The sequence below is a fragment of the Desmodus rotundus genome, chromosome 9, assembly GCF_022682495.2.
Source record: "Desmodus rotundus isolate HL8 chromosome 9, HLdesRot8A.1, whole genome shotgun sequence".
NCBI lineage: Eukaryota > Metazoa > Chordata > Mammalia > Chiroptera > Phyllostomidae > Desmodus > Desmodus rotundus.
The window spans coordinates 23,592,888-24,746,320 of record NC_071395.1 but is presented as its reverse complement, the minus strand read 5'-3'; the positions used below and the strand labels follow the sequence as shown (position 1 = coordinate 24,746,320).

At 35.0% G+C, this 1,153,433-nt stretch overlaps 1 protein-coding gene and 3 pseudogenes across 2 annotated transcripts; 3 read left to right on the top strand and 1 right to left on the bottom strand.

Annotated features, from left to right (window-relative positions):
* The first annotated feature begins 274,217 nt into the window (after positions 1-274,217).
* On the top strand, positions 274,218-290,700 carry LOC112312325 (geranylgeranyl transferase type-1 subunit beta pseudogene; annotated as a pseudogene).
* Positions 290,701-413,388: 122,688 nt separating this feature from the next.
* LOC112312549 (nascent polypeptide-associated complex subunit alpha pseudogene) lies at positions 413,389-414,013 on the top strand (annotated as a pseudogene).
* A 19,854-nt stretch (positions 414,014-433,867) lies between these two features.
* On the bottom strand, positions 433,868-980,406 carry FSTL5 (follistatin like 5). 2 transcript variants are annotated; one of them, XM_045202427.2, is made up of 16 exons: positions 980,032-980,406; positions 927,758-927,899; positions 870,848-870,881; positions 795,385-795,633; positions 693,117-693,319; positions 679,260-679,380; positions 614,946-615,112; positions 565,833-565,953; positions 535,148-535,309; positions 532,012-532,146; positions 512,752-512,778; positions 503,785-503,903; positions 485,498-485,647; positions 476,439-476,546; positions 471,601-471,725; positions 433,868-436,398 (listed from the first exon to the last, which is right to left on the bottom strand). In XM_045202427.2, the coding sequence occupies exons 2-16, from the start codon at positions 927,881-927,883 to the stop codon at positions 435,696-435,698; spliced, it is 2,550 nt and encodes an 849-aa protein (XP_045058362.2). In that variant the 5' UTR covers positions 927,884-927,899; positions 980,032-980,406; the 3' UTR covers positions 433,868-435,695. The 2 variants fall into 2 exon arrangements, with proteins under 2 accessions (XP_045058362.2, XP_045058363.2); XM_045202428.2 differs by having other exon boundaries at positions 870,848-870,878.
* On the top strand, positions 902,633-902,714 carry LOC112312708 (U4 spliceosomal RNA; annotated as a pseudogene).
* Positions 980,407-1,153,433: the final 173,027 nt, after the last annotated feature.

The window sequence follows — 1,153,433 nt, the reverse complement described above, 5'->3', positions numbered from 1 at the left end:
ATCCACATCCTTTTAATCTTCGTTATTAGAGCCACGTGACTACCATGTCTAGGATAAACCAAATCTCAAGTCAGGGTACCAATCTAATGCTTGTTTTTTAATAGGTACCTTTTATTTGCTCACTAGATTTAGTTTCAGCTGAACTTTGCTATTTTTCCTGTTACTGTTAGTTTTCATTATATTCTCTACCCGAGACTCATTGATAAGTGCTTTCTTGCCTGAAAGTCCCACTTTTTCTCTGAAGAAGTATAGATATTCACCAGATCCAAACACTGAATACTTGTCTGGATTTTTGTGTCACTAATTTTTTTACTATATTCCATTGAATAAATTTCTCACTATCTTTTACTAAACTCAATAATTTCCTATTATTGTATTTTTTTCCATATTCGGTGTTATTTTCAAATACCATACATCCTTCCATTGTGTACAAGTAGATTTGATAGTTGTTTTGATATATTTAGTTTTCTAGTACTGGCTTTACTTACCCTTTTCAAACTAACCAACAAATTCAAGAGGAAGAAGGACTTGCAGGCTGGCTTTACAAGGCCAGCATAATCCTATTCCAAAATCAGATAAAGGAACTACAAAGAAAGAAAATTATAGGCCAATATGCATGATGAACCTAGATGCAAAAAACCTGAACAAAATATTAGCAAACCAGATACAGTGGTACATTAAAAAGATCATACACCATGATCAAGTAGGATTTATTCTGGGGATGCAAAGTTGGTACAATATTTGAAAATCAATAAACATGATATACCACATAAACAAAATGAAAGATAAAAACCACATGATCATATCAACAGATGCAGAAAAAGCATTTGATAAAATTTAGCACCCACTTATGATTAAAAGCTCTTAGCAAAGTGGGAATAGAGGGGACGTATCTCAGCATAATAAAGGTCATTTGTGACAAACCCACAGCTAATATCATACTCAACAGGCAAAAAGTGTTTTTCTTAAGATTAGGAATGAGACAGGGATGTCTGCTTTCACCTCTTATTCAACATAGCACTGGAAATCCTAGCCACAGCAATCAGACAAGAAGAATATAAAAGGCATTCAAATTGAAAAGGAAGGAATAAAACTGTCATTATTTGAAGATGACATATATCATATACTGAGAACCCTGAAGAATGTACTAAAAAACTACTAGAACTGGTAAATGAATTCAGTAAAGTGAATTCAGTGAAGTGAAAAAATGAATACAAAATACCTATCCAGAAATCAGTTGTATTTTTATACATCAATAAGGAACTAAAAATAATCCCATTTAGAATTGCATCAAAAAGTAAAATATCTTGGAATAATTAATGAAAGTTGTAATATACCTGTACTCATAAAATTTTAAGACACTGAAGAAAGAAATTGAAAAAGGTACAAATAAGTGGAAGCATATACCATGTTCATGGATAGGAAGAATTAACATAATTAAAATGTCCATATTACCCAAAGCAATCTATAAATTCAACATAATTCCTATGAAGATAACAATGGAGTATTTCACAGAACTAGAACAAATATTGCAAAAATTTGTATGGATCCACAAAAGACCCTGAATAACCATAGGAATCTTGAGAAAAAAGAACAAAGTTGGACGAATCATGCTACCTGATATCAAACTATACTACAAAGCCATAGTATTCAAAACACCATGGCACTGGCATAAAAATAGACACGCAGATCAATGGAACAGAGATAAACCCACACCTTCATGATAAATTAATATTTGACAAAGGATGCAAGAACATACAATGAGGTAAAGATTGTCTAGTCAATAAATGCAGTTGGGAAAATTGAACAGATATGTGCAAAAAATGAAAGTAGACCATATTCTTACACTGTACACAAGAATACACTCAAAATGGTTTAAACACTTAAATATAAGACTCAAAACCATAAAAATCATAGAAGAAGATACAGGCAGTAATATCTCAGACATTTCTAGTAGCAACATGTTTTCTGATATATCTCCTTGAGAAAAGGAAACAAAGTTTAAGTAAGTGGAAATACATCAAACTAAAATGCTTTTGCACAGCAAGGGAAACCATAAACAAAATGAAAAGAAAACCCACTGAATAGGAGAATATATTCACCAATGATACATCTGATAAGAAGTTAACATCCACAATTTATAAAAATTTCAAATATCTCAAAACCAAAAAAAAAGAAACACTCTAATTAAAAAATGGGCAAAGGACATGAATAGACACTTTTCCAAAGAGGACATGGCTGATAGAGATATGAAAAGATTCTCAACATCACTAATCATCAGAGAAATGCAAATTAAAACCACAATGAGATATCATCATCTCACACCTGGCAGAATGGCTATCATCAATAAATCAACAAACAACAAGTGTTGGCAAGGATGTGGGAAAAGAGAACCCTCTTGCATTGTTGGTGGGAATGCAGATAAGTGCAGCCACTATGGAAAACAGTATGGAGTTTCCTTGAAAAATTTAAAAGGGAACTGCTTATGACCCAGCAATTCTACTTATGGGATTATATCCAAAGAACCTGAAACAATGATTCAAAAGAATATTTACAACCCTGTGTTCATTGCAACATCATTTACAGTAGCCAAGATTTAGAAGCAGCCCAAGTGCATTTCAGTAGATGAACTGATATAAAAAAAGAGCTGTGGTAAATACACAAAATGGAATACTACTCAGCAATAAAAAAGGAGACAGAAATTTATGTTTTGCAACAACATGGTTAGACCTGGAGAGTATTATACTAAGTGAAATAAGTGATTCAGGAAAAGACAAATACCATATAATTTTACTTATGTGTGAATTCTAATGAACCAAATAAACTAACAAACAAATAGATACAGAGAACAATAGACTGACAGCTATCAGAGAGGAGGAAGGTTGGGTGAAATAGGTGAAGGAATTAACCAAAAACCAGAAACGAAAAACTCCTAGACACACCCAACAGCATGGTGATTAGCAGAGGGAAAGGGAGGTGGGGGGGAGGTAGAAGAGGGTAAAGGGGGGATAAACGGTGATGGAAGGAGACTTAACTTTCAGTGGCAAACACAATACAATATACAGATGATGTATTATAGAATTGTACACTTGAATCCTATATAGTTTTATTAAGCAATATCATCCCTATAATAAATTCAATAAAAATTAAAAAAATAGAAAGACCTCAGGGTGAAAAAAATACAATGTTGGGTGTGCTCAGTAATTTTAATATGGTGGTCCGAATACCCTCTCAATAGATATTAATAATTTAGTATGCAGAAAAAAATAACTGAATGAAGAGTTTTAATTTCTGTATTTATCTTGAAAGCAAGCATGAAGTTGTGGACCTTTTATCAGATTTATTATTGCTTACAGCAATAAATGCATCTGTTCCTCGTATCTCATTCTCCCCCTTGCGGTGACGTGATGAGAGCAGATGGGCGCTGTGCATAGCGAGAGTCCGTGCTCGGGAAGAAGTCTGCGATTATGGATTTCAGAGCTTACAAGAGAATCACTGCACAACTCCTCCCCTCCTGAGAGAGGGAGAGATGTCCTTCTCTTGCCATCACAAAGGACTCCTTCCCTGGGAGAATAGGGGAAGGTCCTTAAATGCTTACAGTTCTTTTGGAGGTAAACAAATACATTGCTTGGGAAAATAAGCCTGTAATTTTCTCTGCTGGTCTCCAACTTGGAAGGCATGCTTGCCATTCAAACATCCTTTAACCCGGGTTGTAAGGAAGTTGTTCTCAGAGAACCCTGATCATTAGGAAACATAAACATATTGTCCCTAAAGTTTTTTTGTTTCTCATGGTATAATTTATGTCCAAATTTCCAGTTATATACCACTCTATCAAACATTCTGATTACTCTTTCCAACAGGGGATAAGACCAATCAAGTTCATCTTATATAGCACTTAGCAAAGCTATTAGCAACAGAGCTGCTGTGTGAGACCTCCCAGCAGTGTTGATCTCAGCCATATGCCCCAGGGGGTCTCAGATTCAGCCAGCTAAACAAATTCCATTAACTTTCAGAGTCTACCTTACCTTAGAAAGCCAGGTGGCTTGACCTGTCCACTTGGCTCGAGGCATTCATCCAAATACAGCAGGATATTTAATTTGTACAGACTTCACCTTGGCCTACAAAGAGAAAGTCTGGGGCAATTATATCATTCATAACAAACCTGGCAATGAGTTGAGGCTGAACTGAATGCCTTCAAGGGCAGAAGTGCTGTAATATATCACTTCAGCTAAAGTTAAGGACGGATTTCATATTACCCATTCTAATGAAATAAATCCCACTACAGGTAAAAATGCCCACAGAGTGTGCATCTGAGAAATTCCTTAAATACTTCAATGTTTCTGTTAAATACTCCTTGGTGCAAACTGCAGCTAGATCCATGGACTAGAGCATCTATGGCACATATTGTGTGGTTTCAACTTAACTAAACACTTCTGAGACAGACCCTCTGCAGGGAAGGCCCTCAAACAGCCAGTCTCTTGGATGTTGCTTAAGCCTTTGGAGTGTCAGATAAAGGTTTTTCTAACAGGGATGAGGACCAGTTTATCATGTAAAGGCAAGGTAACTACTAGCAAAAAAGAGCTTCATTCTTCCGTACACCAAGCTCCTTTGACAACCAAGGCATCTGTATCTATATATCCATTACTTATATATCTATATCTATAATTTTTTAAATTGCCTTCCACCCTGTCAGGCATAGCATTCACCCAAAAGTGAATATTCAGGCTGGAGCATCTGTGTGTCTCTGCGTGTCAAACATTTACTCTCACAAAGAGCTCAGTAGCAATTATGATGTATTTCAGGACCTTGAGATGGAGAGATTTTTGAATTATCTGGGTGGGTTCAATCTAGTCTCTAAAGTACTTACAAGAAAGAGACAAAAGGATCAGAGGCAAGGAAGGGAAGATGTTAGAATGAAACCAGAGGGTGGAGTGATGCTCTTTGCAGGTGGAAGGAGGGGCCATGAACCAAGAAACCAAGCAGCTTCTGGAGGCTGAAAAAAGCAAAGAAACCAATTTTCCCTTTAAGCCTCCAGAAGAAATGCAAGACTGTTGACACTTGGACTTTAGATTTCTGGCCTCTAACACGGTGAAAGAACATATGTGTGTTGTTTTAAAACACCAAGATTTGATAATCTCTTCCATCAGCAATAGGAGACCAATACAGTTAGGAAGAAGTTACTGATTTGCTAAGAAACAAACTACACTCTTTTTGATCTATTTGAAACCATGCTCATGTTTGATTTTGCCATATGTTTATCATTAAGTTTCTCATAAACAATCTTTTATTTTTATAGAATTTTAAGTACAACGTTTACTATTGGCTCCAAGAGGCCATTCCAAAACAAATCAAAGAGCAGATGATATTATGCTCACATACAAAAAATTAGGGTGGAGTCTATGGCATTGGATCTATTACAAGAGAAATTGTATGTTAATGATCAAATTGATCATTTCACCATGGCTAAAATGCTACACTTGTATTATAGGTCAGAATTAGATCTTTTATTTATGTATTTTATTCTGAATGGAATGGAGGTGATAAAATACTTCTAAATTCCCTCTAATTCAACAAACATAGGAGGAATATTCTCTTCAATCATGCCCTTGTTCTGAAGGGAGTTTAGAAAAGAAACCACCTACTAAAAAGTGTTTTTCTCAGCTATTTAAGTAAATATTAAAGGCTTTTTTGTCCTAGGTTGGATAGCTCTGATTAGAAGGGTTAAATGGCTAGTTTCCATGGTATGTTTAGCAGTTCCCGCAGCCAGAATTTGGAGTGATGTACAAAGTAAGCACCATTGGTTAGCTGATTTGGGTATGTGGTGAAGAACTTCGGCAGTGCGTGGGGCTGGAAAAGGGTCACATCTAAACGAGACACATCAGCACATCAGTCTCTGGACTGCTTTCTTTTCAGCTACAAGTTGGGCATTTTTATTAAGCCATCACTTTCCTTAATGATTAGCACTTTATCAGAGTCTTTTAAATCTCTCAGGCAAACAGAACCTTGGCAGATCTACCCTACGTGTCCATGGAATGCCTGTTGTCATGTCTAATCATTAGTGAACAGGGCTTTAGTCCCCAAAGTTGCAACTCGGAGGAAGCTTGCAGATGTGTTTGTTCAGCTAAAGTAACATTAAAAATAAGGTAATAATTTAGGATGGGAACACACTCTCAACTTAGCACATTTGATACTACCCCTTACCCTGGGCTATCTCTTTTTTGTCAATGAAATATAACTCTTCTCCCAATTACACTGTTTGTTAAAGCACCTCGAGAGCAAGAGAGTTGCCATTTACTTTTGTATCTTTTTCTTCACAACTTCTACCTTCCCTTTTGCTTTAAATACTGTTCAGTAGACATTAGTTAAATGATTGGCATCAATATGATTTCTACTATGTCTTTATCTTTAAGATGTCTTGGCTACAGGAAAAAACTTAGATACAACTGACGTGAAGAAAAATATCCTGTCACCCAGTGGTCCCACTTCTGGGAATACACCCAAGAATCCTGAAACACCAATGAGAAAGGATGTACGAACTCCTATTTTCATAGTAGTGATGTTTACAATAGCCAAGTTATGGAAACAGCCACATCAGTAGATGAGCAGATAAAAAAGCGGTGGTATATTTACACAGTGGCACACTACGTGACCATAAAAAGAAGGAAATCTTACCGTTTGTGACAGCTTGGATGGAACTGAAGAATATTTTGCTAAGTGAAATAAGCCAGTCAGAGAAAGACAAATTCCATATGATCTCACTTATATGTGGAATCTAATGAACAAAATAAACTGATGAGCTAAATAGAAGCAGAAGCATGGATATATGGAAAAACCTACAGCTGTCAGAGGGGAGAGGGGAGGGAGGGTCTAGATGACAGAAGGTGAAGGGATTAGCCGAAGAATACATAGGTGTGAGCCATGGACACAGTGCGGTGGTGACAAAACGGGGGGAAATGAGGACATCAATAGTTTCAATAATAAAAATAAAGAAGAAAAACTTCTACTAGAATGGTGGAGTGTAGTTTCACAGTCATTTCTCTCTTTTTAATTTTTTTGGAAATAACATCATATGTTTCCCAAGCAGAAAAAACTTCTAAATATTAATAGTCTATTTAAAAGTGTCATAGCTTTTTTTTAATGCTCTTAACCATGTAAGGAATTTCCTATGCTGCAAAAGATGGTTGTGTGATGTAAATTCAATTTAGTATGTTAAAAGTTTATTACTCAGTTTTATAAGCTTAAAAAAAGTTATTAAGAATTTAAAAGTTAAAATTATAAAAGTATAAAAATTATGAAAACATTGCAGAACACATTAGCAACTACCTTAAGCACACATACATAGACAAAAAATAAATAAAATAAAAATTAAAAAATCACAATTTTGGCATGACTTTAATATTGAGATGTCTTCTCGACCTATACACACACAACAATTTTATAAATTATCATATTTCTGATCTTGGTTATAATACTATTTCCAAAATTTATTTTATTATTTTTGTTTTTTATGATTCTAGCATTTTTTAATTTTTCATTTATCTATTTTTATAAATCTGTTGGCTTGTATATAAAGAAAGTAACAATGGGCCTTTAATACCGAACCTCAGAGGTAGGCAGGCCTCCCATCCATGAGAGGATTACTGCACAGGAACTTTGACATCCTGCATTACTTTTGTGACACCAAGAACATCTGCAAATGTCTTTGCTGGGATAAAAGAACTAGGATACATGTTATAACATGAACTGTTTTATGTCTTAAGTATAAAGTATTCATAGTAAAACTATGAGAATCTTTTTATAATTTAATATCCTCTTGTATCATTATACTATTTATAAAAATTATTAAGGCTTTCTTATTGTAAAAAACTAATACTAAATCCTGCACTTGAGTTCCTATCTTGATGCTCCCACTGGCTTTTATACATGTTTGTTACATATCTTAGCACATTTCTATCCATGTAATATGAAAAATAGAGACATTTATTGAAGAAGATACAAGATGCAGGAAACATTGTACATAGGACAATGACGCCTCAGTCCCCTTCAAAGTAGGCACCTAGGGACTTCACATAGTTCTCACAGTCGCCATCAGCTGCCCCCTCTTATTTTTCTGAATCTCATCGATGGTCTGAAATATCTCCCCTTTCAAAGGTGATTTTAGTTTTGGGAAGGCCAGAAGTCACAGGGCACCAAATCTGGGCTGTAACAGGGTTGAGTTACCTGGCTGATTTGAGGTTTGACCAAAAAATTCTGCATGAGACATGATGCATGAGCAGGCACATTGTTGTGATGAATTTGCCAGTCACCAGTTGCCCATAGATGTGGCCTTCTGAATCATCCAAACAGTTTCTGTGGAGGAATGTTCAAGCTTAATGCAAAATCCAATGCAGATTTGTTGTTTTACTCGCTCAGTCATTTTGAATGTGACAGCCACACAGTACACATGCTTGCTCAACGGTGTCTATCACCCCCACTGACTAGTACAGTGAAGTTGTCATTATTCACACATGTGCATTCCAGTCCACTCTCCTTGGCTTCCAGGTTACATGGATGTCATGTGAACCATTCTCGTTATATTAACAGTGGCTGGACTTTTCGAGACAGACCTTTGTATTTCTTCTTTGTCATGAGCTCCTGGAGATCTGAGATCATTCATTACTTATCTTTGGAGCATCAGCTTCCAACAATACAAGGTCGTAAGAATACATGAAAGCAGGGGTTAAATGGCACTTTATTGTTTAACTGAAATGGGTGCTCTTCGTGTCATAACAAGTCTGTGAAGTTTAGATTGTGTAAAATGAACTCTCCTATCATGGGTATTGCAGTCCCTTTTTAAAGTTCTGACTGGTAACAGACTTCCATGAGTCATAGAAGAGAAACCGCTTACTCTCAATTACTGATATTTTCTTCCATTTAGAACATCTATCCTCTCTGCTGCCTCACTCTCCACTCACTTTTCCCCTACAGAAGTGAAATGATTGTTGTGTTATTCTAAGTCTGGTACAGATGATCAGTTACTCTATTCTGTGAAGCCACCTGCCTGCAGAGACTGGTCCTCTGATTTGCTCCCAGCCAAAAGAGGCTTAGAGGTCAAGGCTCTGTCTAATTGGGAGGTACCTGGAGGTTCTCAGCATGACCACGTCTGGGCAGATTATCTGTCTAATTCTACAGTTCACGGCTAGAAGTCCATAATTGCCTCCTACCCAGACGATATCACAAGTGCTATTTTGATCTCACTTTTGTTATGTTCTTTAGAGCCTTAGGTTGTATAGGGCAAGTTTTTCAGCAGGGAGGCCCTGCAGTTTGGAGAAGTTTGAATCAGAGGTGAAGTGTTGGTAACTCGTATATCAATCAAGGGACTTTGACTTAGGAGAAGAATTGCATGAATCAAAGTGACTTGGCATGACTTCAAGCATTGGTGACGCTGCATTATGAAAGGCAATGAGGATCTGCTGTCATTGGAGCGGCAATGGTTTTGTTTTGCTTGGAATGTTTATAGTGGCCTATATTGTACCACAAGACTTCTCGTGGTCACAAGGTTGGCTTTTATCTGCTGTAGCCTTAAACTTGAATCCTTAAGCAAGTGGAACTCATATAATTTTAGTGTTGGCAGTTCCCTATACCTTATGGTTCCTTTTATATGTGTTCATTTTTATAAAGAGAAAACTGCATTAGGATAGAATTAATTGGAAAAAAATTTCAAGCATAGGCTCCAGGACTTATGATACAGGCTATTGTAGGTTGATCTTAAATTGAACAAGCATATGATGGACTATTTTTTAAGTGAGGATAAGTTCAGAGTAGAAAGTTTTTGATATGCATTGGCAACATAATCTGTTTTCCTCTATTAATAGCTGTACCTGCAGAATGGGACACCAGGGCACCCGACTTCTGCCTGAGAAGCAGAACAATGGGGAGCATCTAGATTCACATTGCTTAGATGTCCTGCACATATTGCATTCTGCATTCAGGGGCAAGAGTGGACCCTGTGTGAGATGACCTTGGATTTCTGTGGCCTGTTCATGGGCTCAACATTCACCCCATACTACATGACCTATAATTAATTAAGTTTTGCATTGATTACACAATCTATGACCATGTCTTTGGAGTCCCAAATTATACTATTCTGAAGAGCACGTGGCTGGAATGTTGGTCCTCCTTCTGACTCTTGGGCATATGCTTCACAAGCATCATAGAAGATTCAGTTCAAGAAATCCCTGAGGACAATTCTTAAGCTAAAACAAACATGGAGATTACACACCACTTGAGTTCCAGAAACACAAGGTTCAAATGGAAAAAGAATTTAAGAATTTTGAATATACTAAAAAGAAAATGAAATACACCTCAGTTAAGGTCTTATGACTGAAGCTGACTGCGTAATAAACTTCTGAACTTTAAAAGAAAGCAGCAATGATTCTAATGTACTCTCTAAATGCTCGCCTTCCCCCACATATGCACACACACACCTCATAAAGATGGATTCTGGCTAAGGAGCTTTGACTAACTGCATGATGGCAAAGCTAAAATCACTAAGCAGCGGATCCTGCTCATACAACCTGGTAACGTACGTGCTCTAGGCTCTGGAGATCAGCTTGCTTTCTAAATTCAATGTATGTAGTGTCAGTTCCGGGTAACCCTGTGTCCTTTATCAGTACATGTTCTTTAGTAGTGAGTATATTAGAGTCTTACTGTTGGCATAATGCTGCTCTTGAAGCTCTAACTGAACCACATTTGTATCAGTTAGAGGCAGCTTTGGCAGCAGTTGCATGAAAAGAACAGAGCATTGATACTTAATCCTTGATAATCTTTCCAGAAGACAAATACTCTATTAACAAATTAGAGAGGTTACATTTTGGGCTGTATTTTTTAACTTGAAATCAACATGAAAAAAGAATTCATCTTTGCACTTAAATTTGTTTGGCCTTTAATTCTCAAGAGAATTTAATTTGTGGCTGTAATTTCTCCATGAGATTTTGATAATAGAAAGTAGTTAATTCAAATGTAAGGTAACATTTTCAGAGCATTATATTAGAATATCTTTGTGAAGTCATTTTTATCTTATTGAAGGGCTTTTGATAGGCTGTACTGGAAACTAGGGCTAGAAGAACATTAGAATAGAAAGTAAAAGAGGGAATAAAGTTTCAGACTTGGATACAGAGCAGCGTTGAAGCGAATTTAGTGCGCCATTTTAACTCACTTCAGGACCTTACGTTTTCCATGAGCATTTATAAAGGAGCAGTCCTTTTTTGGGGGGTCCTTCTTTCTCTGTCCCAATAGAATGAATCATCCTTTTTGGGGATTTAATGATTGAGCACAGTGGATTAAAAAAAACAACTGAGGCTTTTTGAGGGGCTACATTGTTTTCATTTTTCATGATTACTTCCAGGTCAGGGGAAATCCATTCATCAGACTCTTGGACTCTGTTTTTTAATAGATGATTTTTATGATCTACTAAAATTCCAAAAACTCACAGGAATTATGACCATTCATTGTTCCTGTGTCACTTTTTAAAAATTAATTTTGGAGAGTAAAATATAAAGAACATAAAGAATAAAAGAGTTATACCATGAAGGAAGTTAGAAAATCATTTTAAAGAATATTAGTTATGACTTTGACTAAAAGAGACATTTCGGACATAAAGTCATTGAAGATTCCAAAATTTGCATTTATTACAAAAAATCATGAAAAAACCCAACGAATTGTTTAGCTTAGATAATTGTCTAAAATAATGGTCAACTATTTTTTTGACATCTTTACTTTCAAAGACATGTACTTTCTCAAGAAGAAGGAATTTGTTGATATTTTAACAGAGTAACTTGGATCCCGATGTACAATGGCTTGATGGTAAACTAGCTGAATGAAGTCAAAGATAGCATCGATATTACCACTGACATGTTCAGGCTTTACGACATCAGCCAAGGAATTAATGTGGACCTGCTGACTGAGGTGTTTGTTTAAAAACTCTCAGAGTGTGTTACTTTAAGGCCCATCTCATCACATAACTATGTGCTGATTTTCCCATTGTCTGACTTTTTGAATTGGTTGCTTTTATCCAAACAACTCTCCTCCTTAGATTTCAGCTACAATATTGTTGTTCAAACCATTACATCACTTAATAATAGAACAAAAATTTGAGAGAATAGAAGAAATAAAAAATACTGAAAGAGTATGAGGTTAGAATTCAATATGAATATTGAGAAGCTATGACAAAATATTTCAATATATTTTTATCATTCTCAAGTGGATGATTATCAGTGTGATACAGGTTATTCAATTCCGTAAATATAAAATTTGGTAGTAACTATTCTGTTTACTTTTCTTACTGAAAAGATCATATGTTTCATATTTATTTTTAAAGGGCAAAAATGTAGTTTAAATGTGCATCGAACTCAGAAACTAAATCCAATATATAAATTTCATTATGTGGAATACAAGTTATCAGTTTTCAATTTGTCAAGACTTCAGTGATTTTTCGAGTTTGATTTTTGTAGTTGATCTCTTGGCTTAAAAGGAGAAAAACTCTAAATGGATATGGATTGATGTTCTCTTCAGATTTGCTTTTCTCTGAGCAAAAATTGGTTGATTCTTCCTAAGTGTACAATTATAAGGTTCATAGATGTTTGTATCATTAAAAATAAATGGCAACAAGAGAAGCTTTGGTTTTATATGCTGCCTGTTTATTTGAGTTTTATGTTGTAAGGAATGTTAGTAAAAAATAATAAAAAACAGAAATTATATTTATTTCCTATTCCACTTGCAAATATGAGAAAACATTTTAATATCTGCATAGATATCTTTGCCTGTGATGACCATGGCAGTTTGAACTTATGGAAAGTAAATAGCCATACATTTCATGTAAATTGAATAATCTATTAAAAATAACTGCCTGGCATTTACACATTTATATCAAAAGATTCCAAAATAGTAACAAATGAAACAAAATGGATTCAAAAGGGACTATTTAAAAAGCAACAACATTTTTGATGCTATTCAATAAAAGAAAATTTAGAGTCACTGAATTAGATGTAAGTTGGCAACATTTCTCGTACTGATTCATTAGCAACATAAGTCTTCATAGCGTTGTTGCTCATGTTGGAAGTATGTAATGAGTGAAAATAAGAAAGCATATGTGTAAAATCTGTCAGTGTTCAAAGCAAATTCACAAGCAAAAATGATAAAAAGAATATGACCATCTTGACTTACATGCTAATTAGGATGACTTGTTATCAGTTAGCAAGTAAAGTTAGAGGTAAAGTATATTAAATCATTGAACAGAGTGGAAAATTTCAGGGGAAAGTTTAGCGAGCTACACACCTCAAAATGCTCAAATTAAATCTACTTGAAAATGCTGCAGTAAAGGCTCAGTTTTACATTTAGCAGTGTCTTTAATAAATTAATGTTGCATAATACTTTCATTGTATTTCTCAAGTGATAGATTTTTTTGAATTTTAAATTCAGGAATTTGAAGAGAGATTGTTTCATCCAACTACTCATGTTATAGATGAGAGGAGCCATGAGGTTATTCAAATATCCTGCGGTAGCAAAAGCCAGTCCTAGAGAAGGAGCACTAGAACCCAGTTTTCTTGAATTTTATTCTGGTCAGCAGGCCCAGAATTAACCATCTGGAAGTGTCACGGGAACCCAAACAATGGCCAAGAGAATGTCCGGAGTAAAAACGGAGAAACTGGTTATGTATTGTAAGACTCAGAACTCAAAGTCAAGGACTAGACATTCTTCTGGTTGAAATAGGAAAACCCATGTGAACTTGCCCAGCTGGGAAAACTTCCAGATACGAGGCAGGAGACAGAGACACTATCAAAGCCAGCTAAATGAGCTTAAAGGCCACGAGAAAGCATTCTCTGGTGTTCCAAATCTGATGCTAATAGAAAATTCCACCCCCTAATCTATTATATATGTATGTATTTTGTTTCACCAAAGATTATGACTCTAATGCCACAAAATCCCACTTTTCATTGAAAGTTAGTAGATTTTCTTGAAAGAATGTTTCTCCATTTGCTATATGTTCTTTCCCAGAGGCTTTAAAACCCCAGAACTGTAAATAATTGATTTTTAGGAAATTAGGAAATTCTTTTCCTAATTTTCTCTAGTTAAATGGCAGCTTGTTAGGAAAGACGGCTTATCACATTAATGTTTTTAATAGCTATCTTAATATTTTTATATATTAGTGTTATCACAGGTATATTTTCTTCTCAACTTTTCCTTTGTTGCTTAATTTTTCTTTATTAGTTTCAACTCTTCTAGTAATTTTCTCTTTAACCTTAAGTACTATATACTCATAAAGTAATGAAATATTCAGGGCATTTGTACATCTACTTCTCCCTGTACAGTGTTTCTGTGGAAATCAGATTTAATAGCAGTATGGAGTTGTTCAAACCTAGCCTTGGATATTATTAGATAATTCTATCTCATCTATCGTTTTGTTTTCTTTCCTGATCAACCCATCTCCTTTGGTCATTGTTGATGTATTTTTCTATGTATCATCAATTAGTTATTTATGTCGTTATCCTATGGGAGTAAAGGAGACACTGAAACCTGGCTTTAGGCCACCATATCTTTCATCATAAATCTTTCCTTTTGCTTCTGTGTTGCCACAGTCTCCTGGCTTTCTTCTAGCTTCCCATGTGTGTGGCTTTAGTCTCCTTCACTTTTTCTTCTCTAATGAATTTTAAGTGTTGTAATTCCTTCATTCCAGTGGACTTAATCTTTCAATTCCCCATTCTCCAAATTTGGTATCATAAGCCACGACTACCAGACCAATACGTGTGACTGTCTACTTGAAACCTACATTTGCTAAAGCGGAACTGATGGGCTGCCACAAATACCTTGTCCTAAACTGGGCATGCATCCACACATTTTTCCTGGTCAATAACATGTCACAGAGTAACAACCAAACATAAGCCCCACCTCTCTTTTTGAAAATTTCCTCCTGAATATTTTACCAGCTCCTACTGTGTTAAAGAAATAATTCAAGAGTTATTATCTTTATAATTAGAAGGGGAAAGAACATGGACGGCCAAATTACTCTCCTTTGCTTCCAAACACATTTAGAGAAAATTGCCAGCTTAACATCATTTTCTAAATTCATTTGTTCTAGTATGGCTTTTGAGAAATTTATAACACATCTATCGACTCTGCTACTCTGCAAGGCACGTCTCCAAGCTTGGCTGCCTTTTTTAAACCTGAAATACATGTGTCCATTGCTTTAGCCTTTGGCTTCGTAAATTTTTATCAATTGTTTAAGTTTCAAATTCCATGGCAATATCAAATGTGGCAAACTTATAACTTCAAGAGAAAAGAAATGGTTTTTAAAAGTTTATTATATTTGGTGCAATTCTAATAAAATCATATAATCTCTAATGCTGCTGTTAAGGAGAAATTTAATTGGGTATTTCATCTGTGTACTTTCAAGTTATCCTCTTAAGTTATGTTTAAGTGTGTCTTCTTTTTGGCAACATATTATAGGGTCTTGCTTGTTTATCCACTTTATTTTTTCAATTAAATTGGAGTTTTAAAAATAGTAATATTTAATATAAATATGGTAGGTTAAGATTTAGACCCCAAATTTGTTATTTATTTTTCTGTTGTATATATATATATTTATTATTCCATTGTAACTACTTAATTTTTTTTCCTGGTTGCTCTAGAGATTTCAATATACACACATAAACTTTCACAGCCCATTAAGGGTTAATTTTAAACTATCGCGAAAATAGAATCTTTGAAAACATATAGGTCTTTTTTCTCCCCCTCGACTTTCACGTTATGGTTATAATTATAAACACACATGCACTGAAAACTCCACAAGAAGCTCTTATAACTCTTAACTTTAAACCTTCATATGTATTCCAAAGAACATAAGTGGTAAAATGACTTTTATCTTTACCTAGCTCTTTTCTATTTCTGTTGCTCTCTCCTCATTCTTGAAGTTCCAACCTTACTTCTGGTGTTATTTACCTTTTTCTTGATGGACTGCTATTACCAATGGAATAGGTTTTCCAGAAATGAATTTCCTTCAGCAGAGAATATCTCTACTTCCATTTTACGTCTAAAGGGTAAAATTCTAGATTGGCGGTTCTCTTATTTAAGCACTTTGAAGACGTTGTTCCACTGTCTTCTAGCCACGATCATATCTGATAGGGAATTTGTAACTTTTTGTCATTTTCTAGTTGTTTTCAAGAGTTATCCTTTTCCTTTCGTTTTCAGCAGTTTGATTGTGATGTGTCTAAATGTGGCTTTCTTTGAGTTTATACTGTTTGGTGTCCTGAGCTTCTGGAACCTGTAAATGTATGTCTTTTACCATATTTATGAAGGTTTCAGCCTTTATTTCATTTGTGCATGTTTGCCACACATGTACATATTTATACATACATGTATATATGTGTATGTGTGTATGTATCTATACATATATGTGTATACATATGTCTCTCTCTCGATAGATAGATAGATAGATAGGTAGATAGATATAATTTTCCCTTAATCCTTTGCCATTGTATTCTGGGAGTCTAATTATACATATGTTAGACTTTTTGGTAGTTTTCCATGAGGTAGAGTTCCATTTGTTATCAATCTTTGTTTTCTCTATTGTACAAATTGCAACAATTCTGCTGGTCAACTTAAAATCAACCAGCTCTTCTATCATGTACATTCTACTACTGAGCCTATTCAGTGAGGTAACCTTCCCCCATGTACTGCATTATTCATATCCATATTTCCCATTTGACTTTTTTCTTCTAGTTCCTTTTTCACGGTGAGAATTCTTATTGATTTTCTTTCTTTTTTCTTAATTTTATGTTTGCTTCCCTTTACTGCCCAAAGCCTTTACTACATTGGCTTTGGTCTTGTTCATAGGTCAGTCTGGGACGTGGGCTGATGTTTGCATCAGTCCTATGCTGTGCAGCTAATGCATGTGTGGTTTTACACGCAGTATTACGACATCTCTTTCAGCTCTCTTCCCTCTGAATTTATCCTGTACCCTCGCTCTGCAGAAGGTCCTTTCTCTGGTTCCTCTGTACTGAAAGATGGCATTACCATTGGCGTCTTGTTTTGTCCACGCTGCTGCACTCACTGCCCTGCAGCTGGGTCCCGTCCTCGAGGTAAAGTCGTGGAGAGAAAACACGAGCAACCATGACAATGGAAAATGTATTTCTGTGGGAGCTTTGACACCACCCCCACGATCCAGTCTGCTTTTGTTCCCTCTAAAGTTTGTAGACAGTTGCTTTTTAAAGAAATTTTGTACAGAGATTTTAGATGTCATCAGTGGAAAAGATGAATTTGAGGGGCTTTACCATAAGAATATACCATACCAGAACTGGAATCACTTTTCACATCTTTCTTAAGTATAAAATATTAGAAATGCTTTATTTTTAATTAATGTAGGCTGTTTAGTCCCATGCCCTCAATTTATGAACAAGGGACTGCAAATGTGAGTTAAACTTAGTTATTAGTGTCATTGATATGATGTAGACATGAACATAATTTGTATTCTCAAATAAAGTGTTATATGAGAAACACTTATGAAAGTTGATGTTCAGATAAGTAATTAAAATTATTAACACTGTGAAGTACTGTATTTTTGTTTCTTCTAATCGACACGTTAAGCACTTACTAAGAATCAATCATTGTCCCAGTTTTAATTTCAAATAAAACATTGAAAGTTAAGAGATACTTAGTGAAAAGATATACTAATAGACTTTCCAAATGTAATAGAGTTATAATGTTGAGATAAAAATTAAATTTTCAGCAATCAACTAGTACTATTTTTACCATATATGCTAAAACATTAGAATATATTATATGCAAAAATGCATTCAAATTTACTCTTATTTATTACAGTTCGTTGAAACTACACAACCTCAGACACTTAGTTTGTGTGTCTTTTTGTATGATTAATGACAAAAGGGACTATTTTGGGATATTGTCAGTGCAGATATATAGTGACACTGATAAGAGTTGAACAAATCCCATGATGCCAAAAACTCTGGGAAAAAATGTCAGATTCTACCACTTTGGATACAAGACTTGGTCATGAACTTTTATCTCACTTATCATGTGAGACACTATGATCTCTGGGAGCCTCAAAATCAGGAAAATTTCAAGAAATTTTCCCTTTTTATTTTCTAACACATCCTCTAATTTTATTATACCACTTGGTTGATAGTGAGCCCAATTACCAACAATTACTTAAGCAAAATTCTTTGAAAGCAAAAACCTCTGGAAGGGACTCATGTGATGTTCCACATACTCCTGATACTACTGTAGTGTCTACGGCTAAATGGTTTTGGTACCCTCAAGTAAAATGGGTAAGACAGATGTGTGATATTAAAGCTCTCTGGGTGAGGGAGGATCCAAAAGACTGTCTCCTCTCTTTCCCCCTTCGTATATTTTTGTGAATAAAACTCATTTCTCACCCTGGTGTGGCTGTTTTATTTCTGAGTGGAAGGAACACTAAGTCTTTTTCAGGAACTTCAGAATTATAATTGGTGCTGTAGGACAAGTATAAGCAGTTATGAAGCATGTCTGTGCTCCTTTTAACAGAAAACCACATTATACATTTCATGGTTTAGAGGAATGGAATGTGGACTGTTTTATTTGGTAATTAGCCACAATGCACAAGTTTTCCTTAAACACTTTCCAAGGCTATTAATTTCTATGATAAACTATTCTGTTTGGTAACAACCTTCACACTGGCAGTTCACCTGTCCAATAGTTGTGGGGCATTCTCTAATGGAATTTTTATCTGGGCTGATGTTCCTTACTTAGTGTACAAAGCTGAAGTTCCTAAACTAAACTAAGGTATTTCCAACAGCTTAAATTAAGACCCTGGAATAAATAGCAACACAGGAGAGAGGGTGTTAACTTATCTGTACCAACTTAAACAATGAAAGATTTGGGGTGGAAGGAATCTATTGAGACACTGAGTTTGTGAAACTGTATTTAATCTATTTTCCTGTTTAATTAAAATTTACAGTGGACATAAAATTTTGTTCAGGATAACTTTGCCGCATCTCTATAGTTCCAGTGTTGCAGTTCACAATATGGATGTCTTATTCACCCCTGATCCTTTCCTTTTTTAATTTTTTTCTCTGAACTGTGAAAATTGCCTCATCATTCTTACTGTTTTAAAATCCACAAAGATATGTCTTTATTTGGATCCACCTCTATTTACAATCTTAGGTACTTAGTGATTGCTTACCATCATAGAAATCTTTCTTACATCTGAAAATTTTATTAAATAATTTTCTGCCAATGTCCCCACATTTTTAGCATTCTATTTCTTCTTTAAAAAGTAACTTTTACTATTTAAACCTTAGTCTTTCCAGTTGTTCTCTATCTTACAAGTATTCTACCATTTTTCATCTTTTTTATTCTATTGACTCACCTTTATTGTCCAATCTTTCTATGGAATTTTTATTTTTGCTGTTATATTTTTATTTTCAATGCTCTATTTTTATAAATTGTCTTTCCTTAGAGTAGAACCTTATTCATTTTCCATAGATGCAATGCCATCTCAGCCCTTAAAGGTTATATTAATGATAGTACCTTTGAAGATTCCTTTCTCTAACTTTATATATTTTCTAAGCGTGATTATTTACTGTTTGCTTCTTTTGTTTTCTGTTTTGTTATTAGATTTTATTTTCATCAACTGCTTGAGATTCTTTAGCTATTTCAACATGTTTAAGAATTATGTGTGGAAAAGCTGTTGGGGATCTCCACGTGTGTTAATGTGCTTTTCAACTGCAAGTTTGACTGAAGGATGATCTGGCAAGTCTATTATATTTAGAGGACAAAAGTGGAAGTATCTTTAGGTGTTTTATCTGAGGCAGTTTATTTCTCCCAGGGAAGATGTCTTCCATCTGCCAAAAGGATACTAATTAACTAGGCATGTTTGTTCTGGGAGTTCTTGGAGTTTAGTGAGGGGAGAGGGCTGCGTGCTCCTTGTTCACTAACGAGAGTTAACATTTGTTGAGCACTTATTCTGCGCCAGGTCCTAATTTTAATGCTCTGCTTTATTTTCACATTTATTTCTCACACAATACTATGAATTAGGTACAAAAATTATAGATACGTCACAAATGATAACTCATATCCAGATAGCTTGCATAACTCATCTAAAGTCACAAAAGTAGAAAGTGAGAAAATTGTGTTCATTTTTCTATAGAGTGGTTGAACTTTATATTTTTCTCCTTTTGTCCTCTGACTAAAGGATTTGATTTGCAGTGCGTATGTTCGAAAGACTTGAGATTTTTGTTTGTTCCCTTGTTTGTTTACTTACCATGTATTTTAACCTGTTCTGAAAGGAACATTATTGCCAGGTAGTTGTTCAGCTCAATTTTTTTCATTCCGTTATATGTGATTATAGGTAAATGGATGAATATATGACATGTTTTGCTTTGGTCTGTGTATAAACACTAGGCCTCCGAAGCCATGAGAAATGTTTCAGATGTTCATATTATGCGATGATCACCGTGCATTAATGAAAAAGAGCTACGTAATCATCATCCCTTCTACCTGCAGCACAAGTATTTCTCTGCCTCTTCATAAAATTATTCCGAATTTTCTCAGAAAGAAATTGCAGTCATTCTTGAAGAGCAAGATTGTCAAGGCAATTTTATTTTCTATTCATGAACAAAAAAATAAGACAAAGTAGAATTGACCTGTGGATACCAAACTTTAAAAGATGTAATTTTTATCTTTTCTTAACCAAAGCTCAATGCAGGGTAGGGAAAAGGCCATTTTATACACCTCACAGAAAGGATTAAATAAACGAAATAAGGTAAGAAAGTGTTGACATTCTACATATTATTGTAAACATTGAGAATCAAAACTTTTGTGAAACCCTGAAGCTGATAACTTAAATGCAGAAGATGCTCGTAATATACCAGTAGGTTCGAGCATATAAGTACGTGGTAAAAGAGGAAAACAAAGAGGCATCTTTGTTAAAATAACTAATCTTGAATAATGTTATAATTCATAATATAATGATGGCTCCAAATTATGTCTTTTTTCCCTCTTTTGACCTTTAGGATTTATTGTACTTAGTATTATAAATAGTGATCTCTTTAATTCTTACTTTCTTTTTTTCTTTGCAATAGCTCCAAATTTTTGACATATATTTTCAGCCCATGTGCTAGAATTCATTATGGCTATCATCCTTGAATGTAAGTACATTTTTAATGCCAGATATTCATTACTCCATTGGGTAAACCTTCCTTTGAACTGCTTTGTTTAATTCTCTGTCCCATTTTTTTTCTAATTGTTTCTCAAATCCTAAGACCAAATTGTGTTAAATCATTTGTATGAAGTCCATTCATTTTATTTTCTACCAAATAATTTTTAGACTTTAAAGAGAGATTTCTAAATTCATTAACTATTTAGTTTTATTTTATGCTGTCAAATTCTTAATTACACTTTTCTAGATTTGTCATCCACTGGTTTTCTAAGATGTGTTAGTGAAGAGTGTAAAATTTTGAATTTAAAAATGTTCTGTAAAATGACAGTGATGTCTCACTAAGATAATTACTTTATCAGAAATGGATTTATTTTTATTATTTTTGTTTATTGTCTCAATTTGGATTTGCATCAGAAATTGCTATGTAATGTAAAAGAAGACAATTTAATGTTCAGGAAATGCATAATAATTAAATGGATAAATATATTTTTGGACATTTACTTTAGTGGTTATTAGGGAGAGGCTATTGTGCATAGATATTGAGAGAGAGCACATGAAAATATTAAGCACATACAAGAGAGAGCAAGAACAAGATCAATTAATACTATTATCTGTAATATAACAAATATTTATTTCTCACAGGTGCTCACAACCCTCTTTCAATCCATGAATAAGACCTAGAAATTTTACTCCAGAAATAAAATGTAAATCTACCTATTTTTCTCTGTTACTGCCACCTCTACAGTACAACCCCCAGATATTTTACCTAGAATTCTGCAACTATTAGCTTCTTCATTTGTTTCCTGTCTTTCACTTAAAGTAGGTCACATTACTGTCACGGTAAAATCCTTTCCATGCTTTCCATGAAAGTTAGGGAAAATGTCCAGACAGTTACACAACCTGAAAGCTGTGGGGATGGCAGTCAGCCTGTGCCTAGATTCTTTATTGTGCAACATTTTCCTTTCGAACTGTCTTCGTTACCCTGACATTCTTTCTGTTCCTCTGTCACTGCCAGCTTTTCTTCTCCACCACAAAACCTGAATTGCCCAGACCGTTGAATGGCTAGCCCTTTCTCATTCTTTGCCTCAGCTTGAATGTGAACTCTTCTGAGGCGGCATGTCTCTTAAGTTGCCCTTTTTTATCACACCTTCAGTTATTTCAATCAAATCTTACAATCTTTTTCATAGTAATCATTGTTCTCTGAGGTAACATTGACCTATTACTTGTTTATTTTCATCTTTCAGAACTAGAACGTAAGCTTCATTAAAGTCCTGACTACATAGTATTCTCACTTATTTTAAAGGGCACCTTACCTATTAAACAAATTAATATGTTAGCCTACTTATGATGGAATTACCCAAACTTGACAATGTCCTTGAAATAAGAATTTTAGAAGAAAAAAAGTACGATTTTCTTCTCTGTGTCCTATAAAAATAATACAGAGATATTCTGTGACTTTACAGTTTGTCACCTTTTGGAGCTAATATACTTTTAAGAGAGTTTAGCTAGTACGCTGCAGCTGAGGTCTGAGAGTGGCCGAGTCAGTAGCGTGGACTGAGAAGACGGTAAGACCACTACCACCCATGAGAGCAAGGTGTGTGTGAGAGAGCCGGTTGTGTGTAGTGACAGCATGCAGGGAGTAAGGTAGAAGGAATATGAAGATGATGGGAAAAACTCCTAGGAGTATTATTCACAATAATACACCCAGCAGGCTAGTTCTAAAAGAAAAATGGTTACATTAATTACTATAAAAAGTAAACATTTCTTTACCAAGTCAAATTCTGACACTTAGAAAATACCAGAATGAGAATATATATGCCATGCATTGTTTAAATGGCTCATCATGTTGACAAGGCCTTGATACGCTTCAGTGTGTGGATTTATGGTGTGGTGAATCATCCTCCAAGTTACCCCCAAGTGTGGTTATAACTACACAATGAGAATTCAAAATTGTAACAGCAAAGGAAATAGATAGAAGCAGGTCACTATTATAACTGTAAATATTTTAAAAATCTTTTTGAAATTATTATCATAAATGAAGAGTTTCTTTAGCTGTATCTCTATATCTCTATATGTAAATGTTACTGACTGACCAGACGGGAGGCGGGAGGGAGATAACTGGAGAAAGAAGGGGAAGGGGCAAGTCAAGGAACGTGTGTAAAGGACCCATGGACGAAGCCGAAGGGGGGGAGGATTGAAAGTGGAAGGTGGGGGATGGGTGAGGTGGGGAGACAAGTAGGGGGAAAATGGGGACAATTATAATTGAACAAAAAAATAAAAAAAATATATAAAAATAATAAAAAAATTTAAAGAAACATATGACCTGACAAAAATTATGTTTGCAACAGGCTGTTTTTATTTTGTTGTTTTGTTTAAGAGGCAGAACAAAAACTGTGGTGATACAAATTGCCATTAAGTTGTGTTTTCTTTTTTGGATACATATAAAATTTTATTTTAGGAGTAATTTTCTTTTAGAGGTGGATCTGGAACAGAACACATTTGAGTGAGCCCTTGATTATGCCCATATGAGGAAAGTTTCTATCCATTGAGAAAAGCTGCATTAAGTAAAGTAATCCACGAACAGATGTTTAAGACTAAGATGACTATTCTGTTTTATAATATAAACTATGCCTTTGCAAATTATGAGGCTCATTAAAGACATTTGTTTTGTACATCTGGACTTGGACCAGTGTAGTATCTATTCCTGTAAATTGTGCTAGCTGTTAGCAAGTAATGGCTTACATAAGATGCAGAGCTTGAATATAAAGGATGGAGGAGCTGTTTTTAGAAATGTTTATATTTTATTGTGATTATTGTCAGATAAGAGTGAACTGTACATCAGTGAAGGTCTACCTACAAAATGCAGACTGAGTCAGGTGTTTCAAATCAAGAGAATTTAATTCAAGAAATTGGTTATACAAGCCCTGGCTGGTGTGGATCAGTGGATTGAGTACTGGCCTGCAAACCAAAGGGTTGCTGGCTCTATTCCCAGTCAGGACACATGTGTGGGTTGTGGGCCAGGTCCCTAGAAGGGGGCGTGTGAGAGGCAACCACACATTGATGTTTCTCTCCCTCTCTTTCTCTCTCCCTTCCCCTTTCTCTAAAAAATAAATAAGTAAAATCTAACAAAAAGAAATTGCTTACACAGGGTGTTAGAAAGGCTGAGGGTTATAGCAATAGGTATTGATTGCAACTCAGAGATTAGTAGTAGAAGATACCACCATCTTAGGGCAGGGATTGACCTTGAACCAAAGCAGTTCAACCTTGCAATGGCCAGTGCTGCAGGAGGGTCAAGCCAATGATTTTGAAATTGCATGGAGCCACTGTTAGACCCACTACTGGAGGTAGAGAGAAATGATGAGAATTGCACTTGGTTTCTCTTCATTGTTCTCATTTTCCTTTCTTCCCTCCTTCCTTCCCTCAAATCTATCCTAGTTAACTCCCATTGAACAAATCTATCAGGAAGCCAAGGAGGTTTTGAAATGTAGCTTGTAAAAGGAAGACAAAAAAATGGATCTGGAAGTAAACAAGCTAATGATAATCACTGAAAGCTTCTTCTATGCTTTCACAAAAGCATCTTTAAGTGTTTCAGCCAGGTCTTAGATGTTTTCAGTATGATCAAAGAAAGCGTCCTTACCTAGGAGGAGCTTAGTGAAGACTCACAGGCCCTTACTGAGGTTGTGTGATGATGTTGGGGGTGATGTCCATTGAAGAATGACTCCACTTAAATGTAAGTACTGAGAATTGGCTTAAAAAGGAGTTTAAAGTGGAAGAATATTGGGCAACAGTATCTGAGAACTCATGAAAATAAGAAAAAAAAAACTATAGAGACCTTTAGAGGAGCTGATTTATGCTAGTAATATGGATTTGGACCTAAATGTAGTGTTTTTGACTTAAATTATTTTATTTGTTGGTGTCGCACTACGTTAGTTAGTTGAAATATCTGACCAATGTTTTTAAAAAGCACTAAATACAAACATGGAATTCCCAAGGTAGAAAGTATCTTCTAAATTCATGTTTGATGCTTGAAATGTAACTATAATCTGTTCCATGAGTACTAGAAAAAATGAAGAAGAATAGAACACTTAGGAGTGTATCAGCAAAGTCAAAAGCCCAGAGCACACATAGATGGCTTATAAATCATGTTGCTATTTAAGAGATGCATAAAAAAATCTCAGAGGCTTAATATTGGGTAAAATTCAATATATTTTGATTGAAAATACATATATATTCCTGAATGAAGGAATTTTTAAAACACACTGGTTTCGAAAGACATTACATATCCATTGAGCTATGGCGTATATCAGGTTTAACATTTTATGGTTTGTCATTAAGAGTCCTTCACAATTGGTTTTTAAAACTATATTTTCAAAATGATTTTTCCTTTGTATTGGCATTAACTGTACCACCAAGTGGAATTTATATGCTCACTGGCTTCTAAGCTCGTTGCATTTGTCATGTTTACTCCTTTACTCATCTCAGTTTATCCACTCTGAAGACGCACCCCCTTTTTACTGGCTGCTCCAGTTCTATTAACATTTTAAGATCATGCATATATTTTCATACCTAACATATCTATTTAGGGTCTTCTATGTTTGAATCACTAGACTGTGTCCTGTAGGTAAACTAATAGACAATATACTGTCTTTGTCTTGAATGATGTTGTACAGAAAGGGAGGTAGGCGTGAAGCATGCAGTTACAATGATGTAGGTTGTGGTCGAGTTGTACTCTGTCAACTTAGCTAAATTGGAACTATGTTTGCTAGAAACCACTTTCTGAATTACAGGTGGCAAGGGAAAAAATCTGTGCAGGATTTGAAGTGGCAGCTATTATACTGTGAAGAGTGGTGAAGGGGGCCTACTGCCACTATATCTCACATATCTTGTCACTGATCTGCTGGATCACTTTGTTGGCATGGGGCTGCACCCAGTCTCCTAGGTCTTCAGCTCTTTCTAGAAGTCCTCCTTCACATATTCCAATTCTGGCCCAGGTATGCTGTGTGCAGCACTATTGCAAGGTGAGAGCTTCTTTCTCAGGTCACATACTTGATCAAGGTTGGTGGCTTACACTCACTGATTCTGGGCTGTCTCATGGGTTCTAGTGTATCCTTGCTATCTTCCTTCATGCCCAGTGGTTTACAAATTTCTCACCTTCCAGTTACTTCAGGGTGATCATTAGTTTCAGAAGTAAGAGCCTTCTATACAATTTGCCACGTGCTCCCTTAATTGTGGAAAAATTAATCACAACAATATATCCCTACCCTTGTATCACTCATATATCAAGGGTTTTTGTACCCTTGATTAATCACTTGTCCTGCAAATTGTTCTAAGAAACACCACCTCAGGAAGGGTTGTTTGAATAGTTCTCTAATATGGTTAGCTCTAATGGCATTAATGTCACCATGGACAGTGGTAAAGGGGCTGGTAGTCCATGCCAAGCTGTCACAAAACATTCACTTAAATTGTCATACTTAAACTCTTATAATCAAATGCCTATAGAAGACAACATTTAGGCTAGCAAAGTAATTGTCAACAGTAATAGTTTGGTGAAAATAAAGAGTACAATGTAATTCATTGGTTGTTTCTAATTGTTCTGCAGTACTTTGTTGGGGGGGGTGGAAATGCAATTAGTTCAGGGCTTTAAATTCACAACCAGAGGTCTGGGAAAATGCCAGAAAATTTTGTGATGACTCTACAGTCGATAATGAACCTTTATCCTCTGTAGGCACAAAGATAAGATTGTAAAAACCAAACCTACAGTCTAATCTTGTGGGTAGTTGAATTGCAATGCAATCTGAATTCAGGATCTCACAAGCACTCTTATGTTAAAATTAAGGCACAGATTTGATAGGAGTAGGACCCTGAAGAGTGGGGTGTAAGCATATGTATAAATTCTTAGAAAGCTAGGAATCTTGATTGCTAATTCCACTGAGACTCTTTTGCATGCAAAAGCAGCTATCCTCCCCTGGGGACGTGGTCTCCCCTTGCTTGAACAATTGATTCCCATGAAGGGAGTTGCTGATATTCCTAAGGACTATACTGACCACTGCTCATTGCTTCTGGAACTAAATTAGATTTAACTCTGAAGTCCTCATGTGGCCAGTTAGAGATTTTATCCTGTGATGAGAGTTAAAAGAACATAAGATTTTTTTTCCAATTTATATCAGTGTTTCCTTAAGGTGAGTGGGGATAGAATAAAGTAATTTTGGATCATGTTATATTTGTTGGCAGATATTCTGGATTCATTATACTAGCTCTAGCAGTTAGGAGAGACTCTAAGAGTTTTTTTTTTTAGGTTGTTTAACTGAAACATAGATCCAAAGGCGACCTAAAGTGAATAAATTGGAGATGACAGGCTTCCTTGGTATAATGTAAAAGAAGGTACTCAAAGGCATAGAGAAGCTGAAATGCTACAGTAGATTTATCACGTGAAAACTGCTCATTCAATCCCTAACAAGTCCAATGAGCATATCCAGAGGCCATTGCGATTACCAAGGCTCTGAGAATATACTGGGAAGGATTGTTGAACAGCTTCATGGTGGTTATGCTCCACGGGGCCACCAATGGCACTGGGTTATGTTTCCCGTCCACTGTGCTCCTGTAACTCATTGGGAAAACAGCATTTTAGAGTGTCAGTGACCAAGCTGTGCTAATTAATTGTCAGGAGCAAGACGGGCATGGTTATCCCGATAGGTGCAAAGTAGTAGCAGTGATCTAAATAGTCCAACAAGTAGAGATGATTGAATGATTTGGGCTAGCTGATCATTGAAGAAGGTTCTTGCTATACTGTAAAATATTTGTACTCTGAAATTCTAGCTTTTATCTAAAGATACCTGCCACCTTTTACTAGGGTGACTGGTCATTTGGTCAAGGGTCATAATCCAAGTTTGGGGAGATAACTAGACACTGACTCTCAACTGTCACTGAATCCTAGACACACACAATGCCATGTGGTCCCCCAGTGAGTGGCTTATGGAGGACAGAACCTAAATCTTGTCTCAGGTTCATCTCACTGGCCCAATGTGTTATGAAACATTACCATGCAGCCTGAACTTTCTGTCATAAGCTGGCTGCTGTTTAATTTACCTGCCATAAAGTTGGACATGACCGCAGTACTCCATCTTCAAATGCATGTCGTATACATGAAAACAGGCTCAAACGGGTTCTAGCAATATAAGCACTGTATGTGAAAGAATAAGCAACTCAAATATTCGTGGATCTTATTGCTATTGCATTGCCTCCTCTTTCTCAGTTCACATCTGTATCTATCTCAGGAATTCCCTATGACCGATTGACTCAGGAAGAAATAAAAGGTGGACATAGTTTGCATATGGTTTTGGACATATTCTGGCACCATCTAAAGTGTATGACTGCAATACCAAAGCTCCACACGGGAGCGATTCTGAAGAACAAAGGCAAAGGAAAATCTCAATGGGAAGAATTTTGAGTTGTGCAATTAAATTGTTCATTTTCCCTAGATAGGAGAGACTGATAAATATATAGATCTGCATTCACTGAGGAGCAGTGGGAAATTGTTTGACTGGATGGTGGGTAACTGGGCAGGATAAAATTGGGAAATCTGAGGCAAGGATTTTTGTTGAATTAAAGTATGAATAGACTTCTTGAATCCACATAGAATGAGCATGTAAACATATATGTGTCCAACACAAACATTAACCAAGGAATAGTCCCAACAGAAGAGGGTCTTAGTAATTAGGTACTAAAAATCATTCTGTCCAGCAAACATCATTCAAGCTTCTCCCAACTGTCCTGTCCTCACAAAAGAAGCCCATGAACAAAGTGGCTGTGACAGCAGAGACTGAGTTAGGCGTGGGTTCACTAAGCAATACCTACTACCCCCGAGTGTCTGACTTGCCAACAGCTAGTTGGTACTTGCACAGTCAGGAGTCACACCGAGCCTCGCATATGACAACACTCTCCAAGGGAGCCACCTAGCTACCTGTGGCAGGTTGTCTACATCGAGTACTCCCGTGTTAGAACAGTCAGTTTTCATTTACTCGGTGTATGGATTTACTTGTCCTGCCTGCAATGTTTCTGCCTGTTATTCATGTAGTTACAGGATGACTTATTTAACATTATGACATTCTACACCACGGTGATTTTGATCAAGGGACTCATTTTATACACATGAAGTTTAACAATAAATGCATGCTCATGGAATTGACTGATCTTATCTTATTTGGTCTCACCCTGAAATAGCTGTCCCAGTTGAATAGCAAAGGGCCTTTTGGAAATTTATGTATAGTGCAAGCTGATGGCACTATTCTCCAAGGGTGGGATAATGTAATCCAGCAAATGTAAATGTTTTAAATCAATAGCCAGTGTATGGTGCTCCTCATCCCATAACTAGTGGTCACAGGTCTAGGACTCTACAGGATGAAATGGGAACCGATTCTCTCATCGCTAATGATTAAACAGCAACCACTTTATTTCTCATTTTCACAACTTAGGCCTCTTCAGATATTCAGGTCTCAGGTTCATTGTGAAAAATGACTTCAGCAGGGGACATGGCAGTGGTTTCATTAAGCTGGAAGTTGAGAGAGATTGCCATTTGGGCTCTTTGGACCCTTCATTCCAATAAACCAACAGGCAGAGAAGTGAGTTACTTATTTTGATGAGGTGATAAACCTCACTTTCAAATAGAAATGGGTATTGCTACCACACAATGGGAGCAAAGATTCATATGTCTGGAATGAAGGGTAACACATGAGATACCTCTTAGGACTCTCACGTCCTGTAATGAAAGTCAACAGAGAACTGTTACAACCCAGGGCAGCAGGTCTACTGTAACCAGCACCCATCAGGGTACAGTGTTGGACACCCCACAATGCAAGGAATCACGAACAGGAATAGTGCTCGCTTCGGGTAAAGAGAGTATGGAATGGAGAGTAGAAGAATCAGATATAAATACCAGCAATGAAATTTCAAGTGAGAAATGTAATATCAATAGTTATAATAGCTCCTTTCTAATTTTTATATGAATACAACAGTGAACATACTATTTCCTTCCTTTATTCCATTGCCTTATCACTTTAAATAAAAGTTTAATAAAAATTAATGTTTCGTATCAGAAATTAAGGATATCAAAGTGTTTGTGACTCAGAAGTGGACTCAAGCCCTGACCGGTGTGGCTCAGTTGGTTGGGCATTGTCCTGCAAAGGGTCACCAGTTGGGATCCCATCAAGGTACATGCCTAGGTTGCGGGTTTGATCCTTGGTTGGGGTGCATACGAGAAGCAACCAATCAATGTTTATCTCTCACATCAATGTTTCTTACCTTCTCTCTCTCCCTCTAAAAATAAGTAAGTGAAATTAAAAAGAAGTGGACTCAAATTTCAACAACAAATAAATGATATATAGCATTTGCAGCCTCCTTTGGGGAGTTAGCATGTTTTCAGTTGTACAAGGAATAACTGCATTATGTTACGTGGAAGTGATTTTAAATCACACGTTTTGGGAAGTTAAGAATAGTTGAAAGAGGATATCTGGTCTAGATATCTAGTTGATAAGAGGTGGGCTATGTATATTTCATGCTATGTTTGCTTAGATAATTTGGAAATACATTTTCCAGGATTCTTCCCTTCATGGTTCTGGGAATAATTACAACAATAAAAGCAGGCTTAAGAGAACTTATCAAAAGATGATGAAGCACCGCAAAGCATCATAAAAGTAGTAAATCACTATTACCGTTGGGCCTGAACGTTCCTGGATATAAAATTCTTATTCATTAAAAATGTATTTCAACAGAAAGTTCTCTGTTGTCTTCATTTTCTGTTAATGTTAAATGTTAAAAAATATTCTACTAGTATGTTTCATTTCTTTGCATTAATTTAGTTTATTCAATGAATACTTATTAATTATGTAAGAATCCACTCCTTCCTTATTCCAGATATAATATGCATAAGTAAATATAACAGATTTTTTTCCACCTAAGATCTTATATTCTCTTATACTTCAGCAGAATAATACATAAGTATATTTAATTTTAGGACATGCCAAATTCTGTAAAAACAAGAAAGATATTCATAAGCAGGAGAATGCCTGAGTGCTGAGGCTCAGGATGATATAGCCTATTAGTAAATAGAGTTATCCAGGTAGGCCACAGAGATAAAGCTCCATTTAAGGTTAGCTCTGGAGAAAATGAGGCAGTCGACTAACCAATTGTTCGGGGAAAGAAAAGTACAGTCAGAGGAGACAGCTACAAGCAAGACCCTTAGGTTCAACTGTACCTTCAGTACTTGACAAATCACAAAGAATACAGTGTTACTGGAGCAGAAAAGAGAGAGACATAAGATGACAATAAAGATTTGAGGATGTGAGGAATGGGTTATGTGGAGTCAAGAGAGAGGTTTTTTTAATGAAAGAAATTATAAGATGGCTATATGCTCATAAAGATGTTTCAGTAAAGAGGAAAATGAAATGATGCAAGGGAGAGGACGTAGTTTTTGGAATTGTGTCCTTGATCAGGTGAGAGCAGATGGGACCTAACACATACGAGTGTCCACTGCCTGATAAAGGGCCGCAAGTAGTTCCTCCATGGCAACAGGTGGCACAGCAGAGTAAATGGGCAGATTCAAGTAAGTCGTTAAAACGTTGTGGTGTCATTCAGTGTAAATTCTATTCTGATCATTTCTTTCTCTGTAATAGGAAACATGATTATCCAATTAGAATGAGGATGGGAGAGGAGATCTGGAGGTGTGTGGAATGGGAAAGCATGGGTCACCTAGGTGAACAGAGTACCTACAGTTAGATTTCATCATAAGTATTGTTTGTCAGAAAGGTACAATGAGTTGATTAAGAAACAAGAAAAGTTAAGGTTCTGCAGATGTGGGTTTTTAATGAGGGATATGGATTCTACCTTGTATAAGGGATATCAGGATCTGCAAATGGTGATTTGGGGGCAGTGCTTTCAAACTTTAACATGCAGATGAATTCCCTGCAGAGATTTGAAAAATAAAGATTAAAGATTCATGCATTTAGGGTTCATGTATTCATCACTTGGCTCACTTATAATATACTCGTTCATATAGTAATGTTAATCTATTTGAAGTTTCCCCACAGTTTCCCCTAAAGGATTTGATACGAGCACATAACTCATGCTATTATAATTATTAAAAAAGTACAAAAAATATAGCCACCTCCCCATCATTTTTACTAGTCTCCCCTGGCTAGAGCTTTGATTAGACTGCTCATAAGTTTTAATTGTTTTTCAAATGATGATGTAATAGTTATGAATTAAAAAAAAATAATTTATAAGGTTTATATGATTTTTTAGTCTAAAAATGTAAATGGATTGAATATATTCTCAAAGAAAACTTCCCCAAAGCAAACCAACATAAAAATTAATAAAAAATTGTCCACAGACACTTACGTATATTTAACCGTTGGAGAAAAAAAAAGGAAATCTGTATTGGAACATTAGTAACAATGTAAGCAAAGCTATATTGTTCTGAAAAAAAAAGTCCATGGTCACTTTTAAGCTCCTATTAGTACAGGAAAATACACTAGGCGGTTTTCTTCAGCTCAGCATTGCCAGGTTTGGCAATAGGATGGTGTGATCTTTTAAAGAGAGTCAACAAGACTCCAGAAGGAACATTTGGTGAAGAATCTGCCAACTCCCTTTATTACCTTCGGAACCACCTCTAAGTTATAGGTGCTTCCAGTTTTGTTCTGCAGATAATGTGAGCTCCATCTGTGGTTGATGAATATTTTTTAGTGTGCTATTACAAATTATGGCTTTAAGCATTCTTACAATTTCTTCCTGATAATTTAACTACATAAAACATTGTGCTACTTGATTCTGGGTATATTTTCATTGCGGGAACTATAGTGGGAGAAATTGGTATGTTATTTTGTGTTGTAATTTGTTGGTTGATTTGTATCCAAAACAAGGTTGTTTTAAATTATGCTGAAACAGGTGATTATTAATTCTTAAGTATAAATTCCCCATAGAGTTTATACTAAATATTCTCTAAGGAAGTCAAAAGTATATGTCAATAAATTTTAACTCATATAAAACCTGAATAAAAATATATAGTTATTCAATATGGCTTGAAATAAGGAAAATTTGACTATATCATAAAATGAGTAACTTGGAAAATGTTCAATTTTTAATTAATTATAATTAATATAGGTAGAATTATTTTCATAAGTTAAGAAAATTAAAACAAAATTTGTAGTTCAATGTTGTGTTACTTTCTAGATACACTCCTCACATAGTTTGAGAACACGGACTATTATACCATGTATCTGTTATATCTAGAAGGCACAGAGGCCTGGCAACTCATTACAGCAGATCATGATCATTATTAAGGCAAACAATTACATCCTACATAGTAAATGTGGAAAGAAAGGTCAAATTAGATTATTAAAAACACAAGTAAAGTGGAGAAAACGTTAATTAGCGTGAGATCCAAGTACAAAACAGTATATGTCATCAAAAATCTAGGGCTTTTTTGTTTAGATTTTAAAAGCTACTTCAAAATTATAGCTGACATATAGTTTTATATTAATTTCAAGTATACAACATAGTTATTAAGCTTTTGTGTTCTTGAGGTGATCAGCACGATAAGTCTAGTACTCATCCGACATCATACATAGTTATTAGAAAATCACTGATTATAGTCCCTATCCTGCCCTTTATATCCCCATAGCTTATTTTATAACTGGAAGTTTGAACTTATTAATCACCTTCACATAGGAGATTAAGTACCCTCTGTACCCCCATCTCCCTCCCCTCTGGAAACCATCACTTTTTCTCTGTATCTGTAAGTTTGTTTTTCTGTTTTGTTTGTTCATTTGTTTTGTTTTGATTTTTAGATTCTGTACATGTGAAATCACATACCATAGTTTACCATGTATAATGCGCACCCACGTTTTTGGTCTGAAGTTTCAGAAAAAAATCTTTTGTTTTAATTTTTAAATTCAATTATTTATTTATTTATATTTAGGAACAAAACCGATTATCATGTTCCAGCATATTATTTTGCATACAGATATCATTATTGCTTCCTAGAGTTACACTTTTAACACATAAGCATAAATAAAAGAATTAAAAACATTTCTATAGATATGGAATTGCTACTATAAAGCACATCCTTATTTTCCTCTCAAAAATTTGGGTAAAAAAGTGTGCATTATACATGGCAAAATACAGCAGTATTTGTCTTTTTCTCTCTAACTTATTTAACTGAGCCTAGTATCCACTAGATCCACCTATTTTGTTGCAAATGGAAACATTTCATTCCTTTTTATGGCCAAGGAATATTTCACTATGTGTATAGACCACATCTTCTTTATCCATTTATCTACTAATGAACAGTGAGGTTGCTTCTATATCTTATCTACTGTAAATAATGCTGCACTGATAAGGGTACATCTATCTTTTAAATTAGTGTTTTCCGTTTCTTCAGATGAGTGCCCAGAAGTGAAATCAGGGGTCATACGTACATTTATTTTTAATTTTTTAGGAATCTCTACACTGTTTTCCATAGTGGCTGCTCCATCTTACAATTTCTGCACCATTGTCCAGGGTTCCCTTCTGTTCTCATCCTCACTGACACCTATTTTTTTGATGTCTTTTTGATAACAGCCACTCTAACAGGTGTGAGCTGATACTTTATTGTAGTTTTTATTTGCACTTCCATGATCCTTGGTGATGGTGAGCATCTGTTCATGTGCCTGTTGGCTACGTGAATGTCTTCTCTGCAGAAATGTCTATCAAGGTCCCCCGCCCATTTTTTAATTGGAGTGTTGAGTTGTATTCTAAAGATCCCACCAAAATACTATTAGAATTAATACATGAATTTAGTAAAATTGCAGGACACAAAATTAATATTCAGTAATCTGTTTTATTTCTTTACACGAATAAAAAATTATCAAAAATACAAACGATGTAAACAATTCCATTTCCATTTCCATTGAAAAGAATAAAATTCTCAGGTATCAATTTAATCAAGGAAGTAAAAGACCTACACTCTAAAAACTATAGAATGTTGATGAAAGACATTGAAGAAGACACAAATTAATGGATTGATAGAATTGATATCATTAAAATGTTCATCCTACTTTGGGTGGTATTTAAGTAATATTTTAACTGATATTAATATAACCATCAGGATTTTCTATTGGTTAATGTTAGCCTTGAGTACTTTCAGTTTTCTATTATTCTTTAATAATTGATAATGACTGTTATTACTATAGCCACGATGGTTTTATATTGATATTATTCTCTTGTGTGCTTGGGTTTTTTGTATTCCATCTCCTTACGGTTTAATTAAAAGCATATAGCTGGATTTTTACTTTTACTTTTCGCTATATTACCAGGAAAATATTGTCTTGTCCTCAAGGCTCTTTCCTAATAATCACTTCTTATCCTTATCAGTCAGGATTTACTTAAGAACCCAGGGAAACAAAAGTCTGGAGAATATGGCAGAGGATCAGCTTCGCTGGTATGGGTAGAGAGTGGAAGCTAAGAAAATTCTATAAATTTTTTTTTGTGATGCATATTTTAAAACCAAGATAAATAAACAATCTCCTAAGAAGGACTGCATACTAAGTAGAAATTCTAAAATAGCCTCAAAACTATAAAATAAATTGCATAGTTAAGACTTTTCTTAACATTCAAGGAACAGAAAATCCCAAACTGATAAAAATTCTTCCAGAGGATGCAAAAGAAAAAATATTTACCAATTTCTTTTATAAACTATTAAACTATAGTACCAAAACTCCACAAAGACACACAAAATTATAGGGTGATCTCAATTATGGTCACAGATGCAACATTGAAAAAGTCAAATTAAATATACAAATATACCCAAAGTCATGACAAAGTTGGGTTTAATCTCAAGAATGCAAGACTATTTTAACATAACAGACACATTAATGTACCGAAAAGGGACCTCTAACAAAAAAATCCCCCAAAACCCCACAAAAATACAGTATTGTGATTTATATTTTTAAGGAGAAATGTCATTAAAAACCTAATAAAGTTTACTATAAGTATGGGGGAAAAGTGACTGCTACTTAGCATCATCCATAAAGTTAATTGCAGTTAGATTAAAATATAAATGTGAAACTTTAAAATTTTGGAATTTCTAAGAAAATATAGGAAAATATTCTTAAGATCTCAGAGTATTGGGTATTTAAAAAAAGACACAAAACAAGCAGAATCAAATGCAAGGTGTATAAAGTGGACTGCATTTAAAAAATCCTCAAAAGACAATAAAAAGTGAAAACATAGACAGCAGACTTGTAGGAGCTTTTTGCTGTGTATATAAATAATAGAGTTGTTATGTAGATGATGTAAGGAAATTGTACAAATAAATAAGAAAAGACAAATAACCTAAGTTGGAAAAGTAAGCAAAAGATAGGAAAAAAAATAAAAAAAGATAAATTACTGTTTTGTAAAAAATAATTTACGGAAGAGGAAATACAGACGTATACTTATTAGTAATCCTAGAAAATCACAGTATTAACCCAATGACCATTTCACAGATTGGCCAATATCTAAAAGTATAAAAAAAGTTTCCTGGGTTGAGAATGGAAAACACTTACTTCTTCTGGATATTGCATTCCAGCAAAGCTTAATGGAATTGAACTTATATCTTCTGACCCAGCAGCTCAATTCTCACACAAATATAGGTAAAGACATGGACTGGAATGCTAATTGAGGCATTGTTTTCAATGTAAAATACAATCTGAATATCTTTCAACAAGATAATGGAAAAATAAGCCACAGTATTTTATTGCAATGGGAATTCATTCACAGGTGGCAAGAAACATGAATTAATTAGTGCTATATCTATCAAGATGATTATTGTCACAAATATAATGCTGCTAGGTGCACCGTGGCAGGTCGACCGTGTTCAGTTGCTGAAAAGGACACACAGGGCCCCAGATGACAATGGCTACAAATCTGCAGTTTATTGCTGGAAAAGATACAATGTCACAACAACATCAAATTAAGGGTTTATTCCATAACCCAAAGCCGTCTCATAGCATAATGTGTTGAGATGCCAGGCTCTAGCTCCTATTTCACTCCCTCAATAAGAAGAAAATATATACATATATTTTGATATATTTCCATATATTTCCCTTGGATCAGAAATCATCAAGTTGTGCACAAAATACCTCAGAACTAAAAAATGCAAAATAGAATCTTGGTCAGGGTTTCTTGCATTCTACTAGTTAGACAAGTATGTATTTGCTATGCAATGAGCTTAATGGTAAAACCTTCGGCCTCGCCATTATCAATCTTACTGTTATCGGTAAACAATGCTGACAAGCTGGCACAAAGCAACCTGAAGCTCCTTGTACCAGTGATTACAAAAAACCCCACTATCAATCAGTACGTTCCATGATTTTATACCAAGGTTAGTGACATACATGCAAGAACTGTAGCACGATAGTTCAGGTCAATTCCAGGATGGCAAAAATGAACTATCAGAGCACACTGGGACGGAGAATGTTAAAGAGATATGTCCAGTAGTCTACTATTACTTACACAGAGTTTGAAATCCTGCTAAACAACTCACAGAAATGAGAGCATCCTGTAAGGTGCATTTCCTAAGTCATTTTTACATATGTTGTTAAAGTATAAGATCTAAAGCTTAACATATGTCATTCGAGTATAAAGCAATACATGAATATCGTAATAACTAAGTATGGCATGATAATAATTTTGCATAGAGGGAAGAACATTTGAGCAGAGAGTAGTATAAACAGAGCTGAAGCTGTATTAATATTCTATTTGTTAAGCTGTGTAATGTGATGAGCACATGTCTGTTCACTATATTGGCCTCAGTAACTTTTGCCTCAAATACATCAAAACATTTCAAAACAACCTCAGAACAGCAAAGTAACAGAAAGAAAGAACTGGCGGTAAACAGTGAATCTGTTTAATTATAGGATCAAGGATAAACAACTGGGGAAATTATCATGTAACTTTAGAAAATAACTTGGATATTTATAGGGATGTCATTAGAGTGGCAGTGATTGACAGAAGGAAACACACACAGATGATAAATGAGGAATTTTAACGTGAGTTTAGGGTCTAAGACATTAGGAGCTCCCATGTATACCAATGATCAGGCGTGACCGGGTTTACAGAACCACTGCATTCCACAGAGGTGTGGCTGCCAGGGCCTTCGTATTTCCCAATAAAATACACCCAGAGGTGATGGTGCCAATGCTGGGGTCAGAGATGGGCCCTTCTTGAAGTTTATCCCTAACCCTGACTGTTCTGTGATACACCTAGCAATTCAGGCTGACAGAAAAACATTCTAACATGTCCTAAATTCAATTACAGCAGGCCGGAGGATGGGAAGGAGAGACAAGGAGTTAATCAGTGAGCGGATAGTGGGCAGAAACCAAGAAAAGACTGCTCACATTCCGGAATGTGTTGAAACTCTGAATCAACTTCCAGGGGCCTATCTCAGCTCTCTCCTAGGGAGAATGCATGATCACTAGATGCAGGGACACCCTGCTAACGCATCACTTTCCAGAGAGCTGCCCACGCCAGATCCAAAAGGGGAAAGTAGTTCTTCCTTACGGACTGTGCACCCATCCCAGAACTGTCTCCATTCTCCTTCGGCCCCCCCATTATCTACAGTCAGTGTAAATTCTTGCAAGGCCACTTACATCCTTCTTCCCCAAACTCACTGTATAAAAGAGTCCCCTCAGCCCAGGAGGGCAGACATGTTTCCTTCTTCATCTAGCCCTGCTGCTGACGGTTTAGATCCCAAGTCCCAGGACCTGGTCTTTTTCTGGCCAGCATGTGGCTAAATATACCCTTTTCAAAAAGCTTCCAGCCATGAAGGAGTACGTTTAACAGGGCTCTCTGTGGCTGGCTGGCTGGCTTGAAGCAATCTGCTGTAAACAATAGTGCATTTGTATCACTCTGCATGCACTTCTTCCTCTGGATACACACACATCAATACCTTTATCAGTCTTCTAGCTGGTGTTATCCAGGCCTTTCGCTGAATGTTCTACTTTGTATCCATACAATAAATATCAAGTGCACTCTGAAATCCGCCTGGCAATCATCCTGTATTTCTCTAGCTCCTTTACTTTCACTCTGTCTTAGAAGAGTGCTTTGCATACCTCTTCATCTCTCCTGAAACTCCCTATACATCCTCCCTGTTTCACACTCTCAGCTTGTGAATTAGAGTTCATTTTGCTCAGCATATTAAAGAAATTCAAATGTAATTCTACATAATCACAATGTGCCCTCACACCTGATGCATTCACTCATCTTTCACATCTGACACTGATCACTTGTTTGTACTCCTCTATGATCTGAACTTCAAGTGGTATGTGTAAGCCCATCTTCTCCCAACTACTCGGTGATAGGACCACATTACTCTTTTTTGTCTTCTGCATTGTCAAATTCTCCCTCTCTGATGTGTCATTCTCATCAGAAAATAAAAATAAATTGTATTATTTCTTCCATCCCATAAACCCCATTGTCCCCGTTTCTCTCACTAAATAAACTTCTATATTTGCCTTATAGAAAACATATGGAAATTATTTCCCGTAGTTGCCATCCCTCGCGTGTTCCCTTCCCTGTATCTAGAAAACCTTGTGCCATGAGTTCCATTTCCCCGCAGCTGAACAAACGCCGCCCAGTGAATGTTACAACTGATTCCTTGTAGCATGAGGTGCGATGGTTGCTACTTTCTTTTTCCCCTTGAACTCTAGATACCATACTAAACTAGGTTTCCTACTTCTCCACTGGTAACTTCTCCTAATCATTCTCCTTTGCTAATTCTCCTTCCCCCTGAACTGTTCCCGTTGATGTAGTCCTGGGCTCCCTCTTTGTGCGTGCATTTTAGATTACAACTCTTTCTCACACATACTCAGTTTTATACCCTTTCTTATTTTTTGTCACAGGGTTTTCAGTCTGACATGCTGAATGCTGTTTGCTTAATTGTTATTACTATTTCTTTCTGCTGTATTCTAAGCTCCACGAGGAGAGTAATTTTTCTCTCTTCTATTTACACCTGGAATGAGGTTAGTCCTCAATAAAAATCTGTTGCATAAAATGAGTGCTTAATGTGTCTTTCCACCAGACACTGCTGTTTCAATTTTTCTCAGGGTAGTGGCCATTAAGTAGAGGTTAGGGGGTTGGGACAAGCACAGAAGACTGTTGATAAAATACAAGACTCCTAAATTTTCAAGTCTATATATGGATTAAACAATTGGCTAAAATGATGCTTAAATAAATTAAAATTACCTCCCCACCACACACAAATAATTGAGGGAATGGTATTGCTAAAAAGGCCTGGTGGTGAATCACCTTTGATTTTTAACCCGCGATCTTATCTCTTGGCTCTCAAACTTGTACCAAAAAAGTGTGTTGTAAAGGCTTTGTATATCCAAGGGGGAAAATCTCTCCCAATACCCAGGTAAGACAAGGCCATGAAGGTAAAGGGACAAGGGGTCTACTTCCCAAAGGCAGGAACAAGGTAAAGAGAGAATTTTCTAAATGACGCGAGTAGCTGCTAGAGGGGCTAGACAAGTGCTCTTCCAGTGGAATAGAGGACACCCTTGCTGTTCCTCCAGAGGAAATGATATATCACATCTTAAATGTTAGTAATCTTGTTCCATTGCTGCAGAGTAGATGAGTTGAAAGCACATTACTTTTAAAACAATTATAATCATCAGATCATATGGAATCACTGAATAAGAGAGTAGAAACAAACCAAAATATACTGTTAATCACAACAAACATGAATGAATTAGAATTTCTAATTAAAAGATTATCAGATTTAATCATTTTTATTACTGTTAAAGTCCTTTTTTGTTTACCAAAGACTTATGTACAATCTAGACAGAATATATTGATGTTAAAGAGATAGGAAAAGACAAAACATACAAATGCTAGCCAAAATAACAAAGATAGTTATGTTAATAGTCATATTATATATAAACAAAATTTTACTGTGTAGTGGTAAGATTATTTTATCTGGAACTGAAAGACATTCATGCTGCCTCTGCTCCCACCCCAAAAAGTCTGAAATTTTGGAAATGGAATTTTAGACACAGGAAAGAATTAATGGTGTAAGGTCAGATGATTCAGTGAAATAATATTATGTCAAATATGGTTAAAAACAATGATCTCTTGGACCAAAGAATTATATCAAAAGAGTACAAGCATTATTTTACTTTGCTAGCCACAGTTCAGTCAGTGAAACAGAAACTATATAGACATTCAAGGCAGAAAGGAATTAATATAGAGAATTAGAACCCACAAAAGCAAGGCTGGAGGAGGGAGAGAAAACACCACCAGTTTTCATATTAGCTGCTGCATAGAAGAGTAAGGTGATTTGTGAGGATGAATCCAAACAAGAATTCCCAATATGATATTTTTATCTGAAATCGGCGTAATCGAGGACCTGACATTTTCCCACTGACTGATGGTCACTGTATATATGCTACGTAACAGTTGAGGTGTAATTGTTGTTGTTTATTTGCAGGAAAACTTGTTAATTCACTCAGCACACAAACACATTGATATGTGTTAGATGGAACGCACATTAGCTGTTGGAGCCACTGAAAACTTAACGTGGGCCCTGCTGTTAAGGAGCTCGTGTTCTCGCTGGAGACAATAGGCAATAAAGAAGTAAAAAGTATACTGTGATGTATGGTAATGAATTATATGGAAGAGAGTAAAGCAAGGGAAAGTGACGAAAATGGAAAAAAATAATAAAATTTCTTATATGGCATAGTAACACAAGTCTGGATAGTTATAATGTTTACTAACAAAACAAAACAAAAAAACTGAAGGAAGGGAGGGTATAAACGCTGTAGGTATCCGAGGCAAGAAGGTTCCAGAAACATGGAGAGGCAGCCACAGAGGCAGAAGTTTCGGGAGCTAACGTGGTTAAAGACCACGGAGGAGGCCTGCCTGCTGGAGCACAGCGACCAGGGCCGAGGGAAGTAGCACATGACCTCAGAGCAGGAGCAGGAGCCAGATCTTACAAGATTTCATAGGGCAAAGGACTTTAAATTTTACTCCAAGGGAGATTAAAATGGTGAGGAGTGCGGTGGTTTGGCTGAGATCATTCTCTCTGGGACTTTTGCTGAAAAGGGCTGCGGGAGGACAGGTGAAAGAAGGGCGAGCACTTGGGAGGTGATGGCAATGATTGGGGCGGGAGGAAAACATGGGGTTTGGACCAGCTCATTACTGCTGGAGGCTGTGTGGAGAGGACAGGTTTTTAGTATTTTGTTAGTGCAGAGAAAAGATTTAATGGTGGTTTAGATGTGAAGTACAAAAAGAAAGAAAAGATTCTAAAATAAATTCAAGATTTATTTTGCCTGATTAATTAGAGTGATAGTCTTCATTTACTAAGACGGGGAAAACTATGAGACAAGTAAGTTTAATGGTGGAAATCAAGAATGAAGTTTAATGCATTTGAGTGGAGATGTCAGATAACTGGCTTCATATACAAATCTAGGAAGTATGTGGTTAATATCTCAGCTAAAAGTATTTGTTAATCATTCTCAAAGACATGGTATTTAAAGCCTGTTGGATTGAGTAAAGGTGATAGATTAAGCAAAATGTGAACAAAAGAAATTGCCCTTTGAGTTCAGTGAAATGGATATAAGGGAAGATACCTTGTTGGGTAATAAGAGTAAAAATTACTGAGTCAGAAAAAACTGAAAGAAGACATGCAGATAGTGAGCACTTCTGTTTGGAAAGTGGCGCAGCAGGTAGAAATGGTTATGGTGTGGAAAGATGTATTTTTATGAAAAAATTATAAAATGAGCAATGAGCAAAGAGAGAGGAATATAACAGCGAGACAGAAAATGATTCCTGGAATTATGTCCCTGAGCAAAGAAAAGTAGATGGGATTTAGTGAACAAGTGGCTCCATCCCTCCTTGTTAACAAGAGGAAGGACAGACTAACGAGAACAGTGGTGGGTGATGTGGAGACGGGAGGCTGAGCACCTCAGAATTCCTTTTCTCGGATCGCCTTGGTGAAGCAAGAAAGATAAGGGTGGGATGGCAGTGGTGGCCATGTGGCATTTGGAGCAAAGAGAAGATAGTGTAAAATTCTTCTTAGAGGAAGTGGGAGAGTCGCTGGGCTGAGGAACTGCGGGAGGATTGCTGGGCCACAGGAGAGGCCCACCTGAGGCTCGTGGTCATGGTTTTAAATGAGTCCACTCAACAAGGGTGAGTGTTTTAATTCCAGCACAGTGTTGACGGACTATTCCCAGACTGGGGATTCACTGGGCAGTTTTATGGGCAAAATAGATTATGTGGGCTGCTGAGTATGAGTCAAGGGAGTGATCATAATGATAAGCTGTGGATTCTAATCTGCACGTGGAGAAAAGTGAGGGGAGGATTGCGCTGAGGACGGTAAGTAGGTGTCAAGATCAATGTATTGTCGGTGTCGGTGGGCACCCACAGCAGTAAATTCAAGGCACTAGGAGACATGATTGAGCTATGTCTGAACGGATTTCCCCAGGGAAATCCAGGGACAGTAAACAAGGTCTATTTTAAGAAAATAATCAAAAAATGGGGGGATAAAATATTTACAGTATAAAAACAATTTCTGGCTATACGTTAGCATTTAAAATCCACAATCTGGGTTTTGCAACAAAAAGCATGGGAATACACATTTTTAAAAATTGTTTTGTACTTTAAATAAGATGTATTTAAAGCACTCAAGACATATAAATAGTTTCAAACTACTCATTCTATTTTAGGTACATACCAATTTTCATAGCCTAAGATTTAAAATAGAAAGTTTTTATTTCCATTTTAAAGGAAAAAAGTTGGCTTCTGGGAAGATGGGGTGTTAGTTGTGAAAACATGAGAATAAGTACAATAAAAGTATAAAAAGAGACCAGTAATTCCAAAGAAAATTGAACAATTTAAACTCAAACTCTGTAGCAGCAGGAATAGGACTTACGGAGCAAATCTCTACCTTAAATGAGAACCACAGCTGAGAGTCTGATATATTTTTGGAAGCTCATCTTTGCTTCTTTTGTGCTGTTCTTTTTCTTCTTATCAGAGGATGAGCTAAAGATGAACACCTTACAGAGGTTAGGTTAGAACCTGATAAACATTCAGAACAAAATTTCCAAATTACATAAAATTTGACAAACGTAGGAGTTTATTCCCAAAGAACTATTTAAAACTCAGCTTTAGTCAGGACAATACAGCAATAGCAGTGGCCAATTACATATCACAAAAGACAAGCATTTGACAGATTTCAGCTACCTTTTCCAACAAAGGCTGTTGTCAAGATTTTTCATAGTAAATGCTTTTAATGAAGCCCCTGTGGGCAAGTTGTCAAGATGTACACATATCATTTTGCACGTTCATCTTTTAAAAATGAGATGAACACTGCTGAGAACACCTTGGACCCCACACCTCCACAGAACATGAGTCCTATACTGCTTCTAACGACCATATCCATAAGACCTAAATAATGTTACAATTCCCTGCTGAATGTCTTGTGTTGCCCCACGAGGAACACAGTTACACTGATGTATCAAAACTATTTAGTGACAATGCCTATTATTCCATTCTTGATTGTCTACCTTCTGAGGTTTTGACACATTTGTTTTTATTATATAAGGATTTGGAAAGTACCACAAAAAAACTTTTTAGATCTCTCAGCTAGATCAAAAGTAGTTTATCTGAGAGTTTAACCAGCTCATCAATTCATTTAAATCCTGTGATGAATTCTAAGATTGAAGAAAATATATTTTGTGTGAAGCAGATGTTTAAAAGAACATGAATACAATGATTATGTTTTTGTTTTTTAAAAATAAATTAAGCAACATATTATACATATATGCATTGACTCATTTGTGTAAGAAGTAATGGCATAGAATCTTTAAGTTTATTCTAAGAGTATGAGGCAAAAAGGACAGAAAAACTTTATTCATTTCTGCTCTTTCTCCATATTTTTGAGGTATTAATATATTTTTCCATATTGAAATAATGGCTCTATGAAATATTTGAATATATAAATATTTATGTGTTGTTCATTTATAATAGAGAAAAGGATACCGGAGAGTTGTTTTTTGTTTATGTATGGATTAATATGCCCCCAAAGTAATAGATTTAATTTAGTTTTTTTTAAATAACAAGATGGCAACTCTGAGGTTTGGTTGACATGACTACGATCAGGGATAGTATTAGTTGAGGGAGGCTGGAATAACAAGCAGGACCCAAATGAATAAAGACTCAAACCAGCACATTTCCTTTTGGTTCGTGTGTTGGGGGTAGAATACGGAGAGGTTTTTCTCTATGTTAGGGTTCAGGAACCCGAGCTGATGGAGGCTCCAACTCCTTCAACATGTGCCTCTGAAGGTTTTCTTGAGGGTAGACTCTTCGTCACTTCTCGGGAAGTGGCTAGAGCTGGTGACAGACAGACCCATGGAGGTTTCCCAGGGCCAGGCATAGAGGGAGCTCTCATCATTGCCACTTACATGGAGTCCGGCTCTGTACTTATACAGAGGAGAAAACTCACTTTCATTATTAGCCTGTACTCTCTGCTTAAACATCTTCCTTTAAGGCCTTAGCAATATGTAGTCCATATAAATGCTACAGACACATTCAATGGGAATAATGCAATCCACATGGAGTAATCCGATTGAATAATTTTAAAACCACTACAAGTATTGCATAGGTGTGAGGTGCTAATTCTTAAGTATCCATTAACCCCCACTGGGGCGTTTCGGAAAAGCTTACGCAGCTATATAATATCTGTCCTATTGCGTCTTCTGTCATTTGCCTAGTTCGGTGTGATCTCTTTGATTGTTGTATCCCGAGTGATATTTCCTGGCATAATCAGCTTTTCTTATATCAATTAAACAGGCAATTTTCTTGGCAGAGCCGATATGCACATTGCAAAAAATTGATATTTCTAATATGTACAGTTTAAATTCCACTCTTTAACAGTCATCGTATTTTTTATGCATATGTCTATGATTTTAAAAATAGGTGAAATGGTAGAGGTGTAACTTTTTTTTAAATCACACTATTCTAATCATTCAGTAACAAATTTTTATTAAACTTTTACTATGTCCCATGCACATTTGTAGGCCCTGAAGCTGCGAAGCACACCTAGTTTATAGAAATCACAGCATACTGTGGAGACATGCTTGTCAGACCTACTGCAGAGTAGTATAGAGACAAAGTGTCCAATGTGTCTCTGCATAGCTTTTTATTTTGGATTACGGATGTGGGAGTATTTTAATAATCTCTTTTGACACAGTTGCAAAACTAAATAGTTTTGACACAAATAATATTTTAAAAACTCTATTGCCATTTAAAAACATATCATTTTCTGGTGATAACAGAAGTCATTCTAATTCAATTCATATGATTTCAAAACTACTGAATTAAAACTTGGGAGTAGTGTGATGGAACCAAACAGACATCTAAACAAACGTCTTCCTCATAGGAGCTAATGCTAAGAAGAATAAAAAAGATAAACAAACAGGCCAGGAAAACACTGAAACAGACAAAGAAGATGTTAAGCCTCTGGTCCTAATCTTGTTGAAATTAGTTCTCATTGAAAGAGAGAGATTTTTAAATTTTTACAAGTCTCTCTAATTCTGCTGCATGCAGATTTCAGATCTCTTTCCTCTGCCCTGCATGTAAATAGTGCAAAAATCAAAGGCAGGTAAGAGAAATCCTGAAAAAAAAATCCTACAACGAACCCATATTCTTGCCTTTCCCTAGTCTCTGAAACAGACCAAGAAATACATTGAACAAACACCCTTGAGGAAAAGAGCAGATATTTCTTTATCACTTTTTTATCCAATCCAAGGCAAGAAATAATTTCAAGATCTTACTCATTTGGTAGTTTTGAGCTAAAAATATAGTTGAATAGATGTATCTAGAGGTACCTGTTTTTATCAATACTGAAAACAAAAGAGACAATAAAAATAATCCTTTTAGAAAGCAAGACAAATGCAATCCCAGGTAAAGTCTGGTCTTCCAGGTGAATGGCATGCATTTCTACCAAAGAGAAACACCTACAAACTGTAGTAACCAAAAACAGATCGTTGGTTGCCATAGGCTAGTGAGCAGAGGGAGGGGACGACATATAAAGGAGAACTAGGAAATTTTTAGTGTGAATGAAATGTTCTGAATTTTTATTATTATGTTCACAAAACTATTAACATTTGTATAAATCCATAAAATTGAATGCAAAGTAGCCTAATATTATGGTATGTACATTGTACCTCTGTAAAGTTGGCTAAAATTAAAATGACCAAGAATGGAAATAGTATGCATGAAATAATTGGCCAAAGAAGTATGATAGTCCAGATATTTGGGAGGGCCTCCTAAAAACAAAAGGTGAGGAGGAAGGGGTTGTAATCTGAGACTTGAATGAAATTAACAGAGGGCTAAGACTGCAACATATGAGTTTGAGGGGCACACGGTTGAGTCCACAGCACTGAGAATATAATGGGCACTGATATGTCTGAGAATTGGAATAACTCCAAATTAGAAGGATGGTGGGAATGAGTGACACCATTAAAGATACTTTGAAGCATGTAAAGAATGCAGGGGAAGTAGTCCCTAACCTGGCTCTGACAAAAACCGACTGAATCTTTGAGGACAGTAGATGCTATCAAACACGAGCCACCAGAGCAGCAGCTACGTTTAGTTGCTCTCATTGTCAGAACAGTTAATAAAGCCTCAGCACACGGCAGACTGGCCATTGTTTTTATGATTTTTTTCTTCCCTATGTCTATCAATATAGAGGATCAGGAAGAATTCATATCCATGTGGAATGTACAACAATATTCATTTATAGATTTTCCACAAGGCTAGCTTCACTATCCTGCCTTCTGGAACAGCACAGTCCAAAAAGAGCTGGACCATCTGGGCATCTCTAGGAACATTACACTGATGCATTATGTTGATGACATCATGCTGTTTGGACAGGACAGCAATATGTGGTTACTATGCCAAAGGTTTGGTAGGGCCTGTGCTCCAGACCTTGGAAGACAAACTCTCTGAAGTTTCAGGAATCTCGCACTCAGTAAAATTATAGGGCCCGCTGGTCAGGGATGTGCAAGAATATTTTCTCTAAATAAAAGACACATTGCTGTATCTTGCATATTTTTACCACAGAGAAGGAAGCACCTGGTAGGCTTCTTTTGCTTCTGGAAGCGACACATTCCACCATAGAGATACCGTGCAGGCCCATATATTGGAAGACATGCTTCTGCTAGACTCGAGTGAGGCCCAGAGCAATGCAGTGCTCGCAGCAGGCTCGGGCTGCCATGCTAGGGCTGTAGAAAGCATGGGCTGCAGGAGCTGCCAGATGTGGTGTTACTGCAGGTCTCAGCAATGGGCAAAGATGCAGTTTAGAGTTTATGGCACTTTCCAGTGGGCGAATCACAACACAGATCATTAGGGCACTGGGTGGGACAGGGTCATACCACTGGAAGTGAAGAGTCATATGCCTCTGCAGAAAACGTCTCCCAGCATGCTACTGGGGCCTGGTAGAAACAGAACACTTGATCATAGGGTAGCACATGGCTGTGTCTCCAGAACAGGCTATTGGAGCTGAATACAATAAACGAGTAAATGAGGTTAGAGTACTAGGTAATAAAGGCAGAGAGGCAGACAAGGACAGATCATATGGGACATTTTAAGGTAGGCTAAAGAGCTTCAGATGCAATGGTAAGGCAGGGGGCCAACAGGGGCTGACATATAATTCTAAAGGAACAGTGGCTGCCGTGGGAAGAATGGACCATGGGGGAGTGAGGTGGAAGTGAGTAGTAGATCACTTGGAGGTGATGAAGAATTTGAGTGGTAACAATAGAGATGGTAAAAGTTGTCTTCTGAATTTGTTTTAGATATAGAGGCAATAAGCATGATAGATGGATGGGAGGTAGAGAATGATTTGTGACAGTGTGCCTCAAACGCTAACATTTATATGAATCATCTGGGGGATCCTGTTCAAACCCAGATTCTGAATGTGTAAGTTTGAAATAGGGCATTTCAAACAAGTTCCAAGGTGATGGTTGTGCAGGATGGCACTTTGCATACAAGTATCTAAAGATTGAAATGAGGGTAAATCTGGATGTTTTGAGCTGAGTAACTAGCTGGATGATGGAATAATTACCAGCTGGATGCTGGTAATGGGGACCGTACTACCACTGGAAATGGGGCAGGGGATCGAGCATTTTGTCTGACCAAGATAATTGTAAGGTTGTCACTAAATATCCATGCTGAGATGATGGATAAGCCACTGACTGTGTAATCTGGAACTCAGTAGAAAGAGCAGGGCCAGATTTCATATTTAGGGTTATCAGTTTGAAAGGGTAATTATATGAGATAAAATGCAGAGAATGGTTAGACGGACGGCTCAGGTTGGGCCAAGTCTTGAGCTCTGAGTCATTCTTACACTAACATGTAAGACACAAACCAAGCTCACACATTTTTAGGTTAAGAAACTGTCAAAAGTATGTTTGTGTCATTTTAAAAGCTTTTCATTAAAGAAAGAAAGCACAATATTGCAGCCATTTCAAAAAACATAAAGAAATGTTGGAGGGTTATTTTAGCTTCTTTTTAAAACAAAGATAGGAAAGGAAACAAAAATAGACAAGTAATTTCATTTACAAATTAAGTGAACAATAGCATTACCATGTTTTTTAAATAACTTCTTTCCTAGAACTCCTATTCCCCAAAATATGAGTATTGAAAACTTTCTCAAACAAAGCATTGGAAGCCTGTGCAGTTAATATAAACCTCAATGTAAAAGTTTGTATGTAAGATAACTACAGAAGGCTTTGTTGCCAAACTAATTTGGAGGAAATATTATTTTTATCTCTCATATTGAATGAGTGGAAAATACTTTACAGGCACTCTGCCACTTACAATTGACCACAGTCAATTTTGCGGTTAATTGTTTGTCTCAACCTCATTAGACAGTGGGCAGACTCTCATAGTTGTCCTCCACTGTAAGTGCTCTATCTGTGCATAGCCTTTCTAGACAGATAAAGGGAGTGACTTATAAAACACAGTGTGAGCAATGCATTTTTATATCGAAGTGAAAAACATCACCACTTTTAAATGAAGGCTGATTTTATCTGATCCTAAGGAAATATTTATATTTCTGATTTCATATTTTTATTGATAAGATGATAATCTTGCTTGGTTTCTCTAAAATCTGAAAGCATTTGACAAAATCTTAAATTCCGTTCTAATGAAAATGGATGGATCCTTGCTTAACCTGAAAGCTAGATAGATATAGTTAGTTAGGTAGAAGCAGTGGGAGGGAAATGGAGGGGAGAGGAAGCATAGAAATATGTAGAAGAGGGAGTGAACATAAACTTTAGCTGTGAAACTGTTACTGAACAGCAAGTGGGGTCCCTATGCCCCCTGCCACCTCTAGGCAAACTTCCGGAGGCAAAGGTTTGGTGATAAAGAAAAGAAGTCTTTCTCAAAATTTGCACAGTTTTGGAATAACAGCTTTCCACATGCATTAGTCACTTAAGCCTATGGATTAAGGCTAAACTCTTTCACACCAGAGTTCCCCTATCATTTCACCTGTTAGTTTTTAATTACCTTATTTCTATAGGGTTAGTTTACAAACTAAAATGACTTAAGATACAAAAGCTACATAACTTTGGAAGAATGGCAGGCTTCTGCCTCAGAGCTCATCCCTTTTAGAACACCGAAAGAATAACCCTGCCACCCTCTGCCAGGCCAGCCCGATCCCAGGCTGCACCGAGTTTCTGCGCCGATCCAAAATCCATCCAAAATACTGGCTGTTGGGAAATGCAGGCAGCTGCCGCGTGATCATCCAGGCATTCTGGAGGAAGAAGAACCTGAGAGCCAATCTCTGCCCCCTTTTAATTTTAAATCTTCTGGCCCATAATTCCAGGTGCTCTCGAGGCAATCAGCTTCTCGGCCAGCCCTGTCCTAGACTGTTTACCATTGCCTCTGGTGACCTCCTCCTACAGCCCCTCCCTACTCCTACTCAGTGATCTGATCAGATCTCTGTAGCAAAACTCTGGAAACATCCTCATTAAAGCTCAAATGAAGCAAACATGGCCACCATTGGTGCATTCATGTAACACTTTGGACATATTAACAGAGGCAGTTTGTCAAAATTAATGCATGTGTGTGTATGCCCTGGATAAATATGTAGTATGAACATATATAGTCTCATATTCTTTTACTAAATATTTAATTTATTTATTTTTAGAGAGTGAAAGGAAGGGAGAAAGACAGGGAAAGAAACATCAATGCGAGAGAGAAACATAGATTGGTTGCCTCTCCTATGCACCCCAACTGAGAACTGAACCCACAACCCAGGCACGAGCCCTGACTGGGAATTGGACCGGGACCTTTTGCTTTGTAGCACTATGTCCAACCGACTGAGCTACACTAGTCAGGGCTAGTCTCTTATATTCATAAATGATGCAAAAACAGGTCCCTTTCAGGTGAGATGTTCAGATCAAATATGTATCTGCAAAACTCAAGAAAATCAGCTGAAAAGTCATCAGGAACAATGTGAGAATTGAGCATCCTGAGTGTGTGTGTATATACATATTTATACTTTCTGAATAATTTAGTGAATGCATATATATATAAATACCCATTAGAAAAATATTACCGGGAAAAATCATATACCAAATAGAAAAAAACTCCAAACTTTTGAATATTGAACTCAATAAATATTTAAAATATCTAAGAACATTTAAAAACTCTGAATGCCAACAAAAAGATTTTACTCAAATGAAAAAATGAACAATAGGTCTGAATAGGTATCTCACTAAAAGGATATACAGATGGCTAATAAGCATATAAAAATGCTCAATATCATTTATGATTAAAAAATTGCAAATTAAAGTAACCTTGAAATACCACTACGCATTCATTGTAACAGCTTCGGTTCAAAGTCCTGACAATATCGAATACAGACAAAGCTGTGGAGCAATAAGAACTGTCATCCAGTTTTGGCGGGAATGCACAATGACGCAGCCACTTCGGAAGGTACTGACAGCTTATGACAAGCTGATCACAGTGTTACACATGTTCCAGTGATTGCACTCTTAGGTATTTACACCAATGCGTTGAAGACTTAGGTCCAAACAAAATTCTGCACACAGATGTTTATAGCAGGTTTATGCATAATTACCAGACACTGAAAGCAATCAAGATGCCCCTGAGTAGGTGAAGGCACAAACTTGGGTGCGTCGGTACATTGGGATGTCATGCGGCAATACAAAGAAATGAGTTACCTAGTCACAGAATAACATGTAGGAACCTTAAGTGGACAGTGCTAAGTGTGAGAAGGCAGTTCGGAAAGGCTTCTAGGTACTGTGTATTATGTTATGTGACATTCTGAAAAAGATGAAGCTGTAATAGAGACAGTAAAAAGATCAGTGGTTTTGGGAGCACACAGAAGGGAGTGCAGTGAGTAGGTGAAGTGCAGGGAAGTTTTAAGGTGATGAAGCTATGCTGGAAGATACTGTAATGACCTGTAAAGATATATGATATTATGCATTTGTCAAACCCCATGACACTGTACAACGCAAAGAGCAAACCCTAGTGTAAACTATGAACTTTAGTTAATAATAGTGTATCGGTATTGGTTTATTATTTGAAAAAACGTACAATGCAAGATGTTAAACGCAGGTGAAAATGTGGGAAAGGGGTTAGAGGTGATCTCAGTACCAACTGATTTATTTTTCTGTAAACCTAAAACTGTTATAAAGCCTTATTTATTTTAAAGTGGAGGAAGTAATTTTCAAAGACTTGAAAAATAATTTTTATATAGGCTTAGTTTATTTTCCAAATATTGCAAAGGATGTAGTAAAAATATTTTTCCATTATTACATTATATCTGTGAGAAATGGAATTTTGTTATTATGCTTTAAACAGAACAAACTAGATAGAGATATATTTGACTCAACATCAAAATAAAATTTATCTTCCTGAACAATTCTTCTGAATATTGAGCAGATAATAAAGAAACACAAAACTGTATTAAATAATAGATGTGAGCATTTGTTTTATAATGTATAAGACAATAAAATGTAAATGTTCATTTGTATCTTTCATTTAATCTCATTTCAAAATGTATTTTAGTTTATTCTTTATATATTGGGGATGTAAAGTGGAAGTATTATATATAAATCAAGTTTTGATAATTTAGCGAAAAATTTTTTTCCTTGAAACTATTTATTGTTTTGTCTGTATAAGTCCAGATATGCATTCTATTTGTGGCTCCTATTAGTATTCTGTGAACACATTGTTATAAATGTGTTCCTAGGTCCAGATATTTTGATATTAATTGACTCTAGCCCAAATTTTGACAGGAACTTCTTGGAAGATACGTATTCAGTGTTAAATAGAAACAATGAAGTTAAGGTGTGTTTTCTCTTACTTTCCTTTGTAAGTCCTGGAGTCTTAGTCTTGTTTTTCATTAGTGTCTACCTCTGTTTAAAATATGCTTAAGGTGGCTAGTTTAAAGAAATAGTGCGAATCTTAAACCTTTGTTTTATTAAAAAAAATATCCCTGAAGTCATTCATCATAGAGTGTATTTCTCAAAGTTGCACGAATGAGAAGCAAATTGCAAACTGCCTAGCGCCACTGTGAACGTGTTCCTCCCGATCCTGATGATCCAGGTTCTCCTTCTTTCCCAGTGTTAGATGTCAGGACGGCCCTTTTCTCAGAGATGCACTGAGGGATTCCAATGCAGACTTTTAATATGCCTCATTGTAAATGTTTTCACTCAATCGTCTCAGAGAAAACCTCCCAAGTAGATTAAAAAATGTTCAACAACTTCTAAAAAGTTGTTTTTTGTTGTATTTTTTCCATTACCACTTATCTTCCTTATACCTCCTTCCCCTTCACAATCACCACACTGTTGTCCATGTCCATGAGTCCTTTCTTCTTTTTGCTTTATCCCTCCACCCTCTAACCTACCCCCCATAGCTGTCAGCCTGCTCTCCATCTACAAGTCTGTTTCTATTTTGCTTGTTCATTCAGTTTGTTCATTAGATTTCACATGTGAATGAAATCATACAGTATTTGTCTTTCTTTGACTGCCTTATTTCACTTAGCATAATGTTCTCCAGGTTCATGCATACTGTCACAAAGAATAAAATTTTCTTCTTTGTTATGGCTGAGTAGTATTCCATTATGTAAATGTCTCATAGTTGTTTTACCCCTCATCTACTGATGGATTCTTGGGCTGATTCCATATCTTGGCGATTGTAAATGACGCTGCAATGAACATAGAGGTGCATATGTTCTTTCAAATTAGTGTTTTAGATTTCTTTGGATATATTCCAAGAAGTGGAATCACTGGTTCAAAAGGCAGATCCATTTTTACTTTTTTCAGGTATCTCTATCCTGCTTTCCACAGTGGCTGCACCAGTCTGCATTCCCACCAACAGTGCACTAGGGGTCCCTTTTCTCCACATCCTCACCAGCACTTGTTTGTTGACTTATTGATGATAGCCATTCTGACCTGTGTAAGGTGATATCTCATTGTAGTTTTCATTTTCATTTCTCTGGTGATTAGAGACAGATACCCATAGAAAAATCAAACTAGACCACCTTCTTACACCACACACAAGAATAAATTCAAAATGGATTAAAGACTTAAATATTAGACTGTAAACCATAACATTCCTAGAAGAAAACATAAGCAGTAAAATCTCGACATTGTTCATAGCAATATTTTATCTGATATATCTTCTCAGGCAAGGGAGATAAAGAGCAAGCAAATGGGACTACATCAAACTAAAAAGTCTTTGCACAGCAAAGGAAACCATCACAAAATAAAAGACAACCCACAGAATGGGAGAACATACTTGCTGATATATCTGATAAGGGGTTAATATCCAAAATTTATAAAGAATTTATAAAACTCAAAACCAAAAAAACAAACAATACAATTAAAATATGGGTAAAGGACCTGGATGGGTACTTTTCCAAGGAGAACATGCAGATGGCCAGGAGACATGTGGAAAGATGCTCAATGTCACTAATCATCAGAGAAATGCAAGTTAAATCCACAATAAAATATCAACTTTTTATATTAGATGTGTAGCGGGGAGAAAAAATGGATCACTAGAAAGAAACCTAATAGATAATAAGCTTTGAGTTTATATTCTAGACTCAAAATCATTGTAATTATGTTTGTTTATTTAAAAAATTCACATACTTCAGCAGAAGACTTACATTGTCCAAGAATAATAACTATAAGAGGTCTTTTTGAAGGTTCTTTTCACTCCATCTTACCCATAGATATCACATGTGTATAAATCCTGGTGGGGTAGGGAAAGGCCCAGCTGGCAGCTCCCATCAAAACTCAAATCCACATCTGTCGTGATATTGCCAAAAAGAATTTTTCACTCATTTATATGATGAAACGTCTCTTACTAACCACCCCTTCCCAGAGATGTGAAGATATTTACAAAAAGCATCTGGACTCTCTGCTAAAGGAGGCATTTCTTACAAGATCATTTTCATTAGATTTTAGTTTAATATGCTATTATTATGAAATAAATCACTAAAATAAAATATTAGTGTCAGATATCTTAATTAAAAAAAAATTTGAACTTGTTTTTTGAGAATTTTTCTTAATTATTCCAGCTGCCTCAGACTTTCCAAGACACCAAAAAGGAGCAAATTAGTATCTTTTTTCTAGTTCAGCAAATTCCTTTTTTAAAAAAAAATCTTATTTCTTTTCCTCAAGACAAAGCATTCCATGAATCTTCAGGTCTCCAAAAGTTGCTGTAAAATAATTTCAGTAATAAAATATAAAATCAAGTTATATCAATATTTTACAAGTTAAAGTACTTGTAAAACTAAGTTTCTGTAAATCTGTTTTTTACTTGCTATACTGCACAGGGATTGTGGTGTTTTTGTTTAAATGTATCAGACTGCCCACATAGTAAATGATTGCGTTAACATTGATCTAGGAGCTCTAATTTAGGCATTTTCTAAGTTCTTACAGTTTGCTATTCAATATTTACCAGTTATGTATGGCACATTATCTATTTTAATTGAGATGTATGGTATAAAATTGTGAGGCACTATGTTAAATTATGCAAAATACCAAGAATCACAATAATTCTCTTATTAAAGATGTATGTTAAAGCTCTGAGGTTTAGAGCATGAGAAAATAGTTATGCTCAGAACTATCCAAAATGAGTCCATGTGCAATTTTACACAAAAGTGTGCTTGTGTGCAAACTCACACTCTTCTCATTGCTAGACGTGCATTCTGCATTATCATACTATACTTTCAACACTGTTCTAGTGCAATTATGTCATGAGATAGCTTACAAAATTTACACGGTAATAAAACTGGTGCTAAACTTTAACATGAACTGTTGATCCAGTCAACGTATTTTCCCCCAAAATATTACCAGCAAATAGGTTTGGCCATAGTTTTTGAGAGGAAGGGAGGTAGGAAATGGGTCAGAGTCAGCCAGATGGGGTAGTTTACTGCAGGCATCTTAAAGAGTTTGGACCTAATTTTAACGCTAGGGTAGTAATTTGGCTAGTTTTAGGCAGAAGAGTGTCTTTTAATTTGTTTTTTTTAAGAGATAGTTATAATTTTTTAATTTAATGACCAGCGTAGTCATATTCAGTTGGAGTAGAACCAGATTCTTTAAGATCTGTATCACTCATTCACCTGATGCTTGTGCAATGCCCAACACCTACAACGCCCCCAGCTGGGCCCAGTGTGCACACACTTTCTAACCTTGCATAGGCCACACCACTTGTGGGCATCATTAGTGCTTCTCACTACATCTCATTTTTCCTTTTCAGTACAAGACATATTGAATTGTGGCTAAATGGGGTCACAGGACTAGTCCTGGACAAAGCAATGTAAGTCACTTCTGGGTCAGGTCATGTCATGCTTCCCTTCCAATGCTATGGTGATCTTGCAGGCACCCTGGAGCCCATACCTCCTTTAAGGAGGGTTCTTGAGTGACTACAGTGAGAGGGACTGACCTGCCAGCCACACTGGACCCACGGCACAGGAAAGAAACTGTTCTTAGCCACTGCAGTTATTGGGAGGTTGTTTGTTTTTGCAGAATAAGCTAACCTGTCGTGCTGGTGATATTACTGTTTCAAAAAGAGAGAAACCTGCAAAGACCCCCACCACTTCTGTTTTCTAAATCAGATTATACAGAGAAGCAAAATTCGCTTCTAAATTCAAGCGCTGCAGGGGATGAATAAAACTTTGAAGTGTGGAGGGTGCCGACAGGAAAGGCAGATTCAAACAACTCTGATGGAGCAAGGAATGAAAACAGAACAACGTTTCAACAATAGTGCAATCTAACCATGGCTGAAATTCAGCTGAAGAGTTTAAAGGCTATGAAGAAAAGGTCACCTTCTAACAACAGGTTCAGTCATTTACAAACTAGTGAGTTCCCCAATGCAAGAGGCATTCAAGTAAAGGCTGAATGATCACATACCCATCCTCAGAAATCCAATACCACTCTGTTACTCTCTGGCTTCCACTGAACTTAAGTAGAATCAGGTCATCATTTTCCCAATACCGTTAAGCTCCCTGAAGGTGGTTCACTTTTATGTCTCCACATGCAATCTGCACCCTTGGGCTCTTTTCACAAAGCCCATTTTCTATCAGTTGCTTGATAGACATCTGTTGAATGAATTAAAGGAATGTTGTAGAAAGAGCTCCGGAGGCAAAGATTTGTCTAATAACCTCTAGGGCCGCCCCCAAGTAAAGCTAAGCACACCACTACAGACATCTGGGGCTCAGGGACCCTCTATGTGAATCCATCACCGAGTCCCTTTTGCCCCCTTTGGTGTGATGACATCAAGTGGAAATGGTATGCATTTGAGAAGCAAGCAGTTGCCGAGCAGGAAGCACAACTGAGTCTGAGCTTTGTTCTCTCTCTCTGCAGTCACAGTGGCAGCAGAAGCTGGAAGCTGTGCTCAGCAGTCCTGGTGGTCTTTGTGTCTGGGAGGCCTGACACCTGCTGGGACAGGTTCCAATAGTGGTTCATTCACATTTGCGTGGAGGAAGCCGGGAAGTAAGCAAAGGGTGGGCACACAAATGTATTAGACCTTTGTAAAGATATATGGGAGCCACCCTCTGCCTCCCTCAGCTTTGCATCTAAGTGGGAAATCACAGAGACTTGGTGTGATACCAGAAATTCAGCTCCAAGTCCACGAACCCAAATCCCCTAAACTGACTATTGCCTTTTTCTCTGTTATTATACAGGCAAAGAGCTGTATGCCTATGAACTGACCCAAGTCCAGAATTAGATGGAGAATTCTGACTCTCATTTTAATGACTTGTCAGATCACTTTCTCCAGACCTACAGGTTTTCCTTTCTCTCTCCCACTGCCCTTCCTTCCTCCCTCCCTCTCTCCCTACTTAGTGTCTATGTATCTGTGTAACTATTTATCTATTAATTTTTACTATAAGTCCAGGAGGGCTTTTTTAGATTGCCCATCTATTTTACTGCCGAGGGCACCATAATCAATTAACTTTCCCCTCTCCGCCCCAAGGAATCTGCAGTTCAAACCATTTGATTACAGTGTTGACCCTACTGTTCATTACAGCGGCCGTGGCCATTCTGCTTCTGCTGCTTACATGCTACAGTTACTAATGGTCTCAAGCACAGTATCAGTCAGGACTGATACCAAAACCAGAAACTACTCTAGGTGTTTCTAGCAGAAGGAGATTTAATACAAACAGGGAGATCCTCAGAAAGTCACATGAGACTATGTCTGGACTGTTGGCCTCAACTTTATACTGTGATGTCCTAAAGGAAAGGTCAGTAATTACTGCAGCCATTGCTGCCATTTCTGTGGCCTCCCATTTGCTGAACTGCCTCTGACTCCCATGAGGCTAGCAATCAGATAACAAAATGCAAAGTTTGCCCACTGAACGTTCTCATATACAGTGATCTCTGCCTGTATCCTGCCTTTCAAGTCTTATGCTTTTGCATCTAATTGATGCAATCTGCTTCTTATCTAGAATGTTGCAAAAGGTTATGAAGATGTAATTTTTGCTTAAAAATTTTGTATAGATAGATTGGTGAAATACCTCTCCTAAAAATTGCTTTGCTTCTAATTACTACTACTTTACTTACCTGTGATTTTTATTATAATATTATTAGCAGAAGGATGTTATGAGGAAAACTGGCCCCAAATTAAAATAACAATAGCAACTTCTTTTGAGGACTGGTGATATGCTTAGTACGGTTTTTAGCATACTACATGTATTGACTATTATTTTTCACAATAATCCTAAAGGGTACTGTAATGATTTGATTTTACAGATGAGAAAATTGAGACCTGATTTGTTAAATAAAACACCAAATATCACAGCAGTAAGTGGTAGAACTGGGTAGACTCAGGTAGTGTGTGTTTCCAAAGAATGTGCCTGAACTACTTATAATATACCGTCTCTTCTTTAATATTTGCTGCCTCGCTGGACTCTGGTTATTCTTGTGGTTATCTCTCTCCAGCTGTAGGAAGAAAATAGAACTTTTGAAAGGTTTTGATTCTCTTCTCATTGCTCTTCACTTCCTTCTCAAGGCTGACCCGAGCCTGCTTCCCTGTGTTCTGGTCACTCAATGAACGTATTTACATTTCTAAGTAAACTCGATACTCCATTTTCCTTCATAAAAAAGAATAATTCCCTAATGGACAGAAGGATTCCTATCATGCGTTTAAACAAGTCAAGTAATCTACTAGATCTGTCTATATATTTATTATTGGTATTGGTGCTGAAAAATTATATTTTTACAAGAGGAGATATGCTAAAATTTATTGATTTGCAGTAACTTTTGAGGTTATTAAAACTAATTTTGGATATCAGGATATATTTCCAAATTCTTTCCTTTGCTTTCCATTATTAAGACTACTATTTTTTATCAGCAGAGTTATTCTGGGCTTATATATAAATAGAATGAAGGACTGACTGAAATGAAGAAAGAAGAGTAAAAATAATTAACTGTGAACATTAAAAGAGGGCAGATGCTATGTAACCTACTTAAAAAAGATACTTGCTAAGTTAGAAGTTAATTAACATCCCTGTGAAAATACCTGGAAGAATCATTGTGACCCTGCCATGTGTATAAATTTGTCAATAGAGAGGAAGCGATCAATTAGCTGGAATGTCTATATGGACATTTTTTTTTAAGATTTGATTCATTTATTTTTAGAGAGAGAGGAAGGCAGGGAGAAAGGGAAACATCAATGTATGGTTGCTTCTCACATGCTCCCAACTGCAGACCTGGCCCCACAACCCAGGCATGTGCCCTGACTGGGAATCAAACTGGCGACACTTTGGTTTGCAGGCCGGTGCTCAATCCACTGAGCCCCACCAACCAGGGCCCAATACAGACGTTCTGATTTCCTGTGCTTGCACAGCCAGGTTGACCAAATAGCTGGGGGTGAATGCCAAACACTGAGGTACTATCTATAGCAATTTGTATAAGGAGATTTGGAAGCATTTGCAATCTCCCTTCATCGGATTATCACAGTGACTTCTCTAAACTTCAAATGCTTCATCTTTGAAATTAGATCCTAGAATTCTTAGAAACATTGTTCTGATTTTTCTACTAGTTTATATTAACATCCTATATAGTTGAAAGGATAGATCATCCTCATCCATATTTGATAGATGATTCAGTAATGTATTATGGCATAATTAATATTTCTCAAAAATAATGGAATTATTGGGGAATCAATTTAACTCACAACCACAGATGACATCTATGACTGGAAACTTTATTAGCATGTGTTCCAGTGTGAGTGGCTTCGAGATCAATATATTTTTGTATAAAATGCAGCATTCAACATTTTCTCATCTCTAAAGCTGACCCTTACTAAATCCACAAGTCAGTTTTATTTTTTACTTTTTTTTACTTAACAAGATATAATCAATTCAGATTGAACCTGTCTGATATACTTAGTGAAAATAAATTTGTTTTTATACTCAGATTTAGAGTTTAAAAATTGCTTTTGCTATATTTTGAACTTGAGAGGACATGCAGAAATAGACTGGAAAATTATTCTTATGCAATTATGACTTTCTGCAATCCTAAAAGAACTTGGTCCATGTCAGGGAATATTACCTCTATATATGGTTTCTATCTGGATGTTCTTCCAAAGAAAGATTACATTAATGTTTAGTATCTTTCTGTTGAGAAACATCAGTGCCACCTGTAACCTTTTTCCACTTTTAATATACATAGAATCTAGAAAAGAAAGGTATTTTATAAGACTACTCAATGATGTCTTTCTACCAGCTAAGAACTATTAAAGTAGTTCTTAAATCTGTTGATAGAAATGAGTGAATCTATTTGTAATGCTTTCTAAAAGGGCTCATAAAGCAAATATTTAGTAATCATAATAAATATTAAAAGTTATGAACAATTGGCAAACTGTCTAGATACGACTGAATACATCATTAGCATGCCCTATGATATATAATATTGAATAAAAATCTCTTAATCATTAGTTGTTTTGTTAATATTTTAACTGGCGCACTAATCTAAAACAAGGCAAAAATTTCAGTGCTCCTGGTTTATAGTTATAATATATAATAAAAATTTTCTTCCTCAACACTCTTGGCTATTATAGGATAATGATACTTAGACTCTCTCTATGCCACAAATATGCCCTTTCTCTACTCTGTGACCACTGACTTGAGCTTAAATTAAATCCCTTTAAGCTGCCAATCTTGTTGAGCTCCATTTTCACTGAACACTATTAAATCAATTATTAATATTCTATTTCTATTGACTGATTGCCAGCTTGCACTTTCTAGAGAGGTAATGGATCTGAAACTAATATTCATATCTCCCTATTTATAATTTCAAACTGCAATGATTATAGCATACTTATGTCCTATTTCTTATTTCAGATAATCAAAGGAATTTCATTTTTTAAATTAAATTTTTTGAGGGGACATTGACTAATAAGATCATATTTCAAATGTAATTTTCTATGATACATGATCTTTATATTACACTGTGTGCTCACTTCTCATAGCAAATTGTCTGGGTCACCACCTATTTGGCCCCCTTTACCCTTTACTTTCCCCGCCCCCTTCCCTCTTGTAACCACCACACTGTTGTCTGTATCTATGAGTTTCAGTTTTAAATCCCACATATGAGTGAAGTCATATAGTTCTTAGCTTGGTCTGACTGACTTATTTTGCTCAGCATGATGTTCTCAAAGTCCATCCATGTTGTTGCAAAGGGTAGCACTTCGTCTTCTCGTGCGGCTGAGGAGTATTCTGTCCATTGTGCACGTGGACTAGGCCTGCTGCAGGCAGCTCTCTAGAGAGGGACACTTTGGTCGCCTCCACGTCTTTGCCACCTTGAATAATGCTGCGATCAGCATAGGTGTGCGTATATCTTAACGGATAAATGTTCTCGAGTTTCTCAGGTAGATACCCAGGAGACGGATTGTTAGATCATAGGGTAACTGTCTTCTTAATTTTTTGAGGAACCTCCATACTGTTTTCCCCAGTGGCTGTACCAGTTTGCATTCCCACCCGCGGTGAATGAAGGTTCCTTTCTTTCCAATCCTAACACTTGTCCTTACACGTCTTGTTGATAATAGCCACTCTAACAGGTGTGAGGTGGTGGTATCTTACTAGTTTTGATTTACATTTCCCTACTAGCTAGTGAAAAACATCTTTTCATATATCTGTTGGCTATTTGTATGTATTCTTGGGAGAAGTGTCTGTTCAGGTCCTCTGGCCATTTTTTAATTGGGTTGTTTGTTTTATTTGGTGTTGAGTTGTATGAGTTCTTTATATATTTTGGGTATCAACCTTTTGTCAGAGCTGTTGTTTGCAGATATCTCCCATTCAATTGGCTGCCTTTTTGGGAATTAGCAGGGTTCCCTGTGGCATGGGGAAAAGGAACAGGGTAAGACTAGGCAGTGGGTTTTTTTCTCTTAGCACCAGGCAGCCCTGCAGCCTGAGTGGGAACAGACAGAGGTATGGTCCTGCTCTGGCTCCACCTGAGCAGTCTGGGAGGGGCGGGAGGAAGAAGATTTCCACCAAAGGATTACGTGGGATCGCTGTCCTGCTCCAGACACGTGACTGTGCTTCTCAGAATCAAAGGCGTTTTCCCCACATCCTCAATCCTCTCAGTGTTACTGAGGATGAACGTGTGAATAACCACAGAGCTCAGGACAAGATGAGCATCCTCCACTTGTGTCTGGGCTTCCCGTTGTCCCAGAGCTACTGGGTTTTCTCCTGGATGAAGATTTGTTCCTTCATTGTCCCCACGGACTACATTTTCCTTGTGCTGGTCATGGGGTACCAGGCAGGAAGTAGCTTCCAAGTTGGCGCCTCTATCTCAGCATCACCTGCAGGAAATCTTGGTTGTGTGCTTTTGTGTTGTAGTTCAAGGCTGCTAGAGCTCCATGGGACATTGTCATTGGTTTCTTTTGAAAGACACGATCATGGGCAACATGAATACCACCAGCTTCATGTGCTTGCCCACCAGGTCATAGGCCAGTGACTCCCTGACTTTCTTGATGGGGTTCCACTAGAGCCTTATAATATAAATATGATATAAATTTAAAGAGTGTAGGCACTGAGATTAGACATCTTAGGTTTAAATATAAAGCCTGAATCTCAGTTTCCTCCTTTACAAAATAGAGATGGTGATAATAGTACTTTTCCATAGAGTTGTATCATAGAGTCAGCAGTCAAAAATATTAATGTTTAAATGAAGTGTATTGATTATGGTACAACTTCTAATAAAGTTTATAAAACCCAAGGAATTGATTATATATGAACAAATTCTATGTAACCAGTGAAAGTTCTTTTGAATGTTATATTTATTCTGCCCTTACTATACTTACTGTTATTTTCAAAATTTTCTATTGTGAGCAATTTTTTTTACTGTAGTATTATTTTAGAAATATATTTATAAATGATTGTGCCATTACTTATAAATATAATGAAATGATCAAGTTAATCTACATTATATGACTTCTAGCTCTTGATTGAATATTTCAACTGCTTTTACTAAATGATACTGATTCACATATAATGCAACTGAAAACGTTCTAATGTTATTTTACATAATTTTGTTGGTCATTTTTTTCTCTCAAATACACTTTAACCATTTCTTTAGTACAGGTTTTTATTTCAGTGTTTCATGTTCCTAAGTGGTAAACATTTCTCCTCTGTTTCTCCCACCTTCAGTGATGTTGGATTCTTAACCTTTATGTCCAATATTAGCTTGACCTTTAAGATACCCCGATGTGTTGAATAATTATGAAAGAGACCCCTTCGTTGGAAGTGCTCTTCTACCACTCCAAGAATAAATGCCTTCAGCCTTATTTCCCACGTGCGGGACCAAGGGTAAGTGGGAAGTCTGTGTTTCACTTCTTACAAATGCAAAACGCACACTTCATTTTCTTCTGTGATTCCAAGTCCACCTTGGCGTTTTTGCTTTTGCCGCAGGAATTCTGACATGCCAGATGGCTCAAAAAACAAGCGTTGTCAGATCTATTTGTCATATCGCCTCACTTTCTCATAGCCACAGATTTAAAACCAAGTGTCTTTTTGGTTTTAGAATTCATATAATCAAAATTGCTTAGGCTGTGTCAGTTCCCCTTGTCCTGTGTTTGTTCATTTATTTTCCCCTATTTTGGTCATATTCCTTCAATTTATCCTACTCAAGATCTAAAGAACAATAAAAAGTTAGAAATATAATTGGTGACAAGATTACTTCATGACTCTTTGAGGGTCAACAAGTTTTCCAAAGTACTTTATTTCTGTTACACACATTTGCACAGGGATTGTGCGACCAAAAAAGCATTTTGAAAGCTGAGAGTTTTGTTTGCTTGGAGGGTACAACGCCTCCGCATTTTTTTGTGTGTAAAATGAATGTTCGTTACTAACTTTGGTTTTGGAATATTGTACACAACACAACGACAAAGTGAAAACCAGGCGGAGTTGCAGGCGTCCTGCAGAGACAGAACATGTCCAATGTTTAATACTTCATCCTGCATCGTAATGACTTTGCCAGGGCTCCCTTTACACAACTTTTTCATTACCGTTTAAAAAATCAGTAGTCAGAACTATTTTTCAAATGTAAGTGGGTGTCCTGTGTTTTATTTGGTAAATTTTGCCACCCTAGACATGACCCTTTTTATTATGACTATTTATTAAACATGTTTTTAACTATAATTTATTTTAAAAGGTATCTTTTCCAATTACTAATTTATTTAGTGAAAGGTAGAAACATTGTGGAAAATATTTTCTTAGGCAGTATAGTAGAAATAATAGGCAAGGAAGGGGCATTTCTGCTTTTATATTTGGTTGGGTGATTAATCTATTAATTAGCCTCCTCACTGCCCTTGATATATTCCTAATATGGAGCTCCCTGTTATTGTGTGGTCTTTAAAATTAAGCTATTGGCTTTAGTACCTCCCTTTATGTTCTAGAGAATAATTGTCATCCACTTCTCTCAGTCTCTGTGTTGTACATAACCCTTTCCAGTAAGATATCACCTGTATGCTACTTTTTGGGTCAATCTTCCTGTTTCCATTCACATTTTCTGGCTCTAGCACTAAGGGAATGCTGTGGACTGAATTGTGTTCTCCCAAAATTATATGATGAAGACCTAACCCCTACTGTAATGGTGTTTGGAGCTGCAACCTTTGGGATGTAATTAGGTTTAGATGAGCTCATGTGGGTGAGGCCTTCATGAGACCAATTCCTTTTAAAAACAGACACTGGACAGCTCGCTTCCTCTCTCTCCACCGGCCCATATTAAGAAAAGGCCATGTTGCTATTTGCAACCCAAGGAGAGAGTCCTCACCAGACACTGATCTTGATCTTGAACTTCTCGTCTCCAGAACTGTGAGAAATAAATACCTGTTGCTAAAGACACCCAGTCTGCAGTATCTTGTTATGACAGCCTGAGCGGACTAATACAAAAAGGTGGTTTTGTTGAAATGCCTTTGTTTCCTTACCTCTGAGACTGGTGCCGCCTCATACAGCTGGCAGGGTCCAAACCATTGGGACGCAGACTGCTTCGGCGTTCTCAGTTTCCAAAGTGTGACAACAGAATTCAGTCTAAAATGTCAGGATCCATGAAAAACTACTAAAGCGCCGTGTGCTATGTTGTTTATTATTTATTTTAAGTCAGGTTTTTAAAAACTCTATTTAATTCAGTGGCCATTCTGTGTGTGTCTACTTGCAGTCCTGGGAGATGCAGTTTCTTTTTTCATTGAGAAAACTGAATTATGGCAAGATTCCCTTGATTCTTGCGAGGGTTCATTTGTTATAGAACCAAAATTCAGAGATCGAATCCCTGTCCTGTCGATATCATTCCAAAGCGAACAGCGGACTAGTAAAAGCATCGCAATACACTGTTTATTGGGTGAGCTGCAATAATTTTGACATATGAAGTTTTTTAAGCTACATGAAACCTGAATTGTGGAAGTCACTAGGATAGCAATCTTGAAATTAATATGAATGTGGTTATAGGATGAATAATAACTCTACTTCAGTCAGAAAACACTATTAAGCTAACCCAATTTTCCATTTATTGCTCGTAATTGGTGTAGTGAAGTGGTTTAACATTTCTGAGCCTCATTGTGAAGAACTTTATAAATTCATAAACACAGCCTGTTGCACATGTGCAGACATACTTTCCACAAATTAATAATCACTAATCACATGCTTAATTAACCAAAACGCCAGCACGTCCTTTTTCAGATTCCTCAGCCTCTCACCATCTATTATCAAGATGTCCAAAAAGTAGGTAGAAGATTGTTCAGCTTAACTAATTATTATTGATTACACTTTGGTAGTTTGGGGGTTTTGAGCAATTTGTCCATTTCATGTAAGGTGTCAAATTTATGTATTTGAAATTGTTTGTAATGGTCTCTTATGGTTGTTTTAATATCTACAGAATATTGGTTTTATTACCTTCTCTTATACTTTCAGTCATTCTGCTAGAGCTTTACTTGTGTTGATATTTTCACAAATAGCAATTTTATTCATTAATATTTTGTATTGTTTTATATTTTCTGTTTAGCTTCATTGACTTGTGCTCTTACTTTTACTACTTTCTTTTTTCTGCTTGTTTTGGATTTATTTTGCTCTCTTTCCCCACCTCCTACCATTCCACCCAATTGAGTAAGGCATAAGTTTAGATCATTGATTTGAGACTTAATTTTTTTATAATTTGAATATTTAATTCTAAATGTTCTGCTAGTTACTTCTTTAACAGTATTCTACAAATTTTTATATGTTTTGTTGTCCTTTTTCATTCACTTATAAATATTTCCTAGTCTCCAGTTTGATTTCTTCTTTAACTTGTGGAGTAGTTAGAAGCGTGCTGTTTGCTTTCCAACATGAGATGTGTTACAAGGTGTATTTCTGTTACTGCTTTCTGGTCTACCTTTTTTGTATCATACTTTCACGCTTTCAGTCTGTTTAAATTGATTGATAGTTTATGGCCTGCAATGTCAAGTACCTTGGTAAATATTTAATATGCACTTGAAAACAATGTGTATTTTGTTTTTATCTGTTACATACTATGTTTTTGTTAGTCTCTGTAAGTATTAATTAGTTCAAACTGATCAATTGTGTTGTTCTGCTCTTTTATATCTTTATTGAGTTTCATTGTATTTATTCTATCTCACACTGTATGAATGTCAAAATATCTTAACATAATTGTTGAATTTTAAAATTTCTTTTTTCAGTCCCATCACTTTTGTTTCATTATAGTGATGTTCTGTTAGTGCTTTGTCATTTTTATGAATAGGCCCCTGTACTATTTCACAGAGCGCTCTTCTCCTCTTCAACCCTGGGAACCTTCTTCATTCTGACTGTTAACTAGTTCAAGTGGGACTAGGTCTAATATTGAGATTTCCCCCCATTATCCATTTTAAATACAAGGTTTGGAAAAAGTAGGTTTCCAGCTGTTCATATGGAAAAATAATACAGTAATGAAGAAATAATAATACAAGAATAAATTCTCTGTTTTGTGTAGTCACTACTGTAAACCTACTTTTTTCTCACCCTCTATGTTGTTTTCATTACTATGAACAAGATCTATAACACTTTCAAAGAAAGTTTTTAGCATTTATTATTCAGTTCACTACAGTTTTCATGTTAATGCATAATAAAATATTTAAACAACTGATTTCAATTAATACCTTTATAAATGAATACATCTCTTTGAATTTTATGAAAAATAATTCATTTTCTAAATCTGATTTTAAGATCATACATTTTCCCATACTTCAATGCTAAAAATAAATACCTGCTTATTGTGATTATAAATAAAAAATCCTAAAATTCTTTTTTTAAGATTTTATTTATTTATTTTTAGAGAGAGGAAAAGAGGGAGAAGGAAAGGGCAAACCATCAATGTGCGGTTGCCTCTAGAGTGCCCCCTACTGGGGACCTGGCCTGCAACCCAGACCTGTGCCCTGTCTGAGAATCTGAATGGTGACCGTTTGGTTCACAGGCCAGCACTCAATCCACTGAGTCACACAAACTAGGGCAAAAAAATCCCAAAATTCTTATGAAGGTCTTCCTTATTGATAGTTTAACACATTTTATTTTATATTTACTTTGTAAAATGTTCAATACTTTAACTGAGATTTATCTATTTTTTGAAGAAATTAATGTTTCATAATTGCTCTGTGGACTATAGAAATCATTGTATGGGAATTGTTTGGGAAACAAAATATAAGTTTTAAGAACTCAGGTAAATCTATAAGATACAGATTTAAAAGTCTGTTTTATTCACTGGAAAATACCACATTTATTAAAATTGTTTGGAATAGTAAAACATAACTCAGAAATCTGTTTGATACTTATATCATCATTTTCTTATAATTGGTAACTTACTATTTGAAAACATAAAAATCATGTTGCTGTGCAAGCAAGCTATCATGTTATAATATATTTAAGTAAGTTATATGTGCAATTTTTATTATATGTTTTATATTTATGTAAAAGTTTACTACTCATAAAGTGTAAAAAGGTGTCATATTTTTGTCACTGAGTTTCAGTGGTCGTAATTTTCACACCAACTTAATGACCAGAGTAATTAAGTAAAGCTAATTAAATCCTAGGAATATTATGGACTATGTTATTTGGTTAGATGTTCAAGAAAAATATTCTACGTTCCATGAGTTATTTTTAGTTTTATAAAAGAGAAATATTTTAAGGCAATATATTTGTCCTTTTTTCATATTAAGAATAAACTTCAAAATAATTAAATTTTAAATGTTAATGGTTGTGATTAGATTTGTGTCTACTCATAATTGGTTGTATCACATTATTTCTATTCTGTTTTTTAAATATATGCTTGCATTTGCTGAACTAAACAATCCAGATCTTAAATTGATTAATTGTGTAGGTATGTATTAGGGTACATACAGTTATCTACATTATATTTATAATATCATGAATTATAGTTAAGTTAATGTAAGCTAAATATTCAATCAATAATTATTTTCTGATCATCTGATTTCCTCTTCTCAAATATATCGACTCCAAACTTTTGAAACTTTCAATGGTGATTTCTTATTAGGTCTTATTTTGAACACCTTATCTATTTCTTTAAGAAGTACTTTCAATGTATATTTTTGAATCTATATTCTTTCTCTAAAAATTACCCTGAGGTTCTCTCTCAGGGCTTTTTCTACCTTCTGTTAGATATCTTTGAGTCCCAGTATTTTCTGCCCTTACTGTTGCATCTTTCACGTAGGTGCCTAGAATGACTGTCAAGATCTAGCCTTATAGAAAATAGTATGGAGATCTCTCAAAAACAATAAAAATAGAACTACCATATGATTCAGAAATTCCACTTTTGAGTATATGTCCAAAGGAAATAAAAATAGAAACTGAAAGAGATAAATACACTTCCACGATCATCGTATCATTATTCACAACAGCCATGACATGGAAGCAACTGGTGAGTAGATGAAGGTGTGACACACACACCGTACGCAAACACACACTGGAACACTATTCAGCCACAAGAAAGAAGGGAGACCTGCCATTCTCGATAACAGTGGTGGAATTTGGGGGCACTACTCTAAAGGAAGAAGTCAGAAAGACAAATACAAATACAGTATGCTGTCATGCATATGTAGAATTTTAAAAAGCTGAACTCACAGACACAGGATTTGAATGATGTTTACCAGGGGCTGGGGAGGGGAGAGGGATAGGGAGGTGCTGGTCAGAGGGTGCACCGTTCCCGGTTATATGATAAAAAGTTCTGAGGATTGAATGCACCGCATTGTGATTATAGTTAATTACAATGTATTATGTCCTTGAACTTTGCTGAGGGAGTAAATCAAGTTTTCTCACCACAAAGGAAAAGGCAGTTATGGGATGTGAGGGAGGTGTTAGCAGACACTGTGGTGGTAATCATTTTACTGTACACAAGCGGTTCACATCAACACATTGCACACTGAAGCTCACACAATGTTCTGCCAGTCATGTATCCATAACCATGGAAAAATAAAGAAGAAAATATCTAGTCTTATACTTTTCCACATGTCACCAAAGATTGCTATAGCTCTCTGTACAGCTCAGTCAGATATGTGTCTTACAGTATACTTATAACTGTATGACTAATTATATGCAATTTTAGTTTTCATTTAGTTTATTTTACGTTCCTGTTAATACAATTTTTAAAATAAATGTAGTATTTCAGGATTCCCTAAACAAACCCAATTATTAGAGAAATCTATTTCTTGGGCTTTACTGAGTGTTCTACCTAAACCCCACAAAATGACATTGCCAATTTAATTTAAAAAAACATTAATACAAGCATTCTCTGCTTTAAATTACCATCTAAAATTGGTTTCATTGTATCCTACATTTGAGAAACTGCATTTTTATTTTCATTTAATTGCAAATATTTTAAAATTTCTCTTGAGATTTCTTTCATCTGTGTGTTTTTATGCATTGTTTAACCTACAAATATTTGGGAATTTTTCATCTATTATTCTGTTACTGTTTTCTAGTTTAAGTCCATTGGTATCTGAGGACATACTTTGTAAAATTTCCATTCTTTCCATTTTTAAGGTATATTCTATGGTCCAGAATATGGTCTTTCTTGGTGCACGTTACATGCGATCTTGGGAAAAATGTGTACTCTGCTATTGTTGAAGTATTCTATATATATATCAATTAGATTAAAGTGATTGAAAGGGCAATTCTGGTCAACATTGCAACATTATACTTAGTGGTTTTCTGCCTGTTCGATCTGTCAATTACCGAAAAGGGGTTTTTAAGCTTCTAAGTGTGATGATGGATTTGTCTATGTTTCTTTGTAGTCCTATTGGTTTTGGTCTCACATATTGTATGTTCTGTTGGTAAAGGATTTCATGGTTCTTTTGGATATTTGTCTCCTTTTTTGGTTATGTATTACCCCTCTTCTATGTGATAATTTCCTTTGTTGAGAGGTCCGCCTTGTCTGAAATGATTAACGTGACTCTAGCTTCCTTTTGATTGATGGTAGCACGACACGTCTGTCTTTATCACTTTCCCTTTAACCCACCTGTGTCTTTATATCCAAAAGCTGTTTCTGGTAGAGAACATGTAGTTAGGGTTTTTTATAAATCTACTCTCTCAATTCCACCTTATATATAAAAATATAATACTGCTGTACTTGATTTAATATTTATAATCTTTATTACAATTTTTATTCAATGCAACATATTACATCAAGCATGATATAATAAATTGTGAAGTTTCCATACATGTAGAAAAGTCTAAATGGTTACTTGTGATGAAATTCTAAATGCTTAGAAAGTTCTTAAGTAGACATTTTTGTTTGAATATACACAAACAGAGTTCTTTAGTAATACTTTTTTTCTTCCACTTCCTTTTTTTTAGTTTTTGCTCAATCCCTCCAGCCCCAGCTCCCTCCCATGCAAGCTGTCAGCCTGCTCTCTACCTTTGAGTCTGTTTCTATTTTGTTTGTTAGTTCTGTTTGCTCATTAGACTCCATGTATGGTTGAAATCATATGGTACTTGTCTTTCTCTGAGTGGCTTTTTCCACCTAGCACAATGTTCTCCGGGTCTGTCCCCACTGTTGCAAAAGATCATTTTTTATGGCAGAGTAGTAATCCATTGTGTAACTGTACCATAGCTGTTTTATCCATTCATATACAGATGGACCCTTGGGCTGCCAAGATTTGGAAGCAGTAATATCTTTTTTAAGAATATTTTATTTATTTATTCTTAGAGAGAGGGGAAAGGAGTGAGAAAGAAAGGGAGTGAAACATTGGTATATGAGAGAAACATCATTGGTTGCCTGTGGTGGGGTGGGGCTCCACCTGCAGAGTCCCCCCGTCTGCCATGGATGAGAATAAGTCTACCAAGAAATGATCTCCTTGGGGAGGAAAGGTGGCTGATCTCTCAAAGGAGAAGGGCCAGGAGCCTGTTCCTGATGGGCTTTTATTGGGTTAATTTGCATAGGAATACAGATAAAGCTCATCAATCATTGTCAGGCAGTAATGATCAAACAATAGATAACATTCAAAGAACTATGAGAGCTTATTCTGAGTTAGCTAAAGGGCCATAAAACTTTGGGGAACAAACTCATATCATGCTTGGACCCTTATCATTTATATTGAGGTTATTAGCAAAGCAGGTTTCACAGGATTTTATGCATTCTTTCTCAGGCCTGATGGCCCCAGGGAACTGCCCATTCCTGCCCAGGGCCGCACCACCCTCAGGCACTGTTTCAGGCCTAAGGCATGGTTTCAGGCTTAAGTCAGGCAGGTGAAGTAAGGCAGCCAAGACATTAGGAGACTTTCTGCAGACAGAATGGGGATTCAGGCTATGTCAAAGCGAGGGTCCATCATCCCCTTTCTCTGTAGCCCCCCAAATCCTTCCCTGAGGTCCCCTTCCCAACTCTGCCTGTCTTAGGTCATCCCTCCCTTAGGAATCTTACCCATCACTGGCTAACCAGTCATCTGTCCCGGACCAAGTAAGGTAAAGTAAAAGGGGGCTGAGGTGGTGACTGTTGGTCGGGGAGATAAGCTTTGTCTCCTTAGTGGCTTATGGTCCCAAGGTCTCTCACTCAGCCTTAGCCATGGAGGGTTAAAGCTTCTGAAACCAGGCAGGGCGGTTCCCAACAGTTGCCTCTTGTATGCCCCCCACTGGCACCTGGCCCTCAACCTAAGCATGTGCCGTGACTGAGAATCGACCCGATGACCTTCTGCTTTGTGGGACCATGCCCAACCAACAGAGCCACAGCAGCCAGGGCAGTAATATGATTTTTAAAAATTCATTTCAAATACTCATGCAGTAAATTCATATGTAGAAGAAATCCGTGAAACAAGTTTTCTTATAAATTTTATCTTCTTTAAGATAAAATTATTTTCTTTTTTTATGTTTCATTAATTGCATTTATTTGTAAATAAGGTTTTTTCCTTCTGATAATAATAATAGCAATAATAATAATTGATATACTAGGTATATATGACCTAGAAAATATGACTTAGAAAAATTAATAAACTTGGCCAAAGTTTATATGCACTAAATGTTATAATTAGGCTATATTAAGGTCTTTATGAGTCCAATATACTGAAGTTCAGGCATTGTTATTCTTTCCATTTGTAGATATAATGAAACTGGAAAGTTTTATTATCCTGTGTCGATACTTTTCTTATATACAAATGAATTAACTCAATGAGAGTTTGTCTTCTTTTTATTACTGAGCAAAAATTAAATTTACGTTATATATACTGTATATTTATAAGCACTCAGAATATATTTTCAGCAGTAGAAAAAGCAAATTAAATAATCAGGTGCTAAATAGCATTGATTTTTTCTAAAATAGTAGACTACAAAGTTCTTACATCAGACTTGTCTCCCTCCCCTCCCCTCCCCTCCCCTGCCCTCCCCTGCCCTCCCCTCCCCTCCCCTTTCCTTTTTTCCTTTTTTATTAAGAATTTGCTAAATTGTAGTAAAAAATACTGGGACTTTTCAGTCAGGTAATATTCCAATTTTATATTCTGTATATGCTACTGTACAAACAGATAATTTGGATATGTTACATATTTCCTCCATCCTTCATCCTCCCCTTCCCCCCAATTTTTGTCATAGGGCTGCTATCTACTTCACACTATTGTCCTGAGGACTAAATGAGGCAATGCAGTAAGGCAGGAACTCTGAATGCTTAGCCTCTCTTTCTTTCCCAAGATAGAGAAATTCAAAGCACCAAGATTGGATATAACTTTTTCTTCTTTCTCTTGTGTCCTTTTTAGAGAAAATAATTTGATTTGGGATACCAAGTACTCTGTAATTCATCCTGCAGGGGTTTCTTTTAAAAGCTGTGGTAAAAATAGGTAACATGAATTTATTTTACTATAATGATTTAACGACATTTATTTTTTGTGAAGAAGCATTCCCTCATCATCACTAGGTTTAGCTCATGGTGTGACACACACACCGTGAGAAGGTCGTTCTATAGGTAAGATTTCCGCTTGTTTCCATGTAAATGAGACACACATACACACATCGTGTGTGCATGTACCTGTGTACATGAGCTTTATTTTCAAAACTACTCATCAAATGAATATGTTCACCATTTTGTTGTGCCACATTTAGAAAGTTAGGGCATATAAGGGCAATCCTGGTTCAAATAATATTGTATAATTGGATACAATTCAATTTTGTAGACATGGCCAAAGAGAATAAGTATTCTTGTAATAACATTCAAGCAGGATCGAATAAGCTTTGCATCCATAGGCTGAGTGACTTTGAGAACAAACAAAAAGTGAAATGGCTATGAATTATGTTGCCAGAAATGTTCCATTACCCTCATGGAATAGAATTTATAATGAATGCAAAACCTATTATTCTGCATGCTGTTCTTTATCATTTATATGTATGAAACATAGTGAACAGTAGCTTTATCTTAGAAATACTGGGTCACTAAAATTATTTCCTAAACATTGTGTGGGCAGACATTTGTAGTTTTGATTTAACAAGGTGTGAAACTTGGTAGCTATTATCTGACAATTAGAATTTATTTTCTACTTAATTTTCTATTATTGTTTGTTCTATTTATCATATATCATTTTAGAAATCTGACTCTAACTACCATTATAATCTTTAAGTGCATTTGAAACAATAATTTACTCTTTACATGTATTTCTATTCTCCAAAGAAATACCTTTCTCTCTTACTCTCTACCTCTGTTTACTTCTCTCTACCACTCTCTAATCTCAATCTCTTTCTTCAAGATGAGCATCTATTTATAAAATATTGTTTCTTGAATATCAGATAATACAAAACCAACTTTAGTGATTTTCACATGCTTCTAATGGAAACTGACTTCAAAACAGTAATCAACATGATTTTGTATTTTTATTCAGGACACTTGAATAAGGTTAAGATGTTTGAATTCAGCCAAAATAAATTACCAAATTGAGGTTTATTTTCTATATTTTTAATTTAATATTTGTTTTTTACATTTTCATATTCCACCAGTATGTTCTGGTGTAAATTCAGATTTACAGTAAAATGTTCTAGTTTACAAAATAATAATATAATACTTTATCATTCATTTCTCAGAGTAGATATTTTATCGGCTTTTTTAGACATTATTCTTGAGGTTCTTATTTAATGTCTATTTGATGTCAGTCATCTTAACATACTACTATATATAATATATTTCCATATATAGAGAGATGTATATATATGTGTATATATTTTTATACGTATTTCTACTATATATATATATATAGTGGGGATTTAATGAGAGTTCCACCATAGTATCAGATGGTGGTCTCTAACATTGTTTTTGTGTATCTCAGCCAGTTGTTAAAGAGACTAGAACAAAAATACTATCAACTATCATGGAAACATTTAATTAAGAACTATTTCACACAAGTTATTTGGTTCTTTAAAGCAACTGTCAAGATGATAATGAATGATTTTATAGAACTCTTGCGATGCTAATGAATGCTTAGATTACAGTTAGTCTTCACCATAAAAAAACACCATTTATTTTTGATACTACATAAACTTAAATTTTATTAATGAAACTTCTGTAGTTGTTCAGCACTCTGTATTGTGGGACATTGATAAACAAATTAAAGAGGCAAAACAAAATTCCCAAATTGCCCTTGGATATTAGGAAAATGTGTATAACCACATTTTACAGAGAAATATTGACAGATATGTTCAATCAAGGGTAAATATATGTATTTTTATCACTTAATCAAGTTTTGTTAATTTTGTTTTTTTACAGCTTAAACAAATTAACTGGTGAATGGCCTTTGGTAATACCTAGCTATTTTTCATCTCCTCACTTTACAACTCAAAGGAGGTAAATAACATTCAAGCACAAAGAACTAGAGCAAACTAGGATTAAAAATCCTGTCTTAAACTCAGAGGAAGTTTCACACTCAGTGGAGGAAATATCAGTAAGGAGTTCAACATTCGCAGAGTGATGACCACTGCACAGCCACGCTGAATGGCTAGATAATGTCCACATGCAAAACAATAAGATACTCAAATACACCATCGGCACAGTATACAGCTTTGGGGGCGGGGAGGGCAAAGTGAGTGCATTTAACTCTTCTGTAGGTAGTGAGGGTCACTGAGGTTAAAGAATTGTAACAATAATGGACGAAACTGCTGGCGAGTGGAAGCAAATGGACAAAACCAAGGGGTGCTGGAAGCAAGGGAGGGAGATGGGGATGATGGCTGGGATAGGGGAGAGTAGTGGGGAGTAAACACAGACAACTGCAATTGAACAACAATAAAATAATTTTAAAAAATTGTAACAACGCTATGGATACTTGTCATTGGAAATAGGCTTGTTCTCTCTAAATGTAGGGTTTGCCGTTAGCCTATAATTCGATCTGCTAACAATGCCAGGTCATTCTGAGGTGAGGTTTATTAAAACTGGGGACAGTGAAACAAAGGAAAGGCATAGCACAGAAGATGCAAGATCCCGTAACGGATGTGAGCCAGGTGGGCTGCAGGAACTCCAGAAAGGAAGTTACAGAGGCACAGGGAGAGCCCTTAGAGACAGGTTCAGGGGTTAGCCTGGGACAAGTTGCCACTGCCCACTGATCCCCTGGGTATAAGTCTCCTGGGGACCCTCAGGGTTCAGGAAAAAGAACGAAAAAGTACAAGAAAAGAAGGGGACATGGATATGCTCCGAGGAAAGCATGCAGTGGGTCTATTGTCTTGAGGGTTCTTATTTGTTTTCTAATTCGGGAGTTTTAGGAGGTTTCAGGGGAGGGTCTTAACAGAATATTCGATAGCTTTCTAGGTATGTTCTTTAATATGCTGATGCACCAAAAATGAGCACATTGGGAAGTTTGGGATCATTCTCTGGTCAGCTCACTGCAGTATCTCGGGTCTGTCTGGCTCTAATTGGGTTGTTGTTATTTATCACCCTGATTCCATCCCTTCTGGGGTTTGGCTGGCACTAATGGCACTTACTGGGTCCCTGTTATTTCTCTCCTTGACTAAGGTGATTTAAGCCACTCACTCCCTGGTTGGGTAGGAGAGGTATAAACCATCTGCTCCAAATTGTCCTTGGTTAGGGGAAATAAGATCTTACCATTTATTATCAGGTTGTTAATTGCTCAGCCTTGTTTAATTATCTTGTCTCAGTTTCCTTTATTCCACTTACCAAAAAATGTTCCTAGCTTCTCACCAGCCTGCCTCCATTACGACGAACGGCTACTGAGTAGATTCACAATACTGTTGAGACACAGACAGGTCCTATTTTGAGCATACCCGGTCTAAGTGGTTGAAAGCTATACAGCTCATCCATCAATTATAAAAAAGATGTTACATGTAAAACATGTCATGTGTAAATATGGGTAGTAATTTTAGACCCTGAGTCTTACTGCAGTCAAGCCACCCCCTCAGATAACTTTTCTGAGAAACGCAGAAGCTAAAAGGCTGTATGAGAAATGTACACAGTCTGAATGTCGAAAGGAGCAGACCTGTAAGATTTAGGAAAATATTCGCAAAAGGCAAATGAATCCTCCATCAACAAAACAATAGACGTTTTCTCACAGCTTTCCTCTCTCTTCCTTAAGTGGAAAAATATGGCCTGGGACTAGGGAATTGTCTTTGATAGAAAAAACTCAGAAACATACCTAGGATTTGCATGGGTTTCTGGACAAGAAGAAAGTATTAGACCAGGAGGCAGTGTTGCGGTAAGTTTTAGCTTTTGCCTCTCAAGCTGACCTCAGAGATAGACACATTCATGCCTTCCAGGATCTTTTCAGTTGCTTTCTCTTGCTATAGAAACCTGAGCAATTATAGATGGAATCATAGTAGTCACTGGTTTTTCTTTTCTGAGAAGGTTGTTGAATGGACAGTTTTATTACCTGGAAGTTGTCGCTGGCCCTTTGTAAGCTTGCTTTGTAGCTAGACACACTTGGTATCACAGGAATGTTATGAGTATCGATCCTGGTAGTTTTAAATCTAGACTAGGGTATGGCCGAGATTCACAGTGTCTGAGCCAACTGGGAAGAGCAGAGCAGACTTCCGTGTGTTAAGGACAACTTCCCGATTATTGACCTTTTCTTCGGTGAATAGATATTGTGAAGCCAAAGGGGTGTGTGTGTACATGTGTGTGTTCTGGAACAGGGATACAGAGTAAGAGACTCCCAAAAGGAAAGGAGAGGAAAATGATATGGAAATGAACTATTTCGCTAAAATAGCAATGTCTCATCAAATATCATTGATATACATAGGATTAATGTATAAGATGAGTATAAGTGAAACATTGTATCTGTTTAATTCAACTACTCGAAATGTTTTTGAGTGTTTATATTTACAATATTGATATTAGATGTATAAGTCTGTGCTATATTTATTAGTATAAAAGTAGTAATAATTTCTTACCAAATTTTATAAAATTTAAAAAAAGATGACCCTAGGAGAAAAATCCATGCCATTTGAAAATGTTTCACGTAAAAATGCAAAAATATGAATTAATTCATAGATATTTTATTTTTCTGTGTTTTGTTTTATAATTTCATTCTAAAATACAAAGTCAGGTACTTTAGAAAATGGTAGAGTATGGGATTTAAGCTTGAATATGCAGATATGCAGAAAACATATGGATTAGTGTTTGGAGGGGCATGCAAAAAGTGCTAGATGTGAGTAAAAGTTTGGCAGATGGAGCTGTAATAAGTCACTAGAGACTGGAAACCAGGAACTACAGCAGAAGCTATTGGTACAGTTTTGTGAATTTTTCCAGAAGCCCTTAGCGGTTCAGAAGTAAAGGGAGACAGCAGATGGTAAAGTTTTAAGTTGGTTCAGAGTCAGTAAGGCAGGAAAGACAGAGACAAAATGAAAAAAAAAAAAAGGACACTGTTCTTGTGGCAAAGCTGAAAACAAGATTTTCTCCAACAACATCCCTCCCAAGAAGAAACATTTACTGCATAAATCTACTTCTGCCATCATAACTGGCAAACCCAAATATAATACCATGTTCAATGAACAAAATTTGGCTGAAGATAATGTCTCTAAAGCTGTGTTGCTAAATTTTGTGAATGTGGGCCCAGTCCTCTGATACTCTTGTGGATTTTTGTAAATTTCTTTTTAAAAAGCAAACATGGGAGATTTACTCTTGAACTAATTCAACTTTCACTGCCTTGAAGATACCATATCCATTCCAGAAAAAGCACCTCAGACTATAGGTGTTGAGGCAATTTTATTTCACTTCCCCAGGGATGTAGGGGAGGTACCTGGGGCTGAGACCAAGGTTAATTCTAACTGCAGAGGACTGGTGTTGGGTTTCAGTGTCTTTGGGCTTTAGTTCCAAACAACACATTTACACTGGGGTTTCTCTTCAGATCATATAAATCTTTCACCTTTTACAAAAAGAACACGTTTAGACGTGTGCTTTAATTGTTTTGGGTACTAAATAAAACATGAAATTATTTTTTAGTTTAATAAAATAAATGTTTTTATTGTACTCTAAGTTACAAATTTTTTAAAAAAGATTCTATCTATCTATTTTTAGAGAGAGGAGAAGGGAAGGAGAAAGAGAAGGAGAGATACACCAATGTGTGGTTGCATCTCATGTGCCCCCTACTGGCGACCTTGTCCAAAACCCAGGCATGTGCCCTGACTGGGAATTGAACCTGCAACCCTTTGATTTGCAGGCCCGTGCTCAATCTGCTGAGCTGCACCAGCCAGGGCTGCAAAAATTCTTTAATTACTTCCTAGAAGATTGAGAAAATTAAAGCCTATATTCTAATTTAAATATAAAATATATTAATGAAATATATTTTATTATATAAAACTTTCAGAGTGCAGCCAGTCTTGAAAGAGAATAGAATGAAAAAACTGTCAAATATCATAAACACATTCAATTATATGTGTTTTATATATATATGTATAATATATTATGTTTTCTACTCTGAGAGGTTTTTCTGGAAACAGTTATGAATCTAAATGTACCCTTTGTTGGGGATACTGATGGTTTGCTCATGAGCTTTCCAGCACATCACGTGAACAATTTAACTGAGAGTTCGTGTAGGGTTCCGTGCAGCCCTGTTGGAGGACTTATCTGACTAGTGCTTCTCTACATTAGCTCTTCTGGGTGCTCCAGGAGTGTCAGTTTTCAGGGGCTGATTTTTATAATTTCTCAACTTGGCCGTTCTGTACCAGGAAGTAGGTCATAAATTCTAACTCCAAAACCATGTGTGGTGTAGCTCAGTGTTACCAATTACCTGGAGAGAGATATATATTTTTAATCTAGAGACTAGCTGGAAACACTTTTAGTCTTTCTTTGCTTACAGGTAGGCCCTTTGACCTAGATCATCCTTTTCCTACCCCCTCCCCCCCCTTAATGGAGCCTTTACGAGAGGGTCTATATTCAAGGTGCATCACCCATGGTTTTTTTTCTCCCCAAGAAGATTTTATTGAACACACACACATAAAATTCTTCCTTGGATTTGCAAGTTCAACCCAGCATGTGAAGAGACAGAAGTGCCACCAGATGCCACATGTCCAGAGATCCTGGGGTGGGCTGCCCCATCCCCAGCAGTGTTCAGGGGCCTGCCCAGGAAGGTAGGACTGGGGTTTGTTTGGAAACACCAGAGTGTACTGGAGGTCCCCATGGACTGGATGTGACAAACCTCCCCCGCCCCCTCCCAAGCAGCCAGAGTACTCTCTTGGGCCATGACTGACTCACGAAGGGACCGTGTGTCCTACCCTGTCAGAGCAGACCTCAGGGCCAGGCCTCTACCCAGGGCGTGGCCTCCAGCCCCTCAGTCATATTCAGGTCTCATATTCTTCACCCTCAAGGTGGGAAATTGCAGACACCTGGGTTACAGGAGCAATCCTTTCTCCTCTCCCACAATAGCCAATGCTTCTCATCAGCCATATGCTGACCGAAATGGTTTCGGTTCCTCTATATTTCTGGCACCGAGGGTTTAACATAGTTTTATTTTATTTGAAGCTGTGAATTTAAAGAAATGTTAAAATGGACATTTCTAGATATTTGCAGTGGAAATGATTTCTGGTGGTCTATTAACAAGTTGCTAGAACCATATGTTTTTATTAGGTAATATTAAATATTGAACCTTTTTTCTAGTTTTTTCCTACATTAATCTATTCAAGTTTGTTATTTGCTGAGATAATTATGGTAATATACACTTTATAGGAAATATTCTAATTATTTTTTAATTTTTTTATTTTTGATTTAATCTTTATTGTATTTTTCCCATTTAGTCACCTTACACCTCCTTCCCCCCAGTGATCACCACACTGTGGTCCCTGTCCATGAGTCCTTTTTCCTTTTTGCTCAGTCCCTCCACCCCTAGCCTCTCTGCCATCCACTAGCTGTCTCAGCTGCTCTCCATCTACGAGTCTATCTCTGATTTTGCTCGTTAGTTCCATTTGTTCATTAGATTCCACATATGAGAGAAATCATATGGTATTTCTCTTTCTGTGAGTGGCTTATTTCACTTAACATAATGTTCTCCAGGTCCATCTACACTGTTGCAAAGATTTCTAAGTTTCTTGTTATAGAATTGTAACACATTATTAAATATTGAAAGATATTAAGTTTTATTGAGTGCCTACCACATTCTAGGCACTATTCCACGCACCACGGATATAGTGATAGACCATATACTCATTTTCTTTGCCCTCATTCAGTTAGCATTCTGATGGGGAATTTATAATATGATCAAATTAAAAATAAATATATAGTGGACTATAAACCTCTTTAGGCTGCAATGGGTTTTTTTTGCGCATAGAAGGTACAAATATAATATTGGTTTAAAAAAAGACAAAACAATTTTACAAACAATATATTGAAGTGGAAAGAGAAGAGTTAGGGCAAGGGCTACGTCCGTGAAATCAGGGACCAAACGCTACTTTTTAACCTGCCATCTTTGCTATGGCATTATTGTTGTTTACAACAATGATGATATAATGTCGTTCTTGTGATTGCTGCCTTGTGCTGTCAGATGGGTCCCACAATTTGAGGAAATTCAAGAGAAGAAGGGGACAACTGTGAAGAAATTACCTCTTCCTTTCTGTCTCTTTCTTTTAAAGGCAAATATTCTTTCTAGAAGCCTCCCATTAAGCATTTGGTCTGACCTATTGTCCAGAACTCTCATCTAATCAGTTCTGAATCAAAGGAGCCATAAATTCTAAGCATCAGGCAAAAGGACAGAATTACCAAAAATGGTGTAAAGCATGGTAAGGCAAACTCTGTATATAAAAAGCCAGGGAGTAGTATTTCAGGCATTGAAAGTCTAATAGCCTCCGTTGCTAATCGCCTCAGCTCTGCTGGTGGCGTGAAAAAGCAGCCGCAGACATATGTAAATAAATGAACATGGCTGTAGTCCAAGGAAAGTTTACTTAGAAAAAACCCCAAACAACAAAACAGGCAGTGCGCCAGACTTGGCCCATAGGCTTTGCAGTTTTGAACTGATTGTGATTCATTCACTGAGGCAGGGCAAATTGTTGCTCCAAACAAGGAAAGGAAAAACACAAGGAGAAGACAGAAGGTATCTTTTCTGCCAAGGAAGAACACCGTGTTGAGGTAGAATGACCACAAGTACTACATTTATTTTGTTTTATTTTTTAGTTTTGGTTTCTTTATGACAAAGGCATTAAAAACTATTCATTTAAATTTCTCATTGTAATGAAACATTTTTGTATGAAATTTTCTTCTTTTCTGAGCTAACCAAAATCATTTACATTTTCTAGTATTTATTTATTTATTTAGTGAAAGTTAATTAAGAATTAACCCTTCATTTCCAAATGGTAAAATTCTTTGTTCTGCATCTAACTACTTTTAAATGGAATGTGTCATGATCAGATAATGTCTTGAAAATGTTAGTTCTGAGAATGTTTCAAAGATTTCATTGCAAACGAGTACATGCAATATTTAAATTTTTTGTAAATTATGCACAAAAGCACAGGTACACATTCCCATGTATGTGCAGGTATACATAAAAATTATGCATATGCAAATACATTCTATTAAATTCTAAATTTTCCTATTAAAATAGAACGTGTTCAAATTGAACTTCAGCTATATGGTATTTATGTAAAACATTCTAAAGTAAAGTGACAAAAAGGTTTCATGTAAGGAGCATGTGTATATTTATTTTAGGTATTGCTTGTTTTACTGGCACTCAATCCCATATATTTTACCCTCCCCTGCTATCGCAGTGACTGGAAAGGTTAAAACACATTTTCTTATCTCTTTTGTAGCTACGAGTAGCTACTACTGCAAGTGTGACAGAACTGCACAGAATTTGGAAGTAAGGCAGGTGTTATCCTTCTGCACTCTTGCATTATATAATTTGTACAATAGTATGAAATGCCATTATATAATATAGCTCTTTATCCTGATTAGTTCTCTATTACTTTCTCTTCACTTGCATTTTCCTGGTCTCTCTCTTCCCCTCTGTATCTGCCGTACTTCAAAGCAGAAGACCACTGTTGGTATTTCTAGGGACCTTGGTGATTAAATATTATCGAAAGGGCTAGGTGAGGAAAATTCAAGGGGTTACCATACACTATTGTTTCCGAGGTGATCTGGCCCTAGTGGCGATCTGGAATCTAGGAAACTGCTTCTACTGCCAATGTCACCGCTGCTACTTCATGCTCTTGTATTCAGACTCTGGAATTAGTGCCCAGTAACCAAAATACTCACAGCTATTACAATATGTTTTCCTGACATCACAGCTGCAGGGAGATGGCACTTATCTCACTTCTAATTCTGTGCCAGTGCACCTCAATCTGTGACTCCCTTTCCTTTACTATGAAAACAAGGCACCGCCTATTTTATCACCAATACTCTGCATGCCTCCCTCCCAATAAGGTGCATCCTTATGAACACAATTGTTTTCTGGTGCTCATCTCCAGATAGGACCTTCGGAGTGTTTTAAATTTGCCTTTTTGTTCTTACATCTACTTTTTCTTACTCTCTTTTTCTCCTGTTCTTTTCTCATTGAATACATGCAAGTCTGTGTGTTTTGCTGAGATACTGAAGTACTTTGAGCTTCAGAATCAGTGGTTAGCACTGTTATTAGGCACTCTTAAAAAGCCTATCACTAATCAATCAGATGAAAGAATCGATTCTACTTTAAGAACCTCACTTGGTTCTTAGTGACCCATTCTTCAGGAGTGTATCATTGTCCATCTGGATTTCATAGTAGTTTGATAGATTGATAGCATTAATTGGCCATCACTGTTTTCTTTCCTCTGCATACAAATTAAATAGTTGGCCATCAATATAAAGGCAAGTAAATTAAAAATTGTTTAGCATACTGACTCTAGATAAGTACCAAGAAAGAGAAATAAGAATAATGTAAATAAATGTATAAATTAGGAATAAAGGAAAGAAGGAGTTCAAAGGAAAACAATTATCAATCTAACAAGGCACTCAAAAATTGGGTCTTGAGTTCTTTTAATAAATGTTGAGTAAGTATTTCCAGTGACTTGGAGGTTAGTGCGCGATTCTGTGCTGAGATGGATTAGATATTGAATAATTTGCTTGGTAGGGGATTATCAAGGAAATTATTCATAACATTGTTTTAAAAATTCTAAAATAATATAAGAATATAAAATAATATTTAATTTCTTCCCCTTCTTCCTTGTTTGCTTTTTTGTCTTCTTTATTTTCCAATCCTATTTTCATTATTATTATTTAATTATTGCATTGTTAGGGCAAACTAACAATACTAATTGGTATTAATGTTAGTGTTATCCAATAGTTTAACATTTACTAAATATTAAAGGTGTTTTTGAAAATAATTTATCAAATATCAGAGAACACACAGTAGAAGTGTAACCATGAAATACAAGCTTCAATGAGCGTATAATCCTAATAGAAATTATTAGCAGAACACACAAAATGTCCTACATAAGTAAAGAATATTTAATCAGTCATAAAATTAAAAATGAAATAATAGTATGCAACTTCATTGTGAAGCTTGGGTATAAATTTGTCTTTTGTGTCATAACCAGATCCGAAGCACATTTTTAGTAATCTTCCAGCTGCTCATAAAGTCCTGTTGTACTACTCTCGATGAGTCCTGATGAAGAAGTAGTTACAATATAATTACAGATACTGTCCCATTGACCCCTTAATCTTCAAATAATTTCATTGTTTTGCTTGATACTTTTGAGATCTCCAGATTCATTACGGATAGATGGATGTTTCACAATAAAATTAATTATACCATTTTTATTGCCATCACACTAATGTTTAACTTAAGAAAGTCTTTATATTGGAAGAAAAATTATTGTTTCATTTCTACTTTTGTTGATTATCTTTAATTCTTCCTTTTGAAAATTCTGGAAATATAAGACAATTCACATTTTTCCAATACACAATTTTAATGTGTATGTCTCAAGTGGTAAATTTTTATGTTTTATATACTTTGAAAACACAGATGTAGTAGAATTTTATACTGAAGTGTGTGTATTGTACCAACTTCAACACATACTGGAACATGGGATTTTAAAAATATGATATTATAATCATTACATTTACTCATATGACCATCATTACCGGTTATTTTTTAAAATGTTGATAATCAACAGGGTGAAGGAGATCATGAGTAAGGTATACAGAAAAAGGAAAAAGTAGTCATGATTTAAATTAGAAAATGTATTGTTAAATAGGACACAATTCATCTTCACTAAAATAGACGTTGATAATATCTATCCGTTCTACCTACCTATCATCTGTCATCTACCTAAGCCTGTATCATCTCTTTATCTGTTTATTTATAATTGTAGCATCAGTTTTTTTCTCAGTATTTTTCTGAGGATGAAACGTGGGAGACTGTAAAATTTTTATTTCTACAACTTGGTGTTGTTTGAACAAAGATTGCCACTTAACTGTGTGAAGTCAACAACCATATAATACAATACTATTAAGCACTATGAAGTTTCAAGTTTACATTTTGTGCAATTTGTCCTCATTTTTTATATAAATTTCAGAAATTCAAAGCATATTTTCAACACACCAGTGGAATTTAGAATAGTTTCCTCTGGGGCATTTTGTCAAGTATCTCTGGGGATACTCTTGGAAAATATTTATTTAATGTTTTTTTTTTTTTTTAATTTTGAGAAACATGAACCTGAGAAGCTTTTTTGTTCTCTGTTTAATCTCATTTTAAATATCCCTCCAGCAACTAAAAGTATTAGTGATTTAATAGCTGATCTTTTTATATCGTTTTGTACTTATTTTTGAGCAACCCATGTTATTTACATTCCTGCTTACAAAAACGGTTTTAGGAAGTCCATAGGTATAATTGGATGAGCACTGTGTGGCTGTCTCTAATTAGGATTTTCAGTAAGTTGAGCAGGAACTGCCTCTACTCTGATATGCATGTGTAATTTCCGCTAAAGTGAGCAAGCATAACTAAGGACAATGTTCTCCCCTTTGAGCACTTCGAATTCTATGTGCTCCAGATGCTATGGAGAGTCCTGTGACTATTCCCTTATTCAAACTGTTGATTTGTTATGGCAATATAATTCCTTATGAAATCACTTTTGTTTGTGTAAATGAAGTTTTAGACCCTCCAAAGTAATATAAGTTCTGGTTATGGAGGCGTTAACTTTACAGCGATGGAAGAAATATTTGCTAAGTGAAATGAAAATATTTGTCAAGGCCATCAAGCTTCTAGTTTGATGATTCTGGACAGGATGCTGATACTAGCTGGAAGAAAGATATGAACATCCCTGCAGATTAAAATGCAAATTTTATTGCAGAAAACAGCAATACACAGAAAGGCCATTGAGCTTTTCAGCTTTCTGACAGCAGCTTGCAGAATCAGTGCACTGAATCACTCAATATCTTTAAGTGTCTATCCTATTCTGGAACTCTCATAAACATCTGCTCACTCTGTACCCATGCCAAGTTCCAGTTTGAACAATGTACAGGCTTCAAGATTAAATAACTATTAGATAAGCACTTTCTCTGGAATAGATTTTGATTGAATCTGCTCTTAATTTTTAAAAAATGAGGCTGTGGTAAAGTAAAATAAATATATAACAAAATAGAGAGATCCGGGCCCTAGATGTATAATTCTTATTCTTATAAGCACTGCAATTTTATTTGAGGTTTACTGAATTTGAATACTCTACTGCTTACGAAATATGAAATGCTTTAATTCTACATTGAAAAGAGGAGCCTGAGGGGTTTATTCAACAAACTCTAAGCAAGTGAATCTCAGACACCGGGGCCATGACTAGGTGGAGTGGGTTCAGAGAAAACAATGAAATAGTCTGTTTTTCAGACACTTCCAGTTCAGCAGGGACATCACCTCATAAACAACTAAGTTCAGGAAAATGTGATAATATCTTGTTTAAATAGTGCATTCTAACTCAAGATTGATTTTGTCGTAATCCTTCTTTTCTCTTCTTTTTTAAATTGAATTTAGTGAGATGACATTGGTTCACAAAACCATACAGGTTTCAAGTGTACAACTCAACAAAACATCATCTGCACACTGTGTCGTGTGCTTGTTGGCCCAAGCAAAGTCTCTTTCTGTCCCCATTTTGACCCCCTTTGACCACCTCCTCTTAGTCCCCACCTCCACCCCTCCTTTCCCTCTTACCATCACCATACTGTTGTCTGGGTCTCTGTGTCGTGTATATATTATACATATGCATGTCTGGGGAAAAGTCCTACCATTATTAATATAAGGAGAACAGTGTCTGGAAAAAGTCCAGCCATTGTTAATATAAAGAGAGCAGTTTGCATGACATCTATGTGACCTGGCGGCCAAGGAGAGTGGACTCAGATGCACATGGGAATAATGATGACTTCACTGTTCCAGTCAGTGGGGGTGGTAGACACCACCTGAGTGAGCATGTGTACTGTGTGGCTGTAGCATTTCAAAATGACAGTGAGTAGAGCGACAAATCTACATCCTATTTTTCTTAAGTTTGAATATTCCTCCGAAAAAACTATTTGGATGATTCAGAAGGCCACGGCTATTTGCAGTCACCAGCTCTCACAGCTGGGGATTGGCATCATCATTACAACAAACAGTACATGCACTCACGCCTCACATCTCATGCAGTGTGTTGGTGAAACATCAAATCGCCCAGGTAACTCAGCTCCTGTAAGGCCCTGATTTAGTGTCCTGCGATTTCTAATTTTTCCCCAGACTAAAATCACCTTTGAAATGGGAGAGATTTCAGACCGTCGATGAGATTCAGGAAACTATGCCGGGACAGCAGTTGGTGACTGGGAGAACTGTGTGAGGTCCCAAGGTGCCTACTTTGAAGGGGACTGGAGCGTCACTGTCCTATATACAATGTTTCTTGTATCTTTTGGCTTCTTCAATAAATGTCTCTGTTTTTCATATTGCCTGGCTGTATACTTTCTGGGTAGACCTCATATATGTTTTTTTCTAACTTCATTTGCCTTCTTTCATCCAGTCTGCTGACACCCCCTCCCTTCCACCACCGTCAGTGTGTTCCAGGTATCCAGGCCTCTGTTTCTATTTTGTTGTAGTCTTCCCGTATAGATAAGCCATTCTTCCCTGAGGTGAAGAAAATTTGATTAAGTAGTGCTTGGTAATACACTTAAGAAAAAGTGGCATTTAGTAGATAATCACAATGTCTAATACTGTCATCATCTTATAATAACCAGTTGTTTTTCAGACGAGTGCCGCTAAGAATGCCAAATGGGATCTTGCTCATGTTGAAAACATGGTGACGCATGTGGGGCTCCTCTTCCTAGACTTACTGGGACCTACTTTATTAGAGGATACTCTCTGGTCACTTCAAGCTTTATTTAGGTTTACTCAAATATATGTTGATGTATAATCTATTAAAAACCATTATTTCAAGAGTTAATTTCTTCCCATATTTTATTTCCTCAAATGAAATTCTTAGCAGATGACTTCACTTTAAAATATTTAAAATACCTTAGTGTTGCCTTCTGCACTTTGAGTAAAGCCAAAGTTTTGCTTTTGCCTAAAATGTGCACAGTACAATCCAGGCTAAGTCATATGTAGATACTTAATATGTATCATATTTTATTTTATTTTTTAAAGGTTTTATTTATTTATTTTTAAAGAGTGGGGAAGGGAAGGAGAAAGAGAGGGAGAAAAACATCAATGTGTGGTTGCATCTCACACGCCCCCAACTGGGGACCTGGCCTGCAACCCAGGCATGTGCCCTGACTGGGAATTGAACCAGCAACCCTCTGATTTGCAGGCCCACGTTCAATCCACTGAGCTACACCAGCCAGGGCTGTATCACATTTTATATTCAATTTTATCAACCAATATAATTCTAGGTTACTATAAAGCATCCACATATTAATTTAATGTGGCTGGACAAAAATTAATCATATATATATGTATGTAGAAAATCCTTGCATGCATTTTGAATTCAAGTTAAAATAATGAGGGAAGTTTTTATTATTTACATTTTAAGTTTATTCATGTCTCTGTATTTTTTCATCACTTTGTATAACACAGTTAATTTTATTTGCTTTATCTTTAATTCCATTTCTGTGTGCTTTATAAAGTTTCTTTTCTATTATCTCTAACTTTCATATAAGATATTGACACAGTATAAATGAAAATTTTTCATGGATATTTCTGGTGTTTTCTCACAGTTATTTATTGCTAATATTTTCTTATTATTTTATTACCAATTCTGAAATACATGAAACATGTCAGATTTTATAAATGTGTTTCTTGTTTACATGTAGCATAAATCATTCCATGTGATTAATAGCCCAAAGGGAGGCTAGAAAATAAATGCACATTAATGTAATTATTGTTTAACACCTAAGAATATATATCTTCCCCCTAGTGGCGGAAGGATGTACTGCTATGAAAGATGAGAAGGCTGAGTATTGACCTGAGGGCAAAAAATGAAATGAAAGAGTCATTGCAAACCAATGTGATTTAACATTTTCATTCTATGAGGGAGTTCAAGTATTAAAAATTAACAAATGCCATCCTTGGCCATTAAAGACAATAGTAAAAGAAAGTATAAATGGATGTGTTAGGTGGCTTCAGTGGAGTTCTGCTCTCTTAATGGTCTTTTGTAAGTAAAACTTTTGAATAAGGGGAGTGAGTCTGTCAGCAAACGGCTGTGCCTGTCAATGAGAGCTATGCTCCCTGCCATCAGCCAGAAGAGATGGGAGAGAAAAGGTCTCAAAAACATAGTCTTTCTTTCTACAAATCATTCTATGAATAAAACTTTCTAAACATCAAGGATGTTTTAAAATGAGGTTTTTTTTCTTTAACCAATTTTGGGAGTCACATATGTTTGATATTTTAAAATGGTACTGTGTGGAAGAAGTACGGACTCTCAACTGATGGCCTCTTCTTGCGAAGCTACAATTTATATATCTGTTCAAACCTGTTCCTTGGAGGACCCCTCCCCCCCACATACACACACATGCACTTGAATTCAGGTAGTCATAGCTTCATTTAATATTTTCTCTCCCCAATTTTTTGTTGGTGATCTTTCATTCCACCTTAACACTGTTTTATCTAACAGATCTGCTTGAAGAGAAGGCTGAGGCCAACCACACCATTACTCAGGAATTCACGGTTCCCAGGCCACCAGAATAAGTCTGGTCACTTTCCAGCATCTGTAATTTTCATTATGCAATTGTTGAAAGTCATTGACAGGGTCTGATGAACGCATGGCTGATATTTTTTAAATGATAATTCTTCCATTTTTATCTTCGGGATCAAAAAGCTGTTTATTTCCTCTGGCAAAACTTCTGTTTCAAAATTCTGTGGTTCTAATATTCTATTTGAAACTCCATGTTGTTTTATTTAGGACATGAAATAAATTCCATTTTTTAAAGTGAACTTGGTGGGCAGATGTCCCATCATAATATTTGATCATAACTTGGCATAGATTTGATAAATTTTGAAGCTGCAATATTTATCTAAAAATAATCTATATTTGGTCCTGGCTGGTGTAGCTCAGTAGATTAAGAGTGGGCCTGCAAACCAAAGGGTCACTGGTTCGATTCCCAGTCAGGGCATATGCCTGGGTTGTGGGCCAGGTCTCCAGTAGGGGTCACATGAGAGGCAACCACACAGTGGTGTTTTTCTCCCTCTCTTTCTCTCTCCCTTCCCTTCTGTCTATAAAAACAAATGAAATCTTAAAAAAGAATGACTAAGTAATCCTGATTTAATTATAAAAATAAAAATAAAAATAATCTATATTTGAATTGAGAAAACAGAGTGAATGAGTATGAAAGACACATATTTATATATATTTTTGAAGGACATGGAAAGCAGTATTTGCAAAAGACAATGCAGGAAAGTCAAGTGTAATAAATAATGATACTACATACTGTATTTATATATAATATAGTTGCATGTGAGAGTTGACATTTATTGAATATTTACTGTATCAGACACTGGAGTAAGCTCTTCATGTCATTCTATGTTCACAAAATCTTAAAAATTTATCATAAGTCTTATGAATTCAGATTTTGAAGAGATTTCTCTGTGTTAAAAGGCTTAAAATTACTTGTGGAAGGTGAGGAATTTAATCTGAGCCCTTGAGTGTCCGGTTACTAGTATGAGAAATTTTGTCATTCTAAAGTATAGAAGGAGACACTATACTAAAGAACTCAGTTTTGGGAAGAAGATGTGGTGACAGCTTTGTGAAGGCGTCATTTGGAAATGACTAAGAAGACCAGTTTGGCCATGGGGAAGCTGGACTCGGTGGCTGGGAACAGCTATAATTTCAGAGTGAAGCTTCAGAGGAGTTTGTGCGTGCAGCTAAGATTGCTCATCTTAGGTATTGCTTAATATACGTCAGATATTGTGTGAAAAGCTGTACATGGAAGAACTAATAACACATTTCATACTTATCAGCCATATGAAATGGGTACTTTTATCTCCATTTAAACATTGGTAAAACTGAAGGACAGAGTTTTACTTGCCTAAGGTCAAAGAAAGAGTCGGTTGCAAAGTGAGTCTTCCCAAGTAGGGAATGCGAAGTCATGGTATGTGATCAAATTCAGCGAGAAAGGGAGAAATTAAAGATTAAAGATGACAAGAGTTTCTGAGACTAGTAGTGTCAGAAAATATTACCACTGTCAAAATAGGATGTTGGAAACGGAATCCAACAGGGAAGACTTAACTGAAATGACATGCTTTCTTCTGCATTTTCATGACATGAAGGAACTAGCATACATTTCTCAAGGGCACTATTATAAAAATTGAATCAGGACCTACTCTTTTTTCTTTTTAATTTGACTTGACTTTCTAAGAAGATGGGATCCCTATAAAAAGGTTTAAAATCTTCAGAGAGATAGTACTAGACAACGTATTATTGGAAAATAATCTCTAGTATACATGTAAGTGTCAGGCTTTGGTACACAGCCAATTTATTTATATATTCTGAAGTTATAAAGTGAAAACATGGTCTCAGGAGAGGAAGAGAGGGAAAAGCCTCATAGTATATTTACTCTAAAAACAATAGTGCCGGCAACAGGTCATTTACATATAATTTTTTAGTCACTGAAAAAATTGTATGCTACAGTGGTATTGAAAGATATGTACCATCTCCTGGGGAGTAAGGCCAAGCTGATCTTCTGTGGAGAGAGAAACCGTAAGTTCAAGTCTGGTCCTACGACTTACTAATATGACACCAGGCATGTCTGTCTTATTGTCTCAATATTTTAATTTGGAGCATGTGGATAATGTAAGGGTTGCTAAGATTATTATTTTAAAAGATAGTATGTGTGAATGTGCTTTGAAAATTATGTAAGTGTGGCGGGTTTGTATCACAAGCCTGTGGGTGACTGTGTGAAGTGGCAGACAGGCACTGTTAGCAGGGAGAACGCCACGTTCCAGTCCCCTTGGTTACATGAAGAAAACTGATTTCATGATCACACAGGGTCAGACTGCCTGAGCTCTGAGTTACACATTATAGAGTGTAGGTGGCATTTTGAATTAACAGCCAGATTTAATTTTTGTTTTGCGGAAGTACCTGTATCATCCCATGTTTTACTTTTTTACAAAAAAGGTATTAGGAACAATTTATTTTCTACATTTCCTTAGCTATCAGAGAAAAACAAAACCAAAAACATTAGTGTGTGTGAGATTCTATATGTGCCTACAAAATTTTTAAATCAATCAAATAAATAATCAATTACTTCTGCAATCTCATTCTTTCAATCTGGCCACCCATTTCTTTAATTTTAATTTTTTGATACTTTTATTTTATTGCAGTATACTTACAATGGATTAGACTTTGAAATAGTTATTTGGTTATTTGAATAATTTCTGTCTGGTTTAAAATGCTTCATTCTCAATTTAATATTCCTGACCAGTCACAGCTCTCCAATTTGGAATCTCTGTAATTCAGAATTAATTAGAAAAAGAAAATATTGTAATGGTTGAATTTCAGCCTTTTCCAGGCAGGAATGCCACTGGAAAAACGTTTTTGACAACTGCATAATCAAACAACATCCGTTGGGTTGGCAAAGACCAAGACTGACAATTACATCTGGTTATTGCTCACACGGTCCCTGTGCATCCTGCCATTTTATTTGCCTCATTTCAGCGAATAAGATGTACACGCACTATCACCTGAAGGCTGAACATATTGAGTTGGACATTGTATCCTCATTGGAATTCCCCAGAAGAATGAAAATGAGAATATAGTAGAATAAAATAAAGGATTGTCATATATGGAGAAAAATCTGTCATTTCTTAATTAATATGAGGAACAAAGTGTATTTATATGACCTTAAGTTTTGTTTTCCCACCACTTTGGAGGTTGGCATATGACTATAAACTTAATTGTTTTGAATATATCTAGTTATTATTCATGAAACCTTCAAGATTTGAGCCTGGTCGGAAGAGGAAGCAGATGGAGAGGGCACCGTCACACACCCTTCCTTCTATGAGCATTGTCATTGCATTGTCATTCAAAGCGTAAGTCCGAAGACTTGAAATAGCATCCCAAAAAGGATGCACCGTCCATGATAATTGAGCTGCACACAACTGTCATAAAACGTAGATGAAATTTTAATAAAGAGCCTCAAGATATTCTAATGAGTGATTTTCATTAAATTAAAAAGATCTGTGGAATAAATCCAGTTTAAAGAAAACAGATGTTTTATTTTATATTTATTCAGACTTGGATCGACACCTATGTATTTTTACATGTAAGTCTAGAAATAAATATGTACAACAGTTTGTTTCTAAGAATTAAAAAAAAAGCTGACAATTGGAATAACTAATAAATACAACTACTCCTTATAGGAAATTCTTTGTGATGTTATGAATCTTAGTTATGACATATTGTCACTAATTTAGAAGCCTAGAACTAGTTTGGATGAATAACATTAAATATAGCTGACTATTGGGGGAGAACTTTATGATTGTGCTAGTTACATGTATTTTTAGAGTCTCAAATCATCCTTTGAACACATGTACAGCAATGGAAAATATCAACTTGAGACTAGTGGTGAATGTGGATTGTATATATTAAAATAAAATGTGGTCTCATAAAATAATGACTGTTGTATCTCACTTCTCCACTAATTGTATTCAGCTTTCATAAACTGTGGTTTCACGTATAATTGGTCATTCAAAGAGTCCAAAATGCTCTTTGAGATCATATTCTAAAAATTTCCTTTTGGTTTTCATATTATTTTGACAATAAACATTCTTTTGTAAAAAATGTCTATATCTAATTCACCTAATTGGGAAACCGATTTCTGGGAATAAAGTGTTTATTGTTCCTGTTTTAAATCAATCAGAACATGACAATGATGTACATTTGATTTAAATCTCTCTTAGAAATTTGTGTAATGATTTTTTAATGACTACCCTAAAAGCATTTTCAATATTCTATATTATTTAGGCTAATATTGTTTCAAATTAACAACTATTTTACATGATCTATATTGTGTGATGCTGCATATATAATAGTAGAAAGTAAATCATATACATTTAGATTAAATATTTAACCAAGTGGAGACATAATTAAAATGACCATTTTAGGACATGAATGGATTTCTCCTTGTAGACTGAGCTTTATTTTTTCATGTTTGTTCCTGTGATTATTACTCTTCAAGTGTTTAATAATAAAACAATATTATTTACTAGAGAAATTCTAAATGTAAATCTATATTACATAGTAAACACCATGGAAGTAGTTGGATAAAGTTACAAGGGATTTAGAATTACATCATGAATGATCTTGATGCTAAACAGATTCAGTAAAAATCAGGTATTAAAGGATTGAGAACTAAAAGCAGAGGTAGGGAATACATACCTTTCCCTAAATTTTTTCATATGAAAAAGAAGACTGAAGTATATTAGTAGTCTAAAGCTTTTAGACACAGAAAGAATAATAATGTGTAATTAAGGTTTGGTGACAGAAGGTTAAGAGTTGATACATGATGATTCTAATTTTATCATTAAATTGGAAAAAAAAATAATCAGTGGTTGGGTCATAGAATTGAATTCAGTGATAAAGACATAGAAACAACACAGGGTAGAATTAGAATTCCACACAGGAAAAGTGAAAAAAGAAAAATCTTTCTGTCATTATTAAAAGACTTAAGATCCTGCCCTGGCTGGTGTGGCTCAGTGGATCAAACACCAGCCTGTGAACCAAAACATCACTGGTTCGATTCCCAGTCAGGGCACATGCCTGGGTTGAGGGCCAGGTCCCCAGTAGGGGGCGTTTGAGAGGCAAACACACATTGATGTTTCTCTCCCTAGCTTTCTCCCCTCTCTTCCCCTTTCTCTAAAAATAAATAAATAAAATCTTTAAAAGAAAGAATCCGCCCCCCCCCAAAAAAAAAGTATGAAAGACTTTAGATCCTGCTTTCTCTATTTTACTTCCATCCTCAGTTTCTGTCTTGAAACTTCTGCTTGTCCCCATGCGAGGTGAAACTCTCCAGTCCCGGTGATGGGTATGCACAGTACCATTAGCCTCCTCACTGTTACAACAGCAGTGCCTATGTTCCCAGCCAACATTAAAAAAGTCAAAGGAGGCCTAAATATTTTGCTGTTTATATCTGAGTCAAGTACTTGCAAGTACTAACCTTTATTTCCGGGTAGAAAGTTGAAAGAGGTTTAGTGTCTAACTTCAGATCAAAGTTACTGGCCACGCAGGCCCAGGCCTCGGGGGCTCCGGGGGCTCCAGGGGCTCCTTGTGGAATATGCCACTGCTGCTGCTGCTTCTGTAATACATCTTTGGATATGAGAATGAGTCATGCTTTTGTAGGTTTTCTTGTTTCATTTTTGTTATTCAATCATTATATTGATAAAGGAATGTAAGTGAAGGTATTTATTTATTTATTTTAATTAATTATTTAATTATTTTTATTCAGTTACAATTGTCTGCATTTTCTCCCCATCCCTCCACCCCACCCCAGCCAGTCCCACCCCCCTCCCCTGCCTCCACCCTCCCCCTTGGTTTTGTCCTTGTGTCCTTTATAGTAGTTCCTGTAATCCCCTCTCCTCACTGTCCCCTCCCCACTCCCCTCTGGCTATTGTTAGATTGTTCTTAACTTCAATGTCTCTGGCTATATTTTGTTTGCTTTTTTCTTTTGTTGACATAATCAACAAAAGAAATAAAGGTATTTAAAAATCCTGTATAGTGGTTTTTAAAGACGTTTTGGTAGTAATGAGAGAATTGAATTGTTGGTTTAATGCACTCAAAATCTATTATTTACAATTCCTTATGATGAACACAGAAAAATACAGGGAGAAGCTCTCCGAATATTGACTTATTAAAGGGAAGAAGTATGACATTACAACTGAGGTGAAAGTGTGAGAATAAGTGTGTTTTACATCTGTGCTGATAGGTGGGGCTAGAAATGACACAGTGACACATAAACAAGACAGTGAAGTAATTTAGAAGTAGTGAATGGAAGGTGCATATTACTTCACGAAAGGCCAGAATAAAAAACCTACTGTGTGACTTCATGACAGAAAGCACAGTGTGCCTTTTGCCACATTGAATATGGGCAAACTTCTTAAAAACCCACTCTTCCTTTAGTACATCATCTCATAGAAGAAAGAAAGGCATCTACCTCTCCCTACCCCTGAACATGAAATGAGAAGTCCTACTAAAAATGGCATGGCTACTTTTCCATGCCAAGAGGTGATATTGTCACCACAGATGCTTAGCTTCTCCCTCAGTGACAGAGCATATCGGTGATTTCAAATGGGGCTGGCATCTCCAAGAAAGCAATTAGGTTCTTTGGAGTGATGGTGGTAAAGACACCAAAGTAATTAGGACGGATTAAAGCAAGGAAAGATAAATATCTTGCCCAAAGGGAGGTCAAGGCTACATACCACAATTACTTTGGCAGGAAATTAAGCAGTGCATATGGTCTTGGGCAGCAACGCCTTGTCCCTGCTGTATATTTCATTTAAAGTGATTATTAAAAGCCTTTAATTGAAGATGTCATATATAGTCATATCAAAAATATATTTGATGAAAATATTTGCTGGTTGTCTTTCAAAACAGTTAAGTAATGTGTAGGAATGCTTCAAAATGATTATGTTTGAAAGGAACTTTTAAATTTTAGAACAGAATCTGGGAGATCATTTATAAGTTTGAAATCTATTCTGTAATTTTGTACAGGCATTACCTAACTGTACTGTAGAAATTCTTTTTTTTTTTCAGATATACATGCCTATTTCTACATTATTGCTAGTCTGATATCATGATCTAGTGGGCTAGCATCTTAACTATGATTTGCTGGTGAAATACAGATGCATAGACAAGAATATGTAAAATTACTAAGTTTAGGCATGGAACCAATAAATGCACCTAGAAGAGTGCCTTAGTCATAGTTTATTTTTTTAGTGGTCTTAACACCCAAAATTAAAGATAAGAGTGTTTCAATGGTTCTAAGATTAGAAAAGTGAACAGTTACATACGATCTATTATCAAAGGCACAGATTGATAAACCAGCTTCCTTCAACAGGGATTCCATTTCACGGAGAGCTCTAGGTTGACAGGAATAATTCCTTTCTGTCAGAGAACACCAGGCTCTTCTCTGATAGCAAAACTCCTCCTTCCCCAGCATAAACATGGGTAAGTCTTCTAGATGGATCCTAAGATCCTAGAGGGTATGCACTCCAGGGATTCAGAAGGAAATCTTGAAACTATTTAGGGAAAATGGACAAATAATAAAGCAACAATTTTACTGAGACTAACTCTTCTCATGTCCCCTTTTTATACACACCGTTTAGATGTTTTGGCCCTTTGGGATCTGAAGAAAATAGAGCAAGACTGAGAGACACATCTATTTTTCTATGGGATTCCAATAATTTTCGTGTCCAAAGCTGATTCTGTGAAACTGCACTAAATTTACATGATTTGTAAAATTTCCCTAAGGCCTCCAGGCTCTGCCCAGTTCCATCTCCTGCCAACACCGTGGCTACACGCACAGCTATACATGCTATTGTCAAGATTTCTGAGGCTGTTTTTTAAAAGGCTTTCTTAATTTTTTTCTTTGGTGATTCACTATTCATAGACTTGGAAGTAATTTAGCTGTTGTACACTAAATATTTCTATACATATATATATATATTCCCTCTTTCACAACATTGAATTAAAGCCAAGTGACTAATATAACAACATCTAGATTTACTCTACTTATGTATTATGGCTTAGATTTAGTAAATTTATCATCTCTTATAAAGCACAGAAAATTAGTGGAGAGGTAAAATTAATCAGTGTCTAAGTTATTTCATAAAAAATTCACATCTAGATTTATGTTGAGAAAATTATCTTTCTCAGTCCTTTTTTGTTTAGCTCTCTATGTGGTAAACTGACAATTTTTGTTTGAGTATCTGTTTAATAGAACTGCTTTGCTGATTCTGTTGCCGGAGTCAACATGCATAAAATGAAACAGAGTTGACAAAAAGAACAGCAAGTCCAAAGCATAGATTACATACTCAGAAAACCAGCATGTAGGAAAGATAAAGCAAAGGAGACAGAAATGGTTATCTATGTATGTCAAGTGCCTGGTACTGCATAATGAATTCCTATGAATTGTTGGAGAATATGTTAAAGGTGTTACAGATTTTCAGTTTGCATAAAAGAGAAAACCTTGGTGCTATCTTCTAGGGAACAGAAGCATAGTCTTGTTTTCCCATGTGTTTTTTTACCCTCTCAAAGAGAAGTTTTCATCATTTGCATATTCTGATATACCTCTAGTGATATATATTTTTTGGTTGCTGAAACACTATCAATGAAAAGATGTCACAAAGCTGACAGACAAATATTGTTCTTCCTGCCTTTTCTTAGCCACTGACTTTGTAGGTGGTTTGAACATTTCCTGGTATCTCTTACCTCCTGCTTTTGAAGTAGACATTCAATATCATGTAGCAGAGGTCTCATATTGCAGAAGAAAAATTACATAGAAAGTCTGGATGTATTGTTCTAAATACCTTTTCTCTCTCTGACTTATATGACTTACAAGCTAATGATTTTGTGTTAACTCACAAAACCAGAGAGTCAAGTTGGTTATTTAATTGTCCATATATTACATAGACTAAGTTGGACCACCTCCTGTTGAAGTCCCTGCTTATAACTCCACACACTTTTATTGTGCTCTTTCCCCATCTTAAAAAACCCACAGAACTCCACTTATCTCTTCTCTACACACTTATCTCTCTGTTTTCTCTTTCCATTAGTTTCTGCTTTTCCCTTACTAAATTCATAAGGGATTAACCAGAAAATAACTGACAGTTTTCCTGAGTCATCTAATGAAAACCCCTTACTTACCCTGCCATTTGGCCCTTAGGCACACTGCATAAATCTTCAATTCACATATTTTTAATATCCATATATGATATGCATGATGCTACAAAAGTGATATGAAAAATTTCTGTGAATGAAATATAACATAGACAGGGACACGGTCTGTTTTGTCCTCTATTAGTCAATTATTAAAAACAAAAACAAAATCCATCACAATGTTCAATTCTATAAGCATGCATGCATGGTAAAAAGCTGGCCTCTAATGGGATGTTGACCATTGTCACATGCTAAGTGAGATAATCACATAAATAATTGCCTAAAATACTGACAAGATATTGAAACATTTTTTTGAAGTGAGACTAAATTTTGTCTTTGCCAGGTTAATTTTCATTCATTTTTTCTTGCTTTCACTATTCCAAATTACTACAAATGATAGTCTGTGGGAAACATGCAAAATCCATGCAGAAAATGTATCTGTTCACCTACGTTCACTCCTGTCTGAGAGCATAACACACATACTCCAGATTGGAAGCATTTGGGCAGATTGAGTAGGATAATATTCCAAGAAAAGGCTCTAAGACAAGAATGTGCTCTATACATTCAAAAAATGAAAGGACAGTGTAACTGGACCATAGAAGCAAGAGAAAGAACTATTGGGTGAAATCATCTTTCAAGTCTTGTGAAGAAGGCAGATGATTTAGAGCTATTTTAGCTAGAAGAAAGTTCAGAGTGTACTTCTAGTGCCAATGGAAGACGCATTGAAGAGTTTTATGCAATTGTATGAAGAATAGTATGTAGGGGTAAAATGTGGTCATGAAGAGAACAAATAGGAGGTGAATTAAGGAATCTAAGAAGAAATTATGCTGGTTAGCACAGTGCTAAAGAGCTAGTACACAGTACAGATGTTAGACATTAAGATAGATTTTGAAGATAGGGAAGACTAAGAGTTACTGATATACTGGAGTGAGGGGCAGGTAGTACTTAAAGACAATTTCTCAACTTTTAACCTAACTGATTGAAGGTGACGATCCTTATTGAGCAGGGGAAGACTAAGTAACAATGAGATGAGAGTGTCAAGAACAGGGATTAAGACAATTTTGACATGTTAAATTTGAGATCACTAGAAGAAGTATATATAAACAAGTTCAGTGAGAAGTCTGAGGTTCAGAGAACTCAGATATAAAATTAGGGATCACCAACATAATAGCTCATGTTCACAAGTCAATTAAAATGGAGAAATGGATAGTGTAGAAAAGAGTAGACTAGCTTTTTGAAAAAAAAAGAGAGGGGAGAGAGTCCAGAATATAAGTGAAGAAACTAAGTGTACGGCAAATGCAGGGATATTTCCTCCCTGGTGGCAAACGGGAGGCAGAGAATACATGTGAATGTGCTTTTCTTTCTGGTAAGATGAAGTTCAGATTGTTTTCTCAGTGAAGCATGAGCCAAGGCCATTAGCTGAGAATGAAGAAAGAATAGTGAAAAAAGAAAGGTAGAAGGGAAATAGGAAGTGAGCAATAAAGATTTGGGGTAGTAGGAAATTAAAGAAAATGTAAAAATATAGTCAGATTTTTGAGTAATACAAAATGACTATTTGGAATGTGTAGTCTTAAATTTCAGGTGAGAAGAGTCAGTCTGATGTGTGCAGATACTGAGGAGGCAGAACACTGAGTTTAATTCGGTATCAGGTAAAACAGATGGTGGAGGGGAAAGGGAGTTAAAAGTCTTCGCAAGGGTTGGGTTATAATTGTAGAGCACTGAATCCACATTGAGTAGGAGAGGAAATGAAGACATGGATTGAAGAAAGCATCTCATAGAAAAAAGTCAACTGGTTTCAATAAGGCCAAAATGCTGATAGAAAAGAAACTGAATTAGAATGACAGGAACATATTCAGAGAGTAGTTTCGAGGTTGTTTTCCTATCTCTGAGTCCTAATTTAAGTGATTTAACAGAACGCAATTTTAAAAATGTCCATTTGAGAACTATAGAAATAGCCGTGTTGTCAGATGACGACAGTTTCTGTTATAAAGCGGAAGATGGACGTACAGGAATAGTTTGAAAATTTGCTGATTATAGATCTGCCAGTCACCATAAATCATAGGATGATATTAAGGTTGTATAAGTAGAAGCCATTATGTCAGATTAATAAATATGTATAATGGAAGTGTACCTGGAGGCTTGGGTTACTAATGATGTATAAGGCCTAAGGTTCATAAAGTTAATCATGGTAGCCTCTCACAGGGAAGGCAGGAAGCCAGTTCAACATGGATGGTATAGGTAATAATCATTTTAGTCCTGGGGGAGTGGTCACCAAGGTGAAGAGTGTGTCTGAGGGCTTGCTTGAGAGATGGCTTCTTTTTGATAGCTGGTTCTTCTGAGGGCCTTTTTATTCAACAGCCTTGCTCTACGTCTCACGGCCTCTCTGCCAGTAGAAGCTGGGGAACTTCCCTCTTCTCTAAAGTAGCAGAATATATTCGTGGTTGGACAGGTAGGGGCTTGCATGCAGCTTTATCTCTATACAGCAATGATGTGAAGAGAGAGGTACATATAAATGTGATTTAACATAGTTTCATATTTGTTTGTCCACCACTTAACAGTGGATCCCAGATCTTTTTCATCATGCAAAAGAATTAAGATGTACCATGTATACATACTCAAACACATAATATTAAGTATGTATATTTATTTATAAATCATAAATATGCACTTGATGCTACTACATGTATTTTAATTATGTATAAAACTAGATATTAAAAGCATTCAGAATATATAATCAGAAGTTCTAATAGTTTCCTTCCCACAAAGAACATGCCTATGTGGGCAACATATTATTACCCAAACTTGGGAAACACGGCTACCTCATTTTGGAGGTCACTCAGAATATACATGGTTTAAGAAACATAATATCAAAATTATGTTAAGATTAATTTAGAATGGGTCAGATATTCTAGTATATACAAAAATATATAAAGTAAGGACATGTTTCATTTTTGTGAAAAATCATAGGTAAGTCCTTTGATGCTCAAAGCAGATAAGAATGAACCTATACAATAAAATAGATAATTTTCTAGGTATTAAACTGATTTTCAACCCTGTGAAGCCTGATTATTGGATTTACTGTTTATTATGAGATATTTTTGTTTGTTTGGAGTGTACTGCTTCCAGGGTTATGCAATTGAAGTGTGTTTTCTAGTGCTCTAAATTTTGTGTATAAACAGAAATCTAATGTCATACGGCATGTGATTTGATTTTTCTGTCTTCAGCTTCACTCGCCTTCCTCATCCCCATTGCCAGTACTTGATTTGACCCAATCATCCCATATTTGGTTTGCTTCAATGGACTTCTTTTCTATCTCTTCACACTCTCTTTCAGCCTTGACCCCATCTGTGACCTATCACCACATTTCTTCTAAATTTAATTATTGTACTTCAAAACTGCTGTGATTGCTAAGGTGCTGCTGATACTTATCACATTGGATTCTAATCCCTCAAAAAACATTTATCATCCTCAAAAGTTAAAAAAAAAGTCACCTGGGTTTCTATTATTGAATTTATCTTCCTTTATATACAAACATAAAACCTTTATTACAAAAGTTTCAATTTCCTATTTTACCCTACAGGGTCCATTTTTATTTCTTATTCTGAGTTTTGTTTGATCTTTTCCATTCAAGCTTCTCTTTTTGTGATTCAGTCATGTATACTGGGAAAAATATATATGTCCCCAAATTCCTCTTTAAGAGCACAATATTGTTTTTAAGAAATTAGCTCCAGTGAAGTTAGAAACATGATTATACGCAAAGACACAAAGAGGTCTCTAAAATTGCACTCATAGGAAAATGTATCTTATAAAAAGAAAACAGTTTCGTTTGCACTGGGACATGTAAATTTAAAGGTAAGACATGGGCTCGTGCTGAGATGTTCTGCATAGTAAAGAGGAGAGAAATTTGAAAGTCTCAAAATCTGGGAGAGAGAAAAAATGTTTCTAGCAAGGTTGCCACTGCATAGGAATACTTGAGAAGAAATCTCAGAAAAATTTATATTAATTTATATTTTAGAAATATGTTATAAGAATTTTCTCCTCTCTACCGACACTTTAATAAGATTGACATTACCCAATTAATTTTTTTGAGTTATGCTTTTGAGGAGAGTGTAAACTGCTGCTATTCATTCTTGGGGTGATATGAAAAAAATAAAAACAGCATGCACAGCTTTAGGAATAGAAGCTGAGAGGTTTGCAATAATCTTAGCCACAAATGTCTCGTAAAGTACATCTTAGGTACCACCAGTTTATATATTCCCTCTTAACATTTTCACCTGATAATTAGTATATCTGCAACACAAAATGGAGACCAACCCAGCCTGTACTATTGGGAAACATTGTCAAGGAAACCTAACATACACTAATTACAATTCTCCAACTCAGCTTGAGCTGGCTTAATTGACCCTAAAAAATAAGACCTTCTAGCCTAAGAAGGAAATCCTCAACCTCCCGGCCAATCACACTGTTTCCCCATTGCCTCTTCTGAGACTCCGTAAAATTGCTCTTGCCTCAGATCTCTTGGGAATAGTGCTCCAGTGCTTGTGACTCACTGTAGTCTCCCAACCCATGGATTATCTTCCCTTAGTAAGGACATCCAACTGGTTACTAAATTGTTTTAGTTTTATTATTTGACATACCCTGCAAGGCTTTCCTCTCAATTTAACTTTCCTATATAAATTATTTTAGCAAATATTACAGCACTAAATATGCTGTTATCTATAATATTAGAATTATTTTATACATCTTGTTTTCTCTGTTATGCTGTAAGAAATTTAAAAGCAAGAATACATAATTGAATTCTTTACCTTTAGAGGCAGCATTTTGACACAATCAACTTTTTATAATGCTAGTATCTTAAGTTTAATATATGCAAATGAATGTATATACATGTTTTTAAATTAATATTGCATCATTTACAATATGTAGCTTCTTTAAATATTAAATAGTAAAAATATTTAAACAATTTTTAGCAGTTATTACTTACTTTTTATGAATTAATTTTTCTCTTTAAGTGAAAGTGGTAACCCAGTGTTTTGTGTACATGCAGAAAATATTGCCAGAAAACTAGAATCTTACATTATTTATCTTCATTTTTTATTTTAAGCTTGTATTTTGTAAGCTATCAGCAGATTCAAGAATCCCCAGGCATGGCTCCTGAGGATAAGTTGGTGTGGACAGATGGATAAATGCTAACATAATTATTGGGATATCTGGGGAGGGCTCCTAGTTGGGGTAGTTCCCCCCATCACCCCAGAGAGTCTCCTCTATCAGGCAGGAAATGTCGTTGTAACTAAGCAAAGAAAGACCATTTCCAAATACTAGCTGCCAGTAGTATTGCTGTCGGTAAAGGTTAATCCTTATTAACCTTTGGGGTATTGTTTAAATTGCTTGGCTTTATTTATTGCTCCTTTCCCTCCATCTTTTTTCTAAGTTAATGTGGGAGTAAACCAAATTATTAGTTAACTAGTTAAATTGTTAAAATAAGAAACAGAACATGTTGTAAACATAAATGACATGAATCATACCTGATTAAGAAAAAACTCTTTTTCACGACATGACATTTTTTAAAAATTTATACCAACAAACAAAATTGTTAACACAAAGTAATATTGAGATTGGAGTTATAAAGGGCATCTATCTTCAAACAGTGAAATATATTATGAAATTTTTTGCCATCTTTGATAATGCATTTTGAGCATTTTGTGTATTTTTAATTTTATATTTTTATTTCACAATGGAATATGTAGAGACTGTACTTGAAAAATCAGTGAATTTTTAAAGTGAGGATAAAAATTGGGTACATTGGAAAATCTAGTTATTTCCAGGACATTATGATTACATTAAGAACAGGAATTCTAAATCTGTTATTACTAATATTAGTGATGTTTATTTTCTAGTACCTAATTGTATGAAAGTAAAAAGTAAAATTAAATAATATATTGAATAACTGAACAAATACCATTGTATAACATAAATTGTCATAGCACCCCATATATATTGTTGACTAGAATGTGTGGTACCAGAGAAAGCTCATTAAATATGTATGAAAATCTGCAATCACCCTTAGCAGTGGTGTTAAGGTATAATACACTAAAGTGGAGTCCTTGAGAATAAAATTACAATGCCAAGAAAAATATATATTGATAATAACAAACCATATAAATTCTAATCAACTTACCCAAAATTTGTTGAATTCTCTCAAGCAGTTACTTGGTTCCGATGTTTTACAGATAATCTTCAAACCCACTTTCTACCTAATTTAACTAAGAATTGGTTTTGTTTAACTCACTTTACCCCAAAATAGTTTTCACACTTGGATCCCATTTGTTGCCACAAATATATGGCTTTGATAATAAGAATCTCGTAGATTCTTGTTATACAGGGGTATTATTTCAAACAGATATGTCCCAAAATTATCACAAAGTAACAGAAGGTATATGTAAAACACAAGCCACTGTCATTGTTTCCTTCTTGTTTTTAAACTCATTTAATAATGATAAAGAGGATTATAGAGGTAGCAGCCAGGTTCAAAAAACGTCAAAGGAACCCGAAATGTCTACTTCTGCATCTGTAACTGCTGAGTGGACTGCTACAAACCGTCCTGACTTTACTCTCTTTTCCCAAGTTGCTACTTAATTATAGTCTCTAGGATTGATTTTAGAATGGATTAATGTTCTCCTTTCTATTGAATTTATTGAGGTCACATTGGTTAATAAAATAATTTAGGTTTCAGGTGTACAATTCTACACTATATTACAGGCATATGGTATTGTGTGTTCACCATCTCATGCCCTTTTATTCCCCCTTTACCCTCTTCTACCTCCCTCATACTCTTCATATATATATATTTATACATTTTGTTCAGAAAAAATCTTTTAAATGAGACATTAAGGATTTTATATTTAAACTATGTTATTTGATTTAGAAGAGAAATTTGGGTTAGAAGAGAAGCCGATCATGTTCCTAGAGACTGGTAAGATATCATGCGTCTAATAGTTGCCCATTAAATAAATAATGAATAATGTACAGAGGCAGGGGCTGATAATCACATTCACCATTACATACTTAATAACCATAGAAATATCTATATTACTTTCAAGTGTGCTTCCATGTTTAAAAAGGAGACATAATCGTTATAAAGCTCTTGAATTAGTGACCAATAACTTCATGATGACATTTTAATGATCTTTTAAAAGTTATCTGTTCTGTCACACTTCTTTATAAATTGTATATATATATGTAAAGCAATATGTGTGTGTGTGAAGGTGTGCTTGTGTTTATGTCTATCTATCATCTATCTATTATCTATCTATCTATTAAATCATCAGTGACTGTTACAGAAAAGGAGAGAAACTGAATTCGATACTTTTATCACTAGCATAATTGTTACATGGTTATAGAAGACAATAAAAAGGTTTTTTAGTCTTTTAGGAAAGATAAACTTAAATATTTTGAAATGCTTTTTACTAAACTTGAAATAAAATAAACTAAAACAATAAGAAATTTCTCTACATATCAATAAAAAATATGTCCTCACTGCAACTGATATAAACACTGCTGCTTTTGGTTGTGCTGTTTCTATAAACAGGCTGGAAGCAACCTCTAGATACCCAAGATTGATCTGGATGGATTAACCTTGACAGGGGCTAGAAGCAGGGCCACAGATCATCACTCCGTACAAGACTTTGCGATGGAAAGGCTGCCTGAGGCAGCATATTAAAAAGGCTGCAGTGTTACTTAACACTTTGAAATGTTAACTGTTCCATAGACTTTGCCACAACTGCTTGCTTCCCCCTAATCAAAGCTTTTACTATCAGATGATGCCTCCGTTTTCAGCACCACAGACTTTGTGGTCATTCACTGCTACAGGATACCCTACAAGCATTAACATTTGGAAATATTCATGTTGGCTGTATTTTAAGTTTACCGTCAGAAATTACTTCAGCTCGGGTCAGTTTTATTCTCATTGCTTTGTGACCTCGTTAAATATAGTCTCTCACCTTTCCCTCAATAAACCAGTTTATTGTGTCCTCGTTAGTTCAATTCCATGTGTCCAAACTCAACAAAAGCTGCTGCCCACTACCCTTTAACTTTGTTTGTGTTTTTTTTTTTTAAATATGCAAAGTATGTTCCATGAAAATTCTAACCTACAACCACTGTTGCTGGGCTTGGGGCCATGGCTTCATTCTTCTGAGTAATGTAAGTCTTTCCAAGCAGGTAGAGCTTTCCTACTTCAGCATTACCGTGAAGAATATCGCAGTCTTCTCTGATACTTATACACAAATCATATTAATCAATTCAATAATTTTTTGCTAAAATTTACTAAGTGCCTAGTGTGGGTGTAGGCATTAAGGGAGACTATACATAAAATAATGCCCAAATCTAAATTTGCAATCCTGACTTCACAAGGTTTAACCCTATGTTGTATTTTCTTGATATTTCTCATGTGTCCTGTTAACATTTTGAATTATTTATATATATGTTTTAGAAGAGTATATCTTCTTTCTCTACAAATATTTTTCATTCTGTGATGTTTCAAAATTTCAAATCGAATATAGATTACGCTTCACCCTTTTCAGTCAATGGGAAAATTCTGTTCTATCATAACAAAGCCTTTGAAACCCACACTCTCGTCCAGCATGCCAGTAAGCAAATTCAGGTCCTCACTGTCCCCGATTTCTAGATATTACAGTAGATGTGCCCTAAAGACTTTCCCTTCATTTTTTTGGTATAACCCATTCTAAAAATCTACCTAGATTGGAATTCTTAGAGTTCAAAATCGTCACTGCCCAGTGCCTGGACCAGCTTGTTGCAAAAAGAAGGTGTTTCATAAACAGCTTCCATATGATTAAATATACTTTAGTTTCCAATTGGACCACAGGATCAATTTTGCACCAACTTTATGAGTGACAGGCACATCACTGTGTGTGCTGACACAACTACCTGCTTATCCCCACTGTCTACAGTGTCCCTGCCCTAAGCTATCTGCATTGGCTTTGATTGGCTTTTTTGGTATTTTTATTTTGCCCTTCTGAGACTAATACATATATGTTAGATCATTTAATATTATTCTACAGGTCAAGGAAGCCTTGTTCATTTTTCTTAATTCTCCTTTCTCTCTCTACTTCTACTTGAATAATTTCTATTCCTGTGTTCTAATTTTCATTAATGTTTTCTTAGGCAATGTTAATCTGCTATTAAGTATATTCAGTGAATTTATGTTATCATACATATATATATATATATATATATATATATATATAATGTCCAAGTTTTGAAAGTTCTATTTGCTTTTTTTAATGTCTTCCATGTCATTCCCCACCATCTTCATGGCTCACTTTACATTTTTGTAAGTATTATAACTGTTTTTAAAGTCCTTATTCAGTAATTCCACTATCTCTGACTTTTATTTCCAAAATCACTATGTGGCTGTATCTCACCGAACCTCACCCCTGGCCTTGCTCTCCCGCGGGCAAGCTGGGAAAGAGAGTTCTGCCCTGCTTCTCTGAGTGGTTGAATGCCAGTTACTGGCATATTTTTCTTTTTTGATATACTTTCATTGATTGTCTATTTTTTCTGATTATGTTACGTGTTTGTGTTTCACACTGAAGTTTTTTAAATTGTGTTTCTTCTAAGAATTTAAAAGTATGATTTATCCAGTTAATAGGTAAATTGCTTCTCAATGAGCTTAATTCTCTGGGGATTTGTATATAAGCTTCCGTGGAGTAAACCAATAATAACTTTATTCTAGGCCTACTCTAGTACTGGTACTAAAGTGTGACACATTTAGTGCGTCGTCTGAATGCTCTGTGTACATAGAATGAGGTTTCTCAGCATCAGCTGGTTAGAACTCTCCGCACGTCCCAGCCCTCTGTGAGTTTGCAAATGTGCTCACCAGTAGTGTGACTTCCCCCTGCAGTTGTTTTTTGCTTGGCCTTTTGGAATTTCATCTGACGTATGCACTGATTAGTATTCCATTGAAACATAATTACCTCCCCTTTTGATTTCTGCCCTTCATTCCTCACTTCAGTGTTCATAATATGTCTCTATTTATCCTTGTCCTCCTTAAGTCTCATTTAATTGAGACTTTAGATCTAAACTCTGCAGCTAGAGTTTGCTTTTTAGAATATAGAAACAATTCTTTTTACTTAAGATTCTTTGAGTCCCTATTGCCTTCAAGGAAGGCTCCACAATGTTTAGCATACTTCATGATTAGTCTATGGTTGCCTCTCCAACCTCATCTATTCTACAACTAATGATTTGCAAAAAAACCCCACAAAAAACAAAAAAAACTTGTATTTTCTAACTTGCGATCTTTGGAAACCTATAAGAAATCTGAGACTCAAAAAATGAGTTTTTGGGAAAATGGAATGGGTAGATATGTATCGTCAATAAACTTTTTGTATCCCGGTCATACTTCTTTAGTGTTCTTAGGATTATTCCAATTATATCTTCCTCACACAGTGAGTCATATAGACAAGGCTAGTTTTTCAAAAATTGCATTTTTTGAAAGTGGGGTTAGATGTCTCTTTATCTTTACAGCTCCATAGTAACGATGAAATGCAGCCGAGGTTGCGCGTCACTGTGCTGAAAAGCAGGGGGTTGTATCCTTCTATACTTTGTGTCTAATGTAACGCCTCAACTTTTTATTTATAAGAAGTATAGCTTTTCTGCATGTATACAATTTATATAGCTGATATTTGCTTAAGTTATATTTGCCTACAAATGTACTTGTTTAAACTCATTTTCATTTTAAAATGGAGTCAGGTTTGAGGTGGAACAATCAAAAATATCTATTCATTTGTGATGCTCTGGTTGATGGCAATGGATTTACTCCCCCCCCACAATATATTTGTACACAAATGTGCATTTACATGTTCTTTTTCCTCAAATTATTTGATACTGTATAAGGCAGTGTTGAAAACATTTCATGTATATTCTTATTAAAAATCACTTAGACGGAAATATTTTGCAAATATAAGACATTATGAAAAAATTGTGAGAACTCTGTACTATGTTTGTGTTTTGTTAAATGTGTTAAATGTGTTAAATTGGCATACATAATTAACATAACATTATCTGTTGCTAGACAGCAATCCAAAAATTATAGAATAAATAAACAACTTCATCTTTAAAAGAAAAATACTAAAATTACTATTCAAATTAAGTCAGATGTGAACCTCACTGTATTATCAAAATCAAGTTTTATTTCAGTAAAGTGGTCAGTGAGAAGATGTACTATTCTATCCCATATTTAAAATTTTTGAAATTTGTTTTAGCAGATTTGGAAATCCTTCAACCAAAGATTTATCCACAAAGAAAACATAGCTTGAGAACCAGTCATCCAACCTCAAAGTATTAGGCAAGCTGTGCTATGTCTGCTTTGATGACAATGCATTTTCAGAAACTGAAAAGATTTAAGAATAATATATTTTAGAAATAAGCATGTGTTATACGCTGTGCTTGAATGACCTTATTTCAGAAGCTGCCCTTGCTTTATTTTCAAATTTGAAAATCCTGCTTGTATAATTACCTAAGCACAAATATATAAAGTGCTTTGAGTGAGGTTTTTCTTATCTTTCAGTGTTGGTTATGTTAAGGAGACCTCTCTCTAAAGAAGACAAGCAGAAAATAAATAAGCATATGAAGAGATGTTCAACATCATGTCATTAGAGAATTGTACAATAAACAAAGACAAATACTGCAGCGCATCTGTTAGAATGGCTAAAATTCAAAACGCTGACAATACCAAATGCTGATGAGAGTGTGGAGCTACAGGAACTCTAATTCATTGCTGGAAGAAATGGAAAGTGGTGCAGCCACTGTGGAAAACAGTTTGGCAGTTTCTTTTAAACTACACATATCCTGTGTGTGACCCAGCAATCATTCTCTTCAACGTTTACGCCATAGACTGAAAACGTATGTTCATTTAAAAGCCTGCACAATGTTTACAGCAGCTTTATTCAAATGTCCTTTGGCAGGTGAATGGATATACATTCACCTGGCTGTGGTGCATCCAGACAATGGAATATTATCTATCACTGAGCTGTCAAATCACAACACGTGAAGGATCCTGAAATGCATATTCCTGAGTGAAAGAAGCCAATTTGAAAAGGCAGTGGTCTCCATGATTCCAACTATATGACATTCTGGAAAAGGCAAAACTAGTAATATAATAAAAAACTTCAATAGCTGGCCTGGAGTTCAGGGGAAGGTAGAGAAGAATGAAGAGGTGGAATATGGTTTTTTTAGGGCAGTGAAATTATTCTGTAAAATACAGTATAAATTGAAAAAAGGATACATTTGTGATACATTTGAGATGTTTAGTTGTTTGGTGATGTGTTAAGGAGAAATTCATAATTACTACAATTTTTAAATTTGTATGAGTTTGGAGTAGCAAGGCTGAAGAAAATAAATATAAGTAAAGCATTTGGAGATGGGATAATGACTTCAATATTGAAAAGGTTTAAGTTGACAGTGACATATCCACCTGGAGATAGCAACTAAATTATAAGATTTTAGGAAAGAGAACATACGAGAAAAATAAATTTTGATGGTCATTATTAGATTTCTGTATTTTGAAGTTTCTTGTTTCAGGTAGCTTTTCTGTGTAACAAATCATTCTAAAACTTAATGGTTTAAAGCAATAGAAGTAGTTATTTTAGCTCATATATTTGCAGGTTGGCAAAATATCTGAGTTATTCTTCTGGACTGGATCATTCTTAGTCATTCTCAGCTTAGTCTACTCACGAATCCTGTGTGGTGGCTGTGGCTGGTCCATTTTTGAATGGCATTCATAAATGATCCCTGAGAATGCTTGGAGTACCCTTCATGGGTACCCTCGAAGTACCCTTGGAGTAGTCTCGGTCTTCAGCAGGCTAGCCTGGGTTTGTTCACATGTTTTCAGAACTTTAAGAGAGGGGGTAGAAATATACAAAACCCTTTGAAATCAAGGCTACAAAGAAGCATACCACCACTTTCTCTGCATTTTATTTGTCAGAGGAAGCCAACCCCAAATCAAAAGGAAGTAGAGACTCTACTTGTTGGTTGTTGGGACTACTACAAACAGGAAAGGAAAGAATATGGGATCATATTGGATAAATTCTCATAGGAAAATGCAAGTTCAATGATTTCTAATAAGGATCTAAAAATAAAACAAGACATGGAGTTTTTGACAGTATGAAAAAGAGTGAAACAATGAAGGAAACTGATGAAAAACAGAAGAGGTCAGATGCATTGTGGGAAGAATATAAGAGAATTGTTTAAGAAATTGCAAATCAAAAAAATTAAGGTAATCTTGAAAATTCTTATTTCAATGTTTAGTTTGTTACCATTACTTACAAGGTGGGGCAAAAGTAGGTTTACAGTTGTTCATATAAAATAAAACAATACTTAATAAGAACGAATATAGAATAAACTCCGTTTCACATACTCACAACTGTAAACCTGTGTTTGCCTCACCGGGTAGTATTACATCCTGGCACACACTCAGTTATAACCTGAACAGTTAAGTCTCTCTTTAGCTACTCTGTTATCCTCAGGGTACCTCTGTTCAGTCCAAATTTTCTAGAAATCATTATTATGTAAAATACCTCATAAAATTTATTTTTTCTTGATACCTTTTAAGAAAAATCATATCTCATCAGATACATAAAAATAAACTCCACTCTAATCAGTTCTGGGATATATAGCATATATTGCTACCTTAATTCCTGATTCTCTCATCCTATATTCCAGCTACTCCAAAATGTCTCATTTATTCCAAAGCTCTTTGTCTTTGCAAATGTCCTTTCCTCTGCCTAGACTTCCCCAAATGTAACATCATTGTATGTTGGCTACCCTACATATATAATCATACATAGTGATGATAAACGCATACTCTCAATGAGGCAATAATATCTTCCACTGATATTCTAAAAACCCTTTGAGGCACTCACTGAATAATATGTATTGTTCTTTTGTGAGACTACTTTTGCTTTCTATGATATTATTGTACCAGCCCTGTTTTTATCCCCAAAGCTTGCATTCCTTTCAAAAAAGTTACATTAATGTTCACTCTTTTTTGATCACTATAGACAACTCAATTATGAGCTTTTTTTAATGCTTTAAGAAAAACAAAACTATGAGTTAAGTTTGCTTCATGAAAATAGGTCTGATACCATTGGAGGTGACAAATTTTCTGTCTTTTCTGTCCTACCGCATCGTTATTATATGTGCTTTGGGACTCTATGCTTTAAAAAATCCCCACACACTTTTGTTATCCTCAAACTTCCAGTCATTGTCACTGCTATCAACTTAATTTTCTTCCTGAGGAATTAAAGTTGAGGAAAAATAAGCACATGAACAGAACAGAACAGACGGAAGATCGCTATGGTGGGTAATCATGGAGACTTGGCCTGAGAACAGGTATCGGGGTGAGAAGCCGTAGAGGAACAACACCAGCTCTTCAGGGATCCTCAGAAGTATTGGTAATGGTGGTGGAGTATTTTCAGCAGGGCCCAGGGTGAGAGCAGGAGCCATTTCATTTGGCTACGTGGACAAGGTGACTACAAAAGCCTGGAGGGCCAGGAACCCAAAGGACTATATTGGTTTGCATATTAAAATCATTTTACATGTATTTGAACATATGTGGAATGCTAGTCATCTGAACAACTGTTTTTCTTATTATTTTAATGAAAAAAGTCTCAGAAATAGTGATTCTGACTAGAGCTGGAAGACAAAACTGAAAAGAGGAAGAATGACCATTTGCAGTAACAATTCAGGTTATAGAAGCTGCTGCAAATGAACATTTCACAACCAGATTCAGAAAAATGAGGGTGGTATCAGATAAGATAAGAGACCATGTTGAAATTCATGAACAAGGAATGTATAAAAAGCAGGAAAACTCCAACCAGGCTGTTTTCCCCCACCTTGTTTTCTAAGTATTATACATCGTATCTGACTTGAAATTTGCTTAACTAACTTCCAGAGTAATATGAAGATTTCCTTAGTCATTCAATCTGACATTGACATTGGGGAAATGACTTGTTCTGTAACACTGTAAGACATCATTTAGGGGACGTGTGTGTGAGATGTACAGGCCGGATAAAACCTCTGCACTGCAAATTCAGAAAACGACAGCAAGATTTATCTCCAAACGATTTATTTATAGTCTAAGTACTTTAAAAGAGAAAGAAGATATTGTGTGAAACTTTGATACCTAGTCAGATAAATTACAAAGTCAGTTTTGAACTGTCAGTGGAGATGGCATGGGAACATGTCCTGAGGAGAGATGAGAAGCTTCAAATTATTTATTTAGTAGGGAAACCAACTTGCTTGATCTGACGCCTGGCAGTTTCTTTCTATTCCTTTGTCTTGTTTCTTTGATGCAGTTCGGGGAGCAAATACTATTGTATCCTGTGCATTTGGTAAGCACATTTTCCCTCATTATCACACCATTCTTCGTTCAAAAGATGTTTGATACACGTGACAACTTTTGAACCTTAAGGATAAATATAAAGAAATATTCAAATAATCCTTTGATTTCACATGAAATGCACATCAATATTTTAGAAGACAAACTGATCAGCATTTGCCATACACCACTGAAAATTTATTTTTTCATAAGGGAAAATAATTAGCCTTGGAAACTTGACAACCTGTGATTGAAAGACTCAACAATTATGGGAGCTTTAGTTGATGTGGACCACCCCAATTAAAACAGCTCCCTCTGATCAAATGCCTGCATGGCCTTCAAGACTGCCAGAATTCTGCCTCTCTCTGCATTCGTTTGCATTTTTCCATGGAACCTATTTTTAATTTTATTTTTAACTTACTAATGGGATTATCAAAACCATCTTCATATTTCAGCCACTGCTGCTTCAGTTGACTTAACATTTACCTCTCCAGCTAGGCACAAGTAGTAGTGTTATCAATTTAATGCGAATGAGGAAATAGAGATGAAACATGAGGCCTATTTCTCCATAATTAAACCTACATTTTTTCTAAATTAAAAATCAAGGTGAAGAACAGGATTAAAATCTCCTAAATTTATTTTAGGATTACTAATTTTATAAAAGGATTCCTAAAAGTTTAAAAATTAAATAAAAACATTCTCTTGCTCTTAATAAATGGAAAAAAATTTCCTATTTTGATCATAAATAACAGAGTTATAAGTAAACAAATAAGTAGTAAACAATATCTAAGAGAAAATGTTACTAAAAGTTGCAATGTTAAAAATGCAAAAATAATCTCTATCAAAATTTTAGAATCAATATTCTGAATTGATTTAATATTTTAACACAAGAATGAATGTAGCCAAGGACATTGAAAAGTTCTCATCATGTTAGAAATTAAGTCATTCACAGTTGCATGTCACAGACAACAAAACAAAGTTATTTTGTGATTTTTTAAAATATATTTACTGATTATGCTATTACAGTTGTCCCATTTCCCCCCTCACTCCACTCCTTCATGCCCACCCCCTGCCTCCCACATTCCCCCCCCATAGTTCATGTCCATGGGTCATGCATATAAGTTCTTTGGCTTCTTCATTTCCTATACTATTCTTACCCTCCCCCTGTCTATTTTCTACCTACCATTTATGCTACTTATTCTCTGTACCTTTCCCCCTCTCTCACCCTCCCAACCCCTGTTGATAACCCTTCATGCAATCTCCATTTCTGTGGTTCTGTTCCTGTTCTAGTTGTTTGCTTAGTTTGCTTTTGTTTTTGTTTTAGGTGTGGTTGTTAATAACTGTGAGTTTGCTGTCATTTTTACTGTTCCTATTTTTTATCTTCTTTTTCTTAGATAAATCCCTTCAACATTTCATATAATAAAGGCTTGGTGATGATGAACTCCTTTAACTTGACCTTATCTGGGAAGCACTTTATCTGCCCTTCCATTCTAAATGATAGCTTTGCTGGATACAGTAATCTTGGATGTAGGTCCTTGCCTTTCATGACTTTGAATACTTCTTGCCAGTCCCTTCTTGCCTGTAAGGTCTCTCTTGAGAAATCAGCTGACAGTCTTATGGGAACTCCTTTGTAGATTTGTTTAATCTTGGCTAATGTAATTATGATGTGCCTTGGTGTGTTCCTCCTTGGGTCCAGCTTCTTTGGGACTCTCTGAGCTTCCTGGACTTCCTGGAAGTCTATTTCCTTTGCCAGATGAGGGAAGTTCTCCTTCATTATTTGTTCAAATAAGTTTTCAATTTTTTGTTCTTCCTCTTCTCCTTCTGGCACCCCTATAATTCGGATGTTGGAACATTTAAAGATGTCCTGGAGGTTCCTAAGCCTCTCCTCATTTTTCTGAATTCTTGTTTCTTCATTCTTTTCTGGTTGGATGTTTCTTTCTTCTTTCTGGTCCACACCGTTGATTTGAGTCCCGGTTTCCTTCGCATCACTATTGGTTCCCTGTACATTTTCCTTTGTTTCTCTTAGCATAGCCTTCATTTTTTCATCTAATTTGTGACCAAATTCAACCAATTCTGTGAGCTTCCTGATTACCAGTGTTTTGAATTGTGCATCTGATAGGTTGGCTATCTGTTCGCTGCTTAGCTGTATTATTTCTGGAGCTTTGAAGTGTTCTGTCATTTGGGCCATTTTTTTTTTTTGTCTTGGGGAACCTGCTAAGTAAAGGGGTGGAGCCTTACGTGTTCACCAGGGCGGGGTAACGCTGGTAGCTGCACTGTGATGCTGTACATGGGGGAGGGGCCAAGAGGGAGCATTGGTGCTTGCTCCACTCTCTGCTGGTTTTCAGTCACTCCCTCTGCTACCCACAATCAAACTGGGCTCCTCTAGCTTTGATTCCCAAGTGGGTGGGCTTGTGCACACTCTAGGCCCCTGTGGGTCTCTCCAACGACCTCTCCTGTGAGGCTGAGAGTTTCTCCCCCTGCCGCCTCAACCCCCACGGGTGTTTTCAATCAGAGGTTTGGGGCTTTATTTCCCCGCGCTGGAGCCCTGGGTTGAGTGGTCTGCTTTGCTCCCCTGCCGTTCCTTCCGGTTTATCTATGCGTGAATGTGGGGCTGCAGGGTCTGCCCCCCACCACCTTGTGGGGTCTGCTAGCTGCAGCATGGCCTGCCCTGCTCCACAATCCGCCACCTTGCTGGGTCCTCCAGCTGCTGCCTTGCTGCGAGTCTTCTCCACCCCAGCTGCCCATCTCCGCCCCTCCTACTGGTCTGGATGAATGTTTCTTCTTTATCTCCTTGGTTGTCTGACTTCCGTGAGGTTTGGTTTTCTGTCAGTTCTGGTTGTTTTTTGTTTTTAAATTGTTGTTGTCCTTTTGATTGTGTGAGGAGGCGCAGTGTGTCTACTTATGCCTCCATCTTGGCTGGAAGCTGTTTTGTGAATTTTTCTGGGCTCCCTATTTTTTTCGCAGATCTATTTTTCTATTCTTTAAGCAATACCACACTGACTTAATTACTATAGCTTTTATTAAGTATTAAATTTAGGTAGTATCAGTCTCTAGATAGTATCAGTGACTGTTTACTTCTTGAGTATTATTTTGTACATTCTGGGTCTTTTACCTTTCCAAATAATCTTTTGAATTGATTTACCAACATCTAAAAAAATAATAACCAGATGGAATAAACAGGAAAGAAATGTAAAATTCAGTAGGAAACTTCGGTATTTCCAGTGCCTATCAGTCATACTCACCCCCTACAGGGATGAAGACATCTTCACTAATAAATCTCTCCTTAGCTTTATCTTGTTGGTTTCTGAAACTCTGAATAGAACCAGCTGTCCTCCCTCCCTCTCTCTCTCTCTCTAAAATATTTCTCATTGGCTCTCGAAGAATTGTTCTCTATGAGTATTTTGTAAACCATTAGTCAGTTAATTACTTGATTGACTTATACATTAATTGAATTATTAATGGATTATGCAGAACCATTTTGTAATAATTATAAGCAAAGTAATTTTGCTGAGAGATTGTATTACAACTTGTGTTAATATTTTCCACATATTTTGGAAAATATGTTGAAAATTGAAAAAATCAATTTCCATAAATTGATTTTTCAGATCAATTTCTTTAGTTTGTTTACATGTTCATTAAGACAGGTATTAAATCTTTCTCTTATATTTAATCTTATCCTTCAATAAAGAATCATCCATTTCATTGAATGGGTAGTTCTATGAATTTGCTCTTTGAAAATTAAGGTTTTCTTTTCTTTTTTTTTTGAAAATTAAAGTTTTCATTATTTACTTTGACTAAAATATTCAACTCCTTTTAGTTTAACCAGTTAAAAATTTTAGTTGTTAAAATATTGATGTTATATTCTTTCTTCACTTTTAAATAATTATTACTTTTGTTATGTTTAATTTAATTTTTAATTTTGCTATGTGTTTTAAGGCATTATTTTTAGGATTTGAAACTTCTTTTTCACTACTCACACTTTCAACTAGTTTGTTTTCTTCATTTTCTGTAGAATGGTTATATTATTCATTTTATCTTTATTATTCTAATATATACATTTATATATGCATTATAAACAATTTGCAATATACTTGTAATTAATCTGTAACAATATTTCTTTAGATTGGTTTGATTTAAGTTTCTGAATGATTGTATCTTTTTGTTTTTCTTTATCTTTTGTTAATTTTCAATGGTACTTAATATTTAATAATTACTTGAATTTTATTCAGATTTGTTTTTGTAACATTATATAATTATGGTCAAGTTTTCTGAGGTTTCTAAAGATTGTAAAAGAAAATATAGTATTTGTTTACAAAATGCCAATATTATCTAAAGTTCTAAAATATAAGCAAGTATAGTCAGTGTATTTAGGTTTCTAAGATTCTCTTCATGAAAAAAAATGACTTCTATACTTTAAAATTTAATTATATCACCTTCTCTGACAGATGATGGTGCAATGAAATCTTTGTATAATTTTGTGGAAAATATTCAGATTTAGGCAATTTATAAAGACCTAAGATTTAAGAATGAATAAAAGAACACTTTAATCTCATCATGTATTTTGAAATTCTTTATGTCTATTGATTAACTATGTACTTGATTTTGGGGGAAAAGATAATGTCTTTAACTCTGAAATTATAATTGTGTAGGCTTGTAGTTGATACAGCATATCCGTTTTTAGTGTTTATATTATAATGCAAACAGCATAAGAACAGTGAGTTTAGGAACAAATGTTGTTAAATTAGACAAAGAAATACACAGGAAATGTTTAACGATAATTTAATAGATGTTTTAGGAAGAGAGGAGGCCACATTCTAATACTTGATTGATTGTTATCCCATCTGTATGATGAAACTACTGTAGCCCCGATGTTTAACAATATTCATACAAATGGAGGAGCTAATGAAATCGATTTTTCTGTCAATAGCTTTATATTTTTAGACTGTTAGGATGGGGAGCTGTTACAGCCACAGACACACGCTCTTTTGTCTGCTGTGAATAGTAAACTGGTGTCTATCATAGTTGAACAAGCACTAGGTAGAGTATAAAGTTAGAAGTATGGAATCAGATTTTTGTCTCAAGATGAAAGCTAGTAATTTTACAATTAAAACTTTTCATTAGATATTTAATAAGTAGAAATAATTTTTAAGAAATATGTACGCAGAAGTTATTCTGTATGCAGAAGAGATCTCTCCGACAGACAGGCTGGCAGACCTGTCTTTTGAAACAGAGCTTCTATCCTAATCCACACACCTGTGGAGTATAAATACTTCTGTTTGTAAGCAAACAGAAGTATTTGCTCACAAATAAGCAAATTTGATGAAAACACAGCAGTATGGTAAAAAAAAATGGCAAAAATATGCTAAAAAATTGATGTATAAAAATTAAGTATGCTTTTGAATGGTACCAAAATAGTTTTCACTGCTTGTCTTAAGTACAAGGTTTTGACAGGTACCAAGCCTTGGGTACAAAATTCTAAATAAATATCCCAACTCAGTGATGAAGCCCTAGATATTATATAAAGGTCATTATATCATATTTAAAATATTTTGTATACATTAAATTTTATGGAATATTTGTTATATTTTCATTGCTAATCTAGAATATTTTTCCACCAAATTATTTTCACACCATGAATGCAGATAGCTCTTGCGCTAGTCAGCCTCAGTTGTATCAATGATAAAATATGTAACATTTAACTATTATTTAAGCTGACTCTGTAAATAAGTATATCCCTTAACTTTTTGCATTGTTTTCCTGTAACACCTTTATCTTTCTGAAAATGTGGTCATGGACGATGACGTACAGCCAAGGGCAATAGTTTTATTCCACTTTACGGCTGCAGCTTAGGTGTCAGAAGGTGAATATGAGAATCCTAAAAAATTGCTCATCCAAAAAGAAAGGTCATATTTATGACCTAAGGTAAATCCTCAATCAATTGGAAATGCCAGGAAATATATTCCTTACATATAGGCTTTTCATTTTGTTGTTTTGAAACCTAGATAGCAGTACAAGTCTATGGTAAATGACCTAAGAGCATATCATGAGGTTATGTGTACCTTAAAATCAACTTCTGATCTTGGTAACGAACACAGGATTAATAATATTTGGTATTTTCTGAATCAGTTTATTATTCAATGTTATTTATTTTTATTGTGAGTATTGATATAAGTAATCATTTTCAAGCTTTCAAATAATTGAAATACTGAACTACTTAGTTTTATTAGCTCATTAAATTCCCCTTGGATGTGTAATATATCAGAATAGCACTGAGTCATTTTCTCCAAAAATTATGAAATTGACTAACACATTATTTTGCAGATCAAAGTGGAGTTTCATTTTGGTATAATAAACAATTACCGAACCCCTAACAGTGACAGTGTATTGTAAGGTATTGGGAGCATTACACGTTTGAAAAATATGCTGGCCTTACCATAATCTCATCTTAACTGATCAACAAAATATCTAGAATTGCTATCCAATATGTTATACATGAATTTAAAAAACCCACATCTTTGGCTCTTTATGACTTAAATGTATCATAATATATAACTTGCATCATCACTGCCACCCAGCTCTTTATTTTCCTTTTATTTAAGATCAAGTTCATGTTCTTGAAAGGGAAAAAGGAGCAGGTGACATTATATATGTATATATATATGTTATATATATACATATGTATCATACATATCTATTAACCCAAACTAGTTTCATAAAGATAGTGCTTATGTTAAAAAAAGTAAACAACATTGTATGTTGTTTTTAAAATTCAGAGCATTTAAATACCCCACTCTGAACCACTGGAAGAAAACAAGCTATAATTGTCTAGCAAATGTTTCCTAGATAACTTTGTGATGCAGTATAAATTGTAGGAGGTAGGGGAGACTTAAACCCTTGACAGGTTCTTGGTATTAAGGTACAAAAAGCAGACAAAATATAGTCCCCATGGCTTCAAAACCTCCTGCTCTCTGAAATGCCAGAAGCACTATTTAGTTCGTCCCTTTTTGCCTTATTGCACACTGTCCCCAGATGATGTTGTATGTGACATAAATTACACAGACAGTTTATTGAATCCACTTTTAGTCCTTCTTCTATAACACACAAGGCATCACTTTCAAGGTGTCACTTCAGAGGAGTAAAGAGAGACTAGAGCAATATTTTATGTCTGACTGGGTAAAATATGTCTTGGAAAACTGCAGGTGTCTTATTACTAGAATAGCTCAGCAAGATACGCAGTCTATTGGATGCAGTTTCAACTGTGATTATTGAGTCAGTTTCTTGTATTTGCATAAAATCATATGGTATAGATGCTCATGAAATATTGGGGGTTCCGCATAAATTTCTTCCATTCAGTTTATCGTTACTTTCTCTATCTCAAAGGCATGGCACATGCAAATCTCTGAATTTCCACTGCATCATGGAGCCAGAAGAGAGACAAATAATGGCTAAATTGTAACAATTTACACATCTTGTGTATTCTATGATCATAAGTCAGGCTGTATATACTCTACATTTATAGAATGATAGTTTTAAAGTTACCGTTAGAAGGAATGAGACTGAGACTCACATATTCATCCAGTCACAGCAAGTAACATTTCAAAAGAGAGATTGTAGGAAGTGTGAAAAAATGACTCTTTAACTTCTTATAAAAGTACCAATAGTCACTAACAGTGCCCCTGGTGTTTAAGACAGACAAATGAAAGAAAACAGTGTGTACAAAATTATACTGCATTTTGAGAAAATGTATTTCCTTGTAGCTCAGGTAGGGTTTCCTTTCAGAAGAAAAAACTGAGGTAAATGTAAATCATATTAAATGGGGAAGAATAAAGTCAGTACAATGGCAGTGTAAGACATCTCTCTATTTGTCTACCCTCACTGACAACCAATAGGCAATCATCCATGAACGACAGGGCCTGTGCGAGGTTGTGTGGTCCAGCACTGGATACCAAGGAACCAGGAGGATACCCCTGAAGCTGGTAATAGGCAAACGGACTTCAGTACAGGCTGCAAAACCAGCAGGGGCCATCGGACCTACCCTGGCCCTTCTCGACCATCGTGAAGGAAAACCTGGAGGTTGCTGACTTGGACAGAAACCCGTTTACAAGAGAAACTTTGTAGAAGTCCAATTTTCCCAAAGGGAGATTCTAGCTCTCCATTGGACCAAAAATAATAATGTAAGTTTGGATGCACTGGAGATGTTAAAGGGAGATTTGCCAGTGGGCACCTTCTCCCAGGTGACATTGTGTGGTGACCTCTCATGCTGGGGAAGGGAAAGCAGTGAGTAGGTGAGTGGGTGCTCTCCGGCAGGACCCAGAGTACTGAGGTGGGAGCTCCATGATGGGAGGAGGGAGGAGATGGGTAAAGAAGAGGAAATAATATCAAAGGGTAATAAAGGGATGCATTTTCTCCTGACTTCATTCAAGACCCCCACAGGAAGGCTGCCCAGGAGTCTCTGGGAAAATCTAACACAAGGATTCTCCTACCAGGTCTGTGGACACCTCAATTTCCCAAGTGCTAAACCTCCCTCCGCACTGCACAGGTTTGTTTGTGAAACACACTGGAAAATGTGGTACGCAAACTCCTATGTGGTGAGTAGTCTTCTTAGGGCCTGTATTTCTAACCCACCACAGCACCACTTACACTCCTATTGGTGTTGTGCCTGTGTGGGACTCTCTTTATCCATTCAGGCATTCCAAGTAGGAGATAAAAAAACAGGGATCAGGGATACATTCTAGTGTCTAATCTCTGTTGCTCTCCTCTTTCAGTGGCCTGCCTGTCACCTTGCTAAAGGACATATATGTGTGTGTATGTATATGTGTGTGTGCGTGTATAAAATACACTTAACTGGCAGCCCTCCTTTTGATCTATGGTTGCACTTCCTAGATCTCTGGTTGATCTATGGCAAGAATTTGACTCCTCCGTCAAGAGTCCATTTCAAACATTAGCAACTAAGTAACCAGTCAGGGGCCCGGCGTCCTGTAGAAGGATCACATGTAGGGTTGTGGTTTCGGGCAACACAACCAGAATTATTTATTTTTCTCATGCACAACATTTTGCTTTCTGTAAAAATACCACTTTATATGTTTCTTGGAATTTATCTCATATGATTTAAGGTTACCTTATTTTGTTATTTTCTCCCCACTGCTTCAGGCCATTTTGGCCTTTCAGAAAGGTTCTGCTCAGGGGCCAAGAATGTAACAGGCCTCCTAATAATGTGAATTGAACGAAAGAATAAACCACCCATTCTTCTAATAGGCAATTGAAGTCTAGGTATTTTATCATAAGATTACATCTTATAAATCAAGTCTACTACTTCTTCTAAATATCCTTTGTTCAAAACGTTTCTAAAGATGCCACTTCAGATACACTGTCTATCAATTAACTTTGGGTTTACTGATGTCTCGAATTTGTATAGTAACAGGCATCACATGTTTCTTTTTTATTCATCATTATTTTTAGCATAGCGATTTGATAGATTGGATTTTGTAAAGTTCCTATGAATTATTATGGGTTATTTTGAAACCACATTGTATCTCATTGGAAAATACTCTCTGTGCATTCTCTGGTTTTTAAGTTAGTCATTAACATTATAATCTTAACATTTGTACTTGATAAATTGGGTTACTTTTTTTGTAATGGCCCAAATAGTAATTGCAGTCTTCAATACTACTGATTGTGGGAATTGACTCACTTACATACTAAATATTAAATTGTTAAAGAAATCCGAATGCTGTTTTGAATGAAGTAGACGTGATAAGGAGAAAAATAATCACTACATGGAGTAGCATTTGAGCAACTCTTTGACAAGTGGTATGCATAGCTTACCTAAAGTTGTGAGGGAATGTCAGAAAACAAATTCATAATGGCTTAAGTGGGGCGGGGGGGCTCTGCCCACAGGTCCCCACTCATCCTCCACAGATGAGAATAAGTCTACCAAGATGTGATCTGTTTGGGGAGGAAAGGTAGCCTCTCTCAAAGGAGAAGAGCTAAGAGCCTTTTCCTCAATGGGCCTTTATTGGGTTCAATTTGCACAGGAATACAGGTAAAGCTCATCAATCATTGTCCGGCAGTAAGGATTAAACAATAGATAACATACAAAGAACTACAAGGGCTTATTCTGAGTCAGGGTCAGTTAGCTAAAGGGCTATAAAACTCTGGGAAACAAACTCATTTCATGCTTGGACCCTTATCAGAAAATTGAGGGCATTCTTAGCAAAGCAAGTTTCACAGGGGCTTATGTATTCTTTCTTAGGCCTGATTACCCCGGGGACTGCACCACCCTCTGTCATTGTTTCAGGCTTAAGTCAGGCAGGGGAAGTAAGACAGCCTAGAGACTAGAAGACTTCTTGCAGACAGAATGAGGACTCAGGCTATGTCAAAGCCGAGGGGTAAGGGTCCATCACCCCCTTTTTCTATAACCCCCCAAGGCCTTACCTGAGGGTCTCTTCCTGACCATGCCTGTCTTAAGTCATCCCTCCCTTGAGGAATCTTACCCATCATTGGCTAACTGGTCAGGTTCGGGGCCAAGCAGGGTAAAGCAAAGTGGGCAGAGGCGGCGCCCCTGCCAGGGAGATAAGCTTTGTCTCCTTAGTGGCTTAGGGTCCCGAGGTCTCTCACTCAGCCTTAGCCAAGGGGGTTTACAGCTTCTGAAACCAGGCCTGGCGTTCCCAACACTTAAGTGTTTGATACAATAAGATATTCAGAAGACATCCTGTAGAAAAGATAAGATACTCATATATAAAATGAAATGATTGTTTTAAAGGACTATTGAACATTATAAGCTTTGAAGAAATATATTCAAAGTTTCTTTTTTATGGGAAATGCATGCATGGGAAAAAAGGAGACAAATGGACTTGTGGATAAACTTGGGGCCAACTTTAGAATGGCTAAGTGTGGTAAGAGCAGAAACTGTAGCGCCCAAGACTGGGGGTAAACACTTAGCTAAATAGAAAAAGATGTTCAAAGGGCATGACAATCTGTAGTAAAAGTCAAGGAAATGATAATATAGCTCTAGAAATCACCACAAAGTTATCACAGTCTGAATTGTTCCAGGGAGCAGTACCATTTTCTTAATTCTTAATTCCATTTTTATAAAATCATTAGAACCCGAGATATGAGTGGTCTTTTCTGGCAGCAACATTTTACATGTGATTATAGTTGGCTTTTGGAGAGAATGCAAGCTGTGTGACCCGGAGAAAGATAGACTCAGAAGCCAGCACCTAACCTCTCTGGGCTTTGCCAATGTATATCCATTCATTTGCCTTTTTACTCTGAATCCTTTGCTGTAATAAACATTGGCTGTGAGTTTAACCAGAAGTATATCCAAAATAGTCCTTTTAGAGATTCACTCAAGTCGAGGATGTTTGTGTGAGGTCTGAAACAGAATTCAACATATCGAAAAGAATGTGATGCTAGATTTCATCAAATGTAATTATTTAAACCTAAGTTGAATTCTCCATGAAAAATTGATATAGAAATAAAATTAAAAGAATGTTCAGGCTTATCTTTGTGAAAGCTTTCAAATCTTATAACCCTACAAATGTGAAGAACCAGATAAAAGTTACTATTTAGATAAGAAAATACTAATCTTACTGTAATGAGAAGCACAAGCAAGGAGAGGCATGACACATGTTGGTTTAGTCAAAATTAAAAATTGAATATCTCTATGCATGATGATTTCAAAATACCAAATATAAAGAAATTGAGCAGTGACATGGATAATTAAAAACATCTGCGAATGAAAAGGAGGAAGAAATACAGAACCACTTCCAATACCCAAATCTGCATTTGTTAGAGCTCAACCAGAGAAGAAGAAGGAGTAGGCAATGTGTTTTAAGATTCACTGCTTAGATACCATGGCTTATGGGACTATGGAGCTGTCTAAAATCTACAGCGCAGGCCAGCAGGATGGGCAGGCTGGACTCTTGGGCGTGAGCTGAAGCTCCGTACACAGCTCCGTTTTTATTTCTTCAGGAAGACCTTGGCTCTGCCTTTAAAGTTTTTCAACTGATTGAATGAGACCCCTTCATCATTCAGGTTGATGTCCCTTTCATAAATTAACAGATCATGTGTTTTAATCACATCTGCAAAATACCTTCAGAGCAATTAATAAACTAGGGTTTGATTGCCTTACTGGGGACTGTAGCTTAGTCCAGTTGACACATCAAAAGACCATCACTCATATTCCTTAAAAAGGTACAGGTTTCCCTCACTTTACTGTGCTCACCTTATTGTGCTCCACAAATAGTGTGTTTTAATCAGCCCCGAGGCAAAACCCTCTACCAACAAAAACATAAATGACTCACTGAAGGCTCAAGATAATGGTTAGCATTTTAGCAACAATATTTCCTTTTAATTAAGATATGTACAATGTGTTTGTAGGCAGTATGCTACTGAACACTTAATGGGGTAGAGTAGTGTGTAAACATAACTTTTTTAGACACTGGGAAACCAAAAGTTTCCTGTGATGAACTTTTGATACTTGGTTTATTGTGGTGTCTATATGTTCACCTTAGGGTTCTATTTAACAGTCCTTGATTTAAATATGATTTAAATATGAATGGACATATTTGACTTATATTTATTCACTTCTAGATACTTATTTTGGATATAAGATTACATTTACAAACTTAGATTGGCTTTAAACTGATGTTTAAAACTTTAAAGAAATATTTCAAGTGATATTGCCATAAAAATGCCTTCTGTAACCTGCCCAGCAGTGATGTTATGTATAAAAACGAATCTTCTCTTGGGAAAAGTAAGGGAGAGAGACAAACAACCACCACAAGATTAAATAAATATTGCAGCCCAAACCACCTTTATAATAACATCAATTGACATTTTTACTCTCTGAACAATGAGAGGGTATTTTTTATGTTTTAGTCTTGCAACATGCTGCTTCACCAAGTCGATCCAGGTCTTTATGACTGAAGTATCAGAAGGAACAAATGGAGTAAATGTTGACCTCAGTTTGAAAGGCATCTATTTTACCCAATTCTATGATTTAGAAAATAAGGAAAATCATTATTTTTTTCTAATAGACAATTTGAGGCTTCGAGAGAGAATATTGATATTTTGTTGTCCACAATGAATTAAGAATGTGGTACTTCAGATGGGTATTAAGTCAATTGCAGAAAATAAGAGCAAATGGACACTCTTTGGAAAAGTTCAAAGTTTTTGCAGTTTGTATCTCCTAAAATCATTAAGATGACTTATTTTACTTTTAACTATAGGATTTTTAAAAACAAGCAAATACCTAGATGTCCTAAACAAATTAAAAGGTGAAATATTCAGCTCAAAATAGAGTTATGCATAAAGCAATACACATGTATATACATATGTGTTTATATTATATATATGCACAACACAGGAATGTGCACATGCATGTATATGTTTATTACATATGTACCTTATGTAAGTATATATACACAGAAATGCATTATGAAGGAAAATTATATTCAATGTGAGGGTGGGACTTAAATTTCTAGAAAGACATTTTTATATTTCAAACTGAAAAACATTTTGGAATTTCATTGGCTTACCAGAAAAAACATTAGAGAACTAATTACTCAATCTGATAGAGGTGAAAAATTAAATACCTGCATTATGAAGAACAATAAAGAGTAAACATGGTAGAGAATCATAGAACTGTAAAGAAGAGTTTTAAACAAACCATCAAAATATGTGGGACTAAGGATAATTCACTTCTTAAAAAAGGACATTTGATTTACCTACAGTATATTAATATCACAAGATATAACAATTTTATTACAGAGAAATAATGATATAAGGATTTTAAAAGGCCAAAAATATGTCCCCAAAATGCAGATCCTAAACTTGAATACAAATAAATGCTATTCCAGCTTTATATCCACTTTATATAAAATTTATGTAAATACATAGAAGAAAACAATTCATATTATTTTGAAAAGTGTACTTTGATTGTACACCTCCAATGGAACATATTCTAAGGACAACAAAAATTACAAAACAAGCTTGAATTCTGCCTAGCAATCTTGTTGTTCGGATGGTATTCATTTTGCAGTTCTGAAACTATTTCATCTGCATAGTGTAAGAAGATCAAGTGAACAAATACATTGGTAATGCTGAAAGCCATAGTTTTTACTGAGAGAGAAAGAGGAGGAAGAAAACTGAGGAGTTACACCTGAAGCTGAAGCGTCCAGGGGCGATCAGCTTGTGGCCCCCAGGCCGCATGCAGCCCAGGATGGCTGTGAACGTGGCCCAACACAAAATCATAAACTAACTTAGAACATTATGAGATTTTTTTGTGATTATGTGTTGCAATGTATTTAATGTGTCACTCAAGGGTTAAGAGAAGGAAATAAACACATGTATAGCCACTGAAGACATGACATGAAATAAACAGGATTTAAAACTGCCAAATAACATAAGTGGCTTGGTCCTAGTTTAATATGCAATATTATTCACCGAATGGCAAAAGATGAGGCTGTGTATGAAAGCTATGACAATATAAAGGAAAGCAGCAGTGTGCAGATGAGGTGTGGTGGAATTGTGCACCTGAAACCTGTATGGTTTTGTTAACCGGTTTTGCCCCAATAAATTCAATAAAAAGGGGGGAAAAGGAAGACCATATTAGCAGAAAACATTAGTTTCCAGGGTCACAAGTAACCTCTCCTGCTACCTAGACTGGGAGGCAGAAGGGGAGGATGGCGAGGGGAGATAGAGATGTCTCAAGGACTGGAGAAAGGCCACCATGCGTTCTCTCGCTGCACCTGTGGTTCAGGAGCAGTCAGTTCTGCTGGGAGGCAGGGAGACAACTATCCCACCCCACAGCCTTCTGACCCTTGTCAGATGGGGTAGGCCCATCCAGGAAACAGGCGGGGCAGTCCATCAGGCGGTAAGTTCAGAACCTCAGAAAAGCAAGGACTGTGGGTGGGGCCTAGAAGCAGAAAGCGATGTGCTAAGGCTAGATGTGCTCCTCCCATCTCTTCTCTTCCCTGACTCAGGCCGGGAGGGAGATGGTACCAGGCCTCACATTTCCCATCTCAGCTCCTGGGGTCTGAAAGTCTCTGCCTTGAAGGTTGCTAGTTCCATGTGATCTCCACCAGTGATGGCATAAGGACTGGACAGGAAAACTCCAGAAAGGGGTTCGTAACACATATACAGGAATTTTCTTTCAAGGCCTACCTTGAAGAAGAAATTGTTTTAGGGTATGGCAAAAAAATCTGCTGTGTGTGTATGTGTGTGTGTTTAATCTGTAGGTCTCAGGTGCACAGAACTGGTTTAATCTTTATCTAATTTATGACATTATTTTATCATTGGTCAATGCATGGTGCCCTCACATGCATTTCAGTATGTATGTATTTGTTTGTCTTTAAGAATATATCTATACACTGCTCACTCAATATGAAAAATAAAATGACAATAACTCATTTCCTCCTATGCGATACTACCCTACTCAATTCTCCTACCTTCCACAAACCAATATAGCCATTCTCTTAATCTTGTCTTTATCATTATTTTGTTAATTTAGTTTGGCCACACTTCAAGATATTTCTATGAAGTATATAATCTCAGATAGTTTGACTATGAAAATAGTATCATACTCTCACAATCTTTTGGGAATTTTACAGCAAATGTTATATTAACAGGATTCATCTATATCATCTCGACTAGCTGTAGACTGTTTACTCTGAGTACTGAATAGTATTTCATTGTTTGAATATCCCATACTTGAATTGTCTGTTGTTCTGTTGATGGGCTATTCTGAACAATGTGGCTGTTAACATACTTGAATATTATTCTAGAATACATTTGTACTGGTTTTCTTTTATACGTGATGATAAGTGAAATTCATGGGTAGTAAAGTGGTGGTAAATGCTAAAATTTATAAGACAATGTCAAGCTACTTTTTAAAGTGTCTGTACAAAATGGCTTCATACAATATCTGCAAAGTTCCAACAATTTATGAGATTGTGATGGATACATTCTTTCAAGCACATGGGATTCTCTTACTCCTTGGGTTTTCCTATTTTAGAAAGTATAAAATTGAATCTCATTCTGGTTTCAGTTTACATTTATCTGATCATAAATAAGATTGAATACCATTCATATTTTTACTAATCATATATATTTTCTCTTCTATAAAATACTTTCTCATGAATTTTTTATTTTTTATTTTAGGTTATCATTTTCATATTGATTTGTAGTACTTCTTTATATATCTTTATTGGAAATATCTTCCTCTGTTTGGTAACGTGTGTTTTCAATTTCAACAAAGTAGTATTTTAATTTACAGACTTTTGCAATTTAATGTAATCTCATTTGTCAATCTTTTGCTATATAAATAAATTTTATTTTATTTAAGAAATATTCCCTGTCTCAGGCTCAGAAATAGAACCAATTGAATTTTATGTCAAATTAAAAAAAATACTAGTTTAGGTATTTAACTTCTAATGTAAACTTTAACTTTAATTTAACTTTTAACTTATATAGGTTTGACATTTTCATTGGGATCCAATGAAGTCCAGTGTGAAAGGAATCCAATTTAATTTATTTCATATCAATAATTATTTACTTGCCCTACTTATTTTTTAATTTCCCATTTTTCTCACTTATCCTCTAAGCTAATTCATTATATCCCAGACACATATAATCTCTCACATCAGTATTTCTCTCTTTCCCTTCCTTTCTCTCAAAAACAATGAAAAAAATGTCCTCAGGTGAGGATTCAAAAAGTTTTAAAAAATAATTGTAAAAATTGTCTATTTGGCTCTCTGTTTTATTCTTTAAAAATAATTCTTGAATCCTGTTTATTAACATATTCTAATTGCATACAATATTAATTACTGTAGTTTCATAAGGCTTCATATCCTATAATGCAAACCTTGCCACCTTAATATTCTTATGTTTCTTGGTTATAATTATTCTACAGTACTTTCATAGAAATGTTTGAAATATTTTATTGTGTTATAGAAACTCTATTAACATTTTAATTTGAGTTGCATTGAATCAACAAACAGAAATATTTGTGAAAAATCTATTTCTTTGCAGTAAGTATTTTCCTATCCATAAATGTAAAACTTTTCCTCATTATGTAAGGAAGAAATAGACTGTTTAGTGTTCTATGTTTTATCCCAGGTCCTGAGTCCGACAGTAAGAACAATGTTTAATGATGTTCTTGGGAAAGCAGGAAACCCTTGGTCCAAGAAACCCAGAAAAGAGCGCTCTTGGTAAACACCTTAGACACTCACTCATTAGGTCCTAGGCCAGCCACTGAAAAAAGCTTGAGATTCAGTGTTCTGTGTAGAAAGGAGAGTCTCAGTCACTTATGTTGCACGTACAACAGTAGAATGTGTTCTCAGCTGCTACAAAACAAAATATACCCAATTTATTTCCAAAAAAATGCAAATATGTTTAATTTTGATAGTATATTATTTTCTTTGAGTACTGCACATGCATAACACAAAAGTAGGAGTTCTATAATTATTTTCAGTTATTTTTGTAAATTTTACCTGATATGAATAATTAGTACATATATAAATGTTGAACATAGAGTAGGCAATCGGAGAGTACGTTAAGTGTTTGAAAATGAAAACTCAGGAGTAATTACAATGTGACTAAACCTGGCCTTAATTGTAAAATTGTTTGATTGAAAGTAGCTCTTGCTTTATGATCTATGTGCCTGAGATACAGGTACACACATAAAATACTTTGATAGTTACATATGGTATTCAAAAACAATTATAATATTGTAATGGAGTCAGTCACAGAATTTTTGCTTCATGGGAGAGCACATATAAACACAAAATATTCTCTTTATATGTTGATAGTCTTGGCCTGAATCATTGTTTTTCAGTCCTTGACATTTTCTCACAAAATTCTCTAGTCTTAGAAAATTCTTGTCATCAGATGTTAGCATTATGTTTCGTGAAAAATAAAAGGCACTTTTTATTCAAAACTTTTCTCCTGTACCTCTTACAGAAAAAATCAAAAAGGAAAAACAGTACAAAACAATCTGGGATAATTAACAAATCAGACTCAAGGATCAATTTAATTCAATTACTCTTTTTAAGTGTGTGGAACAGTGTTTCCTGCTCCATCTTTTTCAAGGAGATAACAGAAAATATGATTGAACATGACAATTCCACTTTTGTGGCAATTACTAAGCAAGAAAGTGTTTTAATTCTTATGAGAAATTTGAGTCTGAGTCTCTAATACTGGTTTCTTTTCTGAAATTATTTTTTGTATGATATCTAAAATGAAATTGAAGAATTTACAGATTTATTCCTACTGCCCATGTTTGTGACCAGAAATGCTGTGTAAAATGGTTTATTAATGCAATAAATAAAAAAAAAATTCCATCAGTACACAAAATTATTGGTATTATGAGAAAAAGAGCAAACCAAACCAACAATGCAAACCTGTCTTCTGTAATGAATTAAGAAAAAAAAAAACACCTGTATTTCTCTTAACTTTATTCATGTTAGTTTTTTAAAAGTGAAAGAGATTAAATTAATCTAAAAAGACATGAAAGTAACATAATCATATAATAAAGGCACAGTGATATATGGATTCTATTTCATCAAGATTCTTTATGGAGTCAAGCTTATAAATAATATTGGAAACAAATCATACAATGAGGCACAAAGAAGGAAGTAAAAAAATTGTCTCATTCATGTTAGGTTTAGAAGGGTTCATTGGCTCAAAAGTAAAATGGGGATAAAATATCTATTTACTGACTATATAGATTCTTATGGTTACTAAATTAGGTTACATTCATGGAAGTGTTTTAGTGGGTTTGAATAAAATAGATATGTAGTATTAAAATATGGTATAATTGGTAAAGTCTATAGAAGTGCAGAATTGCTAATTTTTTTGTTCAAACAAAAAAATGAATGAATTAAGATAAAAAAGCATTTTAATACATTTAAAATCTGTCTCATATTTTATTAGACTTTAAAAATTTTACTTAACTCTTATTTATGATATATTTTGCTCTTTTACTTTGAAATGTTCTTCCAGTTTTAGCAATGAATATTAGAGTATTATTTGCTGTACAGTTGAGAAAGCTTATTTTTCCCTAATGTACATCTTTCTAGAAATACATAAAAAATACTGATTCTTAGGTTCCATAAAACTGTCATCACTAAACTTGCACATAAGATTAATCACACTGTTTGAAGACCTCAGTGTATTCTAGCAAGTTTCATAAAATATTATCATTAATCTAACAATGAGATCTAGAAATATTACTAGAATAAGTGTTTCTTATATAAGCAATAAAGTCATAATATTTTCATATTAAGAGATAAAAAAGGAAGAAGGATGACAATACGTGACTTTATTACTTTTCATTTTACTGAAGTATAACATATACACTGAAATTCATAGATCATTACTGTACAATACAGCCCATTTTGAAAGAGAAATCACATCTATGTAATGAGCATTAAGATAGTGAAAGAGACCTTGCCAGCCTTCCAAACCCTCTCTCCTGCATCAACCCAGACCCCCACCATGTAAAGGTAAACACTGCTCTGGTATGTAAAATATGCGTTACTTTTGCCTACCAGAAGCAAGATATGTACAAAGAAACCATACAGCCAAGGACACTTTAATGTCTCGCTTGTTTTACTTAACACAGTGCGTGAGCTTCACCCATGATGTTGTGTACCGTTTTCATTTCTAATTTCTCAGTGCTATATAATATCACATTGCCTTAATTTACCACAATGTAATTATCCATTCAGCCCTTGATGGGTATTTGAATCAATTTAATTTTTCTTATTATGAATATTGCTTCAATTAAATTATTGGGTGTGTGGTTTGAAGAATGTATACATACATTTCTATGAGGTTTATACTGCCAGTTTTCTAGAGTTTAGTGATCAAATTGCTTGCTTATAAGATGTTTGTAAAATATTATCCAACTGAGGCTGCTTTCAGTTAGATTCTCTTTTTAGCCTTTTAAATCACACAGAGAACATGAAAGAATTCTCAAAACCTAAATATGGGTTAGTGTGTGATTATGAATTATAAGGGGGAGAGGCTGCTGTTCTGTTTTTTCCTCTCTATCCAGTGCCAAGTTTAAAGCAAGCAGGTTCTTTGAAGTTGCACTCCAGGTAGAGAGATACTTTTCCTATTTCCCTTACAATGAAGCTGTAGGCCCATGGGAATCTAGAACTATAAAATTTTAACAGATTTCTATTGGTTTCCCTGCATTCCCTGAATTTCATAAAAACATGAAGGTATATTTTCCAAGTTTCAATATAAAGTGTTTATGCCAAAGTTAACTTTGATATTGGCATACCTCTTCAGAAGAATGGTTTGGAGTATACATATTAGTTTACATATGTAGATTTAATATAGATATTATATATTTGATAAGTACATGAGGTTTGTCCAGAAGGTATCCAGCTATGTATTATGAAAAATAGAAACATTTATTGAAGAAGATATAAGATACAAGAAACATTGTACACAGGACAATGACACCTCAGTCCCCTTCAAAGTAGGTACCTTGAGACTCACACAGTTTTCCCAGTTGCCATCAGCTGCCCCATCAAATTCTCTTGAATCTCATCTATGGTCTGAAATCTCTTCCCTTTCAAAGGTGATTTTAGTTTTGGGAAAAACCAGAAGTCACAGGGCACCAAATCTGGGCTGTAGTGGGGCCGTTTCACCAGGGTAATTTGATGTTTTGCCAAAAAAAACTCTGCAGGAGATGTGATACATGAGAGGGCACATTGTCGTGATGAAGCTGCCAGTCACCAGTTTCCCATATCTGTGGCCTTCTGAATCATCCAAACAGTTTCTGTGGAGGAATGTTCAAGCTTAATGCAAAATTTAATGGAGATTCGTGACTCTACTCACTCAGTCATTTTGAATGTGACAGCCACACAGTACACATGCTCACTCAATAACATCTACCACCCTCACTGTCTAGTACAGTGAAGCCATCATTGTTCACACATGTGCATTCCAGTCCACTCTCCTTGGCTGCCAGGTTACATCAATGTCTCCCAAACCATTCTCCTTATATTAACAAAGGCTGGACTTTTTCCAGACAGACCTGATATGTGTTGTATATGTGTTATCTATATTCTTACCTATAACGTGTATTGTGTATAATGTACATATGTATTATATATGTGTATATTTGCCATCTTAGTGATCCATCACAATATCTGTTTTCTTTTTCATTTTATATCAAACACTTTATGTGTTAGGTACTTAGTCAGGAGGCTCCCTTTGAGCATCTGATCTGCCATCCTCCCTGATGTGGAAATCAAGGATGTGTATAGGGCTGGCTTATCATAAAATGACAACAGCCACTTCTTCAGAGGGGCATCCTCTAGAACTTGCACATAGTGTCCTTCCTTTCTCCACCTCTCTATCTCGTAATGCTATTTTATTGTCTTCACTCACCACTCTTTAGTTAGTTAGTTAGTTAGGAAAATGCTGGGTTTTTCCATTAGAAGAGGAGCCTAATTATGGAAGGAACTGTGTATTGTATTCTTTTCTCTATCACCAGGCACTATTTTATTAGTTTATTGTATGGCTCATAAAAGTAATTTTTTGAAAAGGTGGGTAAATGAATTGGATCAATATTCAAGTTTAGAAATTTTAAAAATATAGTCCATATTTTTAGGAAAAGCTAGTTTATCACTAAATATATTTACTTTGTGCTGAGGCTACCATGATTCTAGGTGTTCCTGTCTTATTTTATATACAAAGAATGTGAAATATAGACAATTCATTAAAAACTTGAGTAGATAATTAAAAACAGAAAACAATTTTAAAAAATGAGTTTCCTTAAATATCTAATCAACCACTAACATGCCTGCTAAAATGATATGCCTAATATAATGATAAGGTGACATAATATTCCATTTTATGCTCAAGAAGGAAATGAGGGCAGTGGAATGCAATCATATCAGAAAGTACTGTAATTTCTCCTTAAATTACTTTAAAGCATAATAAGAACAACCTCGTACACTACAAAAATCCTGTGAAAGGGCTCAATTTAAACCTTTATTAAGTTTGATCATTTGCCACTGGATCAAAAATGGCTAGCAATAACCCAGGAGGGATAAAACATTATGATATTTTACAAACATTTTATTAGCAAGCAACTTGATCACCAAAGTTAAACCTACTTTTAAAAGGAAATTGATAGACCGGGTTAGCCATGCTACATCATTTTATTCATTTACATAAATTCTCCACAGCTTGACAAATAAATGTCTTATGCCATAAGATATAGTGTATTATTATTTTATTTTATATTTTGCTTACTTACAGCATTAACACAGCCCTCAGCAAAACAAAGAGGAAGGTGGTACAATCAGCCAATTTTCACCTTCCATTTGAATGACCTTATTATTTCTTGCTCACTATGTAAACAAACAGGCATAGGTATTTTCCAGAAAAAAACAGTATTTACAAAAATAGGTGACTAGCCTGCTTGCTCAGATCTGACTATCCCTGCTATAGAGTCTACATATAGTTTATAAGAATTAAAACTAGAATTTGATCTCATTGTTTTTACTTTTGCAAGCATTACTAGCGTGACCCTCCTTGTACACGAATCTTTGCTTTTATGTAATTATCAGTTGAAGGAGTGTATCTAGAATTAAGATAGCTGGATCAAAATGCACACACCTTTGAGAAGTATAAAATTCTGGCCTCTTTAAGATAGAAACAATTTCTACCCCATACAATGTGGGGAAATATGCATTTCCCTATAGCATTGCCATCTCTGTGTCTTGCTTGTTTTTTATAGTTGCTGCCACAGTGATATCATACTATTCTTCCTTTTTGTGAGGAAAAAAACAGCTGTTCCAAGTCTGAGCTGACACACAATCTGTTCTTGAGATTACCTGAACCCTCTGGAGTGACCAGTGCCCCAACTGGAACCTGCTGACCTACCCAGATCTCCTTGGATCCCGTACACCCTGGCAAGCTCCTGCCTCTTTCTGTTGCGCTCCTGTCCAGGCTACTGCATTACATTCATTTGTCTCCTTAAGCTTCCCTTGGCTGTGACATTTTCACAGACTCTCCTTCTTTTGGATGGTTTCTCACAAACCTGGTTAGGTAGATTGTAGGAAGCTCCTTTACTGGAATGTGGGTGATTCGTTTCTCATGATAAAACTGGGAACGTGTATTTTTGGGAGGAAGATCCCAGAGACAAAAGGCCGTTTTTATCCCATCAGGTCAGAGATACACTACCACCAAGGTTTGTAAGTGCTGATGCTGATCTTGATTACTTGGTTGAAGTAGAGTTTGTTAGGTTTTCCTTCTTTTAAGTTACCTTTTTCTTTCTTTCCATATGAGTGGCTTGGGAAAGAAATCACTATATGCAGGCCAATCTGGGGATTTTTGCTCCTTCTCCTTTGGGATGGAATATCTATATACATTTATTTTGGAATTCATCTATACAGGGTATTTGTCTGTTTTCTCCTTATTCATTAATTTATTTACTCATTTATAGTTATCAGTATAGATTCTATACTGATATTTTAGTATATCAGTATAGATATTTTTTCTACTGAAGTGTGTTTGATGGAGTTCACTAACAGTTTTTAATATTAACAGTTTTATTTTTTTAGGAAATCAAATTAAAATGCACTACTTTTTAACTTGGGCATTTGATTAATAGTGTATTAGTTCTGTGGTAATATATATTTGCATGTAGGTACCTGAACTATTCCTACATTGAAGTAATTAATGGTTAATGTTTTTAAAGAATGTAAGTAAATAGATGAAAAAATACTTAGTCTTCACAAAACAATTACTATCTTTGTGACCTTGTCCATAGGCAAATAACTTAGTTCTTCATAACATTTAAATAAAACAGGTAAATGTATTAGACATTATTATAAGTATCTTTTGAAAAATTAAAATTCTAAATGTTCTCTACTATTACCCTTGACTATGCATATATGTGTGTAATTACAAGACATGCATATTAAAGTGTATGTTGGTTTGTTTCTTTAAAAGCGAGAAGTTTATGTGTGCCAGAGTGGAAAGCACTGGCACCACGTTACAGTGTGTTATTTGGGTAGATGTTTTCTTCTCATAGAAAAACAGGAAATTTAATTTTTGTTTTATTTGAGCCAGATGGCAGAGATTTTGCCTCACTCAATTTAATTAATCTCTTCAAAAGGTCATTTACCTTTTATCTTGTTTTTACACTACTTAGGAATAGGTAATGGTTTTAGAAGTGATCAAAAAATCACCCAGCAATGTGTCTCCTATGTCTGAAGCCAAGCTAATATTCCTAGTATCAGGGCACTCATTCGACTTTACAGATGGACTGCGTGGCCCCTGTGCACACCCACCAGTAAAATCTTCTAAGTGTTTGTGAAATAGTTGTAGGTAGGGCCTCTTCCCATGCACTACACTCCCCACAGGGGATTTCTCAGTCCCCATTCCAATATTGGTAGTTACTAGAATAAATGAACTGACCCATTCAGTCATCTCATTATCTGCTGATTTTGCTTCTAACACTGGCCCGAACTTCCTGACGTGAATTAGCAGCCACAGACCACATACTCTAGAAAGAACATCAAGAGGTATTTTACATTTTTCATTTTCTGATAAGCTTATGATGAAAGTTCTTTTTCTTTCTTTTTTAAAATGTGCAATCCTCAATTCTGCAGGTTTCAAGTATACTTTTGTAATGGGATAAACGTACAAAAACCATTGGTGTCCTTTGATAAAAGGCACGGGGTTAAATTTCTCTTATTTGAACTGTAATACACTTGTGACATTCAAAACCATTTGCAGGCAATGCCACTGCCAGGGTTTATAAAGATTCTGTTGAAAATGTGATGTGTGTGTATACATCAATGACTTTGTTTGCAAAACTACTCGGAATGCTTGCAAAATCGGTTGTAGTTTCTTTGCTTTTGTATAGGTGTAACTAACCACCTGCATAGGTCAATATGGACTGTCTGTCTTTCCATCCAGGTATAATTACACACACTGGGCATGTAAAACTGGGGTATTTCTTTGGCCTTCACCTAGGTTGCATATGAGTGTTGATATTTATTTTGAACATTAAATAATGATACCTGTTTGTTTTAATTAATGAATTTTCTTATATTTATAACACAGATGAGATGATACTTGGATATTTAGTAAAATCTCTATCTTGTTACCTTTTGTAGCAAACTCTATCTCTCTTCCTGACTGACTCCTCCTAAATCCCTCTAGCAGTTCACATGGAAAATCTTGGAAATATTTTTCAATCCTTTGTTTCTCTTACCTTAAAAGAAACAAATTTAGTTTTCAACCGTATTAGCTCCAGTTAAAAGCATATGAAGAACAAAAACCAATTTATTTCCATGCGCTACTATTACCTGTTACATGATGTCACAACCTCCAGCTTGGACTGCAGTATTTTGTTAACTGGTCTTTCTACTTTCCCATGTAAATTCTAGCCTCAGCAGAGGAGTCAAGTGACCCAGATTAGCTATGGGTTATGTAATCTCACTTCTCTATGGAAAACACTTAAATGGTTTCTTTGTCATCCAGATGGAAACCGTAGTCTTCACACTGATTTCTAAGGCCTTTGATAATGTGTCCCCCATCCATTCTTCCATGTGTGTTCACTCACCAACAGTCACACTGACTCTCTTGATGTTTTTTGAATTCATTAGGCAGATTTATAGATACTTCAGGGAATTTCTCTTAGTTTTCTCCCTGTCTAGGACACTCCTGATGAAACAACTGAATCTTTCATTTTTTTTTAAAGTCAAAATGTCCTATACTCAAAAGCCCTTTTGGACTACACCATTTAAAATTATACTCTATATTCTTCTCATCTCCTCCTCTCCCACACCTATCTTGATGGCATCTGTCTCCTTCTAATTTAATATTTACCTTAAAATTTTATTTTCTATTTTTTAAATCTTCCCATAAACAGTAAGATGTAAGCCCTATTAGGACATAAATTCTATCATGTTTTCTTCACTGCTATAACTTACGCTCTTAGGTGCAATGCCTCTGTCATATCTTTACAAAACTAGGTTTTTAGCTGTTGCTGTAATAAAAAGCAAGTGTCACATGAAAATCAATGTGTAACTGGAAATCAAGATGTCAGTGTCTAATTGGATTCCAAAGTTTGCCAAACAGATATGAAATTGTTAGGGTATAAATACTTATTAAGTTGTGTGAGCATAAAAACATAAAACATGGTACTATTAAATATTTATTTTGGCTTTGGAGCTCCACAAAAAATATTACCATGATACTCTCTGCCTTATATGGGTTCTGAGAATACTAAACCAGGATCAATTCTTTTCCCAGATGCTACCAGCGAACTGATTCTTGCTTGCGCTGGCCAGCCATTTGCTTGGAAGGATTTCTAATTGCCTGAGGCTGATAGAAATCCCACAATTCTGCTTCTAGCATGTTGTTTTATGTCTCTGGTGAACCTTGTATTCCAGTTGTCAATGCATCAGAAAGACCAGGGAGCTGGAACTTCATCAAGTCAGAGAAAAGGTTGTAAGGAGACATTTGTTCTCTGCTAATAATTGTTTATATAATAAATATCAAGGCTTTCAGAGAGTTATGCATGTCCAAATTAGTTTAAATGAGTGTGCAGAATTTGATTGAAATCTAGTCATCTTTCTAAAACCACATAAAATATTACTTCCATAAGTATTAAGCTTTCTCTATCACACATCATGGAACAGGGTTTTTTCTACACCCAGCAGTTATAGGAATGGAAGCTTTATAAACTTGGTAGCTGGGAACAGAATTCCATTCAGAAGTGAATGTACTCTATAGGAATATGTTGTGAGCTTAGATTGTTGTCATTAGTCTAGCTCATAAATTAATGTTTTTGCATGTGAAAATATAGACATAAAATGGTTTTTTTGATAAAATGAAGAAGAAAGAGAAAAGGAGAATTGATGAGTATATGAAAGGGAGAAAAGGACAAAAATCATACTTATGTTTTATAAAAAACATAGATAAAGTGGTCTGTGGATGTTCATGAGTGGAAAATCTAAAATGGATCTTAAGAATCATAATGTCGAGATATATGTATAGAGGTGATCTACAACTTTTCCACATGTTCACAAATATTGACTCAACCCTACCTTATTCCCAAGTGTTCCAAAATTTGGGGGTCTATCTACTTCCCTTTCTTTCTCTGTGTTTAATATGGATATCGAAGAAGTTAAAGCTTTTTTTTTGTCCATCACATGCTGAAACATGAGCTTAGATATAAAAGGGACAATAAAATTATTGGCAGTTTTGAATTCAAAGAAATCTTAACTAGTTGAATTTCTCTAGATTTAAAGTAGTTAGAAGGGTATGCATAATATGAGGATTATGGAATTTTTATAGTTTCTACTTATAAATATTTCACTGATATTTGGCCAGACTTATTTTTCTTAATAAGCTCAAATTTCCAAGAAAAATTCACTTGTGTTGTTTTGCTCAAACTTTTAACCTTAGTGACTGTCATTCTGCCTGATGTATTACAGGAGTTAAATTAAATTAAATTAAATGAATACCAAATATTGTCAATCATTTTTTTGAGTCATTAAGCTCTCTGCTGTCATCTATGCCAGAATACAATATTATCTCTAGACTTGTTATGGTACAACAAATGAGGACAATGTACACCAATTCCTCATATTTAAAACATAGCAAAAGCTCCTGGTAGTCATGGAGTGCAATTTATTAATCGCTACATCTCGAACATTTAATGCAATTCCTGAAGTCAGTGGGTTCTTTATCAACATTAGTTTATTGAAATGAACTGAAGGAAAGAAAAGTATGTGATCGTTGCCACCCACTTGCCTCTGACTTCTGTCCTGTTTCTCGTAGCTTATATGAGATAATCACTGTTCTCTAGTTATAGTGGTCCTATATTCTTAAATCCTTAAGAGAGCATTCTCAAGATTTTAAATGGAGTTTCAATTTCTTCTGCAATTATTAAAATTAATTTATTGTGATAATATATTTATTACAATAGTAATTTAAATTATACCGTTAACAAAAAATCATCTTTGGACATGAGGAATTCTTATTATTAATGGTTAGTTGATTTTTTTCTAAGTCAATTTTGATTATTAAATGGAGGAAGATATTTTGTGTACCATTTAAGTAATTTATAGCCTTAAGTATTAAGCACTACTATAAATAGCATAAATCTAAACTGCAAGCTCTTAACTGTTAACAATATTTCTCTCCACATCTGCCCATTAACACTTCAAACCCTCAAATGAATTATTCCCTGAGAAAAGTAAATTTTCAACAAAAATAGTTCAAAAGTCACTCTACAATGTGAATAAAATGATAAACTATTCCAATAAATTTCGATACCCAATAAGAAAAACAACAACAATTTTTAAAACAACTCAGTTTTAAAATTGCAAAATATTTTAAAATAAACGGATAAAGTAGTTAAAATCAGATTAGATTTTGTTTTAGGTTACATATACACTTTTTAATTTCAAAACTGACGATGTTTATGAACAATCTAAATTGAATTAGGGAACTTTTAAAAATAAAGGACCCTATACTACATATTTTTGTCATTGCAGGTTATATATGGTCTCAGTTGTTCCCACTGAAGTCTGCCATTGAGCAGGGAAGAGGAGAGGAGAAAGGGAGAAAAGGTACAGGGAGTAAGAAGCATAAATGGTAGGTACAAGATAGACAGATGGAGGTTAAGAATAGTATGGGAAATGGAGAAGCCAAAGAACTCATATGTATGACCCATGAACATGAACTAAGGTGGGGGAATGATGGTGGGAGGGGGGTGAAGGGCAGAGGGAACTGAAGGGGAGAAAAAATGGGACAACTGTAATAGCATAATCAATAAAATATGTTTAAAAAGTAAATGCAAAATAGAGTGCAAACCATTATAGACAGTGATAGGTGAGTGGGTGTGACCCCGTTTCAATAAAACTATTTACAGAAACAAATGTTGGATAGAATTTTCTCCACAAGCTATAGTTTACCAACCCCTGGGCTAGGTGGACACACACAAAAAAGGTTGAGTTAACCTATTTAACCTGATCCTGCTGTATGACTTTGGTAGCAAGAAAAATACATATGAAATCAAAATAACAATTTAATGTAGTTATGCGGAGAGCTACTGTATTTCTGTTGACCTTTCACACTATTAGAGTGAATTGAATACGTCGGGAAGCTGTGCTTATCAAAGATTTTTAGCGTTAACTCAGCACTACTAAAGGTCTTTGATGGGGTATTTTACCATCACAATCATTCTTTGTTCTTGATTTGTATAATATTTGCCCTCAGTCTTACAGAGGTTAGATTTTCAAACACTGTGCAATAAGGATTATTGTCTTAAGGAAAGATTTTAAAAATCCTTTTGAATGAAATTTCAGTGAAGAAAATCCATTCCATCAGATAAGCTAGTTAGACATACAAGAAAAAAAGTGGAAGTGGAAATGAACAATTATTTAAGACCTTACTCAGACTGTATTATTCTAGTTCAGAAAAATAATTTCTGAATTTCTTAGAAAATTGACTAATGTTAAAATATTCTTTATGATGAATATTATGAAGCTCTATTATTTTTATTGGAGGAAATGCAATCTGAGAGCAATAAATATTTAGTTTTGGCAAAATCAACTCTATCTTCAACTGCAGGAAAGATAGAGATGGCCCATTAAGTGTGCACCCATTTTCGGTGAAACGTGGCTATTCTAATTTATTTAGTAGAAATTAATTAGAGGAGAATAGCTTAATGTTGATTTTGCTATTAATGCATTTGTATAAATATTATATTAATACATGCGTATTAAAATTTTAGAGACAAAAATATGAATGCATTTGCCATGAGATGGATCAAACAAATGGTGTTAATTCCATTTCTCATTTATTCTACCTTACCCTTTAATAACACACTAAATTGCTAATGATTAGGAAAACAAAACAAAAGCAAATACTTCTAATTTCTCACTCCTTAACATTCATCAAAGAGACACATGACAAAGGTTCTATGAGCGGACATCATGACCTGAATGACGGCTGTGTATGGGGAAACAGGGTGCTGTGGATGCAAGGTTGGCTTCAGGGTGCTTGGTCGGGTAACTGAATGTCTCACATGAGATAGACAACAATTTGAACACTTTACCTAAAATGTCATATGGTGTGCTCGAGTGTGACATTGTTATGTCACAGAATTGCATGCTTATTTTTTAAGCATGCAATTATAAGATTTTGTAATAAAAGCTTTTGTGATAAAAGAGGGACTTTATTTGGGCCAGACCCGGTATATTTTCTGTGAAGCTATAAATGAAAATAGAACAATCCTTGACCTTCATTTCTGAAAACATTTTGGTAATTAAATACAGGACAGAGAATCACCTCAAACAACTCTCTTAAAAAGCAGATGAAAGAAAGAATATCTCTAGTAAAATTGTCCAGAGTTCAGAATGAATTTCAAAGGTGTAAGTCAATGGGGGAGAGAAAAATAATAACTTAGATTCAAAGATGAAAAGTAATTGTGAAACATCAGTACAGTAATTACTTTTTAAAAATCCTACAAACTCCTATTAAGTATGTAGCACTTTATAACAACATTTTCCAATATGCCTTTTTATTCTGTCTCATATTGTGATCATTACCACAGATACATGGATACCAATGATGAGCCATTTTCTGAAAAAATCACTGGGATGGAAGCAGTAAACGACATGCCTATTCGTATGTGGTTTCCAGCACAGGAAGCTTATATTTAAAGACCTAAATTTCAACCTTAAATGGAACATATAGAGGTCTACGAGCAGAAAAAAAGATGATGATGTGAGAGAAAGAAACCTAAAAAAAGGAAGGGTTAGTGCTACGGAGGAAGAAATGTATTAAGGATTAAATGGAATTTGAAATGTATGTTGAAAAATAAGAACTTGATATTTCAAGCAAGTCAAATTACTTGGGGGAAAAAGAGAAAACCTTTCTAAGAATAGATATCTTCATGAGTAAAGACATTCAGCCATAGACATAATAAAGTGTTTAATGAGAGTCAAATCCTTTAATTAACCTGAAAACCTCTTCTTATGGCAGCTTCTATTCCCACTATATACATTTCTTTATTCATTCACTCATTCATTCATTTATTCATTCATTTTTAATACTGATATACAAAAGATATTTTAGGATGCTTATGTTTTAATAAACATACTTATTTAACAAAAAAGCTATAATTAATAGAAAAGTTATAATGTATCGGTGTATGAAACCAATTTTTAAATTTTATACTCATTTTTATATAGTAATAGTGGCACTGCATGTCTCTGAGTTTTAATTCTCAGCACCATAAGCACATCCAGTTGGTTTTCCTCAACACTAGTACAGGGTGGCAGCTTGGAAAATTATTTCTGAGCCCTGTGCATTGAAGGCTAACACGCTCACAAGTGGCCAAAGAAAAGCCACTGCAGTTTCAGGGGTGTTGGGTCAGAACTCGGATATTATTCTCTCTTATTCCACAGTTAAATTCTCAGAAGTGGTCTCAGATAAAAATACTATATTTTTCTTGCTTTAGCCCATGATGATATATATGGAAGTATTGTGTCTTTAGAAGATTTGTTTGTAACAGATACTTTTTAAGTCACATATGAGAGGGAAATTAATGTTTATTTGTGAATAGGCATTAAATAACTTGAAATGAGCCTAATTTATTGTTACTGTTCTATAGTTTGGTAGGTGCTTTTAATATGTTATCGCAAAGTACTGCATAAGCCTGCTAGGAGATGATGAACTGGCCCTGATCTGTCATCACATTCTTCCCTCCTTATGACCCCTACACAGGTTATTTAAATTATGTGTGTGACAAATGTACTCCTAGTTGATAAATCACATTGATTATTTAACAATAACAATTAGCTAAGATAAACATACAAAGAAATTGAGAAAAATTCCACTCTGGTTATTTTCATCAGAGACCTTTAAAATTTTTCTTTAAATTTTGTGAATCTACTTTAGTTTAACTTATAATTTCTTGTCTTCTGAAGCCAGATACAAAACATCACATAGTCCATGGATTCCTTTCCTGTGATGTACTCAGAATAGGCAAATTCACAGAGACAGAAAGACTAGTGGTTACCAAGGTGTGAGGGGTGCTTTCTGGGTGATGAAGGAGGTTGAAACCAGAGAGCAGTTGTGGCTGCACACTGCTGTGAATGAACTAAATGTCCCTGACGTGCACTGGTTTGATCGTGTGCTATGTCATTTTTGTCTCGATTAAAAGCTAAAAATATATATGGAAGGTTTTTTACTATGTAGTTTTAAAATTACCAATTTTTCAATTACAGCTAGGCAGGGGAGTCCAACCTTTTGGCAACTCTGGGACACATGGGAAGAAGAAGTGTTGTCTTGGGCCACATAGTATATACATTGTAACATGTGATCACAAAAAACCTCATAATGTTTTAAGTAAATGTATGGTTTTGTGTTGGGCCGCATTCATAGCCCTGCTGAGCCATATGCAGCCATGAGCCACAGTTGGACACCCCTGCGGGTTACTTCTCTTCGCTTTCAACTCCTGTTTTTCATTCTGACATTCATATTGTTAAAAAACTTAGCATTTATTCTCAGGTAGAACACATTAATTTTTAGATGACTTTTGACACCACTTTGGTTACCCACTTGTGTTTTTACCAAACCATTTGTCATAATACGCAATTCTCCTATTCCTTTCCTAAACGGAGTATTCTTGCTTACTTTTTGACTCGCCTATTCACTATCATCTGAAGAAGTCCTGTCATACAATTTTCAGAATTGTAACTATTTCTTTGACTTTGTTGGCTTCTTCAAATTATGCTGTAAAAATACTCATCTTTTCCTGTCATTCATGTCTTACTATATCTCTCTGAATTAATCTTGGGATTCCTCTTTTCCATATTTATATTATTTTAAAGTCAAACTTCTGTATTTTATGTAAATATGATACATTTGACAGAAGCTTTTATTCAACAGTTCAAAAAAGATTGAGTGCATAATGAGAGATGTACATAATATAGCAGGTTGTTTTAGAAAGATGTCTAAATTCATCAGACAATGTTAAGATTTCATTGAGTACCTATTTAGTACTTAATTTGTGTAAATCATGACACTGGACTAATTAACAAAGTATTTACAGAGCTAAAACTGAAAGGATACAAAACAAATACGGAAAAACCTAAGTGCCTTTTAGAACAGTTTGACGTCTGAATGTGTACAATGATAAATGTGAAATTTTTTTTCAAAGCAAGCCAATGTATCTCCTCATTTAAAATAGGAAGTACTCTATAAGATATTATTTATTTTTTCCTATATATTTTTTCTTTTTCTTTTATTTTTAAAAATTATTTTATTGTTGTTCAATTACAGTTGTCTGCTCTTACCCCCTACCATTCCCCCCAACCCAGCCATCCCCACCTCCCTCCCTTGCTTACCCCCGACCCTTGGTTTTGTCCATGTGTCCTTTATAGCAGTTCCTGAAAACCCTCCCCTCTTCCTCCCTTTATTCCCTCCCACCTCCCCTCTGGTTACTGTCAGATTGTTCTCAATATCAATGTCTACAAGATATTATTTACATGTTAGATATATAGTTTAGGGTGGCAGGTTGGAGACCAGTTAACCAACCAATTACTTGAGGTAACCCAGGGTTAAGTGATCGGAAACGCATTGCTTGAGGATCCACAGCGCCCTTACCTCTGTAACAGGAATCTCAGGTGTGTAATAAGTTTACCTTGTGTGAGCCAAGACCGTAAAGGTTTTATGTTTTGGTTTTTATTTTTGCCTTTTACAGGAATGTAAAAAATAAAATATAATATAGCTATTTCAAGTTCCATGTTAGTTTTTCCTTCAAGGAGATGAAAAACTCATTTTACTTTGAGAAATACCATTTATTTTTGGAAAAGAGCATATACTCAAGATATATTTATGCAAAAAGACATTAAGGATATTGTCTAAAAATATATATCTGTATGTACCTGTATACATATATATGTATGACTAAATAAACATGGCAAAAAAACCTAAGTATTCTTACCCACTCATATAAAAGGTTGTTATAGGTAGGTATCTTCTAGAAAATGCTTTCTTAATCATCTATTCATATAACTATATATATTTTTGGCAAATTAGGTATGATTTCTCTGGGTTTTGTTTTTTTCAGTTGTCCATTTGTTATTTTCCTCCAATTTATGCAGAGTTAGGGTATAGAGTTCTTTAGGATGTACGTGCAAGCATTTAAAACGATCTTATATTGTAATAGAGGTGGAAAGGAACTGACTGAGATTGCTGAAGAGTCAATCTAGACTACTTTATCCTAACATTGATGTTTGTTACATAATTCAGGAATTACTCGTTTCAAATTATTACATTTTCTTGTATTTTTATGCAGGCTAAATGGTAAGCTTAGCCATTAATTGAGGATGAATGGTTCTTGACTGAAATGAATGTTTTTCATTTGTTACACTAGAGGTCAATCCTAGGCATTTGTTGCAAATTGACATGCTATATACATTTACATCTTTTGTTTACTGACTACCTTTCTTTATCACCCGGTCAGGGACTTGGATGCTCCATTTACTATTGTATTCTGGATCTGAAACAGTATCTGCTACTGTATAAATATTTAAAATATATTATTAAATGAAGAACAAATGAAAATTCAATTGCACATTACTCTAAAACTATGTTTTCAGTCAGTGTTTTAATTTTTTTGTAGCAGAAACAAAGATTGATGGTTTTACATTTTTTATCTTAATATGGAATTATTAGAACTAGAAAGAGAGTGTGCAGTTTACTAAGTGGAAACACAGTCTGTTGAGTTTTGTGTGTGTTGAAGTTGGGAGACAGTAGGTGTGTCGTAGCAGAAATAATCAGAAAAACTGTTGCCGATATGGCTGAGCACTGGAGAACATGGAGAGCTAATATAAACATTATATTTAAGTTTAAAAGGACCTTCTGTTTTGGAATATTGAAACTGTAAGTGGGGATCTGACCATAAGAAATATGAAGTCAGGCTCATTTTTCAGTCTCCTTCTTGGATTTGTCACCCCCAAGGACCGAAATGTAACTGTAGATTTTAGATGCAGATATAGGCATAGATAGTGATAAAAAATGTCATTTAATTCTCTTGAAAAATATATAAAACTTTTAATAATATATAAAACAAATAAAATGCAAATACTGTATGAATGAAGCGAGACCAGGATAAACATAATAGCTACAGAATACATTCATTTTGAGGGTCCCTAACAGTTTACTGAAGTCTAACTTCATAGTTTGCACATGTTACCCCCACATTGTGTCACGGTCCCAAAAGTCTGTTCATATCATTATTTTTAAATGTAATACTTTGAAACCTTAACTTGGAAGGATTGGTTAATTGCAGTGAAATGGATAGACCTCAGGGGCACAGGGTAGATTCCCAGACTCCTTTGCTAGGTCTGCAGTTCCCAAACCAGCCTAGCAGGAATGACCTGGACCAAGGAGTTCAATATGCAACAGCAGTGAACAAGTTTTGTACAAGTCCTGTGCTTATGAGAAGTTGATGTGGACATTCCAGAAGGAAACCAGAACTGAAATCCAACAATATGATGTAGCGTGCGATGTAATTTAAGGGAAAGCATTTAATATGGATTCTGGAAAGTGGTGAGTGTTCCTTGGCTGGAGTGAAGCTGAGCCCGGTCCTGGAAAGCACGTGCGATGTGGCCTGCTAGCAGGGATGAGTAGAGGCTCACTACGCTGAGCTAATGCCTTTGAAACCCATCGTCTAGAAATTGAAATGATCCTAAGGAGTCAAAGAGTTGAATTTTCCTCTTGAAGTGGAGTGAGAAATTGAAACTAGGCAGAATTTGAATTTAGGTCTCATTTGAAATAAAACCATTGTAGATAAAATTATCTGGTAGCTTAAAAAAGGAAGATTGTAATTTTAATGAAATGTCAGTGTAGTTAATAGGGAGTAATAAGCTACATTCAAAATTATAGACAATATAATAAATCATAAAAATGCAATTAATAAATGTATCAATGGCATTGGATTTTACTTTTTCTACAACTAATGAACAACTTCTGGAAATCAATTTTATAAGACAATTTACTGAAGATTTTATATGGTTTCTGGTTGTATGCCATGAGATACTGATTATTTCTTAAATAATAGTCCCTGGTGGTGATGTTCTTTTACTGCGATGGAATGCATTATTCACTGACCTGTTCATTCTTCATTTTAGCAAAATGAAGGAACTTTTTATTGAAGGAAAACCTCGTGTGGATACCTTTAGTTGGATACTAGTCATCTTTCTTCTTTTGTCAGATCAAAGCACATTTTCTCCTCCTTCTTTGTCTATAGATGATAGTGTTACTGTAATACATTAAGTTGCACATGCAAAAACGTGCTAAATTGTGCTGCTGTATTTCTAATTAACAAGGGCTTTAATTCACAGAGTATTTATTCCAATAAAATATAACAGTTATAAATACTGATTCTGGAGACTGACATATCAAATACAATAAACATCTTTTGAAAAGAATAAAAAGACAATTTTTTTATTAACAATAACACGTAGGGAGAGCTAAGCCCTCAGTACAAATTAAGCACACTACAATCAATTATTTCAGCATCATTTACATGACTAACCCACAGTTCAGCTCTCAAGAACAAACAAGCATCATATAATTGCTAAACAAATCTACACATTTTTACAAGAAGCATGGCCTTATGTGTCTTCTTAGAGCTGTTCATATTCATTTACATATTAATTAAGATCATAGGAAATAATGTATACACTAGATACACATGCACACATAATTTTTGGTGTTTAAAATGTAACTTTTAAGAGCGAGCCAGAGTGGCTCTTTTATTTTGGTCACAAGAAGAATTGATATATAGTTACGCAAAAGATTCACACACTGTATTTCATGTGGTTAGTTTTGTTATTAGTTTATAAATCTACATATTTTAAGTAGTCTACAGGATTGTCAACTGCAGTTTTTAATCTACTACCTCTCAATTCCAAGTGGGCACTTTGATGCACAACTCTGAATTCTGACATTTATGTGGTATTACGTGCACTGGAGGCTCTGGTGAGAAAGTAAGGAAAAAGAACAATACTACGCAAGAGGGATTGTGGGAAAAGCGGCTGCACAGGGGAACCCAGCCTGCTAGCACCACCACGAAGGTCAACAATTGGACAGTTATCCATAATCTAAACCAGATTTGGGAGACTTTTAACGTCCACTTAGGAAGTTTTAGTAACACAGTGGAGCAAAAAAATGAGAATAATTATGCAGGAAAAAAAGGAAGAAAATTTCATTTTGCCTGCATTAACACATCCCCTGAGTTGGCAACTCAATATGCTAAATAGAATTTTGAAAGGTTAATAATTCATATTGTTCTATTTTATTTGTGCAATTGGTTGGTTTATATATAACAAGCTGGACCTACTTTTAGTAAACCATTTAAGAAGCTTTTAGAAATATATATGTTGATATAATCCAGATATAGATTATTCCAAATATTTTCCAAATATTTTCTTATGCCCCTTCTAGCCAATGGTTACCTCAGTCTCAGACCTTTGCATCCATTTATCCAGGTTTTTTTCCTATAGATTGATATTAGTTTTGCCTTTTTAAGAATTTTATATAAATGCACACATTAACTTTACCAATTAGTGATTTTATTTTTTTTCAATTAAATTCAATACAACAGCAGTGATTTGTGGTACAAACACAGAACATGATGTTTAAGTGTTAACAATGTTGCCTATGGAAGCTGCCTCCGTATTCACCAGAAGGACATTGCCCTCCCCTCCCCTCCCCTCTTCATCTTTGCTATGTTAAAATCAGTGGACAAGACATGCCTTGGTTGTTGGCCAGGTCCCTAGTAGGGGGTGCATGAGAGGCAACCACACATTGATGTTGCTCTCCCTCTCTCCCTTCGTTCCCCCCTGTCTAAAAGTAAATGAATGAAATCTTTTTTAAAAAGCTTGTGATTGCAACTTATTTGTCTGCCTGTTTGATTTAAAAAAAATCTTTTAAATGCCTCCCAACAGTTTTATAAGCCAAGGCTGTCTTTCTTAAGGACCTGGAGCCATCCCTTTGAAATGTAATCCTCAGGGAAGACAGTCCTACTATTTTCCAGGCTCTGTGGGTGCATAGGAGCATATCTTGGACTTTGGTGGATGCTTTACTTAAAGTTGTACAACAACCTTCTATTATGAAGATATGAGAAAGTTTATTCTTCCTTTTACTAAGGCAAGTTAACAAACCCAGATGGTCTAGATTAGATGAAATATTTTATCACTGGAAATTTGTTCCAGAGTTCTACTTTGTGTGCGTTTTAGTGACCTCTGATAAATATAAAAGAGCTGGCAGATGTTCCCATATGTTTACTGGATAGTCATTAATACATTAGATTAATTTGATCGCATTTAAAGTACTTATTTTGTTTTAATATATTGCTATAATAAATTAATTTTGCTCTGAAACTAATTATTTAAATTTATCTTTTATAATGCACAGTAAAATTTTTCTTTTACTTTTTCTGTTATTATATATATTCTCTAAAATTCTATATGTAAGTGAAATAGACATTTTCTTTTGGTATTTCTCTATACAAATTAATGAATAATGAAAGGAAATCAGAATAAAAAGGGACATTTCACAGGTATTTCATATGTTTTATAAGACCTTGTTAAAATTCGGTGTGTTAAAATCACACTACATGCCTTTGTTTAAATATCTAAAGGCTGGTATATCTATTCTAAGATTTCCATTCAACTCAGGTCTCCACATTTTTCTACATGGTTTTTTCTCCATTTTTAAATGTTCACATGAAACTACTTTGATTTCAAAACACCCCCAGTATTGTCTGATATCTGAGTAATAGCTTCACTTTTTGAATAGACACATCTTCCTTTTTAGTTTTGATGCTTTGATGTCTCCTAGATTGTTAACCCCACTAACTTTGACTCTTTCCTCTCTTTTATCTTTGTCCTTCACTAATAACTCCATCTGCTGTTCAGTGAACTTGTCATAACCATATCTTTCTTTAGTACCTCTCTCCTTACAAAATCATTTTTATCCCATGATCTACTATAGTCATTTTCTCAAGTCTAATAGGTATAAGCATTAAAAAAAACCCTTTTATGATACTTTTCAGGTTTCAAATCCTTTTACATAAACATGATAAGAAGGACATTATGCCTTTTTATTAAAACAAATTCTCAGTTCTTATTTAGATATAAAAATTTGAATTACCACACTGACACTACCTTTCAGTTTCTTAGTCAAGCTAACATCGACGTCTTTGTACTTATGCTAATCCTTGAAACATACTCTTACCCTCTCTTGTTCAACATGGTCTATGAATTATAAGTAGTATTAGCAAGAGAACAATTGTTGAGGAATAATAAGTAATAAGTCTTTGAGGCAGTGTGTGTATTGCTAAACAGCAATTTATATACGAGTCTGTCCATATCTGATGATGCTTATATACTTACTTATACAATGTTAACTTTATGGCAAACTTAAATATTCCGGGTGTGCGGGGTGTAACATTGAACAAATCGTGGTTCAGATTGCACCATTCATTACGTGATTCTGTGCAGCATGGTGACTAACACTACATCAGGCTGATATGAAAATCAGAAACCTAAGTGCTGGTTGTGGTCATACATTTTGTTTAGACTCTCTCATTCTTGAAGTAGAACTATTTGTATAATGCACACATACAAATGTATGTATTGAAATACATTTAAAAAATTTAAAAAATCCCCAAAATGTTCCAAACATCATAAAAACATTATTACTAAGGATGGCATCACCTACTTATTATCAATATTTTATTTTTTTGACCTTGAGTTATTTTATGCATTATTTTCTCTTTAGCCTTTAACAGTGAGACAAGTTCTCTGCTTCTGTGATATTGCGCCATCTAGGGAAACTCTATTTAATGTGGAACTAAGCCACTTTCACGCACACTGTTTATCACCGTGCGATGAGAAGCATACCATTTTCATCATCAAGTAGTCAGGATGCCATCAAACAGTTCTTCCAGGTATATTTGTTGAACTAGCAACAAAATACTTCTAAAAGCCATTTAATTTATTATAAAGTGCTCAACCTTTTTAATTCTTAATCAAGGGCTATCTACCAAATTGCGTATATAGAAAAGTAAATAACCAAAGAATAAATGGTATATTTTATGTTGATCATGAAGTATATATCTGAACTCAGCCCTCTCATCTAAGTCATTTCTGCACAGTAGTTTATGTTTGCTAAAATATTTCATTAAGGGCAATTTTTAGGGAAAATTATAGGTAAATCAATAACTTTAAAATAGATTTAAAAAAATAAATAATGTCCTTTAGCTAATCTGTCATAGGTCAGAGAATGTAAATTATGTATTTCCTAGAAGAAAGAAGAAAGGTTCTGCTTTTACTTTTTCATGAGCTTTGGACTTTTTGACTTTGCCCTGCATGAAAATCTTTAATAACATATATATAACACTGTTGTTCTAAGTAACTATTGCTACATAATACAGCAGTCCACATTGTAGGAGCTTAAACCAATAGCAGTCATTTATTTAGCTCATGTATCTGCAAGGTAGGCAGGGCTTGCAAAGAAAGGTTCATCTTTGCTTTATGCAGCAACAGGGCAGGACCTGGAGAATATATTACCGAAAAAGTTCATTCATGTGGCTCACTGACTAAAGCTGGCAGCGGGTAGGAGCACAGCTAGAATTGTGAGCCAGAACCACCATCCATGACCTCTTTGAACGGCTAGAGATTTTTCCAAGTATTGTGACAGCTGGTTTTCAAGGATGAGTGCCCTAGGATCATGTGGCAGCTGGACCACTTTTGATGGCATATCCTGAGAAGTTGCTTGAAGAGTAGTTACATTTCCACCCAGATAAAAGAGCAGGAAACATAGATCTCATCTCTCAATGGAAAGAGTATTAATATCAAATTGTAACCAGAGCAAGGGGGATAAAAAATTTAATACAAATCATAAAATATACAACCTCCTATAGTTGTGTAATCTGTGGGAAAATTTGGTTTTGTCTTATGTTCTAATTTAGGCCTGGTCTCCAAATATATGTGTATATTTAGTTTTACTGAGTTGCATATTTAAATATTTTATATTTCTATACATATAGTATCTTATATAAATAAATATTTTTTGTTTCTTAGTTTTATATTTAGTTTACTGAGACTTAATATGAATTGGAAACCAGATGATGTGAGATCAAATCCAGGCCCATAAAGATAATGGAGATTATCCAGTATATTTTTCACTTTTGCTGCCCCTCCCCAACTGTCTTCCCAAGGACTCATAAATAATTTTTCATCCACACTCTCCTTTACTTTCTTTACTAAAGACATTTCCTCTCAACAGGAAATTGGCCTCACGAGTCATTCCCTTTTTTGCCCCTCTTGCATCTTCAGCCTCTCTCTTCTTCCACCTTCTTCTTAACTTAGAAACATGGTCAAATTTCCCAGATACAATATTGCAATCAAATTCAACAATCTTTTTATCCCACTTCTTTTCCTAACAATTCTATATTTTATGTACTTATTCACTCACATCTTATTCACTCACATTCACTCACAATGGCAGAGAATAGACTGCCATCTCTGTTTTAATTTTCTCTTCCATTTACTTTCCATCCCAGTCCACTGCATTCTGACATTGCCTTTTCACCCTATGGAAAGAGTTCCAGCTAGTATCAGCAAGGATCCTGTTGCCAAAGCTAATTGATTTTAGTTCTTACCTACCGAAGCTTTTAGTTCCATTTAGAACTACAGAGTTCATTGCTTACATCTTTAAATTCTCTCTTCCATTACCTTCCTTAATATCACACTTTCATGTTTCTTCTCAATTTCTCATCTATTCTTTTGTAGCTATTTCTGTATGTACCTCTTTCTTCCTATAGTCTTTAAGTTTGTGATTGCCTCAAGATTATATGTTCATCCATTTTTGATTTATTATTTTAAAATATTAAGCTATTAAAACATTGTAGGGCTATGCTAGGCACTGGAATTAGAATGGTAAACATGGCATTAAATTACCTCCTGTCAGATTGCCAACAGGAATATATAAACCAGGCACCTAAATAATCTCCTGAAGGTCTAGAGCAGTGGTAAGCACTGTTCTGGAGGAAGGAAGTCATTTTATGTAGACATATGCAGGGACATCTGTCATTTTCCACTTTACCTACTCTTATTAACATTATAACGGTGCCCACTTTCTCCTGCAGACTCGTATCAAATTTTCTTTTACATCTTCCTTTACATTGAGATTATATATTGAGATTAAAATATTTATTGGAAATATTTCTCTGACTCTCTCACAGGAAAAGCAAGCTCAACATGTTCAACATTAAGTAGCATCTGTGGTTAATCCGTTGTCCTACATTCCCCATCTGTGGCAGTGTTTGGCCTTGCAGCCATCGCGTACAGTTTAAATCCTCTCTCTCCCTCTCCACTCTGGGTCACAGTGGCCTTTTGCTTGTACATCTTTTTTTGTTTGTTTGTTTTTCTTTTGCGGTAACCATAAAGTTTTAATGTCTTTCAAGTTATATTAAGTGTACTTGCAGAAATACTTCAGGTCACAGAGCTTTTGGGCTCTCTCCAGTCTTGTCACATAATCTGGTCAGTTTATAAAAGATTCATGTTGTTCTGCTAGATTGAGGATTTGTTCATACCCATCCCAAATTTGATTGTCTTGGTCTTTTTTTATTGTTGTTCAAGTACACTTGTTTCCATGTTCCCTCCACTACTCCTCCCCCACTCCAGCCATTCCCACCTCCCACCCTCAATCCTACCTTTCTTTGGCTTTGTCCATGTGTCTTTTATACATGGTCCTTGATGACCCTTCCCCCTTTTTTCTCTGTTATCCCTTCCCACCTCCCCTCTGGTTACTGTCAATTTGTTCTTAATTTCAATGTCTCTAATTATATTTTAATTGCTTGTTTTGTTGATTAGGTTCCTGTTAAAGGTGAGATCATATGGTATTTGTCTTTTACCACCTGGTTTACTTCACTTAGCATAATGCTCTCCAGTTCCATCCATGCTGTCACAAAGGATAGGAGCTCCTTCTTTCTTTCTGCTTCTTTGTATTCCATTGTGTAAATGTACCATAATTTTTGACCCACTCATCTACTGATGGGCACTTAAGTTCCTTCCAACACTTGGCTATTGTAAATTGTGCTGCTTGAACATTAGGGTGCACAGGTTCTTTTGAATGGATGTTTCAGGATTCTTATGGTATAATCCCAGCAGTGGAATTGCTGGGTCAAAAGGCAGGTCCATTTTTAGTTTTCTGAGGAAATTCCATACTGTTTTCCACAGTGGCTATACCAGTCTGCATTCCCACCAACAGTGCACTAGGGTTCCCTTTTCTCTACAACCTCGCCAGCACTCACTGTTTGTTGATTTGTTTGTGTTGGCCACTCTGACTGGTGTGAGATGGTGCCTCATTGTGGTTTTAATTTCCATCTCTCTGATGGCTAGTGATGCTGAGCATCTTTTCATGTGTCTCAGGGCCCTCTGTATGTCCTCCTTGGAGAAGTGTCTGTTCAGGTCCTTTGCCCATTTTTTAATTGGGCTGTTTGTCTTCTTCAAGTGGAGTCATGTGATTTCTTTATATATTTTGGAGATCAAACCCTTGCCCAAGGTACCATTTGCAAATATAGTTTCCCATACACTTATTTCCCTTTTCATTTCGCTGATGTTTTCTTTAGCCATGCAGAAGCTTTTTATTTCGGTGAAGTCCCATTTGTTTATTCTTTCCCTTATGTCCTTTGCTCTTAATTGAGTTGTGCTTCTAATTCCAACTCTCATCTGTCTTCCCTTTCACTGCCATATTTCAGGCATTTACCACTTTATTATCTTATACTATCTTAAAAACTTTTTGCTGATGGTAGTTTTTTATTGAATTCATCAGGATGCCATTGGTAAAAAAAAAAAAAAAGAAAATCTCATAGGCACAGACAACAGTATGGTGATTATGAGAGTGAAAGGGGAGTAGGGGAGGTGGGAGAGGGTAGAGGGGGGATAGATGGAGCTAGAAGGAGATTTGGCTTAGGCGGTGAACACATAATGCAGTATACAGGTAATCTATTACAGAATTGTACACCTGAAACTTATGTAATCTTATTAAAGAATGTCATCTCTGATGGTAGATTGACCCAGTGAAGTCCATCTCCCAATATCCTCTAGGTAATTTTTTTAAAAGAAGTTCAGTTTAAGTCAGTATTTCCTTTAAAATCTTTAATAGCTTTCCATCATAAGAAGATCAAAGCATTAACTCAAAACCCAGAAAATCCACAGTGTAGATGTAGCCACTCGTCCATCCATTTTCTTGAATCTTTATATTTCAACACACAATTTTATTCAACCATTGGATGTCTTTGCTTATGTATCCTTATCTTTTTAGGAAATATCCTTTCCCTTTGTCTCTTCAACTAGATTATACACAATGTTTCATTTTAATGTTTAAACAAAGCCTTTCTAACATTCTCCTCAATTCACACATACACAGTTCAAAATTTATCCTAAAAAATGCACCTCTAATTCTTCTCAAAAGATTAAAAAATCAATGGACTGAATCTGTGAAGGACTACCTCAAAACTTCTGAATTTTTCATCTTTTTCCATTGACTATATGTCTATCTGAATATGAATAACACTATTCTTTGATTATTTGAGCTTTGTAGAATATCCTGAAATAAGCTAATATAAATTTTCTAACTTTGCATATCATTTAATATATTATTTTTGTTTTGTAGGCTCTTTGTATATACATTTTAGGTTGAGTATTTCAATGTATCCTGTGGAGTTTATAAGGATTTTGACTGAAATGGAATTGCATTTATAGAAAATTTTGGGAAGAATTGGGATGTTAATATTTATTTACGCTTCCGGTCTGACAGAGATAATTTTCATCTGGTGAATTATGGAACCATTCATTTGGAGTTGCTAGAGAAAAAAATTTTCTCTAATTTTCTGTTAGTTCAGTTATATAGATTATGCTTCTAACTATTTTTCATGTCTCTATCTGCTTGTCTATTTTAAATGATGCAGGCCTTTATAATCATTTTTAGCAGCCCTATGCTGAATAATAACTTGTTCTTATTTTATCACATGTTAATCTGACTTCACAATGCTAACAAAAATTTAAAATTAAAAACTGATGTTATCACTCCCTCCCTTCCTAATTTCCACAGTCTGCTATATCTGTCAAAATGAAAATCAAACTCTAAACTATTACACACAAGTTGCTTTATGACCTGGTTCCTGTCCAATTATGTCTCATTAAGAAACTTACTAAGTTACTTCTTACAAATGTTCTTATATTCTAGGACCTGGTTTACCTTTCTACTTTACCACAAGCTTAGTCATCTGCCAAGAATGCTCTTCCTCCACCCCTCACTCCAATTCATTACCTGACTAACCCACATCAACTCTTAACTCTATAAGGCTCAGGAATACCTTAACTGCCTTAAACTATGAAAGTGTTCCCCCTCAATTCTGCTTATCCCTATTATATTAAGTGCTATTGCTTTGCATTGGGTGTCAATGGTTAACTTGTCTGTCCTCCCCTTTAGACTGTGGAAACTCTGAAAAGACTGGCCATCCCCCTCATCAGAATTTCAGAGCTTATCAGTGTCTGAGACATAGCTGTTTGATAATGTTGATGAAATACATGAATACAAATTATTAAAATAAATGAGTAGTCAAAGGAACACGCAAGCATTGGGGTTATCGCAATTCTGGAACGTTTACAAAATGTGGTCCACATGTAGTAATCATTCCACCAGTAGTCCTTAAGCAAGCCGTGATGACACATCCTCATACATCAGAAGCAGAGAGGTGGAGATTGGACCAATCTCTCCCAGCTTGATTTTTATAAGGAATTAGATGATATTGAAACTTCAGGCAAGATCTTTTGCATAGAATTTCAGTAAAGAAGACACAACTACGCATTTAAGTGTTATATATTAGTATGCTTTGCATTCAGCCATAATCAATTTGTTTACTCTTCAATCTATAAAATATTTTTAAAATATATTTTATAATATTTAAGTATCCTGGTCAGTTTTGTTCATTTGAAAGTCAAGAAGATAGAAAAGAGCACGTATTTCACAATGAAACATTTAGATAAGCTACAACTGCCCGTGGGCTGGATTTATTCTCTAAATATTAAATATAATCTTATTTAAAATGGTAGTCTCCTAAGAATTTGAAAAAAATGTCTTGTTTATTTTAATTGTGCTGTCACTAACTACTTCTTTTCTTAGATCAACTTGATTTCCCATATCTAAAAGCAGTGGCAAATTATATTTCTCCCATCAGAAGTTTAAGCAAAACAATCCCCTTAAAAAATAGAGAGTTGAATCCAAACGACTAAAATCCTGCCCTCTTTGCCTTCTATTCACTTTGATGCCTAATGAGAAGAGCGCAGTGCACTTTGATGTCTATCAGGCTGGAAATGGACCCTGTGGATGGCTCAGTGCTTTCAAGGGAATGGGTAATTTACGTCTGCGAGCCGGTTGTAATGGTGAGGGTGAATACGTGTGACAATGTTAAAAGGAAAGCATCGTACAAGGCATGAGATATTAAATTACACAGAAAGAGGGTAGAAAATGTAAGTGGGACATAGACAGAAAGTACACGATAATGTTGATGCCTTACTACTTATTAGATCTGGGTGGTGTGATTTTGACTTTTTTCTCATCGCTTTTAAGATGTGTTAAATGTTCTCTAATAAGTACCCTTTTTAAATTATAAAATAACATTGAAAAATAAAATCTCTTGGAAGACCACATATAATCTTAAATTATAATTAAAATAAATATTTCTGGAGCTGAAAAATCCCAGAAGCAGTAATGATATTACTGAAAGCTTACTTTGGATTTGAAGTATATCTATGAGTTATCCGTTGGAAAGTGTTTCTTATAGAAGAAGAACCACAGACCTTTCGACATTTAATTAGTGAGTTATGAGAGTAGCTCATAAATGTCTTGGAATTGCTTGCTATTTGTCTGTACATTTATGTATAAAATTATTTTCTTGTTCGTGGGTGATCATAAGTGTAATGTTGTCCTTCAAGTGGTGTGACATAAATGAAATTAAAATAAAAACTATCTATAGATACCTGATAAAATGGGGAAAATATTGGATAAGTATGTACTTTAAATTAGTTATATTTGAAAACAATTCAAGGGAAAAGTCAACTCTTTTAAATCCTAATTACCTAATTATTCTTAATTATACCAATGCTTGGAGTCAGTATTTAGATTATTTTCAAGGTAACCATGTCATTTCACCATATCTTTTAAGAACATTTTTATAATTTACATTAGTGTTTTGCTTGCTCTCCATCCTCAGCATCCATATGTCCTTCCTACCGGCACTCTGATTTATATTTTTGTGACTAAAACCATTCCATTGTGTATTGTGTGTGTGTATGTGTGTGTGTGTGTGTGTGTGTATAGTATAGCCCAGTGCCTGCCATTCCTCTGTGGAAGCTTATGGGTTTTCTGGAGGCTTTCGGCATTAGCTGTTCACTGACCATGCCAGAACAGCCATGGAGAAGGAACATAATCTAAATCTACCAGCTGGGCAACCCTCCTCAGACTTGGAATCTGGGGTAAATGTATGTACGGTTCGACCTTAGAAGTAGTTAGTGATCATCATTCCCAGCAGTAGTGGGCTCCTGCTGCTATTGAAGCTGTTTCAAGAGTTCAGCTTGAGTTGCATGCCAGACCTTCCACTGTTCTTCTCCAATGCCAGTCTTCTTTCCCTCCCACTCGTATTAGCTCCTACTCCTCTTACAGTAAATGTTGTATCTGCTAAGTAACATTCAGATTTGTTTTGCTAATTTTTACCCCAAAATATTAACTCATAAAAATTGCTACTGAGAATGGCTTGAAGGCGTGACTGCTCAAGGGAAAACAGTAGCTGGGATTACTTAGTTGGGAAGGGGAGGGAGGCATTCATATTTCAGGGTGGGCCCTACAGAAAGCTGTTGGGAAATAACTAAATTAGTTAATATCCAAGGTCACGTGGAAACATTTCACGTGGAAACAGGACTAGTCTTTTATCAAAGCAGGTAAAAATTAGAATGACATACTATAACTATGATCATATTAAGTGGCTATGTCTGAGTATCTGTCATAATTTATCACAAGAGAGTGACAATTCAAATAATTTCTCAGCTCAAACAATTTTGATCTGTATAGTATCAAGCTTGGGACATATATGATTGAACCAAAGTAGTTGTTCCACTTCACCAAAAACTAAATAATTGGTAGCAAGCCAGATTCCTATAAGATCTGTAATGAATGACAAAGAATATAGTCAGATTTGGGCAACTGGAGCTAAGAACCCGTGTAGACTGTGACCTGTTGTGGGTGTTAAGCTGCAAGGGTGCTGAGAAACCAGTCTCAGTGAGAAGATGAGAAGATAAGAGCAAAAGCAAATCTAAGTCCATGGTCAACAGAGGTTGCAGGGTCAGGGCCGGGAAAGGTGACTCTGCTTTACGTGCTATGTCTACTGTAGGCCAATGGCATCTCTATCACAAACTCTTTTATCTGAACATTACATTTGTATGATGCTTCTGATGCACAAATTGGAGTCCCCAAATAATCTATGATGGTCCTGATTACATCTTATTTATGTAGGTTCATCTTTGAGTAGTGAAAACAAAATTAAAATTTGATTCTACAGATTGTAAATTTCCACTGAAGTCATAATGTGTCTGTTTACTCTGTGAATATTAAGGCATTGTTTGGGAAGACTAATTTCCCAATCAGTTGGATAGTATTACTCACAGGAATCTGGGAGTTTCTCAAAACTTAATGCCCCAAAGTGCTATTCAGTGTCTTTCTCTGCCTTTAGATGCTGTTTCTCTGTGAATTGGACACCTTCGAGTCTCCTTCCCATGAAAATTTAATAATAATAATAATTTTTTCCTCACATTTACAAGTTACATAACTAAAATAAAGGTCTAAAATATCCTGAGGAAGTACATACAAAATAAAACTCTTAAATTTGTCTCATCGTGTTTCTGGAGAACTAGTTTGGTAATGAAGTATCAGGGTACTTGACAGAGAAAGCCTGATTTCAGTTCTGTGTGATGTTTCAAATGGGCATTTCATGAGACCCGGCACTTAATAGAACCTGTGGCTGGATACGGTCGTCTTAATGATTATAGTGCATTGGTCATGTCCCCCACGACACAGCACTTGGTCCTGCCAACGGCTGTTAGCTCCCCTACGTAGATGACCTGCAGTTCTCAAAGCCGGCTGCAAATTAGCACCACCTGGGGGAGAATTTCAAAATACAGCTCTCTGGGTACCATTTTCAGAGGTTCTGATTTCTTTGTTCTGGTCTGGGCCCCAAGAATTTATTTTTACTTATTGATGTTAACATGATTTCAACCCTACAGAAACCACAAGAACAACTGTGGAGTGTTTATCAGTTTGGATATATCTGATGCTTCCTCCTGAATAAACCCAGATCAGTCATTTTATTTTGGCAGAAATATCACAGACATGATCCTAGTTAACTTATTGTTTTCTAATTACATTTTATCAGTTGCTATACTAGTTTTATGTGTCCAGTTACTGGTCATGTAAATGTTTTAAACCACACTATGGTGGTGGCTTCCAGTTTTCTCTACTGTAAAATTACCCATTCCCCTTTGTAAGTAATTAATTATTTTATAGGAGATACGTTGAGATTATGGAATTGGCCCGTTCTCATTATACTCGTTTTATCATGCATTATTCTTATCAGTATCAATTGTGTTCAATGGGATATAATCTGTTATGCTCAACTGTCTCATATTTGGCCAGTGGAGGGCCCATCTGACTGTCTTTCAGATATGTTACAGAGGTCATTCGCGGCCTGAAAGGCCAGAAACACTCTCTGGCCCTTTACAAAAAGTGTTGGCTAACCCTGCTATTCATCAATTGGCATTTTTTCAGGTGTTTGAGATGCAACACAGACAACTTCATGTTAGGTCTATCAGGACTCCAAATCCTTCTCGTGTTTGTGCCCAGCTCCTGGCCGAATAGGTTAGAATCAGCAGCTGTAGCATTCTGGTAGATTGACAATGTTTGCGCATGTCAACCTAAAAAAAAAAGTCAAGGATAGTAGATGTGCGTTCAGAATAGTATGCTACCTCAGAGGGCTTGACTGAATATCAAATAGTTATACATGTAAGTCCATGTTCACCTAAATGAATAGCTGATGTACAAAGGTACATAATATTAGCCATTATTTTTATCCAAAGCTTTACCAAGTTTTCATTGTTCACGCTAACTTACAAACCTTTTATTCTGGTTTCTTGCCGATTCTCTAAGATCTTAATGCACCAATTAGTTTATTTTGCATGCAATCAAAGCACCCTAATAAAAAACAATTCCTTAGACATTTGTGCATATACTTGGACTTTAAAATTGAAGCATTCTAAGTAGCTACGACGTTCAGTCAGCTAAGGTTACAGTGTCACAGCATGAAGTTTAAAGTCTTTGTGCTTGTCTCACTGACCAGTGGAACATAGTAATGTCCATGTTGGGTATTTTCTCCAGTATAATTATCTGTCATGGACATTTATATATTTTCAGTGAAGTACAATGAAAGAGATGGCATGAAATATAGTAGAATTAAAAACAGTAAAGGCACTATTATTTGTAGCAATTGGTAACAAATAAAAAAGGTGTTTGTGTGGAGGACAAGAAAGACACTTTCACACTTTTTTCCTGTATATCATACTGGATAGAAGTCCTAAAACTGAATCATGTAGGCTGGAGAGGCACGGTAGTGTAAATTGAGAAGCTTCCATCTTCACCGTTTCTAGTACACACCATAAATTCTCTATAAGCACATACTTCTTCCACATCGCTAAGATCACTCGCTTTTATCTTTGGGCTGTCATTTTTAAAACCTGAAGTGAAAAACCATTTCTTACATTTTAGTCTTCATAAACTTAGAGCTTGGGCATGAGACATTTCAGCCTTGAAGTTCCAAGTGGTCTGAGAGTCAACACATAGTAAACTATACAAGTAAAAGTGCTGTTTTATGAGTTTAAAGGCATTTACTTGCCTTTGATATAAATTGTGTATTTTTGCTTCTTTGGGGCACACATTGTAAAATAAAATATATAGAATTTTTGAAGTAGACACGTAAGGAAAATTATAAATATCTAGATTTTGAAATCATGAAATTATAAAAGTTTAGTCCATACCACTAACTTTTCTATACATACAGAATAATTGTATCATCTGGATTAAAATACTAGTGTTGGAATGTTGTCTAAAAGGTCATAAAATAAATGTTTTGAAAATGTTTGTTATTATTGGAAATATGAAGTTTCCAAGAAAAAAATAATTTTAAAACAATAATATATAATGCCACTGAGTATTTTAAAATATACTATTACTTCCACCTAAAAGTAACTATTGTAAAATTAATAACATTAAGGTAGTTGTATTATATGAAATATTTGCAAATAAAGCCAATCATGAGTATAAACATTTTGGTAATTTATAGCATCATAATGAAAAATGAATATCTGGAAATATAGAACACCAAATACATCTATATTTTTGGCCTAAAATGTAATTAAATGGCTTTTTTTGACTATGAGGAGTTAAAATATTATACAACGTGAGATGGTGTTCATCGTTGTAAAATACTGTTGCAGATATTTTATTAACTTCATTCCTAAGAATAAGTTCCTAAGATTCCAACCTCAGCTTTGCCATGACTTACTTAAGGGTTAAATTATACAATTTCACCAAATCTTAGTCTTCCTATTGGTAAAAACGTTCTATGTCTGAGGCTCAGTTTTGGTTTATGTTGATAGAATAAAAAAAATGTATTGCAAAGTGGAGTAACACTGTATATATGGGAACTGCTTTTTGATACATGTTATGAAAAGTAGAGAAATCTACAAAATACTGACAAGAATCTTGGGCTAGATCTTCTTATGTAAGCAAAAATCTCACTATCATTAAAGGTATGAGAGCATAGGAATATAAAATTGATTATAACACACCAAGCAATTCTTAGATTATATAGTCCCTTTCTTCCTAAGTGATCAAAGCATTTCAAAACCTTTATACTATTTAATACAAATTGAAATTCAGTGAGTGTAAAAAGTCTATGAAGTGTTTAAAAATCCACAGTGAGTGAATTAGTAAGTAGCAAAATGGCTCTAGAACATCAATCTTTTACTCCTGAATTTCAGATCAGTCTACATTTTAATAAAATATCTTGCCTCTTGGCATTATGAAAGGTCCTCGGATAAACATCTTTAAGGGTCCTGCCTGTTCCTCTTTCATTATTTTAACAAGTTTCCTGACCATTTCAACTACAGGAACAAATATCATGGTTATTGAAAACATGTATTAGTTAAATGGCTATGCATACATAATACTGTTTACTGAATTGCTATATTATTTATTTTAATTTTCTTTTGAAAACTGCAGCAGCAAAACATCAGTGCAAGGTTGTGACCATGTTTATACCGGTAAATAACAATGACATGTAGAACATATTTTTCTGACTGGGTATTTTTTCACTTTTGGTTAAAATATCACATTTTACATAAAAGCTATATTAACTTTTACATAAATGTTGACTGACAGTTAATATTACAAAGCAAAAATTTCTGTAACCCATAAGTAGATGATTTATTTATTTGTAATTTATTTTATTTTTAATTGAAATTATTGGGAGACATTGATTAATACAATTGTATAGGTTTCAAGTGTACAGTTCTATATACATCATCTGTGTATTGTATTGTGTGCTCACCACCCAAAGTCAAGTCTTATCTGTCACCATTCATCTCCCCTTTACCCTCTTATACCTCCCCCACCCCTCTTTCCCTCTGGTGATCACCATGCTGTTATCTGTGTCTATTGGTTGTTTTTTCTTATTATGGAATTTATTGGGGTAACACTGGTTAACAAAATTATACAGGTTTCGGGTGCCCGGTTCCACAACACATCATCAGCACACTGTGTTATGTGTTCACCACCCCTTTTAGAGAGGAGGTCACCATTTATTCCCCCCCATACCCTCCTAGACCTCCCCCAGCAATCGCCACACTGTTGTCTGTGTCTGTATGAGGTTTGTTTTTTTTCTTAATCCCTTCACCTTTTCACCCAGTCTTCTATTCCTCCTCCCCTGACAGCTGTCTGTCTGTTTTCTGTGTCTGTAAGTCTGTTTCTATTTTGTTTGTTAGTTTATTTTGTTGGTAAGATTCCTCATAGGAGTAAAATCTTATGGTATTTGTCTTTCTCTGCCTGGCTTATTTCACTTAGCATAATACTCTTCAGGTCTATCCATGTTGTTGCCAAAGGTAAGATTTTCTGCTTTTTGATGGCCAAGTAGTATATAAAAAGATCTGTTAGACAATGCTGTTGTCTTTTGGGCCAGAGGACCATGTCATTAATAACTTAGTGAAAGTGCTTTTCAGTAATGATTGGCATATTGAGGTGGTACTGTCAAAAGATTCCTATGTTTGTTCAGTAGTAAATATTTTTGATAGCAGATTCTATCTTTATGCTTATCTTTCTAAGATATAAAATAAAATATGGTTCAGTATTATAACTAGAATTTTACCCCAAAACAAGGCTTTCTAGAAGTACTTTCCATCAAACATATATAAGTTGATAATTTTCTGTCATAAGAGTATGTGTCAATAATATTAAGATTTTAACATATCAGTATTTAGCTGACATATACTTCTAATTTCCCATTTATTTGTCAATCTCTGAGTATAACTATGCCTCTCAATTTATTTTTGAGAGCTTCTCTACTACAAATTCTAACATTTCAGCAGAACACAAAATAATTTTCTTCATAAGCAAAAAAAGAAAAAATTGGGAAAATTAAATTATCACTTAACACATCGATGTTTCCTGCTTTCAGTTCTCTGACCTCACCCCTGCCTGTGTGGTACAACTCTGGTCATTCCAAAGAAGTGAAAATGATACATTGTTAAAGCCATATGGTACTTGTAAAAAGCCATTTTTTTCCATAGGGAAAATATATATTTATAATAATAAAAATTAAACAAAATAAACAGGTTTTAGAGGATTTTCCTTGGCAGGAGCATGCTAAATATTTGCAGTAGAGTATATACAGAAATGCTGTATAAACTTCCTTGTAAATTCTGTCTAAATAGGTTAATCATTTATGGTCATTCAAAACCCACTAAACAAGCAGCATGATTCATAAGGAGCTTTTTTTCTGTAATGTTTCATTACCTCGAATTTGCAATAAATATAATAGATGAAACAATGTATTAAAGTCTACTGATACTGAACTTGAAAGCTTTGGTTAGGTTCAAAGCTTGAATGAAGTAGTAGAAGTAGTTCTGGAATTGGCATAGCATTATTTACTTGTGAACTGGTTGGGGACAAATGGGTCAAAGTCCTTGGAACCTGATGCTGCCTGTGGCCTTTGTTTCAGCTGTCCCACTGCTCCAGGGCTCTTTGCTGCCATCTCTGTTCACTTTTGCCACAGACATTGTGATGTCATTCCAGTTTCAACTTAATTATTGAAAGATTTTCCTGACCATCTAAGCAAAAGAGCTACCATATCATAAACACTATACTGATACATTTTTTTGTTCAGACAATGTGTTGTTTCATTTTTCTTAAGCTCGTTCAATAGAAAAATTCCTAAGTGTAAAGTTAAATGTTCTCTTTCGTGTACACCACCACTTGTCCACAGCAGGATGCTCAAAGTTGAAAGAATGTTTGGGAAAAAAATAAATAAAAGTTGAAAAAAGGAATTCATAGAAAAGTTTTGCCTGTCATATTGTGAATCTAAAAATATAATTATCACTGTTAATGAGCATATTGAAGAAGAAACACCAATTAGGGAAAACATAAAGTGATACAAGCTGTGTAAAAGGGCACTCTTTTCTACACCTCCCAAAATCAAAGATGTAAATATCTTTGTCTTGCTGTGCCACTATGGAAAACTCTTCTAAAAAGAAAAACACAATTTTGCTAATTTTACTAACATTCATATTTTTAACCTAAATCATTGAAAATACTATAGCCATTGATGACGATACATTCATTGAACCTTTTTTTTAGTTCTTCTTTGGTCACACGTCTGACATTTGGTCTACAGCAAAGAAAGAAATGATGTCTGCCTTTATGGCACTTATACTCCAGCAGGGGGAAAAAATCCCCAGAAAGTAAACATTATTAATAATAAATTGAGTGTATTATAAATCACTGTTATTAAAAAAAAACAGAGCTGAGTAAGTGAGTCTGAAATCCCAGGGAGAATGGAGATCTCAGTGGCTTCAGGAGGAGGAAAAGGGATTGACCCAAATGGTTATTTGAGTATAACCATTTAGGCAGAGGCAACAGCCAGTATAAAGGTCCTGGGGCAGAGTATGCCTGACATATCCCGGTCAAGGTGCATTCATAAGATTCTTAAAGAAATCTGAGGCTCAATCTACCATCGGGGCATATTTTATTGATCTAATTTACATGTGATAGAACTTACAAAGAGATATACAAGAACAGAGAGGATCGGGGGGTAGGGCCCCTCCCGTCATCTTCACCTTGCCAGGAAAATAAAATTGGGGTGGGTGCATTGTTGGAATTTGATACATTAAGAATTTGGAATTTTGGCTTTATTTCATTTTGAACATTAATTTCTTCTAAGAGCAACATAGTATAATTCCCTTTGAGGAACAGTGTTGCTTGTGAAGTAAGTAAGAACCAAACTCTTGAATCATTGCCTGGATTTACACTCCGGATCCACTATCTACTCATCAGGTAACTTTGGGTAAAATGCTCAGTCATTCTGCAAAACTGAGACTTCAGTGGATCCCAACTCAAAACATTTCTGTTAGAATTAAATGAAGTGTTATTTATAAATTACTTTGAACATGGTCTCACACATGTTCAATATTACACATATACTTATTTCTAGCACATATGAACGTTAAATTCTGAGTGGATTTAACACTTATCTTTATTTTGTCCCTGGAATTTGATGATGAAAAGTCTTTTTTTCAATCAGGACCATTTTTAGTTCCTCAGTCAATCGTATATTAGAATATTTGAGGGTAAAAGATTGAAAATGTGCAAGATGCATTAATACATATAGATTAACAGTAATTTAATAACCCTTTCTACTTACCTGTTACAGAGAACATCCTGCTTAGTATAAAACAATTAAAAGTTATTTAATCATTGAAGTAATTCACAGCTCCAAATATAAAATCTTTATTTCTCTGAAACAAGAATTACATAGTTACAGCTTTTAGATTGTTCATCATTTTTCTCCAGCGACAATATGCCTGCTCACCTCTCAAATCCAAATGAATACATATATTTTCTTTAAACAGCACAAATTTTTTATCTTCTGTTTCTAAAGAGTACTTTTATTTCTCACACACAACACAAAAAGTATTTTAATGACCTTATTTAATATATTTACCATTTTGGAAACCTACTTGTGGTATTTTATCTTTATTACATGCATAAAAATTTCTTTGCCAGACCTTTAAGTGGAATATATGCTTTTATAATGAAAGGATCTTGATACATAAAGCAGGCAGTACTAAAAGCAGACTTCTCTGAAGAGTGAGTTTTGGGGTATTTGTAATCAGTTTAATCTGAAAAAATGAACACTTTCAGCTACAAATCTTAAATATGTCTTTTCCATATTAAATTAATTTAGAATCATTCTTGCCAATAAAAGCTAAATGTTAGTTGCTCATATGAACATTTTTTGAACAAGGACTAAAAAAACATAATAGTTACAAACTGTCCAATTTTTGAAAGTACTTATTTACTTATTTATAATTTATATTTTTGTTTGAAAAGCACAAATATTTGAGTTTCTGTGCTTAGAAAAATAGTCAACAATCAAAGAAGAATATATTCTGTTTCTGAAATCTCTATGAGACTCATTTGGAGAAAAGTGAATTATTTTGGTAAAGATTTATGATCTACTCTTTTTATTGATGATTATCTGAAATGTTCTGTTTTTATTATTATCATAACAACAAGATTTGGTACATTGTCTCTTGATCTCTAACAAAATTCAGCTCTAAGGGGTTTCAAACTGATATTCTGACATTTATAATGAGTTTTCTCTATTCCCAGACTTATATGGTAATGCATTACATGTATTTTATGTATTTGAGCTTAATAATGTAAGATGATCTATAAGTTGAAGAATCATTTAAATGTTAAAATTGAGTTGAAGACAATGGTCTTGTTCTATTAAAATATTAATCAGGGTGGGGGCAAAATTACAAGCATGATTAAAATAGAAGTTTTTTTTGATGAAACTAGAACTAGAATGTAAAAGCAAACCATCCACAGGAAGAACAAACAAAAAAGAATGGGATAAGAAAGTGAGACACTCTATGAACTCAAAATCTAATCCTAGGTTTTCAGAGATGCCTGCAAATATGGGCCCTGAAGCTGCAGGCTGCTGGTTGCTGAAACCTGATTGTGTGAGTGCTTGTGTATAACCCAGAACAGGTCTGACAGACACTACATAGTATATGCAACCGTAGCTTTCCCTCAGTGCACTGGAGACCCCTCAGCGACTGAGTCAGTCAGCACGTCAGTCACCAGGAATGAAACTCCTTCACTTCTTGTCTTTACATCTCTCCCAAGGTTCAGCTCTGATGTGCTCATAACTCTTATCCTGGACTCCACAACCTCCTCACATCTGACTGAATATTCATTGTATATTCTAAATAAACAGGATGTGATCCCCTCATTTCTGCGATTTATCATGCATTCATACAAATACATACAAGTACATTTTACAAACTTTGAGTCCTTATCTTTCTCTACATTTATATTGATTGGATGAGGGTGCATAATTTGTGGAATGTTCAAATATAATAATATTAGATTTGTAGTTGGCTGTAGTATATATTTATGTACAAGTATCTATAGTCTACAAGAAATTTCAATTTAGGAGGCAGACTGCAAATGAGGGCCTCATTTAAAAATATAGAATAGATAAAACTAATTAAAGTGTTATTAAATTATCTGAGCCTTTTGTTATGTCAGGAATCATAGATAAGTGCTTCCTTATTCTCCAGATGATTTCCTTGATATTATGCTTTTTGTTATTATTTTTCTTCATTTATTCTCTGCTTTTAAATATCATGACATTTGCTAAAATATCTATGGTATTAAAAGTGGCTTTCCTGAAACCTGCAGATATTTGACACAGCAGACCATAAAAATTTATTAAAAAGAAAGGAAAAACAAAACCAAAAAGTATGAATGTTGAACAAGAAAAAATTTTTATAGTGATATTAGTTTATTGTTGCCTCATATTAAAATATGTTTTATTTTCAAATTGAAAGAAATGTATAACATCAGTACACAATTAACAAAATCCACATCAGGGTAAAAAACATCAGGGTTGTCTAGGAGATGAGTAGCTATGCTTAAACAATTACAACCTTAAATATTTACAGAATACCATCTTTAATGAATCAATATGCCCTATTTCAAGGGCATACACACTATGCCAAAGTCACTTTAAAAATTTTTTTTTCATTATTTCCAAAGAATCAGCTTTTTATTACATTGATTTTCTCTGGTATTCTCCTGCTAGAAATTTAATTGATATTTTTCTCTAATTTTCATTATTTTTATTCTTCCCCATACTTTAGGCTTGCATTGCTCTCTTTCTCTAGTTTTCTATAATGAGTCTTTAAATTCTATATTTCAGCTATTCTCTAGGATGTGCATTTAATGCCATAAATTCTTTCCTAAGTACTGCCTTCTCCCCTGCATTCTTCAAATTTTAAGCTCTATTTTTATACTTTTAGTTCAAACTGTTGTTATAATTTCTCTTAAGAATTCTTTGACCTATGTGTTATTTATAAGTATGATGTCTAGTCTCAACAATAAGAAATCAAAAGTCCTGATTAAAAAATGGGCCAAAGACCTTTAACAGACATCTCACCAAACAATATCAACTGATGGCAAATTAGCATAAAAAGATGCTTCGTATAACATGTCATCAGGGAAACACAAAACAATGAGAACTTTTCAGGTGTCTTTCTGGTTTTGATTTCTGATTTAATTTATTATAGTCTGAGAATATACTTCGTATGACTTCTATTCTTTTAAAATTTATTCCCATTACTTTATGGCCCTGAATGTGGACAATCCTTGTGAGTATTGCTTGTGAGCTTGAGAAGATGTATTTTTGTATTGGACTGAGTATCATATAACTGTCAATTAATGAAGTTGATTAATAATTCATTTAGATTTGTGGTGGCCTCACTGATTTTTGCCTGTTTCATCTATTGATTATTGAGAAGAGGATGTTGAATTCCCCGTAACAGTGGTTTTATTAGTTTTTCCTTTCACCATTATAAGAGTTCTGTCTCATTGATTTACTTTATGCTATTTGGTGCACACACACTTAGAATTGTTAAGTATTCTTGGAGAATTGACTTTTTTATCATTATGTAAAGCCTTCTTTATCCCTGATAACATCCCTTGATGGAAAGTCTTACTTATCTGGAATTAACATAGCTTTATCAACTTTCGTTTTTTGTGTAGGCATCAGTTTTCAACTCCTTTGGGGAAATGTCAAGGTGCACAATTGCTAGGAAGATATTTGTAAGAGTAAGTTTACTTTTAAGAAGTTGCTTGCCAAGAAGGTTGGGCCATTTTGCATTTCCATGAGCAATGAATGAGAGTCCATGTGGATCCACATTCTCACCAGCATTAGTACTACCAGTGTTCTAGATTTTGGCTCTTTAATAGGCATGTGGTGGTGTCTCATTGTTTTAATGTGTGTTTGCCTGATGACATATGATATGGAGGGAGCATCTTTTTATGGTTATTTGCCATCAGTAGATCTTCTTTGGTGAGATTTTTGTTGAGGTTTCTGGCACATTTTTTAAATCACATATTTTGATTTCTTACAGTTGAGTTGTAAGAATTCTTTTTATATTTTGTATAAGAGTCCTTTATCAAATGTTCCTTTTGCAAATATTTTCTCCCACTTTGTGGATTTCACATTCTCATGACATTGTCTTTTGCAGAGCAGAAGTTTGTAATTTTAATAAAGGTCAGCTTATCAATTCAGTCTTTCATTGATTGTATCTTTGGTATTGTATCTGAAAAGGGAGGGATCACCATCCCCAAGGTCATCTATGTTCTCCTATGTTATCATTTAGGAGTTCCATACTTTTGAATTTTATACTCAGGTCTATAATTCATTTTCAGTTATTTTTTTGTGACATGTAAGGTCAGTTTCTAGAGTCATACTTTTGCATGAGGACATCCCGTTGTGCATCCCGTTGTGTGACATCAACACAATCTGTGAAGAGACTGTCTTTGCTCCATTCTATTGCTTTGGCTCCTTTGTCAAAGATCAAAACATGGGGGTATGTTTTTTTGACTCTCTATTCTGTTCCATTGATCTATTTTTCTAGTCTTTTGCTAATACCAATTTGTCCTCATTTCTGTTACTTCATAATAAATCTTGAAGCCAGGTAACATCAGTCCTCCATTCTATTCTTTTCCTTCAGCATTAAACCATCACTTCATTTTAAGTTATAAATTTGATATTACCTGCTCCTGTTTAAACTCAATGATTTCCCATTGTTCTTTTAAATAAACTCCAAGTCTTTCTATTGGTTATAAGTTATATGTTGATGTGTTATTCTTGAAATGCTTTTGTTTATCTTGTACCAAACTCATTCACACGCTCCAAATGAGTAAAGTGGCCCCTCTATTGCAGCTTCAAAGAAGATCACCCTCACTTCAAGTTCAGGGCCTTTGCACATATTGTTTTGTCAACTTGAACACTTCCTCCCTTCCACTGACAACTAAATTCCTAGTAATTTCTCAGTCACATGTCAACTTTGAAACAGATCTCACCAGATAAACTTTTCCGTGTGAGGCAAAAGTAGGCTTAGCGTTGTTCATATGGAAAAAGTACAATAATTAATAAATAATTATAAGAATAAACTCAGTGTCTCATACTTATAACAGTAAACCTACTTTTGCTCCACCCTGTATTTCCCTGAATCATATTCTTGCATTGCATCCAGGATACTCCCCCTTTCACTACTTACACTTGCACTTTTATAGCTATGTTTATTTAAAAAATAACATATGCAACCTCCACCAAACCATAATGTTTTGAGGGAGAGTCTATGCATTTTTCCATTATTGTAAAAAAGTCCTGACATTTCAGCCATGTAGGTTATTAAATGCAGAACTTTGCCTGATTTTTTGACCTTGTTTCCCCCCCCACCCCCTGGAGCATTTTTTTTCTTTTAATTACTTTATTGTTGTTCAATTACAGTTGTCGGCATTTACCCCCCACTCCTCCCCTACCCCAGCCATCCCCACCTCCCTCCATTGCTTCCACCCTTCCCCTTGGTTTTGTCCATGTGTCCTTTATAGTAGTTCCTTAAAGTCTTTTTCTTTTATAAAACAAATCTCTAAAACTTTTTTTCTAATGTGCCAATTTGGATTAAAAAACATTTTACTTTGAAAATATTTTTGTAGGCAGAGGCCAATATTTCAAGTTCTTAGAGTGATTTTATTCACTATTTAAGTTTTTGTAACATTTTGGCAATGGCATCTGTCCTGTATTATATAAATTTTACTTACTCAAAGGGATTTGTTCCATTATACTCCAGCTGACACTATGCTCTCATGCAATGTGGTTCATGGATCTTTTTCCGTGTCTTATTTCCTGGCGTTTGAAACCTACCACAAAGAGCATTTGTATTTCTGCTTACAGATGACTTTGCTTTCTACCCTCCACCCTCTAATTTTTGTTTGTTTGTTTGTTTTTGGTAGACATTCATTTATTTCATGTGTCTAAGTTTTGAATGCATTAGGGACAAAGACTAATATTATTTCCCAAATATATTGTAATTGATATGTCAATGTATTATGGTTGTGATCCTTTTCAAAGAGGCTACATAAAGATTAACTTTAGAATGAAAAACAGTACATTTTGAATGGGCCCATTTTTGTGATTTAGAGTCAGAATAATTTTGAGAAATTCAAACATTTATCCAGGTAGGATAAAGGTAAGCCATTTTTCTTTGCAGATGAACAATTTAATACAAAATTGTTCTTGACTCATTCAAATATATTGACTGATGTATTTGAGCAGTGCTGTGGGGGGGAGCATGTTTGTATTGATTAGTCTTCCTGGCAGAATCTGAATTCTTTTAAATGAAGATCTGTGTCTCTGAATGCTGTGTCTAGGTTCCATTGTCTTTTATAGTGCTTTGAATTGATATTTTATCTTTGACAGATCCAGCTAGATTTATTCTAGTCAGAAGCTCAGTCTGTTTCTATTTACTCTTGGCAGAGCAGCTCTAATGTATTATTGTTTTGTTTTTTTTTTTGTCATTACTCATGGGGCCCTTTATAAAAATCTTCTTTGCATCCAAATTCCACTATTTTCCTTTGCCACTTGAAAACCTTTGAAAAAGTACATTCTAAAATACAGAGTGAATAATGAATTTTCTATATCCCCAAAGATGATTCTGAGTAACATATGGTAGATTTGTATAACCAACCACTTTCCCCAAAAGTTTCCTAACTTTAGTATGATTTTTTTCTTTGTAATCAAGAGTAACTCATCAAATGTCCAAGAACATAGTCATTGATTTGCTTTACTAACTGGCAAAATACATAATTATAGGGCACTTCAAAATAAAATTATAAAGTGATTTTCTTTTTGAAAATGAAAACAAAAATTCTACACCATCAATGATAGTAATATAAACCTCTATAGATGACTAGCTGAAATCGTAGTAAGCTTTTTCAAAGATTCTACTTGCTTTTTAGTCAAAGACATAGAAGTCTGAACTGAATGTAAGTGGGATACTAATTTTATCTCCCCTCTTAGATGTCTTTAAGTTACTGATAAGCTATCAGAAATAATAACAGAATCATCAAAAAACAGTGATATGGAGAGTTACTGATCTGAGTGCTTTTCCTAGAATTATCAGCCACATCTTATGAGAAGTTCAGAATGTATCAATAGATGTGAGCTCTAGGGGATTTTGGAGTTGATTATAGGCCATAAAATACCACAAATATCCACCATCCAGGTATTATTCATGTGGATATAATATGCCTGTTTGTGTTAATGCAGATATATTCTGAGTGAAGAGGATTAAAGGGCTTTTTTCCTTATATTTGAACATATTATTAGAAAATTGGTTTTGGAAAAGAGATTACAAGGAAAACCTTTTATCACAATCTTTATAGTTCTCATTAAATCATAAGCAGCATAGACGGACGTTGTTGTGTCTCCACACTACTCTTCATTTCCCAGCACATCTTTCTGCTAAGGCAAACTTGGTAAGCACTGAATCGACTATAGCTTGGCTTTGGTTTTTTATTCAGAATGCAGTAGATGAATTATAAAAATAATTCTTCATCTTCTATGAATTACATTATTTTACAAATTTAATTATAAAATATATTTTTAATCATGACATTAGAAAGGAATTGGAGATTAATTTTTCCATTTATAAGTCAAATAAACAAATTCATATGTATCTTCCAAAGATTTGGTTATATGACACACCTAAACCATATATGATACATGATTTTTACATGTATTATATCCTACATATTCTATTTATGTGCTAACCATGTATTTATCATGCACTTACTACATGTGAGGCATAACAATTATAGTCTGAAATATTTTCAAATTCATTACTTCTGATCTATTTTTGGCAAGAATTACAAGTGCTCTAAACGGGATGACATGCTTCTTTCTTAGACTGAAAGAATGGATTTTTGGTTGAATTCTGAGCTATTCATACGCTTAATAGATATTTATTATCAGGTGATGGGTATTTGCATACTATTTTTGTACAAATTTAGAGTAGGGTTTTCTGATCCCAACATTATTGACATGTAGGGGCAGGCAATTCTTAACTGTGGGGTTAGCCTGTGGTTCGTAGAATGTTTAGCAATATCTCCGGCCTCTACCCGCTAGATACCAGTAGCGCTTTCATTTCCCCATTGCAGCACTCAGAAATGTCCAGACAGTGCCGGATATCCAGAGAGAAAATTGCATCCAGTTGAATACTATGGACAGGGATGATTCCTCATTGATTCTCATTACTATGACAGAATAAGGAGTTAAGGAGAAACAGTTTTAATTTATTTCATTTATTTTTTCAAATTGTAATAGAATTGATTTCTAACAATAAGCTAGTCTTAGATTTTCTTACTATCAGGCATCAGTTAGACAGTTTTTTATGTATCTTTTTTCTGTTTGATCTATAAAAAAAGGTTGAAAGAACCTAACTATGATATGCTTCTTCAGAATTATTCAATGGACCTGTGGATATCCAAAAGGAAGCTAATATTTCATAACCCTTCTGTCTTTGGCATGGTTTTAAATGTAAATATTTTATCCACTTTAATTTAGCAATCCCACAGAATAGCCTACCCCGGTTCCATTTTTAGTATGTTTCAGTGGTGTGTAAACTTATAGCCTTGTTCTGTTATGGAATGGATTGTTATTTTTACTTCCGCCCTTCCTTCCCTCATTTCGGCAGCAGCTGTGTCTTTCCAGTTGTACGTTTGCATACTAGGAATCCTACAGGTGACAGTAACATCTTTAATGTTGGTTGCTTAACGAGACTTGTGTAATGAAGGCGAGGGTCTTCATAGTCATAAATTTCAAGTGACTTTCAGGTGCTTTAGACAGGAAAAATATTGAATAATAGATTGCTTTTTAGATGCGAAGCTCCAGCCGTATGGCTGGTCCAGGAGTGTGTCTGCAAGGCTATTGTCCCGTTCCACAGCATTAAGTCCAGGCCTGTGACAAGCTGAGGAAGATTCCCTGTCTGCTCAGTTATATTATAGTGTACATTATAGTCTCACTCCATTCTGTGAAATTCTGAAATTGATGACATGTATCTCATCTGGATGAAATACCAAAACAGTTCCTGTGACTTATCCATTATCTTCTCTCTCTCTTTCACCTTTTTCCTCTTCCCTCCCACTCCCACACACTTACTGGCGAAGACCTTTGTCTTTACAACTTCCCATTTCCCCTTTCTAAAATGGAAAGACTTATTACCTCAGGAGTTACGGCTGCTAATAACTTATCACTAACATAATCTCCTTTGAATTGCCTCTGGCCAAAGAATTCTGCTTCACACAAGTTTGGCTCTCTTCTATAGAGCAGCCTGCAGCTGAAAACTTTTTAGTTTGGGGAGAAAAAAGACATGGTCTGTTCACTCAGTTCATGACAACTATGAAGGTAGGATTTCTAGGAAAAATACAAGACTCAGTTACCTTTGAATTTCACATAAGAATGAATAACTAATGTATGCCTCATGTCATACTTGTGGCACACTTACACCAAAGGATACTAAACTGTATACTTACAGTAAAAATTTAGTCTATGTTTATCAGAAATTTAAATTGAACTCGGCATCCTGTATTTTTATTTGCTAAACTTGGCAGCCCTATCTGCAAGGCCGGGCCAGAGATCTCTGCCCAATCTTACCCTTTTCCGTCTCAGACAGCTGTTGTTTCAGTGAACTCATCTCTGTCAACTGCCGTCGTTCCAATAGCCTGTTTCTCAGGGAACCTTATCTGGGTCAGTTGGTGCAAACGGTGGTCCAAAAAGGCAGATGCTGAAATGAAATTTTTAGAACAAAAGCATCTGCTAGTCAGCTGGCAAAGAGAACTCCATCACTGGTGGCAGATGAAATACTGAGAGTCCCTGGTGTGTAGTTGTGGTGCAATCATTAATATTTCTAAGATAATAAACCAGGATGGGATTCTATTGGGGGGGCAGGGACTGGAGAATGAAACATCTCAGATCTCAGCCAAATGAAAACTTTAGGATACATGGTAACTGTAAGTACTGTGGAATGGGATAGTTAGAGCTGAGGCCATTCCAACATTGGAGACAAGGGACAATGAAAGTCCTAGAGTGATTAATCACTAATTTAAGACAACAGAGAACATAAATATACTAATAAAATTATCCTCTTATATCTACATGGCAGAAAAAGTTAAATTTAGGCCTAGGACTTGATTAGAAGGATCGCAGAAATAATGGAATATTTAAATTTTCAATCCAGAGTGCCATGCCAATTTAACTAATGACCGGCATATGGCATCGTGTTTCTAACTGGTAAGAACACGTGGTTCTAGGAACCAAGGCATGTGAGTAGGAATAACTTCACTTACCTGCACTTAGTGATCCCATTTGGTAACTGCTGTTTTCCGTTCCTAGAACTCCAGGACTTGCACATCTAGAGGTTCTATTCCTAGAGACAAAGAACACTGCTTATAATCACAGACAGCAAGAACACCATTACGTTTTAAGTGCTGTGTGTTATTTGGTCACTTTAGGCTTCTCAGTGATACCAAGAGATGAGAAGACATGGAAAGGAATCAGCGTTTGGGCAGGAGTAATTTTCTCTGGTCATCTCGAAGAGGGAGGGCATCTGTTAAACAGTAGCAGCAAGAAAGAGTGCGTTTGTATCCAGGTGATCCAGGGAGGGTTTCCGGTTGTTTCGCAGTCTGATCTGAATAATCAACAGACAGGCGGACAGCTTAATACGAGCATGACGGTAAGAGGCTCCGAGTGTTCAGGGATGAGTGTCTGAGTCACCCCTGAAGCAGATGAACTGTGGTAACTATGTGTTCATTTGAGGAATTCAATGTCCGAAGGCTTTGAGGGTGGGTGAGGGATATGCCTATAAAGGAGAAAGGAGAAAGCTTGCAGGGAAAGCCTTAATACTATGATGCAGGTCTGACACATGTGAAAGAAGAGAGGGGAAATAGGAAGATTGTGTAGGAAGGGCTTCTCCCAGCAGCAGAGCTCTGGAAGGGCACAGGCTGATGGGGCACTCCAGAGCAATGAGGACCTTGTAGTGGAGACTCCTCTCAGCTCAAGTAGTCCAGCTAGGTTCAATCATTTGAGGAAGAAGTACAAAGTGCATGGCCTCCGTGGGATGCTGAAATGGCACCGAATGTGTGGCAGTTAAAAGTTGACAGGAAGCTACCTCACTCGTGGGTGCTCTTAAAGAGAAGACTGAGTAAAGCATCTATGGCAGACATTATTAATGTTCATCACTGCCACCTGGACAAGTAGAGCAGGGAATCTGGATGGGTATTACAATGGGAAAAGAATGAGTTTCAGCTGCATAGTGAGATTAGATGCATTGGCAGACTGCAGTTCATGCCACCGGGCGTTTTATAAATTTCCTCAGGCTAAGAGACCATCCAGCATCTTTGAGCCCTTCACAGATGGATGAATTTATTTACGTGAATCAGTGCCTCCAAGTGACAACCTTAGTGGTTGCTTCATTCCAAGTTTCCCGTTCCAGGAGTTAAGTATTCATTCCCCAGATTTACCAAGTCATAGCTGAGTCCATAGCTGAGCCCTTCTTCAGGAATCCTCTTTGTCCAGAGACATGCAAATCTATGTCTCCTGGTCTGTTTCCTGAAGAATCCAAACAATTAAACATGAAGATAGTAAGAATGGTAGTAGATGTGTAAATGTATTCACACACGACATGCACACAGTGATACATAATACGAAGATAACCATAACTAGGGGAGTTTGAACTTCCAGAAGTTCTGACATTAACCTCACACACATTCACGTTTCTGATCAGAATTGCTGCTGAAGAAGGTCCCTGTCTTTCATTACTCATGGAACGGTCTATTGCTGGTTGTAATCCTTTGAAATCATATTGTATTTTTCAAGAGCTCTGACTAGGTCTACCATGGCAAAAAGTAATTTTTTATGCATTTGTCCAACCAGTTGTCATTTGAATTGTATGTGTGAGTGTATCATTTTTCCTTATTTATTTATGGAGCTATTTCTAAATTCTCTTCTTTTTACCATATTGTTTTCTTTTATTACCCTTGCAGTAGTTTTTTAAAAGCTTCATTAGAGGGTAATTGACATGTTAAATCACACATATTTAAAGTGTGTAATTGATAAGTTGTGACATATGCATATACTTGGAATAATCATGACAATCAAGATGATAGAAACATCACCAACCCTAAAAAATTTCCTCATGCTTTCTTAAATTTTTAAAAAGATTTTATTTATTTAATTTTAGAGAGAAGAGAAAGGAGGTAGAAAAAGAGGGAGAGCAATATCAAACATCAGTGTGCTAGAGAAACATACATCGGCTGCTATTCACAAGCCCCCAGCCGGGACCTCCTCCGCAATCCCGGCACGTGCCCTGACTGAGAATCAAACCAGTGACCTTTTGGTTCACAGAATAAGCCCAAACCACTGAGCCACACTGGTCAGGCCCTCATGCTCCTTTTTAATCTCTCCCAGCCTCCCCTCCACCCAGATGCCAGTCAAGCATGGATGCGTTTTCTGCAACTATAGGTTAATTTGCTCCTTATTTTCCTTAAGTATTTTTAGTAAATAATTTTATTTAAATATAGTTATGTAGCATATCACATCTTAGGTCTGCCGTCTATCACTCAGCATATTTTGAGATTTATTCAGTTGGTAGCGTGTACCAAATGTTTACACCTTTGAGTTGATGAATAGTATTTCAGTGTATGGACAGAGTAATCTGGGAAAATTCTTTCTTACAGTGGTGAGCCCTGTCATCTTGCAAACTCCCATAGCCTTTATTTTAAGACAAGGGTTTTATTTAAGAATTATTATAATGACAACCAGGCAGCAAATTTGCTCAATTAAACTGAACTCCTTAAAAGAATTTTGCCACCCTGTGAGTCCAGATTAAATCCAAAGACAAAAACTTAGGGGCCCTGGCCAGGAAGCAGTGTGGCTTTGATTGCAGAGCCAAGAGATTCCGAGACTGAAATAGATGCCATCAATAAAGATGACCTTGCTCTCTAGGGCTGTGGGTGCACCAAAAACACGGGCAATTCATTTTATGAGCCTTGAGCAGCTTCTGCAATTCACCTTGTCTGATGAAACTGCTGTCTCCTTGCACACCTACTAATCCTTCACTTCCTTTCTGGCTCTACCTCTACCTATTTAAGGAGAAAAGTAATTGGGTAGGGCTGAGGTCTTTTCCCAAAAACCCATATCCATTTGTGAAATAAATCAGTAAGGGGTGAGACTTAATTTTTTATGGATCTCTTTTATCAATTGTATACAGGCACCCAAGTACCATCTACTCGCCTCTTTGGTGGTAGGATCAGCTGACTTTAGCTTATTAAATTATGATAAGGTTTGAAACTGTGTGGGTGAGGCCATTTGGGCCAACTCATTATCATATGATTGTGCTTTCATTCACTGTATAATTGATATTGATGTTTTATATACCTATACTGTGGATGAAGTCACTCTCCCTATCGAGAAGAACTGCATATAGGGAAGTTCTATACCTTTGAGATCCCACAATCTGAATTACCCCTTTTAGTTAAAAATCTCTATGGCTGGTGATTTTTGTCAATTGTAGCCCATGGTAGAGGGGGGAAGCCCCGCTCCAGAGGCACCCTTTGAGGTAGACTCATCCCAACATGGTTACTAAGTACACCTTTGGAAAAGCAGTTTGCTACTGGGCTTTTTCCACACTGAAGTTCTCACCTCTAGAGGCCTCATGACTCTCTGACCTGATGTTTCCTTCGGCAGCTGGCTGGAGCGGTCAGTTCAAATCCAAAGATTAACAATGTAGGAAGGGCCCAAGAAGCCTTACTTTTCAAGTGGAGATTGTATATTCAGGATATGACTACAGGGAAATTTCAGTTTTACATGAAATTGTGGCAACTTTCCCTTCATAGAAAATTTTATTTCTCATTCTATCTGTGGAAACAAAACCACTGGCTCATCAGGGTCTGAAATTCACAGAGTTCCCTTTAGTGCCAGGGCATGATTCACAGATGGTTTGACTAAGTGCATTATCAGTGATGTCCACCAGTGACTCTGGCTGTTCAACAGCTGTGCAGAAACTAAACAGGATGTGATCGCTCTGCCAAGGGGGCAAAGCTTGTTGCCATTCTCATAGAGGCTAACATTCCTCTTAATAAACCTATTATATTTTTAATGTGTCTTGGGCTTTTGCCCATCGTTGAGCTGTTAGGCGTGCCCATTGGGAAACTACCAACTGACAGATAAAAGTAACCCTCAATGGGACACTCATGTAGACATCCATGTGAAGACAATTTCCTGATGAGATGAAATGCAGTCTCCCTATTATTTGAGCCTCCTTTTCCTACAATCGCACTGATTCACTCTCCAGGCACTGTTGCTGACTGGATCCTTTATCATATCCGGCATGGCAAGACATTGATTATCACGTACTAGAAGCAAAGTCAAGCATTCTGTCTCTGCTAGACTGAGACTCGACGAAAGTTGACACATTTGTCCCATGGGTCAGATGGCTGCATTGTAAGAGGCAGGGCCTTTCCTTGTTCCTTGCTCTTGCCAACATCGACCTTTCACTTCTTCTTTGGGGCTGATTATGGGGACTCAATGTTGTTGACATTCTTGCAGGTTAAATACTGATGTTCGACTGATTTCAGGATCACAGTTGTGATATCCATAATTAATCTGCATCGTGCTTTTAGATTTCTATACTGTTTTCAGTCTGACAATGGTGTTGTCCCTCAACAAAAGACACTCATTGATGGCCTTGTAGACAGGGTGAAACATCCATGTCACCCGCAGGCATGTATTAAACACTAAAATTGACCCTAAAATATTTCCGACTCTACCTTCCTCGTCTTATAATATGCATACCTAACAAGGGCATTTCGGTCCATGAGCGTGGCTGTCTCCGGACAGGGATCATCTCTGCTTGGTCAGTTTCTGCATCATGATTAGAATGAAAGAGTTTGAGGGTTATAAACAGCTGTTTTGAAAATTTAAAATTGCATCATGACATAATGCTTTTTTTCTTTTCTTAATAATAAGTCTTAGTGACAGTTTGGCCAAAGGTAGACCTAAGGGATTCACATTTAATTATGCTTCAGCTATCTAGATTTTCTTGTTGGATTAACATGGTCACAGATCATGAGGATAATCACCATTTGATTTAGTACATTGCTCACCAAAATCACCTTCAATTGCCTATGTTGGCTAGAGCGTGAGCAGAATCAGCCTCTGCTAGTTTTATAAAAATGATCTTACCCTTCTTGCGTCTGATTCCTTCAAACCAGAAAGTTGATGTGAGCAGGGAAGTTACCACTAGTGCAATGATGCACACCCAATTTATGGTAATTTTAGAAGCAAGATAACATTCTCATCTAGAAGGTATACAGGAAAAGGAAATTACTGGTCATTGTCTTTCAGAATCACTCCTGAAAGCTTCTTCATGAAGGAAAACATCTGGTGTGTTTCACCCAAGCAATTCCAAGCAGCTTATATTTGACCGACTTGGATTTTTTTATCCCTCCCTGGAGAATATTGATCAGGAATTGATCTCCATTCTTCTTACTCTTACTGTGAAAGCTATCAGAAACATTGGAGAATGTCCCTGAATACAGCATCAGCTATACAAAACACCTGTTAATGCCTCCAGATATCCTGCCTGTGCCATCCCCACACAGGCCACTCGGTCATTTCGTCGGATGGAAGAATGCCACTCCGCTGGGTTCATGGACAAACAGAACGGTTGGACTGACTGCTCCCAGATCGTCACTTAAAATAAAAAACTAGACTAAATTTCTAACAGTGAATTGGGAAGTATAAGTTTTAAAAGCAGTCCAAGAGGCCAGATGACAGCACCAGCACCCCGGGCCCCCTCACTGAAATAAGGCCCACTTGAAACAGGGTAATGATTTTAAACAAACCCTTCTCTCCAGGGGCAGCCTGTGCACCTTCAGGATTATACATTTTGTGTCAAAGCCAAGTATTAACTTACCTCCCTCCTGAAAATACAGAGATGTGCACCTAGGTGGTGGTAATAAGTCACCATTAAGGATGTAGGAAAACTACCCGTAAATGATGTACGCTGATCAGTCCTGTGGACAACTCTCCAAACCTAGGCTTGACTAATCTAATCGGGCAAGCTTCTTGGAGAGATAGCTGACTCCTCATTTAAGCATGCAGTTATCTCTACAATGATAAACATCCAGCTAGAACAGGCACTGTGAAATTCCTCCCCAACTTTAGCTAAAGTGACCAGTGACACTGGCCCTAGAAGGCATTTGGGTCAGTCTCAGCTTATTGGCAAGGATTGCTGTGGTTGTTTGGATTGTTCTAGATGTTCTCCTTGAGGGCCAAGGCCGCGCCTGCACAATTACTACTACATATTCATGTTCCTGGATCAATACCTTGGCCCTAATAGGAAGGTCAATACTGAAACTTAAGGAGAAATCCACTTGGTTTTGCAGGATAGTCCTTGAAACTTTACGAGATTCGTTTAGCTGATTGGTTTTGTGGTCCTGCGGGACATGATTGCAGGATGGCCTCATCCTTCCTTTACAGTCCTGTTGATAGTAGCCTTAACTACAAGTTAAGGCAGAGAGATTAAACAGATTTGGATCAGGCTGTTTGTCAGATTGATCAGATTGTCCGTGGAGTACACACATGGGGAAATTCTCCAGAAGCCAAGGCAATATAGACAAAAACGGTGGTATTCCTGGTAGGAAATTCTCCATGGCTGTCTCCCATTTCTGCATGTTTGCTGAGCACGGGCACCGACCTCTTTGTTCTGAATCATTTTTTATGGGTGCATGTATAAGTTAGAGCTCTGTAAGGTAGAGTAAGTTCTCTTACTAGAGCGAAGGACATGCTTGCTTTCATCTTTGGAAGGTAAAAGTAGTGCCTTCCTCTAGAAGAAAGGGTAAGTGTGCTTACTGTTCAATAGAATAAAGATAATGTCTTCCTCTACAGTGTATGTGCTTATTGTCTGTTGTAAAATATTTGGACTCCATAAGTTCACGGTTCCTGCCCCAAACACATCCACACTGCTGATGTCACCTGAGTCCCTTTAGCTTACCCTGTGGGGTTTGGAGTTTGGGGGCCCAGTAGAAGGTAATGCTGACACTGGCTACTGCTATTGCTATGAGCAATAAACTCCTTTATCTCTGACCTACAATTTTCATGTCTTTTGCCAAGATGCATAAAACTGTACTAGTGAGCTAACTTACTAGCTTCCAAAATGGGTAAAATGTTAGACACTTCATAGTTTATTACACTGGTTCTTGTCATTCCCTTAAATTTTGTTACTATTGACATTCACGAATAAATTGGAGAAAAGATGCCTAAATCTTACTGCCTAGGTTATAAACCATATAAAGAGAGGTTAATAAAGGATGAAGGAGCCTTTGCTTACTCCCCAAACAATGAGTAGGGAAATTGGGCAGGGTTATTACTAAATACCGCTTAGATCTTTGAACTAGGATACAGAAGCTTACTTACTAGGCTAAGATCTAGGATGAAGGACAGTATATATAAACTGTAATATTTATAGGAGGAATCCTGTGAAAGAAGGTTTTTGTGACACAATCATATAATTAAGTTTTACATGCAACGTGGTATTAGAATAGCATAGCTAATGAAGTTGATTAAATTGCCTATGTCTATTCTGACAGCCTGGAGTAAGGCACAGTCACTTGTGTTGTAGGAGAGCACCATTAAAGTTCTAATATCTCTATTTCTCATACCTTTAAAGATTTATTTGGTTTAGCCAAAGAATACTGGACGGAGCACTAGTAGAATGCAGGGAAACCAAAGACCATAATGGCATTAGCAACAGATGCCTATCCGACCAAACAAATTAGAGTCCAGTAGCCCAGCACAGACAGGGAATAATCATAACCAGCAGTACAGTAGCCCCTTATGAGAGAATGTCTTCAGTCATAGGACTTGGATCATAAATCTTACAATATGAACATGCAGTGGTTGCTTCTTTCCTCTGGTTATTTTCTACGGATATCCGATTTAGATGTGTCAGTCTTGGGATGCCTGTCCCCTTGCCCCATTCCAACTTGTGCAAAACCTATCCAAACAATATATTCCATCCAACGGAACCATGTATTTGCTGATTCACTCTTGAAAATGTATGAACCCATATTAATTCCATTTTTTATTTAACATAAAGGCATGGCATAAGTAATTTTCAGCTCTTTAATTTATATACATTCAGGGTAGAGATATCTTAAATTCAGAGATTTATTTGTCACTTTTATTTTGTCAAAGTAGGCTTAGAAATCTATTTGTTTCAAATGAATTCTTAGTCCTAGCTAGGTATTTGAAAGTCACAGTCGGAAATTTTAGTACTTAAGTTCACATTTTGTAATGCAAATGAAATGCTCGAGAGCTGTATTTTAATGAATTTGATATTATAAGCACGCATAGGAAGGAAAAAATGTCTCTCATTTATACTTATCCGTAAAGATTCTTATTGTTTTGGAATAACAACGACAGTAAGACTATGGCTGACTTGGACACGAGAAGGAATTTTGAATTGCTGTCAGTGAAGAGCTCAAGAAGGCCAGGATGCCATCGTGAGGGAGTGGCCAGGACCACGTTGTTTAGGAAAGTCAAATACGCAAGATCCACAGCATTTTCACATTAACGGGATATTCCCATCGTCCTGATGCACAAAATGGATATAATAGTGCTCTAATATACAATACTGAGTTTACAATTATTTTGAAAAATATTAGGCACTGTGTCTGACACACAATAACCATTCAATAAATGTTAACTGTATTTATTTGTTAATGGGCATTATTATAATCAATGGTGTTTTGGGAATGTTTTGTGTTAGCTAAAGTTCTAGAAAGCAAAAATGAAATAAAATTAAGACTAAATAAATTACAAGAAATTAAATTTTATTTTATTGTGCTTAATTTGTGCTGTCAAATTGTAACAGGGTGCACCCAAGAGAAGGGCCCCAAATAGGGATTTATAATGGGGTCCAGAACTCAAGGTGTCCAGGAAATATTAGAAAAATATATAAAGGATCTTCTCACCCCCACAAGCCTGAGCCGGGGGAAGGGACACATGGAGCAGGGCCATTCAGAGCTGTTTTGTACAGCAACAGCTGTGCAGCTAACCTCTGGCATGGCCATTTAACATAACTATAACCTTTAACTGGTTTCATAGGTATGTTAAATAGCTGTGGCCATGCTTTGAGCCAGGGAGATAGGAGTGACTTCCACCCAAGATGTAATTGGGAAGCAACTTCCCCTGGTTACAGCCCCTGCATGAGAGCTTGGAGAAGATTGGCTCCATGACATGGGGCCACACCTGTACAGACTTACTATGGCAGCCCAGTAAGGCTGGAAGAATAGGGAATGCTGGCAGGTGTAACTGATGGTAGGAGGAGTCAGAAATGGGGCTGCAGAGGAAGACTGGTGCTGGGATTTAAGCCCGGGCGCGGCAGCCATACCTGAGAGAGGACCATGAGACTTTGGCAGAGAAGGGGGAGAGAACCGTGCTGCTTTGGCAGAGTGGGGACCCCGCGGCAGTGACACAGGTGATGGTTCTGGGAGCCTGAATACGGACTTCTCCTTCTTTTCCTGAGATACGGTACCCCAGACTGGGCAGAGGGAGAAGGAAGGACTGTGTGCATCTGTGGGTATTCTAAAGGATTTTAGTATCTTAATGAAGACATTAAATCATTACTCTAAGTCTGTATAACTTTTAAATAAATAGTTCATTTCCTTTTCACCGGTCTCTGGCATTGAGATGTCTTTCCTCTGGCGGCAGGCAAGGTGAACCTACTAGGTGGGGAGGGGACCCCCAGAGAGAAAGGGGAAGTCCTTTCCATAATAGTATATTGTCCACCCCCCCAGGTCTATTCTGTATCAAAATGATATATTTACAATGCAGTATAGCTATAATAATAATAATAACTAAATAAAAGCTATCACTCTGGCAAGGGCTATGGTTTGTTAATTTGACCCCTTTGGGCATCTTGTTCTAGAGTAGTTGGGGTCTGCTTTCCTTGCTGGCCTGTCAAGTTTTAGGCAATGCAGCAGTTTCACCCCCTCCCCCACCATGAACCCAAGGCTCTTGCTGTGAGTTGGGTTCCCCAGAAGCAGTCCTTGAGGCAAGGATTCAAGTGCAAGTAATTTATTCAAACTTGTAAGGAGGTCAGGAAGGGTGAGTAAGTCAAACCTAGTACTATAAGGCCTAGATCTACAGAGGTTAATTTTGACCTGACACATCAGAGAAACTTTGGAGTATAAATTAGTTCTCAGTAAGGTCACTGAGGCTTTTATCCTTTCGGACTCAATGGTCTTTGCATAAAGGCCTCCTCCAGGAGGTGACATGAATTCTCAGGCCCTCCAGGCTATCCCTTTGTCTGAGCAGAGAAGACTGAATTAGTCCAAGTGCACTGCTCAGTAAAAAATGCTCCTAAATGCTGGCTGATAGAAGGAAAAGAAAGCTAAGCCAGGAGGTACACTCAAGTGGTAATAAATTAGAGAATGTTCAATTATCTATCCCATTGCAAACTCACATATAACTTAGTGGGTTAAAACAACGTTGGAACATCTCTTCATTTTTTCTGGTCAGTTATTCAGCCAGTCTAGCTGGTTGATTACTCTTCCATGGGACACGGAAATACAGCACATGGTGGTACACAGCAGACGGGATGGTCTGGAGGGCTCATTAACAAGCTTCAATCACATATCTGCAGCCTGTCCTAAGATGTTTGGATGACTGGGCTCAGAACAGTGGGCCAGCACACCTCCATGTAGTGTGAAGGGATGAGTGAGGAGAATCATCACTGTTCTCTCTGTCCCCCATTCAGCAGCCATGTTTTAACCTTCATTCTTACTAATGAAACATGGTTTTATTCAAGTAGTGAGCAGTAATGTGCTTTGGAAAGTTGGCCCTTCCTCAGACCCTGTAGAAAATCTAGATTCTTTGCTGATGATGTAAATCCCATTCTCCTTGCTAGTATTATTTTAGCTCTGGGAATTTTGGCCAAAAATATACATTTAAGGAAAAAATTAATCCTCTTCTGTTTCTGTAAACAGCTGTTGTGAGGCTGGAATACCAGAAGCTATGCCTGTCAGTTTGCAACCCTTGCATAAGGTTATGAACAAAAGCCTATATGCTGAAGAAGGTAAAGCAACCACATAAAATGCTCCTTCTCTTTTACTGACATTATTTACTTATGAAATTAATGAACTATAGAATTGTTTATTCTATAAAATAATAAATTTGGATACATTTTTCTTTGGAATAGTACCATTTCCCAATATTAAACAGTGCTTAATATTTTGCTACTTGTACCTAAACCATCTTAAATGATATGTTTATCCTGTTTCATTATAAAATCAATTTAGTAGATTGGAACAAGTGATGTTAAAGAATAAGATAGGATAGGAATAGAAATGGGATAGAATAGGGTAGGGTAAGGTAGGGTAAGGTAGGGTAAGGTAGGGTAGGGTAGAATAGAATAGAATAGAATAGAATAGAATAGAATAGAATACAATGGAAGAATAAAATGGACAATTGGAGTGCATTAGGTGTAGTAAGGATCAGACCTATTTAAAGATGTAACATAATTTCTATTAATACATATACACATAGTGTATTATGTCTAAATGACAATTGCATTTCTTCAAATCTTTTAAATATGTGATCTTTCATAATCTAATGTCCTCATGCTTAAATAAAGAACAAAAATTTGAGCATCTGACAGTGGATAATAACAATATAGTAAGAACTTCCTGTAAAACAAGGGTTTGAAATTTGGGGATACATAAATATAAACCAAACTTCTGAAAATTATTTGAATGGGGTGGATAGCCAAACTATGAAAAAGCAATCATACTTTGTATTTAAATATCTATACAGTTTTTACTTTAGTGAACAGGCTTTAAGGATTTGCAAAGTTATAATGAGAAAGCAGTCACAATAGAGATTCTTCAAATTGAGTGTACCAGAGCTATAATCAGACTGTTCTTAACTCAGTTATGGAAAACCTCTGCAATTGATTGAAAAGAGACATTTCAAGAACGCTGGAAGAGATAACTGATTTAAGTGGGGGCAGGGGTGTGAATTGCATACCTAATGCAAGAAAACCACTTCAGAGTGCTCTCCAGTTAGCAAGAGATTGCAAAACAATACTGGGATTCAAGCCCTCACACTTATAGGCGATGCCCACATCTGGAGCCTGAGGAAGGTCTGAGACCAGGATTTGCGTCTCAGCGCCCAACGTTACACGACAGAGAGGATATTTAAACCTAAAACACAGTGCCAGTAAAGCTACCCAGTGTGAAACACATTCTCAAGAGTGGCATCTAGTATATTTTAGGTTTCATATTAGCATTACCTCACTAAAGTTCTATTTTTACATATTCAGATAAATTTACTGATTTTGTGAAAATATCCATTAAAATAATTATGAAGATACTGTATAATCTATAACTTTCTTACATTGTAATATATCAATAATGCTTGGATAATATATTAATTAGCATAGGTAATTTTCCTTGGGAATATTTACTGTGTAATTGTGGAAAGGTAAAAAAGATTAATTCTACATAAAAACAAAAATAAGACAAAGTTTTAAGGAAATTGTTAGAAATCTCAATGAAAGACATAAAGAAACTCAAAATTTTGTATGATAAATGTTAGTATCATCAAATTTAAAATATAATTGACAATTAGAGAAATTTTGTGATATTATAATGAAAATTAAAATGTATAATATATAAGCTTACACAAATAAATAAAAATTTTAAAAATACCTAATGAAAATAGTTTGAAGATATAAAGAAAAATGAAAAAAATTAATATATTTAGCAATAAATTGAATGATAGTTACATAAAACTAAGAATTATTTTCTCCATCAGTTGTAAATATTAACAATACTGATTTTGTAAATACTGGGGAAAATGTATGAAAATATATACTTTCTTACATTGCAGGAATGTGTAAAAATTAGTGCAAGGTTATTAAAGGGCAACAAATCAGCATGTATTAATATTTTAAATGTGAATATATATTAGACACAGAGTTCTACCCCTAAAATTTCAAATTTTGAAGTGAAGTTTATTCAAATAACTTCTAAATATTTAACTCAAAGAGAAATTAAATATGTATTTTACAAGCATTATTTACTCAAATATCAAACTACTTCTACAAAATATATATGACCCAGTTTAAGAAGAACTACATTATTAATTAAGAAGTATTATGACTGCCCATTTAATTAAAACACTTTTCATATATTTTATGGTACTCACACTTGATTGGGACCTTTGTCATTCTAATTTTTTGCTTTAAATAGAATATTATACAAGCACCCACACACCTCTTTGAGCAGGGCTTTTGAAGGTTTGAAGTGTTCCTTTACTTAAATCCAACACGTTAGAGTGCAGGAAACACGCACCCAGCTTCGTCCCTGACCTGCCTCTTCATACATCCTAGTGACAATCTCTAAGAGGAATGTCATGGATAGCAGCCACCCCCCAATAAATAAACAGCATTCTGTGTTAAGGTAGGAAATATGTGTAGTCATATAATACATATTTTTCCTTGTTATAATGGACCTGCAGTATAATTATAAAAATTATGATCATATTTGTATCTGTATAATTCCTCCGTCTTTGTGTTACTTAATCAGATGACATGGCAAATATCTTGGGGATAAGACAGTGGATACTTTCTTCCTGTGAACATAAACACACCTTCACTATAGATAAGCGTGGACCTCTTGTACAAATGTAGGTTCAAACTAGAAAATTTTCCAAACGAATTATTTACTTCATGCCTTGATATTTTAAAAAAGATGTAAATTTAATTAGTTTATACAAAAACTTCTACTATGTTTTTAATAATGTGACTTTATCCAAAGATAAGCCAATTTCAATGATAAGCAAGAGCTCTTTCCAGGCAATGTGTTAAATATTTAATGCAATAAAAATTTAAATATTTATTTATAGTTCCTTGAAACACTTATTTATTTGATTATGCTTTTATAAACCTACTCAGTATGTTTTTTACTAAAGAAATATCCTCTCTATAAAATACACTCTGTAGTATAATTTATAAATTCAGAGAATTAATGTGTTTTTATTTGATTATAGAAAAATGGCATTTTAGCTGTTTTGCTATTTTAATGTGCTTCTATGATTCAAAGTCAGGTATTTTATATTTTAGTACTTAGAATGTGAATCTTTAAAGGGATTATTTATTAAATATTTGTGACATATATTGAGTTTGTTTCTTCCTGGTTAAGAATACAAAAACATATGTCTTTTAAATTGTTTTGTTATTTCTATAGTTATTCATTTAAATGAGTCCCTTTGTAATATTATATTACTGTATACTATATTTAAATAATTTAATTTTTATTTAGAGCTCCTTTCAGTAAACTTCAAAATATATATGAGATTGGTTGTTCATCAGTTAACATGGTATTTATTCATTTGAAGTGTAAGGTTTGATGGTTTGCAATATTGAATCAAGTTTGCAGAAGTTGATATTGAATTATGGCGCTGACTTTGACCATAATACTGCAGCCCAAACAGGAAATTTTATCTGGAGGTCACTTGGTATTATGACCTTAGTGGGTGACTGCAGCTTATGCTGATTTTGTTCCCAAAATGAGTAGGCCTTTTTATATTAAGACTGATCTTATCTAAGCAATCACTGATAAAGCAAAGATAAAAAAAATAAAGCAGGCATTTCAAATATTTTTTGGACGTAAGGAATCAGAAAAATGAGTGCTACTTTAAACTAAGTTCAGCATGTGCTGTGTAGCACTGGTTAGGTCCCCTCTTTAAATTTTGAACTCACTTACATATGCAACTCTGGATTAGCTGTTTCACTTTCCATTTTCCATTCAGGGTCAAAACAGTGGTAAGGGTGGAAGAGAGAGAGAGGTGTGAACTCATGTAATGTGTGTGGGCATAGGAGTCACCACCTGCCAGTCTCAGATTGGCTCTATCTTCACTATTAAACACGAAAGATGAATCACTTCTCATGAGATAGATTTGCTAGACCTAAGGATTTCTATAGTAAGTGGCAACAGAAACAGTCACTGTGACTCAGTTCAAATTCATTTCCCAAAATAGTTTAGACTCCATGTAACAAAATCCAATCCAAGTTCAGTTTCCTAATCGAGGTGCCGGAAACACAGGGTTTAAGGTTAATGGATACTAATATGTTTTGAATATGCTGGAAGGACACACAATAAACTTTAAATAAGTTATGTTGAATAGAAGTACCACAGTTGCAGATCTCTAAATTTTGCATGCAAGCAAAACACTGTTTTAGTAGCTCGCTCCAAGAGACAAGATATCTACATAGTTGCATATACCCCACATTCTCAAAGTCATATTTCCCACCCGTGGCAAATAAATCATCCAAAATTAACCGTTTGAGGAAATATATTTCACAAATGAATTTAAGTTAACAGGTTTTAGATTGTTCTCAGCTGGTGTTGCTTTTGGTAGAAATAAGGCTCTTTTACAGGATCACGAGGGTAGCATTCCAAGAGCCCATGCACAGGAGATTGTGGTGTGGCAGGACGCTTTATTAGTGTGGAGGGCTGCCCCTGTATTTCCATTTTCTTATCTGTGTCCATCCTACCATGGAAAAAAAATCCTAGCAAGGCTGAGACAAAAGCCAAGATCCAGAGTTTCTGCTTCCTGTTAAATTAAACTCAGTCCTTTTGGAGTCCACACAGTCTGCCGCAGACCCTGGTAGCTAATAGACCTGCATATCTGCATGCTCCCTGGAGACAGCATAGGAAAGAATGGGGTGAGTGTGGACCATGAGAAAGACAGAGAGCAAGCTTCTTTGCTCCCCTGAAATTACATTAATTCGGGTTTGGATGAACCAGGTGCTTTTTTAAAATGACTAATTAAATTCCCAAGTTTTCATGGACTTTTGGTAGGTTTACACCCTCTTTAGACTGACAGGCCTCTATGGTCCAGCATCTTTCCCTGCTTCCCCCACCAACAGTCCTATACTGGAGTGGGGGAAGGAAGAGTGTTAATCACCTTGGCACAGCAATGCTGTGGTCCCCTGGGGTGTGAAGCTGTAGCTTTCTGGCCAAGCAAGCAGGCCCATGCTCCCAGTTTATTAAACTCGATGTTTAATTCTCTTTGCTTCCCTTATTAATAATGAACTAACTGCCAATGGTAACAGTACTGATTGTGATTCTGGTGAAGAAGAAAACCAGGATTTTTCTTGTCTGCTTCTCATTGTACAGATATTGTTGTGTCTTTAATATGGTTCTACATCAAAATTAGGAACGTGTCCTAGGATCATCATACTGTGTAATGTCAGAGCTCTGGCAACTGAGGGTGGGATGACTGTAAAATTGATAGATGGAGATGCATAAGTATGGTAACCTTTTGTGTTCTATTAGCTTTGTGTACTCCTGCAGTTTTGTGATTTGTGAAAAGTATCTGGTCATTAAGCTATCAAAATATATTTCTCATATACACTTGGTCTTTTTTGACAATTTCTGGCTCACAGCTCCCCAAACCCTTAGAATTTCCTAAGTGTTGGAAGTAATATTGTTATGTTAATTAGGTGATTTCTGAAAAGCACCTAAGGATGGGGGGCTGATCTGATTGCCCATGAAGCCAACCATGTGATTAGAGGGTTGGAATTTTTAGTCTTACCATCTAACCTCCAGGGAGTGAAGAGGAGCTGGGAGCTGAATCAATTGCCAATGACCAATTTTTAAATTAAACATGTTTATGTAATGAAGCATCCATAAAAACACAAAAGAATGAGGTTTGGGGAACTTCCACATTGGAACATGTGGAAACTTGGGGAGAGTGACACTCTTGAAGACATGAAAGCTTCACCCAGCTTCTCACAAACTATTCCCTGCACATTTCTTCCATCTCTCTATTCCTGAGTTATATTCTTTTATAACTGATCAGCAATCTGGTAAGTAACATGTTTTTCTGAGTTCTGTGAGGCATCCTAGCAAATTAATCAAATCCAAGGAGAGGTTGTAGGAACCTCTGATTTAGAGCTGGTCAGAAGTACAGTTAACACCTTGAACTTGTGATGGGCATTCCCAGTTGGAAGGGAGAGAAACTCCAAATTGAAGCTGATGGGTCAGAAGCACCGGTAACAGCCTGAGCTTGTGACAACCATCTGAGGGTCAGGGCTGACTTATAGGACTGAACCCTCAACCTATGGACTGATAGTGTCAGAACTGAGTTGAATGTGGGACTCCCAGCTGGTGTCCAAGGATTGCTTGGTGTGTTGTATGGGAAGAATCCCTGCACCCCTACATACACATACTGCAATTGGGTTAGGGAGCCTAATTTAACCTTATAAAAGTGAGGTTCATGAGAGCTTTGAAACTGTATTTATGCAATATATGAAGCCATGATGGGGTTTATATTCATCCATTGAGAGATAGCCAGGGCTGTACCTGCTGGAAAAAATTCTAATCCCATCTTGACATATGGCTGAGACTGAACAAAATAATAATAATAATAATAATAATAATAATAAATGACAGGAAAACCATAGTATTTATGTCAGGCTCCTTCTGTGTATCTAAAGATAAGCTTATTTTTAAATTTTTACATAGCCTTAAAATTCCCATTGTAATGGATTGTTTTATTATCTAAGCTCTTTCTGATGTTCATAGAATTTTTGCAAGTAGAGGAAAGAAAATTGTATGAATTTCAAATTCTTGGCATAACTTGATTTGTAAAAAGTCTCTGCATATATAATTAGTCTTCTATAACATAATATTATAACATTTCTCCAACGTGTATGGAATATACCTTCTTAATCTATGATGGCTAGGCCATACATTCTTCTCCCTAGGGAAGAAGGGTTGTAAGATTTAAAAGACAGAAAGGAAGATAGAAAAGAAATTGTGAAGTGTGAGTGGCCATTTTCTAGACTCTTGATGTTTCTCCTACCCTTTTTCACTGTCTTGGAGAGAAAAAGACCTATTAGGAACTATGGGAAGGAATCCAGTGGGGCAGATGACATTGAAACTAATGGAATAAATTCCTAACTATGTTAAGGGGAGGTCTGGTTTCTTCGAAAAGGTATCCATATAGTCACTTTCAGGGTGAACAAGGTGAGGAAAATGTACCATCAACAAGTAGACCCTAGACAGGTGTGACAGTTACAGAGTTACTAATTTGTCCCTGGCATTCGCATGGTGTATGCAGGACCCTCTGTGAGGGGACTAAGATGCCTGGAGCACACAGATGCACCAGCCTAAGTCTGGGTAGGAAAGAAAAGAATTCAGGGGCTGATTTCCATCTATCAGCTAAAAGAAAAAAAAAGAAAAAAAAAACAGATGGCATTGTCACACCACAGCTGGTAAAAATTTTAGAGAGCAAAGCGATCCAAATGCTTCACAGCAGATTTTGGTTGCCCTTTGAAGACAGACAGGGTACTTTCCAGCAGGAAAACTTTTCAGTTCCGAGTCCACCTTGGAGAAGACAGGAAGTATTTTCTAAAGACTTAACACAATCTTAGAAGATTAAATCATTCCACCATCTTGTTCCATGCTTTAAAATAATAATGGCATATCTACTATATGGAATATTCTGTGTTAGATCCTTGAAGAGTATAAATATATCAGATTCTCACCTCATATTCACGTCTGTGAGAAAGCAATCATAACTGAATACAGATCATGTTTTTTCTGGCAAAGTGACCAAAGCTACACTAGCTTGAGTCTTCATCGCTCAGCATAATAGTCAGATGTTATTTGCAGAGTCCATGGAGGCAGAAACCTCACATCTCTTGCCTGCCTCTCATACCTTTATATCCCTTTTCTCTTAACAGAGCCCTGCAAATAGTAAATATTCAATAAATCCTTGCTGGGTTAGTGAGCTCCAGTCTTAATGATTCACTGTCTTCCTTTCAGATATCAATGTGAATAAATTAGTCCATTTTCCTTGCTATAACTGAAAACACTGATAATGGCTTCTCTCACAATTTGGAAATAATGATTTACAACCACATTTCTATGTAACACCTTTTTCAATGAGCACTATTTCTTTCTCTTGTGGCATGTACTGATATATTACCAACATTGGTCACTTACAGCCATAAATTCACAAGAGTGTTGAGTTTTTCATTTCATGGCTACACCTATGTTACATCTTCTGGAACCCAGGCAATGGGTCACCATCTCCAGAAATTTGTGCAAATCTCAGGCTGTGGATAAGTATGGCAACACTAATAAATTAAAAACATCCTTGAAACAGCAATTTTTCATATCTGGAAGGAAGGGTGAATAAAAACAAGCTTCAAGGATAAGAGAGTGTTCAAACTAGACCTAAAGGAATGACACTCATGTTCATGCAGAAGAGATGTTGGAGTATGTATGAAAATGACATAATATATCCAAATCTATTTATAAGGTGTTAGAAAGATGTAGTCAGATATTTGCTCAAAAAAATCACTCTAACCTTAAATTACATGTGAAGATTTTGGCTCATTTTCTGTCATACTTGGAAAAAACTTTTTAAAGGATAGAAGAAAACATACCATGTTTTTATATTATTCATTTTTTCATTCATTTTTATATTATTCATTTTTATATTTTTTCATTTTTTTATTAGTCACATATATGCAAAGTTTAGGGAAACCTTTCTAGTAGCTCAGACTATAATTAATATTTTTTATTCAGTCTATTTTATCATTAAGAGTTAGTATAGACAAGAATATTATCTTATCATTTTTTATTATTTTAGTAGAATATAAACATTTATAAATATTAAATTCTAAACAAAATATAAAATCACATAAATGTTATTAAAATATTAGCAGTAATCTCATTTAAAAAACTATACTGTACTATATTCTATTATGCTGTAGAGTTGTTTATTTTGAGGCATAGTTCAAGTATTTATCTTTTGGTTGTAAGTTTAGCTTTAAATACAATCTAAGTTTTTTCCTCAGTTTTTCATCCTGCCTTTACTATACCATTTTGTTATGAAAGGGAATGCTTGGACTATAAGTAAGAAGTACTTTCAACTTAAGAAACATATTTGTTCTAATTTTATTGAGAAATAATTTACATACAGCCCTGTATGCATTGGAAGAACTATTTATATGTTAACTTGCATTTCACTAACGCAGACTTTAGGTTTGCCTGTAAAGCAGAAGCAAAATATAATTCACTCTAATGTGATTATCAAGGTGATGGAAATTTTCCACTTCCTAAGACAACTTTACTATAACTAACAGTATAGTAGAAACAGTAGAATTCAAATGATAGCATAACCTCGCTCATTTATAATGATCTCTACTTTTATTTATCCTTTCTAATTTACTTTTTTTTTTCTTGAAAGAGGTCACTTTTAGTAGACAATGAAAAAACAGCAGGGAGTAAGTTTTTGATACTATCATTACATAGAAGGATTTTCTCATTATAGAAATTCTCTAACTATTATCGGTGTTAAAATATCTTTCATTATATGTGTCTTTGAAAATTATATTAATAATTTGTAGAGGCTTTAAAGATTCATTTGGGACTGGATACGAAGGAGTGGATAATTAGTTGGTGACCCAAAGGAGGCTTTTGTCTTGATGAAAATGAAGCAATATAGTCCATGGAAGTGTATCAAAATTAGAACCCATTATATAATATTTTAGAAATTGTTTTAAAAGGAAGGAATGTACTGTTAAACCGTAGCAGGTAACATATGTATTTCCTTCAAAGTAGAAGAAGTTGTCATCTGTAGTAATATGGCATTATGCTAAATATTGAGGTTAAATTTAAACTACCCCAGTGTGATGGCTTGAGAAAACTAAAATCATGATTATCTGAATGGAGAGAGGACATAACAAAGTTTTAAAAGACACAAATAGAACTCAGTGTACACATCTTTTACATTCTATTATTTATACTCACCTAAATGAATTACTGTAAAGTCTGTAAAAAACAACTGCAATTTCATTCCTTCACACTTTTCACTCTTGCAACAAATCTGCCTTATTTAGTTTACAAATGAAATAGTTTAAATTTATAATGTATTCAAACCGTACTATGGGCTTTTCAGTCACTTCATGTCACTCTTCTGGTCAAAACCCAGCAATCGTTCCCATTCCACCTCCAGGAAAGACAGAGTTCTTTCAATGACCTGTCTCCCATGATTTGCCAACTCCTTTCCACAACTATATGCACTATTTTTCTGCTCTTCTCCTTCATGCATTATCACAAAAGTTTATTTTTTTATGTATCAAATGGCATGGTTTTAAGAATATATAAGACAAAAGTTAATAGAACAAAAGAGGAAAAAAATCCCCAATCATGACTGGGCATTTTAGCACCTTTCTCAGTATCTAATAAAAGAAGACAGCCCCCTACCCCACAAATCAGTAACTATATAAAAACATGAACAAATTTAATCAGTTTGACTTAATTGACATGTATAAAATATTACAACCAAAAGCTGCAATATACATATTCTTTTTTGGTATACAGGAGATGTTTAACAAAAGAAATCAGATGTTGTAATATAAAACAAATCACAATACATTGAAAACAATAACTACAAAGAATTATATTCCTTTATTATAGTGGAATTAATACAGGAATAAGTACCAGAGAATTAAGTAGAAAATTCTAAAATAATTGCAAATTAAACAACACACTTAAAATAATCAAATGGGTCAAAAAGAAATACAATAAAATTTCAGTAATATTTTGCATTAAAAATAACAAAAAGTATGCAGTCTTAAATTTTGGAATATAGCTGCAGCAGGGTTTATTATTCTAAGTGCATATATTAGAAAAGAAGAAATGCTAAAAATCAATAATGAAAAGTTAGATAGACCTCAAGAAACTAGGAAAAGACAATCAAAAATGAGGAAAATAAGTGAAAGAAGACAGTATTGGTAAGAACAAAAATCAAATAAATATAAAAGACAAGTTTAAAAGAAAAACAAAAAGCCAAGCTTTTTTTAACATTAAAAAAGTAAGTATACTTTTAGAAGAATCAAAGAAGAAAAAAGCAAAGTAAAACAAAAGTTACTAAATAAGAGAAATATGCTATCAGAACAAAATTTGCAGATAGTAATAGATAAAAATATGTATGCTAATATAGTAAGATCATTTATTAATATAAATTAGAAAATTCTTTGAAGAACACAACTTTCCAAAACTGACAGAAGGGAAATAGAAAATCTGTCTGAATCATTCTGTATTTATTTTAAAAACAATACCTTTGTTTAAAACTTCTTATTTAAAAAAACTAGCTACAGAAGGCTTCGTTCATAAAGTTTTCCAAAAATTTAAGGAGCGAAGAATATTCATTGTAAATGGATGGAAGAAACATTTTCCAGTGTTTTTTTGTAATGCCAGATTAAGTCTAAAAGCCAAACTTGTCAAAGATATTTTAAGAAAAAGCATTAGGTAATGCTTCTCATGAGCCTAATGAAAATCCACTAAATAAAATATTAACAAATCAAAGGCAACAATGAGTTAAGAAATCCATTATGACTTGAATATATTCCAGGAATGCAAAGTTGTTTAATATCTGAAAATCAATCAATGTTGTTTAATATATTTACAAAAGAAATACATTATACTCTCATCTAATAAATGCAGGAAAATTGATAAAATCAATACTAATGCATTAAAAACACAAATAAAAGCTTTTATCAAACCATGAATAAAAAGAAAACATATTCCATCAAACAGAAGTAGAAGCTTTCCTCATTTGATAAAACATACTTGCCAATAGGAAGGAAGGAAGGAAAGCAGATAGAGGAAGGAACAAAGAGAGGGAAAGAGGATGGAAGGAAGGAGAGAAGAAAGGGGAAGAGGTGGGGAGAGGGGGAGGGAGGGAGAAAGAAATAAAGAAAAAAGGATAGCAACTGTTCAACTTCAAACTTAATGGTGAAGTATTAAATGCTTTCTCTCTGAATTTAGAAAAAAGAACCTTCACTTTTTTCAAGTTTCATTGTTATTCTTTGAAAGTATAAGGATTGGAAATGTTGGAGAAAGTAAATTATTTGTCAATGGCATGATTGTATAATTAGATAATTAAACTAATTTATAGAGTATTAGGATTCAGTTGGATTTAGTAAGGACACTGAATATATATATATATTTTTTTCAATATATAATTTATATTCAATACATAAAAGTTAATTGTATTACAATATGTGAGTAATGGATATTTAAAAGTAGATATTTCAAACCACGCTTTTTACTCAGGAACAAAAGCTTAGGGGTACATATAAGAAAAGACATTCTTCTTCCAGATGTCCCCGTGGTTTAATTCCATGCCTCCTTATACTCATCTACTTAACAGTCCCACACTGACTAAACTACTTAAAATTGAAACCTGTACACTCTAGAACTCTTGCTCTTCTAGTTCTTTTCTTCTCTTAGCTTATTATTTACAGCTCTTTTCTGTATAACTGTTTATTTTATCTCTGCTTATTACTCTTTCCAAAGACTGTAAGCTTCACACAGGATGGTTCTTGATCTGTTTTGATCTCTAGTATATGCAAAGCTCAACAGTGCTTCCTACATAGTAGGCACTCATCAGGTATTTGTCAAACAAGTGAATAAAGTCAATATAATTTCATACCTACAGAAAATAAAGAGTCTAGTGATATAAGATGTTGGTGAGGCTATGGAGCATTAGGAGTGCTCATCCACTGCTGGAAGCACAACCAATTATGAAAACATACCGCATGCCTGATAACAAAATAACTTTACCAATAGCCTTATACCCTTGGAAAACACTTGCATATGTATAACAGGAGATATATAAAATAGTTTTTACTCAAGCATTGTTGTTAATACCAAACGTGGACCCAAACAAAATGTTAATCAATAACAGAATAGATAAATATGCTCTGTGATATCCACACAATTGGATATAATTTTTTAATATTGTTTTATACTTCTGTCTAATGGAATATGGTTTGACTAAGAACATGTAGTGGACAGTGCTATGCACTCTTCGTTCCTTGCCTACCAATCAAATGAAGGTTTATTCATTAAAATAGCACAGGACTTCAGGCGATGACAGCCTACACGTAGAGAGCACCTCGGTTTCTGAATGAGTGCATCACAGATGTGGGCATTGCTGCGTGTAGTGGTCAGCCTGTGTTGAATTATGTAGGAAGGAACTGAGTAGGGTGAAAGCAGGAAGCCGTGCATGAGGCTTGGGGTTCATGATTGTTTTCCACTTTTTGGCTTCAAGGCTGATGAATACTTTAACATTTAATAGTTATTCTGTAAGATGTGCTTATTTCTTTTCTGTACCTATTCACATGTATTTCATAATTTTCAATAAAAATTTAAATGACTGCATTTAACCTATCTATACATGTATATGTAAATATATACTTATATATATATATATCACATCAACTTTTCTTAGCTTTACACAACGTAGAATGTCTTCAGCTGTTTAGCAAAACTGAAAATATAACAAAAATTATGCAAATCTATTTATAAAATATTTTATACAGGATAGGCTATTTGAGTTAAATCCCAAAGCTGATATGTACAAGTCAACATATTTGTATCTTCCTAACAGTAGCACCTTTATCTGCAATTTGCTCACTTGGCTGTAAAAATGCTAGTATGATGAATCAGTGCAGATTGCACAAGGCTTTTTTATTTTGTAAAAAGACAAAATATTAAAGAAACAAGTATATTGAAATACTTAGTATAAACAGATTCATTTTTAATAGTCTGCCCCTAGAGTATTTCTGAAAATTACTATAAAATATTAAAAGCTCTTAAAATATTTAAAGGAAACCACAATTTTTGAGAATTAAAACTGTGATTTCTAACCTTTTGCTTTACAGAAGTCAGTATGTTTTTGTTGTTGTTGCTTTTGCTGCTTATTCTTTTGCAATTTTCTTTTTACTGGAAAATTTGATGTGCCATTTTTTTCCCTTTGGCTTCACTTGATATAAAAACAGCATTTATATGCTTTCTAATTTTGTTCTTTTCCTGATACCTAAGGAAAACATAGTGTATTTGTCACCAAAATATCACAAATATATGTAGAAATATTTATTTTTGCTAAAATCACATGCCAGTACTAGTTCTGCACTGTTTTATCTCCAAAGAGTTTATCTTCAGCTTCAGATTTATAATGTATTTTATATTATTATCAAAAGAAAAATATTCAATTAAAATTTCCTCCTTGGTCTCTGGAAGAGGCCCAGAGAGATGGCCGAGATCTGCGGAATCCACAGAGTGGCATCTATCAGAACGAGAAGCGAAGGTAGGGACCTGGTTGTTCATGTGGTGGAAGTGGACAGTGAGGGAACCGGATATGAGAAACAGCAGGAAGCCTCTAACTCTCCCATCCCAATACTTCAGGCACTCTCTTATTCACCAAGTGCACCTGGAAGCTCATAGACAAGTTGTCTGGAATGCTGTCTACTGGGGTCAGCCTCTTTGACTTCCTTCTTCTCTCCCTCCCTTTTTCCCCCTCCCTCCCTCTTTCTCTCCTTCTCACTCCCCTATTTTTCTTTCCATTTCCCCCATATTTTTTAGCGTGTATAATAAAATAATTTTATTATTATCATCTCTATTTAAATTATTTTAACGTAAATAACTCATTTGCTATACCTCCATTTAATAAATTACTGGGGGCTTTACAAACTTTTTAACTCTATCCTCAGTCATTATCTTCATGCATTAAAATTTATATTATGTTTTTTTAATTATTGTGTGTGTTTCTTTTTACTTGAGCGCTCTATTCAAACTAGAAATTAAAGAAAAGTAAAAAATGTAAGAACCACCACATAAATTATGGTCATTTTCTGCTCTTTAAAACAGTGTGTAAGTATTAAATGTTATTCTAATGCCACTTTCCTCATTCTGACCAGATTTCTTCCCTTTATATCAAAACCAAGGATCTCATTGATGAGAAACACTTTAGCGACAGTCACATATAATTAACACAATAGAAAATTGACCTCAAAATTCAATGAAGTAGGCCCCTGTACTCCAAAGATAAGTTCCTGATTATTGACATAGTTCCCTCTTTCCTTTGGAGGACCAGCCTGTCTGGGTTTGAAGTCGGGGTTGGTACAGGAAAATTGACCTTGGACTCACTGGCATGATAGTGAACCTTCAGGGATGTCATGGCATTGCTCTCATACACAAGCACACCGTGGGACCTGGGGCAAGCACAGTCCTCAGAGAGTTTAAAATAAGTGTTAGAAGAGCAAAAACCCTCACAAAAACGAGACTAAAGTTACTGAATCTTTCTTTCCTTATGGATATGTGGGACCTCTGTGGACAGGGGAGACTATGTCTGTGTTTAGGAGCCAACTCTGTTATTTATTTTGTGTAACCATTCTTACAGGTTTTCATAAGTTTGCCAATGTATTTTTATCTTCTTAAGGTATACATTGGGGCATCTTTCTCTCCCTCTTGCCAATCCTTCTGTAATAACCACATATTCATTTTTAAGGGAATTAATACTTCCCTTCAAAATGTATGTATGTCATTTGTTTCACAGCTTCATTCTCTTTTTTTGCTATGCAAAGTATGTATTAATTCAATAGCATATTATTTCTCTGTATATCCCATTTGTTTTGCTAATTTGTTGTGCCTAGCTCTAATATAGTCAAATGTATTTCTCTTAGTTCTATTGTTTTCGATTATTAAATTGTTTGATCTACCTAATTTATAAACTTGCAATACTTTGTATCCTTTATTTTTGACACCTTAAATTTTATAAATGTGTTCTCTTTACAGTTTTTTTACAAACTACATTTAATAAGAAGCCTACCAAGTCTTGATTCTTTTCTATAGTTAATTTTTATTGATTTCTGCATACCCTTATGGATAATGAAGTATAGTTTATTGATCAGTTCTGTCATATAACTAGGAAGTTTAGGTGGGCATATTTATTTTCAAAGCATTAAGTAGAGTTTTATTCCTAAATAATAATAATAATAATAATAATAATATGTTGTTGTTGTTGTTTTAAAATCTCTCCACTCTGCCATCTTTTGATTATTCTGTGTTTTCTTTATGGATCATGGGGCTTTTATTCTGGCAGTATGGTGATGTGCTATTGGACCTTCTCTTATACTCTTTCCCTTATTCATCCTGCATTGATGGGAAGACAATCCTGAAGACAAAAAAAAAATCTAATCTAGAAAAAATAAAACCTCTATTCATTAAGGTAAAATAATCTTAATAGCTTTCTATTCCAATATTCTTCATGTCTCCTTTAAAAGAAAGAAAATTTACTATTCATTGATTATGCTGGTCATTTCATTCTTACTTCCTATGAAAGATCCTACATCATTTTATTCAGATTAATCTAAAAATTCTAATAGGATCAAGGGTCAACCTTATGTTCATAAGTACTTCACCCCTTTTGACTTGCTTAACAGCTGGTAATTATTTTTTGATGTTTTAAATAAGGTGGGGTTTTCCATGATAAACTTTCTCTAACTGCAAACAGCGCTGACAAAGGTGGGTCCCCCCTTATGTCAATTTCCTTCTAATATAACTTAAAAAAAAACTTATGTGTCTTGCTTATTTTCTGGGGAAAATCATGTCTGTACACATACACACACAAACACACAAAACCTATAGGTATCACATCCCTTGTAAAAACATCCCCCTCCAGTTCTCTGATTCTGTCACTCTTCTGTTAAATTTTTTCTCTTCTTAATTCCTTCCTGTCATTTGTAATTTTAATTTAGTTTCTGCTCATTATCATATTATACTGCATAATGGTCTATTTTCTCTATAGAGACTTTGCCTCTAGAGTCTTCTTTATAACAATTGTTAACATCCCCTGAAAAACTGAAAAGGTTAAAAAAAACTTTCCTCATATAATCACTTTTCACTGTATATAGGGTTGTTCTTTCTCTTTACACTAAATCTTACTCTCTAGACATTTGTCACTATCATGTTTTCAGATATGGAAAAAATAGTTTAATCTTTACCAAAACAAAAATTATCTTTGTTCATTTATTTAAAAATTCTGAATAGTCAATTTCATGTTTTTAATGTATCTATTTATATTTCACATAGAAATATATAAATCAAGATTTATCATATTATGTATATATGTATGCTTATAAACATATACATATAAAGTGTACAAGGGATAAATATTGAACAATATCTACCCGTGCACCTTCTCTTAGAAACCCAGATCCCCTCTTCAAACTTTTCCTGATTTTTTCATGTAATTTTCAGAGATATTCTCTACATAATCAAGTTGGTTGCAGCATTTTTTCCAAAGCAGATGTTAACATCCTTGATACTATAATAGATATAATAATGATCCCCCAAGTGGTCCACACCCAAATCCTTCAGTTCTCTCCATGTGATTTATTAAATGGCGCAAGAGACATAGCAGGTGGGATTAAAGTTCCAGGCTTTCATATAGGGATATTGTCTGGAATTACGTTGGTAGGATCAGCACAATCACCTGGGAACTTAAAAGTGGAAGACAGAAAAGTCAGCGAATGCTTTGACAGAGAAGGGAAGAATATGAGATTAAAGATAAGCAAAGCAAGGACTCTCTGTGGTTGGAAGCTTTAACAATGGAGAAAAGTATGAAGAACCAAGAAATGCAGGGGAATTCAGAATAGCCTGCAGCTAATAGCCTACAAAGAAATAGGAATATCAGTCATACAGTCTCAACCAACAACTGTAATTCAGCCAGCAAGCTGATTGAGCAGAGAAACATATTTTACCCTTCAGTCTCCAAACACAGACCTGCAACTCCTTGATTTTGGTCTTGAGAGAATCCAAGCAAAGGCACAGCCAAGGTGCCAGATTCTGATTTTAAAAAAAGGATATAATCAATTCTTATTTTTTCAAGCCATTAAGTTTGTGGTAATTAGGTATGTTAGAGATAGAAGACTAATGCAGTTACTCTTTCCCAGCATGATAGATCTACTTAACTTTTCCATAGCTGTCCCTATAGAGCTGCCCCAACATTTAAGTGACTTTATAGAATTACAAAGTATATAAACATACCATAATTTATTTAAACAGGCCTCTGTTACTTAGAATGCAGGTTTCCCCCCAATATTTAGCTATGATAAACACAACTAAGTCAATATGCAATATATTATTTTACAAATATGTAAATATAAAGTGATAGTTTTGATATACATTTTCAATGAACTCTCATTGGATTTTCATCAACTAATACTCTTAAGTAACACAGAGCTGGTCTTCTCTCTCTCTAAACTTATGCCCATAAATAGATCATCATGGTTGTTGTCCATCTGATTAACTAAAATAGTTTTATTTTTATTTCTTTAATTAACATTGTAGTAGAAGATATTTCATAAGTATGCCCTGTTCGGTGAATAGATTTTACAATCTTTAGTCCATTTCTTATATATCGTTAAATATTCTTTACTCTGCACATATTTTATAGACTCCTTCATCTCTTGGGTTCTTTTAATAAATTGTGTCTCTGTGCTTCATAGATAAGATATCCAACACTTTCTGATTTTCTCTCCTCTTTCTCTCTTCTGGGTTCTCTAGTAAGTCCATACTATTTGCACATCCAACTCCATTTGTATTCTTTCTCTAGACTCTACCTTTCTTCTTCCTCTATTTCCCCCAGTCCTACTTCTACCTTTCTGTTTCAAAAAGATCCACAAATGTAGTAGATTTTTATCAATGTTTTTTCAGAAGATAACAATTATATTGTGACTTGTGTTATTCATGAGTATGTATGTACCTTGCAAAAAACCAGAATGTATTGACTAAAGCTTCAGTTCGCTGCACTCTGACGTTCCCCCGTTCCCATCCAGCGCCCCTACAATATGTCTGAGCGTGGCAGGTTACGCGACAGGTTTACATGATCAGATCCACTTCTGGCAGATACAGGACACCTCTGATGGCCAATTTTGGCTAGAGGGCAACTCCTTAAAAGTTTTGCTGAATTTTCTGGTATGGCACTATACATACTTTACCAAACCTCCTTCCCTTTCTCCTTCACACAGGGTTTGCCTTACATTGTGGTCAGATAGCTTAGCTGGCTCTCTGTGGGATATCCCAAGTTATTTACCCTCAATAAAATTTTGCATGTTTAATTACATCACGGCAATTATAACCTTGTTGTCTTTCAGGTCCAGATTCACCTTTAGTCTCCTCATCTGACAGCTGGCATAACATTAATCTTGCAATGGAGGACACTAAATAGATATTGCAGAAATGGGAGGGTGTGCTTCCTAGTACCTGTGTGCTCACTTGATAGGCTCCTATGTGCTTTTTGGTCAGGGATCAGTTTTCTGCAGCACTGAGCTTTTCAAATCCAGTTCCTTAGTGCCCAGTGGCCAGAAGCAGCCAGCATCCAATAAGAATTCCTGACATATCCCTCCTGGGCAGTTTTGTAAACAGAATACCTATGATGAGCCACCTCTCCTCATAAGAAGCTTTCCCTAGTACATGAGAGGAGGGATTCCTAGCAGATAGCAGAAGGCAGGTTTCCAGTAAGCAGTTTAGTGCAGTAACATGGCAACTTCTCCATGGATGAGAAAACCATGACTCTGGTGTCCCCAGCAAAGTAATGACCTCAGCCTTGGGAGAGGAGAGTGCCTTTCTTGGGGGCTGTATCTTGGCCCTGGGTAGTGGCTGTCGCTTATATTTACTACTATTTTCATGTGTTTTAGATTTCTATATACTGCTTACTAGCTAATCCCACTTACTCCATTCCCCTGTTACAGTTAAAAAATTTGTTACATTAAACTTTCCCTGTTAAAATTTCTATGCGATTTATGTCTCCTGATAGAACCCCTAATGACACAATATCTGCTTCTCAGAGGATCCAGGCTGATACACAACTCAAAATTTAAAAAAATTAGGTTTTCTCCTCATCATTCCACATGATAAAGAGAGCATACCTTTCTCTCCACAACCTCTTTTTCTACCTCAAATATCTTGAACCTGCTGGCCCCTGTGCCTGGAAGGAGCTTGTCAAGTCATATTCCCCAGCAAAGTTGGTTCATTGCTCACGAGGATCTTGATGATATTTAAAATGATGCTAAATGTCAGATGATCTAAATGTCAATTGAGACTCTAAATCAAAATAAGTGACATTTTATGGGGTTTGTTATATATATGCAAAAGTAAAATGTATGAAAATAGCATGAAGAATAGATGAACTAAAAGTAAATGGTTTAATGTTCTTGTAATCCATGAGGAGTGGTCTAATATTATTTAAATATGAATTGTGAAAGATATAAATTATAAATCCTATGATAAAATTATTCATCCAATAGTGACATAAAAGGTGACATAAATTAGTAATAATCTAAGAGCATAAAAATAATAAAGATGAAATAAACATTAAACAGCTGCCAAAATGTTAGATAGATTTAAATTAACTATATTAATAGTTACATTAATGTACAAGGTGTAGATAACACAACTTAAAGCTGTCTTTAACTAAAAACTTAAATCCAATTATGAGATTGGATTTAAAAAGCTAGATCCACCCATATGCTGTCCCCAGTGAATCACCTATGAGTATAGAGATACATAGAGGTTCAAAAAAAGGAATGAAAAGAGATGAACCATCTAGTTATTAATAAAATTCAGACAAATTATCTAAAGATCAGAAATTATCTAAGATCAGAAAAAGTAGGCTTCAGAACATCATAGGTCAAAAGAAACTTCATATAAAGAATAAATTCATCAATATGTAATCCTATGTGTGCGTACATCTAATAATAGAACTACAGTATTTATGAAACAAAAATAGATGCAAATGAAATGAGTATTAGAGAAATACATAATTGTAGTTGTAAACCTCAGCATGTCTTTCTCAGTAATTGACAGAACTCTCAGAAAATCAATAAGAATATAAAAGATCTAAGCAATGCTGTCAATCAGCTTGACGTAACTGACACCTATAGAGCCTTCCATCCAATGAGCAACAGGAAACAATTTTGTTTAAGTGCACAAGAAACATTTACTAAAATAAAACATATCCTGAGGCATCAAACGAATGTCAATATATCATAAAAATTGAAATCACACCAAGTATTTTTGCAATTAGATTAGAAATTAACTAAATATCAATATTAGAAAGACCTGGAAAATCCCTGAATGTAGGAAAATAAATAGTATGCACTTAAATATATTCATTTTTCAAAGACAAAATCATTGACAACACCAAATGCTTATGAGGATGTGGAGCAACAAGACTCGCCATCCCTGATGGGAATACAAAATATCACAACTACTTTGGAAAATAGTTTGGCTGTTCTTACAAAATTACACATACTCTTCATATATGATCCAGTAAATGTGCTGTTTGATATTTCCCCAAAGGAATTGAGAACTATGTGCACACAAAATCTTGCATATGGATATTTACAGCAGTTTTATTCAAAATTGCACTAAAAAGACATGAGCTATCAGTAATGAAGAGTCATGGAAGAATCTTAATACATACGACTAAGTGAAGGAAGTCAATCTGAAAGAGCGACATATTGTGTGGTTCCAACTATGTGATGTTCGGAAAAATGTAAAACCATGGAGACAGTAGAAAGACCGGTGGTTGTTAGGGGTGGGTGGACAAGATGAAAAAGCAGAGTGCAGAAGGTTTCCAGATTACTAAAAGTACTATGTATAATATTGTATTCATGGATACCTGTCACTATATGTTTGGCCAAACCCAAAAATGAACAAGGCCCGGAGTGAAGTGTCACGTGAACTGTAGACTTTCGGTGGCCACAGGGTGTCAGTGTGGGTCCCTCAGTTGTGGAAACGCAACCGTGGTGGCAGGGGAGGTTAGTAATGGGGAGACTATGCATATGAGAATAAACAGTGCATGGGAAATCTCTGTAATTTCCTCTAGCTTTTTCCTGTGAATCCAAAAATGCTATAAAAATGTAAAGTTTTTTTAAAAATGTGGGTAATGTATTTAACCAGAAGGATGGAGATGTTTAATACTTACCTATGTCCAAATCAATTGGGCTCATGAACTATGTCTTTGGTTATCTATCATGTGCTAGAAATAATATCCATCTATGACAGTGCTCTTGACTGGTTTTGTGAAAGAAGAATAAAAGTGACTGATAGAATGTAGAAGAAAATTTTGAAAATTTATAGAATGTCTACTAAATGTAAATTCTAGCATTTCAAAAAAGCTTGTGTCATATCACATGTGTATATCCCTCATTTACAAATTAATTTTATTCATGTTTCCTCATGATTCAGTTAAACTTGTATACATAAAGTTATCAGGATAATAGTCTCAAAGTACCTAAAATACCTATTTAAGAAAGAAAGATATAACATACTTTTGTATTTTTATGTATACGGTGATTTTTTTTTTTGTCTATTGTGAGGCTTTTTACTGTACTAACGAGTGGCTGAAATTCTCAGGAGGTACTTCATTGACTGTCTTTAATCAAAGTAGAATTAAAAGGGGTGGGTGACAATTTAAATGTGATGGCAGTGTAACAGGAAAAATATCATCTGGTTACCAGAAAAAATAATAAAACCATTAAAAATATAACCATTAAAAACGAATTGCATTTTGTTTCTATCAGGTTTTTTAAATGAAGATAAACATGCCCTGGCTGGTATAGCTTAGTTGGATGGGCATCATCCCACAAACCGACAGGTAACCAGTTCAGTTCCAGGTCAGGGCCCATATGTGGGTTGCAGGTTCGCTCCCCAGTTGGGGTGTGTGCAGGAGACGACCAAGCTGTGTTTCTCCCCCTCTCTTTCTCCCTCCCTTCCCCTCTTTGAAGAATCAATAAAAGAAAAATATTAAATGAAGATAAACTAAATGTAATAAATGTAATACTTTTTTATTCATTTTCCATTTCCAAAATTATACCCAGAAACAGAGAAAATTTACTTACAGTTTGAATTGTAATGAAAGCTGAACTTGTAGCTTGGTGAAACTAATGACGAACATCAGAGCTTTGAAGTGCTTCTTACGATTGTGACAAGATAATAAGTAATCTTCTAATTAGAGTCATAATTTGGTCAATTATACAATACTATTCATGTGTTACTATGTTTTGCAGTTATCCTGTTTTCTATGATCAAAGTGTACCATTTGATTAAATAGATTTATGCAAAATAATGATTGTTTAATTAAAAGGAGAGAAATATTACTAAATTAGGTAAAGATACATGTCTTTGTGCAATATCACTCCTCTTTGGCAATCATTATATATTCTTCTCTTCTGAATATGAATGAGCAGTCCCACGAATCGGAATTTCGCATCTTATGTTCACCTAAGAGAATGCATTTCTTACTCCCTTTCATGTGGTAAAAGGTTTGACTGTGTTTAGGTACAGAGTCTGTATTTTGGTGTACTGCTAAAAGATCTTCAGCAAGATTTCCTGTTAATTTATGTCTTTTCTTCAACAATTACCTTTTTATTTTTTATGCCAGTGAAAAAAGTACATTGTGAATACATAAGAAATGCAAAGTAACATGCAAAAGAGTGATCTCCCTCTGAGTTGAACTTCTGCTATCCTCATCATGATTTCATTCTTACTATTCAGTGACAGACACAATAGCCCATACTTATTTGTTTATTACAATGTGGTCTATAAATTCTATGCAAATATAAGAGCTGGATATTTTTCTGACCAGAGATGCAAGACAGTATAGTAGAGAGAAAAGCTTTTATCCTTCCACTGGGCGTTCCACAAATGGTTCTCAAAAGAAAAAAGAAAGATGAGATGATTATATTTACTTTTCCCTTTCCCCCATAACTGCATCTGCAGGCTTTTCCCATCAATGTATGTGAAGGAAAAGAAACAAAATAGAAACTGAAACACATGTGAAAATGATCTTACAGTAATTTTTGCATTTAAAATACATAAAACAGATCTTTAGAATCATATTGAGTAAAGAAAAAATCTACCACTTAAGACTTTGATTCTGCTCTCAAAGAAATGTAATTATAAAACAGAATTAAAGAATCAATGGTCACAGATATGTTATTAACAAATAATTAAGTTTTAGCAAAAGTATTAGATTGTTACTAGAAAATTAATTACTATGGTCTTGGCAAAACTTTGCATTATGAAATATAAAGAAAAATAAGTCACTATGAGTTCATTAAATGTACTTCACTTACAGTATCTATCACCTTAGCAGCAGGCTGTTGTGCACTTCCAAAATAAATGTTGATAAATGAAAACAGAAAATAAAGTCAGAGAAGTGTGGTAATTTCTCTCTCTGTCCTATCAAGATGTTGCTTATAAATAGTACATAAGATGGGGCCAGGGGGGAGCAACTCGGAAAAAGGTGGGACAACTGTGACTAAACAACAGCAATGATAAAAAAAAGATGCCTCATCAACCTAAACTTTTATTATGAAACATGAGTCCATTAGTTTCAATTTCTAAACACTTTTTAAGATTCTTGTAAACTCTATATATGCAGAGGCTGTTTTATATACCTTAAGCATGGATCTGTTTTTTGGAATCTTTCAAATGTGTCCATTTGCAAAGTGCTCAACAATACAATATTAATTAAACTTCTTATTGAAATTTCCTAATATACAATAAAGATGTAAGCCAGAAAAAAATAACCATGACTTGTTTAAGAAACCATACCAGGTTACTAGGTAATGCTGTGTTACACTTTAAGTGACCCCCAAATGGAATACTTGGCTATTCTTCTTCTCAGTTTCCTCAACTGTAATTGTTGCGAGAGGTGATATTTTGCATCACTGTCTTTCTTTAGGATAAATCTTCTATTTCTTTAAACATTCCAGTAAGAGAAATACAAATTTCAGTAAATCTGTTCAAATCAGGTGAAAGACAGTTTTCTTTACATAGTGTGTCAAATTTAAAAGGAAATATCAATGTGATTCTCTTGAAAAATATGATTTTTTCCAATGTTTTGAGAGCTGTGCTACCAGCAGATAACAGTCATTGTGCATAAATAGCTGTAATTTACATGTGGGACTTGATCTGACTTTAATGTCAAATATATAGAACATATGCTTCTGATTAGTCACTGTCATCATAATTCAGAGTGTCTTTATTGTAGCATTGATATTTTGTCTCATTATGGAGCCATGTAATTGGTGAAAGCTCTATTTACAACATCATAGGAAGCTGAACATTCATCATTTTTCCATAGTATAAATGTGTATTAGCAATTCATTCATCTAAATACCAGAACTCTCTTTATAGTATATCTTCTTAAATGATAAACTTTAATTTGGGAGTGAAATATTTATTAAATCCTTAGTATGAACCAAAACCAAGGCTAAGTAATTTTCTAACAGTCTTCACAAATAAATAATCAACTTATTTCATTGCGTATCTTTTACAAATGAGTCAACCTAGAATGTGAGGCCAAATTGAATTGAGCAAATTTATTATCACACATTAAATAGAAGATTCAAATGCAGTTCTAATAGTGCTTTTTCTATCACAGATTAATCACCACAGTGAATAATAAAAAGGATGTCATAAACACTTATAAATTAGAAATCAAAGTATTAATATATTTCTTGAGTAGGCATTACTAAAATATAACAATTTACAGAAATGAGTTAATTTTTTTCAAATAACATTTCATCCGAAGTATGTATTTGATTTATATCAGTGAAAACCCATTGGTTTGACATAACAAAAGTAGAAATGCAATCTCATTGCCGAGGCCTCAAGTTAAACTGAGTTTATTAGTCATCAGTCACAGATGCATTGGGGGACAGTTATAATCTTGTTTTCTTACCTCCTTCTTACCATGTTGCATATGTATTAATTTTTATTAAATTGTCTTGCTATTATTTTCTTTTACAATATATGAAGCTCTGTTTTTCATGGGATCATGCCAGTTTATAAGATTTTTAACATATAGTTTGTAAATTAAATTTGGGGGGTAGGCATTGATTAATAACATGATATGAGTTTCGGATGTACGATTCTAAAATACATCTTGTGTACATTGCATTGTATGTTTACCACCCAAAATCAGATCTCTTTTGGTCACCGTATGTTTGACCCCCTTCCCCTGTTGTCTGTGTCTGACTTTTATTTGTTTGTTCGTCTTGTCTGTTTATTTGTTCCTTTCAGTGTTATAGACCACATGAGTGAAGTCTTATGGTTCTTAAATTTTTCCATCTGACTTATTTCACTTAGTGTGATATTCTCAAGATCCATCCATGTTGTCTCAAAGGACAGTAGTTCATCTTTTCTTATGGACGAGTAGTATTCCATTGTATGTATGCACCGCGTCTTCGTTATCTAATCATTTATCAATAGACACCTGGGTTGTTTCTCTGTCTTGGCCACTGTGAATGTAGAGGTGCCTATATGTTTACAAGTCAATGTTTTCAGATTTTTAGGGTAGATGACTGAAGAAGGATGGCTGGGTCATGTGATCACTCCCTTCTAAGGCAGTAAGTTTGATACCTCAGCTTTATTTTTGCCTCCATTTTCTTGGTATTAAAAAAAATTATTTAAAACTTTTTCCACATTCCCTTTTTACTTGTTACAAATGCAGACACTGCAAAGCAAGAACTTTTTATTAGGTAAAATCTGAGTGGCCTTAACTTTTAGTGCATATATTCAAACTATGTTAATGGAATTAACATTGCCACATTACTAACATTTATTTTTTCAATTTTATGCTTACTATTTACGACATTTAATTTTTTACTAATTTTTCTTTCCAGATTTCTATCAGATAAAATGTGTTCTCCTGATTTGAAATTTATAGTGTCTACTTTTTTCCTTTGGTTCATAGTTTTTAATTTAATTGCCATGCCTATGTTTATTTATGACTAATGATTAATTTCATCAGCAGCTATTTTTTGTTCCTAACATCAGAAATACTTCTGAACAACATCATGTTCCTTTAGCTCCTAAACCCCTCGCTCCACCAACTCAGTGCATTACACTTCCACATACACTTTAATTCATTACATTGAAAATGAGAGAAGAGAAGTTTAATTGTACTTTCTTAATAAACCCTACAATAGGAGAGTAAAGGAGTGCAAATGATTTCAAATCACTGAAAGAATGTCTGTTACGATACAAATACTTTTAAATTGAGTTCCAAACCAACATGCTCTTCAGAAAAACAATGTATTCAACAAAATTGCTGCTGATACAAAGTAATGGACATTGTATAATAGGTAAAGATTAAAATAAAAAAAAGGCATTAAGTTTTAAAAAAATACAAGAAAATTCATGTTTATTCAAAAAAGTCTATCTAGCAGTGTACACTGGGTCATTTTATGCATTTAAAACATCCAGACAAAATGATGACATAATTAGGTGGCAGATAAAAAAGGCATCAATGGATAAAAAACACTTTTTCCAAAATTAAATTAAAATGTAACTAACAGTAAAATTGAAAACCAATTATTTTAATGGAAAACCATCCTTATCACAAGGATGAGATTGTTATGACATAAAATTTAAAATAGCATCTATACTTTTGGGTAAATATTCTACTAACTCTGCTTGATCTGACCCTGACTTTGGAGATGTTACTGAGATGCGCTCCCGATAGGCTTACAGACTTTTTCACCAGCCCCTTCTCCACAGCTGACCAGTGTGCACACACACACAAACACACACACACACTTCGCTTGGAAGAGAGTCAGTTGCTTTCCTGCATCTAGTTTCTGTTGCATTTTTTCAGTTCTCGTTCTGTGCTAACAAAATTATGTGCTGGAGAACACATTATCACCACTATTTTCCATTTTTCATTTTGAAATACTCATCATTGCTTCTTAACTTCCTACTTTACTTGTAAATTCATCCAAAATGCTATCAACTTAAGTAGCTCAGTGGATTGAGTGACAGCCTGTGAACCAAAATGCCATCACCTTCAAAGGTCTTTCCTCATACTCTCCCACTATTCAAATTTTTAATGTTCTTTTGAATTTCTCTAGGAAGGTGCACTCTTCTTAAAGCAATTACATTAACTTGTTTCAAATTATAATCTATACTTATTATTTATTTAAGTTATTTGAGGCCAAAATATCTTTATAACATATACTATTTAGTAAATAATTTAGATTACTATCATGACAATTTCTTCAAAGTCAGTCCTCAAAAGAACCATATAAACTATATATCAATATTTTGTTCATGTCCCAGCTAAAACTATTGAATGCTAAATCAGTTTACAAATTACCAAACGTGCCACAACTAATTAAGTACAGTTTTGCAATTTAATCCAGTTCAGCTATATCCAGATCCACAATTCTTAAATATTCTGTTTTTTTGCTGAGGACTTAAAATATACTAACTTTATCAACCAATTGATCTTTATTTAATTGATCATATTCATTTAATGTCTACTTTTCTGATATTATAAGATTATCAGTGGGCAAAACAGACAAAATATCTTCCCTTTTGTGAAGCTAACAGTACATTCTCCTAAATATAGAATAATACCTATAGTTAATTATAATAAAAATTAATAACAATATTTATTGTGCTCTGTCATGAATTTACAACCTAACTCTTAAAAATAACTCAAAAAGTGGCTGATATTGTTATTCTTATTTTAAATATAAAAATAAAGTTCTCTTTGAATTCTGTGAAGATAGTTTTCCTTTTTTTGACCCAATTTTTATGGTATTTTTTCCATTACCATTCAGTCCCCTTATATTCCATACCCCCCAGCAATCACCACACCGCTGTCCATGAATCGTTTTTCCTTTTTGCTCAGTCCCTCCACCCCCTAACCGCCCCCATAGCTGTCATCATGTTCTTTAACTATGAGTCTGTTCCCATTTTCACCGTTAGTTCAGTTTCTTCATTAGATTCCACATATGAGTGAAATCATATGGTATTTGTCTTTCTCTAGCATATTTCGCTTAGTATGATATTCTCCAGGTCCATCCATCCTTTCACAAAGGGTAAAATTTTCTTCTTTTTTTAAATTGCCATGTTCCTAAATTTAGAATTCTAAGTCTAGCATAAACTTTATCACTGAACTCTATAATATGCAACACTTTCACAACTATATAAAACATACATAAGTGGGTAGAGCATAATATCATGGAACCACACATACAGGAAAAAAATCACTCTCTAGAAGAACAAGTGAAAAGATTAAGGCTGTATAGTTGTGTAAGACTGTTAGTCATAGAAGAATGGTTATGTAAAATTCTGGTAATCACAACAGTGATAGGTTTATGACTTCATTGTTGACTAGTCAGTAATTGGTCTCTGAATAGGTGTGATGGACATGAAGTATGAAGATAAGGAATTTTACAATCTCATAAACTTTCAAGAAGAGAAGAAGAGAGTATGAAGGAAGCGAAAGCAAATATAAAAACTTAGGTAAATGAGCAGCATCGAAGCAGTCAAAAAAGCCAAAATCACTCAGTAAGATTAGAGGGGAGTGGAATGGTAAAGATACATTCAAGAACATATCTCTGTCCATACAACACTGGGTATTGTGCAGAGAAAATTTACCCTGTTTTAAAAAATAAGTCTTGCCATTGTGGTTTTGGACAGTGTTTATTTTTCAAGTAACAAAATACTAGATGTTTATCAACCAAGAGTAAATAAAGAAGATATAGTATGAATAACTAGAGATAGTTGAAATTTTTTTTTAGTTTTTATTACTTATTTTTTTAACTTCATTAAATTTGCAATCCAATTGCCTAGTAGTTCTTATGATGTAAACATAATAATGCATAAATGAGAAACAATTTAGCTGATTTCTCTTGGGGAATCAAAGTGTTTGACGGGCACAAGTAGACAATTATCCATTTTTAAACAAAGGTGTGTGGAGTAGTTGACTGAAAATGAGTCTGGCTCCTCTGAAGTAGGAAAATAGCATCATTTGATTGGCTTAACAGAGCTCTATTATTATATTGCTGCTTGCAGTTGCATAGACAAACATCTATAAAATTCTTTCAAATTGCAAGGAGCGAGGCAGTCACATCGGAGTCTTGCTCTGGTTGTGTACATACGTAGCAAGTATCTGGAGCAGCTCTCCCAGTGAAAGTTATTAAGTAAGAGCTGCAAGGAACATCTGATAAATGTATTAATTAAATTAGAAATACTGTTCAAATACCATTATACATCAGGCAGTGTTCTAAGATCTGCAGTTATTGCAAAGAATAAAATGCCTACTTATATAACATTCTATTTTCTAAAGAACAAAACTACCTGTTTCAGCTAATATCAGTCACATGTAGAAATTGTAAAAAACTTAGGTTTTTAAATTATTTTCATTATTTCATTTGACTCAGATGAAAGGAAAAAAGTTATCAAAAAATGTAACCTATATGAAGATACCATTCTGAACTTCAATGAGCACAAAGGTCCAGCACCACTTTCAGCAAAATTATCTAGTGTCACAGGTAGCCTCAGGGTTATCCCTCAAAAAGTCACTTGCACCCAATGCAACACCTATTCTAGACAATAATTTTTTTGTCAAGGTAATCATTGTGGCTTCATGATATAATGGCCAGACACATTGTCCTATTTCATGTACTAGAATTAAGTCTGGAGTTTCGAAGATACTGTTGTTGTTTGCCCTTTTAGGTCTGCATGGCTCTAAGTTACCCAAGAATTAATTTCTTAGGGACCAGGATTCTTAGTTCCAGCAAATAATAAAAAATATAAACAATCATAAACAACATCAACAACAATAAAAATGTTTAAAATGTTACAGGAAAATCGATACTGAAAGTATTACATCACATAATGTTTTATAAATTTATATGTGACAATATTGCAAATAAACTAGACTGCATAATGGCTAATGATAGAGAATTGTTGGACTGTCCATAGGCTATTTTGTGAGTCTATGTCTTTAAATTGATCTTCCTGCTTCCAAAGAGTGAAAAAACAGACACAGTCACTGTGTTATAGGCTAAAATTACCAAAAACTAACTTATATTTTGTTTTTTGAAGGTGGTAGGTAAAGATAATGGAATTTTACATTTGCATGTGATAGCATACTTGTCAGGGAAGGAAGATAACATTTTCTTTAGCATTTTAGGTACATTGAAATATATTATGTACTCCATTACATTTTTAGTGATAAGTGCAAGCAAATATCACTTTGTCCTTCATCCTGCAGTCCTGCATATCAATGATTGTTTCATGGGCTAATGAATAATTAGCCCCTATTTATTATGTAATTTCAGCCTCTGAGGAGCTACTTCATGCTTTTCAGTTATGCTTTCTCCTACTGAAAGGAAAATGTAACCCCTTCCCAGATTCTTTTACGAGAAATGCCACTTTAGTGGGAGGAGGGGTAGGCCAAGGATAGATGAGTTACGGAAATTGAAGTTATTTTTCAATGCAAACACTGGCATACTTGAATAATTATTGAGTTATGTTATAATAGGTATGCATTCGGTGAAGCTGAGAGAGTTTGCATGTGCCTACATTCCATATTATATGAGTACTATGATGAGGGAGACTGCTGTTAAGAAGGCAGCAGAAGTGGGTGTCAATGGGCCCTCATTTCACTAAGAACACTTTTGTGGGCTGAGTTCTCCAGAAGCAGATGCTGAGGTGGAGTTTGGCATGCATGGTATTATTCATCAGCCATCGCTATCTTGTGCAAAGAAAGGGAAGGAAGTAGATTTGGGAAAACGCAGAAGTCTACCTGCAATATAGGCCTGAAAACAATCTCAGACAACCTTACAGAAAGTAGAGGTGTATATATGGCTCATCACAGATGAACAGCCTTTTCACCTGAACTGTCATTGGACGTGGCCTGCCCTGGGAGGACAAGCTGAGGCAATTCTGAAGAAGCAGACAGTGGCAGTCATGCTGAGAGCTAGGGCCCCAGGCCCTCCCTTGCAGGCAGATTTCGGTAACACATCTCTGCTCCCATTGAAGTCCATCCCATGATGACTGCTCATCATCTTTCTCTACTGCATTCAGCTTCTACCTTTGTCAGCATCAGTGGCTTTGCTGGTGCTGTGACCTAGATCCCATCCCCTGAAGCATTCCGAGACCCTGATCACCATGTCCTTCTTAAGCTGAGGTCAATGAAGGTGTTCATTTACAGTCACAAAGGGGAAAGTGTGTACCAATCAGCACCAGAGTGGATCATCTAGAGCACAGGTGGCAAACACAAGGCCCGCAGGCCGAATCCAGCCCCCCACCTTGTTTTGGCACCTTGTTTCTACCCAGTGGTAACGCCGAGCTCTTGCTTAACCGTTAAGGAGTAGTTACATTTATACAGTCCTAAAATTGCATTCGGCCCTTTGAAGGCAACCACAAGGCTGATGTGGCCCCTGGTGAGAATGAATTTGATACCCCTGGTCTAGAGGGTAGCTACACATGTCCTCCCTGCCCCCATTGTGTACCTGAGCCCTAGCTTCCCTGAGATGATCAGAGTCAATTGTCCCTGCGGAGATGCTGACTCCTGCTTTCGTCTACTAGTCCCCAGATGCAAGTCACCTCTGAAGTGCCTGTGTGGCAGCCAAAACTTATTGTTCAGTGGGACTGATGTTATGACCCCTAGTGAAAAAATGTTCCCTTTGGGCAAAAAAAGCTGTAACTTTGCAGAGCATGAGTTTGTGAGAGCAAAAAGCCAAAATTCCCGAGTGAGTTTTGAGAGTGATGGTAAGTGGGGGTCAGTTCAGCTTTCATCTTTAATTACCAAACTTATGTATTTTTCCTTTTGGAGATACAACAACATACAGAGGTTTTTAATTCAGGATGTATACTGCATCCTGGGAGATGTACAGCCTGGTATACTGTTGGTGGTGGTTGGAGACATCAACTACGCCATTAGCAGATTGTTCAAACGCTCTATCAGCTAGTGACTTCAGGGTGTTGCAGTAGGTGATAAAACAATAGATTCCAAGGTCATGGAATAAATCCAACACTTTCTTTGCTATAAAATGGTTCGTTCCCTGATCTAATGTGATTGATGTGGCCTAAACCCTCCATATATCTCAGACAGCAGCACACACTGAGGCCCTGTAGACAGGAAAGTCATACCCAGATTATTTGTCTAAACAAATCTATGGGTTAATCAAAAAGACTTCAATATGAAAGTTTGTAAAAAAATTATTTGCAATAGGCAACCATTGAAAATTATCAATATTTTCACGACAGGTGGGTGGATAACATATTGTTTTGTATATCCATATAGTGCAATGCTCTACAGCAGTAAAAGAGAGAAACTATTGCTACAAGTGGCAACTTGAATGCATTTCAGTATTATTATGTTGAGTGAAAGAAGTCAGATGAAGAGTACATTCACCAAATTCCATTTGTATAATTTTAAAGAAAATGCAAGCAGATCTCTAGTGGCAGATTGCAGATCAAAGGTTGCCTGGGGAAGTGGAAGGAAGTGTGAAGGGGTGACAGGAATGGATTACATAGGAACAGAACACTTTTGATGATGATGGGTTAGTTCGTTGCTTTGAGTGTAGTAATGATTTCATGGGCATATATTTATGGCAAATCATCACACTGTACACTTTACATATGTGTAATGTATGTCAATTAATCTTCAAAACTGTTTGAAAACAAAAGTACAAGAAACTCATCTACCCTCTACATGGTTATTTCCAGAATTAAGCAGAAAAGTAACTATAAAGTACTTTGCATCATGTAGGTGCCAAAAATATTGTCTTATATTACTTCTAATAAATAAAAGCAAATTAATAGCATTAACAATAAAAATAAAAATGCATTAATAATAATTCATAGGTCAAAAAATGAATGATGATGTATTTCAAACAACTGCAAACTGAATGATATTGAAAATATTAATAGAAATTTAAGAAGGTGGGTTGCAGCAAAAGTGGTAATTTGAGAAATCTGCAGCCATACGTGTTTAAAATAGAAGGAGCAAAAAATAAAAAGGTGGTGGCTTTGTTCAAAGAAATTATAAAAAGACTGGAATAAACCCAAAGAAAATGTAAGAAATCAGCTGGTGCTGGATCAGAAAAGAGAAGCAGGAGTGAATAATATTAGAATCAAATTAACACACATAAAAAGTTTCAATATTGGTGAGAACAACAAAATTGATCTTAACTTCTATCGATTATGGAACAGGTATTTTGGGTTAATGTAATAACTGAAGAAAACTAGATTGGCTTAATGTGAAAAGGGAAGAGCTTAACTCAACAGAAAAAGTCAGAAATCAAAATCAACGAGTGCTGGCAAGGATGCGAAGTAAAGGGAACCCTAGTGCACTGTTGGTGGGAATGCAAACTGGTGCAGCCACTATGGAAAACAGTATGGAATTTCCTCAAAAATCTAAAGGTGGAACTGCCCTTTGATCCAGCAATCCCACTGCTGGGAATATGCCCTAAGAATTCCCAAATACCAGCTCAGAAGAACTTATGCTCCCCTATGTTCATAGCAACGCTATTTACAATAACTGAGGGCTGGAAACAGCCTAAGTATCCATCAAAAAAATTGTGGCACATTTATACAATGGAATACTACACAGCATAAAGAGAGAAGGAACTCCTACCTTTTGTGACAACATAGATAGAGTTGGAGAATATTATGCTAACTGAAATAAGCGAATTGGTGAAAGACAAATACCATATGATCTCACTTATATGAGGAATCTAAAGAACAAAATAAGCTAAAAAGCAAAATAGAACCAGAGGCATGGGAACATGGAAAAGACTGACAGTGGCCAGAGGGGAGTTTGGAGGGGCAATAATGGTGGAAAGAAGGGGAAACAACTAGTCAAAGAACATGTATGAATGCCCATGGACATGGACAACAGCGTAGGGAAAAAAAGAAAAAGAAACAAGAACCAAGAACTCTTCCATCCAGGAAAATTTTCCCTCACATGGAAAAGAACCAGGAAGAACCTGTTCTAAATCTGTCCTTTAAAATGAGTCATGGGGGGAAAATGCAGACAACTGTACTTTAACAGCAATATAAAAAAAAAAAGACTCAAATATCCCATTGCATGATTGCTGCTCATTTTAATGCTTTTGTGGTAATTGCACACTTTACTAAAACTTGTTTAAAATGATATATATAGAACTGAAATGAAAACAAATGCTTATTTTTATTTTTTGCAAAGAAGTATGTGTGTAAGTTTTAACTGTATCAAAAAGCTTTTATTCTTACAGAAATTAAACTACACTATGGCTCAACTAACTCTTTCTGAGTTTTGGCTAACATGCCCTACACAGGCTTCAAATGCGTTAAGTACCCAATCTGATCCTGTAAATTAAGAGAAATATTTTAACTTACTAATAAAATAATAGTATCAAAAAGAGCCATGTGTTTTTAAATCAATAAGTATTTCTTTTTTTTAAATGAAATGATAGAAACTGAAAACCCTTGAGAACAAGAAAATTTAAAAATTAAGATAATTTATAAATTCTGGAAGAAATAACTTCACTTTGATAAGTAATTTTTTTCTTTTTTTTCAATTTTTATATTATTTTATTGTTGTTCAATTACACTTGTTTACATTTTCTCCCCACCTCTCTACCCCACCCCAACCAAACCCACCTCCCTCCCCTGCTTCCACCCTCCCCCTTGGTTTTGTACATGTGTCCATTATAGTAGATTCTGAAAACCCTTCTCCCCACTATCCTTTCCCCCCTCCCCTCTGGCTATTGTTACATTGTTCTTAACTTCAATGTCTCTGGTTATATTTTGTTTGCTTTTTTTCTTTTGTTGATTATGTTCCAGTTAAAGGTGAGATCATATGGTATTTGTCCCTCACCACCTGGCTTATTTCACTGAGCATAATGCTCTCCAGTTCCATCCATGCTGTTGCAAAGGGTATGAACTCCTTCTTTCTCTCTGCTGCATAGAATTCCATTGTGTAAATGTACCATAGTTTTTGGATCCACTCATTTGCTGATGGGCACTTAGGTTTCTTTTTAGGATAAAAAATACTCATTCAACTATACACATACACCTAAATATGATATCAAATTTAGCAATAATTTATTTACAATGTTTTTAATGAATGAATAAAAATACTACATTGAAAAAGAATTTTAAATAATTCTTTTGAAATTCATATTGCTTCTAAAAATACATTCAAATACTTTTTAAAATTTTGTTTCACAGCCTAAAAGAAAATTTATTTGATAAATTACTTTTAATGTATTAGTGACATTGATAATTCTATTTGATTTGTTTTTTCTTATTTTTCTCTGATTCATAGTGTCTAAATGTCACTAATAATTAATATAATGATTACTAGAAACACCTGGCATATTTTTTACGATGACCAACATCCATGCTGCTGATTACCATAATGGATATTTCTTCTAATGCACAGTGATTAAAAAATATATTTCCAATAAATAACATTTAAATATTTCACTAATTGAAAAACTTTATTGAGTCACTCATATAAATATTAGAATTGTCTTTTTCTCTACAGCTTTTCTTTTCTTAGATTTCAGATGCATGTAGTCAATCTTCATTATCATGCAATGTGGTTTCATCTACTCATAATGAAAATTTGCTTCACTGCAGTTCATTACACAGCTGATTTTCAACATTTTCTCTATCCCATTGATTCCTCATGAAACCATGTCATTGCCCAATGGAGTAGAATAAATTATTTCATTTAGATTTCTTTCTATCACCATATTAATAATGTGTTGTGCAGCTGGTAAGCTTTATTATTTTCTAATATCATGTGGCTTACAACTTTTTATTATTATTCATCTTGTTCGACAAAAAAATGAGACAATACAATGATAATGCTATTATAATTGTAAGAGTTTTAAGTCATAGTTGAGAGAATAACATTGCTTCAATATTTCTAATAAATATGAGAAATAATATATACAATAATATTGTACTAGCATGTTCATTTTTAAAGTGCTCAGTTTTAATGGATTTATTCTAATATTAGTAAAGAATCAATATTGGCAGAGTAGCGCTTAGTACCTTCATGCATGTGGAGTTTTAAAACTAAATTTTAAGTACTTAAATGATGATTTTTGCCTCTTTGACTCAAGCTATTCAAAGTTTTACTGTGTAACAAGATATAAACATGGAAAGTAAAAAATATATATATATATACTTCTCACAAAAAGGAATATATAATAGTGTGAATGGCTACAGCTATGGATATATATATAGGAATATATATGTATATATATTGAAATATATACATTATATATATACACGCACACACACACAATTGTGCTATATTGGTTATTTAAATACCATACACCACTTTGCCATAAATAATATTATATTTGCAAGATGGGAGGTGATTCTTAATACATTTTTTCTAGAGAAATAAAATTATTTTCTCAAATTTAATAGTAGATGTATCTGTGGAAATCACAGGGCATGTTAAAACCTGGTAGTACGACACAAAGCTTTTACATTGATATGTAAAGTAGATTTAGGCTCCAGTTACAGATAATTTTTACATTCATCTTTATCAAGTGGGTCACCTGAAGATCTGTTAGAAATAAACATTTTTATTATTCATGACTGTTCCTTACTTTGCAAGATGTTGAGCATCCTTGAATTTATTCACTTATGTGCAAATAGTTTCATGTGGTTATTTTTCTATCAAATTCCGTTTGTGATCAACACTATATCTGTTAAAGCTGGTGTCCTGTAAGATAAATATGGTACCTTGAATGATTTTTAATATAATCCATCTTAACTTCAGTAACTCTCACACTATTTTACTAATAATTATACAGTAGTGATAAGGAAGAGTTCAAGTTCTTTCCGTATATTCATATTGCGCATATTCTGCCTTGCTCACACTAATATTTCACAAACCTCATCCTCATTGGAATTACCTTAATAGTTTGCTCAGAAAATAAATTTGCTCTATTCTTTGTACCCAGTTCTGCAGACATACAGACATGCATCTTTTTTGATACCTTCTTTGTATGTATGTTTTCACCAGAATTCTATTTAGTAATCACTTATTTTTAAATATGTGTATGTATATATGGATGTGTGTGTGTGAGAGAGAGAGAGAGAGAAAAATCTATTAAAATAGACCAAAAAGTACAAAGACACCAAGCACACACACACATAAAATAAGGCTTTTTATCTTTCTCCCAGATAATGTCTACTGAATTTTTAACAATGTTATTAATGTATATTTAACATTTAATAAACATATTTGCAGGGCACAGTTTGGTAGGCTTTGATGCGGATGAACCTACAAAACCACAACTATAACAAAGGCAATGAAATAATCTGTTAGTTCCCAAAATACCCTCATGCCCATTTGTAATCTTTACCTCCAGCCCCTATCACAATGCATTTTCTTAAAATTTACATGAATGAAATATTTCAGTATGTACACTTTTATATTTGCTTTGTTTTATGGTGAAGTTTTGTTATTTGATATTTAAATGTTTAAATGTTTTTTTATTTTTTCTTGTTTGTGGTATTATGGTTGTTCTACATTTTCCCCCTTGGCCCACCTCCACCGCTCCCCTCCTCCTTCTGGCCGTCACAACACTGTTGCTTGTGTTTATGGGCCATGCGTGCATGTTCTTTGACTAATCCCTTTACCTTCTTTCTTCCAGTCCCTCATCCCTCTCCCCTCCAATATCTGTCATACCGTTCCATGTATCTTTGCCACTATTTCTAATTTGTTAGTTTATTTTGTTCATTAGATTCCACATATAAGTGAGATCATATGGCATCTGTCTTTCTTTGACTGGCTTATTTCACTTAGCATAATAATCTCCAGGTTTATCCATGCTGTTGCAAAATGTAAGATTTCCTTCTTTTTTACTGCTATGTACTATTCCATTGTGTAAATGTACCACAGCTTTTTTATTCACTTAACTAGTGATGGGCAGTTGGGCTGTTTCCAGATTTTGGCTATTGTAAATAACACCACTATGAACATAGGGGTGCATATGTTCTTTCAAATTGGTGTTTTGTCATTCTTAGTATATATTGCCAGCCGTGGGATCTCTGGGTCAAAAGGCAGTTCCATTTTTAAGTTTTTGAGGAAATTCCATACTGTTTTCCACAGTGGCTGTACCACTTGCATTCCCTCCAGCAGTGCCCTAGGGTTCCCAATGTTTAACTTTTTATATTTGTGAGTTTGTAGTTTTCATCAAATTTAGAAATTTCATTACCATATTTCAACAACTATTTTCCATACTACACTTTTAGTCTTCTTGACCGACTCCTATTACACGAAACCTAATCCACTTGCAGTTGTCCCACAGTTCACTAGTACTCTGTTCATTTTTGTTGATTGATTCTATTGCTGTATCTTAAGTTCACTATTATCTTTCACTGTTGTATCTAATCTGATATCAATTTTAACTATTATAATTTTTATCTGATGCCTTGCAGTTTTCATCTCTAACACTTCAACCTGGGTGGGTCGGTAAAAAAATATCATCCATACCTATAATATGTATATTTTAGGTTTGTTCTAGGTTCTTGGACATCTGCAATACAGTTAAATAACTTTTAATGCCTTTGTCTGCTCATTAGATGATTGTCTCATTTCCAGGTTTGTTTCAGTCCTTTATCTCCTAAATTATGGGCTTTATTTTCTTGGGTTTTTTTTTTGTTTGAATGCCTGCTAATTTATGATTGAAAGCTAGCCATTTTGAATTTTATTTGTGTTCCTATAAATATCTCTGGGCTTTAATCTAGTATTTTGTTAAATTATATAGAAAAACTTTGATCTTTCTCATATTTTGAAGATTATTAGTTCAGACAAGATCAGTGTTTTGAGCTAATTTCCCTCACAGTTGTGGTAAAATAGTTCTGTATACAGTCTCATGTATCCCACAGTTTGTGAGCTGTGCCACACAACTATTTTTTGAGCTCTGGGTATTATTTACTTTAGTCTCTTCAGATGGATTTTCATTTCCCCCAGTCTCAGCCAGTTTCTGTATACTGGCTTATCCTTGTCTGTGCTCATACCAGTTTCCCCAGCAAAGCTGAATCTAACGGATCTCCTTTGTTGTCTCTTGTGCTGCTCTTTCTTCTCTCGTAACTGACCGCGTTGGCCTCCTCAGACACCCATTTTCTTCTTTCCAACCCAGGTTTCAACATCTCTGCACCAGGGCTTTGAAATGTTCTTCAGTCAGTGAACTCAGGCAAATGTAGGGCTCACCTTCTTTGCTTCCTGTCTTTCAGAGATCATTGTTCTTTTACTCCAATTGATTTTTTAAAAAATTAACGTGTCTTGAAGATCTTTCTATATCATCAGAGGCATATCACTATAATTCGTTTAAATAACTCCATTGAAGTGTATCATGTTATTTTTCTTATTGAAAAATACTTCATTGGATTTCCCTAATATATGGCGTGCTAAAGTTTTGCAATGACACACAGTGCATAAACTATTTATTTTATTTTATATTGTGGATATACCCAAATTGCCACGCTTAGCATTTCTACCAATTTATAATGTGTATAACTGTGAGGAATGTCTATTTTCAGGTAACTGACTGTCTGCTACTTAAATGGTAGTTTAACACTCAAACACATGTATTTGAATCTTGCTTATACCAATTACTGACTTGGCAAATGGTTTAATTGCACTGAATGTTAGTGTTGTTTTTCATTAATCTGTACAAAAGGAGTATTATATTCATAGGTTGAAAGAAAACGTATGATGAGCTTATTTTAAACAATCCTTGTAACATAGCAAAGCATGGTTAAATGAGAGTTTGTATACTGTTATTATTATTACTATTATTACTATCATTATTATAGTATCAGATTGGTGCCAGCCAATTTGGCTTTCAGAAGATTGACACAGATGTGTAATATTGGTATCTGCTGGCTGTCATCCTCTGATGCCTTTTTTAAAAAAATAAACCTACTTTTCTCTCTTAGTAGTAAGTCCAAGAGCAGGTTAAATTAAATATGATATCCTCAGGAGTTTGCAAAGTCTCATCTTGGGCCAGAGTCATGGAAAAGAGCTACATTATGGCCAACTAATGTGGAAAATGTGAACTGGTAGGGCCCATTCTTTTGGTGGTGAAACGTACAGTGAAGTAGATTGCACAGGAACTGTGAACAATACGTAGAGACAAATGCAGGTGAAAAAAAATGTGCTGTTTGACTAAGCACTTACACCAGGACACACACAAAATGGATAATGAGAAAGAATAAAATAACCTTTTTTGCCCTTTCTGGACCCTGAGGGAGCACTAGAGCACTTGCATTCTGTTTTTTCCATGTGTTTATGTTGAAGTCTTGAAATTTAACACGGCTCAAACCCTCAAAGCTGGTTATAATATTACATATTCCACACACAAATACAAATCTTGATTGGAAAAGATTTTCACTCAGAAATATCCATGGAGGGCATGACATTTTCCTCCTACTGAGATGATATGGCAGGTGCTAAGGAGCCTTTATTAGCCTTGTCTAGTTATCCTCAAGAAAAATACAAATAGTTTTGTGACGAATAGGGAACCAAGTTACAAGTATCAGAGTGGAATACATAAATGAATTTGGTAGATTAATTTCTAACAAATTACCAGCAATTCTTAAGAAACAAATTGAGATAAATTCAGATAATTTGGCTTTGGATCTCTCTCTTGAAACAAATGATGTCTTCTTATTTTGACTAATGCTCAGAAAAGGTTCAAGTTGCTCCAGGGAAAGTAAGAATAAGATTATCTATTGCAGTTAATAACATACAGAAGAGTATTAAGATACAATATAACAGAACAGATCAATTAATATTTCTCAATTTATCACATACAGCTTATTTCACATTTGATTTAGCTTAAAAGCCTAGAATAAAAAACATGACCAAAATAATGTAAAAATTAGGAATTTGTAATTAATTTTATAAATTTAGATGTAATAACACTCAGCATTGTTCATTTTCTTATTGATCACTAACCCTCAATTAAAAATCAAATCAAAATTTGAGAGTATGCTGTTGTCTGCATTATTACATATATTTTAGAAATATATTTAAGTATGTAGCAAAATAAGTTGTTCATGTTGGGGCTTCTTTACCTGAACAAATATCTCTCAAAACATAAACATTTAAGGAAGAATTTATGTCTGGAAGGAAACTAAGAGATTCTAAACTGCAAATTATTTTGATTTCAGGACAATTTTCCTTTTCTGTTAATTATTTAAGATACATATGTTTCCAATATCTACAAACGTTTGGTGTTATTTTGAACTGGGTAAAAAAATATCTAAGCAGCTCTTTTCACTCAAAATGATTAAATAAGTACAAATCCTTAAGAATTTTTAATTCTTCCTACAGATAAACTGTAGAAATATGTATGGCTGTTTAACAGCGTTTTAGGAATCCAAGGAAAATAAGTCAGTTTCAAAACAGAATGGGTCCCCTTTTTATTTTATTTTATTTTTATTTTTATTTTTTAATTTTTATTGTTATTCACTTACAGTTGTCTGCATTTTCTCCCCACCCCTCCACCCCACCCCAGCCAATCCCACCTCCCTCCCCCACCTCCACCCTCCCCTTTGATTTTGTCCATGTGTCCTTTATAGTAGTTCCTGTAATCCCCTCTTCCCACTATCCCCTCCCCACTCCCCTCTGGTTATTGTTACATTGTTCTTAATTTCAATGTCTCTGGTTATATTTTGTTTGCTTTTTTCTTTTGTTGATTATGTTCCAGTTAAAGGTGAAATCATATGGTATTTGTCCCTCACTGCCTGGCTTATTTCACTGAGCATAATGCTCTCCAGTTCCATCCATGCTGTTGCAAAGGGTATGAGCTCCTTCTTTCTCTCTGCTGCGTAGAATTCTGTTGTGTAAATGTACCATAGTTTTTTTAGTTTTCAGACATTCCACGCAGCAACATCCTCACAGATACATCCCCTAAAGCAAGGGACATAAAGGAAAGAATAAACAAATGGGACCTCATCAAAATAAAAAGCTTCTGCATGGCTAAAGAAAACAGCACAAAATTACAAAGAGAACCAACAGTATGGGAAAACATATTTGCCCATGATACCTCAGACAAGGGTCTGATCTCCAAAATATATAAAGAACTCACATGACTCCACTCCAGGAAGACAAACAACCCAATTAAAAAATGGGCAAAGGACTTGAACAGACACTTTCAAAGGAAGACATACAGAGGGCCCAGAGACATGTGAAAAGATGCTCAGCATCACTAGCCATCAGAGAGATGCAAATTAAAACCACAATGAGGTACCATCTCACACCAGTCAGAGTGGCCAACATAAACAAATCAATAAACAAATGTTGGAGTGGATGCGGAGAAAAGGGGACCCTAGTACATTGTTGATGGGAATGCAGACTGGTGAGGCCACTGTGGAAAACAGTATGTAATTTCCTCAGAAAACTAAAAATGGAACTGCCCTTTGACCCAGCAATTCCACTGCCGGGATTATACCCTAAGAACCCTGAAACACCAATCCAAAAGAACCTGTGCACCCCAATGTTCATAACAGCACAATTTACAATAGCCAAGTACTGAAAGCAACCTAAGTGCCCACTAGCAAATGAGTGGGTCCCCTTTTTTTTAAAACATTGATGAGAATATCTGGTCTTGTCACAAGAAAAGAGATATTAAAGTTTCTTGGAATTAATGACCATATATTTCACAAATATGTTTAAATTAATGAAGCACAGCTTGCTGTCTGATTTCCTTGTGAAAGAACTTGGTGGAATTTTCTACTTGAACTTTTAACAAGAGTGCAGCCCCTGGTCAAGACGAAGACCACAGTGGGTGGCAGTGAGCAGGTCACAGCCATGCAGCCCAGCTTCTGTGACACCCATAGGTGCTACTGTTCCTTCCTGCTTTGCTTCATGTTTTATTTAGCAAACACAAAAAGATATTTCAATCACTGGGCCAGAGTAGCAAACTGGCTGTTTTTGTCCTTACTTTTGCTTCAAATCTCATTTTATTATTCTTATCTCTAAGTGATGAAGGATAATGTATTCACTTTCTTTTCTTTTGTCAATAACATTAAGATGAAATCAGGGGAAATAATGATTTTTTTTTCTGTCCTGAGAGTCTAAGTTTCATCAAGTATAAGGAAGTTAAAAAAATAGAAAAGAGAAAAGAAAATATTTTCTCATTTACTCCTTCCATTTCTATTCTGAGAGAGTCCTTTAAAAATGTTTTATATATACCAAACATAAAAATTACAATAAATTGATTCATATACATTAACTACTATACATATACTTTCTACTTAATATTATGAAAGTTGATTTTATTCTGTGGTATTACTGAAAATATCAAGCAAAATATGTTTTGTTTTCTTTGGACATGTGCCAAAATTAAATCCTTCCATTATAATAAACTTAGTGAATTCCTGCCAACCTCCAAAGAAACCAATAATGAGTACTCTTGTAGTCCTTGTTGTTAACACTGAAGGCAATGATTTAGAGAACACATACAGTGTTGCAATAATTTATTGTTTTGAAAAGACAATTGCAAAAACTTTGTACTGAGATAAAAAGAACTGGCAAGGGAATTGCATTCCTCAATAGACAGAGTAAGAAATTGTAATGATTTTGTATAGATGGTAGTGTCTCTCCACCTTACAATGGACATCTACTAGTCCCAGTCAAAAGAAAAACAGCATAGGGCAATAAAGATTATTTCCCCCTCAGAGTGTTGGAAACTTAACTTTATCTTTTACATTTAACTTTACAATTTTTTAAAACTCTTAAAACAGTCAATACTTTTGAAGAAAAATATGTTGCAAGTTACTTTCAACAAAACTGAAAGGATATTGCCATATTTTACTGTCTTAAATTTAGTTTTTGTCATAATTAAAAATATAAGTTAGATAAAATACTTTACGGGCTGTGTGACAATGTTTAAAAATATCCCTTAAGTTAATGTATATATTTGTATACATGCACAGGTACCTAAATCACAAGGGTAAATATCTTGAAAATCTTATTATGATCATTTATTTTTTTATTAAATTTACAGTTTCTTCTTTTTAAGATTTAATTAATTTGTTTCTAGAGAAGGAGGAAAGGAGGAAGAAAGAGAGTGAGAGAAATATCAAAGTGTGGCTGCCTCTTGTGTGCCTCCCACTGGGGACCTGGACCGCAAGCCAGGCATGTTCCCTGACTGGGAATCGAACCAGCCACCCTTTGGTTCACAGGCTGGCACCTAATTCACTGAGCCACACCATCCAGGGCTGATCATTTTTCTTTATGTGAAGAACAGATTGAATCTGTGGAGGATGTTGTTATTTTAGGCGTTGTCATTGTAGTAGTAGGGGTGTCCAAACTTTGGGCATCTCTGGACAACACTGGAAGGAGAAGAGTTTTCTTGGTCCACACATTAAATATATCATGACCCATAACCACAAAAAAGCTGTAAGGTTTTAAGTAAATTTATGATTTTGTTTTGGCCCGCATTCATAACCATCCTGGCTTGCATGTGGCCAGTGGGCTTTGGGTTGGTCACCCCTGTTAGAAAGACACATACCTCACAATAAGACAGTAAGTAATGGGTTGGAGAGGGACTTCTGGGAATCAAATCTGAACACCTGTTGTGATGATATGATAGTAGTCATATTGCATTCTTTGTATTTCTTAGTTTCTTTAACAGTAATTATGGCTTTAAAGTGCCCCTTTATAGCTGACTACTGTGTGGAGTAATATCTAGTACATACTAAGCCCTCAGTAAATGTTACAAGTTTATATTGCCAATATAGTGTATATTTGGGGCATCAGATAATATTATCCCAGTGCTATGTTACTGCGGATAATGTATAATTAGGTGCCCTGGTGTAAAGATCAATATGGAGTAGATCACAAGTATAATAGGAATTGAGATGATATGGAAATAAAACCTTGCCTTTATTTCCAGTTTTTACTTTTTTTTCTTTTTAGTTTTAAACAGGAGCTAAGTTACAGACTATTTTATTAATAAGATTAATGAGTCAGTTTTATCTACCAGACAGTATTTTTGAGGTTTTGTATGTCTGTTTTTTTGTTTCTAGATTTCCCCAAATTACTTTTTTGAGATAAATAGTTAAATCTAAAGTAAGCACATGTAGTCTAATGTAGTAAAAAAAGGTATGGCTAGAAATGCTGGTTAATCTTACCTTGTACTCTAAAACCCCACAACCATAGTAGAAATCTTGCAACTGGTAGAAAGAGAGAGGGTGTATTTGTAACGGTAGAAATTGTTGAGAAGGAAAGAATCAAAGTAACACCAGTACAAACTTTCGGAAACATATTTCTTCTAAATTAAAATAGTGTTTGCACTGCCTAATTGATTTCTTGACTGCAGAGTTAACCCTATTCTCATTATGCATAAGGCGAGCAGGGAGATTAGACAAGCAGTTTTTCCATTTCATTCATGTGACTTCTGGAATTAGTCCAAGGTTCACAAGTGAATAAAAATAAACTTTTAAATTAATACTGTAATTCTTTATTAGGCTTGTTAATAATTACTGGCCCTTTCAATTTTTGACAAGAGGTATAATTTTTATTGGTCTTGTTGGCTAATAGACCTTTGCCTATAGTAATGTTCTTGTCACACTCTCTTGCATGCTTCCTGGAAAACAACAATTAAAGTTAATAGAGTATTTATCATTATTTCAAAGCTGTAACCTTTTTTTTTTTCAATATGCAACTGCTAAGATCTGAATGCAACATTTGCATTTAAATTAATCCTGGAAGGGATTAAATGGCAGTTTGTAAAGCACAGTGAAATAAGTGTAGAAATATACCTGAATTAATAAAGAAGCTATTATTTATTTAGTCCTTTAGTTATCCCAAGCATTATGCTAATATTGCCTTAGCTTTACTCTTTACAACAAAGCAAATATTTAGTTGAATTAAAAAAATTAAGGAACAGAGTTCAGATAAGTTATGCATACATGGAATAATAGGAAATTGATATTTGTGACTTTTGTTTTTAACAGAGGCAATTTTATATGGTTTAACTAGTAAGTGACTGTGCCACCTGTAACTTTCTGCCTTCTTGGCACTTTTCACTATGTCTCTGCCTCAGCCTGTCCTGACAATGCTTCCAGTGAAGATAGAAAAATACGTAACATGTTATGGTTTAGATTTACTAAGAAAGCTTCCTATCAAAAATATAAAGGGGGTTCTTGTAATTATAATTATTTATTTCTAAGCATAGATACGCTTTAAGAGAAGTTAAATGCAGCTCTTTCACGGTTGAGCTTTAGGCTGCCTGCTCCATCTCCTGCGTAAGTGTGATCAGTTGGACACAGGAGACACGATGCTGTCAGTCTGCGCTCCCTCCTTTCCTCAGGTTACCTCCAATTTTCCATTTTCCGTCTTCCTTTTCTTTCCACGAGGAGTACGACTCTCCCTTTGAGATTGATTCCACTTCATTTTTCCTCTGACTTCCTCTCTCCAGTGGCTTTACTTTAGTCTAGGTATAATGTCATGATGCTTCATTTCAATAGCTGCTTCTCTGATCTAGTTTTCACTCTATACCATTTTAATATATTTTTTTCAGTTTTGAAATACAATAAGCTTCTTTTAAATTTTTTTTTACTGTTGTTCAAGTACAGTTGTCTCCATTTTCTCCCCACCAGTCCCCCCCACCCCACCCCTCTCCGGCTGCCACACTCATTGGCTTTGTCCATGTGTCCTTTATACATGTACACCGTGTTAATATTATCTTCCTTTTTTTCTTTTCAAAGATACAAATACAATGAACTCATTTCCTCATTACAATTGTTTAATAACTCTGCAGGGCTTTCAAAATATAGGTCAAACATCTTTGGTGTTTAATTTAAAATAATCTCTATAAATTATGGTATTCCTGATTCACATTTTGATTTATTACTCCCTATTTTCCTTGATCACTTATGGACAATGCAGGGTACTCACTCTTCTTTCAATGAACTCGGTTTATGCCTGTATAGTTTATTTACTTTATTTCTTTTCCTTGCAATAACCTCAATCACTTTGACTTCATTTTTCACTTGAATACATTCTCTTTTCATTTGCACTCAACTATTTTGCTCAAGGAAACTTTTATCTCATATCTTATGTAGGTGTGCCTCATCAGTCTTCATTATCAAATACATCATGTATTGCTGTGACTAAAAATACCTATGCTTTTACTGAAATATATGAAACATTTGAGCTTTTTTATTTTTAAACATTTTATTTTGAAATAACTATAGATCCAGAGAGCTCCCGTGCACATTACCCAGTTTCTTTTAATAATAAACTCTTGCAAAACTATAGCAAAGAATAACAAGTAGGATATTGACTTTGATCTTGTTCATATTTTTGCAGTTTTGCATGTGCTTTTTGAATATGTCCACAGGTGTGTATTTAGTTCTATGCAATTTTATCACTTTTGTAGGTTTGTGTATCCACCATCACAGAAAATGTAGAGAACAATTTCATCACTGCACAGATCCCTCAGGTTGCCTTTTTGTAAGTGAGCCCACTTCCTTCACACTCCTTGTTCCATCCCTAAAAATTGAAAACTACCAATTGGTTCTAATATTTTTTATTTCAAAAATTTTATATAATGATTGAATACATAAACAAAATGTGATATGGACATGCCATGGAATATTACTCAGCCTTAAATGGGAATGAAATTCAGACACAGACAACAACATGTATGAATCTTAAAGATGTTATGCTACGTGAAACAATTCAGTCACACAAAGACAAATGTTATATAATTACATCTATATGGTGTACGTAAATTAGTCAGATTCATAAAGGCAGGAAGTAGAATGGTGGTTGCCAGGGGCTGAGGAGAGGTGGCAGTGGGAAGTTAATGTTTAATGGATGCACCATTTCAGTTAGGGATGATGAAAAAATTCTAGAGATAAAGGGTGATTAGATTGTACAATGTAAATGCACTTAAAGCCATAGAACTGTATACTTAATAAAGATTAAAAGTGTGGTCCCATAAATTATTGTTGAGCTTAGAAATCCTAATGCCTGGTAAGGTCCTAACCCTTGTCATGTTGTAACACAACCCATTAACCAAATACAATGTGTAATGGGTCGTGTTACAACATTGTGGTGTTACCCCAGCCTAGGAATTCAGTACAGTATCATGCTGTACAGGTTTGTAGCCCAGGAGTTTTAGGGAACAGAATATGTCACCCTAAAATATCTTTCTTTGGGATAAGGAGTAGTTTGGACGGGTTGATTTTAAGAAACAGCCAACATGGGGAAGATTTGGAAGCAAGTAGAAGTTTGGGAAGAGACATTTACATTTGTAAGGGAAATCTCCACTTGTAAGGGTGTTTCCATGGCTGTACCTGGATGACCCATCTCTTTCACAGAGAAGATTTGTTTACTTTCCAGAATAAAGATAAGTCCTCTTTTCTTCATTTGAGGTGAGAATGGGTAGGTCACCAACAGCCATCTAGGTTGTTTTAAGTTCACTCTATGATTGCACAGTGACAAAGTCATCTAACGATGCATTTCTCAGAAAGCATATCCACCATTAAGCAGTGCGTGACTGCAGTGAAATTTGGGGCTGTACAGTAGTTGCACATTTAGCTTTTTAAGCAACTGGCAAACTGGTTTCCACAGTAATTGTACTGCTTCACTTTCCCAGCAGCATTACATGAGTGACAGATTTTCCTGGCATCTTCTCCAGCATTTAGTGTCATCATGATTTTTAATTTTACCCATTTTGATCAGTATGTAGTGATACTGGATGTGGTTTTAATTTGAATTTTCCTAATGGCCAATGAAGTTGGATATATTTTCATGTGCTTAGATAAAATCAGTATATCCTCTTTGGTGAAATATCTGTTCATGGTTCATACCAATTTTCTAATTGAATTTTTTTTAAATAACCTTAAGTTCTGTGTCCTCTATACTTTCAAAACACAAGTTTTTATTGTATATGTAATATACAAATAGTTTGTCTTAATATGTACTTCATCTTTTTATTTTGTTTTCTACTCAATAGGCTTTCATGCACCTTTATATTATATTAGATACTTACTTGATTATAAAAGACTCTTGGGAAAGCAAGTCATACAAAATTGATATTTAAAATGAGTTTTGAAGTGTTTTCTTTGAAGTTGCAAAAATTTGACAAAGGTTGAAATCACTATAAATAGAAGGTTAAGATCAATATTGAAATAAAAACAAATGTGAGACAAGCTTTGTTAACTGTACTTTAAATTTAGCCAGAATTGAACACATATATGTAAACATTGATGGCAGATGGACACAAAAATGGAAAAAATGATTTTCATGGTATGGAATTCAATTATCCTATGGCAACCAGTGGAAATCTGAGATGGAGAATTGATTATATGATTATATTTGTTCTTTGTTATGAATTGGATAATTGAGATTGTATCTTCCAGGCAACCAGGGGCTTGTCTGGTACAACATAAAAAAATCAGTTAATATTTGGTGATGTACAGATGTTATGGAAGAAGTACAGAATGTGCCATAAAGAATTCAGAGATTAGTATGTTACAGTAATCAATACATACTGTGGCGTTCTCTTATCAGCAAAAAGTTTCCTGTACTCGTATTTCTAACTACAATTAAACAAGCTTTAAAAAGTCTTTATTCTTAGTAGAATTTAAGACTGAAGGAAGACTAAATAATTTTTTTAGCTGGAGTTTTGAACATTGGCCATGGTAACATTTTCACTTGTATTCGTTGTGATATTTGTCTTGGATTCGCATGCTGTCCTTCATCTTTTGTTGGAAGCATTTTCCTTGAATTTTGAGGCAAGTTCCATATTCTTTATTCCATTCAATTTTACTAGTTTATGTCTTTAATGGAGACATCATAGAATTTAGTAAATATTTACAACAGAAAAAATACTTCTTTGACATACACAAAGTCTTCTGAAGGACAGTGAAAATTTCTACTTTAAAGAACGTGAAAATAGGGTAATTAGAGAAAAATCTAATAAAACTTTTACCAATTATATTCAATGAAAAATCTTGATTGTGATGCATGCCAAATAAACTCAAGTGTGATTTATTCTGACTAATTTAAAAACAAGTGTTATGAATAAGCCCTATACTGAATGATCTGAAATATATATATATATATATATCACTCTGTCCCCATTTTCCAAATAAGTGGGTGTTTTCTTTTCTCTAAATGTGAATATATTACTTTACGATTCTCTTTTTAAAGTAGTTTTATTACATGATATGTATACTATATACGTATTAACATTAACACCTAATTTTGTACATTTTTTCTGAAATCAACCTGATATTCTTTTATACCTAAGTTCTTCATTTTTAACAATGCTATATATAGTGTGTATGACATTTATGTTAAAATATAGCATATATCTAAATAACTAATTGACATATTGTCTAGCCCAAGCCCTTTCTGTGGCCAGTGCCCTGTGAGCTTCTTACCCCTCTGTTGTGTGCGAACGTTTTGTGAAGTCATCAATGGCAGAAACTACAGAAATCCTATAATTCTTCTCGCCAGATGTCAAGGTCTCAGCAAATCTGGGTCCACTCACCTCTACCACAGTCAACAGCCTCTCCCCAGCCAACTGATGAACTGCCAGGTCAGTCACTCTAGACACATCAAACAAAAGCAGATTTTGCTGCCAAAGATGGAAGAAGAAAGACGTCTGCCTGGCCACGCATCCTCATCATGAGCCTAAACCACAAAGGCTGATCATTGCACCAGAACATAACGCATTGACTGACGTCATAGGATAATCACCCAAAATAAATATTCAGTCCTCCCACTGCTTATTTCCCTAATACAGTCTAACTGGATGTAAACTCAGCTTCATCAGTCAATTGTTACATCTTTTAATCGTCTATTTTTTGAGCATTGTACAACTAGTTACCAGAGTAAATTAAAACATTATACAGTAAGACTGCGTATATGCTTACTTTCAGTGTCAAGACTGTGCTTTTGCTTTCTCATTTGAATTAGCTAGAATCTACTAGACTATATTACTATTCTGTGTGATTTAATACCATTTCAAACAAACACCAATTACCAAACTAAATTATGTTTGCTTTGAATTTGGTTTTCAAGCAACAGAATATCAATGTGTAGATCACAAAATCATTATTATATTTTGATTTCATATGCTTATATCTTTATGATAATTAATTTTAATACATGTATTATTTATTTCAAAGCAGAGTTGTTGTAAAACAAAATTAAGATAAATATCTTTTAGGAACAGAAACTAACCAACTGTATATGAAGCATTTGGGTCTGTAAATGAAATATAATTCCAGAAATCCCCATAACATCTCCACAATAAAAATAAACAAATTCATACCCAAAATATATTTACTTTAACTCTTGACAAGGGAGTAATTAAAATAAATGGAAGTGGGAGTAAATATTTGCTTCTTCTATGTAAATAAACCTTTTTGCTTTTGTTTCCCCAGACAAAGCTGGGGCATATTTCACTATCACATGTTACTACAAATAGTTGTAAACCAACCAAATATAGTATCAAGATTTTGGAAATCAAATATAAATTTAACAAATAATAGAAATGACTACAATATTGATAAGAACAAAGTTATTGTAAGTTAAGTTTAATGTATATTTTATCAGATAATTATCCATTGCTTCATTACAAATTACCCTGAAACTTTGTGGCTTAAGACAACGTACATTTATTGCCTCACAGATTCTGTGGGCCAGTAAACTGAGCACAGTTTAGTTGCGGGGCTCTGACTTGGTGTCTCTCATGAGGTGCTAAAGTCATCTTAAGGTTTGACTGGGGAGGTTCCACCTCCAACACAATCACAGTGCTGTAAGCTGATTTCTGGTCTTTACCTGCAGTTAGCAGGAGGTATCAGTTCCTTGCTTTGTGGGTCTTCTCCCAACATTGCTGCTTGATTCACTCAAAACCAGAACTGAAAGAGAAAGAGAGAGAGGCGACAAGCAAGATAAAAGTCACAGTCATTTTGTACTCTAATCAAAGGTGACATTTAGTCACTTTCACCATATTCTGCATTTTAGAAAGTAGACACAAGGTCCAGTTCACACTCGCGAGGTAAACATTGCACAAGAGTCTTAATACCAGAAGGCAGAGGCTCTCAAGAATCCTTTGAGTGATTACCTACCACATTCACTTATGTATTTATGTATGCATAATTATCTATCTTTAAAAAAAATCGAACAATCTCTCCCTAAAGTAAAGCTGCATGTATAACTTCTCAGGATGCATATGCTTCATTTTGTTATCAAAAATGGTGTGGACAAAATGATGGGGGAATGTGTCAACAGTAAAACAGACTGTGGAATCACTGTGATTAAATCAGCAAACTGCTCAAAAAGGAAGAGATGATAAATTAAGAATCTGATCAATTCAATATATAAGAGGATAATCAAAATATATTTTGATGTGAAATATATTATTTAATTAATGGTTCTGGCATATATTTGTATCCATCTGAGTTTCATAAAATATAGACACATTTCACAGTCTTTCAACAATAGAATTAATATTAACAATTAATAGATGTGCTTTAAAAAATATGAATAAAAATACATATATGTTCTAGAAATAGAGAGTATATACCTAATCAAGTTTTTAAACTCAGGAACTCTAAAAGAGAAAGCATTATGAATAATTACCAAAGATGCCTTATGTAAATATATATAAATCAATAAAATATTATTTGATATATATTATTAAAACAAATTTATGATGGGGAAAAGATCTTTTATAACAGGCAATCATGGCAACATGCATTTCAATATGAAAATGACAAAAATTATGGTATTTACAAAGCAGGTTAGTTAATAGACATTAAAAGTTATGGCTAATGCATTAATACATATATGTAGTATGTAGAGATTTCATCTTATGCTGTTGTGTGAGAATAAAAAACAATTAAGATGCCCCAAAGTATGTATAATGTTATTTTTAATAAAAATCATAACAATAATTTATTTCATATACAGTTATGCCTGTATACCTATTTACAACTGTATATATCTCCACAGAGTTGTCTGAACATAAAAATAAAATTCCCAAAATATCCACTATGTTGTTAGAATAAGTAGGAAGTTCAGATACTGCGTTTAATGAAGATGGAGAAGGGCCAGGAGTGGAAGGAAAGTGGGAGTGTGGAATAAGAAAAATAAATTATGAAAATAAAAATAACTTGAAAAGTAAGATACAATTACATTATATGTTTATACAAAAATCATGTATGTATATGTCTCTATGAAAAACTAATTTCAGCTTAAGTAATTGAAAAAGATAAAAAGAAACTTGACATTAAGAGGTACATACAACATACACACTAAAATCGCTCTGTTTTACCTTGACAAAAACCAAGGTTTGCGTGGCATATACGTGGCACTCAAGCCACCAAAATCACCCCTCCACAGCTTGTTGTGGGTATTTCTCCTTCAGCACAGTTCTCTTGCCTGCTGAACCCAGACGGAGCCCAGAATTCTTCTCCCTGTTAAATTTCCTTCAGGTAACCGGAACCTCTCAACAGGTTTCGTCCCTCTCAGTTTTCTAGGTTAAGGCAGCTCTGCCTCAATGTCCTCAGTGTTCTGAAGCAAGCTGAGATGAGTGTCAAGAGATAAATCGGGACAAATTTAATTTCATGTCTTTATTATTTGTATTATTTTTTATTCAAGGTTAATTTAAAAGTGGTGTGGCCACCCTGGCTGATGTGGCTCAGTGGATTGAGTGCAGGCCGCAAATCAAAGGGTTGCCGGTTCAATTCCCAGTCAGGGCACATGCCTGGGTTGCAGGCCAGGTCCTTGGATGGGGGCAAGTGAGAGGCAGCCACATACTAATGTTTGTTTCCCCCTCTTTCTCCCTCCCTTCCCCTCTCTGTAAAAATAAAGAAAAAATCCTTTAAAAAATGGCATGCCTAACCTTGGAAGAGAAATTCCTCTTCCCTATGCTTTGTTATTCATGAATTATTTCAGGTCTTTATTATTATACTCTGCCTTAAAGACATAAAAGTTAATTATACTGCATGAAATATATGCTTACTTATGGCCATTAGCCAAGAACACATTGTGAATACTCAGTGGGATTCTCATATTAAGTAGATATCCATAGCACTTTCTCTCCCCTTATCATTTTATTTATGTGATTTGGCCCATCATCTTTTCCCTCCTAATATGCCTATTTATCTTGTTGCCATTCCACAACATTCAGTATGTGTTTATTACAGCAGTTGATTAAAAGTACACAAACCCCCATTAACCCCATTGAGCCCTATAGAATCAGCGTTCTACATCATTAGAGTTTAGGTCACAATCTCAAATCTTTATGACTCAAGGTAAACTCCAAGCTGGGAGAAACTGATGTAAGCCAGATAGTAAAAATTGAAGCAGCAATATAATAATGAACTTTAAAGCATTAATGAGTGAACATAATCATAGAGACTTTTAAGGACCAAAATGTCAATAAAATAAAATGAAGAGCAATTACGGTTAAAGGCAAGGATATCCAATGGACCTAGAATAATATATGAACCAGTAAACTTCTCTTTAAAAAGATTGAGATTTTTTTTAAGGCCCAGTAATAACCTCATGGCAAAAAAAAAAACAAAACAATCTTATTTAGTAACTTTTAAGTCTGAGGGCTTCTTGTGTTGTTTAAATTTCAATTTATTGTATTTTTGAGTATTCAATCCAGAATTAAGCTTGCAATTAATAATACAGATCTAAAATAAGGCAATATAGTATAAATCAACTGTTTTTAGGAACTTTAGTTTACTTAGATTACTTTAAAATCTATATCATAATTCATCAAAATGTAGTAGCTCAATCTATAGGAGTGCATATGGGTCATGCATGTAATCATTCATATTATTATGATTTAACACATGTTCCTGAGCACAAAAAATGTGTCCTCATCTATATATTTATCCTATGCAGCATCACTGATAAGAGTGGAAATCTAAGTTGAATCCAGACAATAAATATCATTTATATACAGAAACTTAAGAGATAAAAAGTAATCTTTATTATTTATTCATTTATACATATTTTAAGATTTTATTTATTTTTAGAGAGGGGAAGGTAGGGAGGAAGAGAGGGAGAGAAACATCAATGTGTGGTTGCCTCTCACACACCCCCTACTAGGGACCTGGCCTGAAACCCAGGCATGTGCCCTGACTGGGAATTGAACCAGCGACCCTTTAGTTAGCAGGCAGGCACTCAGTCCACTGAGCCACACCAGCCAGGGCAGGCAAAGGTATCTTTAATGGTTTAAATATCAGACTATAATTTGGTTGTCATAAATATATACCCCTTCTTTTTGAATGTGACAGAACTGAACAGGCTTTCTGAGAAGAGTACCATATGCATTTCAAGTGATCTTCACTTCTTTAGAGCAGCAAGTGTCACCATTTTCATCTCGTGGTGCACATAAATTAATGACTAAAATTCTGTGGCACACCAAAAACGTATTTTTGCTGATATGACTAAAAAATAGGCATAATTTTGATTTGTTTATACTGTTTATACTGTTTATACTGGACAGCTGTTGTTTTGTTGTCTGTTGTTATTTTTTTTCGTGCCAACCTAAGGGAAAAGAGGTCAGTGCCCCAGACTAAATAGATAATGTATGTTTTAAAAATTCTTGTGGCACACTGGTTGAAAATTGCTGCTTTAGAGGCATATTAAACTTAAGAATTAAAAACTAGATTTGAAGTAAAATACTATCCATGTATCATTTTGTCACTCTTACATTTCCTTTATGTGATTATTTTATTTATAGAGAATTAACTCTTGTCATATTCAGATTTCCAAATTATAGTGAGGAAAGTACAATAAGTTTTATAAAATATACATTTTTGTCTTTGAGATCAGATCTTGAAGGTTCAAAGAGAGGTTTACGTTTGTGTTAGAATTGATATATTCTGTATTGAAACCCAGTGAATGAGGGAATTCTCTTTTTTTTTTTTTTTGCAGTTTTTAAAAGGCAGATTTATTTGGTAAATTTCACTTAGTGCAATACACCTAAAAGGAAATCACAATACAATGAAAGATTTAAGTCAAGGCCTCAGAATTTCATATAAACACCAAAGCCAAAATCTTAAATGAGGGAATTCTTAACAATTGCACATTGGCAATCTTGCCCAGTGAAAGCAATTAAATTGTGAAAATATATAGTGAGAATATATACTTTTAAAGGAATCACACTGAATAATGCTAAAACTATATGATTTTCAATGAGAATACTTATTGGGAAGGAAAGATTTATAGCCACCAAATAATTAAAATAATCATAATAAAAATATTCTATAGAGGTTAGAAGTTATAGGTAAAGGCAAATTAAGAATATGATAGTAATATTAATTTTTATTCATCAATTATAGTTTTAACCTGTTTATAACTTCCAGAAATCTTCCTATTTTAGGGAAAGGAAATATTTTAAATCATATCCACCATTTTTTTATTTCATAGCTGTTTGGAAATGATGTAAGTTCTTCACTATAGGAGAACCTCAGTTCTTCATGTCAACCCGGCTCCACACCTCCTCACATACTTGTAATTACTCTCCCTAGGAAACCGTAATGTGCTACAAAAAGCATATAATTAGAACAATAATTATAACTGTATATGTTGCTAATGAAAATCTCTGGCTTTCTCATTTAGATTTGAGTTGGTGATTAATCACTGTCTGCCTTTATTGTCTTGACTGAACACATCAATTGCTCCCAGTAAGGGCCATATAATCCCATAGTCCTTAATAATTTATTTTTGCTATAACCAGAAAACTAACTTGGTATAATTTTACATTTTAACTAAATAATACAGTATCTGAATCAAAATAATCAGCATATGTGCTTTCAACTGACTGAACACCATAGAATAATTTCCAAATTAAATACTTTCAATTTCTAAATTGAAAGAAAAATATAAAACCACAGATCTAGAACCTCAATTAAAGTTAAGTCAGATAAAGACAAATGAAAACACAACTAGACATATCAAAATTCAATTTCTCACTACGAAAAATGAGAGAAAAGTCAAAAGATGAGATGGCAAGAGGAAAAAAACATTTTGTATTTTAAAGTGGTGGGGTTTTTTTCTAAAAGTTCTCATCTGCTTACTTGTAGTACCATTTTTTAAATTCATGGGACACATCATTTATACTAATTCTAATTATACAATATACAGTAATTACCAAACTGGTGCATCTTTATAAGTCTTTGCCTAATATTTCCAATGATTGGATTGTATTTAGGTCTGTTTATTTTGACTTGCATCTTTTCCCATTCTAAGTCATGTTATCTTTTTATATATCTGGTAATATTTTCATTTATTGATTATTGCTGTCAAATTATTGAGAGATTATAGTATGTTTTTGAGTTTCTGGATTATGTTGGTTTACTTTACGGTGTGAGATATTTCAGCATGTAGTTATTTTGACCCTGTTAGTGTTTAGTTTAAATTTGTTAGCATGGGTCTAGAGTAGGCCTGATTCTCTAGCTAGTTAGCTCTTCTTCTAAGAGCTGATCCTAATGTTGTCTCAGTCAAGCTTAATGTCTTCTATTCAACCCAGATAATCAGAAATTTAACTGTATAACCTGATAAATTTTAATTCAACACATAGCTCAGTATATGGACAAGTGCTCAAGGGACATGTATCCAGATCTGCGGCTTTCTCTTCTTAAATGAGTTTAATTTCAAAGAATCTTACTCGATGTTTTTTTCTAGGACTGAATGTTCATAATGCATAATTCCTTTTAATTGCACTGATATATAAAGGTCAGTAGGGATGAATCTCTGACACCTCTAAGTGGATTTGTTAAATCGCGCCTGTAGTTGAGTTTCCAGTTTTCCACGACACGAAACCTGTTTTTCCATGTCAGTGATGTGGCATGCGTTTTGCAATGTGGGTTCCAATAGTCAGATGCTGTGGTAATTTTCAAAATGGTCTCCGAAAAATTAGTTTCTTATCCCTAGGGTGTGTTATTTAATATGTAAAAGACATGGAAGGTGTGATTAAGTTAAAAATCTTGAGAACGTCTTAGGGCACCTGTCTGTGCCCTAAATGCCATCAAAAGTGTCCTTTTAAAAGCGAGGCAGACAGAGAAAAGGCAATGTGAACGTGTAGGCAGAGACTGCAGCGCGGTAGCCCCAATTCAAGGAATGCCGGCATCCACCAGAAGTTGCAAGAAGCGAAAACCCAGTACTCCCTACAACCTCTGGGGGGAGCACAGTCCTGCTGCAGTTTTGATGTTGGCCTAAAGATACTGATTTCAGACTTAGGACTTTCATAACCATGAGAAAAATAGATTTCTGTTCTTTTAAGTGACTAAACTTGTAGTAATTTGCTAGAGCAGCCACCTTACACTACTACATATTCTCTCATTTTGCACTCTATTTGGGAATTGGCATCCCAAAGAAACGTTTTACTGGTCTTACAACGGTGGGACCTGAAGTGTTCAACAAGAGTCAAAGTGCCAGCGGCAGTGTGCAAAGAACACTTGTAACACTGTTGGTATCTCCCTAGAATTCGTTCCTAGGAAGATTTTGGCTTTCTTTTTTATTCAACATACACTACATTTTCCTACCTCTATTCTGTTCTTGTGTGTGTGTGTGTGTGTGTTTTCTGTATCATTTCTATTAACTCTGTGAACTCCCTAAATTATTACTGTTGCTTCATTAGACAGTTAATTTCCCTTGCCTGCAATAATGTCATATACACACATATACACACATTTTTATTTTTTACTTGCACACGAATGATGGGACATATCTTTCAAATAAGGCAGATCTATCACCCTGTAAGCATGCTAATGTAAGATATTAAAAGAGGAAATTGGTTGCAGGGCATAGAATTTTTTGGACTATTTTTGCTAAACTTTTCTGATATTCTAAAGCTATTCCAAATCAGAAAATGTATTCAAAATAAAACTATCTTTAGATATATTAAAAATAAATACAGTGATCACAGGAGTGTGGACTCAATTTTTTCTCTTTAGTACATCTTAGAAAAAGTGACAAAAGCCTTAGTGATAAAATAGGAAGAATAAATACCAAAGGCAGAAAGGCACAGATGATACATAGTTATTTCATTTGAAATAAGAGGGAATGATTATATATGAATGCTTTCCTGATATCTTCCTTGGCAGGAGTTGGTACAGCAAGTGGAAATGAACTAATGGTTTTATTTTTTTGTGTTATTTGGTCTAATTATCATATTTTCAAGTAAGTTGTGAGTAGTACCAGTAGGTATACTGAGGGTTCTCACAGCTAGTTTTCTTTCTGATATATTTCTATTTGTAAGTATACAAATTTAATAAAATATGACAATTGCCTGAAACTTTAATCTCTAGAATGTAAAACAGAATATTAGGGTACCTACCACTGTCCAAAAGCTATCAGGAAAAATGAAGTGATTGATATGTGTGAAAATTGCAGTTTATAAAATTGAATCTGGGTATTTTTGGCAAAATATCTATTTGAAGGACTTTAAAGTCCTCTAAAATGGCTAAAACCTGTAAATAAAACATTTTGGAAAATAATTTTTGATGAAACAAATATGAATTAAAATATGCTATATTTTGTAACCCAGAATATTAATATATGTGTTAAAACTAGGTAAATAGGTGAAAAGACATGGAGAAAAATGCATCTTCATGAATTAGTTGCATTAATGTAAGTGCCAAAAGCTTTTTGAAAATTAATTTTGCAATTCACAGTAAAGAACTTACAAATCTTTTATCAGTCAGGGAGCAGCAATGAAACAGGATCCATTCCAGCTATTTAAAATGATAGCTTTAATACAGGAAAATGTTGATGGGGCAAAAAGCCTAACAAGTGAAAGCAAAACGATGACACGCAGAGACCATAATTTCAGGAAGCATTATCACCCTAAAGATAAAAAAAAAAGAGAGAGAGAGAAAGAGATAGGTTTCCAAAACTCAGGAGATTGAATAAGGGGTTTGCTGTAGGTATAATTCAGGTGTTTGAAAAATGGGTCACAGAAATAGGCTGGTACCTGGGACTGCCGTGCAGTGCTGTGAAATGCTCTTGCTCAGACGTCTCAGGAAGGGGCATTTCTGAAGAGTCTCAGTGAGCTGTTTCAAGGTCTCCCCCCAAAATCTAGGTCAACCTGCTGGTGCTGGGGGCAACTTCCAATGCCAGGTAATGCTGGCAAGGGTATAAAAAAGGGAAAGTTGTCATACTCCTTTCCTTCTAACTTTCAATTTTCCTGTCGTGGCTTTTGTTGGAAAAATGCAATAGGAATCATGTTGACGAAGATGTGTGAATAATGTAGTTTGTTATCTTCCAGCTCTTACATCACAAGTATAAAGGATGGATTTAGCACTGACAGACCATAATTGTGAATAGATTCATATCTAAATATGTATTACAAAGATTTATAAATACAGATGCCAAATGCACTTTTATTTATTATGACAATTTTAATGGAAACAATACAAAGGCTCATCCTACATAACATTCATATATAAATATAACAGGAAACATAACAATAGCTTAAAAACAAACCTCCAAACATTCAAGGTTTCTTTGTTTTATAGTTTTCTCTACTATTTCTTCTGTGTCTTAATCATCCTTTCTATAGAACTTCCAGAGTTGATCTCTTTGATGGGAGCCAGAAACTTGTGCTGAGTCTCTTGGAACAAGAAATTTCAAATAACATAAGAAAATACATTGCTTAGCTTATAGAATAGGTGACGTGTGGAAATGTCAGATGTGCCCGGCGACAAAGCATTTGAGAGATACACTAAGAATGCAAGCTGATTCAGCATTCAAAAGTTATTTATTTCTATTTTTAGCACTTAGTTATGAGACAAATAAATATGAAATGCAAAATTTATTTTGCATGTTTATCTGGCTGTGGAAGAGCTAAGTGATTTTGGTTTGTGAAGCACTTTCTCCAAAGCAAAGGTGACGTTGTACGAGTAGGATGCCATGAAGAGCAAAGGGAAAAACCAGCTGGCATGACCTCTGGGTGCTCTTGTATCCGGAAGGAGAAATGAAGTCAAATAGTATATTCATGATGTATAAAAATGTGACAGCATTTTTAAAAGTGCTATGTTGTTGCAGTTGTAACTGAGATAAAGAACTACTGACAAACTAAATTATATTCAAGTTTGTAATACCCTTGATTACATCAACAACTCTTGGGAATTCATTATCATTAAAAAATAATATAACAAACTATTATGATCAAATTGAAAGAAACACTATTGAATAGCTAATCACATAGGCATTCTTTTCTAAAACTGTAACACATTTCAGAATATAATGAAAGTTTCAAGGAAATGCTATTCGGTGAGCATACAGAGTGATGTTTCAAGGCCTTAAAATGTTCTCAGTTCGAGAGTATGAATAACTACTGTACATTTCACTAAGAACTGCTTTTTGATTTTACTAATTAGCAAGTATTTTGACAGATACTACGTTACCAAATGTCTTGGGACACCCTTTGCTTTATGCTTTAGATATTCTGTCCAGCATGGTGAATTTAAATAGTACCTTTAAAACTTGCATATTTTGTATTCTCTTTAAAGTACATCTCATAAATTCAAAACTGTAGATGTGTTGTAATATCTAATTTCAAGTTTTCTGTCAGTTTTGTTTTTCTACTAGTCATGAGAAAACATGTCACATACAGGTAATATGCCTCTTTCTAAGTTTTGTAAAAAGCGTTACGAAGCTCCTACTATTTAAGCTGGAAAATGTAAGAAGTACATGGACTCTTTCAAATCATTAGGGGAACATGTAGTGCAGTAGAGCAGTGATTCACTAAATTTCAGGCACTGGTGGCTTTAATGCAGTTAGTACAATGTAATTTACACTCTGGGACTAGTTCATATACCTGGAAGGATCTAAACCATTGCCTACTTAATTGACATGATTTTTAAAGAGAGATAGAGCACCCTAATATTTACATGAAAAGAAAATTGGGATTAAATTACCTCTTTAAGGTCAGAGAAAAAAGTAATTACTGAAGTAAGACTTGAAATTTTGTTTTCATTCTCAGTGTTCTATTTAGAAAAAAAATCATTATTGTGATGTGAACCAACTGAGTATAATTCTGGACTGTGTATAGGTTGTAATTTCAAAAGACACAAGTTAATATAGTACGAAACCCTGAAGTTATATAGTGCATTTGTCATTTATATAAAGGGCTAATTATAAATTCAGCAAGTTATGCAAATTTCACAGTCAAATCACCCTTGAATGATCTTCTTGGAAGGTGCCAGTCAAGAAACATATATACTTCTAAGAAATCTAATATGATTAGTTTTGTTATTAGAAAATATTCTTCTCTTGTTGAATATAAGGTGGAAAAACTAGGTTTAATTTTAGGTTCTGTGAAAAACATACATTAACACTAGAATTATGCTTACTGTTGTATGTTCTAACTTTGGGGGTCAAAGGAAACTACAAGAAAGGTTATTGCAAAGCAACTGTTCGATGGGAACATGGCAAGTTTCACCTTTTTCAGAGTGGTCCCAACCTCTGTCATTAAAGCAAAGGAGAAACCAGTTGAGGTTTTACGTTTTCTGAACGCCTGCGAGTGGGCTACAGTGACGTATAGAGTAGCTAGGAGTCAAAGACACACGTGGGATCCACACTCACTCATCAGCTATGTACACAGGCTTGACCATGAACTTCCAAATCAGGTTAAGGAAAAGGCATCCTTAACTAAGAGAGGCATCCCTTAGGAGACCCGGTGTAGGCATCCCTGCCCCCCTACGGGTCTTTCGGCCAATAACAAGCAAGCAGGCAAGGCACTGAGCGCTGTGGCAGGGACAGCAAACCAGAGCCAAGGCACAGGTTCACTGGGGGTATTGACAGAAAATCCGCTGTAGTCAGGGAGAGAGGCAGCAAAACCAGTCAGACCAGGATCCAGTACTGGTAAGAAACCCGAAGTCAGTCACCACTAAGGGGAGCCGCAAGACAGTCATTCCAAAGAAGAGCTCCGTAGACAAGGGGCAACTTTAAAGCCCCCGGGTTCTGGAGGATGAACAGGATCATTGACAAAGCCCCACTTTCACGTCGAGTTTCTCAAACTTTTCACTTTTTTAATACCTATCTCAACTTCAAGGTTCCGTATTATTGATTAGTGTTCATAATGTCTGGGAATCTTAGGAATGGAGGACAGCTGGAAGATGGTTGTAGTTTAATAATTTCCCCTACGACCCAAACCTTCAATCCCAGCTCAGTATTACCTACCCAGTCATAAAGAACTGACTTATTAAATGCTTCTAAGATTGAGAATAAATCCTTCTGCATTTTGGTGAGTTCATAGTCCAGCAAACACCCTTGAACACAGTAGCCATTCAATATATAGCCATTTAACAATACCTATTAAAAAGTTAATGCTCCAAAGATAAGTATTTTCCAGCCTTCCTCTTAGAAGTACTAGAATGCCAGGGGAGAGGTGATGCCTTATATATTACTTGGGATTTTTTAGTGTTATATTGTAACAATAAAGTAAAAATATGTAAATGGAATATTAGAAACATTATGGACATGGACAACAGGGTGGGAATTGACCGTGGGAGTGGGGGTGGGGTGGGCAGAGGAGGGCAAAAGGGGAAAATTGGGACAACTGTAATAGAATAACAATGAAAACCCATTCAAACATTACATTTTCAATTTCAGTTCGATGTTATACATAATAAAATTTGCTAGCTCATTAGAATTTGCAACATAACTTTACATATATTAACTCATGTAAGTGAACACAAATTCTGTATGTGTATTATACATATTATTAGAATTGGTTTATATTTAAAAAACTGGAATTTAACATATATATTTAATTCTTAACATCAGTCCAGAACCTCTGGTATGACTCTGAATGAACTTATCTTTATATTAGACCATATTGCTATTTCAGTTAGATATATGGCGAGTTCCTCATTTTTGTATTTACAATTTATAAAAAAGATGAGACAACTCTTAAAATATAGGCATGGTAAAATGTAACAATTTCCGACACTTTGAAAAGAATATGTCCTTATTAAGATTAAGGCAGCTATAAGAATCATGCCAATCATTTATCTTATACCCATAAATTTGTTAAAGTTGTACTTATACAGTGTTATAAAACATTTTTCCAAAAACCTTTGACAATGACAAGTAGTAAATAGCATGAAATAAAACATCAGAAATGAACCAAAATGGCTTTCCAACTACAATGTGTTTTATAAGTACTACATTAACTAAAACATTGATTTTTCTTTCAAAATATTCCTCTGCCACAGTTTTGAGAAATATCTTTTACACACCCTTCTTTTAGCGAAGGCCTCCCAGTAACAGCACACATTTAACAGTAATAATCCTTGCTTCTCTTGCACTGAATTAACCTTCTTATACCCTGTTTATCCTTAAAATTATTCTATTTCCAGGATTTCTAATTAGACATTCTAGCTCTGACCAGAGCTTCTGATATCGTATTCTTCCTACCTCCCCAAGTGACCTCACACTTTAACTAAAATCATTTCTGCTTCAATTATCCTGGCATATCAGAATCCAAAACCACCTCTTCTTTTCTGCTACTTTCTGAAAATAACCGACTCTCCTAGCTCATTGTAAAATCACTTAGAAAGTCATTCTTCACATTCTGTCTTCTATTCATCAACTACTTTCCAATTCCCAACTCATTGCATTCTAGTTTCTGCTTTCGTACATTAGTGAAATTAATTTTCTTAGGGCACTCATTTATTTCTTAATTATCTCTGTCTTGTCCATGTCTCAAGGCATTATGAAAAAAGACAAATGGAATGTCATTCATGAAATTGGATCTAAATAGTGGAGTATATAAAAGATGGACAACCTTTTATTAGAAAAAACAGTTCATTTAAAATGGGTGTTCAAATGACAAACAATGTTTTTAATTTCTATGGACTGAGCATTGTTTTTTCCATTGTTTACAATGAGAAAAAAGGAGTGGCAATAAAGTTTCTATTATTGTTTGAGAGGAACCAGGATATCATAGCAAAAGAACAAAGAATAATTAAATGTGTGAAATTTAATTAAGAGTTTAAATAATATATGGATATATACAAATCCAATGATGCTATTTACTATAAAGCAAAAAATTTTAATATTTGAAGACAGACTTTTTAAAAACTTGCATTCTTCTTAATAGTGATAAACTCTACTAATGTATAATTTATTGAGGTATTAGCTTAGTGTAGAATTCTGTTATTTTCTATTATAATTTTATTTGTTTTATAAGATACATGTCATTTTAGCTGAAAACATTTTGCTGATAATTGAATGATATAAAAATGGAGGTATTATTTTGTAAAAAGGATTATGTTTAATTGATAAATATACAAGAATTTTTGAGAAACACAAAAACAATAGATGAAAAGGTCAATGAAGGTTTAGCCTTATTCTTTACAGTTGAAAGAGACAGTTTGAAACCACTATTACAGCTACAAGTGTTATAGATCTGATTGGCAAAAAGTGATACAAAAACATACAATGGAGATTTTAATGCACAGTCCCAAATTTTTAAATAACTTAATTGTGATTGAATGTCTCTTGTCCCAATTTCATAGGCTATCATTTAGAATGCAGAGGGAATTAAGGGATGGACAATTCCACAATATCGTTTCTGTCTATGAAACCTCTAAATTACGAAGCACTGAGTCCCACATATCAGGCAAACTGCAGTAATCTGTAACTGAGGTTAGAGCTATGAAGTCAAAGGAAACATTTATGAAAAGACAAGGAAGTGGTTTTATTGAGTGAAAATCACTTTTGGTATTTTTAGCGAGCTCATAAATTAATTAGCAAAAACTGAGGCATGCAAAGCACAATTCTTACCCAACATCCACTTCCCTCTCTTATCTTTTTGAGACAGCAATGTGCTGGGCTAAATGATTTACCCAGGCTCCTTGCAGCTAAGGCTGGCTCTTCTGTTTTAACCAATGAGGTACAGGTGGAACGATGCTGAGTAATTTTGGGAAAACATGGGTAATGCATCTTGTGGTTAAGACAATACTGATTGTTCGAAATCAAAGGCAAGGGAGTAGAAAACAATATTTTACTGACAATCATATTTTACAAAAGGTTATGGATGTATCTGGAGCTGTTCTTTTTTCCTGCCTTTTCTTGGATTTAGAATATATAGATTTAGGAGACTACAGTACATTCACAAGACAACACAATGAAGAAAAAAGCTAATGTAAGAGTGACAGAGTGAAAGACAGAAATAAAATAGTTCACTAAGAAGATTTTTGACAGCAACCAATTCCAGCCTCCAGGTACCTATATTGTAATGTGAGATATAAAACAACTTTTCTGTTTAGCCCACTAAAATTTTAGTTTCCATTGCTTACTGCTAACTATATTATTGTATATAATAAGAGTGATATGGTAGGCACTACATGGGAATGTTTACATAGTCAAAGAATATCAGTTTGGCTCCAGCTCTCCACTTTCTACTCATCCCTAGAACCTCTGCACTAGTTGCACTGAATTGTCTTGCTCTTGTCATTTAATATCTTCTTTACCATTTAAGATCTAAGATAAATGTCATATTCAATAAAAATTTGTTTTTGGTATTTTCTCCAAAGACACAACTATCATTTATAGTGTTATCGTTAATTATATTATAGCCTAATTTGTTTTTTATCTGTAAGTTCCTACAAGACAATATACTGTATTTGCATATAACTTTGTTACAGGTTCATAATAGTTAATGATAAGAACATGTGAAATGAATAAGGCACTTCCATACTCCTTATCCAGGGAGAACTCAAGGTTAATTTTTTCTTAACTACAAATATGTTTGATTTAACAAAAGAGTAAGAAAAACATCTATAAAAACTGAGATCAAAAGGACAAAAAAACAAAAGTAAGACAACTGCTCGAGGAACTTTAAATACTCTGTAAATTTTTGTTCGCCAAACAGTTACATAGCAACGGGTACTTTTCTCAGAGCTTTACAGATATTGATTCATTTAATACTTATAATAACCTTGTGATGTCTGCACTAATATTGCCACCGATTTTCAGGAGGCAGGAGGAGGAATGGGGGTGGTAGATAATTTCAGATGCAGCACTTTGTCAGTATGGGTCCACCTACCACAAATAGTGAGTCACTACCTGAGTTTTCTAGCCCTTTGATTAGTTGACTGAAACATGGACCAATCAATTGTCTAATAAAGTCGAGGTATCAAACACTAGTTGTTTTAATGTAGACACATGCATGCAATGACTTGGAGACATAGGAATGTTTAGAAATGGGGTTATCATGTGATTCTCTCATATACCTTTAATTGTATCCCCAAAGATAACCTGAACCAAGCTATTGAGAAAGTAGACGAGGAAAGCACAAGCACCATTAAAAAGCATTGAAATACCTACCTGCCAAAGGTTGGCATGAGGTAGGTGATACTGCCATTGAAAGCTGATCCTTGGTTTTATGGGAAACGATGTGCTCTCAGACTGGAAGAAGCTGGATACTACCTTATAATTTCCGCAGATAAATTACAGCTCAGGTTTAAACAACAGGGATTTGTGACTGTGGTTAAGTGATATTGAATTACCAATAACTACAATAACTGAACACCACACTCAGGGACCACTTAAATTACATAGCAGGAACCAGAGGTCTTTCAAACGGATATAATTTTGATTGCTGTGAAAACTAATGGCCCCTTCTCCAATTCCCAAATATGTGAAAGCTCACATTTCCAACATCTCTCAAAGGAAAATTATAAGATCTCAAGAAAAGATATTTCAATCACACTAAAAATTCGCACGTACTAAAATCTTACTCCTAACCTTCCACTGAAGGACTAAAGACTCTTTACTAGGGCCTCAGGGTTCTAGGGAAAGAACCAATTTAGAACTTTTTGGACATCGATCTAAATCTAAAGCAACACTGCATCCCTAAATGAATGACAAACCTAAAATATTTTTTTATTTATCTAATTTATTGGGGTGGCATTGTTTATTAAAATCAATAATAAGGTTTCAAGAATATGATTCTATCATGCCTGTATATTGTTGCATTGTGGGTTCACCATCCAAAGTCAAACCTCCTTCCATCACCTTATATTTGATCCCCTTTACCCTTTACTATGTCCCCAGAACCCTTTGCCCCCTCTGGAAACCAGCATACTGTTGCTGTTTCTGTGTGTTTTTGTTTGTAAGTTCATTTATTGCTTTCAGGTTTATATCCCACATATGAGTAAAATCATATGTTTCTTCACACACACACAATTGTGGTCTGCAAAGGCCAGTAAGCGAAATACATGTGTGTGTGCACATACACTGCTCTAAAAGAGTGTTTTCAGAACACTAAATGTAAAATGGAATACAAAACATTGTATTTTAAAAACTACTCTTAAGGTTATATTTCAAAAAACTAAGGAAAAATGTTCAAGGTTTATAAAATAAAATGTATTTTTGAGGAAGTGTTTTAGGAAGAAAATAGCATAAAGATACATATAAAAACTTAAGGGTACAACACAGAATTGTTTAAAAGAATGAATATAAAACTCTTAGGATTACAGACAGGAAATGAATTTTGTTTAAATTGACGAAGTATGTATGTTTTATGTTAAATATTAAAAACACACTTATACTCCTACTGGGAAGAAAGTAACAAAAAATGGAGGAAGTAAGTAATTAAAAACACTTTGACTAACAGAAATCACATGTATTAAGTAAAAAATTTAAAATAAATTTAAGTCCAGCATCCTCATTGTCGAAGTCTACACAAGTAATAAGCCAAAAAGAAATTTTTTCAGTAGAAGAAAAGTGTCATTCAGGAGTATGCCTAAACACTGTCAAACATAGAATAACTTTAATATAAACTGTAGATATGAAATAAACTAAAATATTCATTATTCTATTGTTCAGTCATAAGTGTACCATATGCACACAAATTCCAATACTTTCATAGAGTTTTTTTTGTATTCATTGTTCTCTCAAATATTAATACAGTGGGTAAAATAAATATATTTTGTATTTTATAAAATTAAAACTACAATTTCAAAACCAAAGCACGAAAAACATTGCAAGATGCTGTAAATGTTTTCAACCATAAGATACAGTTAAAGGTGAGATTATATGGTATTTGTCCCTCACCGCCTGGCTTATTTCACTTAGCATAATGCTCTCCAGTTCCATCCATGCTGTTGCAAAGGGTATAAGCTCCTTCTTTCTCTCTGCTGCGTAGAATTCCATTGTGTAAATATACCATGGTTTTTGGATCCACTTGTTTGCTGATGGGCACTTAGGTTGCTTCCAGTACTTGGCTATTGTAAATTGTGCTGCTATGAACATTGGGGTGCACAGGTTCTTTTGGATTGGTGTTTCAGGGTTCTTAGGGTATAATCCCAACAGTGGAATTGCTGGGTCAAGAGCAGTTCCATTTTTAGTTTTCTGAGGAAATTCCATACTGTTTTCCACAGTGGCCTCACCAGTCTGCATTCCCACCAACAGTGCACTAGGGTTCCCTTTTCTCCACATCCTCTCCAACATTTGTTTGTTGATTTGTTTATGTTGGCCACTCTGACTGGTGTGAGATGATACCTCATTGTGGTTTTAATTTGCATCTCTCTGATGGCTAATGATGCTGAGCATCTTTTCATATGTCTCTGGGCCCTCTGTATGTCTTCCTTGCAGAAGTGTCTGTTCAAGTCCTTTGCCCATTTTTTAATTGGGTTGTTTGTCTTCCTGGAGTACAGTCATGTGAGTTCTTTTTATATTTTGGAGATCAGGCCCTTGTCTGAGGTATCATTAGCAAATATGTTTTCCCATACTGTTGGTTCTCTTTGTAGTTTGGTGCTGTTTTCTTTAGCCATGCAGAAGCTTTTTATTTTGATGAGGTCCCATTTGTTAATTCTTTCCTTATGTCCCTTGCTTTAGGGGACATGTCTGTGAGGATGTTGCTGCGTGGAATGTCTGAGATTTTCCTGCCAATGTTTTCCTCTAGGACTTTTATGGTGTTACGACTTATATTTAAGTCTTTTATCCATCTTGAGTTTATTTTTGTGTATGGCGTAAGTTGGTGATCGAGTTTCATTTTTTTGCACGTAGCTGTCCAGAGCTCCCAACACCATCTGTTGAAGAGGCTGTTTTTGCTCCATTTTATGCACTTGCCTCCTTTGTCAAATATTAATTGACCATAAAGACTTGAGTTTATTTCTGGGCTCTCTGTTCTGTTCCATTGGTCTACGTGCCTGTTTTTATGCCACTACCAGGCTGTTTTGATGACAGTGGCCTTGTAATACAGTTTGATATCAGGTATTGTGATCCCTCCTGCTTTGTTCTTCTTTCTCAAAATTGCTGCAGCTATTTGGGGTCGTTTATGGTTCCATATAAATTTCTGAAATGTTTGTTCTATATCTGTGAAATATGTCATGGGTACTCTAATAGGGATTGCATTGAATCTATAAATTGCTTTGGGTAGTATGGCCAATTTGATGATGTTAATTCTTCCAATCCATGAGCATGGTACATGATTCCATTTGTTTGTGTCTTCCTTAATTTCTTTCTTCAGTGTTGTGTAGTTTTCTGAGTACAGGTCTTTTACCTCCTTGGTTAGGTTGATTCCTAGGTACTTTATTTTTCTTGTTGCTATATCAAATGGGATTTTTTTTCCTGATTTCTGTTTCTGCAGTTTCGTTGTTGGTATACAGGAATGCCTTTGATTTCTGAGTATTGACTTTGTATCCAGCTGTTTTGCCAAATTCATTTATTAGGTTGAATAATTTTTTGGTGGAGTCTATAGGATTTTCCATGTACACTATCATGTCATCTGCAAACAGTGACAGTTTCATTTCCTCCTTTCCAATTTGGATGCCTTTTATTGCTTTTTCTTGTCTGATTGCTGTGGCTAGGACTTCCAATACTATGTTGAATAGGCGTGGTGAGAGAGGGCATCCTTGTCTTGTTCCTGATCTTAGTGGAACAGCTCTAAGGTTTTGTACATTGAGTATGATGTTGGCTGTAGTTCTGTCATATATGGCCTTTATTATGTTGAGGAATGCTCCCTTTATTCCCACTTTGCTGAGTGTTTTTATCAGAAATGGGTGCTGTATCTTATCAAATGCTTTTTCCCCATCTATTGATATGATCATGTGATTCTTGTCTTTGCTGTTGTTTATGTGATGTATTATGTTTATTGATTTGCAAATATTGTACCATCCTTGCATCCCTGGGATGAATCCCACTTGGTCATGGTGTATGATCTTTTTAATGTATTTCTGGATGTGGTTTGCCAATATTTTGTTGAGAATTTTAGTGTCTATGTTCATCAGTGATATTGGCCTGAAGTTTTCTTTCTTTGTTGTGTCTTTATCTGGTTTTGTATTTAGGATGATGCTGGCTGCACAAAAAGAGTTTGGGAGTATTCCATCAGTTTGGATTTTTTTGAATAGTCTGTGAAGAATAGGGGTTAGCTCTTCCTTAAATGCTTTGTAGAATTCTCCTGTGAAACCATCTGGTCCAGGGCTTTTGTGTGTTGGGAGTTTTTTGAGAGATCACTAGTGTATTCATACTAGCAATTAGATTGAGACCTAATTACTTTGACTTGACTCTATGATTAGGCATATAATTATATAATTGGTTTTGATTTTTATTAATATAATTATTATTATTTAAGAATAGTATATAACTTTATATGCTAGAGCCTACTATAATAAAAACTCTATAAAGGCAAGTTTGGGGTCTTGTTATTCTCTTAATTTATAATATTTTCTAAAATAATTCTTCATAGAAATTTCCAAACCAATATACTTAATTAGAATCTGATTAAAGTATTCTTTCATTACTCTTCTGTTCCCTGTGATAATATCCTATAATTTCATTCATGTTCATGTTCAAGTATGTTATTAAAAATTTCTTTACCATAGAATAAGTATTTCCATTTGAAAATTGGTATCTGCCTCAATGCTTTGTTAAGAACTAGAACATCTGGAATAAGCCCTTCACATCAATACTCATTTATTAAATTCTCTTTATAATTGCACATATATGTTGCACTTGATGTTTATGGTTTGCAGAGGGTATAAGAGGGATAAACAGTGATGGAAAAATAAAATAAAGATAAATTAAAAAATACTATATGTTAAAGTCTTAATCCCCAGTACATTAAAATGTGACCTTACTGTAGATAAGCTCTATAAATAGGTAATTGAGTTAAAACAGGCTTACTAGGTTAGGCTCTAATGCAATACAACCAAAGTCCTTAAAAAGAAAAGACATTTGAATGCAGAAAAGCACACAGGAAGACCACCATCTGAGGAGGAAGGCAATGATTGGGGGGATGCTTTTACAAACCAAAAAATGTCCAATATCGCTAGTGACATATAACAAGCATGAAAAGAGACATATTGGGTTGGCAAAAAGTTTAGGATTTTTTGTGTAAGGTGGCTCTAGTAGAGTTTAGTTGTCTTTAACTTCATTCAAAACACTTTTGTTAAACTGTATTGTGACAGCTGTCATCAGCGTGCATTTAAAAAACATCTCACCAAAATTGGTGAATTTTTGTGTAGCCATTTTAATATTGAAGATGGAAGAAAATATGCAACATTTTCAGCATAATATGCTTTATTATTTCAAAAAAGGTAAAAACACATCCAAAATGCAAAAAAAAAAAAAGATTTGTGCAATATATGGAGGAGGTGCTGTGACTGATTGAATGTGTCAAAAGTGGTTTGTAAAGTTTCATACCGGACATTTCTCTGTGGGCCATGTTCCACAGTTGGGTAGACCAGTTGAAGTTGATAGCACTCAAATCAAGACATTAATTAAGAACAATCAACACTATACCACATGGAGAGAACCAACATGCTCAAAATATCTAAATCAATAAAATTATTGCTGAAAATGAAAAAAATTTTACAGAAAAAATGAAACAACTTTTTGGCCAACCCAATAGAACAGACTAACTCACAGCTCTTGGAAAGAATCAGTGCTTCCTACCTTGATCTCTGACTTCTAGCTTCCAGAACAGGAAGAAAATAAATTCCTGTTGTTGGAGACGCCAGTTTGTTATGGCATCTCTATCAAACTAGTACATTAGTCTTCAGAGGATAAAGTTCTCACTTATTCATCTTTCCATTCCCCCTTTTTCCTCCTGGAATCATTACAAATTGATTTCTTCCTTCTTTCAACTATTTGTCTAACATTTAGCTAGTCTTTGATGCTTGAAATATGGGTAGATTCTATAGAGACTCATAAAATTTTCTCTAAGAACATAAAAGAAAAGAATTTCCAGAATTACAAATCAACAGAACAGCATTAAGCAAAAGAGAAATGTAGAAAAGACATATGAAGATATAACAATAAGTGCTACGTAGTTATATTAAAGAATGTCTAAGTCCTATGGAATAAAGGTGTGCTATGACAGAGAAACATGAATCGTGAGGTTGGAGCCAGGATAACTTCACATACTTGACTTATTCATGTTGAAACCAGGAAATGAACAGCTACCAGGAAGACCTAAGTGCTGGAACATTCAAGTTACCACCAGAGTAGAGAGACTTAATTGCACATGCGAATTGACCAGGATAGAACAAATGCTCTTTATAAAATATAAAATTATTGAAATCATTAGAGTCCATTCTATGGGCAAAAAGGTTATATTAAATATCAATAACCAAAAAAGATACCCAAATAAAATAAAATACTCTTAAATATCTCCTAACATAATGACTTATGACCTTTCTAACCAATGACAAGTGAATTTAGAAAATACTTTGAACTGAATGATAAGGAAAACACAACTTATTAAGATTTTGCAATATGCATAAATAAATGTTTAAGGGAAAATCATATCTTTAAATGTTATAATAGAAAAAAGAAATAAAAATTATCTGATTTCACTTGAAGAAATTGGAAAATCATAGAAAATTAAATGAAAAATAAGTAATAAGAAATAATAAGACAATTAGAAAAAATCAATGGAACAATAAATTGTTTTTAAAACATCAAAAATTTATATTTAACTGTATTGTAAAAACAAATACAATGTAAATTACTGACATTAAAAATAGAAAAGGTATTACTACTGAAACAACACACAGTAAAATGATGAAAAGACATGATATAAGCAAATTTATACAAGTGACTAAGGCTTGATGTAGACAAATCCCTTGATAAAAAAAAACTATCCAGACTGATATAAGAAGTAGAAATCTGACAATCCCCACATATTGATTAAAAAATTGAAGTTATGTAAATAAAGTGTTTGAATTAAATTATAAAGGGAGACTTATGTAGGTGACTATGAAATGATGAAGTGACCTTCATGATGAGGAAAAAAGAAGATATAGGAAGAATATTTTATGCCATAGGAGCAATATGTGTAAAGGTACCTATAGAAAAAGATCTTCATTGACCTTGAGGACCTGAAAGAACACCAGTGATTTTGGAGTGTGGGAAAGTACAGTGAAGTAGGAGATGGTTTGTAAATGTCGATAGGGGTATTTTGAGAATCATAGATTAAAAATACATGTAACAAGTTATTCTGTCTTTAATAAATCATTTAAGACAGGTTATAAATTGAATATATAAATGTAATATTAAATTCCTTCAGGTATTTATTCAAAAGTCATCTTATTAAAGGTCATCCATGTTGCTATCTTATCTGATATTTCATTCCCTCACCCTCTACAACTCAAAACTTTCTATTTACCCATCTTTGCTGAATGTTTCTTTTCTTTACCTATTTATCTTTATATTTTCCTTATTTGTCTTCCCTACTGGAGTGTAAACTTCGTGAAGGCAGTTTTTAGAACTGTTTTATTTACCACTGAATGCTCAGTGTTTAGAGAATTTGCTGGTACACAATAAGTTTTCAATATTTGTTTAATGAATGAGTGATTAACTACTGAAACAGCAGTAGTGCATGGCCATTAAATTTAAATGCAAAATTTGTGACTGTCAATCCAAAAATGTATACATGATTTCTTATTAACAAAAAAAAAAAAGAATGTAGACCATTCAAGATATACAACTTCAAGAAAATACATTTGTATACAGGATCTCATGCATGAAAATATATCATAAAGAGCAGAGTGTCTTCAACAATTTTAATCAAAAAGAAAATGACTTTAAATGTCTTTTCCCAAGGACTATGAATGAGATAAAGAACTTCATTTCAAGTGCACAGTGACCATCATCAGCCCTTCAATGCCGATGCCAGTAGCCCCCATTATTCAGAGCTAATACGCATGGAGGCCGTATTTCTGCAGTGTCGACCCATAGGTCACTTTGAACACTGTATGAGGCACACCAGTAGCTCAGACAAGAAAATGTCAAACCCAGGACACAAAGAAAAAAAAATGTGTATCAATTGAAAATGAAAACAGCTGTACCCCTTCATATCTCCTAACGTAATGACATATGACCTTTCTAACCAATGATGTGTAGAACGAAGAAAAGGTCGTTAGGTTTATTATTTGTCTAATTGAGGCATATAATTTTCACATTAGACAATTGTGTATTAAAAACTTCTACACAAAAAGGGAGTAGAATATAAAGTGCATGCTAAAATGTTTAAGGTTAATACATACGAATGCTTATCACACTAACAAAGTTGACCGGTGTGAAATGTTGGAGTCAGTTGGATTCCAGCTTAAACATTTGTGTTAACAACTTTCTAACTTTGTAAGCTTTACTAATTTACCAAATCTCTAGTTCTTTTTCCCTGTGTATTCAAAATATATCACAATTCCAATGAATCTTTATGAAGAGTGATATTATGTATATAAAATGCCATCACAGTGCTGGTTTTTTACAATCACATGCTAATCATTTCTTCTCTATTTTGCATGGTAAATAGCTAGGAAACATTTTCAGTATGTTATATTACTCAGTATGATTGCAGCCATAATATATAATGCTTAAATATGAATCTCAGGTCAATGCATCACCTGAAAATACTGAGGATAATTTTGTAAATAAGGTTGACAGGTTTTTTTTATTCATATGATTTTCTGCTGAAGCACTTAGTAGCTACTGTGATGCAAAATTATTCCCAACAGAGATAATGTTAAAAAAGCTGTCCTCTCAATATCCCTTGTCCATATTGCTTGTGAAGAAGGAAGAATACTCTGTATTTCTGAAAGAAATTCTGCTCTTAACAAAAATAATCATGTTATAACATGTGTTTGCTGCAAAGGCGTGTGCAATTTTTCAGACAAAAAGAGGAGCTAACTGGGTCTGTCCCAAAAGTGGAATCTGCTCTATGTGAGATGATGATTAGCTGGTTATTCAGAAATAAACAAAGGACAACAAAACAGAACCAAATACAACAGTTGCATTTAGATAACACATTGTCTACCAAAATTTTGATGTGCAATTTAAGTTAATAAACAGCTACCTATATTGTAAAATACAAGTATTTTAACAAGAATACTGAAATAAATTAGAACTTGCTTAAAGTATCAATAAAAAGGAAGGACTCTTGTGAGTGGGGAAGACTTTTTCCCCCATACAATAACCCAAAACTATATAATATGCAATGAGGCTTCACTCTGCAAATATGCTTCTAAACAATGAAGATACATTTTATATGGAGTATTATTTGTAGTGAGAATTGTGGTATTTTAACACATATTTTTCCATATTACGTAAATGATATTATAGTTAGTTATCTAATATAGCTCTTTTCTTCCTGGGAGACTTTTGCCAAAATGCTATTTCTAATAAGTAAGTGTAACATTTCCAAGAGTGTAGGAATAAAGTAAATAAAACATAGATGCTAATATAGTTTCAAAAATCATTTTTTTCATTTATTCATTCATTAAATACATATTTTGGCACTTATTTGCAAGGTAGATAGATATTTAATGCTGGAAGAGATTCATAACTATATATTCACTTTGATTTTAAGTGGGGGAAAAATCTTCAATAACTATTACCCTATTTTACTTGGAGATAATACACTTGACTTCAACATAAGTAGTTTCAAAAAGTAAATGAAATCTCAAGTGCTGTGACAAGGGGACTGAAAATGTTCTTTCAATTATTTTAACATTTAAAACATTAATTTCCATGATTTTTCTATCATTGTAGCATGAAACACAGGTCGGTTTCACACTCGGGTGATTCTTGAGATTGCAGTTTTCGTTTAGTGAATCTCAGTCATTAGATCTTATTTATTAGATTCTCTTATGAACACAATGTCTTGGTTTTTGTGTGTGTGTGTTTGGCAGCTTACTTCAGCAGGACTACTCATCATGACAAAAGCATAAATGTCAGCTCTGCAGCTTGTTGCTATGGTTAGCTTCAAGAATGTCAGGAAAAGTGACAAGGCATAAAGTGATCCTGAGTGATGACATTCCTGTTGATAATAGATTGTCTCCCATTTAGCTGCAGCAGCTTTGATCTCTGAAACCTCTCATTTTTAAAGGGGAAAAAAAAAGTTGAGAACACTGCTGGTCTGTGATGAGAAATTTCAATCTTTCAACCAAACGCTGTCAGAATTATCTTCAGTTGATTTAAATGTCATGCTCACTCTATTTGTTGGATCATTTTTGCAATATAAGTAAAACCAAAGATTAACTATCATCTATAGAATCAGGAACCATAGCCATTATTTATTCCTGAATATAATCTGTGGTTTGCAAATTGTAAGTATTCCTGAGTAGTAAGACATTTTAAACCAACATATGCAGAAATGGAAGAGAATCATTTTCTGAATATGTCACAGATTATTTATCCATCAGAGTCCTGGCTTTCTTGTGTGTGATGAGAACAACTCGGCACTCTCTATTTGCAAATAAACATCTCTTCATTGATTTTAATGATGAAGTGTAAAAGGAGGTGAGGATTGACATGTAAATCTTCTAGAAATCTCTCAGTTTTATTGACATAATTTAATTTGGTGCAAAGTTTCAATAAAAAAACCTTAATATTAACTAGCTCTTTTGAAATCTAATATTAGAGTCAGTCTTTTAAAACTGTTTTTAATGGACCTAGCAATTAAAAATTTACTGAAGCTTCAAGTAAAATATGTTTGATAGCTGGGTTTTACTTTATTTCACAGATTTTGACAATCTAATTCATTATCTTTAAGAAAAGTTCAGAATCTGTATGACTTAGAAATACAAAAGTCTAAGAAATATTTATAGTAAATAGAATATAATTTTTAAGAGGATCAATATATCAATACTTATATCAACAGGAAAAATGAGATTTATAATCTAAAATTATTTGGGAGTATATAGAGATACCTGTACTATTGAATAAGACAGTTTGCACTCCCAGGAAATTTACTGTAAATAATCAATAAATCAACAAATTTTACTCTGATTTTCACAAAACCTCTTAGTATGACACTCAGAAATGAGGTGAAACTCAGGAATTAGGTGACTATATTCCATAAATTACTTATCTTTCTTTTTTTAAAATTTTTATTGTTATTCAATTACAGTTGTATGCCTTTTCTCCCCTTCCCTCCACCCCACCCCAGCTGAACCCACCTCCCTCCCCCACCCCCACCATCCCCCCCGATTTTGTCCATGTGTCCTTTATAATAGTTCCTGCAATCCCCTCTTCCCACTGTCCCCATCCCACTCCCCCCTGGCCACTGCTAGACAGTTCCCCCCCCCCCTCAATGTCTCTGGTTGTATTTTGTTTGCTTTTTTTCTTTTGTTGATTATGTTCCAGTTAAAGGTGAGATCATATGGTATTTGTCCCTCACCACCTGGCTTATTTCACTTAGCATAATGCTCTCCAGTTTCATCCATGCTATTGCAAAGGGTATAAGCTCCTTCTTTCTCTCTGCTGCGTAGAATTCCATTGTGTAAATATACCATGGTTTTTGGATCCACTCGTTTGCTGATGGGCACTTAGGTTGCTTCCAGTACTTGGCTATTGTAAATTGTGCTGCTATGAACATTGGGGTGCACAGGTTCTTTTGGATTGGTGTTTCAGGGTTCTTAGGGTATAATCCCAGCAGTGGAATTGCTGGGTCAAAGGGCAGTTCCATTTTTAGTTTTCTGAGGAAATTCCATACTGTTTTCCACAGTGGCCTCACCAGTCTGCATTCCCACCAACAGTGCACTAGGGTTCCCATTTCTCTGCATCCTCTCCAACATTTGTTTGTGGATTTTTTTATGCTGGCCACTCTGACTGGTGTGAGATGGTACCTCATTGTGGTTTTAATTTGCATCTCTCTGATGGCTAGTGATGCTGAGCATCTTTTCATATGTCTCTGGGCCCTCTGTATGTCTTCCTTGCAGAAGTGTCTGTTCAAGTCCTTTCCCCTTTTTTTTAATTGGGTGTTTGTCTTCCTGGAGTACAGTCATGTGAGTTCTTTTTATATTTTGGAGATCAGGCCCTTGTCTGAGGTATCATTGGCAAATATGTTTTCCCATACTGTTGGTTCTCTTTGTAATTTGGTGCTATTTTCTTTAGCCTTGCAGAAGCTTTTTATTTTGATGAGGTCCCATTTGTTTATTCTTTCCTTTATGTCCCTTGCTTTAGGGGACATGTCTGTGAGGATGTTGCTGCGTGGAATGTCTGAGATTTTCCTGCCAATGTTTTCCTCTAGGACTTTTATGGTGTTACGACTTATATTTAAGTCTTTTATCCATCTTGAGTTTATTTTTGTGTATGGCGTAAGTTGATGATTGAGTTTCATTTTTTTACACGTAGCTGTCCAGATCTCCCAACACCATCTGTTGAAGAGGCTGTTTTTGCTCCATTTTATGCACCTGCCTCCTTTGTCAAATATTAATTGACCATAAAGACTTGAGTTTATTTCTGGGCTCTCTGTTCTGTTCCATTGGTCTACGTGCCTGTTTTTATGCCACTACCAGGCTGTTTTGATGACAGTGGCCTTGTAATACAGTTTGATATCAGGTATTGTGATCCCTCCTGCTTTGTTCTTCTTCCTCAAAATTGCTGCAGCTATTCGGGGTCGTTTATGGTTCCATATAAATTTCTGAAATGTTCGTTCTATATCTGTGAAATATGTCATGGGTACTCTAATAGGGATTGCATTGAATCTATAAATTGCTTTGGGTAGTATGGCCATTTTAATGATGTTAATTCTTCCAATCCATGAGCATGGTACATGCTTCCATTTGTTTGTGTCTTCCTTAATTTCTTTCTTCAGTGTTGTGTAGTTTTCCGAGTACTTATCTTTCTTTACTTCGTGCTTACACTCAACCTCAGGGAAATACCCACCATACAATGATAACCTCATTCTTTCTCTCAGAACAGGAAACAGCCTGTCGTTAGGCGTCGTTCCCAAACCAATGTGATGTACAGACTCTCCCCATAAGATCTAAATGGTGTAGTTGAGTACCATACTGCAGGCTGGGGGGAGAGGCAAAAATAAAATATTGGTTGGTATAGAAGTAATAAAATATGCCTCGCTGCTGATTCTCACACCGGCGTTGGCCATGAGGCTGTACTTGGCATTTATTAGGTTTTCGTCTACCACTCTGCATACTGCAGCACATAAGCCGCTCAGGTTCCTTTGCCTGCTGAGGTGATCCAAACATTGATTTTGAAGGATATGAGTTTCAGGCCTAACCTCGTTCCTATAAACAAACACCTTGGGGTGCAGGTGGAAGGGGCAGGAGGGCAGAGATGACAAGAGTTGAGATTTTTTTTTTTCTTTTTTGCCTTTGTGTGTGTGCATGTAAGAATTGGTACACAGGAAACCTCTCTGAAGTCTGGCAAATAAGTCAGCTTTGTGTTGCTATATAACAGATCATACGCAGGGGAAGGGGTTCTCTCCGTATCAGTGAGATACATGCAGAGAAGCCTGGTGTGGACCAACAGCGCCTCAGCTCTCAGCCGGCGCACTGGCCCCAGCTGCGTTAACAGCGCAGCAGGCCCCACAGGCAGCTGGGCATGCCATCAGCCCACAGGAAAAGTAGCTGGGCCAGTTTGCTGGCCTTCAGAGGCCTGGGACGGTGAATTTTATCAAAGAAAAACAGAGTCAAAGCAGAAGACAAAGGGAAGAGTGACGGTTCTGTGTTAGTTGACAGCTGTGTTGTGATGAGAAAACCAAACTTCTGTGGATCTGAAGGAATAAACAGGACAGAGGCTTTGAAAGGCTCCTCTGGATAGAGACACATAACTTCTCTTAGTTACAGAAATTGTGACACTACATTTATATCTGGTCTCTAAAAAACTGGGTCCCTTATGCAATGTGTCAACTCTGACACAGTGTTCTGTGAAGAGATAAAGTTATGTACTGCACTGATTCACAAGTGCAATATTCCACCCAAATAGATTTATTCACACCTTTCTCTGTCGACGTTACATGAGAGTTATAGAACACCACATTAGTTAATTTCTATATCAGTCCTGAAGGTAGATAATAGCATATATTTTTAAGAACTGTTTCTATATGTATGTAACCCACTCCCTTTTATCATGGAATAGGCAGAGTGCAGGCGAATTAGAAAACCCCAGGTTTTATGGGTCTCTGAGTTTCAACAGTGTTAAAAAAAACCAAACTGTCCTATGTTTGATGTATTTCCCTTTGGGGCTTGCATAATAAACATAGGTGTATGCAGGGAAGAATTTTATATCAAGTTTTAATGAAAGGTTAATCACTTCAGCAGCAATAAGTCACTTACTAGGAAAGTCATTCTAATTCATAACTGTAAGTTTTGATATGTGTTTCCATTTATTAAGAGGTAAGAACAGAAAAAAATGAAAATAACCGAACTTAAACTGGCTAGCTGTAAACTGCTTGGTGTTTCCTGATGCTAATAGATTTCTGTCAAAATAGTCACTGACTTAGATGACCTTGTTTGAAATTGACTAGTACTGAAATTCAATTAACTGTTACATTAGGGCAGCAATGAGCACACTTTTTTACTGGTTAGCAACATCCAAAGGAGACAGAGTCCAAGGGTACAAGTTGACAATTATGCCACAGAGATAGCAGAAGAAGAGTAAAGTTATATGCAAGCAACTGGAAACTTTGTGTAATAAATTATTTCTAATACAATAATATAGACAAAAAAAACCCCTTGATTCTTTAAGGAGAACCTCAGAGAAGCAAATTGCTAAAGAAAGTTGTTAATAGTTGTTTTATTTTAACAAATATATAAGGCCACTCATGATAGCTTGGAAAGTGGCCACAATTATTCCTGGTTCCTGATGCTCCTCCTTTCCTAGTGACTTTGCAGGTCTTCCTTTAAGAGGCAAGACATTTTACTTCTTGAATTGGATCTGGTATGGTGACTTGCTTTGGTCAAGAAAGAGGCAAAGGGATGTTGTATCACTTCCCCTGCTTTGGACTTGAGGCCTTGCATGTCTGTGCTCACTTTCTGGGACTCCTATAGCTCCACATGATTAGGACCAGGATAAGCTCCTAGAATATGGGAAGCCAAATGGAGCAGAGTCAGTTGGCTGATTCATCTAAGCCAGGCCCAAGACCTGTGAAAGAGCTCATATAAAGTCAGAGCCAAACCTGGTCAGACCTTCCAGCTAACCTCTCAGGTGATGTTAGTAGATACATAACCAAGGCCATCATAGACCTGCCAGGTCTATCCTGAGCAGGGACTCATGAGCTAAATGTTTATTGTTTTCAATCAGTAGTGGGTTTTGCAATGGTGTGTTACATAGCTACAGGTAAATGATGCACTACTGAGCATATTGTGTTGGAAAATATGATCAAAATTTTATGTACTGGTATGTTTTCAATAAAGGAGAAAAGCCATAGCATGCTTATCACAATTTTAATTTTTCATGTAATTAAATTATCAAAATACATAGCCTAGTGTAGCCTATAATTCATATTTCCTAACTCCTAATTCCTCAAAGTGATGTTACTTAATAGGGAAGTTTGTGAATATAAATCCACTGTATTTCAACAAAATAATATGTTCGATTTCTTTATGCAGCACTAATATTGCCCCTGTTCTTTACTGATCACTATCCTTGATGGATAGCTAAGTGATGCCCACATTTCAAATTCAAACAATGTTTCTAATTTGAGATACAAAGCTAATGTTAATTCCTGCAAATTTTACACTCAATTGTTCGCTTTTTAAAGTGATCTTTGTGTTTTGGACCTGAGAGAGGGGGACAAAACTAATTAAAAAGTTTCAAGAAAGTTAGCCTGAAACTGTGTTCTTTACCTGTGGAACAAAAGCTTTATTGTTGTGAAGGATGGTCGGCAAACACTGTGGTCCTCAGGGCACTGGAGAAAAACTATTGCAGCTGGCTAGGGAACTACAGTGCAAAACTGTGTACTTCCAGGAGTGAGGCAGGAATGTGCCAGAAATACCACCTGGGAGGGGCTGAGACTCTCAGGGGACTGCGGACCTAGAGGCTAGAAACACAATGGCTGCTTGCAACAGCCTTACTCAGAAAAAAAGAAAAGAAAATGCCTCTTCTACCGCCCTCCACAAAAAAAAAAAAAAAAAAGGAAAAAAGAAAAGAAAAGTGTAGCAAAGAAGAGTAGAATATGGAAGGGAGAGACACAGGAGAAATGAAGACAGAGTTTTTCTCTGAACTGAAAACCGAGAGCTGAGAGTGCCACTGACAAAAACGTAAGGAGAAATGTGGTAGGAAGTAGGGAACGTGTGTAATAGAAGTAACTCTGAGGAGACTCATGAAAAGTATAGCTTGTGTAATAAGTAAAAGCTGACCCCTCCACTCACACACATCTGATCTGTATCTACAGATACGGGTAGAAAAATGAGAATATTTTCACCCTGGGGAAAACATGTTTGGGGAATTAGAATATCTTATGTATTTAGAGAGTAAGTTTTTTTTCATGACCCTGACTCTTCTGTTTGAACGGCATTGGTAACTTTAGCTTATTGTGGGTATGAAGCATGTGAAGATGCTCTCCTGTACTTTCAAGGACTGAAGTCTGAGCTACCGCAATGAAGAGAAAGCATCAATATACACAGCACTTAATGGTGACCTCAGTTGTAAGCAATTCCTATTGAGTGCAACATGATTTGATTTAAGGGCAAGATCTGGCCAAGTTCATCTCTCCGCTTGGCAACTCCAACAATTCTCTATCATGGAGTAAATTGTCCCTTTATACTCTCATGCCTGCAGGCTTCCGTGGTTTCTCAGATTTGGACAATGGATATAAGTAATCAAAACAAAAACTTTGCAGTGGACAAGAAAATGCATTATTCAACAAAGATTTAAAAAGATGTAAAAGGTGTTTTAGAAATGCCAACATAATATATTAATTATTGTTGAATACTCATAAAACAGTTTTTTATTTAAAATGTTTTGCTTTTGTATAATCTTAGCTTCTGAAGGGTTGTAATAGCACATTTTATTAAGCACCTATGTGAAAACTATTTATTTTTCATGTTATAGTGTTTAATTTTATGATATTTAAAAAAATATATATTTTGAAATAAAGATAGTTGGCTATCATTTAATTTTATTTGACACTATGCCATATATAATTGATAGTGTGCGTTATAATGTTACATACATTTGGAATATAATGATCATCTACCTTTATATGTGAAACACGAATCTTCATTAATTTAGTAAAATAATGGCATTTTCTGTGACTATCAATAACAATATTTCAAAACTAAAATTCAAATTATCTTATCAAAATTTTTATGACAATCTATTTTCCAGAATGCTTAATGACAAAAAAATAAATTACTAAAGAAATTAATACAAAAAATCCCTCTGAAATGTATAGGATTTTTTCTGTCTGTGATGAAGCATATACAACATAAGAAAAAACTATCTTCCTGTTTCATTTTCCTTTCAACTGAAACAGAAAATTCTTAAAGGAAAAGAGATTCAGTTAATAAACCCATTATTTACATTTTATATGAAACCGGCTGTCCCTATTTTGTTAGGTAAACTAGTTAACAACTTTTATATTATGCTCAGAACTGGTCATAGACTGTATGCTACCTATTCCCTAAATAGTAGAGATTCCACATTCTAGCAAAGGAGACAAATCCCACACCCAACCCACAGCACCTTACAGACTGAAAGGTGGTGGAACCCAGAGTGACCAGGTGGGGGCACTGGAACAGCAGGCATCAAACTGCCGTTGTCTCCAGCAAACCACGACTTAGCCTCACTCTAGTTATATCCTCTGTTGTCCTGTCTCAGGTAACACGATCAAGAGCTCTGTTTGCTCTGAGCCACAGACCTTTGGTCCCTCACCTGGCAGTTGGGATGAAGAGGAAATGAGTACTGTTGTAGAGACAGGAAAGAACATAATAGTGAGTTCTGAATAAAACTTACAGAGAATTGACAAAGAATAGGAACTAGAGACTGAATGAGACTATTTTAATGGACCTTTCTGCCCCAGCATCTGAGATGAGAAATCTGGACGAGGGAATGAGGCACTAGCATTTCACCTCGCTGTGCTGTAGATGTTGAAGATTGATGGCCTTTTGTGCCTCTCGTACAGCAGACCGGATACATGAAGAGAGTATACAGCCTGCCATAGAGCACTAACTTTATATCTGATTTATAAACTGCACAGGGCTCTCCATCAAAATAACAGGAAAGGTTTCAATGTTGCTCAGAATGGCATTCTGACTTTTGTCTTAGGAATGAAATGTGATTTAAAGTATATCACCTTCTTGACGAGGAAATCAAACCCGTCCCCACTGACTATTTTATGACTTATTTCAAATAAGCCCCTCAATTTTGTTTGTGGCACTTATGACTTATTCAATTTTGACAGACATATTTTGATACTGACAGTAGCATCGCCGAATAGTGGCTCTGTTCTAAAAGGGGAGGGACTAACCTTTGTCTTTGAAGCTTTAACAGCCGATCAAAGGGATAAGGCTGCACCTGCTGAAATGTCCACCAGTGTATGGAGGAGGTAGCTTGTTTAGTTCACACTTAAATACCTAGTGAATATAAAAAAACACGTAAGACTGTCAGTGTAACTAACGTTAGGTAAAGAAACTGACATAATTAAAAAGGAACCTCTCGTTTTCATGAATTTGACACGAAGCTATACTTTGTACAGTGTTTTGAAGACATGCTCCTTATGACCCTCCAGTCATATATGTCAATAAGAAAAAACAGGCATTTTTTAATTTAAAAATTAGGTAAAAGTCTTGAATTTGCATATCACAAAGGAGGATATCCACATAGCTAATTAGCATACAAGAAATGTACAACTCACCAGGAAAATACAAATTGAAACCACAGGCATTATATACTCAATTATATTTATATATAAAGATTTTATATATGTGTATATAATTATATACTCACCATAATGGCTAAAATTTAAAATATTGGTAACTCAAAATAGTCACCATTGCAGATTAAAATGTAAATCAGTATGACAGTTGTGCAAAGCTATTTGGTAATATCCACTAAATATAAATATATGCTCAACCTATGACAAATTCTACTCTTACACCACACATGGCAAGAGAAACAAATGCCTGTGCACCAGAAGTATGTACATAAGAACATTCACAACTTGATTCACAGTAACAAAATATCTGTCAACAAGGAAATAGACTAATGGCTTAGGGTCATGTAATATAATACTACAAAATAATAAAAAATAAAACACTAATACACACAGCAACATGGATGAATGTTATACATATTATATTGCAATAAAGTCAAAAGAATGTATTCTATTCATTTAAAGTTCCAGCACAAGGAACAGAGATAGAAATCAGATTATTGATTATAATAATAATAGGGTTGTGTTGCTTAGAAAGTGGTACAAGGGAAATTTGGCACAATAGAAACGCTGTATATTTTTATCTGAGTTATGTTTATATAAATGTACATATTTATAAAAAGTCATCAATCTGTATTTTATATATTAAGGAACCTTTAGTTCTGAATGAATGATATAGACATCATTCTCAATAAGATAATACAAAAACATCAAATTCATGAATGAGAGTAGAAATAAAAATATATATTTAAAAAACTGAAGTTAATTAAAATAGAAACAATACATAAATGATATTAAAATTATTTTCTTAAAAAACTCAGTAAAGAATTGGGGAAATTGATCAAGAATAAGAAGATACCATTGCTTCCTGGCTGGTGTGGCTCAGTCACAGGTTTGCCTCAGTCAAAGGTCACAGGTTTCATTCCTGGTAAGTGCACATGTCTGGGTTGAGGACCAGGCCCCCACAACCAATTGATGTTTCTCTCCCTTTCTTTCTCCCTCCCTTTCCCTGTCTCTAAAAATAAATAAATAAAATCTAAAAACAAAAGATACAAATATTTAATATCAGTAATGACAAAGGAAGCATCACAATATGTCCTAAAAGCATCAAAGACAAAATGATGATATTATGAAAAACATTATTAGAAAATATGAATGAAATTTGTTATTTCTAGTATACAAAGCTACTAAAAACAGACATACAAAAATATAGATAGTCCTATAACTTTTAAATAAAATAAATGTTAATTAAATCTTATCTTCTTTTCAGAAAGAAGATTCCAGGCTCCCTTTGTTCATTGGTCAGTTCTACCAAAGTTTTAAGGGAAAACTAATGTCAATCTTATGATAACTATTTCAAAAAATAGAAGAGAGTGATTTCTCCCAATGTACTTTAGCAGTCCTCATATTTTTTGCTACCAAACCCTGACAAGGATATTACAGGAAAAGATAATCTGGGGGCAAATTCTTCATAAATGTAGATGTAATAACCTTAAGCAGAATATGAAGAGAGTAATTAGTTTTAAATAGAAGGGATATATTTATATCATGTCATAAACAAATTAAGTGCATCCATGGACTACTCAGTTCTTATAATATTTGAAAATGTATTTATATAATCTATCACATTAACAAAACAAACAAAAGGCATAAACTTTTCAATATTTGCAGAGAGCCATTTAATAAAGAGATGGGAACTTCCTTAATCTTCCTTAATCTTAATAAAGGGTTTCTATTTTTAAAAATCCTTCAACAAACATCATACTTGAAGGTGAATTTTTGCAAGCTTTCTCTCAGTGATCATGAAATAGATGAAGATGCTCAGCATTTTATTGAGTGTATTAGACATTCCTTTAAAGAAAGAGAATGAAATTATACAAAGATTAGAAAGGAAGAAAATAACTACATTTTCAGATATCATAACTATGTAAATATAATTCAGAATATCTATCAATAAATTAGTATAATCAGTAATTAAGTTTTTCAGGTATGCATTCATTATATTTTTGCATACATTCACTTATTAAATGAAACTTTAAAGGATAACATTAAAAATATACTTAGGGATAAATCTAACAAAATATGTTTAAGAAATCTTTATATATTGAAAACTACAACATATTTCAGGGATTTTTAATATCTAAATAAATAGGGAGAGATACCATGCTTATATATTGGAAATTCAATGTTGTAAAGATATCAATACTTCTATAAGTGATCTACAGGTGCAGTGTAATCACAGTCAAAACCCTCATAGTTTTTATTTATTCTTGATTGTGTTTTACAAGATGCATCTCAAGCATAAATGGACAGAGAACCAAGTATAACTAACCTATTTTGTAGAAAAAATGTAGGTTTATTAAGGCCTATAACAGCTAGATTTATTACACAGTGCTTTCTCATTGTAAGGTAGTGTCCTACCTTGCAAGGCAACTAGTAGAACAAAATGTAAAAACTGTCCTATTCACATAGGAACAATGGATTTGTGATAAAGATGGCAGCGGATATATAGATAACAGCCTTTAAAAATCAATGTTGCCATATTAATTGCATAACAATATTTTAAAAAGTTAAACTTGACCACTACCCTATATTATATATAAATATATTCTAGATTAGCATAGATCTAAGAATGAAAACAAAACCCAGAAGATATGATCTTGAAATAAAACATGTTTTTCTACTGGAAAAGATTACAAAAAGACATTTATAGAAAAGAGTAAACATGGGATTAAATTAAAATTAGGAGCTTAGGTTTTTCAGGAGATGTAGTTATGAAAGTGAAAAATCAGACTACAAGCTACAAACTGAAGTAAATATTTGCAACATATATAACAGATCAGACAGACAAACTAAACCAATGTCCAGATTCTTGATAGAAACTGCAAACCTTCGGTAAAAATACGGTCATGTTATTAGAAACTTGGACAAAATTTTTAAATAGGGATTCTGTAAAGATAATATCTAACTGCAAGAAAAATATAAAAAATTGACCAACTTTATTGGCAATCAGGCCATTAAACTTAAAGTTATAATGAAATGCTACTTTATGCCCAATACAGGTAGCTAGTCCCAACCAGACAGTTGGGCTTAACTGTAGTTACTGTAAAGAAAGCTGCCTTGTCACATGATTTGAAGCATTCACTCCTCTTGGGCTGGTAGAATGAGGAGTATCCCAACCAATAAGGCAGAGACTCATTTCAGAGTGACACAGAATTTTGCAGATACTGTGTCTGATGATCAAAGGGGGACAGAGGACTAAATGCCGGTGGAAGTTTTTGCTTAATGATTAAAAAACATATTGTAAGACATTTGGTAGCATAACTTTCTGTTAACTACCATGGCATCCAGGACTATTCATATTTTTTTGGTTTGAAATTGACCTCAGATTTTTATTAATTCTTTCACCTTGGCAAAGTACCTAATCTGTCTTAATTTATTTTTCATTGAAATTAGAAATATATAATTTCTTTTTTATGTGATTATTCTGAGGATTAGAAAAAAAGGTGAATTAATTAAAATTTGCCTGTGAAAAAGATAACCTTTTTCATAGATTTATGTATTCATTTGTTCAATGACCATAATGTAAGTTTAAAAAGTAAAACAGAGAGAAAAAAATCTATGTATTCCATTAGTGTATTATACAAATTTATTGTTATGTGCTAATGAATATGTTAATGTTTTAGTTCACCTTCAGAAAAAACTTGATTAGTTTTACACAGCACTTGGTACTGCTAATAGTTTCACATGAATACTATCCTTTATCTTCCCCACCCCAAACCTGTCTTCCCTTGTATTTAACCTAAATCAGCAGTGTGGCAAATTCCAGTCACCTACACTAGAAATTCAGACACACCTTCAAGTACTTCAATACCTATATATGGAATTAGTTTCTATAAACTTCTGAAACATAGATTTCTTGAACTATTTCTTAATGTCTATATTTGCCATTCTTTCAGATCTATCCTGTATTCTCTGTAATTGCTGCCTACTTGATGATTTACCAATTTTCTCTTCTTTTCCAGTTCCATCCTATTTTTATGAATAATTGGACGGTCTTCTATAAAAGCTAGTGTCTACACTTTACTCGAGATCCCTTTTCCTGTCTTCTCTAAAAGGCACAATTCTACCAGTTTTATGGTCATTCCCATGTAGAATTCTATTTTTTCTCTCTACTATATAATTTTGATTAGCTATAAGTATACTAGAATTTCTTCATCTAAATATATACATACATACATAAGCATACAGATTTATATCAAATGATATAAATAGCTATGCACGTGATATGTGCATGTGACTTATATGTAAATATAAAATATATGTAAACACACATATATAGATATAACTATATCAAGTCTGTCTTTTTGTCTATCTATCTGTCTACCTATCCATTTTGTCTGTATCAGTCATCACCATAGGTAGTTATATCGTTGTATAAAGAATGCCAAAATCTCAAATAGTGACTTCAATCAACAAAGACTGGTTTTTGCAAACCATGCATGTCTGCCACAATTTGAAAAGATTCCTTTAGGGTGAGGAAGCAGCCTCCATCTTGAACGCTGGCATTTTGCTGTGCCAGAGCAACAAAAATCTCTTGAAGTCTCTCAAACCAGCAATTAAATGTTGTGGCCCAGAACATATGTTAATACACATACTACATGCTTGGGCATTGCTCAAAGTTAAGGATACTAAGGAGTATAGCCGTGTACCCAGAAAACAGAGTTGAAATATCTGATGAGTGCATAAAATCCAATGACAATCAACCTTTTATCACTAAATATTCAGTTGTCCCCACTGGCAAAATATAGCCACCCAATCCCTGAAGGAAATAAGCCAAAAGCTCAGTTCAATAACATCATCACATCAGATTCAAAATTAGGACCTCTGAGGGATGCACAATTATCTCTTCACAAAACCTAGAAGTTTCCCTCAGATTTCATCTAGAAATCTGTGAATTAAAAGTGTGAGTTTCCTTCCTCTTCATATACAGTAGTCCTCCCTAATCTATGGTTTTGCTTTCTGCAGTTTGAGTTACACACAGTCAACTGTAGTTAGAAAATTAAATGGAAAATTTTAGAAATAAAGAATTCATGTTTTAACTGAGTGCTGTTTTGAGTAGTACAAAGAAGTCTCCCACTGGTCTGCCCCATGCCACTTGGGACGAGAATCATCCTGCATATCCATGCTGAATATGTTACCCATCCCTGAGTCACTTCGTAGCTGCCCCAACTCTTACATTGACTATTGTGTATCGCAGTGCTTATGTTCAAGTCACCCTTATTTTACTTAATAATGGCCCTGAAGTGCAAGAGGAGTGATGCTAAAAACTCAGATAAGCTAAATAGAAATACTAAAGTGCTTCTTTTAAGTGAAAAGGTGACTTATCCCATTAATAAGAAAGGGGAAAAAATACGCTGAAGCTGCTAATATCCTGGGTAAGAATGAGCCTTGTATTCATGAAATTGCGAAGAATGAAAAAAAAAAGTGCTAGTTTTGCTATTGCACCTAAAACTGCAAGTTAAGGCCATAGTACAGGGGTGTCAAACTCATCTTCACCAGGGCCCACATCAGCCTCGTGGTTGCCTTCAAAGGGCTGAAATAATTTTAGGACTGTATAAATGTAACTACTCCTTAACCGTTAAGGAGTTGAAATTACATTTTGTCCTTTGAAGGCAACTGTGAGTCTGATGTGGCCCCTGGTGAAAATGAGTTTGACACCCCTGCCATAGTGCATAGTAAGTGTCTAGTTAAGATGTAAGAGACATTGGAATTGCTAGTGGAAGACGGGGACAGAAAATGCGTTCCAGCTGATGGCAATCGGCCTTAGGGAAAACTTCTGCAAAGGGATCCCTGAAACCAGTGACTCAAGCCACTTACTGCAAGTAAGGGATCATCACACGGAGTCAAGAATGGGTTTAGACTAAAACTATATAAAAAAATCTGGAGATCATTGTTATAACTGCTCTATTTTATTATTAGTTATGGTTGGCAATCTCTTACTATGTATAAATAGTAAGTACTATGAATAAATAGTATAAATTAAACTTAATTAGTAAAGAGTTAAATGAGTTTCAAACCTGAGTTTTGGGGTCCAAGTCTTTGCTCCTGGTCACACAATATGACACTGGCTCTTGCCCTTTTCCTTTTAACTTTCTCAATGAGAGTCACTTTAAAAATCAATAATTGACACTTCTTCATACTTGTGTACCTTAAAATATTTAGTATATGCCAATAACCTATCACTTTTATATCAAAAATACCTAGTTTGCAGAACAAAGTTTTGACATCATACAGCATCTCAAACTCACTCCATTTTATTAATTTCTCACTATAGCACGGTGCCTCACAATCAACAACGTGGCTTACAAGTGCTATGACGTCCTTAGCTGTGCCACCTTCTTTGATACAAGCTTTACACAATTTCTCAAATATCTAGCAGTAGCATTGCCACTTATTTTTTAGCAGCACCTCATATTGTTGTGTTATTGTGAAATCACAGAATTCAATATATAAGTTCTTTTTTGTCTCACATTTCAGTTGTTACTAATAATTTTCTACTCCATTCTCATTTATTTACAAATTTAATTTATTATTTTGCAAGGTATTCATATTGTTATAGTATTTATATTGTTCTCTAGCAGTAAACATTGAAATTCTACCTTCTAAAAAATGCATGGCACCTTGATTCTGTCACTCACAAAATTGCTAGTCATTCCTCAGATGTGAGTTACCTGCCGATTTGCCAAAATTTTGCCATATCACTGAGGTAACTGACAAAAATGTTAAATAAGACAGGAATTATGCAGTACAGTGATCCAAAAATGGAGATCTGCATTGTGCACAGTGGCAATATTACAAATAAAATTTATTGAATGCTTTCTATATGGGAGAAAGTTTTTAAAATTTTTTTTAAAAAATGATTCTTCCAATAAGCCTATGGGATAAGTAATATAAATATACTCTATCATTTTAAAAAGAGAAAACAGAGGCCAAGGGGAATTCAAAAATTGTTAGTTACTGATAAAGTTTAGTCTGGACATGAGATGGGGCTTGGAACATTTTTGCTATTCTGTAAATAATAATGATTTGAAAACCTATCATAAGGTATAAAATTTAGAAGATATAAAGCATTATGATTTTGAATAGAATATAATTAAACTCCAGTAGTTTGACACCAATTTTTATTAGATTATCTTCTTTTTCAAGAGATTTTGCTTACTTCTATTAATCAATGTGAAAATTGTACTTTAATGAAAGCTCTGAGAAAATTAAAACTATTGTACATTAATAAAATGGAAACTCAAAAACCATAAAGAAGCAATAGAGCAATTTTCATTATAGTAATACTAAAGTGAGAAACTGATAAAGATTTAATAGATACAATAAATAGTAATATGACTGCAAATGACTGATGATTATAGAAAATTAATTTATGAATACAAACATTGGAAATTTAATTATACAAACTATAAAGTATGCAGACACTTAATGAGGATTATAAATAGAGTTTTGCATGGGGGATTAAACAGAAATTCAGACTAAGCTCAGAAAAATTGGGATAAGCCCATACTTACTTTAAAAAAAAAAAGGGGGAAGGATAGTCAAGGGACATGTATAAAGGACCCATAGACAAAGACAATGGGGAGGGGAGAGGGTTGAATGTGGGAGGAGGGGGTGGGTAGGGTGGGGGAGAGTAATGGGGGGAAATGGGGACAACTGTAATTGAACAATTAAAAAAATTAAAAATAACATATGCAAATGTTTACATATATTTACAATGTTAAAATATTTTATTTAGCCATTCCACCTCCAGAAATTTAGTTAAATAAGATAATATAAGTTAGGGTTGAAGATGTGTGATTACAAATATTTATTAGATTATAACCCTAACAAATTTACAACAATTAAATATTTTAAAGTATGAAAATGAACTTATGAAATTGTATTAGTTTTCAAATAGAATTATACTTTCATCAAACATCTTTTTAAGAATATATAATAACCTTGGGATACATTTAAATTGTTAAGAATAAAAGGATGAAGCAAAATACATAGCTTGATGAAGATACAGATGGGCTCACATAGAAATGTTTACTATGTGCGTATACACAGGTGAGTGTACACACATATCATCTGGCTCCATCAGCTGAGACAGCATAAAAGCAACAATACCTCAGCAGCAAGAGCACACTTAACATCCAGATCTTGGTTTCTAATACTATCTCCGATGAAAGGAATCAAGTTCCCTTGAAGAAATAGGACTGGACAGGAAATTTACAACACAAGTCTGGAGCAACACAGAGCACTAGAAAGTGAGGAACTGCTAAAAGCAATTTCAGAATAATGGGAGCATATCAAAGGGACATAGGAGCCAACTGAAAGAGCTACCAGTATGCAAGTATGGAACCGTATGAGCAAAATAATAATAATAGTATGTCAGATTATAGTCCAAAGTATCAAATAAACAAGCATGCACTTATATTTATTGATATCAGTAAGTGATTAAATAAATAAATACATGGAGGAAAAGAAACAATTCCCTGATGCAGAAGAATGTTTTAAAAATGTATGTAGCTACTCCAACCTCAAGAATGTACAGTATAGCTTCCACTTCTCTTTTTAAATTTATTTTTCAATTAGAGTTGACATACAATATTAGTGTTAGGTGTACAACATAGTGATTAGATATTTATGTACCTTATGAAGTGAAAACCCCAATAAGTCTAGTACCTATCTGACACCATACATGGCCATTACAATATTATTTACTATAATAAACATTACAATATAATAATTATTACAATGTAATAATTTACTATAATGCTTCCTCTGGGAACTTTATATCCCCATAATAGCTCCCACTTTAAATGCTCCCTCAGAGTGTGGCTTGTCTTTTCATTCTTTTAACAGGCTCTTATAGAGTAGACGATTTTACTTTTAATAAACCCTGATTTACAAATTATTTTTTTCATGGACTGTGCTGTTAGTGCTGTGTTTGAAAACCCATTATGAAAATCAAAATTACATAAATTTTCTCCTTTGTCTTATTCTAGAAATTTTATAGTTTTTGTATTTTGCATTTGGAATTATGATCTATTTTAATTTTTATGCCAACTACAAATATTTTTCTATGTTATTTATCATTTTGATGTTCATGAGATCATTATTAATGTCTTTTCTGTTATTTCTATTGCTAATGTATATCTTTTCACTCATTTTCCTGGTTGGTCTGTCTAAAGGTTAATTGATTGTATTGAATTTTTCTATAAATGTAAATTAAATAATGTTGATTTATGGTGCTGTTCAGGTCATGTATATCATTAGTGATTATCTGCCTATTTAATCTGTTAATTATAGGGAAATATGGAAATATCCAACTATGACATTGGATTTGCCTATTTCTCCTATCAATTTTGCTTCCTATATTTTGATGCTATGTTGTCAGGTACATAAATGTTTAGGATTTTGATGTCTTTTTGGAAAACTGACCTCTTACTCACTATCTAATGCTCCCATATATCTTATTCTGTCTTCTAAAATATTCTTTGTCTGAAATTAGTATACTCCAGCTTCATTTTGTTAGATGATGCATGTTTTCCCCTCACTTTACATTTAACCTAAGTCTATGTTTAGTGTGAGTTTCTTGTAGAAACTATATAACTGAACCTTGTTATCCTATTGAATCTAACTTTTATTTGGTGTATTTAGACCATTTATTTCAAAACAATCGTTGGTATAGTTAGACTAGTTTCCACCATGTTTGTGTTTTCTGTGGGCTGTCTTCTCTTCTCCCTTCTCTGGTTTAGTGGATATTTTGTGATTTCATTTTATGTTCTCTCTCAGAACATCAATTGTACTTCTTTGAAACTCTCTTGGTGTGGTCCCAGAGTTTCCAATAAACATTTTTAACTAATCTAAATCCACCTTCAGAGCTTAACCACGTGGTTTTGGGAAGCGGAAAGGGGGCTCTCTTGACCACGAGGCTTAGGAAGTAGGAAAGCAAGATGTAGCAGCCATGTGAAATTCTCTTAACAATTTGAAAGGACGGAGTAGGATTCCCCTGCTTACCAAGAGGATGTGGTTTTGGATTATGAACGGGAGCCTAGCGAAGCTACAGACTTCTGTTTTCTTTACCTAAATTACGGTACCCCTGACTGGCCTGGTTTGGCAACGGGAGGCAGGAATGTGCTGACCATTGCATTTTTTGCGCTCCCTGGACTGCATATGTGGGATTCCTTAGGTGTGGTGAACAAAGAGGATATAATAGAGTGGATTTACTCCCTGCAGGTCCTTCCCACAGAAGTCAGTGAGATCAAATCTAAATAGCTGTGGTTTCTGAGGGTCTTCATATCTGGGTATTCCATTCAATCCATCAAAGATTCCCGGAACAGTTTATCCTTATGACAGTGGCCACATAGCCATGACCTACACTGGCCTTTCATGCTTAGTTATTCTTGGAGATGACCTAAGTCAAATAAATAAAGAAGCTTGCTTAGCAGGCTTGAGAGCCCTTCAGCTGGCAGATGGAAGTTTTTGTGCAGTACCCAAAGGTGGTGAAATTGACCTGAGATTCATATACTGTGCTTCCTGTGTTTGCTGTATGCTGAACAACTAGTCCGACATGGATATGAAAAAGGCCATCAACTATATTAGAAGAAGTATGTCCTATGACAGTGGGTTGGCACAGGTACCTGGACTTGAATCTCATGGAGGATCCACTTTTGTGGCATTGCATCACTGTGTCTCATGGGTAAACTAGAAAAAGTTTTTTTCAGAAAAAAGAATTGAACAGGATAAAGAGATTGTGTATAGTGAGGCAACAAAATGGTTATCACAGAAGACCAAATAAACCTGTAGACACCTGTTATTCTTTTTGGGTGGGAGCAACTCTAAAGCTTCTGAAAATATGCTAATACACTAACTTTGAGAAAAACAGAAATTGCATCTTATTAACTCAAGATTGCCTTGTAGGGGGATTTTGCCAAGTGGCCAGAGTCACCCAGATTCTTCGCATGCATACTTTGGGATTTGTGGCCCATCATGGATGGAGGGACGTGGAATTTGTAAAGTCCATCCTGCCCTGAATGGGAACACTTGGACTTAAGCCAAGTACTCGAAACGTTGCTCAGAGAATGTACGTATCTCCACATGACTGACTTTAGATGGGGGTGGGGGTGGGATTTGTAGCATAACTGTAGCTCAAGGTTAAAAGCCATGTATAACCAAGTGTGCTCTTTTTTTAAGAGAGAGATTCTTACAATCAATTCTTGTGCTGGCCTCACTTTGGGTATGGTCTTGAGCCGGTATTTATAGTGGGTTTCAAGAAAATCTTTGAATTTTAAACTACAGTGGACACTCTTGTGGTTCTTAAATGCTTATACTATATTTTTAAGAAGTTCTCTTGAGGAAAATTAATTATATGTATGAAGATCAGCTTTTTTAAAACTCTTCCTTGCAAATTGTATTATAAAATGGGCACAAATCTTCAAAAGTTTACAGTTCATATAACATTGATAATCTTTGGCTGAATACTTAGTGATCATTTCAAAAGATTGAGTGCTAATGGTAGAAAATTGCTTTAATGAATTAAATATCTGGGATTATTCTTTGAAAACCAATGATCCTGCAATTTTGAAAAAGAATGACTTATTTTGTCTTACTCTTAAGTGTGTGCCAATTAAACTTGTATGGTCTACATAAGTAATGTTAACTTCACAGCAAGGATGAACAGGCTTAACTAATACAATTATTTTGTAAAGGGAGATTGTTTTAAGACTATTATGTAACTGAGGGAAAATAATTTAACTGTATGTGATAGTGAATGGAAAAGTCTTGTGTTGTGCAAGTCATTTATTTAGATGTTGCTGGGCTGAATGACAGTTACATTTGACTTTGATCTCAAATTATTAGTTGCTTTTCTTTTTGTTATGGGGAGAAAACAGTATTATCTGGAAGGAAAGATGTTTGATGGTTTTGTTTATTTTTCTGAGATGTGATATTATAAATTATACTTGTATTTTTATAACTGATTTTTTTAGCCACTTAGATTATTTTTTTTTAGTTTGTTGCCCCATTTTAGCTGCTCTGATTTCAAACTAATGATTTTCTAATTTTTTTCAAATTAAATAAGTAAAGATTTAATTAGAAAGCAGGACTACTAAAGTAAATTTAATGGTTTAGCTCCATATAAGGTCATTTATATTTTCATACTTTCAGGTAAGTAGGAGGCAGTAAAGACTGGGGTTTTACTTATGTTCTTTTGTTTTCTTCATTCTATGAGCTTGCTAATTATAAACAAGGTAGTATAAAAATCATCCTGTTAGTGATCAGTTTATCAGCAAATCACATCAATCACTATTGCTTGATGATGTTCAAAGATATGAAACTAGTACTGAAATGGAGAAGGAAAATGCTTCACTAAAGCAGCTGGATTTTAACTTAAGGTCTTGGTGATAATAAATGCAGAATTATTTGATCTCCAAGTATCAGCATGAAAACTAAATTACTAACAGCACTGTTTAGTTAGAGTAATATTTAACATTTTATTTTCATTTCTTATCTAAATTGGAGGAAAAATAACCTTAAATAATGGTCCTTCCCAAACAAAGGGATAGCTACTTTACAGTAAGAGAAAGGATTAGTTTTAAACTTCAGTTTGCCATTTTAAAAAATCTTTATTGTATTGTTTTCCATTTGCATTTAGTCCCCTTATACTCCCTTCCCCCAGCAATCACTGCACTGTTGTCCATGTCTATGAGTCCTTTTACCTTTTTGCTCAGTCCCTCCACCATCTGACCTACCCCCCCCCCCCCCCGTCCCACTAGCTGTCATAGCTTCTTCTGGCATCCCTAGGAGGCAAATGTTGAACCTCTTGAGGTTGTCCCAGAGGCTGTTTATAATTCTCATTTGTTGGGATGCTTTCTTCTTCTTCTTGTTCTTCATGGTTGATTTTTGCTTCCTTATGTTCCAAATCATTGATTTGATTCTCAGCTTCACTCATTCTACTGTTGTTTCCCTGTAAATTGTTCTTTATTTCAATTAGTTTATCCTTTGTTTCTGACCATGGGTTTGTTTGTTTGTTTTGTTTTGTTTTGTTTATGCTGCTTCGGTCCTCACTAAGTTCCTTGAGCATCCTTATAAATAGTGTTTTGAACTCTGCATCTGTTAGAATCCTTATCTCCCTTTCATTTAGCTCTTTTTCTGGAGTTTTTACCTGTTTTTTCATATGGGCCATGTTTCTTGGTCTCCTTGTTTTGCAGCCTCTCTATGCTTGTTTCTATGTATCAGGTAGAGCTGCTTTGATTCCATGTCTTGGTAGTGTGGCCTAATGTAATATAGTATGTGGCCTGTAGGGTCCAGTGGCACAGCCTCCCTTATCACCCATGCTGAGTACATGAGGTATGCCCTTTGTGTGGGCTGAGTATATTTTCCTGTTGTAGTTGGGCCTTGGTTGCTGTTGGCAGATCAATGGGAGGGATTTACCCAGGTCAGTCAGCTGCAAAGACTGGCTGTGACCACAGACTATCAACCTTCACCCTCCATGGAGGATCGACTATGTAGGGGCAGGGTGGTGGTCCTCCAACTTGGCCTGTAGCTGTCCACTGGGTGCACAGGCTTTGGGGTTTCCCAGATGGTGCAGGCCAAGGTCAGCCCCCACCTATGTTTGGCCCCAGAGCACCCTGACTGAGTTATAAAGCAATCTGAGATGGCTACTGCTTGTGCTGGGCTTGGAGATTCCCAGGTGAAGCCAAGCTATGACTCTAATCTGGCTGCTCACTGAAGCCAGTTGTGGCTTGTTTGATAGGATTTAGGAGCCAAGATGAGCCATTCTTATAGAAAAGCAGCTTGTGCGGGTCCATAAATTAGGTGGGACAGAGTCTCAGGGGATCTCCAGGGCAGGACACACAGTGTTAGCCAGGTTGATGGAGTCTCAGATATGGCAACAGTCTACTGGCTCTCTGGGGGGAGGGCTCAGCAAGGGGACAAAGGCCTCTACTCGCCTTGGTGCAGGACACTTCAGTTTCTCCCTGTATTCCACTGGTGCCCTTCAGGCTGCCACCCCAGTGCTGGAGCAGAGGGAGTAAGTCTGAGTAGGTGAGTCTATGTGTGGGTTCTTTAAGAGGAACTGCTTGGGGCTAGAGCAGCCTCCTCCAGATACTCAATCTCTGCTGGTTTTTACAGCCAGAAGTTATGGAGACTTCTCTTCCTAGAACTGGAATCCTGGGCTGGGGGTCCTGGTGTGGTCTGCAACCGTTTGTTCCCCAGATAGCCCTCCTGGATTTTTATCCATGTGGGTGTGATGCCAGCCTGTTCCATGTCTACAGCCCTTCTACCAGTCTGGATGGATGTGGTTTCTTCAATTTTGTAGTTGTCAGTCCTCCATTCAACTCATTTTCTGATGTTCCTGAGTGATGGCTGTTCTATATTTTAGTTGTAATTTTGATGTGATTATGTGAAGAGGTGGGCTATATCTGCCTACACCATCATCTTGACCAGAAGGCCCCTGCCAGTCATTTTTTAAAATAGAAATAAAGTCAAAGGAGTGGAAAATTTAAAAAAAGTGCTGATCAAGATAAAAGAAATAAAATAAATTTTCTGATGATGGGGAAAATAATAAGTTTAACAACAGATGTCACCCTTTTATGAATTGCTTCTGCTTAAACTCAGGCAAGTTAAGACATCCGCATCTCAAGCTGTATCATCTTTTAGCCATCGGGAGTTAAAACACCATGTATGTGATGGCTTTAGGACTACATGCAAAGCTCAAACTGTTTTCCTGAATCACCAGTAGTGTTTGGAATGTTAGAAAGTTAGTAGTAGTAACTGTATTCATAAATGAGAGAGAATTCCATGGTAAAAGTATTTTGTAAAACTATTAAGAAATATAAATAAATAAACAAACAAACAAATCAATCAATCAATCCATCCATCTTCAAATAGCACTGTGTGGCATGGGCAGCGCAAGTCCCTGTCACAAGAGTGTTTGTGGTGCCGTGCTTCCATGTCATGTGACGCCACCACCATTTGTTTCACTCTCTGTGTGTCAACACCCACGGGATTGATACTAGTGTTGCTTTGTAAAAAAAGAGTTATTTTTGATCAAATACGAATAAGAAAAACAAACTAATACATTTTATCTTTATTTACTCCTTTTCATTGGCTTGTACTATTTATCCTAATTTCTGACCCACATCATTTTTCTCCTGCCTGAAGAATTCCAATTTAATTTTATTTGTGGGGCAGGTCTGCTGGGTTAGCATATTTAATGCTAACAGTTTTTTAATCATACTATTTGAATAGTTTTTTACTTGTTTGTGAGTATTTTTTAACATTAAAAAATAGCTTTCTTCTATTCTGAATACCAGTTCTTTGTTGAATTTGCCAAACATAAACACATCCTTTCACACTGGCCCTTGCACTTTAATTTAGTTTTTTTATACCTTTGGTCATGCATGTGTTTGTTCACTTTTAAGGAAGATTAATTTGTCCCTTTTTCTCTTCTCTTTCCCTTTTTGTTTGACAGACAAGTAAGTACCTCTAATACATGAAAAGAAATCATACAAATCAATAATAAGAGTATTAATACATCACAAGGATGACTGGGCAAGAATACCAAGAAAATTTATAAACTATAGAAATGGTTTTCTGAGAGTTTTTGTTTTATTTATTTTTGTCATATAAAATATGCAACGTTGAGGATGGAAACAGGATGCACTTTTTTAATAGCCATGAACATTTCACTGAGTGACAATATTCTTTGAGATACCCCTGCCTCACCCATTTCCCCAAATGGCTTACTCACCGAAGTATTTTCTCCTGCTTCTCAGAGATGAAACAAGAGGCTAGTTCTCCGCCCCCAATTGCTGCAGTAACATTTAACAAGAGATTTATCCTCTTGACAAATTTTTAAGTGTTTGATACAGTATCAGTAATTATAGACACAAGGTGTGCATCAGGTATCTAAAACTTACCTGCAAAAACTGGAACTTCATACCTGTTGAACAGCCACTCCTCATTTCTCCCTCTCCCCCGTCCCAGGTGAGCATCATTCCACTCTATGTCTGTGAGTTTGTCTATCATAGAAACCCCCTAAAAATGAAATCAGACTGTATGTCATCTGTGTCTGGCTTATTTCATTTAGCAATGTCTTTCAACTTCATTCATTTTTGTCAGGTATGGCAGTATTTTTTTAAAGAAATGAGTAATATTCCCTAGTATGTATTTACTACATTTCTTTGTCCACTTATCTATAGTGATTGACACTCGGGTTGTTTCTTGGATATTGTGAATAATGCTTCAATGAAGATATTAGTGCAGAAATCTCTTTGAAATCCTGATTTCAATTCCTCTGCATACCCAAAAGAGGGATTGGGGAATCACAGGTAGTTCTATTTTTGATTTTTTGAGGAACCTCCATATTGTTTTTTTTAAAATTGTAGTTCAAGTACAGTTGTCTCCATTTTCCCGCCACCACTTTCCCCCGACCCCCCCAACCCTCACCTCCCACCCTCAATCCTTCTCCCCTCTGACTTTGTCCATGGGTCCTTTATACATGCTATTTTACATAGCAGTTGCACTATTGTATATTTCCATTATTAGTGTACAAGGCTTCCAACTTCTCTATTTCCTTACCAACATGCATTAGCTCTTTTTTTTTAATAGTAACCATCCTAACCTATGTGAAGTGATAATTCCTTACAGTTTTGATTTGAATTTTCCTAATGATTAGTGATGTCAGGCATCTTTTCATATACTTGTCAGGCAATTGTATGTCACTTTTTCGTATTTGTGCTTCTAACTACTTTTTAAAGAAATTTATCTGAGATGAATTAATGGAGTCCTTCATATACTTTTTCTAATATTTTTTGTTTTGCCTGAAATAATTAAGTTTTAAATACTTCTAGCATTTACTTTGCATGTGGGATAAAGAGTAATGTTGAGTGTAAAATGTAAAACACTTAATAAAGTGCCAACACAGAAAAAACCCACAATGAATGTGTTGTTAATATTAGGATGCAAGGTCATTCTTACAATAATAGGCATGAAGAAAGAGAGTGGGGCAGGGAAAATGAAAAGATGTGGGGATAGGTTAAAGGCTGGCTATCCATGTAACTAAAGGTATGGAAAGGGCAAATGGAGACAAAAGTGGTGAAGTAATACAATTTTTGTTGATTCTAGAGTTCACATTTGTTTTCACATCTTAACATCTCTGGCAGTTTTCCTCTGTCTTAATAGTACACAAAATATAGTGTGACTTAGAGTCAAGAGCATCTTTTGTTTGATGAAGCACTTTAACAAGATTTTCCAAGAGCTGGAAAGAACACAGATATTTACATTAATAAGGCCCACTGACTGCTGAATAGCAACAATGATTAAAGACACATTAGTAGACAGATTATGATAAAATGGCAGAGACCTAAAAATGAAGAGAGAATTTTCAGATTCCAGGGACCAAAATCAAGTGAATCAAAAAGGAAAGAGAATTAGACTAACCTTATCATGTTCATCAACAAAATTGGAATTAGGAAAGAGTAAAACCCCATTTTTGAAACAAAATTAAGATAATTTTGGACAGACAGAAGACTCTGTGAGAACACAGGGAGATGAAGGCCATATGTAAACCAAGGAGAGAGGCCTCAGGAGAAACCAACTCTGCTGGCTTCTTGGTCTCAGATTCAGTCCAGACTGTGAGAAATGAATGACAGTAGTTTAAGCCACGCAGCCTGGTCTTTGGTATGGCAGCCCCAGCAGACTAGCACAGTTTTGATACACAGAAATGGGAGTCCTAAGGAGGGAGAAGGGTCCATGGCCAAGGATGCCCCTCTAGGCAAGATTGCAGAACTGGCATTTGTCCCAACACCTTCTCTGCAAGAATACAGTTACCCTCTGTGGCAGCAGACTCCAAGTATGTAGATAGGGACAAGCCCAGGATGCCCCAGGAAAAGCCAAGTGGGCACCAGGTCCCTCTGAGCTGCCTTCCACTGAGTATCAGCTCAGATCTCTGAGGGAGTCTGATATGTTGGCACAGCCAATGTCAAGCCACAGGAGGGGGCAGGAGTGTTCTTCCTACGGTGTTGTGGCAAGCACCCTCAATGATCTTCAGCCAGATTACTTGGCAAAACACATTTCCACAATTAGGTGAGTGGTGTTGTCGACCTTGAATCTGCTTTCACCAGTAATCAGCAGGAGATTCCTCCCTTAGGCAGATGGGCCACCGGGTAGCCCAGGTCCTCACTTCTCTGGTGGGAGGAGAGCACAAGCCTTCCAGGGAGGGCTGCACGCTTAAGTTCAGGCAAGGGGTTGTTTGATGCCTTTGCAGGAAGCTGGGATGTGGGTCCTACTGGCAGTCAAATCTTCAGCTTGAAGGGCCAGACTCCCTGTGTAGACACCTACAGCTCAGATGAGCACCCAGGAGACAGCTGCATGCACGTCTTGCCCAGCCTGGCTTTGCTGGGCCTTTCCATCAGGAACCCTGGTATTACTGTCCAACTGTAGACTTCAGAATGTTGTATTGAGTAATGTGTTCATGCTTTTCCTGTTCTTGGTACAGTGACAGATCCCTAGCTGCACTCAGGCTTCTGATAAGTGACAAGTAGCTAATGTTCCCATATGAATTGCATGTAATTTTAGCCCAAAGCGGACGCACTAGGTTTTCTGCTGCCTTGTGTGAGTTTTTCAAGTGTGGAGGCACATTTTAAAGGGTGGATGAAAGTGTGTGGTCTTGCCATGGAAATACAGGCATGTCCAGTCCAGCTCCATCTGGTCTTACATGCCCTGGGATCTCAGCTGCCCAGCCTTCTTTGCTGGGGGACCACCCCTTCCCCACCCCCACCCTAATCCTTCCTCCACCAGGATCTCTTTATTATTACTCATAAATAAATCCCAATTAACAGATAGTTATAAGTATTTTTTTAAAGTTTTATCTTTTTAAGTTCATTTAATTTTGTTATTTCTTTTTTCATATATGTACAAATATTTTATTATTTTTACTTCATTACCTGAACTTTTTCTATTCTCCAGATTCCTTAATGAGAAACCATTGTTTTAATTATAACTTTATTTACCTTGTAACCAAGGAAATATCTAAATCATCATCTACAACCTAAATAATGAGATCTTTTCCAAATAAATGAAATTATTAAATAAAAATAGGTATGACATCAAAGAATAATTATCAGTCTCTAAAACTTTTGAATGATCTAAGCATTTCATGACAATTTTTCAATTAATTTCCATCAAAAATATTCATTCTGAAATTGTTTTCTCTCAAGAAAACAACAGTCAGAATAAAATGTTTTACTAATCACTGCAGATGTTTCTGTTTTATTAAACTGCCCGTATTTGTAAATTATTAACACTATTTTTTGAGCCCGCTGAAGAGGTACAGTATACAGACCACATCATGCAGTATGCTGATTTTGTGGGTTAACTTTATTTCAAGCAGTAGCTTAAGAGAAAATCTTTCTGAGCATGAAGCAGCCAGCTTAAAAATGAGTGTTTGGATTAAATCCATGTCTGAATCAGATTTACAGACTTTTCTGTTCCTGCTTCTTTGGACATAGATTCAGTGAATCTAGAAACCCATATATTATAGCTTCAAATTGTATTTGTAATGGCAAAGAAAAATATAATATACCAGAAAGAAAAGAAAGTTCCTGTCTAAAATATGTATGTGTTGCTATATTAAGGATATTATATTAAGGATAATCCCAGTGATTAAAATAAAATGGAAATAAATTAGTTAAGGCTCAGGCAACTAATGTATAGCATTCCCAATAGAAAGAAAGATTAAAATAATGTACTATGCATTGCCTGAAAAAGCTAAACCAGACTATAAAGAACTATGATAATGGACTATAATTCCTGTACTTAGACATAAATATTTTGTAATATTCTTCTGCATACACATTTTTTGAACTACCAATGGAAAAGCAAAGAATTATGCACTAATATAAATAGCACAAACATGTCTGAAGAATGGTACTAGAAGTGATTATGTAAATCACCAATTATATAACAAGATCATAATCACCGATGATTTTTTAGGTTGAAGGCGAAACAAAAAATAAAGTTAGTTTTGGCAATTACGTAAGATCCTAATGTGCTTTTGGAATATTTGCTGTAGGAAACAAATTATAAAAGCTGATTTTTTTTGGCCATTTACAGGTATACTAAGTAGCGAATATGTTTACATGGGTGAGTAAATGATATTATTTTAACTTTATTGTCAGTATAAATTATTTTTCTTTACTTCTGAATAACTTTCAACCAATTTTAAAAGTAACTGTTTTGTTTTTAGGTATCAGAGACTTTTTTAATTTCTGATTTAAAGAAATGGTTCTAATTTTAGCCTTGAGAATGGTGTTTGCTGTAGGATATTGCTCACTGCTCTTTAGTAGGTGAAGCACATAGAGGAATCTTTATGACTCAGAGAGGAAATTATGAGGGCTGATTTTTTAACTTATTAAGATAGTTTCTTATCCTTTAATCTGTTAATATATTATATTGCACTGATAAATAGTCTAATTTATGCCTGTATTTAGAACTTTTCTGCATCTATGGTCACAGGTAAGGTTGATTTTAATCCCCTCTGTTGTTTCTGTCTCTTACTTGGCTTACTTTCTGAGGTTTTACATTTTACATGCAAATTGATGATTGAGTCGGTGGTTCCTGTGAGGCTGAGTGGAGGGTTTTTCATTCTGCTAAGCACTCTGAAGAAGTCCCACTAGAATCATTTTAAATCAGTGTCTCTGGTTTGGTTTTGATGGCCTTTGCCAATAGATAACCTCAAACCCCACATCATTGTAAGTACAGGCCTCTTTTACAGATTCTTACGTTAAAACAATAACTTCATCTGGAATGTAGGTAAAGCACACATGTTTTTATGTGTCTTCCTTTGCTAGAAATGTAGATTTGTTTTTTGCTCTGAGTATTTTTTCAATGAGGCCGTGTTTCTTTAAAAGTCTTGGCCTTCTATGGGAGGGAAGTTCTCGTTCCCTCAATTCGCAGGAGTCCCAGAGCTTTGCCTTCTGTGACCCATGGGATTCCTAAGTCCCAAAGTTCTGTAATAGGCAAATGCTTTGAGCATAAATGTGGATTTGCTGCTTGGTCACCGACATGTTCCCCTGCTATCGATTTCATTTGCACAGTTGGGAATTTTCACTTATACCTTCTGTGGTTCGCCTGCTATCAGTGTTCGCACAGATGCCTTATCTGTTCTTCTTGAGATTCTGGCACTCCCTTTTCTCAAGTGCACAGTGATTTGGGGAAATTGCCACAAGTTTCTTTATGGAAAGATCAGAGGCCTATTTTCTATAAATATTTATGGTGATAATACAAAGTCTTTCCTCAAGATAATTTTGCCTTCACTTCAATCATTGAATTTGGGTCCTGTGAACTATATTTCCTGTGGAAACTGGGTAAAGAAACTGGGTAGCGGGCATACTGACCTTCTCACTGACTCTCAATTTTATGTTGATTCCATTGACCAAGTAACCTTCTAGTTGGCTGCCTACTCACAATGTCTCCAAGAACTGTCTGAACTATGACATTAAAGGTCAACATGTTATCCTGAGAACACACTGCAGGACCCCTGCCTTGCTGCACATTAAGAATTAAACCATCTTGTGTATAAAAGTAACAAGTGTCATGACCTGACCCCTGCCATTCTGGAATTCTATCGCCATGTTGAAATAAGGAAGCACTGTTCCGTGGGAACATCTTCCATTATTACCTTTAGCTAGAACAAGGCAGCCAGTACCAAACCTTACACATTTGATGAATTTGTTAATGTTCATGGTAGATTGAATAGATACAATAGTATTTAACAACTGTGTTTGCATAAGAAACTGGGGAGCACAAGAGTAGAACATTTTCCTAAAGTATAGAATAGTCTGAACAATACAATTAATCAAGAAGTGATCCACAGTTTTCAAAATGGGGTAATAATTATGACTATAGCCTGTCTGCTATAAGTCTAATTTTTCTGTATGCAACCCTTGTGGACACATAACTGCTTCTTAGGAAGAGAGAAGTGTATAATTAACAGCTGCAACAGACAAAAAATGGATAAATTGCAAACAAAAATATATTAAATTTTGTAGCTGAAGCAGAAATGATTTGGGTCCCCGGAACATGAAGAAATGTAAAATGTATAAAATATGCTGTGTGAGCAAAAGAAAAAAAATCACATTCTTCTTAAATAAATTATTATCTTTTTGTTTTAACAATTGGTTAGGAAAAAAACACAACAGTTTATTTGCATAGCTGTATTTATTTATGGTTTCATATTGCTGATGCCTAAGTGTTAGTGTTTGCTACTGGCAAACTGGGTACTTACCAGGGTTTGTAACCAAGTTAGAGTAGGTAAGCAGAACTTGTTTCTGAACTCACGCATAGCCAGCAACACTGCCACAACATGCCCTCATGAGAGTGATGAAGACAATGAGAGAAATTCAAAACTGATCATTGTAACAGTATTGTGTGCAATCTGCGTTGGATGCTATATCTACAAATATTACTGACTAGGATGGTCATTGATGAAGTATGAAATTTAATGAACTCAGCTTTCTAATGAAAAGAAAGGCTACTAGAGTCAAATTTAATGGTTTATGAGGACAGGAAGCTGAATAAAATATCATCCACTGGCATCTTCAGATATGTAGTCTCTTTTAGAGGAAAAAGCAATACATAAGATGCTCTTTTTTCTTAAAAAAACATTGATGATATGAGACATAACTTTGCACTTACAAGTAGGGCAAAGACTTGGTGCCTCAAACACTCTTGTGGCTGTGGCGGCCGTTTATATGATTGAGACCGACCGTTTTAATAACCCACTAATTTTGTCAGTCTATACAGAATGTCCAGCATTTTGATTTGCCAATTCAATGTATCAATATCTGCATTCTTTCTTGTTGTTCATTTCCTGAAAGTACTTAACAATGAATGAGAACTGGGCCATCACATATTCTCAGCCATTTCACCTTAGGATAACATTTGGATTACTGCCATTCATTTTCTAGAATTCTAATTGCTTTACCTGCATTTTGGGGACATTGAAGCTTATCTTTTAAAGCTGCTAAAACCAATATGCATAAAAATAACAGTGACATCAAACAGTTGATGATGTATCTACCAAATAACTCCTACTCAACATGGTATACTACCTAGGTGAAGGCACATAGAGCTCATATTTCCTCCTTGTGTTCTTTCTTCCCTTGCATGAATGCAAGTAGTTATGTATTGATTCACTAAGTCCATATTAATTGATTATTATTTCTCAGTCACTGTTCAAGTGTATGGGTACTGAAGGTTCTGGTCCTTGTGAGCTCACACTGCAGGATAAACCTGCGCTCTAGTGATTGGTATGCAGTAGAAGGTTATAGAAGTAAAGCAATAATTTAGTGATTTGTGAATACTTTTATAGAAGTACAAGTTTTGATATATTTTACACTATAAAATGTATGGCAATCAGGCAATAAAAATAAATGAATATAAACAAGCATAAAATAAAAAGATGAATTTGGCTATTATGTGAATAAATCGGTCATTTATCAGAAATAGAATTTTTGATATTCCATCTTTATTTGAAAATGTACGTGCACTTGAAAATTGATATTTTGAACTACTGTAATTAAGTGACCATTTATATGCATTAATTTAGTTACAGAAATCACATTGTCCAATAAATTGGTTCTTTGACTAATCTTAGGAAATTACAAAATGCTTTTAAATTGAGTGTTCTGTCCTCATAAGAGAAAAATGTAGTGTAGTTTCTCCTTCTTGTTCTCCTTTTCTTGCTCCTCCTCCCTCTCTCTTTCTCTTCCTCTCCCAACCTCTTCTTCACCCTCTTGTTCCTACTGCTTCTTTTGCATTACATCAGTTTCACTTGTTAATGCTCCTCTCTTAACTTCTGCCCTTTTCCCTTTCTCCTTTTTATTCATGTTTTTTTCTCTTCCTCTTCTCTCATCTCATTATCTCTTTTTTCTTTTGCTTTGTTTCTTTCTCTTTTCTTCACCTCTAATCATTTATTTAAAAACACTCATTTCTGAATCAATATCAAAAGAAAATCCATTTCCTTCATTAGTATATTTAACTCTGATCTTAGGACAAAGACTGAAGACAGCTTTTAAGACCCCCAAAGGGTCTTATAGATATCCTTAGTTCATATCTTTCATTTTACCAACACTGACCTATGGCAGGAAGAAATCATGTTACAAACAGTAAGTACACTGAATGAAAAAAAGTACAAATACCCTAAGATCAATGGCCTGGTGTTTTATCGTGGTACTGTAATTACTTACATAATTTAACTCTAAACTGTCTAAAAATGAGTTTAATTAGCTATCGTGAACAAAATGATGGATTACAGCATATGAGCTAAAAATTACACACTGTATTTTGCAAATACAGACCTATAGCAGAAACAATCTGCTAACCAGGTTAGACAATGACATAGCCACTCGAACTCCACATTACAATTTTAGATCACCAAAGCCTAAAGGGTAAGAGATAGTTTTGTCAACTATTAAATATCACTGGGATATGTTCATATGGTTAAAAATATAACTCCTTTTTCTCTTCCATCATGCAGCTTCTGCATACTGATCATTTTTATTTTTAAAATTTCACATTGACTTTTATTTTAATGCACTACTTATTCTTTTATCTGTATTTGCAATAATCTTTTTATGGTAGCAGTGAAAATCTTAACCTGATGCATTTGACATCTGCCAAATGGAGAATGATCGGTACTGCTGCTGGTGAATGCCTGAAATCTCTACAAGCCAGTTAGTGGGTTTTCTCTGTATATATTTTCTAATTCCCTTATTTTCAAGCATCAAATATTTTAAATAAATGTATTTTAAACTAATGGTATCCATATCATTTCTATAAATAGTTTATATATTATTATACAAATTTCAATCACTAAGACGAATATATGTATGATTAACTAAAACTTATGCTTTCTACATAGCCTTTCTTCATGGATATTGGTGAACACTGATATCTGAGATTCCAAACAACATTACAAAACCACCTAATTTTCTTAATGCTGTTATTTCTTTGAAGGATTTAAATAGGCCTGGTCAACTGTGGTATTCCCTTGATTTTACATGAGCTTAAGTGGTCAAGTTTAGTAGCATCTGCCATGTTATAAATGTTTTTCACATAAACCATAGTGAATTAAGGTTTTTAATAGTAACATTTACCCAAAGAGAGATGACTGACAATGACAGTGCCACCAAAAAGAAAGTAAATATATAATTTCCTATTTGTTTACATAGTTAATATCTACTCTGATCATTACTAGGACAGTTTATATGTCATGTTACCTGACAAAAGAGCCTCTATTTTTTCCTTTGTGTTTTTTTAAATTTTATTTTTCTCTTTGGGTCCACTTCTACAACAAATATTTTTCATGTCATACAGACCTCATTTACAAACATCACCTCTTTAAGTCAGCTACCGAACTTCCTTGAAACAGCTTTGCTTCGATGCTGCCGACATCACTACTGCTAGAGCTGGCTGAGCCTCTATTTGAGATGGGGACTCAGGTCAGAAACCTATCATTCCTTCCACCACGACCCCCAGATTAATTTACCCTAGATGTGGAATTTTGTTACTTGTGAACAATTTAGGGACTGTTACTATTCATTTAACCCTTTTGGACTAAATAAATCCCTTTAGAATGTTTGCCCAGTTAAAGAGAAAGAAAAGAAAACCTCCGAAAAGGATATATTAGTGTTCCTGTTAATATACTCAAGGAATTGGTTAGTGATTAATTTTTAAAAAATAAAATAAATAATAAAATCGAACAGATATGACATGATGCATGCCTGGAATTGTGGTGGTGGACCATAGTGTTATTTACCTTCCTTAGTGCGATGAGAGGTCTAGAAGCATATTTTATACTTATTAAGAATCTAAACATTATTATGTCAATATAAGTTTCATAAATTTATTATAAATTTATTGTTTTATTTAATCACTGGTGGATGCCCTTCTTTATTGAGCTCATTGGCTTTATGCACCTCATTCTAGTTTCCTGCACATACTTCCTTCTATTTTGTTATTTCGTGCTCTGGCCATTCTGCTGTTTCTACTGCTATGAAGTGATCTGCTCTAAATAGACACATATTTTTTACACTCAAACACTCCATGCTAAGTATGTTGCTCTTAAAGCTGATACTATAAATCATTTTCTTAATCTATGCAGACTATTCTCCTCCTCTAACCACTTTTCTGCTACTTCTGGGAGCAATAGCAAAACCTATCTTGGCTTACTGGATAGCTTCAGGATTCTATTGTTAGGAAACAATATTGATAAAAGAAATTATTTCTGCCACAGGAGGGAGAATATAATAGAGGAAAAAAGAAAAGTAACATATTTCTGCTATTTTCCAGTTAGTAGATGCCTCTTTTTTCCTCTCTGATTATTCAGAGATCAATCCATGGATGATATTCACCCATTGCTTTGATTCTTACTCAATTTCAGCTAATATAGGTATTATTCAAATTAATCTTGTTTAGTCACATTTACTTGTGGCAGTGTTAAATATTCATTTATTTTTCATATGTAATAGATTCCCTTTGACCTTCCTCCCACCCAATCTCCTGTATTTTGCTTTATGTGGCACCCCTGACCAATCCATTCTTTATACTCCTTCAAAATGATCTTCCAAGATTATCTTCCAAAGCTTTTAAAGAGGTCAAAGGTATAAAAGTCTGGGGCATTCTTAATAAATGCTGTTCTTGCCTAGTGTTAAAATGTAACACAGTATTTTGCAGACCATCTATAAGAAAGTTGAACTTAACAGGACCCAAAAAGTGTAGCCAACTGCAAAATCAACATACATTGACCAAATAGTGCGTATCAGCCATGGCTAAGCCTGAGGAGGCTGAGATTTGAATATGAATCCCCTGTCTCTTTTACTTGCTGCAAGTAAATAAAACTACCTCAAGACAACCATGTCTTGTTTTTGAATAGAGCACCGGAAGTGGTGAAACCCTTGAGTTTGTACAAAGCGAGGCACCAATACTTCATTAATAAATCAAGAAGGCATGCTGCTTTCCCTGAGAAACAACCAAATTACCAAACTGAATAATAAAATGATGGGATGTAACTTGTGATAGGGTGATTAGACATAATCTCTGATCAGGAAGCATCGAAGCAAAGTCCCAAGGAATATGTAGGACTAGATATTTAAAGGAGAATAACCCCCAGGCAAAACTAGTCATGTGAAAGAGGTCATAGATGCCTTGGTGAGAAGCAGAGAAATCTTAGGAAGACATCTTGCCATGAGATGTAAAAAATCTAACGACAAACAAATAGAAGTTTTAAAATATCAGTTTGACGATACCCCTTTAAATGATTGATAGAGTACTTTCACACCTTGGCCTTTCTGTTTTTGTGCAAAGCAGATTTCTGTTAGGAGTGAAACGTGGCCTCTGTTTACCTAAACTTACCTGAGAAGAGCTGACGTTGTGTGGGTTAAAAAATTACTGAAAGTAAAATGTTGTTACAGATAAATCTGACATCTCAACGTCTTAAGTGCATTAGTTCGTTAACACTGGGAGGTACAGCTGAACACTGTCTTCCATAAAGATTTTTGTGGGGGCGTTCTGCTCAGCAGAGTGACTCAGGAACCCAGGCTCTGATGGAGTCTCTGCCTTCAACACTTGATTTCTCAGGTAACCTTAGATAAAAATTAAAAAAATTTAAAAACATAAGTTAAAAAATGCCGTCCAATGGAGGCAAGCAGAAAAGAAAGGACTAAATGAGACTTGTGTGTGTGTGTGTGTGTGTGTGTGTGTGTGTGTGTGTGACGGACTTGGGCTAGAAGTAGATTTTGCCACCTTTTCCCATATTCCAGTGATGGAAAATTCAGACAAACAACCACAACTAATGGCAAGAATGTTGTAAAATGTAGTCAACTCTATGCTTAAAAGGAAATGCTGGCTTTGGAAACTAGCCAGCCAGTCTCTGACTTAGTTAACAACACTGGTTCATTTCAGTGAAACTGGAATATTTTGGGAGGCTAATACTCTTTTAGGATATAGTGTCTAATAACCAAAAATAAATTCTGCGCACCTATCTAAATCTATAAATTTAGATTTAATAGGTGTTATCAAATGCTATTCAAAATCAATTTACTATGTTGTGGGGTCTATGGCTGTCCCCTACCTGTGACAAGGGCTGGCCAGGGGGCCCATAGCCAGAAGGAATGTGTATTGTTTTGGGAATGGATTGTCACTCCCTACTTATCTTTTTTGGGAGCAGCTTCTTGTCCGGTGACTGCTTCTTGACCTTTTCTTTTTGCACTTACACAGTGAGGTAATGTAGTTTAGAGTCACATGTAGGACAGGTGTCTCCGATGTCTGGGACCCCTTATAATGACCCTCAGACAGGAGGAGGTCCGGTCTGTCTCTCACCCACCCGCCACGGCCAGTGCACTCCCCTTTAATGCGGCTAATAAATGACGTGTCCACATCAGCTGCTAGTCCACCACGTCTTTTTTTTTTCAGACTATCATGAACACTTAAGCAGCTCCCTAGTGTGGAGCCCCTGCATTGCACATGCCATGTTATAAAATATTTATTCTAAATATTGTCCATCCATACCTTTTTAACATTTTTAATCATTTGATATACTCTATCTCCTATTAGTAGCAACAAACTTCTAAACTTACAAATGTGCAGGGATTTATTTGTCGGAATAAGATAGACTATGCTCCAGTAACACCTCAATTACTTAAAATCTCAGTTGCTTGACACGACAAAATGTACTTCATGCTATGTATCCAGTGAGAGTCATCGGAAAGGGTCTGCTTCATCCAGTCACTCAGGGAACCTTTGGATCCAATGGGCTTCTTCTGTCATTGTGGAGAAGAGTAAGTATACTTACACAGAACGCATATCGCTTCTACTTATAGTCCATTTTCAGAGCAAGCTGTATCTCCCCTTCTAACTTCAAATTGTGCTGTAAATATGGAAACAAATTAATTTTAAATGAGCAACACGTGTCTTAGGATGTATATTTTCAAAATCTTATTGGAAGGAAATATTAGCAAAATTTTATGGGCCTTATAATTTTATATTTATAGGAAACTTTAAAGAAAATCAGAGAGTTGAATTTGTGTCTGTAAGACCAAAACTTAGTCGTGCCTAGTAGAAATTTTACGTGACTCTCTTACATCTATTATCTTTGTATCTTGAGTGGTCTCATCAAAAGTCACACCAGTGGCCCCAGCAGGGCTGTGGACAATGAATGGGGAGTTCTGTGTATGTGGTGAATGAAGGAGAGAGTTTGTAGCCCTTTTTCCAGTCACTGGCCCAACATCTGTGGAAGTCCCACGATCAACACTCCAGAGGGGTGATTCCAGAGCCAGAGGAGTTGTTACTGAGCTGGAAGCAGAGACTGATAGGAAAAAAAAAGAAAAAAAGAAAAAAAGAGCTTATTAGCTCATGGGTACCTGTGCTCTAGTTAAGGGTTTAATTATTTTAATTTAGTAATTAAGTAAGGTAATTTTTTCTAAATTTAATGAAAATTATAAAATCACACGCTTAAAGAATCTTAACAAATCTCAAGCACTATATATAAAAAGGAAAATATGTAAGCATATCATAATGGAATTATAAAACAATTTGGAAAAAATACTGACTCTGGGAAAGAGAAAATATACAAAACAATAAAGAACTGCAGCTTATTCATAAGAAAGGCAAATATGTAAGGCAGATAAAGTGGAATGGCATCTTTAAAGTGTGGCAATAAATTTCTGCCATCTTAGAAATTTCTACCCATTGGAAACATTGTTCCAAAGGTAAGTGGATATAAAGATTTTCAGAAAAATAGAATCTGAAGGAATTAATGGCTAAGAGCCCTGTATAAAACAAATATTGAAAGAAAATCTTCAGGTGAAAAGTAAATGTTAGCAGTATGTACTTAGATTTACACAAAGAAGAACTATGAAAGTGGAAACTATAAGCTAAATATAAATGTTTTTTAGAAAAATAATAATTGACTACTTAAAGCAAAATCATTTTTCTGGGGTTTAAAACTAATGCCAAGGAAAAAGATACGATAAAAGTTACACAAGTTTTCCAAAGAGTCCCACCTACTCAGTAGATTTAGCAATTATGAGCTCCCATGGACCCAAGTCATAATAATTTCACTTATCACTAATATTAGCTCTTAAATATTAAATTACTTGATTACCCAGTCTATACTTTCTGAAATAGATAATTTAAACTTAAGTTGTGCCTATTTAAAATAAAATTAAGTTAAAAGGAGAAAAGGTATTCAATTCTGTAGAACTTTGGCATATGCAGGAGAATATGGGTGTAAGAAGATCATAGTATAAGCCCTCATTGGAATCCCTTTACCCCCAAACTAGCATGAAAGACTGTAGAGAAAAGATAAGGGCTAGAAAGAACTCCCAGAGCTGTGGAGTCCAGCTTCCTCTATAAGAATAGACGTGGGAAGTGATAGTTTATATAGAGACTGCCGTGGATTAGTCCTAGAGGCATACTGTCATTACATTGTGTGACAATGAAAACATGAAGCCTACATAGCATTTCTTTACATGGTGCTGAATTTATGGTGTGTCCCAGTTGTGAATGTCTATGTTTGTGTGCTCACGATGTTGACTCACTTGTGTTAACATATGCATGGAGCACAGTAATAGGGATAGAAAGGTGGATACAGAATAATACATCACATGTAATTTTTCTTCTCCGTCTGTGTTTGTTTCATTTGAACAGACATTATTGTTCACATTCCTCTACAGGTTACAAAGTTTAAATCAGAAAATAGAACACTAGGAAACATTGTCAAAGATCCCGAGGTAAAGGGAAGATATAACTAGTCTTATTCAGACCATGTATTACAGGTGGTGTATTTCATCGCTCTTCACTGTGTCCTAAATAGCTCTGCCCTGATTTTCAATTATGTGTGAGACAGTCTTAAGAGTGATATTTCATTATATTTATTTATAGAAACTGAATGTGTAATTAACATGTCCTGAGGAAGTGAAGCAAGTGTCAGTTTGAGCCCATTAAGTGTCACCTAATCAAACTTCATGAATTAATGTTCCCAGGGAGCGGTGTTTCCTGGAGGTATTTTGGCTCAGGTGGGAAGTGGAGATGCAGATTAACTGAAAATCAATTTATAGAATAGATAATAGGCTTTTAGGTAGTATCACATTGGCAGGTGAGCTTAAATGCTTTGAACAATAAAAGGAAAGAAATGATACACACACAGCATTCTTGGTCATCATTCATTATTTAACAGTCCCTAATTTCACAGTTATTCGTAGGCCTATAATTATTTGAACTTAATATAAACAAATATATTATTTTGTTTTAAAAACTGTGCTACTAATTGTTAGGGTTATGAAGATTTATTTTGTAGTGTTTATCCAATTTGATACTATTTATCATTTGTAGTTTGACCCTGTACATTCAGGACTTCTATGTGCTCCTGGGAATATTCTCCCTTTAATGAGACATTTATAGTGCGGGGGTATTAACATGAAACATTTCATTGAAAAGGTCATTAAACATCAAAATTCATAAGCAAGCCTATTTAAATGATGAGCTATAACGGCATTTTCATGAGTACTAAAAAAACCCTTAAAGATGTATTAGTACTGGAAGTTAAATAGCAAATATATAAGTTTAAAATTATTTTTTTAGTTTATTTAGTGAAAAAGGAATGTTAAGAGCTGCACAAGAGACTGAAGGTCATTTCGTTTTATAGTTTTTACACCTCATTTCACATTAGAATATGCTGTGTCCCTAGAAGTTTCTTATTCAGTATCCTTTTGGAGGCCAGAAATCTGCATTTCAAACTAATAAGTTCTGTAGAAAATTCTGGCATAGTAAGTCTGTAATTGCTGTTCAAGAATGTCTTTGATTTTACATACAAGAAGTGATATCCCATCCCCCCACCCCCCAAAAAACACCAGGTTAAAAATTTATTTTTAATTTTGTCCAGTTTCTTAGATTTCTTAGGTCAAAGAGAATGGTGAATATCAGTTACTTCAACATACACGGCAGAACGCATTGCAATATTTTTTAGTGTGCTGTATCTTTTTAAAAAATATATTTGTGTTCGATCTTTTAAAAAGATTTAGTGCTGTTTTTAAAGCTCAAAACATGCCTTATTAATGTATGAAAGCACATTGAGAATCAATATTGTGTTATTTAAGCTTTGCACTTCATCCTTGCCTTTTACGGACCTCCTCCCTCACACGTCCTGTTGCCGATGGTTCGTCCCAACCTCCCCTTGCTGATTTCTCAAGTGAAATAATGTCCCAGGAATACAGTTCTCTATATCTGCCCTCCTATCTTCCTTAGAGGTGTAATTCCAAATGTTGTCATCATATCTTGTACTTCTGTGTGCATTATAAATCACTTTTTACATTTTATTTTTGCTAGTTCTCTCCTAAGAGTATTATGAAAAGGAAAAAAAAATACATATAGTCCTTTATCCTTACCCACATATTTACTTTTCTGGCATTCTTCTTTCCTTCCAGTAGATTCACATTTCTGTTTGGTGTTATCCTTCAACTTGAAAAATACCCTTTAGTATTTCTGGTTATTCAGTTCTTTGGGCAAACAAATTTCTCAGTTTTCCAAAAAGGTTTTTATTTTACCCTTGTTTTCAGTAATATTTTCAGTGTATAGGCCCTGGGTGGACAGAACCTTTGTTTTTCTTACTTTCTTTCAGCCTTTAAAAATATCATTCCATGTCTTCAGGCCTCAGTTATTTCTGCTGAAGGTAGGTGGACATTTATATTCCTTCCGATATGTACTATTTTGTTTAAATGTTTTCAGATTATCTTTAATTTTTTATTATATATTTGGATCTGCAACCTGATTTACTCTACCACTTTTGGGTAATAATTCTCATTGTTTTTTCAAAAAGGCTCTACTCTGTTCTCACATGCTCCTCTTCCTGGAGATAGTGTTGCATGAATGTTAGATTTTATGTGACCACGGCTGGCTATTCCGTGCATGTTTATCCCAATCATATCTTTCTGTTATTCATACAGTGTATTTTCTGTTGATCAAAAATCAAGTACATTGACTTTTCCCTTATCCTCAACCTGCTGTAGCACAGGAAAATTTTTCACCTCAGTTTTTATAAGTATCATTTATTTTATAGAATTTTCATTTTCATTTATGAATTAGAGTTTTCATTTATTTTATAGATTCCACTTCTTTGCTGACATATATGTGAATTTATTACCACCTTATTTTGTTCACTCTTGCTTAATTCTTTGAAAATAATTATAGAATGTGTTTTACTACTTTAAATTAAATGGTGCCTACTTTAAGCTTGTGGTCTGCTAAATCTAACATCGAGGACGTCACTGGTTTGATTTTACCGACTGCTTGCTTTACTGAGTACTGGTCATGTAATCTAGTGTCTTCTCATATTTAATTTTAAATTATTATTTTGTACTAAAAATGCATTTTTGGTGATTTATTATACAGACACTAGGTTCTGTTAGCTTCCTCTGAAGTATGTTTATTTTCTTCTGTAGAAAGTTTAATTCCTGGCTATCACCCTGCCCTACTTAAGTAGGCTTTGTTAACACTTTACTAGGAAGGATCTTTAGAAGGTCCAAGGTGTTTCAAAGCTCCTCTCACTTGGTAAGATTCAATATCAGTCTTTACCTCTCCTGTGGAACTTGTCGGGGCTTAATTTTCACAGTGTTAGGGAAGATATAGTGTAGTCCTTCCTTACGTCATCGTAATTACTCACAAGCTGTGGTCTTCTGCTGCCTCTGCCAGCACACAACATGTACAGAGGTGGGAATAAGAGCTATCCACTTCCTCTGGGCTGGGCTCCCCATGTCTCGAAGCACCCTTTGACCTCTCGTCCCAGTTCCATAGTCACTGCTGCAGGGTCAGTTGTTTAGCGTCTTCCTTTACGTGCGTGAGACCTCTGGTGGCTGCCCATTGCATCTAAGAAATTAAGAGATTGGTGTGTTTCATTTTCCATCTTCTTCACTGTCGTGAATTAGATTTGATGCCAGTAATATATATGATGTGGTATGATAGTGCTCTCTGGAGGATACCGAGCCATCATTTGGGTGGCAAGAGATATTTTCAGCACCTGAGAAAACAAGTAAAAAGAGCACTCCCTAGGAGGATGGCTTCTGATGCCCATAGAAGGTGGCAGTTGAGTCATTTTTCAGAGCATTGGGGTTCAGCAATGACTTGGTTGTACTTGCTCCACAATAGAGTATGTGTGTCTTTGCACAATCCATCACTGATGTCTACCACAGGTTGTAAACATATTACAAAATAAAATGTCCATGCATACTTAACATCCTGTTATTTTCTGTATATCGTGTTTTCTACATATTTATGAACTGTATTTCTTTGCAAAATTGCTGATATTGCAAACTATTCATAAAGTTATAGTTCCCAAAGTTTAGTGGAAATGTTCATTTTTATAAGATGACTAAGCTGCTTAGTTTTATTTTTATACTTCTCCATACTTTATGACACAAAATAAAATATCTTAGGATAGCACAGTTATGAATCATTTAGTGTCCTAGTATATATGAACATAATTGTCATCTGAGACAATAGAAAGTACATGAAAGGATGTCTTGAACTCAATGGGCGTAATTCAAACCCTGCAAATATTTCTGTTCTGTGGAATAATGAGCAAAAGAAAATAGATTGTGTAATTCAATAATCATCTCCATAAAAAAAAAGAACCCTAAATTGAGACCTGTGTGGTTATTTAGTAGAGCAGTAACTCTGATTATTAGTGTGGGGAATGTTTAATATAATGTGCAAGTCGTCCTGATGTATTCTGCTGTGATAGGATACATTTTACTTTGATATTTTCCTGAGTTCATCTACAAGAGAAAGGTAATTAAAAATGAAGATGCAATGCTTATTCTCATCACAAATCATACTTTACTTTATGCATACTTTAGATACATATTTAAAGGTATCCATCATAAATTTTTATGTTGTACATGAAGAAAAGCGGGTAATATTCCAAGTAGGTAATAACTTTACAAATTGTATGGAAATGAATGGCATGAATGTGCTGGGGCTGCTTTATTTGAGAAATACACTGTGGTAAAATTTTTCACTGAGGAAGTACTTTACTCAAATGCTTGTAAGTTCAGAAATTTTCCTTGCTTAGAAACTTTTTTCTTGTTCCTTTTTTGGTTATGTTATGAATATAGAAATGAAGTGAGGAACCAAACCAGCATTCATAGGGTACTAATACTTTGCAGTGTGTTTTTTGAAGTCCAGGATAATTACTTGGAGCACCGAGGGTCTATAACACATTCAAAACTTTTCTCTCCTCCTACTTTTTCTTTGCCACAATCTCTATGCATTGATAGGAATAACTGGGGGGCAAATAATTCACCCAGGAATAATTGAGTTGTTTTGTTTGGAGTGTTTAACATTGCTGAGGGGAGATAACATGGATAGTACAATCATGTAAATATTTTTAAGCTGTCTATCATTTTCTGCAAGAGAGATTTTTCACTTGTAAGTTCAAAGTGTATATCAGCTGGTGTGGCTGAAACTTGGGTGGACTTTCCTTTACCATCCTCACTCCACCTGATGGAGTTTAATAGTGTTCTCCCAGCATTCCTTCTACCTAGTAGGGTGTAGAAAACGTTGTTTCAAAATTGCTAAAGAAAAAGCGCCATTACACTTACTATTTAAATGATGTCTCAGTTCCATAATTTGTAGTAAGGGGATAATAGTGGCTATTTCCTAAGGTTACAGTGAACATTAAGGTAAAAATGAATTTTAAGTGACATCCACAATCTTTTTAAAATAACAAGCTCTAAATAAGGGTTAGTTCTCTTCTCCACATATTTACTGACAGACCACCCACAGCATAATGGCATGGATTGCCAAGTGAAACAGCCTCACTTACTAAAAAACTATGAGATAGACACTAAGAAGTATGAGCTTCATGTCACATGGTTCCAGCAACACATCGTAGTTATTTTTATCTTACTTGTGCAGCTGGAGACTCGGGAGAACGAAAGGCATACATGCATTTGATTATTTTGTTCATGAATTTAATCCCTATTTATGGAAAATCTGTTGTATAGTTAGGCACTGCGTGACATTCTGGAACAAAGCAGTGTGCAAGAGAGGCACGCTTCCCATTCATAGACAATATGAAACAAATGGATTAAACACAGGATCGAAAATGTGCATTTACCAAACACAGATGTTATTATACCTCGTAATTCTCACAGTTTTATGTGATCACATAGAAAAAAATTGAAATAACTCAAGTTCTCTTTCCTTTTCTTTATTAGTACTGTGATATCATTGTTTACTTCAAATCCACTGGTTAAATGCAGGGAAATGGCACACCACAGGGATTGGAAACAAAATTGAGTTTTAAGTGTGCTGAAAGCTCATTCAGATCATGATGAATTTACTCTTTAAAAAGTGTGAATACTCTAAAAAGTAGAATCTGTGTGATCCAAGGACTCACTGTGTAGCTGAGAATTTTCCAAATTCACTTTCTTGAATGTATATGTAAAATACAATGTGTATCAAGGTGTGTGTGCATGTGTATCAATAACACATTTATTTTATCACTGACTTTATTCACAATTCTAGGCTTATGTTGATAACATAATGTTCAGATGGTTTTATTTTTTATCATAAAGTCTCTATAGAATATGTGGACTATATATAGAAAATAAAACCCAGATGTTTAGTCTACATCTTTACTTAGAGGCTGTAGCAAGAACAGATATAAATTATATAACCCTAAAGCACTATCAATGAGAATGAAGGTCTCCCTAGTTTGAGATTATGGTGTGGTGCAATGGCCACAGGGGTAAAACAGAACTGAAGAAAGTACTGGAAGCATGCATAGGGCGGACAGCACCTAGCAGGAAGCTGGAAACGTGCAAACATTTCCCATAAATATAAGAACACAAGAGATACACTGCAGGAAACAAAGGAATTATTACTAATTAATGAAATATCTTGTAGATTTCCACTTTCCTGTACAGACTGACTGGGGAAGGTTTGGGTGCAATTTCAGGGAAACCATGTTGTGATCCTAGCAATTATGTTGGGGATGTCAGACGCCTTTGGAGAGAACAGGAAGTAGAGACTATAAGAATGTCTTTCTTCCAATCCTGTGTGGCTGCAGGGGTTCGGACAAAATTGCACTGGTGTATTCGGGGGGAAATATTCCACACCGAGATAGCCCATACAACATCCTTTCCCATGAAAGAGCTGCTAGAATTCAGATGCATCAGTACTCTTTTCTCCCCTTTACTTTTTTGCAACTGACCTCATACGTTTTTTTTTCTAATTTAAAATAATTATAGATTTACTTAAAATGGTAAACATAAGAGAGGTTTCATATACCCTTTCTTTAAAGGCACATCAGAATCTGTGTAGCGTTGGTCTAGGATAGGACCACTTGGCAAAGTGGGGAATGCATTTTCCCCACTTTGATGTGGTTAAGGCAAGGGAAAATGCATTCTCACTTTACTGTTCCCTGGCTTGAGTCAGTCGTGATAAAGAAAAGATTTCTGAACACCTATAATTTTCAAAAGTGTTATACTTAGCAAGAATCATTCATATTCTTAAGGTGGACCCTAACTAAAGAGACTTTACAGATTCAGCATGGTGGGGACTCTGTCTAAAAGACTCAGAAAATGGATGGTGGTGGTATGGATCCAACTTATCCCAAAACTCTGACCCCAATAACCATGCTCAAATTCCCCAGCTGGGCTCCAAACTGGACTACAAAGGGTCTGGCTCTCCTTCCAACCTCACCCCTCTCACTCTATCAATGAAAAAGTAGGAAAAGGTTAGTGGAAATAGCTGAGTAACAGCCCAGTGAATCTTACAACTTCAGTGTATCTAGGCTAAGGATGTGGCAAAATGAGTTGTAGACTGTGATGTGAATGCAGACATAAAAGAGGATGGTGAGAAAGGGGCACGTGATGCTTGGCATTCAAAGAGGCAACAGCTGCCCTTTGGAACCACCAATCTAAGCGAGGCATTGGTTAAGAGACAGATTTTCCCTTTACTGCCATTTAATTGGCTTATAAGAATATTTTAACAAAACTAATTTTACGTACCTGTGTTCAAACATAAAAAGGTGTGCTATTGGAAATCAATGAGATATTTGTGCACATGCATTTAACTTTGGAGGCCAAAGTAACTTGACTTTATTTTACCTTCACCCTCCCATTTCATATCAAGTGTCTTAGTCCATTCAGGCTGCTAAAACAGAAACACCATGGACTGGGTGACTTACAGACAACAGAAATTTGTTTCTTACAGTTCTGGAGGCAGGGAAGTCCAAGATCAAGGCACTGGAGAATTCGGTGCCTGGGGAGAGGCAGCTTCCTGATTTATAGATGGGCATGTTTCTGATGTGACTTCCCATGCTGAAAGTGGCAGGAGCTCTCTAATCTCTTTGATAAGGACACCAACTGCACCCATGAGGGCTCCACCTTCTGGACTTAATTATCTCCCAAAGGCTCTACCTCCAAGTACCATTTCAATGAGAGTTAGGATTCAACATATGAATTTCGGGAGCAGGGGGCACAGTCATTCTGTCAGTAGCACCAAGCAATCTATCCATTACTTCTGTGACTATACGCATTTAAAAATTAAATATGGCCATAATTATTGAACCAATACTGCTATATCTGACATATTGTTGTTTAGTATTTTTCAACCTTTCCATTCATCACTACTCTCCCACAGAGCCTTTTCAACTTTTTTTTTTCTGATTGTCTATCTTCCACCATGGCATTTTAATGCCATGCATATACTGTATACCAGTGTATGTACTCTGGTCCTTTAGAAGACCACAAACCATTGCAATATCTAAGATATGTTTTGCCCTAAAGAACCAACTCTCATCCCTTCAAAGGTGATAAGGCTCTTTTTGAGAATGCATGCTTTAAATAAATTCTTTGATAAGGTAAAAATTTCATTATTCTCTATAATACTAAAAATATAAAAACAAATATATCTCTGCCAATTAATTTTAAGTGTATTATGTAAACCTCATTACTTTCACCAATTTAAAATACCATCTTAATTTTCTGGGGTCGGGCAGGAGGATAAGGAGGAGGGCAGGTTGTGGGGGAGGTGACTGAATTCCAGATCACCTTTGGGTAAAACACAATTTTATAGGTTTATTCTTAGAAAATATTATCAAAATGAGCTTATATATAATTGACAATGACCATAATAAAAGCAGTTAAATTGCCTGAAGAAATATTGAGAGGAATAATTAATCCCTTAAAAAGCAGCTTTGTGCATTCATTATTATCCTCATTCACATCTGTTTCATTATATATGTCTTTTTATACAACGTGGAGAAAAAACATAATTTTCTACTCACCCTGGAGAGTCCCCCAGTATGTCAATAATTTTCTTCTTAGTTCTTAATGAGAGGCTTTAAATTTCAATAAAGAATGTTCTTCCATTTGGGAACTCATGAAGAGTTTGCAGCAATTCATTCCCAAACAATATTGTCTGGTCTTGTGATGCCAAAAGTTTCACTAAGTAATTTCACTCAAATAATTCAATAAGAAAATACCTTGGTAAACAGTGTTCTTAATCTTTATAGCATCAATTAATTAACACCAGTACACCAGCCATTTTTAAACACTAGCTACAGTAATATGTTGTTGAATTCACAATGTTACTTTTAATAATTTCATTATATCAGTGCTTCAGTCAGAACAAATTAAAATAATGAGCCTATTAATGTCATTGTAAATTATATTGTGATGTAACTTATAATGTGTGATCTTTTCAACATACAATTTAACTTTTTAAAATTGTAGTACTTTGCCACAAAGTCTGGTCTACAGTTTTAAGGTGAAATAGATTATTTAGCAACTAATTTTAAATATTTAGGTAAAAACAATTTCTGAATTTAGTGAAATAATTCAATCAAAAGCAATTTTTTAACTGTTTAAATTTCTAGATGATTGCCTCTGTTCTGTATTTCTTTTGTGTGTGTAAAACATGCTAAAGTAACATAAGGGAATAACCATGATTTAATATTAGTCAGGCATTTTTAAAAATAATGAACATATTCTATAATAAATCAAACCCTAGGCCTTTGAAGATATATTTAATTATTAAATGTAAATACAAGAAAATTTAAGTACCTAGTCATTGAACATACTGCAAAGAACCGGAACTTTGGAATTAAGTTGCTAAGTTTGGATCTGAGCTGTAACATCTATTGTCTGAGTGAACCTGGGCTATAACAATTAGTAATATTTTTGTATCTCACTTTCCTTCTCTGTGAAAGAAGAATATTAATAGCATCTAGGTAGAAATAAATCAGACACAAAAAGTTTTTATTGTATTATTCCATTCATATGAATTTTTAGAGAAGGCCAAACTAACCCACGATAGAAATCAGAAGAGATAACTCTCGTTGAGGGGGATTTAATAGGAGAAAACAATACAAGGTTTTGTGCTGAAGGGATGATCAGATAAGGATATGAATTCTATGGATGTGTGCATTTGTCTAAAGGCTTCAACCTTTGCCCTTAATATCTCCTAATTTCATTGTATGTAAATAATACCTCGATATTTTTTTAAAAAAAATGATGATGATGGTAAAAATGTTAAACACAAATTCAATCAAGTATAGAGTGAATGTATCATAAAATCAAATGATTGATGACTGGCCTGGAGATCAGGGCTTGGTGGTAGCCCTACTTTGCCTGTTTTATGACACTGGCAATTACTAGATTGGAGTGCGTCCTTCCTTCTGTCTCTGCACATATTTTTGCATGCCCTCCTGTGCAGATCCATCAAGGTTGAACAGGACATTACCTCTGCTTTCAAGGAGCTGAAAGTGAAGCAAATGTTGACATTTCTTAGTTTGGCTTCCTTGTTTTGTAGAAGGAGCGTTTGGTGCTCATAAGTGCTCTTCAAGCTTAAGCTGAGTGGGGTAATTCATTGTTCATAAACGTAAAAACATAGTGCTGGTCTGCCTCTAGGGACATCTGGATAGAGACACTAAAAGGGTGGTATTTGGGCTCATGTTTTCCTCTCTTCATCTATCAAATCTACTTTTTTTCATATATTGTTTCTTTCTGATTCCTTCATGAGGCAGAAAAATGTGTGGCAATTTGCTTACTGACACAGGTATTCATCTTAAAGAAATAAAGACCTGTTCTTCCCAGGTACCTCAGCTGGTTAGAGCGTCATCCCAATAGCTAAGACAAACCCTTGCTGCCTAGCCCCTGGACCAGAGGTAGAATTTTCTTCACATAAATACTATGGAATAGATTTCCAACACCGAGAAAACAGATGATAGGAACATTGGTCACACCAACACAAGTGCAACACACTCTCTTCCACACTGAGGTGGCATAGCTTGGGGAGCAGAAACTATGAAGACTAGAGGCTGGGTACAGCAGCAAGTTCTGCAATTTATTTGCTGTGTGATTTTATGAATTTCCTTAAAACTCTCAGTGCTTCAGTTTCATTATTTTAAAAAGTATGATGCAATATCCCCTTAAACATGCCAGTTTTAAAGATATTACCAAGCTACATATAGACCAAACAGCAGTGTGCTGTAATAGTTCCAGATGTATGATACATATTTGCTTTGCTTGTTATAGGAGAAAGTTGATTTCACTGAAAATTACAGTGTTCAAATGTAGCATCTGATAAATGTCAAGTTATATTTTAGTTAAAATTTGCTAAATGTGAGTCATTATCAGGGTTTTAAAATATTGAGGTATCAAAGGAGTCTTTTTCATTCCACTACGGAATATGATTATATATCTAGAGCACTTTGGAAACCTGGAGACTTCCGAAAAGACCATTCTCTTTGGTCTCTTTATGGGGTTGCATATAAATCGTTGGTCACTGTGATGCTTGTTTTATGTTTTAAAAGGAATGGTGAAAGCATATGTATCCCAACTGACTTCTTGGGTTACATCTTGATAAAAAGTAAGAACACTTTCCCACCACACTTTGTGCCACAGGTAATTTCCTTTGAATCCTAAGAGAGTCCAGCAATTTTACACTTTTCACTGGAAGAAACCACTTCTGATGTTAAAACAAAACAAAAATTAAACACCCCCCCCCAAAAAAAGTCAACACTTTGTTTTTTCAAAGTTACATCCATCCAGAGTTGCTTTGGTCAAACACGGCACAGCTGTAAAATGTAAATGAAACACGAGAGTCAAATATTTCCTAATTGCCTGTTTCAATACCGTCTGTTCTTTTGCTGAATTTGTAATGTGCCACTAAATACATAAAAATAAGTTAGCTATGTTATATTACTTGAGAAAGATGTCATGTTTAATAAAGACCACAGAAATTTGTTTATATTGGCTTCCAGAAATATATTAACAGGATAAAAACGTTTATCTGTGAATGAATTTTAAATGCATCTCATTCCTCTCCGTAGTCTGCTTTATTTTGGTTTGGTAACATGTAAAGTATTGAAATAAGGAGCTTTGCTTTGATGCACTGGTAAATATATGACATTACTTACAAGAGAAAAAATAATTGCCACCACTGTTGAACAATGTGCTTTCTTGCCTTTCTGAGGCTCTTACAACATTCCACTTCTGGCTACCAGTGGGAGAAAAGTTCTTAAAGGTTAGGCAATGACTATCTTTGGACCACTTAAAGATGAAAAGTAAGCCTAAACCGTGTGCTTGTCTCAATACCGACTGAAGAGTTGATGCTTGAATTCACTCATTGAATTCATGCATCTTTGTGTGTGTATACAAACCTAATGATTAAAAGAATATTTTTCAGCCTCAGAAAAAGTTATGTTGTTCTTTCCTCAAAATAATGAGAAGTCAGTTTTGTTCCAACAAGCATAAGAGACATAGTTTTGTTTTGTTTGCTTTTTTTTTTTTATTGGATAAGAAGTTAATTAGGGAAACCAGAAAACTAATAAAACCTATTGAGTGCTAGCCAGACACCAGCTGCTTATCGAATATCAAGTAAGTATAGTGCCAGAAGTGTTAGTGGATGGGCTTAAATCAACGGGCTTTGGAGTCAAACATAATTCAGATCAGAGCTACTTTGTATGGCAGGTGACCTTAGGCAAGTTTCTTACTTTTCTATAAGAACCTTTTTCTCAAGTGTAAAATATAAATAATCCTGTCATCTGCATGCAGTGATTTCTGTAAGAATTAAGCATCATACAAAAGCCTTAAGCATCTAAAGTGTATGCAGTAATGTGCTCTCTACCATTCCTTTATTATTACTGGATTTGATCATCACGGCAATCCTGACATATGTATATTTTTATTTTATCCGAATTAAGAAAGGTGAGGCCTAGAAAATTAAAATGACTTGGTCAAAGTTATGCAGCTGGTTAAAATAACTTCAACTTGCATCTTTAAAGCTGACTGGTTTTTGGACTGCACTCTTGCCTGCTTCCCACTCTCTGGTGCCCCTTAGGCAGCAGTCGCTCTGCCCAGGCCACTGTGGGTGGGGTTCACTGTGCCGAAAATGGACAGTCTGTACACCTGGAAAACCTTAAGTCATAATTTTCATTCACATCATGATATTATCATTTAACAGCTATGTTCTCTCTCTGCCAGGCATAGTATAAGAATAAAAAGAGTTACCCTCCCTTAATTTTCAGAACATCTGCAAACATAGATATATTTCTTCTTGTTTTACGATGAGAAATGTGGTCACAGGGAAAGGGATTTATGATCAGACAACCAAGGTGAAGATCCACTGCTTGAAACCATGTCTACCCTACATATTCTAAAGTTCATGATGTCCATATAAAGCAACACTGTTACCCATGTGGGTCCAGCAAACAAGGTTAAATTTAGTTTTACAAGAATTGCTCTTGTCAGCATGAACTACCACATTCACCTCTACTCTTAGAGAAATTTTACTGGGTCTTACAACATATACAAGTATGATTTTCAGCTTTTATGGCTCCCATGGAAAAACTTAATAGGAGGGAATTTTAAACAGCAAATGATCTCCCTCTTCCAGGTGTCTCTAGAAGGCCCCAGAGTGCTAAACTGCTGCGTTTTCTGGTAGTGGTGAAGGTAGCTAGTTCTGAAGCAGCAGGACTCGAACCCTTCAGAAGGGTTATATCCATACAAACCAAAATGTAGAATTATATTTTGGGATGCGATTACACATAAAGAATGGGGCAATGATTTGGGTCACATATGCGGCCCTATGAATTCTAGATTTGCTTAGTCAGACCTCACAATTATATATGCCGATTTTTTTGCACTAAATCAATATAAAATTGAATAGTCCACTCATATATATCCTCAATCCATATCCATCAGAACTCTGCTTTACTAGTTGAATCTTTTGCAATACATCAACCCCTTTCTTACCAAGTTGAAATTTCGTGGTTAGAGCAAGCAAACTATAATGTTCGTTATCAAGAGTCTAAACAGTTTTTTAATTGTGTGGGGGACGGAGTGTGGGATTCCCTGGTTGATTGCATTCTTGCTCAAAATTAATTAAAAGATCAAGTTCATGAATCAATTCATATACAAGAAAACAGTTTTGGTGCTTCAGCATAGGTGCAAGCTGTGCATATTACTATTTTATTCCTGTTGATTATTTTTATTTTGGTGTGTGATAAAAGAAAAATGTGTGTATCCTGCAGGGGCAAGGCTTTATGTATTTTTTATTAATTCATTACACTTATTGGGGTGACATTGGTTCATAGGACCATACAGGAGTCTGCACCGCATGCACACCACCCAAAGTCAGATCATTTTCTGCCACCATGGGTTTGGCCCCATTTACCCTTTGGTACCCTTCACCCACTTCCGTTTGGCAACCATCACACTGCTGTCTGTGTCTCTGAGTTTTTGTTCCTCTAAATGTATAAAATGTATTGCTGGCTCATATGTTACTTTCAGTTTTATATCCCAATTATGGATGCAATCCTATGGTTCTTGACTTTTTCCATCTGACTGATTTCACTGAGCACGTTTTTCACTCTTAGCTGGCTTTCCTGAGCCGTTCTTCCTCCACCGCAGTGGTCAGCAAGGAGTGTCTGCCATGGGCCAGACCCTAAAGGTTTTCAGCCTTGTTGACTTTGATCTCTTTTGCAGCCCAAGTCGGACTTGTTGGCTGTTTCTTTTGGTATGCAGAGCATTTTTAGCTTGATATAGTCCCATTCATTTATTTTTGCCTTGTCTTGGGGTAAAATTCATAAAATGTTCTCTATGACCAAGGACCCTAAGTTTAGTGCTTATGTTTTCTTCTATGTAATTTATTGTTTTCAATTTTATATTTAGTTTTGATCAATTTTGAATTAATTTTTGTGCATGGGGACAAACAGGAGTCTAGTTTCATTCTTCTGCACACGGCTTTCCACTTTTCCCGGTGCCCTTTATTGAAGAGGCTGTCTTTTCCCCAGTGGGTGTTTTTGCCTCCTTTGGCAAAAAATATTTGCCCATTTACATGTGGTTTTATTTCTGGGTTCTCAGTTTTGTTCCACTGCTCTCTGTGTCTGTTTTTCTGCCTATACCATGGCTGTTTAGTAAGACTTTAAATAAGGGTTTTGACATGCTTAATATTATTATATGAAAAGAGTCACAGTGAGCACAGAAGAGACCTCTGGGACCAGGGTCAGCACTTTGGTGTTCACTTTTTACCATCAATTTTTAACATAAATATTTAACATCAGTTAAATGTTTGAATATCATATCGATTTCTCTATTAGCACACGTTTTTGTTAGCCACTCTGCAAACACAGAAGCGCACTGTATTTAAATGCATCACCCAAAGACTATTCTGTGTATATGCCAGCTCCTCTCTCTTTTCTTCCTGTTGGGAATTTGTAGGATATTTCTAGGGCATGTTTAATAAGCCATGAGGAATCTGACTTGTCTGTTAGAATCACTTAGATAAAACTTTGAGACTGGTGAACGGCAATAGACTTTCTAAGAAATGAACAAGAAAAATACAAAATTTATATGCACAGTTGGCCCTTGAACATCATAAGGGTTATGGTGCCAACCCCCTGCACGGCCGAATATATGTGTATAAATTGTGACTTCCCCAAAACCTAAGTTATCCCTTGGTATGCAGGTGTGATTTGTTCAAAACCCCTATGGATCCCCCAATCCATGGGTGCTCAAGTACCTAATACAAATATAGTTAGAGCAAAGCACCTCCTTGGCCTTCTTCATTCATAGATTCCCACTATAGATCAAAACCAGTACAGGTACTTTATTGAAAAAACTCCACACTAAGTGGACCCATGCATTTTAAACACATGTTGTTAAAGGATTAATTGAATACACTTTTCTTCCGGACGAAGGCATCTTAGGTCTGAAGTGGTAGTTGGTTCATGTTTTAGGAGCCATTGGATAAGCTTTTTTATCTCAACCAAAGTAAGGACAAAACTATCTCCAGCCTCTAAACACATATGTGAAATTAATAAGCAATACTTGTATCAAAGTAAGCTGGACTTGATAGACCAAATAGCTAAAGCGGTCCCACTGTGACATGATATCCTGTTTCTAGAGAGAAATTAGTGGTCATATTCCCAAACCTTATCCTTTCATTGGATATCAAAAAAAATGAGATCAAAAATATGGAAAATCTTTTCTTCTACCTACTAGTCCTTTTCTTTTGAGAATCCAATGGATGAGAGTGGGGGATATCTAATTTTTTTTATTTTAGTTATCCAAGTCCAACTAAACATTTCAAGTTTGCAATTATATGAAAACCAGGCTTCTCCAAACTGGGAGTGTTGAGCACTATATCTTCAGTAGTATGCTCTTATTTGCTTGCTCTAATCGTCACAGCTATGATCCTCAGGGACTTGTCAGTGGCTTTCTCTACGGGGGAAACACATGGAAGCCAATGGGCCTGGAAGGATATGTCAGGTAGCTGTATGGGACTAAGGAATGTGCCTAGAATGATCTTAAATGTGAGGTGGTTTCCATGGGAACTAATTCTGTGGGACAGAGGAAAACCAGAGAACTGATACTAAAACAAAAAATAGAGGTATGTTTTATAAGGATGGACATGTTGGATATAGTAGCAGAAGAGATTTTAGAAGTAGCCACATAGGAGATTGGCGAGAGTACTAACAGGGAGAGGACTAGCTCTTAAAGATCAAAGCTGTTAATTCTTATTTCAAATATCTGCTTTGCAAGGCTTCCTGGACTGGATGGTGTCTGCTGTTCTACTGCCTTGGTGTAAACATGCCAAACTGGCAGTTGGGATTGATTATCATGACCTTTGCTGATGGCTTCAAGAGAGTAATCACTGCAAAGTCACTGGTAGAAGAGTCCACCAAAGAAAGCCAATCAATACTTAGATTTTCCACCCTGACAAAACTAGAAGCCTAGCAGTTTGGGAAGCTGGGGAGTTTAGGAACTGTTCACTGCTGGCTCTCTGTTTTTATAACGGCTTTGATTTTAGAAGGCAGGTGGATGGCCTCCACTTCTCGGATGAAGGGCAGCAGGAGCAACACAGTTTGGACACTGGTTTCATTCCAGATGGTTCCACAGATACTCTCTGTCATTGCTAGGAATTACATATGGCAACAGAATGTTGTCTGTTGGGATGAGAGAACAATCAATGAGCAGTAAAATCCCAACTGATTAATCATGAATACTGGATGGAAGGGTAAACTATCTTTCTCACTTTTTCTATTCTTGATGAAATTAATTATATCATCTGATTAAAAGGACTTAGATTATTCCTTAATATCAAGGGTTGCCTGGGAAAGACAAACAGGTTTTCTACTAGATTAATGACCATGATGTTCTTTTTTTATTACTTGGTAGTGAATCAGCTTGTCCTATTACCAGGTAATAGAATAGTTGGAGGTTTTCAGCATCCTTCAAGGTTTTCCAGTGATATCAGTACAACTACTGAGTAACTGGTACCCGAGCTCAGATTGCTATTTTATTATATTGGGGGATGGTGAAAAACACTCTGCATAAAAATACAGAACATATTTTGGGAGAATTCATGTGCTAGAGGACAGTTATTGGCTGTGTCTGGCCCAAATATTCCTCACTGAAGAATGACAAGAGAGCAGGGGAACATTCTTTTTCTTCCTGTGGGTAATTTCCTTACAATTCCATTTGCCAAGTTTGATCCTTGATAGATTTTGTCTGAATCTTTCCAGTGTAATATGCCCTCCCTCACTATTTTGGCAAGTACTTTGAAATTAGCAAAGATTATATATATATATATATATATATATATATATATATATATATATGGTTTTTCCCTCTAGAACACTGAGTAAATTGTATTACATGTAAAACACACCTTGTGGCTTGAATCTATAACCACCTATTCATGTGGACCTTATAAATTCTCACAAAGTGAATTTTTAAGCTCTAAACTAACTCATATTTAAACAATTTCAAGACTATTTCCTGACCATAATAGTATATGTATATATCACTTCATGCAATTAATGGAGCATTACTTAATGAAAATTACTCAAGTTTCCAGCCAAAAATTGCCTATATCACTAGCAATTCCATCATGATTTCTGTAGCAACTACCCAAATCCTGGAAGTTCTGGGCTCAGTTAGCAGAGCCAGGCAGAGACACTAAAATGATCTTAAGTATCTACATTTTCATCATCCAAAAAGTTCAAATTCTTTAGCAAATTAATGTTCTTAAAGTTGTGGGAGAAAATAACCAGTTTTCTGTTTTCTGAGGGAGATACTTTAGATTTCTGAATTTATTGAAATGCACAGATTTAATCAATAGGTTGATATTACACTCAAATCCCAAAATCTAAAATGAATTCTCAAAGGAAAAAAAAACTGATACATGTGAGGGGGAACGTCTTAAACTCTACACTAAATAATTTCTAAAGCAGTATACAGAGAATATACCACTAAAATGGAATTATATTCTTTATCTGTTTCTATGAAAGATTACCAAAAGTTATCTAATTCAAAATTCCTGTCAACATTATTCAGTTTTTCTTTTTCTCTGTAATTTATTTGACACATCTCTTTTCAAATTTTTCATCACCTAAATCCCAATTCTACAGCCTCTCACAAGAGTTGTTCTTCCTCTTTTCTGCTTCCTCCTTGCTTTCTTAAACCGTTTGTTAAATTGAGTAACCTAGCCTCTTTTCCATTAAGAATATTTTTTTAATTCAGAATACTAATCAGTGATGAGAAACAAATAGACAGAAACAGTGATTTTAGAGGTCAGAAATGAGGTACAACTCTCAATTTTCACATGAATTTTTCCAATTTTCATATATTTGTCATTGATAACTTTTGATATTAACTATGGAAGTTGAGGGAATAAAAGCCTACAAAGTTAGGGATCATATGGAAAACTGGCACAGCATTTTCCTATTTTTACTATGCATTACATGAACATTTGTGCCTGGTCTTAAAGAGATATTTATTCTCCTTCCATTAATGGAAGTCTGTTTTATGGTTTTTATTATCCACACTGCAATTTCTCATAAAGTTTTACCTTGAAAAGCAAGAGGCATCTTTCTCTTTACATATATTCCTTTAAGTTCAAAATGCAAGATGTTACAGTAAATGTTCACATTTTTAAGACCATTTTTTTGGTCATTAAAATAAAATAAAGTAGGTTTAAGATATTTGGTGGGTGGAGGTGTAAGAGGGCATAAGGGAGATAAATGGTGATGAAAAGTGCAATTAAAAATATTTGATGAGAAAACGTTTCCACACAATTTGTTGAGGCTATGGGTATAGCTTCCTGGAAATGGGATTCTGTCTACTACTTGCTCTTACCTTGGGTTTAATGGCATATTTTGGTTCAAGAAAAGAACAAATGTGGTGTCCACTGGTGTCCATAAAAGATATTGGGTTTTAAAATGTGTATTTAGGTAACTTCAATGCAAAGTGAATTGGTTGGAACCACTAAAATACTTGAAAAAAATTTGGGATCCAGTCTTAACACCATACTGGGCTTGTTTGAATACCTTCTGGATGGTGTTACAATCATTTCGTGGGGAAGCTCACAGGAAATTTAGAAATCGTAGTGTTTGTTATCACTCACTCCATTCCTCAGAAACAAGACTTGAGTGCACACGTGGATTTCACATCTGCTTAAAAGAAGTTTTAAATAGTTTCAGTGTAGTTACCAACACAAACACTTTAGTATTTTCTGAAACCTCAAAAAACATCTTTTCCTTTTATTACTTTACATCATAGTCCAGCTATTATAATTGTCAATTTGCTCTATGTTTACTTTTTCTTACCATTCATATTATTTATGTACTGTCTTTATCTTCCAGAAGCAATTTATGACAGGTAAAAGTAGAAGTCTTATTATGCATTTTTCTTAACTTCTTCCCTATGTTTTCTTTGTCAGTATTCATTGAAACCAGTGTGGAATGACCTTTTTGGTCCTGGCATACTGCCACCTTCATCCATACCACACTCCTTGGGTAGTGGGATGTCCAGCTCTGCGGTCCAAAACCTCTGATCACATCATCGGAAGGAGAGGTTGCCACCATCATACCAGTTCCTAAAGAGTTTTGTGATATTTCATGTCCAAAAATGTCAGTAAAGTCTAAACATGCAAAACTTATTTACATTTTGGATTTAAGATGAAAGACTATTGGTAAAATATAAAAATTAAGTTTTAAGAATACAAATGATAAGAAAACCTTCTGGCACTTTCATGTGAATCAGAGTCAATAAAGTTTGACTTTGATATTCTACAGAAGCACTGATTTTTGGGAAATGCCAAATTTCCCCTTGTCTGAAGCTAGGCATTTATTAAGGAAAGTATTTTATCACAGACGTACAAAGATGGAATTTCTGCATATACAATTACAGTTTGCCTTTTGATTAGCTCTTTGGGTGCAAATAAGTTTCCATTTATAGAGAAAAGGCTTAAATACTATTATTCTTAGAATTCTCCTTATTTTAATTACAGAAACCATGATTCTTTCCTCCAAAATTGAATTTGCTTTAGAATTTTGTAGCTCAATTCTTTATTATAGATTACTTCAATTTCCCTGGAGTGGAAGTGATACTAATCAAAGAACAGACAGAGAGATAAATTTATAGTTATAATTAACTAAATACTTAAATCTACATATTGGAGATTATAGAAAAAGACATAATTATAAAACTTTTAGTTATTTCAAATAGTTTGAATTAAAACTAATTGAATCTGTATGCACATTTTCTTAATAATCTTTCCTGAAGTCAAATAGTTATTTAAATATCCTTACTGAGGCTTACCTCTAATTGACTTGATAGTAAATGACACACAGATGCTATCTCACAGGGTTCATTTCATTTCAAGCTCTCAACTTCTGCTCAGTCCCACCTCATCCCCTCCCAAATAATAGCTTGCTCTATGCCTAATAGAAACACCTGAGTTTTTAACATATCTTGATCTCATCCCTGCATAGCAGCAAACACAAATGCACTATTTGTAAATTTAACTTAAAGCCAGATCTGGTCTCTGGTTATCACCCCTTAATACATTCGAGGTGTTAGTCATGTGAATATGCCCTTCATTTCTAAGGTGTTCAAGTTCTTACAAAGTGTTTATTTATATATTTTAAATATTTTCAAGTTGCTAATTTTTATAATTTAAATTTCTTTGAAATGAAGTTTAATTAGAACCTACATGTGCTCCTCATTTTTATCCTCCTTCATTTGGCTTCCGGTCTTGTACTACTGTCACTTAAAGGCATCTGTAGGTTCTTGGAAACCACAACAGGACATATAATCAAACTGACTTTACCAAAGGATAACTGATATAAACAAGACTTTCTACAACATACTCCTGGTCACAAAAACATCACTAAACTTCTAAATAAAGACCCAAACACTTTTAACATTAAACATTGAAATAAATGTGAGCTGTACATTTAAGAAAGATTAATCAAAATAAGTAAGAGTATGAGTTTCCAACCTGCTTGTTCCAGTTCAGGATCTCAGGAGGCCAGAGCCTATCGTGGAAGCCCAGGGCACAGGGAGGAAAGTTAGTTGAGGATGGATTCTGCCACAGTGAGACTGTAAATCAAAAAGTCTGAGAAATGAGGTAACAGTGCTCTTCACTATCGGTAAGTCCCCACATCATAGCCCAACTGTGGGCTGGGGAGCAAGTTTTAGCACAAGAGTGGATGATGAAATTCTCTCAACAGGACAGGGAATGGACTCAGTAAATGAAAATGTTCAATTGAAGAAGCCTCTGTTGGAACAGTTCCTCTGGTGAGGCAACTTAGTGATGAACCCACAGAGTTTCTCAGAGACTCACTGTGGAATTGAGCCCCAATCACTCAGTTCTACCCTGCTCATTTTTGTAAACTGTTTGTCCTTTCTCATTTTCCTTATTTGGACTCTCTGGGATCACCTTGTCCTAAACACTCTGGACCCAAGTCTCCATCTTGAAGTCTACTTTTTGGTGATTCCAAAACCTGCACTAGAAGAAAATAGTCTATAAGACAGGATGCCCCCCAATGAAGGATGGCCAGAGAATTACTCACAGAGAGCAGAGACAGTGCTGGCTGAGGGGCTTACCAAGGAAATTACTCTTTTCTTTGGGGATGGGAATTGCTGCCTTTTCTGACTACCAGGAATTTTAGAGTGTACAGATGACTGATGTATGTCTTCCCTTGGGTAGACAATGCTGGCTGTCTAGTAAGACTCTACTCCCCTTCACCTATAGAAGCTCAGTATATGGGTGTCCAACTAAATCACATTCTCTAGCCTCTTTTTTCATTAGGCGTTCTCCAAAGATGAAGTTATCTCTGATGGAAAGCAGAAGTGATGGGTGCAATGTCTAAGCCTGGCTCATGAAAATTTCCACAGATTCCACTAAGCTCTTTCCACCTTTTGGCTTGCTGACGTGGCTAATCTCAGACTGCCCTTGCAGGCCCGCATATTAAAGACAGCAGGACACCTGAGTTTGTGACAGCATAGACCCTCTGCCATGTTTTCAATGAAGCGTGCTGCTGGTGAAGGCAAAATATAAACTTAGCCCTTATGTACTTTGGGACATTTTATTACAGCAAATTAAGTCTTCATAACTATTACAGCATGTTTTTCTTCTTCCAAGTGGAAAATTTTTAATAGGTTTATTATATTTTTGCTCCATCATTGTATACTCATTAGGGAAGGGCAAACATGTTTATTTTTAAGTATTCCAGTAAAAAAGTAGCTGCCTCCTTACCTGATAAAGAGTGCTTACTGAACATCTCTAAGAGATCCTAGAAAATGAACCGGATACAGTGCAAAGGGGACATGAGAATTTCACCCTTGGAATGGGTGGTGAAATAACTCTGCTTTGGGGGAAAAAGGACATATAGGAATGCTATGCTGACCAGATGATTGATTTCTACCTACATGCTAGTATCTGATCTTATTTTATTTCTGTTTATAAAATTCTCTGACTTATAGTTGGTAATGTGGACACTAAAACAGAGACTACCTTTTCTGGCCATTAGAGATGGCATCATGACTAGCCTGAGAGCAGTGGAATTGAGGTGGTGGGTATATGCATGCCCTGTGCTTCTTCTTCCCCACTTCCAGAACCTGAGGCCCAGAGCTAGAAGCCCACCAACACATTCAAGATGACAGAGCAAGCTCACCCACCTGGGTCTTTGTACTAAAACTTAACCAAAATATTGTTGTCCAACATTTGGAAAGATGGGAAGAAAGAATATAATTTGTCACTTTTTAATTAAACGAAAAAATATATACAAAATTCTATTTAAATGATATTGCCTGAAATCCATTAATACAAACACATATAACTGCAAAAAAAAAAAAAAAAAAGACTTAAGAACAGAATGGTGGTTGCCAAGGGCAGGAGTGGAGTGGAGGCGGGGATGGGAATTGTGGGTAAAGGGGACCTGCCTTCCAGCTGTAAAATGAGTAAGTCCTGGGGATGTAATGTACAACATGGTGACTATAGTTAACACAGCTGTATTGTATATTTGAAAGTTGCTAAGAAAGTAGACTCTAAACTTTCTTACCATGCAACTACACAAAAATTATAACCATATGAAATGATGGGTGAGTTAACTTCATTATGCTAATTATTTTTAAAATATATACATGTATAAAGTTATTACATGTACACTTAAACTTACATAATATTTAAGTATGTCTATTGTACTCAGTAAAGCTGGGGAAGGAAAAAGGATCACGCACACACACATATATGGTCAAGGATCTTCTGATGTTTTTGGCATACATGAGAGTTTATCCCTACCAAACACCCACCAGCCACTAACTGATGTGTCTCAGAGGGCTGGGCATCATTCTGCAAAACAAAAGGTAGCCAGTTCTATTCCAAGTCAGGGCACATGCCTGGGTTGCAGGCCAGGTCCCTGGTTGGGGCGCGCAATGCTTCTGTCCCTTTATTTCTCCCTCCCTTCCCTTCTCTCTAAAAATAAATTTAAAAATCTTAAAAATAAACAATACACATAATGTGAAAGTTAAGTTCCTTTTTTATTGTAACACATTCCCCTTTCTCCTTCCAAGATTTAATCTTTCTGCCAAGGTTGTTTTGTATTCTCAACATACATTAAAAATCCTAATCAATCAGAGTTGGCAAACGAAAGCAGTTTATATATATTTTTGAACAGGTTTAAACTTAACTTTGAAATTGGAATACAGATAAATTTTGTTTTACAATTTGTATGCTATATTTCTTTAAACTATGTTTTTAACTTACTATCTTGTATGTGATTAATATTTAATATAAACTTATTTCCTGTTTTCGTATGCAGTCTAATGATAAAAATACATCTACTTAATTCCATAAAATCTTCTAAAATATCTCAGAAAGTGATTTACCTCTTTTTTCATCTGTTGATCAAAACAATGGTGTGGTATATTTAAAAATTAATGAAATTTAAAAATATTTACTACATACACATAACAACACTAAATTTTTTACTGAGAGAAATGTACATAAGTGAATAATTTTAAGCCAGTAGCACTATATAATAGATCAGCCAGAGTATACTTTTAGAACATTTCCAAATGGATAAAGATAAAAACACGTATATGCTAAATAAAGAATAAGAACGCTGTTTAAAAAATAACTTATTCAGTCTCAGAAAATTCTTTGAAGAACTTACAAAAAGAAGGTTTGTAAGCCCAGTTATTTAGTTGAAAGAAAAATTGACTAAAAATTCTGCATGAAAACAAGAATTAGTTTTTCACACTTTAACTACAGAGCTTATTAAATATTTTTTCTCTCAAATACTTGTGTTTATAATGGAGATAAATCATTAGAATAAAGAAGTTAATAGTCATCATTGATGTAATGACTACAAAGACAGCTTGAACACTTGGTAATTATAATGTTTTATAAAAATAACATATTTCTCCCAACATAATAATTCTTTATAAGCAGCATATGCTTGGAATATCAGTGTCAAATACATCTTCATGTGTCAGAGTAAAACATGCATATATATATTAATGTAAAATTTCTCTTTTAATATTAAATATAATACAGAAGTAAGTACAGTAAGAAAACATATCAAAAGCAAAGAAGTGGGTTAAAGGATACATATAGACTATGGATTAAATGAGTATAGTAAGAAGTGAAACATTAGGCATGCCACATGCAGCTTTATTAAAGATGAGCATAAAATGTATTAATATAAAAGAAATAATAGCTAAATATCATGACTCCTTAGGTAGTCAAATTTTAGTAAATAAATAAAGAATATTCATTTTAATTGGAAATTTTACTTCAACATTTTGTTCATAGTGGTATACAGGTAAGAGTTTTGTGGGATTGTCACAGAGAAAAATTTGAAGTTATTGGGAGTTTTGATTTATATGTATTAATCAAAAAATTTTCCAGATGAGGTGATCCAGCATGAACATATAGAGAAAGCAGATCTCTGGGGAGCAATAATGGACATAAAAAATATTACACAGTTTTCTGTGATGGATAATTATTTTAAAACTTGGTTTGTATCATAGTAACTACTAAAACTTTCTATAAGAGGACATATATATAATTGGTATATATAATTATGTATGATACATTATGTATATTATATAAATCATATGGTGTATGTGTATATAGACATACATGTATGTATATGTATTCGATACATATATCACATGCGTATGATCACTAGATTACTACAGGTCTAGAGTATAAAGTAACTTTAAAAGAACGTACCCTGAATGGTCATAAAATTTTTTAAAACATAGTAAATGTATACATGTTTCACTTCATAATGAAATATAGGAAATATTCATTTAAAAGCAAATGTAAAATTTGTTTGGATATATTGTTTAGACTTGCCATTCATTTCTTTAGTAAGCTGTAGTTTGTTCTAATTTCATTTATTTATTTTTTGTTTGTTTTCTATTGGTTTATTTTATTTTTTAATTTTTTACTGTTGTTCAATTACAGTTGTCCCCATTTTCTTGCATTACTCTCCCCTGCCCCACCCACCCCCACCTCCTACATTCAATCCCCCCTCACTGTGTCCTTGTTCTTGGGTCCTTTATACATGTTCCTTGACTTGACCCTTCCCCATCTTTCCCCGTTATTCCTCTCTCCCCTCTCCTCTCTGGTCACTGTCAGTTTGTTCTTTATTTCCATGCCACTGGTTCTGTTTTGCTTGTTTGTTTGTTTTCTTGATTTAATGTTAATACACTGGCCTCTCCAAGTTATTTTGACCTATTTCCCCTGAGTGGAATCTTCCCTGTCTCCATTCACCTACTTCAGACATCTTTAAAATATATTGACATAAAAATCCAATTGATCTGAACAAATGCGAAGCCATAACTGATCTTATTTTATAGAAAACATAAGAAAGATCTGGCATAAATAGAAATTAATATTATATATTTTAGTTTGTATTTGGATTTTTTAAAATCATAATAATCAAAGTGTTTCCAAGATGTTATAACATGCAATGATGAATTTTCATTACTTTTGCAGAGTGAATAGAATAAGAGATATAAGGGCCTTTAATGTACACCAAATGAAGATTTATTGCACGATAAACAACAGATGTGTGTGTGTGTGTTATGATCTAATAGCCTTAGACATCTGAATGCACAGCCATAGTAGCTGCATGATAAAGGCAGGCAGTCTGAAGTCTTCAATTAAGGAAGAAAGCCATATCCTTCAGGTCATTTCTGGGAGAATTGAAATCTGCATTGCAATTAGAGTTTCTACTGGGAGAAATAGCTCAATCTAATCCCATTTATAAATAAGAAAGGGAACAATGACAGCAATTTATCATCAGTCAGTGCCAAGAAAATAGACTGGAGAAGGTGACCAGAGTGACTGATGACAGCCTGGTCTGTGGCTGGATGCCTAACCCAGACCTAAGTATGGGAGGCTCTGGAGACACCGGTCTGCTTACGCATAAAGAAAACAAAGCATTCTGGGGACACTTTTTATTGACTTAAAGTGGCTATGGTGCCTTTACCTTTAAAAAACATTCTATCTTCTTTTGAACTAGCTGAGACATGAATAGATACCACAGGTACTGTGAACATTATTATTTGTTTCATATAAGAAAGTGATATATTTAGGCTTATTAACTAGTTTTAATGATCACATTTCTTCTCCACTATTGGCTTATTATTTATGCAACTTTAATAACATTAAACTGTTACCTTAAGATATACAATATATAAGTAATTAATCACAATCTACCTTAAAATTATGTTATATGTCTTCACATATAGTGTACGAACCTTACAAAAGCAAACTCCCAGGGTCTGCCTCCCATCCTTTTTCGTGTTACTGATACACATTCGTGGTTACAGACATTGCAAATACCAATACAGTAATACTATTTTTGGTTTAACAGTCAATTATCTTTTAGGAAGATGAAAAACTAAAAAAATACATTTATCTCTATTTTGAGTTTTGCCATTTTCAGTGTTTCCCATTATTTTTGTAGATGAAGTTTCTCACTATCACTTTATCACATTGATATGATATAAGTTCATGATATTCCTTCTGCTTGAAGAAATTCCATTAATTTTCTACAGTTCAGTGTAGGGCTCCTGGTAATGAATTCTCCCTGTTTTACCTTATCTGAAAAAGTATGTTTTTCTTCTCTAGTTTTGAAAGAAAAGGAAAATGAAGATGAGCATTTTAATAAAGAATCTAGCTTAATAGATTTTTTTCTTTCTGTACTAAATTCTTCAGTCTACTGTCTTCTCACTTACATAGTTTGTCATAAGAAGGCACCATAATTCTTATCTCTGTGCCTCCATATGTAATGTCTTTTCCTCTGGCCACCTTCAAGATAGTTTCAAACCATTTTTTTTTTTTTTTTTGGTGTTGAATATGATGTGCCTAGGAGCTTTTAATTTTTTCCTTGCTTTTTGAAAATTGTCTGCTTGCCGCTCTCTGAGATTCTTGGAAATATGTTTAGCTATGTCTCATGTTTTTTAGAAGAATTTCAGCCATCATTTCTTCAAATATTTTTCTGCCTTATTATTTTTCTGTCTTCTGAAATTTCAGTTGCATGTATGTAACAGCATTTGATATTAATTAGTAACCATATGCACTATTGATTTCTTCTCTGCTTTATTTTTTGTTTTAGTTTGGGTAATGTCTGTTGGCATTTTTTCAATGCCATTTATTTCTCAAACTTTAACAAACTTCTTCAAGTTCACTGCTTAAGATTATGATAAGAATGTTGAATGACTTCCAAGAAAAGAAATTTAAAACAAAAACTGTGGACTATCTAATTCTTGATGAAAGATATATGAACCCAAAAGAAATAGAACATATCCCAAACAGGATGTAAGACTAAATTATATCCACACATATAGCAAAAATATGTTGGATGCCAAAGACTAAGAAGAACCTAAAAAGATCAAAGAAAAGAGAAATGACATTCCAATAAAAAGAGAAAAATAATATAAAATTATTAAAAGTAGCAGTGGTCATCTTGCTTTTTATTTTCCATCTGTAATACAGATTCTAGAACTTGAGAAAGAACATTTTTTGACTTGGAAGTATTAACAAAAAGAAACTTACATAAATGAGAAATATGAACACATCCAAAGAAACTCAGTTTTTTCTTTCAAATCAAATTTGCTTTAGCAAGATTGTGTAGTATATTTTTAAAAACAAAAGAAAAACATGTTGCTGTTGTAAATGGGTCTAATGTCATATGAGAAAACCAGAGAAATTGAATGTCAATTTTTACATTTGAATATGCTTATGTGTCACGTGATCCATTTAAGGTATGCAACTCTTTTTTATCATTTTAACATCATTTTTATTGTTGACACTATTACAGATGTTCCCATTTCTCTTACCTTTGCCCACACCCACCCAGCCCCTGGCCCACATTCCCTCTGGCCATCACCACACTGATGTCTGTATCTATGTGTATGCATCTATATTCTTTGGCTAATCCCTTCCCCTTCTTTCATCCAGCCCACCCTCCACTCTCCTCTCTGACAGCTGTCATTCCATTCCATGTGTCCATGCCTCTGTTTCTATTCTGTTCATCAGTTTGTTTTATTCATTAGATTCCACATATAAGTGAAATTATATTGTAGTTTTTATTTTTACTATTTAAGTTTGGAAATGACATCAAATTTTTCTTTAATCAATGTGTTTTCTTTGGTTGTACAGATTGATGTTGGTATCACTATAATTGGATGTGTTATACATAAAAGCACATAGATAAGAGGTAGTGAAAACCATAGGCTTTGCATTCTCTATCACCTCATCCTAAGCAGCAAAATCTTACTGTTGTGATGTGCAAAAAAAGGGAGTATTAAATTATATTTAAGAATACATTTTAAAAACTTATGTTTGGGGGTCAGAAAACCTGTGTTTGAAGGGCTGTGTTGCTGGACAAAAAGTTGGTATATTTCACCCAAACAAATCCTCTGGATGTATCCCTATCAAAGAAGGCAGTGGGATGGTGGAGAGTATAGGAGGTGGGGTTCAATAGCTCTTCCAGGACATATGCAAAACTCTCCATCCGGTAAACTTGTTCCTACCTGAGTAGTAGGCATGTGCTGCAGCAAATGAAAGGATGATTCAAGAAAAGAGAACACTGGGATCCAGGAAAGTGGAGCCACACTAGGAAAGCATCACCGAATGCCAGCTAATTGGCTGAGAAAGTCAGTAATATATTGGAGCAGAAGAATAAAGGGGACAGGAAGGGTATTTTCAAGCTATAAAGAAAACTCAATGGAACTTTATTAGTTGGAAAGTTTGGGAAAATGATAACTAATAAGTAGATATGTATTTCATGAAAAAGGAATGAGAATTAATAATTTAAAAAACTATGTAACAAGGATTTATTTCTAAAATATATTACTTGGATCCACAGTGAAAAGTTTTACATAAATTAATGTAAACTCTGTTTATATTTTTTTACCTTTTGACTAAAACTAAAAGTATTATTATGCTATGTTTAAAGTGCGTGTTGTAAATGACCAACCTCGAATTCATAACATTAAATGATAGAGTGCAGATGTTAAGAGTTGGCGGCAGGGGAACAAAACCGAAGAAAAGAAAATGTTCATAATGCCTTTATCTTTCAAAATAGGGAGTCAAGTGATAGTTGATAGAGTAAAATATAAGTGTAACAAAATATTTAAAATTTTAAAGCAAATCAATAGAGAAATTAAAATGGGAATAAAAATACAAGGGGAAGTAAAAGGAGGTTTACATTTGTAAGTTTACAAAACACAGAGTTTATTCTTGTATTATTACTGATTAATTATTGTACAATTTTCCATGTGAAGGACTGTAAACCTACTTTCTCCTACCCTCTATGATAGGAAAAAGGTTCGGAGGAGGAAATGTGCAAGATGAAGTAAGTGGGCCAAATTCTCCTCTAATATAAAAGTAAAGTAATAGCTAATATCTAAAATGGATAAATCAAGCACATATGAGAAAGCATATTAATTTAATACATAGTCATAACCAGCCAAAGACAGATCTAAGTGTCGAACACCACAGTAGCAGGAGATGGCTACGTTTTGTAAAGCCATTCTGTTTTTCATTTAAAAATATGAATATATATATATTTCCAAGAACAATAAAGCAGATAATATACCTAAGAATCAAAATTAAATTCTATAACATAGGAAAATATATTTGTCACACCAACAAATAATTTTATTATATTTTAAAAATTACAGTAGAATTTTTTCTTTTTTTAGATTTAACAAAAAATTTACACTTTGAGATGAACAAGAGGCTGAGAATGATAAGTACATTCCCACACAACACTAATGTAAACATAAGTCAAAGACTCACTTTTATGGAAAATTAGCATTAAATGTCAAATATTTTAAATTATCTCTTTTTAGAAACCTATGCCAAGTAAATAATATGAAATACAATGTCAAATTAAATTATAAAACAAATAATAGCAATTGAATTTGTATTATACATCGCACCTTCAATTTTAAAATTGGTGCCTCGATGTCAAAATTAGAAATATATAAATGAATCATGCAGTAGAGGAATTCAGACTACATATTTGGAAAGTGAAATATAATAGCAAATCAGTTTTAAATAAGAGGAAATCCAAGTGAATGGAAAATTTGTCAAATATCAGTATCATCCACTCTTTCCTCTTATAAAGTTTGTAATAAAATAAATAAAATTGTATAATTCTTAAATCATTTAATTTCATGGTGTAAAGCAAGTTATTTGCAGTAGGATGATTTGTTTCCAGGATATACTCAAGACATTAAATAGTTACTAAACTACTCTTTTAAGTATTTAGCTGACTATAATCTCACAAGGAAAGAGAATGATTCTATTTTTCTCTGCTGAGGTCTCATGATCTACCAAAGTATCTTCCTTAGCAGGTAAGTGTTCATAAAACACTTATAAAATCAATGAATTAATTAATAACTTAGAACCATGTCTTATTTTTCCTTTTAATTTGGGAAGAAAAACAAGTAGATGGTCATTCCATGTACACTATATCGCAGCTACCAAATCACTAGGAATATCTATTGTATCTACAGTTTTCTTCCTGTGGCTACATTTCTTTAGCTGTTAACATGAGAGATTGAGGCAGCCATGCAAATGTTAGACTCCGGGACTGTACTGAAATCTGGGGTATATAGTTGACATTTCTATAAACCACAGGCTAGTTGGGAATCTGAGCAATTTACATGTATATCTACAAATTGCAAATAATTGACAGATATGTCTCGGGCTTCTTTTAGTTGAAAGGTGACAGATATTTTCTTAATCTTCATAAAGTGGTCTCATAAGGTAATGCCTTTATTTTCTTTGTCATTTAAACTCTAAGCAAACCAAAGGTATTCATTTATTTATTTATTTATTTATTTATGGCACATTCATCTAAGATATTAGCAACCTTATGAAACTCTCCATTTACACTGAAGTTAGAAAATTATAGTAGACTTAGTGGAAATTGGAGCAGGAAAAACACAATCTGTTTAACTGGGGAAGGCTTTGACTATGAGATGTGATGATAAAAAAAAAAAAAAACCCAAGACGTTTAATGCACCTATGTTAATTGGTTTTATCTGTATATTGCATATTTACTAAAATCTCCATCTACAGTAAGTTAGAATATTAAAATAAATATAGTTGGTATATTTTGTATATGTTGAATATTTAGTTTCATCATGGTGAACATATATTTGAAAAGTTATAATGTCAGCCTTTGCCCTTTTTAAAAGGCTCTTTTCATATTTGGTTTTTAAATTTATTTTCTTTTTCCAAGAGAGTTAATAAAAAGCAAGAGAAAATTCAGAGCCAGATATAGCACAGCAGCTGAGGAAAAGCAAACAGATTGCACATAAACATGATTGTGGGTTCATTAGAGCCTGAGTACACATTCATACCTACTTGCCATTTCGAGGTGAGAAAACTTTTAGTTATTGTCAACGCCATAGTGCATAGTGCTGCAGTAGCTCACTGGACCCGCAAGTGCTTGAAATGTTATTAACATGACATCCAAGGCATCCTTAGGGGTAAAAGGGAACAACTACAGCCGAAGTCAAAGAGAAAATAAAGCTATCCATATGGCTCCATGAAACCACTGCCCCCAAAATAAATTCCCCCCAAATAAAATTACCTTCATTACAGGAGTTTGTCATTATTCTGACTGGTCTGAAAATAATTCTCCTGTGTTTGGAAATAGTTAAAGAAAATACTGCTTCTTATATGAATCAATATTCAGCCCATACCCATAGGCCTTTTGTATTATCACTCGTGCCAGCTCATGAACAGGAGGAATAAATATGTTTAACTGAACTGGTGAAAACGAGAATTAATAAATATTAACTCAAAAGTCTATACATTTGTGGGAACAGTGGAGAGAAATGACCATTTAATATATTATGTCCATATATTTTTGTTTGCTAAAAGTAAAATATTCTGTTAGCTCAGTAACTAAATTGGGTACAGAATGCATACAGAAATTAATAGAAGATGTTGTATTGAATGAAAACATGAATCCATGGCCTTTACAAATAATGGTTTGAATGCCCCCTAAGGAAATTTATGTCTTGGGTATATTTTTTTGGAAATTATGTTTTCTAATTTTCCACTGTTAAGAATGAAAAAAATCACAAAAATGGATACAAGCATATTATTTTAATTTTTTTCTTTTTATAAGAGGTTTCATACTTGTTTCTAAACATCTGTGTAATAAAAATACTTGACAACTTCATATTTTTTAAAGAATATATAAAATACCATGTAATATTGTTGGATGAAATTAGGCTCTGTCTACAAGTTTAATAAAGCTGGTTTCACTTCACCCATATCTGAAACAATTCCATCCTTACTTATTTATTTCAATACCCTTTGATGGTTTTATTTGTTCTTGAAAAAGCATGTAAAAGAGATTCACCATAATTCTCATTTACTCATATTCTAAAATTGGCTCCTAAAAGACATAGTAAGTTCCTTAAAAGAAATATAATTCAATTTTCTTCATATTTTGACACCTTTAAAATAGATATTGGTATTTTAGAAACAAAAATTTAGATGATCTAAGTTCTAAGAGATTTTTTGTTGACTTGTAGGCAGCCCTGAAGATGAAATGTTTCAAAATCTGTTGCTTTCATGTTTAGTAGACATAATGACTTTACTGTTTTGATTTCCAAAAATATTTAGAGACATATATAAACTAATATTTTATCAAAATTATGCAGACACTTTTTAATGTGGAGAAAAAACATCATTTTTTGCAGCTAAATCCATTAAATCAAAATAATTATGATTTTTCTTAAAACACAGTTAAATGCATTTTCTTCATAATTTTACTCAAAAGTTATTTGGTATCGCTTATTTGCCTTGTTAACATTTAAATGAAGTTTCAGTAACTAATTTTGGTTACTGACAATTTTGATGAATATTATGCTTAGTCTATAATTTCAAAAAAGTTTATTATTTCTGTGCCACATTCACAGATATAAATTTTATCAGAAACATTTATTCTTCAGCTAACTATTAAGCAAGCACTAATTTTAGAGTATGCACTTTTGTACTTTTAGTTACCTTCAGTTTATTTTCAGATCATTCTTTCTCTCATTGTGGGTTTTTATTTTTAATAATCAATTTATATGGCTTTCTGATTTAGAAATTCTTATGTAACAGTCACTTTTCTTTTATAACAAATTTTACTGAAAGCAGCTTTAGAAAATGTCTCCTTTGTTTCTTTATAATGTTAGTTATTACTAGGGATGGGAAATACTGTTTGTAGTCAATATTCCACACAAGGTTAACCAGCATATCTTTATCTTATATATACATATATGATATATATGTTATATATGAAATATGTGTATATATGTATGTATTAGTAATACATTTCTTAAATACATTTTTGATAAATTTGTGTATTGTGTTATTATTCATGTTTTAAATATGATTAGAGAGGTCACAATAGTCTCAGGGAACAAAGGCATCCTTGTTCCAGAGGAAAACATTAGGTGAAAAGTCCACACAGACAATGCCATGATGGGGGCAATATGGTAGACCCTTAGAGTTCCAAGTTACGTATGACATTTTGTTATCAGGCCTCTAGAGACAGAATTCAGTCATCTAGAGACTATACACAGGGAAAACGGTTCTCTGACTCCAGGTGACTGTTATCTTTGTGTCACTGTACTTAAAAGTTGCTGCAGTTTTCTGCTTCTAGAATGAACCCAAACCAACTAACCAACTACCTAATGAACCAAACCACACCCCAGCTGCCATTTATTAGATAAAGGATTGTCTATAAAATCTAGCTACTCCACACATCCTTCTTTTGACTTATTCTTGAGTTTAAATGTTGGTTTTCTCTTTGTTTTGATAGTATATCATTTTTATGACTCAGCATATCATTTTTCTTACTCACATAAAAATACAATAGATAATCTAAAAATGATACCCCAGTAACAATAAACATATCTAACACACTGATCTTGGCATACGATGTCATTCTAAGCAAAAGTTCCCACAGATCATTAGAGAAATGGATGATTCTAAGATTGCAGCAGAAAATACACAATATGTGCTGGAAGCATCTTATGGTGTCTGAATACAAGGAAGTCCTCAGAAACAAAAAAACCCATTGAAGGGAGTGTGTCAGGGGCAAAAGAGCCAAGTGAAGGAACCCTCAATAATCAAAGATATAAAAATGTGATGAAAAAATAAATTAATAACATTGGATTATAATTTTAAAATCAATATCCATTTAATATAAATGGACCATTTAAAAATAATGAATGTGATGAAAGACAAATCTCTCATGCAGAAAAATTCAAAATAATTCATGTAGACACATTATCCTCAAGGAGGGGAAGCATCTACTTCTTAAGTGCAAGCTGTACACAGTGATTCCCTCTCAAAGAGAACAATATGGAAAAGGCAACAGTGGGGTGAAAATAGCTTTATAGTGGAGAAACTAAAAACACTGTCTCAGGTAGGTGACCAAGGTCAACATTAGCTATTATAAGCTCTGTTGATAATATGTTTGCCTGTTAGGTCATGGAGAAGATGGCACTTACCTCTGATCTTCCTCACATGATCTCAATATAGTTATGAGAAAAAAAAATCATCAGGCAAACTCCGATAGAGGTATCTCCTACCAAACATCTGATCAATACTTCTCAAAACAATAAATGTCAGAAAAAAAACAAAGCATGAGAAAGTGTCATATAAAATAGGAACCCTAAATATAATGCATCCTGGTTGGGTTCTTGAAACTGGAAAAGAACTTTACATAAGAATTATGGATATATAAACTATGGAATACATAGTTTATTCCATAATAATGTTTCAAAATCTGTTGCTTTCATGTTTAGTAGACATAATGACTTTACTGTTTTGATTTCCAAAAATATTTAGAGACATATATAAACTAATATTTTATCAAAATTATGCAGACACTTTTTAATGTGGAGAAAAAACATAGTTTTTTGCAGCTAAATCCATTAAATCAAAATAATTATGATTTTTCTTAAAACAATTTAAATGCATTATGGAATAAACTATGTATTTTAGTTGATAATATACCAGTATGTTGGTTAACTGATTATAATAAATGCAACATATTAATGTCAGGTGGTGATGTGAGGGGTAATTTTGTATAGATTATATGAAAACTCTATATTCTTCTCAAATATTCTGTAAATCTAAAACTGTTCCAATAACTAAAATTAATTAAAAATACTATTACTTAGTAGTGTTCAATATTGTCCCATGCTACATATTGTAAATTGTGTAATCACAACTTTAGATTCAAGTATTCCAGACACAACTTATGGCCTAGTGCTCCATTTACAATCATAGGTCCTTAACTAGTTATTAACAAGAAAGAGAACAAAGGAAGTTAGACAAACTATCTATAGCAACACACTTCGCTGAATGAGATCAGCAGGAGTCATTCTGTAGGTTGTGTCATGCAATAAGAATTTTAACAGTGAAACAATAAGTTTCTCAAGATGTCTATTCTAATTTGTGAAGAGTTTTTTTACACAGTACTTGTCTACAAGCCATTTAGTTTGCAGAGTGTATTTCCTGAAAGTATTACAGAGGATAACTTACTCAAGTAGTACTTAAAAATTTCTCTTGTTTGAAACTTCCACTCTGTAAGAAGGTATAGTAGGCTGTGACAGGCAACTGCTTTTATAAAAATAGAAAAAAAGGCAAATTGCTGAAGTGAACTATTTTGCATATAATATTTTTTTACTATCAGGTTTTATTTTGTAGAGCAGTTTTTTTGAGGTTTACAGAGCAATTGGACCTAGAGAATGTTCTGTGTACTCTCCCACCTGCCCACAGTTTCCCTTGTTATTTTAATACTTTGGATTGGTGTGGTATACCTGTAAAATGAATGAATAAATATCGGTATATTGTTAGTAATTATTATGTATAGTTTTCACTGGGATTCATTTCTTGGTGTTTAGTTCTATGGGTTTTGCCTAATGCATAATGTCGTATATCTACCATTAAACTACTATATAGAATAATTTTACTAACCTAATGAATCCCTGTAGTTCACCTATTCATCCTTTACCTCTCCCCACTAGCAATCATTGATCTCTTTATTGTTGCTATAGTTACGCCTTTTGCATTATATTAAATAGTTGTAATCATACCATATGTAGCCTTTTTAGATTGGGTTCTTTCATTTAGCAATATGCTGTTTTGTCTCTCCATGTGTTTTCATGGTTTGATAGCTCATTTCTCTTTATTGATGAATAATATTCCATTATGTAGATGCACATAATTTGTTTACCCATTCACCTGTTGAGGGACATCTTCATAGCTTCCAAGTTTTGGAAATTATGAATAAAACTACTATAAATATTTGTGTGCATTTTCAACTTATTTGGGTAAATACCAAGGAGCATGATCACTGTATTGTATAGGGGTTGTTTGCCAATTTGTCTTCCAAAGTGGCAAAGCATTTTGCATACTTATTGGAAATGAATGAGAATTCCCGTTGCTCCACATCTTCACTAGCATTTGATGTTGCTAGTGTTTTGGATTTTAGCCATTTTAAAGATATGTACCGGTATCTCACTGTTATTTAGTCTGCAATTCCCTAATGATATGTGATGATAAGAACAGCTGCATATGATTTTTTGACACTTGTATATGTTCTTTGCTGAGGGAAATATTTATATCTTTGCCAACATTTTAATGGTGTTGCTTGTTTTCATATTTTTGAATTTTACGAGTTGTTTTGGTATATATTTTGGATATAATGCCTTTATTATATAGGCCTTAAATAATCTTATATTTTGCAACTAATTTTCCCAGTTTGTTATTTATCTTATTCTCTTAACACTATCTTTCACAGAGCATACCTTTTTAATTTTTAATTTTTAATGAGGTTCAACTAATCATTTTATACCCAGCAAAGGAATCCCCCCTTAATATTTTATCTCCCCTGCCCCCTCAGTAATCTAGGCTAACTCCCTGGGGAGTTTGACTGGTCACTTCTGCTGCTTGGGCATCGGTGGAGGATGCCACTGTCTCCTGGGGTGTTTTGAAGCTGTTGCATCCTAGTTTATCACCCTTAGCCAGTTTAGTTCCCTTTTCTTTTGTTAATACCTAACTAGCTACCTACGCTAACAGCTGATTTCTGGACTCTATTCTGTTCCATGGCTCTGTCTATTCTTTCATCAATACCACCCTGTCTTGATTTTTACAGCTTTATAGTCAGCCTTGAAGTTGCGTAGTATCAGTTCTTTGATTTTGTTCTTCTTCTTAAAAATTGTTCTGGATATTCTGGGTCTTTTGCATTGTCTAAAAAATTTAGAATCCATTTGTATAGGTACATAGACTTGCTGGAATGTTGGAATTATATTGAATTTATAGATAAATTTGAGAAAAACTGCTATGTTAACACTATTGGGTCTTTCTATCCAAGAACATGAATATCTCTCCATTTATATATATCTTGATTTCTTTTATTAGAGTTTTATAATTTTCCTTATATACATCTTATATATATTTTCTTAGATTTATACCCATATATTTCATTTGTATGGTGCTAATATAAAAAGGTTGTATTTTTATTTTCAAATTCCAGTTGCTTATAGCTAATATATAAGAAAGCAGTTGACTATTTGCCTTGTGTTTTACAATCTCGCTATAAGTGATTCTTAGGTTCATAAGTTTTTTGTGGTTTTATTATGATTTTCTACATACCCAATCTTGTGGTCTGCAAAGACAGTTGTATTTCTTCCTTTTCAACATCTATGCCTGTTATTATTCTTCTTGTCATATTGCATTAGCTAGGACTTCCAGTGTGCTGTTGAATTAGAGTGGGAAAGAGGACATTGTAGTTGCAGATCTTGGGGGAAAGCATCTGGTTTCTTACCATTAAGATTTTTTTAAAGCATCAGAAGACTGTGGAGATAATGAGTACTAAAATGGCCTAAAATTAGATTAGCCAAAGTACCAATGAAGGATGAACTCTTCATAACTAATTTGATCATTTTCTCTCCTTGGAAATTTTCCAAATCTCTGTATGGTATGATGATCAGATTTGCCCAGTAAGATGGTCTCTTCGGGGGGCAGTGTGGGGAAAGAGTGAAATCTTCAACATTACCAGGGACTAACTAAACAGTTTGCAAACTAGCCAATCCTCCAAACAGGCTGAACTTACTGCTGCACATACTAGAATTCTAGGGTGGCACATGAGGCTAGAGGTATGGGCCAGAAAAGCAAAGTGAAATCACCCACAGTGTCATAGCATTCAGTATAAATGTATTTCACTGATCCAGAAGGCAGGAGACTCAGGAAGGGCTGGCTACACAGGCACAATGAGCCTCCCCCTGAAGACATAGATCAGACTGAGAAAATGTGTAGGTAGAGGTTAAAAAGCTAACCTCGAAACCTGTGAGGGAAGAATGATCTGTTATTTCCGGATCAGAAAACTGCTGTGCTCTTAATCAAAAGCCTGGGAAGAACCTACCCTTAGACTTCAGCTGGGTAAGCTCCTATAGGAACAGCCTTTTGCAGATAACAAATAAACTCTAAATTAAATACTAAAAACTACTATTTGAAGATCCTGGAGAGTGAACAAAAGTAGACAGGCTCTGGTTGGCACTTGGACAAAGCCAATGTCTCGGTGAGTTTCCAGTTTTAATGACTTTTAGCCTGAGGCAGGCTGCTGGCAGTGCTACGTGAATGGATAAATCTCCAAAAGAAAACATGCCACCTTTATAGCGTGAAGAGTACAGAGTTTGGGAAAACTACGGAAGAAGGGGGCAGAATAGTCAGAGAAAAAATCTCAGGAAGGGGAGAGCAAAAACAGAGCCCCCAAACCTGTGTATCAACGCTGTCTAAATATCTGCATTACCCTTGAGCCACAAATATGTGGGCAGAAAAATAAACAGCAAAGGATTAAATAACAATTTAGGTTTGAGTTTGACAAGACAGTTTACTGTTTGAGTTCAATCAAATTAACTGGCTGCTAAAACATACTAATAAGATCAATAAATGTTTGATGGTGTGATAATGCTGGCAGCCTTTCTGTTAACATTTTTGCCTTCAACTAGGATGTTACATTTTAAGTATTACATGATAAATTATTGTGAAAAATACTTAAAATTATCCTGAAATCAAAGCTCACACAAGAATAATTTAAAGCATTTTACAACATGCCACTGTGTATTAAGCTATGAAATGTATCTTCAATTTCCTCTAATATTACCACGATTGATGTACTTATTTATATGCATAGGAGTTTTATCAGTATGGCATTTTTTCTTTAGGTCCTTTGGACACACCAGAAGCAATTTTGCATGCTGTTTCTTTTGGGACTGCCAAAGTTTGTCTGGAAAACACAGGGAGGACACTAAAATGCAATCTGATGTATTGAGATGCACACGTAATGTGAACGTTCACACACCGTCGCACTCACTATTTGAAGTACGGAATGCAGCTTGTGCCATTCACACCCATTGGTTTTCATGATTTCTGTTTCACACAATTCTTGACCACTCCCAGATTACCTATTGGCTTTCCATCGATCTGTCTATTGATCAATTAATATATCTGTTTATTTTTGCATCTCTTACAGTAGCAAAAATAGCATTACAAGTATAGTCAGACAGGAGAGAACTTCCATTTTAAGTATCATTGAAGTGAAATAGCACATTTACAGTTTATACAGCTCGTATTAGAGCAATTTTCTCCAATAGCATTTCTGGATCCATATTTTTTTTTCCTCCTACATGGCCCGCATGTCTTCAGAGTCTGGTGGGGTGATTATGCATGGTTTGCACGGTGAATTTCTTTGGGCCAGTCTCACAATGCTGGATGAGCCAGCGCAGCAGAGGGCAAGCCCTAACATGGAGCCGGCCCGCCACACATTGAAAGTCTCAGAATTATATCCTATTAAACCAAAGTAAGATTCCCCAACTCAACGTTCTTTCAGTGAGACCCCCAAAGTGGCCATGCCTAGTCCAATATCAGCCAGTATGAGATTATAGATGGAGGATGGTCAGATAAATCATTAAGAAGCACCACGCTTTAGCAGTTGGATTAAAAATATTACTTTACAAGCTTTGCAAAAACATATGCTTGTATGAACAAATATTCAGGACCATTCTTGGGTCTTAAAAAAAAGAAAAGCCCATGCAAATGAAATACCCAAAGTTTGAATTTTACCAGCTTCATTGAAAATTAATCATTACAAACCTATCACACAGCAAGGTCAGAATTTTGGTCATTACTGTTTGAAATCCTTAATGAAGACACCAACAGAATAAAATCTTAGAGTAGTAGGCAGCAACTTAGCAAAAGGGTGAAAACATATGTTGTTCTCATCGACCGTGGAAACAGAACAAATTAGAATTCCTAAAATTGTACCTGTGTGGAAAATATCATTCCATGAATAGTAAAGCTGTACAGTTGGGTAGTTTTGAGTCTATTTTATTTCTAATGTTTTCAAGAGGAAACAGATACTTTGGAAACAACATTGTTCTAAGAAAAATTTATTCATTCACTTAATTAATTAAAACTATCCTTTTATTTTATAACTTTTTTTTACATTGGCTAAGGGAAAGGGACAGAATGACTTTGCCTAGTATTTGAATGTTTCTATTAAACAATTCTAACTTCCATTCTGCTAACTTTTAAATTTTGTGTGCTTCAGCCCAATTTATTTACTTACTTTTTATATATGTACCGTATATTTTCTCTTCACCCATGCTTTTAATTCTTTCTGGATTATATTCTTCCCTTTTTTGAATCATCCTGACTGTCAACAATGAACTCTTTAAGTACTCTCTCCTTGCTCAAGATTCATATAACACAATGTATCTTTTTCATTTTAATAAGGAATTTATGCTTTTCACAAAAATTAATTCATCTCTCCTACCAACTGCAAACTCATAAAAATAAAAGAGCATCTATTTTCACTTTTATATTCCCCATTTTACCTTACCAGTGTCATGCCAAAATATCTAGATAAAATTATTTGTTCAACAAAACCCCCAAATTATACTGTGTTTATTCATCAAAATAACATAATTAAACCTAAGTTGGATCCACTGTGCATTATCTCTGGGCCACCTCTTTTCTACAATTGGGGGCATCATCTCTCTCTGCTATTTCTCTTAATAGATATCTCTAGTTTAAATACTTGAAAACAATTTTGCTGTAAGTAGAAACTATACAATGAGCAACATTGTGTGCACCGTGTGAAGACATTTATTTTCCCTGATTTTTAGATTTAGCCTCCATGCACTGATGAAGTTTGCTGTATTTTTGACTCAGCACAAAATAAAAACGAAAAACCTTATCTATAGTAGTTACTTTGTAGAGTAGAAATGGAATGCCCCCTTGTCTCATAAATCATCAAGTACCACAAGGAATGTGAGAGATACACAATATCCATCTTTAAAAGGACAAGATGAAGGATAGTTACAAGCAGGCTAGAGAGAAGTCCTTCAGCTCAGAATTGTAGAGATGTCTGGCAGACAGTCATCTAAAGAGTCAACACACCTGGAAAAAATATCCATTCCTTGCTTAGAGAAATGGGACCACAGTTCAAGGTCTGATAGGGGCTTTCGTAGACAGGCTTACCAAGAAGGAGGAGCAGGAAAAGTTAGGGTGAATGAGATGAGAAGCCCCATAGATGCACTGTGTTTGTGCAAAGCTGAGTGCTGGCTAGTGAGTATGATGAGAGGATGAATTGTAAGTGGTCCTGAGTCTGCGGGTACTTAAGTGCAGGGAGTAATAAAGTCACACAAATTCACTAGTGTGTCTGTGTCATCAATACCTTCACTGATAGCTAACAAACATTTCTCTTATTGTTGGAAACTCCATACAATCAACTTTTCTGTCATGAAATTATGTAGCTAAAAAAGTAAACACCCTGTTGTAAATGCTCCATATCAAGCAATTTTTGTCTTGTTTGTTTGGTTTTCAGCTGTTAGTGGCAAGGCCACTTCATTTCATTATGTTTTTAAGATGCCCTTTTGACCTTTTAACACTGTTGTTCCTCTACTTCTTCTAAACATTTGGTGAAAATTAAATAAAATAATGATTAGAAATGCTTAGTACTCTTAACTCTAAAAATATTTACCATTGCTGCTGTTTATGATTGCTATTACTATTATATCAACGTGTCTACTTAGTGAGTCTAGTCAGTAAACATGATTCCCTAAATTAGAAAGTCACGTGTGTTTAAGGTAAAACACAGATTTGTATGTGGCAGGGCTTAGGAAAACTGCATGCCATAGAGTATGACTGAATCATAAGAAAATGCTCTCCGGGTGAATTGAAAAATAGTATAAACCACTTAGTGTATTTACACAACCAAATTAAAATGTTTAACTCATTATAATTGATTTCAATCTGTTTTAGGTTGCTAGATTAAGTTTTATTCACCTCTGACCCCTTTTCAAAACAAAATGTAATCATTTAGGTAATTCATTCTTTTGTTTATGTGTATTTCCATTAATAGGGGTAATTTAGAGCTGAGGAGTTTTAAGTGAGTGTTTTAAAACTGAAACAGAGTCATAGATACAAAGAGCAGACTGATGGCTGTGGGGGGGGGAAGGGTTGGAGGACTGGATGAGCAAAATGAAGGACGAGAAGAATAAGCTGGTAATTACAAAATAGTCAGGGGGCTGTAAAGTACAGCATAGGGAATATAGTCAATACTATTGGAATAACTGTGTATGGTACCAAGTAAGTCCTGGAAATGGTAGGGGGATCGCTTTGTAAAGTATATAATTGTCTAAGCAGCATGAAAAAAATACATTAAGCTTTATTATGTAGGCAAAAAAAAGTGATTTAATGCTCAGTAGGGAGTATTTAGGTTTTGTTGGCTCAAACATTTAATTCTAGTCATGTTCAGAAACTTCAGAGATGTTCTCATTTGGAAAAATATCACCGAATATGTGATAACATCAGATGCATGTGTTACATGAAGTAATGTCATAATGAAGCATTTGTGAGCTGGTAAGTAGCACTTTCAGGATGTGAAGCCCAAGGCAACGATTCCTTTACATCCTGCTAGGAGCAAACTGATTTTGATACATTGGAATGGTGGAATTAAATTATTGCCTTTCCATTGACAATAGCCTCCTCTTTGCCTCAGAGTTAATACCACTGCAATGCCAATTACACATGCAAAGGAACAAACATTAGGAAGAAAAGCAAAACTCAGTAATGCTTGATGTATTTGAAATGCAGTCACTGCAATGAGAGGATATATTAACAGATATGCAGTTGATGACTAACAGATTAAATCGACAGGTTCTGACATAGCAAGGAAAACAAGGCATAGTAAAGGAGCATTTGTCAAGTCAAAACATTAGGATAAAATGTAGAATCTGTAGGTCTGTGTAGTGGTGTGTGTGCGTGTGTGTGAGTGTGTTAATGCTTCCTGACCTGTAGCTGTGGAAATTGCAATCAATACACAAGGATGACATAAGGAACCCATAACTTAACGTTTGCCTTCGAATAATGTGATTTGGAAAAACTGACATAAAGTGAATGGGGTTAGTTCTGTTGTACGTAACTGAAAACAAACAATAATATACAAATTATTGACTATAATGTTTTTCGAATAGCCTTATCATGATAAGTCTGTTTGACATGATCACTTTAGTAGGTATAATTAAATCAACTAATTTTGTCTGCACGGGCTGTATATTTCCTCTGCCACACTAAGTTTATATTTGCAAATCATGTTGAAATTTTAGTCATATTCATACAGAGGGCCCAGAGACATATGAAAAGATGCTCAGCATCACTAGCCATCAGAGAGATGCAAATTAAAACCACAATGAGGTACCACCTCACACCAGTCAGAGTGGCCAACATAAACAAATCCACAAACAAATGTTGGAGAGGATGCGGAGAAAGGGGAACCCTAGTGCACTGTTGGTGGGAATGCAGACTGGTGAGGCCACTGTGGAAAACAATATGGAATTTCCTCAGAAAACTAAAAATGGAACTGCCCTTTGACCCAGCAATTCTGCTGCTGGGATTATACCCTAAGAACCCTGAAACACCAATCCAAAAGAACCTGTGCACCCCAATGTTCATAGCAGCACAATTTACAATAGCCAAGTACTGGAAGCAACCGAAGTGCCCATCAGCAAACGAGTGGATCCAAAAACTATGGTATATTTATACAATGGAATTCTATGCAGCAGAGAGAAAGAAGGAGCTTATACCCTTTGCAACAGCATGGATGGAACTGGAGAGCATTATGCTAAGTGAAATAAGCCAGACGGTGAGGGACAAATACCATATGATCTCACCTTTAACTGGAACATAATCAATAGAAGAAAAAAGCAAACAAAATATAACCAGAGACATTGAAGTTAAGAACAATCTAACAATAGCTGGGGGGGGGCAGTGGGAAGAGGGGATTACAAGAACTACTATAAAGGATACACAGACAAAATCAAGGGGAAGGGTGGAAGAGGGGGAGGGAGGTGGGTTCAGCTGGGATGGCGTGGAGGGATGGGGAGAAAAGGCATACAACTGTAATTGAATAACAATAAAAATTTTAAAAAAAATTTTAGTCATATTTATAAAAATTTTTATTTCCTAGGGTTCTATGGAGCACAGTCTGATAACTACAAGCATAATAAATTCCAATATATTAACTGATTGGAAAAAATAAAATGGATTTTGAATAGCTTTATTCTAATTGAAGTCTGTTTGACATAATTTTTAGTAGGTAAAATTGTCAAATCTATTTTGTCTACACGGCCTGCGTTTATCTTCTGCCTCACTGCATTTACTCAGCACGCCTCTCTCCTGTGTTCTGTGCTGGGACAGACTTTTTTTTTTATGACATTCATCAAAGCGGCTCCTCCTTGCTTGCTTTTGGCACTAACAGCAAGTACTAGAAGAAATTAGGTGGAGTGAAGTTAGTTGTGGAATGTTTCCCCCTGAATCCATCCCTGCAAGGTAGCTGCAGTCTAGCTAATGTCTTTTTGTTTTTGTTTTTTTGTTTTTGGTGGGAGGATGGTTAAAATTTATTTTAAGTGAATGCTACAACTAATCTATCCAAGTTCTGATAACTTCAGGGGTGTATTCCCTTACTGCAGGCCTAGTCTCCCTAGTCTCCTATTCATTATTAGTTTCTCTTATTTCCCACCTTCACCACTTAACTTTGCAACAGCATGGATAGAACTGGAGAATATTATGCTAAGTGAAATAAGCAAGGCCTACAAATAAATAAGTGGGGCTTAAATGCATACTAATGGGGATTAGAGTCAGCCTGAGAGTCACAGAAAGCTAGTTGGAAGAGAACATAAAACTGAGATTGGGAAGATGAAAAAATAACAAGTATGTGAAGATGGAAAACATCCTATGTAATGAAAATGAATGTGTGGCATTAGGAGAGAGAAAGTATAGTTTTCCAGGAGACTCAGAGTTCTATAAAATACTCAAAACTATGAGCTCAGACAATGAACTTTTTCTATCCTAATGGTTTCTAATTTCTTCGTTAATCTTTATTTAACTGACCTTAGTTTTTACTGAGATATGAGAGTTTTTAAGATGTTGATTGTCTTCACAGAATTGTGACTTCCCAAAGATATACCTAAACTGGTAAATCACTTGTTCTCACAACTGCTATGGTAATAAAAAAAATTCAGATATCAAGAATTTTCCTGTGCTTTAAAAGTTGTCTCTTAGGCACTTGAGCATTTTTGCAAATTAATCTTTTATAGTGGTCTCCAAGGACTCTTACTCACTGTGGTATTTTGTCTTTCACAAGTGAGAAGCTTCAAGTGCCTACAATAATTTTATTTGAGCCCTTACTATCCTTTCGAAGCAAATGCAAAAACCTAAAGAGCCATGATATTCATCACTCAGCAAGATTTTTATGTACATAACATTGAAAGAAAGCTACAAATTTGATTTGAGATTACTTTACGGAATCCTTGAAGAGCTGAATTACTACTCGGCACCTTGCCTGACATAGGATATTTTCATCTTGATTACTTGACCATGCCTTGTCTGACTGCAAGGAATTTCATTTCAAGCTCTGTCCACGTGCATAATCTCAAAACTTTTCTTGAGGGAATCTGAAAAAACCCTTTTTTTACTTGTTATTGGTAAATAAGGAAAATAATAGTTAATGAAAGCGGTATTTTCATGATCAGAAGGGGCCTTATCTTAAATGTTATACTAGAAATTACATTGTTCTGTGCTAATGTGTACCATTGTATTTGAATGAAAAGAGTAACTGTTCATAGCAATTTACTACAGAAGTTCATGTCGTGAAAATGACCACACTCAAGTGTTACTATTGTGTTTTATATATTTTTACCATCACGTTATACTAAGCTAACAAACCAAGAACCATTGAGTCCAACTCTCCCATCTTTCACCTACCATACCTAAAAGTATTCTTTCTTTTTCCTAGATCTTAAGGTTATCAGCATTTCTGCCCTGTCAGAAAATGATATTTGTTACCACCTTAAGCCTATGATTCCATTAATTATATAGCAGATAATAGGCCAGTTTCATAGAAAGATTTTGGAGGTATTAATTTCAAATGAGTAGTAAAATCCTATGGTGTATTTATCATATCTAATTAATGAGAATTCTGACATAGTTTAATTATACATTTGGTATATCCAATTATGTCCTTTCATGAAAGGGCTATATTCTTAAACCTGTACATATAATTGCATGGTTATTGAAAGTAAGGAACATAATAAAGGTACACTGGAAAATGTTTAAATATTGTTGCTATTTTGAGCTATTTTCAAAATAAAGTCAATTTATATTCATCATTCTTATCTAAGTATTATTTTTTCCCTGAAAATTTATTAGCTTAAGAAACATCAATAATCATTTTAGTAAGATAATTTGGTTTAATTCTAATGGTCAGTTGGAAAGCAATATGTAAAAAGTTTTATTCTGGTTTCACAAATTTTTTTAGTCCATTTACTTGTGGGTAATTGTTTTGTTTTTTTTTTTTTAAATTGTGCAGCCTACTTTAAGTATATCTACCTCTATACTAAAATATCCTGGAGACACTGTGCCTTCTAAATGAAGTCAGTTCACTGGGATGAGGTCTTAGGTTGGGAAGCCTGTGTGAATGGTGAAGTGGTTGAGGAGAGAATATAGTTAGTCTTGGGAAATAGATGTTGAAGAAATTCTGGTGAAATATTGTGATATTACAACTTACTTTCGAGTGGTTCAGTAATAACAAAAAATACCTACTCTATGTTTACAGTGATATGAAGCAAATATATCAATATATATTATAAATAAATGTGGGTGAAACTAGTTAAATGTTATAGTGTGTTTATTCCAATATCCCTCAATTGTTCTATATTTTTGAAAATTTTGTATAAAACTTTGGCAAATAATTAAGGTATAATATGAATCAAAAGTTGAATATTTCATCTAATTTACCACTGGAGATTCCTTAAATCATATTCTTACTCTTCATTAGTTTAACATAACCTTGTGCACCATCTCTTATGCGCATAGAAGCTGGAGAATGCTGAGTTCGGTTAAGAGAAGACACAAAAAGATGCTATAAATGTAAGATCTGGGTATTCAAATCAGTCCCTTTATAAAGAAGTGGCTATTAAAATTTTACTAGGAATAGAAAATTCTATATCTTTGTCTTTAACATACAGAATTTATAGCATTAAAATGTTTTCTCATGTAATTAAAAAACTAAAGGAAGTAGTGGGTTCTTTATTAAAGGTCATAGTTGTGGAGAGCATTAGGTTGAAATATCAACTTTTGGGTACAAATAATATACAAGTAATATAGCTCTATTTTATTCATCTTATATATTATATCATAAATTATTATTTTAAAATAAAATACCCAGTAATTTTTTAACTTAAGAGAATGAATATTGCTGAGGAAAAAAGCACAAGACAATAGTTATTTATACTTACATTGCATTATACATAAGCTATCACATCTTATATGCACATTCTGAAAGAAAAGGTTGTTGGCTTAGGTTGTGACTTCTCTCAGTGAAAATAGGATTTAGCTAAGAACAGAATGCATCAGCAGTTTAAGAAGAAAATACTAGAGGAGTTCATCTACTGTCTGTAAAACAGTTGATTCTGTCACATAATATATGAACTGGTTTATTCTGATGTTACAGTGGAGGGTTCTTAATCAACCTATTTGTGTGGAATGACTTTTTTCTTACCTGAAATTGATTTAATGTTCAAATTTCTGATCCATACATAGAGTTTCTAAAGTACAACTCAAATTCTAAAATAAACTTCAATTATTTTTATTTATAGGTTAACTTAAGAAACAAAACATGTTGTTTTCATTGTGTATCAAGGTTCAGATACTTGTTAGCTCATGTTTTCTTTAACACAAAATCTCACTACTGCTGGCTACTATTTAATCACCCACTTGAGTGTTAATGTTATTTATCAATTTATATTTAGAAAAATTGTACTTTCCTTAAACTTTCCAATAATATGGAATTAATATATATTTTCTTTGTGTGACACACACATATATATTTATTACATACTGATAATATTCTTATTATATAAAACACTACAAAATAATAAGGAAAGGTAATTTTTTACCCTTTCACTCACTCCAATTCACTAACAGTAAAATAATAAAAACAGTTAGTAGTTTGGAGTTTACCCTTCCAAATATTTCATATATGTGTGTGTATTTATTTATATGATGTAATATTCAGTGTATTATACTTTATTATATTATATAATATATTCTATTAAACAATGTTATTCAATAATAGGGTTTTTAAAAGATTTTATTCATTTAGAGAGAGCAGAAGGGAGGGAGAAAGAGAGGGAGAGGAACATCAATGTGAGAGAGAAACACAGGTCAGTTGCCTCTCGCACACACCCAAACCAGGGACCAGACCTGCAACACAGGCATGTGCCCTGATCGGGAATCGAACCAGTGACCTTTTGCTTTGTGAGATGACACCCAACCAAATGAGCCACGCTGGCTAGAGCTCAATAAAAGGTTTTTACTTAGAAATATTTCTCGTGACTCATTCTATGTCCATGGATGAAAATCTAGCTCATTCTTTTTAAAAGCTTCATAGTATTACATGCATGGAGAAGGAGACGGTTTCTCTTTGGTATTTATTATAGTATCATGGATGAAATGGTTACCTTGTAACTGAGCACAATTTTAGAGTCTGTGTTCCGTGTGCTGTTAACAGACTTGGTGACAAGTACTTCTACTGTAACTTATAAAGTTGAATGAGAAACGATCAGTGAAAATGTGACATAAAAATACTGTTTTCATGCCAAGTGAAACCTCAGAGATGTTGTCATGATGTACAATCGAAGCTTCTACAATAGTTCAAATTTTATTTCTAAATACAGGGGAATTTAAGCGTTGCGTGTCCCTCATGAAGCAGATAGGGCAAACGGCAAAAATCAGTGTGCTGTAGGTATCAATATCATAGAGCTCTCAGTGGAAATTTGGTTTCAGCACATCATTCATAACACTGAATTAATTATCTAATTAAAATTTAATTGTTTTTATGCTATATTGGTATTTAATCTGTAAGTACATTTTGATTTTATAGCTGCCTGGAAACAACAGCATGAGTTTATAAATGATTGCATTTATTATTTTAGTAAAATCTTCGTATGAAACTAGTGGATTTACAATAATGTGATTATTCTCTTTAAAAGAATCCTTATCTTATACAACTTCAAGAGATATTAACATAGAAAACATCCTCAACAATAATTCCATTGTATATAATTGCCGTTTCCAAGAATATATGCAGGGTCAGGCACAAATCATGCCCCTTTTTCATTACAAAATCTTTTATTACAAAATGATAAACATATAATTCTGTAACATAACAATATCATACTCTACTTATCAATAGAATAAAAAATAATATAATCCTTGGAAATAAAGTTAGCAAAAGAAGTGAAAATAGTGTCTATTGAAAACTATCAAATATTCTTCACTGAAAATTTTAAAATTCTAATATTTTTAAGTGGTTTTTCAAATATCACTTTGGAAAGCTATCACCTGTTCATGATTTAAAATGCTAAATACTATTATGGCAAAATTCCCTAAATCAACCTACAGATTCAATGTAATCTTTATTAAATAATAACAATGTAATAATAACAAAAATGAAGTTCAGGATGAAATCATCTGGAAGAATCGGGTGCCTGTTCCTTACCCTGTTTAATAGGTGAATTTTAGGATCTCCTATTTGTCGATATCCAAAAATTACCACAGTTTTACACAAGATCTTGAACCAGAACTTCAGTTCTCAAATTTGAACTGGAGGAATAGAAAGGAAGTTCACTTTTCTATTTCCTCACCCTGATTTTACTAGCGTAACCTTGATTCCATAACAAAAGAGATAAAATATTCAAAATCACTGTAAAACTATTCACCTACATGCAGCAAATTTAGTTTGCCTCTGTGATGAAAACGATTTAAAATCACTGCTTGAAAAGTCCCTTTATTTTTCCGTTTTAACGTGTTGCTCAAGATTTAATGATCCATGGTAAAAGCTACAAGGTTTTTCAAATCAGTGGGTTCTAAAGACAGATTTCCATAGCTATGGAAGATTTATAGACCACATCTATCATTTTTGAAATCTTAACAAATAAAAAAGAGAAAAAGGGATAATGTATTTTATTTCTTTTTAACAAAGATGTTCATGTATCTTTCTTCCAATTGGAAAAATTAGGTATGAATGTATCATATGCTGAAATTTAAAGATTATGAGACTAATTTTTATCTTTCTTATTTTGTAAGAAGATGAGAGATTCAATAGTAATAACACCTGGAGCTTCTACTGATTCAAAGGTTTAAAGGAAAATTAAATCTCTTTCTTTAACTAGACCTAATAATCTCTGATAAAAGCAAGGTCTGTAAACAGAGTTTTGAGGAAGGGATCCCAGAAGTAATTTATGTCAGCATCAAACACAAATTATGCCTATTGACTTTGTATTCTGAAAACTCAACCTAAGATAGGAAGAGCTAGTATAATTAAACTCGTGTAAAAACCAGATTCAGATTAAAAAGATCACTTTTAACATTGGAGAACATGTAAGTCTTATATCTGAGAGTGGTTACTTTCAAAAAATAGGTTTAGGTGAATTTTATTTTTATCACAGTACCACATACTTTCTTTTATTAATACATAAAACAGTAAATACATAACAATAATTGTTACATATTGAATTATAGATGCAAGAGTATCAAATCAGTCTTGAGATGCTGCGTGATGTACATATGGTGGTTTGTTCTTCACACTTTGATATTCTCTACGAGCTCTTAATAAGTTGATCTTACAACTGGAAGTTTGGGTGCTAATTTTCAGATGTTGTCTTTCAAAGCAGAATTTCACTTGCTTCTCTTAGCAGTCACACTCACTTTTTTAAAAAGATTTTATTTATTCATCTTTAGAGAGAGGAGGAAGGGAAGGGAAAAAAGAGGGATAGAAACATCAACATGTGTTTGCTTCTTGTGCGCCCCCTATTGAGGACCCAGACTGCAACCCAGGAATGTGCCCTGACTGGGAATCAAAATGGTGACCCTTCGGTTTGCAGTCACTCTTAAACCAGGACCGCACCACCCGTTTCCATCTGATCTGGCTTAACATGAGGGTTCCAGATCTGACACCCTGCCTTATCCATTGGCCAAATACTCTCACTGTTAATATACTGATATTAACATTTTTTTCTTCATGGTGTCTTTTTTTTTGGATTTATGTTTCTATTTTGTATTTATGCCTGCTTTCTTCATTGTCATGACTTCTTTCTTCTCAGATTGCACTTTTCACCTAAGTCTGTCTCTCTTTCTCCTTAGATATTTCCTTTATTAACTGTTAGCTCTGGAATACAATGAAAATTATGTTTCAGCCAGTATTCCTTTGTAATGTAATTAATCATTTAGAGCATTTATGTTTAAAACATTATTTTGTCACTATTTCTAAGAGAGAAAATACAATAAACCTCATACACTTGCTTTAAATGAGTGGGGGACAGGAAAAAAACAATAAATGAAATTGCAATTCTGCCTATGAACCCAGTATATTGTAAAACTGAAGAGAAATATTGGAAATTCTAAAATGACAATCAGTACATCATCACTTCCTTGCTTACTAACAATAAAATTAACTGGTCAACTTTCTTCTCAAAGCTGTAGTTTCAGAACTCAGAAATTGAGGAAATAATAACACAGGAGATGATTTCATCTCTATTTTTAGTTGTATTATACATAGTAACTGTTTAATATATGGCAGCTATTATTTATCATTGTCTTCATTACTTGGTAGATAATGAAGAGACAAGAAAAGGGAAAGGACGGGGAAAATATAAGAGTAGTTAGAAAGGTAATAAGAAACAAAAACACAGTTATATATCAATTAAGCTACAAAGAGAACAGGAAATTGAGAAAAATAGGGAGATAAAAAAGAAAGATAAACAGGCATAGAGATCCTTGAAATAAGATATGTAAAAAGGTCTTTAGGTTCAGAAACTGTGGGGCAGAAAAAAAATAAGAACCAAGAATTATGGAGACACAAATTAAGAGAAAAATAAGGAAGCAGAGAGAAATTCCATATGTACTAGGTTGAATTACATTTGTAAAGATTTGTAATTAAGTCACTGAGTTCTAAAAAATCAAATATCACTGATTATAAAATTTCTTTAATATAGATTATTTCTAAAGTATTTCCAGTAATTGTGAATATTACTATAGCTTTTCTGCAACTCATTTTTACACTTATAACATTACATGAAACAATATTTAATATTTTAAATATCTGTTTATCAAAGGAAACAAAATATTTTAAAATGGTTAAATGGCATTTAACTACTTAATTTTTCCAGTCTTATTCATTTATTTATACTGCCTGTTCGACAATTGTCTGAAGTTATACTAAAGCCTGTGTGTTCAATCCTAATATCAGCAGTGAAAAAAAAACCAAACAGAATTCCTGTGTAGTTTGACTCATTAGCAAAAACGTATAATAAGGATCAAAATACAGAATTCAGTGTCCAGGAAGACAGAAACTCATGTTTTATTAGTGTTTCTATTCATAAAATCTATAAAAATGTTTGGCATTATTAATTTAAAAATGTAAGAATGAATCACTGAATAGAAGATAATGGGAGTGGGAAGGAAACTGACATTTAAGGGAATGTCTACCAGGATATATTAAGCATTCTTCCTTTGTATTGTGTTTGACTCATAACTATCTTTGGTGAAAGGAAGTGCCATGCCTATTTTCAGATTAAACTCAAGTTCAGAGGTTCTTACTCACCCAAGGTCATATTGATATTCAGTAGTATCACAGGCTTTTCATTTGCCTGATTTCAAATCCATTACCTTTCCACTGCACTGTGCTACATCCCCACTCTAAAAATGTAATTTTCAGAATTAAATGATTAAATACTTTATCTTTACAAAAGCTGCCCTTATTAATACATCTTGAGCAGCTCTCTAGTATGAAGGATTATTCTCTGGGCTGTGATTTACCTCTTCTTATTTAAGTGAAATTGAATGTGGTACATATGGTATTGCACAAGCAGGCCTAAAAACAAATTTCTAGTCTTATTTATGACATCAACTAGCAATATAAGTCAGTGAAATGTATTGTAGTTAACTCTTTACCAACCAAGATTTGGATTAAAATATCCCTTATGCTGTAATTCACTGAGAAAAATTAAAGCCTTCATCAACAATTCATCTTGTATATCCAAATATATATTGTAGCATGATGTAAATTAAGCAATTTTCCCATAATTCATGTATCTTCTTTTCCATTTCCAGTGTATTTTACATGGTATGTTCACCACTCAAAATGCTTTTCCAGATGAAATACCACCTCTAAACCCTTGTTTTAATTGGCATCTGTGCCTGGAGTCAGTGGATGAAATTTGTTCTAGTCACATTCTAAAATCATTAAAAGTTGCAATTATATCTTCTTTTTTATATGCACTGTAGTGCTTATGAAGTATTAACATACAAAGAAATGAGTTGGTAACCAGAGGTTAGTAGCAAGCTGTAACCCACATTAATTCCAAATAAATAATACAATAATGAATAAAATATAATAAAAAAGAATAGAGACTGTTTTGAGGACTCACAACTGTAAACCTACTTTTGCCCACCCCTGTATTTAATCATAAAAGCCAAAATTTCTCATTGTATAAAATTATTTTAAAAATTATAAAAAGGAAAATAGAGTAATTTAATCTTAAAACCTAGATACACATCCTATTATTATTTTTGTTTCTTCCTAGACTTTATTCTAAACCTGTCTTTTAGTCAATTATACATTATATAGTTTATTTTGTATGTTGATATTTTTATACAACATTAAAATATACATATGTTCAGTCTACAGATAATGTATTGTAGAATTGTACACCAGAAACCTGTATAATTTTGTTAACCAGTGTTACCCCAATAAATTCAATATAAATAAATTAATTAATTAAAAGTACATATGTTCAAAGTTATTAACTATAATAATCAGGAATTTTAGTCTACGGTTGTACCATAGTATTCTCAAGCATTCCAAGAATAAATGATATTTAAGTGTCTCCAATTTAAATATACATGTCAAGAGTATTTTAAATATAAACTCTGGTTGAAATAAAAGTAGAGATGCTTAATACAATGGCAACCATTCCAGGGGCGTCCAGCCTTTTGGCATCTCTAGGCCACACTGGAAGTAGAAGAGTTGTCTTGGGCCACACATTAAATATATTGTGACATGTATTCACAAAAAAAATCTCATGATGTTTTATGTAAATTTACGATTTTGTGTTGGGCCACATTCACAGCCATCTCGGGCTGCACGCGGGCCACGGGTCACAGGTGAGACACCCTTGCTGCAACTGTCACCTGAGAGCTCTTCTTATTCTTTAATTCCAAAGGAGAGAAAACAATTATTAAAGGTATCACTGGAAAGGAGGCATAGTCCATTGATATATATAGAGAGAAAAGTGTTAGTTATTCCCTAGCAGTGCAAAAGGGAAATGGAATGCCGTGTTTTGAAAATGGGGAGGACCACAAATTTTAGGTCCAGTGAGGGATAAATGCACTGAGAAATGGACGTAGGGGCACTTCCAGTTGAGAAACTGAGAAGGGGTATTCTGAGTCAACTTCTGGAAGATTAATCACTTTTATATATATAAACTAGCTCATAAAGGAAATACTCTGGGCCTCAATTAAAATAATATTTTCAAGGCAACGTGATTTATCAGTATATTTACTTTCATTTAAAGATCACATTTTTAAACCATATTTTCTTTAATTGAAAGATAATTTGGGATATTCCAATAAATAACACATGTTTATAATTTTCACTTTTTAAGTATATTTGCAATTAAAAATTAAACGACTGTAGTTTGTAGTATCTATCTGGAATAATTAGGACTTGCCTCCAAAGACTTCCTGTAGCTTGTGTAAAAACAGCAGCTTTCCAAACAACACCCATTCCTTATCAAGAATCTCTGGTCAATCTATTCTTTTCTTGTTACAGAAGGAAAGGCATACACTACAGTGACCTCAGAGGAAGATAAGCACCATTGCAGTTCATATACCTGACTTCTCATCTTGCCTACAGATAAATCTCTGCCAGGTGAAGTAGCAAGGAAATAGGAGAGGAAGGAGAAGCCAGGAGAGACCCATTTTTCTTATCAATTCCATTAACAAACTACAAAGATTCGGAATCTGAAGTCAGTAGACAGTAAATCACTTCTTAGCAAACTTCATGCTCACAGAAGCCCTATGAAAGATTAACATACAAGAATTCCTTTTACTGCACAAACACAGACTGGAGATAAGGGCAAGATTTCTTCTAACCCCTTGCTGAAAAATTAATGAGCATCCAGATGATAAGCCCAGTTTTTTCCCCCAAGCCAAGGCAGGAAGTTATTTTCTTTCACACTAGGAGTACACAGTCAAACTGCTACCAAATATTTAAACTAAAGCTAAAGGATTGCAATTCTGCAACTGTTCCAGTAAGTGTGTTTTCCCCCTAAGAATGGAGATATGTTATTCATACCAAGCTTCGAATGGACTGTTAAATAATAGACTTCAGTTCTAAGGGTTGTCATTTTTGGTTTATTTGAAGTTTGATGGTTGTTCCAAGAAGATCAGTGATGCTTAACATTGGAAGGTTAACAGGCCTAGATTTCTTAAGAAAGTAAGTACAATTACTGAAGTCACATGAAATTTAAATAATTTTAAGAAAATTAAAAAATAATCTTATATGGTTGTTTTCATAGCAATTTTCCAAGAAAGTAAGATAATTCCTTATTTTAAAATGCTTCAGAGAAAGGAAATGTAAAACATATTTCCAGACTTAAAACTCTAATCTGTGTAAGTATTACTCAGAAACCACATGACATCCTAACTATAAATTAAACTTTCATTATATTGTAATCTTGTTTACTCTTTATGTTATATGCACTCCTTATTGTTTATCTCATCTTTGACACATTCCTGGTATAGCTATTGTAAGTTCTACATTTGTACATGATTATGGAGATACTTATATGTAAGCATTATAAAATCACAAAATGTTTTAAAAGAAATTATGTTCTAATTAGTCTAATTATTTGAAATCTAAGTCTTGATTCTTTCAAGAAAATGTTATTCCTTTGAACGAGCTGATTCTGCCCCTTGTAGCAGAGGTAGGCATGCCTTCCAGAATGGGCCTTTCTGTACCTTTGGTCACAGTAATTGTTTCAGGGGTAGAAATGAGATTAAGCCACAACAGAAAATAATTCTTTTTCCTTCACTACTTTTATTTTTTAATGAATTATTTTTTTATTTAAATTTTTCATCACTATTCGTCCCCTTTCCCCCGACTCCCTGCAATCACCACACTGTTGTCCATACCCATGAGTTCTTTCTTTCTCTCTCTCTCTCTTTTTCTTTTTTGCTCAATCCCTCCACCTCTCAGTAACCCCCGGATTAACCTCCTAAGCCAAAGCTTGCACCATTTTCTTGCACTTTTGATGCCTGGAGAGAAAGACATGACATATATAAATATTAGTAACTGATTACATATTTTTGCATTTATAAGTTTAGCTATAAGTTTCGTATATGGGAGGAATACAAAATGCAGTGATGACACCATACTTGAAGATTCCTTACATCCTGTATTTCCAGCCCTTCAGCCAATATTATAACACAAAATGCCCTGTATTAAATTATTTTTGGTTAAAATTTCTAAAGCAGATTCTTCTACTGTCTCTTACATTATGCCCTGACAGATGAGTGCTTCTGAGAATCATTATTGATTACATGTATACTGGAATCCTAATTGAATACCACAGGAGAAACTGAACTGCAAAGGCGTAATAGTCACATGATTGGGAAAACATGCCTTGTTGGATTGTGAGGTAGTGGCTTTGCAGTAATACATTCCAAATATCCAAGTAACCCGAGCATATGGACAGCAGGCTTGCCATAGCCTTTTGTGTAATGTTGCCTCAATTGTCCTAAAGCATTTGCACTTGGAAATGAGATGCGGCGTGTGCAAACAGATTGGGGGGAAGAGCTAAGGAGGGTAGGCAGCCATTATGAGTTACTGTCAATTATGTTTGAAGTTATATAAAAGGAATGCGATCGTGCTTCTTATAAAAAATGCAGATATTTTGACTCTGCAATGTCAAAAAAGGAAAGGAATAGGGAAGATTTTTTAAAATAAATCAGTTATTTGTAACTAACTGATCTGTTATTTGTATTTTATCACTATAATGTTCATGTATGAGTAATAATAATTACTCACTCATTTGATATTATCGATGGGCTTATCTCACTTAGACTATGCTAACCACATGTGCCTTATGCCCTGGTGTTTTCTTCTCACATTTAAAAAACTTCAATATATTAGACAAATGCATTGTGTGGTTACATAAGGCCCTGAAAAATAAAGTTTTCTGAGTTCAGGACGAGACCAGATCTCATACACTAAGTTAATTTTGTGTCTCAAAAGATAGTGTCGTGTGAAATGATAAATTGCTCTCATCATTTCATTCAATTGTGAAACTATTTTATCTTGAAAATTAATATAATATAGCACCCTCATAATTTTTTAAAAACTAAATAAAACATATAATTATCTTTAAAGAAAGTAAAACTGTCTGAAAGTTAATATCCTTCCTGAGACTGAGGACACTTTGAATGTATTTTTTAATGGAAAATTTCCAAAAATAATGGATCGGTATAGTGGTGTGGAATGAAAACTAGATGCTTTGAAATGTAAGTCTTTAAATCTAAATTCTACTTTATTTAAACTTGTAGTTAAAATTCAGAAACCATATTTATTCTTCAATCTATCATTTATTACCATGATGACTAGGTCACCCACATATTTTACTCTTCTGGAATTCACATCTAAATGTCAAATAAGAAAATGTATTATTAATATAATTATCTGTAACTTGGACTCTGTAGCAATCTAAAAAATAGTTTCAGGCTACAATAATAATAATAAACAAGTGGGACTACACCAAATAAAAAGCTTCTGCACAGCTAAGGAAACCATTAACCAAGTTAAAAAGCTAACTTCCCGAATGGGGAAGATATTTGCAAATCATATATCCAATAAGCAGCTAATATCCAAAATATATAAAGAACACTTAGAACTCAATAACAAACAAACCCAAAATTGATTGAAACAATGATTAATAATGAATTTGGAATAGATGTTTTACCAAACAAGACATAAAGATGAACAACATGAAAAGATCACTAATCATCAGGGAAATGCAAAATAAAACAAAGTGAAATGCCATCTCACACCTGTCAAATGTCTATTATCAAAAATACGAGAAAAAACAAGTGTTGGTGAGAATGTGAAGAAAAGGGAACCCCTGCACATTGCTGGTGGGAATGTAAATTGTTATAATCGCATGGAGAGCAGTACACACCTATCCACAATGGGACAATATTCAGCGGTAAAAATGAATGACATGTTGCTATTTGTGACAACATAGATGGAACTTGAGGGCATTTTGCTATGTGAAATAATTCAGACAGAAAGGCAAATACTGTATGATCTTACTTATATGTGGAGTCTAAAAAAAAAATACAAGAAAAGAAGAAAGCATAGTCCATGGATACAGAGAACAAATAGGGGGCTACCTCAGGTGAGGGGTGAGAGGGTGAAATGAGTGAAGGGGGTCAAAAGGTACAAATTTCCAGTTATAAAATGGATTAAATCATGGGATGTGATATAAAGCTTTGTGACTTTTGTTAATAACACCGCCTTGTGTATTTGAAAGTAATTAGGAGACTGGATCTTAAAAGTTCTCATGACAAGAAAAATATTTTTGTATCTATGGATGTTAACTGGATTTATATTGGTGATCATTTTGCAATATATACAAATTTTGATTCATTACTTTATACACCTGAAACTTAGATAATGTTGTATCAGTTATACTACAATGATAAAAATAACCAGTACAGTTGCCTCTCCTTGTCTGTGGTTTTGGTTACTGAGGTTCTAGTTACCCACAATCAGCTATGGTCTGAAAGAGTTAAATGGAAAACTCCAGAAATAAACAACTCAATATGTTTAAGTGCACACCATTCTGAAATGCACGAGCAACTTTCTGAGTAGCTTGATGAAATCTCATGCATCTTGCCTACATCCAACCTGGGATGTGAATCACCTCTTTGTCCAGGGTATGCATGTAGTATACACTCCCCGCCTGTTAGTCACCTAGTAGCTTTCTAGGTTCTCAGATTGACTGCCGTGGTATTGCAGTGCATGTGTTCAAGTAACCACATTTCACTTAATAATGGCCCACAGTGCAAGAGTAGTGATGCTGGCAGTTCAGATATGCCAGAGAGAAGCCATGAAGTGCTTCCTTTAAATAAAAAGGTAAAAGGTCTTGACTTAATAAACAAAAAAAAATTGTATGTTGTGGTTGCTAAGATCTATGGCACATGTGGCAAATACAAGGCCCCTGGGCCTAATCCAGTCCTCCACCTTGCTTTATCCGGCCCAACACCTTGTTTTTACCCGGCAGCAGTGCCGAGCTCCTTGCCCCTAGTTAAGGAGTAGTTTTGTTTATACAGTCCTAAAATTATATTTGGCCCTTTGAAGGCAACTGCAAGGCTGATGTGGCCCCCCAGTGAAAATGAGTTTGACACCCCTGATCTATGGTAAGAATGAATCTTCTATTCGTGAAATTGTGAAGAGGAAAAAAAATGCAACTTTATCTGTTGCACCTCAAACTGCCAAAGTTATAGCCACAGTGCATGCTAAGTGCTGAGTTAAGATGGAAAAGACAGTAACTTCTGGGGTGGCAGACAGGAACAGAAAACGTGTTTCAGCTGAGGACAATGTGTTGTGCCGGGAAGCACTGAGCCTGTGTGGAGACTCCAGCAAGGATCTCCTGAAACGAGTGACATCAGACCACTTACAGCAGGTGAGGGGTGTCTACACAGATTCAAGAATGGGTTTGGGCTGAAAATCATAAAGGTTACTGGAGAGAAGAGGCCGTATTCACACACGTTTTATTGCATATGTTGGTATAATTATTTTATTATTATTAGTTATTGCTACTAATCTCCTACTATGCTTAATTTTCATAAATTTTATCAGAGATTTGTATTTATAGGAAAAAACCTAATATATATGACGTCCAGTACTATCTGCAATTTCACGCCACCACTGTGGGCCCTGGAAAGGACTCTCCACGAATAAAGGAGACACGTAAAAGCCGTATGCTGTGCTGTTTGCATACCTCACAATAAGCATTCATTTGTGGTACAATGTGTCAAGTGCAACATAATAAACAGTTTTAGAAAAATGCAGACAATATTTTTTTTAATAGTTTCAGCTGAAAGGGGGCCAGGAATGGTTGGTATATTTGAGACTTGGAATAAATAACCAACAATCTGGTTTTTGTACCATCTCTAATTGACTGCATGAACTCGATTATTCTTTTAAGTAGTCTGGCCTCAAATCTTCTTTAAAATGGGTGAACTAGACTGAAAAATATGCTGAGCCCCTTTCCACTCTAAATCCTGTATTTCTACAAGCCTAAGTCTTAGCAAAGCCTTGGCGTTGCTTTCTCAAGCAAAAATCAGGGTATGTGATCTCATGATGAAATTCTGAATTCTTTCCATCTGTGAGAGGCAGCTTAGGAGATGTCAAATGATGCCAAAATGATGTATGTGACAAAGTGGTAGCACAGTGACTGGAGCATAATAGGCACTTAGGAAGTATTTGCTTCCCTTATTTTTATACTCTATCTATACGCATAAGGCTAGAATGGTTTCCTAATGGTAAATTTTGATGGAGAGGGTTTGTGGCAGGGTAATGCTGGAGGAGAGGATGGTAAGGGAACTAGATGCAAACTTATATCTATATTGCAACTGAAGATGCTCTCCGATCTTCACTGCTGACATCTGTCCTGGTCTATTTGTTGCCTATGCTTGTTATTTATTTTTTAATCTTATAAATGTATTTGCTGCTCATGTACAGCCTTGCACTGAGGACAGCACAGGACTGCTTCACAGGCAGGCATTCTACACGATACTTATTTGATCTGGCTTACAGGGAAGACTTGTTGACAACCACAAGTCACCTGAGCAAAATATACTCATGAAACTTCTGGTGCTCAACAAAGTCACTTTCTGTTTAGGTGTATATCATAATAATCTCTGGGTTTTTCTCATACTCTAAGAGCCCCTCTTATCCTCTCTGGTGAGTGTATATGACACATTGAAGTCATCCACCTTCTGTCCTCTGATAATTATCGCTATTACAATGGGGTAAGAACATGATGAGACCTATGAGGATAATGGTGTCACCTACCAATGGCTGAAAATATAACATGCTGCTAGATATCTTGATTATTCCCAAAGACCTGTTGGTCTTATGTAAGTCTTCCCAATTTCCTAATAGCTCACCTTTATATTGGGGTGGGGGTGGGTAGGGCAGGGGAAAGTGGCAGTGGGAAAATGGAGACAACTGTACTTGAACAATTAAAAAAAGGAAAAAAAAACAACTATTATCAAAAAGACAAAGACGTATTTCAGAAGATGTGTAGAAAACGGAACCCTCCTATAACTCTGGTGACAATGTGAACCAGTGCAGCCACTATATAAACCAGTATAAAAATTTCTCATAAAAATTAAAAAATAGAACTACACTATGATATGCCTATTCCAGTTCTGCATACTTATTTTTTAAATGGAAACACTAATTCAAAAAGATGGGCGCACCCCTATATTTATTGCACTATTATTTACAATAACCGAGACATGGAAACCATCTAAGTGTCCACTGATGCGTGAATGGATAAAGAAGATGTGGCGTGTCCACCCAAGACGCACCGCGCAACCACAAAGTGGAAATCCTGCCATTTGCAATAACGTGGATGGGTCTAGAGGGCGTTGTGCCAAGTGAAATAAGTCAGATAGAGAAAACAAGCACTGTATAATTTCATTTACATGTATAATCTAAAACAAGTGAAGAACCAGAGCCAAAATGCACAGACACAAAGAACAGATTGGTGGTTATCGGAGGGCAGGGGCATGGAGGACTGGCAGAGTGAGTGAAGGGGGTCAGGGGTCAGGCGATGGATGCTAACTAGACGTCCTGCTGTCATTGCTTTGTAGTATATACAAAGGTTAAATTACTATGCCATGCACTTAAAACTAATATGTTATGTATCAATTTTACCTCAATTAAAAAAGAGTAAGTGAATATTAAAATGTTGAAATAAATAAAAAAAAGTATCATAAAAGTAGGTACTATGTATAGTAGGTCCTTGAATTATATTGTTTTAGTTTCATGTTATTTGTAACCAAGTAAATAATATAAAATCTAGTTTATATCAGTTTGCCTTTGGTAAAATTGGTTTCATTATATATTGTTTTGCTTGAAGTTGAAGGACGTGCTGTAATTTCTTACTTTGGTGAATTGTTAATGAGGCGGACCTGAAAGTGGAATAAAGTGACCATTTTTAAGCTTCTCACCATTTTCTAATGGGTTGAACTGGGGCCTGCCGTCTTCAAGGTGCCGGAGGTAGACATGTATAGCAAGTAATTGTTGAACGTGTCCGAATGTTAGGCCCATGTTACAGGTACTGATAGAAACAAACGAACCTACATAAAATTATGTAGGTGAGAAGACACTTAATTTTTTTTTTAAAGATTTCCTCAGGGTCAAAGTTAATCTAGTATTTAAGGAAGTTTGGCTGAGAAAACATGACACATGATATTAATAGATATGTCTATACATCAAAGGGAAGTTTTCAATAACATGTGTGATAAGAATATACATTTTTAAATGAGTAGACAGGAGATTGTAAGAGTATAGAATGATAGAGCAAGCTTCTATAGTAGTCAGAAAGAGTTTGTTTCAGAATGCAAAAGCCAAACAGCCAGTTATCATTAAAAAGTTTCATTTGTTGTCAAAATTAACCAGATAAATCACTTACCAAACACCATAAATTTTCACTCTCTGAATATTTGTGGAGTGCATGAATAAAAGATATGCATAATAAAAATATTATGGTTACTATTTTGGCCTGGAAAGCACTTGGACCACAAATATAAGGAAATTAAATGCTTTAAAGGGGATATACCATAGATGAAAAACTACTGAAAGTTTTTCAGCAGATAAACCAAAAATTCTATGACAGAGAAAATACATTGGTCATATTCCTGAACTTAGTAAATCATGAGAAATTAAAATTTACTAACAGAAAAAAAAATCTAAATTATTATCTTCAAAATTCCTAACCTCGAGGGATTTCCTTTCTGTGAAAGGAACCGGGATGAATTCTAAAATAAATAGCATTCTAATTTGAGTGTGTCTAATATTTGCACAGAGTTGATTATTGTAAAGAGATTTTAATCAAATAGTTATAAAAAGAAGTGATCAGATAATTCCTGAAGTGAATTCCAAATTGTGGACCTTTGTGTATTATAGAATTCATTATAAGTAGCTCGTTTGTTTTTCTTTTCTTACCTTTTCTTTCCTGCCATTTCTTTAATTTCATAAATTAAGAAACGGAAGGAAAAACACTTTGTGTGTGTAAGATTCTTTCCTGTTAAGCAGTTACCCTCAGTGCAGACAGTCACTCGTTCCCAGGATGATCTGAAAGCATGAGGCTCTCAAGTTTACATCCTACGCAGATGGCCACAAATGCTTAGGTTTCCCATCTTGTTCTGTTCTTCTCTGGGTCAGCAGGCATCCCAAAGAATTGTACTGTGAACTACATATTTAATTTTTAACACTATTAGCCTCATTAAAATTAAAATAAAATGATATTTTTAAGGAGACTATTTTTTAGAATAGTTTTCCATATAAAGAAAATTTGATGTAATAGGGCAGAGACAAAGAAGTCACATGAGATCCCATTAAGGATTTATGCTTCACCTCCCTAACGGTATTGTAGCAACATAATGTATTTGAAATTTTTCTACAAAGAAGATTTGTTACTTTCCTCCATTTATTTTTTTTTCCATTATTTATTTATATGAGTATGGATTCATGGTCATTTGTTATATCTTGAGTTATAATCCAACACCAATTTAATTTTGTTGCTCAAATTGTCCTAGTTTTGGCCAGTGGGAGTTCTTTCAATTGGCTCAATAGGTATTTGTTTGGAATACCTTCCAAAATGAATTGTTACAAAAAATAAATATAATGAGGTATACAAGGTTATTAGCAAAAACACTAAGTATATAAATAGCTGCTCAGTAAATAATATTTACTCTTTTCTATGTTTATATTTCTCTCTATACACTTTAATTATTCCCTTACTTACATACCAAATAAATTTTCCCCTGGTCAGTTCTTAACCATATTTCTAGACTGATTTTATACCTTCATGTCTGTATAGCCACACCTATAACCTTTTGTTCAGATAAATAATCACAAAAATGAACTCTGTTTACATACCTATCCTATTTTTTTAAGTCAATATCTATCCACCCCAACCAAAACACTAATATCTTGAACTGCGAATAAAATAATTATGGTATTTCACAATATAGTTCCTTTCTAAATTCTTCTTATTCTACAACTTATATGATATATTCAAATTTAAAAAGAATATTTACCATTTCCAGAGTGGTCTTATATCATATTACTTGAATTTCTTCTTTGATGCTGGTTTATTCCAGCTAAAATACTCTATTTCAATCTGATTACTTACTCTCATTTCAGAAGAAGGTTCGCTAATTAAATTTTATGTTGTAATCTTTGTTCATTAAACCATGACTAAAAATGACATTCTGCCAAATTCTGGTCTATGTAATTTAGATAAAGATTTTAAAAATCTAATCTCATTATTAATCTGGAAAGTACAATATATATACACCATTGAATTGAGTACCATTTCATTTCTATACAACTGAAAAACAAAATAGTAAACACCAAAAATGCTTGGAATAATATCAGGGGTTAAAGGAAAGAGTAATAGATGGTGACCACAAAGTATAAATTGATGGAAACACTCTTGAAAACAATTTGAGGTTATCAAGTAAAGTTGCATATGTGCAGTTTTATTCTTAGAAATATTTTTGTGTAACTTTTCCAGCAGATATGTACAAGAATGCACATACCAACATTATTTCTAAAAACAAATCACTAGAAACAAATCAAATGCCTATTAACATTTGAATGGATAAATAAGATTTTTATAGTCATATAAAGAAATGCTATTCAACAGTGAAAATTAATGAACTGCCTTCAGTTTTATCAACATTTGTGAACCTTAAAAAGATATTTAATTAAAAATATCAAGTCACAGAAGAGTACACTGCATAATTACATTGAAATAAAATCATCTGTGCAAAATTTTAAATTAAGTAAAGCTACATATGTATGCTGTTACTCTGTGAAACATAAAAGAATAAATAACAAAAACGTGTGTAGTGATTTTCTTGGGCAGGAGGGAGATGGAGGATCCCTTTAGAATGACACCAATTAAGAATTTGATTAAAATAGTAATATTCTATTTAAAATTGGTAGTGGCAATTGGTACTCATTTCATTATTGTCTTGAAATATTATAGGGCTTTACATTTCTTTTATGTATATTTACAAAAAAAAAGATTGTTGTTGAGGGAGAAAGATAGAAAAATAATGAGCAATAACATCAGAGCCAAATGGGCTAGATTCAAGTTCTTCTTTTGTCACTTGTAATGGTAACTTTGGGCAAATAACTAGACTCTTCTGGGCATTCCTTATATGCAAAATGGGTAAATGACAACAGCTCTCTCAGAGTTGTTGTGAAAAATAAATGAATTTATATACATAAGCCATTTTAGAACAGTGGCTAAGAGCTAGTATACACTAAATAAATGTCAGTTTTCATTTTTAATTCTGGAGGAACAACTATCTCACCTATGTTCTTTTTTTTTTTTTTTTTTTGAGGTGCGTTCATAATAGCATTGTTTTTTTTTTTTATTGTTATTCAATTACAGTTGTATGTCTTTTCTCCCCATCCCTCCACCCCACCCCAGGTGAACCCACCTCCCTCCCCCCTCTCCACCCTCCCCCTTGGTTTTGTCCATGTGTCCTTTATAGTAGTTCCTGTAATCCCCTCTACCCACTGTCCCCGCCCCCACCCCCCACCCCCGCCCTGGCTATTGTTAGATTGTTCTTAACTTCAATGTCTCTGGTTATATTTTGTTTGCTTTTTTCTTCTATTGCTTATGTTCCAGTTAAAGGTGAGATCATATGGTACTTGTCCCTCACTTCCTGGCTTATTTCACTTAGCATAATGCTCTCCAGTTGTAATCACTGTAATCAAAACAGCCTGGTACTGGCATAAAAACAGGCACGTAGACCAATGGAACAGAACAGAGAGCCCGGAAATAAACTCAAGTCTTTACAGTCAATTAATATTTGACAAAGGAGGCAGGTGCATAAAATGGAGCAAAAACAGCCTCTTCAACAGATGGTGCTGGGAGATCTGGACAGCTACGTGCAAAAAAAATGAAACTCGATCACCAACTTATGCCATACACGAAAATAAACTCAAGATGGATAAAAGACTTAAATATAAGCCGTAACACCATAAAAGTCCTCACCTATGTTCTTTGTATTATTTCTGTACACAATCAGTAACTTGAACATATGTAAACACTAAAATTAATACATATTTGTTTATTTTTATAGCATTATTCAATACAAGAACAAATCTCTCTCTCCACACACACACAGGGGCATGCACACCATGAATTCTCTGGCTGCGCCTACCTTTGAGAACTCTTCAAAAGAAGATACAACCTCCTGTTGGTTCTCCAAACACAACTTCTCTGCCATTTTACGCACTGTTGCATCTATGTAGAATTCTCTTCACTCAGCTCTTTACATCTTTGGCTCACCCTAATAGATTAATTTTGGACAAAGTGACCATTCCTAAGGTAGGTCAAAATTTCACTCTGTGTGAATTTAATTATATTCTTTCAGAGTATTTTTGACAGTGAGTCAAAAGGATTCCATGTTTATTGTGCCCTTGATCCCAACATGCAGTTACCTGAATGTCATGGAGTCAGGAATGCAACCTTTTTCACGGCATCCCCAACACATCTAGTACAGAGTATGTGCTCAGTATGTGTTCATTAAACAACTGAACGTATGCCAGGACAAGGAAAGAAATTAATAATCCTGCTCTTAATATTCCCAGGTAATTAACCGCTTTATAATTTAATTACATAAATTGCCTGATTATGTTTTCTTCATTTATCTAACTTCCTGTGGGTCTTGACTTGTTTTTTTTTTTTGAGGATAAAGAATTTTTCTTTGACAAATATTTTGCCGAATACAGCTGGGAGTATGTTAGCAGGAGGTAGACTAGACCTAGAAGTCCATATTGGTCTGCTTTATAAAGCACTGAAGTTAATTGTATTTCAGCCGAAATGTATAATCACTTTTCTCCTTAGTTTATGAGGGATCTTTTGCAAAAATAATTATTACAGTATAGCTTGAGGAGTGGCACCCTATCCCATTTATAAAATTGTTTATATGAAGTAGTTACCCTATGTGAATCATACTAAAACTTTTGCAAAAGTCATATTCAAGATATCTGTGAAGAGAACTCTAGCAGAATAAACCTTTTGAGGAACAGTTATTAAATGCAAAATTTATACTTCTAAACTACTCTTATATGACACTCTCACATAGAAGAAAGGTGTGAATATTTATACTTATTTTTAAATGTAGAGGTCTAAAGCCACTTGAAGAGGTCAGATTTGTCTTGGTGGCATGAAATTAGAGTAGGGAGTGAGAAGTACTTATAAGTTTACGCAGATTTTTGTATTACTTAAAGACTGTGCTTTCTATATTCCCTTCTTCCTTCCCCTCATTCTCAAATAAACTACGCCTCCATTTTCACCCATCAGGGCTGTTCTTAAACAATTTGGATTGCAAGAGTATGAAGCATCTTCAGTTATTTATATCTTACACAAAATGAAAACATCGTTTAATTAGGAGGTTAAATGTAAACACATATGCTATATAAATGAAAACTAAATTAAAATTGGCGCAGCAAAAAGTAAATAAATAAGACATCTACTTTCCAATTAAAGAATCCAATAAATATAAAACTGTTCATTGATCATTTCAGTCTGTTGCTTGTGTTATTATTTTTAAACACACTTTATAGATTCTATATAAATATCTACAGCCAAGTAGTGTTTAAAGAACAAAAACGATGGGATGAATCAAATTCCTCAGTTGGACAATCAATATAAGAAATCTTCCCCACACCGTGAGTCTGTATTTAGCCAGCTATTTCAAGTGGTCTTCTTCAAGAGACTTTGACAGCAGGTCACTCAGCGGGGAGCCAATAGTAGGTCACTCAGCGGGGAGCCACAGCGGGTCGCTGACAAATCATTCCAGCTGATCTAGAGATGAGAGCTAGTGAAGTGAATCATAGAGTTTAAACTGATCTAAACTTGGTATAAACAGTTTGGAAGACTACACTTTTTAATGGCTCCATAAGAATTAGAATTATCTTGAATTATCTAAGAAATATGTTGATGTCATGGATTTCTAATTTTCACTGATTTTTTAAAACAAATCATTACTTTTAATATAAAGAAAGCAGTTGGTATGCATAACATCCATGTGGGGTGCTTATTTTTGATTCATATCGTATTTATAAGCAATAGCATATGAATTTTCCACTTTTAATTAAGGAGCAGGCAGTTACAGCAAATTTATTTAAGGGTTATATTGTACCGCCAAATAAATTGAGAATATTAATAACTCATGACATGTTTTAATAAAAAATTCACTGATTTTAAGAATTTGAAGAGACATTTTAAAAATAACTACTAGATCTAAGAAATAAATTTTATTATTTATAAAACAATAAAACTTGTGAATTTAGCAGTTCTGCTACATCAGTCTTATTTACTGAGCCAGCCACCTGGAGAATGAAAAACAAATGGTTTCACTTCTTGCCTTACTTAAAACGTGTTTTACTATGGAAAACTGTAACAAGCTGGTCTCTGATGTTTTTAAACATTGCAAATAATATTGACAAATTGCTGGAAATTAAAAACAATTATTGGAAATGCTAGTCTGAGTTTTCATTTAATGAGGGGCAAAACCCAGTAGTGGATAATTTTTAAAAGTCACAGACAACCTTAGAATGAGAGCAGCTACAACACTGATAAAGGTTGACCTTTTGACCAAGGACTTTTGTTTGACCTCATCGTGCCTCCAATTTCTCTGGAAAGAAACGAAGGGAGGGAGGGAGGGAGGACGGGAGGGAGGAAGGAATGAAGGAGTGGAGGAAGGGGAAGAAAGAAAGAAACATAATAGGGTGTATCTTAAAGTGTTATTTATATAATATTACACAATGCACTTAAAACTGACATTGCTATGGAATATATGTATACGTATATATAAAATGTATAGCTGTATGTGCATATATATGTATATATACTGAATATATTTTCAGATTTTGAACTTTTATAATTTTGATCTCACTTGGGAGAACTTTATTTTATTAACAAAGTTAATATAATAAACTATATACAAGTGGGGTAAAAGCAGATTAACAGTTGTGAGTATCCAAAACACAGTTTATTCTTATATTATTATCCATTAATTATTGTATTATTTTCCATTAGAACAACTATAAACCTATTTTGGTCCACACTGTATTATTGTCATGAGTAAGTCTATCAGATTTTCTAAGATTATCTCCATTTGAAATACTATTTTCCATCATTTCCACTATTGTCACCCTCATATTTATTTCTGTGATATGTATGAATCTTGATTATCACAGACACCAGTGCTATGAGGGAAAGAAAATTAAAATTCAATTTTTAAAGATAATGTGTGTATAAAATCACTGCGAGCATACTCTAGAAATATATGTCTTTTCTACTACATTTCATAAATGGTAACATTTCATTTTCACAAAATACAAAAGCAGCCAAAACGAAGTGTTTTTAAGAGCTTTTATATAAAACAAAGGGAGCTGTGTCAGCCAATCACAATTCTAGTGTCTAAAACAGGATTACCGGGATGAATAAAGTCTGACGTAGTGTTCCATTGAGTGTTTAAGGATGTCTTTGGTAACATGAAGAGGAGTTAAGTGTGAGTAGGGAGAGAAATCTCTCAGACAGTATTGCTGAGTGTTTTCTTAAGTGGATTCCCAGACCCCCTCAGGGCCTATCTGAAACACTCCTTTTCTGCACATATGATAAGTCAAATCCCGTACCCCTCGTCCTAGGAGAAACAAACCTAAACGGAGAATTAAAACCAATAGGAAAGGTATCTGTGCTTAATCTGAAATACTAGACAACAAAAAGAACACTTGAATGCTTTCCTGGGACTTCTATCTCTACATGTTTGGCAGGTTATTATATATAAATATAAATACAATACAATCAAAGATTATGAACATTTAGTTAAGTTAGTTGCTGTCATGTTAGTCTAAAAAATATGTGGGAAGGGAAATATTTATTCCCTAATTCAGTAAAAGTAATTACAATGTATTTTAATAAAAGTGTTCCAATGTGCATTAGACATTGTTTTAAAGGTACAAACTAGAAAATATTTCAGCTCCTCCTTCAATTTTTATTTCTCATTGAAAATTTTATCTTTCCATTTCTGCTTGATAGTTGTCTGTGGTTTGAAAGAAATTTTCCTACTTCTAGTTAGGGTCATACCTGAGCACTATATAAAGAAACACACATTCAAACAGATTTGGGAAAATATCTTCCTTTCAGGCTTATCAATTTAAGAAAAAAAGGGAAAATCTAATTAAATAAATTAATACATATTAAACAAGGCTGGGAAATTAAATAGCAAGTTTATTTAATATATTATATGTGATAAAGTATATGAGAACTGCTACCCCCTAATTTGATGGCATTTAAGTTTAAAAAATGTTTTATGAAAAATTATATATAAATTAATTTAAACATTTCAAACATTAACATAAAATTGGAAACAAGAAAATTAAAAATAAATTCTGGTTACAAACAACTAGAAAACTTCTCTATAAACACCTATGTACGTACCTTTTTCATTTTTTTATGAATAGAGATGGCATTTAAGGAAAACATAAGTTTTAAATGGTCGGGCTAAAATTTGGTCATTAGAATCAGTAAGTTTCCAAAAGTAATTTGTTGTGTTGTGCGTTTGTTTTTCAAAATAACATTTACAATGAAATTACATTATTTTAAAGAACTGAATATAAAATCAGAGAAATATTCAAATCTTGGTAAATGAAGAAATCTAATGTAAATAAATATATTTTAACCCCTCTTCGTGTTCATTTAGGAGCCTGGAAAGAGACATAAACACGAAAGGCGCTTTTCTTCTGTCTCACTGGGCCCATAAAGTGAAAGGGTTAGTCATCCCTCCTGGATTTCTGTGAGGGCCTAACTTAAAAAAGCATTTATAGTCCATTAATGTTTGATAGAGGACAACCTCAAAATAGGAATTTTTTAAGTATTTAGCTTAAAACTCTTTCCTTTATGAATGAGATGGAATCTTGTAAAGAACAGTGAGCTGCAGAGTAAAACAGCAAGGTAAGATGTCAGGAATGGCAATAGAGAGTTTACGGTAGCTTGGAACAGTGTTCTCTGTCTTTCTATTATTAATTATGTCTGCACATAATTTTGCCATTTTCCTTCTCAGTGCTGCCCATCGGTAGAGAAGGCAGAGTATTTATTATCATCTTATTGAGCATGTGACTTGCTGGGACAATAAAATGTTAACAGATGTGGCAGAAACAAATAGAGGTTTTAAAATGGACTTTTGTTGTTCAGCTTAGTCATTTGGGTTTCTACACCTGCCGTGAAAAGAACCTGCCTTGGGTAATTGTTGGTCCCCAGAAAGATGAAGGCAAATGAAGATGCCCAAGAGTCCTGTTAAGCCCAGCTTAGACCAGGTAAATAAATCTAGTTGAGATCAACCAAACTGCAGTGAAGAACCAAAAGCCAGAAAAGTAACTGTTTGTTGTCGAAAGCCGTTCAACTTTGGGGATCCTTCGAAACACAATGTTATCACAATAGCTAAGTGATAGTTTGTAAAGCTTTGGTGAATCACTCAGGCTCTGGAGCCAAACTGCCTGTATTTTAATTTAACTACACTGTTTTTAATTGAATGACGTTGGTTAAATTGCTGACATTTTACTGTAGGATTCTCTCTTAAGAAAGGAAAGTGTAAATACATACATTGAGTATTGTATGAAAATTACATGAGTTCAGACACAATATGTTTGGAACAATATCTGGAAAATAGTAAGTTCTCATTATATATAAATGTTACAGTTATTAATAACATCCAAAATTTTATATACCTTCACCTAAAATGGTGATCTTTAGGTAAAAATAAATTAACCTTCAGTGTCTATATGCACATAAAATAACTAAAAATTTATAGATTATAAATGTCATTCTGAATCTCACATGTTAACTGCTAAGTGATTGAATTTACCTGCAATGACTCAACATTTTAATGCTTTTCTGACATCATAGAGAAAATTAAAGTGGGTGACCACAATATTTGGATATAATCAAATTTTGAAAATTCTGAATGCAAAGACATTCAACTCTGTACTTCCTGTTGCAGCTATAATAAATTACACTAAACACAGTGACTTAAACAGTACAAATTTGTTATCTTACAGTCAGAAGGTCAGAAACCCAAACTGGGTCTCACTAGACTGAAGTTAAGATGTGCTCAGGATAGGATGACTTTCAGAAACTCCAGGGCAGGACCCAATTCCTTGTTATTCCATTTTTTTTATTGTTGTTCAAGTACAGTTTTCTGCCTTTTCCCCTCCCCCCTCCCCCACTCCTCCCCACCACCCTAACCTTCCCTGCCTCCCTCCCCCATTTCCACCACTCCCCTTGTTGTTGTCCATATGTCCTTTATAATTGTTCCTGTAAACCCTTCACCCTTTTTTAGAGATGGCCCATATTCCTTGGCTCTGGCCCATTTTTCCTTCTTCAAAGCTAGCACTGCTACCATCTCTCTTGTGCTTTCTCTCCATTCCCTATCTCTTTAAGGATGCTTGTGATTATATTGGGCTAGCTCAGATAATGCAGAATAGCTTTATGTTAAGGTCAGTTGATTAGCAAACATAATTCCATCTGTACTTTACTTCCTCTTATATTCATGAGTTCTGGAGACTGGATGTAGATATCTTTAGAAGAGGCACTCTTCTGCTTAATACGAATAGTCAATTTAATTTCTAAGGATAAAATAGAATTTCCAATTCTACTTATTACAGTGAAAAATAAGAATACATTGCTACAATATGTTCACTTTGTCACAATATAATTTTTCTTTGTGTTGCTCTGCATTTCAGTCTTCATTGGGTGACTTTGAATATCTTCTTAGGTGTTGTCATTTGCAAGCAAGTGCATGTTCCTTTGAAAGAGATTCTCTTAATGTAAAAATGTGTACATCTTATTTCCACCAGTAAAATCTTCCAAGAAAGAATATTGTATATTTTATATACAAGTGTGCAATTTTTAAATCTTATTTAGAAAAGTTCCTCATAAGAGATGTGTCTTTAAATTAGTTGACTTGGGATAAAAAAATCAGTTCATATCTATTGGTTTTTATGGCTATAATATTATACAAGTTTTTTTAATCCATTATTTTTTATCCTCTTACTTTAATACTAGCCATGTTTATTAACACATATATATAATAAAATATTCTTTTTGTGAAATGAAGTAAAATTCCATTGGGTAATTTTCATCCAATTATGGCTGAAATAATTAATCCATATGAAATTCAGTTGAAAGATGAAATCTATCAAGACCTTACATTTTGTTTTTGTTTTTAATATCAAATTTGTATTTTCATGTTGCTTTTGTTTTATACATTGAATTCTAGATATAACTATTTTTAGAGCAAGAAATGAAATACTTAATAATTTGTTTTAGGACATAGCTAAAAATGAAAGTATGATACAATTATTTTTATATAAATGTGACCAGCAGTGCATTATACAAAGAATTAAGGAAAAAAATCTTAATTTAAGACATAAATCTTATTTCTTTCAATCTCTTTAACTTCTTTCTGGGATATGGGGAAGAAGAAGTTATTGGAAGTTGGAGGGATCCATTACTATTACAATCACTATTAGGCTTTGAGTCCTAAGCATCACTTGACAGTAGAATTTTAGTACCCAAAATCCTCCTTTTCCACCCTTTTTTTAGTTATTTTGTAGTATGTCACACCACCTATTAGATTTAATATGGTATCTACAGTTTTACTTATTTCTTAAATGCTGAGAACACATTGACTAAAAATTATTTATTGCTGTGACCATTCTGAACAATTCAAGGATAAATTCTGCTGCCAGAGGGACTTCGCTAAAGAAAATTAACAGTGTCCACCACGTAACCTTCCAATATGAGAGACAAAGATATATTGCTGTGGATTCTGGAGAACAACACAAAACACCAGTTACTCTGAGCTTTTTAAAGCCTGTAGGCCTACAAATCGCAACATCTACATGATTTAAAAAGAATGCTAAAGTCACTAAGAGGAATAATGGAGCACTTTTGAAGTCAATAGGGTTTTAATGCCTAGGCTGGCAAAATTGGAACTGTTATTGAAACCTATTCTAACCATGAGGTCATTGCACTTTTTTAAAGACAGAGAATAAAGTTTAAGGAAAATAACTACCAGACAAAATTCAACTGTAAAACCATTTGTTTTTGGGTTTCAAAGTGATAGACCCATTTTAAAAATATCATAGTCCCTCAAACTGTTTTAAGAAAACAAAATGTTATAATGCTGTAGGTCACTTTGAACACAGCATCTTCATCTTATTTGTGCATTTGTTTCCCTTTGATTTTAAGATCCTCTAAGGGAGAGTTTTCTTCCTCTGTTCTCAGCTGGTTCTGATCTATGCTATTTTCAAGCGTTCTTAAGTCTACAGGGCTTACATTTACAGCTTTAATTTTCAGTGTCATGTTCTTTCCAAATGCCAATAAAATCTAACTTTAAAAAACACAAAAGCAGGAAACAGTTGAGTGTTACTTTAATTGGCCTGCCCAAAATAAAAATAAACAAGTTACCAGTAATTGTTCATTTTTTTGACCATGAAAATAAGAAAAAGAAATATCTGTAATGGCAAAATATTCATTCTACCTCCTCATTAAATTCAAACTGTATTTAATTCCAAATGTATCTGAAGGAAATTTAAACTTTAAAAACAATGGCCTCATACTAATCACATTTATTCTAATGAGAAGTGCCTAGATAAAACAGAATTTAAAATATAGTATATATGAAAAGGAATATTTACAGCACAAACTAATTTTCTCTTAGTCCCTTGGGCAACCTGAAGTTAATTTTGGCCAAAATAACTCTATTTTATCTATTATTTTGAGAATCAGAGAATACAATTGCTTGCCGCTGCATTTTTTCATCTAAAAAGCTTTGTCAGATGATATGATTTGAAAAATAACGAGTAATAATAACATTAAATGAAAAGTCCCAGAGCATGAAAATATTACTGTAAATTTTAAATGTGCATGTTCACAGCATTACCCAAATATATAGTTAGAAGAAGGATGTATTTTGACAAAATAAAATTAATATCTTTGCTTGGAAAGTATTCTGCAAAACCGTATGTCCTGTGCCATTCCATTGAATTTGGGGGAAATATATAATGAATGACAGTTTGAAGTTTTGCATTATTTATGTCATAATATCCACAAACTCTTTCTACCACTCATTTATTTTAGTTCAAGTTCAGACGTTCTAATTCCATCTTCGATTAAACAAAACACATGCATGCATAATGCAATGAGGAGTCTAAACAGAACTGTACTCACACCATCTGAAAATATGCCACCAGTTTTCCAAGTCAATGCTTTAAATTTTTAAAAAGATAAACCAGACTGATTGACACATTTTAATGTAAAAGCATATCTCGAAGGATTTTTGTTTACGCTTTTCCTAAACATTCACTTCCATTTATCAAAGAAGTATGGTGATTCTCCTAAAACACTCTTTCCTAAGGATGTAATTTGTATATTCATCAGTACTTGCTCAAATTTTCTTAATTACCGGTTTCCTCCTCAAGATGCAGCTGTATGCAATGGCATCAATTCTTTCATGACCTAAACACATCCTTCCAAACTTTCTGACTACTGCTGCCCTGCCCACCAAATGGTTTGTTAGAAAAATAGAAATCTCTCTCTGGAGGAAATGGAAACTACATTATCAAATTATGCACTGATGTGAAAATGGCTACAAAACTATTTATTCTTCAGTTTGATTAAATTGATTTAAGCATGGTGGTGCACTCTGATTAAGTAACAGAATTTGAGTAGAAGTGTTGGGAACTATTTCTAGGCTTGACCCATGAAACTTACTATTCACAATTCTCCATGCCTTTTTCCTTTCTTTGGACATCATGGTCCAATGTGCATGAAGCCCAAGGGTCAAAAACCACGAAGACTCAAATAAAAGGAACTCTGACTTGTCTATCACAATAGAAAGAATGATACAAGCCATTCAGAAAACACTATATTTGGAATTTACCTGAATGAAAAATGAACTTCACTCACATTTGAGTCTTTGTATATTTATTATTAGAACAGCTAGCACTACATGAGCTTATACTAAAACTGGTAACTGGAAATGTCTCACTGCCTTTAGACACATCTCAAGTACGTGACTTTGGCTTAGTGATTGGACAACGGTGATAAGAAAATAGATGTTGCAAATTATAAAGCTGAAGATCTGTGTTATAGAATGGTAAAATATTCAGTAAAACTGTTGCCCACAAAACTGTGGGAAATTTTGAAAACAGACTATGTGCCTGACTTCAGGAAAAACGTAGTTAAAAAATATACTGTGTATTAGCTATGATTGGGATTTGTAGTAAGACATTCTAAGGTAAGGGCTCCAGCAAGAATGGACTGGTTCTCAAACATATATGTGATTAGAGAAAACGTAGAAGTAAAGAAAGTTATGGATGTGGTGAGAGGGGAACCCGTTTGTGTTTTGGTAGGAATGCAGACTGGTGCAGCCCCTGTGGAAAGTAGGAAGGAGATTCCTCAAAAAATTAAAAATGGATCTGCCTTTTGACCCAGTGATCCCACTTCTGAGTGTGTATCTGAAGGAACCCAAAACACTAATTCAAAAGAACATAAGCACCCCTGTGTTCACTGCAGCATTATTTACAATCGCCATGAAATGGAGGCAGCCCCAAATCCATCAACAGACGAGTGGATAAACAACCATGGGACATTTACACAGTGGAATTCTACTCAGCCTTAAAAGAGAAGAAAAATTTCCCCTTTGTAATAGTGTGGATGGACTTGGAGAACAATATGCTAAGTGAAATAAGCCGTTCAGATAAATACCAATACCATGTGATTTCACTCATGTGTGCAATCTAATGAACAAGCTGATCTACCAAACAAAACAGAGACAGACTCATAGATGGAGAGCGAGGGCAGCTATGGGGAGGAGGTTAGGGGATGGAGGGACGGAGCAAAGAGGAAAAGGACTCACGGACATGAGCAACAATGTGGTGATTGCTGGGGGAAGGGAGGGTATAAGGGGACTAATTGGTAATGGGAAAAATACAGTGAAGATTAAATTTTTAAAAAGGAATAAAAGGTGTATAATGTGAAAAAATAAAAATAAAGTTATGGATTTGGAAAAGGCTTAGCAATGAAGGTTTAATAAGATTCTTTAGTTGGATAAGCATCTTAGTCCTGAGATAAATATATTTCAAACTAATACTGGCCCAATTGCATCTTTTCTTTCAGTTTACCTCAAACTAGCCAAAATTAAATGGGAAGAGAAGCATAAAATTAATAAAGCAAATACATAAAGAAAACCTTAGATTCATGCACCAAGAGAACTTTGTATGAATTTACCGTCACATTTGAAACACCTGCAAGCGTATAGTTCAGAAACATATTATATCTTGAGGGAATTGTTTTGGCAAAGAAACAACAAATCCAGAATAAAAAAATACCTTTGACTTTTTTACTTCAAATTGATTTTTGATGTTCAGTGTTGCACAAGTAAGAATGTTACCGGAGGAAATAGGTCCTTCTGCATTGTCACAGGAAAAGAATTTCAGGGACACACGTAGGAGGAGTTTCAAGCAATAGTGGCCAGGTTTAATGAAGTGAAAATTGACAGTACACACTGGGAGAGACAGAAAGCAGGCAGTGAAGAGGCAGTGGCTTCCCTGAGATCTTTGTTAAACTTCTTTATGTTTCCTTGGGTTTAGAAAAGAACGGGCTTTCTTTCAAACTATCCAACCTCTTTCCTGCCTTTTTCTGGGCTTGTGTTTTTGCCCTCCCTCTACCCAATCTCTTTCCTGGATTTTCCAGGCCCTATGCCCTTCCTGTTCCATGGCCATCATTTTGACTCCTACTGTACATGTGCTTGATAAAAGCAATTCCTTTACACCATTTTCTACCTTAGTCAGTGGACCCCACCCACTTCCCTAGGTGACTTCCCTGCCTACTTGGATATTTTGATCCATTTGGCAGAACAAGGTTGGTTATTCCCCCGGTGACTATAAAGCTGTCTTTTTCCCTATTTATTCAGGCTTAATCAGATGTCTGGTTCCATTTATACTCATCTCTTTTGTTAATATCTAACTAACTTCCTTCTCTAATAAGAAGAACCCTGTAAATCTCTATGGTACTAAATAGTACCAAATAGGTAATTTTTTTTCTAAAATGCACTCACTTCAGCTTTAGCTTTGGAGCATAACAAATAAGGAGGAATCCATCAGAAAGAAGAGATCCAGTAATCATGAGGAACAATGTTCAGACAGGAAAAATAGAAGAGTTTCATTAAGGCGATTCTTCAATAGTCAAACAGAAGTTCTTACAATGCCTGGACTGTAGGGCTTTATTTTTGCTCCAGAAAAATGATTTCAGTATGTTTCTCCTTCTCTGCTTTTCCAGATGAGAATTCAGCTACAGTACTCCAGCCCCTGTTCCTCAGTTATATAAACTGAGACATGTGAACGGCAGATAAGATCACTTTTGGTTTATAAGTGGTCATACAATTAGGAACTTACCAAGACCAAATAGATAGCCTAGAGATCTTAAACTTTGAGTTGTTGGAAATAATTGGATGTTTTTGTTTATCTTCTTTGGAAAGAAATTCATTTTGTTTTCTATTTCAAAGCAGGGTATTTGGGAATCTGATATTTTGTGACCCGACGGGTTTTCTGGTGGCAGACAGGACACGTATTTACTAAATCCATTTCCTCTTCTTGGAGAACCAGTTACGGAATATTTGCTAGAATCCTTTGCATTTGGATGTAATTGAATTATAATGAATATAAGCAAAACTGATGTGAATTACTTATTTGACTGGCCTCTAAAATCATCCTATGTGCATTCTCCATAATTTTTCTCTTCTGTCAGTTTAATTCGGGGAAGCATAGCAGCTTTGTGCTGAACAAAGTTTCGTTGAAGAAAACCTTGCTGATGTTTCATTGAACAAAATCTTACTGATGTGATGGGCCTAAAAAATGGAACTGCCTTGCTTTTTTGAATTACCATTTTGAGAAACACCCATTTTCATCTTTATGTAAGAAATGAATAATAGAAAATAAAATACATAATGAAAATAAACAAGTAATAAATAATAAAATATAGTTCTATGTTCTTAACTATGTCTTCTTTGTTCTTATAATGTTTATTTACAATCTAACAACTTTACCTTAGGTAGTTCCCATAGGTCATTGCCAGATATGTGAAACATTAAGATATAACGTGAAATTTGTAGTTACGTCAAAATTGCCTTTTATGGTATAATTATAGGTTTAATCTACTTTGTTATTCCAGAGATCATCTCAAATAAATCTACTTAATTAAACAAATGGTGCTGGGTTGCTATTTATGTGTAATACCAAGCTCGTATTAGAGATAACGCAGTGAATAAGGCAGATCTCTTGTCTTGAAGATTAGAGCCCAGTGAAATTTAGATAAACAAAAAATAGTAATAGAATGTAGACAATGCTATGGAGAAGTGAGGACAAAGGGCATATGAATAAGTGCTAGGTGGTATAAGAACCTCAGAGATAAATGACTAAACCTACGCACCAAGCATGAGTAGGAGATATCCAAACAAGGTTAATGGAGAGTAGGAAAGAGCCAGTGGGTGTGCAAACCTGTGGGTATAACAGAAAGTCAGATCACGCCATATTAAAGAGTTATGATATTTTCTAAAGACAGAAAGGCATGATTTATAGGTTAAAATCAGAAGAGGAACAATATTGAATTAGTGCTTTAGAAAAATCACTTTAACTTTTTTTTGGTCTGAATTCAGGATGCAAGAGAACGATACAAATTCTGTGTTGGAGAACATGTGTCTAAACTAAGGTAAGGATAGTAGATAAAAAACAAAGGAACAATATTTCAGATGTGTAAGGAAGAACTGTTAATGAGACAAGGTTGTTAAGTGCATAACTGAAGGATAAATGTGCTCAAGGTGAAAAGTTGTTAATTAATATCTAGTTTCTAGCATGATATTACTCATTGAATTGGAGAAAACAGGAAGTGGAATTGGTTTGGGGGTAAAGATAAGTTTTTGATATATTATGGGGAAGTGTGCATTACCACCATTAAACACTAACTGGAATTATTTTAAAGTTGCTCTGGAACTTAGGAATTGGTTTTGACTAAAAATAACTATACACCAAAACTGAGTCCACCAAGGGCATAGAGAAAATAACATAAAATCTTGCATAGTATGTTATCCAGTAATATAATATTTGTGACATCCTCAAAACTAACATTATAAACGGCATGACTAAAATTGTTTGCTTTTAAATTTAATACTTTAATTCTCATTCTTCTGAGCTTAACTCTGTGAAAATGCCAACGGGGAACAAAATTTTTAAATGAAGTGGTGATATAAAACTTTGTACTTTTGTCTGTTTGCAGCTGCAGACCACTCAAGACATCAAACACTTTCAAAAAGCATGATTTACTACTATAGGTCCTGAGATTTGCTTGCCTTGCAGTCCACCCTATTTTCTCTCAACCTGGCATTCCGAGGTCCCTTAAACATCAGTTCTTGATGATCTACTAAAAATGTGATGCAGATTTGTCTATTTTTAAATATGATGGTCTCCAGGGCAAATCCATGGAAGTGCAGGCTTTCTATCCTGTCAAAGAATTACTACAATAAACAAAGTAACTGATTAGATACACTCAGTAAACGTGGCAGTGGCACAACGTGCATATTTTCCAAATGTTCATAATAAATGACATGAAGGAAAAAGAGGAAATTATGAAGCTTCCATTGCTGCAAATGCTAGCAAGTCTACTTTGATTTGAAATCTGATAATAAAACAATGTAGAAATAGTTAAATAGTTAAATATACTATATTTGAAATATGTGTCATAAAAGAAATGGCCCATACACAACACATGTATTCATTTTTCAAAAGCTTGATGAATTACTCAATTATATCATGAAAAACTCTGCTTAATGTAATTGTGATGCCATTTAATAGTGTCAATGCAATGAATGCCAGATAATGTAACAGTGGTGGCTCATTCATACTTTCAGGCAGAACTGTGCTGATTCCTCCACTGTCCGATTAAGGAAAAGGTTTCACTGTTAGGATTTATTTATTTTATGTGGCTATAAAGTATTTTACCACTTATTTACTGCTTTGTTTGGCATTATAGATTTATTATTATCAAAATATCCTTTTGCAAGTACTGTATTTTTATGTTTGGGGATCCTCCTTTATGTAACTTAATGTTTGTAATTAAGGACTTGTCTCAGTTACATCATTCATAAGAATTTCTATAACCTACCCTTAATGAATGGCAAGATATATCTATATAGAAGATAGAGATACATTGCCTCCAAAGAATTTCAGAAGGTCAGTCTGTGTTTTCTAGACACCAGTAGAACCTTTGACAGAGAAGTGGGCACGCGGCAGTACATGATTGTCCTGATACCTTACCTGTACTGCGGATGGGAAGACACCGTAAGTATAGAACACGGAGGAACAGAATGGTTTCCTATAGGCAAAGGTGTCAGCCAAAGGTGCATCCTATCTCCCTATTTGTTTGACTTGCAGAACACATTATATGAAAGATTAGGTATACTCAGAAGAAGGAGTGAAGATTGGTGGAAGGCATAGCAATAACTTAAGATATGCAGGTGACCTAATCCTACTGGCAGAAAGTAGCAAAGATTTGAAACGACTTCTGATGAAAGTGAAAAACAAAGTGCCAAAGCAAGATTCTATTTCAACATCAAGAGACAAGAATAGATTTCTGGTCAAGATAGTGGCATAACTAAAGATGGCTTGCCTCCTCGCACAACCATGGCAAAAATTACAACTAAAATATAGAACAACTATCACCCAGGATCATCAGAAAATCAAGCTGTATGAAAGTCTGATAACCGAGGAATTAAAGAAGTCACATTCATCCAGAATGGTCAGAGGGGCAGAGACATGGAGAAACAGAAATTCGGAGATGTGGAACAGGCTCCCCCACACCCACATGTGGTAGATAAAAATCTGGAGGGATATCTTAGGAGTGAGGGATCCCAGCCCCACACCAGGTCCCCCAGCCCAGAGTTCCAGTGCAAGGAAGGTAAGTCTCTATGACTTCTGGCTGTAAAACCAGTGGGGGTTGGGGCAGAGGAATAAAATGCAGCATTCTCAGGCATCTCCTTTTAAGGGCCCAAAATGCACTTAAGAATTATGCAGACACACTCCCTTCTGGGCTCCACACTTGGGCAGCAACTTGAAGGGTAACAGTGGCATACAGGGAGAAACGGAAGTAAGTGTCAGTCATCAGGATGAGTGTGGAGGAGAGCTTCTTCTTGGACAAAACCTCAGAGACCAGGCACTGTTCATAGTCATTTTTCTGAGCCCTCCCCCACACAGAGCCACAGAGTGGAGACACTATATCTGAGATTCCAGCAACCTGGTTCACATGGGTTGCCTTGCCCAGGTGATTACTAAAGGCTCTGTCCCATGCAACTTACAGGTGGCCCTTTCTACAATAAGCCCCTCCTCACTCCCCCCTAGCTATTGTTAGATTGTTCTTAACTTCAATGTCTCTGGTTATATTTTGTTTGCTTTTTTCTTTTGTTGATTATGTTCCAGTTAAAGGTGAGATCATATGGTATTTGTCCCTCACCGTCCAGCTTATTTCACTTAGCATAATGCTCTCCAGTTCCATCCATGCTATTGCAAAGGGTATAAACTCCTTCCTTCTCTCTGCTGCATAGAATTCCATTGTGTAAATATACCATAGTTTTTTGATCCACTCATTTGTTGATGGGCACTTAGGTTGCTTCCAGGACTTCCAGGATATTATAAATTGTGCTGCTATGAACATTGGGGTGCACAGGTTCTTTTGGATTGGTGTTTCAGGGTTCTTAGGGTATAATCCCAGCAGCAGAATTGCTGGGTCAAAGGGTACTTCCATTTTTAGTTTTCTGAGGAAATTCCATATTGTTTTCCACAGTGGCTGCACCAGTCTGCATTCCCACCATCAATGTACTAGGGTTCCCTCTTCTCCGCATCCTCTCCAATGCTTGTTTGTTGATTTGTTTATGTTGGCCATTCTGACTTGTGTGAGGTGGTACCTCATTATGGTTTTAATTTGCATCTCTCTGATGACTAGTGATGCTGAGCATCTTTTTATATGTCTCTGGGTCTTCTGTATGTCTTCCTTGGAGAAGTGTCTGTTCAAGTCCTTTGCCCATTTTTTTACCCAATTACTATGTAGTGATGAGAAAGCTGGACACTTAAGATAGGAAAAATTGACTGGACAGGAAGAAAGTTGATGCATTTGAAACCTGGCGCTGGAGGACAGATCTACAGATACCCTGGACCATCAGAAAGACCAAGAAGTGGGTCCTAGAAAATTATGCCTGAAACATCACTGGAGACAAAAATGAAAAAACTGAAGCTGCCCCACTTTGGACACATTATGATAAGGCAGAGTTGTTTGGACAAGCACAATGCTGGGAAAAACAGAAAGCACTAGAAAAAAGGACCAAATATGAGATGGATTAACTCCATGAAAGAAGCCATAAGCATGAGACTACAGGAGCTGGAAGGGGGGCTGTTGAGTACAGGCTGCTCATTCACAGGGCCGGCAGTGGTCAGAGCTCACTCACTGGCACTTAACACGCACAGAGTTACCCATAAGTTATGATCTTTTACTGACAATTCCAATTTTTCAAAATGACAGAATGTGAACTTACAATGTGTTTGTATAATTGCAGGATTCTATTAGAAAATTCATGAGATAACTTATACTTTTAGAAACCAGTATGAAGTATAAAAATTCTGAATATTCAAAGATTTCTTAAATCATAATCAAAAATAAAATTTAGAAAACTGTATGGCATACTCTGTACTTTGTTTTTATATCTGGCTTCCCTTTAGGTATATCAACTGAAACATTCCTTTGAGAACTGCAATCACCAATATAGTTTAATCATTATTTTTTGCTACCAAATCTTTTAAAAATTTTCTCCATCTTTGAATTATCCAACTTGAATTATACTAAAAACTTTTTAAATAACTCCATTAATATTAGAACAATTTGTTATTTAAACTATAATGTGATAGTTTCTGTAGGTCTTCTCTCTCCATCTTGAATCTATATAACAGAAGAAAAATAATCGATGTGGAATCATAGAACATAGGTGCAAGTGCTAACATGTTGGGTGATTTAGTTGTGAGCTTTCTTCTTTGTTCATCCTTGCTTGTCAAATGACAGTGACAGTTACTGAGTTGGGGAAATCGTCATCACAGAGGTTCTTTCCAATTCTAAAGTCTCTCTCTCTCTCTCTCTCTCTCTCTCTCTCTCTCTCTTTTTTTTTTGCAATGGATCTTGCTATGCATTTTTAAAAATCTGGTAATTTATGGATACACATATTTTTATAAGTATGGTTGTTATTCTTTATTTTTATAGTTTTATCTCTCATGAGATGACTTGCATCAATATCACTTTAGATAAGAATAAATATTCTCCCCTACTGGGTAAGGTATGTAATCATTTTACTTCTCTGTAAATTTACCTGTTTGGGAAGCTGTGTGAGAGAGGGAATCTCTAACCAAATGAGACATGTTTTCAAGAAAGTTTCCCAGTAGCATAAATAGATATGGAGACACAGAACCCTGAAAAACACACTTATGTTGAGTAAGTTGAGGGTCTATATCATTATAATTTGTACCAATAATCCAGAAAACTGAGATCAAATATGATTAAATCTCTGAAGATATTTTAGAGGAGATAATTTTTGAGCTGCAACTTGTCAATAGATCAATTTCTGACATGCAGGGTCCTTTGGGGCAGCATTTTAGCGAGAGGATATAACAGTGTTTGATCATCAGCTGGTCTCCCACTGCCAAAAGTATTGTGACAAATATCATTAGGGCAAAGTTTGTAATGACTTTTATATGTTTTTGATAATCTCAAAACATTTAAATGTGAGAATATTTATTAAGTTCTGACAAGTTACACCAAAATGAGCAAAGTTGTTAATTTTCTATGTAGGCAAATAGAATGAATTTACCCAGGAAAGATAATTCTGAAAAGGGAAGTATGAATTGTTAGAAGTGTAAGAAACCAGAGCAATCACATGATTTAAAACTCTATTCTTTGGTGAGGAAATCTTCAAGCCCATGACAGAATTTCAGTCTTACATTCTTACTCTTCTCACCGTGAATATTTCTTCCAGTAAAGCGCAACTGGTTTGAGGTCTCCATGCAGTTTTCTGCAACTTTCATGCTGCTTTATGATTCCATATCTCTAACAAAGTAACCCTTCAGAAGTAACAGAGGCAAAGGCTCTCTAGCTAAAATCACAAAATTTTACTAGCAATGTGTTCAGCATCATACCCACAAATGCCACCCAATGCATTAAAAGTCTTAGCGTGACTGTCTTCTCTTACTTCCTCTTAATTACTCTTCTCACCCATAATGGCAGACCTTTATCAAAAGTAGGGGAAGATTTCTTTTGTTGACCATTATAATAAACACCGGGAACCTTATTTCACTATTTTTTTCCAGGAACCATTCCAGAAACATAATGTCTCCTTGTCCTCCCCAGAGAAGACTTGTTTGCCTTCCAGCGTAAAGAGAAGGCCTGCTTTTCTCACTTGAGGAGGGAACATGTAGGTCACCAGCAGCCCTAGGTCACATCAGCATTTCCTAATTTCTGAGCTTGTCCCTGTAATGCACCCGCTATATGCGCAGGTGCCATCTGCCCCTCACTGTGTCTCTGGACAGGGATCGGGTCTTAGGAAACCAATACAGGACATTGCTTTGGATGCCGCTTTTAGTATGAGTTATAACTGGTCTTTGTCTTTGGGTTAGGGTTCTCATGTTTTCTCAGTACAGTTGACCCTTGAATAACACAGATTTGAACTGTGTGGGTCCCTTCATGCAGATTTTTTAAAAATAAATATATTGGAAAAATTTTTGGAAGTTTCTTTACTACCACAAAGCAGATGTATGGGTTACCATAGGCTACCATGAGGCAATCACATTGCTACTTCTTCATTATCAATGCATGAGTTTTTACACCTGCAAATAAATATGAATTTCTTTCTCACAATTATCTTTTCATTTTTGATGCCTGGTGTAGTAATACTTATAACATCTAAGGTGTTTTGTGTCATGAAAGACAATATTGATGTAGGTGCTGATAGATGCTTCATCTTGTGAAGAGATGATTAAACTTATGATATCGATAAATACAGTATGATGCTGTCAATGTGTGTTCTTCCTTAGGATTTTCTTAAAACTCTTTTCTGTGGCTTACTTTATTGTGAGCATACAATGTATAATCTATATAACATATAGAATATGTGTAAATCAAATGTTTATGTTATTGATAAGGCTTCTGGTCAACAGTAGGCTATTAGTTAAGATGTTGATGAGTCAAAAGTTATACGTGGATTTTTGACTGCACAGTAGGAAAGGGTCAGCATCCCTAACTCCCACGGTGTTCAAGGGTCCATTGAATATGTATATCATATTATTGTATTATCACATGCTAACTGAGTAAGGTAAAATCTCAGACCCTTCACGTTTGTTTTGTTTTTTTTTTAATTTAATACCTACCTTGAAGGCTCTTTCCAGATCCTTCCAGATGTGATCTTTAGGCCCTCTAGGATTTTCATTCTTTACCCTCTATTTTTGCTGTTATGGTTATGGTTGGTGTACTCACATTGAACTTATTTCCTGAAGGTAAGCTGCTGGAAGGCATTATTTTAGGGTTGGCAAATGCCTCTTTCCTTTTGTCCTTGCACACATTTTCTGGCCCTTAGGAAACATTCAGTAAATACTGAGTTTCATTAGTACAGATTGAACTGTACTTCAACATGTGTATGAAAAGTCTGAAATTTTCTCCTGCTTTATTTTTGCCTCATTTTCACTTTTCTTTGCTTTTTAGGCATTCCAATGTCATATTTCTTTATAACCAGCACTATTCCCCAAATATATTAAAAATTGCAAAAGCAAGGGGTTTTGTATTTAGTAACATTTGTTTCAGAATAATCATGTCTGTTGCATCTGCTCTTGTTTTAAATCAGAGTTAATGATTTCTCATCCCAATCAATATTTCCTGATGTAGCTATAATATGGAGCTATTTTATCATTTTTTATTATCCAAACAGGTTATATATCTTTAAATTTTTTTGTATTTTGTGCATTGTTTACCTAGTTTTTAAAGGTGTGATGTGAATAAAAACCCCTTATATACAAACATGTTGCTATGAAAGGGATTGCGTGAAGTGCCCGGAAGGATTAATACAATATTCATTGACTTTAAATGTTTTAGTAGTAACATTTGACCAGTACAGTTTGCTTTATATAAAAGATTATATCATCAAGCACATCAGTTGTTCAGAAAGCACACTAGGCTGAAAAGCCACTGGAAAAAATATACATGTATTTAAAAGTATTATATTCCTTTTCAAGATACTTTTTCTTCTGTTTAATTTTTAAAGAAAACATTTATGTTTGACCTGCTATTTAGATAGACTGTTCAATCAAAAATTCAAACTACTATATGTATATTGAAAACAAATCTGTAATAAATCTTTAATCTTTCTTCCATCTACAAAATTCTATTCAAAATTCTATCGCTTTTTCATGCAAAAAGAATATCAGTAAAATGAATATCATATTTTCAATAATATAGTTTTCTATAAGTAATATTTCAGTTTGCTTTTTTATGTTAGTTCAACACATGGTAATCAAAAGGCACAAGCATTTGTGTTTATTTGTATGCAACTATTGAAGATGTGTATTTGAGTCATAGTATATTAGAGTGTGTATGTGAATGTGATATATGAGGTCTGTCTGGGAAAAGTCCAGCTGTTGTTAATATAACAAGAGCGGTTTGCATGATATCTATGTAGCCTCGTAGCCAAGGAGAGTGGACTGGAATGCACATGTGTGCACAATGATGACTTCACAATACTAGTCAGTGAGGGCAGTAGACACCGTTGAGTGAGCATGTGTACTGTGTGGCCATCACATTCAAAATGACTGAGCGAATAGAGCAACAGATCTGCATCAATTTTGCATTAAGCTTGAGCATTCCTCTGCAGAAACTATTTGGATGATTCAGAAGGCTGCAGTTATGAGCAACTGACCACTGGCAGCTTCATCACAACATGCCCTCTCATGTATCATGTCTCATGAAGAGGTTTTTAGCCAAACATCAAATCACCCAGGTGAGTCAGCCTCCCTACAACCCAGATTTGGCACCTGTGATTTCTGGCTTTTCCCCCAAACTAAAATCACATTCTAAAGGGAAGAAATTTCAACTGTCAGTGAGATTCAGGAAAATACGATGGGGCAGCTGATGGCAATTGGGAGGAAAGTGTGATGTCCCAAGGTGCCTACGTTGAGCATACTTTGAACATTTTACATAGGAATGAGACAACATTGTCCTGTGTACAGTGTTTCTTGTAGCTTGTATCTTCAGTAAGCGTCTCTGTTTTTCATATTGCATGGCTGCATACCTCGTGGACAGACCTCAAGTGTGCATATGTGTGTTTTACCTGTAACTGGCAAGGACTAAATTTTATCTGGAGTTTGTTGTTGTCATTTGGTGTATATACGAGATATATATTTCAGTTTAAGAAGTTACCAAAAACACTTCCCATACTTTTAAAAATATTGGTTTTTTTCTAGTTCAAGAGAAATGTTATATTTACTAATGAACTTTTGATCATGATGTTAACCCTTTATTTGTTCGGTTGTACCCCACGACTAGTAAAAACATGCCTCTTTCCTTAGTTCCTTGGGCTGCCGTGGTGTTGTGTTCATGTCCCCTGCATCTGCAATCACAAGCGCTGTGTTACTGATTAATTTTACCCTATCTTACACGTTCTCTACTTCATTGCCAGAGAGAGAAATAGTATACTCTTAAAGATCAAATTAAAAATTTATCATTAAGCCAGGGGCTTTCATTTATTTAAAATAACAACCAGAGGTGACTTATTACATTTGGTTAAGAACATAGTTATATACAATTTAGTATGATTTAAATTACTATAATTATAATAATAAATATTAAAATGTTTTTGATATGAAAGGTTATTACCTTATCTATCTATTGTCCTCTATGCTACTCTTCTTTGTTTTACTTGGATGATACTACACAGATCAAAATCTCCTCCAAATTAGTTTTCCCTGGACTGCTCTGGGCTTGTATTCTGTTGCCATATCCCATTAGGGTGAGTGTCCCTGTACTCAGCATACATCCCCTTTGCCCTGTGGGAATATATGCTGAGTATAGTGTCACCCAACCAGATGGGCTTCCAGACCCATAACCTAACCCAAGATTTTCTCTCTGCTGATCTTTCCTGTCTCTATCACGGGCTCTTCTCTTGATAGTATTCAAACATTTTCTAGGTTGGGAACCTTTAACTGCATCTCACCCCCTTTCTTAATTGAAACTTGTGTTTTACAAAGGGCAGTCTTTGTTCTGCCTTCCTTCTGAGTGGGCTTTTGCATTCAGTCACATTGTAAGACCTGGAGAGGCTGCTAGGGTTCTCTCAGTCTTCTGGTCCATGAATACAGTGTAAGGGAAAACTACTGTTTCTCCTCTTCTTCCAGTAATTTCCTTCTGAGACAGAATGTGCCAATTTTCTCACACATTAAGCAATTCTCTGACACCAGCTGTGTCTCATACAATTTGACTCAATTCTGACTATCTATCTGGAAATAGCTTCAGAGTCCATGGGTAAAAGGCTCAGCCTCACAGTTCTGACATTACTTCAGATGCCAATCAGAAGTCCAGGTCGTTGCCTGTGCTTCTGACTCACGAGCTGTAAATGGGAAGCCCCATGGCTCCCTACTGTGGTTCGTGAATTTGCTAGAGCGGCTCAATGAACTCAGGAAAACAGTTTACTTGCTAGGCGATAGTTTATCATATAAGGATGTAACTCAGGAACAGCCCAGTGGAAGAGACACACAGAGCAAGGTATGTAGGAAGGGATGCGGAGCTTCCTCTCTGGTTGCACTACCTCCCTAGAACCTCCGCGTGTTCACCAACCTGGAAGTTCTCCTAACCCCATCAGTTCAGGTTTTTTATGGAGGGCTCATTATTACATAAACATGAGTGATTAAATGATTGCCTATTGGTGATTTGACATCACCAGCCCCTCTTCCTTGCTAGGGGTTGCAGTTCAGGAGTGGGGCTAAAACTTCTAACCCCGTAATCACATGGTTGGTTCCCCTGACAATCAGCCCTCATCCTCAGAAACTTTCCAAATGTTACCACCTCAGATATAAACTCAAGTGTGGTTGAAAGGGGCCTGTTATGAGTAAACAAAAGACGCCTTTGTCAAAATTTCAAGGGTTTAACACACTCTGTGTCAGGAACAAAGACCAAGTACATACTTCTTTTTATAAATCACAATATCATATCTGGTATATTTATAGGCTTATTTATGTCTTCTTTGACTTCAGCAATGTTGGATAGTTTTCAGTATTAATCTTGTATATCTCTTGTCAATCTCATTCCTAAGTATTTTAAATTTTGAAGCTACTGTAAGTGGTATTGGTTTTTAATTTTTATTTTTGATTGCTGTCAATTTATAGAAATACGTGAATTTTCTTAATCTTGTGTCCTGCAATCTTGCTAAGTACACTTATTACATTAGTAGCCTTTTTTTTGTAGATTCTGTAGAATTTTCTACATAGTATTCATTTTGATCGCAAATTAAGAACATTTTATTTCTTCCCTTCCAATTGGATAACTGTCATTGCTCTGTCATTTCTCCTGCACTGGTAAGAACATCCCGTGCACTGTTAAATAATAATGCCGACCACACACCCTGCCTTGTCCCTGTTCTTGAGACAGTAATCAGCCTTTCATATGTAAGTAGAACAATAGCTGCAGATTTTTCATGGACACCTTTTGTCAGTTGAGAAAATTCCCTTATATTGTCAAAATGTTTTCCTTCAGCTATTGACATAACCATATAGTTTATCTTTTCAAGTTTTTTTAAAAATAAAATGAATTACATTCAATGTTATTTAATTTAATGTAATGTGGTGCAATTAATATTTAATTGCATTAAATATTAAACTACCTGTATTTTGGGGATAAGCCTCATTTGCAGATTGATCTGTATTTCTGTTTCTGGTGTATGCTTGTCTAATTTTGAAATCAATGTGATGTTTACCTCAAAGAATGAATTTTGGATTATTCATTTCTTTTCAGCTTTCTGTAAAAATGTAAGTAAAATTGTGCTTCATTTTTTCCTGAAATATTTGCTACAGTTTATCAGTGAATCCATCAGACTGTGGAGTTTTCTTTGCAGGAAGGGTTTAACTATAATTTCACTTTCCTTAATCGATGTTAAAGTATTGTCTCTTCTGTAAGCTTGGATAGTTGGTGTTTCAAGAAATATGTCTATTTAAGTTTTGAATTTATTTGCATAAAGTTGTCAAGCTTGAGGTTAACTGATTGTTGTTTCTTCAACAGGCTGTTTTTTGGTTTCATTGACTTCTATTCTTTTTGTTGTCAAGTTATTTCTCTCTGACATTAACTATTTTATTTTACTTTTTACTTTACTGCTTGCTCTCTGTTTTCTGGTTTTCTGGTTTAGAAACTTGTCATTTGGTTTATATATAAGATATAAACCAAATGACAACAAGTCATCTGACTGGAGGAGACTTTTTCTTCTTTTCCAATGTAGACAATTTGTCTACAATCATCCATCTAAATGCAACTTTATCTGCATACTATAAATTCAATATGTCATTTTCATTTTCATTCAATGTAAAATCCTTTTTTATTCTGTTGTTGATTACTTTGTTGGCCCATTTATTATTTAGAAATGTGCCATTTAGTTTACCAATGTACCAATTGGTACCAAATGTACCAATTTGAAGATTTCCTAGAAATTATTCTGTTGATTGCTAATTTAAATATAATGTCAGAGAACACACTCTGAATAACTTTAATTCTTTAAATACATGAAGTTGATTTTTTATGGTTAGGAATATGTTTCCAGGTGATGAAGCCATGAAATCCTTTCAGTGTTTCAAGTGCAGTTGAAAATAGTGTGTATTTTGCAGTTGTTTAGTGGAGCCGTCTGTAAATATCAAGTAAGTCAACTTTACTGATAGTGTTGTTTCAACACTATCATATCCTGTTAATTTCTCCCAGTTATTGAGAGACAAAGTGTGTAAATCTCTGACATTTTGGTGGAATTTGCCAGTGAAGCCACCTGTCTTAGACTTTTCTTTGTGGGAATGTTTTTGATTACTAAAGTAATGTTCTTACTTGTATCTTTATTTAGATTTTTCATGTCTTCTTGTACATGACAAATCACTTCTCTTTTTTCTTTCTTTGCTTTTTTTTTTTTTTTTTTTTTTTTTACCATTTGACTATGATGTATCTAGACATGTTCTTTTTTTTTACAATATTCCTACTGCTTTTATGGAGAAAAAAACTTTGTGTGTCCTTACTTTGCCATTTTGGTGACATAAATTCCCTGCTTTAAATTTTAAAAGGGACATTTCTACCTAACCTAGTAGTCAGCAATGATGTAAGTGACTGAATATGTGTTTTCTGGAGGCCAGTATGATGAAGTCATTTTTTAAATCTCTGTTGGTAATTAGACTGATGTTATTGTTCCCATGTGCAGGTCTTTGCATCTGTCTCACAATGGGTCCAGAACGTAAGCAAGGCGCATGGTGTCACTGACGAGCCCACTCATGCCTCAGCGGTATGTATGACCATCACTGTGAAACTGTGTCAGACCAAAGGCAAGCACCCCGATCGCCTCAATAGACTTTGTTGCAACCCAATTAGCAAGATCTCCGTGAGAGCTCCTCTCTTTAGTGTTCTGCCAAATGCTGTCCGTACTTTAAGTCAAATTCTCCTTCGTACACAGATTACTTACTAAGACATTTGGGTACGAACTAGTATCTAAATAGTCTGACCATATATATTTTTATCTATATTAATAATTAAGTTGTATGAATAATTTTCTTTCTTCAAGGACAATTCACATTTATTTGCTGATGACTGATTAAACATACTTCAAACACAACAGAAGTTAGAAACCGTTTCTTACCAACAGCTAAAGGTGGTCTGTGAGGAGTGACAAGAGCACCACCTCAAGCTGTGGCCCTGGCTCTGGGCAGGCAGCTGGCGGGGGGGCCTGGTCCTTCTGGCCTTGATGGGGGCCCCCGAGGACCTAGCTCGTGTACTCATGCTTGATGTGTTTCCACAGCTTCCCTGGTTGCTGTGTTTGTGGATCCTGTTCCTGCCTTGATCGAAGGTAAGCTGCAAGAACTGGGTGTCCACGGTGATGGTGAGGGTGAAGGTGGAGGTTCTGTGGACAGAAGGGCCTGGGACCTCCCAGTGAGTGTCAGAGACTCCATGTTTCCCCACTCAATAGTTTTCTAATCTCTAATCATGTCACATGTTATATCTCCCAAAAAGAGATGTGTCTTAGAGAGAAGAAATGGAGCAAATTTTTTTAGTAGCATGCAAATTCACAGAAAGTTAATGAGCATCCATTAAATATTTATTGATTAAGGATACATAAACTATATTAAATTATGATCTATCAAGCATGGTATTCTAGAAGGATTACTAAATGTGGTTATAAATAATTTTCTCACTTAAAAATAAAAATTACCTTTGGAAAGTTTCTCAAATATTTTTCTCATCTATGAAATGTAATATAACACTTACTTTATGAGGTCGTTGTGCTAATTAAATGCAGTAATTTATATAAAGTGTAAGGCTCAATGAATATCATTTCTATCCCTGCTTGTTTTAGGGACACTAAATAAGTACTTTACAATAAATATGGCCTAATGTATTTAAGAAAACCTCTTGATTAATTTGCTCATAAATGTTGGCTTATAACCCACATGTTCATTTGAAATATACTTGATAGTAGACCAGGTCATCCTGTTTTCTTTTGTTTTCCAATATGATGCTAGAGTATAACCAGCAATGATAAATGTTAATAAATATTATTTTTCTAATACGAACCTTGGAGACATGTGGAAACAATGTTGCGACTAACCATAAGATTTATACACATGCTGTTTTTTCTTATCATAACATCAGTTCCCACATTCAAACTTGCATAAGCAGGGATAATCGGAGGCGCAGATCAGTGCGTTGTTGCTTCGATAGGAATGTTATGTAAGCATGCTTCCTTGAATTTGACAAAGTCTTCAGAAATGACTAATGTCTTAGAAGTGTCGCTCAATGGGTTTCAGGTATTGACTTGTCTGCTGGCTTGGCTTACTGCCGGAAGTCGGTAGTCGGCTGATTGCCACACGACAGGCGTTGTCAGGTCCAAGTCACCTTGTGCGTTTGCTTAGAATCTTAACACTGACCTATTCATTTTCTGCTGTATAAGTTTTTTTTTTTTTAAGTTTACCTCTTTCTTGTTTGCCTCACACACTTTCACCTATTTTAGAGAACTCTTTGAATAAAAATCATTTTTATTGATTTGAGAGAGAGAGAGACATCAACTTGTCGCCCCACTTATTTCTGCATTCATGGTTTCTTTCCTGTGGCTCCCTGACTAGAGATTGAACCCACAACCGAGGTGCATCAGAACCACACTCTAACCACCCTGGCTACCTGGCCAGGGCCTGAATTAAAATTATTTTAATAGCTATTAATTATTTAATAGCTAATTATTTTAATGTATTGAGCATAAGTTACATACCAGAACATGATGATTATTTAATATTTATAACATCACTTTGAGGTGGATACTACTACATTCTAAAATTCATAAATGAGAAAACTAAATCTCAAAGAGGTTAAATATCTACTAACCCTGGTTGTTAAGCTATTGTCTCATTGCATCAGATCTACCTTGCTAATCTCTGCTTTATGACGCTGAGTTTGAAAATCTGCAGATTACATTCTCATTACGACTGGCTTCTTGTTACATTCTGACAGGAGGGGACAGGAGGAGACTGCAAGGTGAACAGAAGGAAGGAGCGCCTCTCTTTTCCTGTCTGCTTGCTATTCTTGTCACCATCACCTCAACAACGGCACTTCCCCCACAGTCGCAGCAGTTGCTTCCCGCCTCCAATTCCCTTTTCTGGTCCAGAACAAACATCACTGAAACCCTTCTTGGTCCCAGCAGCCACATGCTCACACCCTCTCCTTAGAGGTCTGAGTTCCTGTTCCGCAGGACCACTCTTTTGATGGTCTGAGTTATGAGAATGCCAGCCTTTCCCTTATGTTCCCAGGTGTAAGGGTGATAGCGTCTTCTTGCAGTTATTTTTCTGGCTCACCTGAGAGGGGATTTTTTTTGTATACTCATTTTATTTAAAAATTTATTTTTACCAATTCGGCTTATCCTGCACCTGTATAACCAACTCTCTGTTCAATTACCTCATTTCAAACATCTAGTTTAGTTTCTGTTTTTCCTGCCAAGTCCCTGATTAATAAACTTTCTTGGCTCATTTCTTTGCAATGTTGGGTCTCTTAATTTAGGTCCCTCGGGGGATGAAAAGGATACTGTACATGTTATAATATTTTTGAGTAATTATGGGTATAAATAAACAAGTGCATCTGCTTCTCACATCCCAGGTGAGAATAATAACACTCAGTAAGGCCGTCCTCAGCTCAGGACGAGTCCCAGAGCTGACAGCGCCGAAACCACGCCTGCCGTACCCGGGAGGCAGCAGTCTTTAGTCTCCCAAGTTCTGAACCAACACTATGTGTGCCATCACCTGCCAGTGTTTTTCAACTTTCCACCAATAAAAAGGGAAATTGTGCCAATATCTACATTTTCCTCATGAAACAACACCCGTTTCCACTCTCCTGTTTTTGAAAATCTGAACTCATATCCAAGATTTAAAAGAAAATTAGATGAAGCAGAGTGTGTTTCCGTGTGTGTGTTTCCATGTGCATGTGTGTGTGTGTGTGTGTGTGTGTTTGGGTAGAAATGATGATCCCAAATGCCTAGTGATCTTTTACTTTTAACCAGTTCAACTGAACTACCTGAAGTAAACACGATGCACAGAGTTGGCTTCACCATTTCCTAGTTTTGGATTTTGAGTCAATCACCCAAACTGCATGCACTACAGTTTTCTAATCTCTAAAATGGGCATTTAAAAAGTATCTAATTCAGGGATTATGAGTTCAGTGAGTTAATAAATACAGAATGCTTAGAATAGCTTCATCATGTGGCAATTGTTAAAGGAAAGTCAGCTAGTTTTACTGCTGTTATCCCCACCGTATCCTAGACTGTCATAGCCTGGAGAAATATGTACTGGAAAAAAGAATGTATTCTAAAACATACATGTAGGAAATTTCCACAAACTAGAAATAGTTTGCTCAAAACTGTGAAAAGTACAAACTTCTCAGACAATTTCTCCCTGATACTTGGTCTATTAATCGTGTAGAAATAGCCTGTGCATTACCAGTTCACACCTCTGAAGAAGCCAGCTGCTTGGGTAAAAGGAAGTGAGGAAACACCTTCTCCCCCTCGCTACCCCTCATTGCTCCCTTACCATATGCTCGTGGAAGAAATGCGAAGGCAGATGCCAGTGGCATGTACATTTTTTATACTCCTGGTGTAAACAATTGGAGATAAAGTAAGGTTGCTGTGTTGTTGGTTTTATTTAGGAAAAAGCAATCAATCCTGTAAAGAATAATTCTGTAGTTCTTTGGTTGGAAAGTGAGCAGTGGCCCCCAACCTTTATACATGTATATACAAGTTTTGTACATTGAAACTGCTTTTTACTTTTTAAAGTATTTTATATACTCCTTTCAAATTTATCCTGGTTATCCTTCTCTTTTATTGGCAACTGAGTTGAATTCCAGAAGCTAAAGGCTTCAGTATAGTGGTTGAACCAAGGCCAGACTGGGTCTCCCAATCCTTGGCTTCGCATCTTTCCGCTGTTTAGATTAAAGGAGAAGGTTTCCTTAGGTATCCAAGAGTAGTGTTTCTATGAAATCTTTCATTAGCCAACATAGCATAAATCAAAGATGTTATTTCACTTTTCTTTTTTGTAACAGTGAAAATCCTCTTGGGGTATCCTTTAGTTAGTGAGAACAGGTACTAATGTAGGTTTTTCATAAAAGTGAAATTGTGTACAGCAAACTTTCAAAAAGTTGGAGATACCTGTGTAAGTTTGTCCTTTCCTGGAGTAAGGGTCCACAGATTTTATTAGATTCACATGTGGATATATGGTAAAAAAAAAAAAAGAAAATTGGTAATAAACAGAATTTTCAAGTGTTATAAGAAGCCGAGTTTAGGACAGCGCAATGCATGGGGTACATTGCCGGTCCATGTGGTGAGCACACTCAGTCCCCTTCCACTGTCTTCACTTACCTGTAGGTGGGAAGGATCCAGGTAATTCAGGCTGAAAAAGGCCTTTTATTTCTCATCTTCTGTGCTGATCTTGCCCCAATCAGACTTCTCTGGGGATCAAAGGACTAAAAATTTAGTTCAGAACAAATGTTCTTGCACATTTACAGTGTAGTGGCTAGACAGAGATTTGACCAAACACAGCACAAAAACTCAATTTTGCCAATCGGGTTCTAATTATAGGATAGTACTTTTTAAAATTGAAACATATTTTCTACTAAAAAAATATGGCAAATAATTATCTGAATGTGCTACATTTTCCTTGGAGTATGACATGCAAAGAAACAAAAATCACGCAGCACTAGGTCCATTCAGACGTGTTCCTGGAGAGTCGGACTCCATTTCTCTCTGTTTCAGAAGAGAGCTCCCTGGAATGGGCAGTGTAGACTCACCAGGGCCGGAGAGAAATAAGGAAGAAACATCCCATGTTGAGTTCTCTGATTCCTTGTTTATTCTACAAAAAGTATAAACGTAAAGAGGGCGGAATCTCCGTACATAAACAGTCTCACAATGTGATGCGCTCGTAACTGGGATATTAATACTTGCGCTTTTTATCTAGTGCGAAATGTAAATACCCCTGGAGTCAATATGCCTTTCTTTTTTCGTACTGAAGATCAGATAGTGAGGCCCTAGAAATCTCTTTTTTATCTCCTCTTTATTCTTCGTTTCCTCTCATTCACTTGCCCCCTCTTCCCATCCTCTCTACTCACTCCATTATCAAAAGTTTTCTCTGTGATTTAAAGCAATTTTGTTTCATGAAATTTAAAAATATTTTAATTGACAAAAATTGCATTCTCTCCCAAGACATAAAAATTTTATTGGCTTACTTAATCCTGAAGAACAGCAACCAACACCCCCAAAGAACAAATAAAAACCCCATTGGGAGGAGGATACTTCATTTCCTAAATAATACTCATGCTCTCATTTGTTACTGATTCGTAGTTTGCCTCAGTCCATCCTGCTGAATCTTAATCTCTAGCAATATTACTGTGAAAATGTGTGCTCCAATAAAAGCTTGTATACATTAAAACCAAGGAGACAGGAAACTCCATGAATGAGGTTTACAAAAAAAAGAAGAAGAAGAAGAAGAAGAAATTGTCCTGCCTCATTCTGTTGCACTTTCTCGTATTTTTTAAACAAAACTCAATTTATCAATTCGAGAGAGGGGGTAGAACATAAAAGTAAAGGATGTTGCCATATAAGTTGGAAAAATGTTCTCTGTAACAGCTTCTGGGGCTGATCTGCATAGCGAGCTCTCGGTTTTTTATTCAGTGTGAAAGCTAATAAATCTATTCGTGAGAACTCCTAAAAGGCAATCATTTTCAGAAAGAGCAAATTCTGGCAAAAGCTATTGTTTTAGCTAATCCAAGTGACAAGTGCTTTAATATGACAACATTTGTAGTTCCAGGGGCACAGAACAGTTTGGAATCATAAAAGCAGCAACACATTCTGTGTGGCAAAACGCACTGTGCTTCAATCTGTCCTATGCAACTTGCTGTTCACGGTTGTGCAAAGTGTATTAAGAACAGGGAGGATGATAAACTAGAAACCCACACAATCTAGCCATTTTGCAAGACAGTCTTTATTTTCTTTCTTTTTTTTCCTTTTCATCCATTTCAGTAACACAAACTCTCCCTCAGTTAGAAACTCTCTCAAGAGCTTTCTCAGGCTGTGTTTCTACTTTTCCTTAGAGGGCATGCATTAGATTTTCCCAAAACAGTCACTTTTTATATTATTGATAGCATCAAATAAAATATAATTATTTTTAAATTATTGAATTAAACATTTTTTGCTTATGTGTAGAAAGTAATGTTTCCAGATGCCTAGGAAGGTGAAATTCAGAAATTTGGCTTTCATTTAATTTACCTCTGCAGTCGCTGTTTTCTGTTTGTCTCTGGATACAGAACATTGAACATTGTGGGAAACGAAAAGTTGATAGTCTGCCCCGAAGTTTACAATCTGAGAATAAAAACTTGAGACAGAGTCAAAATAAGAAAGCTGTAGAAAGGGAAGCAAACATTGTTAGAGGTAAGGCCATCAGAAGGAAAAACAATATACTGTGAACATGGAAGTAGAGACAAAAACTGTGTTTATTTAAGAACTGCCAATCTCTCAAACTGCAAGCTGCAAGATAAGCTTATGTTTTTTTTCTCATGGATTTATAGAGATAGCTTTCATTTGGACTCTCTGATTCCTTCCTCAATCCATACTACTTAGAATTGCCAGGAAAACACACCCCATTTTTGAAGGCATTCCTTCACACACTGTAATCTGACTTTTCTTTTTCTTTTGCCACATTTAATCTAAACTCGTCAACCAGTCTTTTATGTGTCTCAAACATATAAATGCACTGTCCCGAATGGGTCCACCTATCCTAGTTAATAATTAGGCCAGATTGCCTGTGACCCATTTTCTTGACCTGAAGTGCTCAGCTTTCTTTGTTCTACCTGTTCATACACTAGTACCATTGAGGTCCAGGTCAACACTCACCTCTTCCGCCACCCAGATACTACAGTCTTTTACAGATCTCAGTTGCTAAGTCATGCAAAGGTTTGCTTGTAGATTATCAGCATCTGCTTCTATTGTACCTTCAATTAGAAAATGTGCTACCTAAGGGAATCTGTGGTATGTCACATACCACACCTCTTAAAATGCCTTGTCTTTGTTTTAATCTCAAAAAGAACTCTGAGTAATTCAATGATAAATGAACACACAACATTTTATGGACAAGCTCTTCCATTAATAAATAAATACATTAATAATAATATTAATTATTGTAAATATAAGTGATGAATTCGTAAAAGTAAGTGTGATTGTATCTACTTAAAACCTTCAGTTTATTTTATTCCCAAAGAGGTGTTTGGAATATAACATTTGTGTTTAAGATAGATTTCCACTATGACGTTTTTCCTAAATTTCCTCCAATTGGTTCCATTCTAATTAATGTGAATATTGTGATGGGTCCCTCTCTTCTGATTTTCTGTTGAAAATAATATAAGTGAGAATACAATGTATTCTCTTAAATACAAGCATAGAAACATACACAAATGCTAAATTTGGCAAAATATTTTAATGATAACGGGCTTTATGATGTAATTAGAACACCATTTTATCAAATTTCTCAAAACTTTTTTTCTCTGTAAATGATTATAATATGCAGGTAAATAATTGTATTTATTTTTTATGAACTTAAGTTTTTCAGGTAATATTTAACTTAATTTTGGCTTAAATTCAGTAATATTAATTGGGAAATAATATAATATAGATTAATGAGAATTTGCCTGAAGTATTTATACTACCAGAGATAGTATCGTTTCAGAAATTAATGCTATTGTACAATACTGAAGGGAATGGTCACAATATTTTGGTATGTCTAGAGCAGATGTTGTAAAATGGTGTTATCTCTCTGCTTTCAACATCCTTCTTTTTTTTCCAGTTTGCAATCTACTTTTCTGTTTTTGTATTCAAAGTGATGAAGTGATGATAAGGAATATCTCATCAATATTATGTTCTTACATATATAACTACTCATAAGCATTGTTACGTTAGTGTTTTTCTTATAGTGAAGCTACGTAAATGATAAATATTATTTCTCTCTAGTTCATAAAAATGTAAATAGGTTAGACTCATCCCCATTTAAAATGTATTTCTACAGCGATTCTCACTTTTCACTTAGTATAAAATTCAAACAATGGGGTGGGGATTGACTGTGGGAGAGGGGCGGGGCAGAGGACAGCAATGGGGAAAAAGTGGGACAACTGTAACTAAACAACAATAATAAAAAAAAAACCGCAAACTCATCAGCTATCTTTTGCCCTCTTGGGCGCCCTGCACTGGACCTAACTCTCCTTTTCTCACCAGTCTTACCACCTGTACTCTTCTCTCTGACTGGGATTCTTTCCATTTTCCTCCTCATTGCTAAATTCAGCTTTCAAGAGTTACTTTCTCTTCTGTAACAGGTGTGGTTCACGTTCTCATTCGTTCTCCTTCTGCCACCATCTTGGTTCTGGGTTCCCCTCTCAAAATGCAGGGTGAAGCCACTCAAGTCATCCCTGCTGCAGAGTGTGAGTTGCCCCAGCCCAAGGTTGAGACAGGGTCTGGGAGAGAATCTGACAGTGATGGATCAGAGCTCAAGGAATAGAACAAGGCAGCCACACAGGCTGAGCTGGAAGAGGTAGGTGAGATCCATGAAGACCAGTCAGTAAAGCAAAACAGAGCCGGGTGAAAAGAAGTTACGGAAGGCTGCACCCAAACTGAGTTTTCTTCAGGTTACAGGTGTCAGTGGGGTCACTGCTGGGAAATCTAAGAATATTTTCTGTCATCACAAAACCAATGTCTAAAAGGGCCCAGCTTCAGATACCTACATTGTTTTCGGGGAAGCCAAGATAGAGGATTTATCTCAGCAAGCACAGCTGGAAGCTGCTAAGAAATTTAAAGTTGAAGCTATCTTCAAAAATTTGAGAAAACACACAGATTCCAACTGTGCAAGAGGAGAGTGAAGAGAAAGAAGTTAATGAAACAGGTGTGAAAGCTAAGAATAAAAAACTGGTCATGTCACAAGCTAATGTGTCAAGAATAAAAAGACACTGGAAGCCCTGAAAAACAACAGTATTGATATTATAAATGCTATTACAGAATTAACAATGTAACTATCTAAAAACAAGGATTTTTTTCTTTGTGTGTGTGTGTGTATCTTTGAAAAGAGTAAATGCAGCTTGGTTTGAAATATATACTGTTTCTATCATTAATAAAGTTATGGCTTCTTGTGGAATGAAAAAAACATTGCTTTGTACTTGAAGATGATATGATTTATTCCTTTGCACAATCTAGTTTCCATAGCCTTCTGTGGCAGTCCTGAGGTCCCTTAGTGCTCCGTCACTGCCCTTCACGAGCTATAAAGTTGGGTTATACCCAGAGCATGGCCTTAGTCACTTGTATGAATTAGATACCAGAGGCAGTGTTTGGGCACTGATGGGTGTTCAAGAAAACGTTGCCATGATTGCTGAATTTAAGCCAAGTTGAACTTCGGAGAAAGGACCAAGTTAAACCGTTTCAGAAGCTCTCATTTTCAGAAATAGGGTTTAAGAGCTGCCCTTTAAAGTATGTGTAGTAGAGATTTATGGGCATATAGATGCTTGTGGTTTCCCAGGACTGACAGCCTCGAAAATGGTGCTGGAGGGAGTCACAGTGAGGGTCCCCAGGAGCCAAAATGTAGACTGACCTCATATTCGTCTTGTCCCACTGCTAGGTACATGGAGTTCTGCCTGGTACCATAGGTGGCAAGTGCAAAGTCTACAGAATATTTAGGATTTTTATTCCTAACTTGGTAGTTATAACATCAGTATTAATGATTAATAATATAAAGTATACCTTATCTTTCTGAAGCTTAAAGGTTATGAATTTAGGCTTTGGAAAAAATTTCTCTAATCAAATTACCTAATAGGAATGGAAAATTCAATTTAATACAAAATATTTTCATAACCTTATTTGTGTCTCGAGGGAAATAACTAGAAGAGGATTTATTAATCTTCCCTCTTCCCTACTTTATACTTTGCCTCTCCACTCACCTAACAGTTTCATTACTATGAAGGAGTTTCTGTCTATACCCAGATATTCCACCCCATATCGCAACTAACTTGCCAAAACCAAAATTATTTTGTGTAACCTGTAACAAATAACTCCTAGTTGGAAAGTGGAGCTACTTTCAATAACACATGTATGAATTGCAATCAGTACACATTATTTTGCAAATACTATTTCATATTTCAATTGCTAATTTTACTCTCTAGATTTTACTTTTTTTCTTAAGTGTATTAATACCTTTTATACAAATACTTATACCAGGAAAATTACTTTTATTTTAAATATAAATAAAGAGATTTGAGATCTTAAAATTACATTTTCTATGCTTATAGATTATGTCTATAAGTGAAACCATTGGGCTTTGAGACTCACCTCTGCACTAAAACTGTTCCGAAGATCACCAGTACTGTCCATATGGACAAATTCTGCTGTCAGTTCTCAACGAAATATTTTATATCTCATATTAGCCAATCTGGACATACATAATACCATTGATAGCCATTTTTCATGTAGTTTGCAGAATGCTATATTACATTATTTTTCAACTGACTTTTTATCTGTTTTTTTTTTCTATTTCTCTCAAGACCACTTAGTATTAATTCTTGGTCCTCTTCTCTGTTTGTAAGTATTTTCTTGATGATTTCATTGGCTTCATGGTTTTAAAAGTGACAAAAGCTGACAGCTTACAAATTTATATCTCTAACTTGTATATCCAATAAACATCTCAAACTTTAAAAATTCCAAAATTTAACTCCTATTATTTCTTCCAAGCCTATTTTGCCAAAGCCTTCCAATTTCTATTGATGATAACTTCATCCTTTCAATTGCACAGAAAAATCCTAAAGTCATTTTTACAGTTACCTACCATATCCATCAGAAAACAATTTTATCATCCAAACTTCAGCCATTTCTTTCAATCTCTCCACCTCAGCCTCTTAACCCTGGTCCAAGCTCTTGTCGTGTCAAGTTCGGATCATTGCCATCACCGCCAGGCCTCGGGTTCTGACTGTGCTCTCTACAGTCTGTTCCTAAGATGGATGCTGTAATCATTCTGTAAAATGTGAGATAATCCTTGCCTCTTCTCTGGCCAAGAAGTGATTCCCCATTTCACTCAGAGTAAAAGCCAATAGCTTACCATGACCTAGAGCAGCGGTCCCCAACTCTTTGGTACCAGGGACCACTTTTGTGGAATCCTACGGTGGAGAGTGGAGCTCAGTCAAGCTTCACCCCACGGCCGGTTCCTAACAGGTCATGACTCACAGCCTGCTGGTTGGGGACCCCTGACCTAGAGTGCCTTACAAGAGCTGACCCTGCCAAGAATTGGATTGTATCCTCCCACAATCACTACCTCCCCCCCGCAAATTCATATATTGAATCCCTACCCCTCAATGTGGTGATATTTGGGAGTAGTGCCTTTATGAGATAATTAGTTTTAGACGAAGTCATGAGGATGAGGCCCTTGTGATGGGGTTAGTGCCATTATAAGAAGCGATATCAGAAAGTTTGCTTGTTCTCTCTGTGCCATGTGAGGATACAGAGAGAAGAGAACCACTTGTGAGCCAGAAAAAGAGCCCTCACCAGAACTCAACACTGCTGGCGCCCGGATATTGGACTTTCAGCCTCCACCACCAGGAGCAAACAACTCTCTGTTGTTTAAGCCATCCAGTCTATAGGCTTTTGTTACGGTGACCCAAACTAATACAGATATCTATTAGCTCTCTAAATTATTCTTCTTTCATCTCCTTTATGCCAATCAGTGCCTCATTTTTCTTTCTAAAACTACCAGGTATGACCCTACATTAGAATCTAGTTCTACCTATACCATCTGCCCTAAAATTATCTTTTGGAAAGCATTCACTTGTCAAAAGATTTCGTGTCTTTCAAGTCATTGTTACTATCACACTTTCTCAGCAAAATCAATCCTGCCTGCCCTATTTTATACTGCAATTACCCAGAACATGTACACCTGCCCTTAAGATTCTCCAATCTCCTTACTCTGCTCTATGTTTTTTTTTTTAAATAGAATGTGCAATCTTCTAACCATAAGGTATCATTTACTGATTTGTTATTTTTATGAAATGTCATTCTGTGCTTACTAATACATAAGCTCCACAAGGAAAACATTTGTTTCTTTACTTTTTTCCCTAATGAATCCCAAATATGTATGAGAATATATCTTTTTCCTTAAGGATTAAACTTTAATGTGTTGTATGTTATCTAAGGTATTTTTCTCAAAACTCAGAAGCAGATTATGAGCTGATTTCATAATCTATTTTCCTCCTGAAATATTTGTAATAAATATTTTATCTACTTTGAATCCTCACTGTTAACATTAAAACTTTTGTATGCAATTAGCTTCTATTTTAACCTTTTTGTTGTTAATGAATAAAACATAATCTTCTTAGTTTATTTGTATTTGGTACTAAACCTAATGTTTCCTAATGTATCTTGCTTACAACAAAATAGTTCTTGTAAATAAGTAGAGTTGTAAATAACTAGAGTTCTCATCATAAAGCCTTTTGTAATATATCACAATCCAAAGCATTTGGCATGTATCTGTGATTGAGCTAAAAAATGCCCCCATGCTTGTTTTTATATGATAGTGATTATATTTCACAAATCCTATAGGTACAAATCCAACTGCGTGAGTTTCAAACATTACAATTCTCTTCGACCCTCTTCCAATTTAAAAGTTCATTTCATTTCACAATACTTGTATTAAAACTTTTTCTCAAAGTCTTTGTTTAAACCATTCCCATGAAGTTGGTTCTTCTGTGGACTTAAGTCCCTGCCTGAGAATGAATTGGATACTTATTGGGGAACATTAGCACCTGTAGTTCTTGTAGAATGCTCAAATAGCACCTAGGTGGTTCAAAAAAGTTATATACCTGATACCTACTATACATAGATAGCTTGACTTAGGTACCAGGAAGGAAGACAACAGGATCCTGGGAGATTGCCTGACCTAGCTCCTTGCTTTCAGGCCGCCACATGTTGAAGCTGTTTGAGGCAAATCATTTCCTAATTATTCTTCTGGATATTCCATGTTCATTTTTTCCTTCTCTTTAAAATTATACAAAGCAGTTGTTACAGTGCAATCCACCTGATGCAGTCTAACACTTCCTGGCTTGAATGGTTGCCTTGGGCAATTTTGTAGTAATTTGTTAAGTATCCACTTAGCAAAAGTTAATGTATTTCATTAATTTTTTAAATTGAAATAAGATTGTTCTACTGGTTTGAATTTAGATATCAAAGATACACTAAGATAAGATAGGTAGCAAACAAGTAGAAACAAATCCTTTATTAAGAGGGCCCTGGCTGCGTGGCTCAGTAGGGTGGAGCATTGTCCCGCACACCAAAAGGCTGCAGGTTTGATTCCTGGTCAGGGCACATATAGGAGGCAACCAGTTGATGTTTCTCTTTTACATCAATGTCTCCTTCTCTCTCTTCCTCTCTTGCTAAAACCAATAAAAACCATATCCTTGGGTAAGGATTAAAAAGAAATTTTTTAAAAAAAAATCAGAAGAAAGCCTTTGGAGCCTTGCTACCTTGGACAATTCTCTTCCTTGTTAAATATTTAAAATATTATCTACATTTACCACCTTATTGGGTTATTGTATGGATTAAACAAACCAATGCGTCTGACAGTGTCACCCAATCTACAGGGTACTAGTCAATTACAAGGCCTTTAATCATTTTCCCTTCTGTGTCCCTGGCAGAATTTTGTTTGCATAGCTGTTATTATAGCATTCAGGAAATTGTTTCTCAGGACTGAATGTCTCTCTTCTGTTTCCCAAAACTAAGGTTGTCAGCTACTAGAAAGCAGAGGCCTTAATTTATTATGTCCCCTGAATGTAAACAAATACAGTGTTACAGATGTAATAGTCAATAAATAATTGTGGAATAAATGACTAAATAAAATATGTAGATTTCCTTGCTGATTGTTTGCAATATTAATATGTTACCATGTCAAGTTGGAAACAGAAAACAAAGGCATAATGAAAATAACTCAAGCTCTATATTTCTAGATTCTAATGGTATAAAATACCCATGATGTAAATCTGTACCAAAAAATATTGCCAACATAAGTTTTAAAGAGAATAACCATGATTTAAAACTATTGGAAAGGGGTAACATATTCCCCCAAAAGTCTACACTATTATTTGTGATTATGTCTACTTATATACCAGAGTACAGTATATTTTACTGTAAAGAGTGATGAACATCAAATATTAGGTCAGTCATATTCTAGCTATTTGATGTTGTAGGATTTTTTTAAATCCTTACCTGAGGACATGGTTATTGATTTTAGAGAGAGGAAAAGGGAGGGAGAGAGGGAAATCTTGATGTTACGGAGAAACATTGATCTGTTGCCTCTCATACCGGCCCTGACCTGGGACTGAACCTGCAGCCTGGGCATGCTCCCTCGCTGGAATCGAACTCATGACCTTTTGTGGTACAGAATGACTCTCCAACCAACTGAGCCACACTAGTCAGGGCTAATGCTGCAGGATTTTTGTGATTCATGGAGGATGTGGATATCTTACTACTTAATTTTAAAGTGTTATGAAGTGTTGTCCTGTTTTGTAACCATCTCAATCCATTGTTTCAAAGCTTTAGCCAAGTCTTCTCCAAACATTGCTTCAGTCGGTGGTAATTTAGGAAATGAGAGGCAAAGAATTCCATAAAACTAAAAAAACAGAGTCTGTTTTAGCTGAAAGAAATATAAGACGAAGTACTGTTTAATCATGAGTCCTCCCCCCAAAATTTGACTATGTTAGCCATGTTTACCTATAATTTTCTAAATTGTGATGAATCACTCTGTACTCCAATTGAAAAACATTTTCAGACAAAGGAGTCAAAACTGCCTTACCCTCAGGTTTTATATAGAGATCCGCTGGGAGATGGCTCTTGGCAAGGCCCTGAAGATCTCTTAACATGGGGAAGAGGGCATGCATGTGTTTCCATTCCTACAGGTCCTGTCTGGCTACCAGCCAAAAGAGTAAAACCTTATTGTGAGCCAAACAGACACCAAGCTCCACTACCTGGAAGCGAGAACCAATCAACTGACAGACCAGATGGCCCAGCTGACCCTGAACAATCAGAAGGAACACGGACACCCACAGCGTGGCAAACGGGTTTGGGTCCGTCAGTGGAGGATGGGGCTTGCCCCAGTGGCAGGGGCGGAGGCTCAAGGGCCCTCCTGCAAAGGGCAACAACCACTCAGCACCCTATAATGTTCCCTTTAAGGGTGTCCCCACCACATGGGGGTACATCAAGGCTCTTAATGCAAAGGTCTTACCAAACGAAAAGTGTTCCAGACCCTCCATGATAATCTACAATGGCTGAACCCTAAAAACTGGTTCAATGGACTGAATTTACGAGTTTGGGTCATGGCAGCCCTTGGGTGCTGTTGTATCCCGAACGCGAGCAGAAAATCAAATGGAGACGTGTGGAGTGCACTTAGATGGTACTTTACTTTTACCTGCGCAGGGGCGAACTCCCAGGGTGCCTGTTAAGGCTGCAAAGGGGAGTGGCGCAGAACGCTTACAGGCTAGCTCTTTTATACGCCAGCGAACCAAGCAAGCAAGCTACAGAAGCGGGAGTTGTGGTTATCTCTGCATAGCTCTGGGGTCAGGAGGAACTTTGCTCTGGGGTCAGGAGGAACTATCTGTCTGTCTCCTGTTGATAAGAACTATCTGTCTGTCTCCTGTTGATAAGCTTATTTCCGATGATGATTTGTTTATCTTCCTTATCCATTCTAGTGACCTTCAAGAGGTTTTCTGCTTAGCAATGCTTATAATTGTCTAGCCCTCTTTCCTAGCTCTCAACAGGTACCTCCTTGTCTTAATCCTTATTTGTGCTTAACATGTATATGGAGGTTGTTTGCTCAAGACTGCATTCGGGAACAGCAAATAGAAGGTTTCACAGGCTTCACAACTACAATTGCATTCACAAACAAAAAAGGGGAGATTGATGCTGGGAACCACCCTGCCTGGTTTCAGAGGCTGTAACGCCCTGTGGCTAAGGCTGAGTAAAAGACCGTGGACCATAAGCCATTTAGGAGACAAAGCTTATCTCCCTGCCAGGGGCAAAGCCTCCACTCCCTTTCACTTTACCCTACCTGGCCCCGGGCGGATGACCGGTTAGCCAATGACAGGTAAGATTCCTCAAAGGAGGGATGACCTAAGACAGGCATGGTCTTGAAGAGGCCCTCAGCGAAGGATTTGGGGGGTTATAGAAAAAGGGGGTGATAGACCCTCGGCCCTGGGCTTTGACATAGTCTGAGTCCTCATTCTGTCTGCAAGAAGTCTCCTAATCTCTTGGCTAACTTACTTCCACTTCCTGACATGAGCCTGAAACAATGCCAGAGGTGGGTGCGGCCCTGTGTTGGAAAGGGCAGGTTCCCTGGGGAGATCAGGCCTAAAAAAGAATGCAAATAATCCTGGGAAACCTGCTTTGCTAATACCCTCAATTTAAATTATAAAGGTCCAAGGCCCAAATGAACTTGTTTCCCCAAAGTTTGATGGCCCTTTAGCCATCTGACTCTAAATAAGCCCTCACAGTACTTTGAATGTTATCTGTTGTTTTATCTTTACTGCCTGACAATGATTGTTGGGCTTAATCTGACAATGTGGGTCTTTGGAGCCGCCGTTTGCTTACTGATTATAATAATGCTCTGTGTACTTTGATGCATTTGCAAATTATTTTCCCAGGGTCATGTGAGAGACCAGCAAGTAGGGAGCTCTGTGGGATCCATATCGGTCCTAACTAAAAACAAGGGGGGAAATATAGGAGATCCTTCTGCGTGGTGTGGGCCCAGCTCCCACTCAGAAAGGCCAGTGGGGAGCGAGGTCCAGCACACAGGACCATACCCACAGATAGGTTCTCCCGGGGGGAATCAGGCCCTCATTGTACCTAGGCCACTCTGAGACTTACTGTTTGCTAAAAGTCCCTCACCCTGAATTGAGGCAGCAAACGTTTACTGCATATCTTTAAAGTAACTTCCTAAAATCTCTGCTAAACCTTCCAAAGACGAGTGTAACCAGTTCAACCACTTTTCCCTTTACACTTGCAAATATCCCTCCTCTTTTATGTAATTAGCAACACCCTCTCCTTTGTTTTCTGTAGCCACTTAAGCGAACCTGTGCATAGTAAGTGAAGATCGCCCTCAATGTAATGGGCCCAGAAAAACAATAAAAGCCTGTCAAGACAAGGGTCTGCGCTCTCCTCTAGAGAGAGTGGCTGTGCTGTCCCTTTCCTCCACAGGACTCGGTAGTCCCTGCGAATTTGTCCATTGCAGCCACAACACATGGATCCCGCCAAGGGCCAGGATCTGCATCAGTTTAAAATATTTGAATACACTCTTATGTTCTTACCATACCTGAGAGAAGTATTTTAAGTCAATATTACTTTAATGTTAATAAAATAAAAACTTGTACGAACAGAAGTCTTGGGGATATGACTATCCAGATGCTGACAAAATTATGGTACATAACAGAGGAATTCCATCCTGAGTTCCTGCTTTCCTCAGGCCATTTCTAATTCCATATGTGACCGTCATGGGGGCCCTGACAGGAAACAGATATCTTTGGTACATTTTGAGGAAAGTTTGCACCATTGGCAAAGGCATGGGAAGGGTTTAGAAACAGCAGGACGTGCAGTACTTCAAATCTTGTGCCATGAGGGAGCCCGTCCAAGAGCCTGAAGTGGAGAGGTGGAGGACCACTGACCGGAACCTGAGAGGACGCCGGATGGGGAAGGCTTTCTGCCTCAAGCTGTGTTCTTCCACACTGTGATGCATCATCCTGTCACCAACTCTTTTGGGTCAGGGGCCCAAACCAAGGTCCTGCCCAGTGCCGTTCACACCAATAGAACCAGCCCGAGTTTGGTAAAGTGGAGCAGAAACTTTCTTCTTTGATCAAGGACTAGAGAAAGGTGAACTCATGCTCAAAAGAAATCTTCTCCCCTTCCTTAGGGTTTGGGGGGGGGTTAAAGCAATTAGTTGGGTGAGCAGGAGTGAGGGGGGACTTCTCTGAAAAAGAGCAGCAACTTTGGGGGAGAGTTAAGGTATAAGCAGTCTTCCCAGCTCCATTGCACATGGCACTAACTGTGCCTGGTAATGTACATTTCTCACCACTGGGCACACGTCTAGTATTTTAATGAAGATGAATTCACCGGAGTTCACTGGGACGCACTGGGGAGGGGTTCTGAGCACCATCTCGAGTGACGGGGAGCAGGGTGGCTCGGTGGTTGAGCTGTGCGCAGGTGCTGTGGTTAACACCAGCAGTCCATCTAAGATCCTGTGAGCAAGCATAACTTGGAACATAGTGTAGATATTAGGAAACAGCAGGGTCTCCTAGATGGTGGCCCAGTGACAATCCCATGGTGATGCAGTGGATAGGAAGCTAGAGCAAAGATCCTTACTACTCTTGTCCTCTGTATGGTTTTCTGGTTCCTTACAGTGAAGACAGAGGACTAGGGTCCCACTGTTTCAGTCCCTGTGGGTCATCCTCCCTGGGCACAGGCATCTGAGAGGGTAAGGGGTGATAGGGGCTGAGAGAAGGTGCCCACCCACATTTTCTTGGAAACTTTGTATCCCTCCTCTGCTCCTCTTTTTTAAAAAAATCACATTATTGCACATTCTTTCTGTATCAACAATCAGCTTTGCTGAGCATGAATCTTCTTGTTTAAATGCATCTTCAATATCACCTAGAACTATACTGAAACCTCTGTTCATGGAGTTATGGTATTTAATACTCTTCAGTAATGGGACTAGTTTTGTTACCAATCTTTCCAGGGCAGGGACCCAAACCAAGGCCCTTCTGCCCAGTGCTGTTGACACCAAGTGCTGTAGGACGAGACTGAGTTGAGCAAAGCAGACACAGAAACCTCACTCCTCAATCAAGGAATGGCAAAGGGTGAGCTCCCACTCCAACAGCACCTTCTCCCCACTGGGAAGGAGCCTTCTGTATTTCCAGGCTGTGCAGTGGAGTGATTAAATTCTTTTAGGGTAGTTAACCTTATGTGGCACTCAGCCCTTCTGCACACAGTCCTTTTTGCACACCCTGTCCCATTGCCAATCACTGTTTGGCACTGGGCACCTTAGTCTTTGTGGTTGTCAGGAATATTCCCAGTTCTTGTGAGCAAGCAGAGCCCATGGCATGGTTTAGGTATGGAGAAACATTGGGCCCTTTGGAGGATGGCCCCGTGACAGTTTCAATCAACATCAAGAGTAACGATTATGGGAGTCATTGTGTCTAAAATCTATGGACATTGCAGAGTAACTTTACATAATTTTTCCAGAAGCTCCAAGCTCTGTATGTGTTTTAAATATCAGAGTGATTCGGAAGGTTGGTTTATTAACCTCTTCAGACACATCCTTTTTATGTGACTTGACATGTTTCCCCCAAATTACATCCAGTTTAAGGGGATGGTTTCAACAAAATCCAAATAAATTCGCACATTGGTATCTCACTGTAAGACAAATTTAGAAGTAATTATTTTTTAAACATTTTTTCTCTCTTTTTGAGCAGCCCATCTCAGTATATCATGTGCCTTCTCAAAATAAGAAATCATTTTTCTACTTGTACATTATATCATTGATACATTTTATCAGAGTACAGGTGGTAAGTGTCATAATCTGGCATGATAGAATGATAGATTTTGCTTCTTCATGCTACATTAATATCACTAAAGTAGAATTCACCTTTTGCTAGGATAACACAGTAAAGGTGTACCGATCTTTCCCCAAGTAAATGCAAACTTTTGTAATAGAGTGGGGCCAAGCTAGCATGTGCAAGGTCAGTAACAGGGAGCCGTTCTCCTCCTGCTTGCTGAGTTTTCTCTGCTCCCATGATTAAAGGCACGGACCCTGGAGCGAGGTATCCTGGATTCATATTCTAGTTCTACCTCCTATCAGCTGTGTGGCTTTGGTAAAGTTACTTACTATCTCTGTGTTTCATTTTTCTTAATCGGTAAAGTCAGTTTTAATCATCTGTACTTCACAGAGTTGTCCTGAACATTAAAACAGTTAAAAAATATTTAAAGCACCTAATAGAGTACCCAGAAATATAAAGAACGGTATAAGTGTTCGCTATTATTTTTCATAGGTAAATCCTTTGAATATATCATTTCTCTCACTAGAAGTCCTATTTTTTTCTGAGGTCTTGAGAGTTAGTACTATTTCAAACATGCCCCTACTTTCAGCTTTAATGAGATCAGAGGTTCCCACTCAGCAAGTCTTCATGAACCAGAGAGACGGGCAGGTAACCTGCACACCAACAGGTTTTAGCGTTGGCTAAAATTCCCACACTTCAGCACTGGGCTGTAATTCCCACCACCCGGGTATTGTAACATTTCTATGAGACTCAGAACAGAGCTCATACTAACCATTTTAACTTTTCCTTCATCTTTGACTTTCACTCTGAGAACCTGGAAAACAAACAGCTTTGCTCTGTCTGCACCAATGGAAACCAGCCCAGGGCAGCAACCCGGAAAGCAAAGAAATCTGCTCTGCACCTGTGTGAAGAGCACAGCCCTGCGTAATAGCCAGACGCCGGCAGCTGATGTTCGGAGAGCTGTAATCTTCATCAGTGTGTGCTCCCTCAGGGCACCAAGCTCCCTCCTGCATTTCTCTCCACCTTGTTTTCAGTAACCTTCTTCCGAATCTGTTTTGCTTCCTCTCCTGATTTTTTATCTTGAGGCAAGGCAAAAACCCCTTCCCTGGTGACAACGTGATGAAATTATCTGCAGTGGCTCATTTGTACCATTATGTGTAAAAATTAAGTATAGAGTGGAAAGCCATATGCCTGTTTAATGTTTTTAATGACTAAGATAAGGCATTTGCACTTCGAAGACATTCAGTGAGTCCAAGTTGCACTGAGGACCGTGTGCTAAGCTATCTGATAAAAGGGCGTCTGTAACTGTGTCTGACATTCCCAGGCTAGCTCTGTGAAAGTTCATGCCTCCTCTGACTATGTGTTAACTTAAATGAGCATCAGTGTGTCTGTGGAGATGTGTGTCTCTCGACGTATATCCTCTGCTCCAGAGAGATCTGTACACTGTGACTGAGAGGAAGATGATGAAAATGGAAGGGAAATAGAATCACTTGGGAAGGAATAAATAACAAAGCACAGAAAATAGAAAGGGAAATTGGCCACAGCCTAGCTTTGGATGCCACCAAGAATAGCAGTGGGCACAGGGCAAGGAGTCAAAGAGTTGAGAGAGAACAGTTTTGTCCTCCTGGCTCCCCACCGCTCCCCTACGACCCAATAGAAAGTAAACTCCTTCAGGAAGAGTCTTTGCCTGCCTTCATTGTGTATAACCAGCACCTAGAACACAGCTTAACAATGACTGGTACTTAATAAATATTTCATGAGTAGATGCACGAAAGAATAAAAGGTAACACAGGGAAAGCAGAATTTGAAGATTAGTAGCTGAATGTAGCTAGGGACACAGAGAACTCTTCTGCTAAAGAAGTCAGGTTGCCAAATAGGCAATGACCATTTCTTCCGAAGGTAAATATTTACCAGTTTTGGGGAAAGAAGCTGTGTTAGTATGCAAAACACAGTAACATCACACTCATATAACACCTTATTAGCAAGTGCCCAAGCTAGCAGTGCTGCGAAATAGAAGTGCAAACGATCGATTGGCAAAGTTTAAAAGTTTCCAAACCACCACCACAAAATATTTGTTTCACTGGGTTCTCTCTGTTCCTCACAGGATTGGAAACTTCTTATGGACAGCAGTATTATCTCTTTCACCTTTGTTTCCTGGTAGCAGGTAGTATCTGATTCAGAGTCAGCACGCCTTTATTAATTTAATTGAACTAAATCCCAAGAAACTTTCCCAGGAAAGCAGACATCCTGCCATATCAAATAAAGCCTGTCTTAATCTCTGCAAGCAGAGAATGCCAGTGTTGTAAATTTGCAAAATGTTCTGTAAAACGGGTAAGGTTAAGTAATTGTTCTTCTAGTGTGAAAGAACCATAGCGTTGACAGTAATTTGATTTTCTATATGGTGTCCTTTCTACAATCCCATCACCTGGACTAAGCACCACAAATTTGTCTTGTCAGATGCTTTGTTGCCACCCACTGTCAGCTCCTCGGAAGACGGTGACTTGGTGAGAGGAAGTGCATTTACACTTCCATGATTCAATCAATTGGTTTAGAAAAGCACCACTTTTAACAGAGCACAGTTTCCACCGGAGGAGAGAGAGTCTTGTTTTCTAGTCCCTTGGGCTTCAATCTGATTTGTGTTGAAATGTATTATCCAAACGAACCAACTGATATCTGAGTAAATGGTACACCAGGGAGTACAGAAAGACATATTTTCAATAAAATGGTAACAGTGGGACGTGTGATAATGTATAGAAACATGGGACCTTAAAGTGATGTAATTCTTTCATTTCAAAGATAAGTGAGCAATGCCAAAGAGATTGTGGCCTAATCAGGATTATACACTGTTGGGGAGTTTTAACGCAGCCCCCGTCTGCCACGGATGAAGAATAAGTCTACCAAGACATGATCTGCTTGGGGAGGAGAGGTGGCCGATCTCTCAAAGGAGAAGAGCTCAGAGCCTTTCCCTCCATGGGCTTTTATTAGATTCATTCACACAGGAATACAGATAAAGCTCATCAATCATTGTTAGCCAGTAAGGGTTAAACAATACATGATTTACAGAGAACTTTGAGGGCTTATTCTGAGTTACAGCCAATTAGTTAGAAGGCCATAAAACTTTAGGCGCCAGACTCACCTCAGGTCTGGACTCTTATCTTTTAAACTGAGGGTACAAATTAAGTACGTTTCACAGGAATGTATGTATTTTTCTTAGGCCTGATTCCCCAGGGAGTCCGCCCCTCCCAGCACAGGACTGCACTGCCCTCTGTTATTGCTTCAGGCTTAAGTCAGGCAAGGGAAGTAAGGCAGCCAAGAGATTAGGAGACTTCTGCAGACAGAATGAGGACTCAGGCTATTTCAAAGCCGAGGGGCGAGGGTCCATCACCCCATTTTTCCACAGCCACCTGAGTCCTTCCCTGCGAGTTTATTCCTGGTGACCAGAGTCTGTCTTAGGTTGATCCTCCCTTGAGGATTCTTACCCATCATTGGCTAACTGGCCAAGCTCAGGGCCAAGCAGGGTGAAGTGGGCAGAGGTGGCACACCTGCCAGGGAGATAAGCTCTGTCTCCTTCGTGGCTTATGGTCCCAACTCTGACTCAGCCTTAACCATGGGGGGTTACAGCCTCTGAAACCAGGCAGGGTGGTTCCCAACAATACACATAAATATTGCTGAGAATAAGACTGTAAATTGGAAGCTGTATATTTTATATGCTACCTTAAAAGGAATATTTCCACTAAGTTAATGGTTTCCAACTAGAATTTAAAGACTAGTTATGTCCAACATGGTATAGACACTAGCCATGTATACTTGAAACTGAAATTAAAATTTTAAGTAATCCAATCTAATTAAATTAAATTTGAAGTAGTATTCCTCAGTCATACTAGCCACATTTCAAGTGCCTGACAATCGCAGAGGCCAGGGGCCGCCATGTACTGGGCAGTGAAGACACAGGACTTCCCTATCAGAGCGGGGCACTCTCTAGGACATCGGCGCTCTAAAGTCTGCCTGCTGGTGGCTGCGTAACTGTATCAAATCCAGTATTTCTGCAAGTTTCTCCCACCTAACAGCTTTGACCTCCAGACTGAATTTCATTAAAAAATATACAGTTTTGGAAAATCTGTAAACATTACAGCACTTCTTGCTTTTGTTTCTGTTCCTCCCGGAGCAAGTGACCCTCAGAGGGCTACTTGTTCCTAGGATTGCATCACAAAACAAGAATCTGCAGGACTGCATTATAAACCAAGGTTTTCATAACTGGCAAATATATCATGTAGTCACCACATTCATAAAAATTGATGCTAATATAAATGTAGTAATCTTTCAATATAAATGCCAATCTTAAAACACTATTGTGAAATAATTATAGATTCTCAAGAAGTTGCAAAGGTGTACCCATATACAGTGAAGTCCTATGTATTCTTCATCCAGTCTCTACCAAATTTAACATCTCATACGCTATACTATACTATACTATCAAAACCAGGAAATTACCTTGATTCAATGTGGAGTTTATGCAGACCTGAACAGTTACACAGGTACTTGTGTGTATGTGTACGTCTATGCAATTTTGTGCATGTGTAGCGTCTTATAACCACCACCAGTCAGGATACTATTCTATGCCATCACAAGACTTCCTGTGGTACAGCCACATCCATCCCACCCCGCCCCTACCATGGCAGTCAGCAGTCATCCCCAACCCTATGATTATGTTATTTAACAAATGTCTTGCAAATGAAATCATGCAATATGTGTTCTTTTGTGATTGGCTTTTTTCAAGCAGCTTAATTTTCTTGAAGGTCACCCATATTGTTGTATTTATCAGCAGTGTGATTCTTTTTTGTATTGCTGAGGATTATTCCATGATATGGTGCTTCCACAGTTTGTTAAATCATTTACCCATTAAAAAAAATCATTAAAGAAGTTTCCTGGTGCGAGCAATTGTAAATTAAACTGTTATAAATGTTCATGCACAAGTTTCTGCAAGTAAAAAGCTTATAGTTCAGTTCTCTGGGAATAAATATTCAAGAGTGCAATTCCTGGGTAATTTGTTAAGATGATTTTTAGTTTAGCTTCCATTCAAATACCATCTAGGGGTCGTGTGTTCTTATTCTGAAAACTTCCTTTAAAATTTCTTTTAAGTATTCTTTTGGCTTTATTCACCTGAAAGTATTTTATTTTGCTCAATGTCTGGAAATATAGTTTTGCTGGCTATAAAATTCTTATTTTCTTTCAGCATTTTGAATATGTCATCCTGTTGGCTTCTGGCTTTCATTATTTGTTATGATGCATCCACTGTAAATCTTACCAGTGTTTTTATAAGTGGCATATTTTCCTCTTGTTTTAAAGATTTTTTTCATTACATTTTAAAAGTATTTTAATGGCACCCTTATATGTGGATATTTTCATATATGTACTATTTGGAATTCATTGATATTCTTAGATTTGTAGGTTGACGTTTTGAAAATTTGGGAATTTTCTTTTGTGTTGGTCTTTCTACTGCATAATCATATGAATCTGCATTAGAATTTTACTAATTTCAACTTCTGTTAATTTAAATCTATTCTTGAAAATCCAATAGTGAATTTTCTTTTTAGTTACAATATTTTTGACTCCAGAAATTAATTTTTTTTAATTTCTACTTTTATTGATATTCTCTTTTTGAAAGAACATTGTCATTAAACTGTCATTATACTTTGCTTTTTAAAAGCATAATTTTCCTTAGTTTTCGAACGTCTTTATAATTCCCCCTTTGACATTTTGCCTGTTCAGTGCAACTGTTGGGCCCAGTGAAGAGCAGTTCCTGTTGCTCAGGTTTTTTCTTTACATGCACATTTTTTTTTTTTGTTTTTAAAAATAAGATATTTGAGATAACATTGTAGCAAGTTCATATACCCACAACAGAGCTTCTTGTTGTTTGCTTGTTTATCTATTTAGTGATTTAACTGGATTCTTGAGGTGAAATATATTCTACCCATATTATTTGACAAGACTACAAAGAGGGCGTGGCCTTTACTATTTTCCCAGTCACCCTGGGATGAGACTGGTTGCCACAGGGCTCTCTTGATTATTTCTTTGCCTAATCACCCTGTGAATCTGTCTCTGTTTGCATCGCACCAAGATGTTAGCCTGGACGACTGGAAGCTGAATTCAACATCGGTTTAAGGAAGCCCTGGGGGACACTTGCTTTACAGTCTGCTCAAATTAAATACAGTTTCTTTTGTAGGGGTAGCTTTTGATGCTTATCATTGTGGTGTGTTCTGACCCAAGGAGGTCTCTTTTCGGCTATCTTTTTCTTCAATTCTCTCTGATAAACTCGTTGGCCTACAATAAGTGGAGCTACCAACTTTCCCATAATTGCAAATCTTTATTAAAAAGTGCTCTTCAACCTCAATTTCTTCATACTCCATTTCAATAAAATCAGTTTTTTTAGGGTGATTTTGTAGTTACTTGTTTTTATGGCCTGCTTCTCCTCCTCTACATAACACACTACTGCTCTGGAGCTGGGCAGTAGGGATGTTGCCGAACAGCAAGTGGGGTCCTGCTGCCCACTGCCACCCTCCGGGCAAGATTGTGGAGACGAAGCTTTCATGACAAAGGAAAGGCATCTTTATTCAAGAGCTACACAATTTTGGAATAATAATTTTCCATATGAGTTAGTCACTTAAGCCTATCAATTAGGCTAAAGTTTTTAGCTCCTGATTTTCCCTATTATTCCTGCTGTTAGTTTTTAATTATCTTATTTCTATAGGACTAGTTTACATACCAAAACAACGTAAGATACAAAAGTTACACAATTTTAGAAGGATGGCAAGCTTCTGCCTCAGAGCCCATCCCTTCTAGAACAGCCAAAGAATAAACCTGCTGCTCTCTGCCAGGCCAGCTTGACATAGACTGCACCTGGAGTTCCTTCTTCCATCCAAAGTACCACCCTTTGAGAAACACAGGCAGCTGCAGCATAATCATCCCGGCATTCTCGAGGAGGAAAGCCAGAGAGCCAGTCTCTGCCCCCTTTTTATTTCAAATCTTCTTGCCCATAATTCCATAGGCTCTGGAGACATTCAGCTTCTCAACCAACCCCATCTGGCCTGTTTACCATTGCCTCGGGCAACCCCCTCCTGTAATCCCTCCCTTCTCCTCCCCAGTGATCTGATCAGACATCTCAGTATCAAGGACAGGGACCCACTTTTCTCTGGGTGACTCTAGGCTGGTATAATCCTTTGTCTTCTTGAATTTCTTTCCTTCACAGAAACTCCAACTTGCAAGAAAGCTGGGCAAAGTTAAACACAGTCTCAATTAATGAATGATGTTATATTTGAGACCTTTCATGTCTGTCTCTTTTTATGATCATATTTATTTATTTGTCATTTCAAGTATGGTTTCTTAACATGCCCAGTTTCGTAATATATACCATCAATGTACTTGTTTTATATTAAAGACCATAAACTTACCTTGTTACAGTAGCTTCCCAGTTGATAACTTGTCCTCTACTGTCCTTTTTCTTTGGTCAAATCATCATTCCATTAAAAAATAGTGTACTTTAAAAGATTTTTATTGCCATTTCCCTTTTTATAATTTGTTTTTTTTTCATATTTATTTCTTTATTAGAAAGAAAGCAAGGGAGGAGGAAAGAGAGGGAGAGAAGCACTGGTGTGAAAGAGAACCATCACCCCAACTGGAGATGAACGTGTAATTTAGGGATGAGCCTTGACCCGGATTGAACTGGTGACCTTCTCTCTTTGCAGGATCATATCCAACCAGGTTACACCAATCATGGCTGCCATTTCTCTTTTTAAAAGTTATTGCCGAGTCCCTATTATCTAGATTATGTCCAAACTCTTTAAATTGGTTTCATTCGTCACCTCCCTCCCTCCACAATCTGATCAGAACCGACTTTCCTTGCCTTACCTATATTACTTTCTTTACAGAAATAGTTACTTGTCTCTGTCAGTTTTGCTCAAGGACTGTCCATAATCTTATTCCCGTTCTTGCTCTCACACCTTTTCTCATCTCGTGCCCTCCACTGCTACCATAAAACTATCACTACATAATTTTAAAACAAGTTAGATAATTTTAAAGTTTAGATCATTTTAAAAAATTATCACTATTTTATAGAAAAAATAAATCACTTTTTTTGCTATTATTTCACTCTTTTCTCCTATGTATTAAAAATGTACTCTTTGATGTTAAACTGTTTTGATAGAGCAGTTACCTGATTGTTTTATTATAGTTCTTCAGTTTTTTACACACTATTGATGTGCATAATGGAAGGCTGACCTGTATCTTAGCTTTTACTCTGTCTTTTCCCCGTCCTCAATAAAAGAAATATCTACCTAAGAGAATATTGCATCATCACATCTGCTTTTCTCAAAGAATCACAAATGTCAATATTCTTTTACAAGTTTCAATGTTTAACAGTGATTCAACCTTCGTTTGGTTAGTGGTATAAGGATATGGAAAGAAAATCATTTTTCTTTGGGTTTACTTTTGATATTCCATTCTGATACTCTCATTCCTTTAATACACAAGAAGAGATTCTAAAATGGACACCTGAAAAAAGATAAATTTCTTGCTTTAAATATTGAATATGAAAGGATTTAGCAATTTAGAATTATTAACTAAAAGACAAAGTAAATTGTCTTTTTAAAATTTTTATTGGATTTATTGAGGTGACACTGGTTAATAAAATTATATAGGTTTCAGGTGTACAAAGCTATTCTCAAATGCATATTGTGTTCAACACCCCAAGTCAAATTTCCTTCTATCACCTCTTATTCCCGCTTTACCCTCTTCTACCTCCCCCAAACCTCTTTCCTTCTGTTAATCACCATACTGTTGTCTGTGTCTACGAACTCTTTTTTTCCCTTTGTTTAATCCCTTCACCTTTTTCACCCACTTCCCCAATCCCCCTTCCCTTTGACAGCTGTCAGTCTGTTCTCTGTCTCCATGAGTCAGTCTTTATTTTGTTTGTTAGCTTATTTTGTCCATCACATACCACATAGAAGTGAAATCATATGGTACTTATCTTTCTCTGACTGGTTTATTGCACATAGCATAGTATTTTCCAATTCCATCCATGCTGTTGCAAAAGGTAAGACTTCCTTTATTTATTTTTTTTATGGCCCAAAGGTATCCCATTGTGTTGTATAATGGAATAAATTGTCTTTTCTTAATTGATCTCACTTCACTTGCCCTCTATCCCATTCTATCACTTGCAGAACGCCAGACTATGTTTGAAGCAATGGGAGAAAAAAAAACAAAACACTGGTATGCACATTAAAACATTGGCTGAACTCTCAAAGATTAAAATGTAAGAGGTTTATTCTCCTTTTATCAAGCAATGTCTATAGACAGAGCATCCACATGGTGTAAGCTACCAAAGGAGGATGTATAGGACAGACTTACATTAAATCATTAAGTCACAGACGCTTTATATGGTTCGGGGTCACATGGGAGGAAAGTGCTAGAAAGGAAAGCAGATAAGGAAAACATAAGCTGATTTTTAGTATTTATTAAACCTACCTCCCATAATGTTTCCTTAAGCTAAGAAGAAATCTACTGTATCACATAATTCAGGATGCTATATACACATAAGATATTACACACTATAAAATTTCAGGTTTCTAAGCAGTTTTTCACAATTTAAACTTGAGTAAAATTTGTATTTAAAAAAGACCTTATTGGATTACCTTCAGTAAATGGAGGTCATTTCAACAGCCCGTTAGCATTTTAGTAGCAACAACGTAAAAATAAGTAAAAAGATTCTCAAAACATGTAAGCTATTACTTTAAGTCTAGATAAATATCTGCTTACTTCCATAAACCAACTCTCTGGTTTTAATGCACTTCTACTGGCCTTATCTTTACCCTCAAAAAGAATAATATTTTTATTCTATGCAATGTCTCAAATAAGAGGATTAGTTTAGTTTTGAACTGTAGCACAGAGTGAGTGAGAGGGTTATTTAAGGATTACGTAGGAGTTGAACAGAAGTTATTAAAGAATGAAGGTTTTGATGGGTTATATTTAAATAGCAAAGACAATGGTGAAGTACATCTTATTCACCACTGTGGAGCTATCCACTAATTCCAATTTCTAAACTAATTCTCCTAACACACTAATACTCATCAGTTTTCTAGCCAGTTTTTTTCTCGCTGGTATTACTTTCCCTATATGTGGCTTACTCTAAGCAGACACAAATACGGTTTCTTTCTTCCTTTCTTTCTTTCTTTCTTTTTTTTTAGAAATGAGAGTTCCTGCTGATGTAACACTGAACTACGTGGAAAAAAATATTCTGCTAACAATACACATTTGTAAGCAGTTAACATCCCAGACAAACTTGCGTTAAAAACATAATGCACTCTAGTGATTGAAAGCAAAATGAGTTGAGAATGCATTGCAAACCTTTTACCATACTTATTTTTCCTCCCTCCCTCCCCATTTTCCATAGCATACTGCAGATTATACGGTAAGTGTCAAACAGAGTTTGTCACCTTTACACAACCTAAGGTCAACCCGTGCCTTCAAATGGTATTTTGTTTAACAAATGACTAAAGGCAGATTCAGTGCAGGAGATGTTAAACATGTCTCTTTTAATGCCAACAGATTTAGAGTTATAAACAGTGTTCAGTATGCAGCTTTTAGCCTTCCTTTTCCTCTTGTGACATTCCCTTCAAGGCACAAAAGATTATAAACAGTGAATGGGACAAAATATTTTGAATTAAGAGTTTTAAGTTTCCACAATACCTTTTATTTCTGGTTTAAGCATACTAATAAAGGAGAGAAAAAATGGATAAACCACCCTTAAAATAAAATGGTGCTGAAAGTCACCTGAAATTCCCTGAAGTTATTTTTAAGTGTTTAAATTCTTATCTTGTTCTTTAAAACATAATTCTAGATTTGAACCTTGTGATGAATATAGTTTCTCATTAAATATTGTGTTAAAATTTCTAGTGAACTAATATTACTAATTGTGCATTTCTTTGCCAAAAAAATAAATCTACTTTATTTGGGCCAACCAAGTAACTTATGTTTGACTAGGATAAAAATTGAAAAATTAAGCTGTAAATTTAAACAATGAATTAAGTGCAATGTACTGGAAAACTCTTTATTCAATAATTATCTAATAGGGCTCCTAGGCATTTCCAACCCAAATAACTGTATTTCCTTTCTCAACTTCAGTGATCTCACAGTTTAACTTATTGAGTCGTCCATCTAGTATAAAGAGAGAGTCCTTGGAAGGTGTCATCAGGTATTGCCCAAACAAGCCACTGTCCTGGATTTGCCTGTTCTTCCTGTTCCAAGGCCACTCTTCTGCCTTGAGTGGTTCCTTCAGGCTCTTTATCATCTTCACCTTCCCAGAGGAGAGCTCCGCAAAGAGCACATCCGTTTGCGTGCCTGAGCTCCCATAGATGTTGTATTGGTGGGCTTCGGTAAAGGACGGCTGGAACGCCAGATCCGATATGTGCAGATTTGTGTGAATATCAAAGGCCTCCTGTATTTCTCCTCTGATAGTAATGTACTGGACCCTTACAAGACCTTTGATGTCATTAATGCTGACAAGATAGTGCCCGTCTGGAGAGACGTATGGAGCACCCGTCACGTCGCTGTTGAACCCAATGACTGAGTCAGTTACACTGTCCACCACGAGCTGGGGTGGAACTGCTCCGGTGCTGTCAGGCTTGCAGCCAACGAAGTAATATCCTCCCAAGTGAGTATACGCCAGCGACTGAGGAACGCACTTATAGTCTTGCAAGTTAATTGTCTTGATGTATGACATGGTCTCAAGATCAATTTTGTGCAGCGCAGCTTCATCTTTATGAAGAATGAATCCGAACCTGAAAAGATAAAAACTGAAGTTAGACAGGAAAATGTAGAGTGGTTACTAAAAAAAAAAAATATACCGCGGCCAAGAGGAAAGGGCCGTCGCAGGTCCAGGTGCTCACTGCCAGGCTGGGCTGCGACTATTGTCACGGCCGTGCTAGAATTCAACTTTCAATTGTGCGGCCCTCCTCCTTCTCCTCCTTCCTCTAGGTCATTCTGTCACGTCAGTCAAACAATACTAATTCATGCTGCGGGCAGCAAAGTAATTAAAAGTAATACACCTGGTTAACCGGAGCAACACATTTTACCTTTACCAAAGAGGGCAAAAGAGTAAACATTGTTTTGTATGTCTCTCAACCTTCGGGTCATGAACAACCTTGGGGAAGTGCTTCGAAAGCCGACGACGATTGAAAAGGCTTGAATATAAATCTATTTTACTCACTTCGTTTTCTTCTTTTGATCACCAAATAAATATGACACACAACTACTTAAATGATTCTCATATCGTTCTCATTTGAATCTGCTTCATAGCACTGCCTTAATAGATGCAGATTTATTATTTTTGATATAGACTATTCTTCTTCTATACATCAGGATGGCCTGATTTCTCTATGATTTTATTACACATTTTAAATACTAGTTACATTTTTCACCCATCCCATGCTTATATTGTTATTGTTTTTAATGATATACCTAATTGTATTGATTATCTTATATTGAACAATGATGGACTTGGGAGATTTTTGGCATTTTCCTATTAAATTCAATTAAAAAATAAATATTTTAAAATTTGTTTTGATTATCTCTTTAATTACTTGAGTCTTTTTAAAGCATTTCTCCTGAATACTAGCTGTACGTTATCATCAGAAGTCCCTGAGACAAGGATAAATATATTTTGAAACTCTGACCTATAACATTGGTGGCTTTCTATCAAAAATAAGTAGGATAAATAAGATAAAATAAGATAGAAACTACTATACAAAGTTATATCTAAACTAAATATTGGTCAATAGAAACATTAAGGACTTTTATTTTTGCTAGTAACATCGATTAAAGCACCTCCAATGTCTCCATAAAAATAAAGACTAGAGAAATACTGTTACATTTTTTATCAATGAAAAAAAATGACATCATTGTGTTAAGTCAAAACAAAATAAGCCTCTTAACACAGTAAATGATATTGTCATCTGTGCAATTCACTTTCGGTATGGTAATTCTTGTACAAAGTTTTCTTTATGTAAAAATGACCACTTCCACATGTAATACAGAAATAAGCTGTGTTCGGGATAATAACTACTTAAAATTTTAAATATAAGCACATGTAAAGCTCAAAAATATAAATACATTTCTATCTTTAATATCATAGAAAAAATAAGATGAGTTTTTTCAAAAACGGGTCTTGTAATTATTATGAAAGCAGGAAGTTTATAAGCACAAATATACTACTAAAATAGACATGAAATTATAACTGCTTCTATGTATTACCTTGCATATAGTTAGAAAACCATATTATAATTTTAACTATATGAACTTTAATGAAGAGACTATTTGATGCTACTAGAGAGTACAGATTTCTCCATACACAAGAAAAACTACAATATATAGCTACTCTTTTAAAAAGATCTTTTGTATATGTATTGAGCAATTACTAAATAAAAAGCACCAGGAATATATTGGAGACAAACTTCCATCCTGCTTGCAATGAGTCTAGAAATTTTGAGTAATAAATATGGAAAACTGTTAGTAACCAATGCTTAATTATAGCATTATGTTATACTATTGCTTAATTTAATAATTCTTACTTTTTCCATATTTACTTAAAATGGAATAGGATAATTGTTTTGAAAATAATATTTCTAGTGTATTTTAAAATGCCATTTACCATTTCTGGCTTATATCCTGGAAATTCCTATTTTCCAGTGTCCTTAATTACTCTCTGTGTATTTTCAGTAAACACAGATCATACCACAACTATTCAGGAAAAATATTGTCCTAATTACAATGATCTGATGAATCATATTAACAATCACTTCTAAATGTGCCAATTAAAGTATTAATGCACACTAAAGTTTGTAAATATGACCTAAAACTTAAAGAGTTAAAAATAAAACTGAAACTGACTCCCATTATGTTTGTGTCAGCATCAGAAAATATCATAAAATCCTAAATATTTCTATCCACTTTTATACTTATCTTAATAAATAACTAACTCTGACTATTGAAAAATGGTTTTCCACTAATGGACAATCATTAAGAATATGCAAGGATGTAGATGTTTGATTGTTCCTATCATTTATGAAATTATGAATCGTGATTGAAGATACTGTCTTTCTTCTGTTTTACACTGTAAATGTGCTCAGGGGCAAAAGCAGTAATATGCACATTTAATAAAAGCAATAAGCCAATTAAGTTTTGGCATTTCACTTCTCCTCTTAACCTTGAGTCTTCTAGTCCCTATGGGCAATGTTTTTTGAAAGCTAATGAGGCAGAACTAATCTTGAACTATTTTAACTCTGATACTAAAGAATGCACTCAAGTTGTGATACAATCCAGCTTCTTTGGGAAGTAATTAAAATTTTAAAAATGGTCCGGTTAAAAATGCAAAAGCTCTGATTACGGTGATAAAATTACATCTATTTTGGCCTCCGCACTGCATGCTCCTTTAAGACTAGAGATCTAGCTACATGAGCTGATGCATAAGAGTGCCTTCGATTTTTCACTCCTGATTTATTGGGTAGGACGTGGTGTCTCTAATTCAAAATTTCCCTCTAGTACAGATTGATATTCAGAAATCTCCCACTGTTCATTAGGCTATGATTAATATTTACAAGGCTCTCAACTTTCATGCCTGCTTAGTATAATAAAATCCTGCGCAGTACTAAATTTAACATAGTTTGTCTAATATTTATCAGAATGTGTATAAAAAGTTACAGACTGTGAAAATTGTGAGTTAAAAGTTGCTCTTGAAATCGCTTATTTTACTAGGGGGAAAAAAACCACAACCAAAAGTGTGCCCGTTGCTCAGCATGGCGTTGTGTGGATTTGCTCTTAGAGTTGGTAGGGAGAGTTAGAACATTTTTTCCTCAAATTATTTTCTTTGTCTGAATGTTTAGTCAAAACAGTTTATTATTCTTAAGTTTATAAAGAGGCTCAACTTTAATTACACTTTTCATGCTTTAAGGTGAAACCCTGAAATGGTTCATACACGGAGAACTTGCTGTTTGCAATGAATTAAGGGTTTTCAATCTGGGCTGATGTAGTTTCGTGATCCTCGTTTTCAGTATAATGTCTTGACCTCCATGAGTTTCAACCTTCTCATCAACAGAGACAGGCTAAAAATACTAACTTGCTTTGAGAATGAGAATAAATATGGGTTTATTATCAGCCAAACAGTAGATTTGCAATAAATAGAACCTGTCACTGCTTTACACCTTAATGGGCATCCTTTTCCCATTATCAATCAAATAAAATATTCCCTATGGCACAATAGATCATTATATCCCATGGATGGGAAAAACAAAACCAAATTATCAATGTTTCTGTTTAGCCAGCATTCCCACAATGTTAAAATAAACATATAGTGTTACTCAAATGTGGCTACATATTTCCATTCCTGAATGTAACAGAGATCACATTAACAATAGACTTTACTTGGTAGCAATTTTGCTCTCACTTGTTCCAATAGGGTCATTGCCCAGTCCTCCTCTTACCCAATTATCTCCTCTCTCTCAGTGTTCGGAGAGCAGGCAGTCCAGCCCACTCTGTCTTCCTTAGAGGCGTTGCTTTAGTTCCTGCTAGGGAATGGAGGAGTAGGCTATGGTGTACTGGGTGAACTTAGTTCTGCACAGATAATGGAATTTGCACAGATAACAGGCACCTGTCTTACTCAAGAATTCTTTTTAACCCTCACCTGAGGATTTATTTATTGATTTTAGAGAGAGAGAGAGGAAGAGGAGACACACAGAGAGAGCAACATCGATCAGTTGCCTCCCATATGCACCATGACCGGGAATCAAACCCACGACCTAGGTGAGTGCCCTAACTGAGGACGGACCCTTTGCCTTTTTGGTGTACACTTACACTCCAACCAACTAAGCCACCCGGCCAAAGCGTACTCATGAATTTTGACTACAAGTGACAGAGAATTTTGTGTCTGGATTTAGGACCTGTGTGTCCAAGGACAAGGAGAGTTGCAGTTGGAGTGTATGCCTTGGTAATTCAAGAGCCTTGCTGAGGAAGTTCCTGGCATAAGGAATAAAGAGAAGCCTGGCTGAAACACCATGAAGCCTAATAAAGAGTAATTGCCCAAAGACCTCCACATCCCATAAGTCCAGGCTACATTTTTTGCATTTGAATAATAATTCATTTCCGCTAGTCTCTTACTCCAACAGTCCCCAAATGGGTCTGGTCACACAGAGTCTCACAAAGCAGTTTTTCAGCCACTGTCACCCCACAATATCTGTCATATTTTTCCACTGCTGTTTTGCTTTCAAATCTATCACCTATGATGCTAATGAAGGAATCTCATAATTGTAATTAATGACCTTTTGATACCCCAAATGTCAGAGTGAAAGAACCCTGTAAGATTTGCAAAATAACAATTATTTTATCTCCTGAGTCTTAATGTAATACTGCCTGTCCCCAGAATCCTCGCAGGTTTCTACCTGAAGAGGTTTCCTCACGGCTGACTTTCGCTATTTAGCCACTAAAGATCGGTCTCCATACTAGAAGCTGGGAAGGGAGCCTCGGCTCCCTCTCCATTCCTACCTTATCTCTTAACCCAAACCCTATTATCTGCACTTTCCCAGATTTTAAAACAGATCTTTTCATGTATATCAATGGAGGCAAAGGAGCAGTACTGAGTGGAGGCTGGGTGTTATGTGAGTACTGAATTTGTCAGAGACTCTATCCCGGTATAAAAACAACATTGCTACAATCCACACCTAAAACAAAAACATTTCCCCAAAGTTGTCTGATGTTGCACTTAGAGAAATCAATATGACTGAATATTGATAGATAGAATATCTTTGACGTAAAACTCCAGGAAAAGCAAGGAATTTGAACAGCCCAAAGAATTAATTGTATTGAGATTTTACTTATGAAAATCTATATTCAAAAGCTAGGATCCAGTGGTTAGGGTTTCACAAATATTAGTGGGCAGGATTACTTTTTCTGACTGCATTATAAGTATCGTGTTTATCCCGCTGGAAGGTAAGAAATGTCACACAGATAACAAACTAAAATTATAAGCGCCCCACATCATTAATATATAAACTCACACATGCCGTGGGCTCCTGCGGTGGTATCTTGCGCGGCGTTACAGCTGACAGAGTGCTCACAGACACAAACCATAAATCTGACACGAGCCATCATTCACTAGTTTATGAATTCCCTTATATTCCGTTGTTTTCTATTATCCCACACTGACCCTTGTAAGAAAAGACTGAATGCTGTTCCTGCTCAAGTACCAGTGGATTTAGTTTTATCTGAACTTCACATAAACAGCTCAGTAACACATACCTCTTCATAAAGAGTGGTCACATTCGCAGGTGGGAGAGGGGGAAAGCACAGAGAAATAGAATTGGCACGTTCAGTAAAGATGTGTAACTATAGCAAGGACCCTTTCTGAATGGTTTGAAAGCTTAGATGTGCTTGAGAAATGACATACTTTGGCATTTTCTGTTTTCAAATGTAGGTTGCAAAAGATGCAATGAATAATAGGATGCCCTCTTCGCTGAATTTATATTATAAAAATGTTGTATTAAACATTTTACCTACATTATTTTGTCCCTACTTTCATTTTTTAAATTTTTTCTAAAAAAGAAAAAGAAAAAAAAAAGTAGGACATGTTCCCGAGTACTAAATTCCCTACTTTCTTCTTTTCCAGGTGTCCTATTTCTCTGACCAGTAGGGATGTTATTTCTTCTACAGAAAATTAAGACATAGAGGCATCATTTAGTTACAGTATATTCAGATGTCTAATTGTTTGACAAATTAGTGCCCAAAGGTCTATCACTTCTAATGGATAACTGGACATATAGAAAAAGCAGATTTATCAAGAAATAAAACATGATGATACAGCCACTTGATAGCATATACAACAGAATGAAATAAAGCACCAATTTAAGAGTAAAGTTTATTCAATAAAGTTATGTGAAAAGAGCATAATATTGTATGAAAAGCATGATTAAACCATTAAAAAAATATGCAAAGCCCATGCATGAGTGAAGGAAAATATACCTAAAGATTAACTTTAGTCAAATTTTGAGACCGGATTAAGCTCATTTTGTTTGGTTGTAAGTTTGCAGTCTTTGTTCAATGAGCATAGACCATAGTCTTCTTTCCTAATAAGAAATACACACATACGTTTTAATAGAAATAACATATGTAAGAACTCTAATTAGAAAGCTAAAGTAGCTCTCATGATAATTGCTGATTATGATTTTAATATTGAATATGCGCTTTCTAAGTTTTTAGATAAATGTAGAGACTGTGCTTGGTGCTTTAATAAAAAGACTAATCCGTGTGAAGGCTCATCTTCAGAGAAATATAAATATACTGAATAAAATTCTTAACATATCAGACTATATTTGGATAGCAAATAAAATGAAAAGCACAATAAATGCAAAGAATACTTGTACTGGATCAACCGAAAAGGTGATGGAAAAATAAATTCATAGTACAAGCAAGAAAGATGCAGTACCAGAATATTTCAGGACCACTGAGAAGTGTTATGATCTGTAATGCCAATAAAGAATTAGAGGGGATACAACAATATTGTATCAAAGACCACTCTTGAAAAAGTGAAAACACAACTCACAGTATGAGAGAAAATATTTGTGAGTTACATATCTGATAGTGGCTAGTATCCAGAACAAATTAAGTACTCTTACAATGCAGGAACAGAAAGATAAACAACTCCATTAGAAAATAAACATAGGACTTGAATAGAAATTTCACCGATAAAGATAAACAAATAACCTCCAAGCTCTAAAAAGATGTTCCACATCACTAGTCATTAGGAAGTGAAATCAAACCACAATGAAATTCCACGTGACACCCATTAGGGTGGTTATCATTCAAAGATGAGTACTAATAAATGTTGGTGAGGGTGTGCAAAAATTGGGACTCTTACACATTTCTGATAAGAATGTAAAATAGTTCAACACTGAGGAAAAGAGTGTCCATTTCTCAAAAAGTGAACACGGGATTATTATAGAATCTAGCAATTCTGTTTCTAAGTATATATGTGCTCCTCCAAAACTGTAAACAGGTAAGCAAACAAATGCTGTACAGGAATATTCAAAGTAGGAATATTCTCAATATCCAAAATGTGGAAAAACCCCAGTGTACATCAGTGAACATATGGGTAAACAAATGTGGTATATTCATGTAATGTGATATTTAGTCAAAAAACGAATGCAGTGTCAATGTGTCAACGCACGCTACAATATGGATGTAGCAGAAAAATGTTAAGCTCAGTTAAAGAAGCCAGATACAAAATGTTATATATTGTGTAATTCAATTTAGATGAAATTAATTCATTTATATGCATTATTAAAAGGTAAATCCCTGGAAACAGAAAGCGTATTTCTGTGGGCTTCCAGGGGCTGAGACAAGGGAGACTGGGACACAATGCTTAGCAGGTCTGAGTGCCCCTTGGAGGCAGTGACAACATTTTGGAATACTCTGAAACTAGACAACACAGTGAAGGGTGTACCTTCTACACAGACCAATGCCATACATTCTGAATGTACTGATGCCTCTTTAAAATGTTTAATTTTGTGTCATGTGAATTTCAGCTCAATAAAATATGTTAAAAATAAATATTATAACTATAATTGATAATACTTTATTGCATATTTGGAAGTTGCTAAGTAGATCTTAAAAGAAAAAATGGGTAGCTGTGTATGATAACAGGGACTAACTAGAGTTATTGTGGTGATCATTTGTAATACATATGAATGTTGAATCATATTGTATACTTGAGACTAACATAGTGGTATGTACACCTCAATAAAAGATCTAAGTAGAAATATTGACTAAAGTAAAACTAATTAACAGCAAGAAAAGGTAAAACTTGCTGACAAAGTTCTCAAAACAGAACTGATGATTTCAAAGTCTGTCTCTGAATAGTGGTAGTATTACCACATCCTCAGTCCATCCTTAATTTTGGTTAATGATTAAAACAAATAATGTCTCATAGAAGACAATAAGTCATTAGATGGGGAAACAAAAAACCAGAAATATTATCTATGTAACTTAGGTTATTCACCTGAAAGAAGAAAAAAAAAAGCACATTGTTAATGTGCAGTTAGAGACTCCCTGAGTCTACCTTAACCTTAAGAGGGATGCGTCTGGAATCCTGGATGTAATTTCAGTGTTTATTTCAAAAAGGTCATTTATTATTCATGGGGCCAACAATCAGGTGTTTTAAATCTTTTTATTCCATATTTATAGATGGAGACAACTTAGATAATTGTCTAAGATGTCAGTTGCCTTAGTTAAAGTCATCCAGAAAGGGAGAAAAAGTGTTGCAGGCTTGGAGGTAACAAAAGCAAGAAAGAATTCAGAAAACGAATAAAGGAGAATAACAACACATCAACGATTAGATAAGATTATTATCTGAAAATTCATTGTTATCTGCATCTGTAAAAAAGTAACAGACTGACTTTCTTTCTTTAAATATTGCTATGAATCCTAATGGCAAGCAAGAGTATCCCAATGCAGCTCCTTAATGACTGTATGGTGAAAAGGTAGGTTTGGGGTCAGGGAATGTCTACTAAGTACTAGTTTGTGACACTTGAATAAGTTACTTTATCTGAGCCTTTGTTCTTTTCTTTTTTATGTAGTCTAATAATGCACAAACGTGAAGATTAGAGAAATAAGTGTGCAAGGTCTGATATATTGTAGGTGCTTAGTAAATTACAGCTATTATCATTAATGATAATTACAAGATGTCAAGAAAACATATTAAAATTACAAATAATGCAAATATCAGTCACCAGTTTATTTTTTTTTTAATTTAGATCATCTCCGTGAAAAAGAAAGATGAACACATTTAAGAGCTTCAATTTTTCAAAACCTCTCAGCAGGTTTTCTTGTCTGCTCATTTTGTTCTGAAGCTCACATAGCCATTTTGACTTTGAAATAATTTCTCATCTTTTACCTACTCAGAAAGATACATGTGGCTTTATGGGGGCTAAATATTCAGCATTTCAGGGCACCAGCCACTAATTTGTTTTGATGTTATTCTTTAATTTATGCCTACAATGAGTGGGTGAGTGATGGATGTCTACCTAGATCACTTCTTTTTTCAGAGAATTTAGCACCCAGATATTTGGAAATGCTGAATGCTGAAATATTTCTGCTTAGCTCATTCAAGCATATGAGCCCATGTTTGCTTTAAAATGAATTCCACATCTTTATTATTGAAGAGTTTTTTTATGCCAATCTGTCAACATTAAAATATAGAATAAAAATGATTTTCTCTGAACTCCAAGGATCTAGTGCAATACATAATTGTATTATTATTCTTCCAAGAGAAACATTTTAAAGGTTCATCTGATAGTAAGGTCATTAAATGCTGCTCTTTTCTTCTGACGACTGTGAAGGATTAAGTGTATTGTCCAGTTGCCATGGCTAATTAAAACAAACAACCGTTTAGAGAGCCGACAGAGCCGGTGACTTTTTGCTTAATGCTCTAAATTGCTTTGTCCATTAGCAATTGAAGTTGTCATAATGTATTTCTCACATGCTCTTTCTGTTTTTGTTTGTTTCTCCTGAAGATATTACTCCCACCTTATTTGGTCATTTTATTTTAAATAGAATTGTAATCATTACCTGTTCTCTTACCATGTGATAGTTTTAGTTACATATAAAGTGTACGTTCACTTGCACTTCTTTTCTGCATTAAATTCTGTGAGTTAAAAAAATGTCCTGCATGAAATCATACTCAACAGTGGTGCCTTTTCTATTTTGTATAAATTGCCCATATTCCTGATCTAGTTTCAAAAATAATTAAACTTATTTTAACATTCAGCATATTATGCTAAAATCCATGCATAGACAGTCTCTCTTTTTATGTTATTTATTTAACAAACATAAATAACACGATTTTACATTTCAACAGTAACCTCATTCTGAAGCAGCGTATCTAGTAAATATGAAATTGGTTTATTTGTTTGTTATAACTCTAGTAAATTTTGCTCAAAAACCAACAACTCTTAATGGTCATGCCAATTGAGTAGACTTCTCTATATTGTAATCAAGACCATCTATAAAATAATTTATGTGCCTTATCTCATACTAGTTTTCATTAATGCTACTCTAAATTCTAAGTAAATTTATATAGTTACTAATTTCTCTGATGTGTTTCATCCTTTCTCAACTTTTTGATCCCTCTTCTCCAGGTGTCTTCCTGTTCAGAAAGTGGCCTAGGTACCAGATACACACCGTCGACTGGGGAACAGTCGCTGCTCTGGAGTTTACAGTCCAGGGTCAGTGCCGCGGGCCCGGCATGAAACCGTCTAGCTTCACATCCCACCACGTACTGACTATGTAGCTGGTCTCCCCATCCATAAAATGGGAATAGCAATGCATCTGCTCGTAAGGTGTTTGTAAGGTTTTTGTGAGGACCGAATTCATTCATGTAACACAAACATGTTTGTTAAAAAGTATTTTTAAAGTGTCACTGATGAATTCACATTACCTTAATACAATTTATTGAGTTTATTTCTCATGAGGCATGAAATTCCCTTAGAAAGTGGACTGGTAGAGATTACGAAAATCTTCCTAGAGGAAATAAAGAAAACGTCGGGACGTGGTGGTCAGGTGAAGCCGCGGGAAAACACGTTTCAAACGTAGGGAACAAAATCAGCAGCGGAGTCTGCAATGGTGAGTACAGCTGCCTTGAATACACAAGTGCAGTATGTAAAGCAGAGATGTGTATTTCATTCTGTCCCCAAGCTCCTTGAGAAGCAAGCCTTGGGCTCGCAGATCTGCAGGACTGTGTCTGTCACAGAGCTTTACACATAAGGGACACTCATCCTCTCCTGCATCAGTTCTGCGATGGCTTCCTCAGCTTCTCTCAAACCCTCTGCTCAATCACATTTCAATCTACTTCATGTAGCGCTGCCAGGATAACCTACCAACACACACGATCCCTCAAAAGAGGAGGAGACTGAAGTGAACGTGTTGCCAATGGCATCAAAGACACATTCTTGTTCCGGTATTAGTCATATTTTTACACCTTATGACCTCTTTACTCTTTATTTAGCCTCCTCTGTCCTTTATCTAAATCATACATATTTTCTTACATAAAGGAAACACACTTTTTCTAACTGTACCATCTGTAGTGTTTTAATCCTCACCTGAGAATATGTTTATTGATTTTAGACAGGAAGGGGAGGAGACAAAGAGAGAGAGAGAGAGACAGACAGACAGAACCACTCATGTGAGAGAGAAACATCGATTGGCTGCCTCCCTTATGCATCCCAGGGATCAGACCTGCAACCCAGGCATGAGCCCTGACCAGGAATCCAACCCGCAACCTTGTGGTGTACAGAACTACACTCCAACCAGCTGAGCCGGGGCTAACATTTGTATTCTTCTATAGCATTCTTTAAATCTGAAATTAAAAAATGCAATGGAGAAAGCAGGGAAACTCCAAATCACAAAACAATACAACAATCTTCTTAAAGGAAAATTTAGTTACTGAATACTGATTCATCCGTAATATCCTGTCCTTGAAAACTCACTGTCCTGAGGTTCTGTCCTTTGACCTCTACTTTACCTTCCTAACTGCTCTCCACCCCTGCTCTCCTAAAATACAATCTCCGCAACACTGCAGTGACATTTTCCCAGTGAAAATCACATCCAGTCTTATCGTTGCTCAAAACCTCTAATGGCTTCTCTCACACAGAGCAACATGCAACCAGCCTTCCCCAAACTCCTCTCCTACCTCGAGAGCGTCAGCAGCCTCCGTGCTGCTCCTCAGACGTGCTAGAGAACTTCTGTTCAGTACCTTTGCACTCACAGCTGCCTCCACCCAAAATACTTAGCTTGAAACTGGAGACCTAGCCCTGAATTCTGCGATCTAATTCAAGAACTACTTGGTAAGGTTTTGCTCACCTCCAGTGGGCTTTTCTTTGGTTGACATATGTTTTTCATATGTCATTCTCTATCCATGTCTATGAGTTCCTCATGTGAAGGGTTACTGAGAACACTACAAACATTATACATAAAATACAGAGTAGACTGCCTGGCACAAAGCAGCAAAGAGCATCTATTACTATTACTATGATTGCTGGTCTTAGGAGATTCATGAGATTTCTGAACAAGAACACTAGCTATTCCTCTTAAGCTAATGAGATTCTCATTAAAGGTCCAGAACCAATTTTCTTATTTATATTGCCTACACTATTCCAGAACCCTGATCGGTTTAGAATTACCTCCGAGAGAGTGAAGCTAGGAACAAAAGGGTATAAAGTTAAAGTGTGGGGGATACAAGCACAGCTAAAGGAATTTAAGCATAAAGACTGGGCTTTAGGGCTACCTCTATTGCCCACCCTTGAATTTCTTTAGTTGACTGTAACTAAAAGAAAAAAAAAAAAAGCAAGTGATATGAGTTCTCTCTGCAGGATACCTAAATGCTACTTTTTAAAATGATCTGGGGAGTTTATTTTATTTTTTCAGAAATAAAACATAGCATAACGCAACACATTTCTTCCTTACAAAGAGTATGCAAGAAGCCAGAGTGTTCCCTTGGAAGGGACCTATGGACTGAAAAGACATTACAGCATATTACAATCCGATCACAGCTTCACTCATCTATTGGAAAAGGCATTTATACTGCACTTATTACCTAGTACCTGTTAAAGCTGTTTATGGAGACCACAAGGAAGAAATAATTTTTATGCTCCTTTTAGTTTGCTATAAATTCAGAAACAATTTTGTTTGAACAGCTGATCTGTGAATTAATAATGAGGGGCTATAACTTTTTTTCACTATAGTATGTCAAGTACTTCCTTTGTGTTTAAAAATTGATGAGGCTCAAAACTCCCTTTCTTTACATGAGACAGATTTCAAAGGCATAGGGGGGCATCACCACTTCCTTCATATGGAAAGTTCTTTCCAAGATCATTTATTGACTGGTAAAAAATAAATATATAAAATCAGTCGAGTTTGAGTGCAGTATGAAATAAAATATTGTACTCTTTCTTTAAGGACTTCTTGAAACTATTCTGAAAAATTATGTGAAGAGTAATTTCTAGTAAAATATACCATGTTTATCTCACAAATGCTGGCTATTTAAGAAACATTAACTTAGTCTTTATATAATGTAAATAATCCTCACAATTGCTTTCATTGTCTCTATACGTCTGAATTTTTATTTCAACTGCTTTTGAAGTAGTATATTTCTCTACCATATTTTTCACTCAGTTTCAGCTTGAAATTATCAAAGCTAAGACATGAGTGAGCATTCCACCACTGGAATAATTGGACAGACATAGTTCATGATGAAGATACTCACTTGTCTATCTTAAGTCTTTTTTTAAAAAAAATATTGTTGTTTGATTACATTTGACCCCACCCCTCATTACTCTCTCCTGCCCTGCCCACCCTCCAACATTCCCCACACACAAAAAAATCTATCTTAAGTCTTTAAAATAGAAATAGCAGCTGAGCCAAAGTCAACTTGAAGGTGACCTGAGGCAGTGGCCAGGGCTTGACCTTTTCTAGTACTCTGTATTGCTCGTCATCAGATGGCATGGAGGAGAGGAAATTGAACTTGTGCTGATGTTAAAAGAGTGATCACATTATCCATAGAGTAAAAGCAATATTTTTAATCCTCACCCAAGGACATGCTTTTAGAGAGAGAAGGGAAGCAAGGGAGTGCATTGATGTGAGAGAGAAACATCCATTGGTTGCCTTTCGTACGCCCTGACCTGGACTGAGCCCACAAGGCTTGTGCCCTGACAGAAATCCAACCCGCGACCTTTTGGTTTGCAGGAGGATGCCCAACCAGCTGAGCCTCACCTGCCAAGAAAGAGCAATTCTTATAGTAGTTTTAACATAATTATTTTGACATTGGAAACAGAATGAGTATTCAAAGTAACCAGTAACTCACTGGTTCCTGGGGAATACAGGCGTGACAGTGAATGATGTAATGTCCTGAAGGCAGCGTCTACCCTTCTTAAAGTTTTATTTTTTGAGAAGCAGAGAACCAATTTCCTAAATAGTGTCTGCATAACACACACTTTAAAAAAAAATATTTTTATACTTCTTTTACATTCTTTTTATTCATACTTTTTATTCATTTTTTCTTATATAAGGAGAATCTTGCTGCTTTATTACTTTTCTATAGGACTCAGTATGCCAGATCTTGCAATGTGCAGTATTTAAGTATCAAATTTGGAAGTTAAATTAGAAGGACACAGAATGCTACTTTGGATCTTTGCAGATGCACACCCCTCAAATGAGCTTCAACTTTAAGAAATTTAAAAACAAGAAAAGGTCATATAATATTAATTTATTTTTAAGGGCAGACACCAAGGTTCAAGGAAGCTGCAACTAGGAAAGAAAAATGTGTTTTATATTATAAAGTCTTATTACCTTGATATAATGCTTACATTTTCCATATTTAGATATGAAGTATGTCATGGTCTGTCAAATACCAAAATAGAAAGACTCTGTGTGGTGTGCTGCTGGCTGAATGTCAATGAAATACGTTGAGGCTAGAATTTACTTGTAGTCAAGGATATACTTGGCAACGTGGTAAATTGAGCTATATTACAGGTATCATAGATCTTTGAGTGATTATATATTATATTTAACAGCTACTCATTGCCCAGGAAGTTCCCGTTCCAAAAAATGTTTGCCTCCATTGAGAGACTGATTAACACTTGGCAGTTCTTCTATAACATCAGGATGCATGGGAGAGAACAGCTCAGAGCCAGGTGTTCTTGCCTGAGACAATCATAAAACCTAGAGTTTGCTTTGGGGCTGCGGGGACTTTGGAGGTGATCTGGTTCAATTCCTTTGTTTTACAGATGAAAATCCTGAAACCCAGTGAGATTAAAGGATATACCTGAAGTTGCACAGCTCACTTATTGAAGAGCTTGGATTAGAGTTTATGTTCCTAAATTCTACTCTATTCCTCACTCAGGAGTACAAGAGTTGTGAACAGATCTAAAAACTACTGTGGACAATTTTTACTTTGTTTTTTTTAGTTGGTACATAAAGAAAAAGAAAAGTTCACTGTTTAGAAACTGATTGACGCTTCTAAAATGGCAGAAAGTGTCCCCTAAAACAAACTTAAAGAAAAAAAAGTACATCCTCTAGCTAGTATCTCAGTGTCAGCTATTTGCTTAATATTACTTATTTTGTGAGACACAAATATTTTAACTACATCTTCACTATATGCAGATTAAAACTTACTAAAATTGATTAACCACATATGAAAATTCCAGTCAAATAATGTTTATCTAGCAAGCATTGTTTGTTAGGTACTGTGCGGGGTGAACTGTTCAACAAACTGTGATCCCTTACCTCGAGAGGAGGTCTATCGGGAGAGTGCAAGAGTAAAGAAAGCCATTAACACAAAGTGCAATACGATAAATGCTGCAAGCGTTGCGATCATAATCAGTTTTGAAAATGAGGAAATGGACAGAACCGTACAGCTGAAGATGGGGAACGGTGCAGGAAAATGAAGGAAATGGACAGAACCACATAGCTGAAGATGGGGAACGGTGCAGGAAAATGAAGGAAATGGAGAGAACCACATAGCTGAAGATGGGGAACGGTGCAGGAAAATGAAGGAAATGGACAGAACCACATAGCTGAAGATGGGGAACGGTGCAGGAAAATGAAGGAAATGGACAGAACCACATAGCTGAAGATGGGGAACGGTGCAGGAAAATGAAGGAAATGGACAGAACCACATAGCTGAAGATGGGGAACGGTGCAGGAAAATGAAGGAAATGGACAGAACCACATAGCTGAAGATGGGGAACAGTGCAGGAAAATGAAGGAAATGGACAGAACCACATAGCTGAAGATGGGGAACGGTGCAGGAAAATGAAGGAAATGGACAGAACCACATAGCTGAAGATGGGGAACGGTGCAGGAAAAGGAAGGAAATGGACAGAACCATATAGCTGTAGATGGGGAACGGATAGCAGGAAAAGTCCTGAAACTAACTGACACAGTTTGAGGTGGGTTTTAAACAAAAGACAGACTCCTGTACCCAGATTAGAATGTCTATATTTTTAGCACAGAAATTATTCTGAGTTTACTTCTACCACATGACCCTTTCCCTCTCCAAGCTTGACAGTACAAATCTTTTAATTTAAAAAAAAAGGTAATTTTTACGTTTTAATTATCAAACAGTCTAAAACAACCATGCTTTCTTGGATCCCTAACTATGAGTGACTTAAAGATAATTTTATGTAATAGTTAATCAATCACCTAGTGGTTTCTATCGTCACATCTCTCACTTCTCCAATATGCTTGCATCCTTCACTGCTATGTCTTGATGCTACCTCTACTCTAACTCTTATCATAATGCATCTGTTTGCATATTAAACTATTTTACTAGATTATAAAGAACTCAAGGGACAGTTTTCATTAAAATGTATGTTAATAATTTGTGTATCAAACCCTCCATCTATGCCTGTGTTTACCTTCAGACGGTCGGATGGATCCCATCAGAAAATTGGAACATTTTGGTCAACTCAGAATCTCTAGAATTATTAGCCTTTGCTTGACATTTTAAAAAGGTAAAATCTTTCCCAAGTAGTGGCAAGCTTGTAGAGGAAAGTTTTTGAAATATTGGCAAGTAACTTCTACTAATTATATTCATTCATTTTCCCATGGAAAATGTTTTGCTATTTCTTTTGAAAGATAGTAGATACTATTATCATATTTGTAGCAATGACGATTCTAATTGGAATGTGAATAATGCAAGCAATTCCATAATAGCATTGGTTGATCTCGTGAAAGTGGGGAGAGACACGGAGGACAGGTTGTCTTTATGAGACCTTGGCAGGTCTTGGTATAGAGGAAAGTAGCACCTGTGGTTGTCAATAAGCAGCTGTTGACAAGGAGTGACTTGGATGCCGTAGATAACAAGAAATAGGAGTTGAAAGTGATACAACTGAGAGGGCTGCACATTTCTAAAGGGGGGGCTTTTGGTTTTTTCTCATGTTGGGGGTGGATCTATGATCTATAAGTGACAGTATGGGCAGAAATGGAGAAGGGGAACAACTCCCTCACCCCAGACACATCAGTGCTGTTTAGAATGAGAATACCAGGCATGTGAGCAAAAGAAACCCAGAAAAAGGAGCATGGAGTTCCCTTCAAAACAAAAAAGGATAAAGAGAATCTGTAGATGTAAGAAAATGTAACTCAAATGTTGTTTATAAAAGTGATATAATGTTGAGGCATCTGAAGAGATTCTCTGCCAATAAGCCCATCTGGCCATTGGAGGTTTTTCACATTTATCTTTAAGTGGGCCCAAGCCTATAAATACTGTTTTTTTTCCCCAAATGTTTATAATATACCAGAGAGAAAATAACAACTGCTACTTAGAAATAAGTGAGCAGCTCATTGTGCTGGAGACATTCATTGATGGTGAAAGTGAATAATATGCCATTCAACAAAAGCATTTTATCTAAAATCTTTCATATGCTGTCTTTCAATTTCCCCTTTTCTCGCTTGCTGATGATAAAAAATAGGCTGCCTAATTAGCATCTTACATGGCTACAGAATGGTATTTTTATAATGCCCCATGGAAAAAATATTTATAAAAGTCTAAAGAACACCAGGGATTATTTGTCAGTGTTCCAGTTTATAAATCTAAATGAACAAAGCCTATGCCAATATTATGAGGTAGTGAGTAGAAATATCGTCGGTAACTGTTCTTAATATATTAGCATCTATGAGGAGGCTCCTGAATCATGATGAAAATAAGGGATGAGCATGTTTATTTTCTCCTGGAAGTAGAAAATAATTTAAGTAGAAGACAATTTAAGCACTGAAAATACCAGAACATAGGACTACCCAATTAATATAAAACACATATTTTTTATATTGAGCAGGTTTTTATTTTTACTTTTCAATTATTTCTCAAGTTTACATTCAATTTTATTTTGTATTAGTTTCAGGTGGTTGTTTTTCATTTCTTTTTAAATTTTATTGTTGTTCAAGTACAGTTATCTGCCTTTCCCCCCACCTCTCCGCCCCGACCCCAGCCATCCCCACCTCCCTCCCCTGATTCCGCCTTCCCTTGGTTTTGTCCATGTGTCCTTTATAGTTGTTCCTGAAAACCCTTCGCCTTTCCCCCCAAGTGTTGGAGAGGATGTGGAGAAAAGGGAACCCTAGTGCACTGTTGGTGGGAATGTAGACTGGTGCGGCCACTGTGGAAAACAGTAAGGAATTTCCCCAGAAAACTAAAAATGGAACTTCCTTTTGACCTGGCAATTCCACTGCTGGGATTATACCCTAAGAGCCCTGAAACACTAATCCAAAAGAATGTACGCACCCCAATGTTCATAGCAGCACAATTTACAATAGTCAAGTGATGGAAGCAACCTAAGTGTCCATCAGCAAATGAATGGATCAAAAAAATGTAAAACACATATTTTAATCAGTAAAATTTCATTGGCTTATGCTATTTTCGCACATTAACAATGGAAATCTCTCAAAGGACTGCCTGTAAAACAGATTTCAGAAATGTATCTAACCAAATAATACTTTCAACAACTTTCCACAAAACACAAACACAAGGTTACTAAGTGAACCAAGCCAATGCAAGTTTTCAAGGGCCGCAAACGTGTGTGTATGTATGTGTGTTGGGGGAGTGGGGAGTTCAGACGTGGAGCCCCAGCACCAGAGCAGAGGGCTTAAGGACACCCAGATGCCCTGCTCCAACCGGACTGTGTGGGTTTGTACGCCAGCTCCACATTTAATCATCGCGTAATGCTGAGCAAACCACTTAATTTATCTGTGAGTCTGTTTCCTAATTCATGAAATGGGAATAATGTAGTAGTTATGATCAATAATAGGTTAAAACATTGCCTTGCACAGACTAAACATTCAATAAGGTGCTGTTATTTGTGAACTGATGTTAAAAGTATTTGATAGCTGATAGGTTATAAGCACCAGCCAATGAGAATGAGTGACAGCATGGTGTACACCTGCTTAATACAATCCCTGATTGTTTAATACACAAACACATACGTGCAAATGTGACCTACATGTACAGACGGGGTGACTGGAAACCAACTAACACTTTCAAAGTTGTGTGACTAAAACTGTCACATATGCACACAGCTGTATCTCAGGGCTGTGTCAGGTAAGTGTCCAAGTCATGGCCGGTGTGAGTTAGTTCTGAGGGAGACACTTACTCCTGCCAAAAGCTGGCATATTTTTCGTAAGTGATTGAAGATGAATTATTGCCATTTCCAAAAGCTGTTTCTTGACAGAAACCCATAATGCCAAACAACACAGTATGTGCTAATATTATCAGTCATAGAGAAGAACAAGATGACTTTGCCAGTCATCTCACAACAGCGAGGTGACCTTTGATTTTACTTTTCCTTTTTTAAGTAGGAAAGAGACTAGCTACAGTGTTCCATAGGAAACACTGCAAGTGAGCGTGACACCAACGAGCGTGCAATGGGTTCACCGACACAGGGCACAGATCTTCGTTCCGTTCCTTTTTTGTTTGGTTTTGTGTGCAGAGACCGCAGTGAGCGGAATCACACATCTGGACTTGTTGAAGTGTTTATTTTCTTTTCCCTGCACCTACAGAAAGTCTCTGACAACCTCATTTTCCACGGGAATGGGGGTCCGTCTTCTTTTCCTCCTGCGGCTCTGAGTTTCCTAATGCACATCTACCGGGCTGGTGATTTGCTCACTCTGTTCAAAACACTGACCTGCCTCTGGACCTGCCACATCGCATCTCAGTGACTCCTTATTTTACAGATTTTTGGTTTTTACCATATGTTCCTTTCAGCCTTGTGGAAATGGAAGTGTCTAAGATGGGCTGGATTTCGACTACTAACGGTGTTTTACTTCTCGGGCTCCGAGATGAATTACATCGTAGGACTGACGTGTACAGCAGCACAGACTGAGCATAACAGAAATAACCGTGAGAGACTCTTTATTAATTTGTTTTGAGTACACATGGATATTCTCAGTAACTGAGTAGTAAATTTTAAGAGTGTTCAAACATTTACCTGCCTGATGCTCATTAGGTAATAATCTTATAAATTTATCATTTGTTTACTTTGGTACTGCCATTAAAAAAGACATTTGCCAGTATTCCACTAGACAAATATTTATTTAGAATTCTTGCATGTCATCTTTATTACAGAATGTTTTTGCTCTAAATATTTCTGGTCACAGACAGGACACGTCATAGAGCTCACTGGAGGAGTGTGTGACTCATCGGTGCTTGTGACCGAGAAAAAAACAACCTTTGGTTTTGAACCTCTTCCTATACCATGTTTGCTGAAGAGGACTGTTAGCTTTCTCTTCAACACTAGTATTAAAATTTCAAATTAAAATGAACAAATAAATAAGGCTTCCTGAGCTTATAAGTTATTAATAAATACACTGAGTGTCAACTACAGATGATACTGTTCTTCACTGTGTTACAATTAAATAACTTCCACTTAAAAAAGAAATACACTTTAGAAATATTAGAAATGGAGTAGGTAGGGTTCTAACTCACTTGTAAAGTTTACCAGTTATTCAACATTTCTGTAAACTAGGCTCATATTACATTAAAACTAAGAAAACTACTAAAATATCCACTCCAATACATATTATTTTGAGCCAGAAAAAAACTCACTGAGTCAATGTCTCTAGAGCATTTTCAGAATAACATGAAAGATATAAATCTCAAACAATCCAGGAGATTTATAATGAAATCTACCTGAGAGAGAAAGAAGTAGATTTTCCAAATCTTAGAAGAATTATAATATTCCCAGGGCCCACGGTTTTGTTCAATTACAAGTTCTAGTCAAATCTTACATGAAATAGAAAGTTTCCCTTTGAGCAAAGACCTAGGAAAATTTATCAGCACTGAGAGAAGATGTGGATTTGTAGAAGCCATAGAGATAGATGCTCTGACTGAATAAATAAGTGGCCCCATCTGCAACTGTAATAATTTACAGGACTCTGAGAAGGCTTACAGATGGCAACCCTACAGGCTTGGTGTTCCTCTTGAGCTGACTCATGTGATCCAAATTATCTTCAAACTGAGCTCTTTCTAGGTGGTATTCCAACTGGTCGACAAGCGGCAACTCCCTGGCTGCACTGAACCTAAGGCTGAGCACGGAGCAGTTTTCCGTAAACAACAAACAGGGACTTAGCTCACTGCGTTTTTTTCTTTCCTGCAGAATCATCATGCCAGACAGACATTCAGAGAAACGTGACTAAGTGCATTATTTTTAAACACATATTTACTGAGTTCTCATAAATGATACAAGAATAGACAAAAGTTGCATGAATTACAGTGCATTTGAGTTTGTCTGGAAGATTGATATAAATGAAGAGATCTAAAGAAGAATAAGAAACAGCATTTTAAACAGAATAAATAGTTAAGTGGAGCAGGAAAGTAGAGCATGGGATCTACTCAGGTTTGAGGTGGCTGAGCCATAGGTATGTGTCAGGTAGTTTTAGGAGCTAAGGCTGTTAAAGAGGTGGGCTCAATGTAGTTTGGATTTAATGAATATGCAATAAGGAACATATTGTATTTTTTTCTTTCCACTGGAGAGTTGTATCACCACAGCTATAAACTTAGAAAGAGGAATCAATGGTGTTCTGGTGAATTGAAGTATGGAGAAAATGAGAAGCATGGAGAAACAGTAAGGAGTTAATTGCATTAGCAAGGTAAAAGGTAAGGCAGCTCAGCTGGGGGTGTGTCTGAGAGGCTAGAATGGAACAGATTAATAAAGAGACCTTATGAAGTTAGACATGAGCAGACACAGTCTGCAGTCCACAGTGGGCACCACAGCATATTTTCGCTCTGTCCCTTCTGAAATCATTTACCTTTGGAACAGGAAGATCACACTGATCTGAGCAACACTGACTACTGTGTTAAAGGTCTCAGAGGAACTGAGGAGCTAGCTTCCTGTCTGGGTCTGTGTGTCTCAAGTACAAATGAGAAATAAAAATGGAAAATGTCAAGGGGACTACAATGAGGGAAATTACAGCAAATTTTAGAAAAAGTGGATTTGAGATAAGCTTTGAAGGGTGTATTAGGCAGACGATGAAGAAATAAGGCATTCTGCAAATAATTGCAGATAAGCAAAAAATACAGCAGAGGTCTGTTGTGAGGTGTAGAGTTTTATTGTAGGAGAGATACATAAAAGCAAGAGAAAGGAATGTTTTAAAGGTGTGCTTAGGTTAACCTGTAGCACCCATCAGCCATAAGGTTTTGAACTCTGAAAATAATTTTAAAAAAAGACTTCAAAATACTGTAAGGTATTAAGAGCTAAGTAAGACACTGAATGTAGACAGAACTGAGTTTATAGCTGGTTCCAAAACTTATTAGGTAAGTGATTCACCATACGCAGCATAGGGATAAAAAATTATGTAGTTGTTAGTTTTAAATGAGGCAGTTCATAAAATATTCTTAGCTCTCTGTCTGCCATAGAGTAAGTGCTCAATGTTTCTTAATTGCTATTAACATGTTATATAATTATGGAGGTAATAAGAAAACTACAACTAAGCAATACAGTCTGAAGGCTTGCAAATGGCACAGTAAACTTAGACTTGACTTTATAAACTCAGACATTAACTTCTATATTAAAATAAGAAAATTAAAGAGAATTGTTAAAATGACTATTGTATGCAGGACAAGAGGAAAGTTAGAAAATTCTGATGCAATTGTCAAACAATATGAGTAAGTAAGTGGCAGTGATAACCTGCATTTCAAGTAAACTCAGATATGTGGCCCACTTTTCCTTAACATTGTCATTCCTTTACTTCCTGCTAAAATTAAATTCTTGGTTTAATTCCATGTATGACTTTGAAAATCATTGAATTTATTATAACAAAAAGTGAATCTCTTTAAATTATGCATATTGCAGACTCACAATAAAATAATGCTATCATTTTTCATTTGTATGAGTTTCAAATTTTAATAATGACTTCATAATCAGAAGAATAAATATAATTTATCTTACTTCTGTAAACCCCAAAATATGGGAGTTCAAAAAGTGTTAAGTATTTTATAATAGTAAAAAATGGTACAATGGATAACTTTGAAATTAAATAAGTAGTAGTATCATTGAAAGGGTTTTCAATATAAATTTTATGTTGGTAAGGCACAGGTCAGACTCAGAAATGAAAAATACAATATATAGGGTAACCTCTATTTTCACAAGGGTTCTGATAGTGACACCCAAATGGTACATCTTTTGAAAATTCACAAAATATAAAATATTAAGTCATGATAATAATGTACATCTCAAATAAATGTTGCCAAATGGTTTCTATTCAATGAACCACTATTCTTAACAAAGGCATGTGTGCTCAACAAAATCTCTTTGAATTAGATTCCATTATTTCCCAGTGTAAATATTAATTTGTATGGAAGTACAAGTTTTTGATGTCAAACATTGGCAAGTAAATTAAGGCTGTATGCAAGAAATCGAGAAGGCATGTTTAGCCAACATAAAAATATGTATATCTATGATCTATTAAAATATTTCTTAACATCATTTTTCTATATAAATTAATGATCTATTTTCAAAATATTTTTATGTATCAATTAAATGAGTTATATCAGTTTTTCAAATAAAAATTCTTTAGAGGTTCAAAATACTCTATGGGTTTGATATTAATACAACAAAGTGTTTAAACAGAATTTCAATGCATTTTTTAATCCATAAGCAATGTTTTTGATAACTCAGAATTGAGGAATAACAATTTGCATTAAGATGACATTAAATCTAGGTATCTTAAGATTTCCTTGGCCTAGTTACATAATGCAGTGCCTCTTTTTATACAATAAGCAAACCCTGATTTCCTTTTGCTTCAAAGAAGCCAAAAACTATATGTACGCACCCAAAATTACATAAGCATGAAAATAAGATTTTATGTTATTGCAAAAAAGGTAATTACTATAACTTTATATTATTTTTGAAAATCAGTTGTCAATACAGAAAAAAATCTGTAAATATTTTATTATCCATCCCTTTCAAAAAAAATAAAATAAAAGGAAAGATAAGAAAGTAAAAGTTTCCATAGTATAGAACAAAATTCACCTAGTCTCAGTCTAAATACAGAGGAGATTTTAAGCTAACTAACTCAACTAGCAGTTTTAGGAGTCACTTAAGGCAAAAGTCATTTTTATTTCCCTTGAAGCTGTCTACTTTGATTTATTATGTGAGGTGTGTATACCTTATACCATGCTGGTGTATGCTAAACCCTACCTGTGTCAGGTTTATTGCCTAATATTCTTACTTAATACACTCATGTGGTTATGTTAAATAATTCTACTCATGACCGATGATAAATTTGACTCAAGAGGCAGTTTCTCCACATTTCTACTAATTTGGTGAGTTTCTCTTTCACAGTTAATTTTAAAAGTTCTCTGACAACCTTTTCATGTATTTTAGTTTTGCTTGAACCAAATCTTAAAGAACTGTAAAACCTGACCTTTTGCTGCATGATATTTTTTAAAAAAGAGAAGCAAGATACAGAACATTGTAACATAACAAGTGGATGTTAACAGGGAGAATTCTTAGTTTCACTGAAACAACAAGGAAACAAGACAAACAAAAATTCATGGGACCAGACAACAGCATGGTGGTTACGAGAGGGGACTGGGGGAGAGGCAGCGAGGGTAAAGGACGTCAAATAGACGGTGGCGGAAGGAGATTTGACTTTGTGCACACTGCACGTGGTAAATGCATGCAGATGACGCATTACAGAACTGTACTTGAAACTCTTACAATTTTATTATCCCATGTCACCCCGACAAATGTAATAATAAAAAATAAGGACAAATAATTTATTCATATAAATAAACAAAAAATAAACAAATGATAAAAAGAATGCATTTGCCCAAATATTCTTTGATTGATGCACAGTAACCAATTTGTTTTTCTAACAGGGATAGCCGTAGTGAAGCAACACCCACCGGTGAACCACTGAATTAAAACGGCGTGACATATTAACTTAGGCAGATTCACAGTGAGCAATTTTCAGAACCTCAGATTGTTGTGAAGAGCAAGAATATAGTCCACGGTGTCTATCTAAAGACACTCCCCACTACCACCATTAATTTTAAAGTAACTTTGCCAAAGAAAATTGAAAAGTGGTCAAGGAAAATTGGAAAATGATGTATACGTAAAATAAGTATTTAGTCACAGTCACAGAACATTTCCAAATGTTCTAATGACTATTAGTATCATCAATTTATGCTGGTGTTCTCAGAGATAAAATTATTTATCTAATACTGTTGCTCTGCTAAGCTACAGTAGGAGAATTTCACTCAAAAGAGAATTTTTTATTACACATTTATTTAAAGTTTTAACATTTTAATAAAACATTTCATCAGGAGAAGTTCATGGATTCATAAAAGCAGATGCCATGGCAAAATACATCATATTCCTTCAACAGAAAAATAATATATCCACTTAGAGACAGAATGAGAAACCTCAGTACACATTATTCTTTTGTGAACACGTTTTATGAGCACTAGTTATTATTGCCTTATGTGCTTGTGTCAAAATATTATAGTCTAATCCATTATATATGTGTGTGAAATAGGTTCTATAATATGCACATTAAATTAATATAAGAAATTGCTTAAGTTTTCAAGATGAGTTCTGCCCCTTTCTTATGATATATTGTATTGTATTTTGACTTTTGATTTTCTTCTTTATTCATCTTGTTATCTGAATTTGTTTTTACTATCGCTGACCCCAAGAACGAACATACCTGTTGGGTAGGGCTCCTGGTGGGTAGGTGGGCAAATTTATAAACAGGGCCTAAGAGCCCTTGCTAAACAGAAGCCTCTCATGCAAGCCATGCTTCACGGAGACGCCTGCACAGAACGGCTTGCCTGCACTGTGTTTCTGCCATCTGAGCCAGCCTTTATATAAAGAGTTCCTGGAGTCCGATTTCAATCAAAAGGATGGAGACTTTCCCTGCCCAACTGCAGCTGTACCCTCAAGAGCATCTTCAACGAACAGTCAGAGCCAGCTCCATTCTCTACAACCAGGGCAGTGCTTTTGGACCAATCAAACTGTGAGAATTTGGAGTCCTCATCTGCATGAGAATGGACCAGTCAGGGACCAGGGGTGAGTACTTCTCTCTCCGTAACTCAGCTCCCCTCTGTCTCAAAGAGCATGGGTTCCCTTTCTACCAAAGACTGTATTTACCTGGCTAGAGCTAAAAACTGGAGACCTCTCCTGAGACCAGAGCACCGTGGAGATGTCCTGTTTCAGGGGGACAAAACGGGGCAGGGCAGAGCTAAGCTGTCTAGCCAGAGATGGGCCTCACACAAGAACCGCCTCATGCCTGAGGGGTGCTGCATGCCTGTGTTGTTCCACAGCCTTGCTGCTGAATAACTGAGCTGTGACACAGCTGCTCAACAGCTGTGCTGTTCCACAGACGTGCTACATCACAGCTGCGTTGTTTGCACTGAATAAAGTCTCCTCCTTCACCACATCCCATGTTGGGGGGGGGGCTGTTGGAATTAAATTAAATTGATGCCAGTGACCATTGGTTGACACTACTAATCAGAGAGACAAATAATTTATGCAACCACATCATTTACTTGTTTAGGGTAAAATAAGTATGAATTACCATTTCCAGCAAAACCCCAAATCCTATTTGACAAAGGAAAGAAGTACCTAGAAATCTGCTGCCTCCTGGGGAGATTACTGAATCCGGTCGAATGGACGGCCCTACGTTTTGCTGACCACTTTGAGGAGTTAGCATAAAGACTTCTGGGCGAAGATGCAAGAGCCATTTTACTTTGCATAACGAAACTCAGGAGGCAGATATGTATTGTAGGGTGTTTCTAAATTACATGTCATTAGAGCCCCATTGATTTTGTCAGTAAAAAATGGTGTAGTATCAATCTATTTGAAGACTTTATTAAATCCTAGAGCCTGGTGTCTAGTAATCACACCTGTGTAAAACTTTTTCTTTTTTAAGCTAATGAAATCTCCATATTTTGATTATAGCTTGCTCTTTAAATCCAACCTTGTTTTCTCATACAACAAAAATATTACATAAGAAATTCAGGCTACTATATGACTGAGTAATATTCTGTCAAGAGAGGTGTGGGCCCATTTGATTCATCCACTTGGGGCACTAGGCTCTTTCCTTATAAGGCTCAGTGCCCTGTTAATACAAGACCTAGCAAGGAGGCAGACAGGATTCTGTAACTCAAGAAGTGATCAAGATAACAAGCTGAACACACACATACAATACTTGGCTTCAAGCACTCAGTGATTTTCCAAGTATTTCATACTCAATGTTGGTGTGCGCTAATATGCTAAAGAAGTTTGAAAGTGCTACTTAAAATAAAGGCAAATACAGCACCCATAATGAAAAAGAAGAAGGGCATTATAAATCAATGATTGAAGGGCATAGTGTGTTTGCTTCTTTTTAGAAATAAGATGAAGAAAGTTACTAAGTGTTTATGTGGAAGAAACTTTGCACCAATATAAGAATGTTGGAAGGTTTACCAGCAATGATTTGCACGTGTATGTGCATATTCATTCATAAAAGTACACACACACACTTTGTTTAATAAACTATTCATGAACTTTGTCTGTTTCAGATGGAGCAGACCCTAGGCTCTGGGGATGGAAGTGTCCCCAGAGATAGGAGGTCCTGACAATTGAGAGTTAGCTTTTATGTGCCTTGGAGAGAGGGGACGAAAGAGTAAAGAAACTTGGGAAAGGGAGGGTCATGCCATAGTTTCAAAGTTTATGTTTCAGATATTCATTATTTGAGAGAATATAGATAGAAAGAGCTCTGGCTCCTGGGATATTTGGAATCATTTTTATTGTTTATTAGTATATTTCTCTTTGTGGAACGAATTAGCATATCAGTAGGAATGTAAAAAAATACTGAACTGCATTGAATTTTGATTTTTCTGAAATCTTTAAGAACCATTTTTGAAATAATATAATTGCTGCTTATTATTCTAAAATTGTTTTTCTCTAAAAATGCATTTAATAATTGATATTTTCAGTTTCTTCTGATGTGCTAGGATTTCAGTGCAGCCAGACAATTTTAGTGCTAAAATTGTATGTGTACAACCCTGGCCTGACCATGAATCAAGTCACAAGTGTAGCGTTGTCTTGATATATGGCTCACCATATGTATAATTTTGCTTTAACAGATTTGCTAAAATATGAGGGGGAATGATATACTTTACTTTCACTTTCACTTTAACAGAATGTTTATTTTTCCCTTGGAGAAGCTTTAAGGACACATATATCAACCCAATCCCTTCTTAATCATTTCCTTGCTGTAATTTATAACAGAGAAGGAGCGCTATGGACTTCTCTCCACCTGCCCGAATGGTGCCTGCTACCAACTTCAGGTTGCTCCATCTGTGGCAGTGGCACCATAGCCATTGGCTGTTGGGGTTTTGACAGACCTGAAGTAAGAGATAAACCTTTAGCTCCTCACTGTCACATTTGATTGCAAACACTGTTACATTCTAAAGCTGTCCTACTTCGGGCACACCATGAGACGGCAAGGTTCTTTGGAAAAACAGTAATGCTGGGAAAAGTAAAAGGCAGCAGGAAAAGAGAAAGCTTAAATAAGAGATGGGTTGATTCTATAAAAGGAGCCATCGGCACGGGTCTGCGGGAGCTGAGCAGGGCTGTTGAGGACGGGACACTGTGAATACCACTCATTTGCCAGGGGTTGGAGCAGATCCAACGGCACACAACCCACACTCTTACATCTGATGCTCGAGGGTCTAGAAGGGTGCCTGCAGCCACGCTTCTCCTTTTCAGCTCATCCAAACTGACGAGTAACACAAAGGCCCACTTTCCACAGCATTCCTGAAGTTGTCATTCTGAGATATTCATTCAACCCTAACAGCAACTTTCGGTAGGTATGTGGTAGGAAAGGGAGTGTTACAAAGAAATTTTTGGAATGTTATTTGTATCTTTTTTTGTTAATTTTGTTCAGCAAGTTAAATGCAGAGGAGGAAAAAAAGCGTTGGAAGGGGCGTTTCCAGGTTTTCATATAGCTACCTGTTGCTCTCAAGGCCTCCCTGTCACTGTGATTTACAGATATACTCTAGTCATCTTATCGCTTATCATGTAATTACTGAGTGAACTAAATACACACACACACACCCTCTCCCAAGTATGAACATAAATTTTATGACCCTGAATAATCAACCAATCAACCCATAAAGAAAAGTTAAGAAAAATGACAATAATAAAGATATAAATTTACTAACTGCTCTTTCTCTCAAGAAATAGGAGCATTTTGAAGGTAGATGTCTAGAGAAATATAAAGACAGACTATAAAGAGGAGGCGTTTGAAATTCTAGGCAACAATCAAATGGTGGTATGGGGTGACTTAAAGGGTGAACAAGCCTTTGAAAGCATCTCACACAGCATCACCTAAGCTGCCATCTTCCCTTTCTACTTATAGGACTAGTCCTGGAGTCATGTGTAAATCAGGAGTAATTTTCTCCTTGTACTGACCACAAGTACCCTCTGTAGTGATTGACACCAGCATGCTTGAGCTGGATGGGATTAAATTTGTCTCCAGGTGCACTCGAACTCCGGGAGGACAAGAGATGGAGGAGGCATGATTTGCGGATGTTTACAAGGGCCAGGCTATAAAGAAATCTTGTTCATCAAGTGGAACATGTTTTAAATTGTATCAGAGAAATGATTTCGTTGACAACAATTTTAAATGGTTTCTACATATAGCCTTAAATAGCCCATATGTTAGTTGTGCCATAGGTGAAAATATCTCGCTGCTATCCTCTTCTCTACCTTAAAACTACTTTTATTCATGAGAAGTCCAAAGCTCTAAGAAGGACTTCTGCCAATTCTGGCATTATATAAGTTTCAGCTTACATTGTCAGGCCTTCTTAGAATCTTGCACTACTAAATTTATTAAATTTTCCATCTCTGTGCCACATTGGCCCCATGTAGTTCTCCCTTTTATCCCCTACTAAACAAAGATAAATCTTCTTTGGGACAATTACCAACAACTTTTCAAGGGAGGTTCGGTGCAAACATGTCACTCGTTGCTTGGATATCTGCCATCTCATTAGATTCTCTTATTTTCTCAGTTCTCCTCACCCCTATGATCTTTATACAGAACTTTAAAAAACGTGATAAGATGATAAATTACTGCAAACCAGTTGTTTTTCATTTCCTGTATGCAAACTCTAGTAGCATCTGTCGAGAAAGTTGTAATCTTTACATACACCATGACAAAAATTGACATTCCTTTTTTCTCTTCAAAATGTCATGAAAAATATACAATTAGTTATACAAGTGTCCATTTTTTTGAGATGTACTTGCTTTGAAATTTAATACAACCATTGTAACCAACAATTTTGCTCAAAAAATGTATTTTAAATTACTTTTTAACTTCTGGCGAATTAAAAAAATGATAACAAACATCACTAAACCCCGCCACACATTAGCCATACCATTAAAAAAATGTAATTGTAGAACTATAATGTTATTCAAATATATCTATTTACATGTAATGATGCAATAACCTGGTTCTTTGGATACAAATTATAAATAGAATAATAAATCTTTTTTTTTACATTTATAGAGTACTTTTAATTAAAACATAATGAATTATCATTTCAATTTTTATAATATTAAATAAATATAATTGGTTCTTCTGAGAATTATACATGTATATTCATTTTAACAATTTCTGTTAATATTACCTATTTGAATATTTTTTTATATAGAAAAAAATCCAAGTTGAAATTCTTCATATAAGAAGTCTATATTTCTCATGTCATTGGAAACACGCTTCTTTTGCAGTATATAATCTCTTTACCTTTAGAATTATGATTCAAGATTTATGAGTTACTTGCTGAAGTATAATACTTTTAAAGAAAAGTCTCTATTAACTGGAAGTCTGAAAAATGAATGTCTATTTAATACACATTGTCAGTTAACTGAAATGTGCAATGAATTACTAATATAGAAAATATGTCACTTTAAAATATTCAGTGAAACTATTTCTGTGAAATTAACAAAACATAAGATATAAAATGTTTATTCTTAAAAACAAAAATGGCCTAGAATTATAGAGTGATTTAAATCAGTATATTTCAACAAGCATCAGCAAATCATCTGTGTTATTAACTAAATTTTAAGTAATGTAAATTTTCCCTAAAAAAATGGGGGGGTGGATTTAACCAACTCACTCACAGGTGTATTAAAAATAACTACTATAGAGTTTTAGTAATCTTTAAAAATAAAGTTAGGCAACAAGTGTTTATTCAGCCCCTTTCAGAAGCTCAGCAAGTAGCTGGGACTGCTGGGGAGACAGGGGTATCATGCAACCCCTCTCATCTGCCAGGAAGTTTAGATAATCGGATTCACAGTTGGGGCTCACAGGCGCCTGTCTTCAGGAATGGCTGCGTGCTGCTCTGGAGCTTTTCTACATTATTTCCTGGATAAGCACTCATACTGAAGAAAGAGAAAGTCAGGGACACAAGTGTGGTCCAGTAACCGGAACTCTACAGTTCAGAGACATTTTGATTTAGATGAAATGATAGTGCAGCATTGTGGCACCTAATTTATCTCCAGCCTAGGGCTCAGATAATCTTCGGATCTCTATGGAGAAGAAAGGTGCAAATAAAACCACAATGGGGCATTTTCACTAATAAGCTCTCGCTCTGTAGTAAAAATCAGGAATAACTGCATGTGGCCTAAATTGAGGGGCTAAGGAATGGGATGAATTCAGGTGAGGAGCTAAATGAGTGGATGATACCAGGCCCTTATTTTGAAATATTTTTTAAATGGTAAAATTAGTCTTAGGGAATTCAAATTCCTCAGACCATTCAAAAGGAACCAAACTTAGGTTTTAAGGATTTTTAAAGTGCTGAAAATTTCAAACTGTTTTATGAAGACTGATTTCTTTTTACACTACCATTTATATTTTAATATAAATTTTAAAGAATTTTTGTTCTCTTCAATTAGTAAAGTCTTTATAATATTTTACAGACTGAATTAAACAAGCTTGAGAATTCTTGACAAAGATGCATTTAAAAAAAATGGAGAAAACTGAGAAGAAACCAAACAGGGAAAAATAAAGACTTTTAGCAAAATTATAACTAATTTCAGGTGACCCCAGGCACCAGTGTAGATTATAAGTAGTCTGGGCAACTATTAGGGGCAACACTCAAACATTATTTTATGCCGATCCTTAGAAAAAAATGAAGTAAGCTGGTAAACTGCGTAAGAACTGATGGCAAATGGTGTTGCTGGAACATTCGGGCTTAGATCTGTCTGATGGGAAATGTAAGTTCTCATTACTGCCATTCACTGCTTCCACACAATTCCCAGGCTCCTGATGCAGCTTGCTGCGTGTTTGATGTTATGTTACACTCTGAGAAACGCAGTAAGGTATACAAGATATATAGTTCTCCTCTCAATACTATATATCCTGGTTTAGGAAACAGTATAGCACTTCCTTCCTTCTTTATCTCCATTCTGTTGAGAAACATGAATTAAGTGCCTACAGGTTTTTAAGCACTAAGGGTATAAAATCCTCTACATCTGGGAGTTTTTCAGGCATAGGTGTATATATTATTTGAAATGAGGGTGTAGCCATTTTAGAGAAAAGCAGATTAATGTGAAGGGGGTCAAAGGAAGAAAACTTGTATTAATTAAAAATACATTCTTTGTCAGACCTTCTGATTGATCTGGACATATATACCAAGCCTAACAGTGAGAACACAGACTCAAATTTTGAAAAGCACAATTCATAAAAAGGTCAGTCTCAGGAGCACATATTTAAACACATGTGGAATTTGGTTAGAAAAAATATGGTACATGAAATTGGTGGGGAAAAGATCATATCTACCCCTCAAGTTTTCCTGATGGGGAATAAATTCTCATTACATTAAAAATACTCTACATATTTAACAGTTTATTTTTGGAAAGGCATGCTAATTTTTACATGTACTCTTCACTTTAGTAATAGCAGTAATTACTTTGAAATGCAATAGGAAATCTGATGATCATTCACATTCATTAAAATGGGACCTATATGCAGATAGGATTGCTATAATTTAATTTAGTATTCTTATAAGTATTGGCAAAACTTTCACACATTTCACTATACATTCCTAAAAGGAATGAAGATATTTAAAGATCTCCTCAAGCATACTTTTCAGTGGTTTTCATAATATATAGAAATAACTAAAATAAAATTCTGCCTTATACGTGTTTATATCATGTAGATGTCTTTCTAATTATTATTAGGTTCAACTCCAGCTAGGTAGTTATCCTTCTCACCCTGGACAGACGTTGTCTGCTGCGAGTATATCAGTGATACGTACAAACACAGAATTGCACGTAGTGCTTACTGCAGGCAGACAAACTTAAACTCCGGCCTCTTGAAGCCATTTTAGCATCATGATACAATCTTTTTGTTTTAAGGTAGAAGAAATACTTAAAAGTTTACACTGTTAACCCTACTGGTTTCATAACCACAGGAATTTTGGCCTAAATAATTGTATTAATAGTGCATTTAAAAAAATAAGCAAAGCTGATAATAGTATTAAATAAAGTAATAAGGAATAGGAGAATGGGGTAAATGAACGCAGTGTTACATATTGAATTATTGATTAGTACAACAATAATTTGTAAACATGAAAAGAGAAAAGGAATATTTATTAATCATAACAAACCAATGTCAATTGGATAAAATTTTATTTTTATCAAGCAAATATAAGAACATATTTTTCTGGTAACATCTCAAGTGGTACCATTTTTAGTCCATATGCTGACTTCTTTAGTCTCTAAATTATTATAGTGTTTGCAGCCAAACCTTAAAAATTATTACTTTGAAGCACACAACATACATTTTCATTCTACATATATTATATATAAGTATATAATAATTGTGATAGGATTTTTACAGTTTTAATCACTTTATTACTTGAGCACATAATAGGCACTCTGAGAATAATGGCCAACTGCTTGAGAAATAAATTAAACTCTTTGAAAAGACATACTTGGCTATGCAAAAAAATAGTTTATAGATAATGTCTTGACTGGGAGCCACACTTCTGATTTCTTAATCCCCTTTTTCATTTTTGCAAGGTGAATTTCGCACTCTTTTGAAATTCTTACAACTCCCAAGTTTTAGATGAGAAAATTTTCAATTCAATACAAGGGAAACAAATATACACGAGAATCAAATAATGGCTCACATAACATACCTGGAGCAGTTCCCCCTCATAAGAATTCACTTAAGAAACACAACAAAGTTATTAGGGGAATAAATAATAATAAATAAATAAAAATAAAAATAAATAAATTTGCTAGTGATGCAAATTCACTGGTATTGTTAAGCAATACTTTAAATTTTTTCAATAAATTATTACAATACATAATACCAGAAATTGTGATATCTCCAAAACCTCCCCTTTTAAGTATTTAAATGGCTTTTATGGAACTTTGGAATGATGTCACTAGAAATTACTACCTTTTCACCTGTTGTAAATACAAAGAGAGAACATGCCAACATATCTGTTCTCACAGTACAGACCTTGAACATTTCATTTCAACCTAACTACACTTCCTAATGTGATTTTATATTAATTTCAAAATGAGAAAAATATGATGCTTGGATGTTATTATGACGTATCGAGTAGATTTCTGTGAGAGTGGTTCTTTTATTATGTCAGGTTCAAATGTCAGCATTTTGCAAAAGCCTACTAAAGAGACCTTAGTGAGCATGGACAAATATATTAATCTGTAAAATTGATTTTAAAATGCAACCCTATCATTATGAATTCACTTTTCTCTTAGGCTTATGAAGGAATATATGACAGGAAATTTATCCCTGATGTTGATAACTAAAAGTTTATCAAGCACATTTTTAGGTGTCTTTGTTGTGCAGTTGAAATGTTTGTTATGGTTTCTCATGGCTTTCTGTCAAGGTGAGAGAGAAATGTAAGGCCGGTCGCTCATTTTAGCACTTACCTCATGTGGGTGATGAGGAGTGTCGTAGTGGGAATGAAAAAGTCCTCCACTCGGTCAAACTGCTTTCCCACTGGCTGGGTGTGGATCGTGTGGTGTGGCACATTCCCACTGGCGAGGGTTATCACCTACACAGAACACACCCTGTTTGAAACGTGGCAATGCACGCCCTTAGCAATATCAGCTTCCTGTTGATTTGGAGAAGAAAAGAATCTCTGGCATGGGCTCTCTATCGCTATCCTCAAAATTAGTATATTATTAAGCAAATTGAAATTCTGTAATTGCTGTATTTTCAATATAGAAATTTATGTTTCTATAAAGAAATAAAAAAAAATAGAACAAATAGCAGTTCCTTTGGAGAAGTACAGCAATAACCATGGACATACGCCTCTGGGCCTATTCATCAGTAACTGTTTTTTTAAAAACTTTTTATTGTCTATTAAAAAAAATAACTGCATTTAAACTTCTATTCCTCATATCCCATTATGCATCGGATTTTATCAGTTCCTTTTCCCAGTTTCCCACACCTCCTCATTTTTCTCTATTGTCTCTGCTGTACAACAGTTGTTCTATTAGCTTTTTAAAGCACTTCCCTGCCTCTTTCCCCTCTTCTAGATTTTTTTGTACCTATGATCTACAAATTGAACTTCCTAAAGTTCTGACTGAATCTCTGAGTCACACAGACTTCCCTTCTTCCAAAGCGATCTCTTCCTTTCATTTTGATGACAGAACTAAATAACACTTTTATTTTTAGGGGTCTTTTTATTTTCAGAATGGTTAACTTTCTTACAAGTGAGCATATTTTCATTGAGTTCTACTGAAAATTGTCATATTCAGTAAATATAGATTAATTATTACAAGTCAGGATAGGGTCAGTTAAGTTACAGGTAAAAAAACAAAACAAAACAGGAAACATACCTTTAAGTCTTAGTGGCTTAGAAAACAAAGATTTGTTTCACACGTTACTTCCCCTGAGGGATTTGGCAGGATAGCCACAGTTTTCACTCAGTATTCCACACTGAAGGAGAGGCCAGCTACCTCGAATGTTTCCATCGCAGCAAACCTCGTTTGCCAGAATAATTATCTGGCTCCACTTAAGCAAAAAGGAGCTCAGCATGTACCCAGAGGAAGAGACAACCAAAGTATTTCCTAACAGCCTTAAAACACGATACCTATTTTATTAATGAGTATCAGTGAGAAAGTTAGCACTGGATTGTAGCCATTCATAACAATGTCTACAAGACTTTAATCAAGATCAACAGAGAGACAGAGAAGGAACTCTCTCCATTTTTCTTCCCTTTGGATTGTATAGAAGTGTGTGTAACTCTCAAAACACATATACTTGTATTTGAAATTAATGCTTAGACCCACTGTAGCAATCATATTTACTGAGAGTTTGCTATGTGTCAATATGTGTTCTGGTAGTTTACAGGAATCACAGAATTTAGTATCTAAACAATACTGTAATGTGTGTATCGCATCCCGACCTTCCCAAACTTACTGATGCAAAAATATTTAATGCTAGTGAAGGTATATTAACTGAGCATTGTTTGTGTGCTTGGCATAGTCCTAGGTTATAAAAATCACATGGCCACTTCCCTAGTTCCCCTCTATCTGTGTTTTGTTTCCTGACGGTTCAGGGTCCTTCTCACTGCCGGAATTGAGCAGGAAGTGATGGATGGCCAAGTTCAGAACTGAGCCAACTAAATGCAAGGACGCACAGATTGATCTGATGCACCTTAATCGATAGGCCCCATCTTTCAACAACCCCTGGCTCATTCTTAATGGCATCCTGCCATTGGTCTCTCCACGTGTAATGGGTTCTACGGACCCAAAGCCATCACCTCCCAATGGCACCCGATCTGGCCGCGGCCTACTCCTTGACAAATAGCAAAACCTAAGGACTTTATTCCAAGTTGTTTCCTGGGGATATTTTCTTCTCTAATTGTTGTGCAATTGAAAAGATATTCCATATAAATTGTAAAACTGTACAGATGACAGATTCAATTTTTAGAACAGTGTTTCTTAAATTATTATTAGGCATGATGTCTTTTAAAAAGAAATGAATAACCATGATAAATCTTTGGGAATTCATTTGAGAATACTAATTGGAAACATTACTGTCTTACATACCTAAAATTATACCTCATGGGTTTTCATTAATTACTTGTAAATATAAAAATAATATATTTTGCTTTCATAATTGGCAAAGATTTATAGATTTACTGATAATTGAAAGGCAAAGACAAAGAAGGAATATAAATAGGGCTGGCTGATCCTTGATAAAATGCTTTTGCTCCTTCAAGGGTCAGTGGGTACCATCCTAAGATTTACTGCATTAGGACAAAAAAGTTACTTCCTAGCCTTTGCATCCATTGCTTTCCAGTCTAAGCTTTCAACACTGTGGCACAGAGACACTCTAGCAAAAGTGACAGCTTGCCCATGTTTTTGGTTTGGTGAAGCCAATTTCTCCAAAAGAAAAGTATTTCCACTTTCAGAAAAACCTTTAATCCCATTTTCTTTGGGGATGTTTCCTGGTGAACTTGTTGGGAGACCATTACCTATGAATATTTTGACATTTTTGCAGAGTCAGGTCTTTCTGAACAAAGGGCACTGGCAAACTTGGTTAAAGGATGATGATGTAGCAAAAATGCCTTGGAAGCCAGAGATGCTGTTTGGCTCCTGAGAGATTTAGAGACTTAGAGCCTTTGAGCCAATTACTGGCATTCCAGAGTTCAAACCTGCCCCTTCTCTCCCAGGACAAGATTTGTATATATATTCCAGAGTAGTAATCTCTCTCTGCCACAGGAGAGGATGGTCTGATGGGCTAGCAGCCTAATAAAACTGAGGGACACATATTCGCAGGGTCCTTTTCCTACAGTACGACGGTGCTGCACATGCAGGGTGACATTAGTCTTCACTGCATCATCCTGTGGAGATTGGGGTGGGAGACCAGACACTAACATGCTCCATGGTACAGAATGGTCTGTTTTCGGTCTGTCTCTCTAGCTATCATCTGTCATATATATACACACACAAAACACACACTTTGTACAAATAAATCTTCTTGTATATGTTATTTTAAGAACACTTTTAAATGCCTCGATTTTATTTTATATTTCTAGGTGTGACACTTACCTTTCACTCCCACCCAGAAAATGTTTTTAAAATTCAGTAAATCTTATTAGCATTTCTTTTTTACTCAGAGAGAAAGAATCCGTGTTTAGATCGCTGGAGAGTGTGTAGGAAGTTACTTAACACCTCTACAAAGCTTTTTCTCCCTTTCTAAATACTATTAAAGATGCCTAAAGTTGTTCTTTAATTCCTACCTATTTTATTTTTCTTGTCAAGATTATATTTAAATACAAAATATCAAATAATCAGAGCTTATGACCATAGGTAGGTCATGTTAACAGCCATCCACAATGAAGACTATGCTCTTTCCATGAAGAGATTGGCTCTGTTACACCATCTCCCTCAACCAGGGCAAGGTAGTGTAACTTGCTTTCATTTGTTAGGGTGCGGCGGAAGTTACTTATGCAAGTCCTGGAGCCCAGATTCTAATTGGCCTTGTGACTTCCACTGCGTCGTATTCTGTTATCACCACACTGTGGAGATGGCAATCTAAAGGCTGAGCAGGCACAGGCAAGAGACACAAGGCACTCAGCTACGCATCACCACCACAGGACTGACGAGACTGAGGCCACTTTGGATCTCCCAGCTCTTGCTATCAAATGGTCGCAGCCCCATGGGTGCTCCCAGATCCTGCCCACAGAAATGCCTAGATTGCCAAGTCACAGAATTTTTGAGTGGTGAGTCATCCTTTAATTTTGTTTAAGACCTACAATTTTGAAGTGGCTTGACTTGCAACAATAATAACTGAAATACTGTATTATATTATACATGCTTCAAATGACAAATGTTTCTAATGAAATATAAAACAAACCATTAATTGTAATAGTTACTTTAAAATATTTCATTTCAATAGACCTATTCTATGTAGGTTAAATATTGTAATACTGAAAACACTTCAAAATCATGAAAAGCATTAAAGTGATAATTGATTAAAAATAACATTGCATTCAACAGACTTAACTGAAAGTAGCCAAAGGTTTATGATTTAGGATTTTGTGAGAAGACACATGTCCAAGGCAGTCTTATAATCACAAGGTGGTTTGGGAAATAGATAAACCACATTTTTAAGGGCCAAACATTCCTTCCCAGTCTCTCTCTGTTCCTTCTTAAACTCATAAGTATAAAAATCATAAGACTGTGCCAAAGAGTCATTGTAAAATGTATACTATATATTTTTCTCTATTTGTCAAATTCTCACATAAACAACTTCAAGACTGGAGCAAGGTCCACACAGGTCACACCAGAAATGAGCCTGTTTTGAAATAACAAAATGCTCTCTGTTTGCAGAACAATGGAGATCTGCTTGGAGACGCTGTCTACCTCTCCTGGTCTCTGTCTCATGTGTCCCACTCCCCAGGTCTCATTTGGAAAAGAGAAATGGAAATTTAAAAAAATTCTCATGAAAATTGCAGGGAGGCAGAAAGCTCTTGAAAGGTAATTTTTTTTTCCTAACAGCATCTGCTTTGTCATCATATGTCATTCTTCTAGCATATAAATCCAACCTTTGATAAATGTGACCTAGAATATTTTCCAATCCAAAAAAAGTACTGGGGATCAACTTTCTTTTACCTTTTTTTCTGTGCAGGTCCAGTTGCGCCCGCAGTTCTCAGAATGAAGAATATCATTCTTAAATGGTTATACATATCCCAAGACATAGCTACAGGGTTAAGACTCTTCTGTGCTCGAATATGCTGAAACGGACTCACCTGCAACGTCGGAGAAGTCTTTCCCATGGAGCCCCAGCTTAGCACCCAGACCTGATCGTGTGACTTGTCGTAGTGCAATTTCACTGGGACGGGGTCTGTGCTTACTGCCTGTAATAAATAGGAGTTAAAAAAATGTTTTCAGGCTGAAACTTTAGTTTAAAACTAGCCCAGAAATTATGGAAGAATCAAGAGTTTCGATGTCAGACTAAAAATGTATGTTGCCAAATGTCTAATTTTATAAACTTTTACTCCATTAATTTGGAAATGTGATAGGTGACTCAAACATGTTTTTGTGCCATTTTATAAAGGCTTGTGTTTGTTTGTTACCTATGTAAATTGTGTGCCATGGAGAAGCTATTTAAAAACTCAAATGAATGAATATGTGCATTTTAATCAATCATTTAATAGAGGTGAGAACTAAGGCTATACCATTAGGATTTTCCAACCCAGTGCTGGTTATGGGATTTGACCACCTGTAATGCCAAGATGCCAAAGATACAATACATGGTTGTAACTCTCACAACAGAGTACCTAATTTAGTTTCCTTAATGAGCAATCCAAAACCACAGAAGGCAGAAGCACTTTTTTTGTACCATACATGATATGGTAAATGTGGTTTTCTGCTAATATTTAGCATTTACTTAAAGTAAAACTGCTAAAAAACCAAATTGCTTCCAGGCAGTTATTTCACTCACCTTTATTTTAAGCTATTTATATTACCAGCTAACCCCCCTCTAAAGTAATGTCCTGTAGTAGTTGCATATATAAATTTTGTAACATAAAACAAATGTGTTCAATAAAACAGCTTTTATTTAATGTTCAAAGCATTTCTTCCCAAAGCTCTGTTGAATATCCATAGACAATTTCCCAAGTCCTGGCTCATAATGTTTGCCTTTTCCCAGTGCTGAGTTAAAGGTGAACTACAGATGTGGTTGAACATATGGAGATTCATATTTTAACTAACATGTTGGCAATTTAGTCTTACTAAAGTATTTCCTTGCTCAAACCTCTCCCTTCATTGTATCTATCTTTTTGGATCACTGAAATAATTAGGAGATTTCTGAAAAGACCAATTTAAGCATTTCTGTGTCGGTATCTCAGTACCCTCATCCCTTCTTGCTGGCGAGCAGAGTCGTGGTCTTGTTTTGGTATTAGATGGGCAGCAATGTTCTCAAGGAAGGTAAACATCAGAGACTGAAACCAGTAACCAATTTCATTGCCCTTTGACAAATGCAAAGATTCCCAGCCTCTGCAGAGGCCAGGGTGGTCACACGGCATATGCTAGTTTACATATTATAAAGATGATTGTGATACATGATTTCGAAGGATGATATTGCATTTTCATCAAAAGCAACAAGAACAGGAGGAGCCCTCCTTCCACCACGCTTTCTCTTTCTTCCTGTTTTGAATGTTATCATATGAGAACACTAAGCCTCAATTTCCAAAGCCACTCTGAGGCCATAAAACAATAAACTTAAGAAGTAAAATCCAACACTTTGAGGATTCCGTCAGAGAAAAATAAAAGGAGAGTGAATTTTTGATTATAATGAATTACTGCACAAACCTAGAAAAACTATCCTTAGATTTAATGTTATTTGAAATAATTAAATGGCTTTAATGCTTAAGGAATAGTTAGTCTGGTATTTTGTTAATTGTACTCAAATGTATGCTGCATGTTACATGTACTGCTCAATAATTTAAATACATACATAGCAAAAAAGCCATCATTCATCAATAATAAAGTAATAAGATTTCCTTTCATTTTTTTTCATATTTTCCTCTTACCATGTTAAATTTGATCTATGTATGATTATAATGGTCAGCCTATTTTGCATGCAGCTTAAAATGGGATAATCTTTTAAAAATGTTAAAGATGGAACAGCTCAATACAAAAACAAAAGCAACAATAACGACTCCTCAATTGTTCAGACACAGTTATGAAAAGAGCAAAGGTCTTCAAATACCTTTACATAGTAGGGAACGATCTGAATAAAAATGGCCAGCTCTCATAAGGTTCTTTTCTTTTAACCAGGCCCTTTCGTCAGCACTGTCTTCCATGGGCATACCCCAATCCACAAGTTATATTAATGTCCACACAATAGAGGATAAGGGAGCTGAGCCTCTGTCTCCCCAACAGTCATCCAGCCAGTGACCAGCAGGGCTGGGATTTGGTAATCTGTCTTCCTTCCCACTGTGGGAAACTCTCTCTACACAGGAAAGATCATCCCAACGATGCGTGGATATGTCACCCTCCTATTTATGCCTAAGAAATATTCTTTTATTTTTTTTTCTTTTGGAAGACAGAAAGAAACCCATGGGCTTAAATGCAGGCGGCATCATCTGCATAAGCAGCACAACCCTAGTGAGGTGTCAGTGAGAGGTGGTATACACTGAGCGCATGGGCGTGTACTCCCAAGCAGACTTCAAATCTTAGCATCGTCAATTAAATGTAAATAATATTGATAATCATATCATAAGAAGTTACTACATTTTCCTGTGGTTCAGTTTCCTCTATAATGCAATGAAGAGAGTAATAATAGCAACTTCAAAGGTTGCTGTGAATAATAGATGAGGTAGTAAATGTAAAATGCTGAGGATGTGCTTGGTAAATAGTAAGCACTATGGAAACACTATTACTCCAATTAGAAAAACTAATGGAACTAGAGGTATTTTTATAACAGCATCATATTGTCTCAAAGTTAGAGGTGTAGTACCCTTACTTAGCAAACAATAAAACTAAGACCTTGAAGAGAAAGTAAATAAATGTAGTCTTTGTCCTTGATAAATTTACAGGCTAGAGGGTGAAAGAAGAAGTTAAAATAACTTGATGCATGTCACGAAGTGAAAATAAGGACCAAATGCCATGAAATGTCAGAGGAAGAAGTAAAATACAGAATGAGGGATAAGGAGAGGAGGTGATGCTATTTAACTGAGCCTTAAAATATGAATATTTTTATAAATGGGAAGACACACTATTTGTTACAGTTAACTTATGAGAAAATGTTCCAGAAGATTCAGAAGCAGTTCATGATTAATTGCTTTCAAATAAAGTTAAGATATATGTATTTGAAAGAGAAAAATATCAATCAATTTTAAAGACAACATCAGAGTTTTAAAAATACCTGCTCCATGGTCTCACAGATTTTTTGAACATGTTGTGTTTCAGCATTTCAAAGGTTTGGTATTAAATTTAGTTTATTTTGGTGCTCAGTTATAAAAGCACACACGAACCGAAAAAGATATGCAGCTCAAAATGAAGAAAAGTACATCTAACATATTTTATTTGGAAAATGTTTAAGTCTCAGGAAAAATCTGTTTACAAGTTTTCAAGTGTGCAGAAATAACTCATTTTACAGAGGAACATTTATATAGTTTTCAGCAACAAAATCATATAACAATGACAAAAATATTTCCAAATACCCTTCTTCAGGATAATTTTGCCATAACCCAATTTTCAGTAATATATATATGAACATATATATATTCCTACCTACATCATCCACTTTTTAAAGAGATAAATTACATGTTGCATGTGTTGGATTTTACAAAACATCTGCTAGTATACTCTGGAAATTACTCTAAATGGTCAGTAAATTTAAACCATTAGCTTCTGTAAAAGAGACACTATTTTTTAAACTTTTTGAAGAATTTTCTTCCCCCAGAAAAGTCCCTGTGTTATGAAATAGTTAAAATGTTTCTCCATATTCTATGAAAAGGATTGAAAAGATTCTATTATCACTGACCGTTCTCTTTCTCCCATGCCTCACTTCCTTAGGAAATACGACTGGATTTGCCTTCCAAATACTGACCTTTTCCAGCACCTCTCCTATCACTGTGAACAACCCCTATCATCTGTAGCATCCTCACATGATTTCAAACTTCTAACTTGATATTCATTGACTTTCTCAGTAGATTTGTCAGAGTGATTTTATTTTTTCTTTGCTTGGTTAGACGTAGACAAATCATGACACTAATGGGTTCAAACCGCTATAGTGTCTTCCCATGCCCATCAGAGCAAAACCCTTGTAGTAAAAAGTCCTTGTAGCAACCACTGGGCACTACCTTGTCTGCCACACCCCAGGCTTCTTTCTCAAACAACCCCCCTACCATTCTTCCTGTGATGTCTCCAATCTGGATACTCTTAGCCTCCTTGCCACGTCCATCCAAGGAGCCACACTTTGTCTTTTGGAAGGCTTTTCTCCAAAATGGTCTTCCCCTAGATAGCTCAACGTCAGCTTCCTCCACACGTCCTTTACTCAGAGCTCCCCTTGGTGAGCCAGTCTGACCACCCTATTTAATGCTGTAAACAGACTTCATGTGGTGCATTTCCCCTCACCCTAGGCTTTCCCAATCCCACGTGGCCTTCCTCTACCATTTTACCTTTTCCAACAAGGACCATGGGGTGGGGATTGTCTTTGGGAATGAGGGTTGGATGGGACAGGGTAGAGCAATTAGGGGGGAAAATTGGTACAACTGTAACTGAACAACAATAAAAATTTTAAAAAATCACTACCTTTCATATTATATAATTAGTATTTTCAGTATTCTTATTTTTGTTTTTTTATTTATTGTTGTTCAGTTACAGTTGTCCCACCTTTTTCCCCATTGCTCAACCCTATCTCTCTCCCCGACTCCCACAGTCAACCCTCCTATTGTCTGTGCCCATGAGTCCTATTATTTTTCATTGTTTTTTCCATCCCATTGATTCTAGACTACAAGAAGGCAATCTTTTTGCATTTGTTTAGGTCCCTAATATAACCTACACACTTAGAACAATACCTTGTAAATAGTCATACTCAGCGTATAATTAATGAACCTCTAAATCTACTTAATTGGGAAAAGCAAAGTGCAAAATTGAAAATGCCAAAACTTATTATTAAAATCATTATTATTTTATTTAATAAAAACCATTATATTCTGCACCAGGCTTATTACGAACACATTTTTAATAAGTATTTTACAAATAAAAATTATTTTTATGTAATTGTCACGATGATCTTTTTTTGAGATATGCACTATTGTTACCCCTTTTGTACAGATGGAAGTGAACAAAGACTAGAAGCAGCTCTGTCGATCACTCCCTATGTAAAACTCCCACCTTCAAACGTGCCCTCCCCTCCACTCTGTGTTACGTCAACATCACATACAGATGAATTCAGGCCTCCAGTGTTGGTCGATATATTAAAGAGTTATAAAATGAAATATGAATTTTTAAGATAAAAAGAACTATGAACGATAAGCTAGAATTCCTTTCCCACAACTAGTCATCTTTCACTTCCCATGCTGCACACACTCCACTTTGGGGACCACTGAGAAAGAGAGACAGAGGGAGAGAGAGAGATTTTCTTCTACCAACCATTTATCAGGAAAATGATATAAATTAAAAAACAATGTTCAAGAATATATAATATCTAAACAAAAGATAAGTAGATTAAAAAAGTTTTGGTCAAAAGTAAGATGAAATAAATTCAGACGGTCTTTTAAAAATATGTGATTGGGAAAAAGCATTATATATATGCTGATCTTCCATGTCAGAATCAACCTACTTTTTTATTATTATTACTCAGTATAAATTTGCATTTGATCACCAATATTATTGTGCTAGAAAAATTGTTTTCGAACTTTGCCTTGAGAAACCTATGGCAATGAGACATTTGTAGCAGGTGACATGTGCTCTCACCACGATGAACAAAGATCAGTTCTGACCCACTGAGTAATTCCAAAAGGCTTTGTTTAAATAAAAGGTCCTGACACTGTATGTTGGAAATTTCTCTCCCATGGCATAAACACTACAATTTTGTACACACAGCAGACTATGTTTGACCTGGGGATCGTCAGATAATTAAGCCCCAATCGTCCCTTCAAATAGTTATTGATTCATTAAATATTTTCACAAATATATTTCAATAACAATATTTTGTTATTCTAATTGATTAATGGTAATGATCTACATATTCAGGTCCCAGATTCTGTATTTCTTAATCATCCATCTAAGTACCTTTTCTGAGTATTATATTGTCATAATGAGTTAATTTCTTATCCTATTGTTTTATAAAACCATGTTTAAAATATGCTATATAATGCAATATTGGTTTTTATTTTTTGCAGCTTTATAAACATATTGATAGAAATAATTTTTTCTTTAATATTTTCAAACATTATTTAAGGATACAATTTACTTACACTATGAGCATTTTTCTTTTCTGTTTTGATTTGCTCTGTAAACCTTAACTCCCTCAAAATCCCAACATAACTCTAGGCATATAAATTGATCAATATTTCCTGAGGGGATAAAACAAATATAAGAAATTAAAAATGCATGCTACACTGGTCATGGACCGGATATATGTGATTCTACAGAGATGGCTTGTACTGTAAGGGTGAAATACTGGTAATAGCAACAAAGATACACACAACTTGGGGTTTCATCCTGACATAGAGGATTGGTGTGACACAGCTTGTTTATCAGGCTGACAAGGAGAGTACCAGCTGGCTAATTAAGGGAACCTCATTTAAACTAATGATGTAGATTCTCAAGATAATGTGCTAATGGCTAGAGGAGACTGCTGATGATACTTAAGAATACTCCCGAGGTGTTACAATAAGGCACTTCTGCATCCAAGCAGAACCTGATTTTGCTCCACAGAAGACAAAATGAGGTTAGTTGTTTACTAGTTAATCATTTATAGAGCAAAACTTTACCTGTAGGACATTCTTACAAACATTTCAATAAGAAGAAAAGCAGTAGCCATTTGATGTTTAAAGCAACACCAAGGTTATAGATTCCATTTAAAAACTATGATCTTTGACTTTTAAGCTTCAGATAGAAATGATATCGATGCACCCAGTGGAAACAAATACACCCTAATGGTAATAATTAATTAAGAAGCTTGCAAAACCTTATGTTGTCAAAAAAATTTATTTTAATAATAAAATATAACAAGGTTATTTAATTTCTTAAATGTTTAGGCCTAAAACATACAGTTAATACCTAGTCACACAGTCAATACATGCAAAAGAAGTCAGAAATGTGACTTCTTAGACAAGGTCAGGATAAAGCACCAGGGACCTATCTATTTTAATTGGGTTGAAAAAGAGAGCTTGAAAGATTAAATGTAAATAAACATAGTGTTCTTTAAAATTTTTTTTTCAAGAATAAGGCATTTTGATTTTGGACTTTGTTACTCTATTTGTATTTACACATTTTAAAGTTCTATAGTATTTTCTATCATGTTTGGGGGATGATTAAAATTTTATTACACTGTATTTGATATTATTAGTTGCCTCAGTATAATATACTCCGATTAAAAATAAATAAATAACCCAAAGTACATCACATAATCAGGAAGTCTAATTTAATTTGGATACAAAAAAGTGGTCAGATTAAGAAAGGAGGCTGTATTTTTCCAAAATTAACTTCATACTTTGCAGTTGACCTTAAGAGTGATATTAAAGGGATTTAGAACCTTTTGATGTAAATAAAGCTTTTAATCACAAATAAAGCTTTTCAAATTTATATTTTTTTAAGAGTAGTTAGGGATAGTTCTTTAAATAGCTTAAAACTTGAATTACCTAGATTATTAATTTATAAAACAGAGGGTTCAATATCGAAATCTATAAAATATCACGTATCGTATTTAAAACAGAAAAAGACTTGAAAGAATTAGAGAGTCTATGAGATGAAATATTTTCAAGTATAGTAATAGAATATTTAGGGTATTCATAATTCACTTTTAAGCATTTAGTCATTCACTTCTGAGGACTACAATTTATATACTCTGAGGTAGTGTTTGGACAAATGTAAGAATGTGTTATTTTACCTAGTAGGTAGTATAGACTTATGGACTCTTTATCCAAAGAGGTTCCCATGCTGAAATTACACATGGACACAGAAATCAAATTTAGACAAGTTTAAAGAAGAAAATATTAATTTTTAAAGAGAATCTAATGTGCTATCATTTGATTTTATAATTAGAGTCCACAGCAGACTTGAAGAAGTAGTGTCCCTATCAGAAAGAATACTAGACTGAATAAACCCAGCTGGAAATTTTTATTTAAAAAATAAGGTAGTCTTTAAGTTTCCATAGAAGAGATTGTTGCAGAATTGCTCGTCATTCATCTGCTACTTAACTCTCCTTTCCAAAGAAGTATTCAGGAGTCCCTGTAATTCAATCCTTTTCCTTTCCATTGTCAGAAGGGCAACACTAGATAACCTCTCCAGAGCTGTGTGAGCAGTCCCATGACCTACCCCTGTCTCTGCCTTTTTACTCCAAAAATGAAGTTCCCCTGTTTTTCCTACAATAGGGATGTAACTGATACATTACCCTTGCCACAGATTATAATAGTAAAGGGCCCAGATTTTGGACCCAGACCGCCTAGATGCAAATCCTGCTTGCCCCATGGCTGTTGGGTGGCTGAGTTCAAGTAGATCCCCCGAGTTGGACAGTCTTGGGAAGAACAGGGAATGAAGCATTTGGTGGTTTAAACTAGAATGGTTTTTCATAACCATGACTGACCACGGCAATATTTGTTAGAGGTACTTGTCTCTGTCATTGACCTAGGTACATATTAATACTTGTTTTACAGCAAGTATTTATAGTAAGCTACTATAGCAAATACCTATTAAGTTACTATTATCTAGTAAAGCCTTTCATTATCTCAGTCTTTGTTAGGAATCAAATGAGAAAGATAGAAAAACATTTCTGGGATGATAAGCAGCAACATCTTCATTGGCCTCTGACTGGGACTCTCCTTGCTCTAGGCAGGAAGAATAAGCAACTATGAGGATGATTTTTGTGAAACTGGCCATGTTAGTATTATGTGTTCATGGAATCAAACTTTTGAAAACAAAAGATTTAAATTACTTCTTTAATTCATTAGGCTCACGGACCAGTATGCAAAGAGTGTTTGCAGAAAATGCATATATTTTACAGTTTTCCAAGTAATGAAGCAAGTTATAAATTACAATCAAATGGCAAAGCACAAGTTACCAGTAAAGACTATTAAACTACATTAAAGTAAATATTTTTAGTCGCTTTCGGAGTAGGAATCATTCATACCTGCACGACTTTTTGGGATTGCACGTCGACAATGAGGAGTCTGTCCAAAGTCGGCTGTGCTACATAGATGAATTTGTCTTTGACATTAACAGCTGAGGCCCACACACATTTCTGAACATCGTCTCCTTCAGCTTTGGGGCAGACTTCATCCTATAATTTAGAAAATAAAACATAAAATGAGTATCTTAAATGATAACACGGCATGGCATATACTGGATAAAATTAATTGGGCTTTACTACTTTTAGCATCAAATGTAAATATAATAATTGATAAATATGAGAGTTAAATCAATCAAAATAGTACATAGTGTGTATTTAAGGTCATTAAATGTTTATAGAAATTAATGTGAGTGCTAAGTAGTTACTAAGAATGATTACTTATTTTTTCAATTTGGCATCAAGATCAAATTTTACAAAATCCTTTAAGTTTCCCAAGCTTTTTTATTCTATTCCTTTACTCTAGAACTGCCTTCTGGTTAAATATTGCATAATTTGGGCTGAGTGGCCATAAATGAGGCAAAAAAATGCCTTCTAGTTCTTCCTTTCCTGCACTTTGTCAATACATGAATGTTGAAAGGATCTGTAAGCCTTTGTGACTCATACTGGCAGACACATCACAAGTATAAGAAATGTCATTTAGCTCATTATTTTTGTTTCGGACTTTTCTCTTATTCACTGGTCTATTGGTTTCATAAGTCTTTCAAATTACTTATAGTTAGAAAAACCACTAAGAAGAGATTTGTTGAACTACACATAAAATATATGTATAATAATAAATACTTATTTATATGATGATATAATGATAACATTGATAAACACCAATATTTCACTTGTTTTATGATATAGGTCTGATCATTGACCACTGACATCTAATTTTTGATTTGTATATTCTAGTTAGTAACTCTTAAGTTAAATTAGAATACTCTTTTCTCTAACTCAAAAACCTCATCATACATCAGATTCCATTTACCATTAATAATCATGAAACAAAATCAACAAAGTTTTCATTATCAACGCCAGTAAGCATTTCTATTGATTTAAAGATCATACTGACAACAGATAAATCACATTTGGCATTTGATGATTAGAATATAACACCTCAATAGTGTAGACCTTCTCAGGAAGCACAACCGTAATAGGCGGTTTCCCTGTTTGGGTAAAATTTAGAAAATAATGTAAAAACCAGAGCAGTCTGGAATGAGAAGTTCTGTATGTGCTCTGCTGTTTTTGTTCTCCAAATTTCAGACCTGATTCAGGGAGGACCTGGAGGGTCTACTAATTTTTAAAATCCAGTCCAGAATTTGTCAGTGTCAGCCAGTGCACCAAGAACATACAGCAGTAACATCTTCTAAACAGTACCAGCTGTTCCGGGCTTCCAGGACAAAAATAAATAAATTAATTTAATTTAACTAAAAAACCCTGTAAACTAAACATCCACTGTGTGCTTCTGGTAGTGCTGGAGGTAGGAAATTACCTCCATTTCACGGAATGTTCCGTCATCATTCTAAGATGACTGCGGGTGGGGTCGTGCTGACAGATGTCCAATGGCACCTGAAGCAGGTGGGACAAAATGGAAGGTGGAAATCTGTCCTCAGCACATGCTCAGAAAGAGAGGACAGAATTGTACTTTCATTCATCAGGTCACTGAAACATTCTTTTCTCTGGCTAATGTTTTTTTTTTTTTTTTCCCTCAAAAGTATATTAAGTATCTTTGATGAGAAATTATTTTGTGACAATCAAACACTATATAAAATATGTAACTGAGAGGCACGAAGAGGTGAGAAAAAAGCGGGACCTAAGGCTGATGAAAGGCCTGGAATACAGGGAACTGGTTTACAAGTTCTTTGCTGTTTGTAAAAGCTGCCAAAATACCAGAAAGTGTGAGTGACCTGACACGTAACTGTCAGCCCAACAACTGCTGAACTGGGAGCAATTTCCACTCCTTTGTTTGCTACAAAACTATTCAACAGTGAAATAAATGACTCTGCTGGGAATTATCTCCTATTTGTATGCTGTTCCCATAAAATGTCCCTGACCAGACTCACAATCATTTTTACAAAGCCATTAAAAGTTTCCTGAACTGTCATCCTGAATTTTCTTTGCTTCACTTTATGCTATTATTTCTGATTATAGTCTGTTAGGTCCCATTTTGCCATAGCGCTCTTATTTTTCCAGCATACATAGATTAATATTTATTTCTGTGGGTAAAAATTGTAGAGGAATGTTTTCACATGCATTAGGCATTTAATGGGATAAAAGAGAAGCTAAAAAAATACCAGAGAAGCAAAATAAGATTAAGATAATAGATACTGATGAGGAAAATTGTCAGGATTATATCAGATAGTATCATTAAATTACTTTTTATGGAAATGTATACTATCATTTAGAGTGAAAGGAATTAATAAGATATTAGAAGTAATGAGGATGAGAGTCAATAAGAAAAACACAATTCTAGTTCATAATTAGAATTTATCTGTATCCCTTTGGGTTATATCCACATTTAATTACATATTTCCTGTGTATGTATTAACCTCTTCAAAAGTGTTAAAGGAATACAAGATACTCATATATTACTAGTGATGATGGAAGTTTGATTTAGTAATTAAAATAGTATTGATGATACTTGATTTGCTAAACATTAAGTAGGTCAAAGAGATGAATATATGCACTCATCTTCTATAGTAATTTGTCATTTTTATTTATTGTAATGATGACCTACTGAAAATATTTTGCCCTTAAATCTCCAAATTCCCATCTCTTCCTCTTCCTCCCCCTTCTCTTCTTGTTTCTCCTCCTCCTTCTTCTCCTTCTTCCTCACAGTCCCCCTTTTAGCACATCTTGCATCATTCACAGAAGGGATAAATGCTATTTGCCACAAGTAGCTCCATTTTCTTTGTATCCAACCCTTTGTATCTCGGTCATTCTTCCCACCTCTCATCCTTCTCTAATCATAGATCTGTCCACTGTCCTTTGCCTTCGGAAAGATCTGCCCTACATTTCATTTATAACTTTAGTTATGTCTCCAAGTACTCAAGCATGCATATTCTGCTTTATTTAAGAAGCAAACAATAAAACAACATTAATTGGCTTCATCTGCTTTCACTTTCAATCATGTATCTAATTCTCTTCAGACTTTACTCGAGCTGTCTAGAACTTTGCTTCCATTTCCTGGTCTTTCACTGTAAATTGTTCAGACTACTGAACAAACTGGTTTCCATGATCCTATCTTTTCCAAAAGAGATGTGTTGTCATTTTAATCCTATTGGTTAAAATTCTGTTTATAATGGCTTCTTTATCTTCTGTTCTCTAATTGTGACTTCAGGAAAGCTAAACCCTGGACTTTAGTTTTCTGCTCTATTTCCTTTACTTTAAATTTCTCTGAGAGGTTGTTCATTCTTATTACTTTATTATTATCATGGACAGATGACACCCAGGCCTTCCTCATTTGGTCTCTATCCACAAAAAAACAAATAAACAAAAAAACCTATTGAATGGGCAAAAAACCAAAAATGAAACCAAAAAAACCCCCAAAACTTTGCAATTTGAAAACTAGGCAATTTGAAAAAAAAAAGACAATAGAGGAAAAAAGTAGACTATGTTAATAGAAGTAGTAAAAGTGATTCAAAATTATAGAGAAAATAAATCAAGAAAAGATAAAATATGTATGTATGTACACACATTACCACACATAGACAAATAGATAATAGATAAAATAAATAGGTAAGTGATAGATAAATGGTTAATTGAGGTAGATAGATGGTATCTATCTAGAGGTAGATAATAAGGCTTGATTTATATTAGGGAATTTAAAAAACCTAAGCAGTTCTAAAAATAACAGGACTGTTAGGCAGTAAACCTATACATAGAACATAATTATACTTGATATATAAAACATCCTCTCTATAAAACAAAGTTTAAGAATAGATTTAACAATCTAAAGTACTAGGCTTAGTTGGATGGGTAATGCAAGTACCAAAAAAAGCAAGCTAATTAAACTTTAATAGGTTAGGCTTGTCTAAGACATAAAGAAATGTAAATGAAAATAAACTGCTGTTGGTGTCATAATGAAGGTACAATAAGTATGTAACAAATAAGGTGACCTAAAATGTATATGAGGAGGGACCCCAAATAAATGGAATTATCCTCTGGAGGGCAGACCCCTTGTAGTACAGGCTGCCCCCCCTGGGTGAGTGTTCCAGGAACCCATCTGTATCAGCGTACCAGCCGGCGTTGTTGTGAGAGACGCATTATTTGGCTTCAGTGAATTTTTTTTAAGATTCTTTCAATGCCTTTGCCCATTTTGTGATGGATGATTTATGAGTGCACCTGCCCACCCTGCCCTGAGCGTTCAGCATTTTTGACCAAAGACAGCATGGCCCCCATGCCCCACCCTCTCTATTCCCCTGATCTCACCTTGAGCAGAGTTTTGGTTTGTTTGTTTGTTCCCCTGGATGAAATAAGTCCTAAAGGGAAATTTTTTGCTGATGTGGAAGAGGTGAAACAAAAAATGGCAGAAGCACTAAACGGCATCAAAATCGATGACTTCAAATACTGTTTTAGCAGTGGAAAAAAGGTTTCGATAGGTATATTGCATCAAATGGAGAGTACTTTGAAGGTGACTGAAGTTTAAACATATAAGAAAAAAATACACAATTTTTTATAAATAAATTCCAGTTTGAGGGGGTCCTGTCCTGTATGCCCAGTTTGGGCATAAACTAAGCAGCGTGGTTGATTCATCCAAGGGTGGCACACGGACACTCCTAGATAGGTGCTGAACAACTGGAAATGAATATTGGGTCACAGGGGAGGGAGAGGGTTTGGCATTTTGATAAATATGTAAACATAAGCATTTAAGTTTGAAATGGTTTCTGCAGGAAATAACACGTTTAAGCTTTTCATCCAGAATCATTGAGAAACTGAATTCTAGAGCAGCATGATTCAAAATGTGCTCTGTGGTCTGCGGAAAGGTACCAGTTGGCATATCATTTATACCAACCTGGCCATAGTACAGTAATTAAAAATAACCATTCAGAATCTTTTAGAACAAGTTGATAATTGCCATAGTATCCACATGCATGCTCAGTGGACCTATGCCCTTGAACAAGATTTAGACCAGTTTGGGTCTTGTAGAGCCTGCCTGGGGGGCAGCAGAGGATGGAAACTACTGGTTAAAAAAACAGATTGAGCAAAACCTGAAATGATTCTCTCCCACAAATAGTTTAAAAAGCACAGATTTGAGTTTTCTTTTATTTTCTAGCTCTCTCTTTTAAACAGCTTTTTTAAAAAAAGCCCAAAAGTCACAATTTGAGTCTATTAAGATAAATAGTAAAGTGAATAATGGAACACGGGAAAAAATAGCATTTATCAAATGCAATAGAATGTCAATAATTGTTCACACTGAGGTTTGTTCAGTTTATCATGAATCAAGGCAAAGGAAACAAGGGTTCTTTTGTACTGGATTGGAATATTTAAGGTGGGATTCCCAGCATATTTTTATAGCCATGTGAAAATACATATCATCAAGGTAAAGCTACTTGTGAATATACTAGCTATGCTATATTTTTAAATCTTGCTTTGCAAGACTAAAAAACTAAATCTTAAAACAGTGTGTTAAACCATTTAATATCAATGGCTATCTCTTTAATTGGACCATTAGAAATAAAGACAATGAGGTTAAACTACTTTCATCAATTTTTAATCGAGCTCACTGCTTATAACCCAAACAAAACAACTGTTCTTTTCTTTAATTAGATATATTACGTTTATCTCATTCTATTTGCTTCTCATTTATTAAACTGTCATAAACAGTCCAGCTCATTTTAATCGAAGCATAAGTAGTCACAGCAATTTAGGGGTTGATTTGCCTTAATCCAGCCTATCTTAGAAAACTGTCACAGGAGAATTTTGATTCTGGTACATCAAGGTACAAAGACCAAGTGACAGATATTTTTGTCTTTTCTTTTGACATAGGAAGAATGTATCTGTGTCTTTCAGTGTTACAATAAAAATAGAGCTGGTAACATTACACTGTCATAAACTGAGAGCTGGTTTCTCTTTAGAGGTAGGGTATTAAAGACGTTAAGAAAACAGGCTTTGAGGTCAACCAGCCCTACATGTAATGTTCAGCTTCACATTCATTGTGTTAATACTCCTCTGAAGCCTTGTTTACCTCACTGGCATACAAACATTATCCATCACATAGGACTATTATGCTGGTTAAATGAACCATGTTTGAAAGTTATCAATAAATGTTACCTATTATTTTCATGCAGAAAATTCTCTATGGGATACATTTCATGAAAACTATAATAATCTGCATATTCTTATACAATTAAAACACTTTTCACAGTTTTTTAGAAGAGAACTTCACTGTGGATATTTAAAAGTTCAGGGGGTTTCTTTAAGTATGGAATAATTATTGAATATGTGATCAGGAGAGTTATTTTTTTTCCACCCTTATCATTTGGCAGTTCTGTGACAATGAGCAAATCACTTGACCTTTCTCATTTCTCCATCTGGAAATTAACAGGATTAAATAAGGATACAGTCAATTGTTATAATAAAAGAAAAATGTTCAAAGCTATCTGAATTACTTCTCTGCTGAAATAAAAGATGTTTTACCAGTCATAAAAAGTAATGCATTAGGTTAAAATAGCCAATTAAAAAATATATATTTGTAGATTGTTAAGTTTCAAATGCCTACATTCTATTTCTTACAGGTATCTATTGAAAAGATACAAACCAAATAATTTGAACAAATATGTATTTTGCTATGTTGTCTTAATTAAACTATAAAAATAGACCCATTTTTAAATCATATTTTTGTAAACCTTTGGAAATGAATGTTACGTTAAAAGAGTAATTTAGCTCAATACCTAACTTCTTTATAGTAGGAAGATATAGGCCAAAGGTCCATTTACTTTGTTCTTTCTCTTTAAAAATATACCTTTATTCTTGTAAATAGCACTGCTATAAACATAAGGGAGCTTATATATTTTTCTTTTTTTAATGTCTTTTATTGATTATGGTATTACGGTTGTCTCATTTTCCCCCCTTCACTCCCCTCCACCCTGAACACCCCCTCCCTCCCACATTCCCCCCCTATAGTTCATGTCCCTGGGTCATACATATAAGTTCTTTGGCTTCTACATTTCCTATACTATTCTTACCCTCCCCCTGTCTATTTTCTACCTACCATTTATGCTACTTATTCTCTGTACCTTTTCCTCCTCTCTCCCTCTCCCACTCCCCTGTTGATAACCCTCCATGTGATCTCCATTTCTGTGATTCTGTTCCTGTTCTCGTTATTTGCTTAGTTTGCTTTTGTTTTTGTTTTAGGTGTGGTTGTTTATAACTGTAAGTTTGCTGTCATTTTTACTGTTCATATTTTTTATCTTCTTTTTCTTAGATAAATCCCTTTAACATTTCATACAATAAGGGCTTCGTGATGATGAACTCCTTTAACTTGGCCTTACCTGAGAAGCACTTTATCTGCCCTTCCATTCTAAATGAAAGCTTTGCTGGTTAGAGTAATCTAGGATGTAGGTCCTTGCCTTTCATGACTTGGAATACTTCTTTCCAGCTCCTTCTTGCCTGTAAGGTCTCTTTTGAGAAATCAGCTGACAGTCTTATGGGAACTCCTTTGTAGGTAACTATCCTTTTCTCTTGCTGCTTCTAAGATTCTCTCCTTATTTTTAATCTTGTGTAATGTAGTTATGATGTGCCTTGGTGTGTTCCTCCTTGGGTCCAGCTTCTTTGGGACTCTCTGAGCTTCCTGGACTTCCTGAAAGTCTATTTTCTTTGCCAGATTGTGAAGTTCTCCTTCATTATTTGTTCAAATAAGTTTTCAATTTTTTCTTCTTCCTCTTCTCCTTCTGGCATCCCTATAATTCAGATGTTGTAACATTTAAAGATGTCCTGGAGGTTCCTAAGCCTCTCCTCATTTTTCCGAATTCTTGTTTCTTCATTCTTTTCTGGTTGGATGTTTGTTCCTTCCTTCTGTTCCACACCATTGATTTGAGTTCCAGTTTCCTTGTCATCACTGTTGGTTCGCTGTACATTTTCCTTTATTTCACTTAGCATAGCCTTCATTTTTTCATCTAATTTGTGACCAAATTCAACCAATTATGTGAGCATCCTGATTACCACTGTTTTGAACTGTGCATCTGATAGGTTGGCCATCTCTTTGTTGCTTAGTTGTATTTTTTCTGGAGCTTTGATCTGTTCTTTCATTTGGGCCATTTTTTTTTTTTTCTTCTTGGCACTTCTGTTATGTAAAGGGGCAGAGCCTTAGGTGTTCATCAGGGCGGGGCAACCCACCGCTCTGGGCTGTGATGCTGTATGTGGAGGAGGGGCCGAGAGGGAGCAATGGTGCTTGCTCCACTCTGCCATTTTCAGTCACTTGCCCTGCTGCCCACAAGCAAAGTGGGCTCTTCTGGTGCTGATTCCCAGGTGGGTGGGCTTGTGCACACTCTAAAACCCTGTGGGTCTCTCCAATGAACTCTCCTGTGAGGCTGGGAGTCTCTCTCGCTGCCGCCTCAACCCCCACGGGTGTTTTCAATTAGAGGTTTGAGGCTTTATTTCCTGGAGCTGGAGCCCTGGGGTTGCACGGTCTGTTTTGCTCCCCCTTTGTTTCTTCCAGTTTATCTGCATGTGAATGTGGCCTGCTGGGTGTGCCAGCCACCGCCTCAAGGGGTCCACCAGCTGCTGCCTGGCCGGCCAGCTGCAGCTTTGCCTACCCCATTCCACAATCTTCCACCTTGCTAGGTCCGCCAGCCGCCACCTTGTGCCTATCTCCGCCCCTCCTACCGGTCTGGGTGAATGTTTCTTCTGTATCTCCTTGGTTGTCGGACTTCCATACAGTTCAATTTTCTGTCAGTTCTGGTTGTTTTTTGTTTTTAAATTGTTGTCGTCCTTCTTTTGGTTGTGCGAGGAGGCACAGTGTGTCTACCTACACCTCCATCTTGGCCAGAAGTCTATATTTTCTTTGTATTGGTGTTTTGGGATCCCTGGGGTGTCTTCCCAGAAGTGGAATCACTGGGTCAACCAAGATTTGGAAACAGACTAAGTGACCATCAGTAGATAAGTGGATAAAAATGCTGTGACACATTTATTCAATAGAATACTATGTAGCAGTAAAAAAAGAAGAAACTTTGACATTATGCAACAGCATGGATGGACCTGAAGAAAATTATGCTAAGTGAATTTAACCAGTTAGTGAAAGAAAAATGCCACATGATTTCACTTATTGTGTAGTCTAATGAGCACAAGGACTAACGAACAAATTGTAACAGAAGCTTAGATACATAAAACAGACTGGCAGTTGCCAGAAAGAAGGGGGTGGGGTAGGATGAATGACAGTGAGGGGATTAACCGAAGAACATTTACACACAAGCTATGGACAGGGGCAACAATATGGGGATTGACTTGGGAAGGGATGCTGGGGCTGGGTGGTCAAGGGGAAAGGGAGAAAAAGCGGGAACAACTGTAACAGCATAAACAATAAAATAAAACAAACAAATAAATAAATATATTTATTATATTGCCAACAGAACTGCATTTTTCTTGTCTTCTTTTTTACTGACGTATTAGAAAGGAGTTCTGCCACAATACTCTGATGAGAAAATTTCTTGAATAATAACATAAAAACACCACTGAGTGAGAAGTCACCAAAACTACCTCTGTAATCTAGTTCAATGCATATCTTTTAAAATGTATATAAATTATATAATTAGACACTATTATTTTATTCTATCTTTACTTTTTGTTCTTATTATTGTTCAATAAGAACAATATTATTCAAGTACTTTATCCTATTACACTTCTCTTTTTTTATATTGTGGTTCAATTACAGTTTCCCCAATCTTTAAGTTTTCCAAATAGTTTTAAAAAGAGCTATCAGACATCATTATTTTTTGTGAAGTCATACTAGTAAATAATTATATATGGAAATTTACATAGTATAGAGTTGTGTTTTAATGAAAAAGATACTAGTATATAGATTTTGAAATATGCTAAACTCATTTTCTTCTGCTCTTATCATAGGGAATATGTTTTTCTTCTTAAAATAGAGATAAGACTGACTGTGGTCTTTTTTCAGGCTGGAAGAAAGAACACTTAAAAGGAAGTCGGTGAATGGATCCAGTTCCCAGACAAGAAGCACTTTCCCGGTGGTTTCCCTTTAGTTTACTGTCAGTGGTTGTGCCCTCTGTAGTATGTCTCCTTACACTTTCTTCAAAGCTGTACTGATAAGATTTAAAATAAAGTGAAATTATTGCCTTGATGTTCAGCAGGACCTAGATGCATGTAAGGCTTTCTCCATTAGTAAAGTTTTGAAAATAAATTACTAAAGTAAGGAAAAAAATAAATAGCAATAAATTAGCAGCTTAAGTAGCTAAGACATTAACAGTAATTTTGTGGTTTAAGTTTTATTTTGCACTGTTGGTAGGAATGCAGATAGGTTCAGCCACTGTGGAAGCAATAATGGAGTTACCTCAAAATATTAAACATGGAACTGCGTTATGACCCAGACATTTCACTTCTGGGGATTTACCCGAAGAAACCTAAAAAACCTGTTTTCTTCTATGTAATTTATTGCTTCAGGTTGTATAATTAGGTCTTTTATACATTTTGAGTTAATTTTTGCATATAGGGGCAAAGAGCAATCCAATTTTATTCTTTTGCATGTGGCTTACTAATTTTCCCAGCATCATTTATTGAAGAGGTTTCCTTTTCTCCATTGTAATTTTCTGGCACCATCTGTCAAAAATTATTTGCCCACATACATGTGGGTTTATTTCTGGGCTCTCAATTCTGTTCCATTATTCTTTGTGTTTTTCTGCCAATACCATTCTGTTTTGATTATTGTCACTTCGTAGTTACATTTGAAGTCAGGGAGTGTCTCAGGATTGCGTTGGCTATTGAGGGTCTTTTATTATTCCACAAAAATCTGATAATTTATTTTGCTTTAGTTCTTGAAAATATCATTAGGTTTTCATGGGGATTGCATTTATTCTGTATATCTCTTTGGGTAATATGAACATTTTAACTTCATTGATTCTTCCACTTTATAATGTATTTTTTATTCTCTTTTAATAATGCTTTGTAGTTTTTGGTATATGGGTCCTTCAAATCCTTTGTTAAGTTTATTCCTAGGTATTTTATTCTTTTTGTCACAATTACAACATTTTTTAAATTTCTTTTTCTGAAATTCCATTGTTAGTATATAGGAATTTATTGGTTTTTTATACATGGATTTTATAATCCTGTAACTTTACTGTATTTGTTTATTGTTTCTAAAAGTTTTTTGGTAGAATCTTTAGGGTTTTGTACATAAAGAACCATGTCATCTGTAAAAAGTGACATTTTAGTTTTTTCACTCCCAATTTGGATGCCTTTTCTTTCTTCCTTTTGCCTGATTGCTTTGGCCAGGACTTCTGGTACTGCATTGAATAAGAGTGGTAAGAGTGAACACCCCTGTCTTATTCCTGATCTTAGAGGAAAAGCTTTCAGTTTTTCAACATTGAGTGTGATATTAGCTCAGCATCTGTCACATATGGGCCTTTATTATGTTTTTATGGAAGAGTTTAATCATAAATGGATGTTGCAGCTTATCAAGTGCTTTCTCCTCCTCTGTTGCAGGATTCGCAGATGTTGAACCGTCCTTGTGCCCCTGGAATGAACCTCACTCGGTCATGATACACTATTTCTCTAACATATTGTTGCATTCTACTTTTATCTCAGCCTTTCTCATTTTTTTAACAGCAAATCTGTTACTTTTTAAAAATAGTACTTTTTGTGAATAAAACTAAGTCTTAGACCAGCTTAAGATCCATGTAAAATAGCTTTATGTGATTTTGTAAATCTCAAGTAAAAAACTTTCATCTTTAAAGACATTTGTATGAACAATTCTTTATGTCAAACTGATCAATTTTACCCTTAAGAAGTTGCTATTGAAAAACCCAAATTACATTAAATTAATGTACCTACATTTCTTTCTAAAGAGCACAGAATGTACTCTTGTATGTGTATAGTGAGTCCTTATTACTCATATAAAAATGCTTTAAAATTATGGAAATAGATCATCTGACACATACATCATTCTGGTCACATTTATTCAAATAACTTGGCTGGTACTTTTTATTAATCTCTTAAAGAAGACTTAATATGCTATCTTGGATAAAATTACCTGACTCAATTAACATGCTATACAACTCCGTTAAAATGCTGTTGCACAATTTACATACTTCCCACTGTTTCCCCCCGTTAGGCTTACATTCTTAAAGTCTAATAGAAACACATAATAAGAATTTTAAAATAGTGTGATTTTTAATAAAAGATTAGAAGTTTTCTTTAAGTCTAGGGCTTCAAAGACCAATTTCATGAATTTATTACTTTTAAAATCTACAGAGTAATCATCTGAGGACTAGAGGTAGTTTACTCTCTCTAAGAAGCTCTTTGCAGGATATCATTGTAACCACAGAGGGACTATAGCTTAAATTTTTATCATTCTATATCTCTTTGTAAGTTAAGCCATTTTTTGAATAGAGACCCAGTGAGAAAAGAATAAGTGGGGGAATATTTCAATTACCTTTCTAAAATATACAGTGGCATTGAATTCGAAAGGTTGCTCAGTGGCTTCATGGGGAAATGAATTGTCTGCATCACCTAAAGGGGATGAGTTTTTAACAAGTGGTTTCACAGACAGAGTTTGGAGAGGTAGTGATTTGATTAGAAACAGATTGAAATGCTGAAAAGGGAAATTTGGATGTTTGACCAAGGGAACTGATGAATGCCCTGAGGGCCGCGCTGCTTGAGGTGATGGGGGGCATTAGCAGAGAAAGAAATAGGACTTCTGTGTTCCCCATTTCTAGTCTCAGTTCAATGTCTTCACACCTAAGTATTCTGGACATTATAAAGAACCTGTTCTTATGTACAAATGTCGTTCTAGTAGAGTGCTAATAGTGTTTATTTCTAAAGGTAGAGTACTTTTCATACATGGAAATCTGAAATCTAGAAAACACATTTTATTTATTTTTCTTTTTTCCCAGCTTTATTGAGATATGACATAAAACATTGTGTGAGTTTAAGATGGGCAATGTGTTAATTTGATACACCTGTATTTTGCAAAGTGATTTCCACCATAGCATTAGCTAACACCTTCATTGCCTCACATAAATTACCATTTCCTTTTGGGGGTAAAACATTTAAGATCTACTCACTTGGCAAGTTTCAAGTATATAATGCAGTATTATTAGCTATAATCAATCACCCTCTGTACATAAGATCCCCAGAACTTCTTATAACGCGAAGTTTGTAGTCTTGGACCAGCACCTCGGTCCCCTTTTCTCCTGTCTCAGCCTTTGGTAAATGTCTGTGTGAGTTTGGCTTTTTGAGATTTCCCACATAAGTGATAACGTACAGTATTTGTCTTTCTTTGTCCCACTAATCTCACTTAGCCTAATGCCTTCAATGTTCATCCAAGGTTTCTTAGTGGCAGGATTTCCTTCTTTCTCATAAGTGAATAGTATTTCATTTTACACACGCACGCACCACATCTCCTTTGGTAAAGAAGGGTGAATAGAAAACAGGCATTTTAGAGGTGATTTACATCAGACGTCCTGTAGAAACTCTGTTATCTGCATTTCAGTGTTATTTAGCATTAATACTGGGGACAGAACATCTTGTGTGTCTCTTGAACTCTCCTAGTAACTATGAAAAAATAGGTAACAGCTTCTCCCATGTGAAGAATAGGAGCTACATTATCATAAGCAATCACAGAAGTGGTTAAGTTAAAAAGTATAAAGATGGAAAGAGTGGTAGGGAAGGATGACACAACAGTTGGAAACTAGAAGAGTGAAAAAGAAGGTAACCGGGGAAAAACCTGTCATCCTGGAGCCTGGAATTTAAACATTTTGCCAAACCTATTTCAGTGTTAGTCCTGATTTCATAAGTCTGCAGGAGAATTCTATTTGCTTGAAGTTCATACTGTTGATGACAAGGTGAAGTCACATGTACAACTAGTACAAATATAGCAAGAGTTCTCTCTAGTAAGGCTACCTAACAAAAAAGAAAATAAAAAGATGAAAGTAAAACTGAAAACATGTTGTATGAATTTTTACTAACTCACTGTCAGAAGCTGAAGCCTGATGCAATCTGACATTGCACCAAAATTGAATTTTTATTTGGAGCAAGCAAATACCATCTTCAGAGGGGTTTGATGGAAGATTCTATATTTTAAACCTATCAGTTTCTATCTAAACTTTACTGGCCAGCAAGTTATTTTGGGAATTGCACTTCTACTCTCAGTATCAACAGTGAATTGGAAAAATATTATATCCATGTTAATCTTTTTTGTGGGAAAAAATGATTGCAAAAGACTCATTTCCACTACTTGCACTCAAGAGATTTATTTTGCAAAATCCAGATGAAGTAGCTTTTTTTGTTTCAATAACGGAACTCCAAACTGTCTTACACAGAGCATCTGCACAGTACATTTTGACTATGTGATTCTGAATAATTAGACCCATGAAATTATATTTACCTTGAAACAACTTAATGATAAATTATTCTATGAAACATTTTCATAAACACATTAAAAGAAGAGCAGTATTTAGCGATGATTGTAGAATAAGAAGTATTCTGGTGAGGAGAAAATTAGATATTTATGTCTTTAAATTTAGAGAATGCATAGAGAACAAAGAGCCTCAGCCTCTAGCAAGGGCATTTTCACAAAATTCATTTAACAAGTGTTATGTGTAAGGCACTGAACTAAGCATGTTGGGAATAGAAACACCATTAAACAAGGTCCTTAACTAAAAGAAATAGTAAGATGTGACGGTTAATTTTAAATGTCAACTAGGCTATGGTACCCATTTGTTTGGTCAAGCTACTATTCTAGATGTTGTGAAAGTGTTTGTGGAGGTGATTAACATTTACAATTAGGTGATTTTAAATAAAACACATCACCCGCCCTCCAGTGAGTGGGCCTGATTCAACCAGTTGAAGGCCTTAAGACGTAAGAATGAGGTTTCTCAGACTTTAACAAAGAAATACTGCTTGAGTTCATAGCCTGCCTACAGATTTCAGACTCAACACTAAAACAATTTGTGTCTGAATTTCCAGTCTGCTGATCTTAGCTGTGGATTTGAGACTCAAGACTGCAACATCAACTCTTATCTGATTTTCTTACTGGCTGGCTTGTCCCACAGATTTCAAACTTGCCACCCCATCCACCACCACCTGAGCCAATTTCTTAAAATAAAGACAGCAGCATAGAGTGACAAATATAGATATACATATAGATATAGATAATTCTATTGGTTCTATTTCTCTGGAGAAAAAGTTTCTCCTCACATAATACTCAACAATTTTCTCATGAAATTGTTTATAATTACATACTTAAATCTAGTGCAATATTGCACCAAATAGCTTAAACACTCTGAAGCAGAAATCTCTTGTGTTTTAAACAAAATAAGTTCAAATGAGAAATAATGATTTAGTTCAACATTTTTTCTCAAAGTGTAACATGCCCAATTTCTTATTTCTACCACTGTATTCTAGTGTACCATGAAGGTGTCTCTTTATACATAGTCTAGTTATTTAAGCTAATCTCACATTAAAGAATAAAAAAACAATCAAATAAATTTTAACTACCTTAGCTACTATTTCATGTAAATGGACTATAGTAATTACATAAGATATATTCTTCTTTTTGGGGATAAACAAAAATCTCTATATTCTACATTTAACAATTATAAGTGGGGCATGGGTAATCAATTTGCCATTCTCTGTATTAATCTTAGTGCTTTAAAAAATATATTAGCTAGCTGAAATAGTCTTGCATTTTAATTTCAACATTGAAAGCATTAAGAATGTCATAAATTTAAACACACACACACACTGTTCAACAGTTGCTCTCTTCTTAAAAATACAAATCTGATTTTTCATAATCTTTTTTTCTTACTCTTCCATAAGAGTATAGAAATTTTAGTATTTTTTTTGTTTTATGTAATATAAGATTGCTGCTTTTCTATTCCTATGTCTTTTTATTTTGCAATATGCATTCTTGCACAATCCCATATGTAGGATGACTATAAAATTTCCAGGGGCAATGACTTGCAAAATCTGAGGCAGGAAATTAGTTCTTAATAAAAAATTATCTCTGCTTGGTCACTGTTGATGTGGATAAGGGTTCTCAGACTGAAAGATATGAGTTAAGGCTGTAATCCTTAGTATTTGGTTTCTACCTTCTATTCAATTTTTTGTTTTTATAGAAAGATATGTAAGTTATATTTATGTATATGTATGTGATTTTTCTCTATCAGATACATAGGGGAGATAAATAAACAGAATTCTATGCGGTTTCTACTCTAGATGATTTAGAAGGAAGTATGAGTAGCCAAATGCTTTAAAGAAAAAGACATTCGGGTAAGTAAACTTTACATCCCTCTTGCCCGGACACATCAAACTGTCACATTAAGTTTTTGCTAGCTCTTTTAGCTTTAGACTCCAAATTGTAAAATTAACTTATCTAGAGCCATTGAAAAATGTTCTGGAAAAGCACATTCTTTTAAGACTTGAGTCAAATTGTGTTGAACCATTTCCTGGTACTCTGGAACAGCATACATGTAACACAGGAAGAAAATTCTGTGCCTCTAAATTTGTAAATCAAAACTCATGAAGTGTACAGTGTTGTAATGGAAATGTGGGTCTCACAGGTTATGTTACAAGAATTAGTAAGCAAAGTTTCAATGTCTGTGTGAGTTAGCTACAAAACTATTGGACCCATAGAAATAAAACACAACTCTCCTGCCAAACTATTTTGCCTTTACTTAAATAATAATTTGATGTCACATGTTAATGCCTGTGTAGTAGCCCAGATTTCTAATCCATAATGCTTAAAAACAACATGAATGTGGTATAAAATAGAATGGTTTCCCTTATCAGAAGTGAATATTTACATTTTATATATATATTTATTTACACACATATAGATGCACACACCTTATTCAAAATGGATTTAGTTAGTATTGATATTATATGATTGTAAAACAAAATAAAATTGTATGTATAGCTTACAGTGGTTTTTACTTGTAAACCATAGCTTAAATGTGGTCATAATACTATTGAGAATTTACCCTATAATTAAAATATTTTAAAATTAAACATGGCTTCATTTATGTTAAACAACCACAACATACAGTGTCAAATTACTTCCTTTATTTACATTAAGGGGTCGTCAGACTACTTTGTCCTACAGCCTATCTGCGGGGAAGCTCACCTGCCTCATCTCACTCTCCTAGTTTTGTTTTCTCATCCTGGGGCACGGCTGTCAGATGTAAACTCTTATTTCCATACAGGGATTGGCAGAAGTAGGTTTATGTTTGTGAGTATGCAAAACACAGTTTATTCTTGTATTATTCATTATTATATTATTTTTTTGCGTTATAACTGTAAACCTACCTTTGTCCACCCCTATATATCCATGTTCAACTATGACAATTACTACTATGCTGGAAATGAGAGTTGAAAATAAAGGGTCTGAACTATGCACTAATATCTATTTTACTCCTGTCTCATGGCCCTGCCAAACTTAAAAATGAGTATCAAGAGAGGGTTACAAGATGAGGTCTTTCCCTGACTCATTTTGGGTGTTTGGCATATGTGTAAATTTATGCAGGAACATGTAGTACCATAGTGTTACATATTTTGGTATACACATACTTATAAGGATATATACATATAGCAGCATAAAAAATTGTAATTTCTTACTTGCAAAAACCATCCCTAATAGGTACATAAAACATATAAGGTACACATAAATAAATAAGTTGATATTTCCCATGTAAATCTAAATCATTCTTTTCACTGAGACCTTGTGAAAAGATGAGATGAAGAAGGAAAGGGAACCTACATTTATAAAGTACTGATTATACCCCGATTTTCTACCAGATTACATACATGCTGTTTTCTTTCATTTTGTTAAAGTGAATGTTATCTACAAAAACGGGAGGCATTCTAAATTAGGAGCAGGTGATGTTCTGACATTGATTCAATTTTGGTATTTTGCTTCTACTGCCTTTAATTACAAATAAATAATTAGAAATATATAATATATTATTTTTGTCTTAAATATAAAACTTGCATAATAACAGCCAATATCATAGATTTAATATTTACTTCCCAATATGTCTTATACATGCATATATTTCATTGTATTTCTAAAATATAATTCTACTTAACAAAACTGCTGCATAAAAATACAAATATATTATTAAAATACTTGCCTGAAATCCAAGGAGCTTTTCACTGGGCTTAATGTGCCTCTGAAATTCACACTCTATAGGTTGTATCACTTTGATTCCATCTTCATAAAAAACGTAGAACATGTTTCCAATTCCCAGACCTTAAAAATAAAAACACATTTCAAAAGTTCAAAATGAAATATATAAAGAACTCACATGACTCCACTCCAAGAAGACAAAAAACTCAATTAAAAAATGGGCAAAAGACTTGAACAGACAATTCTCCAAAAAGGACATACAGAGGACCGAGAGACATATGAAAAGATGCTCAGCATTACTAGCCATCAGAGAGATGCAAATTAAAACCACAATGAGGTATCATCTCACACCAGTTAGAATGGCCAACATAAACAAATCAACAAACAAGTGTTGGAGAGGATGCAGAGAAAAGGGAACCCTAGTGCACTGTTGGTGGGAATGCAGACTGGTGAGGCCACTGTGGAAAACAGTATGGAATTTCCTGAGAAACTAAAAATGGAACTGCCTTTTGACCTGGCAATTCCACTGTTGGGATTATACCCTAAGACCCTGAAACACAAATTCAAAAGAACGTATGCACCCCAATGTTCATAGCAGCACAATTTATAATAACCAAGTGCTGGAAGCAACCTAAGTGCCCATCAGCAAATGAGTGGATCAAAAAACTATGGTACATTTACACAATGGAATTCTAAGCAGCAGAGAGAAAGAAGGAGCTTATACCCTTTGCAACAGCATGGATGGAACTGGAGAGCATTATGCTCAGTGAAATAAACCAGATGGTGAGAGACAAATACCATATGATCTCACCTTTAACTGGAATATAATCAACAGAAGAAAAAAGCAAACAAAATATAACCAGAGACATTGAAATTAAGAACAATCTAACAATATCCAGAGGAGAAGGGGAGGGGACAGTGGGGAGAAGGGTTTTCAGGAACTACTATAAAGGACACATGGACAAAACCAAGGGGGAGGGTGGAAGCATGGGTTTGGATGGGGTGGTGGGGGAGGGGTGAGGAGAAAATGCAGACAACTGTAACTGAACAACAATAAAGTAATTTAAAAAAGAGTTCAAAATGAAATTATCAGAAAACTTTACAACCAATATTCAGGGCCCCTCAGATTGCTCAGAGATCATTTGTGGAGTCCTGTGATGTTAGTAAAGCAAACCATACCTGACCTTCATTGATGCCCAAGCAACTTTGTGATGCTATGCAGACATTATACGTATTCCCTCCAAACTCCAATTCAGTGATTTCTTTAATACAATGCAATACATTTTTCATATATTTATAATAGTTATAAATAGAAATAATACACTTTGATGCACAGATTATGTCTGATACCTTCTCCAATTAATTTAGGTGCTAATGAATAAAAGCACTTTTTGAAGAGTCATATTTATTCAATTATGTTTATTAGAGATTCCTGGAGAAAATAAAATTTCATTTTTGTAGGAATTTAGTTTACATAACACTTTTTAGGAACAAAAAGACCAAATCCTCCAGATTTTGAAGAATATATATTTTCCTATACTGATGTTTGTAAATATAATCTTACAAAGATGTCTTATATATATATATATTTAAACTGGAAGTATTTGGGGCCTATTTCTGAAACTTTAACTAATTTAAGGTTTTATTAAAAAAAACCTTGGAGTACTAATTGAAATCATACTTTTTCCATACTAGCAACCTAACTGTGTGGCATCTCAGAATTTTGTTTCACTTTATAAACCCAAACCTAACTGGCACAGGACCTTAAAAATGAAATACCTGGAATGCAGTTGGGGTTCACTGCAGCCTGCACCTGGGGAGCATCTGCATCTTCCTGCAAACCTACTCTCTTCATTTCTTCTGCTTCTGCCTTGTTCCAACACGTCCGGACCTAACCGCATGCAGTCTTTCCCTTTTAGAGCCTCACCTGGGTAGGTCCCTTCACCAGTTATCTTGGTTCCCACAATCTTGTTTATGCAGTCTAATTATACCTTACATGATTCAGTGATGGCAGATGTTCTTTAAAAGATGAACAATGACATAGAAATCTAGGTAGTTTGGAAAGTCAAACCACTGTTGCTGAAAATTTTAAATTCTAAAACACCTATAAAGAGAAAGATTATTTAAATAGGAAAAAATCGCTTAGCATCATTTTCGTTTTAATTGCGAATATCTGCAATGTCTATCTATTAAGGCAAGCCTGAGGGTCACAATAAAAGCATATTTATTTGTCAAATTATTTGTTAGACATGTCTTTTAAAGATTTTTATTTATTTATTATTAGAGAGAGAGGAAGGGAAGCAGAGAGAGAGGGAGACAAACATTGACTGGTTGCCTCTCACACACCCCTAACCAGGCACCTGTCCCACAACCCAGGCATGTGCCCTGACTGGGAATTGAACCTGCAACATGTTGTTTTGCAGGACAATGCCCAATCCACTGAGCCACACCAGTCAGGGATAAACATTTATTTTTATTACATATGTTCTTAGTTTAAAGAGTCACCAATTCTGCCTATTTAGCCACATGACCATCTATTCTTGATTCAGATGAAAATTATTAAAACATAATTATGACTCTGTCATAGTATTTATAACTACCCTTTAGCCTATTAAATTATTTCTACCTAATCACACATAACCATTTTAAATGACTCTAGATTGTTTCAACACATCTTTTTGTTTTATAAATAAGTTACAGTACTTACATTTTAATACATGTAATCGTTATCAGTTAATTAAACATCTTAAGTCCAGAGAGAGTACTACATTAAAGTGGGATAGTTCTGAACAGTAGCAGAAGTGGCAAAAACTAAAGTCAAGTCATATTTAAAAAAAATAAAATTCAGTAGTTTTCAGCTATTCTTTATAATTATTATAGTTATGCATAGAAGACTATAAATTCCATGCTCAATGAATACAATTTTAAAAAAATCAGCCTTGGATGGTGTGGCTTAGTAGATTGAGTGCTGGCCTGTGAAACAAAGGGTCGTCGGTTCATTTCCCAGTCAGGGCACTTGCCTGGGTTGTGGGCCAGGTCCCCAGTAGGGGGCGCTTGAGAGGCAACCACACGTTGAGGTTTCTCTCCCTCTCTTTCCATCTCTAAAAATAAATAAATGAAATCTTTAAAAAAATAAAAAAATAAAAAATCCTATTGGTTTTTAATACAATAAAAAAAGATTTGTATCAGTAAGCTTCCAGTAAACATTACCCTAAGATTGAAGTCTGCTGTACGTCAATGACTATCAATTTAACATTAATTGTTGTTGAAACTTATGGCCATAACCAAGCAGTAAGGTGGTGTCTGATTGTCAGTTGTCAGTTACATACTATGTTTGATGATTATTACAAAGCCTGTAACATTTTTGAATGAATGTGATGCTGCTCTCCTTCAGCTGTTGCAAAATTATCCTCCACCCACAGGAATGTGAAACATTTGAACCTGACACTACTCTATATCCAGATTGTTTGTAAACTATTCTATAAAACTTCTTGCCCTTTCTTATTACGTTACTTCTCCATTTTCTGTACACAGTGTGGTCAGTGGGATTCCACTGAATTGTTGTACCAATGAAATTTCGGAGCTGCATTTTCCTCTATAAACCACTTAATCCATCCAAATCACCCTTTCCATCTGAGAGACCATTTCCTTGCTTTTTAAAATATGAATCATGCATAAACATTTTTACAAAGCAACTACTTCTGGGGAACCCTTTCGAGCATGGGAAATGTGGCCCAGCCCCCACTTGGAAAAGCCAGTGGAGAGCAAGGTTGGCGGGCAAGACCCACGTCCCTGGATAGGTTTGCCTGTGGGGAATCAGGCCCTCATTGTACCTAGGCCGCTTTAAGACTTGCTCTTGCTAAAACCCCCTCACCCTGAATTGAGGCAGCAAACATTTACTGCATATCTTTAAAGTAACTTCCTAAAATCTATGCTGATCCTTCCAAGTACCAGTGAAACCAGCTTAACCACTTTTCCCTTTACATTTGCAAATATCCTTCCTCTTTTATGTAATTAGCAGCACCTTCTCCTTTGTTTTCTGTAGCCTAAAGCAAACCTGTGCATTGTAAATGAGGATCATCCTCAATGTAATTTGCCCAGAAACGCAATAAAATCCTGTCTAGGCAAGGGTTGAGGTGCTCTCCTCTTGATAGAGTGGCCACCCTGTCCCTTTTCCTCCACAGGACTCGGTAGTCCATGTGTATTTGGCTATTGCAGCCACAATACAGATCCCGAGGGCCGGGATCCTCATCAACTACTTTTTAGGTAAAATGTTATTAAGAAATACCAGCATCCTTATCTAAGGTTTAGTTTGTTTTTGCATTTTATTGTTTCCAGTGGGAATGCAACTCCTTAGTGTTTATGAAATAGTAAGGCCAACAGAATACCATACATAAATATCTTACTTAAAAACTAATTATAAAGTGAACAATGCCTCAATCTCATTGTTGTGAAATAAAAAGTAACTCACATATTTTAGAGTCAACCTTGAGTTCCTCCTTCCCTACCCACAAGAGATACATGAGTATTTTGCCATTATTTTTCTGCTAGAAATATTTTGTTCATCATTTTACTTAAGTTTTAGAAGAAGAATTGATGATATGAATATATGATGCAGATGTGTCTTTTTAGAAATTTGCTGCTATAATATTGTACATATATGCATTTATTATGAATTTAGTAGGCAGAGAACAATATAAATTACCTGATGATGAAGATGTTGGTAATAGAAGGCATTTTGTGAATTCATTAGCTTTATTTGTAAAGAAACAACAGCATATATTCATTAAAACTATTAAGTTTCTATGTCCTAACCTTTTTTTGAAAGGGGATGAAGGGATGTAACAGATCAACTCCATTCTCTGGCTTCAGACAGCTCTGGGGCAAATTGTGGCTATGGATGGAACTTACTGGTATACCGGAGTAAGGTTATTCAGTGTGTCAAAATTTCCCCATCTTAAATTTGGAGATAATTACTATACTTATGTTATACAGCTGTTGTAAGAATTAAATGAGATGGAAAAATTAAAACTAACAGAATGAATAACTGTCACTATTTTTACAACTGACATTATCACCTTTGAAACATTAGTAAGAGAAAAAACAATTGGTGAAATGTATATAAGAAAACAGAATATGATTTCTGTCTCACGTTCTCCTAAATCCATACTGTGAGTCATAATACTAAGTTTCAGTTTTCTATGATACCAAATTCTATAAATCCATAGACTGCTAAAAGTTCAACTTGATTTTCGAGTAGAGTGGTTCTCAAAGTTGATCTTTTCAGTAGATATACGAAGCCAAAGCTGTTTTTATAATAATACTAAGTTATCGTTTGTGTTTTTTTTCCTCTCGGTCTCACAAATTAGATTCCCACAGAAGTAGAATGCAGTTTTGACAGGTTACATGACACCTGATGTCGGGTGAAGTCACAACAATTCAATGCAGAAGCAGATGTGTGAATCCAGCATTTCTTATTCAGTCAGACATTCAGAAGACTTGAAAAACGTAAAACGACATGAGTCTCCTCATTGTTTTCTGGAAATACAGCTTTAAAATAATGTGTTATTTATGGCTATGTGTGATTGGGTTTATTATGGTTATTTTTCATAAATTAATAAATGCCCCTGTAAAGTTTTCTGTTTTAATTTCTAATATGGTAAGTATAAGCACATGAAAATAACCCAAATAAACAAAAGCTTTTGTGTTCTCAATAATATTGGAAAATGTAATGGGGTTCTGAGATCCAAAGAGCTTGACAACCATGTAGGTATCAATTATAATTTTCTCATTAATGCTCTGTATTGTAATATATTGCAAAATTTCTTGAATTCGATGAAACCTTCACCGCTGTAGTCACAGTAAAGACTGAGAATATGTGCAGGCTGGCTTTTTTCGTTTTCTATCCCCTGGTGAAGTCAGACACACATACTTTATCTTTTCCAGGTTGATTGTTAATCTAAGAGAGTATAGTGGTTCTAGAATGCGATCCGTAATGTGTTTGTTCCTTGTGAGCTTTCTCTTTGCTTTGCTATTTTTTTCTGTACAGAAAGAAGACATCAGCAAGAATCACTTGCAGCCTCTTAAGAAAGAATTATTTTCCAGAGGGTTTTCTAATCAATAATGTACATTTAAGTACATGAAACAGACTGAAAAAAAAATGGTTGCAATTTGCATTATTGTTCTCAATACTTTTAGGAGAGCTGCTCAATAATGATAGTGTATCATAATACAGTTATACTATTTACTATATATAGCAAAATATTATATATTTTATGTATTTATATCAACAATAAACTTTGGCTAATTTCTGATTATTTGATAAATATTTAAGTCAATAACAAAGGAGAGATTGTGGTGATAATTGTCTTCCTCTCACTTAATTTTACATTGCTGTAGCATTTAAGGTACGGTCAATAGCAAATTATAATTCTACAATGCAGTGATTTGGTAACCAAAGATAAATCGATAAGTTGTAGTGTTAAATAAAGTTAGTTACCAGTTCATATTATTCTTTTCACTATCAAATAATACTAAACTTACCTTTTAAAAAAGATATAGAAGAAATGTTTTCTCAGCTAAAGAAAAATAGAGGCAAGAACAGATTGTACACATTGCATTTCTCATCTTGAATAACTTGGCAGGGGTAGATTTTTGGTCCATGAATGTTCTCATTTTTTTGTATGTGTGCCTTTGGAGCTAAAAACCTTGTCACACACAGAGTAACATCATACCATTGCACCTCAATACGATCTTCATATTACGTGAACCTACATAAGACTTACTCTTTCATTTATACCAGAAAGTTTTTAGAGTGACTTTGTCAAGTTCTTTATTAGGCAATGTTAACCCAGGAATTAGATGCTATCTGACCTCTGTCTGTCTGCCTATCTGTCTATCTATCTATCTATCTATCTATCTATCTATCTATTTATCTATCAACACCTATCTATATTATATATACATGATATTATTTCAAATCAGTCCTTTTGAGGCAGCATACAATTCCCTGAACTTGCAAAGGTACTCTGGAAAAAACGCAAATCTGAATGATTAAGTTCACATTTCCTCATTAATCTAACAGAGGAAATAATGTAGTATTTGTTAGCTAAATAATTACTATTAGTTGGAATCATATACATAATTACATATATGCCCGTATATATGCATGTATATACACACATATTTATTCCTCAATGTATGTGTGTACACATATTTGAAAATAGATACCTCTTGTCCTAAAACTATAAGAATAAATTTTTAATAGATAAAAGTGGATTCAAACAATAAATCTTAATATGATCTTAAGTAATATGAAGATCTCTAATACTTTGAGGGTAGCCTGAATAATATTATTATATTATTATTTAACAATACAATAATCATATTAATAAATACTGTAATAATCACATAATAAATACTATAAACAAATAATGTTTCTTATAAAACAGAATCCATTTATAAGGAAGAAATGTTTCACACACTTTAGAATTTATATATCACAGATTCACTAGGAGAATTCCAAATCTATTTCAAGTATTATGTTAGATAAATCAGGTTCAATGAGGTAAAATAACTCATCCAATTTTTCTCATCCAATTAACCAGAAAAACCAGATCTATGGTACCTGATTTCTGATTCCTTCAGTTATATTCCTTCCATTATAATCATAAAATGAAATCGATTTTTTTAATGCTCAGAGAAATATCTGTTTCATCTCAATAGTGAAGGTAGTACAAAGAATACTGTGCAACAGATATATCCATGATACTGTCAATAACGATTGAATTTGCACATTCAAATATGAAATCTCCAAGAGGAATAAATTGAGAGGGTATAGTTATACCAGAACCTCCTTAATAAACTAGACTTTAAAGGAGCTTATACAAATGATTTAAGAGCAAGAAATCCTAAAGGAAAAAAGTCACGGAGGGGAGTGGTAACAAAAATTGAGATGGCAAAATTCCAAAATTACTGAAACTTATGAGACATGGCCCTCACAGGTAACAGTGATGCCAATTCATATAGGAAGCTGTAATTGAGGAAGAGAAAGTTTGTCTAGGATGGATTGTGAGACAATAATTTGAATTATTGTACACCTGGAGTATATGAGGATATACATATTTTTTTCCTAAGAATGTAATTAAAACACAAATGATGGGCTATTTGAGTACTTGGTCAAACACTTTCTTTCAAGCTGTTGTGACTAAATAAAAATTAATAATAATAGCTACAATTATAAATGGCAGTAGATACCATTTATTGAATGTGGACTATATTTAAGGAACTGATAACAACCCTATGAGTATTAACAAACGTCCTTATTTTTGAGATAAGACAATAATGACATAAAAAGGCCCTAGTGGGGGAGACTGGATTTGAATCCAGAACCTTCAAGTATATAACTCATTTTCTTAAATAATTTATTATATTCCCTAGATAAGGCAATAGATTTTATATTTTTTCCTTTCTTAACCTAATGAGGGCTTATCATGTAAATTATGCTTAACTAAGGTTGCTGTTGTTTTTTTGACTCAATTTTATACTCTTGAAAACATTTCAATATAGTGTAATTTAATTCCTGACCATATGTCAATTATCAATTGTGGTTCAAGCTGATAAGCAATATTAATATTTTTCATGGTAGAGGTTTACACAAAAATGTTAAAATATAATAAGTAAAATTATTGAATCAAAATAAAAATGGCAGGGGGGGTGGCCAGGACGAAAGATAGAAAATGTATTAACCAACAAACATCTGTGCACGACCCATGGGCAGGGGCAAGGGTGTGGGACTGACTGGGGAAGGGAAGGGGTGGGGCTGGGTAGAGGTGGGGGGAGGGAGAAAAAGCAGGAACAACTATAACAGCATAAACAAAAAAATTAAAACAAAAAATACTGATAGCCAACAAATCTACTAAAAATGAAGCAAAATAGTCACAACAATATAAAAGATAATAGAATTTAGTACCTTCTTCTCTCCATAATATGTTAGCTACTGCAGCATGTTAAAGAGAAAAAGAAAAGAAGGAAAAATGAGTAAAGAGATGTTCAGTTGCACAGTGATAAAAATAACCATTAAAGAGATCATGGTCTCTGAGGTAGAACATGTACATAAAAGTATTGAAGGAATTTAACAGAGTACTTTAAATTAACAAAACAGTAAAGTGCTGGGACTAATTAATAATGTTCTATTCATTTCTTAAAATAGTCTATTCTTCTTTGGCATAAAGGATTGTTAATAAACAAAGACTATTTTACACACCATTGAAAATAAGATTTTTAAGCTGAATGTAGAGAAATGTAGATTATTGAAGTATAGATTAAGAACAAGCATTGGTAGTTAAACTATTTATTTGACAGTATAATTAAAAGTCACTATTGAAAAAGTTATATTTTTAAAATTCTCAATATCACAATATATAATATTCCTGCAAATATGCAATATTCTTGAGCAAAGTTTCCTGTAAAAACAGGAAATTGTTAAGTAGTACATGTTTTCACTTTTTAAACAAGGCAGAATATAATATATAAATATATCTTTCTTATTTCAATGCAAAATAATGGTTTATATTGGCTTGTTTCTAGGAAATGGGTTTGTTAAATATTGTATAGGGACTAAATCAGTAGAGATTAAAATAGTAAAATTGAAATAAAGAGAATACCAATAGAAATATTCTCAAAGAAATGTCTTTGAACATTTTAACGGTCGTTACATATGGGAATAGCTTTGTTTATTACATCAACTTATCCTTCATACAATATAAACAGCTACCTATACTAAATGAAGGCTTCATAATGGCATTCATATGTTGAAAAGCACATAATGCATATATGAATGCATGTGTGACTGAGTATCAGCTCAGTCTTTAGCATGGCACATAGGTCTTCCATGACATGCTTGTGCCATATCAAACTCACATTTCAAACCACACCATTTTGAATCTCATAATCTTTACTTATATGTTAAATCAGACAGTAATAATCTTAGCAGAATTTCTTAACTGCTCTCTCCCTAGTTTTCCTTTAAACCAGCTTAGGTTTTTGTTGTTGTTGTTTGTTTATAGTTAGCTTGTGTAGAATTTGGGCTAACTGGCTTTTTTTTCCTACATATAGAATCCTTTTAAACATCCATTGCATTCCTTAACACACCATAAATGAATTTTCTGTTCTGTTCTGAAATCCTTTATTTATAATTAGGCAATAAAGACCTGGAAGTTACCGATGCCCAGTAATGCAGCACATACCCTTGATGACTGAAATGTAAAGTTCTTTCTGAAGATAACACATGCCTTATAATGAAAATGTGGTTCAATGGACACAGGTGCCTGAACACTAGTAACAGAATCTTTATTAAAGTCTTCTTTATAAACTGTTTTATTTTATATATCATGAACTTGCAACTATATTCAAGGTGATAGATCTCATTAAAGGTCAGATATGCCATCGCTATGTGGAAGTACATGTGGAGAGTCGAATGTTATACAAGCAACAGCAGTAAATGCAGAGCAGCCTGCTGGGGTACGGAACAGCTCTTTTCCTTGGCTGCTTATGTGTAAAGTGCTTTTCAACTAAATAATTTTGCTTGTCCTTGTCTTTTTCTGAAAGTGTAAGGTTTTCAGCAGCACATAACATTTTTTTATATACTATATTTATCTAAGGATAACATTTCTGTTATAAGGCTTTTGACGGCTTCTCTTTTGGATTTGAGAAATTAACAACTTAAGAAGCAAATGAAAAAAAGATAACATTTTTTAAATGTTGGTACAATTTAATGTATCTGAAAAAACACCATGTATGGTTAGTGTTATGGTAGTCGAAATTTCTTTGAATGTACATATGGTGAATGAAGTGAGACATTTAAAACATATTATTTTTAGGATGGAAAACTATATATTATATGTCAAATACATTGCCTGCCATATGCCAAATTTAAAACCACTTTTAAGTGAAACTGTCATTCTTTTGGCATTAATTGAAGACAATTGTCCCCTGCGACCACACAGTTTTCCAGCCTAGCATCTAACATACTTCCTAGCTTGCACTAGGGCATACAACCTAGACACGGTCCAGGAATCTACGGTTTAATTTCTACAACATGATAAGATAGGATAATCAGGTACTTTTGGGGGGTAACTTGAATAAAGAAATCATGTTAAAAGACAAAAAGCACAGAGAACCAGAATTTAAGAATGCAGAGCTAAAGCCATCATGATGTGGAGCCAGGGCTATGCTAACTTGTAATAATGCCCAGAAGGCCTCAGAAAGATGTGGAAGGCAGGAAGAGACTATGCAACCTGCAGGAGAGGTGAGAGAGTCCGCAGCTGTCCGACTACGTACTGTCAGGCTCTGGGTTCTGAATGTGGATATATTGCTGGCCGCTCCCTGTTGCCAGTTTAACATTTGCATCAATTTTAAAATAACCTATACTTAACCATATAGAGTGTACTCTTAGTAACCAAGTCAGTCCGATCAAAACCAACCCACTATAAGAACTGTTGCCATGTCAAAAGATTAAAGCCACCACACCAAACAAATAAAGACTATATGCCAAGTTTGCTCCAATGCCAACCCAAGTGAGCATATTATCGGCAGTTGTTATTGTATGATGTGTAGAAAATTATCCTAGACTTAGTGGCTTAAAACAACAGAAAACATTTATGGTCTTAATGGGGTTGTGAGGCTAGGAAGGTTCTCATTTGGGATATCTTGTGAGGCTGTAGTCATTTAAAGGCTTGATATGGGCTGCAAGATCCACTTCCAAGGTGGCTCACTGGTATGCTTGCAATTTGGTGGGGCCCTTGGCAGGAAGCCTCAGTTCTTTACTCATGGGACTCTCCCCAACCTGCTTAAATGTCTCACATAACTGGCAGTTGGCTTCCCTCACAAGAAGTGATCCAAGAGAGCAAGGCAGAAGCCACAGTGCCCTTTATGATCTGGCTTCAGAAGTCCTGTACTTCTACCTTCACCCTTTCTGTATGATAGACACCTGCTCTAGTTCAATATAGGAAGATACTTCAGGGGTTCGGAAAACAGAGGAGTCAATCATTAAGACCATCTTGGACACCACAACATGTTAGTGTAACAGACTGCTTACGAAGCAAACACAGCTTTAAGAAAATTTTTCTATTTAACATACTCCTAGCCAGACTGCCAACACTTCAGTTTCTTCTAATATAAAAATCCTAAGCCCACCACTGTCGGGAACTAATTTGATTTTGATAATGCTTCACACAAATGATCGATTTTAGTTTTTATGTGATAAACAATAAACAGGACATGATTAAACAATTGTTAATTGGCTATATAGGGGAAAACATGGCTTTCTAATTTGTTCATAAACCCTGCCATTGAATGTAGACGGTAAGCAAAGATACTTCTTCTTTTGTTTTAATCTCTTTATCTAGAAAATATACCACAGGGTAAATTAAGGAATTAAAAAATAAAATGGTTATAGCATATTTTAAGTAGTCTTAAGATGAATTGCCCAGTAGATCTGGCTGTGCAATTTTTATAAAAGGTTATCACTCTTAACAATTTTTTATTACTCCTCTCATATTCTGAACTCCTCACTATTTAATATATATTAAATATATTTTAAACTATATTTATATTACAGACAATATTAACATAAATATAATTATATTTAAATATAGTGTAAAACAGAATCTGTAATCTTTGAAGGAAATTGATTACAACAACATCATTGAAATAAACAAAGATTGTTAGATAAATATTTTGTGGGGTAAATTAAAAATTATAATTACAGACCTTAAGTGTATTAAATATCTGATATTTATGGAATTCTGGGTAAATGCATGGTTTATAATTCAGTTAAGTTTGCTTATCTTTAAAGAAATTGCAAAACAGAATAATAGCCGGACAAAGAAAGGCATGAGACACCTTAACAGGATCATCGCTGCAGCAGGCCATACACTTAGTATCTGCAATTTCTAGGGCTCATGAGAAAAAGGAAAACGCTGGACTGTGCACTGGTCGAAGAAATACCCATGCAGAAAGTGACGTGATGTCTTTAAAATGATTTGACTCCAAGTTAACAGGGGTTACCTCCTTAGAACATATTTCTAAAGAAACTATACGAACTTAACAGATAAATCAGGTTGTATGAGTATTTTACGAGCATTCAATGAGTTACATTTTTTAAAATTGCTTAAAACAGGGCCTGGTAGAAATTTACACACATACACACATGTGTATATATACACACATATGTACACACAAACTTTTTAAAAGAAAAGCATTTTTGCTAAACAGAGAGGCATATTTTCAAAGTTAATAACTTTATATTTGACTCAAATTGAAGCAGCATGCAGCAACAATGCGGTGTATATACCCTTTTTAATGGGGAAAAACAATATGGTCATGTGCACAGTGCTGAAGAACACTTAATACGTCCCTTCAGACATTCTTCATCAAATGCCGAATCCTCAGCAGGCCAATGACAAGTTCTAGAGTGAATTCTAGTATGTCTCTTACAATGCTTCTAGTGCTTATAATACATTGACTAAAATGAATTTCATATTGCTTTTGATTTGCTTTTAGAAACAACAAGCACTAGCCTTGGTTCTCTGTTGCAAAACTGTCAAAACAGTTTTCTCAGTCTGTTAAATTCCCATGCTATTATCAGTAAGGTCCTTTGTATTTTAGCTCCAGTACAGTGTCATGATAGAAAGACCAGATTTCTCTATTATGCAGTAAGAGTTTTGATGTCAAACTAATAACAATTCCATAAAAGAATTTCAGCTTAAGCACGAAAAAACTGGTGATCTTAAGTTAGAAAGTACCCTGACGGTCCCAAGAAGATGGATTAACTGAACACTGCAAGTCTGATTTGTTCTGTGAGTCATCCTAATGAACAGGATTATTTTGCACTGGCCAACTCAAATTTAGCCCGAAGTCTCTCTTACTGTATTTTTCCTGGGATAGTTTTCATTCTCTCTTAATTATGAAAGTAGTACTTTCTCAAGAAACATTAGTCTCTTTGTTTCCCTTGCATCGGTAGACAGGGAATGGCAGGTTCTGCTTAAAATGACACCATAAACTGTAGATGTTTTGTTGTCAGCTCTCCATGATACTCACTTACTAGTTTACGTTTTCCTAAAATCTTGATCGATATGTTTCTGGTTATTAGAATTTACCTACCTGTTTTTAAAATATCTTTCAGATGAACTAAGGAAAGTCATGGTGTTTTGAATATCATACATTAAGAATCAGTTCAATGTTATATTTAAAGAGAAAGGAAAATATAATGAAATCAGAAAGATGTCTCAAGTCATCCACAGGTTTTTTTTTCCTATAGTAACTGACATGCTTCTTACCTTGCTCTTTTAACACTCCTGCTCATAATGCTACCTGTTTTTATCACCTTCCAGGAGCCTAAAGCTTCCTCTGTTGAGACAATGTCATTCCTGCTTTTAAATGCTTGTGAATGAGTTTGGGAACCACATTCTTCCTCATCCTGTTAAAAAGGAAAGTTAAAGCAGGAAGAGGTGGCATCAATATCTAAGACTGGGTAAGGAGAGCAAAAAGGTGCCCCCTTACTACCAATTAAAATGAAGAATCTGGAGTTACTGGATGTATTATTTTAACACGGATTGTCTTTATTTGAAACAGTATTACTACAAGTGGGAGCTGAATCACTCCTTCAAATTATTACAGTGGAGAAACAAATGCTGGTACATCAAAAAGGAATGAACTGCTCTGGTTTCCTCTAGTCTTATCTGTCCTCTCTCCTTCCCTGTCCCAATTTGCTCACAATTCAGATTCTGTATTAACAAGAGAGAACAAGGCCAGCTGTTCTTAGTGCCCCCATTGTCAACACTGAATAAAGAGCAGAACAAAAAGCAGACGTCAGTGATACTCTAGCAGCTGTAATTACTGGTGCAGAGAAAAAGTGAATAGGGTCAAAGATGCTGGGCAGAGAGGTGGCAGGGAGAGCAGAGAAACTTGGCCAAGTCGTAGCAGGAGTGTAGCCAACCGCAGTTGTGGTAACATGAGCGCTGGCACTGAATGGTGGGAGCATTTCCGGCGGAACCTTTCTGATATCACTGAGACTCCACACACACGTAACCCTTAATTATTGCTCACGCTTCAAAAATAAAATATCTGAACCTTAAAATAGCTTTCTGGTAAATATGAATATAAAACACCTAGTTCGTAACTCTTAACTAGTCCCATATTTAGCATATGATACTATCACTACTCATTTTTACCTGTTTACATTATTTTATCCATTGTTCAACATATTTTTAAAACATTAAAGCAGTAATCATTGACCCATAATAATAATAATGGTAATCAGAACAAACAGTCATTCAGCCCTCATTATACGCTAGACACTATGCCAAGTGTTTTAGAGCATTAGATCCATTAAAATTACATTTCTACAAATGTCTCCAATTGAGTTAATTTCTATTTTTATTTAATCTTAAAAAGCAAAACAAAACAAGCTTGTGTTAAAAATATAAGTGGTTAAGCAAATGACCTGGAGTAGAATAATGTTCTAAAAACAAATCGATGAGCAGCACGTGCATTTGTTTAAGTATCACACAGAATGTTTTCAGATCAGGCTCTGCAGTCCGAATTCTCTCTCGGGCCAGCATTGCCCCAACTGTAAATACTGCGTGAGGTAAAGGTTGCTCAGGAAGCTGCAAGAGCATGAAGCTGACCGTAGATTATTTTGTGTCGATCATTATCTTTATTGTTATGGATAAAAGATAGTTTTCTTCACAGAAGTTCCAACAATCTGATGAACCAAGTAATGCTATCTTTTGGGAAATGCCAGTATGCCAAATAACCCTTCAAAAGCTGGGTAAAGGAAGGTAATAAAATGTCACATCGAATGCTCACACTAATTTCATTAAAGCAGCATTCTGTAATGATTTTCCACAATCTGTAGTCCATTTTGACATTAAGTGGTAAAGGTACAAAACTGTTGGGAATTCTAACTGGTAATGAAAAAAATCCTACCCAGGCAATGAAAAAAATCAAAATGCAAATGTCTTCTATAAGTTAATAATAAAATTCAGCCCCCAAAAATACTTATTGTGATATCCCTAAACACTAAATAATGAGTATGTAGAAATTTTACATTTGCAGAAACACAGCATGTCAATTACTCCTCATGTGACTCTCTCTGTTTGTGCAGTTCAAGGCCTCCCTTAATCTGGACCTATTTGACAATTCATTCTTACCGATGTGTGACAAATCCCCAGCAAATAATTTTTATGATTACATGTTATACAACGTTAATGACATCTACCACAGGCTTCATGAGTCTTACCTGGGTTTAAAATACTTTTAGGTCTCTAGCTAGGGAAGTATGAATACATCCACTAAATAACATCTCTAATGGCATCACCTCAATAAAGACTGCACAACTCAGTTGGAATTTGATATTCCCCTGTCTGCAATCTTATCACACTTGGCTTGTATGTCTATTACAGCAATTATTTTATTCTGCCATGTATTATGGTTGTCCCTCTTGAACTAGACTACAGCCTTTCTGAAAGGACCTAATTGTCTGATTCCGTGCTACCCATATGCTAGCATCAAGGTTTGTGTTTGTTCTTTCCTCAGTAAATATTTAATAGGTGAAAGCACAAATAAACAAAACTAGTGTTCCCTGTAGATTTCCCTGCTCTCGTTACAATGAAAACTCTTCTTCACTTAATAAATGTGGTAAAGTCCTTTTTCTAATAGACAGAAAACAAATAGGTAAATTTAGAATGATAGTGAAATGGTATCCAGACACTTGGGGGTGGGGGGCCGGTTAGCTAGCTTCACACACATTTAAATTCCATATCAAATTACAGCCTTTGTAAAAAAGTATTTAAACTAAATTAGGTTGCCATGAAAATATGGAAGTAATTAAAAGTCAAATTAAAAAGTAATGACACATTATGGCAAAATATTAGATACATGGCAGATTCTTCCTAAATCATTGCTGATTATGTGGTAAGTCTCTACCACCTGTGAGTGCTGGCTTCTACAGCATATGCAAAATCAACTCCAGTGGATGATAACAAGTGTTTTCCAAAGGGTGGAGAGCTGACATTTCTACTAGCAAAGTATGAGGACTCCTGTTTTTCCAAATAGCATCAAGTCTTAGTATTATGCAGCTTTTTAACATTTGGTGTTCAGGTGGAAATGAAATGGCATTTCTCAGGTTAAAGGTGTGTTCCCTTGATCACTGATGTCAACCTCACACCAAATGCTAATGAGGATTAACACCATTTGATGATATATATTGGCACTCCATTGTTCCTAATCACTGAAAGTCTTTATGAATCTATGAGCTAGTTTTTTAAACTTATTATTTCCCTTACATCTATCTGTCTATCATGTGTCTATCCATCTAGTCATGATGCTGGTTCTTGTCAGTTTTTTGTGTTGCAAATATCTTGAGAGTAAATATGTATGACTAAAACTTAATTTTCATGTTATACTGTTTTCTCTGATGTTTATTCTGCCTTTGAATATACCTTTAAAATTATATTCTAATATTAACATTAGTGTAATAATTACTTGAGGAAAAATAAAATAAATAAATCAATAAAAATAATGTTAATATTTATTTTTCATTCCCTGAATATTATTCAATAGAGGGATAATACTAAAAACATTTTAAATCAGAGTGAACGATTCCTATTTCTTTAGAACCCCCAAATTATTTATGTAATATTTCTCCCATTTAAAGATTAGTAAGCTTATTATAAAATAAAATACACTTGGAATAATCAGAGACTCATGTCACAATTAATCACGATTGATAAGCATTTAACTCTTACCTATATATAGTCTTTACTTAAATATTATCATAATTAAATTATAAAGTAATATAGTTTTCCTTTGTTTATATTATAATCTCAGTCTTTTGAATCTAAACTGTAAAAATCACATTCTGATTTTCTACTAGGACATGTTTGAGATAAAAGAGAAATATTTTATTCAGTCATAATTTATTTATTATTAAAATCTCACTATTGCCAAAATATTTCCAAAACTTTTATGTATACCGGAATTTAATAGAAAGATAAGTATTAAAATAGGGGAAAAATATTAAAATTGGCACACAATTTTACTGCATGAAATAGACAAGTTTCTTTTAATAGATTCCATGTTTAATAACATTTCATATGTAATGTTACATTTTATATGTAACACAAATATGGAAATGTGCATTAAGTTGGAAAATAAAGCAAATAAGGAGGCAGAAAAATAAAGTGTCTGACTCACTCGCCGGCATATTTATTTCACTATCGGCTGTATTGGAATTCAGAAATCTGGGTGAGCAGAGCACAGTAGGTCACACGAGGTACCACCTGGACTCCGTACAGAGCTGATGAAAACGTGTGGCAAAAGTCAGAACACAACGTTTGCAGAAGGCACCTCACTTCAGCCCTTTGCTCCAGAGCAGGCGTTTGAAAGACACTGGTTTTATAATCTCTTCATACATTTACATTATTTTCTGATTCAATTCCTATGTCAGAGGACTGTAAGGAAATCATGGAGTGATAGCAATTCAAAATTCTTTACACCTAAGTACACAGTCATTTTACAGAATATTCATCAAGTTTAAGACCTCCGGAATCATGGGATCTTCAGGTGTTTTCCAACACTTTCTCCTGAGCACCACCAACAAGATGTTCGTATGTAGATTTTCTAAAAAGTTTCATAGAAGTTTTACACTTAACACTGTCATTCTATAAGCTTATTTGATCTGCATGTCTGAAGTAACATAAATAAAATGTCATCATCACTTACCTAAGTTTATTTTAAAATAAATCAGACAAATTGGAATTGTGTAATATGAGAAGACAGAGTAATATCCCCCCGAAGGTAAATAATGCCTTGTAGACAAAATGTAGGCAATAAATCAAAATTTTAAAAAATAGCTTCGAGTCTTATTCTGTTTTGTATGCAATAGAAAAGCCCGATTGCTTATGATTATTGTAAACCAGTAAATTCCATGGCATTCAGATCAGACAGAAGTTGTTAGGTAACAAAACTTTACTATTGTACAAAAATGGCAGTGCCTTAAAAACAGATCTATTTAATGGCATTGAAGAGGGTGTTATTTAGTGTATAGCCTTCAGATATGGAAATCATGAGGCAGATGGTTTCAGTGTTTTCTGGGTCAAGAGATGAGAAAATTTACAGAACAAGTCATTTCACAGCATGTGAAAACATCATTAGCCAAATTGAGAGCATGGATATTAGAATTTATCATAAATAATGAAAACTCATAAAATAATAAATGCTTATCTAGCATTGTGAACCTTGACATGAATCTGCCTATCCTAAGTTCATTTTATTTCATAATAAGCTAATTAATGTGTAAATGTTTGTCACAAATATTAAATATATACTTTTTGCTTTTCAAAAAGAAATTTAATTCTTAAAATTTTTTTTAGTATAACTCCTCTATTGAATACTATTCAGTGAATGTTAAAGTAAAGATTAACCATATTGTTAATTTAATTTTTTTCATTTTTTCCTCAAGTGTTTATTTTTATTTGGTTTTTTTTTATTCTAGTACTTAGCTTATAACCATCAGATGAAAATCTCACCCCAACTATCATGTCCATACCTTATCTTTACCTATGGATTTTCCTAATTCTTAATTATTCTGTCTCACACTGGCTGAGCGCAAAACGTCCTGGTAAGTGACTGCTGTGCTTGGCTTCACCTGCGCCTTTTTCCAGACCGTGCTAGTCATGGATTTCTACTGTCCTTCTAGCCTCTGTAAACCTGAGGGGCCTGCTTACATAATACCATTAAGTCTCCGTAATTGCTCGTTTAAAATAGGTATTTTCTCCTATTTTAAAAACAAGAGGTTGGAGAACCAAGATGGCGGCATAGGTAGACACACTGCGCCTCCTCGCACAACCAGAACTGACAGAAAATCGAACAGCAAGGGGGACCAACACCAAGGAAATAGAAAATAAACATTCATCCAGACCGGTAGGAGGGGCGGAGACGGGCACCGGGGTGGAGAGGACTCGCGTGGCTGTGGCGGGACTGAGACTGGCGGAGTGTGGGACAAATGGCGCAGGCAGTCTGAGCACTAGCAGACCCTGTGGCCCCACATTTGCACAGATAAACCCAGAGGGCCGGACTCAGAGTGGCGGAGAGTGGGGCAGGCAGAGTGGCGGGTAACACCCCGCGGCACCACATTCGCCCACAGATAAACCGGACAAACTGCGGGCAGCGAAGAAGACGGTGTAACCCAGGGCTCCAGCTCAGGGAAATAAAGCCTCAAACCTCTGATTGAAAGCGCCCTTGGGGCTTGGGGCGGCAGCAGGAGAGACTCCCAGCCTCACAGGAGAGGTTGTTGGAGAGACCCACAGGGGCCTAGAGTGTACACAGGCCCACTTACTCGGGAACCAGCACCAGAGTGGCCCAGTTTGATTGTGGGTATCGGAGTGAAAGATTGAAAGCCGGAGGAGAGTGAGACGGGCGCCATTGCTCCCACTCGGCCCCTCCCCCACGTACAGCATCACAGCGCAGCGACCAGCATTACCCCGCCCCGGTGAACACCTAAGGCTCCGCCCCTTAAAGTAACAGACGCGCCAAGACAGACAAACAAAAAAAAAAAATGGCCCAAATGACAGAACACTTCAAAGCTCCAGAAAAAATACAACTAAGCGACGAAGAGATAGCCAACCTATCGGATGCACAGTTCAAAGCACTGGTTATCAATATGCTCACAGACTTGGTTGAATCTATTCGAAAAACAGATGAAAAAATGAAGCCTATGCTAAGAGAAACAAAGGAAAATGTACAGGGAACCAATAGTGATGAGAAGGAAACTGGGACTCAAATCAATGGTGTGGACCAGAAGGAAGAAACAAACATCCAACCAGAAAAGAATGAAGAAACAAGAACTTGGAAAAATGAGGAGAGGCTTAGGAACCTCCCAGACGCCTTGAAACATTCCAACATCCGAATTATAGGGGTGCCAGAAGGAGAAGAGGAAGAACAAAAAATTGAAAACTTATTTGAACAAATAATGAAGGAGAACTTCCCTAATCTGGCAAAGGAAATAGACTTCCGGGAAGTCCAGGAAGCTCAGAGAGTCCCAAAGAAGCTGGACCCAAGGAGGAACACGCCAAGGCACATCATAATTACATTACCCAAGATTAAACGCAAGGACCTACATCCAAGATTACTGTATCCAGCAAAGCTATCACTTAGAATGGAAGGGAAGATAAAGTGCTTCTCAGATAAGGTCAAGTTAAAGAAGCTCATCATCACCAAGCCCTTATTATATGAAATGTTAAAGGGAGTTACCTAAGAAAAAGAAGATAAAAAATAGGAACAGTAAAAATGACAGCAAACTCACAGTTATTAACGGACACACATAAAACAAAAACGAGAGCAAACTAGGCAAACAACTAGAACATGAGGATTGTCAATAGGGGAGTGGGAGGGGGAGAGGGGGGGAAAGGTACAGAGAATAAGTAGCATAGATGATAGGTGGAAAATAGACAGGGGGAGGGTAAAAATAGTGTAGGAAATGTAGAAGCCAAAGAACTTATAAGTATGACCTATGGACATGAACTATAGGGGGGGAATGTGGGAGGGAGGGAGGTGGGCAGGATGGAGTGGAGTGGGGGGGGAAATGGGACAACTGTAATAGCATAATCAATAAATATATTAAAAAATAAAAAAAAATAAAAAAAAATAAAAAAAACAAGAGGTAAATGAAGACTACAGAGGTTAATTAGTTTGTCTACATTACCAAAATATATTCTATTTCCAAAGTTAGTGATAACACATTCAAACTGCCTTTACATGTGAAAAGGTCAGGTTTTAACCTATTTTAAGACCCTTTCTTCTACTTCTAAAATAGGCAGATACTTTTTTGGTATTTATATAACTTTTGAAATATTCAGGTACAAATGGCTACATTTTAGCATGTTTCTAAATTGTGCATTGTGAATTATACTCATTGCATTTTTATATTAATTATTAATTTATATGAGCATAACATACTTTGCTCACTTAGTAATCTTATAGAGTTTAACACATTTAATAGTCTTTTAAAGAATCTTATAATTAATTTTATTTCATAACTGTCAAACAATATTAATTTATTGAAGTTAATCCTTTAAGGATTGTTGCAACAGCCCAGTATTTCCTGTGACAATGATTTAAAAATGTCGTATATGCCATTATAATATATTCAGACATTATATTCCAATATGAGCAAGAAACTAAGTCAATCATGTTCCCTACTAAAATCTTAGCAAGGTGTGACATAATCCATGCCCTGTGCTTAGTGCAGCCAGTAGCTTAAAAGCTTTCAAGAGCAGCCTGTATACACAGCACTTTTCATTTACCTTAATCTTGAAGATGAATTATTATCATCTGGGAATTGACTTCCCTTGGGAGTGGAAATGTATCAAGTGCTTATGCTGTGTGCAACATGTTTTCAAATAAATAACGTTTACTCTATCTAAAACACCTTACATTTCTCATATCATCTTCTCCTGCTCCCTGTTACAAGCACCACACAATCCCCTATGGCCCATCTCTACTCTTCTTTACATTTCAATCCTCCCTGTATATCACTCCATTAAATCTTAGTTATTAAACCCTATCTCCGATGTAACTGGAGGAATATATTATTTTGAAGTACTTCTCTGTAGTTCAATATGTCACATGAGAAAACATCCAGTGAGGCCTGTTGACAAAGCTGGGCACCGTAACTCAAGGTTTTCCAATGCAAAGATAGGAATACAAACAAAATATAAACTCCTTAGCCATATGAGGCTTTGCGTGAATCATTCATTCAACAGCATCTTATTGCTGGGAAATGCAGTGTAAGAAAAAATGCAGTTGATATCACTGTGATTGCTCTAGTAAGTAGAAAATAGCTGGATGATTACTCCCAAGCTGTAGCTAAACAAAGTAAGTCTGGGTTGTGTCATTTAGCCCGAAAGTTGTAAATCTTTCCCCATTTTTATTGCTATCCACATGGAACTCAATACCTCCTTCTCTTCATCTTTTGAAGATAACACAGAAGAAAAGCACCTTACATAGAAAATTTAAAAATATAGTAGAACTGTAGCCCTGGCTGGGTAGTTCAATCGGTTAGAGAGTCATCTCAATACACCAAGGTTGCAGGTTCAATCTCTGGTCACGCCACATACAAGAAGCAACCAATGAGTGCAAGAGTAAGTGGAACAACAAGTAGATTCTCTCTCTCTGCCACTCTCTTCCCCTTTTCTTCGCTCTCCAAAAAAAATTAAAAAGTACAATAAGAATGTAAATCTACCAAACTAGTTTGCTTTCACTCTAACAAAAGTGGGCTCTGACAAAAAATTCATCCTTTATTAAAAAATATCTTCATAGCTACATTTAAATATATATAATATATTCTAATCAGCTGAGTTGATTTTTTAAATGTGAAGAGAAATATGATATTTTATATTTGGACATATAATAACAGAGAAGCTCATATCCTCACATTTGTCTCACATCCCTATCTCTATCATCCATCTTTTCATTTATCTCTATATATCAATCTCTATTTCTACCTATATCTATCATTCATGTTCAAAACTCTTTGATTTCTAACAATTACCTGATTCTTCAGGCTTTTAAAAAAATACATTTGTCAATGTTTCTAGTAATAAATAAGTAATTATTTTCATAAAATAAGCATGAACAGAAGTAGTCTCACACTATGGTGAGTGCTTTATAATATCTGCACAGAAATCCCTTAGTGAGTTAAAATGTATTCCATATTACAGATAAGGAAGTTAAGGCTCAGAAAGGTTTTGTAATAGCCCCAAAACACAGGACTATTATGTGGTAGAAGAATAATTCTAACTCAGGTTTTGCCCCAAAGTTCATGCTCTTCTATTATACCACTGTTTTTACAGATATGCATTGCATCCCATTGCAATTACATTGGGAAAAGGCCTCTGAGACAATTTTTGGTGTATATGGAAAGTCAATACATTTTTAATATGTACAAATAAAAGTAAAGTCACCATTAATGGGTCTGTGACTATTTTCTTTGGCTTTTAAAAAATATCTGTCAAAATACATAGGTGCCTTGTATAATTAATATTGGTCTTTGCCTACAGAATTGCTAGAAGAGAACCCAGGGCAATCCTTAAGGTGTGAAGTACAAAGGCCATAGTGTGCCCTACTGTGATCTCCACCTGATTTTGGCTTTGTTTTTGCTATATAGAACTCTGACAGCTTACTGAGTACTAGGAAACACCTCAAGGGAAACTGTCTTCTACCACATAGATACTCTTACATTTTCAGTTTATTCTCTTATGTAGCTATTAGTGTTCTACTCAGTGGATTATTTTTAGTATTACCTTCATTTTAGTTGTGTGCATAAATTTCTAAAAATGGGCACTTTCAGATCAACAACCATATATGTGATATGTTCTTAATAACCAGTGTGGCAAATTTGTGAGGAAACACTTAAAAATTAAAGGCTTTTTTAAAATGAGAGGTGAATTTGTTATTTAAAAGACACAGTATCTGCATGCCTATAAAAAAGGTAGAATATAAACAAGAATTTGTAATGCTTGAGACCTCTGGGTTACAAATAAAATCTATTAATTTCATTGTCAAGACTAATTTCATGAAGCTTTTCCCATGTTTTCTTACAGAAGTTTTACACATGCATGTATTATGTTATTTTTTGTGTAAGACAGGGATCTAATTTCTTGCTTTTACATGTGGATATTCAGTTTGCTGGCACCGTTTCTTGAAAGATTCTCTTTTCTCCAATGTGTGTTCTGCACCCTTGTCAAAGATCAGTTCTATGTATTTTGGGTTTATTTGTGGGCTCTCTATTCTATTCCATTGGCCCGTATGTCTGTCTTTATGTCAGTACCATTCTGTTTTAATTGCTAGAGAGTTGTAATTTATTTTGAAATCAGGAAGTGTGTTGCCTATAGCTTTGTTCATTTTTCTCAAGATCACTTTGGATATTTGTTGTTGCATATGAATTTTAGGACTATATTTCTATTTCTCTAAAAAGATGCCATTGGGATTTCTATGGAAAGAGCATTGAACCATAGATTGCTTTGGTTTTTATGGGCTCTTTAACAATATTAATTCTTCTAACCCCTAAACACAGAATGTCTTTCCATTTTTTGATGTCTTCAATTTATTCCATCAATGTATTATATATTTTTTCAGTGTACAAGACTTTTACCTCCTTGGTTAAGATTATTGCCAAATATTTTATTTGTTTGATGTTACTGTAAATGGGATTGCTTTTTTAAGTGTCTCTTAGATAAAAATTGAATAGACATTTCTCCAAAGAAGACATACAAATGGCCAACAGTTTATAAAAAGGCATTCTACATCACTAATCATCATGCACGAAAATCAAAACCACAATAAGACACCATCTTACACATGTTAGAATGCTTCTTGTCCAAATAACCAAAGATAAGAGTCATGGCCTGGTTGCCTAGAAATTGGAACCTCTGCACTCTGCTGGTGGGGATGTAAAATAGTGGAGCCACTATGGACAACTTTATGAAAGTTCCTCAAAAAATTAAAAAATAAAACTGTTGCATGTTCCAGCAATCCCACTTCTAGGTACATATCCAAAAATATTGAATTAAGGATCAAAGAAATACCTGCATTCACATGTTCTTTGAAGCAACATTTATAATAGCCAAAATATGGAAACAACTCAGATATCTACCAAAAAATGAATGAAGAAAGAAAATGTTGTATATACATATAATGAATGTTGTCCAGCCTTAGAAATTAGCACATGGTATTTGTAACAACAGAATGGACCAGGCAGACATCACGCTAACTGAAACAAGCCAGTCACAGAAGGACAGATACTGTATAACCGCACCTACATGAGGCATCCAGAAGAGTCAAAGTCAGAGAAACAAAAAACAGAGTGGCAGTTGTCAGGGGGTGGGGGGAAGGGAGAAAGGGAGAGCTGCTCCGTGAGTATAGAGTTACAGTTAAGACAAGATGAACAAGTTCAGGAGATCTCCTGGATAACTCAGTGCCTAGAGCTGACAATATGGCTTTGTGCACTTAAAAGTTATTAAGAGGGTAGAGCATATGTTGTATTCTTATGTAAATAAATACATTTAATAAAATTTAATTAATTAGTTTTCACTCTTTGTACTAGAAAATGTCACATAATTTAAATACAGAAGCAATACTGATAAATATTTTATGTCTAGACTTAGAAAGAAATATCTTCAAATATTTTACTTGTATTGTTTCTTGTAAGATAACTGAAAGTTTTGTATAAATGTAGTAAGTCCTGCACCACTATAAAATATTAATTCTGATTTTAAAAGCATACTGCTAACATATAATTTCCAAACTAACATGAAATGTTATTTTGAACTCTAAGAGTTTAAAGTGATAGTAAAATAAATTGAAAACATAATTTCAGAAACTGTTTATAATTAAGCTAACATATTCATATGACTAAATATATGACTAAATTATATTAAATATTCTTTTATAGTTTTCCTCAAGTGTCCATGCTAGTTTAAATGATTGATTAGTTAAGAGAGTTATGACAAGGTTTTTTAATGTTGTAAATAGGGAAATACATTGAAAAATACATGACTGATATTAAAAGAAAATCAGAATGCAGAGTTGAAATTAAATCTCAAAAACATCATCATAAAGAACAAAGAAAACTAAAGTCTTCAATTACTTGTCACCCTAAAATTAACTTTTAACAGGAACTGAATTTCAAATTAGTATATTGCAGAAATATATAGAGTATGGTAAAAAAAATCATGGTGGAATTTATGCAGGTCATTAAATCCAGTTTTCTTTTCTCTTTTTTCCACACTAAGTATTTTCTTTCTAAACATTTGCTTGTAATGATGATTGCCCTAACCAGGCCAAATATAGAAAAAGATAATTTCATGGTCAAAAAGATAAGATCCCCTTTCCTCATTGGATCCACTTATACCTATGTGTGCTCAATGATTTAAAAACAAATAAGAAGCTTCCTGGGACAATGCATTAGCCTTGCTCAAAAACTGGGTTTGGAGAAATGGACAGGACAATCTGGTGGGCTTTCAAAACATCAGAACCCTGCCGAAACTTACATTGGGCATAAACAGATAAAACAATTCAGCGGAGCAAGGAGAGGGCACTGCGAGTACAGCTGACCCTTAAACAACACAGTTTGAACTGCAGGGTCAACTTCTAGGTGAATTTTTTTCCAACAAATACTGTAAATGTATTTTTGCTTCCTAATGACTTTCTTTATAATGTTTTCTTTTCTGTAGGTTTCTTTATTGTAAGAACACAATATATAATATACATACAAAGTGTGTAAATTGACTGTTTATCTTAGTAGTTAAATTTTGGAGGATGCAAAAGTTAAATGCAGGTTTTCATATATGCCAAGGGTCAGAGTCCCTCAACCCCATGTTGCTCAAGGGTCCACTGTCCATCAAAACCCAATTTCCAAACAACCATTCTGTCATGTGTGTGGACCTGTGGGCTTGCCTATGGAGAGCCCACTTGGTAACTGCTATTATAGTACTTGGAGTTCTGAGCAATTCAGTTGCAACCAAAAATCCATCTTTAGCATCCCAACAATCCATATCCCTCTCACCAAGTCATATTTTAAATAAAAAACAGTTATTTTTCTTATTACTTTCTGATCTAGCCAGAAGACAAGCAGGGTGATGCCAAAGGGCTTGTAGCACTACATGAGGAACAGCCTGTGCAGTGGAGCTGGTGCCAGGGCAGCGAGTGTCTCACGGTGGCAGGAACCACCGGACTGCCGTGGGGACACCTTGCTTTACAGCTGCCTCACCCCTGACTGCGTGCAACGGGCAGAAAAAGAAAGGTATGAATTTGACACATCGATAGGGTGTGCCTTAGCTGTATTTCGAGACCTGAAATTCCCCAGGTCATTGGGTGAGGTATTTTGCAAGGCATTTAAATTCCCGGAGAAGCAAATGAAAAGACAGTACCTGAAACATGTACACTTGCAAGAGAAAGAGAGTAATTGTAGTGTTATACGAAAATTTTCCAAGCTTGTTTTTAAATTCTTAAATATACTTTTAATATTTCAAGGTTCATATCTTTCTTACATAGGACATTTTTAATGGATTATTCATTTCACAGAGTTTTCTGGCTCCTTTGCTTTTCGAAAAAAGCTTGATTGTAAAGTTGAGTAGTGTGTGTGTGTGTGTGTGTGTGTGGTACATACAGGTCTTTCTAGCAGAATCTTCCACAAAAAGAGAAGAGATGTCTTCATCCACTCCTGCTTCATTCTTTGCAATACAAGTATATGCTCCTGTATCTTCATAGCGCACGTTGCTTATGTGAACCTCACTGCCGTTTGCTGCAAACGGAAGGCAGATACAACTTGTAAACCACCACTTCAGTTTTGGTACAGTGCTTTCTGATTACACAGTCAAATAGTTCTCTTAGCTTGTCCTAATTAAACTATTTTCCTTCTGACTTCCATGCTTTGGAGGCATGCCAAAATATTCCAAAAGCATTCAAGTGTTTCGTAAACTGTGCTGTCATTTTATTAGAGAGCCCAATACTCAATGTCGAAGCACACACTTTATATTTTATATTCATTTCCTGTTACCTACATTACATAAGGAGTATTTCGCATTGAAAACTATAACTGCAATTATATATTTATTTTTAATGTTCAGAATCAACTTTGCATTAAGCTTTCACAAAAGTTTTGTGTAATACCAGTATGGTTAATTGACAGAAGCATACATATACAAGTTTTCATAAAGAAATTAACTGAACTATATCATGCAAATATAATGATTGCCACTTATCAAATTTGCCATTAAGTCCTTATTATATATCTGGAATTATTAGGTAAGAACAGGAAGGTAATAACACATGACTTGTCTGTAAGATTTTGTCTGTTCCATAAACGTACCTAAAGTAAACAATATTGTAATATGGAAATTGATAGTCAATATGTAAACAAAGCGTTAAGGAAATGGTAGTCCATCTTTTAAATCTTGTAAAATCATATTTTAAGCTAACCCCCGAATGATGAGTTGCATTCCCCAGTGTGGAAACCAAGATATAATTAAACCATTTAGTAGATTGGCAATATACAAGGTGCTTTCACATATACTATTTCTTAATTTATCTCAAATAAATATTTAATATTTAGATGAAGAATATGAGACTCCGAATTATTTTATCCAAGTCACCCAACTCAAAGGGAAGGGCTGGACTCCTGCTCTACCAGACTGGAAAGTTCAGTGTTTGCTCTGCTCATTTGTTTGGGTTCTTTTATTCTCTCTCCTCTGCTCCTCTTCTCTTCTCCTTTCTTGTTTCTTTTCTTCCCTCCCCTCTCCTCTCTGCTCCTCTTCTCTTCTCCTTTCTTGTTTCTTTTCTTCCCTCCCCTCCCCTCTCCTCCCCTCTTCTCCTTTCTTGTTCTTTTCCTTTCCTTTCCTTTCCTTTCCTTTCCTTTCCTTTCCTTTCCTTTCCTTTCCTTTCCTTTCCTTTCCTTTCCTTTCCTTTCCTTTCCTTTCTTTTCCTTTCCTTTCCTTTCTTTTCCTTTCCTTTCCTTTCCTATCTTTTCTTTCTTTCTAATATGTCTCTGTGTGTGAGTTTGCATGTGGGTGTTCCATGTTATCCAATCACAAGAACACCACGTGCAGTAGAAAGGAACATCACTATTCAGGACAAAGGACAAAATAATCATTTGGCTTCTTGGGGAAAGAAGGTAGAAAACCACTGGGAAAAGATCCCAAATGCCATTCCTGGGGATGTGAATGGGGTAGAGAGAGGCAGTGAGTATTTGAGGAGACATCATTGTCACAGACAGCTGAACCCCTTTCTCATTTCATAAACATTACTGTACACCTCAATTCCCTGCACTGTTTGTTGGGAATCACTTGGCCAAAACATAGGTTGGCAATGTTTTCCTTTTCTATTGTTCTTGTTTTTTCTGTGAAAGGCCAGATAGTAAATATTTTAGGCTTTGTGGGTGGTACAGTCTCTGTGGCAACTATTCACCCCTGCTAAAGAAGCTTGAAAGCAGCCATAGAAAATACTTTTAAAAATAAGCATGGCTTATTCTGAAAACAAAAGAAAAAGCAAAAAAGTTGCTTCATGTACAAAAATAGGCAGCCTTCCAGATTTGGCCAGTGGGCCTTAATTTGCAGATCCCTGCTCTAAAAGATAGGGAGTGAGTGATGTATTGAAGCCTGTATCAGCTTCCTGTTTTATATCTTCACAGAACATGCTTTTCTTTCAAGACCCACACTCAACCTAAATTCCTGAGAGTTTTTGGAACATCAAGTCAATGTATTCCATCTTTAAATTCTCTCTTTTCAATATTCATATACATTTTCCTAATCTTATGATCCATTCTCCTTCCCTCCTTCCCTACAAAATCTAGCATTTTTAGATGTTTCCTACTCTATTGCCAGAACTATCAAGTCCCCCCTCATCCATTTATCATCCTGACCCATATGCCTTACTAACCTCCAGAACTACGACGAGCTGACATGTCTCTGCACCTGGTGTCTCTGCACCTAGGTTTCTGAGTAAATTATGGGACTACTGCATTAGCAAATTCACAAATTTGCATTTTCACAGTTTTCAATTCGCAGGATGTTCAATGCCTCTGCATTCATTTCAGTTAGATGGCTTTCATGTCCTACTCAACTTTTATTTCAAATCTTTACTCTTTGTTTGATGTTTCATGTTGTGAAACTAACTTCTCACTACTCCAAGTAAATGATCTTGACCTTCAAATCATAAAGTGCATAGAAGTGATTAGAAAGGAAATCCAAATCATTCTGCAATAAATACTTGTATCAAATAATCATGTTATACCTTAAACTTACACAGTGTTATATGTTGATTATATTTCAATAAAAACCCGAAAAAAGGAATGTAAACCCAAAACATCCTGTTTCCATCTACATCTTCACCTTTATTTACTTCTCAACATAAATGTTCTGTTTCTTTCCAAGGCAAATATCCCCTCTTTTTCTGATGCTTTCTATAACTCTTTGTTCATTTCCCCCTCTTCCATGACTGACAACTCTTTTTCTTTACCAATATTCCCAAATAATATACCAATTATTTGCCGTATATTCTCAAAATTCTACCTTTTTTAACCTTGATTTTAAAATGACAATAGCTATTTTACAAGTGTTCCCACTCTTTTAACATACATTAAAACTATTAAAAGACTCTATTTCAAATAAAACGTCTCAGGTACAACCACATTTTCTTCATAGTCGTGACATTTTGTTGACATTGAGATTCATTTCCTTTTTTTTTAAATCAAATGATGTAAAAATAAATTTTTAGTATAAAATTTTTCACGGTCAAGTAGAAAGCACCTTGAAGCGTGAGCTGTTTGGACAGCTTCGGTGTGATGTCCACTCCATTCTTCAGCCAGCCCAGCTGCGGGTTCGGTATGCCCTCTGCGTGGCACCTCAGACTCGCAGTGACCCCGGGCTCTCGAGCTTGACTCTCTGGATACACCCGGATTACCGGAGGGACTGACAGGAGAAATGGAAGAGAAAGTGAATTAAGATCCATATCTGATTTTCTAAAACAAAAAATTGCAATACAATAAAAATATAAATGATATATTTTAATGATGTAGCACATTTTTATAGATATTAGTTTCCAAATTTTATTATCTACTAAAATGTACCGGAGATCTTTGGTTAAAGACTACTCTGAGACTATGCTAGGGTAAAATATAAGCTGAGCCAAGGATATCTTGCTTCAATCATTAAAAAAGTCCTCAAAAATGATAAAAATATGTATTTAAAAAAGACACCATGTGTACATAGATTGAAAGAATTAACTTGTAAGACAGTAAGAATGGTAAGAACTACTATTGATAAGATGACAATACTCCTAAATTGATACCTAGATACAACGTAATACCTATCAAAATCCAACTACATTTTTGCAGAATTGGAAGAGCCACTCCTCAGATTCATATGGAGTTACAAGGGGCCTCAAAAAGCCAAAACAATCTTGAAAAAGGACAAAACTGGAGACCTCCTACCTCTCAACTTTCAAATACAGGCTTCAGTAATCTTATAACATTGAAAGAAATTTAATACATGAAAAATGTTATTCAAAAAAACTAGAATTTCCCCCAAACTAAAGAAGAAATAACATCAATCTTATACAACCTTTTCTAGAACATAGAAAGGGGAGGGGTTGTGTTTCTTTGGTAGGGCTACAGTATCTGTACAAACCTTCTCATCTTCAAGACAGTACAAACTGCCAGATATAAGATGGATAAGCTGAGAAATTCTTCTCATTTTACGTGTGGGCTGGATTTAATGACACATTGGCAATGTGATGGTTCAAGATACCCGAAATTAGGCCATAAAAAGTCCTGCAGCATCCTCCTAGCTCTTTGTTGGATCACTTGCTCTTGGAAAAGGTAGCTGCCATGTCATAAAGATACGCAACCAGGCATATTGAGATACTCATGTATCAAGTGAGAGAGAAAAGCCCCATGCCAACAGCCAGCTAGCAACAAATAGATGAGTGAGCCACCTTGGAAGTCCTCCAGCCCCAATTAAGCTTTCAGATGACGGCAGCCCTAGCCAATAGGTGAAATTCAACCTCAGGGAGGAACTCATACCAGAACCACGTAGCTAAGCTGTTCTAAAAATTTTTCTTAGTTCCCTATTTTCTCAAACCTCTATTTCGTTGTTATCTCATTAGATAATAAATGCTTGTTGTTCTAAGCCACCTACAGCAGGGGTTTTGCCTCATGCAGCCATTATGTCCCCGTACCTCGCTGAGCAACTACAGAACCTTAGAGCAAGGAGAGAAGCCCACAGGATATGTGTTACAGGAGTGTCACACCTAGCTCTTCTTCACACTCACATTTCAGCATTTGCGCTTTAGAATAACCAGGAAAGCCTATGTACCCTACATTTGCTTGAGTAAGACTCTGACTTAGTAAACAAGGAAAAACACTCTAGATTTCAGTTGAAGAATTTCTGCAGGAGCTATCTTCGCAAAAGACAATGGAAAGAAGTCTTGTTTGCCTGGACCATCATGCACTTTTCTTAAGGTATATAGTTTGAACTACCTTATGTCTTTTATTTTTAGTCATCAGAACATCAGTCAAAGATGCAAGGATGGGAACCAATCTGAGCCAAAAGTTAATTTTACCACTTTTCTTTTGAGTAACTGGCAGAGACATTCTTTACACAAACTTGATTGACTAATGAGTAAGTGTTGGTTTTCCAGATTTACTGAAATTATAAAAGCAATGCAAACCAAGATCCTAGTTAAAGTCATCAGGTCAGGAGTACAGTGTGCCTATTACCCCTCTGGTTTCTGAGTTCTCTCTGTTGGCTATATTCTAGAAATCTTAAACTAGATGCATGCCAACTAGAACACAGACACAAGGGGAAGAGAGAGATCCTCAGAAGGGTCCAATGATCTTTTGAGTCTGAAGCTGGGCCTTTTCCTTGTATATTGCCTTTAACAGTTCCGGGGCATAAAAATAGTAAACTTCCAAAGCTCTGAGAGTCAAAATTCTACTACATCCTTCCCCTTCTCCTAAACATTCACACACTAACAAACGTTCACAACAATGATCAGAGTAAAAACAGATCTTATTTTTTCCTCCCTTGATGACTACTTGAATAGTTTATTTTGAAATGTCAAAGGCATTTTCAAAATAGTTCTTAACAATATTTTTGTATCTGTCTTCTTGGTGACATAGAGCATATGTTTAGGCTCATCTGAGATATCTAGCACAGAATAGTTTTTATAACAATTTACTATATAGGAAATACAAATAAGTAACTTTTAAAAGAGATTTTTTAATGTACTTCCAGCAAAACCACATTTATTAAAAGATCTGGAGATGAGACTCTTTCAAATACTCAGACTTAATTTCTAATTTCTTAACAACCTAGGAGTTAGGAGATGAGCTTTTTAAAAAGAGATATTTAATAAAAGCAACTGTGTCTTGTCACAGAACTTGTAGCTGAAGGATCAATGTTTCTTGCAAAATTCTGTGGAAGAGCAAAAAATTGAGACAAACTAAATATAATAGAAACTTGGCTTGAAGGAAGCACATCAATAAATTCAATGATAATAATGGATTCGACATCATTCATATTAGAAAACATACATATTGTATTAGTCACACATAGTATCACTGATACTCCCCAAAGGACAAATTTTCAAATAAAAGTTCAATTTCCTCCAACATTCCTAGCTGTTTCTACGTTATTGATGTACTTGTGCATGAACTGAAAAAGAAAACAGTGGTCAATAATTTTTAACATATTTAACTTTTATACCCAAGTAGAAAATAATATTTTTAAAATAAAAATAATGTCATATAATATGCTTCTTATTTAGTATATTGGTATCAAATGATTACCTGAAAAATCGCTCAAATAAGTGATTGGCATAACAATTATTTAACTTCAGTGACAAGCTACACATTTAAAAGTAGGTTATTTTTCCCGAGATACATACGATGAAATATAAATGAGGATTGATGGCAGCCTGAATTAAAAAGTCAATAATCCCCCAGAGAACACTTGAAGCCATTTGTTACAGTCATTTTTAGTTAGGAAGTGCACTCTATGAACTTGCCTTTCCTTCCTATTGGCAGTGCACAGAAAGAGAACCTCATGAGCACCAAAGGGTTTTCAGACCGGATTTGGAATCCAGTCTGCGTGCAGTATCCCGAAAATCTTTAAACAAGGCTCCTACTACTGTAAGCAAAGGGTGATATTTAAAAATAAGTGTCGATGTACTCTGAAAACTTCCTAATGATATTTAATGTCACTAAAATAACTCAGGAAGCATTTTAAACTAGTTGGCTTTATTTGATAAAATACTATCAAGTAAGGTCAAGTAAAATTAATATCAAATTATGTATCATGTGTGTTTATATTCAAACATTTAAATAGTTGATATTACATATTACTCCATTTTATTCTATAAAATATAACCAAGTAAGTTGCTGTCAGTTAAGATAGAAAAAATACAAGATGTAAATATATGAATTTTATTCATGAATAAAATTTGAGAAAAGTATAAAATCTGATTTATTTTGAGTTTTAAGATAACAATTTACAAATATTTATTGAGCAACTTCTGCATGTAGCATATTGTGCTTGGTGACTTTCTCTCTCTCTTTGACATGCTTTCTTTTATGTATTAACCTGTCGTGCAACTATTCAGTTCAGGTTTTGAAATTAGCCAAATGGAAAATAGGAAAAAAATGTATTCTTGGCCTAAATTGTCTTATATGGTATTGATTATAAAAGAAATGACCTCATAGAAATATATACTTAGAATCTAATATAATTTCTGAATTAGGCTTTTAGCAGTAATATATAAGGTATATTTGAGATATTTGAAAAGTTACAATAAAAAATGTAAAGACTAAAATATCATTAGTGCATGTATAGTGTTTTGGAGAGGCATTAATAATTCACTTCAAATAGATGTCACTTCTCAAGGAAGCTGAACTACTTATTTCAGCTACTTGTCTCCTATCACCCAGTTAAAGTAAACAATGTAACCATGTGACAAATAAACTAATATAACAGTCACATTTAATGAATTTAACGGTTTGTAGGTCATAAACGGTGAATAATTAGATACTGTACGTGGAGGACCAGTTGCTCTCAGAACACATATATAAGGATCATGCTCTTCAACTAGTGACAGAAATTAGAAATGAAAATAGGGTTCTGATCTGATACTAATAATATTAAGTTGATAAACCAAAAAGGTAGATAAGCTAAAGAAAATAAAATATAATTAGTATAGTTATACTTTCTTAGATCTTCCTTTCTCCAAACCTAGGGTTTTAGATGGAATCAGTTGTAAATATTTCTCAATTCAACAACCAGGAAGTATTTAATAATAATAATAACAACAATAGCTATGGAAATGGGTGAAGGTTGTAGAAATATTTCTGGAAGGTCCATAATAATTTTTTGTACTATAATAAATCAGTGCTTTTTCTCAGTATTTGGATGGATCTAAGATAAGGCTTTTAGTATAATAATCCTTCTAATCAAATATTAGAAAGGATCTAAAGGGGAAAAAAGGTCTCTATAACACCAAACCCTGTTTTTGTTTTTGTTTTTTCCATCCTTCAACTTTCATCCTGTGATCTTTCTTAGGAATTCATTCACTACTGCCAGAAAGTATGGAAACAGCAAAATCTGGGTTCTTTCAGAGCCAGATTTGAGAGTCAGGAGGTAGGGATCCCTGACCCAACACAATGACTTCACTCTAACTGAGAACAAAAGTGAATTTAAGGTCAGTCACCAGGTCACAGGTGTATGTAAACAACTAAACACTGAGGTATTTTTTTCCTTTTCTCGCTGCCATTGTCTTGTATTCTTTTGAAGGATTCTGTCACTGTTCTTCCACAAATTATCCGCACAGCTGCAACTGTGAGGAAAGGTTCTGAGAAAGCTTGAGGGTAAGAATATAAATGTGTCTGAAGTAGTACTGACTCACAGCAGCATCTGGATTGTTCTGTTTGTATTATGATTCCTTTGTCATTTAAGCAACTTTCCTATGAAAAATTACAGACTGGGTTTAATAAATATTTTAAATGCTACCGAGCTTGTCCAATGCCTTTTGTCTCTGACATTATTAAAGCCATCAATTTCTCTTTAACTCTGTCCCAAAGCAGTCTTTTGTGTATTCATGACTTTCACACTGCCTCTCGTCAATATCACAGAACTCTCTGATCCCATTATGCAGCCTTCATAAAAATGGAGAGGATGCCACAAATGTTGGAGGCAAAATATAAATTAACACCAACATCCTTATGGTCCTAAACTTTTGTGACGCTTTTATTGGGTCTTCCTGTTTAGCTCATGGTATTGTAAAAGCTCACAACTTTTTAAGCTCTTTTGAAAGGGACAGCAGTTCATCCTAGTTTAATTAACCCGGCTAGATCTGGTCTGCAGATTCTTGTGTGTGAGTCTTTTAATCCCCAATTATGCCGTCGTTTATATTTTTAATCCCCTCAAAAGCCATCATTTTCAAAAATGCTCTCTGAATCAAAAAAGAAAATATAACAAAGGCATTGAAGGTAATAACACAAAGGATGTTTTTCTAAATCTCTGGGGAGAAAAATAAGAATTAATGAAATGAATCGATACATTAAAAAGTACCTGCATTTTAAATAAATAAAATTTTAGCGAATCGCAATACAGTATTATTTATTTAATTTATTTTCTATACAAGTGTTGACTAACAACTTCATAACCGACATATTTCCATCATTTCTTTTTAGGTATTTCTTGCAAATTTCACATAGCTAATTTTTTACCCGACTTTTCATTTAACACAGAAATTAAACCCACATGTATCAATTGTGATAAATATATTTGTTTTAATATTTCCATATTATTTTATACCTATAATGTATTATACATTGTTGCTATTTCCTGTTTTTTGCTTTTTCTTACTTTATACTGCATATTCCTTCCCCTTCCATTCTGCTATTGTGAAATTCTTACTTTAATTGTTACAGGGAAACTTTGTTTCCAAATTATATTCAAGAACTAAAAAACAGCTACTCCCAACTCAAGATACCATGTCCATCCAAAATAGAGTTTTACAATTTCTTTGCTTACTCACTGCTTTTTACTTCACACATTCAATCCTAAAACTGAAGAAAAAAAGTAAAACAGAATGAGCAAAAATCTGACTCAGTGACATGAAGAAGTTGAGAGTCCCGCTATTTTCCCAGTCAACCCCAGTGCTAAAATTCAGAAATCCACACATTTTCCAAAGAAGTAAATATCTGATTATGAGGGGAAGTGGTCCAAGCTGTATCCACACAGACCTGTGTCATCTCTCCTATCACCTGCTACTTCCATTTCTCCTTTGTTAGTGTTACCGCATTACCCTCTGTCATAAAATTACTATTGATTTGCACCTCACAACTTACACAAAACTTAACTCAAAAGGGATGTAAGCTTAAATGCAGAATGTAAAACTATAAAACTTTGGGAAAAACACACAAGAAATGTTTTTTATTATCTAAGGTTCAGCAAAGAATGATCAGGCCTGACACCAAAAGCACATCCATAAAAGGAAAAATCGGTAAGTGAACTGCACCAAAATTAAAAACTTTTGCTCTGGAAAAGACTGTGAAAAGGATTAAAAGAGAAGCTACAGAGTGGAAGAAAATATTTATAAACCATATATGCCAGAAAAAAATAGTAACTATGATATTGAAAGAAATATCAAAACTTAGCAATAAAATCAGGAAATGTAAATAGAAAATTGGCAAAAGATATGAGAGGGCATTTTATTAGAGATGGTATACAGATGGCAAATATTCACCTGAAAATATGTTTGGTATCATCAACCATTAAGTAAATGCAAATTAACATGATAAGACATCACTACACAACTATCAGAATAGCTAAAATGAAAATAGTGATAATGCCAAACGCTGGCAAGGATGAAAAGAAATTGAATTACTCATTTATTATTAGTGATAATGTATAACAGTAGAGGCACTCTGTCAGCTTTTTAACAAAATTAAACAACCAACTACAATATGACTTAGCAATTCAATTCTAAAGCATATCCCAGAGAAATGAAAATTTAAGTTCACATAAAAACTTCTACATGAATATTTTTACAGCTTTATTTGCAATGGAGCAACTGGAATCAGCCAAGATGTCTTCCAACAGGTAAATGGTTAAGCAAACCCTAGTGTAACCACACCATGAACTACTACTTAGCAATAAAAAGGAACAAACCATTGACTCACACAACAACATAGAGGTTAAGTAGTTGTGTTAGCAGATAAGTTGGTGAGCAGATAGTTGTGCTGAGTTAAAAAAAAAAAAAAAACAATTCCCAAAGGACACAATGTATTATTGCATTTATATTAAGTCTTGAAAAAGTTATAAAAATGGAGAACGTGTTAGTGGTTACTAGGGGTTACGAAGGGGGTGGGAAAAAGAGAGAAGTGAGTGTAAAACGTTAGGGATCCTTATCTCGACTGCGTGCACTTCAGTATCCTGGCTCTTCACTTGCACTGTGGTTTTGCAAGATGTTACCAATGACAGAACATGGGGAAAAGGTTAAAAGGATTTCTTTCCATAGTTTCTCAAAACTGCATAAGAATCTACAGTTAACTCAAAATAAAAAGTTTAATGAAAATATTAATTCAAAAGCACATTACATATTTCAGTAGTGGAGAAAAGCCCATCCTAAACAGTTCAAAGGAAGCAAGTCATCCGCTGGGAACCATCCAAAAGCCTTCCTAGCGTTCTCAGGCAACCCCTTGTTCCTGGGAGACTCTGCCTCCTCCCGGCTCCAGTTTCCCAGGATCTCCCTTCAAATCTCTCACTGCTAATGTGTGTCCCGACTGGACAGGAGTGTTTGTGTGTGTGTGTGTGTGTATATGTGTTTGTTGGTGTGTGTTTCTTACCCCAGTGGGAGTTGCTGCCAACAACTAACATAGGTTACCTCTGAAGCTAATGCCATGTTCTACTCAAAACGTCATGCTTTCTGTAAGTTCATCTGAAAATAAGGTTGCCACCAACATTAATCATAATATGTAGCCAATTAAAAGACTAGAATTCATCTGTCTTGTCCTTCTAATTTATTAACAACCCTTCTAAACAATCCACTATATAATTATTTACCATAACACATTTATTTTCAATTTTCCTCAGTTTTACCTCTCTTTTCTACCTTAGGTTTAGATTTTCAGTAATATTAAAAATACCTTAAATTTAAAAAGCTCACTATTTCTAGCTTTTGATAACTCAGAACTCTCTTAACTGGCCTTCTGCCCACCAGCCTTACACAAATCCATTGTCCACATCACTAAAAAAAGTATCTTTTAATTGAAAGTGGGATGTTGCATCCCATCTCCTCAAGGTCCATTATCTTATACATCACCCCCTTTTTTTTCAGCATAAGATCCAAACTACTTAACATAAAATGCCCTTCTTTATCTGGTGTGCACTTGCCTCTCAAACTTCTATTTTGCCAATCTTTCCTTAATTGCCTGTATAAATGTTTCCAAACTACCATGTGCTCCTTTCTTTCTCCTCTTACTTCAACTATTTTATCCTTCCTCCTCCTCTTTCTCCTCTTCCTTCCCTTCTCCTTTCTCCTTCACTGCCAGCTCTGCTCCCTGCTCCTTTTTCTCTTCCCTTTTACTTTCTTCCACCATTTTCTTATTAGCTTTTTTCTCATTTTTTCATCTCCCAATTTTTCTATTCATGTTTCATGTGCAAATTTTTCACTCAGTGCCTCTATCTATCTATCTATCATCTATCGCTATTTAAACTATTTTATATATAATTATAATTATATACATTATATGCAGATCCTATCTATCTATCTATCTATCTATCTATCTATCTATCTATCATCTATCTAGATTTGTTGCAGAAATTTGACCTTACACAATTCTGTTGTATGAGCTGGATGAAGCCTCTCTGAGGCTGTTTGTTGCCTTCCTGTCTGATTCTGGAGCTTGAAGTCCACAGGGCAGACAGTCAAAAAGAGAAGATTGATGTAAAGTGTGAGAATAGGCAAAGCCATAGAAACAGAAAGTAGATTAGTGGTTGCCAGGGCCTGGAGGGTTGAGGGTGAATGCTGAGTGACTGCTAAGTGGTATAAGCTTACTTCCTGAGGTGGTGAAATGCTGTGGAATTAACGGTGTTGGTTGTGCAGTTCTGGGAGTACACCAAAAGACCACTAAATTGCACTTCTGAAAAACAGTGAATTTAATGCTATGGGAATTATAGCTCAAAGATACGAGCAAAAAGAAAACAAAAAGAATAATTGGTATGTTATCATTTGTGTGAAGACAAAGTAAATAATAATAATAATAATGGTTTATAATGTTTCAGATTGGCTTGGCTGAAATACATTTCCAAGAATTCCCTTTCTTATATGTTTCCAGTTTGGATGGGTAATGAGTTACTTTAATTTTGATTTTGTCAAAGGTTTCATGGGCAGAAGTAAAGTCATTTTTTAAAAGATTTCACTTATTTTTAATTTTTAGAAAGAGAGGAAGGGAGGGAGAAAGAGAGGTTGAGAAACATCAATGTGAGGGAGAAACACGGATCAGTTTCCTCTTGTACACTTCCCGACTGGGCCTGAACCGTGTGCCTGCCCGGGAAATGAACCTGTGACCTTAGGGGTTGGGGGTCAATGTCCAACTAACTGAGCCGCACCAGTCAGGACAGACGTAAAGCCACTTTTGAGTGTTGGGGTAGGGTCGCCATGTGATCTTGTAGCTCACATACATGGTTGGTTATCTGGGGCTCATGTGGTCCGCGTGGGGTAGCCAATGGGCCTGTACCAGTTCCAACTTTTTTCAGCTTTGTCACTGTGCATGTGGTTCTGTACAAAAGGCAGCCAGGACTTCAGGACACTGACCTCATCGGGTTTGGATGCAGTGAGAACTGACCTGGGTCCTAGGCCAACCTCATGGATTCCAGTTCATGACCACAAGTCGGGATTTTTCCATGCCATTCCCCACCTAACACTCATTTTCCCTTTTCCAATTCTCTCAGTTCTGTTCCACTGATCTGCACGCATGTCCTATGCCAGTACCTCACCATCTTGACTTCTGTAGCCTCATAGTCCCATTCATATTTTGCTCATCATAAAGTTCTCTATTAGTTATATAATCAGACCTGTGGCAGCAAAGCTTTGGGAGAAAATGGCAGCTCATGTGCAATACATGGGAGGCTGGACTACCATCAAGAATGACAGTAAGCTCTTTGAAGAATGTAACTATGAGGTTTTTAGTTTTGGATCCAGCATCCAGCAGAGTACATAATGGATCTCAATCTACAGTTATAAAACAGACAAATTACACACGTATGAGTAGATGAACGAATGAGGGCCTAATATCAGCTTTGTGTTTCAACAGTGACCATCATAATGTGCCAAAGTTGGCCCTGATTTCACCGCAGCCTCTGTTTAGTTTCTCCCCATTAAGGCTGTGTTTGTTTCACAGTTTTGCTCTCGTCAGTCATGCTGCTTCCTCTGCTGCACCTGTTAATGCTCTGGCATGTGAGACCTACAACGTACAATTTGATCATACCCTGGAGATCAATGGGAATCACTACCTTCTGCTGCTTTCTGTTCCTGTCCCTAACCCAGTGCATATCTTTAATACTTTAACTCTCATCAACCTTTCAGTACCTCTCTGACCACTTGACTAGACAGCACAAAGATGGTTCTAGCCAGGTGTACTATAAGCAAGTTTGGAAATATGAAAGGCATAGTTTTTTAAATTCTATTGAATTTGTTGGGGTGATTTTGGTTAATAAAATTATATAGGTTTCAAGTATGATTTCACTTATATGTAGAATCTAATGAACACAGGTATAATGTAAAATTATTGAAATAACCAATATAAGAGTTTTCAAAGAGTAGTCGATTATTACATATAATTGAACCAAAATTAAAAATAAAATAATAAATATTAAAATTGTCATAGTAAGTTCTAAGTGAACTTACTATGCATAGTAAGTGTACTTACTTTAGTATAGTAAGTGCTGAATTTTACATGTTAAATTATTCTCTGCATATGAAAATAGAATAAATTAAAAAGAGACAAGGATCTATTTTTCTACCACATAGGTATTTATTGTGTGTTTTTTAGCAGAAAGTATTTAATATTACATTTAATTTCTTCAGTGATTAATTTTATTATTATTCAAATGTGTAACAACCTAACTAAACTCAAAACAATAACTGATATTTATTATCAGAAATATCAAGTTATTCATCACATATACAGATACACATATGCACATGCATATTTTAATTCAGTTCTGGTATTTAATGTGAGTTAACAGTAATTTAATATTTTAATAATTTGAAGTAATTCCAAATTAGGAATCATTAGTGTTTTGGAAATATATTCCTATAAATGTGAACGTTTTAGTTTTCCTATTTAACAAAAACTGTAGTTTTCAGTTTTATCAATAGATGGCACTACTATTTACCATATTTTTTTCTACACTATAACTTAAAATATTTGCTGAAATATATCAATTGATTAAATAATATATTTTCTTCCTCCTAAACACTGACTTTCCATGAATAATTTATTATTTCCTTGATATAGTGATATTACTCTGAAAGATTCACTTTCAAAAGTAATACTAACAATTTTAATATATGATAATTACTGTGTAATACAATGTTGTCATCCACAAAATTTTCCAGATACTTGCTAAGAAATTTTTTATATTATTTTTAAGACATTTTTACTTAGAGTTTATTGGGAAGATGACTAATTGTAGGGTGTTACTATTATTGGATGTTTTGCTTGTATATTACTTGTTTTTATTTTCTTTTTAATAACTGATCTCAAATCAAAAATGAGTTGTTAGAAACTCAATACTTAATAGCATAAATTATCTAATAATGGTGAAGTGCCACTAATAGTCACAAATGATAGGTTTCTATTGTTAATCCCTTATGCAACATGACAGACAAAATTATCTACATTTGTCATGAACCATACTCCCAGGCAACTATTAGAGATGCCAGTGTGTAGCAAATCTTCTATTCACACTCTCTGGAAGAGGTTATTTAAACTAACTTGTATTATCAGGAAATGTGGAGCTAAAAGCAAAAAAGAGATCCTCAGGCCACTTTAGTAACAATGAAATAATCAGTCTTCCAGTCCATACTGATTTTTCATTTTGGGGGGTCTATCCTGTCTGTCATCAGAACCACATCATCATTGGCAATACTCAGCATCTTTTAGCACCTGACAACATGGAGTATTTGTAGGCACTAAACGCAGAAGTATGCTTGCCTAATAACCTCAACTAAATTAAAACGCTTTTGTGTGTGATGCATTCTCAATAAGTATGTTGAAATAAAGTAATATGTAGGTTTTTAAGGGAAAACTGCTATTTGCCTGACCACATCTTTCTCCCAGACCCCCATCTATAATTACTTATCTACAGGAGTAGCAATCCTGCTATTCAGAGAAAGTTGAAGTAAGCCAAGGATGTTTCCTTGGTCCATTAAAAAAAAAAGTGATTGTATTTCCCCATTACCATTTAGTCCCCTTATACCTTGGTCCCCCCACACTGGTGTCCATGTCCTTGAGTCCTTTCTCCTTTTTGCTCAATCCCTCTAACCTCCTGGGTCCATTTCCAAACAGTTTTTCTTTGGCATTTCACACACAACTTTTCGGGATTGTCTGACACCTCAAATTTCAAGAAGGCTCTGCGGGTTGGAACTATGTCTTTGCTTATGCCACCAGAACATTTAGTTAATGATCTAACCTGCCGTGAGATTAGCCCCAGGGCTGATTCCATCACTGTGAGGGTAGTATATCTTGAGATACAAATATCATGAATATATGTAGAGTAACCAGCTTTCACCAGTCCACATACCATTTACTTGATTATTTATTTTAGTATGTCAAAAAGTTTTCAGTATAATAAACAAACTAAGTTAATGAAGATTTATTTACTACTCCCTATTTGCAAAATATGAAACTAAGCTTCTAGTGAATGCAAAGAATTTATAAAATATGACCTTGTCCTTTGCATATCTAATTACAAATCTCTATATACATTAAAAACTTAAAAGAAAAGTGGTAGAAAAATGAAGTTAATTACTTTTAATAAAAAAAGAGGGGGGAGGGAGAAGCAAAGGACCATGAATAGAGGCCTCTTGAACACAGACAATGAGGGCAGAACGGGGGGGGGGGGGCGGGGGGCGGGGGCGGGGGGAGCGGTGGGGAATAAAGGGAGATGGCTGTAACTGAACAACAATAAATAAATAAATAATTTTTAAAAAGACAAAATCTAGTACGTAGGGTGTGTCATACAGAAGAGATTGCTGTGAGCTGTAGTCACCCTTGACACCTTCATGTACAGTGAAAATGAATTGAGGCCCACCCATGCCATTGCTGTGCCCTGAGAACTTTAGGGATACATGTGCGCTCTAAGTGTAAACTGCATTGAAAAAGAAATAAGAGATGAGTAGTAAACTCATACACGGCAGTTATAATAATCAATCATAAGTATAAGGGAAGCATAAAAAAAGTATTAATCTGGAGACATCACATAAGTCTAAACACAGAATGCACAAAGGTAATCGTGTATCTTTTCAGGGCTCCAGCGACCAGCACGCTATTGACTGAAGTAAGTGCTGCAAACGGTGTTTTGTTTCATCGTTAAATTAATTTCTAAAACGTTCTTTCCATTTGGTCAAGTTTAAAAATGACACAGGCATCAAAGAATGAAATCAAATTTACTAATATATTGTATGGTACTAAAGTATACGAAATGACATAAAGATTAGTTAATATGTCCAGTCTTGACTTTTCATAAATGCCTGCATTATACTACGCTATTGTTTGGCAAGTTTAAAGTGTTTTTACTCTTTTGAATTGAGCCACAATTTAAGCATAATATGGAAGAAGTAGTCATAAATAATATACATAAAATGAAAAATTCATGAAAACACCATCACCAGTAACAGTAAAACGGCACAGGGAAAAAGATTAGGCAAATTCATTAATTTACATGAAGTGAAATTTATTTTTAGAACATATGGATTAACAAGTACACATGCAAATTGCAAAAGGTGCTTAAAATCTAATTAAGCTATCTTGAGAGTGCCCTCATGCTAAATCTTTAAGATCAAATAAGCCTCATTATCACATTAACCTTCTTTCGACTCTCTTGTTATACAAGTGTCATTACATTAATTAGCCATTATACTGTTCTTTAAGTGCTGACCACCTCGTGAGTGTTTTCTAACATTTCCCGGGCTGTATACACAGAAGTAATCTGTGGAATGCCACTCCTGTCCACCTGTGTAAACCAGTCCAGTAAACTAACTCACGCGAGTTTAAATATGACTGTAGATATAATCAGATCATAATTTTATGAAGGAAAATGGTTTTGTAATATTAAAAAACAAGATTCAGTTCATTCACTTACCTATAAAAGTACAAAGTCTATTCACTTATACCGTAAAAAATTCTGGCTGGAGTAGTATCTGTAAATAAGTCATCTACCTGAGAGGTATTTTCCTACCAACCAAAGACTCCACACACCTCTCTGATTCATCTAAAGAACTTTATCTCTCCCCAGCCTTACGAAGTCCAAAAGTGAGAGAAGGGATGAAGCATCATCCATTCTGTGCATTTTGAGAAAGACTGAGCATATTCTGCTCATCCCCTATTACATTTTGGGTCTGCCTGCAAATACGATGCATTTTTTTTTTCAGCTCTCTTGGCAAAATCAGTGGTATTGGCTGTTTCTATATGCTGAGGTCAATAGCAATGTTCATGACTTGGTGGACAAATTAAATCATAGCAATTAAGTAATTTCCTTATATTACAACCACAATCTTTAACAGCTTTTCTGTAATGCAGATATTTTGTTCTTTGTATGACTCTCTACTGCATCTTTCTTTCAGTTTGTTCTGAAGACAAGATCTCAAAAGAGTGCTGTTACTACTGACCTCCTAAATGCTCAGTGTCTGATGCTCTAGGATGCCTCGTGAAATGTACAGCAATTGTGGTTGACACACTACAACTAGGGGACATCACAGCATTTGATGTGGCTCCAGTGGGTAACTTAGCCTGGTGGTAAGCATCTTGGAGCTGATTTTTTTAAATAGTAACAAGGTTGGCTTCTATATGCTGCAGCTTCAGCTCATGGTTTCAAGGCATAAGAATATAAGCTAATTAGATTTGATCTCACTGAGTGACATTTTTTCCCACGAATGAATAGTCCTGTTTATGCAAGCAGAAGTGTGTCTAAAAAGTACAGACCTTAGGAAGCAGGTCACACTCTGTGATAGTCACACTCTGAAGGTCACACTCTGAACTGTCATAGTTCAGCTTTGAATTCTGCAGGTACACTTGGGCCTGGTATTTCAACGAAGGCTAAACAGGGATGGGTTCTCCGTTATGTATCAGTGAGTGGCTTTTACTGTGTTTCTCAACCCGGTATTTTTTTTCCTAATGCACAGGCAGCTCATTTCCATTAATGTTACAAAGCACTAAATACAGATTATGGCTTTAAGTTATTAGTAGCAGCCCTAGCTGGACAGTACTGACCTGACTACCCAAATGCTATTAACTACCATTAGTTACAAAGCAGGGATCTTGCAGAGCTAACTTTTTATAAAGTGCAGCTTGTTCAAAGGCTCCTGGGTACCAGCCCACTGTTATGTGGTAACAAGTACAAGTATCTTCCAATTTTCAAAATTTCACATTACACAGCGTTGCTTTTACAAAAGACCTACATCAGCAGCTGTTTTCCCTCACTGTCACAGAGGCAGTGCACACGCAGAACAGCCAGAGTGGTCCCACCAACCTCCTTCCCTGGGAACGAAGGTCAGCATCACAGCATCAAGTACCAGAGCTTTGGACTGTGTCTGTGAGCATCTGTGCTTTACCTCCATGTATTTTGTGCATCCATTAGAAAGATCTGTCCTAACGCAATTGCTTGTATCTTTTACACCATTTCAGTTTATAGAAAGTTTCATGGGAACATTCTACTTTCAGGTAGTGGGGGAAATCTGGACTCCAGTTTCCTCATTTATATAAACTTTAGCATGGCTTTGGACTGCAAAGATTTACCCCTCAAAAGTATGTGTTCACCCCCCCAAAAGCTGCATATTTTATTAATATATAAACACAACACAAAAGTCTCTTAATTTAGAGAAACAACTCTCAAGGACTGGATAGAGACAAAACATAAAGCGTAAAACAGCAACTGGACTTCCACACCTTCACTGCCTCTAAGAATTAGATTTGCTGAGAATGTCAAGGAGAAACTGAAGTTTCATCAGGATACGAGCAGTAGAACATAAGAATAAAATAAAGAAAGACTGATTAAAGTAGATAGAAATTACTGAGGGGGACACTTAGAGGACAGAGCAGCCAGATATGAAAAAAATAAAATTAGATCTTGAAGTACAATTCACACATGGATACACACACACACACACACACACACACCATGAAGCAGCAGCTCTTAAAAAAGGCACTTTTAAACACTGAGCAAACATTTTAGTTGCCTATTTAATAAAACCATAGATAATCCCAGCAATCTGATAGCAGAGGAGAGTGGAAAAAAATCTCCGATAGCAGACTAAAGTAATTCTTCAGTGAGGTCCTGAACCAGGAACTAATAAGAAGCATTTCTTTATCTATTCATGTGCATTGATCCAGTAAATACTTATTGAATCATAACAATGCGCAAGGCACTGTAATAGGCACCTAAAAGCAGAGAGAGAGAGAGAGATATGAAAGAGGAAAGGAGAGAGACAAAAAGATAAAGGATCTCCTCTAGTGAGAGAGACCAAAAATAAACTGTAAACATATTAAATAAGTAATTGGCCTTATCTAATGAAATCTAAGATGCTATTATTTATATACCACTAAGAAAACAAATGTTTCCAGTTTAATAATTGCTTTTTATAACCACATATTGTATCTCTTATCAAAGATGTTAAAATATGAGGGGAAAAACCCAGTGTAAATAGTATATGCAACTTGATAGAAAGTAGTAGTGCTATGAGAAACATTGAGAGAGACCTCATGAGGGGAAGGTGGGAACTCGTTGTAATTTTAAGTTGTATAGTCTGAATGGGCTTCACTGAGAAAGGGATATTTAACCACAGAGTTAAATGAAGTTGAAATTGAGCCTTATGGAAATCTAGGAAGTTTTTTTCAACAGAGGGAATAATCAATTGCAAATGATTGTTATATTTAAGGACAAAAAGGTGGTGAGCACAAAGTGGAGACGGAGTAGAGTTTGCAAAGGGGACAATAATATTGTAGGATAAGAAGTTACTGCAAAATCAGAACATTTATGGTTATGAAGGGCACTCAAAAGACTGCCTTTTAATCTGAGCGACACTGGGAGCCACTCTAGGATTTTAAGCAGAGGAGGGATGTGATGTGACCTCATAAATGTGAAGCTGGGATACACACCAGTAGGACTAATATTTCCTAGATCTCTATCAAGTGTTTACATAAATCATGGGAAACAAATGTGTTAGAAAGACAGAAGAGCGATATAAAATTCTCATGGCATTCCTGGGTGTATTTCAAAGTGACAGTGATTGCAGGTGGTCATGGAGCTAAACTAAGTACCTACAGGCACATGGCCAAAAAAATCTACAGAATTGAGACTCTGAGGGAAATCACAGCCAAGATGAAACACGCTGAAAGGAATCTAGGCAAAACAAAGATGGATCATGCGTGGGCCTAAGTTAGATATTGTTGTAATGTAAGGAGAGCCCCTGAGTGGGACTGTTCAAATCAGTAAGGACAAGGTGTAAAATACTGGTTTGAGCTGTGAACGTTTTTGGCAAACCAAATGCAATGTTTTCAAATCTCTCACTATGACAGATCCCACAGGACAACATATAGAGAAATACATGAAAACAAAAATGTTTGGGCCAGAAAGGAGACAGCAATAAAAAGTAGGAAAACACTTATTTCAGCAGACTGCCCTATCAAAACTAAAGGAAATCATCCAAATCAAGAAGATTATTAAAGTGGCCAATCCCTTCTGAAAGAAATAATGGAACAGCTACGAGAAAGGGTACTTTAGAAGTGGGGGTCGGGGGTGTAGCAGAAATAAATACAGCACAAGGTCTGGAAACATTCTAAACCGAGAAATTGTCAATGTGGAACTCACAGTGAGGTTTGGATCTCTGCCACTTCCCTGGAGGCACAATATTCAGAAACATGAATCTCAATTTTAGTTTCAGACTCAGTAAAAATACATGCGTACAAATGCAAATAATTCTATTGGGGCATTAGGTGCAAAGTGCCTATTCCCAAGGACAACATGATCGTCTGAAATATTTTCTGCAGGAGGTAGCACTTTGCATGGTTTGATTTTTCTCCCAGAAAACTTATGATCATTGTGTTCTTGTGGCAAAATCAGGCTGGACATACACTAAATGGATTTCCTCTCCTTTCTGAGCCCAGAACTAGCTTATTTTTCTCAGACTCCCTTACAATAGAATACACTATTTGTGAGTCCGGTTTCACAGGCAAAAATTCCATCTGCTACCATAAGGCCTGTCCTAAACATTTACACAATGCTTCACACGTGGCCTCTTCTGCTGTCAGTAAAACAAACCCAGAAGATCCAGTGGGGGTCTCTAACACCTTAGGGAAGTGATTTTAGAACGATCTGTGGTGAGGATCTCTTTTTTCCTATAATTCTACAGTATCAGAAAATAAGAGCACTTACATAGATGATGTAGCAATAAGAAATTACTATAAAGAAGTTTTCAAAAGCCTACTCATGAATTCTATGCTTTACCTCATGAATAGGTAACAAATAGTTCACGGATTAGAGCAAAGACATGGAGCAGACCTGAATTTCACGTGTTAAAGGATGTTTATTAATCTAAAGAAAAATTCAGAAATTTGTATTTATATGAAAGGGTAAATGTAAGAGTCTTGTGTATTTATTCTTTAAAAAATTCTGTGAGCAATATTTAACTATTTAAACAAAAAATTAAAATAATAGATGTGGGGTTTATAACATATGTAGAAGTAGAGTGCTTGTCAATATCATCAGAAGAAATGGAAAGGAGAAATCAAAGGATGCTATTTTAAGGGTTTTATGTTCAATATAAAGTGGTGAAATATTTGAAGATACATGGTAATGTTTAAGTTGTATATTGTAAATACACCTTACAGCTATGCTTTAAAAATGAAATCAAAAAGAGGTATCATTAATAAGTCAATAGGAGAGAGAAAAGAGAATTCTAAAAGTTATGCAACCCAAGAGAAGACAGAATATTAGGAAATAGTGATTATAGAACTAATGTGACCATTTGAAAACAAATAATATGATGATACACTTAAGTCCGGTGAGAATTAGCCCATCATATATCATACATGTTGGAGTTATCCCAAAGCCATAAACTTTTCAAGGACTTCTCTCACTGAAAAGGAAATTAGAGAAGAATTTGATTCTTTAGACCTTACTCATATTTAAAACTTTTGGACTTTCTATAAAACATTGCAAGAGCAGAAGAATTAACTTTGGATGTTAATTACTTTAGACTAATTTATTTGCAACTTTAATCTTTGAAGTTTTATTTCTCTCTGGGAAATAAATTACATATTAAATGTTGAGCATTTCTATACTCTTGCTATTGCATAATTGAAGTATCTTAATATCATAATTTAATCTAATTGCAGAAGATCTGAAATGCTCTATTGAACAGTGTTAACTGGACATAATTTAGCATGGGAAATAATAGAGAGAAAGAATCTTTAGGCCTTGGAGTTAATGAATTAATGTACTGTTCTATCATATTTCAAAGGCTTCTGGAAGAAAATACAGTGCCCATCATTAGTTCTCAGAGGGAAATACAAAAGGGCAGCAATAGTAACTAAGGAAAGGGCTTTTCTAAGTAGGAGTGTCCTGAAGAGCAGCTCTGGGAAAGAATTTAGGTTAAGATAGTTGATCTGGGAAGTGATCCCAGGAAGCACAAGTTAGAGAGTAGAAAAAGACATTAAAGAAACAAAGAAAGGAAGGGAGGGAGGGAGGGAAGGAGGGTGGAAGAGAGAAAGAGAAAAATGAAAGAGAAAGAAAGAAAGAAAGAAAGAAAGAAAGAAAGAAAGAAAGAAAGAAAGAAAGAAAGAAAGAAAAAAAGAAAAAAAGAAAGAAAGAAAGAAAAAGAAGAAAGGAAAATAAAAGAGGGAAAGAAAAAGAAGGAAAAAGGTGGGGTGTATTCATGAGATTTGTGAGCATCTTATGACTATGAGCAAAAAGAGCTCAATCCCAGCATGGACCCCTTGAAGAATTGTGTACAATGCTGGCCAGGATCTTCCCACAGGATGAGTGGGAAGCTGTGCTTCTTGCCCAGTGACCTGTGTCCCTTATTGGTCAAAGACTGTCCCTGGGGACATTGAATTCCTAGCACATCTGAGCTACCTTGAGTGCATCTGGTAAAGTTTGCCATGTCAAATAAAGTTCTAACAAAGAGTGGCAGAAAGACTGGTTTCTATAGCAACAAGCTGTCAAAGGACCTCCACCACAGCTGGGGTGGCCCGTGTGGGGTTTGGAGCAAAATCTCAAGATCCTGTCTGCAGGACCTCATGAGGGGGAAGACTGATTTAATACCCATCTGATCTCACTCCCCTAAGGGAAACACTCCCCGAGGTCACTATGCATGTAGTTTCAAGTCAAAATTAAGAGAATAAAGCTGGAAAATATGAGGAAGGAACACATATGTCCACTCCTCATGTTTCTAGCCAATACAATTGTTAGAGCGATAGTTTTCAAACTTCACGGTCAAAATCATCAGGAGGGGTTGTTAAACCACAGGTTGTCCCACCTCATGCCCAGAGCCTCTGGTTTACCCTGATGATTTGCACTTTAAACATGTTGCTGATTCTGGTTGTTCAAGAACCACAGTTAGAGAATCATGGAGCCTGAGTGACCCTCCAGGCTTCTTTCTTTCTCTTTCTCCTTCTCTTTCTCTTTCTCTTCCTCTCTCTCTCCACTCTGAATAAGTCAGTAGGAAGAGCAGAGAAGGAGACAGAAGGCCTCCCGCTTTCTGCTTTCTGGACCTTTCTGTTTGTAGGATGGTTTTATTCCCATCTCTACTTTGTCCATGCAGAAAGCTTGGTAGGGTTAGCAGGGAAGGCTGCCTGCGAACAGACAGGAAAGTTCAATTCTATGATGCACAGAATCTCCCATTGTTACCTTAGACTTAAGCCACTTTCTAACTTTAAAGGAGAAAAATAAGAGTGTTCTACAGAGACATCCTATAAAACCAGCAATTTTGTGTAGAAATTTCCGACATGAGTAGGAAAAAAAATACACTTGATATGATGTGTGAGGTCTTAAACAAGATGAACGGGAAATAGCAGCACAGTATGGGTCCATTGTGAATATGGACAAGCTTCTTGCCCAGAGGGTAGTGTAAACACTGAATAACTTAAACTTTCAAACATTCTGTATCATAAGCTGAAGATCTGAAGACAATTTACTTTCTGTGAAAAGAAAAAGAAAAGCATGAAATGAATTCCACTGGTAGAGTCAAGCTCCTTTGATTTATACATAATGTTTCTTCAGACAAGGACACAGGAGCACTCTCATATTTCAATAACCTAATTTTGCATTGTTTGGAAAAAAAAAGCAGGGATATTGATAGACTTTTATTTGAATTGAACAATGGGATATTTAAATAGACTTTGCACTTCAAAAACACTCTTTCACAAATTCCATTAACTTGTGGTATTTTCAGAGCTTTTTATGGTAATCAATGATATATTTTATTTTTATTACTAATTGACAAATTGTTAAGATAAATATGTCCAATTCCCTATGAAAATCTAATTTTATAAAGGTCTTTTTAACCTTTTCTGAAGAGTGGAAAGAGAGTGGAAAATGAGTTAAACTAGTTTTAGAGATTTATTAGGTCCATAAATGTGCTATATGTCTACCTAATTTGCATTTTCTTGCATTTTCATTGTATTTTTCCACTGTCAACACTCATTCCTAACTATTTCTCTGTGATTGAACTGTAACAATAGTCTCAGTAATCTCAAGTTTACTATACTAACTTATACACAAAAACATATATTTCAAGTTTTGCCAAATATAAAATGCCTTAAAAGCAAAGGAAAGGGAAACATCAAAAGGGGAGAAATGGTTTGTTTAGCAAATCTCACGGAGGGCTGATATTTTAGAGCTAATCCTACCATTTCAAAATATTGTATTAGAAAGTGTCATGTTAAAGAGAAAACCACATGCCCCAAATGGTGTCACTCGTGCTAAAAGCCCATGATCCCAAACCTGGATTTAATATCTGATTTAACTGCAGTTTCAACCTCTCTCAGAATGTAATCCTAGTCAATCTGTCAAATTTTTGGGTCAAGAACCAGTGATTTGTCAGGTGGGCCCTTACCACCCCCCATGGAAAGAAGAGGCAATCTGTATAATAAAAACCCTTCCTGTTCTTCATATTTTCCCCCAAAGAAAACGTGTCCTGGCCCTAAAATAATCCTTTTTTTTCTTACTATCTCCCTTGCCCCACCCGTCTTCCTACAAAAATCTATCCTTTTGCAGAAATCCTTGGAGCTCCCTCTAGTTGCTAGATGAGATATTGCCTTATTTATGAACCACTTAATAAAGGCAATTAGATCTCCAAATTTATTCAGTTGAATTTTGTTCTGTTACTATTTTGCAAAATAGTTTGTTATACCAGACACTTCTGTGGCAAAGATAGCTAGTTACCTACAAAATATATTCCTCCTCCCTCCTGTCTGTGTAATTAACTGAACACTTGTCAAAGAAATGTACTTTGATAATCTCTGTATTTTGAGAGGACCAACAGAGGTTATTGTTGGTGCTTCCACTAAAGTTCTTTTAAAAAATGCTCTGTCAGGTGTCCTGCACTATTTTTTTCTTCCTCTCTCTCTTCTTTTCCTTCTGAAAATATGAACACGATTGAAATTTTCACCACCATTTGGAAAACGAGGGATGGCACTGAGAATGGAAATCATGTCCTAACCACAATACAGGAAGCATAGGATAATGATGTCATTATAGAGTGGCCATCCTGAATCACCTCATTGGGTCTTTGTCCATTCATAAGGAAACAGAAAAACAGTATCTCCTTTAAGGCCCTGTTAGTTTGGGTCACTGTTATGGCAGCTAAAGGAAATCTCTCAATGATACGCACATAACATATATTCAACAGATTTTTAGACTCTTCATTAGCTTTAAATATTAATGATGATTCTTGAAATGGACTTATTGTCTCCCCTCGTTGAAAAAAAGCATCAGAACAATATTTGAATTTGATGAATTAGTGTTATTTTATACTTCATTTCTCCGTTTCAGCTAAAGCCATAACTGGCAAGTTAGATTTAGAACTGCTGAGCTGCCTAAACATTTATCAAAACTTTATGGTCCATATATTTTTAATCCAATTAAAAGTATATCTTATAAACAGAAATTGTCAGATGCCTTAAGAAAATGCTGTGAGTGAAGGTATTGCATTTCTTTCTCTCTTGTACGCCATTCTATTATTATCTGACCAATTTGGAAACTACAATCAATTTTTCACTTCATTTCACATTTCTCATGGTCTTGCTTCTTCCCTTACCCTACCACTTATTCTGTGGCCCCTTATTATAATCATTCTCTTATAACTTGCTCAACTTTCTCTTTTGCATGTCTCTCTCCCACTTACTCACCTGACAAAATAAAATGTTAAGTCCAAATCACTTCTTCCTATGACTGCAAATTCACAGCCAACCATTACTGAATAAAAACATATGAATACAACTCTTCTGCAGGACTACCAAATATCTTCCCAGCATACCAGCTACACACTGCTATTTTCATCACCCTCCTGTCCTGCAGGATAGTTAGTTCACATCTCTTCCCCTGCTCAAACCACTAACGTTCTCGCATGTTCCTCATTTTCAGTAGTTGGTATTGCTCATTGCACTGAAAAAAAATCACAGCAGTGTAAAGAGGATCTCTGCATGCTCCCACCCTGAGTGCACGTCCCCAGTCTGTCCTGCTCAGTGTTTCAACGGATCGATTACTCATTTGCCAAACACCAACCACTTCATGGGAATAACCATTATATCAACTTTTTAAGGACTTGACTACTGAAATTATCCCCTTTTCTCATAAATGAGCTGCATTGTATCCTAATATATCCACATGGAAACTTGATTTCTTTAATAGGACCTTTTCTGCTTCCTTTCTTTCTGATGCAAACTGGCCTGCCTCATCCTGTTCCCTAACTCACTTCCCTCCTTGTTCCTGGCATGCCCACTCCTTTAATCTTTAAGCCCTCGTGGAAATGAGGTTCTGATCAGCATCAAACAACCTTAGGAGAAAAAGCCCTGAGTATGTTGACTCTGGAGAGAGTTTAGGTCAAACTGAGATAACAGCTGGGTCTCAGTTGTGCTTTAGCTCCAGGCTTAGAAAGCCAGAAAGTGAAGAAACCAGGCAAAGTGATACCATGGCTGACTTCAGTCAGGACCAGAGGCAGTGGCCCACTAACTCCTATTTTACTATAGACCAATGGTCTCTGTTGAGAGACCATGACCCTGACCATGACTCTAACTCCCTTAGTCACCATGAGCACTGATTTTTCACCTGTATAACCCATCTTCCTGAAAGCTATCCGGAGCCAGGTCTTTGAGCAGTAGGTCACCTGTACCCCTGCGTGGGGGCCACTTCTTAAAAATAAACCCTTTAATTGCTGCAAACTCCTGTTTGTGTCTTAATGGACTTTGATGAACACATGCAAATGGACCCCTTGGGTCTGGGAACATTTATTAAATTATTTATCTCAGTGTAAAAGGTGATCATGTCTGCAATTTATAAAACTCCCTCCCTTGACCCTGCATCTCTCCAGCCCCCAGAGTTTTCTCTCTGTTTACTTTCAGCTAACGCTCAGCAAAGATAATGTAATCGTTCCTCTTTCCAAACCCCATCCCTCATGAAGACACTTCTATCAAGGATTTCGAAGCAGATTACATGTAGTAGGAGGTAATAGAAGAGTCTGGTTTCCCTCCCAGGTTCAGGGATCTATGTTCCTAGGAAAAGGAAATCATTAGCGCCCAGCCTAGGCAACCACTCCCAAGGCAGGTCTTTGTTTTGTTCCTGCGGTTTCAGTTACCTGCGGTCAACTGTGGTCCAAAAATACTAAAAGAAAAACTCTAGAAATAAACACCTCATACATTTAAAATTGCACGTAGCTCCGAGTAGTGCAACGAAATCTCTAGCAGTCCCACTACAGCGGCTCAGAACATAAATCATCTCTCTGTCCAGCATCTCCACTGTACATGCTCCAAGGCCATCAGTCACTTTGTAGCCAACTTTGTTATCAGATCACCTGCCATGGTATCAAAGTGCTTATGCTTGAATAATCTTTATTTTACTTAATAATGGCTTCAAAGCTCAAGAGTAGTGATGTTGACAATTTGGATAGGCCAAAGAGAAGTCAGAAAGTGCTTCCATGAAGTTAAAAGGTGGAAGTTCTCAATTTAAAAAGGAAAGAAAAGAATTATATGCTGAGGTTGCTAAGATCTACAGTAAGAGTGTATATCTCCTGTCTGTGAAACTGTGAAGAAGACAAAAGAAATTTCTGCTATTTTTGGTGTCAACCTCAAACTGCAAAAGTTATAGCCACAGTGCATGATAAGTGTTCAGTTAAGGTATTAAATTTGTGGGTGGAAAACATGAACAGAAAATGTGTTCCAATTAATGGGGACACTGAGCCTATACAAAGAGTTCAGCAAGGGATACCCTAAAAGGAGTGACCATATTCACATAATTTTTATTACCGCATATTGTTATGTGTTCTATTTTATTATTAGTTATTGCTGTTAATCTTTACTGTGCCTAATTTATGAATTAAAATAGATCATAGGTATGTACATACAGAAAAAAAACAGTAGATATAGGGCTCGGTACATATGCACTTTCAGGCGTGCACAGGGGGTGTATTCGCTGCAGGTAGGAGGGGATCACTGTATTGAATCCCTCTTCATTAATTCATAATGTTAAGACTGATAGTGGGGGAGATGGAGCCCTGAAACCTCAATATTCCATTATTCCCATATTCACTTCAGAAAAGCCGTTGCTGGTATAGCTCAGTTATATGGGTATCACCCCACAAACCACAAGGTAGCAGGTTCAATTCCCAGTCAGATCATGTGCTTGGGTTGTGGGTTTGGTCCCCAATCAGGGCATATGCAGGTATCAACAATCAATGCTTCTCTCTCACATTGATGTTTCTCTCCCTCTCTTTGTCCCTTCCTTCCCCTCTCCTGGAATCTTTTTTCTTTTCTTTTTCTTTTTTTTTTAATGTGCATAGTCTTTAAAAAAAAAAAAGAAGAAGAAAAATCTGAGATCAGAAAATACACGGTTCACACAGGAGAGGATGAAGTAGGGAAACTGCATTTTCCCAATGCAGTTCAGGGAGCACTTCATAACAGAAAAGCCTGGAGTTTGGCTCAAGGTCTTCTTCCTGGGCTTCCCACTGAAGCATGGCTAATGAGTGAGATGTGTAAGAAGCCTGCACATGAATGAGGAGCAGAAGCTCCTGAAGAACAGCCATTTACAACGGCTCTCATGTTTCATTAGGCAGTATCATTACATGGAAATTCGTCAAAATGTGGATTTCAAATGAAATTTCATGAAAGTGCTTGTGAAGCCAGAATTCTACATTTCTGATCTTTTTTTTTTTCATATGATTCTGATGCAGGTAGCACATGAGCCATGCATTGCTCTACAAACTGGGGAGAATTCTCCCGTGGTGTGGGCCTTACACTGGGGCACATGTGGGGGAGAAGTTTAAGCACAGTGCCAAGGTTTACTGGGGTCAAAAGAAATAATATTCTCAGGGATGTAGAGAGCAGGCAGACTCTAGTAGCAGCTGCTCCTTGCTAATCCTCCATATATTTTCTTGGCTTCAGAAACAAGCAGGTTGTCTTTCAAACTATCCAACCTATTCCCTGGGTTTTCCTGGGTCTGTGCTGGGCTTTCCTGCTATCCAGTCTCTTTCTTGGAATTTTCAGGGTTTTGAGTCCTTATCCCAGCCAATACTTTTCCCAGATTTTCCACGCTTAGTCTCCTCCCATTTATGATGTCCATTTTGACTCTCACTGTACATTCCTCAAAGTTGTGCTTCATCACCTAGCTTCTACCGAGCAAGTACTCATCAAAGGAATTTCCCTTCCCCCGTTTTTCCCCTCCCCCAGTAACCTGGGTGAATGAGCTAGTTGTTCCTCAGGGAGATTAGAAAATTGGTCTTTCCTGCTTGATTGAGGATTAGCATCTATTTGGCAGAGGATGTGGCTATCCCCTGAGTTGTCTGTGAAGCTGCCCTTCCCACTTAATCAGGCTTAATGTCTGATTCCATTTGCTGCCTTCCTTTGTTACTAACTAACAATCTACCTACTGTAACACCAAGATTTTGTATCCTCAGGTACAAATGCTGTATCTGAAAGTCCAGCTCCAAACATCTGAGACCAGTGGGAACAACAAGCATCAACTCCTTCCCATCTTTCCTGCTTTCTTCACTGGTTTTTTTTGAAAGTTGATTTCCAAGCTATGATATTGTGATTTCTAGTAAGAAATATTTATTTTCTCTTCAACCCCATTTCTGGCACAAGGCCACCAGAACCTGGGAATTTCCTAACTGTTAAGACTAATAAAGATGCCTTTTGTTATGTGAATGAGTCGACTTTAAGATCCACCCTAGGGTGGTGGCTGGTTGCCAGGAAAACCAACAATGTGATCAGAGGTTTGAAACTTCCTATCCTCCTACCTTCAGGGAAGGAAGAGGGATTAGAGAAAGAGTTCGATTTTCTTTGGCCAATGACTAGGTAATGAAACCTCCATAAAAAACCCAGAAGAACAGTTCCATGGTCCTGTTTTTGGAGAGCTTCTCCAGTAAGGCCCCACAGGCTCACCGCCTGGCTTATTTCACTTAGCACAATGCTCTCCAGTTCCATCCATCCTTACCTGGCTATTAATCCATATTCTCTAGAATCCTCTAATAACCTTTGTAATAAGTTGGTAATCTAGTAACATATTTCTCTGAGTCCTGTGAGCCATTCTAGTAAATTAATCGATCCCAATGAGAGGTTTGTGGGAACCTCTCGGTTTGTCAGATAACAACCTGGACTTGAAAATGGCATTCTGACTTGGAGGAGGCATTGGAATCTATCCTGAGTTGGTCAAAAGCACAGAAAACAGTCTGGGCTTGCAGCTGGTATCTATCTGACTTGTGTGTGTGTGTGAAGGGGTCAGTAGCCATGGGGGAACTAAAGCTTTTACCTGTAGAATCTGATTCTATTTCTGGGTAGATAGTGTCATAATTGAGTGGAGCTCCTGGACATCCTGCAGGTGTCCAAGAGCTGTTTGTTGATATGTAGGGGAACGCTCCCCCCACCCACATGGTAATTGGGTCCAGGAAACCAATTACCAAGCCTTCAGCTGTGTCTGTTTGCCAACTGGGTTTGCACCCACACTCAGCATAGATTGGCTTTTGTTGAATGCCAACAATAATCAAACCATGACCTCCCAACTCTCAACCTTTTTCCCAACATTTTCTTAATTGATTTCCAGGACACCTTTTTCCCTTTACAGTGTGCTCATTCTAAGTCTTCTTTTCTCCACTTGTTAACTTCAGCTCCAATGTTCCAACTTCATATCCATCTGTATTCATTCCTAAGGTGGCCTCTTCAAGCTCAGATTTATGGCTTTAAATAAACTCTATGCACTTTGATATTATCAAAATATACAGCTTTGGACTGTCACACCCTTCCGATCTCCAGACTTAATATGTTAACTTGCATAGTTGACTTCCATCTGGATAACAGTATTGAAGTTAAATTGTTAAAACCATAAGAAATAAAACAAAACATATTAATCTCACGCAATGTCCAAAGGTGCTTCTTCTCTATTGCAGTTGATATCATGATCACAGCTAAATGCTTCTATAGGGTCCAGAATAAGTCACCCCAAGATGTGCTTCTGCAGTATGTGGATTGTTCTGTGCTGAAGGCAACTTTAGCCACACATTTAAGAGAAACTTCTACACCCCTCTCGTAATTACCTAGAAGAATTTAAATTAGAGGCCTTGCCCTTAGAGATTATCAGAGATGACTTCTTTTGACATATCTACAGGGCAGGGCAAAATTCCGTTTACTAAAGATTTGTTCTCCTTCACATCCTTGAATGGCTTGAAGCCCCCAAGGCACCTTACTTTATCCTTAGCTCAGGATGCCTTATACATGCAGGTTCCCTTTCTGTCTCTGACCCTCTCTTCAATGTTTACGTAGTCTCTGGCTTTCTCATGTATGTGAGATTCCCATACATATCTATTATTAATATTTTTTTTTTCTTGCTAATCTGTCTCATGTCTCTTTGATTATTAGACCAGGCAGGAAAACCTTGAGGGTAGAGGAAAGAGGAATGTTTGTTTCACCCCCGTGCATCCTTCAGATTCCTTGGGTTAATTTTTTTAACCTTCTTTCTCTCATACTCACATGCTCTTCTTCAGTGATATCATCAGATCTACTTTCAAAATATATTCTAGATCTGATCACTTCTTTATATCTTCACCATGAAACTGTATTTTAAGCCACCATTATCTCTTCCTTGGACTATTAAAATAGTTATTTTTCTTTAACACACCTAAGTTCTTCCAGTCATTGCAATGTACCACTTCATACACTAATCACTTTGATCGCTTCCCATTACACTTTGAGTGGGAATCAAAATATTTAGGTCCACAGGGCTCCACGAGATCAGACCCCAGGCCACCTCTCCAAACTCAAACCTGCCACTCTCTTCTTAATCCATACCATCCACATTAGCCATCTGGCTGTTCCTTCAGAAAGTCAACAAAGTTTCTGCCTATTTTTTGTAAATCACAAAGTAAATTAACATATATGTTAGTATGAAAATGAATCAGTGTGTATTAATCAAATATGCAATCGTATTTCATCGATTCAACTAAATAACAACAATTTGAATTCAATCAGAGATAAAACAAGGCTCTGATTACAAGAATGGTATCAGTTTACTCAGCCAATGTTCATAGCCATTAAATTAGTATGAAATTTGCTGTAGGAAAAAAACAGTTTTCTATATCGTTAATAAGATCAACTAAATAGATCTCATTAAAATGTTTAAATGGTTTTTTTCAGTTTCTAAAATTGATATGATAACCTATTTGTTGATATTCTTAAAAGTAATTTCAATTTCCTGTGCTTTAATTTTTTAATTGGAATGCGTTACTTGGCAATGATCCATGATGAGAAAAGCGGTATAGCTTTAGAGTATTTATTCAACTCAAACATTTTTTTAATTGAAAAATATTTTGCATTAACAATAAGTCCCAAGACTAAAAAATAAAATAAATAAAATAAAATAAAATAAAGCCTCGCTCTCCAGTCAACTATAATATTCTTTTAATATCTAGTGAAGCAAGAAGTAATTATAGCAACCGTGCAATTCTTACCGTTCACTTGAAAGATGTGAGTTTGACAGATATGTTCATAGCCATCTGCATAGCAAGTGTAATTGCCCATGTGAGTTGTGGTGACCTTGGTAATATACAGGGACCCATCATCTCCAAAGTCCTATAGGAAAAAAGTAAAATTTAAAAAAGTGAGCTGTTTGTATTGTCATCTATTTTTTAACAATTTACTTTTTAAAAGAGTATACTCAGGAACAAAGTGAATAGAGTAAAAATCATTTTGAACTATCAAAATAATAATTGTTAGTCCTATAAAGTTATAGGGCTGGCGATGATCATTTTTATAAGACGTGTTTTGTTTAAAAAGTGTAATCTCACTCCTAACATAGCTTGTTACTATTTATTTGAAATATATGAGTTTATGTGTAAACTAGCTCAATTTCCACATTTGTTTCTAATTTAGTTTACATATTCAATTAAATAAAACTATACCATGACTTTTTTCTTATTTGTAGCTAAAACAATTGTTCTTAATTACATTCTTCACACTTGTAATTGTTCAAGTTTTATAACCCTTAATTACATATTTACCCAGAAAAAAGTTATTAAAGCAGTGTGGTCTCATTAAATTTATAGCGATATTGCTAGAGCAGGATTATTTACTTAACCCAGAAATAATCAATACATTAGGACATTATTACCATAACATTTCAAAGCTATGGGGACAAATGCATAACACCTTTGAAAAAAAGAAAGAAAAAAAATCTCACACTTATTTGTCAAAATCAAATCCAAGAAATACATAGGCAAAATTGTCAAAATCAACTTTTTCAGGACTCTGGAAATGGACAAAAGCTCACACCACTCCACATACTGTCGATTGTGGCGACCACTTTACAGCACATATAAATCCGACTACCATGTATGTGTGCCCATTACCTCTCCACAGCTGCCTGGGAAGCCTAAACCCACCAGCTTTGCAGCCCAACATCCAAGCAGGCACCTGAGGTAAGAAGTTTGGAACTCCCGCAAGGTCTCATCTTTGCAAACAGATCTCCCCACAAGGACTTTACTGGGGGAAAAACTGTTTGACATGACAGCTTCTTACGATGGAGGTGCTTGCTAGTTGTGGATAACAACAGGCACAACCGCACACAACGTAAAAGGAAAAACAGGAATGAGGTGTCCATTGGAGATTTGAAGTTGGTGTTTTCCTGGGAATCTAAAGGACCACACAGATGCACAGTACCGTATGTATGACCAGAAAAGATGTAATTCCTTTACTTTTTCAGACTAGGGAGAGAATCCCTAATCCCTCATCACTGACTGACCTCGGTGAAGGCTAAGGCAGGCTTGTAAGTGCCTATAGGAGAATTCAGTGCAGGAGAATAAACAGAAACAGGGCACCTCAGCAAAGTCTGGAAGACTCACTGATTCAAGGTGTGCGATTACATCTCTGTCCAATCATTCACTCACCACTAAGACAACTGAACAAAGATTTCAGTGACCATGTACCGCAAACTAAAGAAAAATAGATCAATTATACTTCATCAAAATTAGAAACCTTGCTCCACAAAGGACACAATCAAGAAAATGAAAACAAAATTCACCATACAGAATGGGGAAAATATCTGCAAATCATTTGTCTTGTATCCAGAATATATAAGGAACCATGCAATTGAACAATAAAATCACAAATAATCCAATTAAAACAATGGCTAAAGGATTTGAATAGGTATCTCTCCAGAAAGATTCACAATGGGCAATATAAGCACAAAAAGATGTTCAGCATCATTAGCCATTAGGGAAATGCAAATAAAAACCCCTATGAGATAGCAGGTAGGCTCAGTCCAGAGCCTGTGCTCTGTACCCCCGCACCATGTGGCCTTCCTTCTCAACCACACACTGGACTAGAAGTAAAAACCGAAAAAGGGAACAAAGAAGAAAGTCAAGACAAAATGCACAAGACAAAATAGGTCAAATACACTAGAAGGTCTGAAGAAAAGAGGCTAGAAATATAGTGAAAGTACATGTGGAAAAGAAAGAAAGCTGGATCAATCTCCTAGGATTGAATAACAAAAGCATTTTAAAACATTAATTTAATGACTACACCTCTTCCTCTTCTCAGTAGCAGAGAATAAAGATGACTATGAGGCTGCTGTTGCAAGCACTCTTCTTAAGATGTAATTAGAAAATTTTCAATATCTTTTATTAGTATTATTAAAAGCTTTTTTTTTCATATTTTGGTAACTACTATTTACCCTCTAAGAACTGTTTATTTCCTTTTCCAACTTTTAAATTTTGAGTTTACTATTTTTCATGTAGATTCCCAAATTTTTAAATGTACTTCTCCTATTTTAACTTTGTGTGGGATATTTTTGTTTTGGACATTTTTTTTTATTCTTATACCAACTTTATAATTAGAAAGCCCTTTTCCATTGATTTAATATAAATATTCCCCAACATTGCTTTCTCATTTCCTCATGTTTGTAAAAGTTATATCTAACCCTTTAAAACTTCCTTTATATATATAAAACTTCCTTTATGTATATATATATATATATTCATAAAATGAGCATTCATTTTTTTTCCTAAACTGCAACTATTTCAGCATCATTTGGTCATGAAAACTTTTTCACCCCACTTATGATTTTTTTATCTTTGTATATTCAAAATATGGTAGTACCCAGTGACTTACCAATATTCACATAAGTACACCTTACGTGTTTAAAATTTAAACATATTCATACCAAGTGCATTTCTGTTAAAAATAGCTTTCCTCTAACTGATTTTCACTACAGATTGATTGCAATCAAGAAAATTACTATGGGGCTTTTAAATTTGAGCGTGAAAATAACGAGAATGTTCTCTCGTTCGAGAGAGACAGAGAGGAAAGAAAGAAAGGAGAGAGAGGTGAGGAAAGAAGAATAGGAATACAGTATGGAATTAGAGGAAAAGAAAGAGAAGAACAAAAAACAAGAAGGAAAAGGAGAGAAAGAGGAGGAGAGGGAAGAAGGAGGGGAAAGTGAAGGTGGAGAGGACAACAGGGAACCCAAGAGTTGAATAAAGAGGAGAGAGGGCAGGAGGGAAGGAGAAAATAACTGTATACTGTGACCATCTTATTATTTAGTGAAGAACAACATTTACTCAATAACTATCAAATAAAATAAAATTCCTCAACATCATTCTATGTAAGTTTAATCACACCCCATTTCTACATCAACCCCTGGTTTCTACAGCAACCAGCGGAAACCTTTCTGGAGTTACAGGGAAAACTTCATGGCCTGCACAATAGGAGAGGATTTAGAGCTTGACCCCCAGCAAAGAAGCTGTGTAATACCAATGTAAGATAAAACTGCATTACCGCAGGCTACCATTAAAAACACTGCTTTTAGGGCCACCCACTTAGGTTAGAGACTGGAAATAACCAAACAGAAAGTTCTGAGCTGTCTCAGGTTAACACAAGGCAAAGAGTTGACATGTGGTAGGGTATAATGTTGGAAAGCAAAACTCCTGTAGAAATCAATTCCAAAAGATTAGAGTTAAAAATATTTTAAGAAACATTATGAGCCCCAAATAATACCGACTACCTACAATATAAAGCAAGACATCCAGTGTGCATAAAGTAGAGAAGCACCCAGGGCATGCTCATACAGGGAAGACTCCTCACAGCCAGAGTAAACCAGGGTCAGAGCAGAGACGAATCCCTTCACTGGACAAGTATAATTGGAAATAATTGTACAAACCCAAAGTATATTTGATATCTGTAAATACATTCATGTTCATATATGCCAATCTGTAAGTAGAACTTTTAAAGTAGATTTTTAGGAAATCCTTTTTAAATCTTCATAAAATCTGAAATAAATATGTGTTGCTCTATATAGCTACCTAGAAGCATGTTTTTCCCTATTTATTATAATAAATATTTCTTCACCCAATGATATGAAAATTATCCTAGAATATAACCTTGAGACTATTTATTTAAAGTACCTTACTGCTATCTGTGTTATTCTGCAACATGAAATCCCTTTTATTTAGAATATTCTCTAAATTCCCATATGTGTGTGACCTCTTCTAATCTTTGTATCTTTATTAATGTTTTCCTCTTTATTCTAAATGAAAGCAGTATCTCCTGGCTCAATTTCTCTCAATATACAACTTTATAATCACGTTTTCAGACAGCTTTTCTGAGTAAGCAAGACTAATATTCCCTCAACACTTTGAATAAAGCACGGATTTTTTCACTACTTAAAATAAAACCCAATAAATATTTATTGAGCATTTAAATATACCAAGCACTACGGTAAATAATCTAAATAAATTATCAGAGCTCATCCTTTAAACAACCTTTTCAAAACACACTACTATCAGTCCCATTTTATACATAAGAAAACTGAAGTATGCTTATGTTAGATTTGAAGTCACCACCTGTTATGGTCTGATTGAGTCTCCTGCTCAAGTCATTAGTTGAAATCCTAATTAATGCCCAATGCCATGGTTTTAGGAAATGGAGCCTTTGGGAGGTGATTAGGTCATGAGGGTGGAGCCTTCCTAAATGAGATTAGTGCTTTTTTAATAGAGACCCCACAGAGATCCCTGCCCTTTTACCATCTGAGGGCACAGGGAAAGGCACCGACTATGAACCAGGAAGAGGACTCTCACCAGAACATTAATGTGCTGGCATCTCGATCTTGGAATTCTCAGCCTTAGAACTATGAGAATACATTTCTGGTTATACTATGTCACAACAGACCCTCCTGAATTCGGGACAAAAATCTTACACTTCTACTGAAGTCCCATTACACCTTTATACTCTCACTGCCAATAGACGCTCCATAAATATTTCTTTCCCAATTAAATCTTTATGAGCTCCTACACCATTAAAAAGTTGCCTCAAGGCACTAATGTCTGGAAAGTCGATAGAAAAACTTAAAACCATTTGTTTTGTTGAGTTGATTGCTTATATTATTTTCAAGGCAGTTCAAGGAGGAGCTGTGGGGGAAAAAATCTGTAACACATTTCTAAAGTTTTGAAAATGTTATAGCTACTATTGATTGTAATGAATTATGTAGGAGTAATAATCAAAACATTTAACGGCCTATACATGATGAGCACTGATCAATCAGAACATACAAGGCAGTGAACTTCAATTATGATTATACTAAACCATAGCTGAGCTCAGGCCTCTGTTTAACTACAAGCATTTGTGTCAATCTGAGAGATAAGCCCTGTCCATTAGACATAGTAAATTTTACATTTATGTTTCCTTTCCTGCTTCCTATTATGGTCCTCCTTGTAGTTCTAAGTTCTATGTTACCAGTATTAATATACTTTAAATGAGGTTTTCCGTGTGGTGTACATTGTCTTTTTATGCCCTGACATTAATTTCCTATCTAGTTTTGAACATGTTAGTATGCTTTTAATTTGTAATATCATTGTGAAACTTTTTTCCTAGCTTTTTATGTGTAAAAATATATTTTCATAAAATAGCAATTAAAATTTTAGCAAACATCTACATATTGAAATTGACAAAATTACTATCTCATGTTTATGTGATTTTCTAAAACCTATGGAAGTTTCTCATTAGCCTATTTACTTGATATTTAATCAATCATTGAAAATAACACAGTGAAATATAAAATTAAATAATATAAATTAAATTTGGTAAGTATATTATTTTTAAAACCATTTTTCCTAAAGTAAACCATTTTCCTAAAGTAAACTATTTTATATATTTACAAAGTCACAATAGAAAAGTAAAGTACTACGAACTAAAATTATTATTACAATTGATGAGCAAAACAAAACTCAAACAACTGTATTCTTTCGTAGGTAAACCAAAACTAAAATTATAAAGCTATATGTAACAATAGTATTTATTGGCATATGTAAATAATCAGATTAATCACATTTTATTTCACTTAAGAAAATAATCATGCGAAAAGTTTTTATTAATATAATAGTGAATAATAAACAAAATTAAAAAATAGACTACTCTTAGAGAACCAGTATTCAAAGTATTTCACACATGCACAGAAGCAGATTTGCCACAAAGCTGATAAAGTATAAGTTGAAGAGCTCCTTAAAATCTGAAAGCAGCCCTGAAATGTCTATGTATATGGTCTTATATTTGTGTAATATTTACAAATATATTTACAACTTTCTGTGATTTCTTATTGTAACAAATACCCAATTTTTATCTAATTGTTACTTATAATGTGTGACTATTTCTTAAATAAAACGCTTTCAAAGTGTAAGTGCCTTAAGATTTTCAAGATTCAATCACCTTGAATCACCCTTGACTATATTAATTCTTTATATTGTAACGATACCATGTTTTACAAACAAAGAAACAGAAATGAGAAAGGTTAATTAACTTATGTATGGAGGCTATTAAGTTAATGATTCATCACAGAAAACTAGGTTGTCAGGCTCTAGAGTCCATCTGCTGCAAGTCCATCCTTTATTGCTACCGACATCAACAAGAATGCATCCGCAAACAATGCCAAATGATTTTATTTATACACACACATATGTATATATGTATGTATATATCATATGAGTCAATTTATGTAAAGTTAAAAAACAGGAAAAATAAGCTATAGGTTTTAGGTATATGTAGATTATATGAATTTATGATAAAAAACTAAAAACAGCAAAAATTGGCAAATCTATAAACCACAGTGGATTATATCTAAAGAAGAAGGAGGATATAATAAAGAGGAGCCTACGAGAAGCTTCGAAATTTTTGTCAATGCTATGGTTTTTAAATAGTTACTGAGTCTACAGTTATTAGTGCATTATCTTACTCTATATTGTACTTACCCTTGGGATGTATAATATTAAAATATAAAAACTAATTAAAAATTATACTAGCCCTTAAATCAGGTATGTCAAAGTACATAGCTTTTGGGTATATGTAGAAAGTCCCAACACTTTGTTATTACTCTAAATACTAGAATTGCACTTCTTAAAAATGTAATGAAAAAATACCATTTAGATATTGAATTGTATTTTGGCATATGTTGAAAGAGAATACTTATTTTGGTTCATCAAAAAAAATTTTAAGATTTTATTTATTTTCAGACAGAGGGGAAGGGAGGGAGAAAGAGAGGGAGAGAAACATGAATGTGTGGTTGCCCCTAGCACACCCTTCGTTGGGGGCAGGGCCTGCATGTGCCCTCACTGGGAATTGAACCAGAGACACTTGGGTTCACAGGCCGGCACTCAATCCATTGAGCCACTCCATCCTGGGCATGGTTTCATCAAAAATATTAATAAATGTAATACCCAAAGTTACCTCAAAGCCCGATAACTTATATAAGCAATGAATTAATGTGTATTACAGAATTCTGGCTCTATTTTACGATAGATTGATAGAAAGAGTGTCATAGCTACCCACACAACAAGGTGGGCAATCTGCAAAATCACAGTGAGCTGAATCCATCAGTGTGCTGGCTTCGAAGGGCAATTGACTGATGTAAAATCTGAGGGCAGGTGGAGCAGGCCTCCAGAAAGAGACAGGCCAATAGCATAGGCAAGCACTCAATGACGTTGGTGCATCGTAAACAACCTAGGCTGTCATACAAACACGCGTAAAGTAAAATCAGCGAACTGTATAACGAATTGGTAAAAGCTGAACATGTACAGGTGTGAGAGTATAGAGTCGTGGGAACACAAACACGTGGGGCCTTTTCTCTGCGGACCTCACTTCAATATTTGCTCATGAGAAAGATTGGGAGAGGAGAGATCAGAGGAATCATCCCTCATAGTGTAGTTCCCTTGTGTGTAAGGGCTGCTGCTGAAGTAAAAACAAAAGCCAATTCTTACCTGGACTCTTCTCCCCGGTGAAATAAACTCTTACACTGCTTACGAAAGGTAGCAAATTCTGTCACTCTGTGTGGATGAAAACTCAGGCGAAAAGGAGGCAAGAAACCCTCCTAGCTCCACAAAATCACAGGTCCTTTACCAATGGGGGAAGGCAGGATCACTGAGAAAGCTCAGCTCTAAAAACTGAGATACATGAATTGCCTGAGGCTGAGGCCGATGAGGAAAAGGTGGGATGCTCCCTTGCCCCTCATCACCCTGGCTGACGAGCGCCAGGAAACAAGCACCAGCCCACTTTCAGCAGTGGAAGACGAGAGCGAGGGGAGACAGACGCTCGGGGAGACAGACGCTCGGAGCAACAGGCTCGCAGGGAAAGCTTACATCTGAGGGTGCCCCACATACAAACAAGAATCTACCTGCAACTCTAACCACAAGGTGTCACTAGAGGAGTTTGAAGTAGGTGGTGCATTGAAGGTAATCACAGCAACTAACAAAACTGAAACAGCACAACCCATCAATAAAGGCTTAGCAGAAAAAGAGGCATGCCTATTTTCAGGGATAAATACTGTTTACCTCATTCTCTACTATCCTACATAGAATACGTAGACTTCAACTAAAAATTATGTGACACACAAAATGGAAAGGGATAATGATCTGCTGTTGAGAGACAAAACAATCAATAGAACTAATCCCAAATATAAATCTGTTGGTAGAAAAGTCATACAGGACATTTAAAATAACTATAATTAATATGTGTCAGGCTCTAGTGAAAAACTTGAAGACATTCATGAATAGATGGGTAATTTCAGCAGAGAAACAGAAACAATAAGAAAGTGTCAAAGGACATGCTAGAAATAAACTGAAACACACCCATAGTACCAGAGAGGAGGAAAGCCTTTAGCATCAGTAGACTTGGTACATGCAAGGCTAGACTCAGAGACCTAGAATATAGGTCAATAGATATTACTTCAATGGAAATACAAAGTTGAAATTAGTGGGGGGAAAAAAACCAGAATCCAAGATATGTAAGCCAAAAATCAGTCATTTAAAACATATTTTAATGCAATTAGAATCCTAGAAGGAAGAAAATGGAAGACTGGAGAGAAAAATATTTGCAAATGTATAGTGAAGACTTTTCCAAGAGTAACAAATTAAAAGTCATTCTAGAAATGTATTCGTACTGCTGAAGACAAAAGATAAGGAGAAATGTCAGGTTGTCAGAGAAAAGTACATAATTGTCTTGTAAAAAAATGGGAAGCTTCCCTGATTTTTGATAACAGGTATAAGCAGAATAGAGATATCAAATACCTGAAAAAATTGTGTGTAATTTAGAGGAGTGAATGTTCTGTCATAGAGGTTAATAAAAGTCAGAGAAGTGAAGTTTCAATGTCAATTCTCCATCACAAAGTATGCTTTGCCTGCCTAAGAGAATTGGAATCACTCAGTCATCTATAGCCTTATTGCAAAAATCAATCTGCCAATCAGTCAATGAATCAATCAATTACTTAATTAATTATATGAGCATATATATATAACAAATATAATTTTAAAAGAAAATAATCATTCTGATGCTGTAGTATATTGAAATGCTAAAACTAATCATCCCTTGGCATTTGAATTTAAATAACATTCATTTCTGATCATTTTTTCCAATAGCATTTGTTTTTTTACTTTCAATGTAATTTTGACAATTATCTTTTCATTATCTTTTTGGGTTGAATTTAATGTTTAGTTGAGTTTAATATCCATTGATATTTTAAAATGCATGGATTAAATCAGCAAATAATATGGTTCAAAAATCCACCCCACGTTACTCCCATGAATGATCAGTCTGGAGTTGGAAGAGCTCTGGGGCCCTGAGGAAGGCAAGTACATCATTCAGGAGCCAATATCCAAAATTGATAAAGAACTTACAAAAGTGAACACCAAAAAACAAACAATCCCATGAAATAATGGACAAAGGATCTGAATAGACACTCCTCCTAAGAGGACATACAGATGGTCAATAGACATATGAAAAAATGCTCAGGGTTACTAATCATCAGAGAAATGCAAATTAAAACCACAGTGAGATATCATCACACACCTGTTAGAATGGCCATCATCAATAAATCAACAAACAACAAGCGCTGGTGAGGATGTGGAGAAAGGAGAACGCTAGTGCACTAGTACACTCTTGGTGGGAGTACAGACTGGCATAGCCACTGTGGAAAGCAGTACAGAGATCCCTCAAAAAATTAGAAATAGGTCTGTCTTTTGACCCAGCTATCCCACTTCTGGAAATATTTCTAAAGAAACCCAGAACACTAATTTGAAAGAACATAAGCACCCCTATGTTCACTGCAGCATTATTTACAATCTCCAAGATATGGACGCAGCCTAAATATCCATCAGTAGATGAATGGATAAAACAATTGTTTCACTTTGTTTTGTTTTCTTAAGAAACAATGTTCATAGCACTTCACTGAAGTTAGTGCATAGGCAAACTGAATTGAGAACTAAGGAAACCATACTGAGATTCTTATATAAGCTGGTCACATGGTTTTCTCAATAGCTAGAGAGCAATTTTCTCCGTGCCAGCAATGAGAGATTGTGAATCTAAACTGCATTAGAACCAAAATACAGAATATTGTATACCATCAACTTTTAGGGTCACTTGGGAAGAGTCAAAAGCTTAAATATAAAATCTATGAATGTTGAGTCCACCAAATGATATAATTGATTAAAAAACAAGAGTTCAATATATAATAGTTATTCAATCAGTGATTTGATTTCCTTATTAAGAGATGTTGCAAGGGTTAAATAAAATGTTTTAAAAATCATTTGAAAAAATTTTAATAAGAAGGTAGTAGTTTAACCACTTTAGCCACACTGACTGCTTCACGCAGTGTGCAGTGCCCCACAGGTTGCAGTACGATATGTTTGATGGTTCCGTCAATTAGGCAATAAAGACGAATAGATACACAACACTCAACAGCCCTCTGTCCTGAACCATTCTGAAAACTGGAGGGAAGAATCTGTGACTTGATGATTAGTCAAGAGATTTAGTTCATATGAAAAATTTTATGATTTGTCTTCTGTTTGCAGCTAGATGATGTACCTTCGCTGGCTCTGCTGTCATTTCTGTCAGGAGAGAATTGGGAGTATTGTTCTGCTAATTGCATGCACCACAGCTAAAATATATATTATGTCCCAAAACAATGACTCTTTTTGATGTCTATGCTGTTTCTCAGATAAGAACAAATAAGAAATGTAAAAGTGAAGACCATTAAAAACCTTCTCTAGCACAATTTATTTTTTCAGAAGATGGTGAAAAAAGAAGGTACCCTCTTTTGCCAGCTCCTGGGAATCCCAGGCAAAGGCTGCATAGGTCTTTTCAGATGTCCTGTGGAAGGGATGGTTTCCTTTTAACTAATTACAAAGGAAAATATAAAATGGGCATTGAAAAAAGCCTGCTGATTTTTATTCTGCTACTCATCTTAAATAATTTTCAACTTGCAAACTCAACATATGCATATGTAGAATAGATATTTCCAGTATTCATAAGATGCTTATTTTATTACCTTTAAAGGTTTATGTTTCTTTCTACTTGTTCTTTCTGTTTCCTTCAGCTATGTTGAATGATATTATATACCTACATGTGCATAATACTTTCCATATCAAACCTGTGCTTCTTGGAGAAGCCTCATTGTTGCTTTTGTTAAATTTACAACACTGCATAGCCAACTACTGACTTGGGTCATCAAGTTTTTGAAAACTAGAGACTTGCATTTGAAAACCCACTTTGTTACCAATAGGTTTCGAAAAACTTGAGAAAGTTGTATCCTCTTTTTAAGCTGCAATTTCCAAATAGGTACAAAATGGGAATAAAAACATTTGCTTTATCTCACACGTGGATGTAAGGAGAAGATAAAGTGATGTTTTGGAAAGCACTTTGTAAATTACAATAGACTGGGAGATGCAATTTCCTTAATGATAAAGAATTAATATTTTGTATATTGGCATATCTAATTTTGCATGCATTGCAGATTTCCAAATGGGAGTAAATTTGTAAAGACCAAAATTTTATAATTATTTCTAATAGTCATCTCAACATCAACAACCATATATTTTTCCTGTAGTTGGTTAGCTTGAGATGTTCTGAAGTTTTTTTGTAAGTGAAGCTGGACATTCTCGCTTTTCCCTGGAAGGATTATCTTGCCAAGGATCTCTTTTCTTTGGGCCACCCAGGCTCAGATAGCTTTATTGTTCAGATAATAGTTTCCTGTTCAGAGATAAATAGGAAAGAAAACAGTAACTGGAAATAGGCTGTATTTTATAATTTGGAAATTTTCTACCCATTTCTAAATTCATAAAAAAGGATAAAGAGGCATGACTATGATTTTGAAATCATAGTAGAATAGGTTCTGGGGTGGATAGACTACCATGCCTCGATGAGCAGTAGTAGGACATATTCTCTAAATATACTTCACCCCTTAAGTTAACATTATAGGTGAAAAAACATGGGGTGCAGTGATTCACACCTGCGGATTAAAACCAGTACAGGTATTTGTTGAAACACGATCTGTATACACGTAGACCCAGGCAGTTCAAATTTGTTGTGTTCAAGGGTCAACTGTATTGATATTAGGTTTTAAATTTTGTGTGACTATTTTTAATTATCTGGATCCTCTGCCTCATCCACAGAGGCAGACACCGCGTGGCGCACTGTGCGGCCCTCTGCCTCTAGCTCACGGTGCCTCAGTGCAGGGAGTGCCTCGCGAGCGTTTGAATGAATTCATAAAATAGTGAGTTATAATCGCTCCTTTTCAAACCTCTCAAGCATTTACTTGCAAAATAATGTGTATAAACAGATTAAAGATATACAATGCTGAAAATTTCATTTTTTGCCTTTGTCTAGACCTGCTATTAAGTAATGCATCATTGAGTGTGATAATTTCGAATCCTCAGACATCTTTAGGGAAAAAAAAATTCTCTGGAAGTTTTTGTTTATTTGTATTATTATATGATGTTATGCTGCAGCAGTCTAGTTTTAAAACCTACAAATCCACTTAAACACTTAAATTATTTATTTCATGGATTAGACAGCAAAAATTTTATTTAAAGATAGTTATCAAAATTAAATTCAACCTTGATACATCATGTGGGTAATTTGCTGAATTAAATTTAGTGCAAGCTATCAAGACGTGTGGATTACCTGATATATCTTTGTACTTCCAGGCTAATAAGTAAGTTTTGCGGAGGCTGTCAGAAGACATGAGATTCCTGGATCAGAGACAAAGGTCTATTACTCACGGTACAGCGGGCAGCCTGAGCTCCGCTCCGGCATCAGTTCATCTTGTCCCCTCAGCCCCATGGGAGCCATGCAGGGGAGCCTGGGTGAATGCTGCAGACAGCAAACACACCCGAACTCTATTTTACTGGGAGACACTCCCTCTATTTTCAGACATTGTACCAGAAATTTTCTCACAAATAGAATCCAGAACAAAAACTGCCTCTGCTGCAAACGATGCAAAAATATGAGAGACTGTTGGGAAACTTGTTTTCTTGTGCTCTCTTCTCATATTAATGCAAACCTTATATTCTATATCTTGAAATAATCATTTTAATAATTTTTCAGAGATATATATATATCTGTACATATATACACACACATACACAGGGGTGGTGTTCAAGGTGCTGTGTGTGTGTGTGTGTGTATACATATGTCAGACTTTTTAATTTCAATAGATAAGTTTGAGCCCACTAAATATTAAACCAATTAAAAAGTGTCCTGGTTTTATCGATACTCTTCTTGCTAATAGAACATGGATAACAATATGAGGTTTTAAAATATTAAATGTGGGCTTCCCTTCTTTTAGATTGTATTTCTAGCACTTGGAAGTGCCCTGATGCTTGCGGCAGTGACAAAGATGACTTAGAGGTATACATCACGGATAACACCGAAAATGAGTCATAACCCTTTTTCATTCTCCCCGTGTGCCGCTAGCCTCAGAAGAAAACTGATTCTGTTCCTGTTATAGCCCAATTTTGCTTTAAATTTGAGACATGATGGAGGTCAATAAATACAATTCAGGTTCCCAAAATCTAGTGTAAGACTGTTTTAAACAAGAGAGTAAAGAGGACCTTCTCAGTAGGGACAATACTTTGTGTTTCCCGTGGAAACCTCAATTAGAAATCAAATAACAAGGAGTTGGAATTGACAATTCTGTCACAAATTTGTTTCTCAAAATAATGAGGCAGCTTGCTCACACATGAATATGGAGTTAGTGATTATTAAGTAATCTCCTCTGCAATGTATTTCATTTATATTTCATGGTGGATGAGGCTTTTTGTGAACTATTTATGTGCCCTAATCTCTGTCTGGTAATTTCAGGGCCAGTGTAATGAAAAACAGACTATACCTACATTGCACTTTTTGTAACCCCTCTTCTTATTCAGAAGACAAACTAGGCACCCTGATTCAAATGTAAGGTTATAACAGGAAGACACAGAATTGCATGTCAGGTAACACAGCACACTTATTCCATAAAGGGGTAAACTGACACAGATCTGGGTAACGTGCCCAAGACGAGAGCGTGGGAAATCACGAGATGACAAGATACGACCGTAACTTCCTAAGTCAGTCCCTTATTTCATTCATCATAGTAAGGTCTTTTTTTTGTTTGTAATTTGAGTGTTAATACTCTATCAAGAAAATTCAGACATTTGTATTTTTTTAAACCTCTGCCAGGCTTGGAATATACAATAGCTGTCAGGACAAATCTTCTAGCTGAGGACCACGTGTTTGCACTAGTAGGGAAATATAGATAAATTCCTTCAGCTGTGGCATCAGAGGGGATACTGATGTCCCAAGTGAGGGCTCGGGGTGATGGGCCGTGTTCAAGGTGCAGAATAAGAACAATGCTTTGCACTGCAGAAGGAGTGATGCCAGTGTGGTGGGGTTTTAGCCAGTGGTGAAACAGCAGGAGAAGTATCGCAGACCAGATTGTGAGACCAGAGCCTACAGAGGGTTCTGATGGAATAGAGGAGGGGTGTCCAGGACTCTTGGGAGTGCTGTGCCTGGAGTGAGATGTGTGTTAGCCAGGGTAGTAGATATGGCATTGAGACACTGGGAGGTACAAGTCTTCTCCTAGATGTCCACAAGGTGCATGAGGTGGGATGGCTGATGGGGTGGGACACAGGCATGCGAACCTGCTGCAGGAAAGACAGGTTAGAGCAGAAGTAGAAGGGAATGTATATCTTGCAATGCTGGGTACTGGTACGTGTCACCTGCTCACATCCTCATGTGTGCTGGGTGGGGAACAAATGATCCCCAATTTCAGATGAGAAAACTGAGGCTCAGAGAGGTGAACCTGCCAGTAAGTGGCAGAGCCCAGAACTTGAACCATCCTTGACTGATTGGCTCAGGCCATCTTTAGAAGGTGCTTATCTACAGCCAGTTGCCAGATGTTGGAAACTCAATGGATACAGTAAAAGGAGCAAGAAATAGAAGTAACATTGTGAGTGAACTTGCCATAGGCCTGGTTTGATAGACAATGTGGGGGTGGTTTTAGGATGCAGTTGAAAAAGTTGGCACGAATGAGAAATGTGGTAATGGGGAGCTCCAGCTACCCAGCTGTGGGTGGGACAATGGGTGAAGGGGGGATCCCTTGGGGATTCTTGGACTGGCATGTGGATGGTTGGATTTCTTGGTCCTCAAGGAAGCGGAAATGGAAGTGATCTTCCATTTCTCAGCACCAGTGAAGCACCAGCAGGTGAGCTGGGGGAGGCCTGTAGTTCACTTAGGGATTAGATGTCTGGAAGACAGTGTATCTCTTTAGAGCTTTACTTCAATGAGGGCATACAAAGTCTTTATCACATCAGAGGGGATTCCTGCTTGTGAACTGAGAACCTGGTTGGCACAGTGGCTAGGGACTGGGAGTTGTAGGGCAAGGTATTGAAGCAGGACCTATAATAGAAACAGGAATTGTGTGATGAAGGCAAGTCACACAACTCTTCTTGTCTCAGAATTACCATCTATAAAATGGGAATGTTAGTGGTAACTACCACGCTACAAGGTTGAATGATTTAATTTGTAAAACATACTTACAAGTATGTCTGCGACACTACAGTTGTAACATGAAGATTTATTGTCAGTTTTGTTATTACAGTTTTAAATAGTCTAATAATTATACCGTAAGTACTAAAATTCAAACAAGCTTGGAGCTAGATAAGATAGTAATAAATATTTTAACTAACCCAGGGGGAACTATATTTTTGGACCCAAAATATAATTACAGAATTTCTTGGAAACTAGGACTAATATGTTATAATTAATGCAGCATCTAACATGAAGGCCTAATCACGCAAGCACTCAACAGACGGCGATGCTGACGGAGTGACCAGAAGCGGCAGGAGGAGGGGACCAGAGAGCAGAGAGAGAACAGGCAGGAAGAAGACAGGGGCCGAGAAGACAAAACTCCCTGGTAACCTCTTCACATGTTATCCACTTTAAGAAAACACTTAAGTAAATCCATATACAAACAGTTTCATTTGTATTTCAAAAATACTCATCTGAGTTTTCCTTAAACTAGCCCATTTCCTCAGCATCTTTTAAATTATAAATTACAAGTTTTGTAATTTGACTTTTCGGGAACATACTTGTAGAAACTGACTAAGAGTATAATTGTATGAAGTGTAGAAAATACTATTAAGTCTGAAGGTCATGTTTAAAATATTTATTTTCTGCAAAGACTTTGATTGAAACATAATAAAGTAAGCAAAACAAGAACTCCTGATTCAGCTCAATACTGTTTCATATATCATTGACTAATCATTTTTATATTTATTATACTTATTAATTCTTATATATAGCAATACATACATATATAAAACATTCCTAAATTCTATTCATGTCTAAAAGAGAAAATATCTGAGGGTTTAAATTAAAGAAATGATATGGTCTTAAAATGAACTATTGTTTTTTAAAATAATTTTGCTTATAATTTAAGCATTCTAATGTTGGAGCCACAGTGTGGTTTTTATATTAGAGGGGTCAAATCTTTTCTCACATATATTGACACTCTTGTTTAGTAATTACTTGATTTCAGAGTTATAAGAAAATCAAATTAATAAAATTAGTAAGACTATGAAAGCTTAATTAATCTGTGTGAATTCTAATAAAGTAAACATCTCAATCTTGGTCCAGTGTAAATTAATTATCTCACGTTTAACAATTATGTGAGTTTGAGAAGGTAAGTTGAGCTTCCTGAATCTCAGTTTCCCCTTCTTTAAAATAAGTTTAATAAAACTTAATTCATTAGAGTACATAGGTTTAGGCCGGTATCTTCCAGTACACTACCCATCACTAGATATGCATTCATTAAATCTGAAGTATAAGATATAAGCAGAGTGGCAAAAGCAAGGACTTTGAAATCAGAGTCTTGGAGAGAATTTGAATTGCATTCTGCACTTGCTGTATACGTTTAACAAGTTAACTGGCTTCATTGATTCCTAAGAATAAAAACGCTTATGTTGCATGATACATGTACATGAAGTCCTTGGTAAATTGCAAGCAATCACTATCATTGTCATTTATAATTATATTCCAACTACCTATTCTCATTAATAAATCTTCTACCTATGCTCTGATAGCAAATCAGTCCTGGATTCCATCCATTATACAATGCACTATATTTAAATCAATTTTGTTCTCAGGGACTAGGTATTCACAATCATTAAAAATTTATCAATACCTCTTCATCATTTGATGGTCGACAATCTCAAACATATTGAAGAAAAGGAGACTCTTAATTTAAATATAGGACTACAATCAGGTTTCCATTACTACTGTTTTTGGGGCCTCAATTAGGGATAGTCATTCAGATGACAGAAACTGTATCAATCAAGAAAGATGAAGTTATAAGGTAAAATAAATAAAAAAATAAAAGCCTCTTGAATAATTAGGAATTAATGTATTCCCTTCCTCCATACTTATATACAAAGGCTACATAACAACAACAAAAAAGATTCATTTAATAAAAAGATTCTGATATTTTGACTCTTTAAAAATATTTCAAGGGTTATAAAATCCCTTTGTTATCACATAAAAACATTATTAATTGTTTCATTGTAAGCATATCACTCCCTGTAGTTCAGTGAGAAATGTGCAAGTAAGTGACAATGGAATTGAGTTATCCATATTAGATCAAATAAACATTAAAACCAAGTGGTATACATATTCTCCATTTCTTGCAGTGTTTCTATATTTACACTGTCATTATATTTCTGGTACCATCAACATTTTCCATAATTGCATGTATATAAAATTTTTAATAGGCTATCATAGCAAAACAATTAAAAATGTAACACACTAAGCTTTTCTTCCATCAATGCTATTTTATTATGCCACACCTTTTAAAATTGTTTGGATTCTAGCTACTAGTCAGCAATTACATTTTCTTATTTTTCCCAGTAATCTAATTTTCAAGAGAGCAACTAATTCTCTTTTTTCCCCTAAGTGCGTCCTCAGATTTTATTACTTTAGTATTAGAAAGTGTGGAAAGAATAATACTAGACACTTTACAAACCTAATCTCATGTGTAAAAGTTTATCATCCTCATTTTACAGTGAAGAAGAGGCTCCAAAACTCAATCAAAATCTCCTACCTAGTTCAGCACAGAGAAGGGCTTCCCAAAGGCAAAGCTGTGCTCCACACACAGCATCATCCTGTTCCCTATCACCTGCCTCATAGTGTGCGTGGCTCAGTTCTTAAATCAGGGTTACGAGTGAAAGGTTACACTACCAAAGTTGTATTTTGCCTTTTACATTTATTTTATAGCTACTGTAAATACGGATTTGTGTTCCTAGTATTTCCTCTAATACTTCTTTCAATTTTTTCCCCTAATCCTTAGAGGATAAACCCAAGGTTGCATTTGTGAAGTCCATGTTGAGACCACTACATACTCATTACTATTCACAATTTACATAGTTTGTAGGTCAAAGTATATATTAAGGACACATATAAACAAGTTTAAGTTAAAACAATGTAAATCATCTTGTTCTGTTTTATATGTCTTTTAGATAGGTCATGTGATATTTAAAAGTCAATTTTGCATTACTGTAATCCAAACACATCCTTAGGCTAAATTATCGTCCTTTCTGCTGCTCTGGCTGACACTCGACTGCACCCTACTGCTCGAGAAACAGGACTGGCCGTGTCTCCTGCTGCTACAAATCCGACTGAAGCTTATATCCATCTTATGAATTTCCTGACACAGTGGTCACACAACTGTTTTTTCAGCTCGCTATCCATTCTTCTTCATTAAATTCATTGGGGTGACATTGCTTAATAAAATTATACAGGTTTCAAGTGTACAATTCTATGACAAACCAACTGTACATTGCAGTGTGAGCCCACCACCCAAAGGCTAATCTTTTGTACCGTGTACTTGACCCCTTGACCCTTTACTACCACCTCAGCCCCTTTCCCTCTGGGAACCACGGTACTGTTGTCTGTGTCTGTGAGTTTTGTTTGTTTTTCTTGTTTGTTCTTTTGTTGCTTTCAGTTTTGTATCCCAATATGAATGAAATCATATGGTCCTTGACATTTTTCTGTCTGACATTTCTTTTAGCATAACATTCTCAATATCCATTCATGTTGTTGCAAATGGCAGTATTTCATTCCACAAGAAAAGAAAATATGAAACACAAAACTTTTTCTATTTTTCCAAAGTCTTAAGTATCACTCGAGAAACTATCATGACAGACACAGTACCTTTTTATCTACTTTACAGAGAACACATACAAGCTCTTATAATTTCTCTCCTTCTTACTTACACTATACTCCTGTAATCTGCACATCACTTGCATCAGAATCCCAATAAGGGCTTGTTTAAAAAGACAGGTTCCTTCCTCCCGCCCAGCTACTTATCATGACCTTGGGAGGAGACAAAGAGCTGTGAAACTACTTCCCTAAATGACCTTTGACAAAAAATAGTATTTGAGTCCTACTCATACCTGCCTTTTTGCCTTTCTCAGTGAAACAACAAAGCTCTCTCCCTCATTTCCAAGAATAAAATGTTGAGTTTTTTCAACTATATTACCTCACATTTTTCTCTTGCCACTTTTTTAAATGTCATCCTTTATCTCTAGCAACCTGAAAAGCTAATACAAGTGCTTTGTCTAAAAATAGATTTTGATTTTCCCTAACAAAAACTAACTTTGCCCAATCTCCATTTCCAGCTACACTGCCTACACTGCCCCGTTTCAGTGTGTGTGCACGTGTGTGCGCGCATGTGCATCTATATATATATACACACACATACAGCTTTCATCCATGAACAACCTCCTTGGAATAAAATTATATAATTATACTCACTATTTTCTAGTAAGTGCAGCTGAAACTTTTTACATCAATATAGTTCGTACTGATATGATCCTGTATTTTTAAAAATTGAACTTCATGATAGAAGAGTTGATGTAAGAATGAATCTGGGAATCCAGGATTATGTAGGGTATATGCACGTGGCTGTAAATAACTATTACGAAACTTATTCCACACAGATACTTGGGCCGTAGGAATATCATTCCTTTGGCTTTGTGAGCAATCCTTGATGGTGGAAAATGCACGTTGCTGATTGTACACAAAACAATGTATTTGTTCATGTAACGTTTGTGCCAAACCCTTTCTAACGTGGCATTGTCTGCTCTAGAGCAGAAGTTAAAAATTAGCCAAAAGATTCAGTAATACAAGTGGGATATTGAAGGTGTGTTGGCACGGTGCACTCCACATTTTGGTCTATTTGCTGAAATGCTTGCATGATGGCTGATGTGCGGCAGCCATTGCAAAGCAAGGCACAGGGTGAGGGGTGTCGTGCAGCCCCCACTTACATCTGTTGTGAGAGGTAGCACGTTCTTACTTGTTTGAGACACTGTTTTTTTGTTGTTGTTATTGTTTTCATTTTTCTGCTGCTTGCAGCCATTTTCAATCCCTAGTTAAGACAATGTGTTGATTTAATCAAGGGCTGCTTCATTTTAAGTATTTTGGCATTTCCAGTGCTGATCAGTTATTTTTGTTGTACTACCTTGTTTTTGTTTTCTCAGACATTCTGTAACTGTCAAATCTAGCAGATGGAAATTCTCCCTTTGTGTACAAATGGATCTATTACGTTATATTATATTTACATTATATTATATATTTATAGAAAATCATAAAAAGTCTATTTCTAAATTAACCTATAGCTCCAAAAAGAAGTCACAAGTGCAGTTAGAAAATATTTCAAGCCAAATGATAATTAAAATATAAGATTTCAAAATGTGTTTTATAGGAAAGTAAGAAATTTTTAAACTAAATTAGCTAAGAGCTCATCTTAAGGTAGAATAAATAGGCAAATTAAATCTATTTTAGGATAAAGGGAAGTTAATAAAAACAAGAGCAGGAACCAATAAAATAGAATAAAAACAGAAAAATAACAAAACAAAATTTGGTTACTTGAAAAAATAATAAAATTGATAAGCCATATTGTGCCAGAATTGAAATAGATAGCATGACAGATTCTAAAACAATTAAAGTAATAGTAAAGTCATGTGTACATAATATTCTTTAAAATTTATTATTATTATTTTTAATCATTTTTTTCAATTACAGTGGATATACAATATTATATTAGTTTCAGGTGTATACCCCAGTGGTTAGACTTTATATTACTATTATATAACTCACATACTATAACTTATATAACTATTTCACCCAGTTTTGGAGGCTGAGAAGTTTTAGAACCAGCAGATTTGGCATCTGGTGAGAACCTGGTTCACAGATGGCTGTCTTCTCTTGTGTCCTCATGTGGCAAAAGGGCCATATTCTTCATTCCTGACTGATACTTTTGTATGTTTTCTATCTTTGTTTTTATGCCTCCTATCTCTCTTTGCTGAAGTTTTCTCTAAGTTCACTGACCTTTATAATCAGTGTTTTGAACTCTGCATCTAGGAGATGGCCCATCTCCCTTTTGTTTAGTTCTTTTTCTGGAGTTTTCTTCCATTCTTTCCTTTGAGAAAATGTTTTCTGTTTGTTTGTTTGCTTGTTTGTTGCCTTGTTTTGACTGCCTACCTGTGTTTGTTTCTATGTATTACACAGAGCTGCCACATCTCCTGGACTTGGCAGAGTGGCATTATGTAGTAGGTGTTCTGAAGGGTCCAGTGGCACAACCTACCTATTCACCCAACCTGGGCACTTCAAGTGCACCCTCCCTCTCCATGAGGGCTGTGTATACCCTTCTGTTGTAGTTGAGCCTTGATTCTATTTGCACATCAATGGAGTGATTTATTCCCAAGCTGACTGGATGCAAGCACTGGTTGTTACTAGTGACCATTGCAGAGTATCAGTGGTGCCGGGTCCACCCCTCAGAGCAGGACTTACTTCAGGGGGTCTCAGGTGCCTCATGAGTTTGCCCCTTTAATGGGTCACTTGTGGAGGTGGTAGAGTGGTGTTTCAATGTAGTCTGAAGGTGTGTGTCTACAGGGTACACTGGCTCTGGGGTCTCCCAGTAGGTTCAGGCCAAGGTCAGCTGCTGCCTGGGTTCTGTCCAAAGCCAGCTGGTATGAGCTACAAAGTGATATACAGATGGCTGCTACTTGTGCTGGGCTTGGAGGTGCCCCGGAAAGGCCAAATTGTGACCCAAGGCCAGCTGCTGCTAACATCAGGCCTGCGGCCGGTTAGGAAGAGGAATGGGGCACATCGAGGCCAGAAGCTGCTTGTTTGAGAAATTTTAGGAAAGTCTGAAGCATGAGCCAAGATAAGCCATTCCTATGGAAAAACCATTGGAAACAGCTTGAGTGAGCCCAAAAGTCAGGTGGGGTGGGATCTCAGGGAATCCCAGGACAGGGCAAACAATGATAGCCAGGTGTATGGAGGCTCAGGTAAGGTGCCAGACTGCCAGCTCTGTGGACGCAGGACTCATCAAAGGAACAATGGCTTCTGTCATCACTTCTGTCTGGGAGAAAGCTGTCTCGCTAGCTCACTCTGATGCCAGACAATTCAGTTCCTCCCCATATGTCTCTGGTTCCTTTCAAGCTCTCTCTTTTAAAAGAAAATCCATACAAACATTTTCTCCCTGCCTGGGGGTTTGGGAGAGGGAGTTTGGACTTGGAGGAGGACTATGGGCCTTGACAGATAGCTCCCAGGTGAGGGCTCCAATGGGAAATGTCCAGATGCCAGGGCCCTGGGGATATCTGAAGGGCCAGGCCCTAGGGACATAGGGAGGGACAGGCCCTGGGAGCTAGCTAAGTGGCTGGGTAGTTCCTGGAGGTCAAAGAGTCCAGGTGAGCTGGGGGAGGCCAGTTCTCACCAACTGGGCCCAGGCCAGGCTGGACTCTTGGGTCCTGGTAACTGTGGAGGCATCAATTACTGCTCCCGTCCCACCAAGCTGCATCCCCCTGGAGGGAAGGCAGGGCCAGGGTCTTATTCCTCCAAGTGGGAGAAAACAACTATGCAGGTCATCAGGTTAAAATAAAAATAATAAAAATAACAATGCAGAATAAAAAAAAGGTAATCCCTGAGCAAAAACAACAACAACAACCTGTGAAAAGCCTGCCCAGCCCACTGGACACTCGGGTGAGAGGGAGGAGCAGGTGGCCAGACCTCAAGGGTCACTGCTGGGGACAAAAGCAGGGTGTGCCAGGTGGGTGGTACAAACCTTTGCTGTTAGCAGCAAAGTACCATCCCAATAAATTTCAACATAGGAATGAAAAATAATGGACAAATGTCTTAAAACACTGTAATTAACCTAATCAACATAAGATGAAGTAGAAAAACTGACTAGCCTTATATTTCTCAAGTAAATTGTATTTATTATCAAAATCTTGCCCCCCCAAATTAAAATAAAAGTTTGGATGCTCTCACTAGTAAATCTTAGGCACATTAAAAATATGAATGAATTCCAATCTTACACAAATTCTTCCATAAAGTAGAAGAAGAGAGCCACATCTCAACATAGCTTGTCAGGCTGGGAAAACCTGATTATCAAAACATGACAAAGGTCTCTCCTTGAGAATAGTATGCCACGCAAAATAAGTCAATCAGCAAAAGCTAGGCACTCCATGATTTCACTCCTATGTGGGATATAAAAGTAAAACTCAAAGACACAGAAACAATATGGTGGTTACAGAGGAAGGAGGTGAAAAGGGGGCCACATATATGGTAACAGAAGAAGGTTTGAGTTTGTGTGGCGGGTATAAAATGCAATATACAGATAATGTATCATAAAAATATATACTTGAAACCTATATAATCTTATTAACCAATATCACCCCAGTCAATTTAATTAAAAACATTACTAGAATAAAAGTTAAACCCTCACATAAACACACCCATAAAAATCATTAATAAAGTACAGTGGAACCTTGGTTCTTGAACTTAATTTGTTCTGGAAAGTTGTTCAAGAAGTGATTTGTTCAAAAATCGAATCTCTTTTGGTCTCCTGAGAGACACATGACTGACCACACAGGGATCAGCATGAAAGGGCTCTCTGAAAATCAAGACCCGAAGTTTTGTCCGACAACTGAGACATTTTTTCTGTGACCAACTTGGTTGAGAAGCAAATTGTTCAAGAACCAGAATGATTGAGAGCCAAGGTTGGACTGTATTAGCAATTAAAAAAAATAATAGCTATAAATGATGATACATAAATGATAAGATATGACTGAGTAGGGTTATTTCAGGAATAAAAAGACTGTTTAATTTATTAAAACTAAACAATATAATCTACTGTGTTTACAGAATATTACCATTGGCTTAATCAATGAAGAGCATTTCAAAATTTTCATCTTTCATGAAATGAAGTTCTCCGCATACTAGGAATAGAAGATTTCTACTTTAATCTGATAAATTGTACCTTGGCCATGGCAATAAATCATAACTGAATTTGCTTCATCCAGCAAACCAAGGTTGGTGTATGTTGTAAAAATCAACTAACTGCAGTGAAAGATTAGAAGGGAAAATTCATAAGATCATTTCAATAACTTTGGGGGGGAAAACACATTTAATATAAAATAATCATTGTAAACACTATAAACATCATACTTAAGAATCAAACCCTGAGAGTTCCCTTTTGAAATCCATAAGAAGATAAAAATTTCTATTACCATCACTTTCATTCAACATCATACTGCAGCTTTGAGGAGGTGCAATAAGTCAAGAAAAGTAAATAAAAGCATAGAAACAGAAAAGGAAAAACTATGTCAATATTTACAGATATTAGGACAAACTAATCTAATGAAGTTTCAACATAGTGTCAAGTACAAATACATCTAAATAACAAACGTAAGCCTTTGACATGGAAAACATTATTTAGATCAACACAAATATTTTTAAATTTATAAATAAATTTTTGAGACAGATTCTTAGTTCTGTTCCTAGTTTTATTTCTAGAGATTCCTGATATCCTCCACAGGGAGGGGTATCTAAAATTATACTTGAATACACAGATATACCCAGTTTTACTTGGGTTATATCTGGTAGTAATTTTTGACTGTAAGAATTTTCTAAACTTTTGGCCTGCTTTTAATTTTGTGTATAGTGGATCTGACAATAGATTGATATCAACGAATGCCATTTGTCACCTTATTCTCGTGTAGTAATAAAAATGACAAAAATTTGAGGGTAGTCGGAAGATGGCGGCAACATAGGTGGGAGTGGAATCCACTTCCCCTCAATGCCAGGGAAATACCTAGCTGATCTGAGGAGCAGAGCGAACAGCCAACAGTATTCCAGCATATACGAAGATCAGAGACCAAAGATAGAGGACATTGAAAGATCTGACGGTGAGACAACAAAACCTGGAGTGCTGAAAAGACTAGAGTTAGACCGTGTTAAACACATAAACGTCAGCTCAAGACCAGTGAGCACAGGAGAGTAAGGAGACAGCACCACCGAATCCCATTGGCATTCTACCATAGAAGTTCATATCATAAACCCAGGGAGTCAGAACAAAGCAATTTAAGAAGCAGAGGCCAACAAGAAGAGCCTCACAAACAATGGGAAGACAAAGAAACAATTCCCAAATGAAAGGAAAGGAGGAAGTCTCAGAAAGAATACTAACCGAAAAAGAGGCAAGTCAACTATCAGATACTGAGTTCATAGCAATGGTCATCAAGAAGCTCACTGAGCTCTCTGAGCTCAAAGAGAACTACCAGAAACTACAAGGAAACTACAATGAACTCACTGCAAACTATATCAACATGAAAAAGGAAATAGAAAATATCAACAAGAGCCAAGAGGAAATGAAGAATACAATTTCTGAATTGAAGAATTAAAAGCAGACTTGATGAAGCAGAGGATCGGATCAGCGAGCTGGAGGACAAAGTAGAGAAAAACACCCAGAAAGAGCAGGAAAAGGAAAAGAGGCTCAGAAAGAATGAAGAGGCAATAAGGGAAATGCAGGACAACATGAAACGTAACAATATCCGTATAATAGGAATACCAGAAGGAGAAGAAGAAGAGCAAGGGATAGAAAACCTGTTTGAAAAAGTAATGATGGAAAATTTCCCTAATCTGAGGAGAGAAAAAGTCACCCAAATCCAGGAATCACAGAGAGTCCCAAACAAGTGGAACCCAAAGAGACCCACTGCAAGACACATCATAATTAAAATGGCAAATTTCCAAGACAAAGAGAGGATCTTAAAGGCAGCAAGGGAGAAAAAGGAAGTAACATACAAGGGAGCCCCAATAAGGTTAGCAACTGACTTCTCAATGGAAACGCTCCAAGCCAGAAGAGAATGGCAAAAAATATTCCAAGTAATGAGAACCAGAGGCCTGCAACCAAGACTACTTTACCCAGCAAGGCTCTCAATCAAGATAGAAGACCAAATAAAGAGTTTCCCAGACAAAAGAAGTCTAAAAGAATACAGCTCCACCAAACCAGCTCTGCAAGAGATGCTAAAGGGACTGCTTTAAGGAAAGGAAGGAAAAGAGAAAGACAGAGGAACACAGGTAGGAAATAATGGCAATGAATAACTACCTATCGATAATAACCTTAAACGTAAATGGATTAAATGCTCCAATCAAAAGACATAGAACAGCTGAATGGATAAGAAAACATGACCCACACATATGCTGCCTACAAGAAACCCATCTCAGGACAAAAGACTTACACAGACTGAAAGTGAAGGGCTGGAAACAAATTTTCCAAGCAAACGGACAGGAAAAAAAAGCAGGGGTAGCAATACTCATATCAGACAAAATAGACTTCCAAAGAAGGGCCATAAAGAGAGACCCAGAAGATCACTTCATAATACTCAAAGGAAGAATCCACCAAGAAGACATAAACATTATAAATATATATGCACCCAACATAGGAGCACCCAAATACATAAAGAAAATCTTGGAGGATTTCAAGAAAGATATTGACAGCAACACAATTATAGTAGGGGATTTTAACACCCCACTATCAAAAATGGACAGGTCTTCCAAACAAAAGATCAACAAAGATATTGTGTCACTTAACAATACCCTAGAGGAAATGGACTTAACTGATATATACAGAGCTTTTCATCCCAAAGAAGCAAAATACACATTCTTTTCAAGTGTCCATGGAACTTTTTCAAAGATAGACCACATGATAGGACACAAAGCAAGCCTCAACAAATTCAAGAAAATTGAAATCATATCAAGCATCTTCTCTGACCACAAGGGTCTGAAACTAGAAACCAACCCCAAGGGTAAAAACCCAAAACACTCAAAATCATGGAGACTGAATAGCATGCTATTAAACAATGAATGGGTCAAGAACGAGATTAGGGAAGAAATCAAAAACTTCCTGGAAACAAATGAAAACGAACTCACAACGACCCAAAACCTATGGGACACAGCAAAGGCAGTCCTGAGAGGGAAGTTCATAGCAATACAGGCCTACCTTAAGAAGTTAGAAACAGTTCAAACAAACAACCTAACCCTATGCCTACAAGAACTGGAGGAACAACAACAAAGACAGCCCAGAGCAAGCAGAAGGAAGGAAATAACCAAGATCAGAGCAGAACTAAATGACATAGAGACTAAAAGCACAATTGTAAGGATCAATGAATCCAGGAGCTGGTTCTTTGAAAAGATAAACAAAATCAACAAGCCTTTAAGTAGGCTTATCAAGAAGAAAAGAGAGAGGATCCAAATAAACAGAATTAGAAATGAAAGTGGAGAGATTACAACTGATACCACAGAAATACAAAGGATCGTAAGAAATTACTAAGAAGACCTGTATGCTAAGAAATTTGAAAACCTAGATGAAATGGACACATTTCTAGAAAAATATAATCTTCCAAAACTGACTGAAGAAGAAGCAGAAAACCTGAACAGACCAATATCAGCAAAGGAAATTGAAGCAGTCATCAAGAAACTCCCATCACACAAAAGCCCTGGATCAGATGGTTTCACAGGAGATTTCTACAAAGCATTTAAGGAAGAACTAACCCCTATCCTTCACAGACTATTCGAAAAAATCCAAACTGATGGAAGACTCCCAAACTCTTTTTATGAAGCCAACATCATCCTAATCCCAAAACCAGATAAAGACACAACGAAGAAAGAAAACTTCAGGCCAATATCGCTGATGAACATAGACGCTAAAATTCTCAGCAAAATATTAGCAAACCGCATCCAGCAATATATTAAAAAGATCATCCACCATGACCAAGCGGGATTCATCCCAGGGATGCAAGGATGGTACAATATTCGCAAATCAATAAACATAATACATCACATCAACAACAGCAAAGACAAAAATCACATGATCATATCAATAGATGCGGAAAAAGCGTTCGATAAGATACAGCACCCATTTCTGATAAAAACACTCAGCAAAGTGGGAATAAAGGGAGCAGTCCTCAACATAATTAAGGCCATATATGAGAGACCTACAGCCAACATCACACTCAATGGACAAAAACTTAGAGCTTTCCCACTAAGATCAGGAACAAGACAAGGATGCCCTCTCTCACCACTCCTATTTAACATAGTATTGGAAGTCCTAGCCACAGCAATCAGACAAGAAAAAGCAATAAAAGGCATCCAAATTGGAAAGGAGGAAATGAAACTGTCACTGTTTGCAGATGACATGATAGTGTACATGGAAAACCCTATAGACTCCACTCAAAAACTACTCGACCTAATAAATGAATTTGGCAAAATAGCTGGATACAGAGTCAATACCCAGAAATCAAAGGCATTCCTGTACACCAGCAATGAAACTGCAGAAACAGAAATCAGGAAAAAAATCCCATTCGATATAGCAACAAGAAAAATAAAGTACCTAGGAATAAACCTAACCAAGGAGGTAAAAGACCTGTACTCAGAAAACTACACAACACTGAAGAAAGAAATTAAGGAAGATACAAACAAATGGAAGCATGTACCATGTTCATGGATTGGAAGAATTAACATCATCAAAATGGCCATACTACCCAAAGCAATTTATAGATTCAATGCAATCCCTATTAGAGTACCCATGACATATTTCACAGATATAGAACAAACATTGCAGAAATTCATATGGAACCATAAACGACCTCGAATAGCAGCAGCAATTTTGAGAAAGAAGAACAAAGCAGGAGGGATCACAATACCTGATATCAAACTGTATTACAAGGCCACTGTAATCAAAACAGCCTGGTACTGGCATAAAAACAGGCACATAGACCAATGGAACAGAATAGAGAGCCCAGAAATAAACTCAAATCTATACGATCAATTAATATTTGACAAAGGAGGCAGGAGCATAAAATGGAGCAAAAACAGCCTCTTCAACAGATGGTGTTGGGAGATCTGGACAGCTACGTGCAAAAAAATGAAACTCGATCACCAACTTACGCCATACACGAAAATAAACTCAAGATGGATAAAAGACTTAAATATAAGCCGTAACACCATAAAAGTCCTTGAGGAAAACATTGGCAGGAAAATCTCAGACATTCCACGCAGCAACATCCTCACAGACACATCCCCTAAAGCAAGGGACATAAAGGAAAGAATAAACAAATGGGACCTCATCAAAATAAAAAGCTTCTGCAGGGCTAAAGAAAACAGCACCAAATTACAAAGAGAACCAACAGTATGGGAAAACATATTTGCCAATGATACCTCAGACAAGGGCCTGATCTCCAAAATATATAAAGAACTCACACGACTCCACTCCAGGAAGACAAACAACCCAATTAAAAAATGGGCAAAGGACTTGAACAGACACTTCTCTAAGGAAGACATACAGAGGGCCCAGAGACATATGAAAAGATGCTCAGCATCACTAGCCATCAGAGAGATGCAAATTAAAACCACAATGAGGTATCATCTCACACCAGTCAGAATGGCCAACATAAACAAATCCACAAACAAATGTTGGAGAGGATGTGGAGAAAAGGGAACCCTCATGCACTGTTGGTGGGAATGCAGACTGGTGAGGCCACTGTGGAAAACAATATGGAATTTCCTCAGAAAACTAAAAATGGAACTGCCCTTTGACCCAGTAATTCCGCTGCTGGGATTATACCCTAAGAACACTGAAACACCAATCCAAAAGAATCTGTGCACCCCAATGTTCATAGCAGCACAATTTACAATAGCCAAGTACTGGAAGCAACCGAAGTGCCCATCAGCAAACGAGTGGATCCAAAAACTATGGTACATTTACACAATGGAATTCTACGCAGCAGAGAGAAAGAAGGAGCTTATACCCTTTGCAACAGCATGGATGAAACTGGAGAGCATTATGCTAAGTGAAATAAGCCAGGAAGTGAGGGACAAATACCATATGATCTCACCTTTAACTGGAACATAAGCAATAGAAGGAAAAAGCAAACAAAATATAACCAGAGACATTGAATTTAAGAACAATCTAACAATAGCCAGGGCGGGGGTGGGGGGTGGGGGCAGGGACAGTGGGTAGAGGGGATTACAGGAACTACTATAAAGGACACATGGACAACACCAAGGGGGAGGGTGAAGAGGGGGGAGGGAGGTGGGTTCACCTGGGGTGGGGTGGAGGGATGGGGAGAAAAGGCATACAACTGTAATTGAATAACAATAAAAAAAAATGACAAAAATTTGACTATAGGTGAATTTTGGCTTTGTTTTTTATTAATTTTTAGTTGTCATTATTGTAAACACATATAAATTCTAATTATTCTGATAATTTCAACTATTATTTTAACATTTATATAGTAACAGATTAAATTAACCAGCAAATGATTATGTATTTTAAATTTTTATTATTTATTGGATTCTTTATAAAATACAGTTATTATTATTGGTGAAGATTATTTACACTTTTTACATTGGTTAAATAAGTCTGTCAGAATTTTACAGTGAAGTATAACTTTATCAATAAAATTATTCTGTATGTAATTTTCAATAATATTTTACTATAAGTTAGTTTTAGGTTCAACTTTTACCAGTCCATTCCTTTTTGTGTGTGACATATATATATATTTTTTATAAAAGAAAGTAACAAAATCATAGTATTTTATTTCTTACTCAAAATGACTGATTTCTGGCATGATACAATATTTCAATTCAGTGACATATCTGTCTATTTCTATTAAAGAAGGCTTCCACTTTTCTTCATTAACTGGAACTTCTAATTAAGAGCAGAGTTATGCAGAATATTTTACACCTTTTGCTCAGAAAGTTTTAATTTAATGTGTTTGAGATATTTCACATGATAAAACTCCCAAAGACTTTTTCATACATTTCAAACTTATTATTTCTTTTTAATTAAATTCACATAAGCTCTTAGGCAATTAAGTTTGTAAGGGAAATTTGTAAGTGATGAGAAAGATTATAGGGCTGGATGCGCAAAAGTAAAATTTGCCAACACTGGTTATGTACTATTTTATATCCAACAAAGACAATGGGGAAATAAATGCTTCCTCATAAGAGATAAGATAGCTATTACCAATTAAGAAAATACATTTGAAGCAATTACTAAAGAATAACAGCAATCACCCATCTTATATTTTGAATTACCTTTGCCTGGCAGATTGAAGTATGGACCTGTACTCTCAATTTACTGCACTACATTTGCTTAATTTTTTTCTTTTTCTTATAGGAATAGGACAATATGTATGCTAATTTTTGAAAGCCTAAATGACTTTCAATTCTGAAATCCAGAGAAAATTATCTTGATATTTAAATTTTTCTCTGTTAAGTATGTGTCCAATGATACACCAATGAATTTGTTTTAAAGATTGAAATTCAGGATATCTTCCCATAGAATAATTTAGAGAATAATTAGTGAACACATAAAATTATGTGAACTTGAAATTTGATGATTATACTGGTATACTGTAGTCATCTCACTCTCATATATAGATACTTACTAAAAGTTGCTGTATCTTATAAATAGGGCTACAGATTTTCAGCCATAGGTGTCAACTGTTTTTTTTTTAACCATAACACAGTCGATACTTTCAATGTAAGTTAATTTTTTGTATGCTGTTCATGTTAAAGTACTTAGAGACCTCCATTACTGCTTGGGAAAACAAAATATCATCTAATACTCAGCAATAAGTATCTAGAAGAAGAAGGACTGATGCCATTGCACAATTAAAATGAGTATTCTCTCTTCTAATCTGCTTTTTTCATCCATATATATATATTATTTTTATTGGTTTCTTTAGTGTAAATATGTTGAGTTGGGCCATATTCACTGTATACAAAACTTTAATTTCAAACGTATGCAGAAATTCAATGCAGTTTTTTTTTTTTTTTTTTTTTTGCAGTTTAGGTTTGAGAAAGCGGAGGAGCGGGTGTCCTTAGAAAAATCCCAGGTAAAGTGGGCGGGGCCTCTTTGGCCAGCATCACTGAAGCTGCAGTTGGGCTGCCTTAGGAAATGCCTGCTGTCTATTCTAGCTCTTCTACGACTGTCAGCACATGTAGCATTTTTCAGTAACGGAGTAAATGAATAAAATAATTCATCACATGAAGATAACGGCTTTCAGAAAGTCCTTTTAAGTCACATGCAAATTTAAAGTCTTAATAAATTACCAGTTTTCTATGTTTATCAGTTTCTAATACTAGTATTTCCAATAATTTTAGGCAATGTATCTTCATCAGTTATTTTTTGTGCAAAAAACATAAAAGTTAAAAAAAAGCCTTAATGGTTAATTACATGGAATTCATTTTTGCTAATTCACCATATTTTTATATCTATTATTACAGTGCTTAAGGCATGAGTAGTGTACAGCCAGACGTTTTCTCATGTGGACATTTTAAATATTTTTGAAATTTTAAAATGGAATTAACTAAAATCACAGCATTTGTATTTTGTGCATAAAAAGCACATAATTTCACATCTGAAATTATTATTAAGAAAAATTTGAATTTGTATTGATACTTTCATACACTATAGACTTGGAAATAGTTTTATGATGGCAACTTATGCCAAAGTCACTCATTTTTAATTCAAATCTAACACACAAGGAAAAATATTCTTTATTTATTGAATATATTGGAGTGACTGGTTAATGTAATTATAGAGGTTTAAGGGGTACAGTTCTATAACACATCATCTGTATATTGTATTGTGTGTTCACCACCCCAAGTCAAGTTTCCTTCCTTTACTCTTTATCCTCTCCTTTACTTCTGAGTGGAAAACTTCCTACACAGACAAAATGGTGTGACTTTGGAGTCAACAAATTTTTAATTCTTGTTGTACTTCTAGCTCCCTTTGTATGATTTTGGTTAAATCAATCTCAGCCTTAATTTCTCATACATAAATAAGAGTAAAGCACCTTTCCTTATAACACTTTTATCACGATTGAATGAGTCAATTTAATATAATTCATTAGCACTGCATCTGTCACATAATAGGTGCTCAAGAAATGTTAATTCCCCTATTTTAAAAATTAATTGATTTAAAAATCAATACTTCCTAAGTTTTGGGCTATGGAGAACATTTTGGTAGAGGAAAATTGTAACAAAACAACAACAGAAAAACTGACCTTAAAATACCAATGGGTCCTGATAAGTCTACAGGTCTTCTTAAAGTGTCAAAGCAGAAATACGACCACAATAATAAGAGCTGCTTTAAGGACACATACAAACGGAAATGCCATGTTTAAAATTATGCCTAAAGAAAAATTAATATATAAAACATAATATCAGAGTATAATTATTTTACTTCCTCAGATTAACCAAAGATGAATGACAGCCATATTACTTTTAATGTGCAGAGAGTTGCCAAAAAAGGCATTTGAAATCACTTTAGTCCATTAAGTGTAACATTAAATCCCAATGAAATTTAAGTTTGAATTTTATAATGCATCTTAACCTGAAGCCTCCACTTCTAATTAGTAATTTATTCCTTTTGACTTCCTAGAAGGTTGGCCTTGCCAACACTAAACCCTCAATCACAATCTGGCGCTTACTCATTTCTAGTGCTCACATCCAGACTAACGGGCAGCTGCATTGTTCTGCCGCCTCGACGTATCAGAAACAAGGAAGCTCTGTATTTTGATGGCTTAGTGTACTCAACTAAAAATATTAAGTGGGAATTTACTATGAGGATATCATTTTGCTATTTATTATTTGGTCACCAAATATGAGTTAAGAAATACTACCAGTGAGCAAAGAGTTTGGAATTCAGTGAAGGAGCTTCACTGAATTGTATGTATGTAGATACATACATATGTAGATGTGTGTTAGGTGAAGTGGAAAGAAATGCTATCAATAAAACATTCGTTAAATCCAAGTTTGTTTTATTTCTGGACCTCAGTGACTTTTATGAAACCCTACGGCTGTGTAACAGAAGTCTTAGCACAGACAATTTCTCCCACTACCATTTTTTAAATGGCCTTAGGCCTATGGGACTACATCTTTATCTCCATCTCTGTGGTCTACCCCAAGTTACAACATGTCCAAACATATATTTTACTAAGAAGGAATAGTAAAAAGATAAGCAATTATAGGAAAATAAATAAAGTTATAGGTAACTTACTAAAAATGATTTTAATGACAGCAGGATCTTGCTTTAAAAAAATACATGAATTTTTGAAGCCATTCAAGTATAAGTTTTGGTTTGAATCAGTTTGTGCCCAAATGACTGAGGTGTCTGGCCCCGGTCAGAAACGTGTGTGTGATCTCTGAGGCCTGACCACAGGCAGTTACACAGGTTTAACTAGGCTGGCCTCACAGGGCCAGCTGCCTATCCCACACCAGACATGGTGCGTAGCCAAAGTATCGCCGTCTCTGAAGGGAGCAGCAGACAAGGACCCAGGACTCCTTGGCCAGCTATGTTCTTACACTGTCTGTATTATCAGCCCAAACACTTCTGTTAGGTGTCTTCAGGAACCTGTGGCAGAGGCTTTCCTGAGACCTCTTTTGGTGGAGGGGAACATGAAGACGCCTTTTCCACTCTGACTCAGTATTTTTAGTACTTTGCCTCCCCCTTAAGCTTCCCACCCGCTCTAACCCGACATCCATAAAACTGCAGAATCCTTTTGTTCAGCCCCTCTTGGCAGTGAGATGGCTTGCAATTCACCAATTCATCACGTCTGTGCTGATGCACCTGACCCCTGACTGGAGTCATTTCATGGGGAAGAATGCAACAGGGGGAGAGTCAGCACTTTCTTTAACTTAGCTCCTTGCTTATATTTTTGCACTAAGTAACTAAAGGCTTGCATGTTACTTTCATTTTGTGGTGCCAATAATCTACTATGACACCTGTCAGCTCAGCCCACTCCAGACAGCTTAGCCCTTGAAGTAATCTACCAGCTTTGAGCCTTTTTCAGGGAGCAAAACTGGGAAAGCAATACCTTTCTCATCATAAGTATGAGAGATGATATAGTTGGATTTCCTAGCATAAAACTGACATTCAATAACAGCAATTTCAAAACCATAATCATAACTGGAAACTTGAAGGATCTCCAACAACAGTAAATAACAGTGATTCAACATATGAGTCATTTTATGCTTTGGTATATAAATTTTTATAAATATGAATGATAAATCTTGTCTTTTCACACTACACATATTTTCTATAGGATGTCATTCAGAAACTTCAGAGTCAACATATTTTTGTTGACTTTATTAGAATAAGCCATATTCTAATTCCAACAAGAATCATCTGATTTTTCTATTTTTAGCAATAATACTCTTCTTTGAGTTACTAGGACCCAAATTTTTGAGTCTTATTTTGTGCCTGTTTTTCCCCATGATCTGTCGCTAAAGACAAAACATTGTTGTGCATTCACTTGGGAAAGAAGCGGACCCCCAGTTGCTATCTACCTGTTCTTTTAGTAGGAATCCCACACAAAATATCAGCCTGTCTAGTCCACACCTTTCTGTACCACATGTTTGTTCAATGACAAACAAATGAGCAAATCTTAAACAAATGAATTCCTTACAGGCCAAGTTCATAATTGATCAGAGGCACTCAATAATTTTTCAGTATTGATTCAGATTTAAGAAAATTTCATTCCACTAATCTTAAGAGCCACTATGGCAATGGGTTGGTTGATTTTCTGCCTCCTGAATATTATTTATCTATTTTGGCCTATAATTTTTAAAGTACATTTTAATTATTCATTTAACACATATAATTTCAAATTTGTACCCAAATAAGTTTGGTGACTAAAGCAAACTGTATAAGAAATATCAGCGTATTACTTAAGTAAGATCTCAGGTAAAGCATTTCCTTTAAGTCTTGATTTATTCTTGGTTTATTCTGTTCTGCTTCTCTCTCAAGTTACCTCCAATTTAGGGGTACATTGAGATTTTAGTTGGTACATATAAGATTTACTGTATTTTAATGTGTGGCGAGGTTAACTCCAACTTTAACAAAAGTAACACTTTTCACTGATCGGCATTGCACTGCACAGGGATAACTTTTTTCCTTAGAGGAAAATAGATTCTAGTAAACATGGTGGCAAGGATATATTTTGACATCGGTATGTACTTGTTTAAAGTCCTGAAAAGTCCTTGAAAAGTCCCTTAAAGGCTAACGCCATTTTTTCCTAAGTAAATTGCATAACCACATACACCTTTCTGTTACAATAATTGAGTTCTTTTGACTACTCTACAGAATGTAGCTTGTATATTCTACTCTATAAATTTGTATTAAGGAAACATATTTTATGTAATATTAAGAGTCTGAGAGATAAAGAACATGTTATCAATTATTTTTACATTTTTCAGTGAGAAGGTAAATATTAAATATTCTTATAAAATATCTATTAGACTTTATGTACTTTAAAAAATTTATTTAAAGTTGATTTTTCAGTCTTATATTTAGATGTAATAGGATAAAGCCTTATGAGCAAATGAACAAGGGAATTTAAATGAAGACAGAATATTCTTGTGAGGGAAGGAAAATGAAATCTTATTAAATTTTTAGTATTCATGTGGTGTTAGTCTAAAGATGTACGCTTCATTTAACATACTTTTTTCACAGATCTCTATGGCAGTTGCTGGGCTGTCTTTTCTTTTCCTTACAAATGAGATGGTCATAACTTAGAGGGGTTTCATGTCGGGCCAGCACTCACCTCCCTAGGAAATGACAGAGCGGTGACAGAGGTTTCACTGGTGCAAACCTTTGTTAGGACAGACACTATGTTAAGGTCTCTAAATGTCTTTAAACAGTAGGAACATTTAAGGTCCTTCCACCTCTACTCCACCAAAAACCTGTTCCTAATGTCAAATTTTATCACCAAATTGTGTAAATAATAGCTGCCTCTTTTATTCAGTTAAATTGCAGGGAGTTGAAAGTACATCTTACCGAAATACCACACCAGAGTGTATAGGAACTGTAGATGTACGGATCTTAAAACATTGTTCAAGTGTAATTTTAAAAGAGGTAACAATTCTTGTACAAATATAAAATCAACATGAGACAAAGATTTATTTAACTCCTTAATAAAGAAACCAAAAAGATGATAAAGCTACTTCAAAGTCCATTTGAGGAACAAAGATTTACACAATTTAGGTAAGGCATGCTCAAATAACCTTGTTAAGTTAAACATAAAAGTGGTTGACATCCTAGACCTAGAGGACAATAAAATAATTGTTTTGGTGTTATCTTCTCTATAAAACATAAATCATTTGCATCTTATTTGGACAACATATATACAAGTTAACATGCATGACCACAGTCTGTGCCCTAATGAGTGGAATGTTCGACCATAGTCCAATATGACTTTAAAAGATATGTCATTGTCACATACATTTGTAAGGTATTGATACATTGTGTCAAGCAATCGATTCTGAAGCATTAGGGAGAAAATGGCCCTGTAATTACCTAACCCGGACAATGAAGCCGTGTTATCATTGCAAGCATGTTCACCTCAGTTTGTTTCTCTCTAACAGAGAAGTTGTGCTTGTTCATCTGATACACATAGTGGCAATCCAGGGAGGATTGTCTTTATTCTGATGCCACAATTTGTCTTTCCATAATTAAAATTAATCTTACATCTATAAACATCAGAATCATAGACTATAAAATGCACCCCCTGCCATAAACTCATACATATGTGTTGACTCTGTTAAAACTCATTGATAAGATGTTAAAGAAGCACATTCAAGTTAAATTGTTAGACATAAATACTCCATTGTGAAATACAAATGAATAAAATAAGATAAGGATTAATATCCTCTTTCTGGACAATTGCTCGTTTATTATTTTTAGGCAAATATCATAAAATCACAGTGAATTTTCCTCATTGAAAAATGTTTTATGAATCATAATAATGCCAATATAAATATGCTTGAACATTGGTTATATAAATTTGAGAGTGTTTTACTAGATTTATATACAATATCATAAATATGACTAATTTTCCAGAGGAAAAACCATAATTTATGAGCAATTGCCAATTACCATGTTTCACTATATAACTTTGATTTCATACACCTCTGCATCAAGTTCCCTGAGTGAGCAAAAAAAAGTGTTCTTTATTAATAGTGTTTTTATTCCCTTGTCTAATTTTAATAGTGTATACTCTTAGGAGGAAAATATGACTCCTAACTCTGCCAAAACCTTCCTAACTAAACAGAAATAATATAACAAATCCTTGAAGGAGCAACAAAATTGGATGTTTTACAACTTCTTTCCTCTTTGGTTAGTCAACTCTAGGGGCTTTCTTAAATGTCTCATTCTCAAATTAGAAGTATTCAGAAGTATATTGTTGGTAGTCTATATAGATATTGTTATAGATCAAAACCATGTATGGTATTGTTTCTTTATTTGAAATCAAACTGTAACTTTTGCTCCTTGAGCAAAAAAGGGAAGATAAGGAAGATATGAGTTAACAATTATTGTTAGAGTGATTAGTTGTCTTTCTATATTAAAAATTCTCCATCAATTATGCCTTTTATTATGCAAGAAGATTTTGATTTTATACCCTGTGATTGTTGGTATTTTGAAGCAATTATTCCACTCTAATTTCCTTTGGTATTTTAAAAATAAATTGTGTAGTGAATATATCTCTCACAAGCTGGGCATTATTTAAAAGGTTAGGAAGAAAGTTCATGACAATTAGAGGACAATGGGATGTTTACTGTGAAAGAATTGTGTGTACTTTAGGGGTTGTAAGACCAATGGACTGAAGCTCTATACTCTTAAAATGGTGCTTGCTACTCTCCTTTGCTATGGGACTGAAAAGTTGTTTAAAATTTTATAGATGTATTAAATCTGTTTAAATTATAGTTTTACCTGCATATGTGGAACAAGGTGACTAGACAAAAATAAATTACAGAGAGACTCAAAATTATTATTGAAACTATGCAGTTAAAAATCAACTCCATCCCTGGCTGGTGTGGCTCAGTGGATTGAGTGTCAGCTTGTGAACCAAAGGGTCACTGGTTTGATTCCCAGTCTGGGCACATGCCTGGGCTGTGGGCCAGTTCCCTAGTAGGGGGCATGTGAGAGGCAACCACACATTGACATTTCTCTCCCTCTATTTCTCTCTTCCTTCCTCTCTCTCTAAAAATAAATAAATAAAATCTTAAAAAAAATCAACTTCAGCATCATCTTCTGTACGGGTATAGATAGATGTGTTGGTTTACATAGGTCTTGTGCTGAGACGTAAATGAGTTGATATAATTTTAAATAACGTCACAATAATTGATAAATATTAAATGTTCATCTAATGTTATCATTGTGCTATATAAAATGCTATAAGGTAAATATATAGCTCTATAATGAAATGCAAAAACCTACTTTTATGTAATAAAGGGGAGGGCAAAAGTAGGTTTACAGTTGTTCACATGGAAAATAATGCAATAATTAATAAATAATAATATAAGAATAAACTCTGTGTTTCACATACTCACAAAGGTAAACGTACTTTTGTCCCACCCAGTGTATTCCAGCCCTTTATCAAGCTACTGCCTTTGCTTACTCTTAGACCAGGGGCCTTTCACTCACTGAACGCACCATGCTATCTCAAGGCCTTTCCCAAGAATCCCCACTTACCACTTTTTCATCTAGCTACCATCTACACTCCAAGACTAGGGTATTCCTAGGTGCCTTCTATAACTCTGAAAACTTAAAATGGGCTTCCCTTTTTTATTCTTTATATATCTGTATACAAGACATACAAATATATACATTTATGGCACAGTTTAACATTGCATTACTAAATGTAATGCAATTGTTTTCTTTTTGATTCCTTCAATCTGTGAGATTTTGAAGACTGAAATAATATCTCTTTTAAGGATATCCTCAGCATTTAGCTGGGCGACTGAAAAAGAGTAGCAGTTAAATCGATATTTGTCGAATGCGTGAAGATTAAACAATGGCCAACATTGTGTTTCCCCTCATGTTTTGCTCGCCCCCCTTATTGCATATAATAGGAGATTAAATTGAAACTGTAGTAAAAAAATCAATACGCTTAATGAGAAATGTTATTAAAGAAACTGAATCTAGAAGTTGTTGAGCTGTTTTAGGCTTAAGTGATTGGTTGCCAATAAGTATGAGTTGATTTATAATACTGAATGTGGCTACAGTAAGTAAATAAAATCCCTCGTAAGGTTTTAAATATAAAAAAGGTCTTCAAATAAATGCAATATTGTAGCCCCCCCTTATCTGTGGTTACAGTTTCTGCAGTTTCAGCTACCCATGATTAACAGCCATCTAAAAATACTAAATGAAAAATTCAAGAAATAAAAAATTCACAAGGCTTAAACTGCATGCCATCTGCGTAGAGTGGTGAAATCTCATGCCTTCCCACGTTGTCCTGCCCAGGGTGTGAATCATCCCTTTGTCCAGTGAATCCACGCTGTGTGTGCTACTCGCCCTCTAATCATTTAGTAGCTGTCTCAGTTATCAGATTGACTGTCACGGAGTAGCAGGGCTGGTGTTCAAGCAACATGGATTTTATTTCATAATAGCCACAAAACACAAGAGCACTGATTCTGGCAATTTAGATATGCCAAAGAGAAGCTGCAAAGTGCTTCCTTTTAGTGAAAAGGTGAGTACAATACAGTAAGATATTTTGGAAGAGAAACCACCCTCATATAACTTTTATTAGTATATTACTATAACTGTTCTGTTTTATTATTAGTTATTGTTGTTAATCTCTTACTATTCCTAATTTATAAATTAAATTTTTTCACAGGTATGAATGTATAGGAAAAAACATATCATGTATAGAGTTTGGTACTATCAATGTTTTCAGCCATCACCTGGGAGCCATGGGATGAAGCAAATGGGGGGAAGCTACCGTAAGGCATAATACAAATTAAGAAATCGCACTTTGTCATTTGTCATTTGTGCATCTAAAAATCATGTGTTGGTACAGCATTAACATCATAACACAAAGTTGAACAGGCAAAGGCCCTTGTGCTGAGTCTCTATCTAGTTCATTGACTCGGGATGGTGAACACACAGTACAATAAACAGATGATGTATTGTACAATTGTATACCAGAAACCTATACACTTTTGTTAACTAATGTCACCTCCATTAATTTAATTACAACTTAATAAACAAAAAATAAAAATACTCATAGTTTCATTATGATGTAACAAGGACCATAGAGACTGAACAAAAACCTTAAAAATGTCAAAATTAGGCATAAGAAGGATTTGTCTATTCTTAAAGTATGTGAGGGGTTTATGGAGATGAAGGGGACAAGGGAAGGACTTCTGGCAGAGACAAGAATGTGTTCAGGGATGGCAGAAATAATACAGCTTAACACAGAGGTTAGCAAGTGTTTTGAAGAGGCTGTAGTAAAGAGTGAATGCAGCTGAATAGTAGGAAGATTTAATAGAGAAACAGGCTTTATAGACCAAGCAAACATTTTTTTTAATCTTTTTTTTTCTTTGAAAACTACGAGAAGCCATTAAAGGGTTTTAAAGAGGAAAAGAAAGGACCATATGTAAATTTGTGAAGATCTGTCTGTCTTTAATAAGAAGTACAGGTTAATTTTTATAAATAAACATATTTATAAAAATAAAAAGTACATATATATATATTTATACATATATATGTATTTTTTACTGAACTTATTGGGTTACATTGGTTAATTAAATAGGTTTTGAAGTGTATAATTCTATAATGCATCATCTGTATATTGTATTGTGTGTTCATCATCCATAGACTTGTCTCCTTCCATCACCATTTATTCCCTGTTTACCTTCTACCACTGCACCCACCCCTGTTCCCTCTGGTAATCACTATACTGGTACCTGTGACTATAAGTTTTTTGTTTATTTGGGGGTTTTTTTGCTTAATACCTTTATCTATTTCAGCCAGCACTGCCATGCCCAAAGCTGTCAGTCTGTTCTCTCTATCTATAAGTGGTTTTATACAAAATAAACAATTGTTTACTTTGCCTCTTTGATTCCACAAATATTTGAAATCATATAGTATTTTCTTTCTCTGGCTGATATATTTAACTTAGCATAATATTCTCTAGGTCCACCCATGCTGTGGCAAAAGGTAAGATTTCCTTCTTTTTTTACAACAGAGTACTATCCCATTGTGTAAATGTCCCATAGCATTTTTATCCACTCATTTACTGAGAGGTACTTGGGCTGGCCTATAAAAGCAAAACAAATCATTCAAAGAAATAAATCGAAGACTGATATAATTACTGAAGAAACAATAGTGGTAGGCAGAGGTGCTTAAATATATTTTTTAAGGTTTTATTTATTTATTTCTAGAGAGAGGGGAAGAGAGGGAGAAAGAGAGGGAGAGAAGCATCAGTGGGCATGTGCAAAAGAAACATGAATTAGTTGCCTGTTGCATGCCCTCAGTCGAGACCTGGCCTGAAACCCAGGCCTAGGCTCTTGACAGGGAATTGAAGTGGTGACCTTTTGGTTTGCAGGACGATCTTCAACTCACTTGAGAGCCACAGGAATCAGGGCCAGAGTTGCTTAGATTTGAATTCAGATGGATAATCATATTTAATCAATGCAGAAAAACAAACAAAAAAGCTAGTATGGAACATATTATATCCTCTTGGATGGCTTTTAATAGAGAACTAGAGATTGCTCTCCTGTTCCTCCTTTGCAATAGAAGGCCGAGCAGAGTGCCTACCTAAACGATTGTATTTACTGGTCTCCCTAGTAGAGTTATTGCATTTACTGCTCATCAGTGACCCATAAACTGTTGTGGGACTTCCAGGGAGATGTACCATTTATCTTTCACCTGCTTTGTACCATCATGGACCTGGATTAGAGACTGATGGAGTATAGATTGGTGACTGGAGCTCCAACAGCCCTCTTGAACCCTGAGATGACCTTGAGAATGAAAGCCATGCTGTTGGAATGCCAGAAGATAGGAGTGTGAGTTCCAGCTGCTTTGTGGAGCAACCATGCCAGCTGTGGACAGTATATTCCATGGAAAAATTAATTCTTGTGGATTTAGACCACTATATTTTTTGTCTCTTCTACTGAGTGCTAGACACACCTGTTAACATAGATTAGATAGATGTCGAAAACAAATCACAGAACAAATACTAAGAATGAGAAAACAATAGAAATCTGAAAAACAATGGATTAAATTTACATGGACAGGTCAAACTTTTACTCTTAGTGATATAAGCCATAGTATTCATTTATGGAAAAATGGCTCAATACAACATTCAAGTCAATTTGAGTTTCATGTAAATAGAGTGCTAGGCTTAGCAAATAAATTATGATACCCAATTAAAGTTGAAATTCAGACAGACAAGTATTGTTTTTGTAGAAGTATGTCCCATGCAACATTTGGCACATACCTATAGGAAAAATATTTATTGTATATCTGAAATTCAAAATTACCTGAGAGTTCTATATTTTATCTAGCAAGTTTATCTGTAAAGTTGTTGAAAGTGTTAATATTATATATCAGGTTATTTTCAAGGAAATAATATTTTTATAAGGGTTTACATTTGTTATTAAACATTACCAGCAATGCCACACTGAATCAAGATACTAATAGTTATAAAAAAGATAACATATTTTATTCAACACTTGGTGTGTGTCATTGGATTTTACCATAACCCTTCCTCTTATAGATGAAGAGACTTAAGCTTAAATTGTTTTAATCAATTCAGTGTGTTACATAGCTAATAAGCTATAAACTAGAATTGAAATTGAGGTTGGTATGATATCATTTGATGTCAATGTTGAATAAGGACTAGATTATACTATAACTTAATTAATGGTGGAAAAGTACAAATACTATAACTAAGATGCATAGAAAAACAGCTAGCATTTTTAGACCTAATTTTTATCAGAAACAAAGGAAATAAAAATCGCTCCTATCTGGCTCTGACCAGTTAGTTCAGTTGGTTAGAGCATCATCCTGATACATGAAAGTTACAGGTTTGGTCCCCAGTCAGGGCAAATAGAAAAATCAACCAATGAATGCATAAGTAACTAGAACAATAAATGGATATTTCTCTCTCTCTCCCCTCCTCTCTCTCTAAAATAAAAAATAATGATAATTTTTAAAAAATCTCTGCTACCCAAAGCCTTACTGAAATTTTTCCTGGTAAAGTGAGCATATCTAAAATAGAGCTGTGTTTTCATTTCTGTCATTCCTTCACTTTTGACTGCCAATCCTTTTAGCCAATTCTATTTCCTAGTGATGTTCCTCTCAAATCTATATTTTTGCCTCTGTGTTTGTCTTGTCTTTCTTAACCCAGCCTTGCTACTGAAGGCGACTTGTCAACCAGGAACCAGCTGGTAAAAACCAAGGTCAGTAGGAGAGTCGTGTTCTGTAGTTCTCGTCTGCATGCCCTGGTTGTAGCCGATAAGACTAGGATTAGGGCTCAGGCTCAGTCACAGTAACACCAGAATTGGAGTTTGTGTGCCAACTGCCATCCAAAACAGGATTATCAAAATAAGCCAATTATCTTTTCCAGGAATTTGGGCAGAGAGAGGATTGAGGACACAAATACAGAGGAAAATAGGGAATATACAGTAGTTGAGTGAATTTAACGGTACATCTTTAGAGCAGGGATTAATACCAGATTGCTAATAGGGAGATACATTAGCATGATTCCTGAAGCTGGAATGAATAGAAAAAAGTTTTCCAGTTTCAGTTGCTATAATTGGATAAAGGTTGGTTCTGGTGTTTCTTGTGAGTTTCCTTGTTAATACATGTATCCTAACATTGAATATCTATTGTTTTAGGCAGATTGAGTATATCTTTGCTCCTTGAAATGTGTATTAGGAGAAAGAGAGCAAAGCAGAATAGACAAGGAGGAGGAAAAAGAGGAGAAGGAGGAGAGAAACAAAGAACCTAGTTTAACTGAACATTTGCAATGAGCCTCATAAGAGTGTAACCAGCTTTAAAAGACTTATCTCGGTAGTTCTCTCTCTCTCTCTGACACACACCCAAACTCACACACACACAATGAGTTTATTTTGTTATCTTTAATTTATGATTAGGAAGCTGGGGCATAGAGAAATTAAATAACTTGTTTGAGAGCACATCACTCCCAAGAGACTGAATATTGACTGAAATCTAGACAGTCTGTAACCCTCGCCCTTGCCGCAAACCACTGTGCAATATTCTCTCTAGCAGGCCAGTGATGTCCTTTTATTCATTTGATACAAAAGAGAAGAGAGGCAAAACGAAAGCTTCAATCATCAATTGAATATCAATCAGTCCCACACATAATAGCAGAGAATATTAAATCTATTTTACAATATATAGGGACCAAAATTATTTGAAACGTACTTTCCAAAGGGCAACAGAAAACTACAAAAACCTCACTTCTACACAGTGTGTAGGGTTACCGAGAGCCAGTCAGGTTCTGTAAACATCCCAGGGGCATTGCTTCTTAGTTCAACCTTGGGCTCGATGCTTTTAGCATAAATCCCTCCAGTGTAAATGAAGGATAAGATTCCCTGCTTCACGGAGTTGTTTGTAGGGCTAATGAGATAATGAAGCAGTGAAATAATGAGTAGTAATATGAATTCATTCTATTAAATAAATAAAATTAGGTTTGCAATTAATGAAAGGGCTGTCTTCCACACATAAGAATGGGAATAAGTGAGAGAATAATAAGTGGGAATAATAGAAAAGAGGAGTAGTTATGTTACTTTTGAAAAATCTATACTGTTTTTTTTAATTTCTTTTTTAAAGATTTTATTTATTTATTTTTAGAGAGAGGAGGAGGGAGAGAGAAAGAGAGGGAGAGAATCATCAATGTGTGATTGCCTCTCCTGTGCCCCCTACTGGGGACCTGGCCTGCAAGCCAGGCATGTGCCCTGACTGGGAATCGAACTGGTGACATTTTGTTTTGCAGTATGGCACTCAGTCCACTGAGCCACATCAGCCAGGGGTAAATTTTATTTATTTATTTGTTTGTTTGTTTATTTATTTATGTCCTTTGAGATTTTATTTTTTCATGGGGATGGCTGGGGTGGGAGGAGGGAGGAGGAAAATGGAGACAACTGTACTTGAACAATAATAAATCTATATTATTTTAATCTTTTGTAATCAGAAGATATTATGTACTGACTAGGTATTATATACTAAATCTTATGTATGTTAAAGAATCACAAAGACTATTGTACATTGTCAGATTCCTTTTGACATGAAAGACATTTATAAATTTAACTTTATCTAATCTAATGACAACCCACTTTAAGAAAACCCACTCTATGAAAATAAATAAACTAATAAAAGGGTGTAAAAAACAGATTCCCTTCTGAAATTTGAAAGTCTTCTTTGCTTAGAAAAAAGCAGAAAGCAATTTACTATGGCAAAATCATCATGACCCTTCAACACATCAGAAATCCATATCTAACAACAAAAACATACATTTCAAGAAGATGTTTCTGAACATATTAGATCCAAAAAATTAATTAGACACATTCTTAGTGGCAGACAATAGAGCCCATTCTCACTAGTTTTAAGCAGAAAAGGAACTTAATAAAGATATTAGGAAACTCATAGACTATCCAGAACAGTAAGAGCACTAGCCTTGGGCAATGTGAAGTCAAGAAAGTCGGAGAAAGTCGGACTAGCAGCAGCTGGGACTGGGTGACTGAACACCTGTTGAAACTGAACACTGGCCACCCCAGCATTTATATAGCTGATGTCATTTATGTGCTGAAGGCCTTATTTAAGCAGGAGTAAATACAAAACAAAGCCCAGTAAGTAATATTTTACAACTATCTCAGTTCACATTTTATCTACATTGGTAAGTGTCTTTAATGTATTTAAATGCATTAAATGTATTTAGATAATCTGACAGTTGATGTCATAGTACTTTAATAGGAAACACCAGGGATATATTTTTCAGAATGGAATAAATATTTCTTCTTTCAGAGACATCTTTGGCTATTCTCTGTAGTTTTAGTTGAATACTTGTCAACTTAATTAAATATGGTTTGAAATAAAATTGAAAATTTTTAAATATTGGAAGTGCTTTTAAAATTCTCAAAATTTATCAACTCTATGAAATGTATCCAAAATAACTTTATCCAGTAACTTTCACATTATTGATTCTAGAATTTATCCAATATTTACATATATTTTAAAGACCTAACTTGCCTATAATCACTTTTCTAAAAGTCTTAAGTTTTTAGAACAGAATCAAGAATTAGGAAGTAAGCAAATTAATTCACAAGATCCGTGCAGAAGAATAGGTCCACTTTTGCAAGTTGTCTACAGAACATCACGTATAGTATATTCTTCTTTACTTTTGAAATAACTCAAATGAGCTAATTTTGAGATTTTTCAAACCACAGCATCTAGAATACATGAGCTTCTTGAAAATGATAGTGGAAAGGCTGATAATAAACGTAGAGATACAAAATGAAAGATAAAATATAGATATAAGGCATAAAGCAAACCCAAGTAGATTTTGTCTCAAAGAATGTTGAATGTTCCCGAGATTATAGCATTCTGCACCACAATGTTCTTTAAGTGTTAGAAAATTAAACATTATTCTCCATCTACACTCTGAGGGAACTTTCCAGATGTAAGCAGATTTAGAAAATTTTCATCAAAATAAAAAATAAATTGCAGAAGTTTCCTGTTTTTGAATCATTCGGGGACATTAAAGAAGAATATTAATTAGTTAAATGTAACAAGAAGGAGTGACTCTCTCACTAGCAGTTCTTTATAAAGCAATAAAGAATAAGGGGATAAGAGATGGCTTTCTTGAATGATCATAAAAAGTAACTAAAATGTGTATGCAAAGGGATCATAAAAACTCCAAATCGCCGAGTAAAAAGATTGCCCCACCTTATTTCCATAGACAATTCGTAACGTACATTTTTTTCCTTCTTTAAAGGCCTAGGATGATGTTCACTCTCTGATGCTCACTTACAGCACACAGCATGAAAGAGAGGTGAACACCTGAAGTCTGTTCTCTTTCTGTTTCACTTTTGGAGCTGCGCCCTTTTGGACTGAGTTTAGATTCTGAATCTCTAGGAGTGAGCCGAAGTGGAGAAACACATCTATCTCTTGATTCTAGAGCAGTAACTCTTTCATTTGTTTGATTACTATTTATTGTTTCTGACACATTATAAAGGTTTTGAGGCAACAACAGCCTTTCCCCACTATAACACTTCACAAGCGATAGAGTGTGGCTCAACCAAAAGAGCAAATACAAGAATAATTATTGGTAATTAAAGCAATTCTGAAAGTCAGACCTTTGTGGTTTCAGTTTGTGTGATTTCATGCCCATCACAGTGCTCCATAACCTGCTTACCACACCTGAAAAGTCACCTGGGTAATTTAGATAATGTCAGGTGATCCACAGGGCAGCTCCTGGTCAGTAGGATGAATGTGACAATGTTCCAACAATTCTATTCTACTCTACAATGCAATATTCATCAAGCTCTTTAGACTTCACAAAGTCTACAGTATGTCACGTAGAATATCCAAATTACAAAGTTACATCTCTTTATGTACTCACATTGATGTCTTCCAAATCTAAATTGTTTAGAATGATATTGTTCCTCTTCCAGATGATGGGCGGCCGCAGTGCTCCCTGAACGGCACAGCTGAGAACAGCACTCTGCCCCACGGTTGCCGCTGTGATGCTGAGCTTCTGGTCTTCAGGCAGACTCAGCTGGATCACCTCTGGAGAGATAAAGGGTCAGCAAAGTTGATGAGCACATAGTTTTGTATAAAGTGTTTAAACACTGGTAATGAAGGCTTGTAATTTAAATAAACTAGGAAAACACCTGTGGTGAACTAAAAACAAAGTAAATTATATCCAATAATAGGTCAGAATGACATTTCAATTTGATTGACAAGCATCCTCATGAGGCAAAGTACTATTAAACATGAAGTGAATATCAGAGGTAGAGTTATAATAAGTCTGGCAGTCACACCCAAAAGAGAAATAAATTATTTAACTGCCAAATCAACATGTGCTGTATCATTGGCATTGAAATAAATATGATGTTGTTGATTCACTGATAGATTTATATTGTAGGTGACGTGAGATCATCACTGGCTGGCTTCAGAGAACACTAGCATAGCTGAATAGATAAAATGCATCATTATGCTGGGAAACATAAATTGACTCTAAAAGAATGAGATCTTATTTGCAAAGTTGAAGGAGGAAAAACTGAACTTTGCCAACAAACAGCAATTAAGTGAAATTCTGTCAGCTGCCTTTATCAAGAGAATGTTGGTACATACAAGTGCTTCATGATCTTTAAATTTTAAAGTTAAATATCATATTTTTAACTAAACATTGGCTACATTTCTTCTAATAATTATTCTGAGCCAAAAAATATAATTAGTAACCTGGATCTGGCTTTTTTCCCCCCTATTTTCTGACAATCCTTACCACCTATGGGAATTAACAACTCTATCATGGACCTGAAAGATGACTCGGATAATCCTACCAATTTTCACCCCGGTGAAAGCGGCCTTTCTTTCTTTCTTTTTTTTTTTTTTTTAATTTTTATTGTTATTCAATTACAGTGAAAGCGGCCTTTCAGTTTTTAGCTGACATTCGCAGACACTCTAACTTCCAAAGCCATGACTGAGTCTTGACTTTTGAGTTTGCTCAATCTTAGCCAGGTCAGAAATATCACAAATCACTATTCTATCTGAAATTTCCATGGTGGTTGGGGGCACAACAATTGTCCTTCATTCCTTTGCTGTGGTTGATGACATTTTCATGGGGGGGTTGAGTGGAGAAAGCGGTGACTTAAAATCTGTACTATTACGATCAGGTACAATCATTGCTGCCTGCTTTACAACCTCCCCCCACCCATTCTTTTTCACCATTCTACCCTTTTCTGTTTCTGAATCCTGTCTTCTTCTCGAGAGGGAAGAGAAACAGTAACCATATGAATTTTGCAAACTATTTATAGAAGAGTCGATAAATCGTTCTTTAATCATTTTGGTACTATCACAAATAGTACTGTTAAAACCGGCACATGTCTTTGTATCAGAAGGCCAGGAAACCTCCCCAAATGCACAAGCTAATTTAAAGTTGCGATCTCTGATGCCATGGGTCACTGGCTGCCATGCCAGTTTCTGATGAAAATAAATAGAAGAAATCTGATCCTTATATTTTGCTACATAATTTCTACTAAGTCTAAAAGCCAAGGTTGGTTAAGTCATCGTTGTTTTGTTTTGTCAGAAGAGGGGGTAAGTATGATTTTGAAATTATAAATCCCTATGAGAGACACTCAGCCCTGGTTCATTTGTTTTGGTCATTGCATCACTGAAAAAAAAATCACATCGATAACAAGCATCTTACTCAGACATGTGTATAGACATTTTAATGTTCCCTAATGACATTTATCCATATTCACATTATATTTCAGTGTATCCTGAATAATAAGAACATAAGAAATATTTTCAATCTGCTTTTCTTCACTACTGATTCTGTTATAGATATTTATATTTATATAATATCACTAAAAGAAACTATATTTAAACAATTAAGCATAGAAAAAATTCAAATTTGCAGGCACAGTGATTTTTTGTTTTTTTTTTAACATTATAAACTATGGGAAGACAGGGCATTATAAAGGTAATAACATGATGTAAAGTATCATATAATAATCATTAATAATTTTCCAATAACATACCTAAACTTTAGTTTCTGGTTCCTCATAAAGTCATGGAAGACATAATGGGACATCTGGTTCTAAAACGGCATGTTCGCATTGACTATTCTCACATTTTGAAATACAACTGCTATTATGTCACCCTGGAATCTCTCCACTAACCTCCTGCATCTGGTGGAGGTCCCAGGCCATTTGAACTGGTTGTGCTTTTGGTAGTTACACATTACAATGCTAATGAGATAATGTGAACATGTTAGAATAAATGTTGAGATTTGGCACATTATATGGGAAATCTTTCTAAAATGTAATTTTTTGAGAGGATGTATAATTAGAAATAAGAATTACTATCCACCCAGGGAATATTAACATGCACAGAAAAGCTTTTTCATTAATTTGCAGATTACATTTTAAAATGATTTTCAAGACTATCTCCGTAATATGTATTATTAAATAGTGATGTGCATTTTGAAACTCTTCAGATTTTCTTTCTTGCATATTTCATGCTATATTTCATTTCTTCCTTAATATATTATATAGAACTACATATACAAATTCAATTATGTTCACTTGTTACTTATCAAAATCAAGTGGTCCTTCCTTTAAATAATTTAGTAGCAAGAGTCATTTTGCCTATGTTGCTGTCATGCTCATCTTTCTGGTTTTTCTGATAGTCATTACCAAGCAATGATTTCATCTCACACAATCACAAATGTTAACCATTAACATTTTAATTTATTCTTAATTTCTAACTTTTATCAAGAATGTTTTAATGGTGAATAAAATACCTATAAAACATCATGTTTATAACTTTTATAGATAAATAGTGATTATATCTAGAAATGCATGAATAATCTAAAACAATAACTGTGAATCAAGCTATAAATGAATTTAAAACTGATTTTAAGAGCTATTGGTTGTTGCTGAGTGTTTGTGTATATTTAGATGATTATAGTTGTTAGAAATATGAGTTTCAAAGAAAAGTATTGAAAATAGCTCTATAGCAATTATGGTTAATCAGTATTTTACAAATACACATTAATGAGAACATAATGTATTCTGTAGCAATCCACCAATAAACTTCTTATGCTGGTTAATGTACAGACAACTGCTTTGCAACAATAACATCAATAGTTTTGGTACCTCTCCCCATCCCTTCAGCTCCAATGATAACACACACATATATCACCACATATCAAAAGTAATCTGATGCCCTGACACAAACATATAAGCTAGGTATAACAGATAATACTGAGTTAAAAAAATACCTCAGCACTACTTCTTTTTTTAAAATTTTTTATTGTTTTTCAGTTACAATTGTCTGCATTTTCTCCCCATCCCTCCACCCCACTCAGTACTACTTCTGATATATATACTTTGCTTCCTATCAGTGGCCTCTCAAGTATACAAAGAAATAGCTAATGCTATGGTATATTCTCTGATCTCATATTATGAATGAAGACTATTAGTGCCATTTCCTGACCACTATTTTTCTTTTGATTACTTAGGAAAGCTAAGAGCAAGTAAAATAGTTTCCTCTGGTGAATCCCTTTCTCATTTTCACAACTTGGCTTAGAGGAATATTAAGAGCTGACTTTAAAGGGAAAAATTATTAAGTCTTTGGCAAAATCTGAAGCCAAAGAGACAGGTATAGTTGAGTTTGACTTCAAAGACAGCAGGTAAGTAGTCATAAAACATTTGTTCCAATAGCATCTCGGTAATAAAAGTAGTAATAGGAACTTGGGTAAAAGAATGTGTGTGACATTAAAAAAGAACAGAATGGGAACAAAATACTATGAATATTTGTGAAATACCAGTTAGAAAGAAGATAATTTTAGTAATTTTCACTGAAAATCCATCATTTAAAAATCATAAGAACATAATTTATCATAAACAGAATTTTGTCCCTCTAAATGCCTATACCTTTTCAAGTTCTTAAATTCATATTATGTTGAATATTTCATTTGATTTATTTAAATACTACTCTCATAATCTTATTGCCCTAATCATGTTTATGAATACTATTATAAGAATGAAACCTGGAAGAAATTTTATCAGAAATCTTTTAAAATAACATGGATTTCCCCCTTCTCTATTTCATTAAAAGAAATTACTAATTAAAAGCAGATAATAATAAAATACTTAAGTCAGAACAAAATAGATACTTAGGAATCCTAGATGGAGTCAACTAGTTATTCTTACAATAACAAAATGACAATTACTCAAGGCCAAACTCTCTATCTAATTGGGATATTCTGATGGTATCTTTTTCAAGAAATAGTTGATTTCAAAATAAATGTTAATGCTTACCTAATTTAGGTATGCCAAGATATACACCAACTTATTATGATAAAATGACTAGAGCTTTTGATATTAATTGCTTATCTATAAGCTGTTATATGCTTGTATTATAATTTGTATTATTAAAATAAAACAAAAATTTTGATTATTTATCAAGAGATCTAGACACTTTTTTCCTTTGTTAACCAAGGACCAGATAATTTGGACTAATTCTTCCACCGAAGAAGTAAAACAATAAACAAACAAACAAATAAATGACACTGGACTCTTTTAATATATCTTAGTACATATACTGCCAAAGTGAGCACAAAAATAACATATTTTAAAAGCTTGAAAGAGCTAACAACACAGTGAGGAATTGTCTAGCCATTGTCCTAAAAGGAATTATAACTCAGAGCTATGAGATTGCACCTGCAGTCACATGTTGCTTTGGGACATTTTCCCATCTTGACAAGATGACTAAGAGGCCAAAGTGCCCTTCTGTCTCTTCTTGTTCCTCCAGGCGCATGGGATAGGTGCAATAATGGCCCTCTGCCATCTATGTGTGTGGAATTTAAGATGCTATAGTCTGCAAATTAATGTATGGGCTGCTGCTCACCATTACCTGGGTGTCTCAGAAAACAAAAAGCTTTCTATGCTATAGTAAAATAATATCATCCTAGTCATGTAATCATTGTTATAAACAATTTAAAAAATAAAACATCAAGCAAACAATCAGGGATAACATGGCACACAAAGAAAGAAAGTGAGAATGAATAACATATAATAGTAGCGCTCCCACCGGGATTATCAGATTTATGTTTATGAAAATAAAATCCAGTTTAGAAGTTTTGACAAAGAACTTGAATCTATAATCTATAAACATTATAAGTTTATAAGAGAACTAAGTACAAATTGTATAAATAAAATATGTAATAATTTAAGAATTAAACTGATATACTTAACAGCAGATTAGACACATCAAAAAAAGGGAATTACTAAACTGGAAAAGAGATTTAAAAACTGATGGAATAAATAAAAGAAAGACAAAAATCATCACAGGGTGGTGATTGCTGGGGAGAAGGGAGTAAAAGGGGACTGAATGGTAATGGTAGAAGATAAAGATAAAAATATATGAAAAAACACACAATGGATACTTAGTTAATATATGATAAGGATTATTAATATAAATTAAGGCTGTTGAAAATATTTTGTTGTGCTTATATCAACAAACTTAGGTATTTAACTTAAAATATTTATGCTCATCAACATAGAACATAGCAAAATTAACATGAATCTGGTGTAACAGAAGTTTTATTTTGAGCACTTTATTTTAGAAAAATCCCTGAAAAAAATCTGTTCAAATGCTCCCCATTCCTGCCCATTTCTTCTTCAAGACCTAACCTAACTGACTATGTTCTCACAAGACCTTCCTTGGTCCTCTTCCAAATTTCTACAATATTTTAGGTAATTTACACTGTCCTCATGATTATACATTAACTTTAATTAAGATCCTTTTTGTTAAGTCTATTATCATTTACTAAATAAAAATTCTTTAAAGATAAAAAAATTTGAAAATACAGATGAGGTAACAAAAATAAATGTATTTGAAATCTCAGAATAAGAAAACAGAGAAAATGGGCAGAGGCCATATATGAAGAAACAGTAGCTGTGAATTTTCTATAAATGTGGAGAGACACCAGTCAGTGGATTAAGAAGTTCATCAAAGTTCATACAAAGCAAAACTAGAATTATTCAGACCTAGACACTACAGAGTAAAACTGAAGATAAAGACAAAAATAAATCTTAAAATTTTGCCAATAAAAAAATACAGATTGCCTTCACATTAAGGAGAGTTAGGTAATTGATATTATCAGCAAAAACAGGGGAAAAAAGCTGGTGGAAGTATTGGAAAAGTAAAATCAACCTTGGAATTTTATGCACACAGATAAAAATCAAAATAAAGTAAAAATGTTAAAAAGGAACTGAAAGTTCATTTCTAGTAAATTGTCTTAAGGTAATTTCTGAAGAATGTTCTTTGATCAGAAGAAAATGACCCTAAGTGTAGCTCAAAGAAAAAAGGAAAGGAGAGCAAAGAAGGTGTTCAAGTATGATGCCAAAGTTTAACGTGAAGCTTCAATACTTCAAAAATGCCCGACTATGTAAGAGAATATCTTAATAATGTTGGGGTAGAGGAAGATTTCTTAAACAACGCACAAAAAATTCACCACAAGGGAAATGATTTACAAGCTTGACTATATTATAATTCAGATTGTCTATTCCTTAAAAGACATTATTGAGACCTAAATGTAAGCCACCAAACAAGAAAATATAGTTTTGTGCCATTCACAAACTTGGCAAAGATAGTATAATCAAGCAGAAACGTCATTTCTTTAATATGACCTTTTCTCCATGCTCTTTTGATTCAAACTGGCCTCAGCCACTACCCTGCCTCTCCTGTCTCCTTGCTTGCACATCCACTACCTTAATCACTAAGTCCTCAGGACAATGAGGTTCTGATCAGCATTAACTACTTTTTCCTAAAAGTCTTGGGGTCTATTGATCACAGAGACAGAATTTCAGTCAAACTAGAGGTAACAGCTAAGCCTCAGCTGTCTTTCAGCCCCAGATCCAAGAAAGCGGTAAAACCAGAGGCAAACATACTATGGTTGATACTAATATCAGAGCCAGATGAACTGATCAACTACCCCTACCCTAGCACTGACCAATCAGAAGAGACAAGGACCCTGACCATGACTCTAACTCCCTTAGTCACCACGATGAATGACTTTTTCATTCTATATAATTCATCCCCTGGAAGCCATCAGGGGGCCAGGTCTTTGAGCAGTAGCTCTCCAAAGCCTCCATCTGCTGCAAGCTGCCATTCCTGTCCCATCGGGCTTAGATGCATTCACACAGACCCCTTTAGTCCAGTAACAATTTCATATGCAGACCTAATAAAGATCTCCTAAAAATCAATAAGGAAAACACAAACAACTCCAAAGAATCATCAACGAAAGACTTGAAAAAATGCTTCATGATTAGTTAACCCATAAAGCTAAGAAAAATCTAAAAAAGCATTCAACCATAAGTGTCATCAGGGAGATGCAAATTTCAGTCAACTCTTTCAGATTGGCGTAAATTACCAAATCTGGTGATAGAATCAGGAAGAATATAAAGCAATATAAATTATTTTTATAAGATTTTATGTGTTTATTTTTAGAGAGAGAAGGGAGGGAGAAAGAGAAGTAGAGAAACGTCATTGTGTAGTTGCCTCTCTTTATGTATTTTTAGAGAGAGGGGCCAGCAACCCAAGGCATGTGCCCTGACTGGGAATCAAATCAGTGACCTTTTGCTTCACAGGCTGGTGTTCCATCCACTGAACCACACCAGCCAGGACTAAAGCAATATAAGTTCTTATATACCTTGACCAAGAGTGTAATTCATATACAAATTTTTCTCCATTGGTAAGTAATACCTGCTGTAGACAAACTAGATCTGCTAGTTCATGTTTACAAGAACCAAGTTATCCATAAGCTTTGCAGAAGCCTAGAGTATGATATAGATAAAGCAGAGTGTTTAGATGTTGTACAGAAACAATGGAGGTAGCCACGCATAAATTTTCAAGCTACCTTTGATATATTGGGCAGAAAAAAAAAAAAGGAGCCATATAAATGGAGAGAGAAGAATCTGCTAAGGAACAGGACAAAGGAATTCTGAATTCATCCTGAAGAAAAGGAGCCAGTAGAGAGGAAAATTCAAAGAATAAGAATCATAATGCAATTATTTCTGCCACAAATTCTGAAAGACATGAGAAGGACAGAGAATCACAAGCATACATAAAAGTATTCAGCTATTAGAACAAAAAAGTCATTTTTTCCTATGTCATTGGTGGGATTTACAACTTATGGGGAAATATATAAAAAGGCTTTAATAAAATATTTTCTTTAAAACAATGAAGCAAAGGCTCTTCCACAGAATTGGAATTTCATTTTTTATTCTCTTTATAACTCTGTAATAAGGACAATACAACATTATAGACATGACTGCATTTTGATCAGACGAGCGGTTTTACATGTTTAACAATAGCGAGTCTCATTTTCTTTTTTTTTCATTCATCACTTTGATATTCCTTCTGTGGTCTTATGAATATCGCACAATTGCCATACAACTTTTCTGCTCAGTTTTATTTAATTTATTCTTTCAAATAAATTATATACATTTGAATTTTAAACTGAAGTTTGTGAAGAAGCCAGTTCATTCAGTGATATGTATGACACTAGCAACTGGAAAATAATTCTTTTTTTATGAAGAATAGCTTCCATCTGATACTTGACCTAACAAAATTGTACTGAACGGAGACAATTGGGTACCCACCCAAAGTAGCCAAGTTTCTTTCATATTTATGTTTTGGAAAATTTCAATGGTGCATACAACTGGGTAATTTTAACATTATAGTTGTACAGGCTAGAATAATACGGCATTAATAGGTCAAGGTATATTCTACCAAGTTTAATGTTTCTTTACAAGTGTGTTGCTTATTGCAGGACTACAGTAAGAGACAGTAATTGTCAAATTTACTAAGCACTTACTATTTTTAGGCATTATTCTAAATATTGACTTCACTTAATTTTCAAAACTACCCTATGTAGTCAATGCTGTTGTGATCCCAATTTTATTTTTCTATTTCTGATGCTATTATGTTAAAAAGATACATGGAGCAGACAGTGTTGGTGTTGGGGGATGCAGACAACAGCATGGTGACAGCCAGAGGGAAAGGGGGTGGGAATAGGCGGAGGCTGGCGAAGGGGAGAAAGCGGGGACAGAGAGACTTCGCTTGGGGCAGTGGGAGCACAGTGCAGTGTGCAGATGCTGTTTTGTTGAGTTTACACTTGAAACCTGTGTTGTTTTGTGAATTGACGTCACCCCAATAAATTCAATTAAAAAAAGATATACTGAAGCTTCAGCAGCCATCCAGTGATTGGTTAGAAATGTTCCCCAACACACTAAGGATGGCTAATGAAAAAATGGAAGGAGTTCAGGTCCTTGACCATAATTGTTCAGAAGAGGGAAAAAAAGCCCATCTTATCTTTGGTTATTTTGTAAAGCAATTATCTTAAAAGATATGTGCTGCTGACAATGAAGTCTGAATAACATGAAGGATGAAAGCAGGAACTACATTATCAATAAAACCCAGATTCAAGACATGACTTTGATGCCTGCCTCAGTTTGGTTTCTAAAGCACACTATTGGGAGGCCTTTTGACAAGTTATTGCAATTCTGCAACTCTTCATCTTTCCATCTTTAAAATAAAGATGGTCCCTTCTAACAATACTGTAAAGATAAAAGATGATATTTTAAAATATTACAGTGTCTGGCCTTTAGTAAATTCTGGATATGCTGCAGCTATTTTTAACAGGGGAGAGCTATTGAGGTATTTGGAGGCTGTTAGGCACAATTTCACCATGTTTAGGAGAGTAACATTATGATCCTTTTGAGAAACAGCAATCTTTATGGAAAATGGCATTGGCTTCATTTTCATAGCTGTTACTTGAGCGTGAGAGGAAACACCTTGGCTCGTGACTCATAAGGCTGCTTGTGCTCGACTTTGGGTCTAGTCTTACACAAAAACTGTCTTTGGGGCTGTGCTTAAATATATGCATATTTTTAAAAATAAAACACTATGGAACATAGTGATAATCACCCTTCCACTTACAAAAAATCATGAAAAAATCAATAAAGTGTTGAAGTAATCAAGTGTCTTTTTCCTATGTAATTTCTTGTTATAAAAATCATATGTGGTATGATAAAATTTGATATTATACTCTAAATGCTCAAATTACTGAATACGTAAAATACTGAATTAACTTACTATCTTTCATAATTTTGAAGAAGTTTTAATATGATTACTTATAAATGGAATTCAGTACAGTAAACTCTGAAGAGAAATTGCATAGACCTATGAAGGAGAGAATCTCAACGGAAGAGTTTCCTGGGTATCCTCATTTGTCAGTCAGTGTAAAGCAATCTGCTAATCAATACCCATTTCCTGTATGTTAACAGTGTGCTCAGTGGTGTGTTAAAAAGCTATTAGAGAAAAAAGGAAAGAATGTTAGCCTTCAACTCATTTCTTCAATTTATCTCCAGGAAACCCCAGGATGTTAATGTCGGAGTCAATCAAATGACACACTATTTTCTCTGTCTTTCATAAACGGAAAATTTTTCACTTTTTAAAAATTACTGTCAGTCACAAGGAGCTCAATGCATGAACTCTTCCCTGCCTTCAGTGTAATAGAATTTGAGCATTTCAGACTGAAAAAGACTTGAGCGCTGTTTGCCTAATTAAAACAATTCAGGTAGAAGAGATTGTTACTTGCCATCCCATGCTGCTACTACTGATAAAACTGGAACTGGGATCGGAGATTTGCCTTCACCATGACATCTTATAGGTCGTTTCTCTAATATGTTACAACACGTAGATGTGAAAGATGGGGAACTGGGCACTGACCTCATTTTGGCAGCCAGCTCTTCACAGTGTCTGAGGACTGGGGCTCAGCTATGCAAATCCAGAAACAAATTTAACAATTCATCCAGAATTAATTAGGCTACCGGGGATTTACTGAACTAATCAAAATCACGGGATATCTTTGTTTATCCTGGAATACCAACGTATTCATTTACATTTGGGAAGGCATCAGGTTTAGTCAGCTGTGAGCCTGGGAATCTCCCTGCCACTGCACAGGTCAAAAGTTTCTCAAGATTGATGAACAGAAAATTACAAAAAGAGAGTCTGCTATTCTTAATCCAGTCAAGCTCTAATCAGCTAATGAATTGCTCTTTTCAACTCTAAAGACATTTCTGTCTAGAGTGCCTTTCTTTTCCTTGACACTTTCAAGTTTATTGACAAATTCTTAGTCCTTGGCCTTCTTTTCTCTACACAACGTGCACATCACCCATATGTTTGTAAGTGGAGCATTAACTCAGGGAGGATATGAAAGAATTGAGCGTATTAGAGCCTTATTCACATCAGCAAAGTTCCCATAGTCCTGGGCTTGGCAAACTACGCCCAGGGACCAAGTCTGGTCCACCGCCACCTGTTTCTGTACATGAAGTTGTATTGGAACAAAGCTATACCCATTCATTAGGGTATTATTTATGCTGTGGTCTAAGGCTGCTTTCAGCTATACAGTCATACGCTACATAAAAATGTTTTGGTCAACAGACTAAGTAAATGCTGTGCCATACTGTATAACCTAGGTGTGTAGTAGGTTACACCATCTAGGTTTGTGTAAGTGTACTCTATGAAGTTTGCACAACATTGAAATCACCTAAGGACACATTTCTCGGAACTATCTCCATTGTTAAGTCATGCAAGACTGTACAGGCAGAGTTGAATAGTTGATACAGAAAATGTATGGTACGCAAAGCCTAAAATATTTGCTCTCTGACCCTTTGCAGAAAGTTGCCTAGTCCTTGAGCCACTATTTTGCTGGTTTTTACATTCCCTGCACGTGCTTCAGTAATTTAAACGTGATCTATTGCATTCTGTTCATTGTCTAGGTTCAGAACACTAAGCATAAGATAATTGCATACAGAATACATGAAAATTACTTCCATTTATATGTGGATGAGTTTGTAAGCTACCACTGCACTTTTATCTTCTTTGAGAGGCATGTAAATAAATAAAGATAAGTTCTATAATAACTATGACAGTTGCTACTCCTAGAGTCCAGTGAGAAGGGTAAAATTGAGTAAGTTTTTTCTGTCCAAATGCACTTTCATACTTCCTGAAAGTAGCATCCTACTGGGTCTTTGTTCTCCAAGTTTTGCATGTATAACAGTGATGTCTATAAGAAGACATCATTCCTTCTGTCTTTTTAACATCCAATTAAAAAAAAAACACCCTAATTCCCAGGGTACATTTCTGAGCAGGAAGGAAAGCAATCTGGTTGTTCCATGGAAATCTTTCACAGTGCTAATCTGTGAACAAGCTTCATTTCCAAGAGAGTATTTACATTTTAATGGGGAACATTTTGATTCAAATGTGTCTTTAACTACCAAAATGCTTAGGAGAAATGCTTTGGAGAAGGGAAATCTTCCAAGAAACACTTGTCCACTCTGCTACCATTTTCTCTAAGACATTAGAGGTACCTAGATCTGATCAAGACAGGCTTAATGTTTCCCTGTTTGACTAAACCATAGACAAAACCTGTCCAGATTATAAACCTCTGATCACCCTTGTCTTAGAGCACTTATATGAGAAAAGTTACAGCTGTAAAAACTTTCTCCAGCCCTTTGAGATGTAAATCTTTTCCCAGTCTCTTGTTATTTTTACACACCATCTTTCTCAAGGATGGGGGAGCCATATCTTTGAAATGTAATTATTAAGTAAAATAGCACCCTTTCCCCAGTTTCTGAGGGGGTAAGAGCCTAAATCCAACAAATCCACATCAGGCCTAATCAGGCTGATTAACCCCATCTCTACCCTACAGTCCTTCAGTATTTTCTACTTGTCCACTCCAGCACTTAATAACTCTTTTACCTTTTGCTTCAGTGGAGTTGAGTTCAATCTCTCTTCCTATTTTTGTATTACAAGTCAAGGGATATAAAGGAAATAATAAATAAATGGGACTACACCAAACTAAAAAACTTCTCCACGGCTAAAGAAAACATCAACAAAATGGAAAGGGGACCAACCATATGGGAAAAACATATTTGCCAATGACACCTCAGACAAGGGTTTGATCTCAAAAATATATAAAGAACTCACATGACTCCATACCAGAAAGACAAGCAATCCAGTTGAAAAAGTGGGTAAAGGACCTGAACAGACAGTTCTCCAAGGAGGACATACAGAGGGCCCAGAGACATATGAAAAGATGCTCAGCATTACTAGCCACCAGAGAGATGCAAATTAAAACCACAATGAGATACCATGTCACTCCAGTCAGAATGGCCAATATAAACAAATCAATAAACAAGTGCTGGAGAGGCTGTGGAGAAAAGGGAACCCTAGTGCACTGTTGGTGGGAATGGAGACTGGGGCAGCCACTGTGGAAAACAATATGGAATTTCCTCAAAGAACTAAAGACATAACTGCCTTTTGATCCAATGATCCCACTGCTGGGCCTATACCCTAAGAATCCTGAATCACCAATTCAAAACAACCTATTCACCCCAATGTTCATAGCGGTGTTATTTACAATAGCCAAGTGCTGGGAACAGCCTAAGTGCCCATCAGTAAATGAGCGGATCAAAAAACTGTGGTACATTTACACAATGGAATACCGCACAGCAGAAAGAAGGAACTCCTACCCTTCACGACCACGTGGATGGAACTGGACAGCATTATGCTAAGTGAAATAAGCCAGGTGGTAAAAGACAAATACCATATGATTTCACCTATAAGTGGAACCTAATCAACAAAACAAACAAATGAGCAAAATAGAACCAGAGACTTGGAAATAAAGAACAAACCAACGGTGACCAGAGGGAAACGGGTAGGGAAATAACAGGGGAAGGAAGGGGAAAGGGCAAGCAAAGGAACAGGAATAGAGGACTCATGGGTATGGACAATGGGTGGGGACTGGCTGTGGGAGTGGGGGGTTGGGGTAGGGGTGAGCAATGGGGAAAAAGGTGGGACAACTGTAACTGAACAACAATAAGCAAAAAAAAAAAAAATTTTAAGTCTTGGATAAACTCTTCCTTACCTTTTTACCTTGTCTGGTGCAGTTTTTCACTGACAATCAGATATCAAGTTTTCTTTTCTGAAAAATCACTATTATTGCTTACCTTCATTTCTACTCATTCACACTTAAGAGACAGGGAGTTTCTAAGGATTAATGAGAGGATGAGTAACATTTATAAATGCCCTGTAATTCTGGGAAAGTATAGAATTGCAGGAAAGAAAAGATTGCCCTGATTTATTCTCACCTCTCCCCAAATTAAAAAAGCCTACATTAAAAATTTTTACATGCCAGTGACTATTCCATACAATGATGGGTTTATATCACTTATAAAGCTAGGAATGCATCTTCTTTGCATATATATGTAATTTTAATTACTTTAAAGTATACTTTTCTTAGAATTTCTAGGCATAACTTTAAAAAATATCACTACCTTGAAACTATAGATCTTTACAAATTCTATGTAAATAGAGTACATTTGAAAGCTTTGGCAAATTAAATGCTATCTAAGTGCTTAAAAACTCAGGTTTAGGATCATTTATCATCAAAAAAAGATGTGAACAATTATATACTTAACTCGGTTATTATGAATAGATGATCTAAACATTGATGGCTAAAATTAATGTACTAGATTTAAATTACACATATTGAAAATATATCTATAAAATTAAAACTGTCAAAACTTTTAATTCTACATGTATAGATCTCAGATTTGCCAAAGTATGTTTGATTGTTTGAGAAAAGGGGTCTAATACAATAAATACCAGGGGTCTTGTGGCATTTTTTACAAGTAAAAATTTGAGTCTTTTATGTCAGTTTAATATTTCTAGTAAATTTCTCAATTTTGAGGAGATTTTACTAAGACTCTTTTTATCTTACTCACTTGAGGAAATTTTGTGAACAGCAAGAACTAGAAAACTTAAATGCATTTCTTTTTAAAAGAAGGTGCTGAGGCAAATCCAAAAGAATGTTTAGTAATCCTTAAAAGAAACAGCTTAAACTATATTCTGCATCATACAAAAAAAGTAAAATAGTTATTTTTGTTTAAGTAGGTAAAAGACTGGGTCAAACTCATATGATGATTAAGTGCTAACAGAGTATAGTTAAATTGTCAAATGTCACTATTTTCATATGTAAGTCTCAGTTTTCCATTATTAAATTATGATATAAAATACATAATTTATGAGATGGTATTTCTTTATATTTTAAACAAATATTTGTGATGATATACATATTTTTATAATTAACTTTTTATTGTTGTTCAAGTACAGTTGTATCCATTTATCCCCCACCCATGCCCACCTCCCACCCTCAAAACCCACCTCCTTTGGCTTTGTCCCTGTGTCCTTTATACATGTTCCGTGACGGCCCTCCCCCTATTTTCCTCCATTACACTTCTCCCTCCTCCCCTCTGGTTACTGTCAGTTTGTTCTTTATTTGAATGTCTCTGGTTATATTTTGCTTGCTTGTTTGTTTTGATGATATATTTTTATTTTAAATTCAGAAAAATGATTTATAGTTAGACTTAAAAATTAAATAAAATTAGTAGAATATTTCAATGTACATTTATAAAATATCAAAGTAAAAAGCCTTAGTATTTTAAACTTTATAATCTGTTTCATTTAGAACTAAGGCTATTTTAGATACAAACAAACACTATACCATATATAAAATTGTTAACAAAAGTGAATTTGTTTTGGCTGGGTACTACTTATTATTCAATGAAAGGAAATTGAAGGATGAGTGCAAAAGGAAACCCTCAATAGGTATTCCCTATTAATAGAGTTTTTAAAAAAACATATACATATATATTTGGCAGGAAACCAAACTTTACAGTTTTACAGCATTGACATTGTAACAAAAGTAATATCTTTGAGAAGAGAGCATAACTGGGAAAGAATAAAATGAGGACGGAATAAAATGCAAAGAGTTGGTACAGCTGATCCAACAGAAGGAATGCACAGAATAAAAGACAGGCAACAGGAAAAATAATCTTGTGGAGAATCGTATCACCCACTGGTTCTTTTCTCCATTGCTACACTAGCCTTTGATGTAATTAATACTAGGAAAAAGAAATGATCCATATTGCTTTTATATTTGCATTCTTTTCACACACACAAAAATAAAACGACTCCAAGCTTCAACAGCCAGAGCTGCATGGTCCAGTGACATATCTGGGGCTGTCTCAAGCTACACTGAAGGGTTAGCTGTCATATGAGTATGTCATCCTGCCAAGGGACTCCCCAGAAGCCTTATTTGGTGTCTTGTGTATTAAAGCAGCAGCTAGCAACCAAGTTAGGAGCTCAGGTCTGCAACTTAACATTTTATCAGGAAAATGTAACCATGGCACTCGATGTGGAGAAGGCACAAAAGGGGGCTATTAACTTCACCAGAGAAACATTTCAGTCCTGTCTCATTCTGTCTAACAGACAGATGCATAAAAGTTTTGAGCCCAGGAAAACTCTTCTGGACTTTAGCACACAGAGGTCTCAGCCCTCAGTATGGTGAGTCGCCTTTGTAATCTCTGTTTGAGCTGAGCTACCTGTTGGAAGATTAATACCATACAAATTGATTTAAGGGCAAAAAAGAGCCATGACTTTACATAATGCAGGATACTTCATACATAGTTTAATTCACCAAGTAGATATAACCCTAAGTAAATATGCTTCTAAAAATCTGAATAAAAAGTTAAAAATATGATTGACAATTACTTAATTGTTCACTATCAATAAAGTAATAGCATACTTTGTTTAAATTATGTGGAAATATTTCATTAGTATTATTTCCTCCATAAAAGTGTGTTAAATCAATATAGGTTTTATTTCATTTTTGAATATAAAGTATGTCACATCATATTCTCTAAATGCATATTTACTTGTATTTCATTTATGTTGGAAACAGAAATACAAATGAACACACAGCACAATATTTCTTCAGTACTGCTAATTATCAATTTAATTCTAGAAAACTCCATTTTTATATAGTTAGATAACTCACCATTTTGTTAGCATGGCATCCCAGAAACACAATGAGACCCTTAACTAATTACTCTTACGCACAAAGACAAAGCTCTCTGTTTAGCACAGTTAAATAGAAAATATTTTATATAATCCATACTTTTATAAAAATTTTAATTTGGTAGTTTTAAAAAGCAGGAATTTAAAGTATTATAATAGAAGCACCAAGTGGGATATAGTAATCTCCTCAAAAGTACAGTATTAAAATTTTACTGAGACAAGAAAAATTATTATAATTTCCCCTAAAGGCATCTTATATAATTAGATTTTAATACAGTGCTAAAAATACTTACTTAAATGTGCTTTTAAAACTCAAAGCTGAAACATATTTTATATTTACATATATACATATATATATATGTCTAGTCATATACTTGGATATAATCCCAGTGATCAATTTGTACAAACTACCCTCATAGAAACCCATTAAATGAAGTAAAGGTATGAATATTGGAGAAGATTAAAGGGAATTATTATAAATATGATCTCATAGTCTTCCCTCATCAAGAAAAATATAATATTTACAGAATATTGGCAACAATTTCTGGCCCGATTTTTTCAGACATTTGGGCTCTGAGAAATACAACAAAAGAACAGCAAACCAATCTTTGTAGTTTCTAGGGTGCGTATTCATTCAAGTTTTGTTTTCTTTATTATTACTACTTAATGCTAATAGTTATTATTATTATTACCATACTGAGAATATAAATTATACAAATAAATTATTGACAATGTAGAAAGAGAATGTTCTAATTAGAGTCCTGTTGAATTCTGAGCACGTTGTATCACTGCATTTGATCAACTTAAAGAAGAGTATGCATTTATCAGGACTCCAGATACATTTGCAAACCCAGTGGAAGGTGTAGAAAAGTTTCAGGGTGAAGAAAAGTGAGAAATGGGAAAACGGCAATACAGGACAAGATCTAATTTAGATAAATGTAAGGTAATACACAGGAGTGCCACGAGAAAGAAACAAATCAAAGTGTATCGGTTAAGAACCCGGTTTGCAGATTAACTGTGGATTATTATCAGAGAGATTTGCTACAAGACAGTGAAATAAAAACTAAATAAAATATTTAGTTTTAGTTGTAGTATATTAATGGTATTATTAGTTTTATCCATATACCCAGAATCCATTTTTAGCAAACACTGACTTTAAGAACAACAACAATTATTTTAATAGCTAAAACATATTGAACACTAGGTACACACTACACATCGTATTGGATTTTTATCTTCGTATTGAACGCTCAAGTAAATATTGGAGCAAGTACTGTCACTACCCTCCTTGTACTGATGGGGATTTGGATCTTAGATTAAGTAATATGTCAAGGTGGTACAGTTATAAGTAGTTGAGCAGGGATGCTATAAAATTTGAAGATTTACAGCATAAAATGTGCAGAGAAGAAAAAGAAAAGAAAGCGTGTAAAAGCCCTGGATGCCCCTATGTAAGAGTGAAGGGTGTCAGTAAAGCATGACTTTCCGCAAGACACAATAACTGCTAATATACATTGCACACTTGCTGTGCGCCACATGATCTTCCATGCTCCGCTGGTTTATATTTATTTAATCATTGCAAATCCCATGAGTTAGAATTATGATTCCATTTTGAAGTCAGGGACACTGAAGCAGGGAACCGTTGTGTGACCAGCCATATGTCCTCCAGCGGCTAAGCGGCGGATGAATCTCGCACTCCCCACCCCAGTTTCAGGGGTGCGTTATCGTTGTGCTCCACTGGGTGGAGCATTTGTAAAGGGGGGTGAAGACACAGTGTAATACAAGTTAGAAACAATTCAATGTGAAAATATGGGGATTATTGCAAAAAACATTTTCCTGGGCATAGTGAGCTTATTAATAAATATTTTAAATACATGGAAAATAACCTCAGTGAATTAGGAAAATTATGGAATAAATGTTAGCTCATTGAGAAAATAAAATAAACCAATGACCTCTTACTTTTTTGACACTATTTATTGAGCACATACTGCACTCTGGGTACTCATGTCACGTGAGAAGTACATTTTTGGAACAGAGCCAGTCCTGTCCGCAGACAGCTTATATTCCAGAAGTAAAAATAATATTACACCAAGACTCAAATAGTCACACCTCTATTCCTATTTATATTTTTCCAGTATGTGGTAGAACATTAAATCCAATTAAAAATTTCTTCACATAACTATTTGTTTATGGAAGAAAACAATATGTTAAAATGAAAATAATCTAGATTTCTATTTAGTTATCTAGAGATTTAAGCCTCAGATTTTCTTGACTGAAACATGATGCTAGATGCGAAGTCGTATCTTATGTCTGTCACGTCACATGTACTTTGAGCTCTGAGTCTACTTAAACAGATCACGGTTTGGACCACCCAGCCATCTCCTGGGAACATCACCCCAATCATAAGCTATTCTCTGTCCCTTCCACAACACATTTGTTCCTGCAATCCATCTATCCCTTGCTAAGCTTTAGGTCCACGAAGGTTCATACTAAGTCTCATTATTTAATCTGGTTAATTAAGGGCTACTCAAATTCAGCTGAAGTGAAAGAGCAGCAGCTTTAATTTTTCTGCTTTTGTTTGTTTTGTTCTGGTCTTTCTCTGATGTCTCTATTTGGGATGTCAAGGATGTGGTATAGCTATTCATTTTCTTAGGTATTAGACTTTATTTTTTATTTTAATGCTTTATTTTTCTTTCCGTTACATAAAAAAATTGGTGAAAGACTTAAAATAATGTATATATTTTTATGTACATGTATTTTTAAATTTCTGTTTCCCCCAAGGGACAATGTCTTTAAAAACAAGTATTTTGTCCATCAAGAAATTTACACATAATTAAGTGACATTTTAGGCAACACACTAACAGTGGCATTATGAAGGCCTGAAAACTATGAGGCACTGAAAGGCTGAAAATTAGCAAGATTGAAAGGAATTCCATGTTTTCTGCTTTCCTTTGGTTTTAAGTCCCTCTCTGGCACTAAAGAAAAACACATTAAATCGTTCAGCTCAGTCAAGTGTAGCACTGCAAACAGTAATAATGTGTCGGTGCATCCAGAAATCAAACTGAATTAGAGTCAAAGCAGAAGTTTCATTCCAGGAGAGAGTAACTATGGAAATCAATTAATAAAGCAGCTAAATCCAGCCCTGGATGATGTGAATCAAGTGAAAATAGCCCCTCCCCCCTCTCTAATTTGGAAATGATCTTCATAAAACAGAAATAATTCTACTTGGATTGCAACACTTTAGGGCACCACTGCTTTTTTGTTTGTTTTGTTTTTCTGTTTTATAAAAAATATCCACAAGAACTACATCGCAGAAATTTTGGGAATTATAAAATCTAATCGGGAGACAAACTAGCACACACCAGAAGCAGTTTGGTACATTTCTTTTGAGTTATTTTTCAGCAAATAGATGAATGTTTATGGGTTTCAAACATGTTTATTTTCCATCCATGTGACTAGATTATTTGTTTTTAGTACAATAAATATAATATGTGCAAGTTCTTAATTATATATTTTCCTTTATTTTATATTTCCTCATTCCAAATACAAAAGAAAAATTAAAGGTCAAAACTAAGAATTGTTTAGAGATTCTTAGTTCATACTGTCAAACTGCTTTACAAAATATCATGTAAAAAATATATGTGAAAAATCTATTACTGCTTCTACAGTTTAATAATTTTGTATCTTAAAAATGTTCAGTACATAATTTTAATATTTGGAGAAAAAAATAAAAAAAGAAAACTACATATAAGAAAGGCCACCCATAATCCTCCTATACTGAGATATTTTATGCATATACCAACAATTGTGTAATGAGGTGTAAATTATGCTAAGTATGTTTATGTATGTGTGTATATATAAAGAATTATGTATATGCATATACACAGTAACATAAAACATACAAGGACACTGTTGTATTTGCAGGTTTGTAACCTTTTTCTCAACAGTATATTAAGCATAAATTTATATAATTACCCATGATAAAGATAAAAGATATTTCTTTATCTTCTTTATATAACTTAAATAACTATATTATGTTATATCCTATAGATATAAAGTATCATAATAATATGGGTATCTTGGTCATTTCCATCTCTATTATAATTTATTCTAAATAAATCAGACACATAGATCAATGGAACAGAATAGGGAGCCCGGAAATAAACCCAAGTCTCTATGGTCAATTAATTTTCAACAAAGGGGGCAGAAGCATAAAATGGAGTAAAAATAGCCTCTTCAACAAATGGTGTTGGGAGATCTTGACAGCTACAGGCAAAAAAATGAAACTCGACCACCAACTTACACCACACACAGAAATAAAGTCAAGATGGATAAAAGACTTCACTAGGAGTCATAGCACCATAAAAGTCCTAGAGGAGAACACAGGCAGGAAAATCTCAAATATTCCATGCAGCAATATTTTCACTGATATGTCCCCTAGAGCAAGGGACATAAAAGAAAGAATAAACAAGTGGGATCTCATCAAAATAAAAAGCTTCTGCACGGCTAAAGAAAATATCAGCAAAATGAAAAGGGAACCAATAGTATGGGAAAATATATTTGCCAATGATATCTTGGACAAGGGTTTGATCTCCAAAATATATAAAAAACTCACAGGACTCCACTTGAGGAAAACAAACAACCCAATTAAAAAATAGGCAAAGGACCTGAACAGACACTTCTCCAAAGAGGATATACAGAGGACCCAGAGACAAATGAAAGGATGCTCAGCATCACTAGTCATCAGAGAGATGCAAATCAAAACCACAATGAGATACCACCTCACACCAGTCAGAATGGCCATCATAAACAAATCAAAAAAGGGCAAGTGCTGGTGAGGGTGAACAGAAAAGGGAACCCTAGTGCACTGTTGGTTAGCTGTCTGTGTTCTTCCTTGTAACAGCAAGTTAGTAAACTTAAATTTGATTCTAGATGTGTTCCTAGAGGTCTTTATATATGGGCCTTATCATCCAATTCCTGAGGTTTAAAAGCATCCCGAGGTCATGTAACACCCCTTGAAACAAAAAGCCTATGACCTTTCTCCCTTTCAATTGACATAGTTTGATTCCCTCCACGTGTTCAGACCTAATAACTGCCTATGGATTGCCTGTGGGCCACTGACTTCCATTTGACAGAACTTATAAAATAAGTTCAGAAAATCTCAGACCCAATGTTGGTGAACAACTAATTGAAGAAGTGATATCCACCTTTTAACACTTCATAATGAATTCACAGGTCAGACCATCACAAAATAGATGTTGATTTCACAATTGCCTGATGTAATATTGAGACGTGCAATGCATACAGTAGTCTGCATAGAACTATTGAGCTTTATTTCTACATTATTATAAGTTTATTTTTTATTAAGATACATTAAATGCATACATACTCTAAATATATAATAATTATGAGACATATTCACTTCCTTCCTCTCTGTGTTTCTAATTAGTTTTTTTTTTTTTTAATGTTGCAAGAAAAGTACTTCAGGAATGGCAGTGTAAAAGGTCCATAGACTCCTGCCTAGCAAAATACAAAATAACCACAACTGGTAAAATTCCTTTTTTAAAAAAATTCTGTAAATTGTTCTAAGGGCAGACAGCACACGGTAACACATTTATTCTAGAAGAATGGATGCAGAACAGTTAGAAGTTGGACAAAAAGATCAGGGACCAAGACAGTTAAAGAGAGCCCTGCTATAAAAACTGACGTGCTTAGGGGTCCAGGGCGGATGTGTGTATACTGAAGAATGTGCTCTCTGAGCAGCTGAGTCAGAGGCTGAACATTTTTCTGTAGGGAAAATAGTCTTCATTGACATATTATGGCCATATTTCTAAATAAAACATAAGCAAAAAAGCAAGCAACAAAAAGCTATGGAGCAGGGAATCAATAAACAGAGTTGCTATGGTATGTTGTCCAAATGAATAGTTTTCTTCTCAGTGCATTCTATAAAGTCAGTATTATCCTAATACCAAAATTGGACAGTGACAACGCAAGAACAGAGAATCTCGTAACAGTATCTCTTATGAATATAAATGCAAACATTTTCAACACAATACCAGCAAACCTAATCCAGCAGTATAAAGAGGACTATACATTCTGATCAAGTGGGATTTATTCTATAAATCTAAGATTTATTCAACATGTTTAAATCAATTAATGTGGTACACTGTATCAATGGAATAGAAAAACAAAAATACCTGATCATTTGAATAGATGCAGAAAATATACCTAACATAATCTAAAACCTTTGAAATAAAAACACTCAGTAACTAGAAGTTCAGGGGAACTTCCTAAACTACGTAAGGAATATCTATGAAAATCCTACAGCTAACATCATGAGTAATTTGAAGGACTTAATGCGTTCCTCCTAAGATCAGGAAGAAGAAATGATATTTTTCAAATGTTCTTGTCAATGTTATAGAGAAGTTTGAAGTAGACATAGACTGACTACCAGTGGGAAAGGGATTTCTTTTTGGGATTATAGACATGTTTGAAAATTGATTGGGTGTTGATTTTACAACTCTGTGAATATACTAAAAAAAATACCCCTGAATCGTACACTTGGAAGAGATGAAGTGAATTGTATAGTATATGAATTGTATCTCAGTAAAAGTGTTTTTAAAAAAATAATGTGTAGGGCCAAGGACTGCTGTTATCTGGAAAAATAACGCTGATGAAAAACTCCCAAATTCAGTTAGGTTAATTCATTTGACCATTGAATTACACTTTCTACTAGTGTCGGTGTAAGAATCCTTACAGATTTCACAAAGACAATGAAGGCCTTGTCACAGAATTAATGAGGGACTTTGCAAATGAACATCAGAGAATCAATGCCGGTGGTTGGCTGACATGAAAACATTCAGAAAATGTGTTTGTTTTCAAAGCACACACAGTTGCCATGTCCAACAGAAGTGTCTGCGAGCATAGTGTATAGTCAAGTAATCCGGAGACTAAGTCCGAACTTCACCTGAACAACTTTCTGATTTAAAGGAATACCTCTTTTCCGGTTAACTTGCTGTAAATAGAAATGATCACCCAGTAAAATTTGCATAATAATAGTTAATAATGTGAGGGAAAACACAAAACACCAAAATGTATCTTAACTCATGTCATTATTGGTTCCATCAGTGATGTGAGTGGTGGTTCTTCAGGCCATGTTCAGTATAGGCAGTTTTGTCAAAAGGGATTTTCTGGTTTTGTAATTTAGAGAAAAATTGGGTGATACAAGGTCAAAGGTATTACTTTGCTATGTGACATTACTTTGAAAAGCTAATATTCATCATAAGTTTCAAAATTTTCTTTCACAGAAACCCTTAATTATTTTCAGAGTGAAAAAGAATGCCTGCCTTATAAAAAAATGAAAAGGTGAGTGTAACCTAAAATTGCACAAAAACAATGAGATAAACATATTGGTTATCCATTTAAAATCACAACACACATACATACACACCTCTCTACAAATACCTTCACAGATATTTAATGTTTTTCCATTAATTACATTATTCTTTAGGTGGTATTTCATAATTTACTTTTTCTCTGAACATTACAAAATAGCTATATTTTCATGAAAATATTTTTTCATTTTTAGTAGCCTTTGTTTTTTTCCTATAGTATTTTTCATTAACTAGTCCACTACTGATGGGGTTTGGGTTATTTTACATTTTCTTTTATTTCTTTACTTTGACTTGGAATTGATTATAAAAGACTATGTATGAATTTTAACTTTTTGACCTTTAATGCCACATTGCACCCCAGAAATGTATTATTTTACTCTCCCAGGAAATATGATTTATCCATAACTTGTGGAAATTGTGTTGCCACTTTTTTCAAACTTATCATATTTGTAAATATTGAAAATAATCTCAGGATTTTAAATTTTCTTTCCCTATTTACTAGTGAGCTGAAGAGATTTTCCTATTTGTTGGTCACTCGTGTCCCTACTTTTTAAATTGCTTATTTTCCCAAAACATTCTTTGGGCAAAGCTGTCTCGGGAGCTTCTCCTCCAAAGGGATGGTAATGAAGAGCCCAGGCAGAACCTACTAAAGTGCGTGAAATGGTCTGAGGTCACCCCTGACACACTTGTTCACACAAAGGGAATGTAAATCAAAACTTGAAATTCTTACTCAATTTACTCAGAATCAGAATGCACATAAGAATAATATATTCTGAGTCCCGTGGGGGACTTCTTTTTCCCTGTTCTGTTAAAAGTAAACTCCATCTTAGTTAATTCTACATTCATTTCTTACTTAATGTTCAGACATAAAACATCTCATAAACGAAATACACAATGAGGGCTATTGTGAAGAATTAAAAAGGAAAAGAAAATAAATGAGATTCAAATCTCCTAATCCTTTAACAAATCTTCCAACCCACTCGCCTGTCTCCTGTAATGAATGCTCACTCTGTGACCAGGATTTGCTGTGCGGTGGCTGGGTTCTTGCTTCCTGCCTTAAGTCTGACACTGTCATCTGCTCAGTGTGGAGGTTATCCCAGTGTCACCTTTACGTACTGACTAGTTTCTCCCAGAAACAAGGAATCAGAAAAGTATCAGCTCGAATTCCGAATGTTGGGTTTAGATACAAGCAATGGTTTCTGCTCAGGGAAAAACAAAGTTTGCTTAATCTGTGACGATCTGCTGATGACAGAGGCAAACAGGTACAGCTTGATTTGAACCAGGTGCAGATGAATTGGGACTTTTTTCTCACAAAAAGCCTGAAATTTTTTCTCTGTCCTATCTGTACTAAAGCTAAAGACTAGAAGGGGAAGGGTCAAGTCAAGGAACATGTATAAAGGGCCCATGGACAAAGACAATGGGGGGTGGGGGGATTGAATGTGGGAAGTTGGGGGGTAGGTAGGGCAGGGGAAAGTAATGGGGGCAAATGGGGACAACTGTAATTGAACCATAATAAAAAATTAAAATAAAAATGATAACTATAAAAAGACTAGTAATTTCAATGTCAATTTCAAATAACTTTTTAATTACAAGTTTGAAGCCAATTTAATACAGAGTACATTTATGAGTTTTACTAATTTTAAAGGAACACTATTTTGTAGTAAAACAGACTAGATAAAATGTTTGAACAACTAATAACTTTTGATTATTTAAACTAATTAATATAGCTATATTAGGAACACAGCTCAAATTGCTAAAATGAGAAACAAACATTTTTAGGAGGAGGGTGGTGAGAGAAAGTGGAAATAATGTCTTAAGAACCTACTACTTGTGAGGCATCATTCATATATATGTTTTCCCCTCCATTGAAAATGAACACTGAAGTGCAAAAGAGTGTATGACCATATGATCATAGCTCATTTTTCTTAAAAAAGGTGATTTCACATAATTTAGAAATCAAAGCAGTTTTGTTTAATGCCCAAGTATTTGATAATAGCCCATCTTCCTCTTCTTAATGAAATACTCTCTTCTTCCAGTTTACTAAATGACACACTCTAATTTTGTTTGTTTCCAATTTCATAATTTCACTGCCTACTTGTTCTCATCTGTTTTTGCGGGATGATTTTTATTTTCCTGACTCTTAGACAGTAGATTACAGTAGCACTCACAACTCGGAATGTTGGTGCGAGCTCCTCACTTTTCACTAACTCCTGCTCAATGGTTTGTAATATCTATAAATGCATAGTTTCCAAATTTATGCTTTCAGTGTCAATCTCTCTTCTAAGGGCCAGTTGAACACCTTCACTCAGGTGTCTATAGGTACCTAAACATGACATGCCACATTCGCTCCTTCCTTCATCTACCTCCACCTGGGGAAGCAACAAGCCCATTCGCCCAAGTGTTCAAAGCAAAATTCTAACAGTCATTTTGGATATTATATTTTCAGCTGTGCTACATCCAATCAAAGGATATGTTCTCTGACTTGGAAATATATATCTAAATAATCTGTAGCCAGGACTAGTTTCATCATCACCTTTCTAGTATATCACTTTCATTCTTGCTCTCCCCCTATTCCATAGACTGTTCTTTACACAGCTGTCAGAGAAATTCCAATACAAAGTAAATAACTGGCTTCCTCTCATGTTCAGAATCAAATCCCAAATTCTCACCAGGGTTCTACAAAACAGAATGACTACCTTTATGAATTGATCTCCCATGCACATTTTACTGCTGTACTGGTCTCCATGTTGATGCTTGATTATAGGGAGCACACTCCAGACTCGGGGATTTAGTACTCGCCCTTTACGTGATAACGTTGTCTCCTCCCCACCATGCCACAGATGTGTGCATGGCCTGTTCTTTCACCACATCCAGGTCTCTCTCATTTGTCTCCACATCCAGGAGGTCTTCCCCAACTGCCTTATATAAAACAGTACTCTCTATCTCTCTTACCTCTTACCTTTTCTTTATATAATTTTCACATGATGTTTTGTACATTTTCTTCTCTTTCACTCCCCCCACCGCACCCAACCACCCAATAGAATGAAAGCTCTATGACACCAAATTCTCAGTGCCAAGTACAAACCTGGCAAGTGATTGCCATGTGATACCAATAATACAATAACTGAATAAGTAAAAGGATGGGATTATTGCTTAAGTCTAGAAAAGAGATTATTCTGATTTCATTCAGGTCAGAATATCAAGCATAGAGAAAAGTCATTAGGTAAAAATATCTGTATAGTAGTTTCAATATAGACTGAAAGCTGATTTAAAATTTTTTATGGCTAGAATAGAGAAAAACTACTAGGTTAACACTACACACACTGTTTTTCTTTTTATCTGAGTTGGAAATTCACTTTGTTGTAACAGACTTTCCTTTTGTTTTGGAAAATTGCTTTTATTAGACATTTTGATTCTTGGTTAAGACATAGATGTAGTGACATGATGTAAATGCCGATAATTCAAACTGAGCAGTGGAATGTTTTTTTTTATTAATGGAAATTGGCAGATCTACATTTATATAGATTGCACTCAGATATTTTGTTTCCTAAACAAATATTCAGACTATGTTGAGGACTTTGCTCCTACCATGGAGTATGTAGATAAGAAAGGTGATCTCTCCTCTTCAATATGAGAAACTACTGCTGGCTTTAGTGGCAGTAGCGTACCTACGTTAATGTAGAGCTTAAAGTGATGGCAGGCCTCATGCCCTCTGACTTATGCCCCAGTAGACAGCTCCTCAAAGTAGAAAGATGTGACATCACACACATACCTCTCATGTCAATGTTGAATGAATACATTTTCAATCATTTCCACCTCAAAACCCCAATAGCATCAAGTAAATGGCATTGAATTTTTAGAAAACTGGGAATTTAGAATATCATAATTATGCAAAGGGGTCCATTTATGTGAAAAAGTGCATTTTTTATGATCAATTTTATGTGAGTTGTTAAATATGATTTTTAGGTATCGCATTGTAATCCTTTGGTCCTTTTAAAATTTTAATTTAACCTGAAGTCAAAAAATGTGTTTTCACTGTAATCCAATATATATTTTTCAATTTATTATTTCATTGATTTCATTTTATTGTTGATAAGGATATAATTATTAGAAAAATAAGCTTATTATCTTTCTATATAGATACACATTATTTTTATTTACCAACTACATATTCATATATGTAAAGATATATCTATGTTTCCCATGGAAGAGGTTACAGAGTTACTTAAAATTTTTTTAAATAACATATTTGACTAATGTAATAGAAAGTATGTACTATATCAATTTGATTTGGGAAATATTTATTCTAAAATGTTATAGATTTTTATTATATATTATGGCATCCATCAGAAAAAAGTATACATTTATTACCTGATATATAAAATAATTGCTTTTTCTGTCTTTCAAAATCAAGTGGCATATGATTAAAATAATTGTTACACCTTATTTATAAATAATAATATAAAGTTTGGGAAATTTGTTGTTCTGAAACGAAATTTCTTTGAATATAGTGGATTTGACTGATTTATAATTCCTTACCTAAAAAAGTAAATTGGAATGATCTTTGCCATGTTTTAGTTTATTGTCAATGATATTGGAGTTCTTAGAGATATCTATACATACTATGTGAGGAATTCGGATTAGTGTCTTTGGCTACTCTCTGAGGAGCACCTTGCAACACTTTGACAGAATTTTATCACTTCTGTGTTCCTCATTAAACTGTTCGATCTCAAAACTGGTAATTCTTATATTTTCCACATGTAAATCACAGTACAGTAAAGTATAAATTGTACAATATGCATCTACAAATAAAAACACGCTATAGCATTTAAAACACAGCAGCTTTACTATACCAACTAAAATTATAAGGGAGATCTATATCACTACATGCTTATTGTATTTCTAACACATGCGTTTACTTTAGATTCAAATTAGGCACTAAATTTTTGCTTCAAGAGAATAGAATGATTAAGCCAAAGCTCTTTAAAATTCCTTTGGAAGCCAGATGAAATTCATTGGTTGCATTTGGGAAATATGTATACCAACATTCCATGCACAAACCCTTATGGAATGGCATCAGAAACAAACTCAAACTTTCAATGATTAATAGCTGAACTTCTTTATGTTGAGTCAGGAAGTGGGGAGCCAAGTTCCATAAGCCAGGTTATCCCTCACTCCCTACTAACAACTGAGATTTTCTATAATGCAAAGTCCCCAGGAGCCACATTTTGAAAACCATGATCTCATTGACTAGGACAGAAGATATAGCATGTCAGAAGAATAAAGTGACAGAAAAAAATTAAAAAAGCTTCATCCATGTAGACAAGTTTTTCTTTGGTATAAAGCTACATAATAGGAAAAATCTAACTCTTCCTTTGGTAAAGATTAAAGAAGAAATAATGAGTGAATTTTAAAATAGTTTGCAAAGGGATAGTCTAAAGCAGCATAATCAGGTATCATTATACTGCTGAGCCAGGGGTCAAAGTAATTGAATTTTAAAGAGGCGCAAAGGATATCTGGTGAATTAAATTATAATTAGGGAGTGATAACATCTTCCTATACATAATGTGGATGCAAATATACATTTTAAAAAAGACTTTTAAGATTTTTTCATTTCCCTCTGAAATAGCATGTCTTGCTTTTATTTCTTTGCTTTAAGGGTTATGTGGGTGTCTGGGATTAGTTCCCAGAGATGTTAATATTACATTATTTTCATCCTCTCACTGATGTGAAAACACAGCTGGGAAATTAAATGCAAATGCAAACACTTTCCTTAGCAAAATTCTTTCTACTCTTTCAAAAAACACTTGTATATATTTGTTTTAATGATGAATCCTATTCAACATTTGCCATTAAGTTTTAATTAATTCCCAACATGGATTTGATCCAAAGTCAATACACAGGTCATCTAAGTCCTTTTTAAATGTTGCCTTCCAGGCTCTTCTTGGCTATAAAATTATTGGACCTTAAATGTTTTTCTCTCCTACTCTACAGATGAATCTCATTTGATGTTTGGCTCACATTTCATATATATATATATCTCCTTTTAGTACCCTTATTTTAGGTGATCTTTCCCTACCAGTGTTTCCGATACCCTGAATATTCTGATGTATGTAAGTTGCTGATGTATTTTCATGTAATAGCACTGCTTGTCTATCTATATGCAGAACTAACCCCATGAAACTTAAGTAGCGACTTCTTCCACCTAGATAATTTTCATTGTAATCAATCTCACAGCTTTTATTCATTAAGATATGTTGAATTACATTCTTGGTCAATTTCTTAAATGGCATATGTCATAAGGCATAATTGGTTAACTTTTAAAGCTAAATATACTGTCACTAGAAGGAAATCATGGAGGCGTGTTAATCTTGTCGGCCCCCCGAGAGAATCCTGCTGAGGCTTCTGGGCCCGGAATAGCTATTGTTAAAACATGCCTTTGTTAAAAATGCTCAGTGTCACCTTTACATTGTCAGAAGACCAGACCGGCTACATTGCTTTGTAGAGAATATATATAATGTTGTAAGAACAGAAATTTGCCAGGTCAAGTCAAGAGGCCAGACAGAAAGTACATTTCTGAAAAAAGAATGCACCTTTATCATTAATGTGCATATTTAAGGCATATTTTTGCCTGCTGAAATTCTACTTTGTGAAGAAATGAGGAAATACAGTCATAGAAAGAATTTTGGTTAAAAGTCAGGTTTATAAACACATTTGATTAGCAGCTCCTTCTATATACAAATACATGCATATATCAAAACATAGCCTGATATGAACATTTTTAGCAGAGTATAGAGGGATTATCCACTGACTATAAAACTGACTGTGCTTGACAGAAAAAAAAAAAAAACATTACTGGGAAATTTATACTTTTTTATAAAATAGGTAATTGGTTCTCCTTCTCTGTCTTCTAAGTAGGAGATGAAGGACCTACCCCAGAGTATTAGTGTGCAATGTCTTCAGGGCATCCTAAATGTTGGGACTTTTCTTCCCTTTGCTCTCCTCTTATCTTTCTATATACATTTATGAAATGACTATTTAAAAGACAACAACTGGGAATTTGAGGAGAACAGTATTAAATGTGCATCTTCAGAGATGAAATGGCTTCAAAAAGCAAACTAAGGTTTGGCCTGAGAAGTGTGAGCATCATTGTATATGGACACGAAGTTCTCTGAAAGTGGAAATTAACCATTCCTTACCTAGAGCCCACTTCACAGAACCAACATCTACACAAGTGTCTGCATAATGAAGAATATATTGAAGAGAGAAATAAACAAAGCAACACCAGATTTTGAAAATGGTTCATAATCAGAGGGGAGAGATACCCAAGAAGGGGAAATATACAGTTGAAAATAATTCTACAGAAAAAAAAAGTTACTGTTCGGGTGTTGAGTGAAATTCAAAATAATACAAAACTTATGAAGGAGAATTGAAGCTTATAAGAAGAACCAGAGGGGAGGTGGGAAGGGATGATGTGGAGAAAAGGGGGAAGGGTTTTCAGGAACATCTATAAAGGACACATGGACAAAACCAAAGGGGGGGTAGGATGAAGGGTGGGAGGTGGGGATGGCTGGGGTGGGGGGGAGTGGTGGGGGTAAAATGGAGACAACTGTACTTGAACAACAATAAAAAAAAGTAAAAAAAAAAGAAATCAACAAGATCCAACTATATATATATATATAAAAGAAGACTATAGTATTTTGAAAGAATATAAAGGAGAAATGAGAGTAAAACAATAAGATTCAAATGAATAAGCTCTTTAGAAAGATCACAAAGAAAGCAAAATAACATTAGCAGATTATAAAACTATATTCAAGGCAATTAAGAGCAAGCTTGATCATGCAAAAATCAAGTGAATGATACTGAAAAAAACTTGAGAAAATTTCCTAAGTATTTAGGAAAAATACAAATGAATAGAGGTGATAGATAAGGAGGACAGAAAGTAGGCCAAACTTAAATATTCATGTTCCAGGGAAGACGCCAGAACAATCAAACAAGCATTTTTAAAAATGCAGTTTTTAACAGAAAAAAATCTTCCTTTTTGGAACTAAAAGAAACCTATGTACACAGATCACAAAAATTCATCAGACTGCAGACAAAATGATTGCAAAAGTTAGTGAAAAAAATCCATATATACATAAAGCATGTGTGTATGTGTGTGAATACACTATATTTATGAAGGAATAATTATAATGTATAATATGATCATAATATATACTCATAAAAGCTTATTGTCTTTGAGCTCTGTACATGTTAAATGGTTAAATCTAAATCTAGAATTAAAAATAGTTACCATATAAAAAGTTACTTGACAGGGAAAATACAATATAGAAAATATATGAAAATGTTATGTAATGTATAATATACAAACATATTTGTGAAAAATACAGAAAGCATTATAGTTAACGTAATTCAGTGCATCTGTGAAAAGACAACCTTTATTATTTGAATAGAAAATTTAATATAGTCAATACTTCAATTCTTGGAGTCACCTGGATAATCACGGAGAAAGATTACTTAAGTCATAGGAGTAATGATAATAGTTAGTAAGTACAGTGACCAATGTTCTAAGTAATATGTGTATACTCATTTATTTCCCATTACAACCTTATGAGGCAGGTAGCATCATATTCCCCATTTAATAGCTGAGGAAAGAACACACACTGGGTGACTGATTTACCCAACATAAAAAAACCAGTGAGCAGAAGAGTCAGGACGTAAACACAGATTATCTGGCTTCACAGTGCACTGATATATCCTACTTTTACAGTGCATTCAAACTGGGGGAAAAAAAACAATTTAGTGATGGGGGAAATGTTGATGAGAAACAGAAAAAACTTAGAATGTAACCCAAACAAATAACCTGAATCTAAATCGGGAAAAGCAAAACCCTAGATGTACAGAGTGGGGCAAAAGTAGGTTTACAGTTGTTCAAATGGAAAAATAATATAATAATTAATAAGTAATAATACCAGAATACACTCTGTGTTTTGTGAATTCACATCTGTGAACTTACTTTTGTCCTACCCTGTATAAACTATGCACATAAAAGCTGGAAGAAAATATTAATAGAGGTTTCACCTCTATCGGCAGCACCTACGATTATTATTTGAAACATCATATTTTATAAAGACTAAATTGTACAGTTATTTTTTTCATTATCATAAATGTTAAAAGTACATTATTTGAGCATACATAGGTAGCTAATTTACTAATTATACAGCTAAAGAGTTCATCCGGAAGTTGAAATTCTCAAAATGCTACAGATTACGGAAGTTGTTTTCAACCAAGGAATTCTAGCTCACCAAGAGTCAATTACTGCTCTGGCAATAAATCAACACACAGGGAGAAAAAAAAACAAAATATTTCTTGTAATTTTTACTGTGTCTGTGTCTGGATAAAGAAAAACATTAAAGTACAATGAAAGTATGATATTTTTTGCATTAAATGTAAAACTTGTAGTTTAAAAATGTTTTAAAAATATATTTCAAGGAAATATTTTGATTGTCAGAGGCACCACCTGCCTATTCTTGGAGGCAAACAGGATACTTTGGACTGCAACAAATGTGAAACTTGCAGTAGCTGAGGACTTACTCAGGTGAGGGACCTTGCTGTTTACTTGACCTTATAATGCGTTTTGGCAACTGACTTCTTTATTTATATCAAAACCCCCTGCATTTTGAGATAATAGTTGTCTTCAGTTATTCTTTGTCTCCATACATTTTAAATCATTTGAATTGTCCATTAATCTTTCACAAAATGCCAAAATTATATATAGCGAGAGATTATGTGTTAACATATCTACTCCTAATTTAGATTCAACCAGAATCAGATACAGTTCTAGCCCAGGTAGACACATGTCATTCTGATTCAGTAGTGTCATAAGGGAGGTAAATTATTGAATAATGCAAGGCTGGCCCATTTACAAATACCAATTTACCTTAGTCATTTTTACCGAATGACCAACCTACCAAATTGCTGAAGAATTTTCTCAAAGTTTTTACTTGTTTCCTGACAGCTTTTGTCCCCGACTCTGGCCCTGCTTCTTTACATACAATTGGGTGGAATATTCTTTTCTAGCCTAATCTGTTGTCTACTGTGTGTTGAAAACATGCCTTTATCCATTCAATGCCTCACTCAGCATTAGCCTCTCCTCGTCATTAAAGTAGCAGCAGGGAAGTGGCCACAAATTATAATTGTAAATAAAGGGGATGGCTTTCTGAAATAGGTGACTTCTTTCTTTTGTGAAATCTGAACTAGGGAAAGGAGAGGAGAGGGTGCTCAAGAGAAAAAGAGTGGCTTTTTTAAAACAAAGCAAAGGCTTTCTGACTAGCTTGTATGATTTCTCTCACATGGAATCTAATGAACAAACTGAGGTAACAAGCAAAATAGAGACAGACTCATAGGTGGAGAGCAGGCTGACAGCCCTGGGAGGCAGGTGGTGGTTGGGGTTGGAGGGACTGGGATGGAGGAAAAAGGAAAAAGGACTCACAGACGTGCACAGCAGTGTGGTGATTGTGTGTGTGGGGGGGGTAGGGACTATAAAGGTGATAAATGGTAATACCATATGATGTCTCACCTTGAATCCCAAAGTCATAGAGCTTTATAGTAACATAGTAAATTTCAGAATTTAGAAATAACATCTGTTAGCAGCTTAGAGATCATAAATTAACTTGAGAATTCTTGAAACAAATATTAATTAGGAGAGGTTCCAATAATCTAGGCAATAAATGCTGAAGGGACTAGCCAAATAGTAAAATTATGGATGGAAACAGGCATTGTTGAGACATATTTAGTTCAATGGAATTTTACTGTTGACTGCTGATTGTTAGGGTAAGGGAAAAAGATTCTAAGGCGAGTGCAAAGATTTGGATGTGGAAATGGGCGCTTACATCATGGAAGAAGTAAGGGAACATAATAGCTTTTTTTTTTAAATTTTTATTGTTATTCAATTACAGTTGTATGCCTTTTCTCCCCATCCCTCCACCCCACCCCAGCTGAACCCACCTCCCTCCCCCACCTCCACCCTCCCCCTTGGTTTTGTCCATGTGTCCTTTATAGTAGTTCCTGTAATCCCCTCTTCCCACTGTCCCCCCCCCCTGCCCCCCACCCTGGCTATTGTTAGATTGTTCTTAACTTCAACGTCTCTGGTTATATTTTGTTTGCTTTTTTCTTCTATTGATTAGGAACATAATAGCTTAAAGGGATGGTAATGACGTTGGTTTGTTTTGAATTTAAGATTTCATTCAAACGGGACATATATGGTAATTTCTCTCTCTTTCTCTCTCTTCCCACCTCCCCCACAATTAATTGTAGAGAGAGAAGGTTTCACCAGAAGTGAACTTTGAGGTATTAAAACTTCTACCACTAGAAAATAAGCCTTTTCACCTGCTCTCTAAATGCATATACCCTCCTGGCATTTTATGATTTAGCTGCATTACTGCTTAGATTTCCACCATTACAAGCCCTCATTAATGTTCTAGTGTCACACAGGAATGAGAAAGGGCATGCAGTTGTAACAGTGACTAGGGAGGTATAAAAAACAAACAACAAAAACTGGCAGACTAGTAGTCAAAGTTCCCAGTGTTCTGACTAGATGAACACGTAGAGAGTTGGTTGCTAAAGAGAATGCATCACTTGGCACAGGAAATAAGAGGGGAACTGAGAAGAACAGTCAATGCATACTTCAATGTATACAATCAATGTATACTATGTTAGACACTTCTTATTTGAAAGTTAAGGTTATTACAACCACTAAAGGTCTTGAATGCCACTAACTATGATATGCTGTCACAAAAGGGTCCAAGAAGGGAAGTTACCATGAGGAAATGGGTTTTCTGTGCCTAATCTGTTTATACCCTCAGCAAAGCCTGGGGTTTAGAAAAATATCTGCTTCTTTGGCCATGACTGTGTAAAACCGGACGCTCCTCTGGATTACATAGACACACCAGCTATGGGGAAGAAAACAACAAGTGAACTAATAGCCATTTTCAAGCCCTAACTCTGAAACCTTAACACAAAGAACCACTGCAGCAGATGGGACGTGAATGAGTAGCTGCAAAGATCCTACCTGTTTGCATGGGTAGCCCACGCTGGTGAAGCGGGACCTACTTCACAGTAGATGCACAAAACACGCCTCAGGTTTAGATTGAAGGTTATCCTATACTGTCATCTGCAGAATAGTGACCCTCCAAAGATGCTGATGCCCTATTCCCCAGAACCTGTGAATAAATTATGTGGCAAAGGTGACTTTGGTCCTTAAAACAAGTAGATTATCCCGAATCCAGGATAATCCAGGCCCTATGTATTCACATAATTCCTTAAACACAGGAAATTTCCTTCAGATGGAGTCAGAAAGAAGTGCCAGGAAGGGAAATCAAAGTGATCTCTAGTAGGAGAGGGATTCATCCAGCAATCACTGGAATTGGTACTACATGTAAAACATCAAAGTGAACGTGGCCAGCTCTAGGAGCAAAAAATGACCCTTGGCCAACAGCCAGGAAGGGAATGGAGACCTCAGTCCTACAACTGCAAAAAAAACACCCCAAAACAACAACAAAAAAACCCAGCCAACCACCAGAATGAGCTTGGAGGCAGATTTATTCTTAGAGCCTCCAGCAGGAGCCACAGCTGTTCCCTACACCTTGGATGTTTCCTTGTGAGACTGTAAGCACCGGATTCATGGGGCTACGGGAACTGGACGTATGACCTACAGAATTGTGAAGTAATGAGTGGTTTCTTTTAAGCAGTTAAATTTACAATAATTTGTTATGACAACAAGAGAAAACATAAATATATGGTGTGACACTGCTAACACTTTAGATAGCGTTAATAATATCGTGATGTAGACATAGCAAAATAAAAATTGTTAAGTGCTCACAAAGAAACAAGCACTCTGAGATATATTTTATTTCGTCTTGAGTATTCCACTTTAAAAAAAGGCAGTGAACAAAATGATGAATATAATTTCAGATGACAAAGTTCACCAACTTAAACCACCTTTTACATGCAATATATACCAGGTGAGCTATTTCCCATGACAACTATATAATAAAATAAAAAATATAAGGTGTAATTAAAATGAGGAATATGACAAAACTTGGAGAACTTTTCTGTAAGTGGTAGATGTGATAAGGATGTGACGGTAGATAACAGCCTTTCAGATTTCCTAATAACACTTTAAACTAATAGACATGATTCCAGAAGTCTTCCCTGATATGAAATAAATATGCCGCTATATTCAGTCAATATCGCTGCTGCTTCAGCTCATTCATAGCTGCCCAGTCATCAGTCTGAGAATGGCCTCAAAAAATCCTAGAAACCTGCCACAAAAGCACGGTGAACCTATCATCGCTTTTTGGAAACATTCCCACACAAGCCAGCATGTTGGGAGGGGAGCAGAGCCTGCCTCTACATCTCAGTTCTCAATTCAGTGCTTCTCTGTCCTTTCGTTTAAATGAGACGGAATCCCTGCTGCGTCCTTCCAAGTCCCGATATCCTGTCAGGAGCATGGACCAAATAACAAAATGGATTTATAAATTCAGGTTTAAGAAAGTTTTACTGTCTACTCTCTAGCCTACCCCTCCATTTTTATAACCCCCAAATAACTGTCATAAAACGAATGCTTCACTGTCCTCTACTCATCACTTTGCTGTAAGTGACAGTCTAGAAAGTGTGTGGGACCTGGTGGTAGAGGCAGCTGAGAATATTTTATGATGCTGAGCTAGTCACATTTTAAGCTTCAGGAGTTTTAAACACACACTGCTGAATAACTCTGCCCTCGTACCCAATCTTTCCAGCCTAGCAATCTTAATAAAAGCTAGCAATTACCACTTCATCATGTTCAGTGATATCTGACTTGTCTCCTTTTTCTTCTTTTCAATGATTTGAAGATTTGGAAGGAAGAGCAAAAATGAATGTTTTAAGCAATGGCGATTCTGAATTATGAAAATCTTGAAATATGGAAAAAACTACTTCTTTTAGATTTGAAATAAAAGCAAACACAGTCTTACTCTTCTGTGTACACTATTCACTTACTTCCATAGGCATTTAGGTTGAAGTTGGGCAGCAGCAGTTGGTCTGCGATTAAAAATGAATTTCAGTGAATTTCAGGTACATGAAGATGGGAAAGATGGAGGAGACTCGGAAGTTCTTCTACACAATGCAGAGGATTCAGAAGGATAAGCTGGTGATGGACTCTTAGAACGTGTGACATGCCGGCAACGCTGCTCACTACCTACACGTACATGTAAGCGGTAGTTCTGTTTACAGAAATGTTAACTTTTCATGAGAAATTAGAGGTGATTTTGGCCTCGAATGTTTTAATTAAGCAGTTGTTGGAATGGTGTGTGTTTGTGTATTCTATTCAGCTTTTATAAGGTGAATGTTTTTGTTATTTTGTCATTCTTATTCATAGTTGTGAATAAGATTTATGCTAGTCTTCTCCATTTCCATATTTTTTTGGTGGCCCTCCTCCTCTTCTTCCTCTTCCTCTATTTGCCCATATTGAATTATATGACAAAAGAGTTTTATATGAAATTAATATTTCTTTGACAATTATAAAAGATTCATATTATATTGGAAACTTTTGTTGTAGATTCAGGGGCAAAAGGATGATAAATAAGTTATTTCAAGTATACAATACTTTCTGAACCTAGTTACAACAGATTCGAAATAGGAAATATGAAGTATCTAAATTTAAAACAATTTCTCACAGAGGGAGATATTTTCCATTTTATTTGTATTTTGTCTAAATTATTTATTTAATATAAAATACTACTTTTAAGTAAAGTTTAATTTTATTTATTTAAACATACTTAAAATAACATTTCATAAAGAATGTATTGAAAGAATCGGGATTTTCCTACAATGGACATCCTTAATAAATAGCCTCTACTCTTCATATAAAAGCTAGTGCAGAAAATTTGCTGCTGTTAGAATCTGTCTTCAATTGTTGACCTTTCACATCCTCTTTCAGCCACATTCTCACAAATCTAACCCATTTTCCCAAATGACACATCGCCTCATTAGCCAGAATACTGAGTTTAAGTATCCATAAATTTTGATTCAACACTAATTTATATTTTCTTGCTTGCACATGAATGTTAGAAACCACAGGGATTTGGAAGGATTTCCGATTTGCAGCTGAATTTTGAATTGCTATGAATCTTACCGATAATAAAAATCTGTAATGAAAACACTAATATTCAAAGTAGAAGAAACTGAGAATTTGGAAAGATCTAAGTGTCTATCCCAAAATAAACTAACAAAAAATAACATGTTGCTAGTGCCCATGCAAAGGAGAAAAACATACATATTTAAATATATGTATATTGATTTTTAAGATCATCTATTATTTTTTACTTTATTTTTTAAAACAATTTTAGCTTTTCTGAAAAATTCAGAGGAAGATGCAGAGATTTCCCATAAGCTTCTGGCCTCCCCACATCCACCCTCTGCCCCAGGGGCACACTGGTTCCAAATCATGAGTCTACATTAATACATCCCAACAACCTAAATTCCACAATTCACATTAGGGTTTACTTTTGGTGTGGATTTGAGATCATTTATTTGTATTATACTTTTTTTTTACTTACTGTTTTTGATCACTATCAAGGTTTCTTGCTTATTACTATTTTTGATTCACCAGATCAAATTTTATTTCTGTATTGAGATGAAATTGATGTGCACTGAATTGCATACATTTCAATATGTACATAATTCGATGAGTTTTAATATGCACACCCAGGAAGATGTTACCAAACCCTAGATGATGAACATGTCCATCATTCCCAAAGTTTTTATGCATCATTTTGTAATCTCTTCCTTGCATTTCCCCAATCACACACTCACACCTTCCTCAGGCAAACAGGGACTGTCACTATAGATTGGTTTGCATTTTCTAAAGTATTATAAATGGAATGTAGTACATACTATTTTTTCTCTGGCCTCTTTTACTCAGCATAATTATTTGGATATATTCATTATGTCATGTGTATCAATAGTTGATTCAACAAATACTTACTAGACTTATTGTGATGGTCACTCTGTAAGGTACAGAAATGTTTAATGTTTCCAACTCCCTATTGATCAATATTGACCATTTTTCATATGGATATCTGTCATTTGTATATCTTCTTTAGTAAAATGCTTTTTAATATTTTTGTCCACTTTTAAAATTGAGGTTTTTGTCTTCTTATTACTAAGTTGAAAGGATTTTTTATAGTTTCTAAATAATGTCCTTTGTTGGATACAAGATTTTTAAATGTTTTCCTATTTTGTGGTTGTCTTTTTTAATTTTTATAGTGATGTTTTGTTTTTTCATGAACAAAACTTTTGATTTTGATGGAGAGTAATTTAACGATTTTTTCTTTTGTAGATGGTGTTTTTTAATGTATATTTAAGCAAGCTTTGAACACCCAAGGCAAGTTAATACTTTATTCTATATATTTTTTAAAATTTGATAGTTTTAGCTCTTAAATTGAGACCCATGATTCCTTTAAGTTAATTTTGAGTTTGTGGTTTGTGGTGAGGGTCAAAGTTTATTTAGTTTGTCCATGCACACCTATCCATTCTAGCACCTTTTGTTGAAGAGGTTTTTCTTTCCTCACTGTATGACATTAGCACTTTGGTCAAAAATAAATTGATAACATGTGTGTGTTGTCTCTTGACCTTTTTTCTATTCCATTGTTCTATATGTCTATCTTTATACTTATGTTACACTATCACTACAGCTTTATAACATATTTTCAAATTAGATATAAATCCTACAGGTTTGTTCTTACTTGTGAAAAACAGTTTTGGCTATTCTAGATACTCTTTATTTCTATATACATTTATAATCAGGCTGTTGATATAGGAGTCTGCTAGCATTTTGTGTGTTTGTGTTGTATTAAACTTTGAGTCCTGAGAAATCTAAAGCATAAAATGTCATTTCTGTACAAGGTTATTTAAAGATTCTGGACTTGCAGTGTCCAATATCTGCCCTGGGCAATACTATAAAATATTGATTGTCAAGAGTTGAATAAAGATTTACAAAATGGACTTCAGAAGAAGGAAGAAACTTCCTAGAGAAATACCAGAGAGCAGGAAGAGCAGGAGGGTTAGTAACCACAGAAACCCACAAGGAATCACCATTAACTTTACAGGTGCTTTGGCTTTGGTTTATGAGCAATGCCATATTTAAAGTTCATATTTTCTCAGGGCAGGGGTTGGGGAAGCAAGGGAGGGCAATGGGGGAAAATGTGGGACAACTGTGATTGAACAACAATAAAAAATAAAATAAAAAATAAAATAAACCAATGTGTTACAGTTTAAAATAAATAAAATTCAGATTTTGCTTTTTCTATTTCAATTTATAATTCCCCTTAGTAAACCTAGTCCTTTATCTATACCTGGCCTGGTTATAGATCACTGTGTGTTAGTTCTGTGGAAAAGAAAGAAAAGGGAAAGGACAAGACAGAGAAATAAAGCATGACCTTCAGTCAACCTTTGCACTTTCCTACTAAGGGAGACACACACAATCATCATGATGAGCCAAACAAGGAATTTGGTGCTACGCTGGAGCAGGAATCACAGGAAGGATCTCAGAATGTGGGACAACTGTTTTTGTAGAACTGTCCTACCTTATAAATTCATTTTGCAACAACAATATGAAAAAAATGTGAATATTCTCACTAGATTTCAAAGTCTTCTTATTACTTGTTGGGTACAGGTATGAAGTAGCTCTCAAACACTATTTTTGGCATATTTTATGTTAAATTAAAAGGATAAAAAAGAGATCAAGAATCATAGAGAGCAGCACTTCCAACTAAGCAAAGCAGATATAGTTTCAAACTGAGAAACATCACTAATTTTTAATTTTTTATGTTTGATAACATCAACTGCTGACTTCTATTCATTGATTGGTTTTTAAGAAAAATGAAACAAAGAGAGGGGGGCAAATTTTAGCTTTCTCTGAATCAATTACTTTGGAATATGCTTTATAACTTCATATAAAAAATGGCCAAATATGACATATTTAAATATAATCATTATGATTAATTTTAAAGAATCAATTTTTAAGACCAAAACTTGAAATTTCAGTGGTATTCTTTTGGGCATATGATGAACAGATGATCATAGAGATTAAGACTGTGAATAAAAATAAGTAAACTATTTTTACTAGTGTTCTAAATTATAATGGATATAATGTTTTGAAGAAGGAAGCAATTATTTATGTAGCTATTTATCTAATAATAATTATGCTACACATTTCCTCTTGTTATAGTCTATAGGAAAGTATATTCTTTCATGGCTTACAAATTGTATTTTCTAGACAACATTTTATTCTGAGTGTGTTTTACCTGAGAAAATAAGAGGGAAATTTTCTATTAAACAAGTTCATTCAGAGGTAGCCATTAACCTCTAAATAATCCTAATAATGCATTAACTTATGTTGCTGGGTTTGGGAAGCCAAAAAGCTTTTATAATGCATGTGATTTGGCTCAATAATTATGAAATAATAGTTGAGAATATGTTTAGTACTGATTTTTTTCAATGACAAAATAGAAATGTTAAGAAGGAGCATAGGGAGAGGATACACATTCACTCTTCCAGCTATCACATAAAAAGAAGCCAATAAAGAAATGTATGGTATGAATAAGGATCAAATAAAAATCAGAACATCTAGCACTGGAACTGAGCCAGAGTCAAGGATACTGAATATAATAAACTGCGATCAAAGTGTAGCTGGTATTATGTCAGAGCTTATCAAAATGAATAAAGATATAATGAGAACACCTATCTGAAAGGCAACCAAATTAATTTGTGTTGATCAAACTTAAATCATAATGCTTTGCCTACTTGGAAAATTATGTGCTAAATCAAAATTATTGGTTTAACAAAATAGTAAACTATGCAACAAACCTTTCAATATTTGCATAATGTTCGATAATACTTAGAATACTCTGCTTGTGTTTTCTCACTATTCTCATTTATTTGCATATTTTGCTTGAATTACAATTTCCTTCATAAGTTGCAATCAAGCTCTTTTATAAGTGCTCAATTATTTCTAAATTTTACATAGAAAAACACTTGTGTCCAAATTTCACTTAAAGCAGTATTTGCACAGAAAAATTTCAACAACAATGTTTATGTATGCATAGATGAAATGCTCCAATTATTTATTTATTCTTATGCTTCAGTTATTAGAAGTGTGTATGATGTGACCATATGTGTTATGGGATGAACTGTCTTCCCAAACTTCATACATTGAAATTCTAACACCCAGTATCTGAGCAAGTGATCTTATTTGAAAAAAAGGTTTATGGAAAATGCCATTAGTTGATAAGATTGGGTCATTATAGAGAGTCCTAATCCATCACAACCTGTGTCCTTGTAAAAGGAGAACACTGGACACAGACGCATGCAGGGAGAATGTCATGTGAACATGAGGATGGCCTCTTGTAATGGAGGAGAGAGGCCTGCAACGGAGCCTTCATTCAACCCTCAGAAGGAACCAATCCTACTGAAACTTGGAGTCTGCACCTGTGGCCTCCAGAACTGTGAGACGGTAACTTTCTGTTCTTTTAAGTCACCAAGTTTGTAATACAGTAATCTCAGCAAACTCGTGAAACTTGATTATATCACTTTATCCCTAAAATATTCACTAATTTTCAATTACCAAATTTTCTGTGCACTGACTCAAACATTGTTATGAACCTGTCTTCAGTGGGGAATCATTATAGAGAGAGAGGCAAGAACAGGATTCTCCTCAGTGGCCAGTGCAACTAAGGGCAGATGCTCTGAGATGAGGACCCAGAAGCAGGGACTGATGACCTGGATCACTGCAAAAACAAGGTGTTCAATATAAAGGGGAGGGAGGGCAGGGATGGAAGTAGTTTGAGGCCAGTGACAGTATCTCTTTCCTTTGTTTAAAATGTAAACACATATATAAAACATACATAGCCAAACCAAAATACTGCTCTGTAATACTGGGTATAATAGAGCTCTGTAAAAGCAAGAAAATGTGTGTTGAGCCCGTCGTAGACTATGCCTAAACCTAAACCATTCTTAAACTTCAGTTCAAAAGGTGAATCAAGGACAAGTAATCCTAGATAACAATTCAAGTGTCAAAAATAGCATTGTGTCACTTTTCAGCTTTGATTGACAATATTCTGTGAATGAAGATTTAATAAGAGTTTACTATCTAATTTTATTTTTATATTTTTATGGGGCAAGCATGTCATTCCCTATTTCAAACTTCATGTCTTGATACAGAAGGAAAGCAACACAAAACAAAACACTCAATTCTTTGAAAGATAAATGAACTTTTCTCAAATGAAGAATTGTAAAATACAGCACTGAGACAAAATCCCAGTTTTTTATTTGCATGTTATTTGAACTATACCACACTGCACTGACTCACACATAGAGCTATGTCTGTGCAATGATTTTTCATAGGTACCACAAAAACACAAACTTTGTACCAACATTAAAATATTGAATTTGATATTTTTCAAAATTAATTATTATTTCATTAATAAACTATGTATTCAGAACATATTACCTACTTAGTTTAGTAACTATTCACACCCTCTTGCAAAAGATATCCATATCATAATCCCTAGAACATGTGAATATATTAGGTTACATGGGAAAGGGAAATTTAGACTACAGATAGAACTGTGAACTATGAATGAATTGATTTTTGACATGGGGAGATTATCTGGAATAGTCAGAGGGTCCAAAGTAATCACAAGGGCCCCTGGAGGTGGAAGAGGAAAGCAGAAAAAAAAGAACCAGAAGAATGGCAGCTGGAGAAAGGGCGGATCCAACGATGCTTGCTTTGAAGATTGAAGAATGAATCAGTGAACCGACTAATGTAGTGACCCCTAGATGCTGAAAAAGACAAGGAAACAGATTCTTCTCTAGGATCTCCAGAAGGGGTGCAGCCTCCACACTGACACCTTGATTTTAGTTCGGGATACCTGTGTCAGATTTCTGACCCACGATAATCTAAGATAATAAATTTGTGTTGTTTTGAACCAATAATTTTCTGCTAACTTTTTCATGACAACAATACAAAATAAATACATTGTATCTCTTATCTAAGGCATTCTACAACCAGAGAATTTCAAAAAGCAAACAGGGTCTTACAGCAGACTATGGTGAGGGTACAGTAGGAAAATATAAATTAGTACAGAAATACTGAGGCAAGTCCACTAAACACAATATAGGCATTGAGAAGGAAGTGGGACATGAAAGATTAATGAGCTGTAATTACGAAACATGTACCACTTAAGGTGAATGAACAATAGGTATAAAGACTACAAAGCAAGACAAAATTGTGGCATTTCTGGATAGTAGTTTGAGACGGCAAGTTTATAGCTTATGATTAAACAAAACAAAACAAAAACCAACAACAACAAAGAAAAAATCTCCAAATATAATAGGCTCAGGAAGGACTTGACAGATAAATGCAGTAAGGAGGGTGCATTTGATATCTTCAGGGGACTGAGAGGCCTTCAAAATGACTTCAAGTCAGGCTTTGCATTTTCGGAACAACTATTCTGGTAGAAGAGAATAGATGAAGAGGGGGCAACAAGAGAGACAGGAAAGTCACACAAAAAGATGCTGCATTTTCTGTTTAGAAATAGCACGTGGCCTGAACTAGGAAACCTCTAGGAAGAATAGAGAAAAGGGACCAGGTTAATTTAGATTTTCTAGGCAGAAGATACAACAGAGATTTTGGATTCCCTGAGGAATAAAGTCAAAAGAAAAAAAAAATACTTTTATTACTCTGGTAACTGGGCGTGGTCATGTTATGTTCTGAAGTACAAACAGAAATACCAGTAGACTTTGACATGAGATATACAGTATATTTTGGTTTGAACAAGTGGTAGTGATGTGACAGAAAATAACCCAAGTTACAGTGTCCAGCAGGCCAGGGATGAGCTACAGTTCCAGCGAGAAGCCTGGTCTGGAGTGCCCCAAATAGAGTGTAATTGCCAAAGGAGAGTGAGGGGCTTCAAAGAGAAGACAGTCATCGGGCACCACTATGAGGAACTTCAACCTTCACGTGGTGACTAAGGTTATGCATCATTACATTGAGGAATTACCCCAAATTGATAGATTTCCAGGAAATATGGTGACTGAAAACCTGAAGAAAACTAGCATTCACATTGAAGGGAATGGGAAGCACTTTCACATACTGAGGAGACATCAAGTACAATGAGGACTAAACGCATCCCATTGGGTCCAGTAACAAACGAGTTAATGTTGACACTGGCAGGAGAAGTTCTTTGGAGGCAGCCTGGGAATCAGGTTGTGAGCACAGAGCCACGGAATATAGGAAACTGTAAAAGTTAGACCGAGGAGAGAGTACAGATAGGATGGCAGTTGGAAGAAAGCATGCTCTTTAAGGGGGAGAGACTTGACATCCTTAAAATTATTAATGCGAGGGAGCCATCCCAGTGTGAGAGATCAAAGGTATACTGTGCAGAAGAAATCACTTTTAGGTTCAGGTGTTAGAGGACGTAACTAAAAAATGGATACAGAGATCATCGTGAGATGTCTTACAGATATATTTTAAATCTACCACATTTGTAACTTCTTTCTTCAAACTATCATAAAGGTTTACACATAAAAATTAATATAAATATACTTTGCTTTTAAAATTGTAAATTTTACAGGTCATTTCTTACACTAATAGATGAGTTAGTAAGGTTCACAAGATTTTCGAAATGAAGAATTATGCAGTTGCATCTGGATGTTGTTTTAGGTGGGATCTATATTTTTTTCAAGTAGTAGAGTTTTATAATAGAACATGCTTCTTTTCTCCCACTAGTGGGATCCAATTTGTAAATTTAACTTGCTTTGATTGCTGACAAGTTCACAACCATTAAACCTGTTGTGCTCAAGCAGGTGCAAATTCTACCACTATTACAAGAACATGACAAATACAAATTGTTTTTTGTTATTAAATATTCTGTTCTTTCACTAATAGATGTTCCATTCACATTGCAAACAAGAGTAGTAAAAGAATATAGTCAGGGATGCATAAGGAATGAGCCCATCCTGTGTAGACTTTTTTAGATAGTGTTAACAGTCTCTGAGAATCCTATCCAACCAACTTAAGAACTCTACCTGCACCACACACTTCTGACTATGATATAATTACATGTCCAACTCCTATGGCGAGATTTCAGGGTCCAGTGAACTGCTAGAGGCAAAGTGAACATGATATGAACCTTCCTTCAGTTATTATAATGCTAGGCTATGTTTTCTATAACATTGTATTGTGGAGTAGCAACAATAACAGTAGAACTCCACCTCTAATTATATCTTTCAGTTTATAAAAGTGTTACGAAAGGTGAAAGCAAGTCTCACACCAAATTCCACATTACAAAAAATTATTCATATCACACTTGTAGCCAAGCAAGCACTTTATATTTGGGAGGTGACATAATGCATTCATTCTCCAACTGTCTGAGATCTCTGATAGACACTGTAAGAAACCTAATAACTCTTAGTGATCAAATTAGCATAGGCCAGCTCTTTTACTTATTTTTTATTGTTATTCAAGTACAGTTGTCTCTCCATTTTTCTGCCACCACTATCTCCCTCCCCATCCACTGCCACCTCCCACCCTCAATCTTAACTCCCTTTGATTTTGTCCAGCGGTCTTTTATACATGTTGCTTTTTGACTCTTCCCCTTCATTCCCCTGTTATCTCCGTCCACCCTCCTCTCTGGTTACTGTCAGTTTGTTCTTTATTTCAATGTCTCTGATTATATAGTTTGCATGCTTGTTTGCTTTGTTAATCAGGTTCCACTTATAGGTGAGATCATGCGGTATTTGTCTTTCAATACCTGACTTATGTCACTTAGCATGTGGAACAGAACAGAGAGCCCAGAAATAAATCCATGTTTCTATGGTCAATTAATATTCAACAAAGGGGGGTAGAAGTATAAAATGGAGTAAAAATAGCCTCTTCAACAAACGGTGCTGGGAGATCTTCACAGCTACATGCAAAAAAAAAAAAAAAGAAAAGAAAAAAAAAGAAACTTGACCACCAACTTACACCATACACAAAAATAAGCTCAAGATGGATAAAAGACTTAAATATAATATGTCATGGCACCATAAAAGTCCTAGAGGAGAAAATAGGCAGGAAAATCTCAGATATTCCCTGAAAAAATATTTTCACTGATATGTTCCCTAGAGCAAGGGACATAAGGAAAGAATAAACAAATGAGACTTCATCAAAATAAAATGCTTCTGCACAGTTAAAGAAAACATCAGCAAAATGAAAAGGGAACCAACCATATGGGAAAATATATTTGCTAATGATACCTCAGACAAGGGTTTGATCTCCAAATATAGAGCTCACATGACTCCATCCCAGGAAGGCAAAGAATCTAATTAAAATATGGGCAAAGGATCTGAACAGACACTTCTCCAAGGAGGACATCCAGAGGGCTCAGAGACATATGAAAGGATGCTCAACATCACTAGCCATCAGAGAGATACCACAATGAGATACCACTTCACACTCATCAGAATGGCCATCATAACCAAATCAACAAACAACAAGTGCTGGCAAGGTTGTGGAGAAAATGGAACCCTAGTTCACTTTGGTGAGAACGCAGACTGGTACAGCCACTGTGGAAAACATATGGAATTTCTTCAAAAAAACTAACGATGGCACTGCTTTTAGACCTGGGAATTCCACTGCTGGGATTATACTTTAAGAATCCTAAAACATCAATTCATAAGAACCTATGCACCCCAATGTCATAGCAGTGCAATTTATAGTAGCCAAGTGCTGGAAATAGCCTAAGTGCCCATCAGTAAATCAATGGGCCAAAAAAACTATAGCACATTTACGCAATGGAATACTACGCAGCAGAGAGAAAGAAGGAGCTCCCACCCTTCAGTACAGCATAGATGGACCTGGAGAGCAGGTCAGTTCTTAACATTCTGAAGTTATGTTACAACTAAAATAAAAAAAAACTGATAAAACTGCTTATAAAATACTTTCAGTTCACATTCAATAAGACTTTTAGAGCTACATAACTTAAAAATAAGGATACTATCTCAACTGATATGGTTTCTGTTGAAACAGTTATATACTATAGAATCAAATTTTCATACTTTTGGGTATTAGTATTTTTTAAATAGCTGTCCATGCATGAAAAAATGGGAAAAGGCCCAGTCACACAAATTATAAAATGAGTTTTAGGGACAAGAAATATCAGATGTAACGTATTTTGCTTTATAGCAGTCAGCAACAACAAGAATAAGCAATTTATGGAGAAAAGCATGCAATTCTTGCTAAAAAGGCAAAAGAGGGTGACTGCGTTTGCTTAGATTTTGAGGAATAATTTCAGTTGGAGTTAATAAATCTTACTATCTCCGTAAACTATCATAATGTCTCAAAAATCCTTATATTTCAGAAAGTGATAATAAGTCAAGTTTGAAATAAAAATAAGAAAGTGAAAAATGTTCAAAATCCCCAAAGATTGAAAAATATTGACTAAAGAGGAAGTGCAGTCTGACATGAAAAATCTTTTACTGGCACTGTTTATTTCCTATATGTATAGGAAATGTGAAAGCGTAGCTCTATGCGAAAACGTGCTACTTTTTAACTTATAAAAACTGGGAATGCAGTGCTAATATAAAACCTTTTACAAACATGATACTAAAATAAAGTCGTTTAATTACAATAGGGGTGATAACAACACGTGAATATTTATAGGCAATGGTGTATGTAGCACTGTTTGTTGCTTAAACATAGTTAAAAGGTGCTAAGATATTTAATTAGACATTTTTAGTTGACTGTCAAAGTGTCTGTAAGAGGCAGGATAATAATCTACACCTTTTAATGAGACTTCACAAAATTAATATTCTTTATAAAAGAAATGTGTCAACCTATAAGTAAAAAAATATCACTCTCGATACTGCAGTAAGATAAACTGGTCTCAAAAGAAAATGTACCACTTTGTACGGTCTAGCAAAATGCAAACAATAAAAACACTGTAGAGTTGTCATCTGTGTACTTTTCAGAATGCTAATATAGACAATTCCTATAAAAGGTGATTCTAGTAAAATGAATTGTGTCACTGGAATATGAATAGTACACATGCCATAAACACAACTGCTGGTCCAGATCCTTCTTTTGATCAACTAATTAACTTTATCCTTTCAATTTCCATTTCTCATTGGTAAGAAAAAGTTAAACTTTTCTTACTTGAGCCACTGAAAACTTTTGTAACAAATTGCTCAAAATTTCTTTTTACTAAAAAAACCTATTGCATCACACATGAAAGTTTTTCTATTATGATAGCGTGTTATGTTAAGATTTCTAGAGATAGTGCAATATCTTTTTCATTTGGAGTTTGACAAAGCAAGAATTGTCTTCAGTAGACTTATTTAGATATCTTCTTTGTAAATCACAGCAAACTTGTATAGGATTATTACTAATACTAACTTTGGATTCTAAAATATATGTATCCTAAGAATCTTTTTCTAGAAATGATCAGCCTTATCCTTCAACCAGGCATTTTGGGTATTTTCTCCTGAATATATCCTTATATCCACACCTTCTTATTTACCTAATTATCCTTCCTCAGTCTCTCAAAATTTACCACCAGAGGCTTGTGGCCTGGAGTCAGTAGTGTTCTAGTAAATGTTAAAAACCAGTTCTTGTTTGTTTGCTGAAGATCTGGTTTTAACATTTACTAGAACATTTAAAAAAATAAAATGTTCATTTATTCATTTTTAAAAAACAGTTCTTCCAGCAGGAACAAGATAGGTTGTGGGTAAGGCTGTGACTCGCAGACACACTTTTTAGTATCTCTGTTGCAAAAGTCCCCATTATGGGACAATTTCCAGTTTCCAATGTAACATTGAGTTGATAGCAAAATTCCTGAAAATCTAATCATCAACTTCAACATTCCACTGATTGCAGCGATTTACTGTTTTTCCCGATTCTGATCTTGCTTCATAACTGCATCTTGTAGTCAGCTTCATAAATAATGTCCCAAATTTAGATCTGACAGTTCCAAATCGTTCCTATTACTACATAGATTATCTCAGTTTCTCCGTATTTTTATGCATTTTGAGATCTAGCTGCTACCTACCTCCTAAGCTTCCTTTTTCACCCCCAGTAATTTCCACTTTGCACTTCCACCTTCCTTCACTACCTAACTGCTTACAAATGTCCACACCTCTGCGTTTTTACTGGGTTCTCCTACGCAGAAAAGGCTTGGTCTCCTTGACTGTCCTAAGAACTCCTGTGCTCAGGGGTATACTTAAATCAGAAGTTATTTCTGCTGAGGATTCAGCTCTGAGAATGGTCCCTTTTTTGTTGCCCTGTTGGTATTGCACATGCCACTTTTATTACACACTATATTATTTAGTAATTGTTTTTGTTTAATTTGCTAGAGTTGAGAATAGAAACTGTTTTTTATCTATCTTTAGTTTTGCAGTGACTGGTCCTGATAATGTCACATAAGAATGCAACTAATATTGGATGCTTGGTATAAGGTTCATCACTGTGACTGGAAATACTGATTTTGATAAGTATAAGAGTATAATTAGATCACTGCACCACTGACAATTTTAAACCACAAAATACTTACATAGAATATGCCACGCTCTTTATTTGCCCTGCTTTCTACTTTCTCTTCTCTCTGTCTCCTCTTTTTCATCATACCTTGTCTTTCTCAGGTTTGTTTTTAGTTGAAAAAGTTTATTTTTTGGAATTGGCAAGTACTATATAGCATATGCGGGGATGTCTACTTTATTTATTAATTTAGTCCAGTATTATTGTCAGTAATGACTAGTTACAGCAACATCAGAGAAAGAAGTAATCACTTGATGTCCTCCAAGCAGTCACTAAAAATGTGCATTTACCTCTCAAGACGATCTGTAATCTGTACCACCTGTAATGCTTTCAATATCGTAAATGCTTTTTAGTCCTATCTTGTCACCAACAAGAGGGTCTATTTACATTAGTTGAATGATCAGTAACCAGTTCGCCACAATTTTCTTCCTTTTTATGGGAACGAGTCCCATTAGGATAAACACATTTCACGGTGAGCAGATTGCTTATGATGAACACTATTCTGTGCCTCACAAATCCTCCGTCAGGCGGCTAAACAGCAGTTGGTGTGGATGCCTCCTTCCCATTTTTGTTAGGAAATTCATTTAATGTCAATCTGCTTTTAAATTGGCACCTAAGGGCAAAAATTCATTAGAAATTTAAGGCAAATATAGTTTTTATATTATAGAAAATGCTTACTCCAAAATTTCCTAAGGATGATAGCAGTGGTAGATTATGCTAAAGATTCACTGGCCAAATAATGCTGCAGAAATGGAGGTCCCTCACAAATGAAAGGAGAGACCAGTAAAAGAATTTCTTTAAGAAATTGAACTTTGTTTTTGGATTAAAAAGAGTACAACAATCAAAAGGTAGAGCATCCTGACACTGTCTGACATACATCATTTAACTAGTTAATAATCATCAAACTCTGTGTATAAAAGTGTGAAGATGGATGTGTATTAACAACTTATTCTGCTAATTCCTAAATGCTTCTTGAAAACATATTTAGTAATTTGTTATTTGTTTTAGAATATATGTAAAAGAAATCACCATAAAATACAGTATCATTCACTGTATTAAGGCATATTAATAAGGTATTTTGCATATACTTATTAATATATATGTATTTCTGTTCATTGGAATGACCTTGAAACATGAGAGAATATTTCAGTAATTCTTAATCATTAATGAATTATTAGGTTATATTCAGTGTAGTACTTAATTCCCATATGGTTCTTAGAGGTTACAATAGTTTGGAACTACTTTTAATATGTCAAAAAAATGAATATAAAACATTAGTCCTATTGGTATATAATGTTTTACAAGCTCCTTGAAAGTGTTTTATTGCTAATTATTGGACTGAAATAATTCAAACTAGTAACATTTTAATTCTCAGACTAAACAGGTTCTTAGTGGAAGATTTACAATGATTGGGGTATTCATTTTAAATTGGGGGGGGAAAGTAGTCATTAATTTAAGACTAAGAATATTAAAAGTCAGAAAATATAATTTTAAAGATGTTAACTATAGGCAGGAAATATATGATTTAAATGATTCATGGATTTGGGAGACACTGGATTAAGGTGGCATTAAATACATTTTTTGAAGTCTGTTTTTAAAATAAATGCTTATATTGAGAGTATATTAGATGATTACATTTACCCTATACATATGTATTTTTCTGGTTTCCTGAAAAACTGATATGGACATAAAGAAGTTCACACTGTATTTATTTACAGCTTGAATATATCCTTAACCTCACATGTAAAATAACTAAAATAAAATGGCATATAGATTTTTTTTACCACTCTAATATTACATTGTCCCAGATGGTAGCAAGTAACGACATGTGCCTATGAAACATTTGAAATGTGGCTCTACTCCAAATTGAAATGTGCTGTGAGTGTAAAATATGTACTAGATTTCAAAACTTGATAGGAAAAACTGTAAATTATTTTCCTAACTTTATATTGATCATATGTTATAATAATATTTTTGGATGTTGGGATAAATGAAATATTAAAATAAATTTCACTTGCTTCTTTTAATACTGCTAGAAAATTTAAAATTGTTAGAATGACTAACTTTTTGGCTTGCATTATCTTTTAAATGGGCAGGGTAAATATTTAAGAAGAGAAAATGATAGCTTTGGGATAGTAATAAGTACAGTGGTATCATCATAAAATTATAATTTTACAATTATGGTACCATCACACAATACAACTCACTAAAATATAATGTTAAACTATATTCATTGATGCTGAATATGTTTTCAATATTTAATTAATTAAAAGAAGGTAGATCTAAAAAAATCTCAAAGATATAAAAATAATATAGTCATTTTCATAAAATGTGTATTTATCAATGTTTCAAAGCAATTATAACTGAATAATAGAAAAATTTTTGATTCCTATTTTCTCTTTTATGCTTTCTTTTTTAAAACTTCTACAACAATAAAAATAAATAGATATTGTTAAAAAGGATATGAAATTATGGTAGTTTATTAAAGCTAAAGATTTTGGCTAAACTTTTATTAATATATGATTTGGCTTAAAACTTACAATATTTCAAAAATCCTTTATCTTGCTTAATTCATCTCTCTTTTTCTTTCAACAAGACATGATAGACTCAAACTAATATTTGATACTCGACTTAAATCTTAAGATTTTTATATGCTATTGATAAGGCCTATGTAAAGCTTTATGTTTTATCTGATTATACCTATGTGACTACTCTGTAAAGATGGTAGATCTCTCTTAAATGAGAAAGTAGACCTCTATATGGGTAACAAAATATGAAGAGAATAATAACTGTGTAGTAAAGTAAATTTAGCAAAAGTATAGTTTCTAAGTACTAGCTTCCAAATTCTAGAATTTAAAAAAAATATTTTTAAGAATTTAATAGATTAAATGTGTATCTATTTTATAGTATACATTTAAAAAGCACTTGATTTTATATTTACTAGCAACCATCACTTGGTAGATACATGCCACCCTAAAAAAAATCACTTGACAGAGCAGAATCTTATAAATATTCAACTTGAAAATATAAACAAAATGCATTTCCTCAGACTAACCTAGAGAAGAGAATTCAGAAAAACAGCTAGTAATTAAAACATGATATGTTTCATTTTTAACATACCATACAACATACAATGCAGTCACATCGTCTTTAACTGTTGAACAATATTTGGCTAGTTAAAAATTAAAACGCACTGGTAGGAACTCAGTTTGGGAATTTAACGGGGATTTAAAATGAAGCTAAGGCTTTGTCAAGCTGCAGCAACTCTCAGCCCAAATGACTTGGATCTGGGGCAGGGATCTAGCTGGGGGTCTCCACAGTAAAGCCCTCATATAAATAAAGCATCTTAGACAGGGTTTCAGAACCACACAAGGACAACACAAGCCTCATTTCAAATAGTTTCTGAGAAACTAGTATGAAGAACCAGGGGTTTACAAAGCCAAAGTACACATGAATTACAAAAATGATTTTCAGAGCCCAAAAACAGTTTCAGGCAAACTTTATCCCACAATATTATTCTGAAATCAGGAGGAGTAATTTTTGACAAGATGTAGTCAAGCGTGGAAAATAAGAATGATTGATCAATTCCCATTTTTTTGCTTTTTTTTAAAATTTCAATTTCAGTTTGTGTCATAAAAGTTCTTACGCTCTATTATCTATATGACAAAAAGAGTCAGCACCTTAAGAAATTTATAAAGTGTTTCACCTGAAATAAAAGAGAATTGAAATATCTAATTGTGTCTGCTTTTAGGATTTACAAATAGGCCAGCAAACGAAACTTACCACTGACAGATCACAGAGTGAAGAATGCCAGAGCTTTAGGGGAAAAGAGAGGCATAAAAGTGCACCAGCTATAACAGCCCCCGCTAATCTTAACAACGGAGAGGACAATGTCTTTGTAAAATGTGAAGAATTTAAGACTTTTCTCTTTTTTCAGGTATAGCTCAAATTGGTACTGTTTTCTGTATGTTAACAGTCAGTGTATAAAAATAATTAATCTTTTTTGGACCCCAAAACCTGTCCTTTTGGAACACACATCTCTAGGTTGGATCTCGATAATCATCTTTTGTACAGCCCATTCCCAATATGGTGTAAAGAACCCAGATACAGTAACAGTAAGATGACATGGCATTTATGTGTAAGCAAATGGCGCTCAGCTGTGTTTATCAAAACTGTGTGGGATGTTAATGGAGCTAAATAGTAGAACATCACCAGCACCACAGAAGTCCTCCCCTTACCCATGTGCCCTCCCATCTTCCTTTAACTCCCAAAGGCAACCATTGTATTCACTACTGAAACCTTAGAGATTTACTTATTTTGGATTTTATCTAAATACACACTGGTGGTATACTTATGTGCTCTGCTTCTCTGCTCAGCATTATTTTTTCTCAATTTTTTTACATCTAACCTCTCAACCAGTTACTTTTGCTTCTGACCATACATCTCCACGGAAAATGCGGTGAGCAAAGCCACCAGTGACTTCCTTCTTGCCACATCCAGTTGTCATTCATGTCTCATAAACTTTCTTGCTTTGAAGTCAGCCTTAAAAATTATTGGTCAAGAATTCCTTATTAAAATTTTAATGATGTACTCCTCCGGCTTTCCTCCCTCCTCCCTAAGGGTTGTGTTGTTCAGTTGCAGTTCCTTACTGCTCTTTGCCCATCACTTTTCTCTCTACATACTGACCTTGGCTAACCCTCTTCTCGGGAGAGAATCAGATTTTACCAGTGTGCTTCCTATTTCTATTTGTGACCCAGAGCTCCCCCGTGAGCTCTAGGCCACTGTATTTTCCAACCAAATGTTTCTAATGGAATATGTCAGTATGTATAAAATTTAGCTTTATATGACTCCAAACTTGCTGCTCTTTCTCTGTTCCCCACTTTAATCAATAGCTTCATTGTTCACCACAATATGCGAGCTAGATAATTGGACATTATCCTTGACCTCTCCCTCCTATGTATATGTAATCACTTATTAAATCAAGATGATTCTGGCTATAAATTATTTTCCAAGAATGGAAAATACTTGAATTATTTGCAAGTATTATTACCACTGCTCTTCCATTTCTGGCTCCATCACCTGTAACCTCTATTACTGCAACAGTCTTAATTCTAGTCACTAAACTCAGGTATTTTTCTCAAAATAAAGGTCTTTCATATACTAATGATCTAAGGTCTATGAATGTTGATATTGCTATCTTTATTAGATGGTTCCAATAAGTAATGCTTTATTATAGAAATTGTGATTTCCTAGAAAAATGAATTTTCTTTTTTTCATAATGTCATTTATCAAATCTATATTCCATTAAGATGTATTTCATATAATGAAAGATGACATTTTAAATATAAGCATGAATAGGTGATTTAAAATAACTGTTCCAGGTCACTTTAATATTTCTGAACTTTAGAATCTTAATTACTTATTCTTTCTAAGAAAGAAATTAGTTTCAACATAAATGTTCACAGTTGACACATTATGTTTGCAGAAACTTAATTATTTTATGCCCAGTAGAAATACATCTTCCTTTGGATCTTTCCATAAATAAAGATCATTTTAAATGGAGATAAATTTATTTAAGTTTGAAGTTAGAATTTGAAACACTAGAATGCCATGTGGTTCTAAAAACTGCAATTCAAATCAGTTTAATAGGATTTCAAGAATCTATCAGAATTATACAAGCTCCTCCTTTTACATAATTTTAAAGCTTAGTACTACAATCAAAGCAAGTTATGATTTAACTCAGGAATTATGATACATGGAAACCATTTTAAAAACTGAAACACTAGTTCAAAAGAACCTATGCACCCCATTGTTCATATCAGCATTATTTACAATGGCCAAGTGCTGGAAACAGCCTAAGTGCCCATCAGTAAATGAGTGGATACAAAAACTGGGGTACATTTAGATAATGGAATACTACACAGTAGAAAGAAAGAAGGAACTCCTACCCTTCTCAACATCATGGATGGAACTGGAGAGCATTATGCCAAGTGAAATATGCCAGGTGGTAAAAGACAAATACCATGTGATCTCACCTATACATGGAACCTAATCAACAAAAGAAACAAGCAAGCGAAATAGAACCAGAGACATGGAAAAAAGGACCAAACTGACAGTAACCAGAAGGGAGTGGAGGATAATGGGGGAAAGAAGGGGAAGGGTCAAGTTAAGGAACATGTATAAAGAACCCATGGACAAAGACATCAGGTGGGAGGGGGGATTTGGGAATTGAACATGGAAGGTGGGGTGTGGGTATGGCAGAGGAGAGTATTGAGGGAAAAATGGAGACACATGTAATTGAACAATAATAAAAAAAAGAGGAAAAAACCCAAATATCATGTCTCTGGTAGTCAATTTGGTTATCTAGAAATTTCAAATGAAAACAAAAAAAATGTCTAAAACCACTAATCAAAGAATAGCACTTTATCATATTAATTTGACTGTGAACATAAGTAAACATAAACATTAGAACATTACTTCTGAAATTAAATTCCTCAGTTCATACATGGTGTTCTTGTCTGGTAGCAAGTCACTTGCATTTGCCTACAGATTTAAAGCAAAAATACAGTATCCCATGCAAATCAAACTGAATCAAAAATTTAATTTAATTTTGAGTCCTGAGAAAATAAAACATTGAGTCCTTGGATGTTCGTTGAGGTCTTGTAGTTAATGATGGTACTATTAACTCACTTTTAATCCTATAAAAAACCTTTGACTTGAAAATCTACACATTTTATTAAAATATTTAAGATAACAAAATGCCAGGGAGAGGAATGTCCATGATCTGACCAGAGGATACAGTGTTTCCTCTACGTATTCCCAACCATGTCACTGACATCACTTAAAATTTATTTGATCCCATTAAATAGATTTCTAAGTTTGGTAATCAAACAATGCAATAGGGAATATTGGATAATCACGCAGAGTTTTTATTTTAAATGGCTTAGTAAAAATCAAAGAATTTTAAAAATAATGCCAACAATTCTGGAGAAAAATGACTCCTACCATCTAATGCCTAGTGGAAATATTAAAATAATTCATCTTATTCAAAAAGTAATAAATTTATTTTATAGAAAACCTTACATCTACTGTAATAACACTGTAATAGTATAAATAACAGTTAACAATGAGCTGTTGTGGGTTTTTTTTACCATTAATGTTTTAGTTTGCAATTAATTGTTATTTTACTTCCATTTTATCCCATGGCAGAAAGAAGAAAAACTGGTACCCAAGAAACCTGTCTATCATTGTATCTACCAGTAAATCTAGATAGTTTTTAAGTTCTCTGGCCTTAGCCTATTCTTGTAGATATTCATTTAGGGGTTATTTTTTTTTTAGGAATTATCAGGGGAAATGCATTCTGGATATAAAAAAAATGATTACTGTTTACTCTTACTATATCTGTCATTTTTATGACTGTCTGCCTGAGATTATATATTCCTAAGGGAAAAAAATCCTATCTTTTCAAGTTGCTTTAACTATCACAATACTCTACACACATAGGTACTTAATATATAATTTTTGAAAAAATTGCCTTTTCACTATTGTTATACATTTTATTCTACCTGGTATTTTATAATAGAAAAACTTTTAAAATCATATCTTTATACAAACCTGTCACAAAACTTCACAAAGTGGGTTTAGTTGTAAAGTACTGGAACAAATGGAGTGAAAGAACTAGATATGTATTTTCTATTCACATATAAGTAAAAATAATTTTTGGTTAATGCAGATAAATCTACTCATGTTCATTCTGCTGTCTCTGAAAGGTCATTATATAGTTTGATGACCTGCTTAAATAAGAATGTAACACTGAAAATGTAACAACCTTCCAGAAAACTGTTTGGTGAGATCACAGGAATATTAAAATATCCCATATAATTCCAGCATTACTTAAAAAATGTCTCCTTTAAATAATTATGTGAACATCGCTTTATCATTGTTAAGAGAGAGCTTTGTGATTATCCAAAGAAAAAGCTTATAATATGATTGCTTATTACAATAGCTTTCATTACCTTATATCTTTGTGACTCAGAATATTAAAAATGTAGACCTTTTGTGTTATGTAGAATTTTGACCTAATGGCAGAATAATTACATATTCACTGAATATACACACATATATATATTCACTGAATATTGCATATACACATACACTGAATTTATTTATTTATTTATTTAATTTTTATTGTTCTTCAATTACAGTTGCATGCCTTTTCTCCCCATCCCTCCATCCCACCCCAGCTGAACACACCTCCCTCCCCCTCTTCCACCCTCCCCCTTGATTTTGTCCATGTGTCCTTTATAGTAGTTCCTGTAATCCCCTCTTCCCACTGTCCTCCCCCCCCCACCCCCGGCTATTGTTAGATTGTTCTTAACTTCAATGTCTCTGGTTATATTTTGTTTGCTTTTTTCTTCTATTGATTATGTTCCAGTTAAAGGTGAGATCATATGGTATTTGTCCCTCACCGCCTGGCTTATTTCACTTAGCATAATGCTCTCCAGTTCCATCCATGCTGTTGCAAAGGGTATAAGCTCCTTCTTTCTCTCTTTTGCATAAAACTCCATTGTGTAAATACACTGAATTTAAATTATGTAAACAATTTTCATAAAACTATAACCATATTAGCTTCTAGGAGTTAACAAAATCTTACATATTTTCTAACCAAATCAATAGTTCCTAGTACCACCTGGCTCCTTTGTAAACAATGTTTTACTCTTTCTCTAATGAACATTTTTATCAATGACTCAGATTTCTTAATCGCAGAATATTATTTACCAGAACAAATACTAACTACTCTGCCTTCCTTTGCAACTTCAAACCATACCTCCCTGAACAGTATTATTTTCCTTGTGATATATGGAAGCAGCAGTATTATTGGCAAAATTCTTATTTACTGATATTGCAAGGGATCATTATTCAGCCTTGGCTGTGCTGTCATGAAAATAACATAGTATTCACATTTATTTTAGTTTTTTTTGTTTACATATCTACCATTCCACCATCAACAGTAGTACATTTTTGAATAAAAACCCCACACAAATACATCCATTTAATTATATTTTAGAGGCTTGATAAATTATTGATACATCCATTAAGTTATTTTCTGCTATTGCTACATATTTCAACCACTGTCATTTAGTCATATCCATGTATTCTCATAGTATGGGGCTAGGGGAAAGGAGTTGATAGATTAGACTGATTATTAGTAAGTTGGTAAAATAGTAATAATTGATATATTTTTATAGATTTTAGACCTGAACCAAATCTTGCAGTTGCACTGGTTTCTGTAAATATGCTGAAGTTTCATGCACTTCAGTTCTTATTTATGCGATGCTGTTTGTCCATCTCTCACACCTCATCTCCCAAAGTCCAAATCCACTCATCCTGCAGACTAATTCAACTGCTATCATCTTCAGAAAGGGTCCTTGATTCCCAAAGCTGGAGATCACATCAGCAATTAACTTAATATCATATGCAGGCTGTTCTATGACTCGTATTCCCTTCTATCTTACATGACAGTATTAAATATAGCACAATTCATATAATATAAATATATAATAATTTATTCCTTGATGAACTATATCTTCTCCTGAAATCCTGAGCACACAAAACAGTGTTTACTGCAGAGTGATTAGTGGGAAACACATAAACTTCATTATTAGTTTGATGTGGGTTTGATTATAAACTCAGCCACTTAGTTCTTAATTTTTATGTGTTTCAGTTTCTTCATATAAACATAGAATAAATATGCTGCTTTCTTGTTATCTTTGAAAAGTAGTCCAGCCTTGAGAACAATTTTAAAGGATAGCTGTTTACTGAGTCATCTCATCTTGTATTCTGGATTGTCATTTAAAGTGGAAATGCAATTTAATTAAATCTGAAGAGCAAAGTCATCTCTTGCTTTAAAGCTTGCAATTTGCGACTGTTTCACATATGTTAAGTTGCTTGTATCAAGAATTACATGAAATATAATTCAATGTTTTAATATAGAATTTTCATGTGATAAATAAATTACTATCCTTATTTATATGGATTTTCAGAGATTTAAGCATTCTCTCCAATATCAGGTTGCTGCTGGATGGTAGAGGCACAATTCAAAAAAACTTTTTATACCAAGTACAAATTCTATTTCTTGGAAAGCAATATATAATGTGTATGTGTGTGTGCATATGTGTATACATACTGGATATGTATATATATATATATATATAAAATATAATATATGGGTTTACGTATGATGTATTGGTTTCAGGTGCTGAAATAAATTTAATTGATTCTTTGGTGATTTTTAAATATTAACCAGTTAATTTATTTTTTCTATTTTTCTTGCGCACAGATCCTAAACTTTTCTGTTTTTTTTTCTTTTGTCCCTTAGTTCTTTCTCTTGGAATTATTTTTAAAGAATAACTTGGTCGAACAGACACTTCTCCAAGGAAGACATACAGAGGGCCCAGAGACATATGAAAAGATGTTCAGCATCACTAGCCATTGGAGAGATGCAAATCAAAACCACAATGAGGTACCATCTCACACCGGTCAGAGTGGCCAACATAAACAAATCAACAAACAAGTGTTAGAGAGGATGTGGAGAAAAGGGAACCCTAGTACATTGTTGGTGGGAATGCAGACTGGTGAGGCCACTGTGGAAAACAGTATGGAATTTCCTCAGAAAACTAAAAATGGAACTGCCTTTTGACTCAGCAATTCCACTGCTGGGATTATACCCTAAGAACCCTGAAACACCAATCCAAAAGAACCTGTGCACCCCAATGTTCATAGCAGCACAATTTACAATAGCCAAGTATTGGAAGCAACCTAAGTGCCCATCAGCAAATGAGTGGATCAGAAAACTATGGTACATTTACACAATGGAATTCTACACAGCAGAGAGAAAGAAGGAGCTTATACCCTTTGCAACAGCATGGATGGAACTGGAGAGCATTATGCTAAGTGAAATAAGCCAGGCGGTGAGGGACGAATACCGTATGATCTCACCTTTAACTGGAACATAATCAACAAAAGAAAAAAGCAAACAAAATATAACCAGAGACATTGAAGTTAAGAACAATCTACCAATAGCCAGAGGGGAGTGGGGAGGGGACAGTGGGGAGAGGGGTTGACAGGAACTACTATAAAGGACACATGGACAAAACCAAGGGGGAGGGTGGAGGTGGGGGAGGGAGGTGGGTTTGGCTGGGGTGGGGTGGAGGTAAGGGGAGCAAATGTAGACAACTGTAACTGAGTAACAATAAAAATTTAAAAAAAAAGAATAACTTGGTAGAATTTTCTTTACCAAATCAGCTTTGTAACTCTGCTTTATAAAGCACAAAGAATCGATTTAAGCAATTTAAATAATATAAATTATTCCAAAGGAACTTAAATATAATTTTTCATTCTTATGCTAGTTATTTTTATTAAAATACATGATAAAGAAGATGTGATGCATATATACAATAGAACACTACTCAGTCATAATAAAAGGTGAAATACTGCCATTTGCGACAACATGGGTGGACCTTGAGAATATCATGCTAAGCCATATAACCTGTCAGAGAGAAATTAAGAACCATAAGTTCACTTATATGTGGGATATAAAACTGTAGTCCACAAGTGAATGAACAAGAAAAACATAAACTCGTAGACACAGACAACAGTACGGTGGTTAAAAGGATAGTAAAGGGCAAAAGGGGAAAATATATGGTGACAAAGACGACCTGACTTTGGGTGGTGGGCACACAATGCAATATTCAGATCATGTATCATAGAAATGTACAGTTGAAAATTATATAATCTTATTAGCCAATGTCACCCCAATACATTTAATTACAATACATGTAGAAAGTTGTATTAATCTAATTTGGTTTCCCAGTAAAAATAATGTCAGTGTGTAAGTAATAAAATTGTCTTTGTTACATCAGGACAACTAGTCAAGTGCTGCTCCTACTTGAAAGTAACCTTGGAAGCTGCACTGAGGATTCAATGTCTTAAACTCGAATCAGGGTTATCAAATACTCCCATCTCTTTATTTTAGAACTACTAAACCCCTTAGCTTTTTCATATATTGCAATACAGCCAAACACTTATGCTGTCTCAGCATATGTGACTTCTCTTAAGAAACACTTGCATTTTGAGATCAAGCAAACATACCCTTCTAAGCAAATAAACAGAAAAAATGAAAGAGAGATTAAGGATTGACTCTCATACTCACGGAATGTTCTGTAAAATTCTTCAAGAGCCAGGTGCTTGTCAGAGTTAAAATCACCGTATTTCAGTAGATCATACAAAGTACAACCTGAAAGATCCTTGCCCAGTTCTTCCTGTTTTATCACCTGGCAAGAAAATTATAACCATACAATTATATCTATACTTAACATTTCTATAGTATTATTAATTATATGTAATAATCAGTGAATAGATCATTTTAGCTTGCTCTTTGGCAAAGAACTGAATTAAAAAATATCATTTTCAGTTACTAGACAATTATTTTTAACTATTTCAGAAATATAAAGTTAAGAGAGATACTTGGAATTTGGTCTGAATGTTCTAATACAAAAATCTCACAGTAGGACACAGAAAATCTGAACATTAAAAGGATATTTTGTATTTCATTCATTTACTTTGCTCCATTTATACTGAGTCAAGGCCATATCTCCACATGGAAATTGCCTCCTCCGTCTCAGTGACCTATGTCAAAATAAAACAGGGTTCTTTCCCAACAGAACAAGTAAAATAATCTGCTCCAACTTTTGTCCTTGTACTATTTATGAAAAATGGAGTTAGGCTGTTTTTGCTCCTCTGCCTAAACTCCTCCCCACCAGAAGTGAAGCCGTTTGGGAGTGTGTATTAGCTCTGTGGCCACAAAGGAGTTATTGAGCAAATGACTGTCTCCAGGAGCCAGATAGAATTAATGCACAGACTGATGATGAAAATCTAGCCAAGTGTGGGTAAGGAAAATCATCAAACTGTGCTCTGTCCTATGGAGTGAGGCTGGAGCTTTTTTATACTCCACTGCTTTTGAGTATTGCCTGCCATATGAAAGAGCTCCCCCAAATTTTTCAAACCTTCCTATTCATTCTGGGTAGCTGCATAACTGCTCCACAGGCTTTCATGTTCTCCCACAGACAGAGGCAGTAGTTCATACTGCTTGGAGATGGACATCACAGTGGGTGTTTTTTGAAAGGGTAAGCAGGGTGATCAGAAAACAGGCTATGAAGTCAGCCAGCTCTGGGTTCATTTCCTGCCAATGCCACTTAACAGCTCCATAATTTCTGGCAAATCACGTAACCTTTCCTCAATTAGAAAAAGAACAGTAACATCTCTCTCTCATGCTTGTAATAAAGATCACACAAAAACACACACTCATACATGTATACACAGGTATGGTCAGAATCAAGACAACATATAGTACACACTCAAAAGGAATCATTCAAAGTTAAAAATAATCACAAATATAATGTGCTTCTTATTTAAATAATTCACTATAGATTTTAAAACCAGCTTGTGCTTGTTATGGTGGTGCATTCACAACGTATGACTGTTTCTTTTGGTACAGCAGTATGTTTCAGAATTTCTTTGTTATATCAATGACAGATTTGTGAGTCTAATTCCTAAAGATTCTCAGATGCTTTTGAGCTATTTTAACCCTTTTTGGAACACTTCCGTGTTAAAGCTCATTTGCAACCAAAGGTGGATGACCTGTTGAGACAGATCTAAGGATGGAGCTTAGCATGTGAGTCACTAGAATGCCCCGCCCATCTTTAGCCACCTGAGGAAGGATACACAATGACAACAGATGCTTGGCTGAATATAACTTTGACCACATAATGGATTCTCTATTCTTACACATTGTATTCAAATGTCACTGTTTAAGCTGATAGTTTCTGCTTTAGAGCAGCAAAAAAGGCAAAACATTTGTCTGCTTGAATTGGTCCATATAACTAGATACTGTTGATCACAAGAATTAAACCCTGCACATGAGGACAGTCCAGCTGGAGGGATTACAAAACTACTTAATGGCTTTAGCCATCTCTCCTATCAACCTAATGAGAAAGCAAATACTGCTTTTCTACTTAGAAAACAACAGAGCTCTCAGTCATTCTCTATCGGTTATTTGTTAGAGCATGGAAAATGACCTTTCCTGGGTGGGAGGGGAAACAGTGTATTTGATCTTACCTTACTATGCTCTTTCTAAAGACCCATAAGGCTATTCTGGTTATTTTGGGATTCAGTGACACCCAGATTTGGTCAGGTATTTTAATAATAATTTTAGTGGCTTTTATTCTCATACCTTTTCATAATGAGATGAAGATGGGAGAGAAAGTTGGGGGGAAAGCTGTCATCATTTTCTATCTCATATTTAATTCTGTTTTAATATTTCACTCTAATTAAATCATGTATGAGACCAAGAGAACAACTTCTACCTTTTTCCCGAATGCTGGCTCTGGCGTAAGACTAGCTGATTTTGATTTGATCATGATTATAGAGTTTAAGCTGGGTATGCTATTTTAATGCGTGCCCTAGAAAAACTCGTGGTCTGGCTGGTGACCTTGTTAAAACCCTGTTCATCTACACCGAGCCGTGCCCTTGTACAGGAAAGAAGTGATGCATTCCTTCACTCATCAATATTTTAAATATGTGTTTTCCTCATTTATTCCATGTTCAGCCAGTGAAGTGGTCTGGTTAAAACATGGTTTCTCATAAATTCTTCCCCCCTGTAAGTTCCCCCCTGATGAAACTCTGGTATAGCCTGGGGTGTTTCTCATGAGTGAGGTACTTTCCCATGCTTTCAACAGCAAGGAAAAATGGCTTTAGGTATCCAGAGTTCTGATAGCCTTAAAATGATGAGCATTTGGCTGTTGGGAAGCAGGCATGATAGAAAATCTAAGCAGATCTCTCTCCCTGGTATATAGTAATACATTAAGCAGATTTTGGCACAGGGGATTTACACTTGTAGGGCTTTGGCAATTCCCTGAACTTCCTTCATTTTCTGAGTGGCACAGGTTTCAGAACTCCCCACTCTTGGCTTCTCACAACACGCATGTTACTTCCTTTTGAACTAGGACTTTGTGACAGGACTAGAGTCACTGAATATTTTGTCATTTAGTGTCTCTGATGATACTTCAGTCTAGTAGGCCCCTTATAATTTTATGTTTTCTATTGCAGACTATTGAAGACTATTGAAACCCTGTACTTACCAGGGTTTGGGGAACTTGTTAAGACTAAAGAAATAATTTTAAAAAAAATTTTTAGTCCTGATTAAAGATCAAGTGGCATGAATTTTGGGCTCCAAAGAGGTTGAAGTCACTGTGACAAGATGGGAATGTCAGCAGAATGTGTGTCTCTAAGGGAGCTCAGACGCACAGGATTCAAGAGGGGAAACATTTAACATCGGCATAATAGAACTGTCAAAGTTGCATGTGGGATTGTAATAACTCAGAGGATTCGATATTTCGGTACTATATTCTTTTTGTTCCAAAACAGAAAATTGAAAAAAAAAAAAAAACCACACAAAACAAAACCTGTCCTTCTCCCAAATATGCTATTCTCCTTAGTATTATTTCACATTCATTTATTCCATCATCCATTCAAGAAACCATTTTTGACTTTTAACTGTGTGACAGATACCATCACAGGTCTAGAAAACAGCCAACAGAAAGACACACAAAAATCCCTCCCATGTGAAACTTACATTCCAGTGAAGGAGTAGCAAAGAAATAAACAAGTTAAACATAGAGTATGTCAGATGATGATAAGTTATCTAAAAATAGATAAGATTGGAAAGAAAAATAGTTAAGGGTCAGAGGTAGGTATAGAAAACTATCTCCCTGTATAGAGATGCGTGACCATTAGATTAACAGAGATATGGCACGACCTGGAAATCCAAGATTATTATACTGACACTCATACAGGTATAATATCCATGAACTTGATTTTGATGGTCTCAGGGCAGGTCCTGCTGATGAGACTATGGGTGAGGGGGTATAAGAGCACAGAGGAGTGGAACCTGCCAGATCTTTGCCCTTTTCTTTCTTTTCCTTAGTGGACACAGGAGAGAATGGCAACTGTGAATTCATGGATAGACACCTCATTCACATGTTCAAGTTATCTGATATATTTCTTATCCAAACCATTTTTCTCAGACTAATTATGATCATGTCAAAGTTGCAACAACCTTAGTGAAATCAGAGCTCAGGAATCCTCTGTTTTAAAGCAAGGTGATCACATCCATGAAGTTGAGAAGAGGCAGATATATTCACTTTCTACTTCGTAAATGTGTAGATTTCACTAAAGCCAAAGAGTCAGAAAATAAAAATGTTCCTTTGATAGGAATACCCATCTCCAGACATTAGCTTTAAGCTTCCCCTTCATACTCAGTATGGGTTAACTCCTCTACTGCTTAGTCTGAACACCTTCTTGCACACTTTCTCTTCATTTCTCCTCTTCCTTCCTCTCTCCCTCTTTCTTTTCTCTCTCTTTGTAAGAAAATATGTCAAGAACTGTGCTGGGGCTGGAAATAAATTAGTAAATAAGAATGACACCATCTCTGCCTCCATGCAGATACTATGCTAGAGAGGTAGAGGGGGAATGTGTAATCAAAAACTTAAAAAACAAGATAATTAGTTGTCAACAGTGCTCCAAAAAACTAAAATGCAAGGACAGGGTAGATAATTAGTGTTATAATTGTTTAATCATATGTAACTGATGCCATCCTAAAATAGATATATTAAAAGAAAAGGATGAAATACAAATAACTAAAATCAACAGATTAGAAAACATTCAGAAATAATATAAGGCTAACATTACTTCTTTTGAAAGACCAGCTGAAGAGATGACATTATTAAACCTCTGGTGAGAGAAAAGTTATTTTATTTTTAAGGCCTTCTATGTGGCTCACAGGGCATGTTCAGAGAACATGCATGCCAAAATTTTAAATCCACCATGACATTCAAAAGGCAATATGCTACAAATAATATGTCTACACTTGAAAAATAATTTTAATTTTTCAGTTGTCTGTTTCATATTATGAACAGCATTTAAAAAATATTTGAAACTAGTAACATTAGCATAAGTAGTTAGTTTTTTATTAACAAAGGAAGAGGTCAAATGGAATCAAACATTAAAACTGGTTAAGTAAAAAGTGGCAGCTTCCAATCACCCCGGGGCTGGTGGGTGATTGAGAACAGTGAGGGGGGAAATTCCTCTGCTGAGGCGCATGCACAATAGAAGCCAAGATTGTGCAGAGAGAAGCCCTTCTACTAAGTGAATGTGCAGTAGAAGCCAGATGAAGAGGCAGAACAATGAGGCATGCACAGTGGGAGCTAAAATGTCTATCTTAAAGGGGAGGAGGCTAGCTGGGGAAAATGTGGGAAAAGGATTGAGTAAGATAAGGTCAAGAAACCCAGAAGATCCAGAAAAAAGTCTGGATGGAGTGGGGCACCAACATAGTCCTGGGAAGATCCAGGAAATTTGAAAGCATACTTCTCCCAAGCCCAAGAAAATATAATCAAAGCTTAACAAAGGCAGGAGTTTCTAGCTCTTTGTTGCATTTGTGTGACAGCCACGCAGGCCCACGTGCAGCACTGAAAGTGGGCCAGAGGGGAACGGAGAATAACAGAGACTAAAATAGCGTACTGAAGCTTTGGATGCTGATGCCAGGCTGATGGTACAGAATTTCTGGCCCTGGCCCTCCTCTTGGGCTAGATGGGCCCAAGTGTGGGCATGTGGCTGCGAGGGCTGGAGTTCTTCCACAGCAAGACACAGCTAAGCTGCCTGATTGTGAATGAGGCTGTGTGGCAGCCTCTTCAGAAGCATCTGTGTCTTGAACACCCTTCCACTAAATCTTGCCACTATCTCTGAAATCCTCTTACACACGAGTCCCTAAAATTCACTTCCTGCAACTTAGCAATAACCTATTTCCAGACCAGTCTACTTCTGGCAACAATTATAGTTCCAGATATAATTGAAAGTATTGGTTTTTAATTGTAGCCCTGAGTTGCACCAAAATCAACAATTACCTTTCTCTGAGTGCTAATTGTTGCTGTTATTATTACTCTGAAATCTTTAGCACTTGAAAAGGAATTCCCAGTACTACTAGGACCTATGTACTGGCATTGCCAATGCCTTTCTAAGCCAAACACCTTGTTTCTCTGGCCTTATTTTGAATACCTAATAGGTTCATGGGCTTTTAAAATGTTAAATAGGATTAATTACCATAGCATTTTCTGGAAGTTCTCACTTATCATTCTTCTCTATCCATAAAAGTGCATACTTATTTTTACTTAATTTGTTCCCACTAAAATAGCTTTTTATGTAAGAAACAAAACATTTTTTTATAAATCTCAATGTTAAATAAATATGCTGACTAGACATTAGAACCTCTTTAAAAATCTATAAAGATGTAATAGGCTTTATAAACTCAAAATAAAGATTAAGCATTCATTCCCTATGTACATTCCCCATGTAACATTTTTAATAATTTTAAAAGAAAATTTTTATGTACAAAGGTTGCAAAAACATCTTTCCATGCTCATACTGTTGGCTTAAAAATATGTAGTCTTACTTATTCCTGCTTTTTATTAAATTCTGTAAATGTATTTACATATGGTAGTCATTGAGCAAATGTTTTTTTAAGTCAAATATGTATAACATAATAATCTAGATCCTGTGAACAAGTAGTTCTTTTTATTATTTTAATAAAAAGTTGGCATGTATGCACATTAGGGAAATATTTCATTCTAATATGCATTCCTAATGCGAATCGGCTAATTAAGATGACAAAATCTAAATGAAGAAAAAGCTAAATCAATATACTCAATACAGATGCTTATTTAAGCTCAGAATCATGATTGAATGACTTTGCTTACTTCAGTTCTACAAGTGTTATTTTAGGAAATTGGAAGAGACCTAAGGAGCAGATTTTCTAAGCTGTTAGTGCCGTTCTCCCTCCAGAACCCTGTATTTCCTGCTTTTAAATTAATTAAATAGGAGGTCATTAGACTGAGGCAGCTCTAATGCAGAAGTGCCTGCATAAGCAAACCAAACTCGGAGCCTATAAATGCCTCAAGGTTACTAAATCAAAACCTAATGACAACCAATCACAAACAGCTATTTGGTTTAAACTACAGCCAATCAATAATTTCCTTAGTTTGCTTTTGCCTTTTTTCCATAAAAGTTTTTCCCCAACTCCCGTCTTTAGAGTGCTTCTAACCATTTCCAATTTGGTTGCCCATTTTGAAAGATTTTTTTCTTCAAATAAACTCTTAACAATTTAATACGCCTCAGTTTACCTTTTAATAGTGCCAAGAAACTCTAAGGAGCCATTGCAGCTAACAATGTCAACCTGTGTATCCTCTCATCTTACCCTGAGGACCAAACATATTGGACCACAATGCAAGAAATGGTTGCTCATTCTCCTCTAAGAACAATCTGGACAAATTTCTTTGGGCATCATACCCTGGCTAATCTCTGAGACCCTATGAAATCCAAGCCTGCTCCTATGGCTGTACACATTTCCCAATCTGACCCAATTTCTATTCCTTTCCAACTCAAACCCATCAGAGTGGCCTCTGGGAATACTGCTCTCTGATCAGGAAATTCTTTTTTGCTTTCTATTTCTTATAAAAACATGTTCTTCACTATATTGACTTAAATAAAAATTCTGGCTGTCTCTTAAGAAAACCATTTGTCCAATAATTTAAAAAGTTGGAGTATAATTTTCTCTCAGACCCATTCTGTCCCAGTGCAAAGAAGATGATAAATAACTATATGCATCCCTATTGGCATTTCTTGATTATTTCCTCTTTGCAAACCAGTCTTCACCAGATGATTGATTGATTGATAGATAGATAGATAGGATCTACTCTTTGAATTTCAGCTACATGATACTCTCCTGTTCTCACCCTATAATTCATGAGTGGATAAAGCTCCTTATTCACAATATTTCTGTCCACTTTTACCGACTCTTTCAATATTCCCAGTGACTGCAGTATCCATGTGAATAAATGATGCAGAAGAGTTCTCTGCTCCCTTTCATAATGATCATTAACTTTTTCTCTTCCAATGACCTTTTCCTACAAGCCAGTCTCCCAGGAGGATCTTGTTCATAGCTTAGATCACATCATCCTGAAATCTTGATTTCAGGCCTATTTCAGGAATATTATATGTTCTTAAGACCGCAAAATGGGCTACTACAGAGCTGAATGCCTGCCCACACTAGTCATGTATACAACATTTAGGGAGATACCAGGATGCCCTGGTCAAGTTTGTGACCATGCTTCAAAGAAAGAAAATTCTTTAAATGTCTGTTGAGACTTTTGCAGTGAGCTATTATTCTATGAGACGTACATTGAAATGTTCAACCAATTTAGAATATATTGCTACAAGACCAATTTCCACTGAAGCAAGTGTTATTAAAGCTCGGACTTCACAGTAGACCACAAGAGAGTGCTGAATTCTTACTGTTGGCAAATACAATTTGAGAGGGCACAGGGAGATCCAGATAGCATAAATGAACCTCAGACACCTATTCAGATTTAGACAGCAGAAGTAGTGTAGAACACTAGATAAGCAATGTTTCACACCTTATCAGAATGGCCCTCAGGAAAAGCCAGAACATTTGGTTTTGTCTTTAACATATAGAGTTGGTTACTGGCAGAGATGACTCAGTTCAACATCTTCACTTTGAATGGGATCCATGCAATGTGGCACAGATTCAAGAAAAGATACAGGGCTTCCTAGAACTAAATAAAATTTCCTCTACCTATTTTCAGTAAAGAGAGTATAGACATTTAAAAACAAAAGTGCACTTAAAAAACCTTTAAAATGTGATTAAAATTTCATCCTTGTCACATAGTAGTTAAGAGGCTTATATGAAAGTGGAGACAATGATAATCTGTTTCATTCCTATAAAAAAACAAATTTGATATCCCACTCCACCTACTAGCCAACTCTATATCCTTTGGGGATGCAGAAATTATCAGTCAAGGGATGAAAGTGGGCCTGGTACACACTTGAGGAATGTAAGATATGGGATTTTACTGTATTCTAAGGATATACAAAATATTGCAGAAGACAGAGGCTGGGGAATCCTGCTGGTCTCCAGGACTGAAGATGTCATTCCCCCTTAGGGAAGAATGTGACAGATATTGGTTTCAGATATTCTATAACTTGCCATTAGTTTTTAATAAAGGTCAATGTTGGCAATTGTGAAATGTGATGTCTTGGTTATGCAAATTGAGGAAGAAAATCTAAATTAGAACCATATTGTTTTAAATAATAAGGATTTTGGAGCCCCAGATAAAATGGAAGGATTGAAGTTGAGAGATGAACTTGGGGATGCATCCATGGTATAGGGAATGCAAGGCACACCATGGACCAAACTGAAGGAAGGGAGAAGTGTATAAGGGCTTCTTTGACACTATTTTAATTTGTGATTCATGGAATGTGTGATGTAAACCCAACCTCTGTCTCCCTTATACATCTTCAATGAAGTCCACATTGCTTTTTGCAAATGAATGTTGGTGTGTGTGTGTGTGTGTGTTTGTAACTCAGAGAGAAGTGAAAAGGGGAAACTGACAACAGATATTACTACATCCAACAGACAATATATTTTAACATAATGGTAGTATCATTACTATTACTATTACTATTACTACTAATGTTACTGAACTCAGTTACTATAATATTGTTTATTTCTTATAACTTAATTTTGTGGACAAGAAAAAAACTGAATTAAAGTAGGTATTTGACATATTGATATATAGAGATATTTTAGTATAGTATGTGTCATCTCAAAATAAAATATATATATATATGAGATTCTTTTTTATGTTCACTTCAATTTAACATTATATGTGTAAATCACAGACACTATATACTCTGGGAAAAATGTCCAATATCACAGGTCACACAACAACAACATTTATGTTTCTCTAGGATATGATTTGGGATTTAACAACACTCATGCAAGCTTTATAAGATAAGTAGATGGGTACTTCAAATGATGTGAGCAAAATAAATAACATAACATGTTATCATTCATTTTTTATAATTTCTTGGAATAATCAAAACCATTTCTCCTCTTTTGCAAGACAATTTTTTTCATTGTAAAACTTGGGATAAAAAGTTTTTTATGATTAATAATGTGCACATAGATTTTGGGTCATAATGACTGCTACTTAATGATATTTGATTTGGTCTCACCTACTATCCTACTCTAAGCATTAAAAAGGTGCAAGGCTGAGCGTGACAGAAACACTGAGCAATTGCTCACCCACTAATCCAAGCACAGGTGCCTTCTTCATTTTCATTGTCATCATAGCATCCTCACAAATGTTAGATTTGAACAACAATTGTGGCAGAATATTACACCATGCTTTCTATGTGCTCCCCATGCTTCTAAGATTCTTACGTATTCCAAATAATATAAATATCACATCAAATTTATGTACTAGGCACTATTATCATTGCCAATCTATAGAAAAGGAAACTGAGACATAGTTTAAGTAAGTTGCCAAAAGTCACAAAGGTAAGTACTAAAGATATGTTTTAAACACAAGTTTTATAATCAAATTTTTAAGCATTATGCCATGGCCATAAACAAAATTTGGAAAATATCCAAGGACTTTGTCAATTTAAGGCTACTCAGTCCTTTGCTATTTCAATGTTTTCTTTTGACCTTTTGAAATGCATATTCCATCTTAACCTTTCTTGATTTCTCTTCAGCTATTACCTGCTTAAACTCTCCCAAATCCTTAATTATCAAGGACAAATCAAACAGTGCTCAAACATCAATTTCATCAACTTCCTAAAACACAAGGCTTTTGCAAGTCCAAAATTTTACTTTGCAATAAACTTGCATTTTATTGTGGGGTATTTCCCACACACAAAACCCCGTCTCCGACTGGAGGACTAAATGCACAGAATTGGCAGTCACGTTACGCTGGAGTGAGGAAAAGGTGGATGGACTGGATCTATTTATGTAACTGAAATAGTACCCAAATATTTTCTTGCTATGGCAAGTTGTTAACCCTGACACTAAAGATTCTACTCCCTTTATCTACTGCTTTTTATTGTGTCATTTTCCTCTCAACTGGACAGGCCGCTAGGTTCTAATTTACTTGAAAACCTGCAGAAACAACACTAGCATATATATTCATTATTCACATAAGAATAGAATGTGTACAGTCACTTTTCATGCTGCACTTATAAAGCCTCAAAGCCAAATCATGTTCTTTAATATTTACTTGTCATCGGCAGTATCTTAGGGTACATGTTACATTTTCTGCTGATAATAGGTTGTAAATTGGTAACAGCCACCGTTAAGATCCTTTCCTTCGTTACTCTAAGTTAATTTAGTTGCAAATTTCATATTAAATTATAATATATGTTTCCAAGTTTACGAGTAAAATGCATATGTATTATTGGTTATATAACACAATATATAGATTCTTAAAAAGCACCTGTAACTTAAAAATACACAAGTCAAAAACAATAATGATGCTATGAATAGCTAGAAATTTATGTTATCTCCTCCAGGGTACCTGTTATAACCTTCTGCTCTTTTCATAGTTGATTGCTGACAGATGAGATACTAACATTTCCATTGTACATTGGGGAAGGAAAGAGTGGGATGTATACAGAAGGAAGTCAGTAAACATTACTTCCCCAGATCCTTCCTTGCATCCACCATGGCACCCAATTCCACCCATCAAGATATCAATGGACTTCTGAAGATCATTACTGCTCTCACATCATAACTTTCAGATGAACTCAAAGGACACTTTCCAGCCATAAAGCAAATTCCAATCAAAGATAAAAAACTAAACTAAACTTTATAGCAGATGAGCTTTTTTTAATGGTTGGATCGTATCCTTCCAAAAGATATTTTAAAGTCTTAACCCCCAGGACCTCATAATGGGACCTATTTTGACATAGGGTTGTTAAAGATGGAAGTAGGTAACTTAAGATGAGGTCATGCTGGAATAGAGTTTACATTTTCCAGTATTACTGGTGTCCTTTTTTGCCTCTCTACACACCCAGACTGGAGACCAAACCTGCAACCTGGTATGTGCCTTGACCAGAAATCAAAACCACTACATTTCATTCTACTGGTCCGTGCTCCAGCTGATCCACACTGGCCAGGGCTGACTGGTGCTCTTGTTAGGAGAGGCATGATGATGTGAAGACAGGCACACAGAGAAGGCAATGTGACTACGGAAGCCGAGAATAGAGTGATGTAGGTACAAACCAATGGATGCCTAGTGCTACCAGAAGCTGAAAGAAACAAGAAAGCTTTTCCCCATAAGTCTTCAGAGGGAGCACGGGCCTGCCAATACCTTGAGTTTGGACTTCAAGAGACTGAGAGAGTGGTTGTGTTAGCCCCTCATTTTGCCACACTTTGATATGGCTACGCTAGGAAATTAATACAAATGTGAGTGTGGCACAAACTTCAAACATGTAGAGGTGAAGGGCTGCCACTGCTATTCTATAATGATCAGCAATTTCCCCTTTGCATTTAGACGTGGGTGTTATAATAGTACCTAGATTTGGCCAGGTCATGTTTTGTACCCAATGAATAATTGCAGTGGTGGAAATGTTAATAAAAGCTAAAAATACTATAAAAATAAGAAGTAAAAAACAAAAACAAATGCACAATATATTCAAATATGTCAGACCCACACAGATCAAGGTGGTATCTTAATTACGATTTCATTTTAATGGAGTCGTTTCTTATGATCACTATAAATATAAAATTCCAAAGTTTCATTCCTGAAAAATAAATCATAGGGTGTATGACCACACAGATACCTTAATTACATTTTTCTATTTTTTACCCTAAAATTCCAGAATTGAGTTGCCGAAGTCCTAGTGCCTGGGACTTAGTAACTACTCAATAAATGTAAGCTGAATTTAAAAGATAATGAAAATGATATAGATTTTAATTAACTGGAGTGGCAAGAACTATAGTCAATTTGCTCAGAAGGTCACGTTAATATGAAGTCTCCAGATTAAGTTACACAGTCTAAAACTTGGAAATACTTGCATGATAAGACCAATATTCTGTAATGTCAGATTTTTTTAAATAAGCCATAAAATAAACTATAAAAGATGAATGGTATAATGTTATGGAAATAGACTATTGATTTTTTTTGAAAACTAAATTAACTGCCATACACAGCAGCAAACTATACCTCAAGATACAGGATAAGGATAAGTCAGCGAAATTCTTTAGTGCTATCATCACTTTCCTAGTCACTCTCAACTGGCTATTTTTCCTCTAATAAAAACCTAAAACCTGTACATATTTCTGGACAAATCATGTGTCCCTTATTTTACATTTCCAGTACTATCCAGGCTTAGTTTAGATTCCTTAATCTGGCTCTCACATTTACTTCAACTGGTCCATCTGCCTCAGTGACATACACATAAAAGTATTTCTATTTTTCCAAATGGCCCACATAAATAGTATTTGTTTATTAATATAGTGTCTTTACCAACAAGTTTTTTATAGGTATCATTTAGGAGACAGTTTTCAAAGAAATGAAATTTAATAATGGGGACTTAATGTTAAATAAAAATTAAATATTTTATAATTGATGCTTGATTATTGAAAAAGAACTGGAATATGTCCATAATTCAATATTTTCTTAAATAATTATTTTACATTATGTTATATAAGTGATCAATTGCTGGTCAGTAGTTTCCTCAAATACTAAATAAACAAGGTTTTATTGACTTATAGAAAATTAAACTTTACAAAGTCTCCAGAATATACCTGAAGATATCTTATAAATGCAACAAAATAAAGAACTGGTAATTCCTTTATATATTTAAGGTATAGACACCTGTCTACCTCTTTTTTGAAACTGTAAAATGTAACATAGTTAGTTGAAATTAACATTGCTTATAGAGCAGTCAAGTTTTACTCTAAAAATTATTGCATGTCCACACTCTCAAATAATATAGATTAAATACACATCTTATTGATATAGAATAGTTCACATGAATATAAATATTTTGTATATGCTATATTAAATAAATCTCTTAATTTAATTACCAGCCATACCTGAGTTAGTTCATTAATATCTATAAGTCCATTACTGTCAGCATCAAAATATTTAAACATTTGATCCACCAAAAACTTCTTCCGAGATGCATCATCATCATCATCATTAGGGTTTTCATTTTCTTGAGTAATATCTTTTTGATTTTGCAAATCTAAAAGCATGCTTTTCATCTTGCTGTATTCAGGGGCCTTGCAGTTCTCTCCTGTAACAAAAGAACTAAGTTAGTTGTTTTCAAAGCAATATTGTTGAAAATGAGTCATTTATTTTATTAATGTTTACAAGCTGATATCTTATAGATATACTTTGTACATAATTTTTGTTTCTATGTTGCATATTTTACAACTTGTGCAAGGAAAAAATGGGCTATTTTTATGGCAGGAGAGAAAATTTTCATCTTATCAAATCTAATAACAATATATTTACTGTGTATTTCCTCTGTGCCAAAGCCATTGGCTCTATGACGGACATAGAAATACATGACGGTTCTAATTAGCTCCAGTGCTTAATACATTACCTTAGTTTTAATCTTCACAATATATCCCTATATTGATAGTTTCACATAATTTTTGAAAGATTTTATTTATTTGCCTTTAGAGAGAAGGGAAAGGAGGGAGAAAGAGAGGGAGAGAAACATGGATGTGTGAGAGAAACACGGATGGGCTGCCTCTTTCTCTCCCCCAACCTGGGATCCAGCCCACAACCCAGACATGTGCCTTGACCTGGGATCAAACTGGCCACCCTTCGGTCCCTGGGACAATGCCCAGTGTACTGAGCTTCACCAGTCAGAACTGGTTTCACAGATTTTGAACGTGAAGCACAGGAAGATGAAATGGCGTACTCAAGACAAAGGGTTAGATGGTGCTGAATTTTGCACTTAAACACACACATATATGGCTCCAAAATACTATAGCATATTTTTAATTGGAAGTATTTTTTTATATTTGGGTTTGTTTCAAAGAAGTTTAGTATGTGTGTATTTACACTTTTTGACATTTCATATTTTTTATTGCTGTTCAATTACAGTTGTCCCACCTTTTCAAAATTTTATTAATTCTATTTATAATGTCACTAAGTTCATCCTTGTATTCTTCTGAAAGTCTTTACTTATTTTCCAGTATCCATTTACTTCTCCTTTTAGAGGACTCAGTATATAACATGATATAAATTTGCATGTTGTATCTTAAAGATTTAACTTTTCAAATTTCACCTCCACAACGGAAATATAAGCTTATTGAAGTAACAGTGCATTACATATTTTCCATACCTCTGGTATAATAACCATCAGAGTAGTGGGAACATCACAGTCAATGAAAATAATTGCTTGGCTTAATGTCTTTAGAAATGATTGCAATTGTTCTAAAATCTTTACATGATTATTTTACAAAGGATTTTAATTACAATGGACTCATATAGTGATGTCTTTATAAATAGTGCATTGAAATGAATTGCCTACCAGAGTAAATGTGATATGAAGTACAGCACAGAAAATACAGTGCCTAATATAATGTATAAATGAAAAACAAAGTTGCTATTTTAGTACCTAAAGTGTTTTCACAACATATTTTTAGGAAAAAAGCTAACTTTATAATTGTGGTCAATTTGACAATTAGAATTTGACAAAATCTGTAACTGTAAAGGATTTCTAAAGAATTTTAAATTTCTCTAAAATTTAAGATTTCTAAGAAGCCTGGTTGAAAAGCAGTATTTGATTTTCATTCTCTTTTAAGACAGAAAACAACCTCTGCTAAAGAGATGAGAGACTATCTTTTTTCCAATGACTGAAATGACCATGTTGTTCATCAGTTTTATTGTTTGGCAACGCTGTCAAGAATTTCTTTTTTTTACAATAAAATGTAGACTCAGTGCTGAAGGTTAAGTCAGTTTTGCATTACTCTGTTCTCAGTAAAGAGCAATAACGAGAATATGTTTTTATAATATCAAAGAAATCACTAACAAAGGAAAGAAGTAATAAAAGCCAGACTAATAGGTAGCAATTCTGGTTTCCATGAAAGCAGCACAAAGGAGCCTTCAAACGTGTGTGTAGGTGTATGTACATGCATTAAACATGTGTCTGCATGTGTGTACATATGGGTATGTTTCAGGAAGAGGGAGAAACGTGTGATGAAAAAATGAGAAAAAAGATAATAGAACACTCCAATAGCCCCACCTGGAATTTCTGTACTTGACCTTGGGTCTATATGTCTTTTCATTTGACTGACAGGAAGTTTGAGTTTGGAGGGGGTTTGAGTTTGGAGGGGCTGACCTGTGATCATAGGCAATGAGAAGATCAGAATGTTGATGACAGGTGGATGAAAAAGAATTTAAATGCTGGAAACCTTTTAACTAAAATTTAAAATTTAGGGAATACAGTTTGGGTTATTGCCCTCTAATTTTAGTCTGATCAAAAAACGGGATGACCATGATGCTCTCTATTCATATTTTTTTGTTTCCAAATTGTAAATTTCCTAAGTCCAAGCATTGATGAATTGCTGGCAATGTAAAAAGAAAGAAAAAAAAACTTTCCTGAAGACAAGTGAAAAACTACCTCAAAAAAAAGAAAATAAAAATCAAAGCTTTGAAGTAAAGGCATACATATTCTCTGGAAATGTACAATAAGCAGTAATAAAATTATGTAAGACTTTGTTTAATAACAAAGGTTTACAGTTTTAATAAAAATCTGTCATATATTTTAAAGTAATTAATAGGTATACCTGTTATTAATAATAAATTGCATGTAATGCAAGCTTCCTATGTACCAAGAACTTTGTACCCATTAAATCACTTAACTCTCACACCAATCCAAAAAGACAACATAATTATCACCATTTTACAGATGATGAACCAAGGAACAGAGAGTATATAACTTGTTCATAGTTGTGGAGCTAGAAAGAAACAGAGTGATTTTTACACACAGGCAATATCTTTTCTATCATTTATTCTCTACCACTCTGGTCTTCACAACTGAGTTTTGAAATCAACTTACACATAGATTCAGTAAGTTTGTCCAAGGATAATTTGTAAAGTGAAAAATAAATATAATAAACTCAGGGCAATATTGCAGCTTAAATTACAGGTATAGAAAGCAGAACTAGAAAAGAAAAAAGTAGTATTTTATAAGCAAGAAACCTTTGAGAAAGTACTGAAAAGGAGGAAACTAAAGGGAAAAGAACTTTTCAAGAAAGATAGTATGACAAAATGTCAGTTGTTACAGAACTGAAGATAAACAATAAAACACGCCCATTACATTGCTTAAATTAGAGGTCAGGGGTCACTTTAAAGGACAATTTTAGTGAATACACTGAGCAGAATTCATACTACAGTGGCTTAAGGAGTAAAAACAAAGTGAGGATTTGGAAATACTCAATATTTCCTACCCTTCAATAAGTTTCAATGTTAAAGAAAAACAACCAACATCATTAATGAAGAAGAATAGATATTTAGACAGCATGGACTCAGCCAAGAATAACATCGAGCAGGAAGGTAAGGAATTTTTGTTTATTAGTGTGCTTTGGTAGGATTCCTTTCTCTACACTTAATCAACTGGCTGTGCTAGATTAGTGTAGCTAAGGGAAAGAAAGACCATCCTGATTCACTTCCTGCTTTGGGAGAGCATGAAGACATCTGCTTGCTGACCTGTCCTCCACTCTGAGAATAAGACAAAAGAGGTCCCCATGTGGTAGTATCTACAGCATCTTTCTCCCTATGACACTGCGGCTGTGCTGATACTCAACTCAGAGTCATTCTATAAAGGGAGCTAAAATCCATTTGGCCTTGTTGGCCTGGATAGATGCAGAAACTGACATTCAAATGACCCCGAACTGTGTAGACAGCAGCACCTCTCCAAGTCTCCATGGAACTGAGAATAATTGCATTTTATGTATCTGGCAGTACAACCTTATCAGCTTTGAGTACATAAGTGCTCACAAGTATAGATTATATCAATTATTGTTACTATTAAAATTTTCAAAGACTATAATTTGTTTCTATCTTTTTGAAATTACATTTTTATCCTTCCTCTGATCCATCAGTAAAAAGTACCATTTCCCTTCAACACAAATATATTCAAATCTGAGTATATAAGAATACCAATTTTCTCTTTTAACATTTATAGTTAGAATTTGATTAATCTTATTCTCATATAAGTTAAAATCTTAAAAATTCAAAGAACAAAAATTGAATGCTTTTATTTTAGTGTCAACTCTATTCATGATTAGAATGTATATTGAAACTAGTTTTCCCTCCAACCATTCCATAATTGCTAAAAGAATTATTTTATATATTTTCCTCTACATACTTTTCTGGAAATACTTTGTACTTATACAAAGTAATATGTCAAAAATTTGTATATAGATTAAGCTTATATAAATCAAATTCAACATGGAAACTACTATATTCATATTAAGTTGTTAGACTGTGTGTATGAAGCAATTAAAATTATCTTCTTTTATAGAAAAAATGTATTTATTTAATTTTGGAGAGAGGAGAAGGGAGGGAAAGAGGGAGAGAAACATCAATGTGTGGTTGCCTCTTGCTTGCTCCTACCGCAAACCTGGCAAGCAACCCAGGCAAGTGCCCTGACTGGCAATCGAACAGGCGACCCTTTGGTCATTGGAGCAGGTTGACATTCAATCCAGTGAACCACACCAGACAGGGCTAAAATTATCTTTTTTAAAAGTAGTCTGAACAGAATTAAAACAAATTTAACTGAAACATCTATTTAAACATGATGGGGTGGTTATGAATTGTTTTGTGTTACATGAACTTTACTTCAATGCTCTTATTATAAAGTATATTACAGATTCATTCTACTGTAAACCTACAGGGTTTCAGATATTATTCTAATTCTGGAAATTTACTGGTACACACACACATACAAATACCACTTTTAAGCTCCTTTGGGTAAATTCCAAAGAGTGTAATTACTGGAGTATGTGATAAGACTATATTTAGTTTTGTATAAAACTGATAAAGTGTCTTCCAAAGTGGTAGTACCATTTTGTATTCCTATCAGCAATATATGAGAGTTCCTGTCGCTCCATATCCTCACCAGCATTTAGTGTTTTCAAAGCTCTGGGTTTCACTATTTCAATATTTGTATAGTGATAACTCATTTACATTTTATGGGAAATTTTTTAAGCCAATAAATGACTATATTTTACTAGAGATATTTTCCTTTTCCTCCTCTCCTTTTGTTCATTCTATGATAACTTTTTTTTGTCTTCTTTGAACTACTTTAAAAACTATACTTCACTGGACTTTTAAAATAATTAAGATTTTTGTATAAATCAAGTGCCAAATTTTTATTTGTTTTAATGAGACCAAGACTGGGAAAGATCATTTAGGAATGATTTGAAGCCTGGTTAAAATAAAATAGAATTTCATATTACACCTCACACAGCTGTCAATTCAGTTTCTCAACCAGGTAGAATTCTAAAAGGATGGAGTTGTGCTAGAGACCGGGTCCTGAAGCAAGTATGGAACCAGCCACAGGCTTGTCTGTACTTCAGGGTGCCGTGACCAGGTAGGAAAGGGAATCAATCAGTAGCTTTGAGTGTACCGTCTCCAGAATGTTTCCCCAAAACATATACTATGAATGAGAAAAATGGAAAATATGAAAACAGCACCTTTTTACCTTCAATATTATGACTACATAGTGACACCATTTCCTTTTACCCATGTGTTTGGTGGTTTTGTCTATTAGATATTTTTTCTCTAATGAAACAACTATTAAAAACAGTGTATGTTCACACTCCTTTAATCATGATTTTAAACATTGTTGGCTAATCTCTTAACACTAGATATGAAACATTACGATAAAGTAATGCATATAATGGTATGAAAATTGGATGCTCGTGAAAAACGTCCTTGTTTGAATTCATAACAGAAAGCAATGTAAAGCCAAATACAAAAACGTGTCTCGTACAAAACAATGAAGGCAAGGTTGCCCTCTCTGGCTCGGTGCACAGAGGCACTGGGCAAAGTAAGTGGGCCTGACAACCACGAGCACCTCGCTTTCCCAGCCCGGCTCCCTAGAGCAGGTTTGCATCCATCAAGCAGTGCTTTCTTCTTCCCACGGAGACAATATTTGCTTGCAGAGTTTTGTACTGTGTTGTGTCTACTTGGTGAGTGCCTTTCTTAATTCATGAGAATGTGCAGTAAAGTCTAAGGACCCTTTTAGAAGTGTATAGTAATTTGAAAGTTCTTTTGAATACAACCAATCAAAATATTGGGTCTTCAGGAAAAATAAAACATTGATATTTTTGTTTACTGTATGATCTTATAAATGTCTGTTTTTAATCTTGTAATACTAATTTTGAATGATACCAATATAAGTATATTCAGAAAGTTTAAATTCTTACTTATTTAATCATTTTATGATTAAAATTATTTTATGAAGCTGTGCATGACTGCTAAACTTAAAGACATCTGATGGTTTTGAAAAAGTCATATCTCTCCATTTTAATGCTTGCTTAATTCAATCTTTGATAGATGTGTCTTACCCAAAATATTATCTCATAGAGAAAATGGATAATTTATCAGTATATTACATTTTTATTGCAGATGTCTTTCTATGAGATTGTAGGATAAAAGGAGTAATATAACAAAGACAAATTTTTATTTAAATATGAACATAAGAATTTCAAATATTTGTGGCTATAGTCTAATACAAGATACATTTTCAAGGTTTTTGTATAAGAAGCTTGACAACTTCAAACAGAGATCCCTAATAAGTAATATGCTAGGGATTTCCATTCCAAGTTCCTACCTATTTCGTGAAGACTAAGTCAGATTTTATGGCCAAGGGATATTTAGTTGTTCCATGCACAAGCCCCCAAGACTTTGCTTAGGCACTATAGTGGTCGTCTCTTCTACTTGAATCTGTACTCCAGAGAAAAAGCAAGATATACCAAAGAAACATCAACTTTTGAAATTTGAAAAATAGAAGCAAGAAAACCTTTTGCATAAATAAAGTGTGGAAGGAAACACTATATACTTCCACCAAAATGAAAAAATATATAGATTTTCTAACCCCCCTTTTAAAATAGTTAAAAGCTCCTCCACCTCTACTATTTGATCAGAAAAAAAATCTAGTTCTTACAAAAAAAGTGTAAAATTATGTTATTGAAGAATGGAATGAATCCCAAGCTTTCTTGTGAAGTTGTTTCAGTAATTGACTACAGTTTGAGGTTAAATGTTAAGGAAAGCATGCATAACTGGGGGAATGTGGTGCAGGATGAGATGATAAAGATACTGCTATCATATAAACTATGCTATTTTAATCTTAATGTATTTTATAAATCTGACATTCTTTTTTTAATTAGTAAGATTTGTTCATTCATATTTATAATTGTTGTGGTATGAATGCTTTTGTCCCCCTAAAATCCTTATGTTGACATCCTAATGCCCTATATAATTATGTTAGGTGAGAGGGTCTTTGGAAGGGGTTTAGGTCATAAGGGTGAGCCCTCATTAATTGGATGACTTCCCTTGTCAGAGATAACTCACAGATCTTGAACCCTTTCTGCCATGTGAGGACAAAGTAGAAAGATACTCTCTATAAACCAAGAAGTCCTCCCCAGTACTGACTCAGCTGGAGATATGATTTTGAACTTCCCAGCCTTTGGAACTGTAATAAATGAATGCTGTTTGTAAGACACCCAATCTATGGTATCTTGTTATAATGGCCTCAATGGATAAGTTAATTATGGTAATTGAGTGATATCTTTGAACTAGTTTCCATAACTTTTCTTTGTGTGCATTATTGTCTTCTTTTTATATGTTCTCTTTTTTGGATGCATTTCATTTTGCTTTGTTTTTATTACATCTTTTTCCTGTTACTGATTTGGAATGTATATGCTCTTTTTTTTTCTTGTTTTAGTGCTTGCCCGTGCATTTTATCATACATCTTTATTGTAGAAATATATTTTACTCTTGTCCATGTTTTTGAGAAATCTATTTAAAATTCCTTTCATTAATGGCCCAGCTTTTTATGGGATTATTATTTTATTCTCACTTTACTAGAGTCTTACGGAGGTTATGAGATAAATGTTCACTTAATCTCAGTTGACTGTCTTCCATCTTTGATTCTTAGTACCTATTATAATTCTCCATCCTTCTAGTAGGTGAGTTAACTTAGGACGTTTTGTTATTCATTTGACGGTAGCATTAATTTCTTTACTGCCTAATCTGTAACACTCTCTGCTTTTAATCTGGCCAACTTCAATCTAATTACTGTTAAAGTAATCAATAAATATTGTCAGGTGTCTTTTCTGCTCTAAACCTTCAAATAGCTCACCATTCCTTTCTACACGAAGTCCAAAAGGAGACATGTAACGCAGTCCTGCCTTCACCATCCCACTAACCTCTTTATGTCTACTGTGGCTGCGTCAGATTCTTTGCAGTTCCTGACAGCTGACTGATTATTGGCTGCTCTGTATCTTTCAGCGAAGATTTCATACCGTGTGTTCAGCAGGGGCACGGTGCAGAAAGCATATTGAGGGTGCACAGTAACCACTACATTTCACTCAAATTATTTAAATGTCCATACACATAATAAAATTATTATAAATCGGGCACTGCCACATTCTGGAAACTGCTTAATAATATTTAGTACAGCACTTAATTTTCCTGGAATAGTTTGTTTATGTTAATTCGGTTTTAATCAGGTAAAACACTACTCTTTACCATATTGGCACTGTTAGCTACTCTTGCATGGAAGCGACAAGTCCTCTCCAAAATTAGGAATTGAAATAAATATTTGGCCAAACAACTGATCCATTCTGATGATTAAATTTCAATTATAAGGTACATGGAGCACTATTAGGAAAAAATGGATTTTAAAACAAAAGGGGGATCCTGTTTTGTAAGTACTGTGTTTATTAAAGGATTTCAAATAGATTTTTTAATGAATGCAATGCTCTCGAGACTAGGAAATTACTTCTCTCATAAATAGCAAAGCCTATTTGTTGCTTCATTAATAAAGCATTTTTGAAGGATTTTCTATCAGAAATGTTTCAATTATGAGACTGCCAGAAATACAGTTGAATCCAAAACATAAAAGCAGTGCAGAAAAAACATGTGAAGGTGAGATTTCAATTTCATTTTGACCCTTGATTGTCTGTTGTGTCCATCACGTCTTATCAGGTACTAAACTCTCCAAGAAAATACTTAACATTATGTACTGTTTTACATTCAGTACATCATAAATAACATCATCCAAGCAAAAGCTAAAACATATATACCCTCCATTGTATATATTTTAAGTGTCTTATATATTATTTTACATATCCCTAAAACTACCTAATGAGAAAGATGTCATTATGGTTTCATATTTTGGATCGGGAAACTGTGGCACATAGAGGTTAACTAATTTAATAAGGTTTAGGGAATGGTAGACCTGGAGCTTGAACTTCAGGTAGTTTGGCTAAGAGCCTGCGTTACTGACAGCCTGCCACGTGGTAGTGAGCCACACGAGACAATGGTGACTACCACAAACGCCACTTTTCTAGTTTACAAAATACAGAAATGTATCTAATGAATGGAGAAGAAAACAACAGTCTTAGAATTAAAAGCTCATTAACCTCATCTAATGTAGATATTTCGTTAGTTAAAAATTTGTTAAGGGTTGAAAATAACCATGTTCATATTAACGATTTATAGAAAGTACTAACATTCATGGGGACATAGTGAGCGAAACCACTTTAAAAATGCATTGTCGGTCTACGCCAGTGGTATCACATTGTGGTCCCAGTGCAAATTCTGAGCCCCAGGCAATGCTTATGAATCAGAAACACTGTGTGCATGGTCCAAGAGTCTGTGTTTTAACAAACTCAAGTTTTACAGACATTTGTTTTTACTCACAATGAGGTAATCCTGTGATGGGCATATTTGAAAATTACAAACAAAACAAAACAAACACACAAAGTTTAAGTACATTAGAGACGAGCCAAACCAAATTTTTAGTGGACCTGGCATGCTAAATGCAAGTGTTTTGCTGTAATAATTGAAGTTAGTAAATAAATAAACATAAAAAAGATTTTTACTTCACTGGGTAAAATGGAAAGAAAGTAGAAATTGTAGGGGCAGAAAGGAGGGTGAGATTTAGATTCCTAAGGTAAATTATGATGGGCTGTGAAGTCATTACTGTGAATTCTAATGAAAAGTCCAAAGGGGAACCTTAGATTAGGTTGGATATTGAGACTATGTATTATTAAAAGACTGTTCTCAATTACCAAAAGCTAAGGTGCCTACTTTAAAAACCTAACTCTAATATACTCATATAGTAGTTAGGAAAGTGTGAAGGAGTCATTTGATATTTCTATGCCTTAGAGTTCTTACTTAATATAGTGATATTAAAAGTTAATTCATGCATTTTCAAAATGGCTAAATTATATATGTGAAGAGCTCACCACAGTTTATGGCACATAGTTAAAGCTCCTTCACTCCAAATGTTGGGTTCTTCTTTTAATATAAACAGAATATATCACCATAGCAATGAGTACAGTATGAGACATCAAATAAAAATACTGATACTCTACTTATAGTTGTTTTGGGGTTAGATATTAGTGATATTAATTCAGTTTAAAGACATTCCTTAATGATGTTTTGATATTTGAAAAGGTAAAACATGTAAAAAAAAGTTTTTGCCCAAAATATTTTGAAAATAGAAGCAAATAGATGTTCAGCTCTGATTTCTTTACTACGTCTCCCTATTTTCCACTAAGATGTTGTTCACATAGTCTATATTTTAGTACAATGTGTGACTTGCCTGACTCCAGAAAGAAAATGGGGAAGTTAACCTGGTGTATACATAAACAACAACCAATTGTAATTGGATGTTTGCCTTTTACAGGTACAAGGCTAAGTATTAACATATTTAATCCTTGCAAACTATATTATGAGATGACTATTATTTATTTTTCATAGATGGATAAATTTTATTAAAAGAAGGATGTTAAGTCTCCAAAAGAGGTACAGTGAATACTGGAGCTAAGTTAAAAATCAGGCAGTTAAACTCCAGATCTGTGTATTTAACCACTGTGCTGTGATTCAAGCCACTTGAAATAAAGATGTTTACAAAGTAATACTGAGTCATAGCCAAAACAGCAATTCAAATATTGACATAACATTGAGGACATCTGTTCAAATTTAGATTACATATCATACAGATGTTGTACAGAATGCCATAAACAGGAGGAGATTAAACTTGGCTAACTCATCATTGAAAAATTGATGTCTCATCTTAAAGCACTAATTACACATTTTATTTTTATCACTGAGATAAAATCCATTTGCTATCTTCATCCTGTTTCTTTCTAATCTCTGAGGATCTGAAAAAAAGTGTCTACCTATTATTTTTAAATAAATGATTCCAGCGAAGAAGCTCACGCTATAAATTCTATCTCTAAAGATTAATTAAATTTATTAGGATAAATATAGTAAATAACACACAAAACCTGCCCAAGTCAAAGAAGCACCTTTTAAAGAAGATGCTAAGGGGACTATTTCCATATGACACTTATTTCCTTCTTTGTATAGAAGAACTAGGCAATGTCCCTGTCAGCAGGCTTCCCCATGTGGCCTGGCCGAGTTTCACCTTTCAATATTTATGGCAAAGGACATTTCAGAGCCTTCACGTAGACTACATTTAACTTTTAAAAGAATCTTTAAAAAAGGAAAATCTTCCTCAAGCTGACAGATGGAAGTGAATATACAAAGACCGTCTTTTTCTCTCAGCGGAGTCAGAGTCACTCTGACTTCTTTACCTCTTCAGTAATGCTAACTTTTAATTTAGATTTTTGTCCAGCACAACTTTGATTAATTAGCACTTCTAAGTCACTGAAATAGTAATTGGAAATTTAAAAAGTTCATTTCTATTAAGGTTCAGTCAATGTTCTAATTCAGAGGGTGTCGCAAAAAATTATTAGTTTAAAATATATGAGCAATACACTGCGTAGACATGACTATAACAAGCTGTTTTTCAGGTAGCATAAGTATCTTTGATATAAACCAGTATTTTATCTAATTCTCCTAAGAGCTCACACAATCCCTGATAAAGCAACAGAATTAGTGACTATTATGAAATACATTCTGTTCATAGTTTGAAGCAGTGGGTAAGTTTATCATAGGCTATGTGACTACATTAATTTTAGTTCTTCAGATAGGAGTGTGGAAATACTGTGAACCATTAGGAAATAATGATAAATGACAGTGGCTATGTTTCATTAAGTAGCTGCAGGGATTGGTATTAGGTGATGAAAGTGCTACACTTGTCACCTTACGGAGGTGAAAAATACATAAAGAAGCATTTTTGCAGTCACAGTTTTTACTTAACTGTTGTAAGCATCTTAATGTTTAGATTTTTGTTGTTCATACATTTTTTTAGGGGCATAAGTGTTTCTGGGTGGAATATTGTGCTAACTATATTTTTTCTATATGACCTGTATTATTACTTCTTCCTAATCTTTTCATGGCTGGTATACAGCATAAGTGGAAAACACTGGGGGTTCCATTTGGGTTCATGTATTCACTCAATGTACATTTATTTTGTGGAGAAATGAATGGGATATGACAGTTTCTCAGCCTTATGCTTTCTAGTGGTCTGGGATTTTCTTTAGAGGAAAATCTCCTCAGAGAAATATGAGAAACAGTTATTTCTGCATTATTAAGAATTCCTTCGATTTTATCACTCTATGTTCCTAATTGGACAGTAAACGGGCCTCTCCTCCTTCATGACATTCTACATCATGGACTTCAAATGTTTCATTTAGCACACTCAGTTTTAAACATTATAATCAGAATTTTCAATATAACTGGTAAATTCTTGTGAAACTGTAGTTAAATATATCATTTTGTTACTGTGTTGTATATAAATATTTATATGTACCTTACCTAGTTAATACAATATGGATAATAACAATACAAAGAAAATACCTTTTTAGGAAAATGTCTCTACATAGCAAGAATTCCTTCAGGTTTCTTGAACACCCGATGAGCTGTGATTGAAATGTGTGAAGGTCAGATTAAAGAGAGATTCCCGTTGTGCCTCCAGTACTAATGTGCTTCTTTCTCCCCAGCAAATAAACTGCAGGGCATGGCATTCTCTGAAGGTGGCTTTTTCCTTGTTTGCACAGTAGTCGAGAATCTTACTTTACAATACTCAATCCAGGACAGGGAAATAAAATCATGCAATCGTCAAAAGGTCTCATGTCTGTGTATACTTAAAAATATATAGAGATCATGTGTTATTCTCTTAATGCAAAAAAAGAGACTATTTTGGCTAACCTTCAGCATTTCCTTTATTAGGAAAACAGTAAGTTCCTTGTGTTCTCCTTTCACGTGCTATTGCAGGTGCAGACACCTGATGCCTATACAGCTTCTGTTCTGTGGCTGAAATAGGTACAGTTTTGATCATGAAATGGAAGAAGCTTTACTGTCCCCTACGAGCGTTAGTTCAGGGACATCACTTCCAGTCACTTTAGTCTAAACATTTCTGTAACCAGTCCATGGGAAGGCACTGTGTGTGCATATGACATGTTGATAATAGTTTCTGAATCTAACACAGTAAGTGCATTTATCATTTTTCAAACTGGAGGATCCCGGCAAATGATGAGACAGACAATGTGCTCAGGGAAAATGATACGGAGCTCTCACTCTGCTCTATTACAATATCCTCTCACCTAGTTGGGCAAAAAGAGATAATAAACTGTACTTCATGAGCAACTGTATTAAGCCTGTATGTTCCACCCTTTAAATCACATACATTAATTATCTTTATTGTTAGATCAATACCTATAATACTCTGGTGTATTTTAAGTAAAGTTTATAGGCTGACAGGTACTATATCTCTAAGAGTGTCTTAAATCCATGTATTGCTGCTGGTAGAACATAGGAGACTAAGAATACAAATGCTGTTATTAAAAGAGGAACTCTATTCGTATGTAGATGGAAAGATTTTAAAGAAGCATTCTGTTGCAACACGAATGATATCACAGCATTATCGAATAGAAGGATGTCTCCTGAAATTCACACTTGAAGAAAGCTGAGTTGAATATATTTTGAAGCAATCACTTGGAAATAATTTTTGAAACTTAATAATTCACTATTTGTGAACATTTATTTTCTCCTATTATTATGATAAGAATCTACAAAGAGAATTAAAGTATATGACACCTATATTATGCTCTGATATTTTCTAGTATTCTGTACCCTGTATATGTTACACTTGTTGGTTTAAAAATTCAGTAGAGAATTAGTCTGTTGCTATGTTGAAAAGAATGCTACATGACTTCTGCATAAGGCATCCCCCAAATTGCTCAGACCTTTATTTTATTCCTGTGCATGGGAGTGTTCAGCGTTTACCACTGGCTTCACGATTGATTCACTTGGTAAAATTAATCTTCTAGCATAATAAACTTCAGAGCATGTTTGAAATCCACCTAAAATGGCCCCATATAAATAAAACACTGGAATGTAATAGGTTATAACTTCTTGAAGAGAGATAATATACAAGCTTATGGTCTTTTAATATCTATGAGCTTGTGAAACATTGATGATCGAATATTCTGTTACTGACTCTTCATAACAGTGAAATTTTGAAGTTTCAAGTTTCAAAATATTAAAAATTACTAACAGTGGTGAATATCACTTTTAGTATGTCAAGTAAGTTTCCATAAACATGGTTTTTATATTCGAAGATACTGAACAATAATTTATATAAAACTATAGTGATAAGATTTTATTAACTTCCCATTGCTGCCCTAAAATTATTACTAATTTTGTGGTTTAAAATGACCGAGATTTAGTATTCCATAATTTCTCTAGGTCAAACGACTGGATACAGTGGAGTTCGGCTGGGTTCTCTGCTTTGAGTTTCCTTCCTCACTAGAGAGTCTCTAGGGATAAATCTGCTTCCAAGCTCATGCAGGTTGTTGAACAAAATATGTCATTAAAAAGTAAGACTGAGGTTTTCTTGCCATTACCCTTAGCAACTACAAGCCTCCCTGTGCTGCGTACTTGGGGCCCCCTATACCTCAGTACCAGCAATGGCAGGTTCGGTTCTTACCCTTCAGCTCTCTCTGATGTTCCCTTCTGTTGTTGCATCTCTCTGACTTGAGCAGCAGGAAGCTCTCTGATTTTCAGGGCTCTTTGTAGTTAAGCGCACCCGCCTAACACAGGCTAATCTCTTTGCCTTGAGGTCCATCACCGTAACTATATCTGCAACATTCCTTTTGCTGTGCCCCATGATATATTCACAGAATTCAGGGATTAGGATGGGAGCATCTTAGGGGGTGGAGGACAGTTCCTGACTAGCACAGATATTTTTTGAGTTATTTTACTTACACTAGTTTTTCACTATTAAATTATTTGAATTACACTTTATTTTAAACTCTAATTAGTTATTGATGTCCACTGAAAATATTATGTGCCAAAATATATCTTGAGCAATTCCTCATATAACCAAATATTTTCTGTACAAATATTTTCTTTAAAGTAAAAAACAACTGCCATAGTTTCCCTATTTAGGAGATAATTCCTAAAATTATGGGTGTATTTTTATCATCTTTTAAATAAAAATGGATAGATATGTAATAAGGATTTCTCGACCACTGCAGATGGCTGGAGAGTTTCGAGGAGGTGTGCCTTCATAAATTCCAAGAATTGAATTAAGTTTCTTAATAGAGATAAAGGCTAATCGTTCATTTGGTTAAGTATCAGATGAGACAGGAGAAAAAAGTGTACTCTATTATGAGAAGAACTCTTAACACATTTAAAAAATTCTAGACACCTAAATATGGAAATCCTAGAATCCACGGGCCTTCGGGAGCAGAAGGTTCCAGAGGTCACTCCTATCCTATCCCCTTGGGGGTATTGACACTGCCGTCTGTGCAGTAGTGTGGTGGCACTTTATGGGCATTAGTTCATATAATCCCATGTACAAAATCCCATGAGGTATGTGTAACTATTGAAATAAATTTCATAGATGAGAAAGGAAGACAAAGAGATTTAGTAAATTATACCTTAAGTAACGCAAGTGCTTGAATAAACACTCTTAACATTGAGTTATGTAAAATGTGTCTGAGAAGTGCATTTGTGTTTGTGCACATTCTCCCAGCACCACACTACTGTGGAGCGTGCAATCTATTAAGACTTCAAAGAAGGGTTAAGAACAAGTGGAGGAAAAAATAGAATGTGTGCATTACAATAGAGAAGGCTTGAAAAAGAAAAGTGTCCACTGTGAAGGACAGCTAGTGCAAGTCCAAGTAAGAAAAAGCCTGACAAGGGCTGTGAGACACAGCAAGAAGCAAATCACTGATGACCCCCAGATGCCCTGGAGAGGGTGGCAGTAAGGCCGAATTGCGGTCGGTTAGAACCCTGGTTGATTAGATTCAATTGTCGAAACAATTGAATGTGGCTCTATGAAGAGTAAAGAAAGGGAGATTTCCTATATATTATATACACCATAGATTATACACACACACACACACACAGGTATACATTGGCATGTTTAATTGCTCATGAGGAAATATTAATGTTAAGGGGGATAGAATTATGAGGAAAGTATATGAAAAACCAGAAAGGGAGTTAAGCTTACACACAGGAAGACAAATCATGCTTTTCAGGTTAGTGGATCATCTTCTATTATGATAGGAGGTAATCAGAAGCAAAGGGTCTGGATACAGACTAATTACTTGGCTCAAAAGCATAAAATTATTGACAATGTTTTTCACTTTGAATGATAATTCATGGCCATTTGCTAAGAGTGTCTAAAAAAAGGAGACCATTTGAAGTAATTATTGAGAAATATGAGACAGACATGACTCAGATAATGTGGAAACATTGATGAGCAGAATTTATATTCCAGTTGTGGTTGAATTTGTGATGGTGTTATTTCACAAAGTTTGTGATACTGTACAGACTGGGGTCAGAAAAACATTTTCTATAAATGTCAGATAGTAAATTAGGATTGTGGGCCATATATCTCTGTCGTAACTATTCCATTAATTGTTGCTTTAAGCAGCCACAGAAAATACATAAATAAATGGTCATAGTAGTGTCCCAATAAAACTTGATTTGCAAAAATAGATGGTAGGCTACTTTCAGCCCACACACCATAGTTTACCAACTGTGTCTCGGAAGAAAATGTATATCCAGTTGGTTGTAAACAATGAAGCAGAAACTTGCATTGCCCCTGAGGAGAGGTTGCCAATCGGAAGACAGGATGTGCGTCAGGACCCGTGTTAGGAAGACTGCTGGAAACGAGGACACTGTGGGTGTTCCTTCTTCCAGTCATCTTGCTCACTGCTCAGCAAGTGTTCTCTAAGACACTGCCCACAGCCGGACTGAACAAGTAATTTCACTGACATCAAATCAGAAGAGAGTTTAAAAAGTATATTTTATATACTTTTTTGTAGGATAATAAAATTATGACATTATTTTATAATGAGATTTAAAAATATTTTCCTTTCATGCAGATGCCAAGCAGTTGAATTATTGAGTGACTTGTACATCACGACAGAATTTTAATGGACTTTCTATATACACTACAATTGAATCTGAATTTCCTTCACTCAGCTTTTGCTGAAACAAGCTATAGAGTTAATCTTAAAATGACTCTCTTGAGAAGGGAGTAAATTTTGCATAGTGTACAAGATGTCTGAAAGCATAGAGATAAAATCATAAATGAACGATTGACCCCAAATTCTATTTGATGTTCAAATCAAGGCAGAACTTGAAAAATAAAAAAAAATGTGTCATTAATCATGGCTAATCTATGAAACCATTGAAAACATAATACTATACTGCGATGCCATTATTCTGTTGTAAATCAGCAAATTTCATACATAAATCCTCTAAATATGTAATGGTACACATAATGTACCTTGGCATCAAATATTTATCCTGGGAATTACATGTAAACTTAGAATTTATCTAAAATAAAAAAATTTTCCAATTGTTTCTCAGTTCTGCAAGTGAAATGTTCTAAGCCTCATTTCCTAAAACTACTTTTATTACTGCCCTATGAGTATTTCTAACCAGGGAATTAAACATTAAAGTGATACATGACAGTGATACTCAGGAAATATTTGAATAAAATATAAATATTAATAAATATTTCTCTCCCAGAATTTGAGAATCTCTGTTCTTCCATTAAACTACATCAAATGGCAATATAACTGAAAACGCAATGGCTGCTATAGAGATTTGTTTCTACACTGTGTTTTAAGCAACACTATTTCTATGAAATATTGTATTTAAAAGAAAAACAGTTTGTGATACTAATATATTTGGGAAATAGTGAAGCAAACACCCTTAAAGAAATCTTTTAGAGCTTTTATAAGAGTACTGTGACTTTTCTGGAGAGGATCACATAGATGCAGCTTTCTCCAACTTCTCAGTATGCAAGTACTATGGAGGGGTGGCCAAGAGCAGAACTCTGGGACCACATTGATGGACAAAAGCCACCTCTGCGATTGTTTAGGTATGACTTTGTGCAAATGGATTAACATCTCTGTGTCTCGCTTTTCCCATCTAAAATTAAGGGGAAAACACAAAAAATAAAACAAACAACACTATTGCATGAGGTTCTAGTAAAAACTAAAATTTAATAATTTGAGGATTTAAAGTAGTATCTGGTCCAGAGGAATCCCTCATCAATACCTGGATGTCATCTCAATGAGCAATGAACTGAATGTTCATGTCATCCCTTCCCTGAATGCATATGTTGCAAACAAATTCCCAATGTGATGGCGTTTGGAGGTGGGGCCTTTGGGAGGTAAGTGGGTCATGAGAATGGAGCCCTCATACATGGTGTTCGTCCTCTTGTAAAAGGAGAAAGAGACAGGAGGTCTCTCTCACTCCTGCCTCTCTACCTTGGGAGGCTACAGCAAGAAGGTGGCTAGCTGCAAACCAGGAAGGGGGCTCCTCATCAGACACGGAATCTGTTGGCATCTTAATCTTGGATATTCCAGGCTCAGGACTGTGAGAAATAAATGTTTGTTGTTTAAGCCCCTCAGTCCATGGTATTTTTATTATGGCAGCTTGAACTAAGACTCCATGGTTCCTCGGAGCATCTCTGAGGAGCACTGTACTGAAAGCTAATTCTGTTTTAGCTCATTTCACCACTATCCTACTCCACATTTTCAATAATTCTAGCCCAGTCTTCGCTATTCCAAGATGGCACTTGAGTAGGTATTTTTTTGAGTGAGTATAGATGTGAATCGTTAGCTGTAAGGGAACAATTTCATTGAAGATACAAAATTTCCCCCCGAAGGATTCTGTTTTTGAAGTAGTAAGAACCAGTAATAACATTTTCCTCAATTCAGTGATACTGTTTAGATGAGTCATGAACCCTAAGAGGTCTTTCGACAGGATTAGGAGGATGCGGATATGAGATTATAGAAGATTCTTTAGAATTGCATAAGGCCACTCGAAGGCCATATTTAATAAATATGTTGAAATATGAAGAATTAAAAGATTTAAATTTAATAAAATGTTATCAAAGGCAGCACGTTGTGGTACGAAGAGAATGTAAACTCAGAATCAACCACTTACTTATGATGTGATTATGGGAAAGTTGTTTCATTTCTTTGAATTTGAACTTGCAGTTTGAGGTTGTTGTGCAAATGGCTACTTGGTGTTTCTCTTTAGTGGGACTTTAACATTTTGTGGGTTAGGCACTGGTATAGCACACAGGCTTACTTGTGAAAAGTAAATAGGATGCCTCTAGAAACCAGAGATTTTGGTTTTAGTATTTTATCTAATTGACTTACTTACAAATCACTTTTAGTAGAGTGCAGAGAAGATAGTGCATTTTTATTATACATAATTATACTTATGATTATTTTATTATTCTATATCAGGAATTGGTAATTAAAGAAAAAACAATTGGCAAGATTCTGACCCTTACAAACTGGAAATGGAAATAAAAGTCAAGTACAAGGCATATCATATTTTAGGTCTTCCTCTTTTTAAATTTTAAATAGAAAATGCAAATTTTATCAAAAGATTCTATTCGATAAATAAATGTGCCTCTGTATAATGAAGGGTTAATGAAGGATTGCAAAGGAAGAAAAACAGATCAGCAAGTGAATTAATAAGGCAAAAGAGGGCAGACGAACAGAGAGTGAGCACAGTGCATTGAAAGAAAGAGATAAAGAAGGAGAAGAAAAAGAAAGTGAAAAGTCTGGAGCAGAGAAAGTCACATAGGTGAAGACAAATATGTACAAAGATGAGTAGAAGGAAAAAAGGAAAGAGAAATAGTGAGAGGAGATAGAGAAGAATAAGAACCATGAAATTAGAGAGAATTTGCATGTAAATAAGGTATCGGTGCTTTATGAAAGTCTGATTAAATAATTAATCCTGAAACCTGGAGTCTCCAATCAAGTTAGTGTATATAGTTTTATACAGTTCTTCTACTAAGCTCTAGCCAGGAATATACTGCTACAACAATGGATCAAATCTAAGGAAAGGCTCAAACTAGCCTGAAAATGAGATTGTTTAGCTCCTTTCTTGATACATTATTGCTTTTTAAATATGTGTACAGGTTTTTCTGGCATCACAAAATACTTTAAATGTACAAACTCCAAGTGCAATTTCTACAGGACAACTTGGAAACTGAAGAAAATTCCTCACCATTCACTTTAGGTTGCAATGGACTCATGAAAGTGTGGTAGAAATATTTGCTTCATGTAAATATATACAATTTTGTGTTGCATATGACATTGATTTTAAGTCAACTTCTGGCTTAAAATGTTGAAATGTTTCCCACCTCAAAAGCATTTGTATATTTATATTTACAGCAGTTGTTCATGCTCCACTGACAAGAATGTATCAGGTAAGCCAGCTATATATATTTTATCCACTTTATAAGATAGACCTTCACTAATTATCTAGGATACAACAGTGTTTTCCTCATACTAATGTTTCAAAGCAAAATGAAGGCAGAGGGCTGACTGATGGGGGTTCATGATATTTACTTTGCACACAACTAGTACCCATCACAGCATAGATACCAACTATACATGCATAGGATAAGGTAGTACTGTTTAAGTCTTATTCTATAAATTTAAGGCCTACTTAATTATGACTATAATGGAATAAATAAATTCAGAAAGCATTTAAAAATTATTTGTCTGAAGCAGTTGTAAATTATATCTGATAGGTTATGTTTTCAATTTCTTAATATTAACCTTCAAGGTTAAGAATTCCATATGCTTAAGCTCTTAAATGTATTTTAAACTTTCACTTCAAAATGTATTATTATATATGTTTATTCTTAAATAATCAAGCCCATTATTGTATTGTATGTATTGGATACTCTAAACAGAGTGGTATATAAGAATAATATTGACAGGATTATGTGATAGGTAAAAATGATTTCAGCTGATTTTACACATGTCTAAAATACAGCATGTTGCACCTTTTCGTTGTTGGCATCTCAACTTAGAAATATATAAGATAATGTTTATTTATGTAAATATTTATGTCCTGAGCATAAAATACTATCTCATTATATATCATTTTACATACAGTAAAATGTTTGTCTTGAATTTTAACTCTATAACACAGAAGACCTTCTATTGAACATCTATTCTTTTGTTACTCTGGCAATTTGTCCCAAAACAAAACCTATTTGTCATTATTTTCATCCTAGTTGAAGTGAGTGTTCATTCAGCTGCCTAAAAAAATTGTCAGTATAGTTATCCATTTAGAAATATTAAAAAATAATTCCCTAACTAGAAGTCATTATATAGTACATTATTGCTTCATAACTGAATGGTTTCAACGTTGCTGAAAAGTCAATATATGCAGTAAAAAATTTAGTATATTTCTTAGCAATCCATTATATTTATATATAGTTTTAGCAGATTACTGGATTTCATTGTTATTGATTTTGCTACAATTACTTCATATACTTACTGAATGTTTCAATTTAAATAACAGAAAATAAGTCAAATGAAAGTCTCTCCACCTGCACCAAAATCTCAGAAATAAGGGGAAAAACTGTGTCTTGAAAGCAGGCTCTTTTGCTGAATCAGCAGCCAATATTGAACACACACTTAACACATAAAATATGAGAAAACTGGCATCAGTCCTATGGTCTAGATTCATGTGAATCATTTTCTAACTGATGACCCCCCGGGGATGCAGTATTAAATCTGACAAATGAGCTCTCCGGGTGGGCTCCCACTCAAGACCCTGACAGATGCAGGTTTTTATAAAAATTCAAGTACCAATTGAAGTATTCCTGGGTAATTCCCTCCCATAGATGGTAGCATTTCCCATTATATAGAGGCTTCTTTCAGTTTTGTTTGTTTGTTTATAATTTTGCTAGTTTAACCTAAAGATATCATTCTGTTCACCCGGCTCCTTTTATTCCACTTATTTATTTTTTATTGTTGTTCAGTTACAGCTGTCCTCATTTCCCCCCATTAGTCTCCCCTGCCCTACCCACCCCCAACTTTCTACATTCAATCCTCCCCCCACCCCGCCCCGTTGTCTTTGTCCATGGGTCCTTTATACAAGTTCCTTGCCCCTTTGTAAACAGACACAAAACCTCTAAGAGCTGTATCTGAGCAAGTAAATGGGAATGAGACATGGAAAAATTGAGCCCAGGCTAAAAGACAGTCTTAGAAATTACATAGATAATCCAAGTAAATATGAATTTTCTAGTTCAAACAGGATGGACAGATGAACCATGAGACAAAAGCCAAAAGGTGATAGCTGGGCTTCAGATGTGGATGGTCCCTAAATTATTCATTGAGATGTTGTTACGTAGGCACAGGTGAAGAGAGAGAATTGTTAGGAACAGCTATCTGGTTTAATATTGTGATTTTTTAAATCTGTGTCTACCTGCTTGTCCTTCTCCCCTGCAACATAGAGTTGTGCCCTTTATAATTCTGAGCAATGAAGATACATTTTGACTGATAAGCTTTTCTTGCAGATGGATAATATGTAAGATAAGTAATTTTACATATCAAGTATATTGCAATATTAAATAAGTAACTTGACATATCACATAGTCGTATATTAGCCATGGTTAATTTTAAAGACACCAACTTATTCAGAATGATGCTATAATTATGCAGATATCCAAATGTGAGTAATCATGTAAGGAGATGGGCTGAAATTAAACTGTCTTATCAGTGGGGGAAACAGAAATAAGGATGTGTTATTGTTAAAACCAAGAGTTCAAAAATAAGGATATAGAACAAGTAGAATAATTTGATCAAAGACATAGATCACAACAACAACAACAAAAACACTATATCAGGGTCAAAGTTGAAGTTGGAAAAACAATGTAGGAAATTAAGTTGAAAGGCAGGAACAAATCTGGAGAGCATACTCATTTGAGAAAGTATTTCATAAGCTGTTCTTTGAAAGGCTTTCAATAACACTGATGTACACACACAAATTACAGTGTGTTGTACCCTACAGAAAAAAATTGAATTGTTCTTCAGAATTCGACATGAGATAAAAATATAAATAAGCAGAAATAATGCTTATGTGTAAAAAACGAAGATGATTTTTAGGAAGAGGCATGGGTGGAGTAAACAAAGCAAAGCAAAACCACTTGGCAGCAAAGGGAGGCCTGCATTTCCTGGAGACAGGAAGCAGTGGCCATTTAACAGAGGCCTGGGGTGAAGCATCAACCAGGTTCCACAACGACAAAAGGAGGCAATTGGCTGAGGCTTCTAAACAGAAAGATTATCTGTATTCTTATTTTCAAAACAATCCTTGAAACTTTTTAGCAGTTTTATTTTTAAAGTGTTGAATCCTATGTGTACAGTGCAATTTTCAAGTTTTATAGAAATTGAAATATGGATGGCCCACCAAAAATTGAACGTGACCTACCATGACTGTGCGTGTGTGTTGACTCTCAGACAAAAGGATCTGGGGGCACACATATTTGTAGGTTGTTTCAATTATGTCAAATAATTGGACCTTCCTGTATGTGGTCAATCTTAGAGTAACACATTGTTTCACTAGTCAAGGAACAATCCCTGTTCCTTTGAGGGCCTTCTAAACTTCCATTGTGCTGCGAGCTCAAGGGCCCTACTCTCAAGCCCCAGATCTCCGTTAGCTAACTGCAATGACTGCTTTTGCTATTTGAGTGTCATATCTACAAATAGTCGCCTTTTTCTGCTTACCTATTACTTTTACTGCATATACTTCACCCTGAAATTGTAACGTCCTTAAATGTTGGATTTTGGGGGGAGGGGGTTGGTAAGGAACCACTTTGAGTAATCCCTTTGTTTCTCATATTTTTGAGGCTTCATATAAACTTTATTTTGTGATGAAAAATAAAAACAAATGCATGTGCTGAAACATCCCCAAAATTTATTGTATAATTTGACCTTCGAAATAATGTGTATTGTATGTATGCAACAAATATACTATTAATCTTACTTTTTAAATCTGAATAAATGGAGTGATGTGTTTACCTAATAATAATTAGGAAGTTGATGATGTTTGTGGTGAAATACATTTCTTGTATTTCCTTATAAAAACTGAAGGACTATAGGATATTTTAGTATTCATGGAGAGCTAAAAAAATATCTATTGGAAACAAGCAATAGCTTTCTTTGTCAAAAAACTTACTTAGCAAACAATAGGCAATTTGTTCCACTGAGTTGGTTCATTTCATTTTGTGCAGTGGTATTCAAAATAGTTCCCCCCAATGTTATTTTGTACAGCTGACAAACATGAAGTAAAGAGGGCCTACCTTTTCTCAAATTAATCTTCACTTCCCAGTTTTTATACTCTCTGTCTCTCCTGTGGATTTCAAACATTCCAAAATGCAGTAGTATTTGCATTTTGATATATACCTTGAGTGATTTTTTTTTTTTAGCAAGAGTACATCTATCAGGTATACTGTAATTTATTTTAAAACCATTGCACCAGATGGAAGAAAATTTGGGTTAGGAAAAAGAATCTAAAATTACTCTTAATCATTTAAAAATACATTTAAACTATGGCAATCTTTCTTAGAAATCAAGTATAAATAGCATATTCTAATAAAGTTTGCATGGATTACATCATACACTTTAATAACAGTAATTCAGAGGAAAACATAGTTCATATCTCCTCAATCATTTTTAAGAATATTATGGCTGTATCAAAAATTGATATTTTGGATTCTATCATAATATAATGAAAAAAGTAAAAAGTCATTTAAGTGCTTTTTAAACTTACACAGCAATTTTCTCTGAAAGACATGGATGACTTTTAGTTCCATTAAAGTGCTGGAATCTTTCATCTTTTGCTGTATGATGGGATAATTTTACAGTGGAACATAGTGTCTCCTAGTGTTTGCCAAAACTAGTTCTCAGGAATACAGAGGAGAAAACTATTTACAAAAATTTACCAGAATCTTCCTCTTACACTGACTACTATTTCAAGTAATGTCAAGTAAGAGAAATAAGTTAACTCACAAAAAAGTTTGGAAAGTATTATTGAAAGACAAATATTACAGAAAGTGAGTTATTACATATTTTTCCTCTCTATTCAAGGTAAGGCACTAACAGAAGCAATAAGAGGGAGAAAAGTTCAAGATTACCATAAAGAATGTCTTGTGATTCTCAGGATTCAAATAGGTGTACTTTTTTTTAAAGAATACTTTATTGATTATGTTAACAGATGTCCCATTTTTTCTCCCCTTTATTCCCCTCTGCCCTGTACTGCCCCCATCACCCTCCAGCACCCCCCTCCCACAGCTTCTGTCCATAGGTTGTACCTATAAATTCTTTGGCTTCTTCATTCCCTATACCATTCTTAACCTCCCCCTGTCTATTTTGTGTCTACCTATTCTGTTTCTCACTCCCTGTACCTTTTCCCTCCATTCTACCCCTCCCCACTGATAACCCTCCATGTGATCTCCATTTCTGTGATTCTGTTTCCTGTTCTAGTTGTTTGCTTAGTTTTTGTTTTTGTTTTTTAGGTACAGTTGTTAATAGTGTTGAGTTTGTTGTCATTTTACTGTTCATAGTTTTTGATCTACTTCATAGATAAGTTCTTTTTACATTTCTTATAATAAGGGCTTGGTGATGGCAAAGTCCTTTAACTTGACCTTATCTGTGAAGCACTTTATCTGCCCTTCCATTCTAAATGATAACTTTGCTGGATAGAGTAATCTTGGATGTAGGTCCTTGCCTTTCATGACTTTGAATATTTCTTTCCAGCCCCTTCTTGCCTGTAAGGTTTCTTTTGAGAAATCAGCTGATAGCCTTATGGGAACTCCTTTGGAGGTAACTCTCTCCTTTTTTATTGCTGCTTCTAAGATTCTTTTAAGGATTAATTTCAATATATAAGCCAGCTAATACTGTGTATACATCCACAAGCGCACAAGGCACACGCGCAGTAATTTTAATATAAAAATAGGTCATTGAAACACATGATAAACAGCTGTTCTCCACACTCATTTCTTTTTCTTCCCTGATTCACAGAGGTGTGTATTTATCAGTGTTTCCTGTGTGGAGGTGTGATTGAGTGACAGAGATTTAGCCAATGGAAAATGAGAAGGAGCGATATGTGATCATTCTAGGCTAGTGTCAAGAGCCTGCTCTGCTGTTAGTGAACCAAAGTCTTCATTACCTTCATGGACCACATGCGGATGAACAGAGGGGACTTAGAAGTCATGTACTGGAGATAATGGAGCCATAAAATGAAAGAAACCTGAATCTTTGAATTACCACTTGGAGGAGAACTAACAGTCCTTCAGAAACATATTTTGGTTTTTAAAGGAGCCAAAAAAATATCTATTATGGTTGAGCTACCCTAATGCTTTTGTTTATTTGTTACAACACCCTAGAATTCTTTTTTTAATACAGTGATGTTTCAAAGAGTTTTAATTATTAATTCAAAGAGTGATTTACAAAATAAACAAAGACTTTACAAATGAAAATTGTATATTTCTAACTATTTTAGAATAATGACATTTGATGAAAAAGGTTTATTTAAAGACAACGAGTAGTTAAATAAAGGAGATTTGATAGGTTCTTTTGGTCCGTATTATTATTCATACATTTTAAAGCAATGTTGTATTTGGGAGTATGACACTTTTTAACTTTAAAAAAGGCAGTGACGTTTTAGACATCTCATATAATAAGGGCTCGGTGATGGCAATCACCACAACTTAGCTGACATGTTTAGAATCTGGGATTTCTCCCTCATGACTATACCATTTCTGAGGGTAGGATCATATATTATTAATCTTTCTAGGCCAGAGTTTAGTTATATTTAGCAAATGGTAGCTGTTCCATATACTTTATTGAGTGATTGTATAAATATATGTACTTTCTATCTAAATTTTACCTTACCAGTTATGACATTTATTGTATACAATTAGTATAGCACTTACTTATTAGTCTTTACAGTGTTTTATAATTATGATAAGCATATAAGCAAAGAAAGACCAACACAAAGATAGAGACAAATATTTAGCTTTGGCCTACCTATGTACGAGGGCCAATTCTAGTACACTCCATTTATGTCAAAGGCTATAGTAGAACCAAAATATGAAGCCTTGTTCTTCACCAGATCTCAGGTGACGAGCAAAGTTATGGGAGGCATGAAATTTTAGAACTCTGCACTTTGTAGGTGTCATGGGTAATGAATTTAGAATACTTGAGAAATAAACTCCAGAGAGGAAGAATCACACGATGAGTCAAAAGAGCTCTAGTTGCACTAGAAATGATGAGAGGGGGGTGGCAGGCAGACTCTACCGCCAGGAACAGAGTCCTGGTGCATTTCAGATTCACTGTTTCTCTGATGATAAAACTTCTGGTTAGGACAGTTGTGAAAAGTTCTTGTAACATACATGTATTATAAAGTTCTTATAACATATAACATGTATTGTACATGTTATGTGTTATATATCTTATTTATAAATGCTTGCTGGTGATTACATATATATATATGATCTGTCAGTAAAAAAGAAAAAGCTCTTTAAAATATTGATTTTAATTAGCAAACATAAGAAAATATTAACATTTTTCATTTTTGTGAGTGATAGGTGAAAGAAAAAAAGAATCAAGCAATCTTTTTCAGGATGGTCAGTGAATAAGATGAATTCTATCTAAACAATAGCAAATCAAAAGATAAATCGAGAGAGAACCAGATCTTTTAAGCTGAAAATCAGCACAAATCACATTATGATGAATGTATACAATTAACTACGATAGTATGCCATTCAATTTTATACTGATTTTTCTTCAAAATTGTCTTGTTTTAACCACTTCTTATGAATGAAAAATAATTTCCAGTTTTGTTTTGAGCCATCAAATAAAAAACACCTTGTAAATGAGGAGGAAACAAGAATCCATTTGGCTACTGCGCCAGGAGGGACCCTAACAGCAGGTGATTACAATAAAACCACCTTGTTGTTATATAGTTAACATCTGTGCTTTCTGAATGGTAAAGTAAATGAACATAATGGATACAGTTTTGGATTCACATTTTGCCACCTGCCTTTACACAAGCGTACGCAGAGCCTTCAAACCACAGAGCCAAAATTTCAGACGCGTCCTGCCAATGTGCTTAAATGAGCATGTGCATCAGTGACGAGGAGCAAGCACGTTTTGAAAGTTGGTTCATAAGGAAAGAGCAATAATTAAGTTTGTAATAGTGAAAGGCTAGCATCAGAAGCATTTTTGAGAAAAATAAAAACTAGAAAGCAAATATTCTGTGGATTCCAGGATTATCTTATTTTTTGAATGGTTTTCTCATATATGTGTGTGTGTGTGTGTGTAAATATAACTGATTAAAAACAGAATAAATATCTGTGGACTTTTTTGCTGATATACTAACATTTAAAGAAATTTAATTTAGATAAACAATTTGATACTTTACAAGCAGATGTCTGCTTATGGTTACTTAAAGTCTGTAAATATGGAATAGAGAACAGTTAGCCAATTGTTTACAGACCTTTTTTTAAACTTTTGTAACACCTAGTATATTTTTTAAATGTGTACTTTGAAAATAAATGGACATGTTGATAACTAATTCCAGAAATTTTGTTGCCTGTTATAATGTAGTTTAAAGTTATTAAGTGGAAGTATTTGCAGTAATGATATCTATAATTGGATTTTTAAAAATTTATTTATTGTTTTTGCTCATAACATTTAACTTGACAAAACTCATCATGCTCTGCTTAAATTAAAGATTTTAATTAAAAATAAAATTGTGTTTGCAAGTATACTTTTTTACTGGGAAGAACATTTGATTAAGAGTAAAGAGAAACCTAGCTATTTTGTTCATTTATTTTGTGGCCCAAAGAAGGTAGTGAAAGTCTCTGTCTTGAGATTATCTGCCTACAAATTGAAGAAACTACTATTAGTAGTATTAAAATCAAGATGCTCTTATCTGTTTCAAAAAATATAAAATAAATGAGAAGTGTTCCTTGATAAAGTGTTAAACAGTCATTCTAAATCTGTTCACAATGAATCTCAGAACTCAGAATATTAAACACTACAGAAAACTTGAAGAAAACTGAACTCAGTCAATCAGTTGGCATCTCACCTCTCTGGCCCCATGGATGCTGCATTGTTATTTTGAGGCAGAAGGTAGCAGAGGACAGCATATGGAGACCCATCAGCAATAAACTGCTATGACGCTTAGGATATTTAAAAATCACAATTCTTACCAAAAGTTGAAATGAGACTTTCATGAATTAGGATTTAGAAACATTTTCGCTCTTTTGGTCATTCCCAAATGTCTAATCAATGGATATACTGTAAATTATTGTTGGACACTTAAATTCAGTATTTCCCCTTTGTAAGATGTCTCATATTGTGTATCTGATAAGACGAGCAACACCATCTGTCTGCTTTTTAAATTGACATGTTTTCACTACCTGAATGCATACTTTTGTGCCATTTTGTGGAAAAGTTACTACAAAATTTGGAAACAAATGGGAAGTTTCACATTTCCAAAGTTATTCTCTGTTCTTATAGGAAGTACATATGAATCATATAAAAACATTTTTGAAGGCTATTATTTTGTTTACTTTAATTCCCAATTTGAAAAGTTGCATTATAATGCATTTGAGATGAAACACAATCAAATAGTTAAATTTATTTCTTATATATTCAAAATCATGTAATGTGTAATATTTTGTTCTATTGTATATTTCCACAAAATTTTAGTTTTAAAATCTATGAGAAGTTTTGGAATATTTCTTAAAGTAATGTTATTCATTAAATAATTTTTATTGTACTCATGAGATATATATTTATGAATATCATATTAATGTATCAAATAATAGTGTGTATAAAAATATAAACACCATTATATTTTTATAGTTTTTGAGACAATTTACAAAAAAACATATTTAAAAGACTAGAAAAACTAATGACTTATGACTATTAACCTATCAAGTGATCTGGATAATATTAATGGGCAGTGTCCAATTAAGAGCCTTGATTTACTCAACAGATTCTTATTGCCTCCTGCTTAGCATGTGCCAAGTATAGGTAATTTAGAGATGAACGATGTCTGGTATTAATGCCAGTAGAAAATTACCGCATATACACAAATCACCATGATAAAAGGGGATGTTATGATAATCTTAGGCATGGTATACATTTGCAAGGCGTGAGGACACTTCAGATGAAGGGGTGACTAACCAGTCTTTATCTCACGGCAAGGACAAGGGAATAATTCATAGATGGTATGAAAACCTAAACTAAAAGAATGAGCTGTACAATAGAATAGAGTGGTGTATGTTTTATGAGAAGGAATCACTCCTGAGAGCCAGAATACAAGTAGAAATGCACCGAGATAGTAATGAGTTAGATATATTCCTATACCTGCACACAGGGCATCATTCCTCAAGCAGAAGCCACTGAAGGAGTCTGGTGGGTAATGAGCTGTTCATGGAGATTCTTCTGTGCTCTCCTGAGGAGTTTGGACTATAGCTGAGAGGTTATTTTAAGCAAGGCCATTATATAATCAAATTTGGATATCAGAAAGTGTACCCTGGAAGCAATGTTCAGAATAGGCTGTTCAGAAACAATTTGAGATATTGTGAAATACTGGATTTTCAAAAAATTACTATTTTCCAGATAGTAAAATAAAAAGTGAGGGTGGGTATATAAAAAAGGAGATATAACAAATATTTGTTTAAGAGAGCAGAAAGAATTTTTTAAAAACAAAGCTGGAATAATTCCTTATTTTCTGATTTAAGTAATTGAGTGGATGTTGATTCTATTTCTGAGATTGGAAAAAAAGGGACGGTTTTTGTGAAACAGGAATGAGTAGTTCTGGACTTACAGGGTTTGAGACATAACTGTAAGACCCTTGACTGCAGGTGCTAACTGAGTTTTTGGACCTACGAATGTGGAAGCTCAGGACATATCTTCAGCTTAGGAGTTCATTAAAAGGTAGGTAGCATTTGAAGCCATGAGAAGAGAATTTATTTAAAAATAGGTTGCCACATGCAAGGAAAATTCTTTGGAACTCAATGTATATTGTAGGAAAAAAGAGCAGTGACAAAGGTTCCTGAGAAAAATTCTTCCTTACGGACAATGGAGGAAAAATGGGAGCCCATGAAAGAAATAAGAGGTTGTTAAAGAAGTATTGGGAACAATTTAGAAAATAACACTATTAACAATTTCTACACATATGAAGTGTCCCCAAATCTCGAATATTACAATAAGTTAAATCAATCCTGAAATAAAATGCTATTTTTATAGTAACTAAGTAGAATGTCTTTAAAATTAGGGAAAGAAGTTTCCAAGAATTTTGGGGAAATCACATTGCATTAATTTGTGGTGAGAGAGAAAGACATTGAAATAAAATTAATCAAGTACTTTTATATCATTAGTGAACTAAAACCATTACACTATTTAATCAGTGAGGTCCTGTCTATCTTTGTATATCTATGGTTCATGTAGAAAGAGTTCAATTACACAAGTTCTAATGTTTGAAGTACCATAAAGAAAAACAAAAACACTTTATAAATGTGTTTTTGCTGCTGCACTGAATAAAGTTAAAGACACATTCTATGGCCTATGTAGTTGGTGTAGGTCTTCCATTATGCTCTTAACGCCTTTTTCCCTCCTGACAGAAGAAATTCTGACTCACTTGAAATCATGAATACTTCTTCATCTGTAAAATGCAGATATGTTTGACTTTCAAGGTCAATAAAATATACACTAAGGTATCATTATGAAATTCACAGAATGTTAACCACTTGATGATCTTTCACCTGTTTTATTGATAAAAATATACTAAACAGAAGGGGGAAGGGAAATGATAGCACTGTCGCTACCGTTTTTTAGTTATGTCTCTATACACGGTCCGGCAGAAGTAAGGCTTGCTTGAGTGTGGTTGGTAGGTATGAGAATGTCTCACACGAGATGGACAGCAATTTGACATTTCACCTAAAATGTCATATGGTGTGCTTGAGTGCAACATTGTTGTGTTACAGAATCACATGCTTATGATTTTGTAATAAAAAGGGGCTTTATTTTTACCAGACCCTGTATATCTGCAGGGCCAAAGTGGCTCATGTATTTGAAGGGAGTAGAAATAGACTCCAACATTGGTCATAAACAAGTCATAAAGCAGGAAATGTTTTCTAAATATGTATCCTAGTCATTTATGAATGAAAATTTTCTAAGTTTTATTTTGTGGATAATCACCTAATTACTTTAAAACAGAAAATACAGTAGAATATATATATCTCCATCTGATGATATTAAAATTATTAAAATTCTTTAAAATCAGTTCCTATTTGTATGTAGAAAATATGTTCTAAATCATCCATATATAATATTTGAAATCAAAATTCTATAGAAGAACATGTGGGATGATTTTTATTTACTCAATAGATATTTATTGAACAGCTTTCTAGGAGGTGGAGATATATTGTTAAACAAGAGAGGTATAATCACTGCTCTCATGGAGCTTATTATTAGGTGAAAGGATATAGGCAACAAACACACAAACTGCATACATTAAACCTTAGGTAGGCTCACTGCTGTTCTTAATTTTTTAAGGGACTTACTTTAAGAACAGAAAAGTGATGAGGGCAATAGAAGCATAGTGAATAAGAGCACGTTTAATAGTTCAGTGTTAATTCCTCCAACTGGCTCGCCAATAACTATTTCTGATGATGATGAGGCTTTGGCATCTACTTAATGGGCCTGAAGATCTGCTCCCAGCTGGGCTGCTTGTCTATTCAGACTGGAGTGTGTGTTGGCACTGAAGGATTTGAGGCTGTCTTTTACAGTGAGCTGCAGCGAAAACATTAAGGGACTTTTCATGGTGTCAACTAAAAGACTCTGGCAGAGCTAGGACACCTTGTGACATCAATATAAATAGCTACAGATTGACAGCTGGTACCAAGTAATCAAAAACAGGTGGCTAAATGTGAACTGAAATGTGATGGTGATTATTGCAGTTTGAAGGTACAGTCTGTGAATCTTCCTATGTGTAATCAGGGTGGCTGTTTGCATTATGAAAGCTACAGGCTCGTTCCAACCTATTGTCTATGACTCCACATTTGCTTATGTAATTTAAACATCTGTTCATATGTACAGTTCACTTATATAGTTATGGAGAACTGACTGTAGCCTAAAAGTGCTCTCCTAAAAACACCGGTATAATTGTTCTTCCAGGTAATTTCTCAAACTAAAATCGATCCAAAATAAAACACAAATATGCTTACCTAAAATAAATTTTATATATGGACTACTTAAAAACATGCTACTTAATAATTACCATCTATTTATTTCATGTATGCCATCTGCTTTAACTCTAACTTCTAACTTCCTCCTAAGTAATGAGAGTAAGTTAAACAATTGAATATTCCTTTAACAATGTACTACGTCCATTCTAAGAGGTATGAGGTGATACTTCATGTGGTTTTGCTTTGCATTTCCCTGATGATTAGTCATGTTGAGTATCTTTTCACATACCTGTTGGCCATTTGTATGTGTTTTTTATAAAAATGTCTATTTAAATCACTTGTCCATTTTTAAATCAGATTTTTTTTGTTTTTGCTGTTGAGTTATATGAGTTCCTTATGAATTTTGGATATTAATGCCTTATCAAATAGAAGGTTTGCAAATAGTTTCTTCCATCCTGAAGGTCGCCTTTTCATTTTGCTAACTGTTTCCTTTGTTGTGCAGACTTTTTTTCTTTTTACAGACTTTTGCATGTGTATATGTGGTTTTCCCAATGCTATTTATTGAAGAGGCTATTCTTTCCCTATTGAGTATTCTTGACTCCTTTGCCAATATTTGTACTTGTGTGATTTATTTCTGGGCTCTTGATTCTGTTCTATTGGTGTATGTCTGTTTTTGTTCCAGGACTAAACTGTTTTTATTAGAATGGCTTTAAAATAAAGTTTTAAATCAGCAGATGTGATGCCTCCAGCCTTGTTCTTCTTTCTTAGGATTGCTAAGCTTGTTTTTTTTTTTTGTTTTTTTTCCTCAACAATGCCATTTTTTCCATAAATGTCCTTATACCCTTTGCCTATATCCTCTTAAAGGCCTGAGCTGAATAACTACTATATTGCTTAGGTAAACTATTTTGTATTATTTAGTCTCCTTGTCATGGTTTATTAAGAATTAGATGGCAATAATGGTTGATTTTGTATTTACAAAATGTAATTTAAAAGAAAAAAACAGAATAGAAAACAACACTCTTCTTATGAGTTCAACCATGCTATGGTTATTTATTTCTTTCCTGAGTGTAATGCCCAGATCTTCAAACTGTATGCCTGAGAAACTATGTAATGTACTTCAGTATCACAAGCTGTGAAATTAATGTATTCTTTTTAATTATAATAATTAACTCCTATATATCTTTAAAGTCAAGAAAACACATGGTTTTTTTTTTTTCATTTTGAGTTTTGTTTTAACTAAAGCTGTTTTTTTTATTATTTTTTTTTATTCCTGTTGTCTTTCCTGTTGTGGAAAAGGTAATGTGATCGTAGAACAAACATGAATAGCGTATGTCCTTCCAGAGCATTTAGGAGTTGCCTTCCAGGACAATTTACAAGTCACAGTGGAAAATCAATCTCATTCTGTAATGGACAATTGTTTGTTTTAGAGTTCAAATGCAATTGCAAAAGATAAACTCAAGACGTGGTTTCAGAAATGCCCATATTTTCAATTTTCATTTGATAGTTGAAGTATATTAGTTTATAACATGACCCACTATTTGATCCCTTTACAAATTTGTAATGTTATTTTTTGCAGGTAACTTTAAGGGTTTTATCTTAAGTTTACAGCATTTAGTCACTAATCAGGGGTGCCCAACCTTTTGGCGTCTCTGGGCCGGACTGGAAGAAGAAGACTTGTCTTGGGCCACACATTAAATACACTGTGACACATAATCACAAAAAAATCTCATAATGTTTTAAGTAAATTTACAATTTTGTGTTGGGCCACATCACAGCCATCCTGGGCTGCATGTGGCATGTGGGCTGCAGGTTGGACACCCCCGATAGTGTGTGTGTGTGTATCCTGAGACAGAGCATGGGCAATAACCAGGCTATAGTGTCACTATCGTCGGAGTAATCTTCAAAATAATTTCCATAATCAAGTAAAAAATTTAAAAATAAATATATTTTAAATCAGTTTGTATTTTCAAAGTGACTTCTTTGTCTGAAGCTGTGAGATTTTACCATATATTAAAATTTTTAAATTGGAGGGAGTTCTGGCCAAGATGGAGGCGTATGTAGAAACACTTTGCCTCCTCGCACAAAGAGGGAAACAACCAATTTCAAAACAAAAAAGAATCAGAACTGCCAGAAAATCAAACTGGAATCCTGACAACCAAGGAGTTCAAGAAGAAACATTTATCCAGACTGGTAGGAGGGGCAGAGACAGGCAGCCAGGGTGGAGAGGACTCATGGCCAGGCAGCAGCGGGCAGACCAGGTGGGTGAGCAGTGGCTGGCAGACCAAGCAGTCCCACATTTGCATGTGGGTAAACCGGGAGGAACAACTGGGGAGTGAGACAGACCACACAACCCAGGGTCCCAGTATGGAGAAAATAAAGCCTCAGAACCTCTGACTGTAAAAACCTGCGGGAGTTGTGGCAGCAGGAGAAACCGCCAGTCTCATGAAAGTGAGGCAAGAGCTGAGCAAATGGCATTGTTCCCTCTCTGACACCTCCCCCACATATAGTGCCACACCAGGGCGAAGTGGGTTGCTCTGCTCTGGTAAACATCTAAGGCTCTGCCACTTACAACATAACAGGTGGCCGAGACAAAGAAATATGGCCCAAATGAAAGAACAGATAAAAACTCCAGAAAAAGAACTAAGCAATGGCCAGCTTATCAGGTGCAGAGTTCAAAACAGTGGTAAACAGGATGCTCCCAGATATGAGTGAGTACGGACACAAAAGAAACAAAGAAGTGAAAGCTATACAAAGTGAAATAAAGAAAAATATACAGGGAACCAACAGTGAAGGGAAGGGCACTGGGACTCAAAACAATGATTTGGAACAAAAGGAAGAAATAAACATTCAACCAGAACATAATGAAGAAACAAGAATTCAAACAAATGAGAGGCTTAGGAACCTCTGGGACAACTTTAAACGTTCCAACATCTGAATTATGAGGGTGCCAGAAGGAGAAGAGGAAGAGCAAGAAGTCAAAAACTTATTTGAAAAAATAATGAAAGAAAACTTCCCCAAACTGGTGAAAGAAATAGACATATAAGTCCAGGAAGCTCAGAGAATTCCAAACAAGTTGATCCCAAAGAGGAACACACTAAACACCTCATAATTAAATTGAAAAAGACTAAAGATGAGGAGAGAATCTTAAAAGCAGTAGGAGAAAAGAACAGAGTTACCTACAAAGGAGTTCCCAAAAGATTTCCCAGCTGATTTCTCAAAAGAAACCTCACAGGTGAGAAGGGACTGGAAAGAAATATGCAAAGTCACGAAAGGCAAGGACCTACATCCAAGATTACTCTATCCAGTAAAGCTATCATTTAGAATGGAAGGGCCAATAAAGTGCTTCCCAGATAAGGTCAAGTTAAAGGAGTTCATCATCACCAAGCCCTTATTATATGAAATGTTAAAGGGACTTATCTAAGAAAAAGATCAAAAATATGAATAGTAAAATGACAACAAACTCACAACTATCAATAACTGAACCTAAACAAACAAACTACCTAACCAAACAACTAGAATAGGAACAGAATTACAGAAATGGTGATCACATGGAGGGAGATCACTAGGGAGAGGTAAAGGAGACAATGGGGGAAGGGGTACAGGGAAAAAGAAGCATAAATGGTAGGTACAAAATAGACAGGGGGAGGTTAAGAATAGTAGAGGAAATGGAGAAGCCAAAGAACTGATATGTACAACCCATGCACACGAACTGAGCAGTGGGGAATGCTGGAGGGAGTGAGGGTACCGGGAGGAGGGGGATACTGGGGAGAAAAAAGAATGGGACGACTGTAATAGCATAATCAATAATATATACTTAAAATATTTCAACTGTATGAGCAGCATTCTAGTGTTTAGTTTTGTACAAATTCTTGTCATTGATTATATCACAAACAATATACAAATGAATTCCTAACTCTTGAATATAAATTTAATATAGTTTACTAGTAAAGGTATTGTGCATTTGTAAGTTTTCATTAGTACTCCAACACTGGTACCGATGATTTCAAATAGTAAGTTACCCTAGAAACCCCTATATGGATATTAACTCCATAGATATCTATGAAGAGAATCCACAGTGCTTAACCAACAACAATTTATTCTGGCAAGCCTTTATTTCCATGATTTTATTTTATTTTTAAAACCACAATATCAAGGTGGTTTTAGATTATGGACATTGTACAGATAAGAAAACGAAGGCAGGGAAAATTTAAGTATTTGCACAAGTCAACAGGCCAGTCAAAGTCGAATGAAGGTTAGGACCTTAGCGTTGTCCTCTACACTAACAATGCAACCTCACTACTCAACCATGAGGTCGAGTATTATTGAGTTAGGATTCTAGTGTGATTTTTAATACCTAACTATATTTTTGATTAAAATAAGTTAATGTGTACATCTGTGCCACTTAAATATTATTTGAAACATATATTTAACCCTTAAACCTGGATGTCAAGTTATCCTTCAGTGTTCTAATAATCTGTGTTAGATTTTGCTATTATTTGAAATAACTAGTTGGAGGTACTTGACAATAATATAAGATAATCCTTTTAAAATCATACAATCTTTAACTCTGAGGAAAATAAATATTTAATATCAGAATAGTTACATTACTTTTATTGGTGTTTGACATATAATATCTGTATTAAATAAAATGCTATGTAGAAAACATCAATTTCAGGATAAAAAAACAAAATAGTCATACTAAGTTTAATCCAAAGTTTTATCAGGAAATCATTATATAGAGAATGATGAACTAGTAATCCTTCTTAAGATTACAAAAAATTACTCTGGTTGAGTGATTACCATGTGTAAGTACGGCTCTAAGCATTTTTCACGGATTAGCTCAATTAACACAACTCTTTTATGCAGCAGCTGCTATTACTGTCGTTTTACAAATGAGGGAGCACACAGCATGGTTAAGTAACTTGCTCAAGGTCACATGGACATTAAAGTGGCAGAGCTGAGATTTAATGCCAGTGAGCAAGGCTCTAGGCTGGCTTTCCCAAGTCCCCCAGTTTATTTATGCTCTGGAATGGGGTGTCAAGCTCATTTTCACCGGGGGCCACATCCGCCTCCCAGTTGCCTTCAAAGGGCCAAATGTAGAGCTTCTTGCCCCTAGTTAAGGAGTAGTTACATTTATACAGTCCTAAAATTACACTCAGCCCTTTGAAGGCAACCTCAAGACTGATGTGGCCCCCGGTGAAAATGAGTTTGACACCCCTGCTCTTGAACCAAGACACCTCTAGGATCACTGCCAGCTGCTTTTCAGAAAGAAGGTTTTTTTCAAAGTTTTGTTGGCTCTTTCTCTCTTTTTAAGTGGAATTATAGTAAAGAACAAAATATCTTCCAGTTTTACTTTAGTATTTGTAGCTATAACCTTAAGATTTTAATTTCAGCATCATATTAAAATAATTTCTACTTAAAAAGCCCAAGAAATATCAGACAGAAAACACAATTTTATTTTTTCTTGAAGTTTTGTTTTAAGAAAAGACAATAGTTCGTATTATTGCAATATTCCAGTAATGTTTAGATACCAAAATGACTTATTATTTTTCAGAAATATATCACTTTTTATTGTAAGCAAAAAAGTCACACATTTGTATAAATTTGGAGAAGAGTAAGGATAAAATTTTGGTGGTTTGAGTTAAATCACCCATATCTTCAAGGCCAAGAATGACTCGTAAAAATCTGGTCTACTGTTGAATTATTGTTCCCATTCATTACATGTGGCAAAGTTGAAGCTTAAAAAACATAAATTCTTTGCTCACAATAATTTAGCTAATAACTGGTAGAACTAGAATTTAAGTTGATCATCATGGACTTATAGTTCTTTTTTACATAGAATATATAGAAACATAGAAGCTACCTTCTAATAAAATATTCACAATATAAATATACATGTGAATTTTTATAAAGTATCTGTTGTTATTATAGTGTCACTATGAAACTTATCTGTTTAGAGTACAGAATCTTTAGTAGTATCTTGGTAAGTAACTAATCACATAAACACAGGTGTACACAGTAACAAGTAATTTGAGAGAGATGGGTACAATATGACTTTCTTAATGACAAACTACCAAAACAAACAAAAAAGGTATGCATATATATGCACAGGTACAAACGAGGTCTATCCAAATGTATCCAGTTATGTAGTATAAAAAACATAGACATTTATTGAAGAAGATATAAGATACATCGTATATAGGACAATGATGCCTCAGTCCCTTCAAAATAGGCACCTGGGGCCTCACACAGTTCTCCCAATAGCAATCAGCTGCCCCCTGGTATTTTCCTGAATCTCATCGATGGTCTAAAAATCTCTTCTTTTTCAAAGGTGATTTTAGTTCTGGGAAAAGCCAGAGGTCACAGGGTGTCAAATCTGGGCTGTCGGGAGGCTGTGTCACCTGAGTGATTTGATGTTTCACCAAAAAGTTCTGCATAAGATGTGATGCACAAGAGGGTGCATTGTTGTGATGAAGCTGCCAATCAGTTGCCCATATCTGCAGCCTTCTGAATCATCGAAATACTTTCCTTGGAGGAATGTTCAAGCTTAACACAAAATCTGATGCAGATTCATTGCTGTACTGGCTCAGTCACGTTGAATGCAACAGCCACAAAGTACACATGCTCACTGAATGGTGTCTACTGTCCCCACTGACTAGTTTGCTAAATAAAGTTAGTAGCATGACCCTCAGCCTTTCAAAGTGCTCATTGATACACTCTTTCAACACAAGAAAATATATGCATGTATTAGAAATTATATATAAAATTCTTAAGGAAAAAAACTGTCAAATATAAAAGGACGTAAAATAACTTATTTGAAGATAATGTAATATAATTCAAAACAAAATAAAATAAAAACACCACCACCAAGCATTCTACCCTTTAGAATAAGCAAAGGTGAAATTAAGAATTTCTGTTTTGTTCTTTTTTCATAGTTTACATCATTTATCTATTATTTCTAGCTTTAAGTGAGAGAACAAATTGGTTTCTTAAGAGATCCCTTGAAGAATCCTATCAAATTAACTGTGTCTCACTTTGTCCAGCCCATCTATTTATTAACTATTATATCAATATAATATAATTCACCTTTAGGGAAGTTTTAATGAAAACCATACAACTTAATCACATAGATGAAGAAGTGTTAAGGGACTTACTGGTTTTTAAAAAGTGCATATTTCACTTTTAAAAAGGAAAGCCTTGACATTTCCTAAAATTTAATCACTTACTTGTTGCATTTCCTTAGGTCTATGTTAACTTCTGCCAGCATTTTTATACTTTTAATAGTTTAATATTATTGACATGATCGAGATGGAAAAGTTAGTTCTTGGGTAGATATTTATTTACTACTCTCTTCTTGGTCAGAAAAAATATTTTAAAAATTGATTTAAAATGTTCCTGGCCCTGGCTGGTATAGCTCAGTGGATTGAGTGCAGGCTATGAACCAAAGGGTCACTGGTTCGATTCCCAGTCAGGGCCCATGCCTGGGTTGTGGTCCAGGTCCCCAGTGCGGGGCACATGAGAAGCAACCACACATTGATATTTCTCTTTCTCTCTTTCTTCCTCCCTTCCCCTCTCTCTAAAAATAAATAAATGAAATCTTAACAAAATAACTAGGGGCCAATGAAAAAATATTTAAAAAAATGTTCCTATGCATTTTAATAGGGTTTAACAAGGTTCTGAAAAAAATAGGGGAATAGTAAGATTCTGGAGGAGATAAGACCATCTAGGTTCTACCTACCCAATTGCTTTGTAACATTAGATCAAGCTACAACTTTTGAGACTCATTTTCCTCACCAATGCAATGAGAGTATCAACAATCTCTATTCTAACAAGATACCAGATAACCAAACTATCAAAAGGAGTCATATGTATACATGTACATCTGGATGTACTGCCTTGTAGTTATAACTTTTAAATTAAACAGAAACTTACTCCATAACTGTGTTAGGTGAGGGTGGGGCTGGCTGGGAGGAGAGGAGAAAGCCTGTTACTCGAATCCTAGGAAGGACTGCTGTGATGGGAATACCTCAGGATAAGTTGGGCAGTTATACTTCACATTAAGGAGAGGAAAATGATGTTTGGCGTTCACTTCCCAATTGAGCAGTACTATTGATCAAAAGAATACATCTGTCTTTTAGAAGGGGATTCCAATATGGAATGATTTTTGGAGTAGACAATTGCAGCACTTAGCATAGTGCTCGCACAGGAAAGAGCAGTATTAGTTCTCGGGAGTGGTGATGTCGGCTATGGGGGCATCCCTGCACAATAATTCCCTTTGGCATCGGTTTTGATTATAAGCACTGACATACATTGGAAATGATCACATGCTTCTTCAGTGGACTAAGAAAACAAAAGATTGCATAGTGGTGATGGGGGTTTAATTCTCCTTGGGGATTACTGAATTTATTCCGATGACAACACCAATTTTCTAGACAAGCACACACTTTTCAAGTCAGACAGTGTGACTCAATGAGAAATATTAGAAGTAAATGAACTATGTTAAGCTATTGTGTAAAATAGTAGCTGGTATACTATAATAGATACAATTTAATATTTGCTACATAGTATATATGTATATCTTAAAATAATTTAAAAAACAGGTATATTTAGCATATATATATATATACTTTCAAATATATTACTAAAGCTCAATTGAAATATATTCTAAACAAAAGCCAAATCACCTTCTTAAATCTAAATCTCATAATAATTAATATGTAAATAAAAGTACAGCTAAGCCAATTTTCACATTATATCTGAGGAATACAGCTTTGAGTTGTTTTGGTTATTTTCTTCTGGTCCTGTTATTACTAAGTTCTGCAACTTGGAAGCAAAGATTTAGAATGTTCTTAGGAATCTGACTCAAGGCGGTAATATTAAAGAGAAGAGAGTCTGATTAAGCCCTAATTGAGCTATTTGGGGTAAATTAATTATATTGTAATAAATATAAAGATTCAGATTAGCAAAGTTTTATGCCCTGGGCTATGTATACACAGGGCAATATTGCCCTAAGCTATTTTTGAAGAGCTTTCTAAATGGTATATTCAGAGCTACTTTGTATTCCCTTGGAATTTCACAATAGAAGAAAATTATATGTCCAGGTCCATACGGAATACATGGAAACAAAACAAACCAATCCTTTGAGCATAAACAAACTCATTTATTTAAGATAATGTCAGTGTGCCTGTTTGCAATCACAGTACTGAATCACTTTTGTTTCAGAATTTGTGGTTAGATTGAAAACTCAGAAATCTGTGCCTAATTATTCATTGCATCAATGCCAAAAAATATAGGAGGTGCAGGAAAAAGATAAAGCAGAACAATGGCCTTAGAACTATAGAAAAGGTTAAGACATATGCCTACTCTGAATAATGTTTAATACTTTGTTCTTTTTATATTCATATAGCAACTTGATTATTGGAGTGGTACGGAGACACCAATCATATTACACTAAAGTTAATTCAATAACATTAATTTTTCTCACTTAGACTGGTAAAAAAAGACACTTAAAATGAAATGCAATCTGATTTCAATGGACATCATTCCCAACTTAAACAAATTAAAGTGTACGTGATTTTGGCTGGATAGGAAAAGATGATTCAGAGAAAGGAGGGGAAGGCACTATGAAACAGCACCTAGGTTTGAAGCAGAAATAAGACTCAACAGGAGAATAAAAAGTAAAATATTTATAACCTTGCTGTTTGTTTTTTGTTTGCTTATTTTGTTTGTAAATGCTTATATGCATCATACCATCAAGAACCTTATTGCTTAACAGGGATACACCATAGACTGCATATCTATAATACGGAATACTAATCATTAGTCAAAGCCGATCCTCAGAGAGCAGTGGGCTACTTCCATTTGGAAAATGGGGACATTTTCTTGTACCACAAGCCATATAACATCCTCCAACACATAAGTCAAGCCTAATTTCCTGACATGGAAAAGAAGAAGAAGCAGAATAAAGAAAAGCATAGTGGTGGGCAAATGTGGGTGCATAGGAGGATGGAGAATGTTGCAACCAAATAACTTGTAATTTTCAAAGGTATATTTCAGGGGAGTTATTAATAATATATTGATTATAAAATTAATGAAATAGTGACTTTTGGAAGATCTACATAGCATTCAAGCATAAATGTTTTTAAGGAGCTATTTGGAAGCATCCTATGGTTTATTATATGCAGACATCAAACACTTATTGAGCACATAATAAACAAAATACTACTGTCCTCCATCTAGAGAAACCATACTGAGTAAGTCAGCTAAATATTTGTCTCTCTTTGTGGAATTCATATTCTAATAGAGAATGGAGTACTCATTTTCATCTGTGCCTCTAGTTTTCATTTATGTGCATGTTTGTATATGCATGTATGTGTGTGTGCACCCACATAGGTAAACACACAAGTAAGTGAGTGAGTAATGCCAAGTCAAGTAGTACCATAAAAGTAAAAAAGGGATAAAACATTTAGGTGGGAATTAAGAACTAAGGTATAAGTCCAGAAACCTGAATGATTGAAAAAAAAAAAAAAAAAGGCTTGCAAACAGCAGAGGGAAGAAGGTTTAGGCAAAGCACTCAAGTCGCCAAGGGCAAAATGGGCTTTGAATGCTAAAGGAATGCAAAAACAGACCAGATGGACTGAAGCTTAGTAAATTTTTTGCAGGAACTAACGAAAGGAAGTCCAAAATTGACACAGAAGTCAGATACACCGCCTTTGTGTGGAGTTTGGAATTTACTCTGAGACCATCGGGAATTCATTGATTGGGATGTTCAAAAGTGGCGGTGCATGAGCTGACTTGCCTTTTTGCAAGATCATTTTGATTGCTAAGCTGGAAGCAGAGGAGTGTTTGTTGAAAAAATTGCTAGAGTACAGGTGAGAGGTGAAAGTGGCTTGGACTCAGTAGTGGTGGAGGACGTGATGCAAAGTGATCAAATGTGGTATGTATTTTGGAGACATTGGCTACAGGACCAGCTGATAGATGGACTGTGAGATGAGCAGGCGAGAGTGAGGTAAACACTAGTTTCTGAGTTTTAATCTGAGCACCTTAGTACAACTATATTTCAATCCACTTAGCATTATTTTTTCTAGCATCTCCAAAAGACAATCCCTGGGGAGCTATTGTTTGTAACATTCTTCACTGCTGCATTATCATTATCTGCCTGGAATGCTGCCTCTTCCCCGTCCATTCCCCATCCCTACCATTAATCTAACAGCTACTGGCTCTTCATACTCAATGTAAGAATATCTTCCTACATATTATTTCTCCACAAGCCTACCTAAGTATCAACACATTTATCTCAGATTTAATTACTTATTTTCAATTTTATAATTTAATATTTGTACCCCAATATAAAAGCTTGAGAAGGGCAGGGACTGTGTCTGCTATGCTCACAGATTATTCTCAATACTAAGACTTTGCAGACAGTGGAAAGTCAATATACAATGAGATCTGTCCGAAAAAAGCACAGCCATTATTAATATACCAACAATGGATTGTGTGACATTGATGTAACTTGGGAGCCAAGGAAAGTGGACTGGAATGCACATGTGTGAACAACAACTTCACTGTACTAGTCAGTGGGGGCGGTAGACGCTGTTGAGTGATCGTGTGTACTGTGTGACTGTCGTGTTCAAAATGACTGAGCAAGTAGAACAATGAATCTGCATCAAAGTTTGCATTAAGCTTAAGCATCCCTCCACAGAAACTACTCAAACGATTCAGAAGGATTTCGGGGATGACACAGTGAGTGCAGTGCAAATAGAAGTGAGGCACAAACACTGCAAAGATGGCCGAGAATCTGCTGAAAGTGATCCGTATTCCGGAAGGCCTGCAACAAGCAGAACGCCGGAGAGAGGCTACCATCAACAAAAATTGGAGAACTGTATGAGGCCCCGAGGTGCCTACTTTGAAGGGGACTGAGGCATCATTGTCCTATGCCCAATATTTCTTGTATCTTTTTCAATAAATTTCTCTATATGTTTATATTATGTGGCTGGAAACTTTCTGAACAGATCTTGTATGTTTGTTGAGGCAGTAAGTAATTCTCTCATTTTCCCTCACATTTTCCCCTCAGTCTTTTACATAGGAGCTTCTTTTTAAAAAATTTTTTTATTGTTATTCAATTACAGTTGTGTGCCTTTTCTCCCCAGCCCTCCACCCCACCCCAGCCGAACCCCCGTCCCTCCCCCATTACAGGAACTACTTTAAAGGACACATGCATAGGAGTTTTGCCATCTGTTTCTATCAGCTTTTGTCTCTTCCTTCGGCTGTCAACTACCAATTAGCTAAGTGTTGGGATAAAGGGGTTTGTAGCTTAACTTTTAGCCAATTACCTAATTCAAAATTCTTCTGGGCAACCATTCATACCCTACTCTGAAAGTCCTTGACTTATGTACATAATTCATTTTCATAAAACTGTATTTAGGGAGCCCTTGCTATTTCTAGGTACTATGACAGGCACTGAGTACAATGAATTGAGCTGAAGCACACATGAGCCCTGCCATCATGCAAATCAAGTTTCAATGGAGGAGACCGATTAATCAAATAGTCTCATAAAATACCCTAACTTCCAGTCCACGAGTCCATGTTAGCTAACCTCTTCTGTATGCATGGCCTTGAACTGCTTCACTGAAATATACTTCTCATTCCTACACCACAAATCCTACCTCTCGACCATTATCATCATTTCACTGCTCTGTAAATAAAAGGAGCATTCTGGCACCTGACCATGCCTTTGACCCCTAGACCAGCGCTTTGTTCCCGGCTTTACTCCCCACTCCCTTTTCCCTTAACACCCCACGGAGCTCCTCTCTTGCCTAGAGTTTCATATCTTTCAACTCTCCTTTCAGCCACACATTCTTAGTAAACCCCAATCTGTAATACATTCACATAGCTTTCATTCTCCATGTCTATGGGTGCAGTTGAATGCTGCTGAAGAAAATCTCCTAAAAGATTTGATTCGTGGCTTTGCACATTTGGGGTTTCCCATCTCCATCGGGACCAATATTGTTCAGTAGACTTTTATGGGGTCCTTGTCAGGTTTCTCTCATTTCTGCCCTCTCTAGGAATCTTTCTTAACATTGTTTCCTAGTCTCTCAGCAGATGGTATTGCTTTCGTGTTATGGAACATTTTTGGTCTTCCAAAAGTAAAGCCTTTAAGTTATTACTCCGGTGCTTGCATGCCTACGCATCCTCACAGACTTGCCCACTGCCTTCATTCCTATCCTAGGGGGATAGCTGGGTGCACCCCCGCTCTGTGCACATTGTATCACCACACTCAGGTTTTACAAGTGCCAATTTACAAGCCTCATAAGTACTCTGTTAGCACTTAAATTTTTCTCTTTCATTCATCATACATTTTACCACCAGATTAATCTTACAAAATATATTTCAGTGGGTTACATTCATGTACAAAAACTTCCAAAATTTACCGTAAGCCTTTAGTATATTTCCCAATTTTTTACCTGGTTACTTAAAACTCTCTTTACAACCTAACTTAATAATAACTATTTAAAGTTGTTTTCTGTAACTATTACTATAACATAGAAACTCCCAATTCATGGATCCTTTGGTTTTTCCCCCCAAGTTCTATATTTTTTATATTAAACATTATACATGTTCAATTTCAAAAATGGGAAATGAATTCAAATCAAGAAGTCACCTATTTAAAAGGCATAGCACGAAGGGTTGGAGATAAAATAATGAATTAGGCAGGCCAGTTACTTACCATTACTAGGCTTACAGCCAATTTGAAGAAGCAGATGCTTACATACAATCAATTAAGTGCTATCATATTCAGGTGCAGTGGGCTATGCAACATGTTGGAAGGAAATAAAACCCAGAGTGACATGTTAAGGAGGGATGTCAAAGAAGGCTTTGAAGATTAAATACCATTTAAATCAAGGGCTACAGAATAAGAAGGCAGCATTAAATAAAGGAAAGACGGCAGTGAGGAAACGACAATGTCTGAAATCCTTTCCTAAGGTGTCAGAGAGAGTATGGGGTTTAAACTCACGTTTGGTAGGAATGAAGAGTTAAAAGTAAAGATGGGTGAGAACAAAGTCTAATAAGTAATAATGTTATTGTACAGTGTGTTAAGGAACTTCAGTGTTTTAACAAATGCATGGGGAGGCTTTGAAGAATTAAGAAATATTAGGGTCAGATTTGATTTTGGAGTCTGGACTTAGGGTACAGAATGATGCTGGGGACCTAAAAAAGGAAGGCAAAGAGCTAAACTACGAGGAATTCATGTAAAAGGTAATGGTAGCATACATCAGGATAGAGGTACTGGGCTCTAAAATACTCTAGCCTCTAGATGGATAAAAATGAATTGAACTATTCCCCTAGTTTGGTACATTTATATTCTGTCTGGTGAATCTCTAAGCAGGGAATAAAGTATATAACATTTCTTCCATGTATTTCTCTTCATTTTTTCCCACATAAAATCCCATAACATTATATTTATGTGGCCCACACTTCAGGAGATGCTGATGGAGTGTTGTTTAGCAAGGGATAAATGCTAAGGTATACATTCAAAGCAATACAGGTACTATCTTCACAGCCCAAGGGACCTTGGATGTATAGTATGCATTTATTACTGCCCACAGAAAGCACTGCATACTATATTTCTGTAAAATACAACATCTAAGTCAATATTTACCACCAAAGATTGTTCAATACATTATGTGCTAAATCTGTTAATATATGTGTTGATATCATCCTTTTTTCTGATTCTGTTAGAGTGTGTTATATTCTCTATTCTTGTCAGAAATTCTTGAGCAAAAAAGAAAAGTTCATAGGCATGGATAACAGTGTTGTGACTGCCAGAAAAAGGGAGGTTGGGGGTGGGAGGGATAAACGGTGAAGGCAGGAGCCTTCACTTAGGGGTGGCAAACATCATCTATACAATATCTAGATGATGTATCATAGAACTGTATACTTGAGACCTATATAATTTTGTTAGCCAGTAAATTATTTGTCAGCCAAATAAATTCAATAAAAAGTATCTAAGTGGTAGTTGGGTATTATCAGTCAAATTAGGAGAATTATTCTGACATTGATCCTCATTCAAATATGATACCAATAATTCAGCAAACCAATTTCAGGGAAAATTTTTCAGATAGTGTTATATTTTTTAGGAGTAGAGTTCAACACTTCTTCCTGGACTCTTGTTAGAGAAGCCACTGGAGAATTTAGTGGGCAAACTTTAACTCATTTCAAGCAGTTTTTGGAAGTTGCTTTCTCACTTTGATTCTCTGATGATAAATGTAGTATAATAATAGTTGACAGTAAGATGGGAAGAAAATATATAAATACATAGAATAAACTACTCACAGACAATCTGTATGTGTCCATGGCTAAGAAATCATTTCTCCCTTGATGCAAATTTAGTTCATTCTATCCCACTGAAAAGTAATCTAACATCATTAGTCTTTTCTCACCAGGTGAAACTGACATAGCATATGCAAGAGAACTCAATCCTTCTTTAGGAGGAACTACTATTCATAGATCAAATTAACTCTGTGTGAATGAATTTTTTATGCAATTACTTCCCCTGTGATAAATGCTGTAGAAAAAACATTTAAAACAACTTATTTAATTGTGTATTATAAACTATGTGTCTTTGATAACCTTATAAAATATATTCTTAAGTAGTGGTATTTCACCTTTGTTCTCAGTAGTAAAAATGAACTATAACCAGATGGAAAAAATGGATAATTGTTTCACTTATGAATAAATATGAAAGATAGACTAGAATATATAATTACTAAGCAATCAATAGTTTTGATACAGTAAAAGTAGTTTAGGATTTTCTATTACAATTTCAATTTTAAAGAATTAATATGATCACTACCCAAAACAAGCATGTAATATCTTGATATCAGAAAAGAAACCATATTCAAATATGTAGATATGACCTATAAGAAGTCAGTGTAAGGGAAAAAATTGTAAAGAAGTTGGAAATTCTGAGTGGTTGTCCCTTTTTTCTTTTCTGAAAGTAGAGAACTTACCAATGCACTTTTTTTGTAATCCAAACTATCTGAAAAATGTATAAGTGGTAAGGCTATGAATAAGTGAAGAAAGTGTGTATCATCAATTTTCCCCTGAGTACAAAATATTCTCTATACCAAATATCAGTGATAACATCACAATTCAATTTGATTAAATTGTCTCTCATATGTAATAATCCCTCAATATACATAAAGCCCATTTTGCAGAAATCTCTGCTCCTATCATCATACTATCATTTATGACATTTAAGCATGTATATTTCAATGGAAATCTAAATTCTGTATATTTTTATATTGTTGCAGGTACATTGGAAGAGGCAAAAAAGGCACAGTGTTAGGAAATGGATGGTTGTGCTTAGGGATAAAAATATGATCTTGTTAGATGTAAACAGTGAATAATAATCATGGAAAAGGTAGGTTTATGTCAGAGGACAAGAGACTTGGGTTGCACACCGATTTTTAGCACATGAGATAAGAGAGCAGGTTTGTTTTATCAAGGGGATTCATCATCAAAACTGTGCAGGAGGATGAATTATTTGTATTCCTGTCATGGAGGAAGTCAACACAGGAAAAGAAAGTAAAGAAGCAGGAGAATCAGTTAGAGGTTGGTACAACAGTTTCAACAGCAAAAACAGAGAACATTGAGAGGCTGAATGAGATGTGAGAGGCACGCTGGTGGCAGAATCGACAGATTGGAAAGGAAGCAACCAAAAAAAAAAAAAAGTCAGAAATTCAGCTGGGATTGAGGGAGAAGAGAGGTAGCCTTTTCCAGTTCTTGATTTCCATGAGAAGCAATTTATCTCATCCTCTCTCACTTTTGCTGGCTCTGCTCTGGAGAAGTAGAGTTCTTGATCTTGTCTGTAAGTTTACAAAGTATGATTTGGCAACCTCGCAGCTCCACTCATCCTCCCCTTGAGACTTGCCCATCTGCCGTCTCAGTTGCTCCTGCAGGAGCCCTGATTCTGCTGGGAAAGGACTCTATCACCACTGGCTGGGATGGGTCTGGCTGACTCTGAGTTCAGGGTTTTTAACACCATTAGGCTCACATGTTTCAAGCCATGTCTTTCAACGTTGATTTTATCAGTGGGAAAAAAAAGAAGCCTCTGTTGGTGAAATGTGTTGTAGTTTCAAGTGGAAAGTAGGGGGTCCTATTTAGCTGCCCCCCAGAAGACTCCAAAAGCAGTGTCACCTTTTTTCTGATATTAGTTTAGTATCACAGTATTTCACACTTATCTTTTAGAAACAGACTATTTCAAACTAGATCCTGAAATGCCTTTAAAAGGAAGGAGTTATGTAGCATCCTCAGGGCACTAGAAGTGTCACAGAAGGAAGTTATGAAGGGAGTAACACTGGCAATGCAGGTTTATTTTGACAAAAATCTTGCGTCGTGGCTCTTCCTAGCTGTGTGGCTATAGTCAAGCCAGCTAAGGCATGTGAAGCTCAGTTTATCCAACTGTATAATGGAAATAGTATGCCTTATCTCACAGGTTGCTGTGAGGATTAAATGGCAACAGTGTAGCAGTTAGTCCAGAGTGAGGCACTGGTCCAGAGCAATAATAGATTAAATTATTAATAAATGGAAGCAGTCATGCTGAATGTGGGGAGAAAGTACTGCAATAAATCAGAATGAACTTATTTTAAAAGTATCAGTGAGGGTGAATAATGAGTTTAATTTTGGTTGTACTATGATTGCAATATTGGTGAAATAATTCAGAATACATGTCCAGCAAGGAAACACAGGTTAAAAAGTTGAATGTTATGGGAACCACAGATACACAGAAATACATAGAAATGCATAAGTGATAAAAATAAAACATGGATTTATACATGTGGACCAAAGGAATGAGCATGACATGAGATGAGAATAAAATTTTCCCCCTGGAGAAGACTTGCAAGAGGAAAGTGAGAAAGAGAAACAAAAAAAGAGAGCTCAGAAAAGAATCACAGAATTACATATTCACAGAAAATAATATAAGAGGGTGTCAAGATATGAAAAAGTGATCAAGGGTTTTTAAATAATTCAGCAAGAGCAATCATGGTAAGTACTACGGGGAGAAGTTTCCATATCCTTCATCTAATTTCAAATTAATTGTTTTTTCTAAAGATTATCAGACCATTTGTAAACTAGATACAGAATCATTGGGTGCAAATCATTAGTTACAGAGTAATGACAATATAAATTACATGTATAAATAAGTAGAAGCATGCAGTCAATGATGTGTATGAAATCACACACAATTTTGTTCTCATTCATTTTTCAAACTGTAGCTTCAGTTAATAATTTTAAAGTATCTTTTATTACAATACATCAGGATGTCAGAAATCAAGATAAAATACAGAATCAAGGAAATACTGTCTTGTTATTATAAGCTTTCAATACCCTAATTTGTTTCCTTTACAAAATATTTCCAGAATCTTTCAAAAATTATGAACACACTCTGCTCCTCTTTGAATCACAAGAGGAAAAAAATAAGCTGGTTTGACTATGGGATTAGACTTTCTCTTTAGGTTGCTGTACTAAGTTGAAACCTACCATATTAAAACAACAGTAAAAAAAAAAATTCGTATTCATTTGCTGCTATTTCATGGAACACATTGAATGTGTAAGCAGGAATCTTTTACAAGAACAGTTAATGGACCCTTATTTCGAATGATTCTGTATCTTGTTTGACCCACAATGTGAAAGAGATTTTCCCCCCACAATGTATAATTCCCAAAAAATAGTTCAGTTACACAAGAGGCAATGGAGCTACTCACTGATGCAATTCTTCTAAGCATTCTAAGAAATGTGAAATAAGAGTTTACTTCTAGTTCATATAGCACCTGGAGGAGCATATGGGAGTTTGGATGATTTTATCCCCAGAACGATAGTTCCCTTTTAAAAATTACACCACAGACCTTTTCAAGGCCTTATATAATACTGCTCTAATATTCCCAAAACTTTTTCCAGGATAAATTCCACAGTTTCTGTGGAATTTCTTTTTGGAACTCTACCAGAATTATTCACTTTTCATTAAGCAAAATTATTTTGGCCCCTCCTCAAAATTCATTGTCTTGCCCTGTCTGGTGTGGCTCAGTGCATTGAGCACCGGTCTGTGAACCAAAGGGTTGCTGGTTTGATTCCCAGTCAGGGCACAAGCCCGGGTTGCAGGTGCCTAGTAGGGGGCACACAAGAGGCAACCACACATTGATGCTTCTGCCCCTTTCTTTCTCTCTCTCTTCTCTTATGTCTAAAAATAAATAAATAAAATCTTTAAAAAAAAGAAAAGAATACACTAAAAAAAAGAAAACTCATTGTCCTGCATTATGTGACACATCCCTTCTTGGGTTTGCTCTTTCTCTCTCTAAACTGAGACACCTATAACTTGTACGTCCATTTTAAAGGTATTTCAATTTTCTATTAGGATGTTTCATAGTGTTCAGACTAAACACTTAGTATTTCCCAATTTCAGTAAACATATCCTATTCTTGTTTGCACATAAGAGAAATTCTGGAGTTTTCTCCATTTTTCTATTCTTATTATTCTTATATAGAATCAGAGTTCTGTCAATTTTACTGGGAATGTGAATCTTTATGTACTTCACTCCACCTGCAATATCGAGAACCTAGTTCAAGTCTTCATCCCTTATTTAGTCTTCAATAGGCTTTGAATTAGTTTCCATATTTCCTCTTATATTCTTCCAACTTGTTCTGCAACCTAATATTAGAGTGGTCACTGTTAAAAAAAAGATTATTCAATTCTCTCTTTGAAAAGATTTGAGTTGTTGATTGCACTAAGGATAATATCTTAGTTTACCTTACCTAGAGGGCTCTTTACGATTTTGCCCTTGCCCATTTCTACAACTTTAATACAAACAAGCTTCTTAGTTCACTTCACTGGGGCTGTATTGTTGTGTGTGTGTGTGCTGTTTCTATTCTTCATTCTCTTCTTCAAATTGATTGCCTCAGGTTATTTCCTATAGTACCAACTTCCTATGAGAAAGTCTGGGTTTGTTCAATATTTTAGCACTCAGCACATACCATCTAAACAATGAGTGTATTATTTGGTGGAGCCCTAACATACATTGCAATTTATTAATATATTTTATCATAATAAAATACAGTGGTCAAATTAAAATATAAAATACATTTAGTTACGTATGCACTTTTCTTTAAATATGGCGTCTGTCCAAAAGTAACCAGCCACATACTATGAAAAATAGAGACATTTATCGAAGACAATACAACATGCAAAAAACATTGTGCATAGAACAATGATGCCTCAGTCCCCTTCAAAGCAGGCACCTTGGGACCTCACACAGTTCTCCCAATTGTCATCAGCTGTCTCATTGTATTTTCCTGAATTTCATCCATGGTCTGAAATTTCTTCCCTTTCAAAGGTAATTTTAGTTTTGGGAAAAGCCAGAAGTTGCAGGGCACAAAATCTGGGCTGTAAGTGGGCTGATCACCTGGGTGATTTGATGTTTTACCAAAAAACTCTGCACAAAACATGAGGCATGAGAGGGCACATTATCATGATGAAGCTGCCAACTACCAGTTGCCCATAGCTGCAGCCAATTCTGAATCATCCAAATAGTTTCCGCAAAGGAACATTCAAGCTTAAGGCAAAATGTGATGCAGATTCGTTGTTCTACTGGCTCAGTCATTTTGAATGTGACAGCCACACAGTACACGTGCTCACTCAATAATGTCTACTGCCCTCACTGCCTAGTACAGTGATGTCATAATTGTTCACACATGAACATTCCAGTCTACTCTCCTTGGCTGCCAGGTTACATCAATGTCATACAAACCATTGTGGTTATATTAACAATGGCTGGACTTTTCCTGGACAGACCTTGTATATCAAAGTTTTTTTGTAACTTTAAAAAATCAAGGTGTTATTTTCTGCCTTACAGGCTTAATACAAGAACAACTCATGTTGCAGTATATTGCAGTTGGAAAAATAAAAGGAAGAAAAGAAGGCTGGGGCAATGATGAGTTTCCCATTTATTAATTTGTGTTATGCAATTAAATGACAACTTTTTTCACTCCATTGTTAAGCTTTTTCAGAAAAACAGGACCATGAAAGCAAGCATCAGATGGGATTTATACTTGGTTTTGGTTCAAATCCCAATCCTTTGCTCTGTCATTTTAGGGAACTTATCAAGTGGTCTCAGTTCTACACATTTACAGTTCACATGTATATAGATATATGTTGCATATCACACAATATTAGTATATTTGCATGCTTACTTGCTATCTTGAAATTGTCTCCTTTTTTCTTTATTTTTATTGTTAAGACTATTACGAATGTCCCCATTTCCCCCCCTTTGCCCACCCCCACCCAGCCCCCATTTCTCCATCCACTGGTCATCACCACACTGTTGTCTGTGTCTATATGTTATGCATATATGTTCTTTGACTAATCCTATGAACAAAATAGAAACACAGGTATAGATAGGACAGACTGACAGTTATCAGAGGGAGAGGGGAGAGGAAACTGGATGAAATATGTGAAATTGTCTTTTAATTATAATCTGTTTCATTACTCTTTTAAAATAAGTGCCCTAAGTAATACAAGGTATTAATATATTTAATTATTAAATATTTAATTATATTTAATGTCTCAAATTATTAATTACAAATTAATTTAATGAGAACTTTCTATGTGACAGTCACATAGATATTTAAGCAAAAGCATAGTAAGACAATTATATATTACTTTATAATTATATATGTAATCAAGTGTATATTATATGTATTTGTAGAACAGCATAGTTTAAAATAGCCTGTTTTTCAAATTAGGAAAGAGTTAAAAAACATAGTTTTGAAATGAAACAAGAAAAACAGCTTGATTAGTCCTCCATTTCTCTGATTCTATTATATATAGTTTTTGTCACTTCGTGAACCCCTGGCTTTCCATTTATCTTATCCTCTCCCCTGTTCCGGTTATTCCAGCAAGGTAGTTAAATTAATAACCAGTGTGTCATCTTTTTTTACCTTTTACTATTTCAAGTAAGTTAACATCTCTTACAGTTGTTATTTGCTAAATTTGTCTGGAACTTAATTTTTTTCTTTAAAACAAAGAATGCTGCTTTGGTTTAGGTGTTTACCAACTTTCACCAAGTCTTGTATAAATCTGTTTATTTTTCTCTCTGTCTCAAGTAATCCCACTTCATTTACAAATCTAATTTCTGAAATACTGTCAAAATGACTTTCTAACAAGTTAGTACTCTTTTAATTTTTTGGTCATATTCTTTCAATGACTCCTTATTTTTAACTGGATGGTATCTAAATCCATTAGCATGATGTTCGTGGTTGTACTTTGTGCCTCTTCCAGAAACCTCATCTAAAATAAAGCTGAAATCATTGTAATCCCTTCATACAATGCTCTCTGACAATTGCGTTCATTTTTAAATACTAGCTATTCTTTTTGCTGTGTCCTTTTGGGCATGTTCCAGACCATGCTTATTCCTGTAGTCTCATAAAGCATCATCTCCTTGTCAAATGTGTGTGTCCCAGACAGACTTTGACAGTGTTACCCTTGCACCGTAAGTCATCTTCTAAGGCAGTGACCTCACTGTGAAAGATAATGCATGATGCTTGTTTCACTGGTAAGCTGTGAGGAAGAATGTGTTAATATGTGGAAATGTTTTAAAACATAAAAGATATTCAGTGAGTGACAATAACTATTAAGGAGGGCAAGTGTATAAAATTTATTAGAATATTAGTTTCATATTCAGCAGGTCAGATTACTAGTTGTGTAACCACAACAAGCTTCTCAATCTATAGGAATCTCAGTGTTTTTATCAGAAAAACAGGCATGATACCACTATTGTTCCCATTATGGCTGACTCTCACTACCCTTCCCAACTTTCCCAGCTCTAAGTCCTGGTTATTCTAACAGCAATGGTTCTCCACCAAGGGTAATTTTGCCCACTAGGGAAAGTTTGGAGATGTCAGAAGATCTTTCTTGGTTGTTACAACTTGGGGATGTTACCTAATCTAATAGGAGGTCAGTGATGCTGATAAACATCCTACAATGCACAGAAAAGCCCTCCAAACAAGGAATTATCTGACTCAAAATATCAATAGTGTCAAAGTTGAGAAATCCTAGTTTAATAGCCAATCATGGACATCCCAGACATTGTGACAATTTAAAAATGTTAGCATGTAGCATTCTCCTACAGACAGGTATTTGTCCAGAGTATATGTAGCTTACATTGATATAATTAGACTTATGTGGAAATTATATTTAATAGTAGGGTTTCCTTCTCACCCTCTCCAACCCTCTTCATCTACCTCTAACCTTCCTCTTTCTCTTCTTACTCTTCTCATTATTCTTTCTCTACTTTCTACACTTTCACTAAAGGTGATCGAGAAAGCTTGTAGCTGTGGTTAAAACCAGGAGTCATCTTAAGACTTGAAGGGGAATCTCATACTAGAAACAACAGAGAAAGGTGATGAAAAGTGTATGGGATTTTTGATGAATTCGTTGAGTTATTCATGAGTGATCTGCCTTCCTAGACTATAAATTTCATGAGAGGTCATGTATAATATATTCACCATCCAGTGCACAGTACTATATCTGATATGTATTAGGTGATATATAAATGGTTATCAATTGTTTTATTGTTTGGTGTTTATATCAGCCTTTTCACAGAAGAGTAAGTTACTGAAAAGATTTTCTTTTTCCATCACAAAGGTGAAATATTATTTGTTTTATCATACATAGGGTGGGGCAAAAGTAGTTTTATAGTTGTATATATGGAAAATAATACAATAATTAAAAAATGATAATACAAGAATAATTCTGTGTTTCGTGTACTCACAACTATAAAAGTTTCCCTAACTCTGTATATATACCTCAGAATACTGAGCTTCTAATCTTGGCCCTGTCTAGTTTATATCACATAATAGGGTTCAAAGATGCAGAACTTTTTTTTACTCTTATGTCATGTATTCTAACTATCTTGGAAAAGGAATGTCTGACATATACTTGGCCCTTAATAATTTTTTAAAAGATTTTATTTATTTATTTTTAGATAGAAGGGAAGGGAGGAGGAAAGAGAGAGAGAGAAAGATCAATGTATGTTTGCCTCTTGTGTGCCCCCTACTAGGGACCTGGCCGTCAACCCAGGCATGTGCCCTGACTGGGAATCGAACAAGTGACCCTTTGGTTTGTAGTCTGACACTCATTCCACTGAGCCATACCAGCCAGGGCCCCTCAATAAAGTTTTAAAGAATGAATAAATATCACTTAATCTTTTTGAGACACAACTGTTTCTGTAAAATAGGGCTAATCATACTTACCTACAGATTTTATTAGGATTCAATTACATTAAGTAATCTAAGTGTTGGACACAATACAGGTGCTCATTATATATTAATTCCTTTTCTATCTTTATTTATTTTTCTAAGTAATTTTTGCTTGAGAAATACCTCAGGCAGCTGGACACTAATCAAGCACATTATGTAGGTCAAATTCTTCACATAATTAAAACAAGCCCAAAAGGACTGACAGGCACAAGAGAGAGTAAAACTCGCTGATGCATAAACATGCCTTAATAATATGTAGATGCTTCAAATTAGTAATTTTAGTTTAAAGCAAATTGTAATTTAATTTATATATTTTTAAATTATAGCCACGTCTTTTAAAACCTTAGTTTTAAAGGCTTACTAAACAAATGTCATTAAACATTATGTTCACATTACTTTTTCCAAGTCAAGAAGAGTTAACTATTATAGGAATATCTGATCACTCTTTGAAATATATGATATACAATTATCCAATGCATAAAAGCATATACTTTGTGAATGAATGACAGTTGTTTGGCCTTATAAAAATTTTATAATGTTAATATACAGGGTCTGGCACAAATAATGCCCCTTTTCCATTACAAAATCTTTTATTACAAAATCATAAGTATGTCGTTAGGCAACATAACAATTTCACACTCAAGTGCACCATCTGACATTTTAGGCGAAATGTTCAAATTAAAACGATGAGTTATTACATCCATATTACTACTGTACCAAGCACACTCCAGCAGGCATTATTTTTGCTGGACCCCGTAGATTTACCTTACATAAGGAATGTAGAATATAACATACATGCTGGCTAAACGGTCCGTATGTTTTTGTATCCTTAATAATGAAGGTTTCCCTTAGACTTATCTCGCTACTTGCAATTTTCAAAATCCATGTTCTGAGCTTGTTTTCTAAATAAATCAAATCTTAATTTGTGTGAAAATTAAAATTTTAAAATTTTCATTGTAACTTTTTAAATGTATTAGAATCACTGCAATCAAGACTGTAAATTTGCCTCAGTTTCTAAAAAGCAATGCAGTAAGCGATGCACTGTAGCATGCACTAGTGCACCGTTCCTCGCACTAATACCATGGTGTGTACCCCCTAATTCTACATGCATTTCCACACACAGTGGACATGACATTCCACCGTGCAAGAAGTACAAAGGAGTCGGTATGCTCCACTTGCAGGTAAAAGATCCAACTATCAAATGTTTAACAAATGCTTGTAAAAAGGCGTATTTGAGCACCTGCAGGCATATTATCCATTTTCCAAACTGGTTTATTATTAACATAATTAATATATGAGTTGAAATATGACTAAGCAACAGGTTTGAAGCATAGCTCTTGCCTCTTTTAACTGTGGGACTTTGTGCAAGCTACAAACATCACTACACCCAAGTTCCCTCATCTGTAAAATAGAGATAATTATAGTATCTCTCTCACAAGGTGTTTGCATGAAACCAGTCATTTGAGTCTTGGAAAGCACACAGAAAGTGTCTGGCACATCATAAATGCACAACCATGAGAGCTGTTATTATTATAATTATTATTTCAGGAACATAATAAAATTAACTCTTAACCACTTAACTGGTATTGTTTGTCCATTTTACAAACCACGTATGTTATTCACACCAAAATATAGCACTTAGTAGAAAAACAATTTATTGAAATCCAGAAGGATCTTTCGTACTTTAAGAATCCACTTAAGATCTTTGTAAAATGTTACATTTTTGGTCTCTTTTTATGAAGGATATGAATCAGAAATAGTGGGCAAGGCTATACATATACCACTCAATGTAACAGGTCTGTTCAGAAAAAGTCCAACCATTTTTAATAAAATGAGAATGGTTTGTGCAACATCAGTGTAACCTGGCAGTCAGAGAGAGTCGACTAGAATGTGCATGCGTGAACAATGACAACTTCACTGTACTCATCTGTGGGGGCAGTAAATGCTGTTGAGTGAGCATGTGTAGTGTGTGGCCATCACATTCCAAATGATTGAGCGAGTAGAGCAATGAATCTGCATCAAATTATGCATGAAGCTTCAATATTCCAGGAAAACTACTGGGATGATTCAGAAGGCCTCAGCTATGGGCACTGGTTATTGGCAGCATCATCACGACAAAGCACCCTCTCATGAATCACGTCTTATGCAGAGTTTTTTGGCGAAACATAAAATCACCCAGGTGACTCAGCCTCTCTCCAGTCCGGATTTGGTGCCCTGTGACTTCTGGCTTTTCCCAAAACTAAAATCACAGGGAAGAGATTTCAGACCATTGATGAGATTCAGGAAAATACCATGGGGCATTTCATGATGATTGGGAGAACCGTGTGAGGTCCTAAGGTGCCTACTTTGAAGGAGACTAAGGCCTCGTTGTCCTATCTACAATGTTTCTTGTATCTTCTTCAATAAATACCTCTATTTTTCATATTACATGGCTGGGTGCTTTCTGGACAGACCTGCTCATAGTATGTACTATTCAACCAGTATGTGTGTGTGTATGTGTATACATATATACACACTGTCTAAATTCTATAATTTCTATTTAATTTTTAAAGATGCTTATTATTTTTATAGACTTTTCTTCTTTTATCATGATTAATAACATTTTTCTTTTATATATGAAAAATACTTATTTGATCTTGTATATTTCCATCTCTTGTTCTCTTGGTCCTTGGAATCTCTTGCTATGTTCTGTGAAAAATTATTTTTTTAAGAATTTGGGGTTATAGTTGATAAAACTTTTCTTTCTGTGAAACTCCAGAGCTTCAAGATTAATGTTTGTAAAGAAAAACCTTTGTATGGCTTGCTCTTTATGGGTGCCTGGGGATGCGATCACCCCAAATTCTATTTAAAATAAAACCACTGTCTAAGGTTTTTCATGGTGTGGCTATCATGTGAATTTGCACTGAAATCACAGTGGAGAGACAGTTTGCAATTATTATTTTTAAGAGTATTTTCTTTTGGTCTTATGTACTCCCAAGATTGAGATAGACATTTTAGTTACAGTTTCTCCTGAAAAGCAGATTTATTTCTGTTTCGTTGAGGTTATGACATTTGAAAGTCTCAACATTAGGTAAGGGTATTCTCTCAGACGTCCCCTGTTACATGGGCTTCTCTTTCCTAAAATACCAGACAATATAAAAGCTCAATATCACCAGTTGCAGCCAATGCTTACTGAGAAGCTGGTGGTTTCAGAGACTGTTTACAATACTGGATTCCACTGTTACTTTTCTTTTGACCTATGAAGATTACCCTCTTTTATTGCCATTTAACTGACTGATTTACAGAAGTGGTTTAGGTTTTATGTGGCATTGGTGGCGTTATATTTTCATTTGGATATTGTTTATTGTTATTTACTGCATCATATATCTAACAACTAGAAGTGATTTTTTCTGTTTTAGAAAATGTTTAATTCATGCACGTCTTCTTGTTTTTAGTACATGACTCATAAAACTGTAAAGACATAAAATTTACATACATTTGTTGCAAATTAAATGTTTTTTAAAGATGTAAATTTTTAGACATAAATCCAAGCAAAAATAGCTATTCTATTACTTAAATAACATATAATATGTGCAATGTAGGCCTTGAATTTATTAAATAAATAGTCAATAATATTCTTAATGATATTCTCTAGGAAAACTTAATGGCTCAATTTTTAATAATGTATGGAATACATATACAACATTCAAATAATTTTAACATATTTTCTACATTATGAGAATGTAAGATTAAAGTAAGCTTGATCAATAAAGAAACATAAATAGAGAAGAAAATTTCAAATAATAATAAGGGAGGCACTGTATCCTTTTGTTTCCCATTCGAATTAGGCCAATAATTATCTCTAGTTGAACAGCATGCAAAGATAGTAAAATATCCATATCTTAAAATGTCCTAACCAGAAACAAAAATAGTTATGCTATAGTGCAGTGTTTAAATGTGTTATTTTTTAAATTGGCTAATCATCAAAACATTCATTTTATAGTAATTTGAAAAAGTTCAAAAATTAACATTGATTTTAATTTCTTATAATAACACCATCATTACTTCCTCCTATGTATTATTGTACAAAGTACATAACACTATTTAAATAAGAAACACATGTAGTAATATGTTTTTTATATTTAGATATAATTACATAGTTAATATAATAGAGAAATATATTTTTACCTAGTAGGCGGGGAAATAATTCTACCATTTTTTAAAATAAACATTTAAATTTTGTAAACTTCACTATTTTTCAACATTTTAAAATAATATTCTTGTGGAATTTTATAAGAAATTGAATCCGATGTTCAGTTTTGTTAAATGCATATGTAATTATTTATATTTACACAGGTTGTCAATCTACTTATGATTATACAATCAAGAATAGGATGCCTCTGTCCTCTCCCTTTTCCTAGTTTGGCTGTGATTATGAGGCTGGTGAGTATACACATGCATTGTGGTTGAATGAGCTGAGAAGCTCAAATCCAAGGATTACTCATAATTTTGCAAATATTATTGAGGATTATTTTTACATTACATAATTTTCTCAATTCTTTATTTGATAAATCATATAAAGAATACCACAGAAGAAGTCACTACATGACCTCATGATTTTGATCAATGGGTACGATATAACCAATAATCAATGGATATATATTTATATTTTATATTATTGTAAAATTAGGATATCTAAAAAGTAACATAGATATTAAAAATAAAAAAGATAAAAAATGATTGTGATATTCAAGATAAGGGGGGAAAGATAATTATAAGGGTAATGAAGTTCTGACTAGGAAATGTAAAATAGAATAATGTAGCTGCCAAAATCAAAAGGGGAACATCATGTTTACTGATATAGTAGTAATATTATTGAAAAGATCACACACTGTATTCAACTTAAATGCACATTCCTATGGATTAAAGTTAAATAAAAGAAATGAAAATGATAGATAATTCTAGAAACTTTCTATATAAAATCATGTAAGTTTTCCATCCATTCTTTAATACAGATATTATCACCCTAAGCTTACAGATGATGCCATTAGGCTCTGAAATTTATATTTTCTGGTGATTCTAAATTTTTCTGCAACTATTACTATTCCCTAAGTATTAGATTTGTATTTTGAATTGCCCACTAAAAATCTCCACTTAAATATTTAACAGTCACTTCAAAACCGAAGTATGGAGTCCCCTGGTTTTGAACTTCCTCCTCTTCTGTCTCTCCTTAGTTAATAAGTTACTGATGTGTGAGGTCTAGAAACTTAGAAGTTATCACTAAAATATCTCTTTGTCTCACCCCACCCTCACTCGTATTGGATAAACAGCAAATCCCATTGGATCTACTTGCAAATTACGTTCGGAATTCACAAAATTGTCGCACCTCCACTGACCTCACGGTGCTTTAAACAGCAATATCTCTCACATCGACTACTGAAATAGCCTCCTACCTGGGCCCATTTCTTTCCCTTTCCACCTTGCAACCTATTCATCACACAAGAGCCACAATGATTGTTTCGAAATATATATCTGTCCATAGTATTTCCCCAGGTAAAACATTCCAGCGACTTTCTCTCCCATAATGGGATAAAATCCAGATGGCTTACCAAAGTGTGTGAGTCTCAGCAAGAGCTCATCTCAGGCCGCTCTGGAACACCATCTCCATTCAGCATCACCTCCGTCCTCTTCCTTGCCCTGCCTAAGTCATGCAGACAGGGGAGTGATTCCCTGAACACATGCAGTATGCTTCTGCCTCAGGGTCTTTTCAATCCCTCTGCCTTCTGCCTTTAACTTTCTTTCCTGTATTGTCACATGGCCCGCACACCTCAGTCCACTGAATTCTCTGACCAAGTATCTTCTTACGTTAGATATCATGCATAAACTTTTTTCTGAAAAAGTATATTACTCCTCCAACCCTGGGACTTTTCCTATTAGTTTTTCCAGCTTACAATTACCGCTATTCAATAATATATTTTATAATTATTTATTTCTTTAGAGTTGGCTCTGTCCCACTAGAATGTTAGCTTCACTAAAGCAACAGAATTTCTCCCATGCCCGATTTACTGACTCCGAATACAGTGATTTCTCAGATCCTTAATCACATCCGTGAAGACGCTATTTCCATTTATGGTAACACTCACACTTTCCATGGGTTAGGTCCTAAATATCTTTTGCGGGTCATTATTCATTCTACCACATTGATTAAACCCCAAACATAAATATGCAATATAATAGAACACTGACTTGTGTCTGTTTAATTTTTTTCTTTTTCAAAAAATATTAAGCTTGTGCCCACATATTGTTCAAGTATAAAATACCAAAGCCACTCTGGGAAAACAATTTAGCAATTTAAGTTAAACACCGACTTATCACATGACCTAGCAGGTCCACTCCTAGGTTTATACGAGAAATTAAAAATCTATGACCACACAGAAACCTGTACAAAAATGTGTATACCTGCTTTATTCTTATTTACCAAAAACTGGGGAAAAAAGTTAACTGTCTTTTAATGGTTGAATGCCTAAACAAACTGTGTAACATCCATACAATGGAATACTACTGAAAAAAGAAAAAAAAAAAAAACTACTGATATATACACAGACATAAAGGAATCCCAAAGATAGTATGCTGAGTGAAAGAAGTCAGCTTTAAATGGCTTTCTATTGTATGACTCCATTCATAAGACATGTGAAAAACACAAAATTATAGGAAAAAGATGATTTCAGGATTGAGTGTGACTACAAAAATTCAGGAAATGGGTTTTTGGAAGGCAGGAAACTTCTTTGTATCCTGATTATGAAGTTGGTTGCTCAAAATTCTACATATATTAGAACTCACGAGGCTGTACACAAAAGAGGTGAAAAGATAAATTTACTGCATGTAAAATTCAAAAATATCAACCTGAAGGTGTTCCATAATAGAGTAATTTGTGATATTGCTAAGGAATGAAACTTAATTCTGACAACTCTAACTGACAAAATCATATGATTTAGCTATTTAATAATCCAATCAATAGTTCAATTAACTGTGTTTAAACTCAATATTTTGTTCTCTACTCACCACACACACAAACATATACCTTTTTTGGGGGTAGGGCTAAATTACACACTGACAGTGCATCAGTAAACTCCAGGATTGGGAACTCAACAGTACTTGGTAAATATGTTTTTATACTTTCACAAACACACTACATTAATTACCTGGAACACCTATAAAACAATTTCATGAAAAGCAAACAGCTACACAAACAACTACCTCTGTCATTCACATTTAAATTATAGAAATCATTGTTTAAACTAATGCTGATTTTTCTGATCCTGACATTTATACCCAAGTATAATTTTTGGCTGATTTTTTTTTTAATTTCTGAGCATCAGCCGTGTCCTGATATTCCAAATACTGTAGTGGGAAAAAAAATGCACCAGTTTTAGCATTCAATTAATTAACAGGAAAGGAATTAGGTCATTGCCTGTTTGGGGGGAGACATTCTCTCATGAAATAAAATGACTTCCACTGACACATGTTCATCTGGGGCCATCTGGCTCCATTTACAGTCACAGTAGAGGTTACATATGCAACATAATACTTCAGGCTCAGTTGTTACAGTTAGGGTCAGAAAAGACTTTCTTCTCTATATGAATAATTTCTCTTGTGTGATTTCTTGATTCTGAATATAGCTGTTGCTTAAATGTTAATTTGCATTTTCTCTCAAAGATTATTTAATAACCATTTTATAAGGCAGGCATCTGGGGATTTTATAAAATGGCTTCAGACTAATATTTGATGTTAATCTTTAAGTAAGTCCACACCCATTTCTGACCACTTAAAATTTCTATTTCATCACTCAGTTTTGTTAGAAATATCAACAGCCTTATAAATCATCAAAACAAGTTTTAATATTTTTATATTTCATCAAATATTATTCAATTATATTAAAGTCCTTTTTGAAGTTTCCTGTTACCTTCACCTCTGTTCAAACTTTTTCTGGACTCTGTGAACGCAAATACTACATATTTGTTTCCCCCTATAAGCTCTAAGCCAACACTAATGGACTTTAAGCTGATTGCCTGCCTTATCTTAAATTGTTCCTTTCTAATTCAGGATTTTCTAAAATCACTAGTGACCTACTACTTGAAAACCCAAAATCCTCAACTAATCCTTGACATCAGATTATTTGGAAACCTCATCTGTTGTACCAAAACAAAATAGTAACACTTGAAAAACTGAAAACATTCACACAACTTTGGCATCTTTCTTAGCTAAGAGATTTTCTTCTCTTATGTGTTAACTACTTCACATTTTTTTTACTATTAAAAAATCCCCAGAATAAATATTTCAACCCAATAAAATTATCCATAAATCCAAGATAATCATAGCAAGTTTTATGGAAATTTTTTAAAAAAACTTTAATAATAAACAAGAATACTATATCTAGTTTATTTCCCATTTAGATCAAAAACACTAATTAAAAATAAAATAATTTAAAATATGTTTCATCTTCACTTGCTCTTTTACACATTTCCATTTCCAGTAGAATAATCATTTTGCAGAACTCATGGTATTTTTCCAGTCAAGGACAGAGCCACAGACTACACAATGGAGCAGGCAGCATTATCAGTAGGGTTCCCTGGTCATCCATGTATGAAGCTTAATGCTAAAGGGTTCATTAAAATTAATAAATAGTTTGGTTTCATTTTATCTCCAAAAGACACCTCTGCACCATGGTCATATATTATCCCTTTTTGGTCAATAGTGAATTATTGATTTTCAGGAAAAACACTGCTGAAGAATATACATGTCCTCTCTTTGTGGGTTACAGTTGGTTAAAAGATATGTTTTGGATGCTTGGAAAGCATATAGTATTCAGGAAGGTGTGAATATTGTTTCCTGCTTGGACCACAATATTACAGTTTGAAAATAAGAGGGAAAAGATAAACTTCGAAATGGCATAAGTGGACTTCTAATCTTCAGTTCCTCATGGAAGGATCTTTTAAGTCACCAAGCTGCCCTAACTGCAGGACTGTAGCATGCTATACTGCCCCCGCCCCAGGCCCTACCTTACTAGTACACTACCAAAAGCCCACATACAATAGAATATCACTTCTGGCTATCATAAGAGATTTGCAGAGCATACTAAAAGGCAAGAAAACACAATTTGAAAATATAGAGCAAGTATCAAAATGACACATGGCAGGGATGGTGGAATTAGCAGACTGAGGATTTAAAACATTTATAATTAATATGTTAAGGGCTCTAATGAATAAAGTAGTATGCAAGAACAGATGAGTAATGTAAACAGAAATAGAAATTCTAAAAAAGAGAAGCAAAGAGATTCAGGAGATGTAACAGAAATGAGGATTGCCTTTGATGAGCTTATTAGTAGACTAGATACAGCTAAGGAAAGAATCTCAGCTAGAGGACATGTCAGTAGAATTCTCAAGAACCTAAAAGAAAAGAAAACAAAGAATGGGGAAAAAAAAGAGTGGAATATCCAAAGACTATGTAACAACTATGAAAGGTGTAACATTCAAATAATGGAACTACTAGAAAAAAAGGAACAAATAAATATTTGAAATAATAATGACTGAGAATTTCTCCCAAACTAATATCAGACCTCAAGCAATATATCTGGGAAACACAGAGAATGCCAAGCTGGATAAATGCCAACAACTAAACTGAGCCATATAATTTTCAAACTCCAGAAAATCAAAGATAAAGAAAAAAAACTTGAATGAGAATGGAGTCAAAAAGCATCTTGCCTATAGAGAAATACAGATAGGAATTACATCTATATTACATCTAAGTAATAAAGACAGGAATTATTACATCTAATAATTTCCTCAGAAACCAGCCAATTTAGAAGAGGATTAGGTGAGAGAGCAGATATGAAAGACACAAACGAGAGATCTACGCCGCAGGTCCCCTATCAGTTTTAGAATCGAGCCACTCTTTTCTCTTCCTCTATTCTGTTTTTTAAGAAATAAATTTGATGCACAATAGTGTGAAATGCAAAATAAAATAGAGTTCACCTTCTATAGAAAGTATAGAAATATACTTTAAACCATATGCTTCAAATACAGTGTCTGGCAGAAGTAAGGACTGCATGAGTGTGGTGGGTAGGGTAATAATATGGGTGCAATAATTTACCATTTTAATTTGAGTATTTAACCTAAAATGTCATATGGTGCATTTGAGTGTGATGTTGTTATGTTATAGGATTACATGCTTGTGATTTTGTAATAAAAGGTTTTGTAATAAAAAGGGACCTTATCTGTGCCAGACTCTGTATTTGCTTTACTTAAACTTATGCTATTATGTTTATTTTTAATTATGTATGTTGTGATGTATAATGAACACCCATGTTTTTGTATACATTATACATGGGTTTATTATGCCAATGGTGTGTAATTATATCCATGTGTAATGTGCATCCTTATTTTTCCCTCAAAAATTTGGGCAAAAAAGTACACATTATACATGGCAAAATACGGTAATTAAATTGGGCTTTCATTTATGTGACATATGCCTTATGTAAAATTTAATCCTTCAGAAGTGAGATAAGTTCACAAAAAATCAAACAATGAATCAATTTTTAGATATTAATATCATATTGTATTTCTACAAAGTTATTTTTTCCATTTCAATTAAAAATCTCTAGAGTGTTTATTATGCCACAAGAGCCTTGGGTTCTTATCAACTTCATATCTTGTACTATACAAATGTAAGAAATTATTAATAATAAGATCATTCTGAAACTATTAAAATATCAACAAAAGTCTTCCTCTCTAACTCTCTTCAGGTTACTAAGCACTTTTGAATTGGAAGAGAAATAGTACATTATGGACACTACTCACTAAAGATAATTTTACAAAACACCTACAAGGAAAAGATACATGCTCTGCCTTTGTATGTATATATAGTTACTTATAAAGTCACAAGTAGAAACTGAACCTAAAATTTTGGTTATATCCCTTTTTATTTTAAATTAATTTTAATGCTTGAAAAGTGCTGTGCTAAAAGGGAACAATAGGATTCTAACTTACAACTAATAAATCTGACATTAAGGTAGTCATAATCTTCAAAGATGGTAATAAAACAGCAAAGTCTTTAGGACAGTTAAAGGAGGAAAATGCTCACTTAAAAATATTTTTAAAACCTGCAATTGATTTTTGTCATGTTTTAAGTTCCCAACAACATAGCTCAAATTCAACTTCTGTAATTGAAAAATGAGAAAATTCAGGGGGAAGTTTTAGGTGAATTATCCTTTGTTGGTCATCTCAATTTTAAATATTTGAATATTTCCTATGATTGAAGGAGAATAATCAGTGCAAATGATCTAAATTAGTGCTGAGGGGCATTTGTGATTAATAGCTAATCCCTAAATGCTCAAAGTAAAACAACAGATATCATCATCAAGGTTATTAAGTATTATAACTTTTAGGGTATACAGTAGTCAAAAACCAATACATTGACACATAATAAAATAATGTTTATAAAATATGATTTGTTGGCTGGAAGTTAAAAAACAAAATGGTGATAAATCATATTTGATTCCTATTTATGTAAATTGGAGGATAAGTAAAAATAAACAAGAGAAAATATCTAAGCCATTCAATTCCTAAATAACTGTGCGTTTTGAACTCAGAATTAATTAAGCTCCTCCAAAAAGTACATACTATGACAAAAACACAATAAAAATAAAAAATAAAAAATCATTGCATCACTAATATTTTTGTTTGCTTCTTTCCTTGCTTTATTTCTGCTTTGTGTGTGTGTGTGTGTGTTTCCTTTAGGCAAAAACCTCAGTTTGGATTCATCAGTAGCCACAACTGCTGCCAAATGATTCTACTCCCATAAGAATTCAAAAGGTATAAAACAAATGATATTGAGAGTTATTGAAAGATCTTAAAAATAATATAACTAGTTAGTTAAAAGTCTTAACCAGTTCCTGCTGTTGTTTTCCTTTAATCAACAGTTATTTATAAAAAAATTATTTCATACCAGCTCTTAGGCTCTACATGAAGCAACTGGTTAATGCTATAAAATTTCTCTCTTTAAGGAAATTACTCAATGCAATATAAAGGTCATGTACCATAAAATTACATTCTTGAAACCTGTATAATCTTGTTAATTAATGTCACCCCAATAAATTTAACTTAAAAAGACATATGGAGATTGAATGAATGATAAAACAAGCCCCTTGTCTATGGTGTCTACAAGAGATTCACTGCAGAGGAAGAGACTCACACAGACGGGAAGGAAAGAGATGGAAAACAATACGTCATTCGAATGGAAACAGACAAACAAGAAGCTGGGATAGCAATACTTATACTGGACAGTACAGACTTTAAAAAAAGGACTATAGAAAGAGAGAGAAGGAAGGATCCAGCAATTCCACTTTTGGGTATTTACCGAAAGAAACCCCAAACACTAAATTAGAAAGACATAAACATCCAAATGTCCATTATAGCATTATTTAAAACAGCCAAGATGTGGAAGTAATAGATAAATAAAGAAGAAGTGATACATCTATACAATGGAATATGACTCAGCCATATAAAAGAATGAAATGTTGCCATCTGCACCAACATGGATAAACCGAAAAGGTATTTGTGATGAGTGAAATAAGTCAGAAGAATACAAATGCCGTGTGATTTTATTTTTATGTGGAAGCTAAAAACACAAAATAAATGAACAAGAGGAACAGAAACAGACTCATAGACACAGAGAACATTTCGGCAGTTGCCAGATGGGAGGAAGGTTGGGGGTACGGGTGAACATGGCAAAGAGACAAGTATACATGGGCGGTTACAGTACAGTCACAGGGATGTACAGGGCAGCATGGGGAACAGAGTCAATGATATTGTAATAAACGTGTATAGTGTCAGGTGAATGATTTATCTGGGTAATCACCTAGTAAGTTATATAATGTCAAATCACTGGGTTGTACACCCTGAAACTAATGTAATGTTACATATCAACTGTAATTTAAAAATTAAAAAAATATTTAAAGTAAAAAAAAAAGGAATACTACCTAATTTGAGGAAAGATACCAGTAAAAAATGTTTTCTAATTCACATTGGTGGGTAGCTAATCAAAACAGCTTTATATATTAGAAAAAGGTTTTTATTTAACTAAATAAGAAACATTAAGATAAAGATCTTTTATATTCTTTAGTCATATTTAAATACAAAAGGGACAATAATTTAAGAGATATAAACAGAATGTAAAATAGACAACCACAAATGAATATATCCATATCATTACTATCTGTATCTTAAAGTCAACTTTAATAATAACTCATGTACCATAACATTCAGTGTATTCTGAAAGTTTCACCACCTTGGTAGTCTATCTAGAGTTATATTTCGAAGGCAGAGAAAAAGAGCACGTTCTGTTTCAGGTTACACACAGGCTGCATCTGACACTGACACACCTCACAGATATCTGTATAGCAATCCAGGAATCTCTGCGTGGGTTGTCAACACCACAGTCCCAATATAAGCTTTCTCTACAAAGATTATAGCACTGATTAAAAACTTTAGTGTTTAAATATATTACTCAAGATTGGTCAAGTTAAGCTTTAAAATAAGTAAATTTATAGCGGTTCACATTTTATTGGCTTGGTAATTTATAGGTAATGCAATATTTAATGGTTCTGAAGAAAGCCTGTGTAGCAAATTCTCAAATCCCAAATCCCGTAACAGCATTAGCAGGTAAGGCTGAGAGTCATTTAACCCAAATTAATGTTGCATGTTGTCAAGGGTATCAGGTAGTTATTTAAGCACAGGTAAATTAAATAAAGCATTCAGACTACTGACCAAGAGGCAAACAAACAAGCAAAAATACAGCAGAAACACACCAAAAAGTCAATGCTATTTACCCTATTGCTAAGCTTGTCCCATCACAATTCAGTCACATTTGGGCCAGTTATGATGTTCCGTGACTTGTTCCAGCTACTTCTGGGCCTCTATGTTTGTTCTATCTATCTATCTATCTATCTATCTATCTATCTATCTATCCATCCATCTATCTATCATCTACCTACCTACCTACCTATCTGTCATCTACATATCTATCCCATTGATACTGTCAGAGCTCTTTAATTCCCAGACTTTTTCATCTTTTTCTATTATATCCTTATTGGTAACTACAGCACTTTTAAACATTTTCAAGATCTACCTCACTTAGTATTTTCTAAGATTGAGTCTACTTTATGTTCTAGTATTTCCTACATACATACATGATTAGAATTGATGAGCAATCTCATTTATTATTTACTCCTATTCAACTGGTAATCTTCTAATTTAATTCGCATTCTCCTTAAGACTAGTCTTCATAATACTAATTAGTGAATATCTACAATTAACCTTCTGCAGTAACATGCGCAGTAGGGACCACACCTAAAATAATTTATTTATTTAACAGTCGAGGATACCTAAGTTTGTAAAGGATAATACCTTGTCAAGATACCAAAAGTCACCTACTCCCTGTGGACTAATACTCACTAAACTTTATATTTTCTTTGTCTCTTTTTTCCCCCCAATTAACCCACTGACTTCAGCAAAGTTCAACTGGAAGTTCTCTCAGTATTACTGTAGTAAGATAGATAAAGTTGAATGGCTGTTAGATTAGAGAGTGACAGTCCCCAAACTCATCTGTTTTCTTCCTATGCAAATGACTTGGTTGTATTTCTGAGCCTCCATTAAGGTGATGTACAGCCAAGTGGCTGAGTTCTGGTCAGTGCAATTACGACAGAGTAGTATAAGTCATTTTCAGCTTGGCTCATTACAATTTCACAGGAGTGATCTTCATTTTTTCCCCCATTTACTGGCTGAGTGGAGAGAACCCATAGAGCAGAGGCCCGAGATGGAAGAAGCCTGGGTCTGGATTACAGCAAGGAGCAGAGCCCACGCAAACCTGGAAAACACGTACTGGACTACAACAGGTGCAAGGGATGACACTGCATTGTGTCATATCACAATTGAGTTAAAGATTATGTGTTACAGAAAGTGGTGTACTTGACTAGTATACCTATACTGATACTCCACATAGGTTATTTTGCGTTTTTGTCCTTGGTGACTTTTATGAGTGAATTTAGTCAGAAATTTCACTAAAGTTTTCATTAATGCAAATTTCTTTATTCAAATATGACTATTCTAATGGATAATGGGTGGCAGAAAGGTGAGATTATATTTAATATATACTTGGACTTCAGTAATTATTTTTTATGCTTTAGGCAAATAAAATTAAGAACTAGTCATGATTTGATTCTGTCTCTGCTTCATTTCATGACTCTAGCCAAACAATAATGCACAAAAGCTAGACAGGGCCATTGCAACCCTTTACTGAAGGGGCCTAATAAGACAGAGAGAGATTTGTCAGGCGTAAATACTGGTCATTGGTGACTCATTTTTTTCTTTATAAAATTAACAACTTAAGACATTTTTATGAGTCATTTATGTATGTAGTAGATTATCCTTTTTAAGAACATATTTTCACAGAACATTTCATGAAGAGATTGTGCCTATATTGTAACAGATATTGTTATTTGGAGTTCTTATAATAGTTGTGCTAGTAATCAGGAATCTATTTATAAATGTGCACACAAACTTTATAAATCAGTTTTTATGTTTATAACTAAGAGAAATGTTTTCTTTTTTATCCATAATTAGCAGTATAAATATTCTAGATTTATCAATGTTTTAAATAGCAATTTATGAGCATTCATCAGATAGAGACTAAATGTTCTTTTTAAACAGTACTTGTTTTTGTTGAGAGAAGGTTCTATCTAATTATAATTCAAGGGAATGATTTGGATGTGATTTGCTTGGAGAAATTCAGGGCAATATAAGTTCATGTTTATCCTTGAACATTCTGGAGAAGCATAGGAAATATATTCTAAGAGAATTATGATAACATTATTAGAAATATAAGTAAATTCACTTACATGTAAGTAAATTGTTTCTGCTTTTGTTTCTGGTGTTCGTGGCTATAGTGCAACCAATTAAAAAACAATGATAGAAACTTGGGAGACAAATGGCCTATGAAGACAGGCCGTCTTTGCCCATCTGCTCACAGAGGTTTTCTGTAACAGAGTTTCCATGTTTTCTATTGCTTCTCGCCTATAACCAGGTTTTTTTTTTTTAATAAAAGGAAAGTAAAAAAAAAAAACTTTAGTTGTTTATTTACATTGTAATAAATAGCCATGTTTTATAATTTGATCTCCTAATTTTATAAAACATTAGCAGATCAGAAAGTCAGTGCCAATAAGACAGATATTAAGAAAAGATTCCAGCTGTCTGGTATGGTACTGAATTATGTGAGATTTACAAAATTGAAATGTCTTCATTTTTATTTATCCTTGCTTTCTGAGTCAAGCAAATGGAAATGAAAATCAGTTTCAATGAACTGCACTGAGGTGTACAACAGCCAAGGAAGTTCACATGCCACAGTTGGCTTGACTGGTACCTAACAGTGCACTTTACTGAGATATGGGTTGATAGCATACTGATTTTAGATTTACGATGATGTCAGACATCACACAGATGCAAGTTGAATGGACCTTCGTAGATGTCCTTATTTCTCTATTAACTAGTAACGTGAAACAAAATGCATTCTCTCATTCCCTGTATTATTTTGCATAAAATAATAATTTTAAAAAATGTGGAAATACTTTGGAACCAGTAAAATGATATATAAAATTCAAATATTAAAAACCCTAGGAAGACTCATGCTTGAAAAAATACTAATATTCACAATCTGTGTCTCTGTCTTTTCTATCAATTTCTCACTTTTTTGGTTGAACCTTGATATTATGTGTCTTCAAACAGCTAGTATCTAATAGGTCCCCTGATAACGCTGAATTTATAGATAAAATAGCTGGTGCTGCCCTAACCTTTGTCCACAAAAGCCTCATATTCTTGTCAGTCTGAAATTACATTGTTTCAGAATTACTTTAATCAATTTCATTTTTCATCTCCATTAACTATGAATATTGTCAGTATTTTGGTTTTCAGGTGTTAATTCTGTTCCTTGCTGCTTCTGCAGTGCTCACTATTTATACTTTTTTTATTCTCATTTGTTTTATTTGGTAAAAAAAAATCTGTTTACAAATTATTCCTTGTTTCTTTATGTCATTCCTGACAGATTTACTCCTGATTTTAGAAGTTTATTTCCTTAGTTTACATATTGTTCTTTTTTATACCCAGAATAAGATTAACAGAATTCAGAAAGCTCTGTTCTCTTCTTTAAAGATAAAATGGCTCTGGCTGCTGTGGCTCAGTGGATTGAGCACCAGCCTGCAAACCAGTGTCCCTGGTTCCATTCTGAGGCACATGGCTGGGTGGCAGGCCAGGTCCCCAGTAGAGGGTATGTGAGAGGCAACCACACTTTCTCCCTCCCTTCCCCTCTCTAAAAATAAAAATAAATAAAATCTTTAAAAAAAAGAAATAACTTAAAAAAAGAAAAATAGTATTTATTTATAGGAGTATTAGAACAATTTTAGAAAAGACAATTTACTTGCTAGGAGTAGTCTGGTAGTAATAATAGTAATAATTGCTAGTATAGTATAGTATAGTATAGTATAGTATTATAGTGTACTATTACTAACATTGTAGTAATAATAATAAAAGGTGGTTTATATACCTGATTTCAAATCTCTAGGTCTCTCATTACTCCAGTTATTAGGTACTGATCTTGTCCAAGTAATTATAATCTCTCCTAAATAAAATAACCTCTCACAAGTAAAATGTGGATAATACCACACAGCCTATGATGATGTTTTAAATATTAAGCAAAATCACATTTATTTACATGTAGTTAGATATCAATAAATTATATGTTTTATCAGTTATTTTGGGGAGATTTTTGAAAAATATTTCAACTTTATACTACTCATAATTATGATTGAATTACCAGTATACTAATGTTGCCCAACATCCTATCTGGGATTTCATTACGCCCAACTTTTAAGTAATGTTACAGAAATCTGAATATGTCCTAATGATTACAGACCTTTTTATGCTCAGAAAAAAGATACAAGGGATGGGGCCCTTCTCCTATTTTCCTACACAACTCCTACTCACTTCCTTCACAATACCGGAGGCTAATGATGTTAATCTCTCTCTTCAACAAAGGTTTCTACCATCAAAGAAGCCCATTTAAATGACCGGCTTTAACTGACGGTGTAGCTTCCTTTTTTTTACCTCCACATATCTGAGCAGTTTTATTTCCAGTCCACATTAACTATCCATGTTCATGGATGCATCTCAGATTGATTTTGTTTTCCTGCTATATGCTTGTTCTCGAATATCTTACACTCTGGCATCCTGAGATTATAAATTTTTTCACTTTCATTTCAATCATGTCATTATTTGAACTACCAACAGAGAGTATAATATGGCCACCAGTAACTCTCTCATTTTCCACTAAGGTTTCAACATAAACTTGCTTTTATTTCCTTTACCTTTTTAGTGACAGTCCATACAAGCTAAATGCTCATTTTGTTATGCAGGGAAACAAGTCACTGGCCACGACATGATTTTAGTTATTAAAATAATTCAAGATGCATTCCTTTTATCATCATACTATATGTTTGTTAGTTCTGGTTTTGAAAAGCAAGGGAAAAAGTTTTTTAAGTGTGTTTAATATTTTGTAGTTCTCAGTTTATGCTCTTTACTCTAGAATACCGCCAAAGTATTTTTCCCACAGAAATCGTAATTCTAGCTTTCCTCTAAATATATAACCTAGTAGAAGTCTACAGGTTTAAATATATATTAAATATATATATTCACATTCTGACAGCTTTCAAATTTAAAAAATTAATCCAAATTAACTCAAAGTATTTCATGTAAATTTTTAAGAATTCTCATATCATACTCTAAGTTTCTTTACTAACTTTTATACATGTTAAATATCATTGATTATATATCAATTTAAAGTACTTCTGAATATTATGAGTTTTAGACCTGTTCTGATAATTTAAATTAATAGTTAAAAATGAATAGAAATGGAAATTCTCCAGGTTTTCTTTTGAAAAATAAGTCAAGAATTGCATAAAATTTTATACCAATATTTTATGTTTTACTTAACTTTTAATTAAAAGGACTATTCAAATATTTAAGTGCATATTATAAAAATGTTTGCCATAATGTTGTATTCTCATGATGCAGAATTCATATCTGTTTCATGCAACAAAAAGAAAAAAAGAAAAATATTTTAGTATGATACAAGCCTGTGTTTTCCCAACATAGCTAAATTTTCTGTTTCGACACTTAGTCATACAGTAAAAAAGATGAATGTATTCCCTCCACAGCCATCTACCATCTGGTTAAGCAAATACACTTAAAGATACTTCAGCAATTGTGATCAAGTAACAGCAGATCTAAGAGCAGACAGAGCTTGGGCTCTAAAATGATGATTGTACAGCTGTAGTTGGCATCATTAGAGACCAATAAAATCATTATATTCTATTTGGATGGCAAAGACCTTTATCAAAGAGAAGCTTGAATGGCTAAATAACAAAGAAATGATCCATTTAGCAGTTGTTTTAAATTTAAGACAGATAATAGAACTTCTAAGTCATAATTAGCTTTTAACACTGGAAAGACTGTTTTCAAGTCCTATATCCCATTCTAATATTTTAAACTTGTCATCTTACCATAATTCCTTGATTAGGGTTTTATTGCATTTTTCTAATGTCATCTATGTCAGCTAAAGCTATCAAATAAATTCTTAACAGCTAAGCCACTGGAATTATCAAAATGCTTCCATACTATTTCCAATTAAATAGCACAATTAAAAAAAATTACTAAAAGTATTTTGCCTAGTAAAAACTAAGCAGACATACATTTTTTTTCCTCATCAGGTAATTTAAAACTGTTTCCAAACATTGGATATTTATTTCATTCTCTGCTAACAGCATAATTCCTAAGTAGCTATATAAAGTCTATGAAAACAAAGCAAATGAGCACAGCATACTGCCGACTGGTTTGCAGTATCAGCAGTAATCCCTTAGAAATCCTTCGTACACGTCTTCGGTGCTCTAAGTTGACACTGGCAATTTTTATTAATTGGTATTTTTTCTCTTTCTCTCAAGATTCATGTTCTAAAGTGGAGGGTAAACAGGACTTTTTACTTTATTAGTGAGACTTTTCCAGGGAATGCTTGCAGGGCTTAAATTCTATCCATGGTAAAAACAAACAAAAAGTATAGGGATGTTTTTAATTCTGTTTCTATAGGCTATATATTACAAAATTATTGAAGTTAGGAGCTAGTATACAGTTCTAAGTCTTAGAATTTCCCAGGAGGAGGATATTACCACACATCTAACTCAATATTACGTCCTTGAATGAGGAAAGTTAATTCTGGGCTGAGTGTTTAGATAAAGTCACACAGTAAGAGATTGAACATAGACTAATGTCAGGCCTTCTTAACTCCAGAGTTCCATTTCCTCTCCATTACACTGTAAAATTATAAACCCTGGCTTTAGAAAAATCAGAATTCTTCTTCACTCACATAACCTACAGTACCACCACCAATGTCCATTTAATGTAATATTTGAACAATGCAAAACAACATTTTTTATTGATTGATTTTAGACAGAGAGAGAAAGAGAGAGAGAGAAACATGGATTTGTTGATCCACCTATTTATGCATGCATTGGTCGATTCTCATATGTACCCTGATCAGGGACAACCCACAACTTTGGTGTATGGGACAGTACTCTAACCAACTGAGCTGCCTGCCAGGGCCCAACACATTTGTTAGTCATCTGTTTTTATTTGACTGTGGACAAAGATATGTATGCCTCTTTAAAAATGTATGTAAGCCCTGGATGGTGTAGCTCAGTGGATTGAGCGTAGGCCTCTGAACCGAAGAGTTGCCGGTTCGATTCCCAGTCAGGGCACATGTCTGGGTTGCAGGCCTGGTCCCTGGGAGGGGGCTTGTGGGAGGCAACCACACATTGATGTTTCTCTCCCTCTCTTCCTCCCTCCCTTCCCTTCTCTCTAAATATAAATAAATAAAATCTTTTAACATGTATTTAAGTAGACACACATGCACACACAAACTAATTCATGTGGTACATGTTTATATTATATCCCATGTCGTACATGAAGCATCTATAGGACAGGAAATAATTTTGTGCAAGAACGTGCACATTATTTAGTAAAGCTCTCCTGGCTATATTAGTACTTGTCAAAACAAATCAATGCTTAGAGAAATCAGTCATAATGGTAGCCTGCATTTACAGTGTACTTGCTATGTGACGAGCACTGTGCTTTGTCAGTTTCATGCTTTGGAGTGCTCAATCAGCACAAGCACCCTGTGGGTCAGGAACTGTTCTTATCTCTGTGTTTTAGAGAAGGACATTCTGACTTGAACTTTTGGCTAACTTGCCCAAGGTCCTACAGCTAAAAAGTAGCAGAAGCACAAACAGAGCACAGTGCTCATTCTATTAACCACTTAGCTACACTATGTTTTATTACTATGTTTCACAATTATATTAGAAATACCATCTCTGCATGAAGAAGAAAAAATCTATTATTACTGCTCTCTGTCTCAAATAAGCGTTAATTTAATTAAAAGGTATTATGTGTCATGTCTTTTTATTGGAACCAGCTTTTAAGTGATGTTTATGGTTCACATTTAACTGAGAAGCTCAATTAAGTTGCAAGACTTGCCACACCATTTAGTAAGTAGCAGGGACAGAAATTGAGCCAGTTTTAAGTCCAGAGCTGTTTCAACTAGAGAAATACGAAGCTGAATTAACACAGATTATTTGAAGTGACCTGAGGCCTTATCTACAGCAGTTGTAACTATGCATGATATATGGTATGTCAGAGCAAAAATATAGCAAGAAGCAGAAAATAAAATAATAAAGTTAAGCATTTAAAATTACTTTAGAGTGTACTTAACTCTGTAACAAACACTGTGATAAGTACACACACGTTTTGGTGTTCAATTCTCACTAAAAACTATTAGAATTATGGTTTACATGTCACACACGCACACTATTCTTGTGTGCCTTAGTCACTGACCAGAGGGCCGTGGGCTTCTAAGTGGCAGTGGTGGATACTGAACCAGTATTCTGGACTCCAAGGTTTTTACTTTCTGGTGCACCACAAGCAAACACATAGAAAAGTGTATTTCCGGTTTTCCTCCATTATTTCCCCTTAGATAGGTGACAATATTGGGCTTTATAAATGACACTCAACCACCATCTGAATTACAAGAGAGTAACAGTTTCCTCTTTCATCTATATGGTCATGGAAATATATAGTTGATACATATCCATTTAGATTTAATATTTTTGATATATTGACATGACCTCTGAATTCCATAATAATGCTAAATTCTCAAAAATAGTGCCAACAATTCTGTAAGCATTTTTTGTATCTTCATTGTTCTGCTCCTTGAATTAGTACATTCCATGATTAGTAGTAAAATAGATAGATTATATGTTAGAATGAAATATACAAAATTGTTGTTTTATTGGTGAAAATGATTGAATATTATCAATTTCTTCAAACAAATAGTATCTTATTTTATAAAATGTTCATACTAACCTTATTTATCTATCTGTAAGAGTTTTCTTAATTGTTCTCCATCTATACATTAATGCTTTATATGAAATTTTTAATTTAAATGCTAGAGAGATGTTTCTCAGTCTACCACACACTGCCAAATTATCACTATAAAAGCAGATTAATGCAACCGAGAAAAGTTCATATTTTCAATTGTGTTTTATATAATACTAGGAATTAGTTTTTATTTCTCAATAAATGTTAACAGTTATATAAAATATAGTTTGCATTTAACAACACAGAAGCTGCAAAAGCTAATAATACAATAAATTTTTAATATCTTAAAACTGAAAGAAATATTAAAATTTTCTAATTAGATAAAAGGTATTTATACAATTGCATAGAAATAATTATTATAAAAATTTTAAAAGGTTATATTTTTACTTCCTTAGGGCTTTTTGGATTATAGAGAAATTTATTTTGTATACTTACATTCTACCTTTTTAATACCACTGTGAAATAAATAAATACATAAATAAATAAATCACTCTGAAATATATTAGTTTTTTCCTTAGATGATTAAGCATTCAATTAGCATATATAATATACATTTTTAAATCATAAATATGTATTAATTTATATATCTTTAAAATTAGGAAGACATTAAATATTTAGAATTCAAGTGGATTATACCATTTGTGAAATAAGTATATTATTGAAAAAGAAATTATATACTCGATTCACTTTATTTGTAATAGGTAACTGGGAGAATACTGGGTAATATACTGAAGTAATTAATTCCTTTTATTTTCTATCTATTGGGTCACTAAAATTCCTAAATTCTTTGTGGCAAGGTTTCTTTAACTTGTAATAGGTTGAAAAGCTTTTTTTCAAATTAACAGACAAAAACATACAGAAGTCTATGTGTGCAGCAAATTTGAGTGGCGAGTGCAGGGCACCTGTCTGCCCACCAACCCCGCGGTCTTGTCTCTCCCGTCAGCAGCATCTTGCCTCCCTCCAGAGCATTGGGCAAATACACTTCATGAACCGATTGTTACACATTACACTAACAAGTCTAAAGTTTATAATAAGGTTCACTTTTTGTGTTGTACAGTTCTAGAGGTTATGATAAATGCATAATGCCATGTATTCATCTTTACAGTATCATACAGAAGAGCTTCCGGGCTCTGAAAATCCCCTGTATTTCATCTGTCATCTCTAAACCCTTGACTAACACCAATCTTTTTACTGTCTCAGTAGCTTTGCCTTTTCTGGAAGGTCCTATGTTTAGAACCATAGAGTACGTAGCCTTTTCAGACAGGTTTTTCATTGGACAATATGCAGATAAGGTTTCTTTATTCCTGTGTCTTGATTGCTCATTTCCTTTTATTGTATTTATTTGTGTGTACATGTCATTATATATTTTATCATATCAATATTTCAAATTAACATTATACATAAATATTATGTGAATATATTTAATATAAGTACAATTTATACACTATGGTTATATAAAATATAAAGTTATATAAAGTTATATAAAATAAATAAATATTACATTAGAATATTAATTTGTTGTATTGATTTTTGATGCATAGATATATAGTTACTACATGGATATGCCACTGTTTATTTATCTATTTCCTCACTGATGGACATTTTGGTTGCTTCCAGTTTGGGGCAATTATGAATAATGCTTCTGTAAGCTTTTGTGTACAGGTTCTCCTGTGTGTTTGTTTTCTGTGGACTTAAGTTTTCAACTTAAATGGTTAAATACCTAGAAACACTGTGGCTTATTATTTGCTAAGACTACACTTAGTTTTGTAGGAACCTCCAAAATCTTTACCATCTTTACCATCATTTGATATTGTCAGTTTTGGGGGTTTTCTTCAGATGAGGTAGTATCTACCCTGTTACTATTGGCAATTTCCAAATAAAAATGACACTGCTCATCTTTTCATAGGTGGATTTGCCATCTGTATATATTCTTCAGTGAGGCGCCCATCATTACCACTGCTCAGTCTCTATCCCCTCCCTTCAGGTAACACACTATAGTTTGAATTTTATAGAAAGCTACCCTTCCTTTATTTTATATCCTCTTGGTTGGGATAATTCTGTCTTTAACATGTGAAGCAGGCCTGGCATAGAGTGGGAGTGGCGTGCAAAGGGTTAGAGATGGGTGTGTGACCCAAGGGTGAAGTCTTGGGATTCTAATTAGAACTCGTGTGAAAGAGAAGTTATCTTTCTGTTGGACCGGGAACAGGGCAAAAAATAAGTGACAAGGTGCTGCAGAAACATGAGAAAATGCCCGAGGACAGCTGAGGCAGAGGGGACCAGAGGCAGGACACAGGCACAGAACACAGTCACTGGACATCACTGGAGCCTCATGATCGGCGGTACTGCACTCTTGCGATTATAATTGTATGTGCTGTTAAACTTCCTATTTTTGCCACATCTAATTAACTAGATATTTTGTCACTTACAATCTTAAAGCTGCTGATAGTTACCTTCATACACAACTTGCAATTAAAAGGCCTGTAGTTCTTCTGCCAATCACAGTGGAACTTCCAGGAAGCTGATCTCTTCTTATCCACTCAGTTGTTTAAGCTAGTGTGTATTTACTGACCATCTACTGTGCTTCAGACACTTTACTTGGATTTGAAGACACAGAGATAGAATATCAAATAATGCCCCTGTCTTCATTTATTTTAGTGGGAGAAACAGAAAAACAGACATTAAAACTATGCTCTCCTTCCTTAATGACGGGACGTATTCTGAGAAATCCATCATTGGGCGATTTCTCACGTGAGCATCAGAGAGTGCATGTACACAAACCTAAGCTGGATACCCTCCTACATCCTAGGCTGCATGGAAAAACATATTGATCCTAGGCTACAAGCCTGTACAGCAGGTTACTGTACAAGACAAAACAAGATTAAACCAAGCACCAGAGAAACTGATAAAATCAAGAGACGCGAGGTAAACACGAGATGTGCCAGAGTAACACATCATGCTGTTTTAGAGTAAAGGTTTTTTGTAAGTACAAAGAATAGACTCTAATATAAAAGTATAGTATAATAAATCCACAAACCAGCAACATAGTCATTTATTATCATTATCAATATTATGTACAGTATATAATTATATGTGCTATACCTTCTATGACTAGCAGTGCAGTAGATTTGTTTACACCAGCATTACCACCAACATGTGAATAAGAAGGTGCACTACAATGCTATACCATCACTAAGTAATAGAAAATTTTCAGCAACATTATAACCGTAAGAGTCCACTGTCCTATATGCTGTCTGTTGTTGACAGAAACATGGTTATGCAGTGCATAACTCTGTATGTTTAGAAGCAAATAAACCAAAGACAAGTAAACCCCTTCTTCCAAAGAAGCCAGATATTTGCAAAGAGAACACCTGTGCAACTTGCACATAACAGAATGTGTATTTACAGAACATGTTACCATAGGACCACTGAAGTTCTGACCTAGGACAGCGAAAGTGAGGCTATGGAGACAGCTTAGGCAACCTCAGCTTTAAACAGTAGTGCATGTCATCTTGACAATATGGTTGGAGAGTTAGAGCAGAAATGCACATAATAAATGAAGCACAGAGACCAGTAGGCACAACAAAATAAGTTGCTGCTAATAACTGAGATTCTCAGGAAGGGAAAAAAAAATCTTAAGGATAGCAATGTGTGAACTAAAAACCACTGCAGAAGGTGTCTGTAACACCTTGAAACATGAGAAGATGCAAACACATCAAAACAGTAGAACTGTGTTACTTGTCTGATCACACTTTGTTCGTTAACACCAATACTCATTTGTAAAGATACTAAAGCAATAGTTAAGCATATCTGACATCATCTGCAGTGTTGAGGTTAACTCTTTAAATATCAGTTAGCCAGTTATTCATAATCTGTAACTGTGTTTTCTAAGCCACTTTTATTGTCATCTTTTAGAACATCTAAGGGACATTTTTGAATATTCATGCTTTCACTCATTCATTCCATATTTACTGAACTGCTACCTCAATTCTAGATTCTGAGCATAAAGATCTACAAGAATGACAATGTCCTGCCCTAACTGAGTTTACATTTTAATAGGAAACCTACCAAAGAAAAGAAGACATAAATTGCTAGTAATATTTATGGTAATGGTATTTTGAGAAAAATATAAAGGCCTTTTATGAAGTGTGTCCTGCGAGGAGGTGATATAATGAGGGCTGAATGAATCACAGGGGGAATGAGCCCTGTGGGGATCCGAGGAGTAACATTAGCAGCAGCGCACAAACAGGGATGTGTGCCCCCGCGGGTGGAAATTAGCTTGCTGTGTTTCATTGCCGGTGGAAATGGACACGAAGGCTAAGATGGTGAGCAATCAGGGCGCGTGATGAGAGGACGTCTGAGATAGAGGAATTGACAAGGTCTTGTGAAATCTTTAGGTTGTGGTTAAAAGGTTACATTTAGTTTGGGATATTCACATGCATCTTGGGTGTTTTGAAAGGGAGACTGACAATCGTATATGTCAATTTTATAAATTTCTATCAAATCTTTGAAATGGATTGTAGTTAGGAAAAAAAGTAGAGTATTACTAGGTTTACATAATTAAAACCCAAATAAAGGTGACTATACATGCGGGACATTTTCAATCTCACCTGTTCTCTTCTTTAGTTTCTTAACCAAAATATCCTTTGTTACATGTATTCTGATAAAAGTTTCATTGTTCTCAGTTCCTTAAAGTACTTACTAACTTAATATTATTAACAATTATAAATTATACGTAACAATACTTTTCCTATTTAAGTTTAATGGAGATTGTACCTACCTAAGAGACTGTAAAGTCAGTTTAAAATATAAAAATCATAGGATATCTGATCTGATAAATATGCATTGATTCATCTAAGTTTACTAAGTGAATATAAAGATTTCCACAGATACGGTTTTCTGAACCAATAAGCCTTAGCCAGATTATCTTTTGTCTGTTTGCTATAATGGGAGAGAGAGGATTTTTTTTTTTAATTTTGTATATAATAGTTTAAATGGTCAGGCAAGGAAACATAAACTTGCCCACCAATATTAAGCTCATAGACGTTTGCATGGTAAGGTCTCATTAGTCAGCAAATTCCGGATATTCGCCCTACTGAGAGTCAACCGTTGACTATATTAAACACCTTTTCAGAACTTTTTGTGATGTTTTTAATAGGTGTTATTCCTATAGGGTATTAAATCCCAAGTTCTAACAGCCTTTTTCCCCCCATGTAGTTCATTTATTTCTTTTTCTTCTTTTGATCAGGTTGTTAAGTCTTCTATAAATTTCTCTTCTCACTTTATGTGCCATCAATTTTAACAAAGTTTAAAAGTCACTGTTGATGTGACTGGCCCAAATGTTCCATTCAAATACAATGTTTGTGCCCTTCTGGCGGAACAAAGACAACTGTAAACAATAGCAAATAAATAAATAAAAGCTTTCTTTTCTAGACTTCTCAAAAATCATTATATCTTTATCCTATAAAAAGAAGAAAAAATAGAAAGTTTTTTCATTCATTTCCTCATGAATTATACATGAAACCAACATTTACTTTTTTCCATCCCTTCCTCATGTAAGTTACAGCTTATTAAAACCCCCTTATTATAACTGTATTAGAGTTTTAGTGAAAGGTATCTTTTAACAATTGCAATGTATAACATGGATTTTAGGTATAGTACATAAAGACATTAAAAAAAACCTTTTCAAAAAACAGCTCAGTTACAAAAGTCACAATGAGCTTTTCCCCAAATTAGATGGTCTGTGGAGAGCATTGGTCCAATCAAGATAACATAAAGTATATAAGACAAAGTAGAGACACTTATGTCAACCAAAATGGCTGTCAGTTAGCCATGCCACTTTGGTTCAAGAGGGAAACTACCTAAGTCAGAGCAGACACGTCTGGCAAGGAGACACACGTAAGATATCTGCAGAATAGCCATGTGTATATAGCAAGACCACCCACAGATAGGCTCCTGGGGAAATTCCACACTTGTCAGCAGGGGTGTCAAGCAGAACAGCCATGTACCACTCATAGGCTCTTGGGAAAATTCCCCATTGGCATTAGGGGTGCCAAGACGTTTATGGAAAAGACCTAGAAGGGTGGAGTGCACCACTTTCAAGGTGTAACTGATGTAGGCTCCAGACCACTGCTGAAACAGCCGAGCTCCACTCACCAGAGTGCTGCTCCACGCCATGCTGGTCTCCCTTGTCATCGGCCACTGGAGGCTCTGCCCTGCTGCCCACCTGACTCTGCAGGTCTTTCCTTCCGAGACTCTGACAACTCCCTTGCCCACCGTGAAGTCTCCTGGACACTCAGACTGAGACTCTGGGACTTGGGATCGCTATTCCTCACTGATTGCTGTGTGTGTGTCATATTTCTCTTACATTGCTAACAATGAGTAGCATACTAATGTATGTTGAGTTCTACTTTGAGTGACTCTGCATTCAATAAAAGCTGAGTGAATAGCATAGTTACTGTGTGTGACTTCTGCCTATTCTTTGGTGCCGGGCTGCTCAGCAGGCAGCTCGCTGAGCAGTTGCCCGGCTAACTCAGAGGAAAGACTGTATCACGAACATATGCTAGTGACACGGTCCATGGAACATATCTTGGTGTTTAGTTGTAGGCAATAATTCCCTCATGGGGGAAGAGTGTATAAGTTTTCCTAAAATGTATTTAGTCTTCTTTTTCTTCAAAAGCAAAAGTCGCTTAGATCAATGGCTCATTAACACTGCATGTCCTTGGCCATTCAAGCCCTCAGTGTGTTTACTCTAGGCCCCTCATTTATTTTTCAAGTCTTCAGTCCTTGCTTCAATCATGTAAAGATGGTAGAAGGTGACAGGCACGGTGACAAAGACACTGTTACTAGACAAAATCCAGACCCGATCCAAGGGCAGCGGGGGTGGGGGGGGAATCAGGAAAAAGACAAATTTCTTTAAGTATCCTAAAATGTATTAGAATAGTCCTATGTGGGATACAACTCATTTTTAATAATAAACTCAAATTCTAAAACTTTAAAGAATAGGGCTCTTTTTCAACATTCATTAGAATTTTCAGATTTGATAACTTAGAGATTCAAAGTAAGCAAATTTTGATGAAGTTTGTCAAACTCATAGGCGTTGGCGCTTCTATCTCAGCATGAAATTACAGGTGCAAACATAAAGAGATGATTTTGGGACTTAAAACACAGTTGAGGATTCAAGAAGATAATTTCTTTAGGGCTTGAAATTTATTTTATTCAAGTGCTTTATGATTTGATAATTAAAAATAAGAAGTTTATTTACACAAAATTTGACCCATTATTGATTAGTGCTGAGAGCTAATTATTTAAAATATCCTATTTATTTTTTCTCAGCATAAGTAAAATTTATTGTTGAAGATTTACTTTATTCTAAATAATTTATACAAAGCAACACTGAAAGTGTTTAGTTTACATAATAAACTAAATAGTCTTTAGCTTTTTAAAATTTTCCTTAGGAGTAAGGGCGTGTTTGGTACGCAGCAGAAACCCACACCATTAAGGATGTGTATGTGATATTCTTAGGAAGACAAAGAAACAATAATAAAGGAACCCAAAATATATACACATTTTCTCTCAATAAAAACCATGTAAAAAGTAATGATGATTTGACTATGATATGAATGTTACTGTTTCTGGTAATGTATTTCTTTATTTTATGTTAAAATCACTGAATCTCAGCCAGTGAAGCCATATCAGCATCATGGCCCTGACAACCCTTTATAAAGCCATTGTTCTACTGTGATAACATCCAGGAAATAAAGATCACTAATGTTACTGTAAATCTTAAATTGTCATATATCTATATATGGATATACATTACTATTTTTAAAAGTATATATATGAATATTTAATTCTTGCCTATTATAAATTTATTATATGACTATCACAGTCATATAATTGTGCTTTAACCAAATTGTTGTATAAAAATTCACTTTATAAGTAAATCAGATGAAAAATGACTCTCACCCATAATGAGATGTGTAAAATAAAAAAAATAAAACTTCACTTTATAATAAACTACCAAAAACATATTTTGTCAAGTAATAATCATATTATAGATGTTCTTTCACACTGTAGCTGTTTTAATTATTTTAAGAATAATTTAATTTAGTTACAATTGGTACAGGCAATTTTAGTGGGAAACAACATGTATCTGCAATGCGATTTCATGTGTAATAGGTGGTGTTTGGTCAGAAACAAGTGAGCTTTTTACGCTGCTCTAGAGATGCTGCTACCCATCATAGACTTTTTGTGCTGAGGAAAAAGGCCCTTGAATGGCCTATTTCTGTTGTAGCCTTCCCCTCTTACCCACGAGAGATTTGTCCCAAGACCCACACTGGATGCCTGAAAATGCAGATACTAACCAGACCTATATATATGTGTTTTCCTATACATATATACTTATGATAAACTTTAACTTATAAACTAGGCAGAGTAAGAGATTAACGATACCTAATAATAATATAGAACAATTATACCAATGTACTGTAACAAAAGTTATATGAATGTGGTCTCTCTCTCAGCAAACTAGCACAAATTTCTTTTTTTCTTTTTCACCATTTCACAAATAGAAAATTCTTTTGGACCTTAGATATTAGCAACCTCAGCATGAGTTTTTTCTTTTCCTTAAATCAAGAATTTTCTTCTTTTCACTTAACAAGCATATCTGAATTGCAGCATCACTACTCATGTGCTTTGGGGCCATTATTATGAAAAATAAGGATTACTTGAACATAAGCACTGTGCTAACACAACAGCAAATCGGATGGTCTGACAACTAAGACAGCTACCAAGTGACTGATGGGTGGGGAGCATCTACAGTGTGGAAATGCTGGTCAAAGGGGAGATTCACGAGGGGTGGGGTGGAGTGCATGTTGAGAGATTTTACCACGCTACTAAAAATGGCTAGTTATTTAAAATGTAGGCATTGTTGATTTCTGGAATTTCCATGTAAAACTTTCAGAACATCATTGACCACAGGGTAACTGAAACTGTGGAAAGGAAAGCCAAGGATAAGGGAGGACTACTGTCTACGAATATAAAGGAAATTAGGGAAATTGATGTTGCAAGAAGATTATGATCATATGTGTAGCTTAGATAAAGCAAAACAAAAGCAACAAAACACTCTTCTGTTGCTGTGAAGACTTTGGGGATGCACAGGCAGGTATAAATGAAGAATATATATATAGAACGTTGGCCACTGATATCCAAAACCAGAGACATATGATGGAGTGGACAAGTGCAGCTCTGGTTGAGACCTGTGGACTGTTGAAAACACTGAGCATTCAAAGCACAACCAAACAGAAGAGAAGTAGGAATGGATAGGTTTGCAAAACGGGCTTTTTCTAGCCTAGGATGTGGCTGAACCTGGAAGTTTCTGGAGGACCCACTTTGGACAATGTTTTAACCTATGATTTGGGCATATAAACTCTGAACTGATAGCTCAACATGATAGCTTTATGACAACTTTAGAGGCAAAACTTCCAAACTCCTGAGTCAGTAGACAAGACAGATCATATGGCAGAAAAATGGAAAAAGAGACTTGTATGCCCTCAGGACAAGGTATTTCTAAGTGTCCCAAAAAATTTACAAGGAACCAGTCAGATTCAAACAAATATAATGAATGCTCACTGATATCATTAATGTAGCCATCATTCTATTCTTCATTAGTAGTTGCTGGCTGTGACATGAAGTAGAGAGATGGCACCAATATGCAAGAGTTAGGAAAGAAGTAATAGCAGGAGAGTGACAAAGACAAAAGGATTCGGGTCAGGTGCTTTGCTAAAAAGAAGATAGGTTTTCGAAATAGCTAGAGGCTCAAGCTGAAATTGATCCATCCACCCTAATTTGATCTGAAAAAGGTTGGAACAGAGGCTAATTTTTAAGCACTTAACAGTTTGGTCCCTCTGAGCTTCTTTGAAGAAATAGGGTCAGAAGATTGGGTTGTAAATGGGCCAATGCCTTGATGTCTTCCCAAAGCCCCAGTGTAAGGATTTCTGTGTGCCAGGGCTGCTGCTTTCAAATGCCAGACAGCAATGGTCCCTTTGGGGCTGTGGATGAGGATGACTGTGGAGGGGATGGGGTGAAGAGAGACTTTGTGTCTGACTAACAAATCATCTTCTGCATCTAGAAGTAGATTTTCTAACTATTTAGGATGACCTGGAGTCAAATATAGTCACCTTCGACCCACTGTTGCTTGTAAGATAATGTCTGGGTGTCTAGCTAAGATTTCTACTTATTATTTTGTCCTACTTATTTATTTATTTGGTGTACTCTTCTGATTTGAAATAACTAGCATTGCATAGAAAGGGCCTGGCATAATCTTTTCTTTATCTGTTTATGTTTAAATGAAACACACTTCAACCCCCGGTGCTTCCGGTACATGTAGATGCAGCAGTGACAAATGTATACACCAGTCAGTGTGCATATTTACTGTGGAAATAATGAACAAAGCTGTTGCTATGTTGTATACTGAGCTATGGAGATTGTGCCAATGTGTCATGTAAACTTTTCTACTTGTTAAAATTTTTAAAGGCTAAAACATGTGCTGTATTATTCAAGCATATTTTCCCCAGGATTTGAAAGTAATTTTGACATAAATTTAATTAAACCCCAAAGTCACACTTTTATGTTTGTAGACTGTCATCTCAGCTAAATGCCTTATTTATTATTCCGAATACTGGAAAACACACCCATACCGACTTACATGTTCTTTCAGATTCACTAAAACTGCCGCTGATTTAGGCCTACTAGTATTTTTCAAGTGTAGAATAAACAATGACCAGTTCTGTCTTGTATAATTAATTTACACACATGTATCTACTTTAAAAATAAGTAAATGAGGGGATTGACAAAATAAATGATGGCTTTTGATAAGGCATAAAAACTCTACCTCAAAGCTAGAGCTCCAATGTACTATTCTGAACTTGTCTGGAAGTAGATGAATGCCCAATGACCAGAGAGATACAATGCAAATGAGTAGTTCCAAAAGTCTTTCTCCTCCTTATCATACTCAACTTAGTCAAAATGGTCCATGTGCCCCACACATGGTTGTTAGGTTCTCTGGTGTTATATGTATGTCTTAGCTTATACACTACATCACTACACTTTATGGAGAGTGAATGACCAGCATCTCCTGGGTTGGAAGAATAAACTTAGTAAGGTTGAGGATGTGAATCCTTATGAAGGATCCCTGCCTGCTTATGGAAACAACATGCAGTGCCTTTCAAAGCTGCAGGAGTTAACATGCATGATGAGAAGGGGAAATTAGTTCTTCACACATTTCTTTTGAGTTTCAACTTCCCTGTTGTTGTTTCTTAATTTGATTGTCTCATTCCTTGCTCAACATGGCTCTTATGGATCCCTGCTCTCTATAATTTGGGCCTTATCCTCAGTAATAATAAACTGCCAAGAGTAAAATCTAAGCATCCATAAACAACAATTGGGTGCAATGTAGCACTTACACACCATGGGAAACACATGTTTCACTAAACAAAAGGTAGATTCCATGGTATACATATGCACGTATTTTATTTCTCTAGTTACTTTATATAAATTATTACCTGAAGCCTCTTGACAAACATGTACAATTTTGAGCATTTAAAAATTAAACAAGCATATATAGCATTATTCCTTTACATTAATTATACTAATGCCCAATTAGGTTCATCAAATGCTCATGCATCTTTCTTAATTTTTTCCATCTTTCTTAATTTTTAATAGCATTTTCTTCCTTTCTCAGGAAAAAAAAATATTTCTGAAAATGAATTAAATGCCACAATGCTGGGAACATTCACACTAAGTCAATATGTATTCCAACATTATCAGGAGCTGGATTGATTACAACATATGAAATAAATAAAATTATTTTAAATGTGGAAATAGTAAGTAGAAAATGTTTGAGCTGCCCCAAACTTATAAATAATTGACTTAACCAAATAAAGCAGTTTCGTTTGTCAAAGTGCAGCCTCACTACAATGGTTATCGAGAATACCCATTGCAGCTTTCTGGATAACTTATAGCTTTCCTATAGCATTAATAATAAAGTGATATGTTTAGATATGTTTCAAGATGATTTCCCATCCATACCCTTTTTGGAGAGCTATATGCCAATAATGCTTTTTTCATATGTAAAAAAATATTTGTATAACTTTTCCCTATATTCATCATAATGACTGCTAATTAATTAGAGATAGAAAGCCATTGAAATAAAAGCATATAGGCCAGCTATTGTTGACCCATAGGCTTTCCAAATACCTTAGAAAGGTATGGCCTGGCCAACTCTATCTAAACAGATTTCATTACTGGAAATTTTAACTAAGAGGCACAGATGTATAGTGAATGTTAGCATTAGGAAGTTAAGCCAAAATATGTAATACAATTTTCAGGATGTAGAGATGGTTGGGGAATCCATCCTGGTCTATTTGCCAGCTGAGGCAAAAGATATCCACCCTGAGATCTGGGGATAGTAGAGTAGGTATACGTGGTAAGGCATATATAACATAATCATACTGCCTCGAAAGAGATGGAAAATATGGCTTTGAACTCATTCTTTATCTATAATTATTTTCTGGAAAAATAAAAATCCTGGTTAAACCTAATTCTTCATCTTCTCAATGCCTTAATCTAAGCAGCTGACTATATTTGCAGAAAAACACATAACCAAAAAAGACTACTCTTACATTAAATTCATAAGCAGAAGTACCATTTCATTTTTAAAAACTGTTGGAAATCCTTTTATATTCCTTTCATCATTTCCTTAAATCTCCATAACCACCTTCTCTGTCACTTTCAACTGATGCTTCATTTCCTACAACATTATGAAAATCTAAGAAACCAGATGGGAGCAACACACTTTTATATCATAAAATATATCCATCTACCTGCACCTGAAAGGTCTTATTTTTCTTTTTCTTCTGAATGGATACTCTTATCTAAAGCCAAATCTGCCTCTCATTTCTTGGGTCACATTCTCTCTGACAATTGCCTCCTCTTTTTCTTGCCTCATAAATGTTCCCGTTTCATTGTTCCCATTCACATGTTTCTATCCTCACCAATATACATGTGTCTATATCTGCACTATACATACACAGATATGTCTGCTTTTCTTTAGAGAAACAATTTTCCAATGAACTTTCTATTCTTGCTATCTCATTTCCTCAGCTTCTATTTCTCGTATATAGTCTTACCAAAGTTAACCATGGCCTTAATCTTTCCAAATCTAATGATCATTTCCCAATTCTCATATATCATACTTGACTTTGGCAACATTTATTTAGGCTTGTCATTTTTTCCTCCACAAAAAACTTTTTTATGTGGCTTCTGTGTATCTACAGTGTCTTGTTTGTTTGTTTTTTTTTCTTCTGTCACTGGTGACTATGCATTTGTCTCTTTTGCTTGTTTTTCCTCCACATCCTGGCTGTTCAAAGATGAAGTACAACAGAGTTCTATCCTCAGCTCTCAGCTTCCCAATGTGCACTCATTCTATGGCTGGTCTCAATTGCAGAGTACCCTGCCATGTCTTTTTATTAATGTAAATATAACTGGTAGATGGATGCATCTGGCTCCAAACTCTCCTTTGATTTTCTGACTCATATCCACCTGCATAAATGACACCTTCCTTGCTTGTCTAAAAAGGATTCAAATTTAAGTAACCTTACATTCATATGTATTTGTATAAATATTCTTTCTAAATGTGTGAATCCCCCAATGCTTCACATTTCAGTAGACGAGTCCTCATATCTTTTTTTCTTTTGTTTTTTTTTGCTTAGCTTATTTCTTCAGCTCCCTAAACTCTGTGTCCAACCCACAGGAAATTAAGGCTATCAGACAATTCCGTACCGCCACTTGCAACCGCAATAAGGTTCTAATTGACCTTATAACTTTCACCTTGGTACTCTGTACTAATAAATTCTAGTCTTATCTAAAACCAAACAAACAAAAACAAACAAAAAAACATGCCCAGCCTTGGCAAAACTTATTTTTTACTTAGTTGTTCTACAACAGAAAACATTTCAGTTGTTTTTCTATGAATCCACCAAGATCCAAAATTTATTATTCTGACCTCAGTTGTACATTTTGATTTGGCTGCCTGCTGTATTTTAATCTTCTTCTTGGTTCTCTCAACTTGATAACCAAGTTGTTGTCTTATCATTAAGAGTTACTCACAGACAGATTTTCACACTTTCACCTGTGTGCTTTTGAATCCCAGTATTATGATTTAAATAAGTGACAGCAAGTAAGACCTGTCTGGGACCTAACGTTTTCTGAGTCTTTGGGACATATTTTTTTTTGAAAAATTATCAGCCGTCTCAATTCACTATTCTTTTAAAATTATGTCTTTATGTTTAATTATTGTGGATTTTTGAAAATCATTGATTTTTGGTAGAAATAACTGAAGTGATAATTTCTGTTTAGAAATCCTCACTACCAAGTTTATATTAGGGCAATGGGTTACTGTCTTTTCTTTATCACCCATATTACATGTTATAGTTCTGAAAAAATTGGAGATAAATGTATTATCCAGGATGCATATTAAAACTATAATCAAATATTTGTTTCTACATATCATGGACTTGGGTTTAACCTTGGCCTAGCAGTCAAATCTATTAAAGAACTTTGTGGTCATTTGTAAGCTCTTTAGATGTGCAAAGAGGAAAAAGTACTGACAAAATGTAATCATGACTAATGTCTAGAGTTCAGGTTGGGGGGCTTTAGAAAGACATTATGCAAGCTATTGGAAATCCACATATTGATGAGGGAAATATATGGAAATAAGTTCTTAAAGTGATTATCACATAAGAGCACACATGAAATGTATCACATCTACCTGAGCATACACCACCCAAGAAGGAAGCTCTATTGTAACCACAAGGTTAATCAATACTTTATATTGAGATGATGTGTTTTCTTAAACCAAAAATAAACTTACTGCATATTAGTACATCCAATTAACTTAACATTTTAAAATTAAAGACGCTCTTTATATGTGGCCTAACCAATATCAAAGGAACAACATTGATAATTACCTCCATATTTTATTGTTCTGGAAAGTGCCAAATCTCCTTTATTTCATGTTATTCCCTACAAGAAAAGGTTTTATTTTTTATATCATTGTCTGCATGATAATCACATGCAAAGCTTCTCATTTTCCCCATTTGCTTTTAAATTTTTGTCATTAATAAGTTCTTAAATATTCTCTGAAATATCCATAGGCAGACCCTTAGAAGGAATTTTAAAAGTGAAATAAAAATTAAAGTAATAGAGGACAACATTCAACTGCATTTTCTATAGAACATTTTTATCCCCAATTACATGTACTGTGTCTAATCAGTGGTAAGTTTTTCATTATTTTGTTTTGGCTAAAAAATATATATATATCAAAGAGGACATATCAACTACATTGAAAAATAATAGTTGTAAAAAAGTTCTTCACTTTGTAAGCTACAGAGAAATCACATTCAGCGTCTCAAAATAGGATACTGAGCAAATAAACATGATAAGTGAAGGTGTCAGTGAGAGGTAATGACTGATACAATATTTAAACACCTTCAAGATAGAAGACAAATTGTTCAAACTAATGTTCTCATTTTTTTCTGTCACTATTGAATATTGTGCTTATAACTATTAATGAAATATTCATACATCCATAGAAAATATGAAATAAAATATTAAACTAAAATATTTATTTTATAACTTGAAACTGAAGAAAAATGATAGAACATAAAAATGTACAAAAACAAGATAAGACTATATGGGTATGTGAAAGTTACATTTACTTCCTATATGTCACAAGCAGGACAATTTGACAAAAATTAAATACAACAAGACAGCAACTTAGTCAATAAAGTTGTTTTTTTTTTTTTTTGGTGGAGATTAGGAGAGTAAAATAACATTGTTATACACCTAATAGATATTCTACTTCAGAGTAAAATAAAGAGAAATTTCATATATTTTTAAGATTACAACTTTTCATGAAATGGTAAAAAAGACTTGGCACATAAAATAGAATCTTTACTAAGGTACACTTTTTAAAAAAAGCCATCTAAAAGCAAATGTGGATTAGCACATTATACATACTAAAATATTTTAAAATATCATTGGCAACCTAGTTTTTAAGCCTAAATTCTACAAGCCCCAATGTTAAAAATAAAAGTTCCGATAAAAGATCTAATTTTAAAAAATGGAATATAAATGTCTCTCCAGATTGTACCAATGAAAAAGAACACAATGTCAAATCTCATTCAAAGAGCACACATATAGCCATAAAACCATATTTCCCAAGTCGTTATTGTTTGTGATGCACATTTAAGTGCACAGAACATTTGCCTTTATGGCAGTTTTATTCTCAACACAGTAAATGGCAAAAGGGTTTCAGTTCAATTGACTTTCTCATAAAAGATTTAATTCCCTCTTTGGCACGGGTTACATATTGAGTTTCTTATTCCAGCTTATGTCTATACTCTGAGTAAGTAAATTCTGCCACATGTGACAGACTGACCTGGTGTCAGGGTGAGAGGAAATTGTACCTGTTATAAGTGACATGGAATTCCAGCAGTTACAAAGAGCTTTGGGGGTGGGGGTCGGGATGAGAAATAGCCGTCATTATAATGAAAAGCATCACGGAAAACTAGAAAGTTGTATGCTATATTAAGCATCACCATAAAGTATTTGATGCCAATAAATAAATAGTACATTTTTCTATATCCTATTATAGTCAATTTCTTTGTAATCAGATACATTTGAATAAAAATAAATTAGAAAAATATTGTTCATATATGTATTTTATGTTTTATCTACAGTTCCACAAAATGAAAATCATGAAGATAATGCTTAGTGAATTCACCTACATGTGAGAGTCATTAATAGTAAATGCTGAGCACACTACAGAAACATTTAAAAATTTTTCTGTAAAATTTGAAAGAAATAACAGTAAGAAGATCTATATAGTTATAATACAATTACAAATATAGACATATAGATGTAAATATACATATATATGTATTGTTAGGCCTGAATTCTTATTTTAATTTTAAAATAATTAATCAATATGTATGCTTGTACAAATATAATCTATTTTTAAATATATTCTATTTTTTAAAATTTTTTATTGTTATCCAATTACAGTTGAATGCCTTTTCTCCCCATCCCTCCACCCCACCCCAGCCAAACCCACCTCCCTCCCCCATCTCCACCCTCCCCTTTGATTTGGTCCACGTGTCCTTTATAGTAGTTCCTGTAATCCCCTCTCCTCACTGTCCCCTCCCCACTCCCCCCTGCCCATTGTTAGATTGTTCTTAACTTCAATGTCTCTGGTTATATTTTGTTTCCTTTTTTCTTCTATTTATTATGTTCCAGTTAAAGGTGAGATCATATGGTATTTGTCTCTCACCGTCTGGCTTATTTCACTTAACATAATGCTTTCCAGTTCCATCCATGCTGTTGCAAAGGGTATAAACTCCTTCTTTCTCTCTGCTGCGTGGAATTCCATTGTGTAAATGTACCATAGTTTTTGGATCCACTCGTTTGCTGATGGGCACTTAGGTTACTTCCAGGACTTGGCTATTGTAAATTGTGCTGCTATGAACATTGGGGTGCACAGGTTCTTTTGGATTGCTGTTTCAGGGTTCTTAGGGTATAATCCCAGCAGCAGAATTGCTGGGTCAAAAGGCAGTTCCATTTTTAGTTTTCTGAGGAAATTCCATACTGTTTTCCACAGTGGCCTCACCAGTCTGCATTCCCACCAACAGTGCACTAGGGTTCCCTTTTCTCCGCATCCTCTCCAACATTTGTTTGTGGATTTGTTTATGTTGGCCACTCTGACTGGTGTGAGATGGTACCTCATTGTGGTTTTAATTTGCATCTCTCTGATGGCTAGTGATGCTGAGCATCTTTTCATATGTCTCTAGGTCCTCTGTATGTCTTCCTTAGAGAAGTGTCTGTTCAAGTCCTTTGCCCATTTTTTAATTGGGTTGTTTGTCTTCCTGGAGTGGTGTTGTGTGAGTTCTTTATATATTTTGGAGATCAGGCCCTTGTCTGAGGTATCATTCGCAAATACGTTTTCCCATACTGTTGGTTCTCTTTGTAATTTGGTGGTGTTTTCTCTAGCCATGCAGAAGCTTTTTTATTTTCATGAGGTCCCATTTGTTTATTCTTTCCTTTATGTCCCTTGCTTTAGGGGACATAAATTTTGTAAATATATATGCACCCAACATAGGAGCACCCAAATACATAAAGAAAATCTTGGAGGATTTCAAGAAAGATATTGACAGCAACACAATTATAGTAGGGGACTTTAACACCCCACTGTCAAAAATGGACAGGTCTTCCAAACAAAATGTCAAGAAGGATATTGTGTCACTTAACAATACCCTAGATGAAATGGACTTAACTGATATATATAGAGCTTTTCATCCCAAAGAAGCAAAATACACATTCTTTTCAAGTGTCCATGGAACTTTTTCAAAGATAGACCACATGACAGGACACAAAGCAAGCCTCAACAAATTCAAGAAAATTGAAGTCATATCAAGCATTTTCTCTGACCACAAGGGACTGAAACCAGAAACCAACCCCAAAGGAAAAAACCCAAAACACTCAAAATCATGGAGACTGAATAGCATGCTATTCAACAATGAAGGGGTCAAGAACGAGATTAGGGAAGAAATCAAAAACTTTCTGGAAACAAGTGAAAATGAACTCAAAATAACCCAAAACCTATGGGACACAGCAAAGGCAGTCCTGAGAGGGAAGTTCACAGCAATACAGGCCTACCTTAAAAAAGATAGAAACATTTCAAACAAACAACCTAACCCTAAATATATTCTATTTTTAATGTTTAAATAAAAATACCAAAGGTAATTCTGATAAATTCAATAGGTGAAACAAATAGGACTTACCTTAAAGTTCAAATAATTAACAAATAATGCAAAACGTACTTTCTTTAAAATTGTTTTAAGTATCTGCTAGTATTTTCTCAGTACTATTTTTTACTGAACTCTTTTATTGTGATGTAATTGTAAAGTCATATCCTGCTGTAAGAGATACTACAGACAGAGCCATGTCTGCTCTCCCCAGCTTCTTCCAATGGCCGACATTCTGCAAAATTACAGGGCAGGCAAAAGCAGATTGACAGTTGATTGTACAGACAATAATACAATAATTAATAAATAATAATACAAAAATAAACTGTGTTTTACGTACTCACAACTGTAAGCCTACTTTTGCCAACCTCTGTACAGCACAATATCGGGACTAGGATATCTACTTTTCTACTTTGATTCCGTCCAGTCGTCTTTCGCAGACTTCCTGTTTTACTTGCACTCGTTGGTGCATGGGTGTGTGTTCTGTTCAGTTTCATTGTGTGTGTGTGTCCACTGCAGCCAGGAAGATCCAGAATACTAAAGATTTGCAAACATTTTCAAAAATTAATTGGAAGGCACTACGAACGTTTTAAAGCAGAAGTTAGCCAACTTTTGCTGAAAAGATGCAGATAAAATACTTTTTAGGTTTTGCTGGCCACACTTTTGCTGTTGCAACTACTCAACCCTCCTTTTTAGTAAGTACAGAAGCCCCCGAAACAAGTCCTAAACAAATGGATGTGGATTGTTCCCACAAAACTTGATTTGCTTTTTCCTTTGTGCCATCATTGGACACCGCAAATAGCTGAAATTCTATACAAAATATTATTTACAATCACAAGAATTTATTTTAGCCATCACAACAATGTCAAGCCTTCAGCTATATAGAGTCTTCTTTTATGTCCAAAACTTAGCCAATTGTATACTACTAAGACAGGCAATTTATCGTTTTGTTCTATACTACCTACTTCTGTTCTGCTGATATAAAGCCCTTTTATGAGTGATATATCTGTTAGGCAAAACACTAAAACCAACCAACAAACAGCAGATCCACAAATTCTGAGACCTGGGGAATGTGTTAACTAAACCAGAAAAGAATAGATGGAATTTTAACACTATATGTAATGATTTTGAATTAATCATAGATGTAATAAATATGCTTAGTAAAAGTGTGAAGGACCAAAGTTTCTGAAACCATTGTGTAAAAACTCATAAGGGAGGCAACATTCTTAGCTATATCTAGTTCATCTATCTCTATGCTGATTTACATACTGAGTGGCATTATGCCTAAGCATCCAGCAATAAAGCAGAAAATTAAATACACTAGATTTTTCCCACATGATATTTAATATCATATATTTCCATATAATCAATTCTTTAGTGTAGCTAGATGAAATCTCAGCTGGAGAATACGGTTCTAAATTAACTTAATAGTATATATTTACATAGGTTTATAAATCAGTGGAGTAGAAAAATTTCCACTGCATCATCTCAGATCAAAATTACAAAAAAAAAAAATAATACTCATTTATGAGCTTTAAAGCACAATGTTAATAGAATCAATTTTAGTTATTGGAAAATAGATTTGATAGAAGAGGAGGATAAGTTGAACTTAAAACCAAAGGAGCTGCTCTTCTTTCTGTAAAGGAAGAGGATCTTATATAATAAAATTGTCTGTGCTTGTAGTAAAGGTGTGCACAGTTCACACTGGTAAGGAAACTATTTTTGTATTTTTTTCTTCATTTACATCAAAGGGCTTCTAGTAGCCACAATGACTACACAGCATTTCATGTGTATCATTTAAAAGCTCTGTGTAGAATTTTTTTCTTGGAAATAATACTTCCTTTATTCTACCAAGTTTGAAAAAGAACAATTTTTGAATAGTCATTTTATCTTAACTGGTCAGCAAATGAAGTGCAATGACATCATTGAAGCAAAAATTTAAGCTAAGAATTTAAACATCCAACACGTTTTTAAGTGTAAACATAGTTCAGGAATATTCTGGGAAACTGGGGCATGGAGACAAAGGTTAGTAATCAGGTTGATCACTGACTTATTCAAAAAATAAAACTTCTACATACTTAACACATCAGAATTTCAGTCTGGGTTATGTCTACTAACAAGCAAGTATTCTCTCCAGCACAAGTAAACACACAAATACCAAACAAGTTTATAAATAAATGACTTTAAAACTGTCTGATTTATTTTTATAGCATATTAAAATAATTTTTCAAATTATATATTGGGCAATATTGTTCCACAAACAACAACCAATGATTTTGAGTACCACAAAAGTAAATACCAATACTTTAAAATTTTCAATTATGGTCATCTCAAATTTACTAAATGAGTTTTGCATGAGTTCTTCATAGTTATTTTAGTGAGCATTTATGGGTTCCATAAAATTTGAGTTATGTGGCATAAAGGAAACCATCCTTTCTAATCAGGAGGAAACGAGATGTTGCCACAGCATGCCTTGGCATTCACTATTCCCACAGCTCCCCTCCAGGTGCTTTTCACTGGGTGGATTTGGCGGGTTGACCGCATTGGCCAGCCACCCTGTGTCCCTCAGACAACGGCATGATTGGGAAGCCATATGGTACAATGCTGTAAACTATATTAAATTTTGAGTCATATTTTGGCCAGCTTTGTTCTCATAACTAAGATTCAGAATTATATCCATGTAAGTGTTTCTACATTTGGTGCTTACGGTACAACTAAGCTCACATCTCTTTTTCCTTTCCTGTTTCAGACATTTGCAGATATAAAATTGTGTTAGAGTTTAAACTCAAAGGCACTAGTTGAGAGGGGAAAAAAAAAAAAAAAGAAAAGAAAAGAAAAAGAAAAAAGAAAAAAAGAAACCAGAGAGGGGTGGCAATCTCGGTTTGCCCTGCACTCACCTCTGAAGAAGCAGTCTTCATTGTGAACAATGGTGATCTTTTGTTTTTTCAGGCAGGCGGCTCTGTGCACCTCACAGTGGTTTTCATAGAACTCTCCGTCAGACCCACACACAGGTTTGTAGTGCCCTTTGCAAAGGTTCATGCAGGCGCATTCTGGCTGCCCCGTCTCTCTGCTGATAACACAGTGCCTTCCCAAACCACAGTATTTATTTTCACAGGACCCCAAAGGGCCATTCTGAATATGGAGTCCTGAGGATAAAGAATAGAAAATGATTGGGATTCACATGCCCAAATAATACATTCCTGTTAAAGTTTCAAGTGAAAGCGTTTGTCTAAGGGACATACAGTGTAATCAGGGTTCAGTTGCACTCAGCGGAGAAGGGACTTAGACCCAGCTGACGAACTTTTCCAGACTATGTTCCATGTTCTTCTTTCCCTCCCCTTCTCTCCTTGAACTTTCTTCTTTCTCCCCAATGAGTAGTGTGGTCATTAGAACAAGGTCTCTAAAATTAAGCTGCCTGAGTTCAAATACTGGCTCTACCACTTACTAGCTTTACGTGCTTGGAAAAAAATTACTTCTCTGTACCAGTCTGCCTATAAAAAGAGGATCCAGGGGTGTCCAAACTTTTGGTATCTCTGGGCTACATTGGAAGACAAAGAGTTATCTTGGGCCACACAGTAAATAAAGGAAATGCCTAAGTACTGAAAAGTATACTAAGAAACCTATCATTTACATAGGCTTAGAAAAGCCTTATATTTTAGTAAAGATATAAGATAATTAAAACAAATATTTTATAAGGTAAAAAAGTAACATGGGAGACTCCAAGTTATGTGAATTTTAGAGGGAAAAACATTTATTTTTGAAGAAAACTAAGGGAAGCTTCCTAATAGAAGTCAGATTGGATCGGGGATTATTTTTTTAATTATTGGGATTTTTGACAGGTGGGAATTGATTGGAAAAAGAAGAGAGTGTGAAGACAAGGGAGCAATATTCTGTGTCCCGTAAAGCTCCACAATTACGTCATTTTTATAATACCCTTCAAGGTGTTTTAGAGTGATAATTTCCTAATTTGTTAAGGCAATTCTTCTTATTCTTCCAATACAGGAAAGCTAGCAAAACCTGTCATTTCTCTTCTGAAAGAGTTTATTTTTAAATAATTACTTACCATATTTTTTTAATTACTAAAAAGCCTCACCAATATAGTATGTAGTTAATTCTGTGAGTGGCAGCTCTAAAGTGGATAAGAATAAGAAAACATTTCCAAACCAAGTTTATCCTTTTAATAATAACTACAATTTGTGTATACCGACTAAAGCATTTTTCTGAGCATTTTCCTTCTTTGGTGTTTGTAACAATCATTTGAAATAAATTATATTTCTTTCCTGTTTTACAGATAGTGAAGAAACTAGCTAAAAATGGATACTTGTCATGTCCTAGGTAACATAATCTGTAAGTGATAGTTTCAGGCTTCAAACTCATGTCTGTTTGAGCAATTAACCATTGCATTATTCTGCCTGAATTTTGTTCCCATTAATTTTTATAATTCTGGTGGAATATACAGTGAATAGGGATCATAGAAAATTGAAAATATAAAACGAGCTTAGTAGGTAGTCTAGGAACCTGAATGTGGAAACCATCTACATGAAATAATAGACAAAGATATGAGTGAATATGTTGTAAGAAAAACAAGTATATACAGAAAGGACCATTGTAAATATTGCGACGTGGCCTTTGGAAAAGTTTTCCAAGGTGACCAGGAGCACTGTCATAGGGAACTAATAACTTTAAAAAGTCTCATTTGCTCACTAGTGGTTAGAGCATTGGATCTGGAATCCTAAATCCTAAAGCCTAGCTTCATCAGTAACTTGTTGTATAATCTTGGAAGTTTTCTTCGTTTCTTTTCCTTGAGTTTTCTCATCTGTAAAATGTACATAGTAATAGAACTGGTCTCAAATAGTTATTGTAAATTAATGAATGGAAAGCCCTTATAATAGTACATGTCAGATAGCAACTGCAACATTAATGTCAACTATTAACATAAATATTGTTGTTGCTGTTGTTATTTTATTTCATTCTAATGAACAATCAAAAAGTAGGCAATTTTCAAAGGAGTTATAATCCAAAATTCAGGTGCTACTTAATACACATTGAAACAGTATTTAATGTGATATGCCCTGAGGTCAGCCCACAAACTCGCCTTAACCCTTAATGTTTCAGTAATATGGTACAATGCTGATGATATTTTAGAGAAAATAATCATGATGCATAAAATGTTCTTAAATAAAATGAGTCCAGATGTTTAACTTTGGAGCTCATGACCATATTTCTTCTATTGTACACAATTTTCAGTCCGCATTGTCAACTTATCAAGTAACGAAAGTAGCACCTCTTCCTGTTCTTCCTTGACTCTGTTTGGCACGAGAGCTCCGATCTGGCAGGGCATTTGTGAGAGGTCAGTGGAGAGGAGAATGAGGACATCGAGGCAGTAGGGAAAGAAAGCCTTAGAGACTGATTATTCCTCTCAATTTTGATTCCCAGAGAATTTTTGTTTCCAGTTTACTCTCTGTTCTTGGGCACACAGCCTCAGTGTTGCAGCGCCCTCTGCCTTTCTTCAACAAGGAGTGTGCAACAGGGTCAACATCCCGTGATGTCTTTCTGAAAAAGGAAGTTCTATACTGCCCCATGACCTGATTTCCAATGACCGTGGTGGTCACTGAATGTATATCTGTTACCGAAACTCTGATGGACACCTAGGGCTACACAGTCAGGGCCATCCATCTCTCTGTCACCAGGAAGAGGTTACTAAATGCCAGACTATTCATGGGACTCTTTCTTCTACACAAGATGAGGACTTTTTTCAAGCTTCTGGGTATCACATTCTGCTTCATTTGCACATAACTTTGTTGTTCTGACTTTCAGTCTTTTTTGCTCTATATTAGTTTCCTTCTATTCAACTTTTACCCCATTACACCCAATTAACAAATTCTCTACCTCTGTTTTACACTAGTCCCAATGGTAATCAATAGGATACATCTAAACACATTTCACAGGTAGTCGTATGAGAAATGCATAGACTGAAAGACCCTCTCCTGAACCTTAAGAAAAAGAAATAAACCAAATAAGAAACTATCTTCACCCAATACACAGCTTCCCTTAGTGAAATACAGATTAAAGTTTCTTGATGGTTGTTACTTTGGGACATTTCAGAAATTAAGAAAACGGTAAAGAATATTTACATATATTTCACATGCATGTAATATACATAATCTACATATGTGTAAAGTGAACATATACACTAGTGTACTTGTATTTTCTGAAGTGCATTTCTGCTTTACTTTCGTAAATTGAACACATGAAGACCATTTGCTCCCTGCTAAAATATTTCAAGACTACTAAAAAGAAACTATTTTCAAAGACATATACAAGGATGAGGAGAACCGGAGAAAGAAAACACAAGATTAGAAGTTTGAAAACATGTGGCTAAGTGGGAACTGGCTTAGCAGCCCTCAACATTCAGTAGGCAACCTCACAATTTTGAGAACCTCATTTACTGCACAGGTTCCTCAAAGTGCACAAACTAGCAATACCAGGTACTTAAGAACATGAGAGTGGTGGTGATTTTAAGGTAGAGGCAAATGCTGAAAACTGAGAAGTTGTTAAATTCTGAGATCCCTTCCACTGGAAAACTCTGGGAAGGTGGAGGTTCACTCACTCAGACACAAACCACACGAGAGCTGCGAAGACTGCATGCTGAATGCTTGCAGAGCTGTGCATTCCAGCCCGGCAGTCATAGGCACAGCCTTCAGGCAGGTGACTCAAACTCTACTCTGGGGAACCTGTAACCTAATACCGGGAGTTCCCCAAAAGTGATGTGCCCGGGGCCACCCATAGTGAAGTTTACAATTGGAAATGGTACATACGGTTCAGAAATTCAAAGTCAGCTATTAACAAAAAGCTGAAAGCCAACGTTAACTGCACATCTAGGTAAACTCTTTAAAATGGAAAATAAAGCTAGAATAAACAAGTAGATAAAACCAATGTAAAATGAGAGTTTTAAAAATTAAAAAACAATAATTATATCCTCATAGACATAAAAACTAAGTTAATCCCTGAAATAAGAATAAGAAGAACATTTGTACAAAACTAAAAGGGACTATTGGAAATGAAAAATCTGACAGTTAAATGAAAATTTCAAGAGGAAGTCTGGACAATGGAATTAAGAAAATCTTATAAAAAATAAGTAAATAGAAAAATAATAACCATCAGAAGGAATATATAAAAATATATAGATATCACTTTCAAAACTCCAAAGGCCAAACACTAGAAGGTCCAGATGGAGAGGAAATTAAAACAGATGGCAGGAAATAATTAATAAAATTGTTAAAGTATTTCCCAGAATTAAAGGATATGAATTACCAAATTCAGAGAGTTTATCCAGTACCCAGTAAAATGAATTGGAATAGACGCACACCATGGCATATCCTGAAACTTTACATATTGAAAACAAAGACAATTTTCTACAAGTTTCCAAAAAGGAAAACAAAACATTCAGTCACACAAAAGAGACTAAGAATCATAACTCTCAATAACAGAGAAAGCAAGATAGCACAGAAAGCAGCACAGCATTTGAAGGATAAGGACCTTATGCTGCTGAAGCCCCTCTGCCTGCTCTCCCCTCCAGGTCCAGATGCTGAGGACAAGTCTCTCTCTATGGAGGTATTTCTGCTTTGACTTACTTTTGAGAGCTGGAGGTATGGAATGGTTAACTTGGGAGCAAAAAAGTGAGAAGACCGCTCTCTGTGCCCATATGCCTGCTGTCCTGTACTCCTGATTCATACTACAGCCCTGACAGTTGTCCTACCTATTGCAAATGTCCTGGTCTTTAAGACACTCTAATATGGTGACTCTTCTGGAATCATCTTCACTTTCTACCAATGTATGCAGTTACATTGTCTAATTCCTGCTCACCTGATCGGTCTCGGTCTCCTGTTATAGGTCTTCTCATCTAAGACGCCTTCACTTGCAGCCTTCCTTTCTACCCTTCCCTACACTGCTTCAGTACTAAAGTGTATTCTACTATCACTGCCGCCCCCATCACCACCAACGGCAGCACTCCTCAGTAGCAATACCTTTTGTAGGACTTTGTGTTTTTTCTCCATAACAGCTAAACAAAATGATTGTACAAGACTACTTGTTTGCACATTTGTTTAATATCTGTGTCTTAATAATCTGGGTTCTAAGAAAGCAAAGATATCATTTATTTATTCAACCACTATATCCTCAGGACCTAGCAGAGGCCCTGGTGAATTTTAGTAAGTGAATAAGTCAATATTTGATACAGCAATTGATGTTGTATGTCAGAAACACACAAAAAAGTGCATTACCAAATCATATATATTGTTAAATTAAACAAATTAATATGTATATAATTTCAAAGTGATACATATATCACTTTGTGTGTATATATCTATCTATATCTGTATCTATACATATACACACACACACGCACACACACACATAGATATTCAGCAAAAATGATTCCATAAAATTTCCATAGTTTAACTCTGGCCCCAACCAATCAGTAGAGACCACAAGCCAACTCCTTTAGCCAGCATGATTAATGATTTATCCCCCATGCGACCCATCTCCTGAAGCTATCAGGGAGCTAGTCTTTAAGCAATGGCTACCTGTGATTCCAGCTGGGCGCCATTTCCTCAGTTAATAAACCCTGACTTTCTTTGCTGCAAATTCCCATTCTTGTTTGCTTGGGCATTGATGTGTGTGGGCAAGTGGACCCCTTTGGTCCCATAATAGCAATGGATGGGATATGCAATGTTTCACAAAGGCCTTCAAATAAGAATGTGCACATCTTGACTATAGCTAATTTAATTAAGGGAGAGGACCCCACTAACACAAACTCTTTTAGAACTGTCTTCATCTCATTTGGAGTTGAAACAGAGACTACTAGATGGCACCTGTATGTGGTTGAGGAGTTTGAACACTTAGAATTGAGAATGTGGGCCGGTCAGTGCTTCTGCACAGCTTTCTGCTGAGGGAATGGACAGTGTGATAGAAAATACTGTCTGGGTATCTAATGAATCTGTGGATGTTGGTTCCCTCCCTACCTGCAAATCAAGTGTAGCTCCACATCAGGCCTTTGGTTGGTTTCCTGAGACAAGCTCAATTCTGAATTCGCTTGTTATTACTCAAAACACCTCGAGTTGATATCTATTCTTATAAATATAATTATAAATAAATAGAAACTACATTGACACCACTGTGGAGAAAACAACTTTTGATGTTATACTTTAGATATAAGTAACAATCCTTGAGACCAGCATACCCACGGGAATATGGGACGTAAGTGAAGAGAAATGGCTGGTGCACTACTGCATAACATACACAATGGATGTGGAATTACAGGGCACACACGAGAATGCTCAAGGATTAATGGATTACCTTTTAGCCTTTCTGGCTAAGCAATTTTGTTATATCACAAAGCCACCCATGTTAATTTCTATTGCTCTACTTCTGTGGTTGCTCAGCCATGTTCTACATTGTTTTAAAAATTTACCTGCAAAAGTTCACAAAAGACATCACAGTAATTTAGGTTCTACTGAGAAATCAAAAGTCACATTCTTAACCAGAGAAAACCTATTTCATTTTTTAAACTATAGATGATAAATGTGTTAAAACATTTTAGTATGGATGTCATATATTTGTACACATATATGCATAAATATGCAGAAAATTCATAAATAGGCATAAATGTTCAGCCCAGTACTTTCGCATTTATTTTACTCAAAATTAATTATTAATATTATGAATATGCAATGGGTTTTATTTCCACATTGAATTTATTATAAATAGCTAACAATAATTATGGCTGACAATAAGATTATATTCCAAGCAACTCTTTCAAGATAAAACAGAAAATTATTAATGTGAAAATGTTCCTTGAACTCCCCTCACCATATATTACCTTTTCTCTTGCTTAAGAACAAGGGTTTGTGCTTGTTGGCATTCCTGTGGGGGGATGGCCACTTTATTTAATAATTAAAGGATAGAGAGTAGTGGGAAAGAAGGTGGAAAAGCTCCTGACCAAGGTCTGCCTGAAACATTAGAACAAAGAAAATTCTGTGGGTGTGAGTAGTTGCCAGAAAATCTGAGAATAGATAGAGTGGATTTGGGAAGTGTCAACGTAGATTATGAACAGAGATGACATTCATTAGTCACACTGTTTTAACCGGCACCTAAGATAAACCACACTCAAACTAGCTTTATACCACACAGAATATCTGGCTTTGTGACTCAAAACCCAGGGACGATTCTGGCTTTAGGCTTGGTTCTCCTCAGGTAACCCATCTATGTCATCATAAATTTTCCTTTTTTTCCTCCTTCTTTGAAACTATTTCTTTATTATTGACCTTATTATTTTCTGCAGTAGTCTTTCAACCCAGCAGCAAGGATGATTCCAGGTTATTCTAGATCTACATCTTATCTCAAAAAGGAGATAAAATGTAAGGAATTAATTTCTAGTCTCACCCAGTATTAGTTTTCTAGTATATTTGGAGATATGATATATTTAGACCTGAATATTTTGATTTATATATTTAACTTGTTTTGAGGTAGAATTTTATATCAGTAAATATATATAAATCTCAATTATTTAGTTTTGACAATCTTACATGCTTGATACAAACATTAATCATATCATGATATATGATATTTCCATTACCACGTCAAGTTTACTTCTGGACTTTCCTGTCAATTTCCAAGCTCATCTCCTTCCCACATCAGAGAAAGACACACCAATCGGATTTCTGTCCAACACAGTTATTACCCATCACATATTTTGGGGGCCCAAGGAAATGTTTTAATTTAGTTTAAATCAGAAAGGCAAAGTAAACTTCAGAGCAAAGAAAATATTATATAATATTTGTCATAATTATACAAAAAGAGTCACGAAGTATAGCTTTGTGTGTGTGTTTGTGTGCCCATAGGGGGCATAGCAACTTGCAGTAAATGTGCGTAAGGCTCACAGAGACAGGATGGGACCCTGACTTCTGTCGCCAAGGGAGAGCTGCACCCACTTTGCACCTCCTGTCAATGCAATCAGTCTTACAGTACATATTCTTGCGTTGGTCATGTTTCACTCAACATAATTTTTCTGAGATTGTCCATTTTATTATGTTTTCTATCTGTTCTTTCATTTTCAATGCTGCGTAGTATTCCCTTATATAAATATATCAATATCTGCTCACCCATTCACCTACGGATAGTTACGCTTGAGTTGTTTCCTGTGTGGGGCTATTATGAATAAGGCTGCAAGGAACACTTACGGACAAACATTTTTGAGGAAATATGTTTTCACTTCTTAGATAAATATGTAGTGGAATGTTATTGTCATACATTTGTATTTAATTTTATAAAATACTGCCAAACTATTCAAAGTGGCTTATTACATTACACTTTCACATGCGAGTTCCACCTCCTGCTACGTATTTATTAAATCATGGTATTGCCATCCTTCTTGATTTTAGTCAATGCAGTGTGAATAGGATGGTATATCATGTAGTAATTTTAATCTACCAGAAAAATGACGATGAGAAACACCTTTTAATGTACTTATAAGACATTCATATTCTTGTTTTTCAGTTTTTGCTTAAGTCTGTGGACGATATTATTGGGTCACATTATCATTTGTACTGATTTTTAGAAGTTCATTTATATACTCCTTTGGCTGATATATGTTATATGCACATGTTTGTATGTGTGTATTGTGTGTGTCTCATAAGGGCTGTGGTCCAACATCCGGTAAGAGTCTGGAAAGCCTTAGAAAAATTCCTGTCTGGACTTTCCTCTCCTGTCACCATGCTCAGTCTGTAGTGCTTCAGACTCTGAGAAGATACAATGTGCTCAAGAGGCTCTGTTTACAAAGCACTTGTTACACAGCCTGTAGCAGCCATGGCTCATATTTCCCATGGTTGAGAACATTTACCGGTAAGGAGTTTACTTAACTCTTCTGCTCTCCCCTCCGCATGCAGCTTCCACAGCCTTTGAATTACTGAAGACCCAGATGCCTCAGTTTGGCTTCTCTCAGTTATCCTGCCTTCAGCCTCCAATGGGCTCCAGGTGCCTCAGGAAAGTTCTTTCTAGCCAAGCTTCTGATCTTTCACATTTTGCCTACAACTCCCGCACTCAATGAATACTTCGGAAAGAGTTGGCAGGTAGGTGAACACTCGATTGGTGGCTGGGGCCCTTCAGGATTCTAAACCACCACGCCAGAAAACATTTGACCATTGTTCGTGTTCTTATTATTATTATCACTCTTTTTTAATTTTGGTTTATTTCTCCTTACCCTGTCCTATGCTGAATTCCTCCTTTTTCATCCACCCCACCAGGGATGAAAGCAGACACAGCTCTCTTCTCTCCTAGTAGAGGCTTATCACGTCATGGGGTTTAGTTTATTGGGATTTCTGAAGGCATCCTTGCATCTCTGATGGGTTTTTAAAACTATGATTTTGTCAGTTCTCTTGCTTTTTATTTTTATTAGCATGGAAGTGATATTATCTTGAAATAGCCTTTCTCTAATGGAGAAACAGAAGTCTGAGATGCTTAATGTTAAATGTGTACTAACTAATCCTGAGTTGACGGCATATCTTCAAAATTAACTTAGTCATTAATATTTAAATTATTATAACTATTAAATACTTTGGGAATAATAGTGTAACAATTCAAAGTCAAATGCCATAATGTGTTAAGAACTATAACTTTTCACTAAAATATCTTATTGCTCACTTTTGTGTAAAATTATTGAAATATGTTTTGAGATTTTTAATTTATCTAGTTTGTATCTGTAAATTTCCTATATTATTGCATTCTTATGTGGGAATACAGCTTTATTTTTAAAATAAAATTATGTATTTTTTAGAATACTAGCAATGGGAAAATAATTATTTTCACAGAAGTGTCTTAACATAATTCTCAATTCTGTTGTATAAATAAAAGAAAGATTTAGATGTTTCTACAACTAAATTCACTGATTATTTAGTTGAAATATATAGCCTCCAATCTATTATATGCTTACTCATTGAAGGTAATAAAAATATAAGCCCTTTGATAGAACATTAAATTAAAAATAATCTCAGAAGAAGCACAGCTTTATAGAAATATATGCTGACAAGTAACTAAACGTATTTAAGAGCTGAAAGTGGAAAATAAAGGATCTTCCTTTTTAATGTGTTACCATTTGTCTCACTTGCTTTGATCAGGCTTTTAGGTGTTATTCTCTTCTCTTTCTTTTTGATAGAAGAGACTTTTGACATTTGTCAGACACAATCAATAGCTCTTTTTGACCTTATTGAAAAATATGCCTCAGGGGAACCAGAGATGTAAAGCAAGCGAGAGAGATAAAAGTCCAGACCAGGGAAAGCAGAATGTGATGCCGTGGTTTCCAAGTGATCATTGCAGACGGATTTGAAGTTGATGAACAATAGTTTAACTCATTATAATATTAAGATAAAAAAGAATACTGCATAGTGCTTTTAGCCAAAGCCATGAGAAATATCTGAAAGTTTTAGTTAGGATATTGAATAACTACTCACAAAGTATAAGAAACCATGTAATCTTTAAATTTAAATATTTTTATGCAGTGAAGGAATGCCACCTGGCTTCGAAAATAAGCATGGCTAAGGTCTTAGGGTCGGTGTAAAAGTGCACAAATTAATTAAATTCACTAATTTTTAAACAAATAATTAAGTAAAGCCTAGGCATGGTACTAAGCTCAGAAGTAAAATTATCCAGCTGTTAATTGATACATGTTTTATTTTCTTTCAAGCCAGGTAACTGGAATCTCACTGTTAACTACTTCTCAAAATTGTTGTTATATAAATCAAATTTAGCCACTGCAGTCATAAATTTAAGAACTATTATTTCATTAAAAACATACCCATGTACAAAAATATGATGTGTTTATAGAGAACTAAGCATACATTAAATTATATGACCATTTACTCTTGGCTCAAGGCAAGATTCTTTATCTGCAATAATACAAGACAGAAATGATTTAGACATTTATCTGCCTGAAGGCCCTGAAGATAGATGGCTGATGAAAGTATTATTTTAGTTCCCTTTCTCGCCTAAGAACGTGTGATCGCAGGCACCCTAAGGAGGTCCTTTAGAGCATACTGTTAAAACATGGCTGTTTGCTCTCTGCATTTATACGATTCTTCCCCTAATCTACGGTACAATGTGTGAGTCTGTGGATTGAATTTGAGTACACAGCTTCAAGAATAGAACTGTAAGTCTTTCTCTTAACTTCCAATTACCTCATTTCAATCTTGGTCAGATTAGATACGTAATATAAATTCTCTGAAACTTTTTAATTTATAAGTTTAAAATTTAACACTACATTCCGATAATTTGTGATACGTAATACTTAAACAATTTGAAAAATATTATAAAATATAGGAAAACTTTCCTTATGGACACTACATTTATTTTATATTATAGATAATACATAATAGACAGTACTTACAAACAGTGTGATCATGTGAATTCAATTGATAAATTAGTCACGTATTGGGTTGCCTAAAAGGTTCATTTATTTTTTTTTCCATGCCTTGGCTCTAAAAGGACTTACTATATTTTCAGACTATAAGATGTACTTTTTCCCTAAAAATTTGGGAGGGAAATGGAGGTGCACCTTGTAGTCAGAATGTAGCTTACCTGGCTTGATGGGGTGGGGGGGGCGGCGGTGGAGCGGATTTTTTCTTCCTATTTTCCTCCTCTAAAACCTGGGTGCGTCTTATAGTCCAAAAATACGGTAGTTGTCTTTAACTTCATTCAAAACAATTTTATTAGATTGTATTGTGACAGCTGTCATATCAGTGTGCATTTTTTTTAAAAAAACATCAAAATTGGTGAATCTATTGCAGCCATTTTAATATGGAAGATGGAGAGAATATGTAACATTTTTGGCCTGTTATGCTTTATTATTTCGAGAAAGGTAAAAATGCAACTGAAACAAAAAAAAGAAAAGATTTGTGCAGTGTGTCAAGAAGGTGCTGTGGCTGATTGAACATCTCAAAAGGGGTTTGCAAAGTTTCTTGGTACTACTGACATTTTGGCCAAATAACTCTTTGCTGTGGGCTGTCTTCTGCATTGGAAGATGTTTAGCAGCACCCGTGGCCTCTACCCATTCACTAGAAGCCAATAGCAGGAGATAGCCACATACTCAAAATATCCAAATCAATGAAGTTATTAGTGAAAATGCAAAATGTGTATTTTACTTTATGGAAAAAACTAAGTGGACTTTTTTGACCAACCCAGTATTTTACAGAACTGATATACTTCTTTAAGTAGGTAGGTTAATTTTGCTTTGATAGAATAAAATACCAATCATTTTGTATTATTTTAATAAAGTTGCACAATCTTAGGTCACCACAGAATTACCAAACATATCTTTTCAAAAACTGGGTAAAAATATTTTAAATTCAGAGGAAGCAACAATGAAATTGCTTCACTTTGTACATCTTAAACACTGTAATTTTCCCAGAGAGGTTTTTCACCAATGACTTTCAGATGCTTTCCATATTATAAGATACATAACTTAAATATATAACTTTTGTAGGGTCTGGTAACAGTTTTAAAGGGTACATTTAAATTAGAGGCTGGTTTTGCCAAAGAAAACTATGCCCCATACAGAGAAGGGAAATTCTTCTTTTATGCCTAAGAAATGATTATAAAAATTGATCATGTACCTACAAACATTTCAAAAGGTATAACTCCTTCATATAACTCCTTCCATATATAATATATATGTAATTATATATATTATTTGACCTCAAGGCAAGAAAATGTTAATAAGTAATGTAAGAATAGCCCCATGTAAATAATGTAAGTAAACCAAATAATGTAAATAAACCAAAAAACCTGTTCTAAATAAATGCTGTATTACATAAAAATAAAAACTAAAATTAGAATTTTGAAAAAACTGTAACATTATATAGCAACACTTAGAGAATATAGAAATTTCACACTCAAAAACATGTATCCTTATATGCTGCAATATTAAGTGATCTTGAAATAAGTTGATCTAAGTATTTAATAGAACAGATCAAAACTGAGCAACAAAATACATTAAAACAGAATTTCCATATGACATAACTAGTAGCCTCGCTGAGATGGATTGAGCCGTTCTTCTGCAAACAGAACCTGCATTTGGAGTGTGCAAGAGAGGCCAGCATATTCAGTATCTGTGACTTTTCTAGTTCAAGTGGTCACGTGACATGGTTTTGATGAATAATAAGAGAAGTATGAGAATTAAAAGTAGTTTTGACCAAAAAGAGACCCTTGTTTCTCACCCTTCTTCATTTCTGAAACACAGAGAGATGGCTAGAAGTACATGAGCTTTAACACTGTAAGGATGAAAATCACATTCTCAACAGGAAGAGGAAGAAAGAGAAACACAGCTGTGGGGGGCAGGGAGTGGGGGGGCGGGGACTGATGTCCCAGTGAGTTGTTGTACCAGTTCCTACTTTGTGATGACAAAAAATAAAAAGATAAAACCAATCCATTTAAGTCACTATGAGATTTTGCTTACAAATGGCCTATTGAATAAAGTAGAATGAAAGAAGGAATAGTAAAATAAAAATAAAATAATATCAACTGTAAATGGAACTAATACAACAAAGGCCAGTTCTTAAAAATGTAAGCATAGGTTCTCTACTAAAAAATAAGAATAGAAGGAAACGCAGACAAAATATATGAAAATTCATGTGTGACATACAAATGACTTTACACCTATTACAGGAAAACAAAGAACAAATTAACAGTCAAAAATATTCAGGGATGCATGCATGCCTATCGAATCTCCTCAAGTTAAGGAAAGAGGATATTGATAGATTTTTGTCAAATAAAATTTAGATATTTCCATATTTCAAAAAATAGAAAAAATGTTTGCAACACACTTAACACACAAAGGCTTGCATAATACACAGATCATAACTACAGACAAATGATAACACATAAGTTAGTGAAAAAAGTGCAAATGATACTGAGAAAACCCTTCATAGAAGAAAAAACACAAATTAAAATAAAAAAAGCTGATTCTCTAATGAAGTCATTAAATTGCAAACTAATTTTTGAATCATCAAGTTGACTAAAATTTTTAAAGGTCTTAACACTAAATAAAGACATCTATCTCCAAGACAATATGAGTTCTCATCATTGACCTTAAAGTATAATTTTTGACATACATACACACTTACCTTTATTTTTCTAGCTCTTAGTGACTGTTAAACTTCATGGATATGTTAGTTTATAATCTTTATCAGATTTGAAACACAATATTCAGGGCCCCAGCTACAGGTGCCATTTCCAGGACTGTAGTTACAAATACGGTGATGGCTGCTTGAAGCTGGCCTGTGGTGCACTGATGCTCTTTAATTCTTTTAACCTCTTATTTCTATTTCTGTTATGCTTTGGATAATTTTTATTGGTATGTCTTGAATGTTAGCAAACTTTTCTCCTGTAGTCTGATTCACTATTAATCTTTCCACTATATTTTTCACAGCAGACATTGTAGTTTTCAACTTTAAAAGTTCAATTTGGGTCTTAGTTATATCTTCCATATTTCTAATTATTACTTTAAATCTTTCATCTAGTTCCTTAAGCTTATGGAATATAGTTATAATCTCTCTTTTAATGTCCTTGTCTACTAATTCTATCATCCCTGTCATGAGGTGGTTTTATTTTATTGATGTTTCTACTCATTGTGTGTTATAATTTTATGATTTTTAACATATCTGGTGAGTTTTGATTGAATAGAAAGTATTGTGAATTTTACCTTCTAGGTACCTGGTATTTTTGTAGTCCTACGCACATTACTCAGTTTTCCTTCCGGGATGAAATTAAGTTGCTCAGAAGCAGTTGGATCCTTTTGCAACTTGCTTTTAAGCTTTGTTTAACTTAGTGCTAAATCCGCTCATGCGAATGTTTTGCTTCTCGAATTGTTAAATAATCTATTAATCCTTTGGATGGCAGGAAAAGGAACTAATCCTAACCCCATGTGAACTCCAGGAATTGTTGCTTCTTATCCTTTCAGCTTCCTTCTCCCATCACAGATCATTTTCTCACATGCTTGTGCTGTTCAGAAATCAGCTGAAGCCTCAAGAGAAACATTTCTGCACATGTCCAGAAGTCCAAACTATTTTCTTCTCTGCAGGTCTCTCCTTTCCAGTACTTTGTCTTTTAAACTCTAGCTGCGTTCACCTCCACCAATCCCAGCGGCGTTTCTTCAATTCAGGGGGACTGCTGGGCTCTTTCTAAGATCCCTTTCCCTGAGCCGTGCTCTGGAAACTTCCCCGCCTATTACCTGGGGCAAGCAAGCATAGTTCTCACACTGTTGATCGCCTATGTCTGGAATCATTGTCCCTGATGCTCAATGTCTAAAAAGATTGTTTCATGTATTTCGTCCTTTTTTTTTTTAGGAGTTTCTGGTAGGAGGCTGGATCCTATCTCTGTTCTTTCCTCTTGACTTGAAGCACAAAACTTGTAACAGAGCTTAAACTTGTACTCTCATAAAATTATTATTTTATGCCAGGTGAGAAGAAATTTATTGCAGTATAGACTGCAAAGACTTATAACTTGGAACAAAATATACCTATTTAATTGCATCTAAGAGGCACATTTTCCCCACATTTTAACACAGATGTAATACTTTAATTTGCATGATACTGTTTTCCATTTTTTGTAGTATCTAAATAAAGTCCTATACTGAACAGCATTCTACATTCAGTGTATTTCCCCCCTCAGGTAGTTAGGCTTTAGCTAAAGAGTTCTTTACTTAATGCATAAGGACTACATTTTATGTTAAATAATATGTAGATCCTTACTTAACAGAAGTTCTAATAACAGTTGAGATAATGGTAACTATGGCAAGAAATTCAGTCCAGCTTTTTAATTAATATATTTTAGTGATGTGAATAGTATCCACCTACATTAACAAAAAGTAACATATGTGTGAGAAATGCCATCTATTTAGAGATGTTTCTTGGTATAGAAATGATTTTGGAAATTTTTAAAAATTGTGTTTCTACCCTCCTGAGTTTCATGCCCTAAAATTTATTAGGTGAGAACTGGCTGTCTGAGAAAGCGAATTCAAAGGTGTGCTATTGAATTAGCCTTTAACACAAACAGTAACTCACTAAGTGGTGTCCCAGTTGCCTAGAAGAATGAACTATGCGTTAAATTTACATCTAGGGAGCAGTTTACACAGAAGACTAATTCCGGCTTCCTGTATGCTCAGCATGACAAAGCTAGCATTTCAAAGTATTCCCAGACCTCAAACTAAAACCACATGGAAACACCAAATTAAACAAAGTAAGGTAGATATGCACTTATTACCTGTAATGTAATTAAATAAAAATAAGTTTCAACATTTGAATATTCAGTTACCTTATTTGCTTTTTCTGTATTTATTCCTGTGCTAAAAGATAAGTACATGAGAAGAAATTTTACAGAATTTAATAGTAAAATTTATATATAGTCACCGCAAAATAAATGAGCGCCAGTGTCATCATGTAGAAACATTTATGCAATGTAATTGGCTAAAATAAACTAATCTCTTTCAAATTACTTAACTATAATATTCTTCCTGTTTATGATGGGGGACCTCCCAAAAGAATGAATTATCTTCTGGAGGGTGGGCCCCTTGCAGTACACAGTTCCTCTGCTAGGAGAGTGTTCTAGAAACCTATGTGTATCAGTGTACCAACTAGCATTGTTGGGAGAGGCTGTGTTTGGCTTCAGTGAATTTTTTATTTTGGAAGACTCAAACCATTTGCCCATTTTATGATGGGCGACTTATGAGCGCACCTGCCCACATCATGCTGAGTGTTCAGCAGTTTTTGACCAAAAATGGCACGACCCCTGTGCCCACCCTTCCTATTCACTTAATCTCACCCGGAGGAGCAACTCTTTTTTGTTGTTGTTTCCCTGGATGAAAAAAAATTCCTCAAAGGGAAAGTTCTGCCAAAGTGAAGAGGGGAAACAAAAAACGGCAGAAGCACTAAAAGGCATCAAAATCAATGAGCTCAAAAACTGTTTTGAGCAGTGGAAGGAACGTTTTAATAGGCGTATAGCATCGAACGGAGAGCACTTTGAAGGTGACTGAAGTTTAAATACATAGGAATAAATACACAAATTTCATAATCAAATTCCGGTTTTGGGGTCCCCCTCATATATCTTCTGTGTAATGTTTGATATTTATTTTAACACAGAAGTGAATGTCCTGCTAAACTATCTGCTTTCCCCAAATGCAAGTCTGTTGTAGCTTTAAAATAGTAAGAAGACCCTGAGACGACAACTTAAAGCAAAAGTAACTTTAGAAGTTTCAGTTACAAATGGGAAAACTAAGTTAACAGTCCAAGATGGGAAAAAGTCATGAGCCACAATGACAATAAATCAGGGAATGAAATGAGTTCATTGGTAAGTGACTATGAGAATGTTTAATTTTAAATTATGATTCTATCTATATTTCATTAACTATAATCACTTGGTGAAGATTTCTTATGTATACTTGTTTGATTATATATCCTTTCAATTTGTTTTATGTTCTCTTTATTTTGAAAAGGAAAGTGAACTTGAAGAGACAAGTTTTTGATATTAAAATTTTAAATGGTACCATTGCATAGTTACTAACTTAACCTGCATACTTGGCCCTAAACAGTTAATAAGCAGATGAATAAAGTGTTAAATACTTCGCCTTACCCTATAAGGAAATATTTGTGTGTGTGGGCACACACATACACACACACACAATTTTGAAGAACATCCTCTCTTTACTGAATAAACACATTTCATATTAAATTGAAGTTCTCTGAACCTTGAAAACTGCCTTTTAATTCCCCAAACTAACTGTTGGCAAAAGATATCTTTGTAGAATAGAAAAATATCACAATCTCCCCAGTTGAAATGTGGTAATTAGCTTTTTAAAAATTGTAAAACACAGTACCTGAATATTAATAAAAAAGATGTCTCTCCTGCTAACTTCAATGAACAATTTTATCATTATCATTTGTCACATGACCTAATTCTAACAAAACAAATATTAAAGTTCATAAAACAGACCTTGTAATTATATATTTGCTTGACTACTCAAATTGGGTAAACTTATATAATTTTGAACAAATTAATTCTCTACAAGTAGTTCAACATATATTATAATTATGCTAAATACAGTAATATCTATTGACTTTATCATGATAAAATATGTTAATATCACATCATGTTGTATACTTATTGCAATATAATATTTTTATTTTAGAAAATTGCACTCTAAATACTCAAAGTCAAATGTGAGTGAAATCTGATAAATTAAGTATTTGTGTGCCCTACTCACAAATTTAAAAACTTTAACAGTATTATTCAGAAGAAAGTTATAGGATAAAATTCAATGATTTATATAAAGTTTTCTAAATAAACTGTAAGCTCCATGAGAATAGAGACTCATTTGCTTTTTAAAATATTTTGTCTCAGAACCTAGCATTGTTCTCAATGGTTATTTTTCTATAAATTAGAACATCTTTTTGGCTTGCTACTTTAGCCAAGGTGATTCCTTTTCTGATATTTAATAACCTCCTTTTCTCTACTGTAACCTTCCAGAAGACTCTAATTTGTATCTTCTTGTGAATTCAGGAATAATTGCCCATACTGCTCATTTGAAAATGAAATTACAGGCGATGTATGACAGTATCTTCTATTATTACCTTTAGTGTTGGTTATCTGTCATTTAATTTTCACACCTCAATGCCCTGTCCTTTAAGTTCTTCTAAGGCAGAAACCATGAATCATACTTAATTTTGTCACTGAAACAGCTTACCAACTTAGCCCTCGATATGCTCTAAACCCCTACTATTTAGATGACCACAAGTGCAATTTCAGTCATGTCCAGGGAACTAACGAACTTCTATTTCTCAAGGCACTTGAAGGACTCTCATTTCAACACATTCATTTTCCAGTTAAGGAAAACTGATGTGAAAAATGTATACGCTAGATCTGTGATATTTAGATTAGAATTCATTTTTTCCTTTCTCTCAACTAGATCCCTGTCATCATAATTATGGATAAAGCATCCATTCCTCTAAAAGCTAAATTTTACCAACAATAATAATATGTATTTTTGTAAGTAGGTATATGTAATTAATAATCATTGGTTGCTTACTATATACAAATAATATTGGAAATATTGTTTAAATATATATAAGTTTCACTATAAAAATGTTTTGAGCCCAGTGAAAGAATATTGTAATTTACAAGCTTGTGTCAAGGGAAGAAATTATGTGTGTGGGTGTCAGACTCAGTTTGAACCCCTGCCATGCTACTTGCTGGCTGTGATTTGTTTAGCCACAATTTACTACTACTGGAGAGGAAATATCATAACTACCTTGCAGGTTTGCTTAGTTTAAATGAAGTTATTAAAGTAAAATGTAATGCAGTATGCCCGAGTACAATACATGATAGTGATTTCTCTCCTTGTACTTTCTTGTAAATGGGTTCCAAATAACTATAAAATAATAAGTCTCCCTTTGTTCTAGCAAGTTCATATAATCACCTTAAAAACACAAAAATGTTCTTTATTAAAATGATGCATTTTAAGTTCCCCATATAATTTAGGTACTTACAAGAGTGTTTTTAAGAACTTGTTTTTGAATTTTAAAACAATAGATCAAAACAATTAAATCATGCACAGTCTCCTTATTTGCAGGATTTTTTATTGCTCATTTAAAATGCTCATTTAAATTGTGACTGAAATTCTCCAATAGCTTTTGTTCCTCCTTAGATAATTTAATTCTCATTTAATGAATGCTTAATTAACAGAAACAAAAACATTGTATAAAAGAAACAAATTAGGATATATGCTTGAACACTCATATAAAAGAATAACATAAAAATGGGATTTCTTTAAATCATATGCTTTTATGAACTGTTAGTTTCTAATGCTTGACCTTTTGTAAGTGATTATGCAATTCAGTAGAGAGTTCATAAAGTTAGTTTTCTGAAAAAATTTTCCCAACTATTGTTTTCAATGTAATGTGCATACTTATTATTGCTATTATTATTATTATTAATTAATGCCTTTGCCTAAGTATTAATATATTTATCAAATTCAAAAGACATTTTTCTGCTTCATCCTTGACACATGTCAAATTGTAAAATACACTGAGCAGTGGTTTAAATAATTTCTGAACTTACTAAAAGACTTGGAAACTGGTAATAGTGAGCTTATAAGAATACTTGCATTTGGTAATATATCACCATGAATTCTGAATTATATTCAGATTTGTATTACTGAGGCAAAGGATTTTAGGCAATATAAAAAAAAAGAATAATTTTTAAGCAGTGCCCTTTTTTTTCCCTAGCTTTATTTAAACTTTATAAATGTTAAATACCAACTGCTCACACTTGGAATGATTTAGACCCCTATTGATTTCTAAATGTGATCCCGAAATACAGTGGAAATTACATAAAGACACTGCACTGAGGCTGGTTTTATTGTAAATTGAAGAATATATCTGAGTGTGTTCTGGATTGGCACTCATCTGACTGAGGTGGAAAATTTCGAGTCATATTTCACCCCTAGCAGGAAATGACATCTGCACACTTCAGCTCACTGATATTGGATTTGATTATTTAATTAACAATTTATCAAAGTCTCAGTTCGATTCTACAGAGCTTTGCAACAGCTCCTTAAGCATATTTGCAAATTATATGAAGATTGTTATGAGCTTCCTCTCAAAACTCTATAATACAATGAAGCTATATTGTGTTGAAATAAAAAAATACAAAGTTTTAGCTAAAACTCTAGGGAGTAGCTATTTATTAATGACCTCAAATCTCAAGCTCTTGTATGTAGTAAGTTGGAAGATTTAATAATATCAAAGGTTAAGTACTTTAAGACCTCTTGTGGTGTTTCTTTTTTCTGTTAACATAGGAAGTTGGATGGATTTTTGGTCAGCTTACTGTGCTCATCTATGACAACAGGTAATAGTTAATTTATAATGCTTGCTTCGTTCTTAGTCTATAAATATTAATAGCTTCCTGTGTTTGCCTTCCAGGAAGCAGCATGATAGTAATAGAAATTTGTGAAACATAATTTTTTTCTTCTAGTTTAAAAAGTTATATTTTAGAATAAAACACTTTCTAATTTTATAACATATGGTGAATATTCCTTAGAAAAAAAATTTTCTGAGTTCCTAAAAGGTATAATAATTCCTTTGTAACAAAAAGGCTCTCTTTAATTGTTGGTTTATCCTTATACTGCTTCATCTTTTTTCTATAGCAGGATTATGTTTATCTAATTAGTAAGAAAGTACTCACAGCTAATATAAAACTATTAAGATGTCTCCTAAAGCATTGTTACAGGTAAAGGAGAAATTATTAGTAAGCATACATTAATTATTTTGAATTTTTTATAAAACATATATTCCTTCATGAGAATGTCTAATTTTTTATTACCCTTAATCCTTTATAATGGATCCTTAATCCATTTCTAATGGGTCCACTTCCCTTTTCATTTGACCTTAACTTCCATTGAGCATGCATTATACCTTTCAAAATTACATTCAGAATCTCGGGCATATGCCCACCTTCTAGACACTGTTTACAGTGCCCTAAATTCATAGGACTGAGGAATAGGTTGACCCTTATATATTTGGGAGACTTAGAACTTCTAACAATCTTAATTGAACCCAAGGGAGGCTCAAAGAGTTTTGGCAACTTTACCTTGGAATAGCAAATAAATTTTTTGTCTGGACTAGAGGGGGGTGAATATTAATTGGTGTCTCTTATCTTTTCCTTTTGATGTAATGCATGTGTGAACAAACTGTATGTTAGCTCAAAGCCTTTAGGAAGGCCAGATGAGATTTCTCTTGAGACATGGATTTGCTATGCCCACTAGAAATAGATCTGGGAAAAATGTGACCTACACATCTACTGCAAAGGCCATCATATTTTCTTTGCTTCTTGTTCTCTTTAGAAAAGATATTTAAACATAAAGAAGTGATAATTCACAACTTGCTTAATACTGAACGTAGCACTCTTCAGGCCCTTGTTCATGAAGCACTAGCAAGACCCTTAGAGGTTAAAAAAAAGTGATGGGGATTGCTATTCTCTACTGGTACACTTAGAAATGCACTTAGACTCCTTGGAAATAATGTTTATGTCTTCATGAGTATAATTTATGAATTTCCCACATACTTAGTTTATTAATTCAGGAAATGTTCCAGATTAGGTAGATGCTATGCAAATAAATTAATAACTTTTAGAATATGACTTAATACATGCTAGTATGCTTGTGAATGATTTAATAAATTTTAGTATGATTGTGAACGTGTATGACAATAAATTTTAGGATAGTTTTGAATGTGTATAAATTTCTTCTTTTTTGTGTGACAGCATGCATGTGTATGTGTGTGTATAATTTTCTTATTGCCAAAGAGATAATTGAGTTGCAATAAAATCTTGTGCTAAGAATTCTTGTGCTTGGAAGTCTAACAAGAAAACATATGTATTTTTTTGGCTTATACTAATCGGATGCATGAGACTGGGAAAGCTAAATTTCAGTTCATATAGATATCTTATTTACAACTCTACAATTGGAGAATATTCACCCTGGTTTTGTTAATCTCTAGATGTCCATTTTAGGTTTCACTAAATCCTCACTTTATAGCTAAGGATAAATGAAACACTAAGTAAATTACTCAGGAGATCTCTTTTAAATACATTTTCACAAGCATTTTAAAAAGTACCTAAAAAGAGCCAGTTATTAGCTGAATTGTGTCCTGCCCCAAAATTAATCTCCCTAAAATTAATATGCTGAAATCCTAGCCCCCAGTACTCTGACTGTGAACTTATTTGGACAAAGGGTTTTCATAAAAGTGATTGTTCCAAAATGGGGTTATTATGTAGACACTACCCCAATATGATTGCAACTCTTATAAGAAAAGGAAATTTGGACACAATAATGGGTAAAGGGAAAACTATGCGAAGACACAAGCAGATGGCCAGCTGTAAGCCAAGGAAAGAGCCCAGGAACAGATTGTTCCTCTGTTGCACTCAGATCTCAGACTTCTAGTCTCCAGAACTGAAAAAAATAAATGTCTGTTATTTAAGTCACCCAGTATATGGTGCTTTTCTATGTATGGCAGGCTTAGGAAACTTGTATAGAAACGTTCCTTATGTCGGTGTATCCTCTTTGGGGGTATGTCTATTCCATCTTTATGAAATAGTGCTTTAGTTAACTCAAATTAATGACCAACTTGTTGTTTGACATGCAAAAATACCTAGATCTTCCAGTGGAAAGATTTTACACAAGATAGACTTAGTCTCATCCACCTTACCCATAAGAAACCTGCTAAGCCCCTTTACATAAAAATCATAAGACTAACTGACTCATTTTCCCTCCAACCTTTTGCTCTGTACACTAGGAACTGCTCTCTAAAACTCACGATTATGTCGTCAAGTCACAATGAAACAGTATGCTGTAGAATTCCCTCTTTTGATTGATATCTGAATGATTTGCAACAACTCTTAATTAAATTATTTAATGAATAAAAATATTTTACACACTCATACTCTTGCATTTTCATTTTCAAGATCCTAAAAGATTATCGACTACTCTGCAAATGACACAGATATTTTTAAACTAAAGTTGCATAATCATTGCCCAATTTTTGTTTTTTATAAATAACAGTTTTATAAAAAATTGGCTAATTTAATGATTTCAGATTTACATTTCACCCAGAAACTTGTCTGATAGTATGCAATATTGAAGGTTTATTGAGAAGATACAAGTAGCTTGGTTCAATATACCTAAAAATCCATGCCTTTCTCAACAACAAGAAAAATAATAATAAAAAATAAGCCAGAAAGAAAGAGAGAAAGGAAGAAGAAAGAAGGCAAAGAAAAAAAAAAGGTAAAAGGAAAGAAAAGAAACTAAAGAAAGGAAAGAAAAAAACAAAAAGTCCCTAAAGAAGAGGAAAGTTAAAAAATAGGATGATCCTAGATCTAAAGAAAAATTTAAAATATTCAATTACATAAAGTAACTCTCTAAGTTGTTCATTAAGTGAAATTAATATGATAGACAAACATGGAACTGGAGAGCATTATGCTAAGTGAAATAAGCCAGGCAGTGAGGGACAAATACCATATGATCTCACCTTTAACTGGAACATAATCAACAAAAGAAAAAAAGCAAACAAAATATAACCAGAGACATTGAAGTTAAGAACAATCTAACAATAGCCAGATGGGAGTGGGGAAGGGACAATGGGGAGAGGGATTTTCAGAAACTACTATAAAGGACACATGGACAAAACCAAGGGGGAGGGTGGAGGCAGGGGAGGGAGGTGGGTTTGGCTGGGGTGGGGTGGAGGGGTGGGGAGAAAATGCAGACAACTGTAATTGAACAACAATTAAAAAAAAAACACATGCAGTTGAAAATCAGTATATTTATATATTAGGTACATTATTTCATATATGCGGTACTGCATATCACTCACATGGAGAAATATAAAAGGCAACATGATTTTTTCTCATAGCAGACATTTAGAACAAAAATCCTTTACTACTTAATTAAACTAGCCATTTGGGAAGAGGATATTAAAAATAAATCGGTAATCTGGGGTTTCCAAGGGACCTCAGAGACATTCTAAGACAACCATTCATTTGATATTTAAATTTTGTCAAATGCATTTTAGCCAAGCAATCATTCCATCCGTGCTTAAATAGATGTTCCCAACAGCTCTTGTAACAAGCAACGCTGCTAATTGCCTGGAAAATTTGTCTCTACCATCTCGATTATCCAATATAATACCAACATTTGGTTCACACACAGCCAAATATTGTCACTTCATCTCCACCTTATAATCCTTTTGTACATTAAAAGAAAGGAACATTCACTCTTGTCATAATAGATTTTAAATAAGCAGAAAGTATTATGCCTCTAATACCCATAAAACAACAGGTACACACACACACAAAAATTTCTTCTTCAAGAGAAATGTCTAAAAACTAGGAACCTACGAGTTGACTGAAGCTTTTTACCACAGTGACTGGTGTCCCCTATATGAGTTCTAAGGGGAGACAGACTTGGGTTTTTGAAAGTACAGGCCAAAATACATGTGAAAAAAAGTAATTCATGTTGAGTATTAATAGAAAGTACAGCTATCACTTTATCTACTCTGTTATATGATCTGTTATGTATGGACAAGTAAGTTTACTTCATACTTTTTTGTGCTACTTTACTGTTTCCTTTCCTATATTTTCCAAGTCTTTTATTCACCCTAGTGTGAGAACTAACATTTTATCTGAATAATCTAAAACTGCTTTGCCAAGATGCTGACATGCAAGGTTTCACAATATTTACCCAATTTATTTTCTATCAGAATTTCATGATATATGGAAATTTGACAAGCATTTGCTTGGTAATCTAAAAAGATTACTGAGAACCATGAATGTCCAAATTATTTTATTTTGCTTTTATTTTGAAAGGAATGCATTTATAAGAAAATATTTTAAGGTACTTGGCCTATACTTATGATTTGGAGAAATGGACTAAAACCGTAGATGTCGAATGTATGTAATTAAATATCACAGTTAGTTCTTTCAAGAAACTCAGCCTCATTGATGAAAAGTAACGTATACACAGACAACATGTTTCAAAATAGCAGAATAACAAAAGATTGAACACATACAGAGGCACTACCTGACATAGGGCACTGCTGATAAAGATGTTGGTGAAATTAATAAGCAGTGCAAGTTTGAAGTACTGGTGAGTCAACCAATTGTGAAATAGAGTAAAACAATATTAATTAAGATTATGTTTATAGACTGCAAAGGTGTGTATTTTAAGGGTCAATGGACAGGACCAAAACAATAGATCCTTGACCCAAAAGAAATAATCAGACAAACAATAAAAGAATAACCAACAGTACTTAGTTGCAATGTTCAGCCCATGAGAGAAGGCAGAAAATGGAAGTTAAGACCATATAAGGCCCTAGCTGGTGTGGCTAAATAGATTGAGCACTGGCCTGCAAACCAAAGGGTTGTCAGTTCGATTCCCAGTCTAGGGCACATGCCTGGGTTGCAGGCCAGCTCCCCAGTATGGGGCACATGCAAGGTAACTACATATTGATGTTTCTCTCCCTCTCTTTCACTCTCTAAAAAATCAATAAATAAGTAAAATCTTTTTTAAAAAGCATATGTAAGTAAGGACAGAAATCTGTTTCTAGAACTATGAAAAATATTTAAATTGTAGAAGGATAAACAACAGAATTTGTTAGGGGGCACACAGATATCAAAATATCAATTTAAGTATTTTGTTTTGTAAGAAATCAAGTGATTATACTTCCCACTCATATAAAGTTAGACTCAATGGAAGTAAAGTACAGTGACTGAACATATTGCTTAAAACCTAAAACAACCCTTTCCTCTGTTTCATTGATTTTCAAATAGAAATAATTATATGATACACCGTTTTTCCAGTGCAACTAAGGAAGATAACACCTGCTCATGTGGATGCATTACAGGATCCTGTAGGGAAATAGGAGAGAACTTAGTGTCAGGATGGGTAAAGATTTTTTTTTGGAGGGTGATGGGGATTGGTTTATGAAACCAATTTTTAAAAAAAGAATAGAAAAAATAAGGAATGGGTAGTTATAATAATAATACAAAGGAAAAAATGGGATAATTAGAGAAGATAATGGGTATAGTATGTGTTTGACAAATGCAATAGTTTATTATTTGTAGTGTGGGAGATTGATTTTATGAGCTGAAGTGGCTGATGGGGACCAGACTCCTGTGTTCTGGACTATGAAATGTGAACTCAATCTGATGGGAATTCAAATTATTTGATTTTTTTTAAACTAAGAAGAGTTGCATTAATGTAGAGTATATTTTTGAGGGAGAAAGAGTGAAACAAAAGAACTTTTCAATTATTAAAATAGTCCAGATGGAGATAACAAGGGCCCAAAGCAAGATCATGTTAGTAGGTAAACAAGGTAAGAATAGATTTTAAAAACACTAAAGATTTACAATCATAGAAATTCTATATTTGGCAAATTTAACTATGCAGGTAAGAATATTTTCAGTAATACCATATGATCTCACCTATAAGTGGAACCTAATCAACAAAACAAACAAGGAAGCAAAATACAACCAGAGACATTGAAATAAAGAAGAAACTGACAGAAACCAGAGAAGAGGTGGGGAGGGATAATAGGGGATAGTAGGGGAAGGGCCGTAAAGGAACATGTATAAAGGACACATGGACAAAGTTAAAGGGGGTAGGTTCGAGAGTGGGAGGTGGGGATGGGTGGGGCAGGGGGGAATGGTGGGGTGAAAATGGAAACAACTGTATTTGAATAATAAAAAGAAGAATATTTTCTGGATTGTCAGAGATCCTTTTCAGGACCCCAAAACCTTATTTGATTCTGAATATTAATGAGTTTGGATTTAGGAAAAAAGAGCAATGAGAAGAATACAAATTTACAAACTGTAATGTTTTAAAATGCAATACCGTGCTAATAAGTGAAGTTTCATTAGGGCTCATTGTATTTTCTCAAGACATACATTTTTTTTAAAGATTGAGTTCACATAAAATTATATCATTTAAGTTTTCAGGAGTGTGATGTCCAGATTGAACTAAGAGAAAAAGAGCAAAAGCAAAATATTGCTTTATGGATAAGGCATTAGTGCTGTGACAAATAGATTCTCTCTCCTGCACAAAACACGCTCAGACTGTAAGATTGAGCTGAAAGTTTTCTGAAATGCACAAAAATGTAATCTTCATTTAAGGAAACACCATTAGAGACAGAATATTAGGAATAAAGCATGTAAATATTCAGAATATAGCCTCTGAAATGCAGAAAAATAACATGATTTCAATAGATGGTTGAAAATTAATTTATATTCCAAGCAACTCTGCATTAGTTATATTTGAACAATGAAATTCAAGTGAATAATGTAGAAATTAAAGTTAATACCTGGTATGGATTTTATTTCATTTGTGTACTTTCTGTAAGTGATGTAATTGTATAAAGAGAGACCTAGTTTATCATTAAATATTACTTTTCCATCAGGGTCTATAAATTATTTCACTAGAAAAGGATAATAAATCTACATTAATACCTAGGTTAATGCCTACCATAGTATCATAATGGCCGTGGTAAATATTTAATGCTTACATTTTTTTACATTTGATTCATGTAAAATGACTAGACCAGAGATTTCATGAGATAAATTGGAGTTCTCAAATCAAATAACAGATCTGATAACAGGTTGTCAATCACCTTTGGAAGTGTAGTGTCACACTGAACTACATAAAAACGCACTTGTTAAAGGGCCACAAACTATGAATTACCAGAAACTTCATATAGTTCCACTTTAAGATATCGGAAATTAATTTTACAAATTCCATATTAAAGTATTTCTAAGCTACTTTTAAGAATGCTTATGTATTTCATGTAATCCTGGGTGACTTAAGATGTACCTATTAAATATGTCCACAAGTCCTCTCTCTAACGAACCCAGACAACAGTCCTCCTACGTGAACACACTACTTTGAGGTAGTTAGGAAGAAGAAATAAGAGTTGTGATTGTCTCAACATTCCTGGGGAAAATATTTAAATCAATATATGGATTTCCTCTTTGAAAACTAAATTTCCTTGGTTTAAATATCAGAACACAAAAGATATCAGTGATAGTCATTTTTACAAAAATAATACAAAAACCTGAGTTACAAAGCAGGAATATATCAAACAAAAATTCAAACAATAATATAAACACTGATTTATATATTAGTAAATACTAAAATCTTTCCTCCAATTTGCAGTTGAAAATTCTTGGATCATTCTCCTACCTTTATCTTATCTAATTCATTACCATGTTGATGATACTTTCTAATTATCTCAAAAATCTTTCTTTACTACTTTCCATCACAGTAATTATATCAAGTCCAAGTTTCTATGATGCAGATTCCAAAATGGTTCTCAATGTTCCCTGACTGCTGGTATTCACACACTTGTGTAATTCTTCCTCTGCTTGATTACGGGAGGAAACTATGACTCTGTTCTGAATAGAACATGGGAGATGTATCGATATGCCATGAGATTCTGCGCATCTTTCTCGCCAGCAGACTTTCTCTGGCTGGCTTTGTTGAAACAAGCTCCCACATTGTGAGCTGCCTTATGGAGAGAATTACATTGCAAGAAATTGAAGATGATGGCCCCTGGCTGACAGCCAGCAAAAGACCAATGCCCTCTGTTGAACAGGCCTTCAATCCATCAAAAAACTAATTGCTGTCAACAACCAAGTGCGTTTGCTGCTGAATCCTCCCCAGTTTAGATTAGACTCCAGCCATGGCTGACACCTTACATATGAGAGATCCCGAAGTAGAGACTCCAGGTAAATCTGTCTAGTCTTTTGACTCACAGAAACTGTTAGATAAAAATCAGGGACATCTATAAAGGACACATGGACAAAACCAAGGTGGGGGGGAGGTTAGGGATCAAGGGTGGGAAGTGGGGATGGCTGGGGTGGTGGGGAGTGGTGGTGGGGAAATGGAGAAAAGTGTACTTGGACAACAATAAAAAAGTTAAAATAAATAAACATTCAACACCCCCCCCCCAAATATGTTTCACTCTAAGCTTCCATGTTTGTGGTGCTTCATTCTAGAAATATAGTTTAAAAAGTTACCATCACTGCCACATGCATTACTAATATTTCAATATCTTCTCCTCTGGCATTACTGAAAAATGGTACAAAATGCAAACCTAATCACAATACCTTCTCTCTTTCTCGCAACATATATACTGCTTAAAATTCTTCCTTCAATGGCTTTTCATCGATCATAAGAAATTGATATTTCCTTAATATGACCTTGAAAACACTTGCATATATGGCCCTGACCTATTACTTCCATCTCTGATCATTCTCTCTAGGTAGTATTTTTTAGATCCTCTTACTAATTATGCAGTCAGTCAAACCATTTGCTAAATTGTCTCATCTTTTGTATTACTTTCAGAAAGTTGGGTTTCATCACAGTTTTTGTTGCCCAGGTATAACAATAACAAAGAAAGGTGATTTGGGCATATTTAAACAGTGTCAAATGAAGCTGTGGTGTCTATAAAGATGTTACTGAGTCCTATGATAGGCACTATTCTGTTAAATATTTTGACAACATGGGTAAGAGAAACTAAAATTAAATATATATTTAATTTATAAATGATACAAAATTAAAGGGGTAGTTAATGCACAGGAAAATACAGTGTGTCAAAATATTCATAACTGAAATCAACAAAACTGCTTTGGTTTCTTCGCTAGCAATAAGGAATTCTGCATTAACAATATAAAAATAATTTATATTATTTTATATATATAAGGCTATGCTGAAGATTAAATGAGTTTATGTGTAGAAAACAGTTATATGTCTGTTACACAGTAATTATTGAAAAAGTTTTTAAAAAGTGTTCAAATGTCATTCAGTAAAATGCAAAGCATTCCCATCTGTGGCAGTGTGAAAGAAGTTGACCACTGAGGAGGCACCCTTCAATTCTGGTGACAAGAATAGGGGGGGAATCTTAACTGCATGCTCTGTGTTCAAATCCAAATTCTACCACTGAACAATCAGAAAAACAGAGGGACCAAGCCAGAGTCACTTGATTACTTCTTTGCATTTCATCTTCACCCACATTCATCTCAAATGGGAAACGTCAAGACCATGGAGATTTTCTTCTTTGGAATAAAGACAGAGTATTATGGGGAAAGGAAATTGGTATTACTACTTCTGGCTCTCTTCACTACATCCAATCATGAAGGCCTCTCTTTGATGGTTTTGCATTAAGAAGGATTAATTCAAAGTATGCATAAAGGCTGGTAAAGGAAGATTGGGATAAACTGTTTCTTCCAATAAATAGATATCAAAATTTCTTGGTGCAGGACCCAGGCAGAATTATTTTTTAATGTTTATCAGATGACTTTAAGGTGCAGTTAGGTTTCAGAATTTACGTGAGTCTAGTTTACCCCAAGGACCTGTGAAACACAAGAAAGTCTTCTATATATATACAAGAATTACAAATTCATCCAGAGTCAACCTTTAGTACTATTCAGATAACCAATTTTATATGGAGAAGGATACTATCTTTTCTATTTTCCATAGTGACAATTATGGCTATTTCATTTTATTCATTTAGAGAGAGCAGTTAAAAACTCCTGAAGTCATAAAGTCCCAATCAGAAGTGAACTCATCATCTCTCTACAATGGGCCACAACTCACAAAACCTTGAATTAGGCTGACCAGAAAGTTCCACTGATATGATATTCTTTATTAATCTGTATCCCAATTAATGATTGAGAATTAATAGTGCTTATATGTCTGTTACATTCCAACAGGAATTGCCATATAAATCTGTCATTTATTTTGATGCTATTGTAATAATGCAGAAGCCATTTATTACTCATTATTGTCCTGACAGTATCAAAAGGAAGCTAATAGTAGTATTTGTTTTACCATTTTTATTTAAATTGTAAACATGCCAAGGCAACCTACTGTGCCTGTGTAATGTAGTTTGTATATAACATCCTTTGAAAATAATAGCTATTAAGAGTTCTGATTAACAATACACAAATCATGATAATTTTCTAGACATGAATTATGTATGCCTCATTTAAGTAAATTAGGGTATAAAATGTTCAAATGTATATGCATACAGTTTATCTTGTGAACCTATTGATTATAAAATGTTAATGTTTTCTAAAGTGTTAATCCTCAATAAAGAAAAAAAAAACTTTTAGTAGAAGTTTATGGCTATTCAGAGATACTATTCTTTTGTTTAAATAATCACATTTAGCTGATTGGTAGGCTTATTTTTCATGCAGACAATAGTACCTCATTCATGATGTTTTATTTATTATTCACAATTTAAGAACAGTTTCAAATTCCACATTTGCCCTTCCTTCCTTTCTTCATTTCTTTGCATTTGGAAGTAAGCCATAGGTGCTATGAACATCCCCCCTGAGTATTTCAGCATGTATCTCCTGAAAACACAGAGTTCTTGTACTATATTACATTCTATGTCATCTATACTTCTTCAGTTTTCATACATATATAAATGGCATAGGATCTCATCAAGCTTCATTTGGCTGCATGGCTCCTTAGGTTTTTTTTCCCCCTAGGATAGCACCCTTGTTTTTTAGTGTTTTGAAGAGTATATGAATGACACTTGTCTTCTAGAATATTTTGCATTCTAAATGTGTCTATTATTTTCTCATTATCAAATTTAAGTTAAAGCTAATTATTTTGGAGCAATATTTCTATGCAGGTGATATTGTGCACTATTGCCTCATATTAGGATATATAAATATTAGGTTGTTTCATTACCGATGATTCCATTTTATCACTTAATTTAAATGGTGAAAGAAAAAAATGTCTTCATCAAGTTGGGATATTACTTTTCTCACTGAACCAAAACTGCAATCCATATTGAAATATTGTGTATGAATCTACTGATGCCCAACAAACGTTCAGACTACTGATTACATTGTATCTATCTAAGCCGTGATAGCTTAAATCATGAGAGAATTATTCCTTTTTTGGGGAGCTGGACTTGGCCATGTGACTTGCTTTGGCTAATGGGATTTCAGTAGATATAATTAAAAACAGATGCTTGAAACATCCTTACCCAATTATGCTTATATTTTTACACTCCTGCCTTTCACCATGGCCAGCCTCTTGTCTAAGAGAATGAGAAACTCATGAGATAGAGATGATCCTAAACTACGGCAATGGGTAAATACACAGGGGGGGAGAAATAAATGTTCTTTGTATATCTTACAACATGACTATACACAACTGAAATCTAGCACACACTGATGATCTTTACTTGATTTAGTAATTACTTCGGGGTTGAAAAATAACGATTCTCTAATTTTTCTTTCCTTCTCTATTTATTAACTTGTCTTTAAAAATCTTCTCTCTCTATTTTTTATGAGTACTACAAATTCCAAGATTTTCTTAATACAATATATTATTTAACTCATTTCCATAATCATTCTTTTTGAAACTTAAAATTGTATGAAACTGTACAGAGGGATACTCTTAACACTGATTATGTTCTTTGGATATGACACCATTGTTTCTGAGCATTTCTTTGCTTTGTGCAACACCAGCATATTCACTGCCACCCAGACCTGGGGTCACCCGTTTCTCAAGGACCTCTGATCCATGTTTTGGGGGAATGGTATTAAAGTACAAGATATGGGCTCCTTCTCCCAAAAATATAAATTTTAAGGAATTGCATAAATTATCACGAGACAGATGTATTCAAGAAGAAACATTGGGAAAGAAGGAGCAGCTGCTTAAGTTAATCCATGATGCCTGTTTTTTTCTGTTGCCTTTATTCCTAATCAGGGCAGTGTGGGGGTTTTTTCTCCTCCCATTTGTCTTTTTCATTGCTCACTGTAATTCCTTATATTTTCATCTTTGTTTCTTTTTTTTCCTTATAACCTTCTGTTTAATCTTGTGTCTCTCATAATACGGTTGTGCTTTCATCAAGTGATTTTTAAAAACCTAGCATGTGTAAAATTTTTGTTCATTTTTCCCTGCCAAAGCCAAGCAATACTTTATAGTTCTAAGATACATATTTTCTGAAAAGTCAGTATAGGAAAAGACTTGAAAAGACAACTAACTAAATCACGTGTGTTACCTCCTTGCCAAAACACAGACATAAAATCCTAGCTTTTTCCACTGAATTTGACCGTCATGTAGAGCACACATCTAAACCAGAAATTAGATCCATTAAAAGATCATGAAAATGCTTTACTGCTATAGTAATGATTTTGCATTTTATAGTAACTTTCCAATAAGAAATCATAGTGAAAAATCACTCGGAGATTATTTAACAAAGCTTTGTCTTTTGGTGTGCTACAATCAAAAATGTGACACTCTCACATTCTCAGGGCATTGTTTAATTCAGAATTATTTATTGAATTCTGGAGGTGTAGGTAACTGGTGTAAAATACTACTTACACTACTGAACATCAACACACACAGTCACCAGATTTCTCCCCTAGTCTTCTTATACCCTAGTAATTTTCCATTATATGCCTTTTTCTTTTCCAGAATAATATGTAACTACACTCTCACCTCAGAGCACGCAACTAGCTCATCTTGATGATTTGTAACAGATACATACATTTACATTTTGCTTCTCAGGTGCTAGGAATTGGCCTTCAACTTGAGATTTTAGTATTTAAATATAATCTTTATCTTTTGATTCTTATTCTTACATATATGAAAGAGAACAGAAAAAAGTTGAGCCATTGTTAATATAATGAAAATGGTTTTCACAACATCAATGTATCCTGGCAGCTAAGGATAGTGGAGTGAAATGCACAAGTGTGAACAATGATGACTTCACTGTACTAGTCAGTGGGGGTGACAGACACCACTGAGTGAGCATGTATACTGTGTGGCTGTCACATTCAAAATGACTGAACCAGTAGAGCAATGAATCTGCATCAAATTTTGCACTAGGCTTGAACATTCCTCCACAGAAACTATTTGGATGATTCAAAAGGTCATAACTATGGGCAACTGGCGATTGGCAGCTTCATCACAACAACACACCTGCTCACTCGTCACATCTCATGCAGAATTTTTTTGTAAAACATCAAATCACCCAGGTGACTAAGACCCTCTATATCCCAGATTTGGTACCATACAACTTCTGGTTTTCCCCAAAACTAAAATCACCTTTGAAAGGGAAGAGATTTTAGACCATCAGTGAGATTCAGGAAAATAGGACAGGGCAGCTGATGACAACTGGGAGAACTCTGAGGTCCCAAGGTGCCTAGTTTGGAGGGAACTCAGGCATCATTGTCTTATGTACAACGTTCCTTGTATCTTGTATCTTCTTCAGTAAATGTCTCTATTTTCCTTATTACATTGCTGCATACCTTCTGGACAGAGCCTGTATATTGTGTTGACATTAAAATAAGCCCTTCAAATTACTATGTCCTTGCCCTGGTCGGTATGGCTAACTGGTTGGGCATCATTCTGTAAAACAAAAGGTTGTCGGTTTGATTCCCAGTCAGGTTCCTGGTCAGGGCATAGGCCAGGATTGCAGGTTTGGTTTTCACCTGGGACACGTACAAAAGGCAACCAATCAATGTTTCTCACTTTGATCTTTCTTTCACTCTCTTTCTCCCTCCCCTCCCCTGTCTCTAAAGTAAATGAATAAAATCTTTTAAAAATTAATATGGCTCTGATGAGTGTGGCTCAGTGGATTGGGCGCCCTCCAGTAAACTGAAAGGTCACTGGTTTGATTTCAGGTTGGCGCACATGCCTGGGTTGAGGGCCAGGACTCGGTTGGGGCTTGTGAGAGGCAACCCATTGATGTTTCTCTCTCTCATCAATGTTTTTCTCCCTCTCTTTTTCCCTCCCCTCCCCTCTCTCTAAAAATAAATAAATAAAATCTCTGAAAAATTACTATGTCTTTTATATGTTTAAATTGCACATTTATATAATAATTGTGAACATGATTTATATAAAAATCTATAGATACCTTAAAGTCTATCCTAGTTTTCTTCAGGTAGAAAGAGATGCATTTTGACATATAAGTTTAACTTTTATAAAATCTTTAATTCTGATTTATCTTTGAGTCATGGAATTTGGGATCCTGCTTTATGATGCTTATGGCTTTAGTGGTTATTCCAGATCAAGTCTGAGTTATAGCAATTCTGTTGGAAGTTAGGTCATAATTTTCAAGTATCACCCATGCCTTTATAAATAGCAACAGAAATAACAACAGACTGAGACCTGGTCTGGGGAAAGAGAGGAAGCTGGGTGAAGAGCTCACCTTGTGAGACTGAACTGCACAGAAGGGGTCTGCCGAACTGATTGTTTGGGATAAGGGCTTGCTTCTGAGAAATCTCTGGGCCCATGTTATTCACAGGAAATGAAGACCCAAATGAACTCTGAAGAAAACCATGCACCATTATTCATAGAAAATATAATTGGTACATTTTTAAATATTTGTGTCTGTGGTTTGATATTCATACTTGTTATTTTAGCATTAATGTGAAATATGTGTCTTCTCTTGGAGAGTTTTAAATGTCTGTACATTTCATAAAAATGGCAGATAGATGATTAAAATTAAAACCTAGGACACTTATTTATACATCAGGATATATGAGATGTATCATTATTTTTTTCCATATTATATCTTTTACCAAGATAACCTTGGGGAATGTAAAACAAACTTCTTAAATCCACAAAGCACAAAAATATATTATTTGGATTAAAATATTTTATCTTTGTTTACCTCATATAATTGACAAGTATCTGCAGAACATTTCCTTATAAAATGAACCCTTATATAAAATTGTTCTTGTTTACTTTTTTCAAGACAGGATATAAGGCTTAAATCTTTTTACTTTTTTACTTGATAAATACATTTCCCCCAACACTTTCATAGTGAAATTTAAAAGAATTATACTAATACTATAATATTCTATAATAGTACAAAAATACTTTAACTTCTATTCTATATTCTATATCATTCTAACTGTTTTAAAATTTGTTTCTCTATACATTTTCCTAAATTTCTAGAGGCGAAATTATGAAAAACTTTTTCAACCAAGTAGTATTTAAAGGAAATCAATCAGTAATTAATTAGGATTCTATGTTTTTAAGTTTGAATATAGATCTCTATTTTTTTGATATGTTTTTCTGCTATAGGTTTCACTTTATTCATTTTTGACATTTCACACATGCTTAATTTCATTTATATTAAAATACTATGCCAATAATTGGCACCTGCAGCATGAATGTTATACATTTATTTATTTTATTCTGCTGACATTTTTCAGATAACACATGATAAAAAGGAATAAAAAAGTACACTCACTTTAGAATCAGGTTTCTATAATTCTATTCACTTTTTTTAATTGACCTTAGTTTTCAGATCCTCTGTCATTTCCAAATGATTACAATTAATACTAACAATAATACACGTATATTTCTTATGTTATCTATAAATAAGGTAAAACTATTTGTAGTATATTTACTATTATAACAGTGGTCCTACAAATTTGACTAAGTATCAGAATGACTAGCACAGCTTTTAAAAATCCAGATTCCTTGGCACCACTTAAAACTACTGAACCAAAATCTTTAGTTATCTCTCTTTTCTCTTTTTTGAACGTGTTCTCCATGTGATTCTCATGTTTACCCAAGATCATTTCTCTTGTAAGCCAAAAATACTCTCAGAATTGATTAGATTGATTGTTGGTTTATAATTCTCATTATAAAATAGAAAAATATATTTTAAAATTCTTTACTTTCACTATCTAGGATATTAACATTCTGGAAACTTCATGAAAAAATGTTAGTTATGGGTCACATTAAAAAACTTTAATATTATGCCTAAGACACATTTGTAGTTTATCCAGTTACTCATCTGTTAATATTGCATGGCTTCAACACACACTTTAATTGCTGACATAAATTTGTTTTTGAATAAAATAACTTAAAGTATAATTAACTAAAAAATGTACTGAAATAAAAACTAACTAAACTTCTTGGTTCTATAGAACTGAGAATTTAATTTTTACTATACCTATACTTTTGAATATCCACGTACCACTATGTGAGCACTTAACATTACTATATGTAGTTTTTGATGGTATATTACATGTATAACAAGGTATAGCTATTCCTTGTTATAAACTAAATGACATTAAAATATTGGAGGAAAGAATAATTTTATGAACATTTACATACACAATATTTATTATAACAATATATCTGCAGTTTATCTATATCTAATAATTTTAAAATTGGTATTTTTCATATGAAACATTATCTTACTATGTATCCTCTGAGATGTAATGACATCCATGAAATTGCTCATTTCCCTGCTCATTTAGTATCACCATGTGTTACTATGTCTCTTTATGAAGGTTTTTTTTTATGTTTTTCTCTGATAAATGTGACTATGCTCCTCCTATACTTTCCCAGGTTTTGATACCTAAAGTAATTAAATTATGTTATTTTTCACACCTCTTACAATGTAAGGTCTTTGAGCGCAGGGAATGGGATCCTTGACAACTGTAACCTTAGTGTTTATTAAAGATCACAACATGTAGTAAACACTAAATGCATCTTTGTTTAAAGAGTAAATAAAAGAAATTAGAGGAATAAAGGCACAGATTAAATGTTTTGAAAATTACTAATTGGGGAATTTGAAAATTGTCTCTAATATAGGGACATCTTTGCTTAAATCTTAGTTTCTAGAAGGATATGACTAAAGGACAAGTAGAGGCCAAGGTTTTTACTTCGAAAGCTTTCTGAAAAGCAGAAGAAATGAAGCGCTGGAGCCAAGCTAGGAGGAAGGGCCGCTGCAGGCGCCATGCTGGACAGTCATGGCTCCCACCTGCCTTCAGCTGTTCATCCTCTAATAACTGCTGAAAACAGGATGAGATTTAATTGACACTTGAAGTTTGGGGAAACTTGTCAGAGATCGATCATACTACTTAAAATATAAGTTCTAAAACTATGATATTTGAAACCTAAACATTGTGAAATTGACTTTGATGCACTATGGAGGGTAGCGTCTAGAAATGTAGTTATCCCACTGGTGAAACACATCCCCCAAATCTCCCACCAGAAGGGTCCAGAAGAAGTCTCCCTAGAATGTGCCACTTTGGCACGTGGACAATTTTGAGTTAGACAATCAAGGCTCAAACATTCTCAGGAAACCTTATTAATTCCCTCCTTTAACTCCCCAAAGGCATTCAGATAGAGGGCATGGCCCAGGAAGAAATCTGTCACCAGGGATAAGTACGGAAACATGTGGGCTAGTGGTAGTGGCCTGGGGGAGCTCAGCAGGGCTGGAGATCAAAGTCCTGTGTGTGTCCCACTGTCTTTGCATAGTCTGGCAAACACCTATGTACCAAACACTTGGTCTTCCCATCTTCTGTGAATTCTCCTCCTTCCCTTTGAAGTTCCAGACCCCTACCTCCATTGTTCTCCATTGTTCAGAATGGCATATAAGTTTTATTTTCCCTAACTGCCTGCTGGTCTCATATGCTTATGGGGATCCCATAAATACATCATTAATTGTTCCTTCTATTAATTTTTCTAATGCTAACTTAATTATTAGAACAGCCTAAGGACCTAAAAGAGAAGGGAAACATTTTCCTCTCGTACACATGCCTGTACCTATCTATCGCCCTCCCTACCCCTAGTTTTGCCTTATCAAAGTTAACCCATAAACTTTTACATAGAAGAAAACTGATTTTTAAAAATTTCCAGTCTCTTCTTTCATTACTTTTATCTTTCTATGTTATGGCTGTTACAATAATATAAACAGAGGCCCTTCAAAACTGAGCCGGAGCTGCCATCCCAGAGGAACTGCCTTGGTGTCTTGCTCCTCAAACCTTTGGAATGTTAAAACTGGACAAAATGACCTTTGCACTTGGCCAAAGCAACATGGTATTCCAGAAAACTGTTTGTAAAGCTAACAGGAAAGCAGACATTCTGACTATCTGACTAAAAGTTAAAGACACTCTTTAGAATTAGCACACCAAGTACAGCTAAAGAATAACTTAGCTTACTTGCACCTACGGAAATTGCTTCCTTACAATGCCAATATAAATTCCTCCCTTCCATTTATGTATTTAGTCCCCTTCCCTTTCTCCTAAAAATCTCATTGCCTTTACTGCCTAATCCGACCACTTTGGGTTTCTGCTTGAATCGGTACTTTCCCAATAGCAATTCTTTTGGATGGCAAACAAACAATTCTTGTCTCTCAGTTTGGCTTATCGTTTAGTTAACATGGTTCACAGAGGTTTTGTTGTGACATTGTTTTTATTTGTTTGCCTTCACAAAAGAACTTCTATAGTCCAAATAAATGCATCTGTTATAGCAGGTTTTTAGAAACAGTAAATAAAGGAGTCAGAAAGAGAGGGAAAGGAGAAGAAACCTTGTAAATACAAAGATAGGCTTATAGTTCTTAAATAATAACTTAATTATATAAAAATAGAATCCAAAGAGTTTACCAAAGCTGACAGAGGAAGACAGAATCAAGGTGGGTATTCCTGCTCAGTGGCTCCAATAAATTCGAACCTGTAGCCTGAAAGTTTTCAGGAAAGTTTGTCATACCTGAGCATAACTTCATTTAAAATGCCCCCTGAGCCAAAGATTTGCCACCCTTATCTTGATTTTGAGAGAGCAATAAAGCTCAGAATACCAAAACATAATCAAATTTAGGATTTACCTAGTCCAACTTCGTCATCATTTTACAGACTTAGAAAGTGAGTCTCAGAGAAGAAAGAACCTTAGCTTATTTCAGTTTGAAACTTCAAACCGAAGGTACAAAGAGCCACTATAAATTTTATTCTGAAAGAATAGATGATTTAATTTTAAAACCCATGAAAGAGCAACGGAGGAGACTCATGAGAGTTCAAAGATGCTTCTAGTATCAAATAAACTGTAGTGTTTTCTTTGATTTCACAATATTGGAAAGGAAAATAGGATCTAAGGGAAGTAGAAAAGTTTGGTCTCATGAGGTAATTAGCAAGTTTTCTTTGTTTCCGTAGCCTACAAACCACAACACACGAGGGTTAAATGGGGAGTCACAGACAGCCCAACAGATAAGCACATCGCTATTATCCTTCAGCCAACAAAATCATGAGCACAGAAGACGGATCACTTATAAAGAAAAAGCTAATGCAGGGCAAAACAACAACAAAATTGGAATATGGGCGGATGAATTTTAGTGATGCTTAAAACTTCTCAAAAAGGTGCAAAAATCTTTCAAAAAAATGATTGAAATTAAGCTTGGAAAATTGTTTGTTAACTAAAAGCTTCCACACTGTATTTTCAATAGAAGTTGGTCCGGTTTATTAAAATATGAGAAACCCACAGGAAAGGCAAACACCTTTAATATATGCACTTTTCAGATTAAAAAAATTAGGAATATGATGAAATTTTGAAAATACCTTTCCACATACACATCCAACAATTTATGAACAAAGACGTTATTTCTCAGATGTTTTATTTTATTTTTCTTTTTTGGTTATTCTTTTAAATTAAGCAATATAAAATGCTATACCAGTTAAATTTAAAGTTACAGCAGAACTAATTCTAATAATGAAGTAACCCCTTACAGCAAGTCTTTGAATCATTAGAGGATTTTCAGATACTTTCTTGTGAATGCAAACAAGATAATCATAGAAGTACATATATCAAGTAGCCTTTTCTTCAAACACTAGTAGTCATCATATTCAACCCAATGCAAATATTGACTTTTCTGATAACAAGTGGGTCAGACTGAAGTGTCTGATGAGAAACTACAGTCATTTGTGGCATGTGGCACTGAACTTCATGTCCCTGTATCAAGGATGTATTCCACTTGAATCTCTGATTCTGTTAACCTTTAAACAGTTTCCAGAACTTGAGAAAGAAAAGAAACACCTGGAAAAGGGCAGTCTCTGCCAGTACAATTAAGGCTTGGAAGAAATAAACAAGCCTCATGTTGCAAAATGTTTCTCAGGAGATCCAAGGCAAGAAAGCCTAAGGTTGCAATTGACTTCTCAAAAAGACAAAATAGTACATGTAAAGCTTCCTCCTTCTGAATAAACTGAGAAAAAAACTGAAAAGGTCAGCCAATTGTAGCAAATAATCAATAAGCTCTGGGTATATAATACTTAAATTAGATTTAAGTATTTAATATTTCAAGGAGGAAAATATCCCAGGCCCTTTCAATCAATATATTGCTAAAAATATTACATGTTTTACATTTCATGAATGTAGCTTATCATGCTTCAAATACCAGCCAAAGCACAGTTGTAGAATCAAAGTTTAAGAAAATATGGCTGATTATAAATTGACTTTATGTGCACTCTAACAAATTAAAACCAAATGCTACTTTGTTGAAATATTAAACACATTAGATAAGCATGCCAGCCCACTCTCAGGTTATATACTGCATGATTCAATTCTTATGTTATTCTGCAAAAGGTGAAAAATAAGAACAGAAAACAGATTAGTGGGTGGCAGAGGCTGAGTGGAGAGGATTTGACAATGGAGAATAGGCATTAGGAAGTATTTTATTATTAGGTGATGGATCTGTTCAGTATCTTGATCTTGGTGGTGATTACCAAATGCTAAACAGGTCTTAAAACTCACAGATATGTGCATGAAAATAGGACATAATACATTTCATCTGTGCATGTAGATTGAAATATATATGTGTATAGATATTGATATAAAGATAGATATATATTCATATATTCATATACCTCTTGATTATGTTGTTGGTGGTTGTATTTGTGGATATATCATGAAATTCATAGAAGAAAACTTACATATAAGTGTTTAGAGGAGCTTTGTTTAAAATCACCAGAACTTACAAGCAAGCAATATGTCCTTCATTAGGTGCATGGATAAATGTGGTACATCCAGACAGTGGGGTATTGTCCAGCTTTAAAAAGAAATGAGCCATCAACCCACAAAAGGACATAGAGAAAACTAACATGCATATTACTAAGTAAAAGAAGTCAGTTTGATAGGGCTACAGGCTCTATTATCTAACTACATGACATTCTGAAAAAAATCAAAACTTTAGAGGGAGTAAAAAGATCAGTGTTTGTCAAGGGTTAGAGAGGAAGGAGGGGGGGTTAGGGCAGTAGAACTACTCCACATAATACTATCATGGTGAACACATGTCATTAAAAAACACTCATGAAATACCTGGAATTTAATTTTACCTCAATTAAGTTGTTTTTTGAAGTTACAGTAAATGAACTTAGATATACATAAGGAATAACTTCGGAGAAGCTATTCTCATAATGCTAACTAAAGTCAAATTTAAATACTCAAACTAAAACAAGATGAAATTTAGATACTACACACTTTGGTGGTTTCAGTTCAAACTAGTGATTGTGGGTCTTTATTTAGACAACTCTATTTTAGAAAATTAGGCCATGTAAACAATATTAAACCAGTTACCATGTAACCCTCGTATCATAATAAGATCATAAAGTATGCTGGATATTTGGCAAGAAAATATATTAGACTATATACTTTAAAAGCTTTTTATTTTTACCCTAAACACTCAAAATAAAAGCCACTCAATTTTGTTTATTTTTAAGTTCTTTTTGGCTTTTGAAAAAAAATGGTGTTATAAAAAATGATCAATAAAGTTTATTAAATTTTAAGTACTTTCAAATATGAATTAACTAGAGATAATACTACCTTTTAAAGAACATATATAATAAGTGGCCAACATAAACAAATCAACAAACAAATGTTGGAGAGGATGTGGAGAAAGGGGAACCCTAGTGCACTGTTGGTGGGAATGCAGACTGGTGAGGCCACTGTGGAAAACAGTATGGAATTTCCTCAAAAAACTAAAAATGGAACTACCCTTGACCCAGCAATTCTGCTGCTGGGATTATACCCTAAGAACCCTGAAACACCAATCCAAAAGAACCTATGCACCCCAATGTTCATAGCAGCACAATTTACAATAGCCAAGTACTGGAAGCAACCTAAGTGCCCATCAGCAAATGAGTGGATCAAAAAACTATGGAACATTTATACAATGGAATACTATGCATCAGAGAGAAAGAAGGAGCTTATACCCTTTGCAACAGCATGGATGGAACTGGAGAGCATTATGCTCAGTGAAATAAGCCAGATGGTGAGGGACAAATACCATATGATCTCACCTTTAACTGGAACATAATCAACAGAAGAAAAAAGGAAACAAAATATAATCAGAGACATTGAAGTTAAGAACAATCTAACAATAACCAGAGGGGAGTGGGGAGGGGACAGTGGGAAGAGGGGATTACAGGAACTACTATAAAGGACACAAGGACAAAATCAAGGGGGAGGATAAAGGTGGGGGAGGGAGGTGGGGTGGAAGGATAGGGAGAAAAGGCAGACAACTGTAACTGAGTAACAAGAAAAAGTTAAAAAAAGAACATATATAATAAAAAATGAGGTAGTAAAAGTATAAATATAATAAAATACTTTGATTCTTCTTTTGTAAATATAACATTTACATATAAAGTATATAATTTTTATTATATATAAATTATATAAATTTATTCATATAAATTTCTTTCCATTGCAACTCATTAAGAAATACAAAGAGGAATACAATTAGATATGAAAATTCATAGGATGATAAGAACATAGCACACTGAAAAGCTATTTAATGTTTATCTTAAAGTACAATCTTATTCTCTTCCTTGGTAAATATTTATAGCTTAATTCCCTATGAAGCATCACAACTTTTGTTAGAAACAGAGTGAATCAACCACTTACTCCTCACCTCCTTCCTGTGAATCAAATATGTGAGATGTAACCCCAAGATTTTGCTACCTAATAATCACTCTCCCTTGCTAGGTGACAGATGTGCATGCCCAAACGTGCTGTCTCTAACACCTGGAGATCAAAATATAGCAGCTACTGGTATCACGTTAATAATGGGGTTCCAGAAGTGAGTGAATGAAAATAGAATTTGTGACAAAAAATGATTCTCAAGATGTGGACTTAATTCCAAAGAGTAATTCCTTAACAAAGTGTATTACACAGTCGTTGATTTGGAAAGACCATCAAGACATAAAGATGAAAAGGCTATCACAATATTCAAACTAGAAATACCATGTTTTAATTTCATATAATTTTGCATTTTGTTTTAATAGAAGTTAGTTCACATAATGCACTGGTTTGCCTGACATCTATGAAATAATAAATATTAGTCATAGTCTCCATCCAATTTTATAGCAGGATAATTAAACTTGAGGAAGCAGAAAGAACTGAGTTCCAAGAGAACGGGGAGCACCACAGTTGTGAAAACGTTTTGGTGCCCTCAGCACCAACTACCCTTAACTCTGCCAGTCCTTTATCTCAGTTGATCTGCTGGCTGAGAATTATTGCAGGAACTTTCTGTGTATTCTATCAAACACTTTAAAATACAAATATAAGCCAAGCCTTCATATTATTACCTCATTAAAATATTTATCAAAGATCTATTATATACTAAGAATGTATAGACAGGGTGGACTGCATAGACAGGGGGGACTACAGTGGCCCAACTAATGGAATCCCTGTCCTTTGGTGACTCACATTTTAGTGAGGGAGGCAGATGATAAACAGGATAAACACACAAAATATAAATTTTGTGGAAAGTGATAAGGCCACGAAGAAAGAGAAAGCAAGGGTAGAAGAGAGGATGTATTAGAAGAATGGAAAATGTCAGGGTTTTTTTTTTAAGAAATTTCAATGTTTAACGTGGGGGTCAGGGTGGACCTCATGGAGAAGACAGCCTTTAAGAACGGAGGGTATAAAAGCATAAACCATGTAGATGGCTGAGGAAATAGGGTTTCAGAAACAGGGAGGATGAAGTGCGAAAACCCCGAAAGAGGCCACCTAATGTATTCTCGTTCAGAGAGCAGAAGAGGGGCAGTGTGGCAGGAACAAAGGAAATGAAGGAAAGTGAGGCAGAGGTCAGAGAGGTTAAGAAGCAGGAATGTCCTGCAGGGCCTTGGAAGGCCCTTCACCTTCTTGCATGTAAAGTAGAGCCTTAGAGTGGTTTGAGCAGAAGAGTGACTGTATCTGAATCACTCTGGCCTCTGCCGCTGGACTGAGACCACTTTACAGGGAGGGAAGGGCAGGGCACAAGGAAAATAATCAGGATAATCTTCTAAGCAGACATAATAGTGGCTTGGAAAAAGCAGTAGAAGCTAGGGATATGGAGCCACTTGGAACTGCGAGCATATTTTAAATATAGTGACTAAGATTTCCTGAGAGAGTGGTTGAATGAAAGAGAAGAGTCAGAGTTGATTGCAAGATTCGACTGAGCTCACGGAAGGAAGGAGTAGCCATTAACTGAGAAGACAGCAGGAGAGGGAGGAAGCTGTCTGTTTCAGATAGGAAAATTTTGAGATGTCTTTAGATATTCAAGTAGAACTATGTTTTAATATGTTTCATAGGTGGTGTGTGTGTTGTTTTTTCTGTTTATAAACACATAACTCCTTATTTGTTAAGTGGTCATTCCCATGGCTTTAAATGTCAAATGTAAATAAAGATGTCAAAAACATTTGTCAATAATTATTTATTTTCCAATAATTCAATGATATAGTTGTTGCAGAAATTGAAAAAAATCATGATACCATTTATGGGTTGGCCAAAATGTTTGTTTAGTTTTTGCCATACAATTGCTCCAGTAGTACTTAGTTGCCTTTAACTTCACTCAAAACAATTTTGTTAGACTGTATTGTGACAGCTGTCATATCAGCGTGCATTTAAAAAAATTATCAAAATTGGTGAGTTTTTGTGCAGCCATTTTAATATTGAAGATGGAGGAAAGTACTCAACATTTTCAGTGTAGTATGTTTTATCATTTCAAGAAAGGTAAAAACACAACTAAAACACACACACAAAAAGATCTGTGCAGCATATGGACACGATGCTGTGACTACACGAACGTGTCCAAAGGGGTTTGCTAAGTTTGCGAAGTTTCTTGGTACTACTGACATTTTGGCCAAATGGGGCTTTGCCGTGGAGCTGTCTTCTGCATTGGAACATGTTTAGCAGCACCCCTGGACTACATACTCAAACCAGCCAAGTCAATAAAGTTATTGGAGAAAATGCAAAATGTGTGTTTTATTTTATAGAAAAAAACTAGACAGACTTTTTGGCTAACTCAATATAACCGAACTCCTTTCTGAAAGTGCTTTAATATACTGTGTTACAGTTAAAAAATTAACAGGCTTATGATTTAATTCTATAACTGAATGACAAGAAGATCAACTAAAAAAAGAAAAGACAAATATTTGAAAGTTCCTTAGTAGGGATAAAATAAGTGATGCACAATATTTGAGAAAATAGAATATACTTTATAACTGGAAATACATGTCCTCAAAACAATGAAATAAAATTTCCCTTTACATGAGTTTTAATCATAATGTAAATTAATCAAAAGTACCTGGAAAAACAATAAACTGTTTTGCTTTTATTGTACGCTGAAATCAAAGACTTTAAAGCTGTGTGATTATAGGACTTTTTCACACTTTATTACAAGCCCATCAAAGAAAGACTCTTTCAAGGAAGTGGCTTTTGAACTAAGAGCATCTTTCGTGGGATGGCTTTTTGTGTAGATGAGGATGAGCGGCAATGGTAGAAAGGAAAACCAGCTGGGAAATTACTTTTACTGATTTTCAGCTTTTGTGAGTACGAATGCATGTGTATATGTTCACACACCTGTGTGTGAGATGGTTGTTCTGTGCAGAATATATAATTGACTCAAAACACCAATCTGTGCAATAAAATTGCAGGTCATTAAAAGAGGACTACTCTGATAGGATTTAAATTTAGGGAGGGAAATCAAATGTTCATTTTTACATTAAAAACGATGATAAGGATAAAATAATAAATTTTGTATGTCCGTCCAATGCCAGACAAATTTCCTAAAGTTGTGCCTACTTTTACAGGCACAGCCTTTGGTTATTCATAATCACTCCTCCAGATAAATCTAGAATTATTTCTTTTTACAAACAAGAAAGGTGAGAAGGAAGTGGCTTGTCCAACTTTACATAAAGCCTGTGCTTGGCTTGCTATTAATGTGTCCAATCTTTATGCATCACCTATACAATTCAGGTGATCGATCTTCTTTGAATGAATACTCTCCAGTACATAAAGGGAATATTGTTCTTATCAGCCTTAAGCAGATGGACCAGAGTTAATCATTTCTCAGTTTCGAAGAATGCAATAATTAGCACTTTCATATAAAAGACAGCATATCACACCACAAACATAAATTAAGATACAAACCATTCAGTTTTTAATGAATTATTAATTTATATTCTCGATTTACCTAAATATATTGATGGTTATGCTAAGTATTTATTAACATTTAATGAGCTTTTTTGTAGTTGGATTTATATGCCCTTTAACAGCTAATGAACACACACACTAGTTCTGTGAGTTGGCCAGAAGAACCCTCTGGGGACCCACACCACTCTTCAGATCTGAAACCTGCTAATCTCTTTACAAAAAAGCCCAAAACTCTCTGGCACCCGTAAACAGCAGAAACCTCACGCGGACATAAAACCGCTTTCTTAGTGAGCTGAGAGTACCCTGGAGTTAACTCAGGAACACAATCCTTGGCTAACCAAAAGCCCAAAACACCAGCGGGGTAAAGGCTCGGGTAGAAAAAGGTAACTTCTGCTAATGAATTCAATCCTGAGAATAATTTTATGAATTAGTGATTATAAAATCCCCATAATATATCAAGGAAATGAAACTCGAGATATTAAATAAGTTCCCCAAGGTAACATATACTGTCTATGTCCAAAGTGCATTTTAACCATGAGCCAGATTCCAGTGGATAGACTGCAGGTGCCTTAAACTAAAGACGTTCACCGGTGAAATTACTTTACCCTGAAGAACTTGCTTTTCTTTCAGGATTCTCCTTCACAAGGCATGGCAAACACCCATGCACTTGTAAGTCATCTATAGCTTCTCTTCCCATCCCCTCTCATCCCAATGTTCACCACTGACTCCAACTCCGTATATCTTAGCACCCTCCCCCTGCTCAAACATCATTGCTTTGCCATAATTTAGGCATTCGTATTTCTCACAAGCACCCTGTTGCCTGCCTCTTCTGTCTCCTTTGTTTAATCTATGTGCCACATAGCTGCTGATCTATTCCTTCTAATATATAAAACTAATCATATTTAAAATTATTCAATAGCTGTTGCCTACAGCATCATTTTTTTTGCCCTTAGTCTCAAATGCATCCTGTTATGTACCACCTAGTATGCACTCTCCCTGCTTTGGAACCTGTGGCCCAGATTATTGTTTGATAAATCTGCCAAGTTTATTTGCTTCCTACAATTATTATACTATATGGCTATATTTTTGCATGGCTTGAAGGTTTGATTATAAATAAGAAATTCATCTGCACTTTAAGAAGAAAATCTGTTGCTAATTAGGAGATACTTTTAGCATCACAAAAATCATTCTCTTAGGATAGATGTTATGACAGGGGAATCTTACTTTTATGGTTAAAAATATGTAGCGCATTTCAGTAGGCAATTATATTTAAAGTGTGAAATCACCACTTCAATAAAATTTATAAGTACAGTCAAAACACATGCTAATTAGGTCTTTCATAGGATGAATCAGACAGATGTATATTGCATTGTTATTTTACAGTTCTACCTTGTTTTATTTAACTTTTTATTATTACCTTTGTGAGTAATAAATGAATATAACAAATCAAGTAACTAAATTAAATTTTTAGAGTTATTTTGAACAAATTAGGTCCCCAATGATTAGAAAAATATATTTATAAACATAATTTTGACCACACACACAATTTACTCTTTATATAAAATTTCATGTTTTAATAGACATGTTCTTATTGTTTTTAGAATACATCTTAAGATGCATAGCCTAGACAGATACAATAACAAATTGTGTCTCAAGCATTAGCTGGGGAATGCGGGATGAGCACATATCCATTATCAACCCTAGAGAGTTGAAACAACCTGTATAAAATACCTAAATATCTTCTACATATATAGCAGTACTATATATAACAGAGTGTTATATATGCTTCTTACAATAAAAATTTCCTTCAATCGAGGGTAAGTCAGATACACTTGCCTTGAGTAACGCTACTCAAAGGAAGAGACTCTAGCAGAGCAGATGGCCTAATCACATACTTTTTCACTAGCTTACTCCGTCGTTTCAAATCCTCCTGCCCTTTGTGTGGTGGAGTTGAATTCAATGTGTTCCTATCACAGTAGTCTCGACCCTTATTGCAATGGTTTTTAATAAAGTCTTGCCATTTTTAACATGTGTCCAGTGCAACTGTTCTTCACAGTAAATATTCGGTATATGTAGCCCAAAGTGTGTATGTTCGAACGGCTTTTGGACCATTAATGAGCCAAGTCAGGTGGTGCATTCATGCAAATGGGGCTAATAGTTAGAGAACTGGCTTCTTCGATGTAAAAGAAATCATACAGAGAGATGTAATAAGAAATTTGCTTTCAAAGGATGAACAAGTTGAGTAATATACATGTATGTTTTAATCCTCACCTGAGGATTATTGATATTTAGGACGAGAAAAAGGGATCCAACCTGCAGCCTAGGTATGTGCCCTGACTGGGAAACAGTCTCACAACCTCTTAATGTATGAGACAATGGTCCGACCAACTGAGCCACCCAGCCAGGGATACATTTATTTTTTAATCCTGAGAAAAAGAAATATGTACTATTTTATTTAAGTATTAAACAAAATAACTTTCTTTAATAGGAATATAAATATTTAAAAAATGATTAGTGAAATGATTAAACCTTAATGAAAGGGCTATAATCAATGGAATATTTTTCCATTGATTTTGAAGCTTGAAACTTATTTTTAAAAATAACAAATTGCTCTTTAGCTGAAGGTAAAATTTTGATATATAAGCTTGACTGTAAAAAGGAGTGGCATACTGGAAAATAATTTTGTGTATTTAAATTTCACTAATATAAGCAAAATCCATAGGTTTTAGTATATTATTAAATAAAATAAATTATAACAGTCTAATTGGTAAGAGGAAATAGCTATAATATTAAACTTTAAATGTATATTTATATTGCTCCTGCTTCGCATTGCATTTCAAAATAAATGTTAATATTGCTTTATTTTGTAGAAAATTTACTTTTTAGCAAATGTAACTAAAAACATTTTCAATACCAAGTCTCAGATGTATTATTTAAAACAATTATTTTAAAAAGGTGGTGGATGATCTGTGGCTCTTTGAAACTTGATCCTAGCTTTACAAATACATTTTAGGTAAGATATCTTACATTTTTCTGTGGATTACACTATTTTTAAAACACAGTGTTTAACAAATAATAGGATTTTGTAACCTCCTATCACTCTGTTTACTACCACGATGTCATGTTACTAGATGATACTTCCAATAAGCTATATAATCCAAGGTAAGCATTTTTAAAAGTAATCGCCTATATGTAAAAAAAAGACTTTAAAAGCCTATTTCTTCCGACCTTCGAAAACATGAAAAACACAGGAATGAGAATGAAATATCTCCGGATGCAGAAGGAGTCAGTGAGGACCCCTGCAGGGGTGGTCAGCAGGAACCGCAGCTGCGCCCAGTCATCTGGGTGGGGACAAACCGCAAAGGGGACGCCAGGAGCAGAAAAGCAAAGCCGTGACGCCCGACCACCTCCCTTCACCCTCCCGGGCCACTGAAGAGGGTGCAGCGGTGAGTGCTGGGTTGCAGAGACACTATTTGCAAACCTGAGAACAGGTATGACAGAAACATTTTGTCCTAAGTGACAGGTGCACTCTGCGACTAATCCCAGGGTCTGGTGGGGAGACAGAGGGCAGGCTGCTGCTGAGGTCTGCCAGCCACCATTACTGAGACAGCAAAGCAACACAGGCAGATGCCAGCTTCCCCCACCTCGCCCCAACCCCACCCATTGGGTCCGCACTGCCCGAAAGCAGCACCTGGCTCCAGGGGACAGAACTTGGATTTCAGGATTTGACACCACATCGCCAATCACATTCCGCCTGCAGGGTTGGTCCCTTGAGACCAAGGTGACCTGAACGCAGAGGAGACACTCACTTTCCCAGGGAACATAGGATACTATCCACCACCCTGCAGAGCTCTGAAAAGCCAGAGCAGTGCAAGAGAACTAAAAACCTTAAAGACATGAAAATGCGTGATTTAAATAACAGATAATTCAAGGTTACTGTTCTAGAAAAAACTCAATGAGATTCAATAAAACATAAATAAGCATAAAACACATTCAGAAATAAAATCAATGAACAAAAATGATTAATTTAACAAAGAGATTGAAACTTTGAAAAGGAACCAAGTAAAAATTCTGGAGGTGAAGAATACAATAAAAGAGATAAAGAATGAACTAGAGAGCTTAGGAAATACAGCTGACAAGAGAGAGGAAAGAATTAGTAATATCAAGGATAGAAATCTAGAAATGATGAAGAGGGAAGAAGAAAGGTCCTTGAGCATTAAAAAAAAAAAAGAACTGTACAAGAAATACCTGACTCCATCCAAAAGAGCCCCTTACGTCTGTAAGAATAACAGATGTATTGGAAGAACAACAGAGGTAGAAGGCACCGGAGAGCCTTATTCAAACCAATAGCTGATGAGAACTTCTGAAACCTATAGAAAGAGCTAGATCTCGAATCAAAGAAGCAAACAGAACACCTAACTTCCTCAATCCAAAATGGCCTTCTCCATGGCACGTCGTATTACAACTGTCAAAAAATTAACCACAGAGAAAGAATTCTCAAGGCAGCCAGGGAAAAGGTGGCATTAATCTATAAAAGAAAGCGTGGGGGAAACCCTACAAATGAGGAGAGAATGAAATCAAATATTCGAACTTCTCAAAGAGAAGAATTACCAGCCGAGTAATATATTCAGCAAAGTTATCCTTTAGATATGAAAGAGAAATAAAGGTTTTTCCTGACATACAGAGGCTGAAGGATTTGCCACCAGAAGATCCCCCTATAGGGAAATACTCAAGGGTGTTATTCTACCTGAAACAAAGAACAGAGGTCACAAAACTATGAGTAGGAGCACTAAGAGGCAGACAGAAGTAGGATAACCCTTTTTAAAACAGTGTACTGTCCACTTAAATATGACACAAATGCAAAGGAGGTATAATAGTCAAGGAGAGGAAGAAGACAATTGTTACTAAAATTCAGAAATGAACTCACGGTGTAAAAGGGATAATTTGCAACAACAAAAAAATAAAAGGGGAGGAGGTAGAGGTCTGAATTTGCAAGAGGTTAGAGGTTAGATGCAAGCAGAGAAAAAGAACTACTGTGTAAGTGAAACTGTCTTTTACATAATCCTAATGGTAACCACACACATACACACACACACACACCCCTGAGACATGTAACTCAAAAAAAGAGGAAAAAAGCATATAATATCACCAAACAAAAACAACAGCCTGAAACACAAAGGAAAAGAACCATCATTAAATCAACAAATAGTGCTGGTGAGAATGCAGAGAAAAGGGGACCCTAGTGCACTGTAGGTGGGAATGCTGGCTGGTGCAGCCACTGTGGAAAACAGTATGGAGCTTCCTTAAAAAATTAAAAATGGAACTATTGTTTGGCCCAGTGATCCTACTCCTGGATTATCTCCTAAGAATTCCATAACACCAATCAGAGAGAATATAGGCACCCCTATAGTCATAGCAGCATTATTTACAGTAGGCAAGATCTGGAAACAGCCCAGGTGCCCATCAGTAGGTGAGTGGATAAAACAAAGTGGTACATTTACACAATGGAATGCTATGTGGCTGTGGAAGCAGGAAAGTCTTACCCTTTGAATAGGCATGGGTTGACCTGATGATTATTATGCTAAGTGAAATAAGCCAGTGAGGAAAAGACAAATACTGTACCATATGACCTCACTTTTGGTGGAATTTAATGAACAAAACAAACCTATTAACAAAAAGGACCTGTGGCATGGATCCATGGAATAGGCTGACAGATTTCAGAGGGGAGGAGGAAGAAATTAGCCAAAGAAAATACACGTGTATATGCACAGCACATGGCCACAGACAACAGTGAGGTGAAGGCTGGGGCATGGGGGGCGGGGTGCAGGGGCAGAGGCCAGGTCCAAGAGGTCAGCAGGGGACTAAGGGGGGACATCTGTAATAGTGTCAACAGTAAAAATAAAAATAATGCTAACTTTCATCTGGTAATATAAATTGATATTGATGAGAAAACAATTCATTTTGATATTATCATACTTTATATAAAATAAAACTCTTGCCAAGGTTTTAGTAAACCTTAGTAAACATGTTATGGTGCCACTGATACACTTGGACTCATCAGCAAGTAGATTGTCTAAAAGAAGTCCAATAAGAAGAGAGTCACCATCTTCTTGGAAAGTCACAACGCATTATGTTTGCACAAATGACCACTTGATTAAGACATGTTAATACGGCTGAATTATGACCATGATAGCCAACAAATTTTATTTATGCCTCAATTACATCTTCATTTTACAAATAAAAATTCAAGTATTATAAGTTTTATGAATTTAACAGACTACATAAAACAGTGATGCCAACAACATACTTGTCATTCCTCCTCAGCCAGTTCCTGTGAAAATACCAAAAATTCTTCTAGTCTAGTCAAAAGTCAGAAAACGTTTCAGAGGTAAAACTCAGCTTTGATTCCCCAGTTACAACACAAGTAGACTTTAAAATACAAGTAAGCACTTTTGCTGGATTTGGGGGGCATCATAAGGTCAGGCTGTACTAAATGATTGAAGATTGAAATTGATTGTGATGAGCTGATCTGATCTATCGGGTTTGAAGTTCCTTTGCTTAGGGGCGCTCAGGAGAACAGATGTCAAGAGGTTTGACCCCTAGCACCATTAGCCAAAATCTCCATGATTAGTCATGCCTACCAGCCACGGAGACACACGTATCCATAAGGTTGAATAGTTCATGCTTTAAAATGGAAGGTTAAATATTTTTCTTTTCCACTGTACCACTTACAGTCTCAAAAGAACTGAAAATGCTAAACTTCTTATATATATGTGTGTGTGTGTGTGTGTAATATATATATATATTTAAACTTCTGTGAAATAAAATTGCAATCTCTATACTTATATATACTATATCTATATCTATATATACTATATATATACTTAAACTTCTATATATACTATATCTACTATCTATATCTATATCATCTATGTCTGTATCTATATCTACTTAAACCTCTGTGAAATAAAATAGCAGAGTAAGGGTAGTGTTCTTGGATGATTGCACAAAATCTCCTCTGTACAATGAGCTTTCTAATCTAACAGGAGACCGAGAAGTCATGTTACTCAAATAAATGCTGTTATTTTCTACAGAGATGTTCATAATTTTAAACTGCCTCACAGGGGTTGTAAAAATAGATGCAAAATATGAATCACAGGCCCTGGTATAAAGTTAGGGGAGGTGGGGAGGAGAGAAAGAGAGAGAAAGAGAGAAACAGAGAGAGACAGAGAACTGATTTAATGAGAACACAATATGCCCGGGAATGCTTGTCAAGGTATTACAACTCCAAATGTTGGAAATAGACTACTAAAAGTAGGATACAATTATGTAAAAACAATGATATTTGATATCCCATTTTTCAGATCTATTAGAAACTAAGTATCTTAAACTAAGTGGATAGGCAAGCAGTTTTAAATTTGATTTCTAAAACATATCCAAACAACAATAATGGCAACAGAAGTCCTGAAATTTTTTTAATTTTGATTTAGTTTCATAATAATAAGCAAATAAGAATTAGTGTCTACCAATTATTAGCTACTTACTATGGGCTGGAAGATGAATACTACATTTTTATATGCTTATCAAATTCACTTTCTAAAAGGAAAAATCCTCAGAAAATTTAGCGTATTCAATGCCATGTAAGACAGCAATTCAGTTAAAATATTATAAATGTTGTATTCCTCTTAGGGAAAAAAGTCAGTATTCTGCAAGTTTGGGTATAAAGAACATGATATATGGGGTGGAATTGAGGAGATAATTAGGAACTAGCAGGAACTGTGCAAAGGAGGCATCTTGGAGTGTTAGGAGTCACGTAGTCATGAGTTTGCATCACAACGCAAGCCATTTGCTGGACATTAAATCATAAACACAGCACATCATTTGTGAGTTTTACTTCTTCTCATTGCACGTGAGGGGTCTGTATATACACACACACCATGTATATACATATTCTCCTATCTGGAAAAAGTCCAGACATTGTTAATGGGATGAGAATGGCTTGCATTCTATTCACTGACCAGGTAAGGCTGTTATGTTTGTGTTTGATGTTCCCATAATATCCTGTCTTATGTGTTTATTTTCTGTCTTCAGTTTAAACCATAACTGCAGTGAGTCATGTTCTATCTATGACTGTATCCTTGGCAGTCTCCTCCTTTCCCTATTATTTCATTATTTAATGCTTTATTAAACAGGTGTTTGGTAGCTGAAAACATGTGATCGAATAAGGTTACCAGAGGGAAGGAATAAAATTAAGTCCATTGAGAGGGGAGTGAAATCCCAAGACACTTTGGAGTTTGAGAGGAATGTAAAGCCCGTGAAAGAGAGAGGAGATATAAAGAAAAAAGTTGGAGGAGGAAACCAATACAAACATATGCCTTTCCTCTTCCAGTTCCTTCCCCTCCTCTGTTTGGGAAAATTGGGGACCACTGCTAACGGTAGTGTCAGGCATAATTCTAATTGCTTTCTATACATCATCACATTTATTCCTCAGTATGACACTGCGGGATAAGTAATGTTTGCATTTCCACTAAGAGTGAGGTGCAGTAACTGTTTTAAAGAAACACTTCTAGTAGGTGGTACAACACCCCCCTCAAAAACACACACAATTAACTGGAGGTATCTATATATACATCTTAAGTCTTACCAATTTTCATTGGATAAATCAAATTTCACATGATTTTATTTTTGGATAACGTAAATAAGGACTATAAAAGACAGAGAGATGCTATACGATCCCAATATGAAGGCTAAAATTATGTTTTCATAGAATTTATATTGGATTAGGGGGATTCCTGAAACTTCTATCACACCACATTTACTTGCATTATTGATAATATTTGTACATTCAGTTTCTGACCTTCAGTTGGCATTAAACTGGCAAATACCCATTCATTGTGATGCTTAAAAAATGAGATTCTCAAATCTTTAAATTATTGGGTCAGTAAATATTATTTTTAATTAAAAATAGATGCCTAAGTCACCTGCTAACACCCCATAGCAGGCAGATGGGTATTTTGACTTTGGATAGATAACCAGAATCTTTTTTTTCAGCTGGTTCGGCTCTCAGGGGTTTAAGTGGTAGCCCGTGTATCTGTAGCTGGGGGTCAGGACCACAGTTAATGAAAGGGATTTTACCAGTGGTTGATGAGCTATCAGTTTTTATAAAGAATAGGAAAAAATAAAATAATTCTACCACTCAACATTCTGAACTTATTAATGTGGACAGACTATAAAGAACCACAGTATATATAAGTATCATATTTACCAAAATCAAGAAAGTACATTTTTCATACAAAAATAGTAACATAGAAAATTGTACAATAAAAATATATAAAACCACTACCCTTTTGAATACTTAGGTTTTTAGGGAAAATGTTGGGACTAAAATATTTTATGTGGTTTGGTAAATTTTGAATTATAGTTAAGTATATCTCCTTCTGTTAACTTTGCAGAGCCTAGAACACAGTACTTCATCATATTTAACTCACTAACAACAACAAAAAAATGCAGTAGAAACAGTGCAGGCTCAAAGGATAGCCAAAACTGGGTATGAATCCCTGCTCCATTTTAGCCAAATACCAGTTAACAATAAAAAGGTTAAGTACATTGTGGTGTATTCATACAGTAGAGTACTATACACTAATAAAAATGAATGAAGTACAACTTCAAGCAATGTGTGCATAAATATATTAGAATGTTGAGCACAAAAGAGTTAAAATATTTTATCTTTACACAGTTAAAAGAGGTAAAATTAAACTTATTTTCAGAAGTTACAATTGTGGTTAACTTTGGAAGCTACTAGTGAGAGGAACTTCAAGGGAATTAGTAACGTTCTGTTTAGTGATCTGGCACACATCAAATTACATACTTACAATTTGTTTATTTTCTTATGTATAGGTGATTTAATAGAAAAATCACCTTTATTTTTTTTAATCTGGAGATGGTCTTTTGAATCTAGCAATGGTTTATAACTCGTGCACTATTTTCCTGACAGGGACAGAAAAATCCTATTTGGTGTTTCTGTTCCATAGACACAATGATATAATCACTGTGATGTTCACTCATGTTACACACGAATAAACAACAAGTTGTTAAATACAATTTCCGCCTGTCTCCTTTAGCATTATTGACTTTAGGTCATTCTTTTTTTCTTAATATCCAATATGGAGGACGAATAGCCTAAACGTGGGCTTGATTTACATAGTCCTTTTTAGGATAATAATAGTTTTAAATTATTGAAATGAAAAAATTTCTCTCTTCTACTTAGTTTATATAAAGGGATTTGACTTTGTAGAGAAATTAAATTGAAAAAGAGAAAAAGTAAATAAGAAGAGGAAATGGAAAATTAACCTTTGATTGACAGAAGTTGCTAAAATGCTACGAAAAGTGTCCAATAATTATATGCATTTAAACCACTATAGCAATAGATGTATTCTCTTCTAGCAAAGCTTTCTAGAAATGTCATTCCTTTAATAATAAGCAGAACTGACAGCCTGGTCCACCTTTTATGATAATGTGGCATGCAGCCTTGTTAGTCTGACCCACTGAAATAAATGAAAAAAACGTACTTGTGCCCCAGTGTAATTGTTGGCAGCGGCATTTCAGCAGGCTTTAATTTGCTCCTCACTGCAACATCTCCTCTCAAGGCTGATGTAAACGTTACCCAGGGCTGGCACTATTAATAGCATGCTAGGATCTGGGGTAGGGGCAAATGAGTATACCTGGAGTGAACCCAAACAGAACCTTAATTGTTAATGAAATGCAGCAGTTCTGTGAAACAGCAAAAGTACAAAATAAATAGGATAATTGTTTCAGTTGAAACCTGCATAATGCAAAAGGCTACGATTATAAAATATGCAATCCCCAAAAGCACTCCTTAGGTTCATATTTCAAGGTTATTCATATAAAGCTCTGATTGCTCTTTAAATTACTGTAGACAATGGAAAATAATACATTTTAATATATAATTAATAGTATTTAAAAGCATTAACTCACAGACTTGAATCTAATAGGTGGTATAAAGGAAAAATAGTAAAACTGCTCTACACAAAAAAGTAAGGAGTATTATTTCTTATTCCTATGATATTCTGTGCCAGCATAAATATTTTAATATAATTTAGTATTTTGCATTTCTTCCTATGTACATTATATAAATAATATTTTAACTCAATATAATTCTCACATGGTTTCTACAAATTAGATGATGTAGTAGCGGGCTATAACGATAAAAAGTAGTGTGTTATTGTTTGTATTTGGTTTTTGATGTGAAACTTTAAGCAAATGTTCTTGGTATTTTTTTGTTTGCTGTTGTTTTGTTTTAAGAAATGGAACCTATTACATCTTTTGGTACCGTTCAAATCTCCTTACTGCACAGAATGTAAACATTAAGTGGTGATTCTGAACCATTTCTTGATGCTTTGTTTCTACTTGTAGGTTAATTGGCTTTTTACAGAGTTCAGCACACTGAAGCTAAGAAGTTAGGAGACGACACACTTCACAGTAATAAGGCTGTATCAAACAGTACATCTCAAACCCTTTTTTCCATTTCCTAATGCATTCGTGCACCTACCGCAGAAACACATACACTTGTCAAAGCACCCTGAGGCGGAGATACATGATGGCTAAAGATCATAGAAAACTCAAGGAGGTTATATAGACTTGCACATAGCTGTTATGCTAAAGATAAAAATTATGGAGAAACATATGAGGAACAATTCACATACCATACAGCTCACCCATTTAAAGTATAGAATTTAAGACTTTTATTATATTCACAGGGTTTCACAACCATCACTACCATCTAATTTTAGAACATGTTCATCGCTCCAAAAAGAAACTCCATCCCCACTATACATCTTTCCTCTTATCCCTCTTGCCTTAGGTGACTAATACCATACTTTCTGTATATGCGAGTATGGTTGTGCTAATTCTGGGCATTTCATATAAATGAAACCATACAACATGTGGCCCTGTGTGTCTAGATTCTTTCACTCAGTATAATGTTTTCAAGGTTCTTCCACCCATGTTATAGCATGTATCAGTACTTCTTTTCTTCTTCATCACAGAATAATATTCCACTGTGCTATACCAGATTGGTTTGCCCATTCCATCGGATGGACATTTAGATTGCTTTAATTTTTTGCTATTGTGAGAAACACTGCTATATAGAAATTTTGTCTGGACACATGTCTTTTATTTCTCTCCGGTGTATACCTAGAAGTTGCACTGCTGGGTCTTAAGGTAATTTTGTGTTTAAGCTAATTAGATTCTGAGGAGTGTTATACAGCACAATAAAAGCCAGAGACACTAGAACAGCTTATAGAAGCCCCCAGAAAGAAAGAACTCATTTGTTTTGCTTCCTTCTTATTGGCTATAGTGCAATGGAAGTGTGCAGGACAGTGGAAACTAGGGTGCATGATGCCTGGAAGACTGCGGGTTCAGTTAGGGGACTCTCAAGCCACTCTTGTGCTGAGCCACACTGGGTTAGGTACCAAAAGGTCTGACTTGAATTTCTGGAACAGGCTTCCCACAGATCAGCCCCTAGACGAGAGACCAGATTTCCCAAAGTAAAACCAAAACATATGGCTGGACTAACAACAGCAGGACAGAATGTTTAGAATCTTATTTTTCTAACAATTTGGATATAATTTGTTCTGTTTTCCGTTTTATCTCTGTTCAGCCCTTTCAATGAATCTGTACTTGTCATTTTACTATATGAACTCCTAGACTTAGTTTAAGTTGTATCATTTACTTGGAACGCATGTCCCTTTTATAAGCATTTTTCAAGCTTTGCCTAACTTTTGAGCACCATTTCAAATCTCACTCTTCCAAAAAGCTATCCTAAAATCTGCTATTTATTATTTCTTCTCTCCAGAGTCTTATTTATTCTGTTGTCCTATTTCTTTCCCTATGTATTTTTGACTTCTCTAATAGATCACAAGCTTCCAGAGGACAGGTAAAATATTTCACGAGTTTGCATCTTTGGTATGACTGGGTAGGTACTTTGCACTTACCCCGGGGTTCTATGAATGTATAGACCCCAGATCCCTATGTGATGCACCGTGTTTGAAGGGACATAGCCAGAAATATACTATCTAGTGAAGACCAAGGATTGATAGACAACTTGCATGAACCTCTGTGGGCGTATCTCTGGAAGAGAGCCCACTGAACTTAGATATAAACTACAATATTGCCTTTCAGGGTAGGGGAAGGGAAAATATATTTATCCTGAGGACATGCTACACAGCAATCTTGAAAATTTTTCAAAAGTAAAAGTATTAAATTTTAATAAGCATTATTCCAACTCTTCTAATTAACAACACTTGATTCACTTGCCTAGATGTATCTTAGATATCCTGATGCAGAAGATGTCTAAATTCTTCAAGTGAACATGCATATTACAGAAAACAAAAACCAAAAAATATCATAGATAAAAAATGAAACAATGTGACCCAAATTTCATTTCAATCACAGCTTAAGACATTCCAATTATTTCTCCAATTCAAAAAAGATGTGGCTAATATTAAAAGGAAATAGCTCTAAGCATATGAATTTTAATCCTATTTTGCTAATGAAATTTGGTAGAAAAATCATTTGACAAAATTCAAAAGTCTCATAGAAGGCTTTATCTTTCAGTTAAATTAGATAAGACGTTTAGATATAGCAAATGCATTGCAAATGAATATCGCATATCTGCGTGCTCAATGATATTACATTAAGAGTTTATAGGCTTTTTACCAGAATCATGCTTTTACCCTCTTCCTCTTATATTTCATTAGAATTTAAAAATCGTATAGTATTATAAAGGTTATTCAGCATAACATACCCTCTCAGAAAAGCTCCACAAGTGTCTGTTTTAGTTCTAACACTCCCTGTGACCACTACAACAGTCTGTCCCCCTGAGATTTGGAGAGTGATAGTCCTGAAGGAGGAGAGGTGAAGTGGAGGAAACTTCAGCCTCTCCAGACGGTCCCTTCCTTACAGAGGAACTCCGTTAGCATAACACATACCTCTCCTAGAGTGTTTCTGTTCATTTGCATTCTTCCCTGGGGAGAAGGCAGGGATAACGAGAGAGGTGAGTTTGGGGAAACAAAACAAAAGAAAACACTGAGCCTGTTCTGTTTAGTTCCTTAAAAAAAAAAAAAAAAAAAAAAAAAAAGGAGAAGAAGATTATCCTCTAGTCTCCTTGATTTAGGTTTTACAGGTTAGGATCACGGCACATGGCTCTGCTTCAGACGTTACTAAACAAGAATCGTTTTGCTTATTTTTGTAGAGGCTTAGTTTAGGCCACATAAATGAATTTTAGGTTGTCAACAGCCTTACAGTCAACATTTGTGATTTATTTTTCTGCCTTGGCCGGTAATTGAGCTTAGGAAGGACTTGTCCATGGACAATTTTTAAAAGAGATATACAGACATGTCTGCAAACACCAGGCCTTAAGCAAAAGTGCACTGACCTTGGCAATGGTACTGGGCATCTTGGATTTAAGTGAAATAGAAGCCATGTAAATCTCAGACCAAAATGCACTGTTATGTGGGCAGAAAATTTCATAGCACACTTAAAAGCCTCTTAGGGTCACTCTGGGGAATCCTGGCTCTGAGTGCAGTCAGTGGTAGCATGCCTTGCACCATTTTCAGTGATGTGTGGATGCTGCCAATGGGCTGCACAGACCAGGGTTAGCAGATTTAACTGACACAAGAGTCCAACTGTGTGGAAGAGGGAATCTTCCTGAATACCTACCATTGAGACTGTTAAAGAGTACAACAGTTATTTGCCTTTTGCATTTTGATTTTCAGCCTTGTTTACAGGGAATTGATTTTATACTTTGAGGCAGCTGGATTCCAAGCACACTACAAAATACTAAAGAGGTTCTGGTTTTAAATTATTATTGTCAGGTTTAGGTTTGATGCTTCAAATTTCATTTTGCATTCAGGGTAAAGAGGAAACGGTGGAAAAAACTAGGCTTGAATTCATGGGGTTAATCCACAGGGCTGAGATTTTAAAAGTAACACAATAATTTTAGATGATGAAGTTATATTTAATTAGCTATTCAGAAATTTGTTGTGCCTTGAGAGAACGTGTTTGATAAAGTTGTGGAATTTTGAGGCCATAAAAGAAGCACAGCATAGAGAAGAAATATGTCAAGAAGGCAGATGGGATGATGACAGATTCAGCCCACTCTGTGGTTAGATGGCAGTGTTTTCTGCATGGGGTTCCCTAAACCAAAAATGTGAAAGTACAGGAGAATTGTTTGAACAATGGATGTATTTGGCAGATGCAGAATAATATATGGAATGCAAAATATTATAAATAAATAAATAAGCAAGCCTGGGAAGAAACACAAGGATGGTAAGAGGCCCAAAGCATTTCCCCAAGAAACAGCATTTTTTTTTTTTACATGGTAGAGAAAGAAAGAGACTAATCTTATGAACAGGTTAACAATGACATTTCCAAAAAGATAAGAAAATGAGTAGAAGATAAAACAATAGAAATTATTGTCCATTACTGCATTAAAAAAACACCAACTAGAAATACTATTCAAGATCTAACACATTCAAAATGTGAGTGACAGTGACATGAAGAACTCATGGCAGACCTATTACTCTCACTGTGTTCTTAGTGCAAACTCTCTAAACCAAGTTAGGAATTTTTTGAGAGCGACAACAGAACCAAAATAGGAGTAAAACCATCCCAAGGGGTTAAAATTCATAGGCCTAAACTGTTCCACAGTGACCAGGCAGTGAAATGAGCCTCTTGCGGCAAGGCACTGTAAAAGTTGGTCCCAGAGAGGATGGAAGCTTGAACACTCAAGAGTCCACATAGGCTTCAAGGAAAGAGGAAAGATACTGGATTCAGTTTGATTCATTACTCCACACGTCTGCCTACTTGATTGGCTTCTAGTGAATGATTCAAACAACAACTTACGTGTTTCCTTAGTTACAGAGCCAGTTCCCACCACCCTCAGTAAAGACCTTGGTGACTGCTCTTATTCTCTGATATCCATGCACACGCCCCAGTAACATATGACACCACACACTGCACACTGAGGCACTAGATCCAGCTCAGCATACACACATACACTACCTGAAAGTGTGGGGTAGTCAGTGCCTCTCCATCAAGCTTTGACTAATAGATATGGAGGACGATGGGTAAATGCAGATACATCTTTTTCTTCCTTCTCTCCCATTGATGACATATTTGCACAATGAAGTAGCTTTATATGGTTTCATTAAAGATGTCCTGTGAGACGAAATATCTGGCTTGTGTCAATAAGTGATCTCTAGCTTTCTAGAGCACTGCATCTGTGGGTCTCCAACATTCTCTTTCTTTGTATTTTATTTTTGTACTCCTTCTAGGGATGTACTTGACATAAAGCATTAACATATAGCCTTTCAAAAGGTTCTGCTTTTAAGGAAAATTTAATTAAGACAGGAAATTAAAATATTTTAATATGCTGGATGAGGAAGAAAACTACATAAATTAAGGCTGATTAAAGGCATTTTATGGTATATTTTTATACATTGTATATGTATATTATTGTTGTATTATATATTTCAAACTCCAAAAGAAGGTGGTCATGTCTTAACAGCTATTATCTGAGAAAGGAAAGAGCGTTCATAAGAGATACCTTTTCTCCCACTTAAGGGAAATACTGAGCCATCAGCCCTGATGAGTCTTTTTTTCTGGTTGATATTACTTCCAAAGTTAATGGATGTGTGCAACGGGCACAGAATAACTGACATCCCAGAATGGCTGAAATAGGGCATATTTTGACTCTCTAGCTTCATATTTCAGGTAGCATTGAGGTTCTGTTTTAGTTTTTGCCAAACCTAAATCCTAGGTTCTGAAAACATAACTCTGTGTGGACTAACTTCATCCGGGGTCTAGAAATAAGCTTCTTTAACATTTTTCTTGGATGAGAATAAGGATTGTGATAGTTTTGGGACTCTTTAAAGAGAAGCACATCAGACTGGGTATTGAGCTAATTGGGATTTTGATGTGAGAGCACCATGTCAACCCGGTGGAAAACATATGCCCAGTCTGCTGCTGAAGAAGCTCTATTACAACCAGCCTCTGAAACCACACAGGGCTTGTGCTGACTGGGATAAGAAATGGGGAGAAGTCTATTCTTTGGATTTAAAGGGGCTAGATAATTGATTTTTTGAGTTTTAATTCATTTAGATTTTAAAGTCTTTGGGTTTTAACTCACATGGGGATTTAGTTTTCTGATTAAATTTCTTTAATGGATTCCCCAGGCTTCAAATAAGAATGAGATTTATAATTATATTTGAGGTTTGGATCTTTTTGGAGCATGTTTATAATTTTATATAATCTTGATACAGAATTTTAGATAAAATAGAGTCTACAACATGGCCGGGCATAATTTGGGAAGTGAAAGAAAATTGGAATGGATTTTCTGATGTGGAGGGAGTAGTCTTACAGTTAAAACTATTTTTTCTGACCCATTTCAGCATCTTCTGGAGAAAAATCTACACTAATTATCAGTTCACCAGCAGCCCTGGTTGACACTGGTTTTGTGACTTCATGAACTCCTACAACTGCCCTGATAAATTCCAAGGAGGAAGGTTACACTGCAAATTGATCACTGGCTTAACAACTTAGTTAAATGGTTAAGTAAAGTTTTAAGAAATCTGGATGAAGAAGGTAAAATTCTCTTTCCTCTTACTATGTAATAATTTTCCCTTCAAGTCAGTCTTTTGCGAGTTCCTGTGTGGTTACTCACACAGGCTCCTCCTGCTGTGACTGAGATCATAGGGCCCATGGTGTGCAGACCGTATGCCAGACGGGCTGGATGCCATCATCCTGTGGACTACCTGCCAGCGTGTTCTTTCCAGAATGACCAGGCAATAGCCAAAGTCTTTGCATCATCTCTACCTGACCATGTTTTTGTTGTCAGATTTCACGGAAGACTCAGAGCCCTCAAATATAAGTGAAGGCATTTTTTCTAACAGTGTCTGCTGATATTTTTTAATTCTATTATATCACACTAAAGCTATTATAAAAGATGCCTGTTTCCTAAGAGATGATCACATAAAGGGGAAGTTATGTTAGGTATGCGACAAAAGTACTGTGACTCAACATACGGTTTCCATTGCCATTTGGAGAGCAGTTTAAACCAGGCTAATCTTGGAACGCCACCAAGATCGGTCTACTGGAAGGCACATGATTTCCTGCACTTTTTCACTCTTTATTTTTATGTATTCAGCAGGCTACTTACTAAGTCAACATAAAAGGATAAAAAGAGCATGAAGTCAACAAGAATATAAAATATGTTAGAAAATGAGACAACAGTGGATTAGTACTTTCCCTAGGGGTCCAGCACAAATACTACAAAAGCATGAGCATGTAGTTCTGTAACATAACAATATCACACTCGGGAACACCATATAACAGTTTAGGTGAAATGTTCAAGTCGCTGTCCATCAAGTGCGAGACATTCACGTCCCCTACCAACCACAGTCAAGCAGGTGTTACTTCTGTCAGGCCCTGTCTATAATGATTTGACAACAAGTTCACGACACTGTCAAGTTTTTAAAAATGTGGATTTATCCCATGTAAGCCATTGTTTCTCCAAATGTAGTCTGCTTTTGCTAAGCTTCTCTTAATTCAAACATTTCTACTCATTACATCTTTCTTAAGTGGTATTTTCCATCTCATTATAGCCTCTCAAGCAATACTGACAGGGACCAGGAAATTGGGTTCCTGACTTGGGCCCCTTGCTTTAAGCAGCCCCTCTGGCCCTCCTTCAGCTGTGCCTCTCTTGGCAAGGGAGCCAGTTCTTGGGGCTAAGTCCAAGTTTGTGTGCGTCTCTCTTCTGGACCTTGCCCCGGTGATTGGACCCCAGAATTCCCTAACAGTGGCCCTAAGCCAGTTTCCAGGACTTGCACAGGCCATTTCCCAGGGAGAAGTTTTAAAAAGAATCCCAAAGTGAAGCTGTCACCCTATTTGTTCAATTCAGATATACACTGTGTTGGCTATAATATATGACAGGAAAATTCCTTTTCCCAAAACTGTACTTGTTTTCCAATAAGAATTTCATAAAAGGTCATGCTTGCTTGAATCTGTTAGGAGAAACCTAAAACATATCCAGGAGTTTAACTGCAAGGGAACCTGGGAAATGCAGCTTTTAAAGCACTAGACTTAGTAACAAGACTGTAAAAGAAAGCTTGCTAATTGATATTTGAAAGGATTGTTTGGCAAACTAATTTCACAGTATTCACTACAAAGTGATTGCAAATATTTGAGAAACCAGGCTATCTATTAACACTTCCAAGAGAAGAACAATGAAAGTTCTTCTTGCAGAAATATATGCATATACAAAAAATGTTTAATTCACATTTACTGAAATGGCGATGGTGCAAATATACAGGGGTGGGCAAAAGCAGGTTTACATGAAACACAGTTAATTCTTGTATTATTAGTTATTATCATTTTATTTCCCATTTAAACAACTCTAAACCTAGTTTTGCCCATGCCTGTAAATATACTGACAGTCAAATTTACTCTTTTTTGTTTATGAAATTCTTCTAAGAGCTATATAAAGTAGTGCATGGGAGGCAATCAGTGCAAGAACTATTAATAAGGAAGTATTCACAAATGTTAAATATTCATACATATAAAATGAAGATAAATTACATGAAGTACCTTACATAGGAACTAGCACTTACTAATCACACAGAAATTGTAAATTACTGTAGTTATTCTTTTTAATTCTGGATTTATATGATGTTTACAATGACCATGCATTAACATAGAAAGAAAAAAATTAATGTCTTTATGCATCGGTCTATATACCGTATATTTGTATAGTTCTTTTACCTTAGAAGCCATTGGAAACACCCTGCCATGAAAGAGCAGCAGAGATTCGGAGAACAGAACACCGCAGATGCATCACTCTGCTCTCACTTGCACCCCAGAGGATAACGCAGGAAAGACAATACTCTCTGAATGATGGCCTTAATTGTGGTGAGGACAATTATAAGTGTTTATTGAGTAGGTGTTTTTTGTGCCAGTACTATTCTAAGTGCTCTGAGAGACAATTCTCCATGGATCTCTTGCATTTCTGCCTCTCTTAAGAGAAGAAACACTGGTTTTTATCCTGGGCTTTCTGTTCAGGGATTTTGTACAGTTGATCTCCTTGGAAAACAGAAAGAGTGCCTCCCTCTGGAGCAAGGAGCAAAATACATTTCCTGTCAAGCGGAATAAAGCAAAGTTCTCTCTATAGGGCCAATGTGTTTTCTGTTCATTATAGAATATTTGTCTGTCTAAGCTGATGGGGGCAGAGGGGAGCAGTCCTCTCTAATGATGGAAACTGCTGCATATCCAAGTATCATCTGGCCCTCTTCTCATGAGGGGAACAGCTGCGCATGCTGGTACACTCCTTACTGCTACTGCTGTGAGTAATAAACTGTTCTTTGTCTCGACACCGGAGCCTCGTGTCCTCTGTCAGCACCCAGGCAATGATGAAGTTCACTTGTTAGGCTGGGAAGAGGGTAAAATCTCAGACCATGCACAATTCTTGCTAAGTTCTCTGTATTTAACGACTTGTTTAAGCACAAACCAGATATCAGGAAGGAACCATTATTACCCACATTTTATGCAGATGAGGGTATTAGTGCACTCAGGTACACCGATCTTCCATACGTTTCTGTTGAAAGCAGTGTCCACTACATCATACTTTTTTTTCTATGGTGGTGAATACATCATGATATATGCATGATTAGAATAACGATAGTCTAAGAATAAATATGACAGGACACCTAGAGGTTATTTAACAAGTCAGATGCCTCCAAGTTTAGAAAATAATGTGGATTATAACTTAGAATTATGCAAAGAAATGAGGCAAAATAAAATCAACATGTCTTGACCTCTAATATTAACATTTCATAGAATTTAAGCTTATTTTTTCATAAATATTTTTCTACCGTGGATGCATTAAAAATGGTTGCAGTCATTTCAAAACATATTGAAATAATAGCTCACATAGACCAAGAGTTTTCATTCTACTCACAAGGGTCATATACCTCGTCTGATCCTTGAAACAGCATTTTGTGGTATGTTATATTCACATTACCGGTGAGAAAATGAGATTGAGTCCCTAAGTGGGGATAAATAACTGAGCCTAGGTATGCTGAGTCTATACCCCATGATATATCTTGAAAAATATTATATAAACCAGTGCTTCTCAGAATGTGTTTCTCAAACTCTGGTACTTAGAAACCAGATATTGCCCGAAAGGGGACTAATGGAGGGAAAGAGACCCTTGGTCAAATACAATGGATATGTTTCATGAAGCAAAGGTAAGTATTCCTAGAGAATTATATAGAAATTTTGCAATACCACAGTCTATATTTGATGAGAGTTTTTGCCTTATTTTCCAATGTCCAATGGACAAGGATTTCATGCACCAATAATTTAAGACATAGTGATATAATTTTTTCCAGTAAAAACATTTACTTTTTATCATCTAAGGAATTAAAAAGTTGTTACCCATGTAATGAGTTCAAGTGTGAAATGCATCCTACAATAATTTAAAAGTGAAATTACTTGGTCTTTGACATAATAGGTAAAACTCCAAGTTAAGTCATCCATCACAGTTAGGGAAACAGATGTAGAACTTCGCCTGAGAGAAGTTACTAAATATAGCAGTACTTGCAGAGTTACAAATGCTTTTTATATAACAGTTATATCCTTCATACTGCAAAAATTTCAAATAACTACAAAATACTTAAGTACTATTACATTATAAGTTAAGAATTTGGACAAGAAGGCAGAAATAATTATTTAAAAAACCCAACTACATATACTTTCTTTAACGTAGTCAATTTTTATGTTGAAAGTGCCTGGGGAGACACAAAGAGAAAGGATAGACCATTTAATTTTTCATTGGCAGATAAAACAGAGCCTTGTGTCAAAAAGTGTAATTTTCACATGAACATTTCAAGAGCTGCTCTTTCATAAAGGCTAACCATTGCAAGTGAAATTGTTTTGTCAAGCTGAGTAAATGAAGCCACAGAACACATTTTGGTTAGTATTACTTGACATTTTTTTAAACATGATATTCAACTATTTCAAGAGACAGTTTGTGAATTTTTTTTTAAAAACTTATTCACGAAACCATTTAGCTCTGTTAAAAGTCTAGAATAAAGATATTTTGTATTGGTGATTGAAGAGAAGATCCATGTTGAGCTGTTAGCATGCAGGTAAAAGACTATTGAATTACATTAAAAAAAGTCAATAAGCCATATTCATTTGATATTACACACAGCATTAAGTCATTATTTATTCAGAGAAAAAAATTAAATCCAGTCATCCTGGGTTGTTTTCCCCAAATGCACCAAACCTATTATTCCTCAATTCATTTGGATAGCACTGCCCCTGGTGGACAAAATGAGCTTCCAAATCACCCAGAAACCAAAATACAGTGGTTGGCAAAAGTAGGTTTACAGGGGTGAGTACAGACAACACAGAGTTAAAGCGATTGTAATAATTATAATTTTCATGCTTCTTTCCCTATGAACAACTGTAAACCTCCTTTTGCCCAGCCCTGTGAATGACCCATTGGATGAGATGATTTATTGGTACCCTTTGGAATACCAGAGAATATATGCAAAAAGAGGGGGCAATGATGATGTGGTTGACATGATATATATTGAGCCCTTCTTGGCATTAAAGAAAAACGTGATCAGATACTTTTGAAACTTCTGCCTGTTGATGATAATAGCATCATTTGGTGGAGGAATGTTTGTCTTCCTGTTTGCTCTGGCATGAGCACATGTGTCAGGCTAATCTAAAGTTTACCAAGTTGTTTAAATAATGTTTTTTAAAGAATGAAGAATGAGTATTATCTTAATTCTCAGAGGAAAGCTATGCTTTGAACATGTATTTAATGAAATCAATACTACTTGAAAGTTATTGAGGAAGGCATTTGGAGGTATTATTTAGGTTATGTCCAGTAAAAATATTTCTATTAATTTACTTTTCTTTTATGGAATCATACATTAGAATATAAATTGTTATATGTTTGAAAGTCTGTCAAAGTAACAATTACTATCCAAGTAAAATTATATTTAGTACTTCCAAATTTTGCACTTGTGTGTTATTTTTTCCAAAACTCACTCACATTACCACAAAAATTCACAAAACATTACTTGTATAAAGAAATATGACCATATTTTAATAGTAAAAGATCATAAATGAAACACATGTCAGCTAATTAAATCATAAAAGTCTGACAACATGTTCACAATAATTAAGAATTACATTTTTAATTGATTTGTTACTCAAAAGTCAAATTATATTCATATTGTTAAGTTAGGTGTACAGTAAAGTGGATTGAAATATTTGAGATATTCATTTTAGTAATTGAAGAGTTGCTAGTAAGTCATATATTATTAAGTTATACATATATGACATTGGCATTTTTTTCTTCAAGATAATCGATAATCACTCATGGAATACATTTTGCCCTCACGTAATTTCCAAATTTTGTTTTTAATAAACCAAGTAGAGTAAAAATAGAATTGTTCTCATATAATGCAATTGTTATGGTGTAAAAAGTATATAAAATAATTATTATTCCCTCACATTATTTTACAACATTTAATTATTTTTAAAGAATTATTATTATAAATATGCCTTAAGTAAATACACTTGTCTGGGGTTTATTCTGAATTATTGTTCACCAAAAGCAAACAAACAAAACTATCAATCCTTTGGCTGACATTTTCTAGAGGTGAATTTTCTTGTATTTTAGGTACTGGGACTTCATAAGGATTATAACTACTAAATACGATAGACAAAGCCCATATTTTTCATAAATCCTACAAACAATTGTTTGTCCCAGCAATAGCTTTCTAAATTGAATACCAAAGAACCTAACATTCATAATGTATAACATTATAATTCATGGAAAATATGGCAATTTTGAGTTTCATGTAATGGTAAGGATATTCATTTCATATAAAGGTAAGAATATATTTTATTTCCTAAACATAGAGGCATGAAGTAATTAGACACAGAGTCTCCTAGAGGGCTCATATGTATGAATTACCATCTCTTAGTATTACATAATATTTTCATTTGTGAACGTAATGTATTCAATGGCTTTTAGAAATAAGAATTTGAAGGTCCATTCCCAACCACTCACAGTTCCTGACTGGCTATTTGACCTTGAAGAACTGAGCTAATCTCAGGAACTCTGTGAGATTATTCTAATAAAAAGAACTTAATATTCAGGCATCTCAAGACAGGACTCTAGCATTCCAACCACACGGAAGTGCCCCCCTTCCTCCTGATGTATATGCATCTACCCTTGCACTCATCCAATCATTTTCATGTTCTTGGTGTCCAATTCTGTGATGTAGAAAATAAAGGGGAATCCGAACACACAACTGTGTAAAAATAAATAGAAAATAGTGTGTATGCACATCTGTGTGCTCATGTATGTGTATATGTGTATAAAGACTGCAGGCTCCATAGTTCTTTGATAGTATTCATTTTCCCAAATACACACTTTTAATGTGATGAGGTATAGCCTTACCATAGTATTTTACTTTATTGTTCAATATATGTAAAAATGTATGCACCACAGGGAAAAAAATCATGCACTTTATCTTTTTCATATATACAAAAGTATATGATATAACATTTGTCATGTAGAACCTATTAAGAATTATAGAGTTTTGAAGGATAATTGTTTGTAGTAATAGCATTGTCAAACGTCCTTATAGAATTAGAAGTCTTGGGATTTTAGATATGAAAAGGACATTAATATTACAGGGTATTTTATGCTATTATTTATAATAAAAGAGAAATTGCTTCTCAGGTGGTAAGGCACTCACCCAAGACCACAAGTATTTAGTGAACAAGCTGACACAATTCTTACAAACACCCTGCAGAACATTACTATGCTGCCATTATTGTTACTTTTTTCTTAAAGTCAAAAACACTGAGCAGTATTTATATAAATTAGCAGTAAAAATGATGTATGTAACCATTAAGGACCAATAATGCATAAATAATGAAATTAATATAAAATGTTGTGTATTTGTATCAATGAAAGTGTACAAAGCATTGCTAACAACAGTATGTTAAATTTACCTCATGTACAACCAGTAATTGGTTAAATAAAATATGACCCAATTTATAATAGAACAAAATGGTGGTATTGATCTATTTCTTTGTGTGTGGTTTTTCAAAATGCTGAAGTGTTTGAATACTAAATCTTACTTAATAATGTGTGTTTGAGTATTATAATGAGATAACATACATTTTATGTAAAAAGTTCAGCACAGTGTCTGACATCTGTTCATATTTAACAAAAGATAGTATGAACATCACATGTGACCATTAAGAAACTAATTGTAGGTTTCAGTATCCCTTAAATATTAGAGACTTCCCCCAAAATATAACTAGGAATGGAAAGGGAGTGTATTTGCATCACTTCTGAAAGGGAAGAACCAAGAGTACCGTTCTCTTGGAAAAAGAGAAGGGAAACGCTGTATGATGAAAGCCATTGTGTCTTTTTAGTTACCGGACGGTCAAATAACCTCTGGTCAACAGGGCAAGGGCGGAGCTGATACTTAGGAGCACGCCACAGCATGGCCACATGCAAGTTTTCCAAAATGATATTATGCTTCTGATTGTAGTAAATACTTTACACTATTTGGCAAAATTAAAACTTTAACTAAGTTGACAGAATTTTTAAGCTATTTCCTCAAAAACTGTTACTGTTTCATCCCTGAAACAATAAAGCCTAAACCTCAAGATTAGCCTTTAACTCATTTAACAACAGGCAATCTAAACACACAATCAATCGAGAATCCAAAAGCATATTAAACCAAAATTCACTTTGTCAGGTGAATTTCATGTAAATATAACTTTAGAATATATAAAAATATAGATTTCATGGTATTTCAAGTAATATTAGAATAAGATCATGTATGAATGTCAAATAATCGATTAGGTAATAGAATTGCAAGTTTCCAAACACTTCAATATATCTCTCTATGTGCACAGAGAAAAGAGGGATCAATTCTTCATTGGAGTGCTTTGTGTTGTTAGTATCATTTTAAGGTCACTGGTATCATGAGGCTGAGATTTTTGTCATAAGCGGAAATAGGTATAGAAAGCAGAAAATTTGAAGGTTAAAGACTCCTCTGCATGCATACCTGGTAAGGTAATAAACAAGATCTGGCAAATGCGATTACCAATCAGTCCAGGGAATTCCTACCTGAGAATTGGTTATTAGTATCACATGAAGACATAGCTCACATTTCAGTAATCAGTTACCAAGTAAGGTACAATATGTGATTTTCAGAATTTTTGTCATCTACCAATGGGTAAACTATAGCTTCTGTGGCTCAAAATGTTTTCTCTTAATATTGACATATAAAACATTTTAAATGGTTATCCATAACTTTCAGTAAGATAACATTTCAAGATGATTCCCATAAACAGGCAAAAACATAGAGTTCCTCTAAGTTGAGCACACGGACTTGATGTAAGTGCGCATCTCTGACTTAGAATTCAGTGATCTCGAAGCCGTAGTGTGCCAGTTCTGAACCATGTGTCAGCCAGTAACAGTGAGAGCAGTGACACGCATCATCTTGAAAATTTTATTACATAGTAAAAGAAAACATGTTCTTAGACAGCCGTTGGAAAATACTTTCTACTACTTCAGATGGTATGATTTATGTACCCCAAGGCAATAAAGAATCAAGAAGAAAGCTACACTAAACTTATTTCAACTATAATATGATTATAAATGTGATTTAAGGTTAACCCGAAACACCAGGACCTTTCATGAGAAGAAAAATGTGTACTCAGCATGCTTACAATGCTGATAGCATTTAAATGCACATTATCCAGCACATCTTGGAGTAGAAATTCCCTTTTGCAACACGAAAGCATAAAACTTTGAGTTAATATGAGTGTTTGGGGGATAAATAAGTATAATAATTTCACATATAAGATAACAAGCCATACTATAGTTTGCTGACGAACAGCACAGTTTGGTAAGGTTATATTCTACCTGGAGTCATTTGCCACTGCAATAATCCAACTTCAAAATTTAACAATGTCTTTATTGGGAAAAAATGTCTCCCTGGGTCTGACTAGAGTTGATTATGCCACACTAAAAGCTGTCACCAAATTTAATGTAGAAATAGATTTTTTTTGCTTTTTTACAGAAAATAAAATGAGACAAGAATGACTAAATAACTGGTTCTCCATTAGGGGTATTTGAAAAAGTTCATCTGCTAAATCAGCGAGTGGTGGGGCACCAATTCTTATGGACAATGTTTGGTGGAGAAATTCCATGAGAACAATTCAGGGAACACACAGAAAGTTGTGTTAAAGTTTCCCCAAAGAGCTCACAATGGCTTAAAATCACATTGAAGATTAGTTCCTGCTGTCTTCTAAATTTTAACTATAGTTTCAAACCGGCATCAAATCTTTTATATGTCTTTGCCTATGCTTACATGAATTTATGAGACTATAAACTTAAAGAAATCGTTCCTTACCTTTGATTCTTGAACTTTCTTGACTTTTTTCCTGCTGGAATTAAAACAGAAATAGATCAAAATCTGTAAGTAGGTGTTCAACAGCGAGATATAAATTATCAGTGAAACTTAAGACCGCTCTAAATGTTTTGCTGTACATATACCCATGGGTCATTGTAATACAATTCTCATCTTAATGAATAATTATGTCAAATCTTTTACTGAGTAGCAATCACTCTTAGTGAGCATAAATTCCTCTAAGGAATCAATATATTATATGAATTTATAAATAAATGAACAAATGGTTAATGAATAAAAAATAACTTGGCATGCCCCTCAAATGCCTTAGGCCATTCTACTTAATTCCAACAGATTATGAATGATGTCTTCAGAATTTGCTTTCAAAATCTATACATTAATGATAAATTGTTGCTGGGGGAAACAGCTTATGAGCAAACAGTGGAGAATTCACTAAAAACACAAGGGACGTTTCAATTGTCTCTCCTTCAATTAAACTTAGAATTGGTCCCTATCTCACTTCTCTAAGGCTAGAGTTGATAACAATTCTATTATTTATTCAAAGGTTGCCTCAGTGAGACCTGTCTTTCAATTTGACGGAGTCCTTATTAGTTACCAGGCAACCCCGAAAGAATTAGCTTGCCTTCTGTTTTTAAGTAGAAATTGTGCACTCTGTGACTTCTCAATTAATATTCATGCACAGTTCGCTCTGTCTAAAAGTTTCAGGGTCTCAAACTAAAAATAGCTTTGAAATATGTATCTAATAAAAAGTGACAAACACACATACACACACACACAGAACTGCAGAACTGTGTTAATGCCAATAAATTTTGGTAAAATTTATATACATAGTAAAGATATAAAGAATTTATTTTTGCTGTAAGCATTAATCCCAGAGTAAGATTTTGAGAAAATGAATATTGACAAATGAACATTTGTTGGACTAGCTAATCCCATGTATGATTCTATTGGATTTGAACACTTTTGTGTTCCAATTCTCTTATCCTAACCCTTCCTGCCTTTGTGTTTGAATGTTATTCTCTCCTTGGTTAATTAATTGAGTTTTCAAGTTATGATTTATTTTTAATTTGGAGTACTTGTTGTTCATTTAAAGTAAAATTTAAATGTAAATTATTTGTTTCAAAAATACATTTTTCTTTCATACTTATAGGACAAGCCAACTTGAATGTTTCAAAGAAGTATTTGTAATTAAAAATACTCTCTATCTCTCACCTCCTCTTTTGCCACTCACCTATTTATTTATTATCATTCTTTCAACAAGTATGTATAGGTTACTTTTATGTGCCAGAGATTGCTACATGTAATAATATAAAAGATGGGCAAAGCAGAAAAAAATATGTCCTTATGGAAAGAAAATACTGAATAAATGGTAATGTTCTATTTGTGTACTTATTTATTTTTAATTATATTTATTGGGAGTGACATTGGTTAATAAGATTATATAGATTTCAAGTGTATATTTCTACAATACATGATCTGTATATTTAGAAAAAGAATGTGGTAGTTCTGCAGTGAACGACTATACTTTTAGATAGGTAAACAACAGTCAAATGATTTTTGAATACAATTCTGAATGTGATGAGAGGATGCTCCAAGCAGCTTCGTCACAACAAAACACGCGCTCATGCATCACCTCTTGTGCAGAGTTTTTGGATGAAGCATTAAGTCAGTCACCCAGGTGACTCAGTCCCCTACAGCCAGCCCATCCTGTGACTTCTGGCTTTTCACCAAACTAAAATCACCTTTGAAAGGGAAGAGATTTCAGACCATTGATGAGATTCCAGAAAATATGACAAAGCAGCTGATGGTGATTGGAAGGCCTCAACATGCCTACTTTGAAGGGAATGAGGTGTCATTGTCCTATGCACAAAGTCTCTTGTATCGTCTTCAATAAATGTCCATATTTTTCATATTACATGGCTGGATACCTTCTGGACAGACCTTGTATACCTGGGGGAAACATGTTCTAGGAGTGAAAAACAACTGAAAATCTCCTGAGGTGTAAGAGTTCTTGGCATTGTCAAAAATACCAAGGAGACCAGTATGACTGCACTGGACTGAGTCAGGGGAGTTTAGCAGGAAATGCAATCAGGGAGGCAATAGGGGCAGATAAACTTGCACTTGGGACATTTGTTTGATCTTTATTTTTCACACTGAGAGGGCTAATAAAACATTGACAGTTTCTTCTCAAAGGAATAGCATTATCTGAATTACACTCAAGTAGACTCATTCTAGCTATTGAGAACAGGTCAAACAAGGCAAGGGCGAAATTAGAGGAACCAGTAAAAAGAACCCTGTAGCAGTCTAGGTAGGAGTTGATCATGGCATAGAGCAGAGTGGGAGCAGAGGAGCTGGAATATCTGTTACAGGTGGAAAGACTTTCTGATAGAGTAAATGTTGGGTGTGAAATAGAGAATAAACAGAGTGATTTCAAAGGTCTGAGCCATTAGAAAGAAGGAGTTACCTCTAACTATGATGAAGAAGATGGCTGAAAAAGAAGCACTTATTCTTTCTTCACTTGCTTGCTAGTACCGTCCTACTCTGTGAATTTTCTGTCATTGTCCCTTCACCCCTGTTCCATCTTCTTTATTCATTCCTCCTCATATTCTCAATTCCTAAATGTGAGTTTCCGATACATTGAACCTTATCCTTCTTCCAAACACCTCACTCCCACAGCAATCTTACCCAGCCTTCTGGACTCTAGTGTCACCTTTCTTGTAAGAACTCTCACATGTATATCTCAAGCCGGTCTGCACCATCAAACTTCAGACTCATATCTACAACTGTTTTTTTGACATCTCTACTTGGACATCTAATAAGAACCTACCTGTCATAACCAAAACTGAACTCCCAAACTTTCCTTACTTCTTTGATCATGTTTCTCATGTTCCCTATATTCTTCATCTCTCCATCCTTCTAGTTGTCCCCTTAAAGTAACTTTTTTCTACTCTGTCTCTTAGTAGACAAAAGGCCTGGAATTTCCCTGGGATTGATATTTGACTTTGATTTTACTTTGAATATCACTCTGAGGATGCAAAGTAGGCATGTGATTAAAATGTCTGGAACTCAACAAGACATGTAAATTTAGAAGTCAGCTGGCCTCTGTATAAATCATCAGTACTGCAACTGGAGAACACAGAGTAGAGTCAATGATCTAGAACTGAGTACTGGAAACAATGTAAAAAATAGTAAGTTGAATCAGCCAACTGAAAGAATGAAAGAATAGATAAATTATAGGAGAAAACACAGAAAAGAATGGAATCATGAAATCCCAGGATATATATTTATGTAAAAGGGGAATATTCAATAGCATAGAATTTTTTTCTTTCATGTCAAGTAAGATTATATCTTATATCTTATTAGATATATCTTATATCTAAGACAATACCCATTCGATACATTGAAATCAACAGAATCACTGAGTTCAAAGAAAACACATTTTTGGTGGTACCATGGACTTGGAAGTAAAATCAAAGTTTTTTAAGGAAGGACAGGGCAGTTGAGAAATGTATAAAGTGGTAAAGATGACATGGGAGAAATATGATGCGGAGAAAAAGGCCTGGGATGGGGTGTAGCTAGAAAATACAGTCAAGTTTATAGAGGTGGTGCATGTTTTTTGTTGTTTATTTGTCTTTTTGCTTTGTTTTGCTTAGTTTTATATTTTATTTATATTACTGAGAATTGAAAATGTCTAAGTGATAGGAGGTGCATGATAGAAATTGAGAGGATTAAGATAAAAGGAATAGATTTTATGACTGATTTTATAATGCTATTGAAATGGTAGGCATGATAAAGAAAATAAGTGGGAACAAAATTTAAATAGAACCAGTTCTTCTGATATAACAAGTGGTCATAGATACAGTGGGCTTGTAGGTTTGATATACTAAATTAAACATGTTCAATCTGTGATTTATTTCCTTTCTGTAATAGAAGAAAAGTCCACTGAGTGATGTAGAATGGTTTGTCAGAAATCTGAAGAAATAATACGGATTTTAAATGCACTGCTTTGTGTTTTTCTGTGAGAGCAGGAGAGTAGAGGAACAGCTTGGTATTATTGAAATCCTAAGCTTTCCCATCATAAATTTGCAGTGGTATGAATCTTAGTCATATTTTAATTACAAATAGGCTTAACACCCACTGATATCATAAATATTTTATTATATTTCTCTCTTAAAATCCAATTCTCCATTTATATATTTGTATATACTTATAAATTACCAATGGAAATATCCTATAGACTAGAAATGATTGAGAAGAATTACTTAAGATCAAGTAGATATTAATTTATTGGATTGGGAAGGAAGGGAACAGACTCGTAAAGTAAGAAGAAAAAGACAACTACTCCATTTACTGCCAAACACTTATTAGAACACTTTTAGTAGAGACATACACATAGTTTATTTTGAAAGTTGTACCTTTTTCAGCTTGCTTCTATGACTATGTTGCGTTATTCACCTGGCAAAATATATTTTCCACCATTTAATTAAAAAAACTGTTTTATATGTTAATTTTTAAATCAAGCAATGTTAAGGAGAAAATTGTGATTTTTTAATTATGTGAGAACTCTTAAGTGATCAGGAAGATTTATTACCCTGTCTACATTATATATTTGAGAAATACTTTTTTGTTAGAAAACCTTAGTTCTTGTTTGGAATAGCAGAATGCCACTCTTGGTTTAGCTCAATTTTAATATTCTTTCAAAAGATTTTCTGATAAAACACTCTTGTATTAAAATAATAAATTTATTTTGGCCAAAATAATAGGTATCAAAGCTAAATAATAGCATGCCATTCATGTTTTACTTTGTAACCACACCATTCTTGGAAGAATCCCAAAGTGCTATATTAATTACATAAACAGACTCCATGAAATTCAGCTCAATGATAGAAATGGACAAATAGATTCTTACAGACAGTATAATAAAGATTAGCAAAGATAATCTGGGCAGAAGTATGGATTCAGAGGAAACACATAATTGCATGATAAGATCTTTTAATTATTTTTTAAAAACAACATAATAAATGAAATTAACTAAACCACTATAAAACTAAGACACATAGAGGTACACAGTAGTTTCTAAATTGATGTGGTGGATAAGATCTTTTAATTATTTTTTTAAAAAACATAATAAATGGAATCAGCTACACCCCTGTAAAATTAAAACAAGTAGACGTACACAGTAGTTTTTAAACCTGTGTGGTGGTTTTAAAGCATCAAGGCTCACTAAAGTCTAGCCAAATAACATCAATGCACAGGTCGCTAGTCCTTTAAATCAGCAGAATGCTATTACTCTGGAAGATATTGTTAAGGATTTTTATATCTAGTATTACATTTATGGCATAACATTTATTAGCATCTGATGGTGGCTATAACATAATAATTGCTGTCTTATAATCGAAGATCAGAACTAGGTATCTGGCCATAATAACTCCGAACGTAGTTTACCCACTTTTTTCTTTCTCACTTAGAAGCACATGCTCTCTAGGAAGAGAGCGATCATCTAAATGCTAAGTGCATCATCTCCACCAACACAGCACGAGCTATAAACACTAGACTACCAGTGCATCGTCCTCCCATTCCATAGTATAAAGCTTAAATCACCTGAAGGAAAAGGCATCAACCCAAACAGGTAGATCTGTCGATAGTCTTTTTTTTTTAATTTGTGAATAAATAATGAATGTATATAAAAACATAAACTTTGGTTGTAAAATACATAAAGGTAAATATTACTGATTTTAGAAGTCTGCCTAGTTTAAATAACTTTTCTTCAGAACTCTTCCCTTCTGTTTGATGCAATTATTGTTTGCCAAAAAGATACCACCAAACAAAACATGCAAAGTGCTCATTTGCAGTAGAATAGTCATGTTCAAATGTGTTTAAGATTTCCATATGCTGTGCTAAAAATATAAAATATTAAAGTTTTTGACATATTCCTCAGAACTACTAGGTAATATGGACTGTAAATTCATAAACGTTGGGAATAGGAGACTTTCGGTAGAGCCACTCTACTGCAACCTTGTAATAAATCTCTTCTACGCCACTCTGATGCGCACATACCCATGAGCACGTGGGCGCCTTCCCGCAGCCTGTACACCCACACAGGCACGCACTTTCTCCAAAACACACTTTTCTGTACCCATTTAGTTATAAAATGCCTGGAAAATAAGAGACTGGCAATCATAATGCAGTATATCTAGCCTCCTAAATCTTGGAGATATAGACATATTTTCACAAAACTGTAATGGTGAATTTTCAGTCTACTTAGTTTAATCGCAATCTTCTTAATATTTATTTAACATAACTTCCCTTGTAATATGAACCATGTTCTTAATCCATTATCACCACCACCACAAGTCTCAACTCTGGCCATTCTATTTGAAACAGCACCTCTAATTACTATTTTGTTTCCTTAACTTTTTATTTATTCTCAGCTGAATTACTACTTCCAGACATAACATATATTTATTTGTACTTTATGTGTTCTCTTTACTGAAATACATGTTCCATGAGCAAGAGACTTTGCAGGCTTAACTGGTATATGCACAGTACCTAGAAGAGTATCTTCAAGAGAATAGGCACATTCCTAATCAAGTCTCTGAACTCTAGAATTTAACAGCCTAATGGAGGGCCAGGCACACACAAAATATATGAAGTCAAATGTGACATTCACAAGTGAAATTATGTATAAAATCTAGAGAGTTCAGTCAAAGAACAATACATTCTTTCTTAACTTAGGCAGGGGAGGGAAAGCTTTGAATATGTGGACTACTGGGAAATACACAGAGAGAAGATAAGATTGTAAGAATAAGTAGTTGATCTTTTTAGCCAATGGAAGGGGGGATTCTATGTAAAATATACAGCATGACCCAATTACCAGTTCATCAGAGGCCATGGTAAGACTACAAAACAGCAAATAGTGCCCAGTGGTAGTACAGAGCTGGGATGGTAATGAGACATGCACTAGATTTTTAAAAAATGAATCTCAAAGTAGAAGCAAATTTACTCACTAAATCCCTTCTATATTCAATAATATCTGTACTGTGCTTTATTACATACATAATATAATTTTAAATATCAAGCTTACAAGTTTTTTGATATGTTTATTTGTACTTACACTTAAAATAGAATCAATGATTGTGGGAAATTTATAATTACCTTCATCATTTAAATCTAACTGTAATCATCAGATAGGGTTTTTTTGTCTGATTTGTTTTTAATCAGGAGTGTGTATGTTCAAGTTAAATGGATAAAACATATGCAAAGACAATCCCTATCTAGTGTGTCCAATACAATCAATGAGAATCTGTGGGGGAAAGTGGTGGCAGGAAAATGGAGACTACTATACTTGTATAACAATTAAAAAAAAGAGAAACAGATTAAATTAAATTACTTAAAAAAAAAGAATTTGTCCAAAATGTCATAAAAGACATCTTTGGTTGATGGACTCATGAAAGACATAAACAAACAACATCTTAAAAGGTGAGCAGCATTTAATTAGGTTTAAGAAATTATAGATACTCAGAGCAGAAAAAAAATAGCTTGTAGTAATAAGGAATTAAGTGGTAAAATGTTATATATAAAATAACACAAAGACTAATAAGCATAATAGACAATTATACTAATCAAAAGATAATTTAAAAATCCCATACATGCACCCTCCTCACCACGTTAAAGTACAAAATTATTAATTTATGAATGATGCATATAGATTTAAGGATTAAAAAATATTAAGAGAAAGGACATGCTTTTTTTCTAACCTAGTCTATAAACTTAAAATAAAAGAATTCTGTAGGCTTTTCTTATAGCGTTATGGTTTTACAGTATTAGACTTGGAGATGAAATATGAGAAAAAGCAAAAATGAATGTTGATGGGCTGTTTTTGAGGCTATACATATGAAATGTAAAGAAAATTCAACAAAATAAAAAATAATTTTTGACAATTCTATCTATGCAATGTAAAAAATATTCCATTATAAAGGATACCCAGCATAAATTTGGAAACATTTAAAAGAAATACCTATTTAATTTTTGAGATATTATTTATGATTTTTTTCTAAAAAAGAGGAGATTGCATTTTAAAAATTGATAACACATGTTCTAACCACCTTTCAGATCCTTTATCCATTTATCTTATTTTGTGTGTGTGTGTGTAAAGAAATTTGAAATATGATTGCAAGATATTCATGTTCTTAAGATCATGTTACTGCCTTAATAATGTGTTGACATAGAAACTACTCACTTCTTGAATATAGGTTTGCTAGGGATATACATGGGCTGCTCTGTGCCATGAGACAGGGATTAACTACGGATAACTTAAATTTCTATCTCTGAATTTCAAATTTATCTAGAGAGAATGATAGCAATTAATTACAAATCAATGATAAAGAAACAAGCATGGTAAGAATAATTTTCTATGCTGAGTGTGGGGCAAAGGAGAATTCACAGGGAAAATGCTCCCTGAACTAAGAGTTAAAGGATGGTAAAATAATTTGCCGGTGAAAGGGTAGTAGGCCGTGCAAAGGCACTTAATTTAAAATTTTTAATCCTTTGGGAGGAACTGTGAATAGTTAAGTACAGCTCAGCTATATATTTATTTAGACATGAGGATTAAAAAAATATATTCAAGAAAGTTCTCTCCTATCTCTGGTAGAAAATTTAGCCCACTTAAATATAGCTGATGTTACTTGGTAAAGAGTCATATCAATCAAAAGAGGTAAACATGTTGATTATTATAATAGTTTTTACAGTGTGTTTTTGGAGTGTGGAAAGCAATGATGATTTTCTTAACACAAATCACTAATTAAAGAATTTGGAAAAATAAATATATAAATCATTTAATTAATGCTTTTTGGTATGGAAATTAGTGAAGTAGTATGATTTAAAATGCAGACATTTAAATGAGAATTCTTTCCATTTTATGTTTATCCCTCAATAAATTTGGATTTCTAATTTATCAAGTGTATAAATAGACCAAAAGCAATAATTGTTATAGGAACCCAATGATGCGAGTTTTAAATTTCCAGTGATCTGGAGCATAGCATTCTTCTTCTAGTAATATAAATTTTAAAGAGGCTACCAATACATAAAATGTATTATTTAGAGTAAACTTTGCATGAAAAACTGTATTATGCAATTATAAAATATAAAAACATATAGCCAGGTAGTTCAGCTGAAAGTAAAGGATTAGAAGATACTCTGGCTGCAGGCAAGGAGGGGCTTGGTGGGGAAGGTAAGCATAACAGAGCTCAACAGCAAGGAATCTAAGTATGAACACACTCAGTGCCCTTCCCAGTAGGCAGATAAATTCACTGCAACTGTTTATAAAAAGATGATTGAGGCCTGGGGAATAAAAAAAGAGGGAGAATGAGGAGAGGAAATCAGGAAGGAGAAAGGAGGAAGGAGGAAGAGAAGCAGGAGAAAAGGGAGAAGGTGGAGATACAGATGATTAAAACACATTGCAGTCTTCTTAGTTGGCACGCAATTTTTAAGCTCTTTACACATGTATCTCATTTGAGGTGACCAAAAGCCGTGGTCTAGCTTCCTCTGCTTACACCTTCAACTTACAGTTCATGGAGGTCTCTAGGATGATGACCATGTCCCCTATGGCAGCATTTCCAAGCAGCAAATATGATTACTTGGTGTAAGAGCCAAAACCATATGTTAAATTGTCTTTTTAAAAAGATGAGTTCCCCAACTGGGATCTCCCTAAAATAAGTACAATATATGATTTCCATTCCTTTTAGGCAAGTAAGTGGTAATAGCTATCATAATATCAGACTAATTTTAACTGAAAGATGAATGAGACCTAGGACATTATGTTCACAACTGTTTACTTAATAAAGATATATTGAGGAATAATTAACACATAATTGTAGGTATTTAAAGTATATTATGTGATAATATTATATCATCAATGTGATGATACATATAAATATATATTTATATATATTCACACACCATAGATATAATCACACACATATTGTAGAAAGATTACCAAAATCAAAGTAACTAACACATTCATTACATCACATGTTACTTGGCTTTTTGTAATGAGAATGCTTCAGGTCTCGCAGCAACTTTTAAGTATACAATATGGCATCATTAAGTACAGTCACTGTGCTGTACATTAGATCCTTAGGACTTACTTATCTTATAATTGAAAGTTTTTCCATTTACCTACATCTTCCTATTTTCCCTTTACCCAACACTAGACAACTACCATTCTATTCTTTGTTTTTGTAATATCAGCATTTAAGAAAATATTTCACATAAAAAGTATACCATACACTATATTTCTGTCTTTGTTTGGCTTATTTCACTTAACACAATACCCTCCATGTTCATCCATGTTTTCTCAAAAAGCAGGGCTTCCTCTTTTTGAACAGCTGAGTAATATTCCATTTTATATAGAGACCATAATTTCAATATCTATCTATTCATCTGTCCATGAACACTTAGGTTGTCTCTGTGCCTTGGCTATTTTGAATAATGATGCAAAGAACATGGGGGTGTAGAAATCTCTTCAACATAGTAAATTCTTGCCATGGCTGGTGTGGCTCAGTGAATTCAGCACTGGCCTGGGGGCCAAAAGGCTGACAGTTCAATTCCCAGTCAGGGCACATGCCCAGATTGTGGGCCAGGTCCTCAGTTGGGTCATGCCAGAGGAAACCAATTGATGTATCGCTCACACATCATTGTTTCTCTCTCTCTCTTTCTCCTTCCCTTCTCTTCACTCTAAAAATAAATAAATAAAATATTTTTTAAAAAAGATAGTAAATTCTTTTCCTTCAGATATATACCCATAAGTGGAATTGCTGGATCATATGGTAGTTTTATTTTTATTTTTTTAAAGATAAAAAAATATTGTTTTCTATAATGTCTGTACTAATCTATATTTCAACCTACAATGCACAAGTGTTCTATTTCATTCACAACCTCACCAACACTTGTTATCTTTTGTGTTTTTAATATTAGTCACTATAACAGGTTTGAGATGATATACCATTGTGGTTTTGATTTGCATTCCCTAACCAATAGTGATGCTGAGCATCTTTTCATGCACCAGTTGGCCATTTGGATGTCTTCCTTAGAAAAATATCTATTTAGGTCCTTTGCTCATTTTTATACTTGAATTTTTTCCTTTTGTGTTATTGAGTTATATGAATTTGTATATATTTTGAAATTAATTCCTTATCATATATATAATTTGCAAATATTTTGTCCCATCCCATGAGTTGCCTTTTAAATTTATTGTTTCCTTTAACTGTACAGAAACTATTTTGTTTCATTGTTTTTCTTGTGTTGCTTGAGCTTTTGGTATCATACCCCAGAAAAACATCAATGAGAAGACCAATGTCAGGGAGCTTTTATCCTATGTTTTCTTCTACTAATTTTACTGTTTCAGGCCTCACATGTAATTATTTAATGCATTTTAGTTAATTTTTATTAGTGGTGTCATCAGAGGTCCGGTTTCATTCTTTTGCAGGTAGATATCCAGCTTACCCAGAACCATTTATTGAGCAGATTATTCTTTCCACTGTGTGTTCAGAACACCCCTGTCAAAATTAGTTTACTTAATTTTCTTCATTTATTTCTGGGCTCTTGATTCTATTTCACTGGTCTGTACCATATTGTTCTGATTATAATAATTTTGTAATACTACTTGAATTCAGGTGTGATGCATCAATCTGTGTTCTTTCTCAAGATTGCTATGACAATTGGGGGTCATTGGGATACTTATTGTTATCTGTGAAGAGCTCCACTGAATTGTTATCAGTAAAATGCTCTATTGGCATTTTAATAGGAAAACATTGGGTTTGTACATATCTTTGAATTATATGGACTTTCTTACAATATTAAATCTTCAAATTCAAGAACATAGTATATCTTTTATTTGTCTTTTTCAATTTCTTTTTTTAATATTTTATTCATTTACTTTTAAGAGAGGGGAAGGGAGGGAGGAAGAGAGGGAAACATCAATGTGTGATTGCCTTTCATGTGACCCCTACTGGGGACCTGTTAGGCAATCCAGGCTTGTGCCCTGACTGGGAATCAAACCAGCTATCCTTTGGTTCACAAGCTGACACTCAAATCCATTGAGCCACACCAGCCAGGACTCAATTTCTTTTTTAATGTCTTTTAAGTTTTCAGTGTATAGATGTTTTACCACCTTGATTAAATTTATCCCTAAGTATTTTATTGTTTTTGATGCTACTGTAAATGGGATCACTCACTCTTTCCAATCCTATAAGATTTTAATGACACTTCTGCTGATAGTCTCATTGGGGTTCCTTTGTATGTGAGGAGTCTTTTTTTTCTCTTAGTGCTTTAAAATCCCTTATATTTGATTTTCGAAGGTTTTATTACCATGTATCTTGGTTGAATGTGTTTGAAGATTTTTGAGCTTCATGAACCTGGATAGCTATATCTCTATCCATATATGGGAAGTTTTCAGCCACATTACTCCAAATAAGTTTCCTTTCCTTTTCTTCCCCTTTTCCTTCAGAGACTTCCATAATGTGAATATTCTTTTTCTTAATGATGCCCCACAATTCACAAGGCTTTATTCAGTTTTTTATTCTTATTTCTCTTTTTTTCCCATAAGATTCAGTATCAAGAGATCTGTGTTCAAGTTCACTGTTCTTTGCTTCATTGAACCTGCTGTTAAGTCCTGTGTTGCATTTTTCATTTTCTTTGGCTGCTTTCTTCAGATAAAAGAATTCAGTCTTATTCTTCTTTTTAGGATTCCCATCTCTTTGCTGAACTTAAAATTTTGTCCATGCATTCTTTTCCTGAGTATATTACATTGTAGTTTTTGGCAACCTCCAAGAAACTGAAAACTCAAGCAAAGAATAATCTGAGCAATGAGTTCCAGGAAAAAAAAAGCTCAAGGTATCAGATAAAGAACACTATATGCAATAAAGAAAAACAGCATTGTTTTAAAGCACATATATGAGATTTACGAATGTTGGGAACCGCCCTGCCTGGTTTCAGAGGCTGTAACCCCCCATGATTAAGGCTGAGTCAGAGTTGGGACCATAAGCCACTAAGGAGACAAAGCTTATCTCCCTGGCAGAAGTGCCACCTCTGCCCACTTCACCCTGCTTGGCCCTGAGCTTGGCCAGTTAGCCAATGACGGGTAAGAATCCTCAAGGGAGGATCAACCTAAGACAGGTTCTGGTCACGGAAGAGGCCCACAGGGAAGGACTCGGGGCGCTGTGGCAAAAGGGGGTGATGGACCCTCGCCCCTCGGCTTTGAAATAGCCTGAGTCCTCATTCTGTCTGCAAGAAGTCTCCTAATCTCTTGGCAGCCTTACTTCCCTTGCCTGACTTAAGCCTGAAGCAATAACAGAGGGCAGTGCAGTCCTGTGCTGGGAGGGGCGGATTCCCTGGGGAATCAGGCCTAAGAAAAATACCTACATTCCTGTGAAACCTACTTAATTTGTACCCTCAGTTTAAGAGATAAGGGTCCAGACCTGAGATGAGTCTGGCGCCTAAAGTTTTATGGCCCTCTAACTAATTGGCTGTGACTCAGAATAGGCCCTCAAAGTTCTCTGTAAATCATGTATTGTTTAACCCTTACTGGCTAACAATGATTGATGAGCTTTATCTGTATTCCTGTGTGTGTGAACATAATAAAAGCCCCTGGAGGGAAAGGCTCTGGGCCCTTCTCCTTTGAGAGAAATGGCCACCTTTCCTACCCAAGCAGATCATGTCTTGGTAGTCTTTTCCTTCATCCGTGGAGGACCGGAGGGCTGCGTTAAAGCCCCCCGACATACAAACACAAATATTGAATGTGTTGGGCCATAAAGGAGGCTTTATAAAAACCTACAGTAAATTTAAACATATTATGTACATAATATTCAATATTATTAGAATTATATCAAAAGGATGCTGAAATAAGCACCCTGTAAACAGAATCCATATAACAGATTACTAAATAATTCTTTGATTAAATAAGAAATCATAAAGTATTTCTGAAACATTTAGACTGAAGCAAAGAAAAGCACTGCAGGACCAAATTCATGGAGTTCTGGGAAAAAAGCATTTGTGGAAAATTTATAGCTTTAATTATCAGGAAAAAAGCAATGTTATAAAATACAAATTATGCATTCAACTTAAAAGGTTAAAATATGGTAACAGGAAAAATAAACAAGAAGAATTGGCATCAAGGACATAAAGAACTAACAGAACTTTGGATATTAAAAAATCTTAACTCGAATTTTCTTTTTGTGAAGATTAATATGATCTCCTGGACAAACCTTTTGCAAGGCTGAATTAAAAAACAGAAGACAGAATATTAAGAGCAAACACAATGTGGTATAAAAAATTGGAAATACAGACAACTGAGATTAAATGTACAGGGTATGTGACCATTATATTCTAATAAGTCTCATCTAATTATTTTATATGTAAGTGACACATTTCTGAAAAAAAACAAATATGGAAAAATGGAACATGAAGGAAAAGAAACATAGGTAAGTAAAATTTCAAAAAAATAATGCAAAAACAAAATGAAACAAGAAAAACAGCCAAATGGCCACCAAAAATTTTATTTCCAAATTCCTGGATCCAAATACCTTTGCAGATGAATTCTACTAGACATTCAGAAAGCAAATGTTTTGCATTTAAGACACATGCTAAGAAAATATAAAATCAAAATCAAATAGGAACAACTTCTGCAAGCCATATGTTTTAAAGGTTAGAAATTCTGATTAGCTCCACAGGGAGTCAGGTGGAAGGATGACCCCGGCAGCAGTGTCTGTGGTAAAGGCACTGGAAATGATTGACATGGCCATTCTTAGGGGAATTGATCTATATGTTGGGCACTCAACAATTAGACACTATGACAAAATGGCATGAAAATATCTATAAGCCAAAGTACTGAGTGAAAAAGTAATCAATGAGAACAAAAGCAATAATACTATTTATGTTGATCCAAACACAAAGTATAATAAATATACTTTATAGGAACACATAAAAATAAAAATCAGTTATAAAATAAATTAAAATAGTTGACACTAAGGGAAAGAGTTAAATAGAGAAGGAGAATAAAAAAGGATAGTGAGATGAATGGAATAATAGACAGGTGACTGGTAGATAGATAGGTACGTACATACATACATACATACATAGAGATATACATATAGATATAAATAAAATAGATAATTCACTTTACCAAATGACGATACAAGTTCTTAAAGAGTATGTCCTAAATGTCTTCTATAGAATTGTTAAAATAACACTTTTGGAAAATGGAGGCAATAAGGGAAAGTGCCATTTCTAGCCTGACACTAGTTGAGGTAAAGATACAGGGTGGGCAAAAGTAGGTTTACAGTTACTCGTATGGAAAATAATATAGTAATTAATAAGTAATACAATAACAAGCACACATTCTGCATTTCATGTACTCACAACTGTAAACCTATTTTTGCCCCATACTGTATTTTCCTTAGTATCTGTCACCATTGGCATGTCCTCGTAAGGATCTGGAGCACAAATTTATACTAATGATATGGCCACAGAAACTTAAGAAATAAACTTAAAATGTTTTCACCCTGGTAGTGCTTTCAGACCCCCTATAGCTCAGAAGTTTTCATGTCCAGAAATGTGTACCCTCCACTCATTCTTCACTTAGGTTCTCAAAGACAGAAATGAATAAAACACAATCAAAATCCATACTTACAAAACACATACGAATGTCAATGGAAGCAACAAGAGCATAATTATGCTGCTTCCCATAATCCCTCTCATTGGGATTACTGGATATAAAATAAAAATTGAGAAAATGAAAAATATTTAAGGAGATGCAGAGAATTATGAGTATGTAAGTAAGTTACAGGAACCTTTTTAAAAACGATGACTAGAATAGTTCAAAATAACCTATCCAGTTAAGTTGAACAGTAGTGAGGTGAATAGAATTAGAGAACTGGAAGACAAATCTGAACAGTTCCACCAAAGACACTGGAATCAATCAATGCAGATGGTTTTAACCAATGATCAGAAATGTTGTTTGAGAAAATTGGTAAAACATTTCTAGAGTTATTTGTGAATAGCAGTTACACTTAGATATGCAGCTATTTGTAAGACAGCAAACCCACTTTTGATAATGTATCCTAGAATAATTGCTGAATTATGGACACCTGGAAAAATGTATAAGAATGATCCTAGCAGCACTATTTGTAATAACAAAAAAATGTGAAACAAACTATTCTTCATATGGTGAAGGGGGCAATTTAAAAGTGGAGCAATAATTACAGAGGAACTAAATAAATTGAAGCTATTGGAATCACTACAAATAAATAAAACATGTAACAAATATATACTATTTTATAATATGTAAGTGGAGCCTAATGAACAAACCAAACAAATGAGCAAAACAGAACCAGAGACATGGAAATAAGGAACAAACTGACAGTGACCAGAGGGGAGGGGGGATAATGAGGGAAGGAAGGTGAGGGTCTAGTCAAAGAACGTGCGCAAAAGACCCATGGACATGGACTGACTGTGGGAGCAGGGGTGTGGGCGGGGGAGAGGAACAGGGGAAAATTGGGACAACTATAATTGAGCAATAAAAAAATCACTATTTATTGTTTATCAGCATGTCCATATGTATTAAACTCATAAAAATATAATGGGATGTTTAACACAAAATTTAAGGAAACATTTATTTTTTAAGAAGTGGTTGGAAAAAGGATATGGTTGGAGAAAGGTAACGAAGGGCTTGGACAATATCTTTAATATATATTTTTTACTTTGGTGTTGGGTTCACAGAGTCTTATTAAATTATTTTAAATATTATTGTCTATCAGAAATATTTTCTGATGAATTATAGGAATAAGAAATTTATCTAAATGTCAAATTCCAACAAATTGATAAGAAGACTTAAAACCGTTGCTGCTAATTCCATGATCATAGAGAAAAATATGTCGATACAGGAAGACATTTTATGTTGCGTGTCTGGACACTGTATGATTTCAACTGCTGCTTAATATAAAAAGGCCTGTGTGCAGTAGGTCGTAAGGAGGTCCGGAGGGACGGAACTACCCAGCTGGAGTGTGTGGCCCGCCTGCCCAATCAGCACTAAGGCTGAAGGCTGCTGACTCACAGCTTCTATTTTTATCTAATCTTGTAATTCCAGGAACCTTATTTCACTATTAAATCATAGCTTTCTAGTATGGTTGTAAAAGCTTTCCCTCTGCTTATTTATTTTTAATCTAGATTTCCCTGAGGAGCTCTATGCATAGAGGGCCACTATCCTGATAAACTTTCCATATCCCCCGCCATGACATCTCTGGGACACACACACACACACAACTCCCCTGAGCTAACCTTACAACAAAAAAGCATCTAGGAGTATTTACTAATTTTCCATAGATTTAAAAACTAAATTTTAAGCAGATTTAAGAATTAATAATTTTATATTATTTTCAATGTTTTTGCTTTATGCGTAATGTAGGCCAGTATGTAATTTAAATATATTTACAACTACTTGGACAACTTTGCTTTAAAAAGGCAACAAAATGCACCCATGAGTTTACAAACATTCCTACAATCGCTGTTTAAAAGTTAGCTTTATTTCACTTAATAGTCAATGTATCTTTATATTTGAAAGATATAATGCTGTGGTATTGGCAATGACTAGGCAGTATGCCACAAGCATACTCTGAAATAGTATGACACATTATGATAAAATTTTAGGATTTAACAAAGTAGACTTATGTATGTGCATTCTTAATTGATTCCACTCATAGTTATAGGTCAGATAAAGTACATATCTACAATGATTGTGAGGATTAGTGTAGGCAATGAGTGAGACACATGAGAATAAATACAGTGATAGATGAGGACCTCATATGATCTGTTCTTTCATATAAGTGATGAGGAGGCAAGCTCAATTCCAAGAGTTAGGAACAAGGCTAGATTGGGAATGCGGAAGTCATATCTCAATCACTGGCCTTAAAAGAAAGCAAGGATATCAAATGGAAGGAAAATACATTAGACCTATATACCATTTTTCCAAAAGTGAGAATAAATCTGATCAACTTTAGATTGTCAATTTGTCATCTATTCAATTAGAATATATTTATGTTAACATACAATTTAAAAGGAGTTACATTTCTAAAGTAACACAAGGAGGATATATTACTTTCTCTGAGTCAAAGAATAAAGTTAAAAAAATGAGGTATATTCACACTATTCACTCAGTAAGAGGAAAAATTAATGATGTTAGAGACTTTCAATGATATAATTTATGATTACAACCAAAACAATAACATAATTGTGTTAGAAAGCAAGTTCACTATTCTTTGCTCTTTGAACAGGTGTGATTCAATCACTTTCTAATTAAAAAAAGGAAGTAACATTTTGAAATAATTGAGGAAATCTTTTTAAAATGAGGTAGAAATTTCATACTTAAACTTATTAAGAAGTTGGAAGGCTACATCCATATCTTTTAAATAGTGGTCAAATTTTCTAAATGTCTGAGAAAGTCTTAGTTGTAGTCTCAAAAAACTGAGACATTCTAAAACTAATTTAATTCCCAACAGGTATTGAGTGGTTAATACTTGTGATATAAGAGAGGTGAAAAAAGAAAAGAGAAAATCTTAAGAGTCATGAGTTAATTTCTTATATTAGTGATAGTTAAAATTTTCAGTTATCACTACTTAAATATTCACCACAGGACATCATGCATATCAGAAGTCATATAATATATTTTTAATCCTCACCCCAGGATGTTTGTTTTTTACTGATTTGAGAGAGAGAGAGAGAGAGAGAGAGAGAGATCAGCTGGTTGCCTCCTATATGCTCCCTGACTGGATATGGAATGTGCAACCTTATTATGTGCCCTGACTAGGGATTGAACCTGTAATTTGTTGGTGCCTGAGATGATACTCCAACCAATTGAGCCACCAAGCAAAGGGCATATATTCTCTTTTTTTTCCCTTTTTTTATTGATGTTTGAATACAGTTATCTTATATATTAGTGCTGTAGTTGTGTTAAAGCATTTACATTTTAAACTTATTTCAATTAAGTTGCAATATAATAATCTTGTTACAGTGAAAGCTCTAATTTACAGCCTCACATTGGAAATTAAGAAGAAAAATAAAATAAAAATATTTAAATTATTGTTTATTTATCAGATCTATTAATACCATCAGTATTGTCAAGTATAATGTGGAAGCTGCATTCTGCTTCAAATTATTATAATATGAGGTCTGTCCAGAAAAAGCCCAGCCTTTGTTAATATAACAAGAATCTTTTGCATGACATCAATGTAACCTGGCAGCCAAGGAGAGTGGACTGGAGTGCACATGTGTGAACAATGATGACTTTACTGTACTAGTCAGTGGGGGTGATAGACGCCATTGAGTGAGCATGTGTACTGTGTGGCCAGAACATTCAAAATGATTCAGAGAGTAGAACAACAAATCTGCATCAGATTTTGCCTTAAGCTTGAACATTCCTCCATGGAAATCATTGGGACGATTCAGAAGGCTACAGCTATGGGCAACTGCTCATTCGCAGCTTTATCATGACAATGTGCCCACTCATGCATCACATCTCGTACAAAATGTTTTGGCAAAACATCAAATCACCCATGTGACTCAATCCTCAATCCCTCAACAGCCAAGATTCGACACCCTGTGCCTTCTGGCTTTTTCCACAACTGAAATCACCTTTGAAAGGGAAGAGATTTCAGACAGTCTATGAGATTCAGAAAACACGATGGGGCAGCTGATGGAAATTGGGAGAACTGCATGAAGTCTCAGAAGGCCGACTTTGAAGGGGACTGAGATCCCATTGTCCTATGTACAGAGTTTCTTTTACATCTTCCTTAATAAGTGTCTCTATTTTTCATATTACATGGCTGGATACCTTCTGGACAGACCTTGTATATTAGCATGTCAGTGCACAAACAATCACAAACGTCAGGAAAAGTCAAGAGTCACAGTGGGATGGGAATGCTAGTGATAGTCTATAAATAGCATAAACTCAAATCAATGAAAAAGGGATATGTTATAAACTTGAGGAAGTCAGGGCAGGAACATGCTCAAAATTTAATTGGACTGTGGGGAAAGCTGGGCTGCAGAAAAGATCAAAGTTAAGAGATCAGAAACTTATATAGAGATGTCTGACTTCTCAATAAAGATCACAGGTCTGGAAAAAAGTTTCAAATTTCTTAAATTTTAGTGTGCACAGGAGTCACTGGGGAACCTGTTACATTGCAGACTTCCATGGGTTCCACTTCAAGAGGAGTGAATTGATTCAATATGCTTCATCTAAAATATATGTAAAACAAATTTTTCACAGGAACCACTTACTATAATTTCTCTCAAAATTTTATTGGAAATGTCAAATAAAAACATATCACGATTGAAGGTTATAATCAGCTGGCTTGTGTTTTGTGTGGTATTAAACTAATTCCTTACTTTCAGTTTCAGTTCTGCTAGTATTTCCTGTCCCTAAATGTCTTTAATTTACTAACCTTCTTAAAGATTATAGTTGAAAAGAGGGATCAAGATAGTGGGGGAGGAAGACCCTGAGCTCACCTCCTTCCAGAAACACACAAATACAACTACATATAGAACAACTATCTCTGAGAATAGTCGGAAGAAGAGTAGAACACATTTTCTACAGATATAAAGAAAAAGCCACATCGAGGCAGATTGGAGGGGCAGAAATATGGTTTTGTCAGAATCCACACCTCTGCAGCTGCAGTATACAACCTGGAATATCACAAACTGTAGAGGAACTTCATGAGGAATGAAGGGTCCAAGCCCCATATCAGGCTCCCTTGCCTGGTGGACTTGCACCAAGAAGAAGAGATACTATAGCAACTGGCTTTGAAAACCAACAGCAGTTGTGTCAGAAAAAGCAGAAGGGCTGTAGAAAAACACAATGCAGCTCTTAAAGGGTTCATGTGCAACTCATTCACTCTGAGTTCTCGCACAGAGTCAGCAGGTTTAAAAGTACTTGGGTCATATATTGACCTATTTTAGGGTAAGTACCAGAGGGACAGGAATCTATTGGAATATTCTACAGGGTTGGGAGGAGTGCTGGAAGTCATCTTTCTTTTTACTCTCTTTCTATCTAGCTGGTCTAAATTTGTGGGTTCCATTTCTGATACTGTCCATTTTAACAAATTTTACCCTCCCCAGCTGAAGCTCATTGCAATGTACTCCCACCCTGCCACTTTGGTGGGTGACTTCAGCTGTCACCAGATTCCCAACCAAGTGAATCCTGCCCTGAGCACCCTGTCACTCATTTGCCACAGGTACGCCTGTCAAGAGGCCCCAACCACAGAACACCTGGAGAGTAGCATCATCCAAGACCAGTACCCCTTCAAAGTAACATCTGCTCTGGGGGGAGAGTCTATGCACACCAGCACACCTGCAACAGCAATGGCGGGGCCAAACAGACAGCTGAGTCAGGGACTAGCCCACATGTTAGAGCATCCGTAGCAGTTATATCACAAGTGTGACAGGAAGGCACATGCAAACCACACAGATGTCACCCCTGGAGCACCGGCTTTAGTGATCATGGGATTGGGTCACTGGGCCACAAAAACCACATTTCCCATAAAGTTACTCTTTCAAGACTGTGAGTTGTAGCTGATATACCTGACACAAAGAAGAAATTATCATAAAGTCTTATGCAAAATAAAAAGGCAACAAAATATGCTCCAAACAAAATAACAAAACAAAACCTACAAAAAGAACAAAAAAATGGATAATCAGTATACCAGAAAAAAGAGTTCAAAGTAATGGTCATTAAAATGTTCATCAACTTAGGAGACTGGAAGAACACAGTAAGAATTTTAACAAAGATATAGAAAAAATATATATACATATATATGAACCCATATATATATATGTATGTCTACATATACATATATATGAACCAGTCAGAGCTGAAGAATACAGAACTGAAGTAGAAAGCACACTAGAAGGAATCAACAGCAGACAAGATGATGTGGAAGAGTGAATCAGTGATCTGGAAGATAGGATAGAGAAAATTACCCAATCAAAACAGCAGAAGTATATAAACAAAATTATCAGGATAGTTTAAGGTACCTCTGAAATGACATCAAGCACACTAACTTAGCATTACAGGGGTTCTAGAAAGAGAAGAGATAGAAATAGAGACAGAAATCTATTTGAAGAATAATGGTTGAAAGCTTCCTTAACCATCACCAAGGAAACACCAAAGACTGACTGCCAGTAAACCCCAGAGGAAGGAACGAAGTCTGGGACAGATTTTTCTTCTCAGATCTCAGAAGGAACCAACTCTTCTAACTTCTAGATCTTAGAAGTTTAGCCTCCAGAACTGCTAGGTAATAAAATTCTGTGGTTCTAAGCCATCCAGTTTGTGGTATTTTGTTATAACAGCTCTAGCAAACTAATTCAGCATGTGATCACTTTTATCAAGTTGAACATGAGTCTACTTTAGTGACCTTGTTACTTGGTACATTAAAGACTAACATTGTTTCTGTCATAAATACCATTGACGGATATACTCCCCTTTTAAATGCTCATAAATTAACTATTGGTTTATATTTTTTGAGGGAATCACTTAAAATTCAATTTATGCCTCTGTAACAAAGTAACTTTTCTATGATTAAATAGGGCCTTGAGTATATTGGAAGATTGAGTATGAGCAATGTTCTTCCACTTCTAAGCATCTATTTCACATGAGTTCAGTTTTTCATATATGCGTTGGGGATTGTAAATTGATATTTTGCTTGCTTTTTTTGTTTATTTGCTACAAGTAAAATGAAGGATTCTGATTCAAGATAAAAGACAAGAAGATGCTACGATTAATAAAAAGGACAAAAAATAAACACAAGAAGAGGATAAAAAACTGATATGGGCAAGTAACATATGTAATAATGAGAGATGAGTAGCAGGTGCTGAGGTAAATACAGGAAGTGTGACAATGGCCTCCTCACTGCCCAGGAGAGACAAAGGGAAGGAAGACTCCAAAGGCAAAAGTTTAATGAGCAATTTTCTGAGGCTCTGGGTTGGAAGACAGGTAAAGTAAGCGAGGAGCCATTCTGTCTATTCCAGGTCAAAAGACAAGATGCCCCCGGGACCCAGAGAGTTGGGAGCTGATGTTAGGAGCACTGAGGTACAATAAATATCCTTTGTACTGCCATTTGTGCTTTTATGGAAAGGCAAAAAGCAGAGACAGCACACAGGAAGCACGGCAACCCTAGGATCCCTGGAATAAATGAAGTTTTGTGGCCTGGAGGCAGCATCAGCTACATAATCAGCACGCTCAGTGCAACATAAAAAGTGAGGCCCCTTGTTCAAAAAGTAAGAATTTTCAGATAGTGACAGCAGACGTTAAACACCCACAGCAGCCCTGCTGAGTATGGAGATATATGTATCCTATTATTCTCTTTTTCTGGAGAACCATGACTAAACAGAATGTAAAAAATGTATGGTAGTAATAAATTGGCATTAATCACTATGCTACTATGTCTGTATGGGTATAAACTCAATATAATTATTTATTTTGATTAAAAATGTACTCCACACTGATCAGCTTAGGAAACTCACTTGTTTCTTTTCTTTCTTTTTTTCAGTAAATTATCTGATTGATTAAATTGCAAACAACACAGTAAAACTGTTCACTCAAAGGCAACTGTGATATATTTTTGTGATATATCTTTCATCTTTACAAAAGTAGAAAAATTTTACATCCAAAATATCTCAAGAAGCAGAAGAATGTAGGGTCTGAGCAGCTGTAATTTGAAAATGCACTTCTGATTAAAAAGTACACAGGTACTTGCCCACAATAGCAAGTGTAAAACATGAGTATTTGTTGGAAAGCAATTATAGTTTATTTTGGTTAATTTTTGTCAAGAGAGTAGGTAGTGGGTAAAATTGTAGGAAAATTAATAGACTTTTAAATAAAAGCTATTTATTTTGGAATTGCTGCATGTATACTCAATATTCTTGCTGCACTACTCTTCACAGAAATAAGGTAAGGTTGATCAGAAAATATTTGTAGTAGTTGCAAATTTTTGCCAAAGCAATGCAGATACTATCTCTACAGAATTTTTAGTAGTTTGAGTCAAGAAATTTGAAAAATAAACATGACACATTTTACTGTTTCAGCTTATCAATGAGTCTTTTATGCTAAAATCTTTTTATTTTTATTTCTAATCTCAGTCTTTCTTTGCTTATGAAAACTCTCATTCTACTATAAAATGCAATTAAATTAGTTTAGCACAATTAGCCCTTCACAAAGTCAGCTGGATTATACACGCTACTCTCTAAATTTAGGTGATTCTAAATTATGTGTTTTGTGACTTCAAGTCACAAGTATTTTGCTCACCACTTAGTAATTTAAAGATTTATTATGTGTCCTTTCCTAAGGAAAATTTAAAATCCTTTTTCTGCCAGTTACATTTATTTTCTTTTAAATCATGGCTGTACAATTTCTTTTGAATATTTATTATTAAGTGATGGTATTCTTAGTAATGCTTCCTAAGTTTTATTTATCTTTAATTTGAGTCCTCTGTTTAGCCATAAATTTATCTATATAGACTTTCCAACTGTGAACAAAGGATTTTTTCAGTAGAGACTATAAATCTTAATATGGAACACCAATGGCACTATGAACCAAGGGCTTAATGAATATTTGTTGAACTGACAATATATATGCATGTATATATATAAATTATCTTAATTATTAACATATTAATTCAATCTACTATGACAAACAATGATTCCTTCTACTACATACACACGGTATAACTGTTGAAATCCGTGTCTATCTTACCATGATATGAATGAGCTTCCTGTAAACAAGTCTCATATGTTTTCTTCTTTTATCTTTTTTCAGAGCATAATGACCAGCATTAGAGATGAACAAAAAATACTAACAATAAAAAGAAGTCATTATTTTCACTTTTAAGTATGTGGGAAATTATCTCAGCAGAACATTTCCAAAGGATTCACGTTCCAAGTAAGATTTTTCAGAGCTTACATCACTGCCTTTCTTTGATTTGTTCCATATCTATGTGAAAATTGTCCAAACTCGATCAAGAAAGTTGTTCAGTACGGAAGATTGACATCAAATAATGTAGTGATAGAAATAAGAAAACATTTCCAAATAGAAATGTAGGGGGGAAACTATCAATTTGACTTCAGACAGCATTTTCTACAAATAAATAAAAAGAAAGAAATACACCATGCAATGCTGAGTGGGGTGAAATGATTAAAATAAAGGCAATGTGGTTCCTGGCTCCACAACAAATGGAAGTGCACACACACCGCCTCCAAGAACGCATACACATTCTGGTCAAAATACAACACATTTTTCATTCAAATGCTTATCCGAGCTTTCAGGAAAGAAGGAAACAAAAGGTACTAAGAAAAGTAGAAAGGTGAAAATCAAGTTGCCAGAGTCAACACTACTCCTCCACATTTCATAAGCAGCTAACTTGGCAGTTCTGGGTCTTGAGATATATTGCCCACCTGAAGCAGGCAATGGACCTTGAGCTTCCAAAAATTCTTTCATATGTGTGATAATTGCAAAAAATCTGCACCTTCTGTGGGCTGTACCTTTAGTGAAGGTCTGACTAGGAACACTAGAGTAAGAAGAAAACTCTCTAATTTATTTCTGGGGGACTGGGGAAATCTCTGAAAACATGTAATATTAACCACAGGCCCACCAATGTGGGTGTTAAATATGAAATATCTGTGCTATAGGAAAACCCAGAGAAAGACATTAACATAAAATGTTGCTCTGGGTGAACATATTGCTAAGGCCCCAGGTGGAATCAACAGTACATTCTTTCCAGAGGAACACAGTCTAGTATGTATCCTGTAGATTGCATTCTTCTACTTTCTGATCTCTCAACCTCCTGCCCATACTGTTGGTTAGATAGACTGAAAATGTGAAATTTAATTTCTCAAACTTCCTTTTCTTGAGGGTTTGAATGTGGGTTGAGTTTTCCAAATTAGATACATTTGCATGAGATTTGGAACACAATTATTGAGGCAGAGGCTACTTTCCTGACGCCATTCCTTCCAGAAAGCAATGTGGTTACACTGAGTGTTTGGGGCAGTTGGGGCACCCAGAGTTAGCATCCCCGTTTCCAGCTGTGATCTCCATGAGGATTTGGAGCAGAAGCAGCAGATCAATGCCATGTCCCAGAGTCTTGGACATCAAGTTCACGGATATGAGGGTCAGCTGCCGTGGCAGCACCAATAGCTTTCTGATGTCAAGAATTAAAAAGTATCTGAAAATCTGCACAACTTGCAAGCTAATAAGTTTGTTCCCCACAGTAACATGAATGTTGGTAGAAGATACCAGTTTCCTGGATCATAGGCAAATTATTTTAAAACTATGGTACAGTTTATGTTGCATAAACCTCTTGTACATTTCTCATTACCATTTCTGCTAATATCACACTAGGGCAATAAGGACACCCCCCCCAACACATACACACACCACAGTGCAGATGCTGCATACCCCACCATAGTCAGGTAGAGCCAAACGTGGAGATAGATTAATAGCAGGAATACAAAGGCTGCCACACTTGTCTCAAATTGGGCCATCCCTGAAAGAACACCCCAGCTCCAGAGCTCCCTGTGGGATTGGTTGGATCTCTGTTGCAACTTCATCGTATAATAGTTTGATTTTGTCCTCTGCCTGATCTTGTTTCCCTAATTATTTAAACTTTGTTTGCCCAAGAGAACGCCCCATTTAGACACCTATCCCCAAGTCTCTATCCCTGCTTCTGTTTCCAGGACACCAACTTAAGACGTATACTGAAGCAGGCAGGAAACAAACTTGTCTTGGTATTTCAAGTACAAATACTTGAATATAGGTATTAGAAGCTTATGAAATAATTGGAAAGTCTAGAGGAGAAAGAGGCTTAAGCCACAACTAGAAGATTAAATCTGGGAACAGCCTACTGTAGCTAAAATCTCAGTCCATTGTTGGGACACAGTTCTCCAAGGGTTTCTATGTTTCTATACATTTTGTGAGCAAGTCATCAACTGCCTCCTATTTCTGAAGTATCCTGTCAAAGATGTTTGTGTGGTGCACAGTTTTGGAATGTAGAAATATTCTCTCTCTGCACAGTAGAGAACATGGTTGTTATCTTTTCAGTATAATAAATATAGTGTTGATTGTCTTCAGGCAAAGCTTTCAGAGGTTTGTTGAAGCCCATTAGAACACATACAGAATCTCTAATTTCTGGGTTCCTCAAATCCACCAGTGTTTGGGGGGATGTACACTTAAATGATCACCTGAGATAGCGATTTTCAACCACAGCACCCTGGTGTGCTGCAAGGATTTTTAAAACCTGCAATACTTGACTATTTAGTCAGGGGCACTGACCTCTTTTCCCTGAGCTTGTCAAATAAAAAAATGACGACAGCCAACACAACAATAGCTATCTGGTGTGAATGAATCAAAATTATACCTATTTTTGTCAGATTGGCAAAAATATATATTTTGGGTGTGCTGCATAATTTTAGTAGTTTATGTGTGCTGTGAGATGAAAAAGGTTGAAAATCGCTGACCTAACATCATGTGGAAGGAGGTGCCAGTTGAAGGCACATGTGGATGAAGTGGGTGCTCAGACACAATATTGTGAAGAGAAAGAAGAACATAAAAATGAGGTTGGAGCAGCGGTGGCCCTGGAATAAGAAGTGAAAATTACCAGGGCTTCATGTGCTCAGATGAGAGGACTCAAGAGGTTATAATAACTGCCCTAAAATAATATCTTATATTTTGTAGACACAGGCTGATCTAACCAAAAATTTGTTGCAGAACCAAATCTTATGGATTACTAAATTTCAATGTAAATTCACTTTTTAACCTCTCCCTCCTTCATATGAAAGGAAGCAATGGGCAGAAGTATATTTCTGAAAATTATAATGGACCCAAATGGATATTTTGAGATCTACCCTACAGAGCATCCATTGTCAATACAATCAACTCTATATGCCTAATCAAAGTACTCCTGCCGTGCTTAAAGACACTGTACTAACCTCACTTGCAATGATTACCTACCAATGGTGTGCCAGTATTTTTCTGCTCCATTCCTACACTTAATGTCAGCTTCAGTATGCCCTCGAGAGAATAAGCACAAAATTTGACTGAGAAGTAAATAACTAACACACTAAAAATAATTGCAAGAAGTTCATCTTTATACCAGCAAAAACCTGTGTGAGAAGAACAGGTGTGGGAAGAAATTCTGAGAGTCATGAACTGGGTAGGAAACAAAATGACTTGAGATTAGACCATATCCATCAATATGGTCGTGATTATGAGGATTCTGGATTTAATAGTCTAGTTTCAGAATATGATAGTTGATTCTTTTGCTTGATTTATTGACGAAAACTAGAGTCCTCAGTAGGACCCTATATTAAATCATGTTGAGAGTTGTAAGCATCTTTGATGTAGTGAAAGAATTCAATTACAACAGAATAGTTAGAATGGACTTATCTTAAGCTGCATACTCCGGCTCTTTAATGACGTCCCCTGAAAGACCAGAGTGTCTTCATAGATGCACTAGTGAGTCGATCACCAGCACTTTTAAATAGTACTATAGTTATGCCAACAGCAAAGATCAACTCTAATTCCCTGATAGGACTTGTGTACCTACAGGGACCAGCCAATTACCTGTGGCAGGTGAATTCTGTGGTCACATTGCATCATGGACTTGGTAGGTATTTTCCACACTTGAATAGACAGTAAGCTGGTATGGATTTACCTTTCCTGTCACCAATATTTCTGAAATCATCACCCTCTTTTGATTCACCAAATGCCTTATTTACTGCTATATATCCCACACAATATTGGTTCTAAACCAAATTATTCATTTTCATAGAAAATAAGTAATCAACATCACTATAAAATTCCCTAGTCTTATCACAAACACCAATACCCAGAAGCAGCTGGCTTTACAGATAAGTGTAATGGTATATTTAATTGAGTACTTAGTCATGTTGCCAGCCAGTAGAAAAAATTGCTGTGAATTGATGGTACAAGATGAGATAGATATAAATTGGTAAGCAACACATGATGCTGTTCTCCCATATCCCAGAATACCAAGGGACAAAGGGCTAAAAGTATTTCTCACTATTTCACTTAATAATCTACTCACAGAATGGTGAGTTGGCTCACTCATTCTCCATCTTCAAGTTCTGCTACTTTAGTATTCAGGGGAGGAATTCTCCAACTAGGGGACACAAAAAAATCTTCCATTGAATTCCCACTATATAACTTTAGGAAATTGAAAGAAGAAAATTGGGAAATTGATTATTATTCTCAAAAGGACAGGGTTGTGGGCACAAGCATCCATCTTGAACTCAGAAGATCCTTTGGACTAACTCAGAATATTTTCACATGCATTGATAAATACTGATGGAAGGTTATAGAAACCTAATACAAAAAAATAATCATAAAGACTCAGAACTTCAGAAAGAAAGTTGAGCCCACAACTGTCTAATGGGTGAAATAATAATAACAGAACTCTACCGGCTGAGGTATTCTCAAAGGGTGCCAGAAACATGAAATAGTGGAAGAAAGATGCTATAATGCCAGATTGGATCCTGTGATCATTTGAGAATTACAGACTGTAGAAAACACTTGTGCTTTTTATCTTTCTGTATTCTGTGCCTACTAAAAATATCAAGTGATTTGCTTTCATATTAATCTACTTTTCTCCTATGGTTTTAATGGTGGTTAATCTAATAATTTAGCCTTCAGGTTACAGAATAGCATGTTGAGATTATGGATGACTTAGTAATAATGAATATCATCCCAAAGTGCATTCCATGACTAATAGAACTTAGTGTGTCTCCTTTTGGGTCCATAGACCTATGTTGTAAAGGTATCTGCATTACACTATAGGGTAATGAGCTTCTGGAGCTGAAGAATAGGGTAGGAACACAGAGAGGGTTTTTAGGTACATCTGGGTTTATTTCTCCCAGTTTTTAACAAAAAGAAACATGAAGCAAACCTGGAAATGTTTAATGTCTCTTTAAATGGTTCAGAGCGGAGTTTCTATTATATATTCTTCACTATCATATGTACTTAAAGGTTTTCAAAAACCTAATAAAATACAAATATAATAAGGATAGATTCATATTTATTTGCCCCTAAACTTGCAAGTGTAAATATTTGCGATTACCATTTAATTGGTGAATTACTATGCAATGTCAGGATAGGGCTGAGCACCTTCAAAGCCCTTTAATTCCCAAAGACAAAAAATATATATAAATGAGAATGAGAGCAAGATTTAGGAAAGTTTAATTTATTTAAAGAAAATGGAAGAATAGAAGAAAAATACCTAATAAGAACATGCAATATAACTGAATTGGAAAGAAGTTTTAAGATAATAGAGGGCACTTTAGATTGATGTAATGCTAGTGTGTAGCATGAAGAAAAAAACTATTATTGGTTTTAGAAACATAATAGGCTGGTTAACGTGAGAAGATTATAGTGTGCATTTTAAGAAAATAATAAGGGATTATAGCAGTCCAGAGAAAATATTAATTGAATTGAAAATACAATGTGTGCATTCCTGAAGGTATTATAACTTTTTTCTAAAAGTACAACGACACAAATCGCAATCATGAAAACCATACCACTCTCCCCGAAAATGATATTTTTTTGTGCTGCTCCACATGAAACTTTAATTATTCTGTCTTTTTAAGTCACTCACTGAGCAACATCTTTTCAAACAACAATAGTATTGAGATCATTTGTGTGCCAGGTTCCCACTCCCCTTCAGGTATAATTTACTTCAATTACCTTTAGGGATAATTTTACTTATATTTTTATTATATTTATTATATGGCAAATTGTGTAAGGATTTATTCAAAATATATTTAATGTTGCCCTAAGATTGGCATAAACAATTAAACTTGCAGGGCACAAGTTGGTTGCTAGAGGGTTATAAGGAGGTATTTTCCCTCTGTGCGCAGAACTATGTAAGGAACAATTAGAAGAGAGAGGGGGGCTGGGTTGAGAATCTGCTCTCCATTACTGTGTGGCTACTAAAGCAGGGCTCCAATCTAGAAAATTCTATAGAGGAGGTTCATTCTAAAAACCATAGATTGGTATTTTTCTTAAAATTATGATAAAATTACTCATTTTCAAAGTTTTACCATTTTCTTGTGATATATCTCATTTCATCATCTTGACTCTAAATAATTACTTTGAGTTTGAAGAGCAATAGTTGAAAATTCAATTTGAACAAAGTCCCCCATGCTTCCAAATTTGCATGTGTTCTATTTGTTATTAAATTTTTAATGTGAATTTGACAAATTCTGTGTAGTAGATTAAACAAGTTTCTAAAGCACATTTTATTTAACTGAAAGTTCTAAACAAACTGACTAAAAGGGCCCTAGTGTATTCAAATTGCCAAAATTTGAAAGCATTACTGTGAATTAAGCATAAATAAGCCTTGTTCTTTTAGGCAAAATTATTCTGAGTAAATTCATCGGACTTACTTTTTCCAAAAATAAGAATTGAAATTCCAAGATCAAAATATAACATTAGGTCGATTAAGCTGAAAAGTGTCTATTAGTGTTCATTTTTATTCCTACCCTCTAATATTTTTTGCTTTTGCAAGCATGCTGATTTTTTAAAGACAAATATTTAATCACTCCCATCTAATGCCAACAACTCAAGGACTAGCAATGTTGGAGTTTACACAAAATAAGAGTTTTCCTAGGTCAGTGGTACCGGAATGCTTCTAACAAGCAAAGTTTCCAATAGAGCAGATCAGTTTTGCACAGTGGCAGTATCGTAGCCAATGAGGTTTATCCGAGGTGCGATTATTGCTAATTGAAAACTTTTCCCAGTAGAGTAGATTACCACTGACAGAATATAAAGGATCACAGTGAAGCCAGGAGGTCACAGGACCACTCGGGGAGGCCCTGTGCTAATGAAGCAGATCAAAGGAAATACCCAGTCAGAACCACTTAATTCTCATTTATTTCTGGCCTGGCACCTGGCTGGTCAAAGGCCAATTTGTAAAGTGATTCTCTCTGTCAGTGAACAGAACACAGATAAATCAAACAGTATCTGGAAATTGAAACACAGCCAATCTTTTGTCTTCACCCTCCCAAAGGCAAAATACATACACATAGGTACACTGGAAGCAAAGCTCCTGTTTTTGTTCAGGGGAGTCAGACAATAAGAAAATAGAAGGAGGCCCCTGCAAAAAATATTCCATTTATTGTTTAACAACACCATAGAGCTAATATAATAAATTGATGAACAAGGCTTACTTATAGTATGGAATCTTATCCGCAGATAGTGTAAACAAAAAAATTGTATCTAATATGAACATAGACCTAGGAAGAAAATTACTTAGGCCTTTTTCATCTTTATTTCTCTCTACACCACACACACACACACACACACACACACACACATTCTTAGGCAGATAGATTTACCAGAATACACACTTCAAAGATCTCTGAACAGACTTCAAACCAATAAGCAGCCCTCAGTGCCAAGAACACGACACTTCAAACAAGTGACAAATACGCTGTGCAAACTTAATTTGAGCCCAGAATATGTTATAATTAATTTCAACATTTAAAAAATTGAGCTATTTCACACCACAATAAAAAGCTGAATTATTTTAATACCATTTGTACTGTCTGGTTTTTAAAAGTGAGATACTGAAGGAGTTAAACAGGTGGCTCAGTGGTGGAGTCATTTGGTTCTGGCACCTTTATCAGTGTTGATCTCAACATTCTTTCCGATAGCTTTTATAATCCCCAGAGAACATGTTTGCTACTTTCGTTTGAGTTGATTTTGAACATTTGCATTTTTTAGGAGATCATCAATTTTGTCTCAGTTTTTAAATTGCTGAAATTGAATTGCAGTAAGAATTGCTTATGCTTGTTTGCATTTCTTCTGGCACTTCCTATGATTGTTCATATATTTTATTGGTCAGGCTTAAAAAAGGATTTTACATTTCATTAGCAAGATAAACAGCTTTCGAAAGTATTTACTAGTTCTGTTAATTTTTCTCTAGCATATTAATCTCTGTTTTTACTTCATAAATCTCTTATTCTTGATTTTATTTATTCTTTGTCCAATTTTAAGTTAAACAATTAAGTTTTTATATTTTCTTTTTTGAGATTGGATTCATGTATTGTTAGAAAGAGGGAAAGGAGAGAGAGGAACATTGATGTGTGAGAGAAACATCGATCAGTGGTCTCTCAAGTGCCCCAGTTGAAGACCTGGCCCGCACGTGCCCTGACCAGGAATCAAACCCGTGACCTTTCAGTTTGCAGGTCGGTGCTCAACCCACTGAGTCACACCAGCCAGGGCAAGTTTTTGTGTTTTCAAATCAATAATAAAGAAGGTGTTTAATGATATTTCTTTTCCTCTAAGTTATCCAATTTCTTACAAGACTTGTCAGGTCCAGTTCATTCATTTATATTACTTATTTATTTCCCAGAATCATTTGAATTTGCAACCCCAGAATATCAACACTTTAAATATGAGAACTCACAGGTTATAGCACATTAAAAAATATAATTCTATATCTTTTGATGCCACAGCCTTATTAAATTCAGTACATACCAGCTCATGTCCAGGACACATAATATATTTTTTATATTTTATTTTTATTTTTTGACACAAAGTGAGATGTACTTTCACCCCTCGAACTTCATATGGCATCCAGACACACTCAGAAACAAACCACGGAAGTAGTGCTTTAGCCAGTACATGCTACAAAGTGAATCAATATTAAATACAAAGTGAAATGGTGATTGTGTAGGTACCTCATAGTGAGATTTTTATAGGCTTGCTAAATGGGTGATATCAGTAAAAGCTACAGTCAGTTTTTAATGCTTTCTCAAAGGCAAGTATTCTGTGAGACATTTGTTTGGAACAGAGCTTATAATAAAATATTCATGTCGGAGATAATACACTTTTTTGTCCTTTTTTACACTTTGAACAAAATGGGCAGACATGATCTTTTGCAATACTGATTTAAGGTAGTTCTATTGGAAACATGCAGAGAACATATGGCTACTAACACTTACTTGATGTTGTCTTGTAATGGCTAAGTGTAATGAAAGTCTTTAAAACGTTGAAATCATAAAAACCAATAAACACTCATCACGACATGACACACTCCAGTTCTCTCGGGAATGAATGTTAAGGACCTCACTCCATCAGAGCACAATAAACACTGAGGGAATTCAACTTTAGCATGTGAAGTGTTGCCTCCCTTTAAGAGAGCAGAGTTTGGTGGCAGATAAACATGTAATTCATTCAATAAGCTATGTTAAGATAGCAGAATTTTATAGAAAAAAATTAGAGTTAGTACAGAAAAATCATAAATTTTTGGAAGATATTTTCTCCCTGGAAAACAAGATTGTCAAATAAAAATATAGGAGAACCTATAGCAGAATACCAGAAAAAAATCAATTACAAAATTAATTACAAAAACCTAGATCATCTTCATATAAATTTAAGGAATAATTTAAAATACTATGAAAACAGACTAAGTTACAATAGCAAACATATGAAACTTTTAGAAATTAACAAAATATGCAACATCAGTATCAGAATAACTATGAAGCATTACTAAGAGATATAAAGGGGAATTTAATTGAAATTATGTTTTTATACAAAAATTTAAATTCATTACTATTTTCAAAGCAAAATTGGTATGACGGCCAACTAATATTCAATATGAAACAAGTTAATTCATAATTTTAATGCAATACATCAATAAGTCATTTTGTAATTTAACCAAATTATTCTAAAATGTACATGGAAGAAAGTGTGAATAGGCAGAAAGAAGCTTGAAAAACTGAATTTTAACAAGGGAGACGTATGCCCACTCATAATGACTAAAATATTGAAAATTATTCTTATATAAATAGAATAAAATCTTTTTAAAACATATAGGAATGTAATGTTACTAATAAATATTTTAAGTTTTCATCACTGAAAATTCTCTTCACTAAAAACCTTTGAAGCTATTTGACAGATTGGAAAAATGTCTGTAATAGGAAGGGCATTATTAGTATTAATGTCTTTAACATATGAATCATTACTATATACTAATAAAAGTTAAAATACCTACAGTGAAAAAAGAGCAAAACTACCCATTCAAAATTTAAGAAATAATACCAGTTAAAATAAATAAAAGATTATTTTCAGTTTCAATATAAGGAAATTTGACCTGGCTGATATAGTTCAGTGGATTGAGCACAGACCTGCGAAGCAAAAGGTCACAGGTTTAATTCCTAATCAGGGCACATGCTTGGGTTGCAGGCCAGGTCCCCAGTAGGGGGTGCATGAGAGGCAACCACACATTGGTATTTCTCTCTCTTTCTTCCTCCTTTCCACTCTCTAAAAAATAAATAAAATCTTTTTAAAAACTTAAAAGAAATTTGAGGAAAATTAATTTTGAGAAAAATTAAATACATAAATTTTAGTTTCTTACAGTTAGATTAGCCAGCATAATAATATCTATCATCTATCTATCCATCTATCTTTAATGTATCCTCATGTGATCATTGGCCAGACACTAAAATATCAGGTTCATTAACAGGAAATGTTAGCAGGGGACGGTGTGGAAAGAAGGGTAATAGTATCTGCGTAGTATGGAGTGGGGCACCAAGAATTCCTGCCTTGTCGTGGTGGCTCTGCTATTAAACATTTCTGTCACTTGAATGATGATTCACTCGACCTCTAAGGATTCAGCCTCCTGGACACTAATATATAGGGCTTTGGATTCAATATCTTTGAAATTTCACTTCATGTGATGTGATTCTGTGCTACAAAATTTCATAATGTAATTGACACCACAAACTGTCACAGTTACATTATGTAGAGACTCCTGAAGCTAGGTTAATAGAATAAATATAATCATTGTATCCCCCAAAAATATATATATATAGCATGTTAATCAGGTGGTCTCTGAAATTGAATCTGTTATTAGCCTTGTGGCATTGTCAATGTAGGTGCTAAACACAATATATAATACTCTTTCCTCCTCTCCCTTAATATTTAATACATTTAATATGTTCTTAATCATTATCAAAATACAAGCTTTAGGTATCTAATTTCTGAAGCCACCAGGCTAAATTCAAAACCTCTGTAACACAAATTAAGAAAATATACTCTGAGAGTTTTTTTTTTCTCTTTCACATTTTTCTACCTAGCATATTACTGCAATACTTTATGTTTTCTCTCTTCTTCCCCGCTTTCCCTTTTCTTGCCTCCCCCCTTTAGTTTTGCTATTCTCTCTCAAATTTCAATTTTGAAAATAAAATTTGTTTCTCATTTATGTTGTAATCATGTATTTCACTGGCAACATTAACAATATATAGGGTATTTATAAAACTTTCAGTTCTGGTATAATGAATATGGAGCATGTTATTTTTTTAAAAGTATTATGGCTCTGTGGGATGCTTTTGAAAATTGACGCGGCCTCAAATGTAATTCCCTTTTTATTACATTTTTAATGTTGAATTTGTAGCTATCTTTGTGGTTTAACCCAAATGTATTTTGCCTGGGGCTTTATTTTTCCTCTTTTGCTTTTCCTATGTCTTTCAAAATGTTTACCGATCTGAGAGCCATAGATTTTTATCTTTTTTCAAAGCACTCCAAACTTTATTCCTATGCACTCAACAAAATACCTCCATTTAGTAAAATAATAACATGATTTTAGAATTTGAAAGATGAAGTATGCTCTATGGTTAAATGGGATAAAGTCTATTTGAATATGTAATTAATCCCCAAGTGTATAAATAATTTCTTAACATTATACATTTTCTTGTGAATTACCAAGATGACTATTTTTGGAGTATTTGAAAGTGAATACTTGTCTTTGTTAAAACATTTCTTTTATGTGTATTTATAAAAACTTAATTTACTGATGTACCAAATGTGAGGAAATCTATGAAGAAATGTGGCAGTGTGAGTGTGTAAAATGCAGCAATTCAGAGAGTTTGGAACTTGGTAGATTTCCTATGTTCTTCTCCACCCTGACTGCCTTATCTCTGAGAGAAATAAAGTAATTCAAATTGTGCCCAAATCAAACACTGGAATGATAGTTTGTTATAATTGCTTATATAAGATTACTCTAACTAATGAAAGGTAAGTTGAGCATTAAGCCCTTTGGCCATCTACACATTTGGGGAAAATCTAACAGAGAACAGGTCCGCTGTTTCATTATGAGTGCCATGAAGAAAGAAAAAGTCTTCAACATTCTTTTGCTTTGCTTGGAATTGCATTAAGTATGAGAATAAAACCTTAGAAAAATATTGGTAATAGGTTAAAGTCCTGGAAGACTAAATGGATTATAAGGACTAAATATCCTTGTTTCAAGCAAGTTCAAATTTCATGGTTTCAGTGAATCCCACCCTCTTCTCTCCCCACCTTCACACACACACACAAAAGCACAGATTTATCAAATTACACAAAGAAGGGCTCAAATTTATTTTTGACCATTTTTCAAAAGCAATTACGAACAACATGCTTTGGATACCTACAAGCTGAGAGTCTACTGAACGTAGAATTGGTTGATTAAGTAAAAGTCACCATATACCAATTTTTCATTGGTATAACCTTCTGTTTTGAAGGTTATCACAAGGGGAGATGAGGTGATCTGCACTTCACATTGTATAATATAGTAATGGAATGCAGAATTACATGCACTGATTCTAGAACAATTATATGTCCTTGCATCTATTTGAATAATCAAATTTCCTATTTTCAGTATGTTAATATTTTCTAAATTGTGGCCATTGCCTTAGGTAAGTATAAACAAAATGACATACTAACTTGAAATAACATGAATATATGGGGCAAAAATGAATAAAATGGGTATTTTTAATCTTTAATAAAAATAAAGATAAGATACTGACTTAAATGTCAATACACAGAGTTCACCAAATTCACAATAAAATTGCCTGACTTAAAAAGATAGGGAAAAACCAACATCTCCACCCCAATACCTCCTCCTAAAAGAACTCCCCCAAAACAAAAACAATCTGACTCTAGATTGTTGATTCTAGATTACCTAATGAGATACACCTTTCAAAACATGGAAAAAAAGAGAGAAAAAGAAAAACTAATTCATTACTAGTAACTTCAGTGCTTTGAAACAAATGTCATATCCAGAAGAGAAGTTTGAGTTTAGTTGGGGGAAGATCGCACCTAGCGAACTGGCTTGTGGTCCAGGCATCATCACACTTCACAGGGAAGGAGGAAAGGGGACTGCCTTCCGCAGAGTCAGGGAGAAAGAAGAGGACTTGAAATCAAGCTATATAAATAATGGTTAGTAAAACCAGACATTTCCCACTGAGGGGGACAGAGAATTTCAAAGAATATAACAGCCATGTGCAAATATTTCAAGGGCATCTCTGTGGAAAGGGTATTAGCAATTTTATGAATAATCAACAGAGCTGAATTAGTACCAGTAATTGAAAGCTACAAGCACATAGATTTTAGTTCATGACACCATGTTTTCAAAGCTGCAATGACGAGTTTTATACACTTACTGGCGGCTGCAAGTTATTCAAGTAACTTATCATAAGCTGAATGACTGTTTAACAGGCATATGTGAGAGTATTCAATCAGAAGAAAGGATAATTATCTGGTACTAGATGATTTTTAACATATCAAAATTCATGTACTGTACTATCTTATGTTAAGAGAAGGAATAATTATCTAAACACATACTTACAAATTTTGATTTAACCTGGAGGTACAAAGGGAACTATTTTATGTTAAAATCTTCTTTCGATTCATGCTTTTCCCTTAAGGCAATGGTTGTTAAATTTTATCATAAGTCAGAATTATGAAGAAAGCCAATTTAGTAGATTTTGGTGGGATCTGAGAATTCATGTTTCTAACAAGTTTCCATGGGATGTTAATGGGGTTAATTCTAGGATCATACTTTCTGAATCACTGCCTTAAGGAAGTGGATTTGAAGTATTACTGCTAACCTTCAAGCACATTAAGCTTCTAACAAGCCAACAGGCCAATCGGAGGTTCAGGTTATTGTGCAGAATGGCTAGCCTTTCCAAAGTACGCTGAACTAAACAGAGATAAAATGTTGCTTCTTTACAAAATTATGTTTCATTAATAATTACCAAAATATTTTATTAACCTTTAAGGTATATGAAATCACCAACTTTACATTATTTCTTCTTCTTAAACCCTTTTTCATTGACTTCTTCTCAATCCTAGAATAATATTCAAAAGGTTTGCTGTTATTTACAGTACTTTGTCATTAGTCTTTGCTTCTCATCTCTTCAAACTGAGTTACTGCCTCTGCCTATTTTCCTGTATGGTGAGAATATTTAATCTTTGAAAATACTGAACTCATTCTGAGAGTTTTGAAATATGCATGCCTTTCCCTCTGCCTAGAACACTTTTACCCGTTCTTTTTACTAAGTAATGCCAACATTTTTTCTTCCAACTTTCTACTAAGTTCTTTCTTTACTTACCCCAGCCCCCAAACCAGGTTGAGTCCTATGCATTTCCATTGCACCCTGCAGTTACCTCAGGTTGTTTGCTTGATAAATTCTCTATCTCTTTGTATAAGTGCTATAAAGTGCTATATACTGTTGAAATCTCTGCACTCACACATACTTAAATAAAAGTATATTAATATTGGGAGAGTTGAAATATCTAAGCCTTAGATAAGCATCCTGTTTAATGATCTTAAACTACAATCAGATGTGGTTAAAACCAAATATATTTTCTTAATTATAAACAGAACCAACCTGGCTTGAACAAAGGTGTTGACTCCTAGGATATCTTTTGCCATAAACTGTCATTAAAAAATGTCTGTGCATCTTTCTCCATCCAACCTGGCAATTAAAGGAATGATGTGAACACTCCTTCTGGGAGTTCTGTCCTTGTCATTTGTTTGGAGTTCATTCTCCCTAACCCTATTTGTTTTTTGACAGATTATAAGTTTGATTTTCCTCTGCTAATATCATGTAGGTAATACATTTAACTACCCACCGCGTGCATCACACACATTCTATCTGCTTAATGTTGATGCATTATCATTTTCTTTGGTCTTCTAGCATTTGTAACCAAATATTTGCAAATATGTGCAAACAAGCACGAAGTTTTCACCAAAATAAGTTTCCTTTGATAAGAAATCAGTTTTCTTTATTATATTCAAATAATATAACATATTTTATACAAAATATATGTATATTTTAATATAATATGTATATATTTTATACATAGATGTATATCACATATGATATGTAACTTTTATACATATATGCATATTTATACAAAATATGTATATATTTTTATACATGCATCTTTATATGTATCTTTTATACATATGTATATATTTATATAAAATATATGTATACCTTATACATATCTATTTTATACATATATGTATATTTTATGCATATATTTTTAAATTTAGACATATTAAATATTCTATACATACTTTAGAATTCTACATTCTCTCTCCAAATAATCTTGTTATATGATTTATTACATGTAATTTCTAAGTTAGATATACTTAATGCTGCTTTTTAAACACAAATCGATACTCTTATGGCTTTATCGTATTTAGCTCTTTCATACAGAGCTCTAGCCATCAGTACAAAGGGTGTCTACCCTGGCTGCACTTCAGAACCATCCAGGAACCTTCATAAATATCCATGTCTGGGCCAAACCCAGAAGCTCAAATTTAATTTTTTAAGGGACTGGACCAAAGATCTATAATTTTATATGTTTCCAAGCAATTCTAATAATCTGTCACGATTTTTAATTACTATTTTAGAAGCCCTTAGAGTCAGTCTACACCTATAATTCTTGAAATATTCCTATCATTAAAAATAAACAAATCCGACAGGATAAAAAAATCTTTTTTCTGCAGGTTTATGCAATGTTTCACCATAAAGACACTAACTACATGAGCTTCTGTTGAAGTCAGTAGTATCAATATTTGTTAACTTTTATGGCAGGTAATAGGTAAAGTTTCCAGTAGGTGATCATTTTCTTTGCCATTAAACTTTCAAAAAGGGACTTAGTAAGAAATTTTGGAGCCTCGACTTTTGTATTTTTTGAAACATGAACATTCAGTCACTTAAGCATCCTGTAATAGTTTTGCTCATCATTTGCCAGCAGCAGTAATAATATAACAGCTTCTCACATCTCATTTCTTTCTATCTAGGTAGACAATAGGAAGATCTAGAATTAAAATAATTCCTAAGAGCAATTCTGAAATATTTTACAAAAACAAATATGCTGGCCCTAACAGTTTGGAAAACTCTTGGGAATCATCTATTATAGTTAAATATACGCCAACCCTATGACCTTATAATTACGCCCCAAGAGAAATGAGTGTATATGTCTGACAAAAGGCACACATAATAATGTCCTAATAGCCCCAAAATGGAAACAATTCAAATAGCCATCACTAGTGGAATGCATAACTAATTGTGAATTTGGTGTAATAAGACATTGTAAAGTAATAAAAACAACACATTTCTACTACCTTCAACTTTAACATTGTTAGTTTCAAGAGAAGCCAAAGTCAGTTGGTGTGCATAGCAGGATTAACTTTAAAAGGCACTAGAGCTGAGTTTTCCGAATTGTGTTTCCCAGAATGTCAGAAGTTGTTCAAAATGTTCAATAGCTAGTTCATTTAGTTGGGAAATTCTAGGTTAAGCAAAGTTTAGAATATTTTTCAGACTTCAATATGCTTTTGTGCATTGCGGATTGCCACAGAAGCATAATAGGCAGTTTTCTCCAAATGACTTGGTCATTAGAATCCATTTTCAACAGAACATTTCAGAGGAAAAATGTTCTCAGAGGCAATGAATATAGACTTCTCAGTGATGAATAAGGGACTTTATTATAACAATCAAAAGGAAAAATCACGAGATTTTGAGAAACAGTTACCAAAGAAAGGGCCTCTGAACAGAAGAATAGGTTTTGAACCACAGCACAAAAACAATTTTATTTATGTTTTAAAGGGGAGGTGTTTTATTACAGTGAAGGACTTAAATAATGGTTGGGATTTCACAGTGAGAATTCACAGGTTATTTTTTTTAGGGGAGAACACGTAGTTACTTGAAATATCAAGTGCTGAAGACAAAGTTTCTGTGTAGGAGCTGTAAATCCAGTAAGCTTGGTAGAAATATGTTTGTGATGGAAATATTGGAACATATAATACACGCATATGCTGTGTGTATATAAGTCCTATGACAGAGTGTCTTAAACAAATATATCAGAAAAGATATTAATGTGTTAGGACCCTCCCTATTTACTCTTTTTAGGAAACCAGAATTTTTTTCCCAAATCTATTATTCTTTGATTTTGCAACTTGGGCACATGACAATTAGGACCTATTTTTTTGTATTAGCAAAATAAAGATATTAGACTTGCAGACATATAAGATGCATTTCAAATTTAACTTTCACTGATGCTTCTATAACAAATGACTAAGTAAATGCAAGGCATCCAAAATATTTAATTCATCTCCCGGAAAAAAGTTTTACTCTTGGTGGTTAAAAAATATATTTAGTTCTAAAGCCAAAGGGGGCTAGGACTGAGGGTGGGAGGTGGGACTAGGTGGGACAGGGGAGGGTGGTGGGGGACAGTGAAGACAACTGTATTTAGACAGCGATAAAAAAAGTAAACTAAATTAAGTTAATAAAAGCCCCAAACATAAGAGCATGTAACTAAGTGAAAACAAAAGAATATAGATGCATATATGTTGTGTGTGTGTATGCATGTGTATTTATATTTAGTCCTAGCTAATATTTATTCTTTGGGGATAAATTTGATTTTTGGAACTAGCCAAACCATTTGAAACCATAGTTAACAAAATTACTAAGTAATTGAGGCCATTCTCTTGAATATTTAAATTTTTATTAAGCAACATAAATATTTTACCCCAACAAAACATTTATGAATCAAAATATATGATAAGTAAATCAGAAATATTCTAGGTGAAGTGGGAGTGGAATCTGGAGGGCTTCCTGCTTAACTTTCTGCTTGCCGTTCATTTTCACGTATTATTTTTTTGGTTACATCCATGTCGCCTTAGAGCGAAGCATGAAATAGAATGGAAACTGGTAATGTGGTGCAGTAGCTCACAGATGCCCACATACTCTTTCCCTCAGGGTCTCTAATACTTGATTACTGTATGCTCACCACTCGTAGGAGAGAAATAGTTCTGTGGGCAAGCAATGGAGCCTTACATTTTTCAGTATCATATTGCTTAACTATAACAAGCTTAGTATGAGTTGTAAACTTTATTCACATATGTCACTTAAGTATCTATAAAGCCAAAATAAAATACAAATACAAAAATATAAAAAGCTAACACTATTCAATGGGTGAAATGGAATCGATACAGTGAGTGGTATATTGTTGGAACTATATTACCACTTGCCACATGCCTACGGTACTGACAGGAATGTAACTCAGTAGAATTGGATATCTTTTACTTTCTTATTCTTCAAAAATGAAATAGAAGTTCATTTTTAAGACTTGTTAGAACTCTAACAATACAATAAAACAAGATAAATTTTTTATTACAAGAGTTGTTATGTTCTTTTACTCTCTCCTAATTGAAGTTTTAATTCCTTCTTTTCAATGTTACTTCTGCCGTTTCTGGTTTGCATATCATTAATCCTCTCGGAAGAGTGAGTTATGGAGATGGCATGCTAGGGAAACACTACTTCAGAACTTAAATTGAGTGTGACCGATTAACTTTAGCGGCTCATAAACTAACCGCTGTACATGAATTCCTACTTTTAACAATGTAGCATCAGTAAAATAAATATGATGTTTTAGACAAACACGTATAATCTATATATGCATACATAATATAAATATATACGTATGTAGATATACATACGTATATATTTGGGTATTGTTTAGGTATTAGGTACTGTGTAATAAAATATAGCATTATTTTAGTCATATCTAATTTGTGTTAGAAGTTATAGTTTTGAATTATTATTTAGTTAAACATTTAAAACTTCTGCCCAAAGGTGAACTCCTTTTATTGTTTTCACAATGTTTTCTATGAAATCACACTAAAGAGAGTAACGGTAGCTTTATCTTGTTTGAAATTTTACAATGACAGAAGTGTTTTCAGTCTCCGGCCATACCACCCTGAACGTGCCCAATCTCAGCTGACATAGATGTTTGCATTAAGTACTTTTATTACTTTGAAGTATGGAGAAAACACAAAGCACTTCAACAACTGAATAAAAAATATACAAACAATGGGCAAAATATTTGAACAGACACTTCACAAAATGAAATTATAAATGACTAGCCCACAGATGCTCAGGGCCACTAGTCACCAAGAGAATTCAAATTAAAACTACAAAAGATACCACCCTTCAAAATGGCTAAAATTAAAAGCATAGAGAACAGAAAATATTACAAAAAATGTGAAATAGCTGTATATCTCATGCATTACTTTTGGAAAGGTAAAATTGAATACCTAATTTTAAAAAGTTTTGGTAGTTTCTTATTTAAGAATACCACTGCTAATTATTGATGCAAGGGAAATGAATATATAACCAAAAAGAGACTTAAGCATGTTCATAGCAGCTTTATTTATGAAAGTTTCAACAGGTTTCCATCAGTAGGAAATCGGATTAAAAACAAAATAAAATACTGTGGTATATTCATATGGAGGAATGCTAGTAAGCAATAGAAGGCAATAAAATATTGAGAGACAATAGCATAGAAGAATCTCGGTATTATTATTATGAGTGAAAGAAGTGTCACACAAATGTATACATATGCTATAATTATCTTTACATGAAATTTTAGGACAGAAAACTATACTGTGCTGAAAAGTATCAGAACACCCCTGGCCTCAGAGGGACTAGGGGAAGAGACAGACAGGGAAGAGGCATGAGGGCACTTTCTTGGGGGATGATAACATTATATAAATTGATATACCTGTAGTTTGATGTCTGTTATGCAAATTTAAATATCTGTGAAAATTCAGAGGGTAAAGACATAGATCTGGGTTTTTAATTGCATATAAAATGTATTTCAAAACCAGAAACTCTAAATATATAAATAACTCTAGTTATTGATATATACCAAAGTTTTTAAGATAGTTTAATGTTTTAACATAATTTGAAATGATAACAGTAAGATTAATAAAGAGAAATAGACAAACACACAAATATACGCACAAAATAGATGTAGACACACACAAAAACATACACATATGTGTGACAAGCAAGCATAGTAAAATATTAATTTAGGCCACAGTTATGTAAGTATTGACTGTACATTCAAATTTTCTATATGTTTAAATTTTATTCAAAATTTTAGAATAGTAAAAGAGACATATAATTCCCCTCAATAATTTCCTAAACCCTCTCGCAATTAAGAAAATGATGTTTATAATACTTTGAAACACATATCTTAAATATGTATGTTGTTGCATTTTTATTTATTTGTTTTAGTGTTATTTGAATATCTGGACACTTGCTTTTGTGAGGTCTTTATAGAAGATTTATATAAACCTAATTGGCAAAATATCCTGATAACTATGTAAACTTGGCAAGTAATAGTCCTGTATTCTTTTGAAATATTATATTATTTGGATCTTGCAGTGACTGACCTTCATGTAATTCTCTAAACCATAGGAAATTTTCAATGACTGCGACAGCATGGATGGACCTGGAGGCTATTATGCCAAGGGAAGCAAGCCAGTCAGTGCAAGACAAATACCACTTGATCTCTCTTATATGTAGAATCCAAGGAAGAAAATAAACTGACAAATAAGAATATAAACAAAGGCATGGGTACATGGAACAGACTCACAGTGGTCAGAGTGGGGAGGGGAGAGGAGGCAGGATGAAAAAAAAAAAGGCAAAGGGATAACCATGGAACATGTATGTGTAACCCATGAACACAGACAACACTGTGGGTGGTGATGGCCAGAGGGAAGGGGGGCAAAGGCTGGGGGAGGTGGGCAAAGGGGAGGAAATGGAAACATACATAATAGTTTAAACAATACAAAAATGAAATAAAAGTAAGAAAACCATTTTTTTAAATGAGAGATTTTGTAGACAGAAAAATAATAATAAAGAAATATTATAAACAACTCTATATCTACACTCTTGATAATTTAGATGATATATACAAATTCCTTGAAATAAGTAAACTGCCAAAACACACATGAAAAGAAATATACAATCTAAAGAGATCTACATGTGTTAGTGAAATTAAATCAATACTTAAAACAAAAGTGCTGCAACCACTCAGATGGACTTACCGAAATTCTACCAAACATTTGAGGGAGAAATTGTACCAATTATCCACAATCTGTCCTAGAGTATAAACGTAAAAGGGTATTTCCTAACTCGTTTTATGAGCCCAGCATTACCCTAATGCCAAAACCAGACAAAGACATTACAAGAAAACTAAAGACCAACATCTTTCATGAACATAGATGCAAAAATTCTCAATAAAATATTAGCAAATTGAATTCAACAATGTAGAAAAAGACCTATGTGTCATAAACAAGTGGAATTTATGCCAGGTATACAAACTGATTTAACGCTAAACAATAATAAGTGCAATTCATTACAACAGTAGGCTAAAGAAAAAAACCAGGTGATTATATCAATAGATGCAGAAAGAGCATTTGACAAAATTCAATACCTATTCATGGTAAAAACAATAATCTCCCCAAACTGAAAATAAAGAACTTTCTCAATGTAATAAAGAGCATCTAAAATAAACAATGCAATCCATTGAAATACTTATACTTCCAAAAGTATTTTGGAAATACTTCCAAAAGAAATACTTAGTAAGCTGGACTTCATTAAAATTAAAACTTATACTGTACAAAAGATGATGCCAAGAAGACAAAAAGTCACAATCAAAAAGAAAATATTTGTGAAAGATACAACTAAGAAATATCTTCCAAAATAGATGATAAATTCATAAAACTTAACAATAAGAAAACTAACAACTCAATTACAACATGGGCAAAAGACCTGAGCTGACACCTTCACCAAAGAAAATATACAGATGGCAAATAAGTACATGCAAATATGGTAAACATATATATTATGTGAATTGGACTTTGAAGCCACAGTGAGCTATCAGAAGATATATGTTACAATGGCCAAAAAAAAAATGGCACCACCAAATGCTGATAGAATGTGGAGCAACAAGAACTCTCATTGTTTCTTGGTGGGAACGTAAGATGGTGTAGCCACTTCGGAAGATATTTAGCAGTTTCTTAGAAAACTGCCCATATTCATACCACATGATATATACCCAAGTGAGCCAAAAACTTATGGCCACACAAAAACTTGCACACAGATGTTTACAGCAACTTATTTATAATTGCCCAAATCAAGCAACAAAGAAGTCTTTTAGTAGGGGAATGGACAAATCAACTGTGCTATGTCCAGACAACGGGAAATATCTAGCACTAATAAGACATGAGCTAGCAAGTCATAAAAATATATGGAGGAACTTAAATCCATATTATTATTAAAGAGAAGCCAATCTGAAAATGCTATACACTGTAGGATTAAACCTATTTAACATTTTGAAATAGGCAAAACTATGGAGACAGGAAAAAGATCAGCAATCATGGTGGCAGCGGGTGACAGAAGAATAAACAGGCAGAGCCAAGAGGTTGTTTGGAACAGTGACATTATTTTGTATGATACTACAATGGCAGATACAGGTCACTATGCATTTGTCAAAATCTGTGAAATGCATAACATCAAGAGTGAACCCCTGAAGTAAATTACGTGCCCTGGGCGGTAGCGATGCGGGCTCACGGACTGAAACCAATGTAGGACTCTGGTGCTGGATGTCGAGAGTGGGGAAGTGTCACAGGTAGTGCTGGAAGGGAGGTCTACGGGAATGCTCTGTACTCTTGACTCAATTTTACCATGAACCTAAAACTGTTCTAAAAAAAGTCTATTAAAAATTGAGAAAGAAAGAGAAGCCCCTTCCTCAGGAGGGAAGAAACCACATTGCCAGCATTTCTGATAGTATGTGTAAACAAACTTCAAAAAGCATGTTTAATACAGCATTTTTTGTTGGATGTTTCCACTATACTACTCACCTTCAGACAACCCGGTGGCTAGTTCAATGTTGTAACTAAGCGTGTTCTTTTCTAGTGCCTAGTCCACCAAACATACCCAGTCACCCCCATTTGTTTTCCTGTAGCCTAGGCTCTGTACAGCAGGCTTCACTGGCTTTCTCTGCAGCATGATTGCACTATTCAAGCTCTTGAATAGTGTTTTCAATCAATTCATTTGAGATGTTTGCTTCCCCAGTAATCACAGGCAAATCCACGTGAGTAGTTAAGAACTCAATTTGAATTCTTTTGCTCAGTGCCTTGTGTGTAATAGGTACTTACTATATACTTATTGCAACAACGACTGAATGTACTTTTTTGCCCATAAAAACGGAACTTAAAGAAAAGTGATAATTTAGGGGGTGATGTGTAAAAGCAAACAGAACTGTTCTGGAAGACAGGAAATCAAATCTCAGCTGAGCAGCACCTACCTGTGTGGCCTTTACCAAAGAATTGTGTTGTCAGTTTTTTTCTGGGTCCTCGGTTTTCCCATCTGTATTATAGTTTTTTAAAAACAAATTGAGTGTTTTCTACTACCATGTAGCTCTAAAAACACTAACTCTCAGTTCACATACAGAAGTGATGCCAAAAATAAGCAGTGAGTTATAGTAATTAAAAATAATACCACTCTTTTCAACTCTAGATTATATACTATAAGGTTTTTTATCTCTTAAACATGCTAAATGTCAAGCTTATAAATCAGGATTTTTTTCATTTATAATACAAAGCTTTCCCAATTGAATTCATAATAGAATTTTAATAATAAAAGATGAACAGGACAACTTATTATTAATTTAAAGATTGAAGTAGTAAATGCAAATGCTAGCCTGCCAATGCATTAATATTAATGATTAGATAAATGTATTTATCTAGTCACTTACTTCATTTGCGTGTTAAAAACAACCACACTTTTGTATTTTGAATAGGAGTTAGCTTAATACTCTTAACTAATATAAATACAGATGAATTAATAGTTTGTTTTTCTTTAGCAAACTAATATGATCTAGCACTATTCTTCCTAGAGACATGCTAGAAAATACAACTATATTTAAAAACAAGAAGGCTTTGGAAAACAATCAAAAGAAAATGAGCAGTAAAGAAAAACTGTTTAACTGCACCTAGGTCTTAATATTCTGGTGCTTCTATATTAGTGAAAAAAACAATGACTCTTCAGGGAAACAGGAATAAAGCCATATACTCTTCAACTCTACTTTTTGCTTTTAATTATTGAGTTGGGTATGAAGAAGCTCAGTGGCTCAGGTCACTTAAAAATCCATACCCAGGTAGTAAGAAGACCATATTACTTGCGGCTGAGAAATAACTAGAGTTTTCCAGAATCCTGACAAACCTGACTCTAATGTACTCAAACAAACTTTGACTTTGACTACTTTGTCATATTTTTTAAAAGATGTAAATAGAATGCTAATGCATCATATTTTAACATTTTAAAACCTCAAATTTTCACTAGAAAGCAGCTCTAATTTTCCAAGTTGCAGCTACTTTCAAAGGTTTAATCAAAATATTTTAAAGTCAGGTCAAAAAGGTATAATGGAGCAAACTTTTCTCATGCCATTCTACACAACTGTAGTAACAGTACCCTCTGAGATTTATTCTCAAAGGGATCAAATGATTTTCTGTAGTAGGTTCATATCTTGACAATTTTAGAAGTCAGGTATATTTCTTTAATGACTTCTTTTTGTTACACAAAGTGACTCAGTCCACTGCATGCTTGGTTGACCAAGATTAACAAATATATACTGTTTTGAAGGAATAAACAGGTCAGCAGCTTGTTCAATAGTCAACAAAATATTTTTTTTTTCTTAAAGTTGTTGAAGGACAAAGTTAACCAGGAAAAGGGTTGGAGGAAGCCATCATTATGTACTGGCTTTCCAACCAGCTGTGAAACCCACACATTTTGTTTTGGCTTTGACAGATTTACTTAATGGTAACTCTGACCCTTTAACAGTGGTGCTCTCAATGGGTATTGGGAGAAGTCTCCCATGGGTCTCTCATGTGTCCGTACAACTCACGAGCAGAGACACTGACTGCAATTTTCTCTGCACTATCTGTTCAAGGATGTTTGTATAGCAAACAGCACTGGTACAAAAAAAAAAAAATGTCTCCCTCTGGAGCCAAGGGCAAGTGCATTTAGAGCCTTTGAAAATGGATTGTATCTTCATGCAGAGCAAAAGGCAGGACTACTTGCTGTCTAATATGATAAAGAAAATGTTTTCTTCTGGTGCAAAGAACAGGCATGCATATGGTCTGTACAATAGAACCGGCATCCTCCGACTCATAGATCTCCTTGTGTAACATATCCCATGGTGTATGCTGGTATAACCTGGCAACTTTACATTGCCCTGTGGAAACTGAGTCCCAGAAACTTGCTTAAACTCTGGCTACTGCTATGGCTCTGAGCAATAAGCCATCCTTTATCTTTGACCCAAGAGTCTTACGTGTCTTCTGCCTCTGTTCATGAAACTACGTGGCAGGCAAACAGACTAGCTTGCAAAGAGGGAAATATCTCAAACCATTCACAGTTCTTGATAATATTCAAATTCACTCCCTGAAAAAGAGGTTATTCACAAATTTCTCTATCCTACTAGGTTTTGGAAGATGAAATGGAAGCACAGAATCTCAGAAGAATAACACAATGTCAACAGAAACATCAATATAAAATAGAGTCCCTTTTAGGCATTTAGGTTGAGAAATATAACATTAAGAAAGCACGTATACCATCATTAATATACATGTAGGTCATTTTTAATAAAAAATGTTTAACAAACATCTTTGTGTTTTGATTTTTGCCTAAGACTCTTAAAGGACTACAAAGAATTTTTGCTAAAACTTTTGAAATGTCTTAGATTCATTCCTCCTAGTTATAAAGAATATGAAATTACTATGTACTCTTAGATTTTATTAACCTCAGACTACAATTTTAAAATTATTCTTCATTTAGTCTTGCACACTCTTAAAATGGAGAGGTTTTGAGTCAATTAATACTGGATTTTCATTTATCAGAAAAAGAATTTCAGAAGTGTTTTTTTTTATTTTTCAAACATAATTTACTTTATTAGAAAAATACTTGAGATGTATTAATAACATTTAGCCATTATGATATATATAGGATATGTCAATACATGCTAATTAATTGTTATTATATAATAAATAATAAATGTCAATACATTTAATTAACTTTTTAAATTTTTACTATTACCCACTTTGCTCCTATTATTGCCTTGTTTCTGTTTCTCAGACAGTGGTCCAAATTGTTTCCTGACCTCTGAAAAATATATAAACATTTTAAAGGGCCTTCCCTTGAGCATGCTTCAAGCAGTCAGGTATTTCAGATGGAATGGCACAAATTTTCCTCGGTCAGGAAATAATGCTCCTGGGTTTGCCTGAAGGTTCCCAGCCTCTAAGCACTCACAGTTTTGATGAGTTGTTTAAAGCCTGTCTCCTTCCCTAGAGTTCTCTCCCGCCACCCTTCACCAAACCACATCTACGATTTTTTTTTTAATTCTAAAAGTAAAAATCACCTCTCACAAATGAGTTGTTTGAATTACATTGTACCATGGTGCACAGCAACACCCTCCGGACTTACTAAATTATGCAAACTCTTTGGCCCATTTGCACAGTAACTACTCTCACAAACAGTTCGATTTAGGCAGTAAAAGAATCATAAGGCAATTTTGGTTTGCAGGAGTAACTCTGCATTGGAAAGGTAGATGTAGCATTCTCCAGTCCCATAAAGATGTCAGCATTTTAAGGTCTTTAAGTGGTCCCACTAGGCATCCTCAAAGAGCACTCCTACAGTCCTCAGATTTTCCCTCAAGCAAGACTTTGATTATCATCCCCAGCAAGCAATGCAGCAGTATGATTGGTGCTACAGGTAAGAAAAGGGATTTAAATGGTACCAACCCTAACAGGATTTAGAGTCAACCAGTGAAGGTATATGGTAACAAACTAAAATAGTAGTGCATATAGATTGTAAGGCTATAAATACAACAGGAAGTCAAACTGGGATGGAAAATAATGACACAGCAAGAAATAGAAGAAAGAAATAATGGAGAAAAAAGATTAAGAGAACCCCAAAGAGTAGAAGTGAAACAGAAAGCCAAGATGGTCCAGAAAAAGGAGCCCAAGATTGTGGTTAGGTGATATGAGTTAATAATAAATTCTTGTCTGTCTTTATTGGTGAGGGTAGTCTATGGTTATGTTGAGATAACAAACAACTCCCAAATCTCAGTGGTTCAGAACAGAAGTTTTTTTCCTTTCTTTCACATTTCAAGGGAATCACTTAATGGCCCACAAGTTTTATTCATCGAAGTTATTTAGATACTATGAGATGATTAAGCCACCACTACCTCGATCATCTGATGATTGCTAAGCTCGAGGCAAAAGAGAGTTTAGGGAGATTTTACAATGGTAATCAAATGTTCAGCTCAGATGCACAGCCTGACAGTTCTCACTGCTCATTGGCCAGTATGAGACACAGAGTCTCATCCCACCACCAAGGGACCAAGAAATAAAATTCTGTCTTATTACCACATAATCAGGATGAGGGGAGAATAGGACATCTACTGCATGCAGGCCAAATTACTACCAAATGTACTCGTTGTGTAACATGTTAACTTTTTCTATTCTGTGGAGCAAATCCTAAATCCTGCTTCCTGACTTGCTCACTATGTGATATTAAGTAGCTACCAAACATTTGTGGATGACAGTTTCTTCATCTACAAAACAGCAGTAAAACCACTTACCACATGGGTATACTCAATTAAAGGACCAAATGTTTGCATGAACCTAACAGAGCACCTATTACACACGAAATGCCTGATGGTACCGAGTTATACAAAGGCTGCTCTGAGTACAATTCTTTTGATGCCTCAAAATTGGGGAGACTTCAGGAAGTTTATCACCCATGCACATGGCAATGAATAGTTACTTACTATGCTCAACACCCACATTCCTAGCTACACACCAGCAGTTTCAGTGGTAACTATTGCTTCCTGGTGAGTTTTCATTGAGAAGTTGGCCCTCACCCAGAGCTACAGCAACCTTCAGGAGAAGATGTGTCAGTCAGTCTGGCTAAGAACTGAACATGAGAATACTCTGGTTGTGCTTATGGAGGAGCAGGAGGAACAATCTGAAACACCATTACATGCTTCTCCTTGAAGTCAGTGTGATTTTGCTTTACCTTCAACACCATCATTATTTTATCTGGTTCCTTTCCCCATCTCTGTCTGCCTTTGCTTTTATGTCTCTTACTGATCTCATTGATTCTGTCTGTTCTCTCTCTTGTCCTTGGGAAAGTTACTTTACCTCTCTGGGTTTTAATAATACTATTTAGATAAACAGAAATAATAGTCCTTCCATTCCAGTACTATTATAAGATTAAGTTACAACAATTAATGTACATGAAAGCACCTAGCACAATATAAGTATGCACTGTTTATTTTTGAATAATAATAATAAATAAGATAACCACTTTGGGGTTTGGAACGTGGTAAGTATACTTTACAAATCTAGATTGCTAATGAATTCCTACATTTGATAATACATAAACTTGTTGAATAAACACATTGTATGAAATACATGTTAGCTTACTCAGACATGTACTGTGGACTATAATTAAGACTTCTATAATTAGCCCTGGCTGGTGTGTCTCAGTGGACTGAGTGCTGGATTGCAAACCGAAGGGCTGCTAGTTCAATTCCCAGTCAGGGCACGTGCCTGGGTTGCAGGCCATGTCCCTGGTCAGGGGTGTGCGAGAGGCAACCACACACTGATGTTGCCTTCCCTCTCTTTCTCCCTCCCTTATACTCTGTCTAAAAATAAAAAAACAAAACCTTAAAAATAAAGACTTCTATAGTTAGAATGATGGATTTATGAGTTACTTGTGTTTATCTTGAGACAAAAATATATTTTCAACCACATTTATGCATATATATTATTGCAAACCTTATAAATATGTACATATATGTTTATATTTAGATCTACATATCTACAATATGTCTATGTAATTTCAGAAATAAGTCTCACATTTCACTTTTTGCTCCCAAGAGGGGATTCCTTATATAGTTGGCACACAAATATTTGGTAAAAACAACTTCTATACATATACTGGTTCAGATTCTAAGTACTAAAATTCTCTGGGAAAAACATGGTAAAAAGTTAATATGAACTGGAAATTGACTGTACTTATTATTCATGTTTTAGTTTTCTAGTCAATAACTAATAGTTAATATTAGTGAAACCTAATCCCAATAGAAAGTCTCTATGCATTCCCTCAGTCTTACAGACATGTAGACATTTGTATATTTTTGTAATTTAAACAGAAACTAGGTAAAAAAAATAATGAAAGAACATATTATATAATACTATTAAAATCATGTATACAAAATTGTTTTAAGCATTGCTCTTCTGATGCCCTGATAAAATGATACCAAAAATTATACCCAATATATTAATTTAATTAATTATATAATATAATTATGTATGAATTGATTATAATTAACTCTATAATGCAATTATATGTGGTTAACTAATTAATACAAATACATATATCATCTTGATTTCAGTCTTATTCTAGTCACCAGATGGAATCATTCACTTCATACCTATTTGTTGTGTGTTTACCATCTGCCAAATGTTGTTCTAGGTGCTGGGTTATAGGAAAATGAAGAGTAAAATGGAAGGAAACATTCAACAAACTAATAAATAAGTGAAATATATGTCTTGAGGGATGGTGATAAATTCTATGGATGAAAATAAATAAAAAAAGGAGGAGAGAGAATGTTTATGGCTTTTCCATTTTCAGTTAGGGTTTGGGAAAGCCTCCCCAATCAAGTGGCGTGTGAGTGGAGTTGAAATGCGAATCAGCAGAAAAAAGGATGGCCAAATTATTTTTGAAATCCAAATAATGACTGATAAAAACAAAATAAATAAATAAAGTCTGCCATGAGATTAATTTTCGAGTTCTTGGGAAGGAAAGGCAGTCCCCAGAGGTCAGGTGGGGGTGGGGGTGACTGGAGATTAACTGGTGGTTCGTGCAAGGGCTTGCACAACTCTGGGTGCTCCGTTGCTCCTTTCAAACACACACTGCCACACACATGGACACATACATAGGCATTTACTCACAACATGCCTTTTATAAGCTAATTTCACTTCTGTCCCAAGTTGTTTCAAAGTTAAGTACCACCACGACGTTCTCCGCCCCTTGGTTTTAAATACCAGCAATCCCCTATTACTTCTAACTATTTAGAGGTAAAGGCTCACAGAGATTCAATTAAACAGCATCTACTGTGTTCATGGCACAGGAATAAAAGGATTAGCAAGGCAGAGTTTTGACCTGGAGATGGCAGACACACAGCACAGAATACGTATTCACTGGATATGTTTCAGTATGAGCCAAAATGTTGTATTAAAATTGTGTTTTGACAGCATTCACAAAGAAGTTATTATTTCTAAGTGTTGGGCTGGATAAAACGGATTATTACTCCATGAAATAGAGGTCATGCCTGATAGTTGAAAGTTAGTGGAACAATGCCAATTCTCCAGTTGCTTTTACTCAGACCAGAAACTTTAAGAACTTATGTGTTTTTACATATGACTAAATTTCTATGATATTTGACATTAAAGCATACTTTTATATTTTACTTACTTTTTTCTGGCTATCAAACCTATTCTGCATGTTATGCCTAGACAATTAATATATGTAATAAATTTCTGTATTCAGAAAAATCCCTTAACATTTCTAAGAATTTTGATTTCTAATTTATAAAATGAAAATAGGTACATCTTCATAAGATTGTTTTGAAGATAAAACCATGCAATTAAGATCTTGGCCTAGTGTCTGCCTGCCACACAAAAACCCCAATCAAGTTTACTATTTTATTAAAACATTATAATATTATGAAGGAATTTCAGCAAAGTATGTATATATAATGTGAATGCCAAAGGTATGCGTTGAATGCAAAGGAGAAAATTAATATATTTGTTTAGTTCAAAAGTGGTTTTTACAGACAAGCAGTATAAGAAATGTTAAAAATATATATTTTCTCTTATAATTAGCATGCTTTTTTATCTTTCCTACTTTCTAGCAAACCCAAAATGTATTATAAACTTTATTTGATTTAATAAAGATTTGAGTTTGTTATTTATAGTATCATAATTTGTATATAAACTATGTAATTTACAGTATGCCTAAATGTCAATTTATTTTATACTTGAAAATATTTAACATGAAGAAGTTAAAAGGACATTAGACAGCCCAAAATTATTTTTTGATGAAATTAAAATTCAGTTTAATTACTTCTACAAAAACTAATCCTTTACCAACCAATATATTTCCACATAGTACAGACATCCTTTTTTGTTTATCTTTATGACAAATTAAAGAACATAACACTTTTCATTTTGTTTAAAAAGTTTTAAACTTAAAATTAATGTGGAAATAATAGAAACTATCCCATTGATTAGGTCTTAATCCATTTACTTGTTTTTTTTAAATATGTCACTATTACTACTTATTAACTTTAATAATGTATTTTTAAATGAGCCATCTCTATATTTTGTCTAGATGTATTTAATTCTCAAAATTGTAAATTTCCAAAATTACTACCATTTTCTGTTGTAAAATGTGAATTTTTCATAATTATATTCTGAAAGCATATTCTGAAATAAATTCTCTGAGTGAATAATAAACCAGAAGACTAATAGTTTAGTTCCTAATTGCTAGGCACCACGAGAAACTTCAGAAGAGTGACTGTACCTTGTGTCGCAATCTTATTAGAGGTTGGTAAGATTTAAGGCCATATCCTGCTTCTTTGGTTGGCCTTCCTTCTGACTCCAAAAAAAAGAATCCAAGTACCAAAACAGCTGACCAGCACTTAAACATCCTTTTGGCTTTTTACCTGTGAAAATTAATATTATAAGTAATCAGAAATATATTATATATTCAAGAAACATATTAAGAAGTATTAAATAGCACAAAACAATCTCCAGAGATCTCATAAAAAATAACCAGCAATTTCCAATTGAATCCATGATAGGTAAGCATATCCAAATATAAATTATGATTCCCCTCATCATAACAAATACTGTTTTCATTTTTCACTCATACAGCCTTACATAACATTCAATAAGTAGAATGTAGGGGCCAATAAAAATGTATTGAGGAGAAAATTAATAAAAGCAAATTGAAAGAAAATTAAATAAAGAAAAAGAAAACATTAAACCATGGATAATTTTCTAAGCATCCATACAAAATCCAATTAACATGTTTATAAATATTGAATTCCTCTTTGAGTATGTTTGGTGAATAATGCCTAACTACAATTATTATAATCCACTGGTAAAGAATGGTGAGAAGTTAAGAAGAGTCTTCTATGGTAGGTACTTAATAAACTAAGGTGGAACAGAAATTATGCAGATGAGTTTTATGACATTGTGAATACATTTTCCCAGTAGTATCTGAAAGGGCATCTCCTTAAGTAAAAAAATTTTAAAGATAAAAATATAAAAAGGGATCTCCTAGAAAATTGCTTTATAAGTGCTTTAAACAAAAATTCCTGTGACTTTTCATTATCCTATGTTTTTCAATATACAAGGAAATTGTAAAACTGTATATATTATCATATAGACACTAAGCTTATGCTTTGAGTTCAATCATAATTACATTTCACTTCACTATTTTCACCATCTCTGTACTTATTGTGGCAATAGAGGAGTTCTTTCTCCTCCTGAGCCAATGTGTACGTTTGACTTCTTGAGTAATTTAGATTTCTCAAGAGTGCTGGTAAAGAGCTGTATATTTCATTCTGTCCATTGCCTGACCATAGCCTCCTTCAATGTTTCAATGTCACTATCAGTGTAACAGTTCTTTTCTTAAGAAACAGTCACTTTACTCAGTGTCTATGACACCCCTTCTCTCTGTTTCTATAGAATTTATAAAATTTCTTCGGTTATTTTGTGAGTTAATCCTACTCCTTTACTTTGCTACTAAATATTGTATTTTACCAAATCTCATTGCTAGCACTTTTCCTACCCCTTTTCCTCTGTCAAGATTTTTTCATATAGTCTATGGTTTTAAATACATGTATTGCTTCCACCTAATCTCCATACTGGTAGAGCTCGCCTACTTAATAGCTCCACCTTTATGTTTCAAAAGCATCTCCTCATAGTACGCACACCACCATGTAAAGTCATGTTTTCTTTGATTTTTGTTCGTCCATTTACTCAAGCAGACACAAAGGAGACATCCTTGATATTGTCAGTCCCCTTCCCTTCCCTTCTAAGCCTATCAGTAAATTCTGTTATTTCTACCTTCAAAATATATCTTTTAAACATTAGTTTCTCTCCAATGCTACAGTCGTCACAACTTTAGCTCAAGCTATCACACCGCTTCTTGCTAAACTGTCCTAATCACATCCGTACTGTCCTTCCACATTTACACACACGAAACCTGAATCCATTTTCCTCACAACAGCCTGAGTGATCACACCAAATCCACACATCATAGTGTTATTGCCCTTGTCAGTAAGGATAAACTCATTTACCTTTAAGATAAAAACAAAATTAGTGGCAGCATACAATTCCCAGAGTCCAGGCTTTGCATATCTTTCTCTTCCTCTAAATAACTGCTCTCCAGCGGCACTAACCTTATTCAGTTCTTTGAACTTATTTTGTCCATTCCCACTATCGGCTTTGGTATGCTATTTCCTCCATTAAAATGCAACCTTTTCTTTCCCATTCATTACCCAAAGACTTTCACATATTAAACATATCCCTCATGGATCCTGCCTCATAACACCGAGCCTGAGTTAAGAGTCCATAGCTGCTCAGGATCATAGATCAGTTTTCCTTTATTTCAGAGCATGTTTATAATTATACAAAATTAATATGATTGCTTGAATATTGGCCTTCTTAACAAGATCATCCATCTATCTGTCTTCTCCTTCAAACTTCATGAATTCAGGGATATGAGGTTTTTCTTCTCAGCATTATATTCTGTAGCTCTAGCAAATCACCTGGCACTTACTTGACGCTCAATAAGTAAATATATAAATGAATGTCATCCTGCATAAGGATAGAAGGATCGTGTTTTCTCGCACTCTGATAATGCTGAATGGAATCCTTATTTTCACTACTGCTAAAAAATATCAGAAAACTAACCTGAGAACACTAAATATTTGTATTTGCAATCCATCACTTTGCTGTGATTTTGATGTACAGTCTAACCCTTCTCTGAGAGATTAATATGTGTTTATAGGACAAATGAATGAAATATTTTAAATACAAGATAGAGTCCCAGAATAAAGCAAATGGGACAAGCTCAGGTGAAGGAATATCTTCTCAGGTAACTGATACTGTGCTCCTTCTGTTGTCAGTCAGGAGAGGGCGGGGAGAGGCATGATATCGACTCTCTTTTTCCATCACTGTGGATAAAGGCAAGGTCGTAAATTTCCTAAAAGTGCTCGTATTGCTCATATAAGAGATTCTCTTTCTCTTTTCTCTCTCTGTTTCTACACATACACACACATGCATATTTATACATGTAAGTGTATACATATATATGTGGCAAAATACATATAGGCATGGCTGCATATGTATATTTCATCTACTATAAAATATACAAGTAAATAATTCATTTTAATAAGTGACCCAAACTCTCATATATGTTGGGTAAATAAACTTTCATACATTGTTCATACATTGACCAACTATCTACTGAAATATTTTCTCTGTCAAAGGCAAGAGGCTAGGAATATATGCTTTAATAAATTTCACAAAATGTTGATAAAAATAAGTCAGTGTGTAAATCTTTGATGCAGTACATGCAACCTACTTGTACTATTTTAATTAATATCTCATATTGTTAACCATGATTAATTTCTTTATTGATAGTGTTATGATTTTCAGGTCTAAAATTTCTTAATAAAAAAGTTGTACAAAAATAAAATATAATATACACAATTTATTTCAGCAAAAGCTATCAGACAAGTGGAGTAATTTACTTGGTATTACAGATAAAGTGAAACAGAACTAATATTACAGGTAAGAACTTTTTTAAAGAGAAATCTGATTTCTATTACAAATAGGCATTTGAAGGCAGCAATGTAGCGTTAGACAAGACAAAGGACAAGGACCAATTTCTGTGTTTATCTACCTTGTAAGAGTGTCTCCATCAAAATATTACTAAAAAAATAATTGAATCCTATTATATAGTTATCAAATAACCACCCAAACAAATAGATAGCTCTTCTTCATGTATGCTCAGAAACTAATTATCATATCCTTAGTTCTCTTCAGCTACAGGATCCAAAGATGTCATTATTATGTCTTTCAAAATTTACTCATCCAATAAAAGTGTCCTGGAAGTTGTTTGCAAATCAACAGTTAGCAATAGCATGATATACTGGCTGGTGAGCCCACATTCTCAGCGTAGTAACCTCTGACAACCTGTTAGGTTTTTATAATTAATTGGCAGATTGTTGACAGCTCAGTAAGAACACTGAAAAGCATATGACTAAAACAAACCAGCTAGAACAGATGGTACAATAATGAACCTCTGACTTTTTCTTGCAACCTTAACATTTATATGGAAGCATGAAAAACAACCATTATTAACTTGGAGAAATGAAAATGCATATGTAGCTAAAAAAGTGTCTGCTAACATTAGAATTAACAAAGTTAGACTTAAAAATGGTTAAGTGATGAACAGAGGTTTCTCTTCTTCAAAAATAACATTTTTCTCTGGGTCAAACTATTTTATTTTACTGGATGGCATGCTGCTTATGGCAGTAGGTTTTAGAGTAGTTATGTTATTTAGTAGATTCAACTTTGAGAGATTTTGATTTGTTTACACGTTCTCTAGAATCTCACTTCCAATCATATGGGAAAACAAATAAAGAGGGTTAAAGTATTGCCTTAGGAACGAAATGTAGCATTTGAGGTGGGGAAGGATGCTTTCTGTGGTTTTGTGCCTACGATTGGGAACAATGTCAAGATGAAGCAAATCCCCCACATTGGCAACATTACAGATGTTTCAGAGAAGTCAAGTATGCTGACGGGTTCATCTGTGGTACCCTCACTGGCTCTCACGCTCTCCTGGAAAACTACAGGAGGGTTTTCAAGAGATAGCTCCAGTCACTTCTTTTGTGAAACCTTCTCTGCCAGCCTCACACAGGCTTTGCTGCTCCCTGCTGCAATTATTACATATCCCCCTTATGTGATTTTACTTTGCACTGTGGCTATTGATTGAAGAAAGGCCGCCATCCTTATTTAGTTATAGAAGGAAGTACACTGAGCTGGTTTCATCACAATCTAGCATATTTCTTAATTTCTACAAACTTCTCTTTGTTCTGTTCTGTAACAGGGAGGTGGCTTAAATAGTCATTAGTACCTTTTTCTTTTGGTATCTTATAAATTCTATGAGACAGAGAAACTAACTGTATCTTGCTATATTGCCTACACGAAATCAATTACCTTAGTAGTGCCCATCTGTAAGAAAAATGTATGCCTCTGTATAGTCTAGCACCTGTACCAGCTCATTCCTTGCAAGTAGACTCATTGATCTGGAGAGGATATGGGGAAGAACTAGTTTGAGAGAAAAAAGTACAATTTGTTTTTCGAGATCCCTTTTGGTAGCCCAATTGGAGATGTGAGAGAGACATTAGGATGTAGGAAACAAGTTTAGCTAAAAGTATGGACTAGAGATACCTGTTTGGGGTTGTTAATATTTATACATCATCTAATCTGTACATGAATAGGGAAGAGGTCAGGAGACTAAGCCCTCAGGCAGGTTTGACTGAAACAGAAGATTAAATGCTACTAGGAGGTAGAGAAAATAAAAATAGAGAAATGATAATTTTGGAAAAAGGAATGAGGGAAATTTTCATGGGAATGGAATGACTGGAAGCCACAGATTTTATCCTCATCTGACCTACTATATTTTTACTGGTTTCTTTGCATATTCTCTGCATCCAACCAGAACGTTAACTCTACAAAACCAGGACTTCTGTGTTAATCACTTGTGTGAATTAGAGCAATACCTAGCATATAGCATGAGATCAATAAATATTTGTGGATAAATAAATGAATTAATTAAATAATGGTGATGAGTAATTAATTTGACATAGTAAATAGACAATAATAAATTATTAATATTCTTCATGTAATTGAAAAAAATCAGAAAACTGACTGAAGTCAAGCTAGAAATTAAGTTGTGGTTATCACAACAAGCTTTTTTGTTTTTTTACACCTGGATCAAAATTGGGCTTTCAATGGAAAGTTCCTTTGGAAAAGCCCCCCTTGTCGAATACAGACAACCTCTTCATTCCTTAGCTCAACTGAAATTGAAAGGACCGGAGAGATGTCTCTTATATTCTCTTAATAGCCATCAGGCAAGTCAGTTATACCGACCGACTGTTTTCATCTTTGGACCTGTTCAAACTTCATATCTACTTCTTTGAACTCTGTGGATGAGTTCTATCATATTACTTTTAGAAAAAAAACATTCTCCAAAGACCCCACTTTTATTATGGGCAGTGGATTCTCTCCATCAATTCTCCCCATTAACTTTAAAAACTCATTCTAATTAAAGAACAAAACAAAACACAAAAGCTAAGGGTCATTGCCATCATTGTAGAACCAGAAGGGAGAAGAGCAAAGGAAAAAAGATCACATATATCCTACTAGAATTACTGGGATGGTGCCTTGTGATATATGATCATCCAAAAATATTTTCTCATAGGTTTGATTGGTTACACTGAACCAATAAATGAAGAAAGAGAAACATATCAAGGTAAAATGTCCACGTTTAGAAAGCTAGTTAATTTCACAACTGCTATATGAACCCAAGACTGACTGACTCCAGTCAGATACTTCCCATGGATCTGTTATATAATTCTACTCTAAAGACACACATAATGTACAGCACAGGGAATACAGTCAATAAAATACCCACATGGTGCCATGTGGGTATTGGAAATACTGGGGGGACCTCTTCGTAAAGTATATGATTGTTGAACCACTCTGCTGTACATCTGAAACTAATATAATAGTAAATGGAAAAGTAATTGAAAAATTAACAACAACAAAAAAAACCTGACACATAATGATATGGAAATAAAGAGACAGCCTGAAAAGAAGTAGCCATAGAGGTAAAAAGGCTAATTTTTCAGACTGACTACTCCTGGGAAAGAGAATCTTTCACTTAAATTCCCTCTAGATCGAGGTACCTGAAGATACAGGATAAACAAATGAAGTGATAAGGAGAGAGCCACAGCCATGTGACTTCTACGTCCAGACTGCACAGGGACGTGTCTTTCAAATCTGCATGGAACCAGCAGCAGACACGGAAGTTTCTTCATTCTCAATTATGTGATTATTAGCTTACATGTTAAAGTGTCCAAAACTTTTCAGTGTAATGCTCTATGTTGAAAGCTTATAAGATGTGTAGTACACATTTTTTCTCAACATCTGGGATAACATTGAATTAAATCTGTTAAGTAATGAGAGTTACGATCATCAGATTAATTTTACTCTTTCAAAGAAGAAGGAACTTTAATTTCAATGGCATCTGAGTCATTAATTTGAAAGAACAAAACTGTTCAGATTCTAATCAATTATACCTTTTAAAACCCAGCTTAATCTGAAGCTGAAAGAAGCTTAAAGTAGATAAAATATATTCACTGCTATTTTAGAGTGACTGTAGTGTAAAATGTATAATTTAAGCTTGCATTGGGAGAAAGTACTCATGCTGTAATTTATTTCTTTTTTAAAAGATTTATATGCTCTGCTTTTAACAAATGAAAATTCCACATGACAGAAAAAGCATTTCAAGTGGTAGTTGTTTTCCAAAATCTTCTTTGTTTTGCACAACTATTGATGCTACAGTTACATGAACTCTTCTAGCATAGTGAACACATTTTAAATAAAATATTCAAGTATAATATAGAACACAAATAACAGAACTGAAAAACATATTAGAAATCTAATGTAACCCCTTCTTTTTATAGGTGAGGAAGATGAGAACCAGTGAGAATGAAAAGTGTGCCTATGAAGAAAATAGGATACGTCTAGCTGTCCTGATTCTGAGGGTAGTGTTTTTTTTAATACTGAAAAGTCCCTGACTAGAGTCCATTCACTATGGAGAGGAAGAACACATGTGAACAACTGCTTTCTGGTCTAAGGGCTTGGTTAGCAGCTTCATCTCGGGTAGCCGCACGAACTCTGCATTTACTGTGTGCTAGAGTTCCCAAAAGCCCAGTGAGAGGACCTAGGTGTCACCCTCTTTACAGATCATACTGTTTAAGTGCAACTTTTGGGAAAAAATTCTGTTTATACCCTTTTTCCTCACAATGATGTTTACTGGGAAGATAGTTATATATATTTATGGTGAAAGCTATATGTAGATGGTTATAGTTGGGTTTATATAACTGCAGTTATGCAAGTTTTCTATATTTATATAAAATATATATAATAAAATATATTAATATGTAAATTATATGTAACTGTGATATATAAGTAAATTAATAAATATATAACTCAAGAGATAGTTATATAATCATACAAACATTTATAGTTATGTACAGATAATTATATATAGTACAGAATATACACACATGTATATATAAAATATATTTTTTAAATTAGCTTTGACAACTATAAAACAGAATGAACTTCTGTTTCTAGCTAACATAACCAAAGAATTTCTTTAAATTTTATAATCTTACAATAGGCAGGACTTCAAATTGTCTACACTGGTGCCTCAAACTTAGAAAAAAACAACACAATACACAGTGTCTTATATTTGGTCTTTTTAAAGAGGTCCCTAGACTTTCTAGTATATCCATGATCCAATAGTCAAAGGTGTGTTATGTGTAGCCTGAAATTAAGTTAAATGCGTATGTCCATTTTTATGATGACTTTCAATAGGTAGGCGATATTAAAAAATAAACTTTATTCAATTCTTTTTGTACAGTTTATGAAATCATCTGCTGTCACTGTCTTCTTTACAATGAATAATATGAGTTACTTTAAAATAAATTAGATTATAATACTCTGGATTATTTAATTTGGTACATATACACAGTGGACCATCAATCGTCCACCTTGCTGAAAGCCGTGGTCTGCGACATGGTGTAAAACGACTGGTTAAAATCATGTTATCATGTGGCCAAGTTAATATGATATAGCTCAGCATGCTGTACTTAGCTTCTCTCCACTGCAGGTCCACACACGTTGTGTGTGACAAGATCAAAAAAAGAAGCAACTTCAGTATTCTTATTTGATTTTTCAATGCAATTTATTTCAAGTGTTGAATTTCTGAGTTTGGGTTTATTTCACAGAAATCTGACATCAAAATAGGTACTTTTACTTCTTGTGGTTAAACTGAAAATCTGTATTTTTAAAAACTGTACCTAAAGTATTTTTAATGCTGAGCGGCAGCATGCTACAGTAGAAAGAACAATAGTTTAAAAGTGAAAAGAAACAAATTTTACTAGAGGCTCTTTTCCTAAAAGGAAGCGGCTCGTTTACTTAACCTTTTCTCCCTTTAGCTTCAGTCACACAATACCGTGGTGATTTAATTTCACCTTTCTAGCCACCCTTTTGCAGTCTCCTTTCCCACTTTCTTTCACTCACCTGATCTCTTAAACTGATACACCACAGATTCAGTATGTTAAATTCATAAAAGGAAAATCTAATCAGAATAATAAAGTTCATTTTTTCTTTATATTTTTATTTTCAATATTATATTCAAGAGAAATTTAAGAAATGTCTGTAGTCGTGGTAATACAAACTGAAAGTTATAAAAACTACTTAATTCTTTTCAAAGTAAGTAACAAATGGAATTATGCAAACTAAAATTAATCAATCACATTGATCTCAGTTTTTGTGTTTTTTTAAATTATTTTCTCCTAAGTATGATGAGTGTAAATTATGGCATATTACAAAACTTTAGCTAAAGATTAGAATTTAATATGTGGTTGGTGTGAAAGACCTATTACCTTACTTTATATCTAAACTGAAAATGTTTGATATACTATGAAAAAGTGATGCTTTAATAATTTAAAAATAATAATATATTGCATGACCTTGACAATAGTGCCCTTGTTCAAGAGAAGAGAAAATCATTGCAGTCTCTGTCTTCTGAATTCGCTGCCACCTACCTTGATGAGCCCTTAAAATGTAAATTAAGAAGAATGAAGTTCTTAGAGTTGACCCGGCCTAAAATCCCAAAGGTGCTATGTTACTGATTTTATTTGCTATTAAAAAAAATCATTGCAATTTTGTCAATGTCAGGCAGATTTTAAATTCAACCTATTCCATACCAAGGTTTCTAGCAACCCACGTTCTTTACACGGAAACTGCATTGCAGTCTCAATGTAAATAGCACAAGGAAAAAAATTCTGTCACAGTTTAAAATGAAGTTACACGGGGAACAACATAATCTGCTTGGTACTGAAAACTGAAGTGCCATGGGAAAACCATCTCAGAGGTACTCTAGTCGTATGTAGAAAACTGTGGGGAAAGTACAAGGATGGGGTCCACAGTTAGACTTAAAAGTCATGGGCACCCAGGACATTTTCCAGAATGACCTTATCTTTCCCCAAAGGTAAGATCTGGGCCACCCTGGTGCACAGGAGGAATAGGATAATGTTACCTAGTTCCATATGAGGATTTACCTAAAGTTTTTTCAGAATCAAAATCTCCACATTTTCATTTAAAACATGGAAGGTAGAGTGTAAACCAGACATAGAGACAAACTATAGCCTATTCACCCAAAGACAAGCACAGTCCTACTGATCCGAACCAAACAGACAAGAGTAGCTAAAACATTCCAAGAAATTCCTGATAGGAATTAAAGTAATTGTTTCATCTAGTTCTACAGTGGTCAGTGATCAAAACACAAGTCATAAGTGAAAATAGCATAAAAGTGAAGTTAATTTCCAGTAAGTGACATTTTATTTCATTTTTTAGATCTATGTTTTTTTCTTTTTATTTGTTGGGTGACACCGTTAACAAAATTATACAGGTTTCTGGGGTAAGACATCACCTGCACAATGTCTTGCATGTGCACCACCCCAAGGACAGGCTTCTTCCACCCCCAGTTATCCCCACTATACCCTCCCTTACCTCCCCACACTCCCTCCTCCCTCCCCGGCAGCCATCATGCTGTTGTCTGTGTCTATAAGGTTTTCTTCTCTTTTTTCCTTTTGCTCAATCCTTCCACACCCCTGCTCTAGAACCTTTACCCCCTGAGAGCTATACGCCTGCTCTCTATCTGTGAGGTCTCCATTTCTCTTGTTAGTTCATTTTGTTCATTAGATTCCATGTATGGGTAAAATCATATGGTACTTGCGTTTCTCCGACTGGCTTGTTTTGCTTAGCATAATGATCTCCAGGTCCATTTTGCTGTCACAAAGTATAAGAGTTCCTTCTTTTTCACAGCTGAGTAGTATTTCATTTTCAAATGTACCATAGCTGTTTTATCCATTCATCTACTAATGGACACATGGGTTGCTTCCAAATCTTGCCTATTGTGAATAACGCTGCAATGAATATAGGAGTGCTTATATTGTTTTGAATTAACTGTTTTGGGTTTCTTCAGATTTATTCCCAGAAATAAAATCGCTGGGTCATAAGGCAGTTACATTTTTAATTTTTGAGGTATCTCCATACTGCTTTCTACAATGGCTACACCAATCTGCATTCCCACCAACAGTGCATGGGAGTTCTCTTCTTCACATCCCTGCCAATACTTGTTGGTCGTTGATTTACTGATGGTAGCCTGTCTGACTTGTGTCAGAAAATATTGATGACAGCCATTTTGACATGTGTCAGAATATCAATATGGTGACATCTCATTGTTAATTTGCATTTATTTGATGACTGAGCTTCTTTTCATATGTCTTTTTGCCATCTGTATGTCATCTTTGGAGAAGTATCTATTCAGGCCTTTTGTCCATTTTTAAATTGGATTGTTTGTGGGGTTTTTTGGTGTTGAGTTTTATAGTTTAAATATTAACCCCTTATCAGATGTCTCATTGGCAAATATGCTCTCCTGTTCAGTGGGTTGTCTTTTCATTTCAGAAATGGTTTCCTTTACTGTGTAAAAATTTTTTCTGTATTAAAAATTTTTAGTTTGATATAATGCCATTTGTTTACATTTTTTGTTTCCTTTGCCAGAGGAGATAGATCAGAAAAAAATATTGTCATAATAAATGTCCATAACTTTACTGCTTATGTTTTCATTTAGGATTTTCATGGTTTTAAGACTAATGTTTAGTCTTTAATCCATTTTGAGTTGACTCTTGTGCATAGTGTAAAAAGGTGTTTTCAAATCTGAAAAATAAACTACAGGTAAATGGTTGAATATTTTTCAAACAAACTTTACCATATTTGGGGAAAAAACTGGAGACAGAAAACAAAAGGTAGTAAATATGTTTTAAAATATGACACTAAAAAGTAGGTATTGAACATTCACCATATTCCAGGCATAAGTGTGCCCACGTGCTTTCACGCTTTTGGTACCACTCTGTCAACACAAATCTGCTGATCTGGGCAGACTAGACAGGCGAGTCTAGGCAGTATGTCCATAGTAACTTCCTGGATTATACATCTTTTGAAGTAAATGTTTCTAGAAGGAAACAAAGACAAAGACATGTGCCTGTTTGATCTCTGAGAATCTCACATATGAGGTCTTTTGGGATAACTCCTAATTTTTAAGAGTAAATACTATATGGAAATTACATAGAATTATAACATAAATTTTGTAGTATCATCCAAACCACAGATGAGCTGCTTTAGGACCCTGAAAAGTATATAGTAACCCTGAGAACTAACTCCTTTAAGCAAGTTTGGTTCTCTAATTCCTATTTTATTCAGAAAAATGAGTATAAACTTCCAATAGAATAGGAAGGGCTTAAAATAGAATAGGGCTTAAAATTGTTGGTAAAGTTTATCTCTTTTTTTCTTTTGTTATGGAATTAGAACCAGAGACAACCATAATGATTTCTCACAGCTAGAGGCTAAGAGAAATGTGTCTTGTTTTTGTTTTTTAGTTTGCTTGTTTTATTTGTTTTTTTAATAAAAGAATCTATTGCAAAATGGGTGCTTGAACAACCCAGATTAGCCAAGAAAATACTGAGTACTGGCTTGAAAATCTATCAACCTTTAGGCACACTTTCTTTCATTTAATTTTTTATTTATTTTAATTTTTTATTGTTGTTCAACTATAGTTATCCCACCACTCTTTTCACCCCACCACTCTTTTCTCTCTCTCTCTTTTTTTAATTTATGTTTTTATTTAAACATAGTTACTATACAATCTTATATTGGCCATATCAGTTTCAGTTGTAAAATACAGTGATTTGACATTTTTATACCGTACAATGTGATCACCCCACCAATTCTAGTAATCATTTGCTTCTTTTATTTCATTGCTCTTCTTGTAAAGCAAACAACACGCTTGACTCAGCCCACTGATTGTCCTACAAGTAACAAGAAAATGCATCAAGCCAGCCCCTGGGGGGCAGAACTGCAGGAAAGCAGGGAGGGAAATGGTTCAATAACACAGCTTCCTGCCCTCAGCTTTGCTTCTGAACTTCTTATTTTTTTAAATAAAAATATAATTACATTTTCTACTTTTACTTTTAATTTAAATTATAATTTATAGTTTTTCATTATAATGCATATTTTTGAATCGTTTAATGGTTTGTAAGAAAGCTATAATGTTTAACAAAACACCTTTGCTTCAGGAAAATATTCTCACGCTTTCATCCAGTATTCCGGTTTAGTTTTGTAATTGATTCAAAAAGTTTTTTTAAAAGATTTTACTTTATTTTACTTGTATTTTTTATTTTTAGTTTTATTTTTGTTCTATTTAACTATACTTTTTTTAAAGTTAATCTGACTTACAATTCTCTCTTAGTTAAATGACTTGAGTTTCCTTGAATCTGTTCATTTTTTTAAATTATGTTCTATTGTTATGCTGTTACAGTTGTCCCAGATTTTCCCCCTTTGCTCCCCTCTACCCAGCCCACCCCCGACTCCCTCAGGCAATCCCTACACCATGGTCCATGCACCTGGGTCATGCATATATGCTCTTCGTTTACTCTATCCCCTGTGCTGTACTTTACATCCCCATGGTTTTCTGTAACTGCCTGTTCGTACTTTTCACCCCTTCACCCATCCCCCGTGACCCCCTCCCATCTGATAACCTTCAAAACCTTCTCTGTATCTATGCTTCTATGTCTGTTCTTCTTGTTTATTTTATTTTTCAGATTCAATTGCTGATAGATCTGCATTATTTTTTTAATTCTCTATTTGATTTCATTAACCTATCTACTCCTATGCAGATACCACAGATTATAATTACTAGAGTTTCATAATAATCCTCCATATTCAGTAAAAAAAAACCAACCCTGATACTTTGCTCTACCAAATCCATTTTGAAGGAGCATGCAAAGTTCTTCATCAGAGCTTGTTGTGATTTATATCTGGAATCTGTGTAGTCCAAAGTCATTTCTCACATTGTCAGTGTGACACAGAGCTGAACTCTGATGGCACATAGCTGATTATTGATACCTCTAGTAATATGCCTAGAATATTTCTGGACACATGTATAGGGATATGGCTGGACATGATATTTCCTAATACTTACAGTTCTTTCCAAGATTTATTGAAGATTCAAATAACTCCATATAATTATCCTAATATTATAAAATATGTAGAAGGAAGATACCTAGCTAAGAAAATGGAATAAAGCTACTGGCATTTTCTTTGTCCTGGTCTAATAATGTGTTTTATTACTTTGTATACATACTGCTATAACAATGCTTATAAATTACATCTTTCCTCACTGTGAAATGACTGTACATACAAGAGATTGTTCCCACTTTGGCAGTATGTCATCCTCAAGCTATATTTAGCTTTCATACCTCATTGCTGAAGACTTTATCTGTTTTCTGTGTAAGTAACTCGTTGTTTTGTGCAAATCCGCATTTTACTTAAAGTATAATGCTGTGAACATTGCAATGGAAATGTTTTACCATTTGAAATTTAAGTTTAACAATATGTCTCCCAGAGAAGTCAGCTGAAGTTTAATCTTTCCAAGTAAACCTTGGCAGGTTTCATACTCTTTACAAAAATAAGTGAAAAGAAAAAACTTTGATGGTACACTTGATGTTACATAGCAAATTCTTAATTAAATCATAGTAATCAAAAATATCAAGAGAACAGTATTTACGGCCTGTCCCACAGAAGAGTCTTAAAACAATGCTACATAACTGTCAAACCTTTTGAGACTGACAATGAACTCATCATAACAGTATTAATAGGAGAAGGTGTCCCTCAGCTTCATTTTAATAACAAAATAAAATCTAAAGAAGCAATTATAGTTAAATAATAATTTAATGTAGATGAAATAACCCACTTTTTGTATAAATATCTCATTCAAATACTACATTTTAATAACGAGTAAAACACAATTTTCCAAATTTTACGTCCTTGGAGGTAGTACTTCAGAAAAACATCTGCTTTAGGTAAGAGAAGAAGAACTTGATCAAACATAACCATCAATTCCTTTCAAATTTACTCATCATAGATTTAGAATGTGCTCTTTATAAAGGGCAATATGCTGCCACTGTAAATACACTCTACGAAGACAATGCAGTGAGATTGCAAATATGAAGCCATAGAATTCTAAGAACCTAGAGGGATAAAGTTCACCCAGGTATTGAACATTTTTCATTTTCTGAAATCACCCTGCCATTTTAAGCAACAAACTGAAGGTCTTGTAAAATGATTGTATTCTGCTATCCCCGACCACTTGAAGAACACTTTAGGCAAAAATCATCTGTGTCTGGTCTTTGAAAAACTTTCACTTTGTTTTATGTTTTCACTGTCCGTATGAGTCCACTTGAGGAAGAAAAAATATTCCTACATGCATAAGTTTAGTATTACCTGTATAAAATGTTTCATCATCACTTTAAGTTCACCCTTCATGAAATGCATAATAAACAGGTTCGCAGGTGTGAAAATCACAATCTTTTCAAACAAGCTCAATCAAGCTTGAACGTTGTAAGCACTTCTGTGCAACTGATTAGGGAAACTCGTGAACAAAATATCTATGACCTGTGTAAACAGAAGCTTATTATCTTCCCAAATGTATTTTTAAATGATTGATAATCTACATGGAATATGAAGAAGCTCCAAATAAATGTGATTATTTTTTCTTCCTAGCTTTTTAAAATTTATGTAAGCTGTGTTAGCTCCAAGAGAAGTACAGAACACGGCTTTCCAGATATGTCAAGGCCTACGGAGTTAAAACAAAATAATGATAACAAGAGCAAATGTTTGCTGAGTTATCTTACTGCAGCCTTATAAGTAGGTTATATGAATTCAATTTAATAATATGAAAACAACAACAACCAACTTAGACTGATGTGTAGTGATTTGGCTAATATGACCACACTGGAAAAGGATTTGGATTCTTGTTATCCGTGGGGATCAAAAGTCAAGAAAGTCTAAATAATTATTTGACTATGGAACAGGCACTGGCTATATAGATTTTAAATGTTAACATTATCAGTTTACCATATCAACATTTTCATAGCATAGATAAGGTATGAATTATTAAATATGGTCAATACTTATGCCATAAATATATTTATATGCTCATTTATATGATTTATTCCTTTAGCCATACAAATTACTCCTTGTTAATATATGCACGTGAACCCTAATGGTGGTCCCTGTAAGCCACGTTACTCATTAGATGTGTGAATAGTATTAAACAGAAAATTACTTTTAAGCATTTATTATTTTACACAGTGATATTTTCCAACCCAGAGATAGACAGCCTATGCAAACCTACCATTTGAATTAGAATACAACTTGTATTATACTTATGGCAAATGTGGTGGTTTAATGGGTTTACATGTCATTTGTGCTGCGTGACTCAAAACACAAAACCATGAAAAGACATAAGAATGTACTTGAACAAGCAGGAACACATTACTACACAGTCACCCTTTAAATTAAAATGAATTAGAATCTCAGATATTATCTGGGTAATTTGAATAATCATGGGACATGATTTCTCATTAGAGAGAGTAGGCTGTTCTATTCTTTGTGGGCTAATAAAACTCCATCCATATTTTATATTTAATAAATGAATCCACTACAGTATTTGTATGAACTTACACAGTGAAAAAATATTGATTGTGGTTAGAGCAAGGTCATAATTGTTCAATATCAAAATCAACTAGATTTTAGAATGTGGGTACCCTTTGGACACTTAGGGACTTCTTTGAAACTGGCCATATGGTGGCATCGTTTCAAATTAAAGTCACATTCCAAACGATGTATACTGATTCTCTGGAGGACGTGGCCCAGCCATTCACCTCTCTTCACCAAGATTATAGTAATCAAATGTCACAATGACATAAAATTATTCCATGGAATTGGAGACTGCTTACAAGAGCAAAGGCTTCTTGCTGAGAGAAGATTCCCTGGGCTAGAAGGACACAGGCAGAATCTGAATGAAAGTCAAAAGCTTCCACTCTAAGGAGAGGGCCTAGAAGTGTCTGTACTGACCCTGCTCTCTGTCATTCCCACCTGACCGAGTTGCCCAGCCTTTGTCTTCCCCTTCTCCACATTCAGACCAGCAAACCTTTCACTTTGCCTATAATTATCAGACTTAGGCGGGCAAGAGAATTTAGGATAGCAAGTGCTTGTTAAAGGTTCCCAGGCTCAACCAAAGAGATTCTGATTCCTATAGGGTGACTCCAATACTGGTGGGACGAGTCCTACATCTGTGAAAAACTACACTACACTATTGGCTGTACTTACATAAGAAATACATTAACCTCTAAGCACATAAGCTAAATTTGCACACCAAGGCCTAGCAAAGTATTTGTCGATGAATATTTTATGTATCTGATGAAACTGAGTGTGAGATTTCAGTGTCTGAATATAGGTTTTGTTCTTGATTTCAGCAGGGCAGGCAGACTTGTCTTATTTAAGTACCTTCATGTACAGGGCTAGAGGAGAGGGGGAAATATTAGGGCTACAGTGCTCCATTAGAGGTAAAATACTGCACACTTTAGAATTTTAAAAATTTAATCTTTCCAACCTGCGATCAAATTGTTAGTGGCATCAGAAATGCCTACCTTGCACACTGTTTTTCAGAGTAGCAGCAGGGCATCCTTGCTATAGGTGACATGAAATAATCTTCAGAGGTGTGAAGGAGAAGTTGCAATCAGGAAAATTGTAGGTATTTATATTTCATTTTGGAATGTTGCCATCTGCTCTCCAGGAGGAGCTAATTCCATTGTATGTTCTAGAGGAGGAAGTTGTTCGGCTCCCCCCAAATTATCAACTTGTGGACCCCTGCATGCTATTAAGTGATTGTAACCATTTCTTTAAGTCTGACTTTTAAAAAAGCATTAGGAATTGATCAAAACTATGTCAGTGTGTAGCAGAGAAGTGATAGTAATTCTAAAATTTTTCAGCTTAGAGTGTTGAACTTAATCTAAGTATTTTCTTTTTTTAAATCTTTTATTGTATTTTTTCTATTACCATTTAATCCCCTTATACACTCTCTCCACCCCTGCAAATCACCACACTGTTGCGCATGTCCATCCTTTTCCATTTTTGCTCAATTCCTCCACCCTCTAACCTCCCCCGCCCCACCTTAGCTGTCATCCTGCTCTCTATGAGTCTCTCTGTTTTCCTTGTAATCTAAGTATTTTCATATGCATCTGAGCTTTTAACAATATGTATAGTTCTCAAAAACACTAAAAGGAGGGGAGGAAAGAAAGTATGATCTGCAGTGTACAATAGGCCACTGAGAGCAGGTAAGCGCCTTCTCCAAGGTCACACAGAAAGTTCAAAGGTCACACCCTAAATTTCAGCTCCTAACAAAATCAAGGGGGAGGGTGGAGGTGGGGGACGGAGGTGGGTTTAGCTGGTGTGGGGTGGAGGGATGGGGAGAAAATGCAGAAAACTGTAATTGAATAACAATAAAAATTTTTTTTAAATAAATTAAAAAATTTTTTCAGCTCCTGTGGTTCCCACTCCTGTTTTCTACTGGACACGAGGCAGAAGGTTGACATGTACCATGTTTACTGATGGATTTTCTTCAACTCTCTGTGCTTCCTTTCCTCCTTCTTCTTCCTTCTCCACACCTCAACTTTCTTGTTTTAAAGGCATTCTATGTAACATCTAATTTTAATATAAATATTGAAAAAACATCCAGACACTTTAAAATGCAGCCCTTCTTCAGATTAGGTCCATTGTTTCCGCGGGCGTCAGGCATATAATAGACACAATAAATATTTGTAGAGCAAAAGCATAAGGCTTTGTTATACATAGTTCCCTTGAAATTATGAACCTTTCTAAATTTGTCATAATTGGTATCATAAAGAGATGCTTCATTTCTTCTGTTTCTGCTAAGGAACATTAAATAAGCAGCTCTAAAATATAAAGGACAGAGATTAGAATGCACATTTACCCCCTTCTTTTCTCTCAGGATCCTCATTACCGGGGTGCTTTGTCACCAGTTCTCTGAGGTTCTCTGACTACCTTGCCTGTCTCAAAAGGAGTTGGACTTGTTCTTGCACTGGAAGCCACCTAGTCCTGAGAGTTGGGGACTATGATCGGGCCCCAACTTGGTGCCACATGGGGTAAGTCATGGTAATTGCTTTGGTGTGTTTCAATCAATCATGTGACCTAGAATGAAGATCTTCACGGTTTCTTGAAGCTTGAAATTCTGATTTCTAATCCATAGGTTCCGCTATTCTCCCATTTTCTGTATAATTTATGTTCTCTCATATCAATCTCTGGGACCCTCAATTGTAAAATGCTGAGGAGTAAGAATTATCCTGGGAATTTTAAGCATGGTGATATCTCTGGCCAAGGAGGCTAGGTCCAAGTGTGCTGGAGGAGAATAATTTTACTCAGGGGACCTAGAGGTATATTTGGGAATGCAAAAGATTCAATTTTACAATATGTGATTACACTGTCCCTGTAGTTTCTCATCTTGCAAGGTGTATTTTAATTGTAATTCATTAATGGGCTTCAGGCTAGCAATTACATTTTTCTGTTAAATGACATGGGAGACCACCTGAGAATATTTCAAAAATGTTTTAATTTGTTTATGAAATGTATCTGAAAGAAGAAAAAAGAACCTAGTAGCTCAGTGGTTTCCAAGGTGTGTTGTTTAACAACACAATGACATTAGAAAACATTTAGAATTTAACCCCTTCTCATTAGGCTCCTAGAGATCATAATTCCATAGTCCCTTCCATAGCCTTGGAAGGAAGGGAGAACAACAAAGGTATTATCCTGCAAGGGCCTCAGAGGAGTTGTTTTAATAGAATGGAATCGTAACTGCTGATCTCATTTTCCCATAAATGTTCACAGCTCCAACTCATGGAATAGCTGTGTTTACTACCACTGATGTTTATAATCAATGTTAACATGGGAAACTTAAGCAGTCAGCCAGGCAGTCCTTTTCTTCTCTTGTTAACTGGGCTAGTTATTACTGTTGCCTCCATTTCCTGGAGGATTCATGTACATAATCATGTCAGCTGCTAAACTGGTGGGAATTGAAGCTATTATACATTTTGAAAGCAAGCATTAGCATGTGCCAACTTAAAAGCTACATAAATTAATGCCTTGTACTCCACTTTTTAGAAAATCATGGCAGCGCTAGTTTTTTGGTGGATGTATGTTGTCAGCATAGCGCAAGTTGAGTTTTAGCAATTATCTACTTAATTAGATCGTCATGGAGCCGCTCATAATAAAGAAGTCCTTAAAATGGATGTTCTCGGATTTTGTTACTGTTATTATTTGTTTGAGTCATTTTGTTAAGCTCTTTATGTTTACCATATTATTATTCAGAGAAAAAATTATACTTCCAATTCATTTATATTTTAAATGTAATTAATAATAATTCAGTAGAACCAAGTATTTTATTTTCTTTCTTTTTCACATATTATTATCATTATAAAAATGATGTATCTTTATTGTAGGCACTTATTTAAAAAATAAGTAAAAACACAATGAAAAATACTTGTAATTCCACAGCCCACGGTCAATGATACTTGGTATTTTGGTGTATCTCGGGTTTTTCCTTATGCATTTTATCTAAAATAAATGCCTTACAGATCCGCCCATTTCAACACGGCTTCTTCCACCACTGCTTCACAAAAAGTTATCTCACCAATTTTTTTACATGCTCATTTTGAATAAACTTAATGAAAACTTCTAAATACTTTTTTTTTCCTTGGCTTCCCCTAAGTACTTCAAGCTCTGAGAGGTAAGGATTAAACTCGTTGTGTTTGTAACAGCCAGCCAGTACTAGCACAGCGCCCAGCATGTAGCATGGCTCCTTGGGTGTTGTATTAAATACATGGTCAGGTCCTTTATCTCCAAAAATGTCTCCATTTTACTGCATGGCCATAACCTGTGGATATTCCATTGCTTATCTGAGATGGCATTCAAAATCGTTTATATTTTGTTGTTCTTCTCTATCTGCTTTTAATGATAGCGACTTTCTGTTCTAGGGCTTCATCTTTTACACTCACTCTACCTCAGTTTCCACGCACTCCTGTGATTTCAGTTGTCATCAACAGGGATATCTTGTCTAAACTGAAATCCATCACAGATCCTCTCTTCCCAGATTTATAAATGTGAGGCCTTACTGTAGTTTTCCACTTTGACCACTACGTACATATCTCAGAAAGAATATGCCCTAAGTCAGAAACCTACCTTCTCATCTCCCCCAAAATAACTACATCTCTCTGTGACATCTTTAAGGAATTGTTATAACTGAAATGAGCTTGGTTGTGTGGGATGACAAGACCCCTGGTGTGAGTGAAAAAAAAGAGGACTTGAAGATAATCTGGAGGAGTATGTCTGTGGTGACTACTTTTGAGGTAAATGCATCAGCAAACCAAATTATTTACTAAGAGAGTGTCAAACTTGGGATGGATTCATTTCTAGTATCTATGTTTCTGCATGAACTGTGGACGTAAGAATTCCTGCCAAATGGCTGGCCAAGATGGAGGTGTAGGTAGACATGCTTCACTCCTCGTATAACCATAAGAAGGATCACAACTAACCTCAAAACAAAAAGCAACCAGAACTACCAGAAAATTGAACTGTATGGAAGCCTGACAACCAAGGATTTAAAGAAGAAATATTCATCCAGATGGGTAGGAGGGGCGGAGATGGAGAGCCAGGCAGGAAAGACCCCAGTGTGGTGGCAGTGTAGTGGTAGCAGCGAGGCAGCAGTGGCAGCCAGCAGAATGGGCAGCCCCACATTCACATGTGACACATAAAAATGAAGAGGGACACTTGGGGAGTGAGTGATCTGGCCCCAGGCCAGACTGCAAACCCAGTGTTCCAATGCTGGGAAATAAAGCCTCATAACTTCTGGCTGTAAAATCCCACAGGGGGGTGGGGTGGCCAGTCTCGGAGAAACTGCCAGCGTCTCAGGAGAGTACATTTAAAGGAACTGCATAGTCCTCAAATGTACCCAAAACCACCCACTCTGGGATTCAGCACCAAGGCAGCAGCTAGAAGGATGCCAGTCACATATGGGAAATGGGAAAAGTGACTGGAAAGGGGGCCAGAGGTGAGCAAGCAGCATTGTTTCCTCTCTGACCCTTCCCCCACATACAGTGCCACAAATCTGCTAAGCAGGTTTGCCCCACCCTGGAGAATACCTAAGGCCCCACCCCTTACAATGTAACAGGTACGCTGAGATAGGGATTCAAAGCAGCTCTACCCAATTTAAAGAAACAAACACAGGGAAGCTGACAAATTGAAGAGACAAAGAAATATGGCCCGAATGAAAGAACAGATCAAAATTCCAGAAAAAGAACTAAGAGAAATTAAGGTAGCCAACCTATCAGATGCAGAGTTCAAAACATTGGTGACAAGGATGCTCAGGGAACTCACTGAGTATGGCAAACACATAAAGGGTTCAAATCAACCATTTGGACCATAAGGAAGAAATAAACAGTCAATCAGTACAGTATGAAGAAACAAGAATTTAAGAAATCAAGGACAGAATAAGATGACTCTAGGACATCTTCAAATGTGCCAACATCTGAATCACAAGGATACCACAAGGAGAAGAGGAAAAGCAAGAAATTGAAAACTTATTTGAAAAAAATGAGAGAAGACTTTCATAATTTGACAAAGGAAATAGACATACAAGCCCAGGAAGCACAGAGAGTCCCAAACAAGTTGGACCCAAAGAGGGACACACCAAGACACATCATAATTAAAATGCCGAAGGTTAAAGATAAAGAGAGAATCTTTAAGGAGCAAGAGAAAAGAGAATTAACTGCAAAAGAGTTTGCATAAAACTATCAGCTGATTTCTCAAAAGAAACTTTGAGACAAGAAGGGATTGGCAAGAAATATTCAAAGTGATGAAAAGCAAGGACCTATATCCAAGATTACTGTATCCAGGAAAGCTGTAATTTAGAATGGAAGGCCAGATAAAGTGCTTCCCGGACAAGGTTAAGTTAAAGGAGTTCATCGTCACCAAGTCCTTATTATATGAAGTGCTAAAGGGATTTCTCTAAGAAAAAGAAGAAGACCAATAAACAATAAAATGACAACAAACTCACAACTATCAACAACAGAATCTAAAAAAGCAAAAACAAACTAAGCAAACAACTAGAACAAGTACAGAATCATAGATATAGAGATCAAATGGAGGGTTATCAGTGAGGAGGGTGAGGGGGAGAATGGGGCAAAAGGTACAGGGAATAAGAAGCATAACTGGTAGGTACAAAATAGGAGGATGTTGAGAATAGTATAGGAAATGGAAAAGCCAAAGAACTTATATGCATGAACCATGGACATGAACCTAAGGAGGAGAGGGATTAGTGGAAGGAAGGCGGTAAGCGTTGGAGGCGGACAAAGGGGGAAAAAGTGGGACAACTGTGACAGCATAACCAATAGAATATACTTAAAAAAAAGAATTTCTGCCAAGTGGGTTGATATTGAGAGGGAAACTTGATTAGAGCCTTAACCAAAAAAACTTAGGACTCTAAAGCAGCAGACTGAATCAATTAACCAAATAAGTTGTAACTCTGTACCAGAAAACCCAGCCTGTGAACATAGCCATTTAGACACCAAGAAAGTTAATCCAATTTACAATATTATTACAAAATTACCTGCATTCCACAGAACACTAGTGACACATTAATTGGATTTATACAGGAAAAAAAATAGACTTTGATGGTCAAATAAAATTTAGGAAAGCTGAGATAAAAATAATTTTATAAAAGTTTTCCGAAGATGGCAGCAACATAGGTGGGAGCGGAATCCACTTCCCCTCAGCGCCAGGGAAATACCTAGCTGATCTGAGGAGCAGAGCGAACAGCCAACAGTACTCCAGCATATACGAAGATTAGAGACCAAAGATAGAGGACATTGAAAGATCTGACGGTAAGAAGAGTGCTCAAGGACAAAAAGGTCCCCGGGAACCGGGACCGCGCGGTACAAGGGCTGCAGAGGCGCCAGCCCTGGCGCAGGGGCTGCTGCAGGAGTCCTGGGAGAGGGCCAGGCTGCGCTGTGAGCAGCCAGGTGCTTGATTGGACCAGGGGGGCTTGAAAAGGAGGAATTTCTCAAAAAGAAAAAGAAAATAGAGACACTCAGGGGCTAGTTAGAGAACTCTCGGTGGTGGCCGAGGCCCCTGGCGCCCCTCCCCCCTCCGTCCCTGGACTGCGAACGCGGAACGCGGGATAAGCAGCACCGGAGCTCACCTGAGGTCCGGTTGCGCGTGGTCACTCGCGCGCAGATTAGCGAACGGGGCCCATACATGAAACCCCGGAGGGGCGCCCACACCTGAAACCTCCGAGATCTTTTGGAGCAGAGACTAGCTGCTCCACCCACAGACCCAAAACCTTGGAGCTGAGTACCGCGTGATTCGGTCCCAGGGCGGCCCCGCCCACCCGAGAGTCTCAAGCCCCGGGCGGCTGGATCGGGCCCCCAAGCATAGAGCCTCTGGCTCGGCAGCGGGCTGCGCGCTCACCAAGCGTAGGGCCGGCTGGATGCGCACTTCCCAAGCACAAAGGGGCTGGCGAGAGTCGTAACACCAAGGCGGCTGAACCAGCAGCTTGCAGCGCGCCAGCCTCCCTAGCCTGGGCGGCTCGATTGGTCGGCCGGCTGCGCGCTCAGAGCCCAAATAACGTCACAAACCCGAAGCGGCTGGATTCCCCTGCTGCGCGCTCACGCGTCCGGAGCCAAAGCGGCTGGAGCGGCCACTCGAGAGTCCCAAGAACAAAGCTGCTGGATTGGCTGATCAACGGCCTGATTGCCTGCCAGGGACCACACCTACAAAACAGTGAAGAGTGTGACCCAGGAAGGAAGAAAAGTGAAACCAATCCTTCCAACCACCCCCTCCCGTTGCACAGACAGGACAACAGCAGAAATAACCTGAACGGTTTAAAGCCAACAGAAGATTTTTTTTTTTCCCTTTTTTTTTTTTTTTCCTTTTCCTTTCCCCCTGAACTCCTTCTTCCTCTCTCTCTCTTTTTTTTCTTTCATTCCTTCTTCCTCCCATCCTTTACCATTTTTATGTCTTCTTCCTGCCTTCTTTTATCTATTTCTATGTTTTAATTTTTGTTAAAATTCCTTCTTATCTTGCCTCCGATCTTTCTTTAATCCTTCTTCCCTCCTTCCTTCCTTTCCTCCTTTCCTATTTCCTTTTTCCCTCCTTCCCATCTTTGGTTTTTTGTTTGTTTGTTTGTTTGTTTGTTTTTTCCTTTTCTTTCTCCCCCCCTTTCTATTTTTCCCACAGGTGAGACAACAAAACCTGGAGTGCTGAAAAGACTAGAGTTAGACCGTGTTAAACACATAAACGTCAGCTCAAGACCAGTGAGCACAGGAGAGTAAGGAGACAGCACCACCGAATCCCATTAGCATTCTACCATAGAAGTTCATATCATAAACCCAGGGATTCAGAACAAAGCAATTTAAGAAGCAGAGGCCAACAAGAAGAGCCTCACAAACAATGGGAAGACAAAGAAACAATTCCCAAATGAAAGGAAAGGAGGAAGTCTCAGAAAGAATACTAACCGAAAAAGAGGCAAGTCAACTATCAGATACTGAGTTCAAAGCAATGGTCATCAGGAAGCTCACTGAGCTCTCTGAGCTCAAAGAGAACTACCAGAAACTACAAGGAAACTACAATGAACTCACTGCAAACTATATCAACATGAAAAAGGAAATAGAAAATATCAACAAGAGCCAAGAGGAAATGAAGAATACAATTTCTGAATTGAAGAACACAGTAGAAGGAATTAAAAGCAGACTTGATGAAGCAGAGGATCGGATCAGCGAGCTGGAGGATAAAGTAGAAAAAAACACCCAGAAGGAGCAAGAAAAGGAAAAGAGGCTCAGAAAGAATGAAGAAGCAATAAGGGAAATGCAGGACAACATGAAACGTAACAATATCCGTATAATAGGAATACCAGAAGGAGAAGAAGAAGAGCAAGGGATAGAAAACCTGTTTGAAAAAGTAATGATGGAAAATTTCCCTAATCTGAGGAGAGAAAAAGTCACCCAAATCCAGGAATCACAGAGAGTCCCAAACAAGAGGAACCCAAAGAGACCCACTGCAAGACACATCATAATTAAAATGGCAAATTTCCAAGACAAAGAGAGGATCTTAAAGGCAGCAAGGGAGAAAAAGGAAGTAACATACAAGGGAGCCCCAATAAGGTTAGCAACTGACTTCTCAATGGAAACGCTCCAAGCCAGAAGAGAATGGCAAAAAATATTCCAAGTAATGAGAACCAGAGGCCTCCAACCAAGACTACTTTACCCAGCAAGGCTCTCAATCAAGATAGAAGACCAAATAAAGAGCTTCCCAGACAAAAGAAGTCTAAAAGAATACAGCTCCACCAAACCAGCTCTGCAAGAGATGCTAAAGGGACTGCTTTAAGGAAAGGAAGGAAAAGAGAAAGACAGAGGAACACAGGTAGGAAATAATGGCTATGAATAACTACCTATCGATAATAACCTTAAATGTAAATGGATTAAATGCTCCAATCAAAAGACATAGAACAGCTGAATGGATAAGAAAACATGACCCACACATATGCTGCCTACAAGAAACCCATCTCAGGACAAAAGACTTACACAGACTGAAAGTGAAGGGCTGGAAACAAATTTTCCAAGCAAACGGACAGGAAAAAAAAGCAGGGGTAGCAATACTCATATCAGACAAAATAGACTTCCAAAGAAGGGCCATAAAGAGAGACCCAGAAGGTCACTTCATAATACTCAAAGGAAGAATCCACCAAGAAGACATAAACATTATAAATATATATGCACCCAACATAGGAGCACCCAAATACATAAAGAAAATCTTGGAGGATTTCAAGAAAGATATTGACAGCAACACAATTATAGTAGGGGATTTTAACACCCCACTATCAAAAATGGACAGGTCTTCCAAACAAAAGATTAACAAAGATATTGTGTCACTTAACAATACCCTAGAGGAAATGGACTTAACTGATATATACAGAGCTTTTCATCCCAAAGAAGCAAAATACACATTCTTTTCAAGTGTCCATGGAACTTTTTCAAAGATAGACCACATGATAGGACACAAAGCAAGCCTCAACAAATTCAAGAAAATTGAAATCATATCAAGCATCTTCTCTGACCACAAGGGTCTGAAACTAGAAACCAACCCCAAGGGTAAAAACCCAAAACACTCAAAATCATGGAGACTGAATAGCATGCTATTAAACAATGAATGGGTCAAGAACGAGATTAGGGAAGAAATCAAAAACTTCCTGGAAACAAATGAAAACGAACTCACAACAACCCAAAACCTATGGGACACAGCAAAGGCAGTCCTGAGAGGGAAGTTCATAGCAATACAGGCCTACCTTAAGAAGTTAGAAACAGTTCACACAAACAACCTAACCCTACGCCTACAAGAACTGGAGGAACAACAACAAAGACAGCCCAGAGCAAGCAGAAGGAAGGAAATAACCAAGATCAGAGCAGAACTAAATGACATAGAGACTAAAAGCACAATTGTAAGGATCAATGAATCCAGAAGCTGGTTCTTTGAAAAGATAAACAAAATCGACAAGCCTTTAAGTAGGCTTATCAAGAAGAAAAGAGAGAGGATCCAAATAAACAGAATTAGAAATGAAAGTGGAGAGATTACAACTGATACCACAGAAATACAAAGGATCGTAAGAAATTACTATGAAGACCTATATGCTAAGAAATTTGAAAACCTAGATGAAATGGACACATTTCTAGAAAAATATAATCTTCCAAAACTGACTGAAGAAGAAGCAGAAAACCTGAACAGACCAATATCAGCAAAGGAAATTGAAGCAGTCATCAAGAAACTCCCATCACACAAAAGCCCTGGATCAGATGGTTTCACAGGAGATTTCTACAAAGCATTTAAGGAAGAACTAACCCCTATCCTTCACAGACTATTCGAAAAAATCCAAACTGATGGAAGACTCCCAAACTCTTTTTATGAAGCCAACATCATCCTAATCCCAAAACCAGATAAAGACACAACGAAGAAAGAAAACTTCAGGCCAATATCGCTGATGAACATAGACGCTAAAATTCTCAACAAAATATTAGCAAACCGCATCCAGCAATATATTAAAAAGATCATCCACCATGACCAAGCGGGATTCATCCCAGGGATGCAAGGATGGTACAATATTCGCAAATCAATAAACATAATACATCACATCAACAACAGCAAAGACAAAAATCACATGATCATATCAATAGATGCGGAAAAAGCATTTGATAAGATACAGCACCCATTTCTGATAAAAACACTCAGCAAAGTGGGAATAAAGGGAGCAGTCCTCAACATAATTAAGGCCATATATGAGAGACCTACAGCCAACATCACATTCAATGGACAAAAACTTAGAGCTTTCCCACTAAGATCAGGAACAAGACAAGCATGCCCTCTCTCACCACTCCTATTCAACATAGTATTGGAAGTCCTAGCCACAGCAATCAGACAAGAAAAAGCAATAAAAGGCATACAAATTGGAAAGGAGGAAATGAAACTGTCACTGTTTGCAGACGACATGATAGTGTACATGGAAAACCCTATAGACTCCACTCAAAAACTACTCGACCTAATAAATGAATTTGGCAAAATAGCTGGATACAGAGTCAATACCCAGAAATCAAAGGCATTCCTGTACACCAACAACGAAACTGCAGAAACAGAAATCAGGAAAAAAATCCCATTCGATATAGCAACAAGAAAAATAAAGTACCTAGGAATAAACCTAACCAAGGAGGTAAAAGACCTGTACTCAGAAAACTACACAACACTGAAGAAAGAAATTAAGGAAGATACAAACAAATGGAAGCATGTACCATGTTCATGGATTGGAAGAATTAACATCATCAAAATGGCCATACTACCCAAAGCAATTTATAGATTCAATGCAATCCCTATTAGAGTACCCATGACATATTTCACAGATATAGAACAAACATTGCAGAAATTCATATGGAACCATAAACGACCTCGAATAGCAACAGCAATTTTGAGAAAGAAGGACAAAGCAGGAGGTATCACAATACCTGATATCAAACTGTATTACAAGGCCACGGTAATCAAAACAGCCTGGTACTGGCATAAAAACAGGCTCATAGACCAATGGAACAGAATAGAGAGCCCAGAAATAAACTCAAATCTATACGATCAATTAATATTTGACAAAGGAGGCAGGAGTATAAAATGGAGCAAAAACAGTCTCTTCAACAGATGGTGTTGGGAGATCTGGACAGCTACGTGCAAAAAAATGAAACTCGATCACCAACTTACGCCATACACGAAAATAAACTCAAGATGGATAAAAGACTTAAATATAAGCCGTAACACCATAAAAGTCCTTGAGGAAAACATTGGCAGGAAAATCTCAGACATTCCACGCAGCAACATCCTCACAGACACATCCCCTAAAGCAAGGGACATAAAGGAAAGAATAAACAAATGGGACCTCATCAAAATAAAAAGCTTCTGCAGGGCTAAAGAAAACAGCACCAAATTACAAAGAGAACCAACAATATGGGAAAGCATATTTGCCAATGATACCTCAGACAAGGGCCTGATCTCCAAAATATATAAAGAACTCACACGACTCCACTCCAGGAAGACAAACAACCCAATTAAAAAATGGGCAAAGGACTTGAACAGACACTTCTCCAAGGAAGACATACAGAAGGCCCAGAGACATATGAAAAGATGCTCAGCATCACTAGCCATCAGAGAGATGCAAATTAAAACCACAATGAGGTATCATCTCACACCAGTCAGAATGGCCAACATAAACAAATCCACAAACAAATGTTGGAGAGGATGCGGAGAAAAGGGAACCCTCGTGCACTGTTGGTGGGAATGCAGACTGGTGAGGCCACTGTGGAAAACAATATGGAATTTCCTCAGAAAACTAAAAATGGAACTGCCCTTTGACCCAGTAATTCCGCTGCTGGGATTATACCCTAAGAACACTGAAACACCAATCCAAAAGAATCTGTGCACCCCAATGTTCATAGCAGCACAATTTACAATAGCCAAGTACTGGAAGCAACCGAAGTGCCCATCAGCAAACGAGTGGATCCAAAAACTATGGTATATTTACACAATGGAATTCTACGCAGCAGAGAGAAAGAAGGAGCTTATACCCTTTGCAACAGCATGGATGAAACTGGAGAGCATTATGCTAAGTGAAATAAGCCAGGAAGTGAGGGACAAATACCATATGATCTCACCTTTAACTGGAACATAAGCAATAGAAGGAAAAAGCAAACAAAATATAACCAGAGACATTGAAGTTAAGAACAATGTAACAATAGCAAGGGCGGGGGTGGGGGGTGGGGGCGGGGACAGTGGGTAGAGGGGATTACAGGAACTACTATAAAGGACACATGAACAAATCCAAGGGGGAGGGTGGAGAGGGGGGAGGGAAGTGGGTTCACCTGGGGTGGGGTGAAGGGATGGGGGAAAAGACATACAACTGTAATTAAATAACAATAAATAAATTAAAAAAAAAAAAAAAAAGTTTTCCCAGAGACTTCAATATAATAATGTGTACTGGAGACACCAAAAGGAAGCTATGGTATGCAGATTTTCTGAATTGCACCAAAAGCAATTCCCATTTTTTCAAAGAACAAAATTTTAAGGAATAAACAGTCCTGGGATTAAACCTTGAAATAGGATGTGATAAATAAATGCAGACTGGGGTGGGGTGGAGGGATGGGGAGAAAAAGCACACAACTGTAATTGAATAACAATAAAAAATTAAAAAAAAATAAATGCAGACAACCTAGTTGCATATAGTGAGTACTAAGTAAAACAGTATTTTTAAAATGTAGTATATTGAACAAAGAAGACAACGTTTAAATTATGCCTTACATTTTCCTCAGCTATTTTACTATGGTGGGAATGAATCAATAGTTATGACAATTCCTCAAGCAAAAAGTTAATAAAAGCTGGTGGATATTTCCTACATAATGAATAATTACAATATGTGCCCTCAAATTTCAACGTGCATATTTAATTGTTCATAAATTCCAAATCTTTTTTAGGCATTGTCTGGTTCACATCCTATGTAGTGAAGTCCACTGATTAAAGTCTGAAGACTGTCTAGTCATCCATCACGTTGTTAGGGTCTGGGGAATTATGAACAGAAATCATAGTGAAAAAGTACCTTCATTTTAGGAGTAAAGAATCTCAGTTAGACACTGAGAAATACAATAGGTACTAGCCACACATTACAGACACCTCAATCTTTCATAACATATGGAACCATGTCTGAAATGTGTCTCCTTACTACATTCAAGTCTCTTTGAAGAGAGCTGTGTTTTTTGCTATTTTTGCTCCAATTACTAGTTCAGATCTTGTAATAATAAATGTTTGTTAGACAATAAATTAATTGAGTTGTCTTTCTTTGGCAATAAGCATTTACATTATTTACAAATCTAAGAAAATCAACTTGCAACAAATAACATTTTTGGGAAGGTTCAACATGGCTTCACAACTAAAAGGAAAAAACATTGCTTTTGTTCTCTACAGCTGTTGCTAATTTTAACTATATTAAAATTAGTACATTATGGTAGAAAAGTAAAATAATACAATAACTAACATCATAAATTAATGTATTTGTTAACAAGAAAAATTAATCCACATACATTTTCATGAAGGACAAAAAGCACAGATGGGAATTAGGGAGTGGTGGGGGATAAATGCAGACAACTGTAATTGAACAACAATAAATAATTTATTAAAAAGAAAAGGGTGTCTGAAATATGTGTCAGTGGCCACAGTATCGTGGTAAAAAGGGCGATTCTCTGTTTAGCGAGTGCTCAGAGGGCTGGAGGGAAGTGCCAGAACATTCAGTTAGAAAATGTGTTTTAAAAAAAAATTACATTTAGAGTGTCAATTAAAAATACATAAAAGTCCCTATAGAATAAGCTAAGGCATTTTATTGGAAACATTGAACAACATTAAATAAATGATGAATTGTCTATATTTTGGAGAAGAGAACTCTCTATGATAAAGGTATCATAGAGAGTATCAAGCTGTATAGCTCAGTTTGAGTATTCCTCAGGCTGAGCTATACAGAAAGAATCAGTGCAATTCCAACCAAAATCCTAGTGAGTTTCTTTGAACTTGATAAGATGATTTTAAATTGCATATGGGAGAAAAAGGGGCTCAGACTTTGAGAGATCCCCAAAGAAGGACTAGGTGGGGAAATGGGCGAGTAAAGAAAATGTTTGAAGGGTAAAGTGAAAAACTATAGGAAATTATTTAATGGTTTGTGCACACTGAGAACTAAAAACAGCACTGTATTCAGGAAAGCCCAGGACACTGCTGAGCGTGATAGGACTAGATTGTACGGATTGGTCAAGTGGATTCAAGAGAAGACATATTTGAAGAGAGAAATCTGAGAGAAGTAAAGATTTCTTTTCAAGGAATTTTCCATAAAGCAAAGGATAGAAATGCAATGATAGCTAAAGGATAATCACAGTCAAAAGCCTTTGGCTTCTTTATTGAGTTTACAGATAGGGAAAACGGCAACATGCTTTTATGCTGATAACAATAATCTGGCAGAGCCGAACAAACTGCTGAGGCAGAAAGGGAGGAGAGAACCCCTTGGAGCAATGTCCTTGAGAAGCTAAGAAAAAATGTGATGTAATAACTGATATTTCCCAAAGTTTTTACAAAAGTAGAAGAGGAAAGAACAAGCATTCCCAATCACATGCATGTACAACTGAATGAAGTTTATCTTGAATTTTGTTGATTATTATAACCATGACTTTAGTCAAATTATTTAAACTCCCTCTATTTAAGTTTTCACCTGTGCAATCATTCTTTCTAAAGTTGTTGTATAAATTAAATAAGACAATGGATTTTCAACACTTAATTTGACACACATCTGGCTCTCATATATTTATAACTTAGTGTGCTGATTTTTTAATGAGAAAATCAACTACTTCATCCTTAAAACATTTCTGTTATTATTATCTAAAGCCTCAAATATAATGTCAACAGTTGTTTAAAAAATTATTAAAATAAGATATATTCTGCTAAAAAACTGACATCAATGGTATCAACACCTACTTTTCATAAGTAATCTACAATTTACATTTAACTTGGTCATTTTGGTTCTTGTATAAGATATTAAATTACAATAGTTCAAAAATATCACTTAAAGGTTATTGACTATAGTTTGATTTATATTAAGATTTTATATATGCATTATAAATGTATAAATTTATATCAATTTATTTGTTCCAGATTTTATTTTAAAACTTTAATTATGAATTCACATTATTCTCTATATCATTTAAATCTGAGAGTAGATGCTTATTTTTCAAGAATAGTATCTGTACCAAAGACAATCTTACATATGTTGAATGGTCAACATAATTGTTAATCTCCCTGCTAAATGCATATGTAATTGATATCATTACTGATTTAAATGTTCAAAGCACATTAAATTCTTTCTATTTGTTCTCTTCATTGCAATAGTTCATTGGCATCCATAATTGTTACAAGCCATACCTTTTTTGAGCGCCAGGATTTTTAAGTTATTGCACACAATTTAAAAAATCAAGGTTTAGAGTCTTGGATCCCAACAGGTAAAGCGACACTGTATCTTACCTCTATTATATCTTCTACCACATACACTCCAGGAGAAGCATGATTGTACAGGGTTTCTAAGCAGACTTTTCCCTAAAGTTTGTTTTTGTTTGTTTTCTCTCAAACTTATGCAGTTGGAGTAGGAACATTACTGGTCTCACCATACCACATATTTTAGTCAAAATTATTCACTGGAAAAATTCAAGATGTTGAAACCCCCAGGGTGATGCCCCAATTTCAGTGCTTCCATAATTGTGTCTAAAACAAAACCTGCTGGCAGAGGTGACAGCTTTAGCTATAGTATCGTGAATGCAAGGAGGAGTGGGGGCGAAGGGCCTCCATTGGTCTCAGTGGGAGAAGGGACTTTCCTAGTGACTGGTCCGCAGGAGATAAACAAAACATGTTCTAATGTGATCCAAAGTTAATGAACTTCCAAGCATGCATGAAAGAACAAAATTCAAATGCACACATCAGTGATTTATATAACTATAACTTAATTATTTGGGAGGAATTTCCATTTGTGTTATATGCTCTATTATCGATGTAACTCAATTGGATTGCCTTCTTGTATTTGCATTTTAATGCACTAAAAGGATTTAATTTGAACTCTTCTCCCACAAGGCTATTCCAAATGGAAATTTATTTCTAGGTTACTATTTAAGCTGTATTCCATTCATTACAATTGAGCAGGTCAGAATACGCTATGTTGCATGTAATCACTCAGCGTGTGTGATTAGTATGGAATCAAACTCAAATTTTCAACAACCTTGTCAGCTCTGGAGGCACAATTCAAAGTTTGTTCTCTCAAGATGAGGTTGTAAACATCAAAAATATTATGGTTGTTTTGAAAATTTGATTAGACAAATATAATGATTAATAAAGAAAAGCAAATGCATATTACATCAAGACAACACAGAAAACAGAAAACCTGATATATGCATATTACAGTAATATGATTTGTTCAAGTAATTTAAATTTTTTAATTTTTGTTTGGAATATTTTTATAAAAATGATTATAAAAGTGTTGATTTTAGAATATGAAGCTAGATCTGAAGAGTAAACATTCACAGAAAATTATTGTAGAGGTTGTAATTAAATAAGCGAGAATCCTCATAAAATTTTTAAAACATGTTTCTGTATTATACAAAAGCATTTTGAATAAACACACACACAGTTCTAATACACATACAAACACACAAAACACACGAGTACAAATTCATACAACCATGCATATTTATATATACAGTTTTAAATATATAAAATATGAGAATTTATTTTTAACAAATAATGAAAAATATTATGATTATCATAACAATGGATTTTAAGATGTGAAAATCAAAATACATATTTAAACACATTCATGAAAAATGCCTATAAAAATTACCATCAGGTATAATAATAATAATAAAACTTTATTTTCAAAAATCTATAAAAATCTAAGTTTGTAGAGGATTTTATACATTACTTATAGTCAAGATTGTCTAGGTTACACATAATTTAAGAATCTCATAAACCCTATTTTTGTAAAAAGTGCATTTTTGCCTGTGTTTTATGTCATATAAAGGTATATATACATATATATATATATGCATACCTCACCTTATGACATCCTCACCCCAACGCAGACATCGGAATACGACACAGCAAAAGAAGACAACCTAGAGAATCAAACACCAGCTCTTAAGTACTTCCAGAGGGGAGTGACCCTACTGTTCCTACTCACTGCCCTGGCCAGCCAAGTCCCACACCCACGCCTAACTTCAGGAGGTTAAGTCAGTGCAGTCCTTCTGTGTGCGCACATGGTGAGGAGAATAAAAAAACTCGTGTGAAATAATTTCTACCACAGTTCAGGCCTTTTAGTCCTATGAAGCTTGTAATAATGTGTGTTATGATTTTCCAGTGCTGGTGGCGAGACTATTTTAAATTTTCCAAACCTTTTTGGAAAATTTCTTAAAGTCAGATATTTTTGCAGTAAAGTGTTATGAACATACCTTAAAATAGTTTATATGTTAACCTTGGAAAAGATAAGTTAAAATATTTCACAGTTGCATGAGGGTAATTAAGATTTTGATGTGCTTTTATTGTTAAAAGATATCTAATTATGGCAATTTCTTATTTATATAGTACAACAGTGAAGGAAATAATAATATTTCATGGAACCCATGAAAATTAACTCATTCAGTTTTGATGTTATTTTCTTTCTAACACTTAACTTCAGGTATTTACATATCAATGTCATGTCTACCTATATCTCTATCCATATGTCTCTATCTACTTATCTATCTATAAAGAATAGCTCCTCTTTAATTAGAATACCTGTGAAGCTTCGTGGTGAATCTATTAAAATGCAGGATAAAATAAAGAACTTTTTAGGGTAAATTCCTTAATATTAACATTCTGTCACAATGTCTATGCTCCTTACAAAGAGGATTGAAAAAGTTTGTGCAAATCTATGATTTCCTGATAGCATAAAATTACTGATCATCCAAAAAGTAAATTGCTATATCTATACCTAAAGTAGCTTTATCATTGCATTTCTTTACCTTGCTCATTTTAAAATATTTTTATATTTTGTAAGTTTTAGATTTACAGAAAAGTTGCAAAGATAGTATATACACATAGGCTAAGCAGTAACCATATAACCAACACCTAGTATCCTATTTGTAACCATTTTACATTGGTATAATACATTTGTCACAATTAATAAACCAATACCAATACATTATTATTATTAAATAAAATCCACACTTTATTATAAACTCCTTATTTTTATCAAACGAGCTTTTATCTTCCCCAAGAGCTCAAATAGGACATCACATGGTATTTATTCATCTTGTTTCTGTAAGTAGGTTTTTAACTGTGAGCTCACTTGTTCTCTAATTTCACCTTTTCAAAAATGTTAAGTACTCTTATTTGGGAATTAGTTTACAAATTTATCTATTTCTTTTTAGGTCATGGTCCCTGGCTTAACATAGAAATATTGCTTTTCAACTAATGCCAAGCAAGTCCAACATCAAGAAACATTTCACAAGAAACTGTTCCCAAAACTACAGACAAATAATGGATTTTTTTTTTAATTGTTATTCAATTACAGTTGTATGCCTTTTCTCCCCATCCCTCCACCCCACCCCAGCTGAACCCACCTCCCTCCCCCCTCTCCACCCTCCCCCTTGGTTTTGTCCATGTGTCCTTTATAGTAGTTCCTGTAATCCCCTCTACCCACTGTCCCCGCCCCCACCCCCCACCCCCGCCCTGGCTATTGTTAGATTGTTCTTAACTTCAATGACTCTGGTTATAATTTGTTTGCTTTTTCCTTCTATTGCCAAATAATGGATTTTAAATCTATAATAGCTCTTTGATGCTAGGTTTTCTACGTGTGTCCTATAATATAAGCTGTACGATTTTTCTGTAGTACAGAATTACACATTCACTCCATTCCTGTGAGAAAATACAAAATAGAGTGAAAAAGTCTAATTGGATTCGTATTTTAATACCATTTAAATTAATACTCTGCTTGAGATCTATTCACTGTCCTGTCTCAGTATGAAGAGGTATTTTAGAAACACTTCTTATTGTTTGCATTATTTACTTAGTTTGTCTATTTTTTATTAATTTGTATCCACAAAGTTAATGTTCTAACTCTATAAACTACACAAGTAAATGGCAGGCATTTACACCTGGCTGACTGACCCCCCTTCATTACATACACCACAATCTGTGTAACTTAGAACTGGGAGGTAGCTGGCCAATGTGAAGTACAATTTTAAATTTAAAACTAATTAATAAATATTTTAACATTGAGGCTATCAGAAGTCTCCATATTAAATGATTTTGTGAACAAATCAGACTACTTCACAGTGATGGCCCCATTGTTTTATATTTTAATTACATTTATTGGAGGGACATTGGTCAATAAAATTATATAGGTTTCCACTGTGCAATTCTATTCCACACCATCTGATATGCTGCATTCGTGCCCACACTCAAAGTCAAACCTTCTATTATCACCATGTATTGGACCCTCTTTTCCCTTTACTACCCCCTCACCCCTCTTCTGTCTGGTAACCGCCACACTCGTCTGTGTCTCTGAGGTTTTTGCTTGTTTTTCTTTTCTATTCATTTGTTACTTTCAGTTTTGTGTCCCACTATGAGTGACATCTTATGTTTCTTGACATTTCTGTCTGACTTACTTCACTTAGCATGATATTCTCACCATCTGTCCACATAGTCACAAATGGCAGTACTTCATCTTTTCTTGTGCCTGAGTAGTAATCCAGTGTATGTATGTACCACAAAGAAATTCAGAAAAAGAAATGAAAAAAAAATCATTTTGCAGTTGCAAGAAAAAGAATAAAATACCTAGGAATAAACTTAACAAAATATGAGAAGGCCCTACACATTGAAGATGTGTAGTATTAAATGCAGTATTAAAAGCGATTTAATAAGACAAAATGAAATGGAAAGATATTCCATGCACATAAATTGGAAGAATCAACCTAGTTTAAAATGGCCATATTACCCAAAGAAATATAGAGATTTAATACGATCCCCATCAAAATTCCAATGGCACTTTATAAAGCAATAGATTAAAAAATCAGATTTGCATGGAACCACGAAAGACCCAGAATAGCCAAAGCAATCCTGAGAAAAAAAGAATGAAGCTGGAGATATTGCACTTCCTGACTCACACTCCCTGACTTCAAATTGTAATGCAAAGCAGCAATAATCAAAACAGCATAGTATTGGCAGGAATACAAATGCACAGAGCAATGGAACAGAATTGAGAGCCCAGGTATATACATACCTGGCAGATAATTTTTTGACAAAAGAGCCAAAAACATGCAATGGAAAAAATAAAGCCTCTTCAATAAGTGGTTCTGGGAAAATTGCAAAGCCACATGCAAAAGAATGAAACTAGACTACTGTTTGTCTTCATATACATAAGTCAACTCAAAATGGATCAAAGACCAATTCTTTTCCCCAATACCCATAACCATCATTTAAAGATCTACCATTAAAAAATCTTCAAACACAATTATAAATAAAATGAATAAAATGTACTATTTGTATATTTTAGTCTATCATTAAAGTCTTTGAATTCAAGGTCTTTTAATTCAAAATAAAGTTTTCACTTTACATGATTTTTATTTTTTGTTTGATAATTATTATCATCTTAAATTCATTTTATGTCTTGAAATTTGGAGCTCTATTGGATTTTCATCCATTATACTGATCATATACATGATTCTAATGGATCTTCAACTTTAAATATATCAACATACTGTATTGAAAATGTACTTATTTGTATATTAATAAGTATGGTAGTGCCAACTTATTCAAAAGTTTAAGTGGTGTTATATAATACATTATTAAAATAGAATATTACATATTTCAAGGTAAACATGATTAAACCTATCTACTATCAATAATAAATTATCATATATGTGGTTTTACTCGCCCCCCAAATTAATTGTGTTCACTGCAAACATGCAAAAATTTTCTACAATGTAGATAAAAAATAATATAAAACTTCTTGAAGTACATGTGATTTATAACCATACTTTGGTTTTCTGAATCAGGAATTATTAACTTATATTTCCAAAAGGAATAATCTACCAAGACATTTCACAAATCAGTGTAGGTTATCTTATTTGAAATGAATTTTAGGTGCTATAATGATTACAAGAAGTAAACTTAGAAGTACGCATTAAGTACTCAGTCTTAAAAGAATACACATAAAAAAAAGAAAAGAAGCAAAACAACACTTGATGTTATATACTTTATGTAAGTGTGTGTGAGGAAAAATATCACAAAGTCAAAACCAAAGCCTTCTGTTTGTATCATTCACCATGTAACCGTAGTTATGAGGGTCCTAAATGAAACTTTGTTTTCAAAGGTTATTATGATAACAAACCCCCAAATTAAGTGTCTAAATGTATCTGCTCAGGATAATACATAAAAATCTGGAAGTATGGAGTAATTGCAATGAGACCCATACACGGTTGAGTATAATCCCTATTAAAATAGCTTAATCTTAGTTCTCGTTATCGACTTAGATGATAATAAAGATTTCTGCCACTGAAAAGTCAATGTCGATTCATTCGGTTTGTACAGATATTCACATTTACATTGTTACAGATATGCAGGCATCTAAATAGATATTAGAAAAATAAGATTTTTTAAAATATTTTTGTTCCTAGTAAAATATGCTACACCATGATTCTACTTCATTTGTAAACCAGTTTCAATATTATGTTCAGTTTAACATTTGTTTCTAAGATAAAATATTTGGGAAATGACAGAAACAGAAGTTCAGATATTTCACCATTCAGTGGTAAGACTTGAATGGAAAACAAAGAGATACTATTGCATCAATAAAATCAACTATATGTCCTTTATAAACCAGGGAATGTTTTTATTTATGTTGCTTTTATCTTTAGCTAACAAGCTAGAATTTCTTAATTAAAAATAATGAATAATCAGGATTGCTTTGGAAAAATATAACTTTGTTTAGAATCTTAAATACTCAAGAGATGAGTCACCATAAATATAAATACTAATGGACTAGAGAAACTTAAGTGCTCTCTAGAAAAACATACTAGGCATAATGAATTTTTATTGAAGACTGTAGAATTTTTAAAAACTTGCATGGAAAATAGGACACTAAAACCACAGGGTATTGAAGACACAGAGATGTAGGAATGGGACCTGTGAGCTCGGAAGACCTGTGCGTGGTCCCCGCTTGTCTGAGACAGTGCTGTCTTTTACCTTCCCAGGAGCCTTAGGCTCAGCCTTGGTTCTACCTGCAAAGCTCTTCTAAGGTTTTAGTTAAATAAAAGTCCAATAACTGCTTAATAAACAACTACTTCTGTTTCATAGAATCTAATTTTTATTGATTATATAAAACAGTTAAGGGAAGGTTCTCTTAGATTAATGGTCAAAGGACTTACAGAGAAAATTTATAACAGAATTACTTCTAAGAAATTTATTAGAACATCATATTCACTAATAAGCAAATGTAAATAAAAACCTGGAAAGTGCAGTTTTCACTGTTAAATTAACAAAATCAAAACATATAACACTATGGTCAAATATCTCAAACATTATCAGCCTAAGTGGATTGAGATAACAATTATAGAAATAATACCATAACAGCTATTTGTGCTCTTAAGAATAATCCAAGGATCTTACTAAGTAACTAATTTTTGGTAAATTTTATAATAATAATAAAAACTTTGAATGGATTTCAAATGTACATTTCAAAAGTTTGTAGATCATGCAGCATTCATATAAAAGCCACATGCCAAACAACAGAAAATAATGTATAAAATCCTAAAAATGACATTATGCAAGAAAAGGATCTATTCATTTAATTTAAATCAGGACGAAATAATACTATCACACTCCAAGAATGTTAAGAATTTATTAGTAATAGAAGTTTGATTCCTTTTCAAGAATGCTACCTCCTAATAGCTCATTCCTACAGCATAGCAGGTTTTCATCTGAACCCTTAGGCTATGTTTGATACTCTGCGATACATAAAAAATAAAAATTTTAATTGGAAAAGTGTTTAAATTAACACATTATATATTTTCAACAAGACTGGCAAATCATGTAGCAAAATCCCAATAAAAATAACCTGAGATACTTGCCACTTTCAAATATAAGATTCATAAATATTAGACCTGGCTCTTAGTATGAAGTTGCTAACAAAAACATTGAGTATCTGAGGAACCGTGTCCTCGGCGTTGTGCTAGATTTTAAACATTTGGAAGGACACTACTGCAGCTGCTCGGGTAGAGCAAAAAACTTGTGTTTAAGTCCAGTGTAGTTAAACTAACCAGTAAAATTTCAGGATGTGGTCTGACATTCTTCTATCACAGATTTAATTTAAGCCTGATGATGCCTAATGATGTTTCATGTAAGTCTCTTGCATACTAGCCAGCTACTGTTCATGTTCTCTTTTCTACATCAAGAACCCGTACTAAGATCTAAAAACTGAGGCAGTAAAAGGCCCAATATCACAGAATATCTCTGTTCACAGTGTTTGAGCAATTTAGAAATCACCCCATTTGCCTTCTGTAATAAATAAGACAAAGCAATTTAAAGTGAAATGGTGAAGCTTTTTCAACTATTTATTTAACTAGTCATGAATTTCAGAACTTCAAAAAATTATTTTACACTTGAAAATCTTTATTTTCTGTACATGTAGAAGACTGTTTTGAGGAAAAGCACAGTGACATCAGAAAACTGGTGTCCGCACATCTTTAATGCCCTGTTGAGCTTCCTTCGCTGAGTTTTAGACAGTTGTTAACCTAACCTAGTTGATCAAAAAAACATACAATTAATGAGATGTCCAGCCGAGTGTTAGCGTTGATAGCAGTTTTCACAGCCGGGCCCACAGTTCTACTCCGGACATTGTCAATTAAGTTGTGCTATTTGTGTGAAGACAGGGAAACAAATTCAGAGAAACCCTTCCACCTTCCTCAGACCTCAGGACATAGAAATAGGACACTTGCCAAAAAAATAAAATGAAATAAACAATCATAGAAGGTATTTATTGGAAGTCTTTGTTGTCATGACGTGTAAATATGTAGAACATGCAAAGCATTTTTTTAAGAAAAATTTCCCTTTCAACCTTTAATTCATTTTTAGCTCCATTAATTATAGTTTCAGGAGAAATGTCACCAAATAATTCAGGCAAAGCATTGACACAAATTGTGTAAGTTCTTTCAAGTCTTACTTTTTTGTAAATGCACTACCTTTTGAGACTCTGCCAAAGGATTGAGATACTGTGCATCTAATAGCATTTATTTTGTAAAGTTGTGCATGCATTTTTATTACATCCTTTTTTTTTATTGTCCCTTACATGGTCCCATGATGTCACGGTTTTTGTAAAAAGAATGTAATCACATAAAAACTAATCAATACTGTGGTTTCTCAAGCATGTGCACAAATCCAAAAGGCATTCTAAGCATTTCTCTTCCCCTAACAGTGCCACAGTATATGGCATAATGGATCATTTGATATAAATACCAGCTCACTGGATCCCTGCCTCAAAGGAGCATAGATTGGAGAGCATTTAAGTTTCTATAAAAGAATGTGAAGGTCTGAACAAATGAACTATACAATACACAAAGAATACAAACTAATTTTCAGAAATTAACTTTAAGTCCCAAAATTTAGTTGCAACATGCTCTGTATAGTGTTTTTAAAAATGACAATAAAATTAATTTATATAACATTTTAAATACATTTTAATGCCAAACAAAAAGGGGAGCTAATATTCATTAATGAAAAAATCATGACTAATCATGTTTTTCATAATGGGAGCCTTTGCATTTTTGCCGATAATTTGACTTTCAGGAATAAGAGAAATACTCCAAAGACACATGCAAATGGCCAACAGGTATGAAAAGTTGCTCAATATCACTAATCATCAAATAAATGCAAAGCAAAACTGCAGTGAAGATGGCTAGCATCAAAAGAGAGAGAGAGAGAGAGAATGTGTTGGTGAAAATGTGGAAAAATTGGAACCCTGGTGCTCTGTTGGTAGAAATGTAAAATGGTACAATTACTATGGAAAATAGCATTAAGGAAACTTATATATATTCTTAGAAAACTAAAAATAGAACTACCATATGACCACCAATCCCTCTTTAAGTATTTATCCAAAGATATTAAAGCAGGTTGTCAAAGACATTTTCATTCCTGTGTTTGTTGCAGCATTATTCACAATGGCCATAAGTAACGTTAACATATCAGAAACTACTTGATGGGACCCTCAGAATGACAAGGTTAGCACCTAAGATAACCTTTATCTCAGGTAGCACTCTTATCCCTTAGTCATTCTTTTCCTGTTCTACTTTTCATCATAACACTTATCAAGGCCAGACATTATCTTTGTCTTTTTGGGTTTGTTTATCATCTGTTTTTCACAGAGTAGAGAAGAAACTTTGTTTCTATCATTTCTGCTCAACGCCCATCACCTGGCAGAGCACCTGAAGCACAGAAGGTACTTAATTAATGCTTATTGAATTAATACTCTATTCTATCATAAATGGAATAACAATTTAAGTATTGTTTATTAAAATTAAAACTTGAATGTACACACTAGTTAAGTTTTTTCAGGTTTTATGAAAATGAAATTAATTGTATTTAAACTATAAAAGATATAAGTGTAATGAACTTTTTAGTTTTCAGGTATAATTAATGTTAGTAAAATAATTTTCTAATTAGTTACCAATCTTTAGACCAAGAACAAAATTGTTATATATGTAACATTCTTTTCAAGATGAATCTTTTAAAATTTGAAGTTGTTTTCAAAGTAAATATAAAATAAATTTCTTGTACTTCCTAAATAGTAAACATGAATATCATTTTCATCTTTTAAATAACTTACATATCATTTATAAAACATAATATTAAATATAAATTCCTCATTTTCAGGAAAAGACTTTTTGTTGCATGGAATAAGATAAGAAAATCCCTTTGTATGTTTGTAATTAGTCAGAGACCAAAAACGAAAATGTGAAATCAGAGACGATTAACCAAATCTAAAATCTAGAAACTTTAATCATGTACAAAACATTGTACAAATTGATGATGATCTTACATGTACAAAACACTGCATGATGGAAGCAGGCATAAAAAAGAATACACTTCAATGAGTATTAAATAACATGCATATGAATAAATTCCAAACTGCCAGTTTTTTGTATACAAGGAAGGAATTCCTAGGCCTTTTCCTTTAATAAGAGTTTAAGATTAATTAAGAAAAACAACCTAAGACGCATCAAAAAATTCAAAAGCAATGCCAGCCTGTCCCCTTCATAGTTCAGGTCATTAACACTGGAGAAGAGACAAATGAGCTCACTGGCACTATGGCGGTGAAGAAAGACTCCAGGTTCAAGTAGAACTTGAACCAGGTATGTAGGCAGAATTCTAACAGGAATCTCAGGGGCCCACACTTACCTTGTGTGTAGGCAGACCCTTTAACTTGCTTTTGGACTAATAGAATATTACAAAGGTAATGTAATATTGCTCTAGTGGTTATGGCAAACAGGAGAGGTTTTCAGAAGTAATTAAAGTTCCAAATCAGTTGACTTTACCCACATTCAAAAGGAGAATATTCTAACCGGACCTGACCCAATGAGGAAAGCCCTTTAAATGCAGATCTAGTGGTCAGAAGCTGAAGGAGTCAGCAAGATTTCTATCTGACCTTGAAGAAACAATCTTCCATGAATTCCGAGCTGTAAAGAAACACATCCTGCCGAGAGCCAGTGATCTTGGAGAACCTTGAGCCTCAAATTAAGAGCCCAGCCCTGGCTGAAAACTTGACGTGAAACCCTGAGTAGAGGCCTGGCTAGTCTGTACCCAGACTTGTGACCCACGGAAACTATGAGATAGTGAATGTTTAAGTCACTGAAGTTATGCTGATTTTTATGCAACAATAGAAAACAAATGAATATATGCAAAAAGAAAAAAAGGACATCTTGGTATTATCCACAGTACCATTTGTTGCCACAAATCGACAGACTCAGAAAAGCACATATGAGCACAACAGGATCTTATACTGTGAGAAAACTTGGTTGGAAACAGAGGAGTGGAATGTACATTGGGCTTCCTGAAAATACGACAGTCCAGACAGGGCACTGTGTTTACATAGAAAGAAGGAATCATACTTTATATATGTTGGCCCATCTCTATTTTCCTTACGTGCATTGCATCTATGAGAAAGTGGAAAGTCAGATTGATTACTTGCAGGGTGTAGAATCAATTAGAATGATCTTAAAAACAAGCAGAGAATTTCAACTTAATATAGTAAAAAATTAGAGATCCACTGATGATATCCGAACACAGTGACATTTGAATGCTTACTTTAATCAAGAGGAATTTAGAAGACGTTTGAAGTCTGTATCAGCCGAGCATAATGATTATGATCGCGCAGCTGGCTGCAGACAAACTTGGTCTGAGTCCCAGCTCCGTGGGCAACATAACTCCATAAGCTTTGGTCTCCCAATGTCTATCTTATAAGGTGTTGTGCATATAAAATGAAATGATGTTTATAAATACTGAACATCTTTCATGGCACATTATGAATCATCAAAGATTTAGTTGCTGTTCTTATCATTCATTATTATAGCAGAAGAAATAAGAAATAGGGATTAAGGTAGAGAATATGAAATAATTCCATGAGATAGGACAGTCCAGGTTAAGGCAAACTTAATAAGGGGTGAGAATAGAAAATAGTAGGGAGGAATGGTAAAATCTGGGGACTCATTACATATGGTATAGTAAGAATTACACACGTTTAAAACACCTATAAAATTTTAGAACTAGGTAAGTGAAAACGAGTGTGTCATTAATTGGCACACAGAAAAACTGGGATGGGCCCATGTTACGGATGAGAAGATGAGTTCGTGGGGCTTGTGCTGTCACCATGAAATCAGAATTAAAATGTTTAGCAGCGCCTTGTAAATACATTAATGGAGTTCAAATCTGGGCCAGAGCTATAGATTTGGAACATATCTCTGAAGAGGGAATAAATGTAGCTGTTGAAGTGAATGGACTTCCTACGGGGCTCCACAGAGAATGAGGAACAGTGAGTTAAATGAATTGTATACTAAGTGGTGCAGAAAGTTGAAGATTAAAAATGGCCATACCAAAGCTGATTTCAAAAGTAAAACACTGGGTATTGCTAGTCAATATGTAAATAAAAGCCCCATAAAGTTTCTTCACAAATCAAACTTTTCTATCTCCTTTGGGACCTATTTAGTAAGGAGAACCCAAAACATGGATAATGAGGATTCACTAGGGAATCTGATGCAACTCTGTGGCTGTCCCAGGAGCTGTGTTATAATTACTGCCACCTGTGCTCACCTCCTCTACTCAGACCAAAAGCTATATGAAAACAAGAAGTATCAGCTAGTGGTCAGTACTTCCATTTGTACCTCACATAGAGTGAGAAAAGAAAAGTATTTAATGCTTCCTAAGCATGCAAGAAATTACCTCTTTTGGAACTGTGTTTCAAAACTACTAATTTTATTTTGGTTGCTTTATATGATCTCATGGACTATTTAAAATATTTGCAACTAATTAGCCTGCAGGTTTAAATGTGAGTAGTGGGTAGTAGCACAGCTGCTCATTAAGTGAAGTGGGCTGAAGTTCAAGATGCATTTATATTTGAATTAGGGGTCCAGTGGGACTTTTAGGGAAATAAGAACCTTAAACTCTTAAGAAACATTAACCACTCCATTATAACATTTTATATTCTATTTGAGATCCAAATATAAATATTGTTTGTTGCTAACATTTTCAATAGTCTATGAGGTCAGATAACATAGCAGCTCTCTAACATTAAATAGAGAGGAAAATCTCCTTAAGACTTTGGTATTACGCATTCTAAGGATACTAAAGAATACATGCTATTAAATAACTTTAATGTAACAATAATTAAGGAAAGAATTTAGGAACATTCACATTTAGTAAAGAGAGTATCACAGAAAAACATGTTCTAAATAAGACATACCAAACTGAGTATTTGACCTAATCAGAGGCTCTAGAAAGTGCAGTGTTGGTTAAAGGGGGGGTTAATTGGTTTAATTGATTAATCCACCTATTCCTAGTTGTGTGACCATGAGCTGGAGAGGTGAAGAGCTTTGATCTGAGTTTCTGTTCTCTTACATCTAAAATGAAGATACTACGAAATGTAAATGGTTATATAAATATTAAATGATTTAATATGGATGAAATGGCCTACTATGAATAAATATATATGTACATATGTTAATACTTTGAATGGGATATTTTTCTTCCCAGATGTATGAGCAAAGCAAGGCTCAAAGACCTGATACTCAAATATCAATAGTTAATGTATCATGAAACAGACAATGTGTTTACTAGTAGTAACTCACTGGCCCTCTTTCTTTAGAAAGATGAATGGGGCCAACCTTCTTAATCCTAAATGAGGCAGCAGGGTCTGTCTGATTGACACCAAAGTCACAGCAACTACTGTGGCTTTGAGAAAAAGGGCTACCTTACCATAGAGGGCGTGGGGGCATTTGTATCTTCATGAGAGCAAGAACCTTTACTTTTAGGCTTTTAGAAATTAGAAAAAATAAGTCCCTGGTGGTCATTACAACACTATCTAATGTGTTTTGTGGAAGTGATCCAATCAGGAAAGGTAAATTATTTCCATTTCATCAACTCTTTGGGGAACAGAGGTTTGCATGTTTTAATTGCTACCGTATGTGTGTTCTAATTGCTATCTGGGTGATATTCGCACAGAGAAAGTATATCAGTAAGGTAATTTTCTTTTGACTGTCAGTTACAATGACTATATTTAAATGAATCTCAGTGCAAAAAGTATTTTCAAATCTTTTGCACTGTGCTGGAGAATTGCTGGCAGTCCTATGAACTAGTTATGAGTTGGAGAAATATTCTCTGTATTGACATGCAAATGAACTCACTAAGCAACCAATTTGCTTTAGAGATTTACATAATTTGATACCAAAAGCCACATTAAATTAATATTAATTACTTGGTTTTAAAGAGAAAAAGTTCAGAGCGAAGCTGTTCTTTCCACATTTCGCCACATCTATGCATGGAAACATTGATTCACAAGGAATAAAAATGTTTTAGGTGTAGCGATATCCAGACTCTGTTTCTCAGAAGTACATGACTTATTACCCAAAGATGTACAGGAAGTAAACCTGAGGTCTCTCTTCTAGATAACTTACAGAACTCTCATTTTCTCAGAATCAGTGTAGTGCCACAAACTCTTCCTTATGCACACATCCGTTTTCTTTCTTATTCCTGGAAAATTTTCATTTCCAATTTTCCCTTCCCTTGCCAACCATCAGGAAAGTTCCTGGATGATACTTTCATCCCCCAAAACTGGTGTGTGCCTAAGCATACTAGCCTAAATAAAAAATAACAATAATTAGAAGACACATTTGCCACTAAAACATATATTGTATTATAGCTTATTATGTAAATTATTTTTAATTAAGCAGCATTTGTTGAACTGAAATGTTCTACTTCATTCTCATTGCATGTTTATGGTAGAGCAGAACTTAACAAAATTATACACATTCACATACACACTCATGACAATACTATTTTTTAATTCTTTCTCTTTCAGAAAGCCCATTAGAAGGCTCACTGGAATTCTGGAATTCTGAATTTATCAAAAACCACCACCTCATCCATTGTAATAATAACTTCCTCAATTCCAAGGTGATTAAAGCACAAAAGGGCCAATTGTTTTGTTGTGTGGTGACCAATTTGATGGGAAAGTTAGGATATTCCACAAGGGACCTTACAGCTCACCTTAAGTAGACTATGCGCAAAGGACATCGGAGCTGTTGCAGTAGAAGTGATTAAGTCTGTTTGGTGACGGATAATTGGTCACATGAATGTTACAATGATGTTAAAAACAGGAAGTACTTTTTTTTTCTAGCCTGTTAGTTCATAAGGATCTTTTGAACTTGGTAATATACTGAGTAATAAAAATATTAGAGTTAGTATAGTGATTTGGGGCAAAAATGAAAAACTAGTAGGAACATATTCAGGGTCTTTGGCCCCACTGATGAGTGAGGATTAAACATGAAAAATGGCCACTATTCAAAAAAGTTTTCAATAAACTGTTACTTGCATAATTTCTTTTTTTTCCCATTCCCTATACTGTAAACATCTCCATGGCTATTTTGTAACTACCTGTTTGTACTTCTTTTTTATTGTTATTCAGTTACAGTTGTCTGCCTTTTCTCCCCATCCCTCCACCCCACCCCAGCCAAACCTACCTCCCTTCCCTGCCTCTGCCCTCCCCCTTGGTTTTGTCCTTGTGTCCTTTATAGTAGTTCCTGTAATCCCCTCTTCTCACTGTCCTCTCCCCACTCCCCTCTGGCTATTGTTAGATTGTTCTTAACTTCAATGTTTTGGGCTATATTTTGTTTGCTTTTTTTCTTTTGTTGATTATGCATAATTTCTTAAAGGTAACTTAAAAGTTACTTCTAAAAAGTCAATTCACTCAAACTTTTTACCACATTTTAAGCTTCTAAATCCTTTCTGTATTCCTCCATTGTATATGTAAGTGGATTAAATTTAAAAAAAGCAATATGTAGCCTTGATGACTTAAAATCCAAATTATTTCACTTTTATGTTAAATCTCACCAAACACACAGCTATCTTATCTGTAAGGAGAAAACAAGATATCTGTCTAGCAATATGTTAAATTTCATTTTTGTCTAAGTCAATGTGTCATAAAAGACTGGGAAACAAGAGAGACAACTTGAACATGTCATATGACAAATTATTTCAGTAATTTTTCTACACACTTTGTAAAAAGTTCATCATCTTGAAGTAAAATGTGCTATATACATTTGCAGTGCCCATATAATGAAATGAATTAATGCTTTAGTAGGCTATCCATTGTTGTATTGAATATTCCTTTGAATTTCACATGGGCAAGTTATAACTCCAAAATATGGTCATTTCTTTGTGTCATAAAGAATTAATGAAAGACCATCTCATTTGAATGTTTTCTGGACATGTCTTCAAAGATGGCAATTTTATTTACTTACAGTAGGAATCATATGCTGTATCCAAATAGTATTTCCTATCTGCTGTTCAGGTTAATTGTGATCAAATAATTTTACCTCTTCCGAACTAAGATACAAAAGCAAAAAAATATATAACAAATATTAGGGAAAATATTTCTACTATTTTAAATGTGCAATTTCATTGAATATAATTTAGGTTGATTTCATTTTTGCCAGTAGTAAATTTTGATTTCAGCATTTAAGCATCAAACTCTGATAATATTAAAGTCCATCCAAAAGAATTCCAGAAATGGGTAGTTCATGCTAACTGTCTATACTTGAACAAAGACATACATCTTGGCAAACTTTACACAAAAAGAAGTCAATGAGATACTCATAGAGTTGGGTGAATGTAGTGTTTATATATGTTTGCCTTTAGAGTAAGTTATAAAATTCAAATATATGTTGATGTTTCAATATAAGAAAATAAAATAAAACTAATATGAAAAGAAGCCATAATTCTGTTTCAAATCCCACCATCTCAGTATACCAAGATAATTAGCATTAAAAACAAAATATTAAAATGTATAGAAGAAAAGAATGATTCTATGTATATTTACGGAAGTCCGTTTGGCATAAGCTCTGCAGCTCAGTGTTTCACAGATCTTATTTTGCTCCTGGACCTGGCTAGTCTTCAAAAATTTCTAGCAATATTTAATGTAAGATCACATGACTGACAGGAATCCTAGAAAGAACATCTGTTTAGGGTAAAACATGGGAAAACCTTAGAGGGATTTATGCATGACCCCTACTGTTTGCAATAATATCCATTTCTTGTAACAATACACTCATGTAGGACTGCGTTGTAAATAAAATGAAAAATCTCTACCCAGGGAATTATTTTAAATCATCAACTGTAAAGTTAGAGTTCATCCTTGTAAGTATAACACAACTAGAGTAGAAATGTTTTATAATTAAGAACAGTAAAAAGCATTTAAACTCACTGTTCTCTTAAATTGCTGGAAAACATACCCCTACTCAGGTGAGCAATACTTATTAACCCTGCAACAGCTTATATTTGACCCATTCCTATTACTATTGGACATCTGGCTGCACCCTGAAGTCTCCCATGGAATGTAAAGGAACCCTCAACCACAGTGTTCTTCCAGCCATCATTTATACTTAATCTAATGTCACTAAATGACATAAACAAAAGCTCTTAATTCTATTTATCAAACAAACCATCGTGTGTCTCAAATAAAGTCTGACAGTAATATGAATACACAGCACAGCTAACTTCTATCGTTTAATTTTTCACTATGGGAAGTACTACTCAGTGTTTTTCTGCACTGATTCTTTCTCCAAACACACTCAAAACACACTGCCAGTTGACAAAAGGAACATAGCTTCAAATGAAAATCTCCTAAGTAGATAAAAGCTCTCTCTGTTAAGCATGCAAGAGGTTAAACATTGCTGAAATAGCGAGACATTTTCTCAGCCCACGCTTCCCAGTTCCATTCAATTACCAACAGCGGTAGCGACTATAACACAAGCTAAAACTGTATTATTAAATCAGAGCTTCCCATTTACATCAACTCTAACCCGAGAAGGTGGGAGGGGATGACATTTACTAGTCAATAGCAGAACAAACAGCCCCCAACTTGGAAATGCACATGACCTTGGGGCATAGAATTTTCAGAGACTGAGTTTCACAAGTTTTATTTGGATCTACTGCATAACAATACATCCAAATGAACCCAGCATGGTACAAATGTTCCTACCCTTAGCACCTCCGCTCCAAAAATGTTGAGAGCTCTACACTTTGTAGTTTATGCTTTACATACCAGAGGCAATATTAATCAGAGATTAGTTCAAGCCTTTCTTTAAAATTACATCTGTTTTTTAACAACTTGTTGGTTGATTTATTCAGTGTAGTTTATGAACATATTTGGGGGCTTGTATTGAATGGTTTCTGTTCCTCGAGCCATGCTGGAAGTGTTGGTCTACAAATATTTATATTTATAAAGCAGGATGTAACACGATGACATTAACTTCACCAAAACAACAACGACAACAACAAAGCCCTCAACTTCCCCTCTAGAATTCAGTGAATAATCACCAATAGATGCTCTTGTAATTATGACGATGATAATTATTTAAATAATTATTGCAACCATTGCCAAAAGTCCCGTTTCACATTATAAAAATAATCATAACTTGGTTTGAAATTTTGGATGGCCGTCGGCATTTCCCCCCAACATATGTAATAATTTAAAACAATATTTTTTCTTACCTTATTTTAACAGTCAAAAAGTCTCCCAGAAAGATCCCTAAATGGTGTGGAAATATAAATTACAGTAAGATAATGATTTTAAAAACTAAAAAGATCCTCTTAGCTGAGAAAAGATGAAAATAGTTTGGTCTGAAACTATAGAAATCTCCAAAGTCACGCCTGAATGGGCGCCCAGGTGGCAAACAGAGGACTCTCTCCCACGTCCGCTACCACACTCCTTTGTCAAGTTGATTTAGTTGAAGCGGATCCGCAGGGCACAGAGGGCGTCGCCCGGAGGGCAGCCGGTCTGCTCACGTCCCAGGTTCAGCACCGATAGCGCAGTGGACAGCACCAGCTCCTCTCACCTCCAGTTTGTCTCAGTCACTGAACCAGGCTGATTCTCGCGCCTCCTCCCTAAGCCCGAGCTGCTGCCACTCAACCGGGCTTGCCCCGCCCCCCACAGCTGACGTAACTATTTTGCATATCAACTCCGGGAGAGGTGCCGGGCGCCCCCTCGACTGGGTGTCTGCTGGGGTCAGCTGAGGCAATCCAGGGGACAAAATACAGGCGTAGGATCAATGCGGGCATCCCTGGACTTCAGGACCCATTCACAACCAGTGTGGAAGAAAGTAAATGGCTCTCGGCTGCACGCACGAGCCCCTGCACTCGCCGCCACCCTCGCCGGGACTGCCGCGTCTGTGCATCCTAGAGCCGCTGCCTGTGCAGCTCCAGCGGGCGTGCCGGCGGGCGGGCGGGGGAGGGGGCAGTGGAGCCCCGAGAGCACAGGCTGGGCAGGTGGTGGGCAAGGGCCCGGGAATGCAGTGCATCTATTCAGTCACCCCGAGAAGATTCCCCGATCCTTTTGATCTTCCTGGCCAAACTTTCCTCCTCCTCTTTCCATGTGTTTACTGGAAAGGATGTGTTTGGTGTTCCGTTCCCTTTTCCTCGGTTCACGGAACTGCTAGAGGGAGTCGCTGCAGCAGAAACTTGTTCTGGAGAAAAACGTGCTCTGAGCACCGGGAGAAAATGGGAAAGCTTGCAGTGCTTATCAACATTTGTAAACAGAACCTTTTCTTAATGTTTGATATGAGGGCTGTGTAGTATATATCACACTTCATACGTGTTCCTGCAAAATGTGCAGAGCCCTCTGTCTTTATTCTCATGGTTAGACTGTGTCGTCAAGCTAAATGGATTTGGAGAACACAGAGTTAAAATGAAAATCATTTAATAATGAAAAAAGTGAAAACTTCTCAGCTTCCACTTCCACTGCCAAAATCCTGAAGGTTATACAATATTTTCTATGTCTAATATATCAATTGTTCTCTGAAAGATGGGGTATACTGGAAGCATTTCATAGCCTTTAGCAATTCTCTTAGTATGTATGGCTTATTAACCACTGAGACCTTGAGGGTCTTGACAGCGAAGAAAGAGGGGCTGCCACGCCAGCAGATTCCTAAACAAACAGCGAACAGAACTGATAAACCACCCCAAAATTGTCATTATTCACATATTATCGCCATGCCTCACCTACAGCCACCAGGACTTAACTTATACCAAGAAATGGGCAAATAAAGTTAATTTTCTGAAGCTTGCTAAAATATATTTCATTAAAATGACTATTCAAGAAATTTTATAGCATCCAATACATTGTTTTCCATCAAAATGCATACATTCTGATATGTATCATTGTATTCCAGGAGATTAATGTAATTTTGCACTGAATCTACTCATGGGTTTTTCTGTTAAAATGAATATAAAATAAACACATCTGTTTATTTTTCTATCAGGAAAAATATTTAATAAATGTGCAACATTTAAGAAATTATTTGAGGAAGCATATTTACTTTGTGAGCATGTATATAATCAAAATCCTTCTTAAGAGTCACTTAAATAGGAGCACAATTGACAGGAAATTTTTTTTTTCTGCATTACACTCACAGAAGCCTTTCTTTTCAGCTTTCTTCTAGAATGGTCTGTTACTTTCCCAAATAGTCGATTTCCTGGGAACATCACTCCAACACATCTAGACCGTATTATATCCAGATCATCTGGAATGTTGTACTTTTCTCTGACAACTATTGATTTATGTAAATATGTAAATAATAAGTGCCATGCTTTCTGCACTGCTCATTACATAGATGTACTCACACACACATTCTAAAAGTGCCTAAATTCCCAAAGTGATTTTAACCATGAGTTCAGACACCATGGTACGCCATAAAAGATGACGTTCGGAGGCAGATGGGCCTTCTACAGTTACAGTTACAATAAAGCCCCCTGTATAACCTGTACTTAGGCTGATCAAAGCACATATCTTGTGCTTCTTTTGGAAATGCCACATGGCATCTTTTGTTCTGCTTCATGGCAACATGCCAAAACGTCAGCTAAGACTTAGAAGTTCACTGTGGAAGTTATATAGAGTGTATTCTAAAAATTCTTATAAAATTCTACCAAAGTCTGTGTCATATGTTGTTTAATAGACACTATTAATCAGTTCACTTCAGTGATCATATTGTTTTGGGCTATGAATTCAATCAAGGTAAGCATAATATTATTCAAAAGCCTAAAGGGACAAGACTAGATAACAAAAATATGTTTCAAATATGGGAAAAAAAACCCAGACCATTTTCTCATTGTCTCCAAAAAAGAGAAAGAGAATGGAAAAAAAGAAAAAGAACAGAAAAGAAACAGAGCTACGTTGGAATGCATGCATGAAGATGCACACGTGCAGAAAAGTATGGGGAGGACCGCACCTTCCCCGCGGGCTCAGGTTTTGTTCTGTCCTCACCGGCTTTGTGACCAGTACCTTTCATCACGACGGTCGTGTGTAGAATTGTGTTGTACCAAATTATCTCTAAGTCCCTTACTTATCTGTGACTCTATATTAGAATTTTAAAGCATCCAAAATTTCTATATTTTAATGCAAGGCCTTAAGAACTTTCCCCTAAGGTGCAATAAACTGGCATCTGGTTACCAAGACTGTGAAAATGGTACCTTAAGGCAAGGAGTTTGGGAATGGTGGAAAGGGGCCAAGTGAATAGTATCAGGGATGAGGCTAAGAAAGTCAAAAAATAAATTTTACCTACCCAGGATGAAACTAAGATATGATGAATGAGTCTGTTACAATGTTCACTTATTTTTATATAGGCAATATTACAATATTCTCACATATAGTCACACATTAATTACTGTTCAAGGTATTTAAAGCAATTGTAAAGCAACAATAAAATATAAAGCATGCAGAAAATGGTTAAATGCATTTTTAGCTGTATATTGCCATTGGAAAGGCAACAAAAATATTAAGTAATATATTCAAGGAAATGTCTTTAAAGTTGAATGACCAATGTTTACTGTAGGATTTTAATTTAGGTAATTTACATGAGCATATTAAAATGAAATACACAGAAATTATGAAGCTTATTATATTGCTGTCTTGTGTATATATATTTATACTTATATGAAAGATTTACCTTTTACCATATTTTGCGGTGTATTACACACACCCATGTTTTTGGCCCAACTTTTAGGAAAAAAGCCTTTTGTTTTAATTTTTATTTCAATTTTTTATTTATTTATATTTAGATACTTGGGGGGGTTGTATTATAAAGGAATTTTAGCACTTACTGTTTGAACACATTTTGGTACAAGAAAGTTTATGTAACAAATAATCACAAAACACAAGAACAGATACAAGGTATTTCAGGTACTACCCATGTACAATGCACATCCTTATTTTTCCCTAAAAATTTGGGCAAAGGGTGTGCACTATACACAGCAAAATATGGTAATTATATTGCCTTCCCATTCTCTATTTTTGGACTCCGATAGTGGCATCAAATTTTACCAGCTCTTTTAAAATAATAATAATTCTAATGTATTTGTAGTATGTTAGTAATTATAAATACTCTAAAGATAATAACAGTGTATACTTTGTTCCTTTTTGAATCGGTTATGAGGAGGTGTGCTACAAATTAAGAACATGTGCATATCTTGAAAAGTAAATATTCACTACTTTTTCTAGGTAATTTTCACTCTTAACTTTGGAAGATTAAAATAAAAGCAGAAGCAGGAAAAAAGTCATGGCCGCAACTGACCAAGCCTTCCTTAATTTTAAAAATAATAAGGTTACAATATTAGCACAAAATGTGTCAATGTTAGAGATCTCAACTCCTGCATTATGAGCTTCTCTATGATTGTGCTTTTTCCTGATAGACTTGTGCACATAGTGTTTTTAAAGAGCAAATGCTCCATTTTAACAACTAGTTCCTATGAAAAAAGAATATCTAAAATTAAACTTATGTTCTTGCTAATTAGCCACTTAATGGCAATTCCAAATGTTAAATATGCAAAGTTTTATAGAATTTTTAAATATTTGCTATTTGAAAATATGTTCCTCTCCCAACTTCCTCTTTTGTTTTAATTCCCTACTTTCATCACTTCCCTTCCCCCTTTCTCTCCCTTGTTTTCTCAGGGCCTTTACCCAACTTTTATTTTAATATTCTAATAATAAAACATTTATTAGTGGTATGTCTGTCATATTATGGGATATTTATCTCCAGTATTATATTATTGAATGGGATTTTGATACAGTACACTTAAGCAACCTAGAACTGTGACCTTAGAAGCACTGTGTGTGCATGGGAGGGTGGGGGTGGAGCAGGGAAAGAAGCATTCACTGAAGAGGGTTTTCAAATATGTTTTGTTAAAAACATGGACACAAGGTTTACATTATAAGAGCCAAAACCTAAATACTAATATATGAAAGTACAGTTGAAGAAGACTACTGAATTACATACACACACAAGGTTTTTGACCTAAGTGTTATTTGTAATCTACTACATAGTTTTCATGGAACTATATTAGTTTAATTTTAAAACCTCTTAATATATGTTGAACAATAAAATTACATTTAATTTTTGTCTCCACTGTCTACCATGGTGCAGGCAATATGCTGGTTTTAAAAATGAAGCTGTCACATTTATCATGAGTAACATGAAAGTCAGTGTTTTTCTTATGAATATTTACTTTAATACCCAGGGAGATACACTAAGGAAGACTGTTTGTCATTTTTAATCATGAATGTATCATCAAATTGTACATTTCATAAAGGATCCGCAGTCTTGTTCAGAAAACCCATGCTAAAATTTGGATGTAACTCTTTATTCTACACCTGAAATTCTCATATCAAGGAACACCTGACCTCTAGTTCCCACTGTGTAAACAGGCTTTTCAAATTGTACAAGAACATGGGCAAGTGCATAATATGATAAAAGTTACAGGTTCAAGAAATTGGTTGATGTCAATCTGTATGGAGATAACACTAAATAGAAAAAAGGTAGGACATACTTCAGTAAATGCTGCTTCACTGAAAAGTTAAAATGTACAGCATTAAACAGAACAATCTAGGTTGGGTTTTAAGAAATAGGTTACTCTTATCACCAATAATCTGGGGTTTATTATTGCCAATAATTATCATCAATAATTTGAGATCAAATTCAAATGTTGAAATTGGGTTCAGAATTAAACCTTGAAGGCCCATTCAAAGGACCCCTGTAGACTACGATGGAAGTTATGCATCATGGGTGCTGAGTGTGGAAAGACTTGTAAATTCAATGTTTTTCTTATGATAAACACAGATCCTTAACTTTTTTAAGTTTGTCTTCTAAGTGGAAGTGAACAATAAAACTGTCTCTTCACCTAAGCCCATCAAGGGAAATGAACATTAACAGACAGATTTACCAGACTCAGTTTTGTGTTCTCTAATCTAGTTTTCAATATTCCATGTGCTTTGTCTTACTCATTTAATAGCTTCTTTATAGACTTACCTCCTCCGACTTCCAAGTGATACAACTAGGAATTTTCCCCAGAGCTATATTTTGACTTTTTCCTTTGGCTTGGTAAAGGATGTTCTTTTTATCTTTCTTAGTCAGAAAACAATGTGAATAAGCTTTTAATAAAAACTGTCATCTATCAATATGTCCATGCACAGACTTCTCAGGTTTATAGGATGGCGTCAAAGTGTGTTGTTTTATAAAAGGGAGTATCAAATGAAATGAAGAATTAAGGAGATGTTTTTACAGAAAGCATAACTGAATAACTTCAAGAGTGTTTTCATATAGCTATGTGTCTGTACAATTTGGGACTGCCTCACTAGAAAGATGACAGATATCGACATGAGCTTGCAAGAAAATAATTTGGTTCTTAGTAGGAAAGAAAAAACATCTGGGAGTAATTTTTTAAAGATTTTATTTATTTCTTTTTAGAGAGAGGGGAAGAGATGGAGAAAGAGAGGGAGAGAAACATCAATGTGTGGTTGCCTCTCACACGCCCCCTACTGGGGACCTGGCCCACAAACCAGGCATGTGCCCTGACTGGGAATTGAACTGGCAACACTTTGGTTCACAGGCTGGTACTCAATCCACCCAGCCACACTAGCCAGGGTGGGAGTAATTTTTAATAAACTGATGGTAGATGAAAAACAACATAGTTTTATTTTCCCAGTTTTATATAACAAATATATCTGAGTAATCTTTCTCCTATGAATACACTTTAATGCTAAAATATCTAGAAGCAGAGAACTATAGTTAAAAGAGTTTCCATTAATAGAGCTCAATGCACACTCTACAATAGCTGTGCTATAGAAAATGATAGAAATTGTAGTAAAATCAGAAAAATCTAAATGTAGCAGCCTATTCAAGCAAATGCTTTGCAACTCAACCTTCTCTTTTTATAATTAAATTAACCTTAGAATGATATTTATGCACCATAGTTTTGGCTGCATTTATTGAAATTAGAAATAATCTGTTTAAGTGGTTCAGATGTATTGCTGCTTACACTGTAGTTTTTAAAGTTAATTCTGGATTTTTCTTTTCTTTCTTCTATTATTTTAATAATCAGTGTTCAGGGGAGGTAATTTAGTATTTGGTAATCTCAAGAGTTTTTGGAATCTAAAAATGTGCCATTTCACAAGTGTAATTGAACTACAAAAATAAAGCATAAGAACTTCCTGATGCTGGAATAGATTATTTTACTTCTTAGAGGTCTTGTGTTTAAGGGATCTCTTAGGGCATCTATTGGCCAGTGTTAGTATTACATAGGAAAATTTTAGTGCAGCAATGTGAATCTTAGAGTTTTGTGTTTCAAAAACAGTGAATTATATACATGATAATAAAGTTTGATGGAAATTTTTAATGTTTATTGTTGGATTCAAAGTGTTATGCAAATACATGAAAACAAACATGGTATGGAACAAATTTGGTCTTATAAAACTTTGGTAGCACAATGTTTTCATTTCAACATTTTCAAAATTTACAGAGTCTAATTGAAGCTGTAAATTACTATTGGGAATCACTGCTTTCAGTCTTTAAATTTCTGGATTTTTTAGGAGTGTCAAAATAAGTGACTTTTTAAATTTCAAAGGAAGCACACACAGTAACATATTTTACATTATAATCTTTGAGAGTGGATGTATAAAGATATTGAGAGTATTATTATAAATCTCAAGCCCAGAAAGATTATATTGTGTAAGAATATATACTGTTAGAAGTAGAAATAATCTGTATATTTGGCAAGCAGGGAGGTAATCTTGCCAAAACAATCATAGCTACTTTCTAGACATCAGGCACCACAATGAGAAAGGATGGGAAAGGAACTGGATCTCAGGGTCCATCATCTGTGTGTGTGATATATACTATAAATGTATTATGTATTAAATAGTATATAAACTGATAATTATATAACTCAAGTTGTAATGATATAATTAACATGGAAATAAAGCTATTACAAGTATATATGAAAGGTCACAAGTAAAAATTAGTAGTGAAACATCAGAGGTACAAAGTGATAAATCCTTAAAAAGAAGTAAAGGGGAGTTCAGTGAAGTGAGCAATTACTATGTACTTTTCCTTGTTCTTTGCAGCCCCTCCTATATGTAACATCTTTTCAGCGCGTGTGGGCCAGAGCAGCTGTCCCAGTGTGTTCCCAAGAACGGTACTAGCAATACTTGGGAAGAAATACGCTACGGACCAGACAGATGTATATGTTACTTTTCTTGCAGTCTCACTCCACTAGTGTCTACTTCTATGTTTATTACGATTATCCAGAAATGACTTAAACTTAAAAACCAAACACTGCCCATAAAGAAACTTGAAAACACTTCTATGTAATAGATTAGGATTTCATAATATACATCTGTATTCATTAATATTGCTCGTAGCAGAATCCCAATTTTCCTCCCACGAATGTGTTTTTTAAATAAATTTTTAATTGATTTTAGAAAGAGAGAGGAAGAGAGAGAGGGAGAAAGAAAAACATCAATTTGTTGTTCCACTTATTTATGTATTCACTGGCTGATTCTTTTTTTGTGCCCTGACCAGGGAGAGAACCTGCAACCTTGGCCTGTTGGGACAACACTCTCACCAAATGAGCTGCCCAGCCAGGGCCCATGAATGTGCTTGAATCACACTTAGTGATCTCCAGTGTGAGTGGAGCCACAGGCCCACTTCTGTAAAAGAATTACGAGTAGAAGTGACACGTGCCACTCCTGTGCAGAGAATGTAGTAATATCCTACAGAGTTTCTTTCTCTCTATCAAAGAAATTGGCGACATTTGAGGCAGTGGCTGTTCAGTTAGCCTGGACTCATTTGGGACAACTGTGAACTGAGAGGCCTTGGCTGAGTGTGACGGTTAATTTTATTTGTCAACCTGATGGCATAGGGATGCCCAGAGAGCTGGTAAAGTTATTTCTGGGGGTCTCTATGACAGTGTTTTCAGAGGAGATTAGCATTTGAGTTGGTAGATGGCTAAAGATCTTCCTCACCAATGTGTAAGGGTACCATTAAATCCACTGATGGCTGGAATGGAACAAAAAGGGGAAGGAAGGGAAAATTTACCCTCTGTGTTTAAGCTGGGACCTCCATCTTCTGCCCTCAGCACTCCCGGTTCTTGGGCCTTTGAACTCAGATCAGAACGTACACCACTGACCCCCCTGCCCCCGCTCCCCAATCCTCAGATCTTTGGACTCAGGCTACATTATACCAGCAGCTCTCCTGGTTCTCCAGCTTGCAGATAGCAGACCACGGTGCATCTTGGTGTCCATAATTGTGTGAGCCTATAACAAACTACCTATGTATACATCCATCCCTCCACTTATGTGTCTGTCTGTGTATCTATCTATCTATCTATTTATGTCCTTTGGTTCTGTTTCTCTGGGGAACTCCAACTAATACACTGCCCATGATGGACATGGAGCATGAGCAAGAAATAAACCTTGGTTGTTTTAAGATACTAAGATTTGATATTTGTTTCAAGCCATTGAAATGTAAGGCTTGTTAGTCTGATACCACAGCATAAACAACTTAAACTAATTGATAAATATCAGCAACTGAGCTGATTTTGAAACAGTTGTATACGCATCAATCCCTCATAACACCTTAGTTACTGTTAGCTTACTTCTCTAGTTTCCTAAGTGCAAGGTGTCACTGGTCACCTCATGTGCAGGCTGACCTATTCCCTAGGTTTCGTCTTTATCTGGAATTAAGTAAAATGAATGTCATCCTCCTAAAATCTATTCTAAAGTAAGCTAAGATTAGCCTGGCAAAATAAGTTTCCCTGTATTGACCTGAACCAAGCTAGCTTTTCCGCCATTCTGACCCAGAGGCATTACTCTAGAGCTAGTGATTTGGTTTCTTTTCTAGACTTTTTGTAATGTCTAACTATTCTTTAATTAAAGATTTCATTTTCACCTACTCACATTTACCCAAATAAGAACCAACCCTCTTTCTGGACGGATCTTTCCAAGTATCCCTTCGATTTTCCATTCGACAAATAGAAATCAGTTTTTTTTACTCTGAAACAGATATGTCGGGAATGAAATATACAAAAATAAATAATATACAATACCTTAAATAAGACCCATAAGCTAATGTGCCTAGAATCACTTGGTCCAGTATGAGCGTTATGGTTGTTTGTACTACTAGAGACTAAAATTCTGCCTTTAAAACTCATTCTGAAGCACTGGCTAGTACTTTCCATGGACATAGCTCCCAGATATAAGTACCTGATCTCTAAATTTCCAAGTATTACCTGTCTCTGTTTTCTTCTTCCATACTTCACCCACTTGATTAGGCAATAGCTAGTTAAATGCACGGTATCCTAGACTACTTAAAATTGATGGTGAATTACTTGCTTTTTTGAATATTCTGACTTGCTCAGATGGCTGAATTTCAGTCATTAGCATCCATGATTTTTTAAGTTACTGTGCTTGTCTAGTTTTGTCAAGTCCTCCTGCTTTCTTCCCAGACTCATACTAGTCCAAAACTGCTGTGATAAAACTAACTACTTAATAAATTGCTAAGGAGTTTTATCTAGAATGCTAAGAAAAGTTATGGGGAAGGGAACTAGCATTAAATGAGAGACTGGTGTGTATCAAACATTCCAGATCCCTTAATAATTCACTAAGGTACTTTGAGTTTATTATTACTGTCACAGATTTATAGTTCAAGGAATGCAGAAAAGTAAATTATTTTGTTCATTGTCAAAGATCAAGTGAAATAAACCAAAATTAATTCACACCTAACTCAGAAAATCTTTTTATATTATCAACATAATCTCCAGAACCTTTAGAAATTCAAAATTGTTTTGTTGAGGTATGATATAAAGAATTAGGAAACACCACTTCTATTTGGACAAACAAGGTATCACTTCACAGAATGGAAAATAGTATTACATATGGAGAGAAAAAGTGCAAAAATAAAATGGGGCACCAAAGAGCTCATTCCTTGATTTATAAAATAACCTAGTCTAGAAAAGCATAGTGTACATAAGGTTTATGGAAGGGAATTCAATTAGACAAGAAGCATTTTGTTGTTGTTGTTTTTTAAGTACATCCAGTGATTATCTCTGCTTTTTTTCCTTTTCCATTTAATTCTCCAAATGCTGTCATCTTGAATGTGTCTGCTTCAAATAATTCTTTGAAAATTGCTCTGGTCAAGGTCAAAATTATCTCCTTTTCAATAAATCTCAAGGACACGTTCTTCTGCCCTGAGCTCTCAGAAATATTGAACACTGTTGACCACTCTGGCATTGAAACACATTCTTCACTTGGCTTCTGTGACACCACACCTTCCTGTTTTAAACAAATTGCCTGATTGTTTTCAGTTTTGCTTCTTTTACTTTATTTTACTTTTCTTTTATACTACTGTTCTTTCCTATCTCCTTTATCCCTTCCTCCCTCCAATCCTCTCTCCTTTTCTTTCTCCTTTATACTCCTCCTCCTTTTCCATTCTGTGATGATGTTTCCCAGGCTTTGAATCTCCACTCTTTTCTCTTTTTACTCTATATATTCGCTTGGTATCTTCTCTATTCCTTCCATAACAGTATATATTTTGTTGACCATATTCAGGGTTCAGGGTCATATTCCCCGCTAAACAACTAAAATTAAATAATTCACTGGTATCTACAACACAACATGTCCCAAATTAAATCCATACATCACACTGAAATCCTCTCCTTTGATGTTCCTTTTCTTATCAGACAACACCTCCACCTATCATGAGATCTATCAGAGCTCAAAATGTGGTAGTAACTTTAGTTCTTTGTATACCAACTAAAATGTTATTTTCTTCAGGAAGATTTTCTTATTCCACATTCTCCTGTCTTAATTAAGCATCCAAACATTATGGCCAATGCATCTTTAATTTCTTAAAATTATTGATTTTATTATATTATGTGTAATGACATACTTAAGCATGCATCCTTTTTCCAACACTATATATATGCTCCATAAGAAATTTCATTGTAGGATTTCTAATCTTAGCTCACACTGCCCACAGTATAGAATCATTATGTAATAAAAGTTGTATTGAATATACTGAATTTCGTTAAGTCCAGAAATTTGAGAGATACCTAAATCTTAAAGGGTATCTCAGAAGGGACTGACAACTTGCACATTGAGGATGGGCTAGAGGGGCAAAATCAAATACTAGACATGGAACTAAAATAAAAGGTAATAGTTACCATAAAGATAATAATAGATGACAAAAAGGGTGATACTCATGTATAAACTAAGAACAAGCCAGGTAGAATAGCAATTACACACTGGAGTTTCAAAAGTATTGTACAAACTTCACTGAATTTAGTTTCAATAAAGTATTAACAAAACTTCACATGACAATATTTTTTAAAAGATCAAGAGTTATTGTATTGAAGAAGAACTGATAAAATGCCACTACCCTCACCAATAACAGAAAACATTTAAGGAGTTACTATTGTCTATTACATTAAGTGAAAACTGGCTTTGCTTTAATTTTTCAATAACATCCCACACAATTACAATTGTCAGCACAAGTTTTACTAAACTGTGTAAGTTTGTCACTGCTAAACACCTTAGTCCAATGTACCATCATCTAAGTTAGACATCATCTTCTATCACACTGCTACCTGATCTCTTTATTATCTTACTTCCATTACAATGCATTTCCCACACATAAGTTATAGTTATTTTTTAAGCTATGTCACATTAGACAGGGTAGAAAAATGGCTAATCAGAGCATCAAAAACAGAAAAATAATTTAAAATGATAAGGATAGTTTAAGGGATCTCTGGGACAACATCAAGTGTAACAACATTTGCATCAGAGGAGTTCCATAAGGAGAAGAAAAGAGCGAAGGATTGAAAAACCTACTTGGAGAAATAATGACTGAAAACTTCCCTAACATGATGAAGGAAAACAACACACAAGTCCAGGAAGCACAGATTCCCAAACAAAATGAACCCAAAGAGGACCACACCAAGACACATCATAATTAAAATGCCAACAGTTAAAGACAAAGAGAGAATCTTAAATCCCATAAGACAGCTCTTATAAATCTGTCAGTTGATTTCTCCACAGAAACTTTGTAGGCCAGATGGGACTAGCAGGAAATATTTAAAGTGATGAAAAGCAAGGACATACAATCACGATTACTGAGCAAGGTTATCATTTAAAATTGAAGGAGAAATGAAGAACTCCTCAGAAAATAAAAGTTAATGGAGTTCATCCCAACTGACCGGTATTATAAGAAATGTTAAAAGAACTTCTTTAAGGAGAAGAAAGAGAAACATAAATATGAATAATAAAATGGCATTAAACATATCTACCATTAATCACTTTAAGTATAAATGGATTAAATGTTCCAATCAAAAGACAGAATAGCTGAATGGATAAGAAAGCAAGACTCATATATATATACACTAACTAAAAGTGACCTACTTCAGATTGAAAGGCACGCACCAACTGAATGAAAGGCATGCACCAACTATGATGGAAGAAAATATTTCATGCAAATGGAAATGAAAAAAAGCTGGCGTAGCAATATTTATATCAGACAAAATAGGCTTTAAAATGGAGTCTATAATAGACAAACTGGGGCATTACATAATGATAAAGACATCAATCAACAGGGGAATATAACCCTTGTTAAACATTTATTCATCCGACACAAAAACACCTATATATATAAAGCAAATCTTGATGGACATAAGGGAGAGATCAAAAGTAATAGTAACACTAGGGATTTGAACTCCCCACTGACATCAGTGGATAGATTTTTCCAGACAGAAAATCAAAATAGAAAGAGCAGCTTTAAATGACATATTAGAGCACATGGATTTAATTGATACTTTCAGAGTATTTGACTCCAAAAATGCAGAGTATATAAATCTTCTTTTTCTTTTCATTTTTAATTTAATTTATTGGGATTAGTCACTTCTCCAAGAGGACACACAGGTGGCCAATTACATATGAGAAAGTGTTCAATGTCACTAATCATCAAAGAGATGCAAATTAAAACCACAATGAGAAATCACCTCGCACCTGTCAAAATGGCTATCATCAATAGAATATAAATTTTTTCAAGTGCACATGAAACTATTTCTAGGACAGACCACATGTCAGAACAAAAAACATGTCTCAATAAATTTAAGACAATTAAAATAATACTAAGCATATTCTGACCACAGTGGTATGAAACTAGAAATCAAATACAAGAAAAAAAAAAAAGACACAAACACACAGAGACTAAATAACATGTTACTAAAAGATGTATGGTTAACAGTGAGATGAGGAAAGAAATCAAGATACCCTGAGACAAAAGAAAATGAAAACAGAACATCACAAAATCTATGGGACCCAACCAAAGCAGTGCTCAAAGGGAAATTCATAGCAATATGGGCTGCCATCAAGAAACAAGAAGTCTCAAATAAACAATCTAACCTTATACCTTAGGAAACTGGAAACAGAACAAACAAAGGCCAAAGTGAATAGAAGGAAGGAAATATGAAAAATCAGAGTGGAACCCTGGCCAAGTGGCTCAATTAGTTGGAGCACCAACCTGCAATGAAAAGGTTGCAGTTTCCATCCCCAGTCAGGGCACATACCTAGGTTGCAGGTTTGATCCCTGTTTGGGGTGTGTATAGGAGGCAACTGATTAATACTTTTCCCTTGTGCGTATCTCTCTCTCTCTCATCCTTCCTCTCCCTCTAAAGTCAATAAACCATATCCTCTGGCAACAATAAAAAAAGATCAGAGTGGAAATAAACAAAATAGAGTCTAAAAAGTATACAAAAGATCAGTGAAATGAAGAGTTGCTTCTTTGAAAAGATAAACAAGATTGATAAATCTTCAACTAGACTCATCAAGAAAAAAAGGCAGAGGACCCAAATAAATAAAATCAGAAGTGCAAAAAAAGTAGCAACTGACACCATAGAAATACAAAGGAGTATAGGAAAATACTACAAACAATTATGTGCCAACAAATGGAACCATCTGGAAGAAATGAATAATTTCCTATAAACATACCATCTTCCATCCAGACAGGTGTGGCTCAGTTGGTTGGGCATCACTCCCCAAAGTTAAAGGCCACTGGTTCGATGCCCAGTCAGGGCATAGGCCTGGGTTGCAGTTTGATCCTGTGTTGAGGTGCATATGAGAGGCAATCAATCAACGTCTCTCTCTCTCACATCAGTGTTTCTCTCCCTCTCTTTCTCCCCCTTCCTCCGTCTCTGAAAATGGATGAATAAAATCTTTAAAGAAAAAAAAAAACCATCTTCTGAGTCTGAATTAAGAAGCATCAGAAAATCTAAACAATTTACAGCCAATGAAACCAAAGTAGAAATTTAAAAATTCCCAACAAAATTCCTGTCCAAAATAGCCTTACAGGTGATTTTTTTTTTTTAGTATAAATTTTTATATGTAGAATTAGCCAGCTGGACTCCGTTTGGATGATCTCAATTTTCCTGGCAACACCCAAAGCATCATAGTCTGGAGCCAGTTGAACTTATGCCTTCTTCTCTCCATCAGGCCTGATCAGGGTGTTGACCTTGGCCACTCATTGTCACAGAACTTCTTCACAGCTTGTTTGATCTGGTGCTTGTTGGCCTTGACATCCACAATGAACACAAGTGTATCGTTGTCTACTTTTTTCTTCATGGCTGACTCAGTTGTTGGGGAATGTGATGATAGCACAGTGGTCAAGCTTGTTTCTCCTGGGGGTGGGCCCTCTTCTGAGGATATCGAGGCTGCCTTTGGGGGTGCAGTGTCTTAGGCCCCAGAAAGTGGATGGTATGTAGATCTTCTTATTTTTCTTGTGGTTGTGGATGCCTTTTAGCACTGCTTTCTTTGCTTTCAAAGCCTTTGCCTTGGCTTTCGCTTGGGAAGGGGAAGGGGCTTCCTTCTTTGCTTTGGGCAACATTTCATGAAAACTCTCTACAGGTGAGTTTTACCAGATATTCAAAGAAGTATACCTATCCTTCTCAAACTATAACAAAAAAATTCAAGAGGAAGAGAGACTTACAAGTTCATATTACAAGGGAACCATTATCCTGATTCCAAAATCAGATAAAGAAATAAAAGTGTGGGCCAACAACCCTGATGTATATAGATGCAAATATCCTCAAGAAAATATTTGCAAATCAAACAAAAAGATCTTATACTATGATCAAGGGGGATTTATACCTGGGGTGCATGGTTGGATCAATATCCACAAATCAATTAACATGACACACCACATAAACAAAATGAAGAGTAAAAGCTATATGATTGTATCAATTGATGCAGAAAAAGCATTTGACAAAACCTAGCACCCATTTTTTGAGAAAAACTCTCAGCAAAGTGGGAGTTGAGGGAACATGCTGTAACATAATAAAGGCCAAATATGACAAACCCACAGCTTACACCATCGTCAATGGGAAAAAATCAACAAGCGTTTCCTATAAGATCGGGAATGAGACAGGGTGTCCAGTTTTACCACTCTTTGTCAAAAGAGTCCTGGAAGTCTCAGCCATAGAAATCAGATAAGAAGAGGAACTAAAAGAAATCTACTTTGCAAAGGAAGAAGGAAAACTGCCATCATTTGGAGGCTCCATGATACTACTCCAGGGGCCCCAAAGATTCTACCAGAAAACTACCAGAACTGATCAATGAGTTCAGTAAAGCAGCAGGATACAGAATAAGAATTCAACAAACTGTTGCATTTTTATACACCAATAATGAACTATCAGAAAGAGAAACAAAAAAATCCCATTTATGATTACAAAAAAAATAGAATATCTAGGAGGAATAAATTCAGCTAAGGGAGTCAAAGAGCATACTTGGACAATTATAAGACTTTAAAAGAAGAAACTGAAGAAGACACAAATAAATGAATGCACATACCATGCTCATGGAAAGAAAGAATTAACATTGTTAAAATGTCCATATCACCCAAAGCAATCAATAGATCAATTGCAATCCCTACAAAAATAATAGTGGTGTTTTTTACAGAACTAGAACAATAATTCAAACATGTATAGAAAACCACAAAAGGTCCCTAACAGACAAGTAATCTTTAAGAAGAACAAAGTTGGAGGTATCAAACTACCTTACATCAAACTATACTACAATGGTACATAATCAAAACAGGATAGTACTGGCATAAAAACAGACACACAGAACACTTGAACTGAACAGAGAGTCCAGAAATAAACCCATGTCTATATGATCAATTAATACATGACAAAGGAGGCAATAAATGGTGTAGGGAAATTGGACAAATACATGCAAAACAAATGAAACTACATCACTTTCTTACACCATATAGAAGAATAAAGTCAAAATGGATTAAAGACAAACATAAGACATGAAGTTATAAAACTCCTAGAGGAATCATAGGGAGTAAAATCTCTGACATTTCTCTAAGCAATACTTTTTTCCTGATATATCTCCTTGGCAAAGGGAAAAAAAGACAAAAATAAACAAATGGGACTACATCAAACTAAAATCGTTTGCACAGCAAGGGGAAACAGCAAAACTGAAAGATAACCTACTAAATGGGAGAAGATAATAACTATACCTTACTTTATGAAGAAAACAATCAACAGACACTATTTGAGATATTTAAGGAAGCTGTAATCACTAGTAGGAGAAAACTTGTGGTGAATAGAATAAATATTTCTGTACTATAGGATTGAAATACTATGTACAGACTATTTACCTAATAATAAAGATTAAACTAATGTAATTATCATAGAAATCAAAATTTAGAGCAAATACAATATAGGTATAATAAAAACAATTTTACTTAAAATATCCTCAATGGTGCCTACCAATTATGAATAACAATACAATGTTACTAAATTGTTTCATAAAACTGTTGCCAAAAAAGTTTTATAATATTATTTATTTTATAAAATACTACCTAAATTACTGAAAATAGTTCTCTGAGGACATTTTATACTGAATAAATAAAAGTGTTTTATTAGCTAGTGAAATATAAGGAAGAAATTAAAAGTTTTAAAGAAAGAGAAATAATACATTTCAAAACGAGTCTTGAAGATAAATATGTTCTATTTGCTATGTTTACTATTGGGCATAAATATCAGGATAAACTAATAAAGAAAATTTATGAAAAAACATAAAAGTAATCAGATGTCTTAGATTTAAGTAACAACTCTGCACACACAATGCCATATTTTGTTTGGTTATTTATTTATTTTTACTTCAAATCAAGCCCTGTTACTCTCATACCATTTTATACACTTACTCTAGACACGTGACAAAAGTCTCTCAACTGTAAAATATATGTCATAGAATACTCTTCAGCTACTTTATAGAACTGCTTCCTAAGTTCCAGTTCATAGACCACCTGCCTCATTGTCCGTCTTTGTGTTCAGTTAATCACTCCAGTTCCCTTGTTTCATTACCATTCTAACCTTTAACCAATCCTAATTAAAACAGACCTGAGGATTCACAACATTTTTGACCTCATTTATTACAGACCATATATTTTTCCTACAAATGTTCATTGCATTTGTTCCAAACTTAACATTTTCATAAAACATTTTGACAAAGATGTATGACTGGATAGTAATTCAACTTTAACCATGTTTCAAGTCCATTTCCAAATATGAAAGCAAATATCTTAACAAATCATAGAATGTGCTTCTAAACTACATTTACATTTATGTATTCCTGAAACATACACATTAATTCAGTTGACTAATATTGTCATATAAGTACAGCTAAAATAAGAAAATAGTAGATTTTAGAAAAAGAGTTTGCTATGAAATGTTAAGGAGGGATATTATTTGATTTATCATTTTAATTTAATCATTACAGAAATACTGTTTTACCAGCTTATTGGACCAGGTGCTATAATAGGCACTGGGGATGCAGTGGTGAAGAAGAAAAAAATAGTACTAATTTTAAGGAACTTATTTTATAGTAGAAAAACATTTAATTTAAATATATATTTATTATAATATTATAGCCCTAGCTGGTGTGGCTCAGTGGACTGAGTGCCAGCCTGTGGACCAGTCACAGGTCATAGAATATTAAATGGTTAAAGACTGAAAACTTCATCTTTAAGATCATGAACAAGTCAAGATTGCTCACTCTTGCCAATTCTATTCAATTTAGTACTAAAAGTCTGAGGAATAGCAATTACTCAAGAAAAAGAAATAAAAAGCATGCAAATTGGGGAAAAAGGTAATATGCTCTCTGTTCATAAGCATAATCTTATATGTACAAAACCCTAGGTTGTACACAAAAATGTTACAACCTTAAATCCATTCAGCAAAGTTAGAGAACAAAGTCAACATGAAAAATAAGTTGTGTTTCTATACTCCAACAATAACTAATCTGAAAAGATGTTACAAAAACAATCCCATTTACAGCAGCACCAAAAACAAGGAAATACTTAGTAATAAACTTAACCAAGGAGGCAAAACATTTGTACACTGAAAACTACAAAACACTGATGGAAAATTTAAAAAAAATACAAATAAATAAAAAAGTCCTATGTTCATGAATTTTAAGGCTTACTTTTGTTAAAATGTCCACAAAACCCAGAAAGATCTATAGATTCAATGCAATCTCAAAGCATTCTTTTTGCATAATTTGAAAAAATCCTAAAATTCATATACAATCTCAAGGGACCCTAAATACCTAAAATTATCTTGTGAAAAGAAGAACAAAGTTGGAGGGCTCACACTTTCTAATTTCAAAGCATATTACAAAGCTAAAGTAATCAAAGCAGTGTGGTCCAGCATAAATACAGGCATATAGCCAATGGAATAAAATAGAGAATCCAGAAATATACCCTCACACATATGGTCAAATGAGCTTCAACTAAGTCGCAAGACCACATAGTCTCTTCAACAAACAGGAAAATAAGAAAACTGGATATCCATATGTAAAGGAATAAGTTGGACCCTTATCACACATCATATACAAAATTAACTTAAAATAGATTAAAGACCTAAATATAAGATTATAAAAATTCCTCAAAGAAAACATAATGGAAAAGCTTCATGAACTTAGATTTGGCAATGATTTCATGGATATTACACCAAAAGCTCAAAAACAAAAGCAAAATAGAAATACAGGAGTACATCAAACTCAAAAGCTTGTACACATCAAAGGAAACAATCAACTGAGTATAAAGGCAACCTATGAAGTGAAAGAGAACTTTGGAAAATGATAAGTCTGACAAGGGTTTAATATCAAGAAAATATAAACCTACAACTCAACAGCAACAACAACAACAGCAACTTGATTTTAAAATGGTTAAAAATCCTGGCTAATGTGGCTCAGTTTGTCTTGCAAACCTAAAAGTAGCCAGTTCAATTTCTGGTCAGGGTGCATGCCTGGGTTGCAATTCCCCGATTGGCGTGCATGCAGAAAGCAATCAATTAATGTTTCTCTTTTGCATGGATGCTTCTCTCCCTCTCTTCCTCTTTCCCTTCCCCTCTCTCTAAAATAAAAAATAATTATAAAATACCTGGGCAAAAATAAAATAAAAATTTAAAAAATGAGCAAAAGACTTAGATATTTCTCCAAAGAAGATACACAAATAGCCAACAAGCATAGGTCAAGATGTTCAACATTACTAACCACTAGAGAAATGCAAATAAAAACTGTATCACTTCACACCCATTAAGACAATCACTATTAAAAAATAAAAACCAAAACCAAAAATAAAAACAAAACAAAAACAGAAAAAGTGTTGGCAAAGTTGCGAAGAAATTGTAAGCCTTGTTGAAACCATTGCACAAGTTGGTAGGAATGTAAAATTGTACAGCTTCTCTGGAAAACAAAATTGAGATACCTTAGCAAATAAAATATGGAATCACCATATTATCTTGCAATTTCACTTTCAGATATACACCCCAAGGAGATATTTGATATCTATGTTCACTGCAGCTTTATTCATAATAGCCAAGAGGTAGAAGCAACTTAAATGCTGATTAACCTCTAAGTTTACACTGACCTCATCATTACCCTCTAATTAGGCACGATTTTCTTCACGTGTCAGCTTATCTGATAAACTTATTTTCCTTTTTCACAGAACTGTAATGTTTATTTTCAGAATTACCTTAAACATGACTGGTAAACCTGGCATTTCAGTAATATTAACCTGTTAGTGTGTTAGTATGATTGTCCTAATTTTTCATCAAAAAGTACATCAGCACCATTTTTTTGAGGACTTGACCGGCTCGGGTTTCTATTGGACTCATGGGCATGGACAACAGTGTGGTGATTGCTAGGAAGAGGGGGGTATAAGGGGACCAAATGGTAATGGAAAAATACAATAAAGGTTAAATCTAAGTAAACAAATAAATAAAATGTTGATTGTGTGGGAACATATAATAGACACCATAAGAACTTCTTAAAAACACCATTTGTGCTGGGACAGAGAGGCTTGCCATGGAGTATAACAAAAACAAAGAGGGGAGAAAAATCAATTGTGAAAATATCAGAGCATATGAGTTCCCATGTTAATACAGTTTTTTATTATTGTTCAATTAAAATTGTCCCCATTTGCCCCCCATACTCTCCCCTGCCCTACCCACCCCCACCTCCCATATTCAATCCTCCCCTCTGTTGTCTTTGTCCATGGGTCCTGTATACAGGTTCCTTGACTTAATACAGTTTTAGAAATCATAAGTTACCTACAGTGTTAGAAATTCTGCTGACAAATATAAACTGGCAACTTAGTACTTAAAGTGGATCCAAACCTTGCAATCACTGTTGATTCCTTGCCCTCCTTCAGAATAGGTATTTAGCATCCGAGTCCTCTTTATTTTATATCTACAATGCCACTCCATTTGGCTTATAATGTATATTCTCTTTTCCTTTCCATTGTCATTGTCCCAGTTCAGATTTTCAGTACCTTTCTGAGACCACTGAAATGGACACCTAATTGCTTTCTCTGCTTCAAGGTCTTTCATATCTTCAGTCCCTTCTACACATTTATTTCAGATTAATCTTTTTAAAGCATTGCCCACATCATGTCATTATCCCACTGAAAAGCCTGTCATTGTTTATACAGTTGTCACCCAATCTGGAAGACATTTGGGAGTGAAAGAGGCATAATTAATAATTCACCCTCATGTAACAGGTGTAAATGAGATTATCCTGGCTGGACAGAGACGTCTGGTCCTCCTACCCATTCCCACAAACCACCATGCCTCTCCCCAACCTATAATTCTATTCAAAATTTCCACCTATTTTTAAGACAACCTGCATCCTGACTACCCACCTCAGTTTTCCCATCAGTAAATTGTCAATGTTACCTCTCGGTTTTGTGAGACTACAATGGAAGAGTATGTGAACACATGGAACGTGGGCACTCAAGTAATGCCACTATCTGTCCTATGTAACCCGCATTATTAAAACTACAGAACATCTGCTCCCCATGTACTCTCACTGAGCACACTGGCAGTGGGTGCCACGTAGGTGGTTTTACTCCTATTGACACTAATTAACTAGCATGTTGTCAGCAATTGTTTAGAGAAGCCTCTGTAGAACTGTTCATTATTTACTTTTACCTTTTAACTGTGGGAAATGTATTGGAGCATTACAAAGGTTATTTTGGGTGGGTGTGAATAATTCCATTCTAATTCAATGCAGTATTTGTTATTGCTCTTACAATTTTGGGACATGCACACATAATACTATTTTTAACAGTGTTGTATGTAGAAGGTAAAAATGTAAATTTGCATTTAAATTTAGTTATACCATAATGTTTTCTTTAATAATACAGAATCTGGCTTTCCTGAAGACTTATCTCGCAATTAGGTATGACATTTGATGCCTCCGTCATCAAACTACTACAGACATGGTAAATTATATCTTGATTAGGAAGGAAAAAATAAACACTTGTCAACAGGCAGATCTCTGGCATATCTCAGAAAGATATTCTGCTACTTATCCTATAATCAATTCATTATTTCATAAGTAGATTTATTGAAAAGTCTCCGATGAAATAACTCTGATCTAATTTGAATTACATTATCAGTGTGTTATGAATCTGGCCTATATTCAGACTTCATTCTCAACAGATTAAAATCAAATTAGCAAGAGTCTGTTTCTGATATTTCAATTTATCAAGTTAAATTTGGTAGTAATGGCATTTTTTATCTTGTTCTGTTTCCTAAGATATTTGATATAGAGAATAAATTTACTTCTAGTCTCTTATTTTCCTCTTTTAAATTTTATCTTACTGTGTACATATTAGTGGAGCATTAATTCACAATGATATAGCAATTCTACATTTTTTACAACAGATGTTTTAATATATTTTCTTACCTTTTTTACTATTTCAGTTATATTTTATGTTTATATTTAGTAAATTGTAAGCAATATTTCAGTTTAGTAAAATTTACCATTATTTACCTTATGATGAATATTTTCCTTAAATATTTACACAAAACTATATGTAGGTATATTTTATATGTATTACTTAAACTGTGTCAACCTTTAGAGAGCCCACTAAAAAATGTGCCTTTCTTCACTGAAGAGAAGTATATTCTATTATAATTTCTTGTCAAATCTACTCTTCTATATATGTAGATGTTTTAATATTACTGTTTCTGAGAACGATGTTTTAAAATACTGGATGATTCTCAACACTGTACAGTCACTCCCTTGTGCAGAAACCCAGGCTCATTCAGATTGCTTATCACTCAATCCATTTCTGGGTCTGTGGCCGGTCTTTGCTGCCTCCACTACAGGCCCGATGATACTTTGGATGCACTGTGATGCTCAGCCACAAAAGTTTCTTCATAAGGAATTTTGGTATTTGACGCTGTTTTTCCCAAAGCCTACACACTGATAAGAATCAATACAGCAACTGGTCTAGCCAGGACACCTTACCTGGCTTTCTCAGGTAAAGGACATCAAAAAGTTCTGCTCGGCATTCTGTAAATATTTGATTTGTTACTCATTTTCTAAATTATAGTAATAGTTTCTAAGAAAATATTTTCTAGACATCCTTTACATAAGAAAGGTAACATTATTAGTTTTCACTATTTTATATTCAGGAAAATAAATGCAGTGGTACTTTATACAGAGTAAAAAAGAAAAGCAATATTTTGTAGGTAGATTCTGTGTGGACATTGGTGGGTCTATATAGATATAGATTACTGAATCACAATTCATCTTGAGGATTTGTGAAATATATTGATTACCTGAAAAGGAATTAAGATTCTTAAGTGGGCCAATACAAGTTGAGGACAAATAGTGATATTTTTGCTAAATGTGCATTCTATTACTGATTTTATTATTAGACTTTGTCCTTTTTGCTTAAATATAAAAAGTGATATTTAAACTCATTTCTATGTCTACTTACTACATGATTATTTTGTTCATTTGGAGATTTCTTGGTGAATAATTAAAAACCTTTTTTTAAAAGATGTCATCTATTTATTTTTAGAGGGAGGGGAAGGGAAGAGGATAGAGAAGGAGAAATATATCAGTGTGAGAGAGAGACACAGATCAGCTGCCTCTCCCACACGTACTGGCCAGGACCCAACGCATAACCCATGCATGTCTGTGACTGGGAATCGAACCACTGACCTCTTGCTTTGTGGGACACTCTGCAACCAACTGAGCCACACCAGTTACAGACTATTTTGACTTACTGTTTACTTAGAGAGGACCTGTGCCAGTGTAGATAGGCACTGGGGTGTGCTTGAAATCACATCCATACACAGGATGCTTAGGAGTTGTACTTTGCAGGAAGGTCATACCTTCCATTCAAACATTAGTATTATGTTAACTCAAAGTTTCCTGAGGGATAGCACAATCCTTTTAATATCTAATATTCATAAATCAACTCCTGGCATTTTCTGTGTGGTGAGAACAATACATCCAGAAGAACTGATAAATCACTTATTAAACAAGTACTTAACAAATGCATATCTTTTCCTAAGCATTGTGCTAAGCTAAGAAGATAATGCTTTTCAGTAAGTCAGATAAAAGAATGACAATAATAATGCAATATTTTATGAAATAATAGGTGTGTGCATTTAAACCTAATGAAAACTAAAACATTTTAGTACTTTTTCTGTGTGTGCTGACCCATCCCATTTATACAGTTGAGGAAGCTGAGGTCACAGAATTTGGTTAAGTTGTCCAAATTCACAGAGTAGGGAGCTAAGATATGTGTTCATGCTCCATGTACTATTAGCTTATACTTTAACAAGTGACAAATGAGTCATTAGTTAATAAATCACATTATGATGACTGTAAGATACACTGGTAAGTCTACAAGTAATGCCATCTCATGTGTATATAGTGGGAAATTTAAACTAAATAAATGTAGAAATTCTCTATGTGTGTGTGTGTGTGTGTGTATATATATACTTGTGTGTGTGTATAGGTTTTTCTCTATTTCCTTTACAAAACCTGGAAATGAGAAGCATATAGAATATATACATCCCTCCAGAAAGAAACTGGCACAAAGTTTGAATTGCTACAAGAGAGGTGGATATTTTAAATCACTCATTACTCTTTGCTTAATGGCCTAAGTTCTTTCTATATTCTTTTTTTCTAATTAGGTTGCAATGTACCAGTAACAATTTATCAAGCAACACATGCTTTAAATAATAAATTATCCTTTTTTTCTGTGTCTTTTGTGCTATATTATCTAATATTAGATATTATATCAAGTTTTATTGAATTTTTCTACAAGTTAGATTGTAACTCTAAGAATGTGAGGAAAATACGATTAACATTATCATCCTCTTGAAAATAATAATTTATTAAAATCACATGATATATAGGCGAGTTTAATGCAACCATTTTTAAAGTTATAAAGGCGTATTAAATTATAACATTGTGGTTGGCTTGCCCTTTACTGGTTAACCCATAAATATCTTTCTTTATGAACATCTTAAGTTAATAGAAATCAGTAGATTAATTGGTCCTCATCAGTGTGTCTCCTCCTCCTTGTTCTTGTTTGTGACTTGAAAGAAAAATTATTTTTTCTTTTCATACAGAATATCAAATTAACATTTTTCAGGACTCCACTTAATGAATTTCAACTATATATAATGTTCTCTGTTTGAGCTTAGTCATCTGTTTACTGATCTAAGTAAATTCTAGAAGACATACTGTGTGCCCTGCGGAGAAAAAGGAGAAATACCTCCACTGAAAGGAGAAGCTTGCACACACATACAATGCACATGCGCACACACAGAATTCCCGGTGCCAACGAATGCTGTGACTGAGAATAAAGCAGGGCGAAAGGTTGAAAAGAATGACGATTTCAGACAGGGTAATGAGGGAAGAACCTCCTGAATAGGAAACATTTCGGTAGACATCTGACAGTTGGGAGGGAGAAGGCCATATGACCTCTTAACAGAAAGAGTTCCAAGCAGAGAGAACGTTAAGTGTGGAAGTTCTGAGACAGAGTCTGCTTAACAAGTTTTGGAAATAGAAGCGGCCAGGGTGACCGAAGAGGTGGGAGAGAAGACAGTGAAGGAGACCGAATCTGAGCTGCAAGAAATCTGGGAGGTTGTGGGTGGAAGGTAAGGAACAATGCAAAACATAGAACATTTTTTACCACCTCAAAAACTTTCCTCAGGCCTGATTTTGAAGTTCACAACAACAGGATCGTGAAATACTTAACATTTCATCTGGTTTCTTTTCCTCTTTATAGAGTTTTTGAGATTAGCCCTCTGATTAGTGTATCTATAACCCATCATCTATTACTGATAGGTAGTAGTATATTGTAGGATTATATCATACTTGTTTTCAATCTTACCATTCATGACTTTTTCTTACTGTTTTCTTTCTGAGGTCTGCAGGAATAGAACTGATACAAAGAGATTCTTGTTTGAGTCTGTTGACGGTTTGTTTGTTTGTTTTACTTGAACGCTGCATTCATTCTCTAGGGCTGTTGTAACAAAATAACACATACTAGGTGGCTTAAAACAACCGAAATTTATTGTCTCAGTTCTGGAGGTTAGAAGTCCAAAATTAAAGTGTCACTGGCGGCACCACGCTTTCTCTGAAAACTGTTATGGAACCCTTGCTTACCTCCTCCAAGCTTCTGGTGGTTTGCTGAGAATTTTTGTAATAACTTGGCTTACAGTTACATAACTCCAATCTCTACCTTCATCACCACATGCTGTTTCTTATGTCTTCACAAATCAGCTAATGATAAGGTTTTTGGTCATATTGGCTTAAAGACCCACAGCTTCCTTCAACATGACCTCATCTTTACTGAATTAATTCCATCGGTAATAAGTAAATTTCCTACTACAGTAAAATCAAATTCTGAGGTACTGGGAATCAGAATCTCATTATTACTTACATCTGGAGGGAAACAATTCAACCCATAACAAACACATGAGAGTAGAATTGCGGGCCCACAAGGGAGGGGTGTGTGTGTGTATTTGTGTAACTTTACGTGGATAGACTGGTTACTGTACCACTTCACGCTCCCACTGCCATGGAAAAATAAGTGGGAGTTGCAATTTCACATAGCTGTTCACGTAGCAAGGGTAAAATGATTCTAATTTTGGTTATCTCCCCATTTACTGCTGAATCCTTTACTTCCCTATAGCAAAGCTTTGCCGTTTTTAGCATAACAGTCACGCACATTGTGAATGGAAATTGCCACAGTGACGTCATTTCTGTCAAGGGAACTAAAATCAAGCCAGGATCCCATAAAGAAGTTTCCCTTATGCTCATCCCACTCATGGGAATTTTGGACTTTTGAACCAGCAGTGAACTACTTCCTGAACTTTAGTTTCTTTTTACTATGGCCACCAGACCATCTGCAACTTCATCTTGAAAGCAGCCGATTATTTTACCAACCAGCATCGTTCTTTTGATGACGGGACCTAAGTGAGACTTGAAGACTTGGACTTTTGTGCCTGCTGCAGAATCACACCCTGGGACCTGCTTACTAGAGTCTCATCACCCAGGCCTGACCAATCCTTTTGGAACTAGTCACCACACCACGTTAGACAGCCAATGGGAAAAGTTTCTTTCATGACAGCTTGTGATCTGGCTTCCGTTACCTCACCCAGAGCACAGTTTAAATTGCTGCCTGAATCTGTGCCCTCTGGATTGCAATCCTTTGCTCAAATAAATAGTTTTGATTCTTTATTACACCCTAAAGCCTTTTTTTGTTGTTGTTGACAACATATTAAATTTTAGCTAAGTGGTGACAAATTTTAGCTAGAGGGGTTGATACTGTTATAAATAGAATTCTTTTATTTCAAATGTTTCTTGCCAACATATAGAAATACAATTGATTTACTTTATGTTGACAATATCCTAAAACCTTGACAAATATGCTCATTAAATGTAGCAAATATATATATATTTGTATATTTTATATAAGCAACCATGCCAATTGTAATTTCCTTACACTTTTTATTTATTCTACTTATTTTTCTTGTGTTAGGTCTGGCAAACTACTGAACAGAAGATGCGAAGGTAAGTGTCATGGCATTCTCCCCCAGATATTGTAAAGAAAGTGTTCAACCACTGTTGAACTGTAAGGCTTAATGCTGGCTATAAGGTTTTGTAGCAGCCCTTCGGAAAATTTAGGATGTTCTCTTCTATTCCTATGTTGATGAAAGTTCTTTTCAACCATAAATGGACGAGGGCTTTTGTCATATAATTTCTGTGCATCCCTTGAGAGGATTATGTAGTTTTTATTCTTTATTCTGTTAGTGGGGTGAAATATTTTAATTTAGTGTCTGCATACCATTTGATCCCTGGATAAACCTCTTTTTACCATGCTTTATGTATTGCAGAATTTCATTTGTTGTTATGTGGTGAAAAATTCTGTTTCAAGGTTCATGAAAGATGTTTGCCTTCTCCTTTTCTTGTAAGTCCTGACCTGGCATTGAACAGAAGGTGAGCCTGGCTTCACAGTATGAGTGAGTTTGGTAGTGCTGCTTTCCTCTCTACTTTGTGAGTTTGTCCGAGGATAATTTCTTGTCATCCTTACATACGGGACAGAAATCAACCTTTGCACCATCTCAGTCTACAGTTTTCATTGTGGGAAATATTTGAATACAGATTCAATGATATTTCTCATTGTATCTATGATGACTACATTGTGGGAAGAATTTGAATGCAAATTCAATTATTAAATAAATATTCAGTTGGAGAGAGTGATGTCATAGGAATGGCAGTGTGAGAGATCCCAAATATTCAACAATTTGAACAGCTGTAATTCAGCAAAGGATTCCCTGTTCAACACACAAACATCCCTGAGACCTGTGCACTGAAACATCTAAAGCTGGGCAAGTGGAAGAAACTGGTGGAGGCAGGAAGGCAGAAACAATGAGACGAGCCTAGCACATAGCCCTACAGTCAAGAGCTCACAGTGGGCTTGCCCAGAGAGGGGAGAAGTCAGGCTGTGGCTGGCATTCCCTTCACCCTGGAGAAGCAAAGGAATGCAGTGGGCTCTCCTGCAGGAGTGGGCAGTACGAGCTGTGGCTGAGCCCAGTGACCTGGGCAGGGGCACATCATAAAGGTGCAGCTGCAGTTGGCTGGCAGTTGGCCTTCCAGACAGAGAAACAAGGCCATGGAGCTTGGCTGCCTCTTAACCTCCCAGAGCTCGTCTCCCTTCATTCTTGGTGTTAGGTTGTGGAACGTATTACCAACAAACCTGAGAACTGGTGCTACAGATTCACTTTTTTCCCCAAGCAAAGGGCGCACGATGTGACTGGTCCCAGGGTCAGGGGTGCAGGGAGGACTCTGCAGAAGTCTGAGGTCACCATTACCAGGAGGGCCAAGCAACTTAGAAGACAGCCTGGTTACCTCAGCCCACCCCACCCCCACGCATTGTTGCTACACTGACCGTGGCATCCTGCCGTGGTGCACGGCAGTGACATTTCACAGATTTGGGGCCCCACCACCCAGTGCATCCCCTGTGGGGTCGGCCCCCTGGAACTGGGGCAACCGGATGGCAGGGGAGGCACGCACATTCCCATTTTCCACCACCCCACAGGGATCTCAAAAGACAGAAGTGCAAGAGAGCTACAAAACTTGCGAGTTAGCACCACCTACTGTAAAATGATAGAAAGAGTCCTTTCTGTCAATTTACTAGAGAAGTGCTACACATACATGGGTGTCTAGAAAGAGAAAAAGTACATCAAATACCATAAATAACCAAGGTACCCAAGTAACTCAGAAAGAAAAGAAAAAATCTCCAGAAAACAAACTTAAAGACATGGAAATATGTGATTTAAGTGACAGATTCAGGATTGCAGTTCTGAAGAACTCAACAAAATACGAGAAAATGCAGATAAGCAGTTTAATGAACTCAGAAAATGAATCCATGAACAAAACAAGTACTTTACCGAGGAGACTGAAACTTTAAAAAAGAAGCAAACAGAAATGTTGGAGTTGAAGACCTCAATATATGAGGTTGAGAATGAACTACAGGAAATAGAGCGGACCAGATGGAGGAGAGGATTAGTGATACTAAAGACAGAAATCTGAAAGTGATGCAGAGGAAAGAAGAGAGACTTAGCATAAAAAGAAAATGAAACAGCTCCATGAGAACTACCTGACTCTGTGAAAAAGAGCAATATAAAAATAATAGGCAAACCACAAATTCACTTAGACACAAATCACAAAGTAAATAATAAATACACCTCATGATCTGTGACCAATCCTGTCACTTTTTTCAAAGTCTAATTGGGATTGGTCTCTGTCCACGTTATTCCGACCACACACAGTCAGCAGAGCAGGCAGATGCGCTGCCTCCATTCCTGCCAGTGATGAACCCATGTGACATTTTCCTAACATGCATGAGAAAACAGGAAATCAGCCAACTGAGATGGAAGTGCAGCAAAAATGAAAAGTGGTAATGTGGGAAGTGAGACTGAAATCAAGCAAATTAAATGATAGAAGAAAAAGCTGGGTGTGGGGATGATGGAAGTGCCTCTCGTCAGCGGACTCTAGATGTGCAGCTAGGTTTATTCCACTAAATAAATTTGGTGGAATAAAAAATGGAAATAAATAATAAAGGTGACTGTGATGAAAAAGATGAAGATGTCTCAGAGAAAGTGAGGCTGGCAAAAACTTTACACTAGAATGACTCCAGAAGATGTTTTGTGACATTGAAAACACAAAGGGAAAAACACTGGAAGCTGATACAAACTTAGAAAGGCAAATGAAAGACATTCGCTTTATAATGTGTCGTATAATGCAAAGAAGGTAAAGACTGTCGATGCTTCTCTTGATAGTTTGTTTTTTTACAAAAAAAAATAGAATACTTTCATTCTAAATGTTTTTAATGTTTAGATTTAAAGTCTATTAAAGAAATAATTTAATATCTATTTTTCATTCATATTTTATCCCTAGCACCTAGGCCAGTACTTGACCTCTGGTTATCTACCTATACAAAACATATTTATTTCTAATACATGTTCTAAAAATATGGAAAAATAATAATAAATTTTGGGTGCTTGAACTAAATGATAAGGATTCAATAGTCAAAAGATAAAAATATAATCTATTAGATATAGTGCCTTCTAAATTTAGAAGAATACACTGTCCAAGGTTTCCATATTAATATGTGGGTGTGACTGGCCCTGGACAACACAAAATAAGCTAGTTGGCAACTAATTATGAAGGATAATAATAAAGGAGGATGCTATATATTACTTCATTGACCAAAAGTAACCATTTTTTTCATAAGTAGACATGTATTGGAAGAGAGTTTGCTATTCTGAAGCTAATAAGATTTCCTCTATATTTTAAATCTGAAGTTAAATCAAATGTAAATTAAATTATGCTTGACATTTCAAGTCCAACAGAATACAGTGAGAACAGACAGAAAATGCAGATATACTTTCCAAGTGTAACTTTATAGTGACTTGATCTGCAAGTTAGTAAACTTGCTAAAGGGACAGTATCATGTTGTAAAAAGAATACTGTTTCACATTGTCTTAGGACTTCTTTTTAATTCTAGTTTTGACACTTTCTACTTGTATTGTCCTAGGAAAGATTTGTAAGTTCTGTAACCAGATTTTGATGAAGATGTCTTTCACCTATTACATTCCCGTCTGCAATGAAGCAATGAAGTATAAATTTTACTGAACAAATGCTTGATAGATGTAGGAAACCTGAGATATATTTTAGCTTCAGTAAGAAAAAGAATAAAAACATAATTTCAAAGCATATTCCAGTGTCAGGCAGAGAGCTTTGATCAGCTAAAATGGATAAGTTCTGTTCATTTGTATTATGTATTTTAACAGTTGATTGTTTAAACTTCCCTTGCTGGAATGCATTATTTTCTTTTTTTTTTACAACATTATCAAAATTATACATGCATCAAAAATGTTGCAGAGACTGAATTAAATGGCATAGCATCTGCATTTTAAAAAGGTGATCATATCAAATTAAGCTAACTATACTTCTATATGTCTGGGTGTAACACATGATATGATTTAAAAGAGGTTTGGTTTCTAAAAGTGTCTACCAAGTTTTCTAGTTTCATTAGTGTAGGCAAACAATCAAAAGAAAACTCTGCAAAACCTCATTTATAAACTACCAAGTACTAATGTGTCTTTTATTCAAAAAGGCTTCTGCATCCTTTTGATCTACACCATCTCTTCTGTCACTGCTCCACAGGCACCTTCACCACCTCTCCTTTGCATCACTGTAGCAGACAAGAGACACTGAACTCCTTCTGTGTCATTAGCCTCTAATTGAACCACACACCACGGCAACACTTTCTAATATATCATTTCTAAATATTATGCAAAAATGTTGGTGGCTTTGCCTAAAATCCTTATCTTTCTGATATGCATAATTTGCATAACCTATCTTCCTATGCAATTTCTTATGCTCTATCTTCCAGTTCATTAATTCCCTCTTCCTCTATGTCTAATCTACTAGGCTTTTAATTTCCAGTATTTATTTTAACTTCAATTAGGGTTTAATATAGTTTTATTTGGCTATTTTTCAAAAGTGTCTTGTCAGTTTTGAAACCTGTTCCTTTCTCAATTAGACTTTGAATATCATCTTTCATGTATTTAAACATAACAAACATACTTTAAAAATAGTATAATTTTTAAAGCAGCTCTAGGTTCACCACAACGCTGACAGGAAGTACGGCAATTCCCATACACACCCTGCCCCCACCTACACATACATAGTTTCTTCTGTTATCGACATCCTCCCCCAGAGTGGTATGTGTTTGCTTCAGTCATGAATCTACATTGACACATTATTGCCAGCCAGAATCCACAGTTTAGAGTTCACTCTTTGTGTTGTATATTTTATAGGTTTGAACAAATTTATCATGGCAGGTATTCACCATTACAATTTCACAGAGAGTAGTTTCACTGCTCTCAGACTCCTCTGTGCTCTGCCTGTTTATCCTTCTCTCCTCTCCCAAACCCCGGCAATCCTCACCTTTTCATGGTCTCCTAAGTTTTGCTTTGTCCTGAATGTCATACAACTGGAATTATATAGAATATAGCCTTTTCAGACTGGCTTATTTCACTTAGTAATATCCACTGAAGCCCTGACCAGCATGGCTCAGTTGGTTGAGCGCCATCCTGCAAAGCAAAAGGAAGCCAGTTTGATTCCTGGTCAGGGCACATACCTATGTTGTGGGTTCGATCTTCACTTGGGATGAATGCAAGAGGTAACTGATAGATGTGTCTCTCACACATTGATGTCTCTCTCTCTTTCTCTCTCCCTCCCCCTCTTTCTAAAAATAAATAAAATCTTTAAAAAATATCCATTTAAGTTTCCTCCATGTCTTTCATAACTTGATAGCTCACTATTTCTATATGTATATCTGCTGATTTTCATTCGCGGTGGTGTGTTTCCAAGATTACTTGCAATTCTTGTTTTCGGCATGGTTTTTGTATATTTATCTGTAGCTATTCTTTCAGGACTATATTTTTACAATATCTAGTTGTGCCATAATTCTTGGATACTACCCACCTGAAACCACTTCTAATTTGTTCAGCCTTGGTATTTTTCTGTTAGTTCATGGAGTGCCATAAGGTAAAAAAAAAAAAAAATCATTTTTTAACTTCCCTTCTGTGTTATTGTGCCTTCATTTTGCGTTTTGTTTGTTTTGTTTTCTACACATTCCAAACAAAGCAGAGGCAGGCAAATATCACCATGACCTCCCTACGCACTGTAAAAACTTATCTACTTCTCCCACATACGGTGTAAATCCTTATGACATAATATCTGATTCTTTCCCTGTTTTGGCAGTTTACCAAGGGTATTTCATGTCTTTTAAGCAGGAGCTCATTAAAGACATGGCTCCCAGCCACCTGTAGACAGCAAATAAGACCATGTAAATGGCAATTTCTTTCCTGGAACCAATTATTAAGTAGGAGCTCATTAAAGACCTGGCTCTCCGCCACCTAGAGACAGCAACTAAGACCATGTAAATGGCAATTTCCCTCTTTGAACCAATTATTATGTAAGTAGAACCAATTATTCTAAATTATTTCAAGTCTCAAGTTGCACAAAATTACTTTATGGTATCCTTAAAAAGAAGTTGCAAGTGATTCTATCACTAAATCTGTGTTTATTATTTTTTTAGGCACTGTGGAGAGGTAGAAGAAAAATTACAACAGGTAAATACAACACCAATTCTTTAAAATGGCATGAGGAGAACCGGTACTGATATAAGTGTCAGGGTTTCAAAACTAAGTAGAAAGGTTAGATATGCTTGTGTGTAAGTTGAGACATTTGCTGAATTGGGAAAGCAAAAGGAATGCTGAGTGGTGAAGGAGGTCTAGAGAAATATTAGAAATATATTTTAACTGGGTAAATCGACATGATTACAAGTATTTGCTAGTTAAGAAAAATGGATAAGTGGTTTATATATACTTGAGGATTATGCTATAACAGTTGTAGATTTAGATGTTTATAGAGTTAAAAAATCTTACGAACACAGAGTTAAAATAAAGACCAACTTAGATGCTCTTCAGAGGGTTACTTTTTAAGATAAATGAAAAACATAATCTTTTGAAAAGTGTCATCTGCTCCTTCAAAGAAATAGAGTAATACTTTGGTGCTAATGATTGTGTATTTTCCTTAACTATAATAAAGTATTACTTCTTTTAGCTTTCACATTGAAAGAGAAATACACAATATAATAATTAGACACTGGAATATCCCACAATCAAAAATGGATAGAAAAACTAAACAGAAAGTCATCAAGGAAAAAGTTGACTTGAGGAATGCTATAAACCAACTAGACTTAAAAGAAACCTACAGAACACCCAACAGGGAAACCTCAGAAAACAAATTTTTCCCAAGTTCATTGGAATGTTATCAAGGATGAACCAGATTACTAGGCCTTCAAAAACTCACATTAAATTGAAAATATGTAAATCATAAAATGTATGTCTATTTTATAGAAATTAAAAGATCCCTATTTTACCTAAATGCAGACATTAACTTTAAACATATGATGCATGTAAATGTATGAGCTAAAACTATGAAGGTCTTAGGGGGAATACAGGAATAACTCCCATGACCTTGGATTAGGCAATAGTATCTTAGATATGACACCTAAAGCACAGGGGACAAATACATAGGTCAATTCAACTCCTTCAAAATTATAAACTTTTGTATTTTACAGGACAAAAGAAAGTGAAAATATAGCCCATAGAATGGGAAAATATTTACATATCATATATCTGATAAGACTTTAGTATCCAGAATATATGATGAACACTTACAATTCCACAGTAAAAGACAATTTGAGTACGGGCAAAAGGTTTAAATAAACATTTCTCCAAAAACAGACAAATAGCCTATAAGAACATGAAATGATGCTCAACATAAAATACTAGAGACTTGCATCTTAAAACATTTACCTTTTTTGTAAATCAAAAATTAAAAATAGAACTACCATATAATCCAACAATTCTACTTCTGGGTGTATCCAAAGGAAACAAAAACACTCATTCAAAAAGTATATGCTCTCTCATGTTCCTTGTAGCATTATTTACAACAGCCAAGACATGGAAACAACCTAAGTGTCCAAAAAAAAAATGGGTGAATGGGCAAAAATTACGGTATATATACACAATTGAATATTATTCAGCCATAAGAAAGAATGAAATCTTGCCATATGCAACAACAGGGATGGATCTTGAGGGTGTTATGCTAAATGAAATAAAATATCACAGACAGAGAAAGACAAATACCGTATTACCTCACTTATATGTGGAATCTAAAACAAACAAAAAACAAGCTCAAAGATTCAGACAACAGATTGGTGGTTGTCAGGGATGGGGATGTGGGGCCGGCAAAGTGGGTGAAGGGACTCAAAAGGTACAAACTTCCAATTATAAAATATTCAATTCATGGAGATGCAATGTAGAAAATCATGACTATAGTTAATAACAATGTAATCTATATTTACAAGCTGATAAGATAATAGATCTTAAAAGTTCTCATCACAAGAAAAAAGTTTGTACTATGTATGTTAATGGATATTAATTAGACATATTTTAGGTAATCATTTAGCAATATACAAATATTAAATCATGATGACATACACCTGAAACTAATATATCAATTATACCTCAACTGAAAACAGAAAAAATCTCATTAGTTTACATCCTGCTAAGAAAAATGCCCACCTATGCATCATTTCCTAAATGTTTCTGACTTGACGCTATTCTCCCCTTCTCCATTTTATTTCACATTTTCATTTAAGCTATTTCTAGAGAACCATGCAAGAACAAATCAAACTGCCGTCCCCAGAGCGCCCTCTGTTGGCCGCAGTGGGGCTGTAACAAGCAACCTTCCTGAGCATGTCTGGCAAGGTTACGCCAGTGCTTGCACAGAACCTAAATTTTTTCTTTTTAGTAAGATATTAGCTTTACCTGTACACAAGAGAAATGTGTACGTTGGTTTTTGTTCTTGTTTTGTAGTGGTGAAGCTTATATTTTTATATATTATTACATTTTATATACCTGAGTGCCTGCTATATTTTTTTAACTAAAGGAAAAAACAACAAAACCTGTACACATGAAAACAAAACAAAACAAAAACAAAAAGAACCCCAATGAGATGCCAGTTAACACTAGGATGATTTTTTTTAAAGCAAAGCAATACGTTTTGCTGAGGATGTAGACAAATTAGAAATCTCATACCTTACCAAGGGGCATGTAAAACACCCAACCACTCTGAAAAATAGTTTAGCAGTTCCACACTAAGTAGAATATCATGTTACCATACGAGTCACCAGTTCCACTCCAAGGCGTATAATCAAAAGGACTGAAAGCATATGCCCAGGCAAAAATGTGTACACCAAGTTCAAAATAGCATTAGTCATAATAACCAAAAAATGGAATTAAGCCAAGTGTTCATAACTGATAAATGGACAAAAATATGGTATATACATGGATAGAATAATATTTGACAATAAAAAGGGTGAATACTCAAAAGGATTAATTCTCAAAGGATTGATCTTGAAAATATCACGCTAAGTAAAAGAAACTAGTCACAGAAAACAAATACTGTATAATTAGGTTTATATGAAAAATCTAGAATAGGAAATCCATAGGGAAAGAAAGTAAAATTAGTAGTTTCTAGGGGCTGGGAGAGAGGGTAACAGGGACCGTCAGCCCTCACAAGGTTTCTCACTGCTTGGAGTGATAAAATTTTATAAAATTAGTAATAATCTAATATAACTCTGTGAAGATAATCAAAGCCAGTGCATTGTACACTTTAAAAGGGTGAGTTTTATGTCATATGTAAATTGTACCTCAAAGCTGTTAGGGAAAAATATAGTCATAGAAATAATTCTAAAATGCAGTATATTTGAAAAAACAAGTTTTAACTGCTCATGTGAAGAAATTTTTCAAAGAGTAGAAAAAACAGAGTTGAGACAAATTTCCTCATACTGATCAGGAGGAAATTTGAATTGATCTACGTAAGTGATCAAAGTAAGATGATAATACAACTTTTATCTCCTTGTTTTTAATGCTCTTTTCTGTTTTATTTAAAGCTGTTTACACTATGATTTTGTTGCTGCTGATGAGTGTTTTGCTCATATTGATTTTTCAGAGATGGCATTTTATTTGACATGTTAAAGGCCATATTCAGGTCTCCATGCTCTCTGGGTTGTTGTAATGCAAGCTTGAAAGCCCAGGAGTCTTTAATGAATCTCTTTTTGTCCTTTTCTTTGTCTGATATGATGTGAATTATGCCTATTAGTAATTTGCATGTATACACGTAGTCTGCTTACAGGCTACAAATTTTGGCATTAGTTCAAGCTTATTAAAGATAAAAAGATCGTTTAGTTAGAAAACAGGTATTTATTTAATCATCCTGAAAAAATAAAATTGGTAGTACAAATATATATAAATAATCATTTAAGCTTTTCTGATTAAAAGGATTTTCTTTTTAGGTATTTTTAAAAAGTAACACATTGTGATATAATTGATGCAAATCTTGAATGAGGACATATTCTTAAATTCAAAACAGAAAATTTAAATGTTGGAACCTACTTTGTGGTTAACCTTAATACAGTAAATACCCATGTAACGAGGTATCCTATAGGAGATTTAAAAATTCCACGCGCATCAATGATTGCCAAATTTTATTCTTCATTATGTCCTTCATGTGATGAACACTAGTATTTACCTTTGGTTAGTAGACATGCCCCTCAAGATGTTTGTCCTGCAGGAAACTCAAACAATCACATCCACACGCAGTGATCGTCTCTGCCCACCTGTTTCTCTATCCCTCCTGTACCAAACAGGACACCATTTGTTTATTTATTCCCCAATGTAATATCATTTACCTGTGGGTACAATGGTTCTTAGTTTTGTCTGGGTCATCATTACACTCGAAAATAAAGATGCACATAGAAATTTCTAAAGAAATAAAAAGTTTATAAATTCAGGCACACAGGTGCACACACGCACAGCCTAAGCCCAGAGGTTCCAGAGCCCCATCATATTGCCCTTGTGTAGACCCACATAAAGAGCCCTGAGCTATTCATCTGTACCCCTTTCTTTCTTATTGCTCAAATCCATTTTTTAAAAACAAAGTATATCAATTCTGCCTCCAAAATCTCTTAACCTGTAATTTCACTGCTGTTTTCGAACTTCCCTCCATTATCTCTTAGCATTTAATCATCTTGATTTATTATAATAATCTGCTAGTTGATTTTTCTACTTTCCTATTTCATTCATTTCCAATAATTTTCATATTGTTGCCAATTTTTATTTTTAATATACATATCAGACAATATTACTGCATTTAAAACCTCTAAAGGCTACTTTGTTATGTTTACCAAAAGCCCAAGACCAATCAAGATATTTTCTCAACCCAGATATGCACTATCATTTAAAATTCTCTTTCACAAAAATCATATTAAGTGCCTTAAAACATTTGCCATTAGCCCTGTTTGAGCTTTTTTCAAAAACTCTAACTTCAGGATTAATATAATGCTTTAAAAAAGCCCATTGTTGTTTAAATGGCCGCAGACAATGGCATTACAATAGAAACATTAGTTATCTTAACCTGTTGAAATTTACAATTGTGTTTAAGTTGCAAAGGAAACAATAAGCTATTCACTTTTTTCTTGGAGCACATCTCAGTTTGGGGCTCATCAATAAACAAGGTAGATAAAAATACCTGCCTTTATGGAACTTAGGTTCTAGTACAAGTAAGGAGACAATAAACAAAAGAAATAAGGAATGTCTGTAGAGCAAGCTAGATTATACAATGTGTTACCGAGAACAAAAATACGGGACAAAAATAGCACAGACAATATTTGCACAGTGGGATTTTCGCAGTTAAAAATATGTAGCCATGAAAGTAGCACCAAGAATATGATGTTTGAGTGAAGATCTGAAGGAGAGTAAGTAAACTAGCCATACATCTTGAGGAGAAACATTCCTTAAAGAGAAGTATTCCAGGCAGAAGACTACTAAATATGAAGATGCTAAGAGGGAGTGCACCTGGTTGTTGTAGAAAAAGCAAAGAGGCAAATCTATATAGAAAAGAGTGAGTGAGGATAAGGATAAATCAGATCTGAGTGGTATGATGAAATTCATCGCAGCGTCGTAGTTCACTGTGATAACATTGTTTTTACCTTAAAATAAATAGATTAGGTGTCTAAGGGCTCTGAGAAGGTGACACCAGTCCTAGTAAAAGTCAGTCTGTCCTTTCCTGTCATGTCAACAGTTTCCAAAAGAACACATCACAGTTACAAAGTAACTAAAATTTTCTTATGTGTGATTGCTTTCTTACCAATCCCAAATAATTCTTCTTGGTTTCTGAACAAAAATTACTAAGAAACCCAACTGTTGAACTTCCCCATTTATTAACAGTATCTAATATAAAACAAACCTTTGCTTTCCTAATGTCTTCTGAGAATCTTATCATGAAGTCCTCCCTGTAAACCCTTTCTTACAGAGACTCCCCAGGCTTTCTCTGATGTGTGCCTGCTCTTAATGTGGCAAGCTAAATGAATCTACACTGATTACAAGTGTGCTACTAGTAGGATTATACAGTTTTGAGTAGAGAACTGATATATTATAATATATATTTTACAGATCATCCCAGCTATTGTGTTGAGTAGACCACAGTTGTGCAAGGCAGAAGGTAAACCAACTAGAAAGCTAATGCAAGAATTCAGAAGAGAGATAATATGGTTTTGACCGTAGTGTTAGCACAGAAGGGCAGGGAAGTGGTTGGATAGTGGACGTACTTGAAGGCAGAGCTGACAGCACTTCTTCATCAGTTTCATCTGAACATATAGAGAGAACAGTCAAAGATGACTCCAGAGATCAGGCCTAAACTACTGATAAGAAAATACTGGCATTTACTCAGATCGAGAATACTGTAGGATAAGCAAATTTACAGGGGAGTTCTGCTTTGAACATGGTAAATTTGAGAGAGCATTCTGATTAAGATACCGAGTCTAGAGTTTAGGGGAGAATTGGGGCTGAAAATATAAATTTATGACTCCTCCCAGTATAGATACTATTAAAAGCCATGAGACTAGAGAAGATCAATGGGGGAGTGAGTGCGTTTTCTTGTATTCCTATTTCCCAAATGGATTTGCTGCATTTTTATTGCTCTGGCCAGATCTGGCTTTGTGTGCTATAGACGGTGGAGTCTCTGTAAGAAATCTCGGATTTTCAGAATGCCCAATATTCACTGTCACAGAATTCCTTTTACATGTGTACAATACTAGTTTAAAATTTGTTAAAAGTCAAAAATATATAACCTCATTTCAGAGTATTCATGTCATTTAGTTTTGAAAGTTTTAATTGTATACATTATTCTGACACTAAGTATTCAACCAAATATTTCTCAAGCTATCACTGAAAAAGTCTAGGATGGGAAAGTTTTAAATCAGTTTCAAAATCTGATATTTGACCTAACATTTCCTTTAACAAAATGGTCAATTGCTTTCTTGAATTGGTTATTTTTATGAATCAATATTATCTGTTTTAAGTACTGCAAACTGCAGATAATCTCGCAGAATATATTTATAGTGACTATGATAGGAACGAGCTTTTCTACTTTTGAACCAAATTTTTAGTAATCAGTTGTTCACTTTTTAATAGAAACTGGTAGCATTTTAATCCATGTCTGCATATAAATTGGATAAATATGAATTGAAATATAGTAGATAGTTGAATGCTAATAGTTTACCCTGGAAACCTGTAGGGATTAACTTTGTCTCCTGAATTGTCTAATATGGCCATTATATCTGTTGGTTTTGTTTATTTTCTTTGGTAGTTTTATTCCAATTAGAGACCAAATGAGGTTTCTTTAATATGGCATTCTCCTAATTGGCAAAATTATTGATGTTCTCACTTTCATGACAAAATAAAACAAATTAACATCTAAAGATTTGATTGCCTGATAGTTTTGCATGATAATGGAGCTTATGTATAAATGTCATACATTATTTAAATCTTTTGAATGTAACTTAATCTTTAAATTGAGCATATGAAGAATAGACTCAGTATTCACATTGTGACTTGCATATACGGGGGATTGTCATTCTTTCATTCAAACCTCTTAATAATGTAGTTATTTTCATTCAGTTATTTAAAGTAGGGAAACTGAGTGCCATAAAACATATGCAATTTTTTCAAGGGTAACCTACTAATGAAAGCTATACCAAAGATTTAAATCAGAACCAGCCTGATCAGAAGTTAATTCCCTATACCTTTTGAGAATGGGCCTGGGTGGCATTGAGGGTGGGAGGTGGGGGGAAAATGGAGACAACTGTACTTGAACAACAATTAAAAAAAAAGATAAAAGATAAAACCTTGTCCCTGGTTGTAAGAAAGTATGTGCTCGAGGGGAACACCTGTAACTGAACAACACCCAGTGCATTTTACGCATAGAGGTATCCATACAATTCTACTCTCATTTCAGGAAAAGGATAATTAAGTTAAAACCCAAAGCAGTAGGAACACCAAAGAGTAAATGAGTCTATTAAATATTTAGAAATGGTCCAGATAAAGAAATGGAAAATAAAGTCAGTATACTCAAAAGGAATAGCATGTGTGAAGACATAAATGGAAGCATTTGACGGCAAGTCCCATGTGGGCAGCCGTGAGTAGTTTCAAAGGGCCATGGCGTGCATAACTACTAGGAAAGGCAGGCCATGAGGCTTGACGTACGGACAGGGCCCAGAGGAAGAAGAGCTTGGGCCCTAAGCAAGGGGCTATAAGTCTATATTTATATTTTCTATTGAGCTTTGAAAAATGAGATTATGTAATACTTATATAGAAATACAGGGTTGTAAAAATCTGACTGTAAGGCAAATCCTGTGTCTAGAGAAGACTCTTCAATGGTTTTTAAGTTGTTCTTGAATGTTTGCCTGTTATTTCCAAACACCTTTATGGAGTAGTATTTGTGCTGGGAAAAGAAAAGTTATTTGAGTAAAATATACTTGACATATTGGGCTGCCTTGGGCATCCATAGGATTTTGATTAATAATCAGATCTACATTCAGAATTATATTATTTCATAACATCAACTCATCTCTATTCAGGTTTTCAGGGAAAATAATTTTAAAACAGGAGTTATTAATATTTTTCAGCTTCTAATATATTTTGTTCTGTGCAGCTATGTTACATGTTATATGCACTTATGGAGTGATCAGAGGAACATAGAATGTCATATGTGTGCAATAGATCCTCCCAGTGTTGAGAAGCTGTTTAAAATGTATGTGGTATACTTTTTTTTATTTAAAGATTATTATATAATCTCATGGATAAAAAGGGGCAAAAGTAACTTCCTTCTTTCTTTCCTTCCTTCCTTCCTCCCTCCCTCCCTTCCATCCTAAGAATAGTAAAAGTCCAGGCCATAATTTTTGAGGCTTATTTTAAAACAAGCGGGTCTAGGAGAAGCATGGTTCACTTAAATTTGCTGCTGCTTGGGTACCACAAAACCACTATACATTCTGTGATCCATAAATATAAGGTTGTTATTATCTTAGTAGTAACAATAATTTTAATTTAGAGAAAGTATGTATATGTATTAATGACAAGAGAAGAGAGGTAACTTTTCTGAAGAATAAGAAAGGGGTCTTTCTCTGTATATATTTCCAGAACAGATGGTACACAACGTATAGAGAGGCATTCATTCTGAACATGTAGATCACTTATTCAGAACTTACTTATTTTTTGATACATGCTTAATTTGCAGAAGTAGCATAATACAATATTAACCAAAGTCTGTAATAAAATTATAAGAATTACCTAATTTGGTCCACATTCTTAGTTGTTTTTATTTTTAGTTGCTGCATAATAGGTATTATTAGAATGCTAATATTAAAATATAGGTTACTAATATTAATTATAAAAACAAATTATTTTTCTAGAAAATAATATATTACACTGATATTATCAACTGTATCATATCAGGTTTATATACCCAGCCTTTATCAGTATATTTTTCTAAACTATTTTATTAAGATATTGCTGTTTGTGATTTTTTACCCTTATTTTCCAGCTTAAACTCACAAAGTCTTCCTGTTTTGATGCATTTTTCTGAAAACAATAGTTTAGATGTAATTTTTCTTTATCTTACATCTCAATTTCTTATTTTATCACATTCATATTTTCCTTTGAGTAATTTCTCAATTCCATTTGCAATATTACAGCAGTCCATATCATTTAATACTTCTTTTTAATGATCACTTGTAACTGAATTAGCTTATGAATTCACACTTGTCTAAGTTCTATATGTACCCATATCACATTTCCATTTTCAATGTTTCTTAAATTTTCCACCTTTGTGTTTTTTTAAATTCTCAGCTGAGGATATGTTTTATTGATTTTAGAGAGAGAGGAAGGGAAGGGAAGAGAGAGAGAATCATCAATGTAAGAAAGATGGATTGGTTGCCTCCTGTATGTGCCCTAACTGGGGATTGAACCCCCAACCTATGGGTGAGCCCTGGCCAGGATCAAACCTGGCACCTTTTTGTGCTCGGGACGATGCTCCAGCAACTGAGCAACCCGGCCAGGGCTCCACTTTTGTGTTTAATTTTAATTCCTTCTTTAATTCCAATGCTATATAAAATAATACTTTAATCTTTTACTAATTTCTAATTTTTGCCATTAAGATACAATTATGTGCCTTGAAAAAATTAAAATTTCTGATTTCTCAACATTTTCCTTTTGGAGATTTTATAATACATTTTTGTTGATAAATCATGAAATCTTGAATGGGTTATTCCTTAAATTATGGTATATATTATATATATTAAATAAGCCCTATTCATTTCAAGTTTACCTATGAAGTCTGCTTAAAGAATAATGATGGGTAAAAGCATTTCCATACAATTTGAAATTTAAATTGTTTTAAGTATCTTTATGTCATTATGTGTTATTTATAATTTTATTAGTGTTTCTTATATTCTACAAGCCCCTTAATGTCAGGAATTATGTTAATTTCTTATATTTACTTAGCACAATATTATACAAACTCTCACTAAAGGTATGCTGAATAAGTAAATGAATGTATATTTTAAGCTTCAAATATCACAATTATGTTTCTTTTTAGTTTTTTAAACTAAAAGAAAAGTAAGAAAAAATTAGAACATAATGTCAGTAGAAACACTACATAACAGCTTATAAAACACACATACATCAATATGAAGTAAGAAATTCCTAAATGCAATTATGTGATTTTTTCTTTAAAGAGGAAGCGCTAAATAAAAGAAGAAAGTCAACCCCAAATCATGATGGAATGAAAACTAAAAGTTAAATAAAAGGGAAAATATAATACATAAAATTGTTTATCTTTTATTTTCCTTTACTATAAATTTGCTAAGAAGAAATCTTTACTTTAACCTTTCTGTATATTAATCTTTAGGTGGCTCACTTTTAAATGAGATGTTAGGATGATTCTTTGCCTTATATCTTACTAAATTTGAAGTTTTGTCTACCCTAAATCTCCTCATAGTTCCAAAGATACACAGTTCATTAGGTTCTCTCTTTTTTTAAGATTTTATTTATTTTTAGGCAGAGGGGAAGGGAGGGAGAGAAACATCAATGTGTGGTTGCCTCCCATGTACTCCACACCAGGGAATCTGGCCCGCAACCCAGGCATATGCCCTGACTGGGAATCGAACCGGTAAACCTTTGGTTCGCAGGCCTGCACTCAGTCCACTGAGCCACACCAGCCAGGGCTCATTAGGTTCTTGAGAGGAAATATTTATTGGCAATTTTAAGTAAGCCGTCCTCATGTGCAGTCAAAGATATAACTCAATCACACCAATTCTATAATGCACATGTAAATATAATAGCCAACTCAAATTAGCATGCTGCCCTTCATTATTCATTTAATCCAGTCTAGACTAGCATTGCCCTTCTCTGTTTAGTCCAAAATTGTCCTAATGTGGATTTGAATTTTCTTTTTTTTAAGTGGTTCACATAAAATGTATTCTTTAATTTGGTAATTAATATTGTTAACATGCTGGTGGACTTAGCTTGTAAGTATCTTTTTGTACTTTTTTTAAAGAAATTTCTTAGAGACCAACTTAACTGTGCCAAAATGGAGTGATTTATTGATTCTCTATCTCTCTTGCATTTCTGCTAATTTACTTAATAATTTTGTCTATGTTACAGATTGGTTTTATTTTTTATTAAATCTATTGCAACCATATGATTTCACTCACATGAGGGACATAAAACTGTCACTTGTAGACACAGGCAGCAGAGGGCGGTTACCAGAGGGGAGGGGTGGTGGGAAAGAGCAAAGGAGGCCAAATGTATGGTGATGGGAGACAGTCTGACTGTGGGTGGTGGCCATGATATGCAATGTACAGATCGTGTATCATAGAAATGCACACTTGAAATCCATATGATCTTATTAACCGGTGTCACCCCAGTTGATTTAATTTAAAAAATGAACTTTCTTCTTAAGCGAGTGAGGTGGTGATTGGGATTTACAGAGCTTTTCCTCGGCTTCCTTTGTCTCAACTAATATTATGAGGCCAAGTTGTACTCACCGTGATGCCACTTGAGTCTTGAGTTTTCTTTGGAAGAAATTATGGATTGCAGGACCGTGCGCAATGCACACATGCGTGTATGCAAAATCTTTATTTCCTTTTGTGTTTGAGCTGCGGTTGTTTTTCTAGGAATGTATGCATTGCATTTCTGTTGCTCAAATTTATGGCACAGTGTTGTTCACAGAACTATTTTATTAACATAACTAGTTTTTATAGTAGTGTTAACATTTTAAATACTAATATCGTTCATTCATTAGTTTGTATATACCTTCTCTACACATTTCTTCATTTGTTTCTATGGATGCGTCTATTTTATTATCTCAAAAACCAATATTGGTTTAATTATTATTTGTAGTATGTTTACTTTATTAATTATTCTATTTATTATTTCATTCTTTCCATGCTTTTATTTAATTCGATAATTAGTTTTATAAATTCTTAAGAACGCTTAGTTCATTGATTTTCTGTCTTACTTTCTATTATATGCATTGAGATTATCTTTGTATTAAGTGTTATTTAGCTGCATCAATGAAGTTTAAAACTTTCATGTTAACATGAAATATTTTTTTTGACATGTACTTCAAAATATCATTTAAAGCACAGAAGTAACTGTATTGCTTAATTTCCAAGTATTGAGTATTTTCTAGTTTTCTTTTTTGCTTCTGGCTCTAATATAACTCTTCAATAAAGACAGACTCTGTATTTTTTGTACCTTTTAAATTTGGTTGAGAAAATAAACTTGGGAAAATAAAATTCAATGGAAACAATCAACTTGAATCTGACTTCCCTAAAAAAAACAAAAACAAAAAAAACCAGTGTATAACATTTTCAAAAAGCTAAAAAGAAGTAAGTTACCACCCAGAATTCTTGTCCCAGTGAAAATACATTTCAGGCAAACAAAAAAAGAAAATTTATCTTTCAGGCAAGCAAAAAACAAACTTACAATAAAGTAAATCGTAGAGACTACTTCAGATAGAATAAAACACTCAGTGCCTTGGAGAGTGCCTGATGCCTTTGTAAGTGCCATGTTTTCAAATATTTCTGCTTGCGCCTATTCTCACTTTCGGAAGAACTGCCTATTGTACAGCTCCCTGTCTGACTTCTGGCCAAGGATTGTGAGTAGAAAGTATGCATATCACTTGTTGAACAGAGCATTAATTTGATAGGCAGTGAGACTGAATATGGCTTTTTAAGTACTTTAAAAAAAAGCCGAACTATTGAAAAAAGTTGAGATGTCTTCTTAATCACCTGGTGTCTAAATGATTGCTTTGTGCAGAGCTTTCCACGATGGGTTTTTTAACAGCTTTAACAATCCTGTTTTTCTAAGAACTGCTGAATTTTTCTTAATTTAATGGAAACTTGAAATAAGTAATCTAATCATGGTTTCTGGTTCCATGTTAACTTTAACAATTATAACACTGATCTCATGGTTTTTTCCTGTGTTTTTTAAATGTAAAAATTTTCATTGGTACATCCTTAATATTCCTTTTTCTGCAGTTCTTTAGTGCTTTCTTTCACTTTGCTGATCCTAAGAGACTGGATCTCACTAGACCATTAATTGTTCACTTAATTTTGTGAATAAATTTCAGATTTAATGGTTACGCGGTGGATGCATCAATCTTGAGCTGTAACTTTGGAAAATGATCAGGCCAGGACAATAAAAAAAGACTTTATCCTTTTTCTTTATATATCTGGTATCTTGTTATACAGAGTAATTATTATTGTTTTGGACATAAGAAACTAACTAACTTGTATTCCACATTTTTCATTGCTTATTATTACTAGGCTTTATTCCAAGAACAAAACTAATCTAGGTATTTTAAACAGAAAGGTATTCAATCCAGGAATTTTACGAAACCTTTGGAAAGGCTAGATGAGTGAGAAGCAGATGGTCATGGCGAAGCTATTGATTTAGGGATAAGAAAGCCAGGACCAGAGGAGCCACTGCAATTGTCTTACACCTCTCGTGCAGGCCTGGACTGAAACAGGAGACACCTGTGACCTCAGAGGCTAAACTTGCTGTATAAAAGAGCGAAACACTGGTAAAATAGCATCGGCTTCCCTTCTACCTCATACATCTTTAAGTTCATAAAATTACGGCATCTAGAACATCTAGCAAGAGATTATTGGAAATGTAGTTTTTAGCATTACTGTTCCTACAATGCAGCAGGGCACATAGGTGGAGCTAGTGGATTTTGAGGACTGAGCAAACATATCTAACACGATCAAAATATCTTAACTTTAATTAGGAATACTTTTATTTTAAAAACTATTGTTAGTTTTATCCCCCATTTTGGAGGGAATAAAAGCATACTCGAAGGTAATGACCTCTCCATTTTGTTAATTGCTAGTGAGGACATTGACCAAAACCTCATCTTAGTTACATACTGGACTTTGGTCTAGTTGCCAGGTGCACACTGTTCATATCCTGGTTGCAATATCTCTAACCATATGCTCTACTCAAGTCAGAGGCTTGTGATTAATTTTATATTTTGATTCTGTTACAATCTTCATGCAAACAACCAATGACTTTGAATCTAAATGTAGTTGAGATAATTTAATCTTTTTCCTAGTCTGGCTACATGTCCCCGTTTTTCATGGTATAATTGACTTTTTTAATAAAAATCCAACGGGTATTTTTACGAACACTAAGGGAAGTGTCTGTGTGATTCAGCGTATTACTTTATGCCTCAAAATCCATTTTTCTGGTTTTGCAGCAATTATTAGGATGACTCCATGGGGATTGATAGCTCAAGATACGGGAAGATAAAGTAGAGTAAGTCTTCACTTAACAGTGCCCATAAGTTCTCGGCACTGTAGAGACACAACATATAATGAAACCGATTTTACCACAGGCTAATTGCTATAAACAATTAGCTCCTATGGCATCTCATCAACCTTATAACAAAACAACACTGAGCATTATTTGAGTACTTGGTGTACGTCATTTGGAGGACAGATTAACCAATCGTGTTTCAACTAATACAGACCACTCTCAAGAGCCTACACTGTTAACTGGGCTCTATGACATGTCCAGATATTTAGATCTTTCTACATCCTAGCCTTTCAGGGATTAACTTGGTTCTAACTGGAAAGCTTTATGAACTAAAGGTGCTAGCTCTTGGGATCATGGACCTCACTAAAGGAAAGTGGCTTAGGCCCAGACTCAGATTCCACATAGTCTAACCTCATCCCAGCCTTCAATCACAGCTCCATGCTTTTTACCATCTCCATGAATTCTGAGAAAGGGACTGGTAAAAGGAGCTTCCTTTGAATTTACTTTGCAAATTTATAAATTGGTGCATGACCATACATTGTGTAATAACATCTCATTTGCATGTTTCCCATGTGGGTTGTGTTACAATAATATTAGAGAGGGAACAAATGCTAAAATAATATTCTTCCTCTAATTTATAATGTGACAGAATATGCAAGAAATATTACTTGCAACACTTCATTTTACCTGCTACATTTCTTTTATATATTCTTTATCACGTTAGCTTTCTTTTGGGTTTTCTATCCCACACTAATAATAAATGACAGGGGAAGGTAGTAATGGAAATCTGGCAATGACTGTGAATACACATATCAACCTGAGCAAAAAGTAATGTGAAGTGACTGACTTAGGATCGTAATGAGGATGGTGTAATTTAATACTATCTTCTAGCCTTCTTAAAAGAGATGGATTTTGTACCATACTTAGTTTATTATAATTTTTGTCATAAAAATGATTCACTGAATCATAGTGTCTATAAACATAGCTTGATTTTGAATTATACTTCTACTGTATGCTGTCCCACTCTCAAGCTTAAAATAAAATACCTGGTTGATGTGCAAAAAACTCCGTGGCATTCAGATAATTGAGAATAAATTTACTGGGCATATAATTTCAACTTAGATACTCATTTTAAAATGTTTTCATGCTTTTTAAAAATTAAATTTGATTGAAAATGACCTGAAGTATAGTTTTTACTTAATTGTTCAAATCTATTTAAAAATACACACTGCTAGATAAGTATAATTTCTCAGAAGTTGCATATATGTTGTATTGTGATATATATGTATATGTATGCACATATATACAGCTACTTTTTATGTTTGACAGAGGTTGTCTTATGATTTTTGATTTGGAAAGATGACACATCTTATTCATTTACTCTTTCAAGATATAACAGTGAAGAATTTCTTAGAACAAGGCTTTGAAGAATATGCTAACAAGGCTATAGGGTTGATTTTTACAGAAAGTCTGCTCTAGAGGAATTTATAGTTCAGGAAAGATCTTATAGTTGAACAGAACAGTTTAAATAAGTTTCTTGTGTATAAATTGATAAAATACCTTTCCAAGTGGTATAGATGGTCAACCTGTTATAGAAAAAACTCTTACCATAGCTTTTCTAATTATAGTACTTGATGACATTCTGCTAGTATATTTTAAAACTGTAAATTTAATTCAAACATATAATACATATAAACTTAAATATAAAATTTATAAATTCACAAGGTTATGATTTTCTCCCTTACTATGTCATCTTTTCTTAAGCAAGTCAACTTGCTTTTTAGTCATTTTCATAGTCTCAGACGCAAACACCACTTTCTCTTTAGCTTGAAACAAATGAATTGCAATTTTTAAATGTTTTCCATCCTACCTCTGAAAATGACAATAGTTTACCATGTGTAAGAAATTATAACTAGCAATATGTTTTTAATATTCCACACATTCCTCAACTCTATTCTCCCCATATCCTTTAGTTTAAGATGTTGTGATTTTACACCCTCTTGTCATTTCAGTACTGAAGTCCTCCCTCTTCTAGCTGTTGAGACTGCTGGCTTGATGCCTCACATTCCAGCCCTTCCCTGGGAATTTACTTTTGTAGGAGAAAAATGTCTCATCAATTAATTTCAAGGGCTTTCTAAGACACAAATGCTCCAGATTATTGGAGATGAACTCTATGAAGGTTTGGAGGCTCAGATCCCATCATATTATGAGAGCTTTTCAGGGTCTAATCCTAAGAGTCAAGCCAGGATAGCCCCTCCAATGCAAAAGACTGCTTGCCACATTATCTTCCCACCCAGCATTAGGAAGGACCACAATGTGTGGGAGGCCTTTTCAGCTTTTGAAGGAAGAATATTCTAAGACTGTGAATACCCTGCATCCCACTTACCATCTCACTCAGAAACTTTCACATTTGAGTTGGGGGAAGAGTAGGAAAAGACTGCAACGGGTTTAATCAGGCTACAGCAATAACAGCCTAGACGTTTGCTCCATATGATCTGATATACGTTATACCACTGCAGTCATCTCTGGGGGGAAGAGAAGCTATGCAGACTTTACAGAAAGCCACAATGGGAGACTGGCCAAGGGTTATGGACTAAGGCCATAATGTCTACAAAATGCGAACAAACAAAAAACCCCACTTTTATCGTTCTCATATTTCCTGGTAGCCCTGTATGACATCAAGTGACAGTAGAACCAGAAATGTCCATTATGAGCTGTATTTAACATGCCTATCAACTCATAATATCCAGTGAGCCTAACAAAAGTCCATCACAAAATTAAAGAGGAATGTTCAGAATGCACAATTGCACTACCGCACACAGGTGAGTTGGTTGCCTCAGTCACTATGTCATCCCCCAGATTGTGTCATGGCCTCATTTTTAGCTCAAACTCTTAGGTGCATGGGAGCAGTTCACTTAAAGCAGCCGATAGGGGAGTAAAAATTCTGGACCTAGTTAACCAATGGATCAGTAAAGGCATCTCAATGGCTAAAGCTTTGATTCTTCCACCCAATTATCCACTTTTCATGGAAAAGAACAAGATAAGAATGAATATCTACTCTCGGGAAATGGCAAAAAATGTAGAAGTGTGGATGGCTATTGGTGAAAGACAAGGGAATCTGTGAAAAAGGCATATAAGTTGGAATTAAGAGAATGAACTTGAGATCTGAAGATCTCTGTATCTTCCTGAAAGTATCCACTACATATAAGATGCTAGAGAGCTAAGCTGGTTGAGAGCAGCTCGTTGAAATCAACCAGCCTTTGACATCATCCCGCACCGTCTTGCCACAAAGATCATGGAGGGAATAGAAATTATGCGATGGATATAAACTACATGTAAGCCCAGTAGCATATTCACACTCACCAAGGCTACTCTAGCTGCTGCCATAGTTGAATGTCCAACCTACCAGCTAGAGTTCAACACTGAGTAGTCACTAGAACAACATCTCTCTCAAGGTGACCCACAATCTTCTTTGTGGCAAGTAGTTTTTAAGCCTGGAATAGCCAGCGTTTCATCTTGGCTGGGATCAATGTATAATCCAATATGTCTACTTTATCTGCCTGCATGTCCCTCAACAGTATTACCTGAGCATGTATAGAATATGCCAGCCTGATGGAGAATGGGTGTGTATCTAGGGAACCAATTTGAAGATAATATAATGCTATAATTATGGGGTTCCATTATTTAAGTTGTAACATACATCCTAAATCAATAATAAGTTTTGTGTCCAATGGGTAGAGTACACAGAGCCTGGATGCAAAAGCAGTCTCAGTTACCATCACTCCAGTATCCCATATGGTAACTCATGCTTCCCATCTCCACACACTTGTGAACTTTATCTTAAAGAGCATGGATCCAGGGGAGGATCACTTGCTTACACCTAGCAACGCATAAAATACCGCATTAAACTTTAAGCTATTACTGCCACCTATTCACTTCAGGATTCCCGTGCCAGGAGATGAGCAGAAAGGAAAAGCACCACCAGACTGGAAGGGTAATTGACTCTGATCATTACGAGGTGGGAGGGCTGAAGTTACTCCAACACAACAGGAAACAATACACTCACTTGGCAGCCTGGTGATCTGTTGGATGGTCTCTGGGCACCTCCTTTCCCAACTGGGATTGCAAGTGGATAAGTGCTGCAGTCACCATCTGAAAAGTCACGACCAGTAAGTAGTTCAGGTGCTTCTCTATGACGCTTGGGACACCATGCCAGGCAAACATACTAAACCAAGGGTTAAGGAGTGCAGACTGGTCAGGACAAGGAAGAGACACTGACTATCAGTTCTGGCCTTCAAGCCACCGCCAGTGGCAGGTATCCTGCTTTTTTCACACTAACCTACCTTTTGTAAGCTTCCTTAGGGAAAGAAACACGTGAGAATCTTGCAGGAGGTTTTCTCAGATTCTGTGAGTTCACTGTTGGAAGTGATGGACCCAAGCAGTGCCGGGGAGAAGCTGTACTGAACCTTGTGGGAAGCTGCCAAATACCCCCATCATGGAACTCCTTTCTGTTTTCTCTGGGGGTTTTTGTAGGGTTTATTTTCATACTGACAGTTTTGGTTGCTTGTGGCTCACAGCCGAGCTATTCTCCAGAAATTTCCCTTGGCAGAAGAGTTGTCTTCAAGCAGCTGATAACTAATGACTGATGGGTATGAGAGCAAAACACCTGGCCCCTTTGCTTATCTTTTGAATACCTCTCAGGAGCCGGTTCCTTCTCCTGGACTCACCCAAACCTTCTGCTGCAGGCGCATGGCAGTTCACTTCCCCTCTCTGCCCAGGTCTGCTTCTCTCCTTCGTTACAGGTATTATTCCCAAAGTACTCGCCCACCCCCGCCAAAAAATACCTGTAAGTAAAGTTCTGCCCCGGAGAATGTATTTGGAGGACTTAATCCAAGAAATCTAATGAATAATAAAATTTTTAAATAACATTAACTCGTTTTATAGTGTGGAAACAATGACATCCCAAAAGGTCTTGAATATCTAAACATATAATTCAAATAATTCTGGGAGAATGTATATGGATATAAGGATATAGATATATATGTATGTAATGTTTTTTAGCTTAACTGAAAACACTAGCAATATTTTTCAAGGCTAGTCATTTTTTTCTTTCAAAACAATTCAACAAGTTTATTTTATATTGTGTATAAAGCATAATGATATAGCTTTGTTTTTGCAACTTATTTTCATGTCTACTTAACATTTGTTCTATATTATATGAATATTAATAGGCAATACACCATATTTTGTGTGGGGTAAAATTATTAAGATATTTTGATAGTTAAAGGTTTTTGTTATTTTTATTTTATGCAGTATAAATCATTTTAACTTGATATTTAAAACCTAAAAAAACAGTAATTGCTGGACTGCACCTCAAACCTTAATGCAATTTTTGGGCACCGTTGAATAATACTTAGCTGTTTGTATTCCTTATGCATGTTTTGTTTTTCACATCGGCTTTTGTTGTTGTTGTTGCTTAAGTTAGAGGGCATAATTCTTTCTCCTCGCCCAGCCCTGTCTTCCTCTCGAGCTGGTTAACTCCTTTACATGATTAGAGATGCTGCCTGTGTGTCAACTTTTACAGGAAGATTTCCCTGATAACTGATTTTCTTTTTCATGCCGGTCAATATGTTAGTCTCTGCCTATTTCTTCTTAGCAGACATCATAATATATAATGAAATGATCTATGTCTCCCTTACAACACAAGAATGTGGTTTATCATCTGTGCCCACCCTTCCTCCCTCAAGTTCAGCACCATGTTCATCATGCAACAGACATTAGGTCACTTAGACAGGAATGCATGGCCCAGTTCTTAAGTAGAAACAAGCTATCATGGGCTGAAGTTACTAAATCCTACAGTAAATATTTCCTCCCCAAAGTTTTCTTAGATTGTGTAATATACTTGTCAGTCAACCATTTAACTTTTAAAAAGTTAATAACCATACCCATTTAATGACCACCTGTGCCCTTATTATCTTTGAATATTTTCACTTTTCCTTAGGTGATAAAAAATTTATATTCGGGAGAATTTGTCTGAGTTGCTGATCTGGGACCAAGGGGAGAAAATCAAGTGTTAAACTTTTGAGCTGAATTTATGATTCTCACAAAGAGAAAAAAGGAAAAATAAGAGGGACCTTCTGGAACAAACATTTCCAAGTATAGGCAAAGTTGAACAGATGGTTAACCTTCTCCCTGGTTAGGTTTTTGGTTGTTATGGAGATGAAAAGGTGCTGAATCCTTTTGAGGTTTGTAAATTAGTTCAACAGGATAAAGTTATTTTCTAATTTATATAAAAATCATAAAATGATGTACTTTAAAGTGAAGCTAAGAAAACTGAAGAAGTGAAGAACTTCCTCTTGCTGGCTATAGAGGAAGAGGTACCAATATTTTTTAAGAAAAGATTTTATACAAGTAATGACAATACAAGGGTGGTATTAAAGTTTCATACTAATACCATATTATGAAGTATTAATGAGACAGGAAATGCACGAATGCCTAAACCTAAGTCAGGCCAACCACCTCTTCCCTCCAATGTAGTCATTAAATAAATGAAAATAAACATAGTAGCAGCTTATTGGTTGAGAATCAATCACCAAACTTTAGTACCCAAGTACAAAAGTACCTGAGTCATATATATGGTCAAGAAATTCTTCTTCTTGCACCCATACCCATGACAACCACCAATATATAAATTCAAATAATAGAAATGAACATTTCAGTGTTATGACTATCAGCAATAGCCCGAAAAAAAATCAAGCTACAAAAATTGTAAAACGTTCCCTGATGTCTACTACAGAAGAGGCTAAAACTGGACACTCCAGGCCTTCTCAAATTACAGCAGAACTCTTTTGACTTGATGCTAAAAGTGGGAATAAAATATTTGTTCATAGAGATATCAACCTGATCTATTAAATAAGTAGTGCTGGGTTTTGCTATTTTAACCATTGAAAGAAAGAGAAAGAGACTGACCTCAAAGCACTGATAGCCTGGCCTTGTTAAAAGTTTGAATATCCAATATAATGTCCTTCAAGCTGATTGACTCATAGCAACCCCTCTTCTTTGTGCATGTAGAAGAAATATGGTGAGAGACATATAAGATCTCTTTGTTCCCTGGATGCAGTTATTCAGCACTCAATATTTGTTAGCAAAACAGAAAAGACATACTATGTCTTCTAAATCCACAGAAAATACAGACAGATAACTAATTGTAATAGAAGGCACATTAGAGTGAGTGCTATAGTAGAAATGGTATGGCGACATTGCTGGGTTTTCCATTGCAGTTTAATAATGCTGTGTTCTTTTTCACGTGGATACATAGTAATACTTCAAGTTGTGTCAACTGAAGGTAAAAACAACAACTGTGACATCAGATGGTATTTTCAGTTGATGTACCCTTCCAGCAGGCTCAGATCTGAGAATGTTATTTGGAGAGTGTTCACTTGTCAGAACTCTGAAGTACTTTGTCTTCCCCTTGTCAAAATCTGATGTCCACTCCAGCACTCATCCCCAAAGACTATTTATTTAGGAACCTTGATCAACTTTAGGCTTGTTGAGTGCATTGCACATTAAAGACAGGAATCAAGAAGATAAATGGTAGGTAAGAGTTCAGTGAAGCTGATAGGAATCATTTATCTTAACAGCATGGTAGTATAATCACATCCTGATGGAGCATAGGAGATCCTAGAAGATGAATTTAAGGACAAAGTTCAGGAAAACTGGCAATTTCCAAATCCAAAGATCTTTTCAAACTTGTACATATTTCCCAAGGTAAGCAATGTACAGTATAAGATCTCTACATATACATATTTTACAGTAGTATTTTGTGCCAAAAATTCCATATTATTTATGTTTTCTTTCATGTTTTTGATACTCTGTATATAGAACATTAGACTCATGTTGGAAAATGTGCATTATGATAAGCACATACAAATAAGCATATAGGTAAAATTTTATATATGATTTACCATGTTATTTCCAATATAAATTTCCGTTGGGACTTTCTAACAGTCAAAGTATTTAGTTCTATTTATTTAAAAATTCAGAAGCATATGGTTATCCCATTTAAAATATAAAATTTATATACAATACAAAGTGTGCTAGAAAAATTATTTGCAAGTATTTAAACTTATGATGAAAAATAATAGATGTAAATTTGTCCATTTAAAAAATGTGTGATATGCTTCAGAGTTGTGCAAAATTATTATAAGGTGTTAGTACACAGAATATTTGAAGGCCAATATTATAACCCATAGACAATTAAATATTAGATGAAAACAAGTATTCAAATGTAACTGTACCCAAATATAAAATGTATTATTTATATGATTCGAGTGTTTTCATTATATATTGGCAATAGATATAATTTTCTATTACATTTCCAGAGAATTAGTTGAAAGTACCAATACCATAACTATAAATTGGTACAATAATATTTATTTACTGCATAGGATTTCTGATTTTTTTGAGATTTTTGATTAATGAAATGAGTTTTTAAAAAATAAATCAAAGTGAGCTTTCTCTATGTGACAGAAATCATTCTAGCCTTTGGGACTTAGAAATTAAATTTTTTTTTTGCTCTCATTTAGTTTACATTCTAGTGAAACATCCAGCTACAAGCCTCCTGAGTGGGTTAGGGATCAAGTCCCACATTTGGTAGACCAATGTAGTTTTCACTCCTGTTAAAGACCCCCTGGCACCAGAGAATAGACCAGTGCTATCACGTAAACTGTGCTGACTGTTCGGTGTTTTCTCACTGTGAGGTCTTCTCCTGGGAACCAAATGGAATTGCAAGTTGAATAAGGATATGGGAATGAACAGACAGGGTATAGAAGGATTCAAACACGAAAACAGTGGGCTTCTTCACTATAGCGATGAAGGACAGAAAAGGCAGAGGAGAGACAAGATGACATACCTACCATCTGCTCATTTCAGGGATGTAAAAAGAATCAAGTGTACAAAGAACCTAGTAAACAGAGCTGGAATTTGAATACAGGAAATTTTTGGTTCCAGATTGGTAGAACCTCTGAATAACCTAAATAATGTTGCGATGAAAGGGGCTGATTTTAGGTGATATTAACAATAAATTGTTTAATACTATTAATATCACAATTTATGTTTTCTTGTTTTGTTATTGTTGGCACTGATACAGATGCTCCCATTCCCCCCCTTTGCCCACCTCTGCCCACCCTCCACCCCCTCTTTCCACTACTCTTCACACTGTTGTCTGTATCTATGAGCTGTGCATTTATGCTCTTGGGCTGAGCCCTTCACCTTCTGTCACTATAATTTATTTTTTCAATTGTGTCTTGATAAAACATAAGTAATGTAATAAAATAGTATCATTATAGTAGCCACTCAAGATATGTATTGTCTATTGAGAATAGATGACAAATCATCAAACTTACAACACTGAAAATAGAGATGGAGGTCTCAGTACGGAACTAGGAAAACTGTACCACTTAAAGGGACTATTGTCAAGGCATCACTTTACGCAATTATAAAAGCAGGTTCTGCCCATAAAGTTTTGGGGTTTGTGCTTTTGGTGTAAATAAAAAAACTAGAATGAATTATTTTGTTATGAAACTAAACCATACTTATTTCAATATAGACAATGAAAATAAAAATACATAAAATGGTATAAAGAATGGTATTTTTCCTAATAGCTTCCAAAGTATGTTTGTCACTTTGGTAAAGAAGGCAAATAAATTGCATACAATGTAGTTGAGAATTGAGAAAAAGGAACAATGACTTTTGAATTAAGAGTTACAATTTTATTGCATGCACTATTATATCGCTAACAACCATTATTGCAGGATTATTATAAAACCCACTTCCTTAGCTGTTAGACACACTAAGCTTAAACTCTGAGAACTGTATTTGCTACTCTGACCCACTGATATTTCTTAGTGTGGGGAAGAAAACACACCCCTCTCCATGCGCATCTTCGTCCATTTTATTTTTGGCATAGCAAATGCATGCCAGATCCCTAATATAAACCAGCTCAGGGAAAATTATTGAACTGTGTGCATTATTAAACTCCATTAAAATAGACTCTATTAAAATAAAAATTAAAGTTTACTTCCCCAAATTCTTTAAAAATTACTTCTGAATGCTTGAGTGTGACAAATATGTACTCATATAACATAAAAAAAAAACCATAGCTGACAGATAACTAGATCTTAAGTACATTTCCATGACTCTAAATATGCACATACACATCAGGTTTCAACTTTACCTTGAGAATTAACTCATCCTTCTTTTCCCCTTAAATCACAGGTAATTATGCTCAAATTAAAAATACATATATTCTTTTGCTGATATCCATGTATCTTGTTTAATATATATTTCTAAGAAATATTCATGATCAGAACTTACAATTAAATATACATTTATACAACTTACATTTTCTTGGATACTAATGTTCTTACAAATATTTGGATATTCTTAAAATTTGTAAGTAAGATATATCACTGATTTATTGAACTATCTTATTCATGAATTCATTTCTTGGAGGAAGAAGGGATGTAGAGAAGAAAGAAGTCCACTAATGAAATGTTCCCACATCGCTTTAGTCAAGCTTTACACAGAAAACTTAATAAAAAAAATTAAAGTTCCTATTGCATTCTGGTGACTTCACAGCAATAGATTTCACTTGATTTCACAATGCTTTCCAGGACTGTACTTAGAGTAAGTGCTATGGATTTCTTTTGCAGATATGCATTTAATGTTCCATTTGACACACAAAAAAGAGGAAGTTTTCCCTGAGATAGGATATTGGTGAGCATTTTGTTTGATTTTTTTTTTTGAAGTGCAGTAAGTCTAACTCATATTATACTAGGTTGTTATTTTAGGGCATTTGTTCTGTGAGGTATTTTGATTTTACACCTGTCATACTTTTGTTGTTAAAGAATAGGAAACTTCTGCTTTTATGTTATATTTTTATCTTAATAATAGCTCATTTTAGAAAGTAATAGAAGAGACTTATCATGTCAGAATCATGAAAAATTATCTCTAAATAGCCATCCGTTCAAATACATCTTGTAACCATTCCGGTGGAAAGCTATGCTGAGAAATGTAGGACACACTGGTTTTGTTCTTGGAGCAGAATGAAATAATTCAAATAGAAAACAAATGTGAACAAATGATTATATGCTGTTTTGGATGATTCATTAATTTTCTCTTAAACAATACTGCAGCTCATTGCAGAAGTATAATATGACATTTTACCATTTTATGTACAGCAATGTGCTCCTACTCATGTGATGAAATAGGAATTTAAATTACAGCAATATTACTAAGGAGAATATATCCATTATCTATTTTATTATGTTTTATGATATACATGAAGACACTAAAGTATATTAGTCATTCAGGTAATGACTAGATATTTTGCTCTGTAGAATTTTAATGAATAAGTGGCATTTACATTGGTTATTTATCTACTCTACTCTTTTATATCAGGGAAGTATGCCTGTATTAGTTACCAGGGGCTAATGCTCTGTCACTTGATATAGACATAGTGAAGGCATTGGCAGGTTAACGGGATGATCAGAACTCTTTCACCAGCCTCTTGATCTTACTTCTGAAGATTCAGAGGGTGAGAGATGCTGCTGCTGTATTTGCAATGAATCAGAGAAAGATGGGTGGTGCACATGCGTGTTTGTGCTGCAGCTTAAACAAGATCGGTTCACAACCTGATTCCGACTTTAACATCATAAGAGTTCTTGGGCACGTTGCATACAGTCTCTCAATTTTCTCCTCTGTAAAGTGTTAATGTTAGTAGCTAAATTCTTCGTTTGCATATGAAGCATTTAGAAAGTGTTTGGCACATGCTGCGTAATGTATAGAGTGTCATTATTACTATCATCACGAAGACTGGCTGAAATAATGAATGGGACAATAGTTGCCCCATGCTTTTATCTTCCTGATTCTGCATGCTTCCTATCCCATTAGCACTGTTCAAGTAGGCGTAGGTGGAATTAAGAAGCAGATTAAGACAACTCCTGTCCCAACTCAACTAGCCTTGTCAGAGCAATTTTCCTCCATGGTGCTTCTTGGATTCTGGTTCCCCATTGCCGTTTTATCGCCCTATTGCTGCCCTGTGCTTTTCCATAGAACAAAGGCAATTCTGAAGAGAAGCTCTGAGTATAAGTAAGCCAAAAAACAAAGACACATTTCACCAAAGATTTTCTGAGGAAAGTAAGAATGTATCCTAACATGAAAGGAGCCTGGAACATCAATTCAAAGGAACCCATTCACCCCAATGTTCATAGCAGCACAATTTACAATAGCCAAGTGTTGGAAACAACCTAAGTGACCACTGGTAAATGAATGGGTCAAAAAACTATGGTACAATTACACAATGGAATACTACACAGCAGAAAGAAGGAGCTCCTACCCTTTGCAAAAGCATGGTTGGAACTGGAGACCACTATGCTAAGTGAGATAAGCCAGGTGGTGAAAAACAAATACCATATGATCTTACCTATAAGTGGAAATGAATCAACAAAACAAACAAGCAAGGAAAATATAACCAGAGACATTGAAATAAAGAACAAACTGACAGTAACCAGAGGGGAGTGGGGAGGGGATAATGGGAAAAAAGGGGAAGGATCATCAGGGAACATGTATAAAGGACACATGGACAAAGCCAAAGGAGGGGTATCAAGGAAAGGAGGCACGCATAGGTGGGGCAGGGGAGTGGTGCAGGCATATGGAGACAGTTGTACTTGAACAACAATAAAAAGTTAAAGTTAAAGTTAAAAATAAAAATAAAAAGAGCACATAGCTTAATGGTGAGCAAAAAGAAATGTAAAACCTAAATTACATGAAGAAGCAACAAATGACAAGTATGAGTAAGAGAAAGACGTCAAGGGTTAAAGGAGCTGAGAGCAGGGAAAGCTCACAATTTAGGAAATGTCATGGAGAGAATGAAAACCATAAAAACTGAGTTCGCCTCAGGTAAAGGCAGAAGTAGGAGATGGCACTTTATACAAGGGAAAGACTTTTGTGAAAGAGAACAGCATGCGAAGGGGGTAATATGTAGATTCATTTATATAGAATAAAGTGATCATTGGACATTGTGGATTTGTTTCTTTTCCCACTTATGTATTCGTGCATCTGTAACATCTTTCCAATTATAAACGACTATATTCTATACTAACAAGCATGAGAAAGCTGGTGTTATTATATTAATATCATGCAAGGTAGACTTCAGGACAAGAAATGATATTGAGATAAGAAGAGGAATGCATCATAATATTATGATGCATTAATATATTCATCAAAAGAAAATCTTCAATGTCAATGTCTATAATGACTGAAAATGTAATTAGTGAGAAAAACTTAAAAGTATTAAGGTTGAAAAGGACAAATCCGCAATTACAACTTGAGGTTTTGATCACTCTTCTCCCATTAATTGAGAGAACAAGTAGAATAAATGTCAGTACAGATACAAACATTTTGAACAACATTCAACATTAGCAACTAACTTTATCTAATTTATATTTATAGAACACAACACACAATAATTACAGAATAACATTTTAACAAGTTCATATTGATTATTCTGTAAGATAGACCATATGCCATGTCATTAAATAAACCTGAATAAATTTTACAAGATTGAATCTTACAGAGCACGTTCTCTGAGCACCACAGAATTAAATTAGAAATCAATAACAATAAGGTATCTAGAAAGTCCAATTATATTTGGAAATTAACCACATACTTCTATATAAATCAAATGTCAAAGAAGAAAATCACAAGGAAAAAATAGAACTTATTTCAAACTGAACAGAAATTTAAACACAAAAAATTGAAAATGTATAGGGTACTGTAAGCAATGTTTAAAGATTTTAAGTTGTAACTGCAATTCTTATATTAGAAAAAAAGATTAATATTAGTGATACAAGCCTCCACCTTAAGTCACTAGAAAAAGAACAGAAAGTTGTTTTCTATTATCAGGAATAAAATAACTCTTACTAGAGAAACCATATGCAAGAACACAAGGATAAAAAGAGAACTTTAAGAATAATTTTATGCCAATATATTTAACAACTTAGATGAAATAGGCAATTATTTTTGAAAAACCAATTTATCAAAACTAACAATCAGAAAAAATTGAAATAGCCATACTTCTAGTAAAGGAATTCAGTTGGTAAATTAAAAGCAAAAAAACAACAAAAATCAAACCAAAAGGAAGACTTCTCTAAAAGTAAATTTTAGGCCCAGATCCCTTTACTGGTTGTCTTTTAAGTATGCATGGAAAACTAGTGTTGTTTTTATGCAAAAGCCTTGAATACTAGAGAAGGGAACAATGACCAGCTTAATTGAAGAGGTCAATACACAATACCGTGAATGTGACAGGAACAGCAGAGGAAAAAAATTCCATGTCAATATCCCTTACAAAGAGGTCAAAATTCTGCATAAGATATTAGCAAACAAAAGCCAGCGATATATACAATTACACATCACGAGTAAGTGGTGTTTACATCTGAAATGAAAGTGTGCTTGAGTATTGAAAAACAATGTAATTTACCACATTAACAAATAAAACAGAGGAATAATTCGATCCTCGCAATAGCAGCAGATTGCACTTGTTATACTAAGAGCTGGTTAACATAGCTACCAGGAATAATCATTGACTTCAATCCTAATACATTGGAGGGAGTTCTGCAGGTGAGAAGACATTACAGACAAAGAGATAAAGAAGTTTAAAAACATGCACAAACAAGTATGAAAACAGGAAATGAGTCTGTGTAATCTCAGTGTTGAATAAATACATGTCAGGGAATGATACAAGAGATTGTGTAACTGAGGCTAAGCTGGAGGAATAATGGCCCTTTTTTCTTCATATTGGATTTGGACAACTGATTATCCCTGGGCTGAATTTTAACTACAGATAGTTTATTGCCTTATGAAAGGTGTTTAACAATTTCTGAATTTGTTGCAAACATTTAGGCATTGGGGAATTTCTCCTAAAAAGCAAAATGCCAATCTTGTATTGAAAAATCAGAAGATCTAGAAACACTATTTTTTTTCATAATTTGGTAGTAAGAGCCGAATAATGCTTACCTTTTTTAGATAAAGTGTGCATCCTTTGCTCTCTGTTAAATGAATCTTATTACTCACTTATATTACTAGCCAGACATTTATTGGCATTTGGGTCAGTTTTCCTTGCTATGCATAATACACATTTAAGGAAAGTTGTAGATAAATTGTTTAGTAAACAGATGTGTTTAGAAATAGAGTAAATTGTCAACAATATTGTCAGTACAATAATTTAGTTAAGACATGACTCAGGTTTGTGAGAAGGCAATGAAAGTGGGACTAAAGGTGAGCAAATGGACTCCCAGACGTATACATGATACAGAGTAAGTAGAAGATAAAAATCTCATGGGTAGAGAGAGATTGCTTAGCTAGGGTTATTTCCCAGGGGTCTCCAGTATTAAGGACAACTATGGTTAGGTTAATGCTATATTTAGACATGTCTTTACATGTAAATTAGACATTTCACCATTAAATATAAGCTGTAAGTCTTAACAACCCTGAATAAAGAAATACATAACATAGGGAATGATCTTCCAAAATGGGAAAATGAATATGGTTGGCATCGTGAAGAGGAAATAAAGGTTTTACAAGAATGGGAGACGTCTGTTTCTTCACCATCAACAACCTACATCTTGGTGTCTCCTCCAGGGCCTAAACTTGGAAATGATGATTTTAGAAATGGAGAAAAAATATTTGGAGCTGTTGGTCTGTCTCCTCACCCATAGCTAGAAGGAATTGCAAAGCCTCTGGAGACTAGTATTGGCTGGGCTAAAAATCCTATGTCCAGTAAACATAAGTGCAGTATTGACTATGGTTTTCTATGGCCCATGTATAATGTGCAGGGGATCTAGAAGATTCAGTTTGCCTTTCTGTAAGGCTCTAAAGATGATGGGCTTGTAAATGCCTGAAACAGCAGGAAGAAACTTCAATGAACTGGGGGCACTGTGACTAAAGAAAAGAAAATGATCTTCTGCCCTGAGTGCAGCATAGCACCCCAAAAGCCAGGTGGAACCAGTAGTGCCTTAGCAGCTGACAGTTCAAAAATGATCACAAATAACACACTTCTTAAAAAATGATAGCACAAAATTTTATATAATCAGCATAGATGTATCCTTTTCTCCTTAGCTAACATAAAAATACCTTGTATACACAATAGAAAGGAAGGAAGGAGGAAAGAAAGCAAAGTCTAATATTTAAAATACAGTGAACATAAAAGAAAAAAAGAGGCGTGCCAATTTGTAAGAAATGCAAAATGGATCTGGTTCTCACCGACTAGGTGCAAATTAATTCCCTTCTGTACAAATGGGAATTCGTAGGAATCCCTGAAGAGAATAACAGAATACGGATGTCCAAAATAGTTTCTTCATTAGAATATAAATGTGGCTGAGGCTGTGAAGATGTGAACATAGGAGAACAGAAGGATTTCTCAACCTTGCCCTTGTGTTGGATCCCATGTTAGGGGTACCAGATTGCATAGAAAGATGTTTATGAGTAGTTGACAATAACATTCATATAAAGCAGTAATATGTTTGTTCTTTAAGAACTTAAACAAATGAATCAACTCCCTTGAAAAAAATTTTTAATGAGAAACATCATTTTATAGGAAAACATTGATTTAACCATTAGAATAATATGGTATCATTTAGAGACATACATACTATTTCTCAATCAATAAGTAATATAAAAATTTAGAATTATAAAATGCTAGGGCTGGAATAGACTTTGGAGGTCTTTCATTCTAAGACAAGTTTAGGCCTTAAATGAATAAAGTAAACCTGCCTACAGAGGAAATTTGGCCAAGTAATTAAAAACTAAACAAGGAACTACAGAGACATCCAAATGAAATACGAAAAATATATCCTTGCTCAGAGATTTACAGTGTATAGAGGAAGAGAGTAATTAGGATTTTCAGGAATTCAAGATGAGATCTATTACCTTAACCTTTATGGCAGAATAATGGCCTGAAAACTTTCCAATTAGCCAGCGTTCTCAATTCAGGTAAACCTGGCATAACCTCAGAAATCCAAGACAGAAATCAGAAAGCAATTAAGCTTTAAAATTTGTGCCCCTGGTTGTGCTAGTGTGTGTGTTTCTAAAAAAAAACTGAAAAGATTTAAGTAGCCATCCAAGACATACAATACCATACACTGGGAAGCCTTCTTGAGGACCACAATAAAAATATTTCAAGGAAACTTCACGACAAAGTAGCTAAGCATTATACTCTATTTTTCACTCTGACTTTCACAGGAATTTTGAACCATTCTGTTTTGTTAGCACACTGTGAGTAAGCTCCCTGTCCTGTGCTTGCAGACTGGTTGTGGAAGGAGTAGAGAAAGAGGGTGACAAGATGACAGTTTGTATCCTCACAACTATCTTAAATCATTAGATAAACCAAGTTTGTCTAACTTTATGTTTATTCTTTCCCATAACGTTTAATTTAAACAACGATTTCATACGCAAAAAATTCAGGGAAATGGTCAAATTCAGAAAGTCAATTGCCACCTGACCAACGTGAATTTTCATCTCCCGTTGCTTTTCAACTGCCTCCTTTATTTTTATGTCTTATACTTCAAGTAACATACTCTTGACAAAACACACATACACCCCACACATAACCATTTTTTACCACTTGTGGACATGTAAAGGTTTCTGATGTCTAATTTTGTGAAATACAAATAAAGTATGTTTCCTCTTTATTTATAGCACTTTGTACTTTAAATCAATCTTAGCTTTCAGTTTGGAAAGCATTTTTAAAAGTGCAGTAGAAGTGTTTTCTTTTTTTTCACTAGCAATCTAAAGTTAGGTAAAGAATTTTTAGGATAAGTATCTACAAAAATATATGAAAAACTAAAGTTCATGTATAGATTGAGCCATTATTAAATGAGAAATATTATTAAACAAAACCTCTTCACTTCCTCAAATCAAATTTAATACCATCAGAGTTATATCTGCTGTAATAGTATAACATATGTAAATGTAACATAAATCTATGTTATATATTATATAATACAAAGGTGCATATTTCATATAACACATTATTTTGGGTACCTCCGGTGAATTCAAAACTACAGAGAACATCAGGCCAAGTGCTGCCTAGGAAGCGAGTGATAGATTGTCACGTAAGCAAAGTTTTCTCCCAGCCGACACAATCACTCCAGAGTTATAGCAAGTGCTTACTGCATGCTAGGGCATTGTGTAGTCTTTTAGAAACATTATTTCATTTAAAAAATATAAAACCTTACAAGGTAGGTGCCACTACATTATACTCCTTCTACATAGGAGAAAACTGAGGCCCAGGGAAGTTGAATAAATTGTCCAAGGTCATCCTGTTAGAAAATGGCAGAGCCAGAAATCCAAAAAAATCTGACTGATGCTAGTATATAGACACCCTTAGCATAGCTTAGCTTAGCTCCTTCCTGTCAGCCAGCCAACTTCTAGAACAAATCAACCTAGTTTCAAAAAATAAAACAAATAAGGAAGAAAATTAATTTTTCTGTTTATGATGGTATAATTTATTTTAGGCTCTTTTAAACCAGCTATTGATGTTCTGCATTTGTGGTAAGTAACATTTCTTTAAACAGAGAAGATGTCTCATTCTGTTCATCTGTAAATGACAAGGAAGGAAGCATTCCGGAAAAAATCTAAGCAAATGACTTTGAATGCATTCTAAAAACTATGCGAAACAGAATCACTGAAAGACTTTGACATTACCTTGGGATAAAACACACAAAATTGTCCCAATTATTGTCATTCTCAATAGTTTCCTTTATTGAATTTGTAATGCTATGGTAAAGCATAAACAGCCCATGGATGACAAAAGATTCTCTGGGCAAAGAGGTCGGCATATTAGTTAAAAGGAAAAAATAAATTTAGAAGATGCCAGAAATAATGCTGACCAGCAGAAAAAGTGCTACAGTGGGCGAAGGAGAGCGAGAAAGCTGATAGTGACCCAAAGAAAATGAGGTAGAGTTACCCGTCCTGCTTGAAACCTTGGAGAAGCTTGAGGGCCATGTGTGTTCAGGGAAGGTAAGCGTAAAACTCACGCTATGGTGCCGCCACAATCTGAGCCACAAAAAACAAACCCAGTGAAGGGGATGCTGACAGATCGAACATTCATTGGACAATCAGTGTGTGCCGGGTCTCTGTTAGGCTTTCCCCACGACTTTTTACAGATTTCAAAAGGACAGAGTTCAAAATAAATGAAACTAATTTAGGGATCAAAGATGCTGTCATTTGAAACAGGGAGAAAAGAATTGTTAAAAAAATATTTATATTATGTTTGTATAACATGTATTTACATGTAAATGTAACAAAGTATAATACAAAATAACATAATTATAATAATAAGCCTATGCACAAATCGTGCGTGCGTATTCCACATCAGGCATTGTTCCTCAGAGGCTTAAATACATTATTAATTTAATGCTTACAATGATTCCACGAGGTGGGGTTTTACTTAGATATCTATTACCTATGAGTCAACTAAAGCTTAGGAAACTTATGTTGTTCACACAGCCAATTGCCATATCTGCAATCGACCTATGAAGCCAGCTAAGAGAATGATCATCCTGTAAGAATTTCGCAACCTTCAGTCACTCCACAGGCCCCTGAACAGATTTTTAAAGAACCTAGCAGTTGCAGAGTGAGACAGTAATTAAGAGTCACATTTTAATTAGAACATAGCCAATGCTCATTGCACAGAGTAATATTTGTCTATAATAACATATTATATTAAAGTAGTATTTTTTAGGGAAGGTACAGCCTTCTTGTTACAGGAATGGAGATTACTCTAATGGCCTATGAACAACGTGGAGGATTTGCCAACAGCAATGAGAGACGGAGTACAGATTTGATTTAATGTTCTGTTCTTATGGGGATTTTTGTCTGTTTGTTTAGCTAAGGAGCCAATTATTGAGCAACCCTAAAATAAAAGTTTTACTTTAAACAATTTTTTAAAACTTAACAAAAAGTAAAAATTGGATCCATTTTTTTTCCTTTTAAATAAATTGTATTGTATTGTTCCCATTAGCATTTAACCCCCTTATAACTCCCTCCCACCCGCAATCACCACACTGTTGTCCATGCCCATGAGTCCTTTTCCTTGATTCCTCTACCCCCTGACCTCCCACCCCACAGTAGCTGTCATCCTGCTCTCTGTCTATGAGTCTGTCTCTATCTTGTTAGTTCAGTTTGCTCATTAGATTCCACGTATGAGTGAAATCAAATGATATTTGTCTTTCTCTGACTGGCTTATTTCACTTAGCATAAAGTTCTCCAGGTACATCCATGCTGTCACTAAGAGTAAAATTTTCTTTTTTACAGCTGAATAGAATTGCATTGTGTAAATGCCCCATAGTTGTGGTATCCACTCATCTACTGATGGACCCTCGGGCTGCTTCCACATCTTGGAGATTGTAAATAACGCTGCAATGACCAGAGGGGTGCTTATGTTCTTTCGAATTAGTGTTTTGGGTTCCTTCTGGTGTATTTCCAGAAGTAGGATCACTGGGTCAAAAGTCAGATCCATTTTTAGTTTTTTGAGGTGTCTCCATACTAGTGCACAGCAGCTGCACCAGTCTGCATTCCCACCAACAGTGCGAAAGGGTTCCCCTTTCTCCACATCCTCACGAGCGGCAATTAGATACTTGATAAAGAGATACCTTATAAAACCTCATTTTTTTCTGCCCCTTGGAGAATTCAATTCAGTAGATATATATTTTATATATAACGAATACATAATTCATAGAAATATATTCTGAACACTGGTATATGTGTTACATATATATCTTCCAGGGTTTTAAATACTGATCATTTTAGCCCTGGTCAGTGTGGTTTAGAGGATTGAACTCTGGCCTGCCAACCAAAAGGTCACCAATTTGATTCCCTCTCAGGGCACATGCCTGAATTGTAGGCCAGGTCCCCATCTGGGGGCATGTGAGAGGCAACTGATTAATCTTTCTCTCCCTCTCCTTCTCCCCCCTTCTCCTCTCTCTGAAAATAAATAAATAAAATCTTTGAAAAATATTTATCATTTAAAGCATTATGTTGTAGTATTTCAACTTTCTAACATAAGTTTTAGTCATTATTACTAGAACTGTAGAGCAAAACATGCTCACAAGACATGAAGGAAAATTGAATTTCAATTACTATTGCCTGAAGTGAAAACTCCTGCAATTTATTGGAATAGAACAATAATGCAGAATAAATTCTCCCTATAGTAATTCTTTAAAAAATACAGAATGTATCAAGGTGATATCAACAAAAACCTCTTGACCTTCCTTGGCATTTCAGTCTGGAGTTGATGTATTATTATTATTAAGGGGCCAAATAGTATAAAATACATGAGGCTTAAGGGAAGTTAACTTTTCTGTCCTATCCTCTCTCCATCTTTTCAGACCTTCCCTTTTTCTTATTGACATAACCATCACTTATTACAGAAACATCTAAAATTATAAATGTAAAGACGATGGTACCCAGATTAACCTACATCTTCAGCAAATAAAAATGAAAAATAGCCTGCATTGGGAATATTCTAGAGAACAAAAATATGATGATGGTGATGATGATGATAATGATGACGACGATGATGATCATGACAATGACGACGACGACGACGACGACGACGACGATGATGATACATAGATTAATGTCATTTTCAGATGCCATGTGGTGGTAATAAAATTTGGTGGCAATATGTCAGAAAGATATTCATATAAATTTGTCTTCAAAAGGGAAGAAAATAACTGTCTCAAAAGACTCAGCTGACACTTCATAATTTCTCACAGCTTTGCCTTCCATGAATCTCTCTTCCTAGCTAAGGAAATGTGATATGTTGATTGGTCAGGATCAATCACTGCCCTTCAGGGGGATGACAGGGTGGAAAAACACCATCCAAATTAAACAGGCTGTTTCCCAAAGGTGATTGAGGAACTGTTTAACTCAAATTAGGTCAGAAAAATAACAATTATTATTAATAAAATGATATAGGATATAAACTTTTGAGAAATGATGGCATGTATAAAGAAATGTTTGAAAGACATTCAATAAACATCTATATCATAATTCCACCAGACCAGCAGAGAGCTTAGGTTTTGTCGTGTAGGATTGCCCTTGGATTTTTGTTGAATATGATGAGTTCTGTTAATATTTTATTGAAGAAAGAAGAAAAACATCAATGTTATAATCCAGATGAGTATTTTTTTATGTTTCATTGTAATTGTGTATTATTAATCTGTTCAATTTCTTATTTCATTGTAATTTCCAAAACTTAGTATCAAATCTATGGTCCATTCTTTGTTAATATTTGATTCATATCTTAACTGATCCACAATTTTAAACCCTACTTTTTTTTGATGATTACCTTATCTTATCTGCATTTTTCATATATTGTATGATCAACATTAGGGAAATGGGGACTATAGGAATACAGTTAAAGTGTAGGCTCTTTGAAATCTAAGATATGCTGTTGAATTTGGGCTCAGTGTGGTCCAAATGTTAGATATATCACCCTGGGTCACATACATCTAGTCTCCTGAGTCAAAAAGCTAGAGCATTATGATCTCTGTGACTAACCCAGGAAAATGCAACACCAACTTAGTAAGACTGTGTTTTCTCATGGATATAAGTACTCTAAAATCCCTACATTACGTTCTTCCCACAAGAATTTTACAAAAGATAGAGGCTAAAATAGTAAAAAAGCAAGGGCCTTCAAATTTATTTCCAAACTACCATCATTTGCTTCTCACAGATTTGGCATTATATAAGCTATATAAAACCCTTTTTCTAGGTGGGTAATAAATCCATAGATTCACACACACATGCATACACAAGCACACATAACAGAAATTTCAATTTGAATGATTCAGTATGCATCATAAAATCAGGTGTATGTAAGTGGTAGAACTTAAAATATTCCAGTACAAATTATACAAATCCCATCTATTTTCCACAAATTGTAGCAGTATGCTGGCATATAACTGTACATATTCACATCCAATCAGCTGTCAAAACACCTATGGCTGCATTTATCCAATTTACAAGTGTAAAGGAAAGACATATGAAAAAGAGGTTGCACACCATACTTGTAGAATACATGCTGTGCCTGCTTTTGCCATTTAATATTTGTGTTCTTAACAATATAACTAAAATATATGATACTTATTATTGGTTTGTTCCAAAACATAAATAACATACGGTATTGAAGTCGCTAGGGGTTGAAATAAGGGGAGTAACGAACAACGTGGAGGTATAATAGATGCATTGTTGCTTTTATTTTAAAGATCTCTAAGACAAAAATAAAAGAGAAGGAAAAAAATAAAAATAAAGAGAAGTAAATACAGAGAATATAAGATATAGAATACAGTGAATGATGGTAACAGCCTTAGACAGAACTAATTTAATCTTTAGAATTAATTTATTTAGGCCTTATATTACTACTTCTTAATGATTTTCTAAATTGCAACCTCCAAAATTTGACATAAATGTCAGTGCATATATGTAGTAAAGTGAGAAGAGTATTATATGACACCTGTAAGCATTGTAAAATAATTTCTTACTAAAAGATAATCAATTTGAATGATTTCATTGCATGCAAATTAAAGTTACTTTTTATAATGCAAGTTTGTATAAGTGAATTATTAATATTTATGAACTGTAATTTGTACAGTACATATTTATTTAGTTACTTATACAATTTTCTCAGTGTTAGTCCCCTTGAAGTTTCTAATGCAAAGTCCTATTTTAAACTATATTTTATTGTGTTTTTATTTTGTCTGTTTTATTATTGTATAGACATTCCTCAATTATAATGGGTGTTTTTGAGGAAAGGGTATATTATGAATAAATATTCATAGTGAACTAGAATATTCTATTAAAAATGTCTCAAACCAGGCAGTTTATTCTAATCTTTCTCTATATTACATACTATATGTAGTGCATATTTGTATGTATATAAGTATAGAACACTAAACTTTGTTAAATTAAAAGTCAGGAAATTATAGACTTTTTTTAACCAGAAGAGACCTTAAATATCATGTAACAATTTTCCATATGTTATTACAACCTTTTATGAAAAACCTCTCTAAATCATATTGCACTGTAAAATGTCTGTATTTTAATGGAATAAGACAAAAGCATAAACTTAAAAACATGTTTCTTTTTTTTTCTTGCTCATCTGTCCACACATACAGATAGATTTTTTGTGAATTCTTGGTGCCAGTTGATTAGCTGGCCATGTCCTGCCTTCCCTTGCAGGTAGAAAAAAAGAAGGTGTAGCTCCTTGATGTCCCCAGCAGAGTGACACAGCAGCTGTCTACACATCAGATTAGCAATTTATAAATTTTAGTCCCAATACCAAGTGGTTTTATTAACTTTTATCTATGGCTATGAGTGTCCTTAGATTTTTCAACATTATGTAAAATATGGCCTTTAACTTAAACTTTATTCACACGATGATTCTACAGGATCTCCTTCCTATGTTTATAGCAACTGTTGTATCTAAGTTTTTCTGTGTGTGAGGGTGATACAGAACTGCCTCTCTAGTGATTGGAGTTAAATTGTATGGTAATGGACTATTCCTAATTTTTAAAAAGTGAATGAAAATTTTACAAAATGGCACCCAGCACCATATATTCTCTAGGTTTTATTCAATACTAGATATTATAGCATGTAACTTAAAAATTTTTAGAAAGACCAGTTTGATAATGTTCTAAAAATCATGTTATGTATTTTATAAAACACAATTATATTAAACCGAATTGTATGACTTTTTATGAGTTTTTTTGGCAAGAATAACATCTATTGATTTTCACTTCTCTCATGCCCAACCTCCAACATTGTATCTCAGTCATTCTCTGTTCTCCTTAGACTAACTAGTGCGAGAATGGGGAGGAAATAAAGTGGGAGAGCCCTCACTTCGGTGGAGAACATCTAAAAACTTTCTGTCCTCCAGCTTAAAGATATCTTACATCTAACTCTCCTCTCCTCTGCTTTCCTGTATTCACTATGCTATTCTTACTCTACAGTAATTTCTACACTTATTATAGTTAGTTGAGGCTGAGGAAGATTAAGAAGCAGGTGGTGAAAAGGAAGAAAACTCATTTTGATGAATACATTTTACTTTTTTATTCTGGTGAAATATATATAACACAAAATTTACCATTTGTAGCATTTTAAGTGTTTGATTCAGTGACATTAAATAACATTAAATGCATTCATACTGTGAAACCATCACTATTCCTCCTTACCCCCGCCCCACACTAGCTCCTGGTAGCCACTGTTTTACCTTCTGTCTCTATGAATTTCACTATTCCAGGTATTTTATACAAGTGGAATCATGCAATCTGTGTGCTTTTTTGTTTGGTTTATTTCACTTAGTATAATGTCCTCAAGTTTCATCTGCGTTTCCAACACGTGGTAGCATGTTTTAGAATTCCATGCATTCGCAAATGGACGTCTGACCTGTTTCCACCTTTCAGCTACTGTGAATATGCTGCTGGGAACACTGATGCACAGGCATTTCAGTTCATGTTTCCGTTGTCGTGCGTGATGCCTAGAGGTGCAATTGCTGGATGAAATAATAATTCTGTTTCGAATTTCTTTCAGGAACCATATGTGAATGTTAGCAGCTTGTCTATTTTATTAAACTTTAAATTCTGATGGAAATTTTAAAATGCTAACTTACAAATGAATTTCTTAAAGGTAATTACATATGGTGTCAACACACCCTTGATACTTTATAAAGGTCAATAGCACCTTTATAAAACTGAAGGGAGTTTTTGTAGAACTGGCCTAACTTATATGTACTTGTTGTGTGCTGACATGTGGAGAGAGCTGAAAAGGACACGATGCAGTGCAGTTTGGGTTTGGGTCCTACTTACATAGTGCATGGGAGACAAGGGTGCTCAAAGTTAAGCAAGAATCTAGTAGCTGTTCTGAAGAACAAGAGTATAACACACAAACAAGCCTGGAAGGTAAAGAAAATGACCCACGGCCATGGACTGCAGGTTGGGGACTGACTGTGGGAGTTGGGGCAGGGGGCAGGAGAGAGCAATGGGGGAAAATTGGGACAATGTAATAGAACAACAACAATAAAAAAAAAGACAGACATTCCAAACAGCAATAAATAAATAAATAAATTTTTAAAAGGGATATTGCAATTTTAAGTAAACCATGCTTCACATTTAATATTGCTAATTCCGGGACAATTCCCCTCTGTTACCTAACACACTCACTGTCCAGTAGGTTTTGTGTCCCACCCACAACAGGTCCCTCACATATAAGACACTTTATTGTGCTCCAGATTTTACAGCAAACTGGCACATAATAAAGTTCTAAGTCCAAAATAATAAAAGATACATGGTAAGTTAGTGAATTATTTTCTTGATTTCTCTTTGCATTGAGTGCTATAAAACACATTTAACAATTTCTTTATAAAAATATTTAATATTATTTAAATAACTGCCTTTTATTTAAATATGTTATGTAAGTCCCACACAAAACTATACATAACAGTAAGTCTGTGGTACCTGGAAGTAACACTTTTGCATTAAAAAAAACACACTGAACATGGCAAAGGAATAATATTTAGTTTGCATTCTGTACGTTTTTAGGCAAAAAAATATTGTATAACCATTGCTTAGATTGCTTATATATCATGTAGTTTAGGCAGAGTAATCAGGGCCTATATTTGTATTCATATATTTGAAAACATATATTAAATTTATATGGTGTCAGTAACAGTATATTTAATAGTCATAAAAGATTAATAAACAGTTTCTATAATCTTTTTGGTACAGTTATGCTGCCAACAGCATATTTTACTGATCATCAATTCTCTTCTCCTACTGCACATGCTTGGCACACCTGGCGTATTAACCCGTGATGTGCTGGATCCAACCTTGGTATTGCTTCTGAGTGTGAGGGTTACCATGAGTGAGCAAGCCCTTTACAGATCACCGTTATTTCTCCTGTGATTAGTAATTTACCTCGAAGAATATAGAAGATTGGTTAAATTAAAGATAAATCAAGTGCAAGAAAAAAAAACAAAGACATAACAAAAATCTTAATTCTCTGTATTAAAGTCAAAAAATTACATTCAAATTGGTCTAACAAGACATATAACTTCTGAGATTTCTTAAGAGCCACAAAAAGTTACTCTTTCAGCTAAAAAATGTTTGCAAGCAAAGATATGTGGATCTAAACTAAATCAACTGTTTTCCACACCAGGCATAGACACCGCAAGAGGCAGCCTTGCACAGAGGTTGTGCACGGCTAGAGCTTGATGGAGGAAGAGAAAAACCGTCCTACCCGGTTTCCGATTCCTGATTAAAGGGGAAAAGAGAGGTTGCAGAGGCACGTGACTTAAAGATTAACATGGCAGCAAGGGGAGGTGCAGACCTGCCAGTCTAGCCTATGGAATTGGCTGGGGAAGTTTGACCCTTCTGGAACACACAGAATTTTGGGCTGGGAAATTTAAACAGAGGGAAGGCAGAGACTCACACCTTCTCTTCCTCTGGGGTCAGGCACGGACAGCAGGCTGGAACACTTGTGTGCCAATGGGGATGGGTAGCACCATGCACCAGATGGAGCCCCTGAACAACCAGCTGCAGCAGTTGGCAGTGGCCCCAGGCCCCGAAGTGGGAATCTGGGTATGGCCATGGTGGCACTGGCCCCAGACGCACAGACTCCAGGGAGTGAACCTCAAGTCAGACAGCAGTCTGCTTAGCAGTCTCCTGTTCCAGAAGGACGGATAAGAATGGAGTGGGATCTCTGGGCATGATCTTGGGTTTGTCTTTTTGGGATTTCTGTGTTTTGTGGAACTGAGAAGCCTGGAGCTGGGGAGTTCCCTGTTTCCCCAAATAGTGCAACAATTTGCTAAGGACTGCTTTCCTCCCCCTCTCAATTTCTGTCCTGTGCCTGTATTTGGCAGTGGGCCACCGAACCCCAATTTTGTTCCTAAAACATTAGGTACTGAGTGGTATTTTTGATTAAACAACAGTGTGTGTGAAGTAATAAATTAATAACTTTTCTATTAACTAAAATGTATTATTTAGAAATTCTGATCAGTAGAGAAATTCTGTCATACCATGAAGTTAATATAACTGCCTCTAAAAGTAAATAAAAGTCTAAAAATGAGTCTTTACAACAATATTATGATTTATATTATACTTATTAAAGTATGACAGTGGTTTGAGAATATAGTACTTATTAACCATTTGAATAAGCTATAGGAACCAGAAGACTCCAGGTTGGAAATCAATTGAGATCAGAGTCATCTGTTTATACAAGCAGTTCAAACTGTTAAGCTCTGTTATTAATTCCCTGTTGCTTTTTTAAAATTCCTGAACCTATCACACAAATTACAACATGCACAGAAAAAGAAAATATATGTTTTCAAGAATTTTTTTTAAAAAAGAGGAAAGTCCAGGATGAAAAGTCATTCTAGATGGATTCAATATTATTCCAATCCTTCGCTCTTGTTTATACTCTCAACAGCCATCATACTTTCATTTTAATCTCTTCTGTTACTTTCTTCACAACATCCTTTTTATTTTTATTAAGCAGAACATTATTGAGATATAAGGTACATACCATAAAATTCACTCATGTAATTATATCATTCAGTGATTAAGAGTAAATTTGCAGAGCTGTGCAATCATCAAAATGATTCAGTTTGAAAACATTTTCATCACTTCAAAGATATTCTTCTGCTCATTTGCAGACAATCCTGATTGTTACCAACCAACTCTCAGGAAACCAGTAATCTTTCTATTCCTGTAGGAAGACCTTGCATATAAATGGAACCTTATACAATATGTGATCTTTTCAGTGTGGTTTCTATTAGCACAGTATTCTGAAATTCAGTCATGTTTTTGACAAGGAGAAAATGCTGAGATGTTCTAAATTAAATTACAGTGGGCCAGAGGGTAGAAGAAAGAGACAAGACAGGTTAATTCATTAACCACTACAGGGAAAGGCCAACAAAAAGCTGTTGGTATTTCAGAATGTACATTGAAACTTTGAATGAACTTCCATGTGGCTATTTCCACAATATTGTACAGAGAGTAGCCAGGTGCCACTGACTACTGGGTGCCTCCACTTCTCATTTACATACAAACTTTCTGGACGGTGTCCACGACCAATCCAAAGGAGCAAACACTTCTTTATGGCTTCTGCACCTAACCCAGAACTAGCCCACCTTCAACTCCTCCCACCACTTTCATCTATAGCCAAAATTAATCCTTTCAAAACAACTTACATCTTCCTCCTTGTTCATGTACCAAAACAAATACACCAACAAACAAAAAGTCCATTAACCTCAGGTTGCCTTCACTATCCAGCCCTGCTGCTGCTGTTGATATAGACTTCTTGCCCTGGGACCTGGTCCTTTTCTGGCTGGCATTTGGTTCAGAAGAAAATAAACCTTTTCTTCTGAAAAAGCTTGAAGTCATGAAATTTCATGTTTTCACTTTATTATATGTCAGAATTGTATTGCTTTTTATTCCTGAATGGTATTCAGTTGTACTACATTGTGTGGATTTTCTAGGGCTGCAGCAACTAAGTACCACATCCTAGGCGGCTTAAAATAACAGATACGTATTCTCTTACAGTTCTGGAGGCTAGAGGCCTAAACCAAGGTCTTGAAAGGGCCATGCTCTTGGCTCTTTCTAGCTTCAGGTGGTTGCCAGCAATCCCTGATGTTCAGTGGCTTATAGAAGTGTCACTCCAATCTCTGCTTCTGTCATCCCAGGACATTCTTCCTGTTTGTCTCTGTGTCTCCTCTGATTTCTCTTAGTATAAAGACACCAGACATTGGATGAGAGCGCACCTCAATCCAGCATGATCTCATTTACCTAATTATATCTGCAAAGACCCTATTTCCAAATAAGGTCACATTTTAAGGTTCTAAGTGGACATGGATTTTGGGGGGAGACATCTTCAACTGTCACCAATAAAGGGACCAGGTAGGTGGGGCCCTGCACAGTCTGGGATGCGTGGGTTCCTCACTTTGTGCAGGAGAGGTGTCAAGATAGGAGTTCAGGTGATTTTGAGAGTATGTTTATTAAAGCTAGGAACAAAGAGACAAAGGAGGAGCTCAGGATAAAAGGAACAAGCTCACAGAAACAGGATTGAGCCAAAGTGTGGCTGCTTCAATGGAAAGGAAGTCACAGAGACAAAAGAAGGGTCAAAGGGAGGTCAAGGAATTAGCTTGGGAAGAGCTGCCTCTGCTCACTGCTTACCTACCTACAAGTCTCCTCTGTACCCTTAGAGCATAGGAGAAAGAGAGCAAAAGTCCACACCTGAGGAAAGTGGGGCACAGGTGTGCTCGAGGGAGAGTATGCACTGGTGTCCTTTGTCTGAGGTTTTTATTCGCTTTCTGTTTTTGTTTGTTTTTTCTTTCTCAGGCAGGTATCTTAGGAGAGGTTTCAATCCAAATATTCATCAGACTTTCAGGAGTGTCTTTTGATATGCCGACGAACTAAAATGAGCCTATAATGGGGTTTGGCATCATTTTATGGTCAGGTTTACATCTATCTTGGATTTGTCTGGCTCTAATTATTTTTCGTTTGTTTATTTTTCCCCTGACTTCCTCTATTCTTGGGACTGTTTGGCACTAATAGCACTAATTGGGTCTCTGTTATATACCTCCCTGACCAGGGTAAGGTTAGGTATTTGCTCTCTGGTTATGGAGGAGAGATGTAAACCATCTGCTCTTAAGTGTTTTTGGTAAGGGAAGATAAGATCTTGTGATTTATTAGTTGGCAGCTAAGACTCCATTTGCTTAACTATTTGCCTCAGTTTCCCCATTTCACGTGCCAGGGAATTTTCCTAACTTTTTCTATTCTGCCTCAACACCACTACATACATTTTGTTTTTCTACTCACCAACTGGTGGACCTGTGGGTATTTCCAGCTTTTGTTTGTTATGGGTAATGCTGCTATGAATATTTGCATGTATGTGGTTATGTGGACATACGTTTTCATTTCTCTTAAGTAGGTATTTAGGTGTGGGATTGCTGGGTAGTATAAGAAATTTTTGTTTGACTTGAAAACTTTAAGGTATACAAGGAGCATCTAGGTAAGAGGTAGCTCAGTACCAGGCAATGTGCTAAGTCCCCATGTGCATGATCTCATTTAATTCCCAAGAAAACCCTATGCAGTAGGCGATTGGTTAATAAAAAGCATCAGCCAAGTTCTGTCATTGTATTCCAGCAAAAGAAGGAGAGGTAGGTAACCAACAGCACAAGTCTTTACCCCCAGGATCACACCAGGGGAACAGACTAGAGAAACTTAGGCTCCAGTGCACTATAAAAAGCTGAAAATCAAATTGAAAAACTATAGTCTACAGATGAGAATCAGAGAAATTCCATTTAGGGAGGAGAAATTGTACAGATGGTGGATAAGAGTGACATGTACTATGGGGAAACATCTGAGGCAGGAAAGGTCAGGCAACTTCACAGGCTTTGGCAAATTGGAATAGAGATTTTTATATAATGCATTAATGAGAAGAAGACAGAAAAGTCAGCAGTGACTCAAGCAAAAGGAGTGTTTTAAATTGTCTTTAAAAGACCCTGAGTCCAGAAGTTTATGCTTGCTTCATTTTCAAATGACTTTCGGTGCTGATTAAGATATGCTTCATAGGCACAAGGAAGCTCTTTATTTAAAATTAAATTTATTGGGGTGACACCAGCTAACAAAATTATGCAGTTTTTAGGTGCACAATTTTACAACACATCATTTGTACACTGTATTGGGTGTTCACCACCACAAGGGGGTTCTTATCATATTGGTCTAAGTTTCCTGGAGACCAGCAGGAAAATTAATAACTTTTTGGAGGTGACTCAACTGTGTACAGTCTGGGACCATAAGTAATAGTCTAGGTACCTTATTCACAATACCCTTTGTTCTTACACCTTGTATCAACGCTCCTACCATGTAAAATAAGCCATCGTATCATATGATGGCCTTTTATTCTGAAGTTCTAAGAATTCCACTTTCTTGCATAACCCACCTACCATTTCAACATCCTTATTTTTTATCTACATATGATATCTTTGTGCTGAAAAGTATGCCTCAAAGATGCCAGCAAATAAAGACTTAGGCTGAATCTTTTAAAACCGCACGCTTACCATAGTTTAGGTTTTAACTATACTAACAAAATATTTTATCTTATTTAATTCACAAGTTTAATGCATAAAATAGATTGACTAAAATTATAATTTGCATGTTGATGTAGATTTTCCTCCTTTTATGAATGGATAGAGAACAGCAGCAAAATGTACTTAGAAAAAGATTCAAAATTGCCATAATTCTAATTACACCCTCTATTCCAAGTCGTCACAGCTTTCCTAGAGTCACAAGCATAACTTTCATTAATCTGATAGAAAAAGTTAAGCAACATTTTACTTTCAAATCCCAATTTAAAGTTAACTAGTGTTAAAAGAAAAGTCATGTCTGGCAGTGCTTCTTCCTTCCACTACAATAAAACTATAAACTTTTCTCCTTCCCATTTTCAGAAAGACCTGTATGCCCTCTGACATACACACGTATCAGATTTCTGAGCTCCAGGACCCTCAGCCTTAGCTCTGTTTCCTTTCTTCCAACAAAACGATATTCCAAGACCCAAGTGATTTTTTTTTAACTTGGCACTTTTATTCGACTCAGCCTCTTTTCCCCTCTCAGATTATAAATTGATTTTATATTATAAAATCACTATTTCATTCTCTGTACTTACAGATGATTTTTACATGAACACCCTGTCTGTTATTCCACAGAAATCTCCTACCACTCACAAATTTTCCTTGAGCCAGTACTACCTGCTAACAGCTAGTGCAAATAATGACAAAATGGAACTGAACACAGGCAGTTTCTCAGATCAAAGTCAATTAACGCTCAATCGTGGACCTATATAGGGGCTAAAATGGGATCTTTATCTTCTAGAAAATTATGTGTAAAAGAACTCCATGGATCCAATCTATCAATTTTTTCATTGGTTATAAAAACAAATAGAGTAGTAACGGTATGTGCCATCAGGCGGAAAAACTACTGAATGACATCGATGACATTCGATTCCACTTCAACACATTCTGGAAAATTACATTACAGAGCTGTCAACACAACTTCCAACCAAAATGTCATGTTCATACCAAAAGCAACAATCTGAAGGACAAGGCGAAGCTTGCCGTGCCCTGGAACCTCCAAGGCTGAGCTCAACGTTAACTCTACCCCTTTGGAGGTGAATCTTCTCTCATAGCAATTTTAACTTTTTCTGACATAAGGCACAGATAAATGCTAGTACCCTGTCATTGAGTACTCAACAGAAAAAATAAAGTGGGCATATTTTACTATTTTATATAATGATAATTAAAACTCCATCAAAAGTTTCTTCTCTTACATGAAAAGTAAACTATCCACAGGAGTTGATTTTTAAGTTAGCTTAAAGGAAGTGTATGATTTTTTTTTCCACTTGTAAGCATGCCAAGTTGATTTTGTACCTTCCTTCAATCATTTAGAAATTTATTTTGTGTTCTTTAATGACAAGTTTTAAAGTAAACATTTTGGAATGTTTGTGTCTTTTTGCCTTTTATTCTAATATTTCACCCTTAAAAATAATTTTCCCCTGCTATGCTTCCTACCTACTTGGTAGTTAGCCTTCCTTTGCTCTGAACTATTTTCCAATAGTTTACTACTCCTTGTTTATACAGAACTCACTTCCCTTGTATGCTGCTCTATTATTTGTAGTCTTTGGATGTTTACTTGACCTTGTGCTGTTTACTTGACATGGACTTCCTGTCTGCTCCTTCCTGCATGAGGGCTAGCCCTGTTCCATGAGATTGGTTTAAATCACTGAAAACTAACTCAGATATTCTATCCCAAATCCCCTGGTTTCCTATTACTTATAAACCTGGATTTATAAAACAATAAAAATGAAATATCTTTAAGGCACTACGAGTGCAGGAATCTTTGTGTTTTATAGACTCTGCTTGATCCTCAGCATGTACAAAAGTGCCTGGCACATGGACACCTGCCTATAAATATCTGTTTAACAGATGCATTAATCCTCTTTTTAGATTTAATTACTGTCTACAATTAAACACACTTCTGCCAAACACAACCTGTGCCAGATTACCCAATAATACCCAATGTTTTACCTTTGGCCTGGTTACATATGAGACTCACATCACCTATCATGGACATAGGAGACTATCATTTTCTAAGGGTAACATGTTAGTCTAAAAATCAGGAAAGACATAAAAATTCTAAAACTTCGAGTTTAAAACTTGTAACTGAAGAAAATAAGTCACAAAAAGCAACACTTGGCTGAGACTCAAGGTATACACACATAGCAAGTAGTATGAATGCATTTCCTTCTTAATTCATATTTTAGCAGATGGATTACATAAGGAGATTAATTTGAAAAGAAAAAGAGTTCAATTTAATGTTATAGAAACTAAAATAGATGAAAGTGTTATAGAAAAACAAAATTATGACTTATCTGTGGATTTCAACTCTCCATCTTTTCTGTATCACTTATGATATTGAGGTCCATGTGTTTTCAAAGAGAAGGGGGGTGTTTTTCAAGGAAAAATAGCTTAAAAGAGACCAATGGTAATTAACTCTGTATATTAAAGACCTTAACTGCTTACAGTGATTTGAAAGTTTTAATAAACACTAGCTTAGCTTAAGTAACATTTTCTTAGTTCAACTTAATAAGGCCCCCATTTTATGTATCCAGGGAATTTTTATGATTCTTCTCTTCAATGCCCATGACTTTACATTGGCCATAATTATTCCATATGGGAGAAAATACTCAAAACAAAGCCAGAGTGTATAATGACATTTTAAATGCTAGAATTACCCATGATCATCTTAGACAGCAATACAGTTAATATTTTAAATAAGCAACAATGATTATAGGTTACTTCACAATCAATAAAGACCATTTACTTTTAAGACAATAGCTGTGTTTAATATTAGTGACATAAGAAATGTTCACAATGACAAAATACTTTATACAGAATGCTCATCTTGGCATATTTCTATTGTAAACTTAATGTAAGTATGACTCTTGTATGTTATTTATTCATTCAGAATTCCTAGATTTTTTAGTCTAAATTTTATTTTCCTTGTGATGAAAAGAGTTATTTATTAATAGTTCTTAGAGTTAAATATATAGTTCACATTAAATTATACAAATAATTTTATTGAAAGCAACTAAGTTATACATTAAATGTGCATCTACCTTTGTTTTGAGAATCCTAACATATAATTAAAATAATGCTTTAGCACAGAGAGAAAGAAAGAAGGAGCTTATACCCTTTGCAACAGCATGGATGGAACTGGAGAGCATTATGCTCAGTGAAATAAGCCAGGTGGTGAGGGACAAATACCCTATGATCTCACCTTTAACTGGAACATAAGCAACAGAAGAAAAAAAGCAAACAAAATATAACCAGAGACATTGAAGTTAAGAACAATCTAACAATAGCCAGAGGGGAGTGGGGAGGGGACAGTGGGGAGAAGGGATTACAGGAACTACTATAAAGGACACATGGACAAAATCAAGGGGGAGGGAGGAAGTGGAGGTTGGTTTGGCTGGGGTGGGGTGGAGGGATGGGGAGAAAATGAAGACAATTGTAATTAAATAACAATAACAATTAAAAAAATAATACTTTAGGAGAATACATATCAAATAGTATAAGGAACATACATTTTCACTTCAAGACTTTATTTTGAAAGAATCTGATGATATGAAACTGCCTCATTGGCTTTGCTGTATGTCACTTTTCTTTTTAAAGACAAAGGCCTATATAATGTATTTCATACTGATTCTAAAGAGTACACTCATTTTCATAGCCTTCCACATTTTATTGTAGCTCTCAGATATATAAGCGTTGACAAATACCAGGCTCAGTTCTGTGTGTCTCAGTGATAATACTAAACTTTCTTTTTCTAACCTAATTCCTTAAACTGTGTCATAATTTCCTTCTGGTCCTGCTTTCCTGCGCCTGTTGTTAGTTCCCAAACATTCAAATGTCAGGTGGTTGGGTTTGTTAACTGGGAGGGCTTTTCATCTTCCTGTGGGTAGTGTTTTGCCCATTACTAGGTGATTTTTTATGGGCAGGATAATGATATTCATGGGAAACTGTCTGCCAGAGCTAGGCTGAACGTTGCGGGGATCTGCATCACAATGCACCGTCCTCTTTTTACTACCGGCAGATACAAGTACAGCTGTAAGGACATTTCCTGCAACCTTTCTGTGGACTCCATGTAGAAAATTGGTTTGAGATTTGATTACTTAGGAGGATATCTCACAAGAATATTAATCAAGTAATAGCATGAACAATTTGAACTTGCTTTTTTTTTATTCCTTACAAACTCCTCAGCATCTTTTTTTTCCTTCCTTTTAAAAGCTATTTTCTATTTGCAAGTTAACGAAAGAGACAGGTGCAGAATGGTGACTTGTACAGGGACATGTGACTCTGTGGTGACATAAAGGGGATAAAGTAATGACTTTAGACAGAGGCAATGTGAAGGAAAAGAGAAAGCTATCTGACTGCATTCTGACCCGCAACAACCGCAGGTGAGTGATCTCAGGACAATTCTGGAGGTTGTTTGGGGACCCGCCTGCCAGTGTCAGAACCGCAGTCATAAATGTCACAGACACAGAGCTATGTGGGTGGCTGCAAACAGGGACCCAACCAGTAAAAGCTCAAGATGATTTTACAGAAAAAATATTTATCAGTCAGCATATATTTGATGATTTCCAGGCAATTAATTATAACCAAAAATTCAATCATGGAAAAACAGATATGATTCTAGGACATATAACGCTTCCATCATGTCTAATAAGCAGCGTAATTAAATAATGCCAAATTTTATGTTGTAATCTATGCTAAATCCTAAGAAAGAAATGCACAGAGAAGTCGGCTTGATGAAGCTTCCTATGAGGAAGTAACATTGGCATGTCAACTGAGGGTCAAATAGGAATTAACCAAGAGAAAAGGGCAAAAGTAGCCACCCAGTTAAGAGAAAAATAGCAGTTTTAAAAGGACTTGAAGAGTCTCTAGTCACAGCACTTTTGGAAACTGCCAAATTTTGAAGAGTTTAAAGGAAAGCATTGCCACATTCACATCTGCATGTGTGATTTGATCTCTGTGGTAGGAGTGTAGTGACCATATTTAGTGAGACACAATAGAGATGGGGAAACTAATGAGGAGATGATTAGCTTTGGAAGGAGATCTGCCTTTTTGAAACACTGGATTAGTGTAGTGGTACTATAAGTAGGAAGAACGTGATTCTCTGATAGATACTTAGTAAACTAAATACGGTGGACTTGGCGGTAGACTACACATACTTTAAACAGACCCTCACCGAGCTGATAAGATTTCTCACGCAAACAGCAATTGGTTAAGGGCACTTGCACTGAGCTGAGAAACTGTTTCCCTGACTCATGGGTACATTGCTACAGTGGATGTGAGGCACTGTGGAGATATTCTAGAGATAAGGTGGGGGAGTCCATTGGCTATTCATAGATATGGGACTCAAGAGAGAAATCTGGAGTGGAGATACAAATTTGAGAGTCATTTGGGCGGAGGTGGTAAATGAAATAATGAATGTGAATGAAATCTACTTCAACATCCTGTCTCAAATTAAAAACAAGCTAGACCTTGAGAGGACTTTTAAAGAAAGAAATCAGTGAAGAGGAATGATTCCCATGATATATAATAATTTTATTTTTGAAACTATGTCTAATAACCTGAAGAAGCTGATATTAAGGATAGAAAACTCAGTAACAATTCTTCTGCTTAAAACACTGTAGTCAGTGTAATTTATTTATATATATGTACACATATATATAATTTTTCATGAAGTATTTTTTCTGTTTTAATAAAAATTATTGGCTTTCAAAATGTTGGTCATATTTAAAAACATTTGAGTTTTCAACATTTAATTTTGAGATCTTTTTCAAAACAAGTGACTATAACAGCGAAACCCCCTGCATCTTCTTAAAGCTATCTGTAACAAATTTAAAAGTTTGCTTACAAATATTCTTAAAGAAGATAGAGTACAAATTGTGCTGTTTAACCCAATTTACAAGCATTGACACATTTCCAGAGGAAGTACAGCTGTGGTACTATCCAAAGAAACCCAAGAAATAGCTAAGAGTGTAGGTAGCAGAGTAATTTCTAAGAGAGCTAAGTTTCACAGTGTGCCGAGGCTGATAGAAACAGGATGTATTACGCGTTGCATTTGGTATTTAGCCTGTGACCACCATCCTAACAGAAATTTCTGGCTGCTTTACCTTCGGTCAGCAATATCTGTACTGCTTGGCCACGACGTAGGTTTGCATAACAATCCAAAATTTATGTTTTAATTGAATGGAATTGCATTCAACTTCAAACAAGCTAGATGTGTCTCAAAATATAAGGCCAAAACAGGAACATTTAATTATGGACGTGGATTTCTGCCTGACTACATACCTGATTATTAAACTGATTGGCAGTTTTATCACAATTATCAGAAAACCAATTTAAGCCTAAAATCATTCTAACTTTGAAGGAAATAGATAAAATGTAAAGATATATGTGAACTCAATCTTAATAATATTATCTCTTATTTGAATGCAAGTTTCTTGTTTGTAACAGAATATACACTTCCCTGGAAATTTGACTTAATGAATTAATTAACAATGAAAAGAAAAAGCTTGAAAACCTACCTTCATTGTTGTTGCCAACATCAGCAGTAATGAGATATCATTACTTGACCAATTTTCAGTTACAACAAAAACAAACTGGAAATGAAACTAGAATATAACCATTAAAGCAGCCACACTTTAAAAAAAATAAAATCAATAGCCAAGGTTTTTTTCTAAGTAGGTTCACACTATAAGAAGAGAAAAAAGAAAGTGACATGGTTGAAATATAGTAGATATGATTTTTATCAGTTCAGCTTTTTCCTCAGGGAGGAGTAGAACATGCAGCCCAGTCTTTTTTAATCTCATACCACAAAATAAAACCACCTAGAAAGTACAGGATCGTCTCCTGGTAGGCACAAATATACAAACAAATGGCTAGGTAGGTAAAATGCTGATGTTACTGGCATCTCCAAAGTCATTTTCGGAATATTTAAGATGAAGGGCTGAATACTTGTTATGACTTGTCCATTCAAAAGGCTGTTAAACTACTGTATGAGTCCTTGTAGATTCAGTGCCTATGCTGGTAATTGGAGGATATGATATTTCCATTTTATTCAAACTTTCCATGAGCTCATTACTTACTTCATTTACCTTTTTTTTGTTGTTGTTTAGAAATGGATAATATCCTTAAATTAGAATAAAATTCTATGATAAATGAGTAAGTCATGGTTGGGCACTAAATTCTCTTGATTTTATGAATTTACCAAAATGCTTCTGCTCTTTCCACTATAAGTAAATTAGTAGGTACAAAATTTAATCAGTAGTTTAAAAAGTCAATCTAAGCTGGAAGATTATCTGTGCCAAAGTTTTTAAGTAAGTCTGTGGTATGCCATAAAAATCAAATCAACAATGTAAGTTGATTATTTTTCTTAATAGTATTTAATTAACTACAAAAATTGTTACTTCTAGGCTACAAATAAAAAGATTTTAAAATTATGTTCACATATTAAGGTATATTTGCTACAAACATTTGACTTGATTACAAGAAAACAACAATTTTCACACCAGGTAAGTATTTCACACTTGTCAAATTGTCAAATGCTTTTTATCATGAAAAAAAAGACCGTCCTCTATGACATTACACAAAAAATCGGATATCATTTCCTTTGTTAATCCAGAACTGGTTTATTATTTAGGCATTTTGCCAAATATCAGCCAACGAACGGCAGGCTAATGCCAATCATCTGCTCCTGAAAACCAGGAGCACCAAACCCCAACCACAGCTATTTGTCACTACTGCAGTGTTTAGGGGGCGATTATGTTACATCCCAGGACAAAACTCTCCAACAATTCACTAAAATTTAAGTAAAACAGTTAACACCTATATATGAACTGGATCATGTTAGGATGTACAACACTTTAAAAATCAGCATTTCTGGTCATTAAGCAGTTTGTATGATGTTAACAAACACTTGCTTTTTATACAGTAGCGCTTGTGATTTTCTGCCAGCAATGACAGAAAATAAGCAGTTAAATTATTTAAGTTAGATAATGATATGGATTGAAATAGTTAATATTTGAAAAAGCAATAAAGTGGTCTCTAGCAAATAGTAAATGCTTAAGTTAATATCAGATATAATGTACAGGGTGTTCTGTTTAGGTAAATTGTTTTGTTTTCAAAATAAAGCCTCCTCCTATAAAAAGGTACCACAAAAGTAGCTCCTTGGCGATGCCTGAACAGTTCTGTGTTTCAACTGTGGTGGGAATCCCCTGAATCTGAAGGTCTGTGGATGGCACTGATGCCAGGTTCTGGGCTCCAACCCTGCTCTGCTTGTATAAGATCTTAGCATGGGGGCAAGCTGGGGGAAGGGTGCACCTGACTTCTCTGGATGAATTTTGTAACCTTCTATGAGTCCATAATTATTTCAAAATAAAAAGTTAAAATCATTCAGACTCTCAAATGAAGTTTCCAATCCTACAAACTCAATTCCACTTGTTTTCATCATCAGGTGTCGCCTTTAAAGGAGTAAGGAGGGCAGACTACATATTGCAAAGGCCCACTGAAAAATTAAATGCAAAGCCTCTTGTTCAAAACTATTACGAATTTCAAGACAGCAACAGCAAAGCTTTGAACCTGATGTGGAGCCCTCCCCAGGGTGGAGCCCTGGGAGACTGAACAGGTCACATGACCAACAGTTCATCCCTGGGAACTAGAGACACTGACTCTTGAATCACTTTTGCTAAATGAAATAATTAAAAAGTTAGTTTATCTGGATACATCAATGAACTACAAATAATTGAAATTGCCTGAAATTTTCTAGGCATCTAACTATAATTGAGAAAATGTATTTATCCAGAAGACAAAGAAAGACATGAAGCGAAGAATACTTCCTTTGGGTTACAAAACTTGAATGATGTTTTATAAACAGCGAGGTGACTTGCACAGCTGCACTGCAGTTTGGGTTCAGTTTACCTGCAAGGGACATAGTCGCTGCAGTCCCTTTGAAAAATTGTCTACCTTAAATTAGAACAGATAACAAATATTTGATAACTTGTTTTTAAAAGTTGTAATAATAAAAAAGATAAAGCCTCCTATACCTAGAGTTTTCTCTGGGTTTTTTCCTCACCTTGAGGCTTCTTCCACTTTGAAAGAGACAGACTTCAGGCAGCTCTAATCTTATACTCATTCATTTAGTACTTGCAAAGTCCTCTTCCTAAGCTTGCTCAGTTTTTTTATATGACAAGAAATAAATCTCATCCACTCCAGAAATACTTCTTTAAGGTATAAACTTTACACCACCATACGGGATTTTAAGACATGTCAGAAGGTATACAAATGGATATACAATTACTTAACTCACTTACAATGTTCAACTCACTGTGAAATTTACTGTAAGCCTAACTCACTATGAACATCATCTAAGAGATATGTAGTTTCAAAAGCACCAGAAAAAAGGCTTGACTTTACTCAAGTGCCAGGCCAACTTACTAACTAGCTGAATAACGTGACAGTTTACCTCCATATGTGCACACCTAGCACTCAGCATTTAGCGATAGTCCTTTTTGTCCAATTTTTTATAATGGCTCTAAACTGTAAATTTTTAATTAAGTAATGTAAATAACTTGCTTCTTTTATAACATTTAATAGTTCTTTTCAAAATGGCCCCACTACAACCACTTATCTAATCATAGTAATTTAAACATTTATTAAAAAATACTGTCAGCTAACTTACATTGTAACAATATGATGGAAAATCCATGTGTATATTTTTGTAAAATGTATTTTACAAAATGTATACATGTGTGTACTGTGTATAAAGCCACTAACTGGGCATTTCCAGAAGTGATATTTATAGCAGTGTCATTTAGGGGGATACATGTGGATCTGCATCTGGGCTCCTTATAAGTACAGTCAATAAATTAAATAAAAATTAGAAATACTGCAGGTATATAATGTATACATTTTTGCTTATTAAAAAATACATAAACCCATTGTCATTCTTTTGACCAACAGAGCTTTCCTTTTAAGCATAGCATTCATTTAATCAGTCTCCTACTGAAAAACATTTAAGCTTCTTTCAATTTTTCACTGGTATAAACTGCTTTAATACATCTTTATAACTACACCTTTACATACTTGCCTATCATTAGCTAAAGACAAATTGCTGGAAGTGGGTTGCTGAAACAAAAGCCACAAACTCTGAAGGCTTGTGAAGATAAAAGACAGGGTATGTCTCTACACTGTAAGCTATGATAGTGTTACTCATCATTTAGAATGGAAATGTAACAGATAAAATTATATTTTTATTTGATTTGCTTTTATTTGCCTACAGTGTGGTCAAATATATGTTACATGTGTTTATTTGCTTTTAATATCTATTCTTTCCTAATTAATCCATTTCTGTCACTTTTTTCTTGTCACACTTTCAATATTGATTCATAACATCTCATTTGTTAAAGAAATTAAACTGATTTTTCACTTGTGATACACTTTCTTTTCTTTAGTTTTTCTTATTTTACCTTTCATTTTTCTTCATACATTTTGACTATAGTAGTTTTTTACTGTTGAATATACTACTTTTATTCATTATATATTTTTTACTTTTGTTGTTTTGCTAAAAAATAATTATATAGCATAGTAATAATAAAAATTCATCAAAACCTTTGTCTGATGATTATCATGTTTTATTTTACATTTTATAAATACATTTTATTTTACATTTTATAAATTCTTGTTTTAACTTTTATTCATACTGAATTCATTTTGGTAAAGTGAGGGAAAAAAGGATATAACTGTTTTAAATCCCAGTTATCTAACAATTGCCCCAGTTTTATTTTTAAATATCTAATTCTTTTCCTATTAATATCAGACTTATGGTTTGCAGATTCTCATTTGATTCTTTGATCTAAGTTTTTATTCAAGGGCCAGTATCATATTGGTTTAATATTATAAGAATATATTTTAATATCTGCTCGGATTAACAATCTCCTCTCATTCCTCTGTTCATAAGAAGTAAGCTGGGCTAGTGCTATCCATTTATATTTCCACACCCGATGGCAGAAAGAGCCTCTTCTTGCTTAGCATATCTAGTAAGAGGCAAAAATATAAGATTCTAAGACTCTTTGTGCCAGAGCAATTTTAAAAATTCCACCCATATGGGACTCAACATTATAATAACATAAATTCTTCCCAAAGTAATTTCTAATTCAAACACACTTCTAATCAATATAAATAGACTATTTTAGAGATAAAAATCTAATTGTAATGTTCATATGAAAAATAAATCAAGATGAGTTTTTATTGTATATTTTACAAAAATGTGTTGAGTTTAGTACTGGGGTAAAAAAAAAAAACATTAACTGTAGAGAAACAACATTGAGAAAAATGCTCTCAACTCTTAACCACATATGACAATAAATAACTTCAAAGAAACCCAGACTCTATTTATAAAAACCACACTGATAAAGTTAGTCAAGTATATAGAATTAATCTGTATAATTTTTACCTGACTTCAGATAAATCACTTAGAAACAAGATTACATCAGCTGAGGCACTTATTCCCTCTAAAGATGAATTAAAAATTTCAGAGTGAAAATTACTCTTTGAGATAAATTATCAGATGAGGAGCTGGAGGTCTGGAGAATTTAAGTGACTTTCCCCATGACGCAACACTATTTAAGTGCTCAACAGGGAGTAGCAACCAACCCCCAAATCCAGGTGCAGAATCCACGCATTTCCCAGGTCTTTCTTACGTGATCTTTTATATTACTTTTTACCCCCTAGTTTTACAGCAACCATGCTGAGAACAATAATTTTTTTCTAACCAGGGTAATTCAGTTATAGTTGGGCAAAGAGGGTAGAATCATGTGTGATTAAATGCCTCAGGCGCTATGATAATGCTATTATAATTGCTTGCTAGATATTAAAAAATGTCCCAGTGAAAAACAGAACCTTGAGGAACTAGAAGACCAATCTTGAAGAAGGCTGATGAATTCTCCTGAGGAATGTGTTAGGAAGACATCCCACTGCACTCATATATCAATCCCTTAAATTCTTTTAAAATACATTCTCAGTGTCCTTAAAATACTCAGTTTTCATCAATTAAAATTTCAACAGCAGGAAAACAATGAAATGAAACCCAGTATATACATTCTTAAGATTACTGTACAGTTTCTAAAATTATGTTTTGAAAAAAATACATAATGGCAGAAAAATATTTTTGATAAAAACCTTAAATGAAATGATGTAATAGCATTATTTTATTTTTCAAAAACTTTTATGTCTATATATGTATTTATTTGATATACTTACACATATAGCGAGAAACATATAGGAGATTTGTTAACCTTGGTAATTTTTGTTAAGTCCTTTTTTTATGTTTTCTGATGTCTATAATTAGCATACATATTCCATTGATAAGAAGAACAATACTGAAAAAATATTTCCTCAGTTGTGTCATAGCAGAGCTAGACTAAAATCTTGACAGTGCTTTATATTTGAACATTATAAAGTTTATAAAGGTTCTCCTATGTGCTTACATTCACGAACTGAAGAAGGATTAATCTTGTAACAAATGCATTGCCATTGCCATTGTCATTGCTGTAGGTCAGTGACCTCCCACCCAAGTGTTGCGAGAGGCGCATTGGTGTCCTGCAAGAATGTGTAAAACAGGTGATGCCTGACTACTTAGTCAGGGGCACTGACCTCTGTTCCATTAGATTGTCAAATAAAAAAATAACAACAGCCAACACAATAGCCATCTGGTGTGAATGAATCAAAATTATACCTATTTTTTGTTAGACATGCAAAAAATATGTATTTTTGGTGTGCCACAAAATTTTAGTAACTAATTCATGTGTACCATGAGATATAAAAGGTTGAAAATTGCTACTTTAGGTGAATTGGCTAAGCCTTAGTTAATAAACTGAAAATAGTAAGAAAAATAAATTTAGTCTATATAGGGAAAAACAGATCTGAATTAAGATAGCTTAATAATACACAGTTTAAACACTAGACAAGTAAAATTCTTATTGTATAAAGATTTTGTGGGTAACTTTTATTTTTAATTGCCTGAAATAATGGAAATTAGGTGTTTTCTCTTTTTATAAAAATGTATATTTGGTCAATTTAAAAGCTAGGTAATGCTAAATAATCCTTATTATAATTAGGAGAGCGAAAAACAATTAGGGCATTAGTAAGTAAATAGAATATCACTCAGGAAACCCAGTGCTCACACACACCTCAAAGGAGTCAGGGTCATATCAATGTACATTAACTTAGTTCAGAATGTGATTCTCCTAAGGAAAATAACTGTTTCCTTGTTGCATCAATCTCATGTGATTTCGAGAACAATTACATAAGGCAATGCATATAAATTGCTTATCAGAGTACCTAGCACCTAAGTATTCAGATCTACATATTAGGTTGTCTCCAATATTATCCTTAGTATTATTATCCATGCTTATGGCTAATCACATGGATGATAATCTTGTGAATCATATCATTTTTGCCCAAACCGTAATAATTTTGGCTGTTTCACCACTGATATGAAACCCATGGGAGACATGAATCATGTAAGATAGGCTGTGTCAGAATACATACTATTTATCCCAACAGATTTTTGGTTCTCGGTAGAATTTTCTGTGTGTGTTACTGTTATTCTTTTTTGTATGTTTTTATCTTTTATTCAGTGATGTATTTGAGCTTAAGAGTAATCTAAGATGAAAGGAGAAAATGTATGTTCTCCTCCACCATGAGATAAATATCGCTAAAACAAGCAAGTTGAAACAATCTCAGGGACTTGCAATCTTTTTAAAGACTTGAACTAAGAGAAATAATGTCTATTTTTTAATGCCCACTTTAATTGCCTACCACAAAACTCTCCTATCTAGTTTCCAAGGCCACATATATCAGTATGGCACCTCCCAACCTAAGTGAACTCTTGTCTGTATGGCCTTATCACTATACAGCAAGTTCCCCTGGCATTTCTGCCAGAGCACTAAATTTGTCCAGACTATAGGGAAAAAATTCTACCTTCGGCTTTGTGTTTATTTTAAAATATGTCCAAAAGTTCTTTGAATCTTCCCATCAGTAGGTGTTGCTTAAATCTCCTTCCCTTGCAGACAATGATGCAGTGATTGGCTTCTAATGAATAAAATACGGTGGAAGGAATCGTGTGTCTCTTTGGAGACTAAGACACAAAGCACATTACAGCATTCTCCTTTCTCACAGATCACTTGCTCCTAAAAAAGCCAGCTGCCGTGCCATGAGATCAACCTTTCAGCCCTACCAAGAGGCTTGGTTGGAGATGGCTAGCAAAGAACGGAAGCTTCCTGCCAAGTGCCATGTGAGTGAGTTTGGAAGAGAATCCTTCAGACCAAGTCAATCTCTCAGATGACTGCAGGCCTGGTCACTGCCCTAACCACAACCACACGTGAGACCTTGAGTCAAAATCACCCAGTAAGGTTTCTTTTGTATTTCTGACCTACAGAAATCATAGATGACCGATGTTTTTGGTCTTAAGTTGCTATGTTTTGAGGCAATTTTTGTGACAGCTACAGATAACTAATACCTGTTTTGATGCTGAAATGGGATATTACGGCAGCGCAATAAAACCTACATTATTAGAGTGGATTGGGAAGCTAAAAAGTATTTGGGGAAAATGTATGTGAAAGCATCAAGAGCCTAGAAGAGACTGAAAAATTTTATAAACTTTGGAAAAGCTGCAACTGAGGGCTTGTAGGAAATTATTAAAAAAAAATCTTACTGGGAATACAAGGAATAGGAATCTTTGTTTTGCAGTGACAAAATAATTAGCAACGAGATAATCTACAGTAATGTGGGGGGTAGAAAATATACTTACGGAACTAACTGAGTGAGGTTAGGGGATTTCTAGGCGGGGGCGTAAGGTGCCACCCGCTTTTGTCTTGATGCTTATAATAAAATGTGACAGAACAAGATCCATGAAAGAAGACCAGGAACCAAAGAGAGCTGAAGTCCAGAAATAAAGCCACACATGTGGTTGATTGATGTTTGATAAATGTTCCCAGGCAATTCAATGATAAAAGAACTACTTTCTAAAAATAGTGCTGGAACATGTAGCTATAGATACAAAAAATAATAAACTTTATCCATATCTTATATAATTTCCAAAAGTTAAAAATGTCACATACCTAAATGTAAGACCTACAACTATAAGAAAATAAAGGAATATTTTTGCTACTTTTGGCTAGACAAAAATATCTTAGATATAATGCAAATCAATGGGTCATAAAAGAAAAATTTGGTAACTGGCCTTTATGAAAACTACAAACTTCATGGAAATGTATACCAAAAAAAGTGAACTTTACTGTATGCAATTATACCACATCTTAGTCTGTTTGGGCTGTTGTGACAAAACATCACAGACTGCGTAGCTTGTAAAGAACAAACATTTGTTTCTCAGGGTTTTGGAGGCTGGAAAGGCCGACCTCATGGTGTGGGCAGGCTCAGTGCGTGTGAGGAGCCACTTCCTGTTTCTGAGATGGACGTTGACCCTGTGTCCTCAAGAGGCACGGGGGCCCAGGGTGCTCTGCAGGGCCTCTTCTACAAGGGGACACATTCCTTTCATGAGGGCTCTGCTCCCCTGACACATCGCCACCCAGGAACTCCATCTCCTAATGCTATCACCTTGCAGGGTTAGGTTTCTACAGACAAAGTTTAGGGGGCACAGTCATTCAGTTCATAGTATCATGATAAACCTAACCTAGTAAGAATAAATAAGTCCAAGCAAAGGATCTTTGCAATTTTGTTACTGATCTCTGGTCTTATTAATTCCTGATTGAAGAGTATTACTTATAATAATTTTATTATGTTAAACTTATTTACCTTCTGTTTTCAATATTTAATATGTTTTATTTGCTCTTGACATAAAGGAATATTCTTGGTTATCAGGATGCAATATTTGATATTTATCCATATTATCTATCCCTTTGATATTGATTAGATTTTATACATTTATTCACTTATTTGTCCACTTGAATTATATCAACACAAACTTGAAAGAAGTATTGACTTTCCTAGTGCTTTTCTTCTATTTCCCCCTGCATATGCTTCCTGTTAACAACACAAACCTTGATACTGTGTTACCTGGTACATAGATAATTATACCTGTCAAATACTTACTGTTAATGGACTCAGTTTGCATCATAATGAAGGTTCCTTTGTCTACTTTCATGTATTCAGGCCTGAATTCTACCTTTTCTGATAGAAGACTGCAACTCTGCTCACCTGGTATTTCCATTGGCTTCATATCTCTTTGTACCCCCACCCCCGCTCACTCTCTGTCCGTCATTTCTGAATCTCAGTTTTCTAAATAGGCATTTCTCAGATTTTACTCTGGAAGCAAATCTTTGACTAATCTTTTGGTAGCTTTTCTCTTTACTATTCTCTTAAATCCATATGTACTTATTGATATGTCAAACACGAACACTCTCAACACTGCCATATTGTTTTATTTTATACTTACAATGTATATTATATTGCTTTGCTACTTTTTGGTATTTCTTTGTCCTCAGTCGAAGAGTGGCTTGAGTTATATAGTTAATTAGCAATAAAAATAGGAACCCTAAGCTAAAGTTTAACCAATGCTAAATTTTTGTAAAATTTTTAATTATCACCAGAACAATATAATTGTATTATGTATAGCTTGCCATTTTTATCCATTCTATTTCTTTCAAAAGCTCTGATTTCAATAAAACATTTTAATAAGAGACCCCTCAGATAAATAGACTACACCTACATTTTTGTCCAAAATTTTTAGCCTATATTCACTGATTAATAAGCAGAGTGTCTTAATACTATATTTCTCAGTATGAAGTCTGTGTAGAAAAGACATCAAAATCAGAAGTGTTGAGTTGTATATTCAAAGCCCCAATTTTTTTCTTAATGAAAATCTCTGGGATCAGGCCTAGGATTTTTCATCGCATTTAACATCTAAAATGAAACTGTAATGTTTATTGAGAGTAAAGGGCCACAATATAATGGTCATGGACCAGAAATAAGGTATGACAATGAAGTATCAATGAGCAGCACACGGAGTACGCAGATTCTTCTGTTTGATTCTTTCCCTCAGTAATATCTCAACCGTCCTTCTTATAACCATTATGTAGGACGATGATATCCTAGCATGACCCCGAAAACTCCCCCATCTCCATTTCTTCACCTGTGTCCCTGGAAGCACAGTCATGCTGGGCACTCATCAGGCCGGCTGTGTGGTGCAGGCTACATCAGGCACAACTATGGCCTTTGTGCGGCTTAGCACGCACACAGTGTACTGTTCCGTGGCCAGTTCTCCACTGGGATCTGCTGTGGGAGACTGGTCATTAAAGCCAGCTTTGACAGCACTGAGGAAACAACTCCAAGCCTGTATAATAGTCTTAGTTTTGATGGTAGCATTGACATTTTTGGGGTCCACATTATGATGAGATAATAGTAAGTAATGCACTTAACCATAGCAAAAGTTAAATATCACCACTTAGTTTGCTGGCTCAAATAAATTGCTTACAGTTTCTGCTACAATCAACAGTTTACTGTAGGCTTCTTCAGCACATAAACCTGGGGCTTACCTGCCAGAGGGAAATGATATAGGAATTATGTACCAGAGACTTGTGAAATTCTTTTAGATCAGGACTCGGGGCACCATCGTATCTGAATGAGGCACATTCTGGTTAATGAGGCAGTTAACACTAGTGTAGCTTGTGTAAACCTGGTGTAAAGTTAGGTTCTACAATATTGGCCAGATGCCACATTTCCCACTGTGGAGAAAAACATCAAATTTCTATAAAATAGTGTGGATGGTGAGGACTGAGTTGTAGGCTGTAAATGTGACGAGCTGGGTAATAAAGAGCTTCAGCTTGAGCTTCTTGCCATTATCAACAGAGAAAAGTTTTAATCAGCAGGGAGGCAAACCTAGAACCATTTCTTCCACAAAAACTATGTCTCACGAGACACCAGATGGGCTAGCACCTTGACCTTGGGCCTTTTAACTTTCAGAACTGTGAAAAATAAAGAAAAATAAATGTTTGTTTTTTAAGCCAACCAGTCTATGGTATTTTGCTATAGTATCTCAAACAAACTAAGCCAAGTTTAGCTTATTGTAGCCATATTTCAAATAGCCCAGTCCTACAGTTTGCTAAGTTCAAAAACTCTGTCCCTGGATGGGGGAATGGAGTAAATTTCCTGATTAGTAAATTAGGGGACAATAAATATTATATGCTCAGGTCAGTTTCTCACAAATTTCCCTTCTGGAGTGGAACTACTTTCACGAAGTGAGTTCATTTGCTTCTCAAAGCAAGCTCCTGAGTGGTTGACTGTCTGACTAATGACAGCAGCCAATGGTTGGCATACGTTTATTGGGCACCTATCAAATGTCCCAGACACCAAAAGAATCACGAGTATTTTCCAATGTAAATGAAGAATTTCTCAGGGACCTTTTCTGAGAATATTGGATTAGGCCATATTTGTGAATAGAGAGGTCAGTAAAAGAAAACTGGGATTCTTACACGATCTAGTAGTCATCTGTTTGGTTGAGTAGCACTTGGACATCATGTTGACCTATGGTAAAATTGAATTTGGAGACTAAAATTTATTCTGTATTATGTAATGGGAATAATCAAAGGAGCCTGGAAATGTTAGAGGAGCTTATCGTGTGAATCCTATTCAATCATAGCCTCCCGTGTCCCCTGAGAGTCCTCCTAGGCTACCTTTCTGAAAACCGTACTGGTGTAGATGAGTGGCAATGTGAGAAGACATACCTTCAGTAGTTGCTATGGGTACTCTGAAGATGTATGTGGGAAATTACGCCACTGAACAGGGATTCCTGATTTCAATGAAAATAGTAAGATTCTCAGGTGGCCAAGGCAGTTATTTACCAGGGGCAATTAAGAACAGAAAAGCAGCAATAAAAATCTATATATAGGACACTTTTAAGGGAGTGTCAATGGCATCTTACAACAGTTTCTGCTAGATTCATAAACTGAGAAAACTTTAAGTCTGGGGATTTCAGAGCTGATGGCCAGTATAATAAATCATTGTAACCCTTCCCCTCTCCCAAATGTGAACTAAAATCACTGCATGATCTTTGAAGGAAACAGAGTGTACATACTCTTGAGGAAGGACCCTGCTATCAATTTTCATATATACATCATAATATGTTAATGAATGGATTTTAGGCCTGAGTCTGCTTCTTTATCAGCACAGCACGACCCCAAGCCCATAGAGTGGTTAACCTTCCTCCTCTGAGCATGTAGATGGAATAGTATTGGGGAAAATATAGAATTAATTGATTGTTTCCATGGTCATTGGCATAAAGAAATTTGATTTATTTAAAGGGTCAAGATGATATGCTCAGAAATGATCTTCCCTATGAAAAGAGTAAGAAAAAGCAGTTTCATATTCTGAGGTGAGCATAGTGTTAGAAGCACATCAAAGATTTAAAATTTCTAGAGGTGATTATGCCTATCATATCACCTTTTAACTTACATATTTGTACTCTGAAAAAAGATAGCGGGTCTTAAAAATAATCGTGGGTGGGGTGGGGGAAGTGCTGGTGAGAAAATGGATACAACTGTATTCAACCATCGATTTAAAAAAGGAAAAGAAAGCATGGATTATTATGAACTTAATCAGGTAGGTTTCAAATTGAAATTTTGACAGATACGGTCCCCTTATCGAAGCAGGGAGCACATGCCCTAACAACTTATATAAAGCTGTCTATGGAAAATCACTAAGCAGCAAACAAAAGACACATTTTGCTTTCTCCTGGAAAAAATAACCATGCACATTCTCTATCCTGCCTCAGTGTTATACCAATTCTCTATATCTGTACTATGATTCAGTTTAAATAGATACTTTTTATCATCAATCCACAAGACTTCACAGCATTTCACTAAGCGGAGCATGTACCCAAACACCGCCTAACATGCACAGTAATGTACTTGATTGTGAGATAGAAGTGGCAGAGATAAGGGTTATCTTCAAACAAGCCCCGACGGAAGACATTCCCTGTGCCTCTTCTTACCTCACCACTAGACTCCCCTCCTTCAATGCTAAGATCTCATGAAGAAGTTAACTATGATCCACCGACGGAGGATGAATAAAAGTGATGACAGCTATGTGCGGCTCTGCACAGCACGCTGGCAGCAGCCAGAAAGAGCTTCTGGGGGATTTATCTCAGCCCTGGTCAGTGTGGGCTGCCAGGCAGTGGAGAAGATACATTATTGCAGGGAATTCAGATGCACTTCATGGTCTACTTTGGAAGGTTGAGCACTTAAAGTACTTCAGACATTAAGCTCTACTCCTATTGGGGATTTTCTTAAATATATTGATGTGGCAATCTCAGCTTCAAAAGTATAGATGAAAATAATACTAAATGTGTTTAATATACATATTGAGTTCATACTATAAAGTAGATCAGAAGCAATACAACACAGATAATGAAGATTTAACTTTACATACTTTTAAATAATTCTAGCAGATACTTTAATCTTGGTATTTACTGAAAAGATTAAATTATATTTAATTTTAGCAATTTTCTTTATGCTATGTGTGAATAGAATGCCATGTAAAATTGTTGCCTTTACCATATTATTAAAAGAACATAGAAAAATATTGAAAATTATTTGTCTCAACTATTTTTAATATCTGATGTTACTTACAATGTGAAGTCCAAATACAAAATAAATACAGCCAGTAATGAAACTTCACAAAGGCATAATTTTACCCGATTATAATACTGTAGGCTTAAAAGATTAGCAGAGAACAACTGCTTTTAAGAGGGTGATCCAACATAGAAAAAGAAATACATAAATTTGTTACTAAGCTTTAATATCATTCCCTCTCATTCAACATTGAAAACAATTTTTAGAATTTTATACCAAAGAACATTCTTTCGGTTCTCAATGTGAAAGAGAGAATTTCTTGTTCTTATTAAGCTTTGGTTGTTAAGACAGAATTATTCATAGTTCATTATTGCAAGGCAGCTCAGGGGCAGCTATGATACATAAGCAACAGGAGAAACTTATTTTGCTTCCTTCTGGCTTCTCTGTTGTGTTTCCATAGAAGCATATAAAGAGCTTTCAAATCATTTGTTTTCCAGAATTCATTCAGCCTATTTTCATATATCACATGTTAGAGGCCAGGTACTTTTAAACTCATGAAGGGAAATTCTTTCACAGGTTTCCAGAGGGCCCAGAAGGAAGGCAATCTATTTGTGCCCTAAGTGAACAATTGTTTTATTTCTCTCACATAACTCTACTCTTACACTCATGATATGCAATAAGCGACAAACTAAACACAGGTTTCCATCACTGACAGGAATACCAATAGGTCCGTATACAAGTTCTACATTTGGCCAAGGTATGACCTCAATTTAAACAAGGCGTGGCGCAAATCTCTGAGAGAAGCAGCGGGCATAGCCGTGAAGTGAGCAAGCATTGCATGCAGAATCCCTGACGCCCATCTGTCCCCACTACCAACCCGCGTGCTAGCTCAGGCCAGTCACTTATGTATCCTCTCAGTCTTGATCTCCTCTTCTGTAAAGAAAAAGAACAGCCCCTACCTCCAGGGGTTGCTGTGAGGATTAGATGAAACAATGTTTATTAACAACTTCAGACTGAGGTCAATGACTGTTAGAAATCTGCTTGGTTTTTCTTTACATTTTGTTGACTGGTATTTAAAAAATAAATCACATTACATATATTTTTAAATTAGTAAATATATCAGCATACTACCTAAAGACCCTAATACAGATATAATCAATTGCCACTCTCTTTAATGATGAGATCTACTACGAAAGCTAACACTTAAAGTCTTTTTAATGTCTATGAGCATGCCTAGTTAAAAATATGCTGAGTTATTCATGATAATTAAGTGTTGATGCTTTATTAAAATATGATACATCAGAGTTTTAGAGTAATAAGTAGAATTTTGTTATTTATTAGTCAAACTTTGTAAAATGGCAAAGTTTAGGTCTGATGGGGTAAATAAATCGAAACAAGAAAAATTAAATTATAGACTTAGGACACATTTCACGACCCTCGATTGTTCCACAATCAATGAACTGTCACTGTAGAGCTGAGCATGATCTCATCCTCTGCACACACTCCGCCCTGAATTTGTGACTAGGCTACAGTTTCGGCAGTCTTCTGTAAAATCCCCCCGAGATTTGTGAGATTAGCCTTTATCAGTCCTTTGATATAAAAATTAGAGTCATAATCGAACCACTTGTTATTTTGTACTTGGCCTATTTAATTAGCCAAGAGCAACATTTTGAAATGTGAACTATGCTGCACAGTGGGCATCATTATCTTGCTTTTGTCTGCAATGAGAAAAACTCCAGTATTTTACCACTAAATATGATATTTCTGAAAGGCGTCTGGTAGGTCCCGTTTGTCATGATGAAGATTTTTTTTGCCTATGCTAAACCTGCCGCACTGCTACATAATTTTACCCATATTATTTCACTTATTTGTTGGAGCAATTAGTATCATTTTCCCTTATTTTCAGATGAAGAAAATGAGACTCAGAGTTAATGAGCATCAGCTTAATGAAACTAGCTAGTGGGGCCAGATATCAAACCAAGGGGCATGAACACCATAAACTTTGTACTATAAAGCACTTCCTTACTCCATTTTTATATTTCTAGTTTCCCTCTTTTACAACATATCCAAAAACTCATAATCATATGGAGGTTTCAAAGATGGCACATTTGTCATTTTATTACTTATTTTCAGAAATCACCAGTGAATCTTATTACCTTCTATAATGAAATATTTTATTATATCAAGAAATCTACTTGCTATTGTGTGTCTTAGGCACCAAGATCTCCTCCCTTTTAATCCTTACTAGAAATGCCCAGCTCATTAAGATCAAATTAGCATGTATGAACAGGCCCAGTATCGGGCACACACAATGACAGACATTTCCTCTAATTTTTCTCTTTTCAATAGGGTTAAAAGTTTGAATATTGGATGTTCCATGTGTCCTGGCAGCTGAAGGTAGCCATGTGATATGATTTGGGCCAATAAGATATACTCAAAAGTATTTGAGGGGGACTTCTTGGAAGGCAGTTTAACAGAGACAGACTCAGCTGGCATCCCTTTTTATGTTTGGCGTCCAGGTTGTCCCCTTCCTCCCAGTTGGAATGCAAGCACCAAACCCAGAAGTGAAACAGACATAATGAACAGTTACTTGCTCCAGATAAAAGGGGTTTGCTAGGTTGATAATATAGGAGCTGCTATACTAACTTAGCTCTGCCTAGTTCTAGAATCACTTTACATTAAAAAGGAAAAAAGAAATTTACACCACTATGTGATATAAATATTCCCTATCTTATTTCCTTGTTTTTTAATTCCCATTTCTATGCCTCTCTTCCATAGCTATTAACCTAGTATATTCAATATGTGTCCTTAATACACAAATGTTATTTAAAAATATGTATTGTTGTTTCTTAAATATGTCCTTTTAATTTAAACAAATGGTACTAGGCCATAAGACCTATTTACTAATTTCGCATTCATTCCTACTTTTGAGGTTTATCTGCAGTGCTGTATATATTTTTGCCCCTTCCCTCTTATTGTTTCTAGCTTTCCCTAGTATTACCCCATTCCTTATCTACAGACCTGCCGTGACAAAGTTCCTACATATATACCTACAAAGTTCCTACATATACATATATGTAGGAAGGTACATATATACCTTCCTACAGGCCTCCTCAGGTCATCTGAGAATTTTTTTCCCTTTGGGAGCCTCATTCAGGAGTAGAGTCACCAAATCTTAGAGAACAGATATGCCAAGTTTCCCTAAATGCTTCATGCATTCCCTCTCTCCGCTACCTTGTCATCAGTAGACTGTACACATTTGCAAACATTTTCATTCTGATGTTTTAATTTGCGCTTTTTAACGATTACTTAACAAGTTTATGCAGCCATTGGGCTACAACTTTCTGTTCATTTCTTTGTCAGTTTCACCGCTGAAATATTCCTCTTTTTACTCTCCTGTATGTAGAGCTTGTTATTAGTTATATTACTTTTAGAAAAGTTTTAGATATTTACAAGATATTTAGAATTTTTTCACTGGTTATCTCTATATAAATTTGATTATAGAAGTTGTTAGTAAAGATAATTCTTAAAAATATTTTGTCATGTCCAATCTGCCTTTCCCTTATTGTATTTGTGCTTTTTAAATCTCATTTAAGACATTTTTCTCGCCCCGTGGTAACCAAAAAGTTCTTCCCAGTCATCTTTTATTATTTTAATAGTTTTTATTTTCTTGACATTTAGGACATTAATACATGTTGAATGCAATGCTGTTTAGAATATAGTGATATAGTTATGCTCTTTTCCATAGAGTGGATACTTAGTTTTCTCAACACTACCTACTAAAATAACCCATCCTTTCCCTACTTGTAATAAACTATCTCTCATTTTCATATAACTACACATGGAAATATATATGTATATTTCTATATACAGGGATGGGGAAAACTAGGTTAATAATAAATAATACAATAATTAATTGATACATAATAATACAAGAATAAACTTTAACATACTCATAACTGTAAACCTACATTTGCCCACCCTTGTATATAGCAAAGTACAAACACACACACACACACATATATATATACACACACACATATATATTTTATCCAGCCACCTTAATAAACTTTTTCATCTGTAGACACTCTTGAGTCTCTGTTTAGATGATCATATCACTATAATCCTCATGCTTCTTATGCATTTTCTTATAGCTTTACTTATTACTCCCAGTAATATTAAACATTATAAGAGATAATGTCAATAATATACTAAATCAAATATATTAATAGAAATGCCCAAAATCTCTCTATTAAGTATAATATTTGCTATTTCTGTCAGTGATATATCATTTACAAAATTAGATAATATACATTCCTAATACTCATAAATTACATGTTTTTTTTCTTTTAGCATACTTAAATAGTTCATAAAATCGTTTGAACTGATTTTATTTATTTTATTTCTTTCCTATAAATAAATTCATTTTACAACATAATGATTATGTGTTCATTACAAATTTCATAGATTTCACCTCTAATGCCATGTACAGACAATAAATATTATAGCCCACAAATATTAAATAATAAATTATTAAATTATGCTTACTCCTCTTAGAAGTTGATATTTAAAGGAGATAATAAATAAACCCAAGTACATAAAATTTGTATAATCCAAGTATAAAACTTTCACTAATGGCCTTATAGAGTACTGCATACATCTAAACAAAATATTCATGCTTATATTAATCACCAACAAAAGATTTAGCATTTACCCTGAAATTGTGTACAAAAATGCCTTATTTTTTCCCAAAGAATCAAGAGCAAAGTGTGCTCTGCACTAACAATGCAACGAAATAGAAATGAATAATTTTTGTTTAAATATGGCAAAAAATACCAAATGTTTGTAATACCAAATAAAATACAATTTATTAACTCTTTGGTCAAAAGAGGAAACAATAAGGGAATTTAAAACACTTAGAATTGAATGTCAATGAGAACATTAGATCCCAAAATCTGTTGGATACAGGAAAAGGTGCAGAGAGAAAATTTGGAATTTAGACACATTTATGAGAAAATAAATTAGAGGAATAAAACTAATGAGCTAACAACCATTTCGAGAATCTGGAAAAAAAGAAAAATTGAGAAAACTGAAAAAAGATATTAAAACAATAAAAATAAGCATAAAAGTTAGTAATATAATTAATTCTTAGTAAAATAAAGAATACATAACTAAGACTCACAGAACCAACAGCAGATTTATGGAAAAGACTGACAAGCAAGGCAAATTTCTAGTGATGCTGACGAAGAAGGAAGAAGGCGAAAACATATAAATAAAAGTGTTAAACATGTACTAACACCATAGAGGTTTAAGTGATAATTACAGAATATGCTATTATAGAGTTGGGTAAGAACTAGGAAACTTGAATAGACAGACATACACTAAAGAATCTGAAATGAAGTAAAAGCTAACCGTCTTTATTGTTATAAACACATTTGATACACATGACCCCTCCATGGCAGGCAGAATAATAGCCCCCCAAAGATGTCCAAATTCTAATCCCTGGAACCTGTGAATATGTTATACATGAAACCACTAAAATTGAATGGGCCTGTAAAAGTGGGAGTGGAGGTAGAAAAGTCCATGAAAGGCATGCAACAATGGAAGAACAGGTCAAAGAGATTCTAAGTATGAGAGGTACTCGGCCCATCGCTGCTGGCTTTGAGATGGAGAAAGGAGGTCGGAGCCAAAGAATTTGAGCAGCCGCTGGATCTGACGGCCATCCAGGAAACAGGGACCCACAGTCCTAAAAGGGTAGGAAACTGGCAACAATTCAAGTGAGTAAAGGAATGGATTCACCGCAGGGCCTCTACAAAGGGAAGCAGCTCTGCTGAGCCCTTGAAATTAGCCTCCATGTCAGATTTCCTAACTACAGAATTCTAAGATAATAATTCTGTGTTTTTTCATTAAGGTTGTGAAAATATTTTACAGGAGCAATAACACACTAATACATGATCTGAGCTTATTTCAGCCTTTATTTCCTGCATCTCCTCAAATATCCTGTGCTCCAGTTGTATTCATTCACTTGCTCTCTCACAGCTACCTCACAGATAGTAAGTGTTAAGCTTGGATACTTTTTAAAATTTTTTTATTTATTTTTTTCTTGTTATTCAATTACAGTTGTCCCTATTTTTCCCCTATTGCTCTCCCCTGCCCTGCCCACTACCCCACATTCAATTCCCCCCTCCATTGTCCACTTTTAAGATATATTTTTCTTTAGAATTCCCTTTCTAAAGAGTCCTGCTTAATTATAAAGCAGAACAAAAAGGACTCCTCCGTAAAGATTTCTCACACTCCCTCCTCTGCAATTCTCTACTGCCTCTCTTCTCTACTCTCCGGGAAAAAATAATAATAATAAAACTCTGCGTTTGATAGGACAAAAGCCGTATCTTATTTAACTTGAAATTTCTGGCTCTGGTCTCACAAGTAGAAAGAAGTAATAAATACTTGTTTTTATGAATGAATGGCATATTGGCAGGAAATCCCCTGACTTTATGAATCTAGAGAGTCAATCAGCATACAAAATAGGAAATAAATTTCAGGGTACATAGAGACAGAGAGAAACATAGAAATGAGGTTTTGGAAACATTTATAACTACCCAACACTGAAAAAAAAAACGTTAAAAAAAAGGATAATGCTTGGATGTGCATTTCCCCCCCTGGAAATTGTCTTTGTGTTGATCCACGCTTCAGTCAGTTCACTTTGACTAATAGCCTACTGAATCAATAGTGACAGAGCACTAAACTCTGGTACACATTTTGGGCCAGAGGAAACATCTTTGAAATTATTTCCAGGATTGCCTGACTGCCTCCATGTCCTCATCTTTTAAATATTTTATTTTTGGTGTCTGCACAAATGTTATCCATCTCTAAAGGAAAATTCCTGAGGGTAAACACCAGGTCTATATTTTATTTACCTCTCAATACTTCTTTTTTTAGAGCCTGTAGCCAAGAATTCTATACCTTGTATACATTCAAATGATCTAAATCCTTTTTTTAAGTTTAGAAAATGAAATAAACATGATTTCACTTTTCCCTAGATTTTCCCTCACTAGCAGACTTGAGGTGATCTCCCTCTCTCTGTGCTGTGCACCTATGTGCACAGACCAGCAGTCACTGTTCAGTACTCAAGAGTCCTTCAGGTGGCTTTACAATGGTGAAGCCTGCAACCAGAAGGCTCGTTGAGCTTATCTCTTGATGACAGTTGATTCTGGGCTGCTTAGAGAGTCAAATGAGTAAGTAGCGCACGTGCGTACCTTGATATATATTATGTGCTCTATTTTTTAAATGTTCGTATAATTTGTTGAAAATAACAGTTAAAATGGAGTAGAATCAACATTAAGCTGAAAATTATTTTAATTTCTACCTCCAATTTTCCCGGATCATTCACACAGATTTTTTTATGGCTGTTTCCATGAGTTTGATAAATCACTAAAGAATTAATAGACAAAAAAATCTATTTTTAATGTTAAATGGTAAAAAAATGAATTCAAAACAAAGTACTATTGATTTCAAATAAAGCTGCCCATCTTAAGCAATTTATCATAGAGAAAAATTGTGTTTTAGAACTTTCTAAAATAAGACAAGGTACATACCCAAAAATCAATACAACACTTATCAATCTTTGACTTTCCCAGTGTTTCAAAACCTAGAACCTGAAAAACAGTTAATTTATATAAAACAAATATTTGAATCCTTATGATAATATTATGAAAAAATCAATATTATAAAGATTATGCAACATTAGCTATTATTATTCATCTTTTAGAAGTAGGAAAATGAGGTTCACAGAGATTATTTGAAAATAACCTAGTATATTTCAGAGTCAGAATTCAAATTCTATCAGTTTACTCCAAAGCCAAATAACATAGCTACTATTACACTTCTCTTTGCTCAAGTTGATAAAAAATAGATGTGTCAGCCTTTTATTTAGCATATACAAGAATCAGAGTATATTTATATATAAAATATTCTTAATTCTTCACAATAGCCGAGTACAGGATTGTTCCCTAAATAAAGCACCGAATACAGTACCTGCTGTAATTAGACACTGTTAGTGTCTCACACTGTATTATTATACTATCACTATCTCTACTTTAGAGATTTAAAAACTTTGAACTCAAGAACTGAGTAATTTATCCCTAAATCATACAGATAGTAAATTGCCGAATAAAAAGTTGAAAGAAGCCCTGGCTGGTGTGGCTCAGCGGATTGAGTGCCGGCCTGCAAATCAAAGGGTCACTGGTTCGATTCCCAGTCAGGGCACATGCCTGGGTTGCAGGCCAGGTCACCAGTAGGGGGTGTTTGAGAGGCAACCACACATTGATGTTTCTGTCCCTCTCTTTCTCCCTCCCTTCCCATCTCTCTAAAAATAAATAAATAAAATATTTTAAAAATATTTGAAAGCAAATTTGTTTCTTGCTCTATTTAATAGTGTAAGAATCTACCACACAAAATATGTCAACCATCAAGTGTGCAAGTTCAAAAGAATAGCATTTTCAAACATTCTTGTTTCTCAGACCTTCAGCATCCTGATAGCAATATACATGTCACCCTAGTGAGGTCTGTGCCCCTTAATAGAATCTCTTCCATATAATTTAAAACAAATCCCTCCCTTATCTATTTATTTTGCAAAATTAACCCACTAACCCAACAGCTTTGTTTCTGAACATATAATTCACTTTTGTGTATTCATTATGTCACCCAAAATATGTAAGATTGAAAATATATTAATTCATATTTGTAGAAAAACAGTATGGTTCTCATGCTCTGCTGACCTTTTCATATAAATATTCATAGAACCCCAATAGCAATTTCCTGCAAAAACCCATGAGATAAGACAAAAATATTTTACTGCATTTATCAATTGAATAAGTATAGAGAAGACAAACAATATACAAAATGAGGCAGCTAGACAGTGTCGGAGCAGGAACTGGAGGCAGACATCCGACGAGGGGTTCCCCAGGCTTTCTTGTCTCCCCCAGCCTCCGAGCCCTAGACACAGAAACGTACAGAAGCTGCTCATCAAGAGATGATGGAGCCCGAACAGATATTTCACAGTCCTCTTCTTAAATTGCTACCTTTCAATTTTTCTTTAATAAGGGAACTCATCAAGTAGGTGAGAAAGGATAAAATATTCAAAGCTCTCTTTGTTGTTAGTCATTTCATACTCATAAAATTGAAATTCTGTAAAATGTTCAAAATTCCATGAGAAAAATTTCTTCTATGAAGGAATACCACAAATGTGAACACTGTTGATACAGTTTCCGGTTAATGTATATCCCCTTCCACCTATAACATTAAATATGGAAACACACTGTTTTATTCATTTCACAGTGGTATTAAAAGTGAAATTGCTAAGAAAAACGATATCTGATTATCATTTCTAATTTGAGGTCTGTTAGACTTCTTGTGTCACTCTCATTTAATCTATTGGTCTTACTATTAGAATTATTGGCATATTTTAGCCTTGTATTTGAATAAATTGAAAGTCTTATCTCCAAGTGAAGAGCATGTGATTTAAACTTCATGTAATGCCATTTGACTTTTATATTGAAACTCACATTAAACCACATTTGTATGGAATAGAAAAGAAATATTGTGTGTCAATTGGCTACTGTTATATTAATTTCCATTCATTTAAAATGTCAAAAGTGAAGGAAGCAGTTAATCTAAAGCACAAAGTTAAGCTCAGGAACCTAATGAGGTATGATGTGATATTATTTAGAAAAAGTTTTATTACATAAATCTATGAAAGTTTCTGCCATGATTTTAAAACCTTTATCCTAAAGTTTATAACACCTTAATTTCCTTAATTCTTGAGTGATAAATTTAAAGAACCAAAATTTTTTCTGACAATAAAAAAAAGCACTTTCTATTACACTAGTTTTCTTTTGACCAGCCTCTAAAATTAACCATCCAAGATACCATGTCACCCCACGGAGACTGGCCACATGTTCTTCATCCCTTGTACCTATTCTTCTGTCCACGTGATGCCCTCTCTGCTCTGAGCTCATATTTGATTCACAATTGAGAGTTAAAATGTCACTGGATGCTGATTGGGTTGTACCATCTTTTACTTGCTTTAGTTTTGGTTTGTATCAAAAATATTAGATCTATATAAAGAAGATAGTATAAAAAGCCCCATGTGCCTACATGCAGGTTTATTGAATATTAATATTTGAAATATTTGGTCAAACTGCTTTTTGAAAACAACAAAAATATTACTATGATGCAACTTGTTCTCTTTTAAAAAGGAATTCTTTCAGATTTATCCATTTGGTGTGTGCAGGTAACACAAGATCATGCATTGTCACTTTTCTATAAATTTAATCACATAAATACATATGCCCGGATACACTTAGTCCCATAACGTAGTCTCTTCCAATTCTCACAGTTACAATTTTGCAATAAACATCAGAATAATCTTCTAAGTACATGTATACTTGTTGCGTAAGTGTTGTAGAACATATGCCTATTCTATTTTTGTTACTTATTTTTTAAGTGCTCTCAAAGGTAGTTGCCCCAATTTCTACTGTCACTAAGAGTGAATGCTTCTATAGCTATTTTCTCACCAGCACTGGATGTGGGCAGATTTTACATATTCTCCAATCTGTTATATGTTAAATTACATCTTCCTCTTGTTTAATGTTCACTTTAGTGATTAATCATACGCTGAGCATCCTTTATGTTATTCAACCACTTTGTGAATTGATTGTTAATAACCTTTTCCCATTTTCTACTTCATTGTTCTTTGCTGTTGATTTGTTGGAATTTTTAAAAACAACTTCTGCACATCCATCCATGGTTGGTTATGTATGTTACAAGTATGTTTCCAAAGTCCATAATTATATTTTTTTCTTGGGGATAATGCATTACCCTGCACAGAAGGTATTCCTTTAAGTCTGGTCAGATTCTTGAAGCTATTTCTTACTGGTTTATCCACTTACCAGGCTCTTGGCTAGAGATAGGCTTCTTGCTTTTATTCTAAAATATAAAAATTTTGTTTTGTCTTATGTTTTATATCGAAGTGTTAAACATACCTGAAATAGATTTCCTTGTGCAGTGGAAGAAATGATCCACTTCTGTATCATTTTTACATATGAATAAGCAGTGCGATTTTTTCTTCAATGCATTTCACTATAAGCAGTCAGGAGGAATCAAGGCACTCCAACACCTTTCTTAGAAATCTCCTCAGCTAAATATACAACTTCATTATTCAAAAGTCCTACCTTCTACAAAACACTACAACACAGTTCTGGCAAGTTCTTTTCCACTTTATGCAAATATCACCTTTCCTTCAGTTTCCAATAACATGTTCCTCATTTATGTTTTGGACCTCACTAAAATTGCCCCTAATGTCCACTATTTCTAGCATGACCCTTAAAACTTTTCCAGTCTCTACCCATTATCCATTGCGAAAGCTTTTTTCACATTTTTAGGTATTTGTTACAACAGCACCTCACTCTTAGTACCGAAGTCTGTCTTAGCTTAAGCTGCCATAAAAAATGCCATAGAGTGGGTGGCAAAACAACAAAAATTTATTTTCTCACAATTCTAGAGACAGGAAGTTAAAAGACCAAGGTACTAGCATGGTACACTTCTGGTGAGAACTTGCTCTGTATGTTATAGATGGCTACCTTCTGGAGTGTCCTCTCACAGCAGAAAGAATAAGCAAGCTTGTTGGTATCTTTTCTTATAATGGCACTAATGCCATCATAAGGGCCTCACCCTTGTAATCCCATATAAATCTAGTTCTCTCCCAAAGGCCCTTTCTCCAAATACCACCACATTGGGGTTAGGGCTTTAACATATGAATTTGGGGGATTCACAGTTCAGGTGATAGCACTGGGTACTGAGTAATGGGAAATAATTAGATATTTCTGGGATTGTTAAATGCTGTCTCTATCTTACACAGATTTTTGGACACCCAAACATCACTAGTTCACTAGTAAGAGTTGGGGCAGATGACATTCAGGTGACCAGTCTAAGGTTTGTCTCTTGGTCAGTTGAATGCTTCCCTGATCCCATCCTGCGATTATACCAGCACTTAAATGCTAAATAGTAACAGTAGCATATAGCAAATGTCAAAGTTTGTATATTAGTTCCTGGATGGAGGTCATGAGGCTAATCTTGTAGTGCAAACTCAGAAGATGTCACAAGAGCTTGTTCAATATACCAATAGAGTAAATCGGAGTAGATTTGCATTCCTAAAAAAAGAAAAATTAGATACTAGTGACACCAGCAAGGGCTTGAAAGAGGCAGGGGATGGTGACTCCTATCTCCTTCACAGTTAATGTACCTATTTGAATTGTGCAGAGGAGAGCTCTATTTTGGATAATAATAACAAATTTTTATAAACTTAAATAGGCAATGACCTCAATTATAGTTGCTAATCCCGATATGATTTTGTTGGTTGGACAAATGAACATATCCTCTGGAGCACATATGCAGCTAGTGAACACAAAAACTTTTTTTCCTCTGAACTTGTGAATAAATACTATCAGAAATCATTTGCTTTCAGTTGGCATGGCCAGCAGCACCTCTTCACTATTGTGCCTCAGGTTTATATCAATAGACCAGGCCTATAGCATAACGTAGTCATAGGAATTGTATCATATCTGCAGTGTACAGGACATCAAGTTGGTTTATTAAATTTATGGTACTATGCCGATTGAATCCTGATGAACAGGAAGTAGACACACTAATAAGACACACCCATGACAAAATGTGAGAAATAAATACCACAAAAAAAAAGCCATGGCCGGTCACTCAGTAAAATTCCTAGGTGTCCATTGGTCTTGGGCAGGATTTGCCAAACAATTTTTTAACGAGGAAAGGGGTAAATATTTTAGGCTTTGCCATACAATTCTATCACAACTACTCAATTCTTCCACTGTAACATGAAAGAACCATAGGCAATATGTAAAGAAATAAACGTGACTGCTCTCCAATGAAACTCTCTTTACAAGCCAGACAGTGAACTAACCTGGCCCACAAGCTGTGGTTTACTGGCACTTGGTATAGGGCTGGTTGAGACATCCCTTCCAAAAGGAAAGTTGCTAAATCTGGTCCTTTCTGTAACTAAAAATGCCTTATAGCCTCTTTGTACTTTTCAGGAAAACTGTAACTCATTTGGGCACATATCCCTAATCCATTTTTGAGTATCCTAAGAAACAGCTGGCTTTCAGGGAGCTTGCAAGAGAACACCTGCTTAAGTTCTAGACTGCCCTGAAAGCTGCTTGGCCACTTGGGCCTATGAGCCAGTAAATACAATATCTGCCGAAATTTATATGGCAGATAGGAACACCATGGAGCCTTGTGATAGACACTGCAGATGAACCACAGCACACACAGCACAAACCCTTTAGGTGTTGAAACAAAGGAGTTCTATCTTCTGTATTAGCTTTTCTTCTTTTGAAAAGGCTTCGTACTAGGCCTTAATAATAAATACTTAGCTAGGTCACAACAAGCTGCACTACCACCTGAGCTGCCCATCGTAAATGAGTAGCATCTTACCCACCAAACCATAAATTTGGGCGTACACAGTAGCATACCCTTAATAAATGGAGATAGACTAGGTGAGAGTGGCATCAGAAAGGACCTGGGAAAACAAGAAAGTTGCATGATCTAGTGATATGGATGTGATTCAACAGGTAAGAAATGGATCCCCCCAAAATTCATATATTCGATTCTGATATTGGTGGTAATCATTTTGGTATTTTATGATAAATTATGACTTTTGGGATATATGCAGAATCTACCCTTTGTTATCATTTTTAATACTGCTTCTCTGTGCCAAGCTGTCTTTCACAGAAATTAATTTAATAATCTCCCAATTTCTCTTATTCCCATCAAATTAATTCTTCACCCAGCAACCTGTTTTGTTTTGTTTTAATGGGAGCCATGACACATCATTTCTCTGATAAAACTCACAAATTATTTTTAATCTCACATACGGTATTATAATGTCATATGTGGCTTCTAACAGTCTACTGGGTCCACAAGTCACCCTTCGAGTGAAGTGTAAAAACCTCACTTCCATTTAGCTCTTTTTACTTTCTCCAATATTAAATGTCATATTGAGGATCATATGGTATTACAATTTTTATATCAACTATGACTTATAAATCATATATTTACATACTCATAAAATTATAAGTAATATTTTATATAAATACTCATAAAAATATAAGAAAAAGAACAGTCTATTGTAAGTACCCATATTCTGCTCTTTCCACTGCTTCTGTTTCCTCCCTGATGCTCCTCAAGTCCTTCTTTAATCATTGCTTTTCTGTTTGAAAAGCTTCCTTTAGCTAGTTTTTAAACTGTAGGTCCGCTAGTCACAAATTCTCTCAATTTTCCTTTCTGTGAGAATGTTCTATTATCTTATACTCCTTAAAGATAATTTTACCAGATGTAGAATTCATGATTGACAATTCTTTTATTTCAGCTCATAGATGAATAATATGCCACTTCTGCACAGTTTCAGATGAGAAACTGACTTTCATTTGAATTGGTTTTCCCTTGCAAATAATGTATTATTTCTCCCTGACTGCTTTCAAAAAATTATCTTTGTTATTTTCTTTTTTATTTTTAATTATTTTTTTTTATTTTTAATTACAGTTGACATACGATATTATATTAGTTCAGGTATACAACAGAGTGAGTAAACACTTATGTGACTTATGAAGTGATCAATCTGATCAATCTAGTACCCATTGGATATTAGTTTTCAATAGTGCGATCAGTTATGATGTGTTCTGGTGTGGGTTTCTTTGGGTTTATAGTATTTGCTGTATAAATGGTGAAGATATTTATCTGCTAGGAAACTACCAATTATAATGTGGTAGCACAACTGGTCTGCTAGTAACAGGATAATAAAAATAATATTGGAGAGATCAAAAAGGATGTCTGAGTCAGTTTAATATAAAAATGTAATAAATTTCACATGAATTAAGTAATTTACTATAGAGCAAGAGGTAATTCAAAATTGCAGGCAGGAAGAATTTGAAAAAGAAAAGCTAAACAAAAGTAATAAGTGTCATGGACAGATGTTCTATTGTATGCTAATGATTTTGCCTAGCCTTTGTTCCTGGCTCCAGGGAGAGGACCTCTGAATCTTTAGGATTTCCCCACTGTTAGAAATGTCTTTGTTATTCATGATGTCTTCTAATTATTTATGTTAACAAGGTAACTCATGCATGGTATGCCCTTAATAAGATGACTCAAGATGTGGGCCGGCCACGCCAGGGAGGCCAACAATGTGATTGATGAGAAGGATGGGGATTGAGCTACTTGATATCAGCCCCACTTCAAGGGAGTTCAATCACATGTCAATGATTTCATCAATTTACATAATTGTAGATGATTTCATCGTCTACATAATGAAATCCCAATAAAAATATCTAGACACTAAAGCTCAGATGAGCTTCACTGGTGACCACTACTCTGTGTGTGCTGCTACATATTTAAATGGGAGAAGGATGACAGATTTTGGAGGACATGGAAGCTTTATGTTTGGGACCCTTGCTCCACATATCTCTCCTTTTGGCTGATTCTGATTTATGTCCTTTTTGCTCCAATACAATTGCAAAGTGTAGTGTTCTCAACAAATTCTGTGAGTCACTCTAATGAATTACTGAGCATGAGGGTGTAACAGATAATCTCAAATGTGGAGCCAGCTGGTCAGAAGTATGGGTGCTTGGGAATCCTCAAGCTGTCATCCATTGTCTGAAGTAGAGGAAGTCTTTTTAAAAAAATATATTTTATTGATTATGCTATTACATTTGTCCCATTTTTTCTCCCCTTTATTCCCCTCTTCCCTGTACTCCCCCTCCCACCATCATTCCCCCACCTTAGTTCATGTCCATGGATCATACATATAAGTTCTTTGGCTTCTCCATTTCCCATACTATTCTTAACCTAACCCTGTGTATTTTGTACCTACCATTTATGCTTCTCATTCCCTGAAGTGGGAGAAGTCTTATCTTAACATGCCAAGTTTGGCCTAACTCTAGGTAGTGACCTAAGTCATTGAGCTTCTAAAAGAGCTTTGGCTGATGCTTTTTTTGTCAATGCTTAATACATTTTTTGTCAATGTTTAACACATTTGTCAGTGCATTCAGATAAATCCTGAGGTTAGATTTTTCCATATTCTCACCTACAGATCAAGAAAAATTTCTTAGTAATTAATATTTTAGTTTATTTTACATTATAGTGTGGTATTTTTTATTTTCTATTGTAGGGAATTTGTATGCTTTTAAAGTGCTGATCATGAGTGTAACAATCAATAAATGAATTGTTACAATCATTAAAATATATTTCACAATTTATATAAGTTGCTATTTTCTATTTTCAATCAAGTTAAGGTTTTCAGTGGTGGTAAAGGACAAGAGACAAAGCAGTCTTCATTTGATTTTCAAGATCTTCTTATGTAAAATAAATTGCATTATAAAATACACAGGCTTTTGATTTATTTGTGTGTATGTTCTATATTGTATTACCTAATGCCCTTTTTTTCTTAATCAATATTGTCTTTTTTGGAATAGGGCATTTCAATTCAGCAGTTATAAAAAAAAACTTGGAAGAGAACTTTCTAAAGTGTTATTCTTTCTGAAAATTGATTACAATTGTGGTGGGGGTTTGAGTATGCACTTAATAATTCAAGTAGAATTTGAAGATGCGTTATGATATGTTTATACGAAAAGCTTTTTGCTTTAAGAGCATGCTTAGAGAAAGTATTACTTGTCAGAAAGGCTGATGTTTCTATCACAGACTGTCTTAATGGATTCATGCTTGAGAACTACAGAAAAGAGGTGGATTATAAAGTAAAACAAAAATAAAATAAATACAGAAAAGATTGCCTAAAACTATCCGAGGCAAGGTATAATAAGTACTTCTTCAGAAAGTCTCTAAGCCTAAGAGAACGTATCACCAGAGAGAGAGAGAAGAATCGCCTGGCACTTCCCCAGGGGCAGAGCCAAACAGCTTTGAAACCACTGCTACCTGGGTGCATTTCTGGGGGCGCACAAAGAGGGCATAAATGCGGGAGCAGCAGATGTGCCAGAGCACATCAAGCAGCGGCAGCGCCCACTGAAGTCCACATTTCCTAAAGTGCCGCCAGTAGTGTGTGAGTGGAGACGTTGTAGGGACAAAAATACTCAGCATGGCCCCATTTCTGTCAGGTATCACACCGCCGTGCCTTTTGAAGAATGGTGAAATGAGTATAGAATTGGCAGAACAGCACTTAGCAAAATAAATGTGCTTGAAAAGACAAATGGGACACATCCGGGGACCTCCAAAAAATCCCTGAGAAAGAATAAAGAAACATTTGAGATGAAACCATCAAAAGGACCTCCATGATACCCAGGGATTTCATATTAATATTGCTAATGTGATCCCCAGGCACTTGATATCTGGGGAAATTCAGCTTATAGGTAGGCAAAAGTTTTTAAATTATATTCTTGCTACAAGATAGTAAACTTTTAATTACAAAGAATAGATGGTTTATTAAATAAAATATATTTAAGTAGCTTAATAATTTCCTGAGTTGCTATTATTGCTGACACATAAATGCTGAAATAAAATTTAAGCAATATAAAAAATATTTCAAAAATTATTTTATGGAGATAAAACAAAAATTTATACATTACTTAAAAGTCTTGGCTTCTCCCAAGACAAATGATTAATAATTTATCTGGAGTAAATCCAACAGTTTTTTATAATGTATATAAAGCAGTATTTTATGAAAATATATTCTCTATCAAAGAAAATATATTTTGTTTGTCTTTTCATGAAACACGCATGTTTTTGAGACACAATACTGAAAAATATTGTCAAAGAACTTGCCTTTGATATACGCAGTCCTCAGTTGTGAATGAGTTGTGTGGCAAGAGTTCTTGTTTATTCAATTTATTCAATATGAGTGCAGAAATGCATGCTCCCACATAATCAATGTTATAAGAATTCCTCAGCGCAAAACAACTCTTCTACCAAATATTCACAATACCTGTGTGGAGCAACAACTAATTGGTGGTAATAGAACAGTGGTAAGATTAAGGAGGAAAAAGTTGGACTAAGGACCACCACATCACTTTCCTTCATGAACTTCATGGACCACTACCTTGATTACTCCTTCTACTCTGTGATAGCCCTTTATTCACCAGCTTTAGCATTGGTATTCCAGCCTCATAGCCTCCCAAACCAAGACCCACTCGGGGGTCTTTTCAGGTTCCAGGGAAAGGTACTCTGGAAGCATGGACGAAAAGAAGGAAAGGAAAATCCTCAGACTTGCTGTCAGAGCCAGAATGAAGTGTAGAGGTGGAAGTAGGAATATCTGCCATTCCAGAGTGGAACTTAGCAGGCAATTTATTCATTCAACAAAAGCGAGATGACATAGATACAACAATGATATCTATCACTTACTCATACACTCTACATTTGGTAAGGCTCCATCACAAATGTACCATTTCTCTGATAACAGACTGCTACTGCACTACCCAAACTTAGAATTTGTCACGTCTGACACAGCAAATCTGCGTGTGTCAGCTCTGATCCCATAGTCACTCACTGTCCTGTGGTCAGGTGTTCAGTCTCTCCTGGGACTTGGTAGCATGTTGAAAACTGCTGGTTTCTGCAGGTTTTCCACTACTGAAATAACCACCTTTCTCCAGACAGGTAGAAGTCCTCACTGCTGTTCCCCTATTACTGTTTCCAGAAACTCGATACAACAAGCTGATTTACCTCCAGCACTTTCAGGTCTGTCACCTGAAATGACTGAGCTGCAGAACTGCTTGTATCAGAGCCTGGGCCTGCTGCAGAGCCTTCCGGGTCCACTGAAAATTGTAACTTGGAATTACCTAATACATAGGTTGAAGCCGTATCCAAAAAGATCAGTGGTCTGCTGCAAAACCCAAAAGGGTCTACAGAGTGCTGTTCTTTTTCTTGGTGGTGGGAGAGGTAACATGTGATCATTTGTCCTTCCATTGAAAGAACATCCTGACATCTCTAGATAATTGGAGCCCTTAAAGACGATACATACTCTTTGGTGCCTATGAATCTTACCAGCAAAGTGACAGTCCTTGCTAACTTGTCAGGTCCCCTCCATGTGATTCATCAGTAGAGTTAACTAATCTGATCTAAGGAACAACAACGTGACCAAATTTCATTTCTATCTATTTGTAAATGTAAAGGACAGTTATCACGGCTCTGGGGCCAGACACTAAATGTGAACTGGTTCAGACCTTCTTTCCGAATGGAGATTGAAAAGAGCATGCCACCCGATGATTAGCTATATACCAACCTCCAGAGCTGATTAAATCTTTTCTAATAAAAAAGGCCACACCTACCACAGCAGCCACCTTTGGAACTACAACTTCATTACATTCAGGCCGTCCACTGTCTTCTGTCAATATCCACTTGTGTCTTGCAGTGGTTTTATCCGTGAATTAAATAAAATGTGATGAGGAACTAGTTACATTGCAACCTTTAAAAAATTTATTACTAACATTCCACTTGGGATATGGCACTGATTCTGATTTACCATCTTCTCTGCTAGAGCAGGATGATTCAGGGACTTCCATCTGGCTTTTCTTACCATAATCACCCTAATTTCCTGGACCAGAAAACCATTGTGAGTGTTCTTCTGGCTACTAATCACATTCATCTCAATCACACACCCACAGACTAGAGAAATAACCACCCGTTTGGTCAGCAGAACCGTAAGACACCTAGGCGATGGAATCATACCAACATGCCATTCACCCTCTGGCTTCTCTAGGTCTCTGTACTAAGTGGAGAGGGGCCGTGATGGGGTCTATGTCAGCCGAACCCCACAGGTTTCAAAGGAGTTGGTTTCCTTCTTCCTCAAATGTAGTAATTTAGACAAAAATGTAGGTCCGTGGGGGAAAGTTAGTTGATATTTATTTTAAACATTGTGATGACACTGAAGGGTCTTCCTCAAGGGAACCTGGTTTCCCATTCCATCCCTGAGTTCTTGGTCCAAGAACCGCTTAGATCTGGAAACTATCTGAGAGAGTATGAGTCGCCGTTATAGCCACTGGCATCAGCATTTTTCTCACTGACTCTTGAAATTTTTGGTTTATAAATTAAGCAATATTGTCATGGGCTCCCATTTTGCTATGTCCTGGGAACACCATGGCTCCTAGATTATCATCTCAGATCCCTGCAAGTTAGTAACCCCATTTGCTTCTGAGGGTTCAGTGACACCACTTACTCTATACTCTTCCAGAACAGTATCCTCCCCACTGACATTATCAGGCCTCATTCTAGAGCAGCAACTGCTCTCATCACTTCTAGCCTCAGAAGACTGTTGTATAAGTGGCCCCAGGCACAATGAAGTCATCAAATCAAGTGACTTCCAAAATGACAACTCCTTTCCATGCCCACTTCCTCAATGCAAACAAACTTGTACTCAGGGGGAGGAGGAGAAGGAGAGGAGTGAAGAGGGGGAAAAGAAGAAGAGGGGAAGGGAGAGGAAGAGAGACATCATTTAAACATCCAAGTAAAAAGATCAAATCACTCTTATGAAATGAAAAAACAAACCAACAAATACCAAATTGAAATTGCTATACGAGTTTTCAACAGCAATGTGCTATGCTTAAACGTATATATTTAGAGTTGCAAAAAATGAAAATGTAACCCAAGCATTTTATTAAGCTAAACTTGATTTTGAGTGTATAAGCTACAGACAGTTTGGAAAGAGGAATCCAGCGCAGCTCAGATCTCAGAGAAACAAAATGACAAGGCAGACACTGACGTGAAGAAATGTGCGCAGTAAATGAACTCTGCATCAGCACCAAAACGAAACGAGTGTTTTAGGACAGAGAAATTATTGTATGTAGTCTATATGCTCTGAAAATGTAGATATATGACTACTTAAAAATACAGGGAAATAAGAGTGCATATGAATAAATATACAATTTATTTTTAATCATAATGGCTGTGGCAGCATTAGCATAGTTAAAGAAGAATAGTGAACAATTATGTGAAATTCTAATTCTGTCATCCTATCTGTCCTTGGATCTGCAATCCTCAGTGTGAGTAAAGAGATATAAACTATCTGGGGCGGAAGACACACGCTATGTCTAGAACATCTTGTCAGACCACATACCCAGGAAACTATCAAAAGATTAGTGTTACATCAAAAGCTGCCCGAAGTCAATGTGAAGAAGCACTGTTGAAGGTACAGGAACAGATAACATTTCTCTTCGTTTCACAGATCTTCAGCTTGAGCTTAAGTGAGGCAGTAAAATGGAAAATTAAGGTAGGGCTGCAAACCTATAGCATCTCTAATAGTCGGTCAGGAAAGATACAAAATACAAACATGAATGAAGAGTCATACTTTACAAAAGTGTTTTTTCTTATTTTATAATGCAATTTAAACAACCTTGCATATTTCTAATCAACATTCCCCTTTACTTGCATGACAAGGATGTTATAAAATATATATATATAATCATCAGTACAATAGAGACACCAAACCATCAGCAAGGACATCAGCTGCAATCATAAAGCGGTGCCACACATGGGCGGACTGGTTCAGAATCCACCTTATACACAATGGTTCCTTGGTGAGCAAGTGATGATAGAGGAAGCATTTTCTCCTGCAGGGCGGTGACATGACTCATACAAGTTCTAGCAAGTGTGATGAGTGGTGAGCAAGCACCACATGCTGAAAACTTTTTTCTAGTCAAAATGTGGTGAGTACCAGGTTTGGCGAGTTCTGAAGCCAATAAGTACTGAGATACCACTGTATTTAAGAACCACATTAAGCTAAAACCCACATCAAGACAGAACAATTTGAGAAGACAACTCATTAATATCCAGTAATAAAATATATGTTATAATTTTGTGAACATCTTGCATGCTATAGACATTGTGATAAGCATTTCAAATATATTGTATCACCTCTAATTCAACAATCATAGACATAGTATCTCTCTTACTCTCCATATGAGGAATGAAATCAAGAGTAAAAAAGTTTAAATGACTTACCCAAAGCCACATGGTAGAAAATAGAAAACTCAGCTATCAATTCATTTGATGGTTTCTGAGGTTCTTCTTTTTTTCCCACTATAAAATTAAAATATTTTCTACTATAATATATGCCAAAATATTTTTCATTTGAATACAACTTTTCAATTAAAAACTAAGATAATTGAACATATTTCCTGATATTTGGTAATATAACTTGCTGATCTTTTTTCATTCTGAGTATTAAAATAACAAATTTTCTCAATATCTTATGTTAAATGGATTTTAATGTGGTTAATACTACCCTATAGCTATCAATTCCATTTTGAACCAGTTAGGAATCTAAATTACAAACTACATAAAACCATATCTCTTTAATAACAGAATATTTCTAAAAACAGATTTGGTTAGTCCATGTAACTGCCAGGATAACTAGAAAATTAAGTTTAAAAATACAAAGACAGAAATAATACACCAGATTTTCACTGAGATTAGTCATCTGAGGACTTAGTTGCTGCAGCGGACAAGATGCTAAGCGCAGTAACCGGCGCAGCCAGCTCTACATTTCGGGACACCAGACTGCACTGGTACCTAGGACACAACTTTCCAGAGAGAGGCCCCAGGCCACCCATCCCTGAACACTGGATGCCCGCTTAATTCTAGATGAACGCATCTCATTGGCAGTTCTGGTCATGTGCTTATGTCTTTGTTACAAAGGAGAACAGGAAAGGTAGTTCCTATCATCTCCACTCTCCAGTAGCTGGCACACTCTGCATTCCAGCACAGCTCCCGTGGTGGACAAAGCCCACGTGTCAGAGGAGGGTCAGAGGCTGGGCCACTAAAAGAATGACAAGCCACCACCACAGCCAGGGTTCCTGTACTTTAAATAACATTGAACTTCCTAATTCCTCTACTTTTTTTTTCCTTTAATCAGTTTATTTTGGACAACTATAACTAAGTGGGTTTAAAAAATATTTTATGTTAGTTCTTTGTCCTTTTCATGTATTTATAGGCAGGTATATTTTACCAAGATAGAGAAAACATATCTCCCTTTGTTTTAGTTAATAGAATATGCCCTTTCATTTTTTTTAATGCTGTAGGACCAGCGTATTTAAGTGCTAATGAGTACTAATCTCATAAAGACACTAAGATTAGCAGAAAACAGTGTTATTTCCCTTGAAGAGTCCCAGGAGCTTAATTTTATGTATGCTAAAGGATACTCTTGTCTATTCCTATCTCACAAAGCAATTTCAAGTAGAAGGGACCATTGCGCTAATTAGGTTATTTGTATTTACAAGGAATGGCAAGTGAGGAGGTATAGTTGCTTTAGAGAACATGCACATTTTATTAACTTAATTAAAAAAGTAAAATGACTTCATGCTGGGTTGGCCAAAACAAATCATGTATTTTTTTCCATAAAATAAAAGCATATTTTTTATTTTCACCAGTAACTTTATTGATTTGGATATTCTGAGCATGTTGGCTCTCTCCCATGCGGTCCAATGTTGATTGTTCTCAAGTAAGGTCTCCATTTGATTGCCATCAACTTCAACTGGCCTACCCAACCATGGAGCATCATCCAGCAAGACATCTCCAGCACGATACTTGGCAAACCACTTTTCACACATTTGATCAGTCACAGCACTTTCTCCATATACCGCACAAATCCTTTTTTGGATTTCAATTGCATTTTTACCTATCTTGAAATAATAAAGCATAATATGCCAGAAATGTTGCTTGTTTTCTTCTATCTTCAGTATTATATTGGCTAAACAAAAATTTACCAATTTTGATGTTTTTTTTTAAATATATGGTGATATGACAGCTGTCATAATACAATCTAACAAAATTGTTTCAAATGAAATTAAAGACAACTAAGTGCTACTAAAGCCATCTTGTGGAAAAAAGCCAAACACACTTTTTGGCCAACCCAATATTTATGAAGCACTTTTGATATAAAAAGAACAAACCGTTTGAAAGCTTTCTTCCCATGAATTATAAAACACTCTTTATATACAAATTCCATACACACACACACACACACACATAACTGCTAGGTAGATAGTAATTGTGATTTCAGTTATTTTTACAGTCGAGGATTATGAAATACCGAAAGGATTATAAAAGTTTTTCTTACTACAATAAATACCAATTTGATGGGGGGCTGGGGATAAGCAAGAACTCACTGTCACTGACTTCAGTTAAAAAATTTTGGAGAACAATGTTCCTCACATTAATTAATAAAATCCCTATATGAGCTAATATGAACTCATGTGAACTCATATGAGCTAATTTTTAATAAATCTATACCGATGCATAGCTGACACAGAACAATTCTTGGTTGAGTGTATAATAATCAGATAAATATTAAGGTGAATACCATTTCCTACTTCTAAGGCAATCTTAAATCATGAGAAATTCAATTGGTAAGATTTCAAATCATCTTCTTCTTCCCAAATACAAGCTGGGGTATCAAACTCAAATACCTGGACGGAATGAGAGGCTAATCAATGCTTGAAAGACCAACTAACACAGCAGCCACAGGCTGTAATATGAAAAAGCATTACAACTTTTACTGGTTATTGTTTTTTATTTAACATTAGGCAAATAAATGAAACATTTTCATGGGTTAGAAAGATATTATTTGTTATCTCCAGTATTGGATCTATAGCTATATGGACAGTGATAATTATTAAAGATGATTCTGTGTTCATGTCTTTTGTCTATATTACAGAAAAAAAATTTATATTTTCTTTCTTTGTGCTAAAGCAAGAATGTTCATCATATGTTCCCTTATACATAAAATAATTTCTAAATTTGTTTAAAATCCTAACACATGCATAATGGAATATGTGTACTATAGTCACCTTTTTAAAATTTATTTTATTATTGTTCAAGTACAGTTGTCTGAATTTACCCCCTACCACTTCCCCCCACCCCAGTCATCCCCACCTCCCTCCCCTGATTCCACCCCCCTTGGTTTTGTCCATGTGTCCTTTATAGTTGTTCCTAAAAACCCTTACGGTCCTTCCCCCCGTTATTCTCTCCCACCTCCCCTCTGGTTACTGTCATATTGTTCTTAATTTCAATATCTCTGATTATATTTTGCTAGCTTGTTTGTTTTGCTGGTTAGGTTCCACTTAAAGGTGAGATCATATGGTTTTTATCCTTCAGTGCCTGGCTTATTTCACTTAGCATAATGCTCTCCAGTTCCATCCATGCTGTTGCAAAGGCTAAGAGCTCCTTCTTTCTTTCTGCTGTGCAGTATTCCATTGTATAAATGTACCATAGTTTTTTGATTCATTCATTTACACCAATCCATAAGAACCTATGCACCCCAATGTTCACAGCAGCACAATTTACAATAGCCAAGAGCTGAAAGCAACCTAAGTGCCCATCTGTAGTCACCTTCTCACATTTTCACTTAGGATGCATAATTTTAATTAACTAAATAGCTTACTTTACACTTATAGTGTACCACTATTCTTAAAAACAACTTCTATTTCTATATTGTTACTTTTAGGATGAAAACTCTTCTTAGAGAGCATTTTTAATTGGATATGATATAGAACAAATGATTATAGGCTAATTCAGATCCAAGTTAAAAGAAAATAATTCTAGTACTAATTCAGCCTTTGCATAGAGGCATTGAACAGGGGCACATTGCACTCCATTAAAACTTGTGCCTTTTCTATGCCCCAGCTCAGGTGCCATCAAAGAGGAAGATCTCCAACAGACCTACAGAAAGAGGGAAAAGGAGGAGAGAATGGAGGAATCATAAAATGGATAACTAACCCTTGAAATTATCTAAAGTTGACAGCTGTGAATAAATGTTAGTACCTTGTTATAGTCAAAGACACTAAACACTTCAAAAGTTCAATAAATAATTTAGGTCCCTTTTTGCATAATACTTCAGGAAAAACTATTCAAGCACACTGCAGGCGGTGTTTGATGTAAGTAAAATATTCATATCTATTCAATTGTGACTTAATAATTGCACACACTTTAATACCATAATTAGGAAAGAAGCAATTCATTTTCTACACTTAAAAGATTCTAATTCTGCTACCAGACACAGCATGTATTTCTGATTTTCATGCTTTGAGGAAAGCTTTTTTTTTATTTATGTAAATTGTAATATTGGTGTTCTGCTTGCTAAAAAGTCAAGGGAACTCACAGAAAAAAAAAAGTAATTCACTTGATCAAAATTGCACAGAGGTAAAAGAAGAAAAAAAAATCAAAATGTATCATGGTGTTTGTACATTTTAAATACTAGAAATATAAAGTCACACACTGTAACCACTGTGTGTTCAATTATATATATTTTGGATGCATAATACAGTGGCTTGTAAAGAATTTTCAAGCTGGGAAACTATTTTTATTTGTTTCTTTAGAGCAATTAGGTTGAGTTCAGGTATAAAAATTTCTGACTTCCTTATATTTACCTCCCATGTGACTCAGCTGTAGCATATCAGCAACATGGAATAAAATGGGTTTCAAAATTGAATATAATGACATAGAATTTGACGGAGTCACTCTACAGTATAAATTATAGAACGTTAATAGACATGTGGTAGAGCAATGATTTGAAAACACTGATAAATTATGCTCTTCTACCCCCTCAAGTCTGTTCTGTTGAGATTGTTAGAAGTGTATTCTACAGGGAATTGTCAAAATTAATAACACAACTCCAATGCCAAATTACTGGCTTCTAAGTTAAAAAATAAGGCAACATTTTATACATAATTTAAATTTAAGGCAAGCTGCAGAGTAATGTTTGTCACATCCTCCCAAACCTCTAATCCTCTATCTCATTTTTAAAAAAACACCTGATCCAGTGTCAGGCCCCACTTCCCACGGCCTCCTCCGAACCATTCAGTGCAAGTCTGTGTTTGCAAAGAAAAACACATCCTTTTTCCATATTGAGAGTGTTTGGAGTTCTCTCCCTGTTGCAGAAAACAAATCTCACTTTGTTGAACTACCAGTTTGGTTCTTGGTTGTCTCCAGCTCTTCAATATTAATGATTAATAGCTGTCTTTAACCTAATTTACTGTATTCTGTTTGCTTTATAAGCACTTTGTTTACTAATTAGTCTTTTAAAACCTTAAATATTTTTTTAATAAATTAAGTCTATAACCATGATGACTTTCAGGCCTATTAAATGTTTATAAATAGAACTTACATAGTTTTAATGGAATTTACTGGGATGACATTGGTTAATAAAATTATATCAGTTTCAAGTGTACAATTCTGATACATCATCTGTATATTTCATTGTGTGCCCACCACCCAAGGTCAAATCTCCATTTGTGACCAGACCCCCTTCCCTCTGGTAACCAACACACTGTCCATGAGATTTTGTTTGTTCAGCTTACATAATTTTTAACATTACTAATCACTTTCTAAATCAATTTCCCAATTAAACATTTTAAGTTAGAAAGTTAATATCATTTTGTTTTATAGTAAATTAATTTAAATATTATAAACACCCTTTAAAAACCATAGGATTTATTACACTAGATAGTTATTACTATTGATTTGATTATCATTTTCATACTTTAATTTTCTATTCTAAAATGTTTATACAACAAACAACTATGCTATAAGAATAATTTTGAGTAAATCACTGAAGGCAGCCAGATGATATGTTTATTGTTATCAATCAAAGCAATTTTCTCCACTTTTATTGATATATATCATACATAAAGACAACTGTACAAAGCCTAAGTGTATAGTTCTGTGAATTCTCACAAAATTTATAAGAAGAAATACCCAGGATATAGGACAGAAAATAGTATTACAATAATTCTGGAAGAAGCTTTATACATTTCCAAGTCGATATCCCACAAAGGAGACTATTATCTTGACTTCTGTCACCATAGATTATTTGTTTATGCAACTTCATATCAATGGAAACACACAGTATGAAATTACGTCTGTTAGGTTAGGTTTCCCATTGACCAGAGAATTTCCCTAAGATTCAGAAGTATAAATTGTTGCCTCCAGTACTGATTGGATCCACTGAGCCCTGTTGACAGATGTAATAAGACAAGAGAAATTTTATAATTTTAAAACATTGGTTAGCTTTATTTTCAAAGCTCACATACCAAACTTACAAATTATATCCATTACCAAATGTTTTTATACTATGAGAAATATGCAATCCTGCAGATTAGATTACAAATAAATTTTATGTATTATCACTTATATCTGCATTTTTAAACTCCTTTTAATATATCTAGATAGAGTATTGACCATTGTTTAGCTTAACCTGCTTGCTACTATGTACCACAAATTTTAGTTTGCATATTATGTTTGCAAACAAGTTTGAGTGATAGGAATTTTAAATAGCAACATTCCTTCTATGATGGTTAATTTCAAGTGTTATATATTAATTGCACGTGTCCTGATATTTTGCTGAAATGGTGTCTACATAAAGCTGAATTCATTCAGTTGGGAGAAAATTACAATAGAACATATAATTTTATGCATTGCTTGATTTAATTAACTCACGTGCAAACATGGTGCTTTTATAAAATTCTTACCCAAAGCTACAGTACAAAGTACAAGATTACTGTAGTTTTTAAAATAATTTTTGACAAGATTAACATTCAATTTTATAGACGGAGTAAAGCAGATTGTCCTTCCAAATGTGGATCGGCCTCATCCAATTCACTGAAGGCCTGCCTGGAGGAAAAGCAGGGTAAGGAAATATCTACTTTCTCTAATTGTTTTCATGCTGGGTGGGACATTTGAGTTCTTCCTGGCTTTATACTCCAACCCGTATCTGAAATGATACATCAGCTAGCCTGGTTCTCAGGCTTTCAGACCCAGAATTAAACTCTACCACTGACTCTCCTGGGTATCTACCTTGCCAACTGCAGATCTTAAGACTTTTCAGCCTCCATATAACGATGTGAGCCAATTCCTTATAATAAATCTCTTTATAGATACTATATTAATTTTTTCTTGAAGATCTGTCATTATTTAATAAGGAATCTAGTGCTCTCTACAGAGGGCATCTCAGAAATACTTGAAGTATTTCTGCACGATAGAGAAATAACAAGCACATAGTTTAGAGACTGGCGAAAAGACCGTAGGAATAGAAATGACCCTTGATGGAGGAGGGCTGTCTTACTGCTTGTTGCACGGTATATATTTATCGTGCCTATTGCTCCTAAACAGGAAAACAATGTACAAAGGGGAACTTCAATGAGATTTTTACAACTTACATGTCTATTTTAAATTACTCAAATTTTAGAGTGATAAAAGGAACACTTTAATGCTAAGTGCACTATAGTATTTACTTTTAAAGCTAATAAATTTGAATCTTAAAGTAGCTTTTTCTCATCATAGAAATGACAGAAGTAAACAGTTTTTATTATACATAAGTGTAAATAAAAATTTTTATTGATTCTTATTTATTTTCATTTATTTTGAAGAGCACAGCTACAATTACCTTTTGTTCACTTGGCATATAAACTGTTAATATATTAGTAATAACCATTTAAAATTCTGTTATTGATTCCTCATCTCCTGAGGAATAACACTGAACTTCCTGGGTATCAGTTATATGGCTACTAATAACCTTGTTAATGTGTTCATATTTCCAGTGTCGTTTCCTGCATCTCTTTGTCCACTGACCCTGACACACGTGATTGACCTAAGTGAGCCATGCTGTCTCAGGTCCACTCTGCTTCCCTTCACTTTGGTTTCCTTCATTCCCTCTTCAATGAACATCCGTCAGTTATCTCTAGCAGAATGTGATCATGCAACAATAGGAATTTAGTCAAAAAATGTCTAGAAGCCCTAATCTTTTGTATGGAATCACCTTAGTTTTCACTCTTGCAGGATAATTCCTTCCTACCCTCCTCCCTTCATTCTGTAAGGGTAAAGTCAAATTGTCAAACTGACACATGAAATTAACCATCATAGAAGATACATTGTTATTTCTTCTAAAATTCCCAGCACTCAAACTTCTTGTTTGCATGCTGTAATACAAACTGAAATACGTGTGGCATATTGTAACGAGGTATTTAAGATAAATAAGGTCAACAGCCCTTCCAAGAAAGTCATAATATTTGGGGGATTTTTTTAGACCTAAGAGATTAAGTTAGGTTAAATTTAACATTGAAAAACTACTAGTGTAAAACGTTCTGGACTGGCTACAAAGGCATAGTCTCTCCCTTAAGGTATGAAATATTTTTCTCTCAAGGTTACTATGGATGTTCTATTATAATTCTGCCTCCTTCCCAAATGATTAGTATTTTAATAGACCAAATGAAATCTTCCTTTACTTATTTTTTATTTCAACATTTTAGCAACTGATGATGTGTATTCAGTATGATGAAGCTTTATATAGCTGATTCTAATTTCTCAAAAAATTTAAATTACAAGAGAGATAAATTTCAGTTACAAAGATTAGTTATCTTCATAAGGAAATATACTAAATCTTCTTTAAATACCTATAGATTATTCTCTTATAAACAAAAATAAATTTTATTTCACAAATAAATCCTTTTTTCCAATATTTGCAATTAACTAATAAAAATTTATTGAAAATGGCTTTGCTGTGGTAACTCTAACAGTATTACCTAGGCCTCCCTTTATGTTATGCTTCAAAATAAAAGAGACTTCAGGCAGTAATCTGAAGACTTACACAAAAAATGAGGTGAAACAGGATGACTGATTTATATTTAAAGAAGGAAACATGCACTGAATCGCAAAGGATTTATTTGTCCACTAAATAATTTTTTAAAAAATATTGTTTGGAATTTTATTTTTCCCAAGTAGTGTTCAGCTATATATTCGTTTTTATTTGTACTTTCATTGGCAACTGAAGTAAGAACCTCTTTCTAATTAGACATAAATCAGACTTCACTGGCTCAGCTCCACAGGCTGCAAGCCTAGAATCATGACTTGGGCATGATTCTCGGCCAAAGGTGTCGGTGTCAGCGTAGATTTATGTTGAGGTTGTCAAGAGAACTACTAAATTTTCCAGAACATATAATGTCCTAATAGCGCGAGAGTCAAGGAAGATTAGAAATACGGCATAAAGGTTTTTATGGATGGTGCACCCTTTACAGGAAGGTGCGCCCACGATAGGCCCAAAGTTTTCAAGCTTCAGGTCACACTCATGGCTTTAGTTACTGCAAAATCTGTTATGTAAATTTAAACAAAAGGTAGGGTTTTGTGTGTCCTACACTTTAAATGGGAGATGCTTTTCTTATTGTTATAATCTAAGTCAGTCTTCAAAGAAACTTTCAGGAACTAGTGGGATCTTCAAAAACTCTGTTGAGTTTCATTGTTCACAATAGTTTTATTCAAATTTCTACTCTATTCTCTTCTCTAGTCATTTTCCCCATTATTTCCCCAGACCACTTCAGATGGGGCCACTGCAATTAGAAATGTAATAAAAATAGAATATTTTGCTTTCACCTCTCAGACAGATAGGTCTCAGTCAAGAAAAGATTGGTAGAAAGTAAGACATTTTTTTATCCTCACCTGGGAACGTGATTATTAATTTTATGGAAAGAAGGGAAGGGCGTGAAAGAGAGGGAGAGAAACATGAATCTGTTGCCTTCTGTATGTGCCCCAACCAGGAGCCAAACTTGGAACCTAGGCATGTGCTCTGACTGGGAATCGAACCTGTGACCTTTTGCTGTATAGGATGATACTCCAACCAAACTGAGCCATACTGACCACAGCAAAAGTAAAACTTTATATCATTTTGGGGTTTTTTTTGCCTTCAGTGAAACTCGACCTGACAAAGGCCACTGATAATCCAAGAAGACTCAGTGTACTTACTATCTAACAAAAGCTACAACCACCACATGTGTTAAATGGTTATTGTTCAATAGAGTTTATAGAACTGTAAACCATTTTTATATACAGAAATATTACAAAACTGAAAAAACATCATGAAAGGATAATATTACTTTGAGGGAAAATTGAATTAAAACAATTATATGATAATGAAAAATATTAAAACTTTTTATCAATGAACAATGGAATAATTAAAAATCATTCAGGAACCTATAATGAAATTATTAGGAAGATTAAGGTGTAAATGCACTCTCAAAAACATAGTAAAGAGTTAATTTATCCTTTTTCAAGAATATTGGGTTTGCCGAAAAGTGTGTTTGGTATTTAAAAAAAATTTATCACAACTGGTGAATTTTTGTGGAGCCAATTTAATACTGAAGAGGGAAAAAATAAGCAACATTTTTGGCATATTATGCTTTATTATTTCAAGAAAAATAAAAATGCAAATGGAATGCAAAAAAAGATTTGTGCGGTGTACGGAGAAAGTGCTGTGACTGATCAAATTTGTCAAAAGTGGTTTGCGAAGGTTCATGCTGGAGATTTCTTGCTGGACGATGCTCCTAGGTTGAGTTGACCATTTGAAGTTGATAGCAATCAAACTGGGACATTAATTGAGAACAATCAACATTATATCATGCAGGATATAGGGACACACTCAAAATATCCAAGTCAATAAAGCCGTTAGTGAAAATGAAAATGTGCTTTTATTTTATGGAAAAGAACATACAGCCTTTTTGGCCAACCCCAAATTTATTGCCAGATTTTCTCAATTCTATTCTGTCTAAAATATAGATCAGAGTGTTTAGCAGCCCATGGTGATGCTATTTTCCCTCTCTTTTGATGTTCCTGATGCCTTTTGATGTGGTACTCTAAGTGAAGGCAAAGGATAATATGAATTTAAAATTATTTTAAACATTATTGATCTCTGAGCTTTATATCAAATTACACATCTTATTTTCAAACGTATTTTTTCTGTGTAAGTTATTAGCCTGATTTTACCCTTTCCTGGAATTTATTTTGAATTCAATTTCAATGTAAATCAGTTTCCAAAGTTCTAATGCAAATTCATTTATCTCCTCTTCCTCCTGTGCTTGAGTTCTACTCTGACTCCAGACCCCGCGCCTTTCATCTCCTACTCTTCCAAACTTTTTTGAGATGTCTGCACAAGAATGTTCCAAATCACTCATATTAACCATAAGCTAAATCAGACTCTTTGTGTAGAAACACCTCAAGTATACCTTGAGTACATTTGTACCTCGAGTACATGCATGGAGGACAAGACAGGACACTGAAGAAAGGCACTGTACTTGTCTGCTCTCACTATTATTTGTTCAAAGAAAAGGGAGCTACAGCAAATCCTATTTTCTCATTTCTCCATTTTATATTATGAACAATTTAAACTAGAATCTGATATAATAAAATCGGTCTCTTTTAAAATTTCAGTTCTTGCACAAGGCATGCTATTTCTACCACTGAATTGTTTTCTCACAGTTTTTCTTTCAACTTTCAACCTCCATTGCCCTTGTTTTAGCCAGGCCTTTATTGCACCAAGTGTAATTTCATCATTAAATGCCACTGTATGCATTTGCTATTGCTATCTGAGCCCTTCGCACTGCTATTCTATGATATTATTTTGCTGATTCATACACTACTCACTGCACTCAAAAAGCATAAGATGGAAGAGAAGGGGAAGAGGTAGATACAGGAGAAAGAAAAAGGGAAGGGAATTGTTGGGAACCGCCCTGCCTGGTTTCAGAGACAGTAACCCGCCATGGCTAAGGCTGAGTGAGAGACCATGAGACCCTAAGCCACTAAGGAGACAAAGCTTATCTCCCTGGCAGGAGCACCACCTCTTCCCACTTTACTTCATCCTGTCTGGCCCCCAGTGCATGACTGGCTAGCCAATGACAGGTAAGATTCCTCAGGGGAAGAATGACCTAGGACAGGCATGGTCACGAGGGGGCCCTCAGGGAAGGACTTGGGGGGCTATGGAGAAAGGGGGTGATGGATCTTCACCCTTTGGCTTTGACATAACCTGAGTCCTCATTCTGTCTGCAAGAAGTCTCCTAATCTCTTGGCTGCCTTACTTTCCCTGCTCAATTTAAGCCTGAAACAATGCCTTACCACCTGAAACAATGCTGGAGGTGGGTGAGGCCCTGTGCTGGAAAGAGCAGGTTCCCCTGGGTAATCAGGCTGAGAAAGAATGAACAAAATTCTGTGAAACCTACTTTGCTAATACCCTCAATTTAAATGATAAGGGTCCAAGCATGAAATGAGTTTGTTTCCCCAAAGTTTTATGGTCCTTTAGCTATCTGACCCTGACTCAAAATAAGCCCTCAGAGTTCTTTGAATGTTATCTATTTGATTATTACTGCTTGACAATGATTGATGAGCTTTCACCCTGTATTCCTATGCAAATTAAGCCAATAAAAGCCTGCCAAAGCAAGGGTCAGCATGCTCTCCTCTTGCGAGAGTGGCTGTGCTGTCCCTTTTCCCCCACAGGACTCCGTAGTCCACATGAATTTGTCTCATCTCAGCCACACCACCATGGATACTGCGGGCCGGTGTCTGCATCAGGGAATGGAGATAGAAGTCTTATTTATTCAGCCCTTATAGTGAGCTACTTATTTTCTCTATTCTTCGCAAAGATGCTACCTAATATACACTCTGCACCATATTTTTCAGGTGAAAAAATATAAATGTTGATCAGAAAAATTACCATTTGTCAAATATTGCATATTGTATAAACAGGTGGGTTCACAATTCATAACATAACTAATCTTCCCTTGTTCCAAAGCCTTAATTTATTTTTAGTTTCTAACCAGACAGAAACTGATGGAAATGCACTCCTTATATGTGAAAATACCCCAATTACTGGAAGAATCACTGACAGTAGGTGCAGGGTGATGACTGACAGATGCCACAGAGCCAGCAACAAAGATCCAGAGGGACAATGAGACATGATCTCGAGGAAGAGTAGACAGGAATATGCTTCGCTCAACCTGAAGACATTCAAATGAAAGGTCACAGCCTCTGCCAGCAAAGGGCATCACTGTATATTCAAGGATAAGTGAGAGAAAGAAAAGCATGATTACTAAGTCTCAGGAAAGTCTGAGACAAGATATAGCCTGTGACAAATGTATAAAACATTATATGTAATTAAAAATAAATAAGAATGCCCAATGAATGGACATGGCAAACGGATAGTTTTTAATAATCATAACAATTCCCTTCTTGATTTTTAATATGTTCTAACTTATGCTACATGTTGTTCAAGTTTCAAAAATTTGATTAGCTGCTATTAAATTATAGTTCATTTGCTCATTTGGCCAACCTTTAAAATATCCCTGAACACCTTTCAGCATCTATAAAATGCTGGTGTACCACTACCTGTTCTATATCGCAGCCCTCAGTTCTTCACACCATGAATTTGGAAGTTGTGAAATGCTGATGTTAAAAGACTATTTTTGTAGGTAAGGAAAACAACTGTGATGGATATGGTAACCTTCGAATTCTGTGTATGTGCAAATAACAATTAAATGGTGATATATATATAGACTTAATAATTTATCATCTACATATATCATAATACCATTTAATCACCAAATTTATTCTATCAAATCCCTCATACTCAATTTCTCTTCTCCAATAAATGATCTAATGCTGTGATTAGCATTGTAAGTTAACTTGATCAAGATTGTAGTTTGGTAGGTTATTTTATATCAGTAAATTTAATAAAGGCATGTCATAAAATTACAGTGATGTGAGCAACTTTGTCCTAAATGTTCTCACTTGTCTCAAAGTAATAATAGATGGGATAACAAATATATAATTTTTCCCTCAATATCCTGGGTAAGCATTTGACTAAAGTGTAAGATATTTCATCTAGACTTTTGCAGCAGAGTCATTTTTCCTGAGTTCATGTCTAGTGTGATTCAGGTGAGGTTTGAAAGAGAATAGATTATGTCTTTGTGAGATATTTTGGGGGTTAAAACCTGAAATTGATATAACTATTCCTGCATTTACAGGTGAGCAAGCATTTTTGAAGTCAATTTTATGTGTACTTTATGTGACTTGACTAGAAAATTACAGAGATTTAAATCTCAATAATTATCAAATATTATCACATAACATTTTATATAGTATTTTGCCTAACATACAAAAAATAATGTTTTGTAGATACTGTATGATCTCACATGTTGAATCTAAAAAGTTGACCTCAGAGAACCAGTAAATCGAACGGTGGTTGCCAGGGGCTGGAGGCTGGGAGAAACTGGAAAACGTTACTCAGAGGGGACAAGCCTTTATTTAGGTGGTAAGTTCTAAGGATCTAATGTACAAGATGGTGATTAGAGTTAATAATATCATACTGCACACTTACTATTTGTTAAGGGAGTAGAATCTCGAGTGTTCTCACCACCCACACAGGCACACACACACACACAAAAGTACGTGAGGTGATGGATATGTTAAAACATGATTATGGCAAGCATTTCACAATGTACACTTATATTAAATCATCACACTGTATATTTTTAAAATCACACTGTACAACCTAAACACATGCAAATTGTATGTGTCAGTCATACCTCAATTTGGGGAAAAAACTAAAACAGACTCATGGCTCTCAAAATAGCTTTTTCAAAACTAAGTTCTAAAGCCATTTACTATAATAAGTTAAAAGCATATCAAGAATAGTAAATTCACTAATAAATTGTATTTTCTTCATACATATAAACTTTCCTCATCATCTCTTAACTCACAAGTGGTAAACATTTTTACATTATGCTATAAACCATTTTTGTCAACTTTCCACCCTTCAGAAGTTATGACTTTCAAACAAAGAATTTCATAAAATATTTTATCAGGACTGTTCAGTTTACTAATGTATTCTACTTTCTCTGTGTGGGCTGGACACTGGCAGTCTAGTCTAATAGACAGACTTATAATCAAAAATATAAAATCAATGTTTTAGCTGTTATATTAAATCCAGTGCTAGAAGGGATAACAAGGCACACCAAAGTCAATCAATAGGAAAGTTGTTCATTTGTTTTACATTTCTAAGCTACCCCTAAAGATATAATTTTGTTTTAAGCTGGCCAGTTCAGACCAGCATTCTCCCTGGGAGGCTGCATGAGCAGGAAGTGGGTGTCAGAAAGAAAAGTGGGGTGGAGGGATGTGGAAGAGGGGAAAGGGGGACAAATGGAGGCAGAAGGAGACTTGACTTTGGGTGGTAAACACATGATGTAATATACAGATGATGTGTTATAGAATTATATGCTGAACACCTGTATGATTTTACCAACCAATGTTACTTCAATACATTCAATTAAAAAAAGAAAATTTGGTAAATTTTTAATTCTACAAGCAACTGTGTTCACAGATTCTAATTCTTTCCACCCTCATTCATTCCAGAGATGTGCAATTTGTTAAAATCATTATATGTGTTTTTAAAACAATGGCCCCCTGCTAAGCACCATTATCTTATACTTGAGGGGAAGAGAGAAAACATCTGGGACTTGGAGGATAAATAACATACCGTGTGCTCAAGACTCTACCCTGGCCTCATATTGTTCTGCGCTAGCCTTTAATTACCTGGAAAGTAAAAGGCAAGTGTTGGCCCGCCATTTTTATTCAGGTTACTCTTGTTGAATTCACTTGACATTTCCCCAACATTTGTATACTTTCTGTTCAAATTTTGATTATTTACCCACCTTACTAATGTGTTTAAGCAAAGGTAAATGAACAGTGTATGGTGAGGTTAAATTGATGACTGGAAGGTACTTAACATGAGCCTTCTCAGACTGTGGGTGGAGAAAAGGGTCTGGCTGGAAAAAAGTGCAAATTTCATATAATCTTCAGAATGACACTAGAGCCCCTGTGCACACACCACGTGCTGTCCACACTCGGAAAGACAACGGACTTGGATCCCACAGCTACCTTGGCTCCCTGGTGGAGCATATCATGACAGCCCCAGGGTTCTGTAAACTCCACAGTCTATATAGGTGCCTGCCTTCAATGATTTAATATTATTTTGCCATCAAGGGAAAAAAACATTATCACTCTCCTTTTCCACCACACCCAAGACCGTTAGGTCTTCTTAATAAATTCACTGTTCCTATTTAAAGGAGAAAAGCTAGGACTCTTATTCTGTGTACCCAGTGCATTTGTAAAGGATGAGGTGTGTAAACCTTTGCATTAGGACAAACATTTTTTTTGGGGGGGGGGGGGATTTAGCAGTTAAGACACTAATAACATTGCACAGAGTTTAATGCATACTTGGTTCTCTAAGCACTCATTTACTGTCAGTTAGGTGTGACCTAAGAGATAATATGCCTTAGAACCTTTAGGAGAGAAAAGCAGGCCCTCCATTACGAAGCCCATATTAAATATTCTGCTAATTAGTGGTAGTTTGATAGGATGTTCATTAGATTACAGGAAACACATCCATGTAATATGGTTACTAGAAAGACCTCACTGTCTTAAGAACAAGAGAAATATATTAGATCATATTGCTAAGCAATTTTTCTTGCTGACAAGGACAATTTTTCAGCAATAGCACTACATTTAGAGCAGCAACATAATGGGAGAGTAGAGCAGATGCTGAAATTTAGTCAGACATCAATCTTTTTCACTTTATCTCCGCTGCAATACAGAGAAGACAAGAAGAAAAACAAATAGCCCAGAGAGCAGACAAATGACAGTGTCTCAAGGAAATGTAATAATGTAATGCCCCAATATTGAGATCACACACATATGGAAGGACTGACATCTGGAAAAATAAATAGTGTTTAATTAAATAAGATGACAGTAACCAAATGTCAGCATTTTTCCCCAAATATCAACATGTAACAAACACAGGAATGAAATGATTCTTACCCATTTTGATAACCTGTTCAAACATTCAGTTATTCAAGTTTTGTCTACAAATTCAACCCTGGAATTTATAGACTCAAAGATACTTCCATTCATTATATCAATTAAAAATTATCATTTACTGAAAGCTTGACCCAGAGTTACATATTTGACAAATCTCACTGCCTCTGAGGTCACTTTAATTCTCAGCCTTTTTACCTGTATTTGTTCACAGAGGGTCACAAGATCAAGGGTCGAAAGGTGCCAGTCTACTTGCTGAATGACACCGTTCTGTCACTCTGACGCACACAGGTTTTTCCCTCTCTGAACGCTGATTAAATTTGTGGTCATTAATCACACAACCGAGCACAAGGTCAACTCTATCCAGGTGCAGCTTTCACTCCCCAACAATATTTAACTCCCCGCTCTGAAGACAGGTTGTTATTTCAAATATTTTCTCTCTTATTTAATATTCTCCCAGTGCATTAAACAACGGAGAATATATAACAAAATTGTTTTTCTTTTACAAATAAGTTTCTTCCAGTTTTAAAAATTATGCCTTATTTTGAAAATATAATAGTAGACTTACCAAAAAAAGTAAAAATCACCATAAACCCACTTCCAAAATCAACGTTAACTTTTCTGTAAACACTTTATAATCCCACTGCCCACTCCCTCTCTCTCCCTTCCTCCCTCTCTATTTATGTATCTCTATTTATATTTTTACAGAAAGAGTATACAATAATATTTTCCAATAATGTTGGGTTGTATTTACTTAGTTATTGCAAATATATTTATATTTTGATTTGGAGCACGTATATTTTATTTTATTTTTTTTCTAGCTAGAGGCTGGAAGGGGAAATGAAAAATCATTGTTCAGTGGACACAGAGGTCCAGAGCTTTGCCAGATGAAAAGAGTCCCACAGACGGGAGCTGATAAGGGCTGGGCAAATGGGAATGTGCTTCATGCCACTGAACTGTCCACTTCAAAGTGGTTAAGACGGTACATGCTACCCCAAATAAGAACAAAGAGAATGGGTTGAGACATTTCAACTCAGAAGTACACAATAGCCCAGCCTCACACACACAGTACTACATGCTAGTTGGCTGTAAATAAACAGAGACTGTCCCAGGCTCCCAGTGAATCTCGGTTATGTAGTTCTCAGTATCTCCATATACTGTTTGAAACATTATTTTCTTCTGGAGAGGTAAAACAATTATGTATCAATGTTACTCAAAAACGTCTGTGGTTATTGTTAGGAAAACAAACCAAATATTTTGTGAACTAAAAACACCAGTCTTGCTTACTAAAACAAGTTTATTTGTAAAAGGAAATATAGATGGCTTTTTGGACTTGCCTTTGAAACAGGGTGAAACAGAACAATATATTTTAGTGGGACTTTTTGGTCCCACTAAATAACATAACATAACATAACAGCAAATGACATATAACAGCAAATAACATAAAAACAATAACAACCTGATATGGGTTTATGCATTCAAGGAAACGCTTTTCCTCAAGGAACTAAAAGTTCAAGTTCAGTTTAACTAACACATGGCTCATTTCTCTTGTTTTTCCTCATTTGTTAATTACATCATTTGATTGTAATTCCTGGGCTTGTGCTAAAAGGCAGCAGGAATACCAGACTTCATAAACACCAACCCATTACCCAGAAAGAGATTTTCTGTGTGCCAGGATTTCCAGCCAGTACTCTGAACTTAATTCTAAAATAATTTTAGTTGTCAAGTAAATGCCATGGGCTGATTGATTTAGCCCTGGACTAACTAACACAATCACTGTGAAAGTGTAAATAAACTTTCCATGCTTATTTTAGATTGACTCGGACCTACTCCTGTAGTCTGGTGTATTTGTGGAGTAGTGTAAAGTCTGAGGCCAAAGAAATGATGCAAAAACTAAGTCCAAAAATGGAAACAGGATCACAATTTAGAGATACAGACAATATAAGATATTACATCATAATCAATTTCATAGCAAGCAACATGAGGGAAAGACAGAAGGGTCTCACTCCAAGATTACTCAGAACTTTACTGAGGACCCACCGTTTGGCATAACAGGTCAGCAGAGCGTCACGCATGGCAGCGTAGGGTTTCATTCTGCATTCATTCAGGCAGCAAATATTTTTTTGGGTTCCACTATGTACCAGTCTCTAGTGATAGCACTGTGAAAAAAACAAATTTTCTGCTTCTAGCACATACATTCAAGTGGAAATGAAGCACAAAATAAGTCAGGGAGATTAAGAAGTGCCTTTCAGGAAGCTTGTCTTGTCATATTTTACATAGGATGATTGAATGTGGACTTACTAAGAAAAAGACACTTGAGCAAAAATATGAAGAAAGCACTCAAGACAGAGAGGACATCAGGTGCCAAAGCACTGTAGCGGGAGTTTGCGGAACATGCTGAAGCATCAGCAAGTTCACACGGTGGGTGGGAGGAGACTGCATAAGGGGGAGACTGGTAGGAGACAGTGTCAAAGAGGTAGACAGCCAGGACCCATAGCACCTTCTAAGCCATTGTACATGATTTTTTTTTTTTTCATAAAAGGAGGACCATTTGAAGGGGTTAGCACAGAGAAGCAACATGATCTGATTTATGTTTAAAAGAATTACTTTTATGGATGGGTTGAAAATAATATACTAAAAGGCAATAAAACAAGAAATAAGAAATAAAACAAGGGTATTAAGTAGGAAACGATGTAAGTAGTCCAGGTGAAAGATAAACATAGTTTGGACAAGAACGCTAACCATGAAAGCTATGAAGAAACTGTTGCATGATGCCTATTGATGATAAAATACACAGAATTTGCTGTTAGATTTAGATGTGGGGTATAAGAAAATACAAGAGGAATCAAAGCTAACTCCAAGTGTGGCCTGAACACTTAAAACACCAAAATCATTTTGGCATATGTCAAGTTTGTGGTGACTATTAGAAATTTCTATGGAAATACTAAACAGGTGGCTGGTGAACGAACGTGAGGTTCACACAGATAATCAGATGGAGAGTTTGAAGACAGATGTATGGTTGGTGGATACGTAATCTGTAGGGTAAATGATACTGCCAGGAGTATGACTTAAAAAAAAGTGCCTGGGACTCTCCAACATGTTCGGCTCAGGGAGAGGAAAAGCAATAAAAAGAGAAATGAAAAGGAGAGGGTTTAAACAACAATATGGCGGGGGGAAAATGTCTCAATAAGGAGAGATCACCCATTTCAAATACCACTGATGGGTCATGTAGGATGAGAAGTGGATTTGCTCGATGGACATGGCCCTGGAGGGGTCATGGAAGACCTTGATGAAAGGTGTTGCAGCACAGGGGCAGGGGCATAAAACTGTGGAGATGGGTTTTGAGAGAGAATTATGAAGAGAGTTGGAAATAGTAAGTACTGATAATTACATATGTGGATTGTTGCATTAAAAATTAAGTGAATGTGCCTTTGAGCCAATAGAGATCATTGTTTGTTTTCAAGTGATGCCATAACAGGGTGTTTGTACACTGACACAATAGAGAAGGGAGAACTGCAAAGACAGAGCCAGAAGAAGAAGGTGTAGAGAGCAAGGCAAGGAAATGCACTTGGCTTGGAGCTCGTTGGCTTTATTCCTCAGCATGTTTTTAGTTTAAGGAATATGCAGTCATTCACACTGAATGTTAGAATGTGAAGATGACTTGCTTCACAAAAGAGCTTATAAATCATAATATATTCAATATGAATACATTTCATAATTTAATTTATTCAATAAAAGTAAATATTTTGAGGGAATACATTTAAACATATGAGTAACAGAAACTCATTTGATACTGGAAAAAAACCATAAAAAGATTAATTAATAAAAGCAAATCCAGCAGGATTTAAACAAAGTGAAACAGGCTGTTAATGTTCAATGAAAACATGAAAATGAAATTTTACTCGTGTGGGAGAACACTTGTGCATAAAGGGAAAGATTTTGTGTATTAGTTTTAACACATGATACATTTAAACACTAGTGAACTCAAACTATTTCCTATTTGGCCCTTTGATCTATTTGAAAGAAAGTACAGCCATTACCTTGGCCACATATTCTTGAATACAAGGGCGTAACAAAGTAAAACAATCTAAAGAGCAATTCCATTACCCACGGCTGCTGTCAGCCACTTATCTGGGTTGCAGCTACCATCCATGCCTAAAAAGTAGGATGAAATACATAACTAAATGCAGGTGGTTTACCACACAAATCCAGCAGAAAGAACTGGAGTGGACAGGAATAAGATAACCATGGTTTTAGTGTACTGCAGAGTACTTACTACACACATTCAAAATGAAAAGACCTAGCTTTGAATCCAGATTTCAGCCTTAGGAGTTTTGTGGTCATATACCATGTCCTTTAACAGGCTTTTAGTGGTGGCAAAAATTAAAGAAGATAAAATGATGGGCCTAGCATATACTAAGCAATACATAAATACTAGCCATGAGATAGGTAAGGTTCAGCCTCCTATGAGCTATTAGTTAGTATAATGCTTAGCTTTAAGTATTAAGCATTAGTATAATACATCCATTATTATCCTCCACACACAGTGCAAAAGCTGGAGCATAGGTTGTAAATGTTGTTCCAACTCTACAAGGACATGGTGCTACTAACATGAACAAGCACTAGCTAAACAAACACGTTAAAGTTCCCCATGGCTGCCATCCTCCTCTTAGAAATGAAATCTCACTGTACTACAATGGTCGCAATGAAAATTTTATAAAAAACTGTTCTTTGATTATTCAAAAAAAATTATTTACTGGATAACATGGTAGAAAAAGGGTCGCAATGAATTTATAAATTAATTATGATGACAAATTCACAAAAAGAAATACAAAAGACCTCTTATTCTAAAAAAGAATTCTGTGTATGAATATGGCCTACATTCTTCAGACATTAAAAACTCTTTGACCACATTTTATTATAAAGAGAAGAGGATTTATTGGTATTTTACACAAAAAAATCAGTATAGACAGAGTGTTGCTGCAAGAACCACTCTCAATGGTGAAGTAATGGTGAGTGATGCTAGCATCTGGCACTACCTACAGTAGTGAATATTTGAGGGGGGCTGAGACCAGGGAGTAATTTGAGAATTAAAAAAATCCTCTGTACAGGAAAATGCACAAAACTCATCAAAAACTATCATGAACAACTTGAAATTTCCAAATGCATGGTATGTGAAAAATCTTATTTTTAAGGACGATTTTACAAGTCTACAATTTCTACACTGTGAGGAAGGAGCGTGGTCTTGTACTTACGCCTGATGGAGAAATGGAGGCAAGCCATTGAGAAATTTTCTGAACCTCGCACACTAGAGAGTGGCTGAGCCAGGAACTGATCATGGTACTACAAGTACACACCCTTTGCTCTTTCATGAGTACCAGGCCATCTGACATGCACAAAATTATTTGATTAATACTCTTATTTTACTGTTGGAAAATTATCAGGATCTAATCTTACACGATTTCCTACGAATGTCTGAGGAGTTTTAAAAGAAATACCTCCAGACGCCCTTTAGTTCCTTCATTACGCATTTCTGCCTGGGAGAAATGTTTTCTAAGTGAGGCAACCATCTGCAGCTAGCTCAGCAGGACAGTAGCCACCCCGCTGCAGCCAGGGCAACGCACACTCTGTCTCCACCACAGAAGAGCAAAACTGCATGGGCTATGAAGTGGTCAATGTTGCAGCAAAACGAGAAAGAAAGTGTCGGCAGGAAGAGGAGTGGCACGATTTTTCAGCAACCCATTTATTGTTTTCAGAAGAACAGGTTCAGGGGTATAGAAATATTTCATCAACCAAGCTGAATAAATGTCATTTAAATGAAATATTCAGTTTCTAATATGAAGTAGCTATGGTGTCAATCATGTTCCAGAGGGTGTCATATAAGTGAACCATGGGAAAACCTGAATGTGGATCCAAGCAGGACAAGAGGAGTTAATGATCAAGGAACACTTGTAAAGCAAATATAACTGACATGATCCTGAGTAAAATATAACTTTAATTGGATTCAATGAAAAGACAACTACAATTAAATCTTAGTACTGTGATTGGCAGAGATATTATCAGCAAGAAAAACAGACTTAAGTAAAAGTTTAAATTATTAATATTTTGAAATAGCAATGTGTTATCAAAACTATTTGAAAGAGTTTTAATGGAATTCAGAATGCCAGATCTTATTGGCGTATCTCAAGTTGTCCAATTATCTCTATCACTCTGTCACCCCAGAGATCCAAGTTGCTGTCTTCGGCCTGGGCCAGCCTACCAGCCCTCCAATTAGTCTTCCTGGCATCCAGCTCTGCCCTCCTTCGATCTGCACTGCAGTCAGAGTTATATTTTCAAAACGAAAATGGAATCATGTCATTTATTTCTGAAACCCTGTACTGGTTTCCAATCGTGTTTGGGGACAGAGAGCAAAGCTCTCAATGCCGTGTAGCAGGCTCTGCAGCCCACTTTTCCCTATCTCACCATTCTTATCCCAGAAACACCCTACCCTCTTCATGACCTAGCTAGAGCTGCCTTCTTTACGTGCCTAGGATGTCATTTTCCCTCCCAGTCCAGACGCTGCATAATTTGTGCCATTTGCCTGGCACACTGTTCTGTGACATCTCCCCAGCCACTTATTCTTAATTAACAATTCTTGCTTCTTCAGATCCCACTAGAAACATAATTTTCTCAGGAATGTTTTTGTTATTCTCCCAAGCAAATCATCATCATCTTCTACTCCTTCTTCCCGTTTTCCTTTACCTTCTTCTCTTCCTCCTCCTCCTCCTCCTTTTCTCTTTCTTTTTCTTGCTGTCATTACATGTTCTTAACAGATGTATGTTCTTCTCCAGTGGGTATGGAGGCATATGTTTGTAATTTTACATCCATCAGTGTGATTATTGGATTTAGATCTGTCTCCTGCCCCAATACTAAATTTGAAGCCCCTTAACATCCTAAGACCTGTGACTGACTGTTTTTGGTCCCTATGTTATTTTCATCTTTGATCACAGTACTGAACACATTAGAGGCAGTCAGTGGATATTTCTTTGAAAAATGATAGAAGGCTTTAACCAACAAGGATTATAAACATAAAATAACAAGATTGAATCCTATTTTCTCAACTTGGGTTTATATTCAGGTTAAATGTTCTCTTATTAACAAGTAATATGGTTTATATTGAAGTAAAATGGTCTTATATTCATTATTCTATTACTGTTATAGTCTAAGAAATATGTGAAACATTATTTCCAGTTCCTCTCATGAATAGATACCTCTACTAACCTGAGATGCCTGGGCATCTGGGGACACTGGGATTGCCTGGGGACACTGGGATTGCCCCCATCACAAACCAAGTAAGCAAATAATTCAGCCTTTGGTTTGTACCTTATCACGAATCAACTTGAGTGAGACCTCCTCTGGCCATTAAATCCAATACTCAGTCTCCTTACAGAAGCTGCTGATACCAAACCCAATAGACCATTTATCCTTGTTTTCAATAGTCAACACTCAAAACTCAAACTCCCCAGTATTTCATTCCTTATGTTTCAAGGAATCATAAGTTTCAAGGTTGCATGGCTTTGCATGTTCTTGAGCGCAATCTCCCTTCCTCTCCTTCCAACTCTGCTGGCCGCAGCTATGGCTCTCCATCACTCGCGAACTCCATTATGTCAGGGAATTTCCCTCTACTTCCAGTCATCAACTGAAGATCGGCTCTATTCTAAAATGCTTTTTTTGTCCAGCCTCTCAAATGTATCTGAGGCTTCCTCCCTATTGCTTATTCAAGCAGTGTTATATGGTGACTACAAGCATTGAAGGGAGACCCAAAACCCTGGAATATATTTATTAAAAATTGTGAATTTATTCTTACACGTTTAAGCTTCAGTCATCTTCAAAGTACTCTCCATTGGATGCAATGCACCTATTGAGATGTTTTTTCCACTGCTCAAAACAGTTTCTGAACTCGTCGATTTTGATGCCTTTTAGTGCTTTTGTGATTTTTTTGTTTCACCTCTTCTACATTGGCAAAACATTTCCCTTTGAGGATTTTTTTTCATCCGGGGAAAGAAACAAAATAAAAGTCATTCCGGATGAGACTGGGTAAATAGGGAGGGTGGGGCATGGAGCTCATACCATTGTTGGTGAAAAACCACTGAACACTCAGTGCGGTGTGGGCAGGTGTGCTCATAAATCACCCATCATGAAATGGGCAAACACGTTGAAAGAATCTTCAAAACAAAAATCACTGAAGCCAAACACAGCCTCTCACAATAATGCCAGCTGGAACACTGACACAGATGGGTTCCTAGAACACTCACCTAGCAGGGGAAGCCTGTACTACAAGGGGCCCATGCTCCAGAAGATAATTATATGTTTTTTGGGGTCCTCCATAATTCTTCTTCTGTCTACTGGGGTTTAAGTCTAAATACTTCCACTTAATAACTGGAAACATAAATGAGATAATCTATATATAGTTTTTAGCACAGTTCCTAAAACACAATATTAGCATTCGAATAATGTAGAATAATATTATCATTTTAAACTATTGCTACCTCTTCCTTGTTATTATTGATGAAAATTTAAAAATTAAAACCTGATCCTTTGATGTTAATGTGGATATATTATACTATGTCTTTGCTTTTTGCTTTTGGCCACAGATGTTGCAGTTTTTAATTTATTCATTGAACCTTTGATATCTACCTCACTCAGCCTTCTACCTTCTACCTTCTATCTACTTGAGTGATTTGACTTCAATATCCCATTGGCTGTTACACCCAATAATTGACTTCTCAACTCTTTGATGTATTTACCTCTAGTGATTTATTCTTCTACACACTATACTTGTTAGTGTTTTCATGAAAGAATTTTTCCTGGATGTTCTAAAATAATAATATTTTACCAAATTCCTCAGTCAATAATTTTTTTTAAATGGGAACATGCATTATCATTCTATTGAAAGAATTAAAACTTAATGGTCAACCTAGACATATTTCTCTTTGAAAATATCTACTGATGGGAACTCAAAAGCAAAATAGGACACGGTGACACATGAGGTCAAACCTTAACATTGCCTGGAACACAAGAACATGCAGGAGAATGAGTAAGTCCATGATCAAATCCCTCAGACTACTCTGTAGCTGCTGCCCTGTTACAATGTATTTATGGCAGCATCTATTGCTAATAGTGAGTCCCCGCTGCAAATAAAATACATATTAATGTTCTTTTGGCTTCTGCTTATGATGTGGAAAGATTTAAAAAGCATCATATCTACCTTAAGAAGAAAAGCTGAACAATCTACCAAATCATTTTTCTTGAATTGACCTAAGATCTGGATTTGCAGACTCCCTAAAATTCTATTTTTCATACAACCCAAGTCAAAGACTATATTTTAGAATGTGTTTAAAATCTTTTTTAAAAACACTGTCCTCTTGGCATTACGTTAAACTCAATTTTCAGTCCTTTCACTGCTCTGACACTCCTCAGTCCCACGCAGTGACATCCTCTTTGTCTGTGCAGCTATTAGGTTCCCCAAGGCTCCCATGGGGACTTCCTCCATTTTCACTGTATACACTCTCCTCGGGTTATCCCGTCGTTCCCATAAATGACTCCTAATCTCTCTATCCCTTTACTTGATAGTACCATACTCTGTATCAAGTCCCTACTAGAGATACCATTATACTGACTGCACTTTTAGTATGTTCACAACTAAACCCTTGACCTTCTACAAAACTTCTGATTGTCCCACAAAACTCACAGCCTTTGTTATTGTCACAACTATTTGTTCTTCATTCTAGAAACTCAAGATTCCTTTTGGAGTTCCTGAACTATCCCATGTCTAATAATTTTGGCCTCCGAAATATATCCCTAAATTCACTGTCAAGACCATAGTTCAAGCGACATCATCCTATCTTGATTGAATATTATAATGCTTACCAACAAATTTGTGGAATTAATGAACAAGATAAAGTGGCAAACAATAGAAGCAGACGTATGAATACAAGGATCAGGCCGACAGCTGTCAGAGCAGAGGGAGGCTGGAGGGCTGCATGAAAGAAGGTGAAGGAATAAAGCAAAACAAAAACATACATATAACACATAGACACAGATGAGAATGTGGGGATAGCCAGAGGGAAAGGGGGTGAGGGGCAGGTGGAGGTGGGCAAAGTGGGGAGAAACTGGGACAGAAAGAGACTTTGCTTGAGGTGATGGACGCGCAATGCAGTGTGCAGGTGATGTTTTGTTGAGTTGTACCCTTGAAATCCATGTGATTTTGTGAACTAATGTCACCCCAATAAAGTCAATAAAAATGTGAATATAAAAAATCAAATTTGTCCTCCTAAACACGTACTAAACCATGTGAAATCTTACATAAAATGTATATCGAAGACAAGCATTTGAAAAAGCAGGGATAGAGGAAAGGGTAGGAGATAGGATAGGATATTAAGAGGTACAAATAAGAACTTCCTAACAGTGGTTACCAAATGTAACGAAGCAATATTCCTTAGAAGTTAGAAAATCATTTAAGTAGTTGATGGTGCTTTTATGGCACAATGACAATTATGATCTCAAAAGAACATGGAAAGGGCTATCAGTCTTAAACTTCGCAGGTACCGAAAATACTCAGAGGGCCTCTACATGCTATTTGCACACAAATAGCATCTGACATAAGAGGAAGAACAGTGATTGATGTTGTCTTGACCTTCTTCCTTCCATCACCACCAAGTACAATTAATTTCCAATAATTGCATTCTACAAAAAGGTGTGTAAGTCAAAATCGTCTGGTGTAAAATTTAAATAATAGACTTGGGACAGGATGGAGATAATAACTTTTAAAAATATAAATTGTTATATATTTGCCCAAGTAAAGAACTAACATTTTCAGTATATTTCTAGTTAGGCCACTGTATCTTCTTTCTTTCTTTCTTTCTTTTATGTTAGGTGATTAATCATTTATATACAGTAAAATGAATCAACATTATACATACAGTTCAATGGTTTTTGCCTGATTTAGAATTTAGGTAAATGGAATCATACAATATGAACTGTTTGTATTTAACTTCTTTCTTCATCATAATATCTACTTGCAGGAATGTATATGTAATATAAACGATATATATTTATATAAATGTACTACACTATGGTTATTTATTCACCTGAGGAAAGACATTGAAGGCTTCTGTGTTCATTCTGATAACAATCTCTCTTAACGTCATAGGCTTTCATTTCTCATCCTAGTGCTAGATCAAAGGTTGGGCCATTTGTAACTCTTAAAAAAAACTGCTAAAATATTTTCCAAAGTCAGTTTACCATTTCACATTCTCATTAACATTATATGATAGTTCTAATTACTCAACATTCTTGGCAGTACTTGATATTTTTAAATTTTTGCAATTGTTGTGTGTGTACAGTAATATTACATATCATTTTTAGTGAGATGCCTGTTGAAATCTTTTGATATTTTAGAATTTGAGTTAATTGCCTTTGTATTGTTGAGTCTAAAGAGACTTTTACACATTTTAGACATGTATTTTATCCAAAAAGGATGTTGCAAATACTTTGCCCCAGTGTGTGACTTATTTTTCTTTTAATGTTATTTGAAATTCAGGATCTTTTTTTTAAGTGCACTTTAATAACTTTTCTTTTCTGGTATATGTGTTCTAATCAATTTTGCCTAACGCAAGTTAGTGTAGGTGATATACGGTGGTTACGCCCTCTTCTAACAGTTTTAAAACTTTTACTTCGCATTTAGACGTATGATCCACTTCATATTAGTATTCTTTTTCTTTTCAGTTTGAGGTAAACACTGAGTTTTATTTTTTTTCTCTCATTGGAATATACAGTTGTTGCAAGCCATACATTGAAAAAGTTTCCATTTTTTCTATTTTATTATATTGGTAATTTAATTGAAATAAATTGTGCTTGTATACGTGGGTCTATTTTTGGACACTCTGTCTCATTCAGTTGAGATACTTTTTAACCACAGACCAATGTAAACATCTCTTCATTACTCTAACTTTATAACAAGTCTTGAAATATCATCTAATTAGATGATATTAGAATATCATCTAATATTATTTTACTCTTTCAAGATTATTTTTATTTAAATATTGTCTACCTCTATAAATTTTAGATTCAGCTTTTCAAATTCTCCTAAAGCAGAAAAATGCAGCAATTTTGATTAAGATTGCATTAAATCTATAGATCAATTTCAGGAGCACTGATGTCTTTAACAGTGATTTTTCCATTATATGAATAAAAATGCTTTATATCTTTATGTTCCCTCCTACATGGGTGGTAGTCAAGAAGTTGTTAAAGTCACTAAGTGAAAAACTATTAATGTCATCTAATAAGTTAAATATAAATATATATATACACACACACACATATATGTCCTAGGAATGTAGCTAAATCAAATGTGTTCCCCTTCTAGAAGTTTTGTCCTAGAATTTTTTCACATTATCTATAATAGCTACAAAGGGAAGCACCTTAATTTACATGAACAATAATAGCTTGTGCTATACTCTTAAAACAGAATATTACTTAACAACAAAAAAATGAGCTGCTTACTACTTAATCTAAGAGCATAGTTGAAGTTCTCAAAAATACTATGGAGTAAAAAAGGTCAATAATGAAGGGATCTTTCTCATACAATTTCCTTTTTTTAAGTTTTAAATAGATGATAGTGACCTTTGACTTTAGAAGTCAGGATAATGCCACCTGTTGGGAGGATCCAGGGCACAGTAATCTCTTCTGTGTTTTAATCCTCACAGGAGGGCATTTTCTCACTGCTTTTCAGGGAGAGAGGAAGGGAAAACAACAACAATGTGAGAGAGAAGCATCTATCAGTCGCCTCTCATAGGTGCCCAGAACAGGGATTGTACGCTCCCAGACAGGGCATTGAACCTGCAGCCTAGGTATGTGCCCTGACCAGGAATCGAGCCTGCAGACTTTTGGTTACAGGATGGTGCTCCAACCAACTGAGCCACACCAGCCAGGACCATAGTTATCTTAAGGAGACAGGGTGTTGTTGATAGTTTTTTACTGGGTAGTGATTTCAAAAAGTGGATTAACTTTGTTTTAATACATTGCTATCTCCACTGAGGGTCTGTAAACTCTTATGTGTTCGACAGCGATATAAATATTTGTTTTAAAAAAGAAAAAATAAATATTAAAAGTCTGTACATTACCGACACCGGTACCAGGCCACAGAACAGAGCGTCCCTGGCTGCCAGTCAGATCCGGCTCTGCTCTATCCAGCACACACCTCCCAACTCCGCGGTGGTGCCCCTGCCGAGCCTCCCTCTTCTTTACAATTAACAAGATGGGAAACCCAGGAAAGTATTTTGCACAAGTTTTTTGGTATTTGGGATGTCTTTCCTTTCTGGAAATGTGACTGGATATTGTGTATCTGAAGAGTACTTAGAAGGTGATCTAGGCTGGATAGATGATTCACAGGGAAGGGTTCTTTTGAGTTTTTAAATCTTTGCTGTTTTCTATCTATTCTTTATGCTTCTTTTGAAAAACTCATGTATATTTCATACATTTTTTTCTCTTCCTATGCATAAAATTTTCTTACTCTGAAACTTATTTCTCTCTCCGCTTCCCACTTTCCTATCCTTTAGGACTCTCTTTCTTTGAAAGTACCGTACTATTTTCTCTTTCATATACAAAATCCCCGTCCTTCTAAATCTATTATCTTATTTTACTACAGACATTAACATTTCTAATTTAGTTCCTCTATGTCTTTAACTCTCCTTTTTCATTCTCAAAATTCACTTTCTCTGTAATGGGTCCTGATTTATCTGCTAATTAATCTTCCATTTTGCATAATTTCATTTCTAACAGCTTTCACTTCCTTATGCAAGAGAAAGTCTGGTACATAGAAAGGAAGTTATTTTCCTGACTTTCAATTATGCACGCAAATCTCCTGTCACACACTTGTGTCAAGCTGTGCTGGTAATATGGCCATTTTCAATTCACTTCTACAAATTACCCCAATATTCCATTTTGAATTAGCAGAACCTACAAGCCTACCAGTTCCCATTTTATTTCTCCTGAATTCTAAAATATGAAATTTTTACACTCCAAAATGTGACATCATTCTAGCCTCTTAGGTTATTTTTATAGGTTTCATCATATGTAAGCTTGTTTTTTTTACTTGTTACTGACATACGTTTTGATGGAGTTTACAGTGTTTTATGCCTTACGAGAAATTCCTTGTTATTTACTCCGGTGTGGTCATCACACACATGTGCACACACACACAATGGAATCTGTGTTCTTGCTGGTTTTAATCCTCCCCATCAGGTTCAGATGGTTATATTTTTACACCCACAGCTTAGTCACTATAGTCACTATTTTTGTGCTGAAACTGTCACCGACCTTTTTGAATTTGTATGATTATTCAGGTAATAATTCACCTCTGGCATTTTTGGTATATGGGCCACTCAGTTCTGATGTTGACTGATGTTTTCTAATTTTTCCCTGCAGGTTTATGGCATTTAATAAAGGCATCTGCAGTTACTCTCTCTTTCATTTCTGTCTGATGTGTTTTCATGGCTCAGTTTGCATCCTCCCCACCTGAAAGGCTCACCTTTGCAATCCTCCTCCTTACTACCACTTTGGTTCTTTTTTGAATTACAGAACAGAGCTAAGGCAGCTTCCAGATAATTGCCTTTTTAAAACTCAGTCGTTCTAGCAATGAACTTGTTCTGTTTTTATTCTTTGTTTCTTTTCTCCTCCCCCTGATTTCTCTTCTGCTGAACAGGCTTCATTTATTCTTCATACACAATTATTCTGAAATATGTTATTTTTTCACATATCTGCCTTAATATGATAATTCCATATTTTCAGTGTTATCTAAATATATATCTGTATTATTATTTTCTAGTCAGTGAGAACAGGATTGGAATTCTCCCTCCATAATCTAAAGCTACTCAGTCTTATTTTAAAGTTTAACTTACTGAGGTGATATTCCTTAATAAAATTAGATGTATAATTCTATAATGCATCATCTGTATGTTGTATTATTGTGTGTTCATCATTCCAAGTCAAGTTATGCTGAGTGAAATAAGCCAGTTGAGAAGGACAAGTACCATATGATTTCACTTATATGTGAAATTTAATAAACAAACTAACAAAATAGAAACAAACTCATAGATACTCAGTCTTTAATAAGTAAGTTATTTGTCTTCTTAATCATGCTGTCCTAAAAAGTGAGACAATAACATCACTTTCACAAGTTGGTAACAGGATATGATGATGAAATATTTTAACACATAAGAGTACTTAGCACAGTATCTAGCATTATTCAGAACTTTAAACATATAAATTCTTTTTCATTGGTGATATTTTAACTCACTCATTTTATGTTTAAATAAATATTTCCCCATAGGAGATTAAGAAAGTCAACATTCTGAAAAGGCAGAATGGGTATAAAATTATCCACATAATTTTCCTTTTTAAATGATTTTATAATTATTTAATTATTATTGACTAATACAAACAGGGAATACTTAAAAATTCAAATGTTCAAAAGGGAGGCAGACAAAGAGTTAAAGTAAGCCTGTACTTCTCCCTCAGTTCCCTTCAGGAAAGTAATAATCCTTAGCAATGTCTTCCGTGTCCCATCCAAGATATTTGCTATGTACAAACAGCAATAGCAAAGATATTTGCTATTTATACACAGTATAAAATACTGTGTATGTTATATATATATATATATATATATATATATATACCATAGGTGTGTTCTATATGTTAAATACTTCATAGCATGTGTGTTATGCATGTTAATACATTTGACAGCTCTGCTTTTTGAAATGCAGGTACAAATACTTCCAAATAATCCTGTAGACAGACCTTGCTAACCTAATATCAGAAAGTGGTTTAGGAGTCAGGGTAAAGGCTTAGCTTCTATTAACCCTTTCTTATGCATATTTTAAGGAAGATTTTCATAAGTTTAAGTTTGAGAAGTATTAGTAAATGTTAAACAAACATAATTAGACAAATACTTATTATTTTCACAGGGTATACTAGGAAAGTGTAACAAAGGAACATACACAAGCACACTACTAAACATTACATATAAAACTTAAACAACGGATCTCACACAGGGATATGAGCTCAATCCTGCCTCCACCAGTGCTTTTAATATAAAGGCACCTGCTCATAATATTTTTTTGAAGTAGTAAATCTGGTAATCACTAAAATTTCAGAAACAAGAAAGTATATAAATAAAGTTTAGTATGTTTGTACTATAGGCATCATGAAACCATTATAAGAATAAAACAGACCTTACATAATGAAAAAAATAAAAAGGATACCAAGGAAAGTAGATACCATTTTTTTGTAAAAGGAAATAAATTAGATAGACAAGTAGCATAGGCATACATATATATAATCTCAATGCATTTAGTACAAAAATTCAAAGACTACATCTTCCAACTGTTAACATTTGCCACCTGGATACAGTGGGAAATGGGCTTGGGAATGTGAATATCACCAATTTTAATTTATGTACTACTTGTGATTTTTATGATTATTATATCAGCTATAAGAAACAGCATTTTTGAAGTTTCTTTATTCTTTTTTTGACATTTTTTATTGTTCAAATACAGTTGTCTCCATTTTCCCCCAGCACTCTCCCTCACCCACCCACCCCACCTCCCACCCTATATCCTACCCTCTTTGGCTTTGTTCATGGGTCCTTTATCGTGTTCCTAAATGACCCTTCCCTTTCTTTCCCTGGTATCCCCTCCCTTTTCCCCTCTGGTTACTGTCAGTTTGTTCTTTACTTCAATGCCTCTAGTTTTATTTTGCTTGCTTGTTTTCAACTTTTTTTTTTTACACCCTTTCATATCCTTCTCTCAAGCTACTAGATATCATTTTTAAAAAATGATGCATCATTAAATTCACACCTCTTCTTTGTACAATATTTTCACCTTTTTCCTTACTCTTCAATAATTCCTCATCCCCTATCATGATCAAGTACACAATTGGAGCTGATAATTACCTAATATTTCATGGTGAAAATGGAAACTGTCAGACAGAAGCATTTCAATCTTCTCAGGACTGAGTCTATGAACATACCAGTGTCTGCTTCTGTTTTGTTTTTCTTTCTTTTTTACTATTTCTGTGCAAGAACCATCCTTTATCTTTTCAGTGATCAGTCCCTCCCTCTGAGTGTGAGCTGAATTCTCTCTTATCTTATCAGGAATTTACACCTCCATTATCCTTTCTTGATCCTTTATCTAAAGTCTCATTCTCTTACAGACTCCTGTAGCACAGAAAAATACTACATGATTGCACTATTTAAATACAGGAAAGAGCAGCCTCTTCTGATGCCCAATAGCATGATTAGAACCCGTCTTGATTGTCCCTGTTTAGAATCAGCTTGCCTAGAAAGTTACTGTGCCCTTTCAACACAGTGTGAATTTCCTTCATGGGAAAATTTTAGCTACCTCTAAAACACAGCTGGGAAATAATTTAGCTATCTCTCTAGCTTTCTCATTCTTTCTCATACAAATTCCCTTTTTACTCACTCAGTGTCTTCACATGAGTGTTACGCCAATTCTTTTTGCTACACATATCTGAAAGAATTGGATTTTTCTAGAAAAGCTATTCACAAAGGTTTCCTGTTGAGATGGCTTTGGGCCAGATAAGCTTTCATGCCAAACTCTGTCTTTTCCAAGTCGAGGGCTGTCTCCTCTGTGGTCACACTGACATATTCTGCCATTGATACTTGGCATATCTGAAAGGCCACACCTCTTAGGCCTCTAAGAATTTATGAGGTTTAAGAAGTGTTATATTGTCGGCTGTGACCTTCTTCAGTCCCCTCAAAAGGCAAAGCTCCTTGTCTTCCAAAGGAATAGAATTTCTTCAAGAAGGTGTATACTTGGCAGGTGTTTTCTCTATTCTCCTTGGAACTCACTTAAGCATTTTTGTGCTTGATCTCTTCAGATATCACAGTTTGCATGTGTTATTTGATCTTAGCCCTTTTTATAGCAATTTCCATTTGGAGTGGTTTCTTCCTATAGGAAGCTGATTCAAAGATCTGGCATCATTAGACCCCTCGGTGTGGGCCATGCTTTTTTGCTGTATTACTGTAACTTCGACCGGGACTTACTGCATATTCAGGTTATCTGAATTGCTTCTGGGAATTTATACATATAAGTTGTAATTTGAGGGTTCTTCAAACTCCTAGTTTTTCTTTAAAAAATATTTATATTTGCTTTATTGTACTGAATTTTCTCCAGGAAAAGAAATGTGATTTGGAAGTAATCGATCACTATCTTCCACCACTGGCGATGTATTAGCATAAATTCAAACACGATCCTGAATAAGGGCGTACCAGGTTATATAGATATTTGAAAAACTGTTCATTCACCTAGAGTTAAGCCCAAACTAACAATATTCTGTATGCATTTTGTTCTTTTTTTCTAAATAATAGATTGTTTCTGTTCTCTATTTACATTCAATGTGCTAGTTCTGCAGAAATGTTAGTTCCAACTCCTCTCTTTCAATAGATCAAGGTAATGAATGCTGCCTCTACTGTTTGTTAAAATCAAAGTTGTGCAGATACACAATCCAGCCTGTAGATTTTCACAGTAGAAATTCACTCTGTGTTTCAACTTTGCTTGATTTTTGACTTCTAATGATGCATCTACTTTCTGCCCATTGAATGTTCATTTTTGTGGTGCAACCACTGTAGAGAACAGTATGGAATTTCTTCAAAAAACTAAAAATGGAACTGTCTTTTGACCTGGGAACTCCACTCCTGGGATTATATCTTAAGCATCTTGAAACACCAATTTAAAAGAACATATGCACCCCAAGATTCACAGCATTGCAACTTATAACAGCCTAAATGTCCATCAGTAAATGAGTGGATCAAAAATTTTTGGTACATTTACACAATGGAATACTATGCAGCAGAAAGAAAAAAGGAGCTCTTACCCTTCACAACAGCATGAATGTAACTGGAGAGCATTATGTTAAGTGAAATCAGCCAGATGGTGAAAAACAAATATTGTATGATCTCACCTATAAGCGGAACCTAATCAACAAAACAAACAAGCAAGCAAAATATAATCAGAGACATTGAAATAAAGAACCATCTGACAGTAACCAGAGGGGAGGGGAGGAGGGGGAGGGGGAAAGAAAGGGAAGGGTCATGAAGGAACATGTATAAAGGACCCATGGACAAAGACAACAGAGAGGAGGAAGGATTGAATGTGGGAGGTGGGGGTGGGTAGGGCAGGGGAGGGCAATGGAGCAGGGGAATAGGGATGACTATAATTAAACAACAAACAAACAAACAAATAAACAAATAAATAAAATGTTAAATTTGGGGGGATTTTCTAAACATTTCATAGCCACAAGTGTTTTAACATTTAATTCTCTCTATTGCTCAACTTAAAGTCCCCATATGCTTTCTATCCTATTTTAATCTGTATTCAACCTCAATCACTGCAAAAGCGACAATGTATTTTTAATAATAATTAATCACCTCCATTTTGTCAAAACAAGTCCTTAAACTTAAAATCTCTCTCATCTTAGAGCCCTGGCTGGTGTGGCTCAGTGGACCAAGTGCCGCCTGTGAACCAAAATCTCTCTCATCTTCTTAAATGTAAATCTCCTCTATGGTGGCTTTTGTGGGGAAACAAACAATAACCAAAAGCAAACAAACAAACAAAAAACCACTCGGAGCCTTTGTAACACATCTGATAGTCAAACTTCAGTTTCATTTGGAAAATCTTTCACCTAGAATTTTTAAGCCTAAGGTTTTTCTTTCTATATACTGTCTCTGGAGGTCATTGCTTCATTCTCTTAGACTGAAGTAAATATAAATACTAATTAAATGTATTTGCCATATATTCAGAACTTCCTAGAAATAATACATATTTTGTATAGTAGGCAAATGGTACCTTAATAATAAAATTGTATGTTTAATAAATGCCACTTTTAGATGATAAAACTATTTTTTATTGTGAGTTTTCAAGCCTTTTTTATTGTTGTTCAAGTACAGTTGTCTTCATTTTTACCCCACCACAGACCCCCACCCCTCCTCTCCCCACTTCCCACCCTCGAACCTACCATTTTTATATCCTACATGTAACTTTGTGACTTTAGTATGAGATCCACACAGTATATTGTTACTAACATTAAGTCTTCAGATTTCATTGTCTGAAAACAAGAAGAAAATAATCGAACTGGCAGTCTCCTTCCCACAGGTATTAGGAAATGCACGACCAAGTCTATTGCTACAGTGTTTTGTTCTGTGCAACGTGGCTCTCTCCTAAAAGTGGCCGCTCTTCTCCCTTTACTCATTCCGTATTTCATGTCTGCATGAGAGTGAACGTCTTCATCTCTAGCACAGTCTCACACACTTTTAATGTAGGAAAGGGAAACTTTTAATGAAATAGGTAAAAACAATACTAGGTAAAGTCCGTCTATGTCCATGTTATACTGCTTATTAAAAATCTCAAAAATATCTGAAACGTATCAGAATACACAGAAATATAAATATATTTGAAACATAAATTGAGTTTTGAAGGTAACATTGTGCAGGTTGTTGAAAGGTACTACGTAGATGCAATGAAACAAAACCAAGTAATTTAGTTAAATATAAGCAAATTGTAGTTAATATAATATACTTAGCTTTGTTAGCTTTGCTAATTGCTATAATATATCTCTCTGACACTTCCCAACATTCAGCAGTTACGTAAACATTTAAACAGAAGAAACTCACAAGTGTCCCATTGTCAAGCTGGAGGATTTATCCATCCACCACATCATGGCCAGGGCCCGTGAATAGCAGTTTCTCGTATGAGAAAAAAGTGCCTACGAGAACATTCAGGGATTACCTAAACAAGCTCCAAAATGAATTTAGAAGGGAGTTGTGAAAGAATACATTTCTTACAACAACAACAATAACAAAAGCCCAGAAGACAGGCAGAATTGGACTAATTCCTAGAATCGCACGCTGCTGTCTTTCTTGTCCTTTCCGCATCCCTCCTGCTACACTTGCTATTATATTCGGGCAGATGTAATCAAGCATGAAGCACAGTCGGCAAACTTAGGTAGACAAGATATACACTGTTATTTTTCTGTAACTCAACCTGATTTCTGACAATGAGTCTACATTCTTCAAGGCTGACAGGAAAAATTAAAAGTCAACTTTTACTAGATTTAAACTTAATTGCTCCTGGGTTTTGCCACAATTGTGTCACCTGCGATTTCAACTCTTGAACAGTAGGGATGGCAATAAGGTTGCTGACCTTCATTTTTATTTGTGCACCTTGGACTCTTATCAGTGGTTTCCACAATTTTCTTGAATTTTACATACCAAATTGTTTCTGTAAAAATATTTCAAGCGAAATTATGCATGTGTATATTTAAAAAGTCAAAGAAAGTACAAATGCCGTGTGTATAGTGAAAAGCAACAGCATCGTTTGTTTTTAACACAGACCCCAAATCCTACTTTTCTGACGCAGACTTCCCTAATCTCCTTGTGTAATCTGGTGTGTCTAACATGTTTATGCAGCTCTTTGATGGATTCAGCACTTCATACTCCTCTTTTTATCGTCTTTCCCCTTCCTCTCTGTGTTTATATCATTTTTATTAATTATTAAACCTCAATGGAGAGAGCTTGTGCTATTGGATGCAGAGTCTGTCTCTGCCACACGTTCTAATCAGGAGGAGTAGGACAGTGACTTGGGGGTGTCAAATGACATGTCAATAAAGCAACTAATTCCTGTCCTATTTCTCATTTCTTTCTTTCCGTGCCTCCAACATTTAAGTCCAGAGCTTCTGTATGGTTCAATACAGATTAGTTCCATTTTCACACGTGGCCTTTTCCACAGGTGCTATGAGCTATAACTTCCTCTTACCTGTCTGTTGGGAACCGCCCTGCCTGGTTTCAGAGGCTGTAACCCCCCATGGTTAAGGCTGAGTCAGAGTTGGGACCATAAGCCAAGAAGGAGACAAAGCTTATCTCCCTGGCAGGTGTGCCACCTCTGCCCACTTCACCCTGCTTGGCCCTGAGCTTGACCAGTTAGCCAATGATGGGTAAGAATCCTCAAGGGAGGATCAACCTAAGACAGGCTCTGGTCACCAGGGATAAGCTCGCAGGGAAGGACTCAGGGGGTTGTGGAAAAAGAGGGTGATGGACCCTCGCCCCTCGGCTTTGAAATAGCCTGAGTCCTCATTCTGTCTGCAAGAAGTCTCCTAATCTCTTGGCTGCCTTACTTCCCTTGCCTGATTTAAGCCTGCAGCAATAACAGAGGGCAGTGCAGTCCTGTGCTGGGAGGGGCGGATTCCCTGGGGAATCAGGCCTAAGAAAAATACATACATTCCTGTGAAACCTACTTAATTTGTACCCTCAGTTTAAAAGATAAGGGTCCAGACCTGAGATGAGTCTGGCACCTAAAGTTTTATGGCCCTCTAACTAATTGGCTGTAACTCAGAATAAGCCCTCAAAGTTCTTTGTAAATCATGTATTGTTTAACCCTTACTGGCTAACAATGATTGATGAGCTTTATCTGTATTCCTGTGTGTGTGAACCTAATAAAAGCCCATGGAGAGAAAGGCTCTGGGCCCTTCTCCTTTGAGAGATCACCACTTCTCCTCCCCAAGCAGATCATGTCTTGGTAGACTTATTCTTCATCCATGGTGGATGGGGGTTGCGTTAAAGCCCCCTGACACCTGTCCATTTAGTTTATGTTTGTAGAATCTGCCTTCCCTACACATATACCTCCTTCTCTTTTTTCCAGAAATCTTTATTCTCCACACTTCTCTCTCATTCTTTTATTTTGTTCATTATTACTGGAACAACAAAACAAGAAATAAAAACAACATAAACAAAAATAAAACTGAAATAATTTTTGCAACATCACTTTTTAGTGAATTATGTAGAAAAAAGGGATAATATAAAAATTTTTGATCAATCTGCCTTTTGAACAGCTATAATTTTTTAAATATTTCTTTACTTGCCTTTATTATACTTTTTATCTCTTCTTTCCATCATTGCCATCTTAGATGACTTAAAAGGTAAGAATACTAATTACTTTATAATTAAATGTCTATTAGTATGTGCTTTATAATAAGTTAATATGGACCTATTTGGTACAACATCAGTTTCAGATACTGTCTGGAAACAAACATGAAAATAACAAGGAAAATGTTTTAGAATAAAAGGTAATTTTCTTTTTGGAAAAATAAAAATAAAAATATATATAGGTATGAAGTTACAGTTTCTAGTCCAGGTTATAACCAATTCAAGTGGTGATGTGCTTCATATCCTTCTGGAGTCTAATCTCATGCTTGCAGATTACTTTCATCCTGTCTACAGAAGTGTGGGTTTGGACGTCATAGTTTTCTGTGTTTAAACAGGGAGATTTCACATCCAAATTCCTGAGTTCTCTTGGAAAATAAGTACCTCCGAAAATCCAGGGCCTGCTTTTGCCCTTCCATATTAATCACAATAAATGTGAGTTCAATAGGTTTAGTCTGCATCAAGTTGCCATAGTTCCCAGCATACCTATTTTTTACTCAATTTCAGAATGGTTGCACTTAGTTATATTCTTTCACTGGTTCTTTGTCATTTTCATTTATATTAAAAATATAATTTTAACACATGTAACTAAAATATATATATATAGTGTGTGTGTGTCACATATATAATAAAAGACAAATATGAATTTGGTCATGCTGTATGCATCCAAATATTTTAATTGGTAACATTTTGATAATATAATGTTTCATCCATCTTTATGGACTAAGGATTGAGCTACCACCAAACAACAGATACTAGGGAGCCCCTCAAGTCAGTCCACCATGTCTGAGACACCAACCGGGGCCACAAAGCCAGAAACACTGTTTTTTTGTTCTTTTGCTAAACAACATGATGAGTTCACTTACATACTCTCTCACACAGCATAGCCAATATTAACATATAGAGAAGCATGTTGTCCCACCAACTCATTAGCCTCAGCTATCTAGAGTCAGGGGAACACTTAAAATAAAGATTAACACACTAGAGATGCTGTGCTTACCTCCCAACTGGTCACATTAGAGCAGGTGTGACAAATGGTTAGTTAGCACCAAGACCACTAAAAAGTTATATGAAATTAAATTCAATACCTAAAAAACAAAATACCTACTGTGTATTTAGAATGAAGGCCCAGGTGACTATTGCTTAATTTCTATTAAATCCAGACTTTTTGTTATTCTTTGATTTACTTGCCTCAAAATTCTAGAAAAGTCATTTAGAAACCTCATGTCACTACCCATTGGTGATTGGTGTGTAATAACATAAATGCAGTAAGTTGCAGAATTTTAAAATGAAATAAATGGAATAGGAATAATCACAACATATCATGTGGTTTCTTAGCAAAAAATTCCTTTCAAGACCCATTGCAATAAATGGGTCATGGTATAAAATATATTACTGTATATTAAAAAAAAAGTTTGTAAAAAAGAGCAGTGGAAATATAAGATTTTATTTTAGAAACCTATGTGTATAGGAAAAAAATTCAAGTATAAATTAATTTTTGCTGTCAGAGGTTTGCTTAGTCCCCCTCCCCATATCATTAATGAAAGTAGGCCTTTTGAATCAGGACTCTATCACCTTTGATTTTTAGAGCATCTCACAGCAAAATAAATTTGTTAATTCTAAATATGACTAGGGGTCCAATATAATACTGTAATCTTCCTTAAAATAAAGAAGTATTTTTAAATATCTTAATTGACAATAAAAATAGAATTTAAGCAAATGATCTATTTTTAAATTACCATAAAATACAATAAATAGAAATATAAACAAAAATGTTTGAATTCCTAGTTCATCCTTTTTGTAGACTTAGAAACTAATTTCTTTTTTGATGGGAATGTTGTTTTCTGTACCTCTCCCCCACCCCAATCCTTACCAGATCCACTTCCAGAGATTTCAACAGATATGTAGCAACTCATATGAAGCTAGTCACTCAGCGGACACTCCATAAATATTTGTTGATAATTATAAATTTGTCTTGACCACATCGCTCAAGATAATTGCTTTAAATCTCCTGTGACAATTTAGTTACACTGTGTGGAATCTGGCATGTCAATTAGAAACACCCTCCCCAAATTTGCAGATAGGCAGATGATGCTTTCATCCAATTAACTTAGACCTTTTTATAACAGACCATGGCAATATTTTGAGACTCAGAATTTACTGAGGATTAAAATACCCAAATATATAATAACTAATCCTAACTATGCTATAAACTCTTATTGTATTACATCTGCATCTGGAGTATTTTGAGAATATTGAATCAATAAATTCATGATTCCATCAGTCAAAAGTCTATAGCGCCTACACCTGTCACCAACTGCGCTACCAGAGTAGACTTCTGAAGTTTGCCTATACATGAGCAAGGAGGTTAAAGAGCACACAAGGGAAAGTCGTACATCGCTCACTTTTCCTTCAGTGAATTTTATTTGTTCCTTAAACATATATACTGTACATTTCATAACTTTAAAATTCACTCCACATCTTCCATGAATCTGTGTAGTAAATAATATAATCTGCAAAATGAGGGCATTTTTTTCCATTCCAGAGACATGCATTTACAATTTTTGTTCTTATTTTGTGAACCCAGATATTTAAATAAATAAATGTAACTGCACTTTCAATAATTAAACAAAATAACAGGTTAGAAACTTAATAAAATACACATTAAACAAATATGTCTTTAGACCTTCTTAATTTTACTTGCTCTTTTGTTATTATCAAAATTCCAAATCTGGGATAATTTTATACTCCTTTATTAATTCAGAGAATCCTTCCATGAATGCCTTAATTAAAAAAAAGAAAATTAAGGCGCTGGCTGGTGTAGCTCAGTGGACTGAGCACCGGCTGCAACCCAAAGGGTCACCAGTACGATTCCCAGTCAGGGCACATGCCTGAGTTGCAGGCCAGGTCCCCAGTAAGGGGCACATGAGAGACAACCACACATTGATATTTCTCTCCCTCTCTTTCTCCTTCTCTTCCCCTCTCTCTAAAAATGAATAAATAAAATCTTTAAAAAATAAAAATAAATAAATAAATAAAAATTAAGAATCTTCCCAGTGTCTCAAATACCTCACTCAGGAAATTATAAGTGATTTCATGACTTTTACTTTCCATTTCTATTGGTGTTTTGTTGATAAATGGAGGATGAGAGGGACAATTACCTCTGTAAAGTACTTCTTCAGAGAAAACATATCTGCTCTAGAAGCCAAATTAATTCTGTTATGAAAGCAGCCCAGCCACCGAGCAGAAATGTGTATAGACTGACACCTCACAGATCATGGGTGGGCCATCTCTGAAGTCTGGTCACAATTCCTCCTTCTGTCCTGAACCCGGAGTGCAGACCTGACCTGCATTATCCAAGGGCGTGCACTCAGAGCCAGGGAGTTCTGCTTCTGAATGAACTCACACGGCTGCGGCATGGTACACACTGTAGCCACCAAACTAGCTGTTAGCTTGTAAACTACCAAAAAATTTTTCTGCTTCTCCTCTAGCTGGTGTTGACACATTGCTTGAGTGTGTTTTTCCCCACCCTCATATATATTTCAGTCTGTTTTGCCTATGCAAAAAAAATCTGCAAATGTTTATCTGAAAACTTAGAAAGTTGGGCTTTTTTTTAATCTGAAGCAATCTTAACTTAAAGTGTTCTATATGAATTTATCTGTTTGTTACTTCTTCCTCTTTTTAAAATCAAAACTAGTACTCTCTATGGAATTGTAATCATTTTTAATTCTATTTTAAAGAGTTAAAACAAAATTAGTTTGCATATATTATAATCTTATTTCAGTAGATGTCAATGCAAACATCAAACTATTTTTATATCTTTTTGGGTATGTGAATATGTTCTAAAATATCGTTATCTTTCTTTTCCTCAAAAAAACTTTCAAGTTCTCTTTTTGTTTACTATGTACTTTTTATGCTAGATGCTGACGTCATTTGTCACATTGTTTTCTAGTTTTTTTAAATTTATTTTTCATTAAGTTTATTAGGGTGACATCTGTTAATAAAATTATATAGGTTTCAGGTGTACATTTCTATGATACATGATATGTATATTGCATTGTGTGCCCCCCCTTTACTGCACTCTTCCATCTGTTGTCGGTGTCTATAAGTCTTTCTTTGTTTTTCTTATTTATTCTTTAATAAAATTGACAAACCTATGGCTGGCTAACTATGGAAAAAAGAAAAGACTCAAATAAGCAAAATCAGAAATGAAAGAGAGGTTACCTAAGACACCACAGAAATACAATGGATTATACGAGAACACTATGGAAGACTATAGGCCACCAAATCTAATAACCTAGAAGAAATGGCTAAGTTCCTAGAAATATATAATCTCCCTAGGCTGAATCATGAAGAAGTGGAAAATCTAAATAGACCCATCAACAGTGAGGAAATTGAAACAACAATCAAGTACAGCATAAGAAATACTGTCAATAATATTGTAATAACTATGTATGGTGCCAGTTGGACCCTGGAAACATCAGGGTGAACGGTTTGTAAAGTGTGTGATTGTCTAACCGCTATACTGCACACCTGGAACTAATACGAAACAATACTGAATGTGAACTGTAAATGGAAAAATAATAATAATAATAACCTCCCCAAAAGTAAAAGTCCAGGACCACATGGCTTTACTGGTGAATTCTACCAAACATTCAAAGAACATTTAAAACCTACCCTTCTCAAACTCTAAAAAAGTGTAGAAGAAGCAATACTTCCTAATACATTTTATGAAGCCGACCTGGCCTGGATAATACACGCAGAAAAGAAAACTACAGACTGACATCTCTGATGAATGTAGATGCAAAATTATAAACAAAATACTAGTGAATGGAATAAAACAATGCATTAAAAAATCAATACTTCATGATCATGTGGGGTTAATACCTGGGGCACAAGGATAGTTCAACACACACAAAATAAAGAATAAAAATCATATGGCCATAACAATAGGTGGCAAAAAATCATATACAACATCCATTTTTAATTAAAACACTCAACAAAACGGGTATAGAAGGAAAGAACCTTGACGTAATAAAAGCCACATATGACAAACCGCCAGCTAATTCATACTAAACGATGAACACCTGAGATCTTTTCCTCTAAGGTCAGGAATAGGACAAGGGTCTCCGCTCTCACCAATCTTACTCAACGTAGTACCAGAAGTCCTAGTGAGAGCAATCAGGCAAGACAAAGAAATAAAAGTTCATCTAAATTGGAAATGAAGAAGTAAAATTGTCACTTTTGAATTTATTTTTAAATCATATTTGACATACAATATTACAATAGTTCCAGGTATACAATATAGTGAGCACCTTATGAAATGATCAACCAAATAGATCTAGTACCCATCCGATGCCATACATTGTTATTACAATATTATTGACCTTATTCCCTGTGCTGTACATTATATCCTTGTAACTATTTTTATAACTGGCAATTTGTAATTCTTAATCCCTTTCATCTTTTTTATCCACCCCCCCAACCCACTCCTATCTGGCAAACATCAATTTGTTCTCTGTATCTATGAGTTCATTTCTATTTTGTTTGTTCATTTATTTTGTTTTTCTTTAGATTCCACATATAAGTAAAATCATATGGTATTTGTCTCTTTCTGACAGATTTCACTTAGCATAATGTCCTCTAGGCCCAGCCATGTTGTTGCAGAGAGCAAGATTTCATTCTTTTTTAAGGCTGAGTAATATTCCATTGCACATACATTTCATTTAAAAATTTTTGTTCAAAAATTCTAAGAACGGCAAAATTCTATTTCTTTTATCATGTACTAAGGCAGGTGCTAATCACATCTCTACAGTCCTTCGAAAATAATAAACTAAAATACAGCAAATTGAGGCAATAACTATTTATGTTTTGGTTCCTTCAAAAGCATGTCTTCATCCATCAAATGGTACTTCACCACAGGCCTGCTATGTGCAGCACAGTTAAAAGTGGTAGATTCTAGGTATTAACAAATTAGGAATAAATATTATTCCAAAAACACATAAACATACTCATTTACACAATTAAATAGCTTAAACCAACTTCGATGCCTCGAATCAAGAGAGTCCAGAGACCTGAGTTCTGTCATTGACTGGATTCAGTGTCAACCTCAGTCCCCTCTTAGAATAAAAGAATGGACTCCAGCATAGATTCTGAAATTCCCATGTTTTGCACAAAGTAAAGCTTTCTAGTCCCATCACCAACATTGTCAGTCCACATTCTCTTTAATCTTGAGATACAAACTCATCAAAATAATTACGTCAAGAATAGCAATCTACAGGTATGTTTATAGGGCACACGCCTTTATATTGTGTATTTCCTATAACAGAAAAACTTCTGCTCTGATTGACACTAAAATTCCCTGTCACCCAGTATTGTCAATTCTCCTCCAAATATGTCTATCAAATTCAGTCTATCCTCTCCATTCCCCTGTCACTATTTAGGTCCGGGTCACCATCATTTCTCCCTGGAACAACGATAACAACACCCTCTCAGCTCTCTTAACTGACACCCCATTTCTCCCTCAGTCTGCATCATTTTCTGTACGGCTGTCAGAGTTACCTTTCTAAAGTAAAATACTTCATGCCACCCAGCTGCCGAAGAATCTTATGTTATATAATATAAAATCCAATTTCCATAGGTGCACAATCTGTTCTCGACCTATTTGCTTGTTCTCATTCCATCCCAGCACCTTCCAGGCCCAATCCCCCATTTCATGGCTTCTACCACAACGTGAATTTTTAGCACATTCTAGCCTCTGTTGTAACACAGTGCCTCATGGGTCCCTGGGTGACAGTAGGCACTCAATAACTAGCGTATTTTTCGGACTATAAGACACACTTGTTTCCCCCAAATTTGGGAGGAAAATAGGTGTGCATCTTATAGTACGAATGTAGCGTACATTTACATTGGTGAAATATTATTTATGTTATTAAATATTTTACCACATTTTTTGCTTCAAAAATGTTTTTCCTGTTTTCCTCCTTTAAAACCTAAGTGTGTCTTATGGTCCAAAAAGTACAGTATTTCTTGATTGAATAAATCAATTTATATGCTATTGCTATCACTTGGTGTATACATCTTTTCATGTCTTTTTCAAGTCTAAGTCACTTTTTAAGTTCACTATAAATATCACTTCTGCATTCTCCCTCACTTTCCCAGGCAAAGCACATTATTTCAATAAGTTGTCTTCTATAGCACTAACAAAAATTCAGTTATCTGTTTATGTTTAAATCAAAAATTTTATGACAAGTATGACTATACATATAAAGATATATACATATTTTTTAGTACATAGTATACTCCCAGGAGCATAGTAAAAACTTAATAAATGTTGTTGGACCAACAAAATATATATTAAAACTTCAAGAATAGAAAATATATCTTTATGAAATTATACCTACAGAGTACTTTTCCATTATCTATGAGAAAATATAAAAGATTATTTCACAATATGGCATTGAAATATTTAATTCAAGCATAACACTATATAAAGATTAATGAAGTATGAAGAACAGAACAGGATCCGTAGTATATGATATGGGAAAAAATTAATTCATGTAAATATCTATATAGGACTCATATTAAAATAGTACAAAACTGATCATTCTGATGACCACAGTGACAAAAATTTCCTTAATTTAAAGTTTAAGATTATTTGAAGAAATTTAAAATATATTTGTGAAAACTACATTATATTTAATTAATTAATGTGTTTAAATTCTATAGACTCATGACATTGAGGTATTATTTTAATTAATAATATATTATAAATTAAAATATACATTAATTTTGTAGACAAGATTTAAAATTAAATGATAGCCACATTTAGCATTAAAACTTGTCAAAGTGAAAGTATATAAAAATTATCTGAGCTTAGGGGTTTTCATGATTATCTTTTATTTTAATAAGTGGTTTAGTAATATATTCCCAAACTTAATATTTATGACCATTTTTAAAAATTTTATGATGGTACTTCAATAAGTCACAAGTTCCTTTAAAATATATGCTTAAATTATCATTTAATAAGAAAAAATATATATCATTTTTAAGTCATGAGTTTCACCAAAATGAAAAAAAAAAAACCACCAGACTTTGGTGTCTGCTAGTATCAACAGATGCTTAGCTTATGGTATGTGTAATTGTAAAATCACACAGGTGTCAGAAATCATCTCGTCAAAGCCATTTTTACGCTGGTGTTGAAAAAATTGTAAAGATTTTTCACTACTTTAAAATAACTGATATTAACCTCCTAAAAATATTCTGTCAAAGATAAATATTTATTTGAATTTAAAGCCAAAATATTTATGCATAAAAACTGAATCAGTAAAATTAGCAGCACTGTTTTCTTTATGATTTTGGGTGTGTGGTATTTCTTTAAAATAATTTTTGCATGTATTGTAACCAAATTCAATAAGTGTCATTCAAAATCAAAAAGCAAAGTTATGGTTCATCATATTTTGATCAATACATGAAATTAATATTTGGGATAGGTTATGTTATATACTGTAAAGGTGACCTTCAGGTATAGAAGGTGGAAAGGATACAAAATGCAATAAGGAAAGATCAAACCAAGTTTGAAAAAGAATTCAAATTAAGAAAGAGGTTATATCTAATTGAAGAAAGGGTGAGAGATTAAGAATAGAGGAGAAAGAAAGTAGGATGGAGTTGAACAAGACTTCTTAGAACAGGCAAGGAGAAAGAGGTCATGCTAAGTGCACATAACAGGATTAACAAAAACACTGAATAAAAATTCCATTTTAAGTGCCTAAGATGATACAGTTCATCTATATAGTACCCAAGAATGTAAAAATATGAGTAATACTGAATACACAAAAATAATTCATTTAACTATTTAATCAAGGTTACATAAAAAAGACCTTTACTTTCTTTTATTATTCAGTCAACAGTAAATAAGTCCATTCATACAGGTTAATTTTGACAATGACATCCTTACATTTAGAATTTCTAGCAATGCTTACATTTCAGACACCTAATTTGTGACCAGGAATGACTAGGTTGGATGGCATCATATCCGTTTTTATCCCTCATCTCTTAGCCTATTCATTTCCTTTAAAAAACAATAGTGGAGGTAATGTTAGGAATGCTGTTCACTCTCACTTTGGGAGAGAAGAGAGAACTATTTGGTAAAGAGATGAAGAGGGCAAAGGTAACAAAGTGGGTGAGATGGTCAAATCATTTTCATTCCTTCCTCATGTTTGCCTTAAAAAACACTAGATATAAGAAAAAATGTGAGAAAAGTAATAATAATAATAAGCATCAGTAATTAGTTATGGACCATCATTTCCTCCCATCCTTATTTTGAAACGATAAGAAAACACTCTCTAATAGAAATAACTGGTGGATTAGGGAATAGACGGCTTTGAGAATTTGTAAATTTTCTGTCTCTGGAAGTGTGTAAACAGAGGCCCAGTAACCCTTTGGTAAGGATGCTGGGGAGGAATTCAAGATGGCTTCCTGTGAGCTGGCCAGTTGCAGACACCCAGAAAGGGGGCTATAACTTAGTTCAATGCTCTGCAGTCACTGTCTTGAAATTCTTAATGTCTTGGACAAGAAGCACCACATCTTTATTTAGTGTTAAACTTCACAAATTACATAGCCAGTGCTGAGCATCGGATCAATAAAATGAATAGTAAACTCTTAAAGACTCTTCTGATACTGAATTCCTTTGATTCTATGTGTTTACTCTGGGGATTCAGAGTGAGAGAGACAGTGTTTGAAAAAAATAATGTTGAATGAGAACTTATGGAGAAATAGGGATTAATATCAAGACATATAAGAAAATTAAGTCATTCTGTGC

Bases quoted from the DNA above. Each gene is read 5' to 3' on its own strand.
- FSTL5 (XM_045202427.2), bottom strand. From the start codon at position 927,883: ATGTTTAAGTGCTGGTCAGCTGTTTTGGTACTTGGATTCTTTTTTTTG. The intron at 679,381-693,116 runs GTATGGCTGGTA...TTTTCTTGCCAG, and splicing joins ATATTAATGAACTAACTCAG to GTGATAAAACAGGAAGAACT. The intron at 476,547-485,497 runs GTATGAATGATT...TATTTATTACAG, and splicing joins AATCCCAAAAAGTCGTGCAG to GCAGTAAGCACAGACCCCGT.